Source organism: Rhodnius prolixus, unplaced genomic scaffold (genome assembly GCF_049639745.1).
Source record: "Rhodnius prolixus isolate KJV_2025 unplaced genomic scaffold, Rpr scaffold_3, whole genome shotgun sequence".
NCBI lineage: Eukaryota > Metazoa > Arthropoda > Insecta > Hemiptera > Reduviidae > Rhodnius > Rhodnius prolixus.
In genome coordinates this window covers 33,541,940-34,695,372 of record NW_027411603.1, presented here as the reverse complement: position 1 = coordinate 34,695,372, position 1,153,433 = coordinate 33,541,940, and the positions used below count along the sequence as shown (strand labels likewise).

General features: G+C 33.2%; 28 protein-coding genes and 6 long non-coding RNA genes across 103 annotated transcripts; 19 read left to right on the top strand and 15 right to left on the bottom strand.

Annotated features, from left to right (window-relative positions):
- Nucleotides 1–13,699: 13,699 nt before the first annotated feature.
- LOC141453131 (uncharacterized) lies at nucleotides 13,700–57,000 on the top strand. Of its 3 annotated transcripts, XM_074125901.1 has the most exons (5): nucleotides 13,700–13,860; nucleotides 15,287–15,480; nucleotides 17,472–17,560; nucleotides 55,440–55,583; nucleotides 56,733–57,000. In XM_074125901.1, the coding sequence occupies exons 3-5, from the start codon at nucleotides 17,478–17,480 to the stop codon at nucleotides 56,902–56,904; spliced, it is 399 nt and encodes a 132-aa protein (XP_073982002.1). In that variant the 5' UTR covers nucleotides 13,700–13,860; nucleotides 15,287–15,480; nucleotides 17,472–17,477; the 3' UTR covers nucleotides 56,905–57,000. The 3 variants fall into 3 exon arrangements, with proteins under 3 accessions (XP_073982002.1, XP_073982004.1, XP_073982003.1); XM_074125903.1 differs by lacking the exon at nucleotides 15,287–15,480 and having other exon boundaries at nucleotides 13,703–13,860; XM_074125902.1 differs by lacking the exon at nucleotides 13,700–13,860 and having other exon boundaries at nucleotides 15,269–15,480.
- Nucleotides 57,001–66,350: 9,350 nt separating this feature from the next.
- Nucleotides 66,351–76,205, bottom strand: LOC141452601 (tubulin alpha-2 chain-like). Its single transcript, XM_074124910.1, has 4 exons — nucleotides 76,066–76,205; nucleotides 72,662–72,911; nucleotides 69,682–69,986; nucleotides 66,351–67,251 (listed from the first exon to the last, which is right to left on the bottom strand). The coding sequence occupies exons 1-4, from the start codon at nucleotides 76,066–76,068 to the stop codon at nucleotides 66,460–66,462; spliced, it is 1,350 nt and encodes a 449-aa protein (XP_073981011.1). The 5' UTR covers nucleotides 76,069–76,205; the 3' UTR covers nucleotides 66,351–66,459.
- A 77,521-nt stretch (nucleotides 76,206–153,726) lies between these two features.
- On the bottom strand, nucleotides 153,727–166,032 carry LOC141452708 (uncharacterized). Its single transcript, XR_012457549.1, has 3 exons — nucleotides 165,972–166,032; nucleotides 165,124–165,300; nucleotides 153,727–154,423 (listed from the first exon to the last, which is right to left on the bottom strand). It is a non-coding gene; the product is annotated as an uncharacterized lncRNA (long non-coding RNA).
- Nucleotides 160,973–174,947, top strand: LOC141452709 (uncharacterized). The gene is made up of 3 exons (XR_012457550.1): nucleotides 160,973–161,530; nucleotides 167,910–168,327; nucleotides 173,768–174,947. It is a non-coding gene; the product is annotated as an uncharacterized lncRNA (long non-coding RNA).
- A 20,337-nt stretch (nucleotides 174,948–195,284) lies between these two features.
- On the top strand, nucleotides 195,285–200,929 carry LOC141452445 (uncharacterized). Its single transcript, XR_012457411.1, has 3 exons — nucleotides 195,285–195,961; nucleotides 196,246–196,497; nucleotides 200,886–200,929. It is a non-coding gene; the product is annotated as an uncharacterized lncRNA (long non-coding RNA).
- Nucleotides 200,930–230,930: 30,001 nt separating this feature from the next.
- On the bottom strand, nucleotides 230,931–232,580 carry LOC141452371 (uncharacterized). Of its 3 annotated transcripts, XR_012457358.1 has the most exons (4): nucleotides 232,242–232,580; nucleotides 231,603–231,796; nucleotides 231,419–231,481; nucleotides 230,931–231,145 (listed from the first exon to the last, which is right to left on the bottom strand). XR_012457358.1 is itself a non-coding variant. In XM_074124415.1 (3 exons), the coding sequence occupies exons 1-2, from the start codon at nucleotides 232,442–232,444 to the stop codon at nucleotides 231,604–231,606; spliced, it is 396 nt and encodes a 131-aa protein (XP_073980516.1). In that variant the 5' UTR covers nucleotides 232,445–232,580; the 3' UTR covers nucleotides 230,931–231,145; nucleotide 231,603. The 3 variants fall into 3 exon arrangements, 2 of the variants coding, with proteins under 2 accessions (XP_073980516.1, XP_073980515.1); XM_074124415.1 differs by lacking the exon at nucleotides 231,419–231,481; XM_074124414.1 differs by lacking the exon at nucleotides 230,931–231,145 and having other exon boundaries at nucleotides 231,172–231,481.
- Nucleotides 232,581–232,614: 34 nt separating this feature from the next.
- On the top strand, nucleotides 232,615–234,342 carry LOC141452372 (uncharacterized). The gene is made up of 2 exons (XR_012457359.1): nucleotides 232,615–232,791; nucleotides 233,222–234,342. It is a non-coding gene; the product is annotated as an uncharacterized lncRNA (long non-coding RNA).
- Nucleotides 234,343–237,344: 3,002 nt separating this feature from the next.
- Nucleotides 237,345–448,186, bottom strand: Klc (kinesin light chain). Of its 9 annotated transcripts, XM_074126369.1 has the most exons (15): nucleotides 448,034–448,153; nucleotides 447,055–447,150; nucleotides 368,210–368,279; nucleotides 273,505–273,790; nucleotides 266,195–266,419; nucleotides 264,936–265,029; nucleotides 263,570–263,798; nucleotides 263,387–263,474; nucleotides 261,531–261,701; nucleotides 261,229–261,433; nucleotides 255,322–255,548; nucleotides 254,173–254,304; nucleotides 246,796–246,929; nucleotides 246,200–246,251; nucleotides 240,929–243,162 (listed from the first exon to the last, which is right to left on the bottom strand). In XM_074126369.1, the coding sequence occupies exons 4-15, from the start codon at nucleotides 273,763–273,765 to the stop codon at nucleotides 243,088–243,090; spliced, it is 1,893 nt and encodes a 630-aa protein (XP_073982470.1). In that variant the 5' UTR covers nucleotides 273,766–273,790; nucleotides 368,210–368,279; nucleotides 447,055–447,150; nucleotides 448,034–448,153; the 3' UTR covers nucleotides 240,929–243,087. The 9 variants fall into 9 exon arrangements, 8 of the variants coding, with proteins under 8 accessions (XP_073982474.1, XP_073982470.1, XP_073982472.1 ...); XR_012457942.1 differs by lacking the exons at nucleotides 246,796–246,929; nucleotides 368,210–368,279 and adding an exon at nucleotides 253,721–253,822 and having other exon boundaries at nucleotides 448,034–448,186; XM_074126371.1 differs by lacking the exons at nucleotides 246,796–246,929; nucleotides 368,210–368,279 and adding an exon at nucleotides 250,959–251,003 and having other exon boundaries at nucleotides 448,034–448,186.
- A 2,251-nt stretch (nucleotides 448,187–450,437) lies between these two features.
- Nucleotides 450,438–452,679, top strand: LOC141453315 (ubiquitin-conjugating enzyme E2 L3-like). 2 transcript variants are annotated; one of them, XM_074126382.1, is made up of 2 exons: nucleotides 450,438–450,747; nucleotides 450,908–451,046. In XM_074126382.1, the coding sequence occupies exons 1-2, from the start codon at nucleotides 450,670–450,672 to the stop codon at nucleotides 450,995–450,997; spliced, it is 168 nt and encodes a 55-aa protein (XP_073982483.1). In that variant the 5' UTR covers nucleotides 450,438–450,669; the 3' UTR covers nucleotides 450,998–451,046. The 2 variants fall into 2 exon arrangements, with proteins under 2 accessions (XP_073982483.1, XP_073982482.1); XM_074126381.1 differs by adding an exon at nucleotides 451,973–452,679 and having other exon boundaries at nucleotides 450,473–451,256.
- Nucleotides 452,680–452,838: 159 nt separating this feature from the next.
- Nucleotides 452,839–497,027, bottom strand: eIF5 (eukaryotic translation initiation factor 5). 5 transcript variants are annotated; one of them, XM_074126374.1, is made up of 10 exons: nucleotides 495,074–495,231; nucleotides 494,870–494,999; nucleotides 463,934–464,051; nucleotides 463,463–463,843; nucleotides 457,455–457,739; nucleotides 456,930–457,099; nucleotides 454,829–455,119; nucleotides 454,330–454,467; nucleotides 454,042–454,224; nucleotides 452,839–453,209 (listed from the first exon to the last, which is right to left on the bottom strand). In XM_074126374.1, the coding sequence occupies exons 4-10, from the start codon at nucleotides 463,617–463,619 to the stop codon at nucleotides 453,084–453,086; spliced, it is 1,350 nt and encodes a 449-aa protein (XP_073982475.1). In that variant the 5' UTR covers nucleotides 463,620–463,843; nucleotides 463,934–464,051; nucleotides 494,870–494,999; nucleotides 495,074–495,231; the 3' UTR covers nucleotides 452,839–453,083. The 5 variants fall into 5 exon arrangements, with proteins under 5 accessions (XP_073982475.1, XP_073982476.1, XP_073982479.1 ...); XM_074126375.1 differs by having other exon boundaries at nucleotides 495,125–495,158; XM_074126378.1 differs by lacking the exons at nucleotides 494,870–494,999; nucleotides 495,074–495,231 and adding an exon at nucleotides 496,890–497,027.
- On the top strand, nucleotides 495,474–499,734 carry LOC141453314 (cytoplasmic 60S subunit biogenesis factor ZNF622). 2 transcript variants are annotated; one of them, XM_074126380.1, is made up of 4 exons: nucleotides 495,474–496,629; nucleotides 497,428–497,541; nucleotides 499,012–499,123; nucleotides 499,415–499,734. In XM_074126380.1, exons 1-3 carry the CDS (start codon nucleotides 495,728–495,730, stop codon nucleotides 499,121–499,123), a joined length of 1,128 nt encoding a protein of 375 aa, XP_073982481.1. In that variant the 5' UTR covers nucleotides 495,474–495,727; the 3' UTR covers nucleotides 499,415–499,734. The 2 variants fall into 2 exon arrangements, with proteins under 2 accessions (XP_073982481.1, XP_073982480.1); XM_074126379.1 differs by lacking the exon at nucleotides 499,415–499,734 and having other exon boundaries at nucleotides 495,475–496,629; nucleotides 499,012–499,204.
- Nucleotides 499,735–504,329: 4,595 nt separating this feature from the next.
- On the top strand, nucleotides 504,330–522,176 carry AANATL7 (Arylalkylamine N-acetyltransferase-like 7). 2 transcript variants are annotated; one of them, XM_074126349.1, is made up of 4 exons: nucleotides 504,330–504,741; nucleotides 511,302–511,528; nucleotides 513,838–514,107; nucleotides 515,979–522,176. In XM_074126349.1, the coding sequence occupies exons 2-4, from the start codon at nucleotides 511,307–511,309 to the stop codon at nucleotides 516,150–516,152; spliced, it is 666 nt and encodes a 221-aa protein (XP_073982450.1). In that variant the 5' UTR covers nucleotides 504,330–504,741; nucleotides 511,302–511,306; the 3' UTR covers nucleotides 516,153–522,176. The 2 variants fall into 2 exon arrangements, with proteins under 2 accessions (XP_073982450.1, XP_073982449.1); XM_074126348.1 differs by lacking the exon at nucleotides 504,330–504,741 and adding an exon at nucleotides 509,581–509,735.
- Nucleotides 522,177–524,448: 2,272 nt separating this feature from the next.
- On the bottom strand, nucleotides 524,449–532,725 carry LOC141453303 (V-type proton ATPase subunit D). The gene is made up of 6 exons (XM_074126347.1): nucleotides 532,584–532,725; nucleotides 532,348–532,465; nucleotides 530,592–530,739; nucleotides 527,882–528,097; nucleotides 527,297–527,375; nucleotides 524,449–525,659 (listed from the first exon to the last, which is right to left on the bottom strand). Exons 1-6 carry the CDS (start codon nucleotides 532,622–532,624, stop codon nucleotides 525,539–525,541), a joined length of 723 nt encoding a protein of 240 aa, XP_073982448.1. The 5' UTR covers nucleotides 532,625–532,725; the 3' UTR covers nucleotides 524,449–525,538.
- Nucleotides 532,726–533,211: 486 nt separating this feature from the next.
- On the top strand, nucleotides 533,212–543,592 carry LOC141453300 (galactosylgalactosylxylosylprotein 3-beta-glucuronosyltransferase I-like). Its single transcript, XM_074126341.1, has 9 exons — nucleotides 533,212–533,347; nucleotides 533,443–533,495; nucleotides 533,606–533,745; nucleotides 534,131–534,290; nucleotides 535,990–536,115; nucleotides 536,940–537,131; nucleotides 537,371–537,475; nucleotides 538,020–538,169; nucleotides 540,631–543,592. The coding sequence occupies exons 1-8, from the start codon at nucleotides 533,224–533,226 to the stop codon at nucleotides 538,116–538,118; spliced, it is 999 nt and encodes a 332-aa protein (XP_073982442.1). The 5' UTR covers nucleotides 533,212–533,223; the 3' UTR covers nucleotides 538,119–538,169; nucleotides 540,631–543,592.
- Nucleotides 543,593–544,134: 542 nt separating this feature from the next.
- On the top strand, nucleotides 544,135–547,758 carry LOC141453309 (uncharacterized). 4 transcript variants are annotated; one of them, XM_074126362.1, is made up of 2 exons: nucleotides 544,135–544,658; nucleotides 546,224–546,382. In XM_074126362.1, the coding sequence occupies exons 1-2, from the start codon at nucleotides 544,332–544,334 to the stop codon at nucleotides 546,380–546,382; spliced, it is 486 nt and encodes a 161-aa protein (XP_073982463.1). In that variant the 5' UTR covers nucleotides 544,135–544,331. The 4 variants fall into 4 exon arrangements, with proteins under 4 accessions (XP_073982463.1, XP_073982464.1, XP_073982466.1 ...); XM_074126363.1 differs by lacking the exon at nucleotides 546,224–546,382 and adding an exon at nucleotides 547,575–547,758 and having other exon boundaries at nucleotides 544,136–544,658; XM_074126365.1 differs by having other exon boundaries at nucleotides 544,137–544,658; nucleotides 546,270–546,442.
- A 5,581-nt stretch (nucleotides 547,759–553,339) lies between these two features.
- LOC141453302 (uncharacterized) lies at nucleotides 553,340–559,165 on the top strand. Of its 12 annotated transcripts, none has more exons than XM_074126344.1 (5): nucleotides 553,340–553,744; nucleotides 556,849–557,063; nucleotides 557,149–557,234; nucleotides 558,312–558,419; nucleotides 558,516–559,165. In XM_074126344.1, the coding sequence occupies exons 3-5, from the start codon at nucleotides 557,189–557,191 to the stop codon at nucleotides 558,989–558,991; spliced, it is 630 nt and encodes a 209-aa protein (XP_073982445.1). In that variant the 5' UTR covers nucleotides 553,340–553,744; nucleotides 556,849–557,063; nucleotides 557,149–557,188; the 3' UTR covers nucleotides 558,992–559,165. The 12 variants fall into 12 exon arrangements, 4 of the variants coding, with proteins under 4 accessions (XP_073982445.1, XP_073982444.1, XP_073982447.1 ...); XM_074126346.1 differs by having other exon boundaries at nucleotides 553,341–553,744; nucleotides 558,312–558,644; nucleotides 558,731–559,164; XM_074126345.1 differs by having other exon boundaries at nucleotides 553,341–553,744; nucleotides 558,312–558,644; nucleotides 558,888–559,163.
- A 1,186-nt stretch (nucleotides 559,166–560,351) lies between these two features.
- On the top strand, nucleotides 560,352–833,923 carry nudC (nuclear distribution C, dynein complex regulator). Of its 3 annotated transcripts, XR_012457930.1 has the most exons (9): nucleotides 560,352–560,571; nucleotides 561,131–561,208; nucleotides 563,140–563,340; nucleotides 563,566–563,592; nucleotides 564,201–564,398; nucleotides 832,440–832,634; nucleotides 832,775–832,977; nucleotides 833,513–833,643; nucleotides 833,730–833,923. XR_012457930.1 is itself a non-coding variant. In XM_074126339.1 (8 exons), the coding sequence occupies exons 1-8, from the start codon at nucleotides 560,494–560,496 to the stop codon at nucleotides 833,562–833,564; spliced, it is 1,032 nt and encodes a 343-aa protein (XP_073982440.1). In that variant the 5' UTR covers nucleotides 560,352–560,493; the 3' UTR covers nucleotides 833,565–833,923. The 3 variants fall into 3 exon arrangements, 2 of the variants coding, with proteins under 2 accessions (XP_073982440.1, XP_073982441.1); XM_074126339.1 differs by having other exon boundaries at nucleotides 833,513–833,923; XM_074126340.1 differs by lacking the exon at nucleotides 563,566–563,592 and having other exon boundaries at nucleotides 560,354–560,571; nucleotides 833,513–833,923.
- On the bottom strand, nucleotides 564,220–650,772 carry LOC141453306 (uncharacterized). 2 transcript variants are annotated; one of them, XM_074126352.1, is made up of 4 exons: nucleotides 650,384–650,772; nucleotides 569,698–569,889; nucleotides 569,043–569,308; nucleotides 564,220–566,531 (listed from the first exon to the last, which is right to left on the bottom strand). In XM_074126352.1, exons 1-3 carry the CDS (start codon nucleotides 650,456–650,458, stop codon nucleotides 569,051–569,053), a joined length of 525 nt encoding a protein of 174 aa, XP_073982453.1. In that variant the 5' UTR covers nucleotides 650,459–650,772; the 3' UTR covers nucleotides 564,220–566,531; nucleotides 569,043–569,050. The 2 variants fall into 2 exon arrangements, with proteins under 2 accessions (XP_073982453.1, XP_073982452.1); XM_074126351.1 differs by having other exon boundaries at nucleotides 569,059–569,308; nucleotides 650,384–650,768.
- On the top strand, nucleotides 569,885–688,636 carry LOC141453311 (uncharacterized). The gene is made up of 2 exons (XR_012457941.1): nucleotides 569,885–572,496; nucleotides 684,799–688,636. It is a non-coding gene; the product is annotated as an uncharacterized lncRNA (long non-coding RNA).
- Nucleotides 833,924–834,200: 277 nt separating the features above from the next.
- LOC141453298 (uncharacterized) lies at nucleotides 834,201–837,491 on the top strand. Of its 3 annotated transcripts, none has more exons than XM_074126338.1 (2): nucleotides 834,201–835,291; nucleotides 836,511–837,491. In XM_074126338.1, the coding sequence occupies exons 1-2, from the start codon at nucleotides 835,219–835,221 to the stop codon at nucleotides 837,467–837,469; spliced, it is 1,032 nt and encodes a 343-aa protein (XP_073982439.1). In that variant the 5' UTR covers nucleotides 834,201–835,218; the 3' UTR covers nucleotides 837,470–837,491. The 3 variants fall into 3 exon arrangements, 2 of the variants coding, with proteins under 2 accessions (XP_073982439.1, XP_073982438.1); XM_074126337.1 differs by having other exon boundaries at nucleotides 836,508–837,491; XR_012457929.1 differs by lacking the exon at nucleotides 834,201–835,291 and adding an exon at nucleotides 835,350–835,577 and having other exon boundaries at nucleotides 836,508–836,646.
- On the bottom strand, nucleotides 836,508–845,171 carry Blos2 (biogenesis of lysosome-related organelles complex 1 subunit 2). Of its 8 annotated transcripts, none has more exons than XM_074126354.1 (5): nucleotides 844,975–845,171; nucleotides 844,746–844,876; nucleotides 844,010–844,121; nucleotides 842,805–842,937; nucleotides 836,508–837,689 (listed from the first exon to the last, which is right to left on the bottom strand). In XM_074126354.1, the coding sequence occupies exons 1-5, from the start codon at nucleotides 845,033–845,035 to the stop codon at nucleotides 837,617–837,619; spliced, it is 510 nt and encodes a 169-aa protein (XP_073982455.1). In that variant the 5' UTR covers nucleotides 845,036–845,171; the 3' UTR covers nucleotides 836,508–837,616. The 8 variants fall into 8 exon arrangements, with proteins under 8 accessions (XP_073982455.1, XP_073982456.1, XP_073982457.1 ...); XM_074126355.1 differs by having other exon boundaries at nucleotides 842,838–842,937; XM_074126356.1 differs by having other exon boundaries at nucleotides 836,508–837,780; nucleotides 844,975–845,170.
- A 115-nt stretch (nucleotides 845,172–845,286) lies between these two features.
- Zasp52 (Z band alternatively spliced PDZ-motif protein 52) lies at nucleotides 845,287–918,956 on the top strand. 12 transcript variants are annotated; one of them, XM_074126309.1, is made up of 16 exons: nucleotides 845,291–845,558; nucleotides 896,770–896,921; nucleotides 897,977–898,154; nucleotides 898,351–898,398; nucleotides 900,766–900,896; nucleotides 900,980–901,080; nucleotides 903,088–903,280; nucleotides 905,314–905,502; nucleotides 905,591–905,711; nucleotides 906,013–906,060; nucleotides 909,507–909,666; nucleotides 911,518–914,794; nucleotides 916,254–916,440; nucleotides 916,533–916,653; nucleotides 916,738–916,853; nucleotides 917,898–918,956. In XM_074126309.1, the coding sequence occupies exons 1-16, from the start codon at nucleotides 845,454–845,456 to the stop codon at nucleotides 917,973–917,975; spliced, it is 5,205 nt and encodes a 1,734-aa protein (XP_073982410.1). In that variant the 5' UTR covers nucleotides 845,291–845,453; the 3' UTR covers nucleotides 917,976–918,956. The 12 variants fall into 12 exon arrangements, 11 of the variants coding, with proteins under 11 accessions (XP_073982410.1, XP_073982412.1, XP_073982413.1 ...); XM_074126310.1 differs by lacking the exon at nucleotides 903,088–903,280 and adding an exon at nucleotides 902,602–902,773 and having other exon boundaries at nucleotides 845,293–845,558; XM_074126317.1 differs by lacking the exon at nucleotides 845,291–845,558 and adding an exon at nucleotides 887,948–889,082.
- Nucleotides 889,082–893,142, bottom strand: LOC141453310 (uncharacterized). 2 transcript variants are annotated; one of them, XR_012457940.1, is made up of 6 exons: nucleotides 892,997–893,142; nucleotides 892,435–892,477; nucleotides 892,123–892,312; nucleotides 891,790–892,028; nucleotides 891,335–891,454; nucleotides 889,082–889,925 (listed from the first exon to the last, which is right to left on the bottom strand). It is a non-coding gene; the product is annotated as an uncharacterized lncRNA (long non-coding RNA). The 2 variants fall into 2 exon arrangements; XR_012457939.1 differs by having other exon boundaries at nucleotides 889,082–891,454; nucleotides 892,997–893,141.
- Nucleotides 918,957–921,008: 2,052 nt separating the features above from the next.
- On the bottom strand, nucleotides 921,009–924,176 carry Tip60 (Histone acetyltransferase Tip60). The gene is made up of 8 exons (XM_074126334.1): nucleotides 924,040–924,176; nucleotides 923,616–923,673; nucleotides 923,465–923,533; nucleotides 922,934–923,214; nucleotides 922,635–922,787; nucleotides 921,985–922,393; nucleotides 921,740–921,902; nucleotides 921,009–921,658 (listed from the first exon to the last, which is right to left on the bottom strand). The coding sequence occupies exons 1-8, from the start codon at nucleotides 924,088–924,090 to the stop codon at nucleotides 921,442–921,444; spliced, it is 1,401 nt and encodes a 466-aa protein (XP_073982435.1). The 5' UTR covers nucleotides 924,091–924,176; the 3' UTR covers nucleotides 921,009–921,441.
- Nucleotides 924,177–924,325: 149 nt separating this feature from the next.
- Nucleotides 924,326–947,244, top strand: Cep164 (centrosomal protein 164). Of its 5 annotated transcripts, none has more exons than XM_074126321.1 (20): nucleotides 924,326–924,584; nucleotides 924,677–924,788; nucleotides 924,893–925,023; nucleotides 925,102–925,220; nucleotides 925,388–925,496; nucleotides 925,583–925,849; nucleotides 928,050–928,174; nucleotides 928,295–928,361; nucleotides 928,730–929,331; nucleotides 930,126–930,271; nucleotides 930,361–930,555; nucleotides 931,048–931,189; nucleotides 931,656–931,960; nucleotides 932,065–932,214; nucleotides 933,336–933,583; nucleotides 934,651–934,848; nucleotides 936,132–936,253; nucleotides 938,956–939,121; nucleotides 939,917–940,036; nucleotides 943,311–947,244. In XM_074126321.1, the coding sequence occupies exons 1-20, from the start codon at nucleotides 924,509–924,511 to the stop codon at nucleotides 943,520–943,522; spliced, it is 3,612 nt and encodes a 1,203-aa protein (XP_073982422.1). In that variant the 5' UTR covers nucleotides 924,326–924,508; the 3' UTR covers nucleotides 943,523–947,244. The 5 variants fall into 5 exon arrangements, with proteins under 5 accessions (XP_073982422.1, XP_073982421.1, XP_073982423.1 ...); XM_074126320.1 differs by having other exon boundaries at nucleotides 936,084–936,253; XM_074126322.1 differs by lacking the exon at nucleotides 939,917–940,036 and having other exon boundaries at nucleotides 936,084–936,253.
- A 2,690-nt stretch (nucleotides 947,245–949,934) lies between these two features.
- Nucleotides 949,935–953,293, bottom strand: LOC141453307 (small ribosomal subunit protein eS19-like). Its single transcript, XM_074126353.1, has 5 exons — nucleotides 953,236–953,293; nucleotides 952,970–953,090; nucleotides 952,652–952,722; nucleotides 952,306–952,475; nucleotides 949,935–950,241 (listed from the first exon to the last, which is right to left on the bottom strand). Exons 2-5 carry the CDS (start codon nucleotides 952,976–952,978, stop codon nucleotides 949,973–949,975), a joined length of 519 nt encoding a protein of 172 aa, XP_073982454.1. The 5' UTR covers nucleotides 952,979–953,090; nucleotides 953,236–953,293; the 3' UTR covers nucleotides 949,935–949,972.
- A 9-nt stretch (nucleotides 953,294–953,302) lies between these two features.
- Nucleotides 953,303–957,172, top strand: LOC141453297 (ribosome biogenesis protein BRX1 homolog). The gene is made up of 7 exons (XM_074126336.1): nucleotides 953,303–953,624; nucleotides 953,707–953,862; nucleotides 954,262–954,382; nucleotides 954,474–954,598; nucleotides 954,679–954,814; nucleotides 956,482–956,576; nucleotides 956,657–957,172. The coding sequence occupies exons 1-7, from the start codon at nucleotides 953,487–953,489 to the stop codon at nucleotides 956,951–956,953; spliced, it is 1,068 nt and encodes a 355-aa protein (XP_073982437.1). The 5' UTR covers nucleotides 953,303–953,486; the 3' UTR covers nucleotides 956,954–957,172.
- A 1,140-nt stretch (nucleotides 957,173–958,312) lies between these two features.
- On the top strand, nucleotides 958,313–998,123 carry Ogdh (oxoglutarate dehydrogenase Nc73EF). 8 transcript variants are annotated; one of them, XM_074126332.1, is made up of 21 exons: nucleotides 958,360–958,470; nucleotides 968,062–968,325; nucleotides 970,025–970,228; nucleotides 977,410–977,530; nucleotides 980,064–980,166; nucleotides 983,298–983,375; nucleotides 985,246–985,501; nucleotides 986,277–986,511; nucleotides 986,581–986,760; nucleotides 987,525–987,705; nucleotides 987,965–988,092; nucleotides 988,201–988,353; nucleotides 988,445–988,673; nucleotides 991,284–991,385; nucleotides 991,480–991,656; nucleotides 992,269–992,479; nucleotides 992,576–992,830; nucleotides 994,077–994,224; nucleotides 995,508–995,662; nucleotides 996,445–996,585; nucleotides 997,126–998,123. In XM_074126332.1, the coding sequence occupies exons 3-21, from the start codon at nucleotides 970,188–970,190 to the stop codon at nucleotides 997,223–997,225; spliced, it is 2,994 nt and encodes a 997-aa protein (XP_073982433.1). In that variant the 5' UTR covers nucleotides 958,360–958,470; nucleotides 968,062–968,325; nucleotides 970,025–970,187; the 3' UTR covers nucleotides 997,226–998,123. The 8 variants fall into 8 exon arrangements, with proteins under 8 accessions (XP_073982426.1, XP_073982428.1, XP_073982427.1 ...); XM_074126325.1 differs by lacking the exon at nucleotides 977,410–977,530 and having other exon boundaries at nucleotides 958,313–958,470; XM_074126333.1 differs by lacking the exon at nucleotides 983,298–983,375.
- LOC141452293 (uncharacterized) lies at nucleotides 965,380–966,492 on the top strand. The gene has a single exon (XM_074124273.1). The coding sequence runs from the start codon at nucleotides 965,380–965,382 to the stop codon at nucleotides 966,490–966,492; it is 1,113 nt and encodes a 370-aa protein (XP_073980374.1).
- A 1,242-nt stretch (nucleotides 998,124–999,365) lies between the features above and the next one.
- Nucleotides 999,366–1,004,780, bottom strand: LOC141453305 (small ribosomal subunit protein uS3-like). Its single transcript, XM_074126350.1, has 5 exons — nucleotides 1,004,653–1,004,780; nucleotides 1,002,743–1,002,894; nucleotides 1,002,264–1,002,583; nucleotides 1,000,224–1,000,411; nucleotides 999,366–999,609 (listed from the first exon to the last, which is right to left on the bottom strand). The coding sequence occupies exons 2-5, from the start codon at nucleotides 1,002,773–1,002,775 to the stop codon at nucleotides 999,461–999,463; spliced, it is 690 nt and encodes a 229-aa protein (XP_073982451.1). The 5' UTR covers nucleotides 1,002,776–1,002,894; nucleotides 1,004,653–1,004,780; the 3' UTR covers nucleotides 999,366–999,460.
- Nucleotides 1,004,781–1,006,174: 1,394 nt separating this feature from the next.
- Nucleotides 1,006,175–1,026,864, top strand: LOC141453296 (uncharacterized). Its single transcript, XM_074126335.1, has 8 exons — nucleotides 1,006,175–1,006,381; nucleotides 1,011,207–1,011,339; nucleotides 1,013,169–1,013,380; nucleotides 1,014,100–1,014,353; nucleotides 1,015,440–1,015,490; nucleotides 1,018,944–1,019,344; nucleotides 1,021,961–1,022,068; nucleotides 1,024,161–1,026,864. The coding sequence occupies exons 2-8, from the start codon at nucleotides 1,011,240–1,011,242 to the stop codon at nucleotides 1,024,262–1,024,264; spliced, it is 1,230 nt and encodes a 409-aa protein (XP_073982436.1). The 5' UTR covers nucleotides 1,006,175–1,006,381; nucleotides 1,011,207–1,011,239; the 3' UTR covers nucleotides 1,024,265–1,026,864.
- A 98-nt stretch (nucleotides 1,026,865–1,026,962) lies between these two features.
- On the bottom strand, nucleotides 1,026,963–1,041,898 carry byn (T-domain transcriptional activator brachyenteron). The gene is made up of 8 exons (XM_074126342.1): nucleotides 1,041,783–1,041,898; nucleotides 1,035,782–1,035,911; nucleotides 1,032,162–1,032,257; nucleotides 1,031,061–1,031,229; nucleotides 1,030,401–1,030,538; nucleotides 1,030,210–1,030,324; nucleotides 1,029,470–1,029,610; nucleotides 1,026,963–1,028,910 (listed from the first exon to the last, which is right to left on the bottom strand). Exons 2-8 carry the CDS (start codon nucleotides 1,035,901–1,035,903, stop codon nucleotides 1,028,744–1,028,746), a joined length of 948 nt encoding a protein of 315 aa, XP_073982443.1. The 5' UTR covers nucleotides 1,035,904–1,035,911; nucleotides 1,041,783–1,041,898; the 3' UTR covers nucleotides 1,026,963–1,028,743.
- Nucleotides 1,041,899–1,058,289: 16,391 nt separating this feature from the next.
- Nucleotides 1,058,290–1,143,321, bottom strand: lin-28 (protein lin-28 homolog). Of its 2 annotated transcripts, none has more exons than XM_074124163.1 (4): nucleotides 1,143,144–1,143,321; nucleotides 1,068,132–1,068,277; nucleotides 1,065,956–1,066,128; nucleotides 1,058,290–1,064,248 (listed from the first exon to the last, which is right to left on the bottom strand). In XM_074124163.1, exons 1-4 carry the CDS (start codon nucleotides 1,143,172–1,143,174, stop codon nucleotides 1,063,990–1,063,992), a joined length of 609 nt encoding a protein of 202 aa, XP_073980264.1. In that variant the 5' UTR covers nucleotides 1,143,175–1,143,321; the 3' UTR covers nucleotides 1,058,290–1,063,989. The 2 variants fall into 2 exon arrangements, with proteins under 2 accessions (XP_073980264.1, XP_073980265.1); XM_074124164.1 differs by having other exon boundaries at nucleotides 1,143,147–1,143,203.
- Nucleotides 1,143,322–1,147,273: 3,952 nt separating this feature from the next.
- Nucleotides 1,147,274–1,153,161, bottom strand: LOC141453096 (uncharacterized). The gene is made up of 5 exons (XM_074125850.1): nucleotides 1,153,102–1,153,161; nucleotides 1,152,895–1,152,944; nucleotides 1,151,808–1,151,876; nucleotides 1,147,724–1,147,792; nucleotides 1,147,274–1,147,609 (listed from the first exon to the last, which is right to left on the bottom strand). Exons 1-5 carry the CDS (start codon nucleotides 1,153,111–1,153,113, stop codon nucleotides 1,147,351–1,147,353), a joined length of 459 nt encoding a protein of 152 aa, XP_073981951.1. The 5' UTR covers nucleotides 1,153,114–1,153,161; the 3' UTR covers nucleotides 1,147,274–1,147,350.
- Nucleotides 1,153,162–1,153,433: the final 272 nt, after the last annotated feature.

Here is a 1,153,433-nt window from a genome sequence, read left to right as displayed (position 1 = left end):
AAACACAGGTACAAATAGAGGCCTTAATAGTTTGGCCTGTGATTGAAAGAAAATAAATAAATAAATAAGTATTTACAAAAAGTGAAAATCAAAATAACAATAAAAATTAAGGAAATAAATTAAAACAATTAAAATTTCGGAGGAAGCTGGATAGAATGGAGATAACTGAAGGGATTTAAAGATAGACAGGGTAGGAGCATGGCGGACAAATGATGGTAAGGAGTTCCAGAGAGAGGTAGCACGTATTAGGAAGGACTTGTCAAAGGATGAGGTACGGTGAGAGGGAATATAGAGATCAGATGAGCGAGATCTAGTATTATGGGAATGTATCGAGGATTTAAACTTAAGGAGTTGAAAAATATAGGAAGGCCTTTGAGATTGGATGACTTTGAAACTAGGAGTTGCCGGGTCTTAATTGGAAACATATGACACATACTGTCATAACATCCAAAGACAAAGACTGGAATTGGAATTGCTAGAGATTATTATGCCAGGGGCTGTTGGTGAACAAACGAAGAGCGAATAAGTTGGCTACCATTGGTGTGTGGGACTCTCTAACTCGGTGTTTCCCAACGTGGGGCCCACGCCCCCCAGGGGGGCAATTTGATAGTTAGGGGGGCAATTCGAAAATGGACTCGACACGACTTTAACCCTTTCGCTCCGGGCCATTTAAATGCAACGCTAGATATCGGTACCAAATTTAACAAAAAAAGCAAATTCTTAAATAATTGCGGTAAATAATTATTAGGTATAATTCCGTTTGACGAGACCAAAATATCAACTGGGTGATTGGCGTCGTCAAGTAAACTTCGTCCGGGGTTCACCGCGGAGCGTGCAGTCTGCCGCGGGGAACCCCGGACGTTTTAAAAACTCGCTAAACAGTGCATGGGCACTTAATTGGCCCATCGCTGCATATCAAATATGCAGTATCAAGAAGAACTCGCAGAATTGCAAAATGATGAGTCAGTTAAAACTTTATTTAATATAAAAGGAGCGATGGCATGGCTTTGTGAGGAAACAGAAATCAAATACCTAAATTCAACCAAATGTGCAAGAAAACTATTGCTACCGTTTCCATCTTCATTTTTAGCTGAATGTGGATTTAGTGCTGTAAATGATTTACTGGTAAAAAAAAGAAATCGGCTGGATATAACCCAACGTGGAGACTTGAGACTGCAGCTAACCAAATTGGAACCTTATATAAAATCTCTGTGCAGCAAGCATCAAGCGCAAGGATCTCACTAAATTAAAATAATAAATTAATATAGAAAAATCTGTATTAAAATTATTTGGAATTTGAATTTCAGTTTTTCATTATATGTTTTGAAATTTTACTTACTGTGTTTTGTTAACAATTTCAGAGTGATTTCTTCCTAGAACCTATCATTTATGTTTCTTAAGTGAACGAATCAATTTTTTAATGTTAAAAATTATATATGTTACATAGGGGGGCATAAAAATTTTATAAAGGTTAAGATGGGGCATGACACAAAAAAGGTTGGGAAACACTGCTCTAACTGATCTAGTCAGTTTTGTTGCATTTAGATCTTCTAGTCATGTTAGAAATTGTCTATTAGAACTCTAGAATTAAATGCTCGAAGTCAAGAGTGTACAAAAATTTAGCTATTTTAGGATCTATTACATAAAATTTTAAAAAAATCAAAAAAAACAGCGTGGGAAATGTTGGAAGAGGATGAGATTTAAAAACTCGAAGTGTTTGTTCCCACATTCAAGAACATTTTAATAACTCAGATGGTTTTGTTTGCTGAATGCTGCGAGCAAACATGTATACTCAATTTAGGAAACTCATTCAATTCAAAATACATATGGATTCATTAAATTTTTTATAGTTAATAAGCTAGAACTGTGTTATTTATGGTAACTGAAAATCTGGTGTAGAAAACACATTAACTAATTCTTTTATTCACAAAGTTCTACCACTCAGATTTTCTTTTAACTCCGAGGTTAAGTAATAAATAATTCTTATCAGTTTGAAAACAATCTAAACCAATAAAAATCTGAATAAATTTTACATCCAAAAATCAATAAAAATTAGAAGATTTTATGTGAAGGTAACCTTGAAAAAAGATTTTTAAACTGTTAAAAATTTATAAGCATAAAAAAAAAAAAACCTGGTCTTATCTTAATCTCATCAGAAAATCAGATAGTAGATTATAAAATCAAGATTTGAAAGCAGAAGGAAACAAAAAAAAATTAAATGTTTCGCTTTAGAATGGATATGGAAACTTCCCAAACTATCGGCCACTAATATCTCTTGTTTTAATTCAATTCACATTTTAGAACGATTAAAAGAAAAAAATAAATAAATTTAATAAGACTGCGTGCAAATAAATAAGTCTTTTTAATAGTGTTAACTCGCAGTCTTATTATTATTATTATTTTTTTTTTCAACTTAATAGTGAGGTGTGAGGCGCGACTAATTTGAATAAATTACGTGACTTATAATTATTGTTAATTTTCTAACATTCTTTCCTATCTTCCCTTGTTAACCCCCAGATTAGTCCGTTTTTATAGTCTTAACTGAACCCCTTCTTTATCACTTAAGACTATTTTATACAGAAATAAATTTAGTATAAATTAGAACATTAATCATTCATTTTATTAAAGGCCATTGACACTTCTGATTTTATACTCAGTTTCTATTTCTAAATATGCCTTTAATTTTGTTTTGATTTAATTGTTATAAACGTTCGAAGGCGCCTTTTGATTTTTTGTTTTTTGTAAAGTGGAACAGACGTCAGATACTGGTTCCAACTTCGGTTGTAGATCTTCGCTAATGAGTCGCTCAAAGATTATCCCCAGTCAAGGTGGTTTTGGCCCTAGCCAAAAGTTAAGCAAGCATCCTAGACTAGAAATTATAACTAAAAGCTATCTCTTCGTGGCAGCACCACTACAATCACTAATGTTAATGGTATAAATTTGAACAAGCAGTAAAATAGGTACTTTCTACAAGAATTATATAATGAATTACCACAAAACTATGCAGTAGTAAAAGATGAGAGTAGAGCAAAAATTGAGGCCACCTAAAAAAAAATATAATAGCTTGAGGGGAGAATTCACCCATTGGTGAAACTCCCAAAGAGGTACAGTTCACTTCTGAGCACTGGCACTCGTACTTCATTTAGAAGATCGCGTGGCCACCTGCACTTTAACCGTCTTGGAGGATTTCCTGGTAGAGTGGTAAGTTGAGATACTATTGGATTAGGATGTGAGGTGATTGAAGTATGGAATTTAATGTAACGGGATCTTACAGCTTCTGAAATATAAAGAACGAGGAAATCTCAGTGCAAGGTAGAGTTAGGGACATAGTAAGAAGCATTAGCGATTCTACGAAGTGTTTTTGACTGGAAAGATTGGATTTTATAGATATTGGAAGCTTTGGCTGAGCCCCAAAGTTCCATTCCGTAAGTCCCCAGACAGGTTTCAGTGTCATAGTGTAGATAAGTCGTTCATTCTGTAGTGAGAGTTTAGATCGCTTGTGTCGAGATGTCTAGAGAGAAGTTCGAATCGTCTGTTCAGTTCTTTCCGTTTGAGTCTAGTTTGTGGATTCCAGGTTGGGCGTTTGTCCATGAAGAGTCCTAGGTACTTACTACAATCTCTTGAGGGAAGAGGAGTGAGGTTTAGGTAAACGGGCGGAAGAATAGTTCGCCTTAGGGAGAATGTAATGTAATTACAATTCTCCATTCATTGATTTTAATTCTCCATTTCTTTAGCCAAGGCTCAAGAGATTCTATCCGGGATTGAAGGGAGCGCTAGGCAAGGACCAGGCCTTTAAATATGTAACTAAATTTTCAAATTTGAGGTAAAGCAGTTGAACTCAATTGTTACTCAATAAATTTTGTAGAAAATACTTTGCATAAAACTAAAACACAAGTTCAACAAAAATTGTATAGCGCAAATAGCGGAAAAAAGAAAAAACATGTTGATTTCAAGCCGGACAACTAATCTTTAAAAAACTCAAGAACATAACGCATCATTATATCTAAAATAGAATCTAAAAACAATGACACTAATACATTTCATAACAAAATTAAGAGTAATTGTTTAGATGACTAATAAATATAATCTAGTAAAGATACAATCAAGTTTTGTTCTAATCAGGTACATATTAATACGAGGAGCTGAAGAATTGAGTTACGTATAGATGCATATCCTACCAAAGAATACGCATTAATAACAATAATAATAATAAAAGATGAAACAGAAATCTGTCCGTACAATAATATAATAACTTAATTTAGTTGCTCCATGAATGTTACAGAAGACAGCTTCGTATTAACGTGACCCGCCTTCTGTGAGGTTTGTAAAGAAGAACACATTCTACAATGCTAATATGGTAAACCTGTCTCTGTGTAACCTCTCTTTCTTAAAGGTTGACTCCTTTTTATTTTTTTGATAATTATTTAATTATCTCGGCCTTAGGCTAAATTAGATGAAGATAAATACCGGTGAATTGTGGTAAAGGAGAGAGATTGGTAAATGTATATCAAATACTAATGTTCAAAACATTTATGGCAATTATTATAATTTATTTTTTGTAATTCGATTAAATTAAAAGATAAAATTGTTTAGAAAACTGAAAGGTTATTAATATACTATAAATATATTATAGTAATTTAGTCTGAAATAATATACGAAATTCTTCTTTTTTTTAACTGATTTTTAATTTTTAACAATCTAATAGCAATGTGTTCCTGAAATAAATCACTTCTAAATGTTAAAGTACTTCCCCTTAATTTGAACAAATTTTGAACCCACTTTCAGTCCTTTGTTGCGTATGGAAAATAAAAAACCCAATCTACAAATTGTTCTAGAATATTATTGAATACAAGAAAATCATTAATACTTCATCAACTAAAAAAGTTTTCAAGACATTTATTCAATTAAATATTAAAGTCTAAAAAATATCTTGTTGGGTAATTTTAATACGAGTAATTTCGAAGACTAAGTAGGTTCTTTCTGGAAGAAGATAAAATAGTATTGCACCTTTTTGCCGCTGTGAAGAGCTAGTTTCGCTCAAGGTTCAGCTCTTTGTAGGAAAAACATTATTATTATTATTATGAGAAAAGGGATTATCTAAATGGATGGCCAGGAGGAGAAACAGGGTTCGAATCTAGTTGCTGACGCTTAGATTTTCTTTTCCTAGAATCTGTGGACAAAGGAAAGTTTACTGCTAAATGCTCCACGCACCAAAAACCAGCTTAAATTTAAAATAATAATAAGACTAAATCTATTTAAAACTAATTTGTTTTATTAAAAAACAAATCCCCTCTTTTTAACTGCCCACGCTGTTACTAAATGCTTCATGTGTATATTATAAAAATGTCTGATCAAAGTCTAATTATTTCTATTCCACTGACTGCTAAACATATTTCATACGCATTTACAAGAGGAAACAATTTATTTATTATATGCTTATGAGAAGTTATATTTGTATTTTATCACTGTAATAACTTTTAAAAAATGAATAACAATAACAAAGAAAGGAAAATTGCCCATCAAGGTTTATAATAATTCATTCATATAAATAACAATATTGGCCTTAAGTATCGTATTTATTGGAGTAGAGTTGATATCGACGGTGCGGCAGCGATTCGTTGCATGGTTTATTGTCTCAATCGCGCGGTGCACACTAATGAGCCAGAACTAACTATGCGCTGTCTACACCGCTGTTACATCGCACCGTTCATATATTTCAAGGTTTTTATTTTTATAATAATAATATCATTAGAGATTGCCACTGCCACTGTTATATTCACTTACATCCATTTATTTTACTTACAAATTCTATCGTGATATACGAGTATATCATTTTATTCTTGTGTTTTCGCTTTTCTATGGTATCAGTTCGTCTACATTTTAAAGTAGCATTTAATATTTTTATCATTTTCTAATACTGTAAGTGGTAGCAGAGATTTTTGGAATTGCAATTTTTGAAAGGAGAGACGAGAAAATAAATAATTTTGAATTATTCAAAAATACTAAAAACTATATAACTTCAAATAAATTGAGTATTAAAGGATCTCTAGGTCAGAACATCTTACCAGTGGCATCTCCTACCATCCTATTTGGAGGTAGTAGATGGGAAAAATATCTTTTAGAAATAGATCTAGTCATTAGTTTTATGCCAACTACCTGAAAGAAAAGGACATAGAATGTGTAAATAAATCAAATTTTAGTCTGATATATTCAGCCTTATTCTTTGAGGAGCAACGGCCGCAATTTTATTTTTTATTAAATCTTCCTTTTAAGTTTGTAAAGTACCTTGCGCAACTTAGATTGAGTTCCAAATTTATAATAAAAATAACAATAGACCACATCAAATATGTCATAAAACCCAGTGAACTGTGTCCTATTTGTAATAAGCAGCAGCAAGAAGACTTATATCATATTTTGTTTTCTTGTCCAATGTACACTTCTTTTAGAAACCACTACTTACAATTTATGCTAATCGATGCTGGCTCTATGTACTTTGATTATCCTATAACATTTCGTAATTCGGGTGCCTCAGAGATAAAAAACTTGTTCTTCTTTTTTACAGAAGTATTGAAGCTCAGAGCATTTCTGTTAAATAAGTAAAGTAAAGAAAAGATTTATTTCTGTTGTTTAAAAATTAATTTTTGTTTTTATTTTTATTTTTTTTTTTCTGTTTGAAATGTTTACTATTAGAATGTATTAGTATTAGTACCCACAGTGCAATGATATTTTTGTTTTATATTCATTTTGAATTTGTATAATTTAAAGTATTTGTAAACAGAACCCTTTGTATAGGGCTTCTGCCCTTCTAACAAATAAAAAAAAAATTATTATAAATAAGATCTAGTCCCAGCTTCCTTGCGGTACACCCAAAGTGATTTGAAGACTGGTCTCAGCTAAGGGGCGTCTGTAAAAAGGCTACGCTGCACCACAGCACTGCACCAAATTATTTTCAGCATTCCCAGATGAGTTGGATGAAGAGTTGGCTTTTTCCCTGTCTAACGCCGCAAGTATTTTTTTTGGCCTCATTCCTTTTCTAATTTATCCAATCTCAAAGACCATCTTATATTTTCCAACTCTTCAAGTTCAAATCCTCGATCCATTCTTGTAGGCACGCGAAGACGCCTACACCCAGAAGCGGTAAACGCGCTGAGTTTTAGAGAGGGTTAATAATCTCTAGTGCCCATAGTGCGTAAGCCCCACCACCTCGTCAAGGTTGGACACCAAGTGGGGTCAAGGCCTGAAGGGCCAGGGACTATAAAGAGGGCAAACAAAAGACACCGAGATAACCCCTGCAGTTGAAGATGGAGAAAAACTGATGCTGAAGAGAAGTGTAATGTAAAGGATACAGGAAGGCGGTTGTTGATCCTTCTTTTTGCCGATGAACGAGATGCACTGTAGCCTGGAAAGTATAGAAGTGAAAACACAATGAAGGTTACAAGATGCGAGGCTACAGAAGTTTGGCGGGAACCAAAACGAGGGAAAAGCATGGCGGGAAATTTAAAAAAAGGGGTGCCGAGAAAAGCTGAGTTCGACTGAACAATTCTCGTAAATCTAGGATTACTCTGATCTAGTTACTCTGATCTCTATATTTCCTCACACCGTACGAGGGTCGTTTGAAAAGTCCGTGCAAAGTCAGAGAGATAGCATTACTGGCGCGTATCGAGGTTATGTTTAGTTATTAGCATCTCTTGGAAGAACACACACCAAGTTACAGACAGATCGGTCTATTTCTTTGTGTTTGGCATTCGTTTGAATAGAGGAAGTCGAGTGATTTTCAAAAAATGGACGAAAAAGAATTTCGTGTGTTGATTAAACACTACTTTATGAAAGGCAAAACGCCTCAGGAGACTAAAGAGAAGCTTGATAAACATTATGGTGACTCTGCACCTTCGATTAGAAAGTTTATAAGTGGTTTCAAAATTTTCGAAGTGGCCATATGGGCACAAGTGACGCTGAACGTTCTGGACGCCCTGTTGAGGTTACTACTCCAGAAATCATTGACAAAATCCACGATATGGTGATGGATGACAGAAGAGTGAAGGTGCGTGAGATTGCTAGTGCTGTGGGCATCTCGAATGAACGGGTACATAATATTTTGCATCAACATTTGGACATGACGAAGCTATCCGCAAGATGGGTGCCGCGATTGCTCACGCTTGACCAAAAACGAAATCGTGTGAAGTGTTGCAAGGACGGTTTGCAGCTGTTCCAGAAGAATCCGCAGGACTTTAAGCGTCGTTTCGTCACTGTGGATGAAACATGGATACATCACTACACTCCTGAGACTAAAGAACAATCTAAACAATGGGTTACCAAGGGGGAATCTGCGCCAAAAAAGGCGAAGACCGTTCCTTCGGCCGGAAAGATTATGGCGACTGTCTTTTGGGATTCGCAAGGAATAATCCTCATTGACTATCTCATCCTTTGGCAAATCCTTCCTAATACACTCTCTCTGGAATTCCTTACCATCATCTGACCACCATGCTCCTAACCTTTTTATCTTTAAATCCCTTCTGTTCAATTATCTCCTTTCCAACCAGCTTCCTCCGAAATAATAATTGAATGCATTTATTTTCTTAATTTTAATTCTTATTTTTGTAAATACTCGCCTATTTTTTTTGTATATAACCAGGATGTTAAATTTATTTTCATTCGTTCATTCTTTTAGCTGTACATCAACAACTCCTGCTGCCTCCAGAGAAATAGTTCTTTAATTTATTAAGGTACTTTGCAAAATAAGGCGATCCATCCTTATAAAATTATTCTTCATCAATTCGTTCCTTAAGGCATTTAACCACAGATGGTAACTGAATCTTTGTATAAAGCATTCATCCACCCCAGCGGCAGTGTTGTCCTGGATTCCTGAATAAAATCCCATTGAGAAGGGTTAATTCACTCAATCCCCACCAGGAGCAGAAATGTGCGTGATAAAAGCAATATAAATTTAATTCAAAGTCAACTCAATCAACACTTGTTGATATCAAAATTGTTAATTCTAATTTTGTTTTTCTATTCACACAATTTCGTGCAGATTTTGAAAAAAAGACTAGCTAGAAATAGACAGTTACTATTTCATCTATTATATCAGTCTCTTTAATAACATATTTCCTGCATTGCCTAATAAGTGTGCCATTAATAGTGGTTATTGCATTCAATACAAGGTACGTCACCTTAATGTAAAAACGCCTACACAATAAATTGCACCATAGGCTGTGCAACCAGCACTATTACTGCTACAGTCTATTACGGATACTTTTATGTTCATCGGAATCAAGAATCGAATATTCAATCATTATTAAAAATAAGGTAAAAGTAGAGAAGTTGGCAAGAATGTTTAATTTCGAACATTGACAGTAGAAAGTAGGATTTGTCAATAAATTTCAGATAATAGCGAATCAACGGATTGATTTGGTTGAAACAGATCTCAGACGAAACATGTTAAAAGTAAAAAATAAAAATAAGAATAAAAGATTGGCTCACTTTACACTGTATTTAGATAAAGGAGCGCCATACTGGCATTGGTTAGAAAGAATCGCCGGTGTTGTTTAGAAAGAGTCACAGAAACGCTTCCGTTGCTTAAGAAGTTTTACAGTAACGTTGGACATCGTTATTAAGTATCACAGTAGCTGTGGTATTGCTTAGAAAGTATCACAGAAAAGCTGTCATTGCTTAGGAAATTTCACAGTAGCGTAAGCACAGCTTATTAAGTATCACAGAAGCGTAAAGAATCGCTTTCAGAGTTTTAAAGTAGCACTGGAATTGGTTATAAATTGTCTTAATAGTGCTGGTGTTGCTCTCAGGAAGTATGACTAGAAAGCGCTTCCTCTATTGCTCAGAAAGTATTAAAGTAGCACAGGTGTAGCTTATAAAAGTATCACAGTAGCTATGGTATTGCTTAGAAAGTATCACAGAATGGCTGTCATTGCTTAGAAAATTTCACAGTAGCGTAAGCATAGCTTATAAAGTATCACAGAAGCGCAACGAATCGCTTTCAGAGTTTTAAAGTAGCACTGGAATTGGTTATAAGGAGTCCTATAAGTGCTGGTGTTGCTCTTAGGAAGTATAACTAGAAAGCTCTATTGCTCAGAAAGTATTAAAATAGCACAGGCATAGCTTATAAAAGTATCACAGTAGCTATGGTATTGCTTAGAAAGTATCACAGAATGGCTGTCATTGCTTAGAAAATTTCACAGTAGCGTAAGCATAGCTTATAAAGTATCACAGAAGCGCAACGAATCGCTTTCAGAGTTTTAAAGTAGCACTGGAATTGGTTATAAAGTTTCTTATTAGCGCTAGTGTTACTCTTAGGAAGTATAACTAGAAAGCGCTTCCTCTATTGCTCAGAAAGTATTAAAGTAGCACAGGCATAACTCATAAAAGTATCACAGTAGCTGTGGTATTGCTTAGAAAGTATCACAGAAACGCTGTCATTGCTTAGGAAATTTCACAGTAGCGTAAGCGTAGCTTATAAAAATATCACAGTAACTCTGATATTGTTAAAAACTAATTTCAATGAAATTAACCAGGCCCTGATTCCTACTCGAAAAATACGCGATTCGTTATTTGTTTTTCTATTTTCTACCACTCACATAATAACGCTTACACAAAGCAAAACGTTGAGCCAAAGTGACATTGTCCACTGTAATTGCGACTAATTTCTGAATTGGAAGATAGAGTCATTAAGACTGTATGACCTTATAAATCTCTTTTAACTTCTTTTAGATTACAGAACTTATTAACAGAAATTAAATGTATGAATTGGAGTTTTAATAAAACACAAAGAAATCACAACAAATCGAAAAGAAACTGTAAAGATTATTTGTATTTAATATTTTATCTATAAATACGTGAAACAAAAAAGATGGCAAAGCTCATACATATATTTTTCTTACATTAAATTACAATAAAAGTTTGTAATAATTTTAGCGCTGTTCCTTGTAATAATAGTTTTTGAGAGAGGACAATTTATTAAATCTTCTATCAATTTTATTTTCCTTTATGTCGCTAACAAATGTTATAATGGGCGTGAATCATGTTATGAAAATTATGGCCAGAGAAAAATGAGTAATGGTGTATTTATTCAGCACCAGAATGGCGCCTGGAGCTTTTGGAAAATATAAAAATTAACAATCAGCCAAAAAAAAAACGATCTTCAGTCGGACGATAATTCAACCATCTATTTATTATAATATACATATATATTTAAAAAATAGAAGTTTAAGAACATGAGTGCTCTTCAAACGAGAAAGATGAGAGAAACCTATCTTATAATAACCAAATTAAACGCCTTCATAATCGCTGCAGTAATTCTCGGCTACTTTATGACTGCCGGCTACTTCGACTTTGGAATGATTTAAGACTATCTACGAACACACATACTTAAAGCCATTCTTAAAGAAATGAAGAGTTAACATTGTTTGTGTCCTGTGACGTCGACAATTTTTTAACAACCATGTTATTAAGGGTATCTAACTGGTGTTTAACTAAACCATAAGGATCCAATTTTTAAAAGATATTATAGTATCGGATTTCTTTATAACAACCTCCCTTTTATCTTTTAAACAAATTTCTATTCTTGTTTATTGCAGGTATTCAGGAAGAGATTATCTTAAGTTTTATCCTAATATGAAAGGAAGCAGTTACGCCTAAAGTTATTTGAAAACATTTTGAAGTATAGTTTTGTATATAAATAGAAGTTATGGACACAAAGTGCTGCTAAGGAAGCAATACGGCGTCTACCCAAACACCTAAGGCTACTTTTCAAATACCTAAAGGAGGTATTTGGTTGAGTTTTTAGTTATACTAATTTTATAATAAAACGTTATTCTTGTGTTTAATAATCATTGTGCACATAACAAACACAACTCAACGATTCTGATCTCTTTATCTTTACTGGGGATGTCTTGGGTATCAAAATATTTCTCTTCCTTATTTTCTTGTACTAATTTTACTCCTATTCTCACGACTCGACTCAAAAAGTTTATTTAATTTGAATCAAGATTAATTCTTACCGAAATTCTATAGTTTGTAAAGCCATTTTATAGTTTGTAATAACGAGACTGATGCTGCCACAGAAGAACTATGCATGCGCCAAATCCTAACGACCGACAGCTGTGCCGCGTAAAGCCTTCTCTTTCGAGTGCAGCGTCTCACGTGTTTTTAGAGAAAATCTGTCTGACCGCAACCGTCCGCTTGTATAAGAGGTGTTAGTTTCGTGTTGCCGAAAACATCGATACTACACAACGTGTAGTAGAGCAACAAATTGTGGTGAAATTTCACATGAAACTTGGTGAAACTGCTACTGAAACTTATCTTCTATTAAAATAAGTTTATGGCAATATATGTAAATCAAGTGCGCGAGTTTTCAAGTTGTTCAAGCGTTTCCAAGATGGCCGAGAAGACGTCGGAGATGATGACCGCCTGGGTCGCCCTTCCACGTCCAAAACGGATGAAAATATCGATTATAATTAATCAACATTACTACCGTGGAGGTGCTTGCTCAACTCCGTGAAAGAATAAGAAAAAAAACGACCCGATTTGTGGAAGAACAAGTCACAGGGTTCTCCATCAAAACAACGCGCCAGCTCACACTGCATTGTCTGTCACAAGACGTTTCTAGCCAAGTACAACAACCCAGTTTTAGGCCATCCGCCTTATTCGCCTGACCTGGCATCCCTATGTGACTTTTATCTGTTCCCCAAAGTCAAATCTGCATTAAAAGGAACACGATTTCAGTCCGTTGTAGTTGTGAAAGAAAAATCGGCAAGCGTCATGCAGGAGCTCACAGAAAAAGACTTCCAGCACTGTTTCAAACAATGGTAAATTCGCATGGAGCGTTGTAGGGATAAGGGAGGGGTGCATATTGAAGGTGATAATAACTAAATATGTATAAATTTAAAACAAAATTTTTTACAGCAATAGTCTCGTTATTTAATAGCCACACCTCGTACTTTACTATAAAGTTCCCATATTAAACATTAAATAAAATCCAAGGCCAAGACCTGGAATCGAACCCAGTACCACAATACATTTTAGCTTTGCAGGTCTCGCCTCTAACCGCTCGACTACCATAGCGCCTAATATCTATACACAACTACATACAATATTTATATACAACTATTATACAAAGAAAGAAAATCATTGGAATCATTTTTGAGAAAACTTTAAAAAACTAAAAAGTTAAAATAATAGTTTTTATTTTCGTTCTTGAGTTACGTTGGATACACCAATTTGTAAAAAAAAAACACTTTTTCGAAAAATGGGTGAATTCTCAAAAGAATACTTCAAAGAAAGAAAGAATAAAAATGATACCAAAAGAAAATCTTCATAATTACAGTATTTTCTCAAACTTAGTTGAGTAAAGGTAAGTAAAAAAAAGCTGTGCTGGTAGGAAATCTAGAGTGGCTTTCAAAAGACCAAGAACTTGATAATTTCTGTCATCTTTCAACAAAATATGTGTACAAGGCAGTTCTAGTCAACTTAGAATTTGTTTAATAAAGTCATACTTTCATATAAAATGAACTCTCCAGTCATTTATATCGATTATAAATAATAATCGAATGAAAAGATACCGACAAATAAAATATATAAAAAATTTAAAAAAAAAATGTAGCACCAAAAGAAAAAATAAGCAAGACTACCTAAATAACAAATTTAGGTGTAAAAAATTTAGATTCTTAGCAACATATTAACATAAAATTTATGCGAAATAGTATCTTTTATAAACCGATAAAAAAGTTATTTGTACTGTCCGGTTAAAAGAAGAAAGAATAAGCAATAGCACAATGCTAAAAGCGTAAAAAATGGTGTTAACGTAAAAATTGCTCCACTGTTAAACACAAATAAAATACCTAGTTCCAGGTAAAAAAAAATATATATATGTTTATAATATATAAGTTTATATATACTTAATATAGTCTGTCTAATGTTGATATCTTTATAATATGTATTAATATTTAACTTAGCTTTCAAATTGAGCGTTTTGAAAAGTGACATAAGTTAATAAGGACTTTAATTTATTGTATTAGACAATTTTGTAGGCAATCCTGTTTTGTTGTAAAAATATATTTTATCTTTTTATCTCTTTACAAAATAGTTGACTTTCACACTTTCAATCTGTGGCCAGGTGAATAATCAACGGTAACATGAATTAGATCTGTAATTATTATTGTTTGAAATAAAGGAAATAGATTTATTTCACATAATAAGATGTAACCTAATCATAGAACTGGTGAAATAATCGTTAGGATTGGCTTAAATGAAATAATACTGCAGACATTATTCATGCTAAACGAATGTATTCTCTTTAATTACAACCTCTTGGAAAGGTCTCTTTTAAAAACAACAGTTACACATTATTAACAGTTATTAATATTATAATAGATATTATAAAGATATCAACATTATAACAGTTACATATTATTAACAGTTATTAATATTATAATACATATTATAAAGATATCAACATTATAACAGTTACATTTTCTTGCAAAATTTTGGGAGTAAACAATTCTAACTTTTATACAGAAACAATGTGGTAAAATTAATAAAATTAAATTATCTATTCTGTTATCTTTAATTGGTTTATTACCCTTTCTTTTAACTTTAGAAATAAGCCTTCATCGAGGCAATCAAAATAGATATCATCCATTGAATAAAAATGTATTTCTAAGTGAAGAATTATCTTCAAACATTATGTTAGATACTCATTTTAACTCTTACTCAAGAGACAGGACCATATATTACCCAAAAGTTGTACTTAAGATGGATTATAACCACCTTCTTTTTAGTAGATTAAAGTAGATTTACATGTTTACAATTACTCGACGAAGTTTTTATCAAATCACGTGAGATTTTTTTTGGAGGACAAAATCTAAAAACACTGGAAAAAGTCGTTTAAGTTAGTTTCTGGTGGATTGTGATATTGGAGCATGATTCTGCATCAGTAAAAAAGTAAAGTAATTTTTCAGGATCCTTTCAAGTCCAAACTACCAACTTAGGTGTGGTAGACGGAGGCAACTATCAAACATACTTTACTACAAATTTCTCACATTAACCATTAAATAAAATCCAAAGCCTATAACCTCATGAGCAAATAATTGTTGGAGATAAATACATATGTCCTCAATAGGTGGAATTCCGGATTTCAGTTAATTTATAATTTTGCTTAAGCCCAAAAAGAGTTCCTTCCAATTTGGTGTTTTAGATTAACAAAATATTTGGTCAAATTTACGATTTCCATAGCAGTAATTTGCATTGTTGCAATAAGTGTTGCGATTCATTCCAGACTTGCTATCCTGTATGGAACGGTAAGTGGTGGAATGACAACTGAAGCAGTGTACTGGATGGATGGTAAAGCAGGTAAAGTAGAAATAGTACCGTTACTTACTTGAGAGGCGCACTAGACGGGAAGACGCTGAAGAAGGCGCGACCTCTGCCACCCACTGAGTTACGGCATTTAACACTGACAGTACTAAAATTGTAAGTTTTATTTCCTATCACACTCGATCACTGATCTTACTTCTTCCACAAGTAAGAAGGACACTCACAAACGTCGTCTTGTTAGGAGTTGGCGCTAACAAATGTAAAATCGTTCCTCAATCTCTTTGAATTTCAGTTTAAAAAAAAGTAACAAGATTGGTGTAACTATAAATCTTATTCAAAACATCTTTACCGCAAAAAGTTTATTAACATTAACAAGAAATTGCGATCTGCACATTGACAAGACAATAACCTGCAAACCCATATACTCCACTAAAATCTAATTTCGTCAAGTTTTGAACAGACTTTTCAAAATACTTTTTAGACTATAAAAACTGCTTATCAAACTTTGACTTGATTTCATTAACTCAATTACTTCAATTAACTTACTTGCGTTACTGTACATCGGTTTCAATTTAGTTTCAAGACAGAATCAATTAAAAATTTAATTTATATCTCATTAAACAAATAAAGACAAAGCCATAAACAGATAAAATAGTCAGAAAACCGCCATAAAGAAACTTTTTGTCAAATATTCCTTACTAAAGAGACTAATTACTTAATACAAGATCAAGTGTTATAAGACTAGTTTTGTAATTAAAATTTTTTTGTAGACTATTAATGAATTCCAATGAAATGGGGATTACAAAATTCGATTTAAAATACCTATCTCTCGATTTTCATCTGCTTTTTAATTATTTACGCGTATTAGAGCTAATTATTTATTATTTACTAATAGAAATAAATCTACAAAATAGAATGCATCGATTCTGTTCGGATCATTACATTCTCGCCAGAGAATGGAATATACTGTGAGTTCCCAAAAACGGTGGTTCGGCTTATCAATTATTATAAATACTGACGGTTAATAGCCATTGAATACTGAATGATTTACGTCATAGCCTTTATCATTAATATAAATAGAATATTTAAATAAATCAATAATTCATTTTAATTGATTGATCATGATTTATTATGCTATAAATTAAACAAAATTTAACCATTTCTTGTATGAATCTAAAATCTATCATTGATTTCATCCGCATTATGTAAAACTTTATTATTTAAACCTTCTAAATATCTTGTTAAAACTCTAAAGAAGTGAATAATTCAGTTTAACGAAAGCAGTTACAATTAATTTAGAAAAACATTCTGATTAAGTTGCTTAATATATTTCGTTAGATCACTGGGGTCCGAAATTAATAATTTAGAATGAGAAATGTGAGCAGCTTTTGGGTCTAATTTAAATATAAATATTTAAGAAATTGATAGATAATTTTATGGATTTTAAAGCAGTTGCAGAAGCCATCATCTTACATCATCTTCAATTTATTTCTTGAGTATGGAGGAACACTCACATGACTTTTTTTTGTACCGCTGTTTACGTCATTAAATTTTTTTTGAAACTTACAATTAATACTAAATAGTAGTTTGACGTCAAAAATGATCAAAAACTACTAAAATTCATTAAAGAACTTTCCACTTTACTACTTAGTCGATAAAAATTAAATAAATTATAGTTTTACAAAAGGCTGTCATAGATACTAGTTAGTTACAAAACATATGTATTTATATAAAGGTGATAGGTGAACCGTAAATAAAAGTTACGAGGGTATCTAATTGTGGAAACCTTAGATGAACGTTTTGTTTCAAATTGTAGTAACTCCTCACAAAGGAAACGACACCCACATTCGCTTTATAACAAATAATTAACTAAAACCTGCGCTATGACAGCTTTCAATCGATTTTCAATGCTTCCGTTTTATTTTTTATATTGAAATCGTGACTATACCGTTCTGAAAGCTGTCTCCCCACCCTTACAGGAGGGGCAAGGAAGAAGCCAGGCCTAGGTAACCAGGCATTATATTTATGTAAATTAAAATTACTAACCGACAAATGAAAAGTATTTTTTTGTTTTTTTTGTTTTTGTCGAGAATAGACATATTACACATTATTAAAATGTTTAATTAAGTCGAAAAATATTATTTCAGAATGGAATGTTTATCGGCTCATTTCCTTTTGAAAATATTATTCATTATTTATGTTCAAATAACAAACTCGTAATTGGTGTCTATAAAACGTAAGTTACAGATAAGTTATCATTCTTTTTATTCATTGCCAAAGTCGTTCATGAGCTAATTTTAAACTATAGCTTAATCTATCTATAAATAAATTGTAAGTAGAGGGGAAATGGAGGTTCTGGCGCACCTATATTGTGCCAGATCCAAACACCTCCAAATCTGACCGGGTAATCATAGGGTTCAAAGAAGCTGTAAGCCATACCCATCAGCACCATTCTACCCCCACCTATCATCGAATTTGACGAGGCTGAAATCCGCACCATCACAAAAAAAAAAGAGGAATCGTTTTAACAAAAAAATCAGTCTTATTCATAATTAATAACAATCGGTTTTTAAACTGGCCTACCTAAATAATGTAATATTTTTCAACATTACGCTTTTTCATGCAGTTATTGACGATCAACCCTTATTCAACTATCCTACCGGAGAGTTTTAAGTTCGTTCAAACTTTCTAGAGCATCTGCGTCATTCAATTATCGAGAAACTTCATTATACAAAACGTTCAAACTAGTATTGGTTACATTGGCTCAAGAAACAGTTCGCTTATCCTTCTGTAATGATAGGATGACGGATCCGGAATGCTTTCTACCAAGATTTACCTGGTAGGTTATTATTAAAAGGGTTCGCTATATCTAGTTTTTTAATAAGTTGCCACACACTCATCAGTAGATGGCTTTTAGTGATGGGAAACCCAGCTCTGGCAACGGACGTAATCCACAAAACTAAAAAAATTCCTCTTCAGCAGAGGAGAGTACTGTACATGGCTCGATTCGTCTGCTGACCGTAGATTTACCTTTCACTTTGTACAGTAGGGTAACTCCAGCGAATGGGTGCATTATAGCAGCTTTACTAATTGATGTTCCTTGACCTACAACTACCGCCCGCAGTAAACAACACATTATTGGCATGAAAATTTGTTCACTTAAATACTACACAATACTGAGTTATAAGTTATATGCTGTAGTTTCCTTGGATACAGATCCATTACTTCAGAAGATATTGAGGATTAAAATTTTTTTGGGTCATGGTTTAGCTCTGAAATGGGGCCCTTATAACTCCCACAGTAAACAACAGATTATTCGTATGAAATTTTGTGCTCATACACACTCTGCTTTACTGAGTAGTATGCTATAGTTTTCTTGAGTACAGATCCATTAGCTGAGAAGTTATTGAGAGTTGCAATTTTTTTGGGTCATGGTTTTGCTGAGAAATGGGGCCCTTATAATTCCCACAGTAAACTACAGATTATTTGTATGAAATTTTGTGCTGGTACACACTCTGTTTTACTGAGTAGTATGCTATAGTTTTCATGAGTACAGATCCATTAGTTGAGAAGATATTGAGGGTTAAAATTTTCTTGGGTCATGGTTCAGCTGTGAAATGGAGCCCTTATAACTCCCACAGTAAACAACAGATTATTCGTATTAAATTTTGTGCTCTTACACACTCCATTTTACTGAGTAGTATGCTATAGTTTTCTTGAGTACAGATCCATTAGTTGAGAAGATATACAGAGTTGAAATTTTTTTTGGTCATGGTTTTGCTGTGAAATTGGGCCCTTTTAATTCCCACAGTAAATAACAGATTATTCGTATGAAATTTTGTGCTGGTACACACTCTGTTTTACTGAGTAGTATGCTATAGTTTTCTTGAGTACAGATCCATTAGTTGAGAAGATATTGAGGGTTAAAATTTTTTTGGGTCATGGTTCAGCTGTGAAACGGGGCCCTTATAACTCCCACAGTAAACAACAGATTATTCGTATGAAATTTTGTGCTCTTACAAACTTTGTTTTACTGAGTAGTATGCTATAATTTTCTTGAGTACAGATCTATTAGTTGAGAAGATATTGAAGGTTAAAATTTTTTTGGGTCATGGTTTAGCTGTGAAATGGGGCCCTTATAACTCCCACAGTAAACCACAGATTATTCGTATGAAATTTTGTGCTCTTACACACTTTGTTTTACTGAGTAGTATGCTATAGTTTTCTTGAGTACAGATCTATTAGTTGAGAAGATATTGAAGGTTAAAATTTTTTTGGGTCATGGTATTGCTGTGAAATTCGGCCCTTCTAACTCCCACAGTAAACAACAGATTATTCGTATGAAATTTTGTGCTCTTACACACTCCGTTTTACTGAGTAGTATGCTATAGTTTTCTTGAGTACAGATCCATTAGTTGAGAAGATATTAAGAATCAAAATTTTTTTGGGTCATGGTTTAGCTGTGAAATGGGGCCCTTCTAACTCCCACAGTAAACAACAGATTATTCGTATGAAATTTTGTGCTCTTACACACTCCGTTTTACTGAGTAGTATGCTATAGTTTTCTTGAGTACAGATCTATTAGTTGAGAAGATATTGAAGGTTAAAAGTTTTTTGGGTCATGGTATTGCTGTGAAATTCGGCCCTTATATTTCCCACAATAAATAACAGATTATTCGTATGAAATTTTGTGCTCTTACACACTCTATTTTACTGAGTAGTATGCTATAGTTTTCGTGAGTACAGATCCATTAGTTGAGAAGATATTGAGGGTTAAAATTTATTTGGGTCATGGTTTAGCTGTGAAATGGGGCCCTTCTAACTCCCACAGTAAACAACAGATTATTCGTATGAAATTTTGTGCTCTTACACACTCCGTTTTACTGAGTAGTATGCTATAGTTTTCTTGAGTACAGATCCATTAGTTGAGAAGATATTAAGGATCAAAATTTTTTTGGGTCATGGTTTAGCTGTGAAATGGGGCCCTTCTAACATTCACAGTAAACAACAGATTATTCGTATGAAATTTTGTGCTCTTACACACTCCGTTTTACTGAGTAGTATGCTATAGTTTTCTTGAGTACAGATCCATTAGTTGAGAAGATATTAAGGATCAAAATTTTTTTGGGTCATGGTTTAGCTGTGAAATGGGGCCCTTCTAACTCCCACAGTAAACAACAGATTATTCGTATGAAATTTTGTGCTCTTACACACTCCGTTTTACTGAGTAGTATGCTATAGTTTTCATGACTACAGATCCATTAGTTGAGAAGATAATAAGGATCAAAATTTTTTTGGGTCATGGTTTAGCTGTGAAATGGGGCCCTTCTAACTCCCACAGTAAACAACAGATTATTCGTATGAAATTTTGTGCTCTTACACACTCCGTTTTACTGAGTAGTATGCTATAGTTTTCTTGAGTACAGATCCATTAGTTGACAAGATATTAAGGATCAAAATTTTTTTGGGTCATGGTTTAGCTGTGAAATGGGGCCCTTCTAACTCCCACAGTAAACAACAGATTATTCGTATGAAATTTTGTGCTCTTACACACTCCGTTTTACTGAGTAGTATGCTATAGTTTTCTTGAGTACAGATCCATTAGTTGAGAAGATATTAAGGATCAAAATTTTTTTGGGTCATGGTTTAGCTGTGAAATGGGGCCCTTCTAACTCCCACAGTAAACAACAGATTATTCGTATGAAATTTTGTGCTCTTACACACTCCGTTTTACTGAGTAGTATGCTATAGTTTTCTTGAGTACAGATCCATTAGTTGAGAAGATATTGAGGGTTAAAATTTATTTGGGTCATGGTTTAGCTGTGAAATGGGGCCCTTCTAACTCCACAGTAAACAACAGATTATTCGTATGAAATTTTGTGCTCTTACACACTCCGTTTTACTGAGTAGTATGCTATAGTTTTCTTGAGTACAGATCTATTAGTTGAGAAGATATTGAAGGTTAAAATTTTTTTGGGTCATGGTATTGCTGTGAAATTCGGCCCTTATATTTCCCACAGTAAATAACAGATTATTCGTATGAAATTTTGTGCTCTTATACACTCTATTTTACTGAGTAGTATGCTATAGTTTTCGTGAGTACAGATCCATTAGTTGAGAAGATATTGAGGGTTAAAATTTATTTGGGTCATGGTTTAGCTGTGAAATGGGGCCCTTCTAACTCCCACAGTAAACAGCAGATTATTCGTATGAAATTTTGTGCTCTTACACACTCCGTTTTACTGAGTAGTATGCTATAGTATTCTTGAGTACAGATCCATTAGTTGAGGAGATATTAAGGATCAAAATTTTTTTGGGTCATGGTTTAGCTGTGAAATGGGGCCCTTCTAACTCCCACAGTAAACAACAGATTATTCGTATGAAATTTTGTGCTCTTACACACTCCGTTTTACTGAGTAGTATGCTATAGTTTTCTTGAGTACAGATCCATTAGTTGAGAAGATATTGAGGGTTAAAATTTATTTGGGTCATGGTTTAGCTGTGAAATGGGGCCCTTCTAACTCCCACAGTAAACAACAGATTATTCGTATGAAATTTTGTGCTCTTACACACTCCGTTTTACTGAGTAGTATGCTATAGTTTTCTTGAGTACAGATCCATTAGTTGAGAAGATATTAAGGATCAAAATTTTTTTGGGTCATGGTTTAGCTGTGAAATGGGGCCCTTCTAACATTCACAGTAAACAACAGATTATTCGTATGAAATTTTGTGCTCTTACACACTCCGTTTTACTGAGTAGTATGCTATAGTTTTCTTGAGTACAGATCCATTCGTTGAGAAGATATTAAGGATCAAAATTTTTTTGGGTCATGGTTTAGCTGTGAAATGGGGCCCTTCTAACTCCCACAGTAAACAACAGATTATTCGTATGAAATTTTGTGCTCTTACACACTCCGTTTTACTGAGTAGTATGCTATAGTTTTCATGAGTACAGATCCATTAGTTGAGAAGATATTAAGGATCAAAATTTTTTTGGGTCATGGTTTAGCTGTGAAATGGGGCCCTTCTAACTCCCACAGTAAACAACAGATTATTCGTATGAAATTTTGTGCTCTTACACACTCCGTTTTACTGAGTAGTATGCTATAGTTTTCTTGAGTACAGATCCATTAGTTGACAAGATATTAAGGATCAAAATTTTTTTGGGTCATGGTTTAGCTGTGAAATGGGGCCCTTCTAACTCCCACAGTAAACAACAGATTATTCGTATGAAATTTTGTGCTCTTACACACTCCGTTTTACTGAGTAGTATGCTATAGTTTTCTTGAGTACAGATCCATTAGTTGAGAAGATATTAAGGATCAAAATTTTTTTGGGTCATGGTTTAGCTGTGAAATGGGGCCCTTCTAACTCCCACAGTAAACAACAGATTATTCGTATGAAATTTTGTGCTCTTACACACTCCGTTTTACTGAGTAGTATGCTATAGTTTTCTTGAGTACAGATCCATTAGTTGAGAAGATATTGAGGGTTAAAATTTATTTGGGTCATGGTTTAGCTGTGAAATGGGGCCCTTCTAACTCCACAGTAAACAACAGATTATTCGTATGAAATTTTGTGCTCTTACACACTCCGTTTTACTGAGTAGTATGCTATAGTTTTCTTGAGTACAGATCTATTAGTCGAGAAGATATTGAAGGTTAAAATTTTTTTGGGTCATGGTATTGCTGTGAAATTCGGCCCTTATATTTCCCACAGTAAATAACAGATTATTCGTATGAAATTTTGTGCTCTTATACACTCTATTTTACTGAGTAGTATGCTATAGTTTTCGTGAGTACAGATCCATTAGTTGAGAAGATATTGAGGGTTAAAATTTATTTGGGTCATGGTTTAGCTGTGAAATGGGGCCCTTCTAACTCCCACAGTAAACAGCAGATTATTCGTATGAAATTTTGTGCTCTTACACACTCCGTTTTACTGAGTAGTATGCTATAGTTTTCTTGAGTACAGATCCATTAGTTGAGGAGATATTAAGGATCAAAATTTTTTTGGGTCATGGTTTAGCTGAGAAATGGGGCCCTTCTAACTCCCACAGTAAACAACAGATTATTCGTATGAAATTTTGTGCTCTTACACACTCCGTTTTACTGAGTAGTATGCTATAGTTTTCTTGAGTACAGATCCATTAGTTGAGAAGATATTAAGGATCAAAATTTTTTTGGGTCATGGTTTAGCTATGAAATGAGGCCCTTCTAACTCCCACAGTAAACAACAGATTATTCGTATGAAATTTTGTGCTCATACACACTCCGTTTTACTGAGTAGTATGCTATAGTTTTCTTGAGTACAGATCCATTAGTTGAGAAGATATTAAGGATCAAAATTTTTTTGGGTCATGGTTTAGCTGTGAAATGGGGCCCTTCTAACTCCCACAGTAAACAACAGATTATTCGTATGAAATTTTGTGCTCTTACACACTCCGTTTTACTGAGTAGTATGCTATAGTTTTCTTGAGTACAGATCCATTAGTTGAGAAGATATTAAGGATCAAAATTTTTTTGGGTCATGGTTTAGCTGTGAAATGTGGCCCTTCTAACTCCCACAGTAAACAACAGATTATTCGTATGAAATTTTGTGCTCTTACACACTCCGTTTTACTGAGTAGTATGCTATAGTTTTCTTGAGTACAGATCCATTAGTTGAGAAGATATTAAGGATCAAAATTTTCTTGGGTCATGGTTTAGCTGTGAAATGGGGCCCTTCTAACTCCCACAGTAAACAACAGATTATTCGTATGAAATTTTGTGCTCTTACACACTCCGTTTTACTGAGTAGTATGCTATAGTTTTCTTGAGTACAGATCCATTAGTTGAGAAGATATTGAGGGTTAAAATTTATTTGGGTCATGGTTTAGCTGTGAAATGGGGCCCTTCTAACTCCACAGTAAACAACAGATTATTCGTATGAAATTTTGTGCTCTTACACACTCCGTTTTACTGAGTAGTATGCTATAGTTTTCTTGAACAGATCTATTAGTTGAGAAGATATTGAAGGTTAAAATTTTTTTGGGTCATGGTATTGCTGTGAAATTCGGCCCTTATATTTCCCACAGTAAATAACAGATTATTCGTATGAAATTTTGTGCTCTTATACACTCTATTTTACTGAGTAGTATGCTATAGTTTTCGTGAGTACAGATCCATTAGTTGAGAAGATATTGAAGGTTAAAATTTATTTGGGTCATGGTTTAGCTGTGAAATGGGGCCCTTCTAACTCCCACAGTAAACAGCAGATTATTCGTATGAAATTTTGTGCTCTTACACACTCCGTTTTACTGAGTAGTATGCTCTAGTTTTCTTGAGTACAGATCCATTAGTTGAGAAGATATTAAGGATCAAAATTTTTTTGGGTCATGGTTTAGCTGTGAAATGGGGCCCTTCTAACTCCCACAGTAAACAACAGATTATTCGTATGAAATTTTGTGCTCTTACACACTCCGTTTTACTGAGTAGTATGCTATAGTTTTCTTGAGTACAGATCCATTAGTTGAGAAGATATTAAGGATCAAAATTTTTTTGGGTCATGGTTTAGCTATGAAATGGGGCCCTTCTAACTCCCACAGTAAACAACAGATTATTCGTATGAAATTTTGTGCTCATACACACTCCGTTTTACTGAGTAGTATGCTATAGTTTTCATGAGTACAGATCCATTAGTTGAGAAGATATTAAGGATCAAAATTTTTTTGGGTCATGGTTTAGCTGTGAAATGGGGCCCTTCTAACTCCCACAGTAAACAACAGATTATTCGTATGAAATTTTGTGCTCTTACACACTCCGTTTTACTGAGTAGTATGCTATAGTTTTCTTGAGTACAGATCCATTAGTTGAGAAGATATTAAGGATCAAAATTTTTTTGGGTCATGGTTTAGCTGTGAAATGGGGCCCTTCTAACTCCCACAGTAAACAACAGATTATTCGTATGAAATTTTGTGCTCTTACACACTCCGTTTTACTGAGTAGTATGCTATAGTTTTCTTGAGTACAGATCCATTAGTTGAGAAGATATTAAGGATCAAAATTTTTTTGGGTCATGGTTTAGCTGTGAAATGGGGCCCTTCTAACTCCCACAGTAAACAACAGATTATTCGTATGAAATTTTGTGCTCTTACACACTCCGTTTTACTGAGTAGTATGCTATAGTTTTCTTGAGTACAGATCCATTAGTTGAGAAGATATTAAGGATCAAAATTTTTTTGGGTCATGGTTTAGCTGTGAAATGGGGCCCTTCTAACTCCCACAGTAAACAACAGATTATTCGTATGAAATTTTGTGCTCTTACACACTCCGTTTTACTGAGTAGTATGCTATAGTTTTCTTGAGTACAGATCCATTAGTTGAGAAGATATTGAGGGTTAAAATTTTTTTGGGTCATGGTTTAGCTGTGAAATGGGGCCCTTCTAACTCCACAGTAAACAACAGATTATTCGTATGAAATTTTGTGCTCTTACACACTCCGTTTTACTGAGTAGTATGCTATAGTTTTCTTGAGTACAGATCCATTAGTTGAGAAGATATTAAGGATCAAAATTTTTTTGGGTCATGGTTTAGCTGTGAAATGGGGCCCTTCTAACTCCCACAGTAAACAACAGATTATTCGTATGAAATTTTGTGCTCTTACACACTCCGTTTTACTGAGTAGTATGCTATAGTTTTCTTGAGTACAGATCCATTAGTTGAGAAGATATTAAGGATCAAAATTTTTTTGGGTCATGGTTTAGCTGTGAAATGGGGCCCTTCTAACTCCCACAGTAAACAACAGATTATTCGTATGAAATTTTGTGCTCTTACACACTCCGTTTTACTGAGTAGTATGCTATAGTTTTCTTGAGTACAGATCCATTAGTTGAGAACATATTAAGGATCAAAATTTTTTTGGGTCATGGTTTAGCTGTGAAATGGGGCCCTTCTAACTCCCACAGTAAACAGCAGATTATTCGTATGAAATTTTGTGCTCTTACACACTCCGTTTTACTGAGTAGTATGCTATAGTTTTCTTGAGTACAGATCCATTAGTTGAGAAGATATTAAGGATCAAAATTTTTTTGGGTCATGGTTTAGCTGTGAAATGGGGCACTTCTAACTACCAAAGTAAACAACAGATTATTCGTATGAAATTTTGTGCTCTTACACACTCCGTTTTACTGAGTAGTATGCTATAGTTTTCTTGAGTACAGATCCATTAGTTGAGAAGATATTAAGGATCAAAATTTTTTTGGGTCATGGTTTAGCTGTGAAATGGGGCCCTTCTAACTCCCACAGTAAACAACAGATTATTCGTATGAAATTTTGTGCTCTTACACACTCCGTTTTACTGAGTAGTAAGCTATAGTTTTCTTGAGTACAGATCCATTAGTTGAGAACATATTAAGGATCAAAATTTTTTTGGGTCATGGTTTAGCTGTGAAATGGGGCCCTTCTAACTCCCACAGTAAACAACAGATTATTCGTATGAAATTTTCTGCTCTTACACACTCCGTTTTACTGAGTAGTATGCTATAGTTTTCTTGAGTACAGATCCATTAGTTGAGAAGATATTAAGGATCAAAATTTTTTTGGGTCATGGTTTAGCTGTGAAATGGGGCCCTTCAAACTCCCACAGTAAACAACAGATTATTCGTATGAAATTTTGTGCTCTTACACACTCCGTTTTACTGAGTAGTATGCTATAGTTTTCTTGAGTACAGATCCATTAGTTGAGAAGATATTAAGGATCAAAATTTTTTTGGGTCATGGTTTAGCTGTGAAATGGGGCCCTTCTAACTCCCACAGTAAACAACAGATTATTCGTATGAAATTTTGTGCTCTTACACACTCCGTTTTACTGAGTAGTATGCTATAGTTTTCTTGAGTACAGATCCATTAGTTGAGAAGATATTAAGGATCAAAATTTTTTTGGGTCATGGTTTAGCTGTGTAATGGGGCCTTTCTAACTCCCACAGTAAACAACAGATTATTCGTATGAAATTTTGTGCTCTTACACACTCCGTTTTACTGAGTAGTATGCTATAGTTTTCTTGAGTACAGATCCATTAGTTGAGAACATATTAAGGATCAAAATTTTTTTGGGTCATGGTTTAGCTGTGAAATGGGGCCCTTCTAACTCCCACAGTAAACAACAGATTATTCGTATGAAATTTTGTGCTCTTACAAACTTTGTTTTACTGAGTAGTATGCTATAATTTTCTTGAGTACAGATCTATTAGTTGAGAAGATATTGAAGGTTAAAATTTTTTTGGGTCATGGTTTAGCTGTGAAATGGGGCCCTTATAACTCCCACAGTAAACCACAGATTATTCGTATGAAATTTTGTGCTCTTACACACTTTGTTTTACTGAGTAGTATGCTATAGTTTTCTTGAGTACAGATCTATTAGTTGAGAAGATATTGAAGGTTAAAATTTTTTTGGGTCATGGTATTGCTGTGAAATTCGGCCCTTATATTTCCCACAGTAAATAACAGATTATTCGTATGAAATTTTGTGCTCTTACACACTCTATTTTACTGAGTAGTATGCTATAGTTTTCGTGAGTACAGATCCATTAGTTGAGAAGATATTGAGGGTTAAAATTTATTTGGGTCATGGTTTAGCTGTGAAATGGGGCCCTTCTAACTCCCACAGTAAACAACAGATTATTCGTATGAAATTTTGTGCTCTTACACACTCCGTTTTACTGAGTAGTATGTTATAGTTTTCTTGAGTACAGATCCATTAGTTGAGAAGATATTAAGAATCAAAATTTTTTTGGGTCATGGTTTAGCTGTGAAATGGGGCCCTTCTAACTCCCACAGTAAACAACAGATTATTCGTATGAAATTTTGTGCTCTTACACACTCCGTTTTACTGAGTAGTATGCTATAGTTTTCTTGAGTACAGATCTATTAGTTGAGAAGATATTGAAGGTTAAAAGTTTTTTGGGTCATGGTATTGCTGTGAAATTCGGCCCTTATATTTCCCACAGTAAATAACAGATTATTCGTATGAAATTTTGTGCTCTTACACACTCTATTTTACTGAGTATGCTATAGTTTTCGTGAGTACAGATCCATTAGTTGAGAAGATATTGAGGGTTAAAATTTATTTGGGTCATGGTTTAGCTGTGAAATGGGGCCCTTCTAACTCCCACAGTAAACAACAGATTATTCGTATGAAATTTTGTGCTCTTACACACTCCGTTTTACTGAGTAGTATGCTATAGTTTTCTTGAGTACAGATCCATTAGTTGAGAAGATATTAAGGATCAAAATTTTTTTGGGTCATGGTTTAGCTGTGAAATGGGGCCCTTCTAACATTCACAGTAAACAACAGATTATTCGTATGAAATTTTGTGCTCTTACACACTCCGTTTTACTGAGTAGTATGCTATAGTTTTCTTGAGTACAGATCCATTAGTTGAGAAGATATTAAGGATCAAAATTTTTTTGGGTCATGGTTTAGCTGTGAAATGGGGCCCTTCTAACTCCCACAGTAAACAACAGATTATTCGTATGAAATTTTGTGCTCTTACACACTCCGTTTTACTGAGTAGTATGCTATAGTTTTCATGAGTACAGATCCATTAGTTGAGAAGATATTAAGGATCAAAATTTTTTTGGGTCATGGTTTAGCTGTGAAATGGGGCCCTTCTAACTCCCACAGTAAACAACAGATTATTCGTATGAAATTTTGTGCTCTTACACACTCCGCTTTACTGAGTAGTATGCTATAGTTTTCTTGAGTACAGATCCATTAGTTGACAAGATATTAAGGATCAAAATTTTTTTGGGTCATGGTTTAGCTGTGAAATGGGGCCCTTCTAACTCCCACAGTAAACAACAGATTATTCGTATGAAATTTTGTGCTCTTACACACTCCGTTTTACTGAGTAGTATGCTATAGTTTTCTTGAGTACAGATCCATTAGTTGAGAAGATATTAAGGATCAAAATTTTTTTGGGTCATGGTTTAGCTGTGAAATGGGGCCCTTCTAACTCCCACAGTAAACAACAGATTATTCGTATGAAATTTTGTGCTCTTACACACTCCGTTTTACTGAGTAGTATGCTATAGTTTTCTTGAGTACAGATCCATTAGTTGAGAAGATATTGAGGGTTAAAATTTATTTGGGTCATGGTTTAGCTGTGAAATGGGGCCCTTCTAACTCCACAGTAAACAACAGATTATTCGTATGAAATTTTGTGCTCTTACACACTCCGTTTTACTGAGTAGTATGCTATAGTTTTCTTGAGTACAGATCTATTAGTTGAGAAGATATTGAAGGTTAAAATTTTTTTGGGTCATGGTATTGCTGTGAAATTCGGCCCTTATATTTCCCACAGTAAATAACAGATTATTCGTATGAAATTTTGTGCTCTTATACACTCTATTTTACTGAGTAGTATGCTATAGTTTTCGTGAGTACAGATCCATTAGTTGAGAAGATATTGAGGGTTAAAATTTATTTGGGTCATGGTTTAACTGTGAAATGGGGCCCTTCTAACTCCCACAGTAAACAGCAGATTATTCGTATGAAATTTTGTGCTCTTACACACTCCGTTTTACTGAGTAGTATGCTATAGTTTTCTTGAGTACAGATCCATTAGTTGAGGAGATATTAAGGATCAAAATTTTTTTGGGTCATGGTTTAGCTGTGAAATGGGGCCCTTCTAACTCCCACAGTAAACAACAGATTATTCGTATGAAATTTTGTGCTCTTACACACTCCGTTTTACTGAGTAGTATGCTATAGTTTTCTTGAGTACAGATCCATTAGTTGAGAAGATATTGAGGGTTAAAATTTATTTGGGTCATGGTTTAGCTGTGAAATGGGGCCCTTCTAACTCCCACAGTAAACAACAGATTATTCGTATGAAATTTTGTGCTCTTACACACTCCGTTTTACTGAGTAGTATGCTATAGTTTTCTTGAGTACAGATCCATTAGTTGAGAAGATATTAAGGATCAAAATTTTTTTGGGTCATGGTTTAGCTGTGAAATGGGGCCCTTCTAACATTCACAGTAAACAACAGATTATTCGTATGAAATTTTGTGCTCTTACACACTCCGTTTTACTGAGTAGTATGCTATAGTTTTCTTGAGTACAGATCCATTAGTTGAGAAGATATTAAGGATCAAAATTTTTTTGGGTCATGGTTTAGCTGTGAAATGGGGCCCTTCTAACTCCCACAGTAAACAACAGATTATTCGTATTAAATTTTGTGCTCTTACACACTCCGTTTTACTGAGTAGTATGCTATAGTTTTCATGAGTACAGATCCATTAGTTGAGAAGATATTAAGGATCAAAATTTTTTTGGGTCATGGTTTAGCTGTGAAATGGGGCCCTTCTAACTCCCACAGTAAACAACAGATTATTCGTATGAAATTTTGTGCTCTTACACACTCCGTTTTACTGAGTAGTATGCTATAGTTTTCTTGAGTACAGATCCATTAGTTGACAAGATATTAAGGATCAAAATTTTTTTGGGTCATGGTTTAGCTGTGAAATGGGGCCCTTCTAACTCCACAGTAAACAACAGATTATTCGTATGAAATTTTGTGCTCTTACACACTCCGTTTTACTGAGTAGTATGCTATAGTTTTCTTGAGTACAGATCTATTAGTTGAGAAGATATTGAAGGTTAAAATTTTTTTGGGTCATGGTATTGCTGTGAAATTCGGCCCTTATATTTCCCACAGTAAATAACAGATTATTCGTATGAAATTTTGTGCTCTTATACACTCTATTTTACTGAGTAGTATGCTATAGTTTTCGTGAGTACAGATCCATTAGTTGAGAAGATATTGAGGGTTAAAATTTATTTGGGTCATGGTTTAGCTGTGAAATGGGGCCCTTCTAACTCCCACAGTAAACAGCAGATTATTCGTATGAAATTTTGTGCTCTTACACACTCCGTTTTACTGAGTAGTATGCTATAGTTTTCTTGAGTACAGATCCATTAGTTGAGGAGATATTAAGGATCAAAATTTTTTTGGGTCATGGTTTAGCTGTGAAATGGGGCCCTTCTAACTCCCACAGTAAACAACAGATTATTCGTATGAAATTTTGTGCTCTTACACACTCCGTTTTACTGAGTAGTATGCTATAGTTTTCTTGAGTACAGATCCATTAGTTGAGAAGATATTAAGGATCAAAATTTTTTTGGGTCATGGTTTAGCTATGAAATGAGGCCCTTCTAACTCCCACAGTAAACAACAGATTATTCGTATGAAATTTTGTGCTCATACACACTCCGTTTTACTGAGTAGTATGCTATAGTTTTCTTGAGTACAGATCCATTAGTTGAGAAGATATTAAGGATCAAAATTTTTTTGGGTCATGGTTTAGCTGTGAAATGGGGCCCTTCTAACTCCCACAGTAAACAACAGATTATTCGTATGAAATTTTGTGCTCTTACACACTCCGTTTTACTGAGTAGTATGCTATAGTTTTCTTGAGTACAGATCCATTAGTTGAGAAGATATTAAGGATCAAAATTTTTTTGGGTCATGGTTTAGCTGTGAAATGGGGCCCTTCTAACTCCCACAGTAAACAACAGATTATTCGTATGAAATTTTGTGCTCTTACACACTCCGTTTTACTGAGTAGTATGCTATAGTTTTCTTGAGTACAGATCCATTAGTTGAGAAGATATTAAGGATCAAAATTTTCTTGGGTCATGGTTTAGCTGTGAAATGGGGCCCTTCTAACTCCCACAGTAAACAACAGATTATTCGTATGAAATTTTGTGCTCTTACACACTCCGTTTTACTGAGTAGTATGCTATAGTTTTCTTGAGTACAGATCCATTAGTTGAGAAGATATTGAGGGTTAAAATTTATTTGGGTCATGGTTTAGCTGTGAAATGGGGCCCTTCTAACTCCACAGTAAACAACAGATTATTCGTATGAAATTTTGTGCTCTTACACACTCCGTTTTACTGAGTAGTATGCTATAGTTTTCTTGAGTACAGATCTATTAGTTGAGAAGATATTGAAGGTTAAAATTTTTTTGGGTCATGGTATTGCTGTGAAATTCGGCCCTTATATTTCCCACAGTAAATAACAGATTATTCGTATGAAATTTTGTGCTCTTATACACTCTATTTTACTGAGTAGTATGCTATAGTTTTCGTGAGTACAGATCCATTAGTTGAGAAGATATTGAAGGTTAAAATTTATTTGGGTCATGGTTTAGCTGTGAAATGGGGCCCTTCTAACTCCCACAGTAAACAGCAGATTATTCGTATGAAATTTTGTGCTCTTACACACTCCGTTTTACTGAGTAGTATGCTCTAGTTTTCTTGAGTACAGATCCATTAGTTGAGAAGATATTAAGGATCAAAATTTTTTTGGGTCATGGTTTAGCTATGAAATGGGGCCCTTCTAACTCCCACAGTAAACAACAGATTATTCGTATGAAATTTTGTGCTCATACACACTCCGTTTTACTGAGTAGTATGCTATAGTTTTCTTGAGTACAGATCCATTAGTTGAGAAGATATTAAGGATCAAAATTTTTTTGGGTCATGGTTTAGCTGTGAAATGTGGCCCTTCTAACTCCCACAGTAAACAACAGATTATTCGTATGAAATTTTGTGCTCTTACACACTCCGTTTTACTGAGTAGTATGCTATAGTTTTCTTGAGTACAGATCCATTAGTTGAGAAGATATTAAGGATCAAAATTTTTTTGGGTCATGGTTTAGCTGTGAAATGGGGCCCTTCTAACTCCCACAGTAAACAACAGATTATTCGTATGAAATTTTGTGCTCTTACACACTCCGTTTTACTGAGTAGTATGCTATAGTTTTCTTGAGTACAGATCCATTAGTTGAGAAGATATTAAGGATCAAAATTTTTTTGGGTCATGGTTTAGCTGTGAAATGGGGCCCTTCTAACTCCCACAGTAAACAACAGATTATTCGTATGAAATTTTGTGCTCTTACACACTCCGTTTTACTGAGTAGTATGCTATAGTTTTCTTGAGTACAGATCCATTAGTTGAGAAGATATTAAGGATCAAAATTTTTTTGGGTCATGGTTTAGCTGTGAAATGGGGCCCTTCTAACTCCCACAGTAAACAACAGATTATTCGTATGAAATTTTGTGCTCTTACACACTCCGTTTTACTGAGTAGTATGCTATAGTTTTCTTGAGTACAGATCCATTAGTTGAGAAGATATTGAGGGTTAAAATTTTTTTGGGTCATGGTTTAGCTGTGAAATGGGGCCCTTCTAACTCCACAGTAAACAACAGATTATTCGTATGAAATTTTGTGCTCTTACACACTCCGTTTTACTGAGTAGTATGCTATAGTTTTCTTGAGTACAGATCCATTAGTTGAGAAGATATTAAGGATCAAAATTTTTTTGGGTCATGGTTTAGCTGTGAAATGGGGCCCTTCTAACTCCCACAGTAAACAGCAGATTATTCGTATGAAATTTTGTGCTCTTACACACTCCGTTTTACTGAGTAGTATGCTATAGTTTTCTTGAGTACAGATCCATTAGTTGAGGAGATATTAAGGATCAAAATTTTTTTGGGTCATGGTTTAGCTGTGAAATGGGGCCCTTCTAACTCCCACAGTAAACAACAGATTATTCGTATGAAATTTTGTGCTCTTACACACTCCGTTTTACTGAGTAGTATGCTATAGTTTTCTTGAGTACAGATCCATTAGTTGAGAAGATATTAAGGATCAAAATTTTTTTGGGTCATGGTTTAGCTATGAAATGAGGCCCTTCTAACTCCCACAGTAAACAACAGATTATTCGTATGAAATTTTGTGCTCATACACACTCCGTTTTACTGAGTAGTATGCTATAGTTTTCTTGAGTACAGATCCATTAGTTGAGAAGATATTAAGGATCTAAATTTTTTTGGGTCATGGTTTAGCTGTGAAATGGGGCCCTTCTAACTCCCACAGTAAACAACAGATTATTCGTATGAAATTTTGTGCTCTTACACACTCCGTTTTACTGAGTAGTATGCTATAGTTTTCTTGAGTACAGATCCATTAGTTGAGAAGATATTAAGGATCAAAATTTTTTTGGGTCATGGTTTAGCTGTGAAATGGGGCCCTTCTAACTCCCACAGTAAACAACAGATTATTCGTATGAAATTTTGTGCTCTTACACACTCCGTTTTACTGAGTAGTATGCTATAGTTTTCTTGAGTACAGATCCATTAGTTGAGAAGATATTAAGGATCAAAATTTTCTTGGGTCATGGTTTAGCTGTGAAATGGGGCCCTTCTAACTCCCACAGTAAACAACAGATTATTCGTATGAAATTTTGTGCTCTTACACACTCCGTTTTACTGAGTAGTATGCTATAGTTTTCTTGAGTACAGATCCATTAGTTGAGAAGATATTGAGGGTTAAAATTTATTTGGGTCATGGTTTAGCTGTGAAATGGGGCCCTTCTAACTCCACAGTAAACAACAGATTATTCGTATGAAATTTTGTGCTCTTACACACTCCGTTTTACTGAGTAGTATGCTATAGTTTTCTTGAGTACAGATCTATTAGTTGAGAAGATATTGAAGGTTAAAATTTTTTTGGGTCATGGTATTGCTGTGAAATTCGGCCCTTATATTTCCCACAGTAAATAACAGATTATTCGTATGAAATTTTGTGCTCTTATACACTCTATTTTACTGAGTAGTATGCTATAGTTTTCGTGAGTACAGATCCATTAGTTGAGAAGATATTGAAGGTTAAAATTTATTTGGGTCATGGTTTAGCTGTGAAATGGGGCCCTTCTAACTCCCACAGTAAACAGCAGATTATTCGTATGAAATTTTGTGCTCTTACACACTCCGTTTTACTGAGTAGTATGCTCTAGTTTTCTTGAGTACAGATCCATTAGTTGAGAAGATATTAAGGATCAAAATTTTTTTGGGTCATGGTTTAGCTGTGAAATGGGGCCCTTCTAACTCCCACAGTAAACAACAGATTATTCGTATGAAATTTTGTGCTCTTACACACTCCGTTTTACTGAGTAGTATGCTATAGTTTTCTTGAGTACAGATCCATTAGTTGAGAAGATATTAAGGATCAAAATTTTTTTGGGTCATGGTTTAGCTATGAAATGGGGCCCTTCTAACTCCCACAGTAAACAACAGATTATTCGTATGAAATTTTGTGCTCATACACACTCCGTTTTACTGAGTAGTATGCTATAGTTTTCTTGAGTACAGATCCATTAGTTGAGAAGATATTAAGGATCAAAATTTTTTTGGGTCATGGTTTAGCTGTGAAATGTGGCCCTTCTAACTCCCACAGTAAACAACAGATTATTCGTATGAAATTTTGTGCTCTTACACACTCCGTTTTACTGAGTAGTATGCTATAGTTTTCTTGAGTACAGATCCATTAGTTGAGAAGATATTAAGGATCAAAATTTTTTTGGGTCATGGTTTAGCTGTGAAATGGGGCCCTTCTAACTCCCACAGTAAACAACAGATTATTCGTATGAAATTTTGTGCTCTTACACACTCCGTTTTACTGAGTAGTATGCTATAGTTTTCTTGAGTACAGATCCATTAGTTGAGAAGATATTAAGGATCAAAATTTTTTTGGGTCATGGTTTAGCTGTGAAATGGGGCCCTTCTAACTCCCACAGTAAACAACAGATTATTCGTATGAAATTTTGTGCTCTTACACACTCCGTTTTACTGAGTAGTATGCTATAGTTTTCTTGAGTACAGATCCATTAGTTGAGAAGATATTAAGGATCAAAATTTTTTTGGGTCATGGTTTAGCTGTGAAATGGGGCCCTTCTAACTCCCACAGTAAACAACAGATTATTCGTATGAAATTTTGTGCTCTTACACACTCCGTTTTACTGAGTAGTATGCTATAGTTTTCTTGAGTACAGATCCATTAGTTGAGAAGATATTGAGGGTTAAAATTTTTTTGGGTCATGGTTTAGCTGTGAAATGGGGCCCTTCTAACTCCACAGTAAACAACAGATTATTCGTATGAAATTTTGTGCTCTTACACACTCCGTTTTACTGAGTAGTATGCTATAGTTTTCTTGAGTACAGATCCATTAGTTGAGAAGATATTAAGGATCAAAATTTTTTTGGGTCATGGTTTAGCTGTGAAATGGGGCCCTTCTAACTCCCACAGTAAACAACAGATTATTCGTATGAAATTTTGTGCTCTTACACACTCCGTTTTACTGAGTAGTATGCTATAGTTTTCTTGAGTACAGATCCATTAGTTGAGAACATATTAAGGATCAAAATTTTTTTGGGTCATGGTTTAGCTGTGAAATGGGGCCCTTCTAACTCCCACAGTAAACAACAGATTATTCGTATGAAATTTTGTGCTCTTACACACTCCGTTTTACTGAGTAGTATGCTATAGTTTTCTTGAGTACAGATCCATTAGTTGAGAAGATATTAAGGATCAAAATTTTTTTGGGTCATGGTTTAGCTGTGAAATGGGGCCCTTCTAACTCCCACAGTAAACAACAGATTATTCGTATGAAATTTTGTGCTCTTACACACTCCGTTTTACTGAGTAGTATGCTATAGTTTTCTTGAGTACAGATCCATTAGTTGAGAACATATTAAGGATCAAAATTTTTTTGGGTCATGGTTTAGCTGTGAAATGGGGCCCTTCTAACTCCCACAGTAAACAACAGATTATTCGTATGAAATTTTGTGCTCTTACACACTCCGTTTTACTGAGTAGTATGCTATAGTTTTCTTGAGTACAGATCCATTGGTTGAGAAGATATTAAGGATCAAAATTTTTTTGGATCATGGTTTAGCTGTGAAATGGGGCCCTTCTAACTCCCACAGTAAACAACAGATTATTCGTATGAAATTTTGTGCTCTTACACACTCCGTTTTACTGAGTAGTATGCTATAGTTTTCTTGAGTACAGATCCATTAGTTGAGAAGATATTAACGATCAAAATTTTTTTGGGTCATGGTTTAGCTGTGAAATGGGGCCCTTCAAACTCCCACAGTAAACAACAGATTATTCGTATGAAATTTTGTGCTCTTACACACTCCGTTTTACTGAGTAGTATGCTATAGTTTTCTTGAGTACAGATCCATTAGTTGAGAAGATATTAAGGATCAAAATTTTTTTGGGTCATGGTTTAGCTGTGAAATGGGGCCCTTCTAACTACCACAGTAAACAACAGATTATTCGTATGAAATTTTGTGCTCTTACACACTCCGTTTTACTGAGTAGTATGCTATAGTTTTCTTGAGTACAGATCCATTAGTTGAGAAGATATTAAGGATCAAAATTTTTTTGGGTCATGGTTTAGCTGTGTAATGGGGCCTTTCTAACTCCCACAGTAAACAACAGATTATTCGTATGAAATTTTGTGCTCTTACACACTCCGTTTTACTGAGTAGTATGCTATAGTTTTCTTGAGTACAGATCCATTAGTTGAGAACATATTAAGGATCAAAATTTTTTTGGGTCATGGTTTAGCTGTGAAATGGGGCCCTTCTAACTCCCACAGTAAACAACAGATTATTCGTATGAAATTTTGTGCTCTTACACACTCCGTTTTACTGAGTAGTATGCTATAGTTTTCTTGAGTACAGATCCATTAGTTGAGAAGATATTAAGGATCAAAATTTTTTTGGGTCATGGTTTAGCTGTGAAATGGGGCCCTTCTAACTCCCACAGTAAACAACAGATTATTCGTATGAAATTTTGTGCTCTTACACACTCCGTTTTACTGAGTAGTATGCTATAGTTTTCTTGAGTACAGATCCATTAGTTGAGAAGATATTAAGGATCAAAATTTTTTTGGGTCATGGTTTAGCTGTGAAATGGGGCCCTTCTAACTCCCACAGTAAACAACAGATTATTCGTATGAAATTTTGTGCTCTTACACACTCCGTTTTACTGAGTAGTATGCTATAGTTTTCTTGAGTACAGATCCATTAGTTGAGAAGATATTAAGGATCAAAATTTTTTTGGGTCATGGTTTAGCTGTGAAATGGGGCCCTTCTAACTCCCACAGTAAACAACAGATTATTCGTATGAAATTTTGTGCTCTTACACACTCCGTTTTACTGAGTAGTATGCTATAGTTTTCTTGAGTACAGATCCATTAGTTGAGAACATATTAAGGATCAAAATTTTTTTGGGTCATGGTTTAGCTGTGAAATGGGGCCCTTCTAACTCCCACAATAAACAACAGATTATTCGTATGAAATTTTGTGGTCTTACACACTCCGTTTTACTGAGTAGTATGCTATAGTTTTCTTGAGTACAGATCCATTAGTTGAGAAGATATTAAGGATCAAAATTTTTTTGGGTCATGGTTTAGCTGTGAAATGGGGCCCTTCTAACTCCCACAGTAAACAACAGATTATTCGTATGAAATTTTGTGCTCTTACACACTCCGTTTTACTGAGTAGTATGCTATAGTTTTCTTGAGTACAGATCCATTAGTTGAGAAGATATTAAGGATCAAAATTTTTTTGGGTCATGGTTTAGCTGTGAAATGGGGCCCTTCTAACTCCCACAGTAAACAACAGATTATTCGTATGAAATTTTGTGCTCTTACACACTCCGTTTTACTGAGTAGTATGCTATAGTTTTCTTGGGTACAGATCCATTAGTTGAGAAGATATTAAGGATCAAAATTTTTTTGGGTCATGGTTTAGCTGTGAAATGGGGCCCTTCTAACTCCCACAATAAACAACAGATTATTCGTATGAAATTTTGTGCTCTTACACACTCCGTTTTACTGAGTAGTATGCTATAGTTTTCTTGAGTACAGATCCATTAGTTGAGAAGATATTAAGGATCAAAATTTTTTTGGGTCATGGTTTAGCTGTGAAATGGGGCCCTTCTAACTCCCACAGTAAACAACAGATTATTCGTATGAAATTTTGTGCTCTTACACACTCCGTTTTACTGAGTAGTATGCTATAGTTTTCTTGAGTACAGATCCATTAGTTGAGAAGATATTAAGGATCAAAATTTTTTTGGGTCATGGTTTAGCTGTGAAATGGGGCCCTTCTAACTCCCACAGTAAACAACAGATTATTCGTATGAAATTTTGTGCTCTTACACACTCCGTTTTACTGAGTAGTATGCTATAGTTTTCTTGAGTACAGATCCATTAGTTGAGAAGATATTAAGGATCAAAATTTTTTTGGGTCATGGTTTAGCTGTGAAAGGGGGCCCTTCTAACTCCCACAGTAAACAACAGATTATTCGTATGAAATTTTGTGCTCTTACACACTCCGTTTTACTGAGTAGTATGCTATAGTTTTCTTGAGTACAGATCCATTAGTTGAGAAGATAATTAGGATCAAAATTTTTTTGGGTCATGGTTTAGCTGTGAAATGGTGCCCTTCTAACTCCCACAGTAAACAACAGATTATTCGTATGAAATTTTGTGCTCTTACACACTCCATTTTACTGAGTAGTATGCTATAGTTTTCTTGAGTACAGATCCATTAGTTGAGAAGATATTAAGGATCAAAATTTTTTTGGGTCATGGTTTAGCTGTGAAATGGGGCCCTTCTAACTCCCACAGTAACAACAGATTATTCGTATGAAATTTTGTGCTCTTACACACTCCGTTTTACTGAGTAGTATGCTATAGTTTTCTTGAGTACAGATCCATTAGTTGAGAACATATTAAGGATCAAAATTTTTTTGGGTCATGGTTTAGCAGTGAAATGGGGCCCTTCTAACTCCCACAGTAAACAACAGATTATTCGTATGAAATTTTGTGCTCTTACACACTCCGTTTTACTGAGTAGTATGCTATAGTTTTCTTGAGTACAGATCCATTAGTTGAGAAGATATTAAGGATCAAAATTTTTTTGGGTCATGGTTTAGCTGTGAAATGGGGCCCTTCTAACTCCCACAGTAAATAACAGATTATTCGTATGAAATTTTGTGCTCTTACACACTCCGTTTTACTGAGTAGTATGCTATAGTTTTCTTGAGTACAGATCCATTAGTTGAGAAGATATTAAGGATCAAAATTTTTTTGGGTCATGGTTTAGCTGTGAAATGGGGCCCTTCTAACTCCCACAGTAAACAACAGATTATTCGTATGAAATTTTGTGCTCTTACACACTCCGTTTTACTGAGTAGTATGCTATAGTTTTCTTGAGTACAGATCCATTAGTTGAGAAGATATTAAGGATCAAAATTTTTTTGGGTCATGGTTTAGCTGTGAAATGGGGCCCTTCTAACTCCCACAGTAAACAACAGATTATTCGTATGAAATTTTGTGCTCTTACACACTCCGTTTTACTGAGTAGTATGCTATAGTTTTCTTGAGTACAGATCCATTAGTTGAAAAGATATTGAGGGTTAAAATTTTTTTGGGTCATGGTTCAGCTGTGAAATGGGGCCCTTATAACTCTCACAGGTTATACATTTCAATATTTCTTGAATCAACTACAACATATTTGTTTCAATCCTTTTACATTCTAAGTTCAAAATCGAATTAATCATTAAACAAACTAAACTATCACCTGACCGTACTGTTAGTTCCCAGTAGGAATTATGGAGTTAGTATTCAGCGTGTATTTCAGAAGTAGATGATCATCCTTACAAAATAACGAGAAAGATCGAATTAATGTCTAGTTACATTAAAGTGAGCACCATAGTTCGTGGTCAGGTAGTAATGTTGTTAGTTGCAGGCAGTCTAGCTCGCCTCGTGCTAGCTGAGCTACGTTACTCCCCTAATTACTGTATTTTTCATCTTCTACTTGATTAGCTGATCAATTTCAGTTACCTTCACCAGTCATTAAGTGATCATTAGAACGTTCCTACTAACATTTAGTAATTATTATATTTATTTATTTTTTGTTAATTGGTAAACTAAACTTAATTATTGATATAATCTAGTCTTAATGGTAGTCTTGAAAACGATTTGGTGTAAAATCTCCCGAGATAATCTCTTACCTCCATTACTAAAACTTTCACTCACAAATGTTTATAAACTGATCCATAAGAAAACCAATCAAAGTAAAGCTAGCATTTGATTGGTTGGTTCACAATACAAAAGAAACTATCTGAATTTGACAAGGAATAGCGTACTTTTGTCTTTTATTTTATGCTTTTTCAGACTCTGCCAAACTTGTAAGACAAGTATCAAAAACCTGGTTCTAACTTCTAAAGCGCATTTAGAATTAGTTGCTGATTGCTTCAATCTCTACCATTGAATGAATCTAGCTGAAACATCTAAATTAGTAACAGCTGAGTTTTTTCTGTAACTCAACCAACTTATATAACCACGCCCTGAGGAAGAAAATATTTAAATTTATCGAAACTTTGGCATAAAGACGGAGTTATTGTTTTTTTATTTTGACCGATTCATCGCTATATAATTCCTAAATATTGATAGTTTACGGTCACTAAAAGGTAATACTAAAATACATATACACCAGGCAAAGTGTGAATGGTACATTTACAATACAGGATGCGAAAACTGCCGCAGGAATAGCCGAGGCACACCGCAACCGTAAGAACCCAGGAAGAGAGAAATCAGCCAGTGCTGACACTCTCGGGAATTCTAGTTGCTGGAAAGGTCTAGGTTAGGAGATCATGAGGCCAACGTCGTTTTAGACGTCGTGGGAGATTATTAGGATGGGATGATGAGGAAAGAGTTTGAGCTGTTTGAATTGGGATGGCAGGATAGGCTTTCGTGGAAATTGAGGAATCGTGAATGGATTGTTTCAGTGACAAAAGGAATATTTAGGTCTTTGTGAAGGATGAGGTTAGTGACATAATGGGGAGCATTTACAATACGGCGGAGGACTTTTGTTTGGAAGGATTGGATGCGGGAGATATTGGAAGGTTTAGTTGAGCTCCACAGCTCTGATCTGTAAGTCCACATGGGTTGAAGTAACGTCTTGCGATTAGTTTGTTTTGTGTAGTTAGTTTAGGTTTAGGTCCCATCATGCGTCTTAGTTGTGCTTCTTCTTCTTCCCATGGTGCTACAGTCCTATAGTAGGACTGGACCTCATTTAAGAGAGAGTGCCACTCTTCCCTATCCTAGGCTTTTAGGCACCATCTTCTAACACCAACCTTTCGCAGATCTCTTTCTGCGCCATCCAACCATCTTATCCTGGGACGACCTCTACGTCTTGCGCCCCCCGGGTGTCCATATAGTACTTTTATAGGTACTCAGGATGGGGCATCCGTTCAACATGGCCGAGCCAGCACAGACTGCCGTTTTTGATACAAGAAACTATGTCGGGTTCTCCGTATAGTTTCTTGAGTTATTCGTTCTTTCGGAGCCTCCATTCACCGTCAATGTACGCTACCGTACATCACTACCGGCCTTATTGTTGTTTTTATAAATAATAATTTTCGCCGGACGTGACAAATTCTTAAACCGCAAAACTTTTTGTAACGCATTCAAACACCTGATTCCTGCAGTTACTCTTCCTTTTATTTCAGCGGTTATGTCACAATTTGCTGTCAGTACGGAGCCAAGGTATTTGAATTTGTCGTATGTGGAGAAGGTATAATTGAGTATCTGAACTTGCTCTTCTCGTTGACTCTGGAGCCTTGAGGTGCGCATAAGCTTTGTCTTCTCTTGGTTTATCTCCAGGCCTCGGTTTTTTTTGCCGCTTGTTCAAACTCTTCAAATGCTCCTCCTAATGCTGCCCTTGACCTTGCAACAATTAACACATCATCCGCATATGCCAAGTGTTGGGTCATCCTGTTGTACATGGTGCCCCCCTGGTTCGTCCTTAAGGCTCTTAAGGCCATTTCCAGGCATATGTTGAATATCAAGGGAGAAAGCGGGTCGCCTTGTCTCAATCCTCTTTCAATGGGGAAGCTCTCAGACAGCGAGTTCTGTACTTTAACCTGACTTAGTTGTCAGGTCCCTACCTTTTGTTTAGTTATAGTCTTTTAAGTCTTTTGTGTGGCTTCCACGTGAGTCTACTGTCCATGTAGAAACCCAGGTAGCGTACTACGTTCGAGATTGTTGAGAATGAAAACACTAGGGCACGTTTAACGTCTGAGAGTGAAAGTAACTTGGACGCACTAGCTTTCATTAATTTTTATGCGCCAATGGGGGCGCACCAGCTTTATCTATTAGGTTGAGGTGCTCTTGAAGGAATTTAGAAGTTTCAGATGGTTCTGAGTGGGTAGAGAGGATGGCAGCATCGTCAGTATAAGTAGTGATTAAGGTGTTTGGGTGGGTAGGAATATCAGCAGTGTATACGGTGTAAAGGATGGGACCAAGGATGTTGCCTGGAATCGACGACTCTGAAGCATTGCTGTCTAGGGGAGTGGTTAAAATTAAAATTTGACGCTCACAATATTTGTTCTTGCAGTTACAAATTTAAAAAAAAAACATTCTTCCGTTTAACATTAACTTAACTTCCTCTTCATTTAAATAACAATAACAATTAATTATAGGTAACTTCCAAAAACGTTTTAGAAAGGGTGCATTATGAAGGAGAATAGAAAGAAATATCCTCAAAACACTAGGCAGACTCAGTGACTCCCAATATCGTGTGATCATACAATAACATGAGCAACTAACTATTCAGATTTAAGTGACTTCTTAACATACAAATTGGATAACAACATTCATTATGCATAATCAACTAATAGACTTCACACCTGCCCACAAACCTGACCTCAAACACCCTCAGTTCGTCTACCGCATCTTTTTAACTCTTCAAACCGTCCACTCTCTGTCAAGTTATAAAATCATTTTCAAACTAACCTTCATTTTAATTACCAAAACTCAAATTTTACTTCTTTCTATTAATTTTTTTACACCTTTAGAGGTGATATAAAAATATTAACGTAACACTTAATGACGTACACTAAAGCAAAAACATTAATTAAAATTACTTTCCGGTTATTTATAGTATAATTATTATTTTAATTGATTTCCAGTTGAGATAAAATGGTGATGACAGGTAGTTATAAATTTCGTAATTTGATTAAAATTTATGAACACAAAATTTTAAACCTTTTAAATAAATATAGTAAAATAAATCGCCTATTTTTTTTTCACCCAGGCGGGGCTTAACGTTCAACTACCAATTTAAATTTTAAATTTCGTTTTAATTTTGTACTCTTTAATTTTATATTTTTAAACAGGTTTCAGAGTTTGGACAATTTAAATCTTTATTTTCAGTCAATTTTCAATTTTAAATTTTAAATGATTAAAGAGATTTTAAGAGAAATTGGTTGAACACTAGCTGGCAACAGTTCTAGACAGTTCCTCAGAGCAATCAACTCTTACTGGTGTTTGGAAGTTGCAAGAATACGCTAGAGATTCTGAGATTTGACTGACATTTCTGTTGCTATGCCCCTATTAATACCTAGGTCATTTAATTCGTCTTTAATGCAAAGGTAAAGCAAGATTTTTTTTTTAAGCCAAGCAATAATCTATTAAAAGAGATATCCTCTAGTAAAGATGGCTGTGAATGGAGCCTTCCGATTTTGCCTCCAAGTACTTTAAGCTTATAATTTTGGCCTTTAATTGCTTAAGTTTTGATATAGGCCACAGTCTCTATTGTTAATTTTGAAGCTTCTTTTTCACGAAGACCTGCTTTCTCATTTTCTGATCGACCTGCAAATCCCTTCTCTCAAAACGAAATGAAATTGTGAGAAAAGCGTAAACATTTTTCTTCCTTGATACGTTCTATAATTGGCGAATGGTTTTCATAATTTCTCAATTAGTCCAAGGATATTTGGATATCACTTTTAATTATACCTAAGTTGGCTCTAGGAGCGATACGATGAAGTCACTCTACATCTTACTTTAGCCAATTGCTCGGCTTGGCTGTGGGTTCAGAGTTCCCCCAAAATGGAGGAACCTGTATTTTGTCATTATTCTTCCAACTTCGCGGCGACCAAAGCGGAGCCAACATCTTCCCTACTAAATACTTCTACTAGAAATGTAAATCCAAGATCCTCGTTAATAAAGCGAAAGAGACCTGGATTAAAGCCATTAATTCGAGAACTCGTTGTGAATCAACTACAAATTGTAGTTGTGCGGTTAAAGGCTTGGTACTTGGTTCGATTCCCGGTCTTAGGCCTTGGATTTTATTTAATTGTTAATAAAAGAAATTTTATTAAAGCACTTTTGCTAGTCGCTTTCGTCCACGACGCCTAATTTGGTAGCCTTAAATAAACAAAAAAAAACTATAGTATTACTTGTTCCACACTTTAAATCCCAATTTGAATATAAATTTCCAAATTTATAAGCTATGTGTTAGCAAGTTGTTAAATACATACATAAAACAATTTTATGTAATAATTATGTAAACACAGAAAGAAGAAATTATTGGTTAGCCTCCGCTTATATTTACAATAGATAGCTTAAAAGTACGAAGTAGTGCAGTTGTTGTTTTTTTTAGCTTTAGGGCTATGTTGTTTTACTATAATACTGACAAGGTTCATAAATCTGTCAGAAGAAGGTAATAATAACACAGTAGACAGGTTATATTGATTGATGTTATGATCGAGCGAAGGTGTTAATTTGTCAACTCATCAAAACGTTCCAACAAGAGTGCGGTGAAGGTTAAGATGCCACTTTTGATAAGTCCTCCTTTACAAATAAATATATTTTAGTTTTTTTATCATTATTTTCATAAAATTTTGAAAGCTTTGCTTCAAAGATCTAGTATTCTATTAACATAAAGTAGAATTGGGTCTTCAATCCAACTTGGGAAACAGTAAAAGAACTGGTTAAAATTTGTTAAGTTAAACAAAGAATTGTTAGAAAGATTTGAGTACCCGGCAAAACAAAAATGTTTTTTCTTAAAATACTTTTGTATTCAGTCCAACAAAATACGAGGGTCGTTTGAAAAGTCCGTGCAAAAATAAAAACTACTTAATTTTTGGGGGTAAACCTTTTTTATTTTTCAACATAGTCTCCTTTTAGGCTTATACACTTCGTCCAACGCTGCTCTAGTTTGTTGATCCCTTCCGAATAATAGGATTTGTCCAAGTCTGAAAAATAGCCATTCGTTTCTGCAATCACCTCCTCGTTTGAATAAAATCTTTTTCCCGCCAGCCATTTCTTCATATTGGGGAACAAATAGTAGTCCGAGGGAGCCAAGTCTGGAGAATAGGGGGGATGTGAAACGAGTTGGGACCCTATTTCCATTAATTTTGCGACCACAACTGCTGAGGTGTGAGCTGGTGCGTTGTCGTGATGGAAAAGGACTTTTTTGTGGGCCAATCCGTGGGCGTTTTTCTTGCAGCTCGGTTTTCAAACGGTCCAATAACGATGAATAATATGCACCTGTAATAGTTTTACCCTTTTCCAGATAGTCGATGAGGATTATTCCTTGCGAATCCCAAAAGACAGTCGCCATAATCTTTCCGGCCGAAGGAACGGTCTTCGCCTTTTTTGGCGCAGATTCCCTCTTGGTAACCCATTGTTTAGATTGTTCTTTGGTCTCAGGAGTGTAGTGATGTATCCATGTTTCATCCACAGTGACGAAACGACGCTTAAAGTCCTGCGGATTCTTCTGGAACAGCTGCAAACCGTCCTTGCAACACTTCACACGATTTCATTTTTGGTCAAGCGTGAGCAATCGCGGCACCCATCTTGCGGATAGCTTTGTCATGTCCAAATGTTGATGCAAAATATTATGTACCCGTTCATTCGAGATGCCCACAGCACTAGCAATCTCACGCACCTTCACTCTTCTATCATCCATCACCATATCATGGATTTTATCAATGATTTCTGGAGTAGTAACCTCAACAGGGCGTCCAGAACGTTCAGCGTCACTTGTGCCCATATGGCCACTCCGAAAATTTTGAAACCACTTATAAACTGTTCTAATCGAAGGTGCAGAGTCACCATAATGATTATCAATCTTCTCTTTAGTCTCCTGAGGCGTTTTGCCTTTCATAAAGTAGTGTTTAATCAACACACGAAATTCTTTTTCGTCCATTTTTTGAAAATCACTCGACTTCCTCGATTCAAACGAATGCCAAACACAAAGAAATATACCGCTCTGGCTGAAACTTGGTGTGTGTTCTTCCAAGAGATGCTACTAACTAAACATAACCTCGATACGCGCCAGTGGTGCTATCTCTCTGACTTTGCACGGACTTTTCAAACGACCCTCGTAATAAGATCAATTTCAGTAAGTTATATCACCAGGTTCAGGTATCGATCAAAAACTTCTCTTTCATTCAAAATCCTGCGTCCTTGTCAACTCGGTAATTCTTTCTGTCTTTCTTTTTAATTCTAGAAGCCCAAGGAAGTCTCGGACGCAATTTTTAAAAGAGCTAAGCAAATGTCATTGAGATTTTGTAATATCACAAAAGCTGATTACCGGACTACGGCTTCTAAATTGGAGGGGCAACATCGTCCGCCTCCAAGCATAATAGCAGGACTGTCTCCAAGCCGTGACGGCCTTTACCATTACCATTCTTTAAAGGAAGGTAACAGTTAACGCTTCCATTTCTTTTTTATCGGTCTTTTCTACAATTTATCACTCCAAGAGAACAGCGAATCTCTAAATATCCTTAATGTCCGAGCAGAGCTCTAAAGTAGAAGATTCCAATGTTTATTTTTGACGAATATCAATATGTATAGGTTTCGTATAGGATGTATGATTGTATAGTATGTATAGGATTCAAGATTGGCAAGGAATCGGTCAAATAAAAAACAAACTCGTCTTCTTGCCAACGTTTCGACAAATATATTGTCCTCTTCGGGGCGTGGCCTATGCGGGTTGGTTGTGATACAGAAGGCAAGAAGACGAGTTTGTTTTTTATTTGACTTTGAGGATTCCTCGCCAATCTTGAATCCTAAGTTTATTGTTGACTTTCGGGCAACCCGTAGAGGTTACATCGTACATAATCTAGCTAAGAAAACTATTAATTCCAGTAAACATTGATGGCATCAAGCTTTTGACTACGTTTTAAAATCAAAATTTCTATCGAAGTAAAGTGATTCTTTTTTAAATGGTTTTTTGAAGTTAGTTGTTTCTGAAACAGAACCAATTATACCGTCAGCCACTAATCGATTGATAGTGCAGACCTTGACAAGGAACTCACGGGTTTTCTTCGGGACCAATACCTCCACATCGAATCATAATCCATGTACGTAGAAATGTCCATCACCATACTACTCTTTAAACGTCTCTCTACAAATGCAATTTACATAGACCGCGGCATCTTCTTGTAGAAGACACTCATTTCCTGCAACAATTTCGTACCGCACTCTTCAATCAGGATCTTCAATCGAAGCCATTTTTCCAAAAAGTTTAATAGGCAATCAGATCAGCGCAATGGGTTGACCCCATCCATATCGACGCGCTACACCTCTTAAAGGCAATCAAAGCCATACACTTGTTTAGCAGCTCAATTTGCGCGCGTTTTAAACCGTTGATGGTGACAAGTCAAGAGGAGTGTGGCCCGTAAAACCGAGGTCATAGTTTTTAATTTTAAAAAACAGAAGTGAGAAGGCAAAAAATATGTTGATAGTAATTTATAAATCTAAACTCATTTATAAAAAGACGTCTCTTAGCAGCCAAACTGTTGTGGAAGCAATTAATAGTATATTCTAAGCAGAATTTCTAATCAGTTAACATAAATTACACAAAATATCAATAAAAGAACAAAATGAAAGAATGTAATGCACGTATTTTCTTCTCTTCAGAACATATTTATTACAAATTTACTGTCAATAAAATAAAAATCTTATTTATTTGATTTATTAGTTCTGAAAGTGTAGACACACAAATCTTTCTTTAATTTAGAAAAAGAAGAGTTAAAATATTAAATGTAACATTTCTCGTTAACAACTCGTTATTCTCAACTCAATAACATTTTATAACAATAAAGAATAAAGAATAAATTAACTTTTTGTTGAAATTTATATTCGAAAAAGTTAAAAGAAATAACAGAATATAATTAGTAAAACATGGAGTAATTAGTCAACACCTAAACAGTAGAGACTGCGCTGCTCTCATCTTGTGTTCCATTCTTTATAAGTTATTAATGGAAAAAGAAAAAGGTTATATTTTTTTTAAATTTATGACGTGTTAAAATGTAACAGAAGATTGGGCATGTAGTTCTAATTATAATAAAGCTAGAGAGAGATAGAAAATAGCACCTATTCAATGTTTTACTAATTAGTTTTGAAAATCTATTGCTGGACACTGGTACTGAAAGTAAAACTCGGACTTTTTAAAATGGTAATTTAATTGCTACCTTATTTCTTATTCAATTGTTTTTGTATTGGTTTCGGTCAATGTAATGCATAGTAAAGAGATTATCTGTAAAAAAAATGATTATTAATTTGCCAATAGATATTTCTTTAGCTATGAAAATTGTTAGCGGGCATTGTTTTTTTAAAATTAAATAAAAGAGATTTAGGTTTCACATTGTTAAATTTTATCAGACTTTACGTAAGCTGTTAAGTTGCTTATACTTACTTCATATTGTTATGAATTATTTCGTATTCAGATATTGAGGATAAACTTCTTTTTTTACCATCATATTGCATTCTCCTGCTTAAAGAGCTTTTATTGATGTAAAAATATCGTCAAAACTTAACTACAAATTAACTACATCATCGCAACATTCGTGATGATTCACAAGATGGTGAACGCCAAAACATCGGTAAAAAGTATGGAAGTATTTTATTTTCTAATGTTTCTTAAATACCTTGAATACAAAACTTATTATAAGTCAAGAGTTAGCACATTGTTGGAGATCGTTTCTCTGACGCTACAAATTTAAATTAATAATTAATTTAGTTACAACCAACGCATTATTGCGTTATAAGAAACAAGAATAATGTCTACAACAAAATAAGAATGGAGAAGTTATCGAGTGGTTACCCAGTCTACACACTTCACTTCTATTTACTATGGTCGATAGAAAGAAGATGGCGAGGCCACCACTGCCTTTTAAGACGTCTAAGGAGTGTTATCTGGAACTGTGATAATATTGTAAGTTAATATTGAATTCCCTGTCGATACAAAACCCTGTTGGTTTTAGCAGCTTGTGTAATGTAAGTAATTTGTAGGAGGACTGTGCGAATGGTTTGATTGGTGACTTTGAATGGAACGTCTCCTTATGGAGTGAAGAAGTGTATGGACTGAACCCCTTGGAGGTTTGGAGCGTTTGACCCTTACGGGAGGCCAAATACCTTCCATTATACAACTTACATAAAATAAGTCATTTATTTTCCTCAGAAGTTTTCATTTATTTATTATTGTAGTCTTTTCAGTGGCTGGAAACTTCTCTGTTAAGTCTTGTATGAGGGTTACAAGTTAGTCTTCTATCGAAGTAGCGGACCATTGTCTTGATCAGGGGACCCCAAACTTTTTACACAGGGGGCCAGTTCACTGTCCCTCAGACCGTTGGAGGGCCGGACTATAAAACAAACTATTTTAAAGTAAAATAACAAAAAACAAAACGGGAACAAATAGAATATTTAAAATAAAGAACAAGTAAATTTAAATCAACAAACTGCCCAGTATTTCTGTGGGAACTATGGACCTGCTTTTGGCTAATGAGATGGTCCAATGTCCGGTTTAGTTATAGTGCTTTGCCTTTCTTCCTGCTGTTATTTTACGGAGCCGTGACGCGTGCATCCTACGTCATCGGAAGTAGTGATGTACATGAGCGACGCAGCGCTTTGTGGCACCGCCACATATAGTGCTCCTCTCACTGACCACCAATGAAAGAGATGCCACTTCCGGAAGTGCGGCGGGGACCGGATAAATGTCTTGATTGTAGAAGACAGAAGAAAGAGTAAAGATAATTGCTGAGATTTTGTCTCTTACAGTTTTATAGCCAACTTTTTTGTACTATTTTTCTGTAGAGGTGAGATAGTATTAAAGGTCACTATGTGCTATGACCGAATCTGGTAGTTAGATGAGACGGATGTTATCAAGTAATATACTCAGAATGAGTTGGTATGCCTGAAGAGTAGATTGTGTACAAGACCTAGAATGCAAACACTAAATTATGTACATTGTTTTTTTTATAAAAACTTGAAATGAAAACTTATTTAAAAATATTAAGTACCGGATAAGGTTACATTGCTTAATTCCCTTTTAATTGTAATGAGATTTATATTTCAAATTTCTTTTATGCAATTAAGTATTACATTAAATGCAAGTATTTCTTTCTCTGCCAATACCAGTTACATACTACACAGGTTGAAGAGAAAAACATTCTTAAAACTCACTTTCTTAGAGAATTACTATTACAGTTTTATTTAAAGTCTTTATTTATAAATATTATACAAAAAAAATAATAATAATCAAAATAAATAGTCACTTCAAAACCATCGTCATAGATCTTACTTCTGCAAGATCATTTCTGCATTTGCGATTGCAAATTATGTCTTAAATCTTGCACTGCTACAGTAATCTAATTAGATGTACAATATACAGGGTGATCCATTTAAAACGCACTTTTTAGGGACGTCAATCTTCAATTATTATTATTTTTGTTCTTTGAATCTCAAATAATGCTTTTTGCAGTCAGAGGACCTCCCAAAACGTGTATTTGTGGTGGAGAATTAATATTGAAAACCGATCACGAATAGATAAAATTGTAAATTTGATCTTAAATATCTCAACTAATATTAGGGATATCGAAACGTGGTCAACGTCATTTTTCACAGTTTTTTTATGTAGTTTGTCAAAACCAGTGGTCCTTATGAAACTTTGAACAGGTTTTTGGCTGTAACTCCGCCAAAAATAAAGATACAGGATCGGGGGTGAAAAATATGAAAACTAGACAAAAAAAACACGTAGTTTACTTCGTGTTTTTTTTTTAAATTCCGCTTTCCTAAAAAGTTATTAGCGATTGGTGCGTTTTAAATGGATCACCCTGTATACCTGCCTGGTTGACTTTTAAGGAATTATAAAAATTATTGTATATTTAATAGATATATCAATGCCAGTGATAACATCACGATTCATTTAGTAATGTTTTAGGATTCCGCAAAAATTCTCAAAATGCTCTGTTCTCTGATAGTTCAAGGTTAATAGTTTTAAAACGTTGTGACCACTCATTTTGTGGTCACCAAAAAAACAAACAAAATATTGCTTTTCGAAAAACACTTTAGCTAAACGGTTTTCATAAAACACTGGGAGTCACGCAGCTGTGAATTCCTAAAAAGCGGATATTGTTTTTTCTTTTAGTAAAAGATAAAAGCTAACATTTTAAAATAACCTTAACGGAGTTCTTAATAGATCTAAACGAAGAAGTAGGTATTATTGTATTAAAGTGCTAACTGTCAATACGCTTAATTGACTTTTTATAGAGGACCTCACGTATTTTTTAAATGTCGCGTAATTTTTATTGAATAGAGATGGGTCTATCTGAGTAGGTCTCAACACGCCGTGATCCGCATTTCTCTGAAGATTCTTGGAATACTGAGGAAGATAGAGAGGAACTGCATGTTGGCGCTCTCATCTTGCTGGCTACTGCCCGACTCTGCTGGCCATTACAATAGCTCTGCACTCCTCCTTAAAGGTCGCTGAGAATTCTCTAATGAGCTAGTCAGGCGAGGAATGGGGATCCCCCAATACAAGGCACGTTGGCTAGAATGGCGAGCGGAGGCTGTAATAAACTCTTTTTTATTATACACCATCACAATAACTGTTATCTAGTTCGTCGTTCTTCTATTTCCTATAATTTTTACTCTCTATTACTATTACAAAAGAATAGCCTAGAGAAACTAGCTACGGTTTTTCAAGCTGAGCTAGCTGCAATTAGGTTCTGCGCTGCCGAGATTAAGAGGCGAGGAATTATTAATTCTAAGGTCGTAATTTTCTCGGATAATCAGGCTGCTTTACGAGCTATTAGTTCCTACCAGGTCAACTCAAAACTAGTTTGGGACTGTCTGGGTGCCCTGAAGTAAATTAGTGACCATAATAAGGTCCTTCTGGTTTGGATACCTGGTCATGCAGGACACAAGGGAAACGAAGTGGCAGATTTATTGGCCCGGGAAGGCTCTGCGGGACACTTCGTAGGCCCAGAGCTCTGCTTGCCACCACTGGGTAGAGACAGGCGAAGGAGTTCATTAAAGACTATTCGCCGAGGCTGACGGCAGAACTAATTCGGCAAGGTCGTGGGGCCATAAGGATGATTGTAGGCCTATTAACTGGCCACTGTAGGCTGAGGAAACACATGCATCGCATGGGCCTGGCAGATGATAGCCTTTGCAGGTTCTGTCAGAAAGAGGAGGAAACGGCACTGCACGTGTTGTGTCAGTGCGAGGGGCTCGCATGGCTAAGGATGTTACTCCTCGGGGAGGAAAAAACCAAGGCCTGTGAGCTTTACCCAAGAGCCGCTCTCCAGCATCAAGAGTCTGATTAAATGGACAGGTCTGGAGGGTGAGCTTTAGAGTGAAGGGAGCCACAATAGATCCAAAGGGGTCGCAGTGGCGTAGGCCTTGAGGCCACCCTAGTTTAATCTATCTATCTATTACAAATAAAAGAAGTAATAGTATTCATAGATTCAGAAAAGCTTACTTCAAAGAGTCTCAGAGAAAGATTGTAGAGTGCTTTGATGGAATTAGATGTGGAGGAAAGACTAAACACAGAAATAGGCTGTCAAAGAACTTAAAGAGCTTCTAAGGGTCTTAAGAAAGGGTTTCATCTGATTCCTACCATGTTTAAAATTTTTTTGGAGTGAGTTATTGAGAGATGGTTTCGAAAATGTAGGGGTATTTACGAGGTAGTTGTGGCCCAGATTTGGGAGGATCTGTTATTGATGGTGAGGAAATTGGAATACTCATGGTGGAATATGAGAATAAATTTAAAAATAAAACGGGAGTTCTTTACTATAGAATTTTTAAAGAAGAGGACTTGAATGTAAATAGGCAAAAATACTAAACACAGAAATGTGTTTGAGGCATTTGGCCTTGATTTTAGAAGAGGAAACAGGATATGAAGAGGATATGCTGAAAAGAAAATAACAGGCAAGGAAGGCAGACTGAATGTTGCATCCAGTTTTGTGGCATTTCCTAAGGAAATAAAAACTATACTTTCAACTTCATAATCAAGGGTTTTCTAGTCCTTAGTGACGGCACCTTGACAACGACCCATAAGTGCCGCGCAAGAAATAGGTTTGAAAAGGGAATTACCTTCCGGAAGATGGTCAGATATGGTAAGAGGTTAGATCCTGCAGTCCAAAGTGGGTTCAATAAGAAGATGCTAGAACAAGAAGGCTACCGATAGAAGTCTCATGAGACAGAGATGGCAGTATCGGGAGCTTTGGAAAGAAACTTTGCCTGAGCGACTTAGGAAATTGCCGATTAGTGAGTAAGTCAGGAGATTTAACTGAAAGTACATGTTTTAGGGCTCCCAAAGCTCAAAAAAAACATACTTTCTGTTCACGTTGATCCAGCAATTGCACACAGAAACCTCTAAACCCATCTCTTTTCTCTTGAGGAATGGTTCAAAAAAATTAAGTTAAATGAAAACAAATCTCAGAATAATACTTTAACCCTTCGCGGCATCCTATGAAGTATGACTCGATTCCAATTCCTCCTGCCAATGTTGTCCGTTATCTTGGGCTTTATTTAGACAAAAGACTGACTTGGAACTCGCACACATGACTTAAACAGACTGAAGTTAACAGGCGCTATGGATTACTTAAAAGACTACAAGACCAACGATCTAATCTTTCACTTAATATCAAACGACTGATATAAACTTCCATACTAAAACCCACCTGCACGTACGGTATTGAACTGTGGGGTTCAACGAAACGCTCCAATCTTCAATCGCTTCAGTCTAAAATTCTCCACACTATCGTTAACTCTCCATTGTACGTTTCAAATCTAACTATCCACACAGACCTGGAAATTCCGTTTGTAAGTCCTAGTTGCTCGAACTCGCTACAAAAGTTTTCATCAGAACTTACAGTCTCATTCCAATCCTCTTGTTCGCCATAGATAATCCTATGGAGATAAATTGATTACTTATTCTCTCTTCACTCAGTAATACCGTAAGTTATTGGCATTCTTAGCTATCAGTGCAGCTAGGCTTGAATCAATTTCAATATAATTGATAAATTATAAACAACAAAAAGCTCTATAGAGAACTAAATCATATGTTCACTTTAATATTATTATTTATTTAAATTGAGCAAAATTTTTTATAATGGATGATAGGATAGCTCTTCCTCAAGTAGTGAGACTGGATTGTTGGGTTGGTGATGATTCCTGGGATGTTGTGGATCTAACAGAAAGCAGAAGATTGGCTCCTGAAGAAAAACAGGTTGGAGTTCCAGCTAACAAATCCATTACCTTGTACAGGTATTTAATCAAAACTAATCAATATTTGGGCGATTTAAGTTTATTATTGGAGGTTTGTTTATTTGATTATAACATAAAGATAGTTTTCTTCATTCTGTGGAATTGTTGAAATTATTATTCTTTATTGAACCACGCAATAATTGATAATATAGTAAAGTAATCGCCTATTTTTTTTTAGGCGGAGCTTAACGTCTAATTAGGTATCATGGACGGAGGCGGAAGCTCGTACTTTACTATAAACAATTTTTTCTTAACAAATAAAAAGTAGACACACGCGGGATTCGAACTGGAGATCTTCCACTTATAAAGCCACACTCTTTACCACTAGACCAACACCCGCCCCTAGAATTGATAATATAATTAGACTTATAATTAGGATAATGTATGTTGGCTACGTTTTAGTAGATGGGCAATCAATTGGATTAGTAGATTTGAAACATCGATTTTACTGATTAAATTCAGTTTCTAAAGTTGCCCTCGCCAGAAAACTTTGTGATAAGATACAAGAAGTTTTCTTAGTGTAGTTTTTAATGTTAAAACGTTCACATTTAGTCATTTTGATACTACTAATTTTCACTAAATGTCAGCACGAATTCGGAACTAAAATTTAATATTTGATTGCCCTGACTAGCGTTGGTTCTTCTACTATCGCTTACAAATGATTAGGTAACTCCTTGAACCTCAATACCTTGATGATGGGTACCCTGTTAGGCCTAAACGAAACTATCAATTTTGAACATTCTGTGATTTCTCTTTCCGAGTTATGTTGTCCAAATACTTCTTTTGAAAACCACTTTTTGGGAATTATGGAATATCAAATTGAGAATTAAGAAAAGCTCAATTTCCCAAAATTTGCAAGACAGAAATAACTTATCTTGGAAGTGGTAATAAAAAGCAAAAGAGATTACACAAATACGAGTATATTTATGACAATTTTCAATCATTTGTAAAATAATTTGATCTTCAATAATAAAATCCAAGACACTTTTTAATAATAATATTATACCTAATGTGTTTAGTGTGATAAGCAAGGCACACCATTAATACTTACAGCAATATGTTAATGATAAATTCTTAACTATTACCAAACCTCGCTACAAATAAGTTACAAGTTTTTAAATGTCAATATCTGAAATATTTTACTCACAGGATCGATAAAAAAGGCAATCTACTGAAAAGCATCGATAAATCACGGCTTCTTATGCAACGTAAAGCAACGAATAAAAAAAAGAAAAAGAAAATAACTTCTAAAGATATTTGGTCGATACCGTACGGCTGGTTTTATCAACCTGGCGAAAAGATACCGCTAATATTCGAATAAGATGTAATTATTGCAAGAAGATTCATCAATCCGACTACCATAATAAATTTTTATGTGCTACTATTCTTTAAATAAAATTTATTTTTCTATATTCTATTTATTTATTATATTAAAAATTGATTTGTTGTGGACCTCTTTCAATTTAATGGGTTCTTTTGTTCGGTAAGTATTAGAAAATATTGATTTGGATGTTGATAATTAATCATTCTTCATTCATTTTGCAATCAAAGATAAATGATGTAAAACTCTCTGGAATAGTTAAAAGTTTTAATATGAAGTGTTAATGTTAATGTTAATAGTTAATGTTAATAGTTAATGTTAATAGTTAACAGTTAATGTTAATAGTTAACAGTTAATGTTAATAGTTAACAGTTAATGTTAATAGTTAACAATTAATTGTTAATAGTTAACAGTTAATGTTAATAGTTAACAATTAATTGTTAATAGTTAACAATTAATTGTTAATAGTTAACACTTAATTGTTAATAGTTAACAATTAATTGTTAATAGTTAACAATTAATTGTTAATAGTTAACAATTAATTGTTAATAGTTAACAATTAATTGTTAATAGTTAACAATTAATTGTTAATAGTTAACAATTAATGTTAATAGTTAATGTTTCCGAACTGAGTCACTGAGCGCGACTTTTTAGTCTGGAAGTCTAGGACTTTGTAATCAATAACAATGTGGAATTTTCTAAGAAAAAATTAGTAGATAAGAGGTTAATTCATTCTTTTCTGTTATAATTCTGACAAAAATGTGAATATTATTAGTTTGATCCGTGGACCTATAACTGAGGTCTCCCGCCTACAAGACTAATCATAACCATGGCCGTGCGAATAGCAGCGGCAAACGGGGCAAATATCGTCGGGTGTTAAAATAAACTCAAAGGAATACGTTTTTAATAAAATTATTCAGATTAATGATAGTTAATACGCATATATAATTATTTTTATGACTGATTTGATCCGTCGGGGTACGCATTTTTTTATATCGCTTTCTGACCCCATTATACTTGCTGAATGGGCAAGATTATATTCTGTTTTTGGTGTCTACTTTCACTTTCTTTGACTACAAACTTTTAACACTCGAAAGACAACAATTGATTGCTGTCAGATCCAATCCAAATACAAAGACAGATAAATGTTAGAATTAGAAAAAAGTAAACAAATGTGTCCATGGCATTAGGATTCACAAGAGTAACAAATTGATGAAAATTCTTTAATAAATGAGCAAAAAAACTAAAGTATTTGTATGAACAGCCATGGACTAAAACCAAAGGAGAATTATCAGATGTATTTTGAAGTTGAATTATCTAAATTATAAAAAATCTGTCTTACGGAAAAAATTAAAATGAGTGTTTATAAAAAAAAAAAATTAAATGAAACCGCTCATAATTTCTAATAAAAGCATGAAACGGTATTATAAGATAAAAGTACTAACAATCGTGACTTGTTCTAAGTAAATATAAGCTTGTAAGTTATTATTTAGAACCTGAAGGAGACTTGTGATACACCACTATAGAATTTGATAATTTTATATATATATAAGTGGGCGATGTTTAGAGGTAATGACGAATGTACAAGGTAATTTGATAATCTATACAGTGTTGAATCTATGTGCGAACAAAACCCTTTTGTACGTGAGAACTCTAAGTTTAGTCTCTTCAAGGAATAAAAGTGTGCAATCTTTGTAGAATGTTTACTCTAAAAGCGATGGGTCCTAACTTATTATCAAAAGGATAATACATTGTAATAATGTGTTAAAAAACTAGTGATTTTATATACGACATGATGTTTGTTTTAGTAATTTTAATAGCTTAGCGTCTATTTATTTAATTTTTTTTTCTATTTTTTAAACGTCTAGCTCCAACATTTTCAAATGTTATATAGATGTTTCATTTTTTGTCTTTTCTTTTGTGGTATTCGATAAAATTGATACTGCTAATAATCTTTTCATAAAATCTTTTATAAGATCTTTGTCGCTTTGTTATTTTGTTTACAAATTAGATACTCTTGACTCCTTTACTAAGTGAATTTTGCTTTTATATGCCTAAAATAGAATAGTTTAAATCTCTTTCCAGTATTTAAAGAATATAATTACCCAATTAAATAGATAAGAATTTTTATTATTTGCTGCTTCAAAATACATCAATAGATCATCGTGATTGGCGACCACTTATCATTAAAAGAAGATTTCCGTGATTTGACAGTAACATTATTTACAAGGGGATTGAAAAAATAACTGCCATTTCAGTCTAGTAAAATTTATTTTGCCATTGGCAACACTGACTTCCACACAACCTAACACATTTTACACATAGACCGATCACACTCAGTCCATGAACAGACAAGACAGAAGACACACCAACCCTGAAATGTAATTCTAAACTAGGTAAATAATTTTTGTAAATTTCGTTTTTAGTATACATATTCATTTCAATAGAATCATTGTTAACAAACTGTAAATATGTTCCACAGCCCTGAAGATGACCTAGTCCCTAGGTCGAAAGCTCGGCAGAATAAATTTTACTAGACTGAAATGGCAGTTATTTTTTCAATCCCATTGAAACTATGAATCAGTCACCAAAAAGAATGAACAATTATTTACAAGGTCTAACTTATTCTATATTACCTATATTTCTAACCTATATCCTTCGAACTTCAAATAGTAAAGTTAGATTAAAATTAGAGGAGAAGGTAGTAATTTGGGACGGTGTTGGAATTTGGGACACCCCTGTTTTTGTGAAACCAGTAGTGGCTATCTGTTAGTTTTTGGTGCCTTACTACTCTTTGGGGTAGGCTTTGTCTGCTGCAGAAGGCAGCCCCGTCAGCCGAGTGGCAGCTTTGTCCAAGAGAGGACCATGTTGATTTTGTCAGCGCTAAAAAGTTTTCTTAAGGTTGATTTTCCTCTGCTTTTGGTTAATACCGAGGAAAGTTAGAATAATTTCCCTTAGACATTAAAAATGTAGAAAGTAGAGTTTTAATTGCCAGTATTATGGATTTCAAATATGAATGTATATTGGAAAAAAAATGAGGTTATATTGTACGCGGTGTATGGTGGTATTATGGGACAGCGTTGTCCCAAATAACAACCTCATTAATCGACTACCGAACAAGTGTGAAAAGTGGCACTGAGGACGTAACTAGTGTCTTATAAATATTTTTTTTCTACAGGGTACTATAAAGGGCCTAAAAAAATATATCAAAACAGATTCTGAAGACGATTCTGATGTTTCATTTTCATCAGATGAATCGGGAATGCACTACGTGTGCAAAGGAGTCATTTGTTAGTGATTTTTCTGTCCAGTCCACCTATCATGTCTTAACATTTCTCTAAGAAAACTGATTAAACCCTAATTTTTATCCTTAATGTACGATAATTGTGTAAAATATAGTTTCGTGGCCATATTTAAGGCTTATTTTTACAATTCATGGAGAAACGAGAACATTAACTATAATTATTATGTGTGTCCCATATTACAACCACACTTTCTGAAAACCCAACATGGCACCACCACAGACTTTTTCAGTGTAACTCCAGACTCCTTGCTGTGATCCACTCAGGACTCCAAATTTACAAAGACAAATACTGTATGTCTATGATTTTACTTCAGAGTAGATTTTAAATTCTGTAGTGTTCAAAATATGCAAGGTAAAAAAAAGACTGTCCCATATTACCACCTTCTCATCTAATATTAGCCAAAAAGGCAAATGTAACTATTGTCTATAAATCACCGAATGTAAAAGACAATCAACAACCAAATTCAAAGATTTTGCTTATCATTTAATTTTTATTATTATTTCTTAATTCTTTATTTTAAAGAATAAAAAAGAAATAAATTTTTAAGCACAGTTTATTTAGGTTAGAAAATAAAATAAGGATTTCTAAATAAGGATAGGGATGTCAGTAAAGATAACCATCTGAACATGGATGTACAAAGAAATCGTCTGCAAATAAATAACTTTTTTTTCTCCAATCTTCTACTGGCAGCGCTGCAGTTTGTAACTGCCGAAGTTTATACTTGTTATCGCTAACAAGATTTATATTCGTTATTTAAGAAAACAATTAACATATAAAGTAGTTTCTATTTCCTTTAAAAACAAGGAAAGAGAAATGTTTAATTTCAAAGGAACTAGTTATAAACCAGATATTTTTTTAAAGAAAAACTGGAAATATTTAGATAAAAGTAAAAAAGATCTTTATCATAAAAAGATCTCTAAAGATAATATATTGGATTAGAGATAACGATTTGATATAAAATATTTGGGAAAAGGAACAATTTACTTGATATGTTTTTAAAAACGTTTTAGCGTCATTGGTCTCCCTAATGAGCCTAATCCTGCAAGAGTCCCGCTCTTTTCTCACCATTTACGCACGCGTAAAAAGATAACGAAATGTACACGGCCATCGAGCGTCCTGAGTTCAGGACATCGACTTTTCTTGCCGAACACATTTCCTCCATCTTGGACATTCCTTGGCGCTCCACCTTCCTCTATATCATCTCCAGCCCAGCTCAACCTTGACAGGTTCATCGTATACAAGATGTCCGCTTCTCCGTGTAACTCGTACAATGTCTATCTTTATATTTTGTTCTTTTTCTCACAGATCTCTGTTTTTTGCTTTGTTTTGTTTTTTTAAGGACAGCTAACAAGTAGATCTTTCACATCAGCTTTTGGAAATCGTCCAAGCACTCGTCAGAAGTGGGTAAATAATGATCTTGTAAAAAGACTGATTTTGGTTTTCTTCAAGTATTTAATCAGGCCAAAGTAGCATCTGTTAGCTAGCCCTGATTCTTCGATCTATTTCCTGTGAGATTAAAAATTTGCAAGGAGTGATATGTAACTTCTCGCATGAATCATGGACTGCCTTCTTTCAACTGTCACGCACGCAACATTTGTTTGTAAAAATGAGAACTCAAGAATAAAATACCAGTACTTTATTGACAATGTTATATAGATAATAATTAAATAGATAGATAGATAGATAAACTTTTTTTTATTTACACATAGATAGTATACAAAGCAAGAATTTAACAAAAGTAATAGCTGACATAGCCATTGGCTGTCTGTCAGGAGTGCTAATTTCAAATAAGGATGTATTTTTTTCTTTTTTTTTACATTGAACTGAAAACTGTACAACAAAAATGTAAATAATTAAACAACAAAATTAAAATAATAAAAAAGTAAAGAATTTTTCTCTATAAAATTATATCTTTATTTTACATCATCATTAATGCAGCTACAAATTAGTAATTGAAGTGGCTAACCAAAAAGGAACGATATGCTAGAGCGTCTCTTATAAAGCCAGCCAACACCGCCCAAATTGCGCCTATCAAATACCTCAGCATTTCCTCTTCAACGGAGGACTTGACTTCAATGAGTCCTTAAGAAGGACTGTGCATTAAAGAACCTCAATCTTATCTTTTTAAGAATACTACAACGGCCTAAGAAGTGGAAAATATCCTCGGCTTCCCTAAGGTCACACATCGAGCAATTATAATTTCCTCCAACAATATATGGCTTGAAATTTAAATTGAGGGCTTCAGCCTAACTACTGATTTGCGACCTAAATAATTATTAATAAATGCGTCTATTGGTATTTAGCACAGAGTATTCTAAATTTAATTTTAATATACAATAATTTGGGTCACTTCAAAACATCATTGAATTGATTAAACAATATCAATAATTAAACAATAATTAAATCAATCAATAATTAAACAATCATTAATTGATTAGAACAATGTCAGAATGAATGGAAGACATGTTTAATTTAATTAGATTTTATTATCCTGATTTATTTATAAATCAATCTGCATGCTTTAATTTAATATTTTAAGAGCGATAATAATTCTATTTACTTCTTGCTTATAACATTGTGTAAATAAGGGTAAACTAGTTATTAAAAATTTTACTCATTAAAAGCTAGCTCAACTTTTGTCTAGACAAAAGTGCGTACTTTAATTAAATACTAGAATAAATGAAAGAATGTATTATAATAAATATTTACAAAACAAAATCATCTGAATAGTTAAGTGTGAAATTGCCAGCAGCCATAAACAGAACTACTTGTAAAATTTGATATAAATCTTAATTGTATTGATTACATACAATATTTACTGCCAATCTTTTGTGTTAATTCCAATTAAGCTTTGACATTTTGAATACTACGCCTAGCAGCACCAGCTGAAACCTTATATCTAATTTAATTTAATTTTATCAGATGTTAAAATATTTATATTCATCATTGTTTTTAATAATAAATTGCCAATCTAAGATAACAGATATTACCTATTTGTTATTAATAAAACTAAAGAACATTAAGACACTGTTATTTGAAATATTATTTATTTCTTAAAATATTTTTAGGAATGAATTGAATTGAATTATATATCACGCCTTAATTTAACATAATAATTAATTAAAAAAATAAATTTAATAAGACTGAAAATTTATGGTACTGCTAAACAAAGACATCGTTGGTTCAAAAATAAATTACAGCTTCTATGGTTCATTGAATTAGAAATCAAAAATGCTCTCTTTTCTATCTACTTTCACTTTGCAGCTAGTTTTCCATTCTTCTCCTATTTCCTAAAATTTAGTTTTCCCGGATATTCTAGTTCGCCAGAATGAAGAAAATGCGCTTTCATGTTTGGAAAACTTTTATTCCCCGAATAAAAGAAAAGAAAATCTGTCACGACCACTCACAAGACCTTTCTTGTATTCCCAAGGTCATATCTCACAAAATTTCTCCAAAAAAAAAAACGATGATTTGTATTTAATTCTTCGCCAACATTATAAAGTTTATGAAACATTACTGAGTAAGGTTACTGAGAAGCTTACTCCATCGTAGTAACTACTACTTATGTGCATGTATGTAATGTAAATTACAAAGTTTACAGGTAATCCCAGGATTCATTTTCGAGAAAATCTCAAAAAAGAGGTGAACAATCCATGGAGTAAAGTGATGAATTCTCTACAAAAACCCTCGGAATATCACCAACAAATGTAATTCTTCTGATCAGTACAGAAGAGATAGGACGGTACAATGCACAGATACGGTGCCACGTAAGCGTGACGCTTTCTATAAATACGCAAATAACGCTCGTTTTTATTTATTATTTACATAATTATTTATTTATATTTATATTATTATTATTATTATTTACCCTTGAAATTTTAGTATTAGAACAGGATGCTAGTGTCTCCAGCGGCAGAAAGGGACAACTGACCGTTGACCTTTCCTATTTTTCCTTCCAGTGAATAGAAGAATCTAATCATTCCCCTTCTTAAAAAAACCGTAATCAAATTTTGAAAAAGACAGTAGTATAAGGATTAATTGTCACGAAAAAGCGTAATGTTGAAAAATATTCAGCATTGATAATGTTTTCTTCGTTTCCAATAAAAGATACAATTCCCAATTTTTGTTTTGTGTTTATATTTTTAAATAAAGGGGGGATATCCTTGTTTATAACTGTATTTTTTTTTTTTTTGCAATAACTTAGATTAGTATTTTTGAGAAATTTATAAGTTTGCAATTACACGTATGTTTCAATAAAATTGTAGGAGCCGTTTTTTAGAAAAACTCAAAACACAAATTCGCACTTCTGATCAGCCGATATTCTTTAAATTAGGAAATTTAGTCCCGCATTTGTTTATTTAAAAATACATAAATGGTGGTATGGCAGTATCTGTCCACCCTCTCTGCCCAAAATAGCCCATAATTTTAAGGGCAAAATGTTACCAATAACCAATGTTGTGGAAAATCCTGACAATTTCTGGTTGATTGACTTCGACCTTACTGAAGCCTCCATTAATAGCCTCTAACCGAAATATATAGTTTTGATCTTTTTGCAATTCGTTTTTCACTTACGGTGGCTACATTTCACATAGACTGTCAGACAGAAGATGCACACATACGGAGAAATAGTCCGCGTAAACGTGATGCCCTCTATAAATACGCACAACACTCGTTTTTATTTATTATTGTTATTGTTACTGTATTTTTTTTTTTTTTAATGATTTAAGGCGCCTCAACATCTAAGGTTATTGGCGCCCGGAGCTTTTTTCAGTGCACTGCCGGCCTCCGGACAGTGTTCTCTCGTTACAGACAACACTGTCCATCACCGGACAGTGAGCTGTAAGAAGCTCCTAGGAAGAGAAAATCTAAGGGTCAGCAGCTGGATTCGAACCCGGGACCTCCGCGTGGGAGTCCAGTATGCTAACCTCATAGCTAATCCCTTCCCTGCGATTATTATTATTGTTATTATTATTTTATTATTATTATTATTATTTTATTATTATTATTATTTTATTATTATTATTTTATTATTATTATTATAATTATTTACCAATGGGGTTTCCGGTTTAGAATAGGACACCAGTGCCTTCCGCTTGCCGTAACAGGTGGCTAAAGAGGCAACTGTCTGTTGACATTTCCTATTTTTCTTTCCAGTGCCATGCATTTCAATTTTCCTGTTTCCAATTCCGGCTTGCGCCTGCTTCTCGTTCGTGCGGCCCCGCTTGCACGGCGGGCCTGCCACCAGAGGAGTACATCAGGAAAACTGGGTTTCTTGCACTCCTCTGGCCAAGACGACCTAGCTGCCACACCAGCCGGGGCATAATCTCGTCTGTGGCGGGTGGGGAGGGCCCTGTTTGAGGCCACTGGTCGCTGGGGAACTGGGTGCTGGGCCGGTTCCTTTACCTTTTTTGTTTCTCTTCCTTTCCTTCTTTCTTTTTCTGGAGTTTGAGAGATAGGTGAGGATTTTAAAAAATTAATATGAAAAGAACAAATCAGAAAATTAGTTTGAAAGCGGTAGAAAATGTTTGAGGGAGTTCCCTACTCCTGAGGAAGATGCAGAAGAGTGTGAGTGGAGAAGGAGTGTCTTAGGCGGCGTGTTCGACGGCGGCTGATAGCCCGTTCCAGAGGAGTGCCAAGTTAAAAAGTACTCCGCCGGTTACTAAAACCGGGTCGGTGGATGAGGAGAAAGGAGGGGAATTGGAGGAGCCTTCAATCAGCCTGCAAGCGAGAAGTCCAATTACCCACCCAGCCCCAACTTATGACACCCCGGTTATCTTGGGAGTGCTTGCGGGGTGGGCCCGATAGAGTCAACAGAGGTGTAGAAAGTAGTGCTGATTATTAGGGCGCTATAACTGAGCGCCTACAGCGTGGAATCTCGACAAGCTGAATGAGGAAGTCTTCCAAACTGTCCTCACCGATGGAAAGCACCAGCTAGAATGTTATATCTGAAGAAGATGTAGGAGCGGAGGCTGTGGTAGTTTAACATGTAAGCAATCTTTGCCTAAGAGGGTCCCCCCCTGGCTAGGTAGAAGACCAGTATATTGGTGTACTCCTCAAATTCTTTATTCCCATCCCCTTTTCCACTGGCTGTACCGTGTTCTGATTATTGCGCTTAACACTACATTATAAATATAATTAAAAAACAAGACAAATTGGATACTTTATTGGACAAAGCTATACAAAATGCAGCTTCACAAACAAGGACGAATGTACAAAGAGATAAACATCACGAAAGGCCAATTACTGTTTGTTAAGGTGTCTGCTCTAATTTCACATACTCTTCTTCCAATGTTAACAGATTATCTTGTGCCTCATAGAATTCTGATTCCGCTAAACCTTCGCCGGTGAACCAATGAAAGAATGCCCTCTTTTTTAACATTAAATTATATTTTACATTTAAATTTGACCATAGTTCTTTAATGGCTGTTGTATTGCAAAGCATACAGACAGCTTTTGATGGGGCTGCTGAACAATCGTCTGGCACTACCGCTGGTGAACTATTATTCATGCCTAACTTAAAACCAGTTGGCGACCAATCAACAAATTTCAATTGTCTTTTCTCTTTTACAGCTGTTATTGCCGCATTAATATCTTTTGGGGCTACGTCGCCACGGTATAGTAAACATATGGACACATATTTACCAACGTCTGGATTGAATTTAATAAATCTATTATCAGAACTGAAGCAAGTTCTCGTCATATCTGCCACGGACAATGTTTCATGGTTAATACTATCACTACCAACAATCGGCGCATAGCTAATCACCGGGAAATGGATCCTTGGATAAGGTACAAGATTCGTTTGGAAGTCAATAAAATCAGCATTCAGTGTTCCTTTAAATCGTAGACTCGCTGTTACAGAACTAACAGACTGTGCTAATATCCTGTTTAAATTTATATAAGTGGGACTGTCAACTGCTAATCTTGCCTGACATATATCATACATAGCTTCATTGTCAGATAAAAATACACAATCGGAGATTTCCAATGTTGCGTGCGTAGTCAATACGGCGTTGTACGGTTCCACTACTGATGTTGACAGCTGAAAAAATTGAGAAAAAAATAGAAAATAAAACAAAATTGTTAACTCCCAAATTAATTTTATGGACAAAAAAAATGGGACAAAATTTTGCAGCAATTTCCGAGGCAAAATTTAAATTTGATTGTCTTTTATTCTAACAGAAAATCACTTAATTTAAGTGTGTTTTTTTGAATTGGAAAAGTTTTTTAATTGAAATAATGAAGTCATAATTTGTTTTTAAAATCCTAATTCTAAGATTTCTTTCGCTTATGTAATCTGTGATAGATTAATTTAACTTTATGTTTAAACTAAAGACATCTAAAGCTTCTGAGTATTAAGATAAGTGAATGGATTCTGGACTCGCATGATGAGCACCGAGGTCGAGGCTACGATTTTTGTAGCCGTTATTAATAATGATAATAATTAATAAATTATTAATAATTTATTAATGATAAGAGATGAAGAAATACTTTGGCGAACGACGTGCGGAAGCAACTTCAATATTTAATTCAGTGGTTCCCAAAGTGGTCCCTACGGACCCCCCGGGGTCCCAGGTATCATTCAGGGGGTCCTTGGAAAATTAAAATTGATTTGGGGGTCCCTGAACAACGTCAGGGGGTCCGCGGAAGGTTCAACATAAAATAATAAAACTATGATCCATTTTTATTATCATTGTAGGGGTAGTGAACCCCCCACAACTCATCCACTCTAGCGTAGGGGTAGTGAAACCCCACCACTCATCCACTCTAGCCAGAGAGAGAGAGACAGCCCCCTTGGCACACAGAGCCCCCTTGGCACAAAGAGAGGGGAGGCTCGGGAATGAATATAAAAACGAGTGAAAAGTCAAAGGAGGATATTCAATTCGGTAATTCGGTTCAAAGTCTTACACTTCAGTTGTACACATCGTTTAGCCACGTCAGTCAGTCTGTTCTGTTCTTGTAGTGTAAAGTATAGAGTCCTTGGCAGTCAGTCACATACAAATATAATATCTTATACCGATACTAAAAGTGTTATTTATCCATCAACGTCTACAACCAACATCTCCTCAAAAACCATTACAATCATGGAAATTAGAGACTAACAAGGTGACCAATTAAATTTAATCAAAACTAAAAGCGTAATATCTCCGTTTGTTGCAAAACGTTTTTTGTAAAAACAAAAAACTTGGGAAGAGGAGAACGTTCTCAGTTTCCAAAACTTTCGAAATTGTAAAATAGAGATGAAGATTTGCTTGCTCACTGTCGAACACTTAACGGCTCTTCATGCAGACCTGAACCAAAGATTACTCGTGGGGATTTGCGGTTGCTACTCACAAACATTAAGCCCGATATAAATATATATACACACATAACATCTCATCACGTTCGTCGAAATTATTAATTAGTTTTAATTTTATTTTAAACAAAAGTTATAATTTCCATAAATACTTCTTCAACAAAATGTTTTTTTAAATTTGTAATTTTTATACTATGCATTTATGTAGCTTGTTCACTTGGGGGTCCGTGGGCAAGTTTTGACTATAAAAAGGGGTCAACAAAGTTTGGGAACCACTGATTTAATTTAAGTTATTATTAAAAGTAGCGGAATATGTGTGCTAACTCTTAAAATGGTAGATAATGGATATTAAAAAGGCAGTTGCAGTAATACAGCAAGAAATTTAATTTTAATGTTTACATACCCCTACACTACACTTAAAAGAACAGAACTAAGCATAGGCTATAGACTACTTAAAAGACTTTTAGACGATAGATCAAAACTCTCTCTGGCCAACAAAAGACTGATTTATACTTTTAAATATTTTGAAACCCATCTGGGCGTATGGAATAGAGCTGTGGGATTCAACCAAACGCTCTAATCTCCAAAGGATTCAATCGCTTCAATCTAAAATACTACGAACTATTGTAAAAGCTCCATTTTATGTCTCCAACCTGACTATACACACTGACCTTAACATTCCTTTTATCGCACAAGTCGCTGAAACACGATACAGAAAACTTCACTTTAACCTGCAATCTCATATAAATCCTCTAACACAAAATCTTTCTTCAAGAACTTCCTGATAACCCGAACAAGACGTCTTAAAAGACAGTGGCCTCGTGATCTCCTCTCCAGTGAAGAGAGTGACTAATAGTCTTATTGTTTTGGAGTGTTACCACTGGGTAACATCTCCACTCGTTTGCTTCATTTGATACTCTGTTATTGTTACTAACGTGCTGATTGTAGCACAAATAAACGCAAAAAGAAAATATTTACAAGAGGAGTTTTAATTGAAGACAGTCTTGATTTTGTACCAGCATTATCATTTTAAAAAACGTTTACGTGTCTCAGCTAACTTTACTAGAAGCCGGGTGCTTACATTGGAATTGAATGAGTAAAAAAAGTGTTGAACAAATTAATCTAATGTCTTTTTTTTCTTCAGTTTTAAAGAAAAACAAACATTTAAAAGCTAACCTTCATTGACGGGAAAATAGCAATTTCCAACTTGCTTTTCTTCTTTGTGTACTCCTCACATATTCTCTCCAAAAGAGCAGCGTGCAATCCAGAACCAGTACCACCGCCGAATGAATGGAAAAATATAAAACCTTGAAGTCCATCGCAAGCTTCCACAGATTTACGTATGGGATCGGCTATCTGTTCCTGCAATTCCATACCGGGTGAGAAGTAACCACGTGCATAGTTGTTAGCAGCATCTTCTTTACCGGTTATCATATTTGAGGGATTATATAGTTTTTTATATGGTCCCATTGATATCTGATCTGCAATTAAGACATTTTTAAAAAAAGGTTATTTTACTTTTAATGATTAAAATAATATAATTACGCCGCTGGTGCCAGTTGAGGCCATGCAGCAACCTAGGAAATGAAACCCTGATACTTCGACCTAGGTTCTCCTGATACTTCGAGAAAGAGAGTCGAAAGAAGCAGCAAAGAATAACTACGGTCTGTAGCCAATTCCTCTCCCTCTATTATACTTTCGACTTCTGGTAAGTGCCTAGGTTCTCCACGAAGCGTGAAGACTATCTATCAAAGCCACACACTACTGATGTTCTAAGGATAGCTTCCCTGAAAGACAGGATCACGCTCTCCTAGCAAGTTCTAGGTATAGACAGAGTCTTTAGAGTAATCTTTCTGGTGTTCCTCGTAAAGCCATAATCCAGATTTTCCAAATTGGGCCCAAAGTTTTCGATCGTTGTTCCGTAATGCAACCATCCGAAACCTGGTAATCATCATACTCTAATCCCAGGTTTTGGGGAGCCTTTAGATTAGGTTTGACCATTCCAAGGTGACAGATTTCCTACAATTCCCTTGTGAAAACATACTCGTACGTTGGCCCAATATATCTGGTGACCATCCAGGCTGTCCAGGTAACCCACCTAGAAAGGAAGCGGATCCGGAAGTTTGGGATAATCTCTTCGTAAAAAAAGCGTCCTCCTCCTCCTCTCGACATTTATGAGGGCTTTCTGAGAAAAGTTACTTAGCCCTACCGGGAGTTGATTCTTTGGCGGCTTTTTCTTTTTCTGCACAGTGACTCCTAATTCCATCCATCTTTGATTGCATGGCAATTTGGATTTTTCTAGAAAATTATTGGAAATAGACGGGAGCAACAGTTTGGAATAACTTGCACTATGGCACCGTATCGTTTTCTTCCCTAAAATCTTCCCCTATTTACTCTTAGGCTGGAAACATAGTGGAGCGGCGATGATAGCGAAGAGCAAAGCGGCGAAATCAAACACAAGTCAACATATGGGACCGCGCATAGTGGCGAGCAAAGCGAAGATAGAGCAACGCTATCTATAGAGAGTGTTTGTTTTCGCCGCTTTGCTCTTCGCTATCATCGCCGCTTTGCTCGCCGCTCACTTTGTCCTAAGGGATAATTCTCTTTGCCCACATTAAAATTTGTTTGCTAGCCCTAGATCTTCCCTTTGCATCAATTCTGTTAATTTAGCTTCCGAATTTATTTGCTTTTATTTCTTCAAAATAACTAAAGGGCTCCAAATATCAGCTACGAAAGTTATAATTTAAATTAATGAGTAACAATATTTTTCTTCCTAAGTTTAATAAACTTCACATGTTCAGTAACAATATTCAAGAAAGCCATTGGTTTATTTTGCAAAAATTAATAGTAGGTTATTTTTAAGGTAAGAAATATATTAAAACACATTGCCGTTCTACCAGCTGAATGGCGACATTTTCCATGTCCTCACTAGCAACTAACCCATTCGGAAGATTCTATTTCATTTAAGATTAAAGTAATTCCCTATTTTTTTTTCTTTTTTTTGGCATTGGCTTTCGCCATACAGCCAGCATCGTCTAGGTGCTAATCACTAGAATATCACTCACTCTCCATTCTTACTTATAAATACATTCGCTTCACACATTCATCCCTCTACTATATACAACTATTTACATACAAACTTACAACTAATGGATGAATCAGTACTCTATATTCCTGCCATCCTTATAGCTTAACCGAAATTAAAATCACCGTAATCCTTCTCTAATCATTTTCTTCCATTCATTCTAATCGGCTATAACTTTTATATATACTCATATTTCCTATGCTAGCTCTGTTACAGATTTAAGCTCATAGATGTTGGTGGAGAATATTATGTCTTCCTAGCGAAATGGTGCATCTAAATACCTGTATATGTCGTCAAACATTCGTTTCCTTTCTACCAAATAACGTGGACATATCATTATTATATTGTCTTGAAATCCTCCTCCTCATTGCAATCTACGCAAAGAGGAGAGAGGACCTTTTGTTGATCCTTTGAAGATACGATCCGCACACCGCGTGGTTCGCTCTCAGCCTGCTTATTGTCGTAACAACCCATTTATTAGTGACAGTTCCCTTAAACCATGGTTGTCTAGGTAACTGATCTACCATAGTTTTATAGAATCTACCTTTATCACCATTACTGTAAACTGTCAGCCATTTTTGTAGTGCTCTTTTGCAAATTGTACACTTGATATCAATGTGTGGTAATTTATAATTAGCCATTTCCCCCACTATTGGTGGCTTCCTTTGAAAGTTTATCAACAATTTCATTTTCTTTCCCTATTTTTTCGGGCGGGCTTTACGTCCAACTACCAATTAGGTGTCGTGGACGGAGGCTACTAGCAAACATACTTTACTGTAAATTTCTTTTATTAACTATTAAATAAAATCCAAGGCCAAGATCGGGAATCGAACCCAGTACCACAATGCATATTAGCTTCGCAGGTCTCGCCTCTAACCGCTCGGCTACCGTGGCGCCTCATTTGCCAGCTATTTCTCTGTGGCTCCCCGAAATCACCTTGGGGCTTCTAAGGGGTCATATGGGAATCAAGTTGGGAACCCTTGGAGCTTTATTATGCACCCCTTCCGCCCCTCGCTGATTATATATTAAACGATAATGCATTTCAAATCAAGCGCTATAAAGTGCAATTACCTATTACAGTTGGCTCTAGATCCACAAATAAAGCTCTCGGCGTAAAGTTCCCTTTGGGCAATTCCATGAAAAAAGTATGAAAACCTTCTTGCAAGGTATTATTGTCAGTTGGCACATCACCATAATCGCCCGGTGGTATCTCTTTTGGGTATCCGCATGGGTTAATACCGTGTTCCACACAGTAAAGTTGCCAACACACTGTACCCAGTTGAACGCCAGCCTGACCTAGATTAATTGAAATCACTTCACGCTGTAAAAAAACAAAAAACAAAAATGTTAGTGATAAGTTTATCACAATAAAATAAATAAATATGTCCGGGAAATTAAACGTATCTTGATTAGAATGGAGAGATCTAAATGTTTTTGGTCAACCAGTGGGGATTTCTTAATGAAGGAAGCACAAACCATGGTCTTACAATTGGCTACAGGTTAACCAACTTTACATAAATTAACATATTTAATAGCGGTGAGATGGTAAAATGTGTTGGGTCAACTCGTTTCCAATTATAGCTGATTAATGGATCAGCCTCCTCGCGTAGCACCCTCCTAAACATAAAAGCTTGTTATAAGATTGAAATTCGAAACCTTGACCCTACCCATTCCAAAGCAACTCTATTCAACCCTTCCAATCATCTATAGACCTATTGTTAAATCTAGTTTATTTCATCTTGATAGCTGGGTGAACACCCATTACGTTGGAACCGTTAATATGATAGTTTTACTAAAATTCATCTTTTTGCTTCACACTTGTCAACATCTTTTTCTTTTATTTTTAAAGTAATTGAAGCGTATTTAGTTAAAGGGAATGATATATGACTTTCTTTGTTTTTAATCATGGACTAATAAGCCTGAGCCTTAGTTAAATTCAAGAAGTCGAACAATAACTTTAAGATTTGGGGGGCCATAATCTCAACGCTAAACAGATTTACCAAGTTGCTGATTTTTTTCCAGTTGCGATAGTATTTTGTAATAATAATAATAAATTAAAAATAATAATAATGCATACAATAGAAAAGATCCAAAAACAGTACAATAAGATACGAATAAAACAATAATGTTTTAACCGAAAATTTATTCAAAAAGAATAAATAAAGGAAAAGCCTATTAGATACTCTAAATAAGAAAAATAAATCAAAAATTTGTAGGCTTACCAAAAAATTAAGAATCAACCATAAGAATTTTAACTGTTTTAAATTTTAATACATTTTGTCGAAATTTAGTAGCAATCTTACAATAATTTATAAGTAAATCCAGCCATACGAGGTGTGGCTATTAAATAACGAGACTGATGCTGCCACAGAAGAACTATGCATGCGCCAAATCCTAACGACCGACAGCTGTGCAGCGTAAAGCCTTCTCTTTCGAGTGCAGCGTCTCACGTGTTTGTAGAGAAAATCTGTCTAACCGGAAGACGTCGTTTGTGTAAGAGGTGTTAGTTTCGTTTTGCCGAAAACATGATACTACACATTGTCGTGAAATTTCACATGAAACTTGGCAAAACTGCTACTGAAACTGATCTTTTATTAAGAGAAGTTGATGACGATGAATGTTAATCACGTGCGCGAGTTTTTGTGTGGTTCAAGCATTTCCAAGATGGCCGAGAAGATGTCGGAGATGATGACCGCCCGGGTCCGCCCTTCCACGTCCAAAACGGATGAAAATATATTATAATTAATCAACATTACTACCGTGGAGGTGCTTGCTCAACTCCGTGAAAGAGTAAGGAAAAAAAACGACCCGATTTGTGGAAGAACAAGTCACAGGGTTCTCCATCAAGACAACGCGCCAGCTCACACTGCATTGTCTGTCACAAGACGTTTCTAGCCAAGTACAACAACCCATTTTTAGGCCTCATCCGCCTTATTCGCCTGTCCTGGTCCCCTTGTGACTTTTATCTGTTCCCCAAAGTCAAATCGGCATTAAAAGGAACACGATTTTAGTCCGTTGAAGCTGTGAAAGAAAAAGCGGCACGCGATGCAGGAGCTCACAGAAAAGAGACTTCCAGCACGGTTTCGAACAGTGGTAAATTCGCATGGAGCGTTGTGAGTGATAGGGGAGGGGTGTATATTGAAGGTGATAATAACTAAATATGTATAAATTTAAAATAAAATGTTTTTATAGCAATAATCTCGTTATTTAATAGCCACACCTCGTAATCTCCATTCAAAATATTTTAATTTATCTTTAGATGATAATATTCTAGTATCGCTTGATTTAAATGTTTTAATCTAATTTCGGCTAATGTAAAGAATAGTTACCCGGAGGTGTGGCCTGATTATTTTTAGGGCATGCGCAGTACAGCACACTTACCGTTGAGTTTTTAAACTACTTCCCGCCAATGTACTGTATATAATTTGTTTGAATTTCTTAGCTCTTGTTTCGCGCGCATGCGCAGTACACTTACTGCATAGCAACTGCTTCCTTTTTAATGTATTATCAGTTCCCGCGAGTGCCCTGTTTGTGACTTGAGGTGCCTTTTTTTTGTAACTTTATGATTATGAGCGTTTTAAATTTGCAGTTTTTTTTTTTTAAATTAAAGCATGAATGTAGTGTGAGTGAGGATGGAGTAATGAATGTTTTAAAATTTTGTATGGATGTTGGTTTGGATTTTCTGGAGGGAGTCCGCCGAGTATACCCTCCTCAGGAAAAGGACTCCACAGAATAAGGTAAGTTTCTTTTGTGTTGTTCTGTGTAATTATTGTAATGAATCTTGTGACTCAAATTAAAAAATTGAGGGTGATTAGGTAGGTTAGGAAAGGGGGGGTGTGGGGGGCGAAGCCCCCATTAAGAAATAAATAAATCAGAGGGTGTGGGGGCAAAGCCTCCACATAAAGGGGGGTTTAAATAAAATTATCAATCTTAAATAAATAAATCGAAGTGATTCTGATTCGCTGTTACCATATAACCCGCCAGATTTAAATGTAAATATAAAATAAAGAAATAGTTTTATATTTATATTTGAATATGGCGGGTTATATAGTAACAGCGAATCAGAATCACTTCGAATTAGGCCACACCTCCGGGTAACTATTCTTTACATTTACCCTTGTTTTTATAAGAAAGCTAGATTTAGTGGTGAAACTTGTGGCAATAATACTCGATTTTAACTCATCGATACTTGCATTTCCTATTTATTTTCTGGATTAAAAAAACTGATGTCCTTAATTTAAATCAAATATTGTGTTTTTTTATAAAATTATGGCAAGTGAATTTTTTTTAAAATTGACTCATTTCTTTTTTAGATACTTAATATAATGATGATGTAGAGTTTTTAAATTCAATTACAGAGATCGGTCAATATATGTACTAGTATTTTACATAATACTTTTGTAAATAAGTTAACTCTAAAATTTTATAAAGATTTTCAATTAGTTAAAATATCTTTATTAGTTTCTAATACATACCATCTTTGTATACTTATTTTCTTCTAATTATAATAATAAAAAAAATACAATTCGAATTTGGAAATTTCAAATTAAGAATTCATTATTTACACAAATACATAAAATTTTTAATTATATCAAATACATATGCAATTGGCACATGTGTATTATTATTAAGCTCAGATGATCGAGATAACATTCAATTCTGAAAAATTGAGAATATCTAGATCAACTTTTTTTAAAATTATTTAGATAATACGTATACCCTGTTATTGTGTTAACATGAGCCATATTTTCTAGTTGCACCAACTGGTGCAAATGGTTTAAGTTCTAGGTTTGATTTGAGGTTAATAAGGGACCACCAAAGAGACATAAAAGTTATTTGGCTGGTGAGAAAAAGGTTTACTTTCTAACGATAATGGAATATTGTTACATTAGCCGAATGCGAGAGAATACTAGTTTCAAGTAGTATCACTGAATATAATAGTAGAAAAACATCATTAAAAATTTGTGCAAATTTAATTCCTTTAAATGTTCCGAACGGATACACTCGATTGTGACAGCTTAATTGACTGTTAGACCACAGATCTACCGACTATCGATAGAGAACAAACCTCTCTTTTACAACAGTTTACTTAAACCAATACGGACCTACGAACTTTGGGGTTCTGCCAATCGCTTTAACCTCCTCAAGAATTCAAACAAAAAGCCTTCGCACAGTTGTCGGAGTACCATTCTATGTAACCAACCGAACCATTCAAAATGGTCTTAATATTTCTTTCCACTACAGATTGCCTTGACAGATTGTTTGACAACATAGCTCTAGCATCCCTTTGAACTGGACCAATGATTTGCGAAAGCAATTTGAGATTAATGGTTCCAATGAGGTCTTGGGAAAAACAGTACATATCCGATGGTAAACTGACTGATATCATGGCAAGATATTAACAATAATCTTATTTAGTAAGGATGTTGAATCCCTATTAAACGCCAGATTTAACACTTTCCTTAGGAATATTAGCAGCTTTGGAATTGGGTGAACATTACGTTCACTTTAAATGCCACATTGATATGATCAGAGTTGCCAGTCAATTAAGATTAATGTCTGAGAAGAAGCCTCAACTCTATCTCCTCAGTGGGGCTATAAGTTTAATACTGATTCCCCCTGCTCGCTATGTGGGAACAATAAAGATGATCTACGAGGTGTGTTCAAAAAGTAACGGGAATTTTCGTTTTTTGAAAAAATATTTATTTATTCATCTACATTAATATTGTCGCCTTAAGTAGTCCCCTTCGCATACAATACACTTGTGCCAGCGCTTTTTCCAATCCTCGAAACACTTCTGAAACTCGATCTTTGTGATAGCTTTCAGCTCTTTCAGCGATTCGCTTTTAATGTCATCTATGCTTGTAAAACGACGGCCTTTTAATGTTCTCTTTATGTTTGGAAATAGAAAAAAGTCACATGGAGCCATGTCTGGCGAATATGGAGGCTGGGGCATCGTTAAAGTTTTGTTTTTGGCCAAAAATTCACGAACAAGCAATGAAGTGTGAGCAGGTGCATTATCGTGGTGCAAAATCCATGAATTGTTTTGCCACAAATCCGGGCGTTTTTTTCGGATTGCTTCACGCAAACGGCGTTGAACTTGTAGGTAGTACTCCTTATTGATTGTTTGACCTTGTGGCAAGAATTCATGATGCACTATGCCATTAAAATCGAAGAACACAGTGAGCATAACCTTCACATTCGACCGCACTTGTCGAGCCTTTTTCGGTCTTGGCGATCCAGAATGCCTCCACTGGGACGATTGAGCCTTAGTTTCGACATCATATCCGTAAACCCATGTTTCGTCACCTGTTATAACACGTTTCAGTAGATCCGCATCGTTGTCGACTTCATTGAGTGACTCTTGAGCAACTTCCATTCTCCGCTGTTTTTGTTCGAAATTCAACAATTTTGGAACAAATTTTGCTGCCACACGTTTCATACCCAAAACATCCGAAAAAATTTCATGGCATGAGCCAATTGATATGGCAACATCATCAGCGACTTCTCTGATTGTGATTCGGCGATCGTTCATAACCATTTCTTTCACGTTTTTATCGGTTGTTGATGTGCTTGGACGTCCAGGTCGTTCGTCATCTTCAACGTTTTCGCGGCCATCTTGGAAACGCTTATACCACTCGTAAATCCTTGTTTTACTCATAGCAGACTCACCATATGCCTTTATTAACATTTCACACACTTTATTTCATTTTTTACGCAAAATTTAATACAAATTCTTTGATCCATTTTTTTTAACAAACAAAAATCGCCAAGCTCGAAAAACACGTCTAACCTTAACGGCTGCCACTTAAGAAGTAAACAATGAATATTACTGAAAATTTTATCGTACTTCAGGGGCATGTGTACCAACATAATAAAAAAAAAATTTACAATCAGACTCTCCAAACCCGCGAAATTAAAAAATTCCCGTTACTTTTTGAACACACCTCGTAATTCATTTCCTAATTATCTGCCCGATATTAGATGTCTTAAGATCCAAGTATCTACATATGCACAACATTAACTTTTCTTCCTGATTCAACCTAAAATTGTGTTGGAGAACCTCTTATGTTTCGACTCAGTAAATAAAGTTAAATATATGTATTTTTTATAATTAATTCTATAAAAATTAGAAATTTGTTTTTATTAATTTAATAGTTTCTTCATTTGCAAAAGTATTTCTGTCTTCGTTCTCTTTTTTTCATTTTTTCTTGTATTACATCTGTAAATGCTCGGATCAACTCCTTGTTCCAATTGTAAATTATAAGCAAGTTATAAATAATATTTCTTTCCAGTACAACCTAAAATTAAAAGCACCATACCTTAACTGCAAAACCAAAGCCTAACTTTCTGACGATACTCCTAGACATCTTAAGCACCAAAGGCAACTCTATTCAAGTGTGAATAAATCTAGTTAAAGTTATTAAATCTATTATCCGAATATTCATGGATAAGTTACTTCTTTCATCAAAGCGCCCACGGAAGTCGAACGGTTAGAGGCGAGGTCCTGTGGTACTGGGTTCAATTCCCAGGTCTAGGCATTGGATTTTATCTAATGGTTAATATGAGAATTTAATATTAAAGTACAGTGGTCAAAAAAAGTATTCATACACTAAGTTTTGTTAATTATCCATTGAACTTCTGTTTCTAGGATGACTATTTCTTCAGCACTGAAATCGAAGATAGTAACAATGAATTTAATGCTCCCATTTTCTTTTATAAACATAAAGAATTGATTAAAAAGCAGAAAAACAATTTATTGTACGCAAAATAAGTATTCATAGACTCAGTCTGAATGTTATAATTAGGGAACGGATTCGTATGTATTTACATATTTTTTTCTAGGCAATTTACAGACGTTTTTCAACTAGAAGTATTCATACTGACACTTTTATATCTAAGTAGAGTCTACTTTTATTTCACATATTTCCACATATTTGGATGTTATCGCATATTTATACATATTTGATTAAAATAAATAAATATTTCTACATATTTAATCAAAATATGTACATATTTTTTCATATTTTTCATTTTGGGCATATTTTCATAATTGGGAGGTGGTTGACAGGAACTGTGAACTTGTGCCTTCCACCAGAACCAATATTGACAAGATGGGGTACTTGGCTGGAAGCAGCTCAGTATTACTATGAAAACTACAATAAAATCAAGAATGTCCTTTCACATCTCGATGACGAAGCAGTAGCGATAAATACAGCCAAGTCTTTATTCGAGAAACCTAATTTAAGGAACGACCTTGCATTCATTTCTGACAATTGCGTATTTCTTGCATAAGCCATTACCCAACTTGAGTCCCAAAATGTTCGACTGACAGAAAACGTGTCCAACGTTAAAAAAGTCATCGAAAAGGTGGAAGGAATACCTGGGAGTAAGGAAGATCTGATCAGATCAAAACTGGTAGAAGTACTGAGCAAGAACAAAGGGTGGGAGACCATCTGCCAGATTTCTGATATTATCAGTGGAACAGAAGTCACCTCAGAACATCGTGTACCCTTTACAACCAACGAGATAACTTCTTTCAGCAAGGCACCTATAACATCTGTAGATGTTGAACGATCTTTTAGTCGTTACAAGTCCATCTTACGCACAGATCGTCGTCACTTTACGTTCCAACATTTGAAATTTCATGAGGTTGCAAACAATTTCGAAGAGAGAAGTTTTCAAATTTGAAAATTTAACACATCTTTTTATAAATAGTGAAAATGTTCTTTGTTGTATAAATCATTATAACTTGTAAAAACAAAGTATTTTGTTCCTAATAAATTATTATAAATTGTAAAAATGTTCTTTTCTTGTATAACTTGCCCCCCCCCCCAAAAAAAATGTCCATTTTACTTAAATATTCCAGAAAATATTTTAAGAAAATCACATATTTTCCACATAATTGACGAAAATAAATGCATATTTTAATTAAATATTTGGCATTTTTAAATACATAAAAATCCGTTCCTTAGTTATAATTAACGCAAAACTAAAGACCTAATATTTTGTAAGCAATCCCTTTGCATTTGTTATTGCCTGAAGCATCCTTGGCATAGATTCCACCAGGTTTAGTGTCTCTTGAGATGTGATTTCTGTCCATGATTTCCTTAAGTTGGTTCTGAGCTCTTTTCTGGAAGAACATTTCAATTTTCGAATTTTCCGCTCCAAATAAGACCATAAATTTTCAATAGGCTTTATACCCGGAGACTGTGGAGGGGTGAGAAGTTGTTTCCGGGCATTATAAAGCTGCCATTCCTTCGTTTTTTGGGCTGTATGCTTGGGATCGTTATCCTGTTGAAAGAAGTATGCGCTTTCGATCCCCAATTTACCAGCACTTTTGCTTAAATTATGGCGGAATATGTCCACGTACCTTTCAGCGCTAAGAGTACCATCGATGACGACAAGTTCTCCTACCCCCGCAGCACTCATGCAGCCCCATACCATCACACAGCCTCCTCCGTGCTGTTCAGTTTTTATTATGTTTGTTGGATCAAGTTCCCTGTTACTTATAAATTGTTTTTCTGCTTTTTAATCAATTCTTTATGTTTATAAAAGAAAATGAGAGCATTAATTTCATTGTTACTATCTTCGATTTCAGTGCTGAAGAAATAGTCATCCTAGAAACAAAAGTTCAGTAGATAAAGTAAAATAACTTAGTGTATGAATACTTTTTTTGACCACTGTATTTATAAGTGCTAGTCACTTCCGTCACGTCACCTAATTTGGTAGTTTGACGAAAAGCCAGCCTGAAAAAATAGGCATTACTTTTTTACTTTCCTCATCAATTATTAATTAGTATTGCACAAACCAGCTATATTACTTTAAGTAAATTCCCGCCTTTATAATAATCAAATAAATAACTAAATAAAAGATGTTCCATCCACAAATACTCACGCACAAAAATTTCAAAAAACTTTTTTCGAGATCAAGGGACCACAAAACATTTATTTCCAATAAAAAAAAAACTTAATTACAGTTACAATTAAAACTAATAAATTTAATTAAAGTTCAAATAAGGTGTTTAATTATTTAGATAAATTCTAATGAAGTTCAAGCCAAGTATCCGTTAAGTGCAATAAAAGTGTTTGCTAGTTCGTGCTAAAGAACTATTAAACGGAAGCCATTCTTGTTAACTGTCCTAATTACAAATACATTTATTTCTGTTCACATATTCTAGTAAAATATAATTATCTCGTTCAGGTAACTATAATAGATAAATTATGTAGCTGCAGACAAGACCACCCACGGAGTTTTGTTCATTGTTCGATAATATCCCATCTCTCTGTCTTTATTTGTAATATTATTTCTGTTTTGTATACTTGTAAAGGGGAAAGAAGTTTTAGATAATAATTGTATTGTGTTGGTCTCAGGACAACAGGAGAACTCTTCTGGGTTAGGATATGGGTGCGTGTGGTTCTGGTTTTATTAATTGTAGAAGAGTTTTTCGAGAAGAAGTCGTCTCTAGAGTAGGTTGGCTGTTACTATGAATGGACTCAAATCTACTACACAGTCTTACCACTCTAATCTCTAAGACTTCTTGTGTTCTAATGTAGGATGAGTTATTGTATCAAGCACTGCGGGGAGTCTCCATCTTTCTCTGTATTGTCCTCCCTCGCCAGAGCCAGGTAATTTGATATTTACAACATGTATTTTTATTGTTTGTATATCACAAAGTCAATATATCTTACTGGTGGCCACTTTATTCAAATACGACCCAACTATTAGCACAGATCCTTCTTTACCAAAAGTACAGCCTAGATAACAAACCGTTTTGAATCTTATCCAAGACAAGATCACTTGGCAAACTCTTAATTTATTTATTTTTTAAATGAAGCCTAAAGAGAGGATAAATAGTACTAAACCAAAATCATTTATAATGCTTTTAAAGCGAGTATGTTATACGATACGGCTCTTAAGTTTGTTAAAAAAAAATGAAGATAGTGTAACTATCTTACCAAATACACATTTACTACCAATCTTCAGGATGGGAAATAGCTACTATATCCTTGCGCCCAAGTCTGCGCCCTTTATTTAAGTGACCTTGAGAGGGTTCACGAAGAGGTAGCCGGTAATAGAATTAAGAGGAAACAGAGTTCAAATCTGAGGTGCTTACAACATAACATTGACTTGTATGAGAGGACGTAAAGGGTACCCAGCAAGAATATGAACCCGATTCGTGGTTCTAGTGCTTGTTCCGAAGGGCGAATTTCCTTAACAACCTGCGGTCCCTTTAAACTGGAGAGTTAATTAAATAGGGCAGCATGCGTCATACAAGTTCGTCCTAGGAGCTGCTGCTGTTCAAAGCCTCACGGCATTCCTCTTGGTGGAGTCGCTGGTGACTGGTCAGGGACTAGATCACCCGGACTAGGCGGAGTGCACATGTCTGGACGTATTTATGGAGTACGATAGGTCAGGAAACATTTCCATAAGGTGTTCCACCGTATGTGGGCCCATTCCTGTAATGTTGAACAGGGAAATTCCTTTAGATTACACCGTAATCGTTAATACGTAACATGAGACCTGGAGAACTTTGATCGCGATTTCTAAGCACACATCTTCGATCACTATCAACGCTTCGTTGTAGATTTCTGATGTGAAATCCATGTTCATAGTTTGAATTTTCTTTGCGTATTCGGCGGAAAATAACTTCAGCCCTGTGCGATTTATAATTCTCCTATAACTCTGGTTTTTTTCTGTTTTTTGTTGGAGATGAAAGATCAGCAGACTGGTCAATATGATTGCAAATAGTGTACGAATTTGATTTGGATGTGACGTCTGGCACACGCTTCATTAACATGTACATCCCAGTGTCGGTCGTTCCCCTAGCACTGTGGAAAGTGGCACGTGTAACACCGCTGACAATTCTCAATTGCTGCAAGATGTTGGACCAGGCTTATTTAAGAAAGAAGCATTCATCTTGATTGGGACTGCACGGCGTACAGTCTGCCTATCGTTGTGTCTTCAAATACGTCAGGTTGTCCTTCGACTGCGTCTTTCATATGATTTTCTACTCGCATTCCTTGTGTAATACGTAGGCACTTCCGAATGCAGAAGTCTTCTCGCAAACGCGTCATTTTGACATAACGTGAAGAAATATAGCCGGTGGATTCTGGGCTATTTGTTGCACATTGAAATCTATGTACATTCAATTTAAAAATGAAATCGGAAGCATTGAAATGGAATCGTAAAACATGTTACCTGTCATTGTAAATAAAAACACGCTTATATTCGAATGCAACGTTATGTCAAAATTTCAAAACAATCGGTGAAGAACTTTCGAAGATTTAAGATTTTGGACAAACGAACATTTACATATTTACTTATATTGGCTACCAACAATCAGTCTACACCAGAAGCTAACTGCTTACAAACAATTGTTATCACAGATTAGCTATAATACATATTAATTAATTTGAATAAGAGATAAACTATTAATAGAACACAAACTAATTTAGAATAAACACTTTTGCGCAGATCAAGTGATAACTTAAATAAGAACTAACACCAGTGGTTTAGATAATAATTGTATTGTGATGGTCTCAGGACAACAGGAGAACTCTTCAGCATGTCTAGTTGGGTAATGACGTTTCAAATTGTATTCTTTGTGGACCGTAACTTTCTCTGCGCAAATAAGACACGTCGGGATGTCCCTGTGTTCAACAAAGAAATATTGCACTTCCCACTTTGCCTGAAATTATCCGTGCTCATCACCAACCTTACTCTTCACTGCAGGCTTTAAAAAAAAGACATGTTTAGGACTGTGTAATATACGAGGGTCGTTTGAAAAGTCCGTGCAAAGTCAGAGAGATAGCATCACTGGCGCGTATCGAGGTTATGTTTAGTTAGTAGCATCTCTTGGAAGAACACACACCAAGTTTCAGCCAGATCGGTCTATTTCTTTGTGTTTGGCATTCGTTTGAATCGAGGAAGTCGAGTGATTTTCAAAAAATGGACGAAAAAGAATTTCGTGTGTTGATTAAACACTACTTTATGAAAGGCAAAACGCCTCAGGAGACTAAAGAGAAGCTTGATAAACATTATGGTGACTCTGCACCTTCGATTAGAACAGTTTATAAGTGGTTTCAAAATTTTCGGAGTGGCCATATGAGCACAAGTGACGCTGAACGTTCTGGACGCCCTGTTGAGGTTACTACTCCAGAAATCATTGATAAAATCCATGATATGGTAATGGATGACAGAAGAGTGAAGGTGCGTGAGATTGCTAGTGCTGTGGGCATCTCGAATGAACGGGTACATAATATTTTGCATCAACATTTGGACATGACAAAGCTATCCGCAAGATGGGTGCCGCGATTGCTCACGCTTGACCAAAAACGAAATCGTGTGAAGTGTTGCAAGGACGGTTTGCAGCTGTTCCAGAAGAATCCGCAGGACTTTAAGCGTCGTTTCGTCACTGTGGATGAAACATGGATACATCACTACACTCCTGAGACCAAAGAACAATCTAAACAATGGGTTACCGAGGGGGAATCTGCGCCAAAAAAGGCGAAGACCGTTCCTTCGGCCGGAAAGATTATGGCGACTGTCTTTTGGGATTCGCAAGGAATAATCCTCATCGACTAAATGGAAAAGGGTAAAACTATTACAGGTGCATATTACTCATCGGTTATTGGACCGTTTGAAAACCGAGTTGCAAGAAAAATGCCCACGATTGGCCCACAAAAAAGTCCTTTTCCATCACGACAACGCACCAGTTCACACCTCAGCAGTTGTGGTCGCAAAATTAATGGAAATAGGGTTCCAACTCGTTTCACATCCCCCCCTATTCTCCAGACTTGGCTCCCTCGGACTACTATTTGTTCCCCAATATGAAGAAATGGCTGGCGGGAAAAAGATTTTATTCAAACGAGGAGGTGATTGCAGAAACGAATGGCTTTTTCAGACTTGGACAAATCCTATTATTCGGAAGAGATCAACAAACTAGAGCAGCGTTGGACGAAGTGTATAAGCCTAAAAGGAGACTATGTTGAAAAATAAAAAAGGTTTACCCCCAAAAATTAGTAGTTTTTATTTTTGCACGGACTTTTCAAACGACCCTCGTATAATTCCACTTGGTGTCACTGTTTCAGTGTTTAGCCGATGCGTCTTTTCGGTTTTTTTTTTGTGTCCCGCTGAGCAGCAATTACCGCGGCTGCCTCCGCTTCTGGGCCCGTGGTAATAGCGCAAGTTCGCAATAAGCCCGGCTGAGCAATATACCCCATCGTGATTGTTAGGTTCATTCAGCTCCGCACACAGCACTTAAAAAAGTGCAATTCGTATCAAACACGGGCCGCACTAACGCTAAACTTTGATATTGAGGTGGAGGCCGCAAACTATTGTCCCTAGGGCCGCGAGTTTGAGATCCCTGTTCCTACATTCATGTAATAAAATAGTCACATAGTTCGAAGCGACCAGAAGCTACTGGAATAAATTTGGTAGTGGAGATAATAATGATCTTGCTTGTTTAAACATTTTCAAAAAGTTTAAACAAGCAAGAACAATGTTAACAAAGAAATTTGAATACATTAAATTTTTATTTTTTTTTTCAAAATAATATGATTTAAGGTGAATCGTTTGAAGGGGAATGATTAAGTTGGATTAAAAAATACTCGATATATATCACACCTTTATAAATAATATTGTAGACTATGCTTTAGGGTATGTTGTTTTAGTAACAGTATGATATTCATAAATCTGTCCTAAAACTAATCATAGTGTTTGATGATGTATAATATTGAGGGTAACTGATTGATGTTATAGATTATATTGAAGGTGTTAATTTGTGATCTCATCACATATCATTTTTTTTTTTAACACGTAATATTTATGTAAGCGTTGAGAAAGACGGTGGTGGTCAACCAACCAAAAATTGAAGAATCTTTATAACAATTGTTTATCAAAATAACGAACTATCGAACCACTTAACATGTTAATGTAACACAAAGAATCGATGATTAATAGGCGCATAATATTTTGTTTTTTTTTCTCTTAAAATTGTTGAGAAGCCAAGTGTATAGCTTATTTTATCGATAAGAAGGAAATCCATTTTTTTTTCTTTTAATTTTGTTTATTTATTTTTTAATCAAGGTGAGGTGATAGATTTGAAGATTGTATGGCCCAGATTAGGCTGGGCAGGAAAGAGGTCTTATATGAAGGAACCAATTTGTCAGTTTAGATTGGTTGAGTGTCTCAAACCTTTGACGCCACAAAGACTTACAGCAACCTACTTCACCACACCACCTATAAATGCTACAAAAAAAATATAAAAATAAAATAAAAAGTGGGAGATTTATCTACAGAAAAAGGTATCAGACATAATTATTAACCTTGCTGCTTAGAAAATTGACTACCACCACTTAGAAGCGTGTGCTAACTCACAGCTCGCTTCATTAGATTTTTATCTACAAATTCTTATATAATTACAAAAGTATTTAAAAAAAATATATATTTAGAAAGATAATAAAAGATGAAAGTGTCAGAACCAAAGTGCCAACGATGGCGTCATCGGCACCGAAAACCTCACACTCAATACCACTTTTAATGTATTTTTTTCCATGAATATTAAAATAAATATTTTGTCAAGAAGTTTTATAATCTCAAGACTAGTTTCATCTAAACAAATTTTTACTCATCACAACTAGTTTTTTGATTTTGTTTTATTGACCCATTATATTTTTTTTTTTTGGAACGTTCCTTTGAAGTAAATTATTTGTTAATGGATTATTATTTTTTTTTTTTAATTTAATTTTTCTTCCTACAAAGTTAGTAATTTTTACAAAATGGCCCAAACTTGATTTCCTTTCGTCTTAATATCAACCCACACTAAAATTATATCATTAATTTATTTGCACGTCAAATTATAGGGTAAACTAGGTGGTTTTTTAAAAAGAAAAAGATCGCATTAATTTAACACCGCTTCGAATACATCTTTTAAATTTTTTTTTCTTTTGTTTATTTTTTGTTTAGATAATTTAGCACTTTGGTTGTTTTCCTTATTGTTTTTACAAGTTCTCTAGTCAGTTAATTCAGCTACCTTCCATTAACTTGGTCTTAGAACATTCATTAATACGAGGTCGTTTGAAAAGTCCGTGCAAAGTCAAATAGATAGCACTACTGGCGCGTATCGAGGTTATGTTTAGTTAGTAGCATCTCTTGGAAGAACACACACCAAGTTTCAGCCAGATCGGTCTATTTCTTTGTGTTCGGCATTCGTTTGAATCGAGGAAGTCGAGTGATTTTCAAAAAATGGACGAAAAAGAATTTCGTGTGTTGATTAAACACTACTTTATGAAAGGCAAAACGCCTCAGGAGACTAAAGAGAAGCTTGATAAACATTATGGTGACTCTGCACCTTCGATTAGAACAGTTTATAAGTGGTTTCAAAATTTTCGGAGTGGCCATATGGGCACAAGTGACGCTGAACGTTCTGGACGCCCTGTTGAGGTGAAACTCCAGAAATCATTGATAAAATCCATGATATGGTGATGGATGACAGAAGAGAAGCTATCCGCAAGATGGGTGTCGCGATTGCTCACGCTTGACCAAAAACGAAATCGTGTAAAGTGTTGCAAGGACGGTTTGCAGCTGTTCCAGAAGAATCCGCAGGACTTTAAGCGTCGTTTCGTCACTGTGGATGAAACATGAATACATCATTACACTCCTGAGACCAAAGAACAATCTAAACAATGGGTTACCAAGGGGGAATCTGCGCCAAATAAGGCGAAGACCGTTCCTTCGGCCGGAAAGATTATGGCGACTGTCTTTTGGGATTCGCAAGGAATAATTCTCATCGACTATCTGGAAAAGGGTAAAACTATTACAGGTGCATATTATTCATCGTTATTGGACCGTTTGAAAACCGAGCTGCAAGAAAAACGCCCACGATTGGCCCACAAAAAAGTCCTTTTCCATCACGACAACGCACCAGCTCACACCTCAGCAGTTGTGGTCGCAAAATTAATGGAAATAGGGTTCCAACTCGTTTCACATCCCCCCTATTCTCCAGACTTGGCTCCCTCGGACTACTATTTCTTCCCCAATATGAAGAAATGGCTGGTGGGAAAAAGATTTTATTCAAACGAGGAGGTGATTGCAGAAACGAATGGCTATTTTTCAGACTTGGACAAATCCTATTATTCGGAAGGGATCAACAAACTAGAGCAGCGTTGGACGAAGTGTATAAGCCTAAAAGGAGACTATGTTGAAAAATAAAAAAGGTTTACCCCAAAAATTAAGTAGTTTTTATTTTTGCACGGACTTTTCAAACGACCCTCGTATGTCGTCGTTGTCAAATCAATATCTGCTAAGTGCACTTTTTGGAGATTTCCTACTAGTTCACTAACCAAATTTTCGTATAAAAAGACTGCTATGTAACTCTCATGCATTAAACAGTGAACTGTGGTCGCTAAATATACCCTGTGCATCAGCCAGCATATTGCCAAATAAATCCTAAGAAAACTAACGTAATAAAATAAGATTACGGAGCATCTAACCACCAATTTTCAGTCTATCAGAGCTGGTTAAAAAGGGTGCTCTCGCTGTGAATGATATCAGAGGATGTTTATACAGGTCTAATAGTGGAAATGTGCTTCAAACTTCAGCCATCCACATGATTGTATAACACTTCCTCAAGGAAGGCGTCTTCCACGAGAGTATCCTGAACCTTCAACATTGTATGACCATTGGAAATCACTCGATCTAAGTTCAATCAGTTACTGGAACTTAAACCATTTTATGATTGTTTAAAATATAAGTCTTATTAATGCCAGTTATTTTTTCATTCATCAATAATAAAATATTAATGTAAATTAGACATTTTTTTTTTACTAACACCAGCTATGTATCAATAATTGACAATTTATAATCTGCTATATGTTCAAATTTCTCAATAAATAATTATATTTGATTGCCTAAAAGTCAAATAAAATAACACATATAACTTTTCATTTAAATTAGTTTTCAAAAATCTGCTTCATATACAATTTTACAGGAGAACGTTTTTATTCAATATCTCAAAGTTATACTTTTTGCACTTAGCAGATATTGGTTTGACAACGACGTTATATGTACGTGTGAACATTTGTATTCAATACCTCAATAGGCTACTATAAAACATAACCGTTAAGGTAAATGTACTCAATGTAAAAAATTATTACATTGGTTCATAAGCCCTAATCTCTATATGAATATCCTTAGGATTAATAAAAGTAAAAACTTTATGACTGAAATTGACAATAATCTTTCTTACTTTGGATTATTGAATTAGTCTCGCAACAAGATGCGTAGTACTCTTCAATTTGATTGTTGATTTGTTTATGTAGTTTTTGTCATTAACTCGCCTGTACATAGTCCTCAAGAATCAAAGAACATGAAAAGTTTTGTTATACTACGATGTCAGAAAGTGGCACCGCAATCACACAGTAAGCGTGCTTTCGAGGGTAACACATTAAGCACTGTCCACACAGAAATACTGAAAGCACGAGAAGTAAATTGACTTTTCAGAAAAGATCCACTGAGCTTGAGTTACGAACTGGCCCAACGGAGACACAGTAAGCGTGAAAATTAAACTGGACTGGCAAGAAATACAGTAAACATGGCTAGCTAAATAGCTCCTCGCAGAGATGCTCTGAACTAGAAGAACGAACTGGCTCCGCAGTTACGTTAAACTTGAGAAGCGAACTTGTTTTGGTTGAGACACAATGACCACGACTAGTGGAAATAGCACTGCAGAAATAGTAAGCATAAGGGTACGTTCACAACGGAGCTGTGAGCATAGATGATAGCGGAGACGATAGCAGTGATGCATCAGCGCTTATAGAATAACCTAGTGCATTCTTATGTGAGCGTGCACAACGAAGCTTCGACTAGTGACTCATACGCGCTGCTATAAACGAGCATAGATGATAGAATTAAATTTTTCATTTTTCTGCTAGCTGAACTCCAGTATCGGAGCTTCAAAATGGACGTAGAAAAATTATTTAGTGCTGTCTTTACTCATTATTCTTGGTTAGTATTTTATTATTTACTTTTAAACAATATTTTGTTTTTTAAATCGTGCTTACATTTATTTTCATGTGTATTTATTTGGTTTTTTTTCAATAAAATCATTACTTACCTAAGAGTAATCACTAGTTTTTCTTCTATGGTTATAGGATTTCCATGACAATTTTTCCAAAGTTTTCTTAATTTTGACCTTATTTTTTCTAAAATATAGTCGAATGTGGGTAGACCCATCCTCACATATTCAAAAAAACGATCCGGATAATTTCTAAGTTCCTTATATAAATAGTGAAATTCGCCCAAAGTACTTCGTTTTTTATTTATGGGATGTACATGATATTTTCTAAAGCGTTTTTTCTTTAAAATATACCTTTTTGTTGCTGCTGAACATAAAAACTCTTCTTGACTACTCGGACATGTTGCATGTATCACAGCTCTGTTGTGCACACTAATCAGCGATTATATTTTACTCTATCAGTTATCATCTCTGCTATCATCTATACTCACAGCTCCGTTGTAAACGTACCCTAAGAAGCACTAGAGTGCATTGAAAACTATGTGGTGGCGCTGTTGATTAATATGTAGTTAACCTAACAAAAAACATTTTGTTCAATTAATATTTAAAAGCACGCCATTCCTTAATATGTATCTTAAGTTGTTATCACTATTTGAATTGAAAGTTTGCATAAATGGGAAGGAAGATTTCAGAAGAATCAATAATATTCTTAGACAAATAATATCCGGTAATGATGGCATCACATGCAGCCCAGGTGAACATGAATTTGTACTTAAATTGTATAATTTCTTTACTTTATTTTTAATGGTCATTTAGAAAAAGGATGAAGGTAATATGTTAGTTTATTTAATGAAACCCAGCTGATTATTTTTAGAGTAAGAAAAGTTTTAAAGGTTATCCCATGTAGCTGTTATTGTTCATAGTGAGATTGGTATTTCATAGTTAATGGCCTGAATGTAAAGTGAGTAAGCGCTAGACACTTTCTTGCGCCATCTTTGAGAGGATATATGTGGACAAGCATCTTTCACTTTCAAACTCAAGTGATTGTACAATACAAAAGAAAAATAGGATATTTGGAAGTATTGTTCATTGTATTTAGTGACTGAATCATTAACCCAGCAGCAAGAAAAGAATAATGCCAATTTCAGTCATGATTTTATTTTTATTTTGCTGAGCCGTGAAGATGACCTAGTTTCTAGGTAGGTCGAAAGCTCAGCAAAATTTTTAAAAAAAAAATCAACTGAAATTAGCATTATTCTTTTCTTCCAACTGGGTTAGTTGGAAGTTGTGCTTGGGAGACAGGATACACCAAGCATTCTCTCCATTAATTTTGAAGTGAAAATGGCTTCCTATTTTTTCTAAATGTTAAATCATGAATTAGAAATGTAAACAGTTGAAGTTAGAGGAAATTTGAATGTTTACAAACTTTGTGGATAGAACAACAAATTTTGTTCTCAGTTTTCTGAACGATTAGAACGTTATATCAAGTAAAGATGTTATTAATCGTCGTTTTACATCTTCAGGCGGTTTTTATCTATATTTTCCATTCAGCCCTTTCTGCCCTTAATGCTTTAGTTACTAGAAATATTACAACACCAATTAATTCTTAAAATCCGTTATCTTAATTAAGTTGGTAATTTAAATATATTAATATTAAATTATCTTTAAAATATTGTTATTATGGTTTATTAGATATTCTTTGTGTAGATCAGTAACAGGTTATAACAGGTGTATTAGTAAATGCTATAGAATTGTTATTAACCTTTCATACATCGATTTGTTACGGACTATATTACTGAGGTACATGTATTGGTATTTTCGTTATTGGAATGATGTTGTGGTGTGAAAAATGTATCACTAAGTGTAAAGACAGGGTGAGACGGGCTCGGCGAGTTAATTACATTACGTTAGAATGTAACTCAGTTAGTTAGACATGGAAGGAGTCTTCTAGCCTATGTTGTTATGTACACTAATGGCCCGTTGCTTGTACTGATAAATTAGGATACATAAAAAGGTTTTAATCGGTGCCGGTCGCTATACTAGATGGCGGTCTATACAATGAAAGGAAGCTAGTTTGGAACACCTGCATTTATGATGATAGTGGAAGTTTATAAAGGAGTTTACCGCTCGTAAATAGAAGTACAATGAAGGCGCTAGCTTTAGTTGCTACTTCTTGTGTCCATTCTTACACCTCTCAAGTATTTAGTGCTGTAATGAGCAAGCCGGCCAGCAGACAAACTGAAAAGGTTGCCCATCAAGTACCTATTACTAACTTTTGTGTTAATTACTAGTTTTTGAAGCCTACTCTTCTTAGTGATGTTCCATAATAATTCATTCTACTCATATTAATTAAGTGAAACCACTAAATTACTACATTTTCTCAGAGATTTTTAAACTCTAATTTTCTGAGACAAGAACAATCTTCTACTACTAAGGTTTACTAGGACAAAATCTGTTGGGAAATTCTTTTTTTGAATAAAATTCCCATGATTGTGAAAAATTTTCTTCGGATATAAAAAAACATAAGAGCGGTTCACTGCAAAACTCGATCAACTCTATAATTAAAAAAATTGGAGAAATTCGATGAATTAATGTAGGTACGTTGTTTTTTGTCGTATAAATTCAAATAAATTAACCGTTATCCTTCAGCCGCCTGCTACTGAATTTCAGTTGAATTATTGCATCGATTTAGATTAGAGCACTGAGTTAATCAAAATGGCTTCTGAAATAAATTATTTATTATTTAATTGCCAAAAATGTTTTCTTCGTTTAATGGTGTTAATCTTTATTATTTGGGAAATTTATTATAAATATAAATAGCTATGAACTGAACCGAGTGCTTTGGCAATTAAATATTAAGATATTTCAAAAAATGGAGTCAATCGATTTGTGCACGGAATAGTTCATATTTAAATCCCTCTGAAGAAATGCATTCTTTGGTGCAACAATTGTCCAGAAAACGGAATACATAAATTTGGGCTACACCCATTAAATAGTAAGTGTATATTGCAGAACTGCATGCAATCTACATGGCGCTCTCAGTGCAGTAGATGGAACTAAAGCTTAACTCAGCTCTTTACGGTCCTCAAAACTCAAAGACCTCAAGCATCCCATCAAAACAGGACATTCATATAAGAATAATAAGTCAAGGATATTGTAAGGGAACTTGCAAGAATGGAACAGATCCTTCCAGATAGACGAGGTGATTGTTATTGAAAATTCTGAAGGTAGATGAAAAGAATCTAGTGGAGCTTAAAAACGAATCCCCCAAAAACTACTAGGTCCAGGTAAAAGAAAGTAATTTGTAGAGAAAGAGATTAGGCTGAACAGAATTTGGCTTGAGTGGCTGTGAATGGACAGACTCTTGAGTTTAGAATGGACTAAGATTGAAATGTATAACGAAATACTTGGGAAGAAGAGCTTGAGAAATATCAGAGCCAGGAAGACTGGCATACCCAGACTAAGTTTGGTAGTTAGTGTTACTAACTACGCAAGAAATCTTCCAACTTTCGGAGAGCAGCTGCATTAATAGGAGACAGGTGAAAAGGCTTGTTGTGGAGGCTAAGACTCGCCAAGGGTTGTAGCGCCATGGACTTGGATAGATAAAACAGATTAGGATTAAAGATAGTGGGGTCGGAAACTATGCCCCACGGCACCGCAGCCAAAAGAGGCTTATAGTTCCCTTTGAATCCAGTAAATGAAACCTCCCCTTAGTAGGAGGTGCAGGACTTTCCCTACTAGTTCTTTTTGCGCTACAATCTCCTTTGGGCTCAAAGAACCGATGGTTTTATAGCGCAACCGCTCGATTACAACGCAATCGAATAACAAGTGAGAGGCCGTTTCCTCCTCTTACTGACCACAATCTGCACAACGGTTTCAAGCTAATAAGCCCCACCTTGTTCAGGTGCTTCTTGAACCTACCATGCCCCCTGTGAATAGGCCTGTGATCAGAGTAATCTGATTTCTGCCTAAGCACAGAGTCACTTTGGCACTTTGTTTGCACAGCCAAGGCATCATACACTTACAAGATCCAGTCCCTGAGTACCACACGAACTGAACGCTTAGTAGATGAAAACGGTGAAAGATTTACAAAACAATTGAAAGGTCATTAATTTTATTCAGCACTGAGGATCTGACCACATTTTGAGAGTTCTTTTTTTATGAGTAGCAGCCCATCACTTCTGGAACTCAATGAACATTGTCATCATGTCATCGTCAGGGAAGGAATTAATTAGATTTGCGATTAGCGTATTGGATGCCTACGCGGAGATACCGGGTTCGAATCCAGCTGCTGGTGCTCAGATTTTCTGTTCCCAGCTCACTGTCCGGTGATAGACTCTGTTGTCTGTAACGAGAGAACACTGACTGGAAGCCGGTAGTGCACCGAATAAAGCTCCAGGTGCCAATAACCTTAGATGTTGACGCGCTTTAAATCAACAAAAATTATATCATCTTTGTAATACAATTAAAAATCTCGTTTCTTCCATGAATAAGAGCAATGCAGATCAAGTTTGGTTGTCCTAGAAGTGAAAAGACTTGGTACGAGAACGAAATCATGTAAAGAATATTCCGAAGGGGGTATCAATTAGAGGCTTGCAGGTATTTGGAGTAATTCCAGACTTAAAATTAAAAAACCAGCCATAAATTTAGTAATTTTGACTCCATGTTATTAATTTATTCAAGAAATAAACTTAAGACCACCCAAGCTGAGAATTCAATTAAATAATTATAGCTGTTGCTAATTAGTAATTAAAATAATTAATTTTGTTTTTTCCGTTAATTGGTGTAAAATAAATTAAAAAGTAAAACAAAGGGTGAATATTTGAAATTTAAATTAAGTTTGTCCAGAAATAGATTTAAAACAAAGAAATTTATTTAACTAGACAACAGATAATTTTCAAAACAAGAAAATTTACAATTTAAATTATAACATTTTTCTTATTAATCACTTTGAAATAATATGTTCTGTTAATTACATATCCTTGAATATTCAGGAATAAAGGTTTTTTTATTTTTATTTATTATAAAAATAGGGACTAATATTGTAGGCTTGAGGAAAACGGTTTGAGAACAAAAGTTACCTTTACGTTTTCCCTTCCTTCAATGTGAAACCATTTACCATAGCCTCCTCACTAAGGTCGTTTCTTACGCAAATCTTTTAGCACAAGCTAAAACCTCCAATCCTCTCCTAGGAAACCCCCAAGCGGGAGTGTACGGGGTGAAGCCGAAATGTAGGTTTTCGGTTAGCCTAGGAAAACTAGCTACAGTTTTTCAGGCTGAACTAGCTGCAATTAGGTTTTGCGCTACCGAGATTAGCTGGCGAGGTATTATTAATTCTAAGGTCGTGATTTTCTCGGATAGTCAGGCTGCTCTACGAGCTATTAGTACCTACCAGGTCAACTCAAGGCTGGTTTGGGACTATCTGGGTGCCCTGAAGGAAATTAGTGACCAAAATAAGATCTTTCTGGTCTGGGTATCTGGTCATTCAGGACAAAAGGGAAACGAAGCGGTAGATTTATTGGCCTGGGAAGACTCTGCGGGACACTTCGTTGGCCCGGAGCCCATTGTTCCCTCTAAGCTGTGCGCGTGTGCGCGCACACAAAAATTTTAAACATGGCGCACATGAAAAATATTTGCGCGCACAAAACTTTTTTGATTAAAACGAAACAAAGAAACCGATTGCAGGCACATATGGATATGCTGATGAGAGTCCATGAACAGACAAGACAGAAGACACACCAACCCTACAATGTAAAAATATTACTTTGTAAACTAGCCCTGAAGATGACCTAGTCCCTAGGTCGAAAGCTCGGCAGAATAAATGTATCACGACTGAAATTGCAATTATTTTTTCATCCTATTTGAATTTTGTTATTTTTCATTTGAATGGAAAAGGGAAACCATAGTAATCAGCTAAATTCTGTCTTCACGAACTAATGATTTGACTTGATTTTAGGGTAGTTTTTTCATTGTGTTCCGTTGTATTGTATGTAGTACAAGTGGTATGCTGTAAGATCGAGTCAATGCGTATAAGTAGCAAGTAGGAACAAAATTTGGCTGAATATTAATACCATTCTTGTATTGTCTTTTATTTTTATTATATGCACTTTTTTAAATTGCCGCACAAAAATTGTTTATTTTGGACAAAACTGCACACACTTAAAAAAGTGCGCACACAGGTCACAAAAATTAGAGGGAACACTGCCGGAGCCCTGTTTTGGGGTTCCGAACTGTGTTAAGACGGCGACCATTAACTTATGGGTGCAGAGTAGGTCTCAGGAATGGTGGTGGCTTGCCACCACTGGGCAGAGACAGGCGAAGGAGTTCATTAGAGGCTATTCACCGAGGCTGACTGTAGAATTTATCCGTCAAGGCCGTGGGGCTATAAGGTTGATTGTAGGTTTGTTAACCGGCCACTGCAGGCTCAGAAAACACATGCATCGCATGGGCCTGGCAGATGATAGCCTTTGTAAGTTCTGTCAGGAAGAGGAGGAAACGGCACTGCAAGTGTTATGTCAGTGTGAGGGGGCTTGTGTGGCTAAGGATGTTACTTCTCGGTGAGGAAAAACCAAGGCCTGTGTGCTTTTACCCAAGAGTCGCTCTCCAGCATTAAGAGTCTGATTAAAAGATCTGGAGGGTGAGCTTTAGAGTGAAGGGAGCCACAATAGATCCAAAGGGGTCGCAGTGGCGTAGGCCTTGAGGCCGCCCTAGTCTAATCTAATCTAATCTAGGAAACTCCCAAAGATGAAAAGAGCGCCAGTGGCCTCATGTCTTCTTGGACAACTAATCCAGTAATGATTACTACTCAAAGGGTCAGGATGAGCTATGCGGTTAGCGTATTGGATTCCTACGCGGAGATCTCTTTGATTTTCTCTTCCTAGAAGCTTCTTACAGCTTATCGTCCGGTGATGGACAGTGTTGTCTGTAACTAGAGATTAGTATTAGACCGGCAGGGCACTGTAAAGAGCTCGGGGCACCAATTACATCAGATGTTAATGAGGCTTAAATAAAATTTTTTTTTCTCATGAACATCAAGCCAAAATGATACGGGAAGGCCGCTTAAACCAATTTTACATTTTAATTATTCTTTTACACGTAATAATTAAATTGTTCGCTTGATGTTTTTTTTATTATTTTAAAAAAGTTTTGCGACACACAATTTAAAAATATATTCCTCTTTCTTTCTTTTCAAGTGAACATTAAGGGAGCGCTCAGTAGCTATTACGTCATCATAAAATTTGAACTTCCGTTTGTATTTACATGTTCTTATTTCAATATTTTACTAAAGAGATATACTTTTCACACAAGGAAACATTGCAATAGAAATAAATAAATAAATATAACTTGTACGCTGTTGTTATTATGTATGTAAAATCTTGAAGGACCATGTTACAGGATGCAGTAAACTTACATTTAAATCACTTACGAGAGCCGAACTGTTTTGCTAAACATCTATTCACAAACAAACGCCTTACAGCTTGCCTTCTTTCATGGTTTTGTTTTATAAAACAGTTTGAATGTAACTGATTTGCAATTTAATAAATGGTAATGAATGGTAATAAATAGTAATAAAAAGTAATAATAAATGGTAATTTGAACTATTTGAGATGCACTTACTTTTTTTTTATTTGCTTGCGTATTAAGTAGATGAGATGCCTGAATTTTCTTTTTGGGAGATTCCTATGGAGTTTATGGAGTTTTACCTAAATGATGCACCAAATAATCCGACTGTTCTCTGAAGTACGTACATCTTCGCAGCTCGTCAGAAGATGGATTGGAGAATCCAACATTACGTCTAAAAATCTGTCCAGGGCCAGTTTTTTTTAGGAAAACTCCATGTCGTTAACGTTTGATGCGGAAATCTTCAGCTTTAAGCCTAAAGCCTAATTTTTTTTTTTTTTAGGGGTTTTCCTCAATTATGAGGGTCCTTCAGACCAAATGCTTTTGTGTCTTACAAACTATATGCAAACAAACCTACTGAACGCCATCACTAATAAATTAAATAAATATTACAGATAAATTATACAAAAAACAAAAAATTGTAAAACAAGGATCATCCATCCTACAAAAAAAAAACAAAACAAGTATACCGGACCAATCATTGTTCAATACTGCGTCTCCATTGGTCCCCTATCCATTGCATCCTCCTCGCAGAGTCCCTTACCAAGCATCATCTCTTCCACTCCATTCCACTCAGTTATTTCTGGGTCTACCTCTTTTACCAGCGGCCTAGAGGGTTCCATTCTAGTACTGCTTTGGGCACTCTGCTCTCTGGCATTCTCTTCAGATGGCCGAACCAAGCCATCCGTGCTGGTCCGGCAAAAAATAAAACTCAAAATGTGTGAGTGGCCAGTCGTACTCGTATGTCTGCGTGTCGTAAAAGGCGACTAAAAGACCTACCCGTGTACATCCCACTCGAGTAGTCCCATATCCAGAATCCCGTCCCCGTTCTTACCTTCCCATTTTGCTTCCAATTACCAAGCCGGTCAGTGGTGGCATAACCATTGCGGGCAGAGAGGGTTCAACAGCCGTAGTGAAGGCGGCCTCTCTAAGGGAAAGGGACACCCTGAATACAAAGTCCCCGGTCCTCCAGGTTGGGGGTTTTCGCAACGGGCCAGCTCCTCGTTCGTAACAAAAAAATTAAAATGCTAAACTACCAAATAAGCTTAATTTATAAAGCCTAATTTTTTACTCTTACCGAGATAAGTCTCAGAACTCGGTTAAAATCGCCTAGGCTGATTTTCTCCTGCATGATTCTACCACTTAAAAGCTCAGCTCTGCTGGCTTGTTCCTCAGAGTGGTTTTTGTGACCCTTAAAGGAGGCTTGCTCTCTGACCAGGTTATTCACTAGTTCATGTCCCAGCACGCAAACATGTACTGTCATCCAATGTAATGTACTTCTTTCTTTTATTAGGTAACAAAGTTAGCTGAGGCATTCCCATACCATTGCTGATCAGATAACACATGAGCTCAGAGTCTCTCTAGGCCCGATATTTCCCCTTAAAACCAAACTACAAGTTCCTGTTGCTTAAATTTCTGCCTGGCGATGCTGGAATCTTTCTTCCATATGTACTGAGTACTCGATCACCTAAGCCACAGTATCTTCGGTTTCTCGACCTTTCCGTACACCAAACTATAGGGTCTTTATCTTTTTCACCATAAATGGGGTTTCACTGCTCCTTGAATGCCAAGTGTACAAACAAATGTTAGTTCTAGAAGAACGAAATTGGGCTCGTACACATCATCATTTTCGACAAGATAAAAGTCTATCTTGTTCGCACACAAGATGTTACGTATTGAGGAAGTAATCTGAATCTCCGCTACATTCTGGTCTTGAAGGAGGCGAGCGGTAAGTATCTTCAGAATACAGAAGCGGAACGAACGTGGCTCCAACCGCTTGACAAGAAATAAGCAAAAATTATAGTGCCAATGAATAAACAACTTTATGAGTTAACCGAATTGAAATAATAAACATAAGTTTTGTATTAAAAAATGATATTAAGCTTTCTCAATTGGTTAAGGATAATTTGTAACACAAGCCATAAAAGTTAATTATCTTATTTATCTGCCTGCTATAAAAATAATTATCTATAAAATTTTATGCGAAATTGCTGACCTAGTTAATGTATTTTAATCTAATTAACTTGTTGATTAGTATATTAAATTCAAAATTGTGCCTAAGTTCCTCCTGTACGGACTGGTTACTTAACGCCACTTCATAGGAAGTGACGGACGGTAGGTTTTAACAAGATTTTTAACATGTTAAAGTAGCTTATGTTATGTTAGAAAGTTCGTCAAAAATGAAGTAGTTTTTAGACATTTTGTTATTTGCTATCGGAGCCCTGAACAGTGTTCTCTCGTTAAAGACAACACTGACTACTACTAGCGAGCTGTAAGAATCTAAGGGACCAGCAGCTGGTTTCAAAACGGGATATCCCCTACTACTTTCCCAATAATGTAGTTCAATTTTAATTTTAATTAGTATTCTTAGATAATAGGGTTTTACTTCACTAATTTAGAAACGACTGGTTGTACGAGGGTCGTTTGAAAAGTCCGTGCAAAAATAAAAACTACTTAATTTTTTGGGGTAAACCTTTTTTATTTTTCAACATAGTCTCCTTTTAGGCTTATACACTTCGTCCAACGCTGCTCTTGTTTGTTGATCCCTTCCGAATAATAGGATTTGTCCAAGTCTGAAAAATAGCCATTCGTTTCTGCAATCACCTCCTCGTTTGAATAAAATCTTTTTCCCGCCAGCCATTTCTTCATATTGGGGAAGAAATAGTAGTCCGAGGGAGCCAAGTCTGGAGAATAGGGGGGATGTGAAACGAGTTGGAACCCTATTTCCATTAATTTTGCGACCACAGCTGCTGAGGTGTGAGCTGGTGCGTTGTCGTGATGGAAAAGGACTTTTTTGTGGGCCAATCGTGGGCGTTTTTCTTGCAGCTCGGTTTTCAAACGGTCCAATAACGATGAATAATATGCACCTGTAATAGTTTTACCCTTTTCCAGATAGTCGATGAGGATTATTCCTTGCGAATCCCAAAAGACAGTCGCCGTAATCTTTCCGGCCGAAGGAACGGTCTTCGCCTTTTTTGGCGCAGATTCCCCCTTGGTAACCCATTGTTTACGAGTAATTGTTCTTTGGTCTCAGGAGTGTAGTGATGTATCCATGTTTCATCCACAGTGACGAAACGACGCTTAAAGTCCTGTGGATTCTTCTGGAACAGCTGCAAACCGTCCTTGCAACACTTCACACGATTTCGTTTTTGGTCAAGCGTGAGCAATCGCGGCACCCATCTTGCGGACAGCTTTGTCATGTCCAAATGTTGATGCAAAATATTATGTACCCGTTCATTCGAGATGCCCACAGCACTAGCAATCTCACACACCTTCACTCTTCTGTCATCCATCACCATATCATGGATTTTATCAATGATTTCTGGAGTAGTAACCTCAACAGGGCGTCCAGAACGTTCAGCGTCACTTGTGCACATATGGCCACTCCGAAAATTTTGAAACCACTTATAAACTGTTCTAATCGAAGGTGCAGAGTCACCATAATGTTTATCAAGCTTCTCTTTAGTCTCCTGAGGCGTTTTGCCTTTCATAAAGTAGTGTTTAATCAACACACGAAATTCTTTTTCGTCCATTTTTTGAAAATCACTCGACTTCCTCGATTCAAACGAATGCCAAACACAAAGAAATAGACCGATCTGGCTGAAACTTGGTATGTGTTCTTCCAAGAGATGCTACTAACTAAACATAACCTCGATACGCGCCAGTAGTGCTATCTCTCTGACTTTGCACGGACTTTTCAAACGACCCTCGTAGATAGTATTATTAAATTTCAGGTAGATAACGGATTCAATTTGGATATAAATATCATACCTAACAGATGTTTAAAGAAAATATTGGAAAAATAAATTCTTTAGATATTAGGTCGGCTAGTTTTGGTTGTAGAGATTTAGAAAAAAGAGAAAAATACAAAATCTTCATTAGTTGGGCTGGAATTTCCTTAATTTCTGTTTCGAACATTGTATTTCTATGCCAAGCAAGTATTATACAAATTAGGTCGACTATTTTTGGATCCAGTAGTTCAGAAAATAGGGAAACATAGAAAATCTTCATTAGTTTTGCTGGAATTTGGCTTAGTTTCTGTTTCGAACGATGTTTTTTTATGGCGAGCATGTATTATACACATTATGGCGGCTTGTTTTGAACCTAGAGATTTAGAAAAAAGGGAAAAATACATAATCTTTCTTAGTTTTGCTGGAATTTCCTCAATTTCGGTTTCTAACATTGCACTTCTATGTCGTCAGAACCTTCATTTCTGTTTCTAACATTGTTTTTGTATTACACAACTGTAGATCGCAACCACTGGGGAGCGACCCAATTTTGGGTTGTAGGAGTGTAAAAATAGGTCATGACTTGTGACCACTTATCTTTATGAAAAGCTATTGCATTCATAACTAAATTTTTACTGAAACTCTGCAATTAAAAAAAAACATAGCAATCGGCACTTCAAAGCAATATTAAGGATTGCAAAAACTAAATCAATTGAAGCAAGAATAGACAAATTGGAACCAGATTCAGGAGCAGAAAAGCCATTAGTATGCACTAGTACAATATTGCTATATGCATGTAAAATAAAATTATTGCCTTGCACTTGCATCATTTTTCCCCCAGCGCACATGGGTCACCTTATAATTTTGTTCTTATTTTCGGGTCGATAGAAACCAAACGTTGCAGAATGCTAGTTTAGATTATATTTTCGAATTTTTACTGCACGAGCTGAATTCTCAAATACGAGGGTCGTTTGAAAAGTCCGTGCAAAGTCAGAGAGATAGCACTACTGTTTAGTTAGTAGCATCTCTTGGAAGAACACATACCAAGTTTCAGCCAGATCGGTCTATTTCATTGTGTTTGGCATTCGTTTGAATCGAGGAAGTCGAGTGATTTTCAAAAAATGGACGAAAAAGAATTTCGTGTGTTGATTAAACACTACTTTATGAAAGGCAAAACGCCTCAGGAGACTAAAGAGAAGCTTGATAAACATTATGGTGCCTCTGCACCTTCGATTAGAACAGTTTATAAGTGGTTTCAAAATTTTCGGAGAGGCCATATGGGCACAAGTGACGCTGAACGTTCTGGACGCCCTGTTGAGGTTACTCCTCCAGAAATCATTGATAAAACCCATGATATGGTGATGGATGACAGAAGAGTGAAGGTGCGTGAGATTGCTAGTGCTGTGGGCATCTCGAATGAACGGGTACATAATATTTTGCATCAACATTTGGACATGACAAAGCTATCCGCAAGATGGGTGCCGCGATTGCTCACGCTTGACCAAAAACGAAATCGTGTGAAGTGTTGCAAGGATGGTTTGCAGCTGTTCCAAAAGAATCCGCAGGACTTTAAGCGTCGTTTCGTCACTGTGGATGAAACATGGATACATCACTACACTCCTGAGACCAAGGAACAATCTAAACAATGGGTTACCAAGGGGGAATCTGCGCCAAAAAAGGCGAAGACCGTTCCTTCGGCCGGAAAGATTATGGCGACTGTCTTTTGGGATTCGCAAGGAATAATCCTCATCGACTATCTGGAAAAGGGTAAAACTATTACAGGTGCATATTATTCATCGTTATTGGACCGTTTGAAAACCGAGCTGCAAGAAAAACGCCCACGATTGGCCCACAAAAAAGTCCTTTTCCATCACGACAACGCACCAGCTCACACCTCAGCAGTTGTGGTCGCAAAATTAATGGAAATAGGGTTCCAACTCGTTTCACATCCCCCCTATTCTCCAGACTTGGTTCCCTCGGACTACTATTTGTTCCCCAATATGAAGAAATGGCTGGCGGGAAAAAGATTTTATTCAAACGAGGAGGTGATTGCAGAAACGAATGGCTATTTTTCAGACTTGGACAAATCCTATTATTCGGAAGGGATCAACAAACTAGAGCAGCGTTGGACGAAGTGTATAAGCCTAAAAGGAGACTATGTTGAAAAATAAAAAAGGTTTACCCCAAAAAATTAAGTAGTTTTTATTTTTGCACGGACTTTTCAAACGACCCTCGTATAATTGACATTAGCTCATGGTTTACATTTAAAATGGTAATCTGTGCCTCTTAAATCAAACCAATATCAAAAGTATTTACAACCAAAACGTTGTTTGAATGTCTATTCTAAGTGATTATAAATATTATTACCTACACGAACAAATGTTTCCATTCAAAAAGGAATAAATGAGAAAATGTTGATCAGGAAGGACTTTAGTTTTTCATTCTAAACACAATTATGGCTCGATGTTCGTAACTACTCGTATATGATAAATAACCAGTCTTAGTTGTTGATTTCTTTAATAGATTTTAGACAGCTCTTCTAGATCTTTTTATTGGCAATAAGTGCAGTTTTTTCCCCTAGACAGTGTATAAGTGAAGATTAGTTGCCAATGCTTCAATGACCTTGGCTCTGTGCGAATATCATAGTTGTTATTCAAATGTGCCAGCCATCAGCGCTATCCGTTGAACTTACACTAAAGCATAAGTAAGTTGGTTCATCACCTGGGGGTGATTTAGTGGGAGTTGTTGGTCTCACCTGACACCAGTGAGAGGTTGGGCAATAAATCTTTCTATTTTCTAGAATAGAACAACTAATGTATAAATGCATTATGCATTCTTAAAATGAGTGACCAAGGAGAACTGCCTCAAATTAAATCTAATTCTAACACTACCATACATTCGCTTAAATCAAAATTATCCTTGATTGTGATGAAACACTATTATGTTAAACTAAATTAATCCTTTTTAAAAATGGAAATGTAAGATGAGCTGTTGCACAGTTTCAACAAATTTCCCAATAATCAATCTTTAAAACAAAAAAAATCAACAATCAATCGTTAAAACAAAAAAATCAACAATCAATCGTTAAAACAAAGAAATCAACAATCAATCGTTAAAACAAAGAAATCAACAATCAATCGTTAAAACAAAGAAATCAACAATCAATCGTTAAAACAAAGAAATCAACAATCAATCGTTAAAACAAAACTTACTGAAAAGCTATTGAATAGAATTTAAAAATACGTACAATTCTTTTTTAATCTTTTATTGCAATTTACCACTGCAACAGTTGTTGCAACAAGCAAATATGGTGAAAGAAAAAAGAAATAAAAGGAAATCATGAGTGGAGAAGGCACCCAGTGGTGCCAATCCAGTAACGTGCTTTACTCTCACGATAAGAGAAGATCACGAGGCCATCTTCTCTTCAATCTCCTTAGAGGATTACCTGGTAATGTGGAGGAAGATAGGTGTTCTATGAGAGGGTTAGGATGAGCTGCTGTAGAGGAATGAAATTTGAGAAAACGAGAAAAATATCCTGTAATGAAAGGGATCTTGAGGTCATTATAGATAGTGAGGTTAGATACATATAATGGAGCATCCCCATACTTTGTTGTCGTACGACCAAATAGGTCGCAGTAACAGTAAATATAAGAGTCTTTTGTTATGTAGGTTAAGTTTCGAATGTTTGTCAAGTAGTCTGGCGAGAAGTTTTGTAGCGTTGGTTAGTTTCTTGTCTTTTCAGTCTAGTATGGGGATTCCATGTCAACCGTTTGTCTAGGTGCAGTCCAAGGTAGCGTACTTTGTCCACAGTTGGTATAGGAGTTTGGTTCAAGATGACAAGAGGTACGATTTTCCGTCTGAGAGTAAATACTATAAACTTTGACTTTGTAACGTTAGTTTTGATTCTTCATTTGAAAAGCCAGTCCTGTAAGTGGTTGATGTGTGTTTGTAGAGCTCGTGTAGGGATAAGAAGATCGGAATGAGAAGATAAGATTGCGGTATCGTCAGCAAAGATGGCAAGTATGTTATTTGGATGTTGAGGTTACATTTGCTGTATATAAGGAGTAAAGAAGAGGACCTAGGACACTGCCCTGAGGAACACCAGCTCTGGCTAGATGGATATCAGAGTCTGCTGCTCCACAGTTGACTCTGAAATATCGATCTTTTAGGTAGGATTTGAGGATAAGGTAGTAAGTATGAGGAAGAATCTCCCTCAGCTTAAACAGTAGTCCCTTAATTTTAAAACAAAATTCATTAAATTCTTCACCATTAAGAACATTTTTAAGTCCGTTGATGAACTTAATTGTATAATTCATTAACAACTGTGAGGTTCTAAGCCGCATTTTCAGAGTATTTGTACAGTTTTACAGGATATTTGTAATCATAACCATTCTTTCGCTTAATCAACCGACATTCTAAATTCCTATAGGATCTTTTGGTTCCATTATCTCCACAAATCCTGAATTCTTAGGGTTGAACTCCATGCTGATTAGAAATTCCGCCTATATCCTGTTCACCACTAGTTTTGGTAAAGTAATAATTCTCTTTTGGTTATATCTTTGATAATACAGCGAATTAGAACACAATAATTTATTTAAAGAAACCCCAATAATTATTAATAAATGCTTGAATAATGTGGGCAGAATAAAGGTCAATTTTATTATTGTGATTTCAATCAACACATTTATATTTATTTTACTTCTTCCGTGGGCGATATTGTTATCAATAGTTGAATTGTTATGTTTGTTAATATTTGGTAGTTGAATAAGACTGAATTAGTTACAAATAAAAATAGATAGTAAACAAAAAGGTGAGAATAGATACACTGAAATTGCCTCATATTCTCAGTAAGTGATTTACACCTATATATTATGGGGCTATTGAATAGAATATCAACAGTTTATTGTGTACTGTTATTAGTAGGTTTATTGATGTTGTATTGTGTACTTTTTTGAATTGGTATTTTTTATATTGTAGGCGGAGCTTCCTTATTCATTAGATCCCACTTAAAATTTAATGACAGCTTTAGTAAATGTCAGCAAGGAAACTAATTCAGTTACAGCTTGTCAAAATATTTGCACTGAAATTCTGATATTAGTTATTTAAAAATCATCTGTCAATAAACCTTTATTGCTCCTCTGAAAATTTGAACACAGTTCTTTTTAAACAAACAATATGATCTAAATATAAAGAACATTGTCATTATTAACATATTTTAAAACCTCCTAATCAGAGAAGAGAATAGCACAGTGGTTAGGGTATACTTGACCCCCAACGAGGTGATCCTAGGTTAAAATCTAGCTGCTAGCTCTTAAATTTTCTCTTCCAATTGCCGTACGTGTAGCCTCAACGCTGAACAGAAAATTCTCAATAAGTACCTTCTTCTTTTGACAAACTACTAAGGTTATCTGTTGACAAGCGCATAAGATGCACTTTATCCCCAAACTAAACCTCTTCCAAAGAAATATCTGGATGCGCACAAGCCACTGCCATCGATGCAAATAATCTAGTTCCTGGTTTCAACGAACTCAGTTCAGACTAGAGAAGAACGCGTTAAAACCTCAAATTTTAAACTAAAGGATTATAATTCCACAAATAATAATATTTGTAGAAAAAATTTGCAAAATGATGTGAGAAGGTATAATCTAAAATAATAATATAATATTTATAACAGTTATAAGAACGCCTGAGAGGTGGTAATTTCGTAAATGGTCAGCAAGTCGTTTCGAAACTTGTGATTGAAGGCAACACTCTCGGTATCTACCCAGTTTTTATTACATTAAAATCAATTTATACACTAATTAATTTTAGCGCCAAGTGCTCGTGTCCTACTTGGAATGTTTCATTACATCAATTGCTAAATTACTTTATGCCCACTTAAAGTCTAACCAAACATGTCAATAAAAAAAATTAACACAACTGCTAATTTAGTAGAGGTATAAATCTTAGTATTAAAGGCGGATTTATTTTATTTTTAATTATTACACTTTAATATAGATTATTCGCACCCTTGGCACTTCAAATCAAGAGTTAAAAGAAAATAAGTATTAAAAAGCATTAAACACTGAGAAATATTTGAAGTTTTGCTGAGATTTTAATAGATACTTCTGAAAGCGACTTACAGAAGTTGTTTGATTAATGTTTTTAAACAATCTTGTTCTCAAAAGCTTGGAAGGAAACCGGATGCTGAAGGTTTTCATCTTTAACCAGATAAACTAATCGCAAAACCAATCTCTTCACTTACAAACTACTGAAAACTGCCGTCATTTATATGACAACCCATAAAATTGAACTGCTTCATATAACCATTATTAGAAAGGAGGCTTTCTAATAATATATTATAATTAATAATCTGTAAATATGTGATAATTATTAATTTAAAATATAAAAATATAATAATTTATTAAAATTATAATTATTAAAAATTTACATGGCAGTAAATACATGTGTGATGTAAAATTACACGACTATCTCCATCGTTGAATCGCTAAAACCACAAAATACAACAAGAAGCCACCTTACTAAAGGAAATATAGAACGGTAATCATTCCTCATCTTTCACAGTACCTAAACTTTGAGTCTAAATATCTCGATTTCCATTGCAAGTGATTCCATGTACGAGGGTCGTTTGAAAAGTCCGTGCAAAAATAAAAACTACTTAACTTTTTGGGGTAAACCTTTTTTATTTTTCAACATAGTCTCCTTTTAGGCTTATACACTTCGTCCAACGCTGCTCTAGTTTGTTGATCCCTTCCGAATAATAGGATTTGTCCAAGTCTGAAAAATAGCCATTCGTTTCTGCAATCACCTCCTCGTTTGAATAAAATCTTTTTCCCGCCAGCCATTTCTTCATATTGGGGAACAAATAGTAGTCCGAGGGAGCCAAGTCTGGAGAATAGGGGGGATGTGAAACGAGTTGGAACCCTATTTCCATTAATTTTGCGACCACAACTGCTGAGGTGTGAGCTGGTGCGTTGTCGTGATGGAAAAGGACTTTTTTGTGGGCCAATCGTGGGCGTTTTTCTTGCAGCTCGGTTTTCAAACGGTCCAATAACGATGAATAATATGCATCTGTAATAGTTTTACCCTTTTCCAGATAGTCGATGAGGATTATTCCTTGCGAATCCCAAAAAACAGTCGCCATAATCTTTCCGGCCGAAGGAACGGTCTTCGCCTTTTTTGGCGCAGATTCCCCCTTGGTAACTCATTGTTTAGATTGTTCTTTGGTCTCAGGAGTGTAGTGATGTATCCATGTTTCATCCACAGTGACGAAACGACTCTTAAAGTCCTGCGGATTCTTCTGGAACAGCTGCAAACCGTCCTTGCAACACTTCACACGATTTCGTTTTTGGTCAAGCGTGAGCAATCGCGGCAACCATCTTGCGGATAGCTTTGTCATGTCCAAATGTTGATGCAAAATATTATGTACCCGTTCATTCGAGATGCCCACAGCACTAGCAATCTCACGCACCTTCACTTTTCTGTCATCCATCACCATATCATGGATTTTATCAATGATTTCTGGAGTAGTAACCTCAACAGGGCGTCCAGAACGTTCAGCGTCACTTGTGCCCATATGGCCACTCCGAAAATTTTGAAACCACATATAAACTGTTCTAATCGAAGGTGCAGAGTCACCATAATGTTTATCAAGCTTCTCTTTAGTCTTCTGAGGCGTTTTGCCTTTCATAAAGTAGTGTTTAATCAACACACGAAATTCTTTTTCGTCCATTTTTTGAAAATCACTCGACTTCCTCGATTCAAACGAATGCCAAACACAAAGAAATAGACCGATCTGGCTGAAACTTGGTGTGTGTTCTTCCAAGAGATGCTACTAACTAAACATAACCTCGATACGTGCCAGTGGTGCTATCTCTCTGACTTTGCACGGACTTTTCAAACGACCCTCGTATTTTAGCACATTTAAAGACCATAACTATCTCTACAATCAAGAGAAATATGAACATTGTAGTCGCCATAATAACGGAAATATATAAAGGCTTGGGCAAACAGAAAGCGGTCTGTCTTGGCGGGCAGCGATCCAGCAGTCGTCGCGGCGATATGCGATATGGGGATGTCACACAGGAAGCGATATCTTTATTTGAGCGGTCCAGTGTGGTAGCTTTCTTCTTGAGAAGTAGTAGTGCGTTTTCTTGTTCTTTGTTTTAATATTTATATATTGAGTATGAGCTCGGACGAAGAACAACTCCTTCTGCTATTAGCTTTGGCAAAGCAAAAAGAAGAAAAGACGAAGTTGGGTGCATGAAATCAATAAGAAGAGAGAACAATTAGGGGAATACCACCGCTTATGTATCGAACTGGAGTTACATGAAGATAGGTTTTTTTAAAAAAACATTTTTATAATGTCCGGATGAACTGTCAAATAAAAATCTGTTTTTGCGCACATTTTCTATAAAAATTTCAATTTCTTCACTCATTTTTGATCAAAGGAGGCAAGGCGGTCACGTTGAAATCTGTAATTTATACTACCCGATCGCATGTGGTCGCGACAAAGACTAGCCCGCAGCGGTAGACCTCGTCCTGTTTGACTGAGTTGATACAACATTGTGTAGTACAACTAGACCGCCAGACCAATAAGTATTGTCCATAGGCCTACCTATGTTTATCAAGTTGTTTAATTCATTGAAAACTCTGTTTTAGATGGGCCAGTAGTCAATTTTAAAGTAGGCTGTCTTAAAATAAGGAAGTCAAAGGTTACAAATTGCACTTAAAAAGTATTTTTTTAAAAAATTTTAACTCTAAAATATTTGAGAAAATGTTAGAAAATATTTTTCGAACAAGTGCTTTTATAGTACTTAAAATAGTACTTGTTTAAATTATTTCCTAACATTTACTCAAATTTTTCAGAGAGTTTAGATTTTTTTTTAGTGCAATTTGTAACCTTTGACTTCCTTATTTTAAGACAGCCTACTTTAAAATTGACTATTGGCCTATCTAAAACAGAGTTTTCAATGAATTAAACAACTTGATAACTAACACTCTTGAGTGCTCGTGAACACGTTTTCTTGTAAAACAAACGTAATTTCTTGTACGAAGATAAAAGGAATCCTGGAAAATGATATACCGTTTGAAAGCCCATTAAACAAGGAAACTTTTGTAAAAAGTGCCAGCACCTAGGTCTGATAATGATCACATAAGGGCCTAATAAGTATTCTTAAAAATTTCGATTACTTTTATTTTTCCAGTATCCAGGAGGAAGATTGAGGATGTTTAGAGAATAACTTATGCTTCAAAATGGTATCAATTTTTAGAAAATGTATCTGTCTTTCTAACCGAGTCATCAGAATCGAATTCAGACTAAAACTTTCTGAGTAATAACATTTTTATTGGAAAAAAGTAATGATTTTAGAAGAAAAAAATTAAAGTGACGTCACTCAAGAACAGTGGAAAATATGAAGTTGAACAATACGTCATTGAACTCCACTTTAGATGTACTACACATAGTAGGTCTATGGACAATACTTACTGGTTCACCCTGTATAGGAAGGTACCGTAAAATGAATATTGAAGTAAATGTTTTTGGGTTACCTCCACATTATTCTTAAATTATAAAGTGGGTAACTGTATTAAAATTTCCCTATTATTATGTTTGGTCAGAACTATTTTAAGTTGAGGCCATATTTTTCATTTCTGAAAATTGATAAATGAAGTTGTCATGGACGTACCTATTGACGATTCATTGAACTCTAAAAATTAAATATTCTGTTTATTTTAATAAATGTTGGCAGAAATGATCTACATCGCCGCTCTTTATATTTTAATATTAATAATGAAACGAAGTGTTGAGATAGACACTTGGCTAACTAGCTGGTCTTACCTAAATTAGTCAATGTTGTGGACTAATTTTTCTTGCATAGCTAGCAAACCGTGGGTACCTTCTTGTCTAATCAGATGTCAGAGGATATTTAATTAATCAAAACCTGCCTAATAATAGCTGATGCGGGGGTATTAGATGATAAATTGAATTCAGTGGTTGGTGTGCGATGGACTAACGGCGTAAAGGAGGAGTGCATTTTGACTGATGATGCCAGAAATTTCAGTGGCCACTCCTTATATCAACCGCGCCGTAGTTTAACTAACATTATCCCAAGTATGTGTGATTAGAGAGCAGGGTTTTAACAACTAGTTAACTGCATCAATTCCAATTATTTTCACACCCAATAGTTATGTTATTAAATATATTAAATCGGCAAATTTGCTCTTTTACTAACACAACTAACTCTACAAGGTCTACATTTCTACATCACTATATCTTACAAATTTACACGTGTACGAGCTATTAACGAGCTGCAATCGCTGCAAACTCTCCACACCTTTGGGAAAATTCAACAATATTAATATTTAAACACTGGCCCAATAATTACTCAGGGAATAAATCATTTAAACTGGAATAAAAAACATTGAATACAAAATCCATACTACGTATGTACTTCATTGAATAACAATTAGTTTATTATAACAATGAAATAACTTTCAAAACTTTTGACTTTATTTTCCAGTTAAATACAAATATTACAGACAAATTAAGTAGCATTGTTTTTGCTAAGTTGGGTTGTGAAAAAGTCTTGCTTCTGGCAGCATCTTCTATTACCATCCTTCTTTAAAACTTTAAGGGCGTTAAATTATAATAAAACTTCATTTCTATAGTGCCTAAGATGTCAAACATCATTACTCAACAGCAGCTCATCCTAACGCTTTAATCAAACATCGATCTTCTTCCGCGATACATGGTCATTCTCCATGGAGATTGAAGAGTGACACCACTGGACGCCCTTTCCAACTTAATCCTAATTTAACCCCATAAAAGCTTGTAAAATAAGAATCTATAGGTTACGGTGACCGTAAATTGTTAAACTTAGGATTCAAGATTGGCGAGGAATCGGTCCAAATAAAAAAACAAACTCGTCTTTTTGCCAACGTTTCGACAAATATATTGTCTTCTTCAGGGCGTGGCTATGCGGGTTGGTTGAGTTACAGAAACCAACCAACTCAAATCAACCAACCCGCATAGCCACGCCCTGAAGAAGACAATATTGTAACAAAGGTTGACCTGGGAGAGAAGAAAGGCGACCAAAGAGAAGAAAGAGAAGAAGGAGGAGCGACCAAAGTCGGTAACAGGCCACCACTGTGTAGACAAAAGGCCGGTCTCTACCTGAGCCGGAGAAGAAAGGGCTAGACTGTTCTAGGAGGAGTTTAGTGACCGTAGCCTATAACGGTCCACCGCTGTGTAAAAGCCAGCTAAGGGCACGGCCCCAGTTGGGGTGGTGGCAGTATGTGTTTTCCTCAGCCAGTGATTGACAGGTGGGCGTGAGACAGACGGAGTGGGGTAGTCGCAGTTAAAGGGAGGCAGACACAGCTGGAGGAGTCAGTCATTGAGAGTTAGTCTTTGCAGTCAGTCTTGGAAGTCAGTCTTTGAGTTAGTTTGGAGAGACACTTTGGAAGTGATAGTTTTTGAGAGAGTCAGCGTTGCGGAGTGCTTCGGAGTTAGCCAGTTGGGCAGGTAGTCAGTTAGTGAGTAGAGCTTTGTTTGTGTAGCAGAGACTAGTGCAATTCGGTGCAGTGCGGACCAGTGGTCAGTCGGGGAACAGTTTTGTGGCGTTACGTAGTGAGTAAGTAACAGAAAACTGTTGTGACTGTTGTAAATGGTGACTGTAATGAATAGCGTTAGTTGCTGGTAAATGTTAATGTGAGTAAAGGTAATGTGTTAATAAATCAGGTTATTACTTACAACTTTAGCGAGTTTTATTATTTATCAAACCCACATATTATTTAATAACTAGTGGCAGGCATTAGTTGTGTAAGTAAAGTTTTTAGTAAAAGGACAAAAGCTTTACAATATATTTGTCGAAACGTTGGGAAAAAGACGAGTTAGGTTTTTTTATTTGACCGATTTCTCGCCAATCTTGAATCCTTTTTTTTTGCGTTTATTTAAGCTACAATCAGCGCGTTAGCGCTATAAGTAACAGTGATAACCGAGTAACAAATGATAACTAACGAGTGGAGAAGTTACCCAGTGGTAACATTCCCAAATATTAGATGGTTAGTCCACTCTCTTCACTGGAGAGGAGATCACGAGGCCACTGTCTATTAAGGCGTCTTGTCCGGGTTATCAGGAAGAGTTCTAGAAGAAAGATTTTTAGCTAGAGGATTTATATGAGATTGCAGGTTGAAGTGGAGTTTTCTGTATCTTGTTTTCAGCGACTTGTGTGACAAAAGGAATGTTAAGGTCAGTGTGTATAGTCAGGTTGGAGACATATAAAAAGGAGCGTGTACAATAGTTCGAAGTATTTTAGATTGTAGAGATTGAATCCTTTGGAGATTGGAGCGTTTGGTTGAACCCCAAAGCTCTATTCCATACGCCCAGATGAGTTTCAAAATAGAAGTATAAATTAGTCTTCTGTTTTGATCTGTCAGAGTTTTGATCTGTCGTCTGAGAGTCTTTTAAGTAGTCGATAGCGTCTGTTCAGTTCTGTTCTTTTAAGTCTAGTGTGGGGGTTCCAAGATCTTGAATCCTAAGGTTGTAAAATAAGGTTTTCATATCCATAAAATATTTAATCAGATATATAATTGGTGAATAGGTTCCTCTTAGGTTATAATCTGTGTATATTGCTTGGAAATTCTCCAATCAAAGAAGAGTTATATAGTGTTTGTTTTACACTTAATTTTATTGTATACATATCGTTAATATGCTGTGTATACAAATGGATATTAAATAAGAAATTCTTTTATAATTTTATTAACATGAAACAAATTATACATATATGTTATTCGGACAAAATAAATTAAACATCGTAATTGTTGGACGTCAGTGTTTAAAAGTTTTACTTGCTAGTAATAGAAAATTCTCATTTCTAAATGAGTAAAAGTTGATTAGTCTTTACTCATGAGTAAAACTGGACATCTCGAGTTATCTGAAGATGTAAAATTCACAGTTTTTTAACATTTGTTTAGCTGTCTGTATGAAGTAGCAATAGATGAAATGTCTCGCTTCTTAGATGTCTTCAAGAAGTAAGTGATATCAGTGGTTTTTATTTTGTAATTGTAACACCTTCTAAGATAGAAACTAGATTTAATCTAGGACAAGTCAGCCATGGGAAACTATGTGCTCATGCATATGAGGTGTTTTTTTAAATAAGAATGAGGCGCCTCAGAGCGGCTCACCGCTAGCAGTAATTAATCCATTCGTCTAAAAGAATTATTCTAAAACTCTAGGCCTATCACAGGTTTTTTGTTTTTTTATTATTATTCTTTTATATTCGTAATTAAATAAAATGTAAACATGAATACAAAAAACATTGGTTTCAGATTTTTTAATTTGAACATATCAACTTGTGAGGTCCTTGGTGCCTAGAAACTTCTCACTGAACTACCAGCCTTCAGGCAGTGTTCTCTCATTACAAAACAACTTTGTCCATAACTGTACCAGATGGACGTTTTAGAGTTAGAGGACAGTTCAATCAAAGCAGACGCTTGTTTTTTTCTTAATCTTTTGATGCCGCTTTTGGTGTGATTATAGAAAAAATGTGAACTGTTTACAATTATATACGAGGGTCGTTTGAAAAGTCCGTGCAAAAATAAAAACTACTTAATTTTTTGGGGTAAACCTTTTTTATTTTTCAACATAGTCTCCTTTTAGGCTTATACACTTCGTCCAACGCTGCTCTAGTTTGTTGATCCCTTCCGAATAATAGGATTTGTCCAAATCTGAAAAATAGCCATTCGTTTCTGCAATCACCTCCTCGTTTGAATAAAATCTTTTTCCCACCAGCCATTTCTTCACATTGGGGAACAAATAGTAGTCCGAGGGAGCCAAGTCTGGAGAATAGGGGGGGAAGTGAAACGAGTTGGAACCCTATTTCCATTAATTTTGCGACCACAACTGCTGAGGTGTGAGCTGGTGCGTTGTCGTGATGGAAAAGGACTTTTTTGTGGGCCAATCGTGAGCGTTTTTCTTGCAGCTCGGTTTTCAAACGGTCCAATAACGATGAATAATATGCACCTGTAATAGTTTTACCCTTTTCCAGATAGTCGATGAGGATTATTCCTTGCGAATCCCAAAAGACAGTCGCCATAATCTTTCCGCCTTTTTTGGCGCAGATTCCCCCTTGGTAACCCATTGTTTAGATTGTTCTTTGGTCTCAGGAGTGTAGTGATGTATCCATGTTTCATCCACAGTGACGAAACGACGCTTAAAGTCCTGCGGATTCTTCTGGAACAGCTGCAAACCGTCCTTGCAACACTTCACACGATTTCGTTTTTGGTCAAGCGTGAGCAATCGCGGCACCCATCTTGCGGATAGCTTTGTCATGTCCAAATGTTGATGCAAAATATTATGTACCCGTTCATTCGAGATGCCCACAGCACTAGCAATCTTACGCACCTTCACTCTTCTGTCATCCATCACCATATCATGGATTTTATCAATGATTTCTGGAGTAGTAACCTCAACAGGGCGTCCAGAACGTTCAGCGTCACTTGTGCCCATATGGCCACTCCGAAAATTTTGAAACCACTTATAAACTGTTCTAATGGAAGGTGCAAAGTCACCATAATGTTTATCAAGCTTCTCTTTAGTCTCCTGAGGCGTTTTGCCTTTCATAAAGTAGTGTTTAATCAACACACGAAATTCTTTTTCTTCCATTTTTTGAAAATCACTCGACTTCCTCGATTCAAACGAATGCCAAACACAAAGAAATAGACCGATCTGGCTGAAACTTGGTGTGTGTTCTTCCAAGAGATGCTACTAACTAAACATAACCTCGATACGCGCAAGTGGTGCTATCTCTCTGACTTTGCACGGACTTTTCAAACGACCCTCGTAGATCGTATAGATAGTATAATATTTTACTAATATGTTGTATTTTGATGTATATCTAGTTATAAAAACAATATAGTGGATGAGAGGAGTACTATTACGTTACGTCTATCAGAAATAAAAAAGACAACGAAAATAAAAAAAAAGGTACGATAATAGAAAGATTCACTTCCTTTGAATCTCTGACAAGATTCAAACCCAACGTTCTCACCACGGCAGACGACTGAACATATTGTTTATTCGCACAAATAATTCATCTAAAAGAATCTCTAAGCCAGGGGTCGCCAAACTTTTTTGCTCATGAACCCCTATATAAATTTTTCGATATCTCCATCGACACCCCATGAAAGTAATTTTCAGTTAATTAAAATAAAACTATATTAGTCTCGCTATCGCAAATTTCACAGCCTCCTAGCTCTCCATCCTAATCCTCTTGTACAACAGCTCTCCTCTCCTAACCTTCCAGACAATCCTCCTCGTTGCTTGAAGCGGAAGAGGCCTAGAAACCTACTGATGTGAGTGTAATATCCACTGAGAAAGAGTTCCATCAATAGGTGGTTACATGACATTCATGAGAACTTAACCACTTTCATCAAATTTACTTGATGCAACATTTGTTATAGTTGTAAATATGGATAATAAAGTGAAAAAAAAAACTATATTAGGTACTGTATTTGTACATTTATTTTATGATTTGGAGCATTTATTTTTTTCCACTTTCCACTTTATTTGTATATTTACAACTGCAACAATTGTTACATCAAGTAAATTTGATCTTACTGGTTCAGTTCTCTTGTAATGTCCATGGTTAGAGCAATCACCCACTGGTGAAACACTTTCACAATGATTTAATCACAACAGATCTCTAGGCCACCTCCGCTTCAAGCGACGAGGAGGATTGTCTGGAAGGTTAAGAGAGGAGAGTTGTTGGACAAGAGGATTAGGATGGAGAGCTAGGAGGCTGTGAAAGTTGCGGTAGCGAGACTTTATTAGATCAGAGACAAAAGGGAAGTGAAGGTCAGTGTGAATGGTAAGGTTAAAAATGTAGTATGCAGGGGCGGCTTAACCTATAGTGCAGGGTGTGCAATGCACACGGGCGCCGCCGTCTCAGGGGGCGCCGCGGCGCTCCCTGAGACAGCTAAGAGCATCGTCTTGGACCATCATGGTACAACAATGATATGACAGAAGCGGCCAGCCAGCGCCCTATGGGCGGCTTCTTTTTCGAACATTTTGTTTCAACTCAAAATAAACCTTATTTCACGTATTTAAAGTTTAGAAGTTTAATATGAAAAAACTTTCTTGTTACGACGGCAAAGTTAATAGTTATAGCCGCGGTGGGGGGGGGGTCAGGCCTAGGGGGCGCCAGGGTTTCATTGCACGCGGGCGCTACACGAGCTAGAGCTGCCCCTGGTAGTATGGAGCATTCAGGATTTTCCGTAGGATTTTAGACTGTAGTGTCCTGTAGGCGTTTGGTTGATCCCCACACTTCTGCTCCGTATATCAATATGGGTCTTAACAGTGTCTTGTAAATTGTCAGTTTGTGATTTAAGTCGAGCTCCGATCTGCGGTCAAGTAGTCTAGTAAGTAGCTTGTAGCGTCTGTTCAACATCTTGTCGTTTCAGTCGAGTATGTGGGTTCCACGTGAGTCTCTTGTCAATGTACATTTATTAAAGTAATTTTACATTGTGTGACAATAGTTTTATGAAAAAATATCTTAATTTTGAAATTTAAATACCTTAATATTAAATATTAAATTTTATTAAATAATAAGTAATTATAAATAAGTAAAGTAACTACAGTATTGCTTCTTAATTAATGAGATAGGTTTGCCTGGTGTTTCTTTGCAAGGTTTGCTATATTGGGTTCGAAATTGTTTTTCCTTCGACCCCCGTGGCACAGATCGGCCCCCTACTTTTGTTAAATAGACCCCTTGGGGGGTCTATATAGACCACTTTGGCAACCTCTGGTCTAAGCCCTCTTCTTGCGTAAGTAATGTTTCAAAATTAAATTTACTAAAAAGAGAAGATCGGATATAACAAATAAGATTTGTTATATCATTTCTCTCGCTATCTAATTTGGAAATTTTGTATCCGGTAATGGCTGGATGCTGTTAATAAGCTTCAAAAACAAATTCAGAGTAATTAATAACATCCGCTCAGCCCGATTTTCTGTATAAATTGTATGGATAGATTATTTTTAGGTAGGAAAAAAATATTTTTTAAGAACTACTCCATAAAATAGAATTGCATGAAAATCTAGATTTGCTCACCTTAGCTCTAGTTACAGTATGAAATACGTAAAGTTAGTTGAAAGAACATCAATGAACAGAAAATTCATTAAAACATTTTTTTATCAAGTTAATTAATTATTGAGAAATGAAATTGATTAAAATTGTGAATAAGTACGTTGATTTTTTTGGCTAAAACTTTCAAGTTAGATCCATCAATAAAATCTAAAATGGATGTCAAAAATTACTCAGCTCCCTAAATTTGTTTTTCTTGTTGTTGTTGTTTTACTTACATAAATAAATAAAAACTGCACCTCACAGAACAAACTTGTAATATTTCTGGTTGAAAAAACAAAAAAAAAAAAATTAATAAAAAAGCAATTCCCATAGTTCTTGCTATAATGATTGGAAAGAGCAAACACATAACAAAGATATCCAATATTAGAAATTATTTTATGTTAAATTCATATCCAAAAAAGCATACCAAAGTACATGTCAATGCAAATACGTGTGTGTTCATAGAACTGAGTGGTAATTTCCGTGGGAATATACTACATCCCTCTATCTCTGACTGCCAGTAACTTACTGGGCCGTCAATATTCTTGTACAGAGTGTTCAAGTGTTTACTCTTCAATACTGGTGGGAATATCCACAATGTAAACACTCTTTCACCTTGCCTAGTGCAAGCAGGAACCACACCAAGCTAGTGAACACACCAGCTATACACATAATTTAAGGGATGTACCCGGAGTGTCTTCCAGCATAAATAATTTCTTTGAGGAATTAAAAAAAAGAAAGAAGTAATAAATATAACATTTACGTGAACATAGTTACGTTGCTGCTAAAATGATTTATCTACATTAAACTTCTTGTAACAATTTTCTTCGAATTATTATTTATTATAATAATTACGCTGCTCGTTCTTCAGAAGTAGAGTAAGCTAGAGTTGCTTCTGGTAGAACTGAAGCTGAAGAAATAAACGCCAGTTGATGATAGGTGTTATAATGGTAGCGTTCTCTGTGGAAGCAGTAAGTCACACATCAGGTGTTGAGGCCCCATGCTGGACGTATCCCATCTGGGAAGGGCACACCTACACTTCACAAGAACAGTGATTAATGCTTTTGGCTACCAGACACTACTAGTCGCTTCAACAATCTGAAACTAAGTTCTGGAACTTACAAAATTTCCTGTTTTTTAAAGTTCGAACTTTTTGTCATCTCTTTATTTCGCTAATTCTATTTGTCGCCTGATTGTTTTATTTTATTTTACTTGGCGATTTTGGTATTTCAACCATCATTAGAAATTGATTAACACTACATTGCCAATGCTCGAACTTAGTCAGTTATTGCTAATGTGGAGTCATATTGACTCCATAATTTATTTTTATATATTTTTACATTGATTTCAATTTTAATAATAAAATTTGCATTAAAGGATGAGAATGAATAGGAATTAAGAACGAAAAGACAAATTTTGCCCACAAATCGGCTTTAACATTTCACGCAGAAGGAATTAACTACAACTTAGGATCGCAGTAATTTCAGTATTTTCTAGAATCCTGATTGACTGCCTTCTGATCAGGGAAATTTTCATTTTTTTTAATTACACTCACTATTTTTTCAATTACTGTGCGCTGGTTGACGCGGATCGGAAATTACCCAATTCGCTACAAGTTTTTGCTGCAATTCAAACAGAAAATCAATTCTAGAAAGAGGCTTCTTTGTGCCTTGATGCTTTCTATGGAAATTATGTAAATTTATCAAATAAGCATTTAGGCAATAATCTGGAGTTTAGTTAAAAAATCTACTTACATTAACAATCAAGAGTCGAAATGACTCCGATATATTTACGTGTACGCCAATCTGGAGTCAAAATGACTCTTATGTTTCAAGTAAACTAATCTGCAAAAAGAAACTAAGAATTCCACGGTCTTCTATGAGATGTGGGGAAACAGAGACCATTCCTATTTTCTTGGAGTCAAATTGGCTCCGGATTGGCAATGCAGTGTTAATCACGGCAGACCTAACACTTTTTTAGAAACTAATTCTTATCACTTTAGAATACAACCTCCCGACACTCTCAGAACTACAATTAATCCAAATTTCAGTGAAAGCGTTTTAAATAAAAGTTGTTCTTTTATATTACTTATTGATTAATTGTTAATTTGTATTTTCTGTTCACAGTCTACAAAAATTAAATGTAATCAGTGAATATGAAGTAAGTAGCCCTCATGACTAAATCAACTGGAGGAGAGAAGTGGTCCACTGGCAACACTCTCGCTGGAGTTTCTTACATTACTATAGGAGAAGATCTCGAGGCCAACAGCGTTTCAATCGACGTGGAGGACGATCTGGAATCGTTGTGGAGGCCAGATTTTGAACCAGAGGATTTGTACTGAAAGTAAGAGATTCAAAGTATTTTCTATATTTTGATTTTGATTCTTTTGTTTTATATGTGATAAATAAAGTTTGAATAAAATCGTAAACAGCGTTTCGTCCTATCGTCCTTTAAGCCTTCTTCCAATATTAGGAAACCTTGAGAAACTGCTCCTAAAACGAATTTACCCACTCCTAGAATCACAGGAAATACTTCCGTTCCATTAATTTGGTTTCACCCGCTCATCACTCTACAGTCCAGCAATGTCATCGCGTTGTGTATGTAATCTCAACCTCTCTTGAGAATGGACAGTATTATCCGGAAGTTTTTCTCGACGTTGCTCAAGCTTTCGATCGCGTCTGGCACCGGGGATTGCTTGCTAAACTGAAGAGCATCCTACCAACTACATATTTTCTCATTCTTCAATCTTATCTTACTGGACGCTTTTTTAGTGTCTTCTGTGAAGACTCCTACTCTCGTTGTTTCCCAGTTCGTGCAGGTGTTCCCCAGGAAAGTGTAATTGGGCCTGTACACCATATACACTGCTGATATTCCAATCCTCATACCTTCCTTTTTACTTATGCCGATGATACGGCAAACCTTTCTCCTCATTAAGACCCGGTTCTTGTCTATCGCTCCCTTCAATCCCATATAGACTCTCTTGAGCCTTGGCTCCTAAAGAAATGGAGAATTCAAATCAATAAAAACAAATTTAATTACATTACATTCTCTCTAGAGCGAACTATTCTTCCACCTGTTTACCTAAACCTCACTCTCCCCTACAACAGATGGTGGTAAGTACCTAGGACTCTTCATGGACAAACGCCTAACCTGGAATCCCACATACTAGACTCAAACGGATAGAACTGAACAGACGATTCAAACTTCTCTCTAGACTTCTCGACAAGCGATCTAAACTCTCACTACAGAATGAACAACTTATCTACACTATGAACCTGCCTGGACTTACGGAATGGAACTTTGGGGCTCAGCCAAAGCATCCAAAATCTACAGAATCCAATCCTTCCAGTCAAAAACACTCCGTCGAATCGTTAATGCTCCTTACTATGTTTCTAATAATACCTTGCACCGAGGTCTCCTTGTTCCCTATGTTTCAGAAGCTGTAAGATCCCGTTATATTAAATTCCACACGTCAATCACCTCACATCCTAATCCACTAGTATCCCAACTTACTGTATTGTCAGGAAATACTCCAAGACGGCTGAAGTGCAGGTGGCCACGCGATCTTCTCTATGAAGTATGTTAAGTGCCAGTGCACAATAGTGAACTGTACCTCTTTGAGAGTTTCACCAATGGGTGAATTCTCCCCTCATGCTATTCATGTATTTATTCCATGTATCATGTTGTATCAGCTTCACTTATTGCAGAAATATATTGCAGCTGTGAAAGTAAATAAAATAAAATCGTAGGGAACCATTTAGAGAAATTATTTTTTTAAAGAAAACTGAAAAATGATTTAGTAAAGAGGTAGTTTTTGTAAAAGAGGAATAATTTTAACCAAACTTTATTGTGGCATCCTCCATTAAATATTAAATTTAAAATTTTCGCAATTATTCGTTTTTAAGTTAAGGAGTCATGCACACATACACACCAATGCCTAAAAACCATTTTTGGGGAGAGTTCGAAGGAATTCAAAACCGGTATTTCTTACAAAAATTCCAATCCTAAACCAGTATGATTGCAATAGGTTCTCTCTGACTGGTACAGTACCAGCAAGTAAACAAATTAATAAATCTAAATCAATACGAAAAACTAACCGTGTTCATTTTGTCCGTAAATGTTCTATAAAAGAACTGTTAACAGAAATGTTTATGTGTTCATTGGATGTTAAATGGTGTTCTTAAAATTCTAAAGAAGGTAATACTGCTGGTTATTCTTCTTCACCTATAAAAAAACACAGGGTACTTATCGCTGCGAAAGAACAAGAGTCAGTCATTTGTCGGTCTGAGAACCTGTAACGTATAGGAATGTTGTCGGTCTGCTTATTCCGTCCACTGTTCGGCTGGACAGTAACCATTGCATGGGTATATTCAGTAGCCAGATAATTGCTAGTGGATTACTCGCCTACTCACCCTTAACTGTACGCCTACATCATTGCATTTTCTTAAAATCTTCTTGTGTTAAAATTTTCTTCGAAAGATGTTGCCAAAACTGGCACATTTATCCCTTGCTCTTCTGTATGATCTTATCTGTAAATTTCATCAGAAATTTCATCCATAACAGCATGCTTCCACTAATAAATGATATCTCTAATATTCTTCAGCCACGTCTTTCGGCAAAAACATCGGCCGCCGACCAATAGATCTTTGTAAATAGAATCTGGAGTGAATGAAAAAACTCTGAACTTCAGAAGCATGTGTAATTATTGCTATGCACAACGACAAATTACACCGAAATGGCCCTTTCGCGCCAACTTAAGTGCATTCTTTCACCAAATGCCTTTAATAATCAACATCAGGGGTGTCAAAATCAATTAAAAGACGGGCTATATGGTGCAACAGGCTAGATTGACGGCGTCACCAGCATCCCAGTACGTCATTAACATCGTTGTCACGATCACTTTTTGCCCTTCATTATGGCTCCCAAACGTAAGGCAAACTCTTCTGATGGCAGTGCATCGAAGAAAAGGAAGCCCATCACCATGGAAGTGAAATTAGATATCGTCTAGTACACTACTGTTTTTTATTACTGTTTCATTTCATTATTAAACGTACTGTACAGTATTTTATATGTATTTTTTTGATAATTATGTAGGGTACTGTGTTAGAATAGGCTAAGTGCTAACAGTACTGTTCTGTTATTATAGTAATGCAGTACTGTACTGTACTGTATTTGGTAAAGTTTACGTATGTTCCGACTTACGTCAAAAAATGGTTTACGACGCAGCGTAGGAACGGATCAACGTCGTAAGTTGAGGACTACCTGTACTCCCAAAAGACATAAAATTTTGGCAGCAAACTTTTTAATTTTTGAGTATTTCTCAACATTTAAATAAGAATATATTTTGGAGAATTCCTACTTCTTGATATTTGTCTTTTAAAACCGAACCATTCTGTAAATCAATTAATCCCAGTTGTATCGAACTTCAGAGCATTTGCAACTTCAAAAGGAGAAAGGCTCAATAAAAACTTGCTTCCTTTTCGCTGTTAGGATCCAGTTTACATTATGTGACACTGATACTGGCAGACATATCGCTTTCAAATTTGTCGCTGGAACTGATTCAGCGCGTTTATTGAAGCCCACAGGCCTCCAGGTAAAAGGCACTGGGCCATGTGTATACTCGTCTTCAGTAGTATAAAGGGTTAACAAGCGACGGAATTGTTTGTACAGGGTATTGCCTGGATCTCCTCCGAACGCTACGTTTTTCGTAACAATATTTTTCTATTTTCATTTTATTTCAGAACATCGTGAGCGACAAAAAACAAAAAAATTATTTCTTCGGGGCCGACATGTTGACTTCGCTGATCTACATGACGTAAGTAGCAATCTAATTTGAAAAGAAATCTGAGAAAAGTGATAGATCCATTTAGCGAAGTGGTACACCTATTTGAATATTCGATTGTTAAATGTGCGATTGTTAAATATTCGATTGTTAAATGTGTGATTGTTAAATATTCGATTGTTAAATGTGCGATTGTTAAATATTCGATTGTTAAATGTGCGATTGTTAAATATTCGATTGTTAAATGTGTGATTGTTAAATATTCGATTGTTAAATGTGCAATTGTTAAATATTCGATTGTTAAATGTGCAATTGTTAAATATTCGATTGTTAAATATTCGACAGCTATTCAACACTGGTTCCGAGCAAATAATTCTGGTGAAAATTCTATTTCTAACTTTGAAACGATCTTAGAGGAACATTAATTGTTTCTATCGTCATAACCGTAAAAATTTCGGAAAGATTTTAACGGAATTCGCCATAATTAATTAAGTCGCACTATAAAAAAAACAACTAAAGTTCTCTTCTAGGATTTCCTTCTCAACCTTCTTAATCAAGTTTAGAAGATAAATGGCGAAGAGGTCATTAAGTAGAAAGAATAATGGTTAGTTGTAATAGGTTGTTATTAAAAGAAACAAAAACAACTAATTACAGACAGCAGAAGAGTTGTGAAAAATGATACAAAAAAAAAGAAAGAAATCAAAATTGATACTTGAGAAGCAAATAGTTATTGGGTACGCGGTTGAGTCTCACCAGAAGAACTGGGCGCCCAGTAAGAGAAATGAAGAATGAGAAAATTAAGAACTAGTTAATAAGTGGAATTAGAAGAGCCACTGAAGTAGAATTCTGTAATCAGACGACTGTAGAAACACCTGTCTTCCACCAAATGGTACCAACAGTTAATTAGCTACTGTGCATTTACTTCTCCAAATTCCAAACATTCTACTGCAGTGTACAGTACTGCTTGGCATTCATTTAAAGGAAATAATAACAAGTTTTTTTGTTTACCTCAAGTTTCTGGTCATCGTTTTGCCGACCGGTTTTTCTTAAAAACGAAAAAGAAAATCTTTAAAGTAAGAACATAATTAGACTGTTAAATCGTTACTTACCACCAGTGTGGTAAAATTGAAATAAAACTAGCATAGAACAGCGTTTCCCAACCTGTGGTACGCGAGTTGCTGGGTGGTAGTACACGAAAAATAATCAATAATGGCGGACATAAAAAATAAAATATAATAGAAACGTTTTTTCCTATAATTCATAAAAATTATTTTAATTAATAATATTATACAGTAAAAGTTGTTCTCAAGATATACGAGAAAATAATGTATAATAGCACATTTAACAAGGATTAAAATTGTCTTTCATGGAGTATTTTCCCAAAACCCGAAAACACAAATGATAATTGGATTTCAAACCTCCTTCTATAAAGAACATTTAGGAAAAGCTTCATAATTATCGATAAAAGATAAAGAAAATTTAATAGAATTATCATGTGACAGAACTTAAATGATAACTATGTAAAGATCTGCTTAAAGAGACTGATTGTAATGAACAAGCTCTATCCAAGTAACATTAAATTTAATCGGTACTTTCATATAGATGAATGCTTAAAAGAAATTAATTTAGAAGATTTGGGCGCATTAGAATGCTTATATCACAGACCTAATATATCTATAATTTTAGTCAGGTACAGGGAACATTTGCACTTAACTGATTTAAATAAAGTAAATAACATTATGTTTAAAATATTTTGGAATTCTCAAAATTTATTACAAAGTCAACAATATTTAGATAAATTCATTTATTTTCAAGTTATAAGAATTCTTTCTGAAATAAGATTGGGTGGCCGCCCTGATGTTATTAAATTTAAAATCAATAACGTAATTTATACAATCAAACCGAAAATCATTGTTTAATGTGTAACAAGAACGAGCCGAAACATTAATTGTTGATCAGCTGCCCAGTCTATGAAAGGTTTAGAATACCACTCCGTATAAACAAATATAATAAACCTAAAGAAGGACTTTGCCAATTAATTAATAATTTTGAAGAGAAAAATATGTACGCAATTTTTAATTATTTAATAAAAGTGTTAAAAACTAAGATCTTTACAATTTACAAAGTTTATAAAGTAAACATGAACTTGAACTACTTTGTAACAGATACATTGTATCACTATACAAATACAGATAATAATAATAGATTAACACACGCAGAAGAACAAATTTTATGAAATACAATCATTTGTTACCACAAAGTGGTGTACATTGTAGCAAGATGTACGCGAGCAAAAAAAGGTTGGAAATCGCTGGTATAGAACATTAACACTTATTGAAATCAACTCTTAATTCCTTAAACGGTTTACTGTTTGGTTCAATGTATAATTTCAATCGTATATTTGGATTATATAAGTCGATTTACCGGATCGACGGGAATTGGTACAATGGTAATGAATGAATCGTGGATTTGCTAGTTAGATATCCGTAGTTGGAAACCACGTCTAGCTACATTTATTGTATTTCCAAATTCAAGAATTTCGTGTTTTCACCTAAATTTTGAAAGTCATCAATTACGGTAGTAATAAGTTAAAGAAAATAAATGCTTACATTAAAGAAGATGATGTTAAGTGTTCATGCAAATTACCTTAGTATAATAAATGATAAAAAACATAAGATAATCATTAAACAAATGAAAATTTCAATCAGTGTTCTTATCTTAAAAATTAATTATATTTAATTACATTACTTTTGGATAATGTATTTAGAAAAGAACGAACAAGTCTTTTCAGACACAATATTAATCATCAAACTGATAAGAATTTAAGATATTGGGTAGAAGGGTGAACGATTTTTTTCAAGAAAAGAAATGTACAGAAAACCAAAAAAGAGGACCGTTTCTTGTCTAGAAAGTTGTAAAAGATATATAATTACAAGAATTAAAAAAAAAACACACCGATGTGATATATCACAGTTGTAGGAATGGTAACAAGTATAAAAAGGAACTTCGAGACATTTCAGTTCATTAAATTCATTAAAAATGTAAATGATTTTTATTGACACCTACACTAACAATCCATTCTGTTTCAAATCTTTAATTTTCATTTTATTTATAACAAATTACTTTCAAACAAATTGGCGTTATACAAAACGTTTTATTATGCAGATATAATGACACAAAATTTGTGTGATGTTCAATGGGTAATTAATTTTTGAAGCGCTTAGCTAAGTGAAAATTGAATTGGTCACAGTGATAATTACTGTAGAAAAGATTTTATAAAAGTTAAAACAGTTCCACAGTAATAGAATGATAGTTAATGTTTAGTGGTAAGAATTGTAGCTTTTAATTACATAGGATTATACAATTATTTGACACTATAAAATATGTTTCGTTAGACATGCGGAGTAAACTCTTTAGAATATCTGAATAAAAATTGAATTGATTAACTTTTACTTAAAATTTATTTGAATTTGTTGCTTTAAAAACAATAACAAATTTTTGTAGTCAAAAAGGTAATATAACCTAGAATCGACACAATATTAAATATTTTACATTTAATTAACGGCCATACAGTAGTAAAATTAGGTTTCTCTTATTATTATGCGGTGCTAATAAAGTTGATTTTTGAATATTCATTAACACACCATTTTTGTAAATAAATTAATCAAACGTTTTAATAATTGCTAGGCGTGTATTTTTTTTAAAAAACTTTTGCTTAATAACAGTTTTTATTTCCTAATTTTAACTTAGATGTAAGTTATCTTTACTATATCTTGGCCTTCTTATTGCCTTTAATTTCGTTCATTCATTAAGGCGGCAGAATGCACTACTCTAAGAAGTGGTAAAACTACTGTAGTCGGCTAGGGGCTGCAATTTATATCTAGATAGTTCTTGAGAAAAAAATAATAATTAAAAAAAACTGCACCAGTTCCCGACAAGACATTGCGTCGATACTATACGAGGGTCGTTTGAAAAGTCCGTGCAAAGTCAGAGAGATAGCACCACTGGCGCGTATCGAGGTTATGTTTAGTTAGTAGCATCTCTTGGAAGAACACACACCAAGTTTCAGCCAGATCGGTCGATTTCTTTGTGTTTGGCATTCGTTTGAATCGAGGAAGTCGAGTGATTTTCAAAAAATGGACGAAAAAGAATTTCGTGTGTTGATTAAACACTACTTTATGAAAGGCAAAACGCCTCAGGAGACTAAAGAGAAGCTTGATAAACATTATGGTGACTCTGCACCTTCGATTAGAACAGTTTATAAGTGGTTTCAAAATTTTCGGAATGGCCATATGGGCACAAGTGACGCTGAACGTTCTGGACGCCCTGTTGAGGTTACTACTCCAGAAATCATTGATAAAATCCATGATATGGTGATGGATGACAGATGAGTGAAGGTGCGTGAGATTGCTAGTGCTGTGGGCATCTCGAATGAACGGGTACATAATATTTTGCATCAACATTTGGACATGACAAAGCTATCCGCAAGATGGGTGCCGCGATTGCTCACGCTTGACCAAAAACGAAATCGTGTGAAGTGTTGCAAGGACGGTTTGCAGCTGTTCCAGAAGAATCCGCAGGACTTTAAGAGTCGTTTCGTCACTGTGGATGAAACATGGATACATCACTACACTCCTGAGACCAAAGAACAATCTACGAGTAAACAATGGGGAATCTGCGCCAAAAAAGGCGAAGACCGTTCCTTCGGCCGGAAAGATTATGGCGACTGTCTTTTGGGATTCGCAAGGAATAATCCTCATCGACTATCTGGAAAAGGGTAAAACTATTACAGGTGCATATTATTCATCGTTATTGGACCGTTTGAAAACCGAGCTGCAAGAAAAACGCCCACGATTGGCCCACAAAAAAGTCCTTTTCCATCACGACAACGCACCAGCTCACACCTCAGCAGTTGTGGTCGCAAAATTAATGGAAATAGGGTTCCAACTCGTTTCACATCCCCCCTATTCTCCAGACTTGGCTCCCTCGAACTACTATTTGTTCCCCAATATGAAGAAATGGCTGACGGGAAAAAGATTTTATTCAAACGAGGAGGTGATTGCAGAAACGAATGGCTATTTTTCAGACTTGGACAAATCCTATTATTCGGAAGGGATCAACAAACTAGAGCAGCGTTGGACGAAGTGTATAAGCCTAAAAGGAGACTATGTTGAAAAATAAAAAAGGTTTACCCCAAAAAATTAAGTAGTTTTTATTTTTGCACGGACTTTTCAAACGACCCTCGTAAGTAAACTTGAACAATAAACGTTGCAAGACTAACGTATGATTTTTTTTTTAAAAAAAGGTTTGGATCCTTATTTTTATGAGATGTCCTACAAAACATCAAATAGCGGACAAAGGAAAGTTGTGCATATAGTTTTATATGTTTGTGGCAATTATATCATAAGTCACAAGGTTTGTTTTATTAACGGAAATAGTAAAGTTTTTGTTTTATGCTTTAATATTTGTTCATGGCCAACAAAATGGTGGAATTATCTAAAAGGTAAATTTCAAAAGTTTACAAATAAATCTTACAAATGATACTTTTCCTTATTTAAAAAGCTTTTAAAAAAAGTTAAATAATAGGATAAAGTGACTCCCCACGCGTAAATCCACATTAACTGAACCTTGTCAGTCCTCATCCACAACAAGAGATATATAGACCTTTTAATTTTCTATAAGCTTTAAACCATTATCTGGGTCTATCACTCAATACAGTATCTATACTCTAATAAAATTAATAGATAGGGATAATGGAATGAAATAAAAGGTCATATCTACATTATACTCTATTAATTTTACTCCATTTGTTTTGTAAACAAAGTGTGAACCAACAAATAGGCTTTTAAATGTAATCACCTGCTATTGGTTTATCTCCAATTCATTATACATGTGTGGTCTCTTTTTATTAAAGAATTGAACTAAAACAAATATCACTTTACATTTTATTTCTATCATATTAATCAATATACACAAATTGCGTAGGGGAGAGTGGGGTAATCGTACGCGATGGGTAATCGTGCGCATTGAGATATGCAACAATAAGACTGATTTTGGCTAATAATGTCGGTGCTGTTCTCTATCCTTTAGTCTTGGAAACATAAATATGACAAACAGTACAGGTAGCGCATTTAACACATGAATTATTGGCGCGCAAAGGTTTTGTGTTGGTTACGTCTAAGTTCTTCCCGTGCAAACAAAGTTAAGCCGTAAGTTGGAATTATATAATTATTATTATTTAAAGTATATGTCATTGAAAAGATCCACTCTAGGGTCTATGATCCATCTTTGTTAAATTCCATTATCTTTTTTTAAACATATTTCTTCACTGTAATTGTATAGGTTATGCTATCGGGGTAATTGTGCGCAATATTGCAGGGGTAACCTTGCGCGCGTACGACTACCCCGACAACATTTCTTTAAAACAATAAGTAATATAAATTATTTTGCTTCTATTAGATGCCACGCAAGTACCAGAGAAAAACCAATATTGGTAACTGGACCGCTGACCAGTTACTTCAAGCGATCTCAGCGGTAAAGAGGGGTATTGCCATTAGAGAAGCAGGCAGGGAATATGGTATTCCTGAAGCTACCATAAGGAAGAGAATGAAGCTTGGGGATGCTGAAGAATCAACAAAGGGTCCCAATATGGGAAAATCTCCTATTTTTTTTGAGCAGCAAGAAAAGGAATTATCCAAACATGTGCTGAATCTTGCTAAAATGTTTTATAGAATGACTAGCATTCAGTTCCGTAAACTGGCTTTTGCCTACGCTGAGGCTAACAACATTAAACACAGTTTTAATATAAACAGAAAAATGGCTGGCAAAGACTGGTACTATCAGTTTTTAAAACGACATCCAGAAATAAGTCTCCGCAAACCTGAGATTAAAAAAACAGAAGACGTCGTGCGGTTGAAGAACGATTAAAAAATAAAGTGAAATCAAAAGCATCCTTGACAAAAAAACGTTATAGGCTCAAGAAGATTTTAAACAGCGACAGTTCATCAGAAGAAGAAGTTGATGTGAATCAACTATGCGATGATGATGAACTGGACGATTTGCCGTCAGAGGATACGAGAAGTGTGTAATATGTGACGATTTTTCTCGAAAAAATGAGTTATGGTATAGATGCACACAATGTTCTCGTTGGGCACATGCTCTATGTTCTGGTTGGGATACACCTGAAAATTATGTGTGCGATTTTTGTGACCACTAAAAATATAATTCATTACTTGTATATAATATAATTACTTGTTCAAGGTATTGTTTTTTCATTGTTTTTCAATTCATACAAATGCCACAGTAATGCGTACAGTTACCCGACTATTGCGTACAGTTACCCCATATAGGATGGGTAAGGGTGCGCAGTGCAGCTTTTAGGCGAAAAAAATATAGGTCTTTATTAACTTACTTTTGATAGTCTTACTCCTCAGACAATATAAACAAAGCTTTTTTCAACTCACAAAAAAATCCTGGATGTTTTTACATGTTCGCTGAATTTTTTATTATTTTTGGGGGGAAAATGCGCACAGTTACCCCACTTTTCCCTAACTAAAGATTGGCCTCAAAATCTATTGGTACATTTTCAGATCATCTAAAGATGCACCTTTTCAGAAAAATGTTTATTTAAATCCACTTTCTTTAAATGAACTAGCAAATGAGGCGGTATCAAATTTGCATGAACTTTTCAACTATTTCTTTAAGCAAAGAAAAAAAAGCTTTGAATTTTTGTAAATGTAACACTATTTTAATTTAATCGTGGTAACTTCAATCTCGGACTTAGAAAATTAAGAATTTGAGTGTAAAATATAACAAAATAAAATGTATAAACATATTTAAACTGTAAAAGTTGAGTTACTCGTGTGGGGAAGAGATTTCATTAGAAGGTTCTGTGAATTCTTTAATATGATATATTAATTCGATAAGTTTTGGTTGTTAAAAAGTGTTTTAGTCATCCTCTCTACATTACGGGCAACCACAGTGTTTGTTCTGCAACAGTATTTCTGGGAAGGGAATGAACAGGTTACTTTTAAAGAGTAATTTAGGGTCTATTTCTTGGTTACATTATTTAAGGAACAGTTTAAAGAAAATTCCTTCATCAGAACTAGGTCTTTACTTCATGGATTGTTTTAAGGATTCTCAGCACATAATGTATTTTGCATACATACGAGGTGTAGCTATTAAATAACGAGACTGATGCTGCAACAGAACAACTATGCATGCGCTTAAATCCTAACGACCGACAGCTGTGCTGCGTAAAGCCTTCTCTTTCGATTACAGCGTCTCACGTGTTTGTAGAGAAATCTGTGTCTGACCGGAACCGTCGTTTGTGTAAGAGCTGTTAGTTTCGTTTTGCCGAAAACATGTTACTACACATGTAGTAGAGCAACGAATTGTCGTGAAATTTCACTTCAAAACTTGATAAAGCCGCTACTGAAACTTATCTTTTATTAAAAGAAGTTTATGGTGATGAATGTTAATCACGTGCGCGAGTTTTTGAGTGGTTCAAGCGTTTCCAAGATGGCCGAGACGACGTCGGAGATGATGACCGCCCGGGTTGCCCTTCCACGTCCAAAACGGATGAAAATATCGATTATAATTAATCAACATTACTACCGTGAGGTGCTTGCTCAACTCCCTGAAAGAGTAAGGAAAAAACGACCCGATTTGTGGAAGAACAAGTCATGGGTTCTCCATCAAGACAACGTGCCGGCTCACACTGCATTGTCTGTCAAATTTTCTCAAAATGACTGAACGTGTTGAGCAAAGGCAATGCATCAAATTTTGTAAAAGCTTGGTGATTCTCAAAGCGAAACAATTCGTAAGATTCAGCAGGTGTTTGGAGACGAAGCGATGGGTGAAACACAAATTAAGGAGTGGTTCAAGCGCTTCAAAATAGCCGCACATTAGCGGAGAGTGACCAAGTTGTTGTCGCCGGAAAGAAAGGACCTCCATTTTGAAGTTGCAATAACTCCAACCTCTTGGGCGATCTCCCGCACGGTCAAGCGACGATCTGCCATCACCAAATTTTGCACAGTCTCAACAACGGCAATCACTCCGAGCAGTCTGGGGCCTGCCAGAACGCTGGCCACTCTCCGCTGATGTGCGGCCATTTTTGAAACGGTTTAACCACTCCTTAATTTATGTTACACCCATGACTTCGTCTCCAAACACCTGCTGAATCTTACGAATTGTTTCGCTTTGAGAATCACCAAGCTTTTGACAAAATTTGATGTTTCAGTCATCTTGAGAGAATCGGTAATGCGACGAACACGTTGTACTCGTATAGCACCTCACTCAGCGACCCACAGGCAGCGACTGACGCGCTGGAAGGGGGTCACAAAATTCACACATGCGCATGAAGGTGTCTTTCTTTACTGAGTACAGTGGCGCCGCGCAATCGTCTTTATTTTGCGAGGGACAAATAAAGGTCGGATATTTTTTAGACAGACCTCGTATGTTCTTATGAACTTAAAATTTCAAAGACATATTCTTAACGCTTAGCAATTCATCTTGATGAAAAAATAAGTCTATATCGAATGTTTCAATTGTTTCTTGATGAAGAAAATCATAAACTGAAAACTAGCTCTAACTTTTACTTAGCTCTAATTATCATATTTTAATTTTAAATTTAATAGAATAGAAATAGAAAAGGAATTTATTATTCTGGGACAATTGTCCCCTAAGAATAAATACAGGAACAAATAGAGGCCTTAACAGTTTGGCCTGTGATCATACAGAAATTAAATAAATAAATAAGTATTTACAAAAGTGAAAATATAATAAGTGAAAATGAAAGTAAAAATAAAATAATAAAACAGCAGAAATTAAGGAAATAAATTAAAACAATTAGAATTTCGGAGGAAGCTGAATAGAAAGGAGATAACTGAATAGACGGGATTTAAAGATGGATAGGGTAGGAGCATGGCGGACAGATGAAGGCAAGGAGTTCCAGAGAGAGGTAGCACGTATTAGGAAGGACTTGTCAAAGGATGAGGTACGGTGAGAAGGAATATAGAGATCAGATGAGCGAGATCTAGTGTTACGGGAATGGATGGAGGATTTAAACTTAAGGAGTTGAAAAATATAGGAAGGCCTTTGAGTGACTTGAAAAAGGAAAGAAGCCAAAAAATACTGGCGGCAATAGACAGGAAAAAGCCACTTCAACTCATCGTAGCAGTGCGAAATGCGAGAGTCTCTGGAAATGCTGAAAATAAATCTTATGAAGCAGTTCATGAGGCGCTTAAGCTTAGCTTCAATATCACCAGAAAGACCGCCATACACTAAACAACCATAGTCGAAATGGGGGAATATAAGAGAGGAAACTAGGAGTTGCCGGGTCTTAATTGGAAAAAGGTGACGGGAACTATTAAACTGCTTAAGGATATGGATGGAACGACGAGAGATTTGGGAAACATGGTTTTTCCAGGATAGGTTTTGATCGAAAGTGATACCAAGGTTTTTCACAGAGGAACAATATTTTATTGGGGTATTGTAAAGGAAAAGATTAGGAAGAGGAGCTAATGATTTAAGGAGTGGGTTGGAGCCAATAACTATAGCTTTGGTCTTTTCTACATTCAGGGTAAGCTTATTGTTCGTGGCCCATGCTGAGATGTTATTGAGGTCTTCTTGAAGTTTAAATACAGCTTCAAACAAATCCGACGGGGAAAAGGATAGGTAAATCTGAAAATCATCAGCATAGAGGTGATACTGGGAATGAGAGATGGAAAGAGGAAGGTCATTGATGTAAATTGAGAAGAGGGTGGGAGATAGGGAAGAACCTTGAGGTACACCGCGTGACAAAGGAAGAAGTGAAGAAGGATTACTATCGGGAGTGACAACGAATTGGGAACGATTAGACAGGAAGGATTGGAACCAACGGAGGGTGCTATTGGAAAAAGAGAGGGATTGTAGTTTAGATAGCAGGATATGATGGTCAACGGTATCAAAGGCTTTGGAGAAGTCTAGGAGTATAAGGATGGTAAGTTTTTGGTCGTCAATAGCCGTCTGCAAGTCATGGGTAATTTTCAAGAGTGCAGATTGAGTGGAATAAGAAGGACGAAAGCCAGATTGGAGTGGATTAAGGAGATTGTTTTGTTCGAGGTAATTAGAAAGCTGGGATTGCACTAAACGTTCAAAGGGTTTGGAGAAATTTGATAAAATAGAGATGGGACGAAAATCAATAGGAGAGGTGGGATGTATGTAATTTAATGTATTAAACGAAAAAATATTGCTCGATTATCACAATAAGATTTAATATTTATAAACAAATGCAAAGGGATAATAAAATATATAATAAAATTAATAAATTACTCAGCTGTTATAAAAGCAACCATAAATAATAATTTAAATTTAAATTGTATTTAAATAAATAATCCAATTAAATAAATAAAAAAGAAAAAGTTTAAAAAAAAAACTGATTGCAAATATTTTATTCAAATGATATAAAGCACCGGAAATCCTTTATGTTCATTTTTAGTTATCACATTAACATAAAGATATATGCATATCAGGTGGTGGTGTCCTTTACAAATAGATGGTGATAAAAATATAGAATTTATCTCATTTAAACCTATTTTTCAGTTAAATACCACCCACACTAACAAATCTATTTAAGTCAAGGTTTTATCAGAAATAAAACTAATAATAATATAAAATGCTCTGAGTGTATAAAGAATGAATGAGTGGCTCGTAAAAATGTTTGCTTAAGTTCTGTTCAGTACTTAAAATTCAGTACAAGAAATTTTTCCTTTACTGCAGCAAAAGAACCAAATAAATAAAAAATATAAAGTATAAAAGTGCTTCTGTAATTACAGTAGATGTCGCAAAAAGTTAAATTACAACTTTGCAACGTAAAGTAATACTTTTTGATACCCACTGCGCGAGTAACTCCTTATGAAACTTAAAAAATAATAATAACTTCTAAACACTAGATTTAACACAATTTATCGAAAGTATCCTGGGATGTGTAACGAAACTAGAGGATTATATTTTATTATAGAGGAATATGTATAATATAACGAAATTTACAAAAATTATTTACCTAGTTTACAAAGTAATATTTTTACATTTCAGGGTTTGTCTTCTGTTTTGTCTTGCTCATGGACTGAGTGTGATCGGTCTGTGTGTGATATGTGTTAGGTCGTGTGGAAGTCAGTGTTGCCAATTGTCAAGTATTTTGTAGTAAGTTTGCGTATATGTTGTTTAAATTGTTCGTGTCTGTTTTGAAATTTAAACTGTTTTCTTTCTTAGATATGTATATCATTTCTAAAGTTCCGAAAGCTCGGCAGAATAAATGTATCACGACTGAAAACTGGCATTTATTTTTTCTTCCTATTGAAACTATGAATCAGTCACCAAAAAGAATGAACAGCTAAACAGGATGGCTTATCAACTACATGATCAGCAAAGATTGCGAAAGAGCCGATCTGGGCATCCAAAGTTTCTCATTTTTCCTCAAAATAATGTTTCACATTTATTGTTGGACCCATTCTGGCAGATTATAAGCTTCTATATTCAAAGTGTAGTCATTAAAAGAAATGAGAAAACAAGATGGCGCCAAATTATCTACTAGAATTTATATTCGCTTTATTCCAAAGTTGATTACGATTTAAGAGATTACGAGATATTGAAACGAGTTCAAAATTTTCTAGTTAGGTGTTAATCTATTAGCTGGTTTCAAGCTCAGCTCTCCGAACTTCAACTAGAAGTGTTTAAAAATACTGTTAAAGGATGCGTACTGCAACAGTTAACCCGCCAATTTCTCAGTGCCAATTCAAGTAAAAATATTAAAGCACCCTAAGAATATTACTTCAGTTGCGTTTTAACTTCAAAGTAAATGAAGATTTATATTGTCCCGTCATGGGATACTGTGGAATTTACTGAGCCTAACTTAGGCGAATATTAGCCCGCAGATTGGGTAATTGAGTATGAATCTTCGTAGGGCACCATTATTCTCCGCTTGAGTAGCTACTACGAGGTGTGGCTATTAAATAACGAGACTATTGCTGTAAAACATTTTATTTTAAATTTATACATATTTAGTTATTATCACCTTCAATATACACCACTCCCCTATCCCTACAATGCTCCATGCGAATTTACTATTGTTCGAAACAGTGCTGGAAGTCTTTTTCTGTGAGCTCCTGCATGCCGCGGGCCGCTTTTTCTTTCGCAGCTTCAAAGAACTGAAATCGTGTTCCTTTTAATGCAGATTTGACTTTGGGGAACAGATAAAAGTCATATCAGGTCAGGCGAATAAGGCGAATGGCCTAAAGCTGGGATGTTGTACTTGGCTAATATTCTTACGTCTTGACAGAAAATGCAGTGAGCCGGCGCGTTGTCTTGATGGAGAACCCATGACTTGTTCTTCCACCAATCGAGTCGTTTTTTCCTTACTCTTTCACGGAATTGTGCAAGCACCTCCACGGTAGTAATGTTGATTAATTATAATCGAGATTTTCATCCGTTTTGGACGTGGAAGGGCGACCCGGGCGGTCATCATCTCCGACGTCGTCTCGGCCATCTTGGAAACGCTTGAATCGCCCAAAAACTCGCGCACGTGATTAATATTCATCGCCATAAACTTCTTTTAATAAAAGATAAGTTTCAGTAGCGGTTTTACCAAGTTGCTGTACTACATGTGTAGTATCATGTTTTAGGCAAAACGAAACTAACAGCTCTTACACAAACGACGGTTCCGGTCAGACAGATTTCTCTACAAACACGTGAGACGCTGCAATCGAAAGAGAAGGCTTTACGCTGCAGAGCTGTCGGTCGTTAGGATCGATGCATAGTTCTTCTGTAGCAGCATCAGTCTCGTTTTTTAATAGCCACACCTCGTATTGCATCTATTTCATTATGCAATGAAGTACATGGTCTTAATTCCTAAAAAAGTATAATCAACAATTTAGCTTAAGCTCTGGGCGACTCTGATGGCTTCAAAGAACCAATAGTAATACTAATAAAAAACATCTGCTAAGTACCTGTTTTAAGCTCGTTATTGTTGCTAAGTTGTTCCTATATCATTATTCGTCGCATTTACTGCTTTAATTAGGAGTAATAACTCGATCTACAGAAAAATTGGAGACTCCAATAACCAATGATTGACAGCTAACTTAAATCTTTCCTAAAAATAAAATTTGTAAGTATCTCGTGCAATTATTTATTTACAATGGTGCAAGTTATAATCTTAGAACTAAACACTAGTCTTAAATTTGTAAATAGTGAAATAAATTACTTTTATTCTTAAATTTATATTATTTTTTTTTTTTTGTGGCGCATCAACAGCTGAGGTCATTAGCGCCCGGAGCTTTTTCCAGTCCACTGCCGGCCTCCGGACAGTGTTCTCTCGTTACAGACAACACTGTCCATCACCGGACAGTGAGCTGTAAGAAGCTCCTAGGAAGAGAAAATCTAAGGGTCAGCTGCTGGATTCGAACCCGGGACCTCCGCGTGGGAGTCCAGTATGCTAACCTCATAGCTAATCCCTTCCCTAATTTATAGTATTATTATTAATACTATCAAAATAATACTCATATCGTTATCCAGGATTGTTTAGTTTTATTTTTATACTTTAGAAAGATTAAAAGTTTAAACAACATACTACTTCATTGATCTTATAAATAGATGACTATTGCATTTTATTTTGTTTTACTACATAAGAGTAATTAATTGCACCGTAAATAATTATTTATACTTTTCCATATTTTTATACTAGACGCTGTAATATGTAAATGGGAATATGTAAATTTTTAACTGGTTAAAATTAACTGCACAATAAATAAATAATTGAGTAGACATAATTGCATTTTGATGGTGTACATTATATTTGCATCTTTTTTTGGGTACTTTGATGTAATTTTGCGTCGCTTGTAGTCGCCAAATTATTTTCTTTATATACAGTCGCTTGAAAAAGTTAAAAATATTTTCTTTGGCAGCCATTTCATATTCACGCTGAATACAAAATGACGGATGTTATTGCGCTAAAGTTTACAAACACACTTTACATTCTATAGTATTCATCTAGAAATTAATTGTTATCGTACAACCATGTCATGATGAAAATGCAACTACATTTTAGGACTTAGAATTTTATTTTCAGATGACAAGAACCAGTTTTTCTCTATAAGTTAACTGTGTATACATATTTTAAAGAATTAATTAAAGCTATAAAAGTAAGGTTGTAAATATATCTATGGCATTCTATGGCAAAATTCACTCCATCTAATTTAAATAAAGAGTAATAATTGTTGCGAAACGCTTGTAACACTCTTCTAGGAGAGCAATCTAGCGGATTTTCAACAAACACTACGTATTGTAAGAACTGTAATGTTTTTTGTTTTTACAACCAATAATTTTTAACATAGGTAACTATGTAACGAAAAAAATTGTTACTAATAATGCAAACTGCATAAATTGTTATTAATCTAAAATTCATAAATACGGTAAGAGGTAATTTGTGGTTTCTAAGCACTTGTCTTGGATCTAAAATACTTGTTTACCTTTTAATAATGAGCATGCTCTTGGTGAGTAATAAAAAAAACAATTTAACATTGGATAAAATAATAAAGCAATGTTTGATAAACTGAAATTTGTAATACAAATGTAAAATAATCTCTACTGGAAAATTATTTTTTTTTTTTAAACGAAATTTAATCGCTGAATTATAACGATACGAAGAACGAGAAATTCTTCCTTTTATTTACATTATGGAAGGTTATAATAGAGACATAAACGTCAGTAGTAAACAATAAAAACCCTTTTAAGAAATAAATTGTTCGTGGTTAAACTCGGTATCTAAAATAGTTCATTAGTTTACGACAAACAATTTCTAAAAGATTGTATATCCTCTCCAAATCGTCCAACATAATAAACATGGTATACTGGGTAGAAATGAAGTTTATTGGTGCAATGTTGTCAGCCAGGAAACCACCTCCTACAGAGTGGCTTTAACTCAAATTAAGATATTTATTCGTTTTTCTTCAGTCCTATTTGATATCTGTGTATTTCTAGTTATATAATAGCTAGCCTACTCGAAAACTATATTCCACTTGCCTTTTTGAGTGATGGACCTGCTAGGGAATTCTATTAAGACTAGTTTTTATTAAAAGGAAAAAAAAAGGAATAGAATTTTAAAGTAGTATTTGAGATAAGCAATCATTGGTAATTAATCATTGGTAATTGGTAATTGTTATCACAATTATTATACTAAAATTGGTAAGAAGAGTAGTTGAATGTGCTATTAAATGCTCTCAAACGTGCATGAATAGTTTCAACTAATTATTACTTTTAGTCTAAGTTAAATGAGTGCTACACTTTACTGAACAAATATTTTGTACATGAAAATAGTCAGCATGAGATTCAGTGGCATCTAATAAATTCTAAACAATATTAATGAAAACTTAATGCAATAAAATGTTATTATTTTTATCAAATTTGAATGTTACCCATAAGCTTTTTCGAACGTTTCGAAATGGCCGAAATTACGTATAGAAGTATAAATAAAATATTAGGTATTTGCTGAATTGTATACCTTTTGTCGTTTAATCAACCCTTTTACTTAATATTTTAAACGATAAATTTTAGTTACGGAGTTTATCATAATAAAGGGATAAATAATAATATTAATTATATTACAAAATGTAAAATAAAAGAATAAATTATTAATTAATAATTTAATAAATAAATAAAATATAAATCTTTCGGTTTTAAACCATTATATTCGTTAAAACAGAATAAATAAAGACCCGGGTACGTCATTTTCGTTTCCGTGAGATCTTATCTCATTGAAGAATTTTAAAGAGTGTAAAGTTGTTCTGAAAGTTTATTACTTACCACTACCTTAAATGAATGTCTATCAATCTTCATTCTTAAACTAATAAACACAAATAAATTAAATGGACATTATTTTCAGCTGTTGTTAATATTTTATTTTATATAGCCATTTCCTTATAATGTCCGTATAAAAATAACAATCACTTCATAAAACCCCTAATGTTGACATATGATTAAAAGATATAATTTTAATTTAGTCTAAATTATATTGAAAGGACCTTTATTTAATTAACTCTATTATTTTGATTTAGATTTATTTATATTTTGATCGTTACTTTAATTTTCTACGAATAAATATAACAGCTCTCCTAGAATTCTATTACTAATCAATAGACGACTTAATATAATTGATAAACAAAGTCTCACATTATTATTTACTTCTGTTGAGAGATATCCAATATTTAATTATAGACTAAAGGTAGAATACTGATTAAAGAAAACAATTATATTAAATCATTGTATTATTCTTAAATTTAAAAATAAAAATCCATAATTTTCTAATCTATTAATATAAATAGAGTAAAATAACTTTATTAATTACAAACAATTCTTATATCAACAACTTGAAAAATTTAAAAGTACTATTAATTTATATTTCAGTCCATTGTTCCATTAAAAAACAACAAATAAACAAATATGATTTCTCTGATTTCTGCGAAGTTAGTAACACATTTCCAAGAATAAATGTTTGCACAAATATCTTCGCTAACATCATAACACAAATCTATAGCAGAGCAATATAAAACAGTCAATAAAAAAAATAATTGCTAGCTTGGTTTATAAGTGCGGTTATTGGTTCACTTGAGTGAACGTTATCATCTTACACACACAACGATTTTTGATCGAATGCTATTTGTAGAACCACGTTATGAAGATGAATACTTGGACTCTCCAATTGAATTACCTGAATTAGAACAAGTTTTACATAAAGCTAAAAATAATAAAGCCCCGGGGCTTGACAGAATTACGTATGAATATTATAAAAATGCACCTTATTCATTTTTGAAATTAATAGTAGAAGCTTTTAATAATCTAAATTTACCGGATAATTGTAAAACATCTATAGTTTTTCCATTATATAAAAAAGGAGATCGGGATTTGATTACTAATTACAGAGGTATATCATTCATAGATACAATAATGAAGTTGTATACCGGGATATTGACAAATAGATTGACGGAATGGCTAGAGAATGGCGGCCGGTTGTACGAAGGGCAGTGCGGTTTTAGGAGACGATACTCAACAATGGACAATTTGTTTACTCTAACAAATATTATTCAATATTACATTCAAGATAAAAATAAAAGAGTCTATTGTTTTTTTATTGATTTCAGAGCTGCTTTTGATTCGGTAGATCGCTATTCACTTTTCATAAAACTGTTTAATCTGGGGGTATCCGCCAAATTCGTAAATGCAATAAAAGCATTATATGAACAAACAAATGCAGTAGTTTGGCTGAAAAACGGAGTATCTGACTCATTTAACACAAATGTGGGTGTAAAGCAAGGTTGCCTCTTGAGCCCCTTATTATTTTCTATTTATTTAAACGATTTAGCTGAATATGTTGGCGGTGGCTTAAAGGTTGGAAATATTAAAATTGGCACCCTTCTGTTCGCGGATGATGTAGTGTTAATTGCTGATCACCCGTTTATTATGAAAGAAATGATAAAAAAGCTAGAAATGTATTCAGATTTATGGAATTTAACTGTAAGTATGAAAAAATCTAAAATGATGGTGTTTAAAAAGAATTCAGGAAAATTAAAAAGAATTGAGAGGTGGTACTTTAGAGGAGAACCTGTAGAAATTGTAAATAATTATAAGTATTTGGGGATAACGCTAACGCCACAACTGAGATATACAAACTACTTAAATGAAAAATATAAAGCGGCGAAAAAAGCCATTAATTGTATTTGGTCTGGCATTTTTATGAATGATTATATACCATTTTCAAAAAAACTGCAAATTTTCGATTCAATAGTTTTGGCATCTATGTGCTATGGTTGTCAGATATGGGGATACAATATTTACGAACAGTTGGAAAAAATTCAAAGGTTCTTTTTAAAGAAAATACTCAGGATCCCAAGTGTCACTCCTAATTATGTTTTATACTTAGAAACTGGAAAGGATTTGCTTTTTTACAAAGTCTTTCAGCTACATGTTAAGTATATATTAAAAATATGTGATTATGATGATAAAAGGTTTCCGAAAATTGTGGCTAAATTAATTATTAGGGAGAAAGTGTCATGGTTTGGTGAGTGGCTGAATTTAGCAAATAAATATAAATGTAATATAGACAGTCCTTTCATTTCTAAAAGCAGATGGGAAAAACAAATAGATGATATTGTTGAAATAATGAAAAAATCTTTTCATCAGGAATTTATTACAAAAGCTCAACAATCGCAATACCATAAATTATACCAAGAACTACTACCCATAGAAAATAATCACTATATTAATAATAAAAAAATAGATTTTATTAGAACAATAGTTAAAGTTAAAGGAGAACTCCTAAACCTAAATTATAAACCGTGGTTATCAGATAGGGTCTACCTATGTTCACTCTGTAATAAGAAAGAATTCGAGGATACTGTACATTTTATGACTGCCTGTCCAACGCTAGGTTTTATCAGAAAAGCATTTTTTGGAAGGTCTGTAATAACAAAAGAAGAATTAATCCGAGTTTTAAAATCCGATCAACTCAGTAGTATATATATGTATACAAAAAATGCTTTAGAGTACAGAAATTGGTTGGTAGAGCAGTTCAATTATTGAGTGTACGTTGGTGTGTGTGTTCGTTTGTGAGTGTATGTGTTGTACTGGATTGTATATAATTAAACAAAATAAATATGTTCATTTAGGAAAAAAAAACAAAACAAAGAAAGGTCAAATTCCTGGCAGACGGTTGTTTGCAACCATTGTCAGATTGCTTTATATTCTTTAAGAAATATAATTTTGAGTTTAATAAGTTAAAAGAGTTTATTTTGTAATTTAATTTGTAAAAGTTTCTTTTTTTATGTAAATAAAGCATATTCATTCATTCATTCATTCATTCATCTTACACACACAACGATTTTTTTGGTCACCTTTTTCGGCAGCCTCGAGGAGCCTGCTTTGTCCCAGTCGTCTGGAAGTGTATTTGGTAGAATAGAGGAACCAATCTAGAGGGGCTAAGTAGATTTAGTTTGTTAGCAGAAGGTCTTAGGAACTTTCTATGCTTAGTTTTGGCAGTAGTATCAGAAATGAAAGTTGTATTAACGTCTTTTTGCTGATGAATACATCATATTTGTGACTTCCTGTAATTATTGATGTAGACAGAATAGGAAATCGACCAAAGATTTCTGTAATAGTTACAGTTATTTTATTGCATACTGCAAATAAATAGTTACTAACGATTAGAAACACAGTTTTTACAGCAGGACTTGCAAATGAGACTCCATTGGACATATATGATATATGGATATTTATGATATATGTATATATACAATATCTATTTCATTTTGCATTTACTTCTAAAAACTCACATAAAATAAAACTAATTCACTAAATGACCTAATAATAATAAATCATTTTTAACATAAAAGTAAAAGTAAAGTAATTGCCTATTTTTTCAGGCGGGCTTTACGTCCAATACCAATTAGGTGTCGTACACGGAGACGACTAGTAAACAAACGTACTTTACTACAAATTTCTCATATTAACCATTAAATAAAATCCAAGGCCTAGACCGGGAATTGAACCTAGTATCTACAAATACAAATTAGCTTTGCAGGTCTCAACATTTATAACATAATTTGAAACAGTTCTTTGTAACTGACTGTTGTCTAACTTCTGGTAACTGGTTTGTTTTTAAATATCAAATCTCGGATTAGAAATGGATTTATTGCTAATTAAATTCTATCCTGTTTTGTTTTAATGTGATCAAATGAATCCTAACTTACAGGTTTAAAGCATATTTTCAAAGATAAAAGGATTTAATAGAATCAAAGTAGCTACACGTATTCAACGATTATTACTGGGCGTCACTAATGTTAAAATTATGTATATGTTAAGATTATATGAAATAAGTAAGTAAGTAATCGCCTATATTTTCAGGCGGGGCTTTACGTCCAACTACCATTTACTAGGTGTCGTGGACGGAGGCGAATAGCAAACGTACTTTACTATTTCTCATTTAATCATTAAATAAAATCCAAGTCCAAGACGGGGATCGAACCCAGTACCACAATGCATATTAGCTTTGCAGGTCTCGCCTCTTAACCCGCTCGGCTACCGTGGCGCCTTTATATGAAATAAGATGTGCCGTCTCTTCACGACACTTGATCCCTCCGTTGAACGTAAAATACTTTTATTTCCTAGTAAAAATTCAATTACATTCTTAAGAAAATTGGAATTATTTCGCTGAAATGAAGGAGGTTTTGGTTCTACTTTACACTCATTCGCTTTGCAAGCTGTCCATTAGATGTAAAAGGCGATGAATGTCTGTATGCTAAGCTGTTAAATGCTATTGGTCAAGTTTGACCAAAATGGCTTTATCGTTTCCACCAGAGGGGTGACTAAATTGTACTCTTTCTACAATTCATGTCTGGAACTTGTTATACAATTCCCTCTTGAATATTTTTTTTCTGTTAGTAACAAGTAACACTTTTTGTTAGTAAAAGAAACAGGTTACGTTCTTCAGTAATTTAAAGTCATTAGAACGTTTAAAAGTAAAATGGAACTTACAGTTTGCACAGAACACAGTACACGTTTTTTAAGTTAATAAAATTTAAAAAAAATAAACAGTAAAACTGTAACTATATACAATTACAACTAGCGGCAAGAAAATACCATTTTATCTCTTGTTATGTGAGAACCTAGCTTCACTTCACAATGTTTACAGTCCAAACCAGGAAGAAAGTCTACCAACGTTTCTTTGTATTCAATCAAAATTCCTCTGGCTGGAGAAGAAGTAAAAAACAAATGATAGAATGAAATTTACAAACGAGATTATCTAGACAATAAATTACTTCTAGAAGAAAAATAAAATTAAGTAATAGAAAAACGTGTGCAAGAACTTCGCGAATTGTGCTCTGAATTAAGAACTAAATCGTGTTACGAAAGGAACAGTTGATACATATGTACTGTATACATCTTCATTTGTCGTAAAGGGCGAATGAGATAACTAGATATAATAAAGAATAAATTGTGGCGAGTGTTGGTCTAGTGGTCATGAGAGCGGCTTAGTGTGTAAGAGATCGGCAGTTCGAATCCCGCATATGACTACTTTTTATTTGTTAGAAACAAATAGTTTACAGTAAAGTATGAGCTTCCACCTCCGTCCACGACACCTAATTGGTAGTTGGACGTAAAGCCCCGCCTGAAATAATAGGCGATTACTGTACATTTAAAGAATAAATTTAGTTATTTGGCCCGATAGGTCACAAGTTAGGTATACAAGTTCGAAGGAGGTGATCTTGCTATTCGGAAAAGTTGAAGGCCCAGTTTTTTTGTGAAGTTTCTATGATCTAGGGACTCAGAATTCTAAAGATTCAAATCAAAGAATGGCATCTGATGTCCAAATCCTTTTTCTCAGTTCCCAGTAAATCCTAAAACGATACTTAAAAATTTAAGCTTATTTCAAGTCAACGTCCCCGAAAATTCATTAGTTGAGAAATATTCCTACTTAATTATCTACAAATTAGATTTAAATTATCACAGAAAATGGAAATAAATCCTTTAATAGTCTTTGGGGGTTCGAAACAATGAATCTGTGAGTAAAAAAAAAAACCAGCAAGTTCTTTCAAAATTGTTGGCTTTTAAGTGAGAGTAGAAAATAGAAAAGCTTTCTCTTTGGTCTTTGCAATCAGGTATCACCTAAATCAAAAACAATCATGCTTATTTATGCTTTTAGTCACACTTTAATGCTAGTTTTTTTCAAATTGGTGAGTTAGTATGATACATCCACCTGTAAAGCTCGCTTTAGGATCCACTTAGTAGAGTTCTACGTATTGGTTTGAGTTGTGATCAAGTAACTCAAAAATCAGAATGTTGCTGAATACATAGAAATTGATATTTCGTTTTGATGCTAACTGAACTAAGGAAGTTAAGGTTTTAATATCAGCAACTGTACATTTTTTAAAAAGCAAACAAACAATTTAGTTAAAATTCTTAAGTGTGAAGAAAACTATAGAACTTTTGTAAGTTATAACTTTAAGAACGGAATAAACGGGCATTCCAGATTTAGCCTATTTGGAGTAATGGCGTATCCAGATTGCAGAATAAAATTTTAAAGCATTAGTCGGAAATTGGTAAAGATTTTCTCAATAAAATTTAAATTGTAATTAAGGATATTTTTAAACAAAGATGTTTAAAATATTTTCACGTAGCTTTACTTTACTGACACTGGCGCATTAAATCGTTCTTCACTCTATAGAAAGACGTTGAAATAATGTTTCTGTAAAGACAATAGAAAAATCCTTGACTAAGTGAAGCTCTTGTGAAGTATTTGAGTTGAACATCTCCTAGTTAGGTCTAACTTCACTATACCGGTAGTCCTTACACTTAACACTTAACATTTTTTTTTTATATATAATTCTCTCCACTTTAAATCACCAAGTGAAAAGAGAAGATTCTATCTGCGCGGTTCCCTTTAATGGATTCAAGTGAAAAATAAAAGCGGTTAAGTTGAACGCAAAAGGAGATAAACCAGAGCACGTTTTACTCCAGAAGCTATCCAGAAGGAAGTCTTTCTCATCTTACCACTCTTGGAATCTGTGCTACCGGTTTAGTTTCATAAAAACAGATATAAACTGTTCATCAACTTCGTTTTCTACTTTAATCATATCTCTTATTTGTTAACTATTAAGAATATTTAGAATTAAATGATCAATACTTATTAATTTAAATGCTAAATATTGCAGCAATTCAGTCATATTCTCTAATTTTTTATTTATTTATCTATTTATTGCTTGAACATACAAAAATACAAGAGGCACGTCAAAATATTTCGAGTCTTCATAATACGAGTAAAGTAAACAAAATTTTTATGTGATTGAGATATAAATAAATGAGATATAATTTACGAACTGAAACGACACTGAACTTAACCTGACAATAATAATAATTCTTACACACATAAATAAATACAACGGAAAAACTTACTATAAATGCTCCTCTAATCTCAGGAACTGCTAAATGTTCTGATTAGCTTTTATAAATGGTTCTAATGATGAAGAATTTCATGAAGGTGTAAAAAATTGAACAGCATTATTGTTATAATGCTGTTCACTTCAGTTCAAAATCTTCAGGACTCCAGTTTACCCAAGTAAATTCTTTTACACTATAAAAACAGTTGGTTACTACAAAGTTTTTAATTTCCAACTGTCTTATATTCACTGGTATTTTATTGAAGATTCTTATGGAAACAAGATTCAGAAATAAACACGGTTTCTTTAACCTTGTCGAAGGTAAGTAAACATTTTCCTTGCTTCTTATGTTATATTGGTGCTGAATTTCTCTGGTTACTACCTCTGAGGAAAACTATATCTGAGATAACCTATTACTCACAGAATCAATATGGCTTTTCCAAGACAGCTGACTGTCCAATGTAACTTCTAGAAACAGTGCCGTGCCACCATACCCTCCTTCTTTGCAGATACTGTATCTTATCTGCAAGTTCTTTGACTTATCTTCATTTAAATTCAGCTTATTTTCCCTCAGCGTAGAGGAAGAGTGTTCTCTTTCAAACATAAAATATTTTTATGCGCATTTCTCTGATGCCACGGCTAGGTCCCTCCCTTGTGTCATCTGCTTACAGAATATTTCTGTTGAGAAGTACTATTCCCATGTCATTAATACATATTAAAAATATATATTAATTTTAAAGTAAAGTAAAGTAATTGCCTATTTTTTCAGACGGGCTTTACGTCCAACTACCAAATTAGGTGTCATGGACGGAGGTGACTAGCAGACATACTTTACTGTGAATTTCTTTTATTAACCATTAAATAAAATCCAAGACCTAAGACCGGGAATCGAACCCAGTACCGCAATACATATTAGCTTTACAGGTCTCGCCTCTTCACCGCTCGGCTGCCGTGGCGCCTACAATAATAATACAACACAACTGAAAAACTTACTAAAAATGCTCCTCTAATCTCAGGAACTGCTAAATGTTCTGATTAGCTTTTTTTAAATGGTTCTGATGATGAAGAATTTCATGAAGGTGTAAAAAATTAAAAAGAAAAATATACCGGATACTTTGCTTTCAAATAAATTCTTCTGTTACAGCTCCTTCATATATTCTAAATCTATATTTCCATAAAAGTTTGCTATTGATTTTTAAATCATTATTTGCTTAATAGAAAGCTAAAAATTTGAAACTAAAAATAATAAATTTCTATAAGGGAAGGGATTAGCTATGAGGTTAGCATACTGGACTCCCACGCGGAGGTCCCGGGTTCGAATCCAGCAGCTGACCCTTAGATTTTCTCTTCCAAGGAGCTTCTTACAGCTCACTGTCCGGTGATGGACAGTGTTGTCTGTAACGAGAGAACACTGTCCGGAGGCCGGCAGTGCACTGAAAAAAGCTCCAAGCGCCAATAAACTTAGATGTTGACGCGCCTTAAATCATAAAAAAAATAAATAAATTTCTATAATTAACAGCCCGAATAAAACTGCATACTAATGAATGTCTTAAGATTAAGATTCAAATCGAAGATTCGGGCGGCCTTTAAGGCCCACGCCACTGCGACCCCTTTGGATCTATTGTGGCTCCCCCACTCTAGAACTCGCCGTCAGTTTGATCAGACACTTAATTCTAGGTAAAGCTCACAGGCCTTGGTTTTTCCTCCCCAAGAAGTAACATCCTTAGCCAAGATAAGCCCCTCACACTAACACAACAACGTGAAGTGCCGTTTCCTCTTCTTCCTGACAGAACCTTTAGAGGCTATCATCTGCCAGGCCTATGTGTTTTTTCTGAGCCAATTATCCTTGACAGATTAATTCTGCAATCAGCTTTGGCGAATAGCCCGCGATGAACTCCTTCGCCTGTCTCTGCCCTGTGGTGGCAAAATGAATGTCTTGCAAGATTTTAAATTGCTTTAACGTAGTTTTATAATTAAAGTAACTTGATATCCCTTATTTTGAGCAAAAAACTGGTCTGAACTTTACTTTTTACTCTTTATTTTATCATTATTTTGTATGGAAAGTTTACAGGGACATCTTCAGGTGAATTTCTACAAATTTACAAATATTTGTTTTTATAAATTTTATATTTAATATAAAAAGTTCTATTATTAGAATAATTTCATAATACAAAAAACTATTAATGAAAATCAGTTGAATTAAAAATAGAGACAAACCAGAAACAAAATGGTGGTTAAAGAATTCATGATGAACGAATTAAAAACCATAATGAATATTAAAGAAAAACAATCTTTAACAATATTTCTAGCACAAAACATTATTTACTGTAAACTCTTTAACCAATTTACGTAAACAATGTCTCTTTGTTGGCACTGACTGCTGGTTTATTACGCTTTTTTGCTTTATTTATTTTGTATTTTTTTTAAAAAAAAGAAAAATCATAAATTGCTTTGTGCTCGAATCGCAGACCATTTTCTTAGAAAACTAGTTAGAAAACTTGGACACGTGCCGTTGATAAACCATATATGGTATGGTAACTACCACGTTCCTGGCACATCTTAGATTCTAAAAGTATCGTAACTGTACTAAGCCAGCCCAAGCTACCTACATTCCTCTTCGTATACCATCAACATTCTTCAATAATGGGCAATTAGAGAAATATTCTCTCTATATATTTACCATATTCAGATAAAATTACGAACATTTTATATGCTTTCAGAGGGTAAGAGTGAAAAATTAAATATTATATTAGTTATGTTTCGTGTTTATAGTATTTAATTATAAATGTGAAATCTATTTGTTAAAAATTAAAGTCAGACTCTGCTTAAAAATTAAATATTATATTAGTTATGTTTCGTGTTTATAGTATTTAATTATAAATGTGAAATCTATTTGTTAAAAATTAAAGTCAGACTCTGCTTAAAAATTAAATGTATTCACTTGCGAAAGTTCTGACTAACTTTAGCACCGATAGCCAATTATGCACTCCAAGGAGAGGAAGAGTTGTTGCATTTTAATCTTAGCTAACTGACTGATCTCCATCCAAGTCGTTCATCCAATTCAGTTCTCGGACAAGCAATCTGCTGAAGTTTATAATAGCTACAACAGATTGTATAAGAAAAAGTATAGATTCTTTGGAGGTTTGTGGTTTGGTTGAACTGCACAGATAGATAGATAGATAGAAAATATACTTTATTATCATATTTACAAAAAAATAAAAATTAAACATCAATACTGACATGAATTACAATCGTCTGTCAGGAAATAGTGGCTAACATTTTAAAGGAAAAACATTTTCTAAGCTTATTATACTACAAAAAATAGATAAATAAATACAAATCTTTGCAATTTAAGAAATGGGAATCGGGCTCTAAAGGAAATAACTAATTAATAACAATCAAAGCTACATCCAAGACATGGGTTGGTAATAATGTTTAATAATTGAAATTTGCTACTAGAAACATTCTAAATGCCATAGATTCTTTAATATAGGCAATTAATGCCAGCCAATTAGAGCCATTCAACAGCAGAATCATTCCACCTTCTTTCAAGGTCACCTTGTCAAAGAATTTCTTTCTTATAAAACCCAATATTCTACAATGACCAAGAAAGTGAAATACATCTTCATTGACGCCCAATATTGCACATACTGCACCTTGTAGTTTCTTCCTTGAATATAAGGCTTATAGTTTAGGTCAAGTAGCTCTCCTCTAATCTTCATAATTAGACCCTCGCTGTAGGGCATCTAAACCAATATACAGGGTGACCAGAGTTATATGCTCCACCCCCTTTTTTTTCTAAACGGCGGAAAATTTCGAAAAAATACAAAACACTTATTTAATCAATTTTAGTCTAGTTTATTTTCAGTGATTGACCCATTTTTTTAAACCCCTGTATCTCGAGATAGAGCATTCAACTTTGTTTTTTCAAATGGAACGTTATATTTTTTGTTGCATATTTTTATAGTATTTGTGCTCCTAAAAAAAACAAAAAAAAAAATTTGAAATTGGTTAGGTTTTTCAAAAGTTATGGTAATTTAAAATATGGAAAAAAAAAATTCAGTTTATTGTCAAAATTACGTTATTTTTCTTAAAGAATCTATTCAAACTGGGCACAATCAACGGATAGGCAAGCCAAAACTCTGGACTCCCACGCTTTGCTTGTAGCAGCACTTATGGTGGCGAAGTCAAGTTCTAGGCAGGCTAGAGTTATTCGACGTTTCAGATCAACGACTGACACCACTGGATTAAGGTCACTGTACACTTTATTTTTTAGATATCCTCCACAAAAAATAGTCCATTGGGGTTAAGTCCAGAGATCGAGGTGGCCATTGGATGGGACAATGAGTCCCTAAGCACTTTTCATGGAAATTTCTGTCCAGGTAACCTCGAACCACTCACGCATTATGTGCCGGGCAACCATCTTGTTGAAAATACATATCTAGCCGACGTTGTAGATGATCATCTTCAAGCAGAACTGGTAAAATGTCCCTTCAAAAAAAGTTAGATACCTTGCACCAGTTAACTTCTCTCTGTAGAAGTATTTAGAAGCTCAAATACTATAAAAATATGCAAAAAAAAATATAACGTTCCATTTGAAAAAACAAAGTTGGTTGCTGTATCTCGAGATACAGGGGTTTAAAAAAATGGGTTAATCACTGAAAATGAACTAGACTAAAAATGATTAAATACGTGTTTTTTATTTTTTCGAAATTTCCCGTCGTTTAAAAAAAAAGTGGGTGGAGCATATAACTCTGGTCACCCTGTATAGTAAGTAGAATTTACTTTAGAAGACAACTTACTATAAATTTTATGGTACGAATTATTAAGAGCTTTAGAAATGTTTAAGTTAATATAGTACTGATTCAAAGCATTAATAATCTTATTAATTTCAGCACCAAACCAACATTTGAAGCCAATTGGCCAATTCTTTAGACCACAAAATTTGTTTTCTAATTATTTCCAGGGCCAATTGTTTAATTAAACGATTATCATATAAATTCAAAATCTTTTTAATGAATCTCAAAAATATTGAGAAGTTAAGAAAACATGTAATGGGCTTGCACCTGTTTCTAAGTAGAGTACATGATTGGGTGTATTTATTGGCAAACGATACAGTCTCTTAATGTATACCCTCTGTACTTTCTCTAATCTTTCCGAGTACTGGGCACCCCAAATTTGACAACCGTACGTAAGGACAGCTCTTGATACCACCCGAGTTAAATACCCCATTTTTGGCAGGAACTGCACAGTTTAACATGGATCTCCAGATTCTTTTACCATCCCTAAGTGATACTCAACGATCGTTATTTAATCCAAAATATAAATAATTTCTAAAACTACATTAAAAAATGAAGATAATGAATAGGAAAGAAAGATAAAAACACGTGAAAAAAGATTTTGTCATCGAAATAGATATTTATTTATTTACAAACATTGCAACATAGTTACAATAAACTTTTATGCACTTATATATGTATATTATACATGTTAAACAAACAAGATAGTAAAATTCTTTAAATTTGCCCATTTAGTTTCAATAATAGCCAACCAAACTGAACGTCCTACTGACATTCTCCTTTCTATATGTTGCCCTTCACAACTTCTGCAAAAGATAGAAGGCTACAAATACCATCTTAGTTTATCTATAGATTATTATCGTGAATTCCAATATCATATTATTGCTTCGTTCAATCGCCTGAGAAGACTTCGTTCATACTTACAAAAATAATAATGAATTTTATTTCAAAGAATAATTTAGTCCAAGAAAAGTAAGTAAGACCTAATCTTATTGGTCAGATGGAACAGTCATAATAATTATTGATTCAGTTCTGAAAACGTTATTTCTGTATCAGCAGTTTTGTTCCTGTAATTGTTTTCAAAAAATGTTTTTACTTCTGACTTCCAGATCGCCGAACCGGTGGGACGTTTTTGTTCTAATTTTGACGGAGAAGTAAAAGCTGTTCTATTAGCACTAAGAACGCTCCAAAATGAGGCAGTAAAGAAAGCAGTTTTGTTCGTTGACTCACAAGCAGCCATTCAGGCTTTAACCAGCCTTGTGAGTAGTGAGTCGTACGATGTTTTAGAAGCACAAATGCTTATAGGAGAACATTTGTCCTTGGGTTGGGAGATATGCCTGCAGTGGATACCCAGCCATTGTGGTATCCAGGGTAACGAAGAAGCAGACCGTCTTGCAAAAACTGGATCGCTAAAAGATCAACCGCAAGCTCCCCTGGATTACGCGACAACGAAAAGACTCCTACGTCATAAATTTAACTCCGAGGCGATAGAGAGTTTTGAAAGGCAGGCAGAAGGGAAAAAGTGGAGGGTTCTGCTTGATCAGGGAGGACGAATTCCCCATAACCTCCCCAGAAACGAATTAGTTGCCTGTTTCAGACTAGCCACTGGACACGATTACCTGCAGGCTCATCTTGCCCGAATTGGAGTCGTGAACAGCCCTACCTGTGTGTTGTGTGGCGTTGGGAGCATGACTGGCTCTCACCTAGATGAGTGCCAAGCTCTTTTAGACATTCAACAACTGCCAATTAGGCAGACTGATAACTATAAGTATCAATCTATTTTATATTGGACTGCTCGAAGTCGAATGGCTGAACGCCAATCATGACTTGGCATTGGAAAAAAAAATAAATAAATAAATAAAAAATAAATAAAATAAAAAAGAAAATGTTTAAATTTCTATTTTATGAAAATAAACAAATAATGGTATTGATATTCAGTAAACAGACCTAACGCGCTGAAAGGTTTCACAGAACACTTTAAAAAAAAAACCTACAAAGTTTACAGAGCTCTAGTTTTAGTGTAGAGGAGAAGGTGGTAATATGGGACGGGGTTGGAAAATTTGGGACACCCCTGTTTTTGTGAAACCAGTAGTGGCTATCTGTTAGTTTTTGGTGCCTTACTACTCTTTGGGGTAGGCTTTGTCTGCTGCAAAAGGCAGCGCCGTCAGCCGAGTGGCAGCTTTGTCCAAGAGAGGACCGTGTTGATTTTGTCAATGGTAAAAAGTTTTCTTAAGGTTGATTTTCCTCTACTTTTGGCTAATACCGAGAAAAGTTGGAATAATTTCTCTTAGACATTAAAAATGTTGGAGGTAGAGGGTTTTAATTGCCAGTATTATGGATTTCAAATATGGATGTATATTGGGAAAAAAAATGAGGTTATGCTGTACGAGGTGTATGATGGTATTATGGGACAGTGTTGTCCCATATCACAACCTCGTTAATCGTCTGTCGAACAAGTGTGAAAAGTGGCACTGAGGACGAAACTAGTGTCTTATACATTTTTTTGTCTACAGGGTACTATAAAGGGCCTAAAGAAGATCATTTCAAAGATTTCTTGACATTTCTCTAAGAAAACTGATTACACCCTAATTTTTATCCTTAATGTACGATAATTGTGTAAATTATAGTTTTGTGGCATATTTAAGGTTTATTTTTACAATTCATGGAGAAACGAGAACATTAACTATTATTATTATGTGTGTCCCATATTACCACCACACTTTCTGAAAACCCAATATGGCACCACGATAGACCTTTTTCAGTCTAACTCCAGACTCCTTGCTGTAATCCACTCAGGATTCCAAATTTACAAAGACAAATAATGACTTGTAAATGAAAAAGTAAATGTTGGATATACAGGCGCTGGAGAAGTACCTCAGAAAAATAGGACATCAATCGAGAAGAGTCAAGGGTGAAAAAAATTCAACAATTATAGCCAGTCTTAATGTAAGTTAAGTGAATTTAGTCAAAGAGAACTGACTGAAGTAAAATGGCCATTTAATTAAAAATACATGGAATTATAATGCTGCAGTTGGTGTTCGAAAGTGGCTTAAAATGGACATGACAGCAAAAAAATCGTACCGTATCCAACAAAAGAGTTTGGTCTAGACTAAGAGAAAAGATGTCGTCTAAGAAAGGAATACGTAAAAAATGTAAGTACATACGTGCCCTACATCGCATAGGCGTAGTTAAGGGAAATAAAATATATATAAAATATAAAATAGTATCTACTTTTCAAGATATATTTTTGTCTTCAAATAAAATGATACTGTGGTAGCCATGAGGATTGTATGAGAGAAAGGTAAATTCATGACCCAAACGTGAAAAACAAACCTCTGAAGATGCGTGAATATGAAACCGGCCACGTACATTGGACGGTTATTCCACGATACTATGCTACATATACTGCAATATTCCTGCACTCTCTGTGTTCTAAACAATAGAATAAAATGAATTCCACCATAATGTCGTTGCACACTTCAAAAATTCAAGCTTCAAGATCCAACATTCTGTCTGCAATGTTTAACCCCCCCCCCCCAAAAAAAAAAGTAGGTTTGTAGGAAAAAGTATAGATTTTGTTAATCTTAGTAAACTAGTGGCTAGTTTTTAGTTACATAAACATTGCTAAACAATAATTCTTCCAGTCGATCTAACCCACCTACATGAAACTGTCAATGTTAACTCGCATACGTTAGATTATATTTTGTTCGTAATGTAGGATAAGTTGGAAAGTGTCGCCTTCTTCGAATAGACTACAGTTTGCATGAAAGAGAGGAAAAAAAATATATCTATATAATGGTAAGAAGCAAGACACGATAAAATGAATAAGAAGATACAATAAGCAATTTCCCGGCCCCAAGACTAGGCATTCGTGGGCAGACAAAAAGATTTATTCATTGTTAGACCATAAACCACTTTCTAGTGCTTGCAATCTCTAATTGGACAAGCTGATCTCTTTTTGTTGTTGCTTTTCTTACAATCCACTCTCTTCGTATACACTGCCTTCTAGATCATCATTTATGTGAGACTCTCTCAAGCTGTGTATACACCTAACTCCACAATTACCGCAAATAATTCAAACATGGCAATTTTTCTTATTTTTCCTCGATAAATTACACTCTATTTCTACTCTTGATTTTTTCGCAGTAAATTGCTGGACATGAATACAATTATAAGGTTTTATTGATTAGCTATATATTTCTCGCAAGCAACATTCTAAGAGGGAGAAATACTTAAGTAAATTTAAAGAGCACTTTATTTATTATTTTAGTAAATACAAAAAAATAGACACTTGTACTAATTGATTGGATTAGATAAGACTTTAAAATTAATATTTACGCTTTTTTTCAATCAATATGTTTAAAGTGATAACTAAGGAACGGATTTTTATGTATTTAAAAATACCAAATATTTAATTAAAATATGCATTTATTTTCGTCAATTATGTGGAAAATATGTGATTTTCTTAAAATATTTTCTGGAATATTTAAGTAAAATGGACACTTTTTTTTATGAAAATAGAATTTTTGGGGGGGGGGGCAAGTTATAATTATTTATACAAGAAAAGAACATTTTTACAATTTATAATAATTTATTAGGAACGAAATAATTTGTTTTTACAAGTTATGATTAATACAACAAAGAACATTTTTACTATTTATAAAAAGATGTGTTAAATTTTCAATTTTGAAAACTTCACTCTTCGAAATTGTTTGCAACCACATGAAATTTCAAATGTTGGAACGTAAAGTGACGACGATCTGGGCGTAAGATGGACTTGTAACGACTAAAAGATCGTTCAACATCTACAGATGTTATAGGTGCCTTGCTGAAAGAAGTTATCTCGTTGATTGTAAAGGGTACACGATGTTCTGAGGTGACTTCTGTTCCACTGATAATATCAGAAATCTGGCAGATGGTCTCCCACCCTTTGTTCTTGCTCAGTACTTCTACCAGTTTTGATCTGATCAGATCTCCCTTACTCCCAGGTATTCCTTCCACCTTTTCGATGACTTTTTTAACGTTGGACACGTTTTCTGTCAATCGAACATTTTGGGACTCAAGTTGGGTAATGGCTTGTGCAAGTAATACGCAATTGTCAGAAATGAATGCAAGGTCGTACCTTAATAAATTATGTTTCTCGAATAAAGACTTGGCTGTATTTATCGCTACTGCTTCTCTTCGAGATGTGAAAGGACATTCTTGATTTTATTGTAGTTTTCATAGTAATACTGAGCTGCTTCCAGCCAAGTACCCCATATTGTCAATATTAGTTCTGGTGGATAGAGATCTTTTAGCATTTTAATGCGACTTGGTGCTTTTAAGAACACTTTTTTAACCGAGGAGATTAAGGCATCTACGTCACTGAACAAAGATCGGACAGTTTCTGCTACTCGATGCAAGGATAAAATACCTGAATAGATTGCCCAGCCTTGACCATGTTGGGGGCAGCATCAGAGAGAAACAAAAGAACTTTTTCATTCAAAACTCCACTGGGCCATAGGATATGCATTGAGGCATCGAAGAATCGTGAAATGGTGGAATGATTGCATTTTTCGAGAACCTCACAGTTCAAAAGGAATGGCTTTGAATCCACATCAGCATCACTGTCAAGTTTTCCAATAACTGCATTGGCAATATACCTGCCCTCAACGTCAGTGGTTTCATCAATTGACACCCAAATCGGTCCATCTTTGATATGTTCTCGAATTTTGGTTAGTGTATCTTTATAGATATCTTCCAGGTAGTTTTTCCGCAGAGTGCTCTCGTCAGGCATTTTTTTCCCAATATAGGTCTCTAAGAATCCTTTGAAATGAGGATTTTTAAGTTTGTGGAAAGGGATATCTGCTCTAACCAAAGCCCGACACAGATCTGTACTCAGAGTATACTTACTTGATGATGGAGATGTAAGGAAGGCTTGATAGGACGTCCTCTCTTTCTTTCTGTTTTTATTCTCTATGTGCGATCCGGTGGCAATATGTTGGGTGACTTGAGAACGTTGAGAGCAAGAAACGCGCTTGTCACAAGCTGTGCAGTACAAAATGTCTCCATCACTTCGAAAAAGTTCTGCTGGAAACTCGCGAAGATATTTAGCAACCAGTTGTTTGTTTGAGGCTGATGTTCGTGGCATTTCACCCAAAAAAGAATACACTAAGTGACCGAACGAAATGAATTGGACACTTCAACGAACGAGCTGAAAGAACAGACAACTTCAAAGAACTAACAAGTGCCCGTTTCTGTTTAGCAGCATTCTGTGTAAATTACAATAACCATTGTACCCACTGTGATTCACAGCCCTACAGTCTGTGGTTCACAGTTCCTGTCAACCACCTCCCAATTATGAAAATATGCCCAAAATGAAAAATATGAAAAAATATGTACATATGTAGAAATATTTATTTATTTTAATCAAATATGTATAAATATGCGATAACATCCAAATACGTGGAAATATGTGAAATAAAAGTAGACTCAAACGGCTTAAAAAGTGTCAGTATGAATACTTCTAGTTGAAAAACGACTGTAAATTGCCTAGAAAAATATATGTAAATACATACGAATCCGTTCCCTAGTGATAACGATACGTATGTGGCGATGAATTTATTTTAGATAGCAGAATGCTGATCAACATTACTTTGTGTTTTTTAAAGGTATTTTGGAATAAAAAGAATGATATTACAATACCCAATTGTCCTGATTGGTTACCATCAAATAACTCTAAGCAAAGTGGTCCTTAAAATTTTGTCAAAATTTATATCTCCTGATGGCTTTTAAAATAAATATAGAATTTCCAGTTTGAGTTTTGCTAACATACCGCATACACACATAAAATAAACAAACTAAAACCCTTTTTCGAACCCTATGACCCTGATATTTACAATTAAAACGATTCTCTTTTTAGCAGTAAGAAATTTAACAATAAAATTATTATTCATTTCGCCATTTTGCTTCAAGGTGAAATTCCTAAATTTGTCATTCTGTGAGAAAATTCAAAAAAAAAAAGAAAAAGTGCATAAACAACTTAATGAATGAATCAATGAAGTATATTTCATTAAACGTAAAACAAAATGAAAGTAGTCAATAATATTGAATGAATATTAGATGCATTCTTTGGTGCATTAGTCAGTCAGACTGCTGGCTTGGAAAGTGGCTTGTCCTTGCCAAGGTAATGTACAAGTCTGCCTACACGCCTTTACTGATCTATTAGATAAATTAGCTGTTTTTTCTTTCAATTATACAAGTAGCATTGGCTGTCAATAAGTACAAATATTTTCTTCATTTTTTTTTCCATTGCCAACTAAATCTTTTAAAGTTTAAGAAATTATCACCAATGAATTTCTTTCTCCCTTCACGGATTTAATTTAAATTTCTAACCTCATTTTCTCTTAGCAGTCTGCCAAGAAAAATTTCAAAAGTTTTTTAACCTTTGATGAAGTGTCAAAATAAAATATGAAAACATTGTCGAAATTGAGATCTTCACATAGAAAATATGGGTAGGCTTAATCATGGAACCAAATAGAAAGCTTATGCCACTGCCTAGAGTCAAAACATTGCAATTAGCAGTATTCATAGCTACTTGTATTGAGTACCATCTTGTGGCCGGCATTGGAACTAGTAAATTTAGGTAATAAAAATTAACTGATTATTTAAACGAATTATTACTCTTCACCAAGAAATTGTATAACTGAAACAATGTATGAGATTTTATTGCCAAAGTGAATTATTTTCTTTAATTCTTACTGTTCCTCGCACACCCTTCCGGAATGTAAACATTTGTTAGGTATAGAAAAGCTAAGTTAAAAGTTGAGGTTAATACGATACAAGGAGAATTAACGAAAAAAAAGCTTACTAATTGAATAGAATTTCAAGTTAAAGATGGAGGTTGAATATTTAAGATGAGTCTGATTCTGACCGTAAGTAGATAATTAATTCAGTAGATAGAAATGCCCTTCTCAATTTATTGATTATTTGGGAAATATGCATAAGTATGAAACTCAGATTCTGTAGTTTTTGTGTACACAAACATTTGGTAAATGAGCCTTTCACTGCACCAACTGATAGTCTCCATTTTTTGAAATAACTTAAATTTAAGTGACAAAGCACATAGCTTTTTATATTTATGTAAAAGTGCCATCAGAGGGTGCTGACGACGCCATACAGCCTGAAGTTAGGTTATAGTCTAGGAAGGTTTAGCGTCACTTTAGAGTGTTTACGTTACAGTGCTTAAAGACGGTGAAATATAAACTAGTAATTTAATTATTCTTTACAGTCTTTACAGAATAATAAAATCTGTTTCGAAAACCGTCTTACATTTATAATAAATTACCCAAATAATGAAGATTAACACCATTAAATGAAAAACAATTTTTGGCCATTGAATAATAAATAATTTAGTCCATTATTTTTAATGAGGGAGCGTTACTTTTATTTTTCAATTGGTTGTAAAATAATAGCAGCAACTCCAGAGAAAACCTACAGCTCACTGCTTCGACAGTAATTTAAAAAAAAGATAATTATTAGTGAATGAAACAGGAGAGAAAACTGAAGAAACAGGGAGTAGAATGAAGGTAGGGAGAGTGATGCACATCATAAATAAAATAAACATGCCATTGAATGTAAATTTTTTTATTACAATAAAAAAGATTTTTTATACGCCATTGTTGTTTTCTTGTAGAAAATGTTGTATTTGTTGACAGAAATAGCGGAGAATAAAATAGGCAGTTGGATCTTTTTATTTTATTTTTGTTGTAGAGATGGTCTTCCGTTATAAGCAATGTATGAACAGGAAAGCGTAGGAGTGCACATAAAATATCTCTATTGTAGATTTAGAAAATTTAAAGCAAATATACTTTTATGATTTTTGTTTCGCCATTTTAAAAAGGCAATTAAATTTAATAAGTCTGTGGATTTAAAAACATTTTTTTTTAAAAAAAAAAATGTCCAAATAAGATGATATGATTATTTCAGCCGATCACTGCTCAACTCGATTAACTCCATAAAACAAAAACTGTGACTGTGTCATAGACACGGCCGTGTGTTGTATGTGAATACGTTTACGTAACGAGTTATATTTTTTATATAAAATATTTGTATTTATATATTTAGGATGAAATCAAGGAAACAAATCGACGATCGAACACAATCTATGCCTATACAGTCCGTTGTCCATGTAGAAGCGATTTCATCATCCCACTTTCATAATTTCAACCGCCCCAGCTGCAGATGAACTGACACCGTCGTTGATCCGCTCGGCCGCATTCATTCTTTTACGTTTCCGACACGGCTTTACTCGGTCATATGGTGTTTTATTATTACCATTCGAATTTTCTTGAGAAGCCCTTTAAAACCGTACGAGGGGGTACCCAAAAAAAACCGGAATTATTTTTTAAAAGCTATTTATTTACAAATTTTTTACAGAACAACCTTATCCCCTTCAAAATACTCTCCATTACAACTAATACATTTGTCCCACCGGTGCTTCCACTGTTCGAAACATTTTTTGTAGTCATCTTTAGAAATGGCTGACAGCTCCTTCTTCGTTTTTTTCTTGACCTCTTCAATGTTGTCAAACCGGTGACCTTTCATGCCCTTTTTCATGCGTGGAAATAAGAAAAAGTCGCACGGAGCCAGGTCAGGCGAGTAAGGTGCGTGGGGCAGCGGAACCATGCCATTTTTAGCCAAAAACTGTGTAACAGAGATGGCTGTGTGTGCAGGTGCATTGTCGTGGTGGAAGAACCAGTCTCCTGTTTGCCACAAATCGGGTCTTTTTTGGCGAACACTATTGCGCAATCATTTCAAAACTTCCAAATACAAGGTTTGATTGACGGTCTGACCTGGGGGGACAAACTCTGAATGGACTACGCCTTTGGCATCAAAAAAGCAAATCAGCATTGTTTTGATGTTTGACTTGACTTGACGACATTTTTTTGGTCGGGGTGAAGATGACGTCTTCCATTGGCTCGACTGTAGCTTTGTTTCTGGGTCATAACCATAGCACCATGACTCATCACCAGTAATGACCTTTGACAGAAAGTCTGGATCAGTTTCAAGCTGTTGTTTCAAAGCACATGTTTCAACTCGATGTTCTTTTTGATTGTCAGTCAGAACTCGAGGAACAAACTTGGCAGCAACCCTTTTCATCCCCAAATCTTCCGTTAAAATTCGCTGAACCGAGCTCCAAGATAACCCACTACTCTCTAACAGTTGATCAATTGTCTGTCGACGGTCTGTGAATACCAGCTCTCGAATTTTTTCAACATTTTCGTCGATTCGGGCAGTTGATGGACGTCCAGAACGAGGTTTGTCATCAATCGACATGTCGCCATTTTTAAACCGAGTAAACCACTCGTATACTTGAGTTTTTCCCATAGCGTCATCTTTGTAAGCTGTTTTCAACATTAAAACACTTTCAGCAGCATTTTTGCCGAGTAGAAAACAAAATTTCAGAGCTGCACGTTGTTCACTTAAACTTGCCATCAAAAAAAATCGAAAAAAGAACAAAACAGCGCTGGTAAAAACAATCACTGCAGATGAACAGAACGAGCCAGGCAGACAACACAGGCAGGACTGAACTGGCAAGGAATTGCGCTATACACGTCTAGCGGCAGAAATGCGTACTACATAAGCTCCATGCGCGGCAACGCAATTCCGGTTATTTTTGGGTACCCCCTCGTATACCATCCCTGTATTTGGTTTTGGCTTTTCGACGCGTATAAGCCGACATTATATATTTTTTTTATTCAAACACCTTATTATATTCACTGTTACTATTTTACACTAATGTTTTACATATCGTGCTTCCCCCTCCACAGCGCGCGATGCGTTACAGTCCTCGCTTATCGTAATGAATTCTTTGATCCTTTAGCTATCCAGTGGTCTAATTTAATTTTGGATGTGGAAGATAGATTCGAAACTATAATGCCAAACTGTATCCCCCGTTTTTGTTATTATTAGGTTCTTTGGATTGCCTCCATTTAATAGCAAATTTAAAGACGTATTCACGTCAAAATTGGAGAAATGGTGTGAAATAATGAAAAAAAAAAAATTTCATACCCAAACAGAAGCTCTCGGTACCTAAAAATACCCTGCAAGCCATTTAGCGCTCACGATAAAAACCTGGAATCATCGACAAATCAATAATTGGAACCCACACATTTGACTAAAAAGACTTGAACTTAACCGCAGAACAAATTACTGTTGTGACTAATTGACTGAAGAATCAAAGTTATCACTGAAACACAAACGACTAATGTACAACAGCGTAACTCAAATCGATCTGGACTTGGAACTGTGGGATTCAACCAAACTTTCAAATTCACCAAAAAAAAAACCAGTCTTTTCAATCAAAAATACTTTGTAAGATTACAAATGCTCCATTTTATGTCTCAAACTCTACTTTCCACAACGACCAAAAAATCTCATAAGTAACTGACGACTCTAAATCTAAATATAGAAAATTCTTTGAATTTATTCTTTTCTGCACAAATCCTCTTATTCAAGAGCTTACCTTAAGATCGTTTCTAGATCATCCTCTATGCCAATTGAAACGCTGTTGGCCTCGTGGCCATCTCCAGTAGTTTAAGAAACAAGAAATTGTTGCCCGTGGGCAGCTTCTCTCCTCCAGCTGATCCAGTCATGAAGTCTTCTATCATATTCACTGATTGCATTTTATCCTTTTTGTAGACTGAGAGTAGCAAATATTGAAAAAAAAAAAATGCAAATGTTAATCCTGGTAACGTTGAAATTGGCCTTTCAGTTACAAAATTTCAAATAAGAAATTGTATTTTAATTTACCCACTCAATAACCATTAACCTTCGGTAGCCCAAAGATTAGCAAGGTTTGCTATTTTTTTTTAAATTGTAATTTGGTTTAAAATTGATTTTTTAATCCAGAAATCTTAAGTACCCACTAACATTATAACTTATTTATTCATATTTCTTCTCATTTATTTAACTGCTTCTTTACTTCTATTGCTTTATAACATTCCTAACTAACGTTATTTTAAGGAAACTAATGCTACTACATTAATTTAACTTGGGTAGCAAACAGTTCTTATAACCATCAATTACATTATTTTATGAGCTAGAAATTAATTCCATCCTTACTTTATTTTATATATACTGAAAACTTATATAAGAAATTGAAATTATAAAATCACATATAGAGATTTAATAAATAATTGATACTGAAAGTAATTTAGTAAGAAACACTTATAGCTTATAGCAATGGTTAAAATATATATAAATTCAGCATCTGTAGAGTGTCGAGTCATCAAAACAATCACATGCAATAACAGCCAAGTATTTACTACACTCCTAGTTGTTTCTCAATTTCTAAAAATAATTTCTACTTACTTATAATTTGATTCTAAAATATGTTCGACATCTTTAACCCTAGAGCAAACAAGTATATCAGTCTGAAGGTTACATATCGATTTTTTTTTTGTTTTAGGTCGTTTGTCTATTTACTCATTTTGATAAGTATCGATTGTCCCGTGTTCAACAGTACTAATATATTATTACAAGGAGAGAAGTATGACGGCTAGTTTGGACAGGTGATTTAGTAATCCAAGCAGCGTCTACTTTATTTTGAACTAACAACACCGAATTGGGCTACTAAATTGAAAACATCAAAGTACCTACTTGTTTGAGTCAGTGGCTGTTTACAAACAGCTTTCCAGACGTTATTCTATATCTCCAGGCCAATCTCTGACGCCATATCTTCTTTCTCCACTATTACTGTTTCTCCAGTTAACCGTATAAAAGGTTGATTTCTTATGGCAGTCAGTCGTTGCCATTACAAAAAGTCTATTGAGGATCCACAATCCTTGAGCTCTCTCTCCTAGACCTTCTGTTTTATTAGATTTAGGAGTCTGGAGTGGGGCTTCTAGTTAAAGTTGGAATGCGTGTTGCAATTCCTTATCCAAGTGCTGATATTTTAGAGTCAATAGACGCATCTCTTAAACGGAGTACTTGCAGTTTCCTCTTTTTCCTGGAAAAACCAGTGATCCGTACTACCCGTACTAGTACCGAATAGCTAATATTAAACTTTTTCACCTCCTTTTGCCCTAAGGTTTCTACCTACCAGTCCTGCGACTTACAGTATACCCACACTTTGGGGGATGCTCCTATAATCCGTTTTGTCTGCCGCAAAGAATGTCTGGAAACCTCACAGGCTAGGCGATATATCGTCTACTTATCTTGGTTTCCTTAACCAATGGCCTACAAAGAAGGAAAAACCTTGGTTTGGTACATCGAATGTCCAATAGTTCCTCACTGGTCATAAAACCGTTACTTAGCCTGATAGCCGTCTAGCTGAGTATCAAGATTACGACTCTAGAAGTGCTTTTCTTCCGCCTTAAGATATCTGCAGCAAAGTTAAGTCTGAGTTCCTGTAGCTACCATCTGGGTTTCCAACCTTTTATTATGGTTATGTCTTTTTTTTAAGTCGTCATTTACCCCCATAGTGCGACATGTTAATGGTTACTAAGTTCAATTTCAAGCTCATTGAAGACGCATTTAGAATCTTAGACCTATTTACCCCTAAAACCCTTGTGAGTGACTTCTTTTACCGTCCTTATGAAATGATTTGTACTCTTTTAAGAGAAATTTTTTAGTTGTGAGATTGGCAAAAAAGATTTGTAGATCTGGAGGAGCGATTGAAAGTTAGAGGGAGGTCGGAGATTTAGGTTAAATTCATGGACAAGGCATACCGATTTAGACACTACAGAAGAGTTAATTTTTTTTTAAAATAAATAGAATTAGAACTGTTGGTCTAGTGGTCAAGAGCTTGGCTTAGTGAGTGAGAGATCGGCAGTTCGAATCCCGCGTATGGCTACTTTTTATTTGTTAGAAAAAATTGTTTATAGCAAAGTATGAGCTTCCGCCTCCGTCCACCACACCTAATTGGTAGTTGGACGTTAAATAGGCGATTACTTTACTTTTACCGAGGAGATGAGAATTTTGAAGTTTACAACACTTGAAACTGTTTAATTTAATGACAACAATAAGGCAAATAACTTAAAAATATTTAATTTATAATTAGATAACAATTACAAACAGCTAGACTATCGGGCAGGCAAACAGCGTGGTTGAGTTTAAACACGTGACGAATACTTCGCTTTCTTTTTTTTAAAAAAACCCCTAAGTTTGGGGGGTCTCTCGTATCTTTTGACCTCAATAAGGGCCATCTACACCAAAACCTGGTCTTTATATTTTTCAATTATTTTCACTGATCCTGTTGCAATTACAGTATACTCCGTAAGAATTGGTAATAATAATTTTTCTTTTCAGTGCGCATGCTGCTTCGTAAAGTGCAATTAGATTAGAATATTGATTCACAGAATTATCTACCACTAATCTATTTGAACAGAGCAAGCTGCAAAGGACAAGGAAAAGCAACCAAATGCTAGATATAAAAGAAGTATTATGGTTGAATTGTAGCAAGTGAACATTTCTGAGATGTAAACATGGATGAGAAGGATCTGATACGCCTAATAGGGCAGAACTAACTGAAACATTAACCAACTTCTTAAAATATATAAACTAGAATGATACATTGTACAAAATTTTGAAGCGGCTATGGATTGTTAATGCACTGTTGTGATAAAAGAAGAACTAGAAGATGAAGTCGGCACCCTACTGTGTTCATATTAAGGACTCCTTTTTGGAGGTACCTATATCGTATATGATTTGTGCCTAAAGAAATCAGGTTAGATTGTGTGGTCTAATATTGCTATTATTATCTATCCTATTCTAAATTAACACTTGTCATCTGTTCTAAAATATTTTATATGAGAATTTATTACTCCCTTGTCTACGCATTTTTCAACAATAATCATAATTTAATAAATTATGAATGAGTGCAATTAAGAGTAATAATTTCAAAGGTTTTTGTGATGTATTTTGAACCTAGTGATGCTTAAAGTCCAGAAATCAGGAAGATATTTATTTAAAAATCTACAGCTCCGTTGCTTAATTTCCATTATACTTAATAACTTTCATAAATTTTGTTTGCTTGAGAATTGAGTCCAATACAAAGAATTGGACATTTATAGTAGAAAAACAAATAATAAAATAAAATAAAAAGCAAAAAAGTAATAAATAAAAACTTAGTACAGTAAAAGTGCTACTTTCACAATGTTGCCACCGTAGCCGAGTGGTTAAAGGCGAGGCCCCCAAAGTTATTTCGTGCAGTATTGGGGTTGTAGTTGCTAGGTTCGATTCTCGGTCTACACTTTAAATTTTTATTTAATCGTTAATAATAGATATTTATACTGAAGAAATTTGCTAGTTACCTCTCTGCCCGTGAGGTGTTAGTTATACTCGTACAGGGTGATCCATTTAAAACGCACCAATCGCTAAAAACTTTTTAGGAAAGCGGAATTTCGAAAAAACTCATGAAGTAAACTATATGTTTGTTTTTTTTGGTCTAGTTTTCAAATTTTCTAACCCCGATGCTGTATCTTCATTTTTGGCGGAGTTACGGGCAAAAAGCTGATTGAGGTTGCATAAGGACCACTGGTTTTGACAATGATTATGAAAACTACATAAAAAATTATGAAAAATGACGTTGTCCTCCGTTTCGATATCCCTAATATTTGTCGAGATATTTAAGATCCAAGTTACAATTTTATCTATTCGTGAACGGTTTTCGATATCAATTTTCCACCAGAAATACACGTTTTGGGAGATCTTCTGACCGCAAAAAATGTTATTAGTGACACAAAGAACAAAAATAATAATAATTAAAGATTTTAAAAAAATGTAGTGTAATGTAATGGTTATGGGAGAATCAGGATAAATTTCTTTTATCAAATAAAAGCAACCATCACATCATTTTTAATGCACCCAGTGTGCAAGACTTCTTGACCTATGATTAGGGTAAGAATATCTTGCCAGGGAGGAGTGAGTGTTGGTTTAGTGGTCATGAGCGTGGTTTTGTAAGTGGGAGATCCCTAGTTCGAATCCCGCGGGTGCAGTCATTCACAATACTTAATACATCATAACACTTTTTTAAATAAAATGTAGTCATACGTGGGATTCGAACTGGGCACCTCACACTTACAAAACCACGCTCTTGATCACTAGACCAACACCCTGGCAAGATATATGTTACCAGAACCTTGCAAAATATGGCATTATTTTTTTTAAAGAATTGTTTTTTCTTGTGTTTTTATGATTAAGACTTTCCCACTTTTAATTTCAGCGAGGAAAAAATATTGTGATTATATTTTTGCAGCACGATTTTGTAAGTTTCAAAGAATAACGAAAGATTTTCTGGTCTCCACAAATAGTACCTCTACTTCCACTTATACGAGGGTCGTTTGAAAAGTCCGTGCAAAAATAAAAACTACTTAATTTTTTAGGGTAAACCTTTTTTATTTTTCAACATAGTCTCCTTTTAGGCTTATACACTTCGTCCAGCGCTGCTCTAGTTTGTTGATCCCTTCCGAATAATAGGATTTGTCCAAGTCTGAAAAATAGCCATTCGTTTCTGCAATCACCTCCTCGTTTGAATAAAATCTTTTTCCCGCCAGCCATTTCATCATATTGGGGAACAAATAGTAGTCCGAGGGAGCCAAGTCTGGAGAATAGGGGGGATGTGAAACGAGTTGGAACCCTATTTCCATTAATTTTGCGACCACAACTGCTGAGGTGTGAGCTGGTGCGTTGTCGTGATGGAAAAGGACTTTTTTGTGGGCCAATCGTGGGCGTTTTTCTTGCAGTTCGGTTTTCAAACGGTCCAATAACGATGAATAATACGCACCTGTAATAGTTTTACCCTTTTCCAGATAGTCGATGAGGATTATTCCTTGCGAATCCCAAAAGACAGTCGCCATAATCTTTCCGGCCGAAGGAACGGTCTTCGCCTTTTTTTGGCGCAGATTCCCCCTTGGTAACCCATTGTTTAGATTGTTCTTTGGTCTCAGGAGTGTAGTGATGTATCCATGTTTCATCCACATTGACGAAACGACGCTTAAAGTCCTGCGGATTCTTCTGGAACAGCTGCAAACCGTCCTTGCAACACTTCACACGATTTCGTTTTTGGTCAAGCGTGAGCAATCGCGGCACCCATCTTGCTGATAGCTTTGTCATGTCCAAATGTCCAGAACGTTCAGCGTCACTTGTGCCCATATGGCCACTCCGAAAATTTTGAAACCACTTATAAACTGTTCTAATCGAAGGTGCAGAGTCACCATAATGTTTATCAAGCTTCTCTTTAGTCTCCTGAGGCGTTTTGCCTTTCATAAAGTAGTGTTTAATCAACACACGAAATTCTTTTTCGTCCATTTTTTGAAAATCACTCGACTTCCTCCTCGATTCAAACGAATGCCAAACACAAAGAAATAGACCGATCTGGCTGAAACTTGGTGTGTGTTCTTCCAAGAGATGCTACTAACTAAACAAAACCTCGATACGCGCCAGTGGTGCTATCTCTCTGACTTTGCACGGACTTTTCAAACGACCCTCGTATTTACCTCTTGTGATTATTTAACCTCTACAGAGGACACCTTTATATCATAGCACAGTCCCTGAGAGAGACATAAATTCATGACGAAATGTTTGGCAATAAATCAAAAGTTTTTCTTAGTAAAAACAAAAACAGTACAAAATAACCAATAATTAAGTTCATTCAAATACATTATTTAAATCCTTTCCTTCTTAATATTTGTTATTAATGTTGGCACAAACAAAAGGAAAAATATCAGGCTTAATTTAACTTTATATGGGATTAATTAACATAAATTAATTGCCCCAGAAATGAATAAGAAACATTTCAATTAGTTTTGTCAACAAAAACATTGAGATAAAAATATGAAAGAATTGGAATAAAAATAAAGGAAATGTGATTTAAAATCATTTATTTTTTCTGTCGTATAACTGGAACACGTTCAGCTGAGGGATTAAGATGTAAAGGAAGCAGTTATTGATCCAAAAGGTCGCCATTCTGATAGTTGAAGGTTTCGCATTATTTGTGAACTCATAGGCGTCTTAATGCTTTACTTTTTGTTTATTTTGTTACAAATATTTTAGTGTACAGTCAACAAAACTGTTGAAAACTGTTATTGTGAAGTTGCTAATTTGCTTTATGCCGTATACGAGGTGTGGCTATTAAATAACGAGACTATTGCTGTAAAATATTTTATTTTAAATTTAAACATATTTAGTTATTATCACCTTCAATATACACCCCTCCCCTATCCCTACAACGCTCCATGCGAATTTACCATTGTTCGAAACAGTGCTAGAAGTCTTTTTCTCTGAGCTCCTGCATGACGCGTGCCGCTTTTTCTTTCACAGCATCAACGGACTGAAATCGTGTTCCTTTTAATGCAGATTTGACTTTAGGGAACAGATAAAAGACATATGGGGCCAGGTCAGGCGAATAAGGCGGATGGCCTAAAACTGGGATGTTGTACTTGGCTAGAAAAGTCTTGACAGACAATGCAGTGTGAGCCGGCACGTTGTCTTGATGGAGAACCCATGACTTGTTCTTCCACAAATCGGGTCGTTTTTTCCTTACTCTTTCAGGGAGTTGAGCAAGCACCTCACGGTAGTAATGTTGATTAATTATAATCGATATTTTCATCCGTTTTGGACGTGGAAGGGCGATCCGAGCGGTCATCATCTCCGACGTCTTCTCGGCCATCTTGGAAACGCTTGAACCACTCAAAAACTTGCGCACGTGATTAACATTCATCACCATAAACTTCTTTTAATAAAAGATAAGTTTCAGTAGCGGTTTTATCAAGTTTTGATGTAAATTTTCACGACAATTCGTTGCTCTACTACATGTGTAGTATCATGTTTTCGGCAAAACGAAACTAACACCTCATACACAAACGACGGTTCCGGTCAGACAGATTTCTCTACAAACACGTGAAACGCTGCAATCGAAAGAGAAGGCTTTACGCTGCACAGCTGTCGGTGTTAGGATTTGGCGCATGCATAGTTCTTCTGTGGCATCATCAGTCTCGTTATTTAATAGCTACACCTCGTATGTATATTTGGTGGAATATAAAGACTGAATTTTCGGTTTCTGCTTGAAAGTATTAGTAGTGTAACTGCATGTTTCAATGTACGATATACTTGATGTTTCTCTTCATTAGTACTTCCACACCGATATCAGCAAAACGTTGATCAATCCAAGCAGTTAGAAGTGACTATCAAGATAAATGTACAAGTCGATAAATGCCATAAACGCGACTACAACAAAGGTAACCCAAAACAGAGAGAATTTCAAATCATTCTTTATCACTCAATACGATAAATATATCATAAAGAAGGGTTGACTTTACATCTACTAGGCTTTTTAAGCTTAAGGGGATGGTACAATGAGTATCTATAGCTGCAGTGTCTAGGGGTATAAAAGAGCCGCACCGTTTGCTAATAATAATAGCGTCTGATACCAATGTTTCTTTTTGGAGTAAACAAGTTAATTGAAGTAAAGGTGATTGTAGGAGTTGAGAAATCACTTTGAGTTAAATTGAGGTTGTTAAAATAATTTTAGAAGCGAATAAGTCTAGCAGCGTTTTCAGGTGATGCCAGCCAAACCCATTCTTCGGATTTTCGTTCTTTGTAATTTGCTGTTACCATAAACGCGTGTATCTAACAACATATAATGGAAACTTTTAATTCAGTCACCCATGCAAAATCTATTAAAAGCCATTTCCATTGAAACGTTGGTAGTTTGTCACGAGGGACAATAATAAACCAAAAAAAAAAAAACATTGGAATCCATGAATGATTCCCAGGATTTTAATTTAAACAAGAAATGTATGTCCTAGGTGTCTAACAGAAGTTATTTAGTTGGTGTGAGTATAGACAGGTAGCGCTGTATGGAAGAAGTAGTTACTACAGTGTAAGTAACAAGTTGACAGAGAGGTGGGGGTTGCCGGGGCCTATTCCAAGTGTGTTGCCCATAGTCAACACACAGTCCCTGATTACATTACAAATAACTTCAGTATAACAACTCTAATAACTCACGTGTACAATAACCAATCACTGTAGATTGTTGTAACATAATGTAACGTTACCTTCCCACCGTATACTAACTATTCACTAAACTATAAGTCGTAGCACATACGAGTACTTCTACTAATGGTGCAGTAGTTACACTGTAATAATAATATTGATTCTAATTTCAGGAGTGTACTAGATCTTGAATATCAACAATAAATATTTATTATCTCACTAATTTACAACAAATGACGTAACAGTTCTTCAGAATTATTTTTAACAGCAAAAACAGGACGAAAATAAATACCGCATTTCATTTTTGGTATTTTTTTTTAATTAGATTTTTCTTTCCATGTGCGAACTTTTGATTTTAAATTTTCATTGTTTTGTGGTCTCCTGAGAAGGACTAAGTGTATTTTTCAAAAAATTTATCAGAAGACCGAAATGTTCAAAATAAAGAAGTAAGGAAGAAAATTAGCTTAAAAGAAATCAAAAAGGAAAGTTTGGTGAAACTTAAATGGTACTGGCAATTGAGAAAATGGTCCTGATAAGGGAGCCTCAGGATAGATGAAGGCGATGAAGTCCAGCAAAGACATGAATGGAGGACATGAAACCGGCAAGAGGTTTCAGAAATGGAGATTGTTGGTATAAAGTGATTCGGACAAGAAGATACCTGATTGTAAACCCAGAAAGGAAGTAATACATTTTAAGTAAGAAAGACCAATAATTAACAAGATCAGAGATGGAGTTACGATTAGAAGGGCCATTTAAAGGTTTTAAGTGAAGGTTAGTCTGATGATATCCAGGGATAAGACCTGGATTATGATTTTAGAAGACTTCCTTGGGGATTTGTGGGATATTTACGCCAAGTTATCATTGCTTAATACTTACAATAAAGCTCAGGAAAGTCTGCGAAGACAGAGGTGGAAATGCGTCAGTAAAAATAATACATTCTAGGTGGTCGACTAATTTGGCCTCTAAAGAAACTAACAGGCTATTGTGTTGGTTCGAGTAAGCGCTGAAGTTCACAACTTCATCTGCCATTGCACTTAGTAAAACTTAAAAGTTAGCCTCAAAACTACTACTAGAAAGTGGCATTAAATCCAAAGTGTAGGTCAATAGTCTAGCCTTTAAGAAAGCCATCCAATGATGAGTGATGTTTACAGACGGAAATTTAGGTGTTGCGTCGCTAGACTGGATTCCCATGAAGAGGGAAATGGATTGGTATTTCTTGAGGAAGCAAAGGCGTCTAGGCGGATATACCTAAGTTAATTTTTTAAGAAAACTTATGTGAAGTTGTAACAAATAAAATACATGTTTTTAATTTAAAAACTATTGTAAGTTTAAGTTGAACAAGGAGAAATGCAATCAAAGAATAATTGGCGCCGCTTTAGTTGATTATTTCAATGTTATCCAGTTAAATTCCAGACTTAAAGTAGCAGTCAGACATTTCATTAGTTTTTGTATGCAGAAACTGCCTTGGTTTTTTTTTTTTATTTATTTTATTTAATTTTTTTGAAACCTACCTTCCATTCTTCCACTTAATCATCGGCCAGCTTGCTGCTGATTCAGTTAGTAGTCAGTATGTAATGGCGACAAATAAAATAAATTAAAAAAAAGTGATGTCTTTAACTTGTTCACACGAACACACAAATAGAACATGGTGCACAATTCATGGCCAGTATCAAGAGTTAAGTGATGAGATTTACCGCCAGAAAATCATTTGACATTACCTATAATGTTAGTTCATTACAGGGCCAATAGATAGCTCTTATTTATACGTTGTGATCACGCTCTCGTTACACCTGTGTAAATTGACAAGAACTATAATTTCAATCTGGTATCATAAATTATTATTTTATTTCTTTTATATATATATATATATAATTTCTATTTTTATTTCTTTAATATATATATTATAAATCATGTGGTCTATAAAACCAACTTTAAGCCGTCCTATACTGCAAGAGAAAAGTATAGTTTCTTCATCTAACTTGGCTACTAGTTGTTTTTCTATCTGTCTACGACCGTGTAATTGTGCAACCGGGTTCCATGTTATTTAAAGATTTATTGATTTACTATTGTAGATGTTGTTGACTTTATTTTTGCTTTATGAGATAATTATCATATATACTGCACTATTTAAATATATTTTACCACCGTTCTCGTCCTTTATATTACTTTATTAAATGAGGTATAATAAAACTAAAAGGACTATTCTATATGTATATATATACGTATTCAGTTATAAATACATTCACTAATTCAATTAAGATAATGTTTGTAATAATAAAAAATTCATTCAGTTGATTATTAACTATTATTAATCTTATCACCCATTATTTATTTATAGCTAAATACTTTGGTTTCATAAAAACAATAAGCCACTTTTCAACAAGCCTCCCAATTCTCGTTGAATTTAAAAACGGTTGCCATTTATAACTTTAAGCGTGCAGTCATTAATATTGAGCTCTTTAAATTGCTTCAGTAGTTTTATTATACCTTTGTTAAGACTTTTTTCTTACTAGGTAAGGAAAGTATAATGATAAATCAAATTTACGATTTAATGCTTTCACTTAGAAATATCCTTTTTGAGGTCGGTCCCCTCAAAGTCCGGAATTTAGTTTTTTAGGAAATGATCTATAAATTTTGATTTTCTTTAAACTCTGGACCCTGGTTCCGTAAGTGGAGAATAAAGGTCAACGGAATTAATTCTTAAGATACATTCTTTACACTTAATCGAAAAATACTCCTTCTTGTGTTTTCCCTAGAAAGAATCAAGTTCCTCTACTATCTTGACTAGCGACTTACGTGGAATCTACACACTAGACTCAAACGATTTTAACTTAACCAAAGTTATCAAATGCCAGCGTTTCCCAAAACCAGCGTACCATTTGGTAGTACATCATGCCAAATTGTACCACTTCGTAAAAGTGATTGTATTTCGTGAAATTTGTAATTCAGAGTGTGTTATTTTACTATTATTATCTTTATTTGTATAGAGATACAATATATCGTATATCTGTTACAAAGGAGTTCAAGTTCACTTTATAAACTTTGTAAAGTGTAAGATCTTAGTTTTAACACTTTTTTTAAATAATTAAAAATTGCTTACATATTTTACTCTTCAAAATTATTAATTAATTTACAAAGTTCTTCTCTAGGATTATTATATTTGTGCCCGAATCTCCTAAATTAATTTCTTTTAAGCATTCAACTAGCTGTAAGTACCAATTAAATTTAATGTTGCTTGGATAGAAGCTTACTCATTACAGTCTCTTTAAGCAGATCTTTACATAGTTATAATTTAAGTTCTGTCACATGGTAATTCTATTAAATTTTCTTCATTTTTTGTTGATAATGATGTAGATTTTCCTAAATTTTCTTTATAGAAGGGGTTTGAAATTCAATTATCAGTTATGTTTTCGGGTTTTGGAAAATTCTCCATGAAAGACAGTTTTAATTATGTTGAATGTGCTATTATATTTTCCCCTACATCTTAAGACAGACCAACCTTATTACTGTACATATTAACAACTTTACTGTATAATATTATTAAATAAAATAATGTTTATGTATTTTTTTTTTTTTTTTTGGCGCATCAACAGCTGAGGTCATTAGCGCCCGGAGCTTTTTCCAGTGCACTGCCGGCCTCCGGACAGTGTTCTCTCGTTACAGACAACACTGTCCATCACCGAACAGTGAGCTGTAAGAAGCTCCTAGAAAGAGAAAATCAGGGTCAGCTGCTGGATTCGAACCCGGGACCTCCGCGTGGGAGTCCAGTATGCTAACCTCATAGCTAATCCCTTCCCTAATGTTTATGTATTATCGGAAAAAACGTTTCTCTGGTATTTTTATGATTTAACTTTTAATATCCGCCATTATAGATTATTTTTTTCGTACCACAGGTTGGGAAACGCTGGCTTAAACTATCGCTTGACAAAAGATCTAAAACTGATTCTTACAAACAAGAAAAGATTTTACTTAGCCCTGTTATAGGATCCTAGGAAACGACAAAGTGTTTGAACCTAAACAGAATACAAACCATCCAGTCTAAAATAACCCATTAATCACCCATTAATATAAACAATCATACCAACCACACTGACCTGCGAATACCATTTTCTTCCTGACCTTTCCCAGTCCCGCTATATCGAATTCCGCACCAGACCTTCTCTACATCTTGAACCCTTAATAGTTCCATATCATTCTCAAAGTCGAATCCTTCTCGTAGGCTGAAAAGACGCAGATAGCCATCTCTATCATCTGGTTGAAAACAAGAGGATACACATTGAATTCAATTCAATCGTTTCCTCGAAATAACCGTCTTGAATCGTTGAATTTACCTTGATTCAAACCCTATTATAGTTTCAATGTAAAACACAAACAAAATAATAGTTGTAAAAAAGAGGTGTACCTAATTGGTGTTTACTCCAAATAACCTGATACTTAAGAACTTCAGAGGAAATACAACTATCATCCAAGAAGTTCTCTTCATCCATATTCCTAGAATATTCTTAGAAAAAAGTCATTTTTGAGTCAATCTCAAAAGAACTGAAAAACCATTTCAGTGAAAAGATACTTCTGATGGACTGAAGTTGATTAAAACTTCTCTTGATTTATAATTGGAGAAAATACATTTACTTTCCAACATTTTAATTTGGCGTTTTCTGTAATAATTGCGCAATGGTTGATAAAAATTATCTGGAATTATTAGAATGATTTATACATAATGTTTCTTAACATAAACAAACATTGATAAACATAAATAACATTACTGAGGGGAAAACAGTTTTAATAAGTTTATAGTGTCTGATAATCTAAGATCGAAGTAAAATAAGATATAATACAATGAAACAAACTGTTTAATAAAACGAAAAGTTTATTCCTTTATATTATGTTTGAAAATAAAGTCATAATTGTTTAGCCAAAATATAAAATTCTTTTTTTTTTCGAATAATGTCTTATTTATTTAAGACATTTATTGTTCTTCAAATGAAATATAACATTATTTTACAAGTATCACATTTCGCCAATCTAGTTTACACAAATCAGGTGGAATGTTATCTTATAGTGGACGGAGTTTAACAACAATTTTTTTTTTGTAATAAGATATAAAGCATGCCAATGATAAATATATACATATAAATACGTTTTTTTCCCATATAAACTAAATTGGCAAAAATCGTGGGCAGTCAGCCTTAATTTCTTTATTTATTTTTTTTTGACTACAAAATGTCTCATTGGAGTTGCAATATTCTAGAAGGAAGAAACAAAATCAAAACCATGTTAACACCCTACGCATTTCTGTTCTCTTCATGTCTGGACATGATGTTTAATACATATTTACATCAAGTTTATCTTCGCTTCTTCCTAGCTGAATATCTTCGCCTTGCTAATGTAAACAAATTAAATCTCAATAAGAATTCAGTCTTTAAGAAGAATAATGTTAAGAGTTTTTAAAATATATGTTATTTACTTTCTTTAAAACTACAAGTGTTGGCTGTTAAATTGTTTGAAAAATAACAATTTTTATTAATAATGTTTATGATAATACTATAATATAATAATTTCCAAGTTCGCTGTCACTGTGAGAAAGGGTCATCATGAAATAGACCCAGGGGTCCCCAAACTTTTCTGATCATGGACCCCTATATAATTTTTCGAAATTTCGTTTGACCCTCATAAAAGTAATTTTCACTTAATTAAAATAAAACTATCTATTAGTTTTATTAATTGTGTTTGTACATTTATTTTGTGATTTTAAACATTTATTACTAACGATTAGTATACAGTACTATCCTCAAACCTATGTGGTCTTATGGACTAGAGCTGTGGGGTTCAGCCAAACCGCCAAACGTACGGACTGTACAAACATTTCAGTCAAAACTCCTTTGACAGATAGTAGCTCCTTTCTACGGTGACTAATCTCACCCTTCACATCGACCTCAACATTCCCTTCATAGACCAAAACGCCAAGACTAAATATCAAAAATTCCATAAAGCTCTCTGTACTTGCTCAAATCCTTTTGTACAGTCTCTCGCCTCCTCTGACATCCCTAACAATCCTACTCGCCGACTGAATCGCCAGTGGCCTCGCGACTTCCTTACAGTCTGAAGAACTAAATCTCTCCTCTCTCCTACTCATATTCTCCTCCTCACATTCCCCTATCTCATATAGAGAGTGCTACCGCTGGGTAGCTTCTCTCCTCCTGCTCTTCCCGCTCCAGTTCATCTTATTTACATCATATTTACTTATTGTATATATTTATACAGATTGTAAATTACAAAATAAATTAAAAAAAACAAAAAAAATTATTAAAGTAATTTAATAAAGTATTATAGATTAGATCGCTTCGATAAAGAAATTACGCGTGGTTAGGAGATGAGAATTGCCAAGATAAGAAGTTAGAGAACATTGTGGTAACAATAGTTTTATGAAAAACCTCTTAATGTTGAAATATAAATACCTTAATATTTATTAAATAATAAGTAATTATAAATATGCAAAGTAACTACAGTATTGCTTCTTAATTAATGAGATGGGTGTGTGCCTGGACTTTCTTTGCAAGGTTCGCTATATTAGGTTCGAAATTGTTTTTCCTTCGACCCCCAATCGACCCTCTGGCTCAGATCGACCCCTAGTTTTGCTAAATAGACCACTTTGGCGACCTCTGAACTAGACTATTCTATTCTACCATTGTTTTTTACTTCTTACTTTGTTTCATTCGTAAAAAGACTTTTTTTTTAGAACTTCAAGGACCAGTAGAGCACACCACGTACTTTTTTCAATCCCTGTTCACTTTTATAAAAATATTCTGAAAATGTGTGTGTAGTTAGTTAATGATAAAGTGTTAATTTAAATCTTTTTTTAAAGCATTATACTTTAACAATGCAAATATCCAAGAAAAATGGGTTTATGCTTGTACACACTGTAACTAAAATGTTACACTGAAAAACATCAGTAAATTTAAATGATTAGTTACTTGCCCAGTCAAAAAACATTCGTTGGTCAATTTCCGAACTATCTTATCACTGATTACTTTATTTCTTAATGTTTTAATAGAATCTCCGTTCATTAAAAAAAAAAAGAAGTCATACTCGAAGTATCTCTTGATGGGAAGCATGCTTGATTAGATAATCAATTTGTTTAAATATTTAAATTTCTTTGTTAAATTAAAAAAAATTTGCGGAGAGTTGCTTTACTGTGAGGCATCTTCTAAAATTTTCTCAATAACTGTACTCTATATGAAAAGTTACAACAGAGAAGCACCATATTCGAAGAGTTTGTTAAAAAAAAAGTTTTATTGAAATAAAACGAAGATCACTCTAGTTACTGCTTATCAGAATAAAATAATTACACTGAACAGGCGCCACAATAGCCGAGCGGTTAAAGGCGTAACAAAGCTAAGATTTATTGAGGTAGTGGGTTCGATTCCAAGTCTATAGGCCTTGGTTTTTATTTAATGGTTAATATGGGTAATTTATAGTAATGTTTGTTTGCTATCCGTCACGACCGCGACACCTAATTTGGTAGTTGGAGGTCTGAACAAAATAGGCCTTATTTTACTTTAATTATGCTATACTTTACTGAGCGTTTTTCAACTGCTGCATTCCGAAGAAGACTTCTCTACTATCTAAAAGTATTTGGTCATATTTTTGTGCTTTGTAATGATGATGTCCAGTGACAGGCATATCTAGGTAGGATACTAGCAACTTCTTTTATGTTTAATAAATTTAGTTTCAAAAAGAAATAGTTAATGGAATATATGTAGCGGTGAAGTCATCTTGTCATGTTTGTATGGAAGTTGTAGAAGGTAGAAAAGTATAAATGTGTCTGCGAGTAGTGGCTGATAGCAGGCAGCCAGTTCGACATCTTCATCAGATAGAAACATAAAGGGTGTGCACATGCCGTCATGATATCATCTGTTATAAGAGATTATTTATAATGGACTCTTTAGCGTGTAGCCTTCGCTATACAAGGATAGAGATATTACCCACTGAATGCTCCCTACAACCGGCTGAACAGTAAAGAAATATCCAGATAACAGACTTATATACTGTCCAACCTATATAATGGATGGTTTCAGATATTTTTAGCATTCCCTAAACTTCTATAAATAACCGAATGTTCAAGAAACGAAAAAAAGAAATAGATATATAATTCTTATCTGATATTATTTAATCTTAACACATATATAAATGTGCAAAATCATGGTTAGTTTACTATTTACAACACTTAAAATGTTTATTATGTGTTTCTTGATCTTAAAATATGTATTTTTCTTGATTTATCTTTAAAATTAATAATCCTTGAGATTTAATCTTTAACAAAATATTAAATATAATAAAGTATAACATATTTCACCCATTTTTTCTTTTTTTAACTCGAGTTTTGTTAATTTATAACATAAGGGTAATTTATCATTTGGGCTGATCTACATCACGTCTGACTTCAGAATGACTGGTGCTGCTCAATTTTGATGTCATTTCTATCTTGTGAATTTAATTTTTTATATTTTTATTTCATCTGTTTTTCATCTATAGAATTGCAAATTAGATGTTTTTTTCTTAACCTTTTATTCGAAATTTACAACTTTTAAGTTGTTTATAACAAGAAAATATGCTGTAAAGAATAGTCATGGCTTGAAACAAGTGAATGGTAACTATCAAGTAATGAATGATGGCTTTAGTTCTTAAGGGGTAATACTAGTACTTATGGGGTATAATACTAGTACTTAAGGGGTAACACTAGTTCTTAAGGGCTAAAACTAGTACTTAAGGGGTAATACTAGTTCTTTTGGGGTAATACTAGTTCTTTAGGGGTAATACTAGTTCTTAAGGGCTAAAACTAGTACTTAAGGAGTAATACTAGTTCTTTTGGGGTAATACTAGTTCTTTAGGGGTAATACTAGTTCTTAAAGAGGTAATACTAGTGCTTAAGGGGTAATACTAGTTCTTAAGGGCTAAAACTAGTATTTAAGGGGTAATACTAGTTATTTTGGGGTAATACTAGTTCTTTTGGAGTAATACTAGTTCTTTAGGGGTAATACTAGTTCTTAAAGAGGTAATACTAGTTCTTTAGGGGTAATACTAGTTCTTTTGGGGTAATACTAGTTCTTTAGGGGTAATACTAGTTCTTAAAGAGGTAATACTAGTGCTTAAGGGGTAATACTAGTTCTTAAGGGCTAAAACTAGTACTTAAGGGGCAATACTAGTTCTTTTGGGGTAATACTAGTTCTTTAGGGGTAATACTAGTTCTTAAAGAGGTAATACTAGTGCTTAAGGGGTAATACTACTAGTTCTTAAGGGGTAATACTTATGGTGACCATTCGTACTGTTTTTGGCAGGACAGTACTGTTTTTTCAGACGCTGTCCTTTTTTTTTTTTAACATAAATGTCCTGTTTTTTATTTATTTGTACTGTTTTTCAATGAAATTTAAATTATACACAAATTTAATTTTTGAATGTAAAAATATAGTATAAATGTATAATAATTAAGTTCGCAAATAATCGTTTAGAAAAAAATGTTCTGTGTACATTAACTTTGGACGAACCTTTAGCGTAAAACACAACCTGTTTTACTGATAGAGTAGACTAGTCGACTAGTGTAAACAACAATCGCTAAACGTTACAAGAGTTACTATTTACATTTTGTTACTAATTAATAAGTGTATAGTTCAAGTAGTCGCTCAGTTTCGGCTGAATATATGCCATATTATATGGCAATTGTTTTGTAATAACCGATCTCGTGTTATTTTTTATAGTTTTTTTTTGGCTCCTTGTCCTGTTTTTTGATAAAAAAAATAATGGTCACCGTAGTAATACTAGTACTTAAGGGAAGCAATCTTCTAAGGTGCAGAGGATTTGCAGTTTTTGTACTTGAGCTTTTTAATAAGAAGATACACATTAGATCTGCTAGTTTTTAGATGTAGAGGTTCAGAAAGAAAGGAAAAATACAAAATCTGCCTTAGTTTTACTGACATTTCTTTGCTTTTTGTTTCTAATATTGTATTTGTAAGCCAAGCGCATTTTATACACATTTGGTCGCCTACTTTTAGATGTAGTAGTTCAGAAAATAGGGGAAAATGTTTATAAATGGAGTTAATGAAATTTAGAGAGAAAAGTTTATAAACCTGCTTCTGCCGGATTTGAGAAGAAGGTAACCGTAACGAGACTGGGTAGGTTTCTGGAGTTACCAGTGTGAAGATAAGATCAAATAAAAGTGTTACAACAAGAATTAGAGCTTTCTTTCGAGTTGGATAGAAACCGTCTTCAACTTAGACCCAATGCTAGGGTGCCCGTGTAACCTCCCTCTCTCAAATCAACAAGTCTTGTGAGTGCTTTGACGGGAACATAAGTGAAATCGAAATCTCTATACTAAATCGATTAATTTCCCTTTACCTCTGCTAATTGATGAATGTTTGAAGCCGGTCGAGGGATACAATAAAGATGCAAATTAAGACGGGCATAATCCAAGATATTTTTACAATACTGAGGGGCTGCGACAATTTTATCTTATTTAAGTCATATTTAGGCGCCGTACGCATTGCAAAGACATTGCAAGATCATAGATTTCAAATTTCTATGATATTAGTACCAATAAATTTCAATAGATTTAAACAAGAAGTGGGTCATGTTCCCAAACATCACGCCATGACGCTTATTGTCGCCTCCATCTGTAAGAAGAAATCAGACAGTAAGAGTTAGTTTTTTCAACTATATCATTCTTGCAATATCAATTCCTCTGTTTTTCAGGTGCGTCTGATACCGTGCTTACTGTCGATACTAACTCATTGCTTTTAAGTGGATTCTAAACTGTTGATTTAGAAAATTAATTTACATTTCATTGTAATGTTGCATCAAGTGTAATCAGCAGTTATAACAGCCGATTGTAATGAGGAATTGATCTGCCTTTCTTCGGGTACATTATTACGTGAATACCTCTTCAATTGCTTTCTTTCTTTTTTATAAAAATGTTCTAATTGAACGATAGGTAAAAGATAAGGTTTTTGGCTAAAAGTGTTTTACGGATGTAGGATAAAGTCGGATGAGATGGCCACCATTTTATTTGGAGGGTGTCTGCAAATTTTTGGTGAGGGCTAGGCTTACTTTATTATTATTTTTGGAAACCTCATACGCTCACAAACATAAGATAAGGAAACAATTTCAGAAAAAATGCTGAGAGAAACATTTTTTTATTCTTACAAACAAAAAATAGCTATTGGCCATCTATCCCCACTGGGTTACCCAACTCACCCGAGTTGGCCAATGTAACTTGGGAGAGATGGCCACATATTTTAAATGAAATTGCACTAGTAAAACATAAATAACAGAAAACAATAAATGGTTACTTAATATTTACTTATTCTTCTTCTTTTTAAATGCGCTTTTACTACAATTTTGGCAAGCGTATGCAAAAGAAGAGCATTTTCGTGGAACCACTTCCGGCATATTATGCATTCCAACCAATCTTTTCTTTCTGGTCTTGTTGTAGCTTTCCCCATATCCTGTACATTCAGTTTCATCGATTTCTAAAATGGCATCACTTTCCTCTTCAAATTCGATTCCTGTTTCGTCCTCTTCATCGGAACTTGGGAAAGGTGAGCTTTTTCTTTTTTGGAAAATCCTTTCTTTCAGAATTGTCTCTTTGGGGATGGTATTTCTTGTTGGTTTGGATTTCATTGCAACTCTGTTTTTCACAACAGCAATGTGCTCGGGTGAAGTTAATAAAGTGACAACAGACTTGGCTCGTATTCTTGCAGAGACGACAGTTTGAGTGAGAGGTTAATACGATCTCAAATTTTCTTCAGTATAATTTCCGCGGTTAGTGTTCTGTCTTTTATGCTGAGTTGGCATTTTTCTGCAGTGAATTGGAAACTGAGCCAAACTATAACAGAAAAAAAGAAGTAAAAATAATTGGCCATCTATCCCTAATGTTTGATGGCCATCTATCCCTACTGTTTGATGGCCATCTATCCCTACTGTTTGATGGCCATCTTTCCCTACTGTTTGATGGCCATCTATCCCTACTGTTTGATGGCCATCTATCCCTACAGTTTGATGGCCATCTATCCCTACAGTTTGATGGCCATCTATCCCTACTGTTTGATGGCCATCTATCCCTACTGTTTGATGGCCATCTGTCCCTACTGTTTGATGGCCATCTATCCCTACTGTTTGATGGCCATCTATCCCTACAGTTTGATGGCCATCTATCCCTACAGTTTGATGGCCATCTATCCCTACAGTTTAATGGCCATCTATCCCTACTGTTTGATGGCCATCTATCCCTACTGTTTGATGGCCATCTATCCCTACTGTTTGATGGCCATCTATCCCTACTGTTTGATGGCCATCTGTCCCTACTGTTTGATGGCCATCTATCCCTACTGTTTGATGGCCATCTATCCCTACAGTTTGATGGCCATCTATCCCTACAGTTTGATGGCCATCTATCCCTACAGTTTGATGGCCATCTATCCCTACTGTTTGATGGCCATCTATCCCTACTGTTTGATGGCCATCTGTCCCGAATGCCTTTTTTTACACAAAAAAAAAAGTAAATGCATTTATCTCGGTTGTTAATAGATGTTTGTTAAATTTTTTTTCCACAAGCTGCACAAAAGGTTAAAGACAATATACGAGCCACGGATTGCACTGGCATGGTCTAAGATGTTGCACAATATTGTTGATAATAAAGAGCTCCTCAATATTCAGAAAATATATAACAAAAAGCGACATAGAGATAGTTGTAATGGTCAACAGGCTTCTGGCAAGATGTTGAAGTAAAGGATAGTGTTTAATAAATTCCAAAAGGCTTTCAAATATCTTCCTTAGAAATAAAATATTTGAAGAATCTCCAATGCTGCCACAGTAAAGACGCATTCTATTACAGTTATTCTAATATTTCAAGATGATAATTGTAAATATGGTTTTTTCAAAGAAATAGAATGTTAAAAATAAAATTTTTGTAGCGATCCCAACTTCAGTAGAATTTAAAAGTTCATGGGTGGGCCAGATTGTGTTTTTTATAGCCAGTGTTTGAGTTTTATATCACCTTTCCATCTATTCTAAAATTTACTGCGTGATAAAATTTCTAATCCTGATTATTCATGAGAGGATGACAAAATAAACTAACTGGTAAACAGAAATATTTATCTGAAAATAAATTCAAAATTTATTCTTAAAATAGAAATTAGATACGAGGGTCGTTTGAAAAGTCCGTGCAAAGTCAGAGAGATAGCACCACTGGCGCGTATCGCGGTTATGTTTAGTTAGTAGCATCTCTTGGAAGAACACACACCAAGTTTCAGCCAGATCGGACTATTTCTTTGTGTTTGGCATTCGTTTGAATCGAGGAAGTCGAGTGATTTTCAAAAAATGGACGAAAAAGAATTTCGTGTGTTGATTAAACACTACTTTATGAAAGGCAAAACGCCTCAGGAGACTAAAGAGAAGCTTGATAAACATTATGGTGACTCTACACCTTCGATTAGAACAGTGGTTTCAAAATTTTCGGAGTGGCCATATGGGCACAAGTGACGCTGAACGTTCTGGACGCCCTGTTGAGGTTACTACTCCAGAAATCATTGATAAAATCCATGATATGGTGATGGATGACAGAAGAGTGAAGGTGCGTGAGATTGCTAGTGCTGTGGGCATCTCGAATGAACGGGTACATAATATTTTGCATCAACATTTGGACATGACAAAGCTATCCGCAAGATGGGTGCCGTGATTGCTCACGCTTGACCAAAAACGAAATCGTGTGAAGTGTTGCAAGGACGGTTTGCAGCTGTTCCAGAAGAATCCGCAGGACTTTAAGCGTCGTTTCGTCACTGTGGATGAAACATGGATACATCACTACACTCTGAGACCAAAGAACAATCTAAACAATGGGTTACCAAGGGGGAATCTGCGCCAAAAAAGGCGAAGACCGTTCCCTTCGGCCGGAAAGATTATGGCGACTGTCTTTTGGGGTTCGCAAGGAATAATCCTCATCGACTATCTGGAAAAGGGTAAAACTATTACAGGTGCATATTATTCATCGTTATTGGACCGTTTGAAAACCGAGCTGCAAGAAAAACGCCCACGATTGGCCCACAAAAAAGTCCTTTTCCATCACGACAACGCACCAGCTCACACCTCAGCAGTTGTGGTCGCAAAATTAATGGAAATAGGGTTCCAACTCGTTTCACATCCCCCCTATTCTCCAGACTTGGCTCTCTCGGACTACTATTTGTTCCCCAATATGAAGAAATGGCTGGCGGGAAAAAGATTTTATTCAAACGAGGAGGTGATTGCAGAAACAAATGGCTATTTTTTCAGACTTGGACAAATCCTATTATTCGGAAGGGATCAACAAACTAGAGCAGCGTTGGACGAAGTGTATAAGCCTAAAAGGAGACTACGTTGAAAAATAAAAAAGGTTAACCCCAAAAAATTAAGTAGTTTTTATTTTTGCACGGACTTTTCAAACGGCCCTCGTATATTTATACAAAACATGTCGTTTATTAAATATTTATAGAAAATCAAATTCTATAGCCATTAGGAGAAACTATATTTACTTGTAAACATAAGTAAAAACAGCTTTGTAAAACGAAAAAAGAGAAGTTTGCAAATATTTTAATTGATAAGTACTGCCAAGTTTTCAAAAGATTTCTGGGATATTATTAATAATGTTATTATTAAAAAAAAACAATCGTTTTTGTGTAGTGGTAACCTGAGTATGTAACAGTTTAAAGAATACTTTGAAATATTATATAATCCAAGTGTTGAACAAATTGTAATAATGTGAAGTTACTTTAGATTATTAAAACTGTCCGGTAGGACAGTTGTATAAGGGTTGATCGTCAAAAAGTGCACGAAAAAGCGTAACGTTGAAAAACACCCAACTTTGACAATTTTTTTCTCTTTTTCTACTAAAGATAAAATTCCCAAATTTTCTTTAAAATATGGGGCAAATCCTCCTTTATAGCTGTAATTTTTTTGCAACAACCCAGATCTAATAGGTTTCGAGAAAAAAGTTGCCGAAAATGAGCAAAAACGGCTTTTTCAAAAAATGTTCTTGTTCTTGTTCTTGTTGTTGTTGTTGTTGTTGTTGTTGTTACCTTTTTTGTAAACAACGTACAGCCTAAACGCGCGAACCGATTTTCATGAATGAGGTGTCATTCGATTCGGAATTTTATGTAGATGTGCCTTTTGGGGGTCTCGACCCTGTACATCGAATGGTACATCGAGTTAGCCCCCTTTATGTAAGGCCCCCTCCAAAATTATTATTACTAATTACTCTGTAAATCTTGGCCCGATTTTGATAAAATTTGGTAGGATGATAGGGTTAGGGCTCCCCTACGTAACATTAAAGCGGCGATCAGCTCTTACACTTGTTAAGGGGAAGTATAGGAATCGTTTCAAATTATCGACACGTGAACCGATTTTCATGAATGAAATGTCATTCGAATCGAAATTTTGTACAGATTTGCACTTTAAAAGTCTCGGCGCCGTGCCTCATAAGGAGGGGAGTTGGCCCCACCCAAATAAGGCCCTTTCTAAAACTATTATTACCAATATTTCTATAACGCTTAGTCCGATTTTGATAAAATTCAGCTCGAATAAGTGGTTAAAGCACCTCTACATTGCTGATGCTCTTGCACCTACTAAGAGGAAGTACTGCAATCGTTTAAATTATCAATGAGTGAACCGATTTAAATCAATGCATTGTCGTTCGATTAAAAAATCTTTGCCTCTTTGCCTAGAAGTTCTGCAATCGCAGTTTATTTTTCTTACTCCTCTTAAAAGGAAGTAATGAAATCGCAGTTTAATTTTGTTATTCACGCACAAATACCTTCCTATGTTATTCAAAACGCTTTTTCAAAAAAAGTTGTTACTGAGGATGGTTTGGGAGACCTTAACGATAATCATTCTTTAAAAAGATCTCTCTAGTGGTAGTTACGGTTCCGACTTACCATCTTATCAGGTTATAATGATAGAATTGCTTATTCCAAATTTAAAAAAATCTGTAAAGCAGATATGTAACTTTGTAAAATAGACAAAAAGGAAAATCTATCCAAAAGGTACAAAAATCTCTTTAACAAAAACTTACAGTTTAAAATGTTAAGTATAAGGGTTGATTAAACGCCAAAAGGTACACAAATCAGCAAGCACCCAACATTTCATTAATTCTTCATTAATATTTAAGTAATTTTACTGCATTAATATTCATTAATATTTTTTAGAATTTATTAGATGTCACAGACCCTTATGCTGGCCACTTCATTTATAATATTTTTTTGTTATAATTATGATAAATCACACATATGTACATGCATGTTAAAGTAGAAAAAGACAAACTTAGAGTAGGCTACTGTCTTGAATTCGTCTTACCGAAATATTCGAGAGCACAAATAACACACAGTTATAACAAGTAGATTATTCAACAACAATTATTGATTTCTCTATTTTAATTTAATTTTACTTATGGTAAAATACTGGAATAATTAGCTGTCCTAAAAATATACATATCTTATTTACTTTTTATTACATATTACATTTTTTTTATAAAAAAAAGTTTTTAATTTTTTAGCCTCATAATTTTTTTTTATTTTTTATAACGTTTTTCTTTTTAACCTGTAATTAATAGTTTGATTATTATAAATAACTAGATATTACAGTCAATCTACAGTGCTAATTGAACAAATATTTTGTAGACGAAAATGGCCAGCATAAGGGTCTGTGACATCTAATAAATTCTAAAAAATATTAATGAATATTAATGCAGTAAAATTACTTAAATATTAATGAAGAATTAATGAAATGTTGGGTGCTTGCTGATTTGTGTACCTTTTGGCGTTTAATCAACCCTTATACTTAACATTTTAAACTGTAAGTTTTTGTTAATACTTTAGTTTACCTTAAACGAATTGAAATTGGTGTTGGATGCGGCTAAATGTGGCAAAGCGCCACAGGGCAGGTTTGGATAGGGTGCCATATGATTTTTTTTAAAAAATGCTTCATCAAATTTCCTTTTAAGATTACTAGCGCTTTTTAATAAAATTTAATATTTTGGAGTTGTACCTTCTAATTTTAAAGTAATGCAAAACTAATCTTATCTCTCGTTATTAAGATGAACGAAAACCAAAACCTGGCTGAAATTAGAAAATTAGTTGGATGAAGTAAACTATTTTAAATAAGCACGCCCAAAAACAAAGCTTCTCAAAAACAAGCTTCATTGTGAAACCATTCACTTGATTGGAAAACAGATAAAAGAAAACCTATTTTTTAATGATATAATAATTCGTTCGTGCTATTGAAGTGACATTATCGCAATTAAATGTTAACATCTTTCCGTGTAAAATAATTAAAATTTCTAAGAAATAATGATAAAATAATAATTACAAAGATTGGAATAACGTGGAAGGTGATTAGATTTTTTGCATTTCTGAATGTCTCTCTTGTTAACCTTGTCATCTTTCTCAACAATTATGCAAGAATAATAAATGAAAGGAAGCATATTGAATATTAATTATCTCGAGATCGTACCTTAGCTGATGGGAGACTAAAAACAGAGGATCTTAATGTATGATCAGGTAATCTTCATAACATGTGTTTCAACTTATTATCTGCTTGCAACATCTTTAATTATATTTGTAGCATCATTGAAATTATGTTTTTCCCTTGAAAATCACTAAATGTACATACAAATAGGTTTTTTCCCCTGTATTTAAAGTAATCTATTAAAGGTTTTTAAAAAATAATAATAAGAAATTAAAAATGGCATTACACAAATAGCTGGCTGGTGTTTGTTAAACATTTAGGATATATTTCTACCTGTTTCCATCTAGTGCTAGAGGTCATTGGGGGCACAATGCTAACTAAATTTCAAGGTCTTGATTTTTTGTAACTTTGAACCCACTGGGTTCATTAATACTCTCACTGGGTATGTAAAAGAATGATATTCTCAAAGTTATGTAGTTCGTACAATTTTTTCTGATTTAAAGGAACTCAAAATGAATATTTTTGGTTCAAACACAAAATCTAAATATTGATACAAAGTAAATACTTTCTTACCCTAATAAGACAAAACTTAAATAATATAAATTCAAAACTTAATTACTGATAGTGGATAAAGAGGAATTAATTAACTAGGGCAGAAACAAAATTAGTGGAAATAATAACAAAATCTGAATAATTACGTAATTGTTTTCATGATTTGGAAGTATCGATTCTGTTAGCACAGATTCTATAATGTAGTTGTTATCGATAGAAGACAACAGTAACATCAATACCACACATATACAATATGGAGTCAGATAATATGTACTGTTATTCTTCTGCTTAGGGACACATTACCTTTATCTAAGACCACACGCGCGTACACCACCATAATATAATAAGTTTATCTGTTCCATGTTTCTAATTAGTTTATCTAATTTCCGTTAGGTTTCATTCTAAGCTAACATTTATCCACCTCAATGTATGGAAATAATTTCAAATTCATCTTCTAACATTGTTAGAGGTATCTACGTAATACTTCTCTATTTGTTTATATGTGTTTATCTCTATGTGTTCCTGCTTATGCTTATATTTAAAGTACAGTATGGGTGCCCTCTATCGCATGGATAGCGTTGAAATACAAAATTTATTAAATTTAGATATAATTTGTTTATGCGAGACTTGGGTTCACTCAGATGACTTCAATGTTCCATCATTCCTTTCTGATTATAATATGTACTGTGTAAAAGCGGATAAAACATTTCGAAGAGGAAGGGCCAGCGGGGGCTTATTGATTTTAATTAAAAAGGCATTGAAACTGCAAGCTAAAATCATAAGTACATGCAATGTATGGTTATTTTTACTTCTGGAATTTGCAAATGATGTTTTAATTTTGGGTACAGTATATTTAAAGCCAGATATAGCTTTTGATGTAATCATTCAAGATTTAAATCGGGAATTTATAGATTTTAGACTAAACTACGGGGAGTGTGGAATAATTTTTGGGGGCGATTTTAACTCTAGATTAGGAGAATCAAATATTTTGGATAACGACATTTTTGAAGGAACTTGTTTCAAAGGTTGCAGACAATCTGCTGATAAAGAGGTGAATAGGAAGGGTACATTATTAACCGAGGTTATGGAAAATAATGGTCTGTTTGTATGTAACGGAAGATCTTATAGTGACTTCCCAGCCAACTACACTTTTATTGGTCCGCAAGGAAAAAGTGTAATTGATTTAGTCTGGTTAGATTTTCTTATGTTAAAGTATATTTGCAATTTTAATGTGACTCCAATGACTTCATTTTCCGATCATCTTTTATGTAAATTACAATTACAAATTGCATTAACAAGCTCTGTTGCAGATAAAAAGTTTAGTAGTGTATGTAACAATAATAAAAATAATAATTATGCAAACAGAGAGATGGAAATAATCAAATTGGATCAAAATAAATTAGCAAATTTCACTCATGCGCTGAATTGCTCGGAAAACATTTATTTTAATAGCTCTTCGGTGGAGGAATTATATAACAATTTTCAGGGAACAATTAAGTCTGTAGCTCGTGATGTGGGTATGGTTCAACAATCACATAGATATACAAGTAATAATATTTATTATAGTAGGAATAATATTGACAATAAGTGGTTCTCTTCTGAATGTAAAAAAAATAAAAATTTAGTAAGGAAACTTTATAAAATGTGTAAAAAAAATTCATTTAGAGATGATTTATTGAAATTGTATTTAAATGCTAAAAAATCTTATAAAGACACTATTCTTCTAGCGAAAACTAATTATTTTCGAGAGGTGCAAGAAGTTTTTAATTCTGCATTAAATTCAAAAGATTTTTGGCAAGCGGTCCGAAGATTCCAAAACAGAAATTATAATGAAAATGTTATTAGTATGAGTGATTGGGAAGTCTTTTATAAAAATTTGTTTCCGGAACGTGCGAATAGTGATAGTAATTTCTTTGGTGTCTACAATTCTGAGTTGGACTTTGAAATCACATTAGAGGAGTTACAGATTAGTATAGAATTAACAAAAAAGAATAAAGCTACCGGACCAGATCTCATTAAAAATGAATTTTTAAAAACTTTACCATCTGCGTGGGTTCACTATATGTTGAATATGTTGAATATAATTTGGTCAAGGGAAATTATCCCTTCCGAATGGAATAAAGTTAATACCAAGCTATTGTTTAAAAAAGGTGATCGACTAAACCCAATAAATTATAGGCCAATTTCATTAGTTAACACGATTACTAAGGTTTTTACTAATATTTTGAATATGAGATTATCTTGCTGGGCAGAAAAGTATAGGATCATACCTAAGGAACAGTTAGGTTTTAGAAAAGAGAGAGGGTGCCGTGATGCGGTATTTATTTTGAGTTCTATTATTAATATAAACTTGAGACTAGAAAAAAGTAAAATATTTGCGGTATTCGTAGACTTTCGAAGAGCATTTGATTCGTTAAATCATGAAAAATTATGGTTCAAAATGTTTAACATAGGTGTTAGTCCGAAATTCATAAGGGTTTTAAAAAAGTTGTACGATGAGGCGAAAATGACTATAATAGAGGGAGGGATGAAATCCAAAGAAATTGAGATAACGCGAGGTGTGTTACAAGGGGAAGTATTGAGCCCTCTGCTGTTCTCACTGTTTTTAAGTGATATAGTCAAATTTTTTGAGGATAACGGCGTGAGGGGAGTCAATATTAAGACAAATAAAGAGTTATTAATGCTCCTTTATGCGGACGACATAGTTATCTTAGGTTCGTCCTGGAGGGATACCCAATATAAACTTAATGTTTTACAAAAATATTGCGATGAGAACTGTCTCGAGGTAAATATCTCAAAAACTGTTGTGGTACCTTTCAGTAAAACGGGCTCAATAAAAAATATTAAAGCTTTATACTATAATAAAGAATTGGTACAATTAAAATCTTCCTTTGTTTATTTAGGGGTTCCATTTTCGTCCAGCGGCAAGTTTCGCCGGGCATCGGAATATTTTGCTGCTAAAAGTAAAGTCGCTATCCCACAGGTTTTGAAAGTTCTAGCGAAATGTAAGTGCAATACATGGAAACCAAAAATTTTGCTATTCAATTCTCTTGTTTCATCAGTTTCACTATATTGTTCTGAAGTATGGGCTCTCCCTTACACGGATATTATTGAAAAAATTCAAATTAGATTTTTTAAGCTATTATTAAATTTGCCGCTTCATACCCCCGATCTCTATATTAGGTTAGAAACTTGTCAGGTACATTTGAAGTCTATTGTATTTAAAAGAGCTTTGAAATGGTGGCTCAAATTACTAATGGAACCTGAGGAGAGCGACTTGAGATTATGTTTTGCAAGACTGATTGCTTTAATGCAAAGTAAAAATGTACCATATAATTGGGCTAAGTTTTTGTACAGCTCTTTAACAACTATTGGGGCACAGGATCTTTGGATAGCACAGAATTCTAATTTGTTAAAAGAACAATTCAAAAATTTATTGACGAGATTTAATAATAACTGTATAAGTGTAGATATAGACAAAGCGCTGACCTCCTCCTACAACCTTTATTTTAAAAATAGTTTACCTCCATTAACCGCAGAAAGCACATATCTTGCAAATAAAGTTCACATTAATAAAATCAAGTTAATAGCCCAAATTCGTCTGGCCTCGAAAAAATATCCATCTATCTGCATACAAGGGCATAAATTTAAATTTGACATAAAAAGGAAATGTATATTATGTAACCTGGAATCAGATGATTTAGTCCACTTCTTTCTAGCGTGCCCATCTCTTAACTCCCTTCGGGAGAAATATATAAATAGATATATAATTGGTTGTGGTGAGCCTTTTTTGATATTGTTAACAGTGGACACTTTAGAAAAAATTAGTAATATCTTTTATTTTACTGTACAAGCTCTCCACTTAAGGGATTCTCTCCAAATTAGTTAAATAAGCAAAAATTTAATATTATGTACTAGTTATCCAAGAGTGTGCTATTTTTTTTATTTTTTTTTTTTTATATACATAATTTGTAACTTTTCTTTTATTTATTCTTAGTTCCTAGTTTTAGTTTAACCCAGAATTGTATATTATGTTTATTTGTTTATATATTAGAAAGAGAGGAGAGTGAGAAAGAAAAAATGAGATTATAATATTATATGGAATTTTCTATTATATTTATAAAAGTTATGTACTTATTCTTTATGTTTATAATTTATACAGTTTTAGTTTATTTCTTTTGTTGGGTCAAATTTCACTGTTATATACACTTGTATTTAAACAGTTATCAATAAATAAATAAATATTTAAAGTACAGAATTATTGTTTACTTCTTCTCTTATCATTTATTAGCCTTTTTTTGGTTTAACGTGACAACAAACAACATACCCATAAGGTGATGTATGTACATATATTAATGTGTGTTAATGTAAAATCGCTAAATTGTTTTACCGATTGACAGAGGCCAGAATATACTCTTTTTTTTGTTAAATCATTCATTTAGGTTATTGTCTGTAAAATTTTCATATTATGTTTTCAACTAAATCACAGCAACAAAAACACTATATTAAACGCCTACCTTTTAAGGGATGCAACGCCGCCATTAAATTATATGTAATATATATCTATAAATTTGGGAGCTTCGAATTAATTTCCGTTTCAATTTGTAAATCATTTTAGAAAGTATATAAAGTTGAAGAGGAATGGATGTCAGTTTTACCAAATAAAGTGTTATTTATAGAAGTGAAATTCTGAACCTTTTAATTCTACTTCCTACGCAAAACAGAAAACACTAGATTCAACAAAACAAAAAACAAAAATGAAATAATAAAGAAATGTCTATTTGGAAGTTTGTTGCAAAGCATATTGGAAGTCAAACATTGTGAGTTTTAGTTCGAATTATAGATCTACAAGTATAATTACTCAAACCAAGTAAGTAAGCTTATTATTCAGTTCTTGGGCTAATTGAATGAATATGGTCGCTTTTTAAAACTAATTGATTTACCATATTTTTTTAAATTTTACTCACATTCTGCGAGAGATCTGGGTAAATGTAAAGAATAGCGCCCGGAGGTGTGGCCTAATTCGAAGTGATTCTAATTCGCTGTTACCATACAACCCGCCAAATTCAAATGTAAATATAAAGATATTTTTTTATTTTATATTTACATTTAAATCTGGCGGGTTATATGGTAACAGCGAATCAGAATCACTTCGAATTATTAATTCAAGATCATTAAACATTTTTGCTTTGCCCCCACTCCCCCTGATCTATTTTTGTTTTTATGGGGGGCTTCGCCCCCCACACCCCCTCACTGCCCAACTAATCCACTAACACACAACTCTAATTTGTAATTCAGATACATGGAAAACAAAAGAAAAGAAGCCTACCTTATTCAATGCAATCCCTATCCTTCTGTTTCTACACTTTATTCACTCCCTTAAAAAATGCTCTCATTTGATCGCCCATGGAAAAATGACTGCTTTTCATACTTATCTCACTTCCACACTTCGGACCTACATATCTATTACTAATTAAACCAACACTTATTCAAAATGATAAAACTTTCATCTCTTCATCCTCCCTCAGACTACATTCATGCTTTAAATTAAAGAAAAACTGTAAATTCAAAACGCTCATCTTTTATGAAGTTTCAAAAAAAAGGAACCTAAAGTTACACACTGGCACTAGCGGGAACTGATAATACGTTGAAAAAGAAGCAGTTACTATGCAGTAAGTGTACTGCGCATGCGCGCTCAACATAAATAGCTAAGAAATTCAAAAAAATTATATACAGCACATTGGCGGGAAGTTGAGAAATTTAAAAAGAATATATTGAACATTGGCGGGAAGTAGTTTAAAAAGTCAACGGTAACTGTGCTGTACTGCGCATGCACCAAAAATAAACAGACCTCCGGGCGCTATTCTTTACATTAGCCGAGATCTGTACCGTAAAACAGATTTATTGCTTGCTGATATTATCTGATCAAGACATCGATAAAGTGGGTTTCAATACAATAAAATGCAACCGAAAGAGATCTACGAGTAAAGCTTTCCTTGGTTTCATAAATAAAGCTTTTGCATGCTGATGTTGACTTAAATCAGAAACCAGAAAAATGTAACCTTAAGGCATGCCTCATAATGAAAATAACCTTCTTATATAAAATCAAATCAAACTTTATTTGTGTAGAGATACAATGTATCTGTTACAAAGTAGTTCAAGTTCATTTTCACTTTATAAACTTTGTAAAGTGTAAGATCTTAGCTTTAAACAATTAAAAATTGCGTACATATTTTTCTCTTCAAAATTATTAATTAATTTACAAAAGTTACCTTCTTTAGGTTTATTATATTTCTTTATATAGAGTGGGATTCTAAAACTTTCATAGACTGGGCAGCTGATAAACATTAATGTTTCCGGCTCGTTCTTATTACACATTAAACAATTATCTTCTGGTTTGATTGTATAAATTACATTATTGAATTTAAATTTAATAACATAAGGGCCACCCAATCTTATTTCAGAAAGAATTCTTATAACTTGAAAAGAAATGAATTTAACTAAATATCTAAATATTATGAATTTATCTAAGCTAATACATTCTATCTAATATAGACAGAGAATTATTAACATTATGAGATCTACTTTATTGAGATGGAGGTTACAGTGATTCTCAAATTGAAGTAAGATTTTGTAGCTTAGAAATTCTCACCCGGTATAGATCTATAGCAACCGCAATGCGTACTCTATCAAAACAATAACGCATTTTTCTAAATCATTTACTCATGAACTGGGCCTTTATTCGGTTTACTAGTTATTGTAATAATGTTTCTGATAAGTTTGCTGATACTAATTTGCAAATATATGTATATGCCATTCGTAGAATTATATTAATGTGGCGAGAGAATTAATTATAAGACGGTTCGCTAATGGCTTTAGTTCAATCTCTTTCGACGTGTAGAATGTAATTAATTTAGCAGATAGTTTTAAGTGAAAACTATTGATTGCAAATTCCTAACGTCACTAGTTCAATTAACGAAATTAACTGACAGCCCTGTGAAATCGATCTGTTCATCGATAAACAGTGAACACCTACTGAACTTAGCAGTTTTATCGTTGGACTCGTTTGAGTAAAACAATTTTTTAAATCTATTTTCCAATAATTTAAGATGAGATCAAACATGTCCATCTAAGCCTAGCGTTGAATTGCTACTAAAGGACCTTGAATTTTACGTTTCCAAACTACTACTATGGAATCCATAAACTAGACATAGGAATAGATACTCCTGGAACGAATAATTGACAGACCACCAAATGGTTGATATTAGACGAAAAGGAGCTCGATAAGAAGGGTTTCTGATAATAAAATGTAACAGGAAAAGATCTTAGGCATGCCTCGTCTTAGTAAAAATACGCTTTGAATGGTTTTCTTTTGTGACATTATCGACGCAGAAGTTAAAAACCCACTTAGAAAGGAAAATAATTTGTAAAAAAATGGTCCAGTATATCTTTGTGGATCATAACTTCATCGAATACTCGACTTCATCGAAGCGTAGTAAAATGATAGAGGAAAAATGATCGATTTCCTGTTTTTCCGCCGCATTTGCGGCAACGTCTCTCATACCGCTTGTCTGTCCGCACATTTCTGGAATTCCCTGGAGGCTACCATTAAAAGTACAACTTTATTCCATTAACTTCATTTATTTTAAATAAATGTTATTCCTGTTTCTTTATCAATTCTTCCAAGAACAAATTATTATTTTTTTAGGATAGATCATAGTCCGGGGTTGAAAGACATTTTATAGAAGTATTTCAACCCCTCTAGGTTAATTTTTAGACTAAATTTATTCTAGAATGCAGGAAAATTTGTTAAAAGTACTGCACATTATTATAGTTCTAGGGAAAATAGCCTCCTTGTGGTAGATTAGGTCTAGTACTAAGTTATAATCGGCAATAAAACACTTTTGGTCTTGATTTAATATCTTAAGTTGATGTAGATAGGGGAAGGCACAAATATATTCCACTCTCCCCCTCGAAGACTGGATCGATGAGATAAGAGGGGATGAGTTGGATATATACTCAAACATACCTGGGCTCCACCCTACCTTGCTGGGCAAGGTGCCGTATGTGGAAGCCCGAAAGAACCGCGTGCCGACCCAGCTCGAGTGGATAAAAGAAGAGAGAAGCTTAAAACGATTAGGGGCGCTAATGACCTCAGCAGTCATTAGCGCCCCCCCAAAAAAAAATTGTTCGGGCATATCAACTATCAGAGTATTAGCACCTCTCGTCTCCTTCTGTTAGATCTGAAATACCATTCTTGTCACGATTGTCCGGCAGCTAAGTCAATCACCTTTAGTGACTTCAAAGAGGGAGTAGTCAATGAAGTAAGATTAAGATTAAGATTAGATTATCGGGGTGGGACCTATGCCCCACAGTACCGCAGCCAAAAGAGGCTTATTGTGCCATCCTCTTTGGATCTTGTCTAGTAGAAGAAACCTCCCCTACTAAAGAGGCGAAGGACTTTCCCTACTAGTTCTTTTTGCGCTACTATCTCCTTTGGGCTCAAAGATCCAAAGGTTTCATAGCGTAATCGAACAGCTAGTGAGAGGCCGTTTCCACACCTCATCCTAACACAATCTGCACAAAGGTTCCGAGCTAATAAGCCCCCACCTTGTACAAATGACTATGCCCTATGTGTACTGTATTGGGGTGAAACAGTATATGTTGCTCATGTTCATGTTGTAAGGGCTGGGATACCCGCAGAGACGCCAAGTACCCTGAAGAAGTGGCTAAATCCACTGCCTATGTTTTTTTTCTGAACGCATAAATCTTACAATAATTATTGAAACCTACATTTTGAGTCCTTTGAATTAAAAAAAAAAAGGGTTTTACTACTAATAGCCTATTTGTGAATGCGCATGACACAGGATTTTCAGTATCTTGGTAAGCTCATTGCATGCACATAGATCTAGAGCTTTTATTTGTAAACATTTTGATCGGAATGTACTTGTTAAGGAAGTTAAATTTCCATCTAAAGCGTTCAATTAAGTGCATCGAACAGCCTCATTACCTGCAATCAATAATTTTTAGTAATTAGCAGGAATTAAGTAAGAAAGAATAAGAGATTTGAAGCAGTCGAACGAGTGTTGTTTTTTTTTTGCCCAAAATAATTTTAAAAACATTTATAACATAAATTGTAAAAATAAAACCTCTCTAATCTCGCGAGATTAAATTTAAATGTTCTTAAAAGTAATTACAAATTCAATGAGTATTTGTTTAATAACTGTCACTGAATAAAATGTTTCCTTTCTTTTTCAGCTGAATCAGCTCTCGCAACTTGTCTTCTTATTCCATGGAAGAAACCGGTTTCAAATTTAAATTCATGATCCGAAACAACAATAATAAAAAAGAAGAAGTAGAACAGAAGCGCAGAAATGACGATCAGTGGGTAGTTCAGGAGCAGCCAGTGAATAGTTGCTAATGTTAACTCTTATTGCATACTTTTATTTACTGTAAAACCAGGCGTCGACAGTCAAGAAAATTATCGTCCTTTAAATGCTCAATTTTGTTCACATTCTTTTTTTAGTTTGCAACTTTAACCGCGTTTCAACGAGTCTCAGTAAACTTATTGAGTACAAAGAAGCTTATTGCTAATCTTCACATCTGTGATTAGGGATTTAATGCGTTCGGTATATATATGTATTGAAAAACTGGCTGTAATTGTGTTGATGTTTTCTCAAACTCCTTTGTGGTTACAATAAAACGAAAAGGAAACGTTTTAACCAACCCACGTTGTACCTAACGTTTGACGATTGTATCTACCCTCGCCCACTGTCTCATTACGTCTGTATTATGCGGACTACGCATTCGAACAAAAAACAACCTTCTCTACCAATGTCAATTAAATATAAAAAAAAAAACACTTTCTAAGTGCATTGCCTCAAATATTTTGTTTTGTTTAATTTAAAATAGTCTCTTTCTTCAAATTTCATAAAGGTTTATTTTTACGAGAAAAATTACAGTAACATCCTCGGAGAGATGGTCACAAAAAAAAAAAGATGGTACAGTATTGATCCCAGGAGATTGGCAAAACTGGCGTGAACATCTAAAACTTTTTCTTACAATTCTTGAGATACTTCAAACTCCGAACATTAGGGACATATTTAATTCTATAGCCGAAATTTAACTTTGCAAGGATATCTACTTAATACCAAATCGATAACCTTCCTAAAATGAATTAGTCTAGATAAATTTTAGAGAAATCTATGAGTATGAAATAAATATACCTAATTTATTAGTTGGACGCAAAATAAATGCAAACGCTGATAGAAAGGGCATCGGCAGCTAAATCTGTAGAAACCACTGTTTCGTTTCACCGATATTGCTGGATGACAATATCTCCCATTACTGGAGGTGTAAAAGAGGAGTATACGATGTAAATGTTACACTCCTGAGCTGACGTGCTGTCCGATGGCGCTCCAGGAAATAAAATATTTCACTTATACTATCATAACCGAACTTTGATGATTTTAATTTATTTTTATCAGGTCTTTTCACCATTATAGAGCATTATAGGGGAAGGTTCGTAATTTTTTTTTTGTGATGAATTAAAAAATGAATAAACACAGATTTCTTCAAACTGAAAACTGAATGTTGCATAACCTTTATTTGTCCAAGTAATTTACATAAAGTGGGTAATTTCTTTTCAACTTTATAGCAGTATTTTAAAGAAAGTTTTTTTCTACAGAAAAGGTTTGTGCACTGACAGAGAGAGTCATGTACAGTTAGAAAGAGTTTGTGCACTGACAGAGAGAGTCATGTACAGTTAGAAAGAGTTTGTGCACTGACAGAGAGAGTCATGTACAGTTAGAAAGAGTTTGTGCACTGACAGAGAGAGTCATGTACAGTTAGAAAGAGTTTGTGCACTGACAGAGAGAGTCATGTACAGTTAGAAAGAGTTTGTGCACTGACAGAGAGAGTCATGTGCAGTTAGAAAGAGATTGTGCACTGACAGAGAGAGTCATGTACAGTTAGAAAGAGTTTGTGCACTGACAGAGAGAGTCATGTACAGTTAGAAAGAGTTTGTGTACTGACAGAGAGAGTCGTGTACTGTTAGAAAAGGTTTGTGTACTAACAGAGAGAGTCGTGTACAGTTAAAAAGGGTTTGTGTACTGACAGAGAGAGTCGTGTATTGCCAGAAATGGTTTGTATACTGACTGAGAGAATAGTGTACAGCCACAGAGGTTATTAAGAGCCAAAAAGGGTTTGAGTATTGTCAAAAAAGGTTTGTGCACTGACAGAGAGGCTTGTGAACAGTTAAAAAGGGTTTGTGTACTGACAGAGAGAGTCGTGTATTGTCAGAAAGGGTTTGTATACTGATTGAGAGGGTAGTGTACAGTCACATCGGTTATTAACAGCCAAAAAGGGTTTGAGTATTGTCAGAAAGGATTTGTGCACCGACAGAGAGGCTTGTGTACAGTTAAAAAGGATTTGTGTACTGACAGAGTGAGGCGTGTATTGTCAGAAAGGGTTTGTGCACTGACTGAGAGAGTCCTATACAGTTAGAAAGGGTTTTTGTAACAACAGAAAAGGTCGTGTACACCCACAAAGGGTTTGCGAACTGCCAGAGTGGTTTATGCCCTGCCACAGGGGGTTAAGTCCTGCCAGAATGGGTTGTGTCCTACCACAGTGGGTTACTACTAGAGTGGGTTATGTCCTGCCAGAGAGATAATGTACTTTAAACATGCTTGAGGGCTTCATGCTACTTCATCCAGTAGTTCAGAAAGTATATAAGGAGATAAGTGGCAGCATTAAGTTGAATTAAAGTTATTTTACAAACTATTAAACTCTACAGTTGTATCTAAGATCTTCCATAGTTACCCTATGGAACGCTTTACCACGCAGGATATGAAGCGGCTGCAGTAGTGTAGCAGCCAGATCTTAGCACGCTCCAGCGTGTTAGTGCTGTCCCGTGCGGTCATACTAATGAACTGATGACGCAGGAATATCCAATCTGATCGCCTCCATTCAGTCTCATTCTTGTTGCTCCCACTTTATCAGCCGAGACCCGCACGAGCATGCACCTACTGCATGTCGCCATCTACAATAGGTATTACCTGGGATGCTTCACTACTAGTTCCTTCACTCCCACTTCTAGACTTTAATTACAATATATAGCCCATTCCATGTGCGCGCACTTCAGTTCTCCCACCTGGATTAGTAAGCTAGAGTAACTGAAACTGTCCTTTAGTACCCCATACATCATTAGAAAGACGTACCCAACACCTCCATCTACCAATAGCACAAATCGCCTTCTCTGCCTTTACCTCATTGCTCTAAAGAAAGAGACAAAAAAAGAATCCTTTTACTTAGTCAAGTTTTACACCTAGAACGTTGTAATCTATGGCACAAAAATTTGTCCCGGACGTTCCGTTTATTTACTTTTTTTCTCAGCGTAATTTATTGAGTAACTGATATTACTTACATTTACAATTACAACTGCTAGTTTCAGAAGTTTTTATTTGCATTAGGGGCAACAGAATAGCCCCACAACCTTAGCGTAATTCTTTTATTTGGAGTAAGCTGAAGTAGAGATAACTTCTCCACTTGTAAAACCTACCAATAAAACTTCTAATGAATATATCTATAGAAAAATTTCTAACTTAATTGGTAACCTCTAATAAACGGTAACCTTTTACGGAAATGACATTTGTCAACCTATCTTGAAGAAAGATCAATTGTATTACTTCTGGTTTTATTTTCTACTATTTTTTGTATAACTTAGTGAGTTGGTTTCAACCAGTATCTGATAGATTTCGTTTTAATAACAGTCGCAATCTCCGGAAGCCAAACAGTATATAAAATAATTCAATAACTAATTGTTCCTAGTCCTAGTTAATCAATAAATTGTTCACTTTGTTAAAAATAACTTCTAGGATTTTAGGCTTCACTTAACAGTAAATAAACATGGTTTTATAACTTTTACCTTCATCAGTTTTCTAGACTATTTATTATTACGAGGGTCGTTTGAAAAGTCCGTGCAAAGTCAGAGAGATAGCACCACTGGCGCGTATCGCGGTTATGTTTAGTTAGTAGCATCTCTTGGAAGAACACACACCAAGTTTCAGCCAGATCGGACTATTTCTTTGTGTTTGGCATTCGTTTGAATCGAGGAAGTCGAGTGATTTTCAAAAAATGGACGAAAAAGAATTTCGTGTGTTGATTAAACACTACTTTATGAAAGGCAAAACGCCTCAGGAGACTAAAGAGAAGCTTGATAAACATTATGGTGACTCTACACCTTCGATTAGAACAGTTTATAAGTGGTTTCAAAATTTTCGGAGTGGCCATATGGGCACAAGTGACGCTGAACGTTCTGGACGCCCTGTTGAGGTTACTACTCCAGAAATCATTGATAAAATCCATGATATGGTGATGGATGACAGAAAAGTGAAGGTGCGTGAGATTGCTAGTGCTGTGGGCATCTCGAATGAACGGGTACATAATATTTTGCATCAACATTTGGACATGACAAAGCTATCCGCAAGATGGGTGCCGCGATTGCTCACGCTTGACCAAAAACGAAATCGTGTGAAGTGTTGCAAGGACGGTTTGCAGCTGTTCCAGAAGAATCCGCAGGACTTTAAGCGTCGTTTCGTCACTGTGGATGAAACATGGATACATCACTACACTCCTGAGACCAAAGAACAATCTAAACAATGGGTTACCAAGAGGGAATCTGCGCCAAAAAAGGCGAAGACCGTTCCTTCGGCCGGAAAGATTATGGCGACTGTCTTTTGGGATTCGCAAGGAATAATCCTCATCGACTATCTGGAAAAGGGTAAAACTATTACAGGTGCATATTATTCATCGTTATTGGACCATTTGAAAACCGAGCTGCAAGAAAAACGCCCACGATTGGCCCACAAAAAAGTTCTATTCCATCACGACAACGCACCAGCTCACACCTCAGCAGTTGTGGTCGCAAAATTAATGGAAATAGGGTTCCAACTCGTTTCACATCCCCTCTATTCTCCAGACTTGGCTCCCTCGGACTACTATTTGTTCTCCAATATGAAGAAATGGCTGGCGGGAAAAAGATTTTATTCAAACGAGGAGGTGATTGCTGAAACGAATGGCTATTTTTCAGACTTGGACAAATCCTATTATTCGGAAGGGATCAACAAACTAGAGCAGCGTTGGACGAAGTGTATAAGCCTAAAAGGAGACTATGTTGAAAAATAAAAAAGGTTTACCCCAAAAAATTAAGTAGTTTTTATTTTTGCACGGACTTTTCAAACGACCCTCGTATATAAAAGCAATTTTAAGTTTCATTAAAAGCAAGGCATTTGTTTCATTTTTGCGGTCAAAATAATTAAATTTATTTGAGCGATTCATAATTAAAATATGTATTTACTGTTAAGTGAAGCCTAAAATCCTAGAAGTCATTTTTAACGAAGTCATAATTAATCAATAGATTGTTCACTTTGTTAAAAATAACTTCTAGGATTTTAGGCTTCACTTAACAGTAAATAAACATGGTTTTATAACTTTTACCTTCATCAGTTTTCTAGATTATTTATTATTATATAAAAAGCAATTTTAAGTTTCATTAAAAGCAAGGAATTTATTTCATTTTTGCGGTCAAATAGAACAAGTTCTGTCAACATAATTAAATTTATTTGAGCGATTTATAATTAAAATATGTTAACCAGAAAAATAATAAAAAAATAAAGCCCTAGTTAGATTTAAGCCTAGTTTTTAATTTAAAATATTCCAATAAAATAATTCCAAGTTTAATGCGAAACTTCTAGTTTAGCCACACTTTATTTCACGCCTTTAATCTTAACCTAATTATATATTTAATATTTGAAATAAAGAGCATTTTATTACATAACCTGTGGTATTTAATAAGTCGATGGAAAGTACGGTATTAAAAGGAATTTATTTAAAACGAAATGATCTAGCTAGTAATTTTACAATTAGCGCCTTATTATTGTTTAAATTAAACTGTAATATAGCGAATGAAATACATTGATATTAAGAAATAATAAACCTAAAACTAAAATGATTTGAGATAGAAAAAAAATCAAAAAAACACAGCCGCCTAAATATAAAACAGAATCTCCAATATTCATTTTAACAGCAACGATTAAGTTAATTATATTCAATCTAAAGATTGTACTTTCATTTAATAATAATAACTCCATGAATATTCACACCTTTATGATGCGGTATAATTATCAACAACAACAACAACAATAATAATTGTTCAATACTACCACCTACAAAAAAAACTGTTTGGCTTTATTTCAGATCATATATCTTTTTTTAGATATGATCGGGAAAATATGTACTTATATAAATAAAGTTGGTAATAAGAGTATTTAGTTATAAATAAAGTATAATAGAGGTAATGTATTATTAGTACCATGATATAGTGTATAATATATATGTACAATAATCATGGTCACATACACCAACTTAACAGATAACCTGTTAACATTAATAACACAAGCAATTGTAGGACAATGTTCATTGCTGATTGCTGACATCGAAGGTTAACATTTAAAGCAGTACATTTATTATACTGTTTAATGGTTATCCTGCAAACTGATAAGAATCAGCTGGAGTAGTTACTTGAATATGTTGTTTATTTTATACAAATATTATGGGATACCTTGAACTAAACAGTTTAACACTATTTATACATATGTATAAAAAATGTATCGAATTAATAATTTTACCTATAATTTAAAAGGAGTATATTAACAAATGTACATATATTAAATTTTGGTTATATAAAGATTTATGGTATCATGCAGAATAGAAATTTATTTACATTAAATACTTGCATATTTATTTACAAATTAATAGGGTTTTTATTCTAAAGTTTGCCGTAAATAACTTTATCTCTAGCTAATATACTGCGTTTAAATTGAATAAAAACAACCTTCGCTTGCAAAAAATGAAAAACCTCGCTCCAAGTAACATTGTATTCCAACACTAGATGAGAAGGTGGTAGTATGGGACAGTCTTTTTTTTACCTTGCATATTTTGAACACTACAGAATTTAAAAATCTACTCTGAAGTAAAATCATAGACATACATTATTTGTCTGTAAATTTGGAGTCCTGAATGGATTACAGCAAGGAGTCTGTGGAGTTACACTGAAAAAGTCTGTGGTGGTGCCCATATTGGGTTTTCAGAAAGTGTGGTGGTAATATGGGGCACACATAATAATTATAGTTAATGTTCTCGTTTCTCCATGAATTGTAAAAATAAGCCTTAAATATGCCACAAAACTATATTTTACACAATTATCGTACATTAAGGATAAAAATTAGGGTGTAATCAGTTTTCTTAGAGAAATGTCAAGAAATCTTTGAAATGATCTTCTTTAGGCCCTTTATAGTAATCTGTAGAAAACAAAATATTTATAAGACACTAGTTTCGTCCTCAGTGCCACTTTTCACGCTTGTTCAGCAGACGATTAACGAGGTTGTTATATGGGACAACGCTGTCCCATAATACCACCATACACCGCGTACAATTTAACCTCATTTTTCCCCCAATTTACATTCATATTTGAAATCCATAATACTGGCATTAAAAACTCTCTACTTCCAACATTTTCAATATCTAAGGGAAATTATTCTAACTTTCCTCGGTATTAACCAAAAGCTGAGGAAAATCAACCTTAAGAAAACTTTTTAGCATTGACAAAATCAACACGGTCCTCTCTTGGACAAAGCTGCCACTCGATTGACGCCTTCTGCAGCAGACAAAGCCTACCCCAAAGAGTAGTAAGGCACCAAAAACTAACAGATAGCCACTACTGGTTTCACAAAAACAGGGGTGTCCCAAATTCCAACCACGTCCCATAATACCACCTTCCCCTCTACAGTTTAAGATTATTTACTCATTCATAGAGCAATTTGAATTGGAGTTTATTGAAGTATCAACAATCCCTGGGGATATCAGCGTTTGGTAATTCTCTCTATATGTCCTACCCAAAACAAGATGTTCGGCATTGATGTTCATCGGTCCTCTCATAGAAGATTTTTCTCTACCAGATTTTAAGTATATTATCTCATTAAAGACTCTAAATCGGTGTTTCCCAACGTGGGGCCCACGCCTCCCAGGGGGGCAATTTGATAGTTAAGGGGGGCAATTCGAAAATGGACTCGACACGACTTTAACCCTTTCGCTCCGGGCCATTTAAATGCAATGCTAGATATCGGTGCCAAATTTAACAAAAAAAGCAAATTCTTAAATAATTGCGGTAAATAATTATTAGGTATAATTCCGTTTGACGAGACCAAAATATCAACTGGGTGATTGGCGTCGTCAAGTAAACTTCGTCCGGGGTTCACCGCGGAGCGTGCAGTCTGCCGCGGGGAACCCCGGACGTTTTAAAAACTCGCTAAACAGCGCAGTTGTTGGCACTTAATTGGCCCATCGCTGCATATCAAATATGCAGTATCAAGAAGAACTCGCAGAATTGCAAAATGATGAGTCAGTTAAAACTTTATTTAATATAAAAGGAGCGATGGCATGGCTTTGTGAGGAAACAGAAATCAAATACCTAAATTCAACCAAATGTGCAAGAAAACTATTGCTACCGTTTCCATCTTAATTTTTAGCTGAATGTGGATTTAGTGCTGTAAATGATTTACTGGTAAAAAAAAGAAATCGGCTGGATATAACACAACGTGGAGACTTGAGACTGCAGCTAACCAAATTGGAACCTTATATAAAATCTCTGTGCAGCAAGCATCAAGCGCAAGGATCTCACTAAATTAAATTAATAAATTAATATAGAAAAATCTGTATTAAAATTATTTGGAATTTGAATTTCAGTTTTTCATTATATGTTTTGAAATTTTACTTACTGTGTTTTGTTAACAATTTCAGAGTGATTTCTTCCTAGAACCTATCATTTATGTTTCTTAAGTGAACGAATCAATTTGTTAATGTTAAATATTATATATGTTACATAGAGGGGCATGAAAATTTTATAAAGGTTAAGGTGGGGCATGACACAAAAAAGGTTGGGAAACACTGTTCTAAATCTTACTAAACGCTTTCCCCAGTTCTCAAGAAGAAATTGTGGTCCGTAGCCGATCAGCTCTTTCTAAAATACTTTGATATTCTTTCAAGATCTTTTCTAAGCCTCCGAATCACGAGTATTGTCTTCAAGATACCCTACAGGATATTTCTTCCTCTGCAGTGTGCTCTGCAGCTTAAGGGCGTGCCAGATAGATAAAGGAAACAAACTTTATCACACTATAAAGCTCAGAAGTACTAATTGGGTAATTTAGAGCTAAATTTAGGTAATTATACTTGATTACTTAATATTTCTAACTGAAGGCTAAGATTCCTATTTCGTTTTAGTCCAAATACCATTCTTAAAAACAAATGCCTCTAAGTGTAAATCTAAAACTCTTAGAGCATCATCAAATTAAATTGATTGCGAATAGATTTTCTTAAATATAGCGCATTGCACATTCCAAACTAGTTTCTATGCAGTAAACATCCAATAGATAATGTGTAATATCTAGTTATAGTAGAAATGAGAGTAATAATAGATAATTTAAAATAAATTTCATTGAGGTAAGAAAGTAGAACCACTTTTTAATAAGAACAAAATGGTATTAAATAGTTTCTATTAAATTAATTATACATAAATATCTATTTTTAATTTACTCAGTGATTAAAAATTTATGCATGAATAATAATGTCTTCAAATGCAATAATAATACTGATTTACTTCTTAAAAACTAAGTTATTATTATTTCCTTCAAATGTTTTTATCTTTAAAAAAAAAATATATATATAATAAGTCGTTTAAGCGAATCGCGTTGTAGTAAAGTCTGTTATATACGAGGGTCGTTTGAAAAGTCCGTGCAGAAAAGAATTCTGCAGAACGAAGTACACCCTGGTAGCCAGCAATAATATTTTTACTGATTCCACTGAGCATATATTATAGAAATTCGTCAGGATAAATAAATACAACGACCATCCAAAGGGTATAATTCCCGAATTGCACAGTGCCAACTTCAGCACGATCTATTTCATTTTATCATCATTCGCTTGAAGATCAATTTTCATTGCAGGACACTTCAGTTCAATACAGGGATGCTAATCTCTTTAAACCAGATCCATGTCACCAGCAATTGCTTAGTTCTATTGATTACAAGTCACAAATCAGCCTTGTCTTACGCCCAGTTTTTCGTATTGCTCGTTCTAGAGTCAAATTGGAAGAAAATAACACATATAATAGCTTTAGGCCTAAACTAAACGACTTTGAGAATTCATTGCGGAAATTGACCAAAAAAATAACCACAGTATTTCTTAAAATACACTAGTCTGAGAAAATGGATTTCATGAAGTAAATATGGCGTGAATTCGAGTGCACTGTGTTCGACATAAGTACAGTAGACTCTCAGAAATCCAGACTTCTGTGGCGGACGGAATCTGCGCTGTTCTGTATTATATTGTACTGTAATTAATAAAACATTGGAATGAATAATATAATACATAATAAAACCCAGGAGTGAAAATAACTATTATTTACAAGTTATCGTTTGAAGAAGTCCTTAATGCTGGTCTGCTTCGCCGTTTTAGCTCGTGTGGCCGTAATGTCCCTCAACTTCTGTACGTAACATTTGTATAATGATGGGCTATTTGCGTGCCATGCATATTTGTTACCTTATTTATCAAATCAACGTTTTATCATTTTTATTTGCAAGAAATTTTATTTTTTAAATTCAAGATCATCGACCCGGACAACCCAGAGTCCGGACTAGGCCGATCCGGATTTCTCAGAGCCTACTGTACTTATCAAGTTATGCCGAAGCTGAAAAAGTCCGATAAATTTAAGGTATCTAGCAAAGAAATCAGAAGAATTTCTGTTCAATTATTGCAGTAACTTATAACAGAAAAAAAAAATCAAAATTTTTAGTTTTAATGAACAAAGTACTTATATGTTAATCTTTTTAAAATGAACATTCCTTATTCATTATTGAATAACCGTTAAATTAGTCAATTAATTGTTTACTTTCTAAATTTTATTGCTTTAGTATAGCGAATTAGAGAAATAAAGTAATTTAAACTCTTTGTCAATTCAATGGCGCCACTTAATTACGGTAACCTTTGATCTCACTAACCGACAATATACGTAGTAGAAACTATTGCCAACCGACTATAATGCATCACACCTCAAGTTTATGACTGCCATTTACCACCTAACTATATCCCATAATAATTGTTTTTATTTTTATAAATGGTTTTATAAAATATTTAGACAATATATTTTTTTTTATCAGCCTTTACCACAAATTCGAAAAGTTCAAAAAGGTAGTTTCATATATTTCAGTTAGTAATGTACGAGGTCTGTAAATTAAGTAATGAGACTGATTTTTTTAAATTTTTTAATTCAAAAAGAATTACATTTCTATATTGTCACCTTCAAAATAACTTCCTTCTGAAGCCACACAGCGCTGGAGACGCTTCTTCCACTCCTCATAGCAGTGCTCGAACTCCAATACTGGAATAGCCTTCAGCTGGTCGGTTACAGCCGTTTGAATGTTTTTGACTGTCTTGAAATGAGTTCCCTTGAGGTGATTTTTCAACTTCGGGATAAGAAAAAAGTCACAAGGACTCAAATCAGGCGAATAAGGAGACTGAGGAGCCACAGGAATGTTTTTACTGGCCAAAAACTCCAAGGCCCCCCCCCCCAAAAAAACAAGGATGGCGAAGTCGAAGATCAAAAAGCATGCTGATTTGTTTTTTCTATATCCACGGAATCGTCCACAAAGAGTTTCTACCTCAAGGTCAAACGGTCAATCAACACTTTTACCGAGAGATTCTTGAAATTATTATCACCTTCAATATACACCCCTCCCCTATCCCTACAACGCTCCATGCGAATTTACCATTGTTCGAAACAGTGCTGGAAATCTTTTTCTGTGAGCTCCTGCATGACGCGTGCCGCTTTTTCTTTCACAACTTTAACGGACGGAAATCGTGTTCCTTTTAATGCAGATTTGACTTTAAGGGAACAGACAAAAGTCACATGGGGCGAATAAGGTGGATGGCCTAAAACTGGGATGTTTTACTTGGCTAGAAACGTCTTGACTGACAATGCAGTGTGAGCGGGCGCGTTGTCTCGATGGAGAACCCGTGACTTGTTCTTTCACAAATCGGGTCGTTTTTTCCTTACTCTTTCACGGAGTTGAGCAAGCACTTCACGGTAGTAATGTTAATTAATTATAATCGATATTTTCATCCGTTTTGGACGTGGAAGGGCGACCCGGGCGGTCATCATCTCCGACGTCTTCTCGGCTATCTTGGAAACGCTAGAACCACTCAAAAACTCGCGCACTTGATTAACATTCATCGCCATAAACTTCTTTTAATAAAAGATAAGTTTCAGTAGTGGTTTTACCAAGAATCATGTGAAATTTCACGACAATACGTTGCTCTACTACATGTGTAGCATCATGTTTTCGGCAAAACGAAACTAACACCACAAACGACGGTTCCGGTCAGACAGATTTCTCTACAAACACGTGAGACGCTGCAATCAAAAGAGAAGGCTTTACGCTGCATAGCTGTCGGTCGTTAGGATTTGGCGCATGCATAGTTCTTCTGTAGCAGCATCAGTTTCGTTATATAATAGCCACACCTCGTACAGTAAGATTCGAATTAGTTTGAGCTTGTTCATCAAGATACTCGCTTTACTGTATTTGACATTTTGTTAAAGAGGTAATGGAAGTCGTTAGTTATTTTAAATCTCTTTTCCTAATTGAATCTTCTTCGTGTTCAAACAAATGATTTAGAATCTCAATGATTTCAAGGTAATCGTGGGATGCAGAAGATGTTCTAATTATCTTGCTTGTATTCCAGGTTATCTTTTTATCATTCTATGTCCAGCTTCGTATTACAATGTTTGGCTGTGAATCTCTCCGTCATATTTGTTAAATCCATTTATCGAAGTATGCTTGACTTGTTGCATGGAACATTGCGCAAATGTAGGCTATTTTGGCGATGTGGGAGTGCACATTCAGTCCGTGATTAATGATCTATGGTCTCTAATGGTTCTAATGATGTATTTGGACCGACTCATTTTCGCTACACAATTAACCTAGTTTACATTTTGCTTGCGCTCGGTCCTGAAGTTATAGTTAATTTTTAGCACAACCTGGAAAGTGAGTTCTGCTTCGCTATTTTTATTTGAATATTTGTGGATTATATCTTCAGAAATTAGAGAAAACATTCGTTAATTTACTGCCAAAAAAACACCAAAAAGTTATTTTTCTTTAAAAAACTAAATTTATTCAGATAGAAAAAAAAATGCAAACAAAATTAAGAATAATATTCAAAGGGAAATGAAAATTTAATTCAATTTAGAAACGACATTGAGACCAGCTTAATTGCTTAATTTAAATGAGATAAGATTAAATTTGGACAAATACTTGTTGGTCTCAGTAGTGTGTTGTTTTGGTTCAATCAGCGGGTAGTCTGCTACGAAACTGATAAGAAACATTGAAGAAGAAAACTGGGAGCCATGGCAAGTACAGAGGGGACTTCTTTAGAACCCAGAGGAGGCTGCGAAGAGCTTGGCTCCGGATAAACAGACAGATAAGCGCACCAAACGACGCTGGCACATTTACATAAGCAGCGCACCCACCTGCATTGCCACTGGTGCCTAAAGCACGGGCACACCTCTTCTTTTGTAGTAATTAAGAAATTTGACAGGAAACAGGGTAGACATTTGTTGGTTTTTGTCTTTTTACTCTACTTAATTCACAAGGTAAAGCGACTGTTTAGTTGCTTAAACCCTCAATTTTAAAATTAATATTCAAATATTATGACATGTCACATCTCTAATTTGACAACAAAAATTCAAAATTTATATAATTAAATTAAGAGCGAATAAAAAGATTTAATCTCTATCACTGATCATTTCTGTTTATGGGATCATTTTTTTTAGTTACAATCAACGCATTGCGTTATAAGCAACAAGGGTAACAATAAGCAACATTCACAACATATCTGTGTGGAGAAGTTACCCAGCGGTAACACTCTAAAAACATTCTACATTCTACTGACTCTCTTCATCAGAGAGGAGATCGCGAGGCCACTGTCTTTTAAGACATCTAGAAGTGTTGTCTGGAAATGTTCTGGAAGATAGATGTTGTACAAGTGGATTGAGATGTGTTTGAATGTTAAAATGGAATTTTCTGTATCGTGTTTTCAGCTACTTGTGTGACGATAGGAATGTTCAAGTCTGTGTGAATGGTTTGATTAGTGACGTAGAAAGAAGCGTTTAACTGTAGAGCGAAGAATTTTAGACTGCAAGGACCTGGATCCTTTGCAGATTTGAGCGTTTGGTTGAACCCCACAGTTCTATGCCATAAGCCCAGCCTGGCTTTAATATTCTTAAGTCTTTTGTTGTCCAGATTGAGTTTTGATCTGTTGTCGAGTAGTCTTTTTAGTTGTCGGAAGCGTTGTTGAGTTCTGCCCTCTATGGGAACATTTAAATTCTATTTCATCACATTAATATACTCGTACAAAACTTTTTGAACCAGTGTTATTTTGCATATGCTGTATCTCCTAATAGATAAACATGAAAAATGAAACTGACTGCGGAGATACACAGCGGTAAACATAAAAGTCGAAGCATGCGTTGATGCAAACAGAACATTACATCGCAAGACACATTATCAATGCATAAACGCTCAATTTAAGAAAAAATAAAATGTTTTCTGACATTCTTGACGCCAAATTACTCTGACAATTAAAATTACGGCAACCAATTTAAAAAAGAAACAAAATCCTTCTTTTAAAAAGTACCGAATCTTGAGTTCATTTATTTAAAAATTCTGGCGTACGATTTAAGCAAAAACAATGAGTTCCATTCTGGGACCTGTAGCATCTCGAATGAGCCAAGGCTGAAGTAGTTTTTCTTCAGATCTCCTCTATTTGAGTGCAAATTAAAATTTCCTTATTTAACCTAATTCTCACACATTATTAGTTCTGACCAAAAATTGAGTAGTTAAATGAGATTTTATATTTTTGCCGGGGCCAAAAAAGGCGACATTAAATTTGCTGACATTTTAAATAAACGCCATTATCGGCACACCACTCCTCGAACAGATCCAAAGTTAACTGAACTCCAAACAGACAAACGAAGACACAATCTTGTGAAAAGACTTCAAGAATAATGAGTGAGTGTTCATGTATTTTAATTAACACAATAATTAATAAAAGAACATTCAATTAGCAAACAAGCGTAAGTGAATAAAAAATTTGAATCTTTAATTCCCAAATATAGAGCCCTTTAATTTTATCAAAGTTGCGTTTTTTGGGTTTTATAAATAGCAAAATATTCTTCATATTGCAAGTAAACTGCGACATTGTAAGTAGGAATACTTAGATAATAAGAATTGACACAATATATTCCTATAAAGTAGTTTGTGAAAGTGAATTTCTTGATTAATAATCAGTACAAGTAAACTGATCAATAACAAGAAAACTGATTCGTATCTAAATCAATGTCCTGTAACAGTAGTACTGTTTTGTCCAGTAAGGATTTTACAGATGTAATCTGTAGAAACGGATATGGTGGACAACGTTGTCAATACTATATACAGAAGAGTTGTATACCTGCTTTTAAAGTTATTTGTTAATATTTGATTATGAAATACGTTAGCTAGTGAAATCTTTTCCAAATGCGAATGTTGCCATAGAAAACTAGTTACATTGTAAAGTAAAATATAGTTATTTCATCAGATTTATGGCAACTGCTATCAAAAATGGATATCAAATAAATTAAACAAATACATAATAGATAAATAGACAAATATGTCAAACTAATCTGCAGTTAAATTTATATATTATCTACTGTAGGCAATTTTGTCAGTGTTTTGCGTAAAAAAATATTTAATTTCTGAAGTTAATTTAATTTCTAAACATTCGATAGAAATAGAGGCTAAATATTATTACAAAATTTGGGTTTCTCAAGCTTCATTCTGGGTCCCTCTGTGTCAGGAAAATATTATATTAAATGGATTTAAATTCTTGTAGAATTAAAGTCATTAATATTTTTTGGAATTAGGCTCTTTTAAGTGCAATAACGTTTTAGACCGCCCACCGCTGCAACAATAAGGACTATTTACTGCTGTTTCCTTAATACCAACACTATTTGTTAAGAGTGAATCCAAAAATCGGATGTTAACACCCAACATGTCTTTTGTTTACCCTTCAAGGTCTAACACACAAATTTTCTTCGATTAACATTATTTGTTACCTTCGTTATGAAGTTTGTAAAACATTACAAGGAAACGTTACTGGAAGTGACCCACATTAGAACTTACAAATATTTGTTTATGTTTGCATTGTATATTCGAATTTTGTGAGAAATTCTCAACAAATTGGAAATCCATTGAGTAAAAACGTACTTCAGATTTAGGAATTTCTTAAAACATGGAATTTTAATAACAACTATAACCCTTCAGTAGAGTTAGAATTAGAACAAGAATTAGAAGCGTACATTACACAAAAATGATATGAAACAAAATTCAATTTATGCAAATCTAACTGGCCCGCTATACTTTAAAGTTTTGTTAGAAACTAATGGCCAATACAAGTAAATTAAGGTCTACTGTAATTAGTTCAAAAACTGGGTTTGACTCATTTCATCACATTCGCACTAAATCAATTAATTTAAATTTCAAATTGAAAACGCAATATTAATCAACCTTTAACACTTTATTTAGAAAATAGTGAACATATCTATCATTAATCTTATTACTTAAACCAGGATCTTGTTGTAATCAAGATATTTATAGCAATGACTTTATTCAATTGTCATACTTTGAACCAGATAAAACGCCACAGAAAAGTGGCTAGCCATTATTTTTTACGTACACAGTTAACTAGATAGCCAACTTAGGCTACTAAATACGACACACACAGGTAATCAAAAAGATGAATTGCTGGGAGATATATGAGAATAACACTTCTAAATAAAGGCTATTTTAGTTATATCAAGAAATAGACAATAAAGTAGAGGTAAATATTGTATAATTTAGAGTTTAAGTATATCTTGGCTTTTATCAACAACACTACACAGTTTTTAAATACAGAAAAAGATCTTTGAAGCTCACAATTTTCTCTTACAGTAAGCTGCAGTTTAAGAACTTACTAGTTTTGAAGAAAGATTATTGCCAATATCAGCCATAGCGTTTTATACATTTGTTTGCCAAGCTTTCTGCCTAGGGACTAGGTCATCTTCACGGCTAATGCGTGTTAATAATTATAATATTTTTTACACTATTAACATCTAAGGTTGATGTGTGATCTATTCTGATTGTTTAGGTACTGTGTCTCACCAAAAACATAATTGAACCCTAGCCCCTTACGTCCGAAAGAATTGCAAAGAATAAATAAACAAATTATGTCTGAAATTGGCAATAATCTTTCTTCCTTGGATTAATGAATCTGTCACCAAAAAACAATGAACAATACTCTTTCTATTCATTTTATAAATAAAAGCTTGCAATCTATACTAAACTTGAAAACTAGGTTAGTTCTACAGTGCTAGATAATATCATTGATTTTATCGATAGTAGTTTGCATGTTTATTGAATCCCTGATTGGTTACACTTTCATCTAACATTAGAGATCGATTAATCGGTTTGGTGTAGAGATTTTGACTTTACTTATGTTACTGTCTCGCATTAAACTTACACATAGTAGTGGTTTCCACTTAAGATGGCGCTCCGAACCTTTAGGAGCTTTTCCAGGGGGAAATCGAAATTGAAAATTGGACATGGTTTTCTATTTCGATGTAAGAGAAAGTAGATTAGATTACTGAGGTGGGACCTATGCCCCATGGCACCGCAGCCAAAAGAGGCGCCTTCCCCCTTTGAATCTAGTAGACGAAACCTCCCGTACTCAAGAGGTTGAGGACTTTCCCTACTAGTTCTTTTAGCGCTACTATCTCCTTTGGGCTGGTCCACTGTTTTTTTTTTAAATAAATATATGTTGGTAATTAGTAATGATTTTAGACAAGTAGTAGTATATAAACCACGAGTGCTTAAAATAAACCAGAAATCCGAGTTTTATAAAGGCAATCAACTTGAAAAAAATTAACTAGTAGATTGAATATGACAAAATCATACGTAGAAGAGCAAAAAGTATTATAATAATTGTTTAGGTCGGCTCTTTAGCCACGTTAATGGTAGCGCAACAGTAATTAGTCATGTTGGGTGAAATTGTTAGAACTAAAGCAGTTTTGTTAGACTATAGAAGTGGTTGTCTTTCTGTGATTGATATGTTTAACCGGTTAGCATATATGGCGCCTTTTTGTTTTTTTACTGTGTTTGTGCTTTCTAGTCGCGGCTCATTTACATTCTAATTCACCCTCCTATCATTTGTAAATACCAAACCCACCACCTCAATTAATCTTTGGTCCTACTCAAAGCAATCAAAGTTATTGAAAGCTTACAAAAGTAAAAAAGTAATTAGTAAAAAGGGAAGAAAGCGTAATTACATACTTCCTTTTTCAAACTTAGGGGAAGTAACGTGAGAGTGAATTTTCCCAGAATATTATGTAAAATATTACGGGTTCTTTTTTCTGTTTGAAGTGATGGTGAGCGTGGATTTGTAATTCGGAGATCCCCAGTTCGAGAATCGCAATTAACTAAGTTTTTATTTTTTAGAAAAATAGTAATATTTAATATGAACTTCTGCCTTAACACTCATTTTCACGTAATTGGGTAGTTAGTTGGACGTTAAAAGCTCCGTTTGAAAAATTGGGCTATTACTTTACTTCCATTTATGTAATCCCCTTGAGTAATAGATAGTAAGAATAATAATAATTAGCTATGAGGTTAGCATACTGGACGCCCACGCGGAAGTCCCGGGTTCGAATCCAGCCGCTGACCCTTAGAATTTCTCTTCCTAGGAGCTTCTTACAGCTCACTGTCCGGTGATGGACAGTATTGTCTGTAACGAGAGAACACTGTCCGAAGGCCGGCAGCGCACTGAAAAAAGCTCCGGGCGCCAATAACCTTAGATGTTGACGCGCCTTAAATCATAAAAAAAAAAAAATAATGTGACCATAGTCGTCAATGCGCCCCCAAAAAAAATAATAAATAAAAAAATAATAATAATAATAATAACAATAATAATAATAATGTCTGTATTAAATAATATTTACATTTTTATACATAAATAACATAATATTCCAATTATTACTAATAAAAGAAAATAATTAAATACTTAAAACGCTTCTTGTTTTTAACAGAAGACATAATTCTTGGTCTCTTGGACCGTCAGTGTGGAGTCTTGTTACGATTAATAAATATTATAATGAAATAAGTGTAAAGGAGCAGAGTGTAAATTAATAAAACGAAACTAAAATTAAAAAATAAAAATAAAATAACTAAATAGCAAATAGTATAAAATAGTTATTTATTGCCCATTCAGGCGGAGGCAAGGGCCAGTGCGTACAGAATGGCGAGCAATGGGCAATGGAGGCGTATCAGCTCCTGCATTGGCCATATGAGTATTTCAGATAAGGTCGACCCTGGGCCGGTTATTGACATGGCAGGGGACAGTATCTGTCCAAAGTACAGGTTCGAGACTCCATTTCAGGTATGTATTAAACCTAGGACTGAATGGAGGGCGAACTGGATGGACCAGTACCGGAAGGGAGGCATTTGGTTTACCGATGGCTCCAAGATGGACTGTGGGACTGGGTCTGGAGTGTATGGGGTTAAACCCGAGGTACACATTGAGAGATCTCTTGGGAGATACGCCACAGTCTTCCAGGCCGAGGTATTTGCTATTAAAATATGTGCTGAGGAAAACCTGCGGATGGAACCTAGGAATAGGGAGATTCGCATCTGTTCGGACAGCCAGGCTGCACTGAAGGCTCTTGTATCCTTCAGAATGACCTCATCCCTGGTTTGGGAATGCAGGAAGTCCCTAGAACTACTGGCGCGGCACAACAAAGTTCGGTTGGAATGGGTGCCGGGTCATGTGGGTATTGCAGGGAATGAAAAAGCTGATCATCTGGCCAGGAATGGATCTAACACTCCTTTTATCGATCCGGAGCCTGTCCTGGGGATCACCAGGGGTTCGATTCGTGCGGCCCTGAGAGACTGGATCTGGAGGGAGCACGAAAAGAACTGGGTAATGTTTCCAGGGGTTAAACACAGCAAGACCATGATGCCTTGGCTGTGTAAGCAAAGAACCAAAGAGACCCTGTGTTTGGGTAGAAATCAGATTACTCTGATTACAGGCCTATTCACGGGGCACGGTAGGTTCAGGAAGCATCTACGCAAGGTGGGGCTTATTAGCTCGGAACCATTGTGCAGATTATGTCAGGAAGAGGAGGAAACGGCCTCTCACCTGCTGTTCGATTGCGTTGCAATCGAGCGTTTGCGCTATGAAACCTTTGGAACGCTGAGGCCGAAGGAGATAGTAGCGCAAAAAGAACTAGTAGGGAAGGTCCTCATCTCTTTAGGAGGGGAGGGTTCGCTTACTAGAACTAAGAAGGGGCTGGCACAATAAGTCTTCTGTGGCTGCGGTGCCGTGGGGCGTAAGGTCCCGTCCAATCTATTATCTTATCTTATCTTATTTATTGCCCAAGTGTGTGAAGTTGTGTTTTCACTCACGAGTCCAGTTTTTGGCCACATGAATCCAGATAAAAAAAAACAAAGTCACAGGTAAGAACGTCACAAAAAGAATGAACATGACAATTTTAACACTATGTCAGCGTCTTTTTTTGTTTAATAATATTAATAGGGTTTAAATATTTAAGTTAAATTACAATTAAACTGCAAATTCCAATTAAGCAGCGGACAGAATAAAAGTCTTTAAAATTTATTCTCTCCTCGATGCGGTTGGTCTTTAATAGTCTGTACAGTCATTCTTCGTCAAATTATTTTTAATAATATCGTTTCTTTTTAAATAATTATTCATCTAAATTTCGCTCTTAATAACAAACTCTTAAATATTATTTTCGCCAAAGAGAACACTATAACAATTTAAACATCATCTTGTAGATCTAGTTTTACACACAAAAAAAATTAATGTTTGAATCTTAAAAATAAAAGTTCCATAGGTGGTCTACGAAAAGAAGATTACAAAAAATTAAAATAAAATAAGAAAATAGTATAGTTATCGTTTAGAACCAGGACGTGATTCTTAAATTCTCGTATTATCCTAAAGGAAAAAAGCACTAGTATCTCAATCATTAGTTTCTGCCTTAATACCTCATAATAATTTGATAGCACACGGATAAATAAATTTATCATACATTTTCTGTTGAATAAGATTCCGTATTAACCAGACTTCCTGAGCGTTCCACTCAATTAAGGAAATACTTTTGTGTAAAACATATAATTGGATTAACATTAAAAATGGGTAGTTAAAGAAAAAAAAATATGCCTTCATATTATAAGAGTATAATATCCCACATATCTATTAAATGGATTGGAGTTGATGTAGTAGAGTTATTTTCTAGGAGTAAATTATAACCTTCTAGCGTAGTAGAAGTTAAATGGTATTAAAACGTTTATAAATAAGTAATCCGGTAAAGAGAAGGATTATCGCACGTGCGTGAACCTTCCAAGTAACATTGTGACATTATTAAGTGCTACAAAACATCGTTAACGAACTGTAACTGAAAACCCATGAAATTTTTATTTGGGTTTTACTACTTAGGATTACAACAAGCACTAAGCAACCACATTAAAACAGCTTCTTCACTTAAATTGTTTAACTGCTGTTTTCTGCGGGAATATATTTTATGTCAGAAAAGTATTATCGGCTCTGTGTCTATGGAGCGAATGATGCAATTGAAAAGGGCAACTTGTTCTTTTTAAACCTCTGTAAAAATCGTAAAAGAAGAAGTGGCAAGGCAATGTCTTGATAAACAATAATGTTCTCATGCAGACAGTGCAACGCAGCACTCAATTAAATCGAAGATCTACATGCAGAAATTTGTAAAGCACTCCTTCGCAAAGCTACAATTCGGTACCAATTTCACCCAATTCAGACACCCACTTTTGATATTTAGGGTCTCTTTGGGCCTGAAGCTTACTTACTTATACCAGCGTCTACCAGGTTGTCATCAAATCAATTCCTGTGCTGCAAGTCGTCGCTTCTTCTCTCAGCAATATTCTTCTACTCTCCACACTACCAACAACGCGTTGGCATCTCTCTTTCCCATAGTAGTTGGTGGGTTCCATCACCTCACCTGTTTAGAAGACATCCGCCGCTCTGACCATACAACCTAATCTTTCCACGAGGTCTATTTTAACTTTATTTTCATCCTAATCTCTATATTCTTTATCCTACTTATTCTTTCCTTTTTTTAAGGTACCTCTTCCAGTAATCCATTTCTACCATCCTGATGTTAGTGTCCAATGTCTTACTAAAAGAAAAAAAATAGTCAAGTAATGTCTAACCACTCAACTATTGTGGGGCCTACTGTATTTTAATGTCGGCCATGTTTCTACTCTGTAGATCAAAATACCTTCTGAAAGATTTTGGAAGAAGGGGAGGGGGAATTAGAGAAACAAAAGGACAAATTGGGAGAGCAGATTGGAAAAGGAGAATTATGATAAACTAAGATTAAAGGTTGGGAAGGGTGGGGGACGCCACCAACACTCAGAATACTAACAGAGATTGGTTAGAAAATGATCATATATTTTTAAATAGTTCAGTTTTACAAAAGCACACATAATTTGATTCAGACCACACAAAATCTATATTATAAACACTTACAATTTGGTACCTTACGAGACATACAATTACAATTAGCACGTGCTTAGCTTCTTATTACAATTTATGTTCCTTCGCTATTACAACATTAATTCACTTCTTGACCCAATAGTCATAGACTTCGCGACGTTAATGGCCATTAAATATTTATAATAAAGTCTTTAAGGAGACACATGACAGGGGGCCTACACCGGTGTAGCAGGACATCTTGTTCATGGCTGGACTTGGCGGCAAAGTCAACTTCCTTTGCGAAGCCCCAAGGGCGACTGGCTCGAGCTCCCAGGCACATGCTACAGCCCCCTCTCCGTTGTCTTCTCCAGTGCTGCCAATCGGACAATGCTGTGCCGAAAGATAAATTCTAGGCCGGGGGGCCGCACATCCCTTCGAGGATCGAACACCTTCTATTCTTTTTATTATTCTTTCTGAAAATTTTGTCTGTTCCAGTGTACCGTATATCTTTCTAAACACCAGGATTTCTGATTCTGCTTCTGATTTCTCTGATAGCAGACTCCAAATTCACGTTGTCATGAACTATACCAAGCTATTCAACTGCAAAAAATAGAAGTGCATTCATGTGATCAGCATTATTCTTAGTCCCATATCTTAGCAGATTATTTGATTACAAATACAATATAGAATCGAAAAACAATCCGGCGTTTTTGTTAAAATTGTGGCAAAAAATATTTCATATTCATTACTTTCTTAGAAAATGCAAAATAATATTTGTATATGATTGCATCACATTGTACATTTTTAGCTTATTTTATAAACGCTGTTGGTAAGAGTAACTTACAACTTAATTGCTCATTTGTACCGTTTTATTACAGAAAATATATACAGTAATAAAACTGTAAAAAAATTGATCTTACCTTCAGTAATTATAAAATAAGTGAAAAACATAACAAAATTGTATTGGTGTAACAAAGTCCCACGATTACTGGATTAAATTCTTGGTGTTTTGTTTTTTATCGTGGATAGAAACATGGGTTAGATCGAATGTAGATTAGTATTGAAATGAGATTAACTGGTAACAAGCAAGTTAAAAGTATTTATAAAAACATTGTCCTTTATTTAATGGTTAGAGTATGCTGTTTAATTTACTGCTAATAATAACTATTCTAAAGAAAAAACAAACTACCGTGTTGTGTTAACTAACAGCTTCGTCCAGTTTTTGTTATTTTCAAAGTTATCCATTGCAAATTCATTAATTCTACTTTCTAAGATTGTGTTTAGTAAAGTGCGCTCATTTTATTTTACTTTTAACAAGTTCTTTTTACACTTTAGTTATCCGTTCATTTTAATATACAATTCTCTAAATAATTAAAAGGCTATCTTCAACTAGATTACAATAAATTTCAGAGATAAGCAATTGATAATTAGGCTTTAAACAACTCTCTGATCTTAAGAAGCAGATTTTTTTTTAGTGAAAACCTATTCAATTTTAGGGTCATGAGGTATTGAGCGTATTCTTCTTTTTTTAGATAAACATTTTTTGATTTTTAGATAGAGTGAGATCTTTGATTAGAGAATGTAAGGCAGTATTGTGGAAATGGTGCAGCGAGAAGTGTGCTCTACGCTACGAGTAGTTGTGTTTATCAAGATAGGTTATTTAACTTCTAATATTTATTTTTGAAATTAATTAATTTTGGTTTATTAAAGAGGGTAGCTTACTGGCTTAGTATCAGAGTGGATTTAAAAAGGACAGGCCACAGATTATGATTTCTTTTATTCTAAACATTTGTAGGAATAATGTACAATTTATTTCAGCGGACTTTTCAGCGGAATTGCGATAGTTTGAAGCGAAGGTAGCTTTTTATCTGCTACCAATTTGATCTAGCTAACCGCTATAACATTTAGAACCAAAAAGGTGGATCACAATACTGAGTATGCTCTCTAAAAAAATCTCATCCATATAAACCAGTGGTTCCCAACCATTTTAAGAACAGAGACCGTTTTAATATTTTATTGTTAGCAGGAGCCACAGGTTCAATATCACAATAAACTACTTTTAGATTTTAAAAATAAACTTCAATTAACATTGTGATTGTTTTCAATTACATTAATTTGCTTTTTGAGCTTGCATTTTCTTAACAAGATGGGTAATCCTGGGATTGATGAGATTGCTCAAAGCGACACGCATATCATCATTTGCTTTTATTCGACTTCTGGACTTGTTTTTAGGTGCTCGACGTTCCACTCACCGCGCCGTTGCCGCACATGCGGACGCATGCCAAATAAATATATTATTATTTTAAAAATGTTAAGTGTTTCGCGGACCATATTTTAGTTCTTGCGGGCCACAGGTTGGGAACCACTGATATAAACCTAAGAACAGGAGATCTTCCTTGAAGTTTAATCAAGCGTTTTAAGTACAGAAAATCTTACTGTACATTCACTTCTTAGAATTTATGACTTCTTACTTTTCTAAATAAAGTAAAGTAATTAAGGTAAACTTATTTTTTATTTAATTTTTTTTTGCAGGTTTTACTTCCAACTAAAGAACAGTGTAGCGAACAGAGGCGGTTAGGTAATAACATTCTTAAATTTCTTATTATCCCACTAAATAAAATCTGTGGCAAAGATCGGGAATCGAACCCACAACCACACGCGATACAGCTTAGTGTGGCATCTTACATTTTAAAATATTTTTTTTCACTTTCCTGCAACAGTGTAACACAAGACAAACTGGTAAAATACATTACTAGCAAACTTAAGAAAACTAAAAGAGTTTAATGGAACTGCTGCGATAACTACCCTTCTAAAGGAATCTTTCAAGATTGACCTTTGTCGTTTTAGAAAGAATAAGTAATAGTAAATTAATATAGTGGTTTATCTGTTAAAGTGTAAAATCTTGTTTATATACAAAATTATCACGAATGAATTCTTCAATGACAGTTTAATTAATTTGTTTATATTAAAAGAAGTATTAAATAATTTGTTTGGCAAATGAAAATGGTGATAATATGTCAGAACATTATATGAAGTTATTGAAGGTTGAGATATATGTTTAAAAAAAAAAAAATCCCAATGACACAAACTGATTGAGTCATCTTGAACATTCATTGTCTACAGGCGAGTTCAATTATAATTTCATTGAAGATCATTATGAAAGATTGAATTGATGGTTCTTCAACTCTAAGAACGTGGGTTTGACGTAATACCGTTTTCCACGATACTATTGTTAGTGACTACCTCGTGTGTGGCCCGTTGAGTAGGTGGGTCTTACTAATTTGATAAACAATATAAGTTATTTCTCATTTTAGTATAAAAGTTTATACAGAAATGCAGTGACAAATAAGTTTAAAGGACAATTGAATAAATTTCCATTATTCCATTGGAAATATATAAATTGCAAAATAGTGCTTAATTTTAGCATATTATTTAACATTGTGTACTAATTTGAATATAACACAATAATTAATAATAGCGTGCATTAACTGTGCTGCCAAGTTATACTATGAAAATATTAATTATTTGGTGTCGATTTTAATTATTTGTTTTTATACAACCCTTAAAGGAACGTGCACTCCTAAGAATATTATTTATTTATTCCGTTTCAAAAGGAATTACTTCTGTACATATATTCACATTCCCTTATTTATTTAAATACTTGAACAATGTACTACAGAAATCAATAATATTGTCAATCTGTTGAATTTAAATAAGATGGAAATCTGAACTAAAAGGGGAACAGAAACTTAAAGATAGAGAGTAAAGGACCATTTGATAAGACTCTCTTTTGTATGTAATTTTCATTGTAACAAGATTGTATTGGCCCTACCAAGTTACGTGCAATGAATGTCTATAAGGGGTATAAACGAAAACAATGGACCAAGAAGAAACATTCTCTTAAAGGCCGCTATAACATCACTTCAATCTTACACAGCAGTTAAGTTTAAATGGTTGAAAATGGATGCACTTGCACATTATCATAATAAGTCAAGGATGAACAAATAATTTTAAAGAGAAATGTAGCGGTAAGGGTTTTTTTTTCTACTTTATATTTTGACGTATAATTTTGTGAAAAAAAAATTGTTAAAGAAAAGAGAGTAAAATTACTGAAAGCAGGGTAAATAACCTGAGTGATTAGATTTACTATATAATTTCAAGATCAAATAAATAACAGTAAACATGTGGCACACATTCAAAACCTGAGCAATGCTAAGTAGAACAACTTGTTATCAAGTAGTTTTCATGGACAAAAAAAATCACTTTCATGGTTAATAACGAAAATAAAAATACTCCATTGAGGTGTGCAGACTGCCATTGCATGAGTTAAGAAAGATACCTTCCACTTTGTATTCTTATGCCCTTGAACTTACATACCACCTATCAGTTTTTGGGGAAAGATTCATCTCGTTTGATTTCTTAATCAGTCTACTGAATGGTCCAGATTGATCTCTACTTGTCTGAAATGTGGGCTGCGCTTGGGACTATAGAAAAGTGGTAAATAATGAATTCAGCTGCCTCAATCTGTTATTCATATACTTATTTATATATTTTATTATTCATTTTATTTTTTAGCCTTTAAAACATCTATTTTAATTCAAACTAAACACCGGCAGACGGTTTCCCTTGACTTATTAAAAGTTCATTTCCTTTTCTATTACACAAAGATATTCTTTTAAGTATTATTTGTTTTCTTTTAATAAACTTTATCATCATCCATTGCGGACAGATGCGAATTTTTGCAAGAGTGGCAGCGGTATGAGAAGAATGCAAGGTAGCAAGTCACAGTAGTGTAGCCGTGGAAGCACTAGTCGGTTAAATTAGTGTAAATTTTATGTTTGTATACTTTGCAATGTTGAATTTTGTTTTTTCACTTACTGCAGCAAAGCTGAAAGACATCAAGATGAGTCTCTATGTGAATAGTTGTTGTTATGTAAAGTGCGTTTTGATGAGATGATAGTATCGTCTACAAATCGTAGTTAAATAGTATACCATGTGCGTAAAATATGATTATGAATTCCAAGATGCTTCTTTACAAAACATAGAATATCAAGAGATAGATGGTAAACATTACTTTCCTCTATCTCAAACAGAAGTTAATAAGATAATAATGAAAAATACAATGAACGTAAAAAGGGAGAAACGTTTTAATTGGTAAATAAGTGAAGTTTGCAAACCGTATTAAAAGCTTGAGACCCATATAAGAACGCTACAGATGAGTAATTCTTATTTGTTTAAATAATTAGTCTAAGAAGTTGATAATTTGGCGAAAACCGTTCTGTCTTCTGGAATTATTTTAAAAGTTTTTTATTTTTATATTTTAATAGTTTGCCGAGAAGTAAGTGATTGGGCAATATGTTTAGTTATATTATCTTCCATGCAAGAGTTAAGAGCATCATGTTAAGATGGCTGGTCATTTGTCATCCAACAAATGTTTGAATAAACCCTGGTTCACCACTGTAACGAACACTATAAGCAGAATAGAAATGGATTACCGCAAGATGTAATTACCAAATCTCTGCTGCTTTTTTTTCCACCAATATTTGATCAACGACCTCTTTTTATTGTGTGACGGAGCTACAACTATGGTGCACTAGTCTATTTATTCTACGTTGTTGATGTAGCGATCTAATCGATGAGTGAAAAATATCAAAGAAATAAATGAAGCCCTCGCCACAATGTCCTTGGAATCTTGTTACGCAATCAATGCACCAACCAAAAATGCACTGAAATGCCATCAGCAAGCTATTCACTCTCTCAACCAAAAAACATAAAATTTGGGATTAAATTCAATTGTGAAACTCTGAGAGATAAATATTCGGTGAACTATTTCGGAATAATGTTAGTCACTTATTTTTATATTGTTGACAAATTTAAAAAAAATTGTTGGTAACATATCACGAATTACGTTTAATTTTTATTCACTTATAATGGTAATTTTATTGCTAAATTAACATGTTAGAGAAAATCTAATTCTATAATAAGAAATTTCAGTAAAAAAAAATGTTAAAAGACAAAGAAATTTGGGCCCTAATTGTTCAAAAAAAAAAAAACAAAAAACAACTATTGTGTTTTAACAGCAAAGAGATGTACTATGATTTAAATACTGTCACAAAGACATTTCTAATTTAACAATTGTATCTATATGTGGACACGCTAAGAATTTGATTATTCAAATAAGTTAGTTGATCCGAATGGGAGAGGTTGGAAAAACAATTTATATCTTAGCCAAGAATTACACCAAGTTACCAAGCTAACGAGGTACATTAATATTAAAGTGTTGTATTCGGGTCCCCAAACATTTGGGCAGCCCCGTAAAGTAATCAGAGGTAGAGGCCAAGATAGTGATCGACTTTCTTTCAGTCTCATTAGAGACAGCAGTTTCACCGTAGCATGGTAATTAAATGTTACTTGATTGGCTATTAACAGTGGTAGTCTGGTTCACACTTAACACAACCAACTTGTAATTTATTCTAATACATTATTTCTATATCAGATTTAATTCAGTTACAGACAAGTTAACACTAGTATTTATAAATTACCAGAGTGAGGAACTCAGTAGAATGAAAGGAACCTAACCAAAATAAAAACACGTCGGAAAAACAGTTTAATTATTAAAGATTTAGGTTTAAAGTAGCTGAAAACTCAGACAGTACTACCTTCTTCTTTGCTTTCATTTCTTTTTAAAGCTATTCAAAAATTTAAGTTAACCACTGCATTTTTTTTTTTCATTAAAACTGTCCGGTAGGACAGTTGTATAAGGGTTGATCGTCAAAAAGTGCACGAAAAAGCGTAACGTTGAAAAACGCCCAACTTTGAATTATATTAGATTTATTTACAGCTACAACAAATGTTGTATCAAGTAAACTTGATATTACTGGTTCAGTAATGACCAATTGGTGAAACTCTTTCTCAGTCAATTGCGCTCACATCAGTAAGTCTCCTAGTCCACTTCCAAGCTTCAAGCGACGAGGAAGGATTGTCTGGAAGATATGGAGAGCCGTTGCACAAAAGAATTAGAATGGAGAGCCAGTAGGCTGTGAAATTTGCAGTAGCGAGACTTAATTAGTTCACATGATGTGAAGGTCAGTATGAATGTTAAGGTTTGCTATGTAGAAAGATGCATTAAGGATTTTTCGTAAGATTTTGGATTGCGTTTGGAGTTTGAATGTTTGGCTGAACCCCATACTTCTACTCTATATGTCCATACCTTAACTGTGTCTTGTAGATTGTTAGTTTAAGATTCAAGTCAAGATTGGATCCACTGAAAGCTTTTTTTTTAAGAAATGAAACCTAGAATTTTATTTACTCAAGAATTTTGATATCTAATAGTTACTTGACTTTTAAATAAAAAAATATTTCCTATACATGACTCAAAACATTTTCACTTGTACTCAATTTTCTTTGGGTTGTGATATTATTGTATTTCTTTTAGGGGAAAAATTATATGATAAATACAGAGGAAAATAAAGGAATTAGCTCATTTTTCTTGGAAGCATACTGAAAAGGTTGTGGGCGCTAATGATGTTGACGTACCTAGTTATAAAAAATAAAGTCTGCATTAATTAATATTAACCTATTTGAGAAACTATGAAAGAATTCTTTAATCTTTGACGGTATATTTTATTACATCTTTTACATATAATATATAACTTGCAAATTAGTAGCTATATACAGAATGTGCAATGCGGCCTGCCAGATACGTGATTTGAGGAGCAACCGATGCTTCAACACTCCAGAAGTTAGGATCTGACTTGAGCACATCAGAAAATCACGCTGCTATCGCCGTTTTCTTTTTTTTAAGCGGCGTAATGGATTCTCTGTGTTATGAAGTGAAAAATACGGTTTGAGCTACAGGAATAGGATTTCTGGATAGATTAATGTGGAAGGTAAGGGTAGTAAAAATGGATTAATTTGGAAATAAATGAAATATTGAGGTCTTTATTGGAGGTTATCATTTGAAACTTAAAAAGGAGCATTGATGATTCGTCTGAGGACTTGGGATTAGAAGGACAGTTTTCATTATTCATGTTCATTAATTATAGAATTTTTTTCTTCTTAATATCCATTTAATAGAATATTAGTAAGGATACAGATGCTTTAATCAATTTTTGGAATATGTAGAAAGGTTAATTTTTCTAAAGGCTCCAAAGAAACTGGAAAAAGAGATGTTATAACTTTACATAAAAACAAAAATTACCCAAGGATCTCACGTTTTTCTTATTACGTGATCATTAAATTTTAAAAAAAGATAATAATTAAAACGAAAAGATCTACTTTATTTAACCAATGGTATTTTTTCTCCAGGGAGAAAGAACCAGCCAAAAGGTTTGTTCCAAATTTCCATAACATCTTTAATTTCTTCCTCAGGGCCATTTATTTGTTTAACCTCTTTGTGACGAGCATTTCCACTTAGCTTTTCTATTTTATCTTTTCTCATCTTGGAATTCTGCAGGATCTCCGCAGCTATTCTAAAAACAAAACAAAAATGCCACTGAAAGCTATCCACTAAAATATGTAAAGAGCAAGAAATGTAAGTATATAATGTGTAAAGAGGAAGAAAAGAAATTAAAATTAAAGCTATGGCTATGAAATTCCAAATTCCACATTAGAAATTCCAAGTAAATTGAAAGATTAAGGATTTTTGTGATAGAAAAATCACTTAAGGAATTACCAGTTAAATTTTTTTCAATCAATTATATTTTGTGAGAGAATAAAAATGTCTCACTAAAGCCTTGCAGGTCATGAAACAAAGAGTAAATGTAAAAATATTCATCCTAGAGGTGCTGATAATATTTTGTTTTCTTCCTAATTCTTGTCTAATTATTCAAACCTTTTGGTTTTCAAAGTAACACAGGAAACAAAGAAGTTGAAGAATATTTATTTTGTAACAAATCAGGATAATTATTAACTTACCTGGAAGCTAAGAGAAAGTCAAGCGGACCCTTGTCTTCCAAAGAAGCAATATCCAAAGTTCCATCAGGCTCCCAAGCAGCGGCAGAAGACAAATTAGATATTACGGAAATTGGACGACTAAATAATGATTCGGCAGCAATTAGACGGGATTGCATTCCAACACTTTCCAATGATAACAATACCAATTCCCTTAAGTCTCCCATTTTCAACCTTTAATTTCGTTTACTAAATAAAAGAGTTGGATTCCCGTTCAGATCCAGTTACTTTTCTTTTTTCTTTTTTTTAAAGGATTTCACGGTTTTTTTATATGAATTATAAAAAAAAAAAAAAGCTCTACAAAAAAAAAAAATGAAAATGTCATATGTTAAACAGGTTGCTTTTGAGCAAAGAGATATAGTTAGCCAACAAACAAATGATGAATTAATAAATGTTTGAAAGAATGAAATCTTATTTGGAGTGTACTCGTTCATCTTAGATTTTTTTTTAACATTTGTCTCTTTTTTAGAAACCAAAATTAAAATACGGTAAATAATTTAGAGTGAGAGACTGTGTAAGTATTTGATTTTGGTTCAGAAAATTCTTTTAAAAATAGAATATAAAATGCCCTTAGATCGATATATAATAAAAACGATTAATTCTTTTTCGAGTATTTCTTTGGCGATTCATCATCTGAGAGTGTGAGGATAGTGTGAAAGATAAAAATACGAAATTTAGAGTATAGAGTGAAAGTCAGCTGAAACAGAGACTGATCTCAGATAATTTTAATAATTTAAAGATCAAATATGAGCCGAAAAATACAATTATACGTTTTTTACTCCACTATAATTCGTATTATGCGGGCAGTCAATAATTTTGATTTAGATTTCTTTGGCACTGGTATACAAAAATTTGTAAGTAAAGCCAGATGTCAACAATTTCTTTTAACTGTTTGTATTAATTATATTTGTTTTATTATTAATTGTTGTTTTTGTAAATTGTAGAATTGGATTATTGATCCGTTGTTTATTTAATATAAAATAAAAATCCCTCAGAAATAAATGTATTACAAATGGATTGCCGTGGCAGCAGCAATTTTTACATTATTAATTTTTGTTATTTAACTGTTCAACATAAAATGCTTTTGAACCAAAAAACATATACATATGCTCTGATAAACTGGTCAAATATATAATGACTTAACTTTTTCGAGACAAGAAGAACAGTTTGAACCAATAATTTGCGTCTGCCAAAGGTGAAGTTGAAGTTACCAGTAAAAAAAAAAGGTTACGAACAAGCAAATGAAAACCTTGGGAAGGAGAATTGAATCAACCATCTACTATTATGGAACCTTTTTAACATTCAGTTCCAATGAAAAGTGTTTGGAACTTTTAGAAATATGTACCAGAATACGCAATCAAGTTGTTATTGAAATTTTAGGATTTACAAGAAATTAGTTATGTGATGAAATATTCAGGAACGATTTTAGAATGACTTTACTAGAAATTTTTTATTTTTTAATTTGAACGTTAATTAATATAAAGTTAATGAATGCTTCTTGAGTATATACTTTTATTTTGATCATTTTTAGAGATTAGCCATCCTAAACTCCAGAGCAGACAAAAATTAAGTCATTTAAGAGAAGATATCATGACAGGACTACCTAGTATTTCTCCAAAATAAAGAAATAACTGTCTAAATCATTGTTTCATCTTCTAAGTTATTTTAAAGAATGAAAAGTTGATGGTTTCATGGAATTTTCAAAATGGGTTATTCAACCGTTGTTTTACAACTAACTATCATAAAGCTGTCAATATCAGTATCATGTTAAACATAAGTGGAAAAGAGGTTACATCAAGAATTTGTTGATGTGAGGTCTATATTTTGTTAGCTGGTAATGAGGTAATTTAAAGAAGCATCTCCACTCATGGCTACTGTAGCTAGATAAAAACATGACTACCCAACTAGAAAACCATATCCTACTAATATGCTAATAGGAAAGCGACCACATAAGCTGCTGGCATTTACGAGCTAACCTTGTTACGGGAAGAAATAAGACATTGTGATCGTGTGTCAGATAAAATGTTGAATTTTAAATATTATACTTGTGACTTTTTTTGTGTTATTTATTTGGTTTTTACTTCGTGCTTCCTTTAAGAGAGATGTATTTTATGTAAATCTTCATGAGTCTTCTTGTCAGCAAAATGAATATATTTTTTATAGATAATAACTTCATCATAAGTTCAAATCATGCTATCCCGAAATCTGAATATTTCACAAAATGCGATTGGAATGAAGAAATCACGTTATTTCAAACAGTTACATAGCTTTACTAAATCAAATAAATTATTTGAATGCACTTTTTAATGCATTATCTGACTAGAAAATGATCAAGCCCGAAGTTATATCCTGATCAAATTCTATCTTCTTGTTATCTTCTACAAATGTTGATGCAAATAGGTTTTTAAAACTGAGCACTTTGAGCGAATTCTCAATTAACCTGGTAATGACAGCGTTGAAAACCAAACAATCCAGCAACAATAATTATAATGGTCAAGTTATATTTTCTAATTGGACGCAATGATATCATTAAGTAACATAAAGAAGAGATAAGCTATGTACCATTGGACTACCACATGGAAATCGCAGGTTCACTTACAGTCCAGCCTTTACTTCTTTTCTTGCCCAAAGAGCCACTCGCAGCTCACTGTCCGGTGATGGGACAGTGCTGACTGTAATGAGCAAAGATGTCTGGGGGCAGCAATGCTCTGGGAGACAATGAGCACTAATGTTGAGCAAAAAAACGTTAGCGGTTAGCGTACCATTCAAATTAATAACAAAATGATTTTAGTGAGTTCAGATGATCAGCTTTTATTCATTTGTATTACTTATTCCTAATTTCTGATGTAAAAATTAAAAAAAAAAAAGGGTTTTCGACGTTCAGGTTGTTTTTTCTACAAACGTTTCGTGTGGAGTTTTAGGAAATCAACTAATCGGCCCAATACTTCTGCAGAGAGAACTTAACTGGTGCAAGGTATCTAACTTTATTTAAGAGACATTTGGCCAGTTATGCTCGAAGATGTTCCTCAACAACGTCGGCTAGATATGTATTTTCAACAAGATGGTTGCCCGGCACATAATTCGAGAGTTGTTCGAGTTTACCTGGACAGAAATTTCCATGAAAAGTGCTTAGGGACTCATTGTCTCATCCAGTGGCCTTCCTCGATCTCAGGACTTAACCCCAATGGACTATTTTTTTTTTGTGGGGATATCTAAAAAATAAAGTGTACAGTAACCTTAATCCCGTGGCTTCAGTCGATGATCTGAAACGTCGAATAACTCTAGCCTGCCTAGATCTTGACTTCGCCACCATAAGTGCTGCTACAAGCAAAGCGTGGGAGTCCAGAGTTTTGGTTTGCCTATCCGTTGATTGTGCCCAGTTTAAACAGATTCTTTAAAAAAAATAACCTAATTTTGACAATAAACTGAACTTTGTTTTTCATATTTTAAATTACCATAACTTTTGAAAAACCTAACCGATTTCTTTTTTTTTTTTTTTAAATCTTTTATTGCAATTTACCACTGCAACAGTTGTTGCAACAAGCAAATACGGTGAAAGGGAAAAGAAATAACGGGAAATCATGATTGGAGAAGGCACCCAGTGGTGCCAATCCAGTAACGTGCTTAAGATAAGGGAAGATCACGAGGCCATCTTCTCTTCAATCTCCTTAGAGGATTACCTGGTAATGTGGAGGAAGATAGGTGATCTATGAGAGGGTTAGGATGAGCTGCTGTAGAGGAATGAAATTTGAAGAAATGAGTGTTAGCAAGATCTGTAATGAAAGGGATTTTGAGGTCATTATGGATAGTGAGGTTAGATACATAGAACGGAGCGTTAAGAAGTTTTCGAAGTATTTTTGACTGTAATGTCTGGAGGCGTAGTGAGTTGGAACGCTTAGTCGATCCCCATACTTCGATGCCGTATGACCAAATGGGTCGCAGTAACATTAGATATAAGAGTCTTTTGTTATGTAGGTTAAGTTTCGAACGTTTGTCAAGTAGTCTGGCGAGAAGTTTGTAGCGTTGGTTAGTTTCTTGTCTTTTCAGTCTAGTATGGGGATTCCATGTCAACCGTTTGTCTAGGTGGACCGATTTCAAAATTTTTTTTTGGGGAGCTCAAATACTATAAAAATATGCAACAAAAAAATATAATGTTCCATTTGAAAAAACAAAGTTGGATGCTGTATCTCGAGATACAGGGGTCAATCACTGAAAATAAACTAGACTAAAAATGATTAAATACGTGTTTTTTATTTTTTCAAAATTTCCCGCCGTTTAAAAAAAAAGTGGGTGGAGCATATAACTCTGGGCACCCTGTATATAATAGATAAACCGCACTCCAATTGAAATATTAAGTTATTTATAAGTCCATTTAAGAAGTAATATATTTACTACGTGACTGAAAGTTACTTTTTTTTTAACTTTAAAAAATTATTTATGAAAAATGTAACTTACTTCTATATTTATGAACTAGACAAAAGAAAATAGCAAGAAAACAATGTAAAGAATCTTGATCGTGAAAAGAAGTTAGCAACTTCTAAAGAGTAACACGTTCACAGAATATTGCATCTTGATTTAAACAGAAGTAGAGTAAGAAAAACGAACAGAATTGCATTGATGTAGTTGAATTCATCAGTGACAGGGTGGGCGCGGTGTATTTGTATCCACAAATGGCCTGCAACTATACTAGTGCAGGACATTTTCTTTTTTACACAGCTCTTACGTGAATTGTGTTAGAATTAACGATAGTTAGATAGATGTCCGGGAGGGTTTAATGAACGCTTTAATGTTGTAGTCCGCTTTTTCTTCGATTAATGTAATAAATATAGATCATTTGCAAGCAAGAAATTTTGTGTCGATACATTCTTGCAATTCCTTACAGCAAATACATCATTAAATTTTGGCAAAAAATGTAATAACAATTTTAGGAAGTTACAAGCAAAAAAACAAAAAACTTCGAGAATAAAAGACATGTTTACCAGCATTAATGCTCTTCCCAAGTTAATCTCTTTTTTTCTTCTTCTTACCTTGCATCAACAAAAAACCAGTTCAGTCTCTAAAATTCACTTGTAACAAATTTCCTCAAATCTTGCAACTAGTCTGCAAAAAAAAATAAATAAAAATGGATTCAAATATCTAGTTTAAAAATCAAGATGTTTAATATTTAGTGGAGAGTGCCAACCATAATTACTGTAAAGGCAAGAGTTCCATTATTGCACCTCAATTTCTGCATTGTTTCATACATTTACCAAATTTCAGGAATATTTCGCCACAAAAAAAAAAACTTTTGGAGCCTTATGTTTCGTTTATAATAGATTCCTAATACTTCGATTAATCTAAATTAATTGCTTTTTGTACATATTTACAAAAGTATTGAAGTAAATAAAGCAAATTCATTAGAATGCAACTCTCTAAAAGCTTGTTAATTGGTAATATCGCACACGCACAATAGGAGTTAAACTAAGGTTATTTTCTAAAATGTTGAGATCTAATAAAATTTCCAAATTAACACGCAAAATTATCAAAATATGCCTTCAGTTGTTTCGGTAATCTCAAATTCAATTTTTTATTTAATTCGAAAGTATAATTAGCTAATTCAAGCACAATTCCCAAAGTAAATATTGATTTGATTGTTTGTTACCTGAGCCAGATTTTTTTTATTGATTTTATTGTTGGAATGATTTTACTTTAGGCAATTGAAAAGATCGTCAATTAGTGGTTACTTTTTAGATCATAATGTTTAATGCTAATGTTTCTCTAATTATTGAAGTATTTCACCTTCCATAAGTTCATTTATATATGACAATATTTGTTTGTTATGTGTTTCTTTTCACGTAAAATATAATCAACTGTCGATCTTAGTAAAAAATACATGCCCTCGTTCTTTGTTTCATCAAGGAAACACCAAAGTAAATGCATGGACATTCTTTGACGCTTACATTCCACACTATATTCTTGCCATATCTTCTTCTTATTCGGCGCGACAGTCCGTCTAGCGAACCTTGGCCTCCGTCAAATGCTTCCGCCAGTTTTCCCTATTTTGGGCAGCCACTTTCCAGTTACGTACGCCCAACAACGCCAGGGCATCCTCCTTCACTCCGTCCAGCCAACGTATCTTTGGCCTGCCTCTCTTCCTACCGCCGTGTTGCACTATTTTCATAAGCCTCCTCGGCACGTCATCATCACCCATTCTAGCCACGTGTCCTGCCCATCTTAGTCTGCCTACCCTTATCATTTTACTTATGTTTGGTTCTTTGTAGAGTGAGTAGATTTCCGAATTAGTGCGTTTTCGCCAAGTCGGGCCATCCCGTATTGGTCCAAATATTCTTCTTAAAATCTTCCTCTCGAAAATCAGGAGGTCTTTTTCATCTGTTTTAGAAAAAGCCCACGTTTCCGAACCATAAGTTAAAATTCTTGCCATATAGTCACTTAAAACCTGGGTTTCAGTTCTTCTTTATTTTAGAAAAAGAGATTTATAAAATGTACTGAATGCTTAGAAAATATTAAAATCACAAAGGTGACAAAAAAACGCTTCTTAGTAGAAATTGGTAATTCAACAGTCGTATTAAGTCTGAAGGTAAAAAAGTAAAGAAAGATTCAGCAAAATTCAATTAACCGTTCGTTTTAAAAGGACAAAAATGCACCTAGAATAAATGGCTAAAGTTAAAAAATCATTTCGTCTGAATGATTTGTGATACATATGTTAGATGAATCTTTAAAGTATAATTGAATTGTGGGTAAGGTTTGTCTCGCAAGGGGCAGTTGTTGTGCGCAACTGCCGGGGTTTTATGCTCCAGCCGAGTTCCTAGTACAGTACACCGCACACAATTACATTCACAGTATACTTTTCGTGAAAAATACTGACTTAAGCACACAAACATAACACATAGTCCCAGGTTAGTCTTATATTTGGATACGGCATACAGAGAAGCAGTCTTCATTTTCTGTGCCTCCGAATACATTATTCATGGGCCGAGGGACGGCCATGTTTATTAATTTTTATTCTAAAAGAAAACTTCTACATCAGAGGCGAAAAAAAATGTAATAACTGCCCTTTGAAAATTGCATGGATAATAGCTCTGTCCAATATCATTTAAAGAGTGTGTTTAATCCGTCAGACAGATGGATGATTGAGGTCCCTACAGTTCATTGGAAATGCTAAATGAAATTTCATAAGTTTGATGTTGTTGGCAAGTATTTACTTACAAGTGTAACTAAACTGCTCAAGATAATACATTGGAATAAATTTAGATTGAATTTTAATCAATAATTAGTGGCCTCCTTTGGTCAAAGAAATTTAAAAGTGCATTCTTATACCATCTAGCGGTGAGGTCTAGAACTACAATTCTCTAGGCAGTTATAAGCAAGACCTCCATTTTTGTAATGAAAAATAATTCTGTTATTTTCTTCATTTCTGTTTTATTGGACAGTGGAAAAAAAAATTGAAATGATGGAAGATAAATAAAATACGAAAACATACTTCCGAATTTGGTGATAGCGTAGGTGGTTTGTATCTTTGATAATATTACAGTCAGACTATATCAGCTGGCCAGTTCTATCCTCAACCATTTGGCGTGTTCAGCTCTCTATTTAGCTCCAAGATTGAGCCTACCAAAAATATTTTTGCAAAAAAAGTAAAAAATAAGGCTTTTGTTAACTAATAACTACCAAGATTTCAGCATTTGCCCATTTTGTTAAACAAATAATTTTGCACAAAGAATAAACGAAGCCTGAAAGTTCATGAATTATACAAAAAAGCGTCGCTTTTTGCCGCCTCCTGCACATAAGCAGATCTCTATACCAGTTGCAGCAACCTTACGGCTATCCCCAAGACGCACTTCGAAGTTATTCAGAATATTTACTGAACTCGAAACCATATTAAATGCTCTGCTGATTACTTTACTTGATGTGGCATTATGGGTAAGAGAATAAAATTATGTAAGTTAGCTGTCCAGTTAATTTGAGGAAATTCGTTTGCCAATTTTGGACAAGTATTACATTGCTTTCTCGAATGTATTAGTTATTATAGAATAAATTCCTTCTACACTTGAGATCCACATTCAAGAGCTTCATTCAGATGGAGAACGAAATTGTTTTTATTGAATTGTTTTACTAATTATAAATGACAGCCATCACAGCTTTAATGGAAATCAAAACTTTTAAAATCCCTTTAATAGAATCTCCTCCTTTCTTCAATAACATTTGTCCAAAAAAATAGTTTTCATGCATTTCTGTTATAAAACTAAAAAAAAAAATGAGAGACATCTCTGTTAAATTCAAATGTTATTTTACAAGTAGTTTCTCCTTACTGAGTCTTCATCTCATGTTCTCATGACCTGTATTTTATGACTTAAATACATGCATGTAAGTCCGATATTTGAAGAAGTTCGTAAGAAGGTTATAATTTAAAATTGAAGATTCACCACCGATAAATCCAAATAAAATATCCAAGCAACGCTTCTGGATTCAACAAATGTTTTTCTGTAAACAAATACAGTCCTCTACGGATTAAATCCAATATTGCGATTTACGCAGACAAAACTTTTAGCATTTTAAACTCATAAAAATGTACGCTTCAGAAGGCTTAGATGCGATTTCATAAAAGCATATCGGGTATTACTTTAAAAATAAGCTCTTTTAAAAACCAAAAATGAATAAGCGCTTTTAATTTGTTCATTTATTATTACGGCAATACAAACTGGCAAAACAAAACAAAAGAAAAATGATACAAGCAGTTTTATTTTTATAGGTTAGAATCATACAATTCTTTAATAACATAATAGGAATGTTTGAATAACGGTGCGATAAGGGATTTCTTTTTAATCTTTGCTCACTTAATTGTTAAATTTTCACCTTTTTCATAATTTCTCAGTTATAATTCAAGTTATTTTCAGAATGTGCTAAAATAAAAATAAATTAAAAAATCTGCAATATTTTTTGAAAAAAAAAAGAAAAGAAATCAGCAGCATGTAGTTGCTAGTAAAGCGAAAAAATTAATTGATTTACTTTAAGAAAAATATTTTTTTAGTTTGAAAAAATTTCTTTTTTTCACATTTTTTAATTTCTAAATATATCTTATTTCGAAATATTTTTAAGCTTTCAATTATTAAAATTGTGGAATTATTTCATTTCCTAAACTCATGGCTGTAACTTAATAAACATATGGCCATTAAATCTTAATAAAATTAGCGCCGCAAAAAATAACATTGAACCAAACTAATATCACATTACTAAATAAATAGTAATTAGCTTCCTCATAAAAAATATTAAGTAAAAAAGAACTAAAGATTACTAATGTAAATTAATGAAAAATAATTTTGATATTAAATGAATAATAAATTCTTACTTTATAACACTAAAATGCTATAAAAAAACATTACAATACTATCATGAACCATTGCACATATTAATTACAAATACAATAAACTTGTTCTATAAACTAAACAAAATTTGAATTTAAAATAAAATTATTGTTATTTTTACCAATTTATAATTATTTGTCTTTATGTAAAATCAAAAATCTTTTTTTTAATATTGTAAATAAAAGAAATTAAATACACATTCTTTGTTTATCAATCACCATCTTGCACAATAAAAATACAAGAAAGTTAAATCCATCTTTATTATATCATTCCATTAAATTTGGCTCTTGAAAACACCAATATTTTGTCATTTATATTGGTGCAAAAGTGCCATCATTCTAAACTAATTCATAAAAGTAAATAAATACTACTTTTTTTTTGTTTAGCGAAGATATTCAAAAATAAATCTGTTTAATACTAAATTTAAAAAAATAATAATAATAATCAAAATTTAGTCTATTAATGCATTTAATAATATTAAATTACAAAGCGATTTCTTAATAACATCCACTGTTTTTTTTTATGATCCAAAAATATTCAATTATAGTCACAGAAAATACTCTTTATTGATCTTAATGAAAAGGGGAAAAAATGACGGTTTTAAAACCTTACGACTTATTTAAAGAAAAAAATAAAAATAAAATGATATTGCAATTAAATATATTCTTACATAAAAATATTACTTAAAACATAAATTATTTATTGACAGAATTATAATACTCGTTCTTAGTAGAAGCAACTGAAAGAAAACTAACTATAGAATAAATGTTGTAATTATTGAAAAACACAAAATCTCAGTATGATAAAAGTTTTCCAATACTTTTTAAAAGATTGCCACTATAAGTGCAGATGTAAACAAACATTCCTCTATAAATATCTAATCTTTTTGGTATTCTAATGTCTCATTTTTATTAAACTTAATATACTTTTATTATTATTGAAAAACCTTTAGAATTGGTAAAAGATTATCGAAGAGTTATTATCAAAATAAGAAGAGTTCTCTGTGACTGATCCTTGACGTATTTTAAAAATTAATTATTTTTATTACGTGTATGTATATAGATAATAAAATTCACATAAACTTTAAATGATATTTTATTAACTGGCTTCTTATTTATTTATTTTTTTGTGAAGTAATAATTCAACGAATTAATAAAATCCAGCGCACAAAAACTGTGTTAATATATTGTCTAAATAATATTTAGTTTCTTTATTCCACTGTTTCATCTATAATATCTAGCCTATATATTTTACTTGTTAATATTTTCATTTTTGAAATATCTAATGCTGTTTAACTATTGTTTTAAAGGATTTTTTTTTTCTTAATGTAATTAAAAGTAATTAAATTTGCAGCAAGCTGAAATAAGCGACGGCAAAGTGTAAATAGAGAAATAGAGACGAACACACATAAAAACTGATAAAATAGGGGAATTGGCTACAGCTAATAGCTATGTTTGGTTAAGACGCCGATGTAAACTCGCAGTTCGACCTTGCAATAAATTTGACTTCCTTCTTAGTTCATCCTGCAAAAAAGGATAAAATAAAATTAATAAAAGTAAATATTTTAAAACTTTTTTAGGGCATTTCTTCAGACAAACAATATTTATAATTAGCAATATAAATAAATAATAACACTAATACTCAAGATTAATACAAGACCAGTCAACATGATAGATGCTTTAAAGTGGATGTCAAATTTTCTAAATCTAATTCTGATGATTTATATAATTCTGAAACTGTTAGAAAAAGAGAGACTATAAACCTATCGTTAATCTTTTCTTTCACAAATGCAGACCTAAGAAATTAAATAATTATTGTAAATTTATATTATCAAACTAATAGGCATCAAATAATAAGTGGTAGAATGAAGTTTTCACAACAACGTAAATCATAGACACTTTACATGGACGTAGTGTTGAATTTAGTGAACTATAATAACTAAGGAACGGATTTTTATGTATTTAAAAATGCCAAATATTTAACTAAAATATGCATTTATTTTCGTCAATTATGTGGAAAATATGTGATTTTCTTAAAATATTTTCTGGAATATTTAAGTAAAATGGACATTTTTTTTTTATGAAAATGGATTTTTTTTGGGGGGGGGGCAAGTTATAATTATTTATACAAGAAAAGAATATTTTTACAATTTATAATAATTTATTAGGAACAAAATAATTTGTTTTTACAAGTTATAATGATTTATACAACCAAGAACATTTTTACTATTTATAAAAAGATGTGTTAAATTTTCAATTTTGAAAACTTCACTCTTCGAAATTGTTTGCAACCACATGAAATTTCAAATGTTGGAACGTAAAGTGACGACGATCTGGGCGTAAGATGGACTTGTAACGGCTAAAAGATCGTTCAACATCTACAGATGTTATAGGTGCCTTGCTGAAAGAAGTTATCTCGTTGGTTGTAAAGAGTACACGATGTTCTGAGGTGACTTCTGTTCCACTGATAATATCAGAAATCTGACAGATGGTCTCCCACCCTTTGTTCTTGCTCAGTACTTCTACCAGTTTTGATCTGATCAGATCTCCCTTACTCCCAGGTATTCCTTCCACCTTTTCGATGACTTTTTTAACGTTGGACACGTTTTCTGTCAGTCGAACATTTTGGGACTCAAGTTGGGTAATGGCTTGTGCAAGAAATACGCAATTGTCAGAAATGAATGCAAGGTCGTTCCTTAAATTAGGTTTCTCGAATAAAGACTTGGCTGTATTTATCGCTACTGCTTCGTCTTCGAGATGTGAAAGGACATTCTTGATTTTATTGTAGTTTTCATAGTAATACTGAGCTGCTTCCAGCCAAGTACCCCATCTTGTCAATATTGGTTCTGGCGGAAGGCACAAGTCTGGATAGAGATCTTTTAGCATTTTAATGCGACTTGGTGCTTTTAAAAACACTTTTTTAACCACTGTGATTCACAGTCTGTGGTTCACAGTTCCTGTCAACCACCTCCCAATTATGAAAATATGCCCAAAATGAAAAATATGTACATATTTTGATTAAATATGTAGAAATATTTATTTATTTTAATCAAATATGTATAAATATGCGATAACATCCAAATATGTGGAAATATGTGAAATAAAAGTAGACTCAAACGGCTTAAAGAGTGTCAGTATGAATACTTCTAGTTGAAAAACGTCTGTAAATTGCCTAGAAAAAAATATGTAAATACATACGAATCCGTTCCCTAGTAATAACCTACCTGATTAATGAAAAGATATTTCACTGAACAAGAAATTTCAGTAGCTGAACTAATATTTGTTTGTTTTTCTCGTTTATTTGTGCTACAATCAGCGTATTGGCGCTATAAAATACAATGATATAACAGTGAACAGTAGAAGTGAACGAGTGGAGAGATTACCCAGTGGTAACACTCCAAGAAACTGGAGATTTCCTTCTCCGGAGGAGTTTAGGGTTAAGGCTGGCAGGCCCCAATGTTACCAAAAGAATTATTTTAACAAAATTATATCCAACTACCAATTAGGTGTCGTGGACGGAGGCGACTAATAAACATATTTTACTGTAAAATTCCTTTTATTAACCATTAAATAAAATCCAAGACTTAGAGAGCGGGGAATCGATCCCAGTACCACAATACACATATTAGCTTTACGGGCCTCTCCTCTAACCACTTGGCTACCGTGACGCCTCAGCATATACTATTATTTTCATAAATTAATAAAAAATATATATATTTTTTTTCAAATCTTTTATTGTAATTTACCACTGCAACAGTTGTCGCAACAAGCAAATATGGTGAAAGAAAAAAGAAATAGAAGAAAATCATGAGTGGAGATGGCACCCAGTGGTGTCATTCCAATAACGTGCTTTGTTCTCACGATAAGAGAAGATCACGAGGCCATCTTCTCTTCAATCTCCTTAGAGGATTACCTGGTAATGTGGAGGAAGATAGGTGTTCTATGAGAGGGTTAGGATGAGCTGCTGTAGAGGAATGAAATTTGAGAAAACGAATGTTAGCAAGATCTATAATGAAAGGGATTTTGAGGTCATTATGGATAGTGAGGTTAGAAATATAGATGGAGCGTTAAGAAGTTTTCGAAGTATTTTTTACTGTAATGTCTGGAGGCGTAGTGAGTTGGAACGCTTAGTCGATCCCCATACTTCGATGCCGTATGACCAAATAACAGTAAATATAAGAGTCTTTTGTTATGTAGGTTAAGTTTCGAACGTTTGTCAAGTAGTCTGGCGAGAAGTTTGTAGCGTTGGTTAGTTTCTTGTCTTTTCAGTCCAGTAAGGGGATTCCATGTCAACCGTTTGTCTAGGCACAGTCCAAGGTAGCGTACTTTGTCCACAGTTGGTATAGGAGTTTGGTCCAAGATGATGGGAGGCAGGATTTTCCGTCTGAGAGTAAATACTATAAACTTAGACTTCGTAACGTTGGTTTTGATTCTCCATTTGAAAATCCAGTCCTGTAAGTGGTTGATGTGTGTTTATAGAGTTCGTGTAGCGATAAGAGGATCGGAATGAGGAGATAAGATTGCAGTAAAATAAAATATTTAGAAAAAAATACAAAATTACCTCAACACCATTGTTCCCACTAAGAGCGGACATTGACCTTGCGCGTTTCATGCTAGAACAAATGAAAATAGTTACAAAATTAAATACAAATTTAAAAACTTGTCGTACTAATAAATATCAAATAATTTAATTTTATAAAATGAGTATATTAAAAAAAAATATATATACTGAAACAAAAATACCTAATACAGACTTAATACCACTGAATGTGCCATGCCCAATGATATAAGGTGCTTCTAAAGCCACCAATTTCATGCAAAGCACAAGAGAAGTCCTCTAATAAATAATTAATCAATTTTGTACAATATAAAACCTTACCTAATAAAAGCAGTACACTAGTTATCTTATTCTTTTGTTTTTACTCCCGTTATAATGGTTTGATTCAATGTAGAGACAAATCAATTAAATTTTAATCAATAAATTGAATTAAGAAAATATCTGAAAGAACTTTATTGTAAATATGTAAACAACTTATAACGAAATAATATCATTGTAACGGAAGGTTTCTTCTTTTTTTTTAAATTTTCTCTTTCTACTTTTACTTCATTACTTTTTAATTAAATATCAGCAAAATAAAATACAATTCAATGACATACCTGTTTGATTCTAAATTGAGAACTTGTTCAAGATGACGATTACAGAGCTTGTGCATTAGCTTGGTGCTTGACTTGCGAATCGAGGAACGTAGTTTACACAAAGGAGTACTACTGTCAGGCCGTTTTCCAATGTACTATAAAAATATATTGCACGTCCCAAAGAACATTGGGGTATATTGTTTTTTGCTTTTTTATTTATTTATTCTTTAATAAAAAAAAAGTAAAATAAAAGTAATATAAGGTTGACGATCACAACAAAGGAAGACAAAACAAAAAAATGATCCGTCTCAAACCGACAAAAAATATTAATTTCCAGGCGTGTTATATAATAAGACGGAAAAGATCACATAACTAATTATTCCAACTTTATTATTGTCACAGAAGGAAGAAAAAATAATTCCAATTTTAGTCTTTTTTTATTTTAGCCTAGCTAGATCCAGGGATTAGTTCATCTTCAGGGCTTATGTTATTGACAATTACAGTATTTGTTTACATTGTTATATCTAAGGTTACAATAACAATGTAAACAAATACTGTAATTGTCAATAACATAAGCCCTGAAGATGGATCTAGTCCCTGGATCGAAAGCTAGGCTAAAATAAAAACTAGACTAAAATTGGAATTATTCTTTCTTCCTTCTGGAATAATAAAATATGTCACTAAAAACAATTAAAACAACTTAATCATTATTACATTGAATATACATAATTAAAGTTGTTAGTAATCATTATTCACATTGAGAGAATGCATATTTGAAAAATTTAATTGAATATTAGCTTGAACTCATTTTATTTAATTCTCTGAGTTTTTAGCCGTACTAGTAAACTGTTTATTTATTACTGTATTGAAAGGCATCATTTTCCGAGAAAGATTCTAGTTTTATAACCCTATATCAAAGAAAATATATAAATAAAACATTATTTGAATAAAGAGCTTGATTAATGATCATGTGATCAAATCAAATAAAGAAGGGAAACTACTAGAATTAACTATTCAAAAAATGGGCCTACTACCTACATTTCATGGCCTCAATTGTCATGAAATCCTAATACTGAATCAGATTTCTGGAGTATTAATGGGAGGGTATTATTGATTCCATCCAAAAGAGTCTTTGTCCATTTTACACATAATCCCAGTAAGCTCTGTGCGAAAGCTCCAGGATGTGCCGGGCCATTTTGTTTTTAATAATGAAGTTTTGGTTTTTAAAAAAAAGGCAAGTTTATGATCATCCCCAAACTTTTAAGCCAAAGTGAATATGAATAATGAAAAAGGGATCATACCTGAGAGCAGTCCTAAAACCAAACTTTGACTAATCCTTAAAAGATATTTGGAAGCTTAAAATGTTTATTTTTTGTTTAAACTCGAAAGATTTAGGCGAATGATAATTTTTAATAACCTAAAAAAATTGCATAGTTTATTTTTTAAAACAAAACCAATGATAAAGAATCCTGCACTGATAATTTTAATTTTAAGCAAGTACATAAAATTATAACTCCAAAACATCTGTTATGTACAGAGAATAGCATCCTTTTTTGTGGATTGAAACTTATTAAAGAATAACTCTTGTTGAAGATAATAAACTTTTTCAATAAATAAAGATGTTAATCAAAAAGAATTATTGGTACAAACATGCAGGGATATTGAACGAATATATAGGATGAGGCATGCAAAACATTTAAAAAGTAATAATAATTAAAAGGCACTAATGGCCAATTTGTAGATGCGCCAAAAAAAAAGAAGTGATAATAACAAAAAGGTAAGTTAATACAAAACAAAAATAACCTGACTTCTTTATAGCAATCACAGACAACTTTATTATCCAAAAAAAATGAAAAAGTTAAATGATTTTCTTGAAAACATTTTTACTAATTTATATTCTTATATACGTAAGAAAAGTGAGAAGAAAACAATATTTATTTCAACAATTTATTGCTTAGAATAAGGGTGATTCAATTTCAATAAGCTCTTTCTGTAGGCACCATTAATACCAGAAATTAAATTCCAAATTTTATTTTAAATAATATAAATATATTTTTTTATAAAATACATTAGAATTGCTGAATCGTAAAACGAGAAAAATTTAAGTTTTTTTTTTTTAAATTGGCACAATGGTCAATTTACATCGAGTACGTCTAACAAATTAACAACAAAAAAGGTTGTTCTAAATGTATTTAAAATAGGTGTATATTATAGCTACAAATAGACAACAACAAAAAAAGGGAAAGATATGACAATACATTAAGGGAAAAATAAATAAATAAAACAAAACAGATCAAGGAAATAAAGGATGAAATAAATGTGCAGGTAAGTGCATACTTAGAATAACATATATGTCAAACAAAAAATAATAATAAAATAAAATTAGTGCAGTTAATATATTTTTTTTTTTTTTGTATAAATCTTTTGATATTTTGAAATATTTTCAGTGCATAGCTTGTATAATAATAAGAACTGAAAATAAAGAGCCCAAACCATGTAAGGAATGCAAACTGAAATTCTCCACTAGCCCCAAGTATTACGAGTAAAAAAGAAGTTAAAAATGAAACGTATTTGTACTGTTAAAAAATTGCAAAAGGGCTGTTATTTAAAAAAAAAAAAAAAAAAAAAATGGATGGGGCTTCACTTTTAATAATTAGTCAAATTATAAATCCTATACCTTCATTAGAATATTCAGTGGTCGAAATGATAAAATGGAAGCAATTAAAACCTTCCACAGTATACAATTTCAAATTCATCATTATCTATGGCCTATGGCCATATCTGAAAACCTTTAGACTAAGGTACTCCAAATATTTTTTCAAGATTTAGGTATTAAAATACGTAAGTACATAAATAAAATCCATTTTAAAAGCTACCTGTAGAAAAGTGAGGCCTATATTCAGTTTTTAAAACTAGGATTTACAAGCCAAATTCAACTGCAGAGAAAAAAACACTTTTTTTCTAGGCTTCATGCAACTTTTTAGTTGAGCGAATTGCAACTAAAGAGAATGGACTGCCTACTGTGTAAATCTTTGCGTGCAACAATTTGTCTTGCAGCAGAATTTCTTAAAGAAAGCATGACATATCCAGGTTCCTTATATCTAGATTCGGAGATTTCTAGTTGCAGTGGTTATCATGGAAAGATTGGACATTACAGATCCATTTCTTTGGATAAGAAACATTAAATTAAAGTTAACTGTTACTTCTCAATCACTTTTTCATCTCTTATGTTAGTATCGAACATTTCAAAAAGAATAAGAACCATTTAGATCAAAATGAAAGTTGCCACACTTAAAAATTGAATCCTCCTTTTCCATACCACATTGTAAAAAAAAGAAGAAATAGTTCTCTCTCATAAAGAAATTATAACCTCCCCTATTTTATTCTATATCAATTCGACCACTGCATTAGCTAATGATAAAGGTGACGACTCTAGTGCATAAAAAAAGGAGAGTATTACTAAGAAACAATATTATATTAATATAATATTATTGCACAATTTTATTAATAAAAAACTACTATAATACATTTTGATCCTTTTTTTTTTTAATTAATAAAATATGTTCTTTAATAACTTTCTATTAATATATTTGATTTAATTTGAGCGATAAAAACACAAACATAACAATTTAAACCTAAGTATTTAACTAATATTAGGCATCAAGTTTTATAGTGAATATGATTTTGTCAATTATTACTTTCATTTTATCAAAAGGTATGTTTATTATTATTGGTTGATTCCAAGAACGCTGAAAAGTTTAGTTTTGAGTCCGCCTTGTTTCGTGTCCAGTCCACCAGTGGACGATGTTCTCTGTACATAACCTAGTGCAGCGCTCTGTGACAAATACGAGAGACCTTTCTCAATAACCCATTCTTTTTGTTTTCTTACTTACCTTTCATTCAAACAATTTATTCCCTCGATTTATTTCTATTTTACTCACTCAAAAAAAAGTAATCAGTGAATTACATGCAAAATAAATAAATGTGAACTATGAAACGGATACAAAACAACACTTAATATTGAAATCTGTCTTTCAATTTAGATTAAAAAAAAAAGTATATGTGTATATTGGCTTGGCCGAAAAATATTTAAAACACAAAAGATTTTATTTCTTTGTAGTATGAAAAAAAAGAAGAATTCAAACCGTGGAAACAAAAAAAATGATTTTACATAAATGGGGTACCTCGAAGTTACTACTGTTGCATCGGAGTTGCATAATTTTCAGAGTCTAAAGAAATCATCAATTTCCATCATTCAACGAATGCATGGAATAAAGAGAGAAAAACAAAATGAAAATAAAAAAAAATTATTATATTAAAAAAAGTATGAAATCATGCACATGCATTTAACATGATGTTTTATATTTTATGTAAAATTAAAAGTTAAAATGTTTTTAAAAGTAATGATTGGGACTCCAATACTTAGGGGAGTTCTAAAAATTGAGGGCAATCAATAACATTCAAAACTACTTCTAAACAAATAGTTTGTCAAATCACATAATTTAAAAATAGAACATTATGTATAGATTACTTATTAAACTATGGTACAAGATATTATCGTTACCCTGTAAACTGACTTGTAAATAATTCTGAATCAAAATTAATCTTAATTTGTTTTTAAACTTTATTTTCTTCGTTCCTAAGACCATCTCTGGTTGAAAATTATTTTCGAATTAACAAGCAACCTTCATTACAAACCCCGCAATTGAGATAGTAAACATTCAAGTATAGGAACGATTTCAGCATTTGCAGCATTGTGATTTCTTGAAAAGTCTTTCAAGTCTTTTACTCAGGCCTAAAAATTTGGATCTCATAGTAGAATGTGTAGTTTTCATCTTATATATTTTCGTTAGTTTCACTAACCGTATTCAGTATTTTTATTAATTTACCACGCGCACTGCATCGCTTTATTTGGAAAATAACACTAAAACATGTGAATCAAGTTTTCCATATTCATGTATTTTTCTCAAAGATAAAAGAACCCATATTATGTTCGTTTGAGTAAGGATACACAGTGGTGTTAAGCCAACAAAATTGTAAACAAACTGGCAAAGGAGGCCAGAAGACAGAAGCAAAATGGAAGATAACGACAAATTACCAATGTTGTTACCAATTATAAGACCTAATATTACAAAACAAGCCTTGCAGAAATATGGCAGTTAAAGTACAATAACGGCAATAACTTTCTATTAATATATTATTTGATTTAATTTGAGCGATAAAAACACAAACATAACAATTTAAACCTAAGTATTTAACTAATATTAGGCATCAAGTTTTATAGTGAATATGATTTTATCAATTATTACTTTTATTTTATCAAAAGGTATGTTTATTGAATTTAAGGATCTATTGTAATATATGTAAGTCCAATTAGTAAAAGAGTTGTTACAAATAAGTTGAGATCTAATCACAAAGTTTGTGGCTTATATCTGTACGTATCAATGAGAGATCTTCATTGCTATGTACAGAGTTTAATAAAAATTACAAAATCCTAAAAGCTCTATTTTTGAGAAATTCCCCCCCAAAAAATGTAATCAAATTAGTCGTTTTAATTCTAGTACTTTTGGCTGACGGATTTTGACTGCTAAGTTACAGTCGTGTTCCCTTGAGGCATCAAATAAAGTTTTAAAATTCTTATAATGTTACTGCTATTTTATTTATTATTATTATTTTAATGTTTTGTTAAAACACACATCGCACACCCTACTTTCTAAAAAAAAAAATTAAATTTTTCGTGCTTAAAGCTGAAGGGATCTCAGATATTCCCATTAAAAATTCAATTTAAGAAATCTGGCATAATCTTTTAACAAGGTATTGTATTTATGATATTTTGTTTGCATAAAAATAAGACTTTAAATGCTACACATTATCTTAATACTAATTTATCGGACTTTTAATATTTTACTTTCAGTAATTATTTAATTTTTCTTTTTTGCTTTAGAAATGTAACAAATATTACTCGGTAAGTATACAGGTACATTGTCCATTCCGAACCTATAAAACGCACATATTCTTTATCTTATCAATTCCAGTTAACTATTCCATCAAACTAAAGACCGTACTATTACAAACCTGTCCAAAACAATTTACTAAACTTCTTCTTTTCTGATGGCAGAAACGTCAAAGACCTGACGATCAACTAAATTCAAGACAGAGCAGTTAATCCTTCTAATTCGCTTCGTATGTATACAACCATGATTCTGACCAAGTAAGTTTTGCAAAGGATTGTCAAATGTATTTTATCCACAAAGAAGTTATAACGAAAAGAAGGTTATAATCGTTAAAAACACAATTTGATGGTAACCATTGAGATGATTTTGAATTCAAACATCATCAAATCGTTTAAATTATCCATCAAGAGAAGTGCTTTTTCAACTTAAGTAATAGATAAATGATATAGAAAGTTCTGTAAGCAGAGATACTTATTTTTAAAGCTATAACCTTATCAAATTACCACTAAAATAATTATTAAAAGTAAGCCATGTATTTTATTTTTCTACTGATACAGAATTTCATGGCGTGATCAGAAAATTAGGTTGAATTTTAAACTGTTATACTATATTCAGCGACTATGCTATAATAATGTGTAATAAACACTGATAAATGCATTCATTTGTAAGGGCAACAGCACTTTATAGCCAGCCTCTAATTATGTATGTGTGTTATTTAATTGCAAAAATGTTAGCAGCATAAAAAAAAAGCTGCAAACGCATGAAAAACACAATGAACTTTGGGAAATTGAAATGTTCTAGCTGAGAGGAAAATAACGATATAAGGAAATTGATTGTTGTGTGCTTTGTGGTGGCAATGCAGTAGGTAAACAAAGGAGGTTCTGTTAAACGGACATATTATGCAACTGATCCAATTTCTCCTAATTTCTAATTAGAAAATAAATCAAAAGCTTTCAACCGATAAATTAATAGGTGACTCTTTATCAGCTCACCACCTCTGGTGATGTTTAAATTTAACGGCGAACACCACTGTGACTAAGCTGTGATGATAATATTCTTCGTGTATCTCTTTTCTTCCTTTTTTCTAAATGCATCTGCAATTTTGGAAAACGTTTTTTTGAGAACTAAGACAAGTAAACGGTATTAAGGGATCCGTTATTATGATGGAAAAATTACTACCACCTTGATAAAGCAGAATAAAAATTAAACGCTTTTTTTTACGTTGTCTTTATTTGAAAAGATTATCTGCATTAGTAAAATTGAATTAATGGCTTTTTAAATCGATAATTTAATTAATGGCAGGCAATTAATAATGTAGCTAGCTACTTTAATCTATTTGTAAATTGTTAAAACGTAGTGTCTACATAATTTATTAAAATTTAAAAAAACATATATATATATATAAATAAAAGTGGGCTAACACAGGCATACACATAATAAATACCTCATCTGAAGGGTCATATTGCATTGATTCCAATGATTCCCTGGAACCAAGTCTTGTTCCACGGCTATTTCTCCTTTCACCTACAGGACCTAGTAGTTGGGCGACCTTAGCTTGTTTTACTATATCCAGAGCCTTCAAAATAACAAACAAAACAAAAAAATTAAAAGTATAAATCGTTGAAGAACTTTTATTCAGTATTCCTACTTATTGTAGTAGCATGAAACGTTCAAAATATTAATTTAAATTAGTATTATAATACATCTGTTACAGAATGCCTTTTACTGTTTATATTTGGGATTAATTTGTTCATGACTTTTTAAAAGCTTGATGAAGGGGAGAAACTTAGACCCGCATAACTGATGTTCTAATTGTTTACAATTTATAAAGTATTTCATATTTGTAACTTTGCAAGCAGTTTAGTCTCAAACTAGCTTTCAACACAAGAAAGTCAGTTCTAACTTAACAGAAAGCTAGAATTTTAACCATATTTAATTTTTCTTTTTTATAATTTAACCATATTGTCCAAATATTTTAAATCGCCTATTTTTTCTCAACGCACCGGCTCACACTGCATTGTCTGTCAAGACGTTTCTAGCCAAGTACAACATCCCAGTTTTAGGCTAACTGCCTTATTCGCCTGACCTGGCCCCATGTGACTTTTATCTGTTCCCCAAAGTCAAATCTGCATTAAAAGGATCACGATTTCAGTCCGTTGAAGCTGTGAAAGAAAAAGCGGCACGCGTCATGCAGGAGCTGATAGAAAAAGACTTCCAGCACTGTTTCGAACAATGGTAAATTCGCATGGAGCGTTGTAGGGATAGGGGAGGGGTGTATATTGAAGGTGATAATAACTAAATATGTATAAATTTAAAATAAAATGTTTTTCAGCAATAGTCTCAGCAAAATGAATGAGTCCTCATAATGGAAAGTAACCTTTCAGAGTGTAAATATCAAATTAATTGAAGATACACATACAACTGTTAGTATCTTACAATATTACTGGCATAGTTTTGTTTGCTTAAGTACAGTGTGACCATTTATGTCGTGGACCATAAAATTTCCCATAAAAAAGGCGTTTACTGTACATGTTATCGTACTCTTACTTACACAAGACAACAATAAAAAAAAACAAAAAACAAATGTAAGTACCTCCTTTCTCGATCTAAGGGCACAATCCTCTAAAGTTTCAGCAGCTTCATACTTTCCTTGTCGCCTATATAGAGCTCCTAGATTCTTCAATGTAGTGGTAACAGTAGGTGAATCTACTTTGGCAGCTTTATGCCATCCACCATACTCACCATATGGTACATTATCTTTGTTCCTATGTTTGTTCTCTTCTCGTTCTTCAGCCACTTGCCATATTGGTTTGTTTTCGCCTGCAATCAAAAGATAATAGGCTAATATAGTTAACTGTACAACTGCATCTATCGATAAGGGCTAATCAATTTTCAGAGATCTTCCGCTGCTTCAATCGATCTTCTTTGCCACAGCAATTTCACAGACTTTTTTTTTCTATACCCAGATATTTCACAAAAATATTTGTAATAATTGTGGTAAAAGTAAAATTATGCGCTATTTTTGCTACTAATAAAAAAAAAGAAGTAAATATTTAGATTTATGATATCCGTGATCCAAAAAATATTATTTGAATTAAAAGTTTTAAAATAATAAACCATTGTTTTCATTAAATAGTAAACCATCTGCACACTACTATTTGATAAACTTAATGAACAAAAAAAAAAAATTCTTGTATAAAACGCTTTAAAATGCATTTTATAAAAGGAGTTTTCTTTATAGTAAAAAAAAACGTTCATTTATCTAATTAGATCTAGTCTGTGCTAAACTATTTTAGTTTAATTATTGTTCACTTTTCTCTGAAAAATTCTTAGCTCTAAGTGAACAGTTGCACAATTTTCTGCTTATGAAACAAAAAAAAAAGAAAAACAAAAACATAGTTCACCAAGTGTAGCATGCAAAGCAGTGTTTTGCAATGAAGGCATGTACTAATTAAACAAAAATAAAAATATCAAATTGAAGCAATAATGGCGCATAAAAAAATAAATATACCTACCAAATAAATACGATAATTACAATAAAAGTAAATCATAAAATAAAAAACGTGCTTCACAGATCACTTTTAAATTGAAACAAAAAATATATAAAAACAAATAAATTTTTGGTAACTGTTTATTTAACAACACATAAATTTTTCAAAATTACATTTTTTTTTATTTGCACTTATTTTAAGGTAAGTACTGGAAATGCGAAATCCATTGTATTTCCAAAAAAAAGATTAATTTGAAAAAAGAAACGGTTCATAATAATGCAAAAGAAATCACATCAACTACTTTGCTAGAGAACATAACAAAAATCAAAATTTCAAGAGAGTGAGACAGTTAAATAAGAGAAAGAGAAGATAAACCGAAAAATTCTCACTTAGTAGACGTAAATAAATTTATTTTTTTGGCTATTTAAATGAGAAAAACAAAAAATTATCTGTGCGAGATAGGCGAATAATCTCTAGAATATAATTTCTAAGTCTAATTTCTGCTTTAGGAATTATTTTATGATCTACTTAACACGTTGACTACTTTATTTACTTTTTCTTTTGACTAAAATTAAATTAAATGTTTTTCCATTTTATCCTCAGTTTTGAAAAAGGCTTTTAGCAGATTTTATTTACCGGAAAGCACACCATTTGCAATTCTAAGCTAAGATTTCAAGTGCCCTTTCAAATTCTATTTGAATTATTTCTTTAAGACAGATGTTATTAAAGAATTTAGAGGACATCCACCAGGAACAAATTAAGGTTTCAAAAATTATGTTAATAATTTAATAGTTTTCTGCAAACATTTAAAGGTTGTGTAAAGTTGTGGACCTTCTCTAAAAAAGCAATGAATGAAGACCAGAATCTCAATAGTTTAGTTTGTAAATTAGTTGGTATATCAGTTTCAATGTTCAAAATTAAAACATTTTTTTGAATATAAACGAGAAAGTTTTATCAAAAATAACCACATAAATCTTTTTATTTCTTCTCAACGTTTCCCGATATTTTTTAGAATATCACTGTATTTATTAATCAACGTTCAGGGGTACAAATCGCTGATTTCAGTTAGGCAGGCATATATTATTATTTTAGCAATATTATTAATACTGTGCATTAATGCAATGTACTATGGACTCGAGGAAAAATGATCAAAAATATAACTTCAATTTTTTTTTTTTTTTTTTCTGGCAATTGCCAATAACAACTTCACATCATAATTCATTACGAATTTCATACGATATTTTAGTCAACGATTATAATAAAACTAATAATCCCCCAAAAAAAAGAAAGATTATTGCCAATTTCATTCATAAATTTTAAGACTTTTATTTCAGACATTTTAAGACTAAAATTGGCAATAATCTTTCTTTCCCTTTTTGATTAATGAATCAGTTACCAATATTCTACAATACTAATAATTGTCTAAGGTATTGTATTATATTTCTACAGGAAAAGTCAACGTGTTAGAGAAAATCATTTATCTTAGCAGAAATCTATAATTTTGAAGATAATGATCTTGCAAAAAATATATAAAACATTTTAGCGCTAGTTGCAACCTTACTTTTCACATTCTATCACAAACTTTAAAAAATATACTTATATTTACATATTAAATAAAAAATAGTTATATATTATCTTCCGCATACACAAAGGAATACAAAAATAAAGTAAATAAAAGTGACATTTTTTTTTTTTCATTTTAATAAAATAAAAACGGGAAATAATAGTAACACTTAAAGCTAATCATGCAAACATAGGAGCTTGGTGTGAACAAAAATTAATATTAGAAGAAAAAAAAAAAATAAGTGAATAGAGTTGAAACTTGTTAAGCGAGATATGTCAAAGTGCTTTAGTACTAATAATAATAAAAAACAGCTAGCTCTTGCTTTGCAATAAAAAGATCACAAAAGTATTTAATAAATTTAAATACTGCCCACAAATATTTGAGACAGTAACTAATGGAATGCAAAATTTTGTTAAATGCTGAACGAAAATTAATTTAATTAATAAAGTTTTATTCTATATTAAATCAAGTGCAAATGTAGAACAAATGAAGAACTCTTCATTTAAATTTAAATTTTTGGAATATTATAAACAAAAAAAGTAATCTTGTAAAGCTTTTCAACTCTTATGGAGAAAGAAGTTTATTTCATTTTTGTTTTTTGTGTACATTCACCTAAATTTAATTTATAAACTTACTTTATTCAAAATTAATTTGTCTTATTAAGCATATTTTTCGCATACAAATTCTATTAAATATAAGATAAGGAAGAAACAAACTAACAAATTAAATAATCAACAAATACAAAAATAACCTTATCTTTTACTTTTTAAACATATATAAAAAAAATATCTGATTCAAATTCCCGCTTCTAAAAAAATAAAATTAACTGAAACAAACCAGGGTTATAAAGTAAATCCATTCAATTCTTTCATATTTTTAACTCACTTTACCTAAAACATTCGTTTATTAAAAGTATACAGTTGTCTAAAACATAATTATAAAATAAAGCAAAAATAAAATAGATTTACTCTTAAGAAAATATAAACTAGAAGAATCTTTAAACTACTCCAAACAAATAAGCAATTTATAAACTCTATACAAACAATTTAATGTTCTGAGAAGGGATTTGCTTGCTCTTATATTTCACGTGCTTTTAATGCTTTCAGAGAAAAGAAGTACTCTAATGTCAAGAATTCATAATTCAAACGTTGATATTTTTAGTAAATATTAAGCGCGACCTCCAATATCATGCCCCGACTAGAGAGGTCTAATTTTTAGGAATAGTTAGGAACTTCCATTTCTTCAGTTTATATCTAACTGTTCATGGACTTGGCTGAATATAAAGGCGCCATACAAAAAAGTTGTAAGCAGTAGCTGTTTTCAGAAATTTATTAATAAATAAGCTAGACTGTCAATTGAAGTAAGGTTTCCTTCTCTTCTGGAGTGTTGTACAAGGTACAGTGGTCAAAAAAAGTATTCATACACTAAGTTTTGTTAATTATCTATTGAACTTCTGTTTCTAGGATGACTATTTCTTCAGCACTGAAATCGAAGATAGTAACAATGAATTTAATGCTCTCATTTTCTTTTATAAACATAAAGAATTGATTAAAAAGCAGAAAAACAATTTATATGTAATAGGGAACTTGAAGCAAAAAACATAATAAAAACTGTACAGCACGGAGGAGGCAGTGTGATGGTATGGGGCTGCAGGAGTGCTGCGGGGGTAGGAGAACTTGTCTTCATCGGCGGAATTCTTAACGCTGAAAGGAACGTGGACATACTCCGCCATAATTTAATCAAAAGTGCTGGTAAATTGGGGATCGAAAGCGCATACTTCTTTCAACAGGATAACGATCCCATACATACAGCCCAAAAAACTAAGGAATGGCAGCTATATAATGCCCGGAAACAACTTCTCACCCCTCCACAGCCTCCGGGTATCCTATTGAAAATTTATGGTCTTGTTTGGAGCGGAAAATTCGAAAATTGAAATGTTCTTCACAGAAAAGAGGTCATAACCAACTTAAAGAAATCATGGGCAGTAATTACTACTCAAGAGACACTAAACCTGGTGGAATCTATGCTAAGGAGGCTTCAGACAATAACAAATGCAAAGGGATTGCTTACAAAATATTAGGTCTTTAGTTTTGCGTTAATTGTAACATTCAGACTGAGTCTATGAATACTTATTTTGCGTACAATAAATTATTTTTCTGTTTTTTAATCAATTCTTTATGTTTATAAAAGGAAAATGAGAGCATTAAATTCATTGTTACTATCTTCAATTTCAGTGCTGAAGAAATAGTCATCCTAGAAACAAAAGTTCAGTAGATAAAGTAAGAAAACTTAGTGTATGAATACTTTTTTTGACCACTGTATGTTATGTTAAATACAAAGTCAATTGCAGGAAGACTTTTTAGGCAGGAGAGATACGTCAAAAGGAGAATCAGTTTCCAGTAAACCAAAAACAGAGCAACTTCCAAATTATCCGATGATACATAACCTTACTTCGAGCAAAAAGCGACAAATAAACAGTGAGACAGATATTCGCCATACTGTTACATTAATTGGAATGATTAATTTCATTTATCGTTGAGCCCCCCCCCCAAAAAAATTATGATTTGATAGTTTTTTTCCCCCACTCTTTTTGAGCACCTAAAATGTCACTTCATTTTGAAAACAAACGGGCTCAACTAAAAGCAAAAAACTTTTACCCTAAAATAAAGATTGAATCTGAAAAATGAATACATTCAAAACAAATACAATGGCTTGGAAATTCAGAATGACGTGCTAGAAGTTTATGTCAACTGTCAATCAATCTATGTGGCAATAATCCAAAAATAATTGTATTCTGAGCTAATCGGTAAAGTTCAACATGATATATACTACCTCAAGTAAAGGCGATTTAAATTTTAATACAGAAATTAGGTTTGCCAAATAAATACTAGTCTTCAAGGTGATTACCAAGGCCTTATTGATGAGAATGCTGTTCTTGTGGATATTTCTAGGTTATGAAATTTAGATTCATTGAAATTTGATCTTATTATCTAACTATTTTTTCCGCCAAACAATTAATTATTCGAATCAGAATTGCTTTTTTATAAAATTCAAAAGACGGGAAGTAGAGCAGCAAATTGTTTTTATAATTTTTTACAAAATGAAAAATTTTACTAAAAATTATTTTGTTACATTGAAAGAATAAAAATAAAATGAGATTATTGTAACGAATAAGAAAATAAGAAATTAAACTAAATAATAAGATCTTTACATTTCTTTAAACAATAATACTAGATTTATTGTACTTAAATTGTGATAAGGGGTGAACATTCAATAACGCAATTTATCTAAGGATGCACATAAGATAACGAAACTATTCTAAACAAATGCAACCAAAAAAATAAAAAAATAAAAATAAAAACAAATATATAGCATTTTTGTTTATTGTTTTTAAATTTAATAGAAATATATACCAAATAAAAATAAAATTAGGAAGTATTCGTACCATCAATAGTGCCGAATTCTTTTTCATGAGCTCTAGTAAGAACTTGCTTATACAGGATTTCAGCTTCCTTATATTTGCCTTGTTTTAGGTAGCATGAAGCGAGGTTGTTTTTAGTCTTAGCTACGTTTGGATCATCGGGACCGAGTTTACATTCATATATTTCTAGTGCTCGCTGATAATATCTTTCAACTTCTTCATATTTTCCCTGTGAACAATTTAATATGTATTTTTAAATGTTTTTAATAGCTTATAGAATTATTATCATTATTTTAAGTAAAAAAAAAAAGAAAAGTGCAATGTACCTGATTCTGGCAAAGTAGGGCTAAGTTATTTAATTGTTTAGCAACATCTGGATGATCTTTCCCTAAGACCTTTTCCCTTATTTCTAGGGCACGTTTGCACAATGGTTCAGCATCCCTATATTTCCCACGCTTTCCGTAAAGGACTGCTAAATTGTTGAGAGTGGCAGCCACCTGAAAAAGTTTTTTGATTAAATAAAATGGTGAAAATATAGGGTGACATAAATCGTGGAATTAAAAGAAACATACGAGCGAAATTAATTAAGTACATAATTTCATGCTCTCTGGAAAACAATTTGCTTAAAATGTTATAGTGTGTTGTTGGTATTGATCTTAAAATAAGTCATTAAGTCACTGCTGTATTAATTTTCTTTGATGAGACAGTACAGTATAACAACAAAGATTAAAAATATAATAATAATAAAGTTTTCATTTAATAAAGAAAAGACTAAAAATACACACACAAAAAAAAGGCGGATAAAGCAAACATAGAAGCGAAAAAGACTACCATCCATGAAATGGGAAAAATATAAAATAACCTAAAATGACAAAAACTTAACAATTTACAAGGTGATTGAAATAATAAGCAAATACAAACAAGAAAATATTATAGTCTCTTGATGTCAATAGAAAAACTATGTTTATTAACTTCAACATTGTAGTTACTATACTAAAATAAGTCATTAAGTCACTGCTGTATTAATTTTCTTTGATGAGACAGTACTGTACAACAACAAAGATTAAAAATATAATAATAATAATGTTTTCATTTAATAAAGAAAAGACTAAAAATACACCAAAAAAAAAGTTGGATAAAGCAAACATAGAAGCGAAAAAGACTACCATGAAATGGCAAAAATATAAAATAACCTAAAATGACGAACAACTTAACAATTTACAAGGGGGATTGAAATAATAAGCAAATACAAGCAAGAAAATATTATAGTCTCTTGATGTCAATAGAAAAACTATGTTTATAAACTTCAACATTGTAGTTACTATACTAAAATAAGTCATTAAGTCACTGCTGTATTTATTTTCTTTGATGAGACAGTACAGTACAACAACAAAGATTAAAAATATAATAATAATAATGTTTTCATTTAATAAAGAAAAGACTAAAAATACACCAAAAAAAAAGTTGGATAAAGCAAACATAGAAGCGAAAAAGACTACCATGAAATGGCCAAAATATAAAATAACCTAAAATGACGAACAACTTAACAATTTACAAGGGGGATTGAAATAATAAGCAAATACAAACAAGAAAATATTATAGTCTCTTGATGTCAATAGAAAAACTATGTTTATAAACTTCAACATTGTAGTTTCTATACTGAATAATAACAATGCTTTGTATTAAAATATTGATTGCATCATATTATTTCTGCTAGCAAGTCTTTTAATAATCAGTCAACCTACTCAGACTGCCACAGATAACAAGTAGGTGATGTTATTTATATAAACAAGTACAGCCTCATTACACATTTAACGGACTTCACATCAGGCATGCGCTTCATTATGGCCAGTGTCAGGGTGTCTCCAGTACAAACCTTGTTTATTTACAAGGTTCATACAATAGTTTATTTACAATATTTTACTGTGCAGGTAATAAATAAAAATAATAGTAAATTATTCCAGCAAATTGTGGACCAAATCTTGGTTTCTCTCGAAATAAATTAAATCCAATTAAGTAGCTCACCTTGTTGTGTTTAGCTAAATTTATTTTTATTGAACAGAATAATTAGCATTTTTCTTTTAAACATTTAATATTTTTGAAATAGGAAAGATATAAAAAACGTTTCTGAGTTCACAACGCGTTTAAATTATTAATTGCTTTTAATTGATTGGTTACTTACAGCAGGATGGTTTTCGCCCAAGGTTTTCTCTCGAATGGCGAGAGCATCATTCAACAAGTTCGCTGCCTCCTTGTACTTATTCTGATCCCTGTACGTAAATAATGAATTAAATACGTACATTCATATACATTTTTATAAATGAATTTAAAGTTTTGTAAAATAATAAAATAAATAAATATTTACCGATAGACAAGGGCCAGAATATTAAGCATAGTAGCCACATCTGGATGATCATGGCCACTAGTTTTCTCAAGATCTTCTAATGCTTGCTTACACAATGGTACAGCTACTTCATATCGACCCTGGGAGGCGTATTGGATAACTAGATTATGCAGGGTACGCAGTCTAGCCGGTATTTCATAACCTGCGTTTACTTGTTGCGCAAACTGGCTTGGTGGAGTTGGTGACATCGCTAGATATTTGAAAAAAAAAAAAAACAGGAATAATTTAGCGAATTTGAATTTTACGCAAAATTATATTCATTTGAGTAGATAAAAATACAATGCTAAATTCTGAAGATAAATTAAATTTTACTTTTATTTTATTTTTAAATAAAAACGGATCAATTTACAGAAAAACAATAATCATAATAATAACATAAATAATACTAATAGTTCTCAGTCTATAATTTAGGTTTTTTAATTAGGATTTAGCATTTTATTTTACCTTTTAGAGGTTTATATACAAATTTATACAATACAAATAGCAATAGTTGACATCTGGCTTCATTTAGACAATTTTGTATATCTGTGCCAAAGAAATCTAAGTTAAAATGATTAGCTATCCGCAACATACGAAAGATAGGGGAGTAAAAAACGTAATTATGTTTGCAGTACGGTACATTGAATGGAGAAGAATGTCGTGTAGTATGGGATGAGATATTAAAAGAAATTAGAGAAAGAAGGTAAGGACAGTCCATTTGAGAATGGAGAAGTTTGCAGAGGAAAGAGAGATCATAATAAAGTCTTCTGGTGACAAGTGGAGGAATATTGAGAGTGAGCTGTATATCCGAATAGATAAGGGTATTTTCTTTAGGGATTTTCAAACGGCAAGCTAACCACCGCAAGAACTTTTTTCTGGAACAGCCTCAATAGAAGCCATAAGTATCTTGCAAAGCGGACTCCAAATTACTGAACCATAATCAAGATGGGTTCTTACGAGGGATTTATATAATGTGATATAAGAACGGCTGTCAGAGAAATTCCTCGTGTTCCTAAATACAAAATCCTTCTGATTTGCTTCTGATCCCAATCATGTGCTCCATAAAATCCAATTTGCAGTTGAACATGATGCCCAAATCCTTTCCTGTCGATACCCTAACCAGCAAAGTACTTCAGCGTAAGACTCACAGGGTCTAGTGAAGGAAATTACTCTACACTTGGACAAGTTCAGATCCACACTGTTCTCAAGGCACCAACGAAATGATACAGCAGATAATTAAAATGAAAAGATAATTAATAATTAAAGGAGAATAAGCACAACGAAATCTTTTTCTTAAAAAAATCATTTATTTTATGGGATTTCATTTAAAAAAAACTTTTTGACTCACTATTTCTTTCTTCGGCGTCATCATCTGGGAAAAGATCAACAACAGGGTCTTCCGTTTTAGGCTTATCGTGTTTGGATTCTGATTGAGATTCATCCTATGGCAAATAAATAAAGTTGAAAATACATATATTTCATTAAAAATGTTAATATAAACACAATTTAAATTTTTTCTTTTTAAAAAAAAATGTGCCAGGTAGGAAATATAAGATATTCAGAAGAATATTATTTACTTTGAATAACCACTTCTCAACTTTTGACGTATATTATTTTATGCATTAAAAGCCTTTAGTTGTAAGAACGCAGGCAATAAAGTTTCTTGTTTTACGTCATGAAAAGTAACTTATCTTGTATCAGTGTAATAAAATTCTGTTAAGGATACATCTTTGATGCATTTAAAAACTTTAGAAGAATTATAACTTCGAAGCAAGAAAATATACAAAGGGAACTGTTTTTTAAATTGCATAAATAAGGTTAAAATTCTGGATTTGTCACTGGAGATACCCAATTCTTTTTTGATAGTTTATAAAGGCTAGATTTTTTATTAAAATTAATTTAGTGTGGTTATTTAATAAAACCTTACTTGGTCTCAACTTTTCTATTTTAATAGTTCCAGAACCCTCATACTTGACAACAGATCAAAACTCACTCTAGACAACAAAAGACTTATATGTGTAAGTATATTAAAGCCAGTCTGGGCTTACGGCATCGAACTTTGGGGTTCAACCAAACGCTCAAATCTGCAAAGGATCCAGTCCTTGCAATCTAAAATTCTTCGCTCTATAGTAAACGCTCCTTTCTACGTCACCAATCAAACCATTCACACAGACTTGAACATTCCTTTCGTGCAACACAAGTGGCTGAAAACACGTTACAGAAAATTCCATCTTAACATTCAAACACATCACAATCCACTTGCGCAACATCTATCTTCTAGAACATTTCCAGACAACACTTCTAGACGTCTTAAAAGACAGTGGCCTCGCGATCTCCTCTCTGATGAAGAGAGTCAGTAGAATTTAAAAGGTTTTTGGAGTGTTACCGCTGGATAACTTCTTCACTCTGATATGTGTGAATGTTATTTATTATTATTGTTGCTTATAACGCAATGCGTTGATTGTAACTAAATAAATGATTAAAAAAAAAAAATCAAAAAAATAGTTCCAGAACGTTTCAGCCAATGAAAGTTTCTATCGAAATGTATTACAATAGATAATTATAATTAAAAGTATAATAATTATAATAAAAACTATAAAAACCCACCATTACATCCTGATCGTATTTTCTAACCGAAGCCATAAACTCTAGATGTTTCTTTTCTTCTTCTAACTGAGCCACAGCTTGTTCAGAGGATTGTAACTTCTGTTGGGTATTTGCTAATTCATCTCTTAGCCAAGCATTCTCTTGGCAAAGTCTTCTCACTTGGGTTCTAAGTTTTTGTTTTTCAGCTTCAACAATTTGTAAATGTGAAGCCAAAGCCATCATCACCTAGACAAATATATGTAAAAGATTTGTTCAGAAATTAGTTACGTTTACAATCAGATTACTAAACGTAATGTAGTTCACGAAATAAGAGAAAATTAGTGAGTAAGTATGTAAACACATTAACAATTAAACAGTTAAATAATAAATAAGTTTTTACTAAAATAATATGGTTGAACTAAATAAATCTATATCGAATGGGTTGGCAAATAAGTTCGATCTTCTTTATCTCACAACTCGATTGTTCATTTGAAAGATTATGTTAAGCTTAACCTTTCTATGGATTTCGGTTTAACAAACATTACTATTGCGCTTGCCGCGTAGCTGTAAAGATGAAGAAAATAAAGTGCATTTTCGTCATATTTCGCTCTATTATTTTAAATAAGGCAAAGGAGCTGCAGAGGCTCAAAGATATGCTGTTTATATGGTGATGATGCCTTAACAGAACGCGTGTGCCAAAAGTGGCTTGCCAAATTCCGTTCTGGAGATTTTGACATTAATGATGCGCCCCGCTCCGGTCGGCCGACCGAGATTAATTCAGATGATGTAAAGAGCGTAATCGAAAACGATCCACGCGAATCGGTGAGGGAGATAGCAAGAGCACTTAACATACCTCATACGAGCTCCAAAAATAATTTGCGCCGGCTGGGATAAGTTTCTCGGCTCAATTTTTGGGTACTGCATGAATTAACCGAGGCCAACTTAGCCACTCGCATATCCATTTGCGATTCGTTGCGGAAACATCAAGAAAACGACCCATTTTTAAAGCGGATGGTAACGAGAGATGAAAAATGGATCGTCTACGATAATGTAGTGCGTGAAAGATCATGGAAGCACTGCAGTGAGCCGCCGCAAACAAGTTCGAAGGCGGAATTGCATCCGAAGAAGATCAAGCTCTCCGTATGGTAGGATTACAAAGGTGTCATCTGTTACGCGCTGTTATCATCAGGCAAAACAATTGATTCAACCGCATACTGCTTGCAGTTAACCAAATTGCACCATGCAATCCGCACAAAACGCCCAGAATTGGCCAATCGCAAAGGTGTCCCACCACGACAACGCCAGACCCTTTACGCCATTGACCACTTGGAATAAACTGCTGAGATGTTTTGCTTCATCCTCCGTATTCACCGGACCTGGCATCTTCTGATTATCATTTATTCTGATAGTTGCAGAACTCCATGGACGGAAAAACTTTAGATAATGAGAAGATTGTCAAAAAACATTTTGATAGGTTTTTAGACGATAAGCCACAGACGTTCTACGAACGTGGTATAATGAAGTTGGTGGAAAGATGGCAAGAAGTTATCAATAAGAATGGTCAATATATAATTGATTAAAATGTATTCTGTGTACCAAAAAAATTGCTATTTATTCCACTCTCAAAAACCGAACGAACTTATTTGCCATAACCCCATTATTTTTTGTATTAACTGTCCTAATTAAAGTTTTTTGAAGGACGCACTGCATTCAAATTTGTTTTAAAAAAAAGACTAAACCCGAACTAAAGAAAAACATTTCTAATTAGAAAAATCAATTCAGAGAAGCCATAGTTTCATAGAAAGCCAAATAAATCGAACTGTCACAAATATAACATACGAGGGTCGTTTGAAAAGTCCGTGCAAAAATAAAAACTACTTAATTTTTTGGGATAAACCTTTTTTATTTTTCAACATAGTCTCCTTTTAGGCTTATACACTTCGTCCAACGCTGCTCTAGTTTGTTGATCCCTTCCGAATAATAGGATTTGTCCAAGTCTGAAAAATAGCCATTCGTTTCTGCAATCACCTCCTCGTTTGAATAAAATCTTTTTCCCGCCAGCCATTTCTTCATATTGGGGAACAAATAGTAGTCAGGGAGCCAAGTCTGGAGAATAGGGGGGATGTGAAACGAGTTGGAACCCTATTTCCATTAATTTTGCGACCACAACTGCTGAGGTGTGAGCTGGTGCGTTGTCGTGATGGAAAAGGACTTTTTTGTGGGCCAATCGTGGGCGTTTTTCTTGCAGCTCGGTTTTCAAACGGTCCAATAACGATGAATAATATGCACCTGTAATAGTTTTACTCTTTTCCAGATAGTCGATGAGGATTATTCCTTGCGAATCCCAAAAGACAGTCGCCATAATCTTTCCGGCCGAAGGAACGGTCTTCGCCTTTTTTGGCGCAGATTCCCCCTTGGTAACCCATTGTTTAGATTGTTCTTTGGTCTCAGTAGTGTAGTGATGTATCCATGTTTCATCCACAGTGACGAAACGACGCTTAAAGTCCTGCGGATTCTTCTGGAACAGCTGCAAACCGTCCTTGCAACACTTCACACGATTTCGTTTTTGGTCAAGCGTGAGCAAATCGCGGCACCCATCTTGCGGATAGCTTTGTCATGTCCAAATGTTGATGCAAAATATTATGTACCCGTTCATTCGAGATGCCCACAGCACTAGCAATCTCACGCACCTTCACTCTTCTGTCATCCATCACCATATCATGGATTTTATCAATGATTTCTGGAGTAGTAACCTCAACAGGGCGTCCAGAACGTTCAGCGTCACTTGTGCCCATATGGCCACTCCGAAAATTTTGAAACCACTTATAAACTGTTCTAATCGAAGGTGTCAGAGTCACCATAATGTTTATCAAGCTTCTCTTTAGTCTCCTGAGGCGTTTTGCCTTTCATAAAGTAGTGTTTAATCAACACACAAAATTCTTTTCGTTCATTTTTTGAAAATCACTCGACTTCCTCGATTCAAACGAATGCCAAACACAAAGAAATGGACCAATCTGGCTGAAACTTGGTGTGTGTTCTTCCAAGAGATGCTACTAACTAAACATAACCTCGATACGCGCCAGCAGTGCTATCTCTCTGACTTTGCACGGACTTTTCAAACGACCCTCGTACATTCTCGTGGTATAGTTTTAATAAATTCAGAACTAGTTTACAAACTTTGAAAATTAAATTTTGAATTTTGCTATAAAATTAAAAGTTTTTTTTAGTAAAAAGATCAGAAGTAAAAGAGAGACCCATAATTCACCACATAACCAAAAAAGAATTTGGAGGAATCGTAAGTATGCCCTGAAGTAAACTTTTCTTTTGTTTTTAAGATAATGATCAGCCAATGTAACTTATTTTGGCAATAACATAAAACCCATAGCACTTGCCAGTTCATTTTACTGTTTTTTACCTTTTTATCAAAAAAAATTATTTTACTTTTACCTAAAAATTAAAGAATTATGTAAATGTAATTAAAGTTATCTGTTTTAAACGTATAAACAGCGCGAACAATTTATTTCACCTGTAAACACTGGTTTCACAAATTAACTACCTTCACTAAATGTACCTTCTCAATCAACGATAAAGTTCTCTGATTAATTTAAACTCAAAACTAATTAAACTTCCATGATGTATGCAAAGCTCTAAACTGATACGCAGAGACGAATGTTTGAAATTGAACTGAGGGGTACTAAGATGTTGATAGCCATTTTACCAAGTGGCGCTCACAGACAGGGAAAATCTTCTCCGATAATAAATAAATAAAATGAAAATTTAGAATGTGTTATCATAAAATAATAATAATGAAGACTGTAAAGTTGTATTTAGGAAATCCCAGCTCTAAGACAAGATTAAATGGCTTAACTTTCCTAGACTTGTATAAGAAATATGAATCCAAATGTCTAAATTTCCCATTTTAAAGATTAGACGTAAGTTTAGATTAGATTAGATTCCGTTTGGAGGTTAATAGTCTGTTACATTCAGGGACTTGTTGCGGCACTCTCAACATGAAGCAATCCTCCCATCCTTTCAGTTTGATTAGACTAAAGAGACTAGAGAGGATCACCTGGGGGTCAAGCTGGATGGAGCAGGAGTATTTCTACTCTAAAGTACTTAACTTCTTACTCCAAAGTACTTAACGTTTAACAGGAAATCTATACCAGACAGCAGGTACCACTATCTTGAATTAACTTCGTAGACTTGTTATTCAATAGAACTGTCAGTATATCAGAGAATGTGACGCCCGTTGAACCAACTCTTTTAAACTCAGCAGCACAAAGATACATTAAAATAAAACCGCTACATGCATAACCTATACTGATATGTTACCATACCCTCAGTATTACCAATTGTAATTGTTAATTATTAATTGAGATTAACATTAAAGAATCAAATCTAAATAAAAACAAAATTTGCTGAATTTATCACATCTTTTAAAAACAAATATTGTGAAACCGAGTAAAATAGTTTTTCTTTTTCTGAAAGAAAGAAGGAACGGCGGTATTGATTTATACTGGATCGGGCTAAATAGAACGGGGCCTTGAAATTATTTAGATTGGCCTAGGATTGCCAAAGAATTCAGTGAATAATTGAAGTAAATATATTGAGCTTAGTTCTACCAAATTCTACAATTCTCTTTTCTCAATAATTTAGAACTTTTGATACACCGAGAGATGTTAGAAATAATAAATCAAAGGTAGAAAATAAAACCTTAATGTAGCCTACTCATTTTGAGTTAGCATAATTTTCAACAGCAAAACAATAAATTATATTCTATGCTGTGATGTAAACTTCAATTCATTATAAAAGTACGACATTAGCTTTTACAAAAGAGATACTGATAATAAGGTCATTCCGTTTCTCATGATTCTTTTTTTGGCATTGAGGATCGCGTAGTCAACTTTTATACTCTTTAAGGGATAGTCTGGCATTCTTAGAAGGAAAACATTCCTGGATTTTTTATATGGTAAAGGAAATATCAAGTTTTCAGGCGCCACGATAGCCGAGCGATTAGAGGCGAGACCTGTAAAGCTAATATGTACTGTGGTACTGGGTTCGATTCCCGGTCTATGCCTTGGATTTTATTTAATGGTTAAATATGAGAAATTTATAGTAAAGAACGTTTGCTAGTCGCCTCCATCCCAACACTTAATTAGGGTAGTTGGACGTAAAGTACGCATGAAAAAATAGGCATTACTTTACTTTATTTTATCTAGATTATGCAATACTTGTCAAATGAAGCGTTGGGCCATTAGGAAGGTAAGAATGCAGGTTTAGCGAGGTGGAAAGTATGACTTCCACTTCAATCAAGACTAATTGCTGTCAAAATAGGATAAATAAATATGGAGGGTCAAAAGGCTTTCAACCACTTCTACTCATAAAGAACTGTAGTAACATCTCCAGGTTAAGTTAACCGACAGTTTAGAGCACATACGCAAGTCCAATTGCTATTAAGGCTGGAAACATAGTGGAGCGGCGAGCAAAGCGGCGATGATAGTTGCTTTAACTCAACGAGGCCGACGAGCAGCGAGCAAAGACTCGCATGCAGATAGTGACGAGTTTAGTCGCGTTTCTCCTTTCGACGAAACAAGATGGAGGAACTATTTCTATATGAAAATTCTTCCTCGAATATTTGGTATTTACAGCAACTTAGAAGCAGGAGCTGCAGTGTACAAACATATTTAGACATGAACTTGGTGAATTCCATCACTTGTACCAACAACTTCGGGAGCACCCTGGTAAGATTCATTCTGTAACCCCATTAATCCTAGCAGTTACTTTAAGGTAACAAAATAGAAATATATGCAGATAAAAAGAAATTAGTCAATTAAAAAAACACAATAATTTTATTAAATCACTTTATTATTACTAATAATTATTAAATCAGTCGTAAATTAATGTTGTTCATCTGAAAAACTGGAGTAGTAGGACGCTATAGAAGAAGGATTGGAGAATTCGTCCTGATCAGAAGTAGTAGGACGTGAAAATGTAATTTAATTTTGCCTAGTATTTAGATGAAAGTTAACATTAAGGGATTGAGAACCAAATTAAATGTAGCAAAAATTACCTGAATTCTCCATTAACTACTAATTGTTAATTAATTTTAACTATTAATTATTAAAAACTATTGTAGCTTCGCAAATATTATGTTCCCACAGAGGTTTCTTTAAACAAACTAAATCAATAAATGTATCAATATCCATAACCTATGAGCAATAACCTTTAAAAATTGAGCGCGATGAGAGCGAAGAAATCAAACATGTCATAACGCTTTGCTCTACTCTCTATAGATAGCGTTGCTCTATCTTCGCTTTGCTCTCCACTATGCGCGGTCCCATATGTTAACTTGTGTTTGTTTTCGCCGCTTTGCTCGCCGCTCCACTATGTTCCCAGCCTAAGGAAGTCTTGAAAGACCCCCTCCCGGGTAACTCATCGCAATGGGAGATTTTACGTTCAATTTGAGGAACCTAACTCTTGCCAAACACTTCACAGGTCACCATTTAAGGGAAGACGTTCTTAACTTCCAACCATAAGCGTACCCAGGCTTAGAATTCAACACTACTCTCCCAAAAATATATAGAAAAATAAGCATTTTCCAGTAATATGCTGTAAAAAATTTAATAATAAGTTCTCCTCACTTTCCAGACAATCCTCCTCGTCGCTTGAAGCGGAAGTGGCCTAGGGACCTACTGATATGAGTGCAATCCACTGAGAAAGAGTTCCATCAATGGGTGGTTGCTCTTACATGACATTCATGAGAACTTAACCAGTTTCATCAAATTTACTTGATGCAACATTTGTTATAGTTGTAAACAAAGTGAAAAATAATAATAAGTTACAATTATCCAACAATTATTACGAAAACTTGAATCCATCTATTATGAAAACTTGATTTATTGATTCTTTTTGAGAGGTATCATATAAGTTGTGCAATTTATGAAACGCAATAAACCTAGCTCAGTCTGCAGTGGCCTTCAGCCTGAAATTCTGACCAACCATTTCAATGAATATTTGTTCGCCCACTCTTTTTTTGGCCTCACTACGCCGTAAATTGCTCGAATCTTTTGAGAATACTTTGTAGGTCTGCTTGTTTAGGATATGTTTAATCAGTATTATAAAATATATTCCTCATAACTTTTAATAAATTTATAACATAACTTGTGCAACTTAAAACCAACTATAAATAGATGCCAAAAGCAGTATTAATTTTCGTTTATTTTTTTATAAATTGTCCTTTAAGGAAAAGAAATCAAGTTTTACAGAGAGAACTACACAGTTTTCTTGGATACCTACTTAATTAAAAATAAACTTTAAAAATGATAAAATACCTGCGCTTCACCAAGGCCCAATTCAATCATATCCAATGATTTCTGTACTAAACATTGTCGTTCATTCAAAACGGAAGCTTCAGCATTGTGCGCGGCCGCTTGAACAGCCAGCTGAGCGCGTTCAACTGCGCTAACCGTCAACTCCAAAGATCCAGCACTTAAACCATTCAAGATTGAATTGTGCTCATTCTTCAAAGCTTCTAGGCCTTGCACGACAATTTTCGTGTTCGCCATTATTTCTTCTTGCGTCATTTGTGTCATTTTGCCGATTGATTCTATCTTTTTCCTGCAAACATAAAACATTTTATAGTTAAAACATGTGTGATATTTAAATTAATTGTTTTAGGGTTAAATGCATGCGTAGCTAGCACAACGGAAAAGAAATGCATTATTTTTTCTCCTAGGGTTACAGTTTACATTATATTCTGAAGGTAGTCCCTTGTTTAGTACCGCAACAAATGTTACAAAGCAAGATCATAGGCATGAAAAACTGTGGCTAGTTAAAAAAGCTTAAGCAATTGTTTTGTTCTTAAATTTTTTTACCTATCCCACCTATCCCACCAGCCAACCATGTGCGGTACCTTGGACTTCCCTGGAACCCCCATACGAGACTTACGTACCGAACTCAACAAACGATACAAACTTCTAGCCAGACTACTCGACAAACGCTCAAAACTCTCACTGCAGAACAAACGACGACTCTATACAGCTCTTCTCACACCAATATGGACTTAAGGACTCGAAATTTATGGAACAGCTAAAAAATCAAACATCAATAGACTGCAAACACTCCAATCTAAAATTCTCCGCCACATAGTAGACGCTCCATTCTATGTTAGTAACCACACAATCCATACAGATCTCCAAATTCCACTCATCTCTGAACTTGCCAAAATCCGATATAAAAATTTTCACCAAAATCTCTCATTTCATCCCAACCCTTTAGCTGCAAACCTGTCTACAACTACACTACCCTCCAATCCTCGAAGACGGCTGAGGCGCTGTTGGCCCCGTGACCAACTGGGTGACTAATGGCGGCCATCACTGGATGGCCGTCATTCACGTTTGACACGTTAATTGTTTATACATTTATCGCATTTACCTATTGTACCCTGTGGGTACAGGTGTAAATTACATTAAAAGGATAAATAAAAAAAAATTTTTTTTTTTAAAACTCACACATCTTAATTCGTATTTTTTGCTTTTTGTTTTGTTTGAGAACATCCTCTTTAAAAGTCTATGTGATAGACAAAGATAAGACCCAAATGGTAGTTTGAAGGGAAACTTGAGAAAGAATATTTGTAAACAGAAATTGAATTTCAACATAATTTAATAAACTGACCCGGAAGGGACATCCAAAACTTGGTTCTGAATATACGGTTTCCAGAGATCGCTGTTGTATTAGTAATTTATGGTGTACCATAAATGGTCAACAAAAATATGAGTTTAACAGTGTTTATTACTGCAATATTTGGTATAAAACACAGGTAAGCAGAGTTGTTACAATAGAGCTCTTAGTTTTCAATGAGATGACTTGTTCTTTTTATAACCACTTAGGTTCGGTGACCATTATTTTTGTACCAAAAAACAGGACAAGGAGCAAAATAAAACCTATAAAAAATATTAATACGTTTATTAACACGAGATCGGTTATTATAAAACAATGGCCATATAATAGTATAGGTTAGTTTACGAGGGTCGTTTGAAAAGTCCGTGCAAAAATAAAAACTACTCAATTTTTTAGGGTAAACCTTTTTTATTTTTCAACATAGTCTCCTTTTAGGCTTATACACTTCGTCCAACGCTGCTCTAGTTTGTTGATCCCTTCCGAATAATAGGATTTGTCCAAGTCTGAAAAATAGCCATTCGTTTCTGCAATCACCTCCTCGTTTGAATAAAATCTTTTTCCCGCCAGCCATTTCTTCATATTGGGGAACAAATAGTAGTCCGAGGGAGCCAAGTCTGGAGAATAGGGGGGATGTGAAACGAGTTGGAACCCTATTTCCATTAATTTTGCGACCACAACTGCTGAGGTGTGAGCTGGTGCGTTGTCGTGATGGAAAAGGACTTTTTTGTGGGCCAATCGTGGGCGTTTTTCTTGCAGCTCGGTTTTCAAACGGTCCAATAACGATGAATAATATGCACCTGTAATAGTTTTACCCTTTTCCAGATAGTCGATGAGGATTGGATTATTCCTTGCGAATCCCAAAAGACAGTCGCCATAATCTTTCCGGCCGAAGGAACGGTCTTCGCCTTTTTTGGCGCAGATTCCCCCTTGGAAACCCATTGTTTAGATTGTTCTTTGGTCTCAGGAGTGTAGTGATGTATCCATGTTTCATCCACAGTGACGAAACGACGCTTAAAGTCCTGCGGATTCTTCTGGAACAGCTGCAAACCGTCCTTGCAACACTTCACACGATTTCGTTTTTGGTCAAGCGTGAGCAATCGCGGCACCCATCTTGCGGATAGCTTTGTCATGTCCAAATGTTGATGCAAAATATTATGTACCAGTTCATTCGAGATGCCCACAGCACTAGCAATCTCACGCACCTTCACTCTTCTGTCATCCATCACCATATCATGGATTTTATCAATGATTTCTGGAGTAGTAACCTCAACAGGGCGTCCAGAACGTTCAGCGTCACTTGTGCCCATATGGCCACTCCGAAAATTTTGAAACCACTTATAAACTGTTCTAATCGAAGGTGGAGAGTCACCATAATGTTTATCAAGCTTCTCTTTAGTCTCCTGAGGCGTTTTGCCTTTCATAAAGTAGTGTTTAATCAACACACGAAATTCTTTTTCGTCCATTTTTTGAAAATCACTCGACTTCCTCGATTCAAACGAATGCCAAACACAAAGAAATAGACCGATCTGGCTGAAACTTGGTGTGTGTTCTTCCAAGAGATGCTACTAACTAAACATAACCTCGATACGCGCCAGTGGTGCTATCTCTCTGACTTTGCACGGACTTTTCAAACGACCCTCGTAGTTATTAGTTTTTACATGACGTTTAGCAATCGATGTTTACAGTAGTCGACTAGTCTACTCTATCGGTAAAACAGGTTGTGTTTTACGCTAAAGGTTCGTCCAAAGTTAATGTACACAGAAAATTTTTTTCTAAACGATTATTTGCGAACTTAATTATTACTCCTTAACAAAAACTTACAGTTTAAAATGTTAAGTATAAGGGTTGATTGAACGCCAAAAGGTACACAAATCAGGCGTTCAATCAACCCTTATACTTACCATTTTAAACTGTAAGTTTTGTTAAAGAGATTTTTGTACCTTTTGGATAGATTTTCCTTTTTGTATGTTCTGCAAAGTTACATATCTGCTTTACAGATTTTATTAAAATTGGGAATAATAAATTTTAATTGTATCATTATAACCTGAAAAGGTGTTAAGTCGGAGTTACTACCACTGGAGAGATCTTTTTAAAGAATGATTATAGTTGCGGTCCCCAAACCATCCTCAATAACAATTGTTTTGAGAAAGCGTTTTGAATAAAATAGGAAGGTAATTTGTACGTAAATAGCAAAATTAAACTGCGATTTCAGTACTTCCCTTTAAGAGGAGTAAGAAAAATAAACTGCGATTACAGTACTTCTCCCTAAAAGGCAAAGATTTTGAATCGAACGACAATTCATTGATGAAAATCGGTTCACTCATTGAAAATTTTAACGATTGCAGTACTTCCTCTTAGTAGGTGTAAGAGCATGATGACACTTCACAGCCACGTAGAGGAGCTTTAACCACTTATTCGAGCTGAATTTTATCAAAATCGGACTAAGCGTTATAGAAATATTGGTAATAATAGTTTTAGAAAGGGCCTTATTTGGGTGGGGCAAACTCCCCTCCTTATTAGGCACGGTGCCGAGACTTTTAAAGTGCAAATCTGTATAAAATTTCGATTCGAATGACACTTCATTCATAAAAATCGGTTCACGTGTCGATAATTTGAAACGATTGCTATACTTCCCCTTAACAAGTGTAAGAGCTGACCGCCGCTTTAATGTTACGTAGGGGAGCCCTAACCCTATCATCCTACCAAATTTTATCAAAATCGGGCCAAGATTTACAGAGTAATTAGTAATAATAATTTTGGAGGGGGCCTTACATAAAGGGGGCTAACTCCTCTCCCATTCGATATACAGCATCGAGACCCCCAAAAGGCACATCTACATAAAATTCCGAATCGAATGACACCTCATTCATGAAAATCGGTTCGCGCGTTTAGGCGCTACGTTGTTTACAAAAAAGGTAACAACAACAACAACAACAAGAAGAAGAAGAACAAGAAGAACAAGAACAAGAACAATTTTTGAAAATGCCGTTTTTGCTCATTTTCAGCATCTTTTTTCTCAAAATCTATCAAATCTAGGTTGTTGCAAAAAAATTACAGCTATAAAGGAGGATTCGCCCTTTATTTTAAAGAAAATTTGGGAATTTTATCTTTTATAGAAAAAGAGAAAAAAATTGTCAAAGTTGGGTGTTTTTTAACGTTACGCTTTTTCGTGCAGTTTTTGATGATCAACCCTTATACAACTGTCCTACCGGACAGTTTTAATACATTTACACTATATTTTTACATTCCAAAATTAAATTTGAGTATAATTTAAATTTCATTGAAAAACAGTACAAATAAATAAAAAAAAGGACATTTATGCTTAAAAAAAAAAAAGGACAGCGACTTAAAAAACAGTACTGTCCTGCCTAAAACAGTACGAATGGTCACCGTAGAACGCAATCTGCCAGAATCATTGCAGTTAACGATCTCTTAGGCCACTGTTGCTAGAAGGTTTAATGAATTATAATTAATTGTTTGAGAGCTATCGGAGGTGTACTAAAAATCAAGAAAGCTTTGATTTGGAAGGCAGTTCTATTGGAACAGATATCTCTTTTTTGAACAATCAAAAATTTTAAACTAGAATATTGTAAATTCAAATTCAAAACTGTGCAAAAAAAAAAAGAAGAAAAACCTCCTAAACTTCAAATATTAGAATACAGAAAGTATGACTGATAAAGTTTTATTATATAATAACTATGTATTAAACTATATTATAAAATAACCATGGCTAAAACAAAGTCTTAAATTGTTTCGTGTTATCAGAAAAGCGCCCCAGCAAGGGGAAACTACCGTGGCTTCCAAATAGAACTAGAAAAAGCTTTAGAAATTGTCTAGCGTGACTAAATATCCGTCCTTGTGGCTTGCCACAAAGCTGATAGTAACTTGAATCGAATTATTCTATTTTTTCCCCAGCTGTCACGATAGAATAATATGAGATATGTACTAGATAAGATCTATTTTTTCTTCATTTTCCAAAAAGAAAAAAATGGTTGATGTTGCGATAGAAGAATTTTAAGTATTAGACAAACCCCTGGAGCTCTGATAGTTGTCAATACAATTCTTTTTTAAAAAATAAACTGAATGCAAGTTTAACCAAGGAAATGGATTCCATTTGCGCAACACAAAGTTTCGAAAAGATTAGGGGTACTTCAAATCTTTAGGGTCCATTTTTGACAGAGAAAAACGAGTATAGCGCCAAAATAAAGTGAAGAATAATGTAGGCTAATATGTGCTTTTGGACCCCCTACAGAAAGTCTTGTAAGCTAAGGATAATTTATGTACAATTCTGAATTAAGACCTCTAGTAGCGTATGTCTTGAAGAAAGGATCATGAGGAAAAGGATCCAATTGGTTAGAGCATAATTAAAGAACGGATGAGTACAGGATTCCAAAGAGAAAGTTAAATGATCACCCTGGAGGGGCTAGAAGGAGAAGAAGACAGAGACTCTGGTAGCCAGGATGAAGAGGAGTCGGAGAAGGATTGCTACGGTAAGAAAGAGTGAGCTGAGGTGGCCATGGTCCTTCAAGGACCGTAGAGCCATCAGCAGAAGAAGAAGAAGTTGCAAAAAGTAGCACAGATTCTAAATGAAAGTAACTTGTAAGTCTAAACCCGATTTTAGATATTCATTCCATTTTTTGTTCCTTCTAGGAATGGTATAACAATGAATGAAAACATACACTATTCAAAAGAACAATCAAGACAATTATGAGTTATTGTTCATAAAAAGTTAACGTACTTTTCTCCAATGTTCATTATTTTTAACTTCTGAATATAATTCTAATTAACCCTACTGAAAAAGCAACTTTACACAATGCATAATAATAAAAAAAAAGGGACAGGTAGAACATGAGTTGCATATTGAGTAACAATGGAACTTTGAAAGCCAATTGGAAAATCTTTTTGTAATGAAACATAGAAAAGAACAGGAAATGGATCTATGGAAATCAGATACAAAGTGAACACCTGAAGCTAAAACCATGCAAATTGAATTTCTATACTAGTTCTATCCACATTGAAAGACTTAGCTAAGCTAAACTATAAGCAAAAGCACAATAGATGTTACAAAACCTATTGATCATGTTAAAGGCATCACTGTAAGTTAATTTAAGTCCTGAAAGAGCTCGTTCAGTATAAGGATTTTATGTTTATCTAAGAATACTCTGCGAGAAATGATTTTCAGAAAAAGCTCCTTTATGTCTATTAATATGTCAGCAGAGTACCATGATCTTAGATTATAGTAAATTAAATTTACTTTGCAAATACCATCTTTCGTTTGAAGGAGTTATCTAAGGATCAGCACAACGATATAGAACATTCTCAAAGATTTTTCATTAACAAGTTTGGCTTGGAGATCTCATAACTCGATACTTTAAAAATACGTTTAAATATAATGATCTTCAAGAACCAAACTCCTATACCAACTGTGGACAAAGTACGCTACCTTGGACTGCACCTAGACAAACGGTTGTACATGGAATCCCCATACTAGACTGAAAAGACAAGAAACTAACCAACGCTACAAAACTTCTCGCCAGACTATTTGACAAACGTTCGAAACTTAACCTACATAACAAAAGACTCTTATACCTGCTGTTACTGCGACCTTTTTTGGTCATACGGCATCGAAGTATGGGGGATCGACTAAGCGTTCCAACTCATTACGCTTCCAGACATTACAGTCAAAAATACTTTGAAAACTTCTTAACGCTCCTTTTTATGCATCTAACCTTACTATCCATAATGATCTCAAAATTCCTTTTATTACAGATCTTGATAACACTCGTTTTCTCAAATTTCATTCCTCTACAGCAGCTCATCCTAACCCTCTCATAGAACACCTATCTTCCTCCACATTACCAGGTAATCCTCTAAGGAGATTGAAGAGAAGATGGCCTCGTGATCTACTCTTATCGTGAGAGCAAAGCACGTTACTGGAGTGACACCACTGGGTGCCTTCTCCACTCGTGATTTTCACGTATTTTTTTTTTTATCAGGTACCATATTTGCTGGTTGCAACAATCGTTGCAGTTATAAATTCCAATAAAAAAAAAAAAAAAAAAAATATTTTTTTTATAAATCTACAAAATAAAGTTGATTTATATTAAAAAAAAATTATTTAAATAGATGGTTTACTCGATGGTGTAAACTTTGTTCAGGTAAAGCGTGGATTTTTAACAGAGAAATGTAAGATGGATAACCTTTAATCAATTCGATTATGTGAGCAATATTTGACGTATTTACTTAAATAGTGCTCAGTAGAAGGACAAGGACAATATTATGCACTTTTTAATAACTTGTCCAATTTTCGATGTTTTAAGGTATAAGTTCATAATAGAATATATTAATGTGCCTCCATCTAAAACAGTTATGGAAAATCTGTTATCTTTTGATAGTCAGCACCAAGCGAAATATGTTTACATTTATGTATATTATCAGTTTGTGTACATTATCCTTTTTAAAATATATATATATATTATAAATATATATTTATTATATATATATATATATAATACCAGCAAATTTGTTATTAAGAAGAATTCATGTATGGAAAAAACATGTTAATCTACTTTTGTTTATTTACTTCATTTTGTGATCTCAGTTTATTTGTTTACAGAATAGGTATTTTATTTTGTGATTAAAGTTCTATTGTAAATATATGTTTAGGTTAAATCCCTTGCTACAAATTGTATTTATAAGCAAGTAATAAATAATAATAATAATAAATAGTGCTCAGTAGATATATTGGTAAACCTGAAAACTCTTTTTCACAATGAAATAAAACTAGACACATTTGGAAGTCCGAACAAGAACATGATAACTAACTTATATTGTATATTAAGTCTCCCAAAAACGTTAGCGATAGTCAAAATAAATATGTATGTAAGATAAACTGGCATTGTTGGATATGGCGCCGTTCAGACCTTGTGGTTTGCGTTGGTAGAACTGAGAATCCACGCATTACCTCCTACTGACACATTAACACCAACAACTTAATCCATCTTGAATAACCTCCACTAAAGCTGATAGTCAAATTGGTTGTATTCGAGCGGCAAAGCACAATTTAATTATTGATGGTCATGAAATTCCAATTGAATTCTCTTTAACGCAATCAACATATACAGGAATGTGAGAAAACAAAATTGTAATTTCTAAAAACGATTTTATAAGCTGATTCCTGATACATTGAATGGGCCAAAAAGCTTCACATTCAGCTTCAAATTTACTGACCAATGTACGAGGGGCACTATTTTTATTTTGAGCCTAATAATAAAAAAACAGTAATTTGTCATTGAAAATGACTTTATTGTTTTTCAAAATATTCTCCTTTATGTTGGGTACCATTCAGAATTGGCCGTTCTACGTTCCTCTAAAGGCACTGTTGCCTAGTTTTTCCGAAAAAAACTTCGAAGTGCTTCGAGCGCGATTAACTTTTGTTGGATTTGGTTCATCTTGAAACACCCATACAGTCGACTGCTCTTTAGTTTCCGGCTCATACGCATATATCCATGATTCGTCACCTGTTATAATCTTATACACGTCTTTTGAAGCACCGCCATTGTATTTCTTAAGCATTTGTTTGCACCAATCGACACGAGCATCTTTTTGAGATTTTGTCAGATTATGTAGGATCCAACGAGAACAAACCTTTTTCACAGCTAAATGATCATACAATATTTTATATATGCTGATGAAACTAATGCCTAAGGTTGCCTCAATCTCACAGTATGACACATGACGATCTTGCATTATTAGTTTTTGCACACCATCAATGTTTTCTGACCCAACAACTGTGTTTGGACGACCTTCACGACTTTCGTCGGTGAGCGAACGACGACCACGATTGAATTCGTTATACCAGCGTTTCACAGTTGCAAAGGATGGGGCTTTATTGCCAAATAAGTGGAAGTAAGTTGATCGATGCACTCCTGTCTTCATAATCCACGTCGAAAGTCGTAATAAATCATTGCACGAAAATTTTCACGAGTTAATTCCATTTTTTCGCTGAGACACAATTTTCAAGTGATTGTAAACAACACAAATCGCGCTCAAATAACAAAACCTTCTGAAGAAGGTTATGGTCAAAAATGTCAAACTTTCAAGTGGAAACGTCAGATAGCACCTGACAACACTCAGTGTTGCCAAGGCTCAAATATAAGTAGTGCCCCTCGTACTTCTTTCATTTCCTCAAAGTTCTCTGAAATTGAGGCTTTTTTTGCCCTGTTTAACAAATTTTAACTTATCAAAATTAAAGGCATACATTAAATGGATTTTAGTTTTATCAATTTCTTGGAGCAAGTGAAAACTACGAGCTTTAAGGGACGCCATAATGTTTTCCTAGCGGTTAGCTCGAGGATTTACGTCTCCTGCCAGTTCATCCGGGATATCTACTTAATTAATATTACTGTCAATACCGCACGTACAGATTATTGTAATGTAAAGCAACGCTATTCACTTGAATCAAAAGGAATTTGTTAGACACTTCCATTGCTCGAGTATTTTCACTTCTAGACAAATGTTAGAATATTCTAGAAAACTGGAAGAGCTAACTGCTATTAAAGATGTTCTTCAAGTCTGTGACGGCTTCGGGTAATGAGTAAATTAGGATAAGGTCAAATCAGGAAGCCTGTTCGGTTATTTTCCCGATGTTGTTGTTGGCACTTATCAAGTCGATCTAATCAGCTCGCAGCATTCATCCTTATGAACGAGCTCAGTGAGCTATTCGAGTAGTATGCCCATAGTGCTGATCCAAGAGGTCCTCCAGGGGAGTTAATGAGATGTCCTGGATTCTCTTACGATCAAAAAAGCCTAGAGTACGAGTATCTAGGCACTGGACAATATGGTGAAATGTAGCTTTATCATCTGGGTCATATTAATAGCAATTAAATTGTAAGTAAAAATTTAAAATTTCTAGATGATGGGTTATGCGGAAGTGCCATATGTTTATGTTGGGCAAATAAATGTACTTGTATTATCGCTAGTACCTTGGATTAGCTCTCTTGAAAAATCCCTAGCGTTCAAAAAAAGGCAAACACACTGAAATCCTGAAAATCAGGCCCTCATAGAAGTAACATTTAATTACAAATTTTTAGAAAATGAAACTTAGTAAATCGATATTAGTTGTTCCAACTCAACTATCTTTAATAAAAGAATGTTATTTCTCGCCGAACTTTAAAAATTTTCTCACAAAACTAGTGCAACCATAGAAGGGGGTGTGGAACAACAATTTCGCTCGAATTGTAACTTGGCAATAAAGTGAAAAAACTTTTCCTCATTAGATCTATCGAAACTTATATTAAGAGAAAAAAAATCTTAGTAATTTGTGAGGTCGAAGATTACTTCAAACTATGGGTCAGCATTTTCCAAAGGGAACTCTGTGTGTAAAATGAATTTCAGACTGAAAGAAAATAGAAAAATGATTTGAAGAAGTGGTACGGTATTTTCTTTGAAGGTATTTAATTAGCTTCCTATTTTTCTTTTTCAGGAAAACATTAATCATTTGTCTCAAATTATATAAATATATCTATCAAAAGAGATTAAGGACTTTTATAATTTGGAAGTCAAATTAACGCAGACTGGATAATCCTGGAGATAAGCAGGTTTATACACATTTTCAGAGATCTAAACTTACTAAAAAGGGTGACTTAAGTTTTTTTTTAATTAAGACGCATCAGCATCTGAGGTGATCAGCATCCAGAGCCTTTTCTGTGCATTTCTAGCTTCAGTACATTGTTTAAGACATCTACATCTACATTAAATTCTAGCAAGAATTCGCATCCTTTACACGTACGAAACAACGCGACATTGAAACATCGCCTTTCGAACAAATAGCACCAATTTTAGACGCATATTCATCGCTAGCAAAGCTTGAAACAAGTCTCAAACTAGTCTTTTATTTGTAATTTATTTCTGAGAGACAACTTCTCCGTTCAACTTAGTTCTGGTACGTGAATAAAATGTACAACTAAAAACCCAATTCTGAAGAGAAACTTTGAAGTTTTGGAAAGTAATGTAAAACATTACACATTCTTGTTATTCAGTGTACAGACAAATACAAACCATACATGTCGTCTATCCAGCGGTCGGATGAACAACCCACCCTTCACACAATAAAATACACATTGTCAAGTTTTGCGAATTATTATGTAAATGAAATCATAGTTGGTTTAGTCGAACTCCGCCAAATTTATGCAATAATATTATAATAAAAATAAACTATATCTTTGAATCTACATATGTTTTGCAATCATTAGAATTGTAGTTAAAGTCCTAACTTAAACGGATGTGATGAATAAATTTCTGAATCAATTTTCAGTAAAGTTTTTAAGATAATGAACCAGTTTCGAATCCACCGACAAAAAAACAAAACAAAACAAAAAAGAAGCCCAGCCAAAAAAATGCAATGTGAGATTTGAATGCAAAGGATACATCTAAGAATGACTCAAATTTGAATTCGCTGGGCATCCAAATTGGAAATGTTACTCCCAAAATGGCAGCCACGTACTTCTCTTTTTAAAAAAATTTATCCCCACAAGAGTAGCTTTATACAGAATTTTGTAGAAAAAGTGGAAGTCTATGATTATGAAGTTAAAGCTATGGATCTAGATATTGTCAGGTTAAAGACTTCTTTTTTCTAGAAGTAGTAGTTAATTAATTTGGGAGGCATTGGATCAGTAATATTTCTAGAATAATGGCGCCTGTGCTTATATTACTGAGACAATACGAACAACACTAGATACCCTCAAATACAGATATTTTATGCAAACTATTCCATATGGACATTCTACATTCCATATTTCACTGACATTCCAGTAAATACTAACATGGCTCCTCCCAGTGGAGCTATAACAATTTGACCCTTATGAACTCTCTCAGTTCAAAAATTGAAAATAAACTGTGAATATAATTTTAAGCAGTATTTGATTTCCACTTAAAATTAAGCAACACATTTTAGTGTTAACATTTCATCTAGTTTAGATATTCTTTTTCTTTTTTTAAAGGTATCTCACGTCACTGGCATACAGAATTTTTCTATCAGAGCACAACAAGTCTCTGGACAGTCCATTGTCTGACTGTAAGCAGTAAGAACTCCTAGGAAGAGAAAATCTAAGGGTTGGCTGTAGGATTCGAACTTGGGATATAAATATGAAAACACAAATTTTTGAATAAAGTGGCATTTTAGGCCGCTTAAGACAATCAATTTCGAAAATATACTTAATAAAAAATAAATGTGAAAGTTATGAGAGAATAAAGGAATCCAGGTTTAGAGGTTTTGACTGTAAAAAAGAAAGCCATTTATCTAGCGACATGGCGATAAATGTTTTCAAAGAAACTAAGAGGATATGTACTATTATCTAAAAAGTAACTGTCAACATGTCGCGAACAGACAACTTGGACAATAAGGTTATGACTTGTGGAATAGAATAGTAACCTTCCAAACATGTAATGGATAGAGCTATAGTAATTCACAGCTCTCATTCATTTGTACTACCCAAATAAATTGAAAAAACTAGGTACGAGGTGTGTTCAAAAAGTAACGGGAATTTTTAAATTTCGCGGGTTTGGAGAGTCTGATTGTAAATTTTTTTTTTTATTATGTTGGTACACATGCCCCTGAAGTACGATAAAATTTTCAGTAATATTCATTGTTTACTTCTTAAGTGGCAGCCGTTAAGGTTAGACGTGTTTTTCGTGCTTGGCGATTTTTGTTTGTTAAAAAAAATGGATCAAAGAATTTGTATTAAATTTTGCGTAAAAAATGAAATAAAGTGTGTGAAATGTTAATAAAGGCATATGGTGAGTCTGCTATGAGTAAAACAAGGATTTACGAGTGGTATAAGCGTTTCCAAGATGGCCGCGAAAACGTTGAAGATGACGAACGACCTGGACGTCCAAGCACATCAACAACCGATGAAAACGTGAAAAAAGTGAAAGAAATGGTTATGAACGATCGCCGAATCACAAACAGAGAAGTCGCTGATGATGTTGCCATATCAATTGGCTCATGCCATGAAATTTTTTCGGATGTTTTGGGTATGAAACGTGTGGCAGCAAAATTTGTTCCAAAATTGTTGAATTTCGAACAAAAACAGCGGAGAATGGAAGTTGCTCAAGAGTCACTCAATGAAGTCGACAACGATGCGGATCTACTGAAACGTGTTATAACAGGTGACGAAACATGGGTTTACGGATATGATGTCGAAACTAAGGCTCAATCGTCCCAGTGGAGGCATTCTGGATCGCCAAGATCGAAAAAGGCTCGACAAGTGCGGTCGAATGTGAAGGTTATGCTCACTGTGTTCTTCGATTTTAATGGCATAGTGCATCATGAATTCTTGCCACAAGGTCAAACAATCAATAAGGAGTACTACCTACAAGTTCAACGCCGTTTGCGTGAAGCAATCCGAAAAAAACGCCCGGATTTGTGGCAAAACAATTCATGGATTTTGCACCACGATAATGCACCTGCTCACACTTCATTGCTTGTTCGTGAATTTTTGGCCAAAAACAAAACTTTAACGATGCCCCGCCCCAGCCTCCATATTCGCCAGACATGGCTCCATGTGACTTTTTTCTATTTCCAAACATAAAGAGAACATTAAAAGGCCGTCGTTTTACAAGCATAGATGACATTAAAAGCGAATCGCTGAAAGAGCTGAAAGCTATCACAAAGATCGAGTTTCAGAAGTGTTTCGAGGATTGGAAAAAGCGCTGGCACAAGTGTATTGTATGCGAAGGGGACTACTTTGAAGGCGACAATATTAATGTAGATGAATAAATAAATATTTTTTTCAAAAAACGAAAATTCCCGTTACTTTTTGAACACACCTCGTATAACTTAAACAACTGTTATTACCTCCTTTCAGTGATGACTGTTGAAGCAGAAATAAATACTACTTAGGTTAAAAAAAAAATAGATGTCTGGTGTCAAATATTCACAGAGTTTTCTTTGTCTAAAGTGGTAATGGTTAATGATAGAAAACTGACAGCGCATCTTTTAAAACCATCAAAACTAACAGAAAAAACAAACACTTAAAATGATAAATAAGTGATTATCTAAATCATACATCGTACCATAAACACATCAAAAGCAAAACACATAAAAGTTATAGATTCTTCTGAAGAAACTCAACTTTATAAAAAAATTGAAAGAACAGAATGTGGGAAAAAGAGATTAGATTTTGTTTTTTCTTAATAGAGGTACATTAGTGGTTAAAATCAGCGAACAGATGTTTTAAGGGAAGATAGGAATCATATAATACTGATCGATACTTAAGAAGTTTCTATAATACAAGTAATAACTTTTTTTGTTTCTTTTTAGGTATTATCTTTTTCTAATATTTTAAGGAACACGAATAAGTTTTACTAACTTTAATAAATCACTTGCAAATTCATTTAAAGTTGGCTGACTCCAAAACTGAGCAAGAATGTAAAGCATAATTCAGAAAATAATTTTTCTTATTACAATGTTTTTAATTATCACAAGATAAATACAATGTAAAAATTACAGGATATAAGCAATCACATTTCATTTCGTTAAAACAATTTTTATGCACAATACAACGGAAAAGGAAGAGAGATTAGAAGCGATTGAAAAAAAATGGACCTTTTCAATTTAAATTCCTGCCAGTTTGGAGTAAATCCAGCGTGGAATGAAAATCTAGCTGGCAGGCAAACAGGAGAGCTGAATGAATGGCGCAAGTAATTAAAATAGGGACAAATTTAAACTGATATTGATGTAATACATTTAACGGAGTTTAACAGAAAAACTAAATAAAGATTATTATTTAATCAACAAAGAAAGTTAAAATAATATTTCAATTTTTTACTTTTTCCTTCACTTGGGAAGAAATTTATTTCGGGTTAAGATTCGTTTTGGTGTGACCTGCTTCTCCTGAAAAGTGGTTTCTAAAACTACGTTCTTCTTCATACTTTAGAACCTGATAATGTTCGGTTCTCGGAGTTACAATGTTATCACCAGTCACTGAACTCCTTAATATGGCCTTACAAAGTATATATTACTAAATTAATCACTCAGGCCTATTAATTATTAGCTACCTTAATCTATTTCTACATAGCTGTTATGTACGAGGGTCGTTTGAAAAGTCCGTGCAAAGTCAGAGAGATAGCTAGCACTACTGGCGCGTATCGAGGTTATGTTTAGTTAGTAGCATCTCTTGGAAGAACACACACCAAGTTTCAGCCAGATCGGTCTATTTCTTTGTATTTGGCATTCGTTTGAATCGAGGAAGTCGGGTGATTTTCAAAAAATGGACGAAAAAGAATTTCGTGTGTTGATTAAACACTACTTTATGAAAGGCAAAACGCCTCAGGAGACTAAAGAAAAGCTTGATAAACATTATGGTGACTCTGCACCTTCGATTAGAACAGTTTATAAGTGGTTTCAAAATTTTCGGAGTGGCCATATGGGCACAAGTGACGCTGAACGTTCTGGACGCCCTGTTGAGGTTACTACTCCAGAAATCATTGATAAAATCCATGATATGGTGATGGATAACTGAAGAGTGAAGGTGCGTGAGATTGCTAGTGCTGTGGGCATCTCGAATGAACGGGTACATAATATATTGCATCAACATTTGGACATGACAAAGCTATCCGCAAGATGGGTGCCGCGATTGCTAACGCTTGACCAAAAACGAAATCGTGTGAAGTGTTGCAAGGACGGTTTGCAGCTGTCCCAGAAGAATCCGCAGGACTTTAAGCGTCGTTTCGTCACTGTGGATGAAACATGAATACATCACTACACTCCTGAGACCAAAGAACAATCTAAACAATGGGTTACCAAGGGGGAATCTGCGCCAAAAAAGGCGAAGACCGTTCCTTCGGCCGGAAAGATTATGGCGACTGTCTTTTGGGATTCGCAAGGAATAATCCTCATCGACTATCTGGAAAAGGGTAAAACTATTACAGGTGCATATTATTCATCGTTATTGGACCGTTTGAAAACCGAGCTGCAAGAAAAACGCCCACGATTGGCCCAAAAAAAAGTCCTTTTCCATCACGACAACGCACCAGCTCACACCTCAGCAGTTGTGGTCGCAAAATTAATGGAAATAGGGTTCCAACTCGTTTCACATCCCCCCTATTCTCCAGACTTGGCTCCCTCGGACTACTATTTGTTCCCCAATATGAAGAAATGGCTGGCGGGAAAGAGATTTTATTCAAACGAGGAGGTGATTGCAGAAACGAATGGCTATTTTTCAGACTTGGACAAATCCTATTATTCGGAAGGGATCAACAAACTAGAGCAGCGTTGGACGAAGTGTATAAGCCTAAAAGGAGACTATGTTGAAAAATAAAAAAGGTTTACCCCAAAAAATTAAGTAGTTTTTATTTTTGCACGGACTTTTCAAACGACCCTCGTACATCGTCTCCTCCATCTATTGTATATTCCATTGTATGACACGACTATGACACATTAACCAGTACTCAGAGATAACTTATGAAGTGCTATGCATAACAAGATGCAATACGAGGTGTGGCTATTAAATAAAGACCGACAGCTGTGCAGCGTAAAGCCTTCTCTTTCGATTGCAGCGTTTCACGTGTTTGTAGAGAAATCTGTCTGACCAGAACCATGTTTGTGTAAGAGGTGTTAGTTTCGTTTTGCCGAAAACATGATACTACACATGTAGTAGAGCAAAGAATTGGTAAATTTCACATGAAACTTTGTAAAACCGCTACTGAAACTTATCTTTTATTAAAAGAAGTTTATGGCGATGAATGTTAATCACTTGCGCGAGTTTTTGAGTGGTTCAAGCGTTTCCAAGATGGCCGAGAAGACGTCGGAGATGATGACTGCCCAGGTCGCACTTCCACGTCCAAAACGGATGAAAATATCGATTATAATTAATCAACATTACTACCGTGAGGTGCTAGCTCAACTCCGTGAAAGAGTAAGGAAAAAACGACCCGATTTGTGGAAGACAACGCGACGGCTCACACTGCATTGTGTCTGTCCAAGACTTTTCTAGCGAAGTACAACATCCCAGTTTTAGGCCATCCGCCTTATTCGCCTGACCTGGCCCCATGTGACTTTTATCTGTTCCCCAAAGTCAAATCTGTATTAAAAGGATCACGATTTCAGTTCGTTGAAGCTGTGAAAGAAAAAGCGGCACGCGTCATGCAGGATCTGATAGAAAAAGACTTCCAGCACTGTTTCGAACAATGGTAAATTCGCATGGAGCGTTGTAGGGATAGGGGAGGGGTGTATATTGAAGGTGATAATAACTAAATATGTATAAATTTAAAATAAAATGTTTTACAGCAATAGTCTCGTTATTTAATCACCTCGTAGAGTTGGTGAGAAATGTTTTACAAGATTCACAGGTTATTAATTTCACAATTCTCCAAAAAAACTCTTTTAAAGAAAGAATTTAAGAGAAACAGCTGAAATATATAAACTTCACGCTAGAATCAAACTTTACTAACTTGTTTGTTCTTTCCTTTATCGCCTTCAAGAAAAAGAAGTAAAAAGACTTAAACTAATCTTAATAATGGTAGAAAACGTGCTTTAATACCACGAAGCTTCACAATAGAAATGAAAAACTATTTCTTACCTCAGAAATCTGAATAAAAAGGTTGCTAAAGAAATAGATTTTCTTTCAGACTTATAAAATAGTTTTTAACTTGAATACAGTTCATATGATCTAAAAAACGAGAAGGATCATTCAATATTATGGAAATTACTGAAGATAATTTACTGATTTGTAGCAACTTACAAGACAGATGATTAGCGTAGAAAATATTTATTTAATTAATTACGTAATTTGTGAGATCGATGATCTTAAAACTAGAAACAGTTCTTGCTGAGAATTTTTTTTTTTTTTTAATGGTATTTCGGCCAGATAACCATAACCTATAGTTCTGTAATAACTATTATTCATAACTATTAATAGCATTTCAACCTACTGCAAACTTTCAAGGCAAATTATTAGATTTGATGAAGAAAGGCCTCCCAGTTCAGGAACCCGCGAGTAGCAACTCTAAAATAGCCTTACATACAAGGGGCTAACTCCTCTTCCACTTGATGTACACCGTCGAGACCCCCAAAAGGCACATCTACATAAAATTCCGAATCGAATGACACCTCCATTTATTAAAATCAGTTCGCGCGTTTAGGCGCTACGTTGTTTACAAAAAGTTAACAACAAGAACAACAATTTTTGAAAAAGCGGTTTTTGCTCATTTTCGGCAACTTTTTTCCCGAAATCTATTATATCTGTGTTGTTGCAAAAAACAAAATTACAGTCATAAAGGAGGATTTGCCCTAAATTATAAAGAAAATTTGGGAATTTTATCTTTTTTAGAAAAAGAGAAAAAAATTGTCAAAGTTGGGTGTTTTTCAACGTTACGCTTTTTCGTGCACTTTCTGACGATCAACCCTTATACAACTGTCCTACCGGACTGTTTTAATTATACTTTTACAGTAAAAACTTGTAAAAAATTATTCCATCTAAATTCTAAATTCTAATCTAATTCCTCCCTTCTTCTCTTAAACTATTTTCAATAACTGAGAATCAAATTAACATAATGCTGATGCCCTCATTGTCTGCTAATGGACAGTGTTGTCTGTAACGAGAGAACACAGTCGGGAGACCGACAGTGCACAGAAAAAAAGGCTCCAGAATCCAATAACCTCAGATGTTGACGTGCCTTAAATTAAATAACAGCAATAATTTGGACACAAATAAGAACTACTAAATCTAATTTTAAGTGAATTAACGGTACTTTCTCTTTGAGCTGCTTCTTATTTTTTTTAAAAAAACTTTTCAGTCTCCTTTTTGTTTTAATTCACAAAACAATTTCCTTCCTTCTAGATTTCGATCCAGAAGGGTCATTTTCTAGAGAGTATCTACAACTAAAGCAAATACCCAATTTGAAAACGTAATTTGCGACGATTCTTGAAAAAGGAAGAGAATACAAGATACAAACTTACCATCTCTTCATCGATTTTAAGGCAGCTTACGAAGCCTAAACAGGGTGAAGATGTATCAAGAGCTGGAAGACCTTTGAATTCCAAGAAAACTTATCTGTCTTATTAGGACAACTATGACCGGGGTACGGTGTATGGTGCGGATATAAGCGGGATTCTCCGAAGAATTTCAGACAAGGTAGGGTGTGAGGCAAGGCGATGCCTTAGCATGCCTCCTGTTTAATCTGGCCTTGGAAAAGGTGGTAAGAGAATCGGGCATTCCAACAGATTGGCACCATATTTCACAAATCTGTCCAACTGCTTGCCTATGCCGACGACATTGATATAATAGGAAGGTCATTCAGAGCCGTGGAGGAAGCGTTTCTAGCTTTGGAAGGCCCAGTTAGAAGGATGGGACTCGTCCTCAATGAAAAGAAGACCAAGTAAATGGTAACAGGTCGGAATACACCAACCACAAATCAGGTAGGTGACAATTGGCTGCTACACATTTGAAAATGTGACCGAGTTCGTTTACCTGGGCTCTCTGGAACGAAGGATTGTAGCGGATAACAGATGCTACTTTGGGCTTTAGAAGCATCTGTGAAGTCATCTGATATCAACGCAGACGAAGCTGCGATTATACAAGACCCTGATCCGCCCAGTTTTCTTGCACTAACAAGATTTCAAAAACGGGCATTCCCTGGGAAAAAGTTAATTTTGGAAATGTGGCAGCTCGCCCAAAACTTGATAAAAAGAGCTTATCAATTTGCAAAAGACCATTATGCCATTGATAAATTTTATAATTTTGTTTTTTTGTCAATATTGTGATAATATAGGGGATGTGTTCTGCAATATTGATAAAAGAATCAGCTAGCTATTTATCATTACTGACACCCACAATAACGTTATTTAGATAAAAACTACGGCTGCACGATGAAAACCAATATTTAATTAATGTGTAGCCATCAGATTGTAGACGCCATTGTTGAAGACTGGTAGTTTTGTGAATCCACTCTACTGATATTGAGTTTTGATCAATATTGTGTGCTGAGAAGGGAACAAAACGCTTCTACTTTTATCATTTATATAAGGCTTACAGTTTCCAATTTACTTTCTGCCTTCTAAGGCCATTAAGTTTAAATATGGCCAACCTTTTTAACGTACCCAAGAGAACACGCTTCGAATATTTTATAATAATCTCTTAATTATTCTTAAAAATTCAACGCAGAACAAGTTTTGCATCTTATGTCCTCATTTTGTGGGCGTTCATCAACGCAATTAATTGTAGAATACGAGTATTCTGACTTTCTTTGACCAGGATTAGAAAGGAATTTAAAGAAAATTTGTGAGTTAAAACCTTGAGAATTGTTGCAATAGAATAATTTTGTTTGTTTATCTAACAAATGGAAAATAGAACCACTCCATTTTCACAAGCAAGATGAGGCCATTATTCTTGTTTTTTATTGATAGAGAACATTGTCTCCGAATAAAGTTACGTTTAATAATTCATTCTTACAAATGGAAAGAATTTTGAAGAGCGAATTTATTTGTTGGATCCTTTAATAAAGAAATACAGAAGTGTATCAGGTGTGCTTTGTAGCAATCAATAGCTCTGTGAGTGAACATACAAACATGTCATCAATACTCTGCTGCCGCCGGCAATGCGATAAGATAAAAGCTCTACATTCTGTGCTGAGCTACTTAAAAGGCCGTTCAGTGACTGACACAATCATTTGTGTTCAAATGAATAAATTCAGTTATTCATCAATTGAAAATAACTGAACACCTAAATGTTTATTCAAGCGGATGGTTTATTTATTATGGATGAGGTGGCAGGCACTCATAATGTTGAAAAATATTTGTAATTTCTTTTTTTCCGAAATAGGAGTGGCCTTACATTAACAGCGAGTGGCTAGCGGAGGAAATGCCAGTAGACTGGACTGTGGCTTTAATATGTCCACTGTGAGGGTTACAACCATCTAAAATATTGAAATGGCCGCGGCATTTTATTATTTTGTATATAATATCCTCGCAAATGTTAAAGCAGAAAGAATTACAAAAGCAATGGAGTGGTTACCAATGCGGTTGTTTACAGAAAGCAAGATCTGCAACGGATACATCCTTCATTGTTGTTGAATTGTTCTTAATGTGTACAGAACATGAAAAGAACTGGCTGAGGCTTCCTGGCGTCAAACTCGGCAAGAGTGCCATGCCCTGGTTGTGTAAACAAGAACCAAAGACACTCTGGACTTGGGCAGAAATCAGATTACTCTGATTACAGGCCTATTCACGGGGCACGGCAGGTTTAGAAAGTACCTAGGTAGGGGTTATCAGCTCGGAAACAGTTGTGCAGATTGTGTCAGGAGGGGGAGGAAACGGCCTCTCACCTGTTATTCGATTGCGTTGCAATCGAGCGGCTGCGCTACGATATTTTTGGAACTTTGAGGCCAAAGGAGTTAGTAGCGCAAAAAGAACTAGTAGGGAAAGTCCTCAACCTCTTTAGTAGGGTAGGTTTCGTCTACTAGATCCTAAAGGGGATGGCACTATAAGTCTCTTGTGGCTGCGGTGCCGTGGGGCGTGGGTCCCTTCCAGCTTTCTAATCTTAATCTGATCTGAAAGCCTAAAACATTACGACGAAGGTAATTAGGCTGGTCAATATGATGGTGGCACATACGATGTCAAGGAGAAAATTCGCCATGTAAATTAAGACATAAATCTCAAAGGGAGCATTAACAAACAACTCGACAACGACGTGGCGCTTATAAAAAGATCAGCAGTTGCATTAAAAACCACCGTTTTAGATGTGGAAGAAAGAAACAACCGTTTACGAACTTCAGACTAACATCTGGTGACTAACAGAAGATATGCTTGGCGGGTACTTCAATAGCTACTCTAATTTCCAAGAATGAGATGAGCGAAGATATTTGAAGCAAGATCTTGGCTATAAGAAGGTGTCTGGTGGTCTTGGAGTATATAAGTCAAGTTTTCGTCCTTCGTGAGATTGTGTGGCCCAGAAACTTGCGATGTTACGGATGTAAATGGGCTAAGGTTGAAATGTTAGGAAATAAAATTTATGAGATACATCTTCGTGGCCCTGATACCTAGAATAGCACCTCACTGACACTAAAAAAAATGCTGAACATTATCGCGTTAAGGTAAGAGGGCGGCCAAGGTTGAGGTTGCTATGGGATGTTGTGGTAGTTTGCTGAAAATGGGCGATAGAAGTGGAGAACGAAAGCTATGGATTGAGATTGATAGAAGCACTTCCTAAATAAAAGGTGGCTGAAGTCCTAAAAGTACTGCAGAGTTGAAAGAACAAGTAGGCAACGATAGGACTGAACATTTCACCTGACCGGTTAAATTTTACTCCTCAGATTTTTCTTCCATCTCAAAGCTTGCATCACGAAGATCGTCCTTAGGGAGTTGGCTTCCACTCGCACAGATCTTGTGACACACCTACACTGTCTGATTGGATACAATTCTGTTAGCAATAATATAATGCAGCACACCGTGACCAGATGAAGACTCTGGATATAGCAAAAAAGATACTGAGATATGAGTAAAATGTAGAACTAGAAGCCCTACGGTAAGAAGAACTTGCCTAAATATTCATCATATCCACAAAGAGCAACACTATTCAAATGAAACAAGAATAATTCATATCTAGTGCTCCACCGTCAGAATCGTTCTGCATCAAACACAAAATTGCACAGCGGGCAAATTCCGCCTGCATAATGATCACGTTTCTGCTCTTCATATGGCATTTTCCTAGATTTAGAAATGATAAATAAAAATTCTTGCTTTTAGGGAGCTTAGAAATGGAATTAGACATCGCCATGTAGCATTTTGGGTCATGTAGGATTGTTAGATAGATAAATCTAATTTATCTTGTGTCTTTCAATGAAGTAAGACACATTCGATTTCTAAATGTACACCTCAATCTAGCAGATCATCCAGACCCTCACGTCCAACCTTTATCCACGCACTTCCAACCTGATAATCCTCTACGTCATTTAAAACGACATTGGCCCCACGATCTCCTCGCTTTCCAACCTCGTCCTGCTACAAATAGAGTGGCTAATTTTTCTCTTCAGTTTTGTTTCGATTGTGGCGCTGAGCTAGCTCAGCATGTTTTATGTATCCTGCATATTCGCAAATGTACACAATGTACAGTTAAAATATAAACGAAACGAAAAAATATATTTTGACTTCAATTTCAAATTAAATAGGACAGCCAATAAAGAGTTGTGTAATGATAGAACAATAAATTTTGAAATATCAATAAAACCAAATGAAATTATTGATAATAAAACAAGCGCTTATTGTGAAAACAATGCTTTAATTCTAATTACTCCAAATAAATTTAACTTTAATATGAAGCTTAGTCTTGTTCAAAAGTAAGTTCTGCAACTTTAATGGCCCTGTTTGTAAATATTTATAAATTTGTTACCAAAAGTTAGCACTAAACCGGTGCTTAGTGTTTAATCTGGTAAGCATCAAAGGGTAACCAACTGAGGAGGCGGTCTTTGATTCTTCTTCGCAATTAATACCAGTAAAGTTATCTCTGCAATACACTACCGCCGATGTTCATGAAATTTCCCATCTAATTTCGCTGTTTGTAAATAAAAACTTACTTAGGCAAATATACATTGTTAAAATTAAATAGTTTTACCTTATTTACGAGATTTACAGACTCTATTAGTTATCATTTTAACCCATTTCAGCTTATACCAGGCAGTTCACTTTCATAAGTTTTCTTAAACTTGGCTTTGTTGTTATTCTGTTGATTCTTTTCATTCAAATAATTAATAATATATGATTTAAGGCGCGTCAACATCTAAGGTTATTGGCGCCCGGAGCTTTTTTCAGTACACTGCCGGCCTCCGGACAGTGTTCTCTCGTTACAGACAACACTGTCCATCACTGGACAGTGAGCTGTAAGAAGCTCCTAGGAAGAGCAAATCTAAGGGTCAGCTGCTGGATTCGAACCCGGGACCTCCGCGTGGGAGTCCAGTATGCTAACCACATAGCTAATCCCTTCCCTTTCATTCAAATAAAAGAGTTTTCTGAGCAATTATTCCATTGTCTTTGTTTTTCTATTCTATACTAAACTGGAATATTCATTTTAAATACAAATTTTAACCTTTATCCGCCAGATTCACTTTATTTGTGGTGTAGCACAACTTTCTTAACGCAGAGTAAAGCACTTAACTTTTTTTTTTCTTCTATAAGGTTATAAACTCAACAAGTTTTGTTGGGTACAGATCTTAAAAAGTATTGTTCGTCCATTTGCCAATCTATTCGGCAGGGTTGTTAGCTTTGATCAGAGGCTGAATTCATGCTAACATACTAGGTGACGTGTGCAATCAGTGTGAAACATGTACTATCTTGCAGTTACAATCAGGTCAATACGAGTATAATGATGGTCAGTCTATTGTCTTTGTCTTCATGTCTCCTTGATCAAAAGCCAATCAATGTTTGGTAGATAGAGTAGCACTAGTATGTTCAAACAATCCTTTAAAATATTTACATTTCCTTCATAATTGTACTAGAGGACAGAATTATCAAAAAATAATTATATATTTTATTTACCAGGATCTAAGTTAAAGTTTGACAGCGTATGACAGTGTTCTCATACCAGCATTATATGACAGCTTGATTGAGATGGGTGTGCCTCTTAAACTTATACGACTGATAAAAAGGACTTTGCAGGATGTGCAGTGTGTGGTGCGTGCACAGGGGCACCTCTCTGAGCAGTTCCATACTGAGCGAGGAGTCCGACAAGGCGACGGTCTGGCATGTCACTTATTCAATCTTGCAATGGACGGAGCAGTACGCAGAGCAAAAATCCAGCTTGAAGGCACTGTTTTCAATAAAAGCATACAACTACTTGCGTACGCAGATGATATAGATTTGATAGGTAGATCCCTCAGTGCAGTCAAAGAAGCATTCATAAGTTTGGAGAAAGCTGCTCGTGATATAGGACTGAGAGTTAATGAAGAAAAAACAAAATATATGTGTACCGAGACTGAGCTACTTAATCAAATTACAGTAGCAGGACACACTTTTGAAGGAGTGGATAGTTTTGTGTATCTTGGAAGCCAGGTAGATCGCAACAATAACATGCAGTCCGAAATAAAAAGAAGAATTGTTGCGGCTAATAGGTGTTTTTTTGGTTTACATAAATATATGAGTAGTAGGCACATATCACGCACTTCCAAGATAAGGATATACAAGACACTTATCCGTCCTGTGTTGACCTATGCTTCGGAATGCTGGACTCTTACCAAAAGTGATGAGCAAAGTTTGCTAAGGTTCGAAAGAAAGATTCTCAGAAGGATCTTCGGGCCTGTAAAAGAGGGAGAGTCGTGGAGACTGCGATCAAATCAGGAGCTAAGCCTACTGTATAATTAGATGGACCTAGTACGATTTATTAAGATTGGAAGGCTTAGATGGGCTGGTCATGTCGTCCGAATGGGCGGAGACGAAACCCCTAAAAAAGTGCTTGAGGCACAGCTGTTTGATAAGAGAAGAGTAGGCAGGCCTAAAATGAGATGGATAGATGGTGTGGCTAATGATGCGAGGTCCCTGCTGGGAGTAAGAAATTGGAAATTGGCAGCGCAAAATAGAGAGGACTGGCGCACAATGTTGAAGGAGGCCGAGACCCACATTGGGTTGTAGCGCCATGGAAGAAGAAGAAGTTAAAGTTTGCTCGCTAATGCTTTCCCACTATAGTCACAATATCCTGGCCTCAGTCAAAATACGAGGGTCGTTTGAAAAGTCCGTGCAAAGTCAGAGAGATAGCACCACTGGCGCGTATCGAGGTTATGTTTAGTTAGTAGCATCTCTTGGAAGAACACACGCCAAGTTACAGCCAGTTCGGTCTATTTCCTTGTGTTTGGCATTCGTTTGAATCGAGGAAGTCGAGTGATTTTCAAAAAAGGACGAAAAAGAATTTCGTGTGTTGATTAAACACTACTTTATGAAAGGCAAAACGCCTCAGGAGACTAAAGAGAAGCTTGATAAACATTATGGTGACTCTATACCTTCGATTAGAACAGTTTATAAGTGGTTTCAAAATTTTCGGAGTGGCCATATGGGAACGCTGAACGTTCTGGACGCCCTGTTGAGGTTACTACTCCAGAAATCATTGATAAAATCCATGTTATGGTGATGGATGACAGAAGAGTGAAGGTGCGTGAGATTGCTAGTGCTGTGGGCATCTCGAATGAACGGGTACATAATATTTTGCATCAACATTTGGACATGACAAAGCTATCCGCAAGTAGGGTGCCGCGATTGCTCACGCTTGACCAAAAACGAAATCGTGTGAAGTGTTACAAGGACGGTTTGCAGCTGTTCCAGAAGAATCCGCAGGACTTTAAGCGTCGTTTCGTCACTGTGGTTGAAACATGGATACATCACTACACTCCTGAGACCAAAGAACAATCTAAACAATGGGTTACCAAGGGGGAATCTGCGCCAAAAAAGGCGAAGACCGTTCCTTCGGCCGGAAAGATTATGGCGACTGTCTTTTGGGATTCGCAAGGAATAATCCTCATCGACTATCTGGAAAAGGGTAAAACTATTACAGGTACATATTATTCATCGTTATTGGACCGTTTGAAAACCGAGCTGCAAGAAAAACGCCCACGATTGGCCCACAAAAAAGACCTTTTCCATCACGACAACGCACCAGCTCACACCTCAGCAGTTGTGGTCGCAAAATTAATGGAAATTGGGTTCCAACTCGTTTCACATCCCCCCTATTCTCCATACTTGGCTCCCTCAGTCTACTATTTGTTCCCCAATATGAAGAAATGGCTGGCGGGAAAAAGATTTTATTCAAACGAGGAGGTGATTGCAGAAACGAATGGCTATTTTTCAGACTTGGACAAATCCTATTATTCGGAAGGGATCAACAAACTAGAGCAGCGTTGGACGTAGTGTATAAGCCTAAAAGGAGACTATGTTGAAAAATAAAAAAGGTTTACCCCTAAAAATTAAGTAGTTTTTATTTTTGCACGGACTTTTCAAACGACCCTCGTATTGTGGCAGCCCTTTACGACGTTGGATTCCAAAGATATGAAGTTCATGCACGGAACATTGGAAGAATGTATTTGATTTTAAATTATTACAACCCTCACTTCATCAGAATATATCTTCTAGTTCTATATTCAATTTTAATTAAAAGTTACTGGAGTAAAAAATAATATCAATGTGGTAAGAGAACACAGCTTCTTCCAGAAGTAATTCCCAGAGAGGGTTATTTGTAAAATAAGATTTTCCTTTTGGCAAATAATAATTAATTATCAAGTTCTATTATCAGGAATTAATTTAACGTTGCCTTCTACTTAAAAACGCTTTGTGCATTACGGAATTCCTGAACAGTAATCCCATTCAATTGAATTTCATCGCCATCGTTGGAGTAAAGGAAGGTTTTTTCCATTTAGAGCCTGGGCTATGAAGATAATAGGGAAAATCCATTTTAATCAAGGCGAGACTTTTAGCCTAAGACTATCCTGATCTCGAGAGTTTGCAACCACTCCTGCAGTAAGTCTTTCCTTTATTACTCTTTCCTTACAATTAATTGATTATAAAATACAGAATATACTTTCCTAACAGGCATCTGGTCAGAATGGTACCAAATAATTCTAGTTCAATTTCACGTAATGGAAGTAAGCATTTCAATTAAGTTCGTTCATTAAACAGTGAATAGCTAATTCCTCAGTATCCATCCAGATTACTTTAGATTTCGCAATCCTTTTTTTGGTAAATAATGCCCCAAAAGTCAATACTTTTGAGAGATTTATTGGCACTGATCCCTGAATTGCATTATTTCCTTTTGGAAGATTTATTGTGCCAGCTACTAGTATCAGGTGGGTCCTTACAGCATCCCTTAAGTCCCAGATGTCCGAGAAGGTTCCAGCAAGAGTTACTCCTCCTCCAGCGCCTGGTGGTTTCCTTGGTATCTGAATCTTTCTTGGATAATGGCATCACAGTCAGTTAGAAGGTTTATTGGAAATATTTTCCATCTTCCCTGCCATAACGTTCTGGACTCAATTACTCCAGGTGGCCTCTGAGTCGACAATACCCTCTTTCCTGATAAATTCATTCGAGCATTCGGGATTTCTGTCGGTCGTGTTCTGATCTCTTCCCAGTTATTATTACCCAAACCAGGAATGTTGGTGAAGAGCTTAGCTCACCTGAATTTCTCTATCCTCTTCAACTCGGATCTGCTCTAGCTAGACCTTTGCCCAGCTATGTTCAGTGCTTTAACGGTATTCAGGTATCGATACGTCCTGTCGAATTGAACTTAATGCATCATCTCTTGCTTCTGGATGTACCATCATATCTCATCACAGTTTTGTAATTTCCCTGTGGTGATTCTCCTTATAACTATAGCTCTAACATAAAAAATGATTTCAATTTTAGTAACTGCCTACAGGATGCAATTCTACCCCTATTTTGATCTGCCATTCTTTATCAGTTTCACTAATCTCGACTTCCACCAGATTCTTCTTTCCTCTTTCGTCTTGCTGCTGAACAAATGGGAGGTTTCTAAAGCATTTTTAAAATTGACTTCCGAAAACTCTGCTAGGAAAATAAAGATTTTATATTTAAAGAAAAAAAAGTAAGTTCGAATATATTTTGAATGTTGAAAACCCGAGGCCTCGAGCTCTTGTGAGTTAAAAATATTTAGATATAAAACAAAAAAAGGTTTAAAATATCTGCAGAATCCCCATGACCTAATCTGTGCAGTAGATTACTTTTTCAAGAGATGTGAAAGGATACTCTAGCCAGAAAGGAGAAAGTAAAAAACACGAACTCCATTTACTCAGGAATCCAATTACTGCCGAAGACCTTTTTTTTAGCCCACTGTTTGGACGCATCCTCGGCTAACTGACTTTAATTCATTAAATCAAAACGTGATTCTTCTAGAGAGGATTATCACGAATAAGAGGTGATAAGTCAGTTACGTTCTCTTTATCCTTCATAAATATATCTAAACTGAATATGCTTTCCACCAGCTAAGATACATTTACTACAAAAAGGATACTCGATTACAAAGTCTGATTAAAGGTAGGAGAGAACTGGCACTAAGTTGCAGTAAATTATCATTTTTTTAAAAAATTATCAGATCAAAAAAAAGCAGTCTTCAAAACTTTTATGAAGTAGGTAGCCTCTGAAGTGCGACGATTTTATTGATGAATTCATAAAAATTAGTCACCTAAAAAAAGGTCTACATCAATTAAAATTCTGGCTACTTTTCTTCACTTAATTCTTTCTCTTGCAGTAATTTACAAAATAAAAGAACTTCTTGACTTATGATTACGGTAAAAATATCTTACTAAGGATGGACGGGTGTTGGTCTAGTGGTAAAGAGCGTGGCTTTGCAAGTGGGAGATCCCCAGTTCGAATCCCGTGTAAGCAGTTATTCTTATTACTTAAATAATCATAATACTTTTTTTAATAAAGTCTAGTCATACGCGGGATTCGAACTGGGGATCTCCTTCTTACAAAGCCACGCTCTTGACCATTAGACCAACACCCGTTCATCCTTGATAAGATATTTTTACCGTAATCAAAAGTCAAGAAGTCCTGCATACGGGGTACATTAAAATGATGTGATGATTGCTTTTATTTGATGATAAAACAAATTTATCCCTGATTCACCCAAAACCATTACATTAACCTTCATGTTTTAAAATCTTCAATTATTATTACTTTTGTTCTTTGCGTCACTAATAACATTTTTTGCAGTCAGAGGACCTCCAAATACTGGTGTATTTCTGGTGGAAAATTAATATTGAAAACCGTTCACGAATAGATAAAATTGTAACTTTGATCTTAAATATATCGACTAAATATTAGGGATATCGAAACGGGATTAACGTCATTCTTTCACAGTTTTTTATGTAGCTTTCATAATCATTGTCAAAACCAGTGTTCCTTATGAAACCTCAATCGGGTTTTTAGCCGTAACTTCGCCAAAAATGAAGATAAAGCATCGGGGAGTGGAAAATTTGAAAACTAGACCGAAAAAAACATATAGTTTACTTCGTGGGTTTTTTTTCGAAATTCCGCTTTCCTAAAAAGTTATTAGCGATTGGTGAGTTTTAAATGGATCACCCTTAATTTAAATGGATATTACACAGGTAATGAGGCCACACAATATACTTTAGAGAAATTTTCATGTGTTTCAATATGATTTCAAATCGATTTAGTAATATGGTATCTCCATTTTGAATTGACTTTATCTGCCGGTACCGATTGTGGAAATTAAACCAAAATATTAATTATGAACTTTCTGAGACGGTTTATTTTCAAAAACCACACAAAACACACAGACCTTCAAGTAATAGTTATTTATTTAACAAGTGTGGAAAGTAGTACTTTTCCTCACGCGAGGCAGGGTTTGCACGCACGAGCGAGCGAAGCGATGCGAGTGCAAGTGCAAATTGCCGAGTGTGAGGAAAATACCTAACACTAGAGTTAAATATTATATTTTTTCTGCAACCATTTATTAACTAATAAAATTAAAAATTTCATTTTTACAGTCTACAAAAAGTAATTTATTTATTATAAACATTTATTGTTATATTACAATTATTTACATTACTTACGTATTTACATTACTTATTACATTTTCTGCTGTTTCTTTTATTGATGGAGGAGTGTTTTCTAAACAGGCATCACTAGAATCCATTTTAAATTTCTATAAGGTAACACTATAACCTTTTTAACTGTTATAATTAAAAATATCTAATTATTTATTAAAGTATTATTTTTATTTCTATATTCCTTTCAATTTTTATTTTATTTTTTAATATTCGTTTTTTAATTATTTAAATAAAATAAATTTAAATAAGCTTATTAGAGTTTTACAGAAAATATTTATGTTAATAACAAACCTTCTTATATCAAGGAAGCACAATAAAGTTTTTCCACTCACTTGTGCGGAAAGTGACACTAATGGGAATTTCCCCCCACTAGTGTGGGAAGTTGGGCATTACACAGCTGATTTTAATTGAGTAATGAGAACTTCCCTACATGGTTGCAGAAAAAAACAATTTTATTGAACTCAGAAAACTTAAAAAATAATATTTCGTGCAAAAGAAAACGAGTTTATTGTGTTAACATCGAATATTTTAAGGCAATAGCAATACTTTTATTGGTTTATAGGAGGTAAAGTATAATATCATGTATAATAACAAAATAGAGAAAATTATTTTTAAATTGAAATTCTTAAAACAATGGCAGGAAAAGTGCAAAGCATAAACAGTACAACAAACCACCATCATTAAAAGTTAACAATGTGGTTTGTAAAGCTGTGTTCTCAACCTCAAGTAGGGGAGTTAGTTAGGATGACCCTGAGGAAGGTAGTTTTTAATAATGTAAAATGGATCTACGAATAGAAAACTAGGTCATTAAAAAAAAAAAGCAGTCTTGTTTAAATTAAACTGTTTTTTTAATCACAGGGATTAACATTTCAAAACTGACCAATAGAATTTCGATAATCCATAAGCTCTTCAATCACAACCAATTAAACATCAATTTTATTAGTTTTTGTGACATTTTATGACAATCAAATAGCCATGCTTCAAAATCCATCAAACCATTGTCATGTCTACGTTTAGGCTAATTTATTATTGTACGAGGGTCGTTTGAAAAGTCCGTGCAAAAATAAAAACTACTTAATTTTTTGGGGTAAACCTTTTTTATTATTCAACATAGTCTCCTTTTAGGCTTATACACTTCGTCCAACGCTGCTCTAGTTTGTTGATCTCTTCCGAATAATAGGATTTGTCCAAGTCTGAAAAATAGCCATTCGTTTCTGCAAACTCCTCCTCATTTGAATAAAATCTTTTTCCCGCCAGCCATTTCTTCATATTGGGAACAAATAGTAGTCCGAGGGAGCCAAGTCTGGAGAATAGGGGGGATGTGAAACGAGTTGGAATCCTATTTCCATTAATTTTGCGACCACAACTGTTGAGGTGTGAGCTGGTGCGTTGTCGTGATGGAAAAGGACTTTTTTGTGGGCCAATCGTGGGCGTTTTTCTTGCAGCTCGGTTTTCAAACGGTCCAATAACGATGAATAATATGCACCTGTAATAGTTTTACCCTTTTCCAGATAGTCGATGAGGATTATTCCTTGCGAATCCCAAAAGACAGTCGCCATAATCTTTCCGGCCGAAGGAACGGTCTTCGCCTTTTTTTGGCGCAGATTCCCCCTTGGTAACGCATTGTTTAGATTGTTCTTTGGTCTCAGGAGTGTAGTGATGTATCCATGTTTCATCCACAGTGAAGAAACGACGCTTAAAGTCCTGCGGATTCTTCTGGAACAGCTGCAAACCGTCCTTGCAACACTTCACACGATTTCGTTTATGGTCAAGAGTGAGCAATCGCGGCACCCATCTTGCGGATAGCTTTGTCATGTCCAAATGTTGATGCAAAACATTATGTACCCGTTCATTCGAGATGCCCACAGCACTAGCAATCTCACGCACCTTCACTCTTCTGTCATCCACCACCATATCATGGATTTTATCCATGATTTCTGGAGTAGTAACCTCAACAGGGCGTCCAGAACGTTCAGCGTCACTTGTGCCCATATGGCCACTCCGAAAATTTTGAAACCACTTATAAACTGTTCTAATCGAAGGTGCAAAGTCACCATAATGTTTATCAAGCTTCTCTTTAGTCTCCTCAGGCGTTTTGCCTTTCATAAAGTAGTGTTTAATCAACACACGAAATTCTTTTTCGTCCATTTTTTGAAAATCACTCGACTTCCTCCATTCAATCGAATGCCAAACACAAAGAAATAGACCGATCTGGCTGAAACTTGGTGTGTGTTCTTCCAAGAGATGCTACTAACTAAACATAACCTCGATATGCGCCAGTGGTGCTATCTCTCTGACTTTGCACGGACTTTTCAAACGACCCTCGTACTTGTCACCTTTAATTTCATTCAACATTACTTTTTATATTTAGTATAATTATAATAAATGTATTCATAGCAGATATTTTATTTTATTTTCCAAGTATTTTCGTTATTATCGGCTCTCTCTTAATTAATTCATTCGCCATTGTCCACTGTCACACACTGATTACACTGACGCACCTCTACCACACCTGGTTTTGAAGGAATAACTCATCAAGAACTAAAACCTATTTTGGTAGCAAAACTGGTTTAAATATAGATACTAATAGCTTTAGAGAAATTTTAAGAAATATTTAGGACAAATTCTTTTTAATATAAGTCCAAAAGTTGAAACTAAATAATCAGTAATCAATATATCAGAAATTCATCTTCAAATAATTGTAGATGAAGTGGTGGTAATATGGAACCCTTCTTTGTTTTTGACTTACCTATGCTAGACATTCCAAAAAATGGTATTGCTTTCTCTGGTAATTATTGGCCTTATATATTAGTCTTGCAATATTGTCTTCAAATTTACTCTCTTCCAACCTCCAGATGAGCAACCTTCAATTTTATGGAAAAAGTGAAAGTGGTGCCTCTGGCTTGAGGTGCAGGTAATATGGAACACCTTAGTATTTTCATTGCAAGTCGCCGTAGAGTGGGTTTAGGTACAATGAATAGTTTTGCAGCTTTTTTTTTTAGCCCCATTTTAGATTCTTTTTCTGTTTTTTCCCCAGAAATATAAATGATTTGCTTGTAATGCTTGCAATATGGAACCCCATGTAGAACAGGGTTCCATTTTACCAGCACCCATAAATCAAACATCGCTTTCTTGGATTTGATATGTCACCACAAAAAAATTGGGAGACATAAGAACTGATTCACAAATGAAAATCGCTGCAATACATCCCTTTGAACCAATATATATTGCGGATAACTACTACTATTTTGATAACAAAACCAAAATAACAGCTTGAACTTGCCTTATTAAAGTTTTCAAGAATCGAGGAAAACAAAATTTGAACATTTCAAAATGAAAATATAGTAGCAACTGAACCAACCACCTGCTTTGCACACTACCGCTATCTAGCTACAGTTTGAGCCGGATACTGTTAACACAAGATCACTTGCTGCCAAAATATTACGAGGGTTCCATAATACCAGCAGGGTTCCATATTACCACCATTTCCTCTACTGATTTCATTTCAAATATAAACCCAATCAAATGTAATAAATGTAGCTTGATTTAGCGATACGTAGTCAGGAATCATAGATATAACTAAAAGTGAAATGCGGCAAACTGCACTTATTTTAATAAAAGTTTGAAATTAATCATTAACGTACCGTGGGCTCTCTTTCAACATTAATAAGCCAAACTGAAACAGCAACGTACGGGCAAGATATTTAAGTAATAAGAAATCCTTTTGCATAGAAAACATATAAATTTCATTACATACTCGTACTTCTACTGATATTACCTACTACATTCAGGAAGTTTTGAGAGAATATAAGTTTAATTTGTTGCTTAAAGTATTTTTTAGCTGGCCAACCCCAGCTTGGCTTTATTAAATAAATTTTACTTCCTTTAAGAGGCTTGTGAGTTTATAAATTATTTTTAAGCATACAGAAACTTGTAGAATATTTTAAAAGCAAATAAAATGTGTTTCTAATAGAGAATTAAGTATTAATGGCGTTTCTGCTCAATATACATTAAAAATGAATAAACTCATTAAGGTTTTTATTGACTTTAGTTTTATCTTTCACTTTATATTTCAACTGGTGGTAGTTGATTAAAATTCTCCATTGGTGCAACTTTCTATCTGGTTTCTTGTAAAACTATAACTGCAACTCATGATAAGCGAATATTGTCTCGCGAAGATAACACTTTCAATTTACCCAGCAGTCATCTTTATATTCTCATTTCACTTCCTTAGATTTCTTACCAATCAAAGTAATCTTAGTTGGAATTTATAAAATGTTTCTTCCTTTAATTTTACTAGACATTTTTAAACATAAAATACCTTCCATCTTCATCTAATATTACATATATATATGCTATAACAGTTTCATTTGGAAAGGGTTTGATTCATCTAGGAATAATTATTACTACTTTTACTTAGTTATATATGAGGAGCTGGAGGCCGATCCTATTCTGGGCCTGCCTTCGGATTCTATAACTACCAAATATAACTTCGACAAGCCGTTCAAAGTTTGTAGTGGTGACCGGCAGGCTTGGAGACGTGGACCCCCAGTGGTGGGAGATTCAATGTAGTACACTGATGGCTCCAAGATGGAGGAGGGTGTGGTAGCGGGAGTGTACGGGGCGAAACCGAAATGTAGCTTTACGGTTAGCCTAGGAAAACTAGCTACAGTTTTTCAGGCTGAGCTAGCTCCAATTGGGTTCTGTGCTACCGAGATTAAAGGGCGAGGAATTATTAATTCTAAGGTCGTGATTTTCTCGGATAGTCAGGCTGCTCTACGGGCAATTAGTTCCTACCAGGTCAACTCAAGGCCGGTTTGGGACTGTCTGGGTGCCCTTAAGGAAATTAGTGACCAAAATAAGGTCTTTCTAGTGTGAGTGCCTGGTCATTCAGGACATAATGGAAACGAAGCGGCAGATTTATTGGCCCGGGAAGGCTCTGTGGAACACTTAGTTGGTCCAGAGCCCTGTTTTGGGGTTCCGAAGTGTGTGAAGACTGCGACCATTAACTTATGGGTGCAGAGTAGGTCTCAAGAGTGGTGGCTTGCCACCACTGGGCAGAGACAGGCGAAGGAGTTCATTAAAGGCTATTCGCCGAGGCTGACTGCAGAATTAATTAATATAAGTATGATTGTAGGCCTATTAACTGGCCACTGCAGGCTCAGAAAACACATGCATCGCATGGGCCTGGCAGATGATAGCCTTTGTAGGTTCTGCCAGGAAGAGGAGGAAACGGCATTGCACGTGTTGTGTTAGTGCGATGGGCTCGTATGGCTAAGGATGTTACTTTTCGGGGTGGAAAAACCAAGTCCTGAGAGCTTTACCCAGGAGTCACTCTCCAGCAATAAGAGTCTGATTAAAAGGACAGGTCTGGAGGGTGAGCTTTAGAGTGAGGGGAGCCACAATAGATCCAAAGGGGTCGCAGTGGCGTATGGTTTCCCGAATTATGGTTCCCGAAGAATCATAAATGAAAGTAGCGTTTGGTTTCTAAAACCACATTTGGTGTATACGAGTATATGTGGTGATGTTCTTGTGCCAGAGCGCAACGGGATTATCGAAGAGCAAATAATATTTAATTAAATAAAATAATTCAAAATTTGATTAGGCAAACATTATTTAATGTTATTCAGATGCTATTCAATCTGAATTTTAATCATATCTTTCAGTTCTTTTAAATAAAAACATTAATAAATATTAAATTAGATAATAAAAATACAAAACATTTAGGTCAACATTTGCAGGACTTTATTTGAAATATTAAATTAAATTTGATTAAACGTCTACTCAGTTTACAGTAAATAGAAAAGTTTATTTACAAAATTGAAATATAATCATGGTACGAATTTACATTGTATCAATGGAGTAACTTTACATCAACAGAATGTAATTTAAAACAATTAATATTGAATTTTAAGTTTCATTTATGCAATAATACTGTGTTTACAATGTTTAATATTGGTATGAAAACAGTGACAACAAAGGTTATGCCAATATTTACAGGATTAAAGACAGAGAATGAAACGTATTTCGACAGCAACGTTGCCTGATAATATTTGATTTTTCAATTATTCAGATTTTATAGGAATAAAAAGCCAAATTTAGGTGCACAAACAACATTCTCCTTTCTACCATTAATAGTTTTCATTCATCGTACACATTTGAGCTTACAATTTTAAGCTTTGTGGTTCCGGAGAATGCAGAATTGGGCCACAGTGTCTTCCGCTAGTCGTAAGAGGCGACTTAAGGAGCAACTGTCGGTTGACCTTACCCGGATTCACTCCTAATACTTTAACCCAGTTCCTTTTTTGCCCTATTCTTAAACCCCAACGTGGAAGTAGGTGTATGAAGCTAGGGGAAGATCGCCCCCGATAAACAAACCATGTTGGATGAGGGATGAGTCAAAATATATTAAGCAACTCTACGGGCAGAGGGGCATGTCCCCAGTACCGGCGGCCCTCAGAGGCGCGCATGCAGGCTCCAGGGCGTCGTCATCCTACGGCTGCAGTGCAACAGGAGTGGATCACTTGGTTTCTGTAGCATCTAATGCGAGTATAGTGCTTTTACGAGAAACTCTAGGCCGCTGAGGACTTCTCCAACGGTCTTGAAAGCTCTCCTAGAAGGGGAACCTAAAGAAGAATTACATTCAGCAGACAAGAGATGTCCTATAGGTGTAGAACCCACACTCCGGTATTGCGGAAAAGTAGTCTGGCATTAGATAAAATTGAAAAATTACAGAAAGAGGAGGAACAACAGATTAGTAGGAGCAAAAACGAAATCAAGATATCAGGAAGAGACTGATAGAACTGCAGGATGCTTTAGAAACCATGGAGCGACTCAGGAAGACTTGGAAGGCTATGAATGTGCCATCTCGAAGATAGGGCAATAGGGCAATCTCGAGCAACACAAACTCCGAAGGTAAAATAGAAAGATAAGACCTCTGATTAAGGTACATCTAGAATCTGAGACAAAAGAAGATGATATGATCTCAGTAACCTTGGAGGAGCACCGTGGAATTTCAGTAAGTTTAGAAAAAGAAGAGCAGTCCTGGCAAGAGGAATGTAGAGCCTGTAGGAATGTTAGGGGTTAAAGAACGAGTCCGTGATGTAAAGTTGTCTCGAGATGAACTTAGTTACGCCTGAAGGAGAGAGGGTCTTCTAGTGGGTTGAGACCCACAGACCCATCAGATCGTTTAGGAAGGTGCCTTTGGCATTTTTTACCCTCGCAAAAAAAGAGAAAAAAAAGCTTATAATTTTATAAGGAACCCAATTACTTTCTAATAACAATTAAGGGAAGAGGGCACCTTTGAATAGTTTTAATTTCTCGCCAAATATTTAGAACATCTATGATTGGTAATTGTCTCCAAATGTTGTGGTAGACCTGTTGTATAATTGACAGAGTTTCCCTTCGTTTTCATGGTTCGTAAAGTCCAGAATTGAGGAATGTTATACTTTGTAAAGTGAAGTAAAATTTTTGTTGCAGCTTTGGGAAGTGTATTGCGAAGCTTATAGTGGACAAGGTGTAAGTATTGTTAGTCCATGTTAACATTTGGAATTCGTATTTTTAAATCTAGTATTTACAATTCTATTTGCTTGCAAAAAGTGTTGGATATTATATTTTCTTTTATGGAAGGAGAGGAGGCACATTTCAACATCACAGTTAAAATGTACTCTACCGACCCTTTTTTGTTTAATCGCAGAGAAGGGGAAAGTGGTCCGAACGTAGGTTCTTAATGTAGATTAAGAAGCGCAACAAACCGAATATTTTGTTCAAACTTCCTAAACCCATCACTTCGGGTGCAACATCCCGAACTGAGTTATTCTTGATTTTTGAACTAGATTTCAGTAGTTTACGTAAAAGAGAGAAATAACTGATAGAAGGTAGATTCAGAGTAAAGTAATATCATTTCTTTCTATTTGACACAAAAATTTTAAATTAAAAAAATAAAGATATGTATGTAAAGTACCAAGTGTTTATTGATATAGATCTGTTCAGAAGAGTTGAAAGTTGTAGAAAACAAAATAAAAAGGTTGAATAATACGATTCTGGTGCACTCTGTAACAGAAAATGTAAATTCTGTTCAATTGTGCCCCTCTCCACTATATTGTCATCATCATGAACAACTGTTCGTAATAAATAACCTGATATAAGTAAATATTAGCATACCTAATGTAAAAATGTTTATATAACACAAATACTTTTTCCGGGTCTTGGAGACCAGTTTTACGGAACGCTGGAATAGGGTTTGTTATTTTATATATACGAATAGAATCAGCCAAAAAAAAATGGTGGTAATCTGGCGCCTGTGCTTCACCTGGTGAAAAATAAAAAGAAATTACCTCTCAAGGCGTTGCCTTGAAGAAGAAAAATAATCCTGAATACACACTACGTGCTCTTCACTTTCAGGCTAGTCTACTCACTTAAAGGGCCAAGGGTAAATTGATTTTGGCTGGATCCTTCTCACAACGTTGCCCTTATGAAGTAACTAGGGCTGTGTTGCACGTGTGCGCGTGTGTGGGTGGAAAAACAAACCCCAGAGGGAGTGAGGGAATTTAATACAAAATTTGCATGACGTCAAAATACGAATTAGCTGTTTAGATATGCAATTATAGTATCTCCAAGTGGGATTAGAACTACTATAACTAGAGTGTTATAGCATGGAACATCATTGGGCTAATGTCTCTGCTGGATATTCAGTACTGGATGACCCTGTACTAGGGTCATAAAAAGGGGTCTTCAGAATATTTACCACCCACTGAGCTGCTGAGTTGATGTAAAGCTCAGCGAAATATTGCATCTCAGCGTGGAAAGATTTTGCTATGAATATTGGTAATTACTCGAGTAAGAAAATTCTTTAGCCTTAGTAAGCTAAAAAAAATTACAGAAATCTATCCTCAAACTCCGAATATTAGTCTTATATTTCAGTCTTACCAACATTATAGTCTGCATTATCGTCCAGTACATTGACTTATAAACTTGCAGAGAAGCGTAACATAATCCCAGCAGTCTGCTTTCAAACCAGAAAACTAGAAATTGAATGAAAAGGAATTAAAAGGTAAGTTCCGGTTTAGGAATTCGCTTCAACTAAACTTTAGCAAAGCATTTAATCTCTCTTAACAGTTCACCAGACATAGGACTGTACATTACAGCCTAAGTGGTACTTTAGAACGAATTTACCTTTCCATTACGTTTAGAAGTACCATTAGCCGTCTTTTCAGGCAAAAACTCTTTCAAATAAAACTAATATAAATATTAATAAATAATAATATTTACATTAATTGTATACAATTTTTTTTATATATATTTCAATTGCAAGACCGAATTTCAAGAAAATCTTTTGAACCATTTTACGGAAAATATTAAAAACTAGTGATAGTTTTGGTTTTCGACCGCTGTTAATTGATGATTTTGGGGAATATTGAGGTTATACAGGCAGGGTGCGGCAGCATAACTTCCTTTTTTCAAAAATTATTAAAACCCATTGTATGAATCAGAACATTTTTATTTGTTTTTTTATAATGTAGGTGCATGCCTAAAGTTTTGTTTTACGCAGTTTTGAAGATAAAATCAGATAGGTGACGTCCCCCATTCTCCATACCCCGATTTCTGGCGTTTGTCATGACTCTGGCCAGCATAGCAGGCGTTATGTTGGCAATTTCTTACTAGGTGTTGGTCTTTAAGTCTTGTAGGGTTCTTGGACGGTTCACAAAAAACACGGGATTTCAAAAAAAAAAACCATAGAAAAAAATCACAAGGGGCCAAATCGGGAGAGCGGGCCGCGGCCACTCCAAATCGCCCCTAATTGAGATGAGGCGCTCTGGGAAGTGTTCCCTCAAAACAGCCATTGATGCTCTTGAAGTGTGTGCCGTTGCACCGTCTTATTGGAACCAAATGTCCCCTAAGTCCACCTCATGGGAGAAAAAATCCTGAAACATGTTTACGTACCTGTCCGAATTCACAGTCACTGCGACTTCATTTTCCTCAAAGAACAAGGGATCAATAATTCCAGCTGTGGAAATTGCACACCACACTGTGACTTTAGGTGAATGCAAAGGCCTTTGATGCAATTCCACATCCAGGAAGAAATGGCCAACATAACGCCTGCTATGCTGGCCAAGGGTCATGACAAACGCCAGAAATCGGTTTACTCAGTGTATGGAGATGGGGGACGTCACCTATCTGATTTTATCTTCAAAACTATGTAAAACAAAACTTTAGGCATGCACCTAGATTATAAGAAAAACATAAAAATGTTCTGATTCATACAAAGGGTTTTATTAAGTTTTGAAAAAAGGAGTTATGCTGCCGCACCCTGTACGAGTATATTCTTTCTGTACATTTTCGTATAAAATTCGTATATTTTCTTTCTTCAAACCAACGTTTCGGTAAGTATATTACCTTCTTCAGGGTCTGTACAGAAGGAATATTACACTAATACAGATACACAATGAGTAAAATAAAAAATATATTATAAAAATTTGTAATTTTTTGAAAGTTCTCTAGGAGAAAAAAAAAAAATTGAAATAGCTTACACTGTAAAATTTGTGGTTTAATGTTAAGCTACATCATAATATCTGATGAGGATTCATGGTAAAGCGGGTTTATATAGAGGTAAGTTTGTATCTATATTAGTGAAACAATCCTTTTGTACAGACCCTGAAGAAGGTAATATTTTTCCGAAACGTTGGTATGAAGAAAGAAATTTGTGTTCGTATTTAATGACCCGCACCTCAAAATTCCCAAAAATAATCTTAAAAACTTCCGGCTGACCAAATTAGACCGCAACCTTATTTTCAAATCCTCGGGTCACATAGGTTATATAAATATCAAATGTCAGCTTTCTTATATTTGTCCGTTTATTTAAGTTGTAATGAATATTTACACTCAAATACATAGTTTTCACAAACTGTGGATAGAAATGAGAAGCATTTGAAGGCTAATTTGAAGATTCGCAAGTGCCTAATAGGAACTGAAAGCAGGAAAAAGAATGGACTACCACAAGAGGAAGAAAGAATTGCATACCCACTGTACAGAACCGGAAACTACTAGAGTGACAGATAGACTACAAACTGTGACACAGGCTGCGACAGAACTGTGAAAGAACCATGACATTACTTGCATAAGATTCCATATAATAGACAACCACTGCACTGTCTCAGAATCGCGACTGTCTCTCCTCAACGTACTAGAATCGACTTCCCAAAACCGTCATCTGAAACTCCTCTTCCCTCTAGATTGTCATCCCAAACCTCTCAGCCACGAAATAGCCACCTACGATTTTTCCACACCCAACAGACCCAAAACACGTCCTGTCCTAACTTTCCACTCAAAATGCAGGTTTTGCTCCCTTTTTTCCTTGCATATAATTCCTTGATTCATCCTGAACGTCCCTAAACTTGAAAGTTGTAATATTAATACAGAAGGACTCCATTCTGTTTTCTTGTAAGTAAAGCATACCATTTTTATATCAATTTTTACATCTAATTTTATCTACCATTATGTGATATGTACCAAATTATTTTTTAATAAACTCTCTTCCATCCGAGGTACTTTTGGGAGCCATAAAACTGAAGACCAATATGTAAAACCTCATGAGACCCTAAAAATGGATATTGGCAATCAAATTAAAAATCGAAATTGCATGATTACATCGCATTTTTACAATATTTCATCCTGACGAATGGATTAGGAGAGTAATAGATGAATTATTAATTTTTCTAACATCACGAACAAAGTTGTTTTAATTTTAATCCAATACGATATTGATCGAATACAAATTTATTCTCTAACAGAAAATATAAAAAGTATTTTTCATAAACTAGGTCATCACTTACTCCGAAAGAAAATAAAATGGAAATATGCTTCTACATTTATTACAAACCAACAGAACCATTAAATTTGGAATATACTAAAGTAAACCACCAAGGTAGTAAAACAGAAAAAAATGGCTGCAATAATGTCCTCTATGAATATTGGAATTATTGATATGACTTAGGGAGCTCTCTATCAATTTCTCTCGGCATGCTTTTTGCCCTAAAAATCGACCTAGAGAGACGGAATGTTCTGTATGTTATAAGGTAAGGTTTGACTACGAACACAGGAACGCAACTTCTATTTCCTCTTCTGGAGACTTCTCTCCGATGTGAAAGGATAATAAAGCGAGGACAATAAAGTTGGAGTTTTCGCCCAATGAGGTATAGTTTGATGGCCTATGACTTGGAACCGAGAAGGATGTTTTGGGCTTATCGTCTTACAAGGTGAACAAAATAACTTGTAAGGAAAATAATGAAGGACCCCCATTTAAATGCAATATTTCTTTAGGCACCACGAAGTTTTTGATCCTGATTATGTTTCTCTCAATTGAGGGTGTAACTGAACACATATTCAAGTCTTTAATTTTTATTTACAATTATTTTGTTTTTGTTTTCAGGTTGAATTGATTTTGGTAATCCCTTGGCAAATAAGTAATTTATATTTTAATATATTTTTTCTCACGTAATCGAAAGAATTGTAAACAAGTAGATTTTCTACTGAAATTGAGCTGTCCTAAGTATGAAAAAAGTACCTCTGTACTCAAAATTTCTTCAACACAATCTGATCCCAACTAATCCTACCAATTCTCTTCAATCAACAGTCATCTCTGTCCCAATAAACTGAACAGACGATTCAAACTTCTCTCTCTAGACTTCTCGACAAGCGATCTAAACTCTCACTACAGAATAAATTACTTATCTACGTACACTATGATACTGAAACCTGCCCGGACTTACGGAATGGAACTTTGGGACTCAGTCAAAGCTTCCAATTACTATAAAATCCAATCCTTCCAGTCAAAAACACTCCGTAGAATCGCTAATGCTCCTTACTTTGTTCCTTATGTTTCTAAAGCTGCAGGATCCCGTTACATTAAATTCCACACGTCAATCACCTCACATCCTAATCCACTAGTATCCCAACTTACTGCATTGCCTGGAAATACTCCAAGACGGCTGAAGCGCAGGTGGCCACGCGATCTTCTAAATGAAGTAAGTGCCAGAGCACAATAGTGAACTCCTCTTTGGGAGTTTTCTTTGGGAATGAGTGAATTCTCCCCTCATGCTATTCATGTACTTATCTATTATCATGTTGTAGTATCAGCTTCACTTATTGCAGAAATATATTGCAGTTGTGAAAGTAAATAAAGTGAAAACAAAACAAAAAAAATCCAAATTATAATTTAACTAATAACACCAATACTAAGGCTTATTTTTAATTTTCAGTTAACTAAAACCATATAACAATTTACTAATTAACACCACACGACAATAAACTTCGCCAAGGAAACAGTCATAAAGAAACAAACAATCTGGTGGACTTAGGCCACTGCCATTCTCAACAGTATGAGCTTATGATTAAGTACTAAAACTTGGTGCATCTCCTGATGGCCAATAAGTGCACTAAGAACTTAGTGCATTGTCACTCTAAACAAAACAGTTGTTGTAGAATACAAAGCTGTCGTTACCTTGATTGCGATAAAAAATGGACTTACGCCACTGTCATTCTCACCGGGACAATTGTGAGTATATAATTAATATCTCTATAGTACACAATAGCAATGGCTAATTTGCGTTTTACAATAAGGCCAAAAAAAGATGAATAAAACATTCTCTTTCTGGAAGGTAGGCGTTCATTACAATTTTAAAATGAAAAATAGAGACTAGTTCAAATTAATTTACGTTAGGAGTCTCCATTTAATCCAACAAATAAACTTTTTTTTTATCCACAAATAAGGTAACCAGAATGGCTACTTCACTGGGATTCAATTCAGTTCTTTTGGAATGGCTCCAACTATTTCTTCTTCCAGCTTGGCAACCACTAATTGCACTAAAAAATTAGCGAGGTAAACTTACTTTATAAAAACTTTTTACCTGCAGATTTATTGTGTCTCCCTAGGAGTAAATAAACTTCAGTAGATCCTTTAAAACCTGCTACTGAGGAAAGAACCAAAACTAGAAACAGTTTGTCCAACCTTATCTAGACAATCTGTCGTGGAAATTCAAAATTCAATTAAGAGCAATTTTTTGGTAGAGTAGAAGTTTTACCTATTTTTTTTTTTTGCGTTTATTTTTGCTACAATCAGCGCGTTGGCGCTATAAGTAACAGTGATAACAGTATCAACAATAACAGAAGAATACGAGTGGAGAAGTTACCCAGCGGTAACACTCCAAAATAGGCTATTAGTCGCTCTCTTCACTTGAGAGGAGATCACGAGGCCACTGTCTCTTAAGGCGTCTTGTCCTGGTTATCAGGAAGAGTTCTAGAAGAAAGATTTTTAGCTAGAGGATTTATATGAGATTGCAGGTTGTAGTGGAGTTTTCTGTATCTTGTTTTAGCAACTTGTGTGACAAAAGGAATGTTTAGGTCAGTGTGTATAGTCAAGTTGGAGACATAATAAGGAGCGTGTACAATAGTTCGAAGTATTTTAGATTGTAGCGATTGAATCCTTTGAAGATTGGAGCGTTTGGTTGAACCCCACAGCTCTATTCCATACGCCCAGATGGGTTTTAAAATAGATGTATAAATTAGTCTTTTGTTGTCCAGAGAGAGTTTTGATCTGTCGTCTAAGAGTCTTTAAAGTAGTCGATAGCGTCTGTTCAGTTCTGTTCTTTTAAGTCTAGTCTGGGGGAAGTTTTACCTATAACTCCTTAACAAAAACTTACAGTTTAAAATGTTAAGTATAAGGGTTGATTAAACGCCAAAAGGTACACAAATCAGCGAGTACCCAACATTTCATTAATACCTCATTAATATTTAAGTAATTCTACTGCATTAATTTTCATTAATAAGTTATTTTTTAGATTTTATTAGATATCACAGACCCTTATGCTGGCCATTTTCGTCTACAAAATATATGTTCAAGTAGCACTGTAGATTGACTGTAATATCTAGTTATTTATAATAATCAAACTATTAATTACAGGTTAAAAAGAAAAACGTTATAAAAAATAAAATGAAAATATGAGGCTAAAAAATTCAAAACCTTGTTTAAAAAAATGCTTACACCAACAAACATCAATGATTTTGTTTATTTTATTTATTTATTTTTATTTCTTAAATAAAAATCGTCGGTTTAAGTTCATTCTTTGATTAAAGTAATTGTTATTTTATGAAGTAGTCAAACGTTTATAATAATAGGTAATAATTATCTGGCTTTATCGCAAATAATATAGTTTTCTTCAATTACATTCTCCATCTAGGTGTTCTTCCCACAATGTTGTATATATGTAATATAAAGTAAATAAGATATGCATATATTTAGGACAGCTAATTATTCCAGTATTTTACTATAAGTAAAATTAGGGGGACTAAATTAAATTACAATAGAGAAATGAATAATTATTGTTTAATATTAACTGTGTGTTAATTGTGCTCACGAATATTTCGGTAAGACGAATTCAAGACAGTAGCCTACTCTAACTTTGTCTTTTTCTACTTTAACATGCATGTACGTATATGTGATTTATCATAATTATAACAAAAAAATAATATAAATGAAGTGGCCAGCATAAGGGTCTGTGATATCTAATAAAATCTAAAAAATAACTTATTAATGAAAATTAATGCAGTAGAATTACTTAAATATTAATGAGGTATTAATGAAATGTTGGGTACTCGCTGATTTGTGTACCTTTTGGCGTTTAATCAACCCTTATACTTAACATTTTAAACTGTAAGTTTTTGTTAAGGAGATTTTTGTACCTTTTGGATAGATTTTCCTTTTTGTCTATTTTACAAAGTTACATATCTGCTTTACAGATTTTTTTAAAATTTGGAATAAGCAATTCTATCATTATAACCTGATAAGGTGTTAACTACCACTGGAGAGATCTTTTTAAAAAATGATTGTAGTTGCGGCTCCCAAACCATCCTCAATAACAATTTTTTTGAGAAAGCGTTTTGAATAACATAGGAAGGTATTTGTACGTAAATAGCAAAATTAAACTGCGATTTCAGTACTTCCTTTTAAGAGGAGTAAGAAAAATAAACTAGGATTGCAGTACTTCTCCCTAAAAGGCAAAGAGGCAAAGATTTTTTAATCGAACAATTCATTGATTTAAATCGGTTCACTCATTGATAATTTAAACGATTGCAGTACTTCCTCTTAGTAGGAGCAAGAGAATCAGCAACGTAGAGGAGCTTTAACCACTTATTCGAGCTGAATTTTATCAAAATCGGACTAAGCGTTATAGAAATATTGGTAATAATAGTTTTAGAAAGGGCCTTATTTGGGTGGGGCAAACTCCCCTCCTTATGAGGCACGGTGCCGAGACTTTTAAAGTGCAAATCTGTAAAAAATTTCGATTCGAATGACACTTCATTCATAAAAATCGGTTCACGTGTCGATAATTTGAAACGATTGCTATACTTCCCCTTAGCAAGTGTAAGAGCTGATCGCCGCTTTAATGTTACGTAGGGGAGCCCTAACCCTATCATCCTAACAAATTTTATCAAAATCGGGCCAAGATTTACAGAGTAATTAGTAATAATAATTTTGGAGGGGGCCTTACATAAAGGGGGCTAACTCCTCTCCCATTCGATGTACAGCGTCGGGACCCCCAAAAGGCACATCTACATAAAATATTGAATCGAATGACACCTCATTCATGAAAATCGGTTCACGCGTTTTGGCGCTACGTTGTTTACAAAAAAGGTAACAACAAGAACAACAACAAGAACAACAACAACAAGAAGAACAAGAACAAGAACATTTTGAGAAAAAGCCGTTTTTGCTCATTTTCGGCAACTTTTTTCTCGAAACCTATTAGATCTGGGTGGTTGCAAAAAAATTACAGTTATAAAGGAGGGTTTGGAGTAAGATTTAAAGAAAATTTGGGAATTTTATCTTTTATAGAAAAAGAGAAAAAAATTGTCAAAGTTGGGTGTTTTTCAACGTTACGCTTTTTCGTGCAGTTTTTGATGGTCAACCCTTATACAACTGTCCTACCGGACAGTTTTAATGCAAGTTCAGTATAAATTAAGACGACCTCATTGTCTGCATAAATAAATATATGAGTCAAATAACAAATCTGAAACGTTGATCAAAAATTAAAAGTTAATTAAGTTATAGCTTTTTTTAAATTTCCTTCAATTTTAATGATGGATTTACACAAATTTAGGCCTATTACATTTATTTAAACCATTTTTCTAGAAAACTATTTAAAAAAGGATCTTAGAAAACGGAAGTTAAGCAATCTTCTAAAAAGGCTATTTCCGCCTAGTACATGATTTTTTGAGTATGAAATGAAAAAAACAAAAATTTTGAAACTTGAATATCATTTCACAAGTAGTGGATCTGTTCAGAAAGAATGTTTTGGATTTCAAATCGGTTTTTCAAAACTTTAGAGGTTTTATAGAAGCTACAATGTCACACTTCCTTCCACAGAATTATTGCATTATATTGATTTATAACATTAAAGAAACAAACTAATTCTTCAGTGAAATTATTAAATCAAATAAAGGATAATAACAAAAAGTAAATCATATGCAGAATCATAAAAAGATGGTTGAAGAGCCCACAATATCCAGTACTGATAACATCTATCATTGAATCTAAGAGGATTATCCGCCCGACTATATTATCTAAGTGAAAACAACTACGGAAACCTGAGTAATCAATTATAATACAAAGAAAGGAAACTCCTAATGGTTCTTGGTTGTCATCCACAAAGACATTAATTCCAAGCCTCAGTTTGTAAGGACAAATTATAAAATGTATTCCTTATGCAAATGTGTCAATAAAGAAACAGCGCAAACTCCAGTGCCACTTCAATTAGAATTTGTATAATCCAAATTGCCGTTTTATACGGCTAACTTCCATTACGAAGATACAATCGTTAAGCTGAGAAAGATACATGTGCTATTTACACAGCGCGTGGAAAAAAATAATGAAGATCTGTTACAGTAAAGAAATTAATGTACCATTGGAATGGAGTTCATCCATCAACATGAGACTTGGAGGTTGCCTCAAGTAGGTATCTATCTAAGCACAAGTGTGCTGAAGACATTTGTACGGTTTCAGGGGTTGAAAAATACCACGACAGATTGCCTAGATAAGGTTGGACAAACTGTTTCTAGTTTGTTTTTTTCTTTTTCATAGTAGCAGGTTTTAAAGGATCTACTGAAGTTTATTTACTATCCATTTTTGCTAAACTCCTGGGGAGAGACACAAGAAATCTGCAGGTAACATAAAATAACTCGGAGAAACAGGGGCAATAATCTTGTGGTGAATTCCAAATTAGCTTTCAAAAATTCTTTTAAATCCCATGGATGTTAGAAAAGTACCTTCGTTTTAGGTAACTATTGTTTTGGTTTAATCTGTACCTGGTGAAAATAGTTCGTCGGTTCGACTTTTTCTAAACATGATGAGTAGTTATTAGTTTGCAATTAAGCCAACATAGACAACTGACAGTTAGCAAGGTTAGCTACATATTTCGGGAGGTTTTCTCTGATTAGCCACCCAATTTAACAGGTCTTATGTTATCATGAAATCAAAAATTCCATTATGAATCGCCGTTTTAAGCTATAAGTGAGTTAATAAGTTAAAGTTTTCAATTAGGTACTTGTTAATTTGATTTAAACTTTATTAATATCCTACTAAACAACTCGTAACTTTTTGCAGCGCTTAAAGTACAATGGCCTAAGCGTTTCTCCAAGATGGGCAAAGATGGCTAAGTAACTTTGTGAAGATATAGACAAAATGATTGAGAAGTTTACAGTAAAGTGATAAAAAGAACAAAGAAGTAAGTATAAAGTTCACCATACGATAAAAAGAAATGGTGACCATCTAGTTTGTAGCAACAGGATGTAAAGATGTAGCCGGCCAATGTAAAAGGACGAAGGATATAAACTTTCTGACCCGATTAAACTTCCACTAAAAGTCTCGTATTTCGTGCCGTCTGAAAGAAGTGTCTGTCCACTTATCGCCACCATCCGGTAGAGCAAAAACCTCAGTGCCTTCTCGATTTAGATTCATGAATCAAACCAGTCCACTAGGGTCCAGACTGAATTTACACCAACTTCCCTAGCTGTCGCGTTGAATTGCGCCGTAGTTTTTAGAACTTTAGTTATTTTTTTTAACAATTCCTTCAAAGGTGGGGTTTAACATGATACCATGGTTCAAAAGGCCCTTTAACAAAGTACGCTATTCCAAAACAAACATTTTAAAGTTTGCAAAAAAGGTAACAACAAGAACATTTTCTAAAAATGCCGTTTTTTGCCCATTTTCAGCAACGTATTACCTACTCGAAATCTATTTAATCTATGTTGTTGGAAAAAAATACAGTTATAAAGGAAGATTTGCCCTATATTTTAAAGAAAATTTGGGGATTTTATCTTTTATAGAAAAAGAGAAAAAAATTGTCAAAGTTGGGTGTTTTTCAACATCACGCTTTTTCGTGCAGTTTTTGACGATCCAACCCTTATACAACTGTCCTAGTCGCAGTTAATATCAGTAAAAACATCATTCAGCTAGACATTCTACCCACATAACAAAGCCTACTTAGAATTGCGCTTCGCTTTAAAAAAAAAAAGGCCGCATTTTCTCCATTCAACAACCCATATCACTCCACATCTCATTCCATTCATCATTCAATCATTCCTCATAATAAAACACCTTAATAAAAATACGTGTAGTTTCCGAACTGTACATCGCGAGAGGTAGGCGCAAGTTGTATCAGAAATATCATTAAGGATAAACCAGCTACAAAATTATAAATATCACGTACTTGCCTCGTTAGGCCATTAGGAAATAGAACGTATATTTCTGAGGTCACGTTCCACGCAGCCTGAATTACCCAAATTTACTATTCTTTCTTGATGAAGAATGTTTTTACAAAAACATAAAACACTGTTTTGTGATTCATTAAAATTAAATTAGAACAAGTATTTATAAAACATTTATCTGTAAAAATTAATCTTTTCTCAATTAAATTACTTTTTTAAACTAAATTGAACTTTTTTTCACGAAGTATTATTTTTTTGCCACTTTTTTCAAACTCTGTAACTTGGGAGTAAAGCACTTTCCTCAGAATGCAATTCGGGATCTTTATTTAAGCAACTTGCATCTCTTTTAACACTTTTCTCATCCTCTGGATTTGTGTGAAAAAGTGCAAAACAAACAGATTGGGTATATGAGTATCAAAAGTTGCTTTAATGAAGGAACAGTGTATGTTTATAAGTGCCACAAGATGATGTCATGAATTTGCTAAGTTTGAAAGACACGGTCTTCTTTAGTGTTGATAAAGGGGTAATAACTTGCCAAAAAGAAGGTTAAATTTGGTTATATAAAGGTTTTATTTGACTGGAAAATGCTACAAAATGAAAAACTATTCACAGAAAGTTTTGGAAACCTCTAAGCATTAGTAAATCGTACCTTCGTTTAACTTTTAGTATCTAAGAATTTAGTTGCGAATCTGAAATTTTAATATAATTCCCCTCAATCAGTTCTTACAACAATCCGCTCGTTTCCACACCCACAGAAGTACGCAAACAACACTCCTTTAAAAATAATTTAACCAAAAGCTACATCGCTTCAAATAGATACTGTACGGTTGAGACGGTTTTGGGATAAAAGAGACGAAAAATGAAATTAAGAAATTGGCCGGGACGAGCGATTTGTTTTTCTCATTTGGATGCAACAAACTCGCTTTAAGTTTGCAAGCAAATTTTTAAATTAAAATAACGTTCACTGATTAGAAAGATATTAATAAAACTCTTGTTACTTGTCAGTATTCATACAAAATAGAAGATGAACTACGGAAACTGACTTCGCTTAATAAACACGTGAAATAAAACTCTAAAAACTGTTTTTTAAGCGTTAAATCAAAACAAGGTATACTCATGCAGATATAGTTACCGCCGCATCGCATCAGGCAACTAATATTTAAAGTAGGTTGGAATAATTCAGTGAACCATATATTTTATGGCTTAAATCCAGACAATCCACAATCTCTGCAGTAGAATAGATGGGAAACGTGCGCAAATAACAGGATTCTAGCGACGTCACTGAACTCATTTAGGATGTTACTAGCACCATTACTGGCAGAGCGACGTGACAATATTACTACTGTAATTTACTGCAATTGAAGTAAATTGTTCATAGGCAACATCTATTATTATATATTTTCATTTACGTTTATTTTATTTTTTCTTTTGGTTTACTATAATACTATGGTCTACGCAATACATTTTATTGCAATAACTTTCTATGATAGAAAGAAATCTTATGTGAAATCTTACGTCTTTTTCTAATTCTTACTCTCGAGATTCTAACTTTAAAATATTGGCTTTCTCTGACTACAGTTCTCGAGATTCTAACTACGACGTGTTGACTTTGACTTTCTACAGTTCTCAGGCTTTTAACTTCAAAATATTGGCTTTCTCTGACTACAGTTTTCGAGATACTTATTTCAACATGTTGACTATCTCTTACTATACTAGGTAAGGAGGTAGTATTTTCTATTTCTATTAAGTATTTATAAGGATTATTATATTTATCTAAAATTGCAAATTTGACCAAAATTATTAGCTGACCGGACTTGCTATTCACTTAAAATAATGAATAATTTATTAATGAAAGTTCGAACTTTCAAGAACTGCCATCAGAGTTCCTCGTAAAAAATCGAAGATAATTAAGCAACATCAACGAATAAAGTTAAGAACGAATAAAGATTAAGATTTAAGACTTAAGATTTATAAAGATTAAGACTTTATGTCCAATAAAACAGAAAATCTCGCTTCTTACGACAAATCGGATAGATTTTAGTAAATTAATTGCAAAAGTCTATTAAAAGAATCATTACACCACGCTTATAAACAAAACCATCAAATAATTGCTGCTAATTCCGAGATTTTTTAAAGAAAAATTGAGTTTGGATAACTTAAAATTGAAGTAAAAGTAGTAAAAAGAGATAATAACCAACGGGGCCAATAGTACAAGGTTTTGCACTTAATCTTGTTAATAATGAACAATTTTTTACCTTAATGATGATGATGATGTTGACAAGATGGCGGCATTTAATGATACAACACTTTTAAGCACCAGCTGCTGGCTGGATGTCAAAAAGCTTTTGTAATAAACCAGGAGAGAGAAAATTACCCCAACTTATGAAGAAGTTAGCCCATAATTTCTGTGAAATAAGTTACCATGGAGGGACGCATTGTAATGTTAAATGCAGTAAAATACCCAGCTGGGGTGCAACGTTTGATAAAAAAACATAACACGGAAGGATCAGTCCATTGGTAGGGCAAAATTTTATACAGCCTCAAACGGATGCAAGAGAGTAAACACGTTCGGTGAAGGTAACTAACTACTGCAAACTAGCTTGCGATAAGACTGACATTTTGTCTGGCCTTCCTAGCTTTTTCCAGACACTGTGGCGACCACCTAAAACTCTTCTCCTTGCCATTTAAATCGTAAAGGTTAATTACTCCTACACTGAAATTAATTATTTATTATATGAGAGAAATAATCTGGTGTTACTACTTTCTCTTGAACACTATTCTCAAAGTTTAACCTCAAAAGTTTGCATCAAACTACTCGATTTCTGATTGACTGATTTATAAAATTCTGTATTACCCAAACATTCAATCCACATAACCAAAGATTAGATTACAAACTGCAAGAACCTGATGTTTGCTTTTTTTCTCAGTTAACTGAAGATATAACTCAAAAAAGTTGACATGAAACCCAGTATCCAATTCTACGGTACAGTTTTATAAAAATATATTATAATGAGATCAAGGTAAAGTAACCTTAACAAATGGTATCAAATTCTTTTTAACCTTCCTCACAGACGTTTGCAACTAATATTTGAAAGCAAGAGACTTCTCTGTTAACACTGTTATAAAATCTCTCAGGGCAAAAGCATTCCCAACTCCTGTCGAATATATACAAATCATTCCAGTCAAATATTACCAGCGCCAGTTCTTTGTATCACTTTTAGCCTTTCATATTTTACTGACCTTTTTTTTTAAAAAATGGATTACAATTCTTATATTATTATATTTAATAAATCCAAAATCAAAACCAGGAATCAAATCACAATACAACTTAGCTTTGTGAGAAATAATACATTACATTAAAGTCCTCATATTAACATTTCAAATCAAATCCAAGACCAAGAATCTAATCCAGAAACGCAATAACCTAACTACGTACTAACAGCTCAACTAATGTGTTAGCTAACCCATATTAAAATATTAAATAAAATGAACCCTTATTCTAAGTACCAATATGCTGTTTTATTGGCCAAAGAACACGTCAAATAGTAAATGGATAGAAGCTTTATAAGCAGTGTTACAGTGAGGTGAAAACGAACATACCACTTCTGAATAAAAAACTTACAAACTGATCTACATTTCTTCAAACTTTAACAATTCTTTCAAAAAATTATCGAATAAAATTAGTATTATAGAATAGATTAGCTGAGTTATTATTAGGGAAATCGAAGTGAGAACGCTTTGAAATCAGCTACTGTAAGGTTTTTGGCCAATTGGTGATTGGGTGCACTGAATAACCGAGGTAAAGTTCTTTATATTACAGTAAAACTTCAATTAAATAGAAACTCACTCTAAAGTCTATTAATTTCAATTCTCCAATAGATTATTTTCGATAAATTGATAGCTTAACGTATGTAGTTAAGATATAAACGAGAGAGTAATAGACAGAAAGGAACATTTCAATTTTTGGTTCCAAATTCGACCTATTCGACCACCAAAAAGTTATAATGAAAGGAGATTTTCAGCTAAAAATGTATAAGAAAGCCACTCTAATATCATGATAAATGTCTTTCTTTCGAAAAGAGAAGAAATTGTACGTTTCAAAACATATAACAAACACACCAGAGATGATTGATGAGTCAAATATTAAGAAAAAGTTCGAAATTAATGGAGGCGCAGAATGGCTAATGGATTACTGTGTTCAATTCGCAAAACCACGAGGTGTACAGTTAATAGAAAAAGAAAATATATACTAACGTATATTAATATTTACGCAAGAATTAACTAGACTTTTTTTTTTTAATTAACCACAATTGGCATCACTGCTATCGCCTAATAACAGTCGGATAAACTTACAGTAATGAACAACAGTGGTTGTCAATATTTTTTAGAATTGCGGAAATGCTAGCACTCGATGTATCTTTTACGGAATACCAGCACACCAAAATTTAAAGCACTTAGGTATGTCTTGATGTTTAATGAGTAATTTAAACTAATTAAAAACTATTAGTGAAATGAACAAAATGATAATTTTGAAGCTTTAGATTTCTCACAAAATTTTAGAAAATCTGGCCAAGCGAACGATACTCTAATTTCTTGCCCTAAGTTTTTTGAGTTTTGAGTTTCATTGTCACTTATTTCAAAAAACTTAATTCAAGAGAAAAAAATACAATTTTTTATTTTATTTTTTAATTAGAGTATTGAGTATACTCTTTTTTGACAGAAATTCTTAAAGGATGATTTTTCTTCAAATATTTAATTAATACTACAGTGATCTATCGATTTGTAAACAAACGGCACCTTATGCAACGTAGTCCAAAAGTTGCATTGTTAAGAAAAACTATGATTTCTCTTCTATACTTCTCATTCAACATGAAACAAGTGTTAAAAAAGACATGCAATTTTGCTAGAAGACTATATATGATTCAAATGATACCCCTGATCATGAACATAAAGTCATCTAGATGAACAATACTCCCATCTCTGTAGATTTGACTTTGGACGCTTTTTGAGTAACCAAAATTTCACTACATTTGGTCTATTTATTATTTTCAGTTTCAAGGAAAACAAGAAACAGTCACTCTGAGAACCATTCTTCTTCTTCTTTTTGCGCGGCTCTACAGCCCATCAATGGGTCTCCTCGATTAGCTTCCGCTAGTTCTCTCTGTTCAATCCGGCAGCTTCCATGTCTGTTGGTTTCGTTGTAAGTTTGAGAACCATTATTCAAGAAATCTGTAAGTTGGTAGTACAGTTACCAGTTACAATCCAGTTTACAAAATGGAAAAAATATGTTCAACTGTATCATGAAGACATAATTCAAGCAAACGATGATATAATTTTATGGATCATGCGAAATTCTATTTTCAAACCGAGTTCATCAAATAGGCGAACAAGGAGCATCTGCTCTATCTTCTCCTTCTACCCTTCTACCCGCTGCTGTTGGCCATCAAAGTTTATAAACAATCTTTGGAATTGGTTGAGAGCATTTGCGGTTAGTGAATTCTTTCTAATAGCTTTGGTGACCCCAATTCAAAACATCATTTCTGTGGCTTTCTGTTTTTGAATTATGCTGACTGACTGACACAGAGACCAATTGGTAAAAAACAATTTTTTGGACCAGAGCCTTTCTGAAATAATATGTTGTGGCGAAAACTCGCCATTGTTAACAACATCTTCCCTTACTAATAGAATAACTAGGAACTTCGCTTGGAATGTTAACGCAATTAACATTAGTATTGAAAGCACATTTATTATTTAAGTACAACTGCCTACCAACTGTCTAATTAACCGCGGGATTGAAACTTGCATACCAAATAAATGCTAACAAATCAGAATGCCATTTAGAAAGCCCCAGTGAGTTTGATACTTCATTATTGATGAGTATGAATGGCCAGCATCAACACTGTTAGAAATCTAAGCAGCCTAACTGTGAATCAGAGTTCAAAGAATCTAGGGCATCGTTCCTGGTTGTATTAATAAAATGAAAATAATAATTTTTAAAATATTACTTTTTTAAAAAAACCAGGTGCTTCAAATGGACCTAGCAGAGGATCGTCTGTGTAGGTTTCGAAGAGGGTAAGACTCATCACTGTCTGTATTGGATCAGCGCGAAGAACTGGTAAAGCTTGGCATTTCGGAAAAAAAATACTTATGTCCAGGAACTCCTCAAAACCTTCCTAAATCTAATTATACGATCATAATAGAAGAGGTATCCTAACTAACGAAAGCATTTTGGTACGCACTGGTGCAACGTTCTGGGATCTCATCTCCTAATTCTAAAATCTCTTCTACAACTTCTAAAAAAGTAAAGTAATGCCTAATTTTTTTTCAGGGAGGCTTTAAGGCAAACATCAAAATTAGGTGTCCCGGACGCAGGCGATTAGCAAACATACTTTACAATGAATTCTTTTTTATTAACAACGAGGAGAACAAGTTGCTTAACCCTAAAACTGTATCTGTTCTAAAATTATATTTGTAAGTATGTGAGTAATGTACTCAAATTAAGAGCCTTAATACTTCATAGATCAACATAATCACTTTAATATGAGAATTAATATAATAATAATAAATTAGAGGGAAGGGATTAGCTACGAGGTTAGCGTACTGGACTCCCACGCGGAGGTCCCGGGTTCGAATCCAGCTGCTGACCCTTAGATTTTCTCTTCCTAGGAGCTTCTTACAGCTCACTGCCCGGTGATGGACAGTGTTGTCTGTAACGAGAGAATACTGTCCGGAGGCCGGCAGTGCACTGAAAAAAGCTCCGGGCGCCAATAACCTTAGATGTTGACGCGCCTTAAATCATTAAATAATAATAATAATAATAATAAATCTTTATGTATGAAATAATAAAAATTAAACTTAGAAAATAGTAATAAACTGATCTTTAAATTTTTCTCTTCTCAGCTAACGAAATTTATCTAGGTTTGTCTAGGAGTGTGGGGCAAAATTTAAAATTGATACAAATATATTATGCAACTTAATTATTCTAAAAAATATTTTTATTTATTTATTTACAACCTGTACTTATACATGTACATCAAGTAAATGTGTTCTTAATTGGTTAGGCACAGATCGTAGGCTGAATCCTAGTGGATCAAGCGCCACAATCGGGAAGGCATGCTGAGAGGGGCCAGCCAATGCTGGAACTCTCTAGAGGTTGGAAGGAAGTTTAGGAAATAGGTAAAAGGTCGCAGGGCCAACGTCGTTTCAGACATCGTGGAGGACTGTCGGGATGAATTGTTGTGGATAAGGCTTTTGCAGTGGGATTAGAATGTATGGTTAGGCTATTATGAAAATTAAGGAAGCCGAGAATGTATTAGGTCATTGATAAAAGGGATATTGAGGTCTGTATGGAGGGTTAAATTGGATACATAATTAAGGAGCGTTGAGGATATGCTGAAGGACTTTAGATTGAAAGGATTAGATCCTTTGGATGTTGGATGGTTTCGCAGAGCCCCTCAGAGCTTCGTAGGTCCAGATGGGTCTTAGTAGTGTCTTGTATAGAGTCAGTTTGTTCTGTACGTTCATGGCTCTAAAAAATTAATATTATTTATAAAATCAAAGGATTAACTATTATTTTTCTTTAAAAACAAGATTGTATTTTATTTTATATTTATTATATCTTTTTTTATTTTAAGTTGAACTTTATTTTAACTTTTATTCTACTCTTTATAACAGAACTACACTCATTGTACAAAAATTTTGAATGGGGATTGGCCCCGTAGACAATTTTGAACAATGTTATATGTATAAATATGTCCATACTTTAATAAATACAATGGTAAAAGTAACCAATAAAATTCCAAGGCCAAGACCGAGAATCGAACCACAATACGTCTTACAACCTCCAATAAATGGTAATTTATAAGGATTCTCTCTCATCCAATAGACCCCTTTATAGAATTGTACCAAGAAAATTCCTCAAATAAAAGTTCTAGACCAACATCAGGGCCAGGAGAGTGAAAAATCTATGCTGTGATTAAGACTTCCTTGTAGGGTCCTTATTTAAGAAATCTAAAATTTCAGTTCCTGTTTTTTTTTGTAGTTTTTGAGATATTTTGTTCCCATACAGACCATTTTCTAGATTTATTTTCGGACACAGCGCATCTAAAAACGGTTAGTACCGGTAAAACGCGAAAACGAAAATTGGACCTAATTACAACATTTTATTTATCTAACAAGAGGGAATACAAATATGTTTTTAGATTCATGGTTACATTCACTGTAACCATTAATTACATTTGTAATTTTAATGAACTATTCTGAACGCCGAAGAATGTTATATCGGCCATTGTGTATCCAACAGTGAACAATAATAATGGACCAACTAAATCGCCAAGAAGCTACAAATAAAAGAAATCTTCTACAACAACTCCAAAAAAAAAAAGCAGGATAAGACAACGTTTTCAACAGGATGAAGACAATAGTTTATCTTCACTTAACTCAGCTTCTCTTGTATAATGTCCTTATAAATAACTATCTCTAGGAGAATAGGTAGTTTGGATACAGGATAAATATACTCTGGTCGTAGATGTTTACAAAGTAAAGTAGATTTCCAGTGAATCCATTACAGCAGAGAATGGAAATCCTTTAATAAGTTATGGATGAGAGTCATCTAGTTTACATGGGTGTGACCCTCACAAAGTACTGAAGGTGGGACAATAATTTAGTAAACATTTGGAGTGAATATCTATTCCTTTACATGCAGGATTTACAATTTACTTATGTTTTAAAAGTTATCTATACAAGAGATCGAAGTGTTATGATTTTTTTAATAATCAGAATCTAATCATTACTCCAAGGGATTTACCTAGAGACAAGATGTGATAAAATAAAAAGTATATTTTGCATTGATGCACTTATAGGTAAATTGAGTGCATGCAGTTTGGAGAAAGCGCAGAAAACTTTCTCCATCCAAATGACTGCAGGGCTTGGTGAATGCAATTCCGGCTCAACTCCTTTCTCTCTTTTAAAAATAACAACACTATTTCAACATGAACTATTTAAGCATTACATTTGTCGGCCCAAGTACAAGCAGCTGTAATTTATTTAAAGAACATTAATAATTCAAATTAACCATCTTTAAAAGATTTTTAAAGACTTACACCTGTAATCTTAGAATAATCGGCTACATTCTCAAATCAAGAAATCTCCTTCAACAACACCAAAAAACAAGATGAGAATACGCTTTCATTAGCTTTATTATTTGATCTATATTTGAGCGGTTCGCTGCACAACTTGATTAACTCCATAAAACAAAACAAAAAATGAGAAATGCAATGAAATAATGTACATTTTTATATATATATATTCTTTTTATAATTTAAATTCAAATCAATTTACCGTTATCATTTGGCGGCCGCTACTGAATTTGAGTTGAATTATTGCAACGATTTACATTAGAGCACAGAGTTTTAATCAAAATGGCCGTTTAATGATGTTAATCTTTATTATTTGGGAAATTTATTATAAATATAAAAAAAGCTGTGACTGCACCAAGTGCTTAGGCAATTAAATATAAGATATTTCAAACAGTGGAGTTAATGAGATGCGTGGCTCATTTAATAAACGAATTACCTGCATTAGGCTGTTGTTGCGGCATTACATTAGAATAATGATGCAGCATTACACAGCTAGATTGCATTTTCTGCAATCTAGGCTAGATACGTTTGGTAGTTTTCCGCTAAATTTGTTTTTAGTTGTCTAGTTTTAACAACAATACTTCTATCGACCAAAAAAAGGCTGTAGATTCAGTGAACAAGTAGGTTAAGAACATTTAGGTAATCTGTGGAAATACGATATAAATATAGGTAATGCGATCAACCATTGTCGTTTTACAGTGTTGTTTGCTTTGTTTTAGACAAACTTCACTTCCTAAAAAATGACCTGACTTTTTCCGTTAGTGACCCATTTATTTCTGAATAGCGCGTTAAAATTATTGATCAACAATTCTATGGAATAAAATTACAGTTTTTGACTGTTTTACTTTAAAGAATATTTTAATACTGGAGCGTACTCTTAACTGGTGGATTAAAGTACTCGCTATGTCTTCTTCCGAGCTACCAAAGATTTGCCTTTTCGAAGTATATAAGCAAGACAATACAATACAAAAACACTGGTTTTCTTATCTTGCCAAAGTATTGCATACAATTGGTTATTATGACGTAAGATTTAGTAGTTCGGATCTGCTCCGACAGTGTAAAAAAGACATTTTAGAGAAATGGTCGAACCACTTAAAATCCCTGGATCTGGAGAGAGTGTATAATTCAAAATATAACCCAGATTTTAGATTTTTTGTACAAACAGACTGTGTTCCTTTTTATTTTATTGGTAATTCAAACATAAAACAGCAAAGATTATTAATTCAGCTTAGGCTAAGTAATATAAATCTAATTAGAATATATTTAAATGGAGAACAGTATGTCATAGATACAACAATTAATTGTCAAACTTGTAATCTAAATGCAAAGGAAACGCTCGCTCATATCTTAAAATATTGCCCTTCTTATAACAATTATAGAAAATCTTTGTTTAAAAATATAAATGTAATAAATAGTGATGCAGCAGATATATTAGATGTTGCAAACTGTCAACAACTTAATAACGTTTATAATTATTTTTTATCTGTTTTCAAATTCAGAAAATTTGTGTTTACTTGTTTTGATTGGTAAGTAGAAGAAAATTGTATTCAGTTATGCACCAGTGAATTATTTTTTTCGTTTATTTTGTACCTCTCACTGTAATATGTTTTCATAAATACAGAATATTTATCTATCATCTATCTATCTATCTAATAAAATCAAGACATGCAAGTTCCTGCAAAGATTTGGATACTCGTCTTCTTCTTACAACCAAAATCTTTCTGAAAGATTACACAAATTCCATGATTACCAAAATCTTTCATCCTGCTTTCAAATTAAATTAATTTAGGTACAACTAACCGTCTTACCTTTTGTATTCCTTTATAATCACATAAAGTAACCAAAGTACAGCTTCTTATAAAAACTGTTTAAGAAGGACCAAAATTTTGATTGATATACTCCACTTTGCCACCCCAATTTATGCATCCATTTTGAGATAGAAATCTAGCATTCACTCTTTGCATCAACATTCAAGGAATCATTCAACTTCAGAATAAAATCAATACCTTTCCGTCAAATACGAATAAACTGTTATATCGAAATTATGCTAGAAAGACAAAACAATATGTTTTGAATTTTGGGCTTAACTATGACAGAGTTCTCAGGACTACAGCTACTTAGTTTTAATGGTTCATCTTCTTCTGTAATGTTCGCACTAAGTCAAGGTAACTTAAAAACCCAAGAAAACAAAAAGAAAAAACTAAAATGATGAAGAACCACTTATATTAAGGATTTATTGGCTTAAAGCCACACAGCTAATGTAACTAACTCTAGTGGCTGTATTGCAAAGTGGCTACTATATCTTAGTGCCATTACAGGCAGAGAGAAATAAGCTGAATCGTATGCATCTATGTTTGTTTTTTTTGTCTACTGGAACTAAAAAAATAAACTGCAATTCCATGCTAAAACAGATTTATTCATAGACTACGATAAATATATATCTTCAAAGGCACACACAAAGTTTTGTTTTATACGGTTGACTTACCAGTTCTGAAAACAATTTCACACATGACAAGAAACTGGCCAACCAATAATACTGTACAGAAACAAGTACGTGGCCTGCCAATAATATCGCGAAAATAGGAGATAGATCTTTTAACGGAGAAAGATTTAATTCAGCCTTATTAAACGCAAGAGCCATTTTTTTGAGAAAAGTATTGTAATTGAAGTGTTTACACTTTGCAATTAATTTCGAGAAAAAAAATCAGTTAAGTTTCGTAAAATTGCATTAAAGTTCAAGAATTATCTTCAAACCTTCTTTAGCCTCTTGTGTTAAGCAAAGCAGACATTTGCAAGTGTTTAGTCTTAGAAGAGTTTTATCTAAATTAGAATTCACATAATATTTTTAATGTATTTCAACAGCGGTGCTTTATATTCATTGGATGTTCAACAAAAATCAATATTAAAAGCCTATTTCTTTCAGAATGCGAAAGAGAACCTAATGAACGAACCAAGAGATGAAATATTGCGATACATGAAGTGGAAAAAGTCATTTCCTTGGCAACAAAACAGGGCTCTTAGGTTTCCACTTATCTTTCCTTTATAAAGGAAATTAAGTACTTAAAATGAATACTGAATTTTCCTTACTAACGTCCTTACTAGATAGTTTTACTAGCTTCAATACTGATGAAGTGGGTTCCACAAAAAACGATAGCATTTGCATTAGAACTTTAAAACTATTTTTATAATTAACATTGGACTTACAAGTTACAGAGTCATCAGAGATAAATAATCAATTAGGTACATCGATCTGCAGCCTAAAGAGAAAACTGAAGCGTGGCCTTTAAATTAGCAACATCTAAGTTAAAATTCAGCAAAAATGAATATGAGCTCATTTTTGTAAGAGGTAATACTTAAATAGAGAGACTACTTCAGATAAAGGAGCAAACGATGGTGCATTACCCGGTAATGTATTTGTCCAAAAGTGGGTGTTGCAAATTTCAAAATGGCTTCTTTACAAATTTGTTGCTTCTTTGAAGTTTTCCATCTAGGTAACGATAACTTCCTGCTATACTTCCAAGATATTGGTTTTTAGATCACTTGTTTAGAAGCCTAGATTTCCAAGGGTTGAATGGTTATCGTTTACAGATCAAAAAGATCCACTTGGTATACACAGATAGCTCCAAAATGGCTAAGGAGCCCGTAATCTTTGGATGATACATACGAAAGTTACTGAATGTACTTTTGGCTCATCAATTTTCCAGGCTGAAATCTTTGCAATCAACTGTATGCTGGGTGAATCTGCGAAAAGTCTTAAGGATAGATAAGATTATCACTTTCGCGAACAGCGATAGCAGCCTGTAAAACAATCTCATCTCTAGTATGAGGTTGCAGTTAGGGTCTGAGGCGGTTTTACACAGGTGCAATAAGGAGGTAATTAAGCGTATGCAGGGTCATTTTGAGATCTGGGCAACAAAGTTGCCCATGAGTTGTACAGGAATCTGCCTTAGTCCAAAAACCTGTCTTTAGCATTACCAAAAGACACTGTTAGCCCGGCTCTTAAGCAATGGCCTTGAAGGGTGCACGATAAAACCTGGGAGCCAATGCAGAAATAATAAAATAGCAAAACGCTTTTGCTCGATTTGTTTGAAATCAAGTCTGATACACTAAGGTTGGGCAGAATCCTGGATCAACCTGATGACTGGGTAAGAATTACTGGACACTCTAGGTTCAGAAAACATCTTCATACGAGGTGTGGCTATTAAAAAACGTGACTATTGCTATAAAACATTTTATTTTAAATTTATACATATTTAGTTATTACCACCTTCAATATACACCACTCCTCTATCCCTAAAACGCTCCGTGTGAATTTACCATTGTTCGAAACAGTGCTGGAAGTCTTTTTCTGTGAGCTCCTGCATGACGCGTGCCGCTTTTTCTTTTTCAACGGACTGAAATCGTCTTCCTTTTAATGCAGATTTGTCTTTGGGGAACAGATAAACGTCACATGGGGCCAGGTCAGGCGAGTAAAAGTCACATGGGATGCTGTACTTAGCTAGAAACGTCTTGACAGACAATGCAGTGTGAGCCGGCGCGTTGTCTTGATGGAGAACCCATGACTTATTCTTCCACAAATCGGGTCGTTTTTTCCGTACTCTTTCACAGAGTTAAGCAAGCACCTCACGGTAGTAATGGTGATTAATTATAATCGATATTTTCATCCGTTTTGGACGTGGAATGGCGACCTGGGCGGTCATCATCTCCGACGTCTTCTCGGCCATCTTGGAAGCGCTTGAACCACTCAAAAACTCGCGTACGTGATAAACATTCATCGTCATAAACTTCTTTTAATAAAAGATAAGTTTCAGTAGCGGTCTTACCAAGTTTCATATGAAATTTCACGACAATTCGTTGCTCTACTTCTTGTTTTCGGCAAAACGAAACTAACACCTCTTCCACAAACGAAGATTCTGGTCAGACAGATTTCTCTACAAACACATGAGACGCTGCAATCGAAAGAGAAGGCTTTACGCGCTGCACAGCTGTCGTTCGTTAGGATTTGGCGCATGCATAGTTCTTCTGTAGTAGCATCAGTCTCATTATTTAATAGCCACACATCGTAAGATGGGGTTGTTTACAACGCAATAAGTTGACTCTTTGCAACGAAGACTGGTGAAGAAGATCCTGAATCTTTTGAGAAAAAGGGATTTACACCATTACACCATGCAGAGGATGGTACAATGAGCCTGCAAGTTGCAAAGCCGTGAACCAGCTTCAATTATAAATAACTATTTTTTGTCACAAAAAAGTAAGCGTTGATTACCTGCAACTTCTCTTTTACAGTAATTCCTCATTTCTACGCTATTTTTATTTCTCATCTATATAACAGCTACTTAAAATAAATCGACTTGTGATAGAAAAAGGTAATTATTTATCATGATAGATAAAACAAGAAAATAGACCACGTTAAAGAAAATAAATAAACTCTAGCGAAGTTTTAATGAATAAAGAATCTTATTGCGCCATAAAAACGTGAGATATTTTCCAATATGAAGATACATGGCAGACTCAGTGGTAGTAGAAAAAAATTATAATCGATAAGACTGAAGGTTTATTTGATCCGAGTTTTTCTTTTCTAACGCTGTCTGTAGCAAAGGGCAGGTTTACTGGAAACGTGAGTAAAGTAAATTCTGGTTAAAGCAGCGTGCTGAAGTTACATCCCCTAGCTAACTGCTGCAAATCAACTCGTCCCAAGATAAATGTGATTTTTTTTTACCAGCTGCAAAGGTTTTAAAAAATTCTATTTTATTTTCTTATTCATTGCTTTTCAACCTACCATTACTTCCAAAAAATATATTCAATATAAATTTATGAACATACAAGTTTTCGAATACACAAAAAATTCGTTGATTCGTGGGTAATGTTTCGCAATAGTATACATATGTCTCTCCCATTTAACTTAATAAATTCTAGGATAGAACAGATAAATAGTGCTGGTTTGTATTAAACCAACTGTACGTGGTTTCTATTGACCATAACAATGAATCTTGGGTTAATGGTAGCCAATGGTACTGACGTTCAAATAATTTGTAAACGCAATTACCTCTTAATACAAATCCCTTTATCTTTGCCACTATAATTGGCAACAATTATTTGAAGAAATTCAACATATCTAGATGAGTAAAGGATTTATTAACAAATCCATAATTTTTGGCTCCCATTTTTTGAATTTATTCACATATTCTTTGTTAAATAATAGAAGCAAGTGTGAGGCTTGAAAACAAGTTTATTTGGAGAACTGTGAGAGCGTCGAGATGTGGCTGAGGCGATGAATAAATGATGTGGTAGAAGAACAAAACGCCAACTTCAATTGACCTCGAGTGGTAATAAAATGATGCTTTTTCCTTTAATTTTTGAAAAGGTCTGAACAAATTAAAATAGAAATCCACAAAGTACTATAAAAAGTGAAAATTATTAAATTGGCTTCTTTTTTTTAAATAAAATTCAGTTATATTTGTCAACAACAATATTTTCGAAATCACATAGTAAGCTCGTACAACAGTTATTAGTTTAAATTGAACATCGTATTAATAAATTGTATTCAAAAAGCGGCGAACCTCTAATTTCGACGGAGTAAATTAAATTACAATTTAATCTAAAGCTCAAACATAAGAAAACTTGTAACTATTCATAAAAGTTGTATTTTTAAAAGGAAATACAAAGAAAAAATAATAATAATTTAATGTGAGAAACCACAACTGTATTGTACAAATGAAAATTCATCGAAGGAACAAGAGAAAACAGTGGAAAACTTAAAAATAAAACAACAGAAAACTGACATTTGTGACTTAGGATTTCACTCGGCGAGAAATCAAATAAGTATAATAATACCTGATTAATTTTATTGTATAATACATATAAAAAATACATTTTTTTTTCGAATACGATGACATAATAATATATTTCTACAGAACTGATAGTAAGCAAATAATTTGGAATTAAACTGAATCAAATTGTACCAAATCGCGTGTATTATAATTATAGGTACAAGCAGAAAAATTACCTCTATCAGAAGTTACTAGAAAGAATCAAATAAACTAACATAAATAGTACCCTGTGTTCAAGGTTTTTGCGTTTTTTTGGTTTTGTTAATTGTTTTTAACATATATTTTAGTAGACAGCAGATTTGAGGGCAAACTTGTAAATCCGAAAATATAATAACAGTTCTTCAACAGGGTCATTCCATGTCAAATCAACACAAAAAAAGACCATTTTTGACCTCACCATCTCGGATTTTCTTGAAATTTGGCACATGTGTACTATTGGTATAGACTTGGAAAAATATGAAATTTTACTGTGATAAGTCAACTGGTTTATGAGCTACAGGGCTGTAAAGTTGCCAAAAATGGGCTGAAAAACAGGGAACCCTGTGTTTTTGAATTACTGTAGAAGCTTTCCTAATTGAGCTACAGACTTGGGATTGGTGTCATTTTATAGCATATATAATGCCCTTTCCTGTGATGTGCGACACCATATGGGTTAGGATAAATAAAGTTTGTTAAATTTAAATTTACAATTTAAATTTTAAATTTTTTAAAAAGTACATATTTTAAAATTTTAAAATTAATTCTATAAATAGCTAGTAGTGTTATGAATCACTGGGCAAAATATTAATTTGGGACGACAATGGCTTCATTGTTAAAAAAATTTAAGACTAAAGCTCCTTTTCATGGAAAATATATTTTAATAAAATTAAAGTGATAAATAAATTGAAAATAGTATTAATGAATCAATGAATCATAATTCATAATTATTAAAATTTAAAATATTGATTTTGAAATCATTTTTAGAATTAATAATTACGATTACAGTAAGTATTCATATTAATTATAATATATTATTTTAATGAAATTATGCAGTTAATCAAATTATACAAAAATAATTCAATTCAATCTCTTTGTTCAAGAACAGTCTTCTTAGGCTGAGATAACAGCCTCTTTAAGTTGGTTTAAGTCGGCAAAGGGCCTTGGGATGGCGTAGGGGGTTCGGTAAAGAGACTGGCAGCTCGTGCCAGTTTGCAACGACCCTATGGAAATCAAATCCAAACTTCACTACAACTTTTTGAGTGGGCAGTAGAAAACATCACCAACATAGACTTTGCATATTCATCCCAGGAAGACTATGTTGAATCTGAGTGTTTTTAAAAAATCGGTTTGCTCAAGCATTGGCTATTAAAGGAACACAGTAAAAAGTAAAAGAAACTTTTCTTCATCCAGCTGGACCCTCTAAATCATCTCGCATCCAAGAAATGCCGATATTCTTTGGGTCTCAGTAGTGGATGTTTTGATAAAAATTGATCCTGTGACTCTGACTGGAAGAACTTACATATGTCCTACTAGAAAGTGATACTAGCTAGCTATTCATAGAATTAATTTTAAAATTTTAAAATATGTACTTTTAAAAAAATTTAAAATTTAAATTTTAAATTTAAATTTAACAAACTTTATTTATCCTAACCCATATGGTGTCGCATATCACAGGAAAGGGCATCATATATGCTATAAATGACACCAATCCCAAGTCTGTAGCTCAATTAGGAAAGCTTCTACAGTAATTCAAAAACACGGGGTTCCCTGTTTTTCAGCCCATTTTTGGCAACTTTACAGCCCTGTAACTCATAAACCAGTTGACTTATCACAGTAAAATTTCATATTTTTCCAAGTCTATACCAATAGTACACATGTGCCAAATTTCAAGAAAATCCGAGATGGTGAGGTTCAGACCCCGTGTTGATTTGACATGGAATGACCCAACAGTAAACAGCAAGCAACCAATTATGGAATCTTTTAACATCAAAATTAGGTGCTTTAAGCGTCAAGAAATTTTTTAAAGACCAAATCAAAAATAAACTGAAAGCTGACGATAGATAACCTGAAGAATCACGAAATACCTTTGAAAAGTTTAAGCTAAGTAAATAAAATAATAAATTCTTAAAAAGAAATATTTTTCTATAAATAAAAAAGTCTGTAATTGGTTAAAAAAAATGCCATTACAAGTAAACAATAAATTTAATACCCCTTCATAAAAATTATCTTTGTTGGCACTTTGATATCTTAATGTTTTTCTCACTAAAATGATAAAAATAAAAATAAAACGCTTCATAAAAATAAAATAACGAAATACAAAATAAACTGTTCATTCTTATGTCTCAATAGTACAAGAATATTACTTGTAAAATATTTGAGGAAAACATATTGTTATTAATTCAAACGAAAGATAGTAACTTAATTTCTTATACCATCATGAGATAATTAATTCTACGTCTCTTTAAATGTTTATTATGAAGTACAAAAAAATATCGCAAATGATGGATTAATAATTAATTTCTAAATCTCAAAACACAACTATCCAGAGAAAGATGGATTTCTAAAATATAAACAGTCGAAGTTTTCTAAACTTAAAGATTAAAGAGCCCAAGATGATTTAGAAGTCATCAAATGCTATTGTATTAACAGATACTGTTCTATGCGAAAACGTGAAAATTTATGCAGTAAAAGTCACTGCTAAATATTCTAATTCAGATGACAAGAATTTGAATGCAATTGACCAGTCTTTAAAGCGAAGTTTGTGTGAAGAATATGATGAGTATTGTCAGAAGGAACATCTAAACTGGATATATGACACAAATAACCCACTAATGCTTTGAATACTGATAGTGTAACTGGTTTCTTATATAAGGATGGGATAACCCAGGCACGTCTACATCCTAGAGGAAGTGGACGTTAGTCTAAAAAGGAAGATAGGTTGATTCCATGATCAAATAGTCCACATTCTCCTTCGACAATCCCTTTAAGGACCTTTGGGAAAAGTTCCTCTTTTCGTTCGATCGATAAGCAATTCATCAAAAGGGCCTTTAGGGTGGCTAGCTTTGGTACCATGCAATAGCATAGCCTGGCAGTGATTAATCTTTGAGTTGCACAAGCTAGTATCCTATTTTTGACTTCTCATTTTGGAAAATCACCACATCGTCATCAATAAAACGTCAGAAAGCCTAGAAACCTGGACCCAACCATATTTTGTCTCGATACGCACTAACAACTAATTTTTCAAACAAATAACCAGTCGCTTAAAAGAGGATGTTCCATGTTACACCCTAAAGTTACGACTATCTTTCTAGGGAGGTTTATGCTGTTGATGATGGACATGGACAATATGGTCGACTGAGGGTGTGGGTATTTTCTTTTCATTTAATTTTGATCTTCCAGGGTTTGAGTGGTTCTTGAATGAGATTTAGATGGTTCTATACATTTATGCAGATGCTATCGCATCATCTTTCAAGAGTTTGAAAATGTACTGCTATGCCGTCTTCATAAGAGGCCACCAGTGTGGCTATTATTCTAAAGGAATACAGTGGCAGTGTAAATATACCTGCGTCAGAACTCTTGACTTAATGGGGAAAACTGCAGAACATTCATTAACACTTCTAATGGGGAAAAAAGCGGGTTGATACGTAATATCCATTCAATAGAATTGGTTTCAGTCCGAAGAGGAAGCTGGTATCCCACATTCCGTCAAAAGCCTGATTAAGGAAGACACCCGACGTGTATAAACATCTTTATAAAGGCGGAAGAGTAGTCCAGTAGACCAAACGGTGTCACAAGGCTTTTTCTATTTTGGGCAGAATCATTTCAGTGCGTTTTTTGTGTAGCAGAAGTTATGTGTGACGACGTCTACAATTCGTTTTAGTTGGAGTACAGTGGAGAATCCTGGTCTAAAGCCAGGAGGTTCGTTAGTTAGTATATATTGTTTTGCGTCGAGATGTTCCTTTGTATTAGAGCTATCTAAGACTACCCTTTTCGAGGATTTTGTTGACGCAAACTTAGTAAGGATATTGGAAGGTAGCTGTAATGGTAAAGAGGGAGGTTTACCGGATTAGCGGAGGATGATGACTCTGGAAGTCTTCCGTATTTCAGGAAAGTATTTTGATTTAGAAGACAGAAGATCACGTGGAACCCACACATTAGACTTAAAAGATCTAAAGATCATTACATCCCATAGAGAGTGCTGCCACTGGGTAGTTTCTCTCCTCCTGCTCTTCACGTACCAATTAATCTTAGACTTTCTTATTGTATATATGTAATACAGATTGTAGATAACTTAATAAATTTTAAAAAAAAAAGATGAAAGATGCACAATATTTTTGCGAGGAAGATTTTTAAGGAGACTGTTTGAAATTCCAATAAGAACCTGGTGAATTTTTATTTCTTCTGGAGCGGATGATAGCTAATATTTCTTTAGATGTAGTTAAAGAGTTTGATGTCCCGTGAGGTGAAAGTTTTAGTCAGGAAGCGTAACCATGGTAACTTTATTGTTTTTTTAACAATAATAATAGCTTGTACGTGTGTATTTGTGTGGTTTACATAAAACATTATTTCATGACCAACCTATTATTTAGTCGGCGCTGATCCAATGGAAGACAGTAAATATTTCTTAAATTTGTTAAAACTAAAATACAAACTAAGAAAGAGTTTGTTTGCAGGAAGTGGATAATAACAGGGGATGTTACAAGGAAGACGGTGTCAAACACCAGTTTTGTGTAGTAATTTTGTTGATTGGTTGGCAACAGTCCAAGAATATAGGGTGGCGCGTGACACTAAACTCTTAAAATTATACCCACAGAAACGATCCTGTCTGCTCCCATTCACTGAGGGGCTTACCCAGATCTTTTCACGCACACTTCGTACCCTTTTAACTTTAAATAATATAAAAAACAAGTTCAGGTTTAGTAGAGGATATACAGAGACAGTAAACAGCGCTGTCTGGTGTTACTTGGGAGAGGGAATGTCTACGTTCCTACCGCCTTCGCCGACCCATTCACTAACCTGGTTTATTTATACGCATTGTAAAGCCACCTATTACTTATATATGTTAAACTAAAAAGATATTTCTGGTTTTTCAGCACAGAGAAACGAAAAGAAAAATGAACAAACTCCATGATATAACCTGCACCCATTTAAGTTGCAATAACGCAGTAGAATGAACAATTCTTTTGTTCCGTAACGAATAGATGAAATTAGCTTCGCTTTCACAAATCTTAAATAGAAGCAACCAGAAGCTGAGAACTACTTATTTGTATCGCAGTAAATTCACCTTTTTCGCTGCTTTAAGAACTTGTTGACTTGATATTAATAAATGAACGAAAACTGTACTTTGAAGTAAATTTCAGTTTGTCCCTAGTTTATTTATCATCATGTTTTATATTCAAGAAATTTAAGATTTTTTTTTTTGGCAATTATTAGAACTACAGTCGAGCCTCCCATAAAGGACACTCTCACTAGCGAACACCTCCATTTACGGACAGTTTTTGGATTTCCCCGTTTTACCCCTATACACTTTCTATATAAAAGAACCTCCGTCTAACGGACACTCTACCTAGCGGCCGCGGGCATTGTAGGGAACGGATTAAATGTTTCACCTCCCATCAACGACCACCTTATTCTTAAAAGTTCGTTTGATGCGGGTGATAAAAAGTAATTATCCCCTCTCAAGTTTTTGTTTTTTTCCTACTTTTTCCTAAAGTTTCCTATATAAGCTCCATACATCTTGTACCATTTTAATCATTTTTCAATATTACTTTGGACGAACAATATTATTTTTTCCTATAAGTCACTCAAACGAAAGTGGTTAACTCTAGAAGAGAAAATAAATGTGTTGGAAGATTTTGCAAAAACCAAATCAAGCCATCGTCAACTTGCCGAAAGGTTTGTTCTTTTTTTCTAATAATAGATGATAGTATGGTGATAATTTTACCATAGATTATTATTGTTATGAATAAATGTGATGATTATTATAAAAATTATTAATTAATTCAATATGTAATTTTTTGATAATTTTTTTGGATAATTAAGAAAATCTTGACGCATATCACATAGCTGCAATAATTATGCAATTATGCACGTTTTTAAGTCTATTAATAATAAACAATTTTTAAATAGAAGTTTGGAAAAAAGCCCATATTTTTTCAGTATGAAACTTGGCTACCTCCTTCTAACGGCCACCTCCAAACAGCGGCCACTTTGCTTTCCCCCGCCAGTGTCCGTTATTGAGAGGTTCGACTGTATATATTTTTCTTTTCAGCAACTGAAAATGCCCTCTCAATTTTCTAACAGAAGTTATTAGAATTAAACTAATGAAAGAGGAGCTTCCTCAGACTTAGAATTTTCACTCCCAGTACCGGTCGCCATAAACAAAAAATATTGATTGATTGATTCTATTGATTCCAACGTTGATACATGTTTAATGGGCACCAGACCTGTTACTTCTATCCTCCATATGAGATAGATTAATCTAAGTAACTACATTAATCTATTAATATAATCGAAGATAAAACTACTTAAATTAACGTATAATAAAGTTAATACGTGGTAATGAATAAATAAATGTAGATTTGGTAGATACGAGTAAAAGGATAGCTGTCTGAACAATTCAGTGTGCAAAGCATAATTTGAAGGTAGTCTATCATTTCTTTTCAGTTAGCGAAAGTGCAATGTTAGTTTGAAGCAGTCCCTAAAAAATAAAAGTAAAAATTAAAAAGTTTAATGTTTCTTTCAATTCGTCTCAGGATACTGTCACTTAGATAAAAATAAAAAAATCCTTTGAAAAAAATAAATTAATCTACTTGAATGAAGTTAAATAGAAAGTAGAACAGGAGGAACTAGGTCAGAAACAAGAAGCTGGAGGAGTACCACGTGGATATACTAGGAGATCAGAAGTACCGGCGAAATACCGAATTCATGATTGTGACTAAAACTTTCTACAAACTAAGCATGAATATTAAATAGCAGCCTTAAGGCAGCAGAATAAAGCTGCATCGTTTTCTTTGTGGAGCTCAAAGGGTTTAAATAAAGGGTAATCAGGTGGGTCATTTTTTTTTAAATTAACTTTTGATCTGAAATATTCGTTTTGGGAGTCTTCTGAGTCCAAAAAACCAGGTGTTTTTTTTTTTAAAAAAATAGGGTTTGTGTGATAAATGTCGCAAAGAAGAAAAATCTCAGCTTGATGAAGCTTTACACATAGATTTAGTCCCATTTTGGGGAACCCGACTGGAAATTAAAGATCCAAATTTCTTTATCGTAAAGTCCAAACTGAATGGATTTTTCTCTGAAAAATGGTTACAATTTTGTTTCTTTGCATCGTAACTGTAATCGTCGTGGTGTACACTTTTTATTTGGGACTCTGTCAAAAGAAAATTCGATGAAGTGGCTAGGCTTTTCTCTGAATTATCATTTCAGTATTGAAGGAAATATTCCAATATCGGAAGTACCAACAATATTCATCAATATTTCTTGCTTTTCACAAAAAAACATGCCTCCAATAATTTTTTTTGTGACCTTCGTTAATATATTTCTGTCGTGTAGTTCAATAAATTTACTTTGAATAATTATTCTAGAACAATTCGTTTTAAGATGTGGTTCTGATGTTGGATTTTAAGCTGTTCTCTAAAAGTGACCTTTCTATTTACTGTGCAATTCATACAATCGGGACAATGTCTGCAAGAATCAAGTAAGTTTTAAATTTGGTATTCGAGAAAAATTTGCTAAGTTAGGACGTCGAGAATAGCAGTAAGAGTTTAATTTGAATGTTCAGATCAGATTCTCTTTGTAAGAATTCCACGACTTAAAATACCAAATTGTGTTTCACTTTACAATCTTTAACTGAAAGAATTTCTAATAACTTTTGGAATATTATGCTAAATTCCCCATAGGGGGAAGTGGATTAGCCACTTCTTCAGGATACTTGGCGTCAAAACGAGCGACAAATACTGTTACACCCCAATACATTTACACAGTACACAAAGGGCATAGCCATCTGTACAAGGTGGGGGCTTATTAGCTTGGGGAAACGTTGTGTAGATTGGGTCAGGATGAGGAGGAAACGGCTTCTCACTGGCTGTTCGATTGCGTTATGAAACCTTTGGAACTTTGAGACCAAAGGAGATAGTAGCGCAAAAAGAACTAGTAGGGAAAGTCCTACACCTCTTTAGTAGAGGTGGTTTTGTCTGCTAGATTCAAAGGGGAAGGCACAATAAGCCTCTTTTGGCTGTGGTGCCGTGGGGCGTCCCGATAATCTAATCTATGCTAAACTGGTATTTATTAAAAGAGGAGGCCTACTCAGTCCTCTCTCGGCAAAAGTGGTGCCAATAAAAACGCTGGGGACCAAAGTAAATTTCATCTGCATGTGATTTTTTTGAGACATTTTGTTCACATAGCGACCATTAATCTAAGAAAACCCATCAGAGAACTTCAAAAGTAATGGTGAGAAGCGGAATCCGAAGTATGACATGATAGTAATGCTATCCTAGTAAGCAAAAGTAAAAATACTTGTTCTCAAACTGTAGACCTAAAAACTTGTAATTGTAAAAAAATGGTAAATACTTGCGAAAGAGATATTTATTAAAATACGAGTACTTAAAAATTTCAATTACAAGCAAAGAAATTGAAAACACAAACATTAAACAAACTTACACTATAATTTGCAATTCTTTATTTTAGTCTAAATTCAGATTTACACATTCAGCGATAAATAAATGCACCAACCAAGAATTTATTCCATGCAATTCGTTTATATGCTCTCAATTCAGGCCAGTCGCAAATCATTTAATGCAATTTCGAAAGAAAGGATAAGAAAGAAGATAACTGAATCATTACAAATTACTTGAATCGTGTCCTGTTTTAGAATTCTATGCAGAAGCGAACTTAGTGCTAAATAAAGCTCATTAAAAAAAAGGCCTTTGAACACAAAGAGTGTGTTTCCTAGTTACCTAAATTATAAAAGTACATGCTGGTCGATCAAGCTGGACGTTTAATTTGCTTTGTACGATATGTTTCCTAACATTATAATTGCAAATAATCGACTAAAGAGAAGAGTTCAGTGATTAGAGAACTTGGTTCCCACGCAGAGGTCCAGGGTTTGAATTCAGCTGCCGGCCTTTAGATTTCTCTCTTCCCCGAGGACTTTTTACAGCTCACAGTCCAGGTTTTCGATAGTGTTCTCTATAACGGGAAAACACTGTCCGCAGGCCGGCTGTGTTCTGAATAAAAGCTCATGGTGCGAGTGACTTTAGATTCTGACGTGCCTTAAATTAGAGAAATTATAGTAATAAAAACAAGAATTTGTATTATAAATTAAAAAGGACAAAATTGCTTATATCATAAAAGTCAATTCATATTTGTAAAAATTGTTATATGGGAATTGCATCAGAATATTCACTTCTCATATAGTTGGAGTGCAATAAATAAAATTACTGCTGTGTATGAAAATATTACCACGTACAAAAAGTTTTTCCCAATTTAAAAGCTCTGTTCTCCATCATAAATTATAATTCCACAACAAAAATAGTAAATAAATATTCCTAAAAGAGAATACGATTCTTAAAAGCAGTTAATCATTTATTCACAGCACTTTCACGTAAATTAGAAAGCCAATTTCAAAGAAGTCTATTAACATAGCAAAATAATGTCAAAATACGTACATTTAAAATTATATTTTAAGTTATATTTTATAGATTTTCTTAAAAGTTACGTTAATTTGTTCCCATATTAACAGTTCTTTTCTACACAAATTTAAAAACAAATTGTACGGGACGTAGCACATATTTATTAGATCGTTACAATCTTACGGCGTCGTTCGGGTTTTCTCTCGGATGCTCGAAAACCTTAGCTAGCTTTAAACAAAGATCGCTAACCTATGACTAAAAAGAGGTAACGGAGAATGACTAGCGATTTGGGTTTAAGGTTATCATTCCCTTACATGTAGTACCCAACCAAGGTGGGGTGCTTTGTCTACTGTTTCGCCTCCACAGAGGAGTTTTCTTGCGCAGAGAAAACTCGGGTCCACCCACCTGTTCCGATCATATAAGTAAATTGCTTTATCCTGCAGAAATTGATTTACATAACAAGATAAAACAAACGCAATATATACAGTAAAGTAATAAAAAAAATATTAAATCTGTTTACAAATAATAAAAGGGTTTACAAGTAGAGAATAAATTGAATAATCACATCAACAGCTTTGAATTCATAATGAAGATCTTGTTAGTCAATATTATATAAACGCCAAACTCAAGTCTATAAACAATGCTACCAAAACTTAAAACATAGAACGCTGTATTTGACACAGTATTAATTAAATATTAGGTTATTCTACAGTACAATTAGGGAGCTGAATGGTAACAGCAGTTGCTACTTCCAACAATTGCGTAGTTTAATTTCATTAACTGACGCTTATAAGTTTCGATGTAATAGAATACTATCAATTTATTAACGCTATATCAATGTCGCAGTTTGTCTTCTAACACTGTCACATTAATAAATAAACTTAACGCTCCTCTCGAATAGCGTTTGAAGAAAATCGCGTGACAGAATTAAATATCAACAAATATACCTTAATAAAGTAAGCCTTAAGCGCAACAGATGGGCATTCCAAGTTAGAGGGCTACTTACAGGAAACTAGAGAAATATCTATTCGTTACCTTATTCGTTTTTATTCGTTTACTTTATCCTTGCTTTAGGAATAAAGAGATAAACAAAGGATGAAAAAATCCGCCATGTTGAGATGTTAAAATGGCGGATTGCATTCAAATGGAAACTACATATCGTAGTTTTATTAACATGTAGTTGAAGAAGTGTTTTGTTAGATCATTGATGGTTAATATCCAATCCTAATAATAATAAACGAGTCGGATAACCTAAATTCTACAACACAGCTTTCTGACACAGAACTTTAACCTGATCTTCTTGACTTGATAAGAAATTCGAGATCAATGAGGGAGGCCTCTAATTCCTCATAAACATTTCAAAAATAACCAGTTCTACATTGAAGTCAACCAATACTGTGTACAAATTCACTCAAAAGTATGTTTTTTACCATTCTATCAAAAAGAATACTGAATCACCTTTGTAATCTATCCGCTTTTAATTGAGGAGGTCTAACTACCACAGAACTACTTCTTAACAGTTCTTTTCAACGAAATGCCAGTTGTGTAAGTGCAACTACCTGAAGAATTACCATCTACTTACATATTTATAGACGCATGCCACTTATTATCTATTGTGAGTTATCATTGAAACAGAGATTTTCTGTAATCCTTAATGCAGTTTAAATATTCGCTGCTTCATACTTGTCATTCCAATACGGATTTTTTTATTTGTCATCGTTAATTAAGGCGCTCTTTAAACTAATCAAATGCAGGGTAACAAATGTTTTTTTATATTCAGCGAGAGTATATAAACAAAAATTAGTGTACAACAAATTTACTGAGTTTTATAAAAACAAAATAAAAAAGGACAAATTTAGTGTTTAGATTAGTGCTGTTGTTTAGAGTTTGAATTAGAGCGAAGGTCTTGTTTGTAGTTGTTAACAATCAGGTGCGTGTTGACTACAAACACAACAAATATTCCCTTCCCTTTCGGTTCCTAATTGAGTTACTTCGCCTTCTTACTACGTACTACTGGGCAGTGTACACCTTTTCAACAATACGTACTCAATCGAAATTAAGTTCTTCCGTCAACTCCAATACTATTCTTCTTCTTTTTTCTCTTGTTGTACACTTTCTATTCCATTGTAAAGCCTAAAGCCTAACTGTACACACAATTTATGCTTTGTCTGTCAAACTATAATAAAACAAGCATCTACAACTTGCTTCTCAATAGTTCTTAATGAACTTTTTAATGCAAAATTGCGTCAAAAGATGTAAAAAGTAAGTTGTGAAAGCAATATCTTTGATTCAATAGAAAACTTGGTTTTTACTCCATTGATTCAGTTTTGATTTATTTGTTAATTCCTTTTTTTTTGAACTTCAAAAATAAGATAGACATCTTCAACTAAAATTACTCGTGTTTGTGTTGTTTCAATGGTAAAGTAGTACAGAGATCATCTAACTTAACATTATCTCTAAAATTTGCGGTAAATTGTTAATATTTTATACTTCAACCTTTCTCTGTATTGATATACTTCAAAAAATATCTACTTCTTGACAGCTTATAATTAGGGCATACAATCAGAAAGTGATATAGACTATCCTGGTCGCGGGTATTACATAACCGGGCACTCAATATCGCTTTGAAATGTATAAAGCCTACAATTTGTAAACGATTTTAAAGTAGAGAGGCTGACTAATCCGTAATTGGCTAACAATTCTGAGCTTGGAAATAAAGTTTAAATTATAAAATTCTTATGATAATAGTCAAGTAGTATAGACAAACAATAAAGGTGTTACGATAATGATAATGAGTTATTATTAACAAGTCATATATAAAGTTCTTAAGGCAATAGTTAGAAGAATAAACAAGTCATATATAAAGTTCTTAAGACATTAGTTAGAAGTATAAACAAGTCATATATAAAGTTCTTAAGGTAATAGTTAGAAGTATTAACAAGTCATATATAAAGTTCTTAACTCAAATAGATAGAAGTATAAACAAGTCATATATAAAGTTCTTAAGGAATAGTTATAAGTATAAACAAATAATAAAGTTCAAAAATAAATAATTTCAAGTATTGCCAGAAAAGATTAACTGTATCTCTTGAACAATCTAATAATCCCACCACAATTCTCTGTCTCTAATGCCCATTGTGAGGGAGTAGGCACATCTGGAATAAATGGCAGGAAGTAAACTTCCCATCAATGCTTACAACACCAGAGTTGGTGACAAAATTCACTAGAACAGATTGTAATACACAGTCATAATCCTTCTCCAGTCTAACTAAGATGAATCTGTACAATTCCCTTTAAAACTCATTTATCAAAATCAATTTGTCTTTTTAAAAAATTGTTTTGGATACTGAGGAGAAGACACGAAAACCTAACAAATTTCCTTCTCAGTTTACCATCATTTTTCATTTAAAACATTTCGCGAAAATTTGTTTTTAAATGAGCTTCTAAAGGATGACATAAGTGATTATACTGGAAGCCATTGCCAAATATAATTACTTCTTCCTGTATTTGAAAGTAATTTTTGTATTAATAGAGTGAATATATCCAGGATGAGAGAAGAGAAAAAAACATTCCTTAAAAGTAAAGTTCCTTTTTCTAAAACGAGAAAAACTTATCGATTTCTTTCTTTCTTTAAGAGGGAGTTTCGTCTTCATTTTTGAGTTTTCTCACAGGAATATAAGATCCTTAAGGACACGAACAGTGGTGGATGTATTTTGGGTCGACACTATTCAAAAATGGTAGTGTTATATGATTTAGGCATCACTAAAGACCGACTTTACGCATTCAACTGAAAATCAACAGACCAAATCGATCAACAGAATCGATTTTTGTTTTAATTTTCTTAAAAATGACTCCTATCGCATTCTTTGAACTTTGTCTATACCCATTATAGTTAACCTTACTTTTTCCTTTAAAAAAAATCAATTTGTGGCAGCTTGTGGCTAAGCTTCTTCTCTCCCAAACGTGCCATTGAAGTCCAACGTACAATCCTACCACTTTTTACTCATTTAATTACTAGATTTCTATCTCCCTTTGGTTCAGCGTTGGCCATTTCCTGCCACAAATCCTATTAATCTCCTCACTAGATCTCCTTTCTCCGCCAACTGCACGGAAACATCCTCCTGCCATATCTGTGCACAATATTTCCTCTATTCAAATCGATTCTATGCAACCCCAGGACTTCCTCTCCTTCTTGTCGAAGGATTCCATTTCCTCACTTCCACCGACTACCTCATCGGTGACCAGCTCTTTCAGGTAACACTTAAGTTCCCTTTTCGTCAATCATTCTTTAATGGTTTCTTTGATGTTCATTTTCTTCCTTACTTCTTCATTCTTCATTTATCCCATTTTAGGCTTTTGTAAACAGAGCATCGAACAATCCACTTCCGCTACAGCCACTTTATTGCAGACGTAATGTGCCCTTACCTAAGAGTATGCCCATTTATTCCGTCTATTATTGTGTAAAAATTTTTTTTTCTATATTCATTCAAGATGATATTGCTCCATAATGCTGGGTCTGACGGCTTCCCAGGCTTTCATCACATCATCTCCCATCCACCAACACAGCCCAAATACTTGGAACGATTTCACATTCATCATCATAAATCATCTTCATCTCCTGAACGAATCGATAATATTATCAACGGAATTGTTTAAACTCTCCTACGTTAGAAGAGAAGCATTTGTAGGCATGTCTTTTTAACGATATTTCTTAGTTCTCATTCACTTTTATTCTGATCCAAAGACATCATTTCAGAGGATATCATGCTGTCTTTCGAAAGTACCCCGTTTTATTAAACTGAACTCCATTTAAACAACACATAGTAAACTTTTGAAGTGTATATAAAACTTTGAACTTGAAGCTTAGATGCTAGAGCATTGTCTTGATATAGTGTCGCCTGTGTTTACTCCAAATTTTAAAACTTGTCCGTTTTTATGTGTCTTTATACAGCATTTTTATTATTACTTTGTGTTTGTTGTTTGTAGGTGTGTGTGAATCAAATTTGGAGAAAGTACCAGTGGTTTTTCAGACCAAATACTTTATTTCTAGACTTTGATAGAAAAACACAGAATGCTGTCACCTTCGAAGGAGGTAAATTCAATGTAAGGAACTGCGTACTTCCACAGAGAGTAGATCCAATTACTTGCCTTTTCCATGATAACTAATGTGGCTTGTTTCGTGAGGAGGAAAGATTCTTTTAACGTTTCTAAAGATTGCTTCACATACTTTAGGCACAATAATAATTAACAACAATAGATTTTAAGTGAAAATGATTTTCCCTCAAAAAGGGAGTCAAACAAGGCGATTTTTTTCAAAAGGTTTCTCAAAGAATATATAAGCATATTCCTTTAAATAGCAACCTCACACATTTCCTGTCGGGACATGGACCTCACAGAGAATATTTATTTCGGTTCAACATTATAGAATCTCCCTATTGTCCATGTGATCCAACAGCTATCCAAGATCTACACACCACATGATATATACATGTCCATTGGTGGATAGGCTTAGATCTGAACTTATTAGATTAGTTGTTTGTAGAGAAGATACTTGGCCATTACCAGAAATGCAGCTCGTGTCTGCGGATTATATCATCACTTTTAATAAGTTCGCTATGATAAATTTTAGAGAAATTAATAATGTAAAAATGAATAAATAAATAAATTATAACTTATGTGTGAAACATGTATTATAACTGTTTTGATATGTAAATCCATTATATGTAGTATATCTATGAAGCATGTAGAAATAAATAAAATAAAAAATAAATAAATAAAAAAAAAAATATATTTTAAGTGTTTACCAAAAAGTATTACAAATCAAGCAAAAAGAAGCAAGGCTAAATGCAATTCACCTTTTTTGGGCGGGGGGTAACAGGATATGATGTTTTAAGTATTTTAAACAATCGAATCCTGATATCGATTGGATAAAGTTTTGGAATACATTACCATATCGAGCTAAAATCAAGAATATCCTTGCTTAAATAATTTGTAACTTACATTGTCGTGGTTGGTATCGCAGCTTAAAAATGAACTTCTTTTGACATGTGGAAAGATCGAAAAATTTCTGTGATAATAAAGTGACTCTCTTTTCTCCTCTCTTTTGGCTCATTATTTGGGTCGCACCCACCTGAGTAGTCTCTGGTAATTCTTAAGTTTTGATTGAGGTCTCAATTAGTAGCATTAAAACTGTTCGGCAGTTGTATAACTGACATAAATTACAATATTTTAGTAATAATGGTTAAAGAGATACAGAAGGTTAAAGTTTGTTGGTTTTCAAATACCTTCAATTTTCAAACCCTTGTATCTCTCTTCGTATTGTTCACATTTTAATGAATTCTTCACCAAATTGTAGGGAAAAGTTAGCTTCATAACTGATATAAACAGCATTGTTTTAATGATAATGGTTAATGAGATATAGAAGGTTAAAGTTTGTTGGTTTTCAAATAGCTTCAATTTTCAAACCCTTGTATCTCTCTTCGTATTGTTCACATTTTAATGAATTCTTCACCGAATTGTAGGGAAAAGTTAGCTTCATAACTGATATAAACAGCATTGTTTTAATGATAATGGTTAATGAGATATAGAAGGTTAAAGTTTGTTGGTTTTCAAATAGCTTCAATTTTCAAACCCTTGTATCTCTCTTCGTATTGTTCACATTTTAATGAATTCTTCACCAAATTGTAGGGAAAAGTTAGCTTCATAATTGATATAAACAGCATTGTTTTAATGATAATGGTTAATGAGATACAGAAGGTTAAAGTTTGTTGGTTTTCAAATACCTTCAATTTTCAAACCCTTGTATCTCTCTTCGTATTGTTCACATTTTAATGAATTCTTCACCAAATTGTAGGGAAAAGTTAGCTTCATAACTGATATAAACAGCATTGTTTTAATGATAATGGTTAATGAGATATAGAAGGTTAAAGTTTGTTGGTTTTCAAATAGCTTCAATTTTCAAACCCTTGTATCTCTCTTCGTATTGTTCACATTTTAATGAATTCTTCACCGAATTGTAGGGAAAAGTTAGCTTCATAACTGATATAAACAGCATTGTTTTAATGATAATGGTTAATGAGATATAGAAGGTTAAAGTTTGTTGGTTTTCAAATAGCTTCAATTTTCAAACCCTTGTATCTCTCTTCGTATTGTTCACATTTTAATGAATTCTTCACCAAATTGTAGGGAAAAGTTAGCTTCATAATTGATATAAACAGCATTGTTTTAATGATAATGGTTAATGAGATACAGAAGGTTAAAGTTTGTTGGTTTTCAAATAGCTTCAATTTTCAAACCCTTGTATCTCTCTTCGTATTGTTCACATTTTAATGAATTCTTCACCAAATTGTAGGGAAAAGTTAGCTTCATAATTGATATAAACAGCAATGTTTTAATGAAAATGGTTAGGGAGATATAGATGATTAAAGTTTGGTAGTTTTTAAATACCTTCAAATTTTAAACCTTAGTATCTCTCTTCTTCTTGTTCACCTTTTAATGAATTCTTCACCAAATTGTAGGGAAACGTTAGCTTCACAACTGATATAAACAGCAATGTTTTAATGAAAATGGTTAATGAGATACAGAAGATTAAAGTTTGGTGGTTTTCCAATACCTTCAATTTTCAAACCTTTGTATCTCTCATCATATTGTTCATGTTTTAATGAATCCTTTACCAAATTGTAGGGATAGGTTAGCTCTATAACTGATATAAACAGCCATGTTTTAATGAAAATGGTTAATGAGATATAGGTTTAAGTTTGGTGGTTTTCAAATACCTTCATTTTTCAAACTTTTGAATCTCTCTTCTTCTTGTTCACCTTTTAATGAATTCTTCACCAAATTGTAGGGAAACGTTAGCTTCACAACTGATATAAACAGCAATGTTTTAATGAAAATGGTTAATGAGATACAGAAGATTAAAGTTTGGTGGTTTTCCAATACCTTCAATTTTCAAACCTTTGTATCTCTCATCATATTGTTCATGTTTTAATGAATCCTTTACCAAATTGTAGGGATAGGTTAGCTCTATAACTGATATAAACAGCCATGTTTTAATGAAAATGGTTAATGAGATATAGGTTTAAGTTTGGTGGTTTTCAAATACCTTCATTTTTCAAACTTTTGAATCTCTCTTCTTCTTGTTCACCTTTTAATGAATTCTTCACCAAATTGTAGGGAAACGTTAGCTTCACAACTGATATAAACAGCAATGTTTTAATGAAAATGGTTAATGAGATACAGAAGATTAAAGTTTGGTGGTTTTCCAATACCTTCAATTTTCAAACCTTTGTATCTCTCATCATATTGTTCATGTTTTAATGAATCCTTTACCAAATTGTAGGGATAGGTTAGCTCTATAACTGATATAAACAGCCATGTTTTAGTGAAAATGGTTAATGAGATACAGAAGGTTTAAGTTTGGTGGTTTTCAAATACCTTCATTTTTCAAACTTTTGAATCTCTCTTCTTCTTGTTCACCTTTTAATGAATTCTTCACCAAATTGTAGGGAAACGTTAGCTTCACAACTGATATAAACAGCAATGTTTTAATGAAAATGGTTAATGAGATATAGGTTTAAGTTTGGTGGTTTTCAAATACCTTCATTTTTCAAACTTTTGTATCTCTCTTCGTATTGTTCACATTTTAATGAATTCTTCACCAAATTGTAGGGAAAAGTTAGCTTCACAACTGATATAAACAGCAATGTTTTAATGATAATGGTTAATGAGATATAGATGATTAAAGTTTGGTAGTTTTCAAATACCTTCAAATTTCAAACCTTAGTATCTCTCTTCTTCTTGTTCAAATTTTAATGTATTCTTCACCAAATTGTTGGGAAAAGTTAGCTCCGTAACTGATATAAACAGCAATGTTTTAATGAAAATGGTTAATGAGATACAGAAGGTTAAAGTTTGGTGGTTTTCAAATACCTTCAATTTTCAAACCTTGGTACCTCTCTTCGTATTGTTCACATTTTAATGAATTCTTCACCAAACTGTAGGGAAAAGTTAGCTTCATACCTGATATAAATTGCAATGTTTTAATGATAATGGTTAATAAGATACAGAAGGTTAAAATTTGGTGGTTTTCAAATACCTTCAATTTTCAAACCTTTGTATCTCTCTTCGTATTGTTCACATTTTAATGAATTCTTCACCAAATCGTAGGGAAAAGTTAGCTCCATAACTGATATAAACAGCATTGTTTTAATGATAATGGTTAAGGAGATATAGAAGGTTAAAGTTTGTTGGTTTTCAAATAGCTTCAATTTTCAAACCCTTGTATCTCTCTTCGTATTGTTCACATTTTAATGAATTCTTCACCGAATTGTAGGGAAAAGTTAGCTTCATAACTGATATAAACAGCATTGTTTTAATGATAATGGTTAATGAGATATAGAAGGTTAAAGTTTGTTGGTTTTCAAATAGCTTCAATTTTCAAACCCTTGTATCTCTCTTCGTATTGTTCACATTTTAATGAATTCTTCACCAAATTGTAGGGAAAAGTTAGCTTCATAATTGATATAAACAGCATTGTTTTAATGATAATGGTTAATGAGATACAGAAGGTTAAAGTTTGTTGGTTTTCAAATAGCTTCAATTTTCAAACCCTTGTATCTCTCTTCGTATTGTTCACATTTTAATGAATTCTTCACCAAATTGTAGGGAAAAGTTAGCTTCATAATTGATATAAACAGCAATGTTTTAATGAAAATGGTTAGGGAGATATAGATGATTAAAGTTTGGTAGTTTTTAAATACCTTCAAATTTTAAACCTTAGTATCTCTCTTCTTCTTGTTCACCTTTTAATGAATTCTTCACCAAATTGTAGGGAAACGTTAGCTTCACAACTGATATAAACAGCAATGTTTTAATGAAAATGGTTAATGAGATACAGAAGATTAAAGTTTGGTGGTTTTCCAATACCTTCAATTTTCAAACCTTTGTATCTCTCATCATATTGTTCATGTTTTAATGAATCCTTTACCAAATTGTAGGGATAGGTTAGCTCTATAACTGATATAAACAGCCATGTTTTAATGAAAATGGTTAATGAGATATAGGTTTAAGTTTGGTGGTTTTCAAATACCTTCATTTTTCAAACTTTTGAATCTCTCTTCTTCTTGTTCACCTTTTAATGAATTCTTCACCAAATTGTAGGGAAACGTTAGCTTCACAACTGATATAAACAGCAATGTTTTAATGAAAATGGTTAATGAGATACAGAAGATTAAAGTTTGGTGGTTTTCCAATACCTTCAATTTTCAAACCTTTGTATCTCTCATCATATTGTTCATGTTTTAATGAATCCTTTACCAAATTGTAGGGATAGGTTAGCTCTATAACTGATATAAACAGCCATGTTTTAATGAAAATGGTTAATGAGATATAGGTTTAAGTTTGGTGGTTTTCAAATACCTTCATTTTTCAAACTTTTGAATCTCTCTTCTTCTTGTTCACCTTTTAATGAATTCTTCACCAAATTGTAGGGAAACGTTAGCTTCACAACTGATATAAACAGCAATGTTTTAATGAAAATGGTTAATGAGATACAGAAGATTAAAGTTTGGTGGTTTTCCAATACCTTCAATTTTCAAACCTTTGTATCTCTCATCATATTGTTCATGTTTTAATGAATCCTTTACCAAATTGTAGGGATAGGTTAGCTCTATAACTGATATAAACAGCCATGTTTTAATGAAAATGGTTAATGAGATACAGAAGGTTTAAGTTTGGTGGTTTTCAAATACCTTCATTTTTCAAACTTTTGAATCTCTCTTCTTCTTGTTCACCTTTTAATGAATTCTTCACCAAATTGTAGGGAAACGTTAGCTTCACAACTGATATAAACAGCAATGTTTTAATGAAAATGGTTAATGAGATATAGGTTTAAGTTTGGTGGTTTTCAAATACCTTCATTTTTCAAACTTTTGTATCTCTCTTCGTATTGTTCACATTTTAATGAATTCTTCACCAAATTGTAGGGAAAAGTTAGCTTCACAACTGATATAAACAGCAATGTTTTAATGATAATGGTTAATGAGATATAGATGATTAAAGTTTGGTAGTTTTCAAATACCTTCAAATTTCAAACCTTAGTATCTCTCTTCTTCTTGTTCAAATTTTAATGTATTCTTCACCAAATTGTTGGGAAAAGTTAGCTCCATAACTGATATAAACAGCAATGTTTTAATGAAAATGGTTAATGAGATACAGAAGGTTAAAGTTTGGTGGTTTTCAAATACCTTCAATTTTCAAACCTTGGTACCTCTCTTCGTATTGTTCACATTTTAATGAATTCTTCACCAAACTGTAGGGAAAAGTTAGCTTCATACCTGATATAAATTGCAATGTTTTAATGATAATGGTTAATAAGATACAGAAGGTTAAAATTTGGTGGTTTTCAAATACCTTCAATTTTCAAACCTTTGTATCTCTCTTCGTATTGTTCACATTTTAATGAATTCTTCACCAAATCGTAGGGAAAAGTTAGCTCCATAACTGATATAAACAGCATTGTTTTAATGATAATGGTTAAGGAGATATAGAACGTTAAAGTTTGGTGGTTTTTCAAAAAGGTTTAAATTTCGTATTGTTCACATTTTAATGAATTCTTAATTTAATGAGCTGATGTGTTACTTTGCAGAATAGTCAGAAAGCAAAATCTAGGTAAAAGGTACAAAAATCTCTTTAACAAAAATTTATTGTTTAACAATTTAAGTATAAGGGTTGATTAAACGCTAAAAGATGCAAAAATCAGCCAGTACTAAACTAAAGATACTACATACTGAACAAGCAGACGCTGATAGCAATTTTGCACAAAATAGGCAATCCAATTTAATGCGTCAACTATTTAGCTTTTAAGGACCTTTCTAAGGAACAATCGAAATGTAAAATGTATATAAAAGGCGCTTGAAAATAGTAACATCAGTATAATGCTATTTCCTAAGAGGCAAGTTTAGAAACCAATGGAATGTATTTGCTTTTATTGGTCTGTAGAACTGCATCTACAGCAATGGCCGCTGTGCAGCCAAGTGAAAAATTGTACTAAACCAAGCAGGAGTGTTGGTGGTAAAATGTACGATTCCCAGCGTCTCCCTAGGCCCTTATCGACAGTTTGTTTTCTTTTCTTATTCTTGGTTACTAAGCTACAGTTTGTTGCCAGAATGGTCTCCAATACTCAAGAAAATAATACACTAGAGAATTCCAAATCAAACAATGAAAACATGACCTATTTTCTCTATACACAACATAATAAGAAACTTTCGTAACCTACCCAACTCTGTTCGTCTAGGTGTGTGTAAAGAAAAAGGAAGAAAACCCCTACGTTTGTATCCAGTACGTTTATTTTCTACTGAAGGAAAATTCTAACCTTCTAGAACACTGGCAAACCCAGCACCCCAAAACTACTTAAGATGACAATGAAAGACACTGTGTGCGCAGTGCGTATTAAAGGGTGTCTTTCATCAAAATTTAACAGCACTAAAGGTCTAAGGCAAGGAGATGCTCTATCCTGCCTACTGTTTAATCTTATTTTGGAATATGTAATGCGTGAGGCAGAAATCCCGCTATCCGGTAATATATTCCACAAGTCTGTCCAGGTTTTAGCCTACGCAGATGACGTGGACATAATTGGAAGATCCTTCCAGGATATGGAAAGGGCCTTCCTTAATCTGGTTAGAGTGATTGGAAAAGTGGGACTACAAATAAATGCTGCCAAGACCAAATATTTAAGAGCCGAAGTACCTGCAGATCATCCCGCGCACGTAACACTTGGCAATTATATGATTGAACAAGTTGATTCATTCATATACCTCGGAACTTTAATCTCTAGGGATAACGATGTGTCCCTAGAAATAAAAAGAAGGAGTATGTTGGCCAATAGGTGCTATTATGGCATGAATAAGCATATGAGAAGCAACTTAATATCAAAAAAATACAAAAGTGCTTCTCTATAAGACCCTGATCCGTCCTGTGTTAACATATGGCTCCGAAGCTTGGGTGATTTCAAAAAAAGATGCTGCAAGTTTTCGAGAGAAAAGTTCTTCGACGAATTTTTGGCCCTATTAAAGAGGGCGCGATTTGGAGAAGAAGGAAGAATCGGGAACTGCAGCATCTATTCCAGGAAGCAGACATCGAAAAGGTAATTAGGCTTGGCAGGCTTAGATGGGCTGGCTATGTGGCAAGGATGTCTGATTTGGAAACACCCAAACGGGTTCTGCAAGAAGAAGTACATAGGATCAGGAGAGTGGGCAGGCCTAAATTGAGATGGAATGATGGGGTATGCGTGGATGCCAGAGACCTGCTTGGAGTGAGGAATTGGAAGGTTGCTGCAATGGATAGGGAGGACTGGCGGAAGCGGATTCAGGAGGCCAAGGCTCAGTAATGGGCTGTAGCGCCAGTAGTAGAACACTGGCAATAATGTCGATAAGTGAAGATCTCAAGTTTCAATAATAAATAAATAAATAAATAAAAAAGCAATTTCATCTTTTAAATGTATCATAAAGAAAATTTAGGTAATCTTAAAAATGGTTCTCTCAGCAACTTCGCAAATCGGAGATTCTACTTCTTCCATTCTTTGTATTCTACGTCATACAAGTGATAAAATTTAAATAAATATAAGTCAAGCAAAACCTATACTATAGAATACCATATTTTCCACAAATAATATAAATAATATTTGGAATATTTAAATTCATGCCTTAACTTATTTATAACTTATTGAAGGAAGAAATTATGTCATTTCTATTTTTACTGTCCTGGTTACAGCTCAATAAGAGCACATTACATTGGTAAGTATGCAGATGGTAGTAACTATGATCTCGAAAAGCTCTTTACGGACAACACTAAAATAAAATTTAATGATTTAAATTACTAAAGGTTAGGAGAATTTAAATTACTTCATTTTCCATTTACGAGGGTCGTTTGAAAAGTCCGTGCAAAAATAAAAACTACTTAATTTTTTGGGGTAAACCTTTTTTATTTTTCAACATAGTCTCCTTTTAGGCTTATACACTTCGTCCAACGCTGCTCTAGTTTGTTGATCCCTTCCGAATAATAGGATTTGTCCAAGTCTGAAAAATAGCCATTCGTTTCTGCAATCACCTCCTCGTTTGAATAAAATCTTTTTCCCGCCAGCCATTTCTTCATATTGGGGAACAAATAGTAGTCCGAGGGAGCCAAGTCTGGAGAATAGGGGGGATGTGAAACGAGTTGGAACCCTATTTCCATTAATTTTGCGACCACAACTGCCGAGGTGTGAGCTGGTGCGTTGTCGTGATGGAAAAGGACTTTTTTGTGGGCCAATCGTGGGCGTTTTTCTTGCAGCTCGGTTTTCAAACGGTCCAATAACGATGAATAATATGCACCTGTAATAGTTTTACCCTTTTCCAGATAGTCGATGAGGATTATTCCTTGCGAATCCCAAAAGACAGTCGCCATAATCTTTCCGGCCGAAGGAACGGTCTTCGCCTTTTTTGGCGCAGATTCCCCCTTGGTAACCCATTGTTTAGATTGTTCTTTGGTCTCAGGAGTGTAGTGATCTATCCATGTTTCATCCACAGTGACGAAACGACGCTTAAAGTCCTGCGGATTCTTCTGGAACAGCTGCAAACCGTCCTTGCAACACTTCACACGATTTCCTTTTTGGTCAAGCGTGAGCAATCGCGGCACCCATCTTGCTGATAGCTTTGTCATGTCCAAATGTCCAGAACGTTCAGCGTCACTTGTGCCCATATGGCCACTCCGAAAATTTTGAAACCACTTATAAACTCTTCTAATCGAAGGTGCAGAGTCACCATAATGTTTATCAAGCTTCTCTTTAGTCTCCTGAGGCGTTTTGCCTTTCATAAAGTAGTGTTTAATCAACACACGAAATTCTTTTTCGTCCATTTTTTGAAAATCACTCGACTTCCTCGATTCAAACGAATGCCAAACACAAAGAAATAGACCGATCTGGCTGAAACTTGGTGTGTGTTCTTCCAAGAGATGCTACTAACTAAACATAACCTCGATACGCGCCAGTGGTGCTATCTCTCTGACTGCACGGACTTTTCAAACGACCCTCGTATTCAAACGCAACTTCTATCTTTACAAGCAATAAATATGAGTTGAAAGTTATTTTATAAATGATTCTCTGTTAATCCTATCAAATTTGTTTAATAATTTTAATGATAATGTAACTCCGGCTTGAGGTACTGAGTTAAATCTAAATGAATTTAAATATAAAAATACAAGAGATACCTCTTCGGCAACTAATACAATCATATTCTTTAATCGACTTCACAATAATAGACGATCTTCCAAAAATTGTTCAGTAAAAATCAAAACGACTTCTGGAAGCGTGGAAACAGATAGTTTATCCATTCTGTCCAGTTTAATTCAAATTAGAAGTCACAGCTACTTTTGTTAATTTTAAAAAAGTCAGAACCGCTGTCAACTTTGGAATAATGTACTGCTACTTTTAGTATATTCTGATATTTGTTGGGTTAGTTCTGAATTTGGGATTCCCATTTCCCATTCATTAATAACGAACACAAAAGTTGGTTATCTAGTGCACAAAATTATGTAGTTTATAAAATATAATTTCTAGCCCAGTCAGGAAATATATGCTTTTGAATTAGATTTCTCCATTACTCTAAATAGAAAATATGGAACTATACAACTAGGTATATTATTTCATGCAAAACATAGAACTCCATCTGAATTTAAATTATTATTTGACCATAACTGTACTCTTCTGCAAAGCTTGGTGCTATGACTGTCAAGCTCAGTCTTAAACTTATCATATATTTCCTTATATTAACGTTCCCAAGCATGACTATAACTGTACATTTACTATTCACAAAGGGGTTTATAAATTCTAATTAGAACAATAGTGTAATAAAATATCTGATAAAAGCCGCGCATAAAATCATCAAGACTATCATAATTAAGGAATGTCCGCATTGCGACTAGGGAAATCTGTTCACTGGATATTAAATTGGAGAACCTAATATTATGAAGTGTACAAAAAGAGGAAAATCCTGAATAGTTAAACCGAAAACTTACTTTTAAAGGATCAGAAATACCAATAAAAAAATTCCAAAATAAAAATCCTTATTTTTTAAGCAGAATAAGGCTTTGAGATGCAAATAAATGAAAATATGAAAGGAACAACTAGCGATATACGTTGTTTTTGCATGCAATTTGAAATTGCAAATGGTGAATTAATTTAATTAAATCACTCGCTTTTCTCTAGCTGAACTATGTTACAATTCGCTTCAATGTTTGCATGCACTTCAATTCTAAACACAACTGTCTAAAGAAAACTATGACGTGAAATATTAGCGGTCAGATTTCTTTTGATGTTAGCCTCTATCTTGTCGACAATATAATTCTCTAGAACAAAAATAGAATTCCAGAGATTTAATACAATAGTTATGTTCTAGACCAGAGGTTCTCAAATTGGGTTTCGAGGAAATTTAGATGTCGTAAGAAGACCGCTAAAATTTTGAATAGTTAATAAGAAAAACACCAAATACTTAAGTGCTATTTTTCCTTTCATTTTCAACAATAAAATGTTTAAATGCAATAAATAATTATATAACGAATAATTTAAATAATTGTGTTATCCAAGGAAGAAATAAAAACCCTCGTATTTTGCCTTTTTTGGATGAGAAACGTTTTAAAGTTATTTTCAATTTACCTTCGTTCTATCGCTTAGAGAATAGTACACTAGAACAAAATGTCAGTTATCTCAAAATATTTTACAATATGACATTCGTTAACGCTTATCTAACCGCTGACTACAGTTCTCAAATGATAATATAAATATAATTTGTACCTACTAATAATGAAATATGCCTTAAACTGAGCTCATTAATTGCTTAAGCTGTTAAAAGCAAAAACTACATGTTAATGGATAAGTTAGCATACGAGGTGTGGCTATTAAATAACGAGCGAGACTGATGCTGCTAGAGAAGAACTATGCATGCGCCAAATCCTAACGACCGCAGCTGTACAGCGTAAAGCCTTCTCTTTCGATTGCAGCGTCCCACGTGTTTGTAGAGAAATATGTCTGACCGGAACCGTCGTTTGTGTAAGAGGTGTTAGTTTCATTTTGCCGAAAACATGATACTACACTTGTGGTAGAGCAACGATTTGTCGGGAAATTTCAGATGAAACTAGGTAAAACCGCTACTGAAACTTATCTTTTATAAAAAGAAGTTTATGGCGATGAATGTTAATCACGTGCGCGAGTTTTTGAGTGGTTCTGATTCAATCGTTTCCAAGATGGCCGAGAAGACGTCGGAGATGATGACCGCTCGGATCGCCCTTCCACGTCCAAAACGGATGAAAATATCGATTATAATTAATCAACATTACTACCGTGGAAGTGCTTGCTCAACTCCGTGACAGAGTAAGGAAAAAACGACCCAATTTGTAGAAGAACAAGTCATGGGTTCTCCATCAAGACAACGCGACGGCTCACACTGCATTGTCTAGCCAAGTACAACATCCCAGTTTTAGGCCATCCGCCTTATTCGCCTGCCCTGGCCCCATGTGACTTTTATCTGTTCCCTAAAGTCAAATCTGCATTAAAAGGAACACGATTTCAGTCCGTTAAAACTGTGAAAGAAAAAGCGTCACGCGTCATGCAGGAGCTCACAGTAAAAGACTTCCAGCACTGTTTCGAACAATGATAAATTCGCATGGAGCATTGTAGGGATAGGGGAGGGATATTGAAGGTGATAATAACTAAATATGTATAAATTTAAAATAAAATGTTTTACAGCAATAGTCTCGTTATTTAATAGCCAGCCACACCTCGTATATCGTCTCTAATACTGTTCGGCTTCTTTTGAACGAATTAAATTGTAATTAATTTAATTAAAACAACGTTAAGATAAAAGTACAGATAACAGTAAATAACAGCTCCATCAGATAAGAGTAAATGATAAGGCAAAACAAGCCGATTAACTCAGGATTAGCCACTTGTTTCTTTTCATAATCCGCTCTGAAACATTATTCATTTAACTCTGTGATAAGTTTTCTCATTTTGAATGTTCATTATGTCATCCACAAGTTATATGTGTGAATTGTGTTCACAGATAAATAGTTACAGGCAGACTATCATTAGACATAAATGCAATGGTAAACCAATGCTGCAGATCGCTTTGATATCAAAATACAGCCCATTAATCACAAACTTACAACAACGAATTACTACTACAATCTAGAATTACACCCTTCCTTAGACAGACGGTGTACTGTAATTAACGAACGCTATTTCGGGTCTTATTTTAATTTAAAAAAAAAAAAGTCCACCTTATGTACTGAGGTGAACAAAATTAATTGAAGATAGTATCATTTTAGGTTTAGCCAACCAAATTTCATTGTTAGTATCAGATAAGCCAAGATTGTGTTAATTTTTATCTTCAAGTGCAGCGAACAGTATTCTGATTAAAAATTCATTGTACTTACAAAACCAAAATAGATGCTACAGTAGATATTCTGAGAGAAATTTCTACAGTTTAATGCAGGATGCACTTACCTGTAACAAAGAAAAAAACAAATAATTGAAAAGCTATTAAATTAAATAAAAATCATTAATAGTCACTTGAAGAAGAAATGGCAGACAGATTACAATAATGGTGATAAAGGTAGATTCTATAAAACTATGGCAGATCAGTTACCTAGACAACCATGGTTTAAGGGAACTGTCACTAATAAATGGGTTGTTACGACAATAAGCAGGCTGAGAGCGAACCACGCGGTGTGCGGATCGTATCTACACAGGATCAACAAAAGGTCCTCTCCTCTTTGCGTAGATTGCAATGAGGAGGAGGATTTCAAACATGTAATAATGATATGTCCACGTTATGTGGTAGAAAGGAAACGAATGTCTGACGATATATACTGGTATTTAGATGCACCATTTCGCTACGAAGACATTATATTCTCCACCAACATTTATGTACTTAAGTCGATAGCAGAGCTAGCAAAGAAATACGAATGTACTTAAAAGTTATAGCCGATTACAATGAATGGAAGAAAATGATTATAGGAGGATTACGAGATTTTAATTTCGTTTAAGCTATAAGGATGGCAGGAATATAGAGTACTGATCCATCCATTAGTTGTAAGGTTTATGTAAATAGTTGTATATAGTAGAGTGATGAATGTGTGAAGCGAATGTATTTATAAGTAAGAATGGAGAGTGAGTGATATTCTAGTGATAAGCACCTAGACGATGCTGGCTGTATGGCGGAAGCCAATGCCAAAAAAAAAAAAAAATAATAATAATATCTTAACCAAAATTCCTAGATGATGTCGAAACTTACTGATCATGATCAGTATGCTTGGTACAGATCGTAGTGAAACTAGACTACATTCAATTACTAATTTACTGATGAAGAGCCAACTAAATTAACTATTATAGTTAATAATAAATGATAATATAGTTTAAGCAATGGTAGAGGAGGCGCTTAGTGCTGTTAGGTTACTCGCGCCGTACTTTAGCAAGTGATTACTCTGCCTTTTAAGTCTCCGTAGACCCTTCCTTAAGATTGGGAGATGACACTCTAAGACTGTGAACAGCTGATTTGAACCTCTTCATCATGAATAGTAGGAGAGAATTACTAAAGGATTGTAAGCCGATATAAATCAATTAGAAGCGTTCCAAAGTTAGGCAATCAAGTAGTATTGTACAGGAATGGTTTAGCTATGTAAGACAAAATCAAGCCCATTTGTGAATGACTTGTATGTAAGTTAGTTAAGTATTCGATTAAATACACTTAAATACACCAATCAAACCTAAGGGTCTTTAAATTTTATTAAAATATAACGGAATTTAAGATTATTATCATCTATTGTACATTACCCATTATCGGATAGAAACAAAGAAATCAAAAGTTAACTTTAAGCAACGTATCAGATTTCGATCAGTAAGTATCCAAATTAAGTTGATTGCACTTAAAACAGGCAAAAAAATATAAAAAGATGCAGGAGAAAACAAATTTAAAAAGTACAATAACCTAAAAGAATAAATAATTACATACTCAATAATTCGATATTTAATTCAATCACAACAAAATTGGAAATCAAACAGCTGCGGAAAATATCTCCCCCCTCTCCTTGGAAAAACTTTCACTACAATTTGTATTATACTTTCTAAAATGATATCGCTAATCTTAAGAGACTTAACAGCCATGTTTATTTGTCACTGCCTAGTGTATTAGTAGATTCAATTAAATAAAATTATCTACTTTCATCTCCTGACTTTACAAAAATCGTTTTATAAATAACAACTTTCCCCAATGGTGTGAGCAATTATCATTTAACATAATTAACACTTTAAAGAAATTTAAAAAAAAAACAAATGTTTACTAATCTGTGCGGCGCACAAACTGGAAAACGGGAGAGTAAGTTTGGGGTTTTAGTTAGTGGTTTCTGGTTGATGCTTGGTAGATTCCATCAATAAATATTTATTTTTACTTCTGATCTGCAGATTTGCTAATACTATGTAACTTCTGTTTTTAGAGAAAAATATGTGAACTGTTTTTCAGATTATTAGGAATTAAAAATCTGTATACAGTCGAACCTCTCAATAACGGTCACTGGCGGGGGAAAGCAAAGTGGCCGCTATTTGGAGACGGTCGTTAGAAGGAGGTAGGCAAGTTTCATATTGAAAAGATATGGGTTTTTTCCAAACATATATTTAAAAACTGTTTATTATTAATAGATTTAAAAACGTACATAATTGCATAATTATTTAGCTATATGATATGCATCAAGTTTTTCTTAATTATCCAAAAAATTTATCAAAAATCTACATATTATTGACTTAATTAATAATTTTTATAACAATTTTTATAATAATCATCACATTTATTCATAACAATAATAATTTATGGTAAAATTATCATCATACTGCCATCTATTATTAGAAAAATAGAACAAACCTTTCGGCAAGTTGACGATGGCTCGATTTGGTTTTTGCAAAATCTTCCATCACATTTATTTTCTCTTCTAGAGTTAACCACTTTCGTTTGAGAGACATATCGGAAAAAATAATATTGTACGTCCAAAGTAATATAGAAAAATGATTAAAATGGTACAAGATGTATGAGCTTATATAGGAAACTTTAGGAAAAACTAGAAAAAAACAAAAACTTGAGAGGGGATAATTCTTTTGATCACCGCGTCAAATGAACTTTTAATAATAAGGTGGTCGTTGGTGGGAGGTGAAACATTTAATCCGTTCCCCAAAATCAATGTCCGCGGTCGCTATGTAGAATGTCCGTTAGACGGAGGTTCTTTTATATAGAAAGTGTAAGGGGAAATCCAAAAACTGTCCGTAAATGGAGGTGGTCGCTAGTGAGAGTGTCCTTTATGGGAGGCTCGACTGTATTCTGTATAGGTACCATAAACAAATCTAATGTGTTGACTAGCAGAAGGAAGGGAAGCTACCCAATGATAGAACCCTCAATATACCACTAAGTTCCAACAGGCTCGAAGGAAATCTATGGAACTAGTGGAGGTTCAGTCGAACTGGCAGATTGCCTAGGATTTTGCGTGATGCAGAATTCTGTGTAAAGGATTGGAACAGTGAGAGAGGCCATTGTCTTGGTGAGTTAATAAAGGGCAATAGGATGAAAAAAATAAATGCCAGTTTTCAGTCGTGATATATTTATTCTGCCGAGCTTTCGACCTAGGGACTAGGTCATCTTCAGGGCTGTGGAATATGTTTACAGATTATTAACAATCATTCTATTAAAATGAATATGTATGATATAACGAAATTTACAAAAATTATTTACCTAGTTTAGAAAGTAATACTATTATATTTTAGGGTTGGTGTGTCTTCTGTCTTGTCTGTTCATAGACTGAGTGTGATCGGTCTGTGTGTGATATGTGTTAGGTTGTGTGGAAGTCAGTGTTGCCAATTGTCAAGTATTTTGTAGTAAGTTTGCGTATATGTTGTTTAAATTGTTCGTGTCTGTTTTGAAATTTAAACTGTTTTCTGTCTTAGATATGTATATAATTTCTGTAATTTCATTTGTATATCATTTCTGTAACAATCTGTAAATATATTCCACAGCCCTGAAGATGACCTAGTCCCTAGGTCGAAAGCTCGGCAGAATAAATATATCACGACTGAAAACTGTCATTTATTTTTTCACCCTATTGAGAAACTATGAATCAGTCACCAAAAAGAATGAACAACAATTAGTGAGGGATGTTAAAGTTATCCTTAAGGATAAGGATGAGACATAAAAAGCAGTTCGGTAATCTGTACGGATTCACTTGGGTTAGAATTTCGGACTAGATCAAATGTTGGCTTGTTTTGGTTGAACTCCACAACTCTGATACACCAGATCATTGTACTGAATATAAGTCTTTCATTTTGGGTGTCCAAACAGTTGGTAATGAAGTTTGGCACTTTTTTTAAAATTAATTATAAAAATTAGGGATTAGCCCAGTTAGTAGCACGGTGAATTGGGAAATCGGAGGTCCCGATTTTAAAATAAAACGTGATATTCTAAGATTTCTATTCCCCATGTTTGTCTTCAGCTCAATTTCCGGTTTTGCCAGTGAAGGTGATAAACCAACTCTAGCTGACCAACATCAGAAAAACTTACAGCTGCAAAAAGATGTTGCTAGAAGATCTGTTAATAAAAGAATGTAAGGTGAAATGAGATGAAAGCAAAAACACTTTGTAGAAATACAGAAAAAGAAAAATACTATCTCCTTAATCCAGACCAACTGAGAAGCTGAACGCTCTCTTTTAGAAGACTGTATAAAAAAAGTGGTACACTGGCAGTTTGGTTGCTCTCAACAAGCAGAACGCTGTACCTTTAAGGGTTCACGGCAGCCGTTGTGGATAGAGGCGAGGCCCGCAAAGACGCATTGAGCGATACTGGGTTCAATTTCCGATCCTTCTTCTTTTTACAACCGCCAAAATACCTCAACACTTTTACGAACAGATACCCCAACTTTTAGATACGCATCTTGCATCACAAGATGTCGAACCTTTTCAGTGCAGCTTGATTTGAAGACATGAGTTAATAAACAGTCTTTTAGCAATTTCCCCTTAAAAACGTTTAAGCTAACTAAAGATTTTTAACTTAAATAGTAACCTACTTTATTCTGAAAAGTATGCTACACCTTTATAAAAAAGCTACATACTGGGAGTGAAAAGTGAGCTAATATTCAACTATAATAGCTTACAGGCTATTTTTTTTAATTAAAAAATTAATTTAAAGAAATTTTGTACGCTAACATTATCTATAAAGACAATTAAAATCCCCTTTTCTAACTGTCTGACTGAATATTCCGTCATTCAAAAACACGAAATCAAGAATCTGTTTGTAACTTTGTACGCTCAGCTTTCACTGCAGCTGCGCCTGCGTGTTGAGTCAATATTCCTACCCTTTAACACAATCAGTTAAACCGTAAAGAGAAAACTAAAAATAAACTTCCGTTTCTGTCTATAGTAATTATTTTTAGGAAGTACCCTACAAAAAAACAGTAGCAGATCATTAATTACCCAAATCTAAATACGGCACACAGATTCTGAAGCTATTAAATGTCCTGCTTCATATGGATCTATTAATAAAGATTTGCTATCTCTAACCAATCTCCGCTCTTGGTTTGTCGGAGGTCAGTGTTCATTCAGACAGAAGTGCATCTCTTCTTCCTGCCATTCATAGATAGATCATTGATAATCTACACTAAGGGCTTGTTTCTTTCTATTTCTATTTATGGTTTTTCTTCTTTAATCTATATTGGGGCGCATTCAGTTCTACGGTAATTAGCGCCTCAATTTCTCTACCCCCACTTTTTCTTTATTCAATATTTCTATTAATTCAACTAACACATAGTCTAAGAGTATGCATGACTAAAGTTCACATGCATCTGATGATCAAAATGCCAGAAACATAGTGAAGTAGAAAATAAACGTTTAGAACTTTTGCATGTTGCATTATCTATGAAAATTACACGGGAATGTACTAAAGGATGCAAATCAATTTGTTCGAAAAAGTTGAAGCTGTGCTACGAGAGTTGGAAAAAATTATTAAGGCTTCCACAAGTTCTTCAAATGGTGCCAAGGGATCATTTGACTCCAGTTTGTTGTTCGGAACTTAAACATTGTCTTTAAAAAGAGTAACAAATAAATAACTAAAATATTAACTTACGTAGAAAAGTCTTATTAGCATCGACTTTTCTAATAATTATTTTTTAATACAAGTAAAAGTACTTGCAAATGAGAATAACTAAAGTTAAATTTAATTCATGAAGAATTTCTGCCAACAACTTCCATTAATTTATTTTTTAAATTCAAATAAATGAGACGTACAGCGGAGATTTTGTTTAAGCTAAAAGCTTCAGTTACCTCTAACTCACAACTTATTTACTCATGAAAACGTTCTTACCTTTTACCACTTAAAAAAGGTTAAGTATGCCCTAAAAGTACTTACAAGTTCAACATTTACCCTCATAAAGTTAAGTTAAAGTGACTATAGGGGCTTTAGTGCAGACTGGCTGTTGCTGTCCCTGATGTACAGTATGGCGTGTGGTAAACCACTAAGAAAAAGTAAGCTATATTTACTTGAAATATCTAACGAGTTATATATAGAAGTACGCGGTAATAGAGAAATATCCGCTCCCTTTAGGCGACACACTGTATAGTTAGAGACTCTGTAGTTACACTATGGCTATGACATGAAAGCAACGCTCTATTTGTCAGGGATGTACGTACAAAGAGTTGCCTCATGTACTTCTTTTTTCTATTAACAGCTGAAAAATTGAAGGAAGGGATTGGCTGAGTGATTAGCGAAGGAATTCTTGATTCCAAAATGGAGATTCCGGGTTCGAATCCAAGCTGCGGGCCCTTAGATTGTCTCTGCCTAGAAGCTTCTCTTACAGATCACTGTCCGGTGATGGACAGTGTTGTCTGAAACGAGAGAACACTGTCCGGAGGCAGGCACTAGGCGTAGGTAAGTAGCGCCACCATCGCCCATTCCGTAAGGAATGCAATCAGCTTCTGGCTCTCCAGGTTGGGGAATTCCCATACCCTCCCCCATCCCCTCCTTTGTTCCTATCCCCCAAGGATTAATATTATATTGGTCCTTGGTTCCTAGCCTCCTGGAGATCAGCTCAAGGCTGGTGTGGGACTGCCTAGGTGCACTGAAGGAAATTAGTAGCCATAATAAGGTCTTCCTGGGTTGGGTACCTGGGCACTCGGGTTACAGAGGCAATGAGGCGGTGGACCGCCTGGCCCGGGAGGGTTCAATGAGAGCGCTTATCGGGCCAGAGCCGTTCTGCGGTGTCTCAAGATGCCTCAGGAGTGCATCCATTAAGCTATGGATGCAGGACCGATCAAGGGAATGGTGGGTCAAAACTCCAGGCCAGAGACAGGCGAAAAAGTTTATCCATAGCTACTCGCCCAAGCTAACTGCAGAATTACTCCAACTAGGCCGGGTGGCCATAAGGATAGCAGTTGGCATTCTCACTGGCCATTGTAGATTAAATAAGCACATGCATCGCATGGGCCTGGCAACGGATAGCCTGTGTAGGTTTTGTCAGGAAGAAGAGGAGACGGCACTGCATGTGGTATGCCAGTGCGAGGGGCTGGTCTGGCTAAGGTACCGCCTCTTTGGCAAAGAGAAGTTGGTGCCAACAAGCCTCAGCCAGGGCCCTCTCTCGGACCTATTAAGGCTTTTAAGGCAAGCAGGACTCGAGAGGGTGCTCTGATGGCAGGTGCTCTGATTGACCACCTGGGAGCCCCCCCCCAATTCCACAGTTCGGTTAAGGACAGGATAGGGGGAGGGTCTCCAACTAGGGGGGTGCCACAATAGATCCTTGGGGTGTAGCGGTGGCGTGGGCTGAATAGCCAATTCCCCCGGTAGAATCTATCTATCCTAGCCTCCTCTACGATCTGGAAGTGAGTGCTGGGCTCACGCGTTGGTTGGGCGTAATCTCAACCTGCCTCCCTGGAGGCCAAGCGGGGGTGTGCCTGCGGGACACTTCTGCCGCGGAGAGGCCTAGCACACCAGCCTCTCCGTGGTGGTGACATCCCCCTCTTGTAAAACGACCCTGTGCTTGCACAGGGGGTCCGGTAAATCCGAAAGGATAGGTACGGATTTGAAAGATCCACTAGTACTAGTACAGGAACGAGTAAGAAGGGAAGAATGTCCGGAGGCAGGCAGTGCACTGAAAAAAGCCTCGGTAATAACCTCAGATATTCACGCGCCTTAATTCATTGAAAACAAAATAATATTAATAGTAAATAATAATAATAATAATAATAATAATAATAATAATAATAATAATAATAATAATAATAATAATAATAATAATAATAATAATATAGGGAAGGGATTAGCTATGAGGTTAGCATACTGGACTCCCACGCGGAGGTCCCGGGTTCGAATCCAGCAGCTGACCCTTAGATTTTCTCTTCCTAGGAGCTTCTTACAGCTCACTGTCCGGTGATGGACAGTGTTGTCTGTAACGAGAGAACACTGTCCGGAGGCCGGCAGTGCACTGGAAAAAGCTCCGGGCGCTAATGACCTCAGCTGTTGATGCGCCAAAAAAAAAAAAAAAAATAAAATAAGGGAAGGGATTAGCTATGCGATTAGCGTACTGGACTCCTACGCGGAGGTCCCGGGTTCGAATCCAGCTGCTGGGCCCTTAGATTTTCTCTTTCTAGGAGCTTCTTACAGCTCACTGTCCGGTGATGGACAGTGTTGTCTGTAACGAGAGAATACTGTCCGGAGGATTGGTGCGCTATCTCTAATATGATACTTGCAATGACCTAAACGTAATATAGATCACTCTTTTTCACTAAGTAACGATACTTAGTGCTCGCCACTTGTTCGAAGGTAATGCGGCGGACTCAATAGTGAAGAATTTATCGAGTATTCAGAGACGGTAGTAGCTTACTTGGGGAATGCCCGCGCTCCGTACAGTACAGATTTGGAATGGAGGTAATACAGAGAGAGAAGTTTATAAACATCTCTCTGACAGATTTGAGAAGGTACCGTAGGTTTTCGTTTAACCAGTGTAACCAGTTTAATTGAATGTGAGAGTTAAGGGCACACTAGGTTATAGGTCGTGGATACCAGCCTCTATTAATAAATAATAATGATATTATTATTGAATGAATATTCAAGCAATAATTAAATAATTTGAAATTAGGCCTTAAAAGTTTGTTGATAAAATGAGTAAGTAATTAGCCAAAAATGGAAAGAAAACCTGAAGAGATAAAACCTCCACGGTTATCGGCAAACTGATTACTGGTCTGTAAGATTAGAACAAACCAGCACGCTATTTATTTTCCATTACCAAACTTCAAATTAAGTTTGAGTTTGAGGAATCAATAAAAAGAACGTTAAAAACAGATCAGCAGAAATTTTAAAAAAACTGAAAGAATTAATCGTTTTGAAAGAAAGCATTAAATTAGGTTATGTTCTTTTAAAACCAAAGCAAACCAGGGGAATTAAAACGTGATGGTAATCAACCAAAAGTTGCTTTCGATCTATACAGCTACATAAATGATATTTGATGTACCAAAATGAAATATTATTCAGTAGAGAAGATTATAGTTTTAGATATTAATGTTCTAATCATCCTAATCTTGATGAAATATTTTTAAACTGCCTTAAAGAAATTTCTGCCTAGTTATTTTTTGAAATTAAAGTGCATTATTGTACAGATACGGAAAATTAGTATTCCAATAAGTTATCATAAGTAACGAGCTAGTAAGAAGTTACGTCGAAAAGTTAGAACTAAGGATGTAGACTTATTTTAATATCTATAAAGTTTATCTTAAAACTACCAACCTTTCTGTAATATTAGCAAATAATAAGCGAAAAACTCAACTCGAATGACGAGAGAGTCGATATTCAATAATTACTTGCTTTCTTTATGATTTATCATCGTAAATATCGATAGTACCAGATGTGACCTAATCCTAACTAAGATTTGTTTTTTCAAGCGTGATGTTTAAACCAATAACTAAGAAATTGTCTTTTAAGTTATTATATAGATAAAAGAATCAAAAAGGTATTAGTTTCTTTAAAGTTTAAATTTAAATTTGAATTTATTAATTCTAAATTTAACTAATAAATTAACTGCAGTTTCAAATTCCTTCAATAAACTGAGTACAATAATAGGATCATATTTAGCGACAGTAGAAAAAAATTGCTAAAATGTTTGGAACAAAATATTAAGAAATTGACATAATATAACCTGACTAAAGTAAACAATAGGAAAAGTTTGGGCTCAACTTTTTATGTAGAGGAAATATATTTTTCTGTGATAAAGTTGAAAGAAAACAAACAAATAAAAGATTATTTGCGACAAGAACGAGAGAAATGAGTAACCAAAACGCGCCATTTCAACGAAGCAAAGGAGAAAGCCATCTTTTTTTGTCACAATTTCAATTCACAGTTTTTCTCTTGTCACAAAAAACATTTCCTTCTATAAGAGCAAAAATAAATAAAAAAGGAAAATGCCACAAAAACCTGTGGTTTATTCTATATTTGTTGGCCACACCCAATTTCATTTCTCCCTTATTTTAATAAAGTTTTATTCCTCAGAGAATATTTCTAAGGAATTTGATAGCTTGTGATTATACTTTAACCAATTTATGCCAAGAATGGACGAAGCATTCAGCAAACCGAATACTCGGAACAGTAACTTTAATAAGCGTTTTCTCCGCCAAGTTGGTTTTTAACTAATGTCCATAACTTCTCCTTTGTTTACTACTTATAACCCAGAAATTTCATTCTGTTTTAAACCTTTTCTGGTTAGTGTTTACTTTCATATTTTATTTTATTTACTCACTAAATTTAGTTCTTTTCTTTTTTTTTTAATTTAAGTTAAGACTTAAAATCTTACAGACTATGTAGTCTTTTTTTTATTCATATTAGAATAGAATGAAGATATTTCTTTAAAATATAAACGTGCTCAAACACTGTTATTAATTGTGTATAACAATGAAAATGTTGCAATTATTTTAATAAACTGCATACGAGGTGTGTTCAAAAAGTAACGGGAATTTTTAAATTTCGCGGGTTTGGAGAGTCTGATTGTAAAATTTTTTTTTTTTATTGTGTTGGTACACATGCCCCTGAAGTACGATAAAATTTTCAGTAATATTCATTGTTTACTTCTTAAGTGGCAGCCGTTAAGGTTAGACGTGTTTTTCGAGCTTGGCGATTTTTGTTTGTTAAAAAAAATGGATCAAAGAATTTGTATTAAATTTTGCGTAAAAAATGAAATAAAGTGTGTGAAATGTTAATAAAGGCATATGGTGAGTCTGCTATGAGTAAAACAAGGATTTACGAGTGGTATAAGCGTTTCCAAGATGGCCGCGAAAACGTTGAAGATGACGAACGACCTGGACGTCCAAGCACATCAACAACCGATGAAAACGTGAAAAAAGTGAAAGAAATGGTTATGAACGATCGCCGAATCACAATCAGAGAAGTCGCTGATGATGTTGCCATATCAATTGGCTCATGCCATGAAATTTTTTCGGATGTTTTGGGTATGAAACGTGTGGCAGCAAAATTTGTTCCAAAATTGTTGAATTTCGAACAAAAACAGCGGAGAATGGAAGTTGCTCAAGAGTCACTCAATGAAGTCGACAACGATGCGGATCTACTGAAACGTGTTATAACAGGTGACGAAACATGGGTTTACGGATATGATGTCGAAACTAAGGCTCAATCGTCCCAGTGGAGGCATTCTGGATCGCCAAGACCGAAAAAGGCTCGATAAGTGCGGTCGAATGTGAAGGTTATGCTCACTGTGTTCTTCGATTTTAATGGCATAGTGCATCATGAATTCTTGCCACAAGGTCAAACAATCAATAAGGAGTACTACCTACAAGTTCAACGCCGTTTGCGTGAAGCAATCCGAAAAAAACGCCCGGATTTGTGGCAAAACAATTCATGGATTTTGCACCACGATAATGCACCTGCTCACACTTCATTGCTTGTTCGTGAATTTTTGGCCAAAAACAAAACTTTAACGATGCCCCAGCCTCCATATTCGCCAGACATGGCTCCATGTGACTTTTTTCTATTTCCAAACATAAAGAGAACATTAAAAGGCCGTCGTTTTACAAGCATAGATGACATTAAAAGCGAATCGCTGAAAGAGCTGAAAGCTATCACAAAGATCGAGTTTCAGAAGTGTTTCGAGGATTGGAAAAAGCGCTGGCACAAGTGTATTGTATGCGAAGGGGACTACTTTGAAGGCGACAATATTAATGTAGATGAATAAATAAATATTTTTTTCAAAAAACGAAAATTCCCGTTACTTTTTGAACACACCTCGTACACTGTCATGGTGTTCATTAAAGATAATATTATTAAGATAATTAGTTATACAATGTTTTTAATTAATGAAACATTCAATACTGCACAGGTAATTTTGGAAATATCGTTAAAGAGGTTTTGTCACGATATTAGGGCTAATTTTACTACAATAGCACGACTTAAATCAAACTAGGCACTGCGCTGTTGGGCGATTTTTGTATAATACTCTGCAAACTTCGTCGCTGTCTAGGTAAATAGTGTGCGAGCTTTGCCCAAATTAATCAGATAAGTTTGTCATATTAATAGTAGAATATTTTTGAACTTAACAAAATGCAAATTTCAAAGAAAAAGTACCAGTTAAATGTTAAAGACACAAATAATAATCTAACAAAATGCAAATTTCAAAGAAAAAGTACCAGTTAAATGTTAAAGGAACAAATATTAACCTTCTTTAGGAACATTCTAGCATATACCATAACGAACTTGATTGTTAGCTTCATTATAAATTACGAGAAAGTCGTTAATCAGATTTTTCTTAATTTTAATTAATGCGAAGCCATTAACTACCCGGTATGAATTTGAGACATAATTTCTGATTGCCAGTAATTACTAAAGCGGCACTGAAGCAACCAAAGCCAAGAGAACAAACGACTCAGTTTATTGCACAATAATAAGTAACTAAAGCAAACCAATCCATTACTAACTCTTATTAATAAAATAGTTAATTTATATAATTTTACACCAAAAATAATAACTAAATAAGAAAAATGAATACAAACAAATAAAATTTATTGATAATATTGACCCTAATATAGTCTAGTCAAATACCCTTTTATTAAGTGAAGTTAGCAATGGTGGTAGACATCGATAAATCGACACGATAACCATGGTAACGTATAAAAACAAAAAAAGTTGAAAAGCAAACAAGACACGTGAGTTTACAAACAACACTTGAATATCTCTCCTCCAATCACGTATCACGAAAACAATACCTGCTCCCAGACTGGTACTAATGATCTTATCTATAATTAATTCCATTCAAATAAATGAGAATTCTTAATTTGATTCGCTAAATTTTGCTTAAACAGTTATACGAGGTGTGGCTATTAAATAACGAGACTATTGCAGTAAATAGTTATTTCTTTAACAAGTGTGGAAAGTAGTACTTTTCCTCACGCGAGGCAGGGTTTGCACGCACGAGCGAGCGAAGCGATGCGAGTGCAAGTGCAAATTGCCGAGTGTGAGGAAAATACTTTACACTAGAGTTAAATATTATATTTTTTCTGCAACCATTAGATTTATTAACTAATAAAATTAAAAATTCCATTTTTACAGTCTACAAAAAGTAATTTATTTATTATAAACATTTATTGTTATATTACAATTATTTACATTACTTACGTATTTACATTACTTATTACATTTTCTGCTGTTTCTTTTATTGATGGAGGAGTGTTTTCTAAACAGGAATCACTAGAATCCATTTTCAATTTCTATAAGGTAACACTATAACCTTTTTAACTGTTATAATTAAAAATATCTAATTATTTATTAAAATATTATTTTTATTTCTATATTCCTTTCAATTTTTATTTTATTTTTTAATATTCGTTTTTTAATTACTTAGTTACGTTAAATAAGCTTATTAAAGTTTTACAGAAAATATTTATGTTAATAACAAAACTTCTTATATCAAGGAAGCACAATAAAGTTTTTCCACTCACTTGTGCGGAAAGTGACACTAATGGGAATTTTCCCCCACTAGTGTGGGAAGTTAGGCATTACACAGCTGATTTTAATTGAGTAATGAGAACTTCCCTACATGGTTGCAGAAAAACATTTTATTTTAAATTTATACATATTTAGTTATTATCACCTTCAATATACACCACTCCCCTATCCCTATAACGCTCCATGCGAATTTACCATTGTTCGAAACCGTGCTGGAAGTCTTTTTCTTTCAGCTCCTGCATGACGCGTGCCGCTTTTGCTTTCACAGCATCAACGGACTGAAATCCGTGTTCCTTTTAATGCAGATTTGACTTTGGGGAACAGATAAAAGTCACATGGGGCCAGGTCAGGCGAGTAAGGCGAATGGCCAAAAACTGGGATGTTGTACTTGGCTAGAAACGTCTTGACATACAAAGCGATGTGAGCCGGCGCGTTATCTTGATGGTGAACCCATGACTGTTAAAATTAACTCTGCAACTTTATTAACACCTAAGTGACCAACATAATCACGATACTTTCTGATAATTTGGTTTTCCAATTTTTCGGGAACTACAAATAAAATTTTCCCCTTTTTCTTTCTAAATACCAACCCATTACATGATTCAAATCTTTCAAGTACTCTATTCTCTAAATATTTACAAATTTCATTAATTCCCTTATCACTTTCCTGTAGAATTGACAGATTTTGCTCAGGAATCACTTTCATTTCTACTTCGAAATCAACAGCGGGTTCACTACGTTTCTCGGTATTTATATATTCATTAACAATCTTAGGGACAGATTTTACCTCATTTACAGAAAGCTCAAGGTTTACAATTTCTACTTCACCGTAATCAACAAAGATTACCTCAGAACCATCACTAAGTGCTACCACACGTAATATATCGTCTTCACTTACACGATCTTCCATTATCAAAGATATTGCTGTACCTGGCAAGGCTTCCACTTCTCCACTAGTAGTAGCGCCTTCTCGTATGAGGATGTCTGCTGTGTATGGAGGTAGAGCAGATTTCTCAGCTGTTCCACAAATCGGGTCGTTTTTTCCTTACTCTTTCACGGAGTTGAGCAAGTACCTCACGGTAGTAATGTTGATTAATTATATTTCATCCGTTTTGGATGTGGAAGGGCAACCCGGTCAGACAGATTTCTCTACAAACACGTGAGACGCTGCAATCGAAAGAGAAGGCTTTACGCTGCACAGCTGTCGGTCGTTAGGATTTGGCGCATGCATAGTTCTTCTGTAGTAGCATCAGTCTCGTTATTTAATAGCCACACTTCGTATCATCTCCGACGTCTTCTCGGCCATCTTGGAATCGCTTGAACCACTCAAAAACTCGCGCACGTGATTATCATTCATCGCCATAAACTTCTTTTAATAAAAGATAAGTTTCAGTAGCGGTTTCACCCAATTTCATGTGAAATTTCACGACAATTCATTGCTCTACTACATGTGTAGTATCATGTTTTCGGCAAAACGAAACTAACACCTGTTACACAAACGACGGTTCCGGTCAGACAGATTTCTCTACAAACACGTGAGACGCTGCAATCGAAAGAGAAGGCTTTACGCTGCACAGCTGTCGGGTCGTTAGGATTTGGCGCATGCATAGTTCTTCTGTAGCAGCATCAGTCTCGTTATTTAATAGCCACACCTCGTACTTCTTCAGGCGTATGCTCTTCATAAGAATGTACATGTTCCTAACCTACTACTTCAGATTAATATCCTGATTAAGGATAGGTATATGTCTCGCCTCTACTCATACAGGTTTTAAAACTACTTAGCACTGATACGACATCGGTGAACAATGATTTACGGTCAAAGTATTCGTTTTTGCACGTTCCTTAATCCATTAATTCTATTTACAGATTTACATAATTAATTAAATCTCAACTTCTTCAACTTTCAATTAAATTTTTGGATGCAGATTATGCAAATGGACCTCCTTTTTGCCAAGAAATTTTAGAAAAACCCAAGTTTTGTAGGCATTGTAAGTGAGTATAAGTTTTCGAGGATTAATGTTTCTTTCCATTAATGATTTTTTTTTTTTTTTGCATTTAGCATGATGCAATTGATGCACCATGTTCTTGAGAAAAAAAAGCGACAAAAATACCTCTTCTGGTACGTCTGAAACACTTTTGCCGGCCTAAGAGGCTCAAAAGACGGACGCGGGTCAAACATTTTTTCACATAGAATTAATCAAAAGAAGTTGGTAGAACCAATGACCCCATCATTGAGCCTTTAAGCATTCTTTATATTACATCTCATGATGATTTATCCAACTTAAAAATCTGCGTTTAAATAAAGATTTTTAAAAAATATTTGTCGAAACGTTGGCAAAAAGACGAGTTGTTGTTTTTATTTGGCCCGATTCCTCGCCGATTTGAATCCTTATATGACTTTCCAGGTTACAAACAGAAGATAAATAAGTGTGAGTTAAAGAAAAAAAATAATAATTTTAGTTGAAAAGACAAGCTTCAATTTCCTTAATTAACAAGGTTATTGCATTAATTAAACATTTATAAGAAAACAACGTTCTAGTAGCCTCGTTAAACAGAGAATTCAAGGTTGCAGAATCTCATTTAATTTATCTCAAGTAAAGTTTCTAGTTTTCTAGTAGTAAAACTTAATTATTTACAGTATGAACTGAAAGTACTCATTAAGAACGGCTATTTCTGCTAGAGACTTGCTTCATAGTACTTACCTTGCAAGGAACCACAGCAGATATCATTAGCACAACACTGTTGATAATAACAATTAAATTTTTGTATTCTTGTAACCATTTTAGTTTAATTTGTTGGATTAGTGTTCTTTTAATTCATTCAAAACTGAAATACCATCCTATTGTCTTGACCTAAAACTTGCCTCTTTGACGTTTCATTAACAGTACTAAATGTAGATATGAAATCTTACATTATTTTAAGGATAATTGGTTATTTATAAACATAAATTTAGGTTAACTGATTACAATGAAAAATTATCGAGATTTGGGATTGTTGAAAATCGGATTTGTCGGCCACTTCTCATATAAAATCTTTGATGTGTCCACTATGTTTAGTGTAAATTGGAATTTGCAGGTGGGTGACCGGTAAAATAACAAACCTAGATGTTGTAAATATTTGGAGCTATGTGCGCAGTAGGAGATATGTTCAGAGGGTAGAGAAGAATCACCGTTGAAAAATGTTTAAATTAAAAATGGTGAGGCAATTCATGGCTAAAAACATGAGACGATGAAAGTTTTCCGAAAATTGGACCATTTAGAAACACGCACATGAGCTCTCAAAATGGGCTCTCAAAACGTACTAAGAGACAGATATGTATCAGTTACATACAAAGTTATAACTGAGTCGTATTCGAGGTATGGCTATTAAATAACAAGACTATTGCTGTAAAACATTTTATTTTAAATTTATACATATTTAGTTATTATCGCCTTCAATATACACCCCTCACCTATCCCTACAACGCTCCATGCGAATTTACCATTGTTCGATACAGTGCTGGAAGTCTTTTTCTGTGAGCTCCTGCATGACGCGTGCCGCTTTTTCTTTCACAGCTTCAACAGACTGAAATCGTGTTCCTTTTAATGCAGATTTGACTTTGGGGAACAGATAAAAGTCACATGGGGCCAGGGCAGGCGAATAAGGCGGATGGCCTAAAACTGGGATGTTGTACTTGGCTAGACAATGCAGTGTGAGCCGTCGCGTTGTCTTGATGGAGAACCCATGTCTTGTTCTTCTACAAATTGGGTCGTTTTTTCCTTACTCTTTCACGGAGTTGAGCAAGCACCTCGACGGTAGTAATGTTGATTAATTATAATCGATATTTTCATCCGTTTGGGAGGGCGATCCGAGCGGTCATCATCTCCGACTCTTCTCGGCCCTCTTGGAAACGCTTGAATCGCTCAAAAACTCGCGCACGTGATTAACATTCATCGCCATAAATTTCTTTTAATAAAAGATAAGTTTCAGTAGAGGTTTCACCAAGTTTCATGTGAAATTTCACGATAATTCGTTGCTCCACTACATGTGTAGTATCATGTTTTCGGTAAAACGAAACTAACACCTCTTACACTAACGACGGTTGCGGTCAGACAGATTTCTCTACAAAACACGTGAGACGCTGCAATCGAAAGAGAAGGCTTTACGCTGCACAGCTGTTGGTCGTTAAGATTTGGCGCATGCATAGTTCTTCTGTAGCAGCATCAGTCTCGTTATTTAATAGCCACTCCTCATATTTTATCAGTTACATGCAAAGTTATAACTAAGTCATATATTCGTAGTGATAATGTAATAAATTTAAAAAAATAAACTAAAATATCGGAACAGAATCAAGCAGGAGCCGCCAAATGCCATTAAAGTTTATAATTGAAAAAACTTACAACGAATTCTATTAGTTGGAAATTTCAAACAGCTTTTATTAAAAATATTTTCAATTGAAACTTTATGTAATTAAATTCAACTTGGTCTTTAAGCTTTAATGAAACTAAAGCAACATTAATTTCCACTTTAGTTAAATGAAAAACAAACTAAATTCTTTTGTACTATAATCATGAATAGCAGCAGATAAAACGAATAATAATTATTAAACTTTACTAATTACATGCCATAAACATTAAACACGAGAAATTGGTGCTCTTTTATATTAAGTAAAAATTGTTTTTAATACTAAAAGCACCATTTTGCCCAAACATTTTCGATTAGAATGAGTATTAAGTGAGAACAGAGTAGAAATCCTCCGTCCCGAGTGTTAAGAGAAATGCGACTGCTTTGACCACGACAGGGTCCAAGGAAATTTAAGCAATCTGAAGAAGCGTTTGGATTAACCACGACAGGCGCTATGGGAATAGGGAGTTGGTAAACTATCCTCTCTAATAGCCTGTAGATAGGCTTATTATCAAAGCCAGACTGAATTTATATGTTATCAGCTCTAGGATTATCTGGGAATGTTTTAGCTAACTTCAAATAACTGGGATGAGTTGAACACTGTTTTCCTGTTTTGTGGAATGCCAGGGATCGCTGGCGTGGAGTAAGATGGTTCATGAAGATTGAACCTTTCTGCCTGAGTAGGCGATGATTTACTTTGTGAGAAGTTAGAGTATGAGGTATGTAGAGGTACTTTGTCGATCGAGCTACCTGGTTCCAGATAGCCGCAGATCCAGTACTGTCTGGGGTCTATTACAATCGTAATAGATCTGAGAAAAGCCTCAGCCTAACTCAGTTAAGAAAAATCCAGCAAACTAACAGAGAACACCTGAGGAAGTTGGGCCTGAAACGTGACAGCACCAGCAGATTCGTGGGGAGATGCAGCTAACAGTATTTACTTTCCAACTGTTGCCATTATGACGCCACATATCCAAGGAAAATTGCCTATAGTTATCTCCCAAGAAACCTTTCCAGAGATCCTGGGATTTATCGAATATCGGAGACTTAGGTTTGCTACAGGGACTCGCCTGGCTCCAGTAAGGAGCACAAAAGATTCTGAAGGTCGCAGTGCACGGACACACTCCAGGAGTGTAAAGTAAATAAATAAAATGTTACATAAAATATACATTTTTCTACAAAGCTAATAAACTTGCAAGGTTTAAGGCAAGGTGGGAAGGCAGTGTTACGCATGCGTAAATTGTAATTAACTGACTAAAAACTTAACTTATTTCTAAATTTATGAAGTCCCTTGAAATGAAAAGGTTATGATAAACTTAATTTATGCAGAATTTGAACATTAATATTAATCTAATTCAAATAAGCGCTCCTCTTTAACTATCTAATTAATCTTGTTGGTGAACAACAGGCAGGAATTCATTTCTAGAACAAGCGGCCTCTACTTATATGTAATGTTTTCCTCACTAGATTATACAGGGAATCGTTTTTGGAAAGACAAAACTAATTTTACTCGTACTTTCATTTAAATTTTTTTATTTTTGTTTTTGATTAACCAGCCATGTTTAAATTCTTCTTACTTACGAGGCCTGTTTTTTTTTTAAGTACCATATTAAAATTCGGTCACTGCGCTCGGCATTTGGCGCATGAACGCTGTGCAGGAACAAAACTTCTGTCAGGAAGAAAGCAGGCGCTACTACGGAAACATTCGGCCGACTGTGAAATATGCGCTGTTCTTATACGTTTTCTCAGTGCTACAGGTAGGAAAGTGGCAGAAATTCATCGTGAGATGAATCAATGAGTGTAGAAAAGAATCCAAAACAAATGGCGTTCAGTTAATTTAACAATATGAGTGACAACCGATTGCCTAAACTTGCGTTTTGTAGAATGAGGGGTTTGAGTCAAAAAGTGGATAACAAAGTTGAGCGGAATTGGTTCTCCCAATTGCAGCAATGGCTTGGCTGTTATTGGCTGTAATCTGACTTCGTTCTTTGCGATAATGAGAGGTGCATAAAACAGAGGGTACCAGATTTGATTGAAAAATGGACTAATCATGTTCTTTCGTTCGATGTCGATAGAGGCTGTTCATTCTGGTTATAGTCGCTTGTATAGAGATAACAGTTTATTGGGTCTAAGTGAGGATTATATTTATTATACTTGCACTGTAGACAAACTCAGAGTGGTGAGCCAGATTCGAGTATCGAGTAGCAAGGCATTGAGAATCAGGTCTAGAAATGGTTATAACCACATAGACACCAACTCAATCTGTACAATGTGCAATTTAAATAGAAATGAAACCCTAGAGCACTTTCTCTTTATATGTCCGCTGTATTCACCGCTGTGAAGTCATTACCTGGGAGAGTTTCTTCAAAAAGAGTCCCAACTAATAAATATTCTAAAAATAAACATATGATCGCCTAAATAAGATCTACCATTATGTTATAGAATCTTTAAAACTAAGATCATTTGTAAGAAATGAATAAAGAAATAGAATTGATTGCAGCTAAAATGTTTAATTTACATCAGTATGATTATTATTATTTTGTTTATACAGAAGTGTTTAATTTAGTTTAATTTATTTTATTATATTTAATGTTTATATCTAAAATATACTAGAGGTTATTTAAAATTATTGTACATTTCAGAACCCCTGTTAATTACCTCAAATACAGAAATTTATCTATCTATCTATCTATCTAGTCAATTTAACAATACCAATCTTGATAACTTTTTGCGATTGGAATTAGCATCAAATCAGTAAATGATGCTTAATGTCAAGGCAAAATTGCACTTATTGTGCAGTTACCTTTATTCAGCAAGTTTTCGACGTCTCCTTTACGTAGTATTTGATAGGCATAGTCCCAGATAACTCCTTTCATGAAGCATTTATTGCTTATAATTATAAGTTTATACGTTTTGACTTTATCTGTTTTTTTCTACTTGGTATATTTTTGCTTAATTCTATAACAATGATTTGTTTTTTCTTTAAATGTTCTACTTTTAAAATGCCCTCACAAAGATTCAATGCAGGGGGAGCTCAATGTTTCCTGTAAAACTCAAAACAATACCTTTTTTCACTTAGTAAAGAAGCAAAAAGTAAAAAATGAATTTAAATAAATATTCCCTGACCAAATAGATACATTCCAGTTAAATAGAAAGCTCTTGTGAACAAGTATGTTGAATACGTACAAAGATAAAACCTTATCGATCGTCTAGAGGTTATAAGCAGACCTCCCAGAACAGTGTGACGATGGGCAGTACTCAGTCCGACCTCAACTCTTACCCTCCACATCTAGAGCTGATAAAAGGCTGTGGTCTGGTGAAATCGAGAGAGAAAGACAGAAGACACAAGAATTCTACGAAGAAGATCAACTCTCATAACAACTTCATTTAACTTTTTCTGTGTTACTGAAAAGTATTAATGGTGAAAATTTCATTTATTTCCCACACCAACTGAGGAGAATTACAAACCGTGGACTCATGGACCGACTACTTTTCACAAGTAATCTAGTGTTCGGGAAATAATTTTTAGAATACTTTTCTGAATGTCTTCAGAAAATATTGGTTTTTCTGGGCACAGATTTTTTTTTCGACTCACTGTGTTGTCGACTTCACTGTTAGATGATTCCTAATCAATTCCTAGCTGTTAAGAGCCAAAATAGTCGCTTGGTGTATGTCCGAAATATTTGCTAAATATCCTTATTTCTGATTCATTCACCATATGCACTGATAGCGAAAGTTGACGAGACGTTTTAAAATCATACTTTATTATGATAGATGCTAAATAGGCGAAAACTTAAGTAACATAACATATACTTAAATTCAACTTAAAATTATTAGACACAACTAAAAGAACATTCGAAAAGAGAAAAGAAAATAAAACTAATAATAAATTTAATTGTGCAACTGACGATACACTAAGGTTGCTAACTCTATAAAGTTCCAAAAAAGGACACTCTAAAAGAAATAGGTATATTCAGGGCCGTCGACAGGATTTTGGGGCCCGGGAATATACAGGGTGTTCAGCATTAAGTCCACCGTTACTTCGGCAGGCGATTCTAGGCATCATTTGATCCATATAAACTATGGCTCGATTCGGCTCCGTTTTATACATATTTTTAATTTTATGTTTTTTTCAAGGTATTACTACTTTTTAGCAAACATTTGTCTATATTTCTCAAACTATTAAAGCTAAAGCAATTTTATTAAGCTCAATAGAAAGAAGGTTAAATTTCCTATTAAATAAGATAATTTATATTCCAAAATAATAATATCAAGTATTTCACTTTGTGGCCCAAACTTAAGGAATAGCAAGTTTCTAATTTTTTCCAAAAAACTTTTTCATTTTTCTCAAAAGTATTATATAAGTTTAAAACGTGCACTATTCATGAAAAACATCTACATACAGTCACCTTTCGAAAGATATACCATGAATAGTGGTTATTTTAAAAATTGATACAGAAATCTCTGATTAATTGCAAAAAAGTAGGCCTCAAAACAGCGTCGGCATTATGAAAGGAATTCACCTACCATAAGAATATAACTGATCAGAATCATCAAATCCAGTACCATTTTTTGCATTTTGTTCATCGTTACATCAATAACCTGTTGACCTATTCAGTTCAGTTAGAACAGAAAAACAACACGCCAAATGAAGAAGTCTCGGAAGTCAGAACTTAAATCAAAAATACAATAAAATAAATTAGGTTTGTGTGAATAATACGTATCTGAAAAAAGGATAAATAGCGTCCTTTCCTAATTTAAGAAAGGACAAGGACAACCAAGTGTTAAAAAAGGACTGTCCTTTCCAAAAAAAAAAAAGGGCAGTTGGCAACCCTACGATACACAATCTTATTGCAACAGCTTAAACCAAATATTTGGTCTTTCACAGACGTGAATCTCGATATTCACCGAGTGATTCTTGACGTTCTCCACCAACCACAACTAGCAACCACAAAGTAAAAGACTAAAAAGTTGCTATGGCATCAAACATCAAATTAAACTACAGCTAACAATATGGGGAAACAGTAAATTTACTTTGAAGTTCAGAGATTTTTTTTTATTGTTTTACTTCTGTGGCCAAAGAAAAGATGATGAATGCAAGATAAACAAAGGTAGTTGAAAGAAAGAAATATGGCGACAAAAATTCGACCAAAAGGACAAAACTCACCCTTTTAAAAAAAAACAGATTGAATTGTGGCCAAACTAAATGACCTTTTGTAGAGCGAGGAATGAAATATAAAGGGTATTAATCAACCTTTTACTTCGACAATATTACTACGGCTAACCTCAATATAGTTACTTTATTATACTTGTAAGTCAACAAACTTTATTTCTTTTATTTATTTACTTACACTTCAGGAAACTGATTTAAAATAAAGTTGTATTAGAATAACAACATTAGATTTATTTCTTAGTCAAGATTAATATTGTGTCAAGGGCATTATAGAATTCACAAGGAAAATAATATTTACCAAGTCGAAGAAATTCATTTAGAAATTAATTCGATGCTCCTATTTATCATAAAATGTGAGTTAAAGCGCACTCAAGGTTACTCAAGGTTAATGTATGACTTTTACATACACGGTGTACATCATTTATACAAGCTATTTATACAAGCTTTGGGATAACAAACAGTTCAAAATGTTCAAACCCATTAATCATAGGGTAAAACGAAAAGCTACTAAAAGCTGGGCCACTGTCAGCAGAATAAACATTCCTTTTTGTAATATGCCAGAATATTAGATTCAACTCCGGAATATTAGATTCAAATCTTTTTTACATGTACATTATTACTTTATTATTATAAAGAGTGCATTTTCAATTCTAAGTTGGCACCAGTTACGTCCGTTTTGATTTCCTAATCTAGTTTAATAATTGCTCTATAATTTTTAACTTCAAACAATTTTCAAAGCAAATTCTTCTTTAAGCAGTTCTGAGGCGCCATGCTTCTTTCTTAAGCACCATTTTCAACATAACGTACGTTACGTCCATATTATATTTGTAGTATCAATAGTCAATATCATGTTAAATTGAAAAAAAAATTTGGTCGCCCCATAGAGCCAATCTACTAAATAACGTTATTTTTAGATTTTAACGATTCTTTTTCTTATTTATCTAATTCTTATTTATGCAATTAAATATGGGTCATCTCGCTAAAAGCTTTACACATATTGATACACATTCCAAATGGAGTTGAGTTTTTCATAGATCTTGATACATCCTTGATTTCAATCTTTTTTGAAGCTGTTGGGCTCGCCAAGATGGTAATGAGATGTGGATGGCAGTGTGTGAAGAAATGTGAAGAAGAAGTTTTCTGTCATGTGAGTGTGAATGGCGTTGAATGTCGAGTTCTCTGGGTATTTGGGTTCCTAGTAAACCATGGAGGCGTTCAGTGCAATTCGTTGTACTTGATTTTGAAAAGTTTGTAGTCTTTTCATCATAGCGTTGCTAGCTGTAATCCAGACTGGGCAGACTGGATGTTAAAAGAGGTCTAAGAAGCGTCTTGTAGAGCAGTACTCTGCCAGGAGTATTTGGGCGATGTATTTCTTTTAATTATTAGATATAATAGTTTTCAGGGTCGAGTGCAACAAGAGGTTGAAGTTTGGAGTTAATCTGCAGTTTCCAGGTAAGTTGTAGATGAAGAAAAATGAATTCTTTACCAAAGTAGAACATTCCTTAAGTTCCGAAAAGGTACCCAATGTAAAGGATACGTATAATAATTAAGTGGACTAACTTTTATGTAAGAATTCCAAGTTCTGTATTCATTAAATGACGGTAACTGAAATGAATCTACAATAGCAATTACTTTCCAATGTGGTTTAATTAATAAAATAAGATAAAATAAAAGAAATGAATATTTCTTTAAAGTTTCATTTTTAATGATGGTTTTGGTTTTTTCGACCGTTGTTGATGGATGATTTTTGAGGAATATCGAGATGCGGTCATCAATAAAAACAACTTTTTGCTTTATACCAACGTTTCCGGTAATTTTTACTACCTTCTTCATGTTATGTTCAGATGTAATTTATAAAATCAATTGCAAAAATTGTGATCAAATACGTTGGACAAACATCACAATATCTGAACAAGAGACTATACCAACACCAACACGATTGTAAAACTAAAAAACCTAATGATACCTTATCTGCTCTCACTAAACATCATCTAGTTCTGCAACACGAATTTGACTTTGACAACACTTCCATACTTGCAACGAACACCAACAGAAACAAACGGAACATATTAGAAATGATCCACATTAAACAACAACAAACATCCATCAACTTTAGAACCGACAGGAACAATCTTTCAAATTTCTACAATAACATTCTTCAAACAGTAACTTAACAAATTACTCACCAAATATCTAAGGTTTTCTCTGCCCTGTTGTTTTCACCCCTCCATTACCTCTATATAAACCCGCTTTTCCGTAAATCCTTAACAGTTATGATGATATACAGTGGAACCTCGCATAACGAGCACCTCTCTTAACGAGTAATTCGCATAACGAGTAAAACAAATTAATTCTTATAGCGAGCGATGTTTCGCATAACGATAGTTTTCTAATGACATTTCGCTGACTGCGCAGTTTTCGCTGACTCATCGAAAACTGCGCATTCTTCGATTAGTCATTCCTGTTTACGCATATGCGTTTCATATTCTCCACGTATCTAATGCATTGATACAGTCGAAACCGAACTTCACCGAATGAGTGGTGTATAGGGGAAGTCCATATAGTGATATTTGTGTTTAAATATTATTGTGTTTATTTTGTTATCCCTCTAACAAAATGGCTTCGAAAAGAATTAAAATAACGTTAGAATTGAAACGTAAAATCATTGAGAAACGAGAAAATGGTGTAAGTGTGGCTGATCTAGCAATTATCCCCTTTTATTTTAATTTATATAAAAAAATTGTTTCGCTTAACGAGTATTTCGCGTAACGAGTTCGCGGAACGAATTATGCTCGTTAAGCGAGGTTCGACTGTACTTGTAGCTCTACATTGAACTTCACAAACTTTTTTATAATGTAAGTCTTTCCAAATTATATTTATATTATATTTATTGTATTTATCTATCTATTTAATTTCATGTTTTAAAAATATTTTTATTGTTCATTTTATTTTTGTAGTTTTCAATTTTATCTATATTAGTGTAATATTCCTTTTGTACAAACCCTGAAGAAGGTAGTAAAAATTACCGAAACGTTGGTATAAAGCAAAAAGTTGTTTTTATTGATGACCGCACCTCGATATTCCCAAAAATCATTTCATTTTTGATATTATAGAAATAATAATATTATTATTATATAAATAAAGTAAATAATTAATATAATATTTTTTTTAGTGAAAATACCTAGCTATGAGCCATACATAAAATAAATGAATGACTTACATATGAGTCACAGCGGCCTTTATTAATACAATCACTTGATTACTAATACCAGCTTGAAAGGTCATTCAGTCAGGCTAAAGGCACAATATCTGAATGGCAAACTAAGGCTACTTAACATGGCAAACATTTCTAATACTTAAAAGTAGGTACTTATGTGATTTTGTATTACTAAAACTTTGTTTTGAATAATTGGATTACTTGCCTGTACAGCTGGGACAAATTTATGGACTTACAAGCTCCGGTTTTGGGTTATAGTCATTTATCAGATTATGTACGAAGTGTGGACGCAATTTATTAGCTAAATAGTTTCTTAACAAATTAAATTAATTAGTAATGTTTAACGCTTTACAAATTGAAACTAATCTGAGAGTGCCAAATCTCATACTTTGTTTTAAATTCATTCAATTCAAAACAATTGTTACTGATATTGAACAAAAACGAATATCTGACGAACGAACTTTCTAAGTCAAAATTAGTTTTGTTTTAACGCTCAATGCAGAATGAACTACCATTTTATTGGAAGAACACTAACGAGAGGCCAAAACCTTGAGTTTGCAAGAACTCCAAAAAAAATATTTTTTTTAGGCAAAGACTGTGTAAATAAAAATCATTTTCTTTATGGTCAACTGGTTTAAGGGCAAAATTGAGCTCAAGTCCTTATGTCCAGATTGGGGGCTAGTAGGGCTACGTAGAGTTTCTATTTGTTCCTTAGAGTCAATTTGGATCATTTTATCGAGTAGTCTTTTGTGCACACTTAAATGGAGCAAGCATATCTCCAACGATGCACCTCCAGAAGGGGAATGAATTTGCTGAGTGTTAGCGTACTTGATTCCAACGCGAAGAACCAGGATTCAAATCCATCTGCTGGCCTACCAAATTTTCTCATTCTAGAAGCTACAGGAAAGATAACTGAACTGGCGATGGACAGTGTTGTCTCTAACGAGAGAATACTGTCCACAGTCAGGTAGTGCACTAAAAGAAAGCTCCAGACATTAAATCTTCGAAACCTACCAGGCACAGCCTTACATATACAGTCGAACCTCTCAATAACGGACACTGGCGGGGGAAAGCAAAGTGGCCGCTGTTTGGAGGTGGTCGTTAGAAGGAGGTAGGCAAGTTTCATAATGAAAAAATATAGGGTTTTTATCTATTTAAAAATTGTTTATTATTAATAGATTTAAAATCGTACATAACTGCATAATTATTTAGCTACGTGATATGCATCAAGTTTTTCTTAATTATCCAAAACATTTATCAAAAACCTACATATTATTGACTTAATTAATAATTTTTATAACAATTTTTATAATAATCATCACATTTATTCTTAACAACAATAATTCATGGTAAAATTGTCATCATACTATCATCTATTATTAGAAAAATAGCAACAAATCTTTCGGCATCGACCTTACGATGATGGCTCGATGTGGTTTTTGCAAAATCTTCCAACACATTTATTTTCTCTTCTAGAGTTAACCACTTTCGTTTGAGAGACATATCGGAAAAAATAAAATATTGTTCGTCCAAAGTAATATTGAAAAATGATTAAAATGGTACAAGATGTATGGAGCTTATATAGGAAACTTTAGGAAAAACAAGAGAAAAAAAACAAAAACTTGAGAGGGGATAATTATTTTTAGTATCACAGCGTCAAACGAACTTTTAATAATAAGGTGGTCGTTGGTGGGAGGTTTAAACATTTAATCCGTTCCCCAAAATCAATGTCCGCGGTCGTTATGTAGAGTGTCCGTTAGACGGAGGTTCTTTTATATAGAAAGTGTATAGGGGTAGAACGGGGAAATCCAAAAACTGTCCGTAAATGGAGGTGGCCGCTAGTGAGAGTGTCCTTTATGGGAGGCTCGACTTATATTGTTAGAGAGATTTATGGAAGAATATTGGAGAGATGAGGAACTTACTTAGCCCTGTTGTTGAAGCCGAATAAGATCCAAAACTCTAATCAATCATATCTTGTAATCCATTCTTATCGGTTTGTTGCTTCATCTTCTTGAGCACTTAAAACTTACGAAAAAAGATAATAAAACTGAGGCCGAACTGGTCACAGGAAGAGCTCTTAATATACTTGAATATATTTAATGTATTCTACAAATCTGAATATAGTCTTTAGTAATTCGTAAATAATTAAAAACCCAATCAATAAATATTGAAAGGTACAGCAAGAAGAAGGGAGCTGTTGAGAGTGAAGATAAATTTGATATGAAGAACATAATAACTGGGTCAGTCCATCTTCTGTATGGTTCAAGTGTATATCAAGCGATATTAGGGAACTGCGAGGCTAAAATGTTATAAAAACTCTCAACTATTTACGAGTTCTGCCACAAAATATTATATATTGATGAGTTATGATGGACTATGGTCAATATTCTAAAAAAACTTAACTCCGATATTAATAAAACTAAAAAATTATATTGAAGTATATAAATATAAAAATACTTTATAAAAATTTAAAACAAAAAATACGTTCGAAGTGGTAAACGTACAATAATACTGAGAGGCATTTGTTAAGATGCGACGTAATTCCAAGCAGTAATTATTTCTTTTATTTTTCTTGAGATAATTTTTTTAAAGTTATTGTATAAATTTCTCGAATAAAGACTTGAAATACAAATGATTAATTAGACTTTTTAAAAGTAGAAAGAATTAGTTTCTTATTAAGAGCCGTGCAAAACCAAGGTGACCAACTTGATTTGAGATCAAGCACAATAGACAAGAGACAATTACGCTAGATGATAATTAGTTTCCAAGATGTAAATAATGGAGCTGCGGCAATAGTTCAAGTTAACCTAGTTGAATGCACTTAAATGATTCAACTGAATTGTTGGTACATTAGATGGTTAACGGAAGTTGAACCAGTACAGCTATGTGATGGTTGAATGGAACAATATAAATCAAGCACAACAAAGCGTCTTTCTTGGGGAGAAAAAAATTAAACTCTTTTCAATGGCAAACTTAGAGCTTTAAACTTTACTAATTTATTTTAAATATCTTTAAAAATGAAAAGGTCCAATAAGTTTTTAACTTTTATGGGTCAATTTTTTTGTTTTAAATTTCATGAACTTAATTGAATTTTGTTGAAATAAAGCCTCTCCCAAAAAAGGAAAATGAAGGAACTTTAATACTTTTACTGACGCCCAAAAAACTTATTTATTCCATTTTAAAGGAAACAATTTCAAAAAAATTTGGTGACGCTTTACTTAGATTAAACCATTTTCCTTCTTGACTTTTAATTCTTGACAGTTTTTCGGTTAGCCTGAAAGCATTATTAAGTTGGCATTATTAAGATGGTAGATGGGTACTGGGTACATCTGAATTCTTAAACCTGGATTGTTAAAGGATTGCTTAAGGTCGCATTTCTTTAAGAATTCCAACAAAATATTTTTCTTGACAAAGAATTCTTTTATACAATTAAAAAATGTTTTGTTTTTACTTCTTCATTTTCGAGAGTCCTTGTATTATTAATAAACATCGTTTTTTATCAAGTTCCAAATACATAATAATAAACAACTACAGACCTTAATCAAATTTGAAGATATTGCGTTAAGAACAAATCGTTGTATACAAGATTCCAAAACAAAACCAAAATACAGCCTCATAAAACCAAAATTTTTCAAAACATTCAGACGTCAGTCGCCTTAACGTTTCATTTAAGTTATTAACTGAAATCTTAGAAATTTATATGTTCTCAATTCTGTACAGCAATTTCTTCAAGGTTCTTGGTTTGCGTTTGAAGATATGCGGCCCCACCAATTTTCACACTGGCTTCCAACTATCATTTGGATCAACGAGGAATAGAAGGTAAAAAATACTGTAAAAAGTTAGGTCATCCATTTAATGCTTCATTATAATCGGAAAAACGCCATGGTTGGCTGCACTGTACTTTGGTAATAAATCCAAATAATTATTGGCTAACTTCCTTTGATCTTCGAACTATGGAGAAAAACATAAGGATGTAAACTACGGAACAGGATATAAAATTTGGAACCAGTTGCAGATATTTTAAAAGAGATTTGATTTCAAGATGAAATGGTGAATCAAAGTGTCTAACAATCTAGTTTTTTGATGCTGTCTAAAACCCTAAAGTGGGCATACATTAACCGAAGTACAGTGCAACCTCGATTAACCGGCTCTCGGTTAATCGGGATTCGGATTAACCGGGATCATGTTGAGTCATCATAAGAACACCTGGATCAGCGCCGAAACAAAAGTTAATTTTCGGTGGCGACAGGAAAATTTGTTGTCTTCAGATGTAACATAATTGTAGGTGTAGGCATGGCAGTAACTCTTTTATACCTGATTTTCTTGAAGGGTATGTCTGTATGTAAAAATCCAAAATATAGTGCAATTAGTACTGAATTTCTTGGGATTTACCACGGTCTTACAATAGACCATGGGATTTACGTGTCGTAAATGATTGATTTTCAACTTCACGGTTAGTATGTAATATTTTTATGGATAATTACCGGCATTATTTTAATCTTCCCAGAGAGCAGCCTAATCTCAAGCTAGTCTTCAGTGTTCGACCTACAGAAAACATCTTTCGTTTGCCCTTTAGGTCGAATTTTTATTTAACTTACGCAATGGAATCCGTTAAGAAAACTGGTGCTAAACGTAAACGTATTTGTTTATCTATCGAAGATAAAAATCCACATCATCGAAATTTCCAAAAAAAGGATCAAGTGTCCTCCAATACTCCAATAGATAGGAGTTGATCTCTGGGAAGAAACAGTAATGTGTTACTAAGTAATACTGTGTATTCAGTTTAATCGGGATTTCAGTTTTCCGGGGGGGGTATAGCCGGAGGTCAGCCCGATTAATCGAGCTTGTACTGTAACTGGAAGTTTTAAAGACAAGCTTGAGTCGAACATGATCATGATAAAAAAAAACTTCTGAACACTACTTTAACGAAATCAACCATGGATGTCCTGAACAAAAAAATGTCCAACTTAGATTAAAATCTACTTTGTTTAAAATATAATTCTATTATTTCAAAGAAAGTCTTGACAATGAACAACTTCATCAGATTATTTTTAAAGAAAAGAGATAAGGACTAAGTTTTCCTTTAGTTCTTGAGTTTTATTAAATTTCTCGGGATGAAAACATCTTAATTGAAAGCATTTCTTTAAAGAATAAAAGGAAAATTCTTAAAATTAACGAATTTTTAAATTAATTAATTTATACGAATATTTATTTTTTCTTTCATAAAATTTATAAAGATTAAATGGAATGAGTTCTTTTAAAAAAGAAAAGCAAAGAGAATTGTTTAATTAATTTAATTTAAGTAACGAGTACCCGTTGGAGTTGCTAGTTTATTTCAAATAATTATTTTACTTCATAATTTTACCAAACTTTTTCAGGTTATGAGTTTAAATTGATCTTAATAATTAACAGGTATTTCTAAAGATTGGCCAGAACAGCGGAACCCTGATCTCCCGTAAGAGAGAAACAATAGCTACGATATATCAAACAGAGGAAGTCGTAAGTTGTGAAGTTTTGTAGAGGAGTTATGCTGGCCGAAAATACACTGAGAGGCAATAAAAGTGGTCAGACTTAAAAAAATAGTTATTTATTTAACAAGTGCGGAAAGTAGAACTTTTCCTCACGCGAGGCAGGGTTTGCACGTACGAGCGAGGGAAGCGAGGCGAGTGCAAGTGCAAATTGCCGAGTGTGAGGAAAATACTTGACGCTCGAGTTAAATATTATATTTTTTCTGCAACCATTTATTAACTAAAAAAATTAAAAATTTCATTTTTACAGTCTACAAAAAGTAATTTATTTATTATAAACATTTATTGTTATATTACAATTATTTACATTACTTACGTATTTACATTACTTATTACATTTTCTGCTGTTTCTTTTATTGATGGTGGAGTGTTTTCTAAACAGGAATCACTAGAATCCATTTTAAATTTCTATAAGGTAACACTATAACCTTTTTAACTGTTATAATTAAAAATATCTAATTATTTATTAAAGTATTATTTTTATTTCTATATTCCTTTCAATTTTTATTTTATTTTTTAATATTCGTTTTTTAATTATTTAGTTACGTTAAATAAGCTTATTAAAATTTTACAGAAAATATTTAATAACAAAACTTCTTATATCAAGGAAGCACAATAAAGTTTTTCCACTCACTAGTGAGAAAAGTGACACTAATGGGAATTTTTCGCCACTAGTGTGGGAAGTTGGGCATTACACAGCTGATTTTAATTGAGTAATGAGAACTTCCCTACATGGTTGCAGAAAAAATGTATTTAACCATTCGTTATTGCAAGAATAATATATTTTTAGCATGTATTGTTGATAAACGTATGGTAGCTTAAAGAGATGATAAGGAAATTCAAAATTGGGAAATAAAGAAATATGGAAAAACCAAAAATAATAACACAAACAAATCAATAGTTCACCGTTTGTTTTTGTAAACTTTGATCTCTAAACCTTAAAATTCATAGTGATGTGGTTTGGACTAGGATTAATTTGAAAGCTCGGACTGAATTAATTTTTATAGAGTGGTCCTCTATGACAGCTGCTGGCTACATAGACCGACATTCTTTCGGAGGCTGTTTGAACCCATTCGTACCATACTTTGGCGAGGAATTTTCGTTTAAGCACAATAATGCACGGCTCCATACAGCGAAGATTGTTTTCCGCTACCTGGAAAACGCTTCAATGCGACGTTTAGAGTGGCCCAGCATGTAGTCCAGATCTAAATCTAAGGGATGAATTAAGAGACGTCCAACATTAGCAGATTCGCTTCAGGCGTTAAGGGTTGCACTAGCGGAAGAATATGAAAATATCCTTCAGGAAATTATTCAAAATCCTATTAGGTCAATGCCCCGTCGAATGCAAGCCCTAATAAACGCAAAAGGCGGAAACCCATGTGTTAACATTTTGTTAATTTCAAATTACTTAATAATTTTTCTTTTTTTAAAATGCCACTTGTTATTATTTACCTTTAATATTCCTAAGTATGTTACAAGTGGCCTGCTATTTATTCCAAAAGTATGTGGAGACGTTAATAAGAAATTGATAGGAAATCAGTACACATACTGAAGGGTGGCCACTTTTTTTTGCTTCTCAGTGTAAATAGTCAAAGCTGCACAAAATAATATCCAAATTGAAGTATTGTGAAATTGTAATAATGATTAAAATTGAGTTATATGGCAAATTAATAAATTAATCGTAACTTTTTGGGCCAATCATGAGCCCAGAATTGAGCTACTGAATTCTGTGAGGGGGTTATTTGGAAATAAGCCTTCCTGCAATGGTTATTAATGCATTGAAGGGAAAAAAATGATTGTATTTTATATAATTACTCATTTAAAAATAAAATTATATGCTTTTTTAATAACTTTTCCTCTCTGCAATGCAGTGTAACACAGACCTCTCTAGGATCTCTTTGGAGCACTATCCAGCAATACAACTATTTATTAATTAATGGTACAACATTAATTATTATAATATTGTAAGGGGGCAACCCTACTCCGTAAATTATTATATTACACATTATAATTGATTCTTAAAAAATAAACTCTACATTTTTTTTATTAAAACAGTAATCAATCTAACTTTGATTGATAACAAGATAGTATTTTAGGTCGATGACTTTTTATAAAGCTACTTGAGGTTTGTTGGTCGTGCCAAGGCCACATCAATCATCACAAAACGGAAGTTTTCTTGAATATAAAACTCATAAGTTGAATAAAATTTATTTTCCCTCATGAATATAAAACCCCAAGAGGAATCAAAACATCAAGAATTGGCCGGAAAAGAAAAGCAGAATTTATAATATCCAATTAACCTCGAAACCAATATTGAGTTTGAAATAGATACATAAAAGAGGAAAATAGAGCTATTTACGATTAACGGTAATTTTGGGTGTAACCATTGTCGTCCATTAGTAAAAGCTGTGGGCTGTTAATTCCAAAGCAGAGCCCTGTGGGCCGCAATTCATTAGGCTATTAACTGGTACCAATTTAGTGGTAATAAAACGAGAATCTATTAGTTTGAAGCAATTAAGGATAACGAATGGCTGTAGATACTAATTCGGCGGAAATCATTTTATTCATTTTTTGGGGGGGCCTATTTACAATTTAAAAATAAATAATATCACGTATTAATTAATGGTATTGGTCTAGTGGTTTTGAGAATGGCTTTGAGAGTGGGAGATCCACAGTTCGAATCCCGCATATAGCTACAATAGTTTTTATTTGTTAGAAAAAATATATTTACAGTAAAGTACGAGGGTCGTTTGAAAAGTCCGTGCAAAAATAAAAACTACTTAATTTTTGGGGGTAAACCTTTTTTATTTTTCAACATAGTCTCCTTTTAGGCTTATACACTTCGTCCAACGCTGCTCTAGTTTGTTGATCCCTTCCGAATAATAGGATTTGTCCAAGTCTGAAAAATAGCCATTCGTTTCTGCAATCACCTCCTCGTTTGAATAAAATCTTTTTCCCGCCAGCCATTTCTTCATATTGGGGAACAAATAGTAGTCCGAGGGAGCCAAGTCTGGAGAATAGGGGGAAATGTGAAACGAGTTGGAACCCTATTTCCATTAATTTTGCGACCACAACTGCTGAGGTGTGAGCTGGTGCGTTGTCGTGATGGAAAAGGACTTTTTTGTAGGCCAATCGTGGGCGTTTTTCTTGCAGCTCGGTTTTCAAACGGTCCAATAACGATGAATAATATGCACCTGTAATAGTTTTACCCTTTTCCAGATAGTCGATGAGGATTATTCCTTGCGAATCCCAAAAGACAGTCGCCATAATCTTTCCGGCCGAAGGAACGGTCTTCGCCTTTTTTTGGCGCAGATTTCCCCTTGGTAACCCATTGTTTAGATTGTTCTTTGGTCTCAGGAGTGTAGTGATGTATCCATGTTTCAACCACAGTGACGAAACGACGCTTAAAGTCATGCGGATTCTTCTGGAACTGCTGCAAACCGTCCTTGCAACACTTCACACGATTTCGTTTATGGTCAAGCGTGAGAAAATCACTCGACTTCCTCGATTCAAACGAATGCCAAACACAAAGAAATAGACCGATCTGGCTGAAACTTGGTGTGTGTTCTTCCAAGAGATGCTACTAACTAAACATAACCTCGATACGCGCCAGTAGTGCTATCTCTCTGACTCTGCACGGACTTTTCAAACGACCCTCGTAGAATCGTACATTACACCTACTTTAGAGAGAATCTATTCATTCCATTACCCAGAGGTGTCCTTAATCGTATGTTACTCTTAATAAATAATAAATAAATAATAATAAAATAATAAATTTTAAGAAAATCATAGGGAGCCGTTTGGGGGAAAAAATCCTTTAAAAAAAACTGGATAACTAATAAATAAAAGTGGTACCTTTTGGTTGACCAATTTTGAACAAAAACCAAAGATCAAATTTAGAAAATGAGCCCTTAGATATGTTTAAAGATTAAAGAAGTGCTGAAGTGCAGAAAAAGCAATTATCCAGGAACCCATTTTAAAAAAATAAATCAATTTCGCCCTTCCAACTGACGACAAACTATTTTCGAACATATTTAAATTTTATAAATTTCTAACCAGCCAACATATTTCATAAAGAAAAATAAATAAATAAAAAGCAAACAGATGAGCTATATTTTGCAGTAATTTTTATACCCCAAGATAAACTAAAACGATGAAGACTTTTTTTAAAAAAAAAGGTGAGAAAAATTAATTATGAAATACTGAGCAAACTAGTTTAGTTTTGCAACGAAAAAGTTAAGGGCAAAATAATGAAAGAAAAACTAAAATAAATTACTGTGGGCTAAAAAAAACTTTATGATATAATACTGAGGGTCTAGTCTTCGCTTAAAACAACACAAATTAGAGTAAATTTATGCTGAAATGAAATAACCAGTTTATTTTTTGTTCTTAATTTTTATAAAATGTATATAATAATATAAATGAGTTGCTTTTATTGTGGCTTAAGAATACGCGCATCTGGTGTGGCTGGAATCTGGAAGCCGCTAAATACACGTACCTCAACTTGTTTTATTTAACTCAAAAAAATTAAGCTTACATTGGGACACCTTCAATCTGAAACGAATTAATGTTTTTACACACAGATTTTACTTATGCATTAAACATCTAACAACGGCACACACTACACAAGATTACGCTCGTATCCAGCAGAGTTTTACTCAAATCAGAAAATATACAATACCAAACCCCTCTTTCCGGGAAGTTATAATTTTTTTTTTTCTGGGATCCCATAAAAATATATACGAGGTGTGTTCAAAAAGTAACGGGAATTTTCGTTTTTTGAAAAAAATATTTATTTATTCATCTACATTAATATTGTCGCCTTCAAAGTAGTCCCCTTCGCATACAATACACTTGTGCCAGCGCTTTTTCCAATCCTCGAAACACTTCTGAAACTCGATCTTTGTGATAGCTTTCAGCTCTTTCAGCGATTCGCTTTTAATGTCATCTATGCTTGTAAAACGACGGCCTTTTAATGTTCTCTTTATGTTTGGAAATAGAAAAAAGTCACATGGAGCCATGTCTGGCGAATATGGAGGCTGGGGCATCGTTAAAGTTTTGTTTTTGGCCAAAAATTCACGAACAAGCAATGAAGTGTGAGCAGGTGCATTATCGTGGTGCAAAATCCATGAATTGTTTTGCCACAAATCCGGGCGTTTTTTTTGGATTGCTTCACGCAAACGGCGTTGAACTTGTAGGTAGTACTCCTTATTGATTGTTTGACCTTGTGGCAAGAATTCATGATGCACTATGCCATTAAAATCGAAGAACACAGTGAGCATAACCTTCACATTCGACCGCACTTGTCGAGCCTTTTTCGGTCTTGGCGATCCAGAATGCCTCCACTGGGACGATTGAGCCTTAGTTTCGACATCATATCCGTAAACCCATGTTTCGTCACCTGTTATAACACGTTTCAGTAGATCCGCATCGTTGTCGACTTCATTGAGTGACTCTTGAGCAACTTCCATTCTCCGTTGTTTTTGTTCGAAATTCAACAATTTTGGAACAAATTTTGCTGCCACACGTTTCATACCCAAAACATCCGAAAAAATTTCATGGCATGAGCCAATTGATATGGCAACATCATCAGCGACTTCTCTGATTGTGATTCGGCGATCGTTCATAACCATTTCTTTCACTTTTTTCACGTTTTCATCGGTTGTTGATGTGCTTGGACGTCCAGGTCGTTCGTCATCTTCAACGTTTTCGCGGCCATCTTGGAAACGCTTATACCACTCGTAAATCCTTGTTTTACTCATAGCAGACTCACCATATGCCTTTATTAACATTTCACACACTTTATTACACTTTATTTCATTTTTTACGCAAAATTTAATACAAATTCTTTGATCCATTTTTTTTAACAAACAAAAATCGCCAAGCTCGAAAAACACGTCTAACCTTAACGGCTGCCACTTAAGAAGTAAACAATGAATATTACTGAAAATTTTATCGTACTTCAGGGGCATGTGTACCAACATAATAAAAAAAAAAATTTACAATCAGACTCTCCAAACCCGCGAAATTTAAAAATTCCCGTTACTTTTTGAACACACCTCGTATACAATACAAACCCCCTCTTTCCGGGAAGTTATAATTTATTTTTTTTCTGGGATCCCATAAAAATAAATATAGCCCCGTTATTCAATAAAATTCTGACTGATACATTAAAATAATAGAATTAAAATAATAGAACATATATAATCCTTATTCTGGAGCATCGTGTTCCCTCTACAATTTCCTTTCAAAATTTAGAATACTTCTTTTCAAGGCTCGCAGTTGCCGTTCATTTTTCTGTAGCCACAGAACTGATTAGAGCCCACTTTGAAGAGATACAATTGTACAATTGTCATGAAACACATCAATTTTGTTGACTATAAAGAAGTAAGTTTTAAAATTGTACTCCATGGACCCTAATTAAAAATTGCTTACCTAATTACGTGTTACTAGATTTTCTAAATGTTCATCTCGTTTGATATACTCTTGGGAAAAATTTCCAATAATATAGATCTTTAAAACCGCAAAGAAATTCGTAATTAACTACTTTAGACATTCCAAGAAAAGTAAAAAATCATTAAACTCTAACATTATTATTTCAAAATAATTAAAAATGAATACTAGTTTCTGTAATTAATTTAAAATTAATGTTTATTTAAATGTAAAAAATAAATATAATGTATAATGTAAAATAAATAAATAAAAACAAGAATAATGTGTAATATCCATAAATATTAAATAATTGGCCAAAATTCCCGTCAAAATACGAGGTAAAATGCAACTTTTGTAACAGCAGAACATAATGGTGTAGGAGCTTGAAGTAGAATTTGAGTGTAATGGGTGAGGCAGTGGGTAGGGAAACATTAGCCAATAAGCATTAAGTGTCTATCTGTACAAAATATGGCTACTGTACTTGTTTCTGATTGGTTGATAATGATTGATTGATTGATTTCTGATATTCTGCCACACCTCTTAACTGCGATTCTACACTTAGCTCCTAAAGCATTATGTTACCCAGATAAAAACTTTTAAGAGGATTTTTTTAATTCGTATATAAGCATTATAATAATAGTATGTAATAATAAAGCGTTCTGATAATTTATTCATTCTTTATTGAGTTTATTTACATTAGTTCTAAGATTTAAATCATTGTTTCTTTTTTGGTTTAGATCGTGTGATTTTATCTGAATAACATGAAATTACACCGTTACAATGAATACAGTTAAAATAATTTAATATACACGAACGTTAAAAGATAATAATTAAATAATTTCTAGATGGTATAAAACTTAGAGAATATATTTATTTAAGAAATAAGTAAAAGAGTTTGAAAATTTATGAAATTCATTTCCTAAAAGTTTTTAAAACAAAGGGTACCGATATAAATTTATTTAAAGGTCAAAAATAAATATTTTGGAATGAATAATATATAAGAAATCACAATTACATATTACGTAATTGGCAAAAAATTTCGTCAAAATTCGAGATAAAATACAACTTTTGCAACAATAGAACATGATGGTATAGAAGCTTATAGTAGAATTTGGGTGAGATGGGTGGGGCCGTGGATAGGGAAACATTAGCCAATACGCATTAAGTGTCTATCTGTACAAAATATGGCTACTGTACTTGTTTCTGATTGGCTGATAATGTCTTGATATTCTGCCACGCCTCTTTACTGTGATTCTACACATAGCTCCTACAGTGTTATGTTACCCAGATACAAACTTCGTTTTTTGTTAAACTTTTAAGAGGATTTTTTTAAATTTTACTTTCTTTTTAGAATATTACTCGTTTCTGAAATTAATTTACCCTTAATAATTATGTTTTAAATAGTAAAATAAGAAAATGCATTATTATATGGAACACAAATTGTAAAATGTTTATTTTTTACTTACTTTATAAATGAAATTAATAAAAGAGTATTGTAATAATTCGTATGTAAGCATTACAATAAATGTATGAAATAATAAAGCGTTGTGATAATTTATTCATCCTTTATTGAGTTTTTTACATTAGTTTTAAGATTTAAATCATTGTTTCTTGTTTGGATTAGACCGTGTTGGATTACATCTGAGACACTTTATATAATAAAACGTCACAATGAAGACGAAAGTGAAATAATTTAGTGTTCAGCATAAGACTTCGGTAACTTCGGGAGGCGATTCTGGGCATCATTTGCAACAAAAAATTTTATATAAACTATGGTTCGATTCGGCTCCGTTTTATAGATATTTTTAATTTTATGTTTTTTCAAGATGTTACTACTTTTTAGCAAAAAGCTGTCTATATTTCTCAAACTATTAAAGCTACAGCTATTTTAATAAGCTCATTAGAAAGAAGGTTAAATTTCCTTTTAAATAAGCTAATTTGTATTCCAAAATAATAATATTAAGTATTTTACTTTGTGGCCCAAACATAAGAAATAGCAAGTTTCTAATTTTTTCCAAAAACTTTGTCTTCATTTTTTCTCAAACATTTTATATGAAAAAAACCGTGCACTATTCAGGAAAAACATCTACATACGATCACCTTTCGAACGGTATACAATAATTGGGGTTATGTTAAAAATTGATGCAGAAATCAGTGATTAATTGCAAAAAAGTGGGCCTCAAAACAGTGTCGGCATTATGAAAGGAACTTACTTATCGCTCTAATCTCCAAGTTAAAAACTGATATGTTTTATCCTAATACGGCTTATAAAAACAAATAAATACAAGAAGAAGAAAAGATAGTTTAAAGTCTACATTTTCATTAGATATTTAGTTGTCATTTTGCTATCATTATGCTATAGTAACCTTCTTCCAAAGTTTGTAGTTGATAGCTTGATACATGTTTTGTGGTTATACTATTATGAAATATATAGTATATTCTTTAATTAACCAAAGAATAACACACAGATCTAAACTCGTTAAACGAAAATCCTTTCTTTCGAAATAGGTACCTGCCGACGCTGTTTTGAGGCCTACTTTTTTGCAATTAATCACAGATTTCTGCATCAATTTTTAAGATAACCCCAATTATTGTATACCGTTCGAAAGGTGATCGTATGTAGATGTTTTTCCTGAATAGTGCACGGTTTTTTCGTATAAAATGTTTTTGAGAAAAATGAAGTCAAAGTTTTTGGAAAAAATTAGAAACTTGCTATTTCTTATGTTTGGGCCACAAAGTAAAATACTTAATATTATTATTTTGGATTACAAATTAGCTTATTTAAAAGGAAATTTAACCTTCTTTCTAATGAGCTTATTAAAATAGCTGTAGCTTTAATAGTTTGAGAAATATAGACAGCTTTTTGCTAAAAAGTAGTAACATCTTGAAAAAACATAAAATTAAAAATATCTATAAAACGGAGCCGAATCGAGCCATAGTTTATATGGAATTTTTTGTTGCAAATGATGCCCAGAATCGCCTCCCGAAGTTACCGTAGTCTTATGCTGAACACCCTGTATACAAACATTAGAAGATAAAACCTGGTAAAACATTCCAAATTAGATTGAAGCTGGCAGCAATTAGATTCCAAAATGACCGCCTTAGCTCTTGCGTGGTCCGTTGTGGTTCCATATAACCAGACTGAGCCACAGCAACGCTTGGCTGGGTACATTTTGGATTTATAATTTTTTTGTAATTTTGTAAAAACGTACTATGTGCTGAATTAGACAGTATGTCTAACGTTACTATACATACGGCTAAGCGCCTCACACTCTTCGCGCTCTATCTCAAGAACGGTTCATTGTATGAAAAATAGCGTACAACCAAATTTGTAGAGAATTTAATGCTCTACCACTTTTTTAACATTAAATTTCATTTAGAGCAGAGGAAACATGATATTTACTACCAAAAAAACTACTTTCGTGTCCTTGACACGTGCGCAGGATTCTATGAGACTTTGAAGCCAACTTATAAAATGCGAAAACAAAGATTTATACAAGTTTATAGCTTATTATCTTCCATACCGAGCTTTACCAATTTTTTTACCTAATTTTTCTGGACTATCAATGGTTGGCTGGAGCAAAAAATAATAATTAATTATAAATATTCAAACTACTATCTTCACTATCGAACACTAAAAAAAATGTAATCTTTTTAGCACCAGCCAACAATTTAAGATTTGTTTTATACATAATTAATATTAGCAAAAAACAATCTATTTTATAGCAAAAATTTGCAAGAGAATCATTTTTTTGGAAAGTGAAATAGTAGGTATTTGAATTCAGAATTTCCCTAATAATTCCACCAATTTGGTGACATTTGATATTTGTCGTCAATGCTATAATTGAAGTGCTGTTAATATTGATCTTTCCAGATAACAATGCTAACAATTCCGTTGGAATAGGAATAACAAGAGCTTACGGATGGACTCGATAACATCTCATTTTACACCATGATTTAGCTTTCTAAGCAAACAGGCAATTCGCCCACAGTAACCATGTTAAAGTCACTCTCATTCATCAGCTTAATGAGAGTTGGTTTGATTTTATCTAGGGCTTAGGAGCTAACAGACTTTTCTTTTTTTTCGCTTATTTCTCTAAATAAGTGGGCAAATTAAAGTGTCCATATTACGAATTGCACATAAGAAATCGCTTTAAGATACACCCAACATAACTCAAAATAAAACTCAAAAAAAATCAATTTCTCATAAGTAATATACATTTCTCTAATTATGGGAGCAAAGAAAATGCTAGCTTTTATTGGTAAATCTATTGCTTAATGCAAATGCGCACAATCAGAAGACCGCTAACAGATTATATAGCTACATTTCCAAATATTTTCTTACGTAAGGGTAAATAATAAATTTTTTCAAAAGTTATTAAATATTTACTTCTTTATTTCTCAATTATTATTAAGAACAGATATTGTGATCGATATCACATTTCAGAAATTAAAATTTCATCAACAATTACGTGAATTAAGAAGAATTTGAGGTTATTTGAAAACGGATAAAATTTCTTTAATACTGATTTTATACGTTTTAAAAACGCAAGTTAAGTGTAAACCTGACCGGTTTCTAGTCAAAATAGTTTTAAAGGAGCCCTCGCATACATGGGGCTACACTTCTCCCATTGTATTTACAACTTCGAGACCTCCAAAAGGCACATCTATCGTATATGTTACATCGAATTGAATTGCTTATCCTGTACATTGTTATAACAAGAATACCTGAAAATGCCGTTTTTGACAACAGTTTTCTCAAAACTAATTAATCTGTTGTTGCGAAAAAAAATTAAATTAGTAGATTGCTCACGCTTGACCAAAAACGAAATCGTGTGAAGTGTTGCAAGGACGGTTTGCAGCTGTTCCAGAAGAATCCGCAGGACTTTAAGAGTCGTTTCGTCACTGTGGATGAAACATGGATACATCACTACACTCCTGAGACCAAAGAACAATCTAAACAATGGGTTACCAAGGGGGAATCTGCGCCAAAAAAGGCGAAGACCGTTCCTTCGGCCGGAAAGATTATGGCGACTGTCTTTTGGGATTCGCAAGGAATAATCCTCATCGACTATCTGGAAAAGGGTAAAACTATTACAGGTGCATATTATTCATCGTTATTGGACCGTTTGAAAACCGAGCTGCAAGAAAAACGCCCACGATTGGCCCCACAAAAAAGTCCTTTTCCATCACGACAACGCACCAGATCACACCTCAGCAGTTGTGGTCGCAAAATTAATGGAAATAGGGTTCTAACTCGTTTCACATCCCCCCTATTCTCCAGACTTGGCTCCCTCGGACTACTATTTGTTCCCCAATATGAAGAAATGGCTGGCGGGAAAAAGATTTTATTCAAACGAGGAGGTGATTGCAGAAACGAATGGCTATTTTTCAGACTTGGACAAATCCTATTATTCGGAAGGGATCAACAAACTAGAGCAGCGTTGGACGAAGTGTATAAGCCTAAAAGGAGACTATGTTGAAAAATAAAAAAGGTTTACCCTAAAAAATTAAGTAGTTTTTATTTTTGCACGGACTTTTCAAACGACCCTCGTATGTATATAGAAAACTCTGGTCCTCAGAAAGGTTGTGCACCCAGATTTTATGTCGGTACTTAAGAATGACGAATTAAACCACAAGCACATTGTTACAATTATAAAGGTAACAACGATAGAAAGAACAATTAAATAGGAAACCATTTCCATAATTAGACGTACTTAACATGGAGTCACATAATAATTAAGATACATTTGACTGAACGTTGCATGCAGAACACGTGCAGCAACGCTTTAAATGTACATCAATTAGGTTGCAGATACTGCGCATTGCACCGCTATTACTAGGTAACTAAAATAAACATTCAAAATAATTATTTGTTCCATAAGGATCGATGATGTTTAAATGAACAGTTCACTTGCTGCTGTACTCCCATTGTTAAAATAACCAATGATAACAACAACTGAAGGTGGAAATAATAGTTTTTGGTTTACTTTCTCCTCTGGTAAAAGTGACCACGTTACTTTTTCGAAATCCGTTTTGTGAACTCCTGAATCCCAAAAAGTGGTTTTGAGACTCTGTATGGCTTTCCTTTTTTTTCAATTTTTTAACAAAAATGAAAAATCGTAGGTAGATAAAATTCCAAATTGCGATTTAGTACCACCTGAAGGACTGACTGAAACTTACAGATAAAAATTCCTCAATTAGAAGTTGAGGAATCATTGATAAATGAACAACTGCTTAACATCGTAAATTTTTTCTTCAATCTTTTTCTTTATTTAAGTATTAATTTGTCTTCCTTCGGCCAAAGAGATGTGGAAATGCAAGGTCAATGTTTGGCAAAAAGATGGGCAATTTTTTTAACTTTTTAGTTTCGCATCAAGTAAAGGATTGTGTCCAGTAATGGTGTACCACGAAATGTAAGTTTACACATTATTTTTTTCCCCCCCCTTTATGGGAACACGAAGAAGTGTTTTTTATTGTCATGACGGTTAGTGAGTGGACTGAATACCTACACAGTAGACTAGGTATAGGTCTTCATAACAATAGAATACCACGGCAGCGAACCAACATTATGATCCGGACACATTGTGCGCAAGTATTATCATCACACGTTGAACATCCGTATTCTTTTGTATTGTGACATTGAACCTTCTATGGCCGAAGAGATATTTTACTATTCATGCTTCTACTTACAAGGTTTCAGTCTAATTATTATTAATAGGTAGTATAGACTTCTACAATTTTGATGGGACTTAATTCCTTCCGGATGAAGATTGATTTATTTTTATTTTTTACCTTAAGGAGCGTCAACATTTGAAGTTTTTAGGCTCCGGAGCCTTTTTTATTTTTCGGTGCACTGCCTATCTACAGACAATATTCTCTCTTTACAGACAACTCTGTCCATCGCCAGACTGCGAGCTTTAAGAAGCTACTAGAAAGTGAACCAAACCTAAGGACTAGCAGCTGGTCCAGAACGCAAACCTATAGAACTAATTCTTAACACCTGTATTCTTTATCTATTTCATTTTTTTTTAAATTTTAATACAAGTGAAAATGTCAAAAGAATAGAGTACAGTTTGTACCAGAGAAAGCTGCCATATGCTAATAAAACTCCTGGTTTTATTATTAAAATTAACCCATTAGATACCAGTGTTCTAATTTTTATACAGTTTAATTTCTAATAACTTAAGTGGCTAAGGCAATGGAATTACCTCGCGGGGGTCCCAGGTTCAGCAAAGGAAAGCTTCATACGAAGCACACTGTACGATGATAGATATTGTAAAGAAAGAATACAAGCATTTATCTATTCATTGAATCATTTATTTCCCGCACACACGACTTAAACGAACTGAAGTTAACAGGCGTTATCGACTACTTGAAAGACTACTACAACAAAGTTCAAAACTTTCACTTAATAACAAACGACTGATCTACAATTCTACACTGAAACCCGCCAGGAGTACTGGTATTGAACTGTGAGGTTCAACGAAACGCTCCAATCTTCACAGAATTCAATATCTTCAGTCTAAAATTCTCCACACTATCGTTAACGCTCCATTTTACGTTTCAAATCTAAACTATCCACACAGACTTGGAAATTCCGTTTGTAGGTCAGATTGGCACGAACTCGCTATAAAAATTTTCATCAGAACTTGCACTCTCATTTCACAATCCTCTTGTCCGCCATTTATCATTTCATCACCTTCCAGTTCATCCTCCTAGACCAGGGGTCTGCAACCCGCAACTCGCGAGCTCTTCTATCCAAATTGTGTGGCCCTTCAGCCTGTCCAAAATATATTGTATATTTTAATTTTATTGAAACGAATGAAAATTCCATTTATTAAAGGTATTTTTTCAAAAATAATTTTAAATGCGATAGGTTCGAAATTGAATGGAATGCCGCCTTTTCATTCGTTAAGTTATTTATTTGTTTATTTACTTTGCAATATGTGAAAATAAATATATAAAACATTTAAATGTTATTGAATATCATAAAGTAATAATTTGTGAATACAAATGATCTACAGAGTTGTTTGCACTATCATCCTTGCGGCTCTTGGTAAGATTTATTAAAATTATTTAAGAAGAAATGGCTCTCTACTTGAAATAGGTTGCCGACCCCTGTCCTAGGCGATTAAAACGCCAGTGGCCTCGCGATTTTCTCTCTTCTGAAGAGAGTAGCTAATCCTGGAGATGACTTAGGGAGTGTTATCACTGCGTAACTTCTCCCCTCAATTAGTGGTGTCAGTTATTGTCATTGTTACTTATAGCGCTGGTATAACTTAACAAATTAATTATTTAAAAAAAAAAAATCATTTATTTATTTAGTGTATTGAAAAGGCTCCGAGCACCAGGGAGGTTAGAAACTGACGTGCCTAAATTAATTATTATATATTTATTTTAACAATTTTTAATCTAATAAGTCAAAAATTAGTTTCAACTTCAGCTGCAAACCAAAAAACACAATTTTATAGCAAACATAACTCCGAATGCAAGTGCAACAATAAGAACTGGTTTGAAAAGATCTTACTTTACTCACTATATATATATATATATATATATAAAATACCTGTTTTTACTTTATCTAGAGTAACGCATAACTGGACTATCAGTAAAATAGAAGTTAGAATTTACAGGTAATTATTATGTTCTCTCTTTCTTCTTTTGCAGTCAATTCTTTGTCCTATTGTCGCTCACCATCGATTTCCACCTAGATACTCATGGGACAAACCCCGAGACTCCAATAACAGTTCACACTTCTCAATATGAATGCTTCATAGATCCACAAGCTATCCACGTGCTGGTCATTTTTTTTACTTTTCTTCTTTTTTTTACAACAGCTCTGAGCATCGTTTCACCTCCTGAGAACTGTATCTTTTTTTTAGGAGTTGATAATCTTTTCAGATGTTTTATATTGTACAAGTGGGAGTTCATGTTTGTTACCTTATTGAAGATTTCTTTTTTTCAATAGAAAATCTATTGTGAATACCCCCCTATCACTTTCCCTGACTTCAATTGCAACAATTCTAATCCAAGACTACACGGGAAGAAAGGGTTAAGCCCATTTTATAGATTTTTCAGGGAGCAACTTTAAAGTTTGAAACGTTACAGTTTCAGTGTTTACTGAAATATGCTTTTGTAATTTATACAGTGCATTGAATGGGCTATTCTTTAGTATTCCTTAAAAATATCAAACAAATATTTTTAAAAATCGGGGACCTCTGTGTCTATTTGTCTGTATGTCTAATCTCCAGTTACTTAGTATAACCCTCGAATCAGATCGTGAAAATAAGAATATAATGTAATATAGAGATCATATTTCACTATATAAACTCCAAGCAACTCCCACGACAAAATTCTATTCAGTCATCTAACATACAGGGTGTTCATGACTAATTGAGTTTCAGAAAATAATAATATTGTTTACAAATTTTCTGCTTTTATTTTGAATGAACTTTTGTAAATTATAATATAAGCTGTTATTTTTGAAAGTGGTATAAGTCCCATTTTTCCATGTATAGAGATATTTAAGGTTTTCCAATTGAATTAATTTAAAAATATCCGTAAACCTTAATCTACGAGGGTCGTTTGAAAAGTCCGTGCAAAGTCAGAGAGATAGCTCTACTGGCGCGTATCGAGGTTATGTTTAGTTAGTAGCATCTCTTGGAAGAACACACACCAAGTTTCAGCCAGATCGGTCTATTTCTTTGTGTTTGGCATTCGTTTGAATCGAGGAAGTCGAGTGATTTTCAAAAAATGGACGAAAAAGAATTTCGTGTGTTGATTAAACACTACTTTATGAAAGGCAAAACGCCTCAGGAGACTAAAGAGAAGCTTGATAAACATTATGGTGACTCTGCACCTTCCATTAGAACAGTTTATAAGTGGTTTCAAAATTTTCGGAGTGGCCATATGGGCACAAGTGATGCTGAACGTTCTGGACGCCCTGTTGAGGTTACTACTCCAGAAATCATTGATAAAATCCATGATATGGTGATGGATGACAGAAGAGTGAAGGTGCGTGAGATTGCTAGTGCTGTGGGCATCTCGAATGAACGGGTACATAATATTTTGCATCAACATTTGGACATGACAAAGCTATCCGCAAGATGGGTGCCGCGATTGCTCACGCTTGACCAAAAACGAAATCGTGTGAAGTGTTGCAAGGATGGTTTGCAGCTGTTCCAGAAGAATCCGCAGGACTTTAAGCGTCGTTTCGTCACTATGGATGAAACATGGATACATCACTACACTCCTGAGACCAAAGAACAATCTAAACAATGGGTTACCAAGGGGGAATCTGCGCCAAAATAGGCGAAGACCGTTCCTTCGGCCGGAAAGATTATGGCGACTGTCTTTTGGGATTCGCAAGGAATAATCCTCATCGACTATCTGGAAAAGGGTAAAACTATTACAGGTGCATATTATTCATCGTTATTGGACCGTTTGAAAACCGAGCTGCAAGAAAAACGCCCACGATTGGCCCACAAAAAAGTCCTTTTCCATCACGACAACGCACCAGCTCACACCTCAGCAGTTGTGGTCGCAAAATTAATGGAAATAGGGTTCCAACTCGTTTCACATCCCCCCTATTCTCCAGACTTGGCTCCCTCGGACTACTATTTGTTCCCCAATATGAAGAAATGGCTGGCGGGAAAAAGATTTTATTCAAACGAGGAGGTGATTGCAGAAACGAATGGCTATTTTTCAGACTTGGACAAATCCTATTATTCGGAAGGGATCAACAAACTAGAGCAGCGTTGGACGAAGTGTATAAGCCTAAAAGGAGACTATGTTGAAAAATAAAAAAGGTTTACCCCAAAAAATTAAGTAGTTTTTATTTTTGCACGGACTTTTCAAACGACCCACGTATTCAAGTGAGTGATGTTATTAACACTATAAACCTTTTAAATTTTATTATTAAATAATAATTATTACAATTCTATAAACGATTTTTTTAGCTCCAAATGGACTTATACCACTTTCAAGATAACATATTACAAGAAATAAAAACAGGAGTAAATTTAAGTCCATATCTTTATAGACATTATAGCTTTACTGAAATGGGTTTTTATGTAAAAAGTAATAATTAGAATGAAGACATTTAAATACACGAATAACCAAGTTTATTATTTTTTAATTTCAGTTATATTAAAAATATAAAAATGAAAATTACTTCGTTAAGATCTTTAAAGCAAAAAATAGTTATTTATTTAACAAGTGAGGAAAATACTTTACACTAGAGTTAAATATTATATTTTTTCTGCAACCATTTATTAACTAATAAAATTAAAAATTTCATTTTTACAGTCTACAAAAAGTAATTTATTTATTATAAACATTTATTGTTATATTACAATTATTTACATTACTTACGTATTTACATTACTTATTACATTTTCTGCTGTTTCTTTTATTGATGGAGGAGTGTTTTCTAAACAGGCATCACTAGAATCCATTTTAAATTTCTATAAGGTAACACTATAACCTTTTTAACTGTTATAATTAAAAATATCTAATTATTTATTAAAATATTATTTTTATTTCTATATTCCTTTCAATTTTTATTTTATTTTTTAATATTCGTTTTTTAATTATTTAGTTACGTTAAATAAGCTTATTAAAGTTTTACAGAAAATATTTATGTTAATAACAAAACTTCTTATATCAAGGAAGCACAATAAAGTTTTTCCACTCACTAGTGAGGAAAGTGACACTAATGGGAATTTTTCCCCACTAGTGTGGGAAGTTGGGCAGTACACAGCTGATTTTAATTGAGTAATGAGAACTTCCCTACATGGTTGCAGAAAAAGATATTTTAAACTTATTTTTCTTTTACAGTTAGCATCGAGCAGCGTACACTGAAGTAGCAATAATCAAAAATAATTGCAATAAGAAAGTTGTTTTAATTATAATTATTAGAAATGGACTTATTCCACTTTCAAAAAAAATATTTTTGTGATAACATTTTATAGTCAAAATTCTTTTGTTGACTTTATAAAAAAAATCGTACTCCATTGAATGTATGATTATAAATATGGAAAGAATGTGTCTATATCTTACTGAAATTACCATTAACTCATCTTTTTTTAAATTGGACTTATACCACTTTCAAAAATAACAGCTCATATATACCTTTCATAAATAACTCATAAAACCAGACCAAAAAAAATTAATACAGCTTAGAAATGCACACCTGCAGTACTTCACCCTTTCTGTCCGTGTTTTGGATGGACTTCATCCGTTTTCTCTGTGTATACCATATATTCATCTGGTTATAACTCTGAGACTAAAACCATTACATTCAACTAAGTTGACCCATCTGAAAATTTTGTGCGATGAACTACATAATGATGCCAAAAACTCAATTTTCGTCAAAAATTGGACTTAGCCGTTTTATTCCGTGTAGTCTTCAATTGTATTTTCCAATCTTAAAAAAAGTTATGCTGAAAATGTGTTAAAACTATTCATGTGTGGTTAAAGATAGTAATCAATTACAAGCTGGAAAGAAAAACTGGCATTACCAGCAACCTGCGCTACCCCCAAATTCGAAATTATGGTTTCAAATTTTATCTACAGCCCGGTAGATTAATCAGTTTGTTGTAGAGATTTTGAATTTATATATTTTCCGTTTCGCACAATTCCAGTCCCAGGCGTAACCACATTTCTAAACTTTATTACTCAATTTGTACTCTAAAACCCGAAGAGAACACAACCAACAGCCAAACTGTGTGACCTGAATACAACAATCTATACAGTTGCCCTATCTGTACCAATAACCTTTCGGGTTCGTTGCCATCCAAATAGTATTTGTTACCATAGTAACCTTGTAATAACCAACTACCTTGCTAAATAACGGTCTTCCAATTTGTTTTTATCATAAGCCAAACCTGGCAAATCGTTGTTTATTTTATAATATTGCTTATTCTATTCAACAATATGCTTTATAACTACACTCAGAGGCAAAAAAAAGTGGCCAACCTTAAAAAAAATGTATTTAGCCAACCGTTATTGCAAAAATAAAATATTTTTAGCATGCATTTTTGATAAACGTATGGTAGCTTAAAGAGATGATAAGGATATTCAAAATTGGGAAATAAATAAATATGGAAAACCAAAAATAATATTTTTTTTTTTTTTTTTTTTTTTTTTTTTTGGCGCATCAACAGCTGAGGTCATTAGCGCCCGGAGCTTTTTCCAGTGCACTGCCGGCCTCCGGACAGTGTTCTCTCGTTACAGACAACACTGTCCATCACCGGACAGTGAGCTGTAAGAAGCTCCTAGGAAGAGAAAATCTAAGGGTCAGCTGCTGGATTCGAACCCGGGACCTCCGCGTGGGAGTCCAGTATGCTAACCTCATAGCTAATCCCTTCCCTCAAAAATAATAGCACAAACAAATCACTAGTCCATCGTTTGTTTTTGTAAACTTTGATCTCTAATCCTTAAAATTCACAGTGATGTGGTTTGGACCAGGATTAATTTGAAGCTCGAACTGAATTAATTTTAATAGAGTGGTCCTCTTTAATAGCAGCTGGCTACATAGAGGACATTCCTTCGGAGGCTGTTGTCCCATTCGTACCATACTTTGGTGAGGAATTTTCGTTTAAGCTCGATAATGCACGGCCTCATACAGCAAAGATTGTTACCCGCTACCTGGAAAACGCTTCAATCCGACGTTTAGAGTGGGCCCAGCATGTAGTCCAGATCTAAATCTAAGTGATGAGTTGTCAAGATGAATTAAGAGACGTCCAACATTAGCAGATTCGCTTCAGGAGTTAAGGGTTGCACTAGCGGAAGAATATGAAAATATCCCTAAGGAAATTATTTAAAATCCTATTAGGTCAATACCCCGTCGAATGCAAGCCCTAATAAACGCAAGAGGCGGAAACACATGTGTTAATATTTAGTTAATTACGAACTACTTATTAATTTTTCTTTTTTTAAAATACCACTTGTTATTATTTACCTTTAATATTCCTAAGTATGTTACAAGTGGCCTGCTATTTATTCTAAAAGTATGTGGAGACTCACTCACTCACTCATTCAAGGGCTATAACGGTCCATGAAGGACCCGAGCCTCAGCCACTACAGCTCTCCACCTCTCTCTATTTCTTGCCGACGTCCTCCATCTCTGATGACCAAGGGCTACCAAATCTTCCTGCACGTCGGTCAACCATCCTAGTCGAGGCCTACCCCTCGGCCTTTTTCCACCAGGGTGTCCATATAAAGCTTTCCTGGGACCTCTCGTCTCCTCCATTCGGTGCAAATGTCCCAGCCATCGTAGTCTACCAGACTTTATAGTGGCTACTATATCAGGCTCACCGAACAGTTCAACGACTTCTCGATTCGTCCTGATTCTATAGCCATCCTGCGTCCTTACAGGTCCGAAAATCCTTTTTAACACTTTTCTTTCCCACCTGCACAACCTTTGTTCGTCCGCTTTGGTTAATACCCACGCTTCCGAACCGTAGGTAACGATTGGACGCAGGGTAGTCTGGTATATTCTTAACTTTATGGCTCGGGACAAGCATTTCCTTTTGAAAACTGGCTGCAGCGCCCAGAGACATCTGTTACCGGCTGCGATTCTCTCGCAAATAACACTGTTATTAGAGGTTAAAACTGCCCCCAAGTATTTAAATTCTTTAACCCCTTCAAAAGAATATTCCCCCACCCGCAGGTTCCGGAATATTCTTCTTCTTCTTCTCGTATTGACCATAGACTTGGTTTTTTCGCTATTAACCTCTAAACCGAATTCCTTCGCAGCCACATCCAGCTCCAGAAAAGCTAATTTTAGCTCCTGCTGCGACCTTGCCAGTATTGCCACATCATCGGCATAAGCTACTATTTGCACCATTCTATTGTAAAGATTGCCACTCAAATTGATTGACAACCTCCTCACAATAGCTTCCAACACTATATTGAACAGTGTCGGTGACATTGGGTCCCCTTGTCTCAGACCTGAATTTATCCTAAACTCTCTGGAGGTTTTCCCTTGGATTGCTACCTGCCCATAGTTGCCGGCCAACCACTAAAAGTATGTGGAGACGTTAATAAGAAATTGATTGGAAATCAGTACACATCCTGAAGGGTGGCCACTTTTTTTGCCTTTCAGTACATATGAGATTCAAATTAATTAATAGTTTGACAATTCTCTACTTGAACTGACACAAGATCACCTAGCTAAAAAAAAATTGTACGACCTCAGGAACCTAAAACTCATATTCAGGAGTCTGCGGGTACCTGATGACTAGCTCCCAAATTTAAATTCATCTCAGCTATATAACATCTGGATTACAACGACTTTAAATTAATAGAGACAGCTACAGAGCTGATACCATCTCCCTTAGCAATTCTAAAGTAATTTATTAACCAGCGAATATTCATGTTGCTACTTAATCATGAATGCAAATTTAGATCTTTATTTCTTCAACGTTCTGCACAATTTGATGGGACAATCTAAAAAAAAAGGGATGTTAATGCAATTAGTGCATTATATGAATGTTGACAGTGAATAAATTTAAGTGATGACGTAGCTAAATAAAATAATAATGATAATGATAAATTTAGACACAGCTCAATATAAGATCAACGTATTTGGTTCAAGCAAGTAAACAATACTTAATTCAAGTATAATTGCAGGTGCCTTCTGAATAATATAACCTCTTCAAATAAAAGAACCGAGCATTTTTCTAAATTAGTTCCTGACACTTTCACTTACTCTGGTAAAGGAAATACGAGGTGTGTTCAAAAAGTAACGGGAATTTTCGTTTTTTGAAAAAAATATTTATTTATTCATCTACATTAATATTGTCGCCTTCAAAGTAGTCCCCTTCGCATACAATACACTTGTGCCAGCACTTTTTCCAATCCTCGAAACACTTCTGAAACTCGATCTTTGTGATAGCTTTCAGCTCTTTCAGCGATTCGCTTTTAATGTCATCTATGCTTGTAAAACGACGGCCTTTTAATGTTCTCTTTATGTTTGGAAATAGAAAAAAGTCACATGGAGCCATGTCTGGCGAATATGGAGGCTGGGGCATCGTTAAAGTTTTGTTTTTGGCCAAAAATTCACGAACAAGCAATGAAGTGTGAGCAGGTGCATTATCGTGGTGCAAAATCCATGAATTGTTTTGCCACAAATCCGGGCGTTTTTTTCGGATTGCTTCACGCAAACGGCGTTGAACTTGTAGGTAGTACTCCTTATTGATTGTTTGACCTTGTGGCAAGAATTCATGATGCACTATGCCATTAAAGAAGAACACAGTGAGCATAACCTTCACATTCGACCGCACTTGTCGAGCCTTTTTCGGTCTTGGCGATCCAGAATGCCTCCACTGGGACGATTGAGCCTTAGTTTCGACATCATATCCGTAAACCCATGTTTCGTCACCTGTTATAACACGTTTCAGTAGATCCGCATCGTTGTCGACTTCATTGAGTGACTCTTGAGCAACTTCCATTCTCCGCTGTTTTTGTTCGAAATTCAACAATTTTGGAACAAATTTTGCTGCCACACGTTTCATACCCAAAACATCCGAAAAAATTTCATGGCATGAGCCAATTGATATGGCAACATCATCAGCGACTTCTCTGATTGTGATTCGGCGATCGTTCATAACCATTTCTTTCACTTTTTTCACGTTTTCATCGGTTGTTGATGTGCTTGGACGTCCAGGTCGTTCGTCATCTTCAACGTTTTCGCAGCCATCTTGGAAACGCTTATACCACTCGTAAATCCTTGTTTTACTCATAGCAGACTCACCATATGCCTTTATTAACATTTCACACACTTTATTTCATTTTTTACGCAAAATTTAATACAAATTCTTTGATCCATTTTTTTTAACAAACAAAAATCGCCAAGCTCGAAAAACACGTCTAACCTTAACGGCTGCCACTTAAGAAGTAAACAATGAATATTACTGAAAATTTTATCGTACTTCAGGGGCATGTGTACCAACATAATAAAAAAAAAATTTTTACAATCAGACTCTCCAAACCCGCGAAATTTAAAAATTCCCGTTACTTTTTGAACACACCTCGTATTATGGTAGAAGGTAGTGTTACCAACATTTTATTACTTATAAAAATATTTTAGAAGTATTTTAAAAATAAATATATCAAGGAAAAAAAGTGTAATATCTTTTATTATTATTCTTAAATCTGTTACTACAAAATGCTGAAGTGTAATGATTTTTAATTTATTTTTTTTGCGTTTATTTTTGCTGCAATCAGCGCGATGGCGCTATAAGTAACAATGATAACAGAGTAACAAATGAAGCAAACGAGTGGAGAAGTTACCCAGTGGTAACACTCCAAAACATTAGATGGTTAGTCACTCTCTTCACTTGAGAGGAAATCAAGAGGCCACTGTCTCTTAAGGCGCCTTGTTGGGGTTATCAGGATTTGCTGCCACATGTTTCATACCCAAAACATCCGAAAAAATTTCATGGCATGAGCCAATTGATATGGCAACATCATCAGCGACTTCTCTGATTGTGATTCGGCGATCGTTCATAACCATTTCTTTCACTTTTTTCACGTTTTCAAATGAAGCAAACGAGTGGAGAAAGATTTTGAAGAAAGATTTTGAGCTAGAGGATTTATATGAGATTGCAGATTGAAGTGGTGTTTTCTGTATCGTGTTTTAGCAACTTGGGTGACAAAAGGAATGTTAAGGTCAGTGTGTATAGTCAGGTTGGAGATACAAAATGGAGCGTTTACAATAGTTCGAAGTATTTTAGATTGAAGAGATACGAATCCTTTGGAGATTGCAGCCGTTTGGTTGAACCCCATAGCTCTATTCCATAAGCCCAGATGGGTTTCAAAATAGAATTTTAAATAAATATTAAGTTTAAAAAACTTATAAAATTTTGACTTTTGCTTACAACACTTGAAATAAAGAATAACTATACTAGACTAGACTTTGGATTTTGGGTTTAAATTGGAAATAACTTACTGCAGATCCTGAATTAGAAAGAATGGGTTTCACGCATTGGTCTTTCTGTGTAGTACGTAAGTATACGGAGCCTCATTGACTGTGGTCTTTGTGAACAGAATAACTCAAAGAATGCAAAAAAAAAAAACAACAGATATTTCAGGATCCAGATCCCCAGAGATGTGTCCTTCAAACAATCCTTCGCAACCCTTGACACCGCTGATGTCCACAATCCTATCTATCAGAACATGATGATAAAGCGATCCAGTTCTTGTTAAAAGATCTTGAAGAATGGTTTCATGAATGGAAAATTAAAGTGAATGAAACCCAAAGTAACTTTATTTTATTTAGCCTATTCTTGAAAGAGAGATGCAGTTGTTCCCATCTACTTCAACCAAATTCCCATCTCCGGGTGCGAACAAAGGCGACTTCTGGGTTTTAACTTATTATTCCAAATTTTACGACGAAAAATACTCGTAAACTTTATTCTAAAATTTACGAAACGAACAGCAGATAAAATCAGCAATTGTACGACTTATCTGGACCAAAGCATCTGAACTGACCAATAATAGGATTTGTCCAAGTCTGAAAATTAGCCATTCGTTTCTGCAATCACCTCCTCGTTTGAATAAAATCGTTTTCCCGCCAACCATTTCTTCATATTGGGAAACAAATAGTAGTCCGAGGGAGCCAAGTCTGGAGAATAGGGGGGATGTGAAACGAGTTGGAACCCTATTTCCATTAATTTTGCGACCACAACTGCTGAGGTGTGAGCTGGTGCGTTGTCGTGATGGAAAAGGACTTTTTTGTGGGCCAATCGTGGGCGTTTTTCTTGCAGCTCGGTTTTCAAACGGTCCAATAACGATGAATAATATGCACCTGTAATAGTTTTACCCTTTTCCAGATAGTCGATGAGGAGTATTCCTTGCGAATCCCAAAAGACAGTCGCCATAATCTTTCCGGCCGAAGGAACAGTCTTCGCCTTTTTTGGCGCAGATTCCTCCCTTGGTAACCCATTGTTTAGATTGTTCTTTGGTCTCAGGAGTGTAGTGATGTATCCATGTTTCATCCACAGTGACGAAACGACACTTAAAGTCCTGCGGTTTCTTCTGGAACAGCTGCAAACCGTCCTAGCAACACTTCACACGATTTCGTTTTTGGTCAAGCGTGAGCAATCGCGGCACCCATCTTGCGGATAGCTTTGTCATGTCCAAATGTTGATGCAAAATATTATGTACCCGTTCATTCGAGATGCCCACAGCACTAGCAATCTCACGCACCTTCACTCTTCTGTCATTCATCACCATATCATGGATTTTATCAATGATTTCTGGAGTAGTAACCTCAACAGGGCGTCCAGAACGTTCAGCGTCACTTGTGCCCATATGGCCACACCGAAAATTTTGAAACCACTTATAAACTGTTCTAATCGAAGGTGCAGAGTCACCATAATGTTTATCTAGCTTCTCTTTAGTCTCCTGAGGCGATTTGCCTTTCATAAAGTAGTGTTTAATCAACACACGAAATTCTTTTTCGTCCATTTTTTGAAAATCACTCGACTTCCTCGATTCAAACGAATGCCAAACACAAAGAAATAGACCGATCTGGCTGAAACTTGGTGTGTGTTCTTCCAAGAGATGCTACTAACTAAACATAACCTCGATACGCGCCAGTGGTGCTATCTCTATGACTTTGCATGGACTTTTCAAACGACCCTCGTACTTTCCTTACTTATAAAAATGCATCATCTTACCTTCTACAATGATAGCATCCTCTCATTTCTGATCAGGCAAAAAACTCGTCAATAACAGAAATTCCCCTACAGCTTTACACCCAATCCAATCTCCAGACAGTCTTGTTATTAGCAATTACCTTACCCCCGAAAATCCCAGGCAATTGCCTGCAGAGCAAGTGGCTTCGAGATCGTTTAATGTGATCCAATTTTGCTTGAGTTCATCTCAGTTTCTCGGTTTATTTATTGTGCTGCATTGAGCAGTTGTAAATAAATAGGTTTAATGCAAACATGGAATCACACAATAATTAATTATAATGTTGAAATCATCTATTCTTTTTACCACTACGTTTCGAGCAAAGTATATCGTAAACGATCGTCAAGCGAGCGTTCAGATGGTTTTAAATGAAGATTATGCAGATGGGAAACACCATAATAGATATACTAAATAATGCATTGTAATGTTTTCAGAATGTACTACTGTCAAAATAATCTCTACATTAATTCGGGCTTAGTGTCCTGCATACTTAGCAAGACAATGCGATATTGTAATGGTTACACACTTTCTAAAAGCAGATTATAACAGATTATAGATAAGAAGCTAGTATTAAGAAAGACATTCAAATATATTCCAACCATTAACAACTTCAATTCTAAAGCTCCATATAGTCTGATGCCATCAAAGAACAAATATTTGGTAAAAGGGCAAGGAAATATTAGCGTTCTTGTTTCTTTATTTAAATATGACCTTTTTAAAGTGGGTTGTTTTGATGGAAATATTTACTTGGAGACTTCCACCACGGATGTCATAACTTACGAGGTCTGTAAGTAAATTAAGTAATGAGACTGATTTTTTAAAAAAAATTATTCAAAAAAGTCACAAGGACTCAAGTCAGGCGAATAAGGAGGCTGAGGAGCCACAGGAATTGGCCAAAAACTCGTTCATTAAAATTGCTGTGTGACAAGGAGCATGCTGATTTGTTTTTTCCGATATCCACGGAATCGTCCACAAAGAGTTTCTTGAAAAACTTCGAAAAAGGGTCATTCGTATGAGACCAAACATCAAGAACAAGTGGGTGTTGCATCACGATAATGCTCCTTGCCACACAGCAATTTCAATAAACGAGTTTTTGGCCAGTAAAAACATTCCTGTGGCTCCTCAGCCTCCTTATTCGGCCTGACTTGAGTCCTTATGACTTTTTTCTCTTCCCGAAGTTGAAAAATCACCTCAAGAGAACTCATTTTGGGATAGTCGAAAACATTTAAACGGCTGTAACCGACCAGCTGAAGGCTATTCCAATATCGGAGTTCGAGCACTGCTATGAGGAGTGGAAGAAACGTCTCCAGCGCTGTGTGGCTTCAGAAGGAAGTTATTTTGAAGGTGACAATATAGAATTGTAATTCTTTTTGAATAAAAAAATTTAAAAAAATCAGTCTCATTACTTAATTTACAGACCTCGTAAATGTCACGTTAGGGTTTTTTTCCGTGTGTATAGATGATACAGGGTTTGAGCTTTGGGGTAAGTACTCTGTTTATAAAGGTGGTGGACTCAACAGCTCTAAATAGAGCATTCGTTATAGACAATGGCAAAAAGCAGGCCACCTTTAATAGCAGACAGTTGTTACAGAATCCAAAGTCTTATTTAGAGAAATTTATTATTTTTGAAAACAGGCGAAACCAAAGAGGTACCAAAAAATGGACCAACAACACCCCGGCATTGTTCAAAAAAATGCTCTGTTGACACATGTTCAAAAATTCATAAATGAACGAGTAATCAATTTGTTAGTTTAGGACAGCTTTACGTCCAACTTCCCTCGAAGGGGAAACCTTTCTCATTAACACATTAAATAAAATGAAACCCAAAGACCTAGACCGGAAATAGAACCTACTGAACTTCATTATTACGACACGTGAATGACTTGAAACTACTTCCTTTTAAAAAATACATTATTTTACAAAATTCTAATTAATAAATTTTGTACAGATTCTAAAAAGTTTCATAAACCCTAAAAGATCGACAGTACTTATTTCAATTCCCAAAAGAATAAATAAGATTTCAGTGTCGCAAGTTGCTACACAAACAATCGATCTTATCAAATAATTTGGTATATAATGTAAAAATGTTTTATAAGTGGATAAATTCGACTTTCGAAGCCTTTTTAATGCTTCCAGTATTATATTTCAGTAGTTACGTATTACAGTTAAATAAGATTTAAGGAAATAATTAAACTTCCAAGTATTCAATATTTACAGCAACATATTAGTTAAAATAAGGTCTATTGTAGAAAATAAATATAAAAGGATTATGTTGCAGAGTTGAAATAAAACCAATTACAGTCTATTTATCTTTTGTTTATACTGTTCATTATTTCATGCCTAAATCTGAAATTGAACCCACAGGAAGGAGGAAATAAGGTATGGTAGTGGAAGGGGGGCTTAGCTAAACATTACGAATTCCCAGAAGAGATGGGTACCCCCAGCTACAATATACACCAATATTCAGTATACTCTATTCTCATTACAGTTTGTTTACCAACTTATTACCTTCCTAAGGTTATATGTTACCCCAGCGCTTGGATAAAAACAAATAGTACTTCACCTACTGAAATTCGGCAAGAAATTAGAATTTATATAGTTCTCTTCATTTATTTATATTTTATGGGGAAAAAAAGAAGAAAAAATTGTCAAAGTTGGGTGTATTTTTAACATTAAACTTTATTATGCAGTTTTTGATGATCTATTCTTATGCAACTGTCCGATAGGAATCGATATTATTATCCTTAACAAAAACTTACAGTTTAAAATGTTCAAGTATAAGGGTTGATTAAACGCCAAAAGGTACACAAATCAGCATAACAATTTTTTTTTGAAAAAGCGTTTTGAAAAAAATAGGAAGGTATTTGTACGTAAATAGCAAAATTAAACAGCGATTTCAGTACTTTCTTTTTAAGAGGAGTAAGAAAAATAAACTGCGATTACAGTACTTCTCCCTAAAAAGGCAAAGCTTTTTTAATCGAACGACAATTCATTGATTTAAATCGGTTCACTCATTGATAATTTTAATGATTGCAGTACTTCCTCTTAGTAGGTGTAAGAGCATGATAGCACTTTACAGCCATGTAAAGAGCTTTAACCACTTATTCGAGCTGAATTTTATCAAAATCGGACTAAGCGTTAAAGAAATATTGGTATAATAATAGTTTTAGAAAGGGCCTTACTTGGGTAGGGGCAAACTCCCCTCCTTATGAGGCACAGCGTCAAGACTTTTAAAGTGCAAATCTGTACAAAATTTCGATTCGAATCACACTTCATTCATGAAAATCGGTTCACGTGTCGATAATTTGAAACGATTGCTATACTTTCCCTTAACAAGTGTAAGAGCTGATCGCCGCTTTAATGTTACGTAGGAGAGAGCCCTAACCCTATCATCCTACCAAATTTTATCAAAATCGAGCCAAGATTTACTGAGTAATTAGTAATAATAATTTTAGAGGGGGCCTTACATAAAGGGGGGCTAACTCATCTCCCATTCGATGTACAGCGTCGAGACCCCCAAAAGGCACATCTACATAGAATTCCGAATCGAATGACACCTCATTCATGAAAATCGGTTCACGCGTTTAGGCGCTACGCAGTTTACAAAAAAGGTAACAAGAAGAACAAGAACATTTTTTGTAAAAGCCGTTTTTGCTCATTTTTAGCAACTTTTTTCTCGAAACCTATAAGATCTGAGTTGTTGCAAAAAAAATTACAGTTATACAGGAGGGTTTGCCCTTTATTTTAAAGAAAATTTGGGAATTTTATCTTTAATAGAAAAAGAGAAAAAAATTGTCAAAGTTGGGTGTTTTTCGACGTTGCGCTTTTTCGTGCAGTTTTTGACGATCAACCCTTATACGGATAGTGAAAAATGTTTTTTAGATCTAAAGCTATAGAAGCAAGGATATTAAAGCAACAAGAGCGAACCAATAAATAGGTAGTCGTATTAAATGTCCACGCACAAGAGGTAGCAAACACTTCTACAGGTGCTCGGCTACTACAGGTAACAGGTTTACTACTAAATGGTATATCTACGTATAAAACCGTACATTTTGTGTTAGTCAGAGGTTAATTTAGCTGGCTGACTGATATATTTAAAAAAAAAAAGGTGGGACCAGTTGAGGGGCAAGGAATAATGGACTAAAAAGTCCTGATGACATACAGTTTGGCCAACTGGGAGAGATATGAGAGACATCAGCTGCACTTAGTGGGGGCCAACTGAGAGAGATAGAATGGAGTAGTGTGTGACTCATACATCCGCCACCCTCCTCTCGCACACAATGGCGGGGCAATCTTTCTACTCCACCCTCCTCTAAAGAGCTGAAGGGAAACATTTTCTAATCAATACTGCAGCGCTAACCACACTTCATACTGCATAGCAACGCCGAAAAATTTGGACACGCAAAAAATGGACGAGATGATTATATTTTAGATGAATTTAAATACAAATTCGATACTAAAATCTAATAAAACTTATTCCGACTTAAAATAAAAAATGGAAAAAAAAATTATTGAAGTAGATTAAAAAATAATTAAATTTATAAAAACAATTTTCAACTTCCACATTAGCCACTTTTTCAAATTGAAGAAGTGTTTGCGGAAGAGACGTTTTAAAAACTCGTTCAACTATTAGTTGTAATATACATATAAGGAGTAGAATCGTACAATTACCTGAAATGATACGTTAGAAGTAAACCTACCCACCAATCCATCTCTAACGAAAACCTTAAATAGAATTTTCCAGCAAAAATATTTCAAAAATTGTAGGTAGTTCAGTATGAACTCAATTAGCACAGAATTTCAAGAAAACTGTTGGAGCTTAGTATGTTCGAGAAAGTATTTAAAATGAATCTAAAAATAATAATAATAAGGGAAGGGATTAGCAATGAGGTTAGCATACTGGACTCCCACGCGGAGGTCCCGGGTTCGAATCCAGCAGCTGACCCTTAGATTTTCTCTTCCTAGGAGCTTCTTACAGCTCACTGTCCGGTGATGGACAGTGTTGTCTGTAACGAGAGAACACTGTCCGGAGGCCGGCAGTGCACTGAAAAAAGCTCCGGGCGCCAATAACCTTAAATGTTGACGCGCCTTAAATCATAGAAAAAAAAATAAGAATAAATAAAAATAATAATAGAAACGATCAAAATTTAAAAATTATGCAAGAAAAAGGGAGATTATAAAACCACCATTTAATTAAGATGGCTAATATTAAGACGTCACTGATACAGGGCGTGGCCAAATAACAATATCGGCTTTCTATAGGCCCAACAGGCCGCCTATATTTTGTTACATTGAATTTTCCAATGTGATTGGTCAAAACTTTACAGTTGATTATTTCTACGAAAAACAAAATTAAAATTTAATCTTTTTAATTTTTCTCTAATAAGTATTTCATGAATTAACGATTTTTTGTAATTTACATCGAATACTTAAAATAAAGATGTTTCTTACATTATATTTTTTATTTCTAATTAAGCGAAAAGCACAAACGTTAGGAATATTGTTATTTTATCCACAAATTTTGTAAAATAATTTTTCTCTAATTGTTGAAGTTGTTTTCAAAAGAATCTGCCATTTTCTAAAATGTAACTTTTGAGTATGGCTGCCATTTTTAATCTTGTACTAATTCTTTTAATGAATTAGGCAAGTTTGATTTGAAAATATCTCTAACAAGTTTTCGAAAAAATACAAGAAATTGGGAAAATACATACCTACCAAAAAAGGCGGTCATGGGTTTGATAGTTTAAGAAAGTATTGTAATTTTAAGCTTTTCTATTATAAGTTTTCTTCAGGAACAATGTTTACAAGGTTTTAAGTAAGAAAATTCTGACATGTGCAAGCAACTTGATTTTCTTTTATCGTGAAAATTGAAATTGAAAAAACTACAAATAAGAAATAAAAGTAACGGAAATGTCAAATGAATTTTCTGGCGGACACTATAAAGAATAATTCTAAAAAGGATTGTCAGGAAAAACAGAATTAATTAGATTCATTCTAAATTTATGCAGAAAACGATGCAGGCAATTGTTTTGAATCCATGCAACATTCCATTCAAGAAAAGATGCAAAAAAAAAATGTAAACATGAGATAAATCTCATGGGAAATAAAACTCTGCATTGCGTCAAAAGTATAAAGCAAGAAATTTTATTCAGTTTGCAATAAAGATGTCAGGAAGATGAACTGAAACTAGCTACTTTTAAAACAGTAATTTTAAGTTCAAAGTTGCAAAGTACCTATTATATGAACCAGATTTTTATAAACTCAATTTACAAATGTTTTGAATAAAACTAGAACCTGACAAGATAAAGCAAGACACCTGGTATTTACCACAAGTAATATATAAAAAAAAAGAGGTCGTTTACACTGTTTAAGGTCAGGTGGAAATAAGTGAAATGGAACGCTGAATTCCATGCTTGGCGTGTTCCGCTTTCAGTATAAATTAAATTGTCTTCACGTTTCAAACAAAGACTACTCTCATTGGCCCCAAAAAAAAGATCATGAATTTAACACAGAAATAAATTACAGTTATCTTATTGTCTTACCTTTTTTTGGTATTGGCAAAAAATGGCCAAATTTAGAAATATAAATTAAAAACTATGAACTGACCCACATTTAATGCGCTAAAAAAAAGGGAGATTTGCTAGAAAATTCACTCAGATAGGTGTTACACATCTATCAGTAATTTTTAATAGTAAATTTGGAGACAATTACAGCATTTTTGGTGGGGCAAAAAAGTTGAAAATCCATTTTACGATTGTGGAATTTCATTTAAAATCAAAATTTTAACAATAAATTTAACATTGGCCGTATGATGGCAATTTTAATGTAAATCTACCTAGCCACACTCCAAGAAGAACTGCTCCTATAATCGAATTTGCCTGATCAAGTTTCAAAAAAAAGAGGCAAGTAAACTGTTTTGTGTTAAAAGAACATTCGGTGGGTTAATTTTTGGGTAAAATATATTTTTTAAAAAGTACTTCGGGGCTAGAGATTATAAACACTACCTATCAATCTGTCTAATTTAAATGAGTTTCAGCTACCAGAGATTTTTTTGTTATTTTATTCACAGCTAAATAGACAAACATTTAATTTCTAAAAATACTTTTTATCAGACAAAGCGAACCTTAAAAACGGTTTTGTTAAGGCGAAAATAATCATAAATAAAATCAAAAATTTGCACAATAAAGGCATTAAAAAAAAAAAAAAAAAGGACAAATCCTGCAAAAGAGAGAAAACTGATAGATCAGCAAAACATTTAATTGTTAACAATTTAAATCAGCACAAAGCTGCTAAAAATGTAAACTTGTATTATCAAAACACCAAGAATGGTAATAATAATAATAATAATAATCGTAATGTCCTTGGCTAGTATAAATAAAATATTTAATTGTTAGCAGACTTTAAAGTAGCCTGATCCATTATTAATATAAAAATATTATAAAATAAAATTATACTTACACTCGATAAGCATTAATAGTTTTTGACATAATTCTACGTAATCACTTTAGAATCCTGTTGAGATGACATCTCAACAAGAAATACTATACAGAAATAAAATCTAGTTATCACTGATGAAACAAAACTAGAGAATAAAAATTTTTAAAAAATGATGAAACTGGTAAAAAAACACAAAACTTGATAAGCGTACCACTGCAACACTCACTAGGCTCAAACTGTCTGCACAGAAAACAAAAAAAAACAAAAATTCTGAGCAAATATGGTGGTGGTGTTTGATAATGATGTTTACTGATGAAAATTATATGAAACCAAAATAATCATCAATCAAGGATGGATATGTTTTAACCAAACAAAAACTTAACCAAAAATGAAAAAAAAAATTGTAGAAAGCACGCGATAATGACGTGTACGGTACTGTAGGCTTTACTGCGCACTGTACGACCGGTGGCAGGTCAGACACTGAGCGACTAGCGCCAGCGGCTACAGCAAACTTCTCCCCACTCTTCCATCTAACTTCCTAAATAAACCCCCCACTCACTATTCGTTTTTGATGTGACGCCCACAATGCCGTTATTGTTCTTAAAAATGACGAAAAAAAGTTTTGTTTCATCTTTCTGAGTGAGTTATAGTTGAGCATAGTTGCAACTGGATCAATTTTTTTTAGTTCTAACTCAAAGTTGGCCCAATTTCAGACGGTTATTTAACCTCTATCAGGTGAGTAAACAAACCATTTTCAAATAGTAAGGTTATAGTTTTCTCTCTTTGCTCAGTATAAACATTAGAAGTAGGGGTAATCTTTCTAGGAAAATAACATTTTGTTACTTATTTCAAGCATTAGTTCTAGATGTGATTAGAATTCCTGTAAAACTGTGCATTAACCTTACATACACAGGGTGATCCATTTAAAAAAAAACGCACCAATCGCTAATAACTTTTTAGAAAAGCGAAATTTCGGCAAAACCCACGAGGTAAACTATATGTTTTTTTGGGTCTAGTTTTCAAATTTTCCACCCCCGATGCTGTATCTTCATTTTCAGGCGAAGTTACGGTCACCTGATTGTGGTTTCTTAAGGGCCACTGGTTTTGACAATGATTATGTGAACTACATAAAAAACTGTGAAAAATGACATTAACCCCTTTTCGATATCCCTAATATTTCTCGATATATTTAAGATCAAAGTTACAATTTTATCTATTCGTGAACGGTTTTCAATATTAATTTTCCACCAGAAATACACGTTTTGGGAGGTCCTCTGACTGCAAAAAATGTTATTGGTGACGCAAATAACAAAAATAATAATAATTGAAGATTTTAAAACATGTAATGGTTCGATTGCAGCGTCTCACGTGTTTGTAGAGAAATCGGTCTGACCGGAATCGTCGTTTGAAATTTCCCACGAAACTGGGAAAAACGGCTACTGAAACTTATCTTTTATTAAAAGAAGTTTATGGCGATGAATGTTAATCACGTGCGCAAGTTTTTGAGTGGTTCAAGCGTTTCTAAGATGGCCGAGAAGACGTCGGAGATGATTGAGTAATCAACATTACTACCGTGAGGTGCTTAACTCCGTGAAAGAGTAAGGAAAAAACGACCCGATTTGTGGAAGAACAAGTCACGGGGTTCTCCATCAAGACAACACGCCGGCTCACACTGCATTGTCTGTCAAGACGTTTCTAGCCAAGTACAACATCCCATGGTTTTAGGCCATCCGCCTTATTCGACCTGGCCCCCCCATGTGACTTTTATCTGTTCCCCAAAGTCAATTCTGCATTAAAAGGAACACGATTTCAGTCCGTTGAAGCTGTGAAAGAAAAAGCGGCAAGCGTCAAGCAGGAGCTCACAGAAAAAGACTTCCAGCACTGTTTCGAACAATGGTATATTCGCATGGAGCGTTGTAGGAATAGGGGAGAGGTGTATATTGAAGGTGATAATAACTAAATATGTATAAATTTAAAATAAAATGTTTTACAGCAATAGTCTCGTTAGTTAATAGCCAGGCCTCGTATGAACACTATTAGCGAGTACAACTATAACTTTTATTTATTAAAATTTATCATTTTTTATTCAGCCATTTTGTATTTGTGTTATTTTAAGAGAGGAAGCGTACTTGTAGGATGCATTTAAAGTGCATTTTTTAAATTTTAATAATGAACAAACCATTGACTGAATTCAACTGCTGCTTAATGAACTATTTGCTTTCAGTTTAATGATTCGTTCATCAAGTATTTAAAACAATATTTAGACCAGTTAAAACTTTAAAAAAAAAAATGCATACATAAATAAATATGCTTGTTTGAACTGAAGCAGCCAACTGTAAAGCCCAAAGCATCTACTTTATGCTTTACTTTCCTAATGCACATGTTCGGCTTCGACTTCAGAATATTTTCTCTTATTTTTTAAAATCTTTAAACAAAACACTTTTAGTAAGCACCCATAATTTATTTACTTTATTATTATTGTAATAGACTTATTAAGCTTTCTAATTAATGTAGAAAAATAATTTTATATCATAAAAATTATAAGTGGTTTCAAAATTTTCGGAGTGGCCATATGGGCACAAGTGACGCTGAACGTTCTGGACATTTGGACATGACAAAGCTAACCGCAAGATGGGTGCCGCGATTGCTCACGCTTGACCAAAAACGAAATCGTGTGAAGTGTTGCAAGGACGGTTTGCAGCTGTTCCAGAAGAATCCGCAGGACTTTAAGCGTCGTTTCTTCACTGTGGATGAAACATGGATACATCACTACACTCCTGAGACCAAAGAACAATCTAAACAATGGGTTACCAAGGGGGAATCTGCGCCAAAAAAGGCGAAGACCGTTCCTTCGGCCGGAAAGATTATGGCGACTGTCTTTTGGGATTCGTAAGGAATAATCCTCATCGACTATCTGGAAAAGGGTAAAACTATTACAGGTGCATATTATTCATCGTTATTGGACCGTTTGAAAACCGAGCTGCAAGAAAAACGCCCACGATTGGCCCACAAAAAAGTCCTTTTCCATCACGACAACGCACCAGCTCAGACCTCAGCAGTTATGGTCGCAAAATTAATGGAAATAGGGTTCCAACTCGTTTCACATCCCCCCTATTCTCCAGACTTGGCTCCCTCGGACTACTATTTGTTCCCCAATATGAAGAAATGGCTGGCGGGAAAAAGATTTTATTCAAACGAGGAGGTGATTGCAGAAACGAATGGCTATTTTTCAGACTTGGACAAATCCTATTATTCGGAAGGGATCAACAAACTAGAGCAGCGTTGGACGAAGTGTATAAGCCTAAAAGGAGACTATGTTGAAAAATAAAAAAAGTTTACCCCAAAAAATTAAGTAGTTTTTATTTTTGCACGGACTTTTCAAACGACCCTCGTATGTTAGTGATATACTGAACACTTGTAACACTGAATAACGAAATGCTGTGTTCAAGTTGCAGTACGACGAGATAAAGAGAAAAAGTGATAATAAAATTCGGGTATTCCCGGGTAGCTCCGGAATACAAAGTAAACCACACCATGAAGTCATGAGAAGTCAACAAGACCAAGTCACTAATAAATGTGCGGGCATAAACCGACAGATTTCTGATCACACTGTCGAAATTAGAAGTGTATTTGTTCTTATTGGTAAATCGTGTTATTTTAAAATAGTGTAAAAAATGAGTTGGGTGAACATCAGAACTTACTTTTGAAATGAAATATCCAGTTAAAATGGATAAAAATAGATTATTATTATTTATTTTTATATATTAATTTATTTGAAATATAAAATGTAAATATTTATAAATTTATATTTATGTAATTGAAGGAGTAGCACACCTAATAAGTAATTCACTCACTGACATTTAGCAATTTCATTAAGAGAACGTCTCGAGCCTAGGAGGGTTGTCAGGAAGAGAGTTCGGGATGAGAGGCGGAGGACTAGTGGATAGAAATATGAGTATAAGAAACCAATCTGTTTACCTCAGATAGAAAAGGAAGATTCAGGTCATTGTGGAGGTTACATTATAAGGAGCGTTTACTATTGCGAACTGTAGGGGACTGAATGCGGTTGTGGTTGAAGCGGGTTAGTTGATACCCAGAATTCGATGTCGGCCATCAAAATCTAAATGGTGATTTGATTTGAGTTGTATAAAGTAGAGCTTATTATTTTGCAATGTCTGTTGCTATATCTGTTGTCTTGGAGATGATTTAGTTAATCAACATGTAGCGGATGTACATCCAGAGATAGCGAACTACATCTTTTACAGTTACCGAACAACACAGCTTCCTTCCAATCGTTAAGACAATTTCTTGTGAAATCGCAGTATCCACGCACTTCTCGACTAGTAAATTCTGTTTACTCACCAAAGAGGTTACAAATAATGAATATAAAAAAATAATAATTTAAAAAAAAGAACTTAATTGCATATAATGGAATAAAATAACAGTCCGTTGACGATAGACACAGTTATCATTAAAATAATAACATTTAATTGGAGACTGCATTAATTAAAAACGAGTGTATGATGAGAAATATCCTGTAATCTTGACGTCACGTCTGTACTTATTGTTCAACTATAATGACAAAATTATTTATCTGTTACTCACCTAGTAACTTCCTTTAGGTTTAATTTAATTTACAACGTCTTGAAATAGAAGCATTCCCATTATTTTTAAGGATATTTATAGAAATAATTATTAAAACTGTCCGGTAGGACATATATTGAGCCTTGGCAACACTGAGTGTTGTCAGGTGCTATCTGACGTTTCCACTTGAAAGTTTGACATTTTTGACCATAACCTTCTTCAGAACGTTTTGTTATTTGAGCGCGATTTGTGTTGTTTACAGTCACTTGAAAATTGTGTCTCAGCGAAAAAATGGAATTAACTCGTGAAAATTTTCGTGCAATGATTTATTACGACTTTCGACGTGGATTATCAAGACAGGAGTGCATCGATCAACTTACTTCCACATTTGGCGATAAAGCCCCATCCTTTGCCACTGTGAAACGCTGGTATAACGAATTCAATCGTGGTCGTCGTTCGCTCACCGACGAAAGTCGTCCAAAATCAGTTGTTGTGTCAGAAAACATTGATGCTGTGCAAAAACTAATAATGCAAGATCGTCATGTGACATACTGTGAGATTGAGGCTACCTTAGGCATTAGTTCCACCAACATAAGTAAAATATTGCATGATCATTTAGCCGTGAAATAGGTTTGTTCTCGTTGGATCCCACATAATCTGACAAAATCTCAAAAAGATGCTCGTGTCGATTGGTGTAAACAAATGCTTAAGAAATACAATGGCGGCGCTTCAAAAGACGTGTATAAGATTGTCACAGGTGACGAATCATGGATATATGCGTATGAGCCGGAAACTAAACAGCAGTCGACTGTATGGGTGTTTCAAGATGAACCAAATCCAATAAAAGTTGTTCGCGCTCGAAGCACTTCGAAACAAATGGTCGCCTGTTTTTTTCGGGAAAAACTGGTCATGTGGCAACAGTGCCTTTAGAGGAACGTAGAACGGTCAATTCTGAATGGTACACAACCATTTGTTTGCCGGAAGTCTTCGATGAAATAAGGAAAACAAACTTGCACCGTCGGATCACTCTTCATCAAGACAATGCCAGCTGTTACACATCTCGTCTTTACAAAGTGGTTCGAACGCATGCAGAAGTGTATAGATCATAAAGGAGAATATTTTGAAAAACAATAAAGTCATTTTCAATGAAAAATTACTGGTTTTTTTTATTATTAGGCTCAAAATATAAATAGTGCCCCTCATATAAGGGTTGTTCGTCAAAAAGTTCACGAAAAAGTATAAGATTGAAAAACACCCAACTTTGATATTTTTTTTCTCTTTTTTTATAAAAGATAAAATTCCTAAATTTTCTTTAAAATATAGAGCAAATCCTTATTTATAACTGTATTTCTTTGTAACAACTCAGATCAAATAGATTTTAAGAAAAAAGTTGCTGAAAGTGAGTAAAAAAACAGACATTTTCGGCAAAAATTCAATATCAAAGATCTGTAAAACTTAAGTAGAATAAGAAAAGTAAACAATAAAAACTAATAATCAAAAAGGTATTGTGACCTTTAACCTTTATTTGTTTGGTAATGGGCAAACAAATACATTAATGTAAGTTTTGGTATTTCATTATTTGAACGTTACACGAGAATAAATTACAAATAACGATATCGAACTCTATACAAGTAATGTGTTTTTAATTTCCACTACAATGTTATACAATGTTCGTGAATTATTATTTTAGTAATTCACTGTAAACTGTAAACAGATGAGAAAATCAATTTAAAGATATTATCTCTTTCTCTCCAAGTACCTGTAAATCCATTATCATCTAGAATCTATATATTTAGATGGATTCTTTTCTTTTATAAGTATTTCGTCAAATAAGCCTGCTTCTTTTATATCTGTCAGTTCTTGGTTAAATTAACTCAAAAAACTATAGCAAAGTTAATTAGAAATAAATCAAAGAGTGGCTTATCAGAACGATTCTCGTACTATTTTAGGCATGCTTTTGGGGTAAGAAAAAATCAGCCAGCAACAGTCAACGATTCGCCTGCTTGCATATAGGAAAATTCAGCGAGCAAATGTGAACGACTTGTCAAATTTATGTCTTGAAGCAAGACCGTACGACATATTTTTGTGACATCTTCGTACCGCTTAAATAACCTGATGACAGAAAGTAAATAAAAAATGCTTGAACAAAATGAAGTTTTTAAGTACTAGACTCCCATCGGCGGTAACAGAATGACAAAAAGTTGTCTACTACTCTTGAAGAATAACTTTTTAGACCGAAAAAATGATTGATTGGAGATTAAAAATCACAATGTTACTCGCCATCTTTGCAAGAATAAAAAAAGATAAAAATAAACATATTTCACTTCTTTTTTATAATAAATTAAAAGAGAAACTTAAATAAAGGACTCGCCAAGGCCTCCTTAGAAATCAATATTGAGGCATCATTAACAAGAAGGGTGGAAATTATAAAGCAGCTGTGAAGAATGACTCAGTAATAAAAAAAATGGTGGTCCCCTTCTTGACATGTACTGCAGTCGAGCTATTATTTTATTTAAAATTTAAATAGTCTCCTCCAAGAATAAGATTTTATTGTTTATGTTTGCCAAGTACCCCAGAAATTGCCTAGTATTTCCTTAACATCTATTAAAACAGAGGTTTGCCTTTAAGAGTTATAGTATTAAAGTTTGCCCATTTCAATTATAATAAATTTGTCAAAGTTTGTACTTATGTTAGGACATGGTATGTCTTCAATAAAGGGGAAATATTCTTGGAAGTCCACAGCAGAACTACTAAACTCTTACTATGGCGATGAGGATGGACCTCATGTCTTAAAGAATTGCTGTTAATTACCTTCCACACATTAACCAAACTCATTACTAGCTAAAGAGAGAATTTTTTTTATCTAAATAATAAAAAGTAGTAATCAAAATCACTAAGTTAATGACTTAGATTCCAGTTAATAAAGTTAAGTTTCTTCAAAATCACTAATTAACTAGAATGAAGAGGTTGGCCATGGAGTAAAATGAAGGCCGTGTTTAATATTTTTGAAAATATTCAGAATTTTGAAACGATGCAGACATTAACGATTTCTAAACTGATAGACAATTGTAATCATTATTTGAAAATAAAATAAAGGTCCAAGCTTTTGTGTAAGGCTATGTCTTATAAATAAAATTAATAGAATGAATAAATAAAATGAATAGAAGAATAAAATGATTTGGTAAACAATTTGTCCACTTTAGAAGGCTTAATCAAATATTTAAACTGACAATACGGATGTAAAAATCATTACAAATATACTGTCATACCATGAAAATAAAAATATTTTCTAATAGATGAGTTTAATTTTTAATTTAATTATTTTCTAATATTTTATTTTATTTTGTGTGGTAGAGAATCTCATTTGTTTACTGCAGTAAACATTACGAACCTTGAATCCATGTCTATTTGTTATTGTTTATTTTTCTAGAATTCTATTGTATAATTCCTTTAATAGAACTTATTTTATTATTTCAATGAACTTCTATTATTATTATTATTAATAGGTTTTTAAATCCATAATTAAAAATAAACATATATAAAAATCAAATCTAATCAAAATTTTGATTAGTAATTTTAAAATTAATTTTATGATTTTAATGAAAAGTGACTTTTATTTTTTATCAACAGCTGAAAAAAATCGATAACTTGATCATTACTTCTGAGTGAAATCTTTTCGATCTAATGATCATTTGTGAATAATATTTTTTAAAATCAAAAATAGAAATTTCGATTGACAAAATTTCTTTTTTTTTTTACCCAAAAGAAGAGTTGGAGTTGCATTTTGAAAAATAATTTATTTCGAAAATGTACAATGTAAAAGAAAAACAGAAAGAATCGAAATATCAAATATTGAGAAACAAATGGATTTTGTTTTGATTTAGCTGATTTTTTTATTTTTTGAATACAATTTTTTTCGATCAAGAAATATTATTTTTAATTGAAAAAAGTATTGCTTAGAGAGTGATAATTATTTTTAATGAAATCAATAAAACAAAAACAAAAGATTTTTATTTTGATTAATAAATTAGGCATGATTTTTAAAATTTATTGATCAAAAATAATGATTATTTCATCATGATTTGAGGGGAAAAAATAATTATCGATTATTAAAAGATAAGCCAGAGTAACACTTTCGATTCTTATCACCACAATAGCCTTTTTCTTAATCGATGTGATTGATATCTTCTAACGAGACGACCGTTTCATAACAGTAAATAGTAGTTTCATTCATTGAGTTAATCGGGGGGAAAACTTGATCTTAAATCAGTTTTTGCAGGATGCCGATTTCGATTTGCTAGATTTTACATGGCACGCTTAGAAAGCGAGCTTTCAGGGTAAATCTGAGAAAGAGAGCTCTGTTTACAAACAAAAAAGAACTGGAAGGTTGAATTTGAACGAATGTTTTTATGAAGGGCTAGAATATGGAGAAAAAAATATAAAATTGGTCATAACATGGCATAAAGCAGTTAAGATTAGGGACTCAGAGGACTGAACTCTGACGTAACTCTGTGCAGATTGTACTGGATAGTTCCCCCTCTTTAGTCTGTCCAGTGCGCTAGAATGGGGGGAAAGCTTCGATCTCTATGCCCCCTAGAAGAGAGAGAGAGAATGAGAGATAACCAAAGAAAGCTCTCTCTCAAGATTCTCTTGTATTTTCCTAAACGGAGAGTAATGTTGCCATAATGTTAGACAAGAAAATTGGGATACGTCCAGAGGATATTACAGAAGGTATGGGATCCAAGGCAAAACTGCAGTAAGTAGGGAAACCTTATAGCCAAGACGTGCACAAAATAATACTTCTCTGTCCTTAGCAACCCACATCACATACACAAAATACCTACACAAGGCACAACTCTGCAGTTAGAGGAAAACACTTTCACCATTACTAAATGTAAACTTTAGTATTAGTAATTGTTTCAAATAAAGTTATAACAATTTTTTTTTTACTATCTCTATGTAAGGACAGAATTGCAATCATGTCAGCTATTTTATCAAAAAATAAAAATCGTAGATAGTTGAAACATTATATTAAGATCTTAGTTATGCTAATAATAACTAAGAACTAATTCACTCAACAGTATTCGCACACCTCAGCCACGTAATTATTGATTCTGAATATTCAAATCTTTCATTTTTATGAGTTATCTTTTATCCGTGTGCTTTAATTTACAAGAAATAGCCGAAATAGTATAAAAATGCTAGGACTAGCAAAAGGAAGGAATGCCAAATAATACCAAAATACTTCCTAGGCAGGAATAAATAAGTTCCTTCAGGAATCTTAGCGTTTCTAACAGAACTGCAGCTAATCTGGATCTAATTTCTGATTGGAGAACCAAGGTGCAGGCTAGGAACCCTGGTGATTGTTCCTTGGTGGAGGCTAAAGTACGGTAAGTTTTAATAAATAGTCGCTCTAAAATAAATTGTAAAAGTTGGCTTTAAAAATATACTTAAAAAAGCTTAAAATACTGCACAAAATAATAAAATGTCAACTAAATATCATAACAAAAATAGTGTCACAATGTTATTTTAGCCTATATATTATAAACCACAATATCCGCTGGCTAACCTACTAAGCAAAAGGTCATTAACTTTCATTTATTGATTTAAATTAATTAATTCACCAAATACTCTTAAATAATTAAAGCATTCGATTTTAACAGGATAAATTAATTTTGGTAAGTTCGAATTTTTCACTTAATATTATGTATTATTTTTTTATTCCATTTTTTATTCAAGGGCTTCTTTGTAGTACTGCCGGCCTCCAGACAGTGTTCACTCGTCACAGACAACAGTGTCCATCACCTGACAGTGAGCTGTAAGAAGCTCCTAAGGAAAAAAATAAACTAAGGGCCAGCAGCAGATGTCTTATTATTTTTTTTTTCTTTAATTATTTTGACTTTTCGAACCGTTTATTATTATTATTATTATTATTATTATTCGCCAATGAGAAGGAGGTGAGATTGGAGGAGGCTCCTCCAACAACTCTCAAGTTCTATAAAAAGTAGGTGCCCCCATTTCTTAGAGGTATCTTCTTAAACCACAATATTACCGATGAACCAATCAAATCTCTGAGAGAAGTCAATGAAAGACTGCTGCATTATAATAGTTGTTTCATCAGAACTACTGTGCTAGAAAAATCAGGAGAATAGAACAAACTAAGAATCGTGGAATCCAATCGCAAAATAAATAAATAAATAAAAATAAAAAGATAGGCAGCTGTCTGTTCTCATTCACATAGAGAAGATAAATCTCTTTTGAAGATTCGGCATTTACAAATGAAGGGTAAAGGCAGAATAGCGACTTCAACTTCTTGCTATCAATGCAAGCACATTAACTCACAAGTTTCGAAAATTTAGGTATACATGTATATAGTTATTTATTTAACAAGTGTGGAAAGTAGTACTTTTCCTCACGCGAGGCAGGGTTTGCACGCACGAGCGAGCGAAGCGATGCGAGTGCAAGTGCAAATTGCCGAGTGTGAGGAAAATACTTTACACTAGAGTTAAATATTATATTTTTTCTGCAACCATTTATTAACTAATAAAATTAAAAATTTCATTTTTACAGTCTACAAAAAGTAATTTATTTATTATAAACATTTATTGTTATATTACAATTATTTACATTACTTACGTATTTACATTACTTATTACATTTACTTATTACGGACAGTGAGCTGTAAGAAGCTCCTAGGAAGAGAAAATCTAAGGGTCAGCTGCTGGATTCGAACCCGGGACCTCCGCGTGGGAGTCCAGTATGCTAACCTCATAGCTAATCCCTTATTAGAGTTTTACAGAAAATATTTATGTTAATAACAAAACTTCTTATATCAAGGAAGCACAATAAAGTTTTTCCACTCACTTGTGCGGAAAGTGACACTAATGGGAATTTCCCCCCACTAGTGTGGGAAGTTGGGCATTACACAGCTGATTTTAATTGAGTAATGAGAACTTCCCTACATGGTTGCAGAAAAATATTTATTTTAATGTCTATTCTAACTTGTTATTTATTTGAAACATCTTATTTCAAGTATTCAATTTGTAACTTATTTTAAAATACATTTACTGTTTAAAACGCGAATATTTTTTATTTATTTCTTAAAAAAGAAATATTTTAATCGTTAAATACGATCCCATATTACTTCTATCCCCTTTTAAGATCTCTAGTGAGGGCATAATAACCCATTGGTTCATTGCCCAAAAAAAAAAAAAAAAAAAAAAAAAAAAAAAAAAAAAAAAAAAAAAAAAAAAAAAAAAAAAAAAGATCTCTAGTTTGTTACTTTTAATCCACTTCTCACTTTTCTTTATGATGTAACTACTATTAATGTGTTTTTATATTGTATAGGGCAATGTCGCTGAAAAACAATAATTGATCGATAGTTGAAAATAAAAACAAAATATTTTGTTAAAAAACAAATCGCAGTATACTCCTGTGGACTAACCCCTTATTTTAGAATGCTTCTGTAATTATAAGGCGGTTTTGGGCACAGAAGAAAGATGTGGTGGCATTTCTTATGAACAATGTTCTCGCTCAATCAGAAGATTTGTTCGTGAATATGGCCACCAAGGATTCTAACTAACAAATGTAACAAATAAGAAGGGAAAACTAATTTAGTCTTAAGATTGAGGTTTGAATTTGCTCTGGAATCTGTGATATCTTATAATTTATTACTACATTTGAAGATGACCATTCAGAAACTGTTCGATAATCTTGAACGTTTTTTGAATTTTGACTGTAATTGTGATAGTAATTTTAATAATGTTATGAGTTAGTAAAACACAGAAAAAAGAAAATAGTAAAATGAATACAAACATCCACAGAATAATGAACAATAAGAAAAACAAGACAAAGAATACAGGATAACAACAATCTGTCATTAAAAAAATTATGAAATTCTCTTCTAGGGAAAAATAAATAAAATAAAAGGAAGGGCATAGCAATATAGTTGAGGGAAATCCACTGATGATGGCCAAAGGAATTGAAATGTGTAGAGAAGTTGATAAAATATCGATTTTTAGTATTACAATTGATAATCAACCTTATCATAAAGGACCTTAGTATTTAGTAAAGGAAACGAGGAAGAAGCAAGGACACTAAATCTCTGGAATTCTAGCTGAGTCTAATTAAATGGTATTGATTATTTGAAACCATTCTTCCAAAAGTACACTGTCCGTGATGAACTAGGCTAATAATAATGTGCACACATCTTAGAAAAAATTCTAAATCCCTAACATTAAGGGATTAGAATTTAATCTTTTTGTGAAATAAATTAGCCCGTGAGTACTTATCCAAAAAAAAACATGCACTCATCATTGAAACAGATCATACGTTTATTACTTTTTTTCCAGCAACTTCTGTTAGAAAATAAGTCCAGTTGAAGAGTACATTAGAAAAGTAGTGTAACCTTTTTTAATGTTAAATAATCTCTAAGGGTCAATATGTATCTCTTAATATGTGGCTCAAGGAAGTCACTTTTCTATAATTTTATCCTAAATTCTCTGAATAAATCTTTAGGAAATGGTAACTGTGGTTTATTTAAGGACCAACAAAATGTATCTTTATAGATATGCTATAAAGAGAAATAGCCAAGATCCTTGAAAAATCCTCTAACCAAGGAAAAGAAAAAGTCACTTGAAAAGGAATCTCCTACAGAACCACTGAGAATCTTAAGATAATCGTGATACGAAACTTCAGAAGAAATATCTATTGTTTGAACTAGTATTTACTTTCGAAAAATGTTCGTATATATAGAAATGTTATAATATATAACTAATGTTTAAAAACATGCACAGTGCACTTACGGATCTTGTTTAGATTCCATGCCACTTAGAGGAACATTGGAGGACACCATAGGGCACCTCTATATTTCATTTAACAACGCAGGAAAACCACAAAATCTGAAAACAAAAATGAAAACAATTTGTTACTTAATAAATAAATTTTCTGATGATGTTACGTTAAATTTAATATGCAAACTGGTTGTACACATTCTTTATTACTTTCAGTAATAAAATAAGCAAATTTAATCTCACTATTAAATAAAATTTTAATAAACATCAAATCATTAACAATTCCACACGTTTTCTATCTTGTAATTTGCTTGTCTTTAAAATTATTATATTCAATTTCTCTATGCATCTCAAATTAAAAAATATGTATATTTAATATAACACTAACGATATATCATTTTATGTAAAAAAAAATTTCTTTAACTCAAAACTAAGGAAGTGGAGCACAAAGGACAAGCTTAGTAATACGAGACAAATACGCAATAAATTTAGAAGGAAGTTACAACTTTTGAGAGAGCAAAAAATAACTTATTTTTAAGGTAAAAGCTTTTTTAATTAACATATAAAACAATAACTATAGGTAAATTATAAACACAAGATAAAACTGTAATCTGGAATTAGCTCTCAAAACACATGTAGTTCCATTAAAACATCATTTTTATCACTTAACTTCAAATATTAGTAGTAGAAAATTATCTTTGCACCTTTATAAACTAGAAAATAAGTAATACCGCATACTAGAAAAATTAAAGAGAAGGTAATAAATTAACCTGTCAATGACATTTCATGTTCTTCGCAAATCAAAAGAATAATTAATGTTACATTTAACTTGAGATACAGTTTTTGTTATTAAAATAGAGATTACTTCCATTCAAGCAACCAGCAGGTAGATTAGATTGAAGTGAATTAAAATTTTAGAGAGGAAGAACATCAGATAACATTTCTTCATGTGTTAACTGGGTGAAAACATTAATACAAAATGTAAACTTACATTCTAGAAGTGGTAATATGTCGTGAGAAGATACTTGAAATTAACAAAAATTTTTTGTGAAGAGAAAATGTATTGAAAGAGATGAAACGATGGTAGTGTCAAGGTTATCCAACAGTAATCAGCGACAAAATGTAGAAGGTTTCAATCAACCAAAAGTGTTACCAGACAGATGTCAAAAAATATGATACGAATCTTTGCATTTCAATTAAAGAAACAGAAAAATATGTGATATAATTTTGAATATATTTTGCTTTTTAAATAGTTTTAAAACAAGAAAATAACAATATTAATATACTTTCATTTGTTGGCGCCAAATACCTGTTTAAACTCTTATGAATAAAAGGAATTGCTTTTCATAAAACTACTATTTGACTTATTTAACTTTGCCTAATGTAAAATTATAAGCATTTAGATAAATATATAATTAAAACTAACTCTGGAATTCATATATTTCGAAGATTATAAACACATCTTTTTCTAGAGTTATTTTTATTTGTGGAGAATCTGACTTTGAATAATAAAATTTTTAGCACTTTGGAAGATTTTTAGCTATATGAATGTCCTCCCATTGAATCCGTTAAAATAACCTGATAAAAATTAAGCGAAATATGTAAAAGAGTTTTACAAAGTTTCAAAAAACACATTGTTTTTTTAGAAAATGGCAACCACATCCAAAAAAAATTGGTGTCACCACTTGTATTACTTTCATATTACACTTTCTCAAACTACAATTTACGTAATTAAATTTAAATGGTAATTTAAAATTCGTTCAGAACGAATATTCATTTCATTTAATAACAATTTTCACTGCAATAAAATATTACTGAAAGAAAGTTAACATTTTGGCTTCCCCAGAACTACTAAGAGAAAAGTTTCAGACCAAACTGATAGGGCTAACATAAGTTTTGTCAATGTCCAAATGAAACTCGTTTGGCAACTTGCTGGAAAATTACTGAAAATGAAAACTTTTTCGGAAAAGCTTATCTGTAGAATCGCACTTCTTGAATTATGGCGCGACATTTCATAATCAAATAATGATTTTTTTATTTATTTGTTTTAACCCTCCTTATGAAGACCACGTAAATGAAGTTAATAGAAAATTTTTCGAATGAATGTAAATCCTTTATGTATGAAGTGTGGTGTATCCAGTTTAAAGAAAAATGTTAAAAACTGTATACCTTTACTTAAAATAAAACAAAAAATATGGGAGTAGTTTTCCAGTAACAAAACTTGACATTCTTTCATAAAAATGGATACTTCTGCTGGTGGAAATTTTATCATCTTAGTTACGGACGAATCTGTTATTGGTGGGTACCATCTTATTTGGGTAAGTAGCACACTATAAACTGATGCAAAGATGTCCTTCATGCTGTAAATGTTTTGTTTTTTATTAATCCTGGACAAAATTATTTATTGTGTAATTGTCATTTTATAACGTCGGCAATTTTTAAATATCATTGATATCCTTCGATAGAAAAATTAATTTATATTGGGGTCAAGTTCATACTAAGACGACATGAAAGGTGTAACGCCACTCTGTTTTAAGATTTGCGGTGATCTCAATGGCTTGGTTAGAATGGATTCAATTTTAGAGAGAGCATTTAGGTTGATACGTTGTTCCGATGGCAACAGTTATTCTTAAGATTGATTAAAAATTGTTACTAGGTTAGAATCTACATCGAAGAAGAGGAAGCAAACGCTGACAGTATTCTAATTTGATTACACGGCACTATTTGAAGATATCAGGGTAATACAAAAATTCCCTCAGACATATTAAGTTCCTCTCCCACTACATCTTTCTGACTTTCTTCACATATCACCATTTTCCACTCTTCCACTTTCCTTTTTTTCTTTAAACTGATCCAAAAAAGCCATCTATGGGGAAACACATGGTTCCCTAGTAAATTACTTTTCCGCTTTCAGACCAACGTCTAGAATACATCTTAGCGTCTTGTGCTCTTCACAATTAGTACTAAATTTCGTTGCTCCTTTTAAAAACTTCGAGCTTTCATACAAAAGTTTTAAATTTTGCCTCTCCTCTTGGTGAGACTAATCTGAACTAAACAAATTCTGGTATCCTGGAAAATCCGTTCTGTTGATGTTTAAAAAAAATCTCTACAGCAGTTCAGAGAACCAGTAATTGTGTTTCAATTATGCTAACCTTCAAACAAGTCAATTTGTCGGCAACATTAACGTAGATCACACTATCCTTTTTAAATTCCAAGATTTTAAGCAAAGTGCAAACGCCCTTTTGCTATGAACACCTAGTTTTGGTAAAAAAATTAGTAATATTTTCTTTATAAATTATTGTTTTTCAAAAATCTTTACATGAAGTTGTATTGACACATTTGGCTGTATTGATTCACCACACCGTCTAAAGAAAAACATTTATTGACTGATAAAGAAATTGGCTGTCTTACCGTTTAATATTTGAATGGTAAAATTGCTATCAGCTGTTCCATAATATTTAGCGTTTTATTTAACTGGCATAACTCTAAATTAAATGAGAAAGTAATTACTATAGATTTCACCAACTGAAAGTAATAGGAAAAATTAATAATGGCCATTTAATGAAACAACTCCATTAATCTATCAAAAACATTAAAGCAGAAACTCCATTTCTAATCAACGGAACAATGGCGGGTAATCGAAGATTGCAGAAAGAACTTTCGGAACTTCAACAATCTGGAATGAGGTCATTTCGTGACATTCAGGTAGATGATAAAAATATTTTATCTTGGCAGGGCTTAATCCTTCCAGAAAATCCACCATATAATAAGGGTGCTTTTCGTATTGATATAAATTTTCCAATAGAATATCCATTTCGACCGCCAAAAATAGTATTTCTAACGAAAATTTATCACCCAAATGTAGGTGAAAATGGACAAGTGTGTCTGTCAATCATTAGATATGAAAACTGGAAACCTGCCACAAAAATTGACCAAGTTATCAATGCTTTGGTAGCATTAATAAATGATCCTGAACCAGGACATCCTTTAAGATCTGACTTAGCTGAAGAGTACACGAAAGACCGGAAAAAATTTCTTAAAAATGCAGATGAGTATACGAAAAAATTTGCGGAAAAACGACCTTCAGATTGAGCATGCTTATGATGGAAAGATCATGATGCCCGTGTAAATCTTATTTTATTTCAATAAAAAAAAACAGTAAAATAAACAATTGCTAATTAACTTTTGTTTATGTCAGAGCTTATGAATTAAGAGTAAGTATATTTATTGGTAGCCAGTCTCTTAAAAATATTAAAAACATAACTACTTTGAAGTTTATGAATCTGTGAATGGCATCGCAAATAAGGATACTAAAAACGTTTAACTGTTGAAAAATTTAACCAGATTTCAAATTTTCCCACGAAACTGTAGTTCCTCCAATGTTTTGCAGGGCATATAAAAATGCAAGGTATCAAAAAAGAACAATCAAAACAAGGCTCACATGAAAAAAATTACCTTCGTAATTTGCAATGTAAATTTTTTACTCTTGAGTAAATTGTAGTACTTCGTGTGGCAATGGCCGAATGTACATTTATTGTAGAAAATTACCTTTTTTCGAATAAACTTTTTTTTTATGTTTAAATATGTTGTAAACTTCATTTAGAAATCATGGTTTCTTAAGGTTTTTTTCTCTTATTGTTAGGGAACAACACAAAAAAAACTGTGCTAACTAATAGAATTTACCAATGCTTGTACTAGGTAGACCAATTCCAAATCGACGTTAACATAACGCAATAACCTAGAGAGAAAGGCTTGTTCGTCTCATTACAGAAATAATGGAGACCGTTTTCAAAATAACTACAGTGCTCTTCTTCCCAAGTTAAACATGAGAAACTCATCTTTTATGAAAAATATACAAGAGTTTCCATCAATTAATATACCTAAAGAAATCTAGTTTTAATTTTTAACATTTACAGTATCCACATTCCAGATCTGGTTCTTGCGGATTTCGAAATATTCAGCAGCAAGTTACGAGAAGTTTTTGGACAGATTACATAACCACTTTATTTTGTGTAATAACATTTAGTGAACGATAATTTTGAAAAGTTTAAGGTAATTAAATAACAAATTATCAAGAAAAATACAGTAATAATGAATAATATATGTAATTTTTAACAATATTTAAAACCAACACATAGCAGTTTTATAAATGTTGTGTGTCCATAAATTATATAATAAACTTATTCAAAAAAATATATATTATATATATTTAATCAGTTACCAAAACAAATAACACAACACAAAAGTAATTTAATTAATGATGATAGCATTTTCAGTGAAATGAAATAATGAAGAGTAATTATAAATCACCAAAACAAGATGTATATTAAGCATATTTCATTTCAAGTATTTTTTTTTTTTTTCTATTTACCATACCGTTTTTTAAGAATTAATATTTTTTAATGAATGAAACCAAATTTTGTATAATGAACTTTAAAAAAAAAAGGTAAGAAATTAGTTTAAATGTGTCATTTATTTGGCTATCAAAATCTTTATGTACCATTTACAAGACGAACATTATTTAAGAACGAAAAATAATAAAAAAAGTATTATCAAAATAAAAACAACGCACTTTAAAAGTAAAATACAAAATAATGTGAAATGCGAAAGTGATGATTATTTCAAAAATATTTTATTTTCACACTTGTTAAACACAAATAAAGTACAAAGCAGTTGTGGAGGCTTTTATTACGCAGCTAGGAAATTGTCAATATGCTTTAATGATAACTGATACACAGCTAATGGTAATGTTTAAAACCTCTTGCAAATTTATATTTTTTGTTTTGAAATTTTTAATTATTTACTTTTTAAATATATATATATTTTGTTGAAAAGGAAGCAGAAGACTTCTGATATATATATTTTTTACTCTACAGTTCAAAATAAGCCTCTAATTAGACATCAATTCTTTTTTTTTTTTTTTTTTCCTAAGTTCATGCTAACAATTTAGATTAACAGCATTGGAAAAAGGGAAATATTATTGTAGCATCTATATAATGTAAGTTTAATAAACGGTACAGAAATCCAAAAGGGAAAAGCTGTTAGATAGCGTCAATGTCCACATCATCCTCCTCATCGTCTTCAACAGGGGCGCTAGGCTTAGGAGTATTATTAACTGTTTTGTGTTCTTTTAATGGAGAAGCCTTCAGTCTGTCATTATATTCGATCTATAAGAAATCATTAAAAATTTACATTAATAAAAACAAAAAAATACATGAAAAGACAGTTACATTGAAACAAAAGAATACTTCAAGGAATGAAGTAGTTGAACAAATGTTGAAAAAGTATTTCGAGTTCGCAGGTTAGATAAATAAAAATAGTATTTTTGCGTCACAACACGCATTTATTTATTTCTTCTTGAACGGTTTATGAATGAAAATCGAAAACCAGTCAGAAATAAAGAGAGGGACGAAGCATGCAAGACAGATAAATAAAGCATATACACTTTTTACCTCGAACAAAAAAAAACCTCCTATAATTAGTGACAATGATAACTAACTTCCAAAATTCGAAACAGCTCCATTAAAATACGAACACAGATAATATTAACAAAAGTAGCGTAAGGTATAATTTACTTAAGAAAATGGATGCTGGCAAATGTAGTATAAGAAAGTAACGTTTATTTTTTTTTCAGGGTCCATCACCGGAAACTGTACGGTCTAAAACATATTTGTGCGATAGTTAAACATCCGCAAGAATGTTGAAATTATGATAAAGGAAGAAAACAAAATCAACAGGCAGGCAGATTCGAACCCATGATCTCTACCGGATGAGAATCCGGTGCACCCACTCTTCAGACAATTCCTTACCAGGATATTCAGTTCAAAATGGAAACTAGTAGTACCTAAATCAAACAGCTTTGTAATGGAAGTGCGGATTATTTAATATATGTTGAGGGTTAAACGTTGATGATTCTTTTTTTAGTGCTTGTCTAATGAAGTTAAAAAATTTACAGTTTTTCAGATCAAATTCAGATAATAAACAAATAAATATACTTACTTCAAGATCATCTTCCTCATCAGTAGACTCTTCTTCTTCCTCCGCTTCTTTAAGCCATGTGAGGAATGGCTCGGCCTTATTATGGATCTCCTGGCTTAACTCCTTTGGAACATACTTCTTACTCACTTTGCCACCCCATTCTATAATCACATTTTCCTCCAATATGTCCAGATCATACAACAACTAGAAAAAAAATATTTATTGCGTTATTCTATTATCTCTTTTGCTAATAATAAATTTCTCATAAATTGATAACAAATGCCTGCAAAATTAGGAGAGAAATAATACCTTAAATATTGCGGGTACTTTGGGCAATAGAGTGGTTTTATGCATCGCTACTATTTGTTCAACCCCACCAATCAAAGCTTTTTGAGCTTTTGGATCATCATGAGTGAAGCGGAGGAATAATATGCGATGGCGTTTAATCTGTAAAAAATAAATAAATAAATAATAATAATAATAATAATAATAATAAGTAAATCAGGGAAGGGATTAGCTATGAGGTTAGCATACTGGACTCCCACGCGGAGGTCCCGGGTTCGAATCCAGCAGCTGACCTTTAGATTTTCTCTTCCTAGGAGCTTCTTACAGCTCACTGTCCGGAGTTGGACAGTGTTGTCTGTAACGAGAGAACACTGTCCGGAGGCCAGCAGTGCACTGGAAAAAGCTCCGGGCGCTAATAACCTCAGCTGTTGATGCGCCCAAAAAAAAATAATAATAATAAAAATAAGTAAATCATTTTGTGCGTTTAAATAAAATGCTTAAAAAAATAAAACAAAAAACCCACTTCAATATGTATCTTTTCATCAAACAGCAACTCAGCTAAAACCAATGGTGCCTTGCTTTTAATCTCCAACCGTTCAGCCTCAGCAAGTAATTCTTTAGCAGCAGAAGGCACCTCTAAAGTGCCTGAATCTTTGCGTTCTTTTACAGTGGCATAAAAAATATCCATACGTTCTTTTTCTGTTTTTTCCAAATCATCAGTCATAGTGAGATTTTTTGCACCATCTGTCAAATCCTGAAGACGTGCCCTGACTGCTTCTTCGGATACATCTACCGCCCAATCATCTTCGTCAACCTACAAAAAAAAAAAATCAAAAGATTAATTAAAAACAAAAACAAAAATCTGCGGACCCACACATACCACAGGTGTAACCCCAGCAAGAATGGCCTAGGATTTTGAATTTGAGGAAAATTGCCAACGCGCCCAAATTAAATTTGAAGTAAAATTATCCGCAACAACCTTGATTAATCCATAACCTCTTACAGTAGATGTAATTCCTAAACAGGACTACAGAAAAAAACAAGCGTGCCAAGACAGACATAATCAGCGAAATAAGTTTTTTGTTTATGTAAGTAGTACGTAAAGGTGTTCTTGCGTACTTTTCTTTAATTTAATTCGGTGAACTATTTTTTTATTCACTGATTATCCGTCATTCACTTTTTGTCTGTGGCGATATTAAGTGGTATTTTGACCGAAATAAGTTAATTTAAATAAATCATAAAATAAAAGAGTTCAAATTTTTAAATTTGGGCAAAAAAAGGGGCTATTCAGTTTGAGAAATTGGTAGAGTATGGGGGCAGTAGTGCCCAGAATTGATTAAAAATTTTCAGGGAAGGTGATATGAGCGATGAAAGTATGCCAAAATAAGGGGTCTTAGATCCCATGACTTGACTGTATTAAATGAAGCTGATCTTCGGACATCATAAGAAAACTTGAGGGCCATTTAAGAGTGTCTCCCTCTTGCATAACTTTAATAAACCCATAGTTAGCAATCAGATTAAGTAAAGTAAAGTAAGTAAAGTGATTGCCAATTTTTTCAGGCGGGCTTTACTTCCAAACTACCAAATTAGGTGTCGTGGACGGAGGCGACTAGCAAACATACTTTACAGTAAATTTCTGTTATTAACCATCAAATAAAATCCAAGGTCTAAGACCGGGAATCGAACCCAGTACCACAATGCATATTATTAGCTTTACAGGTCTCGCCTCTTAACCGCTCGGCTACCGTGGGCCTTCACATTAGATGTTTTAAAATTTAAATTGAAATGTTTGTTTTAATTTGAATAAAAGTTTTTCGAAATATTATTTGTTAAGTTGCGTTTTATTGCTCTTTTGGACGTACATCACTTGTCTAAAGCGATTTATGGAGACAAGAGGTCATTCAAGAATAGTTGTACAGCAGAGAGAGAGACGATAGGTACATCCGGCACCTGGCTTTACGAAACAGGAGCATAACGAGAAATGAGATAAAAAGTCTCATAAGGCAAGTCCGAAATGTTTCCATCTCCAGTAGGACTGTTAGAAGTAGACTTAATGAAAGTAACCTTAGAGCCAGACATCCTGCTCGTGGCCCTCTCCTTACCACAGTTCACAAAATGACCAGGCTTCAGTTTGCACGTGAACATGTGAATTGGACTTTAGACAACTGGAAGAGAGTTCTCTTTACAGATGAGGTGAGGGTAGGCCTAAATTCTTCATATGGCCGTAGTTACAAATGGCTTATTTTTTCAGCCAACAATATTTTGAAAGTCCAAAATTTGCACAAATTGGAAATAATAAAAAAAATAAGGGTGGTGCGTTAATTTTGTGTTAAATTAAATTTGCTGATTTTAGAAATATTTCTTTTATTTTAGTTTTTAATAATTTCATCTGGTGTAAGACACCATGAGTGTTTGCTTTCAAGACTTTTTACTTAGGAGACCCTACAGCCAGTACACTGTCTGATAACAGAAAATATTGTCCTTAACCAGAACCAGTGAACCGAAACCAGTGAAAGCCCTAGCTTTCCTGATTCCTGATCTTCATTTGGTGGATTCATCCCTGTGTTCAATTTCAGCTCTTACACTTCAAATCATATCAAATTTTACATATCTGGCAGACTTACATCTTTTGCAATCGGTTTGGTTGGTGCAACAATTAATTCTGGTTCTTCTTCAGATTTTGGAGAACCTGAACGTTCTCCGTTAGTTGTTGTTTCTCCATTCTGTTTAGCTTTAGATCTCCGAGCACGTTTTCCTTCAGTTAATGAGGCACCTTGAGTACCAGGGTTCATATCTTTTAATGAAAGAAAAAACAAAAATTACATTGTTGCTCATTCTTTTTGGTGACTGATTCATAGTTTCAATAGGATGAAAAAATAATTGCCATTTCAGTCGTGATACATTTATTCTGCCGAGTTTTCGACCTAGGGAAGAAAGTGACCTAGAAGTTACATTACAATTCTGTAATGTAAAAATATTACTTTGTAAACTAGCCCTGAAGATGACGTAGTCCCTTAGGTCGAAAGCTCGGCAGAATAAATGTATCACGACTGAAATGGCAATTATTTTTTCATCCTATAAAAATCACATATTAATAAAATATATAAGTAAATAAAACAATTATTCATTAAGTTTACAAAAATACTTACTTGGTGGATTTTTAATTATGTATGTATTTAGTTTATGGTTAAATTGTAGTAAACCATGGAAACCACATGCTTTGCATCCTTGACTGATTGTTTCTTTCTTTGAATTGACACTTAAATCAGTTTCTGGATTATCGCATTCCGGGCATAATACGAATTTGCGAATAAATCCATCTAATAAATCTTGTAATTTAGATGCATCATGTGATCCATTCACTATATAGCGATCGTTCTTGAAATCTACTAATGTTTGAGCACCAAGTTCACACCCAAAGTATTTTGTTGGATCTGACCAAAAAAAAAAGTGAAATTAAAAATATAAATTTAAAAAGAATATTGAAGATGGACATATAAATTATACATATAAAATAAAAGTGTTGGAAATAGAAAGGCTTAGTTTAGCAGGATGTATAATCACAACATGAATTGACGCATCAGTCATAAATATCTTATTAACTTAATTAAATAAATAATACGTAGGAAATCCATCATAACCCGGAAAGAAATAAAAGAAATCCTAAAAATTCCCTTTTAAACGAATCTCGAAGATGCAGAAAAGCCTTTCAGTTAGAACAACTCTTTGTTAATAGAACACACTGCTTGCTTCTTCTTCGTTAGGTTGGCAGCAAGCGAGCCAGAGACTTTAAAGTTCTGATCATGCAAGCATCTGTTGAGCGATTGGTTACGAACAGTCGAATAAAAGAGGATGAAAGGGAGGAGCTAGAACTCTCTCCCACGCGAACTGCAAAGAAATGAACAAAAATAATAATAATGATGCCATTACTTGGCAACAAAACTTGAACTTAATTTCTTCTTATAGTGGTTCGGCAAGACGTGATGCCGAATACCGAACTAAACGGCAAATAAATTGTAACAAAAAGAGATTTTTAAGAGAAAACAGTACAAAGTAAATTATATTTTAACATGTAAATTATACATAAACCAACAAATCCATAGCAAAACATAAGATTAGATAACAAAAACTAGGATCTCAGATAACCACAAAAATTATTTAGCAATCCTTTCAGAAAGCAGAAAAGTATAGGTGATAAGATTGTCAAGCATATTAGTTCCAATTCAAGAATCAACTTTAAATGATAATTTACTGCAAAGCATAGACACACTTGGAAGCAGAATCTGTAAACATTGGAAATGAAGAAACCGGTGCACTGAAACGTAGAATCGAAAACAGCAATCATACTTGTTTACATCGAGCAAGTGGCAATTTAGTAGGAAATTGTAAACGGAAACATCAGCATAAAATCTCGCTTAAAGTAAACAAATAAAGAAAAAGAATTAAGTAAAGTTATCTTCTATTTTTATACTGGTGATGCTTGCTATCACGAATTCAGGCATCGAGGAAAGCGCAGCATACTTATGTATTAACCATTTTTCTAACAAAATAAAAGAAGTCAAACTGGAATTCAAACGTTCCAAAATAGACTGGAAAAAGAAACCAGCTAAGGCATAATATTTGGAGAGTTTTATTTCACCTTTAATCTACAGCTTTTCTAGTCAGAAACTAGAGTGCAAACGTTAGGCTAGGTTAGTCAGATCAGGATTAATATAGGATAAAAGAAAAAATAATTAAAAATATGGTATGAAACTCAAAATGAATTTCTCTGAGTGCAATTTATGATATTAAATTTACTTAAAATTTATAGTGAGTACTTAAAGATAGTTCACTTAACCAGTTAACTGTTTATAACGAAGATATTCGTCATGAAAGAAGTGTAAAATTTTGTGTTATAACGAGTATATTCGTCATGCGTTTTCAAGTAGTGACACCATCGGCAGTTAATTTTACAATTTTAGTTAAAACTAATATATATTCGTCAATTTATTTTTGATTCCTATTTATGTAAATATAAATAAATGAATAAATGTACAAAAAATAAATAACGAAAAAATAAAATATAAGTCACTTCATTGCAACCCAATTTCATATCAAACATGAACGGTTTGACGATATATTCGATATATTTGATATTTTGAAGGAGACACATTTTCCAATAAGGTCGAAACAGTTAACTCGTTAAAGATTTTACATGTTCACTTACTTTACGTAATAAATTAGAGTTAAAGGAAGTATATATCAGCTCTGTTAGAGCCTAATTAAAATCATACTCCCAAAGAAGCAAACCACAAAGAGGTAACCACCAATATGTTTCGACAATCTTTATGTAGAAGTTTAAATGAAACAGTCTTAAGACATTTTATGACAGGAGGAAACAAATTCTCGACGCGATACTCAATTTTGTTGGTCAATCCTGAAGGAGAGTTCTCGGGGCCAATGGAGCTTCAATCGGAATGGAATATTGTAAAAGGTAGGGCAGGAGAGAGGCTGTAGAAAATGATTAGAACAATGAGAAAGTTTAATATGGTATTTCTAGAATTTTCACCAGTTTAGCTATTTTACGAAAGTTGAGATCTGTATGTAGTAAGAATGGTGCATCACCAACTTGTCGAAATATTTTAGATTGGAATCTCAGGATCGTCTGTACGTTTTCATGCGCCCACAGAGTTCTTAGTCCGAACAATAAGATAGGTTTACTTAGAGAGCCACACAAAAACTAATTCGTCAAAAACTCTTTTTCGTACGGTGGTATTCAAAACAATAAATCAAAGTAGCTATCTGCCAGATTATTGTAATAACTTTTTCTTAAGAAATGAGAAAAAATAAAAAAGATAAAGAACAATTATAAAAATAAATTTACATATTCAAGTAACATTATTAACTGAGAATTCTAATAATTCCAGATTAAAATAATCAATTCCTAAAACTACATGAACCGAAGCCTTGTATAAATATTCAATATGGCTAAATAAGCACTTGAGATTCCAAACATCAGCACATTTAAGCCTACGAAAATGATTCTGCATTTTTTTCACAGATAATTTGTTACATAAGTTGCGCAATTTGTACTAAATATAAACTCATATTTTCCCTTACGATTTTAAAATAGTGCTCGTCTATTAAAAAAACAACAGAATTTTATAGAAGACTGAAGTATTGAAAATGTGATACAGTCTGTGCATGCTATATAATTTGTGTGGTTTTTATTATCATCACAGCATGATTCTAGTTCTCTCTCAATCTGACTGGGCTTTGGATTTTTGTCCATTTCACCGTCTGGGACAAGGCATTTTACTACTACTAACAAAACTGTAGTTAGAGGAGGAGACACGCATGTAATAGAAGCTTCTTTTTTTTTTTTTAGCGGAAGTAAAATTTTCCACATTAAACTGTTGATTGTAAAAATGGATAAATATCCAACAACAAGGGAAAAATAAGCAAAGATAAAATCAACTATATTATCCATCACTGCCGGACAAAACCACATTTAATAGATTACACAGAGGGAAGGGATTAGCTATGAGGTTAGCATACTGGACTCCCACGTGGAGGTCCCGGGTTCGAATCCAGCAGCTGACCCTTAGATTTTCTCTTCCTAGGAGCTTCTTACAGCTCACTGTCCGGTGATGGACAGTGTTGTCTGTAACGAGAGAACACTGTCCGGAGGCCGGCAGTGCACTGGAAAAAGCTCCGGGCGCTAATGACCTCAGCTGTTGATGCGCCAAAAAAAAAAAAAAAAAAAAAAAAATAGATTACACAGAAATCAAATAAGTATATCATCGTGGAGTCTGTTTGAAATTTAGTTTAGATGCCAAAATGAGGCCCAACAATACTGGAAATGCCAACCTACTGAAAATTTTTCAGTTTTTCCTCAAAATTTTAACAATTTTCTTTTAACTAGACACTGAACTTAGGGGAGGCTTACACCTTTTCTTTGTCCAGTATTTGCCAGTGGAAATTCGAAAGGAGAATACAAATTTTAAAGAACATCAAAATTGCTATTGCACAGACCGGCTTTTTCGATTCCCCTCTAATGTTCTGCACATTCGCCAGTGTTTTATTTGAACTTGAACAAGAAGAGCTTAGATCTTTAGTTAGGTGCCACAATAGGCGATCAGTTAGAGGTTAGGCTCACAAAGCTGACACAAATTGTTGGTAGTAGGTTCGATTCCCGGTCTAGGCCTTGGATTTAATTTAACAGTTAATAGGTGAAATTAATAGAAATGTATGCTTGCTAGTCGCCTACGTCCACGACACCTAATTAGGAAACTGGACGTAACGCCCGTCTGAATAAATAAGGCATTACTTTACTATTTTATCCATTTAATTAGAAACGATTTGAGGGATTCTGTGGGTAGCCGTGATGTCACGTTTCCTTCAACGGAATCAATTTATTACAGTGTGAACTATAATAATACATAATTAACTTTCATTTTTATATGTCGTTTTCCAGCTTACAGAATAATAGATAAATTTTTAACTAAGCATACATAATAAAACCTCTAATACTGAGCTATTTTTTTGAAAATGTTATAAAATCAATTTAAGGTCCATTAAATAAATGTTACTTCTTAAAATTGGTAATACTAAAAATTTTAAAACCTTATAAAGACAACAATATTAATGTTTTTCAAATTATATTCCACCAAGAGTTTAAAAGTTTACTTTTTGAATTTTGACGACCCCTCTTTTTTAATTAATTGATGATTATTTTAAATTTATTGCGCGTCGAAATCTGAGGTATTTGTTGCCCGAAGCTTTTTTTTCAGTACTGATCTCCGGACAGTGTTCCCTCGTTAAAGGCAATACTGTCCATCGATGGCCAGTGAACTGTAAAGAAGCAACGAACTCGGTATCTCCACGTTGGAATCCAATACTCGCTAACTAGTGAGTTAATATAGAATTTAATTTCATGTTTTAAATTCAAAAATCCAACGAACGAAAACTTTAATTTATTTACAAATCTCTTGTTTTGTATATTTTAATTTAGAAGTTTCGACTTTATTGAAAAGCAATTCCTTTGTCAAAATGTTTTATGCTTTTGCACAAATAAATATATATTATGTTAATACGTATTGAAGTAACTACTTTTTAGTACAAATCCTACATTTCGAGTAAATTTAATACTTTGATTGCTGTTGAAAAAATTGTATTTTTACTAGATTTTTGTGAATTTACTAGAACATTGCCAAATTCAGTCATTATTTTATTTTTTTGTCAAGCTTTCGACCAAGGGACTAGTTCATCTTCAGAGCTTTTGCTATCAATAATTATATTTTTTACATTGTACTGTCTCACTCACTTGATAATTATCAGTAAATAATATAAATAATATATAATATAATCAGATAATAATAATCAGTAAATTTACTGAGACACTCTTCTACCCTGTCTGTTTAGTTACTGAGTCTAAATAAACGGCGTTTAGTTACTAAGTCTAAATAAACAGTTTATTTACCTGAGTGTAAATAAACAGTTTTTAATTACTGAGTTTAAATAAACAGCGTTTAGTTACTGAGTCTAAATAAACAGTGTTTATTTACTGAGTCTAAATAAACAGTTTATTTACTGAGTGTAAATAAACAGCTTTTAGTTACTGAGTTTAAATAAACAGCGTTTAGTTACTGAGTCTAAATAAACAGACTCGACAGAAGACACAGCAACCTTAGATATAACTATGTAAAAAATATACATAATTGTTACCACAAGCCCTGAAGATGACCTTTGTAAGCTCAGCAAAAAATTTAAAAAAATGATGACTGTATTTGGCAATATCCTCTATTCCTTTTGGATTAATTAATGACACCGTAACTCGATAATCAATGCTCTTAAAAGTTTTACTTACATTTTTTTAATAAACGCAACTCAATAAAAAATAATAAAAAATTAAACTTATTCTCCTCATAATAGTTGGTTTTATCAAGTCAGCGATTGTTTCCGAGTGATTCGCCTAAATTTATTGGGATGCCTTCAGAAACCTGCTAGAATGACGCCTAGATTCAAGTTGTTCAGATACACTATTCATCGGAAATCTTAAGTATGGCCGCAGAGTGAAAAAAAAACTCTTTTAACATGTCCTTCTAATTGAAGAGAACAAATAAAAAATAAATACACAAATATATATAATAAAAATGAAAAATTAAATAATACTGACAAGTAGCCGGTCGCCCAAGTGCTTTAGCAACATCGGCCATGTTGACAATAACAGTTTTTATGCCATTACCCTTGCCTTCAACTTTGGCAACAAGGCGAGGCATCTTATAACGATAGAATGCATCAGAGACATTACGGTTGACGTTGACGCTGCCCATTTTTTTTGTTTATTTATACCAATTATGATATCAACGTTGATGATGATGATGTAGATCAGATATACTGGAGGATATGGAGGATGTTAGAAAGGGGTATTGGCCCTATAGCGCTAATTCTGCTCTTCTTAACACTTTTTATTTTTATTCCGCTAATTATTTGTGGCAGTCACGTTTCTCTAAAAGGCTGTGATTTCCTGTGCCGATTACTTGAAAATTTTGATGTCCTATAAAGAAAAAAATAAAAATAAATAAAAGTTACTTTATAATAATGAATTTTTAGGATTAAATTTTCAAAATTATAGTAGAAGCTTTACCTATAACTGACAGGCCACTGTAGCTTCGATGAAATCATACACCTAGAGACAAGGCCAGCTATTGGCTCTACTGCTCTGTGTAAACTCCCTGGCCTTCTTCTCGATAATGATGATGTTTCTGAAACAAAATTTAAATAAAATTCAAAATTGTTATAATTTTCAAAAAAAATAAAAAAATAAATACTCTAAATAAAATCAATTACCAATACAATTATTTGCATGGATTATGAAACTGTGTAAAAAATTGCTGTACATCAGAATTTCCTAAACAATTATGAATATGACTTTTTTTTTTTTTTTTAGATTAAAGAAACACCTTGGACATGAAAACACGATTTCACGAATTTAAATCATTGATTATATAATGTTTTTTTTGTTTGTTTTTTCTTTGTTTTTTATTTAATTTTTTAGAATTGATTTTTTAATCGTTCACTTTTCGGATAATATTTTTTCTCACAGAATAATTGGTCATTCTTCGTAAGATCATAATTATTTAAATAATATACTTTTATGCACATTTGTTTCGATAAATTTTAATTAAAATGAAAACTTAGATTTTGTAAAAAAGAAAAAAAAATTGTTTATAAACAAAAACGATTATAAAATAATATAATTTTTAGGTATCTTTAGAAACGATATAGTTTATTTTTTTGTTTAATTTTATTTTATTAAAAACATATTTGTTGTAAATTATATGTTGTTAGAAAATATATGTTAATTACAAAAATTGCGAAATAAAAGATTCGCTTATGCTTTTGTAATGAATTTTAAATTTATTTGCTGAAAAATAATACTTTTTTAAACAATAACTTTTGTTAAACAGTGAAATCATTTTAGATACCTGTGCTGGAAAGCACCATATGTTTGTGGATTGCCTTTGAAGTTGTGATGACGGGACACAGGTCCCGCTGATCGTTGCCGTACAGTTTATTAAAATATAGACTGACTGTATGGTGAAGAGAGAAAAAAATTAATAAAATTTACTTATATTAAAAATAGTGTAGGTAGGAACGTGTACTCCAGTATAACTGGGATTGATTCTACTATATGCGCTGTGATAGCCAGCAGTGAAGAGGGGGGGGGGTGTTATATATGTATATAAAGAACCGCACAGTCGCACTAAAGGACCCTGTTCAGCTTTTGCCCAGTTAGATCGATCTGTCCGGGTCCTACAGCGCAACTAACAGCAGAGAGGTAATACCGGGCTCTAAAACATCGATCGCGTTTAACTAAACACACCATGCTATTCTCCAGCAAACGTTTTTTTGTTAAAAAAAAAAGAGCACCAGAAAAATTTATCTAACACAGATGTGTGTAAGTGTTTCACTAAAATATTTGTCGAAGGTCAGTTATCTCTCCTGATGGTCACTATTATCGCTTATCCTTGACAGGAGACAAGCAATTCATACTTTTTACAAGTGATAGGACGTAGAAAACAAGATGCTTGTACAAAATTCATCTAAATATCTTGACAGAAGTTTAAAGCTATACTTAGGTGTACTTAGGAGCACAAAGTGAAAGAAAGAATGAAGTGTTAGAATCAAGGAATTTACAGGATAAACCTGATATTAGACTGCTCATGACATGCTCTAATTTTTCTAGTAATTGTTAGGACAGCACCAGAAGATATAAAAGCCAATCTGGAAGGTGTACTGAAACTGTACGACTGATGGTGAACGGGGTTGCTAAGTTATTAAGAGTTTAATGATTTAGAACTGTAAGGGTGATTCCAAATAAAACTAACGAAACACTAACTAAGCAATAAAAACAAAAGAAATGACTAAAGGAATAGAAGGAGCATTGAATACTGCCACGTATGTCGTACGCTGTATCCTAATGATTACTGTCGTAACTATCTGTAGAGCGGATATTCGAGTCCCTTATTTAGTGACGTGAGAGAAGGGGCGTGATACAGACCAGGTCAGCATCTTTGTTCTTAGCTTCCAGTCAGTTGCCCTTACGTGCTATTGCGCAACTTTCATGGGTCACACTTTAAGACTGTGGGTTTAACTAAATTGTTGGAACCCTGCATGATTGCTGGATCTAGATTAAATTCTTTTCTACGAACTAAAGATCTTGGATTTTTCTGGAAGATTGTAGGCCTTGAGCCATAGTCCTGGATAAGTCGTTTTTCTCTCTCACTCCCTGAATAGTTCCAACTTTCAGCTGAAAATGCCCTTGACCTCCTCAATGCTCTTCTGACAGTACTCTCGATTCATTGCGTCAGCATGACCCAATTCTTGAAGCCAAGCATGCTTCTGGCATCTCTCACTCCCTGATAGTTCCACGCTTGACCTCCTCAATGCTCTTCTGACAGTACTCTCGATTCATTGCGTCACCCTGTCCCAATTCGTGAAGCCAAGCATGCTTCTGGCATCCTCTCTCACACCCTGAATAGTTCAAACTTTCAGCTGTAAATGCCCTTGACCTCCTCAATACGCTTCCGACAGCCCTCTCGATTCATTGCGTCAGCATGACCCAATTCATGAAGCCAAGCATGCTTCTGCCATCCTCTCTCCATCAGCCTAACGTAGCCTAGGACAGCCCCACTCTTCTTTCGGCAGTCAAGCCTTTCCTCCATTGACTCTTTTTGGGAATCACGGAACTGTCCATCCTAACACGTGTCCTGCCCACCTTAACCTGCCCAGTTTAATCATTTTAACGATATCAAGCTCTTTGGTAAAGTAGTATCATCTCCCTCCTTTGTCTGCTGTCACCAGATTGCACCTTGTTTTAATCGACCAAACATCTTCAAAAGATTTTAACAAACAGCGCTTTCTCTTGGGATTGGGTGATGACCCACATCTTGATGCTGGCTTACAGGTGCGTAATCGGCATATTAAAAGTAAACTGGTGAACAAGTGGTACAAACTCTTCTCCGTCCTTGACCTCATATATCAGTGAATCTATAGGCTTTTAAAACCACGAAACATGAGAGTTTTAGTGCCTCTCAATTGCTTTGAATGAACTTACAAGTTCCATTAATTTACCAGACACGATAATCTCAGAAAGGGACATCTTTACCATCGAGAAGACAACGAATGTAGTAGTTCTAGCATAAATACAACAAATCTATTACACTCACCACAAGCAACACAAGTTGGTTATGGATTAAACCGCAGTCAGTGGCTTGGATTACAAGGTCTTTTCCCTCCCCACCCTATCCGTTGAATTGCTCTAAAATCAGAGGTCCTCAAACTTATTTCCTCTACCCCCCCACTTTGAGAATCAATTATTTTCTAGCGCCCCCTAAAATTTTTAACTTTACATCTCAAAAATCACAATCATTATTTTAATTTAATTATTGCGTGCCATATGAGTTCTCTCCTGTTTCTGAGTTTAAACTTACATTTTAAATGAGACTGTACTAATGAGGGCAATAAATCGCTACTTTATAAATAATATTTAGAAAAACTCTTATTCAAATTAAAACAAACATTTCAATTTAAATTTTAAAACATTAATGTGAAGGATGAAACTGATGATTTTTAACAAGTTTGTTAATATCAGGCTCGAATTTACTCAAAAAAACAGCCGTAAGTCACTGCGTTCGGTCCTATGCAAACGATTTCTCCTTTTAGTTAGCAGCGTTGCCCACAGCACTAAATCCTCGTTCAAACAAATACGACGATGGAAATGCTATCAAAAATTGTTGGAACAATCGACCACAATCCAGGGTACAATTGGGGGATTGGCTGTTGTGGTCAAAATTAACGAAACAACCAAATAATCGATGTAGTGTAGTAGGTAGGAATTTATTTTAATTTAAAATATTATATTAGAAAAACCCAAATCAGCAATCGCTCCCCTAGACCGCTTCAACACCTCCAAATTTTCTCTGGGCCTTTTACCGCCTCCCTGAAGGCCTCCAGTGCCCATTTAGAGAAAGACTACTCTAAATAGAATTTTCTTTAAAAAATGTTTTTGAACAAATATTTTAGATCTTTAAATATGCAATATGCAAACTGGTTTTTTAGAAAAAAGGAACCCACTGGCGTGACAATTTCAAAAAAATGGACCCATAACAAGGTTTCTCAAATTTTTTTTTTTGAGTTATAGTGATGACGAGAGCTCAAAATAGATATTTCCGGCAAAACGCGATTTGAAAAATTTTGGCAGTCCACAATACTTCTACTTCCTATTATATAAAGTAATATAAATTAATAAAACAGAAACCTCTCCAATCATACTGAATAGAAGACGACAAACACTACCTTTTGACAACTACCTTCTAATAGACAATGATGTTCCTATTTTAATTTTTTCTAGGTTTATAGCCTAGCTTTCACAAAGTGTACATAGACCACAATTGTAATTATAGACACAAGGTGTTACAGACAGTTTGGCATGTGCATTGTATGAACTTAATCTCCGTCAACACGCATACTAACCGTGTAAAAGAATATTTATAATCGGCCTTATTTTTTCTATTTTTCATTTCTAATGCTTTTAGCCAAGATGATAGTGACCTGTTTTTATTCGATCGTAATTTTATTAACAAAAAAAAAAAATTATTTGTTTCAATGAATTGAAATTTTCATACATCTTTATTTTAGTCTCATCTGGAGCTTCAAAAAGAAAAAAACTGGGCTATTAGGTCAATCATTTCATTTCACAGGCTCAAAATTCAAAAAAAAAATTTTAAAAATACTTATTTTCATACTGAGAATATTTTGACAAAAAATCAGTCAACTGGAACGCCATTAAAATAAGAAAAAGAAAAGCAGTTCAAGCATTATTCTAATGCAATATCTGCAGCAAACTGAATCCCCTTATGAAGGTGGATTAGTGCGCCAAAATCCCGAATTAATTCAGGAATTTCCTGAATGGATTTTTCACTTTGTTTTTCAGCTTTTCTCAAAAATGGCTCCAACGAGTTCCCTTAAACTTTTGTGTATTATACTCATTTTTATCTAAAACTTTTAATAGTAACATTCTTTTTAGAATATTCGATTAGAAATCATCTATCTAAAATAACCCCCTTTAAGTAGAGGTTCGACCTCAGTTTTTTTTTTTGTTAGGACTCAGGGGTTTTTTAAATTTTAACATTCCGCGTGTTACAAAATGTTTTTGGCATAATGTTTTAAATCGTACGAAAAGGGAAGTTTTGTTCTACGAGAATCCACTTGTTTTTCTCGAGTTAATTTATGTTAACTTTCAGATTAAAATGGAATGTCAAGTTGAGAAAAATGAGCATTTTCGACACCTCCATCTTTTTGCTGGCTTGCCACGGACGCTAGCAACGATTTCTCCACCGAATCGTTACTGGCGACAAAAAATGGTGCCTGTACCATTAATATGAAACAGCGCAAGGAATGGCCTAGCCCCCGGTAAACAAGCGACACCGCACGTGAAACAATCAACTTCATCCGCGTAAAACGATGTTGTGCGTAAGGTGGGATTAGGGAAATATGATTATCCATTACGAATTGCTTGAACGGAACTAAAAGGTCAACATGAAACCCAACATATGGAACGACGACTCAACACGGCTATTCAAGAGAAAAGAACTAAAATCGGCAGCCATGGAGTTCTTTTGCTGCACGACAACGTCCGTTCTCATATTGCCAATATGACCAAGGAAGCCATTCTCAAACGCAAGGCTGGGAGGTGCTGCTGTACTCTCCCGATTTGGCACCAACAGATTTTCAACTCTTTCGATCTCTTGCTAATGCTATGCGCGGAGTTTCGTACTGATGCAGAATTGAGAGCTTGGTTGATTTCTACCAATGAGGTATTGAAAATCTTGTTAAACGTAATGAAATTGTAAACAAAGAAGCAAAATACATCATTGATCAATTAGTTGTTAATTTTTATTGGAAAAAATAAACTTTTAAAAAATTAAAACGGCGAGAACTTAGTTGCCAACCAATTACAATGAAGACATACGAGGGTCGTTTGAAAAGTCCGTGCAAAAATAAAAACTACTTAATTTTTTGGGGTAAACCTTTTTTATTTTTCAACATAGTCTCCTTTTAGGCTTATACACTTCGTCCAACGCTGCTCTAGTTTGTTGATCCCTTCCGAATAATAGGATTTGTCCAAGTCTGAAAAATAGCCATTCGTTTCTGCAATCACCTCCTCGTTTGAATAAAATCTTTTTCCCGCCAGCCATTTCTTCATATTGGGGAACAAATAGTAGTCCGAGGGAGCCAAGTCTGGAGAATAGGGGGGATGTGAAAAGAGTTGGAACCCTATTTCCATTAATTTTGCGACCACAACTGCTGAGGTGTGAGCTGGTGCGTTGTCGTGATGGAAAAGGACTTTTTGGTGGGCCAATCGTGGGCGTTTTTCTTGCAGCTCGGTTTTCAAACGGTCCAATAACGATGAATAATATGCACCTGTAATAGTTTTACCCTTTTCCAGATAGTCGATGAGGATTATTCCTTGCGAATCCCAAAAGACAGTCGCCATAATCTTTCCGGCCGAAGGAACGGTCTTCGCCTTTTTTGGCGCAGATTCCCCCTTGGTAACCCAATGTTTAGATTGTTCTTTGGTCTCAGGAGTGTAGTCATGTATCCATGTTTCATCCACAGTGACGAAACGACGCTTAAAGTGCTGCGGATTCTTCTGGAACAGCTGCAAACCGTCCTTGCAACACTTCACACGATTTCGTTTTTGGTCAAGCGTGAGCAATCGCGGCACCCATCTTGCTATAGACTTGCTAAATGGCTTTATACAGACATTAAAATCAGTTTTACTCTTTAAATTCCCCTCTAAGACATTAAGTTTTTGCTACAGTTACCCAATGGGAATGAAGAAAGGCTGCAATAAAAATTCAAAAAATAAATAAAACGAATAAGTGATTAAGTTTAGGCCTGAGATAGAGCAAAGAACTAAATGTGAGAGTGCAACTAAATGCTGATAATTGCTCCTATTTTAAGGATACTGATTACGATAAAAAAAAAATGCTGCTGATTCACTATCACAAATTTCAACAGAAGGGCTTGTTATAAACAAAATGATTAAGAGATCTGATGATGCAACAAATCTTTATTCATTGAAATTATTACGTTTAAAAGAGAGCCTTTTTAAACAGAAACTTTAATTTTTAAACTAACGCAGTTTAAGCGTTTTACTCTAATTTGAATTGGAGTCAAAATAGAGCTAATAGTTCTCGATCAATTTGAATTTATACTCGAGACACACAGTACATTTCTTTATTTCGACAAATTTTGAAGGTAAATCTCGTGTAAACACTCAGGATTATACTGGCGAGGATTCGGTCAAAATAAAAAACAGCAACTCACATGTTTTAAACGCCAACGTTTTGTCCAAACTTATTGGTTTTCCTCATCAGGGTTTACAAGGTCTGTAAATTAAGTAATGAGACTGATTTTTTTTTTAAAAAATTATTCAAAAAGAATTACAATTCTATATTGTCACCTTCAAAATAACTTCCTTCTGAAGCCACACAGCGCTGGAGACGTTTCTTCAACTCCTCATAGCAGTGCCCGAACTCCGGTATACTGGAATAGCCTTCAGCTGGTCGGTTACAGCCGTTTGAATGTTTTCGACTGTCCCAAAATGAGTTCACTTGAGGTGATTTTTCAACTTCGGGAAGAGAAAAAAGTTACAAGGACTCAAGTCTTGGGTGACTGAGTACAACCCAGAAACCAAGCGCCAGAGCATGGAGTGGCACACTTCAACCTCTCCAAGGCCCAAAAAAGCAAAGGATGGCCAAGTCGAAGATCAAATGCATGCTGATTTGTTTTTTCGATATCCACGGAATCGTCCACAAAGAGTTTCTACCTCAAGGTCAAACGGTCAATCATCACTTTTACCGAGAGGTTCTTGAAAAACTTCGAAAAAAGAGTCATTCGAGTGAGACCAAACATCAAGAACAATTGGGTGTTGCATCACGATAATGCTCCTTGTCACACAGCAATTTCAATAAACCAGAGTTTTTGGCCAGTAAAAACATTCCTGTGGCTCCTCAGCCTCCTTATTCGCCTGACTTGAGTCCTTGTGACTTTTTTCTCTTCCCGAAGTTGAAAAATCACCTCAAGGGTACTCATTTTGGGTGCAGTCGAAAACATTCAAACGGCTGTAACCGGTCAGCTGAAGGCTATTCCAGTATCGGAGTTCGAGCACTGCTATGAGGAGTGGAAGAAACGTCTCCAGCGCTGTGTAGCTTCAGTAGGAAGTTATTTTGAAGGTGACAATATAGAATTGTAATTCTTTTTGAATAAAAAAATTTAAAAAAATCAGTCTCATTACTTAATTTACAGATCTCGTAGATATTACAAATACATAAAGACCGAGTTGCTAGTTTTTTATTTTGACCGAATCCTCGCTTGTATAATCCTAAATATTAATAGTTTAAGGCCACTAAATGATCATACAAATTCATGTTACCATTAGTTTAAATATCAAATCACAATGTCAAATAAAAAAAAAAATATTATTCACAAACGGGGGAATAACGAACAATGAAAAAAGCATCAAATGAAAGGAGCGCCATGTTTTAGATGAACCGTTAATAAAATACAAGGACAAACAAAAAAAATATATATATATAAACATATGAGGAAGTGCAGCAACAATACAATGCTACACAGATTCAAATGTAAAAATCTCCTACACAAATGGTTTTAATGCAGTCAATTGTGATTATTTAAAACACAATATTGTAATAGTCACTATAATACCATAATAGAAAACATTAAAAAAAATGTTTAGATGGACATGAGAATAGCACTAGAACTTTGGATGTGAAGACCTTCACATTCATAATACTTTGCAGTAACTTAGGCTGGAAACATAGTGGAGCGGCGATGATAGTTGCTTCAAATCAGAGAGAGCAACAAGCAGTGAGCAAAGAGTCGCACGCACATAGTGACGAGTTTAGACGCGTTCTTCTTTCGACGAGACATGTTGGAGGAATTGTTCCTATACGAAAATTCTTTCTTGAAAATATAATATGTACAGCAGCTTAGTAGCAGGAGCTGCAGTGTTCATGATATAAACAGGACTAGACATGAACAGAGGTAAATTCCATCACTTGTACCAACAACTTCGGGAGCATCCTGGCAAGTTTCATGCGTATTTTCGAATGTCTATTTCAACATACTAGCCAGTGTGGAAGGCATGTTAAACAAGAAAAAGACGAATTTCAATGTTAACCTCCATTAATTCTGTCCCATTTCTTATCCAACACAAATCGGTTGTGATGTAGAGGATCCTTTTGGTCTCACAGAGGTTTATTTTTAAAAAAAACTACACCAATAAATGCAGCAATAACACCATTTTAACCTTTAAAAATTGAGCGCGATGAGAGCGAAGAAATTAAACATGTCACAACGCGTTGCTCTACTCTCTCTCTTGGTAGCATTGCTCTATCTTCGCTTTGCTCTCCACTATGCGCGGTCCCATATGATAACTTGAGTTTGTTTTCGCCGCTTTGCTCGCCGCTCCACTATGTTTCCAGCCTAAGTCATCAATAAGCCAACGATGGAGTATATCTCTCCTAACATACCACTGGAGACAATTATAAAAAAAGGAATTTGAAGTACGCAAAACGATAATTTGCCATAAAGATTATCATTTCAGTAAAGTTAAATTAAGATGTGGACGGAGCAGAACCACTTTTTTCCCTCCAAAAAAAAGGCATCCAACGATTTTGGTTAAAATTGGTATAATATTTGCTTATACGAGTATGTAGAACTTTTACCACGGAAAATTCAAAAAGGGTACTTGGGGAGGTTAGGGTAGGTTTTCCCCACTAAAGATCCACTTACTAATAAAGTGTTTAGGTCCTTTTCACCTAGTATAATCACTAGAAGAATAAATAAAGATACAGTAAATAAAAGTAAAGAAATAGTCTATTTTTTTCCTGGGCAAAGAAGTGGAGGATTAAAATGAACCCACAGAAGAAATGCCAGCTTGCGACGTTTACTCTCCGACGAGCCTCCTGTCTATACCTGTCGTCTTCAACAGCAATCCTCTTCCTTGTACTGATCTGGTGCGCTACCTTGGGCTCTACATAGACAAACGACTCACGTGGAACCCACATACTAGACTTAAAAGGACAAGTAAGGACGAAACTCCTTTACAGACTTCTTGGACGACGCTCCAAATTGCCCATAGAACTCAAACGTTTAAAATACAATACTATCCTCAAACCTATGTGGACTTACAGGACTAGAGCTGTAGCTACAGCTAAAACCAACAAATATACGGGCTGTGTAAATATTTCAGTAAAAACTCCTCCGACAGATAGCTGACGCTCCTTTCTAAGGTGCCTAACCTCACTCTTCACAACGACCTCAAACATTCCATTCGTACACCAACTCGCCAAGACTAAATATCACAAGTTCCATACTGCACTCTCTCTAATAGCTCTAATCGACTCGACAGTGGCCCCGCGACTTCCTTGAGGTCTGAAGAGCTAAACATCATTCATATCCTGTAGAGAGTGCGACTACCACTGGGTAGTTTCTCTCCTCCTGCCTTTCACGCATTCATTTATCCTATATACTCCTATTGACTTATTGTACAAATGTATATTGATTGTAAATAACGAAATAAATTTTAAAAATAAGCGTATTTTTTTCAGGCTCTTTTCAGGAGCTTAAAATCCAAGTACCAATTAAGGTCGTAAATAAATAAAAAAGGTATCAGGAGTCGAACTGGGAATCACTTCCACTCACAAAACCACGCTAATATAACCTCTAAGACATGACAACAACTGAAGTTATGGAGCACCCGGAGCCTTTTTTTTCAAAGTCATTCAGTGTTCTCTCGATACAGACAACACTGTACATGACCGGACAGTGAGAGCTGTCTTGTAAAACTAGCTCCTAGGAAGAGAAGTAAATATTAAGAAATCATTTAAACGTTCTCTGACAAAATGATTGTTTCTGTTAACGTTCCTAAAAAAACTTAGTATTTCCCCAACTATTTGGCGCCTTTTTTCACGAATAAAATTTATTACGTTATTTATTTATATTTCTTTATTTATAACAAACTTATTAAATAATTAGGTCTGCAGCAAAAAAAGATTGTTTCTATATTTGAGATCGTTCCTCTACATTAGAAAATAAAACGTTCTCTGATAAAGTTGTCAGCATGAATATGAGTAAAAAATTTATCAGATAAGTATGTGCCTCAATGAAAATTATATCAGTTCTGGGTAAGGATAAAAAATAAAATAGATAAATATTTTAACGTTTTATATATGCAAGAATGCGCATGAGGAGTTAAACATACGTTTACAGAGCTAAAGAAGAACAAGGTCATCAATGAATTATATATAGCAACGTATTAGGTTTCATCTTTAATTAATGGCTCATTTTTTTAAAAAAAATTCTATTCATTAGCATCTTTACAAAAACCAATAAATACAATAAAAGTTGGTATTCAACAAAAAACTGTGGAGAATTCATTCGAGATATCAAGGAAACCTTATTCATATTAACTAATAATTAGAAATATCTTTTTTATACTAAATTGTTCTGTAAGTAACTGTAGTATCTCTGAAGATTTATACTACTTACTATATAGTTAGTCTGCTTTATCAACACTTCTTTCCACGATTACTAACCTTCCATAATTGTAACCTTCCATCAATTCCCTTATCCTACAATAACTACCACATTTCTTTATTGGATGAACGATGAGATTTACAGTTAGTGGGCACGGATCGCTTTAGTTGAGATAAATTGTGGTACTAACTTCGATTAACGTCTTTGGTTTTGCATTTTTTTTTTAATGGTATAAAAAAAAAAATGGGCTGTCTCTGTCCACCTATATCTACTAGTTATTTGGACTTTTAATGTTTTAATGATTTAGGCGCATCAACATGTGAGGTTATTGGCGCCCGGAGCCCTTTTCAATGCGCCGACAGTGTCCTCTCGTTACAGACAACACTGCCCATCACCGGACAGTGAGCTGTAAGAAGTTCCTAGGAAGAGAAAATCTAAGGGTCAGCAGCTGGATTCGAACCTAGGATTTCCGCTTTCAAATCCATATTTTGTATCATTCCATATTTTTTAAATGATCATTTATTACAAATAAATAAATAAATGTTCAAAAAAATTTTAACAAACCGAAAAAAAATACACAATTTTAAACAACTATATATAACGGAACAAGTAATATTTCCAAATATTTTAGCAGTCAGCAAAATAAAGAAAGGTGGCGACCAATTCAAGGACAAATAACTGATATTATACACTTGGCCCGCATTAAAACTGCTAACAATACACAAATGCCAACTTAGTCTAAATGATTAAGTATTCTTTTTAAATATACTATCGCATTACTCCCTTATGAACTAATTTTTGTTGCCTTAATTTCTGTTTAGTGCCTCAAACCCTCAAAACTAACTTCTCTTAGTTCGAACTTGCATATTCGCTTTAAATTCTCAATTTCACAGATATTTAATGTTTGAAAGTGTTTCAATAAATACTCAAGAAATTCGGGAACATTTAATTTAACCCACTATTATTTGCCAAAGTAAAATAATGCATATTTTTCAGAAAGGCTTTAGTCTAAACTACCAAATTAGGTGTTGCATTCGGTGACTAAGCAAATATACTTAACTATAAATTACTCATATTAACCATTAAATAAAATCTAAGACCTAGAGACCGGGAATCGAACCCACTACCAACAATACATTGTAGCTGGGAGGACCTCGCCTCTAACCGCTCGGCTATCGTGGCGCCTGTCTAATAGCATATGTATAAAGTACATCACATTGGAATGGCATTTAGAGGGAGGCTTACACAACACACATACCTCTTCTAAAGGATGCTCTTTATAATTTTCTTGGTAAAATGGAATAAAAAAAATTGTAGATGTTTATATGTAAAGTAAATTTGAGATGAAAAAAGTAACTGCCGGTTTCAGCTACGATATATTTTTATTATGCCGAGCTTTCACCCGTGGGACTAAGTCATCTTCAGGGCTGTGGAACATATTTACAGTGTGTTAACAATACTTATATTAAAATGAATATGTATGTGACGAAATTTACAAAATTATTTACCTAATTGACAATGTACTATTTTACATCATTAGAGGGTCCATGAACAGACAAGACAGAAGACACACCAACCCTCTAAAGATGTAAAATTATTACATTGTAAATTAGCCCTGAAAATGACCTAGTCCCTAGGTCGAAAGCTCGGCATAATAAAGTTTACCCATGACTGAAACTGGCAGTTAATTTTTCATCCTATTGAAACTATGAATCAGTCAGCAAAAATAATGAACAGTAATTAATTTGAGATGTAGGCGCCATGGTAGCCGAGCGGTTAAGAGGCGAGACCTGCAAAGCTAATATGCATTGTTGTACTGGGTTCGATTCCCAGTCTTTGGCCTTGGATTTTATTTAAAGGTTAATAAAAGAAATTTACAGTTAAGTATGTTTGCTAGTCGCCTCCGTCCACGACACCTATTATTAGTTGGACGTAAAGCCCGCCTGAAAAAATAGGCAATTACTTTATTTTACTTTAATTTGATATGTTCACAGATAAACGTTACGAGATATTTTTAGAAAATCTCCAACAAGTGAAAAAAAAAATTCCCACCCGTAAAGTTTTACTTTTGGATGAGATTTTTTACCGCCATCTTACGGTTCATTTTGGAATTACCTAAAAGAAAACGTTATTTTCAAGAACTAGACGCAGGAGTAGTAGAACATTTTCAGTAAATTTCTACAGTCTACTTTCGTAATCTTTATTTTCTTACCACCTACCGATTCTGCAGTAACATAGAATTAGGAAATTAAAAAGCTGTAAAAAAAATGGATGCGAAAGGATTGAAGGGTTAAAGCCAGATGCTCTGACCGAACATCACAGTGTAATATAAAGTCATGCTCTGAAGATGACCTAGCCACTAAGTCGAAAGCTCGGCAGAATAAAGTTTGTAATGACTGAAACTGGCAGTTATTTTTCCATCCTGAAACTAATGCTGCAAATTTAAATATTTGATATCCGGTTCAATTTTTTTTAAAAGAACAAACGAAGCTTTCCAATTTCGGAGATATTAAGACGCTTTGGTGAAAATATAATTAAATTTATCACTAATGCCAGCCAGATTGTGCAAAAATAAACTGAAAATCTTTTTCCAATATTTTTGGAAATAACGGTGGCATTGTTTAATTTAACCACAGGTTTTCTTGTTCACCACTGACGAAATCGGACTAAACCTCCACCACTCCATGTAGAAGCTTAAATCGCCCAATTAAAGAGCCTTAGGCTGGAAACATAGTGGAGCGGCGCGCAAAGCGGCGCTGATAGCGAAGAGCGAAGCGGCAAAAACAAAAACTAGAAATAGATAGAGTTGCTCTATCTTCGCTTTGCTCGCCACTATGCGCGGTCCCGTATGTTAACTTGTGTTTGATTTCGCCGCTTCGCTCTTCGCTATCAGCGCCGCTTTGCTCGCCGCTCCACTATGTTTCCAGCCTTAGAGACTAAGGATTGATTACTATCTCTGAGTTGTTCCTCTCCATCAAAAAAATAAAATAAAATAAAATAACGAATCCCGAAAACTTGAAGTGTTCCAAAATATTAGTGAACTCACTTTAGATTAGAGCTCACTGTAATTATTCTTTGTTTTGAGAAACATATTAATTCTCTCTCATTCTTTCACACAGACTCAAAAACATTCAAAAATTTAGATGTAAACTCATTTCTTAGTTTTAGTGTACTTCAGGTAAAAACTTGAAATCGTCACGATCAATACTAGAACGAAAAGCAATAACCTCATGCCAAATTTACTAATCAACTTTAAAGAGGGCTAAGAGGGACTTGGAAAAATAAAGTGGGCGATTGATTTATAGATAACGATTAGGGTGGTACGATAAATCTAACACTATATGTTTAAATAACGTCAGTTGTTATGGTCATGCATTGTCAAAACGTCACTCTAATCAATTTGTGTTTACTTTAAAATTACCTATCAAGCAATAATATTATTTTCAAGGTTGGTGCAATCAATATTCAGAGAAATTTTTAATTGTAAACTTTGACAGTGCTAGTATAATCAAATGCTTTAGGCCTCAAATAATAGTAGAAGTTTTAGTCTAACACATGCCATAGTTATGTAAGTGATAAGATTGTAGTGGATACCAGGAGGCTTTTGATTTGGGTTTTGGAGGGGAGAGTCACAGAGAAGTTGATCACACAGCAAAAGAAGGCCCAAGTGCAATCTAAGCTCCTCATAGCTCTCAGAAATCTCAAAGAAATTATTTTTTGTCCACCTTCGATGAAGAGAAATGAGAAATTATTGTTGAGTTAGCAACAAGCCAATAGATGGAAACGATTATTGCAAAAAATAAGAGAGAATAGAATTCCAGCTCACCTTCCCGGTGCAATGGGCGTGGCCTGCTTCCCCAGCTTGTCTGGCCAGGACTACCTGTAGAAATAACTCTTTAAATGGGAGTCGTCGATAGTTCAATCAGCCAGCTATACAACCACCAAATCACTAGGGAGCACTTATCTCACTCTCTCTCTGTGCAACAATTTAGAGGACATCTCTTCGACAGCCATTCACACAATTTATTAAAAAAAGAGGTAGGTTTGCTTTATTGGACTATTAGAAGAATCGTTGTCTTGACGCCATATTGCAGTTGTTAAAAAAATCTTTAGGCCTCAAATTTAAAGAATTCACCATTAATATAAATGAAAGCTGCAAGAGGAAAAGAGTTTGAGGAGATTAAAAGGAGGTAAGAACTTAGGCTACGCTAAGGGTTTGGAGCTCCAAATTATTTAGAGAATTTTAGGAGAAGACCCGGGGGAAGAGAGGAGCAATGTGAAGCTCTTGATGAGCAATGAGAAAGCAGACGAACTATATAACAAGGTGCACCAGCTGTTTGTGGTTTCCGAACCAACGTAAATTAAATAGAATGACGAGAAGGTGTTATGAAGTCTTAAGGAGTTGGAAGACACATATGAGAGTCCCTAGGTTATATAGCCTGCGGCCAGGAAGATGATAAAGTTTCTTCATTCCCTTAGAGAAATCCAATTTAAGATGTAACAAACGTGAAGCTAGGCTAGGCATACTTGGAACACCTGTCTTCTACCTTAAGGCGGATAATACTCATTGCAAGAGTGGTTAAAATTGAGAGGGTGTACTCCTTTTTAAGTGGGTGCATGGAAGAGAATTCAGGTAATGGATGCCGGAAGGTTATTTTTTCATCAAATTAAAGAAGACACGATTGTTATATTATGCGGACTAAGTAAGTATCACGAAATTCATTTTTAATTAGAACGCTAAATGAAATGATTTTGCGTGAACACTCGCACTATTTTTTCTTACGTAACTCAATTTACTAGAAATTTACAATTATAAGTTACAGATGTTCACATTAAGAAGCGATGAACGCTTACGATTATCGTACATGATCCATTTTTCATCGCACTTAACGATTTGATTGAGAAATGGTTCGGCTTTGTTGCGAGAAAGAAGAGAAAGACATGGGTCGAGTCTTCGTTCCCCCTTCTGTGCATCAGTCAATTCATGCGGTATCCACTTGTCCAGCTTTTTCACTTTACCGATTTGTGCCAAATGAGTTAAGAATGTTTGCATTGATTGCTTTGTAAATTAATGATAATTCACGTGCACTTTGGCTGGAATTGGCTTCCACAGTGGCTTTCAGGACGTCATTATTCACCTGAGTCTTGGGTCGAACACGTGGTTCATTAGATAGGTCGAAATCTTCCGAACGAAATTTCTTAAACCAACGGGCTACAGTCGCGTTGAATGCCGAACACACTATTGATATTGGCGGCTGCCTGCCGTGTTGTGGCTCCACGGTGGATCACATACTTCATCAACACACGAATTTCGCTGATTTCCATGGTCTCACTTAATCGCCTATACAAAAAAAAAAATGCAAATTTTTTCAAACTGAAATATGCGTTAGAAAGAGGAAAATATGTACCTTTCACACGAAAAAACAAATTATGCCAAAATACGGCGTCTAAATGAAGTTATGTGTAATTGAAATAAATAACATGAACTTTGCTCCATTTCATACTTGACAACCCAATAGAATAAATTCACTAAAAATTGCAAAAATTCCTTTGATTGACAATGAAAAGCTTTCTTTAGCCGATTTTCTATAAATCTGAAATTTCACTTACAAATTTAATTCCGAATGCAAATATTATAGATAGTGAGACCGTACATTGTACCGAAATGGCACGATAGAAGAAGATTACTCCCCATTCTTCATCCAAAAGTATCCTTAAATCAATTTTTCTGATAAAATATATTCAGTAATTTAGGATTCTCTGTTGGCTAATTTTCCCAAAGCAATTTAACGCGTCCAACTTGGGGAATCTTCACTAAATATCCAAATTGAAGTTTCAGGGATTTTTCGTTTTTCTTTTTTTTTTAGGTTTGCTAACCTGACAATTCTGCAGTCATATCAAATTACATGCAGACTTATTTGTAAATCCATTTTTTTTTTTATGACTCTAGCAGTCTGGACAACAAAGCGTCAACATCCTATGGTTATTGGTATCCGGAGATTTTTTCCAGTACTTTTTCGGCCTCTAGACAGTGTTCTTTCGTTGCAGACAACACTACCCATCACCGGATCATGACCTGTAAGAAGTTTCTATAAAGAGAAAAATCTAAAGCCCAGCGGCTGGATTGGAATCCGTGATCTTAGCGTTGGAATCCAGTATACACTAACACCACGCCAGCTAATCTATTCCCTCAAGTGGATATTGCTGATAAAAACTCAATATCGATAGTCTTACACGTCCTCTGTCTGACCTAGCATTATATATAATACTACGAGGAGGTTAAAAAAAAAAAAAAGAAGTGAAAAGGCAAACTTAGAAATAAATGGGTACCCGATGCAATGGAAGACATGTACGGAAATGGAATATTTGAGTGAGATTCCCAGGACAGCTACACTTGTAAATAGTGTAGGGAGAGAGAAGAAGAGATAGAAGACTGCAGAAATGCTGCACAAAATTGTGACATAAGTTATTCTATGCATACTGAATGTAAATATAAATAAATGATTCGACAGGAGATGGTAAACAGGTGGCTAGCCACTTTAAGAAAAAAAAAAAAAGATGGAGGAAAGAAAACGTTATAGGAGAGTATTTAAGAGATAATTAGGACGTATCAGTTAGCCATAAGTGTCAAACTGTCTAATATCTTCAACATTAATAGTTTCCATTTGTTTATGTTAGCCTTGTTTATATACTTTTAAGATGGGCCGGGTGTTGGTCTAGTGGTCATGAGAGTGGCTTAGTGAGTAGGAGATCACCGGTTCGAATCCTGCGTATGACTACTTTTTATTTGTTAGAAAAAATTGTTTATAGTAAAGTATGTGCTTTCTCTCCGGCCGTCTACGATACCTAGATTCGTAGCTGGACGTTAAGCCCCGCCTGAAAAAATTGGCGATTAATATTTAACAACCTGTTAAAGAAGAGATTTGCTTATTCTATCCTAGAAAATTCGAAAAAATAGTACTATATCAAAAAAATAAATAAATAAATACCAGAACACTATACAATATTTTCAATGCGGTTGGGTGTAAGTTGAGAGGAAAAACGGGCAATTTCGGAATGAATTTTTGATTTTTAACAGAATTACGGACTGCCCAGGACACTCTTTGACCTAAAAATCAACCCTCACTGTACACAACTCTTAATTTAAAAAAATTAAATAAATAAAAACTTTACTTCGACCAATATGGACTTATGGAAGAGAAATTGTGGGGCTCCGCTAAACCTTCTAACAAGTAACCTATACATACAATCTCTTCGGTCCAAAATGTCTTTCGCAAAACTGTAAACGCACCTTTCTATAATCACCAATTGAACCTCTTCATCATGAACTAGTCCATGAAGTAATCCACAACAATGTAGCAGATCACACCCGAGCTCTCGGGTGAAAAATTAGTTTTAGAGTTAGTAAAACGGCTTGGGAAGAACACAAGATCACTACTGCACACAATTTACTAACACAAAAAGACCTAATAAGTCTCAATACATAAGTAGCCTCAGATTCAGGATTTTATTAGAAGGGCGGATCCACCAAAATTGGGAAGGAACGCAGGCAATCCAAAATGCCCATTGTTCCTTACAAGAATGAATCATCAGCAGGAATTCTGTGATCAGCAGATTACTGTGATTACTCAGCCCAACTGGATTTTCAGCCATAGCGACTCCTTCATTCTCTCCCGATTCAATAACCACTTGAAAATTTACATGAACTAGTTTATCGTCAAATTAAAATGATAATATCTTGACAGTATTCTTTTGAAAGTTATTTTTAATCACATATGAATAAATATTTGGTGTATTTAGTCAAAGAACCAGAATAAAAAATAATAATTAAAGCGGGTTTTCGTGCAAAATAACTTACATTTTAGTTTTATTTTTTTAAATTTAAATGAACTACTTTAAAGAATCGATAATTCTAATTAGGCTGCTACGTTGTGGTAGAGAAAAGACTTTACCTAGTTAAATAAAATTTCAGTTGGAACATTATTTCATCCATTAATAAGGGCTTATACCTTTTAATTAAATAAATACAGAAGTTTATAACTTAAAATTCTGACAGTTATTAATTACTTTTATTTAAAAAATATTTAATTAAAAAACTAGCAAACACGGTACTGTTTTAAATTGCAATACAACTCAGTGGGGACGTTTTGAGGTTAAACCCTCTCTCCAAATGAAAATATATATGTATATATTAAAAACATTATTTTGAAGGATACGCTACAAAAATGTGATCAAAATGTAGATTAATAAGAGTATTCCAGCTCTAAGAAAAGCTTAAATGGATTAACTCACTGGATTTCTGAATTTTATACATAATTGTATAAAATCATGAATCCATCTGTTGTCTGCAATCTAAATGATACCCTTCATCTTCAAACTCCTGATCATAGATGCTCTACCCAAAATCTTAAAAGGGGCTAAAAGTACATCTAACTAACGGCTCCAATATTTCTCCCCATAACTAGCTTTGAAATTTGTAAAAACCAGTACGTTCTTTTCTATTATGGCATGGACATTTTAAAAGTGGCATTGGAATTGTAACAGAATAACCGCGCGTCGTTTGTGTAAGAGGTGTTAGTTTCGTTTTGCCGAAAACATGATACTACACATGTAGTAGAGCAACGAATTGTCGTGAAATTTCACATGAAACTTGGTAAAACCGCTACTGAAACTTATCTTTTATTAAAAGAAGTTTATGGCGATGAATGTTTATCACGTGCGCGAGTTTTTGAGTGGTTCAAGCATTTCCAAGATGGCCGAGAAGACATCGGAGATGATGACCGCCCTGGTCGCCATTCCACGTCCAAAACGGATGAAAATATCGATTATAACTAATCAGCATTCCTACCGTGAAGTGCTTGCTCAACTCCGTGAAAGAGTAAGGAAAAAACGACCCGATTTGTGGAAGAACAAGTCATGGGTTCTCCATCAAGGCAACGCGCCAGCTCACACTGCATTGTCTGTCCAAGACGTTTCTAGCCAAGTACAACATCCCAGTTTTAGGCCATCCGCCTTATTCGCCTGACCTGGCCCCATGTGACTTTTATCTGTTCCCCAAAGTCAAATCTGTATTAAAAGGAACTGAAATTGTGGTCCGTTGAAGCTGTGAAAGAAAAAGCGGCACGCGTCATGCAGGAGCTCACAGAAAAAGACTTCCAGCACTGTTTCGAGCGTTGTAGGGATAGGGGAGAGGTGTATATTGAAGGTGATAATAACTAAATATGTATAAATTTAAAATAAAATGTTTTACAGCAATAGTCTCGTTATTTAATAGCCACACCTCGCATACACAAATACATATTTGTCAAAATGACTATCAAAGCAGTCTCTCAATGTCTTGAATTAATTTCTTAAAGCCAGAGAGGTTTAAGAGAATTATTCTTTTCTTATATTTCAGCAGCACAAAATGATGGAACCGTACAATTGCAAAGTAAAGGCTATTTAGAGGATGCCCTTTAACACAATGTAAATATTATTTTGGGATATGTTTTAAATGAAAATTGTACCCTAATACCCTTAAAAATATCGATACAGTGAAGAGTGCAGAAAAACCGATTTTCGGTTTCAACAGTTGGAACCTACGAGGGTCGTTTGAAAAGTCCGCGCAAAAATAAAAACTACTTAATTTTTTGGGGTAAACCTTTTTTATTTTTCAACATAGTCTCCTTTTAGGCTTATACACTTCGTCCAACGCTGCTCTAGTTTGTTGATCCCTTCCGAATAATAGGATTTGTCCAAGTCTGAAAAATAGCCATTCGTTTCTGCAATCACCTCCTCGTTTGAATAAAATCTTTTTCCCGCCAGCCATTTCTTCATATTGGGGAACAAATAGTAGTCCGAGGGAGCCAAGTCTGGAGAATAGGGGGCATGTGAAACGAGTTGGAACCCTATTTCCATTAATTTTGCGACCACAACTGCTGAGGTGTGAGCTGGTGCGTTGTCGTGATGGAAAAGGACTTTTTTGTGGGCCAATCGTGGGCGTTTTTCTTGCAGCTCGGTTTTCAAACGGTCCAATAACGATGAATAATATGCACCTGAAATAGTTTTACCCTTTTCCAGATAGTCGAAGAGGATTATTCCTTGCGAATCCCAAAAGACAGTCGCCATAATCTTTCCGGCCGAAGGAACGGTCTTCGCCTTTTTTGGCGCAGATTCCCCCTTGGTAACCCATTGTTTAGATTGTTCTTTGGTCTCAGGAGTGTAGTGATGTATCCATGTTTCATCCACAGTGACGAAACGACGCTTAAAGTCCTGCGGATTCTTCTGGAACAGCTGCAAACCGTCCTTGCAACACTTCACACGATTTCGTTTTTGGTCAAGCGTGAGCAATCGCGGCACCCATCTTGCGGATAGCTTTGTCATATCCAAATGTTGATGCAAAATATTATGTACCCGTTCATTCGAGATGCCCACAGCACTAGCAATCTCACGCACCTTCACTCTTCTGTCATCCATCACCATATCATGGATTTTATCAATGATTTCTGGAGTAGTAACCTCAACAGGGCGTCCAGAACGTTCAGCGTCACTTGTGCCCATATGGCCACTCCGAAAATTTTGAAACCACTTATAAACTGTTCTAATCGAAGGTGCAGGGTCACCATAATGCTTCTCTTTAGTCTCCTGAGGCGTTTTGCCTTTCATAAAGTAGTGTTTAATCAACACACGAAATTATTTTTCGTCCATTTTTTGAAAATCACTCGACTTCCTCGATTCAAACGAATGCCAAACACAAAGAAATAGACCGATCTGGCTGAAACTTGGTGTGTGTTCTTCCAAGAGGTGCTACTAACTAAACATAACCTCGATACGCGCCAGTGGTGCTATCTCTCTGACTTTGCACGGACTTTTCAAACGACCCTCGTACAATTAAACATAAAATTTTAATAAAGTTTTTTACGAGTTCTCATTTTAGAAATTTAAAAAAAAATATATACAATAATAAAATCTTGAAAATGATAAGCAATAAAATGTTCAAAAACTCTTGAACAGGTAATTAAATTAATATATATATTGAAAAATGTTTTTAATTTAGCAATAAATTTTAGTAAAGTAGTAAAAAAAGATAACTTTATCAAAATAGCACGGTTATCAGCAGTAACTAGTACCTAAATACACATAAGGATCAGTTAAAATAATTGAAATGAACCAAATAAAAAGTTATCTTGATAAAACTTGAAGGGGGAAAATATATTTTAAGCTACAGTACATTCACGAAAATATTATAAATTTATATCGGTACTACATGCTGGAATTTTCTAGAACTATGTGAAAGTAAATGTGGATAGGCCCATAATGTTTTAAAAATAAGGTATCTTAAAAACGGTGAAGTGAAAAATGGGGACAGTAGAGAGAGTTAATTTATTTAAATGTTAAATAGAAATTAAGTTATTGACTATTCTTTTAGGTGAATTGCTGGCGAAGAACCACTTAAGTATAAATACTTTAAATAATAATTAAAAATAATAAAATTATGAATCATCTCGATATGATTCAGTGGTTTATACTCAGGTTGCTGTACGATTACTCAATCCTTAATTAACTTGCAATGCGAAAATTTTGTAATATTTCATAAAAAAAAAAATTATAACTAATTCTGAATAAGCAACAATTGTTTTAATTTAATTAAATTGGCGGGAGTACCCAGTACCGCGCCAAGGCGCTCAGTGTGTGGTTGCAGAAAAAAAACTAAAAACAAATGCAGCGGTTCTGTAAAAAATTTTTTTAATCGTTATTATTGCCAGTAATCTATGTTAAGACTACCAGATTCCTGATGTGTTTTGGCGAAACTACCAAACTAAAAGTGTGTAAGTAAGCTCCAAAGTTCGGTGAAACTCGTAAAATTCCGTATGATTTCGTGTAATGGTGGGGGGGTAAGACAAATGGATTTTCTCTTTAAAAAAAAAAAGCATGCGATGAAAAAGTTGGAATAAGACTTGATTAATATTGCCTTAATGTTAGAAACAGTAGAACCGTAAAAAAAAAAAAAAACAACTTAATTCTGTATTAAAGGCTAACCCATCCGCAGGGCCGGATTTTCCTATAGGCTAACTAGGCTTCAGCCTAGGGCCTCAAGATCAAAAGGGGGCCTACATTCAAATTGTTAGCAAAATTAAAATTACACTATTGTAAAAACAGTGAACAATAAAACACTGTTTTAGTGATGTATTTTATTATCTCTCATGTAATTTACAAACTTACAAAATGGGAGGTGATAGGGCCTCCATAAGTGGAATAGCCTAGGGCCTCTTTTCATCTAAATCCGGCCCTGCCCTTCCCCCATACTTATCAGGGTTTTATGGTTTCATATGGCGCCAAGTTAGCCATGCTGCTTAAGCTGAGATGAGTTGTGGGACTTGGGTTCGATTCCCGGCCTTAGCTTTAGCTTTTATTGAATGGTATAAAAAGAAAATAATATTAAAGTATGGCAATCCGCCTATAATTATTAACTTACTGAATTAATATTGCGATTATATTCAATATCTCAATAACTGATCGGTTGTTGGTCGCGAAGACCGCCTGAAATAACAGACATTACTTTCTCTGTAATTAAATTTTGTTACAATTCCAAATATGGTGAATTTAAGTTAGAGAAAACTGCTTTAGAACTATTAATGAATATTAATGCAGTAAAATTACTTAAATATTAATGAAGAATTAATGAAATTTTGGGTGCTTGCTGATTTGTGTACCTTTTGGCGTTTAATCAACCCTTATACTTAACATTTTAAACTGTAAGTTTTTGTTAAGGAGATTTTTGTACCTTTTGGATAGGTTTTCCTTTTTGTCTATTTTGCAAAGTTACATATCTGCTTTACAGATTTTTTTAAATTTGGAATGAGCAATTCTATCATTATAACCTGATAAGGTGTTAAGTCGGAACCGTAACTACCACTGGAGAGATCTTTTTAAAGAATTATTATAGTTGCGGTCCCCCAAACCATGCTCAATAACAATTTTTTTGAAAAAGCGTTTTGAATAACATAGGAAGGTATTTGTACGTAAATAGCAAAATTAAACTGCGATTTCAGTACTTCCTTTTAAGAGGAGTAAGAAAAATAAACTGCGATTGCAGTACTTCCAGAGCAAAGAGGCAAAGATTTTTTAATCGAACGACAATTCATTGATTTAAATCGGTTCACTCATTGATAATTTAAACGATTGCAGTACTTCCTCTTAGTAGGTGCAAGAGCGTGATAGCACTTCACAGCCACGTAGAGGAGCTTTAACCACTTATTCGGGCTGAATTTTATCAAAATCGGAATAAGCGTTATAGAAATATTGGTGAATAATAGTTTTAGAAAGGGCCTTACTTGGGTGGGGCAAACTCCCCTCCATATGAGGCACAGCCTCGAGGCTTTTAAAGTGCAAATCTGTACAAAATTTCGATTCCAATGACACTTCATTCATGAAAATCGGTTCACGTGTCGATAATTTGAAACGATTGCTATACTTTCCCTTAACAAGTGTAAGAGCTGATCGCCGCTTTAATGTTACGGAGGGGAGCCCTAACTCTATCATCCTACCAAATTTTATCAAAATCGGGCCAAGATTTACAGAGTAATTAGTAATAATAATTTTGGAGGGGGCCTTACATTAATGGGGCTAACTCCTCCCCCATTCGATATACAGCGTCGAGAGACCCCCAAAAGGCACATCTACATAAAATTCCGAATTGAATGACATCTCATTCATGAAAATCGGTTCGCGCGTTTAGGCGCTACGCAGTTTACAAAAAAGGTAATAGCAAAATAGAACTATTTTTTACTCCTCCTAACTACAATATTAAGAATCGTGTCAGTTTCTTCCATGATAAAATGATATAAAATACCGAGATAACCCTTTAGAGGTTCCTAGAATCCCAAAAAAGTGCCCTATTTTTGTTCGGGTTTTCTAAATAATTGTGTAAACCACTGCAGCAAATTTGAAAAAAGTCATAATGAAATTAAGAATTTTATAAAGTTTAATAAATGCCCCTTTTGAGACCAAAAAGGTAACATTTCACAACCGTGCCACTTTCCAAATTTGTTTAGATTTTCTCGAAAACCGCTTAAACGATATTCTAAAAAAAAAATTGGCATAATCAATGGAAAAATAGTATCTACAAAAATTGTATTTAATTTTTTTTTGTACTTCCTCTTTAATCATTAAGGAGAGTATTGCGACTATGCCAAATTTTTGAAATTCTGTTTTAAAATAAAAGTTATATTTCATAAACGAAAAGCAATGAACATTATGTCCTTATAAATTTTACCAAAATATCAACATCGTTGTTTATTTTAAAAACTGCATAAAGTAAATTTATTTACAAGTTCTTACATAATTTGTTATTAAAGAACAAAACTTTCTAAAACGACAAAATGAATTGCATTATTTATTACATATGACTTATTAAATTATTGAATTAATATTGGAATTATTTTTTTCCCCCTAATAATGAATGCGGAAATAATAATATTGTATATAAATGAAATATCAGTAGAGAAAGGAGTCACAAATATTCCTTCCAGAAAAAAGAGGTCAGAGAAGATTATTAACTACTTACTATTTGACTCTAAATAGCCAACTTATTTTTTTTTACTTAATTACACTCAACAGCAAAAAAAAACGGACACTCAGATTTGGTCTCATAATTTTGTTAAATACGCTAATCTTTTTAATTTATGGTAAGAATTGGTTTATTTATAAGTTATTTACACAAAATCTGCCACAAATGACTAATTTTTATTAATTATTAACCCAAAATTATAAAATAAAGAAAAAATAAGAAATTAACACTTTTTTTAAAACTTTATTCTTCATTCTTATCAGGTTTTCTGACAAGGGATGTTCTTCTAATAGCGGGTATTTCTCCCTCTTCTACGGCGAAGGGCCCTAATCCTGTCAGGCATAGAAGAAATTAAATTTTGGACGTACTCCACCGGCAGAGCTTCCCATTCTTCACGAAGAGCAATTTGGAGCTGATTTAAGTCACTAGGAGGAGGATGACACGCCTTCCTAAATTATCCCATAAATGTTCTATGGGATTCATATCGGGAGTTCGTGCAGGCCAGTCCAGAACTGTGATTCCCACTTGCTCCAAGTATTCGGTAACAATTCTGGCGGTATGTGAACGAGCATTACCCTGCATCAAAATGAATTGGTCACCAATAAATGGAGCCAACGGGGTCACAGCCTCTAGGAGCACTTACTCAATGTACCTCCGAGCAGTCAGAGCCCCCATTATCAATGAAAAAAATCAGTTCAGTACGGGCGTGGAAATTGATTCCACCCCAAACCATAACTGATCTCCTTTCGAAAGGTCGTGACTCGCGAAGAGTACATTGAGCAAATCGCTCCCCTGATCGTCTCCATACTCTGTCTCGATCGTCTGAGTGGTATAGACCAAAGCGAGACTCATCTGTGAATAAAACTGTTCCCCATTGCTCTACAGTCCAATGAAAATGCTGGTCGGCAAATAATCGCCTTTCTCTACGACGCCTTTCTTGGTGTTGGGGCCCTGTCGCGGGGCGCCTTGCTTCAAGTCCACGCTCCCTCAGTCTCCGCCGTACTGTGTCCGAGCTAACACGCGTATTTCGCGCCACTTGAAGCCTGTCCCGAACCTCAGGAGCAGTTAAATGGCGGTCTCTCAATACTGAGAGCGTGATAAATCGATCGTCAACTTCAGTTGTGGCCCTTGGTCGGCCACTGCCAGCCCTCCGTTCATAAATGCCAATCTCCCGGAAACGCCGGAGTGCATCATTAATGGCAGACTTCGCTACTCCAAGGGTTTCTGCGATAGATCGGAAGCTCCGGCCTTCTCTTGCCAAGGCATCAGCTCGGGCTACGTCTACATTCGAAAGAACCATTATTCTGAACCAAAATAAAAAAAAATCACGTCTATTAATGACAGAAAGGCGCGGTTAATAAATTAAAGATCTCTAAAGGAGCGAAAACCTACTTACAGTTTAGAAGAGTTCCGTCAGGTAAAGCAGCCCCAAGACAAATAAGCCACATCTGAGTCTTATCTCGTGCCCTACTAATCCTGAAGGGATTAGTTCAATGGACTTAGACCCTTCCTTCTCTGTAATAACCAGATTACCCACAAAAGCAAACACATTACTGATAATCAGCTTTTAATATAAAAAATATTAAGTGTCCGGTTTTTTTTGCTGTTGTGTATTTTCTAGAATTAAGTGAAGTTTCGAATAAACGCCATTATCATAAAACATAGCATTTAAAAGTACGGTATTAAGAAGATATGTTAACCTACAATCAACACAAGGAATTTGGATCATAATTCTCAACACACTGCCAATAACTTTATTTTATTCCCTTTACCAGAAGGACCTATCTCTTTCACAATAAATTAAACTGGTAAAATGTTGTTAAAAATAAGAAGTTTACATATGCTTCCACAAAAAAGATTAACACACAACACTTAAATGTAGTCACACCAATGATGGGGAATTTTTATAAAAATAATTGAACGAGTCATCAGATGATTCGAAGAAAAAAAAAAAAAAAGAAGATAAACTTCAAAAAGCTTTGGGTAATTGTTATACGTCAACAAACAAAAGCAAAAAAAAACAAAAGACAAAAAAAACTCAATAATTTTGCTTTTTCGATAAGAAAAAATAAAAAAAAAAAAACTTGATGAATTGTATATTTTATCAATTGATAAAAGACAAAAATCTACAAAACTCGAATATTTTCGATAATCCGCAACACCTCCCCCGTTATTTTAAACAATTTGGGGGGCCATATTAATTTAGGGTTAGAGAGCAGGGAATTGTAATGGAAGATCCCCAGTTCCAATCCTACTTTACCTGTTTTACATTTGTTAGTAAAAAAATGTTTACAAAGGTTTCCGCCTCCAACCATGTCATCTAATTGGTAGTTTAAGCTCCGCCTGAAAAATTGGCTATTTCTTTACTTGATTCTACGATATTCCAGAAAATTAGAAGGGCACGCATATTTATAGCCTAAATATGTTAAGCAGTTAGCAAATCACTACTTGAATCTAAGTGGCGCTAACAAAGAGAGGTTCCCTTATCTCAGTAATAAACATATTATCTCAAGCTCTTTCCACACTCAGGAAAGCACAAATTGCAGAATAAAATTACCTCAGTAGACGGTATAAACTGAATTCCAATACCAGTAGATCCCTGGTTCGAAACCAGCTGCTGGCTTCTGAGATTTTCTCTACCTTAAGAATTTCTTATAATTTAAAATCCGGTGATGGACAATGTTATCTGTAACGAGAGAACATTGTCCGGAGATCGGAAAAGCAGTGAAAAATGCTCAAGTTGTCTATAGAAGTTGACGCGCCTTAAATTAAGAAACAAATTGTAATTATAATAAAATTTTCCCCCCTCGATCCAGCCACGACCTACCCATCCACTAGTTCAAATTTTAAAAGTGACACTTGAATTGGGTTTCTGTAAACAGAATAACAGTATGGGCAATTTATTGGCGTAAAAAATAATAATAATTTATTTTTTTGGGTTGTTGGATAAGATGCTATTTAAAGAAAACTGTTTGGTTTTTTGTTTTTCTAAAATTTTGACCAAAAACTTCGAGCCGAAAAGCACTGGAAACCTTAGTTACGCTTAAACTGTAATTTCTTGTTTTTCAAAAATATTTGATTCAACTATTTCTGCACATTTTACTTATCTCCAGATGCTCTGTAATGTACTCCAGAACATTTTTGCTCTTAAATTGCCGACCTTATAACATATACTTCTATTAAAAACGTTTAAAAAGGAGTGAAGAGATTGGTTGATAAAATTGTATAATCTACAATGCTAAGACCCACTTATTTAAAATGTGTTTAGAGTAGGTGGTTAGGGGGGGAGACGGTCGGAGATGTTATTGATCATAAACGAACCTAGAAATGGAGGGGTCTCAACATGAGTTGAGATTGAACTAGAGTAATTGTGAATATGGCAACGGGGAGAGCTTAAATATCCGTCACTTTCAATTATGGCAGCGTTAGATGTTAAATATTAATGATGTACAATAAACAGATTTAAGTTGGCAAAATCAATTCCAAAAACATTCCTCTTTCTAAAACTCCATAATATTTAAAAAGAAGAAATACTCTAAACTGAACTATAAAAACTAAGGAAAAGGTTAAAAAACTACTAAATCCTTGTTATATAATAAAATGATTATCATGAACAAATAATGTCATACCATTATATCAGCGTTCAAGGTGATCAAAAATACAATGCTACATTTATAATGGTAACAATCGATCAATCCGTAATGCATGTTTTTTATTAAAAATATTAAAAAAGAAACTATTTTTTTGACAGAAACTTTTATTTCAAATTACGCAGATTAAAATTGCTCTCATTAATTTAAATGCTCGATGAACACTCAAATTCCTTGTTTATTACAGAAAAGTAATACTACAGAAATAATTTAAATAAAATTGCACTTGGAAATAAAACAGTAGGCAGGAATGTAAGATTAAGAACATTTGAAACAGAAAAAATGAGCAAATTCAGAGGGGTAGGATAAAATTACAAGAATTATGTTATCAATAATAATGGCTGATTATCTAATAATTTTTACACTTAACCCGATGAATATTATCAAACACTTATATATTTACTTAAATTATACACAGTAGAATAATAACTTCAACATATGCTAATAAAACTTAAGTTTACAACTGAAATTAAATCTGCTGGAAAGTAAGAAATTTAAAAATAGCCACACGACATTTAATACCCTAAAATAATCATCCTCAAGAAAGTTTCACTAAATTTATACTCTAAACCTTGATAAATGTATAATTGAAAGACAATGTAACGCAAATAATTCGAATACACTTAATAGGTGGTTGAATTATGTGGAAAAATAGAAAGCCTATTTAAAAGTGTTTTTCCTTTGGCGAAATTTTAGAATGCAACGTTGGTGTCCTTGAGCAATTTTTATAAAGAATCGGATGTACTGATGAATAGGCATCCATGTATTTAGAATTATGGCAAATGGATTTACTTTAACGTCTTCGACTTTAATATTGGTACAGTTGTAGCCCTAAAATATGTTATTTAAAGAACTTACACCACAAAACCTGCACTATCGGCAGTCTGAGTACTAATAGGTAACAAAAGATTAACTGTAAATTAAAAAAAAAAAATTGTGTATTTACTCCTTTTATTAAGGATTAAAAAAAAGAAGAAAGAAAGCGAGAATTGTTAAATCACTCCGCATTATTACCATTCCACCGACACATGGCCAACTTCTTGTTAATGACTCTCACCTTTTGGTGCTTACATCCTCCGTAATTAAAACTTACTTAATTAATCATATTATTACATGTGTAGACTCTAGAGATAAATAATCGAAAAACATTTCATTTTTCAAAGAAATAGAAAACCTTATTTTACAAAATGAGCTATATCAAGCTACAATGATTTTTATAAGGAATTTTCATTATGTGATAGTCAATCCTTACCTCTATCGCTAAGAAAAGTCATATAAAATGGTAACGCCCTCCGGGACGGTAGCGAAATTAGGGTGACAAATATTAGACCTTCGCAGCAGATGTTAGTAAAGCAGTGGAGCCCCAAGGATCCACTGAGCAGCTATAGAAATAATTGGTTGAATAAGTAAATGATTCAGATAAAATAACTATGGAATTTATGAAACAATTACTTACAATTTAATGAAAAAAAAAAGAAAAACTAAAATAAATGATAACAGAACGTACTATTTAGAGCACGAAACAAGAATACACGAGGTACAACTACGATGCTAATGCAATGGATTATGTGAAATACAATGCCATCAGAAATAGGCTCAACCACTGCTGTTATGATCAGCAGATTGAAGTATTAAGTTCTAATTTAAACTAGTTTTTTACAGGTAGAAAATGTGTTATTAATACAGATTGCCTTTCATATTTTTATCCTTTAATTGTTTTATAACTAATTAATGATAAAATATTTTACAATTCAATTAAATATATTCTTAACATTAAATTGTTGGCATTTTAATTTGAACTAAAATTCAATAATGATTATAACTGAATGGCATTGAGCATACTTGCGTCAATTGCTTTCTTTAATCAATTTTTGAAAATGATATAAATTAACCATTTTTCAATGTTGGAAATACTTGTGATTGGTAGGTTTAGAAATATTGGCTTTACTTGTATGTCGAATACTTAATTACAATTAAGTTTCGGTTTACTGTACATGTAGTACAGACTACAGATTGTCGTATTGGAAGGGAATCAGATCCAGGTTATTTTTCTGTTAATGAGTAGCACGTTTATTAACAATTTTATTTATTTTTATAAAAAATAAGTAACATGTCTTATAATTTCACTTGCATAAGTTGTAGAGTAGCTTTCTCAGACGCTGAAATCCAAAGGCAACACTATAAAACCGACTGGCATCGTTACAATTTGAAAAGAAAAGTTGTAAATCTGCCTCCTGTGACCTCTGAAGATTTCCAACAAAGAGTACTACAACAAAGGGAAAAAGATGCATTGCAATCTCAAGATACATCTGTGTTTTGTAAGGTGTGTAGAAAATCTTTTGGCACAGCCCCAGCGTTTCAAAACCATTTGAACTCTAAAAGACATAAAGAGAGTTTAACAAACTTTCCTTCAGATAGTTTTATAAGTGCTGAGTCGATTAGCGAACCTTTAATGCAGTCTCGCAAGGAAAACAAAGACACTTCTGACAACGATGATAGTTCAGATATTGAAGAAATTGACTCTGACGAATGGGATGAAGATAGTGAAGAAGTTAGTGAAAATAATCCAATTTTAAAAAATAATTGTTTATTTTGTAATCATCATAGTTCTACTATGACAAAAAACCTTAAACACATGTCTACCGACCACTCATTTTTTATTCCTGACATTGAATATATCGTAGACATCAAGGGTCTGTTACTCTACTTAGGAGAAAAAGTTTGTAAATTTTATATGTGTCTTTGGTGTAACTGGCGAGGAAGAGAATTTCATTCGATGGAAGCTGCCCAAACCCATATGAAGGATAAAGGTCACTGTAAAATGTTACATGAAGGAGTTACATTGGCGGAATTTGAACCTTTTTATAACTATTCACAAAGTTATCCGGATCATAGTGAGGAAATGGATGTTGATCAAGAAGTTACCATTCCCGAATTAGAGGGTGATGATTTCCAACTTACTCTTCCATCAGGTGCTACGATAGGACATAGATTACTGCTTAGATATTACAAGTAAGAATTTTGTTTCTATTTTAAGTTAGGAATAACATTGTTCTAGAAAATTTAAGTACTTTTTGATCAAGTGTCGTGTAAATAATATTTTTAAATTTTACATTTTATTTGAAAGTTATGTTCAAATTTTGTTTCGTACACCAACATAACATTTATCCTAGCTTGTTAAGTATGTTTACCGTTCTGTTACAAGCAAGCAGCATCACTTTTCTGAGCTTGAATAAAGTGCACTTGTTGCTTAGATATATTTGCAAACTTACCCTTAACTGAACTCTGCTTTGTGTAGCATTCGGTCTACGTCTACTGTCTTCATTTCAACCGTTGTAACTTTGTATCTATTAGATTCGAAAAGGTTATTATTTTCTTTATACAATTGGGTTCTAACATTGATATTTTATAATAACAGCTGATATTCATAGATAATCAATCCATGATAGATTATAAATAATTTGAATTTGTCAAATTTCTATTGTCTTTGTAGCCTTAAAAAAAAAAATCAGAATTAAACATTTTTTGTCACTTTTTTTTTGTTTTCAAAGAATCAAAACTTGTTTTAGAATTTTGTTTCTATTGTTATTTACTTTCACGAAATTTCTGGCGTGAAAAGTCCTAATGACAATTACATAGATTTGCAAATATTGCACAATCATATTCAATTCAATTCTCAATTGATTAAATATACTGAGTATTCAATACATTTACTTTTGTAAATTTTTCTTGAATCCACGTTTGGAAAAGTTTACTAAATGAAATTTTAAATTACTTATTGTTAATCATCTTTTTTTCTTGGATTTGCAGACAACATTTCAGCCCTAATCAAATTGCTACCACTAACAAGTCCAAAATAAACAAAGTATTGTCAAGTTACCGTGCATTAGGTTGGACGTCCACTGACAAGATTGCTGTAGAGAGGTAAAAAAATTTTTAAAAATATATTTATGGCATTACTTTCAAAATTAAAAATAAATGAATTGTAATATCCTTTAAAAAATAAAATTTACTTGGCTTTGTTAAAGCCTTTTCATTATAATTAATTTAATTGCAAGAAATAAAAAATGACAAAAATTGTTTCTTACAGAAAAGCTAATTAAAATTTGTAGTAAAATACAATGAAAACTAATATTCTATTTTAATTTACATTTCAGAGAGGTACTTGACACCTCTTCCTATGAATGTTCACAGGTTTGAATCTACACTGCGTCTGAAGTGATGGTTTTAAAATCTATTATGTTCTTAGAGATATTTTGTAAAATTTGATCTCTGCAAGTTTATACTTTCTCTAGGATGTTACTTCATTATCCATTTCATATGAGGAATTTAAAGCGAATTTCATTAGCGAATGAGATAACTCTGATTTAACTATAAATAGAGTGCTGTTCAAACTGGAATTGTTCTTTTGGCCACGTTGCCAGCAGCATCTTCGGTTATCATAAGCTACAAGTCAAACTTGTTTTAATTTCCATGTACTCCCGGAACAGCTCTAAATTCCCTTCTCCTAATCAATTAACTTTCTTGATTTCAATAGGATTATTTTTGTTTAATACGAGGTTCCTTAAACTGTAATATCTAAGCCCATTTGCCAATCATTACACTATGAAAACTTGTCGAACAAAGCAACTTTTGAATGAAATACAAAGATTTGCCTATTTACTGTGAACTTTTTCAGCTCTGAGCTCGCAATCAAAAGTGATAATATTAACTTTGCGGTCAACATATCATGATCACTGGTGCCGTCAGAAAGAACATCCATGTTTATCAATGCCGCTAGGTCTACCAAGAGACTACTTCGCAGTTGTCCGAGGTTGACTAGTGTTCCTAGCACATAGTTACTGATAACTGGAGGGTCAGAAATCGAATATGAGTATTAGATCCGCCGAAGTTGTTGGCTTTATTGATGATTCTGTTAAACAATGAAAAACTGTCTTTTGAAAGCAATAAAGCAATGAAAAGGGAAGGGATTAGCTGTGCGGTTAGCATATTGGATTCCCACGCGGAGGTCCTAGGTTCGAATCCAGCTTGCTGACCCTTAGATTTTCTCTTCCAAGGAGCTTCTTACTGCTCACTGTCCGGTGATCGAAATGTTGCCTGTAACGAAAGAACGCTGTCCGGAGGCCGGTAGTGCACTGAAAAAAGCTCCGGGCGCCAATAAGTTTAGATGTTGACGCGCCTTAAATCATAAAATAAAATAAATTAATGAAGACGTTTTTGACGAGTTAGAAAAGAAAACTCAAAACCTATTTGGCTCGGCCATTATAGAGGAGAAAAATCAGTTTCTGTGATTTTTCGTCAAATTGTAAAAATTTGTAAATTTTTATACAACTTTATTTTCACAATTGACTTTTTTCACATTTAAATAAAAAAAGTAATATTTGTATTTTTCAGGAAAGCAAAAGACATCAAATACATGAAGATGGTTCAGAATAAATATTTTATGCAGCTGGGAGTAAAATCAAATAAATTACAGAAACACTTTAGGCCCCAGGTTAACTTTTAGGCAAGCTATTATGCTTCTTTTTCCAGATTTTTATTATAAGTGTTTTTGTTTTTTGGAAATGAAATAAATATATGTAAGATATTTAATTTTTCCCCGTCTTTTTTAGAGCGCATGCTCTGTTATGCTCTGTTTTCTTTACCTAATTTTTTTTTTCGGCGCATCGACGTCTATGGTCATTAGCGCCTGAATGGTTAATTTTTTAATATATTGAAAACAAAGCTTTGGTTTATATTTACTTCTTTCCTTTTGTACAAGAAAAACAAAAAGTTGTGAATAAATTTATACTTTCAGTGATGTAAATTTCCACTCATTGCTGCAGCTGAAGATTAGGAAGGTCATGATCACATCAAATAGAAATCTAGTTCCCAAAAGTAAGTATAAAGGAGTCAAGAACAGTACACACCTAGATTGAGATTTAGTCACCTATGGCAGAAAATTAAGAATAGATCAAGCGAAATTTCATGAGTTATCTCCTTTAAATGAGTTTCAAATCCATTATTTTGAAGTACCTAATTGTCAAACTCTTAAAATTTGTGACAGTATGATCAAATTCGTGTATAGTTTTTGAGGGAAACTTCAACAAATTCAATTTAATTTTTGTGGAGTTAAGTATAAAACGGATTATTTTACTCACTTGGTTTTGTTTTATATTAATTTTATTTCAACTTAAAATAAACTAATTTACTTTTACTAAAACTTAAAATAAGCTAATTTGGTACAATTAGGGTTGGGTTTTTGTCATTTTTTCGAGCAGCATTATTAGAACCTCAAGAAAAATGTAATTAAGGATCAATTGGAAAAGGAGTAGATTAAATAATCTGGTACGCTTTCAACCAATAAAAATGAAGAGCTACATCTCAAAAATAGATAAATGTAGAAGCGATTACAGACGATTTACAGTCAATTAGAACTAACACATCTGAAGAATGAGGTACATTAGCTGAATCAACAGTAAAAGCGTTGCAAAGCAAACTTAGTTAATTTGTAATGAATTTTTCGAAGCAATTAGAAATTCTTTAAAAACTTTTATACATATTAACAATATTTTATATAGTATCTTGTGTCCAGTTAAATTTAACTTTTTTAATTTCTAGGCCACTTTTTTCTGCTTTAAAAAATACAGTATAATGCAAGTGTAAATGTGAAATTATCACAAGCGGTGTTTTAAGTTTAGAAGTACATCCTGTGGTGGTAGTTTAGGGTTTAGCCGTCGTTGTGTTATTATCTCTCCCAATCAGTAGTGTTCTCCAGCCTCGGTATTATGTATTTTCTAGTAATATGTTGTTGTCCAGCCCATAACGTCTTTAATTGTATGAATCTCGGTGCTGCCGAGACCATTCGAAGCACTTAATTTTCGAAAACTTATTGCTTTTTCATTGCAATTAACACCCATGTATACGAATAAAATAATTCTGTAATTATCCGATGTATTGTAGGAGCCAAGAGTAATGAGGGTTTAATGGCATCCGCTGATTAATTAAAGGATGAAGCTATCTGAGTCTTTGGTAGGCTTATCTTGATTTCAATTTAATGTGCCATTATCTTATCGTTTTAAGTTATATAGCAAGGCGTTACTTTCTGTTTTGACCAACTCGCTCCATTTGGGGCAGCTACGTCTGTGGATTTCATCTTCCCATCTCAAGCATAATCTTCATTTGCTTTCTATTTGCTGATCTATTTAATTGGCATGCAAATGGTATTTTTCAGAGTAGGTTTCTTTTAACTAGTAGAAATGCTAATTGACAGTTTTGGACCGATATATTGAGTTCTGTTTTTTTTAGGCGATTGATATACTCTCGGACTTTATTCGAGAAAATCATTGGTGCCATTTTGAGAAAATTCCAAAAAAGTGATGAATCTATTTACAATGGTGGCATTTTCGTTTAATTGATTTCTCCAAAAGCGTTTTGATGGGCTCCCTCGTGGCACCTAGTCAAAACTTAAACTTTGAACTTTCCGTCTATAGATTATACAGACTAAGTATCTGCACACACTCACTCAACAATTTGCAAAAAATCTACTTTTTCATGCTGAGGGGATCTCAAAACGAATGTTTCCGTTACATAATCAAAGTCAAAAGTCTACGTGAACGAGGATTATTTTTTTAAGAAAAAGAGAAAGTTAAAACCCCTCAAAAGAACAATAGAATCTTTGAAAACTTTCTTTCTGACAATTTTGGCTTTCATTACAAGTAAATGCCTGCTCACTTCTAGTGTAATATTATTTTAGCCTTAATTAACTAAGGCGTACTAATAAATTAGATGCAGAAGTACGTTTTCTTTTTAATATTAAGTATTTATTTAATTTCAAAAATAAAATGGGGAAATAAGTTTCTAGTTTCTTTAATAACCTATTATCGTTGTGATTACTGACCATACCAATTCAATAAGATCCTGGCTTTTCCTTACTTCCAGTATATTGGTTCTAGATTGGCTAGCCCAATAAAAGCTTGACAGGGTGTATTGAACACAGCTGTCCACTAACATGGTTCAAAGGCAGAGAAATAAAATGAGACGATAAAATGCTTATAGAAAGTCTTTTCTCTCTGATTTAGGCTTCATTAATCTTTTTTTCTTTTTAAATATGGCTTTAATAATAACTTGATTTAGCTTATGCTAATTTTACTGTACATTTATTATTTACCTCTAGTTATCAATCTTTATTAAATCCATTATCAAGCATTAGTAAAAATAATTTAATCTCTAAATTAGATTTTGTAACTTCTTATTAAATTAAATCAATAGATAAAATTACTTCGCCGAAAAGATGAAAGCAGAGAAAAAATTCTATATGTGGCGATCACATTTTAATCGTAAGATTAAACCAAATTTCGATTTTTTTTTTTGTGTTGGATTCATGTTTACATTTATGGATAGAGCATCACATGCCTAGTAAATTTTCACAACTTCAAAAAATACACTGCTTCACTTCCTACGAAACTTTCCTTTACGGAGTCTTTTTATATTTTAGAGATATTCTTGTCACACAGCCCATATGTAAAATTTACTGATGTCCTATTTAACCATGTACGTAGACGTATTCCTTTAACTTTCATAACGAAAAAGAACGAAAATTAAGTTAGTGTGAGCTAATAGGTGAGGTAGATGTTCCTACCAAAAAACACCCTTCATCACGTCAAACTAGCTCAGAGTTTCTTATTTACAAACAAAAGAACTAAAAATATTTTGAAACACTTTGTTTAATTTACTGGGATAAGGTGAAAATTATTGGGATAGATAGCGAAAATTTGGTATTCGTTTGCAAGGTTTTTTTCTAATCACTTTCCCCACGATGAGCCTCTAATCCACCATTTCAGCGGCTCATTCGTTTGAGCAAAGATGCAGCTCATCTTAAAAAATTTGGGAAGCTTATGCCTTTAATAAGAAGTACAACCTCTAGACCGCAAACTAGTCCCATCGCTAAGTGAAGAATCTTTCCAACTTACGTGTGTCATTTTGATGCTAACACGGAGGGGCTTGATGTGAAATTTTATATTAAATTATACCGATTACTTAAGGTGGGGTTTTATGTATTTAAAAATGCCAAATATTTAATTAAAATATGCATTTATTTTCGTCAATTATGTGGAAAATATGTGATTTTCTTAAAATATTTTCTGGAATATTTAAGTAAAATGGACATTTTTTTTATGAAAATGGATATTTTTTGGTGGGGGGGCAAGTTATAATTATTTATACAAGAAAAGAACATTTTTACTATTTATAAAAAGATGTGTTACATTTTCAATTTTGAAAACTTCACTCTTCGAAATTGTTTGCAACCACGTGAAATTTCAAATGTTGGAACGTAAAGTGACGACGATCTGGGCGTAAGATGGACTTGTAACGACTAAAAGATCGATCAAAATCTACAGATGTTATAGGTGCCTTGCTGAAAGAAGTTATCTCGTTGGTTGTAAAGGGTACACGATGTTCTGAGGTGACTTCTGTTCCACTGATAATATCAGAAATCTGGCAGATGGTCTCCCACCCTTTGTTCTTGCTCAGTACTTCTAACAGTTTTGATCTGATCAGATCTCCCTTATTCCCAGGTATTCCTTCCACCTTTTCGATGTCTTTTTTAACGTTGGACACGTTTTCTGTCAGTCGAACATTTTGGGACTCAAGTTGGGTAATGGCTTGTGCAAGAAATACGCAATTGTCAGAAAAGAATACACTAAGTGACCGAACGAAATGAATTGGACACTTCAACGAACGAGCTGAAAGAACAGACAACTTCAAAGAACTAACAAGTGCCCGTCACTGTTTAGCAGCATTATGTGTAAATTACAATAACCATTGTACCCACTGTGATTCACAGCCCTACAGTCTGTGGTTCACAGTTCCTGTCAACCACCTCCCAATTATGAAAATATGCCCAAAATGAAAAATATGAAAAAATATGTACATATTTTGATTAAATATGTGGAAATATTTATTTATTTTAATCAAATATGTATAAATATGCGATAACATCCAAATATGTGAAATAAAAGTAGACTCTAACGGCTTAAAAAGTGTCAGTATGAATACTTCTAGTTGAAAAACGTCTGTAAATTGCCTAGAAAAAAATATGTAAATACATACGAATCCGTTCCCTACTCATGATAATTGAAAATCCATTTGTCAATTAGATTTTTAATGGTCAGTAGTGGAAATGTTGTCAGTAATTCGCATGTTAATTTAGTTTAGTGAGTCAGATTTAAAAAAAAAAAAATTATTTATTACTTATGAACGTTAAATTTAAGAAAGTAAATTTAATAACCAATTTTTGAATCAATGCTATGTTAAAACAAAGATACAAAAATGTATATGTGTGTGAGTGTGCGTTTAATTTACGAAATGAAAAGATTCTTGGAAAATAATGACGTACTAAAGAACGAGTTGAATGACACAATTTAAACAAGGCATTCAACGACTAAAAGAACACAGTGGGAATGAGGGAAATCAAGTAAGGAGTTGAAGGAGATGGAAACGTAATCAAGGGTGGAGAATGGTTTGTATAGGAGATGTGAAGAAGTGAGTAAATTCTGGATGGGTTGGAATGGAAGTGATAGTTGAGTGGTAAAGTCTGATGATGATGGGTTCTGTGGGAAGTGGAAATTGGGAAGGTCCGGGGGGAATTAATAGTATGTATATGGCGGCTAAGGGAGAGGCTGGGGATAACGGGAAGAAGTGGGAATATTGCCCTAGTTCATATTAAATAAAGGGGTCAGTGAAATAGCAGTGGGTATATCGAGCCTCGGCTGTGAACATCACCGCTGAAAGAGTGGTTAGCCTAGTTGTCATGACAACCAATAGTAGTGCTCCCACCACAGTACAGCATCATTGGTGGCGGCGGCAACACAGCTTCTCAGCCACTCTCACCACTCCTCGCTTCACTCTTTGGGGGCGGCTTCTCTGGCGGCCGCTATACGCTGGGTGTGGTATATATATATATACGTATATATATACTCCACTCTCCAACATTATACTCACATAACAAGCAGCAGGAGAACCTTCTGCATTTCGCCTTAGCCACTGCCGATTTAACTCACCTTTTGCTAATATTTTTATTGCAGTCCCTTCTCCATCACATCTAGTATCAGTTCTGAGGCACATTTTTTTGACTACAACCTAGTAAGTGATTTATTTTATTAAATAATTTTGAAAATGTAAATTTACGTTTAAAAATTATTTTATTTTTAATATTTAGCATAATTAGAATAATATAGGTAAATAAAAAAATATTAATAAAACATAACAATATTTTTTTAATCAACGGTACAATGATATAATTTATTCATATCTCACGAGGATTTAATTTCTTAAAGATGTATTAAATCATTTAGACATAAGTAATCAAATTGTTTTTTTATAGTCCTTTATTTTAAGAACATGAAAAACTTTTGTTGTTTCTTATATCTTTCATAAAAATGTTACAATGAAATTTAAAGCTACCTTATTAAACTTTTTAATTAGTAACGGATATTCCAAATCTTTCAATCGCATGCATGCATTAGGAAGATTCAAATAACAGTTTTGGTAGTGAATTAGGCCTAAATTGTTTTGATTTCTTCCTGTAAAGTTAATTACATGATTTATTGTCAGTGGATTGATATATTTTTAGGAGGAAACATTTAATTAGTTTTTCTTATTCTATCCGAGAAATTCCAAAAAGTTATACCAAGTCAAAATAATATGTATATACAAGTAAAAGAAAAAATAATTTCATCGCATGTCCGTGCTTTCGAGTAAGGAAGAGATAAGTGAGTGAAAGATCAGAGTTTCAATGTTGAAAGTGGTAGATTGCTGAAAAGTCCCCGACTAAGGTAAAGACTGGAATCAGCCGGAATCGCTGCTTTCATTTTTGGCGATTTTATAAAAATTGCCGGAAACCTTTTTTTTTGTTCGCATACTTACGATACGTAATCATCCATATGACTTTTATTGCACCCTAATTTTAGTTTGTAATGGGTTTTTAGGTGCGGGCAACTTCGTTCTTCTATGGGTTATTTCATGTGGTCTTGCCATTGTGTATTTATTCGGTTACTTTAAAGTTCTTGTCTTTTCTCTTTCTCATTTTCAAAGGTGTATCATATCTAAAAAATATTAAATTAAATAATTCTATTTATCTTGAAATTATTTTTGATTTGCTTTGAACTAACTCAAGTTTTTAAAACCAATTTTATAGTGTGTTTTAATTTTGAACATAAATTGCAAGGTCAACCCTTAGCTATAAAAATTACATTCTTGAAAACTAAATTATTCATCAATAAATATTTATACAGTTTGTATTGTGTGTCGGCGTAAAACAAAATATCTCATTAATTATCATCAGAGCAAGCTGTACCTCGATATATCTATTGGACTGTTCTCCGTATCCTATATCCTATATCACTGCAGCTAGAAATCTAAATCCCTCAAACAATTTTACTGAAGAGATTTAACACTTTTTTGAGATTTTCTTAAAGATGGCTCCACCAAGCTTTTTTTTTATCTTTTTCTTCTCATTGCAAGTGTTGTTCTACATCTTTTATTCGAGAAAATTTTCCAGGACATTAAAGAGACCTTGGGAGAGAGAGAGTTGAGTCCACTCATCCTATAGCGCCCAGGTTCTTTAGGGAAGTTTTTATGACAGGCGGGGGACTATTAATCAGTGATAACCACTCCAGGAGTAAATGTACTCCTCCACTCTGATGCTCTGCCTTGATATTTTAAAAAAGACTCTTCTATATTTTTTTGTTTTAAAAAAAGCTAACAAGATTTTAGGGAGTTAATATTTCCCTGTGCAGTCAGGGATAAGCAATCCCTGGTGCCATTCTCCCTTGCTAGTGCGCTCCTAGAACGTAAATCCTCCTCCTGCTTTTGATGACTACCAATCATTATATGTATACTAAGTAATGATGTTTTTAATATTTATATATTATTTCTAATAACTATGAAATTATTGACTGCTAAAATAAATACCAATAATTGCGGAGATTTGTTTTCGTGTACTCTAAATGTAGGGAGAAATTGTATTTATTTTACCACACGCATCAGGATGGGTAAGATCGCTTTAGGAATTCACATTTTCACAAAAATTACTAACGTCTTGTAACCTGAAGGACGCACTACCACTAACTAATTTCCAAGATATGGGAGTTATGGTTCACATCATTTCAATTAAGAATGTTTAATCACCCTCTTGATCTCTCTACTGTCAAGAACTTTCTTTTTAACAATCTCAACTGTATGATTCACAATAGGCTTTCAAAAGGACTTACGAACTCGACTGTACGGGACCTCCAATCCAAACAATATCGCATTCAATCCCTACAATCCAAAATCTTATGCTCCATATTCAATGATCCATTCTACGGATCTAATCTTACAATTCACACAGTCCTGAGAATTCCCTTCATATCAGATATGTTCAAATCCCGCTACCTAAAATTCCAATCTAAACTAGTTCCCCCTTCTAATACGCTCATACAAGCCCGATTCACCATCCTCCACAAATTTGCCAAGACGTATGAGGAGATATCTATGGCCATGCGAACATCTGTAAACCTGACGACGACTGTCATAAGAGGCAGTAGCGCTACATAATGCCTGAATGGCGTTCTATGTCTAGCTTTCTCGAGTCCAAGTCATTGTGTGCATGTTAGTCTTAACCTGCTTCAATCTTTATGCATACATTCATCTGTCCTAACCGTGTAGTACAGCTGTAAAATACTTAGAATAATTTTTTTTTTTTAAATCTCAATTTATTCACTGATGTGGTTAAGGTCCATGTCCAAAAAACTTTGCGATTAAAGAGATAATTTTATAAAATAAAAAATTTACACTTCTTGTAGCAACTATAAGGCTAACCAACGAACACTGAATAAAATGTTTATTAAAACTTAATAACCTAAAGTTAATTAATAAAATATAACTTAGATAGACATTCTGATAGGCAAAATCATATTAGAATAGCAAAATCTTGCAAGTTGCAAGGCTCAAGATGATACTAAAGCCCATGTAATATACTTTGTATATGCTTTGAAAAGGCATCAAATATATTGAAACATTGACATCTTTTACTTTAGAGCTCCGCTACTTTTTATTGGCCAGGTCACACCATAAGTGTAGTCCGTGAAATCAAATTTAACCATATTTAAAGGGGTTTAAATATAAATAATGTTAACAAAACACGAACGTTTAATTCACGCACGTCAACTATATAGCCAGCAGTAAATAGCAACTTATTCTTTCCTCTAAAGTATAATTCCAGCTTAATTTACGAATTTGCGTGTTTTAGAATATAAGAGGAGGTTTAATATCATGTTAAAATTTGGTGTACCTGGAAAATTCCTGAAAAACAAGTACGAAAAGCGCTGCATTATTGATTTAATTTTACACTTTTGTGATATTTTTTGAGAATGCCTCCTAAATTTCTCTAAACTTTGTGTTTAGATAAAAAGTCTTCATTAGAATGATTTTTTTTTTGAAAAAATCGTTTGAGGAATTTTTAGGAGTAAGCTAATAATAAAAATGACCTTTTTAAACAAACCTTGCTTATATGTGTTGCGTTTTGATAAATCTTGTTAATAATAATTATTTGACTGCATGGCTGCCTGTTATACCTGACTTATATGATTAAATGCTCGCTTTTTTTTGCTTTTTAACATTTCTTTTAAAAAATATGACAAATGCTGCGAGGAACAACTTGAAAATCCATCTATCTGAGCCGGAAAAATCTATTCAGCCTCATTTGCAATTTAATGCTTGATCATTTACAAAAGCGGTGCAGAAAATAGCTTTTTTTTTTATCCGGGTTATGACAAAGCACAACTACTTTAAGATCTACTGTAGCCCTTCATTGTGCTAGGTGAGTTCCTACAGCACCCCTCCAGATCCTGGCATCAGGAAAATCTGAGCCTCTAAGAGATTTCCAAAGTGGATATGTCCTACTCCTGGTAATTTCCCAAGGGTCTGAATCTTTCTTCATTTTATTTTGTTTTCGTAATTGTTTAAACACAATAACAACAAAAAGTTAATAAAATTCCTGATATAGTATCGGCATTATATCTTTACCTGTTTCTGAATCGAAATTTAAATTTTTTTTTTTTTTTTGTAAATAACAGGTTACTGAACAAATAATAAGTAATAGCTTATTGTTATAATTATCGAAGAGATATTGTAAAATTTTATCAATAGAAAAACAACATTTGTTGTCTCTTTTGGTGACAAATTGGTTTTAATAAAGCATGTTTTTGAGCTTATAAAGTTTTTCAAAGCTGATACAATGTTAATCTATTATAAGTACACAATGATAAGTAGGTGATAATACCAAATAAACAAAAATTATATTCGTAGCCATGTTCAGTAAACCTTTTATAGTTAAAAAAATCCATGATTCTTTGCTTTTTTATCCACAACTATTTTAATAGTTATTTAACAAGTGTGGAAAGTAGTACTTTTCCTCACGCGAGGCAGGGTTTGCACGTACGAGCGAGCGAAGCGATGCGAGTGCAAGTGCAAATTGCCGAGTGTGAGGAAAATACTTTACACTAGAGTTAAATATTATATTTTTTCTGTTACCATTTATTAACTAATAAAATTAAAAATTTCATTTTTACCGTCTACAAAAAGTAATTTATTTATTATAAACATTTATTGTTATATTACAATTATTTACATTACTTACGTATTTACATTACTTATTACATTTTCTGCTGTTTCTTTTATTGATGGAGGAGTGTTTTCTAAACAGGCATCACTAGAATCCATTTTAAATTTCTATAAGGTAACACTATAACCTTTTTAACTGTTATAATTAAAAATATCTAATTATTTATTAAAGTATTATTTTTATTTCTGTATTCCTTTCAATTTTTATTTTATTTTTTAATATTCGTTTTTTAATTATTTAAATAAAATAAATTTAAATAAGCTTATTAGAGTTTTACAGAAAATATTTATGTTAATAACAAAACTTCTTATATCAAGGAAGCACAATAAAGTTTTTCCACTCACTTGTGCGGAAAGTGACACTAATGGGAATTTCCCCCCACTAGTGTGGGAAGTTGGGCATTACACAGCTGATTTTAATTGAGTAATGAGAACTTCCCTACATGGTTGCAGAAAAAAAACAAATTACATAGGTATAAAAATTATTTCACAATACATATTATTAGTTTTCCTGGTAACCCTTAGTCTTTACGGGTCTTAAAGTAAAAAAATTAACAGTTACATATAATTAATATAAACTTGTAAAACAAATTGATGTTTTATGATAAATTATACATGAACACTCAATCGACCTTTACTTACTGCAGTTTATGTACTGAAATTGTATTGAAACCTAAACATTTTCATTAAAAAGTTCTCTTCAATATTTGTTAACTATTAAGACAATATTTTTTTGAATTTTTTTTTTTAAAAATCGCTTAAAATCTTAGTAAACATCTATTCATTGAAATGCTACTCTTAAAGTAAGCCTATCTACCTCCTTATGGCGTACAGAAGTCCAAGTTTCAAGCGTTCAGAAAGGATGGAAGACCTAGGGACTTCAAACAAAATGTAAAGTGGTCACTCCAGAGATGTAAAAGAAGAAGACTGAGCCGGCCATGTCTATTAAGGGGACCGGGTCAGAGAGTTTTTGGGATCTAAAACATTTTTCAAATTGAAAAAGGAAAGTTTCTAAACTCTTGGGCCAGTTTTATTAAAGCTTCATTTTCTTTTTGTTCGGAAAATACTTTTTTTCGCTTCTTTTTCTAATGTCTTTTAAAACATTCAAGTTTCATCATTTCTATGCGACTTCTAAAAGTTTATTAAACTTTTTAGCACTTTAAAAATTTAATTAAAATTAAAGAATTAACACAATTATTGTTTTTCCATCAAACAATAGCTATTGATATTAAATTTTGACTACATTATAAACCCACCTGTAAGCAGGATATAAAAAAAATATATATTTTAATGAATGATGGCCTTTTAACGGCTGCGTACTTAAAAAGTAAGCAATACATTTTTTAAGATATTACAATAGACATTACAATAGAGATATTTTAAAATTATAATAAAGATATTTTAAGACATTACAATTTATTCAAACCATTATACATATACTGCTTCAACTTCTTCCATTTTGGTTTCTCATTGAGCATCTCAAAATGGTTTAAGCGTAATATTTACTCGTTTTATTTTTATTTATTTATTTTTTAGATGCCAAAAATACGCAGTAAAACATTGTATGTTATTTAGTATGTTATGTTAAAATTCATTATCTTTTATGGCCCCCACAAACATGGGAAATGGATGAATTACACCCTCTCTAGATGACTAGCAATACTAGGTGGAATCGGTCTTCAAAATTTAGGGAATAAGAAGATGGTGAAGAATTGTGGTAATGGGAGAGGAATGTTAGATAGTCGTTGAGAAGATTAAGGCCCTGCTTTTGTAATTGATAAGAATGTGAGCGATTGTCCTGCTATTTGTGATCCGATAACCACTGAAGAGTACTGCTTTTTTAAAATGAACTCTGTGCTAATCACTAGGCGTTTAAAAGCGCCTTAAAGAAAGGAATCCTTTTTTTTTTTAGAAGGATTTGACGTATTGTAATTGTAAAATTGTAGTACCTACTAATCTTGAATCAAATTAAGAAACATTTTTTAAAGTTTTTATTATTATCACTCAAAAAAAGTAAATTAATTTAATTTTTTTTTCAGAGAAGATGCAAGAATATGACGAATTTCAGTATAAATACCCAATATTAAATGAATTTTATGATCCAGTTATAAAACATTTAAGATGTAATTTCTTTCCGCATGAAGTAATGAATAAAGCTGTAGGACTTACTAGCGAAGGAGAATCCCATGAACTGTTAGAAACCCTCAGCCTAAGGACACTTAAAGATAACTTATCTGTCATGGCCGTGCATACTAATACTAATAAGGTAAATAAATGAAGTTTTAATACTTAGTATATCTTTAAACTGTGAAATAATTAAATTTCTTTTCTTTTTTTTTTGATGTCGTTGTTAAAAAGCGTAATATTGGGAAATTTGTGAATTTATCCGCTTTAATTACTTCTTTTCTTCCAAATTTCGGATGTTTGTATAACTTCATATTAAATTTACTACTTGACGTTATTTATTTTTATTTTTAGTTCGGCTAAAAACCAGAACATTTAAATTTCAAATACAATGAGGAAGTGCTTTTTGAAGCAGCAAGATTACTAAAGAAAAATGAGATGTCTCCTCATCCTTCCGGAATGACATTTGGAAATTAGTTTTATAAAGTATAAGTAATCAAAACGGGGGAGAAAATCAGAACTGGTTCATTTGCGTTCAGGTTTCTCTATTCAATTTTCTATAATTTATAGCTTAATTGTTTCCCCAAAAAGTAAAATATTTAATTTACACAAAGTAGTGAAAAAAACTTCTGTTTAACCAACAGAAGCTTCTTACAGAAATACTTTTTAATGGAGTGAGATAGTTCAGAGTGACCTTACCGGGTTCAAGACTGGTATAAAGAGTACAAACCATGCTACTCTTAATTTTTGTTCTTTTACCCTGAACGTTCTAGCCATGGCTGATGTTTTTTCCTTCCTAGAAGTCTCAACAGGTCATTGCCCGGAGGTCAGAAGTGCGCTGAAAATTCTCTAGGCGACAATGACCACAAATGTAAAAGCGCTTAAATAAATAAGTCCCTTAATAAATAAATAGATGAAAATGTTTTAAAACTAACTTGGTAGGTTTTAAAATTATCAGAAATTAAATCCTAAAATGGTGAGAACGCCAGTTCGCGGATTGAAATAATTGATCTTTTTCTACTGTCAAATTAGGTATAAAAAGGATAAACTTTGGAATGGAAGATAATAAGCTATAAACTTGTATAAATCTTTATTTTGGTGTTTTATAAGTTGGCTGTAAGTCCTATAGAATCACGTGTACGCGTCTCCGGAAATCAGTGGTCAAAGGTCACGAAAATCGTTTTTCTTTTGTAAATATCTTGTTGCCTTTTTTCCAAAAGACATTTAAAGTTATTACATAAGTTGTAGAGCATAAAATTCTCTAAAAATTTGGTAAAGCCTATGTTCAACTGTTCTTGAGTTAGAGCTTGATGATTGGGAGGTGCTTAGCTGTAACATATGTATAGTAACGTTAGGACAACTGTGTAATTCAGTGCATAGTACGTTTTATAAAGTTACAAAAAATTATAATTATTAAGAAACCTTAGTTATTAAATAATATGTAATATTTATTGATATTACTCATTAATAATATACCCGTTCAATAATATTTAGTAAAATTACATTAAAAACTAGCTGTGTCCACCCACGCTTTGTTCTGGTTCAGACCCCTTATGTGGAACTATTCTGGACGTCGCAAAAGCTAAGGCTACCTCACTGTGGGATCGAGTTGCTGCCAGAATCTATCTAATTAGGAACGTTTTACCACTTATCCTGGCATATCTAAGAAGAAGATTTCTCCAACCTCGTTATTGACAGTTTGTAAATGCCTTTTTGCTCAAGCGTTAGCTTAGGAATATTTGATTGCACATACGACAAAAGATCACCCGTGTAACGCAATTCTACATCAAACGAAGCAGCAGCGGTGGTATTCCCGATTAATAGAGAATTTTTTTCGTGATTTCTGAGCACAAATTTTCAATCATAATCAACAATCAACGCTTCGTTGTTTATTTCATCTGCGAGATCCATGCTCACACTGGAATTTTCCTAGAGTATTCGACGAGAAATATCTTCAGCCCCAGCGATTTATATTTCTCCTATAACTTTGTTGGAGATGAAGAAGAGCAGGCGGTCAATATGTTTGCAAACAATGCACAAATTTGATTTGGTTGTGGTTTTTTCCCTTTTTTCTGAATCTCTACAAACAAAACCAACCGAACCATTGTGTATCATGTATGCTTAAATAAAATTACAATGTTTGAAAACGAAGTTAAGGAAATTCCAACAAAACTGATGAGTATTTGGTACTTTTCCCTATTTTCTGAACTACTGGTTCCAAAGGTAGTCGACCCAATGTGTATAATACACGCTTGGCATAAAAATACAACGCTCGAAATAGAAATTAAGAAAATTCCAGCAAAACTGATGAAGATTTGGTACGTTTACCTATTTTTTTGAACTACTGGTAAAATATTACATAATCAATTCCAAAATAAATAATAAAATACATAACATTCAATTAAACTTGATAATTTATTTTAGTTAAAATTCTTTTATATGTAATCGCAGATTGCAGCAGTATCTTTAAATGGAATTTTAAGAAAAGGTGATTTGGAAAAAGACTTAGAAAAATTAAACACACTTACTGATGAAAAATATAAACTAATCTTTGGACTTCTCATTAAATTTAATTTGTCAAGTAATATATTTGCGAGAGAAGAAGTCAATGAATTATTTGAATGTAGAATATTGTCTGTTGACAATACATTTAGAGGAAAAGGACTAGGTGGGAAATTAATTGATCTAAGTGAGGAAGTTTGCAGAAAAGGAGGTTTTAAGGTAATAAATCATGTTAATTTATAAAATAAATAATTAAGAAAAATGTTCATTTTCTTATTAATAGAGTTTTTATAATAATTAGTACCATAAAGATAAGGGATTAGCTATGTGGTTATCGTATTAGATTCCCTTCAGAAGTTAACGTTAAATTATAGGCCTATAAGTAGTAGCTCTTTTATCCTGTTGGAAAGTTAAAAGGGCGAATGTTTAGCCATCCGCCAGTCTTTGGACCTAGTGTCAGGCAATAAATCACAATGCACCTAAGCAGCAGTGGGACAATGATTTATGAGAATAATATACCAGCCTGCTTTCAACTATCCACGTAGCGAAGCCTATACGAAAATGGATATATAAATATAAACAAAATATTTTTTACTCAAACCGGGATAATTTCGTTCAAAACAGAAAGTAAAAAGGCTAAATAGCTGAACAGTTACCGTAAAACAACAATGATGTAATGGATTTTTTTTTTACTTATAAATCTGATACGAGAATTAACCGATCCCCACATAATTAATTGAAATTAGGAAAAATCTAACAAACTCTCAGACAGCTTTAACCTCTCGATGGAGACAAAAATTTCATTACTCTAGACTCTGGGTTACATATGAGTACCCCGGAGGTACACAACACAGTCCATTTTTTCAAAATTTATTTTATTAATCTTTCTAATACAATATTTCTTTTTTTATTACCCAAACATCACTTATGGTGCATCGATGTTACTTATTATCGACCAAAGATTTAAACAAAATAACACCCGTGGGCTTATAAGTAAGAAAAAACTCTTTCATTTGCTCTCCTGTAAAAAATTGGTGTTGTGTACCTCCGAGGTACTGATATATAGTATATTCGGCCCTTAAATGACTTTCACTTTCCCATCTTACAGGGATTTGTAAAATTATTATAAATAAGCTGCCAATTTTCCAAAATAAAGTAATGCATACAATACTATAGCACTGTGAATCATTCGGAATGATAAAATCCACTGGGAGCTGGAACAATATAAGACTTTGTAGAATGTAAGACATAAAGAGTTCTAGAGAATCTTCGTACTTCATAAGCTAGACAATGCCACCAATTCCAAGTGGAAACAGACCCCTTTTTTAAAAAAACGTTACTGGACATTGTACGATATCAATCACTAGCATAACCTTCTTAAATTCTATATCTTTTAGTACGTCGATGAATTTAGTACAATTTAGGTTACAGTTGTTTGCAACGCAAAAATGTATAAACTGCTGTTTCAGCTAATCGTTGATCCATTTGATATATGTACATTGTTAAGAATATTCTTTCGATATGTACCGACGTGCCTGATACGCTGAAAACTTATTCTATAATTTATATTTTATCAATAGCGGTCAAAGTATAATTTTGGCTGTTTTTCTACTTTTATCTTATCACCGAAACGACTAAAAATGGCAGTCCCGATCAAAGTGAGACATATGGTAAGCCTATAATATGTCTATATGAGTTTATGAAGTTAGAAATTGATAGGTCAATAGTCGCACTTAAATAATTACATAAACTTGTTTATCAGCCGTAGAACTATATTAATTTTTTAAAAACAATTTGGTTCGGCCAAAAATGACAAGCCATTTTAAACAAATATAATTTTTTAATTTATAACACGTTAATTATGACAACCTTCTCCACAGAAAGTTGTTAATTTTTTGTTATTTTATTAAACATGGACCCAAATTGTAAATTGTTTCCTTTCAGTTGTATTTTCATCCACTTTCAGAAACTTGCCCCTAGGTTTGTAAAGAGAAATTTAACTTCAACTAGTAATCCCTCCATTGCGCTGTCCATGACGCTGAATGACTATGAAAAAGATATCAGTAATGTATTTTTGTATTAATTTACAGGTATTTAAAGCTGATGTTACAGGCGCATTTTCACAAAAAATATTTCTTAAACGTGGTTTTGAAGTAATTTTTGAAACAAAATATGAAGATATTAAAGATGAAAATGGAGACCAATTGATAAAAACGGAACCACCTCATTCCGTTTTTAAAACTGTTATTAAAAACATTTATTAAATAAAATGTATTCAGAAAAAAAGGAGAAAAATAAAATCGTCATTAAGTTCCTTCGGCGACAAAGATATTAAAATTCATATCTTTGACCAAATATTAAGTAGGACAAATATAAAATATATTATGTAAGTTTAAGACGCGAGTAAGGAATAATTAAGTAAGTACTAAGGAATAAGTTCTCTTTATAGCTATTAATTAATTAGCTATTAAGCTATTAAAGGGTATCTAACCTACTTATTCCTAGGAATATTATAGACCATAAATTTTGGGGTGGTTTAAATCAATATATTAATAAATAAGATTGTTTTCTAAAGAAAATTAAATGTTCCTTATGTGGTTTAAGACAATATACGACAATAGAAAAAACAAAACAACGAAAAGTAATAAAGTTAAACTAATGACTTTATTTAAATACCATAAAATAATATATTTAATTCTAGATTTACCACTAAATTGTTTCAAAAACCAATTTTTAAAAATCCTTAATTTTCTGTGGACTATAATTTTGTACTAGTTCAATAAATCTGTGATCTCAAGTTGGATGGCATAAGTATTAGGTAATTTGAAAATTGTTAATTTTTTGTTATTTTATTAATCATGGACCCAAATTGTTATATAAATTGTTATTGAAGCATGCCATTTTTTCAAATTATTGAATGCCATTTCAGAATATCAAAAAATGACCGCACATCAAACAAATAAAACTCTAGACCAGTGGTCGGCTACGTTTCTTATAAGTGGGCCATTTTTCAATTATTTTTTCACAAAACCTTTTGCTGGTAGGTCACATTCTTCTATTTTAGATTACATATTGTCTCAGAGAACAGAAAAAAAAAAAAATTGTATATTTACCGATGGGATAATCCAATATTCCTTAAAATAGATAATTACAAATTGATTTGCACTTGCTGCTTAATAATAGAATTTCATCACATTTTGCGACACATCTCAATACAAGCACTCTTTATTTCGCTGGTAAGAATACCTACCGATCGTTGTAATTAAGATTTGTTCACTGGGGCACTAAAATTTTCCCAGTGACATAGGTTGCCGACCACTGCTCTAGGCAATTATACTCGTATATATATGAAGTAGAGAACTCATACTTCTTTTCACTTGAACTGATTCAGTCAAGCATTATGGCAGTTCATGAAATTATGGAGTAATGAAGGTTGTACTACAATGGACAGATCTACTTGTTGTACAATAATGGCCAGAAAAATCGTTTTATGAAAAAAGTTGTCACTTTACGTTTCGCAAAGCATACAGCTTGTGTTCTTTGTAGAATGAAATTGAAAAAAAACAATAGCTTAAAAAGTAGAAGATATTTTGCCTAAAAACTTTTAAACTTAATTAATATAATGACCTGGAAAAAAAAAATAGTAATATACTATCAAATCTATTGTGTAAGAAAAACAGTAGGTTGTGAATTGTTTTAAATCAGCCCTAATTTAGAGCAATTAGAAATGTGAGAACTTATTTTCCTAAATTGATTTAGAATTTAAGAACCAAATTTATTAAGTTCGGATCTAAGTATTTCCTCTTAAATTTTGAAGTACACCAATATCTGAATCACTGCGAAGCCTTTTTGCCAACCTCCGGTTGAAAGCAATACTTAGAGAACACAGTCCATCACTGGGTAGTGAACTGTAAGTTGCTCTAAAAGCCGACAGGTGGGCAGGAGTCCAGTGAAGTAACCCTGGGCTGATCGCTTCTCTTTAATTATTTTTTCCAACTTCAATTTGGATTTAAATGATTATAAATAAAATAAAAATGATATTTGGTTAGAAAACACATTTTCAAGTGAAAATTATGTACATTTCTATTTCAGTTTCTGAAATTCAATTAATGAAAAAAAATATTATTGTTAGCAATGCAGTCGAACTTATCTATTTTATCTACATTTACCCAGTCTTTCAACATTCATCTTTTACTTTTATGTGCCTGATTTAATAGTTAAACTCTTATTTATAATACAATATATTCCTACAGAAGGTATTTTCATTTACGATTTCTCTTCAAAATAATTATACAGACAAAATAAAAAGCTTTTTTATTTTAATCAGTGAAAACTACTAATTATCTTATTTAAATAAATAATATGGTAAACTTGTTCATCTTCGCTACCTCACCTATGAACCTTTTATGAATTCAAAATGAATCAACTTTAAAAAAGCTGCGAACATAAAACTTAAAAAGGATAGAATAAAGTCAAGCAGTGTCAATGTTTTCGCCATTTCCCAATGCATTTCTAATGCAATTTTGCCGAAATGTATAACAGACGAGTAACTGGCTTCAGTAAGCATGTCCATCCTTCTTCCTGATGCTAAATAGAGCTGTCAGATCAAATGAATAATTACAATTATACACAATTTTTCTGTATTTTTAAATGCAAGTGTACGTTATTTTTATTAAAATAAAACTTGCTTCATATATACGAGTCAATTGTTAGTATCTTTTAAAAAATAAATTTTTTGAAAAGTTCTCGGACGCTATAATTATTTAGCCTGGTTTCGAGAAAATTGAATAATTTATTTAATATTTTCGTTGCCGGACTAAAGACTTTCCAGCCATTAACATTTAGACTGTTGCCATAAAAAAAAAATCGAGTATACGCTAAGAGGGTGTACTTATTTTATAGTTACCCACAGTTTTTTCATTTTTCAAGAAAAACAAATTACTTGTTTTTCAAAAAATTTTTGACAAATTGGGTTAAGAAGAGCTTTTGATAGCTAAGAGTTTGGTCTTTCTACAGATGTATAATGTATACTAAGAATAAGCAATAGTCATGTAAAAACTACTTGAATAAAACTTTTTTTTTGTAATATGTTAATTAAAGAAATAAATAAAATTAATTGACAAACTAGTAATAAAATGAGCTTCACTTCAAGACAATAATCTGGATAGATTATTTAAAAATCATAAAGATGAAATATTCACTTTTCCTTTGTAAAACATAAGAGTAAGTATAAGAGCTAATGTTTGGATTATATGTGTTCGATATTATAGTACTGAAGAAATAAATAGAAAACTCCTTCCTTAATAATGAGTTAAAAAGTTTCCCTGAACACTTAAGTATTTTAAGTCAAGGCATACATGTAAAAATAAAAATGTAATTAAGAGGAATAAAGTTACCATTTGTTGCGAGTGTTAAAACTTTACTTGAAATTTGAATTCATTTTTATACATTTGTTTCATACCAAGTTATTGGTAAAGACTAAAGGAATATTTTTGTCTCCTTAATGTCTAAAAATTTAAAAAATAAAAAGGGAAATAAATGATATGGGAACAATGTTTCAATTTATAAAGAAATTGCATTCACATTATTGCCAAATAAATTCTTTAATAATTGATATGCTTTTGTAAGAAATAATTACATTTGCAATAAACGGCAGAGTTTATTGTTGAAATATAAAGGAAAAATGTATTTAATGTTTAACCATATTTTACATAGAAATTCAAGTAAGGATTAATTTTAGGTAAAATTGTATTTTCAATTTGGTGGGAATTCGATTTCTTTGTTAAGCAGACTTTAAAACTCATTGATTTAATTTTAAAAACTAATAAGAAATGTTTTATTGATCATTTTTAATTTTATTTTTAAGTGCAGACATAAGCAGTACAAGAGGCTTTTATGTGTTGTAACATGAGAGATCACACGGATTTTAAGTTAGCTGTTATGAACAACGTTCCCAGACATCCATGTATTTTCCACTAGTAACTTAAATTAGTAACTAGTAATTGCATTTACGCAACGAGTAACTTCCACTAGTAGCGTAAATGCAATTTTTTTTAGCCTTAACTGTAAAATGAAATTCACTTACTTTTATTGATTAACAATAAATTCACATTACTTGCTGTAAACTTATAGAATATTGCTTTTCCTAAAATGAATTCTGGCGAGATTACTTTGTTCTCACTGATACAGAATTTCCCAATGACGCAAGTATTTGTTATTTGGTTAAACATGAAAAAATTAACTAATTAAAATTAATATTATTATTATTATTATTGCTTTGTATAATAACAAAGAGTCCTTTTATTTATTTTTTTAATTCATCTCTACAATTTATTCAAAAATTATTTATAATCAAGTTCGTTGAAGCACAAAGCATATGAGAATCCGTAACTACTTCAAATTCTTTTTCACAAAAATAGAAGAGCACAAACTTTGATACTGTTATAGTTGATATAAATCTATTTTTCTAAAAATACTAAAATTATAGACCAATAAAATTAGGATTTAACCTCAGAATGGAAGATAATAGTCCTGAATCCCCCGGCTACAACGTTAACTGCTTCCTTCACGTTATGTCAAAATGACGCGTTTAAGAAAATACTGCTCGGAAGCGCCTATGTATTACACATGGAATGCGAATAGAAAACCATATGAACGATGCTAACGAGGAGAGCGAGTTGACGGACAACCTGGCACATTTAAAGAAACTACGATAGGCAGACTGTAAACAGTGCATTCCAGACAAGATGAATGTTTCTTTCTTAAATAAGCTCGGAACAACGTCTTCCAGCAATTGAGAATTTGAACAAGCGTGTATCATAATAAAATAATACGCTATAATCAGGCACTAGTTCAATTTATACAATGTACCCACACTCAATAGGCCGGCTAGTCTCGCAAGTAGAGATTCAGAAAAAAAGGAAAATACAAAATCATTATTAATTTTAATGGAATTTCCTCAATTTCGGTTTCGAACATTGTATATTTATGACGAGCTTATATTGTACACATTAGTTCGGTTATTTTTGGATCCAGTAGTTCAGAATATAGAGAAAAATACAAAATCTTGATTAGGTTTGCTGGAATTTCCTTAGTTTTGCTTTCGAATATTATACTTTTATGCCAAGCGTATAATATACACTCTAGGTCGGGTAGCTTTGCGGAAACAGCTAGTTTTTAATGTAATTTTACTAAATATTTTAAACGGATATTTTATTTAAGTATAATATCTATAAATATTACTTATTGTTAGTTAATAACTAAGGTTTCTTAATAATTGTATTGTTTACAAAGCGTACCATATATTGAGTTGTTCAGTTGACTTAACGTTACGGCTAAGCGCCTCCAACTCCTCGAGCTCTATCTCAAGTATGGTTGAGAGTGTGAAAAATTGCATGGAACCAAATTTGTAGAAAAATTTAAACTCTCAAAGTTTTGTAATAACTTTAAATGTCTTTTAGATCAAAGGATACAAGATATTTAAAAAAAAAAACTATTTTCGCGACCTTAGACCACTGATATCCGCACGAGATGTATGAAACTTTTGAGCCAACTTATAAAACACCAAAACAAAGAGTTATACAAGTTTATGGCTTATTATCTTCCATTACGAGATTTAACTTTCTTTTTTTTTTTACCTAATTTGCCTGGGCTATTATGACATTTTGTAAAAAGCAATTTGATACTTGCATAATTTTTCATTGTACATTTCATGTATTCTAATGATTTCTTTTTTTTGCTTTAGGATTAGCCATAAATATTGGATGTGTTTATTTATAAGCAATAATTTTAAGATCCAGTTTTTGAGTAGAAGGCATGAAATGGAAGTTATAAAAAATAAAAATTTCATTCTTCCTGCTGACTAACTGCTGAATACTATATTTTCCAGTACACTTCCTTTTTTCTAAGGACTTCATGAAGAAGCTACGTTAAATTAAGTGAATTTCTGACCAATTTCGAACAAGTAGGTAGTTACTTTTAAATGTTGATATAATTTATAAAGAAAATTAAATGTCCATATAATCTGTATTTTATACTAACTGTCGAACTAGTCGAATAGATTCTTCAAAACTACAATAATACTTCAAAACAATTTAAGAAAAAATTTGCAAGTTCCCAGTTGTTTAATAAACTGGTTGTACTTGTCAACATTGTTGTTGTTTAGAGAATTTAAAAAGGTTTAAAACATAAATGGTTACAGATTACATGTATACAAACTTTGTTTTAGACTATTATCTTCTAAGAAATTTAACATACAATAAATGTAACAAATAAAAAATGATCTTAAATTGGTCTTCTTAACTTGGCCCCAGTTCTGTACACAGTATATACAAGCCCATTTAACACATTTCTTTAAACCCAAACGGACGGCATTGGCACATATGCGAAAAGTTATCTTCATTATCCCTTTATCTGCTTCCCACATACTACAGACACCTTTAAAACATAAAACCAAGGGTAAAAAATGAAAAATTAATCTGAACCCCCACAAAATGCCACTCGCCGGCGGAGCTCCTGTACCTCTGTATTCTTCAGTAACAATCCTCTTTCTTTAAGTACTAATCCTCAAGTATCCTTTCAGTAAACTAAGAATAAAGACTAGTGTATCATGCAACATTTTGTCATTGCCCTAATCCTTTCGTACAGTCTCTTGTCTCTCCAACCATTTCCGACAATCCTCCAGAACGCTGAATTGCCAGTGTCATCGATATCTCCTTCGGAACTGACCTGCAATAACAAGTATCACGTCGAGAGTGCTACTGAAGGGTAGTTACTTTTCGTCTGTTTTTCATCTCTAATCAGATTTGAATAGACTACTGATTTATTAATGGTGAACTATATCTGTACCTGTAGATTTCCTTATAATTCGTCTCTAATTTTAATTATTTAAATCGAAGTAATAATAATTAGTATCATCCGACTTTTGGTATCTAGATCTAATCAAATTGGTTATTCAACCCTTCACTTGAAGCACATCCCAAGGAGGTCAACTATTCTCTAAGATCTATTATTTATGTAACCGCTGTTTGGTCAACGCAAATAGTTTTGCGGGGTTCTGGAAATGCATTTTTATTCCACTCAACTTATTGGCACAACCCATTCATCTTCTGTTCTTTAGAAGACATAAATATTTGCAAGTGGTAAGCCGCATATTTTTTACCTTCTCTTACTCTACCTGTGTGAATGGTATTGGAATAGAGCAGATTTTAAATTTCACAGTAAATATTGGCTTTGTGGTACTTTGGGCACGAAAAAGTGTTTTTTATAAAATTGCAGACCGATGATATTTGATATTTTTTACAGGTGAAACCAATGGATAACCCGAAAAAGGTCAAAATCAACATCAAATGGAAGTAACAGGTTATCAAACGGTTTTTTCAGTTATATAAAATTTGGATTGCCTGGACATTTTAAGTCCAGGCGTTTGACTCCTAAGCAACAGCGGAGATTCTAAATTAAGAAATCTAATGTATTAGGCACTGCTTAAAATGAAAGACAATGTGTATGAAGTTAGGAAGAAATTACAACGCATAATAGCAGTAAAGTGTGACCTAAGTAGAAGTTTGTGCCTGAGTACTATGCAGTTTCGAAAAAAGGCTAACATAAGTACTTGAGTTGTTGGCTGCTCAAACCCATTCACACGATGGTTGGTGATTTATCGTTCGGCGGGAGCTGAAGACGCTAGCCTGATACATGTTGTTGTCATTGCTCCACACTTTGGTATTTAGGCAGTTGTTGGGCACTAGCTTTGAGAGCAGCAGCATTCGTCCATTCAACATCATAAAAATGCTAAGGAGTGCATACTAATTGTATACTACTTTTTATTGTATAATAAAAATCACTTTGTATTTGTGCTTATTCTGGAAAATAAAAAACGACCGCCTAAAATATTAAAATAAAAAAATGAACAAATTAAATGAGATTGTTAATTGCTCAGTTCAATCTAAGCAATTAACAATCTCATTTAATTTGATCCTTTCTTAACACCACTGTTATGATAAATGGTGAAGGAACCGTAAAAACGCGCTAAGTTTACGGATTTTGTGGTTACTTCGACAAATCAATTAAAAATACAAAATTTTAATTTTAGGTAATTAAAGTGAATTTGTGAAAAAGTTACTTAATTCTGTTGTAGTTGTCTGTAACGAGAGAACACTATCTCGAGGCTGGGGTGCACAGAAAAAAAAGCTGCGGGCGTTTTAAACCTTTAGATTTTGTCGCGCTTTAGATTAAGTAAAAAGTGTAAATTTAGAGCAGTTTCAAACAACCTAGGTGAAAAATTAGATTTCAGTTGACGATTTTCTTTTTATCGTTGAGGTATTTTTAGAGTTAGCTTTGTATTCTGTAATGTAAGCCAGAGGCCATAACATTTTTTTTTTTATTGTAATCACACTTTAAATATAAGAATTTCTGGAATCAATGTACACTATTCAGACGTAATTAGGTAATCAACTTTATTTAATATATTAAACACACTATTTTTTTATTTATTTTATTTACATTCGGTAAACAATGAGGGGACAAGTCTTAAACATATGTATGCGAATAAAAACAATAATAATTTTAGGTACTCTATATTTTGCATTAAGCTTTTTATTAAACAACCAAAAACAATGTTTTCTCAAAATAGAAATGTTTAAATTAGTTAATATTTTTTTAAGAAAATAAACGTTTTTAATGACTAAACACAAATATTTCCAAATCGTACTTCCATATTTACATTTAATATGTTTAAATATTTCTAAAAGAATTTAGGAGGACTTTTTTTTTGGACAAAAAATGCATTTTAAATAATCCATCATTTTTAGATTTAAACACATTCACTTTTGTAGTTTAAAAGTTTAAGAGATTTTATAGAATTTCTCAAAGAAAACTTTTCAGTGTAAGGAACAAAATTTCTAATTTTTTGTTAAATGATTTATCAATATGCTTTTACAAATTTAAGTATAAACAATATGAATAAAAACGATAATTTCACTTTGAAGTTCTTCAAACCATAAGTACTCTTGATTCAATAACATAGAAAACTAACGCGGTTGCCAAATAAAAGAAAAAAGTATTAAATTTAATAACTACAGAAATTTTTCTTTTCGCAAAAACAATTATTTTTTCACATTAATGATCATTACTACCCATGGGAATCAAATAAGTAACATTAGGTCATAGACGTCGATGTTTCAAAAATACATTAATTCTACCCAAATCCAAAAACACCTTAACCATTAATCAAATCAACAATTATAATCTACATAATGTCAATAATGCAAGGATAATCGATAACATGACATTATCTCTCTAAATCAGGATTAAAACTCAACTGATTATATAAACAAAATATTATTTCAACAATCTATCAAATTGTTTCAGTTTAATACAAACCAAAAGTACTCTGATCAATAAACTTAAAATGCAACTGAATACAATTTTACAACTGCGAGATATAGGTGAGGGCAATATTTACAAGAAGAAAAGATTTTGTGGGTTTTTCTATAAAATTATTTTTTATTCGAGTTCAATGCCGTACAATTCAGTATTAGATTTACCTGAGTATGTAGCGAACGTCTATCCTAATACTGTAAAATTAAGTGAATTTCTCACCTCTATCATGGAATGTTTTTTTGTTTTTTTACAATAAAAGCAAATTGCACAATTAGAAAAGTAAATCCTCATCATGTTCTTCCAGAATGTTGCTAGCATGTTCTACTAAAGACAATTTCGCCTTTTCGGCTTTAACTCTAGCTATACGCTTCTTATCTTGTATTTTCTTTAACCTAAACAAATTAAAAATATCATTGAAAATCTGGATAGGTCCAAAGTTCTGGATAATATGGCTGATTTATTTTTTGTTGCACTTTCATCGATTATCAGTGATCGATTAATCAGTTTGGAGTAGAGAATTTGACATCAACTTTTTCGTCTCATTACGCTAGCTGAGTGAATGTTAGTTACTTAATATGTTAATGAAAAGTAAAAAAGTGAAATAAAATTAATGAAAAGGAACATGTATGTTTAAGAGTTTTGTTTGTTTTTTGTATAGGGAATGTGGGAATGTTTTAGAATTTCTAAGTTGGAGCTGTACTTTATAAGAAGAACAGTTTGAAATTAAACTGAATTTACTAGTTTCTTGCTTAAATTCAGCAGAATGGAACATTGCTGGGCAAAAATGAAGATTTTGGTGCTAAAATTTATCAAAATTTATTCTAAAGAACGGTACTTGCGCATGCAAAAAAAAAAAGAAAAAAGAATAATAATATATAGGTAATTAAATAAATAAAAATAATAATGCTAGAAACAATGTTATGCTGTTTGATAGAAAATGGAGACGTAGAAAACAAAGTAAGGGAAAGAGTTTGCATGATTCATTATTCTTGATAAGTTATAATATTTGGATGATTACGTTTATGATATTGCGGACTTAAAAGTATTATGAGTGCGATAAAAAGACATGGAAATCTAGGGGTGAGTAGTTCTGGACAGTTTATAATATTATTACGTTTGAAAGTTGGACGATGCGAATATTTTTCTAAATTTGCTTAGTTCTTTATTCTTTTTATTAGTTCTTTATTCTTTTTATAATATAATTATTTTTAGTTTATAACACATTGTATTTTAATGGTGCAATATTTACGTTACTGTAAGCCTTATAACATGAAAAACAAAAATGGTTTATTTAGTTCAATTCATACATACTAAATTAATAAAGACCTTTATACCGTTTACGAACTCAATTCCTAAAACCTAATGGTAAGGGAGATTTTATTTATGCTCTCCCAGACACAGTTCAATCAAAGCTTTTTCATTCTTTTGCCAGTTTTACAAACACATGAAGGTAAATAAATCTGCGGGGATGATTTATAACAGTTTCGGATCTTTCCCTTACTTCATCAATTTTTCGTGCGCCTTTACAACTCTCCAATATAACATCTCTCCCACCTTCTATTAAAAAATAGCTAAAACAAATATAAGACTGCGTTCGGTAGGTACTCAGCACTCGGAATTTAACGATATATCGATATTGAGTATAGTTCTGACCAAGAGATAAGTTCATCTCCTTCTTTATCGATTATTTTCTAAAGTTGAAAATCCTTACTCGAATGGTCGTTCATTACTGGAATTTTTCCTTTGAAGTTAAAGAACTGAAAAACATTTTTCAGGGGACAGTACAAGATGCAAGCCTTTATTAAACTTTCTTGCTTTGACTAAAAAAAGAAAAACCACCGGAAAAACTTACAGGGTAGAGTTGAACACCAGATATTTCTGAAGAGCCCTATCTACATATATATATTTATTTATATAAATAAAGAAATTTGGACAGTCCTCTCGTCAAGAAAAATAGGCGTAACATATTTACCTTCTTACTTTATTTGTAAATAAGGGGCAGAAATATAATATTTGCTTTTATAATTACCTGTAAAATTCTTCTCTTTCCAATTCATCGAGCTCCGAAATTATGTACGCCAAAGTACGCTCAATTCTTGGAATAATAACTAAAAAAAAGAGTGTACATATCTTTATTATCATCACGTAAAATCATAAACTTAACAGAAATAAAACTCGTTCCTCTGCTCAAAAGACAATGTTCATAAGGCTTTCCTATTTGAGACGTTTCATATAAACCCCTTCTCGTATAACAATAATTGGAAGTTAAGATTATAATTTTAATTAATGTTGTTATAGCTCGCATTTTTTTCCTATTGCTGACCGATCTCGGATTTTTATCCATCAAAAGAGGTTGGAATGCTATCTAGAGTTAATTTTTTTATATTAGTTTTAAGCCAGCTTAATGTTAAAGGTTGAAATCCCTTTCCAATACGAAAGTCTTGGATAGCTTCAAACTAAATTAGCAGTAGTTCTACGAATTTATTACAAATAAACATTTAAAAATCGAAATTCTAAAATAGTCAAACTCTTATTAAATTCTAATTTTTTCGTTAACTACTTAATATTTATTTGAATTTTTTTCTCAAAATGTTTGAAATACATTAAGTCGTACCATGTTCAATAGCATTAACTCGTCTATTAGTCAATTTGATAACCTCATCCAATGTTACGAAAGATGTCTGTAAAGAAGCCAGTTCAACTAATAGTTTTATAGCAGCTTGATAATTTTTCTTCAATTTAGCTAACTGCTGTCCACCACGAGCAAGACCTGCCAATTCATACGTGTCTGTTCCATCCTGGTAACTTTCAAATACAGGTAGCGTTACACCTAAAATAAATTAAAACAATATAATTTACTCCTTAACAAAAACTTACAGTTTAAAAAGTTAAGTATAAGGGTTGATTAAACGCCAAAAGGTACACAAATCAGCAAGTACCCAACATTTCATTCAAGCTTAGTTGATATAATTTAAGTAATTTTGCTGCATTAACTTTTCCTTCACATTTTTTAGAATTTATTAGATGCCACAGATGCTGGCCAGTTCGTTCATAATATTATTTGGTTATAATTATGATAAAATGTATATTATATCTTCGTTTTTAAATAGGTACTTTATTTTAACTCTATTCCAAATTATTCTTCTGATTTATCTTTAATATGCCCTTTATTCTGAAGTTGTCACATCTTATACATGCATGTTAAAGTAGAAAAAGACAAAGTTAGAGTCGGCTACTGTTTAAATTTGAATCACGGAGGATTTAAAACAATATTTCAGACTTGAATTCGTCTTACCGAAATATTCGTGAGCACAAATAACACACAGTTAATAACAAGTAGATTATTCAACAACAATTATTCATTTCTCAATTGTAATTTAATTTTACTTACAGTAAAATACTGGAATAATTAGCTGTCCTAAAAATATGCATATCTTATTTATTTTATATTACATAACATATATATAACATTGTGAGAAGAACAGCTACATTGAGAGTGTGATTGAAGAAAACTATATTATTTGCGATAAAGCCAGATAATTATTACCTATTATAAACGTTAGACTACTACATAAAATAACAATTACTTTAATCGAAGAATAAACTTAAACAGACGATTTTTATTAAAAATAAAATAATCGAAATCATTGATGTATGTTGGTGTAAGCATTTTTTTAAAAAAGTTTTTAAATTTTGTAGCCTCGTAATTTTTTTTATTTTTTATAACGTTTTCTTTTTAACCTGTAATTAATAGTTTGATTATTATAGATTAATAGATATTAAAGTCAATCTACAGTGCTACTTGAACAAATATTTTGTAGATGAAAATGGCCAGCATAAGGGTCTGTGACATCTAATAAATTCTAAAAAATGTGAAGGAAAAGTTAATGCAGCAAAATTACTTAAATTATATCAACTAAGCTTGAATGAAATGTTGGGTACTTGCTGATTTGTGTACCTTTTGGCGTTTAATCAACCCTTATACTTAACTTTTTAAACTGTAAGTTTTTGTTAAGGAGATTTTTGTACCTTTTGGATAGATTTTCATTTTTGTCTATTTTGCTAAGTTACATATCTGCTTTACTGTTTTTTTTTAAATTTGGAATAAGCAATTCTATCATTATAACCTGATAAGGTGTTAAGTAGGAACCGTAACTACCACTGGAGAGATCTTTTTAAAGAATGATTATAGTTGCGGTCCCCAAACCATCCTCAATAACAATTTTTTTGAGAAAGCCTTTTTATATAAAATAGGAAGGTATTTGTACGTAAAAAGCAAATTTAAACGGGCGATTACAGTACTTCTCCCTAAAAGGCAAAGAGGCAAAGATTTTGAATCGAACGACAATTCATTAATGTAAATAGGTTCACCCATTGATAATTTTAACGATTGCAGTACTTCCTCTTAGTAGGTGTAAGAGCATGATGGCACTTCACAGCCATATAGAGGAGCTTTAATCACTTCTTCGTGCTAAATTTTATCAAAATCGGACAAAGCGTTATAGAAATATTGGTAATAATAGTTTTAGAAACGGCCTTACTTGAGTGGGGCAAACTCCCCTCCATATGAGGCATAGCGACGAGACTTTTAAAGTGCAAATCTGTACAAAATTTCGATTCGAATGACACTTCATTCATGAAAATCAGTTCACTTGTCGATAATTTGAAACGATTGCTATACTTCCCCTTAACTAGTGTAAGAGCAGATCGCCGCTTTAATGTTACGTAGGGGAGCCCTAACTCTATCATCCTACCAAATTTTATCAAAATCGGGCTAAGATTTACAGAGTAATTAGTAATAATAATTTTGAAGGGGGCCTTACATAAAGGGGGCTAACTCCTCTCTAATTCGGTGTACAGCGTCGAGACCCCCAAAAGGCACATCTACATAAAATTCCGAATCGAATGTCACCTCATTCATGAAAATCGGTTCTCGCGTTTAGGCGCTACGTAGTTTACAAAAAAGGTAACAACAACAACAACAAGAAGAAGAAGAAGAAGAAGAAGAAGAACAACAACAACAACAATTTCTGAAAATGCCGTTTTTGCTCATTTTCGGCAACTTTTTTCTCGAAATCTATTAGGTCTGGGGGGTTGCAAAAAAATTACAGTTATAAAGGAGGATTTGCCCTATATTTTAAAGAAAATTTGGGAATTTTATCTTTTATAGAAAAAGAGAAAAAAATTGTCAAAGTTGGGTGTTTTTTAACGTTACGCTTTTTCGTGCACTTTTTGACGATCAACCCTTATACAACTGTCCTACCGGACAGTTTTAATAATTTACATAATGAATGAAAAGAACACCAGATTGGTGTGATATTTACCTGCTACATTATCTTTTTTTGTCCTTATTTTTATTTGGGCCTTCGTTACATTTTGCAAAACAACTTGATTAAAATCTCCAGTGGTAAACTTTGCTTCTGCGAGAGAAAATGCTGCTTCTTTCATTATTTCTCCCATCAGAGTTTTTGTCTATAATTGGAAGATATATAATAGAAAGCTGGACAAGATGTTATTAATTTGTTTTATTCATTTTATCAAAACGAAGAAAATTTTGTTATCATTTAGTTAAGTAGAAGCCTGTATTCTTGTAGATCTATTTTGATTTGGTCTTCGGACATAATTAAGATTAGAAAAAATTTAAACATACATAATACAAGAAGTGAGTTGATTTAAATCATAAACAAGAGATTTCATCTCTACGACAGTAGTTCTCAACGGGGATCGTGGTCTTTAAGAGACTATAGCATTTTTAAAGCATTACAGTTATCAAGGATAATCATAGAAAGGTATTTTAAAAAACATTCATGACTCTTATATAGCATTAACTACTTACTATATGTGACTACTTCAATTAATGTTACATTGTAGGTGAAGAAAATTGAAGTGAACACTCTCATGACATGTCTTACAGCAATTTACAACAATTTTGAATGAAAATTAGAATTTGTTGACCATAGAGATAGTTGACTTCAATATACAATGTAAATAAAGTATAAGCTAAATTTAAGAAATTGCAATTAGCTGTCTGAAAGAATGCTAGTTTTCCTAGGCTTACCGAGATTTCATTCCTTTGAATAGCTCCATACACCCTGGCTCCATCTTACAGTCGTCCGATGTAATTACTAGCTATATCAAGACTTTTAATAACTAACATTTATTTAATAGCTTGTTGAGATAATGATGCCAATCCTATTTTGCAAAACATTCTCAGAAACAATCTCATTAATAAAGTGATTGTACTACATTCTGCTCGCGCCCTTTCCACAAAAATTCTGTATAGCGATTCTACTTAAAATCAGAGAAAAACTACCACCTACCTTCTCAAATATTTTATTTTTTACTTAAATAAATCGAAAAACAAAAAAGTAGTGATTTATTTTAAGAATTGAAGGGAATTTCTCCTGATAAGAACACAATCTATTCAGAACATAAATATAATGTCTGCTGAGAACAAACATGCAGCCATTATCTATATTAATTTTAACCAACTACATACTGTATAAAAAATTTGCAGTGTCTGTCAGCTGAACTTTTGTCGTTAACAATTTAAAGAATTATGAAAGTTGCAGTAACAAAATAGATTATATATTAACCACCACCTTACCTTATCTTATCCCAAGAAGTAAAAATTAACAACTAAAAATAATAAGATAAAAGTAAACTTTTTAAATATTAGAAATTAATTTGGTTGAAAAATAGTATCAATGTAACTCTGTATTCTAAAAAACAAATGATTCATCAAAATCAACTAGATGGAATTAGTAGGTTTTTACCCATGTCTACATACATCATTCACTTAATAAAGCTGAAGTTATTTTGCGAGAAAGGCGGTGAATCTTGCAAATACGAAACGAGCACTTTTGTAGAAATTACGTTTTTTAAAAATAGGAAAACATCGAGTTATTTCATTTTGAAAGGTGGCTTAAAGATATAGTTAAAGATATACATACTCGTATATTTGTGTACCCATATATATATATAAAACTGAATTTCAAATTTTTCCAATACTTAAGATATATTCCTTATTTCAACTTCCTTTACTAATAAGCACAATTCAATCCAGAACATAAGTTTTACCTCAATTATTTTGCTTAAAATCATCCTAAACCTTATTTGCAATGCATCAGCTTTCTTCTTCAATAAGCTGTGACCTTTTTGTGCTCCCACGAGCCTTCCTTTCATTAGCGTTTGTGCCCTAAAATAATTAATAATGTTAACATATTATATGATTGAAACCATTACTGACAAAAGTGGGCGTGGTCACAATATACATTTTATTTTAGAATTTAGAATTAAAAACTAATTAAACATACCCTCTGGATGGGAAAATAGGCAACTTATCTTTTCCTGACATTATACCACAAGGTGATAATTAATTTTGAAATCCCGGAATAAAATACAACAAAGTTGCGGGAGTGTAGGTTCTATTTCTCAGGCTATCCTTACTTCTGCTGTCAGAAATACAATATTGAGGGAAGGTACATCAGCTGATTATAATGTGTACACACTAATTTGTATACTTATGTAATTTTGCATAAACGGTATAAATTTCAGATAATTTCTGAACAATCTGTTATCTTTTTAGAAGAATTACTTAAAGGATTTATCTATAGTTAAATCAACCGTGTCAATCAATATGTCTAATCAAGGTGGCTATATAAAACTTGACAAATCAGAATCTGTCGGTTTGGAAATTGAAGGGATTATCTCGATGACTTAGAGGTTATATGTTTGATCGTAACTAGTTAGTGGTGGTGATGCTAATGTCATTATCTCATGACTGTGATATCATATTTAGTACTCACTGGAGAACAAATGTAGAATGGGGTCTCACAGTTTTAGTGTTTTAATGTGTGGACAAAAGTGTTTGTTTGTTGTAACGTCCTTCCTTTCTCGATAACACCTAATAAATTGTTGATTGGGTTGAATTTAGGCTTCTGCAATTTTAGTATTATGACTTCTGCTGCACAACAGTGGTCTTCGGCAGATATTATGTCTCTAAGAAAAAAATTTTATTGGGGTGCTACTTTATCGGTACTATTTTTGATATGGTTCTTTGCTTTTAGTGGAAAATCAGGTAAATTTAAACGTTACTAAACATTATTTTTAAAACCATTACATCATTATTGAACATTTTATGCTTAATTAAAATTAATTTGATCTTTCATTCAGAAAATGAGCAATATGTTGCAATGAAACAGTCAATGGATGAATATGAACTACTGGTAATATTGTTCTCTTTTTTGTTTGCGCTAGCGCATCGACAATTTTGTCATTAGCGCCTTTATACAGTATTGATTCTTGTTTCTTCTTACTAAACAATTTCTTCTTCTAGTTGAGAGGAACAAGGGAGCAAATATTAAGCCGACTGAAGATGTGTCAAAAAGATTGCCAACATTGGGATCCAGAAGCTCCTATTATTTACGCCATAACACCAACCTATGCAAGGCCGGTGCAGAAAGCTGAATTGACGAGGTATGTACATATGACTCACGACACAATGAATAGCACATTTTATGGGATTTAAGACAGTAGAAATGAAAGATGTGTACAATTGTTCGATTTGGAACTTTGTTTATGTGTTGTTAATGTATTATTAATCTATTGTTATTTTCCGGGTAGATGTGGTTGACATTTGGTGATATATTTCTCTGAAAAGTTGCAATAATGGTTCAGTAGCAGTGATAAAATAAAATTTTCTTTCATATACTTGACAGTTATGAATGTCAATAAATAAATCAAACTATTCGGTTTAGAGTAGTTATATAAACATTTTTGTCAAAAGAATTTGTATTTAATGTACTGCTATATAATAGAAATTAAAGTCTACCGTGGTCTCTAGACAAGTCGCTTTTTGCAGGTTGTCTCAGACATTGATGCTTGTGCATAATTTGCATTGGATTGTTGTGGAAGATGCACAGAAAAAATCTCTGCTTGTTGAAAATCTACTGGCTAGAACAAATTTAAACTGCACTCACTTAATCGCGCAGACTCCAGTGGCTTATAGAAGAAAAGGCTCGGTAAGTTCTATTTTCTGTTATTTTATCGGTAGAAACGTTGGGGAGGCTTCATGAAAATAACCATTAAAAGAAAAAACTTTTTATTCCATCATTTATTTTTATTGAGGAACAACATATGTACCCTTGAGTTTATACGTATACTCAATATTTTATGATGTCATCCTCTTCTTGACTGTGAATGTTTCGTCTTTGACCTTTAACACTTATGACATTATTTTTTTTGTATTTTTCTGCAAGTGTTTTTTGTTGTATAAATAAAAATTAGGGATTTTTTTTAAAGATGCCTTTTAGAATTTACTTTCTGATTTGGCTCTATTGTTAAATGGAAGCTTAAAAAAAATCTCTTATAACGCTCTCGAATTCTTACAAAACTTACTCTTAACCCACTTTACAAAATGCAAATTTTTTTGAAAATGTTTTTGCGAAAAAACTGCAAAATGTATTCAGTAAAATGACTACTCTCATTCTATTCAATTAGCAATTAAGATTAAAGAAAGCGAGACGAGACCTATGTCCCACGGCACCACAACCAAAAGAGGCTTATTGTGCCTTCCCCTTTGAAACAGTAGACGAAACCTCCCCTACAAAGAAGGTTGAGGACTTTCCCTACTAGTTCTTTTTGCCCTACTATCTCTTTGGTCTCAAAGTTCCCAAGGTTTCTTAGCACAACCACTCGATTGCAATGCAATCGAGCAACAAGTGAGAGGCCGTTTCCTCCTCATTCTGACACAATCTGCACTACGGTTCCGAGCTAATAAGCCCCACCTTGAACAGATGCTTCCTGAACCTACCAAGCCTCGTAAATAGGCCCGTGATCAGAGTAATCTGATTTCTGCTTAAGTAAAGAGTGATATTCTTGCAGTGTTTAACCCCAGGACACATCACCCAGTTCTTTTTATGTTCTCTCCAGATCCAGTCTGTAAGAGCCACACGAACTGTACCCTTGGTTGATTCCTAGGCAGTAGGCTCCTCTGACCTATGCCTTTTATATTATATATGTACTCTTTTATATTTTTATAATTAACTAGCAGCACTAATCTACCTATGTATTTCTTAGTGTTCTGATAGCTTGTATAATAGGTTTAATTTTAACTTGAAATTGGTCGAAATTTGCCTTCAGGAACAGCAACTTGAAGTGCTTGGAATAAATCCCTGATTTTCCATTTTGTATTGAATATGTTGCTGAACTACATTTTTAAATGTGGAACCAATCAAGTTCTGATACATTCGACTAGCACCACCAAAATTAAAGGCCAGATTTTCTCTTCCTTACAGCTTCTTATAGCTCACTGTCCCCCGTGTTGTTTGTAATGAGAGAACACTGTCTGGAGGCCGGAAATGTACTAAAAAAATCTCTGGGCACCAATAATCTCAGATGTTGAAGCGCCTTAAATTAAAATAAATAAAAAACTGTAACTTAGGCACGCAGCACTCGAGGACATTCCATTCATCTTCATGGTTAAACGTCACTACGAGCGGCTTTGCAAATGGTTTAGAATTGAGAAAAAAAAAGAAGGTTTTCTCCGTACACCTTATTCTGTGTGCGGCATTTGACTTTTCATCATTTTTTACTATTTGAAAAATTAGAATCTTCATCTTTTGCCACTTTAATAGTTTCAACCCATTACAGCGCGTTTTCTGTTATTTAGATTGTTGTCTGTAATTTTTTATTATTATTATATTTCTTTCTGTTTTGTAGCCTAGAGGAGTTGAACAAAGAAATGCAGCGATAAAATGGTTGCGAAAGAACAAGAACTTAAATGATAAAGGTGTCGTGTACTTTGCGGACGATGATAATTCTTATTCAATTCAAGTATTTGAAGAGGTAAGCTATTTAAATATTAACCTCTCCACTTTTATGTAAATTCATATTTCAAGCCAAAATTTTAGGTAGATCTGATTAAAACGCATTTAGTACAATACTTTTAGGATGTGTTTTTATTAGTAGACTCAATAAGAGTTGAGTTGACGTAATCTGTGCCTTAAAATAGATTAAATCCTATTGATTATATGGCTGATCCTATTATCTGAGAGCCGAGATTTTAAATTCAGGTGGCTGAGTGGAAATCATATAAAGGGAATCGTATGAACAAATAATAAATGCAAATAAACATGATTTCTTTTAGAAGAACTGTCAGTTCCTTAGATCCCTTTCGAAAATCGTAAATGAATAAAATAGAAAATAACTTTATGGAATACCATGTGATTTGTTGAGCGGAGTGATAATGTCTAATTATGGGCCACATTAGAAATGTGGAACATTGACGGAAAAAAAAATTAAGGGGTAAAGATATTCACAAAGATGGGAAAACATAAAACAATCAGTATAAAAATATACTAATGATTCAAAATCTTACTGTTAAATCTCTTTTTAGATTAAGCTAGATCAAGGTAATGTAAAAAAATACCCTACCTAGATAATGGATTAATTGTAATTAGTTAAGACTGTAAACTGTTCCATAATAATAAGAAAACCTACATTCTTATTATAAAATCATTGATAATCCTAATTATAATACCTATATGTAAATGATGTTTATTTTTTCAAGCCCTCTTCAACTTCATCTAAAAACTAAAAAGTTAGCTAAAAAAAAAACAAATCAGTTTAAGAACTTTTTATATTATTTCCTTTCTTAACAACTGCTACAGATGAGGTACACAAAAGAAGTTAGTGTTTGGCCAGTAGGATTAGTTGGTGGACTAATGGTCGAAAAGCCAATATTAAATCAGACTACTGGTAAAGTAACTGGTTGGAATAGTGCTTGGAGACCAGATCGGCCTTTTCCCATAGATATGGCTGGATTTGCTGTTAACTTGCAACATCTTCTAAAAAAATCTACTGTAAGTATTTAAATATAATATATAATATTAAGAAATGTGTTCGAATTTTGAAATTAAACTTTTATTATCAAAATTTATAATTAAATCTTGCCCTCATTTTTTATTTTAAAATTGCAAAAATTTTAAAATTAATCTTTAGTAACCGTATTATAATTTATGAGATGTCTAACTGTTTTTCATTTGCTTTTTAAATAAATGAAATCTTTGATTGTAGTTAAACAATTTTTTGTTATTCGTAGGCTTCATTTTCATTCAATATTAATGGAGGATTCCAAGAAACTCATATGCTTCAACAGTTAACTACAAGAGATCATCTAGAACCCAAAGCTGATAATTGCACTCAGGTATTTCTAATTTTAAACTTTTTCTAAATTTCCAAAATATTTATGGATTAAAAATTAAGAATTAATAAGAAATTTGAATGAAGGAAAGTTCATCTATTTTTACGGCATATTAGTGTAGTATTTGAAAAATGTACTTAGGAAATTAGTCACCAGTGAGAGAGGGTGATCGAGAGAGTGAAGAGGAGGAGGGAGAAGGATGATGCATGCCAAAATCCCTAAATCATTAGTTTCCAAAGTGAGTCAATGAGAGTCAAGTTAGACGTTGCAGTAAGAGAACGCTGGTGATGTTATATCAAATTTATAGAATGTAAACGTACTGAAATTATGAATAATAATCATAGTACTGAGATTCTGAGACAAAGTAGTGGAATTGGGCAAAAGATTCCCAAACGGTGTAAGTCGCCTCACCCTAATTTATTAAAGTGCATCAACATGCAGTATCTATCATTGGTGCCTGGTGCCTTGCCTCAAATATTTCATTTTATAATTATGTATTTATTTTTAGTGAATACATCTTATTGACACAATCATTTTTAACGTGTAGGTTCTGGTTTGGCACACAAGAACCGAAGCTCCGAAGCTAACTGAGGAACACAAACTAAGAGCCAAAGGAATCCATTCTGATGTTGGTATGGAAGTGTAATTTATATTCTTCCGAAGATAGAAATTATCTTCTTTTTTTTATTTTTTTTTGGTAAGTTGGAGTTCAATTTGACTTTTTATTTTTATTTTTTATTTCTGTAATTGAACAAATTATTCTTTGTAAACATATAACCGGTACATGGACTGAAATCAAATAATTAACAATTAATCTCATTTATATTCTATTTATTATTAGCTGGTCCACTGTCGAGAGTGTGGAGGTGTTAGTATGCTGAACAAAAACGTTAAACTTTTGATTCAAATCAATTTCGCTTAAACTAATGTTAAAAGTGTAAGATTTTAGAATTTTCATTGCGCTAGACACAGTTATTTTAGGTGCATTAATTTTGAAAGACAATTACTTTACAAAACTTTACTATTTTAACATACCATAGTTTTACTGAACTTATAAACTGAGAGAACATATAATAAAAATAAATATGCCATCTTGATGGATTGTTAACTAACTAGTCTATATCCTTTGAATTTTCATAGGTATTTTTAAAGAATCTTATAGTATTAAAACATCTGTATAAAGTTATTTGTACTAAATTAACAAAAACATTTCGATGGAAAGGTTAGCGGTTATGCTGTTAGCTTATTCGATACCCACGCAGAGATCCCGGGTTCAAATCCAGCTGTTGGCCCCTTAGTTTTTCTTTTCCTAGGAGTTTCTTACAGCTCACTCTGTCCGGTGATGGACAGTGTTGTCTGTATCGAGAGGGAACACTGTTCAGAGGCCGGCAGTGCACTGAAAGAAGCTCCGGGCGCCAATAACCTCCGATGTAGACGCGCCATATATCTTTGATAAAAAAAAAAATTACGTTTCGATGGTTTATTGGTTATTTTCAAATTCTTATCTTTAAATACCTTGTTGAGATTTTTGTTTTAATTCCTTATTAGATTTGGAATTCCTCTACTTGAAACAGGCATCTTATCTCCAGTCTCCAGTTTACAGTTGTAAATCATTTTAATATAAAATATAATTGGCCAACAATATATTTTCACTTACCTATACTTTTATTTTATGTGAAAAATTATTTATTTAACATTCCCCCTCCATGGTCTAATTTTTAATTGTTTATGATTATGTTATTGTTGGTTAAAAAAAAAATTGCATAAATAAATCTTCCATTGTCTAGTGCGACTGCACTCTAAAAATTTATTACGGCCTGCACTTTAAACATTTATTTAGTTATTTTAGTGGCATTAAAAAATGAGATTACTATGTAGGAGGAGATTAGGCGAGATACGTCTCTGTTGTACAATTTTAGAGATTTCAAGTGAATTATGCCCTCTGGAGAACGATATTTGTTCCTAAAAGAAGGTTTTTCGCTTACATTAAGGCGTGGCAGAAGTTCATTACAGAAATAGGTATAATATATCTTGTGAGAAAGGACTAATGCTTAAAGTTTCCACGAATGTAGTTATAATTATTATAATAAAATATAAATATCTCCAGAATTTTATTTTCTTTGTCCAAATAAATAGTTATGAGAACTTTCGACTGAACGTAGTCATCGTTAGTGAAAACAGTTGTTTTCTAAAAAGTTATAATCTAAAAGAATCAAAAACACAGATCGAAGATTATATATTTCCAATGGGGAACTAGAACTGTGTTTAATAGTTTCAATGAGAAATATAGAAAAGGGAATTACTGCAAACCAAGTTCACTGCGATTCGAAAAATCTGTAGTGGTTTCCTGAATCGTAGTTTTTTCTTCTTCTTAAATGTGGACGTCTGCAGTGATCATTGTGCATGGTAATGATAGAGATTGTCTGTGAGTTCGTCAAACCAATAGTTTCACATAATCAAGTGTACGAGTATTTCTTTATCCTGTATAAGTATAGTTTTGACGTACCTGATGTCAATGGCATTGTGCCTGGTAAGACTCGAATACTCTTAGAGATAGATCTCTGAAAAAGAAATGGCTAGTTCCCTACAAGATAGCATATCTATATTTCTAAAAGTTTTTGCTGTTGTGGTTTGATTTGCGATTTTAGACATTTTTTCCATCATAGCATCTTCTTTTGTGTAGTTCTGGTTGGTTCCATTTTTCTTTCGTTATTTAGTCACCAACTTCGAATAGTTAGTAAAAATATTTTTATTTATTTATTTATTTTTGAGTCCACAGTTTCGATGATTTTTTTATCTTTTTAACATCTTAAACTCGAAACTTTCCATAATAAAGCATACAAAAAAATATTTCATTCGCGAATCCAAGTTAACGTTTTATAGACAAATATTTTGAAAAACTGTGGTTCTAAGGTTTTTTTTTTAGATTAAAAATAAATGACTAATAATGGATTTATTTGTAATCTGTTTAAATTTGAAATTAGAAAATTGTTTGGAAGCGGAAGAACATGTATTGTAATGTCTAAGTTATTGTGTATAAGTTGTGATGAGTACTGGTGTGATACAAGTTACGGCATTATTTTTCTACTCTTCTTTTTATAAATTTGATTAAGTAAGTTTATAAGTTGTAAATAAGTAAATAATTTTCGGTTGCATAGATTGAGAGAAACAATGTTCGTGAAAATGGTGAAGTAATTTTAATAATTCGTCTTCTAAAGCATCTTTGAGAGAACTACTTCTGGAACGTGAACATTAAGAAGAAAATTCTTTAAATAAGTAACTTGGTTTAAATTAATGTTCATAATTATAAGAATTTAAATAATTTAAAATGTAAGTAATGTAAACAAAAAAAGTTTAATAAAAACTTACGCTAATAAAAAGTATACTTTTTCGGACTTTAGATTTTAATATAATTTGTTTCTTAAAATTCCATTTTTGAATATCTATAAATTTTTATATAACTCAAAATAAGGAATTTTGTATTATATTGCTAATTTATTGATTTGTTAAGAAATCAAATGATAAATTGACTGTAAACAACAATTTGCTTCATTAATACAATTTCGTTCTCCGGTTGCACTCTTTTTTAAATCTGAGAAAACATTCTTGAAAAAAATAGTAAATTTTGCACCAATTTTTAGTGAAACTTATTACTATTCACTTACAGAATATTGTGTACAAAATTCGGGGTTTCTTTCTTGAAAGGTTAGTTTTTAAATGGAAAACTATTTTTGTTTTGTTGCTCATAATAAGTTTTGTTAATAACTAAAGAACAAAAAATTTTAACTAATATTTTTCTAGTTTTTTAAATTACTTTCTTAGTCATCCTTAATTATTTAGCACTACCACTCTATTCTTGTTTAGAATTGTTCAATTCACTGTGCACATTTTCAATTTACACTTATTAAAGCATTAAAGTTAAATCAAAATTGGAAGTATGCTGTACAGATTATTTACAACTTTTAAAAATGTGGATGTTTCTGTTTGCGTACAGCGTAATAGTATCACCAGAACGAAGTATCGACGTTTACAATGCTGTTAACAGCAAACTAATGAGAAAGGGATTTTATGAAATTAAAAAAAAAAAAAAAATCATATTACAATGTACCATCATTTCTTAGAGTTAAACCTCATTTTCTATCAATAAAAACAAGTTAATGCTTTAGCCATCGCTTCATTCAAAACTTACGCATTTTAGAATAAAATTTGTCTCTTCCTTCACAGCTTGAGTTGTGATGAAAATCTACTCTAATTGAATACAGTTTTTGTTGTTGCTAATTCTAGAGTTATTACATTGTATAATAAAGCATTTTTATGCATTTTAATGAACAAAAAAATTTTGTAGGTGCCTATTACTTTCGAGCATTACGTTACGAATCATTCAATACACTTTTTGAATACTTTTTTTTTGTACATTATTGTTCTGTTTACAGATAGAAACAATTGCTGTTAATTTTTATTTGGTACTTTTTATTTTCTTATCGCACTTCTGCGAATTTGAAAAGTTTTAAGTTAGACCACATTTTCAAAAATTTGAGTATTAAGCATTGTTGGAATTTATTTTTCAAAAAAACAAAAAAAAGTCCTGCGAGAAATCAGGCTAAGCAATAAGACAGTAAAATTATATATATGTAAATAACAATAATCTTATAAAATTAGTAATACAAGTAGTTGTGCAATAAACATTTATTACTTTTAAGATGTTATATTTTTCTATTATGCTTTGTATAAAACAAGAAATATAAATAATGTGTATGAGACTGAATGTAGCTTCTGGAAATGAACTATGTTTATTTCCTTATTTTTTAAAAAGTTTTTCCGATTTATTGTAAATAGTACAGCTTTTGAAAGCTTTGCAGAGAAACCGTTCATATCTAGAAACCCAATCAAGGCCTTTAGTGTATGTTAATAAAGACAAAGTAGTAATGAAATTTTAAAAAATTACCTATACAGGAAAAAGTTATTCAAATGTCTATATTCATTATAGAATATATAAATATCTGTTGAAATAAACTAATCATGCACTATACTTTCTATGATAATCTTATATTTGGACTGTAGTGAATACATTTTCTGCAGTAATAAAGTAATTGTAAGTGTTCGCAGTGAAATGTTCAATTCTTCTGCTTATAAATATAAATATATTGTTACACATATCAGTAGAGAAATGTTTTTTTTATCACTAATACAAATAAATTCCTTAGACTTAACAGTAATATTTAAAGTCATCTTAAATTATGTTGAAAAATAGCAAAGCCATGTTCAAAACTTATGTTTTTATTTATAGTATATGATTAAAATATTTTTGAGTGTCTATGAATACGTATATGATTTTTAAACTATTTTTTTATATGAAGTGCTCAATAAACTACAAAATGTATTTATATACATATAAATATTAGATATACGTGCCTTTTTTTAGTTGTAAGTTTAATCTAGTCTTTAGCTGAGTATAGGCTGTTGGTGTCTTAATTTTAAGATTATTGTAGGCCAGCTTTTTTTAAATACTACTCTAGCATTATCTAAATAGAGGTTTAGAGTTTTACTTAGTTAAATAGTTTTTTTTTACCATGGTAATGTCATGGATTGCTTTGGTAGATTAAAATTTTTAAATATAATTAGACTTCTAATCTAATTAACATACTACTATTTTGTTCAAAATAATATTTTAAATATCTAACAAATATGGGTGCATTTTTTCAATACTAAGGAATTAATTATTACTTCCTATTTAATTTGAATTATGTTTAATGTATTTTCGTTGTACTCATTTTGTTATTGAACATTGTAAATATTCATAAGTTAATGATCCCCTTTATCATACAGGGGGATCACTTTGTTTATATGAAGCCAGCGAACAACCCACGAATCTAAATATTTTAATTTTTCTCCACTAGAAGCAATGTTTAATTCGTCCAAAGAAATGATATTGATTAAGAAATATATGTCTGTAATGTTACTTTAATTATGACATAATCATAGTTGTATATTTTTTCCTATTGTTTTTTTAAATTGTAGTTTATTTTTAATGAGGTATTTTGAGTATCCAGTGATGTTACCATAATAGTTATTATTGTAATTAATAATTACATAAATAAATTTTCTTCGTTTATTATTACATCAGATAGTTTGATTTTTTTAGGACAATTCGATAAGGGCTCTTCTGTGAAGACAGTTAAGTATAATTTCCCTTAACAGTACACTCTCTGACGAAATTTATGTAAAAAAAAAAAAAAAACTCCTCAAAATATTAAAGACACTCGTCCTTGTAGCGATTACATTCGTTGATTTTATTAAAATCTGGAGATTTTAGGCAACCAGTTGTGTCTCTGTGACCAGCAAATCTTTCTACTGTTACAAGGTCCTTGGTTAGGTTTTGTAGAGCAAGCCTCTTTCTTTTGACTGTCAACGAGTTCTGGTGAGTACCATATCTGATGGTGATTGGCCGCCTGATGATGGTCCAAAATTAAAACTTAGCAAGTTTTACAGTCTTCAGTGAAGTACTTTTGGAGTTGATCTCTTAGTGGTTGTTAGCGTATATTCTCTACTATTATCACAGAATGTCGACAATGATGAGTATTTACGCCATGAGTATTTATTCATAATTCTCTCACCTTTACATAGATACGTAAATATATATTAATTTACGTAAAATAATAAATAATTATCGTTGCATGGCAAATGTTCTACAATCTTTAACACATATTTAATTAGAATTTTCAATTCCACGACATTTATTCAATTAGTAAAAAAGTGCTAAATACCTGGCAACTCATTGAATCAATTTGTATTTTTTTATGAATCATCAAAATCATTCATTTTTTCCACAAAAAGCTACATATACGACATTAATTTCACTATGGGCACAATAATCAGCGTCGGTGAAAATGAGACAGGTTGTAATTGCTGCAATGTTAGTCCTATATCTTTTTCTTTATCCGAAGTTGCTTTCAATAGAGTAGAAAGTTCAGTTCAACAAAGTCATAGTTCTGTTCTAAATGAAACATTAGCTGCAGAATTAGCAACAGGCTTACAAAGTGACAAATATCTTGCATTAATGCGGAATATGCAAGATCAACATACCAAAAAATATGGATTATCAGCAAATACTGTAGACGATCTTTGCAAGTCATTATCTTCTTACAGTAAACAAGTAAATCAAGTTTGTTCCGAGGAGGAAAAAGAGGTGATTTGTAATTATTAATTTTATAGTGTACGTAATTTAAGTTTGCTGAAGTTAAATTTTTCATTGTGTGGAGTTTAATACAAGTCAAAATGTATGGAACAGTCCAGCCTCTAACCAACAATTTAGTAGCGTACGGCCTTAATCGACTTCCAAGAGCCTAAATTAAAAGCATCTTCTCTCTTCTAGGGTTAACATGTTTTAAATATTGTAATAATGATTAGAGATTGCAATCAATATAATTTAAAATATTGATTATATTTAATTAACACTAGAAACTTGTTAGTTGCCTTCTTCATCCTCTATTTCTAAGTGGCGTACTCTTTTAGTTTTAAAAATTTGGAAATTAAATTAATTATAATATGAGATTTACATTAGGCAATTGGGTGGCTGTGGACTACCATACACACTTCAATAAAACTTCTTGACTTGAAACATTTGTGCACCGCTGGTGTAGATAGTGCCAGCTTCAATGCTTATTTGTGAATATAAATCCTCTTCATTTCTAAAAACGGTTTAAGAAATCGAGGTAAGTTTTTTGTTAATATACTCAGCAGGACTGGTGGAAAGCGAAGAAACCACTTTATTACAAGAGCTTGGACCCAAATTTTAAATAAGAATCATATATATATATATATATATATGATTTCTTTGAGTTCAAATGTGTAAATTGATGTTCGTACCAAACTGGAAGGTCTAAAAATCAGTAAAACAATACTAAATAGAAAACGCGATTGTTCTCAGCCTTGATCAGAGCAATCACTAAAGAAAATAAGAGAATATATCAAGGATAATGGTCGTATAATATTCACAAAACAAAAAAAAACTAATATTAGGATCTTTAATAAAAGATTGGCTGTTTTAAATTAAAGAATGGTCGCGTTTTTCATTTCTCACCCGGCCTCCCTAAAAACATGTTCTATATTATAACATAAACAGATGAATTAGCAAAATGCTTTGTATTTTAACTCCTGGAAGGAAACGAAAAAATAAACTGATCAAAAGATTAGATATGAAGAAAGCTAGATTATTTTTCTTAAAGATAATAATAATTAAAATAGAACAAAGTGGAATAGATTTTTAAATCGCGAAAAATTAAGAAGCACGTCTTCTCTTACCCCTCCCTTCTATTGTTATATCAATACATGGAAATGCACCTCCTCGGTGTTGTGCTAACTAGAAAGCTTTTGTTTAAAAAAACGCTATGTATGAAGCAGCGAATATGATTATAAAAATTAAAATTCCAAATTGAAAGGCGCACTTTACGAACTCAGCCTGAAAGACGGTTGGATAAATTTCAATACCAACGTCAACATCTTAATACATACGCCAACCTTCCAATCAAGGGATTGGAATCTTCGATTTCACTTTCTAAACGTTTATTTTTTAAAAATTTACTCAAGATTTTGATAGGGCGTATTTAGATTCTAATAATAAAGTAAAAAATTCAGATTTATTTTTGAAAACAGTGTTTGATTTCTAAGCATATTACTACATTTTGATAATAGCACATAGATGTGAGGAAGTTTTTTTTTTTTTGCAGAATATTAATGTTCATACTTCCTTAGGTCCTAGATTTTGTTAAAGATAAAAATGATCTTGCTGACTGTGTAGATTGTAATGATCCAGTTACGAAATATACAATAACCGTCAACAAGCATGCTCAAAGTGTTGCAGAAAAGAACAGCAGAAAAATAAACGTGGATTATTCTGTATTTTTACAATAGGCTTATTTTCTTTTGCTACTAATTACTGAAAGGTTAAAAATATTACGAATAAACACAAAATTATACGTATTATGTGTTTTGTTTAAATCTCACGCTAGTAGAAACAAAATTACAAAACTTAAGTATAGAGATAAAGGTATATTTAAGTAATGTATGAGATGACCGGTTCCACCGATGGCAGTTGACCAGGAGGCAGACTTTATCCTAATAAAAACTATAATTATTATTTCTTTTCTTTTCTTTTAATGATCTTAAGGCGGTCAACATCTGAGATTATTGGCACCGGAGCATTTTTCATTGCATTGCTGACCTCTGGATAGTGTTCTCTCATTACAGAGACTGTCCATCACCGGATAGTGAGCTGGTAAGAATCTTCTAGGAAGAGAAAATCGCCGCCTACAATGATCATGCAAAATTATTAAAAGCATTGTTAGAATTCTAAAATAAAAATTGGTTTACCAAAAAATGAAAATCTACAGTAAAAGTTGCTTCAATCTTTCCTGTAGAGTATTGTAAGAAGAGCTCTTTAAATTGCTAGGAAGATATACTTCACTTGGTTTTCGAATGTTCTGCTTTCCCTCCTTTTAGAGTAGGTACTTTGGGAATCTTTTTCACAATAAGGGAAGAAGTATGGAGAAGGTTCATGATATTTCAATCATTTGAATAATAATTAAATAATGTATTTTTATATTTTGTTTTATATACATGGGGAAAAAAATTAATATTTTTAGTTTTCCTTAAAAGTTTGCAATCGTCCGCAATTAAGACATTTATATATTTATTTTTAATATTACAATATTGACAACTACTACAAGTAAATGTGAAATGTGATGGGTATACATTCACTTGATTGTATCAATCACCAAGTGGTGAAACTCTTTCACATTAAACTTCAAACAAATATTCACAGTGAAAAGTCTCTTGGTAAATTCCAACCGAGGAAGGAGGCTTATCTAATATTTGAGTTATGGAGAGCTGTTGTATTAGAGGAGATGAATGTGTGGTCAAGTACCCAAGAAAGAAGTTTAAAATGCGGGTTAGTTTCATGATGAGTTTCATGTCAGAGTACAGTCCCAAGTATCGTACTTGTCAGCTGGTGGGATTGTATTTCCATTAATATCCACTATCAGGCAAACAGATTTATAATTTTAAACAATGTATTTTGTTCCCAAATATTTCACACTTTTTTCAGCAACTTAAGTGCGAGACGGAAGTCAAAATCTCTACATCTACCTCTGATGATGGATAGAAGTCTAAAACCCGTCAGCGATACAGGGAATATGCGTGATACGACGGATAAAATCAGAGAAAATATTTCATACTCCATGCCAAAAATGTTAAACTTGTTTTGTGCAATAAATCAATAATTTACATGTTACTGCACTATACCTATTTTATGTACATTTTCTGTCTGCCAACTTACACTATTTATCGAACTATTTACAGTTAAGATTAATTTTGCCAATCATAATTAATAAATTAATGCTTTTTTTTTTTTTTTTTTTTTTTTTTTTTTTTTTTTTTTTTTTTTTTTTTTTTTTTTTGGCCTTATTGTACACCGCAAATTAGCCATTGGTAACGTGCACTTGCGATTAATTTAAAGTTGAACAGTCGGATTTAGTATGTGTTGAAACGTACACCTTGACAGATGTTACGAGGGGATATAATTTATTTCTTTTATATTGTTATTTTGTTTGTTCGGATGTAGTTGTATAGTTCTCGGTAGATGTTGTCTGTCTGGTGCGTCAGTATAGTATGTAAATCGGCGGGTAGAGGGCAGTCTGTCTTCAGTACTGCCTTCCACAGCTGATCCCTGCCGTTGGTATATTTGTCGCAGGCTAAGATTATATGATTGGCATCAGCTATTGACTCGGAATCACAAGGACATGTAGAGTTTATGTGAATTCCGATACGCGCCAAATGGTGTGGTGAATAATTATGATTAAATCTTAGCCTGCAGATGGTGCTGTAAAATCCTCTACCTTCTGTGAATTGATTGAACCACGGTTTGACCGGAATGGAAGGTTGAATGGATGAATAGAATTTACCCTTTAGATTTTTTGATATGGAGTAACTTTCTTCCCACTTTTTATAACTTACTCTCTTGTAATAGCTTTTTATGTCTGAGGGAGATAGTGAGTTAATGGTAGGCTCCCGCAATCGAGTGGCTGCTTTCGCCGCAGCGTCAGCCTTCTCATTGCCGACCAGCCCGTAATGGCCTCTCACCCATATCAGATATACTGACTTACCATTCCTAATCAATTGGTTCAGCAAGTTTAAGGAATCTATAATCAGGAAAGAGGGGTCTCTGCCTGGGTTTTGTAATTTTTGGAGCACACCTTTGCTATCACTCAAAATAATGGCGTGCTGGACCGTCGATGACAGTAAATAAGCTAAGGATTTATTGAGGGCTACTAATTCTGCAGTAAAAACTGAGGCTAAATTATTGAGTTTGTATTGAGAACAGGAATCTAACTGGGAATCATAAATTGCACATCCAACTCCGTCACTACTTTTAGAGCCATCGGTATAGAAATAATTAAAGTGAGGGAATTTGTTCTCGAGTTTGGACAGGAGGTAAGAATTATTTACTGCATTGGGAAGATCCGGGTCGTATTGGTAGAAGTTGACGGCGATATGCGAACTATAGTTTTGAATCAGTGTAGGGTAGTCAAAATGATACCTAGGAAGGATTTCAAGGTGATTTAAGGGGACTGAGAAGTGCGACAAGTCACAGAACACTTCTACTAGCATTGGACTTTTCCTTTCAAACCAGTATCTTTCTGTGAGGACTCGAGTAGCCATGTGACTGATTCTGCGAGTTACTGGATGATTTTTGATTCTCAGTCTGTCTACAATGAAGCGGGAAGCTAACAGCTTCCTTCTTATATTTAGTGGGAAGTCACGGGCCTCTACTAAAAGGGCGTTGATAGGAGTGGATTTGAGAGCCCCCAAGCAGGACCTCAGCGCTTTGTACTGAATTCTTTCTATTTTCACCAAGTGATTTTTTGCCGCATCCCCGTAGAGGAAACAACCATAGTCTATTCTCGAAAGAATTAATTGTCTGTAGAGCATTAGCGATGTTTTGATATCGGCTCCGTAGTTCAGACGGTTGATGCATCTCAGTATGTTTAGCGACTGTTCACATCCCTTAACCAACTGTTCAATTTGCTGTCTCCATAACAATTTGTTATCTATTGCCATACCTAGCGTCCTCATGATGGGCTCAACTCGTAGTTGATAGCCACCTAGCGATATCGAGGATGGGATAGAGTATTTTCTGTGCCTAGTGAACACAGTCACGCTACTTTTATTCTCAGACAGAGTGAGACCCATGTCTGAGCACCACCGGCTGAACAACAACATTGCACAGCTTAGTTTTCTCAAACTTTCGTCTAGCGTTAGCTCTTGACTGTACAGGATTATGTCATCAGCATACTGAGATACAGAAACATCCGTGCCTACTGCTGCCTTAAGATCGGCCGTATAGATGTTAAAGAGCAAGGGACTGAGCACCGCCCCTTGCGACAATCCCAAGTGCGTTACACGAGGACCATATATTTTGCCGTTATACCGGATTTTAATGGAGCGGAAGGAGAGAAGGTTATGCGTGTGTCTGATAATTCTAGATGGAATGCCCATATTAACCATTTTATTTATGAGCACGGAGATACAGACAGAATTATAGGCGTTTTTTAAGTCGATATTCGCTACCATCATATACTTGTTGTCAGAGAAACAGCCGTATATGTCAGACACAAAGCCAGCTAAGGCATCAAAAGTGCAGCGCTTCTTCCTGAAGCCATTCTGATATTGAGGGACTTTTCTGTTTGCCTCTACCCACCACTCTAATCTAGCTTTAATGAGGCGTTCAAAGGTTTTACCTATGCAGGAGGATAAAGCAATGGGCCGATAGGAATCGTGTAGGGAAGGATCTTTGTTGGGTTTTAATAACGGCACAACTATTTGATTGCTCCAGGCATCTATGCGTTTCTCCTGAACCCAAACATCATTTAGTACTCTCAGCAGAACTTTTTTGCCATTGGATGACAGATTAGTCAGCATTGGGTAGTGGATATTGTCCTCACCCGGGGAGGTATTTGAATTTGTTTTAAGGGCAAGTATGAGTTCATTGTAGGAAAATGGATCATTAAGTTTGTGGGCGCCGAAGGATGTATAAGGAATCTGATCTTGATTTGGTACTATTTCAGGAGAGAAGGAGTTCAAGAATTCAGGAACCCAGTTGTCTGAAGAGATTTTGCGACCGACATATCCATGCCTGAGAGCTCTCACCCCACTCCAAATCCTCTTGACTGGTGTATTTCTATTGAAGGAGTTGCAAAACTCCGCCCATTTCAGTCTCCTTTTTTCTCTATATATTTTCCTACATAAAGTAGAGGCTCGTTTGCAGCTTATGAAATTTGACAGACTGGGAGTCAATTTATACTGCTTGAATGCATCTATATTGTATTTTCTGGCTTTATCGCATTCCTCATCCCACCAAGGTTTGGGAGGATGTTTAGGTTTGCGCCCTAGATAAGGTTTGAACTTGGCGATACAGATTTCGGCCGCACCATTAATACACGCCACAAAGTGATCATAATTAAGGCAAGGATCTTGAGAGGTAGGCATCTGAGAGAGCAGCTGATCCGATAAGAGAGTGTACTTGTCCCACTGAGCAGATTTCAGGTTCCATTTTCTACTATTATGAGGAGGATGATGGTCAGGCTGAACTTGTTTATCTATTGACATGAGGATGCCCACATGGTCCGACCCGAACGGCTCATCCACGACCCTCCATTCCATCCTAGGTATGAGAGATGGAGTACCAACGGATAGATCAACTGCGGAAGGACGTCTGTCATGTCTCCGTATAAGAGTGGGAGTCCCATCATTTAGAATACAGAGATTCTCAATGTCTATGGCATCTATTAGGTTTCGACCCTCAAAATTATCGTAAGAGCATCCGAAGCTAGTGTGATATGAGTTCAAATCCCCACACATCAACAAAGGAGGTTTAATTGTCCTGATTAGGGATGCCCAGTAGTCAGTATTTAATTTATGGCCAGGTGCACAATAAATTGATAGGATACTCATCTCTAAATTCATTACTTTGCACACAATACCACAAACTTGCATCGCATTGTTATTAAATTTTGAAGGGAAGCTAATTATTTGATACTGTATGTTATTTTTTATCACAATGCCCGCGCCTCCATAACCATCATTTCTGTCCGCTCTTACAATAGTGTAACCAGAAATAGTAAATAATTGTGATTTTTTAAGCCAAGTTTCAGAAAGTAACGCCAAGTCAATTTTGTTCAGTCTAAGAAATGATTCCAGATAATTCCTATTAGCAGCGAGAGATCTAATATTTAGCTGTAAAATTTTTAACATTTTTTTGTTTTTGTTTGTTTCCCCCCCTCCTCAGCTGGAATGATGAGCATATTCCTGTCACTACCAAACATGGTTGGTTGCTTCCACGTTTCAAGCAGTGTTGTCCACTTATTGGATTTAGCTTTGTGTATCTGTCGGCTCTCCCAATGTTCGTATCCAGAGATGCTGAAATTGTCCGTCATCTTTAACCAAGTTTCAGGGGTATTTTGATCGGTTGACGTTGGTCTTAACGTTACGGATTGTCTTGTGCGGTATTATCTGACCTTTGCAATTCATGCTCGTGAGTTGAGATTTTAGCTTGAATTAATTGAGGAGCTTTTGTAATAATATTACAATTATTAATATATTTAGCAAGAATTTCTTCTAAGTTAGACGTAATGACCTGAATTATTTCGTTGTTGTTGTCATGCACATTATTTATCTTTTGAATTAAGTGTACTATATACTCTACACCACTGTCTTGAGTGTTTCCTATTGATGGTCTGTATGTCAGACCACTCTGTGTCCCTTGCATAGTTATTCTGTGCATCTTACTAGCTGACTGTTTTATTTCTTCGCCACTGATACGGGAAACTATTGGGCTGTCATCATTCAAGGGTTTTGACCTCATTGCATCACGAAACTGTTTTGACAACATTTCATTATTAACGTGTCTAGTTTTATTCGCTATTTTTGGAGGTTTTCTTAGCGATGAAGTTGTCGGACTAACTTCAGGTAATTCTGGAAATTCACTCACACTCAGTACATCAAATTTATTTTTAGTTGCCATGGCAAAGGAACTTTTATTTAGTATTTTATTTTTAATTTCATTATTTTGCATTATTTTAACGGGACAGTCCCGGAACGTAGACCTGTGTTCACCGTTACAGTGAATACACACTGGCAATGTCGCCTCGGCTAGGGGACATTCCCTGACATTATGATTTTGCGTGCAATGCTCGCATCTCATTTTGCTTCTACACTGTTCTTCAGAGTGTCTGAAACGTAAACAATTTTTGCACTGCCTAATGGAAGGAATGTAAGGGTTTACTTTACATTTTGCTCCATACAGTGAAACATACTGTGGTAGACTTTGACTGTCAAAGTTAATGAAACATACCGGTAATTTTTCAGTCAGCAGTTTGTTGTTTACGTAAGTTTTGCGAGTAAGCCGTCTAATGCTAATGGGCCTGGACGGAGATATTAGTTCGGCCAGAATTTCATTGTCCTCTAACTCAACATCGATATCCCTGATTACGCCAGTACATTGAACTCTGAAATTGGGAATGTATGCATTTATTTCTCTTTCCTTGAGAATTTCAAGATTTAATAAATCATTGGCAGCCTGTGGTGAACGTGTGGTCACTTTCATTCTATTTTGACCCGTTACTGAAATATCAACTATTTCATCTTTATATGTACTAGATGTCTTAAACAGCCACTTACCCAGAGCCATCCTATGTAACTTACCCAAATTGCCTTTATTTCCTTAATTAATTAATTCCTTAATTAATGCTTAGGAAATGAAAAAGAACTAAGCAAACTGTAAAATCGGAATTTATAACATGTGTGTGTAAATTTTATCATATGACTTTTGTAAAATTAACAACACTAGAAAACTTGACACGTAGGTTCTTCATTATTCATTCAATCCAAATTAAATCGAAAATGGCTTCATCGCTCGAAAATCATTGCGAAATACCAGAAATAAAAGAGGAAACTTGCGTTTGCCCAATTGAACCATCATCTTTCACTATATCAGAAAAAGCTTTAGAGAAGTTAAAAAGTAAAAAAACAACCTCTAACGTAGCAGCTCGCGAAGCAATATTGGCAGAGATGGAAGAGAAATGGCTTCAATTTGAAAAGAATATGGAAGATGCACATAGTAAAAAGTGGGGTTACTCAAAAGAGCATCTTGATGAAATGGAAGAAAGACTTTTAAAAATTTTCGATTTGCTTCCACCTTGTCCATCTGAACAAGGAATCGTTAGTATTATCTGGATTTTAATGAAAATTGTGTAGTTTTTTGTTAGGTTAAAGATATCCACAAATTTGTTGAGATAATCTAAGACACAGTTTTCCAATAAATTTACAAGACAAGGGTTCAATATTAGATAGTGTCGGAAGCATGCATTATTGAACCAACCTCAGTTGGCATGCAGAATATTGTTTCACATAAAAAATATGCAAACGTTTTTCTGTACCTAAAGAAAAATTATTACTGTTCTTACCATTGGTTTTATTATAGCCTTTTTTGTTTTTATGGAATACTTAGTACAATTCATCAATTCAAAATTAAAATTAGCACGCCAACGCTTAATTTGGTCTACTTCCATCCAGGTTAATGTTCATTTATTAATAATATGTCACGCACTGATTTTATTGAATTTCCTAATTTAATTACAGGTTGATTTATTAAAAATAAAAGGGTAAATAAATGAAATTTCCCTTTCTTTTAATTATATGGTTTATTTGTTTATTTAGCAAAACGTTTTTACACTTTTCTAGTGTATTTTAGCTTTTATGAATATTATCGTTATCAGAAGTAAAACGAAGTTTAAATTACACACACGGTTTTAAGCTTGAGATACACTTTTCTAGTGTATTTTAGCTTTTATGAATACTATCGTTATCAGAAGTAAAACAAAGTTTAAATTACACACACGGTTTTAAGATTGAGATTTTAATTAAAATGATAGAAATTCAGATGCAGACTACTACTGTATTACTGAAAACAGGAGTTTTTGAACATCATATTACTTATGATGTTCAAAAACTCCTGTTTTCAGTAATTCAATTAACGTTCTTAGTTTTATATTTCTCCAATCTTTGTTTGAAATTTTTTAATAAAGAAAAGTTTATAATAGGTTGAATAACAGTATTTATTTAAGGAACCTTTGCAATCGTTTAATCTGAGGAATTGCAAGAGAGTACATTTTCTTCTTCATCATGAAAGAAACAAGCAGATAAGATAGAATAGGTTGTGCAAATCCAAAATCTTGTTGATTTGTGATTTCCAAGGAATTCCTGCGATGTATTTAGGACATGAAGCTTTTTTACGAATAGAAGATTGGAATTTACTTTTAAAAAAATCAAATTGCTAATAGTGTAAATGGAATTTTCAAACAATTGATTTGCGAGGTCGGCATATCGAATTTAAGAGTTTTTTTTCTTTTTGAGATATTTGAAGTTAAAATTTAAGATCGACGTGAAAAAATTGAACCAATGCGTAGAATTTTTTTTTAATTGACAGTAAATAGGATCTTCTTTCTCCCCACTTAAGCATATCGACGCTGGAGTTCCACAGGGCAGCATTCTGGGTCCTATTCTCTACTCCATTTACACTTCAGACATACCAACAGATACTAACACTACACTTCTCACATACGCAGGTGACACCGCCTTACTGTCCACTAATCATGATCCTGTACTTGCTCACAGAAATCTGCAGTCGCATCTCTCCTCCTTAGAACAGTGGTTCAAGAGATGGGCTATTAAACTTAATGAAACCAAGTCTCAAAATATCACCTTTACTCTTCGTCGCATTACTCTTCCTCCAGTCATCTATAACCTAACACCTCTACCAGTAGTAAACGTTGCCCGCTACCTTGGGCTTTACTTAGACCGAAGACTTTCTTGGAACCCCCACACTAGACTTAAAAGAACAGAACTGAACAGACGCTATCGACTACTTAAAAGACTCTTAGACAACAGATCAAAACTCTCTCTGGACAACAAAAGACTAATTTATACAGCTATTTTAAAACCCATCTGGGCGTATGGAATAGAGCTGTGGGGTTCAACCAAACGCTCCAATCTTCAAAGGATTCAATCTCTACAATCTAAAATTCTTCGAACTATTGTAAACGCTCCTTTTTTATGTCTCCAACTTGACTATACACACTGACCTTAACATTCCTTTTGTCACACAAGTCGCTAAAACAAGATACCGAAAACTCCACTTCAGCCTGCAATCTCATATAAATCCTCTAGCTAAAAATCTTTCTTATAGAACTCTTCCTGACAACCCGACAAGACGCCTTAAGAGACAGTGGCCTCGTGATCTCCTCTCAAGTGAAGAGAGCGACTAATAGCCTGTTTTGGAGTGTTACCACTGGGTAACTTCTCCACTCGTATTCTTCTGTTATTTGTTGTTACCCTGTTATCATTGTTACTTATAGCGCTAACGCGCTGATTGTAGCAAAAATAAACGCAAAAAAAAAAAAATTGACAGTAAATCATCTTTATTCAAAGTGTAGCAAAGTTGTCATTGGGGACAAACAACCGTTTTGATTATGGTTATTTGTAAAGACAGTAAGCGATTTATGAACTATTTCTTTACTACTTTAATTTCATTTGATTTCTTAAAATATTTTTGCACAGATAATGCTATAATTTCAGATCGAATATACATACTTCTAAACATTCAACTTGAAATAATTTCGTTGCTATGAAGGGAAGTAATTTTCTAGGAAACAGCTCTTTCTATAACTTCTAACGTATTTGATAGGAAAAAAATGGTAACTTATGATATTAGATCGTCTTACTTATGGTTCCTTTTTTTACGATGCACTTTCTGTATTATAAAATTAAAAATGAAAATTACCAAAATCAATCTAAAGAACATCTAGAGATCGAAAGTATGAAATGACCGTGTGAAGTAAAAGTAGCGCCAGGGACATACTAATATTTGGCCCCGTACTGGTTTTTTAATCATTATTAAAAAAAGTATTTCCTAAAGTAAGGACTGGAAAAAGACTTTAAATCACTTCTTTATTGAGATTTTTCTCGGAAATGGTTAAGGTTATTAACCTTAAGGATTTAGCCCTACAAATTTGATTTGAAATTAAATATATATTTAAAGTGCACCTTTACGATTTTTCGTGCAGATTTTGATGATCAACCCTTATACAACTGTCCTAATACAACCCTTATATATATATATAAGGGTTGTAAATTATTAATATATATATTAATATATATATATATATATATATATATTCATATTCCTTTCCTACGATTCTACAATTATTTACTATTTAATACAAAATTTATTACAATTTTTAATTTTTTTTTGCTCTGTTTTGCAGGTAACATGCCTTAAAACTGAAAGAAATAAAATACAGTGTCAGAATGTTTTAACAGAGTACATTGGATGTATCGAAAAATTCTCACAAAAAATAACTCTAAGGACAGGTGCAGTTTCCCATGTGAAGGAGCGCCCATCAACCAATTTGGGAAAGAAATAATTAGATTTACAATATTCTGAATGTTAAATTTACACTCGAATATCGCCCTTATTTTGGTATAATTTTTTGTTTTCAAAAATATAAAATGTGTTCAATAATTTTCTTGATTAACTGAGACAAAGTTTTTTTCAATATTTTCAGTCCCAACACATTTAAAATTGTATTCGAAGTGTTAAATTTGATGGATGTGACTGCCTTAACTAATTCTGAGGTGCTAATGAATTTCGGTAAAAATAAAATCTTTTTTGAATTTTGTATTAATGTATAAATAAATCCCTTAGTGTTACTGTAAAATTACCTGCCCATTCTAAGAGGCAGTAGTGAGAATCTGCTTCTGCTATCCTTATTTTTTTTATAAAAGCCCAGAAGTAGCGATCCAGGATTAAGTGTCGTAGACGTCGAATCCTATACAAGGCAATTCAGTTCAGCCCAGGCCTGCAGGCCTTTAAAAGCCTTGCTGCCCATCGGCTCTGTTCCTCATCCAACGGTATGTAATGATTACTGACACTTGGATAGTTTCAATTATTTTACTAAAACACTGACGAGAATGATTTACAGAGATATCAGACCCAACGGATAGTCATAGTCTGAATACAGCTGTTCGCAACTTTCGAAACGTACGTTCCAGTTTTGAAGCAATGCGATAGTATATCTGCTAGCTAGCTGTAATTCAGCTACGAACGGTACATAGTTTTTGTTCACATAATATTCTGGTGTCATTCAGCTTGAGCTTCTGCAACTTCTTGCAGCTTTCCTGATAACATGTCTTCCACACTAACAGGCTCGCTAGATAGCAGCACCTCACTGGGTCTCATCTTAATAGTTCTGTTTTTATTTTACTTATAGCGCTTATAACTAAATTCAATCATCATTCTGTTACAATTACCAGTAATTCTTAACATATTTTATTTTAGAAAAAAAAAATGACATTTTGATAACGGCACAGTACATAATGATTACAGCAGTGTAAACTGCTATAGTAATCATTATAATGTTGGAAGATATTTGTTGAGAACAGAGCGAATTGATTTAAAAAACAAATTCACTTGGTTAGAGTGCAAGATTAAAATTATTTACACAATTTTTTAACTACACTAACGCTCGAAACGGATTGCTATTACAAAAAAAACTATTATTTTCTATTTAAAACTATACATATGAGCAAATTTGAAGTATTGGTCAATTTTAGTATCATTAAAACAAGATGTTTTATGATTTTTTTCATTAATACTTAGATCTAATACTAATACTTTTAAAAAGTTTAAACGTAAATTTGTAAAAAATGTTTATTTTTATTTATTTAGCGCATATTATAAAATTAACTTGGAGATACACCAAGATGAAAATAATGTTATTTGTAAGTGGTATTTTTGAAGTATTTTTCTTGGAAGATGAAAAGAAATTTGAAAATGGTGATAAAACTGTCTTAACTCAATCATACAGTGAATTTCTACCATTTGTACAGGCTGAGAAAACAGCTTTTACTGTCCTTGATCTTTGGTTTCCAGAGAGACATAGGCTTATGAATATAATGTTGACTGATCATTCAAGTCATGGTAAAAAAAGGAATGTTCATGATATAAGTGAAACACGGAATCCAAATCCATCCTACATTGACGATATTACTGACCTGGCAGGTAATCATGAGAGTATTCTTGATGATAATTTAGAGTACTCTTCTTCATATGATCATTCCTTACCAATTATTATTGCTCTTGCAAAGGAAGAGAAGAGAAAGTCACTTGAGTTAATGAAAAATTCTTGGAAGAATTATGATCCTATATCTTTTGTTGAACATCTAATTGGAAAAAATAGAGCAAGATTTTTATTAAAAAATAAAGATTATTTAGGTCTTTACAGAACAGTCATTTTATTCACAGATGATCCAATCATTCAAGCAGAACTTAAAGGGATGAATGATATTTCACTTTCAATAAAGTTACTAAATTTAGAAAAGCGATTTCTACAATTATTAAGCTCCTAATTGGGCACGTCACATATTCTATTCTGATAGGAAACTATACCGTATTTTCTAGACAACATTGGTCACATCCAAAATGACCTCCCTGGAAACAACTACTGAACAAAGTAACCTCTTTTCAATGTATCCGAGAACCTTTAAAAATAAGCAATAAATATTTTATTCATATGCTTTATTTTCCTTTTAGCTTGTTAATATGTTACATCATTCATTAGGGAACTTTTGAATAGGGGAAAATCTACATAATTGATGTAGCAATTTTAGAAAAGATGAGACTTGCTTGTCTCCAAAAACTTTGAAGAAATCATGAGAGGCTGAGTAACTAACAGAAAGTAATTTTTGAATCATTAGAAAATTTGGGTAATATACTATAAAAAGCAAAAAAAGAAAAACCCAGGTCATTCTATTTTTATGCAATTTCCACAAAAATAACTTTGCAATAGATTATATTTTTTTTTTGTAGGTTTATAGAGAACCATCGTACTAAGTATCTCCCAATAATTTTCAGCACACTACAAAATTCAGTTTTTTGTTTTTCTTTCATATTAACGATGTAGGAAGCGAAGATTACGGTTCGAGTAGCTAGCTGCCCTTAATTTTCTGTTAATAGGGGCCTGTGCAGCTCACCGCTTATAATATTTATCACCTATTTTTCTTTCATATTTAATTTCACCCGCCACTAATTTTCGCAATCTCCAATCAGTGATACAAAAAGGTATACAAAAGGCATAAATCAAGACAAATAATATAGAAAGGAGTCAAAAAGGATTTAGACTTAGGGCAAGGAAGATTTGGCTTGGCAGCCACTTCTTACAAATCTAAATTTATTTGCTTCACCTGTTTTCAATAGTGTATGAATGTTCTTTATTTATGGTATTTTTGTATATTCGTTCAATAACTTGCTAGTTTTACTAAACTTTCGAGTGGGTATGGTCGATGAAACCCAAATGATTAAGGTGTTATCTGCAATTTTTAATTTAAACATACATTTTGTTTGAAAATCTCACATGTAAGCTAAGCTTTTATTGATGAGCAGTAAGAAAAAGTAATGTGATGATAAAGTTATAGGAATTGTTGGTTTTTTAGAATGTTTTCAATAATAATTATTTTGTAAAAATTCTTACCTATTTTTATCACCTCATGCCATAATAACTCTAATTGCGAGTTTATTTACAAGCGAATTGGGTATAATTAGATTACGACCAAAAGACCAGAACTAGATCACTACAACCTAGGTATGAGTTATCTTAATTCACTATAGTACAGTGCTGGAGATCAAGGTAAATAATTTTGAATTTGAAACTAAGTACGCAACTAACTTGTAAGTTTCCCCCCTTCAAAAAATTCATAAGGAGGGGCACGTGGTTGCTATGCTAGTGGAACCTTCTCGATTGTTACTTGGTGTTGCTCGGCAACTTTGAAAAGTTAGTCATCAAGCTGAGAGTGTTTATTGATACAGTATATTATTTTTATCCATATTTTTCAACTTAAGCGTCTCATTCGAAATGTCTAATTCAAGAGAAGAAACATTTGATGGGTTGTTAATGTCTATCGCTCAACAACATGAAGGAGGTGTACCCGAAGTAAGACAACAAATTGCTCATAAACTTTTTAATAGTTAATTCCTTATTTTCTTTAGCTTCAAACAATTTTTACTGTTAATTAGTAAATATTCTTTATTGTCATTTAGTTAATATTTATAATATGTTAAAATGTGAGGTAATGCCCTTGAATGGGTTTCTCGTAAACTTCCTCAGTTTACAAGTTTTGATTATTTTAATAAGTTTCTTAATATTTTGTATTACTGATAATAAACATTCTGTATCTGTGGCTTTGCATTTCGTAAGAAAAATCTGGGTAAAATCTCTTAAACACCTCAGGAGAATAACAAAAAATCTGAAATTTCATTAGCTTGTACGGTTTCCAAATAAAATAGGCATGTACTCTTATTTAGGATTACATTATTATTGATGAGAAAGAAATACTTAAGAATGAAATATTTAGAAAACTTAAAAGAAAAAAGTATCCTGTAGTATCAAAATGCTTTGCCTCAGGTTATAAGTGATAACCTTGAATAAGTTACATGTTTTTTCATAAAAATAATAATAAAATTTAAAAAATTTCTGAAATGTATGTTTTTAGTTTTTGGACACATTATTTGGGTTTTTGGCCAGGAAAACAGATTTTTATACTGGAGGACCTCCGGGTGGAGCCAAAAATGTAAGTATACCAGATTTGATCAGTAGTATGAATACCATATAGTTAGACTTTTAACTCCGTTTTTAATTGTCAGCGCTCAAAAATTTAGAAAGCCTTCAAGGACTACAGTTACACTTACATCTCTGTTCTTCATTATTCTATAATTTGGAAGCATAGCATGTAAAAATTTGAATTTCGAAATTTTATTTTATTAACAAATGTTTTTTACAGTTGAATTAGATCGACTTAATTAAATCACCATTGTACACAATATTTGTGATAGAAGTTTCACTAGATATCCACTACTAAAGAGAATTAAATCGAATATGGTTATTGATGGAAATTATTCGGGCTTTGAAGAATGGTTTTACAGGCTTGTAAGTCTGCGTACGTTGCTAAGGCTAAAAAGTTGATATAAATGTTTCGTCAGCAACCAGGCTGTCACCTATGTCACCAGAATTTTCTGGTTCTATTGCAAGGATTTACTTGAGCCGTCGTCACAAGGACAGAATCATACGTTAAAAGACGTTCTGGACAAAATTTAGTTTTTTTTGCATTTTTTTATTTTTTTAATTTTCCGGCTTAAATCATCATTATCTTCAAACTACTTGGATGTAGGCAGTCTCTGTCGAAATAGATCTTTGCCCCTTTACATAATTAATTTTGGAGGCGGCATTTTTTAAAGTAGAAAAGTTGCCTGCATGCCTAAATTCTACTCGGTTAAATTTTAATTTGCAAATATTTTATTAATTGCTCGTTAAAGGCCTAAAATGAAAGCAAAAAAGGTGCCTAATAAGCGAACGGAGTCGATAATAAGTACAAAGTACACTTTGTTTAAATATCCAAAGTGAAGATTAAAAGAAAAAGAATAAACTGATACAATATTGCAATAAGTAAGAAATATCTGAGTATATCTTATTTGATTCCCAAACTTACCATAATGGCACATAGTGCTCGTACGATAAACTGTCCGATTTAGGGACTTGATGTTTTAAGTCCAAGATAAACTTATTTTTCTAATCTACAAGTGGTCAAGATGTATTTCCTAGTTGGCCTTTCTTTGCCTATGTATATTAGGAGCGTTTTCAAACATTTAAATTTTCTGATTGTTCCTTTCATGGAAATATTTCATTTTTAGAACTTTCTTCTTAAGCTAGCAAATTCAGGGAAGAAAATGCTTCAAATGACATAAAGATGATTTTTCTTACACTTGTTTTTTTGCATTTTTCTTCTTGACTAATTAGTAAATCGGCGTACCAGTAATAGTTATCAACATTATATGATAAAAAATTACACATAGCTTTATGAAAAGTTATTGTTTTTCTGTACGACAGGAGCATTCAAAAGCCTATCCGAAAAAAAATCTATCAAAAAAAATGAAGGTTACCTGAAAAGAACTTGAACTGATATTTTCACAACCCAAGCAGTTTGACTTGAGATGAAGTAGCATCAAAAATCCTTAGATTCAATCTTTAATCCAATCATTAACATTAAATCCAAGTTACCTAAATGGATTAATCATATGAGGTACAAAAGAAATAAATGGAAGAACTTCTAAGTGCTGACGTTTTTAGTCATCGTTAACCCAATAAGCTTGGTAGCTTATATGATGAGCTTTCTTTCCAAAGGAGTCCATCTGCGCACATTTGGCTTGCTTTACAGCGCACAGTGACTTCTCACAAGTTAAGGTACTGATGAATTTCCTTAAGCGACATCTATTGTTGATCACATATTAGAGTCGCCAGAGCACTAAGCACTACACATAAACACACAGAATACTATTCCAAAGTGCCATCTTCGAAATAATCCCCAATACTTACCCACTAATCCAAACTTCTATAATTTTACGCCAAAAGGAAATGCCATTTTATTTATTCATGTATCAATGTAGTCATTTAAAAACTTTGATATTGAATTGAAGTGAATTACTAGTTTTAACGTTTAATTTTTAGATGCTGTTAGAGAAATTTAGTAAGCACGAAGAGCGAGCGATGAAAGAACATGAAAAGAAGGTAGCAGCTTCTAAGGAAGCAGAAATGAAAAGAAAAGCTAGACAGGCTGCTCGCGATAAAGAAGAAGCCATGCCAAAAGAAGGGAAAATTGTAGAATTGACTGATGAAGAAGCAGTTAAATTGCAGGCTGAAATAGATGAGGTAGTTTTAGTTTTCTAAATTTATAATTTACTTCATCTTTCATAATTTTATTATCTTAAATGTTCCTGCAAAATGTATAGTACTAACATTTGCATTCATATGTTTACCATATTTTTGAAAATTTTTAGCAACTGTTCTCTTTAAATAAACAAATATTTTTAATTGCCAAATTACTACCAAAAAAACAGAAAATAGCAGAAAATTCAAATTTGATATTTGTTTTAGAACTCATTGGAGGGCTGTGAATATTTGGTAAAAACAAATGATTCTTCGTTTTTTAGAATTTTTTTTGCCTTTAAATAGAGCTGTTACTATTTCTTTAATTTTCGGACATTTAGTGAAATTTACGGCTTCGATATCTTATTCTTCGATATTATATTTAGAGGAATTCTTAAATGTATTTAAAATTCCTAATTTTAAGAAATCGGTTTAGCGGCATTGCCATTTATTGAATAAATTTGGAAGGTTACTGTGTTAATCTGACTGTTATCTTAGATAGTGTAATTTATAAATGCCATGACATGGTAGTCTCTTTAATTCTGTTCGTTTTCGGATTTTCAGCCATCGTCATAGTTTAGTTCATCATGATCGTGTAGAAAATTTGACTTTTACGTAGTTAGTCTTATTAACATTGTAAGTTGATAGTTGGGTTGAAGAAAACAAGCATGCTTATTACGATGCTTATCATCGTTGTGTGTAACCAATATTTGTTGCCCAAGAAAATAACTTTGAATGCGGAACTTTGTTACAGAACAACCTAATAGAAAGAGCTTTCAAATTTCTTCTTTTTTTGAATATATTTTATGAAATGCAATGATTATCTTATCATTTTTTTATATTTTATTTTTAATTTTTAATAGAAAAAAAAGCAGAAGGAAGAAAAAACAAAAACAGTAAAACATGAAATTGGTGATGGTGACAAGAACGAAATGGACACCAATGAAGATGCACCTCAAAGCAAAGATGATGATGAAGACAAAGACAAGCTCTTACCAAATTCTGGCAACGGAGCTGATATGGCTAACTATCGCTGGACTCAATCCATCCAAGAACTTGAGGTAATATTTTTTTATTTACAATTTTTTTCAGGACATTCTTTCTTATTCTTTCTGCTTCATTTTTATCATCCTACAATAACTTCACAAAAAGAGTATTAGTTTCTTACTTTTCTGTTAAGCCGCGGTTTATTCAAATATCGGGTACCAATTTAGAAATATTACGAATTATTTTTTTAGTTTTTCTATTATAATTTTCATTTTATTAACTATCATTTAGTACTTAATAATTATCGACTAATTTAATGTATTAGTTTTATTATTGGTTAAAGAGAAAAGATGATAGAAAATTAAAAATTCATTTAGAACAAAACACCTTTGCTGTATGTTGCCGAGGTACATATATTTGTGTAGCATATATTCTTTCTTCAATAAATAAGGCTTTCAGCAGTAAATGAAGCGAAATTGTAGTGTTCCGAATTTCATTATTTAAATACGCCCTAGTTCTGTTTAGGTTTCAATGTTTAGAAGCTTTTCTGTAAAATATTGGGTACTGGCAAATGTCGCCAATTGTGAACCAAACGCGAGCCAAGTCAACGGAAAAAAGTCGAAAACGTTCAACTATAAACAAATATTAATTAATAGTAAGCAAAACAAGTTCAAATATTAATGAATTGTAAAGAGAACAGTTTTACCCAATACTGTTTTTCGCTTGCGTCCGGCTAACGGAAAATTACCAAATATTGTTCAATACATCATTGTGTGGAAATAATTGAAAAAAGTCAACATATTTGTTTTTTGTTTTTTTGAACGTTTATAATTCTATGAGGAGTGTGTACTATCGACTAAATCCATAAAAATTATAGTAAATGATTTGTTTAGATTCATTATATTGCATAAACGGTTAGAAAAAGTTTGACTACTTTGGGCGAATCAAGTATGCATAAACATTTAAAGCTATCATATGTGTACTTATATTCATATTAAATATGAGTTTATGCATCTTTTTGCTTAACTTACCTTCTCCTGATATTCATTTCTTCTCTTCAACAACTTGCTTTCTGATCCTAGAGATCTGAAGTGTTGCTATTTTTAATCTTACTATATATTCCTTCAGTTTATTAATATAAAATACTTAAATTAACTTCAATTCTAGATGTTTTTGTGAAACGTGAAAATTTTCTTATTTATTGCTAATTCGAACAATTTTATTATTTTTACCTTTGTCCACTTATTTACATGGATTTTATTTTATAAGGCAAAGAAACAATGAAATAGCAATTCAAAATGGATTAATGAATTCTTGATTTAATTTTTTTCCCTTAGAATTCTTGATTTTTTAAAACCAATATTATTTTTATAATTCACCCATAAATATTTCTTTTACAGAATTTTGTTTAGTTTATAGTGAATTACACTTTCCAGTATTATATAAATTAAATATGATAACAGATTTTAAAGTTCTATCCAATTCTGATACATCTTACATCAATTAAAGATGTTACTTATAAAACGCTTCATAACAGACAAAAATGATGAAAGTTATCAATTATTATGATTATTTTAATATCTATATCATATCACAATTAAAAATTATACTTATATTTAATAACGTTGAATTTTTCCTTCTACAAACTAAAAATAAATACGTACTCAAATTTAATTGAATTAATTTGAGTGGCGTACATTTTAAACAAAAAAAAATCAGCTGGTGGTACTTATTTTGACATTATATTAATCACAGTCAATGTACCTATTCTAATAACACTAACATAAAAATGCAATTTTACTACCATTATTATTACTTTTTTTGTTTTTTAAATTTAACAATTTATTTTTTTTAATTATCTAATATTCTTATTGTTTTACCAAATGATGAAAATTTTGCAGCAGTATTGGCTTCTTTAAAATTATAATAGTAGTAATAAAGCATTTTACTTTCTACATTCAACATTGACTATATTTACAGTATAAATTATTCTTTCGTAATGCTACATTTTGCTTTGCACACAATGTGCCTAAATTATTTCATTTTTTCTCCATTTTCTTTGTTGATTATCCTGTCCACAACAAATAGTATTTGTTTCTTAAAAGTTATACTGCCATTTATAAATTCACAGTATTTTCTTGAATCCAGTAATGTAAGTTCAAGCATATTCCTTGTTTACCGGGAATACTTTATTGATCTGCTTCTCACTGAAAAAAATAAATATTTATATTTTTAAAGGTTATTGCGCGTACATTCTTAAATATTTGGAAATGAAGGCACTTCAAAATTATTGTTGGGCTTCTGAAGCATTTCCTGAACGCTGGGAGTACAATATGTAATATTTTTTTTGAAGGATGTGTCTGAGATGGATTTTCCAGGAGAGGTGCTTATAAGGAAGAAACGCATCTTAAGAACATGAATAGTGAGACAAACTCTTTGGACTAATGAATTATCAGCTATAAGTTAAATTATTTTCGGTATGGTTTGGTTGTCACTAAAGAATGAATATCCTTAGATAAGCGGAAGAAGAAATATTAGCCCTCTGTAACTTGCACAGTTGTAGAAGAAATGAAGCGGTTGGGGACTTTTGGGTGGCAGAATAAGAATGACCGAGATTACAGAGGGGTCGCTAGCTGGAAAGCTAGATGGAAATTACTCTTGAAGAGAAAATAATGGCTGTTGAAAATAAGAAGACGAAGAAATTTATTTAAATGTAATTTCCACTTTAAGATTTTGGTTGGAACATTCAGTTCAGTGGTTTTTAGTTTCACTATAACAGAAGTGAAGTAATCTTGGAATATTTTAAGTTCAGTGGAATCAGTCTTGTAAGATTGTAAGCAACAACATCTTGTTTTCTGGAAGATTGTAGTGATAGTGGTAATGAAATAATGAGTCTACATTTACCCTTAAATAGATGCATTATGGGTAATTATGATGTTTTGCAGATTGATCTCGACGGAAATGGAGAAAAGATAGCTGGTGTTACTGTTAAAGGGCTTATCACACGAAAAAAAATTACATTCTTCAATATTATATCTGCAGGTCATGTCCTGTTAGTGAAATTGTTAGAGGTGAACCCAATTAGGGGATTGAGAATTAGCTGAATGATTAGCGCAGTGGTTCCCAAACTTTGTTGACCCCTTTTTATAGTCAAAACTTGCCCACGGACCCCCGTATAAGTGAAAAAGCTACATAAATGCATAGTATAAAAATTACAAATTTAAAAAAACATTTTGTTGAAGAAGTATTTATTGAAATTATAACTTTTGTTTAAAATAAAATTAAAACTAATTAATAATTTCGACGAACGTGATGAGATGTTATGTGTGTATATATATTTATATCGGGCTTAATGTTTGTGAGTAGCAACCGCAAATCCCCACGAGTACTAATTTCAAGTCGATTTCTTTTTTTTTTTTTTGTGATGAGGTTCATAACGGTTCTGAATCCAGGTTCTACCAAACAGGAAGACGGGAAAGCAGTCAACAACTTCTGTACAATAACCCATAATGCAGGATATAAAATTGGGATCTGTTTTTTGTAACTAGAATTTGTGGTATCCTTGTTCCAAACATTGGTTTAAGTTCCTCATTTGTGGATATTTCAATAAGCTGCTCCTGTATTATTGTAGTATGGATTCATCTGTGTTTGAGATCTGAGTTTGTCCACGCGCAAAAAAGGTTCAACACCCAATCGGGAATATTTAAGTGAAGAATACTCGGTATCTTCAAATCTTTGGTTCAGGTCTGCATGAAGAGCCAGCCGTTAAGTGTTCGACAGTGAGCAAGCAAATCTTCATCTCTATTTTGCAATTTCGAAAGATTTGGAAACTGATGACATTACACCCAACACTGTAAGAAGCTCCTGGAAAAAGTAAATCTAAGGATCAGTAGCTGGATTCGAAACTGGGTTCCCCTTTTCGGAATGCAAACGCTAATCCAGTGGTTCCCAAAGGGGTCCCTGGTATCATTCAGGGGCTCCGTGGAAAATTAAAATTGATTTGGGTGTCCCTGAACAACGTCAGGGGGTCCGCGCAAGGTTCAATATAATCTAACTGTAACATTTAAAAATAAAATATGGATTATAGATTGGACAAAAATTTGTGGCGTTTAAATTTTGAAATTAGATAAATCTCCTCCTCCCAAATTTTGTTTTCACAGAAAACGTTTTGCAACAAACGGAGATATTACGCTTTTAGTTTTGATTAAATTTAATTGGTCACCTTGTTAGTCTCTAATTTCCATAATAATAAAAATGGATCACAGTTTTATTATTTTATATTGAAGCCTTGCGCGGACCTCCTGACGTTGTTCAGGGACCCCCAAATCAATTTTAATTTTTCCACGGAGCCCCTGAATGATACCAGGGACCCCTGGGGGTCCGTAGAGTCCACTTTGGGAACCACTGGATTAGCGTTTGCATTCCAAAAAGGGGAACCCAGTTTCGAATCCAGCTACTGGTCCTTAGATTTACTTTTTCTAGGAGCTTCTTACAGTGTTGGGTGTAATGTTCAAATTGGTGTAAAACAAGTGAAGGATTGCCAAGATACATTCTCTAGGCATGATTATTTAGAGAGAGACTTGATCCAAGAACGTTCATTCTAGACATAGGACAAAAAAGACAACAATATTGCAGTCCTCCTTTCTTGTAGCTGATGCATGCACTTTTACTCGTTAAAAGGTCTTACTTTTATTTTTATTTTTTAAAGAAGAATTTACCTGATACCCTACTTACTGTCAATATAATAAACGGCTGCAATTAGACCGAGCAGAAATAAAGCGCACATGGTAATTACGAGTGCACTTATATGATGTTTAGCACAGCAGGATTGTTTTCGTTCCTTCGTCCGCACATTGCCATAGTTTACCATGGTGAAATGGGTGGAGGAGGCGATACTGCATGAATCTACTTCTTTAGTTCGAGGTTCTAGTCTTAATGCAGCCAGATTAGCAGCTGTCAGTAAAAGTGATCCTGAAGAACCGCTCTGCAAAATATTTAAATTCAATTTTAACAAAATTTATTTCATGATTCTTATTCAATTCATAGAGCCTATTATAAGATTTTTGCCATTTATTTTTTATTTTTAATTGAATGAATGACTATTTTTATAAAGTAAAGTAATCGCCTATTTTTTCAGGCGGGGCTTTACGTCCTACTACCAATTAGGTGTCGTGGACGGAGGCGACTAGCAAACATACTTTACTGTAAATTTCTTTTATTAACCATTAAATAAAATCCAAGGCCTAAGACAAGGAATCGAACCCAGTGCCACGATACATATTAGCCTCGCAGGTCTCGCCTCTAAGCGCTCGGCTACCGTGGCGCCTAACTATTTTTATATGTTCAAGAATTAAATCCATAACATTCATTCACCTGAGTACTGGTATTGCTGGAAGGTGTAGGAGACATCCACTCGTTGACTGTCTGTATAGACCTCTGAGTGGAACCTTGTTGAGAGCAAGTACATGTAGTGTCGTTTCTGCAAAGTGCTGCCCTGGGTATGTACCAGCCTGCTCCTGATTGTCCACCATTTGTATTAGTTCTAAGTCCTTCTTCTTCTTCTAACTGTAACATTTAAAAATAAAATATGGATTATAGATTGGACAAAAATTTGTGGCGTTTAAATTTTTTAAATTAGATAAATAAAGTGATGCTTATATTTTTTCTGACGAACTTTACTTCTAAATTGGGTTTCATGGATGGAGGCGACCAGCAAACATAGCTATAACTTTCTTCTATTAACCATTAAATAAAATCCTAGGCCTAGACCGGGTAATCGAACCCAGTACGACAATACATATTAACAGGTCTCGCCTTTAACCGTTCGGCTAAATGTTAATAAAACATTAGGATTTGTTTATTAGGAGCTACAAAAAAATTAACGGTTATCTCCTGCAACATTATCAGTTCACTATGTACATAGAATAGATCTGGACAAATAAGAAATTGAACTCAAAAAATTTGGGTTAAACTGACTAACATTTGGTGATTAGCAATATCTCTCCAACTAATGTTACTCAATATCAGAACTATAATCCCTAATGTTTCTATGCAGAGACAACTATTAAGACGAGTAAAAGCGAAAAACTTTTCTGTTAAGAGGAATTTTTTAATTATTTTTGTATAAAGTCCATCAGGCAAAGAGTTACCAATATCTAGTATTCGCATGTAACGCTGAGAGTCGGTTCTTAGACTTCAAAACTTATTTTGAATTATATGAAGGCCAGCAATGTTGGTACACCCTAGTAGGGCAAGCATAAAAGATGTTATATAAAGGTTGTCTTATCTTTGCTGTTTTATTCCTTGATATGGAGTTTTAAAATTGAGCTGGTGGTTGTGTGTCACCCATTAAGCGTCATGCATTGTTTGACCAAATCTGCGAGTAGCCTTTGAAATCAAATTTTCATTGTGTAGCAGTAGTGAATAATATGGCCATAGTTTTGCTGTCATTAATTTTTGATTTTCTATCTATCGCAGTATCCACTCGTACAGGACACCATTGCTTCAGATAAACTATAGTGCCCCTGTATAAGAGCTCTCTAGATTGTGGAATACGCAAAATACAGAAGGAAGTATTTCCTTTGAAAAGTTTTAGCATATTTGTAAAGATTTACAACTGGAGCTTATCACGTCTATTTTTGAGGCGGTGCTTAACGTCCAATTACCAATTAGGTGGCGTGGACGGGGGCGGAAGCTCATACTTTACTATAAACAATTATTTTTCTAATTAATAAAAAGTAGTCATACGCGGGATTCGAACTGCCGATCTCTGACTCACTAAGCCAAGCTCTTGACCACTAGACCAACACCTGACCCGCTCATCGCGTTTAATTTCTTTTATTTAACTTATTTATTTTTTTATTGTCCTTGAGGGATATTGTCTCCGGACAAAATAAAAGATATTTTCTTTCTTCAAAAGGTTCACACAGTGAACACTTTTTATGTTTTAAAACAAATAGTCAAAATATTTGGAAAATGGGGCCCCCATATTAAACTTTATACCTCCAAACACAGACTCACAGATCTTTATAAAGTATTAAACTACAAATTCTAAAAATAAACACATGAAAATAATTAGAGGATAAAGTGGAGTAAAAGTGATTGTTTAAGAGGAATTCTTTTCTGCGAATCTAGGTTAAACTAAATTCACACATAGGTTTATGTAATAAAATCTTTTATTAGAGATGAGGATAAAAATGAACGTGTTTTAGTTAAAAGAAGATTTTAGTGGTGATGAATTGCAGGTAGAATTTGTATGTCCATTGTTGGTTTCTTAAGGGAAATAAATGGTATGGTCCAAAGGCTGGCCAAACATCATCTGGATTATTATAACATAATGTTATACTATTATACCAAATCCAAGGCCAAGCCTTCATTCACATGTACAAATTATTATTGGTTATACCCTTTATTATTGTAAACCCTTTTGTGCAACATTATATCATTATATTGGACCATTTATTTGGGCTTGTGAGAAGATTTTAGTTGTACAACTATAAATAAAAAAAGTCATCTGACTATTGATGTGTTTTTACGAGGAGGTAGCCACTGCCACTTTCTTCTTTATTGGTCCAAGGTTATAGCGCTTCCTCAGCTTACGTCACTTCCGCTAACTACACATCAACAAACGGATCTTCCAAATGTTATATGTGTAGCATTCACCTCTTTCATTAAATCTGTTTATTGTCTTTATTGAGACATCATATTTTTTTTGTTTTTTGTTTTAGGAAGTGAAAGCTAAGATTAATAAATCTTTTATTGGTGACTAAATAGTAAATTTAATACTACCTGATTGAATATTATTAGTATTATATTAATTAAATACAGAGAAATTATTGCTTTTAGTTTAAGGCTTTTCCTGTGCACTAAGTAAGACTTGAGTTTCCGTTTCTAATTTCACCTAATAAGAAAATAAAATATTTAGCGTAGAAAATAATTGAAAATAATAATCGATAATAATCGAACAAAATTTTTCTTTAATAATTAATCTTGATTTAATCGATACAAAACTTAATCAATGAAAATTACTTGAAAAGGTAAAGCACTGATGTTATTACTCCTATTGTATAGTCACATCAGTCACTAACCAGTCATATATTCACCACAATGTTGTAAACAAAACATTAAACAAAATTATTCATACTTCTATCAATTAAGATGACAACAATATTTGTAAGTACAAAAACCCTTTCTTTAAGAACATTTTTGTCAATTTAATGCGAATTTCTTCAGAGAGAAACAGTTATAACCTCCACTAACAGACTTTTGTTTATCTTTTTTTGTTTATGTGAACAAATTAAAGTTTAGAATTTAAACTTTCTCGAGAGTCATTCTTTTATTTACATCAATAGTGTACAGTATTTATTTCATTGCGTTTGATTGGTGATGTAATATTATTCAATATTAGAAGAGAAACTTTTAAAATATATTATCACACTTGTGTGATACCATAATTCTTGCTGAAAGTTGAACTATGAACTGATTACAAATTGCTTCTTGACATTATAAACATTAGAACATACTAAAAGAGAAGTTAAGAATAATTAATTGTTGCAAACATTTATGTCACCTAACACTTGCTTAATAAATAATTTCAAAATTCACTTAAGTAATAATTTGCTTTCTTCTTGTACGTAGTATTTGGTTTGTCGTAAAATATTTGTTTCCTATAGTTATGTCTAACTTTAAAGTTAAAGCATTTTAAATATTTCTATTGTTTCATTTAATTTCAATGATATTTTTATATTTAATGCCCAGATTTGAGAGTAGTGTATTTTAAGATTTTCTTGTGCAGTTATCTGTAACGATAGAAAACTATTCGGAAGCCGGCAAATGCCCTAATAGAGGCTGCCTGAAATAGTAGTTAGTAATAGTAGGAGTTGCAGTATTCTTGTGCTTGTATAATCTTATTGTGATTCAGGTGCACTCATGAAATAAAATACCGTTTTGAGATAGAAACAAACGAAGGACATATTTTTTTATTCGTGTGTATGTATTGTTTTACTTTAGTACACATTCAGTCTCTTGTATGTGGAGGTAAAATAATTTTTTGATTATGATTAATACATAACTTTTTTGATAGACTTCTCTTGTATGACAAGTTTAAAAAAAAGTGCGGATTGAATAAAAAGGTGGTATCTATTATTCGAGCTGAAATTTTAATTAAAATAAGCTTAAATTTTTTTAAAAAAAACGCATAATATAGTCTATAAAGCATCCTATAAGTTAATGTTTCCGTCGCCAGGTAGGAATGAAGGCTATCCTCTGAAAAAAAATTAGGTAAAAATTCGTAACTAATTCATAAAAATCTATTCAAACATTTTATCTGATATTATATAAAATTTCTAATTTGAAATTTATTTTAATAAATTTTTGCCTAGATGTTTAATAATTAATCCAAACTGCCACTAAGTACAATTTTATTTTTTTGCCGAATGAAACCGGATGTAGATAAAAAGTACAAAAACACGCATAAAATCATGACATTTGCTACATTGAATTGAACGAGAAATGATCTTTTAGTCACGTACTATTATTGTTAGATGACATTTTGCTACTGTTTGATTGATTTATGTGGTTATAAAAGAAGATTCGCATTTTGAAAAATCAGGAAATTAGCAAATTTTTAAAATTAATAAATAAGTCATTTATTTAGCCATAATGGAGTTTACATAATACTTTTTTTCCGATAAAACGTTTTACTTAAAGCATTTAAGATTAGAAAAACCATTGATTCCAAGCAGTTTCGGGGCAGAGCCCTCTTATTATAGTAGGTAGTTGCGTGTATCTCTTTGAGTTAAATTTTAATTTTTTTAAATTTGAGTTAAAGGAGGAGGATGACGTTTAGGTCTTTAGACTGAGGAAGTCGCGGGGCCATTGGCGATTTAGTCGGCGAGGAGTATTAGGGATGTCAGAAGAAGAGAGAGACAGTACAAGAGAATTAGAGCTAGTCGAGAGAGCAGTATTCGGTCTTGGCGAGTTGTTGTACGGAGGGAATGTTGAGGTCTTTGTGAAGAGTGAGGTTAGTCACCGTGGAAAGGAGCGTCAGCTATCTGTCGGAGGAGTTTTGATTGAAATGTTTGTTCAGTTTGTAGGTTTGGTTGAACCCCACAGCTCTAGTCCTGTAAGTCCACATAGGTTTGAGGATAGTACTGTATATTAAGCGTTTGAGTTCAATGGGTAATTTGGAGCGTCGTCCAAGTAGTCTGTAAAGCAGTTTAGCACGTTTTGTCATTGCTTGTCTTTTAAGTCTAGTGTGTGGGTTCCACGTGAGTCGTTTGTCTACAAAGAGCCCAAAGTAGGGCACCAGATCTGTGCAAGGGAGAGGATTGTGTATTAATTTTTAATTCTTAAAAGTAGTTACTCTAAGAGTTGCCATTTCATTCAATGATTAAACTTTTTAAATCTTTAAAACAGAAAAAATAAAAAATTGAGAAGGGGAGAACGTTCTTGTTCCTTAGATTGTGATACTAGCTTTAGAGGGTAGGTAAGGGATTAGCTATGCGGTTAGCGTTTTGGATCTCCATGCGGAGATCCCGGGTTCGAATCCAGCTGCTCTGACCCTTCGATTTTCTCTTCTTAGGAGCTAGTTTCAACTCACGGCCTCGTGATGGACAGTGTTGTCTGTAACGAGAGAACAGTGTCTGGAAGCCGGCAGTGCACTAAAAAACGCTCCGGGCGCCAATAATCTCAGATGCTGAAGCGCCTTAAATCATTCAAAAAAAAAAAAAAAAGAAAAGGCCAGAAACCGCCTACTGCGAATAATTGTGTAAGCTACCAAAGTATTCCAAGTCAACTTATTATTCTCCTGAAGTCTGATATACCTACTTCTTGAAGAAAACCCTTTCCTTCGATAAAAAAATACCCATTCTTAAAAAACCCGTGATTTTTTTTTGGGTCTGATCTAACGGATTACTACGTGGGATAATTGGATTTATTTGAACAACCTGAACAATACAAAGGATTAGATCATGCTAACCAGTTACAGCCAACCCACGAAAAGAATAGTTCGTGGTAAACTATGTGGGCTATAGTTGTACTTAACGGTCATTTACATCCAAGCACGACTACACAACTAGAAAACGTATTATTCAGTTTGGTAACATAGATTTCTTTGGTTTGGTTAATCATAAAAGAAAAAAAAAATTCTCATTTAACAAGACACTGGTTACTCACATCATGTCAAAACATCTCAAGTAATTTGGTATTTTGGGGCTACTCCCTCTGCTACATGGCTGGTCTTTATCATGGTGTACAGTTTACATAGAAAACGTGCTTTTTATCAAATTTAGTTGTATGATCGGGGATGCAGTCTTTACTGTTACCATTTTTTTAAAAAATAAAACTGTCCAGTATGACTGGATTGATCGTCAAAAAAGTGCACGAAAAAGCAAAACGTTGAAAAACACCCAACTTTGAATTTTTTTTTATAAAAGATAAAATTCCCAAATATTCTTTAAAATATAACAATTCTCGTTTACAAGAGTAATTTTTTTTTTTTTGCAACTACAAAGTCGTGTGAGTGTGCCCAGAAGATTTTTTTCAAAAATAGTTCCATTAGAATGGATTGGTGATTTAAAGTAATACTATTTGGTAAATAGAAGATACCTAACTACATACGAATTAGTAAAAAAAAGTCGTGTGAGTGTGCAAAGTAGATATAAAATAATATTAAATTGAAAATAAAGTTAATAATCACAGTCAAGTTAACCGAAAGTTGCCGACTAAACCCGATCGTATACGGCTTGTTAGAGATAAAAGAGAAAGAAAGTCGTGTGAGTGTGCACATTAGATTTTACAAAAATAGTTCCATTTGAATGTATTGTGTAATTTAAGGTAACTACAACATAATAAAAATACCAGTTTACAAGAATACCTAACAACATACGTAGTAGTCAGAGGAAGTCGTGTGAGTGTACATATGAGATGTTAAATATTAAATTGGAAATAAAAATAAATAATAATTGTGCCGAATATTGCCGACAATAACCGATTACATTCGGTTTGTTAGAAATAAAGGAGAAAGAAAGTCGTGTGAGTGTGCACATTAGATTTTACAAAAATAGTTCCATTTGAATGTATTGTGTAATTTAAGGTAACTACAACATAATAAAAATACCAGTTTACAAGAATACCTAACAACATACGTAGTAGTCAGAGGAAGTCGTGTGAGTGTACATATGAGATGTTAAATATTAAATTGGAAATAAAAATAAATAATAATTGTGCCGAATATTGCCGACAATAACCGATTACATTCGGTTTGTTAGAAATAAAGGAGAAAGAAAGTCGTGTGAGTGTGCATATTAAATGTTAAATTAAATTGGAAATAAAATAATGGTCAGTCCAGCCGAAAATTACCGACAAAAACCGATCTCATTCGGCTAGTCAGAGAGAAGAGAGAGAAAAGTGATATTAAAAAAGCACGTTGGGTTACAGATCTGGAATTCCTAGAATTTCAAGTTCTCTAACCCATCGGTCCTTGATGCCATAGGTTTGGACTGACTTTACTACTCTGTACTTAGTTTATCCGCTATATCTCAGGAACGGATAGTCGTAGAAACCCCAAATTTGATATTTCGTTAAAGTGTCACCACCGGAAGTGGTGACAATAAATTTTTGGTCAAAATAGGCCCACCGGAAGTACCATTTTACTGAATAGATTTTTCACTTTTTTCAATTTGTTTCAAAAACCGCTTTTCCGATTTTCTTCAAACTTGGTACAATTATAACTCTCAAATAGTTCTACAACTTTTATAGGAAACATTTTCCTGGAATCATTCGATTAAGGGAACTTTTGGGGGAGGGGTGGGCGGGTCCGTCCGGTAGAATGTCAGTTCGCTGATATATACGGACTTACTCTTTATTAAAGGCTATACTTTACTGAACAAATATTTTAAAGATGAAAATGGTCATCTTAATGGTCTAATAAATACTAAACAATAAAATGAAAAGTTAATGCAGTAAAATTACTTAAATCATCGCATTTAAGTATTAATAAAATGTTAGATACTAGCTGATTTGTGTTCCTTTTCTCGTTTATCAGCCCTTATACTTAACTTTTTAAATTTAAGTTTTTATACTTAAATACAAAATAAATACTTAGCAGCTATCCACGTAGTACCCGAACTCTACGATTATCACTTATAAGTCCACACACATGATTACTACATCAATACTCGCCCATAATATCTATAATTTTATTGCGTTTTGTTTATTTGCCAGTTCTTGTGAAAGATATCAGTCACGATCATATTGGAGGTGCAATAAGTACTTATGGATTTGTGGGCGGGGGAATTAAGGAATGTCAGCTGTAGTCACATCAGTGTATTAGGTAGAAGTCCATACTTTAAGTGAACTCGTCTCATATAATTTGTCAGAATGTAATGACATCTTTTTATAAATTACGTGAAATAGTTACTTAATATTATTTAAAATAAAAAGGGAGATGTCTTTTCAGACATTTTTATAAACAAGTGTTTGGACATTGTAGGAAATAGTGATTTTTTTAGTGTCATGTGGTAATAAAAGCATGACCTTTTGCTTTTTTTAATTGTTTTTTATTGTTTATAAATTTAATTGCTTTTAATTACTATTTACAGGAATTATTTTTGTTCCCCTTCCAGACACAGGACATTTACCTTTTTAATTTTGTTTCCAATTATGTTTCGAAATTTGTTACAAATCTTAGTTTAAAATGCCTTATTTAAAACGTAACTTTAAATTTTTATTGTTAATTTCACTCACAAATTCAATCATCAAATTTCATTGCAATAATACCAACCAATGAGGTGCTTGTTATTTATTTAAATGGTGATACAACGAGTGATGATAATTTTTTACAAACAATTGTGATTCTTTGATAAGTGAAGTAGTGCGCAAAGTGAATGCAATCGTCCAATGAGAATTACGACAAAATTTATCAGCACTTCTATATCCTTTTATTGCGTCCAGTAGTACAGACATCATTTGTTCATAGTGGGATTCATTGGGCGAGAATCATTTCACCGATGCTGGCAATAAAAATTCAATAATTCATTTGATTAAAAAACAAAAACCAATCATTCTTAGCTTTGATGAAGTTTCATTTATTCTTCTTCTCTTAATGTTTTGAGGCGCGTCATCATCTGAGGTTATTAGCGCCCGGAGCTTTTTTTTCAATGCACTGCGGGCCTACGGACAGTGTTCTCTCGTTACAGAGAGCTGTTAGAAGCTCCTAGAAAGAAAAAAAAAATCTAAGGGCCAACAGCTGGATTCGAACCCGGGATCTCCGCGTGAGAATACAATACGCTAACCGTATAGCTAATCCTATCCCTATAGTTTCGCGTATTAATCTCTTTTTTATTAGCCACGTGTTATACTATTTACAATGTAATTAATTTTGAGAAAGTTATTCATCTAAATATTTTTGTTATATAAACGAAAGTGGCCATTTTATGGACTAATAGATTGGACTAGATCTTTCTGCTGGAACTGAAAGCTGTGCCCAGGTTTTGATCAAAAGATTATAACCTAAACAAGGCGTGTTCCATCTCCTAATAATGATGCCTTCCTAGTAATCATTGTAATGACAAGGCGAAAGATGTAAATAGTGGATTATGCACTACTGTAGTAGTATGGCGGACGAGTGTGACGTCGGTTTAACGGTTTAAATCCATCAGCTGTTTTGGATAACCACAAAAACCGCTGCCCAGTGTTAACTTTCTGTTTCAATGTCATCTGGTTGCGTAATACTTTGTCTAATCTTTTCTTTTCCTACATTAAAGTATTCCAGTAAAAAGTATAATCCATTAAAATACGTAGTAATTGTATAATTCATTGTTGATATAATATCAACTTAATGAATATTGCGTATTATATGCTCATACTTCGTAACAATATGCTTCGTAAGTTGATAAAAGAATAGTTTCTTTTATTTTATCCAACGTTAAATGCATGTTTATTTTATTCCTGACCTGTTTTGGATATTCATGCATGGAAGAAATATCTTCTTTGTTTTTAGGGTTATTCTAATTGCATATATCTCACTTTTTCAATCATCCTCTCTAGATATTTTGGAAAATTGAAGGCGCCTGTTTATCCTGGTTCTAAACCTCAAAACATGTTTCTGGATATTCAGATACGGACGGCTTCTCGGCGTTTGTCTGTGAAGTTCACAGCTTATAGCTGTACTAAGATTCATTGTAGATTGATAGTGGCGTGCCTTCAACCCTACAGTGGATCATATTTAAGCGTATTTTCATTACTTTTTTTTTGAGGAAAACTTCTAGGGCACCAATGAAATTCAAAGTTTTGAAGACAATTTATTTGAATAGATAGAGTAGCGTTAAGTTATCCTTCAGAGTGTTTCTGCATCACCTGTTGCAAATACTATCTAACTGTAAGCTACAAGATTATAGTTACAACATACGAGGAAAGTAATTTCGTTTTAGTTTCATATTACAAGAAACTATTGTATCACAATCTCATTCGACGCGTTTTCACTCCTGTAGTAAAGATGGTTTTATTTAAAAACAAAAATGGGATATTAATTTGCATTCTCTGCTGACAAAATAAAAAGTATTGCAACTAGTTTAATTAAGAAGAATAATATTTTTCTAAAATCGGTGAGATGATCGTCAACATTTGAGGTTATTGGCGCCCGTAGCTTTTTTCAGGGTTCTGCTGGCCTCCGGAGCAGTGTTCTCCCGTTACTAACAGCGGACAGTGAGCTTTAAGAAACTCCTAGGGCCAGCAGCTGAATTCGAACCCGGGACCTTCGCGTGGGAATGCAATACGCTAACCGCACAGTTAATCCCTTTCCTTAGTACTCTAAATTAAAGTAATTTCAAATTTTAATTACTAGGATTTAAAAGATCAACTGATTTGTGCACTATTGCTCTTTGTTTTGATTCACGATTCACCTGGGGACTGCACATCAATACAAAACTTCAATTAGCATGCACTGAAACAGTTATACCCAGTAATTACCAGAAACACACCGTTTAAACACTCCTAGCACTGTACTGCTCTACAAGACGCTCGCTCCTTAGACATCTTTCGTCATGGGCCTATCCAGTCTGGATTACAGCTAGCAACGTTAGATTATATTAGATAAAGCGGGATGGGACCCGCAGCCCCAACAGGCTTATTGTGCCTTTCCCTTAAGTCTAGTAGATGAAACCTCCCCTTCTAAAAAGTTGAGGACTTTCTGTACCAGTTCCTTCTGCGCTACAATCTCCTTTGGCCTCAAAGTTCCAAATATATCGTTGCGCAACCGCTCCATTGCATCGCAATTGAATACCAGGTGAGAGGCCGTCTCCTACTCTTCCTGGCACAATCTGCACAGTGGTTCCAAGCTTATAAGCCCCACCTTGAACTGATGCTTCCTGAACCATGCCCTGTGAATAGGTGTAATAAGAGTAATCTGATTTCTGCCCAAGAACAGAGTCTTCGGTTCTTTGTTTACACAGCTAAGGCATCATACACTTACCCCGGGACACATCACCCAGTTCTTTTCATGCTCTCTCCAGTCCAATCTCTGAGCCATACGAACCGAGCCCTTGGTGATCCCCAGGACAGGCTCCAGGACAATGAAAGGAGTGTTAGCTCCGTTCCTGGGCCAGCAGATCGGCTATCTCATTCCCTTTAATCCCCACACGACCCGGCACCTATTCCAACCAAACTTTATTGTGCCTAGCCAGTTGTTCTAGGGCTTTTTTTACATTCCAAAACCAGGGAAAAGGTAGTTCTGAAGGATAACAACGCTATGACAAAAAGACTGCAGACTTTTCAATATAAAGTACTACAAAGTGCACTGAAAGCCCCATGGTTTAGTAGGAATAGGTTACTAGAACCCAAATACCCAGAGAACTCGACATTCAAGCCATTCAAGACATGACCAAACTAACAGACAACTTCTTCCTCACCTTCCTTCTTTCACTGCCATCCACATCTCATTACCATCTTCGCGAGCCTACAGCTTCCAGAATACTGAAACCTAGACTGTAACAAGATCTATGAACAACTGAACTCCATTTGCAATATATATATCATTAGGTGTAAAGCTTTTATTGAGCAGACCCATATTTAATTTGTAAATATAAAAGATTAATACTTCTAAAGCTTCAAGTTAATCCAATATTTTAAATTCAATAACTTAGCCTAACCTTCAGCGGATAACCTCATCGTCTTATTTTTAGAGTTTATCTTCTCAATTACAGAAGCGATTACTGGACAAAAAGGTAATATTAAACATATCCCGGCCTTTAACTATAAATTACTATTTCTTTGGTAAATTAACGTACAATATTATTGTGCGTTTTTCCTGAATTCATTCATAGACTAAAGCAATGCGTCCCCATTGTACGGTCAACTTGTTACTGTTATCTTGTCTGTTCATTTGTCTGTGGTTTTAGCGTCTAACAAACTTATTTCCCCTCCGATTGAATGTTAAAAACTCTTATTATGTTCAGCTATTCAAATGAATAAGGAGAATTCCTTGAAGAAAGAAGGCGATACTAGTCAGTGGTGATGATGTAACCACCATATTGTCAAACTTTAGCGTTTTGAGAGTTCTCCACTTCCGGTACAGCCTAAGAAAAGAAAGTTTTTTAAATATTTCTTTAATTTAAATTTATAATTAAGATTATTTCAAATAGCTTTTTAGTATTTGTTGTACTTTAGATGTTGGCGCGCCGAAAAAAAAGGGTTAAATAATATAATAATAGCGCTTTCTACGTAGAATATGGTTCATCGTTTCGGGTGACTGATTCATTCATCTAAAAAGAAGAAAGATAATTGCCAATTTTAATCATAATTTTTTTTATTTTGCGAAGCTTTCGACCTTGGGACTAGGTCGTCTTCTGGGCTTATACTTATTTCTTTTTACAATATTTCGTACATTTTGAACTCATAAGATTGGTGTGCCATCTGTCCTCATTTGTTTAGGTACTGACAGGTATCTGAATAAAGAAATTATATACAGACAAATCTGTTTTTGTGCGGTATATGAATTGTATCAAGATTCTAAATATTGCATTAACCAATTTCACTAGGCATGCCCAATGTATAAACCACTCTACTGCAGCTAAAATAAAACAACAAACTTTAAATTCGTGCTGGAAAGCTTCAATGGGTCATCATCAATAGGAATGTAATCGAAAACACGTCTACGTTATCATCAGAAAGCGCCACCAGACTACATGGAAAAAAATAAAATAAACCAACTCTAATCTCTTCAAGTGACGAAAGCGATTACGAACAACCAGTTAGTTCATCACAAAAATATGCCCGTTTTGAACTAAGACGAGTAGCTTTGAAGTAATTGTGTACAATACATTTTGAAAATTTCTCCATATTTAAAATGAGGATTTTTTTTTGCAACTGTACAAAATATACATCTAGCAAAAGGGTTGTACGAGTACATAGAAACATTTGATTGTGCCACAGAGCTGGCTCAGTGCCACAACCAGGATGACGGGATGAGAGAAACCAGCCAGCAGCGCTGGAACTCTCTAGGAACTTATTGGGGTTTAGGAAGCAATGAGGTCACGTGGCCAACGCCGTTTTAGACGACGTGGAGGATTGTCAGGATGGGACGATGTGGATAGTGATTGAGCCAGAGGATTTGGGTGATCACAGAGAGTTTGCTGTGGAAATTTAGGAATCGGGTGTGGATTAATTCATTTACGTAGGGAATATTGAGATCATGATGAAGGGTGCGGTTGGAGACATAGAATGGTGCGTTAGCGATTCGGCGGAGGACTTTAGACTGGAAAGATTGGATAGGTTGGATGTTGGATGGTTTGGCGGAGCCCCATAATTCTGCTCCATATGTCCATATTAGTCGTAATAGTGTTTTGTAAAGTCTAAGTTTGTTTTGTAAGTTCATGGAGGATTTCGGTCCAAGGAGTCTCCTTAGTAGTCCGTAGCGTCTGTTCAGTTCTTGTCTTTTAAGTCTTGTGTGAGGGTTCCAGGTTAGACGGCTGTCTAGGTAGAGCCCTAGATAACGAACCTGTGTGGAAGACGGTAGGTCAGTATTGTTAATAGTTAGTGGAGGGCAGGTCTTAATGTGAATGTCAGCTGTATACATTTAGTAGTGTTAAGTTTAATTCTCCATATTCGGCACCAAGCTTCCATGAGCTCAAGGTGTTCTTGGACAATGTGAGAGACTTGAATAGGATCAGAGTATGGCGTAGGTTGTGATTAGGGTTTGGGGATGGGTAGGGTTGTCAGCAGTGTAGATGGTGTATAGGATCGGTCAAAGAATGCTGCCCTGTGGCACGCCGGCCGTGTATTGCATGAAGATCAGAGCCCTCTCCACAGCATCTCACTCTGAAACAGCGATCGTTAAGGTAGGATTGCAGGAGTAGGTAAAAAGGAGTGGGGAGAAATTTTTTAAGTTTAAATAGTAGTCCTGGGTGCCAAAACTCTGTAAAATGAGGAATTAAATTTTTTTTTTTTGAAATGTTACCATGGTGATTTAATTATTTATTCTGTTTGGAAAGCACTTTCTCGCTATTTCGTAAAGTTTTGACATATTTTCTGAAGTCTCTATCTATCGTATAAAAACAGGTTGGACTGTAATCAATTTGATTGCAAATAGGTTTAGTTTGGAATGGAAAAAGATATAATTTGACTGGAAATTGCTATATAACCTCAATTCTTTATAACATTCAAAATGCAGAAATGTGTAGAAAAGATGTTTAAGAATTTATTAATATCAATATTGTATAATTGCCTGCCAAAGAGATATTTATATTTTTTGAAAGAAGGGAAAGCATTAAAACAACTTTAAGGCTTTTCCGGTAATCTATTTCCTTGTTTGACAACATTTTTCTTTATGTACGGGTCCATTGTGTGTAAATCTAATGTATATCTCTATGGAGAAAGATAATATATAATCCTTATATAAGTTCTAGAAAAAAAAAAAAATAAAAATATTATTTCTTATTATTTAAGATCATTATAAAAACCCTTACTACATTCTACTCCAAAAAAATAAAATATCCACATGCTATACAATGTCCTAAATGGAACTGAAGCAATAATTTTTGTTAGTGGCCAAATGCAAACCTAGTTTCACAATATCAATGAAAATAACAAAGATAAGAACATAGTGTAGAAATTGTTGTATATGTCCTTGTTAGAGATTTTATTGAATGAATGAATGGCATGATTAATTAGTTTTATCAATTTTAGGTTAATGAAATAAGTTGACAATCAGAGAAATAATTAGCTAGGAATGGTGGTATTCAGGAGGTCTAATTATTACTATCTAAGGCTACCTTCAGATTACAGCTCTCTATCTCTTGCAGCCAGCCAAGAGAGAGCACTGTCATGAATGCACTATGAAGGCTGTCGGTGACAATAGTATTAGATGTTGACATTTCTTAATTAAGAAAGAACTGATATTTTTGGGAAATTTAGTTGCTTAAATCAAGTAAAGTAATCGCCTCTTTGTTTGGGGGCGGGGCTTAACGTCAACCAACCAATTAGATGTCACGGAAGAGGGGGCGGAAGCAAATACTTTACTATAAACAATTTTTTCTAACAAATAAAAAAAGTAGTCGTACGCGGGATTCGAACTGGGGATCTCTTACTCACTAGGCCCACGCTCTTGACCACTAGACCAACACCCCCGCCTCTAGTTGTGTTAATTAATAGCCGAAATTTGTGTGTGAGTGGCCCATCAATGATTCCAGTTGCTCGCTGACACGCCTTAGGCTGGAAACATAGTGGAGCGGCGAGCAAAGCGGCAATGATAGTTGCTTCAAATCAAAGTGAGCGACGAGCAGCGAGCAAAGATTCGCATGCACATAGTGACGAGTTTAGTCGCGTTTCTCCTTTCCACGAAACAAGATGGAGGAACTATTTCTATATGAAAATTATTCCTTGAAAATTTGGTATTTACAGCAGCTTAGTAGTAGGAGCTGCAGTGTACATGACATAAATAAGTCTAGAAATGAACTTGGTGAATTTCATCACTTGTACCAACAACTTCGGGAGCATCCTAGCAAGTTTCATGCGTAATTTCGAATGTCTTATCAACATTTGATTACATGATAGCCCAGTGTAACCCCATTAATCAAAATCAAATTTTATTGGTTTTGAGTAATACAACTCATAACATGAGTTAGGCACAATATAGAAAAATTAACTAAATACAAATCTGTGTAACCCCATTAATCCTAGCAGTTACTTTAAGGTAACAAAATAGAAATATATGCAAATAAAAAGAAATTAGTCAATTAAAAAAACACAATAATTTTATTAAATCACTACTCCATGATTTGTCGTAAATTAATGTTGTTCATCTGAAAAACTGGAGTAGTACGACGCTACAGAAGAAGGATTGGAGAAATCGTTCTGATCAGAAGTAGTAGAACGTGAAAATGTAATTTAATTTTGCCTAGTATTTAGATGAAAGTTAGCATTAAGGGATTGAGAACCAAATTAAATGAAGCAAAAATTACCTTAATTCTCCATTAACTACTAATTGTTAAATAATTTTAACTGTTAATTATTAAAAACTATTATAGCTTCGCAAATATTATGGTCCCACAGAGGTTTCTTTAAACAAACTAAACCAATAAATGTAACAATATCCATTACCTTTGAAAAATAACCTTTACAAATTGAGCGCGATGAGAGCGAAGAAATCAAACATGTCATAACGCTTTGCTCTACTCTCTATAGATAGCGTTGCTCTATCTTCGCTTTGCTCTCCACTATGCGCGGTCCCATATGTTAACTTGTGTTTGATTTCGCCGCTTTGCTCGCCGCTCCACTATGTTTCCAGCCTTAACGTATAGCCCATTTTCGGCAACAGTTTTCTCAAAATCTATAAGATCTGGGAGGTTGCAAAAAATTACAGTTATAAAGAAGGATTTGCCCTACATTTTAAAGAAAATTTGGGAATTTTATCTTTTATAGAAAAAGAGAAAAAAAATTGTCAAAGTTGGGTGTTTTTTCAACGTTTCACTTTTTCGTGCATGTTTTTTGACGATCAACCCTTATACAACTGTCCTACCGGACAGTTTTATCTTATTTCTTTTCAATTTAAGTGGTGCCACCATATCTGAGGAGTTCGAAGCTTTTTTTTCAGTGCATTGCTGGCCTCGGGGCAGTGTTTTCTCGTTACTGACAACACTGTCTATCACCGGGAGAGAAAAAAATCTAAGGGCTAGCAGAATGCATTACACTTACTTACCACTGAACTAATCCCTTTCCCTCTTAAATTAAAAATAATTACAGAAAACGAAATGTAAATTTTTAGTTGAGAGTACTATATGAAAAAACTTGTATTAAACTAAAATGAACAAAGAACAATAAATAGAAAATACGATCCTTAATTTGAAAACAAAATCTTTCAATTTAATAAATCACTAAGGCGAAGAATTTATCGTAAATTACGAACCCAATTAACTCGCTGATACTTATTGTCTTCTCGTTGTAAGTTCTCAAATAAAATATTCCAAAAAGAAAACGATATACGATTAAATATACGATTATGGTTTAGTTATATCATTATATTAATTATAGCCAACACAAAAATAAATGCGAGTAATTATGTTTAATTTTTTATTTGAGATTTTACTCATGCTTATTGGATTTTGTCAAATTTTTATTATTAATTCATTAAGATAGCGATTGGTGGCCTTGAACTTCAGAAAACAAGCCTTCAGACTAAATTATTTTTGAAAGTTTCTGGTTAATAGCCTGTTTTAAGAATAATTAACTTTTAATTTTTGTTCGGTTTCTTTTCGTAGTGATTTATTTTGTATTATTCAATTTTTTTCAAAGAGAATTTCTATTAAACATGTCAGTTTTATTAATTTGAGTAATTACTCAAAACTTTTTTTGTGGAGAGGGAATTAATTTAAAACAAAAAATAAACCTATTCAGTTTAGGATATTTAGGTGGTTTAGAAAAGCGACCTTTGGACTTGAATTTAATAATTTACTAGATCGTTTAAATAATACATGATTTCTACTTTGAATAACCTTTTGAATATTTAATGCGAATATTAGAAATTATAATTTTAAGAAGTATAATTTATGGATATATAAAAGATTAGATTGTGCGTTTAGTGTTCACTTGTCAAAAGCTTTAACTTTTTGGTGGATTTATAAAACACGCAACGTTATTTACAAAGAGATAATTTTAACTATTGCCTTATTATTTTTTTTGAACGCAATTCTCATGTTGTTGATATTCTAATTTAGTGCTAATATTTTAAGATAGGGGTTACTGGGACGGAATAATCTTGCTTTGGACTTCTGTCTGAAGTCTGAGGATGTGAATTAATCAACAATTACTAATCCATGGCATACTTTTACGTAGATCTGCCCGGAAAATAATTTCAAAATGGACGTAAACACTGAAGTGTAAATTTTAAAAAGGGGACAGCATTTACAGTTTAAAGAAAACAATAACAAAAGACCAGCTAAAAATTATAGCGGTAGTTTGGCTGGTTGATGACCTTGAAAGCGTGCTGAAGTGGCTCTCCTACCTATAGTTAACAGATTATCAAAGGCATTGTCTTGGTTTATCTACGTCTTCCAGCATTTTGTAATGTGTACTCACAAAACAACCCAAGTTACTCATTTATCGTACAAAATCTTGAACAATATTGTGTTATGAATATTATGCTACAATTGATTTTATTTTTGTGTTGTTCAATTAATCAAATTCAAAATTAGCTCCTCACTGTTTTGTAGTATTGTTCACTTCACAACCTGTACATTGTTTTTTTAAATTACTGTTTATAATATAAATTCAATTAGATTTACCATTATCAATTAGCACATTTGTTGTTCAAAAAAGACTGTACCAACACTCTTACGACACAAAACTAAAAAAGAACACCACAGCACTTTCCTTACACAGCACAGAAAATCATCACACTTTCGATTTCCCAAACACAAAGATACTTAAATCACAAACCAACACACAAAAAAGGAAAGTGCTAAAAATGATATACGAGGGTCGTTTGAAAAGTCCGTGCAAAAATAAAAACTACTTAATTTTTTGGGGTAAACCTTTTTTATTTTTCAACATAGTCTCCTTTTAGGCTTATACACTTCGTCCAACGCTGCTCTAGTTTGTTGATCCCTTCCGAATAATAGGATTTGTCCAAGTCTGAAAAATAGCCATTCGTTTCTGCAATCACCTCCTCGTTTGAATAAAATCTTTTTCCCGCCAGCCATTTCTTCATATTGGGGAACAAATAGTAGTCCGAGGGAGCCAAGTCTGGAGAATAGGGGGGATGTGAAACGAGTTGGAACCCTATTTCCATTAATTTTGCGACCACAACTGCAGAGGTGTGAGCTGGTGCGTTGTCGTGATGGAAAAGGACTTTTTTGTGGGCCAATCGTGGGCGTTTTTCTTGCAGCTCGGTTTTCAAACGGTCCAATAACGATGAATAATATGCACCTGTAATAGTTTTACCCTTTTCCAGATAGTCGATGAGGATTATTCCTAGCGAATCCCAAAAGACAGTCGCCATAATCTTTCCGGCCGAAGGAACGGTCTTCGCCTTTTTTGGCGCAGATTCCTCCTTGGTAACCCATTGTTTAGATTGTTCTTTGGTCTCAGGAGTGTAGTGATGTATCCATGTTTCATCCATAGTGACGAAACGACGCTTAAAGTCCTGCGGATTCTTCTGGAACAGCTGCAAACCGTCCTTGCAACACTTCACACGATTTCGTTTTTGGTCAAGCGTGAGCAATCGCGGCACCCATCTTGCGGATAGCTTTGTCATGTCCAAATGTTGATGCAAAATATTATGTAGCCGTTCATTCGAGATGCCCACAGCACTAGCAATCTCACGCACCTTCACTCTTCTGTCATCCATCACCATATCATGGACTTTATCAATGATTTCTGGAGTAGTAACCTCAACAGGGCGTCCAGAACGTTCAGCGTCACTTGTGCCCATATGGCCACTCCGAAAATTTTGAAACCACTTATAAACTGTTCTAATCGAAGGTGCAGAGTCACCATAATGTTTATCAAGCTTCTCTTTAGTCTCCTGAGGCGTTTTGCCTTTCATAAAGTAGTGTTTAATCAACACACGAAATTCTTTTTCGTCCATTTTTTGAAAATCACTCGACTTCCTCGATTCAAACGAATGCCAAACACAAAGAAATAGACCGATCTGACTGAAACTAAACTAAACATAACCTCGATACGCGCCAGTGGTGCTATCTCTCTGACTTTGCACGGACTTTTCAAACGACCCTCGTACATATCTAAGACAGAAAACAGTTTAAATTTCAAAACAGACACGAACAATTTAAACAACATATACGCAAACTTACTACAAATTACTTGACAATTGGCAACACTGACTTCCACACAACCTAACACATATCACACACAGACCGATCACACTCAGTCCATGAACAGACAAGACAGAAGACACACCAACCCTGTAATGTAAAAATATTACTTTCTAAACTAGGTAAATAATTTTTGTAAATTTCGTTACATTATACATATTCATTTTAATAGAATCATTGTTAACAATCTAAAAATTTTCCACAGCCCTGAAGATGACCTAGTCCCTAGGTCGGAAAGCTCGGCAAAATAAATTTACTCGACTGAAATGGCAATTATTTTTTCATCCTATTAGCACATTTGAGTTGAATTATTGTAGCGATTTATATTAGAGCAAGGATGGCTTCTGAAATAAATTATTTATTATTCAATGACCAAAAGAATTTTGTCTTTTAATGGTGATAATCTTTATTTGAGAAATTTATTATAAATGTAAAGAGCTATGGTTGAACGAAGTACTTTGACGGTTAAATTCATTTTAGTAAGCACCTCAAACTGTCCTCCTCTGTCCGCGACTTATTTGGGAGATAAGATGTTTAGCTCGCCTTCACATCTCCCTCTTTCTTTGTACGTAGGTGTTCAGAAACAAGGAATACTGTGGTATGGAAGGCAAGGGGTTAGCTAGTTGGTTAGAAACCCTGGATTACCACGCGGAGATTCGAATCCAGCTATCAGCTCTTAGATTTTCGCCTCTTAGGAGCTTCTTACAGGCCATTATCCGGTGATATACAGTAAAATCTGTAACGAGAGCACACTGTCTAGTTACACTAAAAAAAACAGCTCCTGGCGTCAATGATATCCAGATATCTTAAATTAAATTAAAGAATAAATAAAGTGGTTACAAAGTTCAGCCGAAGTTCGTTCGTACAAGATAGATTTCTTTTAAAAAAATGAAAGTGTTTAACGTAAGGGAACAACTGTCTACAAGAGAAGTACGCAAGTTAGATTGCTTAAGTATTATTGCAGTTAGCTGTTATTATGCACTTCTCTGACATTTATAAAAGTAACTCTAGTAATATCAGTTAACTTTGTATTATTAAAGTAGACTTATTTCTCTTTTTGGAGTTTTTGGAGCTACGATTTTGAAACGTAGAGTAGTTATAAATGAATATTTTGAGAGTAATTATGTTACGGTAAACAGGAATGCATTTTTTCTGAAGTGCAGTTTCACTAAAATGTATTCTAACAGCCCATTTTTTAAGATCAATTAAACGAAAAACGAAAAGTTGGTTTATACATATTCAGGGTGTTGATTTTAAGACGGCTCAAATGTTTTTCATGCTTAAAAGGTTGATCTAAGCAAAAAATGGTAGAGGAAAAATTTGTTCTCGTCACTTCTAGTTTCAGAATATGTGACTTGATTTTAGATTCCTGCCCGCAGACGCGCGTCCAAAAGTAAGGGTTCGCAGTTGACCCCCATTTTCATATACACACTTTTAAAGAGTATAAAAAAGTTATGAAAAAAACCGGAAACCGCAATTCGATATCTTTAAAATTAAAGGTGCTAGGCCATTTCAAAATCTGGTATTTATTAATCATATTTCAATTTTTTAACTTGTTATCAAAGAGAAAGAAGAGCACGCGATAGGTCATTTTTATGTATTTTTTCATCCCCTTTCTACTAAAAATATTGCCAAGGCATTAAAGCTAGTATTTTTCTTTCTTTTCTTTGGGGGGTAATTGTGTATGCATTGCAATGCATTTTGGAAATATGCTTAGTTGAACCCCACAGCTCTATTCTGTGCGCCTAGATTACAAAGTGATTTAAAATTTCAATAGGAGTCGAACGGTTGGAGATTGAAGACAATTTTTTAAGCAGAAGCCACCTACTTCTTTAATACTTACTCTTAAAGGATTCATCTATATTTTTAAGGCGGGGCTTAACTTCCAACTACCAATTAGGTGACATGGACGGAGGCTGAAGCTCATACTTTAGCTATAAACAATTTTTTTTCCTAACAAATAAAAAGTAGCCATACGCAGGATTCGATCAGGTGATCTCTCACACAGTAAGCCATTCTCTTGACCACTAGACCAACCCACGCCCCTACACAGTGGCAATAAAAATTGCCTACCCTAGACAAACAGTAGAGATACCATTGTTGTTACAAAATAAATTATAGAGCGCAACAAATTCTATTTACGATTTCTTCAAACCATTTAACGTTTATACGAATTGTATACTTTCAAGAATAGTGAAATGTAATTGTACGGGGGACACTTGGTATTGCATTCCTGCAGTACATACAATATAGCACATATTACGATCGTGTATTTAAAAAGTGGGTATGTAAGTCCTTTGATACGGATCAGTTAATTTCGTTGAATTGAGGGGCGGATTTATTTATCACGTCCTTGCACTATACTCAGACATATTTTATATTTCGATTTTAATATATTATTTCTGCCTCTTTCTCATATACGAGTTCTTTAAATACGAAGAAATATTCCGGGTTATGGTCTGCTAAACATTGTAAACTTTTCTTATATATCTATTTATTATTTGTAAGTTGAAGTTTGTTTATTGGTACATGTTACAAACATTTTAGCCCCTCTAAACCTTTATAAATACTAGTAATCTGTAAAAATTAATTATTTACCATAAATAAGTATTTTTTTTATTTTTTATTTTTGTAAATAATGAGGGAAAGGGTGTTTATAAAAAAAAAGGCGGGGGCGGGAATAAAGATAAATATGTGGCACTGCTCACTGTATAGAATGTTAAGCAATTGCTTGCAGGAGTTCCCGCCAGTTTGATTATTGCACAACTGCATCCACTGCTACTAAACAGTGTAACCTCCTTAATGTAATTTTTTTTTTCTTACCTCTCTCTCTGTCTTTAACCTTGTCAATTACTAATTTTTTTTTTTTTTATTATTACATAATATCGTGGAAAAAATATTTAGATTGAGGTGAGGGTCTCATTTCTAATAAATAAATTATGGGAAAATGTATTTATTTTTGTAAAACTTTTATTGTACTTAGGATAATGTAATTTTTTCTTTAATAAAGCACTAATAATAATTAACGAGGGACTTAATTAATTTGATCAGCGAAGAGTTTGGGAATTAAGAGACAAAAGTTGAAGGTTTTATTCTTAGTAGAAAGCAGATCCCCTTACTGCTTTCGCACCTTCATCCATCTTCGAAGATAGTTTGGTGTAGAAATTTTGACGTCACTTATGTTTTCTTTTCGCACTACACTTGCTGATTAAGTGAGGGAGATGACATGGTGTTTATAATTAATTATTCTTGATTTGGCAGAAATAATAACGAAATAATGCATTTTTTTTACAATAAAAATAACCCATCTGCTGGTGTTGTTGCATATTTTACAATTAATTAAAAATCAATTTAAATAATAATTTTTTTAAAAAAATTTTATTCCATTACAGACAGAGCTATACAGAAGAGTAAAGTGCCCAAATTTCGCCCCTGCGCCTAATTTCGTTCCTCTACTTAAAACAATCGCCAAGTATTGCACACTAATGGCAATTTTAAGAAAGCTATATTGAGGCAGCAGTAATCGTTTGGAAACGTCAACTCGGGGTACGGTTCATGTCCAGCCGAATTTTGAAGTGTTATATTTGGTAGCGTTTCAAAACGTATTCCAGTCTTTTTAAGGTTCGTTAAGATATTAATGTTGCTTAGGGCACGTCCACATACGAGGGTCGTTTGAAAAGTCCGTGCAAAAATAAAAACTACTTAATTTTTTGGGGTAAACCTTTTTTATTTTTCAACATAGTCTCCTTTTAGGCTTATACACTTCGTCCAACGCTGCTCTAGTTTGTTGATCCCTTCCGAATAATAGGATTTGTCCAAGTCTGAAAAATAGCCATTCGTTTCTGCAATCACCTCCTCGTTTGAATAAAATCTTTTTCCCGCCAGCCATTTCTTCATATTGGGGAACAAATAGTAGTCCGAGGGAGCCAAGTCTGGAGAATAGGGGGGATGTGAAACGAGTTGGAACCCTATTTCCATTAATTTTGCGACCACAACTGCTGAGGTGTGAGCTGGTGCGTTGTCGTGATGGAAAAGGACTTTTTTGTGGGCCAATCGTGGGCGTTTTTCTTGCAGCTCGGTTTTCAAACGGTCCAATAACGATGAATAATATGCACCTGTAATAGTTTTACCCTTTTCCAGATAGTCGATGAGGATTATTCCTTGCGAATCCCAAAAGACAGTCGCCATAATCTTTCCAGCCGAAGGAACGGACTTCGCCTTTTTTGGCGCAGATTCCTCCTTGGTAACCCATTGTTTAGATTGTTCTTTGGTCTCAGGAGTGTAGTGATGTATCCATGTTTCATCCACAGTGACAAAACGACGCTTAAAGTCCTGCGGATTCTTCTGGAACAGCTGCAAACCGTCCTTGCAACACTTCACACGATTTCGTTTTTGGTCAAGCGTGAGCAATCGCGGCACCCATCTTGCGGATAGTTTTGTCATGTCCAAATGTTGATGCAAAATATTATGTAGCCGTTCATTCGAGATGCCCACAGCACTAGCAATCTCACGCACCTTCACTCTTCTGTCATCCATCACCATATCATGGATTTTATCAATGATTTCTGGAGTAGTAACCTCAACAGGGCGTCCAGAACGTTCAGCGTCACTAGTGCCCATATGGTCACTCCGAAAATTTTGAAACCACATATAAACTGTTCTAATCGAAGGTGCAGAGTCACCATAATGTTTATCAAGCTTCACTTTAGTCTCCTGAGGCGTTTTGCCTTTCATAAAGTAGTGTTTAATCAACTCACGAAATTTTTTTTCGTCCATTTTTTGAAAATCACTCGACTTCCTCGATTCAAACGAATGCTAAACACAAAGAAATAGACCGATCTGGCTGAAACTTGATGTGTGTTCTTCCAAGAGATGCTACTAACTAAACATAACCTCGATACGCGCCAGTGGTGCTATCTCTCTGATTTTGCACGGACTTTTCAAACGACCCTCGTATTGTCTTTATTTTGAAATTCTTCAACGAAACGCCAGTTCATTCATGTGTTGTTTCTATAGTGGTAGCCATCTTTAAAAATCTAATTGTTCCTAATTCCGTCCACTTAAGTAGTCTTAATTTCGTCCCCGGGGACTTCACTTTTCACTTGAAAAAGTTATAGGAAACAGTTGATTATTTGCTTTCGATTTAGATAGCAAAATGTAAGCAATGGAATCCTAAAGCAATGGTAGAAGCAATGAAGGCGGTGAGAAAAAAAGAAATGGGATACAAAACGGCAGCGAAGACATTCCAAGTTCCAAGAGCAACGCTGAAGGATTATGTCCCCAATCCTCATTAGAACCAGAGAAAATGGTTAATAGAAATATTGGCCGACCAACAGTTCTGCCCAAAGTCATCGAGCAAAAATACTTGCAGAATACTGCCTGACAATAGAGAAAAACTGTCGGAGACTTGCCTCGTATGGCGGTTTCAGTTAGCTAAGAAGAACAATTTCCCTCACCTTTTTATCTGCGACAAATCAAAAAGCGGGTTGAAAATGAGTACGGCTATTTCTCGAACAAAAGACAGGCCAGTTTTTTGTGAAATTTGTTCAGAGTTTTGACTTTTCATCTTATTTCAGATTTGTGTATCAATATATAGTATTATAAAAAAACACAATATTCTTTATTACCCAATATATATTTTTGACTTGTAGCCGAGGGGACGAAATTAAGAATACTTTTTTTAAACAACTAAAAGTGTACTTTTTTAATTATATTTTTTGCGTTTCTTATGAATTTTTTTAAACAATATTATTGCAAAAATCAATAACTGAATCTTCAAGGTAACAACAGAAATTTGGTCGAAGTTATTATTATTTTTTATACCCCTATAGAACCAAGATGGTAATATAAGTGAAGTCGAAATTTATTTTACCTGACGTTGAACTGAAGTTAATCTGATAATCAATATTTATTTTAATTAAATTAATGAAACACATAAAGGAAAGAAATTCTAGCCCTGAAATAGATTTGTCGGGTCGAATGGGATAAGATGTTGCAAAGTTATCTTGGTAGGTTATAAATTTTGATATCGCTAACTTTAAACAACTTTCACCTGGGAGGTTAGACTTAAATGGAGGAGGAATAATTGGCGCAAGATGCACTATTGATGCACTTACCACACTATACCATCTTGATGACGATTCTATAGTCAGAACCTCTATTAATAGTTCACTAAAGTCACACTTTCAATTTCAAATAGTTTTTATTTATTTTTCAATTAAGATGTTTCAAACCACTCTGGATCCATTTTCAATTAAATATGTTACTATCTTAGTGGTTTTTTGTTATATTTACTATAATTTCAATTCAATCTCTTACTTTTTCTTACAATTATTTGAAGAATAATAATTATAATTTATTTATTTATTTTTTTACATTTACACCGAACTATAATATCGAAAAAATAATCGATTTAGTTGAAGTAATCTAAAAGTACGATCGTCCTTTTATTTAGTTTGAATCTAATTTCTGTTTCCATTTTTTTCCATCCAAATATTTATAAGCTTCTTTGGAGCGCTTCAACGCTACCATTCTAACTTGTCTTGTTCACCTTGATCTTTCTGTTAGATTCAGTACAATTCGTTCTATATTTATTATCGATCATTATACATTAGCCGGCTCGTCGCCAGCTGTCTTAACAGGTTTTCTGCTTTAGAGTTCTCCATAAGTTTACTCTAGATAAGTATATTTACAGAATAGCACATCATTCAACAATTAGAACTTCGCTTATTATTATTTTATTTAAAAATCATATGCATAGCCAAAATAAATGTACAAAATAAATTAAAGCAATGTCAAAGCCGTCTGCTTGAGAACACTGCCTAAATATACAGGGTGATCCGTTTAAAACGCACCAATCGCTAATAACTTTTTAGGAAAGCGGAATTCCGGAAAAACCCACGAAGTAAACTAAATGTTTTTTTGTCTAGTTTTCAAATTTTTTACCCTCGTTGCTGTATCTTCATTTTTAGCTGAGTTACGGGCAAAAAACCTGATTAAGGTTTCATAAGGACCACTGGTTTTGACAATGATTATGAAAACTACATAAAAAAACTGTGAAAAATGACGTTGGACCCCGTTTCGGATATCCCTAATATTTGTCGAGATATTTAAGATCAAAGTTACAATTTTATCTATTCGTGAACGGTTTTCAATATTAATTTTCTACCAGAAATACACGTTTTGGGAGGTCCTCTGACTGCGAAAAAATGTTATTTTTGACGCAAAGAACAAAAATAATAATAATTGAAGATTTTAAAGAATGTAGAGTAACGTAAGGGTTGTGGGTGAATCAAGATAAATTTGTTTTATCATCAAAATAAAAGTAACCATCACATCATGTTAATGCACCCAGTATGCAAGACTTCTTCACCTATGATTATGGTAAGAATATCTTGCCAGGGATGGGCGGATGTTGGTCTAGTGGTCAAGAGCGTGGCTCTTGGAAGTGGGAGATCCCCAGTTCGAATCCCGCGTATGACTACACTTAATTTTTTTTTGCGTCACAAATAACATTTTTTTGCAGACAGAGAGAACCTCCCAAAACGTGGAAAATTAATATTGAAAACCGTTCACGAATAGATAAAATTGTAACTTTGATCTTAAAATATCTAGACAAAATGGGGTCAACGTCATTTTTCACAGTTTTTTTTATGTAGTTTTCATAATAATTGTCAAAAACAGTGGTCCTTATGAAACCTCGATCGGGTTTTTGGCCATAATTCCTCCAAAAATGATGATACAGCATCGGGGGTGGAAAATTTGAAAACTAGGCAAAAAAAAAAACAGTTTACTTCGTGTTTTTTTTTTTGGAATTCCGCTTTCCTAAAAAGTTATTAGCGATTGGTGCGTTTTAAATGGATCACCCTGTATATTAAAAAATACAAAATATTCAATAAAATAAACAGTAAATAACTTAATCTCCTTTCCATTTCATCGAAAGGAATTTTCATCGAATTCTTTATTTTATTTTGTTATTAGATGTCTAAAATTTAAAGATTTAACTGATCTATCTGTAATGTAATAAATATTTTATAAATTGTAGGTTTTATGCCGAGAATTTAAATGCTTTATAAAGTAAATTTTCTTTTAATTTACTCCTTATCCTGAAGTTTTGCTTCTATAGTATCAAAACTAAGTTCAGGTCGGGCTTGACATCCATTTTTATGTGGATTTTCAAATTTGATTAAAGAGGACGTGGTTAGGGTTTCCCCAAAAGGTTATTATTGTTTATAGTACTGGCTTGCCTCAAATAAAATATTAATTGGGTGACTGAATTTCCAAAATTTGATAGAAATCAGCTGACCCAATTTTCTCGCAAACGGTTTCGAAGACTTCATTTAATTTAAATTATTCTCCTGGAGCCTGAAACATTTACCCTCATTATCATTATCATGCAGTTTTTTTCAGCTTGATAACCTTCACCTAACAAAAAGCTTTGTCCTCGACTACAGAACAGATAGGCTAATAAATTAGAAATATCAGCCTTTGCCGGTAATGATAATAATATCATAATAATAATATAAAATGATAATAATAATTATCACATAAATGATAATGAAGTGCATCCCATTCGGACCTATTAACCTGTTTCAAGGATTATGTGGAACAATGCATGGCGAACAACAGAAGAGCACGTATTGTTCAATATCAACCCTCGAAACGAGGTTAATAGGTTCTGTCCTAAATGGATGCATTTGGTTTAGAATTGAATGATAATTAAACATTAAATTAGATTAATTTTCTTGGGCTTCGCCTTATTGTTTACAAAATCCACACTCACACATTATGCTTAAAAAAGACTATCATTAATTATACCGTTAGTTTTTTTTTTAAATCCTTTCTTTTTTCCTGTAATACTAAGCACCATTCAGATCTACTTCATACACTTAAGTAAGTTAACCTTCGAGCGGACGCGCTGGTGAATTAAAAAGTTAACTTGCTAACCTGTCAATTTCCGTGTTTCCTTTGACGGAAGATTTTCAAATGCCTTTGCTGCTGTTGATGTCTTAACCACTTACACGTTCAGTACTTTTTAATTTGACAATATAATTTGGGTAGTAGAGAGGCAGGCACATTTGAATAGAATTTACATTTTGTGTTACAGAGTGCACCAGAATCTGTATTATTGAACCTTTTTATTTTGTTTTCTACAACTTTCAAGTCTCCTTAACAGATCTATATCAATAAACAGTTGGTACTTTACATACATATCTACATTTTTTTAATTTATAAAAATTGTGTCAAATTCTAATATCTGCCCCACTGGTGGGGTACCTTTGAACACAATATAAAATAGAAAGAAATGTTATTACTTTACTCTGAATCTACCTTCTATCAGCTATTTCTCTCACTAATACATTACTTTCTCTTTTAAACCACTGAAATCTAGTTCAAAAATCAAGAATGACTCAGTTCGGGATGTTGTACCCGAAGTGTGATGGGTTTAGGAAGTTTGAACAAAATATTCGGTTTGTTGCTCGTCTTAATGTAGGTTCGGACCACTTTCCCCTTCTCTGCGATTAAACCCAAAAAAAAGTCACAAACTTGCAGGTCGGTAGGGCACATTTTAAACTGGTGTTGTTGAAATGTGCTCCCTCTCCTTCCATAAAAGAAAATATAATATCCAACACTTTTTCACCTATGTCTGCCACTTAAGAATAATTCGGTTTTAAAGGAGAAAAAGAAATAGAAATTCCCAAAATATATTACTTACGTTCTCAGACTTCGAATCCAGATATATCAAAACTTGTACGAGAAAATCGCTGGTCAAGTTTCTGGTGAAAAAGAATAAGTTTCGTTTTATGAATACAATTATATAGTCTAAATGGATTTAATCATCCTATCCGTGTTCCTGAATCCTCACTTCAGAATATAAATTTAACAAAATCTGTAAATGTGATGGTGGCCGGCGTGAATCTTTCCTGTAGCACAAATTGGCCCGTGTTTAAATTGAGTTTCCCACCCCTGCATTAAATAAAATCCAAGGCCTACACACCGGGAATCGAACTCACTAAACCAGAGGTCAGCAACCTATATTAAGTAGAGAGCCATTTCTTCTTAAATAATTTTAATAAATCTTACCAAGAGCCGCAAGGATTTGAATGAAAATGGCGGCAGTATTTTATAATTACTTACTGTATTTTAAAATAATTCTATTCAATTTCAAACCTATCACATTTAAAATTCTTTTTGAAAAAATATCTTTACCTTAATAAATGGAATTTTCACTTGTTTTAATAAAATTGAAATGTACAATACGTATATTTTGGACAGGCTGAAGAGCCACAAAATTTGGATAAAAGAGCCGCGAGTTGCCGATCCCTGCACTAAATCAACAATACATATTAGTCTAGCCTATAACTCGGTCGCCTACCGTGGCGCCTTACAATTATGTAGTAACAGTGGCCAATCGATCTTTTAATTAATTCATCTTCCTTATAGTAAACGCTTCATTTTTATATCTTTAACCGTACCTATACATATAGATCTCTTAACATTTCATCCATCACCCAACTCGCCATAAAAACACGATAGGGAATCTATACTTCAATCAGCAATCACATGCAAATCCTCTAGAGCTCAAAGAACTCTTCCTGATAACCTGACAAGACGTCTTAAAAAAAAGTGGCCTCATGATCTCCTCTCTAGTGAAGACAGTGACAAATACTTCAGTTTCTTGGAGTTTTATCACTGGGTAACTTCTGCTTTGTGTTAACATTGCCTACACGCTGATTATAGCACAAATAAACGAAAAAGAGAGAAAAATAATAATAATTCATCGGTTTCCCAATAATTTTGGTTAGGGTGAAGGGACCAGTAATTGACTGCTTAAGAAAAAATTCGAGTTTAAGATAGAATAACTTCCGTTATTTTGGCTCCAGGTGTAGGTTATAAAATTGTACCGCTCCAGTAGGATGTATTTTATTTTATTAATATTTTAAAAGCAGTAAATTCGATCTTTATGTCAACCAAAAATGATTTTTTTTGTAAGTATGTCAATGAACCAGTAATTGACATACCGAATTTTCGGTGGGACCAGTGTTTGACATGGAGTGGGACCAGTAATTGACATACAAATATATTCATGAAACGACATAAGATATGCATTCAAAATCACTTTTAAATCTAAATAAATCACTTAAATCACCTAAATCACTTTTTCAATTGGATTTATAACAAAAATTAGTCTTATTCATAATTAATTACAATCAGTTTTTAAATAGGCAAACCTAAATAATCTAATATTTTTTCAACCTTACCCTTTTTTATGCAGCTTTTGACGATCAACCCTTACACAACTGTCCTATCGGTAACATCACAAACATCACAAAGTCACCAACTCTCCACGTATGTTTGATTTCGCACCTGGTACTTCTCTTGAGGGAGCTTCATTTTCCCTCTGGCCGTTTTCTTTGATGGAATTCTATGGTTTAGCCATTTCCTCCCTTTCTTCTTTGCCATGTGGCTAGGACCCAAAACTGAGGGAGAATGAGAGATTTTCCAACTCCGTTACGTGGGCGTCGTTTTTATTAGGCACGTAGGTTTCGGAAGCTGTTCGGCGATCACGACTATTCCAGTTTGTTGTTCATACATTGTTCTCTACAGAATAATCATTCTGCATGCCCTCTTGAAATAAGGCGTACATTTGCTAATTCATTAATTTAAACATATTTTGTTGGAAGTTTTACTATTTATTTTATATTGCCGATTTTTATCAATGATTTTATTTTACAATGTATTGAATTTTTAATTATAATAAAATTTACCAACCTATCTTATCATTTTCCCAGGAAGTCAATCACTGGTCTCAAACAAAAAACTGTAGGACTAGTAATTGACATACATGTCAATTACTGGGCAGGTTGCCGTTTCAGGGACCAGTGATTGACAGCCCCATTTTAATCCTCAATGCTTCTTATAATTAAAAAAAAAAATACATAAATTAAAGCTACAAGTGATACTAATTATAACAGAACATTGATAACCACACGAATATATGAACAAATAAGCGAAAAATAAGAAAAAAGAAAAATTATTTTCTTATCAATCCTCCTTAGCAACGGCTTGTTTTTCCCTTGATTTTGAACTTTTAACACAAATAACCTTCCACTGATACCAAGGAACCTTCCAATAATTAATATTTTTCTGGAACTGCTGCCCAAAGGCTTCTCAATAACGAAATTGAAAGAATCACCACTAAAAACGGCTCATATCCCTTATAATACCAGTTTATTTCTGGTATGTCAATTACTGGTGCCCAGTCAATTACTGGTCCCTTCACCCTAAAAGGTTTTCGAAATTTAAAAGTTCAAGTTCAATAAAAACTTTAATAATGTTAAAATCAAATTACAAATTCCTCCTAAACTTGTTTAAATAATTATTTTCAACCCTCACGTTTTTTTATTACGATAGGTAGTTAACTTCAGTATTTTCAGTTCCTTTACATCGTTTAGTTTCATTACTTATTCTTTGTATTTAAATTTTTTGCTATTATCTGTGTTATTAATTTTAGCTTACATAGGAGAGTGCCAAACATTATCGCAATATTCACTTCCATTGACTGAAGATTTACACACTATTCAACGATTTCTCTTACCAATAAATTTTTAGTTGGAGAATAACATTAATCATTTCTTTCGTAATAAAAATAAAATTAAAAAAAAATAAAGAAAAAGAATGAACGATGACGCAAAATAATATAAAGAGATTTGGGGTTGATGTATTTATATTCTATGATTGGCAAAACAATATGAATAAATTGATATATATATTATTCTACCTTGAGATACGGTGTTTAATTTATGACGTATGCAGTTCCGTTCGACAGAAAATCTTTGATATTTCTTTAGTATTAGATAAGAAGCGCTTTATGTGTTGTGCTTGGCAACAATCAATGCTTAAAGAGTTATGTAAAAAATCATTTGATTGATGTGAAAGTTGGGCCCGGAGGTAGGATCAAAAAAAATGTTACCAAGCAACAGATAAAGCACTGTCCTCCATATTGATCTCATACTTGAAGCCTGAACAGTAAGTATTAATAGCACTTCCGGTATTTTGGGCGAAATGACGACTACTCAGTGAAGGAGTGGGCTATTATTGCGTTTGCACCAACATTGGTAATGGGATGAAATAGATTATTCGTGATTTAGAGATGATTCTTTTTATTCTTAGAGTTAATATGCATAATTGCAATTTTTTATCTATGTGTTAATTATAAAGAAGTGGCGGATTAAAATGAACCCACAGAGATGTCAGCATGCCAGGAGCGGGGCTCCGGTCCACCTGTCCTCTTCAACAGCAATCCTCTTCCTTGTACAGATCTGGTGCACTACCTTGAGCTCTACATAGACAAACGACTCACGTGGAACCCACACACTAGACTTAAAAGACAAGCAATGACAAAACGTGCAAAAACTGCTTTACAGACTACTTGAACGACGCTCTAAATTGCCCATTGGACGCAAACGATTACTGTACAATACTATCCTCAAACCTATGTGGACCTATGGACTAGAGCTGTGGGGTTCAGCCAAACCTACAAACATACGGACTGTACAAGACATTTCAGTCAAAACTCCTCCGACAGATAGCTGACGCTCCTTTCTACGTGGCTAACCTCACTCTTCACAACGACCTCAACACCCCCTTCATAGACCAACTCGCCAAGACTAAATACCAAAAATTCCACACTACTCTCTCTACTTGCTCTAATCCTCTAGTCTCTCACTTCTTCTGACATCCCTAAAGTCCTCGCCGACTGAATCGCCAGTGGCCCCGTGACTTCCTTGTAGGCTGAAGACCTAAATTATTACTCTCCTCTCTCCTCCTCGTATCTCCTCCTCACATTCTCCTCTCTCCTATAGAGAGTGCTACCGCTGGGTAGCTTCTCTCCTTCTGCTCTCCTCCCGCACCAGTTCATATTTACTTATTGTGTACTGTATACAGATTGTAAATAACAAAATAAATTTTAAAAAAAATGTATTAATTATAACGCATTTAATAATTACTTAATAAGTTAATTTTAATGCAATCAGATCAGAAATTCATAAGTTACAGAAAAATTATGTAAACACCGGAAAATCTTTAATTGAAATTTAAGTATTACCTTGTTGATTTCTACTACCGCGTATTACCTCCTCTGGCCCTTCGGAGGCTTCCAGTCTCCTAGGCATCGAGTAAATAAGCAAATGAATTTCATCTTGTGAAACAGCATCCCATAACTCACCAACAGCAGTTTGATAGCTGATGAACATTTGTTGGGGGTGAAGGAAGTTGCCTGAGGCGTCTCTTTAACATGTCCCATAAGTTTTCAAAATGGGATTCATGTCTGGAGAACGTGCTGGTCAATTCATTGTAGTACGTAATTGGGACACCCTCCAAGTAATGGATAACAATTCGAGCAACATGCGGTCGAGCATTATCCTACATTAACACGGAAGTTACCCCCAAATAAATGGAGCAAATGGGACCACAGCTTCCTGAAAAATCTCTTCAATGTACCGTCGAGCAGGCAAAGATCCATTATGTTTAGTAATTAGTTCGGTACGGGCTTGGGTGTTGATTCCACCCCTTTGAAAAGGTTGGGATTCTCGCATGGTACATGAAGCATAGCGCTCACCAGGTCTTCTCCACACACGGTCCCGGTCAACTGAGTGCCATAAAGCAAATCGACACTCATCTGTGAACTCAACTGTCCAATGGAGATACTGATTTACAAAAAGTCTCCTTTCTACTCGATGCCTCTCCAGTAGAAGAGGACCTGATGCGAGACGTTTAGAGAATAAGTTATTCTCTTGATGCCTTCTAATGACTGTCCGAGAGCTCACCCTGACATTGCAGACCGTTTGTAGTTCGCTACATATCTCGGGAGCGGTCACATGAAGATTTCGCAGTACTGTAAGAGTAATAAAACGATCGTCTCTAGGCGTCGTACATCGCGGTCGACCGCTACCGAGACTTCCGGTGGTCCTAAGTCGTTGAAGGCCATCGTGGATGGTAGAGCGCGGCTCACCTATGACTTGAGCGATGTACCGTACGCTACGCCAAAGCATCTGCCCGGGCAAGGTCTTCACGACTTAAAACCATCCTTTTTGGGGAAAAAGTCAATTTAATTAAATTTTTGCAAAACTTTATGATTAATCAAAGAATATAATTTGAAAAAATTAAAAAACTCACTAGATAAGCTGTCTCAAGAAAAAAGTAAAAAATCTATTAACCCGGTTTAAACACTTTAAAAGAATAAGTATCACTGAAAAATGGTAAACAACTAGTCTGCAATGATTAGTTTGAGCTCAAAGATTATTGCTAACATTTGTACCTAATTATTAAAGAAGATAAACAAATAACTACAGGTGTTAACCGGCTTTTTTTGTCACTGAGTGTATATTTTTAGAGTGTTTTTCTGAATAAAAAAGGAACGAATAACGGAGAGTTATTACGTTAAGAGATTGCTCAATTGTGAGTGATGTGAGTAGAGTTGATTCGTTACTCTGTGTACTTTCTATAGCTGGGCGACTGGAGAGTAAAGGACATCTGTTTGGTTCTTAAGAAACTGAAAAATTAAATTGTGTGGAGTTCTTGCACAAAGTTGGACTTTTTTTTATAGAAATGGCTTCATCTTCTAGTATATCTAACATATATGTCGCAGTCCTGTTTCTTTTAATCACGATTATCAACTGCTGCCAGATGTGTACATTGTGCGACACCATTTCGTATTTTTCACTTATCTGTTGTCAATTATTTTAAACAAGTATTTCAGTTTCCAAAACTTCTCAAAATTTTTCTCTTTCTCTTTGAAAAGTTTTTCTCTTACAACAAATTCTTACTAGTTTTTTTTTACCCAATAAAATTCGCCATACTAGGAGATTTTTTGTCCCATATTAATTTTCCCTAACATTATAGTTTTTAAAACCGTATATTACTGTGAAATTTGAATTCTATCCCAATCAATGCAGAATACCCTGGGAGCCATTTTCGTGAGAGTGAACTCACTATGTGTTGAATAAAGAAATACTTCGGGTAGAAACGAAGGCGACTAACAAACTTACTGTACTATAAATTTCTCTTATTTATCTTTAGATAAAAACAACAGCCTAGTCAGGGAATCGAACCCAATATCACCAATACATTTTAGCTTAGCAGGCATCGCCTCTAACCGCTCGGCTATTGTGGCGCCTAATATAGTAGTTAGAATTCCTCTTGATTAGAGACAATAAAAAAAATACTTTGCTGATGAATAAAGCATTAGTTAAATATTATTAAAATTATTTTATGTAATATGTGCTCCTAATATTGCCTTTTTTTATGTATATTTATTAAACGATACTTTACGGAACTCATAATGAAGAAAAATTTAAAAAAAACACTATCTACATGTTCTCGTGCCGCTTTATTGACGAGAGCAAAAATCAGAGCGTGAAGCCAGAAGTTGCGTTGGAACTTTTATATCCCGAATTAAATGTGTATAATACATGAGGGAAATATTTATATATTAAAATTTAAATAATTATATAAATTTAAAAATATTTAATATATAATCATGACTGTCGGGTCCCTTATCAGGTCATATCATCTTTTTTCAGGTTACGCAGTAGCCCTAGGTATGCGCTGATTATTTAGCAGGAAATAGGCTAGTTAAAACCAAACATTTGTTTTTTTTTTCTGTGCTATAATCAGCGCTGTAACAGTAAATTACATTCAACAGTGAGGAGTGGAGACCACTATCATTAAAGATCTCTTTTTTGGGTTAATAGGTAGAGTTTTGGTTAAAAGATTTAGGAATTATTAAAAGTTTTCTTAGAATTAAATGTCATATATCACTGCTTGACTAGTCACGGTGCTGTACATTCTACTAGAGAGGTGTTAGCTCAATGTATGTAAAGCCCCATCTTAAACTGTTATTACTAGTATCATTGTAAATCTTAGGTTGATTTAATAGACATTCTGGTTTACAAGAATACCCAACTACATACGTAGTGGTCAGAGGAAGTCGTGTGAGTGTGCATATTATTTGTTAAATATTAAACTGGAAATAAAAATAAATGTTACTGTGCCGAAAATAACCGACAATAACCGATTACATTCGGTTTATTAGAGATAAAAGAGATAGAAAGTCGTGTGAGTATGCATATTAGATGTTAAATATTAAATTGGAAATAAATAATGGTCTACTGAGCCGAAAATCGGCGACAGAAACTGATCGCATTTGACTTGTTAGAGATAAAAGAGAAAGAAAGTCGTGTGAGTATGCACATTAGAAATTAAATATTAAACTGGGAATAAAAATAAATGTTATTGTGCCGAATATTGCCGACAATAACCGATTACATTCGGTTTGTTAGAAATAAAGGAGAAAGTCGCGTGAGTATGCATATTATGTGTTAAAATTGAATTGGAAATAAAATAATGGTCAGTCTAGCCGAAAATAACCGACAAAAACCGATCTCATTCGGCTGGTTAAAGAGAAGAGAGAGAAAAGTGGTATTAAAAAAGCACGTTGGGTTACAGATCTGGAATTCCTAGAATTTCAAGTTCTCTAACCCATCGGTCCTTGATGCCATAGGTTTGGACTGACTTTACTACTCTGCACTGAGTTTATCCGCTATATCTCAGGAACGGATAATCGTATAAACTTCAAATTTGATATTTCGTTTAAGTGTCACCACCGGAAGTGACAATAAATTTTTGATCAAAATAGGCCCACCGGAAGTACCACTTTACTGAATAGATTTTTCACTTTTTTCAATTTATTTCAAAAACCGCTTTTCCGATTTTCTTCAAACTCGGTATAATTATAGCTCTCAAATAGTTCTACAACTTTTGTAGGAAACATTTTCCTGGAATCATTCGATTAAGGGCACTTTTGGGGGAGGGGGTGGGCGGGTACTTCCGGTAGAATGTCAGTTTGCTGTTATATGTGGATTTACTCTATACATATCATTGACTTTATCTATAGCACGCATATTTATTGTATCGCTGACTGGAGATTGTTAGATTATTCATAAAAATGGTTTAAAAAAAAATCAGTCCTACAACTGACCTTTATGGTACACTCTAAAATCTTCCTAACATTAGAAATGTCTGTAATTACAGCCACGAAATAATTTTGTAACAGCTGAATGCTGTTGACAAAATAAATTATTATGTCTAAGAAAATTACTTCGAATTAATCGACCATCGAGACATACGATATCAAAAAAACCTTTTCAAAGTCAATAAACTCTATACCTAATTCGTGAGCTTAAAACATTTGTAAAATGGGGGAAAAAGGATTTGTTAAAAATTTATAATTATTTGTAAAACGAAAGAGTGTTATTAGTACATAGAGAGAATTGCTTTTTAATGCTGATCGACTCAGTAGGCAAATATAAAGCGAATTGAGAAGTTATCCAAGTTTATATAAAAATTTAATATGTTAAAAACTACTAGTTGAAATATTATTATCATAATGTGTTTCATTAAACACAATAAAATTTTATACTAAATTATTTAATGTAGTAATACGGTTAATTTTATCTACTTAATGCGTAATGTTATTTTGTCTGTGGGTAGGTGCGTGCGCGCGGTGCGTATGTATAAGAACTTGAAGGCCAGAGAAAGTGAGAGTTATTCCCCCCTCTCCATCTCGTTGAATGCATGTAGTTCGCGTCTGTTTGTAAGTGCGTATTGCTACCGTCTTGATGCTTCTAGATTGCGCTCTTTGGTTTAGGATATTTCAGTTCTTACTTTTTTTATTTTCATTTTTATAAAGAAGTTAATAATATATTATTTATACATCTCAGTTCCGCTTGTATTACTTCCGTTTATGTAAAAATGTATGGGGTTACATTTATATTTCTCCAATAAAACAATTGTTGATTCAGTATTTTTGTTAATTACAAGCGGCATACTGAATTAAGATGGAAATATAGCACAATTTAAACTTCTATCTTTGCAAAATAAATGACGTGACTCTCTGTAAATTTCGCTTTTATAATTTTTCTTATACGTACATGCTCCTAAGTTGAAAAGTGTAAAGTTATGTCGAATGTCGGTACTTAAGATGAGACCACTGTTTTGTGGTTTAGAGAGCCTGGTTCAGTGTAGTCATCATGAGTGTGGTTTTCCGTGGTTGGACCGAAGTGTGTGATAATTGTGTAAGTTATTATTTATTAGAATTATGTTTGCGGACGATTCAGTGCTATTTGCTAGCCATTACCAATATTGATGTCTGTATAACTTTGATCCAAACTGTTAATGCCAAAATTTCTGTGGTTTAGTAAAGGGAAACTTGTAATTAAATTTAAAATATTAGAAGCAATGATATTTACATTAAGAACTCCTCACTATAGTGCACTGTAGTCACATGTAGTCACTATAGAAATATGCAGACAATCCGTAATACGAGGTGTGGCTATTAAATAACGAGACTGATGCTGCTACAGAAGAACTATGCATGCGCCAAATCCTAACAACTGACAGCTGTGCAGCGTAAAGCTTTCTCTTTCGATTGAAGCGTCTCACGTGTTTGTAGAGAAATCTGTCTGACCAGAATCGTCGTTTGTGTAAAAGGTGTTAGTTTCGTTTTGCCGAAAACATGATACTACACTTGTAGCAGAGCAACGAATTGTCGTGAAATTTCACATCAAAACTTGGTGAAAATCGCTACTGAAACTTATCTTTTATTAAAAAAAGTTTATGGCGATAAATGTTTATCACGTGCGCGAGTTTTTGAGTGGTTCAAGCGTTTCCAAGATGGCCGAGAAGACGTCGGAGATGATGACCGCCCGGGTCGCCCTTCCACGTCCAAAATGGATGAAAATATCGATTATAATTAATAAACATTCAACATTAATCATCGTTTCTAGCCAAGTACAACATCCCAGTTTTAAGCTATCCGCCTTATTCGCCTGACCTGGCCTCATATGACTTTTGTCTTTTCCCTAAAGTCATATCTGCATTAAAAGGAACACGATTTCAGTCCGTTGAAGCTGTGAAAGAAAAAGCGGGCACGCGTCATGCAGGAGCTCACAGAAAAAGACTTCCAGCACTGTTTCATGCAATGGTAAATTCGCATGGAGCGTTTATGGATAGGAGAGGGGTGTATATTGAAGGTGATAATAACTAAATATGTATAAATTTAAAATAAAATGTTTTACAGCAATAGTCTCGTTATTTAATAGCTACACCTCGTATATCGAAGACTATAGTTAAGACAAACGCTGTACTTGGAATTTACCATCCAATTTCATCAAATTTAACCATTTTTGGTGGAATTTGATGGACATTGATGGTTACCGTGTTGATTCAATCACTTTATTGACAATAAAATATCTCTTAATGTGGTATTAACACGGTCCGTGCCAAGCCATTTTGTACCCACCTGTGGTATGATGTAAATAACTTGAGGATGTAAATAACAACTCGTCTTCAGAAACTGCGACAAACTCTAGAAGACGCCACGAAATTAAAAAGAAAACTGGCAAAGCGAGGACAACAAGACAACGTTGCATTTCTTGCTGCAAACAAAATGTAAAAAAATTCAAGTAGCAAGAGGAAAAAACTATAAGAGTAATGACGTTTTGCAGCGATTGCCCGAAAAAGCCATCTTTATGCCTCCCTTGCTTAAACAAAATCGATTATTAAATGTAATAACAATTAAATAATCTTATGTGTCTTGTTCTACTCGTATACTCCATTTTGTATAAATGTCTTATTTTTTTGGTAGAAATATATTTTACAGAATTACATTCGTCATAAAATATATGTTTTCCACGCATGAAATAAATATGACTGCGTGTACCACCGGTGGTACACAATGCATGGAAGGTGTTAAGTTAGTTGATCAGTGTTAATTTATACTTACTCGTATTAGATTTATGAATTGGTAAAAAATTTGTTAACGTTAATTAAGTTCGTCTGTCTACGACCAAATTAAGGTAGTTGGACTTCAAAAGTCCACCTCAAAAGAGAGGCATTTCTACTTCTTCCTCAAGATTTCAAAGTCTTCTCTCTATTCTTCCGCAAAATTTAGCCCCAAATTTAAACAAACGTTTTTCACCTTAAACTACCATGTCCATTCGCTAAGGTAAGCAATTTTTTCTCTCTAAAAAATGTATTGCTATCCTTTGCCAGGAAGAAAAAGAGTTCCGCGGTGATCTAAGACTAGTCTCATGTTTTGAATTTAACAGCGAAGATGTCCTATACTCTTTTGCCAGGAATTTTCACCGCCAAAAGGTGTCCTTAGAAGATTCTTCTACCTAATTCCTTCTCCAGTATTTTGTACGAGGGCGATTCAAATGAAAACATTAGGTATTCACGATCTTTTTTGGGTTTAGTCCTGCCAGAATTCCGCATATTCCTGCATATTCCGCGGCTTCGTGTCTCGTAAGATATAGTTATTTATTTAACAAGTGTGGAAAGTAGTACTTTTCCTCACATGAGGCAGGGTTTGCAAGCAAGAGCGAGCGAAGCGAGGCGAGTGCAAGTGCAAATTGCCGAGTGCAGTCTACAAAAAGTAATTTATTTATTATAAACATTTATTGTTTTATTACAATTATTTACATTACTTATTACATTTTCTGCTGTTTCTTTTATTGATGGAGGAGTGTTTTCTAAACAGGAATCACTAGAATCCATTTTAAATTTCTATAAGGTAACACTATAACCTTTTTAACTGTTATAATTAAAAATATCTAATTATTTATTAAAGTATTATTTTTATTTCTATATTCCTTTCAATTTTTATTTGTCGTTTTTTAATTATTTAGTTACGTTAAATAAGCTTATTAAAGTTTTACAGAAAATATTTATGTTAATAACAAAACTTCTTATATCAAGGAAGCACAATAAAGTTTTTCCACACACTAGTGCGGAAAGTGACACTAATGGGAATTTTTCCCCACTAGTGTGGGAAGTTGGGCATTACACAGCTGATTTTAATTGAGTAATGAGAACTTCCCTACATGGTTGCAGAAAAAAGTTCTTTTTATCGCTTCGCAAACGTTATTATCGTAACTTTTCTTCGAGGTACCTTGCACTCACAAAAATCAATAGATTGTTTGAATAAGCTAGGTGTGTCAAACACAAATTTCACTCACTTTAACTTCTATAATTACGATACTTTAAACGAAACTTTTTTTTTTTTTGAACATCGGTTTGATAAATTTGAAGTCAGAAATCTTCATTGTCGATATCCCGAGACTCTGGTTTGAAGAGAGATATTGGTCGGTTGGTCACTGTTACATACTTATTCATGCACTTTTAAATTAACCCTTAAAATCATATTCAAATATATGCAAATCTGTGAATTGTGTGAACATTATACTTTTGTATCTTCTTCTTCTTTTTTTGAAAGGTTTAAAGCGAGTTGCAAACCTGATGAATATTAATTTTTTACACAAATATTGGTACATTGTTTTATCTTCCTTGTTTCGTAATTTTGTGTTTCGTTTTTTAGAAAAAAAGCAAATTTAGGTTAAAATAACATTACTTAAAGTTTACTTTACTTTTTATCTTCTATTTACATTCGAAAACAATTGGTAATTAAATACTAAACAGTTGTGATAAATCTAAAAGATTAGCTGCAATGTGGTATGTTGACAAAGGCCGCTTGTGCGGTTTGAGAATGCGTTTTAAGTACTGGTTCATAAGCCTATTTAACTTCGTAACTAGTTCTAAAGGCTAAGGCCATTGATGCAACATCTACTGTGCACAGAATACTTATTTTAAAGATGAGTTCTTGTAAAAATATTCCTTAGAATATGAACGTTTCTGAAGTTATATTGTCTCTTGCGGATCTTGTATTTATTTTTTTACTGGAACAATAAAGATTGCTTCAGGAAATATTTGACTTCATTCGCTCGAAATAAAGAATTTTAAGTGAAAATTTAAGAGTGAGGCTTAAGTGCAGGATCAATAAATCGCTAAAGATCTTGTGGTTTAGCGACCGAAGTTCCTTTGGAAAAGATACGCCAGTTACATGATAGAAATTCTAATCGATTCCTCAGTAATAGCGCTGAGAAAAATTGGGCTCGATTGCATTTTTAGACCACTTTATTGTTAAACTTCTGGATAAAGAATGAACAAAAAACTAAAACTTAAGCCTATGAAGGACAAAATGAAAAAGGCTGCAAGACAGAGCTCAGAGACCGAAAACTTGGTTAATCCTGGCTAATATTCAGTTTCTGTACTACACTGATTTTGATGGATTCCTTAGTGATGAATGCACTTAGAGTGAAACCTAATTGATGCGTTCACTAGGAAATAAGTGAATTTATTACGAAAGTGCATCTGGCAGATTTACAGGGACTTTGAAATTTTGCCAATTAAGGAGTGCTTTTTGGCACATAATTGCATTTTAGTATTTGTAAGAAAACTAGAAAAACAAAGCTTATGAAATGGTCAGTTTTCTGTAAATGTAAAACTTTTTCCAAATTACTAAATAATGTGACCATATTATTATAATAATAATTATTTTTTAATGATTTAAGGCGCGTCAACATCTAAGGTTATTGGCGCCCGGAGCTTTTTTCAGTGCACTGCCTGCCTTCGGATAGTGTTCTCTCGTTACAGACAACACTGTCCATCACCGGACAGTGAGCTGTAAGAGGCTCCTAGGAAGAGAAAATTTAAGGGGCCAACAGCTGGATTCGAACCCGGGACCACCGCATGGGAGTCCAGTACACTAACCGCATAGCTAATCCCTTCCCCCCTATTATTATTATTCGCTATCTTTTTTGGGATTAATCCCCCCAGACTTGCAAGGCGCGAATTCTACGGCTTGGGAAGTGCTAGCATATCTCGTAAGATAAGTTTTTTTTCTTTAAATTTGAGGCGCCTCAATATTTTCGGCCTCGGACAGACAGTGTTCTCTCGCTGTCCAGTACCGGATAGTAAGCGTTAAGAAGCTCCTAGGAAGTGAAAATCTAAGGTCCAGCAGCATTAGAAATTATTTTATTAGATTTAGAAAGAAGTGATCCGACGGGCGACAGAACCTCAGCGGGCCCCTTTGTGGAGTAATTCATGTGGTGACTGTACATAAAACGATCTAAATAAATAGGCCACGCCCTCCGGTCGCTATTCAGAAGATTAGCCGTCGTTTTCTTTGGCAATCAATCTGTTTCAAACCATGTACCTTGTGCTTTATTGCTTCAACTAAGTCGCTCTGTCTAAGTCTTCGGGGAATGGCAAGTGCTTAGGGGCCCCTAGAAGCAATGTGGGTCCCGTTACTTGCCCGGGTAAGCTGGGTGCTGACTCCAGCTCTGTCGAAAAGAACCATTCTTTCGTACTGGTCTAGCATCACCATGTTTGGGAATGAGTATTTTTTTTATAAAATTGAACATACTTCTCCTAAAATTGAATTAATTGCAGAAAACTAGTAGATGACTTAACTTAAAATAAAATTTATTAATATTATAGTAGCATATAATCAAAACTCTCTGCCACTGCAATAGTTGTTGTTACTATTTATTTATTTTATTTATTTATTTTTTTTTTGCATCAACAGCTGAGGTTATTAGCGCCCGGAGCTTTTTCCAGTGCACTGCCGGCCTCCGGACAGTGTTCTCTCGTTACAGACAACACTGTCCATCACCGGACAGTGAGCTGTAAGAAGCTCCTAGGAAGAGAAAATCTAAGGGTCAGCTGCTGGATTCGAACCCGGGACCTCCGCGTGGGAGTCCAGTATGCTAACCTCATAGCTAATCCCTTCCCTCAGTTGTTATTATATTAAAGGTCTAATATTAATAAATATAACAATTATGATTCATATTTTAATCTTATCACTTCTAAAGTCCAATTTTTATTTAATATTCAAAAATAATATCAGTTACCTACCTAACTTTAAGCTTCGCCTAAACATTTTCTTGGGGCATTACTTGAATACAGGGTATGAAAATTATTTTTCCGCCACTTATACTATAAATAACCATTGATTGAAACCAGTAGGTTACAAGTATTTGCTTATTAGGTAAAGTAGAATTGAAATAGTTATTTAATACAAAAAGGTTACATCAATAGTTACGCCCAATTGATTTCAGAAGTGTGGAAGATTATTTGTGCTCGTATTCAATTCATTGTACTTCAACAATCCATTTGCAGCGATATTGTAGGAAAAAAAATTGAAGCTTAAATATCAAATATTTTCTAATAATTGCGCAATTTTTGGTATAAAAGTAACTTTAGACGTTTAATTTAAAAAAAAAAATATGTCATACCCAGTTACATGTTTAGTAAGAGTGAACATTTTAAATGCCACTACGTAGCATCAGCTGTGTTTTAATGATCTAACATTTATAGCCAATCTCTTTGCCCATGTGTTACATATAGTTGTTGTCAAACCAATATCTGCTATGTGCAAAAAGTATAACTTTGAGATATTGAACAAAAATGTTCTCCTGTAAAATTGTATTTGAAGCAGATTTTTGAAAACTAATTTAAATTAAAGTTATATGTATTATACATTATTTTATTTGATTTTTAGGTATCCATATGTAATAATTTACTTATTATGACCAAATTACAGTAATTTTTGCACATAGCAGATTATAAAAGGTCAATTATTGGCACATAGCAGGTATTAGTAAAAACACATGTCTAATTTACATTAGTATTTTATTATTGTTGGATGAAAATAAAAAACTGGCATTAATCAGACTTATTCTTTAAACAATCATAAAATGGGTGGTGGCCAGGGTCAACAAACGGTTTGAGTTCCTGTAAGGATTGAGCGAAGATCGAGTTACTTCCAATGGGCCGCCATACAATGTCGAAGATTCAGGATACTCTCGAGGAAGACGACTTCCTTGAGGATGTATTATATAATCATGTGGTTGGCCGAAGTTTGAAGCACATTTCCACTATTAGATCTGTATAAACATCCTCTGATATCATTCACAGTGAGAGCACCCTCTTTTTACCAGCTCTGATAGGCTGAAAATTGGTGGTTAGATGCTCCGGTAATCTTATTTGATTACGTTAGTTTTCTTAGTTTTTATTCTGACAATATTCTGGCTGATGCACAGGGCATATTTGGTGACCACAGTTCACTGTTTAATGCATTAGGGTACGTTCACAACGGAGCTGTGAGCGTAGATGATAGCGGAGATGATAGCAGTGATGCATCAGCGCTTATAGATTAACCTAGTACATTCTTATGTGAGCGTGCACAACGAAGCTTCGACTAGTGACTCATACTCGCTGCTATAAACGAGCATAGATGATAGAATTGAATTTTTCATTTTTCTGCTAGCTGAACTCCAGTATCGGAGCTTCAAAATGGACGTAGAAAAATTATTTAGTGCTGTCTTTACTCATTATTTTTGGTTATTATTTTATTATTTACTTTTAAACAATATTCTGTTTTTTAAATCGTGCTTACATTTATTTTCATGTGTATTTATTTGTTTTTTTTTTCAAGAAAATCATTACTAACCTAAGAGTAATCACTAGTTTTTCTTCTATGGTTATAGGATTTCCATGGCAATTTTTCCAAAGTTTTCTTAATTTTGACCTTATTTTTTCTAAAATGTAGTCGAATGTGGGTGGACCCATCCTCACATATTCAAAAAAACGATGCGGATAATTTCTAAGTTCCTTATATAAATAGTGAAATTCACCCAAAGTACTTCGTTTTTTATTTATGGGATGTACATGATATTTTCTTAAGCGTTTTTTCTTTAAAATATTCCATTTTGTTGCTGGTGAACATAAAAACTCTTCTTCACTACTCGACATGTTGCATGTATCACAGCTCTGTTGTGCACACTAATCAGCGATTATATTTTACTCTATCAGTTATCATCTCTGCTAACATCTATACTCACAGCTTCGTTGTAAACGTACCCCTAGAGTCACATAGCAGTCTTTTTATACGAAAATTTGGTTAGTAAACTAGTCATAATAGTCCAAAATGTCGAAATCTCCATAAAGTGCACAAACTAGATATTGGGTTTCTCAACGACGATTTATTCGGCTACCGATTTATATAATTTCCAATACACTTCGAAATTTTGTTAAAATCACTGTCTTTATAGTTCAAAAAGTTTCAGTAATGACGTAACTGTTGTCAATACGTACGAAGTATTCTTTTTCTTTTTTTTTAATTTGATGGCAAATTTTGTGAAAGGCAGTGTTTTGTACATCAAGGGCACGTTTAATTATTAAATACTCATAGTTATCTTTTTATAGGATGTTATCCTATAATTATATTGCCGCGATATGACCCAGGAAGAAATATTCCATCACTGGTAGTTACTTCTTGTAAAAAGGTGTGTTCCATTGCATGACATCTTCTTTTTTTTTTAACACTTGGGTTCTTTTTTAAGTAACTTGGGTTGGTACTTTATGTAAGATTTCATTTCAAAATAGAGAAAATTTTATTCTTGATTGCTGCTAGTTCTTTATGCGACAATTTTAATGTCAACAGAATTTGTATATTACTCAATATCACATTATATCGTCCGAACACCGGCAGTACAACTGATGAAAAAGCCTTCGGCCGCCAATAACCTCAGATTTTGACAAAAACTGAAGCTAAGAAATGTATGCACTTTGTATATCAGTGCATACGAGGGTCGTTTGAAAAGTCCGTGCAAAGTCAGAGAAATAGCACCACTGGCGCGTATCGAGGTTATGTTTAGTTAGTAGCATCTCTTGGAAGAAAACACACCAAGTTTCAGCCAGATCGGTCTATTTCTTTGTGTTTGGCATTCGTTTGGATCGAGGAAGTCGAGTGATTTTCAAAAAATGGACGAAAAAGAATTTCGTGTGTTGATTAAACACTACTTTATGAAAGGCAAAACGCCTGAGGAGACTAAAGAGAAGCTTGATAAAGATTATGGTGACTCTGCACCTTCGATTAGAACAGTTTATAAGTGGTTTCAAAATTTTCGGAGTGGCCATATGGGCACAAGTGACGCTGAACGTTCTGGACGCCCTGTTGAGGTTACTACTCCAGAAATCATTGATAAAATCCATGATATGGTGATGGATGACAGAAGAGTGAAGGTGCGTGAGATTGCTAGTGCTGTGGGCATCTCGAATGAACGGGTACATAATATTTTGCTTTAACATTTGGACAGACAAAGCTATCCGCAAGATGGGTGCCGCGATTGCTCACGCTTGACCAAAAACGAAATCGTGTGAAGTGTTGCAAGGACGGTTTGCAGCTGTTCCAGAAGAATCCGCAGGACTTTAAGCGTCGTTTCGTTACTGTGGATGAAACATGGATACATCACTACACTCCTGAGACCAAAGAACAATCTAAACAATGTGTTACCAAGGGGTAATCTGCGCCAAAAATGGCGAAGACCGTTCCTTCGACCGGAAAGATTATGGCGACTATCTTTTGGGATTCGCAAGGAATAATCCTCATCGACTATCTGGAAAAGGGTAAAACTATTACAGGTGCATATTATTCATCGTTATTGGACCGTTTGAAAACCGAGCTGCAAGAAAAACGCCCACGATTGGCCCACAAAAAAGTCCTTTTCCATCACGACAACGCACCAGCTCACACCTCAGCAGTTGTGATCGCAAAATTAATGGAAATAGGGTTCCAACTCGTTTCACATCCCCCCCATTCTCCAGACTTGGCTCCCTCGGACTACTATTTGTTCCCCAATATGAAGAAATAGCTGGCGGGAAAAAGATTTTATTCAAACGAGGAGGTGATTGCAGAAACGAATGGCTATTTTTCAGACTTGGACAAATCCTATTATTCGGAAGGGATCAACAAACTAGAGCAGCGTTGGACGAAGTGTATAAGCCTAAAAGGAGACTATGTTGAAAAATAAAAAAGGTTTACCCCAAAAAATTAAGTAGTTTTTATTTTTGCACGGACTTTTCAAACGACCCTCGTACATCAAGTTCTAACCCTACGGCGATGCATGTAACTTTATTGCATTGCTACGACGTCAATAACAGTGTGCAGGATCATAGCTATTCTCCTCCATTGTTCTTCAAATAAAAATGATTATTAGCACAGCATACACACATAGCTAAATGAATATATAACCTTGTAAACGTCCTAAACAAGGTATTTTAAACACGTTTTCGTTTTTATAACCTTCACCTCAACCAATAACCCTTTTAAAAAGCTTCGAAGTGATAGTTAAAGATTAAAAATGTAAAAAGGGCGTTACCCACTAAATCAAATATTTTTACCATTTTTTGCTTTTATTTAAATTATTGTGGAATTTGTGCTGCTGGTGGTTTCTTTTGTTTTCATTTATAAATATTTTTTGATTATAGTTTTTTCCAATGATTAGTTATCTGATATTTTTCATAATTTTTATTTATAGACCCGTTCGTTTTTAACCTTTTACTCGAATATAGTTTATGTAGGCCAGATCGTTCATTGACTTCTCCTATATTCAGCTAAGAATGAATAATTTTTTTTTATTTTCAAATATTAATTACTAGGCGCCTGTTTTATTACTCTTAAATTTTGTTCTCCCTTCCTAACCATCGTTAAAAGTTATTCATTAAATCAAGGGTCCCCAAACTACAGCCCGCGGGCCACATGCGGCCCCCTGAGGACATTTATCCAGCCCCCGTCGCACTTCCGGAAGAGGTATCTCTTTCATTGGTGGTCAGTGAGAGGAGCCACTATATGTGGCAGTACCGCAAAGCGCTGCGACGCTCATGTACAGTACTACTTCCGGTGACGCGGGAAGCACGCGTCAAGGTTCCGAAAAATAACAGCAGAAGTAGGAAGAAAGGCAAAGCACTATAACTAAACCGGACATTGACCATCTCATTAGCCAAAAGCAGGCCCATAGTTCCCACAGAAATACTGGGCAGTTTGGTGATTTAAATTTACTTGTTCTTTATTTGAAATATTCTATTTGTTCCCGTTTTGTTTTTGCTTTCCTTTAAAATTGTTTGTTTTATAGTACGGCGCTCCCACGGTCTGAAGGACAGTGATCGAGCCCCCTATGTAAAAAGTTGGGGGACCTCTGCTTTAAACTATAATAAATACCACTAACTTTATGTGAACGTTGAAATAAATTTAAATTAGTTACTAATTTCCCCAAGTTTTGTGATAATTAGGGTAATATCAATTAAGAAAAATTTGGCAAAATGACAATTAAGTAATGTATTTGGAAAGGCATAATTTTGGAATAGAAAGAAAATTAAAATCAGATAAAGATTATATTGTTGGGTAATCTGTTATGGTAATTGTGAGAATTTCTTGTTAATGTTAGCATCAATTTTGGTAATTAATAATTTAAAAGTAATTGCGATAGTTCAATGTGTGTTCGTTTTATTATTCGATTAATAATTAATTCGTAGGGAAGGGTTTAACTATGTGGATAACGTATTGGATTCCCACGCGGAGAGCCGGGGTTCGAATCCAGCTGTTGGCCTTTAGATTTTTTTCTTCCTAGGAGCTTCTTACACAGCTCACTATCCGGTGATGGAAAGTGTTGTCTGTAACGAGAGTACACTGCCCAGAGGCCGGCAGTGCACTGAAAAAAGCTCTGGGCGCCAATAACCTCAGATGTTGAAGCGCTTTAAATAATTAAAAGAAAAAAAAATTAAATAAATAAAGAATGAATAAATAGAGTGCAGCGAATGCCTGCCTAGATTAGCCTATATTCTATCCATAACTGCTGCTCCCAGCACTAGACTCACGTGGAACCCACACGCTAGACTTAAAAGACAAGCAATGACGAAACGTGCGAAACAGCCTTTACAAACTTCTTGGACGACGCTCCAAATTACCCATTGAACTCAAACGCTTAATATACAGTACTATTCTCAAACCTATGTGGACTTACGGACTAGAGCTGTGGGGTTCAGCCAAACATACGGACAATACAAACATTTCAGTCAAAACTACTCCTACAGATAGTTGACGCTCCTTTCTACGGTGACTTACCTCACTCTTCACAACGACCTCAACATTCCCTACGTACACTAACTCGCCAAGACTAAATACCAAAAGTTCCATACTACTCTCTCGACTAGCTCTAATCCTCTTATACTGTCTCTCGCTTCCTCTGACATTCCTAAGAATCCTCCTCGCCAACTGAATTGCCACGTAGTCTCTAAACGTCATCCTTCTCCTATAGAGAGTGCTACCGCTGGGTAGTTTCTCTCCTCCTGCTCTCCTCCCGCATCAGTTCATCATACTCTTCACATTTTCTCATTGTACACATGTATACAGATTGTAAATTACAAAATAAATTAATATATATATATATATTTCAATAATAAACCAGTGTTCCTAGGAGGTTTGATTGCAGGCGTGCTGCATTTAGATTTTTCTCTAACTAGCAGTCTCTCTACAGATCTCTGTTTATAACAGCGAACTCTTTGTTCTGTGCTTTGTTAGGGCTTTATTGTGATATATGGTATTGAAAACTCTTCTAGGAGCAATATAATAAATTTTTTACACTCATTATGAAGTTTATTTAACAGTATTGAACACGATTTGAATTTAAATAATTGGAAATTCTATCCTTGACGTGATGATGTTCGGCTGGTGAGTGAAAGGTGTTTACGTTATAATCAGGTGAGAAGTATCAAATCTCACTAATCATAATTTTACATGTTCTTTTTGCATTTTTTCTACAAAATTTTATTGATGTATCTTAAATTTATTGAATAAAAATTTGAATTTATTCGCCAGTCAAAGCTGAAAATCAGCTTCATATCAGTGTACTCTTCTAACCAAGATATTCTTACCGTAATCATAGGTCAAGAAGTCTTGCGTACGGGGTGCATTAAAATGATGTGATGATTGCTTTTATTTGATGATAAAACAAATTTATCCTGATTCACCCACAACCATTACATTGCACTACATGTTTTAAAATTTTCAATTATTATTATTTTTGTTCTTTGCGTCTCAAATAACAATTTTTTGCAGTCAGAGGACCTCCCAGAACGTGTATTTCTGGTGGAAAATTAATATTGAAAACCGTTCACGAATAGATAAAATTGTAACTTTGATCTTAAATATCTCAACAAATATTAGGCATATCGAAACGGGGTCAATGTCATTTTTCCACAAATTTGTATGTAGTTTTTCATAATCAATTGTCAAAAACCAGTGGTCCTTATAAAATCCTGATCAGTTTTTTTGGGCCGCAACTCCGCCAAAAATGAAGATACGGCATCGGGGGTGGAAAATTTGAATCAGATTTTTATTCATTTTTAAATTATGGCATATTCACATCTGAGGTCATTTAAGGAATATTTTTTTTAATGAACTCTTGGATCTGGACAGTGTTCTCTCGTTACTGGCAACACTGTCCATGTAGATCCATCACCGGAACTGTAAGATGCTTCTAGCATTTGCTCCCGGAAGTGCCTCTGAGATTGTAGTGCTCTAATCAATCAGCTTACCCATTCTATTGATTTGATTAAATGAAGACAAAATGATATAAATTGTTTTTCTTCTCTTTTTTCCATTTAAAGGCTACATTAAAACATTTGTTTACAATGAAAGCATTGTTTGGTGGTTATCTCTGCGCTTCTTTTTTGTATTTATCAGAATGATAACTAATCTGGTTTCGTGCAATTGTAGAGTGAAAAAATGAAAACACGTAATGAATAAATATTAATTGTTTCATTAATTATGTAAGAAGTATGTTATCAAATCTAAAGCTCAGTGCAAATTATCCATAATGCTGCAGTAGCATCGGAAACTAAATTCTTTGGATGGATAATGAGGCTAGACAATAATATTTCTACTCTAGATCATATTATAGAGGTTCTATTTTTCTGATAGTAGAAGGAAACTTATTGGCAGCAACTATTTTAGGGCAAAGTAAAGTAATCGCCTAGTTTTTCAAGCGGGGCTTGACGTCCAACCAACCAATTAGGTGTCGTGGACGAAGGCTGAAGCTCATACTTTACTGTAAACAATTTTTTCTAACAAATAAAAAGTAGCCATACGCGGGATTCGAACTGCTGATCTCTCACTCACGAAGCCATCTCTTGACCACTAGACCAACACTCTCTCCTCAAAAAGCGGAATATTTCTATCTATCTTTTCTTTGTTTTTTGTTTCAACATTTCAATATTAAAGGAGAACGAAACCTCATGTTAAGAATTATTTTTAGTGCAAAATAAGAATTTCTATGTTCATAGAAATGACCTTGTTCTTTTTTAAACTCGTTTCAACAAAAGATAGCATTATATTTACGAGTTAGCAAACCAAGTCCATTGACCTTTCTTGTATTTATATTTGCATATATATCCAGCTTACATTCACTGGACAATCACTCCCTACCACGTACTGGAGGGAGCAGTACCAACTCTGGCTGCTACAAGAGCCGCTGTACTTAGTTATTATTTTTAGGGTTCAATTGAATTATAAATTTTTGGGGACCACTTATAAAATCAAACATTGTTTTTTGTTTTAGTGGGTTCTTGGTTGCAGGACCGTGGGAATTGGGTTATTGAAGGGTGCAGTTGTTTGCTTCAGTTTCATTTACTGCAATTTGTTTAATGAAATTCTCGGGAAACTTGGGATTTTTATGAGAAAATATCGTTAAAAAAAAAAAATAATGAGATGTCAGAGGGATTCAAGAAGTTACGCATTCTAATCTATCTGTGATTTTGGGCTGGACATGTATTTTTCTAAAAACCTCATTTTACTTTTTTTTGAGGGGTCCTCAAAAGGTATATATCTGAGGAAAATGCTATTTTGGGAAATTCCCGGTGTCCTGCCAGTCCGCCTGACACTGCTGCATTAAAAAAAAAAAAATTTAAATGTCTAAGTAATTTATTTTTTGTTTTATCATTTATTTAGTTACAATCAACGCATCGCGTTATAAGCAACAAGGGTAACAATAAGCAACATTCACACATATCAGAGTGGAGAAGTTACCCAGCGGTAACACTCCAATAACATTCTACATTCTACTTCATCAGAGAGGAGACCGCGAGGCCACTGTCTTTTAAGTGTTCTGGAAGATAGATGTTGTACAAGTGGATTGTGATGTATTTGAATACTAAGATGGAATTTTCTGTAACGTGTTTTTGCAACTTGAGTGACGAAAGGAATGTTCAAGTCTGTGTGAATGGTTTGATTGGTGACGTAGAAAGGAGCGTTTACTGTAGAGCGAAGAATTTTAGACTGCAAGGACCTGGATCCTTTGGAGATTTGAGCGTTTGGTTGAACCTCCACAGTTCGATGCCATAAGCCCAGACTGGCTTTAATATACTTACATATTTAAGTATTTGTTGTCCAGAGTGTGTTTTGATCTGTTGTCTAGTAGTCTTTTCAGTTGTCGGAAGTTCTGTTCTCTTAAGTCGAGTATGAGGGTTCCATGTAAGTCTTCTGTCAAGGTAAAGCCCAAGGTAGCGGACTACGTTGTCTACTGGTAATTAAATTTTTTTAAAATATCTTTTTCTGCAACCATGTAGGGAAGTTCTCATTACTCAATTAAAATCAGCTGTGTAATGCCCAACTTCCCACACTAGTGGGGGGAAATTCCCATTAGTGTCACTTTCCGCACTAGTGAGTGAAAAAACTTTATTGTGCTTCCTTGATATAAGAAGTTTTGTTATTAACATAAATATTTTCTGTAAAACTCTAATAAGCTTATATAAATTTATTTTATTTAAATAATTAAAAAACGAATATTAAAAAATAAAATAAAAATTGAAAGGAATAAAGAAATAAAAATAATACTTTAATAAATAATTAGATATTTTTAATTATAACAGTTAAAAAGGTTATAGTGTTACCTTATAGAAATTTAAAATGGATTCTAGTGATTCCTGTTTAGAAAACACTCCTCCATCAATAAAAGAAACAGCAGAAAATGTGATAAGTAATGTAAATACGTAAGTAATGTAAATAATTGTAATATAACAAAAAATGTTTATAATAAATAAATTACTTTTTGTAGACTGTAAAAATGAAATTTTTAATTTTATTAGTTAATAAATGGTTGCAGAAAAAATATAATATTTAACTCTAGTGTTAGGTATTTTCCTCACACTCGGCAATTTGCACTTGCACTCGCATCGCTTCGCTCGCTCGTGCGTGCAAACCCTGCCTCGCGTGAGGAAAAGTACTACTTTCCACACTTGTTAAATAAATAACTATAATTGATGCTAAAATTTAGCGGAATTTCGATAAAATAATAAAAAACACAATCAGTGAATTGCTATTTGTATTTTTATTGTTTAAACATTCACAAATGTTGAAAGTATGAATAGAAAAAAGAGAATAAATAATAAATAAGAAGCAATTACCTCGCTTATTGTAGTTTATTATTAGTAAAATGAATCTTTCGCCTCTCCTGGTTCCCTGTTTAAATGCACCTTATTGTGAAGTCTAAGTGTTAAAGTCTGGTGCTTGTGTATTCATAAACTATGGCGTTTTGTTCACCAGTTATTGTTGTCTTTCAAGGACATTGACTTTGTTCTAAGTTGCTGGCTTTTTATTTCGTAATAGGACTACTTTATTTTAAGAGGACTTTGTTCTAAGTATAGTTATTTTTATTTTTTACATACTTTTTTATTTAATGGTTTATGGCCTCTCAAAAGAAAGTCTAAACTACAGTTTTTTGCTTTATGATGGTATCTTTTGTGTTAACGCTTAGGTTCATATCTGCTCTACTTATGAAACGATAATGTTTCTAACTAGATTGTAACATTTAAATTCGAGATTATTATGTAAATTTACTTGACTGTCGCAAAACCCCTTCAGTACTTAATCTACATCTTAGAATTCGTAAGTTTTTTTATTTTATTTTAATTTATTATTTTTATTTTTGAAATGATTTAAAGCGGATCAACATCAGAGGTTACTGGAGTCTGGTGCTTTTTTCAGTGCACTGTTCTCTCGTTACGAACAACACTGTCCCATCACCGAACAGTGAGCAGTAAGGAGCTCCTTAGAAAGAGAAAATCTAAGGGCCAGCAGCTGGGATTCGAACCCGAGACCTCCGCGTGGTAGTTCAATACGCTAACCGCATAGTTAATCCCTTCCTTAGCTTCATAAGTTACTTTTTTTTTTTTTACTAGAATCTCTTAATTGTCGTGAGTTTTCTTTTTATTATTCATCTATTTAAGTAAGTGCTTGTATAAGTAAGATTTTTAAGTTTTAAAATAACTTTCTACTGTTATTGCGACCCATTTGGTCATACGGCATCGAAGTATGGGGATCGATTAAGCTTTCCAACTCATTACGCCTCCAGACATTACAGTCAAAAATACTTCGAAAATTTCTTAACGCTCCGTTCTATGTACGAGGGTCGTTTGAAAAGTCCGTGCAAAAATAAAAACTACTTAATTTTTTGGGGTAAACCTTTTTTATTTTTCAACATAGTCTCCTTTTAGGCTTATACACTTCGTCCAACGCTGCTCTAGTTTGTTGATCCCTTCCGAATAATAGGATTTGTCCAAGTCTGAAAAATAGCCATATTGGGGAACAAATAGTAGTCCGAGGGAACCAAGTCTGGAGAATAGGGGGGATGTGAAACGAGTTGGAACCATATTCCCATTAATTTTGCGACCACAACTGCTGAGGTGTGAGCTGGTGCGTTGCCGTGATGGAAAAGGACTTTTTTGTGGGTCAATCGTGGGCGTTTTTCTTGCAGCTCGGTTTTCAAACGGTCCAATAACGATGAATAATATGCACCTGTAATAGTTTTACCCTTTTCCAGATAGTCGATGAGGATTATTCCTTGCGAATCCCAAAAGACAGTCGCCATAATCTTTCCGGCCGAAGGAACGGTCTTCGCCTTTTTTGGCGCAGATTGCCCCTTGGTAACCCATTGTTTAGATTGTTCTTTGGTCTCAGGAGTGTAGTGATGTATCCATGTTTCATCCACAGTGACGAAACGACGCTTAAAGTCCTGCGGATTCTTCTGGAACAGCTGCAAACCGTCCTTGCATCACTTCACACGATTTCGTTTTTGGTCAAGCGTGAGCAATCGCGGCACCCATCTTGCGGATAGCTTTGTCATGTCCAAATGTTGATGCAAAATATTATGTACCCGTTCATTCGAGATGCCCACAGCACTAGCAATCTCACGCACCTTCACTCTTCTGTCATCCATCACCATATCATGGATTTTATCAATGATTTCTGGAGTAGTAACTTCAACAGGGCGTCCAGAACGTTCAGCGTCACTTGTGCCCATATGGCCACTCCGAAAACTTTAAAACCACTTATAAACTGTTCTAATCGAAGGTGCAGAGTCACCATAACGTTTATCAAGCTTCTCTTTACTCTCCTGAGGCGTTTTGCCTTTCATAAAGTAGTGTTTAATCAACACACAAAATTCTTTTTCGTCCATTTTTTGAAAATCACTCGACTTCCTCGATTCAAACGAATGCCAAACAGAAAGAAGTAGACCGGTCTGGCTGAAACTTGGTGTGTGTTCTTCCAAGAGATGCTACTAACTAAACATAACCTCGATACGCGCCAGTGGTACTATCTCTCTGACTTTGCACGGACTTTTCAAACGACCCTCGTATGTAACCTCACCATCCATAATGACCTCAAAATTCCTTCCATTATAGATCTTGCTAACACTCATTTTCTCAAATTTCATTCCTCTATAGCAGCTCATCCTAACCCTCTCATAGAACACCTATTTTCCTCCACATTACCAGGTAATCCTCTAAGGAGATTGAAGAGAAGATGGTCTCGTGATCTTCTCGTATTGTGAGAGCAAAGCACGTTACTGGAGTGGTACCACAGGGTGCCTTCTCCACTCAAGATTTCCTGTTATTTCTTTTCTCTTTTACATTTGCTTGTTGCAACAACTGTTGCAGTGGTAAATTGCAATAAAAGTTTAAAAAAAAAATAAAATAAAATAACTTTTTCACTATCTCAACAATTTTTTTTTCTTCAAAATTCCCAAAAATGCGCATCAATATCATCCAACAAAGAAAATATATTTATAGAAGAAGTTTTTAAATTAGTGATAATTTTTAAGACTAAATCGTTGCCTCACAGAAGTGAAAAGAAATTCTTACCTCGTTAAAGACTTCCTGAATATGGCTACAAAAATTATAATGATCAAAGATTTCATCTTTGTTGTTGGCTGTTATAACAGTTTACAAGTTATATTTTTTCCTTAATTTCTGTTATTCTCACTTGATTTAGTAAAAGTTTATCTGTAAAATATGTCCTTTTTTTTCTATTTTGCGAGTGAAATGATTTATTCTTTTTGGAGATTTGAAAGTGTGGATCATTTTAAAGATCTAGGGTTAGTAGTTGAAAAGGATGGTTCCACCCAGCAGGAAGTAGAGAGGAGAATCGTGGAGGTGAAAAAAGTAATAGGCCTGTTGAACCCAGTGCTAATCCCAGAACCAAGAGGCTAATCTTTACCATCGATTCTCCTAAGTATCCTATTGTATGCCGCAGAAACATGGGTATTGAATAGAAGACATTGCGAGATACTCCTTGCTGTAGAAATGGATTTTTTTGGTGGAGATCTACAGGATGTCCGAGGTGAGTGTCACAGTTAGAAATGATGATATCAGAAAGTGGATGGGCGTGAAGAGGAGGAACGTCTTGGAAATTAAAGAGACTAAAAGGCACTCATGGGATTGCCCAAGGTGGTAATGGAAAGCGAGGTGGATGGCCGAAGGAGGTCTGACGCAGGAATTGGTAGAGGATCGTTTTGCTTGGAAAAAAGCATTTACACTCGATGCCTGAAGTGGAACCACGAGTTGTGGCTCCCACCCAAATTACATATCTTGATTAACCCAGAGCTTTTATAAGTAGTATCTCATACACTATTTGGTGTAGTGTGAGTGAATTTACGAATTTTGTATATTGACCGACTAGAGCCACGTTTCCCAACCTTTTTTTGGCTCGCGTACCACTTGGTAGTACATGATGCTAAATTGTATCACTTCGTAAAAATGATTGTATTTCGTGAAATTTGTGATTTCGAGTGTTATTTTATTATTATCATCTTTATTTGTATAGAGATACAATGTATCTGTTACAAAGAGTTCAAGTTCTCTTTATAAACTTTGTAAAGTGTAAGATCTTAGTTTTAAAACTTTTAAATAATTAAAAATTGCGTACATATTTTTCTCTTCAAAATTATTAATTATTTTACAAAGTTCTTCTTTTGGATTATTATGTTTGTGCCCAAATCTTCTAAATTAATATCTTTTAAGCATTCAACTACCTGTAAGTACCAATTAAATTTAATGTTGCTGGGATAGAGCTTACTCATTACAATCAGTCTCTTTAAGCAGATCTTTACATAGTTATCATTTAAGTTCTGTCACATGATAATTCTATTAAATTTTCTTTATCTTTTATTGATATTGATGTAGCTTTTCCTAAATTTTCTTTATAGAAGGGGTTTGAAATCCAGTTATCATTTGTGTTTTCGGTTTTTGGAAAATAGTCCCGACAATTTTAATCCTGTTAAATGTGCTATTAGATTTTCTTGTATATCTTGAGACAGACTAACATTATTAGTACAGACTAACTGTACATATTAACAACTTTACTGTATAATATATTATTAATTAAAATAATTTATAAGAATTATAGGAAAAAACGTTTCTATGATATTTTTAGTATTTAATTTGTTTTAATTTTTATGTCCGCCATTATTGATTATTTTTCGCGTACCACCAGGTTGGGTAACGCTGGACTAGAGTATACGTGCGCAGCCTCATAAATAGTGTTTTTATTTCTTTAGTGATTTAAGGCGCGTCACCCTCTGAGCTTACTGGCGCCCAGAGATTTTTTCACAGTGCACTGCCGGCCTCCGGACATTCTCTCGTTACAGACAACACTGTCCATCATCACCGGACAGTGATCCGTAAGAAACTCTTAGGTAGAAAAAAATCTAAAGGGTCAGTAGCTGGGATTCGAACCCGGAATCTCGGCGTGGTTGTCCAATATGCTAACCGCATAGCTAATTCGTTCCCTCACAGTGTACTGATTTGTGTCACGTACAATAACAAGCAATAATCTTGGAAAACACCATTTTAGGATTGATGCACCAAGTTTTGATGTTAATGACGGAAAGTTAATTTAATGTTTACATAGAAAACTATTATTCTTTCTGTTTTAGTTGAAAGTTCTACTCATTTTTATTTTTTATTTATTTTTTTTTGCGAGAACTATTCTCTTCCAGAAAATTACGTTTGTCTTTTATCATTGTTTTCATAGACATGTTCTTTATTTTTTGTAGTTTACTTAGAAATATATTTTACGTAATTTTAGTTGTTACTGCGAGAACTTGGTAAATAAACATCGAGCATTGACAGTGCTAGTTACTAGACAGAATTTTTGTTTATCTTTCTCTGTGTTATGTATTCTAGCGTGTATATTAGCTAAGTAATCGATGATACCTTAAGCTTTCAGCGTGGCTCTCTTGCTGCCTCATTCATTCCCTCCTTCTAGAAAGCTAATAACAATTACCCCTCCAAAAAGCAGGCCCACTTGCCCATCCTTATTCTTAAACACGCTATACAAACAATACTTTTAGCTCTTTGTTTACATTTACGTAATCTTTCTTTCTACGTTATTTTTACATTATAGGGAACATTCCCATTCTGCACATTATACGACTGAGTAGAATTTTGTATCTGTTGCTAATTACTGGACAAAAAAATCACTGATTTGAACATTCATACAACTTTAGATTTCCCGCTACTTAATGTACTTCCAGAACTTATACAGGGTGTTCATTTTAAGACGGCTCAAATGCATTTCATGCTTAAACGGTTAATCTGAGCAAAAAACGGTAGAGGAAAAATTTGTTGCCCGTCATCTCTAGTTTCAGAATATGTGACTTGATTTTAGATTCCTGCCCGCATACGCGGCTGACGCGCGACCAAAAGTGAGGGTTCGCAGTTAACCCCCATTTTCATATACACAGTTTTAAAGAGCATAAAAAGTAATGAAAGAAACCGGAAACCGCAATTCGATATCTTCAAAATTAAAGGTGCTAGGCCGTTTCAAAATCTGGTATTTATTAATCATATTTCAATTTTTTAACTTGTTATCAAAGAGAAAGAAGAGCACGCGATAGGGTATTTTTATGTATTTTTCATCCCCTTTCTACTAAAAATATTGCCAAGACAGTAACGCTAGTATTTTTTCCTAATATCGGGAAATAAGTCGTTTTCCGTTAAGATCTTTAGATGTCCTCAAGCATACACAAAATGGCTAAAAATTAATTTTTCATTTGTTACTAACAAGAAGGTTTAATAATTATTTGGTAATTTTGGGAGAGTTGCGTTTAATTACCAAAAAAATTGGAAACCTCCTGCCACATATTTAAGTGATCAATATCTTTCATGTAAAGGTTCAAACTTATTCCTTAATTTATCAAATAATGCACTTAACTCAACTTGTGAAGCATGTACTGTGCCTTCAAAGTTTCTTTGAGGTTTCTTTCATAACTTTTTATACTCTTTAAAACTGTGTACGAGGGTCGTTTGAAAAGTCCGTGCAAAGTCAGAGTGATAGCTCTACTGGCGCGTATCGAGATTATGTTTAGTTAGTAGCATCTCTTGGAAGAACACTCACCAAGTTTCAGCCAGATCGGTCTATTTCTTTGTGTTTGGCATTCGTTTGAATCGAGGAAGTCGAGTGATTTTCAAAAAATGGACGAAAAAGAATTTCGTGTGTTGATTAAACACTACTTTATGAAAGGCAAAACGCCTCAGGAGACTAAAGAGAAGCTTGATAAACATTATGGTGACTCTGCACCTTCGATTAGAACAGTTTATAAGTGGTTTCAAAATTTTCGGAGTGGCCATATGGGTTCAAGTGACGCTGAACGTTCTGGACGCCCTGTTGAGGTTACTACTCCAGAAATCATTGATAAAATCCATGATATAGTGATGGATGACAGAAGAGTGAAGGTGCGTGAGATTGCTAATGCTGTGGGCATCTCGAATGAACGGGTACATAAGCTATCCGCAAGATGGGTGCCGCGATTGCACACACGACCAAAAACGAAATCGTGTGAAGTGTTGCGAAGACGGTTTGCAGCTGTTCCAGCAGAATCCGCAGGACTTTAAGCGTCGTTTCGTCACTGTGGATGAAACATGGATACATCACTACACTCCTGAGACCAAAGAACAATCTAAACAATGGGTTACCAAGGGGGAATCTGCGCCAAAAAAGGCGAAGACCGTTCCTTCGGCCGGAAAGATTATGGCGACTGTCTTTTGGGATTCGCAAGGAATAATCCTCATCGACTATCTGGAAAAGGGTAAAACTATTACAGGTGCATATTATTCATCGTTATTGGACAGTTTGAAAACCGAGCTGCAAGAAAAACGCCCACGATTGGCCCACAAAAAAGTCCTTTTCCATCACGACAACGCACCAGCTCACACCTCAGCAGTTGTGGTCGCAAAATTAATGGAAATAGGGTTCCAACTCGTTTCACATCCCCCCTATTCTCCAGACTTGGCTCCCTCGGACTACTATTTGTTCCCCAATATGAAGAAATGGCTGGCGGGAAAAAGATTTTATTCAAACGAGGAGGTGATTGCAGAAACGAATGGCTATTTTTCAGACTTGGACAAATCCTATTATTCGGAAGGGATCAACAAACTAGAGCAGCGTTGGACGAAGTGTATAAGCCTAAAAGGAGACCATGTTGAAAAATAAAAAAGGTTTACCCCAAAAAATTAAGTAGTTTTTATTTTTGCACGGACTTTTCAAACGACCCTCGTATTTCTATAACAATTATTGTTTAAGTTAAAATCACGTAGTTTCCAATCATGCATTATGGTACAACAAAAGCAACGTCTATTGCAGGAAAAGCGATTCTATAAAAGATATTCCATAAATATCCTTCGATTGGTTGACCTCGAATTGATGGTCTATCTGGGCGGAAATCTCTCATTATGTAGGCAGGTTTTATCTTCAACCTTACGAAAAAATAAAAAATAATTCCCCTGTATTTCTTGTGAAAATCACCTTGATTCAAGCACAAAAGGAAGTTGTAAAGAAAAGGAAGGAATCAGTTTTCAATTAAACTGAATAACAATCATATAAATCTTTTCTTAAGCGTTTTGAGGACAAATTGGTTTTGTTTCGCGAAGTGAGGTTATTTCATTTCTAGTGAGAATATACACCATAATCGGCTGTCACTATACAATCTGTTTTGTAACTGCGGAAGTATCTGTTTAATGGTCACGCAATTAAATTACATTAATTACTAAGAGTCAATAAGTAAATCACGGCAACTTAGAGAGCTCGTAATGTTAGATTACCGTGTGACACGTTTCATTAAGTGAAGTTTAGGTTTATTACCTATTTCAGTGGTAATAACAATCAAAACAAATGTCCGCACGATATTGATCAATTAGTGAGTCAATACAGTGTTGACAACTGCTGCATTCTGCTTCCTTGATTTTTTAATTGTAACCTTCCCAATTATTATTTCAGTTATTCGTTGATAAAATTGCAGTTAATTCTACGCAGCAAAACTTAACAATAAGTAATGATGCTTATCTTTTCTGGCGGACTTTACATTGCAACTACTAAATTAGGTGTTGTGGGCGAAGATGACTAGCAAACATACTTTACAATAAAATGAATCTTTTCTATTCCAATAGGTTTTAATCAGAAAATAAAAAGCCTTTAATTCTTCAATTAAATGTTCATACATCGCTGAAGTTATAGCATTGCGTAACAATTTATCGCGTTAAACTAACTGTTACATAAATACATACGGATCTAATGCAATAGTTTTGTTAGTCTGCAAAGGAAGTTCACACGTACTAAACCTGTAGGCACGCATACCTCCCAATGTTAACTTAATTAACAGTTCGTTAATTAGATCTTGAGACATTTCAAATAGTTTTTAAAAGTGTTAATGTTACATTTATTTAGAGTTGCTAGCTTAAAATAAAATACCTAAATAGTTTTATAAATAAATGTATATTAGTTACATAAATACAAGTTTACAAGAATACCTAACTACATACGTAGTGGTCAGAGGAAGTCGTGTGAGTGTGCACATTAAATATTAAATTGAAAATAAAAATATTAATTGTGCCGAAAATTGCCGACAATAACCGATTACATTCAGTTTGTTAGAAATAAAAGAGGAAGAAAGTCGTGTGAGTGTGCATATTAGATGTTAAAATTAAATTGGAAATAAAATAATGGTCAGTAGAGCCGAAAATAGCCGACAGAAACCGATCTCATTCGGTTTGTCAGAGAGAAGAGAGAGACAAGTGTTATTAAAAAGCACGGCTAAGGCACGTTGGGTTACAGATCTGGAATTCCTAGAATTTCAAGTTCTCTAACCCATCGGTCCTTGATGCCATAGGTTTGGACTGACTTTACTACTCTGCAGTTAGTTTATCCGCTATATCTCAGGAACGGATAATCGTATAAACTTCAAATTTGATATTTCGTTTAAGAGTCACCACCGGAAGTGGTAATAAATTTTTGATTAAAATAGGCCCACCGGAAGTACCACTTTAGTGAATAGATTTTTCACTTTTTTCAATTTATTTCAAAAACCGCTTTTCCGATTTTCTTCAAACTTGGTATAATTATAGCTCTCAAATAGTTCTACAACTTTTGTAGGAAACATTTTCCTGGAATCATTCGATTAAGGGCACTTTTGGGGGAGGGGGTGGGCGGGTACGTCCGGTAGAATGTCAGTTCGCTGTTATATATGGACTGACTTCCTATTAAAATTAATTAATGATTAAATGTGTGACAAACATTCCATTTTTTTTACAACATCGTCGACCGGACGTTCCCCTTTATTGAACATATTTTTCAAATTTTCTTTTTCCTTATTGGATTTTATAATTATGAGGATTATCGATTTTTAGTTCTAGCCGGAAATATCCATTTTCGTGGTCTTTTGAATCCGAAAAAAGTTTTTACGTAAGTTGCGGTAAGAGGAAGACCACGTGATTTTCGCACCTGATTCTAAATATTTATTGGACAAAGTTTAAAAATATTTTGTATTCGTCTATTTATTCTATTCATTAGCATTAATTATTTTTCACCGAATTTTTAAGATATTTCCTAACATCTTGCAATCAAAATAACAGAAACTAAAAATGTTTCTGTTTTTTTTAAAGTAAAAATATATTTACTCATATATTATTAAATATTTATTAATAAATATGTTTATTGATAAAAAAAAAAAGCAAGCAAAAATTGCTTAATAATCTGCAACTTTACTGGTAAATATGTCATGGTAAACATATAGATTTTTCTCATTACAATATGCTTATGTTTTCATTTCTATATTATTTAGATATATATGTATACGGGTCGATTTTAGTGTGTACAGGGCCATTTGTTTGTGAATAAATTGTATTAACTCTTAATTTTGTTTACTCTTTCAAAATCAATGGCGGGGCCAGTGTGGTATTCTCTTCTACCATGTGTTCGTTAACTTCTCTTTCACTTAGTTGCCTTTCCTTCAATTCTCTAATAATTAATTTTTATATTGTTTATTTATAAAATATATTTAATGCTACGCTGAATACCAACATTCCAGTTTTTATATTCTCTCACATGTTTATTAGAGAATTACTACTCTTTCTCTAATTGTTTATTTAGTGTTTTTCTTTAAATTAATGAATTCGTTCGTGATGATTCGTTCACTTCAGTGTGAACACTCTGGGCGTTAATTGTAAAACCGTTTTTTTATTCAATAAAATAATAAAAGAAATTTAAAAAAATATATTAATACAGTTTAATCAATTTTAATAAATTTTCACCGTCTACAAAATCGTAAAATTTGCATAATAGTTCTTTCTATTTCCGGAAAAGAAAAGTTGTTTTTGATATTTTGGATCCAGAAAAGTGGGATTCAGCAACCAATCTGTGCTCAACTTGATATAGACCACATTTACATGATGTATACAGGGTGAATGAGTAAGTATTGTCCATAGGCCTACTCTGTGTAGTACTTCTAAAGTGGAGTTCAATGACGTATTGGCCAACTTCATATTTTCCACTTTTCTTGAGTGACGCCACTTTAAAGTTTTTTTCTAAAATCATTACTTTTTTTTCAATAAAAATGTTATTACTCCAAAAGTTTTAGTCCGAATTCGATTCTGATGACACGGTTAGAAAGACAGGTAAATTTCCTAAAAATTGACACCATATTGAAGCATAAGTTATTCTCCAAACAGCCTCAATCTTCCTCCGATTACTGTAAAAATAAAAGTAATCGAAATTTTTAAGAAAACTCATTAGGCCCTTACGTGATCATTATCAGACCTAGGTGCTGGCACTTTTTATAAAAGTTTCCTTGTCTAAAGGGCTTTCAAACGTATATCATTTTCCAGGATTCCTTTTATCTTCGTATGAGAAATTACGTTTGTTCTACAAGAAAACGTGTTCACGAGCACTCAACAGTGTTAGTTTATCAAGTTGTTTAATTAATTGAAAACTCTTTTAGATGGACCAGTAGTCAATTTTTAAAGTAGATTGTCTTAAAATAAGGAAGTCAAAGGTTACAAATTGCACTTAAAAAAAAAATTAAACAGAACTTAATCTAATGTTAACGCCGATCTATTTAGTTATAGCATCTAAGAATGGTGATCTACTAAACGTATTAACTCTCTGTGTATCCAGTCATTGCAGTCAAAACTACTTCTTAAAAATTCTTAACGTTCCGTTTTTATAATATTAGCTTCACTCTTCTTTGCCATAATGATCTCAAAATCCTTTTTTTTGTCAATGATCTAGTTTTCTCAAATTTCATTCCTCGGCAGCAGCTCATCCTAATCCTTTAAACAAACACCTATCTCCTTCCCCCAATACCAGGTAAAGCTCCAAGAATATTTTGAAGAGAAGATGGCGTCGCGATCTACTCTTATTGTGAGAGCTGTATAGTAAGTGTTCACGATAATTGTGTACGCTTATGTTAGTGTTTTTAAGTAACATACTTATTGAACTCAACCAAAGAAACAAATTACGACTAATTGGCCCACAATTGAAGTTACCATTAGAACATAGACGACTAATATACAAACAGCGTAATCAAATCGATCTGGACTTGAAACTGTGGGGGTTCAACCAAACTTACAAATTCACCAAAAAAATCGAAAAAATATTTCGTCAGATTACAAATGCTCCATTTTAGGTCACAAACACTACCCACCATAATGGATCTCAAGTTCCCATGTGAAGCAAAAGAATCAAAATCCAAATATAGAAAATTCTTTGACTCTCTTCCATTCTGTACCAATCCTCTAGTTCAAAATCTTGCCTCCACAACGATTCCAGATCGTCCTCCACGATGATTGAAACGCTGTTGGCCTCGTATTCATCACCGACAGTAATCTAGAAGAACACCAGTCAAGTAGGATCCAGTCAAGAAGACTTCTTACGTCGTATTCACTGATTACAATTTCTTTTTAATGGATTAGTGTATGGTGAATACAAATTTTAAGAAATTTTATCTCTTTTTAGTGCATTTTGAAGACCGATTTAGAATCCTGCTGAAAGGTACGTAATTTCGGTGCAATAAATGTGTAATTAAAATATGGATAATGGCCGTTTTTTAAAAAATTATTTAATGATTTAAGGCGCGTCAAGAACTTAGGACTATTGGCGACCGGAGCTTTTTTCAATGCACTGCCGGCCTCCAGACAGTGTTCTCTCGTTACAGGCTACCCTGTCCCACCACCGGAGCTGTGAGAAGCTCCTAGGAATAGAAAAAAGAAATCTAAGGACCAACAGCTGGATTCGAACCTGGGATCTCCGAGTGGAAATCTAGTATACGCTAATAGCATAGCTAAATCCCTTCCCTGTGACAATGGTAGTAAAAAATGAATTGCATCTCGCAAAATTCGTTGTTTGAAAAAATGAAGAAGTTGGGAGGTGTCATCAAGTCGTGTTATATAAAGAGAGAAGGTCTTGTGAGGGATCATTGAAAATTTTTGGTTAAGGCTAAATAAAATAAATTATAATAAAATGATAAAGGTTTGGGCCTAAATTGTGGCAAATTAGGTGTTTTATTACTAAGTAGTTCTTTCCATTAATCTCCCCAGTGAATATGCAAAGTTACTCAAAGATGAATAAATAAATAAATAAATGATAATGGATTGTTAAACAAAAACATATTTAAAACAAAGCAAAAACAAAATGATGGTGTTTGGTATTTGGAAATAAAGTTGCGGCCCAACTGAGTGCAGGGACGCGCGTACAGGACGGTCAGTTAGAGTCAGGGCTGTCCGGGGAAATGCAAGCAAGGACGTTGTACCGCCAAGGACGGACCACATTCACCGCTCACCCAGTTGGCCGGGTGCAAGCTACCAGACAGCTTGAATATCCCACCACCACCTTCGACAATCTAGTTGGCAGTTTTAACGCTTTTTTTTTTTTAGTCCTATTTTATGTTAAGGGTCAATTTTTTTTTCTAAAGTGATTAAATGAATTTTAATGAAAGCAAGAGTTACATTTATGCAGGTAAGGAAGAGGTTAGATATGAGGTTAGCGTATTAGATTCCCACGCGGAGATCCTGGGTTCGAATCCAGCTGTTGGCCACTAAGTTTTTTTCTTTCTAGGAGTTTCCTAAAAGTTCCGGGCGCCAATTACAGCAGATGTTGACGCGTCTTAAATAATTAAACAAAAAATAAAATAAAAAATAAATTTGGGATTTAATTTCTTAATAAATAAATAAATAATAATTTATAATAATAATAAAAATTGACTGACCGTAAATGCCTAAATGACTTAACTGAATAGATTTTTCGGTATACGGAAATTTTCACGCAAATGGCTTTTGTGAATTTATTTCAACTTCAACAGTATGTTTTCTGAAAATTCTAGATTATTTCTAAAGAGAAACAAATTGAAATATAGAGTATAAAGAGAATTAATGAGTTAAAACTTTTAAAATGAATAGTAGTTAGAGAAAGTCGTGTGAGTTGGTCACACTAGATTTTGTCTTAAATAAAACATGGCTACCCTAACGGAAGTGCCTTCTTGATAAAGGCAATTGTCAATAACAATAAGTTTGTTTGTTTTTCTAAATAAATGATCTTTTTAAAATAATTCAAAATAATAATCTAAATTATTAGATAAAGTTATTCTGTTATCTTCTATTGGCTATAATTTGTTATTATTGTTTCGCAGAAAAATAACAAAGACAAAGAAAGAATCGCCCTATAAACAGGCTGTTCACCTTACACCGTCTCAAATTAATTCTAGATATATTTTGTTAAAATTCTAATTATAGTTTTCTTTGTTTGCAAGTAATTTAATAAGTAAGAAAATTAAGGCTTATTTTTATATAGGCATCCATTATGTGGGGCGGGGCGAAAAACTATTTAACTATAAATTCTCATTTAATAATTATACAGAATTAATGGTCAAGTTCAGGGATATTGAACTTAGTACCACAATATCTAATTCTCATTTTGGCTTCTTACGTCACAACTATTGTGGTGGCCATTGTTTTTTTATATATTCTTTTTTTTTTTTTTTTTTTCATATGTGTGCAAGTTTTTTATTTTGAGGTCACCAGAATGTGCATGAGCTTGCCTCCATTCATGCACTTTTCTTCTTTCACCGACTCAAAGTAATTTATAGTTGCAAGAGTAATGGGGAAAAAGAGATTTTTATTTTTATGCACAATCATTCATTGGATTTATCAAACAACTTCCTTTTTAGAATTACCTAAAGTAAATTGAACAAACTCCTTCGAAACACTGGTGAAGTTATTGGAAAACGTAATTGAATTATACTAATTCTTAAACATTTTCTTGATAATTGCACTCATAAACTGCATTTCAATTATTTCTAAACCAATCAGCTGTACTACAACGATAACAAAACCATGCTGAATCGACATGATAGTACACCGTCGTCATAGTGACAACCAGTAATCAGCAACTGATATTAATATTAGGTTATTCCTACAATACCACCTGTAATTTATGAATTAATTTACTGAATTTTTAATTATTTTAATTTAAAATGCATGAAATATTTTACTGTTTATGAAAATATCGATTAGGTAAACATTATTAATTTAAAATGCATGAAATATTTTACTGTTTATGAAAATATCGATTAGGTAAACATTATTAATTTAAAATAATTTAATTTATTCCAGCAATTTCTAGTTTGATAACGCATCTTAGTATTTATTGTGATTTAGTTTTCTGAGCTCTATTCTTGTTCTATATTATTTTAATTAGAATTATTAACTAGCGTGAATTAGAACTGTTTACCGTGTACAATTAATTAATCGATTAATTAATATTCAATTAATGAATAGTCTTTATTTAAATTATAAAAGTCGATCTACAGTTTGAAAAAAAATAGATAAATAATTAAAATACACATTTTTTAAAGATAGTTGCCGTTGCTAGAGTCCTAAAATTTGTGTTAAATAGATAATTTTTATTTTTTGAACTTTATTTAGTTAATTTATAATTAATTTCTCTAATATTACTTATCTATTCTAAACAGTTCAGCAATTATCAGCTAATAAAGCGATCATTTGCCGTTTAATTTTTTATTATTAAAAAGCACATGGAAAATAAAACTTTTATTTTTTTATTTTATTTTTTTTAAAACAACTTTTATAATAAAAGTATTTTGGAAAACATTTATAAAACTTATAATGACAATTTTTTTCCTTCATAATTTTATTAAAAACTAAATAAAAGAAGTTTTATTTCCCAAAAGTTGATATTTTTCGGGCTTAAAACCCTGTCATAAAACCACTTAAAGCGAAGAAAACGTTTTATTAGTAACAGTTCTTAATAAAGAATTTCTACCATGTTTAGAACTGGTCTTAAGACTATAAAAATAAAGCCTGAACCGACGCAGAAAATATCTGAATTTTTTGTATAATATATTCTATTTTATTTTTAAGATTTTTTTTTTATTTCTTTTTCTTTTAAGGGATGAGTGAGAAAAGAGAAAAAGAATTGGGTGATGTCCCAACTTTACACATAAATTGTTATTTTTCATGGCCAACTCCTATTTTAAGAAACCATGAACCTTGTGTAAATGATTCTCCGCTTTGTTTATATCATTTAAACTGGATCTATTTTGTTTTATTTATTTATTTTATTTAGTCCAAACCGTATTATTATTATTTTGGCCGAACCTTCTATTTAGTTATTTAAATAAATTAAAAATATTTTATCTTCCACACGTGTAACAAACATTTTTGTTCATAAATTACGACATTTTAGGAGTTAAGATTTTTTTATACTTACAACTGAATTAGGTGCGTTGTAAACTCATTTAATGATGCTTTTTGACTCATTGTGAGTTTACTAATCATAATTTCAGTCCTCCCCCTCCTCCAAAAGTGAGAACAGCCATTACTTAACTTCGCTTTTCGTATTAAAATCTATCTATCTAAAAGACTATCAGCTAATCGAAATTTATTTTCCTCACTAATTTAAATTATATTTTATTTCCTTTTTCCCTGATTCTAGGTTATTTTATTAAATATATTTTCATTTTCTAGGTAAGTGGGTGCCATTAGATCAATAAAAACCTTTCAAGGTAGGTGGCAACTTTGTTCTTTATTTCACATTTAAGTTTTGCAGTGCGTCTAAATACTGGATTTCCGTTTTCTAAAAAGTGGGCGTGCATTTTTGAGTTTACCTTGAAGTAAAATTAATACCCATAATTTCAAAAAAGCCTAAAGTTATATAGTAGAGATCTTGTTAATTCTTTCTTGACATACTACCTAATAGCAATCCCTTTCTTTTGCACACTTTTAGCCTAAAAGATTTCAACTCTTCTATGGACTTTTTTTTTTTTTTTTAAGGCGCACCAACAACTGAGCTCATTAGCGCCCGGATTTTTCTTTTATTTAGTGCACTGTCGGTCTTTAGGTCAGTTACAGACAACAGCTTTCATCACCGGACAGTGAGCTTTAACCAGTTAACTGTTTCGATCTTGTTGGAAAATGTTTCCCCCTACGTGCGTCGTGTCGTACAAAAATAAGCGATGAAGAATATATTCGTCAAACCCTGAGTATGTTTGACATGAAATTGGGTTGCAATGAAATGACTTTTATATTTTTTTTTCGTTATTTATTTCTTATACGAGGGTCGTTTGAAAAGTCCGTGCAAAAATAAAAACTACTTAATTTTTTGGGGTAAACCTTTTTTATTTTTCAACATAGTCTCCTTTTAGGCTTATACACTTCGTCCAACGCTGCTCTAGTTTGTTGATCCCTTCTGAATAATAGGATTTGTCCAAGTCTGAAAAATAGCCATTCGTTTCTGCAATCACCACCTCGTTTGAATAAAATCTTTTTCCCGCCAGCCATTTCTTCATATTGGGGAACAAATAGTAGTCCGAGGGAGCCAAGTCTGGAGAATAGGGGGGATGTGAAACGAGTTGGAACCCTATTTCCATTAATTTTGCGACCACAACTGCTGAGGTGTGAGCTGGTGCGTTGTCGTGATGGAAAAGGACTTTTTTGTGGGCCAATCGTGGGCGTTTTTCTTGCAGCTCGGTTTTCAAACGGTCCAATAACGATGAATAATATGCACCTGTAATAGTTTTACCCTTTTCCAGATAGTCGATGAGGATTATTCCTTTCGAATCCCAAAAGACAGTCGCCATAATCTTTCCGGCCGAAGGAACGGTCTTCGCATTTTTTGGTGCAGATTCCCCCTTGGTAACCCATTGTTTAGATTGTTCTTTGGTCTCAGGAGTGTAGTGATGTATCCATGTTTCATCCACAGTGACGAAACGACGCTTAAAGTCCTGCGGATTCTTCTGGAACAGCTGCAAACCGTCCTTGCAACACTTCACACGATTTCGTTTTTGGTCAAGCGTGAGCAATCGCGGCACCCATCTTGCGGATAGCTTTGTCATGTCGAAATGTTGATGCAAAATATTATGTACCCGTTCATTCGAGATGCCCACAGCACTAGCAATCTCACGCACCTTCACTCTTCTGTCATCCATCACCATATCATGGATTTTATCAATGATTTCTGGAGTAGTAACCTCAACAGGGCGTCCAGAACGTTCAGCGTCACTTGTGCCCATATGGCCATTCCGAAAATTTTGAAACCACTTATAAACTGTTCTAATCGAAGGTGCGGAGTCACCATAATGTTTATCAAGCTTCTCTTTAGTCTCCTCAGGCGTTTTGCCTTTCATAAAGTAGTGTTTAATCAACACACGAAATTCTTTTTCGTCCATTTTTTGAAAATCACTCGACTTCCTCGATTCAAACGAATGCCAAACACAAAGAAATAGACCGATCTGGCTGAAACTTGGTGTGTGTTCTTCCAAGAGATGCTACTAACTAAACATAACCTCGATACGCGCCAGTGGTGCTATCTCTCTGACTTTGCACGGACTTTTCAAACGACCCTCGTACATAATACTAATTATGCAGGGAAATATCTTGGCAGGTTGCTGCAATTTGGATGATCGCTAAATCTTGAACCCCGCACATGAGCCAAAAAGCTCCGCCTCTTGAATACAGGTAAATAGGGAACAAAAGGATCCTCAACCTGTTTTTTATTTTACCAGGCGCGCCACTTATTACTGCATAGTCTAGCCTAGCACAATATATGAATTCGTTATTGATTTAGTGATGATGACTAATAAAAGACAAGGATACATTTACGAAGACTTATTCATACTATATCTACCTATTAGTTCTTTTTATTTCAACATGGTCACAAAATATTCCAAACTTCTTGCAGTTTTGTGAATATATTTTAGTTTTATCTAAAATTGCAAAATTAACTACCGATGGTCACTACTGAAAACGCATCGACGAATATCTTCGTCATAAACAGTTAACTGGTTAAGAAGCTCCTAAGGTAGAGAAAATCTAAGGGCCAGCATAGCTGGATTCGAACCCGTGATCTCCAGTTGAATCGCTAACAACTCATCTAATTGCATCCCAACCCTTTCTACAGATTTTTTTTTAATTTGCAACAAACGTATACACTACCTGCATTTTAATGCGTAGGGCGCATATACTGAAATTTCGTAACTCTTCATGACCTTAAAACTATACTTTACAAATCTAAACTGTACACAAATTACTAACAAAAGACTCAGTATAGTTTATATATAATGATTCGAAACTGCGTGTATTTTTTTTTTTTTAGCGAATTGATTCATCTACTCATGAATTGTATTCGTCAAGATTACCAACATTTACGAGATGTGGCTATTAAATAACGAGACTATTGCTGTAAAACATTTTATTTTAAATTTATACATATTTAGTTATTATCTCCTTCAATATACAGCCCTCCCCTATCCCTACAACGCTCCATGCGAATTTACCATTGTTCGAAACAGTGCTGGAAGTCTTTTTCTGTCAGCTCCTGCATGACGCGTGCCGCTTTTTCTTTCACAGCTTCAACGGACTGAAATCGTGTCCCTTTTAATGCAGATATGACTTTGGGGAAGAGATAAAAGTCACATGAGGCCAGGTCTGGCAAATAAGGCGGATCGCCTAAAACTGGGATGTTGTACTTGGCTAGAAACGTCTTGACAGTGTGAGCCAGCGCGTTGTCTTGATGGAGAACCCCATGACTTGTTCTTCCACAAATCGGGCCGTTTTTTCCTTACTCTTTCACGGAGTTAAGCGAGCACCGCACGGTAGTAATGTTGATTAATTGTAATCGATATTTTCATCCGTCTTCTCGGCCATCTTGGAAACGCTTGAACCACTCAAAAACTCGCGCACGTGATCAACATTCATCGCCATAAACTTCTTTTAATAAAAGATAAGTTTCGGTAGCGGTTTTACCCAGTTTCATGTAAAATTTCACGACAATTCGTTGCTCTACTACATGTGTAGTATCATGTTTTCGGTAAAACGAAACTAACACCTATTACACAAACAACAGTTCCGTTCAGACAGATTTCTCTACAAACACGTGAGACGCTTCAATCGAAAGAGAAGGCTTTACGCGGCACAGCTGTCGGTCGTTAGGATTTGGCGCATGCATAGTTCTTCTGTAGCAGCATCAGTCTCGTTATTTAATAGCCACACCTCGTATTAGAACATTTTTCAATGACAATAAAATTAAGGAAATTTCTAGGAGAGCTACTGCCTAAAATGACATTTAACCAGTAAACATAAAACCATTTATATAAAATTTAATTAAAAAAATTAAAGATATTGCTACATTATTGAGTTTAATAGTTATTTATTTAACAAGTGAGGAAAGTAGTACTTTTCCTCACGCGAGGCAGGGTTTGCACGCACGAGCGAGCGAAGCGAGGCGAGTGCAAGTGCAAATTGCCGAGTGTGAGGAAAATACTTGACACTCGAGTTAAATATTATATTTTTCTGCAACCATTAGATTTATTAACTAAAAAAATTAAAAATTTCATTTTTACAGTCTACAAAAAGTAATTTATTTATTATAAACATTTATTGTTATATTACAATTATTTACATTACTTATTACATTTTCTGCTGTTTCTTTTATTGATGGAGGAGTGTTTTCTAAACAGGCATCACTAGAATCCATTTTAAATTTCTATAAGGTAACACTATAACCTTTTTAACTGTTATAATTAAAAATATCTAATTATTTATTAAAGTATTATTTTTATTTCTATATTCCTTTCAATTTTTATTTTATTTTTTAATATTAGTTTTTTAATTATTTAAATAAAATAAATTTAAATAAGCTTATTAGAGTTTTACAGAAAATATTTATGTTAATAACAAAACTTCTTATATCAAGGAAGCACAATAAAGTTTTTCCACTCACTAGTGAGGAAAGTGACACTAATGGGAATTTTTCCCCACTAGTGTGGGAAGTTGGGCATTACACAGCTGATTTTAATTGAGTAATGAGAACTTCCCTACATGGTTGCAGAAAAACACATTTTTATTTATTTATTTATTAGTGCTTGCGAGTGAAAGTAATTCGCTGCCTTTAAAATATCATTTCGATCTAATGCATTGGTGCATAAACTCGTGTAATGTTTGTATGCATTTAACATGTTTTTGAAATTCAGAATTTGGATGAAGTATAGAATCATCAAAATGGCGGTTAAAGTAAATTAAAAAATAAATAAATAAATAAAAATTAAATTAAAATCAGTGAAAGAACGTTCATTAATAAAGAACTAAGGCTATCCAAACTGGTTTCAACAAATATCACTCTCTAAGGGACTATAAAATGACAAGAACTATAGTTAATTAATTATAACATGGCGCTTTATTATAGTTTTTGAATATATATATATTTTTAATAATTATGAAAATTAAATAAAAATAAAAGAACACTGGAGGTTTTTTTTTTTTGTTTCTTTAAAATTTCTTGAACTTGAAAGTTCCCATGTTCTTGAACTTTATCAGTTACGTAATAAAAAATGATTCGATAATTATCTTTGAACCCTATAATTATTTTGTTTTTTTATTTTTATGTTTTTGATGATTCATTAGTTTTAATTTTTTTTTTTTGTTTCAGTTTAAAGTTTAATGATAATTTGTTAAGTTTTAATGTTACAGTTTACACAGAAATACAATTAGTAAAAGTTCTTTGTTTATTTTTTATTAGACACTTGGGTGAGAATATTGTATCATTTATATGGAGTGAAATTCACCATGATTTATCTACTTAGAGATTTAAACTAAGTACACCAGTCCTGAGGCTAAACACGATCAATGTAAAGTAAAGAAATCATATTTGATTCAGCTATTTTATAGCTATAATATTTATGAACTAGACTTAGTTCTATTGTTGAAAAGATTCTTGCTGCTTGATTAGTGTGATGTTAACACACTTGTAACCTTCTGACCCTGTTTTGGGTACGTGATTGTACGAAATATTTTTCACTAATTGGCACTGTTTTTTTTTTTTTTGCAATATCTTCTGCCAAGTTTTGAATGCAAATATTATCACAGATTTTTTGTTATTTTGAGAACCTCGTTTCTAACGCCATGATTGTTGCTTAAAATGCTGAAATAGTTTTCAATTTAGTTCGTAACATAATTTTTCTTTTAGATCTATGTTGTTCTTTATAATGTTATTGAATAACCATATGGCTATTCGTACTGTACCGACCTTTCAGGACAGTGTATTCAAAGTTATAAGGTAACACCATCATTGGTTTAAAGGAGAAAAAAAAAATTCAGGACTCGCATTCTGGTTTTAAACTTGGAAATCTATTGCACCTAACTACGTAGCGAATCTTGTCCCCAATAGTGGTTGAAGGGCCATCCAAAAAAAGGTTTAAATATCGCTAATTTTCGCTGGTCACTGAAACACAGCTCCAACTTTAAAATTCTAAAAATATACCTTAAATACAAAAAAATTCAGAACCCTTTAAATGCTCACTAAGTTTCATTATTTTTAAAAAAAATATTTTACAGTTCAATAAAATTTTTAAATTAAAACTGTCCAGTAGGACAGCTGTATAAAGGGTTGATAGTCAAAAAACTGCACGAAAAAGTGTAACGTTTGAAAAACACCCAACTTTGACAATTTTTTTCTCTTTTTCTATAAAAGATAAAATTCCCCAAATTTTCCTTAAATTATAGGACAAATCCTCGTTTACAACTCTAATTTTTTGCAACAACCCAGATCTTATAGATTTCCAGAAAAAAGTTGCTGAAAATGAGCGGTATTTTCAAAAAAAATGTTCTTATTGTAGTTACCTTTTTTTGTAAACAACGCAGCACCAAAACGCGCGAACCTATTTTCATGAATGAGGTTAACAGACAAACACCATTTTGTGGAAGAGAAAAACCCATTTGTTTTTTTTTTTTTTTTGGACTCAAAGGATCTCAAAAAGAATATTCCCCTCTTGATACTCAAAATAAGAAAGATCTACACGATTACAGTGGCTACCTTCTCTTACTGTGTAAGAATATGTAACAAGTCAAACATATTCGCTAATACATAATTTGATTTACAAAAAAAAAAAAATGGCATTACTTTTCATTGTATTGCTCTAGCCGATTAAGAATCTCAAATTGAATTTCGAAACTCATGAACACTTGAATTATTTTATTTTGATGTCCCCTTATTTTTTATTTTAATGCGGACAAAAACCAAAAAATTAATGTCATACTTCATGGTCACCATAGTATTTTGCGTGGGTATATATATCATGTGAATCATCATGAGTGGGAATAAGAATTAAGTAATTCCATTCCGATCTAACCCGATACCTTGGACCAAAGATGATATCTGCTAAAGATGAGGAGAAGTTAAGAGCTCATTTTACCATCTGCCAACTACCTAATTCTTTCTCATTTCTCATATTTATGTAGCCAACATTTTTAGGTTTAATGTTAAGTATATTTGGGCGAGTTAAGTGTTATCACATATTTTAGCTACACTCGGAGTTGGCAGTATTTGTACTCGGTGTGTGAAAAATGCACTTCTTTCACTTGTACACTAAATATTAGCTTGCTAAATGGTTAAAGACAGTTTGATATTAATCAGTTTAAATACATTTTTTGATACTACCGCCTTTATGTTACGTAACAATATATTTTTAATGGAAGTTGTATTTATTTTTACAGTTTATTGCACTAAACATTACCCACACTTTTAAGGATTAGAAATTTTAGTTAATCTTATGCTCTGTCATATTTGTAAAGATGTCAACTCTCACATCAATAAACAACATGGCCTTAGTATTAACTAATATCGTGGATTTTTATCCATCACAACGTACTTGCTTATCAGATTAGTAAAGAGAATTTTGTTTGGCGCTAAGAGCTTTCACTCAACTATTGCGCTATTCGGAGTATGTGCATTTTTTTTTTAGCGCGTAATCTTTTCTGGGTTGGCTACATGAATCTTGCGGAGCAATTTTTAAAAAATGAATTTACATTGCTGCGTCTTAAGAAGGTTATTCATACTTAGAATGGCCGTAGTTTTAACAAAATATTTTAATATCCTTTATACTGCATAGAAGACACAGAAGTGTACATTTTACTGAAATTTTATTTTAAAGGGAACTTTAAAGTATTATCCATTTTATTCAGGTGGGCTTTTACGTCCAACTAACAAATGAGGTAGTCGTAGACGAAGACGATTAGCAAATATACTTTTACGACATAGTTCTCATATTAAAAACATTAAATAAAATCTAAGGCCTAGAGACCGGGAATCGAACCCAGTACCAACAAAAGATATTAGCTTTATGAGCCGGCGCCTCTAACCGCTCGGCTACCGTGACGCTTTAAGGGGAAGTTTATCTACTCCCTTCACGTACACCTGAAATAATAGTAAATTTCCGATAAAGACTTAATTTATAAAATTAGGCATGATCGAATTACCTTTCAAGGTAATATGCCAAATCAAAATCTAGGTCGACACCTAGCCGATGAAATTACTTTTTTAAATAAAGGGCAATTTTTTAATTTAACTCGTTTTAGCCTTTTTCACATAAAATTTTTATTTTTGTAACATCTCTAAGAATTTAACCAAAAAAAGTCCATAATTAATGTATCAATGATCAATGTGATATTATTTTCAAAAATTGAAAAGAAATTATTATAGTTCAATTTCTGTGAAATGAAAATAAGGTTATTAGTTAACAGTTTATAATAATGAAATCCTTTTAATCACTAAAAGTAATTTACAAGAATTACTTCTTCTTGCAATTTTAAGCTAAAAATATATTTAAAAAAAAATATTTACGTTAAAATTACTACTTATTAAAATAGAAATCTTAATTCAGCATTAAACTTTCTCAATCAGTTAGCAATTACAAACGGTTGAGTGTTGTAACCGCCTATTTCAGAATGTTTGTAATTCCGCATTTTATTTTTATCCACTACTTTACGAGTAGTAATATTGCTAACAATTACTTGCTAACAACCGTAATTAAACATTTTATTTTAATTTGGATCTTCTTAATTGATATGCATTTTTGTTTGTTTTTATATAGGTCATTGGAGATTTGGGTCGCCCTTGAGTTGTAATAAGTTAAATAAATGTGGGCGATTGTTTTTCCCCCCAAATAATCGAGTTTTGCATTTACTTAAAAATAAGCTCATGACCCAGATTTCTTAAAAAAAAATAGTACCACTGTTTCAGAAGTGATTTTAACGCTTTGTTAGAAAATGGTTCTTTATTTGTAAATAAATATTTATACCTTTTTAAATGTAATTTGATTGGTAGAATAAAGAAGATTCTAATATTTATCTCCAGTGGCTATGTTGTAGTATTTATAACCTTTACATCAGCTGTTATGTCAGTAACTGCTTCCCACGTTTTTAAAATTCCCCTACTCCATTAATTTTTACATTTTCAATCACTTTTAATCATTTATTTCACCTTTTTTTTCCTTATTTAAAATGTTATTTTTAAACTTTATTTATGTAAGCAAATTTAAATTTTCCATTCTTTTGAATAATTAATCTTATGGAATAAAATGCAAGAGTACATTAACTCAAATTAACGTTTTATCTTATCAAATAATAAAGGCGGAACTAGCAAACATTGTAACCAGTAGTTCAAATGGATAACCTACTTCTATTTTTTTACAATAAGGAAATGAGATAAATTTTGGTGGCAGATATATTATTGGATTTGCTTTAATTTTCTAATTAAAAAATAAATGTATTTATTTTATTTTAATTTTCTATCATTTAAGATTATTTAGTGCAAGATTTATAATTGCTAAAAAGTAAGATAAGGTAAAAGTTAGGTTTCATAATGTCTTGTAGCCGGCATGCGAGTTGCACATTGGTCGTGACGCTTTCCTTTCTTTATGTGTAACATGATTCTCTGTAAATACTTAACAATAATAGAAACAGAGAGAACTTAATAATAATAGAACTCCTAAGTTCGTTAATAGTTTTGAGTACAGAGTGTTGGAAGTTTTAAAGTTACTTACATTGATTGTTGCTGTTGATCGATTGTCCGCTGGTTGATGCAGTACCGTATCGCTGTTTCTTGGTGCAGGAGGCATGCTTTTGGTTATACCAGAATCAGAATTTGGTTTGGAATAATAGAATTATTTAAAGAACAAAAAATATATATCCCTTGTTGTTGAGATTATGGTAACAAAATAATAAGAGGCAACACTTTTACGGATTTTCTTTTATGCTTTCAAATAAAAGAAAGAACAAGAAAGTGGTTAAAGAACAAGAACAAAAAAAAGAAAGACACACAATAATTTGTTCAATAAAAGTTGAGACGATCTCTCTCTCGCTGGCCGCACACGGCAGCGGCTGACTAGAGACTGACTGACTTGTACACTCAGCGCTCTAGGGGTCTGATCTTGACCCTCTCTCAATACCCATTGCTCTATCATGGAAACGCTTACGTCATCTTCTCCCCCCACCCACCCTAACCATTCTTTTATATATCCCTTTTTTTTTTAAAAATAGATATTTAGCACAGTTTTAAACAGATTTTTATCATAATACTAATATTCAATATAATAAATTTCAGGATTTTTTAAAATTATAACCCAAAATTTTCCGCTATAATGGCCGAGCTATCGATGCGCCGAAAAAAAAATTACCAGTATGAGAGGGAATCCCTTTTTTTTAGCTTTTTTTGGGATCTACTATTTCATTTTTAATGTCTAAAAAAAATAAAATAAAATAAATAGTATCAGATGTGGTTGGTATCATTGTACATTTTAAGGAATTACGAACTCTACATAAGATTTAAATTATTAACAAAAAGAGTGAAAGAAGGGATTAGCTATGCGGTTAGCGTATTAGATTCTCACGCGAAGGTCTCAGGTTCGAATCCAGTTTGTTGGCCACTTAAATTTTCTCTTCCAATATCCGGTGATATTACAGTGTTGTCTATAACGAAGGTACACTGGTCCCCAGAGGCCGGCAGTGCACCGTAAATAGCTCTGGGCGCCAACAACCTCAAGTGTTGACGCGCCTTAAATCATTTAATATATATATTTATATTAACAAAAAGCAAAATGAATACATGATAACTTGATGTTCTTCTGGTAGTAGTTAACCCCACTCTACATGCAAGGAGTTCAAATCCCCCTAAGGTCTGCTTGATGAACCAGATGGGCAGTTTTTTTGTTCAAACAGAGAGAAATGATTGAAAAACATCAGAAAACAAAACTTGATGAATGCGTGACTATTTTGGAACAACAGTAGAATATAATAGAATAAGTTTTAACGTTTTTATTCATTTATTTATATTTTTATAAGGTTATACAAGTTTTTGGCTAGTGAACTCCCATTTTTTTAAAAGAAATTTTGGGGCATATTTAGGAGGCAGCTAAAAATACTGCGATCCAAAAAAAAATTATTTTAAATCAAGTTATTAAGGTTTTCTTGATAAGATTTATTTTTGATAAAGTTCTAGGTTTTCTCGCAAGTTTTTTAATAAAATATAATAATAATATCTAAGTATAACAAGTAATATTCTGCCTTCTATAGTGATCAAGAAATGTTCATATTTAACCTTCACTGAATTGTACATTACACTTATCTTTAAAAAAGTTTAAAGTTTTATTAAATTTTTTTGACAATTTTTTTTCTTTGTAGACACTTCGAATGACCGTTAAAAAAAAGCAAAGTATGGACAAAATGCCAAATTATTCGGTTAGTTAGTAAATAATTCCAGTGACTTCAATGCCGTGTAGAGACGAGGATGTAGTATTACAAATTCAGATAATTATTTGGACAAAAATTAAACTTTTTTCTTTGTATTTATACAAAACTTTTTCTTTGTATTTGTATAAAACTGAATTACCAATGCATGAGAATAAATTTATTGTTTACCTTTATATGTGAGTAAGGTTATAAAAGTTCTAGCATATTTTACCATCTTTTGTTAGATTTATATTTTCTATTATTCCAGGAATTGTTTATTGTTTTTATAAACATTACAAAAGGTTTTAATTTCTTAGGTTACTGACATTTTTACCATTTCTAACTATATACATTAAACCAATCTCATTTTCGTGAATTGTTTCATTCGCTAATGTAAACAAGGCAAAAATCTTTACAAACAGAAATGATAAACATTTGAATTAAATGAAAACCTTGTAAACAAACAACACCTTTATGGACACTATTTAAACAGAGATAAATGATAAAGTCATCCCTTAAATGTACTTATTTACAACAATAAATCTTTATACTTTTAAAAACCTTAATATTTTTATAAGAATAAATAATGCCAAGAAATGCTGCTAAACATTTGTCTTTTATCCTAGTCTTGAAGTTGTTAGTTTAAGGTTATGTAGCCTTATTAATAGAAAAAAATGATCTTTTCGTTTTAGGACTTATTCGTATGTTGTATTTATTATTATTATTATTTAATTCCAAAATTAATCTAATGTTAATTTAGTCCAAGAGAGTGTTTTATTATTATTATTACTATTATTATTATTATTTATTATTAATTTCTATTTTATGTTAAATTGCTAAAGGTGTCTTATTTATTTTATTTAGTAAATTTCCTGTAGGCTTAGGGAGTCTTTTGCCAATCATTCAATTTAACCAAATACAAAAAACATAACGTTTTGCTGGTTTGAGGTGATAATAATAAGTGGTTAGCTAGTGTTACGTGAGAGGGGCTGTGCCTGATAGATTTCACTATAGTTTTGGAATGTGACCCTCGAATGTGTTCTTGATCTTGTTCCTATTTTTGTTTATATATTTTTTTAAATAAAAGTAGATCAAGTTAGATATTTTTTTTAATTTTTTTTTTTTTAGGTGAATTGCCATTTGATAGTGTGTAAACGACCTTGTATTGTTTCCAGTAAATCAGTGTATTAAAAAAATAAAATCTAATGACGTTAGGTTTTTCGCAATATTATATTTTTTGAGGTAAACATGAGTTTAAAAAGTTTGTGGTGTCTCATATGGTTCTATCTTACTTCAATTTATGTATCAATTTAAATTCTACTTTTTTTTTTGTAGGCGGGGCTTAACGTCCAACTAAGTGAAACTAAATTTTTAAGTTTTGATAACTAACCTGAAAAGAAAGTTCCAGCGTTTTTGTGGTTGACATATTTGTTTTTCCAATTTATAGACGCAACTTTGTTTTTGTTTTCTGTAATTCGTAGAGCTGAGAATTTCAATTTAGGTGCATTTCCCAAAAATTGTATATTATTAGTTCTTGCAAAAAAAAATGAGAGGAAATGAGTCACAAACTTACTTCTTATTTATTAAAATTATTACATAATCATTTCACTTATTCACTCCACAAACCGGATTACCAAAATTATATAAACAAAGAAATGAGAGTGTATCTTGTCTATTAGTTGCAATATCTTATGTTTTTAATTAAAGTGCAAATTTTTTTACATTCTTAGTGGGTGTTTTTTTTAAAAAAATTTAAATACACTGCACTCACTTTCATTAAAGAGCAATTAAGTGATTAATGTTTTAACATTAAACTCTGATTTCCTGTTTCACCAAAACATAGTGTAAAACTCGCAAATATTTTGTAATATGTTTAAAAAGTTCGTAAAAAGAGATTTATCCATGGAAATCCTCTTTCTCTTTATAAATGAGAGAGTGAACACATCAACTACATCTCCACAACTGATGAGTAACAGTAATTTCCCTTTAAATGCCTACTTGCTTTATGATGATGGTAATGATGAGTTTATGATAAAGATGACATCAGTCAAATAAATATGAAAACATTTATGTACAATTAAAACAAAATTTACTTATTTTTATCCCTTCTCAGACAATTCGAATTACTGAGACTTTTTATTTGTTTGTTTATTATCTGATATAAAAACCTCTTTGGCAGAGCAACCATTTTGAATATTAGTCGTTTGTTGACTTCTCTAAACCAGACATAAACACTAAAGTTAAAATACTTCTTTGTTTTTCACTGTTATCTATATTTAATTTTAGAGCGACTTCTAGTAAATTATTCACACTGGTCATTATAACTGTCTTGTTTTGTTAATTTTACTTAAGAGAATTCTGCTAATTACTTTGTTATGAAGAAATATTTTATTTAATGAATATTGTTCCAATATTTTTTTATTTATTTTATTTTTAATGGAGGTTATTTCAAACTGACGATGGCTGAAAGTCCGACACCACCCAGGGAAGGGATATAATAAATATTTAAATAATATTACATAAATATATTCTTATTCCTTCCGAAAAATCTAATATTTACTTTTTCTATGTCTCTTTATTATTTTTTAAAATTTATTTCACTTTTTTCTCTTTCTCAGAGCACCTTTTTCTAAATCGCTAGCTCTAACTGCTAAAAATGACTAGAGGTTCCTAACTAAATAGCCATTCAGGTAACTGACATTCGCTCAATCCAGAGATTTATTGTCAATATAATTTGATAGTATACTTTTAATCCTGAGCAAATTGCTAAAAAGTTCTTTTGGCTTTTCATTAAGTATAATTCAGGGCTGGCATTGATGATTATCCCTGCAGGAATTATCAAAATAAATCTACCCCCACCTCAAAATAATCACATTGGTTTTGGTTTGGAGTTATCATCATTAATATAATTTTTAATTAATCCATAATAAAATGATCTATACAAACTATTTGTAAATAATGTGTGCTAATTTTGTTGCAAACCAAAATGGTTAAATTCCACTCTTTTAGATTATCAGAAAAAACAGAAACGTTTAATTATTTGGTAGATGATTCTAGTAAAACCAGATTACTGAAATCTTTGGTTAGTACCAAAACAAAAATGGATTATCATCTATCATTTAGCATTTTTCCTTTTGATCAAGTTAGGATTTTCGGCAGTTAGAAGAGTTACAACTTTAAATTATTGCTAGTTGAAGGATCTTTACGAGTATTCCAGACTACTACGAACATTGACAGTTGGTAATGGCCACTATTTGGGTTTAAAAGGTCTTTCATACCCAAATAGTGGTCTATAATAATGATTTCCATTCCTGCAGATCAAGCAAGCACTTCTATTCAATATATTTACATTTTATAGTCAATCGCACTTGAGGAGCCAGTAGATCTTTTAGGTCTTGTTGAATTTTCTTCACCTCTTGTAAAATTAATTGATTGATATTAAATCAATTTCAAATTACAACAATAAATGCAAAATATTCCCTAATTTAGAAATTTCAGTAACCAAAATTATTTGTTTTTTAAATTCTGTACAAAACACATTAAAAATTATGTGATTTTAACGTTAATTAATCGAAATTTTTCAAAAATGTATATTTTTCTTAATATTTTTTTTTTTTTTTAAATACAGCTTCTTTAATTATTCATAACTTTGAATATAAAATGGCCATTAAAATGATTCCAACTGCATTGTCTTTATAGCAAATTAATAATAATAATATATTTATTGCTTATAAGGTTACAAACTCTTTAGCAAGGAGTTTGCGTTTGACATTCTTTTTTTGTTATAAACAGAAAGATTTTTTAATTAAATAAAAACTTTACTATACAAAAAGAAAAACGGAAATAACTACTTGTACCATTTTAAATTATAAAAATCAAAAATAAAAAGCCAAACTACTAAGATATCAAGTCTAGAAATAAAACAAAGTAAACATAAATATAACTACAATAAAACTATAAATTTAACTGAAATGAAGACATTAACAGATAAAATAACTAAATGAATATTACTGGTCAAAACTAAAAGATAACTAAGAGATATTGCTAGTTTACGAGGGTCGTTTGAAAAGTCCGTGCAAAAATAAAAACTACTTAATTTTTTGAGGTAAACCTTTTTTATTTTTCAACATAGTCTCCTTTTAGGCTTATACACTTCGTCCAACGCTGCTCTAGTTTGTTGATCCCTTCCGAATAATAGGATTTGTCCAAGTCTGAAAAATAGCCATATTGGGGAACAAATAGTAGTCCGAGGGAACCAAGTCTGGAGAATAGGGGGGATGTGAAACGAGTTGGAACCATATTTCCATTAATTTTGCGACCACAACTGCTGAGGTGTGAGCTGGTGCGTTGTCGTGATGGAAAAGGACTTTTTTGTGGGCCAATCGTGGGCGTTTTTCTTGCAGCTCGGTTTTCAAACGGTCCAATAACGATGAATAATATGCACCTGTGATAGTTTTACCCTTTTCCAGATAGTCGATGAGGATTATTCCTTGCGAATCCCAAAAGACAGTCGCCATAATCTTTCCGGCCGAAGGAACGGTCTTCGCCTTTTTTGGCGCAGATTTCCCCTTGGAAACCCATTGTTTAGATTGTTCTTTGGTCTCAGGAGTGTAGTGATGTATCCATGTTTCATCCACAGTGACGAAACGACGCTTAAAGTCCTGCGGATTCTTCTGGAACAGCTGCAAACCGTCCTTGCAACACTTCACACGATTTCATTTTTGGTCAAGCGTGAGCAATCGCGGCACCCATCTTGCGGATAGCTTTGTAATGTCCAAATGTTGATGCAAAATATTATGTACCCGTTCATTCGAGATGCCCACAGCACTAGCAATCTCACGCACCTTCACTCTTCTGTCATCCATCACCATATCACATGGATTTTATTAATGATTTCTGGAGTAGGAACCTCAACAGGGCGTCCAGAACGTTCAGCGTCACTTGTGCCCATATGGCCACTCCGAAAATTTTGAAACCACTTATAAACTGTTCTAATCGAAGGTGCAGACTCACCATAATGTTTATCAAGCTTCTCTTTAGTCTCCTGAGGCGTTTTGCCTTTCATAAAGTAGTGTTTAATGAACACACGAAATTCTTTTTCGTCCATTTTTTGAAAATCACTCGACTTCCTCGATTCAAAGGAATGCCAAACACAAAGAAATAGACCGATCTGGCTGAAACTTGGTGTGTGTTCTTCCAAGAGATGCTACTAACTAAACATAACCTCGATACACGCCAGTAGTTCTATCTCTCTGACTTTGCACGGACTTTTCAAATGACCCTCGTACATCTATCAATACTCAAACTGAGACAATGATTTTTTAATGTTTGAATATACGAGTAAAATGGCCATTAAAATGATTCCAACTGCATTGTCTTTATAGCAAATTACATTTAAATAAACTTTGTACAATTACATGTTTTGCTAAACATTTTAAAAGATACAAAACATTTAGTTAAGATTGTTTTTTTTATAAAAAAAAAAAATAGCAAAACAAAAATTATTTGGTCAATTGTAGCGACCTCTAAATATTAATCGATTTTGCTCTAATACGGACGAAGAGTGTTGTTTCCGCCCGGCGCTCTTTAAAATTTAAAAGTCAACATTTTTTGAAACACCCTAATGCTCAATATCCATCATATGGTAATGCCAAAGGTAAATATAAGTTTTTACAAACATCAGAAATGAAGGAACAAAATTCGTTCATTTGAACAAATTATAATTCCTCAAATTGTAGCAGCATTCCTCATAAATAAAGGTTTGGCGGTGAAATCGCATTTTATTTTACTAGTTCTTAGATAATAAGCATCTTCAGACTTGAAAATGGTTAGAAAAACTTAGAATGGATAGTGAAAAGGCTGTACTAGATTTTAGTAATTTGTGATCTTTCATTTTTTGGTAACCACGCTTAGTTACTAACTAAAACATAACAAATATTTGTAAATACTCTCTGGAGAAATTTCTTTAGTTACTGAGAGGGGTGAAACGCTAGAATGTCGGCTGTATGAGCTCATTTTCGATTATAACTAAGATGGGGAAGTGAAAGCAGATTTTTTTTTGTGCGATGTTAAAGAGTATTTATAACGCTTATTCCCCAAAGTGCGTTTTATTTTATTTTCTAGTTTTCTAGTGTTACCGCATCTTATGAAATCTTTGAATGTCCATAGTTTTGGAAATGAAAATTCTGGTTTTCCTCTATTTAGATCGTAAAGCGAACAATATATGCTTCGCTCAAGTTTCAGGTGTTAAGGGAAGAGTGAACGAGAATTGTACTTTGTCCTGAAACAATGTCCCTTAAAGGCAACGAAAAAAAAATACATTGAATAACAGAGGCGCCACAGTAGCCGAGCGGTTTTGAGGCAACGACCGCAAAGCTAACATGTATTGTTGGTACTGCGTTCGATTCCCAGTCTCTAGGTCTTAGATTTTATTTACTGGTTAATAAAAGAACTATACAGTAAAGTATGTTTACTAGTCGCCACCGTCCGCGACCCCTAATTTGGTAGTTGGACCTAACGCCTGCCTGAAAAGGTAGGCAGTTACTTTACTTTTACATTAAATAAAAGAATATTGAATGGTGTATGGCATGATGAATTGTCAGGAATGACAGAGGAGGCGCGAGACTGAACGAAAGAATTGGAGCAAGTAGAGAGAGATCAGGAACTTGCGATATCGCAACAAAATTTAAATCGTGAAAAATTTAGGTGAGAGGCAGGCACATTTGAACAGAATTTACATTTTCTGTTACAGAGTGCACAGAATCGTATTATTGAACCTTTTCATTTTGTTTTCTACAACTTTCAAGTCTTCTTAACAGATCTATATCAATAAACAGTTGGTACTTTACGTACATATCTATATTTATTTAATTTAAAAATGTTGTGCCAAATGTTAATATCTGCCCCACTGGTGGGGTAGCTTTGAACACAATATAAAATAGAAAGAAATGATGTTACTTTACTCTGAATCTACCTTCTATCAGTTATTTCTCTCACTACTACATTACTTTCTCTTTTAAACCACTGAAATCTAGTTCAAAAATCAAGAATAACTCAGTTCGGGATGTTGTACCCGAAGTGATGGGTTTAGTAAGTTTGAACAAAATATTCGGTTTGTTGCGCTTCTTAATGTAGGTTCGGACCACTTTCCCCTTCTCTGCGATTAAACAAAAAAAAAAAGTCACAAACTTGCAGGTCGGTAGGGCACATTTTAACTGAGATGTTGAAATGTGCCCCAACTCCTTCCATAAAAGAAAATCCAACACTTTTTGCAAGCGAATAGACTTTTGTAAATACTAGATTTTAGAATACGAATTCCAAATGTTAATATGGACTAACTATACTTACACCTTGTCCACTACAATCTTCACAGTACACTTCCAAAGCTGCAACAAAAATTTTACTTCCACCTTACAAAATATAACATTCCTCAAGGCTGACTTTACAAACAATGAAAACGAAGGAAAACTCTGTCAATTATACAACAGGTCTACCACCAAATATGGAGAAAATTACCAATCATAAATGTTTTACATATTTGGCGAGAAATTAAAACTATTCAAAGGTGACCCTCTCCACTACTAAATTAATGTATTTCCCAGAGTTGAGGTGAAAAGAACTTTTCTCAATGCTTGATTAGAGTCCTTAATGAGTTTAATAAAGAATACTGACAAATTACTAAATGCATGACAATAAAATTGAAATTACGTTAATCAGGTTTAAATAGTAAATTTCATAAATGCATGTAACTAACATCCCCACCTTACTGACAGCCATTGTAGATGACGAACAGCAATCTCCTGTTTGGATGGATGACCTTATCATTAATATCTTTCAATTCTTAAACCCTTTCTATGCGGTCCTTTCGAAATTTTCTCATTTATTGAATGACCACCCGTCGAGAAGGTTGTCCAAATGTCAATTTCACAACATGCAAGGAAAATTAAACTAACAACTAACTATTAAATAAAAATTACCTCTTTACTCTGATTAAATACTGATCTAATGGAACATCCATTTGTTTTTGTAGAGGTCTCTGTTTAGATATTTTACCTCACAATGGCAAGAGGTAATTTATTGTGAGTTATTTTTCGTGCTATTCTACTTTTATTTTTAAGGTCAGCAATCTGTTTCGAGTGAAACAAAATAATATAAAAATAAATAGTTGCACTTCACAAAATTAGTAATTGTTTCCTTGGAGATTTTGCCCTAAATTAAAGTCTATGTACTTTTCTTAACCTTGAGCGTTTTAATGAGATGTCAGGGAATGATCTAGTTTTTTTAAAAACAACTAAATTTGCGTTAATATAATTAAATCTTCTTCAATATTTTTAAGTTGATTTTAAAGTAACCCGATGAAATAATGTCTCTAATTATTATTATTATTTATTGTTACTTGCTTATAATACAATTGTAGCAAGGGGTTAACCCGAGCATTTACAGTTATACAGAGAATAAAGACAACTTAAATAAATTCACTTTTACAAATGAATAAACTATTAGATTAATAAAAAGAAAATTTTCATTTTGTAGATTTTGATTTTTGTAATTGCTGAATGAATATGAATGAAAATTAAAAGTTGGTCACTCTGCTTAGATAACTTCAATTTACCAGCTGATCTGCCTGGCCAGTTATCGGCGGCCATCTTTAACACGTTAGTGGAGTCACTTTATTTTGTTAACGTGATTTTTTAAGTGAATATTAGTAAGTGTTAAAGTGAAATTCTATTTTATAAATTGTGTTCAAGTTATACTAAGTGCGTGATATACGGTTTTAGTGTAAATAGTGTTGTGAATTATTTTAAATTGTGTCAAGTGTCGAAGTGCTATTGGACTGGTGATCTACTGAAATGCTGATGGATATTCCTTAAACAAGGTAAGACTTCATTATCAATTACTTATTTTAAATTTCAATTATATTTTTATTATTCTTGCTGGCAAATGAAATTGTCTCATTTAGTTATTGTCTACAAATCATTTTATCAATGCTACGTCTTGACTACGTTCAGTGTTGGTAAATTCTTTAATTTTTAATGCTACCAAAAGAATTTAAATTGATTTCTATGCCTTCTTGATGTATTCTTTGATCTTCTCTTTTTAATCGACTATAAGTTCCAATTTCGCGTTTATGTTTCCTAAAATCGTTTTCTTAGCCTTTTTGTTGTATTTAAGTCATAAGTTACAAGTCGAGAAATTTGATTAAGTGCATCTTAAACTTTACAAGAAGTAACTACTTACAAGTCAATCGCTGCTAACCAATTCACCAAATTATATCAGTTTCTTTCAAGTGTAATGGTTTCAAAATGCATCAATGTTATATTGTTTCAAGACTTTTTTAGTTATTACTGCACGAAATCCATTGCCTAAATTTGTGTGTTTCTGGTGAGTGAAAAGACGTTCAATAGCAAGGTAAAAGTTATTGGTTGAATCTGAAGTAATTTTGTTTGTACGTAGTTTCGGTTTGGGTTAGAGCTATTAGTTGGTCAATGTAGTATTTTTTCGTCATTCAGTTTCTGTTTTATAATATTTAAAGGGTCTCTGACAGGGTAGAAGTGTAAAAGGTTTGTTATGTCAAGGGATATGAGACGTGATGAGAATATTTGTTCTGTGCCTTTCAATAAGTGGATAATGTGTTATTATTTATATGTAAACATTGAGAACTGTTCTCAGGTTAGGTGCTGTGAGATTTATGGATACGTATTTGAGTACTCCATTTTTAGGCACGATAAAGGTGACTGTCTTGATTTGCTGTTGGACTCGTTTTGTCGGGTCGTTCTTAAGTTGAGTTTGTCCTTTTTTGTTTATGAAGTTGTTAACATAGTCTGAGTGTGTTAAAATTACCGTAGAGTTGCCTTTGTACGCTTAAGTTAATATGAGGTTATTCTTTTTTAGTTTCTGTCTTAGGTTATTTGCTGTGCGTATTTCTAGATTATCTGATTTGTTCTGTCTTCAGTTTTTTATGCGTATTATTGATAATGTCAGTCGCTAAGAGTCCTTTGCGAGTACTTCTTCAACATGTGATAGTAATGTTACTGCTATTTCAGCATCGATCGTTAGGTGTTCAATATCTGGGTCTAAAAAACGCGCTTAGGAAATAGAGAAAGTGAAGAAACCAAAACTAACAAATCATTATGGCAGCAGCGGACTTTAAATATGAATCTGTTCCATATGAGGTAGTACTTGTCTTGGTTAAAACGGTAGAAAAATCAAAGAATGATGCCAAGAAAACATCCGTTCGTAGTACAAATACAGCCAAACTGACTCAATTTACGCAAAGCACCTTATCAAACACAGTTACCAGACGGACAGTATCAAGAACACAATGACGCTGTTACAGGAAGAAAAGGAAGACGTGTAGACGCCTTAGGAAGAATAGAAATATACAATGACTGGAATTGGCAATATTCTTTCTTTCTTCTGGAATTAAAACTGTCCGGTAGGAGGTAGGGGTTGATCGTCTGCGTCATTATTTTAGGAGCTACTTTGTAGATGTAGACAAGCTGGAATCCGAAACGTCAAAAATTTTAAGATGTATTAATTAATTAATTTATTTTATCCCCAACCAATCATTAAAGTTTGAATTGCAGCAACGGCCAAACATCCATATTATTCATCAATAATCTTTATTTACTATTCTGCATGTTATAATACAACTGGTGGCTTCTAGATTTTATCTTTCTAGGAGCTTCTTACAGCTCATTGTCCTGTAAAGATATAACTGTCCGGAGGCCGTTAGTGCAATGAAAAAAGCTCCGGGTGCAAGAAATCTCAGTCTTTAAATAAAAAATAATAAATAATATTCAGGGTGTTCATTTTAAGACGGCTCAAATGCATTTCATGCTTAAACGGTTGATCTGAGCAAAAAAGTGGTAGAGGAAAAATTTGTTGACTGTCACCTCTAGTTTCAGAATATGTGACTTGATTTTAGATTCCTGCGCGACCAAAAGTAAGGGTTCGCAGTTGACCCCTATTTTCATATACACAGTTTTAAAGAGTATAAAAAGTTATGAAAGAAACCGGAAACCGCAATTCGATATCTTTAAAATTAAAGGTGCTAGGCCATTTCAAAATCTGGTATTTATTAATCATATTTCAATTTTTTAACTTGTTATCAAAGAGAAAGAAGAGCACGCCATAGGTCATTTTTATGTATTTTTTCATCCCCTTTCTACTAAAAATATTGCCAAGGCAGTAAAGCTAGTATTTTTCTTAATATCGGGAAATAAGTCGTTTTCTGAGTGATTTTTCTAAGAAAAATCAAATGTTAAGAGCTTTAGTTGTTACATCTGTTACAAACAAGAAGGTTTAATAATTTTTTGGTAATTTTGGGAGAGTTGCGTTTAATTTTCAAAAAAATTGGAAACCTCCTGCCACATATTTATGGGATCAATATCTTTCATGTAAAGGATCAAACTTATTCCTTAATTTATCAAATAATGCACTTTACTCAATTGTGAAACATGTACTGTGCCTTCAAAGGTGCCTCCTCAGATACAAAGAGCAGTTGATAACCTCCTGGCTAACCTGGCTTGCGAGCCAGAGGAGGAAAGGAAAGAATTCCTTGTCTATTCCCTTAATGCATAATTTCTGCAACATGTTTTAGCATCTTTGTGTACGGTTAGACATAGAGGAAGTGCTTTAAAAATCGGGTAAAACACAAACCGATTGCCATAAAGCGCAATCTGATTTGCATTAAATTATCCGTTCAGAACCTACATAATTCATGTTGGATTAAATTATTGCAATAAATAATTTATTATTGACTAAAATATTTTTGTAGACACATAATGTAAATGTTTCCTATTTACCTTATATCTGTTAGGCTGTGGATATTACAGCTTACAGAAAATTAAGGCAGTTAATTTAAAAATACTGGCCTTGATAACATATCACCAGCTCTGTTAGCGACTAAATATGATGCATAACTGCTCTGTTCTACGTAAAACATTTTGTTTCATTAAGATTAAATGATTGCTTTGGCATTGCTTGTCTTTTTGTTTGCTTATTATCTTGCTGGTAATTATTTAGTTTCCTGGTATAAATTTTCGACCTTAGTGCAACATATTATTTTGGGACCGTAATCACTATGCAGTAAGCGACAAATTTACTGCAGTTTTTTAACCACAAATTAGTTTATTTAAGTACATTTTAATTCCTTATTCTATTTTATTTGGTAACAATTCTTCCTCGGTTTCACTTTTAATGATCTTCGTTCATTATGTGAGATTGAACGTTTCTAAAAGAATAAAAAAACGTAACAAAAGATTGAAAAAAAATGAAGATTCTTTTAATCCTTGATTTTATCCATTCTAGCGCACATGCTTTGTTGTATTTCTTATTTATTGTATAGTCAGCAACTGTAGTTAGAAATGGTAACGTAAGTGAGGTCAAAATTTCTGCACCAAACTGATAAGACTTCCTGTGACGATCGATGGAACTCCGAAAGCGGAAACACAGATTAGATTAGATTAAATTAGGGCGGCCTCAAGGCCTACGCCACCGCGACCCCTATGGATCTATTGTGGCTTCCCTCACTCTAAATATCACCCTCTAGACCTGCCCTTTTAATCAGACTCTTAATGCTGGAGAGCGGCTCTTGGGTAAAGCTCCTCAGGTCTTGGTTTTTCCTCCCCGAGAAAAAAAACTTAGCCCAGACAAGCCCCTCACACTGACACAACACGTGCAGTACCGATTCCTCCTCTTTCTGACAGAACCTACAGAGGCTATCCTCTGCCAGGCCCATGCGATGCATGTGTTTTCTGAGCCTGCAGTGGCCAGTTAATAGGCCTACAATCATCCTTATAGCCCCACGGCCTTGACGGATTAATTCTGCAGTCAGCCTTGGCGGATAGCCTTTATTGAACTCCTTCGCCTGTCTCTGCCCAATGGTGGCAAGCCACCACTCTTGAGACCTACTCTGCACCCATAAGTTAATGGTCGCAGTCTTCACACACTTCGGAACCCCAAAACAGGGCTCCGGGCCAACGAAGTGTCCCGCAGAGCCTTCCCGGGCCAACGAAGTGTCCCGCAGAGCCTTCCCGGGCCAACGAAGTGTCCCGCAGAGCCTTCCCGGGCCAACGAAGTGTCCCGCAGAGCCTTCCCGGGCCAATAAATCTGCCACTTCGTTTCCCTTCTGTCCTGAATGACCAGGCACTCACACTAGAAAGACCTTATTTTGGTCACCAATTTCCTTAAGGGCACCCAGACAGTCCCAAACCAGCCTTGAGTTGACCTGGTAGGAACTAATAGCTCGTTGAGCGGCCTGACTATCCGAGAAAATTACGACCTTAGAATTGATAATTCCTCGCCCGCTAATCTCGGTAGCACAGAATCTAATTGCAGCTAGATCAGCCTGAAAAACTGTAGCTAGTTTCCCTAGGCTAACCGAATACCCACATTTCGGCTTCACCCCGTACTCTCCCGCTTCAACACCCTCCTCCATCTTGGAGCCATCAGTGTACCACATCAAATCTCCCACCACTGGGGGTCCACGTCTTCAAGCCTCCCGGTCTCCAATACAGACTTTGAAAGGGATTTGGGAGTCATAAAATTCGAAGGCAGGCCCAGAATAGCATCGGCCTCCAGCTCCTCGTGGAAACACAGATAAAATCAAATACAGTCAACCCTCCTATAACGCGGTACTCTCAGAACGCGGTTTCCATATAACGCGGAGCTGAAATTGCGACAGCCCTCCTATAACGCGGTACTCTTACAGCGCGGTTTCCGTTCAATAACGTCCCATCAGTTCTTTCCGTGCACCCAATGAATGATTTTAACTGGATATGTTTATATAAACATTCAAGCTTATCTCTTAGCCGTTTACGACATCGGTTTCAGTCGTCTCAGAGCTCTTTCACAGTACGTTTCGTTGGTGACCAATTCTTTCTAAAATTTTGTTGCTGGCACTGTTCTAGCGACAGCGAAGATGCGCAAAATCGCTCCGTGGCACTCAAACGGTTTATTTGTGGTTTATAATTGTCTTCCTTCCTCCTAACTGCACGTCATTAATACAACCCTTGGACCAAGGAGTCATTCAAACTGATCATTCAACGGTGCGCAGCGCAAAGTTTAAAACAGAGTTAAGAAAGTGCTTAGCTCCCTATAGAGAGGTTTTAGTGGAGTTAGAAAAAAAAGCTACACTCGAAAACCAATGTGAAGATGAACCAAGTGAGGAAGACATTTTACACATTAAAAGAAGACGAGTTAGGCGACTCATATTTGACAGCGAGGATGAGTGTTAAAAGATTACATGATTTTACAAAAGTCTTTCTTCTTTTTGTTGGAAAAGAGTTTTTTAGTTTAGTTTCTGTTTCATTTTTTTTTTTTTCATTTCCTAATACGAACTCTTCAATTCAATAAAAATAATTTATAATTTATCTTGTCTTTTGTATTTATTGGTCTCCATATAACGCGGTACGAATGATGTGATTTGTACTAATTCTGAGTTTCTTATAGCGCGGTTTCCATACAACGCGCTACGAATTAGCCTGGTTTGTACAGTTAAATCCGAGTTTCTTACAGCGCGGTTTCCTTATAACGCGGTACGCACTCACCGCGTTATAGGAGGGTTGACTGTATATTGGTCTAGTTGAAGAAAGCGTTAGATGCCAAGGAAGGCTTCGACTTTTTAAGCTCATAGATCAGTTTGAGTTATAGATAATTTTAGCCTGTATTAACATGAGTTAACGAATCATTTTTGAATCTATTGCAAAGTCAAAAAACGTTTAGTTTTCCATCCATTTGCTTTTTATCTTTTTTGGTCCGCTAAATTATTATAATTGCTCACCAAAATATAATTCACAGAGCCGAGAGCATTCTTAATGGCATTCAGAAGTACTATTTCTAAATATAGTTTATTTAACCTAGAGTGTATGCATAGTTATTACATTTAGATAGGTCAGGCACGACTTCTATGTCGCAATCAGTGCCCACATAATTTTAATTTTTCTCTTATGATTTCAGTACAGTCTGTGCAATAGCGGACGACCTCTAAAAAATTTCTAATTACTTAATATTATATTTATACTAACTTCTACTAAGTATTAGTAACTTAAAATTTGCGTAAATTGACTTTAAAAAGTGGTGTGACTATCACACTCCAGATTTAGTAATAATTGTGTCAAAAATTTGTATATTTTGGTATCCTTATTTTGTGGTTTATTTAGCAGAGAACTTGCATTCTTGGGCATTGTTATTACTATAATATTTCTACTATAAAAGAAATAAATGTCTTTATAACGATGACATGAAGCAAGTTATTTAAAGTATGTAGGATAACCTTTACTATTGCTAGTTACGAGTTGTGTAGGGCGTAGCCCCAGAATGCACCCTTGTTTGTGCAGCTGACCTACTTTTAATATATTGTTGCATTCTTATTCTTAATATTAAACTAATACCAATCGGATTTTATTCTAATTAGTATTTTCAATGAGAAGCCATTTTTCTGCTCTGTACTTACGCATACGAGGTGTGTTCAAAAAGTAACGGGAATTTTCGTTTTTTGAAAAAATATTTATTTATTCATCTACATTAATATTGTCGCCTTCAAAGTAGCCCCCTTCGCATACAATACACTTGTGCCAGCGCTTTTTCCAATCCTCGAAACACTTCTGAAACTCGATCTTTGTGATAGCTCTATGCTTGTAAAACGACGGCCTTTTAATGTTCTCTTTATGTTTGGAAATAGAAAAAAGTCACATGGAGCCATGTCTGGCGAATATGGAGGCTGGGGCATCGTTAAAGTTTTGTTTTTGGCCAAAAATTCACGAACAAGCAATGAAGTGTGAGCAGGTGCATTATCGTGGTGCAAAATCCATGAATTGTTTTGCCACAAATCCGGGCGTTTTTTTCGGATTGCTTCACGCAAACGGCGTTGAACTTGTAGGTAGTACTTCTTATTGATTGTTTGACCTTGTGGCAAGAATTCATGATGCACTATGCCATTAAAATCGAAGAACACAGTGAGCATAACCTTCACATTCGACTGCACTTGTCGAGCCTTTTTCGGTCTTGGCGATCCAGAATGCCTCCACTGGGACGATTGAGCCTTAGTTTCGACATCATATCCGTAAACCCATGTTTCGTCACCTGTTATAACACGTTTCAGTAGATCCGCATCGTTGTCGACTTCATTGAGTGACTCTTGAGCAACTTCCATTCTCCGCTGTTTTTGTTCGAAATTCAACAAATTTGGAACAAATTTTGCTGCCACACGTTTCATACCCAAAACATCCGAAAAAATTTCATGGCATGAGCCAATTGATATGGCAACATCATCAGCGACTTCTCTGATTGTGATTCGGCGATCGTTCATAACCATTTCTTTCACTTTTTTCACGTTTTCATCGGTTGTTGATGTGCTTGGACGTCCAGGTCGTTCGTCATCTTCAACGTTTTCGCGGCCATCTTGGAAACGCTTATACCACTCGTAAATCCTTGTTTTACTCATAGCAGACTCACCATATGCCTTTATTAACATTTCACACACTTTATTTCATTTTTTACGCAAAATTTAATACAAATTCTTTGATCCATTTTTTTTAACAAACAAAAATCGCCAAGCTCGAAAAACACGTCTAACCTTAACGGCTGCCACTTAAGAAGTAAACAATGAATATTACTGAAAATTTTATCGTACTTCAGGGGCATGTGTACCAACATAATAAAAAAAAAAAATTTACTATCAGACTCTCCAAACCCGCGAAATTTAAAAATTCCCGTTACTTTTTGAACACACCTCGTATGTCCATAATCCTGCTATTTTATGAAAAGGTTCTTTTCATATACATATATTTACTTTTTTTTCAGTATATATTTGATCTGATCGCTCCAGATTTAGTAATAATTGTGTTTGGATATTTCAAGATATTTTTATTTCCTTATTTTTTGATTGTCAAAAATTTGTTAGTTTTTGTTTTTTATTCCTCTATTTTTCGAAGAACTTTGAATTATGGATAATATCATCAAAGTATTTTTAATTTTCGAAATTATATTTCCATAGTTAATATAATTATAACAATAAATAATAAAGGGGAGGGATTAGCTATGTGGTTAGCGTACTCGATTCCCACGCGGAGGTCCCGGGTTCGAATCCAGCTGCTAACCCTTAAATTTTCTCTTCCTAGGAGCTTCTTGCAGCTCACTGTCCGGTGATGGCTCCGGGCGCTAATAACCTCAGCTGTTGATGCGCCAAAAAAAAAAAAAAAAAAAAAAAAAAAAAAAAAAAAAAAAAAAAAAAAAAAAAAAAAAAAAAAAAAAACAATAAATAACATTCACACATATCAGAGTGGAGAAGTTACCCAGCGGTAACACACCAAAAACATTCTACATTCTACTGACTCTCTTCTTCATCAGAGAGGAGATCGCGAGGCCACTATCTTTTAAGACTGTCCCAGAAGTGTTGTCTGGAAATGTTCTGGAAGATAGATGTTGTACCAGTGGATTGTGATGTGTTTGAATGTTAAGATGGATTTTTCTGTAGCGTGTTTTTGCAACTTGAGTGACGAAAGGAATGTTCAAGTCTGTGTGAATATACTTACATTATATATGTCTTGTCCAGAGTGAGTTTTGATCTGTTGTCTAATAGTCTTTTCAGTTGTCGGAAGCGTCTGTTGAGTTCTGTTCTCTTAAGTCGAGTATGAGGGTTCCATGCAAGTCTTCTGTCAAGGTAAAGCCCAAGGTAGCGGACTACGTTGACAGCTGGTAAAGGAATTAAATTGTAAAAGACAGGAGGAAGAGTGATGCGTCGAAGAGTGAAAGTAATGTTTTGAGCTTTTGTCTCGTTCAGTTTGATAGCCCATTTAAATTTCTTAAAAATATTTTTTCTCTCTCCTTTCTAGAGGTGACAAATTTTTATAAATTTAACTTTCAAAGGATATAAATTTCCTAAAATCCCCTAAATATAGAAAACAAAATCTAGTATTCTCTTACTACCATTTTCAAGGTTCTAACTCATTAATATTCTCTAAACTCTGAACATATGAGTTATATTTAGTTATTGCCAGTATCATGGGTCTTCAAGCTGGGGTCCGCGGAACCCTAGGGGACCCCTGGAACGTTGTTAGGGGTTCCGCAAGTGATTGCTTTTTTCTCAGGCAAAACGCACGTAAAATGGAAATCATCTATACTAGGAATTCTTCATTTAGGAACGAGGTAGTGGACTGTCTTATTAAAATATTAGATTAATATAATATTAAAGTAAAAATTACAATATTAATATAAATTGGATATAAAAAGGCAGTTAATTTTAAAAACGCGCAAAAGAACGAAGGAAATAAAGCACCGGATAACCGCTTCGCCCCGTATCAACTCTTCCGTTCATCGGTGGTCGAGGACTATTCCATTAACTACGTAATTTTCTTTTACTTTTACACTGCCCATTTTCAAAAAAAGTAAAGTACATTTTTTTGGGAGGGAAATATTGCCAAAATACATTTTTAATATTTTTTATTCTTGATTAACACCTGTTTAGCACGTAATGTTAATTACTTCCTCTCTTCGTATCAGCGCCTTCTCTTTAAGATTGCGTCATTGTTACTAGTACTGAGTGGTAAAGATATCGCTCTTATGTCTCACCCATATTTTTCCCACAGCCTTTACAATCTGGTCCATAAACCTTTTAATATAAATATATATATTTTCAATCAGCGTTCAATTTAGCAGTAAATCATTTTGAGTTTTATAGTAACTCATACATTTAAAGGTGTTTAGTAATTTTTGTTCACCTACATTTTACAGCCAGTGAACAAACTTAACCTTACCAGATACGTTAAGATGAATTGTTATAATTTTATAGTCCGATTTTATTATTATTTTTTTTTTTTTTTTTTTTTTTTTTTTTTTTTTTTTATGGTTTAAGGCGCGTCAACATCTTAGGTTATTGGCGCCCGGAGCTTTTTTCAGTGCACTGCCGGCCTCCGGACAGTGTTCTCTCGTTACAGACAACACTGTCCATCACCGGACAGTGAGCTGTAAGAAGCTCCTAGGAAGAGAAAATCTAAGGGTCAGCTGCTGGATTCGAACCCGGGACCTCCGCGTGGGAGTCCAGTATGCTAACCTCATAGCTAATCCCTTCCCTTTATTATTTATTTTTTTTTTATAAATAAATCACTTTAGAAAGAATAACGTAATAGAAATATTACGAAGTAAGTTTTTGTATTACAAGGTACAAATAGAAATGTTACGATGTGAAAGATGTGTTCATAAGGATGATTTAATGTTTTATTTTATAAAAGTATGTTTTAATAAGTACGTAGAGAATTTATTCTTGTTAGTTCAGTATTGTTAAATAAAATTCACGAGTTTGCCTCAAGGATACTATCTACAGATCTAAGTTGCGTAGTTTAAAAGAATGTCCAAAGAGGTACAAAATGTAACATTCTTTGGCCTCTAAAAATACGAGATATATAATATTTGCACCAAAAAACGTTTTATCTTAAGTAAATTATTGGTATTATTATTTTTTTTAATCGTAGGCAATGAGTTTGGAGTATGAATTTGTAGCTTAATGATTCATACGAGGGTGGAGCTGACAAACATTTAGCAATTGATGTTAATTTAGGGGATGGATTAGTTGAATTTAAAACGTTTTCAGAAATAAAGTTGGACTAGAGAATCTTTTTTAGTATTCTAATTGGATATAACAAAATAAATTATTTGCAAAACATAAATAACTCAAAAAGAAAAAAAGACAATAAAGTAAAATGGAACTTATATACATTAAAAGTAGCAGTAGTTATCAAGTGTGCCGTGGATTAATGTTACGCCCCTCCATCTAGACAACAGTCAGGGAGGTAATGGGTACCAACTTCAGAGAATGGTTACTTTCGCCGCTGCCACCACAAACACCCCAGTTTTTAAACTACGGTCAAGGTACAACTGACCTGATATATAAATGTATGAGTGCACATTATTATTATTTAAATTATTACATTTTACAGCAGATTTTTTATGCAATTATTATTATTAATTCTTATAATACATTTTTTTTTTTTCTTAATCTCAGTCTTTATTAGAAAGACAATATCTGAAGACAGTAGCGTAGCAAAATGATTTTATTTATTATTAGTAGAATTTCTTTCTAGTTGACTTATCCTGGAAGAGCATGAGACGATTAGTAAACATCAGTGAGTGTACAAATTACATTTATCCACCCATAGAATTTATTGCAAATGAGGAAATTTTTTATTTGTATTATACAGGCAATACAGTTTACAGAAATAGTATGTTAGAAGTTACTCAGTTTTTCGAATCGCTGTATCTCCTGTTCTACTTGCTTAAACTCGGCGCTAATGCATACAATTGTAGTACTCGTTTACCTGTACAATCGTGCATGATTGCAGCTTTCTAGCTTTATTTTTGAAGGAGATATAAGGTGTTAATGTTTAGTTGTTTTGTATTTCCTTCATTTCTCGAATCGCTGTATCTCCAGTCCTATTGGCGTTAACTCTGCGCTAATACATACAATTGTAGTACTCGTTTACCTGTACAATCGTGCATGATTGCAGCTTTCTAGCTTTATTTTTGAAGGAGATATAAGGTGTTCATGTTTTGGTGTTTTGTATTTCCTTCAATTTTCGAATCGCTGTATCTCCTGTTCTACTTGCTTTAACTCTGCGCTAATAAATTGAATTGTAGTACTCGTTTACCTCTACAATCGTACATGATTGCAGCTTTCTAGCTTTATTTTTGTAGGAGTTATGTGTTAAATTTTTGGATTTTTGATTTTCGTTCTTATTTTGAATGGCTTTACCTCTTGTTCTATTCAAAGTGTATTTAATTACATTGATCGTCCTGGTCAACAATGTAATATTTGTAGAGGTCAGATTATTCGTAAATTTTAAGATAATTAGTTGAGCTTATGTGCATCTTTAATGAAGAAATTGTTGATTTTTAACTTTTTTGGGGGGACTGAAAATAGTTTAAAAGTAGTTTAACTTAAAGAAATTGTGTGAAAGAAATTTTAATGTTTTTACAGCTTAAAAAATTTGTCCTTTTTCTAGGGAATAGCTTAAGTTTGGCGTATACTAGATTCCAACTTTTAGATCCTGTATTTGAATCTAGCTCCTGGCTGCTAGATTTCCTCTTCCTAGGAGCTTCTGACGGCGATGGGTGGTTTATTCTGTAAAGAGAGGACACTGTCCGGAGACCGGTAGTGCTGGGAAAAAAGCACCTGACGTCATTGTCACTTTTGACGCTCCTAAAATAATAATATAATAATAATACTAATATATTTTTTCCTTATGTGCATCTTTAATGAAGAAATTGTTGATTTTTAACTTTTTTGGGGGGACTGAAAATAGTTTAAAAGTAGTTTAACTTAAAGAAATTGTGTGAAAGAAATTTTAATGTTTTTACAGCTTAAAAAATTTGTCCTTTTTCTAGGGAATAGCTTAAGTTTGGCGTATACTAGATTCCAACTTTTAGATCCTGTATTTGAATCTAGCTCCTGGCTGCTAGATTTCCTCTTCCTAGGAGCTTCTGACGGCGATGGGTGGTTTATTCTGTAAAGAGAGGACACTGTCCGGAGACCGGTAGTGCTGGGAAAAAAGCACCTGACGTCATTGTCACTTTTGACGCTCCTAAAATAATAATATAATAATAATACTAATATATTTTTTCCTTATTTATCAGAAATTGAAGGACTAACTTTAATTAAAATCCTTATGATATACTTATTTTATTTCATTTTAGTTAAGTGTTCCGCCTAAATCCTTGTACCCAAATAGTATTCCGTATTTTAGAAATTGAAAATAAACCACTGCATTAAAGTAATAACATTACTGCGAAGTTCACTATGATTGCAAGGAAACGCTGTCTTCAATAATTGTTGGGGCAAGGTTCATTATGATTTTAAGGAAATTCTATCTTCAAAAAAAATAACAGTTAGGGCAACCTTCACTTATATCCTGCTACATTATTAAAGGGAATTTTCTAGTACCGTTAACCAACTAATAGTGGATTTGTTATTTAAAAAGTAATTTTCAGTTTATTTTGATTAATTTTTTTAATTTCTGTAAGTAGTAAGATATTTGTCTACATCGTTTACAGTTATAGATGATACTTTCATAATTAGAATGGCTGGCCTTGAATATTAAATAAAATAAAACCGAATTTTAAGTGATTTATGTAAGAAAATATTAATTATTTATTAGTTCTTTTAAATCAGTCAACTTAAATATGAAATCTGTGTTTACCTAAATGTAGTATTTTTTTGCTTTCCTTATCTTCCAGAGAGTATTGTTTTGAAAATTTGGTATGATTGCTTTCGTTCATTCAAGTTAGTGTAATAAAAATCCGTACAAAAATAAAAAAATTATAAAGTAAATTTAAAAAAAGAGTAACAACACCTGTAATATTAAAAATCTGTTATAAATAATATTAGGAATAAAATTTACTTTGTTTAAATTATGCATTTTCTCACATACTGTTTCTGGGAGTTCAGCATTAGATATCACATGTTTGTTTAAATTATGCATTTTCTCACATACTGTTTCTGGGAGTTCAGCATTAGATATCACATGTTTGTTTAAATTATGCATTTTCTCACATACTGTTTCTGGGAGTTCAGCATTAGATATCACATGTTTGTTTAAATTATGCATTTTCTCACATACTGTTTCTGGGAGTTCAGCATTAGATATCACATGTTTGTTTAAATTATGCATTTTCTCACATACTGTTTCTGGGAGTTCAGCATTAGATATTACATGTTTGTTTAAATTATGCATTTTCTCACATACTGTTTCTGAGAGTTCAGCATTAGATATCACATGTTTGTTTAAATTATGCATTTTCTCACATACTGTTTCTGGGAGTTCAGCATTAGATATTACATGTTTGTTTAAATTATGCATTTTCTCACATACTGTTTCTGGGAGTTCAGCATTAGATATCACATGTTTGTTTAAATTATGCATTTTCTCACATACTGTTTCTGGGAGTTCAGCATTAGATATCACATGTTTGTTTAAATTATGCATTTTCTCACATACTGTTTCTGGGAGTTCAGCATTAGATATTACATGTTTGTTTAAATTATGCATTTTCTCACATACTGTTTCTGAGAGTTCAGCATTAGATATTACATGTTTGTTTAAATTATGCATTTTCTCACATACTGTTTCTGGGAGTTCAGCATTAGATATTACATGTTTGTTTAAATTATGCATTTTCTCACATACTGTTTCTGGGAGTTCAGCATTAGATATCACATGTTTGTTTAAATTATGCATTTTCTCACATACTGTTTCTGGGAGTTCAGCATTAGATATCACATGTTTGTTTAAATTATGCATTTTCTCACATACTGTTTCTGGGAGTTCAGCATTAGATATTACATGTTTGTTTAAATTATGCATTTTCTCACATACTGTTTCTGAGAGTTCAGCATTAGATATCACATGTTTGTTTAAATTATGCATTTTCTCACATACTGTTTCTGGGAGTTCAGCATTAGATATCACATGTTTGTTTAAATTATGCATTTTCTCACATACTGTTTCTGGGAGTTCAGCATTAGATATTACATGTTTGTTTAAATTATGCATTTTCTCACATACTGTTTCTGAGAGTTCAGCATTAGATATCACATGTTTGTTTAAATTATGCATTTTCTCACATACTGTTTCTGGGAGTTCAGCATTAGATATTACATGTTTGTTTAAATTATGCATTTTCTCACATACTGTTTCTGGGAGTTCAGCATTAGATATCACATGTTTGTTTAAATTATGCATTTTCTCACATACTGTTTCTGGGAGTTCAGCATTAGATATCACATGTTTGTTTAAATTATGCATTTTCTCACATACTGTTTCTGGGAGTTCAGCATTAGATATCACATGTTTGTTTAAATTATGCATTTTCTCACATACTGTTTCTGGGAGTTCAGCATTAGATATTACATGTTTGTTTAAATTATGCATTTTCTCACATACTGTTTCTGAGAGTTCAGCATTAGATATCACATGTTTGTTTAAATTATGCATTTTCTCACATACTGTTTCTGGGAGTTCAGCATTAGATATTACATGTTTGTTTAAATTATGCATTTTCTCACATACTGTTTCTGGGAGTTCAGCATTAGATATCACATGTTTGTTTAAATTATGCATTTTCTCACATACTGTTTCTGGGAGTTCAGCATTAGATATCACATGTTTGTTTAAATTATGCATTTTCTCACATACTGTTTCTGGGAGTTCAGCATTAGATATTACATGTTTGTTTAAATTATGCATTTTCTCACATACTGTTTCTGAGAGTTCAGCATTAGATATTACATGTTTGTTTAAATTATGCATTTTCTCACATACTGTTTCTGGGAGTTCAGCATTAGATATTACATGTTTGTTTAAATTATGCATTTTCTCACATACTGTTTCTGGGAGTTCAGCATTAGATATCACATGTTTGTTTAAATTATGCATTTTCTCACATACTGTTTCTGGGAGTTCAGCATTAGATATCACATGTTTGTTTAAATTATGCATTTTCTCACATACTGTTTCTGGGAGTTCAGCATTAGATATTACATGTTTGTTTAAATTATGCATTTTCTCACATACTGTTTCTGAGAGTTCAGCATTAGATATCACATGTTTGTTTAAATTATGCATTTTCTCACATACTGTTTCTGGGAGTTCAGCATTAGATATTACATGTTTGTTTAAATTATGCATTTTCTCACATACTGTTTCTGGGAGTTCAGCATTAGATATCACATGTTTGTTTAAATTATGCATTTTCTCACATACTGTTTCTGGGAGTTCAGCATTAGATATCACATGTTTGTTTAAATTTTTTGTTTGATAAAATTAAAAAAACATAGTCATTGTTTGATAATTTTATATCTGTAAAGAACAGACATTTATCTGTCCTTCAAATTATGTATTCATACTTCTTTTTTGTTTCTAAACTGTCTAATGTGTTCTGCAGTTTAAAGTACATAATTTTGGAAAATATACTTTTTTTTTACAATCGCTAAATAAATGGTCCATTATTATGTTAAATTTAGTGTGGGAAATACAAATTTCTAAGACTAGCGATTAAAATTAAAAAAAGAAAAATTCTTTTAAGACAATTTTCTGCAGATTAGTCTAACGTCACGATAATATTTTAAGAGAAAATATTTACGACTTTCTGTAAAAGTAATTTACACTCCTTTACTAAGTAACTTATTCCTCGTAAGAAAGATAATTTTTGAGAGTAACCGTTTTTAATACCCCTATCTGCGGTTACCTATCTGCAAGAACATCTGCGGTCTCTAGCGCCTGGTGTACAGCCGGTGTCTCCGGATGGCACTTTCTATCATCAGAAATAAGAGAGGCTCCAAGAAAGAGCCTATAAGGGACAGCCAAGTGTTCAAGTAACTCCATCTTCCGTCTTCTGAGTTCACACAATATTTTTTTCAACTAAACCCATACCTCTCATCTAAAAATGATTTCTTCTTTTAATTACCAACCACATAGCAGTCTGTCCTCTTTGGCAAGTTTTAGATCTCGAGGGATGTCGGCGGAGAATAATACATACAATACCGGGAATTTCATGTCCGAGAGCTTACAATTCACAGATTCTATGAAAAATTGTCTTTATTTTTGTCTATATAACCTTTAATACCTTTTAATAAATTTATGATGCGACGTAGAATCATCTTCTTGTTCTTTCATGGCGCTACAACCCACAGATGTGGGGTCTTGGCCTCCTCAATATGTTTCCGCCAGTCGTCCCTATTTTTAGGCCATCCAGTTACGAACTCGAAGGATGCTCTTAGCATCTTCAGCTACACCGTCCTGCCATCATAAATTGGGCCTTTCAATTCTTCGTTTCCTGTCTGGTGTCTCGCGTAGCAGTTTGGAGGGAATTTCGTCAGCATCCATTCTCGCTATATGGCCAGCCCATCTCAATCTGCTCAACTTGATCCAATTTACTATCAGGAGCTCTTCTAATAGTGCATAATCACAAATTGCTTAAAAACCAGGACTGTCGTGCTTAGAACTCACAAAATATTTTCTGTCTTTTGCCATCGCCTTTCCCGTTATGCCTGTTTTTTTTTTTTTCTATAGTATTTTTAAAATTTTTGCCTAGGGAATGTGCGCCATATTTGGTCAAAATCAGAGCCCTAGAACTCTTCCTCTATTTGCGCATATGGTCAAGTTAACCCACAAAACTCGTTCATTCCTGCATTGTGTTCTCGAGCGCCTTAAGTCTGAGCCGTTCACTGCACAGATCGAATAATTCCATAAGGCAAAAAAAATGGAGAAATGCGATGAAATAATGTACATTGTTTTTTATAATTCCTGTTTATAATATAAATTCAAATAAATTTACCGTTAGCATTCAGCGCCTGCTACTGAATTTGAGTTTGAATTATTGCAACAATTTACATTAGAGCACAGAGTTAATCAAAGTGGCTTCTGAAATAAATTACTTATTATTCAATGGTCATCAAATTTTTTTCTTTTAATGGTGTTAATCTTCATTATTCGCAAAGCTGTGTTTGAACCGAGTGCTTTGTCACTAAACTATAAGATATTTAAAAAAGTGGAGTTTATAATATAAACGGCTCAATTCAGAATTCACCTACCTTTTTTATCTGCTAAAGTTCTTGCTTATTGTTTGGCCTAATGAGGCACCTGGTTGTATTTTATTTTGTGGTGTGTTTGAGCTTAAAAAACAAAAAAGTAGTTGTGATAAAAGCTTTAAAGAAGCAAAACTATCCACTTATTAGGCGCCACGGTAGCCGAGCGGTTAGAGGCGAGACCTGCGAAGCTAATATGTATTGTGGTAATGGGTTCGATTCCCGGTCTCAGGCCTTGGATTTTATTTAACGATTAATAAAAGAAATTTACAGTAAAGTAAGTTTGCTAGACTAATGTCTTGTGTGTAAACTAATATCTTTCCATAAGTCGCCATTAGTTCTCAGTTTTTGGTATTCATGTCCCCAAATTGCCTCCTATACGGCGGTTTAAGGAAGGAAATTGCATGCAATAATAAAAAATAGATAGATCCTGATAACATTGTTGCAGTATTCTATTTTTTCTTAAATAACACAAAATAATTACGTTACTATAAATTATAGAAGTTTTGTGTTTAAATAATAAAATAGAATAGCTGGGTCAAGGCTTTGGACTGGTATTATGGGGTATTTGTGGGTTGCATAAGGTGGATCTTTGCAGGCGCCCCCTCTTACTCTGAATGGTGGTCAATGTAGTGGAGCAGCTGAGGACCTTGGAAAGTTTAAAGTTGACTATATATTTGTTGAATGGAGGGGAGATACACTACTTAAGGATGGCTGGCTGCACAGCGACTCCCTTATATATCTGTGGTTCACTTTCCTCAGGACATTCACTCCCTTGTGATTCTTTGGTTACTCAAGGAACCTCCGTCTCCATGTTGTATTCGCAGTCTTCAAATAAAATATAAAATATGCAATTAGACTGTATTTCTTCCTTTCTAGTATTCCCACAACCATTATTTATGAAGTCAGTTAGTATTATAATCGTGTTTTCACACAGTTCTATTTTTTCCTCAAAGAAACTTCAATGTAGCATATTTTCTAAAATCTTTTATGTAAGCCAGAACTATTATGTTTTGGAGCGCTCATTAATGTATATTTAGGGGAATCAATTACAGATCTTAAGAATTAGTTTTGTGAATCTGTTATTTTATAAAATTGAAGTCAACTACGTTTCTTTTTTTACCTAATGTAAGTTTTAAATTACTTAAACATAAACTTATGTAAGAGAAAATCGTGTGGGTGTTCATACTAGTTTATTTTGTCATTAATTGTTCACTGATGCACTCTGTAAGTGCACTCTAGTAGTTTGCATATTGCTAATTATTATTATTTTTTGATTATGCTAAAAACTAGAATAAACAAGGTTTTTTTTGCGTTTATTTGTGCTACAATCAGGAATAGTTCTTGAAGAAAGATTTGAGATTGAGAGGCCGAAGTGGATTTTTCCGTATGGTGTTTTCAGCGACTTGTGCGACAAAAGGAATGTTAAAGTCAGTGTGTATAGTCAGGTTGGAGACATAAAATGGAGCGTTCGAAGTATTTTAGATTGAAGAGATTTGAATTCTTTGGTGATTGGAGCGTTTGGTTGAACCCCACAGCTCTATTCCATACGCCTAGATGGGTTTCAAAATAGAAGTATAAATTAGTCTTTTGTTGTCCAGAGAAAGTTTTGATCTATCGTCTCAAAGTCTTTTAAGTAGTCGATTGCGTCTTTTTAGTTCTGTTCTTTTAAGTCTAGTGTGGGGGTTCCAAGAAAGTGTTCGGTCTAAGTAAAGCCCAAGGTAGCGGGCAACGTTCACTACTGGTAGTAGTGTTAGGTTATAGAAGACTGGAGGAAGAGTAATGCGACGAAGAGTGAATAAGTTTATGTATAAAAGAAATAACTGATAGTTCCTTTTTAAGTATTCTACGGTATTTATTGGTGGTATGAAGGTTTGGCATATGGAAAGCCCGACCGATAATTAGTTAAAACTATCTTTAATTAAACATTTTTTTTTTTTAATCATTTATTTAGTTACAATCAACTCGTTTTGCGTTATAAGCAACAATGATAACAATAAGCAACCTATCACACATATCAGAGTGGAAAAGTTACCCAGCGGTAACACTCCAGTAACATTCTACATTCTACTGACCCTCTTAATCAGAGAGGAGATCGCGAGGCCACTGTCATTTAAGACGTCTGGAAGTGTTGTCTGGAAATGTTCTGGAAGATAGATGTTGTACAAGTGGATTGTGATGTGTTTGAAGGTTAAGATGAAATTTTTTGTAACGTGTTTTTGCAACTTGTGTGACGAAAGGAATGTTCAAGTCTGTGTGAATGGTTTGATTGGTGTAGAACAAAGAATTTTAGATAGCAAGGACTGGATCCTTTGCAGATTTGAGCGTTTGGTTGAACCCCCCACAGTTCGATGCCATAAGCCCAGACTGGTTTTAATATACTTACATATATAAGTCTTTTGTTGCCCAGAGTGAGTTACCCCAAAGTTAAACAAAATTTTTGTAATACACCAAACCTATTTTATTATTTTTTTAAAGATGATTTAAGGCGCGTCAACATCTAAGGTTATTGGCGCCCGGAGCTTTTTTCAGTGCACTGCCGGCCTCCGGATAGTGTTCTCTCGTTACAGACAACACTGTCGTATCACCGAACAGTAAGATGTAAGAAGCTCCTAGGAAGAGAAAATCTAAGTGTCAGCAGCTGGATTCGAACCCGGGACCACCACGTGGGAATCCAGTACGCTGACCGCATAGCTAATCCCTTCCCTACCAAACCTATTGTATTTCATATGATAAAGAAGTTGGTTACCTCGTGGATCCAATGTCGCTTTTAGTTTTCTTACCAAACGTTAGTCTAAAACCGGTGCTATTTAGTAGGGAGCATTGTCCTAAAGTCTACTGTCGCAGACCGCTCTGGCAAGTTTCAACTGTTCTTTGATTTTGTTTTCAAGAGTTCCGACAACGCCAAGTAGGCATTTTTTTTTAAAATTTTTTTGTATTATGATCCTCCTACTCGAGAAGGTCAAGGTAGCTTGGGTGGAAATAAATATCTGATGTCTTAAGTTTTCCTTTTTGGGATGAATTACTTAGCCTCAAGTCTCAGGTTTCATACATATAAAGAGGGCCAGATTTTTGTGGCTACTGTTTAGGCATCTGTGCTTGAATTCTATCTAAGACGCTTGGATACGTACTCTCCACAGTATGAAGGAGAAAATTTACAGATTATTATTATTAATGAATCGATATCGAGGGAGGATCGATTGAAAATAATTTTCTTAACGGTACGCATCACCATGAAAAACATCGAATCCTTTTTGAACAAACCTTGAAAAGAATACCGATGCCACCTAATGTTAAATAATTGAGATTATTTCTACTTAATTAACTTCTCCTTAAATATTTGTTTCTGTAATTTATAATGTTGGCTAAATGTTAAAATATTTCCTGTTCCCACGAGATTATAGAAATTATTAAATTCAACCAAATAAAAAGCAAATATAAGGTTATTGGCGCCCGGAGCTTATTTCAGTTCACTGCCGGCCTCCGGATAGTGTTCTCTCGTTACAGACAACACTGTCGTATCACCAAACAGTAAGATGTAAGAAGCTCCTAGGAAGAGAAAATCTAAGGGTCAGCAGCTGGATTCGAACCCGGGACCTCCACGAGGTAGTCCAGTACGCTGACCGCATAGCTAATCCCTTCCCTCACCAAACCTATTGTATTTCATAATTAATTCGATATTAGTTCATCGATATTAATTTTGTCTAAAAAAAAACATCTGCTCCAATAATTTGTTTTTCTGCAACCATGTAGGGAAGTTCTCATTACTCAATTAAAATCAGCTGTGTAATGCCCAACTTCCCACACTAGTGGGGGGAAATTCCCATTAGTGTCACTTTCCGCACTAGTGAGTGGAAAAACTTTATTGTGCTTCCTTGATATAAGAAGTTTTGTTATTAACATAAATATTTTCTGTAAAACTCTAATAAGCTTATTTAAATTTATTTTATTTAAATAATTAAAAAACGAATATTAAAAAATAAAATAAAAATTGAAAGGAATATAGAAATAAAAATAATACTTTAATAAATAATTAGATATTTTTAATTATAACAGTTAAAAAGGTTATAGTGTCACCTTATAGAAATTTAAAATGGATTCTAGTGATTCCTGTTTAGAAAACACTCCTCCATCAATAAAAGAAACAGCAGAAAATGTAATAAGTAATGTAAATACGTAAGTAATGTAAATAATTGTAATATAACAATAAATGTTTATAATAAATAAATTACTTTTTGTAGACTGTAAAAATGAAATTTTTAATTTTATTAGTTAATAAATGGTTGCAGAAAAAATATAATATTTAACTCTAGTGTAAAGTATTTTCCTCACACTCGGCAATTTGCACTTGCACTCGCATCGCTTCGCTCGCTCGTACGTGCAAACCCTGCCTCGCGTGAGGAAAAGTACTACTTTCCACACTTGTTAAATAAATAACTATTTTTTGTATAGATGAGCAAAAAAAAAAAGTAATATATATATATATATATTAATAATACGTATAATTGAATAATTAATTTCACATATAAACTGTACAATAACCATAAGAAGGTGCGCTTTGCATGGGCACTGATAATAATGTTTTGATGTCAAGTGGTCGTATTTTTATTTTCGAGGTGACAACTTCGCTGGGCTTAAGTTGCTCAAATAATATCATCATTTAGAAGGTCAATTCTTGTTAAGGACAAGAATGCGACACGATAGCCGAGCGGGTTAAGAGGCGATTCCCACAAAGCTAATATGTAAATGTGGTGGTACTGGGTTCGATTCCCAGTCTGTAGAGGCCTTGGATTTTATTAGATGGTTAAATATGAGAGCTTTATAGTAGTGCATTTTCTGTTACAGAGTGCACAGGATCGTATAATTGAACCTTTTTATTTTGTTTTCTACAACTTTCAAGTCTCCTTAACAGATCTATATCAATAAACAGTTGGTACTTTACATACATATCTATATTTTTTTAATTTAAAATTTTTGTGTCAAATGTTAATATCTGCCCCACTGGTGGGGTACCTTTGAACACAATATAAAATAGAAAGAAATTATATTAATTTACTCTGAATCTACGATCTATCAGTTATTTCTCTCAATACTACATTACTTTCTCTTTTAAACCACTGAAATCTAGTTCAAAAATCAAGAATAACTCAGTACCCGAAGTGATGGGTTTAGGAAGTTTGAACAAAATATTCGGTTTGTTGCGCTTCTTAATGTAGGTTCGGACCACTTTCCCCTTCTCTGCGATTAAACAAAAAAAAAAGTCACAAACTTGCAGATCGGTAGGGCACATTTTAACTGTGATGTTGAAATGTGCCCCAACTCCTTCCATAAAAGAAAATCCAACACTTTTTGCAAGCAAATAGACTTTTGTGAATAATGTGATTAAAAATACGAATTCCAAATGGTTAATATGGACTAACAATACTTGGACCTTGTCCACTACAATCTTCACAATACACTTCCCAAAGCTGCAACAAAAATTTTACTTCCACCTTACAAAATATAACATTCCTCAAGGCTGACTTTACCGAACAATGAAAACGAAGGGAAACTCTATCAATTATACAACAGGTCTACCACCAAATATGGAGAAAATTACCAATCATAAATGTTTTAAATATTTGGCGAGAAATTAAAACTGTTCGAAGGTGCCCCCCCCTGTTAAAATGTGCCCCCTCTCACCTAAAGTGTATTTGCTAGTCACCTCCGTTTACAATATCAAATTTGGTAGTTGGACGCCTGAAAAAAATAGGCAATACTTTACTTTGTATAAATTAGTTGGTGTCAAGATATAATTCAGTACCTCGGAGGTACACAACACTATGTCCAATTTTAAATTTTTTAAAAGAGAGCAAATGAAAGAGTTTTTTCGCGGTTTTTTCTTACTTATAAGCCCACGGTAGTTATTTTGCTTAAATCTTTGATCGATAATAAGTAACATGGATGCACCATAAGTGATGGTTGGGTAATAAAAACAAGGAAATATTGTATTAGAAACATTAAAAAAAGCAAATTTTGAAAATTATTGACTTAGTGTTGTGTACCTCCGACGTACTGATTTAAAAATGCCAAAATATGCTGTTTTGGGAAATGCATTGTTCAGTATTTTATTTTAAATCAAACTGTTAATAGTAATTATTGTTTCTGTTACAGGTAAGCTGCCTTTTCTTTTTAATCTTTGTTACCAATTGAAAATGGACAAATGGTGGATTTTGAAAGTAAGTTTCCACTGCTTAAATACAGTTTATTGTATTTAAATATAACATATGTAAATTAGAGCAGGGCGAGCTACCTGTAGATATTATTAATCTAGAGAGAATTGGTGAGAAATTAGCCAAGGTGGGCTGTTATTAAGATAAAGTGGCGCCTATGGTACTGCGGCCTTGTCGATTGCAGCACATTCATAACCTCCTTGATTTCATCTTTTAACTTCCCTTCTACACTCGTCAGATTAAGTTTTTTAATGTATGCATATTATACAGCTCTCAATTATTTTACAGCGTTTATTTTTATCTGCTTTTATATATAAATAGTTGCAGTCCACCTTTCATGGGGTTATTATCATAATAATTCTAGTATATCTCTTAATTATTATTAGTAATTATTCCCTGAAGTCTTTTGATTTATTACTAATTAATTTTTGTTTTTATTAATTTATTGCTAACTATGTAAAACATCAGGCAAAGTGTGGACAGAGAGTAAACTACAATTACCGTAGGGACACAGGAAAAGAGGAATCAGCCAGCGCTGACGCTCTCGGGAAGAATTTTTGTCAACCTTTATTTAGATCTTCTGCACAGAAATCAATGCAGTTAGTAAACAGAAAGTCGATAATAGAGTGTGCTGATAGGCTAGGCCAACCAGAAAACACTGGTGTGACTGACGTGAACGGCGGCCATCCAGCGATAGCAGTCGTAATATGCAATTATAGCAGGAGATTCACGACTATCACTCTAGATAGTCGACGCTACTTGCGCACTTGGTAGCGAGGCCACCGACGCTTCAAACGTCGTAGAGGATTAGTTAGGGAGGGTGGAGGTTAAGAGGGCTTGTACTAAAGGATTCGTGTGAGTGGATAGTTGGGAATGGAATTTTATGTAACGGGATTTGGCGAGTACTGAGACGAAGGGAATTTTAAGTTAGTGTGGTTAAAGACGTGTAAAGGAGCATTGCCTAAAGTGCGTAGGATTTTGGATTGAAGGGATTGGATGCGATAAAGGTTCGAATGTTTGGCTTCCCCGTTATATTCCATATGTCCACATAGGGGCTAGTAATGAGTAGTATAGTTGTCTTTTGTTACGAAACGTCAGTTTTCTAACGTTTGTCTAGTAATTTTTTCAACAGTTTATATCTTTTATTGAACTCAATTCGTTTTAGTCAAGAATGAGAGGATTCCAGGTTAGTCGTTTGTCGAGGTAAAGTCCAAGGTATCGAACTTTTGTAACGGTACGATGGGCGTTAGGGTTGAAATCTATGGAAGGGAAGGTTTTTCGGTTCCTTGTGAGAACTATGTTTTTGGATTTCTGTTGATTAACCTTAATTCTCCACTTACGTAGCCAGAGTTCTAGGATATTAAGGTTGGATTGAAGATGGCGAGTGGCCAAGACGGGATCATTGTCAGGCGATGAAATGGCCGTATCGTCAGCGAAAGTAAATGGATGCAGTGGAAGAAGTGAGAAGGTTAGCTGTGTAAATTGTATAGAGGAGGGATGCAAGAATACTCCCTTGTGGGACTCCGGCAAGAATAGGATATATGGGAGAAAAGGAAATGCCTTCGGCAACCAGGAAGTAGTGATCAGCAAGGTATGATTTTAGGATGAGGTAATAAGTTGAAGGAAGGATGCCCGTAAGCTTCCACAAAAGACCCGGATGCCCTACCCGATCAAATGCTTGAGAAATGACTACGAAGGGCCCTGGACAATTTTAGTGGTAGGAAATTGTCTAGGATAGAAGACATTTTGGGTTTTATCAGGATGGATAAGAGTATCGGCTTAGCGGAAGGGCCAATTTTGAAGAATAGTATTTTACGTTTTTTTTTTAAGGGTTAAATGTGTTGCGAAAATTCGGAATTAAAAGTAAATTCTTCAATCAGAATTTAACACTTTTTTTGAGATTTTATTTTCGAAAAAGGAGTTTTATGATTATCTTTAATCTTCGGGTATTTATAATAATTTTCACAGATCTAAAGCTTTTACTTTAATCCTTTTTTCTAGGAAAATAGGTTTTTCGGCCAGTTTTCAGGGGAGAAGTTTGGGATAGGCTTTATCTTTAAAGTTCTATTTCAGTATTAGATTGTTCAGTTTTACAATATGTACAATGTTAAGAATTAAATTCTTATTCAAATATACAAAATCTCAAGAAAATTTTGAGATAGAATATTAAGGAGACTGTGGAATGAGTGTTGACACCTCATAGTTTTAGTTTAGTAATTACAGAGTGCTTATCATTGATCAATAGAAAGAAATGATCTACGAGTAGTTCATTAGGTATCACCTGTGCGACTGATAAGCCGACAGCGGAAGTTACTGAATTATAAGCCCGAAAGGCACTTGCAGTAATTTTACTGCATTATATTCTCCATTTCTTTTGCAAATATTCTTAGAGTTGTTGACTTGTTTCAATTATAAATAAGTCTAGTTTTGTAGAGGTTGGCTGCGTTTCGAGTGTGTATCCTGGTAACTCGGCCAAGGATACAATGTATCTGGCCAAACATTTCTGTCTGTCGTGGAAGATTTTAATGTTGTTTTTTTCTGTTTGTTTTCTGTCGTGTAACATATTTCTTTTATGTTTTCTAAAAATTGTGTTCTCCATAGTCCTTTAAGAGAATTAGAGAGGCAACAATTTTAATAGAATTAGTTTACATTCTAATTATCAGCAATCTAGAAATATTTTAATCCAATTGGAATAAACATGATTTTTTGTATCCCTGACCGGTTTTGAACTTAAATCCATCATAAGTGGTTGTTTATTTAAATCAATTTGATGTAGAGCAGTGTGGAGTCAGTGTAATGTGAAACGAAAACCTATTTACAGTCCAATTCTTTGCAACAATTTCGAAGGTTCGAAACCTGCCAGGGATTTAAAAACTGAAAATGCGATTAATAAAATCAGTGATTTTTAACCTGCACTGAGAATGTAACCTCCATTTTCAATACCTACAAAGACTCTGTTACAGAGTATATCGGTAGAAGATAACTGAACAGTTGCTATTAATCTTAGCTCAATTAAATTCCCCGTCATAATTTCCTGTATTGATTCATGTAAATTAAATTTTTAAAGCGACCAGCATCAATAAATTAGAAAAGATTATAAAACATAATATAATTTATGAAATTTGAAGATACGAGGGTCGTTTGAAAAGTCCGTGCAGTCAGAGAGCTAGCACTACTGGCGCGTATCGAGGTTATGTTTAGTTAGTAGCATCTCTTGGAAGAACACACACCAAGTTTCAGCCAGATCGGTCTATTTCTTTGTGTTTGGCATTCGTTTGAATCGAGGAAGTCGAGTGATTTTCAAAAAATGGACGAAAAAGAATTTCGTGTGTTGATTAAACACTACTTTATGAAAGGCAAAACGCCTGAGGAGACTAAAGAGAAGCTTGATAAACATTATGGTGACTCTGCACCTTCGATTAGAACAGTTTATAAGTGGTTTCAAAATTTTCGGAGTGGCCATATGGGCACAAGTGACGCTGAACGTTCTGGACGCCCTGTTGAGGTTACTACTCCAGAAATCATTGATAAAATCCATGATATGGTGATGGATGACGGGTACATAATATTTTGCATCAACATTTGGACATGACAAAGCTATCCGCAAGATGGGTGCCGCGATTGCTCACGCTTGACCAAAAACGAAATCGTGTGAAGTGTTGCAAGGACGGTTTGCAGCTGTTCCAGAAAAATCCGCAGGACTTTAAGCGTTGTTTCGTCACTGTGGATGAAACATGGATACATCACTACACTTCTAAGACCAAAGAAATCTAAACAATGGGTTACCAAGGGGGAATCTGTGCCAAAAAAGGCGAAGACCGTTCCTTCGGCCGGAAAGATTATGGCGACTGTCTTTTGGGATTCGCAAGGAATAATCCTCATCGACTATCTGGAAAAGGGTAAAACTATTACAGGTGCATATTATTCATCGTTATTGGACCGTTTGAAAACCGAGCTGCAAGAAAAACGCCCACGATTGGTCCACAAAAAAGTCCTTTTCCATCACGACAACGCACCAGCTCACACCTCAGCAGTTGTGGTCGCAAAATTAATGGAAATAGGGTTCCAACTCGTTTCACATCCCCCCTATTCTCCAGACTTGGCTTCCTCGGACTACTATTTGTTCCCCAATATGAAGAAATAGCTGGCGGGAAAAAAAATTTATTCAAACGAGGAGGTGATTGCAGAAACGAATGGCTATTTTTCAGACTTGGACAAATCCTATTATTCGGAAGGGATCAACAAACTAGAGCAGCGTTGGACGAAGTGTATAAGCCTAAAAGGAGACTATGTTGAAAAATAAAAAAGGTTTACCCCCAAAAATTAAGTAGTTTTTATTTTTGCACCGACTTTTCAAACGACCCTCGTATATTAGTTCCTTTGAATATTACGAGAAACGTGTCTTATTTATTAGATATTGCAAAAAAAAAAAAAATTCTAAGTGAGTGTGTCATCAATACATGAGCCGTTCACAACTGCATAAAACTGCATAAAACAAAGAAGTGGAGAAATGCGATGAAATAATGTACATTGTTTTTTAAAATTCTGTTCACAATATAAATTCAAATAAATTTACCGTTATCATTCAGCGCCTGCTACTGAATTTGAGTTGAATTATTGCAAAGATTTACATTACGAGCACTGAAGTAATCAAAACTGCTTCTGAAATAAATTATTTATTATTAAATAGCCACAAAAGTTTTGTCGTAAAATGGTGTTATTAGGGAAATTTATTATAAATATAAAAAGCTCTGATTGAAACAAGTGCTTTGACACGCAAATTTAAGATATTTTCCAAAAAGTGGAGTTAATCGATTTTTGCAATGAACGGCTCATATATTAAACCTATGAAAGTAATCAGAATTTATTAAATTTCTTATGTAAAATACTACATACTTTAAATTTGAAAGATAAAATGCAAATATTCTAATAATTTGAAATGAAAAACTCTATTTTTGACACCCTCATGACCTATCATCATTGCGCATGATCAATAAGATAACCAAATTGCTTACTCGTAATGGAAGAAATGAAACCAATTTATTATTTGCAAGATTTAGCTTCTGTAGGTTCTGTCAGGAAGAGGAGGAAACGGCACTGCTGTGTTGTGTCAGTGTGAAGGGCTTGTATAGCTAAGGATGTTACTTCTCGGGAAGGAAAAACCAAAGGCCTGAGAGCTTTACCCAGGAGCCACTCTCTAGACAGGTCTGGAGCTTTAGAGTAAGGGGAGCCACAATAGATCCAAAGGGGTCGCGGTGGCGTACGCCTTGGGGCCGCCCTAGTTTGCAATATTTCAACAAATTACAGTTATTACAATAAGTAAATTTTAACAAGTAATTATAAGGTTAGGTTATCAAAGAAGAGGTTTTTACATTTTTCTTTTCTAACTAATTTTCGAAAGAATTACAGTTGAAAACAATTAGTAGCCTAGTAGTTTAACAGGCATTGTTGATAAAGCAAGGTTTTGGCCCCATACGTGAGCGGACTCCCATAGTGTTGTAGCTGCTTGGGCAACATTAATTGTAATTCTGAATGTGTTTGTGAATTCTGTGGCGTAAGTCGCTTTTGCATCATCGCTTACAATAGGTAGTCCTAAGGTGTGATTAATTTCTTTCATCTACCTCTCACCCTTGTATTGTCGCTCTTTGTCGCCGGTAAATCTGATCTTAGTATGCCGTCCACTAGAAATAAATTGAAAAATCTCAAATAGAAAACAATTAAAATAAAAATTTACGAGTAACTAGTAAAGAAGACATCTAGCTTTACTTCAAAATTTTAGGTTTAAATTAGGTACTCAGGTTTTCAGGGATGATTGTTTATATCGCTTACTCCATCTCACTTGAATATTGAATGCATATATGAGAGAATGTTAGAAATAGTGTGCATTAATTTGTAAATAAATAACTAAATGCGTCAAATAATAAGTTTGCTGTGCCGCAAAACATTTTACCATATTTGCAGTCTCTTTTGCGAACGTATTTCTCTTTAATATTTTTAAACTTTTGATAATAAAAAAGTATAGTAATCGCCTAATTTTTCAGACGAGGCTTAACGTCCAACTACCAATTAGGTGTCGTGAACCAGGGCGGAAGCTCATACTTTACTATAAACAATTTTTTGTTACTTATAAAAAGTAGCCATACGCGGGATTCGAACTGGGGATCTCCCACTTACAAAACCACGTTCATAGCCACTAAACCAACAACCGCTTAAGTTCTTGTCTTATTTATTTATTATAGTCATCAAATTAGTTACATAAAAGTGTTCCTAAATTCTAAACTATAAAATCCTTATTTCAAAATTTTATATTCTTTAAATAAATTAACCGCTCTCACCAACCTTAATAAATAAATAAAACCTAAATAAAATCGTTTAACCAGAGGTATTACTTTACGGAAAGAATTTTTCATTATTCATTATTATTATTAATTTATTTATTTTTTGATATATTGTGTAATAAAACTATGCGTTAACAATCTAAATTGCAATAAGGAGATTTTAATGAAGAATTGGGCAATTTTCATTTCGGTCTAAAATGCAGTTTTGTAATCAATGTAAACTTAATAATAATCAAACATGGTTTAAAATTCGGATTACAAAAAAAAAAAAATGTAAAAAAGCCTAAAGAATGTAGTAAGTTATGTTAATATTTATTAAGATTCATTTATTTATTTAAATCAACCAGTTAGGCCAAAACTTGGACTAAATTTTGCTTGGTAATGAAAATTAAATCAAATAACCAATATTAAAAGACAAATTCGATAGCAATATAATATTTATATGACATAAAATTCCTGAATCGAATGACACCTCATGCCGTTTTTTCCAATTTTTAGCAACTACAAATCTATAAAATCAGGGTTTTTGCAAAAAATTACAGTTGTAAACGAGGATTTGCCCTATAATTTAAAGAAAATTTGGAGTTACAGATTAGAATTTAAGAACACTTTTAAGTAAATAATTTAATGACTATAATAAATAAATAATACCAGAACTCGAGCGGTTGTTGGTCTAGTGGCTATGAACGATAGATTAGAATTTAAGAACACTTTTAAGTAACTAATTTAATGACTATAATAAATAAATAATACCAGAACTCTAGCGGTTGTTGGTCTAGTGGCTATGAACGATAGATTAGAATTTAAGAACGCTTTTAAGTAACTAATTTAATGACTATAATAAATAAATAATACCAGAACTCGAGCGGGTGTTGGTATAGTGGCTATGAACGATAGATTAGAATTTAAGATCACTTAAGTAACTAATTTAATGACTATAATAAATAAATAATACCAGAACTCGAGCGGTTGTTGGTCTAGTGGCTATGAACGATAGATTAGAATTTAAGAACACTTTTAAGTAACTAATTTAATGACTATAATAAATAAATAATACCAGAACTCGAGCGGGTGTTGGTCTAGTGGCTATGAACGATAGATTAGAATTTAAGAACGCTTTTAAGTAACTAATTTAATGACTATAATAAATAAATAATACCAGAACTCGAGCGGGTGTTGGTATAGTGGCTATGAACGATAGATTAGAATTTAAGAACACTTAAGTAACTAATTTAATGACTATAATAAATAAATAATACCAGAACTCTAGCGGTTGTTGGTCTAGTGGCTATGAACGATAGATTAGAATTTAAGAACGCTTTTAAGTAACTAATTTAATGACTATAATAAATAAATAATACCAGAACTCGAGCGGGTGTTGGTATAGTGGCTATGAACGATAGATTAGAATTTAAGAACACTTAAGTAACTAATTTAATGACTATAATAAATAAATAATACCAGAACTCGAGCGGTTGTTGGTCTAGTGGCTATGAACGATAGATTAGAATTTAATAACACTTTTAAGTAACTAATTTAATGACTATAATAAATAAATAATACCAGAACTCGAGCGGGTGTTGGTCTAGTGGCTATGAACGATAGATTAGAATTTAAGAACGCTTTTAAGTAACTAATTTAATGACTATAATAAATAAATAATACCAGAACTCGAGCGGGTGTTGGTATAGTGGCTATGAACGATAGATTAGAATTTAAGAACACTTAAGTAACTAATTTAATGACTATAATAAATAAATAATACCAGAACTCGAGCGGTTGTTGGTCTAGTGGCTATGAACGATAGATTAGAATTTAAGAACACTTTTAAGTAACTAATTTAATGACTATTGGTAAAACAGTTTTACTCTTCTGCTGGCGAAGTTTGCTTATTTATAGTAAGTAACTTTGTTCCCCTTCTTTTGTGGCTTTCCCCCATGATGGAGAAAACCTCAAGATTACTCGGAAAATCCAATTTGTCTTAAAAAAGTAAAGTAAAGTAGCTGCTTATTTTTTCAGGCGGGGCTTTACCTCCAACTACCAAATTAGATGTCGTGGATAGAGGCGACTAGTAAACATACTCTACTGTAAATTTCTTTTATTAGCCATTAAATAAAATCCAATGCCTAGACCGGGAATCGAACCCAGTACCACAATACATATTAGCTTAACAGGGTCTCGCCTCTAACCGCTCGGCTACCGTGGCGCCTTCCAATTTGTCTATTGATGTTTAATCACTGCTCACCGTAGTAAACTTGGATTAGTGTTATCATTTTTAAAGTACTTTCAATTTCTGAATTAATTTTTTGGTTTTGAATTCTTTGCTTTTCATGTAATTCTGTTGCTAGTAGGAATCTGTTTTGAACCTTTCTTAATTTTAATTTGTTTTCTACAAAACACTACTGTCCTCTGATAATATCTGACAATATATTGTAGAAACTGCCCTAAATCAGTCGTTGATCCCTTGTTTTTCCTTTTAAAAAAACTCGCTAATATTTTTTCTAGATAAAAAATCTAGTGTCTTAATGTTAGTGGATGTCGCAATAATTTAGTAAAATGTCGAAACTGGGCGGTCTATCATTACGCACATTCACAAGGATGCTCGTACATTCCTGGCAAGGCCGTCGTCATATTAACATGTTTGGCCACGTTAAACTTCCATGCTAACGCGCTGGCTGTAAACGTACGCACCCAAACTAACAACAGGCTATTAGTTGGCCGAGATGTAACAAAAATTACTGTAAAAAAACTATTTGTTTGTAATCTTCTCTTTTACAGGAAGAAATATTATGTAATTAAAAAATATCCTTCCTGAAATTTAAGAAAAGAAATAAGAAGATAATTATTAGAACAAACTAATTTATTTATTAATTTTAATAGATTACGGTAACTTGTGATTAGTATTTATGCGAGAGTTTGAATATTGCGGTAGGTTTCAATTGCTGAGTAAATTTGGTCGTTCTTCTATTACTAATTGAGCTTCCTCTTGATTTTTTGAATTAAATTATTACTATTTGCGAACCATGACGGTATCTTCTTGTTATTTTCAAACTAAAGACTACCAAAATGCAAATTTATTTAAAACAATTCATTAGCTTCGTCTACATAATTACCTTCTGTCTACTTGAAGTTAGGAGATAGTAATGCTACCTGTTGTGCAATAAAGCAGTAATTACAGTTTTGGATTTTTTGGTCTTCAAAATCTGTTGGCTGGCAAAAAATGTAACCCTTCTTTAAAACTATACAAAAATGGTACATTAGAATGATGTCTACCAACACTGTAACCAAGCTCCAGTTTCTAGTCAATCCATTTATCCTACTGACGAAGACCATCAGAGTTACAGCCATCTTCTTCGTTCTTCCCAAAGACTCTAAAACCGTCTTCTTAGAACCCTCTTCTAAACGTCTAACCTTATTTTATTATTTACCTTAAAATCAGTTTTCGAGAAAAGATATTGTCTTCTATAAATTGGTTAATTTTAATTCCTTCCAGCTTCTACGAGTATTTGAGCTCCTCTGAATAATTTAGACTATTCTTCAATTCATCTCAAGACCGTCATGTCTCTTTTCATTTCACATCTCTTTTCATTCACAACAAATGACTTCTCAATCTAAAGCATTTGCGACGCCTTTGTCGGTGTTGTCATTGCCATTCTTACACCTGATCAACTTGTATTCTTTCTAAGCTATTTAGATAGTTGAAGTGTTTCTTTTAAAACCATTGGATTAGTCTGTGAAAATTGTAGATTGCACTCACATCAGTAGGTCCCTAGGCTACTTCCGCTTCAAACGACGAGGAGGATTGTCTGGAAGGTTAGGAGATGGGAGTTGTTGTACAAGAGGATTAAGATGGAGAGCTAGGAGGCTGTGAAAGTTGCGGTAGCGAGATTTTATTAGATCAGTTACAAAAGGGATGTGAAGGTCAGTGTGAATGGTAAGGTTAGAAATGTAGTATGGAGCATTCAGGATTTTTTTTTTTAGGATTTTAGACTATAGTGTCCTGTAAGCATTTGGAGTTAGAGGGTTTGGTTGTGCCCCACACTTCTGCTCCGTATGTCCATATGGGTCTTAACAGTGTCTTATAAATAGTCAGTTTGTGATTCAAGTCGAGTTTGGATCTGCGATCAAGTAGTCTAGTAAGTAGCTTGTAGCGTCTGTTTACGTCTTGTCGTTTCAGTCAAGTATGTGGGTTCCACGTGAGTCTCTTGTCAATGTACAGTCCTAAGTATCGTACTACGTCAGCTGGAGGAATCGTTACACCGTTCAGTAGAACTGGTGGACTCGTAGATTTTCGTAATGTAAACGTAATGTGCACTGATTTTTGCTCATTAATTTTTATTTTCCATTTTCGGAACCAGGTTTCGAGAAGATTTAAATGGATTTGAATGTTCAGCCTGAAGTGTAAGTTAAAATGGTTAAGCCTCTGGGCCAAGTATCTCCTTGGAATTAGAATTCAAATTACTTACAAGAATGTTTGGTTCTTTCAAATCTACCTTGAAATTATCTTTACCTTTACTTCACTACCTTGGAACAAAATCATGTTCATTGTTCTACCTTTTCATTCACAAATAGTACCACTTACTGTCCACCAAATTGATCTCTTTTTCTCTCACGAGCCTCATTATCTCTAAGGTGTGCGAAAGAAAATGGAAGATAAGACACATGGGCTGGTTGATTCGTGAAGCCTGTGGGCTGCTAAAGTCCTTCTACGCCAGATATTTCCAGAATGACGTCATCGTTTTGTTAAAGGTTATAATCTTTATTTATCCATCTAGTTAGCCATTTTTGGAAGATTTGATAAATTCTGTTCGATTATATCTCCATTACCTTAAGGCTGTTTTATTTATTGATTTAATATTACTGATTTATTTATCAACTCAGTTGAATACATTTTTGTAAACACAAGAAAAAAAAATGGTCAATTTAGACAAGGAATTTGAAAGTAATTTAGAATAAAATACGAGTAGTAAAGGAATATTGCGATGTTTCTATTTCTCTCATTTAAGAAAAATCTGGTTTTGAAGCTGATGTTTTAAGTTTATAACACTAATACTTTATCACTATCTCATCAATAGTTTTATGCTACCTATGCTCGCCTAAAGCCTCAGCTTGATCTTCTCTAGTCTTCTCAGCTTGCCAGAGATCTCATACCACACATCGCAGCGATTGTGTCATCGGCAAATACGTGGTCATTCTATTTCTTCCTTACACAGAGTCTACACGACGGTTCTTTAGTCAGTCAACTTTGACTCTTTTTTTTTTTTTACCAGTGCCGAAGCTTCTTCTATTAATTAGGGCAATCTGAGAACTAGCATTCACCTCCTGTCATAGTCTAGACTGTGGTTGCATCCACAAACAGCAAACACCTTCTGGAGTTTATCTGTGCTGCTTTTGAGGCTGGTAAAAAGCCAGATTAAGTCGGCATTGGTTCTCAGCCTACTCTGGGTCAATTTAAGCGACCAATTACCTCTTATTGGGATGAACTTGTATGATCTAAATAACTAGCCCTCCATCTCCACCATGGTGGCAGATGGAAGGGGAAAACGACGTTCTTTAGAACAGTTAACAGACCGAGTGCATATCTTCGCCCAGCTCGATTGTTCAATGACATTCCTAAAGGTCTCCCGCACAGACCTAAAGTTAGGTAGCCAGCATCCCAGTCCTAATTTTAGTCTCTTGCTATCTCTTCCGAGACACCATTAAGAGATATTTGAACAGGAGAATCTGAGCTTACTCCTTTACTTGGTCAGAGGTTAGTGCACTAACTAAGTTACTACCCAGGATCTTCCGTCTTCGCTTAGATTTTCACTAACAGACAGTGTTTTGTCCTGTGAGACCGGCAAGCTCTAAAGAAACCGTCGAACTTTTAATGAATGGAGAGTTTTTGTCGGATAGAACGTTCATTTTTACACTACTTTGAAATTGTATTCTATATTTTAAATTTCGCCTAATCTAATTTGGCTGTTCATAAACCATAGTAGTGATTTTGGTTTAATTTTTAAGATCAACCTCTGTTACATACCCAATATTATAGTCTAGCTTGAAACCTCTAGGTTCATTCTTAAGTTGAGACAAGAAAATTAAAAGAATTGCAATTAATACAATAAATTATTTATTACAAGATTTTAAATTAATACATCCACCATTCTATTAATAATTGAAATATATATTTATTTTTTATTTCGCATAATTAAATAATAGAATTGTTATATCATTTGGTAATAACGCCGAGAATGTTATATCTGGAAGCTATTTAGAGATTTGTTCCACAATATTATAGATACTAGTCCCATTTTCAGCTGTATATCCTCTATAAAAGTCAACTTTTATCAGGTTAGAAATCGATTGTTCCACTCAATTTATCTAAATAAAGGAGGTTATCTAATAATACTGGTACCATGTAACAGGTTTGAATTATTATTGTTGTAGATCATTACTGTTATAATTGTTATCGGCTTTTTTTTGTTTTTGTTTTTTAAGGGCGTTCTGTTTCAAAGACTGCGGATTCATTCCGCAGGATTCAGCGGTGGTTGATTTAAAGTTGAAGAAAAAAATGATTCCGCCCAAAAAATTATTGAATTACTTGATATTTCACAGTTTGTGATTAAAGTTAATATCTTAAACTGGTTGAAACAACAACTTATATATTCTATCTCATAATCTCAAAACGGTTCACGATAAAACGAAGGAGGTACCTCAACTTACATTTAGCTCTTATCCTGTACATTGCAGGTTTGAGGCAACTTCTGCCGCTCAGCGATGTGTAGCCTAATACATCATCGATACTGCTTTTTTTCTTTATCTGTTAAAGACACTTTAAAATCTTCCAGAGACACATCATTGCTAAGATTTTTAGGTTCTGAATCGCCATTGCCGCATAGGACTCATGTCGTACTGTTTTTGACTGTACTGTACGGCGGGGTGGCTATTGCAGTTTACCGGGACCTGAAAGAAGCATTAGCCTCAACTTATTGAACAATAAAATCCAGATATTCGCTGAAAAAGTTCACGTTTTTACTCTACTTTATATTAATCACGTTCATGTTAATTGTACAAAATTCTTTGCATTTATAAGGTAATCGCCAACATTTTTCTGCAGGAATCTTTTAACTTCGAAATTGATTTGTGTTTGTACCTTGTAGATAGGTGTACCTTGTAGATAGGTGTACCTTGTAGATTGGTGTACCTTGTAGATAGGTGTACCTTGTAGATAGGTGTACCTTGTAGATAAAAAAAAACAAGTCGTTATTACGTTAATTATATTCAATTATTGACTCATTGCTTAAGCAGAACTGGGGAACCAAATATTTGATTAACTGATCCTCCAGCTCATTTCTTCACAGGACGACAATAAATCCTTCACGAAAACAATAGTTTCCCTATCTTTGTAATTGTACGTTATGTTGTTGTTTTTCGTACATCTATTCGTAAACCTTGGCCCTGTTAAATGTCTGATGAATTTTAATCGTTTTTTTGTTCTTTTATTGAAGTTCTCTGAGATAACTGTGTGATCAGTGTTTCTTTTAAGGGGGGGGGTGAGAAGTGAGATCTGAGGTCTCTGAGAACTGTGAAGTTACCTACCTACTCACCTATGCGCTGTTCAGCACTTTTTACTCATTTAAAGCTGCTTTAATAAGTGAATAGACTGGAACTACGAATTACGACTCTCCGAAAGTAATTATTTTATTATATTTATTTACTTCCATGGCCCTGGAAATCGCGAGGCTATTGCCGCCTCAGACTTCGAATGGGGTACTCAGAAAGTGTCAATGATGGGAGCTGATGGATTAGTGGGTTAGGATGACCATTTAAGAGAGAATGCATTTTTATTTTTGTAGCGAGATGTAATTAAGTCTTTGACGAGTGGAATGTTAAAAATTACTGTGAATTGTTTTGTTAGAGAGACATAGAATGGAGCTTTGGTTATCCAGAGAAGAATTTTGGACTGGAGTGATTGGAGGCGGTAGATATTGGAATTGCTTGGCTGACCATCGGTTGCAGGAGGCGTTATCGGTACTTTGTCGAGTAATGATAGTTATGAACAACTATCAAGTTGTCGCGCTAGTTAGAGGTAACGTTTTTTAGTTCTTGTTTGAGTCTTAATGCCCATTTTATCCATTCTTATAAAACTAATTCAGCTACTTACTGAGTAGTAGGGCTCCCTGTAGCTACGTCACTTAGTTCTCCTTAAGGTTGAAAAAACTCTACGGGTAACGTGTTCCTCATTTTGAGGAGGGACCTTTTTTTTCGACCTGCCGAATTCTTGTGAAAAAATCCAGCCCATCCCGGTCTATTTAATTATTAAAGATCACAAGATCTAGCTCATTATACAGGACCTTCAATGCATGACTAGTTCTTTGCCTCCTCTATGGCTAAGGATGTTACTTCTCGGAGAGGAAAAACCAAGGCCTGTGAGCTTTACCCAAGAGTCGCTCTCCAGAATTAAGAGTCTGATTAAACGGACGGGTCTGGAGGGTGAGCTCTAGAGTAGGGGAGCCACAATAGATCCAAAGGGGTCTCAGTGTCGTAGGCCTTAAGGGCCGCCCTATTAGAATCTTATCTTATCTTGCCTCCTGTACAGCTTCTTAGGATATTCCGGAGGACTTTTTCTTTTTTGATTAAATAAAGTAAAATTCTTATATATTATATATTTTTGGTTACTCTGGTGTATTTGTTACCTTTCCTTGACTGGACATTGAACATTTTTATTATTGCTAATTTATTGTAGACCACAGCAAGCCTGTGAAGCTGCTACTTTAACAAGTTCCGTGCCCACCAGTGGTACACATTAAACTTGTTCTTCAGTCCACCATCGGTGGTACACGCAGTCATATTTATTTAATGCGTTGTAAACATGTGTCTGTAAAATATATAGTATTTCTACCAAAAAAATGAGGCATTATGCAAAATGGATTATACGAGTAGAACAAGACACATAAGATTATTTAATTAAAACTGTCCGGTAGGACAGTTGTATAAGGGTTGATCGTCAAAAACTGCACGAAAAAGCGTAACGTTAAAAAACACCCAACTTTGACAATTTTTTTCTCTTTTTCTATAAAAGATAAAATTCCCAAATTTTCTTTAAAATATAGGGCAAACCCTACTTTATAACTGTAATTTTTTTGCGACCTTCCAGACCTAATAGATTTTGAGAAAAAAGTTGCCGAAAATGAGCAAAAACGGCATTTTCAGAAATTGTTGTTGTTCTTCTTCTTCTTCTTCTTGTTGTTGTTGTTACCTTTTTTGTAAACTACGTAGCGCCTAAACGCGAGAACCGATTTTCATGAATGAGGTGACATTCGATTCGGAATTTTATGTAGATGTGCCTTTTGGGGGTCTCGACGCTGTACACCGAATGGGAGAGGAGTTAGCCCCCTTTATGTAAGGCCCCCTTCAAAATTATTATTACTAATTACTCTGTAAATCTTAGCCCGATTTTGATAAAATTTGGTAGGATGATAGAGTTAGGGCTCCCCTACGTAACATTAAAGCGGCGATCTGCTCTTACTCTAGTTAAGGGGAAGTATAGCAATCGTTTCAAATTATCGACAAGTGAACTGATTTTCATGAATGAAGTGTCATTCGAATCGAAATTTTGTATAGATTTGCACTTTAAAAGTCTCGTCGCTATGCCTCATATGGAGGGGAGTTTGCCCCACCAAAGTAAGGCCGTTTCTAAAACTATTATTACCAATATTTCTATAACGCTTTGTCCGATTTTGATAAAATTTAGCACGAAGAAGTGATTAAAGCTCCTCTATATGGCTGTGAAGTGCCATCATGCTCTTACACCTACTAAGAGGAAGTACTGCAATCGTTAAAATTATCAATGGGTGAACCTATTTACATTAATGAATTGTCGTTCGATTCAAAATCTTTGCCTCTTTGCCTTTTAGGGAGAAGTACTGTAATCGCCCGTTTATTTTTCTTACTTCTCTTAAAAGGAAGGTCTGAAATCGCAGTTTAAATTTGCTTTTTACGTACAAATACCTTCCTATTTTATATAAAAAGGCTTTCTCAAAAAAATTGTTATTGAGGATGGTTTGGGGACTGCAACTATAATCATTCTTTAAAAAGATCTCTCCAGTGGTAGTTACGGTTCCTACTTAACACCTTATCAGGTTATAATGATAGAATTGCTTATTCCAAATTTAAAAAAAACAGTAAAGCAGATATGTAACTTAGCAAAATAGACAAAAATGAAAATCTATCCAAAAGGTACAAAAATCTCCTTAACAAAAACTTACAGTTTAAAAAGTTAAGTATAAGGGTTGATTAAACGCCAAAAGGTACACAAATCAGCAAGTACCCAACATTTCATTCAAGCTTAGTTGATATAATTTAAGTAATTTTGCTGCATTAACTTTTCCTTCACATTTTTTAGAATTTATTAGATGTCACAGACCCTTATGCTGGCCATTTTCATCTACAAAATATTTGTTCAAGTAGCACTGTAGATTGACTTTAATATCTATTAATCTATAATAATCAAACCATTAATTACAGGTTAAAAAGAAAACGTTATAAAAAATAAAAAAAATTACGAGGCTACAAAATTTAAAAACTTTTTTAAAAAAATGCTTACACCAACATACATCAATGATTTCGATTATTTTATTTTTAATAAAAATCGTCTGTTTAAGTTTATTCTTCGATTAAAGTAATTGTTATTTTATGTAGTAGTCAAACGTTTATAATAATAGGTAATAATTATCTGGCTTTATCGCAAATAATATAGTTTTCTTCAATCACACTCTCAATGTAGCTGTTCTTCTCACAATGTTATATATATGTTATGTAATATAAAATAAATAAGTATTGCATACTTTTAGGACAGCTAATTATTCCAGTATTTTACTGTAAGTAAAATTAAATTACAATTGAGAAATGAATAATTGTTGTTGAATAATCTACTTGTTATTAACTGTGTGTTATTTGTGCTCACGAATATTTCGGTAAGACGAATTCAAGTCTGAAATATTGTTTTAAATCCTCCGTGATTCAAATTTAAACAGTAGCCGACTCTAACTTTGTCTTTTTCTACTTTAACATGCATGTATAAGATGTGACAACTTCAGAATAAAGGGCATATTAAAGATAAATCAGAAGAATAATTTGGAATAGAGTTAAAATAAAGTACCTATTTAAAAACGAAGATATAATATACATTTTATCATGATTATAACCAAATAATATTATGAATGAACTGGCCAGCATAAGGGTCTGTGACATCTAATAAATTCTAAAAAATGTGAAGGAAAAGTTAATGCAGCAAAATTACTTAAATTATATCAACTAAGCTTGAATGAAATGTTGGGTACTTGCTGATTTGTGTACCTTTTGGCGTTTAATCAACCCTTATACTTAACTTTTTAAACTGTAAGTTTTTGTTAAGGAGATTGTTATTACATTTAATAATCGATTTTGTTTAAGCAAGGGAGGCATAAAGATGGCTTTTTCGGGCAATCGCTGCAAAACGTCATTACTCTTATAGTTTTTTCTCTTGCTATTTGAATTTTTTTACATTTTGTTTGCAGCAAGAAATGCAACGTTGTCTTGTTGTCCTCGCTTTGCCAGTTTTCTTTTTAATTTCGTGGCGTCTTCTAGAGTTTGTCGCAGTTTCTGAAAACGAGTTGTTATTTACATACCACAAGTGGTTACTCGATGTGATAGCTACTCCTAAACAAGAGAACTATTTATAGATTGATGATCTACGATCATCTGAAAGATTGTGTGAAAATATATCAACCTTTAGTCAAAATATCAAATGGCCTGAACGACCAGTCAGGCAAAAATGACTTGGCACGGAAAGTGTTAATTTCTTCTCGCACCTAGGAGTTTTCTTGAGTGATGAGATTTAAAAAAAAACTCTCGACCAGTTCAAGCAGTATTTCCTGAAGGTTATAGTCCTTCACGACCTCTCAATTAGCACAAGGTCATCAGCGATCCAACTTCTATTCAGTTCTATTGAAGATTTGTATCCGGTTTGAATTTCAGTTCTCTTTACTTTGTCTTCGGTGAAATATTTACGTTTATCTTGGTGATTTTTAATTTCAATTATTGGTTTTTCTGTGTCACCGGACTGTAGTTTAATAACGTATGGCAATTATAGGTAAGCAAAGAATGCATATCCTGGCAAATACACCTTTCAATATCTTATGCCGGTGCTCGCTGTCTATTTTGGGGCCCAGAAAAATGATACGTTTCTCTAGTTATGTCGCTGTTTCCTTGATTACCATTTTTTTAGACTTCTTCGCTTGCCAACATTGGAACTTACGTACGTTTATGATGTCTATCAGGTGGTTGCAACCTTTAGCAGTTATTTACCAATTCTCTAGTTCTCGCTTTTTTGTACCACTCTTTTAAGCCTGATCTTGAACTAGCAAGTGGTACACCATTTTTAGGAACTGAAGTAATGAAGCATTCCAATAAGCCTGTAAAGTGCTACATAGATTTGAGTTTAAACTTGTTATTACATCATTCATTATATTATTATTTTATTTACACGCTTTTACGGTTTCCCAAAAATTAAGTATTATACTTAGGATTGAAGATTGGCGAGGAATCGGTCAAATAAAACAACTCGTCTTTTTACCAACGTTTCGACAAATATATTGTCTTCTTCAGGGCGTGGCTATGCGGGTATTGGTCGAAACGTTGGCAAAAAGACGAGTTGTTTTATTTGATCGATTCCTCGCCAATCTTCAATCCTAAGTTTAACAATTTACGGTCACGAAACCTATAACATATATTCATATTAAATATTATCTTAATCCTGCTATGGGAGAAACTAGTCATACCTTGCCTATTTGACAGCTCCTAGGAGCATCTGTGCTTGGAAATGGGAACACCACGTGAAATTAGTAACCGTATTTTGCCTTCCCCCCATGAGCACAGTTACAGCAGACAAGAATTTAGCTTTGCCTTAAATGACTTGAAACCTTCAAAAAAATTGAAGGAAGAAATTAGTTTGAAATATATTTGAGGAATTTTGGATTACAATTTCTGTCCATTTCCACTTTTTCCCTTGGCTTTTTTTAAAATAGTCAATTATAGTACGTCTATAACTACTAATTCTAATTTAAGTATTGTTAATATACGTACTAAGGATTCAAGGATCCGTACCAAGGATACGTAAGGAGGATACGTACCGAGAATCTCGTACTAAGGATTCAAGATTGGCGAGGAATCGGTCCTAATAAAAACAACAACTCGTCTTTTTGCCAACGTTTCGACAAATATATTGTCCTCTTCAGGGCGTGGCTATGCGGGCTGGTTGAGTTACAGAAACTGACCGATTCCTCGCCAATTTTGAATTCTTAGTTCAATAATTTACGGTCACGAAGCCTATATATTCATTGTTAATATAGCTGGCTGCCATAATTAACTATTTTAACACTTTAACGTAATTCCTTTTCTCCATAAGATAAACTATTCATTGCAAAATTTTTATGTAGGTATGCAATCTTTATTTATACGTATTTTAACCTTGAAACACTTGGTACTCTATCTATTGTATATTTGGGAATCCCCCTATATTCGTGACATTATGGGACAGAAGAACTTGCAAACCTGCATAACCTTCATCTCTATTTAAAAGCAATTATTTTTCTATTTAATTAGTTCTTCGAAATTTTGGGTTTTCCAAGTTTTCATTATTCTTTATCTTATCATTAAACCGATGTTACTGAAAAATAAGTCAATAAAACAACATTGTGCATAGCTAAAAAAAAAAAATTAAACACATTCGTTTTTGGTGAAGGTTGAACAGTTCAGTCTCTCATTACCTTCACGCTGATTCTATCAATCATTTCTATCTTTACAAATACAATTCTTACTGAATACATTTTGTCCAATGAAAACTATATTCAATTGGAGACAATAAAATATATAAAAAAAGGAATACATTACATGGTAGAACGATTACAATAATATTAGACCTTCGATTATGTAAGAGAGCATTTTACTGATCTATAACAGCTGATTGATGCTGTAAACAATCTAATTTAAATAAGAGATTGTTTTCGTAATGGGATTGTTTTTAATTTGAAGTTATAGAAAGCTTTGATGCAAGCTGTGTTAGAAGAGCATTTGTTTACGGTCTCAGATTGTGTAGAATAAGATCGCATACTAGGTCAGTGTAAAGAATACGTTTTCTAAGATGTTTGAATGCTGCAAGTCACCTATCTTGTTTAGAACATGGCTAGCTAGATGTAGGCGGAATAGAGGAGAAAATTGAACTTGTGGGTAGCTGGTTGATGATTAGTGCTTACAATAACTCTACAGTGCTGCTGAGAACTGGTTGGCATGTTTCAGGATGAAGAGTTCCTGGTTTTTATGAAAAGGAAGGTACGCATTAATTTCGAGAATACAAAATATGTGTGGTTGTAGGGGCTGGAAAGACAAAGGAGCTGTTCAATGAATCGGAAAGAGTTGAACGAGATTGAAGGTTTATTTTATCTAAGGGGGAGTCCTTATGGATGGGACGACGGAAATGAAGTTCTGAAGCGATCACCAGGTGTTGATAGTTGGAAGGAAATGTATTATTCCGGTATAAATGGTTTCCTGTTCTGTGACTTTGTAGATTGTAGATTGTATTAGATGGGCGGCTCCACCAAAAAGGGGAAGGAACGCAGGCAATCCAAAATGCCCATTGTTACTCGCCCTCTCATCTCATAAGAGATACTGGGGCTTCAAGACCAACAAATCCGGTTAAAAGTTGCCAGGTGCCAATACAATAAACTAATATAGTAGTGACAGGACACTAGGGAGCATGGTGACTCCATCGCCCAGTGCACTGAATAAACCTAGAGAGTTCTGGTAAAGATTACCAGATGCTACAATCTCCTCCGGTAGGGAAACATTTAACCTCCCGAAGACGAGAAATCTAGTTTTAGAATAAACTGGACACACCTCTACAAAGTGCCGCACAGTCTCTAATTGGAAAGAGAAAGAAGTCGGTTGATTCGATATGTGCTTTCAACAGGATCAAGATGGCCACTACAAAAGCAGAAACTGATATCGAAACAATATGTATGCCAGTTTGTCCAATTCATTAATAAAATCAAATTAAACAACTTAGATTAATGTAGACAGACAGTTGTGATAAATTGAAGTAATTTTTCAATGTTTATTTATCTATTCATTTATTTTCTTTTTGTTATCTGCTAGTCCTGTAGTTATTCAAATGTAAATTTGTGATTATGTGATCTATAATACTAAGTGATAGTAATATATACATGTAATATGTAAATGGAGCATGTAGAATAAAGTTTATTAAAAAAAAAAAAAAAAAAAAAAAAAAAAAAAAGTCTCTAATTGGACTCACCACAGCCATCGCCAATGCGCCACAGTAGCCTAGCGGTTAGAGGCTCGGCCCGCAAAGCTAATATGTATTGTGGTACTGGGTTCGATTCCCCAGTCTTAAGCCTTGGATTTTATTTAATGGTTAATAAAAGAAATTTTCAGTAAATTATGTTTGCTAGTAGCCTCCGTCCAGGACACCTAATTAGTAGTTGGACTTTAAGCCCAGCCTGAAAAAAAAAAAAAAAATAGGCAATTACTTTACTTTACTAAAAGAGCTTCCTGAAATCAAGGCTCAAATCAAGATAGTAAAAGGACGAAGAGTAAAACACCAAGTTAGACAGAGTAAAAAAGCTTCAGTCAACGTGGTGGATTGTCAGGATTGGTGGTAGGAGAGGCGCAAGATTGCACGAATGAATTAGGGCAATGAAAGAGTAGTATAGTAATGTGGTATCTTTGGTATTTTTCACGAAAGGCAAGGTTCGAGATCAGTGTTCAGTTTCAGGTTTGTGATCATAGAACAGGCTCCAATTATTTGTTGCCTTATTTTTGAAAAATGTCTGTATTGTCTTATGTTTTGTCAGTTTCACTGAGCCCCTATAGTTCTAGTCATAGGTTTGATTACAAAGTTGTATGTTAGTCTTTTTAGTTTTCTCGATATTTGCTTTTATCTTTCGTTCAAATAGTCGATAAAGAAGTTTGCCACATTTCGTGTTGGCAAGAATTAAATATTTGTGAGCTAGAATCTTAAGTTCACAACATATTTGTAATCATTCTTACACCTATTTTGAAAATAGATAACACGAAAATTTGCATCTTCCTTAAAATTATATTTTTGAGTTTCCCAAGTTTTTCTCTAAATATTAAAACAAGAGATTTTCCCTTGTTTTTCCTCACACTGTGGGCTAAGGTAAGATGATATTTATGTCACGGACAATTGTATGCTTACTTATTTGTGCATTGTTTTTATTACGCTAATGTTCACATAACAACGCACCCCCTCCCCTCAATATACCCTCTATTAAGCCATGACATTCTTTTGTGTTTATTTTAATTTGTTTAAATGTAAATAGTATAATGAACATCATTATGCACTTGTGAGTAAAGTCAATTTATTTACTTTCTTCCACTTACAGCCTTTCTTATAAAAGGAAAATATGCGATAGTTAATCACAAAAAATGGAGCTTTCAAAATTTGAGGTTCTCGGGATGAGAAGAAAGGGAAGGGATTAGCTATGAGGTTAGCATACTGGACTCCCACGCGGAGGTCCCGGGTTCGAATCCAGCAGCTGACCCTTAGATTTTCTCTTCCTAGGAGCTTCTTACAGCTCACTGTCCGGTGATGGACAGTGTTGTCTGTAACGAGAGAACACTGTCCGGAGGCCGGCAGTGCACTGGAAAAAGCTCCGGGCGCTAATGACCTCAGCTGTTGAAGCTCCAAAAAAAAAAAAAAAAAAAAAAAATCAAATTTATTTATAAATTCTATTCGTTTTAGTAAAATGGCCGAAATGGCCCAGTATTGTCTCCTAAAATGATTAAAAACTATGTGAAAATTACTAAGTAGTATTATATAAATAATGTTGTCATCTTATTCGGAAACAAATGAATTCATATTAAGATCGCCCGGTAGGACATTTATCTAATGCTAGATCGTCTAAAACTGCACGAAAAACCGTAGTATTGAGAAACATCTCATCTTAAATTAAAGATAAAATTTCTTTAAATTATGGAGACCGCATAAATTTGTCCAAAAAAACATTTGAATGCAAAACAGTTCATTTACTATGAAGAATCGCATTTTTTATTTCTCTCTAAATTGCGAGAAATCGCCTTAAAATGGACACTTTATGTAAATTATTAAATTAAGCTATCCATTTCAAGTGTTTTGAAATATGTTTCTAGGTTATTATCACTGTTATTATAATAATTACCTAGATCTGAACCTAGCTCAATACTTTATTTTATTGTTATTAATAAATATCAGCTTAAATAATAAAACTTAATGTGATCATTCAAATCAACTTGTCTGAATAAAATAAAGAAAAAATTATGAATAAAATGTAAAAATAGCAAAATCTAAAAATCAACTTTCTAACTCAAAAATCTATTTAATATTAAATAGATTAATAAACAAATTAAAATTAAATTCCTTTAAAAACTTTAACATTTGAGGCCCGCAAAGCTAAAGATGTATTGCGGTATAGTGGGTTCGATTCACGGTCCACGCCTTAGATTTTATAAGAAATTTATAATTAGGTTCGTTTGCTAGTTGCCTCCTTCCTCGAGACCTAATTTGGTAGTTAGACGTAAAAGTCTGCATGAAAATATACGAGGGTCGTTTGAAAAGTCCGTGCAAAGTCAGAGAGATAGCACTACTGGCGCATATCGAGGTTATGTTTAGTTAGTAGCATCTCTTGGAAGAACACACACCAAGTTTCAGCCAGATCGGTCTATTTCTTTGTGTTTGGCATTCGTTTGAATCGAGGAAGTCGAGTGATTTTCAAAAAATGGACGAAAAAGAATGAAAGGAAAACGCCTCAGGAGACTAAAGAGAAGCTCGATAAACATTATGATAACTCTGCACCTTCGATTAGAACAGTTTATAAGTGGTTTCAAAATTTTCAGAGTGGCCATATGGGCACAAGTGACGCTGCACGTTCTGGACGCCCTGTTGAGGTTACTACTCCAGAAATCATTGATAAAATCCATGATATGGTGATGGATGACAGAAGAGTGAAGGTGCGTGAGATTGCTAGTGCTGTGGGCATCTCGAATGAACGGGTACATAATATTTTGCATCAACATTTGGACATGAGAAAGCTATCGGCAAGATGGGTGCCGCGATTGCTCACGCTTGACCAAAAACGAAATCGTGTGAAGTGTTGCAAGGACGGTTTGCAGCTGTTCCAGAAGAATCCGCAGGACTTTAAGCGTCGTTTCGTCACTGTGGATGAAACATGGATACATCACTACACTCTTGAGACCAAAGAACAATCTAAACAATGTGTTACCAAGGGGAAATCTGCGCCAAAAAAGGCGAAGACCGTTCCTTCGGCCGGAAAGATTATGGCGACTGTCTTTTGGGATTCGCAAGGAAAAATCCTCATCGACTATCTGGAAAAGGGTAAAACTATTACAGGTGCATATTATTCATCGTTATTGGACCGTTTGAAAACCGAGCTGCAAGAAAAACGCCCACGATTGGCCCACAAAAAAGTCCTTTTCCATCACGACAACGCACCAGCTCACACCTCAGCAGTTGTGGTCGCAAAATTAATGGAAATAGGGTTCCAACTCGTTTCACATCCCCCCTATTCTCCAGACTTGGCTCCCTCGGACTACTATTTGTTCCCCAATATGAGGAAATGGTTGGCGGGAAAAAGATTTTATTCAAGGTGATTGCAGAAACGAATGGCTATTTTTCAGACTTGGACAAATCCTATTATTCGGAAGGGATCAACAAACTAGAGCAGCGTTGGACGAAGTGTATAAGCCTAAAAGGAGACTATGTTGAAAAATAAAAAAGGTTTACCCCAAAAAATTAAGTAGTTTTTATTTTTGCACGGACTTTTCAAACGACCCTCGTAGACATTGCTTTACTTTATACAATAACATTGTTTGGTGAATCATTTCTGTTATTAAGGGCATAGTCTAATAACTGTCAGCCATACTAGAATGGATTTCTTAGGATGAATACATTTACTTGTATTACCGCGAACATCTGTAGTAGTGTTCCAAATTGCACAACGCATTTGTGTGAATCAGCTACCTCAATACTAATGCGATGATGCTGGTGAAAGTCATGGCCAGCGATGAGTCGATTCCTTTAGGTCTAGGACAGCCGAACGCTTGCCCTCTCATTTCCTAGCTAGCGGCAATGGCTATCCTTTAGCGCTGATTAGTGCGATTCGGGCTGGGTTGGGGGCCGCTCCAGTCTGTGGCAAGTGGCCCGATTGTTAGTTGTGCTGTATCCCAAAATGTATAGGAACCCCATTGCAACATCCTTTGCGATATCTGCTGGTTTCGTGGAAGCATCTAGAAACTTCGCTATTGTGTACATTATAGCCAATAATCGCAGTTGATGCTGCCTTTGTGTCAGTTAATGCTGCTACATTGTTAAATTAATGTAGGAATAATATTTACAAAATTAAACTGTCAAACAACTTTCGGGCTGTCGGCTTCGGTATAGAAGTTACAATTTGATAACCTCTGACCTAATAAATCTGTTTTTATCATTAATTTTATCATTAATTAATTTATATTTAATTTAACTTGTTATCATTTTTATTCTTTACAAACATATTATTCTAATGCAAGACATTATAGAGGGTGTTCATTTTAAGACGGCTCAGATGCATTTCATGTTTAAACGGTTAATCTGGGCAAAAAATGGTAGAAGAAAAATTTGTTGCCGTCACCTCTAGTTTCAGAATATGTGACTTGATTTTAGATTCCTGCCCGCATATGCGGCTGACCCGCGACCAAAAGTGAGGGTTTGCAGTTGACCCCTATTTTCATGAACACAGTTTTAAAGAGTTTAAAAAGTTATGAAAGAAACAGGAAACCGCAATTCGATATCTTCAAAATTAAAGGTGCTAGGCCATTTCAAAATCTGGTATTTATTAACCATATTTCAATTTTTTAACTTGTTATCAAAGAGAAAGAAGAGCACGCCATAGGTCATTTTTATGTATTTTTTCATCCCCTTTCTACTAAAAATATTGCCAAGGCAGTAAAGCTAGTATTTTTCTTAGTATCGGGAAATAAGTCGTTTTCCCAGTGATTAAGAACTTTAGATGTTCTCAAGCATACACAAAATGGCTAAAAATTAATTTTACATCTGTTACAAACAAGAAGGTTTAATAATTATTTGGTAATTTTGGGAGAGTTGTGTTTAATTACCAAAAAAATTGGAAACCTCCTGCCACATATTTAAGTGATCAATATCTTTCATGTAAAGGATCAAACTTATTCCTTAATTTATCAAATAATGCACTTTACTCAACTTGTGCAGCATGTACTGTGCCTTGAAAGGTGCCTCCTCAGATACAGAGAGCAGTTGATAACCTCCTGGCTAACCTGGCTTGCGAGCCAGAGGAGGCACCTTTGAAGGCACACTATACCCTGTATACCCAATTTATAATCATACTGCTATAAGAAAAAATAAGAAGTTTTTTTATTTGAAAAAAGAGGGCTTTTTGTCCCAGAAAATGAAGAAATTTTTGACATTTTCACGCCATAAATGATTGATACTGCAGAGTTGTTTTGAAAAAGTGGCTAGCCTTAATTATGCGGTTACCATAATTTAAAATGCCTATTAAAGGGAAACTATAAATTGGCAATGATTTACAGTAAAATTGTTTTAAGATTTCTGAATATGAAATGAGAGTGCTAAACAGCACATTGTTATATGAATTTTAATGAGAGTTAAAAATAAAGAACCTCGACTGTTGGTAAAACTGGCACTTAAAACGTTGTGTTATGAAATATTTCGCCGGCATTTATGTATATTAATACTCGAGAACAACGCTTATGCAGTGAACATGTTAACTATTTTGGTTTCATTGTCCGACATTGGACTAACTGTTTAACGAATTCATATCGCCTGTTTATCTTGCGCCAGTCACTTTATATTTCATACATATGAGTGTTACATAAAGAGTATAATATTGTAACCAATAGTAAGAGAAAGTGATAAAGTATTCTGCGCCAACGAGACATACTTGTGATGGCTTGCATTAACAGTAGTGGTAGATCGATACATTGTAATGTGCAGTGTGGAGAGATGTCCACCCCAATAATGTAGGAGTTAGTACACTCTACTGATTGTCACGAGATTAAATGTATTCGTTATGAGAGACCTACGCCTAATCATAAGTTCAGGACGAAGAAACGTTACTGTCATAATTTGCATAGTAAAAAATGGGCGATGATACGTTCATGTAATTGAACTAAAACGCCATTAACTGGGCTATCCCACATCTCTCCCAAAAAATCCAGACCTTATGTACCTATTTTTTAACTCTCTTTATTTTACAATTGCCAATACATAAATAAAAATGGCTGGAAAGATTTGAATAAGGGCCATCCAACGATAACCATCATGAGTCGATTAACACAGGATGCCGTTGAAGTGAATTTGAAGGATGCCTTTTTCTATCATGCGGTCAGGTGATCGTGAGGCCATCGGTGCTTCAGTCTTCGGCAGGATTTGTGGGAAGAGTAGTTTGGGATAGATTGTTTATGAAGTGTTGGGAAAGTTTGGAATGAAATTTGGTGTTTTGGCTAGGTCAAGGACAAAAGGGATTTTTAGGTCAGTGTAATAGCGTGATTGCTTACGTAGAAAGGAGCGTTAATGATGGTGCTTAGGATATTCGATTGAAGGGATTGGTTGCGGTGGAGGTTGGAACGCTTTGCACTACCGTACAGTTCAAGTCTGTATGTCCAGATTGGGGCTAGTAAGAGCTGTATAGAGTTTCTTTTTGTTGGTAAAAAACAATTTGGAGCTTTTGTCGAGAAGTCTTTTGGTCATTCGGTAACGTAAGTAAAGTTTCTGTCGCTTGAGTCAAGTATGGGGGTTCCACGTAAGGCGTTACGCAATATTATTGCACTTTCTCTGGTTTTATGCTTCTAATTTAATTTGAATCTGCATTTTCGAATTTAGCATTAAATTTCTTTTAATACGAATCTTTTTTTCTTTACTATGAAACTCCAATGTGTTCATAATGAACAAATTCAAACTCAGAAATACCAATTTAAAAAATAAATGAAATCTTTAGTTTTAATTTGTTTATTTATTATGCAACTGTATGCAGTACAATGGGCAAAAGTGATGAGAGATAAGGGATGGCGCAAATATACATGCATACATGTACATACGTTCACGCGCGTGTGCCAAGGGCGTGAGTGGAGTGAACGACGACCATCCAGTGATGGAAGCTGTTAGTTCGCCAGATTGGCAAGCTTACGCAGCAACCATCCTAGAAGGTCGGCGTTATATGTTGAAATAGTCGCTACCGCCGCTTTAGTCTGCGCTGTGGATTTGAAGGAAGGGTTGTTGTAGACATGTTGTGGATCAGAGGGTTGTAATGACTGTCTAGATTTGAGTTGAGTTTTGTGGATCGAGATTGGGCTATGAAATTAAAAAAAATATAAAAAAATCCATCTTTTACTAATAACCCCTAGAGGTTGTCAAATCTCACATAAAATTTCGCATTTAGTAAGCTTTCTAAAGATTTGTAAGAAGTTAACGCCATGTCCACCTTAATGGTAAAAAAAAGCTGATTTAAGCGCATTAATTCAACAAGGGAATAGATTACAATATTTCTAAAATTTTAATAATTATAGTCTAAATATATATTGATATTTGTAGATAATGTTGCATTAAAAGTTTAATGAATTATCTGGAATATTGAATCAAATACTAATCAAGGATAAGAAATTAGCTGATTGGTTAGTCTACTGGATTCCGACGCGGAGATAGCTTCCTGTCCTTCCTCGAAGTTTCTTCTCCGATAGTATTGTCAAAAATGGAAAGAACACTGTCCCGGCATTGCACTGAAAAAAACACATTGAGGTGTCAATGGCCTCAGATGTTGACGCGTCTTAAATTAGAAAAAAATAAAAATAAGTGGTAGTATAATTGACATTTAGGCTTATAGTATAACTTACAGAGGAAATGAAGCAACAAAGTTACATGAGATAAATTGTGCAAAACGTTTTAATCAAACAAAATAGCAACTTTGTTGTAAATATTCATGACAAAGAAAGAATAAGCAAATAAAGATTTTGAAGATTGGGAAAAGGTTTCTTGATGTATCATAAAGATGGTACCAGACCAGTCTCAAGATATACGATATGTATAATTTTAAATGCTTTTTTCTCTCTCACTTTATTCCAGTCATAAAATGGCACCATAAAAGTTAGTTGGAATCGGCAAGAAGAATAAACCAATTCTTTTTGACTCGAACACTAAAATAAGAGTGAACTTTTGCAATATGTCTTTCTAAAAGATGTCCCTAATGTACTACTTTTTGTATGTTACTAGGCGAGCTTGAAATCCTGTCATTTTATGTAATATCTAGTTACTTTATAAAATTGTTAACCTTCCTACGCTGTTTATGCAATGCATTTATTTCAAAAATTTCCTTTATCACTTAAAAAATGTCTAATTTAAAAAAAAAAGTAGGTTTATAAAAAGTAGATCATTCTTATAGCCCAATCAAATTAGGATTTAACCTTGGAATGGAAGATAATAGGCTATAAACTTGTATATTATTTACATTGGCAAATTGTTATCAAAATGTATAGCCTAGGTCATAGACCATCAGGCGAGTTTCCACAATTAATACAAAAAGAAGAATAATAATGAGTGACCATAAGGTTGTATAAAAATACTACTAGTACTACGTAGCTCTACAGCCCGGGGTGGGCCTTGGCTTCCTTAATAATGGCGACTCCAGACATCTCTATTGGCTGTTTTTGCCCTCCATCCTGACACTCCAAAGACTCTCAAGTCCTCCTCAACATCATCAAGCCAACGTCTTCGCGGTCGGCCCACTCTCTTCTTCATGCCTATGACGGTACCACGCAGCATTCTGCTCGGCATCCTGTCTTCTGGCATTCTTTGCAATATGGCCTAACCATTCCAATCGTCGAGCCTTGATGAAACGGACCACTTTCTCAGCCCCATATAGAGTATAAAGCTCACAGTTTTTTTTCTGGGTCTCCATGTGCGAGAAGTCGTGTCGAAAACTGGACCATAAATCCTCCTTAAGATCTAAAAATTTTAATTTTTGCATTACAAAACAGAAATAGTAAATAATAATAGTAATAAAATTATAAAATAATCTCTTAAATAATGCTCGATCTACGGTGATACGCATCCTGAACATAGGCAGCAAGAGCCGACCAATCACCTACCATTCATTACCTCCAAACAGTCAGATCTAAGAAGCTGCGTACAGCCAAAATACTGAAGACGCAAGCCATTATACAGTCATGAAGTGATGCCAAGTCCTCAAATATATTCCAAATTACATACGGGAACAGTAGGGCGATCCTTCTGAGTTCCAAAATTTTGTACGTTAAATTTGGTAAACTTGTATAAATCTTTGTTTTTGGCATTTTATAAGTTGGTCTCAAAAGTCTTATAGAATCTCGTGTACGCGACATCGGAAATCAGTGGTCAAAGGTCACGAAAATCTTCTTTTTTTGTAAATATCTTGTTTCCTTTGCTCTAAATGACATTTAGAGTTATTACAAATGTTGTAGAGCATAAAATTCTCTACAAATTTGGTTCTTCGCAATTTTTCACACAATCAACTGTTCTTGAGGTAGAGCGCGAAGAGTGGAAGGCGCTCAGCCGTTGTAATAACTAAACGAAATTTTAAGTATAAATTTCATTTCTAATAAAAGTAATTCAACTAAAAGTTGTTTTATAAATTAATTGTTAGCAATCAAACGATAAAAATAACTTGGTTATACAATTTATTTATCTGCAATTGAAGTGAAATTTCCCTTGGAGTTAAAATTGTACTTCATATTGGTTCATCAATGAAATATTCTTTTGCTGGTATTTTATCAGAATCCTCCAGCATTTCAGCACTCCAAGCATTTACTAAATTAAATTCATTAAATTGAGAGATAGACTAAGTTATAAAAATCACTTTTTCGGACCCAGGGAACCTCCAAAACAGATATTGCCGGCTAACTCAAAATCGTAAATCTGGTTGATCACAATACCTTTCTTACTTAGTATACAGGGTGTTCAGCATAAGACTACGGTAACTTCGGGAGGCGATTCTGGGCATCATTTGCAACAAAAAATTCCATATAAACTATGGCTCGATTCGACTACGTTTTATAGATATTTTTAATTTTATGTTTTTTCAAGGTGTTACTACTTTTTAGCAAAACGTTGCCTGTATTTCTCAAACTATTAAAGCTACAGCTATTTTAATAAGCTCATTAGAAAGAAGGTTAAATTTCCTTTTAAATAAGCAAATTTTTATTCCAAAATAATAATATTAAGTATTTTACTTTGTGGCCCAAACATAAGAAATAGCAAGTTTCTAATTTTTTCCAAAAACTTTGACTTCATTTTTCTCTAAAACATTTCATATGAAAAAACCGTGCACTATTCAGGAAAAACATCTACATACGATCACCTTTCGAACGGTATACAATAATTGGGGTTATTTTAAAAATTGATGCAGAAATCTGTGATTAATAGCAAAAAAGTAGGCCCCAAAACAGCGTCGGCATTATGAAAGGAATTCACCTACCATAAGAATATAACTGATCAGAATCATCAAATCCAGTACGATTTTTTGCAAACGTGTAATTTAATAATTAATTTATTTAAGAACTTATATTCAAAAATATAAAATTTACATTATAAATAATAAAATAAAATAAAAAGAAGAGAAATGAATATGATGTTAAATGAGTGTTAGGTACCAATTTCAAAAGAAAGGATTTTCGTTTAACGAGTTTAGATCTGTGTGTTATTCTTTAGTTAATTAAAGAAATATGCCAAATAATGTAAATAAACCATCGTACTGGATTTGATTATTCTAATCAGTTATATTCTTATGGTAGGTGAATTCCTTTCATAATGCCGACGGTGTTTTGAGGCCTACTTTTTTGCAATTAATAACAGATTTCTGCATCAATTTTTAACATAACCCCAATTATTGTATACCGTTCGAAAGGTGATCGTATGTAGATGTTTTTTCTAAATAGTGCACGGTTTTTTCATATAAAATGTTTTTGAGAAAAATGAAGTCAAAGTTTTTGGAAAAAATTAGAAACTTGCTATTTCTTATGTTTGGGCCACAAAGTAAAATACTTTATATCATTATTTTGGAATACAAATTAGCTTATTTAAAATGAAATTTAACCTTCTTTCTAATGAGCTTATTAAAATTGCTGCAGCTATAATAGTTTGAGAAATATAGACAACTGTTTGCTAAAAAGTAGTAACACCTTGAAAAAACATAAAATTAAAAATATCTATAAAACGGAGCCGAATCGGGCCATAGTTTATATGGAATTTTTTGTTGCAAATGATGCCCAGAATCGCCTCCCGAAGTTACCGTAGTCTTATACTGAATAGTACCCTGTATAGTAGACCGATAGAATGTATATTAACAATTCTTCCACAAGTAGAATTGTTCTTCTAGAAGAGGAATAGAGTGTATATATTTGTTTAGTACAAGTTTTAGGAAAGGAACAGTTGAAACCAGTGTTTCCAGCTATTAGGAAACACTCTGTGCCTGTCCTTGCTCCGCTTCTTCAAAAACACAACTACCGGCCGTTAAAAAAAAAGTCTATTAAAGTTTAAAATTTATTATTATCTAAGGCTGTCTGAAATCTTCTTTTTCATCTTTGTGAGATCCTACAAATTTTCTAAACTCATAATTAGGTAAATAAATTTTTGGTAAACAGTGAGAAGATTGTTTTATTTATTTTATTATATATCTTATTGTAAAGTTACACCAGCGCTAGATACACTATTAGTAACAATGGCAATAACTGGCACCACTACAAACTCCACTAATTGAGGGGAGAAGTTACTCCCAGTGATAACACTCCCTAAGTCGTCTCTAGGATTAGCTACTCACATCAGAAGAGAGGAAATCGCGAGGCCACTGGCGTTTTAATCGTCTGGGAGGATGATCTGGAAGGTGATGAGAGGATAAATGACGGACAAGAGGATTGGAATGAGAGTGCAAGTTCTGATGAAAACTTTTGCAGCGAGTTCGAGCTACTAGGACTTACAAACGGAATTTCCAAGTCTGTGTGGATAGTTAGATTTGAAACGTAAATGACATTTTTTTAAAAGATCATAATAATTAATGATATCATTTATAATTTGTCTCTCATAAATTGATTACTTCAAATAAGTGTATTACTTTGATTGGAAATTGATTATACTAGTATACAGTTGTTGAAGTATCCATGAAATCACATCTTTTACGTTGAAAGCAATCGCTTTTCTTCGGTTTTTCTATAAACATTAAAAGTCTCTGCCTTTGAAAGATTCGTTTACGGAAAAGTTATACTTGTTTCTAGTAAAGATCATAAAGAAGAAAGGGCAGACCTAAGGAAAAGTGAATGATGGCGTCTGAGAAAGCCTCTCCACGGGCTGATAGAAGGGGATATCCGGAATAGATTCAGTTGGAAGCTGAAATACAATGAAATATTTGGTTGCTGGAAAGATCTCAGTAGTGAGGAACGCCTATAAGAAGAAAGAATGTGGATAAATGTTCTCACCAGATTTCCCCCGAATTCCCACAAATTCGAAATTTCCAAAAAATTGTATTACATTAAATGCGGTAACAGAAATTTCTTCGCACCAGAGCATAGTTAACGCAAGAGAATTCACACTGTAACAACATTTTAAAAAAAATACAAAAACTTCGTATTTTCTGGAGAAACTGAGCTAATATTGCTAGAATTATGCAACATTGTTAGTCACTTTCTATCTAAGATAGGGAATCCCTTAATTTCTCCTGTCCCTAAAGTACGCCCCCGTTTGCGCATTCCAATATCCATTATTTCTGATTTATTGTTATTATTTTTTAAATTTTTGGAACCCAAACATCTGAGGTCACTGGTTCTAACAGATCTTGTAATGCCCCGCCATCCGGTCTGGGTTCCTAGAGCTATTTTATATTATATTAAATTAGCAACTTTAGGATATCGATATTAATGGTGACGATCATCATCAGAACTCAAGGAAGTCCCTTGGCCACTGACGATTCGGTAGGCGAGGAGGATTGTCAAAGGAGGCGAGAGACAGTACGAGAGGATCAGAGCAATTTGAGAGAGAGCAGTATGGAATTTCTGATATTTAGGTGTACGAATGAGATGTTGAGGTCGTTGTGAAGAGTGAGGTTAGTCACCGTAGAAAGGAGCCTCAGCTATCTGTCGGAGAAGTTTTGACTGAAATGTTTGTACAGCCGTATGTTTGTAGGTTTGGCTGAACCCCACAGCTCTAGTCCTGTAAGTCCACATAGGTATGAGGATAGTATGGTATGAATTTGTCACTATAATTTGTCACGTACACATCAGCTTCGCGGGTGACTTCCAGAATCCGGGCGGTCGTCTGGCGTCTACGTCTTGGCAACTCTGCTGAGGACTTATTATATAAAGACAGACTCAAGTAAGTAGGAGTTTAAATAAAATGACCAAACCATTAAAAAGAATACTTTTTTTATTATTTATTTATGTATGTATGTATTTATTTATTTATTTATTTGTTTGTTTATTTATTTATTTATTTATTTAGTAATTTACAATCTGTATAAATGTATACAATAAATAAATTAGAAGGTGGATGAGATATATTGGTGCGTGATGAGAGAAACTACCCAGCGGTAGCACTCTCTACAGGATATTAATGATGGTTATGGTCTTCAGACTATAAGAAAGTCGCGGGGCCACTGGCGATTCAATCGGCGTGATGGATTGTTAGAAATGACGAAGAATGCGAGAGACTGTACAAATGGATTAGAGCAATTAGAGAGTATGGAACTTGTGATATTCCGTCTTGGCGAGTTGGTGTACGAATGAGATGTTGAGGTCGTTGTGAAGAGTGAGGTTAGTCATCGTAGAAAGGAGCCTCAGCTATCTGTCGGAGAAGTTTTGATTGAAATGCTTTTACAGTCCGTATGTTTGTAGGTTTGGCTGAACCCCACAGCTCTAGTACCGTAAGTCCACATAGGTTTGAGGATAGTGTTGTATATTAAGCGTTTGAGTCCAGTGGGTAATTTGGAGCGTCGTCCAAGAAGTCTGTAGAGCAGTTTCGCACGTTTCGTCATTGCTTGTCTTTTAAGTCTATTGTGTGGGTTCCACGTGAGTCGTTTGTCTATGTAGAGCCCAAGGTAGCGTACCTGATTTGTACAAGGAAGTGGATTGCTGTTAAAGAGGACAGAATTCTATATTTATTTTGCAACAGTAATCAGTAAATTAAGCAAAATGGATGAAAGTGAAAATGGTTTGAAGGACGTTTGAAGTTTGAAGGGATCCACCCAGTAATGGAAGCCATAATGGCAAACATACCCATCAACCACCATTAGGAGACAGGCGTTATCCGCTTAGCTGATCGCTTGCCAAACGCCGCTTTAATCTGCGTTCTGGATTTGAGCAAAGTGTTCTAGTAGACATGTTGCAAATCAGAGGGTTGCTAATAACTGTTTAGATGTGAATGGAACGAGATTGAGCTCATTTGCATGCATATAGAATAAGTTTAGAGTGAATTATATGAATGGAGAATTAGAAAGGAGCATTTACTAAAGATCTTTATGGTTTGAAGCGTTTATTTATCGTATTATTTACTCTTAAAAATGTGTTAAATCTATTCCTCGCTAAACTTTGCCTATTAATTATCTAGGTTTAACTTAATTAATAGGCTGTTGTTGCCTGGTTATGAACAAAATAGAAATGAGTAGACCTTGAATAATTTAGGAACTAGTTTTTAGAATCTGGAGTCACTTTTAGTTTGTTTTTTTTATAATCCTTACTAAAATATTAAATTGTCAACTTAAGTTGATAACCTATAAATAGTGAATACAGTAATAGTTACATTAGAGTGTACAGGTTTGGTGGCGTAAGAGACTTGGTAAGTTTGTTGCAATATTAGCGTTGCATTTAACACGGCGGAATTTTCCTCTACCGCTGATCTACATAGATCGTGCGGAATAACACCCACTACTTTACATTGCACTTATTTGCGATATGTATTTTATCTATTTTATTTTTGTGCAGTCATTTTATGTAACGGTTTTTTTCCCCCCTCAGATATGTATTTCTTTTTCTTAAACCAAGACTTCTTAGCCGAGTGTAAGAATGGCTTAGCTTGAAATACGAGGTATGGCTATTAAATACTAAAAATTAAATTAATTATGGGTCGTCTGGGGTCTGCGGGACAGTGATTGCTAGGATAGAGTGGTTTGGAGAGATAAGATCCGTGCAGGCAACCTTCGGGAGACGCCTGAGTAAAGTAAAGTAGAAATGCATTCAGTCCCGCGGAATCGAGCATTGCGCTTTATTATAGCCATAATATGCACCTGATTAGTTCAAAATCTTTGTAATGGAGCAAATTGATTGGCGTTGTGAGTGAAATTATAATTAATTTTGTTTTAGCCTCTCAATAATGGGGTTGCAATTTCATAACCTAAATCTAAAAAAAATAATGAATTAATACACTTTTCATTTATTATTAACTTTAATTATATAAGCTATATATTTTGAGTGTGGGAACGTACGAATCATATCTAATAATTTTCAGCGAACAAATATCTAAGAATGATACTGGTCAAAGGTTGTTAGGTCGAAATATTTTTGTGAATTCAATAGTTTTTATGATAATAACTTCAACAAAAAACTAGTAAATTTTTAACACCTACTTTTATACTTATATTTAAATAACCATAAATATAAGTATAGTTAGGTGTAATACTATTTACTATCTGTTAGGGAATAGGTACAAGGGCGCAAGATTACAGCCACTGTGCTGTTGCACCGTGTTGGTATGTATGTGATCGCTGTTGAAATCTTATATTAGTTTGCGACCCCTATATCTTTCTCTCTCTAAAAAGATTTTTAACCTTCATCCATTCTGTTCAAGTCGGTGTCCGGTTGTTGTTCTTGAAATGGCAACGGATTTTTGGATTAACTAAGTGCTCGGTAATATACTACAAATGAATTAGGTTAACTCTAAATCAAAGAACCACTAAAACAAATACCTGGTGGGTTCGTCACTTTATACAGGGTGACCAGAGTTATATGCTCCACCCACTTTTTTTTTAAACGGCGGAAAATTTCGTAAAAATAAAAAACACGTATTTAATCATTTTTAGTCTAGTTTATTTTCAGTGATTGACCCATTTTTTTTAAACCCATGTATCTCGAGATACAGCATCCAACTTTGTTTTTTCAAATGGAACATTATAAATTTTTTTGCATATTTTTTATAGTATTTGGGCTCCTAAAAAAAAACAAAAAAAAATTTTTTGAAATCGGTTAGGTTTTTCAAAAGTTATGGTAATTTAAAATATGAAAAACAAATTTCAGTTTATTGTCAAAATTGCGTTATTTTGTTTTAAAGAATCTGTTCTAACTGGGCACAATCAAGGGATAAGCCAAAACTCTAGACTCCCACGCTTTGCTTGTAGCAGTACTTATGGTGGCGAAGTCAAGATCTAGGCAGGCTAGAGTTATTCGACGTTCAGGTTGTTTTTTCTACAAACGTTTGGTGTGGAGTTTTAGGAAATCAACTAATCGGCCCATACTTCTACAGAGAGAACTTAACTGGTGAAAGGTATCTAACTTTTTTTAAGAGACATTTTGCCAGTTCTGCTAGAAGATGTTCCTCTACAACATCGGCTAGATATGTATTTTCAACAAGATGGTTGCCCGGCACATAATGCGAGAGTGGTTCGAGGTTACCTGGACAGAAATTTCCATGAAAAGTGCTTAGGGACTCATTGTCCCATCCAATGGCCACCTCGATCTCTGGACTTAACCCCAATGGACTATTTTTTGTGGAGATATCTAAAAAATAAAGTGTATAGTGACCTTAATCCAGTGGTTTCAGTCGTTGATCTGAAACGTCGAATAACTCTAGCCTGCCTAGAACTTGACTTCGCCACCATAAGTGCTGCTACACCCAGCGTGGGAGTCCAGAGTTTTAGCTTATCTATCCGTTGATGGTGCCCAGTTTTTGAACAGCTTCTTTAAAAAAAATTACGGTAATTTTGACATTAAACTGAAATTTGTTTTTCATATTTTAAATACCCATAACTTTTGAAAAACCTAACCGATTTCTAAAAAATTTTTTTTGTTCATTTTAGGAGCTCAAATACTATAAAAATATGCACAAAAAAATATAACGTTCCATTTGAATAAACAAAGTTGGATGCTGTATCTCGAGATACAGGGGTTTAAAAAAATGGGTCAATCACTGAAAATAAACTAGACTAGAAATGATTAAATACGTGTTTTTTATTTTTTCGAAATTTCCCGCCGTTTAAAAAAAAGTGGGTGGAGCTTATAACTCTGGTCACCCTGTATACATTTATCTATGATAACTTTTCGAAACTTAAGTTCTAGTTTTTATTACGTCTTAACCTTCTAGTACATCTACAATTCCTTCTTCTTTCAAGTATCAAGCTAATTATTCCTATCAAAAATGTAATCGTATAATTTTTCACTATTTTTTTCCAACACAGGTATTTAATAGAGAATGGAATTATGTAAAATCAAAAATAAAGTAAAGTAAAGTAATCGCCTATTTTTTTAGGCGGGGCTTAACGTCCAACTACCAATTAGGTGTCGTGGACGGAGGCGACTAGCAAACATACTTTACTGTAAATTTCTTTTATTAACCATTAAATAAAATCCAAAGCCTAAGACCGGGGAATCGAACCCAGTACCACAATACATATTAGCTTCGCATGTCACGCCTCTAACCGCTCGGCTACCGTGGCGCCCGTTTTTAGCTTCCCAAGAATTACAAATGAACACCAGAGTTTCAAAGTTTCCGTCCATTAAGGACATCAATATAAAGGTGTACGTGAACATATCGGTCCCTCTCAAAAATAAAGTATTTTGAAGATTTATTTTTTACGTTTGACCCAACAACTACTGAAAAAATGCGATTTTTTTTTTTTGCAAATTGGCCAGTGCTTTTTGTGCATTCATTGTATCTCAAAAATCCAAAATAGGTAACATAAATTATTATTTTCTTGTAGAGTATTTTTTTTTTTTTATCATTTTTGGTGAACATTTCTGGAGTACCCTGAACATTCAGGACAGAAGACACGCCAACTTTTGATTGTTACTTATAATGTAAAAAAAAATATCATTGTCAACAACATAAGCCCTGAAGATGATCTAGTCCCTAGGTCGAATGTTCGGCATAATAATAAAAACTAATTCCTGGAATTAGCAATATTCTTTCTTCCTTTTAAAGATCCTGAGATTAATCGTTTTTTGAGATACAATAAATTCACAAAAACACTGGGCAATTTGCAATTTACCGCTATTTAAATATTAATAATACATAAAATACATCCTAATGGAGCGGTACAATTGTACCACCTACACCTGGAGCCAAAATAACGGAAAATATTCTAAACGAAACTCGAATTTTTTCTCGTTTTTTTTTTTTTTTTTGAGATACAATAAATTCACAAAAACACAATTTAGTAAAATCCACTTTTTCGGACCTCAGTGGGATATTTTCGGAGATAACACAATCGTAAAATCTGCACACAATTTTTGAATATATTTTCTTATTAGAAAAAGTAAATAGGTTCAAAAAATAAAAAATAAAAGATTATGCATAAAGATAGATGTAAGATAATAGTAATTGATAAACAACCAAACGCAAGCTTTAAAGGAGTGGACATGAATGAGTATACAAACGTCATGATATTTGTAAGAATATTGGTATGAATTCTATGAATGGTAACAGAATGTTGGTAAATGGAAGATGAAAGGTAAAGAAGCGGATATAAGTCTTGGTTATGAGAACAGCATTCTTAATTGGGGTTCCTTCCTTTGCAAAACCTGACTAACACCCATTAAAAGTGAAACTATCCGAACGAGATGACGGCATCGTTTGGTAGTTGACCGGCCGCGAACTTCTTACCAGTCTATTTATAGAAATGTTCTCGTCTTGTATCACTTTATGTGCTTCTATCTGCTCGCTTCTGCTCATGCGCTAACCTTGCCAACCTCTTCCTCTGCACTTAACTACCCCGTATTATTACTATTTTTACACTTATATGAAACGTGATTTCACGTCATCTATGTGAGAATCTCTATACTGTCTGATATCTAAATATTTTGTAAGAATTTTAAAAATTTACCATATACATACGAGTATATTTACTTTCTCTTGCCTAGACTTTAGATATTATTTAGTCAAATGATGGTTTTTGGTTTTCGACCATTGTTATTGGATAATCATAGGAAAATTATTGAGGTGCGGTCAATAGATATTGTAAACAAATTTCTTTTTTCTCAGCGACGTTTCGGTAAATATATTACCTTCTTCAGGGTATTGTAAAATTTGTGAAGTTTAATGTTGACCTCCACAATCATGACTGTTGAAGGTTTATATTTACCAAAAATTTGGTTCTATAGTTATTGGATCGCAGCTCAATAATTTTCTTATAATAATTTAGTCGAATGTTTTTCTCACCGAAAATAACTGTCTTGGTTACAGAATAGAACGAAGACAGTGTTTGAAAGCAGTTCGTATTGAATTTTTGTGTGTCTAGAAAATATCTCGAAAAAAAATCTTTTTTATTTGAAAATAAAAATGAGCCAAAATCTCAAAATTTGCGTTTTGGAACTATTATTGCTTGTGATTCCTCAGGTTTATACCAGGGGACCCCAAAATTTAAAGTAAAAAAAAACAAAACGGGAACAAATAGAATATTTCAAATAAAGAACAAGTAAATTTCAATCACCAAACTGCCCAGTATTTCTGTGGGAACTATGGACCTCCTTTTGGCTAATGAGATGGTCAATGTCCCGGTTTAGTTATAGTGCTTTGCCTTTCTTCCTGCTGTTATTTTTTGGAGCCTTGACGCGTGCATCCCACGTCATCGGAAGTAGTACATGAGCGACGCAGCGCTTTGCGGCACCGCCACATATATTGGCTCCTCTCACTGACCACCAATGAAAGAGATACCCCATCCGGAAGTGCGGCGGGGGCTGGATAAATATCCTCAGGGGGCCACATGTGGCCCGCGGGCCGTAGTTTGGGGACCTCTGGTTTAGACTAAATTCTCTCTCCCGGAAGTGCGTCATTTGCTTTGAGTTGTTTTTTTGATTTTAGAAAAACTATGTTTTTAACATTTTATTTCTAAGATGCACATAAAGGCCCATGAATTAGAGACTTTGTACCAAGAATTTTGACTGGAGTGATTTTCTAAGGAAGTACCATGGTATTTATGGTTTCCTCTAAGGTCTGTTTTTCTCTTAAAGCTTCTGAACAAGTTACAGAATAGAACTTAATTTTTTTTTTTTTTTTTTTTTTTAATTTTATGAAATAGGCTCCAACTATTTACTGGGGCGCAAAGATGCATTACGTCCTTTAAGATCTATTGTACTCTAATCTATCTAAGAAATACTCAAAACCTGTGGCGGATCTAAGAAGTGTAAAAAGTAAAAAAACAGGTCGAGTACCAATTAGGTGTCATGGACGGGGGGGGGGACAGAAGCTCATACTTTACTATAAACAATTTTTTGTAACAAATTAAAAGTAGTCGTACGCGAGATTCGATCTGGTGATCTCACACCTTACAAAGCTACGCTCTCGACTAGACCAACACCCAACTGAATTTTCTTTGGATAATTGCATCACAATTAAGAATTACCTATATCTGATTTACAATCTCTGTAAGCCTGCTCCCAAACTAGATGCAGTTTTATCTGAATAGCACCACGAGCAGGCAGAATTTTGCTCCTAAATCATTGCCAGAATGTCAGTAAATTAAAAATAACTTTTTTCTGCAACCGTGTAGGGAAGTTCTCATTACTCAATTAAAATCAGCTGTGTAATGCCCAACTTCCCACACTAGTGGGGGGAAATTCCCATTAGTGTCACTTTCCGCACAAGTGAGTGGAAAAACTTTATTGTGCTTCCTTGATATAAGAAGTTTTGTTATTAACATAAATATTTTCTGTAAAACTCTAATAAGCTTATTTAAATTTATTTTATTTAAATAATAAAATAAAAATTGAAAGGAATATAGAAATAAAAATAATACTTTAATAAATAATTAGATATTTTTAATTATAACAGTTAAAAAGGTTATAGTGTTACCTTATAGAAATTTAAAATGGATTCTAGTGATGCCTGTTTAGAAAATACTCCTCCATCAATAAAAGAAACAGCAGAAAATGTAATAAGTAATGTAAATACGTAAGTAATGTAAATAATTGTAATATAACAATAAATGTTTATAATAAATAAATTACTTTTTGTAGACTGTAAAAATGAAATTTTTAATTTTATTAGTTAATAAATGGTTGCAGAAAAAATATAATATTTAACTCTAGTGTAAAGTATTTTCCTCACACTCGGCAATTTGCACTTGCACTTGCACTCGCCTCGCTTCGCTCGCTCGAGCGTGCAAACCCTGCCTCGCGTGAGGAAAAGTACTACTTTCCACACTTGTTAAATAAATAACTATTCATTGCAATGAGAAAAAAAATTAAGCGATCGTTCACACCATTTTTTATATTTTTTTTTGCCCTGCCAAGGTTGTCTGAAATTACCAGAACATTTAACCTTTACACCAGACTCGCAAAAGTGATTCGAGAATATCTCAAACTGGATTGAAAGAATAAAGAAACATAAATCAATTGCACTCATCGTCGATTTTACATAATAAAAGAATAAATCATTTAATTAGTCACGATATATTGATGTTTTATTTCTTTTTTCTTTTAAATGAAAGAGTTGCAAATCATCACGTGTAATATATATGATGATATTTATTATATAAATTTATAATTTATAAAAATCATATTATACTTACCTGTCATACAATATATTACATTTATAATATTCAGTGAACATATTGTGTCATTGTTGGAGAAATTTAAAAACAGAAAAGGTTTCACCCGATCTTTTTCTTAATTTCTGCATTATAATACCACCCACACGACGTTTTTGGCCGCCATCTGCAATCTCGAGCCTTGCAGCGGCTGTATTTGAATATTTTCACAAAGAGATTGTTTAGTTCTTCTCATCCCGGATCTATAACTCAGTTCATTCTAACTTTCAATTATTGACTCTCTAAAACTATGGTCAGTCACCCTTTCTTAACCCTGTAGATATATGGACATTAGATAAGTAATTAGCTGAAAATTCCCGTAGATATTGAAATGATCTCATCCTGTTCATAGTTGGTTTAAGTAAATTATTAAAAATCCATCCGTTTCTTTAATTTTTAGTTTTTTAATCTGGAATTCCCGATTACCATAATTATTAAGACAAATAATTCAGAGTTCTGCAATTTATCCCTAATTTTCTAAGAAATTAAAGATGAGTAATGTAACATTAAAATTACAAAAAAAAATAGAGGTAAAATTTAATAAACACTGAATTTACTACTTCAAACATTTTTTTTAATTATTCATTAACATTCTTAGTATCATACATAATCCAACTAACCTTTCTTATTCAGTGCGCATGTGTAGTAAGTGACAAAAGGAGTTTATACACATCAAAATTAATACATCTTTCATAGGTAATGTTTTTAAGAACCTGTAGTTTCTTTATATTTAATAATAATAATAATAATTTATTTACAAGAATTTAGGTGACAAAGTTTCATTTCTGGGAACACCGCATTAAATAAATAATAAATTCATAAAAGCAAATAAAATTAACTATATTAAAGTAAAATGAAAATAAAGTATTAATAATCAGCTATTTTATAAATACTGTACATAAGAAATTAAATATACACTGTTTCATTGGTCAATATTATCTATTTCTATAATAGAAGCAACTTGATAATTTCATCATTCTTCCGTATTTACATATTTATTTATAAACTTATTCTCTAGTCTTTTGAAGTGATGGCATTTGGGCGCATTCAAGACAGCAGACAAGAGCGCTGACAGATCGCTCCCAAAGGGAGGGCTTTATTTCTTTGAACGCTCTGCTACCAATATAACCTAACCATAACCTTTTTTCGAATTAAGATTGGCGACTCGTCTTTTAAATTAAAAGGTGCTAGGCCATTTCCAAATCCGGTATTTATTAATCATATTTCAATTTTTTAACTCGTTATCAAAGAGAAAGAAGAGTACGCGATAGGTTATTTTTATGTATTTTTTCATCCCCTTTCTACTAAAAAGATTGCCAAGGCAGTAAAGCTAGTATTTTTCTTAATATCGGGATAGTAAGTACTTTTTCGAGTGTTTTTTCTAAGAAAAATCAAAAGTTAAGAGCTTTAGATGTTCTCAAGCATACATAAAATGACTAAAAATTAATTTTACATCTGTTACAAACGAGAAGGTGTAATAATTATTTGTTAATTTTGGGAGAGTTGCGTTTAATTACCAAAAACATTGGAAAAAAATTCAAAATTGTTTTTATAAATACACGTACTTTGCTAGTAGCGATCACCGCTCCGTCGAAGTAGCATAGAAAATTTCCGCTCCATAAGATGGCGTCCGCTGCCACAACATGTTGTGAGAGCGATGCTAAAAGTACGCCATTCAGCGGATAGTACCGTAGCGCTCTTGTCTGCTGAATGCGCCCATTGAAGTAGAAAATAGTATAATGTAACCTTATTTTGGTTACAATATTTACAAACATTCTTAAAATCACAAAATAATTTGTTTACATTTTATAAACTAACCTAGTCGGACTTTTGAATAATAATCTTAATTGGCCGATAAGTCTTAACTTTTACTATCTGAACGTTAGAATTTAAGTTAAATGCATCGGCGTTAAATGGGCATATTTGTCTATAAAATAAATTATAACAGGAATTTAGAGATTAAATTATGTTTGAAAGCCATAATTAAATTATCAAATTGTTTCTCTGCTGAGTCAGCATTCTGAGAAAGCCAGAAGTCTTCAGCTCTGATCGTGCGTGAATAATTTTTCTTTTCAGATGCCCCAATTAAAATGGTATATTTGAATGCTTTATAAATTTAAGTAAACTATTGTAACAGATTTTCTGGCAATTTAATTAAAGTTAGCCACCATTTTAATATTCTTTTAAAGACTTTACAATTGTGTGTGAACTAGGGTTGCCAACTGCCCTTTTTTTTTTGGAAAGGACAGTCCTTTTTTAACACCTGGTTGTCCTTGTCCTTTCTTAAATTAGGAAAGGACGCCTTTTGTCCTTTTTTCAGATATTATTCGCACAAATCTAATTTATTTTATTGTATTTTTGATTTAAGTTCTGACTTCCGAGACTTCTTCATTTGGTGTGTTGTTTTTCTGTTCCAACTGAACTGAATAGGTCAACAGGTTATTGATGTAACGATGAACAAAATGCAAAAAATGGTACTGGATTTGTTGATTCTGATCAATTACATTCTTATGGTAGGTGAATTCCTTTCATAATGCCGACGCTGTTTTGAGGCCTACTTTTTTGCAATTAATCACAAATTTCTACATCAATTTTTAAAATAACCACTATTCATGGTATACCTTTCGAAAGGTGATTGTATGTAGATGTTTTTCATGAGTAGTGCACGCTTTAAACTTATATAATATTTTTGAGAAAAATGAAGTCAGTTTTTGGAAAAAATTAGAAACTTGCTATTTCTTATGTTTGGGCCACAATTTAAAATACTTAATATTATTATTTTGAAATATAAATTAGCTTATTTAAAAGGAAATTTAACCTTCTTTCTAATGAGCTAATTGAAATTGCTGCAGCTATAATAGTTTGAGAGATATAGACAACTGTTTGTTAAAAAGTAGTAACACCTAGAAAAAACATAAAATTAAAAATATCTATAAAACGGAGCCGAATCGAGCCATAGTTTATATGGAATTTTTTGTTGCAAATGATGCCCAGAATCGCCTCCCGAAGTTACCGTAGTCTTATGCTGAACACCCTGTATATTCCCGGGCCCCAAAATCCTGTCGACGGCCCTGAATGTACCTAATTTTTTTTATGGTATTCTTTTATTGGAACTTTATAAAGTTGGCAACCCTAGTGTGTGTACTCTATTAGCTTCAATTCTAACAAATGCATCAGGAGTGGAAATTGGCAAAGCTTAACTTTGCAGAACTTTTGCTTTCTCTTTAACTTTTTTTTTTTTTCCTGGAATTAAGCATCCTTGTTTCTCATTCCTTTCCACGCCATCATGTCCTGAAATTTGTAACTTTTCTAAAAATTGGTTCCATACGATTTTAATAAGTTGATAGTTTGTGGCAACAATGGAACGTAGATTTGTTTTCTATTACTATCATTATTACTTTAGTATTTATTATATCTTTTATACTTTGTATGGGATTGCGTACCCTAATTTTCTACATTGTATACCCTAGCATTGAGTTGATATTAAAACGTGATGCAATAATTTCAATGTTACTGCTATTTGATTATCTATCATTAACCTCTCTGTTAGATTTCTTTTTCCACAGCCACTGTGATTGTTCAATCAAGTTAAGTGGTCGGCAGATTTATTATTTCTTTTTCAGCCTTTTGTTCGTATTTATGTGTGTGTTGCTACCAACTTAATTTCTTTCTACTTCTTCTTAATGTATCTATCTATCAATAGGGTCAAATATATGTATAAAAAAAACCTAAAAATGGTATTCAATTGAAATTCTCTTTCTATCTCGCTCTGTTTAGCCATCTGGAATTTGAAGATGAGTTTACTGTCTCTCTCTAATTCTCAAGAAGTGAATGAGGAGGCCAAGGTCGATGGTATACCCCGCGCGCGCCACGGTTGCCTGTATCTCTGACTACATAAGGCATTGACTTTTAAGAAGGTCCTATTGACCAATAGGAGAAATGTCATTATGTCCTTAAAGTTAAGAATAAAAAAAAAACACACTCAGAGACAAACGGACTTGACCTCACTCCGAATTGAGTGTAGTGTGGTGGATCTTTTACTAGTTTGTCCGTTTTATTTTTAATGTCTGTAATTTATTCAAACTACATTACTCTATGTTGACCCACGGCCACCATCATTCTTAAAAAAAAAATCTTCATCGTGTCCATCCTATAAAAATACTTGCGCAATATCTGTTCGCCTTTATTTACTATAGCTATCTGTGTCTCATTCTCTGTGTGATTAGAAATAACAAATACTGTCACCTTGATTTCTATTTTTTTTGCTTTTTAAAATTCTAAAACATTTTAGTGACACTTTGTGTTTGCTAAATTACTATATTATATTTATTTACTGTCATTAAATCATTTATTTAGTTATACTTTATTAATCTAACAACATTTTGAATATCAACCATTAATTGTTGTTGAATTTGGTGCAGTGGGACAGATTTATTTTATTTTTTTAACAGCATTTAATCTTTTTCATCTTCAACATGTTAATTGTACGACTTCTGACATGGTTCAGATAATTTCAGCCTTTATTTACTACATTTTCTTTTCAAGAAGGGAACAAAAAAGACGCTAACGTTGCACCGTTCCGTTTTTCTCACTGCAGTTTAGGTTATTCAAACTGTCCGGTAGGACAGTTGTATAAGGGTTGATCGTCAAAAAGTGCTCGAAAAAGAACACCCAACTTTGACAATTTTTTTTCTCTTTTTCTATAAAAGATAAAATTCACAAATTTTCTTTATAATATAGGGCAAATCCTCCATTATAACTGTAATTATTTTTGCAACAACCCAGATCTGATAGATTTTGTGAAAAAAGTTGCTGAAAATGAGCAAAAACGGCATTTTCAAAAATTGTTCTTGTTCTTGTTCTTGTTGTTCTTCTTCTTCTTGTTACCTTTTTGTAAACTGCGTAGCCTAAATGCGAGAACCGATTTTCATGAATGAGGTGTCATTCGATTCGGAATTTTATTTTTCTTATCCCGCGACAAAGGCGTTAAGCCATTTTCTGTCTGGCAGCCCAATATCTTTCATATGGCGTATTCATGCCCTGCAGTGCCGGGCACTCTTTCAAATGGTTAAAAATCATTTCGCCGTCATTGCACAATGGGCAAATCGGCGAGTTCCCTAATACCTATCTTGTGGAGGTGTGCTTGTAGATAGTCGTGCCCTGTAATTCCTCGGAAGAGCACGACAGACTCTTTTCTTAGGAGGCCGGCAGGTATCTTCTTTTCTAGCAGTGTTGCCCACTGCTTTCCAGCGGCCGTGCTCCTGTATTCCTCGTGTAATATCCACATTATGTGGTTACCTATAACTCTTTTAGCCGATGCGTAACACACTGCGTGGTCGGGCTGAACGCATTGACTTCCCTGTTTCGGCCTGCTCGTTCCCTGGTAATCCACAATGTGCCGGAATCCACTGGAAAACCAGGTGCTTCCCTTCTATAAGTATCTTTTCAATCATTTCCTGGCACGCTCTTACATCAGCGGAAACTCCACTTTGAGCTCCTGTTACGGCTATCAACGCTGCTTGGGAGTCACTAAGAAAGACTACTTGGTCTAATTTTCTTTCAACCACGTATATTAGACCTATCAGGATAGCCCGAATCTCCCCATCGAAATTTGATGCCCACGTTCCAACAGGTTCTGAGAACTGGAAGTTGGTACACTCCAGCTCCCGCATTTTTAGTGGCACCTTCTGTTGAACCGTCGGTATAGATGTGGGTCCAAGGAGGAGATGGATAACATTCTCCAAGCATTTCAAGGGCTAGAGCTCTCAACTCGGTCTCACTGTTGACGTCTTTTATGTAGATGTGCCTTTTGAGAGTCTAGACGCTGTACATCAACTGGGAGGGGAGTTAGCCCCATTTATGTGAGGCCTCCACCAAAATTATTAAATCTTAGCTCGATTTAGCTAAAATTTGGCAGGTTAAAAAGGGTTAGATCTCCCCTACGTAACATTAAAGCGACGTTTTGCTCTTGACACCTGTTAAGGGGAAGTATGGCAATCGTTTCAAATTATCGACGCCTGAACCGATTTTCATGAATGAAATGTCATTCGAATAGAAATTTGGTATAATTATTATTATTATTTAGACTTAACCATCCAAATTCAAGCTGAAGAAATGCGTTTATCTGAGAAAAATTCTGGGCAAGGCTAGGAAAGATAGGATTATGAATGTGACTACAAGAAGAGATCTTGACATAAAAGAGTCCTTCATAGAGAAGGTACAAAGAAAAAAAACCCGCAGCTTCGCTGCTATGTTAGGAGAATAGGTGTTCATGATGGCAAAGTGGAAGGGAGAAGGCGCCGAGGATGCCCTCGAAGGACATGAGAGAAAGACGTGACGGAAGAGGCTTGCTGGCTAGAGGCGTGGACTGGAGTAGTTGGGTGAGATTGGATAGATATCGTGATGAGTGGTAGGAACTCTGTTGCTTGGGCGGTAGATCAGGAAGAGATTAACTGAGATACAAGTTTGAATTCAACTAAAGAATTTAATAAACAAAAAATATTAAAACTAACCAAACTATCAACCTTGCTCCTTCTGGAGAGTTCTACACAAAATATAAATAAAATAATAGCTAATACAGTAGGCAATAAACTAATCTTAGGCTAGTCAAAACCAATTATTATTGCGATCTATTGTGCCAAGGATAACTATGGAGTAGGCCTTGATTACCTCAATTCTGAACTCTGTCATAGCAGAGCAATCAATACGTCATGAATTGATGAAGATCCTCAACACACGGCAGTTTGCAAAATGGACAATTATCTCGTCTACTTATAACCATGCTCTGTATAATTTAAAATGGGCTAAACAATAATTACTTTCATAATGTTCTTTCGTTATTAAAATGTTTTGCACTGATATGATTGGTTGAAGATCGCAAAATGCACAAAAAGTTGACATGGAATGTTTTAGCTGTTTTCATTTTCGATAATTGTTTGCTTCATCTACTAGATACAGGAATAGGAAGATTATTGCCAATGTCACTATTTCCTTTTTCTTAGGAACTAGGTGCAAAGCTTAGCAATAAAACTGAATTGATAATGGATCTTTCTTCTGGGTGAGTTCATGAATCAGTTACAACCCAAAAAAAATAAAAAATAAAAGAACAATGTTCTAAAATTAGAGGATGTTATTTATTCTTCTTGTGTTTCAAACACGTCAACATCTGGATCATTGGCACTCGGAGCTTTTTTTCAGTTCACTACCAGCCTTCGGGCCGATAATACTGTCCATCATCGGACAGTGAGCTGTAAGAAGCTCCTTGGCAGAGAGAAATCCATGTATTTATCGTGGATAATTGGATTTTTTTAAAAATGAAATAGAATTTTAAACTTTAAACGATGTTGGCGCTATAAGTAAGAGTGATAACAGAAACAAATGAAGCAAACGAGTGGAGAAGTTACCCAGTGGTAACACTCCAAAACATTAGACTGTTAGTCACTCTCTACACTTGAGAGGAGATCACGAGGCCACTGTCTCTTTAAGGCGTCTTGTCCGGGTTATCTGGTAGAGTTCTTGAAGAAAGATTTTGATACTAGAGGATTTATATGAGATTGCAGGTTGAAGTGGAGTTTTCTGTATCTTGTTTTCAGCGACTTGTTTGATAAAAGGAATGTTAAGGTCAGTGTGTATAGACAGGTTGGAGACATAAAATGGAGCGTTTACAATAGTTCGAAGTATTTTAGATTGAATCCTTTGGAGAATGGAGCGTTTGGTTGAACCTCACAGCTCTATTCCATACGCCCAGATAAGTTTCTAAATAGAAGTATAAATCAGCCTTCTGTTGTCCAGAGAGAGTTTTGATCTTTCGTCTAAGAATCTTCTAAGTAGTCGATAGCGTCTGTTTAGTTCTGTTCTTTTCTAGTCCAGACCAGGGGTCGGCAATCTATTTCAAGTAGAGAGCCATTTTTCCTTAAATAATTTTAATAATTTTTACCAAGAGCCGCAAGGATGATGGTGTAAACAAACTCTGTAGATCATTTGTATTCACAAAGTATTATTTTGTGATATTCAATAACATTTAAATGTTTTATATATTTATTTTCACATATTGCAAAGTAAATTAACAAATAAATAATAACTAAACCTGTGTTTGAATGAAAAGAGGCAGTCTTACAATACAAATCAAGTATGTACTTTATTTTGATATTGTATAATTCCATTCAATTTCGAACCTATCACATTTAAAATTATTTTTGAAAAAGTACCTTTAATAAATGAAATTTTCATTAGTTTCAATAAAATTAAAATATACAATATATTTTGGGCAGGCTGAAGAGCCACAAAATTTGGATAAAAGAGCTCGCGAGTTGCCGACCCCTGGTTCAGACTAAACCCTAGGGTATTGGACGTTTAATCTCTTTAAATCTTGCTATTAAATATCTTAAAATTTATATAAATACGTCAATCAGTATTACTTATAGCTTAAAAAATAAATAATAAATACGGGAAGTTATAAAAAGTAGGAGATTAAAATAAGTTTAAAACGGGCAGCCAGTTGTTTAATATCAAGTAAAGAGGAAACTAGAAATAAGCAGTAAGTTAGATGTGTCCCTCACTGCACATAGATCGGAAAAGAAGTTAGTTATTGAACTTTTAACATTCCCATAAACTGCTAGATAAAATCTATCCTTTAAAAAAAAATATGTGGTCAGTCTCTCTTGCCTTTTTTTTTACTTTCCTACGTTTGTATTGCACCAATTAAAAAATATTAACTTCATTATTTATAACGTAAGGAAAGATAAATAAGATAAAAATAAAGTTACAATTATCGTCCTAGTTTTCTGCCTTACATCCTGTAACTGGATAGTTCCACAAATTAAAAGAATTATCTGCAACATAAAAATGATTTAGAGCAAACGATTATGATGGCAGTATTTTATTATTTTATAGAATGAAACAAACAAGGGAAGGGATTAGCTATGAGGTTAGCATACTGGACTCCCACGCGGAGGTCCCGGGTTCGAATCCAGCAGCTGACCCTTAGATTTTCTCTTCCTAGGAGCTTCTTACAGCTCACTGTCCGGTGATGGACAGTGTTGTCTGTAACGAGAGAACACTGTCCGGAGGCCGGCAGTGCACTGGAAAAAGCTCCGGGCGCTAATGACCTCAGCTGTTGATGCGCAAAAAAAAAAAAAAACAAGTTTATTTCTCGAATTAGTAACAAATGAAATCATACAGGAATTGGTCAACAGCGTCAGTTACATCTAGTTTAATCTGCTGAATTATTTGTTTTCAAAATAGTTGAAATTGAATGATTCACCTTTCTCTACTTTCTCTTACCTCCCTAAAGAAGGAAAGCAGGTAATGTAATCGTACAGTATTTTTAGTAAAATTCAATGAACTGAAAATAACACTTTACTGCTGGGGTGTCAAACTCAATCAAACAACGGGGGCCACTAGGTGCAACAGGCAAGATTCACGCGGGCCACAACATATTTGCAAAATTTTTCCTAGTTTTTCAATATCTGGATTCTCAGAGACTGAGAACAGACAATCTTCATTAAGGAAGATAGATAGTTTATCCAGTCAATCTTGATCTGTATGCCGGAATTTTATGTAGATGTGCCTTTTGGGGGTCTCAACGCTGTACATCAACTGGGAGAGGAGTTAGCCCCATTTATATGAGGCCCCCACCAAAATTATTATTACTAATCTCTGTAATTTTTTTTTGCAACAACCTAGATCGGATAGGTTTTGAGAAAAAAAATTGCTGAAAATGAGCAAAAACGGCATTTTCAAAAATTGTTCTTGTTGTTGCCTTTTTTGTAAACTGCGTAGCGCCTAAACGCGCGAATCGATTTTCATGAATGAGGTGTCATTCGATTCGTAATTTTATGTAGATGTGCCTTTTGGGGGTCTAGACGCTGTACATCCACTGGGAGAGGAGTTAGCCCCATTTATGTGAGGCCCCCACCAAAATTATTAAATCTTAGCTCGATTTAGCTAAAATTTGGCATAATAAAAGGTTTAGAGCTCCCCTACGTGACATTAAAGCGACATTTTGCTCTTACAACGGTTAAGGGGAAGTATGGCAATCGTTTCAAATTATCTACACGTGAACCGATTTTCGTGAATGAAGTGTCATTCGAATAGAAATTTGGCGTAGCTCAGCTATTCATTTGTCAGTTTTTAAAGAGAAAATTATATTGACTTGACTTACACTTTTATTTATAGTACTATTATTGCAAAAAGAAGCTTGCATTTCTCACTGTTTTGTTTATTTATTTAGATAAATTTAGTTTAGTTCACGGGGAGGCATTGGCTAGGCTAGCGTATAGAGTTGAATTTCAGTGTAGTACGTTTGTATAATCTGACTAAGAATAAATCTTGCTAATAATGAAGTATGACTCAAATATTTGGAATTTAGAGAAAAATTTGAGAGTTAGAATTTAGAAAATGGCATTAAGTGATGTAAGAGATGAATTTAGTAATGGCCAGATTATTCTTGGAGATCGGAAAAACTATTTCACAGAGATGTACTCGAAATGAAAAGAAATGATGTTGTTGGTAAGACTGATATAGTTTCATCATGAATGAAATATTTGGAAGTGATTTCTTTATTTACCTATTTACTTCTCGAAAACATATATACAGGGTGTCCCAAGCTATATGGATAACGACTTTTTCTCGGAAACTAAGATAGCTAGAAAAAAACTAAAAAATACGTGTTCCTTTGGGGATACCTGAAAAACAAGGTGATTATTCATAACTTTTTTCTTTCATTTCTTATTTCTGCTTATCTAAAAGCATTTCTAAATCTAGGTGCATCAGAATCAAGCCGGGATAGCATCTGTGGATGAACTAAAGCATATAGATACCGGCAACTCGGTTAAAGCCGAAACTATTTCTTTGGCAGTAAGGGGCAATTGGCAGGAAAGTGCATGTCTATTCCTATCTAATGGTGGACGCCATTTCGAGCTTGATCTGTAATATTAATGAGGAGTAAAATTTATAATAAAATAGTACTTTTCTTCTTATTTAATTAAAAAAACCGTTGCAATATTATCATTTTGACATTTCTTATAAGAATCATGTTTTCATTCATAACTTCTAAAATATCGCTCACAGAAAAAAACCGTTCAAGTAAATTTTTCTTTAAAAAAAATAGAGGAATCTATTTCTGAAATAAAAACCGCACCTTCCCATTTGAAAAAATGAAGTTGGTGCCTGTATCTCGCTTCTGGAAGCACCGAAAATAATTTACAAATTAAATTTGATTTTCTAACAAAAAACTAAGGGAACACGTATTTTTTAGTTTTTTTCTAGCTATCTTAGTTTCCGAGAAAAAGTCGTTATCCATATAGCTTGGGACACCCTGTATATATTTTTCTTGAAAAAAATGATCAAGAATTTAGAACTTAACAGTAATTTTTTTGCCTAGCAACAATCCAAACTGTAAACAAGTTCAATGTTTTCATTAGTTCTAGAATAGCCTAAATATACAAGTAGCTAAATATGTTTAGTTACTCATCAGTAATAAACGTCTAGCATTTAGAACATAAATAGGTTAATAAGAAGAATTGATTCTACTTGGCAATTAATAATAGTTGGTGCAAAAGTTTGGCACTAGTCTTTTTTGGCAAAGTCTTCAAGTGTGGCATAGTATAAAGATTTATTTTATTTAACTTAAGAGTCTGGCGTCATTGTTATTATACAGTTCAGTGTTTCCTAACCTGGTGGTACGCGAGTTGCTGGTTGGTGGTACGCGAAAAATAATCAATAATGGCGGACATAAAAAAATTAAAGCATAAAAATATCATAGAATCGTTTTTTCCTATAATACATAAAAATTATTTTAATTAATAATATTATACAGTAAAGTTGTTAATATCTACAGTAATAAGGTTAGCCTGTCTCAAGATACGCGAAAATATAATAGCACACTGAACAGTATTAAAATTGTCTTTCATGGAAATTTTACCAAAACCCGAAACCACAAATGATAATTGATAACTATGTAAAGATCTGCTTAAAGAGACTGTAATGAGTAAGCTCTATCCAAGCAACATTAAATTTAATTGGTACTTACAGGTAGTTGAATGCTTAAAAGATATTAATTTAGAAGATTTAGGCACAAATATAATAATCCTAAAGAAGAACTTTGTAAATTAATTAATAATTTTGAAGAGAAAAATATTTATACAATTTTTAATTATTTAAAAAAAAGTTTTAAAACTAAGATCTTACACTTTACAAAGTTTATAAAGTGAACATGAACTCCTTTGTAACAGATACATTGTATCTCTTTACAAATAAAGATTAAAACTGTCCGGTAGGACAGTTGTATAAGGGTTGACCATCAAAAACTGCACGAAAAAGTGTAACGTTGAAAAACACCCAACTTTGACAATTTTTTTCTATTTTTCTATAAAAGATAAAATTCCCAAATTTTCTTTAAATCTTACTCCAAATTCTCCTTTATAACTATAATTTTTTTGCAACCACCCAGATCTAATAGGTTTCGAGAAAAAAGTTGCCGAAAATGAGCAAAAACGGCTTTTTCAAAAAATGTTCTTGTTCTTGTTCTTCTTCTTGTTGTTCTTGTTGTTGTTCTTGTTACCTTTTTTGTAAACAACGTAGCGCCTAAACGCGTGAACCGATTTTCATGAATGAGGTGTCATTCGATTCGGAACTTTATGTAGATGTGCCTTTTGGGGGTCTCGGCCCTGTACATCGAATGGGAGAGGAGTTAGCCCCCTTTATGTAAGGCCCCCTCCAAAATTATTATTACTAATTACTCTGTAAATCTTGGCCCTATTTTGATAAAATTTGGTAGGATGATAGGGTTAGGGCTCCCCTACCTAACAATAAAGCGACGATCTGCTCTTACACTTATTAAGGGGAAGTATAGCAATCGTTTCAAATTATCGACACGTGAACCGATTTTCATGAATGAATCGAAATTTTGTACAGATTTGTACTTTAAAAGTCTCGACGCTATGCCTCATAAGGAGGGGAGTTTGCCCCACCCAAATAAGGCCCTTTCTAAAACTATTATTACCAATATTTCTACAAAGCTTAACCCGATTTTGATAAAATTTAGCACGAAGAAGTGATTAAAGCTCCTCTACGTGGCTGTGAAGTGCCATCATGCTCTTACACCTACTAAGAGGAAGTACTGCAATCGTTAAAATTATCAATGAGTGAACCGATTTACATCAATGAATTGTCGTTCGATTCAAAATCTTTGCCTTTTAGAAAGAAGTACTGTAATCGCAGTTTATTTTTCTTGCTCCTCTTAAAAGGAAGTACTGAAATCGCAGTTTAATTTTGCTATTTACGTACAAATACCTTCCTATTTTATATAAAAAGGCTTTCTCAAAAAAAATGTTATTGAGGATGGTTTGGGAACCGCAACTATAACCATTCTTTAAAAAGATCTCTCCAGTGGTAGTTACGGTTCCGATTTAACACCTTATCAGGTTATAATGATAGAATAGCTTATTCCAAATTTTAAAAAAATCCAATCTGTAAAGCAGATATGTAACTTTGCTAATAGACAAAAAGGAAAATCTGTCCAAAAGGTACAAAAATCTCCTTAACAAAAACTTACAGTTTAAAAAGTTAAGTATAAGGGTTGATTAAACGCCAAAAGGTACACAAATCAGCAAGTACCCAACATTTCATTAATACTTCATTGATATTATTTAAGTAATTTTACCGCATTAATTTTCATTAATATTTTTTAAGAATTTATTAGATGTCACATACCCTTATGCTCGCCAGTTCATTCATAATAGTTATAATTGTGATAAAATGTATATTATATCTTCGTATAAATAGGTACTTTATTTTAACTCTATTCCAAATTATTCTTCTGATTCTGAAGTTGTCACATATACATGCATGTTAAATTAGAAAAAGACAAATTTAGAGCCGGCTACTGTTTAAATTTGAATCACGGAGGATTTAAAGCATTTTTTCAGTCTTGAATTCGTCTTACCGAAATATTCGTGAGGACAAATAACACACAGTTAATAACAAGTAGATTATTCAACATTATTTATTCATTTCTCAATTGTAATTTAATTTAGTTCCCCTAATTTTACTTATGGTAAAATACTGGAATAATTAGCTGTCCTAAAAATATGCATATCTTATTTATTTTATATTACATATACACAACATTGTGGGAAGAACACCTAGATGGAGAATGTAATTGAAGAAAACTATATTATTTACGATAAAGCCAGATTGACTACTTCATAAAATAACAATTACTTTATCGAAGAATGAACTTAAACCGACGATTTTTATTTAAAAATAAAAATAAATAAAATCATTGATGTAAGTTGGTGTAAGCAATTTTTAAAAAAGTTTATGAATTTTTTAGCCTCATATTTTTTTTTTTTTTTATAACGTTTTCTTTTTCACCAGTGATTAATAGTTTGATTATTATAGATAAATAGATATTACAGTCAATCTAAGTTAAATGGTGTGCTACTTGAACAAATATTTTGTAGATGAAAATGGCCAGCATAAGGGTATGTGACATCTAATAAATTCTTAAAAAATATTAATGAAAATTAATGCGGTAAAATTACTTAAATAATATCAATGAAGTATTAATGAAATGTTGGGTACTTGCTGATTTGTGTACCTTTTGGCGTTTAATCAACCCTTATACTTAACTTTTTAAACTGTAAGTTTTTGTTAAGGATAATAATAGTAAAATAACACGCTCTGAATAACAAATTTCACGAAATACAATCATTTTTACGAAGTGATACAATTTAGTATCATGTACTACCAAGTGGTACGCGAGCCAAAAAAGGTTGCGAAACGCTGATATAGATGATAATAAATATTACCTGTAAATGTTCAACTTATTTGCCGAAGTGTAATTTAGAAGCCTATTTATTTGGCATATTTATATACATTTAAGGTACTATATATTTAATAAACAGGAACTAAGATAATTACAATGGGCACATTCAGCAGACAAGAGCGCTACCAGATCGCTCTCAAAAGGAGCGCTTTATTTCTCTGAACGCTCTGCTACTAATATAACCTAAACATAACCTTTTTTCGAATTAAGATTGGCGAGGAATCGGTCCAATAAAAAACAACTCGTCTTTTAAATTAAAAGGTGCTAGGCCATTTCCAAATCTGGTATTTATTAACCATATTTCAACTTTTTAACTTGTTATCAAAGAGAAAGAAGAGCACGCCATAGGTCATTTTTATGTATTTTTTCATCCTCTTTCTAATAAAAATATTGCCAAGGCTGTAAAGCTAGTATTTTTCTTAATATCGGGAAATACATAAGTCGTTTTCTCAACTGTACACAAAATGGCTAAAAATTAATTGTACATCTGTTACTAACAAGAAGGTTTGATCATTATTTGGTAATTTTGGGAGAGTTGCGTTTAATTACCAAAAAATGTTAATTACCACAACATGTTGTGAGAGCGATGCTAAAAGTGCGCCATTCAGCGGATAGTTCCGTAGCGCTCTTCTCTGCTGAATGCGCCCAATAATAGGTAAAGACCTAACCACAAAGAATATAAACAATTCTTTTTGTTAAAGAGGAATTACAAATGCTGGTTTGACTTTTATTAATTCGACGAATTGTTTAAAATTAGAATGAATTGTAAAGATTTGTTGTCAACTGGTTTAGAGGCAAGTTATGGAAAAATTCTTTTATTGTTCTTACAGCCCATTATCGACTTATTACGTACAAAAGAATGACGAAGTAAATAATAATAAAAAAAAAAGCAACTCCTTGTTTACTTTCAGCTCATATTGTTATTATTTAAATCATAAATCTGACTTCACAATAACCATAAACTGCGCCTCAATCCTAATATATATATAATTTCAATGCAAAGTAAAGCAATAAATAAAAAGTAGAATATCTGCTATTGATCAAGCATTACAAGATTGCCGTATCGGAAGATCCTTGGTTACAGTATAGATCTCTTTTCCGTTATAACTTATGTACATTACATAGCTGTCTATCAAGCCAACTCGTTACATTCTGCCGTGGACTTTAGTCTATGAACTTTTATTGGAAATAAAAAGTTCATAGACTAAAGTTTAAACAGTTTAGAACTGTTTACGTTTAGATTTTTTTCTCAGTTTTAAAGTTGGAACATTGAATAGTTGAAGTATAGATATTTCTACGAGGGTCGTTTGAAAAGTCCGTGCAAAAATAAAAACTACTTAATTTTTTGGGGTGAACCTTTTTTATTTTTCAACTAGTCTCCTTTTAGGCTTACACACTTCGTCCAACGCTGCTCTAGTTTGTTGATCTCTTCCGAATAATAGGATTTGTCCAAGTCTGAAAAATAGCCATTCGTTTCTGCAATCACCTCCTCGTTTGAATAAAATCTTTTTCCCGCCAGCCATTTCTTCATATTGGGGAAGAAATAGTAGTCCGAGGGAGCCAAGTCTGGAGAATAGGGGGGATGTGAAACGAGTTGGAACCCTATTTCCATTAATTTTGCGACCACAACTGCTGAGGTGTGAGCTGGTGCGTTGTCGTGATGGAAAAGGACTTTTTTGTGGACCAATCGTGGGCGTTTTTCTTGCAGCTCGGTTTTCAAACGGTCCAATAACGATGAATAATATGCACCTGTAATAGTTTTACTCTTTTCCAGATAGTCGATGAGGATTATTCCTTGCGAATCCCAAAAGACAGTCGCCATAATCTTTCCGGCCGAAGGAACGGTCTTCGCCTTTTTTGGCGCAGATTCCCCCTTGGTAACCCATTGTTTAGATTGTTCTTTGGTCTCAGGAGTGTAGTGATGTATCCATGTTTCATCCACAGTGACGAAACGACGCTTAAAGTCCTGCGGATTCTTCTGGAACAGCTGCAAACCGTCCTTGCAACACTTCACACGATTTCGTTTTTGGTCAAGCGTGAGCAATCGCGGCACCCATCTTGCGGATAGCTTTGTCATGTCCAAATGTTGATGCAAAATATTATGTACCCGTTCATTCGAGATGCCCACAGCACTAGCAATCTCACGCACCATCACTCTTCTGTCATCCATGGATTTTATCAATGATTTCTGGAGTAGTAACCTCAACAGGGCGTCCAAAACGTTCAGCGTCACTTGTGCCCATATGGTCACTCCAAAAATTTTGAAACCACTTATAAACTGTTCTAATCGAAGGTGCAGAGTCACCATAATGTTTATCAAGCTTCTCTTTAGTCTCCTGAGGCGTTTTGCCTTTCATAAAGTAGTGTTTAATCAACAACACACGAAATTCTTTTTCGTCCATTTTTTGAAAATCACTCGACTTCCTCGATTCAAACGAATGCCAAACACAAAGAAATAGACCGATCTGGCTGAAACTTGGTGTGTGTTCTTCCAAGAGATGCTACTAACTAAACATAACCTCGATACGCGCCAGTAGTGCTATCTCTCTGACTTTGCACGGACTTTTCAAACGACCCTCGTATTTCTAGTTCTATTCCCTGTACTGGGCATGTTAATTGATACCTTGGCTGTATTTTGAGAGTAAATCATTCCTACAAAAATTATTTTCAATACTTTACCTAGATCTGTACCTTATTGAACATTTTTAAATGAAATTTCATTACAGGCGATCTAACATGCCATTCCAGGACAATATCCAGTATTAATGGTATAAAATGTTTTGTTATGAAAAGTTTCTTTGAGGTTGAGATCTACGCCATTACTCGTTTTTTTTTTTTAAATTTTATTTTACTTTTTGTTTGAGGCGGTTAAAGTGCTATTTTGTTTCACACTAAAATTTAAATTTTACAAACTTCTCTCATACATTTATAATGGTTTGATGTCAAAATTTAAATATAACTCTCTTTTAGAACTCTTAATCTACTTTACATTTAAATGTCAAGGTTTTATTAATATTTTGTATCAGTTAATTCAGTTTTACCGGAAAGAGAGAAATGTTCTGTTATACACCAAATTTAGATGTAATGGAAGTTTTTCCATTTTAAGAATTAAAATAAAATTCAGTAAAAGAAATTCATTATTTAAAGGCCAACCATTTTGGATTACGAACAGTGATTCATCTTGATAAACGTTTTAAATACGAGAAAAACTAATTAGAAATTAAATCCATCGCTTCTGAATTTGGTAGGATGTTGATTCTACTTCCTTTCTCTATTTTTCAAATTTAGCGTAATTTCCTGTATTCTTCTTCTTAGATTTCTTCACGGTTTTCCTGCGTCAATTGATTGTTTTTACCGGCTTTTGAAAATATAAAGTGAACGTATCGCAGATCATCATCTTGAACCGTGCGTGGACTTTTTCTACAGGTTTTGGCCTTTAGAAAAGTTTGGGGAATGCACACTTTTTCCATTTTTATTTGATTAGATCTTACCATAAATTGATATTGAAGCTGTGGGGGTTCAACCAAACGCTCCAATCTCCAAATGATTCAATCGCTACAATCTAAAATACTTCGAACTATTGTAAACGCTCCATTTTATGTCTCCAACCTGACTATATACACTGACCTTAACATTCCTTTTATCACACAAGTAGCTGGAAACAAGATACAGAAAACTCCACTTCAGTCTGCAATCACATACGAGGTGTGTTCAAAAAGTAACGGGAATTTTCGTTTTTTGAAAAAAATATTTATTTATTCATCTACATTAATATTGTCGCCTTCAAAGTAGTCCCCTTCGCATACAATACACTTGTGCCAGCGCTTTTTCCAATCCTCGAAACACTTCTGAAACTCGATCTTTGTGATAGCTTTCAGCTCTTTCAGCGATTCGCTTTTAATGTCATCTATGCTTGTAAAACGACGGCCTTTTAATGTTCTCTTTATGTTTGGAAATAGAAAAAAGTCACATGGAGCCATGTCTGGCGAATATGGAGGAGGCTGGGGCATCGTTAAAGTTTTGTTTTTGGCCAAAAATTCACGAACAAGCAATGAAGTGTGAGCAGGTGCATTATCGTGGTGCAAAATCCATGAATTGTTTTGCCACAAATCCGGGCGTTTTTTTCGGATTGCTTCACGCAAACGGCGTTGAACTTGTAGGTAGTACTCCTTATTGATTGTTTGACCTTGTGGCAAGAATTCATGATGCACTATGCCATTAAAATCGAAGAACACAGTGAGCATAACCTTCACATTCGACCGCACTTGTCGAGCCTTTTTCGGTCTTGGCGATCCAGAATGCCTCCACTGGGACGATTGAGCCTTAGTTTCGACATCATATCCGTAAACCCATGTTTCGTCACCTGTTATAACACGTTTCAGTAGATCCGCATCGTTGTCGACTTCATTGAGTGACTCTTGAGCAACTTCCATTCTCCGCTGTTTTTGTTCGAAATTCAACAATTTTGGAACAAATTTTGCTGCCACACGTTTCATACCCAAAACATCCGAAAAAATTTCATGGCATGAGCCAATTGATATGGCAACATCATCAGCGACTTCTCTGATTGTGATTCGGCGATCGTTCATAACCATTTCTTTCACTTTTTTCACGTTTTCATCGGTTGTTGATGTGCTTGGACGTCCAGGTCGTTCGTCATCTTCAACGTTTTCGCGGCCATCTTGGAAACGCTTATACCACTCGTAAATCCTTGTTTTACTCATAGCAGACTCACCATATGCCTTTATTAACATTTCACACACTTTATTTCATTTTTTACGCAAAATTTAATACAAATTCTTTGATCCATTTTTTTTAACAAACAAAAATCGCCAAGCTCGAAAAACACGTCTAACCTTAACGGCTGCCACTTAAGAAGTAAACAATGAATATTACTGAAAATTTTATCGTACTTCAGGGGCATGCGTACCAACATAATAAAAAAAAAAAATTTACAATCAGACTCTCCAAACCCGCGAAATTTAAAAATTCCCGTTACTTTTTGAACACACCTCGTATAACTCCTCTAGCTCAAAATCTTTCTTCTAGAACTCTTCCTGACAACCCGACAAGACGCTTTAAAAGACAGTGGCCTCGTGATCTCCTCTCCAGTGAAGAGAGTGACTAACAGTCTAATGTTTTGGAGTGTTACCACTGGGTAACTTCTCCACTCATTTACTTCTACTGTTCACTGTTATCACTGATACTTATAGCGCTAACGCGCTGATTGTAGCACAATAAACGCAAAAAAAGAGAAAAAATTGATAGAAATTAAAATTAGGGAACAAAACGCGTAGATTTGTCGCATCCTAATAGAAAACTAAGAAAGGTTAATTTTGTTGCAGCTGGCACCTATCTGAAGAAATAGGACATTGTAGGTCTTCCTAATACGACCATTGGGTATTCATTGATTTAATGATTGGATTAATTTAAAATTTCTGTATCTAAAAAGTATTTTTATCAACAATATATATAATTTTTTTATTCTAATTGTGGTACAACTGGAGGACTACAAATAGGTGGATAGAAAAAGTTAAACGTGCAAATCTGGTGCCCCTATTTTGCCGTATCAAATTGGTTGGCGATCTGTCTGGCCGTGTTATTTTACTTCTGCATTAAATATGTCACAATTATATCTTTAGTTATTGTACTCTATCTGAGAATTCATTACTTTAAATTAAGTTTCTTTCTTTCCAAGTCAACTTGTACAAATATATTATTTTAGTAAACTATGTGCTGCAGCTATAGCTTTTATAGTTTTGACTTCACTTTTATTATTTATTAGATGTAGTCAGAACACTGAGAAGAAGTTTTTGATTGTCAGGCTGATGAGTAAATCGTAGATGGTTCATTTCCTAGAGTTCTTTAATTTTTCTTCTTAATAGGGGAGGATTCCTTTTTTGGAAGTGAAGACTTTTGATGAACTGTTTTTCTTTGAAATTTGGATTTAATTTAATTGACCATTTAAGAAGCAGAACTGTAAACTGGATGATCATCATTCATGATTGCCACGCCATTTTTATTGTTCGCCCAGCATATTTACTTATTGTACTGTACGAGTGCAGGTGTAAATTTCAAATAAAAGATTAAAAAAAAAAAAAAAAAAAAAAAAAAACTGTAAACTGCTTTTGAAAATATACACATTTAAATTAAAAAATATGTAAATATACACTGGATATCTGCCCCCTTAAAGCTCCCAGATTTAAAATGTCAGAATATAAGAGGCACTGCTAACTTCATACACTTAAAGGGGAGAATTTAAATATAATGGTGGAAGTTATTCTGACATCCTCAAAATAAAAAAATTGGCGTAAGGATAAAATAATGATAGGATGCTCTTTAAACGCTATTTTATGGGCTAAAGAATATCTTCAAGCTAGAAAACTTGTGTAACCATTTAGGGCAGCAATACTTTGAAATCGTCCAGGGAAACATGGAATAGATTGTTAGCTCTGAAAATTGACATCTGACGAAGAAATGGTGGGATTTCCAGACTGCAGTTTAGTACTTAATGTTGATAGAAGAATACGGTTGGGGAGGTTCAAGGAAGTGGATGCAATGTTTCCTGTTTGACAGTCAATGAAGCCAGCTGAAGACTATAGAGGTTTAGCTTTTTCAGCGGGTTGTTATCTGATCTTACTCACTTGTTAGATCGTCAAACTCTGTACATCACAGCACGTGACGATAGAAACAAATGCAAATTTTATTTTGGTTTCTAGCTGCAAAATATTGCAGTTACCCTGGAATTAAGCAACTTCAAGGTCTTAACAAAACTTTCTTGTCTGGAGTCAGCCTCTAAAGAGGTATGTAAGTTAGTCAAGTTGTTACGTAAACTAGCTGGTTAATGAGATATACCTTATGTTTTAAGATTTTTTTGGTTTTGTTTTAGTAGTAATTTGCACTTAGAATGTTAATTGTCTTTTTAACAGCCATCTTAGTCTTAACTGAAGATGAGAACCTTGAGTATCCACTCTTACATAACGTCTGATTGGTCATTTCTGTAACTACAGCTAATTTGCTTTGCTTGTCGTTTTTTAAGGGGAAAACATTACTATTTTTAAAAATGACTTTTTACAGAAAATATTTTATATGTAAATATTAGAAATTCACTCCAACAATCGGTGAATGCGTAAGGGAAGTGTGTAAAATATTGGGGTTTGAAATTATTCTATTTGGAAGTATGTTTAGATTGGCAGGAAGTGCGAATCGTGAAATAAAGATGACGTTAGGGGCCAGCAGACGATCGATTTTTAGATTATCTATTGGATCAATGGTGTCAATCAATGATGGCCCGCATTAAGCCCAAAAAGGATACGAATGCCGCTCTAAAACAGGCTATCTATTAGATGCAAATCTAAGGCACAATTGGCGCATGCGGGCCACTAAGAATGTGAATACATCCAAACTATTTAAAGTAGAGAATTATTTATATTTCTTTTTTGACACATTGACTCAGCTAAATAGGTCGTTGCCACTGGAATGTACTTGTTGGCTATTTCCTCAGGTTGCCTTAGTTGTGGAATGCATTTAACACAAATGGATTCAAGTAAAAATTAGACAAAACCTTTAGTATTCTTTTACAGCATTACTATTACTTTTTATTTGGACTAATTGCAGGAAAATCTTCACTAGCACAGATGGAGGAATTTATAACAGGTTGTTACAAGTAATGGCCTATGCGGACGACGTGGCCTTGATTGGAAGCAACCAAAAAGACTTACATAGCGCTTTTCAAGAACTGAAAATGGGAGCAGCCGAATTCGGACTACAGATTAATTTCGAGAAAACGGAATATTTAGTCTTTAGTAGAAGAACAAATAAACACCTTCAAGAGCAAGGACCAGTTTAAATATCTAGGTATAATAATCACTGCAAAAAATGAAGTGTCTCAGGAAATTGGAGCAAGGTTTATGGCAGGAAATAGGTGCTATGCAGCACTACAGAATGTTTTAGAAAGCAAGACAGTTTTGAGAGAAGTCAAAATAAATATTTACAAAACTATAATAAGACCTGTAGTGACATATGCAGTAGAAACCTGGGTGTTAACAAGAGAGCAGGAGAAAATATTAAATATCTGGGAAAGAAAGGTTTTAAGAAATGTTTATAGTCCTGTAAGAACCAGGTATAGTGGGAGTGGTAAAAGCCAGTAGACTGTGGTGGATTGGGCATGTAGAAAGAATGGGAAAAGAGAGAATGCCCAAGAAAGCAAAGGATGGTCACCCAGGTAGTAGAAGATTGAGGGGCAGGCCGAGAATGAGATGGTTGGAGGATGTGGAGGAGGATATCCGAAGATTGGGTATTAGGAGATGGCGAGTCAAGGCGCAAGACAGAGAGGTTTGGAAGGAGATTGTCGAGGAAGCCATGGGTCTCCATGTTCAAAAAGTTGGGAATTAGATTGTTCTAAGTCTGAAGCGATTTACAAATTGTTGCGGTTTATGCCAAACTTGTAGTGTAAACTCCTGAGGAAGCTGTCGAATAGATAGTGTCCTTTTTCTTTCTTTTCTGCCTTAGGAGAATCTTTTGTTATACCCACTGTAAGTTCGCCTTGGGTGATAGAGCAAGCTGGATGATTTGAGGCCTGAATACTAGCGGGATCTAGCTAACTCCATGGACAGTAAATTGTTATGGTTTTCCAGCCATTACAGTCCATTTAGAGGATTTCTTTTGTCGTTGTAATGAAAGATAATTGAATCCAATTTCCAAAAAAAAATACGATGGGGATATTGATTCAAAGAAATGTGAATCTTTTTGTTGTAACCAGGGACTCTATTCTCTGAATGAACTGGTAATCAAAAACAGATGGTGCACTTTCTTCACTAAATCATTAGGCCTAGAGAATAAATTAAGTTTTACAAGCCCCACAGAAACAGAAACAAGGCCTTCTAAATGAGAATTCAGACTATTTCAACGGTTTAAGAAAGTGAATTGGTACTCGTACAGTTCTAGATAATATAGTTTGGTTTTATCCGTTAAAAACCACTTGTTTTTTTCTAATTTCTGCCAAGTTCCGGATTTTTATCTATTTTCACAAATAGATTCATCAGTTTGGTGTAGAAAATCCAAAACCTGCTACTAATCAAAAAAACTTGCGTGACTTGTGTGTAAGATGGAATCAACAATTTTCATAGATTTGCTTGATCATGCCAGCCGATGTTAATTGTCTAAACGAGGAAGTTTAGCCAAAGAATTAGTTTGAATAACATTTTAAAGAATATTATGAATTTCGTTTTTATGTAATGGCATTGCAGTAATTGATCTTCAAATAAACACAAATGTCAAAAATATGTCCTTGATTGCTAATTAGTGTTTTATGTTAGTTACACTCAATGCAAGTAAGTTATAACTTCAGACTCAGACATAATCAATTACTCTGAGGAACGTAAATTGATTGCACTGAATCATTTTAAGACGGCTCAAATGCATTTCATGCTAAACGGTTGATCTGAGCAAAAAAATGGTAGAGGAAAAATTTGTTGCCCGTCACCTCTTGTTTCAGAATATTTGCCTTGATTTTAGATTGCTGCCCGCATACGCGGCATACGCGCGTCCAAAAGTGAGGGTTCGCAGTTGACCCCCATTTTCATATACACACTTTTAAAGAGTATAAAAAGTAAAAAAAAAGAAACCGGAAACCGCAATTCGATATCTTCAAAATTAAAGGTGCTAGGCTATTTTAAAATCTGCTATTTATTAATCATATTTCAATTTTTTAGACTTGTTATCAAAGAGAAAGAAGAGCACGCGATAGGTCATTTTTATGTATTTTTTCATCCCCTTTCTACTAAAAAATATTGCCAAGGCAGTAAAGCTAGTATTTTTCTTAATATCCGGGAAATAAGTGGTTTTCCGAGTGATTTTTCTAAGAAACCCGCGTATGCGGGCAGGAATCTAAAATCAAGTCACATATTCTGAAACTAGAGGTGACGGGCAACAAATTTTTCCTCTACCATTTTTTGCTCAGATCAACCGTTTAAGCATGAAATGCATTTGAGCCGTCTTAAAATGAATACCCTGTATTATTTGGATAACGTACGCTGTTATGAATGAATAATTTTTTGGATTTTCTAGATATTAAGAAAAACAAATAAATTCATTTTAAATTCAAGTATCAAGGGAGCCATTTTGGATGGGAAAGGAAGTGCTAAATACAAAGACTAAGTCGCATTTCCGGTTGGGCAGCTTTAGACTTAAATCTGTAAGAATCGTAACATTAACTGACTTAAAAGAACTATTCAGTTACAGAAAGACGTGCGATTCTACTCTTTTTTTCTCTAAACATAATTTAGAACTTGAATACAGCAACATATCTGGCGTAATTCGACATTCACCTTCCCAGTGGCAGGTTAGATTTTAATGCAATCCAACCAGTTATTTTATATTTTTTATAAATAGAAAAGAACTCTCTCTTATCTTTGAAACCTTTTGCATTAAGTCTATTTCGAAATTGCTAAATTTTTATTTATTTTTTAGCTGCATACGATTGGTTGTGAGAGATTTATTACAGATTAATTTTATGTAATATTTCTCGTACTTGAGCAACTTCAATCTTCATTGATTACTTCATCCTATTTTATTATATGTAATTAAGATTTTTTAATAATAATAATAATAATAAAGAAGAGGAAGGCAAATTACAGGGAAAATAAATAATTACAGCAATTTAAAGATACAAGTTTTTCCCTCTATCAAAGTGTTAACATATGATTGAGTGTCCCTGATAGAAATTAAGACTTAATTGTCGAGAAAGTCTAACCGCAATGTGCAGTTTTATAAATTAAAGAATAAGTAGGATGTATTTTATTTATTTATCCTTGTTCTTTATTGTGGTTGGCTTGCTTTCAGTTTTCTTCTATTTCTCTGACGTCCTACTTTAACTTCCTATAAAATGAAGTACGCATGAATGTTTACAGTTTTTATTATAATTTTTTTAAAAGGTCAGAACAGTAAATTAGGGCGTGGTCCTTGAGTATACAGTTATTTTTATAAAAACTGGGATTCCGGAATGGCTGAAATAATTTGGTCGGAAATTAAATATTTAGATTTTCCTGGCTTCAGTGCGTTTGTTTTTTTTATCTCTTTGTAGTTTGATTGAATAACCTCTTTGTTTGATCTTTTTCTTTGCAACTTTTTGTAGATTGTATATACGAGGGTCGTTTGAAAAGTCCGTGCAAAGTCAGAGAGATAGCACCACTGGCGCGTATCGAGGTTATGTTTAATTAGTAGCATCTCTTGGAAGAACACACACCAAGTTTCAGCCAGATCGGTCTATTTCTTTGTGTTTGGCATTCGTTTGAATCGAGGAAGTCGAGTGATTTTCAAAAAATGGACGAAAAAGAATTTCATGTGTTGATTAAACACTACTTTATGAAAGGCAAAACGCCTCAGGAGACTAAAGAGAAGCTTGATAAACATTATGGTGACTCTGCACCTTCGATTAGAACAGTTTATAAGTGGTTTCAAAATTTTCGGAGTGGCCATATAGGCACAAGTGACGCTGAACGTTCTGGACGCCCTGTTGAGGTTACTACTCCAGAAATCATTGATAAAATCCATGATATGGTGATGGATGACAGAAGAGTGAAGGTGCGTGAGATTGCTAGTGCTGTGGGCATCTCGAATGAACGGGTACATAATATTTTGCATCAACATTTGGACATGACAAAGCTATCCGCAAGATGGGTGCCGCGATTGCTCACGCTTGACCAAAAACGAAATCGTGTGAAGTGTTGCAAGGACGGTTTGCAGCTGGTCCAGAAGAATCCGCAGGACTTTAAGCGTCGTTTCGTCACTGTGGATGAAACATGGATGCATCACTACACTCCTGAGACCAAAGAACAATCTAAACAATGGGTTACCAAGGGGGAATCTGCGCCAAAAAAGGCGAAGACCGTTCCTTCGGCCGGAAAGATTATGGCGACTGTCTTTTGGGATTCGCAAGGAATAATCCTCATCGACTATCTGGAAAAGGGTAAAACTATTACAGGTGCATATTATTCATCGTTATTGGACCGTTTGAAAACCGAGCTGCAAGAAAAACGCCCACGATTGGCCCACAAAAAAGTCCTTTTCCATCACGACAACGCACCAGCTCACACCTCAACAGTTGTGGTCGCAAAATTAATGGAAATAGGGTTCCAACTCGTTTCACATCCCCCCTATTCTCCAGACTTGGCTCCCTTAGACTACTATTTGTTTCCCAATATGAAGAAATGGCTGGCGGGAAAAAGATTTTATTCAAACGAGGAGGTGATTGCAGAAACGAATGGCTATTTTTCAGACTTGGACAAATCCTATTATTCGGAAGGGATCAACAAACTAGAGCAGCGTTGGACGAAGTGTATAAGCCTAAAAGGAGACCATGTTGAAAAATAAAAAAGGTTTACCCCAAAAAATTAAGTAGTTTTTATTTTTGCACGGACTTTTCAAACGACCCTCGTAGTGTAGTTGAATTCATGGTGTCCATAGTCATAAAAGTTTTCAAGGCACTTTACTTAGTTAGTTTTTTTTTGCTAGTTACTTTTGTTTACCCATTTGAGGATTATATTTCTTTCCGTTTTTAACTTCAAATTAATTATGTATATGTATTTTATCATACATTTTACCGTTATGGTAGTATCTATCATACGTAAACAGAGACGGCCTTGTCCATTGCACTTTGTTAGTTGTCACGTCACCTGCTATCTACCACGTCAGCCTGCTATCAATCTGCAACCATATTAACATTCAGATTGTCTCAGTAACTATACTTCCGATTTTCCTTTTTCATTTTGTTTCTATGTCTTCGGCTAATGTTTATTCTTTTTAAAGAATTAATTAATCTTGGAATCGGTTTATGTAATCGATTCTTATAAAAAGAAATCGAACTTACTATTAAATGTTTTTTAATAAGTGAAGTTGTTTGAAATTTACAATTAGATTCATAGCTGCGGATCTATTCATAGAAAATTATACTCGCCTGTTGCACTGAAGCTTAAACTACATGTGCAACGACGTACACTACCCAGAAGAAGTAAATTTATTGGCATCAAACTTCTACGCAATTAAGTGGTTTCAATTTGTAAATAACAATTAGCTGTGTGATTAGCAAATACTGCACGGGTTCGAATCCAGATGGTGGCCCTTACATTTTCTCTTCTTAAAACCTTTTTACAGCTCACTTTGCCTTACTTACCTGATCTGCCAGTGCACTGAAGAAAACCCCAGGCGCTAGTAAACTGAAATGTTGACGCGTTTTAAGTACAAAATAATAATAATAATAATAATTTCAGTAGACATTTTTGCGAAGAATTGAATCAAGTAAAGTAATCTTGGTTTCAATCTTTGCCTGGACTGCAGTTTTTATGAGTCTTTTTTTTACAATCAGCGCGTTAGCGCTATGAGTAACAGTGATAACCGAGTAACAAATGATAAGGTAACGAGTGGAGAAGTTACCCAGTGGTAACACTCCCAAATATTAGATGGGTTAGTCACTCTCCTCACTGGAGAGGAGATCACGAGGCCACTGTCTTTTAAGACGTTTTGTTGGGTTGTCAGGAAGAGTTCTTGAAGAAAGAGGATTTATAGAGATTCCAGGTAGAAGTGGAGTTTTCTGTATCGTGTTTTCAGCGACTTGGGTGGCAAAAGGAATGTTAAGGTCAGTGTGTATAGTCCAGGTTGGGAGACATAAAATGGAGCGTGTACAATAGTTCGAAGTATTTTAGATTGAAGAGATTGAATCCTTTGGAGATTGGAGCGTTTGGTTGAACCCCATACAGTCTTTATCTATATGAGTCTTTAAAACATTTTATTCTCTTCAATTCAATCGTAATCGAGTTCACTTAAGATCTAATTCCATATATTAGCCTTTAACAATAATCCAGGTAATTACTTAAACTTTTTTTAGCGATTCTTTAATTCTAATTTGGAGTCTAATTAATGGTATTTATCTGTTCTTCCTATTTATTATATTATATAATTGTACAATATTCCATTTGAGCATGTCAACAAAATTAATGACCAAATGCGAGGGTCGTTTGAAAAGTCCGTGCAAAGTCAGAGAGATAGCACTACTGGCGCGTATCGAGGTTATGTTTAGTTAGTAGCATCTCTTGGAAGAACACACACCAAGTTTCAGCCAGATCGGTCTATTTCTTTGTGTTTGGCATTCGTTTGAATCGAGGAAGTCGAGTGATTTGACCAAAAACGAAATCGTGTGAAGTGTTGCAAGGACGGTTTGCAGCTGTTCCAGAAGAATCCGCAGGACTTTAAAGCGTCGTTTCGTCACTGTGGATGAAACATGGATACATCACTACACTCCTGAGACCAAAGAACAATCTAAACAATGGGTTACCAAGGGGGAATCTGCGCCAAAAAAGGCGAAGACCGCTCCTTCGGCCGGAAAGATTATGGCGACTGTCTTTTGGGATTCGCAAGGAATAATCCTCATCTACTATCTGGAAAAGGGTGCATATTATTCATCGTTATTGGACCGTTTGAAAATCGAGCTGCAAGAAAAACGCCCACGATTGGCCCACAAAAAAGTCCTTTTCCATCACGACAACGCACCAGCTCACACTTCAGCAGTTGTGGTCGCAAAATTAATGGAAATAGGGTTCCAACTCCCTTTCACATCCCCCCTATTCTCCAGACTTGGCTCCCTCGGACTACTATTTGTTCCCCAATATGAAGAAATGGCTGGCGGGAAAAAGATTTTATTCAAACGAGGAGGTGATTGCAGAAACGAATGGCTATTTTTCAGACTTGGACAAATCCTATTATTCGGAAGGGATCAACAAACTAGAGCAGCGTTGGACGAAGTGTATAAGCCTAAAAGGAGACTATGTTGAAAAATAAAAAAGGTTTACACCCAAAAATTAAGTAGTTTTTATTTTTGCACGGACTTTTCAAACGACCCTCGTAGTTTGTTTAAGTATAGATCTAAAGTTTTTGTTGTTCAGCGAACTAATAAAGTTATATGGTGGCTTTTATTTCTACAAAATTATAGACTATTTCTAAGACAGTTTACTTCAGTTTGTTGGCTTCCACCTGTTTCAGATGTTTCCTCATCTTTTGGAATTCTAGATCAAAGATAACTAAGGTAAAGGCACCAAATATGGGATCTTTTTTTTTTTAACCAAACAATTTAGACAATAAAATAATAAATCTTTGAGACAAACTTTCTTTGAATTAATCAAAATTTAATAGATTTTGATGATACAAATATTGGTATGTATTTATAATACACATTTTTGAACATTTCTGTGAAAAATAATTCTTCTTTTTTTAAGCCGAGACCTAAAATGAAACTATTTATTTAGTTTTTTTGACACTCAGTTGGTAATACTGATGTTTATAAATGGTAGATTTTTTTCTAAATAATTGCAGTCTAATATATTGTGAATAAACGTGTAAGATAACTGTGTTTTATTTCACCACTTACGTATATGATGAGATTTACTGCTTAACAGACAATAAATCATTAAATAGGAATATATTGTCCTTGTTGCATTTCCATTTGTAAAGATGGTGTAACTTCTAAATTAGAAGCCTTGTCTTTTCAATTAATGTCCGCACCATGTCCGTTATCCTTCATGCGCTATTAGTCCATTATCCCATTATTAATGAACGCTTTTAACTTTTTTGTTTCCTAAATTCTTTTCCATGAATGAAACACACCTCATTCTGTTTAATCTTTTACGTCACTTATTTCTTCATTTCTTTGTATGGCTAGCCGATATTCTTTTGCCTTTCATAACTTCCCTTGTTTGATTAGTTATTTATTAAAATATAGGAAGCAGTGGATATGAAAATATGGAAGGCTTTAATTAGGTTAACATTGAGAACATTTATTTTTAGTCCTGAAATCTCAGAATCTATCTTTTACTCAAGATATTCATTCGTTTGTTTTTAAATAAAATCCATTGCGTTGTTACTGACTCACATTTCTTCATATGTAGTAGAGCTAGTAAGCTGGAAGTTTACCAAAATAAGCGGCTGCTTATCGCCTAGAAAGCACCATGTGCTTACGGAAAGAACTAGTTCATTGGAAGCTGGAAGTACCCAAAATAAAAGATCTTATGAAGGAGAGAGAGAGTTTAAAAAGACTCTTTCGCTGCATTGCAATACACAGGATATTGCCTAATTATCAAGTATATTATTAATCGCGAACGAATCTTATGTTGGAAGAATTGTCTAATAGTCTTGGTGAGTTAAGCCCAAATAGTTGTTGTACACATCCAAACTATCTCTGCAGGCCATAATTATTTACACTTGTACTCGTAAACTTTGAACTGTGGTTTTAGAGAACAACAGCCGGTAATGTTACAACATGACCGTTGTACTTTAAAGTGCACTCTCCACTTTTATCGGATTCAAAGCAAATCATTTTGTAACTTTCAAGATCTAAATGGGATCTAGATCTACAAGCTAACCAGCCAATAACTCGTGTATCTATAATCCAGTGTTCTAGATTCTTTAAAGTAAAAAAAATTATGTGGCAACCTTTTTAGATAAAAATTTAGCTACTTTTCATTATTTTAGCGCGTGCGTGGTTAGTATATGACAAGTTTCCGGGTGTGTTAATAACGATCATATGTTTTATGATTACATCATCATAATTTAACACGGGTAATTTGTAAGTTTAAAGGTTATATTAATTTTTGAATTGTAGCCTAGTGTCATTTATCATAAAAACTAGAGTTGAATGTCCTCTTACGAATCAATAATATGTAGTTAGGTGTGACACCTGTCTAGAAATGAAACTTTGACATTAGCTGTTATTATCATGTGACCCGGAATACTTTTTTACTCGAATGAATTTTTGCGCAGTTAATTTAACGGTAATCTCTAATTCTGAGCTTTTATTTGTTTTGTAATTTTTATCTAGCTTAATTTGAATGTCACATTGTTTTCTACATTAACGCTCGGGTCTTACATAACCTAATGAAGTTCATATTTCTCTTACTTTGAGGTGATTAGGCATCTCTAAATTGCCGTCATTGATTATTGTACGAAACAGCACTTGTATAGTAATAATAAGAATCAAAAGGGAGGCTGAATCTCCAAATTTGTTGAAAATGAGCTGACTGAAAGAACCATTTTATGGAATAGAACTCTCTACATTTTAAGATTTTATCACAAACGTTACTATGATTTTATTTAACTTTGAATAGTGATTATGATTACAAACACTTAAGTTTACAACTTTTACTGGACACATTTTTCTTAAAATTCAGAAACCCAGTGGTAGCACTTTCGACAGGATATAATGATCTTTAGGCCTTCAGACTGCGAGGAAGTCGCGGGGCCATCGGCGATTCAGTCGGCGAGGAGGATTATTAGGAATGTCAGAGGAAGCGAGAGACAGTACAAGAGGATTAGAGCAATTAGAGAGAGCAGTATGGAACTTTTGGTATTTAGTCTTGGTGAGTTGGAATGTTAAGGTTGTTGTGAAGAGTGAGGTTAGTCACGTAGAAAGGGTGCTTCTGGCGGACTGATTCCTTCTAAGAAGAAGATAAGTATTAAATATGATTCAAACGTTCGTAGTTAGATGTAACATTTTTTGAGTTATAACTTTAAGAATTGTATTAAGAATAGTGAGTATTTACACCAGATGGTTGTGCACTCAAATAAGTTACTATACAAATACTATAACGTGTCATGTACACGTCAGTTTCGCGGGTGACTTCCAGAATCCGGGCGGACGTCTGCCGTCTACGTCTTGGCAACCCCTGTTGTGTACTTATCATTTAAAGACTGACCCAAGTAAGTAGGAGTTTAAATAACATTACCAAACCATTAAAAAGAATAGTTTTATTATTATTTTTTTAATGATATTAAGGCGCTTCAACTTCTAAGGTTATTGGCGCCCGGAGCTTTTTTCAGTGCACTGCCGGCCTCCGGGCAGTGTTCTCTCGTCACAGACAACACTGTCCATCACCGGACAGTGGGAGTCCAGTACGCTAACCGCATAGCTAATCCCCGCCCTTTATTATTATTATTATATTTATTTATTTAGTATTCACAATCTGTATAAATGTGTACAATGAGTAAATTAGAATGTGGATGAGATACATATGGTGCGTGAAGAGCAGGAGGAGAGATACTACCCAGCGGTAGCACTCTCTACAGGATATTAATGATGGTTATGGCCTTCAACCTCAAGAAAGTCGCGGGGCTACTGGCGATTCAGTCGGCGAGGAGTATTAGTGATGTCAGAGGAAGCGAGAGACAGTACAAGAGGATTTGAGCAAGTAGAGAGAGCAGTATGGAATTTTTGGTAATTAGTCTTGGCGAGTTGGTCTGTGAAGGGAATGTTGAGGTTGGTGTGAAGAGTGAGTTTGGATTCCAACACGAAGATCACAGGTTCGAATCCAGCTGCAGGACCCTTAAATTTTTTCTCTCTTCCTTGGCCTGTCTATGGTCTGAACTTTTCACTCACCATTGATGCGACTATTTGTATGTTCATGCTATGTTAGATACACCGTCAGATCCATCCACAGAACTGGCTGGTTATGGCCCCACCTTAACCTTCCAGTTCTAACAGCCCGGGCGCCCAGATAACATGTTTCAAAACTCGTTAGTCTTACTAGGCTATTATCCCTCCATAGCTTTGTATCAATTGCTACGTCTTGATATTCCAACAAAAGATATTCTTATAATCACAGCAGCAAAAACTGCTGCTAGCCCTGAAACTGTATTAAATACATTCCGAAATGTATTTAAAAATTAGCATCATATTTATCTTCTGTCTTGGAGATGTCCGTGAACGAAGCGAAGCCCCAAGTACATAATCATTAAATACTGTCCATTGTAAGTAGTGCTGCACGAGGAACGAGACTTGAGCAACCGAGACCGAGTCCGAGATCGAGACATGATATATACCTCGTCGAGAAATCTCGGTCTCGTCTCGGTTTTTCAAATATTAATTTTTAGCTACAAAATTATAAAATTGTGTTCTCTATTAATAAATAAGCATTACGGGTATTGAATTAATTATTAAAAGATACGATTTTATTATATATGTTCAATATTACTACATCTATTTGACTTCGAATTACATAAGTAAAGTAAGCAAAGTAAAGTAATCGCCTATTTTTTCAGGCGGGGCTTAACGTCCAACTACCATTTACTAGGTGTCGCGGACGGAGGCGAATAGCAAACATACTTTACTGTAAATTCCTTTTATTAACCATTAAATAAAATCCAAGGCCTAAAGACCGGGAATCGAACCCAGTACCACGATGCATATTAGCTTCGCAGGTCTCGCCCCACAGCTCTAGTCCGTAAGTCCACATAGGTTTGAGTATAGTACTATATATTAAGCGTTTGAGTTCTATGGGCAAATTGGAGCGTCGTCCAAATAGTCTGTAAAGCAGTTTCGCACGTTTCGTCATTGCTTGTCTTTTAAGTCTGGTGTGATGGGTTCCACGTGAGTCGCTTGTCTATAAATAACCCAAGGTAGCGCACCAGATCTGTACAAGGAGGTGGATTGCTGTTGAAGAGGACAGGTGAGACACTTTTATTCTAAATTTTATTTTAATACATCGAGGAAGTTAGCTTTTTTTTTATGGTACGTCAAATATAAACAGAAGTTTCCTTCTGTTAATTCGATTATATTGAAGCTAAGACTGTCCTTCTATGGTTTCCGTGTGCTAATGCATGTAACATGGCGAACCTATTCTCAATGCATGCCTAATGTATAAATTATCTCAATCAGAGATGGCTAGTAGATCTTTAAATGGGGTTTAAAAAGAGGATTTTGCGGAATATTCATTCTAAGTGTTTGTTTTTTCCTTACATTTTTAATGAGGAAGCCATCATTGCAGGAAGTTTGCCTCCCCTCCATGTCTAATGGTTGGAAACTGAGCATTTCGTTTTTTCTGGTTATTAATTAACTTATCATTCAATCTCTGATAGTTGAAGTACTCTGAAAATCAAAAAGAGAATAAAATGAATAAAAACTTCTATAAAGAATTCAAGGTTAACATTTTTTTAAACACAAATTTATTTCACTTACAAACGTCATCCTGAGATTACATTCTGTAAATTTAATTGAAATCTGTAAATATGCACAATTACGGGTAGATTCCCAAAACAAGCTTTAATTTGTTGAATCCATGTGGAACTGGACATAACAGAAAGTAAAATTTTTGTATAATTACAGACAATGAAAACTGTTTTTCCACCAAAACTCCAATAGGCACTAGGAATGCTTAGGAATAGTGAAATTACAAATTCTAAAACATTTACAGAATCCTTTCAAGCAGATAATTTTATCGATAATTTGATTCTTGGATTGATAGAATTGAATCAATGTTTGTCCTTTCAGTTTTGTAAATGAATCATCGAATTACATCCGTGTATATCGATTTAGATTATATCCTTTAACATTTAAAGAGTATTTATATCAGTGACATTAGATTCGGGCAGGATTCGTTATGTATTTTTGTTATGTATGAATCACGAGTCATTTATGTTAATATTTTCCAATTAAATTTTTGTTTTTTAGGTAATTTCTGTACTTAGTATTTTTTTGTAATGGTTAGACTGTCTCGCGATAGCCCTGCTGATTATTTATTATTGAAATATTTAACAAGTTAGTGATAAGTGATCAATATACAGGGTGTCCATTTTAAGACGGCTCAAATGCATTTCATGCTTAAACGGTTGATCTGAGCAAAAAATGGTAGAGGAAAAATTTGTTGCCCATCACCTCTAGTTTCAGAATATGTGACTTGATTTTATATTCCTGCCCGCATACGCGGCTGACGCGCGACCAAAAGTGAGGGTTTGCAGTTGACCCCCCATTTTCATATACACACAGTTTTAAAGAGTATAAAAAGTTATGAAAGAAACCGGAAATTGTAATTCTATATCTTCAGAATTAAAGGTGCTAGGCCATTTCAAAATCTGGTATTTATTAATCATATTTCAATTTTATAACTTGTTATCAAAGAGAAAGAAGAGCATGTGGTAGGTCATTTTTATGTATTTTTTCATCCCCTTTCTACTAAAAATATTGCCAAGGCAGTAAAGCTAGTATTTTTCTTAATATCCGGGAAATAAGTCGTTTTCCGAGTGATTTTTCTAAGAAAAATCAAATGTTAAGAGCTTTAGATGTTCTCAAGCATACAAAAAAAAATGGCTAAAAATTAATTTTACATCTGTTACAAACAAGAAGGTTTAATAATTATTTGGTAATATTGGGAGAGTTGCGTTTAATTACCAAAAAAAAAATTGGAAACCTCCTGCCACATATTTAAGTGATCAATATCTTTCATGTAAAGGATCAAACTTATTCTTTAATTTATCAAATAATGCACTTTACTCAACTTGTGAAGCATGTACTGTGCCTTCACAGGTGCCTCCTCTGGCTCGCAGGCCAGGTTAGCCAGGAGGTCATCAACTGCTCTCTGTATCTGAGGAGGAGGAGGCACAGTACATGCTGCACAAGCTGCGCGCTTCAGCCGCGTATGCGGGCAGGAATCTAAAATCAAGTTACATATTCTGAAACTAGAGGTGACGTGCAACAAATTTTTCCTCTACCATTTTTTACTCAGATTAACCGTTTAAGCATGAAATGCATTTGAGCCGTCTTAAAATGAACACCCTGTTTATGTGGTTATATTTGGGTTGCCATAACCCTGATTGATATATTGAGCTTTGTTGACAACATAAAACTTGACACAACAGAAATCAGCTAATATTTATCTACAGTTTTATAATTAAACCAATAATGTGGAAGATAAATACTGTAATGGCGTCGTATGACCTCTGATTTCATACTGGAAGGATTTATGTACTGTTGAAAGAACTGATATTGAAATAATTATTTTTTTATAAAGATATGTAGGAAGTGGTTGTAATTATATGTTTACTAAATCATCGTTATCTTATTTCCGGTAAATTAGAATTTATTCAATGGTGAACTTTAAATAATAATTAATCAACTTCTTATTCTAAATAAGCAGGCAATCTCATTGGAATTTATGATTAGTATTTTTTGTCCATATTTTTGAAATTTTATAAAATTAATATAATTTCACTGCATTTCAGAGGAATTTAGTTTATTGTCAACAGTGTGGCCTTGCCAAATTTAGAGATCTGCTTGATTTAGGTTAAATTTTCGTACAAGGGGTTGCTAATCCTGAAACTATGGCAGTTGTTCGAAACTACGTGCAGGAATTTCTTGCCATTAGTAACATTTAACAGTTTGAAGGAAGACATTTCTAAATTTCTTGATTACAGTGTTTATTATCTCTTTGTAAGATATCTTAAAAACCAAACGTACCCTGACACTACCCTCATTGCTGGCATTTCTATTTCAGTCCGCTATCCGGCCTCAGGACTGTGTTTTCTCGTTAGTAATAACCACTCTCCATGTGACCTGTAAAAAGCTCCTAGGAAGGAAAAATCTAAATGCTTGGGATGGCTGCCGGATTCATTTTGTTTTTCTTTGATTTAAAACAATTTTTCTCGAAAAATATATTGCGAAGGCCTTGCAATGAAGTCCCTTGCCAGAGATACATGATTTTTTTTAAACACAAAACGTAAAACTGTGCTCTTGTAACCTAAGACTTCTATTTATGACGATTCTACTTAAAAGTTTAGTACAAAGTTTGTTAGATAGAATCTTGTGTTAGTTTTAGTCGGATTTTAGAATAGAGTTGCGTTTTTAGTAACCATCAAAGAAATCATGATACATTATTTTGTATTATCTGTCAGTATTTATTCTGTATGTGATCTTTTTAAAAAAGATCTGGGCTCAAGCAAACTATAGGGCAGGGATGGCTAACCTTTTTGAGACGTGGGTCAGAATTTGTTCATTTTGTTTTTAGTACTAGCTTCTTGGGTCACTAATGCCCATTTGCAAAAGAGTTAAGTTTAAACATTTTAAATTGAATATTTTCAAAACTAAACATCTTTAAAATTCAGTCGGCTTAACGGGTAAAACGGGGACGAAACAAGTGCTATGGAAGTCTCTTTTTACAAACAAAACTTTACAAAAGTGTGTTTTATCTAAAGAAAAATCTAAATATGGTTATTTGCTTTGGATTGTCGATTTTTTTAACAAACAAAATATGAGTAAAATTATACATTTTATTTGATATTTTGTAAACACTTTTGCTTTAGTTCAAATACTACAAAAGCATTTGTCGTCATTTGCGTTTTAGAACTGTAATGATCAAACTAAAGGTTATAGATAGCATTTAAATTGCTTTTGTGTCAATGCGTGATTGAAAAAAAAATACAGATAGAATATAAATTATCCACACAATTAGAAAATCTAAATCAATCCGCGTAAACAAACAAATGGTTGCCTAGCAATTGTGGGTCAGTGAAAAAGCTTGCGCGGGTCTTTGTCTGACCCGCGGGTCATAGGTTCGCCATCACTGCTATAGGGGAATCTCAGCAGAATCTATTAGCCAATAATTTGACACTCTGCGTCCAAAGAACATTTCTTTTGGTAGCTCTATCCATTTAACTTGGTTATGGCATAACAGATAAAGGTCGTATTAATGAGAGGTATAACGACACCTAGTGCATATCAATATTTTATGATTAAAGAAAAAGAAGGTTTTAATGCCATTGCCCTTGTAAAACTTCGTCAGATGGAGATAAATTAGTGGCATAATTTTCTACTTGCATTGATCATATAACTTAACATAATTTCATCAAAATATATTGGCTATTAGAATGGCTGTCACACAAATCTTAGTGATGAATTTTAAACGATATGTCCTCATGTAGCCTTAGTTGGCACTTAATATTTCTTTTTTAGCGATTGTGTATCAACCTGAATATATGCATTAGAATTAGCACCTGTCTTGGCATATCGTGTCCTACTTTGTAAACTATTCATTATTTATATCTAGACACTACTAATAGATGTTAATATAATTAAAGAAAAAGATTAATTTAGGTCAAAAAAGTTCACTACGTTCATGAAGTAATCAAGACTTGGTTTCAAAATTTCCACATCAATTAAGTGTACCACTCAAACTCTTTAGTCCATTTCTTTATCAATAATAATCGTTTAAAAAGGGAAGGGATTAGCTATGCCTTCTCTCGCGGAGATCCCAGGTTCGAATCCAGCGGCTGACCCTTTAGATTTTTCTCTTCATAGGAGCTTCTTACAGCTCACTGTCCGATGATGGACAGTGTAGTCTGTAACGACAGAACGGAAGGCCGGTAGTGAGCTGGAAAAAGCTCCGAGCACCAATAACCTCAGATGTTGACTTGACGCGCCTTACATAATTAAAAAATAAATAAATAATTAAAATAAAATAATCGTTTAAAACGAGATTGGCCTCACGATCTCCTCACATCCCATACTTTTTCTCTTACGTAGAAGGTTACCAGATTTTTTACCTGCAATCCGGGGACACCTGGCAGCTCAATGTATTCAGATGATCGTATCTGATGTCGTCCACTGATAAGAGTTAAGTGTATCAAAGTAAGTTCAATACTATTATAATTATACACTATAAATACAATTATTAATAGTTGATAAAACATAATATTCTTGTTCTGACACAATTGAAGTCACAAATATTTTTGTGATGAATGTATTTTTTGTAATATGTCTTCTCTTGAACTAAGTTTTGCAGTAAATTCTTGACAAGTCATAGGAAAGTTAGTGATGATAGTTAACTTAGAACGCACTGTTTTAACACTCAGTCTTGATCTCTGTGAAGCCCACATCATGGTCATTACTGAGAAAACTCTTTCGACAGGTGCATTACTCCCTGGCAGAGAGATATTTCAACTAGCTTTTGCAGATTATTAAATGATACCATTCTGCTAGTGAAGGGCGATAACACATCACACCGCCTTTCACATTTGCTGGAGGTTTATAGTGTTCCATTCTCTCTCACTCTTCATTAACATATTCGCTTCAATGATGATATCTCATCAAAGATGGCATCTTCATCCAAACCATTCAAGTAGATTTTTATTTATTTATTTATTTGTGGCATTGGCTTCCGCCATACAGCTAGCATCGTCTAGGTGCTTATCACTAGAATATCACTCACTCTCCATTCTTACTTATAAATACATTCGCTTCACTCATTCATCCCTCTTCTATATACAACTATTTACATAATCTACAGCTATTAGATGGATCAGTACTCTATATTCCTGCCAACCTTACAGCTTAACCGAAATTAAAATCACGTAATCCTTCTCTAATCTTCAAGTAGATGTTTTTTTTAGCTTTGAAGAAATGGACTGCATCCTTAAACTTATCTCTCACTGGAATGCTTCTTTTAAGAGAATGCATTCATAATTATCAATGTTATCAAAATGCACACCCCAGGCATCTAAATATTCCAGAACAGTACTGTAAAAATTCATTTGACACAGCTAGAAACTGTTTTACAGAAATTGTGCCATCTTCTTCCTGAGGAAGACAAAAGGTTTTTCTCAGGACACTGGAATGAAGTGTAAATCCATCCTTGTCTTCAGTTTAGATTGCAGATTACTGGATAACTAAACACGACTCTACAGCAAGTACTTCTTAGCCTTCAACCTTCTTAATTGACTGAATTAGTCACAAAACATATGAACTATTAAGTCGTATCTTTCCCACTACTAGGTGGTGACGATTTACAAACTAATGCTACTTTAATGATTTAAGGACTAGGGAAATTGATATCGAAAGCGGGGACATTCCGGGTACACTTTTCAATCGGGGACAGAAGTACGATTTCGAGAGCTGTCCCCGGGAAATTGGGACGTCTGGTAAACTTAACATAGAGGATACCAGCGCTGGTTTTTCTAATCAATTTCTCTCGGTTATGGCGCTGCGATAAGTCAGTGATACAATTTGTACTATATATTTTTTTACATTCATTAATAAATAAGTAAAAAACAGTACTGCCCATCACCGATCAGTAGAGGCTCCTAGAAAGGGCTGGCAGATTCGAACACTGGCTCTCCACGTGGGAGTCCAGTGCACTAACCAGTTGGTTAATCACTTCCCTATTATTTTAATTTTAAGGTGCGTCCATATCTAAGGTCATTGGCGCTCCATGCCTTCTCATTTCCCAACCGCCGTATCTTTATTTAGAATAAGTTGGGTAATGTCTACTTTGAAGGGGGAGACTTAATACTGAACAAATCACCCACATTATGTTTTTACTATTTAAGTACTAAAACTATTTCTTTAAACCGAAAATAAGAGTACCTACAGATAAAAACGGTGTCATCAAATAAACTTATTACGAAAATTTTAGATAAATACGTGTGTAGTAACTGAAGCTAAATATAAGGTTGTGATTTATGTTGGCCAGAGGGTTGGTAACCGTGTTTAATGCTTTTATTTTTGATTCTTTCAGCTGTTTTAAATTATAATTTACGAGGTTTTGTCGCTTATAATTGTGTCATTCTACTCTCACTGAACTATACTCTTGGTTTTGCGTAATTCCGCTTGGCATATTCTTTCTATTATTCAACTTATTATTCTTTTATAATTGTCATCATTTCAATAATTGATGCTTTTTTGTATCTAACATTGAATTTTACTGGACGTGCAGTGTACCTTCATCAGATGTCTTGGAGATACCACATTAATTATTTATTATTATCTTACTTTAAAGCAGAGGTGAAACTTATTTCGTCTGCTGGCCCCACTTTGAGAAACAATAATTTTCTAGCGCCTCCTAAAATTTTTAACTTTACCACATCTTAAAAATCACAATCGCAATCATAACTTTAATTAAATTATAGCGTGTCATTTGAGTCTTATCCTGTTTCTGAGTTCGAACTTACATTTTAAATGAGACTGTACTAATTAGAGCAATAAAATGCAACTTTATAAATTATTATTATAATTATTATTATTTCTCTCTCTCTGTTTGTTGGCTTCCTGTCTGTGCAGATTAGCCAGAGATGTACTAATGTATTATTTAATGAGATGTGTTATGAGTACTATTGTTATTTTTGCTTTTAGTTACGGTTATTTTTTTAAGTTTTCAAAGTTTGATTTTGTTCTTAGTAATGAGGTGGAAAATAGCCAAATATATTACGGGTATTGGTTCTGTGAGGATGGTATGTAGGTTGGCAGGAAGTGGACATTTCGCTTTTATAACTGCGTTCCACAGTTTGTCCCTATCATCCTGGTGTCTAGTGCATTCTAGGATCAGGTGGTTAGCGTCTATGATAGTGTTAGAAGGGCAAGAGCAAATTGGAGGGAATGATATTCCTATACGGCTGAGACGATGGGGCGAGAAGTTATGGTTGAAGCGCAGTCGGATCAAAGTAGTAAAGAACTTTCTACCTTCTGCGATGTCAGAGTACCACGGTTTTTTAGGTAGTGTCGGCTGCAGTGAGGTGTAAAATTTACCATTGGCATATTTTGATTTTTCGTACTCTATAGACTCTATAATAGGTATGTTTAGAGAGGTAGAGAGGTAGAGATATCTTTATATCTGCAATTAACATTTTCTCAAGCATTAGGTTCTCCAGGTGTATTGCCTCCTTAGCCTTGGAGTCTGCAATTTTATTACCAGGTATCCCTGAGTGGCCCCTAATCCATATCAATCGATCCGTCTTTCGATTGATCCCGCTCTCTTTAGGAGGTAGACAGTTTCGAGGACGGTGAATTCAGCGTTTTGCCCGGGACATCTTAACTTGTTGAGCACACTCTTGCTGTCAGAAAGTATGACTATACCCAAATTTCAATTTGCATTTCAAAACTAATCTAATGTGATGGATGAATCTGATGATTTTTAACCAGTTTGTTTAATATCAGGCTCGAATTTACTCAAAAAAAACAGCCGTAAGTCACTTCGTTCGGTACTATGCAAACGATTTCTCTTTCTAGTTAGCAGCGTTGCCCACAGCACTAAATCCACGTTCAAAGGAATACGGTGATGGGAATGTTATCTAAAAATCGTTGAACAATCGATCACAACCCAGGGTTACAATCGCGGGATTGGCTTTTATAGCCAAAATGAAAGAAACTACGAAATAATCGATGTAGTTGTAGTAGGCAGGTATTGCCTACCGCTTCAACATCCCCTCCAATTTTCTATTGGCCCTTCACCGCCCACTTTGATAAAGACTACTTTAAACCTAATTTTAACCTACCAACAAACAATATTCTGTAAAAACTCTTTTATTGGACACGATCGCATGGCTTCCCGTTCTAATAGTGAATAAGGGGAAGCAATCTCGGCCTAACATGAAAGGAATAGTTATTATTTAGGATTTAAATCAAATGAAAGTAAGCAGCAGAGGGTCTAGTGCAAAGAATGGGTTTCGATCCAACGTTCGCAAATCATCACGTAACCGCGTGGGCGGCAATAACAATATGGGAATATAAAAAAGTTTAATTACATACCAACAATGTTGATTTATCTAACTATGGCAGGCGGAAGTGAAGACTAACAAGTGTATTACGGACCTTGAAAAACCACTTGTCACCACTTCATATTGTATACAGTTTCTTAAATAACATGTCTGCACTTATTATATATATATCTATGTACATATTCTATTTACTTATTAGCAAATAATGTATACAAAATCGTATGGCATTATATACTTCTTTCCGTTCAACAATATACCGCCTTGACAGTTCCAATATAGTGTTCAATTAGTCTTATTGTATTTTGCATCCTTATTTTACAAGAATAGCTGCTATTATTTCCTAATTCTCAATTTCTCACTTCTTCCATTCTGATGGCATAGATTTCTTTTCACTTGGCCAAATTTAGAAGTTATATTGTTTTTATCAACAATTGCAAGATTATGGATTGTAGCACATTTTATCATCTCTTTGATAATTTTATTGAATTAAACTCTTTGACTGTAAAACTTATTAAAAAGAGGGTTTTTTGTTTTATTTTATTTTATTTTGTAATTTACAATCTGTATAAATACATACAATAAGTAAATAGGAGGTGAATAAGAGTAACTAGAGCGGGAAGAGCAGGAGGAGAGAAGCTACCCAGCGGTAGCACTCTCTGTAGGAGAAAGGAGAATGTGAGGAGGAGAATATGAGTAGGAGAGAGGAGAGATTTAGTTCTTCAGACTGTAAGGAAGTCGCGGGGCCACTGGCGATTCAGTCGGCGAGGAGTATTAGGGATGTCAGAGGAGGCGAGAGACTGTACACGAGGATTAGAGCAAGTAGAGAGAGCAGTATGGAACTTGCAATATTTGGTCTTGGCGAGTTGGTCTACCCCTGCTGTGTACTTATCATTTAAAGATAGACCCAAGTAAGTAGGAGTTTAAATAACATTACCATTTAATGATTTTAAGGCGCGTCAACTTCTAAGGTTATTGGCGCCCGGAGCTTTTTTCAGTGCACTGCCGGCCTCCGGGCAGTGTTCTCCCGTTACAGACAACACTGTCCATCACCGGACAGTGAGCTGTAAGAAGCTCCTAGGAAGAGAAAATCTAAGGGTCAGCAGCTGGATTCGAACCCGGGACCTCCGCGTGGGAGTCCAGTATGCTAACCTCATAGCTAATCCCCGCCCTTTATTTTTTTTTTTTTTTTTTGGCGCATCAACAGCTGAGGTCATTAGCGCCCGGAGCTTTTTCCAGTGCACTGCCGGCCTCCGGACAGTGTTCTCTCGTTACAGACAACACTGTCCATCACCGGACAGTGAGCTGTAAGAAGCTCCTAGGAAGAGAAAATCTAAGGGTCAGCTGCTGGATTCGAACCCGGGACCTCCGCGTGGGAGTCCAGTATGCTAACCTCATAGCTAATCCCTTCCCTCCCCGCCCTTTATTATTATTATTATTATATTTATTTATTTATTTAGTGTTCACAATCTGTGTAAATGTGTACAATGAGTAAATTAGAATGAGGATGAGATACATATGGTGCGTGACGAGCAGGATGAGAGATACTACCAAGCGGTAGCACTCTCTACAGGATATTAATTATGGTTATGGTCTTCAGACTGCAAGGAAGTCGCAGGGCCATTGGCGATTCAGTCGGAGAGGAGTATTGTTAGGAATGTCAGAGGAAGCGAGAGACAGTACGAGAGGATTAGAGCTAGTCGAGAGAGCAGTACAGTACGGCGATTCAGTCGGCGAGGAGTATTGTTAGGAATGTCAGAGGAGGCGAGAGACAGTACTAGAGGATTGGAGCTAGTCGAGAGAGCAGTATTTGGTCTTGGCGGGTTGGTGTACGAAAGGAATGTTGAGGTCGTTGTTAAGAGTGAGGTTAATCACGTAGAAAGGAGCGTCAACTATCTGTCGGAGGAGTTTTGACTGAAATGTTTGTACAGTCCGTATGTTTGTAGGTTTGGCTGAACCCCATAGCTCTAGTCCGTAAGTCCACATAGGTTTGAGGATAGTATTGTATAGTAATCGTTTGATTTCTATGGGCTATTTGGAGCGTCGCCCAAGTAGTCTGTAGAGCAGTTTCGCACGTTTCGTCATTGCTTGTCTGTTAAAAAGAGGAAAATAAAAATACGGTACATTTTATAAAATAAATTCACCAGAAGTGAAAGATATTTTTGCATAAACAAATAAATTTATAAGAAAAGTGCAATAATTTTGATGATGCAATGTAATCTAGTTGACTTTTTTATGCTCATGTTGACATTAAAGAATTTCGGTGCTGTCTTTGACAAATTTTACTTAACATCTTTAAGCATCATCACGTACCATTCTGGAATTATAATGAGCATATCAGCATTGCGATTTAGAGTATTTGGTTTAATTATTTTTAGATGGACAAATATTATGTTTGGAACAACAAAAAACCATGTCATGTTTTTTAATAAAGTTGAATATTTGGATTTCTTCTGAGAGTTTATCGTGAGGAAGATTTAGATGAAATATATGAATAGATCTTCAGAGAATGAGTCCTCAGAATAAGAGATCAAGGCGCCGAGGGTAGTTCTAGGAAGAGAGGGGAGATAGTGGTCAAAGATACCATCCTGCGATTACGTGCTGCAAGAATTCTAGGTAGATTCTTCAAACCAGGAAATCATTAAGGCTCTCTAGGAATGTATCCAGAAAGGCGACTATTTAGGGTTACCTTACTTTGATTCTAAACAGCCATTCCTCCAACATCTCGTAACTAATGTGCCTTCCCAGGCATACTTTAGTTAACCTTAACTCTTAAGAAGCTTAGTTCTTGAAAACATTCACCCTTGTGCTATCCATCCTTCAGTGCAGGTCGTTCGACCCCTTCAATTAGACTTAACAAATAGTTGCATCCATCAACGTCTCTACAGTCATGTATAATATATATATACTACATGGGTTGGAGACGTTGGTATTGAGGGCTAGTTCGTGTTGTTAGGCTGTGATTCCCGTAGAGACCGACAGAAAAAGTGGCTAATCCAATCTCTTTTAAGTGGAGAAGCTGAAATTATCGGAACCAGACTTAAAAATCGTATCCATCTGCAACTCCATCACTAAGGCTGGAAACATAGTGGAGCGGCGAGCATGATAGCGAAGAGCAAAGCGGCGAAAACAATCACAAGTTAACATATGGGACCGCGCATATTGGAGAGCAAAGCGAAGATAGAGCAACGCTATCTATAGAGAGTAGAGCAAAGCGTTATGACATGTTTGATTTCTTCGCTCTCATCGCGCTCAATTTTCTAGCTTAAAATGGATATTGCTGCATTTATTAGTGTAGATTTTTTAAAGAAACCTCTGTGAGACCAAAAGGATCCTCTACATCACAACCGATTTGAGTTGGATAAGAAATGGGACTGGATTAATGGGGTTAACATTGAAATTCGTCCTTTTCTTGATTAACATGCCTTCAACACTGGTTAGTATGTTGAAATAGAGATTCGAAAATACGCATGAAACTTGCCAGGATGCTCCCGAAGTTGTTGGTACAAGTGATGGAATTCACCAAGTTCATGTCTAGTTTATACTCGTATCATGAACACTTCTAAGCTGCAGTAAATACCAAATTTTCAAGGAAGAATTTTCATATAGAAATAAGTCCTCACTCATGACTCGTCGAAAGAAGAAACGCGACTAAACTCGCCACTATGTGCGTGCGACTCTTTGCTCGCTGCTTGTCCGGTCTCTTTGATTGGAAGCAATTATCATCGCCGCTTTGCTCGCCGCTCCACTATGTTTGCAGCCTTATTGATTTTAAGTAGTTGACATCAAGCTCCCCTATATGTATTGCATACTTAGGAGTCAAAGATAATCTTTCTAGAATCTTGTAAGCGTAAAATAGATTGTTGCATCTCTCTCTTTTCTCGTTTTACTTCTAAGTTGACCTTGCAGCCTAAAATTCCCTTTCGTTTAAATTGTTCTGATTCATGTTCCCCCCCCAAAAAAGAAACAAGTAATAATTATCAGCTTAGTAATAATTTCAACTTAGAATGTAGAATGCAGTCAGATCTATTATTTTGGCTATGGTGGGGTGCTTGCAGTGGAAACTAGAACTAGAACTAGTCTTGTCACGAATATTACCCACACATACCTCCGCATTAACACACACACTGACTCTTTTTCTATGCACCCACTTAGTGCAGTCAATTCAATTCGCTAACTTGCATGTAACGTGCTCATTCAATTCACCATTGCTATAATTAATAAGTCACACTATTTTGGTCAACCTTAATTACAGTTTTGGTCTCTCTTTTACACGATAAAGAAGTATTATGTGGTCGTTTTTTCTGTAACTGTCCATCCTTAAGTGCTACTAGAAACTTTTATGAGAAATCTCATCTCTCTTCTTCAAAGTTACTTCGATCAAATTACTTCATCGTACTGATTCACCACTAAGGACGGATGTCTCAGGCACGATATCAGCTTGGTGATAGACTACAGCTAATTTGAGCGTTCGACATGAGAAATTGGCCCCCATTTTGTTTTGCTTGCACAGATTGAAAGCAAGTATACCAGAAAAATGCTAAATATCCATGATTTTACCCGTCGTAGTGCGCGAATTTTGTCCGAATTCGGACTTTCATCCATTACGCGATGTACTTTAATTATTTACGTGTGGAGAATTGAACTTCAACTGATTCCGATTCAATACTGGGACTTGCTGACTGTGATTAGTGTAGTACTAAGTTGACTGCTGAGTTAGCAAGATTACTGTCAGACGGAACTTTGTTTAAGACAAATTCCGTTCAGCCAGCTGATTAATAAATCTTTGAAAATGGATGAAACGCTGAAGCCGATTAGGATTGCGAAATACGATTAATTAAATCAGTGGTATTATCCAGTTCCGGCGGAAATATCTATGTTTTCAAAAATTAAATAAATAGAAGTTCCAAAAAATCGTTCACTTTTATCCATTAGGCTGGAAACATAGTGGAGCGGCGAGCAAGGCGGCGATGATAGCTGCTTCAAATCACAGAGAGCGACGAGCAGCGAGCAAAGAGTCGCATGCACATAGTGACGAGTTTAGTCGCGTTCTCCTTTTCACAAAACAAGATGGAGGAACTATTTTTATATGAAAATTCTTCGTTGAAACTTTGGTATTTGCAGCAGCTTAGTAGTAGGAGCTGCAGTGTACATGACATAAATAAGTCTAGAAATGAACTTGGTGAATTTCATCACTTGTACCAACAACTTCGGGAGCATCCTGGCAAGTTTCATGCGTATTTTCGAATGTCTTATCAACATTTGATTATATACTAGCCCAGTGTAACCCCATTAATCCTAGCAGTTACTTTAAGGTTAGAAAAGAATAAATAAAAACAAAATAGAAATATATGCAGATAAAAAGAAATTAGTCAATTAAAAAAAACAATAATTTTATTAAATCACTTTATTATTACTAATAATTATTAAATCAGTCGTAAATTAATGTTGTTCATCTGAAAAACTGGAGTAGTACGACGCTACAGAAGAAGGATTGGAGAATTCGTTCTGATCAGAAGTAGTAGGACGTGAAAATTTAATTTAATTTTGCCTAGTATTTAGATGAAAGTTAGCATTAAGGGATTGAGAACCAAATTAAATGTAGCAAAAATTACCTGAATTCTCCATTAACTACTAATTGTTAATTAATTTTAACGATTAATTATTAATTGTTAAAAACTGTTGTAGCTTCGCAAATATTACGGTCCCACAGAGGTGGGAAAAAATTTTTGTGTTTTCACTATTTAATTTTGGATACAAAGTCACCATTTGTTACAGCCATTCGTTGAAATAAATATGTAAAGTGCTTATGAATTTTAAGAGCAATAATTGACGAATCTTTTTCAAAAATTTTGACAGCAAAATTAAACACATATTGTGATCAATTTTTAAACCCTAATAAAATCAAAATACCTCGATGCCTAGATCGATAAGATAAGTGGTGATAAGTTTTAGAAAACTTTGCAGACATAATTAAGCTCCACCCTAAGCAAGCTAGATTTAGTAGATTGCTTGGATCATCCCTGCAGATCATCCATAGGAAACAGAAATGAAAAATTATTATTAATCTTTGGGAATTTAATCTGTTTTTGATTGTAGAAAATCAATGTACAATGGTTCATAACTATTTGGAATTAAAGCCATTTTTTATGAGAAAAAAAAGTCTGAAATATTAGAAAATACCATGAAATGACCATTTTCTCGTAAACAGTTGAGAATGTGAATGGCTCATATGACCTTTTTTGTCCCAAATAAGATATAGAATCCGTCACCATCTTTCCTATTGGCCATTTCAATCTGGTACATCATTTTTTATTTGCTCAATAATACTCCTATAATACATTTATATATTTATTATAAATTATATTAATAATAGAATTTATTTCTTTGAAAATATTAAGGTGACGGACAAATAAAAAAGAAAAAAAAATCGTGATTTTCTTAAATTCGTGATCACTACCACATTGTTAAATTTAATACTAAAAATCTGTTTAGATATTGTTAAAAGAGACATTTACTTTTGACGTCATTATAGTGACACAGAACAACCTGTAGTTTACAAGACCTTGGAAGTTAATACTATCTTTGCGCTAATATTTTGAATGGCAATCTGAAAAACTTTATAGCAGAAGGTCGATCTATGCTGGAAATATCGATTTTGAGTTTACAATATCGTTTGCATTTATCACATTTACTAGAATGCAAATTTTTGCAGTTAAGTAGATAAATTTAAGTATATATAAAACAAAAAATATTTTGATATATTCTAATGTACCATAGGATTGCATTGTACGAGTAAACTGTTCAGTCCACCAATTCTTCTCTCATCAAGTATCATTTTAGTTAGGTTTGGTTTCTTAGAGATAGAATCAGCTTGCAAATTTAGAGTATCTCTTTTTTTAAATCAAAACAATATCATTCCAATATTGGAGTTGATTCTATTGAGCACCTCACTAGCTGCTAAATCAAACTAATTTGATCACTTTGATACTTGCATCTGGTTTTGTCCACAGCTTTCTTATGCTTAACTGCATTCACTTATACATTCAGTTCTAATTTTGAGATAATTTCACTCGCCTTAGTTCACAGGTTACTTTTAAGGGCTTTAGGTTTCTATTACAATGTCTTTGAAGGACATTATTTGTCCTTTTAATCAAAATCTTTAATTACTGACAAAAATAAATGAATGATTCTGTTTTGTTTCAGGTATGTTAATCTCCTGTTAGAGAAGCAGCATTTCTGTAAGTTTTATGGTTATTTATTGATTTTTTAAAAAAACTTTCTTTAGCTATTATTCGCGACCATCCGATTGGCTAGACTAGAGCCATCCAAATCGGTTTTTACATTGTCTTTAATTCTTCTGTTACTTAGACGACCATAATCAACCAAGTTTTGTTGTTAGTTTGCTTCAGCTAATGAAATGAGAAGCTAGTTAACCCTCATTTATATTCCTAGACACGAAATGAGTTCGATTGGGTAGAACAACACCCGCATGTCCTTCACCTGTGTGCTACTTTGTTTATCTTCTGCAACAGTTTAATCATCCCTAAATGTACAAATAAAATCAATATGAAAAATTTATCTTCAGATAATTTATTAAAGTTTCGTTCTTTTCTAAAGGGCACCTAGTCCTAATGATGAATGCACTCAAGGCCCAATAAGAGACCTTGATAGGCTCATGGACCAGGATCTCCCGTTCAAACAGAGCGTTGTTGAAGTGTGTGAAATAGCAGCTAAATCTATGGGGTTCTTTTATTAGGCATTGCAGGACTTATTAAGGATTCCTAAGCCCTGAAATCCACATATGATTGCCTCATCAGATCTAAGCTGGAGTACGTTTCCATTATTTGAAACCCGTAAACAAATATCAGGTGAAATGTAGCGGTTAGAACCTTGTCCACTTCCCTAACTTTTCTAGACAATCCTAAATGGGCGATTAGGTGAATCTGGATTTTTTTAAGGTGACTGAGGTCTGGATCTGCGTTTTGTTTACAAGATTCTAAAAGACGTAATTGATAGTTTGAGATTCCACGTCTCGACTGACAGACTTAGTAGTTCCACAATGTTTAACAATGCCTCATTATTTCTGCGTACATTCAGCGAATAAAGAGGTGTTGGACCTGGTGCTATTGTTGTTAAAAGAATTCATTATCCAAAGATATGTTTTCATCGGATACTGTGTGAAATATCAACTTTTTTGACTTTATAGCTACTGGTTGATGCCTATTAACCAGCAACTTTGTTATCACTAACAGAGAGTGAGTTTTAAGAAGCTCCCTGGAAGAGATTCTGTAAGAAAATGCTGATGGATTTGAACCCGGGTTCACTGAAAGGGTTCAGTGAACCCGATAACTCTAATCAGCGAGGTAGTCCCTTTTCTTGTTTTAATTGCTGACTTTTTTAATGGTACTATTGCCATTCAAGTTATCTGTTATTTTTAGCTGAAACAATTTGTGTTTATTCAGCCAAAGTGCTTATTTTAGGATTTTGTGTTAAAGGCCAAAAACGATTCATGTTATTTTAGGACTATTTGTTTGAATATATTCTTGTTTTATTTTTTTAAAAAAATAACTATTTCACAATAAACATAAGAACTATATTAGATATCGTGTATTTTGAAAGTCACACTATTTCCAAGTTTTGAGTAGTTTTTTTATAAAAATCAATTTGAAGTTTTCTAGACACGCCAGCAACAATTCTCACATGGCCTCCACCTAACATCGTGTTACTTCTTTCTACACGATAACATGAGATCTACTAGACCTTCCACTTCTTTTCACACCAATATGTCCTCGCTCTGCAATAGTTCGTTTATTTACTTTTTGTTTTCTTTAGAAAAATGCTTATTTCCATGTTTTTTTTTGTTTTTTTTTGTAAACATGTAATGCGAAAAATCCAAATTATCTAAATAAAGTTTTGGACCAAAAAAGGCTGTTACTTTCCTCAGCTTGCAATGCCAACATGTCTCATTTCATCCTTTAGACAACAACCTTCACTTCCACTAAGACGTCCTCTTTCAGCAAACCGATCCTGTAGAGACTTTTTGACAGTATCCTTTTTTTCTTGATCCAGGATTATAGCTTAAATTTGTTATCACTAAAGAAAAAATGGCTAAATATCAATTTGAATTGAATCCCCCCCAAAATTGAATGCTTCTAGAGTGCAATAATCCTCTTGAAAGAATCTGCAATTGGGTAACAATATTAAATTAGAGAAGTTCTGATATCTTTAAAATCCCTTTCTGTAGAACATACGAGGTGTGGCTATTAAATAACGAGACTATTGCTGTAAAACATTTTATTTTAAATTTATACATATTTAGTTATTATCACCTTCAATATACACTACTCCCCTATCCCTACAACGCTCCATGCGAATTTACCATTGTTCGAAACAGTGCTGGAAGTCTCTTTCTGTCAGCTCCTGCATGACGCGTGCCGCTTTTTCTTTCTCAGCTTCAACGGACTGAAATCCTGTTCCTTTTAATGTAGATTTGACTTTGGGGAACATTGGATAAAAGTCACATTGGGCCAGGTCAGGCGTATAAGGTGGATGGCCTAAAACTGGGATATTGTACTTGGCTATAAACGTCTTGACAGGGCAATGCAGTGTGAGCTGGCTCGTTGTCTTGATGGGGAGCCCCGTGACTTGTTCTTCCACAAATCGGGTCGGTTTTTCCTTACTCTTTCACGGAGTTGAGCAAGCACTTCCACGGTAGTAATGTTGATTAATTATAGTCGATTTTTTCATCCGTTTTGAAACGGGCGGTCATCATCTCCGACGTCTTCTTGGCCATCTTGGAAACGCTTGAATCGCTCAAAAACTCGGAACGCTGCAATCGACAGAGAAGGCTTTACGCTGTACAGCTGTCGGTCGTTAGGATTTGACGCATGCATAGTTCTTCTGTAGCAGCAACAGTCTCGTTATTTAATAGCCACACCTCGTTCTATGTGAACCGTTGTCCTATTTACAGAATAATGCGATCAGTAAACTGTGTTAACAACATCACAAATATGGACGTATTTTATGGTCCTGTAACTAAGCGTTAACTATAAATACCAAATACTAAATACCAACGTAATAGAAAGTAATGGTAATAAATAGTCCTTGTGAATTCATATATTCTATTTTACTTTTGATAATTAAGTCTTTATGATTACAAAAGTTCATGACCCCAAAATATATTTAACGTTTGATAGTTTTGTACATAATATTTGTAATTGTAAAAATATTAACAATAAAGGCTGTGCATTCATTTATGAATATCATATTTTTGGTGGTAATTAGAATTAATTGTGTCTTAGAAAAGAAATTAGCTTAGTGTTTAACGAACTGGATACACGGAGATCCCGGCTTTGAATCCTGTTGATGACCGTTAGAGTCTCTTTTCCTAGAAGCTACTTACTGCTCACAGTCCAAGCTGTAGTGCATGAAGGAAATGGAAGCATAGGCAGACGATGTCTATGAAATAAAAGTTTAGAAAGAAGAATATGAAGAGATGTAGCAACTAAAGTGACGTGAAATCGATTGCAAATAATAAAGATGCAGTAACGGAGATGGTCAAGGTGGAAGTAGATAACAAAATTTGAAGAACTGAAAAAAAGTATAGTCTATGGAAGAAGCAGAATATAACGAGGAAGATGAAGCTTATAAAGGTGATGCCTATTAGAAGCGCAGAGATTAATTTAAAGACTCTTAGGCTTAAGGGTAAAGGATGCATAAAAGTCTGCTGCATATCCACAAAGATAGAACCAGAAGTTTAGAACCGTGGGTGTGATAACAAGTTCATAATATTTTGATAATACTATTTGTAAAGAATAAATTGATATTTTAAAAAGTGTTAAATTAACACTCACATTTCCAAATTTTTACTCAATTTTTTGCAAATTACTTGTGTAGAAGTGAATAATTAAGAACAATTGTTGATCTGCATAAGGTATTTTGAGTAAGAGAGAATTTGAAATATGTCTTCCAACTGTACTAAGAAAATCTAGTGGCGATATAAAATATAAATCGTCTGTAGATTGCTTTAGAAAATACCCTTCTAAAGCCAGAATGAGGAGCATTAATAAAGCAACAGTAAGGCCAACCTTATTCAAAAAAATTAATTAATAAATAAACTTTCGCATTCGGTATCTTGAAAAACTGATTCAATTCCCGGAAGTAAACTTTCGAAAACCTTACTCGCCGCCCTCAATACTGTGGTTGTTTTAGTTTATACTTGAATTTTTGCTCAATCATTCAGTTAAGCACAACAAAGGTAAATATTACATATTAAATTGTCATTAAAAATGTTTTGTTACCTTTGAATTGTGTAGGTTATACATAATGCAGCAGGTATTAAGTTGTTTACAATGAGTCACACCGCTCTAATTTGGATCCGGGTTTAAGATCAATATTTAAAGATCGTACATCCTAGTTTGATTTGTTTCCGTTTAATTTATTTGTAGCTTACATTTTCCACTATTTTTTAAGTTTTTTGTTAATCTGTTTTGAGATTGGTTACTGTGGATAAGAAGATTATTTTCATTTTGTTTGTACGCTACTTTTTTTACACCTTCATTGTTATAATTAACACTACTCATCTTATTCGCCCTCTAAATCCTACATTCTTCAGAACTTAGGCAGCAAAGAGGGACGAATTAAAATCAACTTAAGTAAATCAAATACAGGGGTCTTATCAGTCAGTATATTACTATGCTACTTATTAGTATATTAGTATATCAGGGTTAGTATAATTATGTCAGTTGATTTTTAGCTAGAATCATCAAATCGCTAGCGATTGTATTTCATTTCCTGTCAAATAAGATTTCCCATGAATCATCTACTTTTAATCATACTTATAAAAGTGTTGCCTTTTAGATTAAATAAAAGTTAATACAGATATTTCCCTTAAAAAGAGAAATTTAGATATTTAAATATTGTCGGTTGGTAGAGACCATTGCCACCTTCTTGAGTTTACACAAAATGCTACGATATATTTTTAGTCGTTCCTAAAGCTTTTAATTGTGTTCAGGCAGGTAGTTCTTTTATATATAACCCAAAGGTGTACTAATATACCTAGCACGTATCCTAAAATCCTATCTAACGTTCCTAAGAAATCCTCCTAGAATCATTGATTTCCCCCAAATCTTAGCAGGTGTGCCACCATTGCAGCATCTCTTCCTATTTACAGATTATACTGATAATACCACGAAACATTCCAACATTTTTACCTTCACCATCTGTATAGCAATCCTGTCTTCACATAGATGATGTAATTGCTAACGTTTCCTCCAAACCCGTCTCTTTATCACTCGAGTCCTGACCAACATAACATTCCACATTGAAATAAACACCCACAAAGCCCCCAATGAATTGTGTTCATCTTAAGCGCAAAAGATCGTAACCTCTGTCTAAATTTTTAATAGCCCCATCAGACCTCAAGTCCATGTTCTTTATGTAGGCGTGTTCTTGGACAAATGATTTATTTGGAATAATTATTTTAGGAAGTAGAATAGAATTAATGAAATAGAACAAGATATAAAGGCTAGAATTGCTGCAGGAAATAGATGTTATTTCTCCCAACAGAAAATCATCTTGTCCAAAATGATGTCACGAAGAGCTAAATTGCTAGTTTACAATACCATTTATCCGACCGGTAGTTACCTATGGCTGTGAAGCATGGGTATTGACCAAGGATAATGAGCGTCTTCTAAATATTTGGGAAAGAAAGATTTTAAGAAGGATATTTGGTCCCGTAAAAGTAAATAATATTTGGAAGATCAGGAATACAATGAGCTTCGTGACATATATGGCGAACCAGATCTGGTTTGTTTCATTAAAGCCGCCAGATTAAGATGGTTAGGGCACGTAGAAAGGATGTCCGAAACAAGAATGCCCAAAAAACTGTTCTATGGAACTCCAGGTGGAAGAAGAAGAAGAGCACGTCCTCGCTTGAGATGGCTGGACGATGTCGAAACCAACATCAGAAGGCTGGGAGTCAGAAGATGGAGACTCCGTGCTTTGGACAGGGACGAGTGGAATGCTGCGCTGAAGGAGACCAAGGTCCCTTACAGGACCGTAGCGCACTATAATAAGTAAGCAAGAATAAAATTAAAGTCCAAGGACTTGGAAAATATAAACTTAAATGGCACCGAAACAGCTTGTTTAGCGGTTAAAAATAGATTATTCTTCTGCTGATGACGCCTTTTCACTTAAGGTCTTTCTTAGTATCATCAAACTCCTGAAGAACCTTAAGATACTACGGTAATATCCCTTTTGTCTTGTGACCTTAATTATCTGCCATCCGTCCAATACTCCATCTAGTTTGAATTTTAAAATTATTTGCAATTTCTGTGAATTCGAACTTCTTATTTCCCAGCTTTTCTGGTGATTCTGCTTCCACTACAATCGAGTAAGTAGTTTTTTTTGGTCAGTGAGTAGGAAAAAAAGGTCGCCATTGATTAACCCTCAAACTCATTTAAAATTTCATTTTGATTATTGTTCTTATCTTGATTAAACCGTAAGCAAGTTGAATAACTATCCATATTTCTTCGATACAATATAGATTAATATTTAACTTATACCTAAAAACAGACAAGCGGAATACTTATCTAGTAAAATATTTTTTATTATTGAATTTAAAAGACAACAGTTTGATAATGTAAGACGTTTTCCAACAGTTGTGACTCCATTATATGCTGGTAGTATGTTACATAAGTAATGCGAACTATGCGATATTTTAAGCTGCCAATCTCATCGACATTAAAAGATTCGTGATGTTAGGCTGTAGTTTAATATCTAACAAGTGAATCACGAAAGTACTTTACTATGAATGCACGCTTTCTTTAAAACTTAAATGGTCTTCAACAATGAAAATAATTTATTTATTTTATTATATATTTTTTAAGTATTCCTTGAACTCCGAGATGTCCGCTTTTTTAATATCGTTATGGAGTTTTCCCTTCAAATTCTAATTAGTTTTCAATTTCAATTTAAAATTTACTTCACAAACGCGTAATGTTTGATTTTTTCATTCTTTTAACCAGTTAAGCGCGTTTGACCAAATCTCTGTTACGGTGCGTTCGATGAGTATACTCGTTGTGAAAAATATAAAATTGCCATTAACTATAAAAAAACTCGAAATTTTAATAAAATAGAATAAGAATATTATTTGGTGGGATGTTTCCTTTATCTTACCAATAGAACTGCCAAGTATTTTAAACGGAGGGGATGGTGGGAGCCAGCCAAATGATAAGTGGTTGGTACACGTTTGGTCTCCGCATTAGAGATTGGGAATTACGCACACAAATACTCGTAGAAGCTCTCAACCCTTGTGCAATGCCCGTTTTTACCTTAGATAGAGGTGCAGACCTCAGTACGAGCATGATTTCATTTTGCACAGAATTCAAAGCTCTCTTTTCTTCCTTGTAAAAGCTCTTGCGTCCCTTGTTAACTAGAGCAATGCATCCGTGAAGCGGTGCAAGATTTTGAATGAGCACAGAATGCTCTGTAATCTCAAGGTCTTAGAGATTGCAGAAAAAGTCGCTTGCAGTGACTATTACGACGTTGTAAACTTTTGGTTATTTTGCCCTGCGTTCGACGTGTTTACACGTCATTGTCTGATTTTAATTCAGCACACTGTGGGTTTTTTGTTTTTTTTTACTAAATTCCTCGCTTAACTGGTTAAAACAATTTATCCTAATAAAAGATAAAGCTAAAGCTTTTTTTGAAAAGTAAGCTTTATAACCACCTTCTGGGTGCTTCTTGTAACTATTTGCATACGGTTTGTAAAAAACGGTTTAAAAAAAAAAAAAATTAAGACGTGCTTAACTTATTTTTGATGGTTCCACAGCTGTTCCCATCGATAGGCTTAAGTTCGAACTGTTGTGTTGCAGTAGAAGTTTTGAATCAAGACTGTCCCAAGCAGCAAATAAAATGCATCCAATTTATACTAGTTGCAGTCCTAGAGATCACCTAGGGTGCTTTACGTGCGGCTCTCAGAGGCTAGATCTGTAGAGAGCGTGAAAAGAACTGGGTGATGCTTCCTGGGGTCAAACACGGCAAGAATGTCATGCCCTTGCTGTGTAAACAAAGAACCAAAGTGACTCTGGGCTTGGGCAGAAATCAGATTACTCTGGTTACAGGCCTATTCACAGGGGCACGGCAAGTTCAGAAAGCACCTGTACAAGGTGGAGGGCTTATTAGCTTGGGACCGTTGTGTAGATTGTGTCAGGAAGAAGAGGAAACGGTCTCTCACTTGTTCCATTGCTTTGCAATCGAGCGGTTGCGCTATGATATCTTTGGCTCTTTGAGACCAAAGGAGATAGAAGCGCAAAAAGAACTAGTAGGGAAAGTCCTCAACCTCTTCTGTAGGGGAAGTTTCCTCTGTTAGATCTAATAAAGGGTACAATAAGACTCTTGTGGCTGCGGTGCCGTAGATTGTAGGTCTCGTCCCGTTTTCTATTCTTCTTCTACTAGTCGCAGTTATTTTATTTTCCATTAAGGTCTAATATGGAGAAGAATAATGGAATAACGCAAATTTGATGTAGTCCAATTATGTATAGTTAGTTATGAGTCAGTGTTAAAATATTTTAATTTATACAATTCAAGGTTAACTTTGCACGCATCTTAGTATCATCTCTTGTCTTCTTTTTTTAATATTTCTTCTACTTTTTTTAAAACTATTATTTTCTAGGCTGTAACTGCTGTAGTTACTATGCACATTGTCTGTAATGACTCTTTACAATTACACTTTTTGTTTGGTTACATCATTGATGTTACTTAATGATATAGCAGTAATTTTTTTTATCTTTAAGTAGACGTTTGATCACTTGAATTTATTTTACATTACGCTGTGGTCGTGTAACTCAATATTTCTAATTACCACCAACTAGCATAACTTCGTCTACATATCTTCAGATAAATGCTTCTAGGCAAGCTGGCTATCATTTTTATCAGAGGATTATGGCTATGTTAGGATATGTGCTATTAGCCTTCATCGATGAGCTGACTGCTCTTAAAGCTTTCAGGATAAAAGTTGATTAAAGAATGCGAAGCCAGAAAAAGTCGAAGTACGGATCTGTAGGTTGACAATAATAAATACAGGCAAGATACAAGATACAAGTACTACCTACACAATATGGGACTCAGGTACAATTTGTTACTGTGGTAGCGCTGAAAAAGATGATGTCACCAAGCTGAGACTGATCTTCAAAGCGTTAACAGCTCATTGAGGGTTTTACGTAGAACCTCATTTAACTATATAACCATTAATTGAGGTAGTAAACTATTAATCATTAAATCTTAAAAAAAAAAACGTTAAATAACAGTCCTGCTACAAATAAACATACAAAATGGCAGGAGACAATAGGTGAAACATGACCCACAATTTCCTTTTACCTACTTCGCTAAGAAATAATCATTATACCAAATTTTCTGTTTACCCTTACATTATTAGCGTAGAAAACAATACATTAAGCAAGAAAAATCTTTTATTTTTTACGTTTTTATGGAGAAAATATTTTATTGCATAATTCGACTCTTCATCAAATACCTACGAAGGAAAAATTAGTAAAAAAAATTAAACTTTAATTTTCATAGAAATAATTAACAATAAAGAATTGACCAATCTCTGTGAAGAATGGAAGTGTGAAAAGTAGGGTGATTGAAGAGCCAATCAAAAGCCGAGACCTGTTTATTAGACCACGCCTACCTTACACCACGCCCTCTCTGGCCCTCAATAAAATGGAAGATCTGTATTTTTCTTTTTTTCTATTTTGTATTACTTTTTACAAACGATATTTGTATTTCTGTTATTTCTTATTAAGATAAATGTTAGTTTCAAAAATTTTATTTATTTATTTTGTGCTTGTGATTATTGTTACTCTTATTTTCCTGTTTTCCTGTTCGAGAACAAAAGAACAGAATTTTTTTTATTCTGTTCTGCTGGGCCCTAATGGTTTTTTCTTTTACATTTTTAATTGTTTTTTTTAACGGACAGTATCTTCTATTTTTTCGTAAATATTGGGGTACTGGAAATCTATATCTTTATAATTGTATTTACAAGTTTTTCTAAGACTGATAAAAAGTGTTACTTTTAAAGAAAAACCGTAAGAAATTCAGGAAAAACATAATGACCTGTAAGCAACACTTTTAATCTCTATTAGTTTTTCTTATAAGTACATGGAATAGAATATTAACCAAACAAGATAATTTTTATTTTGAAAAAGATTATCAAGGCACCAATAGCTTAGATGTGATAGTATTTCTTATTGTTCTTCAACATAAACTGCAGCACTGGCAAACTGTTGTCTTCTTAGCTAGCACGGATATGCATTAAAATAAAAACAAACTCATAAATAATTAGCACTCTGTCGGACCAAATAAAATATAAGCAATTACTTTAAATGATTGTTACATCAATATTTGTTCTAATCATTTGTAGAAACCTTGAAACGTCAATTTATAATTGAAATGTCTTCATCAGTGTGATTTTTGTTTTTATATTTTAATATTACGAGCGATCATATATGTATATTCACTTAAATCATCACTTAAAAAAGTAAAATAAAAACAAAACCATCATTTTATTGTTGTAATAAATCATTATAATAATAATAATTCATAAATCATTATACCGAAGATGATTAAATTGACGAAGTAAATGGGTAGAAAAAACATAAGTAAAACACAAATTAATAGAAGCAATTCTGTACGCCGTTAGTGGCCCACGGTTTTTTGTAAACGGCATACATATTGGATCCAAAAATCGTTTTTAAAAGCTACGATATCAATTAAATCGATATAATAGAAGAAAGAAGAACCTAAATTTTGTGTAATTCCGATTATAATGTAAGAATATAGAGAGCAATTTCGGTCTCAGTAAGTACCAAGTAGAGTCTGCAGCTGTAAGGAGATGTTATACTCAAAGAAGACTGCTAATTTTCTATATTCTGATACTGAATCAGCTCTTTCTCCTAGTTGAAATTATTATAATAGGCTGGGATATATTAGTCTCAGCAGGACGCCACGGAAGCCGAGCGGTTAGAGGCGAGACCTGCGAAGCTAATATGTATTGTGGTACTGGGTTCGATTCCCCGGTCTTAGGCCTTGAATTTTATTTAATGGTTAATAAAAGAAATTTACAGTAAAGTATGTTTGCTAGTCGCCTCCGTCCACGACACCTAATTGGTAGTTAGACGTTAAGCCCCGCCTGAAAAAATAGGCGATTACTTAACTTTACTTACTTTTACTATTAGTCTCAGCATATTTTAAGCAGCGGCTGCTCACAAAAATAACTTTGTGGTATAAAAACAGTAGATGATTTCAACTTGTTCACTTGATATCTATTTGTGGTTGATCAGCATTCTTGCTTCTTTATATTTAATAATTAATTAAATTTGATTAGTGTTTCTATATTGCTAACCTTATCCTTCACGATGATCCAAATATTCCTCTTCGTCACCGAATCCATCCATTTATTGCATACACTATCGACTTATGCTTTACAAAAGCCTTTCCTACCATCTTGAGTTCAAAATTATCCTTTAATAACCTTCCGCGAAGCCAAAAGCAACATTGGCTTCGTGATATTTGATTTAAACTCGGCCAGATTTGTACGTAATCACCAGAAACTATTTTTTTTTTTTTGTCTAATTGGAAGAAAATTGCTAACGATACCAGAGATGCTAAAGGCCTGGTATCTTCATTTAGAAGATTCGGTGAATGCTCCGTTCCCAGACAGTGGATATGTCTTCAGAAATCCATGAAGGAGTCCATTGAAACGCGCTGGTTTAAAGGTAAATTGGTAGATAGACGCAATGGACCAGACTGAAAAGCACATTTTAGAAGAGAGAAATAGATTAAAGGTTGAAGCTCTCAAAAGAGTGCGTGATGGCAATGAGTAAGGTGCACCTTTACTGCAGATTTTGAAATAGCACTGTCGACCAGGTAAAAGATAAATCCAAAAGGTGGCTACTCTCCGTTCTTCTTGTTTCACATCAGAACAGCTGATAAGCTGCAAAAGGGAGGTAATGCTGGCTTTTCTGATGACAAAAGTTGTGCAGATGCTCATCCAGATGTAAGGAAATACTTATATTTTTCTTTAAAAAAACGTGTAATAAATAAAGCAGGGTGCTTGCATAAAAATTAAGAGATAGAATAGCTATAACCAGAAAGCCTAGTTGATTTGACCTGCACCGTTTTAGTGGACTTGTGGTAGCGCTATGTAACCACAAAAGAGTTTTTAATAAATAATCACTTCTAAAGAGTCGAAATTTGTGTAAAAGACGACCAATAAGATTGACCATAGTAAATAACTACTTAAGAATAACTTAACAACGGAGGTTGCTATGAGTGGAACACACTGAAGGCCAAAGAGGAACATTCTCGAAAATAACTTGGAAAAAACTCGAGTTAAGTAATAAGTAACCGTGGACGTATTCAAAGTGACCACAATGAAGGCCAGATGAATAAGCAATGATGATTGGAAAATGAGATGAGAACTTTTCGAAGATCTTTGTTTAAAATGAAAGTTGACAAAAAGATTTTTTTACACAATGCACGTTTGAATATACGAAATAAAATATATGGGAAACAATCAGAGTTGGGCAAAATTTTTAGTCGCGACTAATATTTTTAGTCGTGACTAAAAATGTGATTAAAAATTTAGTCGCGACTAATTAGTCATGACTAATTCAATCGTGGTCACATTTAATCATGATTAATATTAGTCGTAAGCGCGACTAAATAAAATAATCATGATTAATATTAGTCGTGAATTAGTCGTGACTAATTTTTTCAATCACAAATCATTAATCTTAGTCATCGCCAAGCCCAAGATTACTCTTGCTGAATGCATATTATCTATGCACTTATACATATACTAATCTGAAATTTGTGGAATTTAAGAATGCAAGCACTTTAAAGTTAAACCACCACATCAACTCACTAGACCTATATGGGACCACTTTGCACTCACATTTAACCATGTTTACGACTCACAAGACTTTTATAGGACCACTTTACACTCACATTTAACCATGTTTACGACTCACAAGACTTTTATAGGACCACTTTACACTCACATTTAACCATGTTGACAACTCACAAGACTTATATAGCATTATCTTATACTCACATTTAGCCATGTTGGGGTCTCACAAGACTTGTATAGGACCACTTAACACTCACATTTAACCATGTTGACAACTCACAAGACTTATATAGGACCATCTTATCCTCACATTTAACCATGTTTACGACTCACAAGACTTTTATAGGACCACTTTACACTCACATTTAACCATGTTGACAACTCACAAGACTTATATAGCACCATCTTATACTCACATTTAGCCATGTTGGGGTCTCACAAGACTTGTATAGGACCACTTTACACTCACATTTAACCATGTTTACGACTCACAATACTTATGTAGGTCCTCCTTACACTCACATTTAACCATGTTGGTGACTCAGTAGACATATGTAGAACCACTTTACATTTACGTTCATCTTATTTTTCACCGCGTCATATGTATCTTTTCCTTCTTTTTTTTTGTCTCTATCTATCGCCTACTCATTGCTTTACTTATTATGCACATAGCTTACTTTTTATATTTGCCCTATTAATATACTCCAAGCATATACACACAAACTAACTATGTATATATATTTGTATATTTAAATAAAAAATAAACCGGGTGATCCATTTAAAACGCACCAATCGCTAATAACTTTTTATGAAAGCGGAAATCCGGAAAACCCATTAAATAAACTATATGTTTTTTCGTCTAGTTTTCAAATTTTTCACCCCCGATGCTGTATCTTCATTTTTTGTTGGGTTACGGCCAAAAAATTTATCGAGGTTACGTGAGGACCACTGGCAATGATTATGAAAACTACATAAAAAATTATGAAAAATGATGTTAATTCCTTATCGATATCCTTAATATTTGTCGAGTTATTTAAGATCAAAGTTACAAAATTATCTATTCATGATCGGTTTTCAATATTAATTTTCCATCAGAAATACACGTTTTGGGAGGTTCTCTGACTGCGAAAAATGTTATTTGTGATGCAAAGAACAAAAATAATAATAATTGAAGATTTAAAAAAATGTAGTGTAATCTAATGGTTGTGGGTGAATTAGGATAAACTTGTTTTATCATCAAATAAAAGCAACCATTACAACATGTTAATGTACCCCGTATGCAAGACTTCTTCAACCTATGATTACGATAAGAATATCTTGCCAAGGATGGGCGGGTGTTGGTCTGGTGGACATGAGCGTGGCTTTGTAAATTGGAAGATCCCCAGTTCGAATCCCGCGTATGACTACATTTTATTAAAACGTATTAAGAATTATGAAAGACTGCATACGCGAGATTCGAACTGGGGATCTCTCACTTACAAAGCCATGCTCTTGACCACAAGAGCAACACACTGGCAAGATATAATGGTGAGTGAGTTTTTGTGTATTGTTATACGTTTTTGTTTGTGTGTGTACATTTATTTTACATTAAGGATGAAGAAAAAAGAAATAAGACACTTTCACCCTTAAACATTAATTGTTTTCCAATCTTACATTTATTTATTCCCTTTAAACTAATTTTGGTAAATAGTTCAACTTCAGATTAATAATTGGGAAATGCTAGATTTCTTTATAACCTACAACAATCTGAATTACGTTCTATAATAATTGATGAATGTCCGAATCCGGTTTTGTAAACAATAAACATGCATGGGGGAAGGAATAGCGTTGCGATTAGCGTATTAGATTCCCTCGCGGAAGTCCCGGGTACGAATGCAGCTGCTGGTCCTTAGATTTCCTTTTCCTAGGAGTTTCTTATAGCTCACTGTCCTGTACTTACATCTGTGTAGATAGATTGACAAAAAAAAAAATTGACAAATACATGGGAGGCAGTAAAAAATAAGTTGAAGGTGAATGTAAAGCAGTTCTACACAAGTCTAAAGATACACAAAAACAGTTAAACAGGAGGTCCTAAATGTCATGTGGGCCGTAAACAATGGATAAATGTGTCTGTGAGGAGGACCAGTATAAGTCTTGTGAGACCCCAACATGGCTAAATGTGAGTATAAGATGGTGCTATATAAGTCTTGTGAGTTGTCAACATGGTTAAATGTGAGTGTAAAGTGGTCCTATAAAAGTCTTGTGAGTCGTAAACATGGTTAAATGTGAGGATAAGATGGTCCTATATAAGTCTTGTGAGTTGTCAACATGGTTAAATGTGAGTGTTAAGTGGTCCTATACAAGTCTTGTGAGACCCCAACATGGCTAAATGTGAGTATAAGATAATGCTATATAAGTCTTGTGAGTTGTCAACATGGCTAAATGTGAGTATAAGATGGTCCTAAATAAGTCTTGTGAGTCGTTAACATGGTTAAATGTGAGAATAATGTGGTCCAAAATAAGTCTTGTGAGTCGTAAACATGGTTAAATGTGAGTGTAAAGTGGTCCTAAATAAGTCTTGTGAGTCGTAAACATGGTTAAATGTGAGTGTAAGGTGGTCCTAAATAAGTCTTGTGAGTCGTAAACATGGTTAAATGTGAGATAATGTGGTCCTAAATAAGTCTTGTGAGTCGTAAACATGGTTAAATATGAGAATAAGATGGTTCTAAATAAGTCTTGAGAGTCGTCAACATGGTCAAATGTGAGTGTAAGGAGGTCCTGTATAAGTCTTGTGAGTCGTCAACAAGAATAAATAAATGAATCATTCACGACTAAGGCTAATGATTAACTTAAACAACTAAAAAAACCAATTAACGACTAAATTAGTCGTCGCTCAATGACGCGACTAATGAAATTAGTCACCTATTTTTGGACGACTAATGTTATTTAGTCGTGGCTGACGTCACGACTAATCTGAATTAGTCACCAATTTTAGGACGACTAATCTCAATTAGTCGTCAATCATATGGTGACTAATCTGAATTAATCTTTAGTCGTGATATATTCCACGACTAAGACTAACCTTTAGTCGTTAGTCGTAATCGGTCTGTGACTAATTTAGTCATGAGATTAGTCGTTAGTCGTGATTGAAGTTTTGCCCAACTCTGGAAACAATGTTAAGATGAAGCAATAATTAAATTAAATAATTTGAAATAATGATATACAAAAAGAAGATTACAAAGAAGAAATATAGATAATTTTGTGCATAAAACCATTTTCCAAAAATGTGACAAAGTTCTAGATTTTTTAGAGGAGTTCATTATAAATTAGTTAACTTTACGTAAATTTGAGGGGAAAAAAAATTTAATTTTCATTTTCTTGAAGTAAATTTTATGTTTCTTGGAAGATATAAATTTTTTCTATAAATAACTTCCTTCAAGTCTTTCATTTGCTGTAGACTTCATCAGAGTCAGTGTAATAGTTGTAAATAAGTCTTATTTCGCTCGAATTAAAAACCTTTAGCTCAAATTAAGATCTCATGTTATTCATCTAAACTAACTTATCGAAAGAGAAGTGCTTTCCGAACTACTCCGGAAGTAGTTGATTTGTTTTGAAATATCGTTTACAAAAAAAATGGGATCTACAATCAACGACCTTCATAATCGGAAAGCCGTTGTTATACGCCTTGCAAAATATTCTTTCAACTATTACCTATACGAAATATGTGACGTCGCATCTTTTTACTTACAATTTACTCCACCATATGCCTGTGAAAATTACGTCCCACGTTTGAATGATATTACATTGCATATTGTTTATTGGTTATCTTAATGATTTCATCCTTTCTAATACCTGTACTTTATTTAAAATTTGATTAAAACAAGGAATTTAAGAAATATAATCTGTTCGGCCTTAATTATTTTTCTAAATTTGTAAAAATTCTGCCTAAAACAAAACTGAACGTACAAATAATTATAATGAAAGTGATTTTCAAATATAAAATATTACTGAACAAATATCACCACCCGGTATTACGTCTGTAAATTATAGATTATTATAAAGGCATTAATATAATTAATTTTATATATTTTAACACTTGAAAATGAATATTTATTTTGAATAATTATTCTTTTTAAGAAAATTATAAACTATTGAAGATTTTTGTTATAGATTTTGATTTTTACTTTGCTTTCATGCAACAATTACGAGGGTCGTTTGAAAAGTCCGTGCAAAAATAAAAACTACTTAATTTTTTGGGGTAAACCTTTTTTATTTTTCAACATAGTCTCCTTTTAGGCTTATACACTTCGTCCAACGCTGTTCTAGTTTGTTGATCCCTTCCGAATAATAGGATTTGTCCAAGTCTGAAAATTCGTTTCTGCAATCACCTTCTCGTTTGAATAAAATCTTTTTCCCGCCAGCCATTTCTTCATATTGGGGAACAAATAGTAGTCCGAGGGAGCCAAGTCTGGAGAATAGGGGGGATGTGAAACGAGTTGGAACCCTATTTCCATTAATTTTGCGACCACAACTGCTGAGGTGTGAGCTGGTGCGTTGTCGTGATGGAAAAGGACTTTTTTGTGGGCCAATCGTGGGCGTTTTTCTTGCAGCTCGGTTTTCAAACGGTCCAATAACGATGAATAATATGCACCTGTAATAGTTTTACCCTTTTCCAGATAGTCGATGAGGATTATTCCTTGCGAATCCCAAAAGACAGTCGCCATAATCTTCCCGGTCGAAGGAACGGTCTTCGCCTTTTTTGGCGCAGATTCCCCCTTGGAAACCCATTGTTTAGATTGTTCTTTGGTCTCAGGAGTGTAGTGATGTATCCATGTTTCATCCACAGTGACGAAACGACGCTTAAAGTCCTGCGGATTCTTCTGGAACAGCTGCAAACCGTCCTTGCAACACTTCACACGATTTCGTTTTTGGTCAAACGTGAGCAATCGCGGCACCCATCTTGCGGATAGCCTTGTCATGTCCAAATGTTGATGCAAAATATTATGTACCCGTTCATTCGAGATGCCCACAGCACTAGCAATCTCACGCACCTTCCCTCTTCTGTCATCCATCACCATATCATGGATTTTATCAATGATTTCTGGAGTAGTAACCTCAACAGGGCGTCCAGAACGTTCAGCGTCACTTGTGCTCATATGGCCACTCCGAAAATTTTGAAACCACTTATAAACTGTTATAATCGAAGGTGCAGAGTCACCATAATGTTTATCAAGCTTCTCTTTAGTCTCCTGAGGCGTTTTGCCTTTCATAAAGTAGTGTTTAATCAACACACGAAATTCTTTTTCGTCCATTTTTTGAAAATCACTCGACTTCCTCGATTCAAACGAATGCCAAACCAAAATCTCTCTGACTTTGCACGGACTTTTCAAACGACCCTCGTAGATGTTAAGTTATTTAAAAACAAAGGAAAAGAGCTTTCATTAACCTTGCCAATTGTTCGAGGTTATTCTACCCGCAGATAAATATTATTACACAGAATGGTTTTCATTACGCTAGTTTCATTCTAGTAATTGGAAAATATCACAAAGTTGCAATTTCCCCCTCAAGAACTGTCAAAAAAATTTTTTGTTTATATTTTATTCTTTTAGAGAATCTCATTAATTTTTTAGAGTCAGTGTGGTGGTGTTCGCAGAATTTTTCGGAATTGGTTTTGGTTTGAGAAGTGCATTATCAAGGAACTATTTAATTTGAGTCTATGAAATATTTTAAGCTCTTAAAAGGTATATTTCTCTTTTAGGTATAAAATAAACCTTACAATTAGTGCTGCACGAGACCGAGACGAGGCGAGACTTTATGCAGTCTCGATCTCGGTCTCGGTCGCTCAAGTCTTGGTCTCGGTCTCGTCGAGATATCTCGGTCTCGTTTTTTTTTGAATTTTTGTTTAAGTATTAAAAGCGGTTTGCTATTAATAATCTTTTCAAAAAATGTTACTATTTTCTAATAATTATTTTAATTTATATATTGGGTAATGAAAATGTGTGTAAAAGAAGACAACTACGTACACCTCAATGCAACATATATTACTATTACTGTTATATATCGTTACTGCTATATATAACAAGTCGATTCGTGAAATAAAAAATACAAACTTCCCGCTCCATTAGTTATGGCTGTTGGTGAAGATAAAGAATCTGATGATTCACCTTTTGACGACGACGACGACGACTGCATCAATATTTTTGCACCATTTGCTCAAAAATCAGCAAATATCACCGAAGCATGGAAGACAGAAATAATTAATTACACCAAATTAGACCAAGCACCAGTAGACGTTGACATTTTAGAATGGTGGAAAACACTTGAGAATTCCTTCAAAAATTTGTCCAGAATGGCGAAAGATATTTTTAGTATCTGTGCAACTTCAGTGCCATCGGAAAGATTATTTTCGCAAGCTGCGATGAAAATGACCAATAGAAGATCTTCTCTAATTTCTTACTCAGTAAAAGCTCTTTTATGTATCAATGCTTGGGCAAAGTGTATCTTAAAAACGAAAATTTGTGGCAATATTTTTTAGGTGCATAGATAGTCTTTTTTTTTCAAATTCATTAATTCTAAAATTCTAAAATATAATTCAAATAATATCAAAGTTCAAAGTATTAGATTATTAATAGTGAAATTTATGAAATTGAATAAATGATATGAATAGTGAAATTTAGTGAATTTATGTAAAAATTAGGTAATTCGAAGGGGGCCGCCACGGTAGCCGAGCGGTGCGAGACCTGCGAAGCTAATGTGTATTGTGGTACTGGGTTCGATTCCCGGTCTTAGGCCTTGGATTTTATTTAATGGTTAATATGAGAAATTTACAGTAAAGTATATTTGCTAGTCGCCTCCGTCCACGACACCTAATTGGTAGTTGGACGTAAAGCCCCGCCTGAAAAAATAGGCGATTACTTTACTTTGCTTACTTTACTTATGTAATTCGAAGTCAAATAGATGTAGTAATATTGAGCATATATAATAAAATCGTTTCTTTTAATAATTAATTCAATACCCGTAATGATTATTTATTAATAGAGAACACAATTTTATAATTTTGTAGCTAAAAATTAATATTTGAAAAACCGAGACGAGACCGAGATTTCTCGACGAGATATATATCATGTCTCGATCTCGGTCTCGGTTGCTCAAGTCTCGTCTCGGTCTCGGTCTCGGTACCGAGATTTGTCTCGTTTCTCGTGCAGCACTACTTACAATGGACAGTATTTAATGATTATGTACTTGGGGCTTCGCTTCGTTCACGGACATCTCCAAGACAGAAGATAAATATGATGCTTATTTTTAAATACATTTCGGAATGTATTTAATACAGTTTCAGGGCTAGCAGCAGTTTTTGCTGCTGTGATTATAAGAATATCTTTTGTTGGAATATCAAGACGTAGCAATTGATTCAAAGCTATGGAGGGATAATAGCCTAGTAAGACTAACGAGTTTTGAAACATGTTATCTGGGCGCCCGGGCTGTTAGAACTGGAAGGTTAAGATGGGGCCATAACCTGCCAGTTCTGTGGATGGATCTGACGGTGTATCTAACAAAGCATGAACATACAAATAGTCGCATCAATTGTGAGTGAAAAGCTCAGACCATAGACAGGCCAAAGAAGAGAGAAAAAATTTAAGGGCTCAAGCAGCTGGATTCGAACCTGTGATCTTCGTGTTGGAATCCAGTATTCGCTAACCACTCAGCTAATCCCTTCCCTTTCGAGAAGTATAGTTTTTTTTTTGTCTTCACTAAATAAAAATAAAAGTATTATGTGTATCAAAGAGAAAAAAAATAAGTACAAAGCCAACAGAAGGTGACCAGGAACAAAAGTATATCCTCCTTTATTTCATTTTTAAATTTATTAATATATATTATGTAGGAAGAATAATACGCTTCATAAAAAGTATGGGTATAATTATTGTTTTTGTGATATTGTAAAAATGTATTATTGCACAAAGTATAAAAAAAAAAGTACTTAAGTGTGCAAAGGGCAAGGTCAGAGGCCGCATGACCGGTCTGAGCAGACTCCACCCAAACTTTTGTTTCTTATTTTGTATTTTTTTGTGTAACATCCATTTTTTTGTTTTATTTTAACTCTCCTGCTGTCTTTAAACCTCTGCTCTTTATTTTATTAAATACATGAATTCATTTTTATCTCACAATGAATTAAATTCAATATTACGATTTAAAAGATCCCTTTCTGTTTTAAATTTATATTCCTATATATTTACGCCATGTCACACTAAAATAAGGAACGAAATTGTCCCAGGGACAAGAGCCTCACCCAGGTAGACAATTCCGTTACACCCGGATCTTCACGCAACAGATCGACCACGCCCATTTTTATTTTTACGTTTTTTATGGCCCAATCAAATCAATATTTATATGCATCATGGTAAAATTCCTAAATGGCAAACTAATTATACCATTTAAAGTATAGCATTATTTCAATACATAATGGTTTTATTAAAGAAAATATGTCAACATTTATCTACTTGAAATATAACACGTATTTTAAGAGATAATTACAGGAATTTGAGGTAATGTCTAAATTCAGCTTGCTTTGCGTTTTTTCCCCCTCCATTTGTTGATCTTATTGTTTGCATATAATTATAAATAATTACAGTAATCATGTTGTAATTAAATGTGGGCCCCCGTCTAATGTGTGAACGCTTGGTCTAGGATCGATTACTGTATGGGGGTATCAAAAATTATATTGATTTAAATATTTTACACAAATAGCTGTATCGAATGTTGTAATTGAATATTATGTATATCGTATCTATGACAGTAGGTCATAGATGTTCATCAGTGATGTAGGGAACTGTGTGTGTGTGCGTTAGTTCGTCAGGGAGAGAGTTAGAGACTGGATTAATCCAGAACGTCCAAAATCCTTCGACCGGCAGTTCCAAGTTTCAAAAAATGGATTTTTAATTTTTTACTTTCTCAAAAACGGCCTTACATATATTGCGCTTATATTTGGTCTACGAGTATAACGATTATTTGAAACATTCTTCTTGCGGGCACTTCTGAGAGATAGTGTGGGTGATTAAGTTTGATTTCAAAGTATCATTTTATCACTTTGATGAATGCGGCACGTAATGGAAGTAATAGAAACCTATTTAGAAAATAAATCCTCGCAAATTCGAATTCAATTCATTTTCTAGAATTTGTCTAATGCCGTAGTAGTCCCATAAATAAACAAGGAATGTAATGTTCTTGTCAGCAAGCAATAATAATAATAATAATAATTTGGGCTGCTGAAGACAGAAGTGCCATATTATAAATATAACCCGCCGACGCTGCTACAAAACTATATTGGGACACTCAGATAGTAACGGATAGGAGTGTTGCTAACAACAAGCCGGACATACTAGCTATGGATAGGAAGGGTAGAGACATATCGTCGATATCGCCATACCCAATGATGATAACATGCAGAAAAGCAGGGGCGAAAAGATCCGGAAGTACCAGGACCTTAGTTTCCAACTAAGAGAAATGTACAACCTGGACAAAACGACGATTGCACCTATAATACTTTCCACGAGTGGCCACGGTGACTGCTGTCAATGAGTTGGGCCTAACAACTGATCTGGTTGTAGAGGCGCAGAAGGCAGTCCTCCTAGATACGGTCCGTATCGTCCGAAAGTTCCTGAGTGCTGCCCATTAAGCAGATCAATACAGCTAATCGCCGCGTGCAGCCCGTTATTATTTGGATTTAGTTTTTAACTCCGAGAGGTAGATAGTAATTTAGATAAGGGGTTGTGGCAAAGTCCACCCCCCCCTAAGTGATTTCCCTAATAAGGAGTCAGAAATGAAATAATAATAATAAGGGAAGGGATTAGCTATGCGGTTAGCGTGCTGGACTCCCACGCGTAGGTCCCGGGTTCGAATCCAGACCTCTTAGATTTTCTCTTCTCTCCTTACAGCTCACTGTCCGGCGATGGACAGTGTTGTCTGTAACGGAAGAACACTGTCCAGAGGCCGGCAGTGCACTGAAAAAAGCTCCGGGCGCAATATCCATAGATGTTGACGCGCCTTAAATCATTAAAAAAAATAATAATAATAGTAATAATAACAACAACAATAATACTAATAATAGTGCATTTATTCAGAAAAAGAATGCATTATATATAAAAAAATTAAACATAAAGCTGTGGGTGGCACTGTCAGTATAGATAAAATCCGTCTGCCGAGTTGCTAATCTACGTACGAGTATAATTACAAACGAATTTTTTTACTTTTCATAATTAGTAAATAAATTAACAAAGGAAAAAAGAAATAGTAAAACAGTCCTTTAGGACTAAATTACTTGATCACGGAAATTAATTATGTAGGTCATCTATTAGATATTTGCAGAGACCAGTCCTTGCCATCAAGATACTGCAAATTTCATCTACTGAGAGCACTTTTTCTCCTAAATATTGCCGCAAGGGGCATATTCTGACAAAGTGCAAAATATCTTCAGTTTCTTTTAGGTTGCAAAGGGTATACAGTTCACATAGGCATCTGGAGTGTGAGGTTTTGTAATTCAGGTTGTATGATTCTGATATGGCCGGCATACGTAATAAGTTTTGAATCAGAGTAAGATCTATTATGAGTATAATCTACATCGTCATGAGAAATTTAATTTATAGCTAACAAACAAGGTAACTTTGTCGCTGAATTTGCAATTCTGGAGCAGTTTTGTAGCATGCATTATCATCAACAAGGAGGATGCCAGAAAAAGACGTTTGATCGCTGGACGCGAGCGTCCAAAGAATAAGAAAAAGTTTTAACTGTCTCAAGAACTTCTAATAAGAAATAAATGGCAAGGGCAGTGGGATCGCACAAACGAAAAATTAAAAGAAATTAAACCACGTGTTTGGAACGCTACAGTCGAGAACTACCCGCGGCACGAATCTGTGATTTTGACAAGGCTAAGGATTGGACACACACGTGTGACACATGGGTACCTCCTCATTGCCGAAAGAAGGCCGAGGTGCCCCCGATGTCGAGAAAGGCTGAGAGTGTCGCACGTGTTGGAAGGGTGTCAGGCACTGCGTAGCCAAAGAGAAAGAGCAGGCCTGCCACATGACAAGTGCGCTATTCTTGAAGAGGGTTCTCCTTACATAAGGAGGCTATTTACATATTTAAGATATATTAATTTATATTGTAAAATTTAGGTTAGCATTTAGGTTAGTTTATAGTTTAGTTCTTTTAAAGGGGAAAGGAATATCGAGTACTTTCCCCTTGTGTGAAATGTGGTGTGAATGTATTTATTGGCGTGAATGTATTTATTGGCGTGAATGTATTTTAAGCGTGAATGTATTTATTAGCGTGAATGTATTTATTGGCAAGAAAGTTGTATGAATGTTTAGGATAGATCACAGTACAGGGTTGAAAGAAATTTTATAAAAGTATTTCAACCCCTCTAGGTTAATTTTAGACTAAGTTTATTTTAGAATGTGCAGGAAATTTGTTAAAAGTACTGCACATTATCATAGTTCTAAGGAAATAGCCTCCTTATGGTAGATTAGGTTTATTTATATTCAGTAATAAAACACTTTTGGTCTTGCGTTAATATCTTAAGTTAATGTAAATAGGGGAAGGCACGAATATATTCCACTCTCCCCCTCGTCGACTGGATCGATGGACAAGAGGGGATGAGTGGGATATATATACTCCAATATACCTGGGCTCCACCCTACCTTGCTCAGCAAGGTGCAGTATGTGGAAGCCCGAAGGTGACGCGTGCCGACCCAGCTCGAGTGGACAAAAGATGAGAGAAGATTAAAATGATTAGGGGCGCTAATGACCTCAGCAGTCGATGCGCCAAAAAAAAAAAAAAAAAAAAAACTGTCTCAAGATATTTGATAAATATAGGGTGGTCATATCGAATAAGCTGGATATCATTTTAAAATGAAATATTGTGCAATTGGTCAATTTTTATCGATGTATAAAGTAGACATGTTGTATGTTGCATTGTGCTTTTCCCTAAACTACCAAAGGACGAACTTTAAGTGAGTTGAAGGTCGCAAATATTTTCCTATTGACGCAATATCTTTACTTGAAAACGTTCTTAGCTTAACACTTTAAAGAACTAATGGTTTGATGCCTTAGCTTCGACAAAATTTACACAAAGTTTCCGGCTAGCTATAATTAGTTCTTAATTATCGATAATGCTAAGTACTTGGCTGTGTAGAACGTTAAGTCTTAATAAATTGAGATTGCCCTTAATGCATTAACTATTGCATTAAAATACAGCTTCGAATTTGCAGCAAATCTCATAAAAATGTTACTTTACATTTTATCCGAAACAAAAAATGTAAATAATTAACGATTTTATAGACATTTTCAAGTTAGAATTTACCAAAAAACCAAAAAGATAACCTTAAAAGTACATTTCTTATTAGTTCCACACGAGTTTCCATTTTTTTTAGTTAGATAAATAATTATTTTGTTATAAGAAACTAGACACTGAATAAGTAAATCTCTTGGCATATAGTTTGGAAAAACCTTGAAAGAATTTCCGAACAGTTTATTTAAGCTGATTTCAATCTGATCTCATCCGTCAATCATTAAACTGTTCTCAAGAAGTTATAACATCCGGGTTATTCAGTTTTAGAAAATGTCCTGTAATCAATTACGTACAGGTAAAATTAATTTTCATTGTTTCCTACCTTGAACTCTACTCTTATTGTTTCATATAAAAGGTTATAATTGGCTGTCACTTTAATATGTAGTAAATTATTTTCTGCACATTTAAGGCCATTTCTCATCCGGTGGTATATAAAACATGGATATTACGAATTTAATAGTTTCAGAACTGAGTTTTGGTTGTAAAAAAGGTTTGAAAATATTTTTGTTTTTACTGAATTATCACTTCCTTTAGAGCGTCTCCCAAAAATGGAAGAAAGAAACCTCAAAACTGTTATAATATTTAGATAGCATCGTAAAGTCCGATCCAAGAGTTGTATAAAATCCGTACTGAAACTACGAGTACATTATGTGTAACTGTTTTAATTAATAGCAGGGTTTTTATCGATTCCACAATACGGGTATTGTTGTAGAACACTTTTGGGAATCATTAAATTTGATTTTATTTAAATTTAATGCACATTTTTCTGTAAAGAATTTTGGAAATGGAATATAATTTATATAAGTGGAGTGTAGAGAACATGAACGAGATCTATCTGTACGAATTTACCATTCAAGTTGGATTTTTTAGACGCACAAAATGACGTGTCAGATAGTTTAGGCATTTTATTAAAAATAGTTTTATTCTTCAAAGAAATGAGTGAATTGCTAATTTCATGGATTGTAGTCAAGGTTGTTCGATATAAATGTTTAGCAAATTAAAAGTAGATGTCAGACAGTTTTTTGTTTTTGAGTTTTTTGGAGTAAAATAAAGTGTATTTGCTTCTCTTTTTTGATTTTGCCTAACATTTAGGAAGTACTCAATATTATCAAGTATTTGCAAAAACATTTCGTCCAGGTGTGATTACCATATTTTTTAGATGAGAAGGTGGTTAATACTCGTATGGGACAGTCTTTTTTTGAACACTACAGAATTTAAAATCTACTCTGAAGTAAAATCATAGACATACGAGGGGGTACCCAAAAAAAACCGGAATTATTTTTTAAAAGCTATTTATTTACAAATTTTTTACAGAACAACCTTATCCCCTTCAAAATACTCTCCATTACAACTAATACATTTGTCCCACCGGTGCTTCCACTGTTCGAAACATTTTTTGTAGTCATCTTTAGAAATGGCTGACAGCTCCTTCTTCGTTTTTTTCTTGACCTCTTCAATGTTGTCAAATCGGTGACCTTTCATGCCCTTTTTCATGCGTGTAAATAAGAAAAAGTCGCACGGAGCCAGGTCAGGCGAGTAAGGTGCGTGGGGCAGCGGAACCATGCCATTTTTAGCCAAAAACTGTGTAACAGAGATGGCTGTGTGTGCAGGTGCATTGTCGTGGTGGAAGAACCAGTCTCCTGTTTGCCACAAATCGGGTCTTTTTTGGCGAACACTATTGCGCAATCTTTTCAAAACTTCCAAATACAAGGTTTGATTGACGGTCTGACCTGGGGGGACAAACTCTGAATGGACTACGCCTTTGGCATCAAAAAAGCAAATCAGCATTGTTTTGATGTTTGACTTGACTTGACGACATTTTTTTGGTCGGGGTGAAGATGACGTCTTCCATTGGCTCGACTGTTGCTTTGTTTCTGGGTCATAACCATAGCACCGTGACTCATCACCAGTAATGACCTTTGACAGAAAGTCTGGATCAGTTTCAAGCTGTTGTTTCAAAGCACGACATGTTTCAACTCGATGTTCTTTTTGATTGTCAGCCAGAACTCGAGGAACAAACTTGGCAGCAACCCTTTTCATCCCCAAATCTTCCGTTAAAATTCGCTGAACCGAGCTCCAAGATAACCCACTACTCTCTGACAGTTGATCAATTGTCTGTCGACGGTCTGTGAACACCAGCTCTCGAATTTTTTCAACATTTTCGTCGATTCGGGCAGTTGATGGACGTCCAGAACGAGGTTTGTCATCAATCGACATGTCGCTATTTTTAAACCGAGTAAACCACTCGTATACTTGAGTTTTTCCCATAGCGTCATCTTTGTAAGCTGTTTTCAACATTAAAACACTTTCAGCAGCATTTTTGCCGAGTAGAAAACAAAATTTCAGAGCTGCACGTTGTTCACTTAAACTTGCCATCATAAAAAACGAAAAAAGAACAAAACAGCGCTGGTAAAAACAATCACTGCAGATGAACAGAACAAGCCAGGCAGGACTGAACTGGCAAGGAATTGCGCTATACACGTCTAGCGGCAGAAATGCGTACTACATAAGCTCCATGCGCGGCAACGCAATTCCGGTTATTTTTGGGTACCCCCTCGTACATTTTTTGTTTTTGTAAATTTGGAGTCCTGAGTGGATCACAGCAAGGAGTCTGGAATTACACTGAAAAAGTCTGTCGTGGTGCTTCGTGCTTCATTGGGTTTTCAGAAAGTGTGGTGGTAATATGGGACACACATAATAATAATAGTTAATGTTCTCGTTTCTCCATGAATTGTAAAAAATAAGCCTTAAATATGCCATAAAACTTTATTTTACACAATTATCGTACATTAAGGATAAAAATTAGGGTGTAATCAGTTTTCTTAGAGAAATGTCAAGAAATATTTGAAATGATCTTCTTTAGGCCCTTTATAGTACCTTGTAGAAAAAAATATATTTATAAGACACTAGTTTCGTCCTCAGTGCCACTTTTCACGCTTGTTCAGCAGACGATTAACGAGGTTGTTATAATGAGACAACGCTGTCCCATAATACCACCATACACCGCGTACAAAATAACCTCAATTTTCCCCCAATATACATTCATATTTGAAATCCATAATACTGGCAATTAAAACTCTCTACTTTCTACATTTTTAATGTCTAAGGGAAATTATTCCAACTTTCCTCGGTATTAACCAAAAGCAGAGGAAAATCAACCTCAAGAAAACTTTTTAGCGCTGACCAAATCAACTCGGTCCTCTCTTGGACAAAGCTGCCACACGGCTGACGGCGCTGCCTTCTGCAGCAGACAAAGCCTACCCCAAAGAGTAGTAAGGCACCAAAAACTAACAGATAGCCACTACTGATTTCACAAAAACAGGGGTGTCCCAAATTCCAACCACGTCCCAAATTACCACCTTCTCCTCTAATATTCCTTAAAAGTTACTGCTTCAAGTTACTACTGCTACTGTGTAGCTTCCAGGACTTCTGCATTCCTACGCGGAAGTATTGAGGAACATATTTCCTTTTAATTTTTGGAGTAATGACTTCATACCGCTGTATTTTGTCAGCATTTTTTCAGAGAAATTTTTCTAAATTTTTCTTCTTTTAAACTCACCCAAAGAAGTGGCATTTCTCTAATATGCGCTGGCACGTTCTTCATTTGGAAGATTAAGTGACCACCGGCGCTTTAACCGTCTTATGCTGGGTTACACATCCGGGTATGCAGTAAATTGAGAATTTAGTGGGTTAGCTAGTGAAGAAACTAAGGCGTTTAACTTGGCTTAGCTGGATCTTGCAGGTTCAGAAACATAGGGAACAAGGAAATCTCGGTGCAAGGTAGAGTTAGAAACAAAGTAAGGAGCATTAGCGATTCTACGGAGTGTTCTCGACTGGAAGGATTGGATTTTGTAGATATTGGAAGCTTTGGCTGAGCCCCAAAGTTCCATTCCGTAAGTCCAGGTAGGTTTCAGTATCATAGTGTAGATAAGTCGTTTGTTGTTTAATTAAAGTTTCGATCGCTTGTCGAGAAGTCTAGAGGGAAGTGAATCTTTAGTGCTTTCCATTTAAGTATTCTGTTGAAGGAAGAGATGTGAGCTTAAGTAAACATCTTTCGTGCATTTTACTAATTACTATTACTAATTTTCTGTTTATACTTCAGACATTACTCCGCCTCTATCAATTATTAAAAGAAAATTAAGTAAAATATACATCTATTTGATTTATTTCACAGTCCAACATGATTTAGTCACTTATTTTTTAAGAATTTACTTTTCTGCATGAAAATTAAAAATATAGGTTTTGGAAAATCAAAATGTTTTTCCTACTATTTTCTTTTTCATGGCAGACATTCGAAATTTATGAAACTGAATACAGAAATTATGATCCTATTGTGTTTCGTGCGTACAAAAAGGTTACATTTTTTATCAAATAATTACTCGAAGTGTAATTGTAAAGTTCTTATTCTTTTTGTATTGAACACATCACATCTCTTTAGTGATTTATAATCGCAAAAACCTTGATAATATTTTTTGTAAGTAATAATCTATTCTTTACTGAAAGAAATAAGTAATAACTAATTTAGAATATTTCAAGCATTTAACGTATAAAAATTTAGACAATCATACCTTTAAAAACATTAAGAGGTTAACCAGGAATACGTATCTTTGTGACCCTGGTTGAAGCGTGATTACACAGTCTTGGTGACTACTTCTTCGTTGTATATGTTTGTATCTAATGTTTATTACATTAATCTACATTCCTGTGTGCTGTATAAATTAAAATAATATTTTTTTTTTTTTTCACTTTATTTGTGTATTTACAACTGCAACAATTGTTGCACCAAGTAAACATGATCTTACTGGTTCAGTTCACTTGTTATGACATGATTAGAGCAATCACCCACTGGTGAAACTCTTTCGCAATGATTTAGTCACAACAGATCTCTAGGCCATTTTCGCTTCAAGCGTCGAGGAGGATTGTCGGGAAGGTGAGGAGAGGAGAGTTGTTGGACAAGAGGATTAGGATGGAGAGCTAGGAGGCTGTGAAAGTTGCGGTAGCGAGACTTTATTAGGTTAGTGACAAAAGGGATGTGTAGGTCAGTGTGTATGGTAAGGTTAGAAATGTAATAAGGAGCATTCAGGATTTTCCTTAGGATTTTGGATTGTAATGTCTGTAGGCGTTTGGAGTTAGAGGGTTTGGTTGAGCCCCACACTTCTGCTCCGTATGTCCATATGGGTCTTAACAGGGTCTTGTAAATAGTCAGTTTGTGATTCACGTCAAGTTTGGATCTGCGGTCAAGTAGTCTACTAAGTAGCTTGTAGCGTCTGTTCACGTCTTGTCGTTTCAGTCGAGTATGTGGGTTCCAGGTGAGTCTCTTGTCAATGTACAGTCCTAAGTATCGTACTGCGTCAGCTGGAGGAATCGTTACACCGTTCAGTTGAACTGGTGGACTCGCAGATTTTCTTAGAGTAAACGTAATGTTTACTGACTTTTGTTCATTAATTTTAATTTTCCATTTTCGGAACCAGGTTTCGAGAAGCTTTAAGTGAGTTTGAATATTCTGACTGGCTTGCACCGGATCGGAGTGAGATGAAAGTATAGCAGTATCATCAGCGAATGTTGAAACTATTGTATTTTGAGAAAGAGGTAAGTCAGCAGTGTATATTAGAAAAAGGAAAGGGCCCAGTATGCTTCCTTGAGGAACTCCAGCTTTTATAGGTATAAAGGATGAGAGAGCCTGCCCTTGACGAACGCGGCAGTACCGATCGGTTAGATAAGATTTTAAGATCAGATAGTAGGTGTAAGGAAGATGATTTTTGAGTTTGTACAGTAAACCCGAGTGCCAGACCCGATCAAAGGTCGTCATATGGCTTAGCCATCAGCGAAAAAATCTCAAGTTCTGTCTAAAGACAAACTCGAAGCCCAATACAAAACTCAAACATTTCAATGTTAAAATAATATAAAAAAAAAATTCAAACATTATCATACATTTAGTGTACATAGAGGAATCTATTCAGTAATTTGTAACAATCCTACCAACATTACTTGTAACTAATAAGCAGATACATAAATATTCAATGTCTAAGTTCCGCATTCAGCACTTTTTGAATTCCCATTGACTTTAGCTTTCTTTGTATTATATTTTATTAAATAACTAATTTTATTTGTTCGCTAAATGAATTTCGAAGTGACGCGGCCATAATAAACAAAGTGGTTACATAACTTGTATACTTTTATTACCAACAACTACTAATATCTTGAACGAGGAAGAGCTACAAATGACGATTCATTTTACAAGCTTTTAAAGATTAAAAGAGTATTTAGTTGTGCTTTTATGGGTTTTAATTTTATGACATTGTTGGTGCTTATAACATAAACTAATTAACTAACCTTGAATCATCTGTTAATAACAGGAATGAACATAAAAGAAAATAGTATTGTTCTTCGTTATTCGATAAAATTATTATTATTATTTGTTTGTTTAAATATAATGCAATTGATTGTACTTACAAAATCGTGTGCCCAGATGATTTGTTCGAAAGGTGTTAATGTTCTCTCCTGGTCCCTTATTTCAAATATGATTAGCAGAATTTGAATAAACCTAGTTAATATTAAGTAGATGCCAAGTAAAGTAGATATTTTTTTTTTTTTTTGTAAAAAACACACATTTTAAATAGAAAATCATCAGTGTAATGAGCACAATGATTTGTTTAATTGATGATATAACGGTAATAACATCATTACGAAATATTTAAAGTCTCTATAGTAAGTTCACTGACAAAACATAATAAATAAATAACAAAAATTTCACTTCATTCTATGGACAAAATTAATCACGTTAATTAACAGAATGACAGTTGTATTTCCGGCAAGTATTTCCTTCTTACTGATTCTTCTTATCAATGAATATTTGAATGATTAAAGTTTGCGTGGTAATGATGTAACTAATCATAAATTAAAAAAAATAAATAAGCAAAAAGTAATTAATATGCTGGTCAATATGCGCTCAGTTAGTTGAATAATGTTTTTATTTGTAAATATCGCGTATTAAATTTATAATTAAGCCAAGTAAATAATTAACTGGCTTCACTTACTAGGTATTAACAAACTGCTGATATTTATAAAGTTTGTTCATACCCATGAAGAATATTTACAAATTAAGATTGACTACTTGTCCATCTAAAAGAGTTTTCAATGAATTAAACAACTTGATAACTAACACTGTTGAGTGCTCGTGAACACGTTTTCTTGTAGAACAAACGTAATTTCTCATAAGAAGATTAAAGGAATCCTGGAAAATGATATACCGTTTGAAAGCCCATTAAACAAGGAAACTTTTATAAAAAGTGCCAGCACCTAGGTCTGATTATGATCACGTAAGGGCCTAATAAGTTTTCTTTCGATTACTTTTATTTTTCCAGCATCCGGAGGAAGATTGAGGCTTTTTCGATTGAAGCTTCGAAATGGTATCAATTTTTAGAAAATTTATCTGTCTTTCTAACCGTGTCATCAGAATCGAATTCGGACTAAAACTTTCTGAGTAATAACATTTTTATTGGAAAAAAGTAATGATTTTTTAAAAAAATTTAAAGTGACGTCACTCAAGAACAGTGGAAAATATGAAGTTGGCCAATACGTCATTGAACTCCATTTTAGATGTACGAGTACTACACACAGTAGGCCCATGGACAATACTTACTGGTTCACCCTGTATATAACATATTCTATATAATATAATAATATTCTATTATATTCTATATAATATTATTTTATTATAATATTATTATAACGAGTAGGTAGGTATATACTCTTTTAAAATTCGGTTAAATTCCTCTTTGTAATCGGCTGAAGATTGTTGTCAGATGTCTTCGCTTCATACAATACAATATAATGTACTTAAAACTTGTATATCTTTAGTTCGCTTTTTCTGAGTTCTCAGACACTTCAAAAAATAGTTTATTAGAAAGTAATCCTTTTAAAAAATGCGATGAAATGCTCTAAAGAACAAAGCTTGTAAAATGGATTGCTTGGAAAAAGTTCTTGTGATTAAATTTTATTATTATTTTAATCTATTCATCTGTGTGTTACTGCAGGAAGAACTACCATGGAGATACACATGCTCTTTAATATTTATGTGATCAATATCTCAGGTGTAAAGTAAGGCTAATATCCGGCGTTAAGTGGTTCTTAATGATACACAGAATAACAATAAGTTGAAATATAATGTAATTACTTCGCTTAAACATAAATATTTCAGTGAAAGTAGAAATCTAGCTGTGAGATTATTTGATCTTTAGTACATACAGGTGTTGCCAGAAATGATGTAGTTATAAAATTATCAAAAGCCTAAATAAAACTTCATCTTATTAACTTTAAATTGAAAAAGTTAAACGTAGCTTACGTTTAAGTGATAACTTAGAGATGGTCTCCTCAAATTATTAGAACTTATGGTAAATCAACTCCAACTACATCGCTTTTATATTTTTTTTTCTAATACTCTTATTTGTTTATTTTATTTTTTTTACTGCATTATTCTTGAAATTTTAAGTACAGGGTGGGGCAAAAGGTATGAACCGGTTTTAAAGGGATGTAAAACAAAAACAATTCAACTTACAGAAATTATGTTTATATTGTTTAATTCAGCACAGAATCTAGTTTTTTACATTAAGTTTGAAAGATGATATCACATAGGTGGCGGCCGTCAGCCGCGATGCATTCTTGAAGGCGAATTCTGAACTTCCACTCTGATGAAAACCCAAGGGAAATTCACCAGAGGCCACTTCACTCCCCTAAAGTGACTATATGGTGTGCAGTATCCCAATTTGGGATTATTGGTCCTTACTTTTTCGAGGATAATGGACGAACCGTCACTGTCACCGCTGAGCGCTATGTGACAATGTTGGAAGAGTTTTTTGAACCTGAGTTGGAAGAATTGAGTGAAGCATCTAATCTGGGAGACATCTGGTTCCAACAGGACGGGGCTACATCCCACACTGCTAGGATTTCTCTTGGCGAAATTGAGGCAAGTGTTCCCCCAGCACCTCGTCTCTTTGAGGGGTGTCGTGGAACTTAAGGACAAAATCAGAGAGGAAGTTACGGCAATACCTATCGAAATGTGCAGAAGAGCGGTAGAAAACTTCAGAATTCGCCTTCAAGAGTGCATCGCGGCTGACGGCCGCCACCTACGTGATATCATCTTTCAAACTTAATGTAAAAAACTGGAGCTGGTGCGTTGTCGTGATGGAAAAGGACTTTTTTGTGGGCCAATCGTGGGCGTTTTTCTTGCAGCTCGGTTTTCAAACGGTCCAATAACGATGAATAATATGCACCTGTAATAGTTTTACCCTTTTCCAGATAGTCGATGAGGATTATTCCTTGCGAATCCCAAAAGACAGTCGCCATAATCTTTCCGGCCGAAGGAACGGTCTTCGCCTTTTTTGGCGCAGATTCCCCCTTGGTAACCCATTGTTTACTCGTAGATTGTTCTTTGGTCTCAGGAGTGTAGTGATGTATCCATGTTTCATCCACAGTGACGAAACGACGCTTAAAGTCCTGCGGATTCTTCTGGAACAGCTGCAAACCGTCCTTGCAACACTTCACACGATTTCATTTTTGGTCAAACGTGAGCAATCGCGGCACCCATCTTGCGGATAGCCTTGTCATGTCCAAATGTTGATGCAAAATATTATGTACCCGTTCATTCGAGATGCCCACAGCACTAGCAATCTCACGCACCTTCACTCTTCTGACATCCATCACCATATCATAGATTTTATCAATGATTTCTGGAGTAGTAACCTCAAAAGGGCGTCCAGAACGTTCAGCGTCACTTGTGCCCATATGGCCACTCCGAAAATTTTGAAACCACTTATAAACTGTTCTAATCGAAGGTGCAGAGTCACCATAATGTTTATCAAGCTTCCTCTTTAGTCTCCTGAGGCGTTTTGCCTTTCATAAAGTAGTGTTTAATCAACACACGAAATTCTTTTTCGTCCATTTTTTGAAACTCACTCGACTTTCCGATTCAAACGAATGCCAAACACAAAGAAATAGACCGATCTGGCTGAAACTTGGTGTGTGTTCTTCCAAGAGATGCTTCTAACTAAACATAACCTCGATACGCGCCAGTATTGCTATCTCTCTGACTTTGCACGGACTTTTTAAACGACCCTCGTATAACGTCAAACTGTAAAACAGAATTGTTCAGTCTCCGTAAGTTTGCTAGAAATATTTGTATTGCCTGGTTCTCAGTCATACATTTAACTGAGAATATTGATTAGAACGATTGGTGTTGCTTCGTGGAGTATCTGCAAGGACGGCCTGGCAAAAAGAAGGAATTAAAAAGCAATTAATTCTAAACTTATATTAATGGACTTACACAAGGCATAATACTATCTTGTAGTAGTAGTTTTACTTGAATAATCTAATACTTATTACTAACTTCAGCTAAAATATTTTACTAAATACCATACTAAAGTATAACAAATTACTACTACAAAATTTATTGCAATTTTATTTATTTCATTTCCTCATATTACAGTTTATGGTGAGGAATGTCCATAGTAATAGTATTATTTCAACGTCACGTATATTTCTTTATGATAAATACGTGTTTATCTAATTCAACTTAATCGTCTCCTATTCGGTGCTTTTATTTTAGATATCTTTTATTTAAATTTAGTAATATTTGTTTGTCTTGGTTTAGTTTTAGTTACATTGAGAAAATCTTATTTTAATTAGGACATTCAAGAACTGTTATTTCTACAAAATATATTTATATCAGGCGACTGTGGATTCAAAAAATCACTTTAGTATCTTTGTCTTTAAAATTTTAATAATTTCTTTTCAAATTATTTTAACTGGTTTTGCAGCATACCCCCTAGGTTTAAGGTCGATTGTGGTACCATTTTTTTAGGTGCAAATTGAAGGTTCTAGAGATTATTGATGTAGTTCTGGGCGCTTTTTTGAAAACTACCTTCTTCTATGTGGTACAAAATGCGCAAAGTTGAATACCTTTATATTAGGCTGCATTTGGGAGCCATATAGTTGAACATCAGTGTGATGTAGGTGCAAGACTCGGATATATTCTAAAGTTTATACATTACAGCTTCATTCTTTTTATTATTTAATTCTTCACCGTTTCGAATATTCAGAGGTTGGTTGTTCTTGTTCTTAGAGTTGCACCTATACCTGTTATATCAGTTCTCGCTTAATCTGTCTGTAAACTGAGGCAGAAACCACGAAACTGGTTAGATTTAAAGGGCATAATCGTGTTTTAATTATTATTTTTTAAATGTATGTTATTCTATTACTACTTTAGAAGAGAGAAAAAACAAATCATTAATTAAAAATATAAGTTACAGCTTTATAGCAAAAGAAATATTTATAATTAATATTAATAAACATAAAACTGAAAGAAATGAGTGATAAACTTCATTTACCCTTCACTTGATAAATATTGCGAACAAAGACAAATTACTTGGCCATTAAGACCGTCAGTACGAGGGTCGTTTGAAAAGTCCGTGCAAAAATAAAAACTACTTAATTTTTTGGGGTAAACCTTTTTTATTTTTCAACATAGTCTCCTTTTAGGCTTATACACTTCGTCCAACGCTGCTCTAGTTTGTTGATCCCTTCCGAATAATAGGATTTGTCCAAGTCTGAAAAATAGCCATTCGTTTCTGCGATCACCTCCTCGTTTGAATAAAATCTTTTTTCCGCCAGCCATTTCTTCATATTGGGGAACAAATAGTAGTCCGAGGGAGCCAAGTCTGGAGAATAGGGGGGATGTGAAACGAGTTGGAACCCTATTTCCATTAATTTTGCGACCACAACTGCTGAGGTGTGAGCTGGTGCGTTGTCGTGATGGAAAAGGACTTTTTTGTGGGCCAATCGTGGGCGTTTTTCTTGCAGCTCGGTTTTCAAACGGTCCAATAACGATGAATAATATGCACCTGTAATAGTTTTACCCTTTTCCAGATAGTCGATGAGGATTATTCCTTGCGAATCCCAAAAGACAGTCGCCGTAATCTTTCCGGCCGAAGGAACGGTCTTCGCCTTTTTTGGCGCAGATTCCCCCTTGGTAACCCATTGTTTACGAGTAATTGTTCTTTGGTCTCAGGAGTGTAGTGATGTATCCATGTTTCATCCACAGTGACGAAACGATGCTTAAAGTCCTGCGGTTTCTTCTGGAACAGCTGCAAACCGTCCTTGCAACACTTCACACGATTTCGTTTTTGGTCAAGCGTGAGCAATCGCGGCACCCATCTTGCGGATAGCTTTGTCATGTCCAAATGTTGATGCAAAATATTAAGTACCCTTTCATTCGAGATGCCCACAGCACTAGCAATGTCACACACCTTCACTCTTCTGTCATCCATCGCCATATCATGGATTTTATCAATGATTTCTGGAGTAGTAACCTCAACCGGGCGTCCAGAACGTTCAGCGTCACTGGTGCCCATATGGCCATTTCGAAAATTTTGAAACCACTTATAAACTGTTCTAATCGAAGGTGCAGAGTCACCATAATGTTTATCAAGCTTCTCTTTAGTCTCCTGAGGCGTTTTGCCTTTCATAAAGTAGTGTTTAATCAACACACGAAATTCTTTTTCGTCCATTTTTTGAAAATCACTCGACTTCCTCGATCCAAACGAATGCCAAACACTAAGAAATAGACCGATCTGTCTGAAACTTGGTGTGTATTCTTCCAAGAGATGCTACTAACTAAACATAACCTCGATACGCGCCAATGGTGCTATCTCTCTGACTTTGCACGGACTTTTCAAACGACCCTCGTAGATATTAACTAAGTTACTACTATTTTTATTCAGATTATTAACAAAAGTACTTCATAACAGTTTGTTTCCTACAAACCCCTAAAAAAGTTTAGTGATTTTTGGCGTTTGGCTGGAAATATTTGCCAAAAATACGATTCTTAATGTACAAAATTGGAGCAAATTGCTTATGTGTTAGCTCACATTGTCTAGAGAAAAACAATCTTGAAGCGAATGAATATGCTTATTATAAAAAGCGAATTATTATAATGAATATTTGAATGAAGGTAAAATATTACAAAAAATTAATTTTGTCTTACAACACATTCTGCTGGCAGAAGAACGAGCTAACCCTGGATTTTTTTTTTTAATGGTTTAAGGCGCGTCAACATCTAAGGTTATTGGCGCCCGGAGCTTTTTCCAGTGCACTGCCGGCCTCCGGACAGTGTTCTCTCGTTACAGACAACACTGTCCATCACCGGACAGTTAGCTGTAAGAAGCTCCTAGGAAGAGAAAATCTAAGGGTCAGCTGCTGGATTCGAACCCGGGACCTCCGCGTGGGAGTCCAGTATGCTAACCTCATAGCTAATCCGTTCCCTGCTAACCCTGGAATGTTTTGATTACAATTATTATTACTTGTACCAATTTACGAATTCTTTTTTTCCTCCTCAATTTGACCAATTATTACAGAAATTATCGATAATCATTATTATTTGTGGAAATACTTACAAAATTTTATGAGTATCGAACCCATCTTCGATCCTAATTTTGACACAATCAGTTCACTTTTAATTCCCAAGGGAATTTCGGTTCTATTCAACCATTTTGAAATTAAGGCACTTCTCTGTTACTATATTTAAAATGTGAGTCCTCCAATTATGTTTGCTTCTTTTGCAGGGGTTACTAATAAAAGTTATAGATGTACAATTACTCAATCATTATATCAAGTTTGAAGGAAATTGATGGTGCTATGTACAGGGTGGGGCAGCATAACTTCTTTTTTTCAAAAATTAATAAAACCCATTGTATGAATCAGAACATTTTTATTTGTTTTTTTATAATCTAGGTGCACGTCTAAAGTATTGTTTTAAGTAGTTTTGAAGATAAAATCAGATAGGTGACGTCCTCCACTCACCATACACTGAGTAAACCGATTTCTGGCGTTTGTCATGACTCTAAGCCAGCATAGCAGGCGTTATGTTTGCTATTTCTTCCTGGATGTTGGTCTTTAAATCTTATAGGGTTCTTGGACGGTTCACATGAACACGGGATTTCAAAAAAACCCATAGAAAAAAATTCACAAGGGGCCAAATCGGGAGAGCGGGCAGGCCACTCCAAATCGCCCCTAATTGAGATGAGGCGCTCTGGGAAGTGTTCCCTCAAAACAGTAATCGATGCTCTTGAAGTGTGTTCCGTTGCACCGTCTTGTTGGAACCAAATGTCCCCTAAGTCCACCTCATCTAGCCGTTGGGAAACAAAATTCCTGTAACATGTTTCGGTCCGAATTCACTGTCACTGCGACTTCATTTTCCTCAAAGAACCAAGGACCAATAATTCCAGGCTGAGGAAATTGCACCCCACACTGTGACTTTAGGTGAATGCAAAGGCCTTTGATGCAATTCAACATCCAGGAAGAAATAGCCAACATAATGCCTGCTATGCTGGCTGGAGTCATGGCAAACGCCAGAAATCGGTTTACTTAGTGTATAGAGAATGGGGGACGTCACCTATCTGATTTTATCTTCAAAACTACGTAAAACAAAACTTTAGGCATGCACCTAGATTATAAAAAAACAAATAAAAATGTTCTGATTCATACAATGGGTTTGATTAAGTTTTGAAAAAAGGAGTTATGCTGCCGCACTCTGTATTTTCGAAATAAGATCTAAAAAGATCAATTTAGTGGTCGTACTCTCTTGGGATGACTGATTTTATTGTTATCTACCATCTGTTGTCGTATGGTAGCGGCTAAACCAAATATCAGTTATGAATTTTCTGCGGTGTTTTCATTTTTGACGCAAACCTGCATGTAAACTTGCAGTAAAAGATTTGTGAAAACCATTTTTTCATTCTCAAGAGATTTCAAAACCATCTGTAAAAAAAAAAAACTGAAAACACCATCGCTATATTCCACTGTTTTGAGAATTAAGTCAAAATAAATGAATATATTGCACCTTAGATTTAGCTAGTTGCTGCAAATCTAAGTAAATTGTGCATTACAATAGCTAGAACAAAGGACACACTAAGAATTGCATATCTGAATGTTTAATAATCGTGGATGCATGTGTAATTACTGTATAAATGCTTTATTGTTTCTTTTACATTTTATTACTACATCGTTTAATTAGTTTGCAGCGCCAACGTTAGCAGCGCATTTTATTGCAGTTTAAATATGAAACCAGACCAAGCTAGATTATTGAAATGTGACAGATTTAGGTTATAAATTGTGATATTTTCATGGTTAATTAGGACGTATTTATTTAGTAATTAATTAATAATTGTCACCTATTGCCGTTTTTATTTCTAATCTTAATTTAAACACCATAATGAGGTTTTTATGCTAGGGTAATATGATTGTTTTGAAATATTTGTAAATAATTAAGAAATTTAGGACGTTTATTAGTAATGTTCAACTGTAAAATACTTATTGTTTGAATTGATTTAGAAATTTTAGTTGCTATCTTTCTATTTATTGACCTCATATACAATTTAACTCAAATCTAATCGTAGATTATTCATTGAAACCCATTTTAATGCCTCTTTACTTTTTTTTTTATTTCTTACAATTTCATTTATTATGAAATTTTTTAACTTTCTAAAGTTCCATTTTTATGCAGTTATTCATTAATATGTTTAGAATGTAATTAGTTATTCCATGACAGAAAGTGTCATTGTTCTTTGCAGTTCGAGGAGGCCATTTGGACTTTATTGACAAGAAATGATTAGGCTACATTTCTTTAAATTAATTATGTAGTTAATTACAAGTTGTTATTTCTGTGTAAAAGGAGTTATTAGTTGATTATTCTCTCTTGGTCACTTAGACATCATTTATTTTCAGTTTATATCCTACAGGGAGTACCGAAGCAAAAATCATTTTTACAATTTCATCAGTCCTTTAAAAGTAAAGTATAGTAATTGCGTATTTCTTTAGGCGGGCTTTACGTCCAACTACCAATTAGGTGACGTGGACGGAGGCGTCTAGCAAACATACTTGACTGTAAATTTCTCATATTAACCATTAAATAAAAGCCAAGGCTTGAAGACGGGGAATCGAACCCAGTACCACAATACATATTAGCTTTATTGGTCTCGCCTCTAACCGCTCGGGGCTACAGTGGCGCCTACAGCTGAAGTTTGTCATTTTACAGTTGTTGGTGGTCACGAGGCCATCGTCAACTCAATCGACGTGTTTGATTAACTGGAAGCGAGTTAGAGACAAGATTTTGATCCAAATTGGTTGGCGTGGAAACGAAGAGAATTGAAGAATTATCAATATTTGGAGATTAGTGGATCACAAATGAAATTTTAAGATCGTTAAGAAAGGTTAGAGACATAAAATAGAGCATTTTATAAACTGACGAAGTATTTTTGATTCAAAAGACTAGATTTGTTTTGAATTTGAAAGTTTGGTTGAACCCTACAGTTTTAAGTTCATAGTAGAGATTTGTTCCTACAGTTAAGTTCAAGTATTTTCAGTCTGTTGTGCGGGTTTCACGTTAGTCTTCTGTCGATGTACATCCTAAGGTAGATATTAAGTTAACAGGAGAAAGAAAAATTTGAGTTAAATCTTATAGAAGGACAAGCGTTACGTTGCAGAATATAAGGTAGTTGTCAATTTTGCGTATTGAATTTGACACTCCACTTCTTGGCCCAGGGTTCTAGTTTGTTTAAATGAGTCTGCAGATGAGAGAGGTTGTTGTGCTGTTGTGGGGTCTGAGTTAGAAGATAGAATAACAGTATCGTCAGCGTAAGTGCAGAGCAATGTGTGTTTGAGTCAGTTGATAGGTCAGATCTGTACACAGTATAGAGAAGCGGTCCGAGAATACTACCTTGAGGCACCCCAGTCCGTGCTAGAGGGTACTCGGAAGAATCAGATTCACAACTAATCTTAAAGAAATGGTCGGTAAGAATCGATTCTTACTTCGATAATTCGATTAAGTAATAAGACTTCCTCAACAATCCTGGTTATCAACCTCGTTCAATTTCACAGGCAAACAAATTAATGGAGTAAATCTACAGGTTCAAGTTCAAGAAATTAATTAATTAAAAACATGTTATTTTTGCTGTGTGACCAAACTTCTTCTTTATAAACAAAATTTAGGGTTAAAAAAATGCTGCCGTTATCCAATTTTAGTAAAGATTATGTTATCTCCAAATGCTAGTAGTATTTGGATACTTCCTATTCATATTTTAAAGATAGAAAGGAACTTTAAAAATGAACATTTCTAATCATGCTTAGTATCATTTTCGGCGTTAAGAATTTAGCTAAATCTCTAAAATTTCAAGAGGAATTCATTAATAAAACTATTTCCTGTTAAACATTTAAACATGATTTAATATTTCTAGTTTTTACTTCTCTCGCTTCCGTTAGTAACCAATTTTTAAAAAAAGTCTTGTTTTATGGTATTTGAATTATAATATATGTTTTACACACAGTTTCTAAATATAAACATTACCTTAAGTACAATTTAGTTATACTATTTAATTGCAAGAATTATATTGTTGTAACAATGAAAAACATTCCATAATACTCGTCTTCTTCTTAATATGCATATGATAGTGATTTGAGCTACAAAAACAGATTTGTACCCGTATTAAATCGTACTAATATGCTAATGATGAATTATGCATTATAATGCCCGTGTCCGGTTAAAATAGGGTCTTCCCCAGTTTAGAGATCTTTCTATAGAATCGTGAACATTTTTTGTAATATTTTACCTTCATTCAAATATTCATTATAATAATTCGCTTTTTATAATAAGCATATTCATTCGCTACAATGTGAGTGAAGTTTCATCAAAAAATGTTTACAGAAGAATTCAGGCAATATCATGTGGCTTTTTGCAAACTAACCTTAAAATCATTTCAAAAATTAGACCTTAAAAATTTTAAATTGACATATAAATTAAACATACGAAAATGCTACCTCGATTAGTTAAAAGGTTATACTAAATAACTTACTTTCGCTTCATTAAGTAAATATTTGTTCACCAGTAGCTTGTGTCGTGCTTTTATTTACATCATACTGACTCCAAATATTCGATTTATTATTTTATTTATATAAGATAAAAAAAATTATGGATTTCAGTATTGATTTAACTCATTAGTTCATTTTTTCATTACGATGTAAACATTGCTGGTTCCATTTACAATTGATAGACTACTTCGATAAGAGCTAATCACTTTTGTTGCCTTAATTTAAAACAGTGCAAATGTTTCTGCAACAATAAACAAGAATGAACACAAACGGCCATTTTTAAAGCCAATATTAATCATTCACTATCGCTATAAGTTAAAAAAAGACAAAAATATATGTCCCGGTGAGAATGAAAGTGGCGTAACTCCATTTTGAGCAGTTTTGAGATAAAACGAGTTTTGTGTTTTGCTCTGTAAAAAAATGCAGATAATAAAAATAGCTTTATTACTTTTTGTTTTTATTATTACATTGAATCAAATTTTTTGGTGCATATTAGAATGTAATGGGATTTTAAATTATTTTAGAAAATGCAAAAATGTGACTTACTTCATTGTCATTCTCAGCATATCTGGCGTAAGGTTAAACAAGGCGGCATTTAAAACTAATTTTAGGGGTTTTATTCCATAAACCAATGCTTCAAAATGCAGAAGACTCATCACAGAGACTCATTTTACTAGCCGATCTTATTTCAACATAACCGACTACACTATCCACAGAACTGATCACCCTGATGATACTGCCCATAGGGGGCATTGCAATTCTAACTACCGGACAGTTTTAATAAAAAACTGTCTTCAACATAATCTGATCCCAACTAATCCTACCAATTCTCTTTAATCAACAGTCATCTCTCTCCCAATAAACTGAACAGACGATTCAAACTTCTCTCTCTAGACTTCTCGACAAGCGATCTAAACTCTCACTACAGAATAAATGACTTATCTACGTACACTATGATACTGAAACCTGCCCGGACTTACGGAATGGAACTTTGGGAGTCAAAGCTTCCAATTACTATAAAATCCAATCCTCCCAGTCAAAAACACTCCGTAGAATCGCTAATGCTCCCTAACTCTTCCTTGCACCGAGATTTCCTTGTTCCTTATGTTTCTAAAGCTGCAAGATCCCGTTACATTAAATTCCACACGTCAATCACCTCACATCCTAATCCACTAGTATCCCAAGTTACTGCATTGCCTGGAAATACTCCAAGACGGCTGAAGCGCAGGTGGCCACGAGATCTTCTAAGTGAAGTAAGTGCCAGTGCACAATTGTGAACTCCTCTTTGGGAGTTTTCTTTGGGAATGGGCGAATTCTCCCCTCATGCTATTCATGTACTTATCTATTATCATGTTGTATGCATCAGCTTCACTTATTGCAGAAATATATTGCAGTTGTGAAAGTAAATAAAGTGAAAACAAAAAAATCCAAATTAAAATTTAACTAATAACACTAACACTTAGGCTTATTTTTAACTTTTAGTTAACTAAAACCATGTAACAATTCACTAATTAACACCACACGACAATAAACTTCACCAAGAAAACAGTCATAAAGAAACAAACAATCTGGTGGACTTACGCCACTGTCTTTCTCAACAGTATGAGCTTTTGATTAAGTACTAAAACTTTGTGCTTCTCCTGATGGCCAATAAGTGCACTAAGAACTTAGTGCATTGTCACTCTAAACAAAACAGTTGTTGTAGAATATAAAGCTGTCGTTACCTTGATTTCAACAAAAAATGGACATGCCATTTTCATTCTCACCGGGACATATTAAGTGAAATTGTATTATAAGAAGATTTTTAATTCTTTGCTAAAACAGAGCGGCGGTTAATTCATTCTGTACGTAATGGTTATCACTAAGGAACGGATTTTTATGTATTTAAAAATGCCAAATATTTAATTAAAATATGCATTTATTTTCGTCAATTATGTGAAAAATATGTGATTTTCTTAAAATATTTTCTGGAATATTTAAGTAAAATGGACATTTTTTTTTATGAAAATGGATTTTTTTTGGGGGGAGGCAAGTTATAATTATTTATACAAGAAAAGAACATTTTTACAATTTATAATAATTTATTAGGAACAAAATAATTTGTTTTTACAAGTTATAATGATTTATACAACAAAGAACATTTTTACTATTTATAAAAAGATGTGTTAAATTTTCAATTTTGAAAACTTCACTCTTCGAAATTGTTTGCAACCACGTGAAATTTCAAATGTTGGAACGTAAAGTGACGACGATCTGGGCGTAAGATGGACTTGTAACGACTAAAAGATCGTTCAACATCTACAGATGTTATAGGTGCCTTGCTGAAAGAAGTTATCTCGTTGGTTGTAAAGGGTACACGATGTTCTGAGGTGACTTCTGTTCCACTGATAATATCAGAAATCTGGCAGATGGTCTCCCACCCTTTGTTCTTGCTCAGTACTTCTACCAGTTTTGATCTGATCAGATCTCCCTTACTCCCAGGAAAAAGTTCTGCTGGAAACTCGCGAAGATATTTAGCAACCAGTTGTTTGTTTGCGGCCGATGTTCGTGGCATTTCACCCAAAAAAGAATACACTAAGTGACCGAACGAAATGAATTGGACACTTCAACGAACGAGCTGAAAGAACAGACAACGTCAGACAACTTCAAAGAACTAACAAGTGCCCGTCACTGTTTAGCAGCATTCTGTGTAAATTACAATAACCATTGTACCCACTGTGATTCACAGCCCTACAGTCTGTGGTTCACAGTTCCTGTCAATCACCTCCCAATTATGAGAATATGCCCAAAATGAAAAATATGAAAAAATATGTACATATTTTGATTAAATATGTAGAAATATTTATTTATTTTAATCAAATATGTATAAATATGCGATAACATCCAAATATGTGGAAATATGTGAAATAAAAGTAGACTCAAACGGCTTAAAAAGTGTCAGTATGAATACTTCTAGTTGAAAAACGTCTGTAAATTGCCTAGAAAAAAATATGTAAATACATACGAATCCGTTCCCTAGTTATCACAGTGTCTCATTGAAATCTAAACAAAGCTGTCTTCTCTTTTGACAGAACCTTCCATACGGGACAAATCCGACCTGGAAATCTGTACTCTGATATGGGTATAAACATTGTTTGATCTTTGGTTGAATAGGAACACTGACCCAATAAAATTTATTGGGAGAAAGCGAATCGATTCCAACCCAACTGATGTTGTGAATGTCATTGAGTTTACCAGAGCTTTGATTCCTGTTCTTGGCCTGGATAATATTTATTGGTTAATAAAAGGAATTTATAGTAAAACAAGTTCGCTCCTTCTTTTTCTTTATGTGCATGTATAAAATAAAGCTTTGAATGCAACAATAGGCTACAATACATAAAAGCAGAGTTCAAAGTGATTACCTTTCTGCTCCCGTACAACAATCGATATTGTTTTTAAAAAGTTTATTAACTCCCAAGAGTTAAAAGATCCCGTACAAAACAAAAAATTGATATAATCTTAAATTTCCCTTTCAAGATTGGAAAAGATTGGTAAACCTTTTTTTTTGAATGTATCAAGATTTCTACGGATAACAAATAACTTTACAATTGTGAAATCTTAACCACAATCAACTTTATTTAGACCAATGGTCGCTTCAGGGGTTTGCATGAGTTCGTTTCTAGCATTAAAACTTAGCATACCTTTGCGGTAATAATAGACAGAAATTATTACCTACTCTACGAGTCTATAGTCAATGCAAGACCTTGGTCTCCTTTGCTAGGAATTTCCATTAATAGGAGAAATCCCCTGTCTAGTTCTGCCCAAAACGACAGATTATCCCTCCAGTTATTGCAGCATCTCTAAAGTATTTTCTGCCCGGGAGCCCTTTTGTCCCTCGCTTTGCCATCATTGCCACCACTAGCAAGTGTACTTCCTCATAAATCGCTCATTCTCGCCATTCTTCCGCTCAGATCCAAAGATGCTAGAAGAAATTACCCTTTCCTGAGTTCAGACTTAGCGCACAAGCCAAGTTTTGCCCCCAGTTTCCAAACTGTGTGGTCAGCTTCCCTAAGAAGGTGTCGTAAGATTCGTTGAGTAAGTGCAAAAACCTTCCTAATAAGGTTTTATCACAAGGTAAAATTCCTATAGTTACGAAACTATAAACTCAATAAACTCGTTTATTGAAATTGAAAAAATGGCAAGGATGGCGAAGTCGAAGATGAAATGCAAGCTGATTTGATTTTTTCGATATCCACGGAATCGTCCACAAAGAGTTTCTACCTCAAAGTCAAACGGCCAGCCAACACTTTTACCGAGAGGTTCTTCGAAATACTTCGAAAAAGGGTCATTCGTGTGAGACCAAACATCAAGAAAAAGTGTTTGCATCACGATAATGCTCCTTGCCACACAGCAATTTCAATAAACCAGAGTTTTTGGCCAGTAAAAACATTCCTGTGGCACCTCAGCCTCAGGAATTCGCCTGACTTGAGTCCTTGTGACTTTTTTTTCTCTTCCCGAAGAAAAATCACCTCAAGGGAACTCACTTTTGGGACAGACGAAAACATTCAAACGGCTGAGTAACCGACCAGCTGAAGGCCTATTCCAGTATCGGAGTTCGAGCACTGCTATGAGGAGTGGAAGAAACGTCTACAGCGCTGTGTGGCTTCAGAAGGAAGTTATTTTGAAGGTGACAATATAGAATTGTAATTCTTTTTGAATAAAAAAATTTAAATAATCAGTCTCATTACTTAATTTACAGCCCTCGTATATCAGCATGAATAAGTCTTGTCTACCGACGAATTGCGTTCATTAATGTTAATATTAACGATGACTGTACCAGTTATCAGTCTCTGCCGCATCTCCATTAGTCTGATTTACATCATGTTTAATTACTTTAAAAGGGCTGTGTGCTCAATGTCTCTCTAAATTATAACCAAACCTTGGCTACTGAGCAACTTAGTACATTTGATAGCCTCTAAATAATTTCAATTTGACAACTGATTCCAGCAATCAGATTATTATTAATATTATTATTATCATCATCATCAAAAACGTAGTGTATGACGTAATGCCTGGAAGATCATTAATTTCATTCCAGCAAGCTTAGTTTTTTTAAATTCTGGCCGGTTTATGATTTTCACTCATATGTTGGTATAGATACGTGACTTCCACTGCGAAGTGCATGGCCACAAGGCTAGTCTATCGCTGACTGTCTACTGCACCATTCTTACTAGAAATTTTTAGCTTAAACCATACAAGAAAATTTTGTAGGAAAGATCTCGTTAAACATAGTGCACTTTATTTACTATTTAGATTACAAAAATTGACTTAATAATTTTTGCTTTATTTAAAAAAAAAAAAATCCAAGAAGATTGATTGCTCTTCGTCAAGGCTTTCGGCTGATGCTTTCAACTTTAACTAAAAAGTTGCTTTCGAAAGGAAAGAAATCATGTAAAATTAGTGTAATCTTTAGAAATCCCAATTTAACTTCGTTTACAAAATTTAATCTAAAAAAAAATTGTAATTTACTCATGTCAGATTTGATCTAACTGTAATCGCTATTTTGTTTCGTTTGTTTTTTTAATTAATTTTTTTGACTTTATACCAACAATTATTTGAATATTTCAAAATATTATCTTTTCTACAAAACAAATACAGACTAGCCAACCTAATTGTAAACTTAAACTGTCTCAACTTTTATGTAGTTAAAAACCGCAATAGTACGAGTATTTAAACTAGAATGTATTACATATGTTCAAGCACACACATAATATTTAAAGAAAAAAAAAAATAATAATAATATAGAATAATTACTTATTAAGAATGGCTATAATTATACTTACATTGAATGTCCTTCACCTTATTTAAAGTTTATCTAAAGTATTTTAGTGTTTCGAAGAAAAATATTTCTCTCGTTTCGAAATAGACGTAAACCTAATTTAAACATGTAATTATCATTCCAATGTTTTAAATTAATTTAATGTATGAATTTTTCGACCTTTAAATTTTTATATTTTCATTGTTAGTAATTAATTTATTTGTTTTTAATTTCTAAAAATTCCAAACAATCGCAATTCTATTTGAATTAATTGAAACTAAGAATAATTTAGTTAATTTTTTTGAATAAATATAAAAATAAAGATAAAAAGACTAAATTAAAATTGAAAATAGGGGGCTCACATCTAAGGTAATTGTTTAACACACATAGCAAAAGTTTAACTATTATCTGAATTATGTGGATGAAGCAATACGCCCTTGTCTCACATAGAAACCATAGATTGTTGATGATACTCTTGTACTGGAAATTACCTTCTTCCTAATTTTAACCTCAAATCCTGATAGAGGGTTGCTTAACTTTTTATTTTCCTTTCAACATCATTTTGTTAGTATCTGGTTTTTATCTTCTACAATTGTCTATTTGGAGGCACTAATTAGTTATTTGTGCGCAGTAATTAATTAACGTGTTCCTGTAGTGGTTTATTTTTTTACAGTTTTATTTTTTCTTGTTTCCCAAACGTGTTGAATAAATATTTAAATAATCTTACTCGCTGAAGATGGCAGCACTTTGCAGTCGGCAGTTTTAATATTCATGTGGTTGGCCTTCATTCAAATTATTGGACTGGATTTGAAGAATTTTTTATTATCTTAACAAAATGCTGCATAATTTAATTCGAAGGTATCACACGAGAATTTTATTTTGATTGCTTTGCATTAAAAAATTCAGCCAAATTGAAATATCATTGTTTCATTTGATTTAATTATTTCTGTTCTTTTTAATTTTTTCTTGGCAATATTGAGGAACGGTCAACTGCTCAATACGAGGTGTGGCTATTAAATAACGAGACTATTGCTATAAAACATTTTATTTTAAATTTATACATATTTAGTTATTATCACCTTCAATATACACCCCTCCCCTATCCCTACAACGCTCCATGCGAATTGACCATTGTTCGAAACCGTGTTGGAAGTCTTTTTCTGTCAGCTCCTGCATTACGCGTGTCGCTTTTTCTTTCACAGCTTCAACAGACTGAAATCGTGTTCTTTTTAATACAGATTTTACTTTTGGGAACAGATAAAAGTCACGTGGGGCCAGGTCAGGCGAATAAGGCGGATGGCCTAAAACCATGGGATGTTGTACTTGGCTAGAAACGTCTTGACAGACAATGCAGTGTGCGCCGGCGTGTTGTCTTGATGGAGAACCCATGATTTGTTCTTCTTTCACAAATCGGGTCGTTTTTTCCTTACTCTTTCACGGAGTTGAGCAAGCACCTCCACGGTAGTAATGTTGATTAAATATAATTGATATTTTCATCCGTTTTGGATGTGGAAGGGTGACCCGGGCGGTCATCATCTCCGACGTCTTCTCGGCCATCTTGGAAACGCTTGAACCACTCAGAAACTTACGCACTTGATAAACATTCATCGCCATAAACTTCTTTTAATAAAATATAAGTTTCAGTAGCGGTTTTATCAAGTTTTAATGTGAAATTTCACGACAATTCGTTGCTCTACTATATCGTATGTGTAGTATCATGTTTTCGGCAAAACGAAACTAACACCTCTTACACAAACGACGGTTCCGGTCAGACACAGATTTCTCTACAAACACGTGAGACGCTGCAGTAGAAAAAGAAGGCTTTACGCTGCACAGCTGTCGGTCGTTAGGATTTGGCGCATGCATAGTTCTTCTGTAGCAGCATCAGTCTCGTTATTTAATAGCCACACCTCGTATTCCCAGTTCCTCAGTGTTCCAAAGAAAAAATCTATCAACAACGATCGAAAACTAAACCATCGTTTTTTAAAATAAAATATTTTATTCAGCTTTAAAAAAGCTCGTTTTAAGAACTGAAGAATTATCTCCAGTTCTATAACTTTGGTGTACATTGATTAGGTCAACAGATATCATCGAGAATGTTTAGCTTTTGGGCTAGGAGCGTGAAGCTTAATAGTTTTCTTTAATGCAACAGCCATTTGTGGTTGAAGAAAGAAGGTAGAGGCAACCTAAATTGTAATATTTTAGTGAACTAATTCGGAAAGAACTTAATTGAAAATATTACGGGATAAAAAACAATTGCAAAAAGTCAAGAAATGAAATTATCGACTTAACTAATCTCTTCCCTAATTGATTAATTAAGTCAATAATTTGTATTAATTTCTCATTATTATTTGTATTAATTACAGCTTGAAATGATGTGTTCATTTGATCATTTTACGTAAACAAGGACCTTGTTTAATCTAAATATTCTTCCTTGAAGATCTCTTCATTAATCTTTTTTTTTTAAAAAATAATACTCCGAGAAGAACACCCTTTTAGAGTTACTTTATTTTCCAACTATCTTTTTAATAGCTGAAATTATAGATAGTGCACGCAGAGCCTTCCTGTTACCAGCAATTGTTAAATTGTATGAATAATATTTGTAAAATTATAACTATTAAACAACAAGTTATATTGAATAAAGATCAGCAATTTGGTCACATGAGTAACTGTACCGGAATACCATTTTACAAGTGGCCAGTGAAACAAAAATAACCTTATGAATGGGAGTTTTGGACGTCAGTTCTCTTTGGGTATACGTGAAATAAAGTATGAAAATAGGTTTTTGCGCCCTTGAAAAAATTATACTACAGGCTCCCTTGAACAAGTTTAAGATTACCAATTAGTTAATAAAAGTTTCATATATTCAAAAATATTAGTAATTTAAACCAATGTAAGCCATGTGGAATTTTTCAAAAGAATGACATAATTTATAGTAAATAAAATTCTCTTCTTTACGTAATGTTATTTAGTATTTATTATATATAGTATTTTGAATTTATGTGTAAATAAAACATAATTGTAACTAATTGCAAACCTAATTAATGCTGTCTATTATAATAATGTACGGCTTTACTATATTTCCGGTAACGCCCAACTTGGTTGAGTTCCAAGCGCACATCTTGATTAACAGTTTCAGACTTACCAATTATGTGTAGTTGAATAGTATTTTTACATCAATCTTAGCAAATTACCCTAGCTCAGTCTTGAAGTTGTGCTATCTCTTTCAAAAAGAATAACACATCTTCTTTAATTGTATTTAATAAGATACCTCATCTAAAAAAAGTAGGTGTGTAGATGTCGTTCTCTGAATATATTATCTTCGACACTTTCTCCTTAATAGCAATGAGTAAAAATTGGGAGTAATGCTAAATTTTAGAATATTAATTGAAAAACTCTCTATTTAAATGTCTGTATAGCCTGACGAATTCTATTCAAACCTTTTTAATAGTTTATTTTGTTACAATCAACGCATTTATAGATTTATAAGCAACAATGTTAATAATATACCATGTCCACAATATACTCAGAGTGAAGTTAACATTCCAAAAACATTTTGCTTTCAATTGACTCTCATCATCAGAAAGGAGATCGCGAGGCCCATAAGTCTTTTTAAGACGTCTAGAAGTGTCCTGGAAGGAAGGTGTTGTACAAGTGGATTGTGATGAGATTGTAAGTTAGGATGGAGTTCTCTGTAAAGGCTTTGGGCAACTTTTGTGACGAAAGGAATGTTTAGTTCTGTGTGAATGGTTTGATTGGTAACGTAGAAAGGAGCGTTAACTGTAGAACGTAGAATTTTAGTCTGCAAGGACCTGGATTCTTTGGAGGTTTGAGCATTTGGTTGAACCCCACAGTTCGATGCCATAATCCAGATCCTTACAAAAATAAGTCCTATTCTAACATACTTAAGATCCTTAATCTACTGGCTCTATTTAATTAATCAATCAGATTTTTATTTCTACGCTCTAGCAGACTATATTTTTGTAGATACTGTACTTTTCAACATTTTAAGATAAACTTAATTAGAACATCGTTTAACCGATTGCAATGCCAGCCACAGTTGAATTTATCTATTACTTCGGATTTTTTATTTGGAATATTTCTACTAAGATTTCAGTGGTACAATTTATAACCCCACTAGCTGGTAGGTTGCAATATGAAGACAGAGATTCTGAATCAATCCAAGTTTACTACATTGAGAGGGTTTTAAAATTCCACTTTATAGTTTACTACATTATCCATTGCTAATATTGAATCCACAGACTTGAATTGACTTCTTTTTCAAATGAATTCAATAATAAAATGGCATTTTGTGTAACCGCCTACCTCGTTAAACCACCTTTGAGTTTCTCTGCAATGTCTCTTATAATTTAGGTAATAGGGTAAAGTATCCAACAATTAAAAAAAATACAGAATTATAACACTCTCATTAAACCAGGATTCGCCGTTACCCTGAGTGCGTCGCCATCTCTTTTGATGAACCATCCCATTCTATTAGCTGAGGCGTAAAAACCTAAAGAAGTGACATCCAATGCTTTCTAACGACCTTTCCTTATTCTTTAAATTGTTAAATTTAGATCGATAGTTTTTTCAGTACCTCTTAGTGCCTAGAGGGATCCAAAGAAAAAAATATTTAACCAATACCCTTTTCAATTCTCTAAAATTTGATTGAAAACTTAGTACTGTGTTTTTTTATATGAATTTTTATTTTACAGATTAGTAGTGCCAAGAAATTTGTGTCCTAATTGATTTCTCTGATACGTCTTCATTTTTTAAGACAGTTTAACATCTTCTAGGGCAGAAATCATAGTTTATAACGAACTATAGTTCCAATTTTTGACGCTAGAGTGTAGTACCTTGTGGAAACAAGATGAATACAGTTGACAAGTTTGTTTTCATAAATTTTTAGTAAATATTCATTTTCGATTCCAAATCTTCTAAATATCATTAATACATAAAAAAATTAGTTTCATCTCTTTTGAGTAAAATTCACGGTTTTATAGCGAGTTTAAATCTTTCCACTTTACGTGTCTTTTTTGAGTCCGCGATTCTGGTTTTTAAACATCACTTGAAGTATATTTTTATTTGTAATTTTCAATAAAATTTTGAACTTAACCTTAGAACAAATTAACATTGCTGTGATCACAAGATAACAATATTTCGCTGCTTCTTCTTCTTATTGCAACTTTATATTGTTTAGTTTATTTACCTTCACCTCTCCTTTTTTTATATATATTTATAATTGCTAAAATCTGTGAATTATTTTCTGTTTCAGTTGCGAGTACCTTTGAAGACTAATTTTAAGGTACGCACTAGAGATCTCGTTGTTGACATACAAAAGAAACATCTAAAGGTTGGACTGAAAGGTCATCCACTCATTATTGATGGTGAACTAGAACATGAGATCAAAATAGAAGAGACGACGTGGATGTTGGAAGATGGAAAGACTTTAGTAATCTCTATCGACAAGGTAGATTGCATTTATTTATTTGAAATAATAGTCTTGTAACATTGATTAGTTTACTTGTTTGCCTTTCTGGAAATCTTTTGATTTTTGTAGAATAAATGAATATTTGTTAAGATTAGTAATTTTTTGTTTTTAATTTACAGGTAAACAAAATGGAATGGTGGTCTAAATTAGTGATGACCGATCCAGAAATAGCTACTAGAAAAATCAATCCGGAACCTTCAAAACTCTCAGATCTTGACGGAGAAACCCGTGGGATGGTTGAAAAGATGATGTATGATCAGAGACAAAAAGAACTAGGACTACCAACATCGGATGAAAAACAAAAAAGAGATATGCTGGCAAAGTATGTGCTTTAAGTTTTCTTTTAAATTTTAAACAAATTATTTTCTGTTTGAATTTAATTTTTTACTCAGAATGCCGAAAATCGAAGGTTAGAGGCGAGTCCTGCAAAGCTAAAGTGTATTGTCGTACTGGGTTCGATTCCGTCCAAACACCTAATTTGGTAGTTGGATGTAAAGCCTGCACGAATAAAATAGGCATTACTACTATAACTACTACTACTACTATATGCCCTAACCCTAACAAAATGTTTGAAGTATTTCTAGTAGATGAGCTGAAGTTTATGACCGACACACGATGTTAATTGGTTTGGGTTGGTCGAATGCTCTAAAGTTAAATATAAATTACGACCGTCTGCAACAAGTACTACTGCCGCAAATGCAACCGACAGATGGAAATCGCAGCCCATGTTATAGTCAATTTTCCATATAATATACTCCTAGTTAATATCCTGCGTTCCCAATAGGAATTACTGTGTCTTTGATAAGCTGAAGTAAATGACGCTTCATTTGTACTAAAGTTTTTCTCTCTTGTTACAGGTTTATGGATCAACATCCTGAAATGGATTTCTCAAAATGCAAGTTTACATAAAATCATCCAATTCAATTAAATGCCAACGTTAATTCGTATAAAATATTTGCAACTTTTGTATGAATTATTTTTTCCATTTGTATGTAAATTGTAATTAAATATGTTCATTATTATTATTATTATAACTTTTATTATTCGTTTTGTTTTCTGTTTTTAATTTCTTAGGTTTTATTGTGTTTGGCCCTTCTTTTAATCAAGATAATGTTCCGAATAGTTTTTGAAGAGTAATTAGCAAACCCCTTGTATCTTTTTTTTTTTTTGCTTTTTGAAGGATCCATCCGTTCAAAATATAATATAATTTTGTTTTAATCAACTCAAAAATGTACAGTTTAACAAATAAAAGATTTCTCTCGCAATAATTTACGTATTTGATTTTATAATTAGCATACATGTTTGGAAATAGTTAATTTATTCAAATACAAATCATTGGGAGTTATAGTTACTAGAAAATACTTTTTTCTCTTATAAAAATAGTTTTTCTGCACTTGGTCGTTAATGCTAAAAATAGCTCCAGGCATATTCGATGATTTGGAACCAATATTCTACTAGCTGTTAATCGAAGCACACCTGTACTTTTTTGTGGGTAATGTATGATCTAGTAGCAAAATAGTAATTCGACTATTAGAAAATGAAGCTGTAGTTACATAAAAATTGTGGTTGTAATACCTACCAAATCTCAGAACATTGCATTATTTATATTTTTATTATATTCTGAAATTCTTAAGAAATTAAAATTCTTAACACCATCTTTATAATACTTCTGGGCAGTTTGGACTATTATTGTAATTAGTGGCTTTATTTGTAAGTAGATGAACTCGCATTCGAGGACCTGCGTGTAAAATTTTATTTGTTAATAAAAAAATAATAGCAATTGAGCACATGCTTCCACAACATTCGCTTAAAATTAATGGCTCAATTCGGTTAAGAAGGCTTATTTGGTACAGATTCTATAAGAGGTAGGCTTCCTCCACAATAGTCATTTCATTTTAAAATATAATCAAAACTCCTGTACACTAATAAACAGGATTAGATATTGTGCCACAATCTTTAGATGAAAATTGCTCGATCTAAAGTATCACTTTACTAAACGAATTTTAAATTATTATTATTATTATTTTTTAATCATACTTCATACTACATATAAATTATGTGTACGTAGATCTAGGAACTTTTAATGCAATAGTTTTCAAGAAAAAATTGTTTCAGGGAGTTCTGTGGAAATACTTGGAATAGGTGTCCTTCCATTGTTATTTTAATATGATGTTTTGTCTCAAAAACTGGATAATTTTTAATATGCATTTCGGATGTTCAGGTGGTTCTCGACAAAGAGAGGACCGCGGAAGATAACGTTCTGTATTTTTGTTGCATTCCTTCGAATATGTTGTCTCCAGAAAATATTATTTGTATGTTGCAAGTATTATTAGAATTTTGCACAATACTAGTATTATTTTTATATGAGCTATAACATGTTACGCTTTAATTTAATTTAGTGATAATTTCACATGATATTATTGAAGGAAATGAACAAGTGATAATACATTTCCATGGTGTTTCTTTAATTACAAAAATATGTTTCTACATTTTTTTTATAAATTTTATTAATTAATATATTAATCAATATTTTTAGATTGCATGTAGCATTAATAAGTTCTTAATGCCGGGGGTAAAAAGTAGTAAGTGTAGTTTTCTGTTAGAAGCGTTCTTTTGTATTTGGCTATTTACAGAAGGTTAGTAATACTCTTCAGAAATGGACTTATCTAGTTTTAGTTCTTAAGGTAAATTTTAAAAATTATTTTAGTACTTTTCATAAATAAACTTAATCATTTGTTCAAATATTTTTAAAAAATTTGTCCATTTGTTAAGAACAGCTGAAAACCAGTGGTTTGTAACTTTTGGATTTATTTTTACTCATTTTTAATAATTTTGAATGAGAAATTACTATGATTATGCTTAGAAAACTGAAGTTTTGATATTTTGTGGCATAACTAATCTGAAATCTATGTATTATTTCATGTATGTATGAATTATTAAGAATCTTGATTATTCTGTTTTTGTCACAAGAGAAACGCACAATGTTTTGTTCTAAACCAGATTTTCCGAAGTGATAAAACCTGTTTTTATTTTGAATTGTACTTTACAAATAGTTCTTTCATTTTTATTTGAAACTATAATGATTGGATGAGTTCTTAAAATAATCTTTCTTTCCTCAAAGTGCCATTTCAATCTATTGTCATTGCTTTGGTCTAGCTTCTATGTCACTAAGGACGAATTGCTTACTTCAAGAAAGTTTTCTTTGTAAATTTTTCGTATTTTCGGGGTGGAAATGTTATTTTAGTTATTAGAATTATTGTGTATCACAAAACTCCATATTATGTTTACCTCCAAAATTTTATGTTTAGAATTACCATTGCTGACTAGCTTGAGAGTTATTTTCCTAACTCATGTGTGATTTAAGAGATAAATTAGAGACTCCTGATGGAATTTTTGCTCTGATGTATCTAATGATCAAACTCACCTGGCCGAATGAAAAAGGAAAAACCTTGGAAGTACTCGTAAACAAAAAACTACCACAGTTCTTATATGTGGTTACTTTGAAAGCAAAAACCTTCTCGGATCAAATTTGCTTAGTTTTTCCGTTTTTTATTTTTTTTTGAACTGCTAAACGCAAAACTATTGTATAAAATGTAATACTTACATGTTTTTTTTTATCCTATATTGATTGGTAAAGAAGCAAAAACTGTTTGAATCCCCCGAAGGTCTGACCTATTCAGATCTAAAATCAAATTAGACATCAACAGTTTGGTGATCCTAGATGTATCTCTTAAGTAATACCACCTAATTAATTACATATTTTAGATGTATACCTTTGTATGTATTTATACAAATAATTTTTTGCAGAATTTTTGGGTGTAACTAACAACTTATGTTATTCTGTTCTTTCAGCAGATTCAGGGAAATTAACTAGAAGGGAAACCTCGAATCCAATTTTTGTTGAAATAAAACCAGACATTTTTCAATCAAAAAATGTGATTAAAATTGAAGCATTAGAAAAGCGACCAAAGAGAGACAAAGCTGATGAAAATCCTTCACTGGTGTTAGAATTTAATTCTGGATTTTTTTCTAATCCAAAGTTGAAAGAATTATATGACGCTATCACCGGTGCTAACGAGTTTCATAGACAAATTTCTTTTACTAAATCTAAATTGGCTCCTCCAGAAGAAACAAAGATGATTTTGCAGTTCAATCCGCTGAAAACAGGAGAGATAGGTATTAAACGAGAAGCGCCCATAAAAAGTCGAAAGGATATGGGTGGTTTTGTATTAAAAATATATCCCCATACGTCTCAACACACTAATCCAATACGAATGTATAATGACTCGTGTGCAGATAAAGAACCCGATGAACAATGGTGCTCTAACCCTACTGAAGTTCCAAAGTGTCCGGTTACTTGTCCTACAATTCCAACTACCACAACTTGTCATCCAACTATACCACCGGTTACTACGAAAAAGTTACATTTTTGTGGTCCTAACTATAGAGACCATAGATCAAGTGCACAACCATGTCAGGTAACCGTTAGTACTATAATGAATACCACAGAATATATTCCTTGCAAGAGTTCTCCTCCGCCTAGTATAATGCCTGAATGGGGACCCGCAACCATTGGCACTTGCAAATATCGTACTACTACATCTTTGTCCTCCTTAGAAGAAACCACAAATGCTCTCATAACGCAGAAATGTAGAAGTTCTCAGCAGAATGTTAACGAGCATTTAGCAGCAGACAGATACTTCATTCTTTTCAAAAGGTCTCCATTGGATTCATGGTCTAAAGTGTTACGCAAGAAAAGGGATAGGCCGCTTGGGATTTTTAAGTTTAAACTTGTTCCAACAACAAAAAATTAAAATAAAATATTTTTAAATTTTGTTTCAGTTCTTTACAATTAAGAATAATCAAAATATAAAACAACAAAATACGTCTTGTTGACATTCTTCATAGAGGTATCATGTTATAATCAAGGTTGACTTTCATTTATTAGATGATACATTACATCAGCTATTTCTTGGTGATTGTACTATTGTACTAAAGTCGAGGCAATTTACTTCGTGACATGCAAATAGGCATCTACCTTAAAATGAAGAAGCCACAACATGTGAGTCTATTACGTTATAAAGGTCGAAAAAATCAGGTCCAGCAAATATCTATTATTGAGTTCCTAATAAAAGAGAAGAATACATTATTAATGCCAGATACTACTAGAATTATTTTTACTAATGTTATTAAGTATGGACATCTCCACTGGATTAGCCAGATTTCTTTTTAATGATTTTTTATAATTATTATCATCTTTGGACATCATAGTTTTCAAAGCTTTCTGATGACAATCAATAAATAGTAGTCAAAATTTGAGACTTTTTTTACACTTACTTTATGCTTTAAAGGTCTTGGATCCGCAGTACTTTAGTGTGAAGGTTATCTTTACATTATCTTTACAATCACTTTTAACTTTGTCAGGTCTTGGATCCGCAGTACTTTAGTGTGAAGGTTATCTTTACTTTATCTTTACAATCACTTTTAACTTTGTCAGGTCTTGGATCCGCAGTACTTTAGTGTGAAGGTTATCTTTACTTTATCTTTACAATCACTTTTAACTTTGTCTATACTGACGAAACGGGTAGATTATTTTTTATTTTTAATTGTTTAAAATATAAGAGATGTAGGTGAAAATTATAAACATGTAACAGTTTAACAAAATGATACATAATACATAAAAAAAAAACTTATTCATTATAAATATTTAATGCATCACATTTCACAGTTATCTTTTTACCACTTCATATTATAGGTTATAAAGGTCCTTGTTAAATTTATATAGTATTCTCTTATATAAATCACAATTTTTTTTTTAATTCGGCTATTTACAATCTGTATAATTATACTACAATATACATACATTCATATTCTTAAGGAAGTACCTAAGATGAATTGGTAAGTGAAAAGCAGGAGGAGAGAAATTAACCATCGACAGCACTCTCTATAGGATATCATTGACGTTGATGATTATGGTCTTTAGACTGCAAGGAAAAGTCGCGAGGCCATTGACGATTCAGTCGGCGAGTAGGATTGTCAGGAATGGTGAGAGACTGTAATGGTAGAGAACTTTTGATATTTGGTCTTGGCGAGTTGGTATACGAAGGGAATGTTGAGGTCGTTGTGAAGAGGTTAGTCACGTAGAAAGGAGCGTCAACTATCTGTTGGAGTAGTTTTGACTGAAATGTTTGAACGGTCCGTACGTTTGTGGGTATCACAAATAAATATATAGAAAATTATTTCAATAAAATTTATTTATTAATATTTTATTTATTGAATTTATTTATTTATATTAATTATATTTAAATTAATTTATTTATTCTTAAGCAATCTTTAACGGTTGAAATTAATTTGCTTTGTGATTTTAAATACATCAAAGCACTCTTCTCTTTATTAACTGAAAAACTGCTAAACATTTGAAAAAAATTAGCGATTTCATTCGTACTAATTACTACAAATATTATGCAGATTTAAATTGGCCAATCTCCCCATCGAAATTGGGGAGATAAGGGATCTAATACCAATTTTAATTATTAAAACTTTGACCATACCTAAGCTAGATGAAAAGAACCTTCTTGTTCTCAAAAATAAATTGTATCAAATATTTTTAGTTCACTGCAACTTGTGGAGAAGTAGAGAAATAAAAAGAATCGTTCGAACTGTATGGGGAAACAGATATAGAGAGAATAAGGCTGAACAGATTCAGCTAGACGGGACAAGTAAATAATTAAAATAAAGAAAGATTATACTAATGAAGACTCTCAAAGGAGAGGTTTGTTCAACAGTGAAGTTTTAATGATCCTGACACAGTCGGCTAGATGAATGCGAATAACGCGAAAAATTTCGAGTACATATATTTCAAAAAGAAGGCTAGTATTCTTCGCCGGTTGTGCTGCGAAACTAGGTGGGAGAGATTCTGGACTAAGACACTATATGCATGCCTTACATTAATCTCCTTAACAAAAACTTACAGTTTAAAAAGTTAAGTATAAGGGTTGATTAAACGCCAAAAGGTACACAAATCAGCAAGTACCCAACATTTCATTAATACTTCATTGATATTATTTTAAGTAATTTTACTACATTAATTTTCATTAATATTTTTTTGAATTTATTAGATGTTTCACAGACCTTTATGCTGGCCATTTTAATCTACAAAATATTTGTTCAAGTAGAACACCATTTAACTTAGATTGACTGTAATATCTAAACAACAAACTATTAATCACAGGTTAAAAAGAAGAACTTTATTAAAAAAAATATAAAAAAAATATGAGGCTAAAAAATTCAAAAACTTTTTAAAAAAAATGCTTACACCAACATTCATCAATGATTTCATTTATTTATTTTTATTTTTAAATAAAAATCGTCGGTTTAAATTCATTCTTCGATTAAAGTAATTGTTACTTTATGTGGTATTCAAACGTTTATAATAATAGGTAATAATTATCTGGCTTTATCGCAAATAATATAGTTTTCTTCAATTACATTCTCAATCTAGGTATTCTTCCCACAGTGTTATATATTTGGAAAATAAGATAAATAAGATATGCATATTTTTATGACAGCTAACATAATTATTCCAGTATTTTACTATAAGTAAAATTAGAGGGACTACATTAAATTACAATTGAGAAATGAATAATTATTGTTGAATAATCTACTTGATATTACCTACGCGTTATTTGTGCTCACAAATACTTCGGAAAGACGAATTCTAGACTGAAATATTGTTTTAAATCCGTGATTCAAATTTAAATAGTAGCCGACTCTGCCTTTGTCTTTTTCTACTTTAACGTGCATGTACATACATATATGTGACTACTCAGAATAAAGAGCATAATAAAGATAAATCAGAAGAATAATTTGGAATAAAGCTAAAATAAAGTACCTATTAATTACGAAGATATAATATACATTTTATCATAATTATAACAAAAAAATAAAATATTATGAATGAATAAAGGAAAGGGATTAGCTATGCGGTTAGCGTATTGGATTCCCACGTGGAGGTTCCGGGTTTGAATCCAGCTGCTGACCCTTGGATTTTCTCTTTCTAAGAGCTTCTTACAGCTCACTGTCCGGGTGATGGCAGTGCACTGAAAAAAGCTCCGGACGCCAATAATAACCTTAGATGTTGACGCGACTTAAATCATAAAAAAAAGAAAAAGAAAATGAATGAACTGGCCAGCATAAGGGTCTGTGAAACATCTAATAAATTCAAAAAAATATTAATGAAAATTAATGTAGTAAAATTACTTAAAGTAATATCAATGAAGTATTAATGAAATGTTGGGTACTTGCTGATTTGTGTACCTTTTGGCGTTTAATCAACCCTTATACTTAACTTTTTAAACTGTAGTTTTTGTTAAGGAGATTTTTGTACCTTTTGGATAGATTTTCCTTTTTGTATGTTTTGCAAAGTTACATATCTGCTTTACAGATTTTATTAAAATTGGGAATAAATTTTAATTTTATCATTATAACCTGAAAAGGTGTTAAGTCGGAGTTACTACCACTGGAGAGATCTTTTTAAAGAATGATTATAGTTGCGGTCCCCAAACCATCCTCAATAACAATTTTTTTGAGAAAGCGTTTTGAATAAAATAGGAAGGTAATTTGTACTTAAATAGCAAAATTAAACTGCGATTTAATTCTTTAAGAGGAGTAAGAAAAATAAACTGCGAATGCAGTACTTCTCCCTAAAAGGCAAAGAGGCAAAGATTTTGAATCGAACGACAATTCGTTGATGTAAATCGGTTCACTCATTGATAATTTTAACGATTGCAGTACTTCCTCTTAGTAGGCGTAAGAGCATGATGGCACTTCACATCCATGTAGAGGAGCTTTAACCACTTCTTCTTGCTAAATTTTATCAAAATCGGACTAAGCGTTATAGAAATATTGGTAATAATAGTTTTAGAAAGGGCCTTATTTGGGTGGGGCAAACTCCCCTCCTTATGAGGCACAGTGTCGAGACTTTTAAGGTGTAAATCTGTACAAAATTTCGATTCGAATGACACTTCATTCATGAAAATCGGTTCACGTTTCGATAATTTGAAACGATTGCTATACTTCCCCTTAACAAGTGTAAGAGCAGATCGTCGCTTTAATGTTACGTAGGGGAGCTCTAACCCTGTCATCCTACCAAATTTTATCAAAATCGGGCTAAGATTTACAGAGTAATTAATGATAATAATTTTGGAGGGGCCTTACATAAAGGGCGCTAACTCCTCTCCCATTCCATGTACAGCGTCGAGACCCCCAAAAGGCACATCTACATAACATTCCGACTCAAATGATACCTCATTCATGAAAATCGGTTCACGCGTTTAGGCGCTACGTTGTTTACAAAAAAGGTAACAACAACAACAAGAACAATTTTTGAAAATGCCGTTTTTGCACATTTTCAGCATCTTTTTTCTTAAAATCTATCAAATCTAGGTTGTTGCAAAAAAATTATAGTTATAAAGGAGGGTTTGGAGTAAGATTTAAATAAAATTTGGGAATTTTATCTTTAATAGAAAAAGAGAAAAAAATTGTCAAAGTTGGGTGTTTTTCAACGTTACGCTTTTTCGTGCAGTTTTTGATGATCAACCCTTATACAACTGTCCTACCGGACAGTTTTAATACATCTCTTTGCGTTAGCAAAGTTTCAAATCAAACAATTTATTCAATTCATATACAAGTAGAACTACTACTACTTGTGGCTACACCAAAATCCATACAGAGTATAGAACTATAATCTCGGTGTTAAACATTCAAAATAAGCCGTTTCTTTGATTTTTACACTCGGTTTTCTTAAAGCATCAAAATATAACGAGAAAGTTGGACTTGGTATACTGAATGAATTGAAATCATGAGGGGACAAAAAAGAGCGGTAGTTATACATAGTTTTATACTACCAGAGATTACAAAATGAAATAAAAAATATATAAATAAGAACTTAAAAAATAATTTAAGAACTAAAAAAGAATTTTGCTCAGATTTAAGCACCAAGAGAACGACCTTTTTCTGGAACATTACATTAATAAATAAAATATACAAAATATTCACTCTGTTGATTTCTTTCAATTATGGGTCCCTCTAACCCTTTAATTTGATTAAATTAAATATGTACAAAAAAATTAACAGTTCTCTGAAATTCACCTCTTTTCTAATGCTTTAAATTTAGCTTCTAACCTTTTCGAATACGAATCAAGTTTATAAGCTGCTTGTTCAAGTTTTAGAACACTGTCTTCAATCTGATCGATTTGATCTAATAATGGTCGTAACTGATCATCTGCAAACAAAAAATATGTACTGATAAAAATTTATTTTGATCAATTTCGTAATAAATTACCTAAAACAAAAGTCTCAAATGAAAGAAAAGAGTATCAACTAGTGGAAAACATATTACCAACTGATTCTACTTTACTGTAAGAAATTTATAACATGATATTTTATAGCATAAAGTAAACATTTTTCCTCTCTTTGGTTCAATAAATTGTTTTTAGATAAAATTTTACATAGGTTTTCAATTTTTCCGTTGTTATGAAACATTTATGCTGTTAAATTTAAGTTGAAATCAAGATGCTAGCTATCGAGTGGGTTGTTCAACGTTGGTAACCCCTTTAAATGGTTTTTCGGTTGAATGTGCAATTAAAAGTGCGAGAAGGAAAGGAACAGAATTGGTTTAACTTCTGGTTGGGCGTTTGGAGTCATTAAAGAAAATATTTTCATCGCAAGTAGTAATCTGTTTGAGAAAGCGAAACGTTCGGTATACGAGATATTTGTTGTAAGTTTTCTTTATGATGGGATCATACAACTGAGCCCTTCTACATAAGTTTGATACTAAATCCAAATCATGAAAATGGTGGAAATGATCTAGCAATAAACAACAGAATAACAAATACTGAATACCACTATTAAGCAATGAAATAAACTCATTTTCAAATAAATATCTATTTTTCCATTACACTTTCTCAGATTTTTTTTATTTATTTATGTAACAAATTGGCAATTGGCTATTGCAAGAATTGATGAAAATTGATTATAAATATACATACCGTATCTATAAACATAGATGCAGTATATATGTTTTTATTCATTCATTCTTAGGATAAACAAGTTAAGAAAAATATGTATAGAACTGGAGGCCAAAAGGATCATGGAAGTTGATATCGGAGAGAAGCTGACAAGTGTGAAGGCTAATTACAAAGCAATAACTAACAAGGAAAGAACCAAAGAGATTTAAAAGGATTGCATTGGACTTAATGATTATGCGAATAAACGTTTTTGGCTTTACACATTAAAAATGAAATTAATTTTTAACTTCTTAAGTTCATTGTATAATTAAATTAAAAATAACTAACATTTTTCTTTCAAATCAGCCAGATTCTTATTAATATTTCCAACAATTTGTTTCATATCAGAATATTTTGTAATTGTTGCCAAGTTCATAGCTTCTAGTAGTTTATAATCTTCCTATAAACAAAATTTTACAGCAAACAAGTTCAATTTTATTATTACAGTAATATACATTTAAAGATGATTAAATGTTTTCACAGACGAAAGTTATAATTTCGTAAAAAGAGAAATAGAGCAACTTAGGTGTTTGAAAACAAATTATAAATATAAGAATATATTTATTTTCTGAGAATGGTATCTTGGAATTAAACCACATTCTCGTTCTGTTAGTACTCTCTGTGGTATCTAAATATGATATTCACTGAGGTAACCTTCATGAATACCAATTTCTCGGAGAATTAAAAAAAAACCAAAAGGGTTATTACTACGTATCTATCAAGCTCAAAGATAAGGTACTCCTTGTTTTTGAAGGTGTTTTAAATAGAAACAGTAAGAGAAATGTTTAAATACTAGATATGGACTCAGAAAGCAACAAACCCTTTTTAGATATAAAAATTTACAATTCTTGGAGTTGAAGATTCCAAATAAGAATGATGAAAATACTTATTTTTGCCAAAATATTGCAGATAAAGTTGAATTGATTCACAGAAAATCTCAGCTTGATTTATTTAGCTGCTGCGTATTTTAATATTTATTCTATTTAAATTCTAAACGCAGGTTAGAAAACTAAGTAAAATTCACCTGAGTTAATGTTAATTCTCCGATAAGGTAGTCAGATGTTTTCTGGAACATATTAGTAGCAAGTTTACTTAGGTTAGGATCATGAGGGTCCAAAGCTTCAAAACTGCTTGTGCTAGTAGATAATGTTGGTCCTAAAAGAAGGTTTTATAAAGAGATAGTAATGTGGAATATAAAAATAATAACAGCAAAATTACTATAGTTGAAGAAAACAAATGGATGGTTTACCTACCTTTTTTTGGTGAATCCGTAACTCCATCATCAGAACAAGCATCTCCAGTCTGAGCTGCCATTATATTACCACTTTAAAATATTTTTTATGTATTAACACAATTTAGTGAGCTTAAATTAAACTCAATTAACAACACGTACCACTTATTGCAGGTTACGAAGAAAGTTATAGTTATGTTATCAATAACTCAACAGGTGATTGTAAGGGGATATGCGCAAATTGTGTTAATTCTTCAGCCTGCGCAGTCCCACCACTTCACCGCTTCGCAGCACTAAATTCAAAAATAGCAGAGAGGGGTCTTGTGGGTCTAAAATCGTCTCGGCTAAGTCAGAAAACGACCTCCGCCCCGGACACAGCTGCGGGATCTTTATCACTATTATTTATTAAATTTTTTTGTAGTTTTCATTTTTGATATATTAGAGCCCTTGAAATTGTGTCAGATTTTTATATCTTAATAAAATACTTGTGGAACTGTGGCAATGGCTCAAATTGTAAGTGTTAGGCTCTCCAGAACCGATACATCGCCGTGGGGTTTTCGGCTACAAGGAGGCAAAGACTTTGGACAACCGCTACTGATACAAAAGGTATATCAATATTTTTTGTTTTTTTCCGTTCATGAAATAAAGTTATAACAACTTGAGGAACTTTTAATCCGGCAGCTTGTTTCTGAATTATCTGGAAAACTTTTTAAAAAGTTTATCTTAAAACAAATTAACAGAGATTTAATCTATGAAATATTTAAAAATTTACGAAACTAAAAAAAAATCTGTGGGGAAAGGATGATGATAAAAATAGATTTAAAACTTAAGCGCTGATCGTAAATTTTATTGGCAGCAGAATTGCTTTGGAACAATGTCACATTTTAATTTTGGCGTAATCAATATGACAAGTCCTTGCCGGAGGCATCGCTAAGACATTTCTATTGTTCGTTTATACAATCCATTCAAGAGAATGAGAGCGAAGGAAAAGATTAACAAAAAGGACCTGCTAAGAAAGTCCTTGGATTTAATTAAACTTTTTATTATTATTTATTAGCCCATTAAATACCATGTATCTAGTAAAACTTTATTAATTTAGTTTGTGTGTGAGTGTGTGTATGTATGTGATGATTACTGAATTCCTTTTTGTTTTAAAATAGAACTGACACTGTTGGCATAAATACTAAAACCAGTATAAAAATAAACCAGAAATTTTCACTAGCTTAATAAGAGCAGGACTTCAAAATAAATTTAAGTTTTTGTATATTAAATTTCATTAAAATGTAATACAAATAATGGTAATATCAGATGTTGAGTATTGATTAGGAAAACTATCAGATAAAACACTCATACGGTCTCTTATCAAATTTTATTGAAATAATTTGTGGGGAAATTGGTTAAAAACCATACAATTTTTATAGTAAATTAGAACATCCTCTAAACAGATATTTTTTTTTAAATTTTTGTATTTTAATTACTGCATTCCTATTAGTATTTATATCGATAATGGGCTCATACTTTACAGTTAAATGATACTTTATAACTAAAAAGTCCCAGTGCTCCTCTAGAACTGCCATTAAAATAATATTTCTGGGAATACATTTCTAATAAACATTTTAAACTTTCATTTAAAAAAATTTATAAGGGAAATAGATGATGGATTGATAATTAGTACCGTAGCTTTTTTTTCTGAAAGCTTATATCAGGTTTTTTTCATTACATTGATTCAAAATATTAAATTTGAATCTTCTTCAATCTTCTTGGTTTTTTGTTTTTGAGTTATACAGACTTTGAGTGAATACTCAAAATTAAAAATTAACTCGATCGATTGCGAATAAAAGAAACATCGATTCAATATTTTTTATTTGCGATTTCTACATGTTATTATAAAACAAAAACTGAGCTTTTTTTTTTTATATATAAGTAGCAAAATTAATTGAAAAGTTTCGTAAATATTGTTAGCTGAAATTTTTGTATGTATCTTTTTGAATTTGAAAATTTAATAATGAACGGTACGGAACAAAATTATAACTAAATCTTTTCATGTTAATTTATTCTTAAGAAAAATTGGGACAAGATAACAATAGTTTTTTTTATACTTTCGCCTCTTTTCTGTGAGCGTACTTTCCTTCACCGGACGGTGTTAATGAGATCTGCTTGCATCCTATTTTTATTTTTCAATGTAATTAGCAATAATTATGTTGATACTTATCTAATTACTCTTAAATTTTTATTTTAAATCTGGCGGAATGAGAAAGTAAGTAATCTAATTTTTTCCACAATTAGTTTTAATCTAATAATTACGAGTTATATTTCAAATGATTGGGAAATAATACATTTGTTTCAATTAAAATTAATAATTTTAATATATCCATGAGGTTGTTTAATCATCTGAGATTAATTGAAATTGGTATATTTTTTATAAACTTCGAAACTATTCGTTTAAAATCTCATATTGGGTTAATTTTTCGTTTGGAATTAAATTATTATTTTGAATATGCTTTGCCCTTAAGAGTAATATCTATTTTTTTCAGACGGTTTTACGTCCAACTTTTCTGAGAGTGTCATGTACAAAGGGGAATCTAAAACAAACCTACATTTCTATAAATTCCTTATATTAACAGATTAAATGAAATTCCTAAAACAAGATGGAGAAATAAATCTCAGCATCTCATTATACAAACACATCTACTGTGACTGCCCGCTGACGTTTCAAATTTAGCTATTTGCATCGTTCTCGATTATAGTTCAGCGAAAAGTTGGCTTTTTTTGGAAAATAAATGATTCAACGAGAATTTCATTACTTAGAATGTACTGGAACTTTTTCGTGAAAGCTTTTAAAAAATTCTAAGACTTTCCAGTACCACTATTAAATTGTCTTGAAACACAGAATTTGCTCTAAGATGGCCGCACCTAATCAAATTTGTAGATCTTTTTTTTTTTAGTTATGTTGACAATACACTCTTGACAATATATTTTTTGGGGCTCAGAGAGATCTTAGAAGGGATATTTGGGATGGTAAATCTTTACCAAAGTATTTTCAATCAATATCTTCACTGAATCTTGTTGCGAAGGTGATTCACGTAATAATTTTGAAGGATTTAAGCTTTCCTGCATTTTGTTTTTGTCATAAAAATCGTAAGAAAAGTAAAGGAAATTACCGGAAGTTTGTCGCCTTTAATATCAATCATTATATTTCCCACAGGATTCAAAAAAGTATTTCCTGTTATGAGAATGAATCATTCCATACTGAAAATTTAATGAAGCAAAAAGATTGCCCCCATTGAATTGTCTAACTTATTGATAATTCATTTCAACTAAATGAATGAAATAACGTTTTGCATATTTTTATTTATTGTTAACGGAGTTTTGAGTAACAACAACCTAAATATGATCTTGATGATTCACTCCATTTTCAATATAAAAGTACTTATTATCTACGCATTAGTCATAGAAGATAAATATAAACATTTCTAGTAGTTCCTTTTTGTCTAGGTGACTGATAACTAGGTATCAAGTCCATTAATGGAAATAGTATTTGTAGTTATCATTAATGTTATTGTTGTAATAATAATAGCAATAATAATAGATAGAGTAACCTGTAAACGTTGTTGTCCTCGATCTTTTTATTTTATTTAAACCACACAATATAATTTCATTCAATTATTCTTCTGCTTTAAAAGGTGGAAGTACTATTTTCGAATTGTGAACAATATTTTTGAACACTGTCAATCTCTGAACAGACAACTTGTGAGCTGTAAGAAGCTAAATAAAGGAAAATCTATAATATTGCAATACTTCTTCCGAGTCTAGTTTGTTTTTATTAAATTTCTCAGAATCTTGAAATTTGATGCCAGAGAATGTTCTGTTATTATTAAATAGTAATTGTCAGCACTTTTTCTACTTTTCAATTCCAACAATTATGCCCAGAAAGCAGCACCTCTGCTACTCTTAATTCCTCCCGTAATTCAAATTAATATTTTTTCACGTAAAATTATTGTGCCATGGATCGAAACAAATCTTAGTCAATTAGACAAATCTACTTCTGCAAAATAAGTTTGTTTTTAACACAGTTGTCCTTTAATTGTTTTTTTGGCAGGAGTTGTATGTTTGTATCTTTTTTTATTTTATTTTTTCAATATTTCTTTAAAATATTTTTGATGTATTAACACAATTTAGTGAGCTTAAATTAAACTCAATTAACAACACGTACCACTTATTGCAGGTTACGAAGAAAGTTATAGTTATGTTATCAATAACTCAACAGGTGATTGATAGTAAGGGAAAAAATGCTAGAATAAAACTTGTTTGCGACTGACCAAATTTGGTCAAGACAGAACTTATTTTTTTAATTAATTCTATCCAGTTTTTTGGGCAATAATTTTTCAGTATTCATGTGAAGCCTTTTGTGATGAATTAGCTTAGAACCCTTATTGATTTTTCTCCCAATCTTGCTTTGTTTATCGACCAGAAAAACTTTTAAATCATGGTTCTTGATTGGATCAGCTGGTAAAGAGAAACTACCCACTGGCAACATTCTTGCTGGAGTTTGTCATTTTAAAGTTGTAGTCACTAGGCTATCAGCGTCTCAATCGACGTTTTGGACAATCTGGAATCGGGATAGAGTCGAAGATTTTTGAGCTATATGGTTGGTGAAGAAACGAAGAATTTTCTATATTTAGATTCAGATTCTTTTGTTACATTTGAGATCCATTATGGTGGGTAGTGTTAGTAACTTAAAATGGAGCATTTGTAATCTGACGAAGTATTTTTTCTGTAGAAAGGATTTGACTTTTTTTTGGCGAATTCGTAAGTTTGGTTGAACCGCACAGTTTCAAGTCCAGATCCGTTTGATTACGCTGTTTGTATATTAGTAGCTTTTGTTCCAGTGGTAGCTTTGATTGTTCGCCTTATTAGTCGTAAATAGAAATTTGTTCTTTCGATTATGTTCAAGTCTTTTTTCAGTCTAGAGTGCGGATATTCCACGATAGTGTTCGCTCGATTTACATCCCAAGGTAAGCGAACTAAGTTAGCAGGAGAAAGGGGAATTGAGTTTAGACTTAAAGGGGTACAAGAGTTACGTCGGAGAGTAAAAGTAATTTGTTACTTAACTAGACTAAATAACCTAAATATCAAATTTGAAGCTCTTTCGAATTTTCTTTTTTTGACATATGCTGTCCACTGCACTTCACTGCATCACACATTTAGTGTGTTTATGTTTTTATTTTCAGGGGATCTCTTTGCTTTTTCTGGTGCATCCTCTAAATCAGAAATGGTTATAATACTTCCTGTTACCAAAATATAGAAAACAATATTAAGTCATGCCTGTTTTTTTATGCCCAAATTAGGTGTCGTGACGGAGGCGACTAGCATACTTACGTATATTAAACTTAGGATGGAAGATTTGCGAGGAATCGGTCAAATAAAACAACTCGTCTCTTTGTCAACGTTTCGACAAATATATTGTCCTCTTCAGGGCCTGGACATTACAAATACAAAACAATTTACAGAGTCAAACGTTGACAAACGTTGGCAAAAAGACGAGTTGTTTTATTTGATTGATTCCTCGCAAATCTTCCATCCTAAGTTTAACAATTTGCGGTCACGAAAACTATATGTTCATATACTTATATTACTTATAAAACATACTCAATTATTATTTTCTCATATAATCCATTACATAAAATCCATAGCCTAGTCCTGGGAATAGAACCCAGCACCACAATACTTCTTAGCTTAGTAGGTCAAGCCTCAACCGCTCGGTTATCGTACTTCACAATCAGTACTTCTTTATTTTTTTTTAATGTTCAGGCTTTAGAAAAGACAAAAATCCAAATTCAGCACTTTAATATTCCAGGTTTTTAATCTGATTAGTTGTTAAAATTATACCGTTCATCTAAAGGATATTTAAGGTACAGAAACACTAAAATAGAACGTATTAAGCATTTTGTAAACCACAGCCACAAAAGCGGGGAGTCTTAATTTAAAAAAGATGGTATTCTTTTGTTCGAGAAAACGGCCATTCTGTTAGTATACCCCAGTATATAGCTTCCTAAAAGTCATTTCAATGAGAAAAGCCTTCCATGTTGAGTATTTAAAGTAGAAACAAATTGCAAGTAAACTATTTTGTATCCTATTTTATCTATACTGTACTTTGTGTAATTTGAGAAATGGTGTTTCTTTTGTAAAATTACAAAAGATTTACTGAGCTTCACTAATTGGTTTACAAAAAAGTGAGGCTTTCTTTGGCTACTGCCAATAATCCTTCTAACAATTTAAGGCCTGTGCAAGTACAAACCATATCAAAAATAGATTTGTTTATTTTTGTTCAACCTTTTTACTGCGCTACTTTTCCTTTTGAATAGAAAATAAAGAAAAAACAAAATTACAGATAATCTGTATCTTTTGTAAGTATAACTTAATAGAGATAGTTGCAGCGACCCGGAGACGGAAGGCATTAAAGTAAGAGCGCCTGAACCTAGATGACCGGTTTTGATTGTAATTGTGGTGAATAGTATGGAACGTTTTACTTCACTATTGTGCCGCTAGGAGTTGTTAGATCTTTTAAAGTATTGGCACTCAACCTTATCAACCTTTATAAGTTCACTAATTATCTTCTTAGGTACGTTCACGCCAGCGAACGAACATATATTCTAACACCAGCACTAAGCCGAAGCTTCCAATTCTTTTCACACTCCGAGCAAAAATGAATTGGAATGGTCGCTCGGTTGGTGTAAACAAACGCTTGTTCTTAACGCTTTACGTTTCATGAACCTTTTTGACAGTAACTTAAAGGTCCATCCTTGGAACCCTTTCTAGAATAATTAATTCTTATTCATACAAAAATAAACCATAAACTAAATCTGCTTTTGCACTTAAATTGAGTTTATCGTGCGACCAAATCCACATCTTTAGATGCATTTTTCTTGTGGGCTGACAAATTGTGCTTTATTTCAGTTTAGGTGGTTCATACTTCCGTTTTCGCGAGAACTTGACCACAAAAAGAATTAAAAGGCATCGCGGCTTCTTATTACATTTAGTCAAATACTAAAATAAATAAAAATGAAACTTATTATTGAAACAATAATAAAAATTTAGAGTTAAATGATAGTTAAGAAAATGCGCTAGAAAACTTTACAAATATCATGCATTTTTATACATAATTATGGAACTACCAGCTTTTTGGCTCACTATTTGTACACGTCCTCGCAGTATGAAAAATATTCATTATATTTAATCACCTTAACTCTAGATTAATACAGTTATGCTCGTAAGTGGAAAGAAGGTATTTCACTAATAAAAGTTACAGTGGTTAGTAATGCGAATAGTGTGCTGAAAAATTATTATTACTATTTTTAATTGTACCCAGATCTAGAAACGTGCGCTGAATTTTGATACCAAATTAGTAATTTACTTTGATCTTCAAGAGAAAGCAGCCGTGTATCAGGTGACCTCTAAATTTACATACAACCGGTTCTTTGCGTGACACTTCCGCAGGATATGTGTTTTATTTGATTTTACTTCTTTACTGAAACATTCTATGGTACTTGCGACTTTTTAAATTTGATCTCTTGTTTTGTTTTGTTTTTAATTATTCTTGTTAGGATCCACCACTTTCTAAAATTAAGCATTAGTACTTTTGTTTCGTTAATAAGTCGAAATCTCTGAACAACTAATTACCTCTGATGATGGGCAAAAGTTCGAAACTGATCAGGGATACAAAAACATGCGAGCTACATTCGAATAAAAACGAAGGTTTCAAATTTATTGCAAATTCTTATCAGCAATTTCCAAACCTTATACCTTGTACAATTAAGTGGATTACCTAAAGTCAATTTTGGGAGAGGCTTTTATTTGAATAAAAAGATTTACAAATCGTAGAATTGCTTGAAATTCCAAAATTTAGTTGTGGCGATGTAAGAGATTGTTAAAATGATTCGTCGTTTAGTCAGAACTTTATAGGAAGGAGCAGAAGTGGATATTTTAACTTCTTAATGACGATTACAAATTAGTATTAATTAAAATATTTGCTCAAACGATTGAACGAGAAATAATTAATTTGTAAGCACAAATCAATTAACTAATAATAATGTCAGTTATTAAGAAAACTGACTGTGAACAGATCGAAAATAATTTTGAGAAATTAAAAATAGAAATATTTAATAGCAGGAATCACGCCCAGTTTGAAGTGATTCAGTTAACATCTTATCTAAAAATTACTCAAATTAATAAACATTGATTTCTTTCTTTTTAGACTAATTTATTGGATCACTGATCGAAATGGTGATTTAGATAAGATTAAATAATAATTAATTGAGGCTGAACTTGAGTATTTTGACCGACTTTTTTTAATTGAATTGAAACTATTTTATTTCTTTAATACTGATAGTTGAATAATATGAATTATTTTTTAATAAATGCAAATTTAAGATCAATTTCATATTTTAAGTGATTTTTTTGAAATACTAATAGTGAAATTTAACTCTACACTGCTTCTTCAAATATTTTTCAAACCTCTGGGCCAGAGGTCACCAAAATTTTTGCACAGTGGGCTGGATAACTGACAAAATGTTGAGCGCGAGCTCTTATAATCATTATGTACGATAATTGTAAGCCAGAACGAAAGCTTTGAGAAAAATATGAAAAACTAAGTTCAGCATTTTACTGTTAATCTTGGGTGAGTGGCAATGCATTGCACTAAATGCAAGGACAACCAACATATTTATTTACTAAAAAAAGTTATCAAAGTAGGCGAAGTTAGCAAAAAGATAGTTACATCAGACCTATTGTACATAAATCCGAATATCACAGAGCAGCAAAAAACTTAAACTGACGTTTGGTTTTCAAAATATCAATGTTTAGTTTGAAATTGCTGCATCTAATCAAGAGAATTGCTTTCAATTGTTCCATCAGACAATTTCGTTCGATTTGATGGCTTCACATTCTTCATTTTTGAAAATATACGAGGGTCGTTTGAAAAGTCCGTGCAAAGTCAGAGAGATAGCACCACTGGCGCGTATCGAGGTTATGTTTAGTTAGTAGCATCTCTTGGAAGAACACACACCAAGTTTCAGCCAGATCGGTCTATTTCTTTGTGTTTGGCATTCGCTTGAATCGAGGAAGTCGAGTGATTTTCAAAAAATGAACGAAAAAGAATTTCGTGTGTTGATTAAACACTACTTTATGAAAGGCAAAACGCCTCAGGAGACTGAAGAGAAGCTTGATAAACATTATGGTGACTCTGCACCTTCGATTAGAACAGTTTATAAGTGGTTTCAAAATTTTCGAAGTGGCCATATGGGCACAAGTGACGCTGAACGTTCTGGACGCCTTGTTGAGGTTACTACTCCAGAAATCATTGATAAAATCCATGATATGGTGATGGATGACAGACGAGTGAAGGTGCGTGAGATTGCTAGTGCTGTGGGCATCTCGAATGAACGGGTACATAATATTTTGCATCAACATTTGGACATGACAAAGCTATCCGCAAGATGGGTGCCGCGATTGCTCACGCTTGACCAAAAACGAAATCGTGTGAAGTGTTGCAAGGACGGTTTGCAGCTGTTCCAGAAGAATCCGCAGGACTTTAAGCGTCGTTTCGTCACTGTGGATGAAACATGGATACATCACTACACTCCTGAGACCAAAGAACAATCTAAACAATGGGTTACCAGGGGAGGAATCTGCGCCAAAAAAGGCGAAGACCGTTCCTTCGGCCGGAAAGATTATGGCGACTGTCTTTTGGGATTTGCAAGGAATAATCCTCATCGACTATCTGGAAAAGGGTAAAACTATTAGAGGTGCATATTATTCATCGTTATTGGACCGTTTGAAGACCGAGCTGCAAGAAAAACGCCCACGATTGGCCCACAAAAAAGTCCTTTTCCATCACGACAACGCACCAGCTCACACCTCAGCAGTTGTGGTCGCAAAATTAATGGAAATAGGGTTCCAACTCGTTTCACATCCCCCCTATTTTCCAGACTTGGCTCACTCGGACTACTATTTCTTCCCCAATATGAAGAAATGGCTGGCGGGAAAAAGATTTTATTCAAACGAGGAGGTGATTGCAGAAACGAATGGCTATTTTTCAGACTTGGACAAATCCTATTATTCGGAAGGGATCAACAAACTAGAGCAGCGTTGGACGAAGTGTATAAGCCTAAAAGGAGACTATGTTGAAAAATAAAAAAGGTTTACCCCAAAAAATTAAGTAGTTTTTATTTTTGCACGGACTTTTCAAACGACCCTCGTATATCACAACATCTCGTGTTCCATACATTTTATTCAAGTACCGTCGATGGGACTGATAAACTTGCGTTGTTGCGTGCCGGATCCGGTGACCCCCTGCTAGCCGATGCTTCTTTTCTGAGACCACATTCTGGAAGTGAGAATTGTGTGACTACCAAGGAAACAGTCATTTCCATCCTCAGGATTCATTTTTAATGTTCATTTTAAAGAAAAGTAACTAAATTTGAAGGAAATTCCTTTTTTAAAAAAGGCATAATACAGGAATAGAATTTTGAAAACATCTAATTAGCTAACATATTTGGGACATGCATAGAGCGATATCCTCTAATAGCCAATTTACTAGTTTAGAATTGATAAAAATGTTATTTTTAAATTTATTTAGCACGGGTTATACATTATTGTGTCAATGGTCGAGCCAATAACATTAGTGATTACAAGTAGAAAATACACTGTGATTTATTTTTGAAAATTAATATATATAGCAACTTTTAGATAAGTCTGCTACGGAGTAATTTGTAACTGTAATGGGGTGTGCTAGCTCCTAATGAGGCGTATTGTTCTCTGTTTTGCAATATATAATTCTCAATTAAGATATAGGTAGAACTAATTTTTTTGTTTTGTTTTGCTTTATGTTGTTCGAAAGACTGTCAACCTTTATTTTAAGGTGCGTCATCGGCTAAATTCATTGTCTCCCAGGACTTCGGGGCATTGCCACCCTATTTCGGTATATTCAGGAAAGTAAAAGTGAAGTGATGCCTACTTTTTCAGGCGGACTTTACGTCCATTTATCAAATTAGGTGTTGTGGAGATAGCAGACATACTTTTCAGTAAATTGTTTTTATTAAACAATAGATAAAATCCAAGTACCATGGACCGGGAATCGAACCCAGTACCACAATACTTCTTAGCTTTGCTAGCCACGCATCTAACCGCTCTGCTACCATGGATCCTAGTTATAATCCAGTAGTACGCATTAGTTATGAGGCTAAAAGTTTTGAATGAAATGTTTGTTTTTAGTTGAATATTGGATGTTTTGGGTGTCCACAAGATCAAATTGGTTTCAGAAGCGTGTTTTATATATTTGTATAAGTAATTCTGTTTTAACTGAATGCATGAAAAAATTATTTGATAAAAATTGACAATTACAGCAGGTTCGGCTTAAATGGAATATTAACAAAAAAAAAAGGTGTTATTTTATCTTTTTCCTAAAATTATTTTGTTTTTCTCAGCCATTTTTTATTTTTCCCCCTTTTTTTTAATGAAAATATACGTTTTTAACAATAAAAGATCGAGGAGTTTTTGGCACAGAAATAACCATTTAATAAATGACAAAACCTTAAAAGAACCCAATTAAATTACAGTCGAAGAAATAATCTTTATCACCAGAAGCACTATTTAAACAAACATAATCGCAATTATACTATCTTTCCTTATTATTAATATAAAAAAGGGTAATTTTTAATTAAGTCGTCATATGGTTTAACCATCAACGAAATCAAGTGGGTCTGTTGTGATTGATTGATAGTAAATCAATTTCAAATTATAACAATAAACGCAAAATATTCCCTAATTTAGAAGTTTCAGTGACAAAAATAATTTGTTTTTTTTTTTCAATTCTGTACGAAACACATAAAAAATGAAGTGATTTTAATGTTAATAAATCGAAATCTTGCAAAAATGTATATATTTTCTTAATAATTTTTTTAAAAAAATTCAGCTTCTTTAATATTCATAACTTTGAAAGTAAAAATGGCCATTAAAATGATTCCAACTGCATTGTCTTTATAGCAAATTATATTTAAATAAACTTTGTACAATTATTGCTCATTCTTTTTGGTGACTGATTCATAGTTTCAATAGGATGAAAAAATAGTGGCCCGTTTCAGTCATGATATATTTATTATGCCGAGCTTTCGACCTAGGGACTAGGTCATCTTCAGGGCTAGTTTACTAAGTAATATTTTTACATTACAGGGTTGGTGTGTCTTCTGTCTTGTCTGTTCATGGACTGAGTGTGATCGGTCTGCATGTGATTTGTTCAATTACATGTTTTGCTAATAATTTGAAAAGATACAAAACATTTAATAAGGATTTTTTATTAAAAAAAAAAAGCAAAACAAAAATCTTTTGATCAATGGTAGCGACCTCTAAATATTAATCGATTTCGCTCTAATAAGGACGAAACTTTTTGTTTTTAAATTAAATTTGATTTTACGCCCGGCGCTCTTTAAAATTTAAAAGTCAACATTTTATAAAACACCCTAGTCTGTATCCAATAAAGACAAACCCAAATCGTCTGTAATAGAGTCTTGCCAGCGTGTATTAGCGTTGAGTTGTCATTTAAGAATGCATGTGTCAAACGATTGTCCATGAACAATCCGAAGTACTGAACTTTGTTAATGTGCAGGAACTATTGTCCGTTTTTCAGTAATTTGGAAAACTGATGGTTTATCTTAGTGTAAAGGTTATGTTCATACCCTTATAAACTGTTACCTTCATTTGCTCTTTTGAAATCATTCTTCTAGAGAATTTAAATAATGTTGTAAGAAGCGAAATTACTGAACTGGGTTTAAATAATAAGAATAGTTTGTATTAATTGAATTTTCTAACTTTCCTTTTGTTTTGAAACATCTTTTTACATTTATTTAATTATTTATTAAAGAAATAAGTAAATAACCTCGTATTATACGCATGAGATGCTGTCTAAATTATCAGACAGTGTGCCCACTAAGCAATTTATGTCTGCAAGTTGTTCTACCTAGCCTATGAGAGGTGTCAGAACCAAAAACTGTCAGCAGGAGTCTAAATAATTGTCACTGTCATTATCTATTGTTATGTGGAGGACACACCTCAGTCTACCTTGCATTCCATTACACTGTGACCCTCCATTTATATTTAATTAATATTGCCATTTCAACTTATTATTATTTATTTCTACACTATTTTGTAAAAGAGAAGGTTTGCGGTCTTGTTGACTTTTTTATTTTAATATTTCTTTGAAAATATCCATTTTAAGGGGCTTCAAAGTACGAAAAAAATAGTTTTTTTTACAAGTTGTGGTAATGGTTGTGCTTGTGTGCGAGCGGCATTTTTCAAAAATACGGAAAATCCCATAAAGTTCAAATTTGATGACTGGTTCAGATGCTGTCTGTTTAGACTCGACATTAAGGTTTGGGACAAAATCAGTCAACTACTATAGAAGTTCCGCCTCTTTTCTGAAATCAATTAACCCTAGAACGACAAGGCTGTGTCATGAGGCAAATTTAGAAAGTAGATGTCATAGATGACATCAACTTTTTCATTTTTTCAACACTTATGAGTTAAATCAACCATTTATGTTGGGTTTAGAAGTATATTTCATGTGAAAAAAAAAAAAACAGATAAAAATGTACAACAATCAAAAAAAATATCCAAATTAGAATGAAAAAATTGAATCACTGTATGACAACAAGGCATTGTCAAGTATGACACCTACCAGGAGAAACGCAAAATAACTTCAAAACCGCTAAATGAAGAGCGCGTAAAATGACCTTGCCACTTAGTTTATGACTGAATAAGAGGGTACTGAACGCGAAAGGGCTGTCCTACCATTTTAGCTTCGCATGTGCTGAAACTAAGAACGTAGGTGTCATGTATGACACAGCCTTGGGGTTAAGTTTTCTTTATTGCTTTCTCCAAAATGGTTCGTATGAAGGAAATTTGAAAGACAAAAAGGCTGATTGGATACGCTATTATGAATAAATATCTGAGACATCAGGCTCTCAGAACCTTGGAGCCTCCGAAGTCAACGTTTTTCTGGAACAAAAGAGGAACAGAGGATTTAGAACAGAAGGTACGAGGTGAGGCTATTAAATAACGAGACTATTGCTATAAAACATTTCATTATAAATTTATACAAATTTAGTTATTATCACCATCAATATACACCCCTCCACTATCCCTACAACGCTCCATGCGAATTTACCATTGTTCGAAACAGTGCTGGAAGTCTTTTTCTGTCAGCTCCTGCATGAGGCATGCCGCTTTTTCTTTCACAGCTTCAACGGACTGAAATCGTGTTCCTTTTAATGCAGATTTGACTTTGGGGGAACGGGTAAAAGTCACATGAGGGCCAAGTCAGGCGAATAAGGCGGATGGCCTAAAACTGGGATGTTGTACTTGGCTAGAAACGTTCTTCCACAAATCGGGTCGTTTTTTCCTTACTCTTTCACGGAGTTTAGCAAGCACCTCCTCGGTAGTAATGTTGATTAATTATAATCGATATTTTCATCCGTTTTGGATGTGGAAGGGCAACCCGGGCGGTCATCAACTCCAACGTCTTCTCGGCCATCTTGGAAACGCTAGAACCACTCAAAAACTTGCTCACGTGATAAACATTCATCGGCATAAACTTCTTTTAATAAAAGATAAGTTTCAGTAGCGGTTTCACCAAGTTTCATGTGAAATTTCACGACAATTCGTAGTATAATGAATACACGAAACATGTGTAGTATCATGTTTTCGGCAAAACGAAACTAACACCTCTTACTCACAAACGACGGTCCCGGTCAGACTGATTTCTCTACAAACATGTGAGACGCTGCAATCGAAAGAGAAGGCTTTACGCTGCACAGCTGTCGGGTCGTTAGGATTTGGCGTTTGCATAGTTCTTCTGTAGCAGCATCAGTCTCGTTATTTAATAGCCACACCTCGTATTGTGTGATTGGAGACGTAGAAGGGAGCGTTAAGTATTGTTCTTAGAATTTTAGATTGTAAGGTTTGAAGTCGGTTGATGTTCGATTTTTTGGCACTTCCGTAGAGCTGTATTCCGTACGTCCATATTGGGGCAAGTAGGGCGGTGTATAGTTTTCGTTTGTTCGTCAGGGTCAGTTTAGAACGTTTGTCGAGTAATCTTTTTAACATTTTGTATTTCTAATTTGGATATATAAAATGTATTTAATTCTTATAAAATAAATATTTCATGAAAATCTCAAGAGTTATATGCTTCTCATAAAGCTTTTTAATTCGTTTAAATAGTACATCTTAGATTTCTATTATGATCAGAAGTTCTATTGTGTTCTTGCCAGTTCCTTAAACAGTTATAGAACTTCAAGAGTTTCATCTATTTCCGATAGTGAATTAAATCCAAAGCAGAATCGTAAAAAGTTTACGAGGTCTCTGTTGCAGAATTAACATTAAACTGAAAACAGAAAAAAAAAAAAAAAAATGAGAGTTGATATTTCAAAGAATTATGCTACAGTCACCTTCATAAAATAAACCAATCCCCCGGAACTCTCCTGAACTAACCGGAACATGAAGAATCTAGGAATGAGGACTGAATCCCAGTTAGTTGTAGATAAAGAATGGAATGTAATTAACTCCGTTTCTTTAAATAGTCAAGTTTATGGCTGTAAAGTGATGCTTAAAGATTTAAAAAAAAAAAAATATATATACCTTTAATATTATAAGTAATCTTTTAAGGTTTCTTCTTCTTGTTGTTTATTGTAGTAAAATATTTAAGTAACTTGACCTTCTTTTAGTTAACATATCTGTCAATAAAGAGGAAATACGTCACAGCTTATTAAATTAATCAGAATCATTATTTGGTGACGTAATAGTACTTCCGTGATCAGACTTGCTTATTTATGTTAAAAACTTTAGTGTTAACCGATTTATTTAAATACCACATCCTTTTATCGTTATTATTACTTCTTTTTCTTTTTTTATAACAGAAACCTATCTATTTATAGTTCCAAGTGATATATGTGTCGTTGTCCTTAAAGGATCGTTCCTTTCCAAATAGTTACGGCTCTAGTCCGACCGCATTCTTTGTCCCTTTTAACAATTTGAAAGTAAACCGACTAATAAATAGTATTTTTAACGAAATAAGAAATTTACTTCTTCATTTTTTTATTTTTTTTTTAAATTGGTTCGTAGCGTTGTAAGATAATGTGTGACACATACACCAAGTAAAATATCACCTTCTTATCAATTCTTTGAATACCACTTAGCTGTACTACTTGCCGGTAAGATAAAAGAAAACAACACCTCTTGCGGGTTTATTCCGTGCAATACTTCAATAAAAATAACTTTTTAAATACACAATATTTCCATTCTTGAAATTCTATAGCTGAAATCCTTACTTGAAATATTGTTAAAACTAAACCGTTAGATTTAGGTACATTTACTGTAATATTATGGAAGAAGAGAAAATAATTATTTCAAATATTTATGACTTGGTCAGATTGGGACATTATCAAATCAGCCGTTGGTTTTGTTTTACAAATATTACCCAGGCGCCTTACTTGGAGATTCAATTGCAATATTCGTTTTTGGTGTAAGGGACGGAATTGTGGGTTTGGTGAATTGTAATTATATTTTCTTACTAAATATTGATATTAAAAATTACTAAACAATAACCCGATATTTCACCCTTTACGAAAACCTCAATTTCGTGCTTAAATAACGTAATTATAGAACACTCTTCGAATACCTCCGGGTTCGGGGTTATTTTCGCAAACCCCACACACCTGACACCAATATGTAACGCTTCAACCCTCCTCCCAGACTTTAGGGGTTTCAATTTTAAAAAAAGAAAACCTGGTCGACACTTTAAAACTTTATTATCTTACATAAAAACCCTTGACTAATAATTAACTAATTAACGTAAATTGTAAATATGTAAATTAACTAAAAAGGATAAAAACAACCACTAAGACAGGAGTTCCCCCTTACCGCCCGTCGCCCTGCCAACCGGGACCAGAGAGTGGCACCCCAAAGACCATAGACAGATTTGGCTTACCCGCCGCCAACACCTGCAGCTTGCCCATTCCTCGCCAAAAATCTTCTCGTCTTCGTCAGGGTTTTTCGCACTCAGCTCCAGCCACTCCTTTCGCTCGCACTCACTGTTCTGTTTTCCTTTTCTTCTTTTCTGTCATACTACCTCTCACACAGACCCACATAGACACACCCTACACACACACACACACACACCACTCTCTAGGCCCCCACCATTCCGTCGGCAGCGCGAACAATGCTCCTAGTAACTTTCTGACTATGCATTCTAAGACTACATTATAGGTATCGTGTTACGTCCTCTATGTATAACAATTTAATTCTAAAAGAAAATATAATTACAATTCACCAAACCCACAATTCCGTCCCTTACATTGGGAAGGTCGAAGCTACCCAAAGATCTCGAAGGAACCAAAATACGCCCAAAGAAAAACAATAGATTAATTCCAGTCTAACCAAGATGTAATTCAATTCTTTTCGAGTCCCCAACAAATTAACATTCAGTCGAAATGATCCAAACAACAATCTTCGTGAGAAGTAGCCTAATTCTTCCTTGGACAATCTGTTTCAATCATTTTGAACCCAATTCCCTACAATTATTCAAATAATTTATGGGTCTCTCTCTCTGCCCCAAACGGGGGAAAAAAATATCTCCATCACGGAGAGATATGTTTCCTTGAACCATCTCTAGTAATAGAGGTATCTGGAAGCCAGAAAGAAGTCCTTGGAGTTCTTACAACTTACTAGCACCACCCTGGATGTACCCTCAATCAGTATATTGACTGGCGACAATGACAATACACACTGACCTGTCTTCTTTGTCTGCAAGCATTTTCAGGTTCGGGGCGGCCTCAGCTGACTCCGGTTTAATAAAGAGTAGTTCCCTAGCCATGCCCAACACGGCTCACCTACTAATCTGCGCAGTTACTACCTCAAGTTTAGTAAAATAATAAGAAGCTGTCTGAAACTTTTGCTGTGAGCAAATAGCAAATAACTAAGAAAACAATATGCTGACTTGTCTCAGATACAAAGATGTAAAATTACTTGACTCATATCTCACTTTTCAGAATTTAAACGGGCCATACTAAGATATTTTACTTCTAACAGAATTTACAGAACTTACTATTTTTTTTTTGACTTTACACTTTTTTTAAAAAAGATAACATTTAACAACCTGTAATTTATTTTTTCAAAGTATCGAGAACTAGGGACACAGGCAGAGATTCTAAGAGAAACCTGGATATTGTTGTTTAAAAAAAATATTTATTTTTTTTACAGCAATACGTTGGTGACATATTTTGCCTAATAGAAATGCTAATTTTGCGAATTACTTTTGCACGTCTGTAGAAATAAAATGTATGAGAAATAAACTAAAAAATAATTAATTACTTAAAAATCACGCCTACCATAATTGCACTAAATTTTATAAATATTATATAGGTGAATCTTAAATATTTGAATGTATCTCAAATTGTAAATAAATGAGGTTGTTAAAAAGAAGATTCATTATTAAATTGCCCACCTAATTAAGTTTATTCAGCACAACTTCAGGAAGTTAAAGTGGGAAGTGGAATTTCGCTTTATTAAATCCGAAGACATTTAAGGAACGCCTGAAAGCAAAATCTTCGACATTTTCTCCTCGATTTTTTTTCTTTAAATATAATTGGATAATTGCATGCGCATAGACCATTTCCTTTTATTTTAAAGAGAAGGTCAACTATCTATGACTGGATTCCATAAGTCCAAACTGGAGATTAGAGACAAGCTATGGACGTTTAAGTTAAGATGGGTAGGTAACATTCCGCCAAACAAAATAGTACCACGAAGATCGTGAGTTCCGCCCGCTGGGGTTCCGTCATCAAGGTCATGAGGTGAAGAAAGGTTTTTGTTAGAGTCCCATGGCCTTGTATGTTGCTTTTATTGACACCTAATATCTTGATCTAGTTTGTTGGAGTGTTTTTGGGTTTATTTTCTGAACACTAGAACGAGTCTAGGGGACTAGGCTTGCTAGTCCACCGCGTTACCATTTGTAATTTTACCCGTTATCTGTTGAGTATTCTTTTTAAATCATTCAAACTGTTATTGGAAATACAGCTTTCGTAAACGATCTCCTAGTTTTCTATAGATATCTAAGGCATTCTTTAGCTCTCATGGAATTTCTTAACATGTCTTATAGTAAGCGCTTTTAATGCACACGCATCAAAATACAAAATACGAGGTGTGGCTATTAAATAACGAGAATATTGCTGTAAAACATTTTATTTTAAATTTATACATAATTAGTTATTATCACCTTCAATATACACCCTTCCCCTATCTCTACAACGCTCCATGCGTATTTACCATTGTTCAAAACAGTGTCTTTTTCTGACAGCTTCAACGGACTGAAATCGTGTTCCTCTTAATGCAGATTTGACTTTGAGGAACAGATAAAAGTCACTTGGGGGCAGGCCAGGCGAATAAGGCGGATGGCCTAAAACTGGGATGTTGTACTTGGCTAGTAGAAACGTCTTGACAGACAATGCAGGGTGAGCCGGCGCGTTGTCTTGATGGAGAACCCTGTGACTTGTTCTTCCACAAATCGGGTCGTTTTTTCCTTACACTTTCACGGAGTTGAGCAAGCACCTCACGGTAGTTAAGTTGATTAATTATAATCGATATCTTCATCCGTTTTGGATGTGGAAGGGCGACCCAGGCGGTCATCATCTCCGACATCTTCTCAGCCATCTTGGAGACGCTTGAACCACTCAAAAACTCGCGCACGTGATAAACATTCATCGCCATAAACTCCTTTTAATAAAAGATAAGTTTCAGTAGCGGTTTTACCCAGTTTCATGTGAAATTTCACGACAATTTGTTGCTCTACTAAATGTTTAGTATCATGTTTTCGACTAAATGAAACTAACACCTCTTACACAAATGATGGTCCCGGTCAGACAGATTTCTCTACAAACACGTGAGGCGCTGAGATCGAAAGAGAAGGCTTTACGCTGCACAGCTGTCGGTCGTTAGGATTTGGCGCATGCATAGTTCTTCTGCAGCAGCATCAACCTCGTTATTTAATAGCCACACCTCGTATGAGGTGCCTCTGTAGCCGAGAGATTAGAGGCGAGACCTGCGAAGCTAAAATGTATTGTGGTACTAGGCACGATTCCCGGTCTAGGTCTTGGATTTTATTTAATATTTGATATGAGAGCTTTACAGTAAAGTATGTTTACTAGTCGCCTCCGTCCACGACTACCTAATTGGCAGTAAGACGTAAAGCCCACCTGAAAAAATAGGCATTACTTTACTTTTTACTACAAAATATGTAACTCCCACCAAGTTCAATTATATTTTACGAGTAAAAACTCTAATTTGAGGTAAACTTCTTATTTAGAATGAATAAAATTGCAATAATGGATACCTAATTGACTATCTGATTCAAAATTTGTTAAAATCTAATGTTTTTTTTTCAAATTAATAAGGTACCATCATCAAATAACGAAATTGTTTATCTTACGTAAGAGTTTTGTATAAATATTCATGTAGAAAGGATACCAATAGAACTTGTCTGCAAATGATCTTTTTTTTAATGAAAATAACTAAAAATACATGTTATGCAACAGTCGATGACAGCTTAGTAATTATGGAATCTGAAAGGTTGGTCGCGTGTACAGAAACCTTTCATTAGGCATTATTTTCAACTATCTATTAAAAAATGTATACCTTAAACTTTATGGGAAATTAATTAAATCTAATTAACTTCAATTTACCTTGAAATGTAACAATTTTAGTAAGAACATGATCGATTTATTTGCTTGTAGCTAGATAATGTGACTTTTAATGGAAATTATATTGGATAGAAATATTATTTTTAAAGTTTGTTGGGCATAAAATAGATTTGAAACGTTTTAGATCCTATTATCTTTTTAATAAAAATATTATTAAGTATAGTAAAATTATTATGATTATTTCTATGGTTGTTGAAAAGGTGGTTTTAGAGAAAATGTCGAAATTGTGAAAATCAAAAGTATTATTTTTTTGTACTCAAAGAAAAATTATTCAATGATTTTCTAGGCGGAAAAAAAATACGTCCGTGAATAATGCAAGGAATTTTATAGCTATTCCTGACGTCATTAAAGATACAACATTGACGTCATAAGATGAATCATACAGATTCATAGTCAAATAGTTTTCTTCTTAAAAGATTTCAGTTTTCCCAGCATTATGCACTTGGAAATAGATAGCTTATTCATGTAACTTTGGTTATATAAGAGTTCTAATATTTTAGGAAGTTCTCATTAAGCAAATTCTAAAAGAACTCTTAAAGCAAAATAGAACAAAAAAGTCAGTCAATTTAAGAGGAACAAGACTATTAATAAATATTAGTAATAATAGTTTTAGGGAATATCGAGGGGCGGTCATAAATACAAAAAACAAATTTTGTTACTTTATACCAGCGTTTCTGTAAATTTCCTTAAAATTACCTTCTTCAGGGTATTGTAAAAAAGTTTGTGTAGTTTAATGCTGAGCTATACGAGTATCGCCATAACTGTAATATAATAATAATAATAATGTATGTATTCGAGGTGTGGCTATTAAATAACGAGACTGATGATGCTACAGAAGAACTATGCATGCGCCAAATCCTAACGACCTACAGCTATGCAGCGTAAAGCCTTCTCTTTCGATTGCAGTGTCTCACGTGTTTGTAGAGAAATCTGTCTGACCGGAACCGTTGTTTGTGAGTAAGAGGTGTTAGTTTCGTTTTGCCGAAAACATGATACTACACATGTAGTAGAGCTACGAATAGTCGTGAAATTTCACATGAAACTTGGTGAAACCACTACTGAAACTTATCTTTTATCAAGAGAAGAATTATGGAGATGAATGTTTATAACGTGCGCAAGTTTTTGAGTGATTCAAGCGTTTCCAAGATGGCCGAGAAGACGTCGGAGATGATGACCGCCCGGGTCGCCCATCCACGTCCAAAGCGGATGAAAATATCGATTATAATTAATCGATAACATTACTACCGTGAGGTGCTTGCTCAACTCCGTGAAAGAGTAAGGAAAATACGACCCGATTTGTGGAAGAACAAGTCACAGGGTTCTCCATCAAGACAACGCGCCGGCTCACACTGCATTGTCTGTCAAGACGTTTCTAGCTATGTACAACGTCCCAGTTTTAGGCCATCCGCCTCATTCGCCTGTCCGGGCCCCATGTAACTTTTATCTGTTCCCCAAAGTCAAATCTCCATTAAAAGGAACACGATTTCAGTCCGTTGAAGCTGTGTCATGTAGGAGCTAACAGAAAAAGACTTCCAGCACTGTTTCGAACAATGGTAAATTCGCATGGAGCGTTGTAGGGATAGGGGAGGGGTGTATATTGAAGGTGATAATAACTAAGTATGTATAAATATAAATTAAATATTTTACAGCAATATTCTTGTTATTTAATAGCCACACCTCGTATAATAATAATACGAGTAATGTAGTCTAATTTTATGAACTGTTAGTTACAAAATTACCATGTTACTTCTTCACCAAATAAAGAAGGTTTAAGAGAAGTTAAAAGAAAGACATAATGTTTTATTGCCTGTGATTCTCAAGGAAACTGTTGCTAAAATTTATCAAAGCTACGCACTAGCAGTTGTACTTTATGAAAGGGAAATTTGTATATATATATCCTTAGTATAACCTCAACTATCACAAATTTAGGCGTCAAAACAAAGGCAATAACCTGACTATTCGCGGCCTTGTATTACTTGCCAGAGTTGCGTCACCAAGTTACCAGCTCATAGAGACTAGGTTTGACTTCCTGAAGATGATGGAAAGCAGCCGGAGCAGTGCCGGTCTCCTGGGAGTAGATGACCTGTGTCTGCTGGTGACGTAGCCGGTCTGTAGAAATCCCATTCATTGAGAATGACGTTTGCTAGTGGCGAATTGGCACTGCCACTGTAATTTTAAATGGTTGTCCTCTACAAGGGGCTTTGGTAAAAATCCCTACCCCTCTTAGTTGTTACGCTACTGTTTAGTCTAGTTCTAGTGAATCACTTTTTGAGCGTTACTCTCTTAAAATAACCTGCTGTTTATTTGGCCATTCTTGATTGGCGCTTGTTTGTTTCTTCCTTCGGTTTGCGATAAATCTCCGTCAGATTGGAATGGAAATCCCCCCCATCATGTGTAATGTTTTATATCACTCAGTGATTTCATCTTTATTTGTTTTTTTTGGGATTCCAGAGGCTAGAAGAAGTACAAAATAAAATCATTTTTTTACCAATAAACCGTTACATAATTTTCTTAAAACAATATAGCATTTAACTTTGACATTTTATAATGTTACCCTAATTCAGGCTTGTATTTAAAAAGTTATGGAGAAAGAAGATTTCCTGACACTTATAAGTCCCAATATTTTATTTTATATTTCTAATTATTCGATCAAAGAAACTTCATCAGGAAGAAGCAGTCTTAGAACCATTTGAACTATACATTGATGTGTATAAATTTATCCGAAAATTTTGGAAAATAATGATGTATAGAATTTTCTCTTTTCTATTGGTTCACATTATTTCTCTTATAATCTACTTTTTTGGATAAAATCTAAAAAATCTAAATCTTCAGAATAGTCCAAATTAGTTCTGATTAACGTAAAACAATTCAGAAATAAATAAAATGCTCATAACCATATGTTTTAGTAAACTTTATTCAACTTCTATCTACTATTTTTAATTAGATTCATTCGTTCATCCTGAACTGCAGGACTTCGTGATACGAGTTTGATGATGATTTTGTAACAATTTTTAAAGAGCTTGCCAAAACGTTCCTCAGGTTAAGAGAATTTGTTGTACTCTGTTTTTCTAAATAATAATAATAATAATAATAATGCGAAGGGAAGGGATTAGCTATGCGGTTAGCATACTGGACTCCCACGCGGAGGTCCCGGGTTCGAATCCAGCTGCTGACCCTTAGATTTTTTTCTTCCTAGGAGCTTCTTACAGCTCACTGTCCGGTGATGGACAGTGTTGTTTGTAACGAGAGAACACTGTCCGGAGGCCGGCAGTGCACTGAAAAAAGCTCCAGGCGCCAATAACCTCAGCTGTTGACGCGCCTTAAATCATTAAATAAATAAATAATAATAATGGCGAAAAATTAAAGTCTTCTCATGGCTGTCATTTATTTTAACAGAATATAAAGTTTGAATAAATGATTAATTATTTTTCTAGAATCTTTATTTGGATTTTGTTTTGATTTAATGAATTTATTATTTACGAATGATCTTATTCATTTTAATGTTCTATAGTTCAGTAACCCAAAAATTTCTTGACAATGATTTATGTGTATTTGAGGATACGTACCAGACAGAATGAATCACGCTTGCATTAATCCTGCCCCATAATACATGCGACGCCGATCTTAGATATGTAAGTAAATATTACTGTAAGGATCTACGAGTTTTTAAGCCAACTATCGGAGGCTAAAAACAGTCCAGATGCTTCTTTCTTCTTCAAGTATAAACATTCGTTATAAATGTAGTAGGGAATAGTGAACAATCTAGGCACGTGTATTCTACTTAGCCAGTTAATATACTAACGGACACTGCATACTGATGTTTATTTAGCTCTTTCATTCACTCTCTATTTCAATGTACACAGTTCACTTAAAGAAAACTTATTAGATAAATAATTTATATTAAAGTTCTTAAAACAAATGTAAGAGAAAGTTTTCTTAAAAAAAAAGAAAAGATGTTTGTATAAACAACTAAATCTTTATGCATACATGAATTAAGCAAGTAGTTAGGTTTTATATTTTGAAAACCAGTTTTATAGAAAACAGAAAATAAGTTTAGTGTTCTATGAAGACTATAAGAGAAAGTGCTATTATATAGAGAACAAGCGGCAGCATCACAACAATAAAACAAAATGGAATGAAGAATTTAATAAAATGAAAGTGAGTCTTCTTTACCCAACTATAAATTATTATTTATAGGATCTTGAATCAATAAATTTTAATGTTCTCCTTTTATCGAAGATAAAGAAAAAGCTGGAACTGTATAAATGCTTTTTATAAGACTAGATTTAAGGTTAAATATTTCTACAACTACGAGGGTCGTTTGAAAAGTCCGTGCAAAGTCAGAGAGATAGCACCACTGGCGCGTATCGAGGTTATGTTTAGTTAGTAGCATCTCTAGAACACACATCAAGTTTCAGCCAGATCGGTCTATTTCTTTGTGTTTGGCATTCGTTTGAATCGAGGAAGTCGAGTGATTTTCAAAAAATGGACGAAAAAGAATTTCGTGTGTTGATTAAACACTACTTTATGAAAGGCAAAACGCCTGAGGAGACTAAAGAGAAGCTTGATAAACATTATGGTGACTCTGCACCTTCGATTAGAACAGTTTATAAGTGGTTTCAAAATTTTCGAAGTGGTCATATGGGCACAAGTGACGCTGAACGTTCTGGACGCCCTGTTGAGGTTAATACTCCAGAAATCATTGATAAAATCCATGATATGGTGATGGATGACAGACGAGTGAAGGTGCGTGAGATTGCTAGTGCTGTGGGCATCTCGAATGAACGGGTACATAATATTTTGCATCAACATTTGGAAATGACAAAGCTATCCGCAAGATGGGTGCCGCGATTGCTCACGCTTGACCAAAAACGAAATCGTGTGAAGTGTTGCAAGGGCGGTTTGCAGCTGTTCCAGAAGAATCCACAGGGCTTTAAGCGTCGTTTCGTCACAGTGGATGAAACATGGATACATCACTACACTCCTGAGACCAAAGAACAATCTAAACAATGGGTTACCAAGGGGGAATCTGCGCCAAAAAAGGCGAAGACCGTTCCTTCGGCCGGAAAGATTATGGCGACTGTCTTTTGGGATTCGCAAGGAATAATCCACATCGGCTACCTGGAAAAGGGTAAAACTATTACAGGTGCATATTATTCATCGTTATTGGACCGTTTGAAAACCGAGCTGCAAGCAAAACGCCCACGATTGGCCCACAAAAAAGTCCTTTTCCATCACGACAACGCACCAGCTCACACCTCAGCAGTTGTGGTCGCAAAATTAATGGAAATAGGGTTCCAACTCGTTTCACATCCCCCCTATTCTTCAGACTTGGCTCCCTCGGACTACTATTTGTTCCCCAATATGAAGAAATGGCTGGCGGGAAAAAGATTTTATTCAAACGAGGAGGTGATTGCAGAAACGAATGGCTATTTTTCAGACTTGGACAAATCCTATTATTCGGAAGGGATCAACAAACTAGAGCAGCGTTGGACGAAGTGTATAGGCCTAAAAGGAGACTATGTTGAAAAATAAAAAAGGTTTACCCCAAAAAATTAAGTAGTTTTTATTTTTGCACGGACTTTTCAAACGACCCTCGTACATAACTTCTTAAAATTTGTAACCTGCTCATTTAACTACTAAGAGATTTATAAAATAGCCTGTCTGATGATGCTCAGAACGTGAACTAAAACACTAGAATTGTAAATGTTTTCTTCCATTCTCAGATAGCGCATTTGTATGCATATTTAAAAAGCCGATTGGGAAAATTAAATAATATAATTATTAACACAAAAAATTTAATTACTTCATTTCCATTGCATTGTTTCGCTGTTTCTCTGTAATGCATCCTTTAAATGTAGCATTGTAACTGCCAGTTTCAGTCATGATATATTTTTATTATGCCGAGCTTTCAACCTAGGGACTAGGTCATCTTCAGGGCTAATTGACAATGTACTGTTTTACATCATTAAAGGGTTGGTGTGTCTTCTGTCTTGTCTGCTCATGGACTGAGTGAAGAAATACAGAAGACACACCAACCCTTTAATGATGTAAAACAGTACATTGTCAATTAGCCCTGAAGATGACCTAGTCCCTAGATCGAAAGCTCGGCAAAATAAAAACATATCATGACTGAAACTGGCAGTTAGTTTTTCATCCTATTAAAACTAAGAATCGAGTCACCAAAAATAATGATCAGTAGCATTTAATTTTAAATACCGTTTTCGTGAAATTTTATGAATAGTAAACTAGTTTGATTAAACTTCTAGGTAATTAGATTTAGAATAATCTATCTTGTAAAACGTGACGATGTTTACAGTTTGATCAGCCTCATTTTTAGTGAAATTTATTAATATTTTTCTTTATAAATGACTAATTAATTAAAAATTAATTTGTAAAATCATAAATTTGTTTTTTTGTGGTAACGTTATTTATTTAATTTACATTTATTAACTAAAATTTCGTCCTAATATTGAACACATTTTCTGCCTTTATAATCCATTGATAAAACACGTTTTTCTCTTGTAATGTTTGTAGTGCAGTGGATGACCCGGTTACTCTTGAGTGTGAGGAAGTTGTAGCTATTAAAGGTTTCCTAAATCAGCTGATTTTCTCTGTCTAGAACCTACCATAAAGTAAGAACCTCAACATTCGCATCATCTTAGCTTGGGGCCTTCTCTTTGGCCTTCTACTACCAAGATCTTCTTATTGTGCTTTCGGGAAACCTTTTTGTTTCCTATACTTGTAAGATGTCATAGCCAGTGCAAGCTTCCAGCTTTATTTTAAAAAATAAATCCTTCTCATTATTAAAGCTCCTTTATAGGAGCCAATTAATCAGTTCGACTGAAGTTCTCATTAGTTTATTACTAAATTTAGGAATCGTGTAATGCAATTGTCATCTAGTTTGCCAGTAAAAAATCATCTTTTGCAAAAAGAGCCACTATTCCACAAAACAAACAGAAAATCTGTGAGTTTTCCTTTTTTTAATTATTAAATTAAATTATTTGATGGTAGATAAGGAAACTTTTATCATACTTCATAACGTTTAAATGAAAGCAGCTACGGTTCATTTTCAAGCCGTTACTCATAATGTCTTGATCCAACAAGCTTCTAGATGCAGCATTACCGTGGATCTAATCAGGTCAAAGTTTCGCGTCCCATTACAATCACAAAGTAATGGTGACCCAAAACTCAATTATGTCCTAATGGAACGTAAAAAAGGAGTAATTAATATCATTTCACAGCTTATTTGAGTGCATTTTTTGTATTTCAACTTTCCAATGCATTTTAATAATAGTATAGTCAAATTGTAAACAATAGCTAAATACTAAATCCATTGAATTTTGGCACTTTTGGTTGTTTTTTGAAGCAAAAGAAGTGGTTTTCATTATTATTTTAAAAAAAATTAAAAAAAGAATGAATAGACTTTCAATCAATAGCAATCCTGAATTTCTAGTTATCTCCTATTTATTTCCATTAAGTACTAAACATTAAACCAAAATCTGATTTAAATTAAACACGGCTTTCTATCTCCGCAATTTCGAAATGAAATTTTCCTGAAATTTACAATTTGCACTAAAAAGTAATTTACTTCAATTATAAAACATTTTCACTTGAATTTAGGTCCGATAATAGAACTTAATAGTAGCTATTTTGGCCTAGTAAAGTACATCAAAAGCAAGCTTATCTCCCGTAGCACAAAAATTTAAATGTACAAGACGTTGATCCGGCCAGTGCTCATATATACGGCTCCGAAGCATGGTGCATGTTAAAACTAGATGAGTGGTCTTTGGTGGTATTCGAGCGGAAGGTTCTCCGTAGAATTTATGGCCCTGTACGTGATGGACAGAACTGGTGAATCAGAAAAAAAACCGGGAGGTATATGCTTTGTTCAAGGAACCGGATATCGGCAAAATTTATAAAACTCAGAAGACTGCGATGGGCAGGGCTCAGAGGCAAGGATGGGGGATGAAAAAATACCTAAAAAAAAAAAAATATGGAGGGCAGCGAACAAGGTAGGCAGACCAAGAACGCGATGGCAGGATTGTGGCAAGAGATGCTTTGGCATTGCTTGGATTCCGTAACTGGAGGGCTGAAAGGGACTCCTGGCGAGCACGTCTTGAGGAGGCCAAGACTCTTCATTAGTTGTAGCGCCGTTTAAGAAGAAGAAGAAGAAGAAGAATAGAACTTAATTATCAGAATTAAAGTTTTTGGAGAGGTTTTTGGTTGTTGTGCTTTGCTGGCCAGACACTAACAAACAATCAATTTGTAAGTACCACTTTTTGGGGGGGACTTAGGCGACCAACCAAACTGTTACTTCGATGAAAATTCTATAATTAAAAATGTCAACACTTTTTCTTATTTAGTTAGAGATTGTGCAAGTAGTGTCTATTTCTACAAGATAACCAGTTTTGAGGAGTACAAACCAAAACTGTAGACATTTTTAATTTGTAAAATAACAAAGCAATCAACAAGAAGCGAGTATCATGATGTAATACAAGGCCGCTAAAGTTAGAAATTTATTAGTGGACGGATCAAACTGTAACCAACAAATATTCCAAGGATGCTTCCTCTTCAGAATAATTTGTGGAATCATCGCCAATTATGGTTATGTAAATGTCCTTTATAAAATCACTTTTTACAATGTTTTGGTAACTGCTGAAGCTTAAAATATTTTTCATCCCGGAAACGTTTTTTTCTTTCCACCTACTTATTAGACATAATAACTTTTCGTGCTAGAGGTCCATCCTTTTAGATAAAAAGCGAGGTTGTGCAAATACAATAATAAAAGATCATTTTTTATTTACACCTTGATTTCATGCTATACAGGGGTGAACCAGTAAGTAATGTCCATAGGCCTACTGTGTGTAGTACATCTAAAGTGGAGTTCAATGACGTTCTTGAGTGACGTCACTTTAATTTTTTTTTTTTTAAATCATTACTTTTTTGCAATAAAAATATTATTACTCAGAAAGTTTTAGTCTGAATTCGATTCTGATGACAAGGTTAGAAAGACAGATAAATTTTCTAAAAATTGACACCATTTTGTAGCATAAGTTATCCTCCAAACAACCTCAATCTTCCTCCGGAAACTGGGAAAATAAAAGTAATAGAAGTTTTTTAAGAAAACTCATTCGGCCCTTATGTGATCATTAACAGACCTAGGTGCTGGCACTTTTTATAAAAGTATCCTTGTCTAATGTGGGCTTTCTAACGGTATATCATTTTCCAGGATTCCTTCTATCTTCGTACGAGAAATTACGTTTGTTTTTGCAAGAAAACATGTTGACGAGCACTCAACAGGGTTAGTTTATCAAGTTGTTTAATACATTGAAAACTCTTTTAGATGGGCCAGTAGTCAATTTTTAAATTAGATTGTCTTAAAATAAGGAAGTCAAAGGTTACAAATTTCACTTTAAACATTTACTTCTGATCTCACTGAAATATTTGAGAAAATGTTAGGAAATATTTTAAACGAATTCGGATTAAAACTTTCTGCTTAATAACTTTTTTATTGCAAAAAAGTAATGATTTTAGAAAAACAAAAAATTAAAGTGACGTCACTCAAGAACAGTGGAAAATATGAAGTTGGCCAATACGTCATTGAACTCCACTTTAGATGTACTACACACAGTAGGCCTATAGACAATACTTACTGATTCACCCTGTAGATCTTCACTAATTTCTGAACTTAAGCTGGCAGCAACTGAATTTTTGGTCATTTAATTCTCTTTTTTCTGTGAGTTAATCTTGTTAGAGGTCAGTTTAGAACACGATGTTGGCTCCATTATGCGAATGGTCTTATCACAATCAGTAATTATTAGAATTGAATACTCATTCAATTATTCATTTTAACGGCACATGTTACTCCAACCTTTTTATTCATCTAAGAAATGTAATCTGTTCGAGATTTTTATTCTTTCCGCTTTTTAAACACTTATCACTTTCCCACAGGATGTCAGCTAGTTACCACAATTTAGTTTTATAAAATTTAAGCCTAATTGCTTAAATTTCCTCCTAATACTTTCTAAAAGCTTTTAAATTTTGACCTAATTTATTTTTGAATAGTGTAATATATTAGGTCCATTCTTTCAATAATTGATTACCTTAGTTTTCAGATAAAATCAATTTCAGTTAGCTAATTGAAGGGTATAATTGGATAGTTTGTACTTCATTGCTACCTATATCAAAATCTGTGACTCATGCATTAGGAATGCACTACCCACAATGCTGGAATGCGTTGTCTATGGAATGCCTCTTAGAAAATAAAATAAAATAAAATAAAAAATGAAGAATCTTCCGACAATGACTCATATACTAGGTAAGAATTTTCTGAAACTAACCCTCATTTACTCGCAACACTTTAAACTTTATTTACTCGCAAAACGTGTTTTTTTTTTTTTTTTTTGGTAACTGAGTTACCCAGCTGGGGTCTCCATAATCTCACAGTGAACAAATTATTCTACGAAGAATATATGAAGAAAACATCAATATATCGAAATAGTGTCCACAACATCTAATTTAATCCTTACATTAATCTTAAAAACATATTTCATTTCTTTTAATTTAGAGGCCTGCCAATTGGTTAATAAGAAACAGATATGACCTAAATTTCTTTTTATGCTAGCCATATTTATTTTTAAACGGCATTCTATTTTTACGCATATTATGGGATAACATTTAAAAATGTTAGGTATTTGAAAATTAGTTACTAGGCAAAATAACCTACACATAAAATTATTACAATATTACCTTCACTTATCAATTTATTTTGTATACATTGATAATTTACAATAAAGAATTAGCAGTTATTTTTTGATTATTTCTTTCGATGATCCTACAGAGAAAAGTATTCCTTCGTCAAATTTAATTTTAATCTGATTCCAAGTTATTTTTATTCCTTGTGTGATTCTTTTAAAAAAGTAATATTTTATTGGGAATTATGTCACTTACAATGATAGTATAATAAAATTGCAATGTCAGATAAACATTAATGCGTTTATCACTATTGCATTCTGTTAAACACGATGCGATTAGATTAAAAACAACAAAAAAATATGGTGACTTGAAAATGCAAACAACACTCATACAGATCCCGTCTACACACACACAAAAAAAAAAACACTTCAGGCCAAGGAGACTTAATATCAAGGAATGATTGAAGGCAACCATTTCCAAGGTTAAAAGCATTAAGCACCAGCAGTAAAACAAAAAATAAAATATTTAAAAAAAAATTATGATAATATTTTCAAAAAGTAATCATCATAATAATATGAATTGTAGAATAGGAATGTATTCCTTCATTATACACTGATGCTTTGTGAGAATTATAATGGCTATTTTTTAGCTGGTCTTCAGTCCAAGTACCACCCATCAGGTGTCGCACAAGCTACAGTGTCTGTTAAGTAAATTAATAAATAATTCAGATTTGATAATAATTCCATCAACTAATTTGGGATATTGAACAGATAGTTTGATCATATTTCCTTGTAATCGATTAAATAGTTTTATATGGTAATTATTATTTTTGGTAAAACTGTTTCAAATAATTTAACTAACAGGATACTAACCTAGTCTAAATTATCCACAGATTTCAAGGCGAACAAGCTTGAAATAATTTTAAATCATTGATGAATAATAAGAATTGATACGGAAGTTTTGGCCCAAATACCGTTGCTTTAATGTTTTCGACAATTTCTTATTTTATTTTATTTTCGTTTCAAGATAGCCAGTTTAATTAAACAATGCATGTTTACTACACAAATATAGCACAGAAATTTTTATTTATGACATTTTCCCAAGGGAAATTAATTTTTGAAGGTTTCTAAGAAGCTGTAACAATCCTAAATATATGCTTGATTAGATATTCAAGGACCATGGTATTAGCTCAGAAATAGTATACTATAATCAGAACTCAGAGGTCCCGGTTTCGAGTTTTGGTACCCCCCGAATCTTAGATTTTCTCTTTCTAGGAGCCTCTGATGGCGAACCTATGACCCGCACAAGCTTTTTCACTGACCCACAATTGCTAGGCAACCATTTGTTTGTTTACGCGGATTGATTTAGATTTTCTAATTGTGTGGATAATTTATATTCTATCTGTATTTTTTTTTCAATCACGCATTGACACAAAAGCAATTTAAATGCTATCTATAGCCTTTAGTTTGATCATTACAGTTCTAAAACGCAAATGACGACAAATGCTTTTGTAGTATTTGAACTAAAGCAAAAGTGTTTACAAAATATCAAATAAAATGTATAATTTTACTCATATTTTGTTTGTTAAAAAAATCGACAATCCAAAGCAAATAACCATATTTAGATTTTTCTTTAGATAAAACACACTTTTGTAAAGTTTTGTTTGTAAAAAGAGACTTCCATAGCACTTGTTTCGTCCCCGTTTTACCCGTTAAGCCAACTGAATTTTAAAGATGTTTAGTTTTGAAAATATTCAATTTAAAATGTTTAAACTTAACTCTTGTGCAAATGGGCATTAGTGACCCAAGAAGCTAGTACTAAAAACAAAATGAACAAATTCTGACCCACGTCTCAAAAAGGTTCGCCATCCCTGCTCTAACAGCATGCACACTTTCTGAAAGCTTCAGGCGCAATAGATGTTCATGTAGCTTGATTTAAGAAAAAGAAACAGTCTTAATTGGTTTAGTGAAAAACAAAGTTCAATCTATTATTTTTTGGGGGGGCTGAAACTATTAGTTGTACTTGATATACTAATGATGAATAAATTAAGTAGACATTTTAATATATATATTCAGAGTATGTAATTTGTTCGTTTACAATGGCACTTGTTATTCCAGTGGACATGTCCTTTCATGTTGACTGATGTGCCTTGCTTGTTAATTACAGTTAGTAAATCATTACAGTAAACATCCTTATATTTTGACACTTATACTTATTTATAATTATAAAACTTAACTAATTACAAAATGTTGGTATATCAGATTAAAAAACATTTATTTATTAATTTTTCGTTTAATTATTCCTCGCAAATCTTCCATCCTAAGTTTAATTTCGGTAAGGTTTAAAAAAAAAAAAAAAATGGTTTAATTGATTCGAAAAATGTAACACCTTAATTTTAAATTTTTTTAATCAGATCATGCTTTAAGAAAGTGAACTTAATTTTGAACGGTGTGAATGTTTAATGAAATTTATTAGATTCTAGAATTAGCCTAATTTAAAAGAACAATGATAAAAAACAAATGATATAACCAGAAAATGAATTTAAATTCCTTTTATCCGTAAATGTATTCACCTATTTTATGGTGACATGTCCAACAACGAACGATACAAATATTGATCAAAATAAATGCAAAATTATTTATTAAAATTGAAAATTCATATGACGAAAGGCAAAAAAATGGTAAAAAGAATAACAATCTACGGCCTAATTAAATCATTTAGTAAAATATGCCGGAAAGCTAGTTTAGTTGCAGTTTAAGGTCGATTATCTCATATTTTATTAATTTTAATAAATTAATTTTTAAAAGATAAAATAAAATTATGCGAGGAAAAAGTTATACTCGTACAAGGATTATTTCTGAAGGAGATTATTTATTTATTTGCTTTATTTATTACATTAAAATGAATTTTTTAATTTAACTTCTAAGCTTAAACTTAATTTAAGTTTAAAGCATAATATTTACTAAAATCGTGAAACCTATTTTTTTTCAGTATTATTTAGTAAAAAGTATATTAGTATTTTTAGTATTATTAATTAATATTAATTCAAAACCTTTTGGATTTTTCTTTACTTTTTTCAAATAAGCTTCCAAGCCTATATTCAACTTTTAATCATTTAAATTTTGATAGTAATGGGGTAAAAGCTCCATCGCTGATCAGGTACTCACTTAAAAACTACCTTATTGCCTCGCAAAAGCCGACTCAGGGACTCCTTATATTTCCAAACAATGGATGAGGTTGTTTATAAACTGCTAGCTAAACTGAAATGAGTATCTCTTATACTTCAGGTTCTTCTCAATGCGTCATAATTGCGAAAATTTCCATCTGGAAAACTGCAGAGTACCAGTATCCTCCAAAGAGTCCTCTGAACATCCGCTTAAATGAAGGATCGATAGAGTTTATGAAGATAATGGCGACTAGTCCTTCAAATTAGTATCTTTACAGTTTCTTTTTTAACATACGAGGCTATTTATATTGAAGAGCAGAATAAGGAGGCTAAGCTAGGTGTCCCAAAAAAGGTGATCCAAATCGAAATACTTTTAATGAAAGACAAAATATTAATTTTGCAGTGTAGCTTTTGGTACTCGAATGAAACAAAGCTATTAGAAAGCAAATTTTTAGAGAACTCGCGGCAAAGATTCATCCCTCTAATAGAATATTGGATATCTCTAACATTCCTCTTCATTCCTCTAATATTAGTTATCTCTTACAGAATTTATCAACAGTTAAGTGAGCAATAAAATTTGACTTATTTATTCACTAGAAATCGAATACACATATACCTTATGGAAATACGCTATTTTCTTAAATAATCAACAATTTACCCCCAAATATTTTCTAATAATTTAAGAATATATAAGTAGTGAGCAATTAATAGATGCTTTCACACCAATGAACTAGTTACAGTTGATTACGTCTGGAATGTTTTTGAACTTTCCATGTGAGCTGCAGTTCTCTTCTAACTTTAATCTGATTTAAATAAATGTATACGAGTGTTATTAACCTTGATATAAAGTAAATTGTAATGCATTTATGATGACGTGTTAAAGAACCCATAAAACTCTTATCCTTGGATTTGTTTTTCAAGAAAGTACTCATTGGTGCTGCACTCTATTAGAAATGCAGTACAAACATTGTTCTATTTGTGATATATTATACCATATTTTACAGGAAAGTAACCTTTTAGCATTTTATTACAACTTTTTTTCTTATTTTGTCAACCTTCAATAATCTTAAGTATAGTAAAAAAAAAAAAATACTGTTATAGGTAATTAATCAGTTAATCTGGCACTGAGCATATTAAATTATAATATTAAAATGAGATCATTATTATAATTTAATTACATTTAATAGTTGCATTTTTTTAAATGAATTTTTTCTTAATTATCTGCCAGATATTTATAGGCTAAATGTCCTTGCATTAGTTATTTCACTTCCGTTTGAGTCTTTATTTGTGTATAGCCTTAACAATAAGTAATCATTCGTGCAAAAGATACTACCAACTACTAACTGCTTGGCCCCCAGGCTTCTTATCTGCTCAAGAGTACCACTCTACTCTCTCTAGGGCGATCCATTAATTCCGGACATTCAGCTGTTTTACATCTTTTCATACTTTATCTAAACATCTCAATGTGGAGTTTATAATCTATCCCAGCTGAAGTCGTGCGCACAAATAATTTTTATACTAAGAAGAAAAACCTTTCCGACGGTAATTATTAGCATCCAGGACATACCTACATCCAGCTATCTCGCTATTTGGGGATTCTACCCGGGACTTGGAACCCACATACTCGACTGAAATGACAGAGACTAGATAGGAGATATAGTAAGCCAAAGCGATTACTTGGACTGAATTCTACTATGAAAATACACATAAAACTGATTATTTTTAAGATACTTTTACGATTAATATGGACATTATATGGAGCGGAACTGTGGACTCTCGGTAAATTTTCTACCTTTCTCAGAATACTGTTCTTCTAATCCGAAGTCCTCACGCCTCTTCAATGTTTCTTTTTAATTTTCTAATACAACCACTATAAAGACCTCAGATACCTTTTAAATCCGTACTAATCCGAAATAACTTTCAACACTAATCTATTTGATCATTCTAATCCGGATGCCCAAGCTCTCTATCTGCTATCTGCTTAATATGGCCCTTCATATCCTCGTATAATCAAGTCTGACCCTTATATATGATGAGTTCCAGCTATTTCTAGCGTCTTTCATCAATTCACTAATAACTTAAAGCTTGGGATCTAGTTGTACATTATTATACATATTTTGTATATAATCAAAACATCGCCATACAAATAAATTTATTTTTGTAGACAGCAATAAATTTAATTTATAAAAAAACCATTTAATGATACTGATTGGTTCTCATATAATTATTTGGTGCGCTTTTTGTTAAACAATAAAAGTGCAGGGTTCAAGATACAAAAGTAAAATATGGTTAACCTGAAAAAAAAAAATAAAAACTGAAGGAAAGATTAGAAAAGGTGCAAAAAAGTTTCTAAATCTGCTAAACATAAAATTTGAGCTTTGATTTCTTCTAGATATTTGGTTTTATTCCAGTTACTATGGACGTATATTTTGCTGTTCGTTACAAGGACATGAATGTTTTTTTTTTTACTGCAGGAAAATTTACCATTATCAAAGCATTGAAAAAATGAAGAGACCCTATTTAGATCAATTTTTTAGTATACTCGTATTTTGTATTTAAAATGAAGTTGAATAAATTTATTTTTATCTTATTATGCTTATTGTAGAGAGATTGTATTTATGCTTTTTATTTATACTTATAAATGATTATAAATAACATGTTTAAATAACGTTCCTTTCTGACCATAAAATTATTATTATTTTAAATCTCCAACACATTTTGAATTTATATTATGAATTTTTATTTTTGTAATAAATTTAGAGCTACTTCTCCTTCATTGGTTCTGTACAATGTCTAAGCTTTGCTTATATATATTAAAAAAAAAAAGAGCAAAGCTGGTTGTATTTTTGCTATATTGTCATCAGCTATGACAGAACTTAAACCTGTAATTGAATCTATATTCACTGTTTCTGGTTTATTGGTCAATGTGCTTCTTATAATTACGGCAAATTTATTCTACAAGCTGACTTTATGATCTCTCCTTCATGAACCAGGGTGGAACTGGGATATCTTGAATAACGATTATCCTCATAAAAATATTGCAAATTTTGCTTACATTAAATTTAAAGGTTATATGTATATTCCCCTTTAATTCTAGCATGAAGATTTGAACTTTATAAAAAACATTGCACCTGTTGTACAGCTGCATTTAAGTGACAAATTATAGCAATCTTCTCAACTATGAAAAGCTTAAAATTACACATTTTTTTTTTTTTTCTTGTTTAATGGTGAAACAAATCTTCCCTGAATTAAAGGCTTTTTAAATAATGATGAGTTTCAAGCGCCAGATGTAATTTAACCCTAATAAATTGTGCAAACATGTACTAATAATATCTATCAAAATACTTGGCACGTGTTGTAATTCAACTGCAATTAGTTTAGTACAATTACAAAAGGTTAGCTGTAGATTTTGTAATGATAGATTTTACAAAAAAGCAAATCTATAATTGGATTAGAGTTACTAATTTATTTTGGCTCCATTTTATTGTAAACAATATATTTCAGTGCCAAAAATCTTTCGTCAGGATTCGTAACAATATTACCTGTGCATATTAACAATTTACGTAACTTGTTGTAAAAGTAGTTTTCTTAATTTAAAACTAAAGTCTTTCACTCCTCTTGAAACCTTGTTTCTATTCCTATCCATACTATTGTTTTTTTGTAAATATTATATATGATATAGTCTATGACGTGTATACTATTATTATAGTTTGACCTAGTCTCTGGATAAATTCATAAAACATTCTGCATTTTTAAATCAAAATTTCTTGGTATATTTTATTATTCTGTTTTTACAGTAAGATAAACTTCAAGTTGGAAATATCACTTATAATCATCTATAAAAGAAATAAAAAGGATGATATCAACGTTTAAATCATCAAATTGTTTGCGTCATCATTCTTGAACAAATTCGCTATCATGTATTTATAATGAAGATGAAATTACCTACATACAGTTTAGATTAACACCATTAAACGACAAAATTTTTGTTGGCCATTGAATAATAAATAATTTATTTCAGAAGTCATTTTAATTAATTCCGTTCTGTAATGCAAATTGTTGCAATATTTCAACTCAAATACAGTAGCAGCTGCTATAATGGTAAATTTATTTGAATTTATATTCTTAAGAGAATTTTAAAAGGCAATGTACATTATTTCATTGCATTTCTCCATTTTTGTCTGATGTTTTGTCTTAGAAATTTAGAATAATATGGGTGGACAGTAGTTACTGTCTATCAAACAGCAAATAAATGCACAGTTTTCTATAAAACGTACTCTTTATTCTTAACATAGAAAGAAAATTGATACATGCGAACACAAAAAGCATGCTTCTATCTCTCTTCATCGCTCAACACCCTTACTTATTTTATGCCCTTACGATGCACTTACGGAATATTTATCAGATTATGTTTTTTTTGGTATCCAAAAAACATATTTTCGATAAAAGGTGCGCGACACCCTTGTCTTGCGCTTGGCTAGGAAGCAGTTTTGGAAATATCACTTTCCAAAGGCTACGAAACCAACTAGGTATGTTGAAGGATATCATGTTGAAGGATATGTTATGATCTCATGAGCGAGGGCTTAGTAAATATATTTTGATCATAGTGCCGAATCCTTGCAAAGAAAAAAACAAAAAATCGTAAGTAATTCCAAAGCAAAAGTGTATCATTGCTACTTCACTGTAAGTTAGAATTGAATCTCACGCCTAGAAAAATAACTGCCTTACAGATTAAAAAAACATAACCATAAATTTTTGAAAATGAATGTTCTGTAAAAAGACTTTTTGCCGGAACTAGGCGGAATGAAAAATATCATTTGGTTTGCCGGGAATGGAAAAAGGTGGCAGAATTGTGCTATATATACTCTCAATATTCCTCCACTTGCCACTAGAAGAATTTACTATGATCTCTCTTACCTCTGCAAACTTCTCCATTCTCAAATTGACTGTCCTTACCTTCGTTCTCTAATTTCTTTTAATATCTCATCCCATACTACTTGACATTATTCTTCGTTCAATGTACCGTACTGCAAACATAATTACAGTTTTTACTCCCCTAACTTTCGTATGATGCGGATAGCCAATCATTTTAACTTAGATTTCTTTGGCATAGATATACAAAATTTTCTAAATAAAGCCAGATGTCAACTATTTCTTTGAGTTATTTGTATAAATCTTTACAATAACCTCTAAAAGGTAAAATAAAATGCTAAAGCCTAATTATAAATTAAACCTAAATTATATGTAAACTGAGAACTATTTGTATTATTTATGTTATTTTATTGTTGTTTCTGTAAATTGGATATTGATCCGTTTTTTATTTAAAAAAATAAAATAAAAAAATAAAGAGCCATGGCGACCAATGTTCAACTTTAGCTTTATATAATATTAAGGGAAGTCTAAAAGTATCGCTGTAGTTTCAAATTTGCAAGAAAATCTGTTAATCAAAATGCATACGAGGGTCGTTTGAAAAGTCCGTGCAAAAATAAAAACTACTTAATTTTTTGGGGTAAACCTTTTTTATTTTTCAACATAGTCTCCTTTTAGGCTTATACACTTCGTCCAACGCTGCTCTAGTTTGTTGATCCCTTCCGAATAATAGGATTTATCCAAGTCTGAAAAATAGCCATTCGTTTCTGCAAACTCCTTCTCGTTTGAATAAAATCTTTTTCCCGCCAGCCATTTCTTCATATTGGGGAACAAATAGTAGTCCGAGGGAGCCAAGTCTGGAGAATAGGGGGGATGTGAATCGAGTTGGAACCCTATTTCCATTAATTTTGCGACCACAACTGCTGAGGTGTGAGCTGGTGCGTTGTCGTGATAGAAAAGGACTTTTTTGTGGGCCAATCGTGGGCGTTTTTCTTGCAGCTCGGTTTTTAAACGGTCCAATAACGATAAATAATATGCACCTGCAATTGTTTTACCCTTTTCCAGATAGTCGATGAGGATTATTCCTTGCGAATCCCAAAAGACAGTCGCTATAATCTTTCCGGCCGAAGGACCGGTCTTCGCCTTTTTTGGCGCAGATTCCCCCTTGGTAACCCATTGTTTAGATTGTTCTTTGGTCTCAGGAGTGTAGTGATGTATCCATGTTTCATCCACAGTGGCGAAACGACGCTTAAAGTCCTGCGGATTCTTCTGGAACAGCTGCAAACCGTCCTTGCAACACTTCACACGGTTTCGTTTTTGGTCAAGCGTGAGCAATCGCGGCACCCATCTTGCGGATAGCTTTGTCATGTCCAAATGTTGATGCAAAATATTATGTACCCGTTCATTCGAGATGCCCACAGCACTAGCAATCTCACGCACCTTCACTCTTCTGTCATCCATCACCATATCATGGATTATATCAATGATTTCTGGAGTAGTAACCTCAACAGGGCGTCCAGAACGTTCAGCGTCACTTGTGCGCCCATATGGCCACTCCGAAAATTTTGAAACCACTTATAAACTGTTCTAATCGAAGGTGCAGAGTCACCATAATGTTTATCAAGCTTCTCTTTAGTCTCCTGAGGCGTTTTGCCTTTCATAAAGTAGTGTTTAATCAACACACGAAATTCTTTTTCGTCCATTTTTTGAAAATCACTCGACTTCCTCGATTCAAACGAATGCCAAACACAAAGAAATAGACCGATCTGGCTGAAACTTGGTGTGTGTTCTTCCAAGAGATGCTACTAACTAAACATAACCTCGATACGCGCCAGTAGTGCTATCTCTCTGACTTTGCACGGACTTTTCAAACGACCCTCGTATGTTCAGAGTTCATATTATAAGACAATGAGTTAATTAAACATTAGTATATTGTTATTATAATTATTTGTGCCAATACTCCATTTGTATAGGGTAATACCCTGAAAACAAATAAAAATTATACTTATACTTGTATTAGTTATTATAATTATTAACTAAATATTGTGTAAAATGAAGAGTCAAATTTTACACACCATTTTTTTTTTTAAATCACATTATGAATAATTTATTACGGTTACAGATAAAACTGAATATTCAACAAGCATTTGCATTTTGAGACAATCGTTCAGTTGCCATACTCGCTGCGCTTGATGTCGAGACCAGAACTCCTGTGTAAAAAAAACAAAAAAAAGAAAGAAAATGAAACTTGGCTTGATTCACTATTTGATTAATAACTATTGTGCCCTTTTCTTTGTGGTAACCCAATGGGCCTTTTGCCATCTTCTAGAACCATTCGCTGTGGTGGGAGTATGTCCCTGATGTTATATATAGTTTCTATTTTTTCTGCTGGTATAAGGGCGTGGCACTTTGCCACTTTAGTTTTTTTTTTTAATTTTATTTTTTACTTTCTCTTACTTTTGTGAGGGAACATTGCAGTAGATTCGATGTTTGAAATTGAATTTTTATAGGTACACTATTTTTGGAGAGCTAAAATGATAACTGAACGTTTTCTGTATTGTCACAAAAAATTGTGAATTCTGTTTATCAATTCTATTTGTTAAGAATTCGCTGTAAGATATAAGAGTTGAAACTAAACTGTTACAGATGTTTCAGATTATATATGAGACTCTCCTAGGCACTAAATCCACCCTCTCATTGCTCAATCAACTCTTAACTTACAAAACACTACTACTCCAACCAACATGGATATTTGGACCAGCAATGTGGAGCCTAACCTTTCAACATTCAACCTATACAATCCTTCCAGTCCAATATCCTTCGCAGAATCATAAAAGCACTTCATTATGTCTCACATCGTACTGTTTAACAAGATCTTAAAGACTCCCACATTATTGAAGTAATCCACGCCCGACTCAATCTAGCAGATCACCCGAACCCTCTTGTCCAATCTTTATCCACACAATTCCATCCTGATTATCCTGCTTGTCGTTTAAAACGACGTTGACCATGCTACCTCTCCCCTTCTCAACTTCTTTCTAGAACTAAGTGAACACTAAGGCTCGCAAACTCTCAACTTCTTCTCCAGATAGTGGTGCTTTGCTTGCTCTTTGATACAATTTCTATAATATGATCTTTATGTACAATTTTGCTGACATACATGAACTTCAAAATGTTCAAGTAACAAAGATGTTCGTGAGAAGTTTATCAAACAGTTATAATCACTTTCTACAAAATTATTTTTTTGTCGTAATATTCTTACTGATATTAAACAAATTCACAGTTAAAATTTCTCGCTTTAAAGAAATGCGACAGTAAGGAATTGTAAAAGTAGAAGGTTAAATTTTTCCCATTAGATTTCATTAAACAGCTATGATTTCAACTGTAAATTACACATTTTCTTCCATTGAAATCATCGCTATTTATAAATTTAAATTAAAAAAAAAAAATTCACTGCAAAGATATATTTATGACATCTTAATAAGACTTATGTCTTCCTACGTATGATACATATGTGTGATAAAGATTTATTATCACAGTCTACTTAAAACTACACTCAAAACATGTATATATAGAATTGGACAGTGTTTTGCTTTTTCAACGATTTATATGACCTAAAACTATGTATTACAAAAACCTGGTTGTATAGCTAGTGAAAACAATCTGTTAATAGCTTATTTGGAATTTGTACTTTGTATATTAAGAAAGCTATACATCTTTTAGTTACTTGTATAACTGTAACTAAAACAACACACTGGTGTAACAAAAGCCATTAAAATTTGAATTTAAGATAAATTCACTTTTATGTACGCGTGTTAAAATCCTTTAAATTTGTAGGAAAGAACTTTTTTTTGTCAACAATTACTATATTGTAAGAAATTATTGTTTCTTCCTTAATAAGAATTGCATTAAAAAAACATACTGATAGAATTATTGAACTTATAGAACCACTTTCAATTCTTTCAGCAGTCGGACTTGTAAAACAGATTGATTATTGGTTAAAATGATTTTTGATATCCCAGCATCAAAATTTATTTTTTAAATAAATATTTCGGCGAGCTTTCAAAGTCGCCTGATCGGAAATGTTAATTATCAAAATAATTTTTTACAAGAGTATCACTTAATCAGAGTTCCAATAATAGAAAACAAAATTTGTTACGTTGGACTCAGGATTACTTAACAATATGAATTAAAATGAAAAATGAATGTATAATGGCTTTCTCAAAATTATATAACATTATAGGGTTTGGTGTCAGACATAATAGCCAATATGAGGAAAATTAGGTTGAAGTTGTCTCAACATGAATGAAAAATAAATGCTCAGACATTACTGTTTTTTGTTGTAAAATTTAAATTATTTCACTTGGCTACCTCGATTAGGAACATGTATGAGGAGGAAGAGACGGCCAGCCGGAATTAAAATGGATAGGTTGCAAAAGTAAAGGTTGTAATAATAAGCAGTAATGATCACCTTCCTTTACTGTAGTAAGCTACCTTTTTTTGGGATGCGAGGCATCAAATGGCTTAAATGGCCAGTGACGTGGGATAGGATAACAAAAGCTCCTGTTCCGTTTTAGATTAATATGAATGAGCTGGGTAAGTAGAAAAATTGAAGTAAATTAAGCGCACATTACAATAATTGTGTTTTCCAGACTCACAATAAGATTCCAAACAAAAAGAGATCTTATGTTTGGGTAGTAAATATAAATATATAAATAAATTCATATTTCACTAAATAATAAATAATTAAAAGATTTGTTATTTAAAAAAATATATCAATGAGTAAATACATAGATCAGTAAAGAACGATGTTTAACATCATTATGCAGCGCATATGGAAATCTTTTTTTAGCCAGCCCATTATCTACAGCTTGCTTGCATGTTTTTGTAATCTAAAATAAACTAACAAAAATTCACATCTTAAGCGAGTTAAGTGTTTTTAAGCGATAGAAATAGAAGGCGGCCTTAAATTGAAAGAAAATTAGGAATAGAAAATTTAAATAGTGGAAACAGTAAAATGAGTAAAGTTTAGCAAAATGAATTAATTTAATTTTTTTAGATTGCTATGGATTATTTCGTGTTATCTTCATAAACAAATATTGGGGAAACACTTTATTAATGTTACGCAATATATTTTTATTGAATAATTATCTGCATCGTCTTAACAGATGTGATTATTTACTTTTAGTCATTTCTGGTAAATGTTTTATCATGTAACCTAAATTGAACATTTACCCTAAATTCTAGCTAATACGCATCAAATCAAATTAAGTGAATTAGAGAGTCCACACATTTCTTTATTGAGATTTTTTCCTCTGCTTTTTCTAAATATTCACTTTTTCAGTTCGTTACTTCTTCAGATGTAGCCAATTCCAGAGGACTTCCAAGTGCTCTTGTTTGTAATGTTTACCTCCAGAATGAGGTTGTTTAGGCTGTAATCTAAATTTAGCAAGTATAAGCTGAGTGTGAGAATTCCAATTATTATTTTTAAACGAATTGTATCATAACACATCGTTTTTGTTTAAATAGAATAAACATTAACAATATGCACTTGCAAATGTATCAGAAAATAATCAATCGCACTCTCAATGAAATGAATAAAATAATCCAAGATGTTATAATCAGCCAATAGTTTATTTACAAAATGAGAAAAATAAACTATGGTGTGGGGTTATTTTTAATAAATCATGAATTTCACCACAATGGCCTTCTGCAAGAATTGGACCATTCATTTTGTAAAGCTTGTTTGTTTTCTGATTACACCTTCAATGATTCATGCTAATCAAAGTAAGCAAAATTTAAATAGTAAACTTTGAAGAATAATTGTTTCATTGATTATGGGTTGTGACATTCTTCCATCTAAATTTTAAAGTTCCAGTTTAATTGAAGTTCCATTATTTAAATATTAAATTCTTTAATTTTATCTCATTTATCGTTGAGATTTTCTTATTTGCTAAAAAGGAAGAACAAGAAGGTGGGAGAAAACATTTCCCAAATGATAGTTGACTTGTCTAGAAAGGGGCTTTGAGAGGTGGCGAATCGCTTGGCCCGAGAACGGTTCCGGGTGGTTTTCCGGGTGACCTGAACCTTTTTGCAGTGTGCGTAATGGCTTGTCGGTGCGGCTATCATAGAAGGGATATGTAATAAAGAAGCAGGAGTGGTGAGGGAAAACCCCTGACCAGAATTAAGCGAAAAAGTTTATCACCACCTACACAACTAAATTTACTGCTAACCAACCAGGAACAACCTCTCACGGGCACCAATCTCCTTCCCATGAAGGGTATATCATCGAGTTTTCTTGAATAACGTTAAATTTTTTTTCAAAATTCTCTAAAGTGATTACTGAAATTTATAAATTAACCGAGTAAATATGTAACGCAACAGAAGAACATTTCTGCTTTAATGATTTTCAAAACATAAAAGTAGAATATTTTCATTGGAAGCTTAAAGAACGCCTGACTTTGAATACTACAAGACGCCACTGGTATGACAACAAAAAGACTGCAAAGAGAATAATTTATTGCCTGGAGTAACTAATACCACGATATATCTAATAAATAAACACAAATATCATCTAAATATGTTTTTATTTAAATATGAATGTGCTCTGAATTAATATGAGGTTTGCATGTGACGAAGAACTAAACATTAAATGGATTTTTTGAACGATTGCTTATTGTAAATCATTAAATAAATCTAGTTTGTTCTCTTTTATAAATATATTTTAACATTACTGTTTAATATACTGTAATAATATTTATTATTGAATGATTACTTTCATACTGAGTAAGCATTTTGAATGGTAATCTTACTTGAGACTTTTATCTTAAATACATAAAGTTTTTTACCTTTTCTGCTGGGACTTTTAAACGTGGCTAGTTCTCGGTATTTTTCTTATTTTTTTATGTAATATAAACAGCAATATCCGTCTGACTTTTTTAAAAGCGTTGAACGAATTCATTCCTTGCCTATGTGTTTTAATTAAATTATTGAACTTAAGACGTTCATAGATTGACATCATAAGCTATAAATAATGCTTAATAAGAGGATAAAGAATGCAATAGTTAATTACGTTTGAAGATTATTTCTTTCAGTCTCTCATCAAATATTATGTTATTATAATTTATCCTCCTACAATCTGCAGTAACGGTTTAAGTATCTCGTACTAAGGTTTAGACGTTATCGAACAAAAAGTAAAAGAGTAGCAACTCAATTGAGACGAGTTTCATTAGATATATAAAGGGTTACAATTAATGGATAGTTTGAGGCTAGTCTTAAAACTAATTGCAAAAAAAAACTCTACCTTGGAATTAGTGCCTAGTACTAACAGAAAGACTAGAAGAACATTGTCCTAGGTCTGAGACAAACCAATACTTTTCAGATTTGCGGAAAAACTTTGTGAACCTCTGTTCTGGCTCCACAACTCACCATCACTTTCTTTAGAGTACACCTTATAGATAAATAATGACTCCCAAGAGAGTCACATAAGATGTTCAAGCACTTAGATTTAATGTCACTCTAATTGCAGTCTATCGTGTAACGCTAAAACAAAACGAAAAAATGAAATAGGTTATTGCAATGATGCAAAAAGTAAAAACAAAAAGATGCATCTTACTCTTAAACAAGTTTTACTTACTAGGTACTTATTGTAGAAAAAAAAAAAACCAATATATAAACCCAAGTATGCAAACTTCAATGCTAAGATGTAGGCGGAACAAGGCAACAACTTAAACATTAGAATGAAGCATATTTACAACTTTATCTTCAATAGCCTGCAGTGTTCTGTCACTTCACCTTTGTTACACAGCTGCGTAAATAACCTTCCCCTAAAAAATGATTCTTTTGTAATTTTATCTCGATTTATAGCTACGTTATGATGGAAACATCATTAATCGTATTGCAAGCTAAAAGTATTTTTCTGAAATGGAAACGACTGTAAATACCTTACCTTTGTTCATAGGTACACTTGGAGAAACGCTTTTAGTTGAATGCTGAAAATTATTTGACTCAATTATTTTCATATTCAAATTACAATGCAAATAATAAGACTTTATCACTGATTAAATCCGTCTTAGCACGTAGTTTTTGTATCCCTAACCGGCTTCGGGATTTCATCCATCACTGTGGACCTGACCACATTTTCAATGAAATTTTTTTGGGGGAAAAATTATGTTGTTCTTAAAGTTGAATGACATTAATTAAAATGAGGGCAAATAAGTGGTACTTTGCGAGCTTTAAAGTTGTAGTTTGTAAACGAAGGCGAGCTAGAGATATGTTAGTTTCAAATGAGAAAGAAGAATGTATGAAAAATTAAATATATTTAGTGTATTAAAAATCAACATGAAGACATAGAATTGGATATCTGAGATTGGCACATTTTCGCATCTTTTTTTTTACTAATAATCTATTTGCGACGAAAGTGAAACAAAAGTTATCAAATCCGTTGTTTGAACAAAATATATATAGATGTTATGCTGTCGAATTTGGCACTGACATTCAAAAATTCTGACCTATCTCAAGATAAATAGATCTGCGAATTTGATCTAAAATTTCAAAAGAGTTCTTGTCTTAAAATTCTGTTCACAAAGTACATTCTTTAAAAAAAAACAGCTCAACCATACTAGGATGCTTCAAACCCAGCTGGCTAACATCTGCTTCTCTATTACAACAATGAAATTATTAAAATATTTTTCATATATACAAGATCTAAGAGAGTATAAAATTCACTTATTTAATTTTGTTAAAAAATTATTGTAAGATATATTCTTTGGCTTAAAAATAATACCTGAACTGCAAGCATTATAACCATTTTAACATGGCCTGTTTCACAGATCTTTTTCTTCACCGTAAACATCTCATTCTTTTTATTGAATCCCAATATTTTAGATAGTTTTTACATTTCTACCTTGAAAGATGCATAAGATATAATTTGAATATATTGAATCTATTTTTAACTAAGCACGATTTTCAAAGTAAAATTTATGGAATTTGATACAAAACTTTTAATTAGCATTAACTGTCATCTACGTTCTCTACGTCAGACATCTACGTCCTGGAGGGTTTGTATTCTTTTTTATATTGTAAAAAAAAATATATATATAAATTCAAAATATTCGTTACAAAGCTATGTTCAGTATTTATTTCGTTACAAAACTAATAAAATACTACCATAAAGAATTACTGATAATCTAAGGTTGTTAAAGTTATTTATAGAAATTACCAATGTTTGTACCTAAATATTTGACTGGTAGAGAAAAATATTCAACTGAATCATCAACTATCAATTGCTTGAATCGACCTCATTTTAGTATTATATGGTGAGATTACTATCTCTGCATAACATCAAATAATTGATGTTTACTTAATCTTAATGCTTGATCGGGTTGTATGAAATTCTGCTTTAAATATTCTCCCTCTAACGATCAAGGTTAATTTGAACATGATTTTAACTATTCCATTGTTTAGGAAAACATTTTATTGAAATGGTAAATATTTCAATGTTAGGAAATGGTGTAAAATTTAGTTATACACATTTAATTATGTGTCAGGCAAATATCACTAATTGAAAATAATTTAAACTTGAAAAATGGATCCTTAAAATATTTATTTCTTTAAGCGAATCATTAGTTTTCTATATTTATCAGCAAAGAGGCTGTTCCTAGAAATTAATAGTCCAACTGTGTGATAAACAAAGGATCATAATAATGGTCAGACAGACTATGAGTAGAAATTAGTGTTCCTAGAAACAATTCTTCTGCAATTCTAGATTCAATAACACGAAATGTAAGAACGTTGATTTTTTTTTCGAATTCTTTTTAGCAGAATTCTTTTACAGAATACAAGGAATTGATCAAGTGAAAGCGAATTACAATTTTTATTGAACAATATAAGGACAATTGAATAATATAAGAACAATTTTCGTGTATACAAGTCAAATTTGGAGTTTTTTTATAGTTTTTAGTCCTGTTCGTTTTTTATTTTGTAATACTTATTTGAAGATGTCTGGTATCTGCATAGTTGGAGAGTGTATTATATAGTGTCTGGTTAAATAGTATGATTTTTATGGTGATCTGGAATGGTAACTTTTAGAAGATAATTTTTAATTGGTATCAGGAGATTCCAGCTTTAGAATAATCACAATTTAATGCTAAAAAAATCTCCACAAAACACACCTGGAATTTATTCAACTATAATTGCCTTAGTGCATCAATACACTAGGATATTATGTACAACTTTTATCTTTCTTGGTTTCTTACATACTTAATAGATCTGTATGCAGATCAATGTAGGTTTTTTTTAGGAATTAATGCTTATTTAAATATTTCTCTCTATGATCGAATAAGTAATAAAAAACACATTTAGAAACTGAAGGAGCCTATTTTGATCTAATTTCTAAGACATATTTATCCTTCAGATAGAATAGAACCGTGCATTATACGTATACTGAAAAGACATTCTACTAAAATATTTTACAGCTCCATAGAAATACTTTAAAATTTTCAACAAGATTCCTGTTAGAAAATAATAATAATAATAAAACAAATGCTAAACTGAAACATTCTGTGAACTACAGTTTTTTCGAGCTCAGATCAAACTTTTGACGGTTCTCTTCGCAATTCTTAAGCAGAATTTCCTGCGTTAATTTTCGAGTTAGTTTTGTTCTTTAATTGCCAGTTAAAAAAAAATATTGTCATTTCTAATACTATCTTTTTCGTCTCTCTTGAAAAACTGACGAAGAAAGATCCTTAAAGTAAACCAAACAAATTATGTAAAGTCAGTGGTTTCAAATAAAAGTGAGATCTCTTTTTCTTAAGGCAACCCTCGCATTCATAAAGAAAGTTATACACTCGTATATAATATTATATTAAATCTTTCATTCCCATTAATTCATTCTTTCACCATTGAAACTACAAAAATAAATAGAAAAAGTTATAACTGCAATGTTTAGTTTCCACTTTAGTCCATTAAAGAGCATTGTCGACAAATTTTGCTGTGGATACACTTATGTTATAGTAGATGGGCACAACTATTTGGGTTCATAGGTTAATAGAGTATCTTAAAAGTTACAATTGATTCTTCATCAATGTTTACAACTGCGTAATTTTAAATTAGTGTACAATAGCGTGTGCATCTAAAACCACAGCTTTTTTTTTTTGTTATTTACTTATCTTTCGAAAGGATTTTAATACAGCTACACTAAGATCAAAAATGAGTTGTAAATAATTTACAAATAAACTGTAACTAACTCCTAGCCACTAACAGTGAACAAAACTTGTAGTTCTCTATTTACTTGAATAGTGTATCTCACATTTTTTCATTTTAAAAAATAATATAAATTAGATATCTAATGTATGAGAAGTATTACTATCAAGATCTGAGCTGCTTATAAGGGAATCTTGTAACTTGAACAGTTGATGGTTCACAATTTTTTACATGTTTGGCTTTTTCTTTTTTTAATTAAAAAGGTAATGTATCATTTGAGGTCGCTATAATTAATATCACCAATTAGAACATTTCAATAGCCTAAGTTTAATAGATTTGTGTGCTAAGCAGGTCGCATTCACTATCATTAGACTAACCAATCCAATTCTTTAGTATTATTTTATAGAACTTTTTGATATAACAGAGTGGATACATAAAATAAAACTTACATTAATGTACCAAATCAATTCTTAACTATTAAAAATGTGGTTAGGTCCTCATTGTTGGATAGTATATTTGATTTTATCCGTTGTTACACATTATGTGTGTTTATTGTATCCCTGACCGAATTCGGATATTTATCCGTCATCACAGGTAGACTTATCAGTTTGGTGTAGAGATATCAACCTTCTAGGATAGATTCCTAGTTGCAAGTCAAGAATTTATTGCGACATTGCGTTATTTTTATTTATGGTATCACACTAAAAACTCTTTTTTCGCTTAAAGTGGTTCTATCAAGTGCTAACTCCAATTGAAAATCTTTATGAAAGTCTACTCGATAATAGTTTATCTCAAGTCGATAGTATCTTGGAATCATATGTTTTGATATGTTTCCGCACAATGGTTTATTTCCCAGAAGGAAACAAATTCAGTTGGAAATACGAGAGGTACTTCAGCAAGAGTCAGAGAAAGAGAAAAACAAAACAAATGATTAAGTTTATTTCTGTTACCATAATATTTAAAATTCTTAAAATTGCCCACTCATTTGCTAAATTAAACCTAAGAAACGATAATTTACGTTGATTTTTTTTGTTTTTGTTTTAATTCCATCAACAAAAAATAATTTGTAATTTTCTTACAGGTAAATGGAGGAAGTTTAGCCGAAAAAGCTGGTCTTCAGGTTGGCGATGCTTTAGTGAGAGTTAACAACGTCGATGTACAAGATCTTAGACATAAAGATGCCCAAGATACTATAGTAAGAGCTGGAAATAGTTTCGAAGTACAAGTCCAAAGGTAATTTTAGAATTTGATTAATCATTAAAAACTAATTCAATTTTGACTATCAAAATAATACGTCTCAGGACAATTTTTTGAATACGATTCTCAAAAAATGGTTTCTTTCCTAGCAGGAAACAAATTTTTGTTGAAAAGTGTATATTCCCTTGTAATTATTTGCTTAATAGAGAGATGCTTATCTTCTATAAAATGCTAAATTGGGGCTCCTGGCTAGATTCCAAAAACTAAAACATTCTTAACAAATAGAACAAGTTTCGATGTTCTATTAATTGACTGTTTAACCAATTATTCTTTTTTTGATTATATCTAGCAATAAGACATTTTCCAAGTTAACTGTGTAACATAATAATTTATTAAATTCTAGTGAGTTGACCCTATAATTAATTTTAACCTTTATTTTTGGAAAAAATTTCCAATTCAATCTTAATAAATCAGACTTATTTTCGCTTCTTCATTCATACCGATGAAGTCAGAAGACGATGAACACAGTCAGTAATGTTCAATGGCAAATATTGAAATTCTAAAAATGTTACTTAATTCAAAAATTAATAGTTAGATTCCTATATGGGATTTTAATGAAAAACATAAACTAAAAGATAAATAATAAATATCTGATTTAGTCTTAAGACTGGATGTAAAATACAAATTGAACTTTCTACTCTTCAGAATGAAAAACTTACTTTATATTATTAAGGCAATGGTTACTACCAAATATCAATACCAAACCGTTTATTCGCTATATTCGTTTCTTATTTTTCCGAATGTAGCTCGATTGAATTCGTTTATTGTATATTTGCCATCATATATTTTTTTATAAACCTTTCTTTGTGGAAAGTTATTTTAAGGAACTATTAGGCATTCTAAAAGTTACTATTTGGTTGAATAATCAAATACTTCTGATATCATAAAAGACATACATTATACTGAAGTCTTTTTAAATGAATTCAGCACAGTTTTAAATAATAAATTTTATTTCGTTACTAATGCTAATAAATACATCTTTACCGTATATCAAATTTTCTAATGAAACCATTATATTTCTTTTATTACAGAGGTGGAGCATCAACTTGGAAACCTCAAGTAAGTCCAGTAGGCCAAGTACCAAGCCCAGGAGGTCGTTCTCCACATACAGTTACCAAAACATCTTTAGCTGCCAAACCATCTGCAGTCCAAATACCAACTGGGCATAATGTATCTCCAAAACCATTCGGACCATCTTCTACCCCACAGGTGCTGAAATTATAATGCTCCACTCCCAAATAACATCAAAAGATGTTAATTGATAAAAATTAATGTTTAAAGTTAATGATACAAGATTTCTTAGCATTATTACAGGAAATAAAAACTGAAAACAAACACTGAACGAAAAAAAAGTATTTTTTGACAGAAAATTATTTTATCACATTGTTATTTTTCTTGTTAACAGGCTTACAGAAAAGGATTTTCGCGTAAACTGCCGAGGCACTTTACTCCGGTAGGAATTTTGTCAAAGAGTGTCTCTCTAACTACCTACTGTTACATTAATAATCTTCTTTAATGGAGCAAACAAAAATTGGAGTTTATTTTTTCCTCTCTCTTTTAGACTAATAATAATTTATTTAGAAACTTGTAGTTAAATACTTATATTTATTTACCCATCTGTAAATATTTTTCATTATTTTGATGTAAATAATACTTCAATTCATATTTTTGTTATTATCTTTTCTACATAGTGCTGTAGACTGTTAGGGATACTCGGCTATCAATATTGTTCATACCCAATCCTCACTCTAGAACTCTCTGACCAAGCTGCTTGAACTATTTAAAACAGCACTTTCATACACTTGTAGGCCACTGGTAATCCAAGAGCCCAACCCAGCAAGCATCGTCTTGGGTAACACCCCAGTATCGCCAACTTTTAAAGAAGTTTAACAACCAGGAAAACTTACTAATCTTTTCCTATGCTTCCACTCAAGTTTATGTGTAAGGGCTACGGTTATATCAGTAAGGTAAAGCGTGCTCTAGTTACGAAAATAATAAAGGTCCGCCGTGCTGAAATCAGCAGATCGGTTTGCAGTACCCATATCAGCTTTATTGCTATGGTAAGGCGCTCTATCTCTAAGCAAGCTATCATTTACAGCCAGCTTCTAGTGAACAATATTTACTAAGATTGTGATATCTGGTTTATATATCTATCTTGATATAAATGGGAGCAAGCGCTGGACCCTGTAAAACCACGACATTCTGGCACTGCCTACTCACATTTCAATATCTAATCTCTGGAAGATTTATCTTTAGAAAGATATATTTTGGTAGTTGCGATTTATATTTGGTCCGCGCGATTTGTTCCTGTCTTGCAATTCGTCCAATCAACCTTCTGTCTGAGCATACAAGCACAACAACATCTGAGGTCTTTGACTCCCGAAATCTTCTCACTGCACTGCCTGCCTTGAGTATTCTTTCAATTCAGATAAGAATGTCCATAGTGAAGATAAAAAAAAAAAAGAGCAGCGCCCCTAGATTTGAACCAGGGTCTTTCTGCTTAATGAAACTCTGCGCTAGCATTTGAGCTTGTATCTTGTGTCCTTCGTTATTTTGGATCCTCCAGTCACCGTTTATATATACTTGACCTTAAATCTTCATAGTTTCTTTCTTTCCCAGCTTCTTAACAGTTTTTTAAAACTTCATTTCCAAGGTCTCACATCCGGACAGTAATTTCTGCCGATTGCGACAAATATTTTGAGCAATCAGCCTTACTTAACGGACAGGTCATATTTATAAAATCATAGTAGATATCAAAAATTTATCAAAATAAAAAAAAATAAGAGCATTCAATCAAGATTTTATTCATTCATTCATAATTTTGAAAATAACAACTTAAAAAAACACTGCGTTTAAAAGTTTACTTTTTTGTGATCTTAAAAAAAATTGAATGATTGTGCTACTTGTAAAAAAGGCTTATAGTTCTCCATAATATCAAAAATTATTATTATTTTGTCAACTTTAGCTTTGTGTCCCTGACCTGATACCATAAATTGGTACTGGATTTCATATTAGCTTTTCTTCTTGAATAGTTCTCCTTTATTATTTTATATTTTTAAAGTCAGTGACTCCTTCATACATCTAGGACCGAAAGTATTAGGAAGGTGACGTTAATTTTCTGATATTGAAAAAATTATAAAGTAAGGAAATTCATTGTTTCACTTGGGATTGGTAACTAAATTCACTAAAACATCATCTTATTCTGAAATACTAGAATTCAAAATCTTGGCCAAACCAAGTCTTCATAAACGTATCGAAAAGTGCTTGAGAAATGCATTATCTTAGACATTATTTAATTCTTATAGAATAGCACAAAATATTTTAAAAATGTATGTCACTTTATGACTAACAGCATTCGAACAGAAAGGACAGAAATCTTTTTTTATGGATACTTTCATACATCTTATCCAAATAATTGTTAAAACACAATAATAATATTTTCAGAGAAATTTAAAATTACAATTCCAGTCTGATTATTTGAAGAAAGCTCTTTAGATCCCATTACTCTAAAAATACACAATCTGTAACAGCAAATAATACTCTAAATAATAATAATAATAATCGCCACAAATGAACTTCCTAATGGTAGATTTTTAGAATCAGAGAAGAGATATTAAACCTTAATTAGAAGCAATAAAAAAATATGTATATTCTCAGCGAGAATGTCAGTAGACCATGTGTTCATTATATTTGTAGTTCACTATAGCGCCAATATCTATTTTATTTTATTGTACATTGTTCTATAAAATTTTCATAAATGAATTTTAGTTTTATTTGCTTAATATGTATCTTATAATTAATTCAGTTAAACGGTTGATAGATGAATGGTGGTGATTCAGTGAAAGCTATTGTTAATAAACAGTACAACACCCCTGTTGGAATGTACAGCGAAGAAACTATTGCCGAAACGTTGTCAGCACAGGCTGAAGTTCTGGCAGGTGGAGTTCTTGGGTAAACATCTTTAATATCAATATTATATTTATTTTCATTTATTGACTCTTAATTTATTTCTAAATATGTTTATCGTACATTAGTGTGAACTTCATGAAAAACGAAAAGTCTTACGATTCTCAAAAAAGTGAAGTGTTCAAAATGTTACAAGAGGCAGAAAAAGAGCCAAGGGAACCAGAACCAGGTAACTTATCCAAATAAATTTATTAATTTTTATATATTATTTTGCTAAGAAATAATAGTATAAAAGCAATCACATTCTTATTTTTAATTCTTAAGTTTTAAATCTCACGTTGTGGTTTATATTTGCATATTATAGCAGAATTAGAGACCATCATCATTGTCATTATCGAGCAAAATTTATCACCTATGCCCAACGTTATGAAGTACAAAACTGCGCCGAAAAATCTCTTGATTGTTTCTACATATGTACTTGGAATGTTGGATTCTGAGCCAAAATGCTTTAGCGTACAATGAGAACGCTTCTGAATGAAGGTTCGAATCGCATTCAGAGAGGGATGTAGTCCTTGTGTCCAGTGTTTATAAGATTAGTTAATGCCATGCTTAGAATTAATGGGTTTAAATTTATTACCTAATCTAATTGATCCTAATAGTGTTTTTAATTAGAATTTTCATTTAATGCTAGAAAGAATGCTTGATGATGGTCTTTAAAAATTGATACCTACCCACTTGTTTTCTAAAAATTACTAAAGCAGATAGTCTAAAGCCTAAATTAAAGATAAATTCCATGATTTATATGATGTTTTAAAATAAATTTGCTCAAGGCAGTGTTATAGATTTTGAAATATTTACAATTATTATCAGATTTTCGAGTTTCATTCAACTCAAACTGAACAGGGGTGGGTCTGCTCTGTTATGTGAAGTACATATAAGATTTGTATTGACTGAAGCGCTCTTACAATTCATATTATGTTTTTTTTTTGAAGAGAAGACTTTGGATCTTGAACACATTTTAAGTCAAAACTTTAACCGTGTAATCATTATAATCAAGAATTAGATCTTTAAAATTGAAAAATATTAGAATATAATATTTAGCAAATTTATTTTAAATTACGCAATGGTTTAGGTAAATAAAGTAAAACATTTTGATCTTCTTGTTAGAGGAAAGAAACTGCTAGTTTCTTTGGAAAGGTTTCAGTATATTAGTGCTAAAAATATTTCATCCATAACAACCTTTTTATCCAGGAAAATGAAAAGTATGCACATATCCCTCTGATTACTTATGATTTGTCGTTTCAGCATGGTAAAATCAACATAACGTTTTTTCTTGAGCACTTCTTCGAGATTGTCAACTTTTTTTTTCTTGTACTGCATCTTTCGCACTTAATTATGTTTAAATATTTAGTGACTATCTTAATCGCATTATAATTTGCCAAATGTTTTGAATACTTCTACACCTTTTACATACATCTGTTTGATAGTGACAGAAGCATCATTTTAATTACAAACCGATTTTTACTATTATGTGCCTTTCTTAGATAATGTCTAAAGTAAACTATTTAAGTTACTAAATTTAATTTTTCTCTCAAAACAAAAATATATATCTCTCGTTAATATTTTAATAATTTTGTGAATTTCTGTCTTAGTTCTGTTATTTTTTTCTTTCTCTGTAATTAATTAACTGTTTTATTTAGTGCATGATTTTGCTAACATGCATGCGATGTTAATACATTTTGTTTTATAGACCACGCATCAACATTCCAACCAAGTACACCTTTAACTACAGTGAACACTCCAACATTTCCTATTACCGGATTGAGGCATGTGGCACCCCCAGAGGCTAAATCCCCTTCTAGTCCCCAGGCCCCACTTGCACCTGGTCAGAATATTTGTGCAGATTGTGAAAGACTTATTGTGTAAGTAATTAAAAATGAGAAAAGTACTGTTGATTTATTCCAAGTATTTTCAATCTAGGTTTATTAAGCATGTTACTGTTACTTGAACATTGCATTATTATTGTATAAGTACATATTTTGTCTACGGATGATGGTTATTTTTGTAGTGATTTTGGTAAAACCTGGATGGAAATACTTGTAACTCAATCATCACTACTTAATCTTTCCCTTTTAAGTAAAAAGGGCTACCAAATTTTTGTTTATTTTAGGTAAAATTAAGTGTTGAAATAATTAATTAAATGAGACTAGAATATTATTGTTATTTGTATGATTAGCAAGTTTGTCAAACACGAAGTATTACTCGACAACAAGCCATGCTGTAGGCGGTCGAGCTACTTCACCACGTCCATTGACGCCGATAGCCCGCCAGATGGGCGTGCCAGAACTTCCGCAGGACAAGCCGTACTTGCCACCACAATCCCCATTGCCTGGCGGTACCAGCTGCTCTTTCTGTGGCAAGCAGATTGTGTGAGTCAAATCGTCCAGAATGAATCTTCTCTTAGTCCAGTTGATCTTCCAAAGAGCATTTTAATTTGTCTCCCATTCTTCATGTTTCTTCATCTAAATTTAATAATTCTTTCTATTTGTTTACAATTGTTTTTGTTATTTAAATTAATTACATATGTGATTGTTCTTTTGTTGACATTATTCTTTGAATTTAATGCGTCACTATGACTGCATGTTTATTTGGTACATGTATTGAGCAGCAGTATTGCACGAAACAACAGGATACATCATTGAATTTTAATCATCAAATAAAAAATGCTACGTTAGTTGATAATTCCTAATAATAAAGGTTTTTGCTGTTTCTAACTATTAGTAGGAATTATTGCGACCGTGTTTTGGGTTTTCACAGGAAAAATCCATTTTAAGGTCTCCAGAATTTGTAAATATGGTTTTTAAAAATTGATTTCTAAGTGTAAGTGAGAGACGACTGTCTGTGAATATGTGGGTAATCAGCAAAACTTAAAAACGGAAATTGCAGTAATTTTAAATTTGATATTTAGACGGTGTTAAAACAAAAGTGCTTTATTGAATAAATGTTTCAGTATTGGTTAGTGCCCTTTTTAAACACATTCAAAAATACTTTAGAAACCTTCTGAAAAATGCTGGTCTCTTCCTAAGATTAGTCTTGTTTTCTATAGTCTAAAAAAGAATAATAATAGAAGTTTGTTGTTAATATTGTAGTAAGTCGATATTATTTTCTCTCTTTCACATCATTTATGTGATAAAAAATAACAATAAATTCGCAAATAATCATAATTTTTAAAGAAAATATTCTTTTAAAAACAAGAATACTATAAGATTAAAAGTAAAGTAATGTCTAATATTCCAGGCGAGTTTTTCTTACCGATCGGTTCTAGAAAGGAGGAGAATAACTAACATAATTTACTAAATTTCATTTTTGTGCCGTTAAATATAATGTAAGGCCAAGACCAGGACGTGTACCCACTATCATATCTTGGCTTTGTGATTCGTTTCTATAACTATTCGGCTGTCATAATGCCCATTCATAAGAATAAATTTACTGCAAAGATATAAATTATATGGATTAATTTTTTATTTTAGAAATTTAAGCAACAATCCATAGTATGTTGTATCTGTCCCCATTTCCCGAACTTTTAATCTTCACCGGTATTCCAACTCAATACTGGAATTTAGAATTGCAATTATTACAATAATATTGCAATATAGCCTAAGGGCTATAGACTTCCTTATTTTTGCAATTGCTTACAAAGCCCCAACGAAATATGATGAATCCTGGGTCTTTTTTTCTAGAGCTTTTCTACATATTCAACGTCATTACATTCAATACTTTCCAGAAATAATATGAAATGAAACTATTAAAAAAAAATCAAATATTTTTCCAGATTTTATTTAAAATATCCGCACCCATAATAAGATCAAGAATTTGATTTAAAAAATAAAAATAAACATCATAAGTATGTATTATCACATTCATACTGTTTTTTTTTGTAGTTTCCATTTTCCAGCAAAAACCTTTTTTCAAAGAGAAAATTTTTAATTTAAAGCATGTACTGGTTTAGTTTTACTATAGTTTCTAATTTTATTTGAAGTAGAATATTTGGAATTCTGAAAACAATACAAGTATAGCACCCATTTCTTTTGCATTACCACCATTTTAATGCTTGCTTGTTGTTTAAGTTATGTGATAAGTTTAGATCTATGGTACGCTTCAAAAATAAGTCCGATTTGTTATTTGAACTTTTGTCTTCTTTGTAGAAAATAATACTGGATTATTTCAGACTTGCATCTTTGAAAAATACAACTTAGTTGTTAATTCAACTAATTAGTAAAGAAATCATTCCTAGATCTTCATGATGACTGGAAACATGATTATATTCTTTGTGAATTTTCATTTACTTTTAATAATAAGTGTACTATTAAAAAATAATAATAATTTCAGTGTCTTCCTTTAAATTAATTATATTAATTTAACTATTATGAAAACTATCTGACCATTATCACTCTTATTTCAGTGGAGTTTTCGTAAGAATCAAAGATAAAAACTTACATGTAGAATGCTTCAAATGTGCTACATGCGGAACATCATTAAAGAATGTTGGTTACTATAACATCAATAATAAATTGTATTGTGACATTCATGCGAAATTGGTAGCCCGACAGAATCCACCAGCGCCAAATTTGGAGCCAGTTACTGTTCCACCGTCAGTATAATTTTTGTTCGTTAGATTTTGGTTTTTAAAAAGAACTACATCAGATATTACTTTTTTTTTGTTTTTTTTAATCTTATAGGGGCGGTCGTGTGCCTTCTGGAACTTTCACCATACCTTCGGTTACTACTGCACTTCCGTCTAAGTTACCAACTGCAGCACCTCAATCTCCACCTGGCACCATTGCTCCAATGCCATTCCACGTAAGTATCTCCGAAAAAAATTAACATGCCACCAGAGGACTGCCGAGAGTTTATCATTAATTGTTTGGATATATAGTTTGTAAAAACAACAATTTTGGAAAGCTAGTAAACTATTCGCTAAGAGAATTTTTCCATTTAATATGTGTGGTTTTAAAAATTTTACAATTCAATTTAGATAAGCATTAGCAGTCATTAATGAATTATTACGAGAATTTACAACATACTTCTTTTTAACTAGATAATATAAATTAAATAAAATATGTAGTAGTAACAGAGTGCAAAATAAACGGATGAATTTCAGGCTCCAAGGTTGGGTATAAGTCACGTCTCACCAAGACTAGGTTATCAGGTATATTTTGTAATTAAAAAAAAGGAAAGAAAGTATTTTTCTTAGCTATATCTTTATTTTTCATCATTCTCATGACTGGTTGTAAAAACTAATTTCAGACACATTATCATTATTTTCTATTTAATTACGCTTAAAGTAGAAAGTATACATTTTGCTTTTGTTGTAATAACTAACAAAGAAATTTCAGGTGGGGTTTCTGTTTCATCTATTAAAAATATTATTACATGTTTTTAATAACATCGTGAGTTTACTTTAATTTGTATATACGAGGTGTGTTCAAAAAGTAACGGGAATTTTTAAATTTCGCGGGTTTGGAGAGTCTGATTGTAAATTTTTTTTTTTTATTATGTTGGTACACATGCCCCTGAAGTACGATAAAATTTTCAGTAATATTCATTGTTTACTTCTTAAGTGGCAGCCGTTAAGGTTAGACGTGTTTTTCGAGCTTGGCGATTTTTGTTTGTTAAAAAAAGTGGATCAAAGAATTTGTATTAAATTTTGCGTAAAAAATTGAAATAAAGTGTGTGAAATGTTAATAAAGGCATATGGTGAGTCTGCTATGAGTAAAACAAGGATTTACGAGTGGTATAAGCGTTTCCAAGATGGCCGCGAAAACGTTGAAGATGACGAACGACCTGGACGTCCAAGCACATCAACAACCGATGAAAACGTGAAAAAAGTGAAAGAAATGGTTATGAACGATCGCCGAATCACAATCAGAGAAGTCGCTGATGATGTTGCCATATCAATTGGCTCATGCCATGAAATTTTTTCGGATGTTTTGGGTATGAAACGTGTGGCAGCAAAATTTGTTCCAAAATTGTAGAATTTCGAACAAAAACAGCGGAGAATGGAAGTTGCTCAAGAGTCACTCAATGAAGTCGACAACGATGCGGATCTACTGAAACGTGTTATAACAGGTGACGAAACATGGGTTTACGGATATGATGTCGAAACTAAGGCTCAATCGTCCCAGTGGAGGCATTCTGGATCGCCAAGACCGAAAAAGGCTCGACAAGTGCGGTCGAATGTGAAGGTTATGCTCACTGTGTTCTTCGATTTTAATGGCATAGTGCATCATGAATTCTTGCCACAAGGTCAAACAATCAATAAGGAGTACTACCTACAAGTTCAACGCCGTTTGCGTGAAGCAATCCGAAAAAAACGCCCGGATTTGTGGCAAAACAATTCATGGATTTTGCACCACGATAATGCACCTGCTCACACTTCATTGCTTGTTCGTGAATTTTTGGCCAAAAACAAAACTTTAACGATGCCCCAGCCTCCATATTCGCCAGACATGGCTCCATGTGACTTTTTTCTATTTCCAAACATAAAGAGAACATTAAAATGCCGTCGTTTTACAAGCATAGATGACATTAAAAGCGAATCGCTGAAAGAGCTGAAAGCTATCACAAAGATCGAGTTTCAGAAGTGTTTCGAGGATTGGAAAAAGCGCTGGCACAAGTGTATTGTATGCGAAGGGGACTACTTTGAAGGCGACAATATTAATGTAGATGAATAAATAAATATTTTTTTCAAAAAACGAAAATTCCCGTTACTTTTTGAACACACCTCGTATACAATATTCATCGTAACTGGACGTATATCCTTAAATTTAAAATAAAAAGATACTATTTAGTAGTCACATCTGTATCCTATCAGTTTATCTTACAAATTGTTTTCTTTTCGAAATGACATATCTGCTTAAGCGTATGAAATTATTTTCTCTTCCTACCATTTATTTGAAAATAAAGTTGATTGTTTAGTGTAAAAAACAGGACGGAACTCTGTTCTCATAACTGACTTGTTCAGGGCATGTTCTCACATTACATTATGTTGCAAAAAGCACTGGGACGCGGTAGTCCTGGTTCGCGACCAGCTGGCTGCCTTTAGATTTTCTTTTTCTTACAGCTCAATGTCTGTCTAATGGCAGAACTGTCTGCAACTGGAATAATCTACCAATATTCGATATTGCACTGAGTTGGTTCGGGTGCCAATGATCTTAAATACTGACATTAGAAAAAGCTTGCGTCACCATGCTGCAGGAGTTCTAAAAAATAAAAATTTCAGTCTAACTCTGACGGAAGACTCCGGCCACTGAACTTTCCATTCCTACCTTTTTTAAAATACCAATTACTTTAATCAACTTGTCAAGTGTAAATCACAATTAGTTACAAATTTATATTCCAAGATCAGTTTAAGAAAATGCGAAGCTCTTAGGATGGCACCTCCGAAAATAATATATAATTCCCGTAATATTTGGTTCTGAAATTAGGAGGCGTTTTCTAGCGTGATATACTAGGCTGTAAAAAAGTTTTAACACAAAAAATGAAACAAATTACTTTTTACATTCATGGAGTACAATTTTGAATGAAATCAGTGTAGACGAAATCGAAGGTTCTTGCAATTCAACTTGTACATTTCCTCGGACGTATCGTCACTTTTGCGAATCTTTCAATCTAGGCTTTTGCTTACTCGCTCGGTTTACCTTGGACTTTAATTGGCCCAAGGATTACTCCGCGAAGTCGCATAGACCATCGTAAAAAAGTGGCAAATGAAAGCACTTTTTTTTCTTTGCAAATAAAAATAAAAAGTTGCGAAATCAAGTTATTTCTTTTATTATTGACTCAAGTACAGATAAGTGTCAAAGAGTCGCCAAAAAATATCTTAATTTGAATCATTTTTGGCGTTAAATAATTTAAAATCATCATCGGTTTATATCTAGACAGTTATATGAATACTGTATTACACATATTACTATAAGATTACAGTGATTCAAAATAATTTTATGATGCGGCCAATGCATTCCAAATCTACTTAATTAAACATACGCCCATATACTGCTTCAAATTTTCAGCCTTTTTATCTCTTTGTGGTTTCTCATTTCTCCTACATACCCATGTTTTTATTCATGGTATTGATTAATTCATTTCTTTTTCTTTCACGCCATACCGCACTTGTTTGTGCACATTTTATTATTAAAGTCCGTAAATGAATATTTGCTTGAGCTTCTAATCGTTTCATTGTAATTAGAGTATTTTGATTTTATAATAAATTAATCTGTTGTTGTAATTAATAATGTTGATGTGTAGTATTTAAAATTAATGGTACTGATTAGAATATCCACCTCCGATTAAATCAAAGAAATCCTCAAGGAACCTTACTGTGTGAAAAATGTTATAAACATTATCAGTTAAAATCAAGGGTATGGTTTCTATGCTTGATCCTTACCTTTCAATTAATTTTAATAAGGGATACTGGGAAGGCGATGAAGGCTTTAAGTATTTCAAAGAATCGAAATATTTAAAGATAATCTTGAAAATTTTAAATTGCCCTTGATATCAATTATTTAAGTTTTTATTATTTAATTATTTCCTATGTCAAGATATGTGAGTTTTTGTAGCAGTTACTAAACCTCTATTTTATTCATTTTCTACTTCTAGACTTCAAATACTCCAGGACCGAAACCATTTGGAAGTCAACCAGCTGCCCCTCCACTACCGTCCTCCGTACCATTCAGCGCCCCTCCACCACCGACATCGGCCCCTTACTGTGCTCCTGCTCCACCAGTTTCAAACATCAGTACTCCTAAGCCACAAACAGGTTGGTTTTCACAAGCTGGTTATTTGTAAGCAACGAAAGCTTTAAACGTTTTGGAAAAATCAAATTCTTTCAATCCAGATGATAATTAGAAAACAAAGTACAAGTTGCAGAATTCATTTTTTTTTTAAACAAAAAATCAATACTTCAATAGCTATGAGCTGCAACACTTTGAATTTTAAAATAATAAAATACTTTATGAACTTCTATTCTTCATTGAAACTGTAAGAACTAACAAAATTTACATTTAGGTTTCTCAGCTAAGAAACCAAACATCAATCGTAAAGGTAAAAACAAAAAAAAAAGAGAAAAGCATGTTGAGAAATCAGTTAAAATAAGCTTTATTTATGGGTTAACCACCTAATTTTTGGAATTACTGCTTTATTTATGTTCCTTTATTTTTATAATATTTTTACTTAATGACCAGTTAAATGTTTACACAAAATATTACAGCCCTTCGGATTCATGTTTATTTTATTACCCTAACAAGTTATTTCGAATCAGAAAAATAAGTCTGAAAACAACGAACAAAAAGAAATTGCATTTTTTGACAATATAGTAGATATAATATAATAGATAAAATTAACTTATTTAGAGATTATTTTTTAGCACATAGTTACATAGCTGGGACTTACTAATTCAATAAAATTACTAAATAAACTCTTTTAACTACAAAAGTTTTGAACTTATTAACTGGTCATAAATTAATTTTGCAAAATGTTGATAAGCTATTTTATTATTAATATAATTTAAAAAGCTAATATACATACACTAATTAATCAACTGTTCAATTTCTTTTAAACCATAATCAAAGTTAGATTTAGAAAGATTGAATGTTTAATGATTAAATTTTCCTTAAAATAATTAATTAAAACTCTCGCAATTTCTTGGATGAAGGCTTATAGTATAAAGTATGTGAATAAAACGGAATAAGATGAATAATTGTGGAAGCACTAAGCCTGTATCCGTTTTCCACCGATCCGTGAACCAGAATTGCCGTTCAGAAAAATTGATTATTCCTGATTTAAACCAGAAGTTGCTTCTTCTAATGTTTTTAGGCCTTGTGGGCTGTTAAAAAGTGCTAAGAGCCCTGAAAAATGCACTGATTCAAAATTAAATCTAGAAGCTATGCACGCAGTATTTTCGCCCAATTTGAAGTGATGGTTTTTCTAATTGCAAAATGTTTAGTGAACTCCTGTAGGCTCGTATACATATATATATATAGAAGGCGCCATGATAACCGAGAGGATAGAGGCGCAGCTCGTGAATCTAAGATATTGTGATGATAAAATGAGAAATTTAAGTAAAGTATGTTAGCCAAGACTAAGTATGCTCCTATTCGGTAGTTGTACGTAAAGCCCAACTGAAAAAATTGGCATTACTTTTTGAATTGTGTATTCTCTTAGAGATCTAAACGCAAATTAGAAAATTCCCAGCACTTTTTCATAGTCAGTAAACGTTACTTCAATAAATCTTTCTTACAGATTCCAATTTGAATATTATGTATTATATAACAATTATAATATCAAAGCGATTTTATGATACATTCTTAACAATCATTAGTTTAATTTTTAATATTTTAAAAATGAATAGCTCTTAGAGTAATTTATGTTTTAATTTTTGTGTAATCATTACTTGTTTTATTATTTATTTATTGATTTAGTTTAAGCTTATTTTTTAATAACAATTTTCCGCTTATTTTTATTTTATATTTTTCTTTTTTTAAACAAATAATTAGAAAGCGCTTTTTTTTCTTTTGTTTGTGTCGCATGCTTTTGCATCTGTCAACTAATATTCTTTACAAATAATTGTATTCATTTTTTTTCGAAAATAACTGCATGAACATCAAATTAGAATTGAAGCAACCCGTAATATGGCCTCCTCTCAGTACGACTTCCGAATCAAAAGAACCTTCTATGAAAAAACCAGAAAAAGTTAAAATTATTGAATCTGTTAAACAAGAATCTAAAATTCCTGTGGTAAATGTTGAGGATGTTGATGAAAAATTTGATAAAAATAAGAGAATGTCACTATGCTCTGAAGAGGTAAAACATATTTCTGATAAGAAAATAGAAAAATTCGGGCTCTCTTCTCTGTATGAATCTGTAGGAAATTCGAACAGACCTGCTTCCCCCATTCCAGATAGAGAGATAACTTTCTCACTTGTTGACGAAATAAGTAAGGCACAAGCCAGATCTAGAAGTGAAGAAAAGAGGCAAATAGTGTCTAGAAAAGTTTATGAACAACAATCGCTAAATAGAAGTGAGATGAGTAGAAGTATGAAAGAAGAATCACAGTTATCTACATCGTCTTTTGTTAATATGGAATGTGCAGAGACTAGAACTGTTGGGGGCTTAAGAAGAAGCGTTTCACCTGATATACTAGATATTTCAACAAAACCGCACGAGGTTCGTTCATTATTACCACCTGCTTCAGCTGTACGACCTTTAAGTCCGCTTCAAGTTGTAGTATTTCCACCAGAAATTCCTGAAGTAATGCGTTCTCGATCTTCAAGTCCACAGCCACCAGCTGTAACTGAGCTTATTGTAAGGTATACTCCATCACCTGTACCTCATATCACTGAAGATAAGCAACGTAAAACTATTGCCCAAGAAGAAGCTTTACATTTAAAGGAGAAAAAGGACTATATAAGCAAAGAAGATAGAATAAGCGTTAGTGAAAAGAAAAGTTCTAAAAAGGAGAAGAAAGTACAGGAAAAACATAAAGATGAAAAAATTCAAATTAAAGAAAAGAACAAATTAAGCGAGAAGGAAACCCAACAAAGAAAAACAGAAGAAAAAATTTATACCAAATCTGAGGTCGAAAGAATCGTCCAAGAAGAAGTGAAAAAAATGTTAATGGCATCAGAGAAAAAAATAGAAATAAAAGAAAAGCAAGAATCAAAAGTAGTAGGGGTGAATGATTTACCTTCACCCATAATTGAGAGCGGCAAAATGGCATCAGCCTTGACAACTGCTCCAGAGAGACCTTTTACGCCAGTTCCCTTTCCCAAAGCATTGGAAATTCCTTCAGCTGCACCAAAACCACTGGTGATTAAATGGCCTGTTAGTAAAGATCCAGTTCCTTTGCCTCCATATTCTAAACCCTATTTTCCACCACCGCCTCCTCCTCCAGAAAATGAGAAAGAAGATGAAAGCGTAGCCAGAGCTTTAAGGGAAGTTGGCTGTCGCTCTCCAATGACTGAAGCCCTTACCATAGCTCCAGATAGGCCGTATTCACCTCTTCCAGCAGTACCGAAATTAGACACAATAACTGCGTTTAAACCTATTTCTGATATTCCTAAAAACAAAAAGCCGATGACAATGCTGTCAGCTCTTACAGTTGCGCCAGCTGTTCCGTTTACGCTACCTGGGAAAACACCAATACCAAGCGAATCTGGATTCGAAGAAGAAAACCAAAACAAGACTACTCCTAGTGCTTTCAAACCTCTTAATGGATCAGTAAGTTGTGTGATTCCCAAGACAGCACCGTTGAATAAGGATCTGCCCGTTCCTTATATTCCTCACCCAAAAGTTGATAGCAAATTTGGTATGGATAGATCATTGGTAAAAGAACCTGGATTGCAAAAGGAAGTGATTAAAGGTTTTGAATCAACAACTGCTGTAAGTGATAAGAGTAGTTACTCTAGAAAATCGGAGTTTATTTGTGAATCTTCAAAAACTCAGTCACAAAATCAGAGAGAGATACCGAAAGAAGTTTCTCGTTCTGTTACCACAGCTCATCCTAAACCTTCTTCTGGTCTTCATAGCCCTAGCTTGTTACCTTACTATCAACAGAATATTGGTGAGATCCCAGTGCGCAATCGTTCAATTTCTCCAGTACCACATCCTATAAGAGCTCCAGCTCTTACCCCGTCACAAATTCCACCTCCGTCTGTTCGATCTCCTATCACTACACCTCGAATAACTACCAAGACATCTTCTTCAGCAATACATCAAAAGCACCAAACATATGACAAATCTCACGATAGTCATTACCAAAAAGCAACATGCTCGGAGTCTTCCAGGCTATCCACTGAACGTACAGCTACCACAAAAACGATAACAAACATTAGTAAAACTAAGCAGGTATTTAAACCAGAGACTCCCTCTCGTCAGCTCTCACCTCATTGGCGTGGAGAGTATGTGAGGGCAGTTCAAAACCTCTCGCCAATAACTGTGCGATTACCTTCTCCACAACCTCGTCCAAGTAAACCAATTGGAGAGACTTCACAGGAAGCGGGAGCAAAAATTAAAATTAAAAAATCCAGAGGACAATCTCCAGTAGTAACTTTCGAAGAAGATACTCGGCATCATAGCTCTTCAACAAAAACAACTGCTAGTAAAGGATGTTCAAGTGGTAAAGGTTGTTCAGGTCAGGAAGGTTGTCCTGAAAATGAGGCTTGCAAAAAATCAGGAAGCGGAGAAAAGCATGGAAGTTCTTCAACACCTAAAACACTTGATGTTTCTAAGGAAAGCCTAAAAACCTCTAAATCTTCTCAGCAAAAACATTATCAAACGCAGCAGTTATTGCAAACAGAGGAGGTTCAGCAAAATAAGCAAATCCAACAACATACCCAAAAAACGCATCAAACTCAACTTTATCAACAAAAGCAGGTTATGTCCGAAAAACATCAGTTAAATAGTGCAAGTTCATTATCTCAAAAACAGAAGCAGTTAACTGCATCAGATTCTTCTAAAGATAAAATTTCAGATTCACAAATAAAAAAGTATTCCTCAACATCCACTTCTAAATTAGCTGAGAAAAGTAATAATTTACAAAATAAATCTCAAGATAAAAGCAGATTTAGTTATTCATCTGGAAATTATGCCAAAACATCGGAAAAATGTGAATTCCAATCTGGTTTTCCAAATTCTACAACCTATCCAAAAACGATTAAATCCAATGATCCCGATTCCCTAACCTCATCCCGTGGTTTGTGTGGTGTCAACCCTAGTTCATCAGGTGGGCATGCAGGTGGTGGTGGTGTTGGCAGCGGTGGCCCAGGAAGTGGCAAGAGTGGCTCGGTGGCAGGTTCTACAGCTCCAAGACGCGGCAGAGGTGTTCTCAATACAAGTGTTCCCCCCGGAGGTAGAATTCCTCTTTGTGGACACTGCAATACTCAGATAAGGTACTTGCTCATCCCTGACTTTTAAGCTGCTTCAACCCTTTTAAAATCCTAGTTAAAACACTAATGCTTACACCTATAATTTTCTTATAATGAAATGCTGGGACTAATACTTTTAAGTAAATGCTAATAATGTTCATTTCTTCCTTATTAATTTAAAAAAAATATTATACATCTATTTCTTAAAAACTTAATTTACCCAAAAATTCCAACTATTGTTGTTATTTTGTTTTTATTTTCTGTTGATTTTGTTTCTTTTTTTATTAATTTTGTTTTTTCGAATTAATTGGCATGTTTTTTGTTTTTAATTTATCAGCGAAGGATGCAGTTGTTACAGATCAGCCTGACTCGTTAATAAAGGACATTTATCCTGAATGTAATAAATGTAATAAACAAATAAAAAGGTAATTTAATTCCTCATACTAACATTATACCCGGAAATGCTTATTTTTTACTTAATTTACATTTTTTTAAATATAATTTTAATATTTTTTTAAAATTTGTTTATAACTTTTAGAATTTTGAATTGAATCATGATTGTGCTGTTCTAATTTAACTGCTTTAGCGTTAAACATAAAATGATAATGTGTTCAATAATACAATACACGTTTGCCTTCTGTTCTTTTCTTTCCAAGTTGCTTAGTTTTTAAATAATTCTTAATTTAATTAAAATAGAATACTTTTCCCTCTGATCTGTTTTTCTGATCTAAATATTCTTTAAACAGAAAATAATAATAGATAATTTAATATGCAAATTCTAAAAACATGTCCCATTAATTAAATACCAATTAATTCCTTCATTCCGTCAGTACTTGTAGCCATGCACCAACAAGAAAACGTTGGTTATTTTTGAATATTTTTTTTAAAATAAATAAAAGTATTTGTTATTTAATTTTTTTATTTAGGATGCGTCAAAATCTGTGGTCATTCCTAATTGAACTAGAATAAAGAAACGAATAACTTAATGAAAAATAAAAAACACTTGATTCAGCCACATTTTCAGGAATTGACTTAGTTTTTGTTTGCACAGTGGCCAACTTTGTGTTTGGTAGAACGATCAAAACTTCACATTGAACCTAAGCAAAAAAAATGAAAAAATTTGGCATAATAGATATGAACTATAATGCGCCACTGGAGATTTAAGCGAGGCAAATCCTGTTAACACAGCTATCACCGTTGTGTCTCAAGTAACGTAACATAAGGATTTTGTCTGTTGCAGTTGATAAAATCTACTGTAAAAAACTATTTCTCTACCCTCTTTTTGATCTATACAAATATACGGATTACATTTGCCCATTTCAATTTGACTCCCTATATTTACAGTTTATAAAAGTCAGAAAATTAACGTGATAAATACCCAGTCATGATAAATAAGTAACCTTAATACTTACAGAATTACTTTTTAAGTTTTTAAATTTTTTTTTTTATATTCAGTATTTAAAAAACTTTATAATTTGTATAGAGGTCCTTTCATTACTGCCCTTGGCAAAATATGGTGCCCAGAACATTTTGTCTGCGTAAATTCAAAATGTCGTCGCCCATTGCAAGACATTGGATTTGTTGAAGAGGCAGATGGACTTTATTGCGAATATTGTTTTGAACAATACTTGGCGCCTACATGTGACAAATGCAATGCAAAAATTAAAGGAGTATGTATTTTTTTTATTTGATTGAGAACCGATATTATTTGGAATTACATGTTAAATATTTAATATTTTAATTATGAATGTATTTGTTTTAGGATTGCTTAAATGCCATTGGTAAACATTTCCATCCTGAATGCTTCCGTTGTGCTTATTGTGAGAAATTGTTTGGGAACAATCCTTTCTTCTTAGAAGATGCTCTACCATATTGTGAAACAGGTACAAATATAAATATGTATTGTATATAACTTTGCAAATAATATTCAATATTCTTCTTGTTAAATGTTGGATTCATTTGTTTAGATTGGAATGAACTTTTCACAACTAAATGTTTCTCTTGCGGTTTCCCGATTGAAGCTGGAGATCGTTGGGTAGAAGCTCTCAGTAATAACTATCATAGCCAATGCTTCAACTGCACGGTAAATGCTAACTTATTCCTATATCTTTTGTTGAATATCCAGTGTTTACTGAGTTTAGATAAATGTATTCAACCAAATTACCCCAATTTATTATTTAACCGTTAGGTTTAGGAAACCTAACTTTGAAAAGAATGTGCTACTTTTTTTAGAGAATTTGATATATAAGTCCATCATCTACGGCATGACACAAAACAATCTTCGGGACGGTACATTTAATTGATGGCCACTAAATTTGGGTTTAGCGACCGTTAATAAGGATCTAAAAACATTGCTAGAAATCCAATTTAGAAAAAATGTACTAACACATGAGGTTTTTTTTGGGGGGGGGCCTCCAAATATTTATTCTAGCTAGAATACCATCTAATATTATGCAATCAGTTATACTTGAAACATTTTTACATGGTTGTAAAATTGTATTGGAAAAAGAGGGTTGCAATGGTTTCTCTTTTGACATAGACACCAGACTACAAGTTGAGTACCGTCCACTCTGGAATATTAGAAAAAACTTCAATACACTGCAGATTACGCTAAATAGGAATATTACACGTGAATCATGAATTGGTATCAGTATCAGTGTTCGGTCCATGACAATCCAGAAATTTATTTGAAATAACAGTTATGAAACAATTAATTTCTATTTGGTTATTTTTAATAAAATATTTAGAAAATAATTATTGACATAAATGCGCTTAGCCCTTTCCCACAAACTTTTCAATAAACTGGACCCAGCACCAAGTCAGTGGGTTGAAGATGCAGCATAAAAGAAAAATGAAGTTATAGAGGAGTGGTCCCAAATTGATGGGTTGAAAACGAGCGTACGAGAACTTTGGACTAACCCTCCAAGTTCTAACTTCGTCCAACGTTCTTGCCAGGATTTGGAAATAGAAAACTAAAAAGTCTAATATCACAACTGAACTTAAAATAATTTAAGCTTTAGTATCTTAAAGCATTGAAACATAATTTATTATAAGCATAACATAATTTGTGTTGAACCTAATACAGCAGTAATACAAAAATTTTATTTTTATTTATTTTTTTTTGTAGATGTGCAAGAAAAATTTGGAAGGACAAAGTTTCTATGCAAAAGGTGGACGCCCATATTGCAAAAATCATGCTCGTTAATATAGCCCTAAAATTACATAATGCATTTTACTTTATTCTGTAGCTGCTAGTCATAAACGAAACGAATAATTTAATGAAAAACTTAAAAAAATTCAAGATGTAATAAAAGAATGTACTTTTATTCTGAATCATTGAACTTAGTGAAAGAAATCGCAACTGCTGTGGGCTGTAAGCGTTTCCTGTTGCTTTTAAAATTATTTAATTCATGCATACAGGTTTTGTTGTGTTAGACATTATATTATCTTACATTAGAAGTAAATGCATAAAAACATTATTTTTCAAAATGTTGAATTTCATCATTTTTATTTTGATCTCTTGATATAATTTATAAATCTTTATAAATGAAATTTATTCATTGAATTTCAATTTAACATTTAAAAATCAGAATTATTATTATTTTTTTAATTGTGACAAGGATTACCATCTTCAAGAAAGGAGAGTTACCACGATAAATTAAGTTCCCACTAATTATTATTGCTATGTTAGATAAGTTTATCGAGTATCCCTTGGTTTTAACATAAGCAGCTTTGTTTTAATAATTAATTTTTGTGGAAGTAAAACTAAATTTTTATAAATACATTAATGTGCTAACATAGTCGATAATTCTCATTAAGGCTATATAAAACATAACCGATCGGTTTGTATCCCTCAATGGAATGTTTGAAAAAACATTATTTTAATGGAAATCCTAAATCTATGTATCATACATTTATATTTCAATTAGCTGAAAACTATACTAATCGATCAAGTGTACTTTTTAAAAATTATTATTATTCACTTTATTCTTTGAATTGATATAATACTTTTTACCAAATAAGTGAATGTAAAATCATTCAAATGTATATACGATCTTTAAAAAGTAAAGAATGTCATGTTCAGGAAAGTTTGATTTGAAATTATAAAATATTAGACTTTATTTATGTACCGTTGTAATGTTTTTAGAATTAAAATGCTTATTTAAAATAAAGGATTTAAACTATTTATTTTTCTTCTAAATTGGGCATATTTAAATTAACAAAAGACTGTGTTGGAGGCAGTAGTCATTCTTACTCACTATTTATGTATTCCACTAACTGAACTAAGTGCTTATTGATTAGATCTGGAAAAGTTTTAGAATGATAAAGAAAATTTCAAAGAATTCTAATCTCCTTTCTATTTATGGAAATTAACATTTATATATATATTAAAAAAAAGATTATAAGCTAGGTTAATCAAGTCCAAATGATATAATAACTTTCTTCCATCAGTTGAAAAGAACCAGACTTCTTCGTTTTCATTGAGAAATGTTATCTTCACCACGATTCTTCAGTAAAAAAAAAGTTAAGATTAAATCGACTTAACAAGTTTTATGTTTACATTCTGCGTTTATTGCTGTTCTCGTTTTAGGTATTTTTATATATTTTACATATTCAGAGTAGTTTTGGATAGCCTAGCGTTTCCCTCCCAACTGTCGAATAAAGTTCGCTTTGAAGGCTGCATATTATATGGTTTTACAATTCTTGTATCTGATCCCAGCGTCATAAATATTTTAGGATAAAGTAATATTATTAATTTCGACACGAACAAAACTGTTGAGGTAAAAGGCAAGAAAATATAGATGAAAAATGTAACTAGTTGTAGATCATTTCAATTTTGAAGCTCTTATAACAGTTTTTAATCTAAATTTCGTTCATGCGAGCTGATATTTGATGAAAAAATCGTTGGGTGGGTTAAAGATACCCCTTAGACTTAAACGTGTAAATTTAGTTCGTATATGTTTATAAACGGGCCTCTATTGCTTTCAGGGGTTCAGATTGCAGTAATTAATGTGGTGAAGACCAAGAAACTCTTTGAAATTATTTTGTACACAAGGTCTCCCAACGAAGCTTCATGATGGTTTAAGCAAGTAACAACACTTTGGGGAATTAGAGACTTTTTGAAGAAGTCCCTTGACTTCCATTTTAGGATTTAGCTTTTCTGCTGCAAGAAATGCGGTCCAATTTAAGTGGAAGGTAGATGAAAGACTTGGTCTAATCATAATGCTCCTCCAAAAATAAACAACTTAGTCCTCATTTTAATTAAGAATAAAAATTTCTTTTTTTAACTTCTTTCCAGTGCAATAAATCTCAAAGGGCAACTGTGTGATATCCTCAAAAAAAAGGATAATAAGTCCTTCACAAAAAGTATGGTCCTTCAAGAGAAGGTTCAGAAGTTAGAAAGGGAATCTTTTATCTCTAATCTCAAAAACAAAATTTCCTGTTTAATCCATAATGTGCCACGACACCTGAAAGCTGTGATGAAGAATGAAGAGGTAATTCGGCAATAGCACTACTTCATTAAACACAATTTAAATTTAAAAAACTAATCTTGTACTCCTTTGTTTTTTGTATATATACTTTTTTGTTTTACTTTTACTTATTTATTTTCTTAATTAATCTTTCTGTGAAAATATAAGTATTGAAACCTAAACACAATTAGTCGACAGAGCAGTGTACTAGTATGATATTTATGGAGAGACCCAATGCTTTATGGGACGCACACGACCATGACTAGTGTGATGAAAAAATAAGTATAGAAATTTAAGCAATGATTTTTGTCCACAAAAAGCCTTTCCAATGTAGCTCTTTGATGGTTTTGATTGGTAACACTTTAAATGAATTTAGGGAGCGATCGTAAGTTTTTTAAGTGCCCCAGAAATTTTCGTCGATAAGTCTATTGGTTCCGCGAATTATTAACATCTTACAAATTACTTTCAGACAACATAATACCAAGAAATAATAACACCTTTTATCTCAATAAGTCTTATATTTTATATCAAGAAAACATGTGCTAATTCAAAAATTTCAAATTTCACAATTTCAAAAACACAAATTGTTGTTTATATTAAGATGGAAAAGTATGACTTCATTATTGGCAATCAAAATAAATATTTCTTTATTTTGTGATTTTACTCATTTAGCAGAATAAACGTATTACCACATAAAGTCTGAAAGTCCTTTTTCAAAAATTATAACGATATTTAGTATTCAATTACTGTTAATTGCATTATTCTAGTTCTAGATTAAAAAAAAAAAAAAAAATACCTTGGTTTCAAATAAATAAAGGTAAATTCTTTAATGATGCTAATACCTGGCATTCTATTCTTCTCTAGCAGCATTACCACCACGTACAAAGAGAGCAAATAACTCAAGAAGAAATGAAAAAAATCATAGTAACAATTAAAAAATATGGGTTTTGATGGGGTAAAAAAGGTTTTAATAAAGATATTTTTAACAGAAATAAGAAAAATTATATTAAAGGCTACATTAAAAAAATATAGAAAAAAAAAATCACAACGAAAAGTTAAATAGGATAAAATTTTAAAAACTCTGAATTAATTAAAAACGTGCTACCTAATAGAAATGTTCGAAATTTACCATGAAGTCTTTCATTTTTATAGAATTCGAAGTTAAAAATAAAAATAAAATTAAGTACAATAATCACCAAATCACCACTTTGCTCTTTTCGACCAATCTTTTGGAGTCCAATGTAGGCACTTTGGATCAATTCTAATTTTTCTTTTTTCCATCGAATGATAATGGTTGTGCATGATTTCTTTATTTATGGTAATTATATATTGCCCTTTATAGTAATTTATAAGGTTCAAATTTTGTAACGTGGATATTACATCTTCTTTTTTTATGCTTGTCATTTCACATATATCCCTTAAAAAAAAATATTAAGAAATTAAACTTACAATTTTGGCTTGAAGAATCTTATTATTGTATCAATAATAGTTTAATTACATGATAGTTATTTGAGGTCTTTCATTTTCTACTGTAGGCTTTAAATGAATAAGAATATCCAATATCGTTTGGGCCCAATAACTTCTATAAGAAAGTAATCCTAAATCTGAAAGTGGTTTCTCAGGTGATCCAGTCTTACCCTCAAATTTGGATAATTCATAACCTGAAATTTTATGTCATTCAAAAACAAATAATTTATCATTTTATAAAGAAAAATTGTATTGGAAAATAAAAACAATACTTACTGAATTCAATTAACAATTTTCCATAACCCTTTCGCTGATATGGAGGCATTGTTAAAATGCAGGCTACATTATAGTCTTCTGTAGATTCTTTCTCTTTCGAAAAATATCCTACTATATGAAATCCTCTCTCATCCAAATCGGTCATTACATAAAATAGGAAAGGATCTGTATCGTAATATAGGGTTTTATGATCGAGAAAAAGTTTTGCCAAGAGACACAGATTTTGGGCATACACTTTATTCTTTCGGCCATCTATTTCAAAAAAAGAAATACTAGCTTTACGATAGATTTCATTGCCTGGAGGATGTCGAACATTACATTTAGCTAAATGACGTTCTAAGCATTTTCGACTCTTCCTATATTTCAAGCAGAATTCGCAGATATATATACAAGGCAAGTTTATCAGTTCCTGAAAAAGAATTATTTTATTCAGCATGATTAAATAAAAGAAATCTGTAAGAAATAAGGAATAATGGTAGATCTGTGAAGGACTGTTAAATACGGCAAAGATGATAAGGAACTAAGAAATAAGAAAGTAGATTCATCAAAAAATTTGTTTTGCAAGAAAAATTACAAATATTGACATCATTGGGAAAATCCTTGACTGAACTCAAATTAATGTAAATATTTATATAATATATATGTTATACCTGAGGGTATGGTGAAAAGTACCAAGGCCGGATTCTATTTAATCCTAATTCTATCATTTCTACATTTTTCATTCTTGTAACTACATCATCATTATGAGGAACCATAGACCCAGTTAATCTGGGAACTGAAGGGCTCGTTTGATCAGATGATTCCTTTAAAGTCAGTGATTAAGAGATAAGTGTCTTATATTTTTTAATACTTAATAATAAAGTATTAAATTAAAAAAATATTTAATAAAAACTGAGCTCCATGAACCCTTACAGTCCAAAAACTGGTGAAATGAAAAGAAGGAACTCACTTCAACCGGCTCGTTGTTAACTGATGGTGCCTTCCTTTTGCGAGATATCTTCTTTTGAAGAGCTGCAGCAAGAACAGCATTACCATTAACTAATTCTGAATTGATTGGCGAAGAGGGGCGGGAAGAAGTTGACTGAGGTACAGTCAGGTTCCCCCCGCCCCCAATTTTTCTGCTTGGTGTGCTTACTCCTGTACCAGTGGTAGTACCATCTCGCCGAGGATACTGAACTTTCCGTGTATCTAAACGATCTTCAGTAACCCATTCATCAAGTCTCTTGTTGTCTGCAAAGTTAATGATAAAGAGATAAGGTTTCTGTTTATGTGCATATCTTCAAACGTAAAATTTTTTTTTTGTATTGAGACATTTTCTTGCAAAATGTCCCCAACGGATCGAGAATAAATGAAAATGTTTAAATACTTAAAAGTTTATTTATGAAAGAGAATTTTAGCGATTCTATGTGTCGTATTCAGCTAAAGCTGATTGCTCAAGATTATTCAGATTTATGTAGCGTATAAATATTTATATACTCACAATCTACAAAGTGCACGTAGTAGTAAACTGTACCATTCACTTCTTTTACACTTACGATTTCTGCTAACGCTAAAAAATAGTTTAAAGGATTAGCGGCGTAAAAAAAGGAAAATGTGTGTTAAAACAATAAGCATATACTAAGAGTACTTACGCCACTCGTCCCCATATCTCATTTTCACAGGTAACCGACACCCTTCGACGAGTGATGACTGCAAATTTATGATAAATGTAAGTTAAAAAAATAAAACTAGTGGAATAAGTTATTAAATGTTAATAACTTAAAGAAAAAATCACATCTTGGGTATTTGGAATGCCCAATTGTTTAAAAGGAAGGTTACGCTTTTAAACAGAATTCTATAATCTAATTTAACTTAAAAAATTACCTAAATGATAAAATAAGGTTTACAAAAATGTGTAGCATTTAATTATTAAAAGATAATCGAAATCGGTAAGTTAAGAGAGTATGGATAGGTTATGTTATTATACTGTTCTTGACTTTAAACAAGAGATTATACCCAATTATTCATTGAAATTGTAATTTTATATTAATTAATAAGGAGTAGGTTTTTACTTACCGTATAATCAAAAATTGTGTCACCACCATCTAGTTCTTCCATCGCTTTCATGTTACAATCCTTTATCAGCTGGCAAATTCAAATTTGCTTCGCCTTGCGGTCAAAACATCAAGACCTTTTCAATTGCAATTAAAAATAATATAAAAAGTTCTAAAAATACTAAGATTGTCGCATTACTACTCTTAAAAATACATTATTCGGACATTCTCATTTTACTTTGAGTAATAACTGTCTATGAACTAATTGAAATTCTTGTAGAGCACTACTTCTCAAATGCCTGCACAGGATCATACTTACATGCAGTTGGAGCGTCATCTATGAAGCGAAGACCAAAGTCGCTGTTTTTGTTATCTTTAATGGTTGAGGGTGCCCTTTAAATAAGAAAATGTTCCTTGTTAACCGTAAATAATGGTTACTCTCTATGAGCTAACAATGGAAAGATTCTTTCGGATAGAAAGGTAACTGCATTATGAGTGATACTCATAAACCCAAAACAATTGTTTGTGAGGAAGTATTTGATGAATTTAGTGCACCCTCTGAAGAAGGTGAGTTTTTTAAAAGTATTTTATCATATTATTGTGTTTGTTAGGAACAATGCTTTCCGGTCCTTTTTGAAACGCGTTTACTGTTTTTCCAGAGGTTATTGATTATGCCAAAAAAATTGGTATAGATCCAAAATGTGAAGCCCATCTCTTACCAATAGCTCGCAAAGGTCTTATGCAACCACTTCCACCTGAATGGAAACCTTGGTGAGTTTTTCTTTCAACTTTTCATGGTGATGATAATTCAGAAGTAAGGAATTATTGAAGGAAGAACTTGTGCACTTCAAACTCAATTTTTTCTATTGTTTCAGTTACGATTCAACATTCCGTCGATGGTACTATTACAATACAGATACAACAAAAACTCAGTGGGAACATCCTTTAGATACTGTCTACCGTCAACTTGTCAAAAGAGGACGGTCAGAGGGTTATAGCAGTGCTGGTAATTAATAAGTAATTTTTTTCTATTGTAAAGATTAGTTCCTTTTATTATGTTAATGCTTGTCTTTCTCTCTTGTAGCCGATGATGATTTAAAAACGACAGCGAAAGAAGATTTGAAGAGTTTTGAAGAAGTATCTGACATATTATCATCTAAAAGCAATGACTTAAAAGCAGAAGAGGAGAGTGCGGATATGGCTGTAAGCAAACTAAACAAAATCATTATCTAAATTAATTCTTGAACAACTAAGACTAAGTAACTTCTCCGTAAATAGTTTTGACAGAGAAATTAATATATATTCTGACTTCTTTATTTTTCTTCCCCTTATATGAAACAGCTGAACCTATTTTATATCTTGATTTGTAGGAAAAAACGCGCACCCACCAGCCACTATTGCTTCGGCGAAAACAACTTCAGAGTGGAGGAGACTCTATTGCATTGCAAGTTGCTAAGGTCATGAACAGTACAATGAAAGGTAACTTTGAACCTCCCTTTATTCTCTTATTTTTAAGTAAATAATTTAACTGTAAATGTTTATATTATTCTTTTATTTGGTTACAGAGAGCAATCTAGCAGAATTTGACAAGTACTACCAAACGACACAAAATCCATCGATCAAGTCTAGTGAAACCACAAGCCGGTCTGTTAACTCTACTCCTGTAACTCCAAAACAGCTGCAGCCGTTGAGAAGAGCTCAAACATTAGATCCAATTCCTTTAACTTCATCTCATACAAAACATTCAGAAGTTCCTATTAAAGGAATTTTAAGGGAATCCTCTTTTACAGGAATACAAAGCAGGAATTTAGCACGTTTAAATTCAGTGCAAGGTAAAGTGAATCAGATCTATATTTTGAAATTTTAAAGAGGATTCTAGGTGATGACCTAATAATTATTTTTACTTCTGTAATTCGAAACCAGCTGCACTTTTTTCTTCTTTTCTTTCTGAAAAAAGATATATTATTCTTCTTATCATTCTTTCTATCTGTTTCTTTTTATCTGGTTCTTAAACATTCCCAATACTTGGAAAATTTTCCACCATCAAAATGATTTCTAAGCAGACCAATACGAAATTTTTTTGCTGCGATATTCTACCCAATAAACAAGCTACTTGTGCATACACACCATCGTCTGCTCTCTTGAGTGCAGACATAATGCCTCACTGTCTTTTTAAAAATTGAAAAATCTTTTGATGACTCAGCAGTTTACTACCTATACTCAAGGGCATTATTTGCAATGTCTATTATTTTATTCTAAAATCCTACCTTGCAGTCAGATTTTTTTAAGTTTGCGATAGCAGTTCATCTCATCCATACATCCGTATGCTTAGTGATTCTCATGTGTCCTCTTCTGAACCTATTGCACATAGCTGACATTTCCACACTTCCAAGCCTGGATCCCGCGCAGCATTACTTTCTCCCTAAACTCATCTTTCGCACCTTGAGTTTTGGGCCATAAAAGAGAAAATAAAAGTAAATGCATCACTATGTTTATCTGGCAAAACTTACAAAAATAAATTACTCATTTCTTTAGCTGGTAATGAGCGATATCTTGAACTAAGGTACTAAGTAAATGTCTTCTTAGAAAACTATACATTATGTATTTTTAGTTGAGAAACTCGTGAGGAATCAAGCAGTAGACTCAAACGTTGTATTCAAAACACGTAGCAACATTTTCCCCGAAGTCTCGGTGTCTGCTCTAAATTAATTCTCCATTGAAAGATTTATTTACATCTCTGGATTATGACAACTATGGACACTCAGATAGTTTCAAGCAGGTGGTTGGGTGTGAGGCAAAGACATGACTAAGATTTTCATCTGAACCATATCCATACAAAGTTCTTCGTCACATAACGGCAGCACTTTCTTTGAATCCAACTTTATCTTACCTAGATTTCATCCGTATTTTTGTCGTATCGAAGTTTCTAGTTTCCAAAGTAACTTTCAATCTGACCCCAATTTTCAGCTAAAGGTTTTTAGCCTTAAAAGTCTTTGCCTCACTCCGACTCCTGGAAACTCAATAATGCTTAAAGCACAGGTGGCTTCCATAACTTCAGTTGTAACTGGATGAGCACTAATCTGTTGTGCCGCTGTCATCTTACTGGATATTGGCGCATTTAATTTTTAAATAGTTGTGTTACTAATTAAAAAGCTTCGTTTAAATCGCTTGCTCTATGCTTTTCATAATAAAACTGTCGTATACAAGGGTTCATCGTCTGTACGATAAGGCGTGATGTTGAAAATCAACCTCTTTGACAATTATTTATTTTTTTTTTTTCTATAAAACATAAAATTTCGAAATCTATAAAATGAAGTGCATATGTTCGATAGTGAGAATAATTTTTCGCAACAGTGCAGATGAAATAGAATTCAATCTAGTAAATATAATTTAGCAAAGAAGATATCCTGTTTATTATTTATTCATAATTATTAGGATTATTTTTATTTTCTCGAAAATTAAGTTTTTCTGGAAATTCATTTTTTCTAGAATTCGAAAAATGTTTTTAGCTCTTTGGCTATCTATCTTGTAAGTTCCTTCGGACGTTGTTTAAACTTATAGTGCGGATTTTTTTATTTAATTCCTACTTTTCTTCTCCAAATACCTCTTTAATCTTAATATTGTAATTATGTATTAAGAATTTGCAACAGTTTATCAGGAGCTTTTGAAGGGAACACAGTGGTTACACCTCCTATCCCTTGCGTCTTCATTTCCACCTATTATTTTTTAAAAAAAAGAACAGAACAAAAAATAAACAAGCAACGTAACATATTTTTTTTTACTTTTGCTGGGTCATATTGTGGAATTCTGGATGAAGCCATTTATTTTGGTAGTTTTAACGAACAAATATTTTATTGGCATTTTGTACTAACAAGGGATTCATTTCCTTATGAATAAAATTTAATTTAAAACTTCGTTTTAACATCTCAAATCAACAATAATTACAATAAAATCGTTTTGGGATTAGTATAATTTTTTAAAAGTAACTTTTGACAGTAAAAGAGATTCTACAACTGTTTATTGATATTTTAGGTGAATTGCCAACTAGTGCGCTTGATATGGAAGATGAGAAAAAAAGATCAGTTAGATTTGCAGATTTTGAACGTAAAGCTTTGGATATTAGATTTCAATTTTCTGATTCAGAAGATAGTTTGTCGGTAATATTTTTTTTTGTACATTTTTTTATTATTCATTCCTTAGAAAATAATTTAATTACTCATTTAAACCATTGTAATTTTAAAAAAGTTGGTACATTCGTTTAAATTTAATTTCTGTAGGAAGAAGAAGATGTTGAAACAGGATCGAGTTCACCAGATATTGTTGCTAGCGAAGGGCAGTCACCAGGTATTTAAAGTTAAATAAGATATTTTGTGAAACTTGCTTGGAATAATTTAATTGTAATTATCACTTCACAGAAATATTCAATAGTTGAACGAAGCAAAAAAAAAATCCGCCTATCGTGGCGAACTCCCTTTATATTTATGTTTAAAATTATTTCATTATACAATTGGGTATTCAAAATAAGCAAATATTGTTTATCACCATTTTTCCTTGAATGTTGCTTTAGAACTCGTATTTTATTCACAACATCTTTTAGTGGCAAGAGACATATAAGCGAGGCTCCGTACAAAAATTAAGCCTGTGAAGTTATTTGTAAATACTATTCAAATTCGTTAATAAAATTTTTTTTTTTTCTTATTTTTTCATTTCAGAAGATGGTGTTAGTACAGAAATCAACAATGAGAAAAAATCCCTTGATAATGATTCAAAATCTAATCCAGACCTTTTAAGTTCAATAGAAACTCAACTAATAGAACCCATAGATCCAAATAAAATAAAAAATAAGTTATTGAGTCGGGAAGCAATTGTGGCACCATTAAAAATTGACAGTTTTGGAAATGGCTCTGATTATGATGAATCCCAGAGCAGTGTTGGTAAAGGTCATTTGAGTGTAAATTCTGAAAAATTTAATACTCGCACAGAAATCCCTTACAATATTCCTGTTAAAGAAGTAACCACATCTAGATTTACTGTCAGAGCTGTACCTGAAGATAGTAATAATCTACCATTAAAAAAAGTAAAAGAAAACTTGGCTACAACGCCGTTACAGTCTGATTTACTATTTAATACTCAACGAAACATTATGGAAATGCCTAAATATGTGAAGCACGACGAAAAAGTTGAATCTTATGACAGTATTCCTAAAGAGATCGAAGAGATGGCTAGGAAAAAAGCAGCTGAAAAATTAGCTGTATTTGAAGAAAAACTAACTAAAGAAGTACAGGAGAAAATATCGGCTCTCAAAAAGCAACAGGTATGCAAATGTATTTTTGGTAATTAGGAAATTTCTTCATGTTCTTACATCATACATAACTAGATTTAATTTTTCCCTAAATTTTTACTAGATTAGGTAAAATAACTAGTCCTCTGTGTTATATGTAAGCGAAATGTAATACAAATGCTTGAGAATCCAAATTCAGATTGATACTTAATGATGCTATTGATTTGCTTATGGAAAATATTCCCAAAATAGAAAAATTGTTTGAAATAAAACTAAAAAAATGCAATATTTGGGTTTTTTTAGCTATCGATCTTTAACCTCTTCATTTATGTTTTAATCTCTGGCTTGTTAAGTGTACATTTTAAAAACTCATCTTTCACTATTTGTTCAACTTGTCGAGGTGGGTAAGTGCTCTCATCAGACCTCCAAGGATCACACATCTCTGACATAGAACATCTTCGTGTGACATCAAACAGCGTTCAAAATCATTAATGTTTTCATTCGAAAGTCAGAAACCAAAATTTTTACTTTTTTAATTTTGTCGATAATAGATTATTTCTTATTAAACTTGGATTTTTCTTCTTCAAAAATTCTGTACCAGATTAAGTTTGGATTAATATAAACATATACATAAAAGATCATCCATCCAAGCTACATAAACCATACTTTTTAAATTTCTTACTACTATGTTCGAATAAAATCAAACCTGTAGAAATCAATACGCAACAATCCTTATTCAACTTTAAAATCAACAAAAATGTATTCAAGAATGGTGGACTTTAAAATAAACAAAAAAAATAAATGTTATCTTTTTTTCAATTTTTTAGAACGATACGTTATCAGAAATAGAAGAAAATCTCACAAAATTAGAAGAAGAAGAAAAATCTAGATTAAAACAAGAATCTGAATCTAAACTTACTGAACTGAAAATATCTCTTGAGGAAGAATATAGAAAGAAAGAATCAGAAATCAGGTACAGTTAACGATAATTGGAATGCGTACTCTAGAGGTTATAGTAAAAGTGTAGATAATTTTCATTTAATCAATTTTTTAATTTTCCAGAACTTGCAATGAAAAAGCAGTACAAGAATTGATGAAAAGTTTAGATGATGATAGAAAAGTTCTCATGACAGAAACGAGAACCAGTCATGAATTAATCCTTAGTAATTATAAAAAAGAAGAAGAGCAGAAACTGAATGAGGAAAAAAGGAAACTTGCTGCAGACTTTGAGTTAGAAGTGCAGAAAAGAAAAGACACGTTAGTTAAATATTATGTTCTAATTATTTTCATTCGATTAATTTTAGTTTTCTCTATTATAAAAATTGGTATTTTAAAATCTGAAAATATTTACTTGAAGAATGTATTCATTCACTTTTAAAAAGACCAAGGAATTATCGTTTGGCTTTATGTTTAATATTTTAACATAAATCTAAAAGAGTTTAATCAGTTTTAATTAATAAGTTTTTAATTACTTTTAGTAGTTTGCAGTTAGTAGTGTTACACCCTCTTTAAATTTAGATTTTTTTTTAAAGTCGCATCAACATCTGTGGTCACTGTGAACTGGCTTCCGCCAATGTTCTCTTTTCAAACTGACCATCAAGAACAAAGAATTATAAGAGGCAGCTGTATTCCAACTCGACATTTCCACTGTGACCACAGACAACTGGAACTGCAGTGCACTAACGATTAAGCTTCCCTGATTTGTATTTATTTATTTTCATTTTTCTATTTTGTTTTTAATCGTTCTAGACTGGAATCAAAATTAGCTCTTATTAAAGAAGAAGAAGAGGCTCACTTGAATTTAGTTAAACAAGAAAATGAAATAAAACTACAAGAATTAGAAGAAAAGTACAAAACTATTACCATTAAGGAAGAACAAAAATTTCAGACTGTAAGTTTTTAGCATTAAAAATAAGGAAATCTCATAAAGTACAATTCTCAGTGTGAATCATCTTTCTTGTTTGACCTTCGTGGTGCACGTTTAGAAGGAAGTAGAATTCAAGGAATGGAGACCGATGCCGGTCCAAGGGAAATTATTTACCAGGCCAAATAAAATAAATAAGTTACTTTGACGATTACAAATTATCTAAATTATCTTTTGTCCATTTTTTTGCTATAATTTAGTTCATTAAGAACGTTTAATCAGAGCAATCTATTTTAGGCGTCGCTGAAAATCTCGCTTCTTTTCTTCCAATCAGCGGTAACTAGCAGAGTCGCTACATTTTGGGACTACTGTATTAAGTAGTTCCCCTTTAGAGAAATAATTTATTTTTAGTTTTTTGCAGCTTCTAAAATTATAATTTAATTTTTGAAATTAAGTTATCTATCTTTATTACAAATATTTTTTTTTCTATTAGGATATCAAAAAAGTTGAAGAAGAGTATACTTCTAAACTAACTCAATTAAAAGCGGAAAAAGAAAGTGAATTAAAAAGAGTACAAACAGAATGGGAGGATAAAATAACAGCAACAACTCTGCAGCACAAAACAACATTAGACTCGGCAATGATTGACCATGAAAATAGTATGGCAACACTCCGCAATCAGTTTCAACAAGAAGAAGACAATCTTAAAAAATATCACGCGGAACAAATAGAAGCTTGGAATCTTCGTTTGAAAAAATTATTGGAAAAAGAACCAAGCAGTGTAGGACAAATTAATAGGTATCATTGTTTAAATTCTTTTTCTTAATAAAAAAAAATTCCGTATTGTTCGCACAGATTATTCTGTTCAACTATAAAGATAATGTTGTCTTATTGAACTTTAGGGATTTTGAAAAAATGAGATGTGAGAAAAGACTCATTGAAGATAAATATCGTTCTTTAAAAGACAAGTATCTCCAGTTAAAGACTGATATGAAGGTTGCCGTGGAAAGGAAATTACAAAGCAGGGCTCGTAGAAAACGTGAAAATCTGAGGTAATTCTCTTCTTTTAAACTTTCTTTGATTTGTAAAATAATAATGGTTAATTTGATTAGTCACTATAGTATGAAAGTTAATCAGCAAGTTTTAGACGTGAAAAGTGTTTCGGAAAAATTGTATACTATCTAGAGTCGCTCCTAGGCTAGGAAGGCGGGGCAGTCACCTCGGCCCGGCGCTTACAAAACTTTTCTTTGGTAATTTCATTTCATCAGAAAATATTTTTTAGGATTCACTCTATTCTCTCCCAAGTGCCGGCATTAAAACCAAAGCTAGACAATGAATAGACAAACAAATAAGAATTTAGAAGAACCATTGCTATAATTTGGGAGGGAAAGAAACAGAATTAAATTGAAGTGATTTGTATGAAAAAATGAAAATTTGTGTTGTACGTAGCTATATCATTGATATACCCTCTACACTGGAATGTCACAAAGTACATACGAAATAAAGCGAGTCCTGGTTTCGATTTCAAACCCAGTTATTGGATTATTTATTATTGGATCTATTTATTCCGTTAATAAGAGTTCTTTTGGAAATCTTAATTCCAGAATTTTAATACAATAATTCACGATGCTTATCGAGCTATGACATCAGCAGAGGCAGCTTTTCTAAATAAAATTGTTCAAAACCTACCTATGGTAATTGATTATAGCTACTTTGATAAGATTAAAGAAAACATTATTTTAAAAATACTGAAAATACTGATTTTTTGGTAGTACCACTTCTTTTTTCAGTTTTTCATTTATTTTAGCTTTAGTGTTTCATTTTAGCTTAATTTATTTTCTCCATTTTGTGCTATATTTAATTTTGATACAAGTAACTACATTAAACTTTAGTTAACAGTACACTAATTTTGTTTTTGTTTCATACCTTGTAATAAAACAAGAAATTAAAAAATTTAGGAGATCCACAGTGCTAGGGGTGGCTCCGATTTATAATTTTTCGTATAGAAGGCAAACAGTAATTATTGATTACGCTTTTAGTCTTCAAGACAAATATAGTGAATTGTGGTAATTGTGGATTTTTCATACCAGATTTCTCGGATTATTGAAGTTTCTTATTTATTTTTAGTTTTTACTTACAATACCAGAACATATGAATATATTCACTTTTGCAGTTTGGAGAAAGATAACCCTGAAGAAAAAGATACTATTAGAAATGAAAGATCGAAAAATAATAATACAGAAGAACCTGTCTATCAAGATAAAAGTCCTCAGCCAACAAAAGTAACTCCACGAATTGTTGAACCTTTTCCTGTAATTAAAGACGCTGCTAGAGAATTGGCTGATAATGATCCATCCTCTGATGACCAATATATTAGCACTTCACTGTCATCAACTTTTCCAACAGATGCTGATCAAAAAAGTAAGAACCCTGTTAATAGTAATGAAGAATTGTACGTAACTTTTCTTTTAGTATGATTTAATTCTTGAAGCACCTTGAATTAGGAGAGTTATCATTTAGGCCACCATGTACTGAGTAGTTCCAAGTATCCATCGCGGGCTATTACAATCCCGCGTTGGTATCAAATTTTTGTAGGTGTAAATCGAGTCCTGGGTTCGATTTCCAGCCCAGCTCTTGGATTATATTTATTCTGTTAATAAGAAAAATGTTTCGTAAAATAAGTTAGTTATTCTCTACTCCTCAATAAAAACTTTTTTTTTTTTCATCTTAATTTTTGTTTTTCACTCGTTTTAATATATGTTTTTATTAAGAGTCATTATTATATTTCTAACATGTAAAATTCGTTTATCATTGCTCCGAACATTGTTTTGTCCGTTTTGTTTTCAATCTAAGAAGAGAGAACTCTAGAGGCGAGAAAATTTTGCATCAGCACATGATGGACTTATAAACTGTTCCTATTCTGCGCCTGCCTATCAGCTAAACACATCATCTCTGCAAAATATGTTCGAATTTTACAGTGATATGAATAAGGAATGGCTAGATATCTAACTTCCGTAGTTTTGTCCATTAGATGATTTGTTATTGCCAGTGCAGTTGGCAACGGTTTGCTAAATTATTAAAATCATTAGATCAGAATTTTAGCAAATTGTTTCATGTTTGTTCAAAAATTTAACTAAATAAATATTTTTGCAAACTGATGCAAAGCTGCTGGCCATTTGGTGACCTAAAAGCTTGCCCTTGCTTTTTCCTTTAAAAGAATTTCTTTGGGTAACATTTTTTGATTTTAGAATGAATATTTTCAATGATTTTTTTATGTCATAATTTGCATTGAAAAATTTTAAAACGTTAAACGTTGGTATCAAATTTTTGTAGGTGTAAATCTCCCTCAAAATTTAGAATACCAGGTCAAGACAACCTGAAATTGGATGATACACTGAAAGCGTTAATGATTACTAAATTAAGAAGCCTCTCTTCGTAAATCTCTCTGATTTGCTCCAGCACTAATCTATATATTTAATTTCCCTTAGATATAGTAATGAATAGAGCAGAAGTTGATAGAAGAAGAAAACATTCGAAAGTCAAAGGAAAAGAAAAGTACAAAGATCGCCAAGGAAATATGTTGGAAGATGTGAGAACGCAATTACAAGAATTAGAAGAAATAGAAGAACAGATACCTGCCAATTCCCAAGGGGAAACTTATTTAAGATATCCTTTCCATGGACCAGGTATGTTCATTTTAAAAATGTTTTTTATTAAAATCTTAGAAAAGAAAACTTTTATTTGTTATTAAACTGTTTGGTAAAGAATGATTCAAGGGTATTATTTTCTCAGACAGGCCTGTTTGAAAATTATAGCCCAATTGTTTTAGTAAGAGAGTTATTTCTGCTTGAAGAGAACTTATAAAAAAGAACTAATATTTTTGGCCATTTTACAGACTTCTTAGTTTGTGCACTCTTTTATAAAATTCGTTTATTTAATTACTGGAAAATTACTAAGTTTAAGTTTACCTTTTTTAAGTATTAAGATTTTTGGTACTTTTATTTGTTGAAAGCCTCATTAAAAATATTGTCACCAGAAAGACTTCTGGTATGGGAATATTTTTATTGAAAGAGATGTTGCGAAAATCCTGATTTCAAACAGAAAATTATTGAAAAATTGGCCACTCAAAAAAAAAAAATGTCGAATTGATTTTCTCTTCAAATAAGAACGTATCAAAAAAACTGGTAGAGTCTTAAAGTTCGCCTTAATTTAGCCTCGATATTAGAAATTCCTTTGATCTTTGGGCCTCTTAAACTTAATTCTTAAATTAAGAATTTAAGTCACATTCTAATCTAGTTCTTTCATCAGGAACGCCCCCAGATTTTTTAGGTACCACCCGCCATTGAATTCTACTTGTATAATTCATCCCCAGTGTATGCTACTGTTGTTGAAGTGATGAAACTTTAGGAACGATTTACAAATTTTCCTAATAGTTTTGAGCCTACCGTAATCTTAAAGTTGGAGATTGACATATAGTACAAGTACATTCTGTTCTTTATTCTTTTGGCGTTTATTACTTTGACACATACCAATTCTAGATGTGACACTACATCTTACTATTTGCTTCTACGAGTATGTTTTATAGCCTAATAAACCTCTTCACTCTAACCTTGTTTTCAACTCTGCAAACAGCAATCTTTACTTTGTCCTTTCTCCAAAAACTCCCATTTTTTTCCATACTTTTGCCAGTTTCCATCAGCGCTATTGAATCCTTCGCAAACACTATAATATATAATGAGCTTTGTTTAAGATATTATTAAAATTTGTCTCCGTTTGTTTGTGGAACATGAAAGCAACAAATACCTAGTATTTCTGTACGTTTCATTAATTAGTCCCATGGCTTTAAATATGGATATTAAATGCCCCGTATCACGTTGTATTGGCAATATGAGTGGCATGCTTTGCAAGCGTTTGGTGGCAGGTTTAAGTACGAGTGCTGAAGTAGACTTCTATAGACACAGAGTAATAGTTGAACAGGAGGCGGTGCGAGCAGCCAGAGAATGTTTACTACAACAGAAGAAAGATTTAGAGGCTAGACAAAGCATTCTGAGGACCAACAATAACACCAGTACCATGCAACAACTTCAGCAGGTAATCTTTTGTTATAGTTTATATTTATTTTACCAATACTATTATTGTACTGTTCACAAATCTTAATTTATGTAAAACCCTTGAAATATGAGGTATTATTTATGAAAACATGAAATATGAGGTATTATAAGATATTTATGGTTATAAATAGTACTAATACCTAGTAATTGATATTAGAAAGAAAAGGAATCCCCTGAAGACTTAATTAAAAATAAACAATTAAAAACCTTAAAAACAGAGCTAGTACATCAATCTTGAACATGTTTTGACAGTACATAATTTATTTTTTTTTTTTACCCAAGGTTTTTTCCGCTTTTACCCTAAAGCAACCTTTAATTTCACTCTCCTGAATTTTTTTGTTTTGTTTTTTCTGACTTGTTATGTGTTAGATGTTTGCCTGTTAAAAATTCATTTAAACTTTTTCAGTTTGGAATTGTTATTTTTATGGAAAAATAGCTTTCTAATGTTATTTGCATGATGTTGCTTAAGCTCTCTGAAATTAGAAATTTTGCATTAGTTTTTTTAATTAAAGTTTATTTTTTAAATTATTAAGATTCATATTCTTACCTTTAATGTTGCTAGACTTACTTACTTCGGTATTTAAACATATTGTAACTAGAGTTCTTGATAAGATATTGTTCGATATGGTTTATTTTATTTAAAAGACTCAAAGCAAATTTATTGAATTGTTCGGTAAAATTATGAAAATTTAACTAACAGGTCAACAACTAGGCTTTGATTAATAGCGCAATTTGTTTTTGCAGTATTTTGTTTAGAAAGTAAATTACTAATCTTTTGTTTATTCTCATTCGCTATTTTCCTCGTCCACGATCAATGTTTGATTTAATTTTGGGCCTAAGAGTGAACTAATAATATTAATTATTAATCTGTTTTTGTAAAAACAACGGCCTATATTTCGAAATTTAACCGTTGCATTCTTTCCCTAACTCTTTCAAAAGGAAATACATAACCTTAATTTACTGTCAGAAGGAAGCAAAACATGGCCCCATGTCCACTTTTTCTTTAATTTTATTTGCTGTGTAAAAAAAAAGTGGGATTTATCGGCTCGTTGGTGAGCAGAGAGGGTAAGTTGAAAGCCAGGCGGTGCATGAAGGAAAATTACAAAAATTTTGGATATTGTCATAGAAGTTTTTTGAGTTATAAATGGATTGTTTGCATAATTATTCTTCTAAGAAAATCGCTAATGAAGTGTTGTCTCTTTGTTTATGATCTGATTCATACAAAGGTTGAATGTACATAGAAATTTTTAATCAACAGTATTTTATGTATCATGTGTATCATTATTTTCTTAGATACCGTAACCTCGCTATCTGCTATCTCGGCGAGTTCTGTTAACTTGCTTGGTCCACGTGACGCTCTAGAGCGTAAATTCATCTAAAAAAAAAAATTAAAAATTAATGCTGCATATTCTTTAATTTTAGAGATTGGAACAGAACCCTGAAGTTATCCCTTAATAATCAGAAATCAATCTTTAAAACCTCTGGCAACACAATTCTATAAAATGAGAAGCATCTTATTCTCCAAATATTAACCCAAGGGTAAAATGGGATCCTTTTTTCATCATTGAAGATTATTTTTTTCATAAAACTCACATCATCTGACTTTTAGGAAAAGCTTGAAATCTTACATAGACCGTGTAGGTAGTTGTAATTTATAAGAGTTATTCTAATTTCTGAGATACTCCATTTAATTCCTGAAGGTTCTCATTTTTTTCAAAGAAGACAATTAGTTCTTTTTAAGAGGCATTGTATCATCAGCTCAATGATTTTATCGTTTTAATCTTCTTGTTGTTAATAGAATCCCCTACGCCAGGGGTCGGCAACCTGCGGCTCGCGAGCCGCATGCGGCTCTTTTATCCAAATTTTGTGGCTCTTCAGCCTGTCCAAAATAAATTTTATATTTCAATTTTATTGAAACAAATGAAAATTTCATTTATTAAAGTGAAGATATTTTTTCAAAAAGAATTTTAAATGTGATAGGTTTGAAATTGAATAGAATTATATTAAAATACAGTACGTAATATATAGGACTGCCGCCATTTTCATTCAAATACAGGTTTAGCTATTATTTATTTGTCTATTTTCTTTGAAATATGTGAAAATAAATATATAAAACATTTAAATGTTATTGAATATCATAAATTAACAATTTGAGAATACAAATGATCTACAGAGTTGTTCACACTATAATCCTTGCGGCTCTTGGTAAGATTTATTAAAATTATTTAAGAAGAAATGGCTCTCTACTTCAAATAGGTTGCCGACCCCTGCCCTACGCTATGATTTTAAAAATCACTTTATCATTCCTGTTAGTAATTTTCTTAATGAGTTTCATCTATAAGTCAAGTAAATTTATAAATGTTTAAATGTATTTGTACACACATCCTTATTTTCTCATGCGTACCGTTAAAGAAATAAAACGTAATTTACATAATTATCAGGCAATTCATGAATGCGAATTGTATTTGTATTACGTCAGCAAAGAATCTGCAGTTATTAATGTCGATATTTAATTCGTTTTTATTATTATTGTTTTAGTTTTCATACTCCTATTAAACGTTGATTTTCTTTCTGTGAGTGAAAACGAAATGCATTTTATAAACAAATAAGGCAATAAAAAAAATATATTGGGGCTATATTAAAATAAAAAATCTCAATAGGTTTTTATATATTTATTTATAGCAAGAAAGAGACCTAACGGAAATGGAAGTTTCACTGCACAGAACGCGTGCTCTATTGGGTGAGAAAATGATAAGATTGCGTTTACTAGGACAGACGTTAAACAGGTTAGTGGATGAAACTCCATCAGACTACAATGGTGCCTCTGGTGATCCACAACTTAAGCAAGGTTTGTTTGTGAATCTCTTATCTATTTATTTAATTATTTAACTCCGTCCAAAAAAGGTACACCTATGCCGCATTTAATTTTCAGCCTCTTTGCAGCAACTTACTTTCGTACTTTGTGGTTTCAGAACACGATTTTTATTTATTTTTTTTTTGGTCTGTGACCAATTTTGATGCTTAGTATTTAGAAAGAAGGTAATCAGAAAGCTTATTAAATAGAAATGCTTTTTGACAAGTGTAGTTGGTCCGCCCTTTACTGAAATAGTCATTTAAATTATGTACATCAATATATATGTTCATCCTCTGAAACGAACCATGTTTTAAGTGAAAGTTACAAAAGAGACGAATTTGTAAGCGAATAGCTTAACAATGTTTGCACATTTTGCTTAAATAAAATATTTTCATTTAAAAAGATTCTCGTCACATTTTAAACGTTTTCTTTTTGGCTTATACACATATTTACGTGATCTGCACTACGAAATTAAACAAAACGGAATAGTAATCGAGCTGATTTTGAATATGAAATCTAAAACTAAATTTTTACTACTAGCCGTATCTTTCCACTCTTTTTGCCATTTCTATCATTTAAGTTAAAATTTTCTTGGTCATTAAATTACACCCAGAATCATAGATAGATTTTCTTTGATTGCGTTTATTACAGTGTCGTTTAAAATTGTTTTAAGCATTGATCTTAACATGTTATTTTAAAATAAGTTCCAAGTGATACCGAGTTTTTGCAAAAGTAAAATTAACGAAACAATTAAAATAAAATGTTTAGACCCGCTCATATCTATTTCAGGTAATATGATATCTTCTTTTCCAAATGAAACGGTTCCTTTCAATGTTCTTCAAAATTTGGAGAATATAAATTCTGAAATTCGGGAAATTTGGTCCCAGCTTAGCAAACAACATAATGAAGGTATTTATTTTGATAGTTTTTTGATAATAAAAATGAAGACAAAATAACTATTTGTTACTTATTTAATTAATTCATTTGCTTTTTCATTGCTCCTTTTCTTTTTACTTTACTGCTTTTTTGTATAACTTAATGTCATCTTTTGTGCATTTTATTGCTTGTGAAGATGAGGTAAATGCAATTTTCAGTCTGCTCTACATTTTTATTTTTTTAATTTATTTTTTATTATTATTATTTTAAAAGAGTATTTAGAGAGCATAGTAACAATTCTAACCTCTAATTAAACATCTATAAATTAAGTTTTTAAATTAATTTGAACAATTTCATGTTTCTTAAATTATTCTTCTGAAAGTGTATTCAAAAATTTGGGAAGGGATGAATCAAAAATTAAAAAATGTGTTCCTCAGCGCAAAACATGTTCTTTAACATTTTGTTACGCAACAATAACTGAATGCATACTTAATTTGAGTGAAAAATATCTGTTTCCTGTTTGGCTCTGTTTATAAGCTTAAATGATTTATATTACGGACAGAATTTTAAATCAGGCCTCCACATTCTGCAGGACAATAGTTTTTACTCCTTAATCTATGGTCTTACGAAGACCTTGCAGAACATCCTCGGTAAGCACTTTTTTTGTTCTTGCAAGTTCTGAACTTTTAAGAAATTATGCCACCCAGATATAGCCGACCTAGTTCTGTTTAGTTATTGGTCGTATTTCTTAATGTTATAACTTATAAGATAAGGTTGGTTCACACTGTTCTTATTGAAATTAACGATTACTTCATTGTTTAGACCACGGTGAAAGTACTTTAAAGGAGTTATTAATTTATTCCTAGGGATTTGATGTTGCTATTCATCTTTCACCGAAATAGGACATCTCAGCAATAAAACAGAAGGAATATGGTAGATGTTTTAAGCCACCTAGCTTAAATGGTATTAGTCGAACCCACTGCAATATTTGCATGTGGTAACCCTAAAATTTCCTCTCTATAAGTCGTTGTCTCAATTAAAATTGAATCCATTTTTTATAATTTTAAGTTACTTCTAAATTCATCAAGTAACACTTTCGTATAATACGGTGATGAAATTTACAATCACAGTCAGTGCATATTGCTTTCGGTGTATTGATTAATTTTTAAGATGACAGTAGTTATGGTTCAAATTTTAAATCTGAAAAATCTGATGCTTAACCAATTCTAAATAAACCGTTCCTTCTTTAATTAGTTATGAAAATTCTCAAACCCACGACTGTATATGACTTCAAAAGTATTTTATTGAGTTTAATTGAATTTGAATTTGTTGGCATAAAAAAAAGCTTTGCTTATCTATAAAAGTAGTAAATGATTTTTGGAAAATAGTTCTATTGAGCATAATTTTGATAGCTTTTTTGAATTACTCGACTTTCTGCTAATAAACTCTTCTTTATATTATTATTTATTTCCATTAATCTGAACCACTGCAGGTATAGGATTTGTCAAGTGCAAATAAAAATTAAAGTAAGTAGTAACTAACGAAAAAAAAATCTATCTATATATAAGTAATTTGACAGTAAAAATGTAGACATACTTCATTTCAATTAGGTACCCAACTGTTAACTCAAATTATCTCACCATATATTCAAACAAGTAATTTAAGGATTAGGTACACTGTCCATTATTATTACAACCCTTGCTTTGTGAATAAAATCATTGTTCGATTTTAGTTAATTTTTTTGAAGAAGAAAACAAATATTTTTATACCAACATATTCACATAATTATTCCAATTTACTCGAAGTGTTTCGAGGCATCCTCAGGTTAGTATTCCTTGCAAGTAAGGTATCAACCGTATTCGCTGCTTTTGTACTACTTTCGCACTATCATTCAACATCATGTTGATGGTAGGCTGAGACAGTGAATTGCAGATAATAACAGTTCTAGATTGCATAAATAAAGTATTTAATTAACGGGAATGTACCAGAAAATATGCCTTTTTTTTGAATAATTTTATTTGACTGTAAATATTTTAGTTTAGTGTTTTAAATTGGTGTGTTGTCGAATTCTTTAACAGAATCAGTTTTTCATATTTATGGGTTTCAATTATAACCTACCTAATTATTTAATAGGAATATTAAAAGTGTGCCCTCTTTTTTTCTCTTATTTACTGTGTGTAAAGGACGGTTCGTATTTCTCAGGGCTTTTAGTTACAGTGTGTCCTTTTGTAAAAACTCTTGAAAGATCTGGATGAGTTGAATTTAGTAATTTGGGCGGTTTTGTGTCCGTTCTTAAAATAGACTATAACGCTTGCGAAATTAATGAAGTAGGAGGTTATAGCTCTATTTTTGTTCAGGCTACAAAGGTCCGGGTTTTTAAAATAAGCTAGGAAGAAAAAAAATTTTGGTCCAAGACATCTTGTATTCTGAATTCAGTTCTTCATACGTTTTAAAGAAGTGGATCCTGACCCAAGCACCAAATGGAAAATATAAATCGCCACTTTCGAGCAACTTCCATGATTCGAAAAAGCTGCCAAAGAATTTTTGAATATCAATTTTTCGCCCAAGCAAGCTGCCTATCGAAGTGAAGTCTTAAAACTCACTAAAAATCGAGTGTTTCTTTTTTTCATCAAAAGAATTTAATCTCTTGCAATTTAAAGAGGGTTTCTTTCGACAGTCTTAGTCCAACTAAACTGTATGTGTCACGCTGAATGATTTTCAAAAATGTAAGGTAGTGGTAAAAATGTAAGGTTATTTGGTAATTATTCTATACTGGTTTTTTGGACGGATTTCTGCGATCCAAATTCCGAACATGCAAAAGTGTGAAATATAAACTATCTGCACCTATTACGATGAAGATTTGAGTTTGTTTTCCACAACTTTGATGATTGCAAAATTTTCCGCCTTTACATGCACAACCCACTTTATTTACGCAAAACGAATTTGCTTGAAAGTGTGATAATAGTTTATTCGATTGCAAAGCCGACTTAGTCTCTTTTACAAATCACGCATAAATTGTACAGCAGCACGCAATGAACATATTATTTATGGCTAAGTACTACATACAAAGCTTTAGCTTCTTAGAAATAGTTAGTACGGAACATTATTTTAACGTGAATCATTTATTAAAAAGAAAAATATAAATTTTCGGTTAGAAAAAAAAATAGCTTACAAGCGTAACTAATATGTAATAAACCATTTTTTCATTTACATATTTAGTTCAATAATTTTTTCTCTGTAAATATTTTAAGAATTGTTTAGTATACTATAAGAATTCCTTTTATACTATGCTACTCTGAATTTTTAGGAAGCTCTGCGGCAGTAGAAGAAAGTTTACAAGTCAGCAGTTATCCACTTCCAATACCTGGTGCTGAACGAATTGGCGCTGCTAACAAGATAAAATCTTTTAAAAGAACGCCAACTAGCAGGGCAGAAATAGAAGCTAGAATACAAGGTTTAAGGGAATGGTTGCAGAAACCACAACAATCCAGTTCTGATTGGAACCAACTTACTTTATAATTTTCTGGCTAGTCAACAATATTTATTTCATAATTCGATTTACTTTATTCTTGTCATTTAGATAATAAATTGAATGATTAAACAATATTTTTTATGAATAAGTACAAATTTCATTACAAATTATAATTTATTTGTTTAAAATTCATAACTTTATTTTTATTTATTTTATTTACAATATATTTTTTTTAAAGTTGACAAGTTTTTAGAGCTTTACACTGATATAAAGGTCGAAAACTTTTAAAACTGATGTTATATAAAAATATGAACTTAGTAATAATATTGGCTAAGTTTATAGAAGAGGTACATAAATCAGCATGAATCCCCCATATCCCATTTGGAGTTCTTATAATCATTTATTTTCAACTAATTTTCTTTAAAATTTAATTTTAAAAATTAACTATAATATTTAATATTATTTTAACGTTAAAGATAAAATCTAGGAGCATTTCTTTTTATAAGATTATAAATAAAACAAATAATCAACTGTTTTTCCGTAAGGACTTGAGTTCACCTACAAAATTAGATGTCTTGGAGGGGGATTTCTTTTTTAACTACTACCATTTTTTTAAAAAATTTAAATTATGTTTGTCTACTTAGTTAGTATTATTATGGTTAAGTTAGTATTATTAATGATTTTATAAAATCGTCAGTCATATTTTTTTTTCTGATTATTTTGGATTTTTACAGCTATTAATATTACTTTAAAAATCTAAACTTCGTATAGGAAAATAATTAGCAAAGTTTTTAAACTAAATTCAAAGGCGCTTATGTGTGTGTAATCCTATTTTATCCATCTTCATACAAGTTCAAATCGCCAAACTAGCACTCTCATAGTTATTCGAAGCCTCTTAAATTCTAAATTACGAAAAACGATATATTTGAGATTAGGAGGATAGTGGGTACACCTAAATTAGTCGCCCGACCTAACGCCTAGCTCTGTTTAAATTTCATATACCAATGAAACTTTGAAGTCAGAAAAACTGCATATTTGTCCATGTTGTGTTGTCAAGAAAAGTTTTTTTTTATTTTATTTTAAGAATAGGACATACATTGTGGTACGTAATTCGATTCCCGGTTTTGGCCTTGGATTTTATTAACTTTATTAAATGAGAAATTTAAGTTGTGGGTTTACTGTCCGCCTATGTCCACGAAGTAAACAGTAATTAGATAATGTTTGGCTGAAAAATTTATTTTTTCATTGGGGTGACAATGTTTAATTCTTCGCCAATATTTTTTTTTTTTTACTTAATGAAGATTTCGTGACATCCGTTATATAGAGGATTTTAATGAAATCTGAGAATGCTTTTTCCGTGTTGCGATAGTGTAGAATTATCGAATAACACTGCCTTTAAAATTATGAATAGCGTGAGTGTTTTAATGGAAGATAGTTGAAATTTGAAAATAATATTAAAAAATGTCTGAATCTTTTGTGCAAATGAAAAGAAGGAGCTAACTGGCAGCATCATAAATTGCCAGCATTGTTTCTTACTCAATATCATATCAGTTATCCTCTCATTGCTTATGTGATAAAATACCGTAAACTATTGTCTGTTTAAAAAATTCACATTAATTTTTAACGAAGCGAATGAAGTTTGGTGCAAGTTTCCTGGTAAAGCAGGTTTAAGAATAAACATCACCTACTTTGAGACATACCTAATGTTGATTATTGTTCCTTTTCTTTTAACTTAGATATCAGCAACCTGTTAAGAACTTTAAAGAAATTAATTATAATTAATTATTGAATGCCAAATATTTTGTAAAATTTCAATATGAGATTAAAAACTTTTTGACAATTTTTGACTTGCGTAAAGAGGTAAGCAATAGCAAGGAATATCATAAGAATTTTAGTTTCAGCAGACACATTGTTCAGACAAAATTTTGTAAAAAATATTTCTGCATTTCATTTTATTTTTTATTTCAGTTGCTTTAAATTTATTATTTAGGGCCTAACAGACAGTGACAATCAGCAGAAATTTGATTCCAAGTAGTTTTTAGCGCACAGTAAAAATTTTCAAGTACATAAAATCATTAAAAAAAAAAAATACTTCATTAATCAAAAATCACCAAATTATTTTGTAACTTTTTTTACTCACTTTTTAAAGAAATTAATTTGCATATTATATTTAAAAATGGTCGGAAGTACCAATCTAGTCCTTCAGTTTAAATATATTAATTTTTATATTTATAAATATTTATTTGTGGAATTTTCTTGTGTAAAATGAAGAATATTTGTACTGTTAAACCATTGAATAGTGTATTTCAGTAGAAAGAAAATTAAAAAATATTGAATTTTTTGTAATTTTAATTAAAAAATTTGAGTAGTTCTATGTCTAAAAATTGTGTTCATTTTTTAATAAATAAAAATCAACTTTTTAAAAAATAGTTTCTTTAGGAACAACTAACTGTAAATGTTTTTAGTAAAAACCTTAACAAAAATAAAAAAAAAAAAAAATTAGAGATTGATTCAAGGAATTTAGGGACATAATTTAATTTCATCTGATTTTTAGTTTTGGATTAAATAATAAATTAGGTAAAATTTTAAAACGGACCATTGCTAAAATTTTCCCATCGTCCAGCTTTCCTATTATATTTTTTTAAAAAAATTTTCCTGCAATTTGAAATTTTAGTAAAATACTTTTTTCATAATATTAATATTTAATGCTTCGGAATGTAGCTCTCGGATTAAAATACCATTTCTAAGTAACTTATAGAAATGGGAATCGTTGAAAGAGCTATTTTTAACAGCTTTTTAGCATTTAGTGTTAAACATCTTAGCATAAGTTAAATAATTTACCAGAAAGTTAACTTGTCCCTTAACAATTAAAAATTTATTCCAAAATTGTTAGCTAAAACCTAATATCGATATAATGTCATACTAAAAATTTATAAAAACTATATTTCTTTTCCAAAAAAAGTTTTGTAGACTTGGAAGAAAGAAAACTAATTAAAATTGTCAACGTAGAACTGAAACTGATCCTTGTCGGCTAGCATCTATCTAAATCGTAAATATTTGGTAAATATTACTCCATAATATTTATTCAACATTTTTCTAATAATTTATGTATTTATTTCTTTTCGTATTATTCAAATATTTTAAAACTTACCGGAGGGTAAGATCTCTCTGTTCTTGTTCAATGGTTTTAGTCTTATTAGCAATATTTTTTTTTCTTGTGTTTCTTAGAATATTTATTTTTACAAGACTTTTTTTTTATTGAGGTATTTGTGTTCAAAATTTATTTTAGGTTTTTGTGTAGTTTCGGATTGAAAATATGATATTGATGTTTTCAAATTTAAAAATAAAATTGTATAAACAATGTATTTCTTTAAAAAATATCTGTGAACATTTTTTAATTTAAAGCATTCCATTTATTGTTTTTTTGTATCTAATTTTTTACTTGTATCTAATTACTTTTAAAGGAGTAAATTTCACCACATTTATAGCAATAATAGAATTAATGTAGTGAACTTGTGTATTAAAATATTCATTGGCTGTGATATCCACAAGTCATTAAAATGTAAATTTTATCATATATGTGTATAAACAAAGAATTTTTCTTTTGTGGATATATTTATGTTAATTAATGATCTCTTTAATATTTTATTCTTATATAAGATTGTTGATAATCATAATTTTTAGAAAATTATATTATTTAAAGTTAAAATTCAGTGATTATTGTGTAATTTATTAATAAATTTCTTTGAATTTGGTTTTTTGTCGCAAACTTTGTTTATTTTTATTTATTTATTTTTTGAAATTCAGTCGAAGAGGTTAGAGCGACGGAAAGGTTGTTTGACGCTGTAAAGAAAGGTTCCCTAGAGAGAAAGGATAAGGAAAAAATGGGCCTAGACCAAAAAACACGTTTCAATTATTATTCAAGTGTCAGAAATGAGATTCCTTTGATTGGAAGACCGTGAAGGGACCTTAAGGAAAGCCACTGAAGTGAAAGACTGATATGGTTTAGGCATCTGTTCTGTATGGAGTCTGTTGTGTTGCCGTCATTCTACGCCAAAATGGCTGAGGGCAAGCTCTGCTAGAGGATTTAGTGCAAGATAAACTAACCTTGTGAAAAATGGAAGTGGTACCAGAATACCAAAACTGAAAGAGGTTATATCATATTTCTCCTCATACTCAAAAAGTAGAAGAGGACTGATTTTATCGAAATTCTGGCGTTCCTAGTGAAAACCATACGTTGATTATACACACAGGGTAGCCTGCATTTGAAGTTACAATTGCAAGATTAATGGAAAAATAAAGAATTCTACTCTACTTCCATTGGAAAGCTTGTGATTTCGGCTTTAGTGAATAAATAATTAAGCTATAAGTAGATTGTATACTCAGGGGCGCCTGAATGGTGAGTTACGATTGCAAAATTAATGAAAAAATTAATAATTCTTGCCTAGTTTGACCGGTAATGTTGGGATTTCTCCTACAGTGTGTTATAAGCCAGACGCGGATTGTACACACCGGGTAGCCTGAATTTGAAGATACGATTGCAAAAAAAGGAAAAAGGAAGAAATTCTCGTCGTTTCACTAGATAGCTTGTGATATATAAAATGTGAATAAATAAAACCAGAGGTGGAATGTATACACAGGGTAGCCCAGAATTAGAAGTTACGTCTGGAAAATGAATGGAAAAATAAGAAATTCTCTTCTAGCTTTGAACAATTGAAAGATAAAATTATGTAAGAATGAAAAAAGAAATATCAGTCTTTTATTTTCATTAATTCGGCAATCGTAACTTCAAATGTTTGGTACCCTATTGGCAGAATCCACCTGTGGCTTTGTTATCAATAGAATAAAGCTGAAATTTTCATCTTTTCAGTAAAACAAGAAAGGATTTACTTCTTTTTTTTCTATTAATTTGGCAATGGTAATTTCAAGTTCGGGCTACCTTGTCTGTACAATCGTCTTTTGGTTTAGTTATTACTGAAGCAGATATCAATTACTTTTGTTCAAAACTAGACAAAAATTACTTATTTTTCCAATTATTTTGTAATAGTAATTTGAAATTGAGGCGTGAATTGGATTGTACAAACAGGGTACTCCCAAATTGAAGTTACGATTTCAAAATAAAAGGAAAAATAATGAATTCTTGTCTAGTTTGATGGAAAGTTAGAGATTTCTGCTTTAAACACTTAATTACTAAGCAAGAGATGGAGAATACAAAGAGAATAGCCTGAATTTTAAGTTACAATTGCAAAATTTATGGAAAAATGAGGAATTCTGGAAATTTTTAAACGGAAATATTAGGATTATTGCTTCAGTGAATTAATAATAACTAAGCCAGAGGTGGAATGTAGATACATGGTACCCTGAGTTTTGAGTTACGATTGGAAATATAAGTAATTCTAGTCTATTTTGACCGAAAATATAAGGATTTCTGCTTCAGTTTTATTAATAATTAAACCGGAGATGGAATGTATACACAGCAGAGCTAGGGTCAGCAACCGGCTTAGTTCGTTTTATTTACTGAATAATTTTTAACCTAGCTGGCGGTCGCCACATCATTTTTTCCACAGAGGCCCGCTGAGGCTAATTGCAGAGTTAAATGATAGTCTTTAAATGAACAAAATTTCATTGATTTCTACCCATTTATTAGCGAGATACTGAAGTTCAAAATTTGGTGGAATGTGAATCCATTTGCCAAATAACTCGATGGAAATACGGACCTTTTTCCTTGGTTCCACTATTCCACACCGTGGTAATTTTCTTTTGTTATTAATGTTAGTCCTACCTTTACTGGTTGGAAACTTATCTGTTTATTGCTAGTTTTCTGTGTACCACTGTCTTGAGACAGATTATCTGTACTCTCCTCCAAGATTTATTGGTTTTCGATAGCATCTAAATGGTGTTAAAAAAAAATAATTTTGCAGTGCTCAACAGAAATTATTTTTCGCTATCGAGTTCAGAACGGTAAGTTAACTTACTGCCAGAATAGTACTTCCTCTTAAATAAAAAACCAGTGCAGAAGCATAAATGTGGAAATTACAACCAACAATTGCAAATATTAAGGGAGAATGGCTGTAGTGAAACAGTGTCAAATGTCTAAGAATTTCTTCTCATTAATTTGGATCTTAGATCCCAGTAAAAGTGAAAACAAATGACTTATTGATAGGTATTTAATATGTATAAATAATAATAAAAACTGATTGCAGAAGGGTAGTGGTTGGGAGTGTCCGCAACGTTGATTCAGTTTAACACCAGTTACTAGAGGAAAAACTACATCTCTGAGGTCACCTTAATGCTGTGTATGTTACTACTGTGAATAATAGCGTAGACTGATGTGGCTAAAAAGAACATTGTTTTTATACGGATTTTTGAATAACTTTGATAACTCCTCAAAGGAAGTGTATTAAGATCTAATTAAAGTAACAAGTGAAACATGAATGTTTTAAATAAACAACATAAACGTTATTTTAAACTTTTATTAATTAAAATAACATACAAAATTACGCAGTGGGATCTGCTGTAGGTGGAATTATGCCAGTAATGGCACCACCAGATTGGGCGGCCAATGCTAACATTTTTTCTCTTTTTTTTTGTTTAATTTGGCCAGCAATTCTGTCAATGTCTCTCTGGCCTTGCACAGATAACTTCCTTCCTCCATCGGGATTGGCTTCAATAAGTTTCATTTGCTCCAAGGACTGTAACGCCTTACGTGCCACACTTCCACTACTGCGGCAATAATGAGACGGACAGACTCCGTTACGCTTCCTTCCTGAAAATTTAGTATATCCAATTAATGTAAATAATGATGCTACAATTTATTTTTTATTTCTGCTTTCAATGTACAGCCAACCCATCTTCTTATACATGAAACAGTGAAAAATTATGTAATGGTTGGTGTTTAAGGTTGATACTTTTAATTACTTCCATGCTTTGGAATTTGATATTCATTTTCTGTATAAATCTGAATATTATTCAAAACTGAGACGTTTACTTAGAATTAAAGTAGCATAAATATACAAAAAGTAACTTTACTTAATTTTATTTTGAAGACGATATCTTTATACAAATTTTGTTTAATAAAATTTTCTGTGTATTTTTAAGAGAGATGTTATTGCAAAAAAGTCTAATAATAGGCTATCACCTCGCAGCCGAAATAGTTGCCTTCTTATCATTCCAAAGGTTACTGGTCTTCAAGAAATTTTATGAGTGAAAAGAATCAGATTCGATGTGGTAAATAAAAAAAAATACATATTTCTGCAGAGCTATTTTCGCGATGCGCAGACAATGAAGAACCAGAGTGGGCTACCAAGTTAAATAACGATTATATGAGCTCATTTCTGAAGAAGTAAAATAAACAATTCCTTCTAATAACATATTGCTACTCCCAAGCGAGCCAGTATGCTAACAGCGGTACATTCTGTTGAAGCATCATTGCCAGGGCCTTGCGAAGGAAGACAGCCCCCAGGCGCCAAATTTCAGAGGGCTATAAAACCCTCATTTAAAAAAAAAATAATAATAATGTTGAAAAAGATAATTCAGGTAAGATATTTAATTATAATGGGCTAAATAAGGGCCTTGGGGCTCTGAGATTATAAATACCCCCCAAAAACTTCAACAGTAAACAATCCTTAAATCAATTTTTCCGAAAAAAGTTGCAAGCAAAACTAGTACTCGTAAATTTTTACATGATTAGCTAGCGTGTAAAAAAAAAACACACTTTCAGTCATTCCACTTCCTAAAACTTTGAATTTTATGCTCTTCAATATTATGTAGGTATCAGGACCAACTATTCCACTAAAAGGACTCCTTGAACTTAACTCTCATCCACATAACAACTTTCTTTTCCCAGAAATGTCCTTGACTAAATATTCCTTAAGTAATGAATCAAACAAAAGTTATGGAAGTACAAATGCACCACATAAACAAAACAAAATTCATTCAGCAAAGTGGTAATTTCAGTTAAGTTTTTTATCGCCTTGAAGGTAGGCAAACGAAATCTTAAGTTAGAGCTCCGACTGATTTTTTATGTTTGTAGCATAGTGTTCATATACTAAAACACTAACCATATTCTAAAAATTACTTTTTTGGATTCAAATAGCCAGTAGTTTCGAAAACGACTGCTATACTTCACTTCATTTTCCATTTGTTCGCTCAGAACAATAAATTTATTAGGCTAGGCTAGGCAATCATGAATTCATGTACGAGTTTGCTTCAGGATGAAAACTCAATTATTATCGATAATAATGCGAGTACAACTATCATTGGGTAAAAATAGATCCACCAAAAGTGGAAGTGTTGATTTTTTAGTACCCCTAATAAGGTGGAATCAAACCTCTTCCAAGAAAACACATCGAAAATCGAGAACTGTAACGTTTGAGTAAAATGTTTTATCTGCTTTTTTACGGTTCGCAAGTGGGAGATTTAAAAAAGTGCAATAAAAGGATCTTAATATAAATGAGAATGGCCTAAGTACAAGGAAATCTAATTTTTAAACGCTGTAGTCAAGCATTCGGTCTCGTGCGAACTTCTTATCCCAGTGAAATCACAATTGGTGGAAACAATACTAGAAGAGGATTCATCATAACTTTATCATGAATCGGAGGTCTTAAATCTCAAAACATTAAATCGGCAAATAGAATTTTGATGGTTTTTGAGGTCGTTAGAAAGTTCAATTTGAACCAAAAGGACTAGATAGAGAAAACCGGTTAAGTTTGTGAGACTCAAGTATAACTTCACTTAGGAGTTTGTTAAGCTTAGTTTTAAGTATCTCTAAACAAAGCATCACTTCCTTAAGTCTAGGGCTTGAGACAAGTTTTTGTAAGGTTGACCTTACCTCCAAATATTTTGGTAACAGCGCCGACTCCAATAGGAGAACGAAAGTAAATGTGCCTCACTAGAGCAGCACATCTGGTATAATACCAATCTTGATCGTAAGGAGCCAGCTCTTTATGTTTACCATTTTTCACAAGATCCACCCATTCTGGCACCTTCAGTTTTCCACTCCTATAAACAGTTTTCCTTTAAGTGAAACATTTGATTTAAGCTAAACAAAAGAGCTTAAAATGTAATGTACAGTTCAAATGAAAGTAACAAATATATAGATTAGAAGTAAAGCTAGGTTAACAATTTATTTTCAACCGCATTCAGAAGACTTACAGTGATCAAGAAACTGCACTTACTTTTTCAAGAAGGTAGCAAAAGCTCTGACAAACTTATGCTGGTCGACGTCTTTGAGAGTAACAGACTGCATCTGTAACACAAAGTTAATTGGAACATGAAGATTTAACACAATTCACACGTTCTTAAACTATTTCAATAACATATGCAAATAAATGACGAATCACCACTTACAGAATATAAGATCACGTAAACTAATTCGAACTTACACGCATGCATATTTTTCATTAATTCAAATAAGCACTTCGTGCTTTTACATCTAAACGAAAATATATCTCAACTTTTACTCTGCAGTAAATATAAATAATTTCGAAACTTACCTCCCTCATTTTTACCAATATTTTTATCTAAAAAAACAATCGTTTCGATACAACACGAGTTGAGGTCACCAAAAGACCAAGTTGAGGTTAACGCATGGCAGTCATGAATGCATGTAGTTAGCTTCAAAATGAAAACTCAAATTATTATCGATATTACTACAACTAGCATTTTCTAATTATTTAAAAATTTTATTATGAATCCAAATATTTTTATTTAAGATGAAATTCGCAATTTTATTGTGTTTCGTGTATCCTATAAGACTTACAAAAGAAGATGTATGGTACTCCTGCACATTTGAATATAGAAACCTCAAGGCATCACATCATCAGTTAAGTTGGTTATGTCGCGAGTAGCAGCGTATGTAGTACATGCGTTCATCGGCATAAACACGTGGTGAATGAGAATGGCAAATGAAAAATGTTATTTGACCATTAATTACATTGTGATTAAAGTTTTGATGATCTATTTTAACCATTTTACAGTGCGTTTTTAAATACATAGCGACTTTTATTAAAAATGTCAAAAAAGAATAGGAAAACCAAATTAGGGCGTGTTCTCGAAAAAAGAAAGAGAGAAGAATCGGGAGACGAAGCAAAAGAAAATGATCAACCTTTGCCGCCTTCAAGAGTATCTGATGAACCAATTCCAAAAAAAGTATCTGAAATTGATTTTAAATAATCTTATTTAGGAAATAAAAATTGTCTCAATAACTATGTAATCATTATTTTATCTTTAGAGCAAATGGATTAACAGACAGAGAGTCTTAGTCTTTGCTGCAAGAGGCACCACACAGAGGGATAGACATTTAATGAATGATTTGAAAAGAATTATGCCACACTCTAAGCCTGAGAACAAAATTTCTCGAAGGGAGCATTTGGCTGTTATTAATGAGGTAAGTAAAAACATATTTGATCCTTAAAAATATGTAACACTAATACCATTCTATTAGGTACTTAGAGCTGATATACTTTAAAATTTCTAAGTTTATTCCTGCGCCTAAACAACACTTACAATGCAAGTACTTGCTTAGCGAACTACAGAATCACACACACCTACTTTACTCACATAAATCTTTTACATTTTACAGACCCGAATTCAGAGTGCTTAAGAATGACAATAAATCGATTAGGTTGCAGATTATTGAGCTTTGCAGTAACATAATTACTAAACCTTACAGTCTGTCAGAAACGTCAAGTTATTGCATACACCAGTTGATAGTTGATAAGTGGTCATATAAATATTTTATACTGTTTAAACCCAGAAAAATTTACGTTTATGTAAACTTTTCCAGTTGTGTAAAAGTAAAAATTGCAATAAGTCAGTCTTTTTTGAAGGAAGGAAGAAACAAGATTTATACATGTGGGTAAGTAATGTACCTGAAGGTCCTTCTGCCAAATTCTTAATTGAAAGTGGTAAGTACAATATCAGCCACGAAGTAATTCGCAAGATTTATTCATATCTTTTTTTGTTTACATTTCCATTAAACTTTTCAATTCTTTGCAGTTTTCACAATGCAAGAACTTAGGCTAACTGGGAACTGTTTAAAAGGTTCTAGACCATTACTTTCATTTGACGAAAATTTTCAGAAAGAACCGCATTATGCCTTAATAAAAGAGTTATTCATTCAGGTAAAACTTTTTTTTATTCTTAATTTTTTTTTTTTTTTATTCTTTTAATGTTCTTTTATATTTTTGACTTTTGGTTTTAGGTATTTGGAGTTCCCAACCGCCATCCTAAGAGTCAACCATTTATTGACCGGGTGATTTCATTTACAGTTCTCGACAATAGGATATGGTACAGACATTACCAAATACTTAAAGAAGATGGTGCTTTGGCTGAAATAGGTAAATGTGTAGTTTATACTTTATTCCCACTTAATTTATAATTTAATTTTATCTACGAGAAGTGTAAGGTTTCTTTCTGTAGAGCTTAAACTCCTGTAGGTTTGTCCAAATATTTTCCTTTTAGAAAAGACATTAGGACATCTCTTGTTTGAGTCTCGGTCTCGGTTTCATATGCTTACTTGGCGGTGCAGAAGGGTTTATCTTGGGCATACATCGATTCCATCTTAGCCTATTTCCTTGATCACTTCCCCACAGTTTGCTTCAGATTGGCTCTAATTGGAGCACCCTTAACCTTTCTTATATAACTGAATGTACATAATTACCTGAATCTGGTTTTTAAGCTAGTTAGAAAGGGTCCGGAAGTCCGATAAAGCAAAAATGTCTATTTATAGTGGAAATTTTAGTATGCCTCGATACTTTCCTGCTATGTAGGAAACTAATTTTGATATAATTATGCTAACGCGCAATTTTCTAATTCCTAAAAACGAAAAGCTCCACTCCCCACCATGTATTCTTATCAATCTGACACAGCATGAACCATCTCAACCTTCATTATCTTAGTCTTTTCTTTGTATATGACATATTTATTTTACCTAAAACCTTTTTAAATATGTTGAGATTGTCGAAAAGGTTACGAATGTTCTTTGTCAAAATATTAATCTTTGTATTAAAACTCTGGTAGTTGTATATGGGTTGATAGTCAAAAACTGAAAATATATATTAGTTATACATTTATATAAGATATATAAAAATTTATATTTATTTATGTAAGATATATTTGTCCTAAAAATCACTTATGTAATATAAAGCTCTTCGTGGTAGTTAATATCTCTTCTGCAATCACTTTTTTGGAGTCCGTCTCTTCTAAGAGACAGTACTTCAGTTTACATTGGGAATCGGAAAAAAGGTTGTCACTCCTCATGTCACATACAAATTATTCTCTTAAGATGTTAAAAAAAATATTTAGAAGAGTCATAGAAACTAACTTCAATAAGGGACAGTAACTTGAAATGCTGTCAGTATCCTTTTGTGTAAGACCTAACCAAACTGAAACACAAATAAAATTTTTCATTATTTGCTTTTGTTATTATTTAATTAGGTACAATCGCCAACTTATTATACAATGTACGGTATATTTTCTTTATTAAGTGAAATACTAACTTGAATTTTTGTTAAGAGAAATTACTGTATTACCAGTATTAGATAGATTGGATTCTAGTTAGGCCTACGCCACCGCGACCCAATGGTATGACCAGTATATATGGTCACACGAATATTTGCGTAAATTTCTTAGAATTTAAAATAAATGTTCAAAATTTAACCCAAAAGAGCAGAATCGGTCACAGGTTGCTTTAAACTTATCATTCGAATTACCTTCATCTTTTACCACCTAAAAAAAGAGCGCAATAGGCCTGTATTGAACGCAGTACATTGCACTCCATAACCAAAAAAAAAATTATAATTTCTAGAAAATAGTACCTTTATCCATAAATATAATCCTGATTCTAATTCAAGTTACTTTGAGTATAGAAACTATGCCTTAGAAGGTATTTTTGCTATAATCCACAAGAAGATAAGTGTTTTTTAAGGTTTATTTTTTACTACCATTTAGAATCGTGTTATTAACTAAATAATGTATTTTGAATGAGTGTATTTATTTTGTTCAGGGCCTAGATTTGTCTTTAATCCTATAAAAATATTTGATGGAAGTTTTACCGGTAACACATTATGGGATAATCCTCACTATGTCACTCCGAATATGGTTTGAACAATTTATTTTACAATATATTTTTTTATAAATAATTTATGTGCAATTTCCTTACAACATATAATTTTTTACAGTACCGCAGGAGGTTGTCAGCTATTGCTGGACAGAAATACGTTGATCGACGTAATCAGAAGTTGGCTTACAAAGTGAGTCGCCCTAAGACTTCATATCCATCTTTACCTGAGGATGATATATTTGAAGGTGATACTTTGGAAAAAGCTGCTAAAGTGGTTGACGAACCTCTTCCGCCACAAATCAGTGATATGATTGAAGAACCTGTTAAGAAAAAACTTACTGTGAAGCCACACATTATTAGCTTTAGAAATAGAAACAGACTAGGAAAAAAAGAGAAACCTATCGATAATGAATAAAGTTTTTATTTTTTGTACTCACAGAAATTCTTAATTATTCAAATCACGTTCCGAGGGAGAAAATGAATTGCCAGTTGTAGAACGACTGATGTTTGTAATGAAAGAAACTGTAATATTTAATTAATAGTGTAACTTCACTTTTTACAAATTTATTACTTGTTCTAGTTTATGAATGTTGAGATTAAAAATAAATTCAAACTGTTCGTCTAATCTTCCAAATTGTAGTTCTTGCAATGATTCTACCATCCTATATGAATTATTCCTAAGTGGAAGTGATATTTTGGAAGTGTGCTTCATTTCTTGCCAGAATATTCAAGTTTATTCGTTGCTGAAACTAACAAAATTTTACTAATTTTATATAGTTTTGCGTAGAAATGTTCTACGAAGGCATTCAATTAAGAAAGTTATCTGATTTTCGTGTCCATGGAAGACCATATCATAGGTTCTAATTATACTATAGCTCGTACCATATTGACGAAATGTACACTTTGCGGTTGTTGTTGAAAGTTATGTGTGTATCTAATGCTTCACGCAAATTTTTTTTATCGTAATTTTTGAATTACCATGGCTCATTCTAAGTTTTTAAGTGGAGCCTGTATCCATTAATTATTGGCCTTATCAGAGTTACTAGAATCATTAGGGGGATTTACTAGAAGGCCTTCAAAATTCTCGTGTTTGTTCTTAGTGATTTGAATGACATCATTCATATTACATAGAATTTCACTAGTAGTCTATCTATCTGTATTCTCCAGTTTAGAACGCGAGGATAGGCATGTGAAGCAGCTTCATTAAAATTGACGCCTTTTTTTAACATTAGACCAAGGATCATCAAAATGGTAGGTATCGTACCCTGGAGGTAGATGAATATTAATACTATTCATTCCCGGTTTATTGATAGCAACGCAGCATATACGCTTTTCATTTGAAATGTCATTTATAATTAGATTATAATAAGTAAAGTTTAGCTGACGAGACTTCATTTTTATGTGCATTATGCATAAGCTAATCCTTAAGCTTGTGTACGGTTGAATCTGGCTTCAGTCATGTTAATTCTATTTTAACAAAGCTGAAGATAAATTGAATGTGGAGCTCCGAGACGATTTAAGACAAACTAACAAATTTCAAACCAAATATTGATAATCTTGCGAAGTTTCTTCAAGCACATCCTCCTCATTGATTAATGTAAACATTTGATTTTGTCAAAATAAAATAAGTCATTTGAGAAACCCATTAGTTTCTTTAGGGGTCGATGATCAAAAAATGTTGGTGGCCCCTCTATTAGACTATACAATTATAAAGATTTAATGTTTCACAAAAAATAGGGATATTTTTCATTTTATAAGGATGGAGATTATTGGCAGCACTGATTTACAAAGCAAATATTTCAGGAGCAAGGTTTTGGCAGTGATGGTGGGGCCATATCAGTTGTGAAACATATTAACGAAATTGTCAAGTTTTCATCAAGTGCAAGAAAGTTTCAAGAAAAAATAAAATAATTTTTTTTTACAGATCTTAAGGTAATTTATTATTGTTTTTATACAACAGTTAACATTCTTGTTTATTGCAAGGTCATCCATTTAGATTAATTTAATTGTGCAATTTTTTAACGATATATAAATATTTCTCGTTTTTGGAACATTTTTTTAAGAATACAAAATAGATGTGTACATTGGAATTTATTTCTTCCATTGAGTAGTTTTTTGAAGAAAGATTTACTTCTTTATGACTATTATGTCTGTATTTTGGATTAGAATATGTTGTACTGTATTGGCCTTATTCATTTTACTTTTGAGTATTCTGATCTGTAACAGAAGAAGAAGTTAAGCGTTTTTGAAAAGTTTTCAGTTCTATTTTTAGTTACTATCCCTAGGTCATTTAGAGATCATTTAAAGCCATCTTAGCGTCTTAACTATACGTAATTTTTGGAAAATTTGCTTTTGTTCTACATTGTAAGTGATTTTAGTGTAAATTTTGACAAATACCAATAAAAAAGTGAATTACTCGTGGGTGAAGTTTCATCTAATCTCTTTATTAATTTTACTCTGAATTTCACAGAAGTATCTACTATCTGCACTTCCTTTTAATTTTATCAATCAGTCAATACAATGCAGCTTCAAGATTTTATTACGTTCTATTTGGATATTTTGTGTGTCCAACCAAAAAATATTACTAAAAGATGAATCACTTTTAGGAGAGCAAGGTCACTGGTAAATCATTTTATCAAAAGCGTGAGCCTATTTGGCACAAATGTCTAATCGAAAATGAAGGTGAAAATAGGAACCCTCCTATTTACCTTCAACATTGCCACCTCGTATTAGCTAGTGAAAGGAAAATTTAAAAATAGGAAGTGAGCCTTGATGAGGTCACAATAAAGGTAAAGTTGGGAGAAAGTGTGACTAAGATTCGACGAATATGATAATTGGTTTTTAATTTGCTGTCTTTCTAAAACATAAAATCTTGAAAAGTATTGGTGCATTTTCCCCGTACACAAATATCAATAATAAATTAATTGAAGTCAATGTTTGCATTATGTCTCAAGCGTAAACAGCAGAAATAGATAGTGATGAGAGGTTTAATGTAACTTATTTTTACTTACCGGTAACAAAGATGAGCACATAATAATTTATAGAACCACATTAATTTTTTCTCTTACCGGTACAATTTCGAGGTTTCGTTCGCTATATGCTTATAATTGAAAAGGCCAAATACTGATCAAATAGGTATAATTTTTAGTTATACTTAAACTCTAACCTGCGCTTTATACATTGCACTGAAATTAAAATAAACTAAAAAGCAAAGTAAAGTAGTAAACCTAATTATGGCTTCTTTCTCGTACTCAGGGGACTTCTAAAGAGTATTCCCGAAGAAATCTCAAAACTAAAATCTGCCCAGTTGTATCTTCCTTATAAGGGAAAGGGCATTGGAAATATAAGCTATTTAAGTAATCATCCTAGGCATATTTCTTAAGTAATGCTTTCAATTATTTCATCATCTATTTGCCTTCACTAAAATGAATTCTACAGTGTGGGTTTTTCTATACAGATTTCTTCTTGTGTATTTCGTTCGTGAGAGCACACATTTGGTCACCAAGCAAATTTAAATCACATCCATTATTTAATTATTTTCTGCTTGGCACTTTTAAGACCAAAATTAAGTCATGAGATTTCGGCACTTTTGTTTTGAATTGAAAAAGATGGACTTTTTTTTTAACACAAATGATCTTTGTTCATTAAATAAAACTTTAAAAATTATAACAATCGATGGAAAAAAAAAAATATTGAAATTAAAGAGTAAACTTTTAGTTTATTGTTTCTGTTTTATTTTCTGTTCAATTGATCCTTGATATTTTTGAATCAACAAACACTGGAGGTTTTTCTTTTACTTAAACATATACTGGATTTTTTTTATTTGTATCAAACATGGAGAAAGGTCAAAAGAAAATCAACACATTTTTTCAACCTGTCGTGTGCATCTTATAATTTAAATAGTTTCCCACATTATTTTTATTTCTTTAAAAAACTTTGAATTTTTTTTTTTTATGTACCTACTATAATTTATTTCTTTTTATATTATGAACAATGCCAATAAAGTCTCATAAATATTTATCTTCCTTAGAGTTTTCTTTAATTATTCTTTGAAGATTTTGTTTTGAATATAAAGCTGAAAAGTCGGTCACAAATTCTGAAAGTAAGCGTCACTTGCTTGTTTAGACAATTTGTACCATAAACTATTCTTTATTAACATTGTTTCCATCTATCAGTTTATTTTTTTTTAAGAACACTATTTAAAAGTTGGTGTATGGTCATCAAAGTTTAGTTTGATGTCCGCTTAATTGTTATCTCCGGGTAGAACCGTAGAAAGGAGGGAATGTTTACTTATTCGTGGTCTCTGTAAAATATTTTAGCTTTTTAGTGTACACATTAACTCGGTATCCAACAAAATCCCAGTGCATTTTTCGGTGAATTGCGGTCTTCAAATAGGGTTTTCCCTTCACAAGCAAATCTAAATAATTTCCCGTAGCATACGAAATATATGAGAGAGTATTAGAACAAAATAGAGTGTGAAGAAACAAACTTTTTATAATATAAGCACATCTCTAATCTGTCCATTTTCATTTCATTCACACTATAAATATAAATTGTACGTATTTGCTTCTGTGCCAAGAAAAATGAGAAGAGCCTGTCTATTGATGCTTTGTAACGCCTGTCTAATAGAAGTTTTGAAATCTTATAATGTTTTACAGCAATGGGAATTAATAATGCAGAGATGTTTAAACGGCCAACATTTAAATAAAAACTTACGGAAGCACTGAAAATATATTTAATTGAACTTATTAACTTTATGTTAAAAAAAAGAAGATAATTTTTGTCCTTGAACAAAAGTGTCACGAAATTTGTTCAAAAATTATACTAGCTCATTCTAATTTTATTACATTATTTGTTTTTGTTATTTTTTTTAATTACCTTTCATACCAATTGTTCTGTTATTTTGTTTGCTAATTTTTTCGGGTGTATTTTAACAAATAATTATGGCAACAGAAACAAAAAAAAATGTAATTTTGTTTTATTTGGAGTAACTTATTAAGGTTGCCGTTACCAATACTCTTCGATAATAAAATGTAAATTTTAGTAGTTTAGACTGGAAAATTGATTGCAATTAGAAGTATTAGAAATTCAATGTAGAATTTTTAAAACATACCGATGAGAGAACTTTTTAATAATTAAAGTAAAAAACCTTAATCCCAGAACATCCAAAAAGACATTCTTGTTTAACCTATTTTGACGTTCACTCCTCATTTTAGTTTTCTTTATAACCACCTAAGGGTGGTTATAATAAGAATGATATTATTTTAAAAAATAGGGAGTTGCACACGGACAGTCAACTAGTACACATGTGTATTATTTGTTCTGCTGTTAATGTAATTTTTAAACGGTTGTAGCGCAATTTTCTGTGTGAGTTTTATATCTACAGATCGGGGTTACTGAACTCTATCTATTGATAAAATTTTTTTAGAATTTTCATCGAGAAAATTTGAAGAAAATTCAGTTTAAAGTGGTTCTCAAGGTCAACTACTCTGATTTATTTCAAATAGTTTGAAGCAAGTTGGAGGGGATTATTTGTTGATATTTGGTGAAGTTTAAACTGTGTTCAATAATAGTGCGGTACAGGTGGATTGGTGATTTAGTAGTGGGGGAACTATCTCTGTCTCGCTCGCACCATTCAGCCAGCTATTACAACTCACTTATAACCAGCATATTTTTATATTGTCGCGAAATTATTATATCTACTTCATGAATAAAAACGAACAAAAGACGGATAATTATTTTTCACCACAAGTATCGACAACTCCAAAAAGAAGACGGGCTAGAAGCTCGCCAGAAGAATTAGCTAAGAGAAGGTCGTATTGTGATAAAGTAGCTGAAAAAAGAGGTATGGAATTAAATTTAGAAAATATTAGTGCTTTATTGGACACTAAACTGAATTCTTTCTCTTTGTCATTGCCGTCACGTGAGGATTTCAAATCATTAGAGAGAAAAATAGATGCTCTTATGGTGGAAAATCTTAATTTGAAAAGAGAAATTACGGAGATGAAATCAAGAGAAAAGAATATGAGTAACCTCGTTGAGAATTTAATTAATAAAAATAAATCTAGGAATTTAATATTCAGAGGTCTTGAAGATCATCAGAATAAAAATGCAGATGAATTAGTGAAGGAAGTTTGTGTACAGGTGCTGGGTGTGGAGAATTTGCAGCTATATAGAGCGTATAAGATGAAGGTAAATAAGATGATTATAGCGGAATTTAATAATGAAGGGGCAGTATATGATATTCTGAAGAAAACAAAGAAATTGAAAGGAAGTGGTATTGTAATTCATAAAGATTTGGCCAGTAGTACAAGAAGAAAAAGAGGCTGTTTATGGAAGACAAGAGTGAAGATTATGGAAATTGATAAAAATGCTCGTGTTCGAATGAGAGATAACTACTTCCTGTATCGTGATAAAAAATTTGTATGGGATATGGATGATGGCTTAAGGTGTAATGGAGCAGACGGCATTGTGGTACTAAAGCAGATGATTGGTAAAGATTTTACAGAGCAGGTGGAGAGAAATTTCAGAGACATACTAGAGGCGGATATTCATCGTGGGGGAGCTACACGACATGGTTTACATCCTCAAGGAGGAATGGAGACATCAGAGAAGAGTATTGCTGTTTCTGCATGACGGAGTGCTGTCTGTCTAGAGTCGAAAGTGTGTGAGGTGCATGAAAGTATGGAAGGTGGGTTATCTATTTTGTCTTATAATATTAGGGGTTTGAAAGATAAAATTAGTGATATTTTTTTTGTTAACTTTATTAAACAGTACGATATTTTTTTGTTAACTGAGACTTTTTTGATAGAAAGCGAAACTGCAGACTATGTTAAAACCTTTAGTAATTACGTGTTATGCTGGGTGCCTGCTAAAAAAGAGGGTAAATTCGGAAGAGCTAGTGGTGGTTGCTTGTACGCTATAAAAACGACTACGTCTCATTATAAGAATAATATGGTTAAATTCATGAAAGTTAGTAACTACAATGTGATTGCGTTAAGTTGTATGGGATATAAATATTATATTGTACCTTTATACATAAATTATAAAAATTGGGATGAGGAGTTCAATACATTAATTTCGTTTTTTGAAGAAAACCAAGATGGTAAATTTATAATTTTGGGGGATTTAAATGCACGGGTATCTAATTTGCAAATTTTGGATGAAGAGTTAATTGTTGAGAAAGATATATTTAAGGTGAATAGGCAGTCTAAGGACTCGGTAATTAATATGAGAGGAAGAAGACTTTTGTCTTTATGTGAACATTTTAATTTTATAATTCTGAACGGTCGAACTGCTGGAGACTTCTCTGGGGAACTTACCTATATAGGTGGAAATGGTGTGTCAGTGAATGATTATTGTTGCGTGTCATATGATGTTTTAAATATAGTAAAACGATTCACCATCTTATCTGAAAATTATTCGGATCATATGCCGATCTTATTAAACCTAGGTGTTGAGTCGGATAAAATGAGTTACAAAATATTTCCTCTTCTACCCAAACTTGTTTGGTCTCAAGTCGATGATAAGTTTTTCAAATCCAGATTAGAAAATTATGTTGAAACCATGGATGAAGTGCCTAACCATACGCAGTTAGCTCTTGATTGTTTGAAGCAATTAATATGTTTGGCTTCACATAAGGGAAACAGCAATATATTACAGAGTAAAAAAGGTCAGGTCGGTGGTAAACAAATTTGGTTCAATTTCGAATGCAATAAATTGAGGAAAAAATCATTTAAATTATTGAGTTTATTTAGGGAAAGTAACAGTGTGGTGATAAAGGAGGCATATTGCGTAGCTAATGCGAATTATAAAGATTTGTGTAAAAAAACTAAGAAACAATTTTATTCTGAACTTACTGTAAAATTTCAACAAGTGAGAGACGCTAAAGATTTTTGGAAAGCAATTAGTATTTTTAAAGGGAACAATTATGTTAATGCTCCCCTAATTGAAACGCAAGTTTGGTATGATTATTTTTCCAAATTGTACAACCCGTGCATGTTTTCGGAACCGATTCTTTATGCAGCACCGATGATAAGAGATGACTTATTAGATTGCGAAATTTCTTTTGCAGAATTAGAGGCTGCGCTGATGAAAGCTCGCAATAACAAGGCTCCGGGTTTTGATCGAATTCCAGCAGAATTTTATAAAAATAGTCCCAAAAATTTTTTAGTTAAATTATTGAAAGTTTTTAATCGAATATTTGAGAGTGGGTGTATTCCTTCCAGTTTTCAAAAATCAATTATATTTCCGCTGCACAAGAATGGTGATAAGACAAATGTCTCTAATTATAGGGGTATCTCTTTTTTGGATTGCGCAACTAAATTGTTCACTGCTATATTATTAAATAGATTGGTGGAATGGGTAAATAGGTATAACATTCTAATAGAGTATCAGGCAGGGTTTCGCGCGGGCTACTCTACAACGGATAATATTTTTGTTCTCTTTAACTTGATAAATTTGCAGTTGTCTAAAAAGCGCCAGAAGCTCTACTGTTTTTTTGTAGATTTAAAAGCAGCTTTTGACTCCATAAACAGGAATAACTTATTATATAAGTTGTATAATATTGGGATCGCCGCGAAATTTATAAATGTACTAGCGTGTATATATGAAAGGACAGAATGTGCGGTTTGGTGTAATGGTGGGACTACGGAATGTTTCAGTCAATCGTCAGGAGTAAGACAGGGATGCCTCCTAAGTCCAATACTCTTCTCGTTGTTTTTGAATGATATTCATGACAGTTTGGGAGGGGGTTTTCTTGTGGGTAATGTAAAGTTACGGTGTTTGTTATATGCTGATGATTTGGTGCTACTGGCAAAAGATCCGCTAACATTGCAGTCTATGATTAACAATTTAAGTAAGTATTGTAAACAATGGAACCTGGTAGTGAACCTAAACAAGTCGAAAATCGTGGTTTGTAGAAATGGGGGTCGGTTGGCTAGAAATGAGAAGTGGCAAATAGATGGGGAGAACATTGAAATAGTTAACCAGTACAAATATTTAGGCGTATTTATAACGCCTCAATTAAATTTAAATGCTCATTTTGATGCAAAAGCGTGTACTGCCAAACTTGGAATTAATGTAACCTGGAATAAACTCATGATAAGAAACGATGTTCCACTCTCTGCAAAATACAGAGTTTTTAACGCAGTATCGCGCGCCGTGGTCTGCTACGCGGCTCAGGTGTGGGGCTTTCAGAAATTTGATAAGGTGGAGAGGGTTTTTAGATACTTTGTGAAACGTTTGTTTGCACTGGGAGTGAGTACCCCAAATTATGTATTGGTATTGGAAACTGGGATGCATTCAATATATCATTATACAGTGAAATTACATTGTGGTTACATCAAAAAGGTCATGAATATGAGTCCTAGTCGTTTGCCGTATATTGTAGCTAAGGAAATAATTAATAGGAAATTGTCTTGGTTCAGCGAATGGTCGAGATGGGATGAGTTATATGATTGTAGCATGCAGGCAGCGGTCCTAGAAAACGAGTGGGAAAATAAAATTAAGGAGTTACTAACCAAAATAGATACGGTGGAAAGAAATAAGAATTTGGAAGCATTGGCATGCACTCAGTATCACAATCTCTATGCAAAATTAGATTTTAATTTGAAGGAGAGGCATTACTTAAAGGATTCAAATAACTTAAATTTTATGAGAACAATTTTCAAAACAAGAGCTGAGCTACATAAACTTAATCACAGACAAGGTAAATCGCCAAATGAAACTTTAAATAACTGCAATCTGTGTAACTTACATGCAATAGAAGACCATTATCATTTTCTGGCGATTTGTCCAATTTTAAAAGAGTTTAGGGTGCGGTACTTTGGCAAGCGGATTCTTAATGAGGAGGAATTAATATTGATATTAAATGGCAAAGATTGGGATAATCTGTATGGCTATGTGAGCACAGCCTGGAGTTACAGAGCACTAATAGAGTCAGAATTCAGTTAAAAAAAAGTCAGTTAAGTAAATAGCTAGATCTGTATAATTATTAATATTTAATGTGTAATTGTTCTGAGAAGTGGTTTATTGGAAGCTTAGCAAATTTTAGGGATTTATTTTTACTATTGTTTACTGTGTATTGTAACTTAGTATGAATTAAGAAGTTTTATTTTATTTTTTGTGTATGATAATGTTCTTTTTTGTACAAGTATTTTTTGCAACTCTGGCAGACGGTACTACCATTGCCATTGATGTTTTTTGTTTTTGTCTGTATTAGTATTATAATGAGTTTCTTTTTAAATAAACATCTTTATTATTATTATTATTATTATTATTATTATTATTTTAAAAAATATATTTCTTCCAGGTAGGAGTTGCATCAATTTATAGGATTTCCCATGATTCATTCTGGAATTTTAATAACATTAAAGTGTGTATCCCCATTATCTTATTCTGGTTTATTTATTTTTATTATTTTTTTTATCTCAAAAATTAGTCATTTTTAAGAGGAAATGCTCTAGAACAATTATACTGTTTCATTTAATTTTTTTTTTTAATTATATCTGCAATAACTTATTACTAAAAAAGTTCTAAAGAATCTTATAGGTTATTGGTAATTTAACTCGTATAAAAAAAAGAGAAATAATGGTAAACGTTACGCTTTTTCGTTTACTTTTTGACGATCAACCATGATACTACTGTCCTACCGAACAGTTTTAACAACTGAGGTTTTTCGGCGAATAACTTCTTTCGATCGATACTCTATTTTTTTTTTTTCTAACAATAACTTCATCAATCGATAAAATTATTTTCATTGAATAGATAATAGAGAAAACGTGAACATAGAGGTATATGTTTGCTTAGGCCACTTCAAGTACTTGGGAACTGTTTCTATAGTAGTGAAGAATCATATATATTAAGAGGCGCAAGATTTAATGAAGATGATAGGTGCTACATTGCTCTTAATTCGGTTTTAAGAAGTAGAGTAGTATCGAAAGAGATCAAAATAATGATCTATAAAAACTTGTGAGACTTGTAGTGATTATGTGGCAGCAGCTTGGATACTGACAAATGCGCAAGATAAGATGTGAACACTTGGTAAGAAAGGAGATGAAAAAATATTGTCCTGTGATGATTTGTGATTCCTGTAATAGGAGAACAAATGCAGAGCTGAGAAGCCTCTACCGTGAATTAATTTAGTGGAAGTGGCGGAGAAGACCATGTTAGTTCGGGCACCTAGCTAGTTTAGAGAGCCCGAGAAGGCGCTGTAAGCAGTTTTTGACATGCAACGGATAGAGGGAGGGTAAGAGTTAAGAAGGCAATGAAATGGTGGTATTATGGATCTAAGAAGCTTCAGGTGAGATGGTAAACCAAGGCGAAACATAGGAACGAGAAGACGCTGTTGAGAACTTGGTAGATCTTCACCCAAATCCCTTTTTGCATCCTAAACTATTATATTATTTCAAATCTTATAACCAGAAGGAAAAAAAGATTATTGTGTAATTCTTGAAACTTTAACCATACTTTTAAATCTAATTGAGATATTTACTTTGTACTTAATGTAATCAATTTTCTTAGGATATTGCAATGTACCGAGCGAGAACCGTAGTCAATAATTTGGTCCCATTCATCCCAAATGCTGCTGGTCGTCATAGATTTGCAACTTGGATAGCTGGTGCTGCTATAAACAAAAATGATACGCCAATTTTATTAGCAACAAGCACAGCTAATTGTCATCGTTACAGCACACTTGCACAAGAATCATTTCTTAATGGTTCATCATCTAACTATGTTGAAGATATGTACAATGCTTGGCTGGCAGATCCATCTAGTGTTCATGCAGTAAGTTCTTAATTATTATTAATGTCAAATTTTCATCGCATTTGGAAGATAATTTTTTTTTTTTTACTTCTGACACGATTAATCGATTCATTTTTGCAAAGGAAGAGAAATTATTGTCAACTACAGTAGATAATTTCAAATTAATTTCAATATGTTAATGCAATTTAATTATATAATCAAAACTATTATGCAATGTCAATTAATCAGAAGATGACGTAGTCCCTCAAGTCAAAAATTTATGAAAAAATGAACTGAATTCGGCAATAATTTTTCTTCCAATGCAATTTCATTTAATGAATTTAAATGTATATATATATATTTGTACATTGTAATGACATGAATTAACACTGTATATTCTTATAGATGCTTAGGAATTCAATAAGATTATAGTCGAAATAGGTCAACTAAACTGCAACTTCAGTATTCAGATTTTGAATTTTTCTGGAAAACAGAGCCATCAAACTTGAATTATTGAGTTAGATATAACTCTCATTTTAAGTGTTTTTTTCTGGCAAAATTGGTTTGGAATTGGGAGACGCCATCGTTAGCTTATCTCTTAACATCACTAGTTGAACCAGTAATAAAAATGTCAAGCATTTAAATATTTTATTAGATTCTGTAATAATTGCTGTAGTAAATAGTGTGAAGTTCACATACACATTTGTTTCTTTAGGTTTTTTATATTCTAGCAAACAAAGACGGTAATTTTTAGTGGTAAAAGTTAATTAATAATAGCTTTTGTTCTATTTTCGCGCTTTATTGAAAGTTAATTTATTAAAATTAAAGTTATTAATTTCTAGATGGTTAAAATTATGAAAAAAATGGAGACATACTTTTCAAAATTTGAAATAAAAGAGCTCTTTTTTTAAATTAAAGTAAACAACTGATAAGGCTCACCTTTCCTTTGAAATATGTCTGGCGGTTTATTTACCTTCTCATTCAGACTTACTGTTTTGGTTATATTGAACCTAATTAAAACAATTGGCAATATTTAAAAAAAAAATACATTTTTTTGAAACGCGCTCTTCTAAGTAATTGTAGTTTAATGGATTTTTCTGAAGCTTTTTTTGCTTGTTTCTAATTTTTTTATACACACATTGATAGATAATAATGGACTATGTAAAAGTTTTAAAGGAAATTTTCAGTATTTTATTAATAATTCATTTAAAAAATTGGAGTTTTTTAAAATAAAATAAATGGAAATAAATGAAGGAAAATACATCGATTGAGGCAATATATTAAACGCGCATGATAAAATATGAGGGTCAGAGATGTTGTTTCCATTTTTTCGCAATTTTTGAAATAATTAACAATTTTTTTCGGTTTTATACTAAAGGTCTTCTTAATTCACTTTTATTTGAATCTTATTTTAGGAAAAAATATTTTTTGAAGGTAATATTAGGTTTTCTCTCCTCTGACTTTCACATCCTTTGAAGGAAAATGCATGGTTCATTCATTCATTCAAAGCATAATGTAAAGATTGATGATTACCATATGCCTCGTTGATTTTATTCTCACATAATTAATCAATGAATAAAAATTAGCTTTAAGATCAACTAGGTTATTTATTTAAAAGGAACGTAAATATTAACATAAAGAATGATGCCTAAATTTTAAGATATATTTATCAAATTTTTGTTAATTATATGTGTACATTTTGTAGAAAGCTAATTTTTATTCATTTGTTTGACTGTTACAGTCCTGGGATGCTTATTTTCGAAATACAACTAAAGGAGTTGCCCAAGCTTACACATCACCACCATCTTTAGCACCACCGCCAAAGCATCATGTACCTATAACAGCTGTGGCTCCCATGCTTGGTGGTGCTATGGGTGCAGCACCAATATCTGAAAAAGTTATAGATGACCATCTTGCAGTACAAGCCATTATTAGATCTTATCAGGTAAATTTATCTTTTAGAAAATGATTATCAAATACGATAATAGGGCTACAGCACAAATTGCTTTGTTTTCGAAAAAAAAAATTTAGAAATATTGAAGAGCGAGATAATTATATTACATTCATGGTCATGCGCATAAATTAACTTCCATAATAAAGTCTTTTGGAACTAAAATGGTTCTGGAATTTTTTTTTTCATTGATTTTTTTAAAAAGACACTAATTCTGCCTTTACAATTTTTTTTTTTTTTATTTTAATTTTCCTGATTGAGCTTTTTATTGTGAAAGTGATGCGAGATTTTTGAAAAAATTTCTAAAGCAAATAATTTTCTTAAAATGTATTAAAAATTAAAGTTTTTAGTTATATTTTTTGAAAAAAAAATTCACTTAAAAATGTCCGTATACTGATTTAAACTAAAAATTTATTGAAGTTAAATAGGATTTTTCTTCATTAAATTCTCTAGATAGTGTCTGTAACTTTTTTATTTTCTGATATTCATCTTAGATTTTTTTATCTCTCGATTGAAAAAATATAAAATAAATGTATCCTGGTTTTAAGAAAATAAATGAATATACAGTGGAGTCTCGGTTATCCGTCACCCTTTTATCCGTCTATTCCAATTAACCGTCACTCTCCTCAGTATTTAAAATTTAAAAAAAAAAAAACAAAAAATTATTTTAAAAAGAAAACTTTTTATACATTTATTTTTAGTGAATAGCCTTAAAAAAAGAGTCCTTTTGTCTTAAAAAAAAAAAATCTGGGGTTTACCCCAATTGATACGGTACATAAAAGCAAATACAAATGTCGCAGACATTGTATTCATTAATTTTAATTAAAACTGTCCGGTAGGACAGTTGTATAAGGGTTGATGGTCAAAAACTGCACGAAAAAGCGTAACGTTGAAAAACACCCAACTTTGACAATTTTTTTCTCTTTTTCTATAAAAGATAAAATTCCCAAATTTTCTTTAAAATAAAGGGCAAATCCTCCTTTATGACTGTAATTTTTTGCAACAACCCAGATCTAATAGGTTTTGAGAAAAAAGTTGCTGAAAATGAGCAAAAACGGCTTTTTCAAAAATTGTTGTTGTTCTTGTTCTTGTTGTTCTTCTTCTTCTTCTTGTTGTTGTTACCTTTTTTGTAAACAACGTAGCGCCTAAACGCGTGAACCGATTTTCATGAATGAGGTGTCATTCGATTCGGAATTTTATGTAGATGTGCCTTTTGGGGGTCTCGGCCCTGTACATTGAATGGGAGAGGAGTTAGCCCCCTTTATGTAAGGCCCCCTCCAAAATTATTATTACTAATTACTCTGTAAATCTTGGCCCGATTTTGATAAAATTTGGTAGGATGATAGGGTTAGGGCTCCCCTACCTAACAATAAAGCGACGATCTGCTCTTACACTTGTTAAGGGGAAGTATAGCAATCGTTTCAAATTATCGACACGTGAACCGATTTTCATGAATGAAGTGTCATTCGAATCGAAATTTTGTACAGATTTGTACTTTAAAAGTCTCGACGCTATGCCTCATAAGGAGGGGAGTTCGCCCCACCCAAATAAGGCCCTTTCTGAAACTATTATTACCAATATTTCTACAAAGCTTAGTCCGATTTTGATAAAATTTAGCACGAAGAAGTGATTAAAGCTCCTCTATGTGGCTGTGAAGTGCCATCATGCTCTTACACCTACTAAGAGGAAGTACTGCAATCGTTAAAATTATCAATGAGTGAACCGATTTACATCAATGAATTGTCGTTCGATTCAAAATCTTTGCCTTTTAGGGAGAAGTACTGTAATCGCAGTTTATTTTTCTTGCTCCTCTTAAAAGGAAGTACTGAAATCGCAGTTTAATTTTGCTATTTACGTACAAATACCTTCCTATTTTATTCAAAACGCTTTCTCAAAAAAATGGTTATTGAGGATGGTTTGGGGACCGTAACTATAATCATTCTTTAAAAAGATCTCTCCAGTGGTAGTTACGGTTCCGATTTAACACCTTATCAGGTTATAATGATAGAATACCTTATTCCAAATTTTAAAAAATCTGTAAAGCAGACGTAACTTTGCAAATAGACAAAAAGGAAAATCTATCCAAAAGGTACAAAAATCTCCTTAACAAAAACTTACAGTTTTAAAAGTTAAGTATAAGGGTTGATTAAACGCCAAAAGGTACACAAATCAGCAGTTCCCAACATTTCATTAATACTTCATTGATATAATTTAAGTAATTTTACTGCATTAACTTTTCCTTCACATTTTTTAGAATTTATTAGATGTCACAGACCCTTATGCTGGCCAGTTCATTCATAATATTTTTTTATTATAATTATGATAAAATGAGTGATGAATTATTCTGAGTAGTCACATATACATGCATGTTAAAGTAGAAAAAAACAAAGTTAGAGTCGGCCACTTTTTAAATTTCAATCACGGAGGATTCAAAACAATATTTCAGTCTTAAATTCGTCTTACCGAAATATTCGTGAGCACAAATAACATACATTTAATAACAAGTAGATTATTCAACAATATTTACTCATTTCTCAATTGTAATTTAATTTAGTCCCCCTAATTTTACTTATGGTAAAATACTGGAATAATTAGCTGTCCTAAAAATATGCATATCTTTATTTTCTTTATTTTATATTACATATATATAACATTGTGGGAAGAACACCTAGATTGAGAATGTAATTGAAGAAAACTATATTATTTGCGATAAAGCCAGATTATTTATTACTTATTATTACAAACGTTTGACTACAACATAAAATAACAATTACTTTAATCGAAGAATGAACTTAAACCAATGATTTTTATTTAAAAATAAAAATAAATGCATAAAATTATTGATGTAAAAAAAGTTTATGAATTTTTTAGCCTCTTATTTTTTTTATATTTTTTATAACGTTTTCTTTTTCACCTGTGATTAATAGTTTGATTATTATAGATAAATAGATATTACAGTCAATCTAAGTTAAATGGTGTGCTACTTGAGTAAATATTTTGTAGACGAAAATGGCCAGCATAAGGGTCTGTGACATCTAATAAATTCTAAAAAATGTGAAGGAAAAGTTAATGCAGTAAAATTACTTAAATTATATCAATGAAGTATTAATGAAATGTTGGGAACTGCTGATTTGTGTACCTTTTGGCGTTTAATCAACCCTTATACTTAACTTTTAAAACTGTAAGTTTTTGTTAAGGAGATACACAATAGAATGAATTGAATAATGAAAGATACCTGACCTTTAAGGCTTAAGCGTATAAACGTATAAAATATGTATACCAGTTAATACAAAGTTTTATACACGTTAAACAAAAGAATCTGGAAATTTTCCTGTTTTTTTCCATTATCCGTCTATTCGACTATCCGTCACGTGTCCGGTCCCGGTCATGACGGATAACCGAGACTCCACTGTATTGTTTTCAAGTTCTAATTAATATTTAAGAACCCCCGGACCCCCCCCCCCTTTTAGTTAAAAGTAAAATGTAAAAACGTACCAACTTAGTTTTAGTTCTAGTATTCTGTTAATATTTTGTCAGATACATTTTTATTTTTCGGATGCAATGATCTTATCCTTATTTATAACCAAAAACGTCATTTTTTTATGCATCGCGTAAACATAATAAATTATTAAAACTAAAAACTTCAGTTAAACTTGTTTTCTAACGTTGCTGAACTTGAACCTGAAAACTTAATCTACGCAGTAAAAAAAAAAAAAAAAAAAAACCTAATCCACTTGTGCATGATCAATATTAATTGCATGTACTTTGCACTTTTTCATAATATTTCCAGTTTGCACGTTTTTAAATGTTTCATAGAACCATTTTTTTTTTTCTCTTTCTTTATAAACCTGGTTATTTTGGTGATTTCTTTTTAATGATAAATTAAAAACCCATATTGTATTTATTTGGCATTTAATTTACTCGCATGTGAAGCAAACTTACTAGCGATATTATGTTTTATCTTAATTTATAATGGAAACAAATATTTTCTTCTTATCAGTAATGGAGGACTTTCCTTGTTGGGTTTCTTAAATAAAATGATTTACTCAATAATGAAAGGGCTACTTGTCAGTTCAATTAAATTTAACTAAATGCAATTTATTGCTATGACTTAGGCATAATAATTGCCACTATTTGAGTAGTTGGATTTTTATTTTTTGGCCTGTATGTTTTAAATAGAAACGCTAATATCGTCAGCATATTTGAAATTATTTTTTGAATACATACCTTCTCAATTAATTTATTGCAGCATGCTGCTTGAATTTTGATTATTGCTTTTATAAAATAATAGAAAAATTGATTAGTATTTAATTACTAATTGCTTTTCTTTTCTAAATTATTATCTAGAGAGTTCTCTTAAGCACGCAATCGCCGCTTTTTGCAATGCTATATTGTTAAATTAGATTAAGTAAATTATTCTAATATTTACTTTTTGCTTTTCCTAGAAATAAAACAAAATTTAATGATTTTTTGATAATATTGTAATAGTTTAAACTTAGAAGAAGTAAGTTAAGGGAGATGTGAGGTTTTTCTAAGCAGCAATATGGAAAAAAAGTCATCAATAAATAATATTTACACTATATTATGAAATATATAATCTTTACAATAACACAGTTTTATTTTATCTTTAATTATATTATGTTTATTGGCCTCTTATATTTAATTAAACGTATTACAAGATTGATATTAAAAGTCTAATTTTAAATAATTTTATTTCATAAATTAGGCAAAAAATAATGACACAATTTTAATTATGAAGTAATATTGTATTTTATATATCACAGTTGTTTTTAAAATTATAGTAGTAGAGGTGCACTATCCTAATGGCTATGCTCCATGTCTCTCATTTAATTTTTTTCTAATTGAAAAACATTTGGAACTGTGACAGGAAAGTTATTTTTACCAACTCAGTAGTTTATTTGAGAAACTGCATTAAAAAAAATACTTGAATGTAATTAATAAAAACCAAAAAATTACTAGTTAATTGTGGCCATGTTAAGTAGTATTTAATTATTTATTAATTTATTTTTTCCTTAAATTAAAAGAAGTGGTGTTAAATGGCTGAAAGCTATTTAATTAATTTAATATTTAGTACTGCTTCTTTGATGACCTTGAATTTCTACATCACAATGGCGGTACAAGGGATTCACAGTAATAATACGTACATCTGTGATTCACAATATTGATACGCATATCTGTGATTCCCAATGTTGATACGTATATCTGTGATTTCAAAAATCTACAATCTCTCCTCCTTAAAAAAAATAATAATAATAACTTTGTAGAATAAACAAATTGCCTCCACAATGATAGATTCTTGATTCGGACTTAAACAATCATGTCGAGCTGGGCATGGATAGATCTTGATTTCAATTTTTTCAACCTTTTGTAAGAAGGTAACTCATCCCATTTGCATTTTACATAAAGAGAAAAAGAATAATTCAAAAAATATGTGCTACCAGAGATTTGCAAAGCTAAGATGTCTTGTAGTACTGGGTTTGATTCCCGGTTCATACTATGTCTTTGATGGTAAAGATGTTTGTTAGTTGCCTACAATACCTAATTTGGTAGTAGAAGTAATGCCCGCCTAGCTAAAATGAACGATAATTTACCATATGTTACGAATTATCTGTTTCGAATTTCTTCTTGTAACCTTGTACTCATTCAAAATTCAAGCTGATACGTCATGGTTAATTAGTAGAGGATTGTTATTATTTTCACCTCCCACAGCTCTCATAAACATTTATCTTTATGGTTTCGACCCTGAATTAAATCCATAACCATTTCTTATAGTCTGTTGTAATTCTACCGCATTTTTAGAGATCATAAGCTAGGACAAACTTTTTCTGTATTTATTCACAAAAATTTGACAAATAGGACCAGACTTATTTTATTCCATTCACCTCCATAGATTTCTAATCTGTTTACCAACGTTTCGGGAAAGTTTGCTTATAAGAGGTTTTGTAGAAGTTCTGAAATCATCTATTGAAACCATATTTAACATTATGGTTTGACTAATTGATGTGAAGTTAAGACATTGATCATGAAGCTGTAAAAAATGTAAATGAATTGACTAATCCTTTTAAAATTGAGTTTTCATAATTCATATAATTATGAATATGAATAATTCATATTCATAATCATGTAAGCATTTCAGTTCGGATTTTTTTTTATGCTTCTTTCTTTCATATAATAAGCTAGGAATGCTGCTTTTCTGGAGCAGATTTAGTGAAGAGCTGACTCTTAAGTGAATGGTTGCTAGTTCGAAATCCACATTCAAAATTTATCTTCCTTAAAAAAAAAATTGTATAATCAATTATTTCTGCTTCTGACTTTGACATCTAATTTGGTACTTGGACATACAGCCTTCCTTAAAAAAAATATAGGCGATTACTTTGCTATAACCTTTCATATCAAAAATGATATGGATAGTCCAAAATATCCTAATTTATAAGAAGGTATTTTTTTGAAGCACTTGCTTCCCCTTCTTGATGTTTGTTATATTAAATTGAAATGAAAACAATTCATTACTGAGGATTCTATTATGAAAATAGCCGGGAGATCCTGTATTAAAATATTAGACTACTAATTCTAAGCGAACTAGTTGTTAACCAACATGAAGTTTGAGTTTTAATTTTCAATACTTTACTTTCTCAATTTATTGGTTTCGATTTTTGGTTTTTAAATTCGAAATTTGTAATCAAAATATTAAGCATATTTTGTTCATATTTACTTTAGACATAATCGTATATCGTACATCCAATTTTTGGGCCTAGTTTATTGTTATCAATATCTTTTTTAACCTTATAAAGTTGGGGATGAATTATGTATTTTTCTGAATTGTTTATGACACCCATTTTGGCAGAGGTTGGTTGACCTTCTTTCGTCTGAGTAATGTTTTCGATAGTACTAAAAAATTTAAAAGTAAACTCCTCCAAGCGGTTCAACTTTAGTAAAACTTAATTTGTATCTCAGCTTATATCTACTTTCTAAAACAATTATTAGGATTCAAGTTTAATTAAATTTATTACCTTATAATCTTAAATCCTCACCTCTCCCTTGGCCTTGAGATATTCAGACATAAATTAGAAATGTGTAATTTTATCCGATACCAAAAAAAACAAAAAAAACAACAAAATATGTGGACCGAACACATGTTATTATGTGTCGGTTAGGCGCGGGGGCACCTGGTATCCGAGCTGGACCCACTGGCCATCATGTACGCTGATCTACATTCACCTTATCACGACAGGAAGGGGCGACCTCATGAAGTTGTCGTCAGGGATCACATGCTTGGTAAGACAGCCCCAAACCCCATCACCATGATGTCTGATATCAATTCTTTGTTGTTTCTCACAAACCTTAGTCAGCAATAAATTTATGTTTTATTAATATAATTGTGATTAATAATACACTAATAATTTTATATATTATGATTAATAATTATCTATTTAAATGAATTATGTCATTATGAAAAACCAACATATTTGTTTAATTCTAACTTTGTGTTGCCTCTGAATATTGCTGCAAAAAGAATGTAGTTTACTTCCTCAACTACTATTTTCTCTTACTGCTGTAAGAGTAGTTATTGTGAATCAGTCATATTTCTGCAGTTGTTTTCGCTAAATCATATGTTTTGTTTTTAAGGTCTGCCGAGTACATATATATTGATTCGCGTTCGATTCAAGGATTAGGTCCGAATCTACTAATGGAATTTTGCTGTCTATTATTTAGAGTTTGGGAGAATGTTTTATCTTTCCGCTAAACTATTCTTTCAAGGCAATAAGGTACATTAAATGTATTCTCATTATGGCCTTTTTGAAGATATGTACATATGTGTTGAGAATGTTTATACTTTTTAACCTTCCGTCTACTTTAACCTGAGCACACTTTATTATGTTCGCCAAAATTTCATGTAAACAAATTTCACCAAATTTTGTCACAAAAGTCTTCTCAGGTTTCTGCGAGAGAAGGTTTGTCCAAGATGTTTCTTTTAATCTTCCAATTCTAATTTGAGTTTGACTCGTACGGTGAAATTAAATAGTACAGGTCAAATTCCAGTTTCAACAACCTTTAATTTTTGTTCTAAATAACTTTTAAGGTAGCCAATTTTTTTCTCTTAAAGTTCAAGCTATTATAAATATCTGCATGTTTTTGTTATTTAATTTGATTTTAGTTGGACATTACATTTTTTATTAGTAAATTCTATTTAAGGCAGAATATTGTTCTTAGTTTTTGGTGACTGAATCATTGATCCAAAAAGGAGAACAATTATTGCCAATTTCAGTCATTAATTTAGTTGATTATTTTTTGTCAAGCTTTCTATCTAGGAACTACTCATCTTTAGAACTTTACTTGCACAAATTATAGTATTGTTTTCATTTTAAACATCAAAGGTTAGTGTATCATCAGTTCTGCCTGTTTGGACACTCATTTTAACGAAATGGTATTTTTTGGATTAGAATGTTTTTAGCCGAAATATTATTTCATTCTCATATCCAAACGCCTACTTAAAATAGAGTTTTTCTAATATTTTTAAATCTCTTTTTCACGCACTCAGGCATCAACGTGGACTTAACGTCTCAATTGTATACATTGTCAAAAATAAGCTGTATCAGAAGTATAACAACGTATACAATACTGCCGTTACAGCAGTGGGGAATTGTAAATATTCCACTTAATTAGGATTATTTGTGTCTAAGTAGTGTGAGGTTTTTTTTTCCCCATATTTTAAAAACTGTTAATGAAAATGGTTTGTTGGTGCTTCTGTTAATTATGTTGCTGTTAATGAGAAAATAAATTATATCCCCTTAGGTTTGTTGAATTTATAGCCTCGGCAGTAGTAATAAGATATTCAATTGCCAACTTATTTCAAATTTTATTTTGATATTTTTTCATTTAAAATGAATGAATATCTTGAAGTACATTTGTAATAAATTAATTGAATTTTGTAAAAATTAATAGATTGTAGTGCAGCATTTGAAAGACATTAAACATTATAAAATTAAAAAGAACGTGTAAAAGTGTTTATTATGGTTTCTAAGATATCAAAATCTCAAGTTTTTTATTTACACAGAAAATATTTCTATTTAAAGTGAAATTCTCCATAAAATTGCCCCTTGAAAAATAATAGTGAAGTTACAGATGAAAAAAAAGTAAAATAAATAAAAATAATTATAATAAGTACCTATTTTTTGATTCGTGTATATATGTATATTATGTACATATATTCTTGTTGTACATACCCCTAATAGATAGATTAAATAAAATTGCTGACTTTGGTTTAAAAAATCATACTTCGGTGTTTAGTTTTTTTAAAATTTACTTTTATTTATTTATTTTTTCTTTTATAATTATTACTATTATTTATGGAAGCATGATTGTCGCATGTTTTAGTATGCTCGCACAAATCACTCGATTGCGCTGCTGATATCACCATTGCTTGCTTCTAAAATCTATTTTTAGTAGAACATTTTAGAACTTATTGAATGAAAAGAAAATAGACCGTAGTTCTCTTGTATGATTTTTCCACCAAGAATCTCCATTTTTAAAATAACTCACAAGAATATAAGTATTTTCTATTAACAGTATAAAGTAATAAATGATTAACAAAATAACAGAGCTTTTATCGGTGGGCTGAGTTTTTATTTACAAAATAATGATAAACAAAAAAATAAAATAAAATTTGTGCCCAGAATTTTTTGTTATTTATTACTCACAGTTTTCTGGAAGTTATCAGTTCTCTGGTTTTTATTTTCAATTTTCATTGTAGTTTGTTGTGTGAGTGGCTTTTGTAGATTGGTTTGGTGGTTACTAATATTGTGTTCAGATCCGTGGACATCACATTGCTAAACTGGATCCATTGGGGATTTCATCAGCTGACTTGGATGAACGTACTCCGCCAGAACTCCTTTACAGTCATTACGCATTTGGTAAGTGGAATTGAACATGTTCGTCGTATTAAAAAAAAAAAACAAATAAACAAACACAAACATAATCAAATCATAATGGTTCGTTTTCAAAACAGTTATTCATTTATTTTGTCTGGTTTTCAAGTAATCCTCATTATGTCATTAGTTTTTGTCTTTTCTCATCTTCAATAAATACAGATTTCTTTTTCACTTAATGATCAAGAACTAATAACTTCTGAAGGTGCACGAAATTACATATATAAAAAAAAGTGAAAGTTATTATACTTAAACAGAGATTTTAATTTTAAAAATCTCAAAAGTGTGCTGTTGCGTATAAAATTATTAATGCTTTTGAAATTGGAAGTCAATTAGATTTAACTATTAAAAAAAATATATAATAGTAAGCAGATTTTGTCGTTTAGGGTTATTTTAGTAACTCACAAATGAATAATACCACTCATAACGTTATACCGCTAAAATACCACTTTAATTGATAAAATACTTCAATAGTTCTACTGTTGGTCCATTTTTGTTAAAGGATTAAGGAGGCATAGCGCCTGGTGGGTGCCACAATCATGGTGGGAGTCAGCCATACACGAAATAAACTCTTCTTCCTGATGTTCCGGAATCAATTAATTCTGAGACAAAATTTATTTTTTTTTTTCTCTTCCAAAAAAGTTACCAAAACTATCACATGTAGAGCATTTTATTCGTCATATTCTCATGCCATCATAATTAGTAATCATGGGTAGAGTAAGACTTCTTGACTTTTCTTGATTTAGACTTTTAGGCATTTGAGTGCTGCAAGAGCTCTTAAAGAAACTCTTGCAAAAGGCATTTGGTTTATGGCCCAGCGGAATAGATCGTTTCCTCAAGCATTCGCTAGGAAGGAAGACCTTTTTAGTCAACATTAAAACTGTCCGTTAGGATATTTGTACAATAATAACGTCAATAATAAAAAACGTAAAATTGAATAACACCTTTAACACATTTAATTTGACAAAAGATACAGTTTTTTTTTTTAAACCAATCTTGTTCTACGAGTATAAAAGGTAAAATTCCCAAATGTTCTTATATTAAAGAACATATTCACATACGAGGGTCGTTTGAAAAGTCCGTGCAAAAATAAAAACTACTTAATTTTTTGGGGTAAACCTTTTTTATTTTTCAACATAGTCTCCTTTTAGGCTTATACACTTCGTCCAACGCTGCTCTAGTTTGTTGATCCCTTCCGAATAATAGGATTTGTCCAAGTCTGAAAAATAGCCATTCGTTTCTGCAATCACCTCCTCGTTTGAATACAATCTTTTTCCCGCCAGCCATTTCTTCATATTGGGGAACAAATAGTAGTCCGAGGGAGCCAAGTCTGGAGAATAGGGGGGATGTGAAACGAGTTGGAACCCTATTGCCATTAATTTTGCGACCACAACTGCTGAGGTGTGAGCTGGTGCGTTGTCGTGATGGAAAAGGACTTTTTTGTGGGCCAATCGTGGGCGTTTTTCTTGCAGCTCGGTTTTCAAACGGTCCAATAACGATGAATAATATGCACCTGTAATAGTTTTACTCTTTTCCAGATAGTCGATGAGGATTATTCCTTGGGAATCCCAAAAGACAGTCGCCATAATCTTTCCGGCCGAAGGAACGGTCTTCGCCTTTTTTGGCGCAGATTCCCCCTTGGTAACCCATTGTTTAGATTGTTCTTTGGTCTCAGGAGTGTAGTGATGTATCCATGTTTCATCCACAGTGACGAAACGACGCTTAAAGTCCTGCGGATTCTTCTGGAACAGCTGCAAACCGTCCTTGTAACACTTCACACGATTTCGTTTTTGGTCAAGCGTGAGCAATCGCGGTACCCATCTTGCGGATAGCTTTGTCATGTCCAAATGTTGATGCAAAATATTATGTACCCGTTCGTTCGAGATGCCCACAGCACTAGCAATCTCACGCACCTTCACTCTTCTGTCGTCCATCACCATATCATGGATTTTATCAATGATTTCTGGAGTAGTAACCTCAACAGGGCATCCAGAACGTTCAGCGTCACTTGGAACCACTCCGAAAATTTTGAAACCACTTATAAACTGTTCTAATCGAAGGTGCAGAGTCACCATAATGTTTATCAAGCTTCTCTTTAGTCTCCTGAGGCGTTTTGCCTTTCATAAAGTAGTGTTTAATCAACACACGAAATTCTTTTTCGTCCATTTTTTGAAAATCACTCGACTTCCTCGATTCAAACGAATGCCAAACACAAAGAAATAGACCGATCTGGCTGAAACTTGGTGTATTTTCTTCCAAGCGATGCTACTAACTAAACATAACCTCGATACGCGCCAGTGGTGCTATCTCTCTGACTTTGCACGGACTTTTCAAACGACCCTCGTACATTGAACCGTAGTGCTGGATAATATATTTTATCTTATTCATTGTAGCAGGCTTCTTGTATTAACCTCTGAACAAAACCATCTAATCTCAAGAATAATTTCTTTTAAAAAATAAAAAAGTCTGTAACGTTTTTAGTTAGTTTGGATCGGATAAACCTGACTGATTTTTTTTTTTTTTTTTTTTAACCCTCTCTACTTTTTTTTAACTTTACTAAATATCAAACCATAATTAGTTATAAAATTATTAAAATATGAATGCTTAATGTGAACACCACTTTATTATTTTGTATCCTTTCAATTTTAGCGCATCCATTCTCAAATGGAAAATTAGAATATTTTAACACAGTTTTTTTAGAAATATTATTTTCTTGACAAAATTGCTTACTATTTTTAGGTGGTGTAGTCATTTTTATTTTTTATTTTTTGCTTTTATGATTATTTTGGGTGCAGTTTAAATCAATGTTTTGTTGTGTTTTCAGTGAATTTATTACTTCATAAGGCATCGTAATACATAATTAATTACAATTCATTAATGATTGTAATTAAATTATAAACCTTATTACAAACACTTTCCATGTAATTTTATTTTTTTTCCCCCATGTATACATTTAATATGTCCTTTCATTTAATATTATTATTATTATTATTATTATTAAATCGTTTTGTGACCCTGTCTTTTTTTTACGTTTTACTTATTTTACTGTAATCCTTTCTATCATTAGCTTTTAATACCCATCAGCTTTTGTTTAGATTTTTAGTTGTTTTGTCTAGATTCAGGAAATGGTTTGAGACGTTCATCAAGAACTCATTCTGGACTTTTACAAAGTAGGGTCAGAAGCTTAACGGAAAGTATGTAGTTGACCAATTTTCTGTTTCCCTATTTTTTTTTTTTTTTAAGTTTTTTTTTTAAAGCAAGAAATTTGTAACTATAAAGTGTTTTTATATTGCATTGGAATTAACAGAAATGAACGTTACGGATTTCTTACTTATATTTCTTTTATTGATTAATTTTAATTCATTGCTTTACTAATTTCCATTGCTTGTATGGTCTCTATTCTGGTGATGGGGTAATTGCTTGACCTATTACATATTTATATTTATCGATAAACTAATATTTCAATTATGTATTAATTAATTTATATTTTAATTTTTTAATAGCAATATTTTATTTTTTATTGAGCTAGGAAAAAATTTCTATCTCCATTTTATTGAGCTTGTTTTACATACAGGATTTAGTCCCTAACACTGGGCAATTTTAATATTTTGCGATAGGTAGAATGAATATTTACGACAAATTTTATTAATTTTTTTTGTTTTGTAACTGATGAAGTGGATTTTTTTAAATATTAGTGAGCGTACTTGATAAATTTTAGTCGTTGAAGTGTTTGAATAATTTTTTTTTAAAATTTTGAATTGTTTTTATGCAATTTTCGTTTTATCTAAAAACTAGTTATTGTTAATTTTTTTGGGCACTTTATTTACACAGCTCACTTCCCCCCCACACTTTTCCTTAGAAATTTTATTTTGAATCGATTCTGAGAGATAAGTTCAGAAACATGAACTTTAATAAATTCCAACGGAGATCAGTAAAAAGTTATTTTGATACGCCTTACAGGAAAGATCGCACCAAACGTTTTTATCTCCTTAATGTTTAATTATTTTGGTTTTTTTCCCCCCCCGTTCGGACTGACAACTTATGAGAGATATAAATTTGTTTAAATATAAAGGTTTCGAGTAGGAATTTAAACTGCTCTACCTGAAAGCTTGTAGCAGTGATAGGTAGGTTTGACCAATTGGGCTGTGTATAACAGGAGTTACGTGTGTCATCATAGCCATAAAGGTGAAAAACATGTTTGGCTACAGAGACAAAATATTTAAAATAAAATTAAATCTAATTTTTATGGAAAATAAGCTCCATTGCATAATTGTCTTGTTAAAAAGCGAAGTATTTTCCAAATTTAAAGTAATTTTTATTAACGTTCATAATACATAAATTCATAATTATTTTAAATTTATATTTTACATTTACCTCTTGTTTATTTTTTCTTCTTTCCTAATTTTCCTGTATTCTAATAATAATATATATTTTCTTCCCCCAACAAAAATGGAAAGGAAAATCTCTTTTTAAAAAAAGGAAATGAATTACGATGCTTTCAAAAGATGCTTTCATAAAAATTTATTAAAAGTTCTCTCTGAATTTCTGCCCTTATCACTTTTTTTCACATCGAGGTAACTGCAAAATTTTTATTTAAAGTTTATAAGAATATTTGAATTTTTTTTTCAACAGATTGTGTTATCAAGTTTTTCATAAATTTTAATTGCATTTACCTCCTCCGATATTTGTTTAGCTTTTTTTCGCTTTTTCTTTATAATTATTTTATAATTTAGTTGTAATAAATATACATTTTGCTATAGTGAAGTCAAGTAAAAAAAAATGATAGGCAAAATTGAATTACGTGTTTACTAAATTTTGTAGATCACTCTTTGCACACACTTGGTGGTTATTCAAATATATGTGTTTAATATTTTTACTGTTACGATTTTATGTTTTACTTGTGTAATGTCATTCTAGCAAAATATTATTTTTTTACATGTCCAGATCTATGCAGTTTTAAATATCTCAAAAAATGTGGATAAGGAAAAAGGGTTTGTTAAAATTTGTTGAACGTTCGTTAATTTTCTTTTGTTTTTGTTTTTTTTTTGTTATAATATTCTGTAGAGGAGGAAGACATGGAAAGAACCTTTAAGCTTCCAGCAACAACATTCATTGGTGGCAAAGAAAAAGTTTTAACATTAAGAGAAATCCTTCGACGTTTGGAAAATGTGTATTGCCGGCATATTGGTGTGGAATTTATGTTCATTAATTCTTTGGAACAATGTAATTGGATTAGGCAAAAATTAGAAACACCGGGTGTAATGGAATTTGATGCTAATCAGAAGAGGCTAATTTTGGCACGTCTTACCAGAGCCACAGGGTAAAATTAAATTACATATGTTTTTATTGTGTCTTGTGTCTCTCCCCGTTTTAGGATGTAACGAAAAGGTTAGGATATTACCCAGAAAACAAAAGAGAAATATTAAGTAAAGGGATTAGATTAGGAGTTAAATCACTGGATCCTCTCAGAGATCCTGTATACTAGACAGAGGTATTCAGAACTGCCTGTAACGAAAAAAACTCTGAAAACGAGATAGTCGGCAACGGTCGTCATTTTGTGCCTAAGTAATAATACAGTTTTAGAAACAAAATTTAAAATGAAATAAAATTTGATGAATACACTGTAAAACCCACTATAATAAAATTGCTGATGGAGGACATTCCTGTTTTTGAACCCTCTCCTGGGATTTTCGACTTCTGTGACTAGAGGAGTGGGGCGGGTACTCGCTTAGTGGCGCCATAAGGGGCACAATAAATTTTAAAAGTCTTAGTGCACGATCACATCCCGAGGAAAAAAAGATCAATCCAAAAAATATTTCATAAACAAAAACAAACTATTTGCTGTCCTTTATAACTTATAGAATTTATTGAAATATTTTTGTTCATTGTTTCTTCACAAAATATTTCTTTTTTAGCTTGCAAAAAAAAGATTCTACTTAATTTTTTGTTATAAAAACGAAAAATTGTATGAGATAAAATCGTATCTATTGTAAGTTATTAGCGATGACAAAAAACTTGTCATTCTTATTTTCTTTAAATTCTGACAAAACGCTATTTTTGTCTTAATCTATTAAAAAAATAAAAATATGTTTTAGGTTTGAAGCATTTTTGGCTCGTAAATGGTCTAGCGAGAAGAGATTCGGTCTTGAAGGTGCAGAAATATTAATTCCGGCGATGAAACAGATAATAGATAAATCAACAGAATTAGGTGTAGAATCAATTGTTATGGGAATGCCACATAGAGGACGTTTGAATGTATTAGCTAATGTATGTCGAAAACCTTTAGAACAAATATTTACTCAGTTTGCAGCTTTGGAAGCAGCAGATGATGTAAGGTTTTAACATTTTTCGGTTTAGTAAGAATAAATTCTTGAAATATAATTAAAATTTCATTACTAGGGATCAGGAGATGTTAAGTACCACTTGGGAACTTATATTGAAAGATTGAATCGAGTAACAAATAAAAATATCCGACTGGCAGTTGTAGCCAATCCTTCTCACCTTGAAGCAGTTGATCCTGTAGTACAAGGAAAAACCAGGGCCGAGCAATTTTACCGAGGGGATGGAGAAGGAAAGAAGGTATTTTTTAATGTTTTTGCTTGATGGTAGGTAATCGCTTGATTAGTTGGTTAAGTTGAACTCTATATAATCGCGTACACTCTTGCGCAGCAAGAATAATTGATTGTTCATTTAGCCACTCATGTTAAATACTAACCTCCAATTACAAGTAGATTTGATGTAGTAGAGATAATGGGCAAAATTTTTACGTCAACAAAATACAAAACAAAGTATAGAAAATAGGTAGAAAAAAATGTTCAAAGATCAGTCATCAAACTCACATTATTCTTGGAGAGTGTCGATCGTATTTAATTTATTCTAAATAAAATGTATATATGTACTGTTCTTTATATATTATTTTCTTATTGAAAAAAGTTTTGGGTACTTATTTCCTTAAGGTATAATTTTCTCGTTTTTCTTTTTGAATTGAAGAAATTACACACTAAAGTTTTTTCAGTTAGTGACACATTTCTAAATCTTTCGAGAGGTTGATATAAGATAGACTGATGGTGCATTGCCAAAGAGTTATCGTTATCAAATAAGCAATTTTAGTACGTTTAATTTAATCTAATATTTGTAGAAATTCGAAATGGAGAAAAAATTTTAAACTAAAATAGGTTGAGAAATGGATTAAGGAAAAATATTAATGTGGATTGTTTAAGTCAGACTTTTATGGATTTCGTTTTCTTTTCATCTATTACGCTGTAATTTTCGTTGTGTTGATTACAAAATCTAATTAAGTAATTGGTTTAAAATGTATTTATTTATTTGAATAATTATTTCAGGTAATGTCAATTTTACTACACGGTGATGCCGCATTTTGTGGTCAAGGTGTAGTATTTGAGACGTTCCATTTGTCTGATCTGCCTGACTATACTACTCACGGGACCATTCATATTATTGCAAATAACCAAATCGGTTTTACTACGGATCCGCGTCATTCTCGTTCTTCGCCATATTGTACAGGTAACAATATAAATAATATTTTTAAGTAAGAGCCCTGCTGGCCTTTTCAATTTTTCAAGATTTTCAATTTCTGTGTGATTTTTACTGTTCACTCTTCGGTGATAGACAGTACTGTTTACAACGAGAGAACACTATCTGATGCCGGCAGGGCCCTGAATAAAAGTTCTGTTTGCCAATAACCGCAGATGATTATATGCCTTCAATTAAAATAAAACTTTAGATTGTCATTGAATAAATTCTTTAATTTGTTTAATTTAAGATGTTGCCAGGGTGGTAAATGCACCAATTTTCCATGTAAATTCTGATGATCCTGAAGCTGTTTTGCACATCTGTAACATAGCTGCAGAATGGAGAAATACATTTCACAAAGATGTGGTTATTGATATTGTAAGTACTTTCTTTTTGTTTAAATACTTACAATATTTTCATTGTACAAACAAAATCTTAAACAAAAAAAATAAGGCGTTTGTTTATAAAAACAATTTACATCAATAGGTATGCTATCGACGCAATGGCCACAACGAAATGGATGAGCCAATGTTTACACAACCTCTCATGTACAAAACTATTAAAGCAACCAAGCCAGTTCTCGATAAATATGCTGAAAAGTTAATCTCCGAAGGGGTAGTTAATGCAGAAGAAGTCAAGGTATTATTGTTACATACATTTGATAAGAAATGGCTGTAAAGTCACGTGTCCAAATCATTTTCCTGTTTTTTTTATTTTTATTTTTTCTAAGGACGTACGAGATAAATATGATAAAATCTGCGAAGAATCATACGTTAATGCTGGCAAAGAAACACATATCAAGTATAAAGATTGGCTTGATTCTCCCTGGTCAGGCTTTTTCGAAGGCAAAGATCCGCTTAAAATGACTCCCACGGGAATCAAAGAGGATACATTGGTCCACATTGGCAAAAGATTTTCTTCACCACCTCCAAATGCTGCGGAATTTGTTATTCACAAAGGTTTTTTATTAATTTGATTGATTCTAAATATAATTTTAATACAATTTTTTTTTTTTTATTTATTTATTTATTTTACATCTATACAATACACACTGGTACATGATAGATGGAGAGTGGTTTGACATACAAACTATTGTAGTAATTAACATGTAGTAATTAGCAGAAAAACAAATGGAAGAAAAAAAATGAATGAACAAAATAAACAGTAAAATAAAAATTAATAAAATAAACAACCTTAATTTGACAATATCCATAAAGATAAAAGCCAAATAAAGCAAATATAAATTAAAAGGTATCCATTAAAAGTCTAAAAGAAACTTTCTCATTTTTAAACTGTTAATTGTAAATTTATAAACATCAAATAAATGATTCTTATTCTTTATAGAGAAAATACTTGTTGCAGTTAATGGGTAATATTTACATAAATATCTCTCTCTATACAAAGAAAATGCAGGACAGTCAATAAACATGTGCGCCAAGGTTTCCTGACTATAGTTACAGAGAGCACAAGTTGACTCCAAATTTACCTCATACTTAACACCCTTACTGTACACAATTAACCTTTTTTCGGATGACATTCGTACTTGACTCACAACCCTAATTACATCTAGTGGTACACTATATGATAAATAGCCCTGACTTCCATGCTTGTTAACGAGCATAGAGTACATAGTACTATAGGAAGACTTGGCAATCCTCTCCAAGTCCAGACGGATCAACCTATCCCTTAAACAATTCAGAATGGCGGCTTTTTCTTTTTCAATCAATCTAGCATCCTGCTCTATCCACAGCCAGCTAAATCCGAGGTCAGCAAAGTACTCCTTCATTTGCGAAACCCAGTTGAATTTAGTATTATTACCAACTAAACCGTCCATTGTTAACATCCTGTTGTAACAAACTTTAGGAATGCGATTATTGGGCATATTCAAAATCTTTATTAGGAAGTTTAAAGATCTACTAAAGACAAGATATCTCAACTGGATGCTGCCCGTCTCCATTCTCACCATATAGCTAGCTGTGCAATTCGGCCAGTAGTACAAGGATTTAAGAAATTTGGTCTGTAAGGCCTCTAACTGATCTATGTACCTTAATGCCCAAATCTCACTGCCATACAGCAGTACCGAGCAGACACTGCTTTCAAAAAGTTTCAACCTACTGGCCAAGGAAGAGACCCTTGCCCTAGAGAAGATTGCCTTCACAGCACAAGAAGCCACCGTAGCCCTATTAAGCATATCTTTAGCTGCCAAATTGAAGCACCCCGAACTAGAAAACAAAATGCCCAAGAATTTAAAGGAACTCTCAACCTCAATAGGTTCTTTCAAGTAGAAAAAAGATTCTTTTTTGGATCTTCCATGGCTTTTCTTAAATATCACAATTTTAGATTTGTTTACATTGACTTCCAGTTTATTAATTCTACAATATTTTTCTAATGCTTGCAGTTTTCTTTTCAAATCTACAGGTGTATTTGATAAGAGTACAACATCGTCTGCATATAAAAGGGAAGAGATGCCGTAAGTGTGATCAATCTGAACCTCAGCACAATTATGGTCTCGTAAAAACTGAACAAGATCATTAATAAAAATCGCGAAGAGCAGAGGGGAAATAGTATCACCCTGAAGAACACCTCTTGTAACCTGCACTTCATCAGTACATGAACTGCCAACTTTAATTTTTGTGCTGATATTCTTGTATAGGTTCATCAAGATATTTATCCACTTACGACTCATCCCAAACTCAAATAATTTGCACCAAAGCAGACGATGATCCACAGAATCAAACGCCTTTCTAAAATCGATAAAACATGCGTACACTTTCCTTTTTGGTTTAACTATCTGCAAATGAATCAAAGACGACAGGGTAAACAAACTATCAATACAACTTCTATACTTCCGGAAGCCGTTTTGGTTCTCAACCAGAGGATTACCAAATTCAAGCCATTCCGAGAGTCTATTATTCAAAACCTGAGTAAACAATTTTGTTAAGGAATTCATTAAAGAGATTCCTCTATAATTTTCGGGTTGTAAGGGGTTCCCTTTCTTAAACAATACAAACATTTCCGATCTGCCCCATCCTTTAGGTATGGATTCAGACTCAAAGACTGCGCTAAATAAGTTATAAATACAGTCAATACCAATTTTAATACAATTAAAACAATACATATTTTAAGGCAATAAGTAAGAATATAAAGCTTGTTTTCCCTACTGTAATTTTTGATAAAAGTTTTCAAGGTTTACCTAAATTTTTCATAATAAATAAATAAATTTATCGATATGCAGGTTTAGAAATATAAAATAAGATAACGATTTGTGTTTTTTAGTGAAAGAAAAATGTAAACATTTTATAAACTTTTTTTTTAAGGGTAAATTTGGTTCTTTAATTTGTTAAATTTTGAACTATATCATAACTTAGTAACATCAAAATCAGTTATGATGTCCTAGTTCAAAAATTAATGGGTTTAAGAAACCAATTTTACCTTAAAGAAGGCATTACTTTTGCCGAAAGTTGTTAAATAGAAATTTATTACCTCTCCTCAAAAAAGATAAACAACAGAACCATCAAATAAACATTTTTTTAGCATTTAAATTCTACCCTTACATCTTATGATTTCAGGTATTGAAAGGATTCTCAGAGCAAGAATGCAAATGATTGAAAACAGAACAGTTGATTGGGCGCTGGGAGAGGCCATGGCTTTCGGATCTTTGCTGAAAGAGGGTAATTTTTTATTGTTATTACTATAAGAGTAAGGAAACCTTGATCATGTATTATACGTTTATGTAATTAAAATTCTCGAAACATTTCTGTCCAGGTATCCATGTACGCTTATCAGGTCAGGATGTGGAAAGAGGAACCTTCTCTCACAGACATCATGTACTTCACCATCAAACAGTAGACAAAGCAACTTATAGACCACTCAATAATCTGTATCCTGACCAAGCCCCATATACTGTGTGTAATTCTTCATTGTCAGAGTTTGGTGTGCTAGGTAGGTTTTTTTTTTTTTATGATTTAAGGCGCGTCAACATCAAAGGTTATTGGCGCCCGGAGCTTTTTTCAGTGCACTGCCGGCCTCCGGACAGTGTTCTCTCGTTACAGAAAACACTGTCCATCACCGGACAGTGAGCTGTAAGAAGCTCCTAGGAAGAGAATATCTCAGGGTCAGCAGCTGGATTCGAACCCGGGGCCTCCGCGTGGGAGTCAAGTACGCTAACCGCACAGCTAATCCCTTCCCTAGGTAGGTTTTTATTGGAAAATACTGTAGAGTAGGTCGCGTGGTAATTTCACTCATTTGAGGGCAAATTTTTCCAGCAAAATAGCTTTTTCCACTTCAAGACTATCTTTGTATCAACTACAATGGCTTAGCTGCCTTTTCTATACACCTAAGGTATTTCTACCTTAGAACAATTTACAATCTTCCTGCGAAGATTTTATTTTTTGTGGGTTTTGAAGACCTGGGACACACGTTTTTTCTAAAGTAGTTTTTTTATTATTGCTATGGTATTGATGGTCAAAAAATTATAAAGCAGTTAAGTTTAAAGAAACTGCTTTCAGAATGTCGTATGCTGTTACATTATTTGTTTGTTTGTTTTTTTTCTAGGATTCGAACTTGGCTTTTCGATGACGAATCCCAATGCTTTAGTTTGCTGGGAGGCTCAATTCGGTGACTTCAACAATACAGCACAATGTATTATTGATCAGTTTATTTCTTCTGGACAAGCTAAATGGGTGAGACAGTCTGGTCTTGTTATGTTACAACCTCATGGTCTAGAAGGTATGGGTCCAGAACATTCTTCTGCAAGACTAGAAAGGTATATGTAATTTAAGAATTCTTATAAATTAACGAATTGTACAAACTGTGGTAATTAATTTTGTGAAACAAATTAATAATTTTTGATTTTGAATAGATTTTTGCAAATGTCAGCTGATGATCCAGACTATTTCCCACCAGAAAGTGAAGAATTTGCTATTCGCCAACTTCATGATATAAATTGGATAGTAGCCAATTGTTCAACACCAGCCAACTATTTCCATATTCTACGCAGGCAAATTGCATTACCATTCAGAAAACCTTTAATTTTAATGACACCAAAATCTTTGCTTAGGCACCCAGAAGCAAAATCTAGTTTTGATGAAATGAACGAAAATACTAATTTCCTTAGGTATGAAAATGATAAATTCTTCTTCTAAAATTTAATTGATAACTTGAAGATGGACTTACAATTAATGCCTTTCGTAAAAATGATCTTAATAAATATAGTGTTTAAAGGGCTAACAATTTAATTTCATATTACAAACAATTCAGAATGTCGTAAAAATTTTATATAAAGTAAAATTTTGAAGTATAAACATTATGCTTTAATTCCAGGAAAAGGATTGTTGGTAGGTTTCCTTTTTTGAGTCTAAAACTATTATTTACTCATCATAATTTTCATCCCCTCAAAAAAGTTCATCTTAGAAGCTATTACTTATGTTTTGCTAATGTCAGGTTGAAAAAGAAACGGTTATTGTTCCGTTTCTGTTTTAAATAAAACCGTTTGTATCCTGAGAGTATGAGGTTTATTGTCATAATCAAAAAAATAAAAAGGTGATCATGTTTCTTATCCATCGCAGTACACTTGTTTCAATATTTTTTATTGGATTCCTAAGTTAAGAGATTGATTCATCAGTTTCATCAATCAGCTTAAATTAATTGAAACTGATTTAGGCGTCACGGTAGCCCAGCGGTTAGAGGCGAGACCTGCGAAGCTAATATGTATTGTGGTACTGGGTTCGATTCCCGGTCTTATGGTTAATAAAAGAAATTTACAGTAAAGTATGTTTGCTAGTCGCCTCCGTCACCCTAATTGGTAGTTGGACGTTAAGCCCCGCCTGAAATAATTGAAACTGATTTATTATTCTCTTTTATTATATTTTTTAAGTATTTCTTTGTTCCTATAAATTTTGATTTCCAATGTGTTGCCTTTAAGAACGAAACTCGCTCTGAATCTTTCGCTAAAAAAAAAAAAATGTTTACTCTTCAAAATAGAGCTTAGCTTGTATTTAGTAAATTATATTGCATGAACGAGAGTGTATGTAATCTGGTGATGAGAAAGAACACTGGCACAATCTTTGCTGTATATCCTATTCTGTCACAGTTGCCAATAGTGGCTCACCTTTTTTCTGAAAATTCATTTTATAGAGGTTTAGGTTTCCGCTAAATAGACGTTTCAATTAATTCAACTATCTTAACTAAATTGAGTACGGCAGGTTTTACCACTGTAAATTTACACAATATTAAAGTAATCTGACATTTAATAAAAATTCTTACGCATTAGAAAGTTTGTAAGCAGCAGCTGTAGAAAGTGGATTATTTTAAATAGATTTAATTTTTTGTACGGTGCTATTATTATTATCATGTTATTTCAGATTGATACCAGATAAAGGACCAGCATCTGAGAATCCAAAAAATGTTAAGAAATTGTTATTCTGTTCTGGGAAAGTTTTTTACGATCTGAATAAAGCTCGCAAAGAAAAGAAATTGGAGAGCTCTGTTGCAATTTCAAGAATTGAACAGGTATTCATTTAATTCTACAATAATAGTAATAATAAGGGAAGGGAAACATGTATTTATTAGAATGTTTGTATTTATCAGCATGAATGTATTTATTGGTGTGAATGTATTTATTGGTGTGAATGTATTTATTGGTGTGAATGTATTTATCAGCATGAATGTATTTATCAGCATGAATGTATTTATCAGCATGAATGTATTTATCAGCATGAATGTATTTATCAGCATGAATGTATTTATCAGCATGAATGTATGTATTAGTGTGAATGTATTTATTGGTGTGAATGTATTTATCAGCATGAATGTATTTATCAGCATGTATGTATTAGTGTGAATGTATTTATTGGTGTGAATGTATTTATCAGCATGAATGTATGTATTAGTGTGAATGTATTTATTGGTGTGAATGTATTTATTAGCTTAAATGCATAACTCAGAGTGAATGATTGTATAACTGTATAGCATTTAGTTGTAGGTACAGCTATTGTAGTGGGTGTAGGAATATTTATAAGAGTACTACACCCAATTAGATTCAAGGACTATTAACAGGGGAAGGAATATTTATAAAAGTACGAAAGAAACGAGTTGAGTCTACATGATATTACTAAAGGGAAGCACATCGATAATTTACTTTTAATTATTTTAATTTATCTTACTTGATAAGAGTCATACCTGAGAATTTGGATAACCCCGAAATGAGGGAAATGTAAGGGATGGCATACTGTGTATCCACCCTCCCCCTCGTCGACTGAGTCGATGATGTAAGAGGGGAAGTATGGAGGCATTGTTCGTAACCTGGAGCTCCACTAATCTTGCTGGCCAAGGTTCAGCGTCGGAAGCGCATGGGTTACAAGAACATCTGCCATCCCAAGTAGTGGAGTAATATGTTCGAGAAAGAACAGATATTAGAGGCGCTAATAACCTCAGCTGTTGATGCGCCAAGAGAAAAGAAAAAAAAATAAGGGAAGGGATTCCCTCTTCCTAGGAGCTTCTTACAGCTCACTGTTCGGTGATGGACAGTGTTGTCTGTAACACTGTCCGGAGGCCGGCAGTTCACTGAAAAAAAACTCCGGGCGCCCATTAACCTCAGATGTGGTCGCGCCTTAAATCATAAAAAAAATTAATGAAAATAATAATAGTAATAATAATAATAATGAAATTAGCTGTGCATTGAAGATAGATCCGATCACCAGTGATCTATCTTTGAAGTTGATAAATTAAATTTTTTTAAAATGAATTATTTATTGTTTTATTAAATAAAATCATTCACCTATTTATTCTTTTAGATATCTCCATTCCCTTTTGATTTGGTAAAAGCCGAGTGTGCTAAATATCCAAATGCACAATTGACTTGGTGCCAGGAAGAACATAAAAATCAAGGAGCTTGGACTTATGTTAACCCTAGATTTGATACAGCTCTTAACAGATTGAGACCAGTAATGTGAGTAAAATGTTTTTATTAACCAGGATCCGGTTTTATAGATATGTAATGTAAAGTTTTCTAACAACTTCGTGTGAACCCCATCATTTCTCTCTTTTGCTATATTTCATAAGTTGTTGACTTTAATACATCTCAAAATGTTCTTAACAAATCTCATTAGAGCCATATTCGAAAAAATGTCTAAGAAGTAAAGATCCGTTTAATAAAGTGGTACTTCTAGTTGTGAATTTTGATCTCTAATTTCACAGTTAGTTCCTCTGATTTCAATTTAAAGTTTTACATTCACTCACAAACTAATTTCTGAAATCCACTTTTTCGGTTATAACCTTGAGGGCCTCAAAGCGGATATTTTCTGTACAAACACAAAATCGAAAATTTAACATGACCAGAATCCTTTAAGTAAAAATTATTCTGAATTCTATGTTATAAAGTTCAAATGCGCAAGGATATTTTGTATATATTTTCATGTGGACTGTTACTTGTGTGTACAAGTTTGTTTTATCTATAAAACTAATGTTCATACTAAATAAAATTAGTTAATTTGCTTAAGAATGTAAATGATTTCTTAGAATCTGGAAATTATTACTAAAATTTTTTACATCTATTTTTGTCTTGTGTTGTGTTTTTCTATTTATCACAAAATTTTCGATAACCTCACTTGCACAGGCATACTTAAGCTACGTATATACTGATTATCTGCAAATGTTTTTTCCTACACTTTCAAACCTCGCACAAAATTATTTTTTCAAAAGAAAAAGAAGACAATTACCAATATGTTTTAGCACTACTAACAACTCCAGAGCCAATTCCGACGGGGGTGGTTTCCTCTCGTCGCTGTTTGGCTGGTCAAAGGGCTCAGAACAGACTGCACCTCCTCCACAAACAGATATCACCACAAAGCATCAAAAAGAAAGGACTGTGAGGTGAGGAGGAAGCCATCCCTGTCCCCTCAAAAATTATTGTGAACATTCACATTCTCTTACCCACAATTTACGTAATTAAATTTTATTCCAACTTAAAATTTTTATAAAAAAGTTGGTTTGAGTTAGTTTCAAGAATATACACAAAATAAGAAAAAGGAAACATTGTTTCATATTTTACATTTCTATCACTTTTGTTAATAGTGTCTAAATGTATGTTAAATGCATGTCTAAATGCATGTTTTATTTGGGAATTTGAATGGTCTGTGAATTTTAAAAGGGATTTCTTTTTAGTAAGACCTATCCATCATTGGATATATTTTTTAATCGATCGCTTATTTAAGTTAAGTAAAGGTAACTACCTAATGAACGTATTGCTAATAAATCCAGATTGAAGAAAATTGGAATTTTCAAAAAATATTTAAATTATAATATTTTAGTAAATATTAAAAGTAAATTATACTAAAATATGTATATTAAATTATTGTAATTATTTTATTTAAATTTGAACTTAGAATATTAATTCAGCTATTAACATTGCAGCTACGCTGGTAGACCTACTGCAGCATCTCCAGCAACAGGCAGCAAAATGCAACACTTAAAAGAATTAACTCAACTTATTGAAGATAGTATGGCATTTTAATCGTAGAGTTACCTAATTAAATGCAGCAATTTTTTTCCTCGCTAATCCATCAATACAAGACGATATTTTTTGTTTTCGTTTTTTTTTTTTTTTAAAAAAAAAAAGGTATTGCTTATTTGATCTGAATAAAAAAAAAATAATAAAATGAACGAAACTTGGCGAATACACTTACTTTTACTGCTAAGTATTGTTGAACTTTTAAGGTTTAAAATATACTTTAGCAGGGCCTTAAACATTTTTTTGAATAAACGAAAAAACTTAAATTAGAAATAAATTGTGTTAACTAGATATATACATTTCCAGTTGTAAGACAAAGTAAGATATTTATTTTCGTTATTTATTAATTTTATTTTATTATTTGTCCGTAGGTAATTGCTTTATATATAATTGTAATTTTGTGTAAATAAGATTTAATTGTTTCGTTCTTGTAAAACACTTGATTCACTTTTTTAAAAGAATAGTATTAGTAAACATGATTAGTATTCACAAATTTGTACTTATATTCAAAATTGTATTTGTTGCAAATGATAAAATTTTATTTGCAGCTTTTTTCGCCAATAGTGTAAATAGTTTAGCAAGATTTTTAATTTAAAGGAAAGGAAAATCTTAAGCTTTCAACTTAATTGCACTTTTAGATTATTTTCAGTGCTGTATTAATTTATTTTACTGTTTACAGATCAAATTGTATTTATTGTAAATGATTTAGAAAAAAAGTTGTATTAAATGGAAGAAAGAATGATTATTTATTGTTGGATGTGTTGTTTGCAATGTTTCTCTCAAGACCTGTATCATTAAATAAAAAAGTGTTGAGTAATTAATAAAAATAAAACCTGGTTTATAATTCGTCAGGTCTTGAAATACAAGAAAGATGTTTAATAAACATTGGCGAGTACAAGTATTTTTTTTTTTCTTCTTCAAATACAATTTTTTGGGCAAAAAAAGACTGCCCTGCTGCACAACCTTTTAATTTAACTCCTTTTTTTTATTTTCCACTGAAGGTGAACTTCCTGAGCTGAAATTACAATTTTGCTTCTTCTATGTTGCTCTGCTTCTTTGAAAGGTAGGCCTCATTGAGCAGATTTTTATGCCGCTGAAGTCTCGCATGCCATTCTTAATTTAAAATATTCAATTTAAAATAATTCAAATTTAATATATTCGTATTTGAGTACAGCAAAATCAACCATGACCTACTGGGATTCGGGCCACTGACTATATTTTTTTGGATTAATCCTTTCCAGAAAAAATGCAAAAAAAGGAGTAAAAATCACGACTTGTGCTGCCTCAACAGACAAGAAAGCAAACTAAAATGATGCCAATTGTATCATTTGGCCAAAATTAAGCATGAAATAATACATTTTAAACTAGTGATGCCATATGGCATCATCGAGCTGGAAAGGGTTAATTGGAATCTGCTAAAAAGTGATTCAATTACTTAAAAAATAAATGTCACTAGATTGTGATGCAATATACACCGAAATGAAATGATAAAGTAAAAAGGACTTTTAAAATAAATAATCTGATACTGAAGAGAAGAAAAATTGAAGTTATGGTTGAAGGAAATGAGCCACAAGTGGACTCTAGCTAAGGAAGGTTGTACATACAAACTTGTCGTAAGTCCTACATGCAAGAAAGATGGGTAATACAAACTTATCAACATTACAGCACGAGTGCTTGTTGCTTACATACACCCAGAATTTACTCCTGAAGTTTGATTACTTTTTAGATATGCTCTGTTCATTTAGGCAGCTAAAAAAAAAGACTAAAAATAATTAAGTTAACTGTTGCAGACTTTGTTCTTGAGCTCAATTCCTTACATCGAGGCATGTGGGGTTCCGATCATATGGGATATCTCGCTTTAACCGTTATCATTTCAAAAAATACTATCAGTCTAGGTCTACTTTAGAGGAGAATATCTGAGAGTAAATCTGTCAGAGCATTCTTCCTATACTTCTGATCGATTACAAATTTTCAGGGTCAATATTATTTAAATTTAACCAACTTCATGAACCCGACTATGAAGGGAAATTGAGGAGAAGCATACTAAAACACATTACCCCAGATATATGTTCACTAGTTTGGCGTCAGTTAAACATATTTTTTTAAAAATATTAGAAAAGTTTATTTTTCAATATTGACATTATTTTTTATAATAAATTATAATCAACCGATTATATTACTGTTTAAATATTGATATTAAAAAAAAAATAAAAGAAAAAATATTTTGATGTTCTCTCTCTAAATAGTCAATTGACTCATGAGTGTGGTTATTTTCTCTTCTTCTTTAGGTTCAACCACACTCACATGATCAGGAAGTGGCTTCTTAGGTCCAATTTTACCAGACAGATCCCACGGTAGCATTATGTGCACTTTTATGCCTAATACTCCTGCAGAGTAAATTATTACACTTATTAATAAATATTAAAATAATTTTTTAAATATAGAATAAATTATTACAAATAAAATAATTTGTCCATGATAACGTAAAATTTTAAATAGAAAAAAGAAACAGAAAAAGAAGGTTCTTTAAAAATGCAGCATAGTTATGGTTATTTTTTTTTTTTTTTTTTTTTTTTTTTTTTTTAGGGGCGTTCCCCGAGCGCTAGCTCATACCCGGTAGTTATGGTTATAGTGTTTCTGTATAGTATGACAATGTTTCTTTGGTAAAGAATCGGGACTTACATCTTTGATACATTGATATACATTTTGAAAACAGCCATCGTATGCACACAGACTTGCTGAAAAGTTCTTTTATTCAATGCATTAATAAAGAAACCGGTGTCTTGCAGCTTTGAGAGACTGACAGATATTTTGAAGACGGTTGCTAACGATCATGCTTAAGTTCTTATATCTTTTTATACATAAAAAGGCATAGGAAATTATATTAAAATAAAATAAAAAGTAGGAATTTAATACCGACTTTCACAAGAAGCTTCTTGATGTAAAAGTAAGATTTTAATTATCAAATTGCATTTAGGTTTAGAAGCAAAATAAATACGACCTTGTCTAAGAAGAACATGTCTGGTAGCTTTGGTAACATATTCATGTGCACCTTCTCCGCTGAAAATCATCACACCATCTGTGAATTTCATGGACTTAGCTCGCTGACCTCTCAACTTTCCAGATACTATAATTGTAGCACCTTTTGCTCCACTTTCCATAATGAATCTCAATACTCCATAACAAGCTCTAAATATGAAATAAAAACTATTATAATTTTGATTATGAATATCAAGATTGTTTGAGCAAGTAAAACTGTTAACTGATATGTTAAAAAACAACCCTTTTCAGAACAAGTATATCTTTTTAGTTTAGTTGTACGAAGAATGTTTTAATTTGATTAAAAAAGATTTAGATGAACAAAAACAAAGACTTTTATAAAAAATGTTACATGTATGCTATCTCTATATTTGATCGGCTTTCTGAAACTAAACTGATTCGACGATTACCAGGGATATGATTTATGTAAATGTCTAATTCACTTGGAGGAACCTTAAGCCCATTTGACGGTTAAAGGTCTATCCCTAAGAATGAGTGCTAAGAGAAGGTGGAAAAAATAAAAACCAACTTTTTAAAAAATACATGCTGCATAAATATTGCAACGATATCACATGGAGTTAAGCAATTGGAAACTCAGACTTGTGTTAAAATGGATTTTCTCTCTAGCAGAAATTGGCGAGAGAAGTGTTTGTATAGTTCAACTGACTCAAAAAAGCGACTGATTTTTTAAATAACGTAACGCTTTGGGAAAGTATTTCTCAGAAAATTAGTATGAAGAGGTAACAAAAAAATTAAGGCAGTCCCATAAGTGAGTTTTCAAAAAATTAATTAGCTCAACATCATAAAATTTAAACACTGCAGAATGCTAATTGCTCACTAATGAAGGAATTTTCTGATATAAAAAAGTAACAGAGCTGATTTCATCTTTTCAATGAAGATTCACAAAAATTTTTACTTGAAAATATCTTAACAGGAAACAAATGTCAGCAATCATATTCTCTACTGTTTTAATGGGAAAGATTGAAAACCGACGTGGAGTAGGTTTTAAATCTAATAGTGTGGTTTGAACACATCAAAATGTGGTCAGACCTTATCGAATAATTGATAATACTACAAATTACCCTGTCTCTGAAACCTCAACAGTAAGCATATCCAATCAGTGGTGAGCATGAGTGCAATGGTTTTAACAAAAGGATCAAATTTTCTGAACTTCAACCCGCAAGCAACGCTCTAAATATTGCTTAACTCCACTTGATATTGCCATTGCAATATTTATGCTGCACGTATTTAAAAAAAAAAAAATGTATTTTTCAAAAAGTAAGTTTTTAGTTCTCTTTGGAACATTTTTCCTTTTTATTACTGCAAAAATATTTGAGATGTAAATCTTCTTTACAAATCTTAAAAGATCTGTATCTGATCGTGCAGTCAGGCTCACAAAATGCCCTTATTTTCTAAAAAGTATTTTCTAGTCTCGGTACCAGATTCGATGCGTTTTCTCAAAATGCTAACTGAAAAGAACGTTAAAGTTAATTATTCTTTTGTTTTTAACACGAATATTTGCACGGTAAATCGGGACATTTTATTCAAAACAAAGAGAACGAAATCAAGTGTCCCAATGTATCCGGGAAGTCTTAGATTAACACATATTTGACAACCTTGTTTCAATCATATTCAACACAATCACATTCATTATCATTGTACAATATCAAAGTATCCATTTGTGTGGGTACATTTACTATAATAACAAACCATCACGACAGCTACTTAGTAAGTATCTAGATCCTCCCAGATTGATATGTTTAAGGCTTTCCTTCAACTTAAATTAAATATTGAATTCCTATTTGGCAGAAAACTTTAGCCATGTCATTAACTTAATTCGTGGTGAATGAAAAATGTCTCAAACCGAACCTTCAAAAAGTTATGAATTCCGAATTAATTGCGATATTGTTTTAATGTATTTTTATTTCTTTTACAGGAATAAAAATGTTTCGATAGCAAATTGATAAATAATTTGCGCTAAAAATTCAGTTTTTCATTTTACCTTCTTACCGCTAATCCACCAATTAGTTTGTATCTAAGAGATTCAGCTTGCGTAATTGCACATAAGCCTCTATTGGCAACTTTTTCAGCATACAGTTCTATTGCTCCCTCCTTAAAATTGAAACGATGCTGGATAAGAGAAGTCAGTTCTCTAATACGCCTGCCTTTCTCTCCAAGAACATTTTGAGTACGAGTAGCAGATATAATTATTTCTGTTCTTGAAGGAGTTACTCTCAATTCAACACCGGAATAGCCCTCTTCAGATAACATCCTTTTCAATAAATCATTTAATTCAGCTTCAAAAACTCCTTTGGAAACAAACTGCAAAAATAAATTAAAAAAAATAAACAGAAATTACGGTAAAATAAGTCAAGTAGGTTTCCTTGAGACAACGAAACTCTTAAATTAAAAAAGCTAAACACATTTTTACCAAATTTGCATAAGAGAAAAAAGTAATGTAAACGCTTAATATTTATTTACCTTTCTTTTCGCAGAAGTGTAAGTAGCATTCATTTTTCAGTTTTCTGTCACTTTGAGACCAGAAGCGTTGGAGCGGTAAGAAATAATGGCAGTCAATTTTTTTTTACAGCATTGCCGCCAAAATATTCAAAGAGTATTTCTGCAACGGCTACCTAATTTTGAACATTATGTTAATAACAAAATCTGAAGTGTGGTCGTCCACTTAAATTTGACGTTCTTTAAGTACCTCTATTTTTTATATACAATATACGTATATTATTCAATACTTTAATTCTGAGTAAAAACTGCTTGGACAAAATTCTTTAAAATTGGAAATATAATTATTTTTTTCATGTTTATAAAAATTGCTTAATTTTTAGTGAAAATACATCTTTAAAGGAAAAAAGAGGTCATTGTGTTCCCTTCTGATTACCTGCTATCAGAGAAGGGGTCGTTACTTTCGGCTATTTCAGAATTGAAAGATTTTTTGCATTTCAAAAGTTTTAAACATTTTAGCTTACAGCAAACTAATTCTCTTTATTTAACTTGGGTTAACTCTGTACTTTCATAAAGTTCTGAGGTTTAATCTTTCCTGGTATTAATAAACTAGAAAGGGTATAATTGAAATTCTTGATGTATTTTCTTCTTCTTCGAGTGCATAAAATTGTTAGTTGTATTTAATAGACATTGAATTATTGGTATAAAATATATCCGCTCTCCAGAACACATCTATTAAACGTATCCTAGGGAAGAGATTAGCTAAGTGGTTAGCGAGTTGGATTCCCACGCGGAGATTCTTGGTTTGAATCCATCTACCACCAGCCCTTAGATTTTTCTTTTCCAAAAAGCTTGTTACAGCTCACTGTCCTATGAAGGGCAGTGTTGCGTGAAACGAGAGAATATTGTCCGGAGCCAGATGCACTGAAAGCTGAGGGCGCCAATGACCTCTAATATTCACGCGCCTTATTCTGTTTTTTTACTATATTCTGATTATTGTCTTAATTATAACTCAACTTGAGAGTTTTTTAATGGATAAAATTGACTAACTCTATGTCTCTAGATTTATATAAATTAGTTTAATTTGTTTCAATGAAGTATTTTTACATCAGTGTTTAGCATGTATTTACCCACTCTGTAAAGCTGAAAAATTGTATAAATTGATAAATTTTCATTTTCATATGGACCAAACGACCATATGATCAGTACTTATTGTTTCGATTTTTAATACAGATGAGTAAAAACAAAATAATTTCTTCCTTAAAATAAATTACTTTTTTAAATTAAGAGAAGAATTGATCTAAAATATGCCTTTCGTAGCAACTTTTCTTGTTTTTACTGTCCCCAGTTTCGGATCTTCATCCATCTTCAGAGTTTGATTCATGCAGCGTGTGTAGAAAAATTAACTTTCAATACATATTCTGTCAGCCGGGTATTTACAAATAAATGTATTTGATGAACCACTATGTTCAAAACGTCTATATAAGAAATATTGAATTATTTAAAAGCATCAATACGAATATGAATTTCTTCTTATGAAATATTGATGAAATGATGAACATTTTAAAAGATACGCTCAGTAATGAAATTCTTTGAGTAAAGTGGAATAATAAGTCAAGGACGCTTCTCAAGTACATTAAGTTGTTTAAAAGTTAGTTACCAGATTTCTTTTAAGATGTATTCAAAAGAGAGTAGATTACTGGCAAATGCATGGACAAGTCTTATCCACTTTTTTCTCTGTTCTTTTTATAATTAGTGGAAATTAATATAAAATAATTTAGGGTTATTAAGCTATGATATGCATTCAATATAAAAAATATAACAAATATAAACAAAATTAACATTGACTGACGAAGAGTCCGTCTGCAAATGTTAAGTAATGTAAATATAATAATGAATGTTAATCTTTAAAATAATAAAAATCAAAGTAACACCTTTGTGAGATCTTCCTCTGTAGCCCATTGCTGGACCTCGGCCTCCCTATTCACTTTCACCAATCTTCTTGGTAGTTGTTTTTCTTTCCAAAGGGTTCTTTAATATTTATCCGTCTTGAAGATTGGGTGGCTTAATACCTAGATGCCACTGACACCTAGAAAATCTATTGTGTGTATATGTGTTTGTATGGAGCCAGCTGTAATGCATTCAGAGTGAAAATGTGAATAATGAGTGTGTAACGAGCAAGAGTTTGGCTATGTGGATGTACTGTGGATGTTGGAAGAGTCAATACATCGAGTTGATGGAATAGGTTACCAGCAGAGCCCTCTAGATCTCTTTAGAAGTGATTTAATCTTTAGAAGGATTATCTTTTCTTAATCTGCAAGGAGTCCTTTGCCTTGATATTCTCCTTTCCTGGTGACTATAATAAAACCACTTCAGCCACCCTTCCATCCTATTCAACATACGTCGTTACCTACCACTGTGGTCTTTCCATTACGAAACTTTTTATTTTAGAATCTGTTTTAGTAGTCTTGTTTCCTTTTCTTAAATACAAAATAAGCTCGGAGCAAGTATTTGTATAAGAGATAATGATAAGAAAATGATAAGAGACAAGCTGGAAACTAGAAGTTTTTTATTTATTTTAAATAGCATTCTCTTTGTTGAAGAATTAGCAGGAAAGGTGCATTATCAAAAAAATAATACAATTATTATTTTTGTAAAGAAACGTTAAATAAACCTCTGAAAGTGAAACCTCTGAAGATACTTTTTCGAAAGATTGCTTTTAGAATTTAGGTCCTTAGAACTTGAATTTATCCACACTAGTTACTCCACTTCATTCGTTACCGTATTCTTTACTTTTAGGATCTTGACATACCAAAAAACCAAATATTGAACTCAATGCAATGAAAATATAAAAAGAACTCACGTAGATGCATGCAGAAATATTGATGAGTGCAACTGCTTTAGTTTTCAGTACTGACATTAAAACTACATACATATAGCTCAGCATCACTTACAATCTTCCCAACTTGCACAATTTATTGACTTCTGCATCCTTTGCACAGATTCTAAAGCTAAAAGGAACCAAAATAGATCTTTTAGGGCACAAGATCTGCTTTATTGCCACATCTGTGCAAACTTATTTTATCTTGATTCATCTAGTGACGTCTGAGTCTTTGTTTTTAAAATTTAGAAAAAATTTTAAACTTTAGGTTTATATGACATTATAAAAATTGTTTTGAGTACAAAGAATCTGTGCCTCCAAAGCTTGTGTAATGATTATTTTGATTGCTAACGTGCAACTATGATGCTCACCAATAGAAATAATATCCCAATTAAAAGATTGTAAAGTAAAACTGTGATTGCAAAAGGTAAATATGACGTGATCGCAGTCAAATACAGGCAATGCTGTTCAAAGTTTGACCAAATATAAACAATACTTTCATATTTGAAATTGGCGCTATTTCAAAATGCATGGCAGCCCTGTTCTGTCACGCCCAGACCTAAAAGTGTACCTGGTCAGCTGAGACATCAGTCTGTGCCCGGCACTTTCTGCGTAGGGGTTGTGCTCGGCTTGTCTGCACTATCGTAGTATGTTTTATACCCTTTTTCTAATTAACTCTTGGTGGTGTGTGCCTGATAAACATGAATACATTGGTTACATTTCGTTATCATCATGTCATTTAATGGCAACTAAGTCATAATGTTAGAAAATAAATAAAAGAAGTAAGTATTGAACATCAGTACAAGCGTTTTCCTCATCTTATTTTCTCATATTATTTTAACAAACGTGCTTATCTTATTTTTTATGTTGATTGTATGAAAAATAAGGATATATTCATATATTTAGCTGCTTGTCACCTGTCTGTATCTATGAAATTTAAATTTACAAATTATGTTTAACATTTAGCCGGGTCTATTAGGCTAAAGTTTGTTTCTTTCTTTGACCTTGAGTTTCTGTAACAAGATATCTCACGTTTTAAATAAATAATTGAGAATAAAAACAAAATGTTATATTGTAAAATAAATAGTTTTAAGTTATGTGTTAGTAAAAAAAATTATGTTGTAGGTTGGCAAATGGTTCGCGAAATAAAATTTAAAAATTGAATTCAGTGTTCATATAATAAATAGTTTGTCATTTTTTAATTCTTGTAAACTTTATTACATTTGCGTTTATGCCTTATGTGGTGAAAGTTTTTGTTCTTTTTTTTAATTCATTGCAACTTTATCCTTACATTCTAACGATTTCTCCCACCTTAATTTTGCTATCATTACAAAATTCGCGTTTTTTTCAGAAATATTAAAACAATGAAAAAAAAGAAATATACAGTAAACGACGCCTTTTATCCCCACCCCTACCGTTTTGACAATATCTGAATCACAGCGGGTATTATCAGTTTCACGATGTGAACTAAAAACTTAGAGCATCTTTATTTTATTATAATATTAAATTAATCTTTCAATTTTTAATATTATATACAAGTTATGAAACTTATTTAGTTTGTTACGCAAGCAAAAAATTCATAATATTTTTTATTTATGTTTATCACCATAAATATTTGGACATTCTGTAACAAGCATGGCCTTGGAAACCGCATCCTTTAAACCTTGGCAATCACCTACCAAATACATTCGAAAAATTGTAACTTGATTTTTAAATAATGCTCATTAAAGAATATAAGGAGAGCTTATTTCGCTTGACTTATTAAGCTGTCAGATGGTTTTTCATTGCAAATATAACAAATATTTTTTACTTTTTATTACAAAGAAATCAGAAAAATGAATACAAGTTCAGTTATATTTTATTCATGGAGACTGTATTAGCATAAAAAAGGGCTTTTAATTACCTTAGATAGTTTCGCTGATTATTTCTTTTAGACAGATAAAATGTAATAATTTTCAATTAGAATAATGTAAAGAAGCTAATGCAGTGTTCTTTTTTTCCACTTTTTATTTCATTTATGGATTTTATTATAGAATAATAAATGATACTGATATGCACCAATTCTTACAATATGACCAGTGAAGTCACTTAACGGAAAAACATAAATTATAGTGTCTGAATGACGTTTTTACTAAGATTAGTATCTTGTGAATAATTATATTTAAATTTTTTACAACTTTATCTCAATTATGTTGCATACCAAGCAAATTAAATACTCTTTCGAAATTTTCTGTACTTTTATATATTTTACAATTGCGAATATCAATATTTTTTTAAAGCAAAAATACAAATTTATTTTGAAAAGTATAAGTCTACACTATTGACTAATAATGAAATAGCTTCTTTTTTTACTAGTGTAAATTTCAATTTATTTTGTTAAAATCTTTCATTTTCAGTTTGTTATTTAAATAATTTAATTGTCTCTTAATAATTTTGACGATTAAGCTTAAAAAAAATCAACTTTAAAAACTTTCGGTTATAACAGAGAAAAGTAGATCTTAACAATTAATTTTTCTCCGTTTTATCATTTTAGAAGTCTTGTTTATTCAGTATTATTTATTGAAACATTACACCTAGGCAGACAGTGTAGCTCATATATTTCTAAATTTTCTAATGACTCTTTATATCTTTTAAAATATCTTTTAATGTTTTTCAAATTTCAATTATCTCTTATAAAATCATTTTTTTTAAAAAAATCATAATTAAGAAATTATTGGAAAGAAAATCGTTCAATAATGTTTGAATAAAAACATACCAGAATTTCTTGAAAGTCAAACGACTGTTTTTTTTTTAGAATATTTAAGGAGTGCCTCTTTTAAATATATCATTTAATAACAGTTTCTTATACTATATCACAAAGTAAAATTTCTGATATCTCTGCAGTGGTTTTGCTGCCTTGTTTGATAATTATACTTGTAATGAATTGGATATTTATATATAGTTTTTTATTTTTTGCGTTTTCAAAGAATGTGATAACCATTGCTGTTTAGTATATTGTAGACTTATTTAATTTGAGTAATTTCATTAGTTTATTGTCCTAAAAATCTTTACATTGTAACATATTGAAAATGCTTGTGCTTGGTACACCCAGCTTCCTTTATTAGGTTTTTATTTAAAATTTAGTATTTGTTGTGATGCAAACTTTCATTTTGTTAGTATGTTTGGAATTATAATTCTTTACATGTAAACAAAAGAAATATCATTCAAAATTTAATGCATTAAAAACTTAATGAATACTTGAAGAAATGTATTTAAGAGATTTACAGCGGGACCAGAACTTGGCAGGGGTTGTAAAGTGGTGGAGGCTGTTGTGGCTAAGACAGAATGAATCATGTTGGTGGCTCTAGAATTGTAAGAGAAACAGTCTGAGTAGAAAGGCTTCATGGTAACCATTTAAAACTGCAGAAGGACTTGGTGAGTGGTGAAGCGCTCAGTTAGTGTAGGATTATGGATTTTGGCTATACATTACTCAATGAACCTTGTATTTCAACAAGGATTGTGTACCATCTTTATCTTTTGTAATCCTCCAACATCTAGTTTCCCTTCATATTCCAAAGCAGCCTTAGAAGGTCGTTATAGAACATTCTTACCTAGGTTGTTCCTCTTAAATGTGATTCGTGTTTCGAATTGAATCCATCTTGTAGTTGCCCAAGGCAAATTTTTAAAAACATTACAGTAGCAATTAGAAGTGGCTATTCCTTCAAGCGTTTGTCTTGTGGAGTGTTTTTATGTTTGATGTTTGTGTTGAATGCTGCTTTTCTACTGTTTTTAAGTCTTTAAATTGATTGTACTTAGGATGCAAACAGTGCTTAGTATTTTGGCGGCCACTCTGATAATAATTGAATTTATAGTGATAGAATTGTTCTGAAAATGTGAGAACATGATTATGATGAATGATTTATTGTTGGTTTACGATTAATAATGAGACGTTTAAGTCCTAAATTTTTGCGGATGACCAATTTTTTGAGGGTATCTAGTTCCAATATTATAGCCCTGAAGTCTACTTTCAATGCTTGGTTTTTATGTTAACAAATTTTTTCACAGCAAAACATAGCAGAAATTATTTAATGTATTACTATATAACAGTTTTTAACCAGCAGAAAACTAATTATCAGATCCAGACATTTGGAATTTATCAACAAGTGGACCTTTGTCTTTTGGAAACCTCGGAACATGATCAAAAAACTGACTTGAAAAAAAAAAACGAATCGCGGATTATTCTGGTTAAAACCATTTAAAAGACTGACTAGAGATTCCCCAGGATTCGCTTTGCGTATAAGACGGGTGGTTATGCCAGCGATAGATTATTGTGCTAAAGAGCTGGTAAATGACCTTGGCCACTTTCCTGAAACCACTGGACATTATTCAGAGAAAAAGCTTGGCGATTCATGGTTCACCCATTTAAGCTCTAGTGTTGTAGCTAGCTCTAGCAGAACGAAGAGGAAAAGAAACAATAGTGCTTAGTTAAAAAATTGCTACGGTAACAATTGGCTCATAACTAACGCGAATAAAAGAAGACCCCCACAAACTTGAGAACGAGTTTATTGGAAGGAGCAAATCTGGTTATATAAAAAGAAGGCTAAACCAGCTTTACGGTATCCAGTATGAGTGCGTTGAATTGGAAAATCTTTTCTTTAAGTATGTTAGCAGATAGCTATCCTCCGCCCTGGAACAACCATATAAACAAAGATGATTATGTAGACGGAAGCAGACCTACTCTGGACGCGAGTCCAGAAAATGAATAGAAAATTCCTCTTGCAAGCTGGAAGAATAATTATGACCAGGAACTGACAGTAGTTTTGTGCAGCACTATAAAAGGAAGCTATGAAAGAGGGTTTGAGCTATTCATTTTACCTGCTGAACATTATCCAGACGCTTATAGTTGCGAGCTTTTGTTTCATAACATCCTGCAAACAGGAAAAATAGTGACTGTGAAATGGAATCTGGACCAATGAGGTAAGTAAAAGAATGAAGCTGCCAATAGTTCTGCCTAAGAGAAAAGGTGGCAACCAATAAAGTTGTCTGCTTCAAGCAGTAGTTGCAGTCTTTACAATAGTTGGCAGATTCCTCGAACTTCCCGCTTTGAATTTTGCGAGCTAAAAGGAGACAATTAGTTCTTTCTTGCAATATAAGATAAATTTTCTGTTGAGACAAAGGTGAATATTTTAAATTGGCTAATTGGGCTGCCAGAGGAGTAAGTGGCCGAAAGGTCACTATATAATCGGTGTCGTTGTAATAATACAAAAATAATAACTTACTTAAATTGAAAAAAAAGCTTTCTTTAATTGCTTTGTCTTCCTTATTGAATGCTTTTGTTTATTCAATAGAGAAATTTAAAAAGATAAAGTAGACTTGCCTTTTTTAATTGTTTATTTTCTTAAGCTTGCATCTTATATGGAGATGGTCATCAATGCTACAAAATGTGTTTATGTCGTAAAAGTTTTAATGTTTATTTATATAAACATGTTACTAACATTTGAAAAAATAAACATTTAAAAAAGACGTTATGCTGTGTCAATTTATTCCTACATCCAAATATGCTTTATAATTTTATTTTCAATTATATTCTTAATCTTCCTTTGACTATTGATTTATTTGTATTTGTAGGTTTTTGCTTTTATAAAGAATGCTACATTGAACATGCAAGTAGCAAAGATGTTTCCTATTAGAAAGGGTTCTCACCCTGGAAAATTGCTTGACCATAGTCCTGCAACATCCATCAGTTTGTCAAAATTAGCTGGTAAGAAATTTTTTTTACTTATATATATGTACATTATCACCACAACATTTAAATTCACTTAAATTATTTGATACGATAGTATAAAATCGATTTGTATTTTGCTTTAATTTCAATTTGAAGACTTAAGTTTCAGGTTTTATGCTTTAAACATTGCTCGGACTATCCCAACAAATACTTTCTTTTGTCGTTAAATTAGAACCAAGGGTACATTCCTTTGGCGTGCCACGTTTCAAATGTTGGACTTTGATTGGCAAAAGAGTACATCCAAGAGAGATATGGGAATTTATAATGATAGGACAGCTACCGGACTGAGACTACATTTTTTAGAAGCTCCGATTCAAAATAAAATTACTTCTAACCTAAAAATTACAGAAATATCTTATAAGATATATCTTGATAGAAATATCTTGGAAAAACTTGTTCTCCAATGCCATGTTCACTTCTTTCCTGTTTTTCGATGTCTGCTTTCAGACTTGAAATATTTCTTCTCTGAGATTCGACTGGCATGGTAAAACTGTTAAGTTCTTCCAGCAAGGAATAAATAAAACGAATTTATGGAATCTTCAAACGGCGGAGAACGCTGTACATTGCTGTTTTGCAATTTCTAAAGAACTATGTTGTAAAATAAGATTTAAATACCCCACTAGAACTTTCAGAGTAAACAAAATATGGAACAGATTTTAATTGACGCGCTTTCTCTTAGGCAGAACTATTGGCAGCTTCATTCTTTTACTTACCTCATTGGTCCAGATTCCATTTCACAGTCACTATTTTTCCTGTTTGCAGGATGTTATGAAACAAAATTCATTGCATCTTTCTCTTTACTAATAAAGTACTGGGAAATATATTTTATTCTTAGTATCATTGTACAGCCATCAAAATAAGAATAAACAAATACATTTTTAAAAAAACTGGACCTGCAAGATACCACCAGTTTTTCCTTCTTAGTATTAGTTGTTTCTGACAGCCTATCGATAAGTTTTTTTGTTTTGTTTCATTTCGGGTTCGCACGAATTGACTAGGGAAGACTTAACTCTTTCTCCAGAGAAAACCCAAAATCTTTTTATCCAAAAATATTATTTCAAATAAAAATTAAAGGATTTTAAGTAGGGTACCACATCACGTTGAGTAGGAAGAGCATTTTAATCAAACTTCTATTTTTATATATTTATTTTAAATTAAAAGCGCGTCAACACCTAAGGTTATTGGCACCCGGAGCTTTTTTCAGTGCACCCTTGGTCTCTGGACAGTATACTCTCGTTGCAGACAACACTGTTCTCATCACCGGACAGTAAAGTGTAAGAAGCTCCTAGTAAGAAATCTAAGAGTCAGCAGCTGGATTCAAACCCGGAATCTCCGCGTTAGAATCCAGTTTACTATAATCACTGAGCTATTCCCTTCTATAACGTCTAAATTAGAAGAAAATGAAAACTTTATTGAACATAAATAAATAATTAATTTTTTTTGAAAGTCAGATATGTTTTAAAATTATCAGAAATGTTTCATCTTCAATCCCATTTCATAAAGTAGAGGGGTTAAAATAAGCAAAAACAGTGCTCATGTCCCTAATGAAGTATTGATGGGTCTACAGAAAAAGATTTAAATTAGTTGGCGATGTGTAAAGTTCTAAAAATGAGTAGATAAATCTTTTTAATGCAGACTGGGCTATCTATGATGGTGATATTTTTAAGTCTGAATGATTAGAAGCCTGAAATTTAAGATTCATCTGCACATTTTCGTACCAACTGTTTTATTTAATCAAATGTTTGAGAGAAAAAGAAAAATTAAATAATTAAAAATATAATAAATTAATTAATTATTTGCTTCAGATGAATCTCAGTTGGGAAGTCTAAGCAAGTTATTAACTCCAGCCCATAACAATAATGTTAACGATTGCAATTATGAAAATTGGACATCAGAAGTTCCTGTAGAACCAATAACGAACAGCTGTACTCAACAGTATGAAGCTGCCCACCAATATAAATCTTTTATGCCTTTAAAGAAAAGATTTAGGCAAGATTTTGAAAATCATATCATAAAGGTATTTTTCATTTAATAATAAAGCGTTTTATTTTATCGATTAATAATAATGATTTTAGTTAATAAATTAAGCTTTTTGTGTGTGTGTGTGTGATGGTGTATGTTAAATAACAGAGGTAAAAGAAAATTTCACCTGCAAGTATTATTATTTTTAAGACATTTTTATAATTAGTATAAATTTTTGTCTATTTTCTCAAATTTGTTCTTTATTTACCTTAAGGGTTTTCGATCTAGTGCTGCTATCTTCAGTACTAAAGTGCTATTAACGCACACTATATAGTAGAGGTATAAACGAAAGGTATTTTTGAGGAAGTAGCGTCAATTCAGTTTCATTGCATCTTTCTCTTTGCTAGTAAAACACTGGGAAATATCTTATATTCTTTTTATCATTGCGCAGCCATCAAAATAAGAATAAATTTAGGTACTGCATTGAGGTGAAGTACAAAATATATTTATATAATAAGTTATCCAAATATCCTCAAGCTTCTTAGGTGTTAGAAACGTTAATAAATGAATACAAAGTAGATGAAAACTAAAATAAATATTCTTATTGTATTACATATGTATTATGTTATCTTCATCTTTGTCATAAGAGCCTAATAAGTGAGGTTTATAAATTCAGGAGCTGTATAAAAGAATAGAAAGCAAGAACATGTATTGTTGGTTTTTTGAAATGAAATTTTAATCCTGTAAAAATGTAATATTTGCTCTTAATTTCAGGAATCTCCACCTCCAATACCAATAGTTGTTAATAATCAAGTAACAACAACTGAAACAAATTCATTAAATTTAATGGGTGCAACAGATGTCACGCCTACTAATCAGTGCTCTATAAAATTAGATGAACAACCAACTTCTGATAAAATAATTGAAGAAAGTCAAGAAGGTAGAACAACGAAATTCAGGGCTTGTAAAGGTGAAAGATACAAAATTTTTATGAATACCAATAGGAAGACACGCAATAAAACTAATCGGTTAGTATAACAATTTCCCATATTAATCGTTATAAAACAAATTCAGTTAATGTATTTATTTCCATTTTTTGAGAATAAACTTTAAATTAAATAAAATGAGTTAGCGAAGTTGATTTTCAAAAAATTTACACCTGCTGCAACTACTTGTTATTCTTTTAATTGCAAAAGTGAAAACTATTGTAATCATAAATAAAAGTAAAGTAATCGCCTAATTTTTCAGGCGGCCTTAACGTCAAATTACCAATTAGGTGTCGTGGACTGCGGAAGCTATATTATACTGCTAAATTTATTTTCTAACAAATAATAAGTAGTAGCTAGCTACACGCAGGATTCGAACTACAAATCCAAGTCTTAGACCACTAAACACACACCTGCCCCCAAAAATGTAGCTAACCATAAAGTAAAACTCGCCACCAAAAAGAAGGCAGGAAAGTCATACCATTCTTTGATTAAATCACCAATTTATATGAAGAATTGTCTATATTACTTAAGTTAATTTACGAAGGAACTTAGTATAATCAAGACAAAAGACTTGACCATAAATTAATTTTACCCTTCACAGAGTCCAAGGTATCACGGTTCAAAGTAATGCAGACTGGGGTTGATTCTTGTTATTGGTCATGGATTTTATTTAATGATACTATCACTACTTCATTGGTGCAAAAATCCTATCATTGTATCATATTTTCCTAAACTAGCCTCCGCTCTTTAAGCTCCGTCAAGTGCAGATGTCATATCAATTAAACAGAAAAAATTGTAATTTTATGTATTGAAGATTGGATCCAGGTAGAAATCTGAAACCTCCAAGGTTAACAGGTCATGATATTGGTTGTGAATGCTAATTATAAGTGTTGAGACTAAAGAAAAGTTTTTGAATTAGTGTAAAAGATAATAATATAAATAAATTCTTCAACTTGTAATTTCAGTCATTGTCTGCTCATATCTGCATTTTTTGCCCCAATTTTTGGGTGGAAACCAATATAGTAAACCAGAGACTAATATTATTCAGCTTTTCAGCATAACTTTGAATTTCTTTTTTATTTTATTTTTTAAAAGTATTTACGTATTTTCAAACTTTTGTTTTAGTTGGGATTTGAGACAGAAAACAATGCCACCTGAAAAATTGGCATTAGTTGGGTAAGTCTTATATTATAGTATATTTGTGAATAGCTTCATTTCAATAAATTTAATTTTAATAGAAAACAAGGTTTAAATAATATGGCTAGATTGATGTTAAAATTTATTAAGACATGATATTATTAAACTTAGTTCTTAAAAAAAAATACTGTTACTGCTAATTGGGCAATACTTTTACACTCCTTACGTTTTAATAGTATGTGTTGCTATTTTTATATTGATTACGTAATTGAACTCTTCCACAACTACTAGCAGAAATTCGTGATGTGACTAACATGGTCAGAATCACACTGGATAAGAAATACTTGGTAGTTTTTTCAAAGAGGTTATTGATTTCGAAATAATCAGTAACTAACTAACGATATCATAACTTTGATTAGGGAAAATCAATTAGCAGCGCCTTTTTTTGTGCACACTTAGTTAAATGCTTCTTTTTTTTTTTAATTTGTAAAGTTCACTGATAATTAATTGGGAACCTAACGCAAAAATGACTCTCGCACTCTCCATAGTCCATTTTATAACCTCCCTATAAGTAGAACAGAGTATACCAACCCTTTTATTAAAACTAGAGAAAAGTCTCAATAAGTCATTATTTGTTTATTGGTTATTTGATCCAGGTTTCTCCCTGTTGGTAGAACAAAGTTTGTGCATATTTTCTCTTGGTAGCAAAAGGCATAAACTGAGCTTCTCCATCCTATGGCAGTGCATTTTATCAATGTAGACCCATCAGATTCAAAATTATTTATTCCAACAACAAAATGTAGATTGTTAAGACCTGCTCTTTGTTGTATTACTTTCTATCGTTGAAGCAGAAGTTACCTTTCAGAAGGGTACAGAACTCAATAGTCATTCTGAAAAGGCTATTTGACACAGATAAAAACTCATACTGGACAACAAAAGACTTATTAATGTAAATGAATTAAAGCATATATGAGCTTATAGCATCGAACTATGGGGTTCAACCAAACACTTAACTTTCCAAAGGATTCAGTCCTTGGCAGTTGGAAATTCTTTGCTCTCTATAATCAAACCATAACCTAAACATTCATCATTTTACTAAAACATTTCACAGAAAAACTCCATCTTAACATACCACAATTCACTGGTACAACACCTATCTTCCTGAACACTCCTTCTTATTAATGTGAAGTGGCGATCTCCTCTCTGACGATGAGAGTCAAGTGAAAGCAAAATGTTATTGGAACGTTACAATTGGGTAACTTCATTCTGAGTATGATGTGGATATCGTATATTATTATGATTGTTGCTTATGACGCGATAGATGCATTGACTGCAACTAAAAAACGATTAAAAAAAATTATTAACACAAATTTGCCTTTTAACTGAAAATGAATTACATTTTTAAGGGAAATATTTCTTGCAGTTATTATGTTGCCTAAGAAGTATCACTGAAAATGGTTTTATTCCAGTTATACCAGTCCAAACTCAAATTTGAGTTACATTTATTCACATGAGGTTTATGGTTTACATTCTGAAGGCAAGCTTATGGTGTCTCAACTCGAACCCTATTGTATTGGGTGGAGTTTAGTCTCTGAAGCAAGTGACAGATACGTTTTTTTTGTATAACCTTCAATGTTTGCCAAAATTTAGTATCCATATATTAAATTAAAACTAGGTATTTTCATATTTAATTTGTAAGTTTGCTTGTAACATTGCAAGTGTCCATAATGTTAATACTTTTTTTTAACTTACTTTAATCGTCAATTCGTATATACAGGGTGAACCAGTAAGTATTGTCCATAGGCCTACTGTGTGTTGTACATACACACAATATGTTTTAGTAAAATGATGAATGTTTAGGTTATGGTTTGATTATAGAGAGCAAAGAATTTTCAACTGCCAAGGACTGAATCCTTTGGAGAGTTGTTTGGTTGAACCCCATAGTTCGATGCTATATGTGGAGTTCAATGACGTATTGGCCAACTTCATATTTTCCACTGTTCTTGAGTGACGTTACTTTAAAGTTTTTTTCTAAAATCATTACTTTTTTCCAATAAAAATGTTATTACTCAAAAAGTTTTAGTCCGAATTCGATTCTGGTGACACGGTTAGAAAGATAGATAAATTTCCTAAAAAATGATACCATTTCGAAGCATAAGTTATTCTCCAATCAGCCTCAATCTTCCTCCGATTGCTGGAAAACTAAAAGTTATCGAAATTTTTAAGAAAACTCATTCGGCTCTTATGTGATTATTATCAGACCTAGGTGCTGGCACTTTTTATAAAAGTTTCCTTGTTTAATGGGCTTTCTAAAGGTGTATCATTTTCCAGGATTTCTTTTATCTTCGTATGAGAAATTACGTTTGTTTTACAAGAAAACGTGTTCACGAGCTCTCAAGAGTGTTAGTTATCAAGCTGTTTAATTCATTGAAAACTCTTTTAGATGGACCAATAGTCAATTTTAAAGTAGGCTGTCTTTAAATAAGGAAGTCAAAGGTTACAAATTGCACTAAAAAAAAAAAAAAAAAATCTGAACTCTGTAATATTTGAGAAAATGTTAGGAAATATTTTAAACATGTACTATTTTTATAAAAAAAAATCATATAGTTTGTATTTACTCCAAATTACAATTTCGCACACAACTACCCTGTTGAAAAAGAAAAAAAATGTGAATAAGCCTTAACAACCCTTTGAACCCACTAACAGATAATCTTTATAATCTGAATTAGGTATTAACCAATACAACTAGGTGCCTTACAAATAAACTTCCCTTATCTGTTAGACTTGGTTTCAAAATTTTCTATTGTACCATAACACTTTTGAGTGCTCGTGAACACGTTTTCTGGTAAAACAAACGTAATTTCTCATACGAAGATAAAAAGAATCCTGGAAAATGATATACCGTTTGAAAGCCCATTAAACAAGGAAACTTTTATAGAAAGTGCCAGCACCTAGGTCTGATAATGATCACATAAGAGCCGAATGAGGTTTCTTAAAAAAGTAGATTACTTTTATTTTACCAGGATTCGGAGAGAGATTGAGGCTGTTTGGAGAATAACTTATGCTTCAAAATGGTATCAATTTTTAGGAAATTTATCTGTCTTTCTAACCGTGTCATCAGAATCGAATTCGGACTAAAACTTTCTGAGTAATAATATTTTTATTGAAAAAAAGTAATGATTTTAGAAAAAAACTTTAAAGTGACGTCACTCAAGAATAGTGGAAAATATGAAGTTGGCCAAAACGTCATTGCACTCCACTTTAGATGTACTTCACACAGTAGGCCTATGGACAATACTTACTGGTTCACCCTGTATAATAAGCTATCTTTTTTAAAAATATAGTAGTGCAATTTTTTTACAATTGAAATCACAAAAATTTAATATTTCGTACAACCATGAAAAATTGTTAGAATTTATTTTTACAATGAAGACAATTATTGGTGCCCTATTTAAGTATTTATAATTTTTCTGAAATATCTTTTTTTTTTAGGGAACTCGAATTACAGCAGCGCATTAGTGATCTCTCAAGTTTGGACATGGAAGATTATAATAAATCTCAGTTTAGAAGCAAAAAGCCAAAGAAAATTAATAAAACTAAAAGGAAAAAGCGGCAATTAAGCCCAGCAAAATCAGCTACTAGTTATTTAGAAAGTATAGAATGTTCTAAAAATGAAAATGAAGACTATTTAGATATGGCGACCGAAGAAAAGAAACCTGTAAAAGAAGAAGAGAATGTTTGCATTAAAGAAGAATGTGATCTTACTGTACAGTATAATGGTGATAATAATTTAATAAATAATAAAGAGAATGGATTATTTGATGGAGATTCTAACCAAACTAATTTTATTGAAGAATTGAAAACTGAAAACGAATTAAAAACTGCGAATGGAGGTAAATATTTTGATATTATTTTATTTTTATTATGTTTTTAACTTCAAATAAATTGAACAAATATAAAAGTTCACTGCTTATCATTTAGTAACAGTCTGTAATTAGGACTTGACTCACTAGGATCGCTTTCCTCTCTTCACAAACTCGTTAGAATTTTCAAGGACATTGAGAACCAATTTTGCCTTACCTATATATCTTCAGAACATTGTTGAACATTCTAAGAACATTTTGAAATAAATCTGTTATCTAGCCTACTTTTCCTTAATGTATTACGCAGCGCCCTTAGAAAACTCTTTTGTTACATCGATCAGTAAATGGTCTAAGTGAAGATCTTCATTTTGGATGTGGGAATACGTTGTTGGCAATTTATGATATCTTCCACTTTTCTGGATAGGGTTGTTAAGCCAAAATTTCTCGGCTTTTGAAGAGCTGAGTCCTTCTTCTCCCGTTACACTTCATATCGTATCTTTTTTTTTCGATCACTTTCAATTTTTACCATATCGCGCATATTTCCATGTATGATCCTCTTTTTAGACGTAGTTTTTCATTGTAGCTGACAATATCCGTTTCTTCTTCCTCTTAGGTACCAAGTCATTGGCGAGTCAAGCTTTCTTCCAATACAATACTTTTTGTCTCATGAACTGCCAGTTGGTAGTTATCTTTATCAGAGTTATGTGTTCTTCCCAATCATCATGTTGTTAATTCAACAAGAATTTTTAGGTGGTCTTGTTTAAATAGTTCAGCCATACTGTCAGACTTAAGGTGTACTGGTAATGCAACCATCATCTTTCTGTTATCAAGTGTCTCGTCTAGAATTGGGTGAAAAGTTTCTTTTTTCGATCTGATCGCAGTTCTATCGGGATCCCGAAACGACTGAACATGATTTCCACCAGTATTTCGGATACTGTCACTAGGTCCTAATTTGGTAAGGCTTATGCTTTTTGAACCACATACTGAAGTCGTTCGCTGCAACTAGTATTAATTATTTGGATCAAAACTAATATTTGGAAGGGAATGGGACTTTTCAAAAATGAGAAAAATTCCTGCAAAATATAATATTTATACACTGGGAAAAGGGAAATTTTCCAATTCAAATTCATTTAATGAAACTTTTTGGATTGCTAAGCCCTGCAATGCGATAAAAAATTATTTGGGCTCTTTTAATCCAAAAAGTTTCATTAAATGAATTTGACTTGGAAAATTTCCCTTTTCCCAGTGTATAAATATTGTATTTTGCAGGAATTTTTCTCATTTTTGAAAAGTCCCATTCCCTTCCACAAAAAAACGATGATTTATTTGTTAAGTAAGCTTTGAAATGCGAGAAATCCTTGGTTTTGCCTTATTTTGCTCAAAAATGTCTTTTTTATTGATTTTGAATGTCGAAATTTCATTTTTATCATTTATAAAATACATCAATCTGTCGGAAATTCCCTCAGCTTCAAAATTCATGCATTGGTTTTGCAAAAAACTGTATTGTTTTTCCATTTATTAGGCTTAACAATGCAAAAAAAAAGCCGCTTTTTGACCTGAAAAATTAAAAAAAAAAAAAAAATCCGCAACGTAAACCGATTTGGTTTTCAGTGGATTTTGGTTAGTTTTGACCCAAATAATAAGGAGAAAGGAAAATGTTTCATGTTGGTGAACTTTTCAATTGAAATCGTTCTAGGCGAACCGTGATATAGCGATTTCTTTCTTACGATTTTAGAAAATGCTAAAATATTCGAGAGCTTACCTCTCAAACATTGTATTGCCACGTTCTAAATCTGGGCCGTTTATTTACTACGTACTTCGTACACCGTCGATCGAAACATCTTTGTGGTAGCCTTCCCAATAGAATATCTGCTTTACTTTTCCAACGTCTTCATTTTTTTCTTCTCTCAGTATTGGCGAAAAAAACCTTGATTTATTTTATTTTCCATTCGTGCTTTCCCAGATTCGCTTCAGTACACTTCTTATAAAAGAAAGCGAATCCCATTGTGTATAGTAGCATTTCATGTCGCGACTTTTAGATTTAATGCCTTTCAAGTCAGATTTGACTCATTACTGGACCAATATCTTCATCTTTGATTTATGCCATCTTTATCTCTGTAGAGCTCCATTTATCTCTTAATAAAAAGGTGTTTATTTTACATAATCTCTTTCCTTCAGCTCAGCGTTGTTACAATTTTGAAGACCGATTTGAAAGAGGTTAGTGTTGCTATGGGTTAACTTGAATTGATATTCCTTATGTTTCACTATCTAGGGAAGTACTTTTCTTTCCGGGTTCTAGAAATTCAAAAGCGAAGTGAAGGAAACGTGATTTTTCCAAACAATTACTTTAATAATGTGATCGATTGTCTTCACAGTAACTAAGCCTTCATCCTAGTTTTGTGGGTTGTAGAAAAGAATGCGACGATATTCTTCACCATCTTGTACTTGTGAGAGATCGCCTCCTAGTCATCCTCTGCTAGCATCTGTAACTACTGTGAATCCTCAATCTGCTCTTAAACTTGACATTAATAAAGCTTTCTTGAGTCGATTTTTTTTTTGAAATTTTACTATCTGCAACAGAAGTTTGGTTGCGGATGGCTGCCAAGACAATAACGGTGATAATTTAAAAACTACTCTTAATTTCAGATGTTAACCCCGAAGTCTTAGAAAGCAAAGGAACTGTTGTCGGTAGTCGGAAAAGAAAATTACGGAAACAGAATATCATGCGATTACAACCTGGCTCTACTTTTAAAGGTATTATTTTTGTTGGATAAGTATTCTTAATTAAGCACCTATTGTTCAATGCTTTAATGATTGTAAATGTATACAATAGTTTTTAGAGTAATTAAACAAATTATTTTTAACACGCTTATGTAGCCTGGTTCCGATTTGAATATCTCTTTGAAGCTCTCATCTCAGAAAGATCGCTTAATTGGTCTCGAATATTAAGATTGCCTCTTTATCATCTTTTTTTTCCTATCGCCTTGAAATTTGCTTCGTCCTTATAATCACGAAAGCAAATAAACATCTGCCTTAACCATCCTTATCAGATCACATTAAGCACATTTCCTTCATTTGACATTTCATTCTTTCTGTTTTAATTATTATATGTTCTCTAGATCTAAATATTAATATAGTAAAAACTGATTGAAAATAACAATTTGCATTATCCTCTTAAATTCCTGAAGTAGTATTTCCTTTTAGAGTGCTGGTATAGAGGTAAACCTAGGGTGCGTTCCACTTGGCGACCACAACGACCAAAACATACTTTCAGGCGTTCCACTTGGCGACCGCGGTCGTTGTGGTCGTGGCGAAAACGTCACTAATGACGTCACTATTTTCGCCCACACAACGACCACAACGCCCCACCTTAAAAGCTGGGTCGAAGTGGGCGTTCAGAGTTGGCGCAATTTTTAAAACAAAATATGGCGACCGAAAAAAATTATCTGATGTAAATGAAAGTATTATTTCATGTAAATAATAGAATGTGTTTCTCGAAAGTCTACAAAAAATAAATAAATAAATAATTACTTATCCCTTTACATACTAAATCACTGAATAACAAAATCATTTACCTGAAATAACTTTTAAATTGTTCATTTGAATAAAGATCAATTACTCTGATAGCTAATAATACGTGGCCTAAGTTTTCGCTTTTCATCATTGCGATTTTGTAAAATTGCATTCTACTCTTAGTCGGAACTAGATAAAGAACTTTCTAAAGCATTATTAATAAATATCCAACTGTTGCCACAAAAGACATTTTAATTTTATTTAAACGTAAATTTTATAAATACTCCACTAAAATGTAATATAAAAAATTGAATTATATATATTCTTTTAATATAAGTCAACTTTACCAATAATTAATAAAGTTTATTATAACTGCTTATAAATGGGGTTTAAATTAATAAATAACCTCTTCAAGCTTCTAACTTATTTACGAAGCCGCCATATGTAATGTTTACATGAACGGTTAAAACGCCCACAGTCCGTTCCACTTGGGTTTTCGATCGCAACGCCCACAAGCAAGTGGAACGGGCAAAATCGCGGTCGTGGTCGTGGTCGTTGTGGTCGCCAAGTGGAACGCACCCCTAGTTGGCCCTAATGGCCGCCTGAAAAGTAGATATTATTTTACTTTTATTGATAAAAATAAAAATCTACTTCCTAAATCCCCTCTGCAATTAAATATTTCTTAAATATGTAATTATAATTTATAGTAAAAGTATTGTTGGCAATAATTTTTTTTTTATTATTATTAAAACTGTCCGGTAGGACAGTTGTATAAGGGTTGATCGTCAAAAACTGCCCGAAAAAGCATAACGTTGAAAAACACCCAACTTTGACAATTTTTTTAATTTTTTTTCTCTTTTATTTTATTTAATTCAGTGAGCTTTTGCATCACTTACAAAATTCCATTCTTTGGACTCATACCATTGCCCTTAGGTTTGGAATAAATGTCTGCCTGCACTTCAGTTTCATCTTCGTGGAAATTTTTTAATTTTCTCCCGCTTAATAGGAAGAAAGAGTATTGCCAAATTCAGTTATAATTGTTTATTTTTTGTACCAAGGGTCTAGGTTGTCTTTAGAGCTTTTATAATAACAATTATATTTTTAACATTAACATTTTTAATTTTGGTGAGTCTTGTGTTCTAACAGTTTAGGTACTAACCGATGAACAACAATATTCTTTTACAATAAATTATTCAAATATATTTTTACTATTAAAAGCATTTCACAAAATGTGATTTTAAAGTATTCATTTGAGATAAGTAAATGGTTGATGCGGGTCCGCATTATGTTAGCCATTGTATAATATGATTTTTATTTTTTCCAAATTTTTCAGATATGAGGGTTGTTGAAGATTCTGTTGTTTGTGATCTTGGCACTTTAGCTGAAGTTGCAGTTTCTACTGAACAAAAAACACCCAATTCAGAAATGACCTCCTAAGTTTTATTTTCATTGTTTAAACAAAAAAAAAAAAAAATATTTATTTCATTTTTCCAAAAAAGACTTGTAATTGTATATGGATTAGTGTTTTTAGAAATGAATTATTTACATTTCTAATTTACTTTTATGGCTGTTAATTTATTGTAATTTTTCCTCTTTTGTTTGTTTGTTTGTTTGCACATTGTATAAATATATTGTATTATAAGATTTTTTTAAAAAATATTTTTGTGATATATTGTAATTTAATAAATAGTAATTATATTATTTGATAATGCAAGAAAAATTCTTCCAAATGGATTTTTCGTTTACTAAGTATCTTCAGCTTGAACTCCTAAAAAAAAAGTATTTTTTTAATGATGGATCTAGTCCCGAGTAGCTGAGGTAAGCTTAAAATAAGAATTAATTTTTATTGCTATTTTCTGAAAATATTTTACTTCATGAGAAAAAATTATTGGTATCACTATTATTGTTTTGTAATTGAGAAGATACTATACGGTTATAAATTTTAGATTTAATTGCATATTTTCTTTTATTCATAAATGCATCACTTTTCATTAATTAATTTTTTTTTTTGGTCCCAAAAATTATTCATTAATATTTTATTTCACAAAATAAAGAGCCAAATTTCGGTAAATGAATACTGGTAAGATTTCTTTCTTTTTTCATTGTCGAACTGCAAAAAGGTTACCTAATGCATTTTTTTAAAACTTTATATTGAACAATCATTGTAAATATTATATATATAATTTATTTTTTTGAATTAGTCGATAATTTTTACCTCATTCAAGAATTGTTAAAAAGGAATGAAAACTAAACCTTTAAATTTTGTAAAATTAGGTAAAATATAAATAAGGCAGTTTTGTAATAACTGATGCAATAATTTTTTTACTCTTTCGCCATAAATAGAAAGAGAATAATGGTGAGAAGAGAGAAATAAAACAAAGTGAATTGATTTTTCTGTTTTTTTTTTTTTTTTTATTTTGACTAAGTAAGTTTGTAATATATAGACATTTAAAAAATAAAAAATATTTATTCTGAAGGACCAAAAATTAACGTCAATTTAATTAATTGGCGAAGGGATGTATATATATAGCAAACAAAATAAAGATATATAAAAAAAAGACATGGAATTCGAAAGCTTTAATGAACGATGTTGTAAGAGAGCTGGATTTTCTTATTTAATATATTGGTTTTCTCTTAGAGTCAAAAATGAAATTTAAAAAGTAAAAAATGAATTTTGTTTTCTAGTTAATATTGTCATTCTCGAATGTGTACACAACTGGCTGGCCGTACCTCAGGTTGACGAGTGCTTTTTGAATATAAATATATATATTTTTTAATTAAGGGTAAGAAGTTGTCGTAATATGTGCCATAACTTTTGAGCTTCTTTTGACTGCTAACCGACTTTTTTCTCATTTGATTCTTACAACCAGAAAAGCACTCCTCTTAGAAATAGTAAAAATTTCAGAGAAGAATATATTGTCCTGGCTTTACTCAATTTTCACCAGCTCTTGAACGTAGTGGGCCTCATTTTATGAATTCTAGGGTAACAGTTAAAGACGATTTAAGGTTCGAATTAAATAAAATAAGATCTCTCACTAAATTAAAATAAACTGCGAGCAGAGAAATAAAATCTCACTGCCATTTTAAAATCACATATGTGGATTTGAAATAAAACTTTACTACTTTAGTTTTAGTTGACCTCGACTTCTCTTGAGAAATTTGGCCTCCTGGGCTAGCCTATCAAATTTTCTTTAACCTTAGCTGGAGGTTCTTTTTTCCGTCCTAATTTCTAATGTAATTTACTGCCGAAAGAAGTTTTGATGCTCTGTTTTAGCTGTATCCAATCTCCATATAACACACATCACCAAACATGTTCAACTCTTTTTCCTAAATAGGAAAAGATATCTCAGCATTGGTTGTCAGAACCCTAATTTTTCTTTTGAGGAAGGACTTTCCTTCTGTACTGCAATCTTGATCACACTCTATTATAAATTAGTTCACCTACATCCATCCCTTAATAATTTCTTTTCATTCCAAACATGATCGTTTCTGAATCAGTTAATGATACTGTGATCTAAACTGAAATTGTGAGTAAATAATTTCTTTTTAAGAAAGGTTTGCCCATAAAGGTTCCTCCTTCTAAACGATAATGTGGAATAGGAGCTTTTAAAAAAAAAACAAAAAAAACGTAGCTTATTTTTACTCTAAGAAATTTTGTTATCTGTCCGCCTTTGCGGCCAGCCTCAATGTTTTAATTTGTAGAAAATACTAAATTTAGTATTTGTCAAATATACTAAAATCATTTAGTTAAACAGAAAAATAGGGTTTTAATTTTAAATATCTGTTTCTACGGTGATGTTCATTAAAGTGCAAGTACCCACAAAAGTGTGAATGCTGATAATGAAAGTTCCTAAAAAGTTTAAATTAAAATTGAAATGTTTTTAAGCAAAATTTTCAAAATAAAATTAAAAATTTTATGTTAATTCATTTTAACATTTTCAAATTTTTTTCGATTTCTTTCGATGAATACATATAGTATGAGAAAAGTTTTTAATTGACTCAACATATCGCATTCGCCTTTGGAAAAAAAAAACAAACTATGTAATGATATAATTATGAAACATTTTTTTTAAATGCTTTCATTATGTTATTCGCTTTTAAAATGAAAAAAAAGGAAAGAAAAATTAAAAATAAATTAAGTGTATATATATGTATTTAATAATGTTGAATATACATATTTATTATGTAATTTATTTACATTGCTAGTTCTTTGTATCAATATTAGTTTATAATAAGTAGCTATCTTTTATATGTAATATATTAAAACATAAATTCCGTTTATAAATCTAATTTGTCCCTCCCAAAATTCAATTCACACATGCTTATATTTTATTTTTTTGCAATCAGAAGTCGCACAAAATTCAAGAATCCTGTGAGAGATAGCAGATTGAGCATTATTTATTTAAAAAAAAACAAAAATCAAAAAAGAGATTTTTCAGCAAGAACAATTAAGTCCAAGTTAAATTCATAATCAAGATTAATGTGCAATTATTCTGGATAAGCCCTGAAGATAAACTAATCTTTAGGTCGTAAGCTTGACAAAAACAAAATGAAAAATTTTAAGTCGGAAGGACGATCTTTCTCTATCAGTAATCAAAACAGATATGAATAGATTGCTTTAATTGCATTATATAATATTTTTTAATTTTTAAACTACAGAATGCCTTGGTAAGCCTTAGGGAAACCTGGCTACAGATGAGCTAACTCAAAACATTTGTGTAGATGACTTTATAAGAATAGGATAAATGAATACTAAAAACTTAAATTTCTCAAGCGGCTACTAGCTATTAAGTCCAAGTTAATTTAAGGCAGTGTGAGGCTGCCTGTGTGAACATTGATTAATATTGCCTGGGCATTTCGGATAAAAACCGTTTAGGCCCAGCTGCCAGCATGGACCAGGGCTGACAAGGTGCCCTCAAAGGACCTGACGGTCCTTTTACATAGTATCTAAAGACTGTTGTAGTACAAAGGCATAGTTTGTTCGCATAAATAGTTATAGGGTAAAGGCTGGCGCAAAAGATTATTATTATGCCGGCCATTCCTGAGACCATTTTAGTTATTTGATGGGCTACTGTAGATAGAGTAAGTAAATGAATGACAAGGGTACGGCAAGATAGTGACAAGGTACGGTAAGTTTGTAGAAGAATAAATGTCAAAAAAATGTAAAAATATTGAGAACTACTTTTGCATGTGAAGGACATATACTTCAGGAAAGAAAAATCAGAGCCTTCAAGCTTTTCACATTAGACCCTTTCGAAACTCTTTGCAAACGAACTGTACCAGAGGCTGTGGCAGTCAGCTAGAGGATTAACTACAGATCTAGATCGCTTTGGCACAGCTTACTGGCTGATCCCACAGAATCTATTCTAATTTAAATTTATGTCCAATATTTAGTTTAGAGTATTATATTCAGAAAGCAGGCAATGAATGGATGGATTCATGTTTCTAGTCACATATAAGATAGTTAAACCATTTAATCTTGTCTCAGGGTGTGGAATTTTATAAATAATGTACATAGTACTGCAATAGAAACGTAGGGTTAATTTTTTGTTTAGAAGGTAAAAAATATTGCCTTGACCAATCCTCAAGGATGATTCTATAGCTTGTTGTCGATAATTTTAATTTTACATTACATTTTTTATAGCATTTATTGGATAACTTTATTTTTCATATGTTTTCATGGGTTTACTCCCTTTGGGTTGCTTATGAATAACAGATTTAACAATACTATATGGTTCTGCTTTGTGAACTTCTCATCTAAATGATAAAAATTAAGATATTGAAGAAAATAATCTTGAATTATTCTAATAAAGGCAAAAAAATTAGAATAATTTTGTCCTTTAATCACTTTTTAAAAATCTGCTATTTACAATTAAAACTTTTCACTCCTTATTTTAAATGAAATAATAAATATTATTATGTTTCTGGCTGTTGGGAAACATCAACTGACTTTGGTTCTAAAATGGTAGTGGTTGGATGTATTTGTATGAATTCGGGCTGATACCAGTACTGTTGAGTAGTTTGAGGGCTTTGGTAAGTGTAATACGGTGTCCATACCGAAGGCTCCGATTCACTGGCATAATCTAGAACAAAATTTAATACTGACGAGTAACTAATAAATTAATTAGCGATCTTGTTGATTTATTGATTCGTAAAGGTGGACCACCAAATTTGAAAGACAAAAAATGGTAGGATATAGAAGGGGCAAATGTTTATTTGTTACTAAGAAATATAAAGGAAAGACATAGATAATTAATAAATTTAAAAAAAAATGAAACACTTAATGAAAATAATACGGTATTCTGCGGAAGGGTTGTCTAGACAGAAAGGAGTAGTTATCACTAATGCTACTCCAGCTACCCTGGGATTTCCCTAGCTAAAGTGGTTACAGAATTTAATGGTGTATACTCTTTCTAGAAATCCCTTAAACTCCTAATTTAAAGAGCTATTTATTGAATATTTGAGCTAGCGATGTGATATCAATTGGCGTTGCCAATATCAATTTACAGAATGGAAATATCAATTTTGAGATATCAATTTACAAACAGGAAATGTTTTAAACTTAGAAGAGAAAAACATTTAAGGTTTAATGGTTACTAAGTAGGATAAGTTTTAAGAAATAACATATTGAAAACTACTTACTAATTGAAGTAGGAGAAGATGCATTAGAATTTCTAGAATCAGACGATTGTTGAGGATAAGGTGAATGCCTATTTTGTCCTTTCAAACTATTCCTTTCACATGAAGAAGTTGTATAACCGCCAGTAATCCAATTATTTTCATCTAAAACGTATAAGTAGGAAAAACTACTTGTAAATTTAAGCAGGTTTGTAATTACATTGTTTCTCTTCTATCAATACATGAATAGATAAATTACTCGATCAAAAGGTAAATTCTTGGAGCAATATGGAGATAACTTTCAAACATTCGAATGTGCAAAAATTCTTGGTTAGTTCCTGGTAGTACTGTTTTGCAAGCCAACTCCCAACCTTGAGCGGTTACTACCTTAGCATTTGTTCATCGTTCGAATGATCTAGAAAGGAGGTGATTTTGGATTAAAGGAGTATTAAGAAGCATGAAGTACCAGGAACTGTATAATAATGAAAAAAAGGACGAGTTAAGAGGGTATTCGGCAGCTATATTTTTAAGACGCTACTGAAAACAAGCGGTATTATCCTGATTAACCCCGGAACCACTCCGATACTTGAATCATTTAATGGGTGAAGATCCGAAACCAATCAGAATGTAGAAAACGGACGATTCTGTTGCTATGAATATTAAGGTACATTATAAGAGAGAGAACACATTCAAACCTGCAAGTTTTATCCATTTAACCATAAATCATTAGATTTTAAATTTTTTTTGAACATTTGGATACGTACACTGGTTATGGTGAAGAGTATATTCCCTGTTTTGCTGATGTGTTTGATCTGGTCTTTCTTTTGCATCGAGAAATGCTTTAGCAAATGGGTTGTATTTAATCTTGAGAGACGTCACCTAAAAAATTAATTACATCTAAAAATATTTTATAATCATATTCTCTTACACTTCGATTTGTTTATGGCCAACAAACCTCTTCATTTTGATAGGCTGTGACTGCAATGAACTGTGTCTCTGGAAAAGCATATGCTACTACTTTTCTTTGATCAGTGGCGCCTACTTTTACAATGTGAACTCGAGGTTCATATTTATGTAATGAATTTAACATAATCTGCAATAAGAAATCCATAAATCATTATATCAAATGAGAGATTTTATCTACGATTTCTTACATTATAAATCACATTACTTAACTTTTACAGATTTCGTGGATCAACTTATTCGTTTTTCTAAGCCTGTTTTATGCGAGTCAAAAGCAAAGAAACTTCTTATATTCATTATTCGCAGAGAATTGAGGAGGGGTGGCAGCTTTATTCTGCCGTGATGTTCTAACCATTGTGAGTTTATATTTATCTACATTATTTTGTTTAATATTCGTTTATATTGTTTTTAAATGGCGACTACATTTATTTAAATACTTGTATAAATAAGAACTAATTGCTCTGTTTGTACTATAAATGTACTTTGTCAATTTTTTGTCGTATTAGGAGTGTACAGATATACCAGTCAAACATTTTCACCTTTCCAATGTACAGTTTTTTGTAAGTTGCATTTGTGCAATGATTAATATCGCCAATTAATAAGTTTTTTAAATAAATAAAATAATTAACTAACAACATAATTTTTTTCGTACTTGTCCATTCCCGTTGCTTTTGTTTGTAAGTTTTACTTTGGCGAACGAAACAGATTCTTTCATCCAATGTGCTCCAAAATTAGGACTCTCTGGATGAACATAAACCGGATTGGCAGGAGCTGTTTCCGCTTTACCGCCGGCGACCCATTCTCCATTCACATATTTCCACCTAGAAATGAAAGAATGTTTCCTCTGACAACCTTTAATACATACATACAAATACACATTTAAACATATGTATGTATTGTACTGTAAATTCATTATGCTCAATGTATGAGTAAAAAAAAACTACCCTCCTTCAAATCTTAGCGGTTGCGCTTAAGAATAAGATACTTATTTATTTATTTATTTTCATAAGGCGCGTTAACATTTGTCGTCAATGTGCCCGTAGCTTTTTCCAGTTCACTACTGGCTTCTTGGCAGTTTTCTTAGTATCAGTATTAAAAAGTAAAATGTACTTATTTTGATGTATCTTATTTTCTTAAATTGTGACTGGTTTCGGATTTCCACCTATCATCAAAGACAGATTCTGATGAATTACGTCAGTGATTGATAGAACTTTGGTACAATAAGCAAGTGTAAAGGAAGTTAAAAGCTTTGTAATGTAAATCAAATTCCATACCATACTAAAGTATCAATCTCCGATATGAAATGAAAATCCGAAAGAAGGCGGAATTAAAGAAAACAAGCTGTTTAGTATGAACAAAAACAATACATTAATGAGCATTGCGGACCTAACCACATTTGCAAAATATAAAAATAGTGTTAGACATATATAACATATATACATATTAAATAATAATTATTTTCTAGTAGTTATAACATTCCTTGCAATTAAAGCAAAATGGTGTTAATTTTTTGAGTGTGACTCATAGATTCTGATTCTGATTATTATTATTATTTTTGTGATTTAAGGCGCGTCAACATCTAAGGTTATTGGCGCCCGGAACTTTTTTCAGTCCACTGCCGGCCTCCGGACAGTGTTCTCTCGTTCTGATTATTAAATTATTGTACACTAAACATACATATTTTGATGTTGAAGTTTTAAAGAAAAGTGTTGAAATTTTTAATTCGAATAATTAGATATATATATTTAATTACCTGTGATGTTCAATTTGGACAAATTCCAAAAGGACCGTGTACATTGAGGTAGGATCCAGCCCACTTACTGATACTTTAACTACTGGAAACATACGCCTAAAAAACAACGCAAAAACGAATGATTTTGGTTGATAATTGTAATAATTATAAATAATTTAAAGCGAATACTAATAAATAACATAATCCTTAGTTTTGAGGTGTGATGAAAAAATAAATTTTGAGATCAGTTGACATCAGTATGTAAAACAAATTACAATTTTCAGAAATGAAAATTTATACTTAAGGTACACAAGAACCGTCTCTTACAACAATTTACAATTTTTCTGGTCATACCAGATATATGGAAGAATTGTCTTCATTGTGAGAATGGTAATAAATTTTGCGCTCAGAAGTCAAGAAGCCCTACTAAAATTAAATTTTTAAAAGTAAGAATTGCAGTTACACTTTACGAATAAAGTGGATTTTACAGATTTTAAGTAAATCGTTGGCCGTTTCACGAAAATATGAAAATACTTAATTTGTCCAAAAAGTTAATTATTGATGACCATTTTGTAAACATTTAAAACCACTCGTTATACCATAAATAGATGAGTCATTTGCTATTTTTCCCTTCTGTATTGTGTATCCAAAAATTTCTATTCTTGTATTCATTAAGTAATAAAGTCTATAGGCTATAGAAACAAGAGTCTAATAAACTAAGTTTTTCAAAACATGAACTTTTTGTAATTAAACAAATTTCCCAAGTTACACCTGTACACTCGTGCAAATCACTAACCATTCTATTCTAAAATTGTCATAGTTCGTTATACCTACAAATAGAGGATGTTATGGTTGGGTTTTGGGTTGGTTTTCATTGCTTTGTTTGGTTTCTGATTTCCAGCCTTTGGATTTATTCATTAAGTTTATTATTTTATAATTTTGAATAACTGAAGGTGGTGTTCAACCAATATTCTTATGTTGAAAACAAACTTTATCATCCATCTCAAAAATTTCAACATAGACACTCCTATAATTAATTAATCATGGTCATATTAGTAATATTGGTATATACGAGAGGTAAATTATATCTCTCTAGAGCGGTAAGAATCAAATAAAATTTCCTAATTACACTTATTAAAATAGGTTGCAGAATACCCGATTATGATTCGAAAAAATAACCGTTAATTTTTGGAATAATAGAAATGATTTTACAGAATATTTAATAATTTTTTAGAAATATTTATTAACATAAAACTATCTCTTTTAAAGGGATTTTTTATTATTTTACACAATAATCCGTGACCGAAGAAAAGTTCTTCTTAAGATACATTAGTTATGAGAATACGGAGCAAAATATTTTAATTTATGGAATTTTACAATTTTACTTTACAAGTATAGTCAAGCAGAAAGAGAGAGACATTTGTGTATACAAGTTGTTTGCAAGTATTTGCCGTTACAGATTGAATTTGTGATTTTCTTTTTAAATAATAACAATAGTTAACACCTATTTTCCCCTTCTGTTACATTGATTAACACTCTTAACAAGAGCGTTACCATTTATAAAACATTTCATCTCGTCATATTTGAAAACTTAATTTAAAAATTCTCAGTTAACACAATTGCTTACTATTTCTGATTCAACGGATTTTAGTTAAAAAGCTTTGGTTTCAGATAAAAAGATTTCATTTTGTAAGGGAAAACGATTTGGTTAGCTCTACAGGAAATCGGAGTGGAGAAGGTGTACATCGACCTACTTAAGGCAATCTACTCGAACAATAAGGCCTACATTATGTTGGAGAGGAGAGGAAAAGACTTTAGTCTAGAGAGGGGAGTGAGACAGGGTTGCCCTTTATCTCCTATGCTATTCAACTGTGTATTGGAAAATATCTTTAGAAGGCTGGATTGGGAGAAGAGAGGAATCTGTGTAGATGGTGCGTTCCTCAATCACCTTCGCTTCGCTGATGATGTTGTAATCTTCGCACCAAATCTGATACAGGCGGAAGAAATGCTAACCGAATTGCTAAAAGAATGCAAGAAAGCGGGATTAATACCGAATTGGAAGAAGACCAAAATTCTCACCAATGGGAGAAGGGAAGGTTTTAGAATCGAAGGAGAGGAACTAGAATTTGTAGAAGATTTTAACTATTTAGGACAAACGATCTCTTTTAATTGCAGGAGAGAGGAAGAATTGTATAAAAGGATTAATAGGGGATGGAAGAAATTTTGGGCACTTAAAAATATTTTTAAAGGAAATTTCTCGAATGAACTGAAAGGAAAAGTACTTACTCAGTGCGTTTATCCCTGCATTCTGTATGGATGTCAAACCTGGGCCCTCACCAAATACCTTTCCAATAGGCTCCGAATAACCCAAAATAAATTGTTGAGGAGTATGCTAGGAGTAAAGAGGCAAGAAAAGAAAAGTATTGTGGAAGTACGAAGGAAATTCGGTAAAATGCAGGATTTAGAATTGGAGGCCCATCGATTAAAATGGAAATGGGCAGGTCATGTGGCCAGAATGGAGGATAAAAGATGGGCAAAGAGAAGTTCTGAGTGGACGCCAAGAAATCGGAAGAGAAGAAGAGGTCGTCAGGTAGTGAGGTGGAGAGATGAGATTGCAGATAGAGTGGGTTGCCGGTGGTGGACCACAGCAAGAGATAGAGGTGTATGGACTAAAGTTGTGAAAAATTATTTTGAGATGTAACAGTTATAATTTATTAATGAAGAATTTAAATTTATTAATTTAGAAGAAAGTAATTTTAGTTATTTTTTGTTATAAATTTTGTAGCTTATTTTGTTTACAGTATATTACGTTATAAATTTTGCATACTTAACTGTTCATTTAATTATTTTTAATTACTTGCTATTTTTTTTCTTAGTATATTTTACTACATTCTATAGGAATTGTTAAATTGAATTGTACAAATCGAACTCTAAATCCTCCAATGGAGAGGCTTTTTCTCTGTAAAGGGTGTTAATAAAGCTTTATTATTATTATTATTAAGGGAAAACGACTGTGAAAACGTCTAATTTTACTTTATCATATTTCACAAGTTCAGAAAGGAATTGTCTTTAATATACATAATATTTCTGAATTATTCTTTTTTTTTTTTGGTATTAATGTTCCTTAGAATCAGAATTTCTTTTTCCATAAGGCGCATCAACGTAAGTCAATGTGCCCGTAGCTTTTTCTAGTGCACTACTGGTTTTTTGGCAGTTTTCTCACGTCAGACAACACTACTATCAGTATTAATAGAAGTGATATTTTTATTAGTATTATATTAGGTAAATATGATTTAAGAATTATTTTCATTTATTAATTCAGGTTTTTTTTTTTTCCATTTTCAGGATAAATTTACATAATATTAAACAACTTTTCAAGCTTTGCCGGAAAAATTGATGATGACTTAGCTTCACAAACTTGTCGTTCTAACATATTAAAGTTCCAACATATTTAAAACTTTTCCAAGAATATTTTATGATGAAAACACGGAAAAGCATTGATAGTTTCAGAAGATCTATGTTTCTGAAACTTTTCTTTAAATAATTGTTTTAGGGAAGTTGTGCGGGTGGGAAGAGAGTATACTTTCCTTTGTCTAAAAAGTAAATTAAAAAATAATAAATAAATAAAATAAAGTACTTGCCTGCCACTTTTAGTTACAATCATTTCATTAGTTAGAGCCTGAAATCTAAGCCACAATTCTCTGTCATCAAGCGATACCATAACGTCTTCTCCGTACAAATTCTCTTCTCCAACTGCTTCCATTTCCAAAACTAGCACAAGCACATAACAAGGAATTTTGCTTTTAATAAGAATACAAATAAAAAAATAGTGTAATTTAAGGTAGTTGCAAACAAATTTATACTTAAAAATATTAAATGACACAGGGATTTACAAAATTTATTATTTCTCGAATTTTAATAAAATGTTTAAAAAATAATATTTAAAGCTGCTATTAATTCATCGAATAGTTAACAAATAATTATAATTTTATCAATCAGAATTATGACAGTTTGCGACTGTGAGTCGACTCGCTCTCCTCGTTTGCGTCGTTTAAGTGATTTTCTACTCGCGTTCCATGTGTAATAACGTAGGCACTTCCGAATACTGCAGTGTTTTCGCAAACGCGTCATTTTGACATAACGTGAAGGAAGCAGTTAACGTTGTAGCCGGTGGATTCAGGTATTTGATGCACATTGAAGTCTAGGAACATTCAATTTAAATATGCAATCGGAAACATTGAAATGGAGTCGTAAAATATTTAGTATAGCATATGTTTTTACGTCCAACAGTTGGCGCTGTTTTTTTTTATAAATGTTTTTTCTTGTCACTGGTGCAACATTAATATAATAGGTACATAAAAACACGCCCGTATTCGAATGCAACGTTATGTCCAAATTTCAAAACAATTGGTAAGGAACTTTCGAAGATTTAAGATTTTGAACAAACCAACATTTATATTTTGATTTATATTCAGTTATATGCTCCACCCACTTTTTTTTAACGGCGGGAAATTTCGAAAAAGTAAAAAACACGTATTTAATCATTTTTAGTTTAGTTTATTTTCAGTGATTGACCCATTTTTTTAAACCCCTGTATCTCGAGATACAGCATCCAACTTTTGTTTTTCAAATGGAACGTTATATTTTTGGTTGCATATTTTTATAGTATTTGAGCTCCTAAAAAAAACAAAAAAATAATTTTTGAAATCGGTTAGGTTTTTCAAAAGTTATGGTAATTTAAAATATGAAAAACAAATTTCAGTTTACTGTCAAAATTACGTTATATTTTTTAAAGAATCTGTTCAAACAGAGGCACAATCAACGGATAGGCAAGCCAAAACTCTGGACTCCCTCGCTTTGCTTGTAGCAACACTTACGGTGGCGAAGTAAAAATCAATTAAAAAATTAATTAATTAGTGACTAAGGTATCTTGGTAATTATAATATTTTTGTAACTTTATAAAACAAAAAGAGTTACTGAATTACACAGTAAACCTAACATTAATAAGCGCCTCCCACTCTTTGCTCTCTATCTCAAGAACGGTTGATTGTATGAAAAGTTGCGTAGAACCAAATTTGTAGAGAATTTAATGCACTACAACTTTTTTAATAACTCTAAATGTCATTTAGGGCAAAGGAAACAAGATATTTAAAAAAAAAAAAAAAAAATTGCGTTACCTTTGACCACTGATTTCCGGTGACGCGTACTCGAGGTTCTATGAGACTTTTGAGCCAAGTTATAAAATGCCAAAACAAAGATTTATACAAGTTTATAGATTATTATCTTCCTAATTTGGCTGATGTGACTTGAGCATTTTGACATCCTTAGTGTTTTGACTGTTACTAAAGAAACCAATTTCGTAGGTCCAAAACATTTTATTTTATATTTTAATTTTCTATATACAATGAGCCTTAATGTATGTTCAAATGTATTTTATGTATTATTTTTGTTTATTTATAAATCTTACATTTCATTAGCTTGCTAGGTTTGTAAAATTTCACTATACAAACCCTGAAGAAGGAAATAAATTTGCCAAAACTTCCTAAAACGTTTTGTTTTAAACCAATTTATGATTGCTCCTTATATACTCAAAAAAATAATTCATCAAGTTATTATGTCGGCAAAAGAACTATCAGTATCAATAAACATTATGTACAATTTAATATTTAAAAATATTTGTACATTTCTACTTGTATTTGTATTGGATTTTATTTTATTGCACTAATGTATTTTATTGTTCTGTTGTTTTTATTGTGTTCTATATTATTTTAATATAAAGTATCAGTTATTTCAACTGTGGTTTTTTTTTATTACTATTATAATATTTATTATTAGTGTAGTAAAGGTTAACTAATAGTACTTCTGCATTAGATCAAGATATGTTGACCAAGTTATTATTATTTCATTCATTTTCCTTTTCATGATTTACTGTTTTTCTTTTAACTTCTGCAATTTGACTATTTTCTGTGTTTTAAATAATTAAGTATATTACATATTTTATTTTTTTGGTTCCCAAAAGATCTCCGGCGTGAAACGCACTTTCTCTTCCTGTAATTATTTACTCAGGCCTCACACGGTTAGGGGGAGCAGTTAGAGGCGAGATTGGCAAAGCTAAGATGCACTGTGATGCTGAGTTCGATTCCTGGACTATTCCTTGGATATTATTTAATGGTTAATTTGAGTATTTAATAGTTAAGTATGTTTGCTAGTCCCTCCGTCCACGACACCTAATTAGGAAATTAGACGTAAAGCCCGCCTAAAGAAATAGGCATCACTTTACTTTATTGTCAATTTGCCATTTATTCCATTTAAATCTAAAAATTAGTCTAAATAAATTTTGTCGTAGGAGATTTTGTTAAAGCGCTTCTTGGTTCCCTTTAACTTTTACGCCGAATAAAAACAGATTCTCTCAGATTTTACAGAATTCATTTAGAAAAATTTACTAATTAAAATTAAAAATTAATTAAACTAAAGATTTTTATTAAATCTATTACAAGAAAAAGTAAAAACATAACCCTACTTGCGACAAACTGTGCAGTTTGTCTGGTTGGCCAAGTAGTAAAGTAAAAACATTCAACTTTATTCAACAATTACTCTATTTTATTAATGTTTTTACTTTACATTCAACTTTATTCAACAATTACTCTATTTTATTAATGTATTGAAGAATCTAAAGTATAATAGAATAATTGCTATTTTACCAAAATAATATTAATGGTTAATTTATAAGGTATGAGATATGTGGGAGTAAACCAATATTAAAAATCTCTTTCAATTTTGTTTGGTCAATATTTGTGCCTATAGGACGCTTCGAACTTCACAGTCGGACTTCAGTATTTTAAAAATGGATATACTGGAATATCGACCGTCATAAAATTCTTCATACAACGGAAATTTATCCTAAGCTGATGGAGATTCATAACAAAGATGCTTCTTCAACAATGAAGAGATGAGCGGCAGAATTACAACGTGTTTGTAAATCTCTTGAAGGCGATTCACGTAAAGGACAGTCCATAACAATATCTGTCTGTTGTATTTGAAGAGTAACTGATCACTCGACTAGAAGATTTGTATGAGACCATTTTGAAGACAATGTTGAATGTCTAATTGAATGTTCAATGTGAATTGGATGAGAATTAGGGTTTTATATGGATGTTAGAGGTACAGTCGACTCTCGATAAATCGAAATCCAAGGGACTACAAGAAAAATTCGAATTATCGAGAGTTCGAATTATCAAGAAGTTTGAATTATCAAGAAGGGGGGGAAAAAAAATCGAATTATTAAGAGTTATTATTATGTATATATGTATGTACATACGTATATTGAAAATACGTATGAGCTTACCTAAGTTTTAGACATATATAGCCTCAAGTAAAAAAGTAAAAATAATGAAAACGACAGAAAAGAACAAAAAAATTACATATGTATTAACATTTCAATAAATAATAATATACATATGTACCTAATTTAAAAAATGAAGAACAGTTTTTTCTTTCAATGTGGCTTGACTTAGTCAAGTGACTTAGAATTGTAGAAAGCGTTGATGGTGGAATATTGAAAGTTTTGGCGATATCTTCTTTTTTTCGAACCACTTTTCACGGCCACGATACTGTTTTCTTTGTGGGACACAGTAAGGGAGACGTACTTCCTATCGTGACAAACTAAGAAAGAGAATTGTAAAGTTAAACTGGGCTGGAAGGAGGGAAACATTACGCAGGAAATGAACAATAAGCGAAAAATGAGAAGTAAACATTACTAGGGAAAATTAGAATTATAAAGAGGGGAAGCGGCCTCTTCGAATTGTAGAGCCTTCTCTCCCCCTGTTGTTAAGAAAAGGATTTCGAATTATCGAGCGTATCTAAATACACTGAATTTTTTCGATTTACCGAAGTTAGCAGCTGTAGAGTTCGATTTATCGAAAAATTCGAATTATCGAGAGTCGACTGTACATGTGTGACGGAGGTCCTTCGCCTAAAGGCACCTGCCTTAATAATAATAATAATATATTTATTATTAGCCTGAATTATGCTACAAATAAATACTGAAAACCGGATCATTTATTTAGATAAAATCAACTTTTCGCAGACAAGAACTTTCAGGAAAAATTGGTTTGGAAAATTTGTCATATTTTTAGAATTACTATATAAAAATTATCGAACCAATAATAGTGTAATCTATATTTTAATTCCTTTTAAAATATATTGGATTGAGATTAGGCAAAATAAAACGTTTGCTCGATACACATATTTTTATGTGGAAGCTACAAATAAAGAGATAAAACATTTCTTTTGCGAACGGTACGAAAAATTTTATTGTCATGTGTGTTAGGAATTTTTTAATAATAGGTATACCTACCTATCCCTTGGTCCTAAAATAGATTTATTTTATAGAATTTTGCTCAGTTGATTACAAGGATCTTATATCAATGGTATAGATAAATTTTCTATATTTCCTGAGAACTATTAAAATGTTTATTGGTTGAATTGTTTCGATTAGTTGGTTGACCAGAGAATTCATTTGATTGATTTCCCTTTTCCATAATTTTTCACAAATAGGAACCTAAGATTATCTTTAAACTGGGTAGTTTATGTGCTGTAAACTAATACTGTTCAAATAATTTTCAAGGACACATTTAATGGATTTGAAGGTTTCTTTCAGTTTAAAATGCCCTTTAAATACTACTTGAATTTATTGTTTTGTCACCTTAAAGAAGATAAAGCAATACTAAAATTCCAAATGAAGGAAATTGTCTTGCTGGACTAGTGACTACAAAATGATTTTCCTGATATATATTTTTTTCTCTTTGATAATATGGAGATATGTTTAATCTGGAATAATCATTAAACTTATGTAGTGCAAACCTTTATCGCTTTATCACATTGCGGATTATTTAAATTATTCCGAATAACAGGCAATTATTCAGAGTTAAAGTTTTGGATACTCAATGCAGATGAAAATTTCGTAAGAATTTATTGCATGTCTTTATTTTATTAATAAATGGGTAAAATAATAAGTCTTTTTTTGGCAGTAATAAATTAAATTGTCTCTTAACAAATGATTGGGGCTAATCTAAACTGAGGACGGTCAGCGTTTCTTGCATATATCTTCCCAAATTTTATTTTGTAAGATCCCGAATTGGTGCCGAAACGCAAATTTTTAGTGATTGAACATTTCTAAGAATTCCTTTTATCTCAACAAAATAATTTACAAATAAGACCATAGCTAAGCGCTACATGAAGTTTAGAAAACGTACTAGTTTTGTTAAAATATACATAATTACCCAGAAAGTAACGAAATTTAACCTAAAAAGTGCAAATAAATATTGATTTATTAGTTTCTATTACGGGAAATTTTTAGAACCCCTACACTGAATAACATTGTCACGTAACATGTTAGTTTTGTTCGTTATTACTGCATAATATTATAGTGAAATGCAGCGAGGAATTATTTTTTAAATGATGTGTCAATTTGAAAATAATGTTTGTTTAATATTTTTTTTTGTCAAAATGGTCAATTTGTATGGAGTGATGTTTGTAAACTGTAGAGAAGTAGAAGAAGAAATCTAAAATCATAGTTTAAGATAACACAGAAGAGAGGAGGGCTATGTTGACGTACAAGTGTTAATGATAAAACTGTCTCACCTGGGGAATATACACTGGTCTTAAAGAATATCCTTTTCTTTCAAAGTTGGTGAACTGTGGACTACCAATTGACAAGTAAGTGCAAACTAGACTAGTCTTAGGTGCTACAATTTATGGTGGGGATTCTTGGCTAGCTCATTGGATTTTATAGTGCTCTTCAGCATATACTATTGGTCTTTTTTACTTAAGTCACGCCTCTTATGGCTTCAACTAAAATTTCTGTTCAAACAAAAGATAGAAAGAAGTAAATTGTTACTTCATTTTTTAGAAATTTTGTTAATCTTAATCATAAGACAGCTAGGACTTCTTCAGAGATAGATATTGTAGGCTCGCCTGGAAAATGGGTATACTTCTGGCTTTCTACTGTAAAAAATAAAGAATTTTTTTAATATTTTTATTCTTTCCATGTGAAAATAAATGTTAACAAATTGTGTTTAGGTGCACTTAACATACGATTTTCGGCTCGATCATTATTTGGGAGATACAGTGCCGAACAAAAGTCTGCATACACCCTGAAAATTTGTCTTTTATCTCGGTTGGAAAGGATATCTCGCGTGGCTTCTTTGAATAATGTTTGCAATGTTACGATATGAAAATCCTTGATTATTTAATTTAACTATTAATCTGCGTTCTGACACAGGAATTTCCTTTCATTGGTGAACCATTTTAAATAATAATAAATTCTTAACTAACTCAGATCCGCCTATATTCACGTTCCAACTAAAACTAATAAATTTGTAAATATTAAGATTTACCCTAACTAGTAAGTATTATTATAATATTGAATTGTGGACTTTTGTTCAGGCATGAACTCCGATCTTTTTATTTATATGCAATGGGAGATGGCAGAGGTCTTTTCATCTCTCATATATATATACGAGGTGTGTTCAAAAAATAGGGTGAATTTTCATTTTTCTTAAAAAATATTTATTTATTCATCGATTTTTATTTTGTCTCCTTCAAAGTAGTCCCCCTCAGATATAATACATATGTGCCAGCGTTTTTTCCAATCCTCGGAACAGTTCTGATATGCACTTTTTGGTATGTCCTTGCGCTCTCTCAGCGATTCGGTTTTTATCTCCTCAATCGTCGCAAATCTCCGTCCTTTCATGGGTCTCTTCAATCATGGGAACAGGAAAAAGTCGCAGGGCGCCAAACCAGGTGAATACGGTGGCTGAGACATGATAATGTCATTCAACAATTCCTGAGCGATGCTCATGCGACGGTTTTTTTGATCAAAATTCAGCAATTTTGGAACGAACTTCGCTACTACACGCTTCATGCCCAAAATTTCCGAAAAAAATTGCAGGACATGTGCCAACCGATATGCCGACAACCTCAGCAACTTCTCTAATTGTGATTCGACGATTCTTCTCAACATTTTCATTGGTTGTTGATGTGCTGGGGCGTCCAGGGCGAGCGTCGTCATTCACATCTTCTCGACCTTCTGTGAAAAGCTTGTACCACTTGTAAACATTTTTTTGACACAGAGTACTCTCACCGTACGCCACTCTCAACATTTCAAGTGTTTTTTAACACTTAATTCCATTTTTTACACAAAATTTGATTCAAATTCGTTGATCCATTTTTTTCGACAGAAGAAAATCGCCGAACTCGCAAAACACTTGTCTTATTTATGCCTCTAACATACAAACTAAACATGCTATATAGCTACAACTTTGAAAATATGTTCGAGACAAGAGTACCAACATAAAAAAAAAAGACAATCGAAATTCGAATGTACGTAGCCCGCGAAATTTGAAAATTCACCTTATTTTTTGAACATACCTCGTATTTAGTAACAATAGTTACAAATGTTTAAATCACATTTTTACTCTAATAATTCTTTATTTTGAAAATTCCCGAAATATTGTGGCGTATGTAGACTTTTGTTCGGCACTGTAGATACTATTGCCTGGAAACACCAGGATTTTGTTATGTGGGATAGGGACGGAGGAAGTAGGTTTATTTATCCTTTTAAAATAATTTTCGTTAAAACCTTTTCTTGCCTCATTTTCTGTACAAAAAAAAACTGAAAATATTTAATTATTCCCAACATTCTATATTTGTGACAAAATAATTGTGACCTTAAGATGTATTTACTCGATTATTTTGGTTTCTTTGGTCGTTTTTTAAATGGAAATGTGATACATAAAAGGTATGCATGACGGTGAAGTTTTTGCAGATAATGATTTTAAAAATCTGAAATATTTTGTTTGGAATATTGTGAATCCTGATAAAGTAGAGAAGGGATTAGTTTGAACTGGGTTCCCATGCGAAGACCTTGCGCTAAGATCCAATTGCAGGCTCTTGGATCTTATCAACCTGTAAGCATTTTATAGTACATTAATTAGTGATGGACAGTGTTATCTGTAAGGAGAGAACACTGCCCGAAAGCCGGCTGTGCAATTAAAAAGGCTGTGGGTGTAAATGGCTTCAGATATTGTTGCGCCCTAAAGTAGAAAACAAAAAATACCGTTGAGGACTTGGAAAATGTTTTCGGCAGTTCCTCAGGTGACATAAAATGCAAACGTACATAACTTTTAAATTTCTTTTACTGCTGTAAGAGAAGGTATTACGATTGTGTCGAATTTTTGGAATTGCATTTCCACGGAAATACACGTTTCAAGGTTTCCCCCAAAAAAGTGATTTTAGCTAAAGTTCTGTGTGTATGTAAACCAACGTGAACAGTTTTAATTAGATTGGAAGTTTTCCCTCAGTAGTCAGAAACATTAAAAATTATAATGTGCATGAACTCTGAAATTTTTATTTATTCTTAGATTTTCTTAATTTAACCTGCGCATTACAGGTTTGTGGCAACTTCAGCAATTCACTGACCTGCAGCCTAAAATATCATTGATTTTACCTTGTTAATTTTCCAGATCGTAAGATGATCAGATGCTAAGGTGATCCAGAATCTATAACAACATAAGTCGGACTATCGTTGACTCCGATACAATATAGAGGCTTCTGTAAGTAGTTGCCTAGCAGAAGCAACAGCCTCTCTTCTTGGAGCATACGATCATCCTGGTCATTTGATATTCTCATCGGTCCCCAGCAGCAATCTTAGCTTACTCAGCTCGCCAATGATTAATTGCAGCTGTTTTAGCCTCTATTTTTAGCTATGTTCAATCCGTAGAGGAATTTGACTTCTTTTTCTTTATACAACAGGTTAGCCTTTTCGTTTCCGGCGACTACACTATGACTTGGTGTCCATTGGAGTGCGATCATTGTAGTTCCGCTTCTCAACCTGTGCACAGCTTACTTTGTGCTGGTTTCTGACAAAACATCTGCGGTCGTTGACGCTTAAGCAGGCCGCTAATAACTGCTAGAGAGTCTTATGCCAAATAAAATATGTATATAGTATAACTATATATTTTTTAAATTCCTGCTCAGAATTCTTTGGCAGTAATCATGATCGCTGTAAACTCGCCATTGAGGCAATCTTATTTACAGGTTCTGTCAGCTGAATTAAAAATAATGGTCTCCAGCGCCTATCATCCGTGACGATCTATCCATATAAAAGTGAAGTCACAGTAGGACCAAGTAGCACGTTCTGCGAAAGTACTCATTGCTTTGAGTTTGAGTTATGGTGATTGCTTTCTAACCAATTCCGCCAAATTCAACCAGCCATTGGTGCGCTGTAAAAAAGTTTAGAATAACATTCTCTGACTTCAACCTTTAACAAAAATTTGCTCACTAATAATGGAAATGGCATTTAATAAAAAAAAGAAAAATAAGTCATGTTTAGTAACTGATCGACGCTATGAAGTGAATTGATTCGATTCTATCTAATGTAAGACTATGTGTGTGATCTACCTCTGCCGGCGTGATCATTTTAAAGCTAAAGGTGTACATATCAAATATACTGGACATTCTAGGAGATCTATAATCCAGTACTGGACAATCCACTTCTTTATGGATTTCTAAATCTGCCCAAATTATCAATACTTATTATTCATTTTATACTCATTAATTTAAGGCGCATTAACTTCTGAGGCCATTGGTTCCCACATTACGGACAGTGAGCGATAAGAAGCTTCTATGAATAAGAAAATCAAATGGCAGCCAATTGCAATCGTACCCGGAACTTCTGCGCGTAGTTAATCCGGAGTCTCTCAATTATTATTCCTTAAGCGTGTTTATTAAAAAAAAAAAAGAAATACAATCACAAATTGAATTCCTAAGCATTATTAGAATTTTATTTTTAGGTTAACTTGTATAAACATCTTCTTAATTACCTGAAAAATATAAACAAGATAATTAAAAGAAAATTTAACAATGTTATTATTTTCAGAAAGTAGCCAATTATATATTTAGTAAAACATTGCGCATCCAGAAAGGTTTAAGGGTTGAAAACCACCGCAAATAATTAAAAAAATAAAAGTTTTTTAATAATATATTATCAAATGTATCTGTGACTTAGACTATGATATCCATTATTTCGGGAATTCCAGTTCTAATACAGGATTAAATGGCTTAACTCAATTACGTTCTATAGGATGATGAATCCATCTGTCTGCATTCTTAAGTTAATTCTCTGATCCAAAGTTTATATTAGATCAGATTCCATGGGTATTAACTAGTCAGAGGTTGGGCCGCAACTTAGGAGAGCGAGTCCAGTCATGTCTGCATGATTAGCTTTTAGAGTTTGGAGAGGAAATCCTGAGTAATTATTGAAGACATAAGATTTTCTTCTTTAAAATTCTAGAAACTCAGTCATAAAAACTGTTCACACTGGCAAGAAATACTTTGCTAAATTGTCCAAACAATTATGGCATGTGAAAAATGAGAAAAGCGGGTAGAAATGTGCATTTCACAAAGTTTAGGACACACGTAGATATGAACAAGCAATGAAAAAGGAGTTTGTTAGCCAGAAGAGCTGCCTCGCTTGTTTACATATTCCATTAAACCTAGGTCGTACCTTCTGTAAAGACGTTAGTAATGTGGCAAAGAAATTAACAAAAAATGTATTATTTTTTAAAAATAAAAACATTAACCCTTAAGAGGAAAATCTAATTCTTACAAAGAACCAGTTAGGAAAAGGAAATAATAAGAAAATATGATAAAAAGAATCAAAATTAATATTGAATTTTGCCAAAAATGTTTATTTTTAAAATTAGCAATCACCTTAAGTGAGTAAATTCTGTGATGTAGCTGAAAATTTAAAGCATATAGTTTTAAATTATAATCAAAAAGAAAATCGTCGATAGATAGATCCTCTTTTCTTGAGGTAGATACTGTTTTTCAGAGGAGTGTGAAGGCGATGTTCTCACCAACACTTCTACAACGATATTATACACTCTGCAACAATACCGAGGGTTAGGTCTGCTCCCACTGTTATTGGGTTAGCCACTGTGGAGCATTTGTCTATTGCCCTCAAGTTCCCTCTGTTTCTCGATGCGCAATTCCAACTATGTTTCAGCTGTTGAAATGAAGATCAATCTATTAGCCGTTTAAGACTTGGTACTTTCGGAATGAAGTAAGATACAGTTTCGTGCATGGAGAATAAGGAAGTCTCTTGCGGAAATGGCATTTGATGATTGAACAAAAAAGAGCGACAAAAATTAGAATAAAAGTGTGAACATTACTTTAAACATATGTTACTGCCTTTGCTGGTGAGGTGGACATTTCGAGGCAATTTGCTGCGAAATAATAAATTGCAAGTTGCCAACATCGTCTTTGCCTAGTAAGATAAATAAAAAAAGATAATCAATTAATCATATCAGGAAAGTTCAAAGAATAATTTGTAGCAAAACTAAATCACATAAATGTGAAATTATCGTATTTTTTTTCCGTATGGGGAAAAAGTCTAGTCTACAAAAGGATCCTATTTGTTGTCGGCAAAAGATCAAAGAAAAGAAAGAACAGGCAAATTGAAAGCAAGAAAGAAAATAAAAGAAGATGTGGGGGATTAACAGTTTTATATTGCTTTCGAAAGTGCAATCTATGCAGGTAAACTGTGCAAGTGCACTATGCATGGGAAATTTTATGTTCATACCAGAGTTCAGTACAAACGAACAAATTTTGAAGGTACTTATAGAGTTCTTTTTTGGTACATTTATGGAACTATTCATGTTCTCATAGAACACTTTTCTTGTAAAGAGGGTTATACTTATCTGTGCAGGGCAATTTTAGTTGAATTTCATTTGTTTACATAATGTAATAGCCTAATAATGACACAATACACATTAAATACACACAATAAAATACATAATAAATCACAATAATGAACAGCTAACTCGTTGCCCACCAATGTAACTTTTTTGTGAAGTAAATATAACGCTTAATTTCCAAGATTTGTCAACACTGCTTGATCGAAAGTGTGAATATATTGAACGATTAACATATTACATTATATTGCAAACTAATTTTGAATAGGTGACTTGAAGTAAGTCACCTATGGCTCGGAAACGTGGGTTTTGACCAGAGCAGTTGAGCAAAGGATACGCAGGTGGGAAAGAAAAATATTAAGGAGAATATTTGGACCTGCGAGGACAGAGGAAGGCTTCAGAATCAGGACGAACCAAGAAGTGGCTGAACTGTTTGGTGAACCTGATATTGTGCCTTGCATAAAAGCAGGAAGACTGCGATGGTTGGGACACATACACCGAATGGAGGATACAAGGGCTCCAAAAAGAGCGTTGTATGGGCATCCTGGCGGAAGAAGGCCCCGAGGCAGACCACGGCTGAGATGGCTGAGGGACATGGAGGAAGATATTGAGGCGGTCGGCCTGCAAGGTTGGAGAACGGCTAAGAGGGACCGTGAAAGGTGGAAAGCTGTTGTGGCTGAGGTCCAGGCCCTTCATGGGTTGTGATGATCAGGGAGTGAGTGAGTGACTTGAAGTAAGTTTCCAGAGTCGCCAAAACTAAACTTCGATTAAGCTCATGTTCTATCTTTATTGCTGCTTGCAGAGCTCAGCGTGAAGCTCAAGATTTGTTGTAAGAAAATGTTTGAACGTTCATACCAGATTTTCTGTAAAGTTTCGTAATTCTGGCGAAATTAAGAGATTCGTCAATGATAATATTCGTAATTAAATTAGTGAAAATGTTGCGAATTTTGTACACCAGATTATTGTTTCCATAGTAACTGTTTAACAAAAACTTTTGAAGGTGAAACAAATTTACAGGAAGAAGATATACGTCCAAAGTTATGATAGAACTTCTTTATTATAATCTCGGCAAAGTAATAAGTTAATTAAGTTTATTGTAAGTAATAAAAGATGTACCAAACTAAAGCTCTGTTAGTTTTATTACATCTCAGCCTTAAGGTAATAGCAGTAGCCGTATTTGGATAGGAATAGAATTAAGAGCTTTCATTTAATATTGAAACATATTATGTATTGCCGAGTTTTATTATAAAATGGAAATAAATAATAAAAAAAAAAGTTACAGCACAAGGTTGTCACGATCGCATGCCGAGGAGTGTACAACGTCAATAAAGTAATTTGGTAGAGGTATGTATTGAGAAGCTGGCACTCTCTTTATGACTTGATTTGAGGCGGCACCAGAAGCCGCACCGCCACTCCGTCACCTTAAGCTACCTGAGCGTTGGAGTAAAAGTGTTTTACATCATTATCCTGAATTAGGCTGTTTTTTCGTCTTTTCCTACCGAAAGTTTGAATACATTTTCTTAATTTTCCTTTTTTTCATAATAGTGGTACGTTTTAAGGGAAAATCATAATTAAACATTTCTAATTTATCTCCTATATCTTTTGGAAGCGATTTCACGTTGTAATATTTACATATATTGTAATTAATATTATCGCATTGTTCTTATGTTTTTTCAAAATACGATACAGGATATCTCACTTCAACCTGCAACCACACGCTAATCCTCCAGCTCAAAATCTTTCTTCAAGGACTCTTCCTGACAACCCGACAAGACGCCTTAAGAGACAGTGGACTCCTCTCTAGTGAAGAGAGTGACTAATAGTTCAGTTTCTTGCTGTGTTACCACTGGTTCTCCACTTGATTCTGCTGATCACTTTTATAATTGGTACTTATAGCACTGATTGTAGATTGAAGAGAAAATGGCCACGCGATGCACTTTTATAGTGAGCTTAGTATATATTCACGATAATTGAAGTGACACCACTGGGTGCCTTCTCCGCTCAAATAATCCTGACATTGTGTTATCATGTACCACATCTACCTGTTGTGATAATTGTTGCAGTAGTAAATTACAATTAAAGATTAAAAAAAACAAAAAAAAAACCTGTACATTCTATGTCGTATTACTAACTTACAGACTTCCTCTTCTAGGTTGTAGCATTGTGCATGTTTACTGTAAAAAAGTTAATCCGTTTTTCTGGTTAAAACTAGGTGCCATACTTCCGATTTAAAAGTGAATTTTAAAGATAAAAGGCCAAGTAATCCTGGGAGTAAGGCAAAAATGTAGACTTCTTGAAGAAAATCCTAGTCTAGAAATGAAGAAAAGAGCTCTAGGAAAATGCCGCATAGAAACGAATGAATAAAATTTACTGCCGAAGAAACCTACATTTCTAAGAAGTGTAACAATCGCAAATGGTTAATGGAGGATGACCATTTGCCACTTTTTGCTTGGATTTTTTTAAGAAGTTATTCATGTTCTAGGTGCCTTCAAGCTCAGATGCTACGTGGTATTTCTGAGACATGTTCAGTTTCACTTCTCCAACTTCTACAAAAAAAGAAAAAAGATTAATGATGTATCTATAATTCAGGGAAAAGCAGTTTCATATAGGTTAGTTCAACAATGTTCTTTTTAACAATCTTTCAATTAATGACGTTCGCAAACCTGAGTAGTAAGAATTAGGAAACTTTAAATAGTATTCACTAAAACCAAACATAATTATGATTCAGCAAGGTTAAATAACGCGCTGCGGTGATGTGAGTCGAGTTTGCGTACCTACATACCCATCTTATGAATATGTTTACGCTAGTAATTAACACGTTGGCCGACCAAGGCAGAGAAAACAGAGAATCCCACTTTAAAAGTTGAATCTTTTACTAGTTTGTACGTCAGTGTATTCGAAACCAAATACTCTCTTTTCAAGATTTTTGTGTGAAGTATTTATCCTTCTTTTTTCACTCAGATTCTTTGTTAGAACATTGTTTTCATTAGTATTCAGATTTACCATAACATAAGTTATGTTAACTGGATTTTCTCCCTCCTTTCCTAAAATTCTTGACAAAATTTCTTTTTTTAATACAGGAATTTTTTAATTAGGCAACCCTTAATTTTGATGAAATTAAATATCAAAATTAAAATTAGAATAATATTAATTTCAGCTTGAACGAATTCTAAAATTAAAAACAAAATATTGTTATTCACACTTAAATAGTTGCGTTTTTAAGAAAAATTCAATGGAATACATAGCAATGTTATAGTGATATAATAGTTTTTGAGATACAGAAGGTTAAATTTTGAAGATTTCACAAATCGTTCAAATTTCAAACCTCTATATCTATCTTGTATTGTTGCGATTTTAATTAATTCTTTACCGAATAGTAGAGAATAGTTTGGTCTATAACTGGTGTAAATAGCAATGTTTTCGTGACAATAGTTAATGAGATATTGAAGGTTAAATTTTTGAGGTATTGTAAGTCCTTCAAATTTCAAACATCTATATCTCTCTTCGTTCTTTTCCGATTTTAATGAATTCTGTACCGAATTGTAGAGAATAGTTTGCTTTACGCCTAGTTTAAATAGCAATTTTTTAGTGACAATAGTTGTTGGGATATTGAAGATTAAATTTTAGAGGTTTAGCTAGTCCGTCAAATTTCAAACGTTTATATCTTTCTTTGTACTGTTGAGAATTCGACGAGTACTTTACCAAATTGTAGAGAATAGTTTGTATTATTAGCAATCATTTAGTGATTATAATTTATGAGATTTAGGAGGGTAAATTTTGCAGGTTTTCAGATTCGCTTAAATTTGAAATCTTTATATCTTTTCATTTTTTTCAGATTTTAATGAATTCTCTATTGAAGTGTAGAGAAAATTTAGCTCTATAAATCATACATAGTATATTGCAATGTTCTAGTTGTAATAGGTAATGATATAGACGTTAAAGTTTAAATAAAAGATTTGACTGCTGTCGGTCTCGAACCTGAACACATTTTAGGGGAGACGTTTACCCCACGTTTGTAAGGCTCCCTCTAAAAGTATTAATGTTGCACTCATATCGCAGTTTAATTTTGTATTCACGTACAAAATATCTACCTATTGTATTTGAAATGTTTTCCCAAGAATTTTTGTTTGATACTTTGGTGACCGCAACTACAAGCATTCTTTATAAGTTCTCTCCAGTGGTTCCAACTTAATAATATATCAAAACATAATGCAAGTATTGCTTATTCCAATCCATTAATGAATGTTGCTGTAAGCATTTTTTAAACAAATTTTGTGAAATCTTTAGCTTCATAATTACTTTTATTTTTTTATAACGTTTTTCTTTTTAATCTGTGATTAATAACGGTCTGTGACATCTGTTAAATTCTAAAAAATATTAATAAGAAGTTAATACAGTAAAATTACTCAAATGATATCAATGAAGTATTAATGAAATGTTGGGTACTAGCTGATTTGTGTACCTTTTGGCGTTTAATCAACCCTTATGCTTAACTTTTTAAACTGTAAGTTTTTGTTAGAGACATCTAGACAGCTTTCTATATTGTTCAAATAATCCACAAAACAATTTATAAAAACTCAATTTAAAAAAAAATTATTACGAACTATTACTTACCTTTTGTAGGTAAAGCAATAAATAATCTGTCACTTTCACATTATGGTAATTTTCCCAAAAAATATATCTGCTGTATGAAGTATAAAAACTTTCTGACTTTTACCAAATTCTCAGTTGAGGCTGGTTCAGCAAATGATTACTATTTTTACGCAACAGAAGTAGTAGCAAGCTACCAAACTATTTGTGGAAACAAATTTAAAAAACAATAACTCTTACGGTATTTTTGAATAAATTGAATTTGAGTATGAAGTAGAACCGAAACAAAGGTAAAGGTAACGTAGCTGCCTAGGTCACAATGCAGAAGTACGTGTGTGGGCTAGTTTTATTATGTTTACCTGAAGTTATAAATAAGGTAGTTTTTATCAAAGGCGGCTTGAGTTACTGTCATTAAAGGTCTGTGGAAGTCATTCATTCATAAGATTTTTACATAAAGAATATTTGGGTATTAAATATTATTAGCCGAACACTAAGTTTGGTGCTCGAAGATAGTTTCCATAAATTTAGATGTTATGGCCAATTTTATTAACGCAAAAAGTCACCTAAAAAGTTTATCTATCAACCAAATAACGGAAATTCTATTTACAAAGTGGTAATGTGAGTAAAAATAAGCATTAACATGTTGAAAATACTCTTAGTTAATTTTACAGAATAAAAGCTGATACTAGCTCAGTTCATACCTGCACATCGAGCGAGCCACATCGAATTTCTTGTAAAAATTTGCAAATTACCTTCATTAAATACCCTTTTAGACTTTCCAAACTATATTTTTCTTTCTTTTTCTAGAATAAGTAGAAGCAAACTTTTAATTCGTTAGAATAATATTAATATTAACCCCTGCATGTTTACTTATTATTGTATATCGAGCATCAGTGATGTCTTTTAATGTAAACGTACTTTTAAAGAAGAGATTATCTGCTAGCTTTATTAGAATTACTTATTCCGTTGACGATGACAACAATTTTTGCAAAACTCTCAAAATATTTAAATAGTTTAACTTTGCAGGTTATTTTGTAAATGCAGAGCACAATAAATGAATTATTTCAATTTCATTTAATTGCTAAAGCCGGACATTACTTTTTTGTGCTTGAATTGAATGAAAATAAATTTCTAGCTAAGCTCAGTCATGTTCAATCAGAAATCGCCGTTGTCAAATATTAAGTTATTGTATTTAAATAATGGTTCTAGAAATTTTGATTAGTTTACAATTCAGCATTATTACCATTTACAAGATATTGGTAAATTTTGTTACTCATTGCTGTAAAATGAGATTAGTTTTAATACACTTGTATTATGAAATATACATATATTATTTATATTACTTTTGTCAGTTTTCAGCATAATTCAAGCTAGTGCCATTGGCAAACAATTGGGACAGATAGTGGCGTTTTAGATAGGGGGGCCGTGAAGGAGACCGCTTCCACGTAGGGCTGGCTAAATAGTTTTCACCCTAAGCTGACGGTTGCAGGTCACGTATGTTAGTATGGATGATGGCATCTCTCGTTTGGGTCTATTCAAAAAACCTACTGCAAATGGGCGGAAGAGACTCATCAGCCAAGGTGAAGGCTACACTTCTAGGAGTAGAGCACTCCGAATTCAAGGTTCCTGGTCCTTAAGAGTTGGGCGTAGGGACTAACGACCCTACTGGAAGGTTAATTGGAAACTAATTAAAAATCCTCAAATAAAAAAAGGACCCTCAACTTAGATGGTTGGATGGTTTAGAGGAAGACTTCTGCCAGGTTGGAATGAGAAAATAGGGCTTTAAGGCCGCCGACTTGAACGACATTTATTGTTTAGGTACAGGTCCTTCTCTAAGGATTGCTGCACCGAGTAGAATTAGAATTAGTGCATACTCATTGCACTCTACCAGCTGGTAGTCCAGCATTTCAGATGTGTCTTAAGTTTTAAACAGGACAGGCAGAAAGGTTGCTAAATGTTTTTCAATTTTCGGGACAATTTTTCTCACTCACCTCACACACATCCCGAAGTCAACAATGAATGGTAAAGCATTACTTTCTTTACATAGCATAAACATTTCTGCCACCAATATAATATTCATAAACAACTTTACTAGCATTTTAAGTTTAATGGGTCAACCAGAAACAATCTGTAAAAAAATTGATTTTTTTTTTTTTTTAAATTGGTCACAACATAATTCCAAGTTTTTTATTCTAAATTTGGGACACTAACCTCACAAATACATCATTTTTGTTTAAAACATAACTGAAAAATGTATATTTTCGTGTTCTAAAGAATTAGTGCTTAGAAATTAAAGCTGGCCTGCAACAGGAAGAACAGCTACGAGAAAAGGCCCAGGGCAAGAGAGCCGCCAAAAAGTGGCACATTTGAAGGTTCATTTTAAAACTGCTGCTTTTTGCCACTATATAATGAGCACCTGTACCAAGCTCCGATATTGTGTTTTTGAATTTGGAAAAGTAAATGTGTTTAGAAATTCTAAGTTTAGGACATTATAGTTACTCAAATACTACTTTATAATTATTTTGTTTTCATTTTCAGTCCTGTTTGCGTGGAATATTTATTTGAAACTTAGTACATCTGCTGCACGCTGTTAACTTTCCATAACTCAGTTACGAAACAATTCTGTTGGTAAAATTTATGGTCAAGGCCAAAGTGTGATATTGTGATTTAGGAAACAGTAGTTTCATGTTTCGGTTCTATATTTAGGATTAAAAAAAGTATACTCTTATATTAAACAAATAAAAATAATAATAAAACTACATGAAAAACTTTTCAATTTAGTATTGTCCAAGAAACATGAAAGTATTGTTCCAGCTTCCATAAAGGACAGTATTCTGCTTTTAATCTCATGCACATAATTTTGTGCCTGCGTGGCAAACAAGTTTCTTTTTTCTCAGGTTTATTTTCCTTAGTAATCTTGTAAAACTTATTTAAATTTTTTGGAAGCATTTAATACAAATTATCTGATGGTGCACTTTCAAATTTACTAAAATTATTTACCAAAGCTAATTTTTATAAATACCACTTTTTTTTTTATATACTTTTGGTTTGGATTGAATTTGAAATCAACTTCGAACAATAACATTTCATTGCAGTAGTAAACTTCTCCAAATAATTAAGGTCTTTATCATTAAAAAGATAGTCTTAGTCTGACGATTTTTGTGCAAAAAAATTTGCATCATACATTAAGAAAATATAGAGTGAGTTGTTCTCGAAAGATTTTTAAACATTAATGAAAATTTTTGCATCTCATTCCATCCAAAACAAACAAATGAAAAAAAAAAGGCTGGATTTGAGTTAGTAAATTTTCTTGCTAGATTAATTAGTGAAGATGTGACCTTTACAGATAATTGATAGATCTGTGATTAGACCACTTAACGCAAATTCCTTTGAATTACTACGATTTTTAACGTTGGAACGTTTGCAACATTTGAATGTTTGCGTAATATTTGTTTTTAATGACTTTAATAGCGAAACAATAACGTTTAATTGGGTCCTGTATCCTGATCAGCGCGGTCGCTTTTCTTCTAAAAGTCGCTTCTTGAGCTTGCAATGGGAAATCTTTTACTAAAAAATATGGACTAATCGATGTCCAGACATTCCTCTTTAATGAACTGAAGATACTTTCATGTTGGTTGGCTGTTCAAGGTACATACTCGTAGTATCTGATTTTTGTAAATCGTACCTAACTAGTTTAACTATCTTCAGCGCTTGGCTCATCAAGTATTATTAAGAATGACGAATGAGCATTTTGTATGAACCAAAATAAGTAAAAACACATTTTTTTTTTAATATTATAAAAATACTATCATTTACGATAACCAAAAAATTACCAAGTCGGTGTGGCTATCAGGTTTATTGCTGGAATAACAAAATAACTTTTCCAATTGCTGTCATTTAGTAAACATTAAGTAAATTAATAGAAACTTGCAATTATTAACATTAAATATAATGGATTACCAGGCTTTCTAACAAATAGGATTGTTAAAACCGCATGTTAGTAATGAAGAGGAAGGTCAATGTAGAATATTTCTTCTACATCGCTTTTCCAAAAACATGAGCTAAAAACTAGAGGAAAAATAATCCCTTAATTCCAGAATCTGCGATTGCTATCTGAAGAGGTATCTTGTGCTGATGTTCCTTCTATGGCTTGAGACTTCATTATTGAAAGGTATTAGTAAGTTGGGTCTATCCTCTGACTAAATTAGAAGACACAGTGGATACACTTAGATGGCGGAAGCGGTGCAAGTCACACATACAGCTTCTGCAATTACAGAGCTAAATAAAGAAGTTTTAGTTTATGCAGAACTGAATTTGTTCCCAACCCTAATATCATTCACAAAAGGAAATTCATTCCATAATTAAAATAAATACGTAATATAATGAAATGATAATAATGCTGAGCAGAGACACAAGTACCAAGGTCTCTGCCTGTGGAGTTGCGTAAATATGTGAGATTTTTTGACGGATTAGCTCTATAGTCATTTCGAGTCTCATCCCAATTGGATTCTTCGTCTCCGCAGAGAGGATTGTCCTTGAAAGAAGTCTCATTCTCACATTACGCAAAAGGCTGGTATTTCAGGTCTGGCGTGATAAGTTCCTCAGCAAATAAAAAAACAGCAAACATTTGCCAATTTAAAGCAAAGCTTTTTTCCCATTTTTTAAAATTTTTTGCACCACAGTTTGCAAAGAAAATTAAAAATAAATAGTAACAATAGACTAGCTGGATTAAATCAATGGTCCAGCGCAATGGATTCTTATGCAGATATACAGTAATCAAATCTGGCAACCTACCCTTAGAATTTTTCTTGTTAGGTACCTCAACAGCACACTATTTGGTGATGGATAGTGTAATGAGACATCATTTTCCGGAGGCTGGTAGTTCACTAAAAATGGCTTTTGGCGGCAAAGACCTCAGATATTGATGTGCCTTAAAAAAAAAAAAAAGAATCTATATGTGCCAATGGCCTAAGACAGGGTTCGGCAACCTATTTTAAGTAGAGAGCCATTTTCCCTTAAATTTTTTTAGTAAATCTTAACCAAGAGCCGCAGGGATGATGGTGTAAAAAACTCTGTAGGTCATTTGCATACACTAATCATTACTTTATGATATTCAATAACATTTAAATGTTTTATATATTTATTTTCACATATTGCAAAGTAAATAATCAAATAAATAATGACTAAACCTGTGTTTGAATGAAAAGGCGGCAGTCTTATATAATTACGTACTTTGTTTTGATATATTATAATTCTATTCAATTTCAAACTTATCACTTTAATAAATGAACTTTTCATTTGTTCCAGTAAGATTAAAATATACGATATATTTTGGACAGGCTGACGAGCCATACAATTTGGATAAAAGAGACGCATGCGGCTTGCGAGCCGCGGGTTACCGACCCCTGGCCTAAGACATCGAAGGCTCTACCCCAAAAATAACTGTAGAAATTAGATTTTTTTTTTGGTTAATGTTAGATAACCAAATCTGTATCAACATATGTAACTAATATTTAAAATATTTATAAATTGATACAAAAAAAAAAAAACACGATTAAAAGATTTAATATATTTTTTATTGCATTAAGAACCAATTAATGAACACTGTGGACTATTTACATAATTTATAAAATATTTTTAATAAAGCTCAAATGAAAATAAAAAAGGAAAAGTAACAAATACAACTAAAATAAAACGGAATGGTATCAATTGAGCATTATTTTTATTTAAATACTTATTAACTAGCAGGTAGTGTGAAGTATAAAATATTGTACTAGGAACAGTCTTGTTTGTTTCTTATAGGAATTAAAAAAAAAAAAAAAAGTAAAAACTGAATCAGCAAAGAAAGAAATGTACAAGTAGCTCGTCTCTTTTGGAATATAAATAATAATTAGGTAAATGTGTAAGGATCAATGGTTATTCAATGGATCTTACAGTGATTGGAGACTATAACTCTCTCTTCAGCTGGCTTCCTGAGAAGAGTTCAGTTACTTTCAGCAATTATTTCATTCATACGTTTTATTTAAGAAGAAAAAGTAAAACTCACACATAGTTACTTTTCAATACTAATCAATATATAAATATACACAAAGTTACATATTTTACAAATTTTGAAACAAAAAAAAGTACAAAATAATAAGATTAAATTTGAGCTCCTTGACTGGCTAGTTGCCTTTACTGATCATGAGGTAGCTACGGTTTTATAATTATGAGGTAGACAGCGGTTTTTTGTTTTTTAAAAGTTCTTAAAAGCTAAATAATTAAATATACGTAAAAAAAAAAAAGATTATACCCACAATAAATAATGCTGCACAATCACACTAAACATAAATTCATTGGGTACTATTTAATTTTTTTTTAATATAAATGTATTTATATTATATACATATGTACTCATTAAATGCTGAAAAAAAAGCGAATTTGTGCAGCGAAATGTATTGTGTTACATCATAATACTTAAAAGAAACTCTTTTACAAAATTTAAATGCCTCTATAATTAATAACTGCTATGTTACACAATTCTTTTTTTGAATTAAATAAAAATTATTAGTACTTATTAAGAAATTATATTATTCAATGACAAAAAGCTAACATTACAATGGCACCTAAGTTACTTGGAAATCAAATAGGTATAGGAACCAAACATTTTAATTTACACTTTCATAAATTTGAAAATGTTTTCTATCTTCAAACAGGGTGAATGTAGAATCATTTATTTCGATTTTTAGCAAAGAAAAAAAATAATAAAACACTCACTAAGGACCGATCAATTTTCTTAATAAAAATAAACTGTTTAAAAAGTTTTTAGCATTTAAAAAGTTGGTTTATAAAAAATAAATTAACAATGAATAGTCTAGTTTTCCTGCTAATAGTTTGGAAATAAAAATATCATAATTCATTACAAAAGTAGGAAAGAAATCTGAAATGTAATCAACAGAATATTTCATAAACTCTTATTAAGCTTGTAAAAACAATCGAATCGAATGGATCGATATAGATAATTGAACGGAGGACTAAAACGTGTATATTCTAGCTGTATTTTTAAAGAAAATAATTAAGACATTATCTCTAAAAGGCGTACCAACCTTACGAGGGGAAGAAATATGCTAACTTGATGGCTAAGGATCACGCTTTTTAGGAAAACGTATTATTAGTATTAATAAGTTTCTAAATAGAGGAGACTGGATTTAGCAACTGGTCTTTTAAAGTTTCGAAAAGGAACCTAACAACTTATTGAACTAGACCAGAGGTCTAGTGTGAAGGTGAAGTGAGCACCAACTAGTGGATGTCAAATAAATTTTATAATTTTAAATTTTTGTTTTCTTTCGTTCTGTATCACATATTATAACTGCTTATTCGTAGAAGTAGACTACGAAATTCGTATTTAATTAAAACCACTTCAAAAGTATGTCTAAAAAAATAAGAGGTACAATATAAAAATTAAAAAAAAAAATGTAGAGACGTCATTAGACAAAATTTTATATAGGTTTATTAAAAAATATAAAAACCTTCATATATTCTTAAAATAACTTGGCGGATGTTCCGAGATACTATTATAGAATGGTCTTTATCATCGCTGAAAGAGCGAGTTGGGGAGAGAAGTGAGGATGTTATGTAGATTCACCTCTGGTGAAGAGAATAACTTAAATCTAAGTGATTTTTTTCTTTCGAAAAAAGAAAGCTATGATAAAAAAATGGGGAGGAAGCTCTAGAATAAATTGCTATAGCAACCCTTCTTGGAAGAAGGAAAGGAAGGCTCCCAGTGTTACGATTTGATCAAATAGTGATGCACCCATCTGCTAAAAAATAGATTCTTTTAAATTATTTTTAAATGAAAATATGACCACAAAGCTTAAAAAGTAAAAAAATAAAACATAAAGATATCAGTCACTCTTTAAATAGACGTTTTGAGAAACTAAATAATATAACCGTCTTACAAAATTAAAAAAAAAATATTTATGGAAGAAAATACAAAAATTCTCTTAATCCAGAAAACTGTATTTAGTTTAAATCGGCACTAAGAAACCAAAATTTAAATATTTTAATCAACAGACCAAAAACCTTAATAAGGTGTATTGCATTAGTAATTTTTTGTTCTTTTTGTGATTTAAAATTAACTCAGTTTTTGAACTTTTTCAATAAACCTATAAACCAACAACTTTAATAATTCTTTTAATGAAAATTAAAGGTAATAAGTTTTTTTTTTTTTCTTCTGACGAAAACATTTTAGAGCCACAATACTACATTAATTTGGAGAGCTTTGGAATATTATTTTTACAATCCTATAAATAAGTAAAATTAAACAAACTGATTGCAAACAAAATACTTATTTATAAATAAATAATGATTTTTTTTTAAAAAAATTTTAATTTGTACATATAATAAAAAATTACGCCTGTGGATTATTGTCACAGCTATTGTACAGCAACTGTGACAGAATATATACTTATAAAATATACATATCTTTAATTTATTTCTACAAGTGTTCCTTCACAGCACTTCGTTTAACGAATTCGTTTTATTTTATTTTTTATTTTTATTTATTTATTTTTTTTTTTAGAGAAAAGAAGCCAAATAGACAAATGTAATCATTAAAATTGTTTCAAATAGTACATATATTAGTATATTTAATAGTTATTTCATTTTAAAGAAGCTGTCCATGATTTTGTTTTGGAGAAGGGTATAAGTTAATTCTGATCTGAAATATCTTAATACATGTGTGAATGCGTCATGAATTACACAACTTACAGTTCATAAATTGATTTTAGAAAAAAAATCTTTTAAGTTTTAATTTAATTAATCCAACATCTTGATGAATCGGATTAATTCAGCAGCTTCAGTAGCACAAATAATTGATTAACTCTTTTCACCATAAAGATGTTTTAGAATTACTGCTTGTTTTACAATAGCAATAGAATGTTAAAAGATTATAAAGTAATAAACTAATAAAAATGGTGAATTGCATGAACTGTTTTTTGCGATTTTTCATGTTTTGAAATTTATGTTAATAAAATGAGAACACAATTAAAACATCAAGTTCATCAATAACTTCAGTATCTATCAGTATCTTTTGTAGGATCTCACAAAAAAGTAATTGCTTATACCCTTATAAATAATTTTGTATCTAATAAATAAAAACTTAAAAATGTAATTCTCAAATATCTCCAAAATAATATGTTTTATAGCCATTAACAAAGAAACTTGACCTAATTCATGATGTGTAAAATTATAAATTGTACTTAAATTACCTATTTATAAAATTAAAAAAAATGAAGGTAAAGCAAAAAGTTATATTAATTACTTAATTGATATAATCAGTCTTTTATTATTATATATAGGGCACATACCAAAGAACTTAATATTTATTGTCGTGAAGGCACTATAATTTAAAAGGCAAACATATATTTTTTAATTCCCTAAAATTATGCCTTCAAAATAAAATATAATAATGAGCAGATATCATGAAATGGTCAAATTGGTAAATAAAGAACCATTAATTTTACAATTTGACAAGTTAATCTGATTTTTCCTAAGTATATAACTTTTTTTCATAGGTTATTATTATTATGATAAAGAAAATGATCTTAATTTATTCTAAGGAGGAAGTAAAATAACATAAAATAAACACAAATTAATCAAGGATAGATTATTTTCATAACAAAAGAATGGAAGACTGCCATTCTTTATTTTTACACTAAAATTAATTTCTTCTGCAACTACAAAACAAGGAACAAAAAGTTACATTTGTTAGTATTTCTTAAGGCAGTTTTTTGCAGCTGTTAAATGGATGGATTATGTGTTGGTCCACTTTTAAGTACATACATTTTTTTTTTTTTAAATATCAACGTTACAAGATGTTTTTATTAAAACACTTTTTAAGCGTTTTTAATTGAATAGCATATTTTTTTAATCTTGGACTTGCTTTTTTTAGCGGATGTGATTGCAGCTTCTTATCACTGTGGATTTTCATTCCAGTAAAAAATGCGCCTGGCAATTTAGATAATTTTTTAAAATGAACAATTTAGGTATCTCCTTAAATTAATGCTTTAAAGAAAGTTACTTTTCTCTTCTATGTGGTTAAATGCATTTTTGTAGCTGAGATAAACCCTTTTCTAAGTAGAAAAAAAATCAAGAGATCAAGTATCAAGGAATACCGATTCACGAAGGACCTCTGGCGGATAGCAACAATGCATCTGGGTGCATCACTATGATTGAATAAGAGAAATAAATGTATTGTTTGAGAGCATTGTTTTGTCTTTTTAATTTGGAACTCCCTTTATATTCTATGCCCCCATACATCGCCTTAGCTTCATGCTTTTTTGGCGCATCAACAGTTGAGGTTATTGGCGCCCGGAGCTTTTTCCAGTGCGCTGCCGGCCTCCGGACAGTGTTCTCTCGTTACAGACAACACTGTCCATCACCGGACAGTGAGCTGTAAGAAGCTTCTAGGAAGAAAAAAATCTAAGGGTCAGCTGCTGCTGGATTCGAACCCGGGACCTCCGCGTGGGAGTCCAGCACTCTAACCACATAGCTAATCCCTTCCCTCATGGGAGCTGTTCTAGATAAGTTTGTTAAGTCCGGGAAAATTCACATAATTATTTAGTTGTTGTTCATTCTTTTTGGTGACTGATTCATAGTTTCAATGGGATTGAAAAAAATAACTGCCAGTTTCAGTCTAGTAAAAATTTATTTTGCCAAGCTTTCGACCTAGGGACTAGGTAATCTTCAGGTTTGTAACAAACTGTAAATTATGTTCCACAGCCCTGAAGATGACCTAGTCCCTAGGTCGAAAGTTACTAGACTGAAACTGGCAGTTATTTTTTCAATCCCATTATAATTATTTAGATTAACAAGTTTCCAGTTATGTATGATTTTTACAAAGGTATAACATGTTATCCACCACAATTTTTTGTTTGCGTTTTTGTTTAATTTAAGGCGAACAGGTATATTGTGGAATGGTATAGAATTTCGCTCCATTTATATTGTAATATTACATTTTTAATGTGTTTATTAAATATAGCAACATTTTAACACTGGGAACGTATGAAAAATCTATTATTATCTGTATGGTCTGAATATATTAGAAATATTTTAGTGGCTACATTCCCTCGTTTTGTCTTACTATGATTAATTGGCAAATCCACGATTTTTTTTTTTTTAAATTGCTATTTAATAAATTGTATATTTATTTATTGTATTTATATTCTAAATAATACAATGAATTTTGCAAAATTCCATTTTAATGTGATTTCCTTCACAAAAAGAAGAATATCACATTATATTATGCAATTTTGGTTTGTATTAATCCATTAAAAAACTTTAAAAGATAGTAATTTTCTAAAAAAATGTATAGTTAATGTAAACTATTTCTTAATTTACATTAATAAAAACATCTTGCGAGATTGATAAGTATTATTCTTTTAAAATAAAAGTTCTTGATCTAAAATTTAACTGGCTTACTTTCATATATGTACATGGATTAATTTAGAGAAAGAAATTTTTTACTATTTATTTTCAGAATTACTGTTGCTGATTGACAATGAAGCTACACCAGCTGCTACCGCGCCAGCTTGATCATTATTCGAAACCTCTTCACTTGTGGCAGGTCCAGCTGATGTACCTCCGGAGGTGGAATTTCTTTTTCTAGTCGGACAGTCGGCAATTAGATGCTCTTCGGATTTACAATGATGACATCTTTTTGGCTGAGGTCCTAGGCTACATTTGGCTGCTATATGATTTGCAAATTCACCACAATTATAGCACCTGAACAAAAAATGAAATTGTGTAAACACATTTTTTACTTAATAAAATTCTCAATATCCTAACTTAAATATTGTATTATTTTCATTAAACTTCCAGATACACCCATTGGACAAACTTTTGAAATGAATCTTTAGTGTGAAGCCTAACAAAATGTCTATTCCAGAACTGTCATAAACAAAAGTTTCTTGAAAAAGAATACAATTACGAGGGTCGTTTGAAAAGTCCGTGCAAAAATAAAAACTACTTAATTTTTTGGGGTAAACCTTTTTTATTTTTCAACATAGTCTCCTTTTAGGCTTATACACTTCGTCCAACGCTGCTCTAGTTTGTTGATCCCTTCCGAATAATAGGATTTGTCCAAGTCTGAAAAATAGCCATTCGTTTCTGCAATCACCTCCTCGTTTGAATAAAATCTTTTTCCCGCCAGCCATTTCTTCATATTGGGGAACAAATAGTAGTCCGAGGGAGCCAAGTCTGGAGAATAGGGGAGATGTGAAACGAGTTGGAACCCTATTTCCATTGATTTCGTTTTTGGTCAAGCGTGAGCAATCGCGGCACCCATCTTGCGGATAGCTTTGTCATGTCCAAATGTTGATGCAAAATATTATGTACCCGTTCATTCGAGATGCCCACAGCACTTGCAATCTCACGCACCTTCACTCTTCTGTCATCCATCACCATATCATGGATTTTATCAATGATTTCTGGAGTAGTAACCTCAACAGGGCGTCCAGAACGTTCAGCGTCACTTGTGCCCATATGGCCACTCCGAAAATTTTGAAACCACTTATAAACTGTTCTAATCGAAGGTGCAGAGTCACCATAATGTTTATCAAGCTTCTCTTTAGTCTCCTGAGGCGTTTTGCCTTTCATAAAGTAGTGTTTAATCAACACACGAAATTCTTTTTCGTCCATTTTTTGAAAATCACTCGACTTCCTCGATTCAAACGAATGCCAAACACAAAGAAATAGACCAATCTGGCTGAAACTTGGTGTGTGTTCTTCCAAGAGATGCTACTAACTAAACATAACCTCGATACGCGCCAGTACTGCTATCTCTCTGACTTTGCACGGACTTTTCAAACGACCCTCGTACAAGTTACTGTTAATGGGAAGTTTAGACAAAATAAGATCACAGCAATTTTATAAGAAGATCTACTTATTAATTTCCTAATTATTTATTCATTATTTTGTTTTTTATGTCTTTTAACCACCTAGGGCTCGGAGGCACAGTACTCTAAGGAGATTTCTAAGCCTTGTCCGTGATGTAATAGATACAAATTATTTTAAAATAATAATGACAATAAAAACATCAATAAATTGGTTAATTAATTTTCAAAGGGAAGAAGATTAGCTGTGAGGTTAGCATACTGGACTCCCACGCGGAGGTCCCGGGTTCGAATCCAGCTGCTGACCCTTAGATTTTCTCTTCCTAGGAGCTTCTTACAGCTCACTGTCCGGTGATGGATAGTGTTGTCTGTAAAGAGAGAACACTGTTCGGAGGCCGGCAGTGCACTGAAAAAAGCTCCGGGCGCCAATAACCTTAAATGTTGACGCGCCTTAAATCATTTTTTTAAAAAAAAATTAATTTCCAACAATATTTTGAGTATTTTTACGAAAGAAAACTCAATTTGCCAAAAACACAATTTTAGAATCTCTTCTCATACAGAAAAAAAAAAAAATAAATACTTAAAACTAAGATCTAACCTTATCTTACGAAATCTTTTTCTAGTCTGGGGTCTCCTGTGCGAGCCAATACAATCAGCTCCTTCCGGCCCGCTAACTAAAGTTGCCTCTAAACCTTTCTCCGAAATCTTACATTCAAATTCAACTTCCTCATCATCACCGAGTGAACGAAATCCTGTCATCTGAATCACACTCTGTAAAAATAAATAAGAAATTAATCGTAAATTAATCGAAATTAATACTACTTCATGGGACGGAATAACACATGAATGAACTGACGTTTCGTTGAAGAATTTCAAAATAAAGACAATGTGTGACATGCCCTAAGCAACATCAATATTTTAACGAACCTTTAAAAGACTGGAATACGTTTTGAAACACTACCAAATATAACAACTTATTATGACTAAAAATGTAACACTTCAAAACTCGACTGGACATGAACCGTACCCCGAGTTGACGTTTCCAAAACTGATCAACGTAACTGCTGCCTCAATATAGCTTTCTTAAAATTGCCATTAGTGTGCAATACTTGGCGATTGTTTTAAATAGGGGAACGAAATTAGGCGCAGGGACGAAATTTGGGCACTTTACCCTAATTCTATTTTATTAATTTCTAATTTAAATATTTCCGCAAGCTCACAAAGAACTGATGTTTACAGAAGGAATATGCTTGTCAGAGAGAGAACAGAGTTTGGGACATCGTCATCATTAATGAGAGAGAATAAACTGAATTGCTGGAGTAGCATAGGACCGAGTTTTTGGATTGTACTGACGAAAGAAATGTGGATCTGAACCCTGCCTCCAGCAATGACCTTCATAGGCGCATCAAACCCATCTATATCTGCAGTCCATGTCTTAAAACTGTGTACGGCACATAGGAGACTTACAGGATAGTGTTCGCTTAATACCTTGATGAGATTCTGAAAAATGTTAAAGTGGATATTTGGAGAGGTGGAGAGCCTCAAAGGAAGGCTGTGCAGATAATTGGCACGATTTTGAACGTTTATCGGAAAAGCTGCTCTATAAAAGCTGGGTGCAAAGGACAAAGACTCTCTCTTGGGGATCATTAAGAAATTGATGAAGGATACTTTAAGGAAAAAATCAACTGATTGGGAAAGTTGCAAATTTTAGTGAAGCAGAATAATAAGGAATTGAGGAAAGTCAAGTGAAGGACCTAAAGCAATTCAAAGACTATGTCTGGTACTGATGGCGGATACGGTTCTGGTAGATTGGACCGTCAAAGTTATTGCACCGGTTAGAGTGACTTGAACGCATTTTAAGGCGGCAGGAAGCTGTGTTAGTGTGCAGGGCTTTTATGGCCTAGAGTTCGGCTGTTCGGAGTGAAAAACTCCACGTTTTTCCGCTCTTTACAAGAAGCCATCCACCAGACTCCGAAGTCTAAAAAAGGCAGGACTAGAGGAAAGCCTATAAGCAGTGAGTGCCAAAGCAGATATTTCTGGTCGCCATAGCGTGCGAGATTCTAAATTGCTAGAAGTAGAATATAAGAGCCAATTAAATTAGATAAAATGAGTTCTTCTATCTCTAAAAACTTATCTAATAGATGGAGATCAGTAATTGCTAGTTTTGTTCTTAAAACTGCCTACTGACTACTGGGTCTACATTGTCTGACAGTGCCCTCAGAAAGATTACAAATTTTCTTTTTTAATATTCTAAAGTAAAAGGTATATAATTTTGCAAGTTCAGGATAATTAATGGCTCTGTTTTTTTAGAAAATCGCAACAACCTCAGGATTATCGTTGGGCAAAACTGCTCTTTTGATGTTCAGTAACTATTAGTAATACAGAAATGCATTATGAGATTGCATAAAAATGTAAAAAGTCGTACACGCATTTACATTACGTATTTAAATATACAGATACTTGATATGCACTGATGTTTGCGTGGTAAAGAATACCTGATGTACATATGTACAACAACTACGTATTTAAATGTTAGAGAATACCTGATGTACTAATGTACAACTACGTATTTAAATGTTAGAGAATACCTGATGTACAAATGTACAACAACTACGTATTTAAATGTTAGAGAATACCTGATGTACAAATGTACAACAACTACGTATTTAAATGTTAGAGAATACCTGATGTACAAATGTACAACTACGTATTTAAATGTTAGAGAATACCTGATGTACAAATGTACAACTACTTATTTAAATGTTACAGAATACCTGATGTACAAAAATATCCTGCCCGCCATCATCAGGTGTAATGAAGCCCCAACCTTTGGCCACATTGAACCATTTACAACGTCCTCGTCTTTTCTCTGTTCCTACGCCTTCGTCACCAACACTTCCACTTGTTCCCCCAGGTGAACCTGCAACAGTAAATAAAATCATTAGTTCCGCAACTCTAAGTACATATGCAATTCTTTGTGGACAAAATTTTGGTATCAGCTCTTAAAAAATTGAGTTAAATACTAAAATTCTGGTAAATTTACAGTTTCACATTAGTAATATTTACTGTTCTGAACAATGTTTACATCACGTCTATCATCTCCAAACAAAATCTGAACAGCTTGATACAATGACACTGCACCTATGTTCACAGTATCCATAGTTAAAAATCGTGGTCTTGGAATGCTTTTCAGGATATGAATCGGGAACAACTTTCGTCATGAAAACAAAACATAATGTCGACCTTCCATCGACGAAATTTAATCAAAAGGGAACCGACAAAAGAACACAAGGGACTTGAAGTTAAATTTTATTTCCATTTTTTGAGATACTTTGTACACTCTCTCTGCTTTTTTTTATTTTCAAAAGTTAAAAGTAAACCGTTCCTTGTTTTCGCACTCAAAAGTTCACAAATCGTGCATTTCGGGCGAAACCTCAATTTTGAAAACGACTTCAATGTAATCATAATGGACAAACATACCAATATAATAACTTACATAAGTACGTACTATAATCATATACAACATACATAAAATTACAGAAATTAAAGACCTAAATTCATCAAAACAGGTTTACGGTATTAATTCTAGATCTAATGATGCCGAAAAAAGGGTTCAATTATTTGAGAAAAGGTTTAATTTACTTGTAAAAAGGTTTATTTTATTATCAAAAAAAAGGTTTAATATGGAGTAAACTCGTTTAATTTGTTTGCAAAGCATTTAATTTGCATAGAATAGGTGCAATTCTATTTGAAAAGGTACAATTAATAGATTAAAAAGTATTAATATGGTTGCATAAGAAAACGTTTTTATTCCTGCAAGAAAAACATTCACAATCAACAAGAAAAACCAGTTTCATAAATGAATTGTTTTTATCAAACAGGGTTGAAAATTAAATTGAGAGTAAATCTAAGGTTTTCTTTTTAATTAAATAAATTAACCTTTTAACCACCTTTTTCTGCCCACTTATTTTTGCAGTAAAATTAAATTAGACTTAATAAAGATTTCATTTGATTAAGAAAAGCTATTGTACGCTCAAAAATAAATTGAATTTAATTTAAAATTGTTAACTTTCCATGCAAATTAGCACATTATACGTGAATTTAAATTTTCTCAGCATTACGAATTGCAGGGTCTATTTGCATTATTTGATGTTACGATATTCATTAAATTCCCAGTAAATAATTATATCGATTGAACGAGCATATTCTTAGAAAAATTATGAATTTAGTAATTGTGCGCCACGAGGTATGAAAATCATTGAGATTAAATAAATCTAAAGAGATATTTGTAAACGTGGAAGCAGGAATATTGTTTGGGAGAAGAAATGTCCTATTAAAAGTTTTTAGAAAACTAATTTGAGAAATTCGTTGGCGTTACTCACTATAAATATTTTATTAGGAACATTCAAATTAAACGAACACATTGTCTGAATTACTGCAGATCAAAGCGCTGACTTCAAAGCTTTGAAAAAAAGCAGGAACTGTATTAACATCTGTTTGTTTGGCAGACAATGAAGAGTATTCAGAGAGTTAGCATCTATCAGGACCGATTATTGTAAAAATGTCAGAATGCTTTGTAATATGGCAGTGAATTCATATTATTAGGAAAGAGGAACAATTCTTTTATTTTTTATAAAGCATGCAGTTTTTTTTAATACCGAAGATTGGATATTTTCAGTGAATTTTAATTCTAAATTAGGTTAACGTCATTTCTAATTATCGTAAGACAAGTTTTAAAAAGCAAAACAAAGTCTAACGTACACGAATAAGAATATAGCTGGGGTTATGATAATGAAACAATATCGATGTTTGCATGTTATCTGAAGTCGTGAAATGTATTCCACTTAACACAGAATACAACCAACTTATGTAGATTAAAAAAAAAAAAAATGCCGGCTTATGTCTTGGCGCCAGTAAATACTTTCTGAATATAAAGTAGTGTAAGTACAACTATATCTTCCGGCAGGTACATGTCGGTCGAAATCTTAAAATACAAATACTGAAGATGTTAATTTAACTCAATAAAAAAACCCTAAATATTTATAAGACGACTCCAAAAAAATTAGTAATTTATAAAAGTATCTGTTGTTGGTAAAATATGCTCCACAACCTTAGGACAAAAGCTTGGCCGAAAATAAAAGAATTAAGATTAAAATTGGGAATAATCCTTCTACCAAAAAGATTAATACGAATCGGTTTTATTAAAAATAATTAAGAAAATAAACAATATACATATAGTTAAAAAAAAAAAAAATAAATAATTTTCTTCAGCAAGTCTCAAGTAACGCTACAAAACGCCATTGTTACTGCCAAACAAACAACTATCAATTGCGCTATCTATGTACAGATTAGTTAAAGTTGAATGTTCACTTTACTGCCGCTAGAGGTCACTACTCTGCCTGGTGCAAATAAAAAAAAGAAGCTATGTACCGGAAATTTAGGCCTTTCTGGAATGTTTACGATCGCGTCACCACTAACTACGTTTCCAACTTTGATATTATAAATATTTGGTTTAAGTTTTAATACTAATTAGGATTTTTTTTTGTCTTTTAAATTTAATAAATTAGTTATTGTAAATTGTTAATATTTAATAGCTTTTTTTGGTGAGTTTAAACTATGTAATTCTTTTGGCCTTATTCTATTAAACTTATCATTTTACGCTAGAAATAAGTATTATTAAGTAGATTAAGGAATAAATATGAATAATGGTAGCGTCTAAATGTAAATATTATAACGTAATTATTTCAGATGATTTTAAAGAAATAATTTCTAGGAAATTACGAAATAAGAGAGTTCTTTTCCTTTTGCGATAAATAATGAAAACTAATCTCTGTTTACATAAATAGCTATTTATATAAAATATCACCAAACTTTTAAAATAGTTAAATAATTATTTAAATAATAATTTTCTCAATTCAAACATGTGAAAGTAGAAATTGGAATTCAACCGGATGCAACATTTACTTAGAATGACATTTTTAGATAGTGTCAGTGGGTGGGTACATCCTCATAACAGGGGAACTTTTTCCTTTTAGTAGGCCCTAATATTTAAGAGAGGGTGACTGGATATTTTCATTTCACTAACTCACAATTATCGTTCGTTCATTTATTTGCTTCAAAATAATGATTCTCCATAAAAGCATACTCACTTTTGTACTTAATTTCTAAAAAATGTTAGGTAAGTATAAAAATTGTCATTTTTCATCCTCGTAATTGCAAAATTTGATTCAATTGTTGTTAGGAAGTGGTCAGAACATTCAGATAAGGTTAGAAGAATATTTTGATTAAGATTAGGCCATAGAAATGGACGAAGAAAGTTCATCTTCAAGTTTAGGCATAAAATTGGATAACCTATTCTAAAAATTTGCATACTTTTCATTGGTTCCTTCATTTGCTTCTACCACTGAGGAATAATCTTGTGGCCTTTATGAAATAGGTAATTGTGATGAAGGAATTCGAGGAAATCTACTAAATAATAACATAAATAGTTCAATAGAGTATGGGTTAGAGTTAGATGTTCTTTGATCTAAACTGGCTTAAAAGGTACAATAGTTTTTTTGTGGGTAGTCGATATTTTAACTAAAGAATGTATTTGAGGTTATTATTTAGTAATGTCAATGTAGGACCTTCAAATTGAACTTGATGCACTCATCTGAATTACTTTTTTAAAAATTCTATCAGGAGAAATGCAATCTCTTGGCTAAATTCACCAAAATTCAGATGTCCTTTTCATATTTCGCTTAATTTTCAAACTGAAGTATGTGAAACTATATTGGTATCGTGTCAAATTGATGTCTAAAAAATACAATAAAATATGTAAAGATAAGCATAAAAAGTTGTAATTACGTATTGTGGGTTTGTTTAGTTTCACGAAAAAAAATGGAACATTTATTCTAATTAAGGAACTTCTTAAAAATATTTAACGAATATTTAAAAGTTTTATAAGCTTTTACTATCACTGTTTTACCTTGTAGAATATTCAAATAAAAGTCCAGTCGCTGAGCACCACACAGATGGAAAAAAAAGTGACCAAACGAACACAATGGACAAGAATCTCGTCTCTCGCCTGCTCTCAAAAGATACAGGAAGTTTATTCAATTCTTTAAGAATTAGTAACCTTCCTTGACTCTTCCAGTGGCTACTAAATCGTTTAATTTCTTTTACTCAAAATGTTTATTAACTTGTCAAAACACAATGGAAATTAACAAAAGGGAAATTCAAATTGAGAGAGAAAACAAAAAGATAACCTCCATTCTTTCTAAAATGTATTCAAATATTTCATCCTCTTTGGCCGTCCGTACCTTTCTGCCACCTAGCGGATATAAATCCAACAATTTCATTCCAATTAAAGATTCAGAAATACTGATAAAGAAAAACTGATTATTTCCTTTAAATTAATAAACTCACCAAAAATGAAATTAATCTTGATATAAACAAGTTGAAGGGATGAGACAGATGCAGCTACAGTCAGAAGAAGAAGAAGAAGCAGATGTTACTTAAGAGTCAGTTCAAATTATTAGTATTATTATTATTTTTTAAAACATTTTTAATTAGGAAGCGCTTTCACGAATCTCAATAGTAAAATAAATTCCCAGGTGTCAGAGCACCTTGAGTTTTATGCATCAGATGGGCGGAAGTTAACTTTTACGACCTTCAAAATGTATTAAGATTTACTGGATATAATTTTGTATAAGAGAAAAGTATAACTGGGCCAAAATATTGCCTTTCTTTTTACACATGCATAAAACCAGGAAAAATAAATAAAATGTCAACTAATAGTTGTGCGACTGCTGCAAGGGATAGAATTTACAAAGTTATATAAATTTAAAATTAAGAAAAAGAGGAAAATATTTTGAAGTCGATTTCTTTTTCAACATTACACTTTTCCGTGTAGTTTTTGACTAAAAATCTCCTACTTGTAAGTTTTAATTAAAGTACATTTAATAAAATTAGTTTTATTTAATGAATTTATTAATAGTATAAGGCGCCACGGTAGCCGAGCGGTTAGAGGCGAGACCTGTAAAGCTAATACGTATTGTGGTATTGGGTTCGATTCCCCCAGTCAAGGCCTTGGATTTTATTTAATGGTTAATAAAAGAAATTTACAGTGTTAAAGTACATATGTTTGCTAGTCGCCTTCGTCCATGACACCTAATTGGTAGTTGGACTTAAAGCCGGCCTGAAAAAATAGGCTTTACTTTACTTTTTTACTTTTATTAGTAGTAATCAAGTAATTGCATTTAAAGAACTAAGTGTGTGAGGTGGTCACCTAAAAACTTAGGAATTCCTAGAATTCTCTGTTATACCTTAGTCATTCATTAAGAAGTGCAAAATTGATGCAACGCTTGACGGAGAAACTTTGTGGCCAGCTCCGACTAAGGTAAAGATAAAAAAAATAGAAGGTGGTTAAAACACAGATTTTTGTCTCAAAATACAGATCACTGGCGAAGCTATTGTCAAATCTCAACAACATCCGGGAAGATGTGGTAAGAAAGAATTATAGAATTTGAACCAAGTTGTAAAAGATTTAGTTCTCGCCGATGAACAAGAGATTGTAGTTGTGCCCGATAATATTCTTCAGGGATTTTACAGTTAGTAGCCTGCAAAGAATTTGGTTGCTACTCTTAGCATCAAGCCGTAGAATAGTTATTTATTTAACAAGTGTGGAAAGTAGTACTTTTCCTCACAGGAGGCAGGGTTTGCACGCACGAGCGAGCGAAGCGATGCGAGTGCAAGTGCAAATTGCCGAGTGTGAGGAAAATACTTTACACTCGAGTTAAATATTATATTTTTTCTGCAACCATTAGGGTTATTAACTAAAAAAAAAAACTAAACAGGAATCACTAGAATCCATTTTAAATTTTTATAAGGTAACACTATAACCTTTTTAACTGTTATAATTAAAAATATCTAATTATTTATTAAAATATTATTTTTATTTCTATATTCCTTTCAATTTTTATTTTATTCTTTAATATTCGTTTTTTAATTATTTAGTTACGTTAAATAAGCTTATTAAAGTTTTACAGAAAATATTTAGTAACAAAACTTCTTGTATCAAGGAAGCACAATAAAGTTTTTCCACTCACTAGTGAGGAAAGTGACACTAATGGGAATTTTTCCCCACTAGTGAGGTAAAGGTGGGCATTTCACAGCTGATTTTAATTGAGTAATGAGAACATTCCTACATGGTTGCAGAAAAAGAATATTACAGCTTCTAGTTATCCATTGAATTTTAGTAAAAATCATATTAGAAATGAAAAGACTGTTCATTAGTTTGAACTTTTCTAAATTTTTAGATTATGGTTTCAAAGAGTTGTTTTAAATGCAGGTCTGTTGACAGTTCAGTCCTGTAAAGGAATGGAATATTTAACAGTAACCAGGTTGAAAAGAGAAAGATTACGACAAGATACGGGCGAGAACTGCTCCCCACGGACCGTAACATTCTGAACCGACAACGCGCGTGCGCGACTAAACTTCTTTTTTTTTTTTTAAGTCAAAGTAAGTCCTAAACACAAACTCTTTAAGGTTTTATTTTTATTTTTTCTTATTTGCTCCTTAACTTACCACCCCAACCTTATTTGATGATACCCGTTGCATCGTTATCTCTTTGTCAGTCTCTCCTTCTGTTTCCTTGCTCCTTCCCTTCTCATTCACGCACACAATGACTCTGGATGGAGCCGATGATGCAGTGTGTTACTACGCGTCAGGAGAGGTGGAGACAACAACATTGGTGTGCCGAGGCGCTCTCCTTCTTGATTCTCACTTTCTACCGAACTTTGTAAACAACAGTTGCAACACACGTGCCCACCAAATCTCACAACAATATGCACACTCTTATAATATACTCTACTTTCTTTAATAAGTTAAATGGGCCGAACGCATTCTAAATAAAACGCAGTAAACTTGTGCACTCGGTGCTTCAAAAACATTGGCACAGATTCCTTTTTTGGGCTCCTAAACCTGAGTCTTCCAAAATATTTTTTTCTAAAAAATATTATTGCTTTTATTGGTCTTTTATAAACTATCAATATTTCAGAATGCAAATGCAGGTTTACCAAAATTAATGTTAAACCGATAGCTCAACGAAGAAATTAAATTTATATAAACAATAATAATCATAATAATCTTAGGATGGAAGATTTGCGAGGAATCGGTCAAATAAAACAACTCGTCTTTTTGCCAACGTTTCGACAAATATATTGTCCTCTTCAGGGCCTGGATATTACAAATACAAAACAATTTACAGAGTCAGTAACATAGAAAAAAACAGTAAAAATCAGTAATATAAAAATACAGTAAAATACAATAAATTCTTTATAATTATGGAAACTTACGTGGCTATGCGGGTTGGTTGAGTTACAGAAACTAAGAGGTTTTGTTGTTTAAAGAAATTTCCCAATATTTATTGTATTTAATCTTTTGTTGTAATTAGTCTATTGTATCTGTCCAATTGTAATTACCAAAATTCCCGTGTAAGTCCCGCTATATCTGTATATATATATATACCTGCTTCTCCAGTTCTGGCTCTTAGTTTCTGTAACTCAACCAACCCGCATAGCCACATAAGTTTCAATAATTATAAAAAAATTTATTGTATTTTACTGTTTATTTTTATATTACTGATTTTTACTGTTTTTTCTATGTTACTGACTCTGTAAATTGTTTTGTATTTGTAATATCCAGGCCCTGAAGAAGACAATATATTTGTCGAAACGTTGGCAAAGAGACGAGTTGTTTTATTTGACCGATTCCTCGCAAATCTTCCATCCTAAGATTAACAATTTACGGTCACGAAACCAATATATTCAATAATAATAATATTTATTTACTAAACTTTACATATGTACACAAATTTGAAATGATTCAGAAATTGAGGTTTCAAGCTTAGCGCCTATTTACACCCATCAAATTATATTTAGTTCAGATTAAAGGAAACATATTTACATATTAAGGAAAACATTTAAAAAAAACCTTAGCTTGATATACAGGTAGTTGTTACAAAATATGCTTAAAGCGTTTATATTTATATTTTTTATAACCAAGAGAGTTTATATTGTAATTAACAATGGCTACTATGTGAGGGTACGGACTATTGTAACAAGTGGAGACGAATTTTTCTAAGAGACAGTAAACAGTTGTGGAGATGCTAGGAACGTCAATTACTGCGTGCATGTAGTCTATGGGCGTCCATCTGGGAAATGAACCAATCAATCTCAGGCATTTATTTTGCACTCTCTGTATTTTATTGTGATTGGTTATGCAAGTTTGAGACCAGACAGGGGCTGCATAAGGTCGAATATAGAGTTAGTATATTAATTTCTTATTTTGGAAGTCCAAGGATTTAAACAATTAAAACAGAAATGTACCTACATTTTGCAAAGGAAATTCAAATTAGAGAGTTTAAAGTAAAGTAAGGCCTATTTTTTCAGGCGGGCTTTACGTCCAACTACCAAATTAGGTGTCGTGGACGGAGGCGACTAGCAAACTTACTTTACTGTAAATTAATTAAATTCCAAGACCTAAGACCGGGAATCGAACCCAGTAAGTAACACAGTAGCTCGTATTAGCTACACTGGTCTCGCCTCTAACCGCTCGGCTACTGTGGCACCTAATTGTAGAATTTATGTAACCTCAAACAAGAATGAATTATTACTAATTTTTTTGTAAAGATATGCTTAAGTTCCATACTAGACTGAAAAGACAATAAACTAACCAACGCTACAAAACTTCTCGCCAGACTACTTGACAAACGATCTAAACTCAACCTACAAAACAAAATACTCTTATACCTGTTGTTACTGCGACCTATTTGGTCATATGGCATCGAAGTATTGAGGATCGATTTAACGTTTCAACTCTCTCTGTGCATCCATCAAGTCATTACAGTCAAAATTACTTTCGGAAATTCTTAATGTTTCTGTTTTTATTCTTTGTTTTTAACCTCACCACGACCACCTCAAAAAAATCCCTTTCGTCAATGGTCTTGCAAAGAGAAGATGGCCTCACGATCTACTCTTATCATGAGAGCAATGTAGTATGATGTGTTCACGATAATAAAGTGACATTCACAGGGTGCCTTCTCCGCTCAAAACAAACAGACATATGGTAATCATTTAACCCAATCTTTATCTTGAAAACAATTAGTTCATAATTAGATCTACTCATAATCTTTCTAAAAATACTAGAAGGGAAATGTACAAGTTATTTCCTAAACCAGTTTGAAAGATGAAAGATGTTATTAAAATTTCTCTGCAAAATAAACATTCTTCAGGAAGTTCCTTCACTATGAGAAATCTCCCTCCACGATTTCAGGTAAGTCCGATATTCGGCAGAGTTGCTTAAGAGACGTTTTACAGACATAAAAGGGAATACTCACTCGGAGCAAAATCTATTCAGAAAAATAAATAAATAAAATAACTATACTAGTGCTAGAAAATATGGATCCTCTCTTTAAATTATTGTGTAGCAAAATGGAGTTGTTCAGTAAGAATGGATATATTTACTCTAATGATGTAGGATAAAACGGAGCCACACATTGCTGGCTCTCCAACCGGCTGTACAAAATAATGTGGCTAAGCTGGTCAAAATCAATTCATACCAACGAAGGGTGGATACAGGGTTCGAATTCAGCTGCTGGCCCACAGATTTTTCTCTTCCTATGAGCTTCTTCTAAGTTGTCCCCTCCTACACTAGCGCGCTGTTGTTCAAAAATTTTGTACTATTTTGTAGTGATCAAATTGGATTTTTTAAGGAGAGAAATCAAATATCGATAAAAGGTGATACGATCTGTAGTTGTGCGTATTACAAAAAATAATCAATAACTATTTCGTTTGTTCTGAGAAGTTTATTTGGGTTATGAATTACTAATTTTATCGATTCTCAGGTGTGTAATCAATCAATGCATTATGCAACATGTATAGATATATATATTTGGGTTAAACATAAAACTACCTAATAAGAAGTCAGGAACGTTGCAAAAGCACATACTTTATTATTAACATTTTTACTGACAAATTAAAAGTGGCCAAGTTGTATCGAACTGTGGATTACCTATTTACAAGTTCTAACCGATAATACCGTAACATTAATGCACCAAAAATCCACCAGAATAAAAATAAAAAGTATCATAAATAATGATATGCTGAACTAAAGTTAATTATCCAGTTAAAAGGAAAGAGATCAGCTCAGAGGTTGACGTATATGGGATTCTATTGCAGAGATTCAGTGCGAAGTCTTATACTGACTGAATCGACTCTAAATTCAAGAACTTTAAAAAATGAAAGTGTTACATTAACTGCTGCAGTAAAGAAAAAAAGAATTTTGTAATTCAATTTTTGAAAAATAGATGTCAGAGACAAACATTTTTGATTGTTGCACTATGGTAAGCCTAAATTCGTTCACCCAACCAACCCTCGTTTCCTGTAGAGAGGGTGAATAGAACTTTCTTTTTATAGGCGCCACGGTAGCCGAGCGGTTAAGAGGCGAGACCTGCGAAGCTAATATGCATTGTGGTACTGGGTTCGATTTCCGGTCTTGGCCTTGGATTTTATTTAATGGTTTAAATGAGAAATAGTAAAGTACGTTTGCTAGTCGCCTCCGACCTCGACACCTAGTAAATGGTAGTTGGACGTTAAGCCCCCGCTTTAAAATATAGGCGATTACTTTACTTAGAATTTTTTTATTTTTTCTAAACGATTCTTTAATATGTTAGCTGAAAGTATCAAGGATTGAAATTATACTGTTTTAAAAAACATTTCAAAGTAATGCTTTTATGATGTGATTTTTAAAATGTTTGGGCACAATTAGATTCATAATTTATGTTTAGATGTATCTGTAATGTTATTGTGGCCATTTTATTTAAAAGAATAAATGATTAAGAACTGAGAGAAAATAGTCGCCGTCTCCGTTTTCTCTGAAAAATCAAAAAATCGATTATTTTCCTAATAGTATAACAGAGAGAAGTATTTTCTAGTTATTTCCTTTAAAATAATATAAATAAATAATAAATAACTTGGATAGATTGTGCAGACCGGATGGTGTTTGGACCACTTTCTATCATCACTGGAACACATGGCTTGCATGCAGCGGTATGCATGTGCGCATGTATGCAATGAGAGGGTTGTTACATCAGAGGCCTGCAATAGGCCAAACGGTGCCCATGTTTCTAACAGGCGGGCACTGCCTACTAGTTATTATTCGAGCCAATGATGGGGCAAACAATGCATTCACACGACCCTCATAATATGATCGATTTCTATTTGTTACAGCCACAGTATGGCCATGTTTAAAACAGAGAAGATTATCTGTGGCTAGGAGAGGGGAGAAGCTTCAAAGCCGTTTTAACACCTCATTTAGAATTTGATTAAAAGATGGAAGGCATTTTTAATTTTTTTAAATTATTTTTGGGCTAAAGTAAATATCATTTTAGAAAGAAGTAACTTGAAGAAATTATTTTTTATCAAAAAATTTGCCCAGAAAAGAAAAGTATTTAATCCAAATAATTTTCATCCCTCCTTGAGATATTTTGGCCAAAAAATCAAACAATTTTTGACCTGAGATTTTTAAAATTCAAAGACTCCAGTCAGAGAAAAAATTAGTTCAATTTTTTTTTAAAACTGCGAATTTTCTCTTTAAAAATTAAGCAAAACAACAGCAAAACACTTTTGACTATTTATAAAAGCTGGTGGGTGGCTATTAAATCCTTTAATTTGATTCCTTAATCTTCTACTCTTTTCCGTTAGTTGGTAATCCGACAAACCAAATTTCGATTGACAGAAATCTATTCTTTAAAATGAATTTGTCAAAACAATATGGATTCAATTGTACCAAAAAATTAAATCTAATCTGACAACTTCGTTTATAAGATCTGCTCATTCATTCTGTTCTAGAACTGCGAGTGAAACATTTGGCATTAATATGAGGTCAGAATTAAATGACATTCAATTGAAGAGAGATATGATTGTTCCAAATTTTGATCAAATATAATAAACAGAATCTTAGCTAGAGAATAAAGGAAAAAATGGAATTTCACGGCCAGATGCATTTGAGTTTAGGAAAGGTAGAGCTGAAACATGGATCTGACGAGCCAAACACCACTACAGCTCCTTTTCCAATCAAGCCTTCAACGTAAGAACTCACTTTTTCAAAAAAACTGACACAACGTTCGAACATTTGCGGTTGAAATATTTGTAAAAGTAATAAAATTGTACTTGTTACTTATGTCCATCAAGATATGGTTCTAATAATTTCTATCTTCAATAAAATTCATTGACGGAAACAGTTTTATGAAGTATCAGAAGATGTAAGCAACAATTTATTGATAAGTTCTGCAATGAGTAGGGTTGCCAACTGCCCTTTTTTTTTTGGAAAGGACAGTCCTTTATTAACACCTGGTTGTCCTGGTCCTTTCTTAAATTAGGAAAGGACGCCTTTTGTCTTTTTTTCCAGATATTATTCACACAAATCTAATTTATTTTATTGTATTTTTGATTTAAGTTCTGACTTCTGAGACTTCTTCATTTGGCGAGTTGTTTTTCTGTTCTAACTGAACCGAATAGGTCAACAGGTTATTGGATGTAACGATGAACAAAATGCAAAAAATGGTACTGGATTTGATGATCCTGATCAATTATATTCTTATGGTAGGTGAATTCCTTTCATAATGCCGAAGCTGTTTTTAGGCCTACTTTTTTGCAATTAATCAAAGATTTCTGCATCAATTTTTAAAATAACCACTATTCATGGCATACCTTTCGAAAGGTGTTTGTATGCAGATGTTTTTCATGAATAGTGCACATTTTAAACTTATATAATATTTTTGAGAAAAAGTGGAGTCAAAGTTTTTGGAAAAAATTAGAAACTTGCTATTCCTTAAGTTTGGGCCACAAAGTGAAATACTTGATATTATTATTTTGGAATATAAATTTGCTTATTTAAAAGGAAATTTAACCTTCTTTCTAATGAGCTGATTGAAATCGCTTTAGCTTTAATAGTTTGAGAAATATAGACAACTGTTTGCTAAAAAGTAGTAATAGCTTGAAAAAAACATAAAATTAAAAATATCTATAAAACAGAGCCGAATCGTGCCATAGTTTATATAGAATTTTTTGTAGCAAATGATGCCCAGAATCGCTTCCCGAAGTAACGGTACTTTGTTGTGCTGAACACCCTGTATATTCCCGGGCCCCAAAATCCTGTCGACGGCCCTGAATGTACCTAATTTTTTTCAGGGTGTCCTTTTTTTTTGGAACTTTATAGAGTTGGCAATTAACACTAGCAATGAGTGTTAAAAATATGTTATCCTACGGGAAATTAATAACTATCTATTTCTTAATCAATATTTCTTCCTCCCACTAAAAATGCATTCCATGCACATTTCTTTGATCCTAATCATAATTATGGTGACACGATCTATGTAATCAAAACGCAAATCAAAGTTGATCTAATAACAGCTTGAGTTTATTCTAGCATCTACAAGAAGATAAGTCCTCTGAGAATGGAAAAGAATATTATTAATCAAATGTTTTAAATAATTCAAAATTATATATATATTTTTTGTATTCATCTATTAAGCGACTCGTCTTGTTCGTACATTCTTAAACGAGGTCAAAGACATCAACTCCATAATCTAGAGGACCCAATTATAATATCTATTGTATTAATAGTTAATAAATTTCAATAACAATATTAACAGTAGACAAAATTACTGATTAATACAGAAATAAAACAATAATCTTACAACCTTTACAAATCTTACAAGTATAATGAGTTCACAAGTATTATTGCTTGTTTAAGATAAATAAACTATTTAGAAGGCATTTAGTCATGAAATAGTTTATGACTAAACTAACAGGATTTCTTGTTTCTAGTGACTGTACAAGTTTATATTTTGACTGTACCTTTGCTAGTAATGGAGGTAGAAAGTAAGAATTCAGGTAGAAAACTTTCGTGGTCGGTACTAGGGATGGTTGATTTTTAGGATGTAGAAAAAAAAATTTAAAGAAAGAATAACCGTTGCTAGTTTTTAGAAAGGGTGTCTAGTAGAGAGACCTCTAGGGCAGGTATATCTTACCACCCTTAACTTTACAGGGGCACCACCATAACTTCTTTAGAATAAATATCTCTTCTTAGTTAACTAGATAAATATTTCTCTTTTTCAATTATCTAGATATTTGCATTGTTTATTAATTGTGCACTCAAAAATGCGCTAGTTTAAGAATGTAAGATGTTACTGGAGTAAATTTTTAAGATTAGTTCCACTTTTGCAGTTGAAAATCACGATTAGGGGCAACAATTTATTGTTAAGATGTTTAATCTTGGGTGAAATGGATAGCTGACTCGACGAAGATATTCGAAGTATTGAATTGAGACATTTAAGGCATTCGTATCTGGTAATGGCCGAATAAATCGGATAAATGAATAGGACAAACATTTTAACTAGCAAACTACCTTACCAAATGACAGAATAGTTGAAGTTGAAGGAAACGTTTGATACATTTTTTTAGAAGAGAAATTGTAAACTCAGAAACAAAAATTACTTTAAAAGGTCAATGACTTGGAACGCTATTGAACCATTTTGTCATAAAGCACTATTCATATTAACCACTAATACGTGTAAATGATTCTAAAACTTCCAAAGGAGCACTTCTTTAAATTTATTAGCTATTTGTGGTCATAACTTCCAGGACGCCGATGTAGAATGCCTTCTCAGAAGATGATCTCCATTCCCGTAAAAATCCAAACGAGGTATAAAATCTCCTTGGATATAAACACTATTTTTCGGCAATACTTGTTTCAAATAATCTCTGATAAAATAAAGAAACATTGGATAATACAAATATTTGGTTTTTATATTCTGCGCTAAGAACGAAGATCGTCAAAGAATGTCGAAAACATTCGAGCTCCCGCTAGCTACAATACTACGGCGAGAATAATGAAGTATTAACTGTTTTGATTTTAGGATTGTTAGTTTATTAAAATTGTAAATTAAAGTTCACAGTTCTCTCACATCATTTTGAAATTGTTTGGCTTATTCTATTTTTTTGTGAACTCATCTCTAAATCCGTCCAAATTAACCTTTTATTAATTCAATTTAAGACAATATCTAGGTCTTTTATTAGTGCACTGTAGGTCCTAGGACAATGTTATCTCGTTACACTGTACATCACTGAACAGTCAGTTACAGTGACTCCCATTAATATTGGGACAGTACATACAGAAGTTAAAAATTGACGAAAATTAAAAGTGGCACCCATTTATTCAAATTTTTATAAATTCATTTCATTTTATAATTACTATTAATTAAATAAAAACTATTTAAATAATTACATAAAAATGTTTTGGTAGATTAAAAAATATATATATTATAATAAGTGCAAATTCTACCTCTCATAAATATTGGGACACTATTATAATTTATAGTTTGTCCAAAGTTTTTCCCGAATATTTATACAATTTGTAAATATATACCTTAAGCATATATTCAATATGAAATTAATAATTAAATTAGTTTATATAAATCAAGCCAGGTGTAACATGTCGCGCAAAAATACAAATACAACGATTGAACAAAGAAAAATTGTAATTTCTTTGCACAAAGACAAAAAAAAAAGTGTTAGAGGGACAGAAAAACTGATCGGACCTAAAACATCTACTGCGTGGAACATCATTCAGCGTTACCAAAAAGAAAAAAGAATTGTTTCAACCCCACAAAAAGGCCGTCCTCAACTGCTCTCTGAGAGAGAGCAGCGTTATATATTAAAAGAATTAAAAAAGATCACCGACTTAGTGCTCCAAAACTTCTATGTGAAATTTTTGACATGTTCAGAGAGCAAAAAAGGAGCAGAAACAGTTCGGAGAGTGCTAAGAAAACTCGACTATCATGGTAGAGTAGCCTGGAAGAATCCTTTTGTCAGTAAGATAAATCGTGTTAACAGAGTGAAATTTGCCGAAAAATATTCCAATGTAAATAGTGACTTTTGGAATGATATACTCTAGCGATGAATCAAAATTTAATGTTTTTCAGTCAGATGGAAGGGATATGGTCTGGGGGAAAGCGAATGCTGAGCTCGAAAAGAAGAATTTACAGCCAACATTAAAGGGTTTTAAAGCTGCACCTCCGGGTGGAGGTGGGTCAGTTCTGGTTTGGGGCTGGATGTCCGCATCAGGATTTGGAGAATTAGTGTTTATTGATGGAATGATGGACAAAATAGTTTATAGTAATATATTAAAAAATAATTTGGAAAAAGTGCCAAAAAATTGGGTATTTTAGGGTCTTTTAAATTCTACCAAGATAACGACCCCAAACCTACGGCTTGGGTGATACGTCAGTGACTGTTATATAATTGCCGAAAAGTTTTCCAAACCTCTCCGCAGTCACCAGATCCTAATCCCATTGAACAATTATGGCAATATTTAGCTAGTGCTTTAAGCAAACGAGTAATATCTAACAAAAATGAATTAAAACGATGTTTCCTGGAAGAATGGGAAAAAAACACCACCTGAATTAACCAAAAACTTGTTTCATCCATGCCTGATCGTTTGAGGGCTGTTTTAAGTCAAAAAGCAATTATTAAATTATTACCAACCAAATATTAAATAGTATGAGATTTTAATATTGAACGTTTAAACACTAGCACTTCTGGTGTCCCAATATTTTTGAGAGCCTTATTTTACACTTTTTCAAAAAGTGCTACCTAACAGTTTGGAATTTCATCGATTTATACTTATATATAATTTCCACAGATGTTGCTAATGTTATTTAAAAAAAAAAAAAATTCCAAACTTTTGTATGTTGTTTTCATTTACCTTTTAAATCATTTTGTAATGGGTGTCCCAATATTAATGGGAGTCACTGTAGATTGAACCTGGGATTCCGCAATGCTCTTACTTCTATACCAGGTTTGTTTTTAATATTGATACGTTTATTTTCCTTAAATCCATTATTTTTTTTTTGTAGATAAATTATGTCGGTATTTTGCTTGCTCATTACACAGTCCAAAAAAGATTATTTATTATTAAAAAAAAAAAAAAACAGGCACAGAAAGAGCTCGTGAAAGTCATTCTTGAAATAGGACAGTAAGGCAGATTAAGAAAACATTAAATAAATATATATTCTAAAATCTAACACCAAACTTAAAAATTTTAAGGCCTAATTAACTAGCGTTTGTTAATGTTAAGAGTTAAATACGCGTACAGACTCTTTCTACTTATTTTCAATTTGTATACGAGGTGTGTTCAAAAAGTAACGGGAATTTTCGTTTTTTGAAAAAAATATTTATTTATTCATCTACATTAATATTGTCGCCTTCAAAGTAGTCCCCTTCGCATACAATACACTTGTGCCAGCGCTTTTTCCAATCCTCGAAACACTTCTGAAACTCGATCTTTGTGATAGCTTTCAGCTCTTTCAGCGATTCGCTTTTAATGTCATCTATGCTTGTAAAACGACGGCCTTTTAATGTTCTCTTTATGTTTGGAAATAGAAAAAAGTCACATGGAGCCATGTCTGGCGAATATGGAGGCTGGGGCATCGTTAAAGTTTTGTTTTTGGCCAAAAATTCACGAACAAGCAATGAAGTGTGAGCAGGTGCATTATCGTGGTGCAAAATCCATGAATTGTTTTGCCACAAATCCGGGCGTTTTTTTCGGATTGCTTCACGCAAACGGCGTTGAACTTGTAGGTAGTACTCCTTATTGATTGTTTGACCTTGTGGCAAGAATTCATGATGCACTATGCCATTAAAATCGAAGAACACAGTGAGCATAACCTTCACATTCGACCGCACTTGTCGAGCCTTTTTCGGTCTTGGCGATCCAGAATGCCTCCACTGGGACGATTGAGCCTTAGTTTCGACATCATATCCGTAAACCCATGTTTCGTCACCTGTTATAACACGTTTCAGTAGATCCGCATCGTTGTCGACTTCATTGAGTGACTCTTGAGCAACTTCCATTCTCCGCTGTTTTTGTTCGAAATTCAACAATTTTGGAACAAATTTTGCTGCCACACGTTTCATACCCAAAACATCCGAAAAAATTTCATGGCATGAGCCAATTGATATGGCAACATCATCAGCGACTTCTCTGATTGTGATTCGGCGATCGTTCATAACCATTTCTTTCACTTTTTTCACGTTTTCATCGGTTGTTGATGTGCTTGGACGTCCAGGTCGTTCGTCATCTTCAACGTTTTCGCGGCCATCTTGGAAACGCTTATACCACTCGTAAATCCTTGTTTTACTCATAGCAGACTCACCATATGCCTTTATTAACATTTCACACACTTTATTTCATTTTTTACGCAAAATTTAATACAAATTCTTTGATCCATTTTTTTTAACAAACAAAAATCGCCAAGCTCGAAAAACACGTCTAACCTTAACGGCTGCCACTTAAGAAGTAAACAATGAATATTACTGAAAATTTTATCGTACTTCAGGGGCATGTGTACCAACATAATAAAAAAAAAAATTTTACAATCAGACTCTCCAAACCCGCGAAATTTAAAAATTCCCGTTACTTTTTGAACACACCTCGTACATCAATTTATTAATAAAGTTAACACTTGAAATGTGCACAATACTGAAATAATGAAGTTACGTAAAGAAATAAATGAAAAGACAACTTAAAAAGAAAAAGAAAGTGTTGAAAAAGAATCAAATAAGAGTGCATTATTCTCTGTTGCATTTCCTTGCACTTTAAAAAAAAAAAAACTAACAACAAACGATACTTCAGATTTTAAAAAGATACATTTTGAAATTACTTTTAGCAATAAAAACTGGCTAAAAAAAATGAAGTCAGTCTGGCAAATGGTTCAAAGAGCGGTGTAAACCATGAATCATAACAACTTTTCGTTTTTTGCTCTCTCAAATAGTCAGTTCAAGGTCAAAGAACGGTGTTAAAAAACCAAAACTGCTTTAAAATATACGATATAGTCTTGCAAGTTAATAAGCAAGTCCAAAAACCTTTAAATATTTTTATCGACTCTTTCTCCTTGGCAGTTAATTAGTTGAATATTTACCGAAATGTTCATCCAATTACTTGAAAGAAAAATGCTTTGATTAATCAATAATCTAGCCAGCTTCTTTTTTTATTAAGTTCTACAATAGTTATTATTTCTAAATTTACAAAGCAAAGTTTATTAAAAAATAAGATTTAAAAGACTTCGAACATGAGTGGAAGTTAAATTACAATTATTATTTAAGTATGTAGGTTCCGCCGAAGTACTGTTACAATGTAGAAGACAACAAAAATAAGTAAAAACTAATCTTAATGAATATATAGTTTTCGTGACCGCAAATTGTTAAACTTAGGATGGAAGATTGGCGAGGAATCGGTCAAATAAAACAACTCGTCTCTTTGCCAACGATTCGACAAATATATTGTCCTCTTCAGGGCCTGGATATTACAAATACAAAACAATTTACAGAGTCAGTAACATAGGAAAAAACAGTAAAAATCAGTAATACAAAAATAAACAGTAAAATACAATAAATTCTTTATAATTATTGAAAACTTACGTGGCTATGCGGGTATAGTATAAGCGAAATTTTCTTGAAATGTGCCACATAGTAAAACAGAACAATGCAGTTAACTTTAGGACAGACACGTCAAATTTGGCCAACTGCTACAATTTTATCATTAAAAAATAAATAGATATCCAAATTTTGTTCATAATTATTGCTGGGTTTTTTTAAATTTACTTCAAATCTTTTGGTTATTTGTTATTTAGTGCATAAGAGTTATTTGGTTTCTCCTGTGTTTTGTGTTTAACGGTTTTTGTTGTTTAAAGAAATTCCCCAATATTTATTGTATTTACTCTTTTGTTGTAACTAGTCTATTGTATCTGTCCCATTGTAATTACCAAAATTCCCGTGTAAGTCCCGCTATATCTGTATATATATACCTGTTCTCCAGTTCTGGCTCTTAGTTTCTGTAACTCAACCAACCCGCATAGCCACGTAAGTTTCAATAATTATAAAGAATTTATTGTAATTTACTTTTATTTTTGTATTACTGATTTTTGCTGTTTTTTTCTATGTTACTGACTCTGTAAATTGTTTTGTATTTGTAATATCCAGGCCCTGAAGAGGACAATATATTTGTCGAAACGTTGGCAAAGAGACGAGTTGTTTTATTTGACCGATTCCTCGCAAATCTTCTATCCTAAGTTTGACAAATCTTAATTTCTCGATAAAAATAGTTCAAGATACAGGTTTTTTAAAGGTACTTCGCCAGTTCGAAGAAAAGTGAAGCACTAATGGTGCAGAGAATTGGAGGCCGGGGCACAAAATTGTAGAAGGCAACAGAGGAAGGCTGGACAGGTTTGCAAAACGATGAGACCTTGTGTATTCCTTCAGGCCTTAAACCTTTTAGCTGTTCATCGTAATAAACACGGAGAGATTGAAAAATTGACTTAAACGGAAGCTCACACTCTAATGGTTAAGTATATCAAGAATAAGGCACTCCAGATCCATTCAAACCCAAAATGAAAGTCGAGCTAAAGAAGATTCTAGTTGACGAGCATTGCTGAACTGCTATGTACAAAAATATAGGCTGGAGGGGACAAAACTCGGTTGGAGAATGCATGCATTATGAACACTAACGTTTCGCGCCTGAAATCGCCGAACTGGGAGGTAAAGTATAGCTCGCTACTGCCCTCGACGGAATTACACAGGGCTGACGTAAACTATTTTCTGCGGAGGGGCGAATTGGATGCACTTGTAGCCTAAGTGCACATCTTACTTCCTTAGGAGGCCCTGATTCTAAATTAGATTATTGGTTTTCAAATCAGTATTTACTGTGAAGCAGTGTAAATAAATGAAAGCGTCAGAAAAGTTTTGAGTTTACGTCTTTTATATCCCCAAAACAACTGCTGTTTAAAACAAATCCACTGCCAATTGTACCAAGTTTTGGTCAATAGAAAAACAATTATCCAACTGCGCATTCTTTAAAATTAAAATAAATTTGTCGAAGAACTTATCATTATCGTGATGCAACACCCACTTGTTCTTGATGTTTAGTCTCACACGAATGACCCTTTTTCAAAGTTTTTCAAGAACCTCTCGGTAAAAGTGTTGATTGACCGTTTGACCTTGAAATAGAAACTCTTTGTGGACGATTCCGTGGATATCGAAAAAACAAATCAGCATGCATTTGATCTTCGACTTCGATAATGCTCCTTGACAGACAGCAATTTCAATAAACGAGTTTTTGGTTAGTAAAAACATTCCTTTGTCTCCTCAGCCTCCTTATTCACCTGACTTGGGTCCTTGTGACTTTTTTTCTCTTACCGAAGTTGAAAAATCACCTCAAGTGAACTCATTTTGGGACAGTCGAAAACATTCAAACGCCTGTAACCGACCAGCTGAAGGCTATTCCAGTATCGGAGTTCGAGCACTGCTATGAGGAGTTATTTTGAAGATGACAATATAGAATTGTGATTCTTTTTGAATAAAAAAAATTTAAAAAAATTAGTCTTATTACTTAATTTACAGATCTCGTATCTATCTTGTAATGTATTTATCAGTACTTTGTTATGTATTTTTGCGTTGGAGCAATTATGGAAGGTGTATTCTATCTCTAACTTTACACAGAAGTATACTTAGCAGGAATAGTTGAAGGAAAAAATCGAAAGCAACACACGTATTTTGTAACTTCCACGTACATCAAATTTTATCGTTTAAAAAACTCTTTAAAAAAAGGTAAGTTGAAAATAAAATACATATTGAGTTCTTACTAACATCATTTTGGTTGTTGCAATGATAGAACTTTTCTGTATATACATATTTCTATGCCATACTGATCCTAAATTTACTTTTTCACAAGACCATCATGATTTGTGACTTAACATATTTCTCAGCAGTTTACTTATTTAATGGTTTTGTCGTGGTATACTTCTATGAATATTTTCATGGTTGAACGGAATTAAAAATTAAATAATTTTTTTTAACAAATTATTTCAGACAATTCTTCTGGAGATTCATTAGTTTAAAGAAATGTTACATTTTATTAACTTGGTTGGTTTATAAACCTAATAGACTCCAACCACTGGGTGCAGTCGTGAGTTCAATTGTATATTTCACTAACTTGCCGCTAGAACTTCGCTGTAGTAATTAATTACACTTTTCCACGAGTCTCTGTGGCCATTAGTAATCTAACTGCCATTGGCTGGTTGTAATATTTGAACAGGGTTGATCTCTTGTAACTACATGTTACAAGAGATACAGCCCAAGCTGTATTGTGGGCTGTTCTGTGCTTTAAACACATAATTATTCTTTCCATTTATGTTTTTAACTTGAATTCCACTACCTTAAACTTCTGTTTATAAAGCACTAAATTCAGTTCAACATTTTCATTGAGCTGATTATTTTAAAATAATAAATCTGTATTTCGATTGTAGAATATAAAATGAGTTAAAGGAAAACTAAAGAAAACAAAACACAAATTAATACTTTAAATACTAAGGGTAGAAATAAACACCAATCTATCTAACTCTTGCCACCTCATAACTTGTGCCAATTCTTCAAAATCAGTTAACCACAAGTTAATGGTGTAGTTATCTTCGCCAGTAAATGGCCTCAGACTTTCTTCTATGTCCCTAGAGGAAAACTGAAATGGTCGACATTGCTGAACGTATTTTGAACATAAAAAATTTTCACTCACTTCCTCAAAGTGTTCATCTTCTTCTTCGTATAGTTGATGTTCACTTATTGCTTCAAGTAATAAGCTAATATAATTTAGAAATTTGCATAATTCTGACGCCACATCCTGTCTAGGGCTTAACTGAATACCCAAAAGGTTTACAACACTTTTCAATTCCCACAATGAAAATGTGTCTTTTAATTCCTCCACTTTATTCACTAAGTCCACATCATTTAACTTGAAACCTTCAAATTCCTTTATTTTCTTTCTACTCAGACGCCCTTCATCTAGTCCAAAAATAACTTCATAAAATCTTTTAGCTTCCTTTACCGGTGCTAACATAATTGCGGACTCAATCCTCTTAATGTTGCCAAGCTGCATTTTGGTTTCTCACAAATTGACTATTTTTTACCAGTTCTTTCACTATTTACCGCACTTTACCAGTTCTTTACCTATTTTTCACCGTTATTGACCTCACACTTTAACAGTTCTTTACCCCACACCTGAAGTTGTAAAATAATGAAATAAAAATAAAATGCGGGAGATAACACAAATAACTAAAACACATAAACCATAATAATTTACTAAATACTCTTAAGGGTTTGAATAATCACAAATTACCATAAATATAGTTTATTCACATAAGACATAAGATTCTAACGCCAACACAAGGCCCAACGCACATTCCTTTTTCCATTCCATTACTGTGTGTGATGTGCGTTGGGCCTTGTGTTGGCGTTAGAATCTTATGTCTTATGTGAATAAACTATATTTATGGTAATTTGTGATTATTCAAACCCTTAAGAGTATTTAGTAAATTATTATGGTTTATGTGTTTTAGTTATTTGTGTTATCTCCCGCATTTTATTTTTATTTCATTATTTTACACGATGCCTGTTTCTTTGTTTAGACTAAAATAAAGTATATTTACCCTAATCCTAACTCACTTTTACTCCAACGTGTAGAAATACATGCTTTTTGTCTCCAAAACTAATTTTTGTATTTGTTAAAACCATTATTCTATCAAGACGTTTTGGACCTTTATGTGTCCCTCTTCAACCTAAACATAACATCGAATAGAATCAAATAATTGTACACAATTTTTTAGAAATCATAGATACATAGATGCCTATTGTACTTAGTTGGGCCTGAATCTATTTCAGATATGTTTACAAGTTATTTACGATATAAAAAAAGTTCACTAATTATAAGAAGAGTTAAAAAAAAATGTAGCCATTGACTTGGTTCTATTATCTGAAAAGATGCGTTTACACTAAGCGAGCGAGCACACAACAGGCCGAAGCGCCCTAATTCTTTTCTCACTTCTAGCAATCATAAAAATGTATTGGAATGTTCGCTCGTTTACTGTGAACAGTAGTTATAAAACAAGAAGTTGTGGTCTTAGAACGTTAATCTGTGATCGTTCGGTCTAGAGCATTCTACCAGTTTTAAGTTCCATTACTTCTATACTTACCAACGGTTATTCTTTTTTGAGATTTAATTAACATTAAGAAAGTTCATTTTCAAGGTTATGCCATCAATTTTGTTTGTTTTTTTTATAAAAACCATTATTCTTACTCTCGCTTACTAGGTGGGAATTGCGATTAATTATCGATAATGAAACTAATTGATTGATTTATCGCTAATTAGCGATCAAAATATCTCTACATGAATTTACAAAATTGTATTTATTTTTTAATTTTTTTTAAAATATCGAAATAGTTCCAACCATTTTCCTTTAAAATAAAAAGTAAAGTAATCGCCTATTTTTTCAGGCGGGCTTTACGTCCAACTACCTAATTAGCTATCGTGGACGGATGCAACTAACAAACATACTTCACTACAAAGTTCTCGTATTATTAAACATTGGAACAAGGCCTAGACTGTGGGATTGGAACAGAGTATCTCAAATACATATTTAGCTTTGCAGGTCTCGCCTCTATCCGCTCGACTATCGTGGCGCCTAATAAAAAATTAATACATTAATTAAATAAGACTATTTAAGCGATTCCCCTTTAAATCGGTTCCCATATTGCACACTAAATTACTATAACTTTTCAACATTCTGTGTGTGTTGGTTGTGTAAGGCTTTCCTTTTCTTCACTGAATAACTGAATTTTCCTTCACTTAATAATAATAATAATAATAAGTGTTTATTTGAAAAGAATATTGTATAAACCATACTAAATACAAAATATACTTTTCGACAATAGATATACGTCCGTCTGCCAAGTTAGTCTTTGATATACGTTACTAATGCGTAGATATATTGCTTTTATTGTAAATATATTAAGTTTTTGGCAGAAATTGAATTTATCAAGATTATTTATAATTAAAGAGACTTGGTTGAACAGCAAAATGAACATTTAGAGTACGAGGTGTGTTCAAAAAGTAACGGTAATTTTTAAATTTCGCGGGTTTGGAGAGTCTGATTGTAAATTTTTTTTTTTTATTATGTTGGTACACATGCCCCTGAAGTACGATAAAATTTTCAGTAATATTCATTGTTTACTTCTTAAGTGGCAGCCGTTAAGGTTAGACGTGTTTTTCGAGCTTGGCGATTTTTGTTTGTTAAAAAAAATGGATCAAAGAATTTGTATTAAATTTTGCGTAAAAAATGAAATAAAGTGTGTGAAATGTTAATAAAGGCATATGGTGAGTCTGCTATGAGTAAAACAAGGATTTACGAGTGGTATAAGCGTTTCCAAGATGGCCGCGAAAACGTTGAAGATGACGAACGACCTGGACGTCCAAGCACATCAACAACCGATGAAAACGTGAAAAAAGTGAAAGAAATGGTTATGAACGATCGCCGAATCACAATCAGAGAAGTCGCTGATGATGTTGCCATATCAATTGGCTCATGCCATGAAATTTTTTCGGATGTTTTGGGTATGAAACGTGTGGCAGCAAAATTTGTTCCAAAATTGTTGAATTTCGACAAAAACAGCGGAGAATGGAAGTTGCTCAAGAGTCACTCAATGAAGTCGACAACGATGCGGATCTACTGAAACGTGTTATAACAGGTGACGAAACATGGGTTTACGGATATGATGTCGAAACTAAGGCTCAATCGTCCCAGTGGAGGCATTCTGGATCGCCAAGACCGAAAAAGGCTCGACAAGTGCGGCCGAATGTGAAGGTTATGCTCACTGTGTTCTTCGATTTTAATGGCATAGTGCATCATGAATTCTTGCCACAAGGTCAAACAATCAATAAGGAGTACTACCTACAAGTTCAACGCCGTTTGCGTGAAGCAATCCGAAAAAAACGCCCGGATTTGTGGCAAAACAATTCATGGATTTTGCACCACGATAATGCACCTGCTCACACTTCATTGCTTGTTCGTGAATTTTTGGCCAAAAACAAAACTTTAACGATGCACCAGCCTCCATATTCGCCAGACATGGCTCCATGTGACTTTTTTCTATTTCCAAACATAAAGAGAACATTAAAAGGCCGTCGTTTTACAAGCATAGATGACATTAAAAGCGAATCGCTGAAAGAGCTGAAAGCTATCACAAAGATCGAGTTTCAGAAGTGTTCCGAGGATTGGAAAAAGCGCTGGCACAAGTGTATTGTATGCGAAGGGGACTACTTTGAAGGCGACAATATTAATGTAGATGAATAAATAAATATTTTTTTCAAAAAACGAAAATTCCCGTTACTTTTTGAACACACCTCGTAAATAGCGCGTTCGTAAGAAGATTCATTGCAAAAAACAACTAAAAGAATACCAAACGACCACGAAATACAACAGTTCTTGCACTTGCTCTAGGCACTAGTTCGTTTAATGTAAACGTATTTTAACACAACACTTTCTACATGTATACTAAAACCATCAGCATAACTAAATTATCTATGTGGAAGACAGCATCTTTTTTTCAAATAACCGATTACTCTAAAACTGAATCACAGAAAACAGCAATCCAAGAAAGGCTGTAAGTTGGTTATTTTAAATATTTAAATCTAATTATAGAGTAAAGAAAAAAGTACTTTAGATTTTAATAAGTTAAAAAGATAATAAACAATTTCGTTTATTGTCAACAATTTTCAAAATTTATTATTTTAAATGATTCTTATAATTAAAGCAAAATATTATTACAATGGTGGTAGATTTTATCGTTTATTTTACGTGTTCATTAAAAATCAACTTTATACCTGTCATTATTTTTTGGTATCGTGTCTAGATTAACTATATTGGTAAGTTCATTGTACGTCACGAATGCCTGTTTTATTTTTTTATTAGGCTGTTATTATTTATTTAATACATTTCTGTTAAAATTTTGAAAATGTAACTAATAGGCGGCCATTGTTAGTTCAAGTTGTGAATGAGTTTTACAGGTTGCATCAATAAAGATATTTGGGTTTTGTGGTGAGAAAGAGAGCCTAGCTTTTTTGAGGCAGTAGAGTTCTTTTGATGGGAGCATTCTTCAAGAATATAGTGCTTCAAAGAGCAAGTTCTTGCGGTTCATTAGAACCTTGGAAGCCAATCTCAGAATAATCATTGGACACTTGATCTTAGAATCAGTTAAAGAAAAGATTAGTTCCGAACTCTTTATCAGCACCCTACACTGGGCAAGTGCTACGCAGAGAGAGTAGATGATGATTATGAAGATGATGCGTTTGACATCTGAGAGCATTGGTGTCCAGAGCTTCTACTAGTGCACTGCCGGCCATTGATTGATTGATTTCTCGTTACAGACAACATTGCCTATCACCGGGCAAAGGTGAACTGTAAAAAGCACCAAGGAAAAAAAAATCTAAAGACCAGCAGCTGGCCTGGAACCTGGAATCCCCGCAAGAGAACGCTAACCACTCAGTTAATCCCGTCTCTAGTAGAAGATTATTCATTATTAATTTCAAATTTGAAGCGAAGATGGTCAAAAGTTAGTGGGAAAAACTACTTGAAATGTCAATCCTAAAGGGTATTTATGATTGTTCGCAACGCATGTTAAATTCTTTCTATGCTATTGCTATGAATTTAGGAGAAACAAGAAGTTATACTTGAATACATAAAATATGAAGGAGGAATACGTAAAGAATATAGTGATTGTTGTTCAATCTTTTTGGTGACTGATTCATAGTTTCAATAGGATGAAAAAATAATTGCAATTTCAGTCGCGATACATTTATTCTGCCGAGCTTTCGACCTAGGGACTAGGTCATCTTCAGGGCTAGTTTACAAAGTAATATTTTTACATTACAGGGTTGGTGTGTCTTCTGTCTTGTCGACTGAATGTGATCGGTCTGTGTGTGATATGTGTTAGGTTGTGTGGAAGTCAGTGTTGCCAATTGTCAAGTATTTTGTAGTAAGTTTACGTATATGTTGTTTAAATTGTTCGTGTCTGTTTTGAAATTTAAACTGTTTTCTGTCTTAGATATGCCATCTTATATATCTTAAATATGTCTAGAAATGATATAAATATCTAAGACAGAAAACAGTTTAAATTTCAAAACACACACGAACAATTTAAACAACATATACGCCAATTTACAACAAAATACTTGACAATTGGTAACACAGCCCTGAAGATGACCTAGTCCCTAGGTCGAAAGCTCGGCAGAATAAATGTATCACAACTGAAATGACAATTATTTTTTCATCCTATTGTAAAGAATATATTTTTTTTTGTAGCAGGAGTTGAGCTAAAGTCAAATTTAACGGATGTAAAAAAGATAATTCGGAAAATCGCAATTTGAAAAAGAACTAAATTCGGAGCAAATTAGCCCCATAACCGAAATTTATGGTTCTTTAGTATTACGGTTTCTTAATGAATTAATGCATTTATTTTTTTAAGTAGATTAAATGTCATCAAATATTCCTTGAAAATAACTTCTTAAATTTCTAGCTGAAAATGTGCCATTTAAATTTACTACAAATTTAAATAAATGTCAAATCATCATAAATTATTTTAAAAAATGAAGAAGAAATAAAAACTGAGGCATACTGGTTTTTTGTATTTCTTTAAAGATGCTAAGTAATTATTAAGATAAAGGTGAGTAAAATTAGCACAACAGCAGAGAAAAAAAAACTTCCTAATAGACCCATAGGTTTCGAAAATAGACAAGTAGAACTATTCTCTAGTAGCAGAACTAATAGAGAACATCTGTTTCCTGCAAGATCCTTATTTTTGTTTTCGTTTTTGCTACTCCTGTTGTAACTACAACATTCAATTATTCGCTGGATAATGTAACTAAAAATGTAGATATCTTTTTTGAATATATATATATTATATAAAACAGAAAAACCATTAGGTTGAAAAAATAAATGCCATTTCAGTCGAGTAAAATTTATTTTGCCGAGCTTTCGACCCTAGGGACTAGGTCATCTTCAGGGCTGTGGAACATATTAAACATATTAGTTTGTTGTTAACAATGGTTCTATTGAAATGAATATGTATAATAAAACGAAATTTACAAAAATGATTTACCTAGTTTAGAAAGTAATACTATTACATTTCAGGGTTGGTGTGTCTTCTGTCTTGTCTGTTCATGGACTGAGTGTGATCGGTCTGTGTGTGATATGTGTTAGGTTGTGTGGAAGTCAGTGTTGCCAATTGACAAGTATTTTGTAGTAAGTTTGCGTATATGTTGTTTAAATTGTTGGCGTCAGTTCTGAAATTTAGGCTGTTTTCTGTCTTAGATATGTATAAGTATCATTTCTAGCACTTTCCTTTTTTGTGTGTTGGTTTGTGATTTAAGTATCTTTGTGTTTGGGAAATCGAAAGTGTGATGGTTTTCTGTGCTGTGTAAGGAAAGTGCTGTGGTGTTCTTTTTTAGTTTTGTGTCGTAAGAGTATTGGTACAGTCTTTTTGTTTTTAAGTACTGTGATGTTTCGCCTGTATATTTTTTGTGACAGTCTTTGTCCTATTTTCATCCAATTGAAACTATAAATCAGTCACCAAAAACAATGAACAACAGAAAAGCTATGATTTCTTAAAATTATGTTAAATTATAAATGATCGAATGTTGCTTATTTATAGCATGTTTCATTAATATAATATAAATGTGATTTAAAATTCATAGCTGAAACCAGATTGTTTTTATTTTAAATACATTCTATAATATTATTTAAGTGACAACTGAAAAGTTTTGAACGCCGTCTTAAAGGAAACATGTCATCAAAATTAAATAATTTTTGTGAGAAGTTTGGCTAAGAATTGCATTTCATTTTAGCGGTAGCAGTAACTTAATAATTTAAATAATAAGTAATAGTAGATACAATCAGCAAAATATTATATTTTTTGTGCCCTCAACAAGAATATAACTTGCAAAAACCAGTTGTTCGAAGAAAATAAAACTATTTAATTTTCCAAGTAAATTTTAAGCTTTACAGAGAGTTTTCTGATACTAGAATTAAATAGAATTCAAACTTTTAAGGAACTTTAAAACTGTTTAGTGTAAATATAAGCTATTTATCCTACAATGGTCATAAATAAACATCTTCTTTCTAATATCAGTGGATATCTTCTTTCTTCTAAGAAAAGATAAAAATCTGCTGACTTTGGAAATGCAAATTGGCATTTCAAATTTCCTCACATTCAATTTTATGAAGCCACAGCCATCAATATCAAAATATATTAGAATGTGTTAGATATTAAGTACTTGCTAAGATTTTAACTAAGTTTTTTTTTCCAATGAAGTAATTTGTGTTAATTTCTTCTGAGAAATTATTAAATCAGAACTGGGAACATAAACAGCCAGTTTCTCATTTATTATTATTTAATAATTGATTAACTTTTAATGCAAATAATTACCTACTTCCTACAGATCACATTTTCTCAGGTTTAAACAATTCTTAAAATAATAAAAAACCTTTAGAATAATTTGATCCTACATCCGCTGATGAGAAGTTCAGTGTTAGTTTGGTATGATTCTTAGCAACTGCTTGTCTTATTTACTTTTAAGTTTTGTATTTTCTCTCCTCATAAAGACCCGGTCCTTGCGTACCGCTTCCTCCAATCCCATATAGAATCTCTTGAGCCTTGGCTAAAGAAATGGAGAATTAAAATTAATGAAAATAAATGTAATTACATTACATTCTCTCTAAGGCGAACTATCCTTCCACCCGTTTACCTAAACCTCACTCCTCTTCCCACAACAGATTGTGTTAAGTACCTAGGACTCTTCATGGATAAACGCCTAACCTGGAATCCACATACTAGACTCAAACGGAAAGAACTGAACAGACGATACAAACTTCTCTCTAAACTTCTCGACAAGCGATCTCACTACAGAATAAACGACTTATCTACACTATGATACTGAAACCTGCCTGGACTTACGGAATGGAACTTTGAGGCTCAGCCAAAGCTTCCAATATCTACAGAATTCAATCCTTCCAGTCAAAAACTCTCCGTCGAGTCGCTAATGCTCCTTACTTTGTTTCCAATCATACCTAGCACCGAGATTTACTTGTTCCTTATGTTTCAGAAGCTGTAAGATCCCGTTACTTTAAATTCCACACATCAATCACCTCACATCCCAATCCTCTAGTAGGAAATTAATTTACAGTAAAGTATGTTTGCTAGTCGCCTCCGTCCATGACACCTAATTTGGTAGTTGGACGTTAAAAAAATAGGCAATTACTTTACTTTTACGCCAGGAAATCCTCCCAGGCGGTTGAAGCGCAGGTGGCCACGCGATCTTCTAAATGAAGTAAGAGCCAATGTACAATAGTTGGAACTGTACCACTTTGGGAGTTTCACCAATGGGTGAATTCTCCCCTCATGTATTCATGTATCTATTCCATTATCATGTTGTATCAGCTTCACTTGATGCAGAATTATTCTGCAGTTGTGAAAATAAATAAATTAAAAAAAAAAAAAATTTTTGTATTTAATTATATATTGATATCATTAAAGGATTTAAAAAAGACTGTTTACTTAAATAAATCGTGGAGCTCAAATGAGGATGTAAATATTAGGAGACTTCTAGTTTTTTTTTAAAGTTTGCCACGAACTTTCTACTCACAATGAAAGAACTGATTCTTAAGCTATATCTCCATGCATATCATTTAATAACTTGATCTTCAATTCTTAGATGAAGATGCCGCGATGTACAGGTATTTTTGAGAAACACTAACCAGTACTGTTAATAACTGTACTGGGTTCGAAGGCGCCACGGTAGCCGAGCGGTTAGAGGCGAGACCTGCAAAGCTAATATGTATTGTGGTACTGGGTTCGATTCCCGGTCATAGGCCTTGAATTTTATTTAATGGTTAATAAAAGAAATTCACAGTAAAGTATGTTTGCTATTCGCCTCCGTCCACGACACCTAATTGGTAGTTGGACGTTAAGTCCCACCTGAAAAAATAGGCGATTACTTTACTTTTACTTTTTAACCTTTAAGCTATCAATGAAATTATTGCATAAAACTCATGTTTAATTACTTTCCCAAGATGTATCCAGAAAATCTTCAACAGTATCTTAAGCTTACCGGTATATTCTTTAAGAAATACAAGAAAATGTTATTTAAATATTAGAAAATTAGCATTGATCATGTGATCGAGAGAACTAAAATGAATAATCCGGAAAATTCGAACTTCTAAATTGTTTCCTTTAAACAAGTAATTTTAACAAACAGAAGTGTATTATTAGGTTGCAGTGGTAAATACTATAACTGATTTGGGCTTCAGAATGAAGCTTTTCGTCAACAGTAATTCATTAAAGGAAGACTGTTTCTTAGTATTAGCACTTCCATAAATTAATTAAAATGAACTTAATTGGATTTGGTGTAATAATTAAGATTACTTTTTTAAACTTAGATCAGCTTAAAACATAACATGTTATCGTCGTTTTTCTAAAACCCAATAGTTTTAATTTAATAGAGAGCTTTCGATTGATATCAGTTCCTGCTGAAATATTATCCCTCCTGCTGAAATATCATCCCTCCTGCTGAATGCTCAGTGATATAAAAATAATAATTTCGTTTCTGCAACCGATTATTATTGTTGATTATAAATATAAAAACAAAATTGAAGTTTTGTTTGAACATCTGCTCTTTTCTAAAATTATTTAACAATCTACTTGACAAGATGTTAAGCAAAATAATTTCTTGTTTCATTTATCTGATTGTATTGTGCACTGGTGGTAATTACTGAGAAAATAGTATTTAATTAATTATATGCTATATTACAAGAAAAGTTATCAAATCTACATTTTAGAACACACAACAAAGTACTTAAAGTTTGGTTATTATTATTGGTTTGGTTATCGCTTCAAAACGCAGGTTGGTTATTCATTCTAAAACATTACAAAGAAGAATTTCTGGAAATAAATATCTAAAAGAGTGAGAAGGTCAAGGAAGGAATTTATTATGTTGAAAATAAATAAATAATTGTACAAAAATTCTTAACAAAAAACAGAAACCACACCGATTTTGGTTTGTTTATCGGTATCGAATATTATCGTACACAATTACAGCCGGAAATATCTCCTATCATTGTCCACATTATAACGAACATAAGGAATCACGTGTTGCCTAAAATTATTACAGGCTAGTTAGTGAGTCATTATCCAAAAAACTTTACTCATAGTCTGAATTCTTGGAACAATTCAACTAATTTAATGTTTCCTCATATACAAATCGATTCATTAGGGTTTATCTGGTAGCCACTGTTATAATCTTAGCGTACACATTAAATAAATGGTAGAATTTAAACAGTTTGGGAAGGTAATTATCTTAAAATTTAGTTTTAGCTCAGTAAGAATCACTGATTTCAGAAAGAGATTTTATCCGACAACAGCATCATTTCTTTATTTGATTTTCACATAGTTCGCAAATTTCTTTCTTCAGAGTCAGTTTCAATAGATTTGTTTACAAACCATTTGCTTACGATTTGCTTATTGCACATAGTTTGTTAGGGAAGAGGGAGTTAACAAGAAAATGCATTACTTTTTTCATACTAAAACTATTTACGATGCAACACTCTTGGTTAATATGAGTTTTTTTTTTAGATAGAGATTGGTTACTAAATGATTTACACAACTTAATTAACTTGAAGCTTATAAAGTAAAAATTAATGATTAAGAAATTATAAGATTATGGCACTGTGAGTTTCTCGAAGGCTTTAAGTTAGAAAAAGAAATGAATGAATGAGTTAACGATGGGCTAAACCGATGTAAACTTAGGATTGCTGATAAGGCTCAATCTGAAAGAACTTGCAGCAATAAATTTCTGCTGAAGAGATTATAAGGGAAGAATAAATTAATTGTACCATTTTAGAGGCAATTCTTCTGGCTTTCAAATGCTAAGATTTAACTAAGGATTCAAGATTAGCGAGGAGGAATCGGTCAAATAAAAACAACTCGTCTTTTTGCCAACGTTTCGACAGATATATTGTCTTCAGAGCCTGGATATTACGAATACAAAACAATTTACAGAGTCAGTAACATAGAAAAAAACAGTAAAAATCAATAATACAAAAATAAACAGTAAATTACAATAAATTCCTTATAATAATTGAAACTTACGTGGCTATGCGGATTGGTTGAGTTACAGAAACTAAGAGCCAGAACTGGAGAACAGATGATATATACGAGGGTCGTTTGAAAAGTCGGTGCAAAAATAAAAACTACTTAATTTTTTGGGGTAAACCTTTTTTATTTTTCAACAGAGTCTCCTTTTAGGCTTATACACTTCGTCCAACGCTGCTCTAGTTTGTTGATCCCTTCCGAATAATAGGATTTGTCCAAGTCTGAAAAATAGCCATTCGTTTCTGCAATCACCTCCTCGTTTGAATAAAATCTTTTTCCCGCCAGCCATTTCTTCATATTGGGGAACAAATAGTAGTCCAAGGGAGCCAAGTCTGGAGAATAGGGGGGGATGTGAAACGAGTTGGAACCCTATTTCCATTAATTTTGCGACCACAACTGCTGGTGCGTTGTCGTGATGGAAAAGGACTTTTTTGTAGGCCAATCGTGGGCGTTTTTCTTGCAGCTCGGTTTTCAAACGGTCCAATAACGATGAATAATATGCACCTGTAATAGTTTTACCCTTTTCCAGATAGTCGATGAGGATTATTCCTTGCGAATCCCAAAAGACAGTCGCCATAATCTTTCCGGCCGAAGGAACGGTCTTCGCCTTTTTTGGCGCAGATTCCCCCTAGGTAACCAATTGTTTAGATTGTTCTTTGGTCTCAGGAGTGTAGTGATGTAACCATGTTTCATCCACAGTGACGAAACGACGCTTAAAGTCCTGCGGATTCTTTTGGAACAGCTGCAAACCGTCCTTGCAACACTTCACACGATTTCGTTTTTGGTCAAGCGTGAGCAATCGTGGCACCCATCTTGCGGATAGCTTTGTCATGTCCAAATGTTGATGCAAAATATTATGTACCCGTTCATTCGAGATGCCCACAGCACTAGCAATCTCACGCACCTTCACTCTTCTGTCATCCATCACCATATCATGGATTTTATCAATGATTTCTGGAGTAGTAACCTCAACAGGGCGTCCAGAACGTTCAGCGTCACTTGTGCCCATATGGCCACTCCGAAAATTTTGAAACCACTTATAAACTGTTCTAATCGAAGGTGCAGAGTCACCATAATGTTTATCAAGCTTCTCTTTAGTCTCCTGAGGCGTTTTGCCTTTCATAAAGTAGTGTTTAATCAACACACGAAATTCTTTTTCGTCCATTTTTTGAAAATCACTCGACTTCCTCGATTCAAACGAATGCCAAACACAAAGAAATAGACCGATCTGGCTGAAACTTGGTGTGTGTTCTTCCAAGAGATGCTACTAACTAAACATAACCTCGATACGCGCCAGTAGTGCTATCTCTCTGACTTTGCACGGACTTTTCAAACGACCCTCGTATATATATATATATATATATAGCGGGACTTACACGGGAATTTAGGCAATGACAATAAAGAGATGGGACAGATACAATAGAGTAATTACAATGTTCAATTTGACAAAAGAGTAAATAAAATAGATAATGGGAAATTTCTTTTAATACAAAAACGTTAAAGACAAACCTTATGAACTAAATACCATAAGAACTAAATGATTAGAAGTAAATTTAAAAGACGAGTTGTTTTTTATTTGACCGATTCCTCGCCAATCTTGAATCCTTAGTTTAATAATTTACGGTCAAAAGGCCTATATATTCTTGCTAGAATTTAATTTAGGGCAGCATGAGACTATATGGATCAGGTATACATTTTAAGGATACCCGGGTATCCTAGACAGCCTGCTTAGCCCGCCCGTAAGGGTTCTGAACCATTTATAGGCATAGCATTGTAAAAGAAGAAGTAATTACCATACAAATTGCTCTATCACTAATTTTCATGCACTTGGCGATATTTTAGTAGGTGAAAGAGCTCTCCGGTTCAAATATGGCTATTAGCAAATACAAGATGGCTATTAGCTAATATGTATTGTGGTACTGAGTTCGATTCCCGGTCTTGGGCCTTGGATTTTATTTAATGGTTAATAAAAGACATTTACAAGTAAAGTATGTTTGCTAGTCGCCTCTGTCCACGACACCTTATTTTGTTAGTTGGACGTTAAGCCTCGCCTGAAAAAATAGGTGATTACTTTTACTTACAAGATGGCCATTCTTCTACAGTTTGTCGCTAAAGAAATATCACAAATCTCGCTGTTCTAACAGAAACGAATCCGCAAACTTACAGAATTGCATGGCTCTTAACATTGTAAAGAGAACCGACAGTAAGTTGATAAGGCGAAATTGGTAACTGGAGGTAATTGATAATATAACATTTGTAAATATATACTTGTAAAAAGACATTTCTAAAAGATACTCATGTTACCGAGTAAAATCCAAGATATAATTTCATCATTATGTTCAGTGCTTATGTGTACAAATTGAAAAAAACGAATTAGTAATTGAAACTGAAAATATCTTTGTTTTGAATAGAAAAGGACAAAGAAAGAAATTTATTTAATGAAACACAACTTAGTAGTACAGATCTACTATTGTCATGCGAACGCATATGGCGAACACGGTTGAAAAGAATAACAGATTGGGAATTGAGTTCAGGGAAAGAGCACCTGTCGTTCCAAGAAATGTGATGCACAATTTAAACAAGAAAAGTGTAGCAGTAGAATGTGTAGATCAAGAGCAACTAAAAAGAACTTGATATCTTTAAAAAAATTGATATCTCTAAAAATATTATTTAGTAATTCAACAGAGGATATTCTATCAAACATTATGTACGATCACCGACGTATTGTATGGACAAGGCATGGATGATCTGCTACTGGAACTAGTATTTGAACTAGGCTAAAAATGAAGTTTCCAGAGGCAGGTGTTGTTCTACATAGAGATAAAATGTTCGTTAGTATAAGGGAGCATAATGTGATTATTTAACGGATGCATTAAAATTACAGTGGAATGTTCTTTGGTAAGTTCTTATTAATCTAATTTAAATGACTCCCCATTGTTTTTATAATCTAATTTCGTATTTTTTTAAAGTTTAAAAAAAAAATAATTAAAATTCGTGTTGCAAAGCTTACGCATGCATTAAAATTATGACTATTTTCATTTAAAGAGTTGTTATTCAATTATTGTGTAGGTATTTAGAAGGGTTTTTAGAAAAATTTACTCGCTAAATAACCTTTTTAAAAATTATTATTTTAAGGGATATTAACACTGTTAGGATGGACGCACAGAACAGTTTAAGAGCGTTAAATAATTATTGTTCCCGAAATTCATTAACTGTAAACGCCGAAAAATCCTTTGTGGTTGTTTTTCAAAAAGGTGGCCGTCGTTTGAATAAAAAATTGTATTATGATGGTAAAATTATTAAATTCGCTAATAAATTTAATTATTTGGGTTTACCCTTTAGTATGTCGGCAAAATTTTATCCCGCTACTGAGCACTTTTTGTCCAAATTCGTTGCTGCTAAATCGACCGTTTTAAATGTACTCAGAAGCTCTAAGTTGGACAATTGGAAGTCGAAGTGTTATCTTTATGAGTCTCTGGCTGAGTCGGTGCTTTTGTATTTATCTGAGGTCTGGGGTGGTCCATACACTGAACAAATTGAGAGAGGTCAGTTGTTGTTCTTCAAAAATCTCTTAAAATTGCCAAAAAATACGCCTAGTGCCTATGTTCGGATGGAGGTAGGTCGGATCCATTCAAGATTTACAGTATTTAAAAGGATGATTGGCTGGTGGCTGTCTTTGTTGGCGATGCCAGAGGACAGATTACCAAGAATGTGCTTATCGCGTCTTGTACAGGTTGAAAACAATTTCAATTTACCATTTAATTGGTACTCATACTTAAAATACAATTTATGTTTAACTGGACATCAGTATTTATTAATTGAGGATGTTGATACTATTAAAAATAACAAATTTAATGTCTTGTTTTCTTTCAGAAATTATTTATTCAGTAAAGATGTTGAGTTTATCTTAAATTCTTCATTTAACCCTCATTTTAAATGTTTATCTAGTTTTGACCCTCAAGGTGAGCTCTATTTGCATTTTAATTCTAATATCGAAAAAATACGAATTTTTTGTCAACTGCGTTTATGTAATTATAAAAAGAATTTTAGGATAATTCACGGTCATGACAGATATCAATTTTTTCCTTTAGCTTTTTGTAATTTGTGCAATAACGATAAAAAAGATGATCTTTTACATTTCCTATATGACTGTAAAGTTTTGGATAACTTAAGAGCTAAATTCTTAAGTAAATATTTATTAACTGCTTATCCACAAACAGACTTACTGATGTCTAATGATTATAAACAAATAAACGATATATTTTGTTATCTATCTGCAGGTTTAAAGTTACGTAGAAATTTGTATGATTGAGAGACATCACTTCTTTTTGTTTTATTTTTATTCTTCCTTTCTATCATTGTCGTTCTGTTTATTTACAAAAAGAAGAAAATAGGGAGGAAAGGGAGAAAAAAAGGAAAAAGGAATGTATTTACAAAAAGTTTATTTACAAAGAATAAGAAAAAGAGAGAGAAGGGAGGAAGAAAGGAGAAATTCTTCTCTCTCGTTATTAATCAATTTATTTTTTTTTTATTTTTCTCAGCTGATTTTGTTTTCACCCACTTAATTGTTTTTAAGAGTATATATAGATATAAGAGCTCTTTTACTCAGTTTCACTCTTATTTTCACAGATGTTGTTTTGTTTGTTCTTAACTTTATGATCTTATTTTTATTTCTATAATTATTTTGATTTTTGTAACCAACTCCTGCTACAGAATGTATTTTCTAAAGCAATAAAAATATTATTTAACACTGTTACAAAATGAAACTTATATGGTGGTAATTTTAAATCAAAACTACAATGGAAAAAAATCAGTTCACGATCTTTAATAAGGAGAGATTATATTGATTCCAGCAGCAGATGAAGGTAACTGCTGATTTTTATAATGCTAAGTTCATTGCGAACTAAAATTGAGGACCTTCTTTGCCGTCAACGTTAATTCGAAGAATGTTACCTGAAATAATTACAAACTATGTTTATAATAGTTTTCATAACAAACGTTTGGTACATCTATTCATTCGATTTGAAATAAACATTAACACTGTCCGTTGGTTGATTATCTACAAATAGAGTTGTCATAATTACTAATTGTAAAATAAAAATGTATCAACATCGATTGCAGCATTATTTTAAAATCGATCTTTCCCATTAATTAAGCACTTTATCTTAATTGTTTATTCTAAGAACACTTGTCGTAGCACAGCATTACAAGATAAATCAAGAAATAAATAGCGTTCAAAACGGACGGCACAACGTACACTATGGCGAAGTAATCGGAACTAATAGATTGTTCAGTGAAAAGCTAAGTACAAAATCTACAAAAATTAAAATTATAATTCATAAATTTCGACTAAAAGTTTAGTTCCTTTTATTGTCTAGACAAAAAATTTCGCTAAGTTGTATTAAAGGGTTTAATTAATTTCAGTGTCTACATTTATATACAGTCGAGCCTCCCATAAAGGACACTCTCACTAGCGGCCACCTCCATTTACGGACAGTTTTTTGGATTTCCCCGTTTTACCCCTATACACTTTCTATATAAAAGAACCTCCGTCTAGCGGTCACTCTACATAGCGACCGCGGACACTGATTTTGGGGAACGGATTAAATGTTTAAACCTCCCACCAACGACCACCTTATTATTAAAAGTTCGTTTGACGCGGTGATAAAAATAATCATCCCCTCTCAAGTTTTTGTTTTTTTTTCTCTGGTTTTTCCTAAAGTTTCCTATATAAGCTCATACACTTTGTACCATTTTAATCATTTTTCAATATTACTGTGGGCGAACAATATTTTATTTTTTCCGATATGTCTCTTAAACGAAAGTGGTCAACTCTAGAAGAGAAAATAAATGTGATGGAAGATTTTGCAAAAACCAAATCGAGCCATCGTCAACTTGCTGAAAGGTTTGTTCTATTTTTCTAATAATAGATGATAGTATGATGATAATTTTACCATAAATTATTATTTTTATAAATAAATGTGATGATTATTATAAAAATTATTAATTAAGTCAATAATAAGTAGTTTTTTGATAAATTTTTTGGATAATTAAGAAAAATTTGATGCATATCATATAGCTAAATAATTATGCAATTATGTACGTTTTTAAATCTATTAATAATAAACAATTTTTAAATAGATGTTTGGAAAAAACCCCATATTTTTTCATTATGAAACTTGCCTACCTCCTTCTAACGGCCACCTCCAAACAGCGGCCACTTTGCTTTCCCTCGCTAGTGTCCGTTATTGAGAGAGGTTCGACTTTATTTTATATACCACATATAAAATTAATAAAACGACAAAAAATAATTAGATGAAATGTAATTTGAGATTATACGTTGGACGATCTGCTGATACAGTCTTAAAACTTGCATCGCATTATGGACAATAAACTGCGCAGCTAGCTAGAAGTAAAAACTTGTTTTCTAAAAACTAATTTTCTGAAAAAAACTTTTTGACTTTGTGACCACCCAACATCAGTGTGATTGTGAGTGAACAGAGTGATTTTTGAGTTTGTTTTCGTTCGAATAACCATCATGATACGGTGCTGAAGTAACATTTTTTTTTTTTTGTTATATCTTTGATTTTATCCGACGTTAGCACGCCATGTTTATTGCATTTCTGACCGGTTTTAGACTTGCATCCATAAACAGAGTGAGATTAATCAGTTACGTATAGAGATTACGACTTCACTTAATGTCTCTGTCTTGCACTATACTTGGTGACCGCTCGCTGTCTATTCTTGATGATAGATAGAAGTCCAAAACCGGTCAGGTTTGCTACAACGGATAAAATCTAAGATATGATCCAGTAATGCCAACTTAACCACAGTTATATTAGCAATTTTGAATAAGAATTATTTTGGCAGGCAACGTTTGTTTCATTGCTACCAGGACTATCAGAATCCTGGGCTCCATTTGGGTGTAAAAGCGATCTATAAAACTCCCACAAACCTTTCCAAAAATAAGATCATTTTAAACTTTACGATTATATTTTAAGTCTTGCAATCAAAAAGATCTTCTTCCAATTAAGTTTAATAATTTCTTCCAAATAATTAAGCGATAATTAAATGATTTAAGTGAGAACATGTGCCTTACACATGAAGTAGGACTAGTTATTAGTTAAAAATCCAAGATAATTTCTGCAACCTTTTAATTAATAAGAATGCAACATTCAGAAGACATATTGACATACGCGTACTAGTGGTTGGATTGACAAGCGCATTACATTTTTAATATTCAAAACTGTTCAATTTTGGATCACCATCACTTTCACTATCGTAATGAGTTTATTTCTGAGCATTTTGGTAACATTTTCTTTAGCTATAAAATAAACAATAATAATTGGCTGTCAACAATTAAGTAACTGCTATAAACATAATCTTGGAAGTCTCCAATATCTCTGAATGTCGATAAGCCTTAAAATTTTCTCGTTCAACTGTTCCATCTGATTTTCTTACATCGTAGCCGCATTTAGGTGGTTATAATGTTTGTTTTAACGGTTTTCCTATGAAATTTATTGCAAGAGATGTGTATGAGGGACTTCGTACTTTATATAATACTAGTAAGAATTGAGGGCAATTTTTTAAGTTCAAATCTTAAGAATTGTAAGATGATTGAGTGTATGTTCCTGATTAGAAGTTGAAAAAAATAATGAGAAAGGAATATGGCTGAATATGATACCCTATAATTTACTTTTAAACTAGTTAAATCTATAGATATAAGCTAGTTTCTTGTATTATCAATAAACAAACAACTATAAAACTATTTCCATAATTTAGGAATAACAAAATAATTTTACTAAATAGAAAATCTAGGGCTGATACAAGTTATATTTAACTGGCCAAACTTGAGTGTGATATTTGGGGCGGTTAGCGCTGCTAGGGGTGGCACACCCTCACCGTTGGGACATTGGGAAATCAATAAGTTTTAAATTTTCCTAAAGGTCCTTGTGCTCCCATCTTAATCGTACGGTGTAAAATGAAATCTATAAAATTGTGCAAATTATTTAATTAGAATTGATTTCGCAATGAATTGGTCAAAATTTAAATAAAAACAAGTAGGAAATTATAGACTTCATTTATTCTAAAATTTAAAGTTTTGCCAGTAAAATTTACTTTAACCATTGTATTCAAAGAATGTTTAAATGGTTCCCTTAATAAATTTAGAAGAGCATTCATATTTCAGAAGTGTTTAGCTTTTATAAAACATACATAAAATATCTCCGCACACATTCAGTTTTACAGAAGAATTATACAATAGATATTTGTACAGATAAAATTTTATGAATAATATAATAATGAATAGTGTTTTGTGTCACACATAATGTATAACAATAGTACCTCTGTTCAATAAGAGACCTGAAAATAATTTAGCTTCAACATCTATAAATGAAATAGCTCTGTAATTTTTAACATCTTTTCAATCACCTTTCTTAAATAGTGGAAAAATCAGGGCATCTTTGAAATTTGGGAGATTACCACCAGAATCTTAAATTTTATTAAATATATTGAGCAACCTTATCAGGAAATTTGGGGATGCATTCTTAAAAAATTCATACGGCGACCCTGTTTAATCCAGAGGCTTTACCACATTTTGGACTTGTCCAACACAACTTGCAATTCTATTAAAGTAAATTTATCATCTAATATTGCATCACAAATATTGCAAGGTTCGGCATACATTACAACAGCCATTACACCGATTGGATTATATAGCTATTCTAAATATTTTTTAATTTCCATTACATGTAAATTCACATTAAGTTGGATTGTTTTTTATTGATTTCAACAGTAGCCCAAAATTGTTTCCGAGTCCCTCGCACCATTTATCTTATCAATTTTGCCAGCTACAAATTTTTCTTTTTTAGTTTTAGATAATTGTTTATAGTTTTGCTTGCTGTTTAAATAAATCCTTTTAATGACCAAAGAGCCACTATTTCTGCATAAATTTAATAAAGTAAAAACTTTTTTCCTCTCCTTAGCGCACTGCCAATCGAACCGTTCTTGGTTTTTATTTAAACATTTTGGAAACCTCTGCCACACATAATATATTGTCCTGATTAGTAAAATGTGATCAGCAGATTAGCTTTAACAAATTGGAACAGCCATTATCAGAAACATACAAGAAAAGATATCAGTAATCTCATCTAGTAATTGTGCCCCTTACTAGGAATGAGATTGCCCGACGCGGCCCAGAGACTCAGCGAAATCCTTTGTACCCAATTACAAACACATCAATCCTGCAGTAAAAATCCTAGTAAAGAAGCGAACGAGAAATGCGAACATACACTAGGGTGTCGAACTTTACAAAATGCTTAGGATCATGATCCACCTTCTTTTAAGAAGGTATCACGAAGTAAAACGCCTCCTTAGAGATACGTTTCATTTGGAGTGGTTCTGCAGCTTCATTAAAACCACTTTTTTACTGTACTGTACACAGACGGATCTTAGCATTTAGGAGATAAGTTCCACTGGACTTTTCTAACAATCCAAGTATAAATATCGCTCATCTCAAGCTCTTCCGATACAGAAGTAGGTGACCCACATTAAATTAAAAGACAAGGAATTTATTCGTGACTTCTCAAAAATAAATAAATAAAATAAAAAAGGCTCAGTAGCGATGGAGAGCCTTCAATATTCTTTTCTATTTTAGGCTAATTCAGTAATAGCCTTTCTTCCCAACAGTAAAGTTTCCTGCAACACACAGGCTTAACTTACGATTAAAAACAAAACCTTACGCATAACAAGACACATATGTAACGGGAAAAGATTAGCTGTGTGGTTAGCCAAAACTGAATTCCAATACCGAGGTCCCGGGTTCGAATCCAGCTGCTGACCCTTAGATTTTCTCTTCCTAGGAGTTTTTTTACAGCTCATTGTCCGGTGACGGACAGTGTTGTCTGTAACGGGAGAATACTGAAACAAACTCCGGGCGCCAATAACCTCAGATGTTCACGTGTAATATCAATAAATGTGACATACTCTTTACGTTCAGAAAGAAAGCCTATAATCGTTGTCAAACCAATATCTGCTATGTGCAAAAAGTATAACTTTGAGATATTAAATAAAAACGTTCTCTTGTAAAATTTTAAATGAAGCAGATTTTTGAAAACCAATTTAAATTAAAGTTATATGAGTTATACGTTATTTGATTTGATTTTTAGGTATTCAAATGTAATAACTTTATTTATTATTGCCAAATTTGAGCAATTTGTGCATATAGCAAGTTATAAATGGTCAATTAATGGCACATAGCAGGTATTAGAGAAAAAACATGTCTAATTAAAACTGTCCGGTAGGACAGTTGTATAAGGGTTGACCATCAAAAACTGCACGAAAAAGTGTAACGTTGAAAAACACCCAACTTTGACAATTTTTTTCTATTTTTCTATAAAAGATAAAATTCCCAAATTTTCTTTAAATCTTACTCCAAACCATCCTTTATAACTGTAATTTTTTTGCAACCACCCAGATCTAAAAGGTTTCGAGAAAAAAGTTGCTAAAAATGAGCAAAAACGACTTTTTCAAAAAATGTTCTTGTTCTTGTTCTTCTTCTTCTTGTTACCTTTTTTGTAAACAACGTAGCGCCTAAACGCGTGAACCGATTTTCAGGAATGAGGTGTCATTCGATTCGGAATTTTATGTGGATGTGCCTTTTGGGGGTCTCGGCCCTGTACATCGAATGGGAGGGGAGTTAGCCCCCTTTATGTAAGGCCCCCTCCAAAATTATTATTACTAATTACTCTGTAAATCTTGGCCCGATTTTGATAAAATTTGGTAGGATGATAGGGTTAGGGCTCCCCTACCTAACAATAAAGCGACGATCTGCTCTTACACTTGTTAAGGGGAAGTATAGCAATCGTTTCAAATTATCGACACGTGAACCGATTTTCATGAATGAAGTGTCATTCGAATCGAAATTTTGTACAGATTTGTACTTTAAAAGTCTCGACGCTATGCCTCATAAGGAGGGGAGTTCGCCCCACCCAAATAAGGCCCTTTCTAAAACTATTATTACCAATATTTCTACAAAGCTTAGTCCGATTTTGATAAAATTTAGCACGAAGAAGTGATTAAAGCTCCTCTACGTGGCTGTGAAGTGCCATCATGCTCTTACACCTACTAAGAGGAAGTACTGCAATCGTTAAAATTATCAATGAGTGAACCGATTTACATAAAATTCCAAATTATTCTTCTGTTTTCTCTTTAATGTGCCCTTTATTCTGAAGTTGTCACATATACATGCATGTTAAATTAGAAAAAGACAAATTTAGAGTCGGCTACTGTTTAAATTTGAATCACGGAGGATTTAAAACAATATTTCAGTCTTGAATTGTCGTTCGATTCAAAATCTTTGCCTTTTAGGGAGAAGTACTGTAATCGTAGTTTATTTTTCTTGCTCCTCTTAAAAGGAAGTACTGAAATCGCAGTTTAATTTTGCTATTTACGTACAAATACCTTCCTATTTTATTCAAAACGCTTTCTCAAAAAAATGGTTATTGAGGATGGTTTGGGGACCGCAACTATAATCATTCTTTAAAAAGATCTCTCCAGTGGTAGTTAAGGTTCCGATTTAACACCTTATCAGGTTATAATGATAGAATAGCTTATTCCAAATTTTAAAAAATCTGTAAAGCAGACGTAACTTTGCTAATAGACAAAAAGGAAAATCTATCCAAAAGGTACAAAAATCTCCTTAACAAAAACTTACAGTTTAAAAAGTTAAGTATAAGGGTTGATTAAACGCCAAAAGGTACACAAATCAGCAAGTACCCAACATTTCATTAATACTTCATTGATATTATTTTAGTAATTTTACCGCATTAATTTTCATTAATATTTTTTAAGAATTTATTAGATGTCACAGACCCTTATGCTGGCCAGTTCATTCATAATAGTTATAATTGTGATAAAATGTATATTATATCTTCGTATAAATAGGTACTTTATTTTAACTCTATTCCAAATTATTCTTCTGATTTCTCTTTAATGTGCCCTTTATTCTGAAGTTGTCACATATACATGCATGTTAAATTAGAAAAAGACAAATTTAGAGTCGGCTACTGTTTAAATTTGAATCACGGAGGATTTAAAACAATATTTCAGTCTTGAATTCGTCTTACCGAAATATTCGTGAGGACAAATAACACACAGTTAATAACAAGTAGATTATTCAACATTATTTATTCATTTCTCAATTGTAATCTAATTTAGTCCCCCTAATTTTACTTATAGTAAAATACTGGAATAATTAGATGTCCTAAAAATATGCATATCTTATTTATTTTATATTACATATACACAACATTGTGGGAAGAACACCTAGATGGAGAATGTAATTGAAGAAAACTATATTATTTACGATAAAGCCAGATTGACTACTTCATAAAATAACAATTACTTTAATCGAAGAATGAACTTAAACCGACGATTTTTATTTAAAAATAAAAATAAATAAATAAAATCATTGATGTAAGTTGGTGTAAGCAATTTTTAAAAAACGTTTATGAATTTTTTAGCCTCATATTTTTTTATAACGTTTTCTTTTTCACCTGTAATTAATAGTTTGATTATTATAGATAAATAGATATTACAGTCAATCTAAGTTAAATGGTGTGCTACTTGAACAAATATTTTGTAGATGAAAATGGCCAGCATAAGGGTATGTGACATCTAATAAATTCTTAAAAAATATTAATGAAAATTAATGCGGTAAAATTACTAAAATAATATCAATGAAGTATTAATGAAATGTTGGGTACTTGCTGATTTGTGTACCTTTTGGCGTTTAATCAACCCTTATACTTAACTTTTTAAACTGTAAGTTTTTGTTAAGGATTTACATTAGTATTTTATTATTGTTGAATGAAAAACTGGCATTAATCAGACTTATACTTTAAAAAATCATAAAATGGATGGTAGTCACAGTCAATAAACGGTTTCCAATGGGAAGTTATACAATGTTGAAGGTTCAGGATACTCTCGAGGAAGACGCCTTCCTTGAGGAAGTGTTACATAATCATGTGGATGGCCGAAGTTTGAAGCACATTTCCACTATTAGATCTGTATAAAAATCCTCTGATATTATTCACAGTGAGAGCACTCTTTTTACCAGCTCTGATAGACTGAAAATTGGTGGTTAGATGCTCCGTAATCTTATTTGATTACGTTAGTTTTCATTTGACAATATTCTGGCTGATGCACAGGGCATATTTAGCAACAACAGTTCATCGTATAATGCTTAGAGTCACATAGCAGATATTGGTTTGACAACGACGATAAGTATATTTGCAAATCTAAACAAAACAAATTGTTTAATTTGTAACTATAAAATTGAAATTATCGAACTCCAAAAATGGTATACAATAATCAAGTGACAATTTATACGAACAAAATAACTTGCGACGTTAATTGTAGATAAGGAACTGTACACGTATTTTTGTAGTTAACATCTGCATGAATACTTCTAGTTGAAAAACGTCTGTAAATTGCCTAGAAAAAAATATGTAAATACATACGAATCCGTTCCCTAGTTATCACAGTTACTTGTAGCGCTAACGCGCTGATTGTAGCACAAATAAACGCAAAAAAAAAAATGGTTTCTGTAGTTAGATATCTTAACACTAAAAGTTCCGCTTCTACAACTAGATGAACAAGTTCGTCATTCACACAGAGGAGACAATAACTGCAGTAAAATCCAAAAGGTGATACATAGGAAATTCCCCGAAATTTTATTTAATATTACAATCACAAATACAGGAAGTCTTAGTTTTGCATGCGGAAATCACAAGGACAAGTAAGCAAGAATTAGTTACTTGTACAATGTGGGTGATATGAGTCACACATTACTAAATCCAACTTAACCAGTAGTGGGAGTAACTTCTTTTCTACTTGTGGTCCGTAGTTAAAAAATCTATGCGCACAAACTAAAATACTACGAGGTGAATGACGTCATACCTAAACCAAGAATGCACACCCAAACGACTAATAGTAAAAATAACGTGCAGAAGAGTAAATGATAAAAAGAAGGGCGGATCCCGAGTCAAGGTCCAGCGCGTGAGGCGGCACTCTGGCAAGCCCCCACCATCGCTTCTATCGCGAAATGTGCACACCGCCTGCTTGCAATGTCGCCATTTTGTTTTCAAACATAGCGCACGTTGTAAACATTATTTCTTACTGTTATTTTAAACACGTTAAACCACTCTTTTTTTACTTTATGTACAGACCAGGTAAGTGAAACACAGTGAACTGACGGTTCAGTGGAATGCAGTTAGTTGCATTATGGCCGCAACTCTGAAGCCAAAGAAAAAAAAGGTAGACTGCAACGTGTCGACCGAGGGTAACAAACACTGGGCTACATATCCCCCTAGTAGTTACGCCCTTCTTTGCTTTCTTGGCAACGTTGAACAGCAATGGATCAAACAATTTCTCTTCCAATACTAAGTTGCTTTCAATTTATACATATACGAGTATTATATACTCGAAAGTATATATACTTTTTTGGAAATTACAAATTAAAAACCGTGCCTTATTTTTGGGGTTATTGTTGAAACTGAATTTCTTTGCCCAAGGTTGGTTTTAACTTAATTTTAAAATTGTCTAGTTATAGTTAATTTGAAGGGCAAACAATACAGCAATACAAAATAGTTAGGCTGTCTTTTGCAATGTATACCTTGTAAAAGTACTTGTAGTTTTGATGTTATAAGAAACCCAATTGCAGTGATTTTCAATTTCAATGCTTTATTAGTTTTAAAGGCAATTGCCTTGTATACATAGTTTGGAGATCGTAAAAAGTTATTTTAAATTATATTAAGTAAAAGAAATAAAGTAAAACTGCAACCATCTGTGTATTATCTTGTATCCAAAAATACTTTTAAAGTAAAAAAATTAAAAACCAAAATTTCCAACTACAAAAAAGTTATCCATCCACAAATCAAAAATAAAAGCAAAAAGAAAGAAATAAACAAAAATGGCATTCAATTATCATCTTCCATATCCAATAATCAATATTTTTTTGTTTAATTTTAATGTTTTGATAATAAAATTATATAGATTTCTAATTTTAGTCAAGGAGTCACAATTCAGAATTTGGTACATCTTCTTCTGCTCACCATCGCTTTCATTATCAAGAAGGTGACCCAAATATTTAACTCTATAAAAGACAAATGCTTCGCATTCTAAAAGATAATGAGCTATAGTGTCCAAAAGTCGTTTCATAACTGCAGTAATTTGGTTTTCTACTTGTCTGCATTTGATAAGTAATATTAAAGTCATGTCCGTTCTAAATGATTTTTTGTTTCGAAGCATTACCATTAAGTTGGTCCGCATCTTAGACTCATCTTAGGAGTTTGTTAGTTTTCGATCAATATCGTAGGTGAAAACTACTGTTTGTTTATAAGTCATTAATGGACCCAATAAATCCATTATAAGCCTTTTATTGGCCTAGATTTAATTTAGTCCTCTCACACTACAGTTAGACAATAGTCAGACATTTTAATTTCTTGGTGTATTCTTCTAGTCATATTCTAATTGCTGCTGTTTTTGCTATTTTAATTTTACTTTAATCGATTAGCTTGATTGTTAAAGTTTCGGGTTTATGTTGGCTAATGAATGCGTTTGTTTGCAAAGAAAACCAAGTTATCTTAGTCTTTCTTGTTTTATCTCTTGCAAGGATTTCTACATTAACGTAGAAGAAGCAACCAAAATGTATAATCTACTGTGTTACAAATCATCTAGCCACTTTATAATACAGTGCTTAGAGCGGTTAAGTGCCTTTCGCCTTATTAAAGCTGTACAAAAAGTGTGCTGCATTGTATTATTCTAGTCTTATTCTAATTGCTGCTGTTTTTGCTATTTTAATTTTACTTTAATTGATGAGCTTGATTGTTTAAATTTCGGGTTGAAGGTGGCTAATGAATGCGTTTGTTTGCAAAGAAAACCAAGTTTTCTCAGCCTTTCTTGTTTTATCTCTTGCAAGGATTTCTACATTAACGTAGAAGAAGCAACCAAAATGTATAATCTACTGTGTTACAAAGCATCTAGCCACTTTATAATACAGTGCTTAGAGCGGTTAAGTGCCTTTCGCCTTATTAAAGCTGTACAAAAAGTGTGCAACATTGTAAATTCATGCGTTGATTATCTATCTAACCAGTCGCCGTTCCATAAAATGCCAATCTAAGAAAACTACCTTTTCATTCTTTTCCAAATTTTGTAGCTTTGGACTATTCACTGCCATAACAATAGTGGTTTTGCAGCAGGAATTGTCACAAAAAAGTGAGAATATAAAAGATTTACTTGCTACCAAAAGCGTAATGTCTTTTCTCTGTGCCATCTAGATTTTGTTACCACTTCCTATTTTGTTAATACGTATATTATTAAGACAAACAATGTATTTCATAACAAATATATCTAGTACTTAATTTTTTTTCAAATCTATGAAAAGCCCTAAAGTGTTTTAAAGAATTATATCTACTAACTCGAGTACTTTATGTAGTTTATTTTGTTAAAAAATGTTAAGAAATTAAAAGTTTTAAAATTTCTAACCCATGTTCCTATAACATTGTAACGTTTTTACAATTTTCCTGAACTTGAATGGCTAGTTCCTTTATAATACAACTATTTATACATTCTGTCTACCTCAAAAAAAGCCTCAGACCTCGACTTTAACAATATCTGTACAAAGTTTAAGTTTAGATAAATACGACAATAATGCTTATGTGTACGCAATATGATCAAAGCTTTTCGGGCATCTGATCAACTATAATTCGTTTAGAAGTACGTTAATAACCCATAACTAACATGAGGAAGGAAGGAATTGAAGATATTCATCATTTTATAGCGGTTTTGCCCAATTCTAAGGGAGATTAGTGTCAGGTGTTTTAGCAGGATTGGACAATTGTATACATAAGGAACTGAAAGAGATTGTCTGGTATTAATAAATTTAGCACTCAACTGGTAGTTAGATATTTATTAATTAAATTAAACATTTTTTTGGTTGTTGAATAAAAAAATTACTTATTATTTTCATTGAATATTTTGTTCTATCTTCGCTCAGAAGGAAATGTTTATATTTATAACTATTATTTATTTAATTCTATTTTATATTCAGTTTTGCATTATTGTTATAAAGCTAATTTTCAAATTATACTTTTATAATTTCACTAAATCAATGCATTTTATGTTTCAATAATGAATAGATGTAAAAGTTAAGTTTTTAAACAAAATTAATTACAATGATTCTAATTAAGAGAAATAGTTGACATTTTCATACATCATTTTACGCGTACAATTTATTATGTACAAGAAGCGCCATATAAACATTAACAGTAAACAGGTGATTGAATCTCCAGTATATTCGATATTGTGGCACGTTGTAATAAGGGGAAGAAACATATAACTTCTTTCATCATGTCCTTCACCCTTATAGTAGATACCCTAATCCTAATCTGTAAAGGATGATTGTTTAAGGAAACGTAACTTCTGTTCTAAAATGTCAGTTTACTTATGACAGTATTCTCTTAAACTAAAGACGTTCAAACAAAATTAATAAACAATAAGCCACTTTTATCTATCGAAATCGTTAGGATCAATCCTTCAAGATTTAGTTTACAACTTGGACTAAAGTAAAAATAGATTTTATGACAAAATATTTTGTTTTAGTTGTTTTCAAAGAAATAAACACTATGATAAATAACCTAACATCTTTCCTTTGTTACTGCTGATGGTGACAAGATATTAAGTTATGATATTCTAGCCACCATTAATTTTACCAATAATGCCACCATTAATTTATTAATTAATAGAGAAAAATAAAATTTGGCACTCCTGTTTGTGTATATTACATATTCCTAAATACCACCTCAAATAAATAGGAAACCAAAAAAGCATTAGGAATTGAAAAACAGACCTTTAATTTTATTTAAACAACTCTTGGAACAATATTCTATTCAAATAAAAGTAACGAGAATGAATTTAAATAGGTTTCAATTGTACATCCTATGATCTTGAAGAATTATGTCAGCTAGAGATCTGAAACTGCAATATTCTAATAACTAACTAACTAAGAGATAACTAAGTACTGGACAGGATATAGTAAAAATACTGAGGAATCGAAGATGTACATATCTCTAGTGAGATTAGTTTAATTTTGAAGGCAACACCTTTTACATAACTGTGTAGAAGTCCATTCAAAACGGCATTTTACAAAGAAATTGTGGTTTTACCAATTATTCTATTGAGAAAATCCCAAACACGTCAGTACTGTATCGATTGTTAAAGTAATCGATAGAAAGCACTCACCACAAAATGTGGCTCTTGTAATTTAATCTAGTGAGAAGATCTAGTTATAACTGGATGTCAATTTAAATAATTTGAGAGTATTTCTATGTCGAAGTACAATTTCTAGTTCTAAACTAGCCTAAGAAAGTGCAATTTTATACATCAGTTCTAAGCGCCACGGTAGCCGAGCGGTTAGAGGCGAGACCAGTAAAGCTAATATGTATAGTGGTACTGGGTTCGATTCCCGGTCTAGGCCTTGGATTTTATTTAATAGTTAATAAAAGAAATTTACAGTTAAGTATGTTTGCTATTCGCCTCCGTCCACAACACCTAATTGGTAGTTGGACGTTAAGCCCCGCCTGAAAAAAATAGGCGATTACTTTACTTTACTACAAGTACATCAGAAAAAGCTGGCACACCAGACAAAGTCATATTTATGATATATTCAATCTCGTTTTCCATCTATAAAAACTAGTGCATGAAAAAATAAGTAATTAAAATTAAACAATTTATCATTTGTTAAATAAAAGATGAATATTGAAAACGTGGCTGGGTCCACAATCCTGGATCCTGGAAACAGGACAGAGATGCAATAGTGAAACGTACCTGAACGAATAAAATCAGTGGAAAGAAGTATGTTTTGGTCAGTATTTCAGCGAGACATCGTACACTATTGGATGCTGCGAAAGGAATGTTGGCGAATATCTGCTGAGATCCATGAAAGGGTTTATGAAATCTTAAATTTTTATTAAATTACCACAAAATTGAGATATTTTTTTTGTCCAGATGACAAGTGAACCGGAGCATTATAAGTTTTTGTAGTTTTAACGATCTGTTTACGTTTCGAATGTTGAACTCACTACGTGGGGAAAATATGGATTTACGAGGGTCGTTTGAAAAGTCCGTGCAAAAATAAAAACTACTTAATTTTTTTGGGTAAACCTTTTTCATTTTTCAACATAGTCTCCTTTTAGGTTTATACACGTCGTCCAACGCTGCTCTAGTTTGTTGATCCCTTCCGAATAATAGGATTTGTCCAAGTCTCAAAAATAGCCATTCGTTTCTGCAATCACCTCCTCGTTTGAATAAAATCTTTTTCCCGCCAGCCATTTCTTCATATTGGGGAACAAATAGTAGTCCGAGGGAGTTAAGTCTGGAGAATAGGGGGGATGTGAAACGAGTTGGAACCCTATTTCCATTAATTTTGCGACCACAACTGCTGAGGTGTGAGCTGGTGCGTTGTCGTGATGGAAAAGGACTTTTTTGTGGGCCAATCGTGGGCGTTATTCTTGCAGCTCGGTTTTCAAACGGTCCAATAACGATGAATAATATGCACCTGTAATAGTTTTACCCTTTTCCAGATAGTCGATGAGGATTATTCCTTGCGAATCCCAAAAGACAGTCGCCATAATCTTTCCGGCCGAAGGAACGGTCTTCGCCTTTTTTGGCGCAGATTCCCCCTTGGTAACCCATTGTTTAGATTGTTCTTTGGTCTCAGGAGTGTAGTGATGTATCCATGTTTCATCCACAGTGACGAAACGACGCTTAAAGTCCTGCGGATTCTTCTGGAACAGCTGCAAACCGTCCTTGCAACACTTCACACGATTTCGTTTTTGGTCAAGCGTGAGCAATCGCGGCACCCATCTTGCGGATAGCTTTGTCATGTCCAAATGTTGATGCAAAATATTATGTACCCATTCATTCGAGATGCTCACAGCACTAGCAATCTCACGCACCTTCACTCTTCTGTCATCCATCACCATATCATGGATTTTATCAATGATTTCTGGAGTAGTAACCTCAACAGGGCGTCCAGAACGTTCAGCGTCACTTGTGCCCATATGGCCACTCCGAAAATTTTGAAGCCACTTATAAACTGTTCTAATCGAAGGTGCAGAGTCACCATAATGTTTGTCAAGCTTCTCTTTAGTCTCCTCAGGCGTTTTGCCTTTCATAAAGTAGTGTTTAATCAACACACGAAATTCTTTTTCGTCCATTTTTTGAAAATCACTCGACTTCCTCGATTCAAACGAATGCCAAACACAAAGAAATAGACCGATCTGGCTGAAACTTGGTGTGTGTTCTTCCAAGAGATGCTACTAACTAAACATAACCTCGATACGCGCCAGTGGTGCTATCTCTCTGACTTTGTACGGACTTTTCAAACGACCCTCGTACAATCACTTAAGGAAGATGCAGACAAAATGAACAATTGAAAAAACTATTAATTCAGGTACAGATGCAGTAGATGTATTATTTGGGTTTTTAACTTTAAAAAAGTACCTTAGAATTAATTTGTTTTTAAAAGAAGAACATACAAACTTTTTTTTAGTGCTCTGACGATAAACTTATCGTAGATGGTGATTGTCAGTCGGATCTGCCATTTTAAAATCCCATGAAACTCAATACGCCACTTGTGCGGATGTCAACTCTTTTTGTTGCTCTTAGTAAAGATAAACAATTTAAATACATTATTATTTAAACATTTAAAAAAATCATCAGCTCCTAAATATTATTTTTGTTAACTTTTTTTAACAAGCAACTTTAAAAGTTTATCGGCGCGTTTTAGAATATTAAAATTTGTAATTTAACTACAATAAAAGTGATTTCATAATACATTAATAATACAAGTAAACAATAAGAAATCTGAAAGTAGTGTATTTTTGTTGAAATTAAGTAAAACTGCAACATTTTTTTTTTAAAAAACCAATGCAATACCTTTTCCCCGAACACTTCATCATCATGAACATGTCTGGCTGTTTGGAATTGCAAAGATATCCACAAAAATTTAAAATTCAAATATTTCTACAGAAGAAAGAGGAAAACAAAAGTAAAATAAATTCTCTACTTCTAGGGACTTAAAGATTTATTGAATCAAATTATTTGAAAAATTTGGTAATAAAATTAGATTATGATCTTACATTATTTACAACAAATTATGGAAATAAATATTTTGTGTGAATAATGAATACAATGTTGACATATTTAGAAATTAGTGAAATATTATCTGAAAACAGACAAATACAACGTTTCTAAACAAGCTACAAAACATTCACTGCGTCACAAATGATAAGAGTTGCTATCTAATATGTGATAATATTTATATCCTTTGACAAGCATGTCTGGAACGTATTTTACAGCCTTTCGAATATGTTCCATTGTATATGTACATACATATTTTTAGAATAATATTATATATTGTGTATTTTATACGGTCATTTACGGATATTTAGAGGATTTTAAATGATTATTGCCACCATTAATTTGTTAATTAATAAAATTTGGCACTCCTGTTTGTGTATATTACATATTCCAAAATACCACCTCAAATAAAAAGTAAATTTGGATTTGTATGAACATTTATAAGATGTATACATGTTAAAACAGGCAAAATAATTAATCACACACAAACTGATATATTATGTTGGTATTATTGAATTAATATCGTATTTATTTATTTTTAAAGCGCGTAAACATCTGAGGTTATTGGCGCCCATAGCTTTTTTTTAATGCACTACCGAACTTCGGACAGAGTTCTCACGTTACATTGTCCCATCACCGGACAGTGAGAGCTACAAGAAGCTTCTAACAAGAAAAAATCTAAGGGCTCAAGTAGCTGGATTCGAAACCCAGTATTCTCTGACCACTCAGCTAATCTCTTCCCTTATTATTATTATTATAAATTATTATTATTGTTATTACATTATAGGCACCACGATAGCCGAGCGGTAAGAGGCAAGGCCCGTAAAGTTAAGCTTGTATTATGGTACCGGGATCGACTCTCCCGGTATAGACCTTGGTTTTAATTTAATGATTTCTATGCAAAAATAAAAATATCTATGACACCTAATTTGGCAGCTGAATCCAAAGCGCGTCTGAAAAATAGGCATTACTTTTATTTATTCATTTTATATTATAGTTGAAGATAGCAAATGTTCACATTACTTTTACTATCTCATGACCGCAAAAAGGAGAATAGCGATTCTGCTGTGATTTTTGTTGTTTGGAATTAAGACTCCATGTTTCAGCAGAAATCAAAACCAAAAAAATCGTGGAAATGTCATAGTTCACCATTAAGGCCTGTAAAAGCTCTTCATTTCTGTCTCTCTTCCCATATCTCTTACAAAATTTTCAATTAACGTCCAACTACCATTTACTACGTGTCGTGGACGGAGGCGACTAGCAAACATACTTTATTGTAAATTTCTTTTATTAACCATTAAATAAAATCCAAGGCCAAGACCGGGAATCGAACCCAGTACCACAATACATATTAGCTTTGCAGGTCTCGCCTCTTAACCGCTCGGCTACCGTGGCGCCTCAATTTTTTAATTTAATTGGTTAAAAAGTTTCAATTACAAAATCTTTTCATGCTATGCATTGATTTTTCCTTTATTCGTGATTTTGGAAATTCTTCGGCATACTAAAAAGGAGAACCAACCAACGCGAAGATATCACTCATTCAAATCAGACGTATTCAATAAAAAATAAAAAAATAATAATAATATAGGACGAAAAGTTATTTAAGTTAAAATTAATATTAAATTCTTGGTTAGTAAATAATGAAAGCAAAATTATCGTGCATCTATTTACTAAAAACAAAAAAATATTTGTGTTTACTGCCAACTTTAGGCGATTTTAAATACTTAATATTCTAAATGAGTAAATTATAGGATGGCCAGAGCACGTGTCTTTAGACAAGTACTATACATGAACCATTTCCGGTCATATGAAGAGAAACAATTTGTAATGATTTTATTAAAACATTATTATCATTAGTTGTCGATCAAACCTCGTCTGTATCCAAAATGGGCACGAATAAGTGTAGTGATTTTTATTATTATGAATTTCGAAATACCAAAAAAACGTCCAAAATGGAAAGAATTTAAGTCACGAACTTTGATTAGCAGCAAGTATCAATATTGATAGGTTCAAATTCTGGCGTTTAATTTGATCCTAAATTGGAATCAATGGATGTACCGATGATCTGTAATTAAATTTAAAACTTCTTTTTCCTACTTTAAGTGCACTGATAAATAACAATGCGGTTAACCGTTTAATTCCTTCGTTGTAGTTTAACTGTTAATATAAAATTAAAATAAAAAAGGTAAACCTAGCGGAGTGTTTGGCTCCATTTTCATTTGTTATTATGTAATTAAATCGATTCATTTAACTGGTGTTGGGAGGTTGCCATAAGTTTATATCCGGTGGAACATTTTCTAAGATGGATTACGAAAATCCATCTCTTTAAAAACCAGTAATTTTACCATTTTTAACTCCTACTCATTACTGACGCCTACTCGCTGAGGTTACAAAGATTCATCCCCTTTCACAATTAAAAAAGTAAAAGGTTATAGCTTCACTCTTTTTTTAATCACGACCAACTTATGTTATAAGAGTTTTAGACAATAGACTTTTGCAAAGAAATTGCACTAGCTAAACAATTTTATTTTTTCTAAATATTCAAAGTGTTCTTAAATTGAAAGCTTGCTTTTTAATAATTAGCCTTTTAAGCAACACTTCTGGTTCTGAAAAGCTGTGTTTTTATACCCAAATAAGAATTATTTTTTTTGTTTAAGCTCAAATAATGTTTGCAGAATTTCAGGGTAAAAATCTCACAAATATTCACAAGTATTTTTTATGTGCAGCTTTACAGGATAAGCTGTATAATAAATGACTTGAGATATTTTATACATGATCTGTGAAATTGGCAGAAAATGCATTTCTAGCATTAGTAACCTAAAGCCAATTTTGTAAGAGAAATGGGAGAAGAGACAAGAAATGAAGAGCTTATTCAGGCCTTAATGGTGAACCTATGACACGCGAACTCATTTTGGGTGGCACGCATGGAACAAGCCACAAATTATTATTTAGTTTTGAATAATATAGCGATTTATGGAGTACTTTGAAGAAAATACAGTATTTATTGAGAATAAGGATCTGGCAAACTTTCCTCAGATCAATGATCACAAAGTGGGCCATTTAATAAATCTGGTAGCAAATATACAAAACAAATATGAATATTTCTATACGTGACGCGGCTCTAGAGTTAATTTAGGGTTTTACAAAACTTTGACTATTATGGTACCGGGATCGACTCCCCCGGTATAGACCTTGGTTTTAATTTAATGATTTCTATGCAAAAATAAAAATATCTATGACACCTAATTTGGCAGCTGAATCCAAAGCGCGTCTGAAAAATAGCCGAGCCGAGCTCAAAAGGTTCGCTATCACTGTTATACACGAATCCCACTTTTTTGCGTGGAGGACCTCAAGTTTTAGTTACAAATGCTACCATAATCAATTATATGTAACAATTGATGTTAAATAAAAACTTAGGCATTAAAAAAAAAGTTAATTCTTTAAAAATCACTTTTTTAGAAAATCAATTGGGTTCTTTGCAAAAAAAAAAATCTGAAAACAAGTTGATATCTCGCAAGGTTTTCCTTTGACACTGAACGCTACAACTTAATTATAGTTTTCATATTACGTTTCGAAATTAATTAAACACAGCGGAATAGTTGGGTGTTCGTTCGAGTGATAATAGTAGTTTTTGTCATGACTAAAATTCAAATATATTTTGTACAACTACTTTTTTTTTTTTTTTTAAAGAAACCTTTAAATTTGGCAATTTGGAATTTGTCGCCCTCTACACGGAAGTAATTATTTCTGTTAAGCATTATTGTTTGTCATTTAAATAGCCGGAATCTGAATGTACTTTCTTGGGAATGCCTAGTTTTGCATAGTTCCTTATCTCTAATAAGACGCGGTTATATTTGGTCATTGGCATTGCTGTTCATCCTTGAATAGCCATCTGAATGTGGCGAAGAACGAAGAAAACTCTTAAGAGTTGTCATTAGGGCTCCAATCAGGGTTCACTGCTTAATGGCTTAATTCCCAATTATTAATAAGAGCTAGTTCCTTCAATCTAATTTCGTTATTAAAATTATAATTTAAATTTTATTATAGAAAAAAGTATTATTTATTTTTATCGGAGCGATAGAAACCAGTGGCGCTACTAGTATTGCAGCATAAAAGTATCTTATAGATGATCCACCAAAATTATTTATTTTTATCGGAGCGATAGAAACCAGTGGCGCTACTAGTATTGCAGCATAAAAGTATCTTATAGATGATCCACCAAAATTATTTATTTTTATCGGAGCGATAGAAACCAGTGGCGCTACTAGTATTGCAGCATAAAAGTATCTTATAGATGATCCACCAAAATTATTTATTTTTAAAAGCACCTTCTGGCAGTTTAAAAAGTACTGTTATTTTATTTTCTCATACATACTCTTCTCTCTACATAATGAATACTTAATTATTACATAATTATGCAAGAAAACGTTTTATCGAAAGAACTACATTATTTCCGTTCATTGTAATTGTTCCTCAACGAAAAGAATAAACTTTCGATATCTCGATCAATTTTGTCTTAATTTATTGTGAATGGCGGCGATCAATGTATCTGGAGTCGAAACTCTGATTCACTCGGTGAAAATAGTTTAGAGTCGTGTAATTAATAAAAAATAAATTCATATTAAAGGTGAGAGATTCAGCCGAGATTGAATGAATGAATTAAATAAAACCAAAAATCTAATTACTATTTCTTACTTATTCTTGTCGTAATTACAGAATAAATTAATACATAATTAGAAAAGAAAAAAAATCAATAAAATAATCGAAAACATTTTTACTTAAGCACTTCATTACTTCCAATCATTGTGTATCATTGTGTAATTGTGTCTTAAAAGAAAAGGGTATTTTCGACAACTCGATCAATATAGTCTTAATTATCGTGAATGGCGGCGATCAATACCGCTGGAGTTCAAACTATTCTCGTTTTGAAATTAGCTTGAATTAATGGAATTAACAATAAATAGATTCGTACAAAAGATGAGTCAATTCAGCCAATTTAAGTTGAATCAATTAAAAGCAAAAAAAATTTGTGCTAAGTAGGGTAGTTTTTACTTCAGTTCAGCCCTGCTAGACGAACGATCACGCTAACTCAGTTGAAACAGATCTATATTTACCACTATTCCACACAATTCTCCCTAATAAGATGATAAGAAAAATCGATGGCATAGATGGAGAATACTTTTACTTCTATTGGTGGCAATAGATTCAAATAAAAGCGTCAATTAATTGTACATAAATTACCAACGATGTTTATAACGATTAAAAGTTGAAATCTTTTTTGAGAATCGAGAAAACTGGGTGTTACATTAATAACCTGGTTGACCTAAAACTTTATGAACAGTAAAAACAAAAGTGAATACCAAGCCTTGAAATTTCAACTACTAATCGTTTATGATACACACTGATTAGTCAGAAACAGCAGTAAAATGCATTTTTTTTATTCAAGGAACTCAAAACAAGTATTTTGTAAGAAAACATAACAACTTCTCTACAGACAACTTTTGGATGACTATCAAAATTATTAATGGAAATTAAAGGACTATATAAAGTGACATTACGATGAGAATACTCCAAGAAGAACAGGAAACAATGAAAATATATTTGTGGAGAAGCTACGGAGTATCCAGAGACCAAGACTGTCAAATTAGAAGAAGGGCTTAAGCGTACCTATAAATTCCTCACGATAAGGAATAAAAAGAATGGTTAAAAATAGTTGGCCAAAATCCTGTAGTGATATATACACATCAGAGGGACCGAGACAAAAAAAGATGCAACCCAAAAAGAAAGTGGATAACGTTCAGGATATAGAAATGCTAGAAATAGGACGTTGTGAAGGTAATCGGGAAGGCTGCAATTGTGGTTGCAATGGACTTGCGCAGGGCACAACTTAATGTTGTGTAAATTTAAAAGAAAAAGAATTTGGGATGCTAGGGCGTCTCTAGGCTTTTTCAAAACCTGTACTGATCTCTTACTATTAAAATTAATAAAATAGTGTTCCCGGAAAAGAATTCAAAACAACTAACAAATAGAAGATGCAGCTACTATTCAATTTAATGTCCTGAATTAACTTCATAGAACACGTTTATATAATTTACTTTGATTGGGCTATTAGGGATTATAGAAAAAGATTACTTGATGACTGAAATAGCGGAAACATAATCAGGTTATGTATTATATAAATAATTATATTTAATAATTACCCAATAACGTTAGTTTTGGGCGATTAATTTCGGAGTCGGCAACCTTCTTTTTTTTGTAACCTTCCAATTGTGCAGAGTAATTCTTGACAGTTATACCAACTTCAAACACTTTTCTTGCCTGTTTTATTGAATTTAATTATTTCATTTTGACATTTTTGGCGATTAAATGTTGTATAGAACTTTAAATTGATTTCTGGTTACTTGAATTGCTGGGCACCACCAGGACTACAAGTCTGTGGTAGGTTTGTTATACTTGCAGGTCGGTTAGACCATGCTTCATTTACATGAGCCCTTTCTAAGAGTGGGTTCTCAGTAGCATCTCAGTTATCTGCAGCAAGAGAACATTGCCCAGTTAGCTGGTAAACAAAGATGTACCTTAATTAAATGCCTTAAACAAATTAGTTTTTGGAACATTACAGTTTTTTTGAAATGAAAAATTCTCGTTACAATAAAAAAAAAATCTACTGGTTGATTTCAGACATTTCATGTACCTGCATAAAAGAGAATTAAAATGCTTTGACCATGTACGGTTCTTACAACGAAAGAGCCAGACACATTTATATGAATAACATTGTAAGAAAGAACTAGTAACATAAGACTAGTTCTCTGGCTGCCCGTTACTTGATGTCTACGAAAACTAGTTCTGATTGTCCATTTAATTTCTATTGTTAGAACCTCTTTTTTAGGCTATAATAGCTGAAGTAGAAGAGAATGTAAAGGAGAATAATGAATAAAGGGTTTGATATCAAGAAAGCATGAAATAGGGGAGAGGGTGTGCATTCTGGTCAGATTGTAAAGTCGGACGGCCTTCAGACGTCCTCGTCAGTAATGGAGGGTGTTCTTAAGAACATGCCACATGTACCGTACCAACCTCCTACAACGACCTTGTCAAGGAGGGATAGTCGTGAATTCCACCTTCAACGTGTCCCCTTAGAAGTAGTTCCTGCTTACCGCCTCAGGCCGTCTCAACCAGATCCATCTTTCAGTTTATTATCATGTTAATATAAATGTATACAACTTGTTTTTTCTCTTCTCCTTCTCACTTTTGCTGTGTCTGGGAGTGACTTGTTCGCAGTAGTTATCCTTAATTTAGAAATACATACTTTGGGCTACTGCGAATGTAAAGATTCTTCTTACAAAACTTACAAGCTTTTGTGGTTACTATTTCATTGGTTTCAAGTTAAAAAATCCAATCTCACCATATTCTACTATCTTTGATGTTCTTCAGGGTTCTCATCTTAAATCTCTAGTATTCCTTCTTTTCATCAACAACATTTACTTTATTTTAACGATGATGTTCATTTTCACCATTGTGCGAATGATCTAAAAACCTTTAGAATTATTTAATCAGAATCTCATCAATATATTCTTGAATCTAATCTTTGTTCATTGGCAGATTGGAGCAAATAGTAATAATTTGGATTTAAATGTTAATAAATTTAATCTGTTCTTTATTGTCTTAACTAGCAAATAGTTATTGGCTAAGCCAGTCCATCCTTTTCATTTCCGCCTCGTAAAGATGGACCAACCTTGATCCTTTCTCTGGGCGATCTCACAACATGTTGCATCAAAATAATGTTTCCCCTCAAAGAACGTCTTCCACATACGATTCAACATTTAAAGTTCTTTCTCGAATGACAACTAATGCTGTTTGTGCCTCCGATAATGTCACCAAAGAAAATGAACAGTCCTTCATGGAATTACAAGGCAATAGACAGTATTGCCGTGGACAGAACTGTCTCCACATCAGAAAAAAAAGACACAGCTCAAATCTTGAACTACAGTGGTTTTCTTAGGCAAAACAAAGCTGAGCAGTGTTCTCTGGTTTGAAGAGACCCTTCTGGTCTACTATTAACCATTCCTGCTTCCCTAATTGTTCTTTCTCGATCCAGAAATCGACACATCTCTCGGGACTTAAAATTAAAATACAAAAGCTAAGCGCTGATTATTAGCATTAATCACAGCGTTTGTTATTTTAATTATAGTCTTCTTTTTTTCAAGTTTAGGTCTCGTTACCCAAGATAGGCCTTCTTGTGTCTGTAGCCAGTGTCTCCAAGGATTGTCTCAGAGCGTTTCTGTTGATCGTGTGGTTTAATTTAAACATTCTGACCACTTTACGCTGATTGTGACACTTCTCAAGCAAAATAATCACTCTCAAGGATCATAATAACTCGGATTTCGGACAGAACTCACTTAACTCACTTTGTTATTTAAAAAAACAAAAAAGTATACAAAATTTAATTAATAAAAACTCACTTTATAAGCGTAATAATCTTTTAAAACATCAATTGACTTTCTAGTCATCATTTTGGAATGTGAGATAAATCTTTAAACAAGGAATTAGTCATAGTTTACGAGAAAGGAATTAGACATACCTAAATCTTAGAAGTAATAATGATATTACTGATATAAACTAAAATGTTGAATTTAAATTATAATTTATATTAAAAAAATCACGGTAGTGTGCTTTACTAATTTTGAACAGTAGAGATATATTCAGATCTACGATAGACAAAAATAGAGAAATGATTTAAAAAATAAATAAAAGAATAAAATAATTAATTGGTGAAGTTTTGAAGGCTATTCTTTTCTTCACTTTGAATACTCTTTATTTTGAGGAATTATAAAAATGAATTGAATGTTTAGAAAAACATATCTTATTATCTGAAAATCATTTTTCAAATTTATAAATATTTTTTAATTTTTAATATTAGAAGTTTACAACTGCAGAACAATCATGACAAAAGAAGCGATGACGAGATTAGGTCTCTTTGATAGAGTAAACTTAAAAAGTACTAACAAAATTTTTGTGACGTGTTTTAGTTTCCATCAAATACAAAAAGGCAAGCCGTCTTAAAAATTCTATTTTTGGTTCGAACATAATTTATTGTTCACATGTGGTCATTTTATGATTAGCAAAGGGTTCGAGTTTAGAATTTTATATGTATTTTATAAGTTTTTCTTGAATATCTAGCGACGAAAAAATGATTTTTTTTTTTTAAATAATTCGATCTTGTAGTGTTTTTTTAAGAATTACTTTAATCGATTCTTTAGTTTTATTACCAAGATAAGTTTCTTCAGCAATGAACAAAAAACAAAAATGCATCCACAGTGGTATCGTATTTTTTAGGCTGAGGAATAACAGCTGGCTCCGATGGAACTAACTTAAAATAAGAAATTTTAAAAATAATAACCAATGGTGAGTGTATTCAGTTACAGGAAAACAATTTAATTGAAGTGTTTTCTAAAAAAGAAATTGCGAAAAATTATTTACTAGAATGTTAATGACAAGATCTTGATCAAAACTTTGGATCGGATTATTTGGTGATATCCAAGTTTATCCTACGAGGGCACTACTTATATTTTGAGCCTTGGCAACACTGAGTGTTTGACATTTTTGACCATAACCTTCTTCAGAACGTTTTGTTACTTGAGCGCGTTTTGTGTTGTTTATAGTCACTAGAAAATTGTGTCTCAGCGAAAAAAATGGAATTAACTCGTGAAAATTTTCGTGCAATGATTTATTAGGACTTTCGACGTGGATTATCAAGACAGGAGTGCATCGATCAACTTATTTCCACTTTTTTGGCAATAAAGCTCCATCCTTTGCCACTGTGAAACGCTGGTATAACGAATTCAATCGTGGTCGTCGTTCGCTCACCGACGAAAGTCGTGAAGGTCGTCCAAACACAGTTGTTGGGTCAGAAAACATTGATGGTGTGCAAAAACTAATAATGCAAGATCGTCATGTGTCATACTTTGAGATTGAGGCAACCTTAGGCATTAGTCCATCAGCATATATAAAATATTGTATGATTATTTAGCCGTGAAAAAGGTTTGTTCTCGTTGGATCCCACATAATCTGACAAAATCTCAAAAAGATGCTCGTAGTCGATTGGTGCAAACAAATGCTTAAGAAATACAATGGCGGCGCTTCAAAAGACGTGTATAAGATTGTAACAGGTGACGAATCATGGATATATGCGTATGAACCGGAAACTAAACAGCAGTCGACTGTATGGGTGTTTCAAGATGAACCAAATCCAACAAAAGTTGTTCGCGCTCGAAGCACTTCGAAACAAATGGTCGCCTGTTTTTTTGGAAAAACTGGTCATGTGGCAACAGTGCCTTTAGAGGAACGTAGAACGGTCAATTCTGAATGGTACACAACCATTTGTTTGCCGGAAGTCTTCGATGAAATAAGGAAGACAAACAAGCGCCGTCGGATCATTCTTCATCAAGACAATGCCAGCTGTCACACATCTCGTCTAACAACCGACTATTTGAGCAATCAAAAAATACGAATTAATGGGTCATCCGCCGTACAGTCCTGATTTGCCACCAAATGACTTCTTTTTGTTTCCGAACGTCAAGAATGAATTACGTGGACAACGATTTTCGTCGGCAGAAGAAGCCGTTGATGCGTTCAGAAAACCATGTTTTGGAGGTGTCTCAAGCGGAATGGAAAAAATGCTTTGACAAGTGGTTCGAACGCATGCAGAACTGTATAGATCATAAAGGAGAATATTTTGAAAAACAATAAAGTCATTTTCAATGACAAATTATTGTTGTTTTTTTATTATTAGGCTCAAAATTTAAATAGTGCCCCTCGAATATTCGACTTCACCGTTCGACTATTATTTAGGATAAAAAAAAAACTTCTGCTTTTAAAAATGAAATGAAAAGGGCTGTAGGAGCAAGAGGGTTATGCCTGTCTAGCAATGGCTCTATTGTAATCCAACAGGAACTAGTCTCAACTAGGGGAGACTATTAATTAGATGATTATAACGTACTAGGATTTTTCTATCAAGATGGAGGGTGAATATATTGGACTCTAAAAATATATGGGAAAGTGGAACATGTACTACATGTTTATAAACGAAACTTTTATTATTTTACTGTACTAGGGGCGAACTAACTTATCTGACTGTTTTCTTTATTTATTTCTTTTATATACATAAAAACTGGTACAGGATCAGGAAACTGGTAAGTAACGAAGAATTGATCGTGCGACTACTTACTTACATTAACAGTAAATTTTGGAAAGTAATGGATAAAAGGAATAAGGTAGGGTTTAAACAAGATATAAAAATTATGTTAATTTTATAAAAATGAATCCAACCTTTTGACGGAGGCAAGAAGGAAAGAATCAAACAATACTGCACTTTTGTCTAAAGATTAAAACCTTTTCTTAATCAAAAAATATGCAAATACTGTCTGGGTTTTCGATTCTGAATTTTATTGACATCTTTTCACCTTATTTAGAATTCTTAATAAACATTAGTTAACTGAGGACCCTTCATTATTAAGATTCTTTGCAGCAATATATGGCTCTATATTTCTCTATATAATCTTAAAAATAATTATTCCATACATGGGATTAGAGATACTTTTTTGGGGGCGATTATCGGGATTTTCCTAAAATTAGTAAACTGACATGTGCGTAGAGGAGGATCAAGTAAAAAGGCTTTCAAAAGGACAAAAAATAAAAGGGTAGAAACCCTTTCAAGATAATAAAATAAACTCTTTTTATAAATCTCACAAATATCTGATTTAGTAAATCACCCTAAATGACATCTCCAAAAACCAGCACCAAATTTTCGAATAAACTCCATATCTATTCAAACAAATTCTGGCAAAACTTATTCTAATCATTATATATGTTACAAATAAATTTTTTGAATTGCAATTCTACTAAAAAAAAACCGCCTTCAAATATCTGTTTTAATTTAATGACCAGAGAGCTTCGGCTCTTTGCATTGACTGTAAGCATTATTAGGATGCACAGATAATATGAAAGGGAATTGAAAGAGAGATTCGGGATTGTTACGAGGAACAGGATTTTTAGAGGTGCTGCAACGTTGATTATATAGAGAAATATAGAGCCATATATTGCTGCAAAGAATCTTAATAATGAAGGGTCCTCAGTTAATTTTTGTCCATTCTGATGATGCTAAAATATCATTTACAAGGAATAGAGCCGCATAGGTGTAAAATTAAAATAGATCTGCCCAGGCGTAATTTCAGGATGTGCGCTCTGAAACTGAAAAGATACTTTGGTAAAAGAATACATGTGGCGAAGGATGTTGAGAACGGTAGAAATGTTATTCGAAAATTTAGCATAGTTTCGATGATTTGCGAACAAATTAGCCGAATGTGTTAAAATTACTTCTGATTTTTTTCGACCGACATTAATATTATAAAAGGAGTTTTACAGCAAGATGGTTTAGGTTTTCTCCTATTTATTTTGTGCCTAAATATGGCTTAATAGGGCAATACTATCATGTTTAGCATCAATTCTACATAAGAAGTTAATTAATGCTGCAACTCGTAGATTATCTGCTATTGTTTTTTCAATCATGAAGCAATATGCAGTCAGTAAACTTAAAATCTGGAAGATATAGCATTAATCATTGTAATAACTTTGAACACAAAGTAAACAAAAAATCACACAGTTTAGTAGGTCTAATAGTGTCAATTTCGGAGGTTTTTCTGGCAAATTAGGTCTCAAACATTTGACAATTCAAGTCTTGGGTAGGTCTTTTACTGCGAATCTAAAACGAAAAATCTGCTACTGATTTGTGAATGTGTTGTTTATGCAGATAAGGTTTATATAGAGGTAAGGTTATATCCAGTAGCAAGTGCCAATCATGGGAATCAAAAATTAGGTTCTTTCAATACAGCTTAACTGTTTTTACAATTTAGAAATATTGGCTGCAAGATATTTGAACCTAATGGAGAGTGTTCAAGTTAGGTATTTAACACAACTTCTCTGTACTTCCTAGCCAATAAAGTACTTCAGATTTAAATCGTATGTTTGAAAACTGGACACAACTCATTAAATGTAGAAGTTGTCTTCTGGATCAGACTGGAAAACGAATGATAACCAGTTTCCTAAGTTATGTTTCAACAGGTTGACAAAGGTGAACAATGAAGTATTGAATGGAATTGAATTAAGGAACTGCTTCTTTGGCTCAGCACTATTGGTGAACAAGACATCATTTATTGTCACGTTGCTGAGAACATTAAAAAGAAAGCAAAGAAATGCCTGATCTGTCAGGGAAATGGGACTCAACCATAAAATTCAGAGAACTGTCAACTCAAGTTACTCTGTCACTTCCAGGCATGTCACCTAATTGGGCGGTAAAGAACCATATTTATATTTACAATTATTAAGTTGCCTTTATCAAACTGTTTAATAGGCTAAAAGTGTCATCTGACAACTTAATAAAAAATATTGAGTAATTTATTGTGACAGTGTTGTGATTAGAAGCGCAGAGGTCTGTAATTTGCAGTAATTCGCTAACTTCGAACACTATTTTCAGTTCTCACTATAAAAAATTATACTTTCATGAACTAGTTAATAATGAAATCTAAATAACAATTAATAAAATAGTTATATACTTTAAATTTTAATAGTTATCCGAATTGTCTCCAAAGAAATTGCCGATGCCTCTTACAATGTATCAAATTTAGCCCCCCAAACTGATCTGAATGTTCCCAACATTTTGCCAACCCATTATCACTCCACACAAATCCTCTTATCGAGCTGCTGAACTTCCCCTCACACATCCCAGGAAATCCTGGACGAAGATTGAAGCGCCTCCAGTGGCCTCGAGATCTCCTCAATTGATAGTTGTTCAAGTTATACTGAGCAACTCCTTCTTGTGGTATCCTGACAGTGAAACTAAAAGTACACATTATAAAGGTGTAAATTTCAAAATAAATAAATAAAGTAGTTAGTAATAATTTTTCCAATTTTTGTTTTTCCTTTTAATTTTAAGGCGCGTCAACATCTGAGGTTATTAGAGCTCTGAACTTTTTTTCAGTTCACTGTCGGCCTCCGAACAGTGCACTCTTGTAACTGCCAACACTGCCCATCTCTGGAGCTGTAAGAAGCTCCTAGGAAGAGAAAATCTAAGGGCCAGCTGCTGGATTCGAACCCATGATCTTTGCGTGAGAAACAATTTTCCTAATTATTTATTTTATTTAACTTTAAGAAGGGAAATTGAGAATTTATATTTTAAGTGATTATTGATATTGCTGTTCAGTTGCATATAACTTTACAGTCCTATCTCAATAATGTTCAGCTTTATCTCTTGTAAACAGTTAAGAGGGGTTAAATGTGCAGTCTAAATATAGATAAAATAATATTCCACAATTGGAAAAACTTCTTTACCTAATAGATCGTACACTTAGTCAAAAATGGCTCCTGAGCTGTTCAGTAAATTTCGTTTTTACACATTACTTTAAAAATAGATTTTAACTTTTACTTTTCTTCCTCCTGTCTTTTACAATCTTATTCCTTTACCAGCTGTCAACGTAGTCCGCTACCTTGGGCTTTACCTTGACAGAAGACTCACATGGAACCCTCATACTCGACTTAAGAGAACAGAACTCAACAGACGCTTCCGACAACTGAAAAGACTACTCGACAACAGATCAAAACTCACTCTGGACAACAAAAGACTTATATATGTAAGTATACTAAAGCCAGTCTGGGCTTATGGCATCGAACTGTGGGGTTCAACCAAACGCTCAAATCTGCAAAGGATCCAGTCCTTGCAATCTAAAATTCTTCGCTCTATAGTAAACGCTCCTTTCTACGTCACCAATCAAACCATTCACACAGACTTGGAACATTCCTTTCGTCACACAAGTGGCTGAAAACACGATACAGAAATTTCCATCTTAACATTCAAATATATCACAATCCACTGGTACAACATCTATCTTCCAGAACATTTCCAGACAACGCTTCTAGACGTCTTAAAAGACAGTGGGCCTCGCGATCTCCTCTCTGATAAAGAGAGTCAGTAGAATGTAGAATGTTTTTGGAGTGTTACCGCTGGGTAACTTCTCCACTCTTTTATTCTGTTATATATTGTTATCATCGTTGCTTATAACGCAAAATGCGTTGATTGTAACTAAATAAATGATTTAAAAAAAACTTTCAGTTTTAAATTTTTTATAGAAATATTTATTTCAGGGGAGTTCTCGATGGAGAGGTTTCTCTGTAAGGTTATACTTCAGTATAATTCACAGTTAATAAGTGTATTACGTAATTAGAAATTACATATGATTCAAATAATGGAAGTTTAAAGACCATTTATTAGTTACACTCTTGAGAATATTATTGAGGGAAAGTTAGGTTCACGCCAGATTCAACAGTAAACAGAGTATCAGCTAGAGAAGGTCAACGTAAAGGAAAACATGGTCTGAACAGCAAGAACTGTTTAGTTATGAATGTATGAAAGATAATTAATTCTTAATACAGTTTATGAATCGTACATAAAATTGTAATGGCACTTTAGTTTGGGGTTCTCTTTCAAAACTGTATTTTACAATGTGATCAAAGTAAAATTGATAGAACCACTTTTACTACCTAAATAATATAATCTGTAATTAGATAACCTATAATCGAAGTTTAGGGAAAATCGACGTCGCCTCTTTCGATGAAACCATAAAAAAAAAATTATAATTCAAACAGGATCTAATTAAAATCCAATGAATAAAACAAAGAGATGTGTTTTTATTTTCACTTTACTAGCTACTATTAAGAAGATGCATTACCAAATTGCCTACATTTCTTCCAAATGTATTTTGGAAGAGAATTTGTGACACCTTCATTGAAACTTTAAACTCGAAATTATAACAAGACATTTAAACCTCCTGATATAATCGTATCTAACCGAAATGTTAAGGTCAAAGCACTAAATTTTCTCCTAAATCGAATATTTGTATAAAAATGAAATTTCTAATCAAATAAAACCTTATTCATGAAAATCGATTATTCTATCCAATATCTTACTCTTTTCTTTTATGAATAAATCATTTTATTATTTAAAATGAATGTACATTAAAATGAATTAAACAAAAAAAGATGAGACCTCAGTGCTTCTTAAATTTTTTTTAAAAATCTCAAAATTTGACGAAATTTTATTAAGAATTCTGTTTAAATTTGGAAGAAATTCACAAATTTTTAAACCCCATTTTCTAATCTAAGTTTTTGTTTTTTTACATCTTTATTGGCTTATAAATTTCAGAGATTCATTCAGCTTGTAACAAGAGAATAAAACGTAACTGTAGCTACGCTCTTGGATTTCTCAGAAAATTTTAAATTGAGATTTCTATCTAGGTAAAACAATTGTTATAAACCAAAATGATTATAAACACATTTTTCGTAATTAATAAAATCCTAATAGATGTTTTGAAAAATTAGAAAATTAAATACAAATTGAAAAGTGTTAACAATTAGAAGATTCATTAAAAGACGGTTTCTTTTTATGACGAGGAGAAAAGTTTTAAATCTCACGCAAAATTCTCAATTTCAGGGAACTTTGTTTCTTGAATGAACTAACTATTAAATAAATAACTGAAAATTTTATTTTATAAATTAACTAAATAAATAATTTTATTGTGTGGAGGGAGGTAAGTTAATCAACTATTGTGACTATAAATAAAAAGAAAATGAGGTTGTTTTGTGGAGGCGTAAACAAAAATATAATAGATATGTTTAGTTCATATTTCAGTTAATGGATAGCCTTGAACTTGTTTACATTTAACTGTTTGCTTTATTATCTGAAAAGTTTTCCTCTTGCTTCTAAGTCAGAAATTCCTGGGAAATATTAATTTATTTCTTTAATTTTCTCATAATTTTCTTTAATGGTAATTAAATTAATTCAACATAGACTAAATTCAAATTCAATATATTTATTTAACGCTTTGTTTATTACATTTGGGGGCGTATTTATAATAATTTGTGAATGCATTTAAACTTAAAATGGCTAGTAATTTGGAATTTCGTTTTGTTCGCTTTAGGTCTTGAATGCAAGTTTGTTTTAAACAATTGCGAAAGTCTAATGCTACAGCAGTAACACGGGCACTTTAAAATGCGCAAAAATAATTTCCAAACAAATCATAGGTGAGATTTCGATGTGACAATGCTATTTATGATATTATTTGTGACTTTTTAATTCTAATAATTAAGTTTTACAAAACAAAACTTTCCTAGCAATTCTCAGCTACAAGAATCTTGCAGAAATATTCTAGGTGTTAATTCAAGTTACCTACTAAATCACTAAATGCTTGGTCTACCTGAATCTGCTTAAACTATGCAATTGACGCTATGTTATTTTTAATAAAAGATCTTAACCAAAGAATAAATGACTTAAATATACCTATAATCAATTATCTAATAAACCTTTCTAAAACGGTTAATTAAATCTTCACTCTCAGACGGTTTAGAAATACAATTCTAAATCTAATAAAGATAGAAAATCACATACAACATAAGACAATGGAATTAACTATTTTGACGTAATCCTAGGCACAAAACCTACATAGAGACGGAACATGAATCAAACTACAAAATACGCCATATTGAGACAATGACATCCACTTAATTTCAGAAATTTACAAGCAAACATTAATGCGCTGATCAACACTATAACGAAATCTTTTCTAGTTTGGGCTATAGCTTTTACAAACAGGTGAAATGACAATAATCTCTAAAAAAAGAGGTTAGAATCAAAGGAAACCTACCGCAGGGTTATTAGAGTAACCAAATTTCGATATTGGACAATCTTGCTCTTATTTACCTAACTATTAGATAAATTCTATCTCATCATTTTCACCCAGTACCACAGCGAACCTACATTTCCAGAATTTTGAAGATATTCAAATAAGATAAGGTTCTGGTGAAGATTATTCTATTAGCTTCCAATTTTGTTTATTTTTTTACAGGAGAACAGTGAGTATCAAAACTTCATGTATCATCAACTCCTCCTTTTTCATAAAGAATTTTGTATCGTTCCCGGCATTTGCCGTGGGTTTCATTCGTTGTATTTGTACTGCAGTAAATATAGTCACGAACACGCGAGAATATCTCTTCAAATGATCCGCATTACAATGTATTTATCTTGATGACAGCCATTGTAGTGTAGCTAAAAAGATTCAATATTAATGGCAGATACTATAAGTTCATTAAAGGAAGATAGATAAGGAGATTAAAGAAAAGAAATTAATAATTAAATGGTTTTGAAAACAACGTTCTGTGTTTTCTAAAGTTCTAAAAAACATAATGCCAACTTCTTGTTAACAATAGTTCGATAGTTAATTTAGGAATGGGAATCTCTCAGAAGGTACTTTCCATTTCTCTAACCTCTTGGGGCCTCTACCTTATTTTATGGCCTAATGGGGCACCTGTATAGTATTTATAATTTTGTGACTTTTATTTAACTTAAAAACGTAATTTCTGATATAACCTTACTTCTCTTTGCGGTGGAAAAACGTTGCTTTAGACTAGAAGCAAAGCTCTAAATGAGATCAGGACAGTAGTATCTTCAATTTATAATTAAATGACGTAGGTAAACATCTTTTAATTTGCACTTAATTGATGCAATAGTTGCTAAATTAATTTGAAATACGAAATAAATGAAGTTAAATAGATAATATTTTTTTATTTAAATAATAACTCTGTAGGTAATTATAGAAATAGTACTTTTTTCCCCTAAAAATGCTTTCTAAGGCTAAAAAGGCTAGCTTTGGGAAGCCGTTCTGTTCATCCCAATATACCTGGGTCGGCATCCCAAACATCCCTCTATTGTTCGGCACCATCTGGACTGCACACAACTAAATATAGTAGTAATAGGCAAAAAAGATAGTTTTATTTTAGTTTCTGCTAGAGATATTTTCTTGCTTAAAACTATGTAAAAATAATTCTAATACAGAGAAATGTTATTGTGTACTGCATTTTTTTTTAAAATGATTTTAATGGAAGCAAATGAAAATAGAGTCCGAACTAATTAGGGCAGTTGTGCGATTGGAATTTTTTTTTGGAACGGGACTAATAAAGTATTTATGGTGCCGCTACACTTCTAACCTGAAGACTTCCACAAAAACCTCTCCTAATTATGGACATTCATTAAAACAATAAAACAACTATTTATATATTATTTAGTTTAATAAAACTAAATTTTTTAGGTTATAATTTGAATGCTATAAATCAATTATTTAAATCTGGCTACAGTTTATTTAACCAAATACAAGAACACTAAAATCACATATTAAGTATCAGTAAACCATCAAGTATAAACTTCCGTCAATATTTAGACTGTTATTGATTTTGTTTTGTTTTTCTATTAGATCTTTAAAAATATTGTAATCTTTTCAATTAATCTCATAGGAGAAATTTCTAATACTCTTTTAATTATAAATGAAATGTAAAAAAATGGAAATTTTTCTAATATTCACTCACCACCTCTTATCTTGGTTTCCTCTAGTTCCATGAGGTTGGCGGGCGACCTAATAACAACAACACACGTCTCCACGTGTTACTGAGCAGTTCACAGCGAGCGGCAATGTCGGGAATGCACCCCTGCACCCCGCCAACGCTACCCCTCTCTCCGTTATTCAAACGTACACTTACACGCACTATTATTGTGAAAGTAGTGGGGGATTTCGGTTGCAAGGACGATACACGTGCAACCATCACGGACACCGCTCATTCTCGCTTAATTTTTTCTCCCTACATTCTCTCTCTCATTTATTGTGACGTCACTATATTTGTGTATACATATGACGTCACATGCACGACATCTAGTGAATGTTGTTTGTATTTGTGTAGTTATCTGTTGTGATCAATAGATGCCACTAGTTTTGTAATGTTAGCGCTATTATGATTTTATTGGGAAAACAATCTGTCTTGTGGTCCCTTTAAAAATAAATTTATCAACTAAACGAAGCTTAGTGCAGATTAATTTATCTTACATTAGCAACATTAGCCAGACTTTCGTGGCATAAAATTATTTATTTTAAGCCCATGTAATCTGCGTACTTACGTATCACTTTTATTGGAACGCCCCGCGGTAAGGAATTGGATTAAAATCTTAACAACTAATTTCAGTCATAATTTTTGCTTTAAATAAAATTTTGGTACTTTTCCGTTAGCCGGGCGCAAGCGAAAAACAGTATTGGATAAAACTGTTTTCTTTACAATTCATTAATATTTGAACTTGTTTTGCTTACTATTAATTAATATTTGTTTATAGTTGAACGTTTTCGACTTTTTTCCGTTGACTTGGTTCGCGTTTGGTTCACAATTGGCGACATTTGCGCCCGGCTAACGGAAAAGTACCCAAATTTTTGCTAAACTTTCGATCTAAAGACTTCTGACAAATCGCGAGGCCACTGGAGTATTTATTCGCCTAGGACAGGGGTCGGCAACCCGCGGCTCGCTAACCCGCATGCGGCTCTTTTATCCAAATTTTGTGGCTCTTCAGCCTGTCCAAAATAAATTGTATATTTCAATTTTATTGAAACAAATGAAAATTTCATTTATTAAAGTAAGGATATTTTTTCAAAAAGAATTTTAAATGTGATAGGTTAGAAATTAAAAAGAATTATATTAAAATACAGTACGTAATATATCGGACTGCCGCCATTTTCATTCAAACACAGGTTTAGTTATTATTTATTTGTTTATTTACTTTGCAATATGTGAAAATAAATATATAAAACATTTAAATGTTATTGAATATCATAAAATAATAATTTGTGAATACAAATGATCTACTGAGGTTTTTACACTATCATCCTTGCGGCTATTGGTAAGATTTATTAAAATTATTTAAGGAGAAATGGCTCACTACTTAAAATAGATTGTCGACCCCTGGCCTAGGAGGATTAATCTGGAAGGTGATGAGATGATAAATAGCGGACCAGAGGATTGGATAATTGGTATAAACAAACGTAAAAATAAATTTGTAGTTCACATTGATCCTGGAAACTTCACACAGAAACCTTCAAACTCATCTCTTTTCTCTTGAGGAATGGTTTAAAGAATGGAAAATCAAGTTAAATGAAACCAAATCTCAAAATATTACTTTCACTCTCCGCCGCATCACTCTTCCTCCGATCTTTTATGACTCAATTCCAATCCCCCCTGCCAATGTTGTCCGTTATCTTGGGCTGTATTTAGACAAAAGACTGACTTGGAACCCGCACACACGATTTAAACGAACTGAAGTTAACAGGCGTTATCGAGTACTTAAAAGACTACTAGACCAACGTTCAAAACTTTCACTTAATAACAAACGACTGATTTACAATTTTATTCTAAAACCCGCCTGGACAATACGATATTGAACTGTGGGGTTCAGCGAAACGCTCCAATCTTCGACGTATTCAAACTCTTCAATTTAAAATTCTCCACACTATCGTTAACGCTCCATTTTACGTTTCAAATCTAGCCATCTACACTGACCTGGTAATTCCGTTTGTAGGTCAGATTGCACGAACTCGCTATAAAAGTTTTCATCAGAACTTGCACTCTCATTCCAATCCTCTTGTCCGCCATTTATCATCTCATCACCTTCCAGATCATCCTCCCAGACGATTAAAACGCCAGTAGCTTCGCGATTTTCTCTCTTCTGAAGAGAGTAGCTAATCCTGGAGACGATTTAGGGAGTGCTATCACTGGGTAACTTCAGTTATTGTCATTGTTAGTAACAGCGTATCTAGCGCTGGTGTAACTTAACAAATAAATTAAAAAAAAAAAATTGTAGTAGGCTAAATCAATTTGATGCAAGCTTAGCGAAATTGATTATTTAAAACCTCATTAATCACCTGCTAAAACTGTGAGTGAAGAAACTTCCATCTTATTACCATTAATATATAATTAACAAAAAACAAAGATAACAAAAAAAATAATTATATTGATGGTTAATAAGTACAGCTGTTCTGTTTCACGTTTTGGCGAGTGTTACCAGGTGCATCTTTATCACTGCAGTCTTAGTAATAAGAACATCCTATCGACTGTTCAGGCGCTAATTGTTTTTATTTTACTGTTGTGATGAACTTATTCTTATTTTTTTATAAACTCGGCTTGGCTTTCAGGATGATCTAGACCAGCTATCATTACAAAGAACACAGATGACTGTCAATGAACTTAGAAGTTTAACTTTGGCTAATTTTTCAAAGTTTAATAATTTTTTATTTTATTTTAAGGATTATGTTAATGTTAACTTTACTTCTTTGGCAACTTTACCAAGTTGGTAAGTTGAACTTGTTTTTTGAAACACTTCATAGCCATTCATTTTTTTTCCATCCAATACTTGCAAGAGAGAACTATTGTGCTATACTGGCCAATTTTACTGAAGATTCTCAAATTGCAGAAAAATTTGTCAAAGATACGCTCGGACAGTACATACATCTTACCCAAGAGAGCAGATCACTGTTTTGGATTCTGATAACAATAGGTCTTTCGAATCATTTCAGAGGGTAGCTTTTCTTTTAAAACTTTAAATACTCGTTTACATTCCTTTAAGGAATCATTTGATGTCAAATAGATTCAACCGGATTGGTTCTAGGATATCATATGGGCTATGGAAACTCCCCAGGAGATCTGTACTGGCTCTATGTTAAGGGTCCTCTAATGTATTATACATATTAATATAGATTCATCTATCACAATTAAATCGATTATACTTCTTATGAACTCAATCAATATTTTAAGTCCTCGCATCTTCTCGCAATCGGAAATTTTAATTATAGCAGAGAAGAAAAAATGGCGTAATGATTTTTTACTCGTTCTGATTTAGGTGATCAGTCCCATTTAAAATTCCTTTATCACTATTCTTTTTTAAAAACTATTTTGGCTAATAGTCCGTTAGACTCCAAAATCTTATTGCAGTCATTTTACTTAATGCGGCAATGTTTCCCAACTAAATACAAAGTGTAAAAGTAAACTGTGTTGTCACGAACTGCATCCTATCTTTTCTGTTTCTATTCCAATACTTCCCTATTATTTCTGTTGTAGCCCATTATGGGATAACTATAACCTTTCTCTTCACTTCTTCGGATAAATAAATAAATAGATGAATATCCCCCTTCAATGGAGCAAGCGGTCACAATATACGCTTCCAATTCTTCCTCTTTTATCGTTTGTGTAGTTTATTCGCTCTTACCGCTTTGTTAAAGAATCAAGAAGAAGAAGAAGATTTTCTGGAAATGCCGTTTTTGCTTATTTTCTGCAACTTTTTTCTCGAAATTTGTGAGATCTAGGTTGTTGTAAAAAAAATTTACTGTTATAAAGGAGGATTTGTCATATATTATAAAGAAAATTTGGGAACTTTATCTTTTATATAAAAAGAGAAAAAAAATTGTCAAAGTTGGGTGTTTTTCGAAGTTACGCTTTTTCGTGCAGTTTTTGACGATCAACCCTTATACGTACAACTGTCCTACCGGAAAGTTTTAATTCACTTTAATACTGTTTCTCTGTAGGAAACATATTGTACGACTAGTGCGGTAAATGATTCTATATTGCGCCTTTTGGAATCAGAAGAACGACTATTAAATTATTTATAGGATTTATATGAAAAAAAAGTATTCCGTCGTAGCGATTGTATTTTAGAAAGATAACAATTTCATAAACAATCAATAACTTTTAATTAGAAGGACATCGATTAGCATAATGGCCAGAAAGGGCAGTCGGCAGCTGCAGAAGTGGCGGCTTGATTTGTTCTAGTGGGAATTGGAAATGGAAAATACGGATAAGACCTAGTGGCGGCTTGATATGGTCCAGGAGGAAATGGAAAATACGGATAAGACCCAGTGTCGGCGACGCCTGCTACAGGTACTGAAGTGACTACATAAGGGTAGAAGGGACCAGAGGTTCCAGCCACCTTATATCCTGATCCAAATGTTGGTACTGACCTGGACAACCTGTTAAACAAAATTCTAATAAGATTTGAATTGTTGCAATGTTACGTTTGCATATGTTGCAAGAACTATTACTTATTAATCTTATGATATTAGAAACCTTTGCCATGTACTTACACTAGATCATAAACGGGTTTGTATCCGGGTGGGAAACTTGCTGTAGAGGGCTGCACTCCGGGGTATTCCCTAGAATCAGATATGATTAGTAAGCTACAATTTTATGATTAATTAGAGATTTTATCTTCTTTCTGCCCCTTCCCTTTGGACAAAGTACTAAATTTGTGCCTAAAATTTGAAACTATATTATTTTGAAATAATAGTACTATCAGGGTGGACCAATAAGTAGGCCTACTGTCTGTAGTACATCTAAAGTGGAGTTCAATGATGTATTGGCCAACTTCATATTTTCCGCTGTTCTCGAGTGACGTCACTTTAATTTTTTTTTTTTATTATTTTTTTTCCAATAAAAATGTTATTACTCAGAAAGTTTTAGTCCGAATTCGATTCTGATAACACGGTTAGAAAGACAGAAAATTTTTCTAAAAATTGATACCAGTTTCTCAAATATTTCAGAGATATAGATTTTTTTTTAGTGCAATTTGTAACCTTTGACTTCCTTATTTTAAGAAAGCCTACTTTAAAATTGACTACTGGCCCATCTAAAAGAGTTTTCAATGAATTAAACAACTTGATAAACTAACACTCTTGAGTGCTCGTGAACACGTTTTCTTGTAAAACAAACGTAATTTCTCATACGAAGATAAAAGGAATCCTGGAAAATGATATACCGTTTGAAAGCCCATTAGACAAGGAGACTTTTATAAAAAGTGCCAGCACCTAGGTCGGATAATGATTACATAAGAGCCTAATGAGTTTTCTTAAAAATTTCGATTACTTTTATTTGTCCAGCACCCGGAAGAAGATTGAGGCTGTTTGGAGAATAATTTATGCTTCAAAATGGTGTCAATTTTTAGAAAATTTATCTGTCTTTCTAACCGTGTCATCAGAATCGAATTCGGACTAAAACTTTCTGAGTAATAACATTTTTATTGGAAAAAAGTAATGATTTTAGAAAAAAATGTAAAATGACGTCACTCAAGAACAGTGGAAAATATGAAGTTGGCCAATACGTCATTAAACTCCAATTTAGATGTACTACACACAGTAGGCCTATGGACAATACTTACTGGTTCACCCAGTATATTAATAAACGGATAATTTACCTTAAATATTTTATTGCTTTTATAATTATTATTTATTTCTTAACATTAATTAATTAAAAATTATCTTAAATTTTTGGTACGCATGGCAATAATGTTGGTAACAACTTAGATTTAAGAATGTATTAGGGGAGGGGCGAATACGATAAAACAGACTTTTGAACGATGAGAGAAGGTAAGAGGTTGATATTCACCTCTCTTAAGTCCCATTTCAGAGCAATTTACGGTACTGAGAGCTAAATATTATAAAAGGTTCCAATATTCGGGGATATTAGAGAATTCTTAAACCATATACAGGGTGACCAGAGTTATATGCTCCACTCACTTTTTTTTTAAACGGCGAGAAATTTCGAAAAAATAAAAAACAGGTATTTAATCATTTTTAGTCTAGTTTATTTTCAGTGATTGACCCATTTTTTAAAACCCCTGTATCTCGAGATACAGCATCCAACTTTTGTTTTTCAAATGGAACGTTATACATTTTTTTTTGCATATTTTTGTAGTATTTGAGCTCCTAAAAAAACAAAAAAAAAATTTTTGAAATCGGTTAGGTTTTTCAAAAGTAATGGTGGTTTAAAATATGAAAAACAAATTTCAGTTTACTGTCAAAATTACGTTATTTTTTTTAATGAATCTATTCAAATTGGGCACAATCATCGGATAGGCAAGCCAAAACTCTGGTCTCTCACGCTTTGCTTGTAGCAGCACTTATGGAGGCGAAGTCAAGATCTAGGCAGGCTAGAGTTATTCGACGTTTCAGAGCATCGACTGAAGCTACGGGATTAAGGATACTGTACACTTTATTTTTTTTAGTATCCCCACAAAATATAGTCCATTTGGGTTAAGTCCGGAGAGGTGGCCATTGGATGGGACAATGAGCCCCTAAGCACTTTTCATGGAAATTTCTGTCCAGGTAACCTCGAACCTCTCTCGCATTATGTGCCAGGCAACCATCTTGTTGAAAATACATATCTAGCCGACGTTGTAGATGAACATCTTCAAGCGGAACTGGCAAAATGTCTCTTAAAAAAAAAGTTGGATACCTTTCACCAGTCAAGTTCTCTCTGTAGAAGTATGGGCCGATTAGTTGATTTCCTAAAACTCCACACCAAATGTTTGCAGAAAATACAACCTGAACGTCGAATAACTTTAGCCTGACAAGATCTTGACTTCGCCACCACAAGTGCTGCTACAAGCAAAGCGTGGGAGTCCAGAGTTTTGGCTTGCTTATCCGTTGGTTATGGCCAGTTTGAATAGATTCTTTAAAAAAAATAACGTAATTTTGACAGTAAACTGAAATTTGTTTTTCATATTTTAAATTACTATAACTTTTGAAAAACCTAACCGATTTCAAAAAAAAAAAAATTTGTTGTTTTTAGGAGCTCAAATACTACAAAAATATGCAACAAAAAATATAACGTTCCATTTGAAAAACAAAAGTTGGTTGCTGTATCTCGAGATACAGGGGTTTAAAAAAATGGGTCCATCACTGAAAATAAACTAGACTAAAAATGGTTAAATACGTGTTTTTTATTTTTTCGAAATTTCTCGCCGTAAAAAAAAAAAGTGGGTGGAGCCTGTAACCATGGTCACCCTGTACAGCAAATTCTTGAGAATTTTATTTTCGAAGATAGCTTAGCCAATATTCTCTAAAGAATATGTTTGTTTAAATATTTTTTCAAAAAAAATCGATATGGCATTTTGAGCTATAAGAGGAAATGTGAAAGTTAGGGTTTACCGGGCTGTTTCTAAAATTATGTCCCAGTTTTCGGTGAAACCCTGGAACCTACTTTTATGTTTTGTACAATGATTTGTTTGTTATGGGTAATTTGCTAAACTTAATTTGCATAAGTGGGCCACCTTAACAATGGCTGAAAGTAATTATTGTAAAGTGTTATCGGTATTTATGTTCTTATGTTTTATCCGCAACTTAAAGCTTTCAAGTTAACAGAAATTTTAAGTTTATATTACACTTGGATGCTATCTGAGGACGCGATTATTTAGTACTGGTCTAAATCGAAAAAACGTTTTAGCTTATTTTTACTGTAGAAATAAAAATAATTATGCATTAGATAAACATTGAAAGAGTACTGAAAATGTGCTCCTTTCTTTCAGTAGAACTTTTTAATATAACCTAAAAAACATTCTATATTCACTATAAATCTACAGTCAGAGTCATAAATATTCGTACACCTGCAATTTATTCAAAATTGGAGTTAAAAAATAAAAAATAAAACGCTTTGCCCAACAATTGTTTTATTAACATCATATCAATTGAAATTTTACCATTTAACGTCTTTTAAAAATGAATAAATATTTAATATACAAAAAACATATGGGTTACGAAAAAACAATATGTATCAAAAGTATGGACGTCCACAACGTTCTTTAGAAATAAATGTCTTCCTAGCACTATATCTGTCGATAAAGTCTTTAACCGTAGTATGGGGCCTATTCACAATTTTACCGATTTCTCGGAGCGATCGACACTCATTGTAAAGACGAATCCGCCGTTCTGATTCGGAAGTTTCTTTTGATTTGCGCCCCATTTTAATTTTTTTTTTTTTTTTTGGGGGGGGGGGCTAGTTTTAACGTACTTGCTAATTGTATGTATTCGACATAAACTGAAAGTTAAAACCTGACATCTTATCGGCAAGATAATATTAAAGGATTACAGTCTTAAGTCCACTGTACGAATACTTTTGACCCCCATCCGTTTACTTGTTTACTGTAAATTGAAAACATAATCAATTGATGAATGAATTCAAATTATAATCAAGCTTCATTTTGTTCGGCTTGGATCACATTTAACATAAAAAGTCATTATTGGAATTATACACAGGGAAAAAAAGTATTAATTGAAAGATATGCTGGTGTACGAATATTTATGACTCTGACTGTAAGTTTTCAAATGATGAAAGAAAATTGTACTTTTTAACATCTCTTTTGTATTTATATCTATTTATCAAAATAGAACTCACCGAGTGTGAACTGGTCTATCAACGGATTGGTTATATTGCTCTTGGGTCACATCTGATGGAACCACATTTCTGTAATCAAACAAGGGAATCTTCAATTTAAAATTTCATTAAGAAGAAGCCATATTCTAATAGGTCCAGAAAAACGGTCCATAAATCTATAAAGGGATTCATACTAGCAGGATGGAGGAAGGCTAATTTGTCTATAGAGAAATACCTTTCTTTTATACCGGTAAAGAATAAGGAAGTAAAATGAAATGCATTCAAAACTAAGATCTAGAATAACTAGATAATTTAGTTGTAAAAAAAAATGTTACAAACTTATACGAAGGGAAAAGGAAAAAGATATTTTTCTGCAACCATGTAGGGAAGTTCTCATTACTCAATTAAAATCAGCTGTGTAATGCCCAACTTCCCACACTAGTGGGGGGAAATTCCCATTAGTGTCACTTTCCGCACTAGTGTGTGGAAAAACTTTATTGTGCTTCCTTGATATAAGAAGTTTTGTCATTAACATAAATATTTTCTGTAAAACTTTAATAAGCTTATTTAACGTAACTAAATAATTAAAAAACGAATATTAAAAAATAAAATAAAAATTGAAAGGAATATAGAAATAAAAATAATACTTTAATAAATAATTAGATATTTTTAATTATAACAGTTAAAAAGGTTATAGTGTTACCTTATAGAAATTTAAAATGGATTCTTGCGATTCCTGTTTAGAAAACACTCCTCCATCAATAAAAGAAAGAGCAGAAAATGTAATAAGTAATGTAAATACGTAAGTAATGTAAATAATTGTAATATAACAATAAATGTTTATAATAAATAAACTACTTTTTGTAGACTGTAAAAATGAAATTTTTAATTGTTTTAGTTAATAAATCTAATGGTTGCAGAAAAAATATAATATTTAACTCGAATGTAAAGTATTTTCCTCACACTCGACAATTTGCACCTTGCACTCGCCTCGCTTCGCTCGCTCGTGCGTGCAAACCCTGTCACGCGTGAGGAAAAGTACTACTTTCCACACTTGTTAAATAAATAACTATTGTTATGCTTGATAATTGAAATAGATCTTTCTTACGTATTTCCTGTGTGCATTGCCCAAGCTGCACCGATTAGACAGAGCAAGATCTAGAAAATATGGAAACTTATTGCATTCTAAATGTTAAATATTTGTAGCATTCTAGAACATTTACTGTTGTTCAATAATAATTCAATAAAATTTACTGTTTAGTTTGAATTCACATTTACAATAATTTTCTCAAAGCTAAAGCGAAAGTTTACTTACAAGTTGATTCATGTTTTCGTTGCGTTTAAAGTAGCAAGCTGGTGAATGCTGAACTGAGTTTTGTTAGAATGTCAGTTTTTTCCACCGTATATATATTGAATTCCGAGAGCAGTGGGGTTCTCCGTTCTTCGCGAGGAGGTGTGAATTTTTATTATCAGAGGACTGGCCATAAAACAAAACTCCCCTAGGACACACTTAATTACTTAACCTATTATGATGAACTGCTTCTAATGATGTTATAATAAATCTACATCTAAATAGATCGTGGAATTTGTTCAATTTTCAACAGTAAATATTACTAATGAGGTGTAAAAAGTTATGTAAAATGAGTT

Excerpts from the sequence above, each read along its gene's own strand:
- Blos2 (XM_074126354.1), bottom strand. The coding sequence starts at position 845,035 with ATGGCAGCTCAGACTGGAGATGCTTGTTCTGATGATGGAGTTACGGAT. Across the intron at positions 844,877-844,974 it reads TACGGATTCACCAAAAAAAG|GACCAACATTATCTACTAGC; the intron begins GTAGGTAAACCA and ends ACCTTCTTTTAG. Across the intron at positions 844,122-844,745 it reads GAGAATTAACATTAACTCAG|GAAGATTATAAACTACTAGA; the intron begins GTGAATTTTACT and ends TTTTGTTTATAG.
- lin-28 (XM_074124163.1), bottom strand. The coding sequence starts at position 1,143,174 with ATGGAACTAGAGGAAACCAAGATAAGAGGTG. Across the intron at positions 1,068,278-1,143,143 it reads GGAAACCAAGATAAGAGGTG|GTTCACCTGGGGGAACAAGT; the intron begins GTGAGTGAATAT and ends TTACTGTTGCAG. Across the intron at positions 1,066,129-1,068,131 it reads AGGATATTTTTGTACATCAG|AGTGTGATTCAGATGACAGG; the intron begins GTATTCTGTAAC and ends TTATTTTTACAG.
- LOC141453298 (XM_074126337.1), top strand. The coding sequence starts at position 835,219 with ATGCCGGGGGTAAAAAGTAGTAAGTGTAGTTTTCTGTTAGAAGCGTTC. Across the intron at positions 835,292-836,507 it reads TATTTGGCTATTTACAGAAG|CAGATTCAGGGAAATTAACT; the intron begins GTTAGTAATACT and ends CTGTTCTTTCAG.
- LOC141453306 (XM_074126351.1), bottom strand. The coding sequence starts at position 650,458 with ATGCCTCCTGCACCAAGAAACAGCGATACGGTACTGCATCAACCAGCG. Across the intron at positions 569,890-650,383 it reads GATCAACAGCAACAATCAAT|TTAGAAGAAGAAGAAGGACT; the intron begins GTAAGTAACTTT and ends TAAATGTTACAG. Across the intron at positions 566,532-569,058 it reads AGCCGTTTATTATATTGACA|TGAGAAGCAGATCAATAAAG; the intron begins GTAAGTAGGGTA and ends TATTTTTTTCAG.
- eIF5 (XM_074126378.1), bottom strand. The coding sequence starts at position 463,619 with ATGGGCAGCGTCAACGTCAACCGTAATGTCTCTGATGCATTCTATCGT. Across the intron at positions 455,120-456,929 it reads CCAAACCGATTGCAAAAGAT|GTTGACGAAGATGATTGGGC; the intron begins GTAAGTCTGCCA and ends TTTTTTTTGTAG. Across the intron at positions 454,468-454,828 it reads ATGAAAAGATACATATTGAA|ATTAAACGCCATCGCATATT; the intron begins GTGGGTTTTTTG and ends TATTTTTTACAG.
- LOC141453307 (XM_074126353.1), bottom strand. Across the intron at positions 952,476-952,651 it reads TTTGCTACCTTCTTGAAAAA|GAGTGGAAAACTGAAGGTGC; the intron begins GTAAGTGCAGTT and ends AACTGTTTATAG. Across the intron at positions 950,242-952,305 it reads TGTTACCAAAATATTTGGAG|GAAGGAAGCGTAACGGAGTC; the intron begins GTAAGGTCAACC and ends CTAAATTTTCAG.
- LOC141453131 (XM_074125901.1), top strand. The coding sequence starts at position 17,478 with ATGTTTATCGGCTCATTTCCTTTTGAAAATATTATTCATTATTTATGT. Across the intron at positions 17,561-55,439 it reads GTAATTGGTGTCTATAAAAC|GATAGCTCTTCCTCAAGTAG; the intron begins GTAAGTTACAGA and ends AATGGATGATAG. Across the intron at positions 55,584-56,732 it reads AAATCCATTACCTTGTACAG|GATCGATAAAAAAGGCAATC; the intron begins GTATTTAATCAA and ends TTTTACTCACAG.
- LOC141453309 (XM_074126362.1), top strand. The coding sequence starts at position 544,332 with ATGGGCACAATAATCAGCGTCGGTGAAAATGAGACAGGTTGTAATTGC. Across the intron at positions 544,659-546,223 it reads GTTCCGAGGAGGAAAAAGAG|GTCCTAGATTTTGTTAAAGA; the intron begins GTGATTTGTAAT and ends ATACTTCCTTAG.
- LOC141452371 (XM_074124415.1), bottom strand. The coding sequence starts at position 232,444 with ATGGGAGACTTAAGGGAATTGGTATTGTTATCATTGGAAAGTGTTGGA. Across the intron at positions 231,797-232,241 it reads GACTTTCTCTTAGCTTCCAG|AATAGCTGCGGAGATCCTGC; the intron begins GTAAGTTAATAA and ends TTTTGTTTTTAG.
- nudC (XM_074126339.1), top strand. The coding sequence starts at position 560,494 with ATGTCTAATTCAAGAGAAGAAACATTTGATGGGTTGTTAATGTCTATC. Across the intron at positions 564,399-832,439 it reads AATCCATCCAAGAACTTGAG|TTGCGAGTACCTTTGAAGAC; the intron begins GTAATATTTTTT and ends TTTCTGTTTCAG. Across the intron at positions 832,978-833,512 it reads AAAAGAGATATGCTGGCAAA|GTTTATGGATCAACATCCTG; the intron begins GTATGTGCTTTA and ends CTCTTGTTACAG.
- LOC141452293 (XM_074124273.1), top strand. The coding sequence starts at position 965,380 with ATGATTAACAATTTAAGTAAGTATTGTAAACAATGGAACCTGGTAGTG.
- byn (XM_074126342.1), bottom strand. The coding sequence starts at position 1,035,903 with ATGGAAGCAGTTGGAGAAGAGAATTTGTACGGAGAAGACGTTATGGTA. Across the intron at positions 1,030,325-1,030,400 it reads CAGCCTATCAAAATGAAGAG|GTGACGTCTCTCAAGATTAA; the intron begins GTTTGTTGGCCA and ends TTAATTTTTTAG. Across the intron at positions 1,029,611-1,030,209 it reads TACTCTTCACCATAACCAGT|ATGAAAATAATTGGATTACT; the intron begins GTACGTATCCAA and ends TATACGTTTTAG.
- LOC141453305 (XM_074126350.1), bottom strand. The coding sequence starts at position 1,002,775 with ATGAATGCTACTTACACTTCTGCGAAAAGAAAG. Across the intron at positions 1,000,412-1,002,263 it reads GGTGGATTAGCGGTAAGAAG|AGCTTGTTATGGAGTATTGA; the intron begins GTAAAATGAAAA and ends TTTCATATTTAG. Across the intron at positions 999,610-1,000,223 it reads ACATGTTCTTCTTAGACAAG|GAGTATTAGGCATAAAAGTG; the intron begins GTCGTATTTATT and ends TTTACTCTGCAG.
- LOC141452601 (XM_074124910.1), bottom strand. Across the intron at positions 69,987-72,661 it reads TCTAGAGCCAACTGTAATAG|ATCAGATATCAATGGGACCA; the intron begins GTAATTGCACTT and ends TCTTAATTGCAG. Across the intron at positions 67,252-69,681 it reads CTATTTTCCCGTCAATGAAG|CTGTCAACATCAGTAGTGGA; the intron begins GTTAGCTTTTAA and ends CAATTTTTTCAG.
- LOC141453302 (XM_074126343.1), top strand. The coding sequence starts at position 557,189 with ATGGATGTGACTGCCTTAACTAATTCTGAGGTGCTAATGAATTTCG. Across the intron at positions 557,235-558,311 it reads TGAGGTGCTAATGAATTTCG|CGCATATTATAAAATTAACT; the intron begins GTAAAAATAAAA and ends TTATTTATTTAG.
- LOC141453297 (XM_074126336.1), top strand. The coding sequence starts at position 953,487 with ATGTCAAAAAAGAATAGGAAAACCAAATTAGGGCGTGTTCTCGAAAAA. Across the intron at positions 953,625-953,706 it reads ATGAACCAATTCCAAAAAAA|AGCAAATGGATTAACAGACA; the intron begins GTATCTGAAATT and ends TTTTATCTTTAG. Across the intron at positions 954,383-954,473 it reads CAAATTCTTAATTGAAAGTG|TTTTCACAATGCAAGAACTT; the intron begins GTAAGTACAATA and ends AATTCTTTGCAG.
- LOC141453315 (XM_074126381.1), top strand. The coding sequence starts at position 450,670 with ATGGCGGGTAATCGAAGATTGCAGAAAGAACTTTCGGAACTTCAACAA.
- Cep164 (XM_074126320.1), top strand. The coding sequence starts at position 924,509 with ATGAGTGATACTCATAAACCCAAAACAATTGTTTGTGAGGAAGTATTT. Across the intron at positions 929,332-930,125 it reads CGGCTCTCAAAAAGCAACAG|AACGATACGTTATCAGAAAT; the intron begins GTATGCAAATGT and ends TCAATTTTTTAG. Across the intron at positions 940,037-943,310 it reads TAGCAAACAACATAATGAAG|GAAGCTCTGCGGCAGTAGAA; the intron begins GTATTTATTTTG and ends CTGAATTTTTAG.
- LOC141453296 (XM_074126335.1), top strand. The coding sequence starts at position 1,011,240 with ATGCAAGTAGCAAAGATGTTTCCTATTAGAAAGGGTTCTCACCCTGGA. Across the intron at positions 1,014,354-1,015,439 it reads ACACGCAATAAAACTAATCG|TTGGGATTTGAGACAGAAAA; the intron begins GTTAGTATAACA and ends CTTTTGTTTTAG. Across the intron at positions 1,022,069-1,024,160 it reads ACCTGGCTCTACTTTTAAAG|ATATGAGGGTTGTTGAAGAT; the intron begins GTATTATTTTTG and ends CAAATTTTTCAG.
- Klc (XM_074126366.1), bottom strand. The coding sequence starts at position 447,104 with ATGGTGTCCTCCAATGTTCCTCTAAGTGGCATGGAATCTAAACAAGAT. Across the intron at positions 273,791-447,054 it reads ATGGAATCTAAACAAGATCC|GAAAAAGATAGAATCAATCG; the intron begins GTAAGTGCACTG and ends TTATGTTTGCAG. Across the intron at positions 266,420-273,504 it reads TGGGCCTTGGTGAAGCGCAG|GTGATGATGGCTTTGGCTTC; the intron begins GTATTTTATCAT and ends ATATTTGTCTAG.
- Zasp52 (XM_074126309.1), top strand. The coding sequence starts at position 845,454 with ATGGCTCAAATTGTAAGTGTTAGGCTCTCCAGAACCGATACATCGCCG. Across the intron at positions 898,399-900,765 it reads TGCCGAGGCACTTTACTCCG|ATGAATGGTGGTGATTCAGT; the intron begins GTAGGAATTTTG and ends AACGGTTGATAG. Across the intron at positions 916,854-917,897 it reads GCCAATGCTTCAACTGCACG|ATGTGCAAGAAAAATTTGGA; the intron begins GTAAATGCTAAC and ends TTTTTTTTGTAG.
- LOC141453096 (XM_074125850.1), bottom strand. Across the intron at positions 1,151,877-1,152,894 it reads GCAATGCACACAGGAAATAC|AAATGTGGTTCCATCAGATG; the intron begins GTAAGAAAGATC and ends GTTTGATTACAG. Across the intron at positions 1,147,793-1,151,807 it reads GATAGACCAGTTCACACTCG|GGAATACCCCGGAGTGCAGC; the intron begins GTGAGTTCTATT and ends ATCTGATTCTAG.
- Tip60 (XM_074126334.1), bottom strand. The coding sequence starts at position 924,090 with ATGAAAGCGATGGAAGAACTAGATGGTGGTGACACAATTTTTGATTAT. Across the intron at positions 923,674-924,039 it reads ACACAATTTTTGATTATACG|TCATCACTCGTCGAAGGGTG; the intron begins GTAAGTAAAAAC and ends ATAAATTTGCAG. Across the intron at positions 921,659-921,739 it reads AGACCTCAAATAACTATCAT|GGATATATGTGAAATGACAA; the intron begins GTAATTAAACTA and ends TTTTTTTTTAAG.
- LOC141453314 (XM_074126380.1), top strand. The coding sequence starts at position 495,728 with ATGTCTTATAATTTCACTTGCATAAGTTGTAGAGTAGCTTTCTCAGAC. Across the intron at positions 496,630-497,427 it reads TTACTGCTTAGATATTACAA|ACAACATTTCAGCCCTAATC; the intron begins GTAAGAATTTTG and ends TTGGATTTGCAG. Across the intron at positions 497,542-499,011 it reads GACAAGATTGCTGTAGAGAG|GAAAGCAAAAGACATCAAAT; the intron begins GTAAAAAAATTT and ends TGTATTTTTCAG.
- AANATL7 (XM_074126348.1), top strand. The coding sequence starts at position 509,690 with ATGAGAACTTCCCTACATGGTTGCAGAAAAAAAACAAATTACATAG. Across the intron at positions 509,736-511,301 it reads AAAAAAAACAAATTACATAG|AGAAGATGCAAGAATATGAC; the intron begins GTATAAAAATTA and ends TTTTTTTTTCAG. Across the intron at positions 511,529-513,837 it reads TGCATACTAATACTAATAAG|ATTGCAGCAGTATCTTTAAA; the intron begins GTAAATAAATGA and ends ATGTAATCGCAG.
- LOC141453300 (XM_074126341.1), top strand. The coding sequence starts at position 533,224 with ATGACTTCTGCTGCACAACAGTGGTCTTCGGCAGATATTATGTCTCTA. Across the intron at positions 533,348-533,442 it reads TGCTTTTAGTGGAAAATCAG|AAAATGAGCAATATGTTGCA; the intron begins GTAAATTTAAAC and ends TCTTTCATTCAG. Across the intron at positions 534,291-535,989 it reads CTTATAGAAGAAAAGGCTCG|CCTAGAGGAGTTGAACAAAG; the intron begins GTAAGTTCTATT and ends TCTGTTTTGTAG.
- Ogdh (XM_074126325.1), top strand. The coding sequence starts at position 968,071 with ATGTACCGAGCGAGAACCGTAGTCAATAATTTGGTCCCATTCATCCCA. Across the intron at positions 988,354-988,444 it reads TTAATGCAGAAGAAGTCAAG|GACGTACGAGATAAATATGA; the intron begins GTATTATTGTTA and ends ATTTTTTCTAAG. Across the intron at positions 994,225-995,507 it reads CAATTTCAAGAATTGAACAG|ATATCTCCATTCCCTTTTGA; the intron begins GTATTCATTTAA and ends TTATTCTTTTAG.
- LOC141453303 (XM_074126347.1), bottom strand. The coding sequence starts at position 532,624 with ATGTCAGGAAAAGATAAGTTGCCTATTTTCCCATCCAGAGG. Across the intron at positions 532,466-532,583 it reads CCTATTTTCCCATCCAGAGG|GGCACAAACGCTAATGAAAG; the intron begins GTATGTTTAATT and ends TAATTATTTTAG. Across the intron at positions 525,660-527,296 it reads GAAAGAGAAGAATTTTACAG|GTTAAAGAAAATACAAGATA; the intron begins GTAATTATAAAA and ends TAATTTGTTTAG.